This window comes from Epinephelus lanceolatus, chromosome 19 (genome assembly GCF_041903045.1).
Source record: "Epinephelus lanceolatus isolate andai-2023 chromosome 19, ASM4190304v1, whole genome shotgun sequence".
In the NCBI taxonomy this organism is placed as follows: domain Eukaryota; kingdom Metazoa; phylum Chordata; class Actinopteri; order Perciformes; family Serranidae; genus Epinephelus; species Epinephelus lanceolatus.
Window position 1 is genome coordinate 31275746 of NC_135752.1, and position 1153433 is coordinate 32429178.

A 1153433-nucleotide genomic window follows, 5' to 3' on the forward strand; every position below is an offset into this window, starting at 1 on the left:
TGAGCGTCCTCACAGAGCGCCGTATGTGCGGAGAAAAAAAGTATGTGAGTATCAGAGATTAATTCTACTAAAATATGAGGAGAAAAGCAACATTACAGAAAAGGCCAACACCGTGGCAGCTGGAGGAGGAGGAAACATGTTTTAGTTTAGATTAGTTTATTTGCATATAATGTTAAAAATAAAATTTACAAGATTAAAAAAATAAAAGTGCCGGAGAGGTTAGAAGCCACTAAAAGCTTATCAAAGAAATTCCCCTGTCAAAACATCAATGAAATCACATAATAGAGAAGAAAAAACAACGAGTAAGGAAAAAAGAAATAGAGGAGGAGAGAGGGAAAAATCAAGACAAAACAAGGTAGCAAATAAAATTATGTGTAGTTGTGCAAAAATATACCTAGTCTCCCTCTTTAAAAAACAAAAAGGAAAATCCCTCAAACACCATGAAGTGTAGACATGATAGGCTACTTTCCACATTTCCAGCAGCAAAGCTGTCAATTAGGCCCATTACCTTTAACAGGGATCATTTCCTCCAACAAAACAAAATGTTGGCACTAATTAATGGTGCTATTAAGTGTCCGCAAATGATCAGTTTCTTTCTTATGAAGGGGTGGGATGAAATTTCGACTTCGTTCCACTCCTTTTTGAACAATCTTTTCATTGTCTGTTGTTGTTGCTTTCTTTTCTTTTTTAATGTTCAAAATAAACTTTCAAATCAAAATCAATCAAATTAATTAAACTTCCCATCATGACTGGGCTGCATTGCTGTCAGCGGAGTCATTTTTTTCCGAACACCTGATTGGCCAGTGGGTGGTGCTTTTTATAGGATCAGATTCAACCCTGAACTTACCCTGCTCCAGAGCAGGATAGCCGTTCAGAGTAAGTTACCATGGTGATCTACCCCGATAAGAACTGAACCGGCTTCGTGAGACCGAAAACCCAGGGTTAACCCTGAAGTTACCTCGCTAAGACATTAATCCTGCTTCGTGATACAGGCCCCTGGTTACATTCTAGGTTATTTTCAACACTGAATATGTAATACGGTATAACATTGGTAGCATTTCCCACTTGATTTCTTGCCAGATTTTTGGATTGCTTGGCTTAAAAAGTTTTTACCTCACCCAATTAGTTGCCTTAAATCGATTAATGACATATTTTGTTGTTGTGGCCAAGGGTCTTTAGCTCAGTGATTGCAATGCTTTTTCACAGTGCCTTAGTTATTGGCTTGTGTTGTATTGTTTTCATTGAAAAGCTGTAGCAGTTGGTGTTTAGGGGCTGTCTGTTTACCGTCTTGGGAGAGAAAGTTATTTTTGCATCACCACACCAGTAAGATTTTTGGTTGGTTGGTGCATCTTTTTGGCTTTGATGGTGTTTGCTTTTGAAGTTTACACAATTGACTGCCAGTGGAGGAATTATATCACATCTGTTGCTATCAGGCCAGTGAGTTCTGAGAGTAAGCTCAGGTAATTGTGACTGGTTTACTTTTCATTTTCTCCCAACATGGTGTGCTTATGGTGTACTTATGGTGTGCACTGTTTGCCTTGCCCCTCCCCACCCTGAACATAGCTGCTCCTGTCTTGGTATTGATCACCTCAGACAAGGGCTGAGGGTGCATACATGAGTTGTAATGTCTGCGTGCTGACAAGCTGCTTCCTTCTGGAGTCGCTGCAGCAGCCTAACCCAGGGTCAAGAAAGGAGAGTTGGAGGAATCAGAAGCCACTCACCACAAAGTAGGCATTTTCCAAATTGCAGCCATCTAGTGCACAGTTCCCCTTGGTTGCCACTGTCTTACCCTCATTAAGAAGCATCGTCCTGTGAACTTCTCAATCCCTGGCATTCAGCTGAGGAGGGTGTTATATCAACTGCAGTCTGGCAGCAACTAGCGGCAGTAGCTCAGTCCATAGGGACTTGGGTTGGGAACCGGAGGGTCGCCGGTTCAAGTCCCCATCCGGACCAAATACGGAGCCTGGCCTGGTGGCTGGAGAGGTGCCAGTTCACCTCCTGGGCACTGCCGAGGTGCCCTTGAGCAAGGTACTGAACCCCCCAACTGCTCGGGTGCCTGACCAAGGCAGCCCCCTCACTCTGACATCTCTCCACTTTGTGCATGTATAGGTCCTGTTTGTGCATGTGTGTGTATTTCGGACCTGTGTGTTAATGACAACGGAGTGAAAACTTGAATTTCTTGGATTACTTGGATTAATAAAGTATAGACATACAGTACAGGCCAAAAGTTTGGACACACCTTCTCATTCAATGTGTTTTCTTTATTTTCATGACTGTTTACATTGTAGATTCTCACTGAAGGCATCAAAACTATGAATGAACACATGTGGAGTTATGTACTTAACAAAAAAAGGTGAAATAACTTTAAACATGTTTTATATTCTAGTTTCTTCAAAATAGCCACCCTTTGCTCTGATTACTGCTTTGCACACTCTTGGCATTCTCTCCATGAGCTTCAAGAGGTAGTCACCTGAAATGGTTTTCCAACAGTCTTGAAGGAGTTCCCAGAGGTGTTTAGCACTTGTTGGCCCCTTTGCCTTCACTCTGCGGTCCAGCTCACCCCAAACCATCTCGATTGGGTTCAGCTCCGGTGACCGTGGAGGCCAGGTCATCTGCCGCAGCACTCCATCACTCTCCTTCTTGGTCAAATAGCCCTTACACAGCCTGGAGGTGTGTTTGGGGTCATTGTCCTGTTGAAAAATAAATGATCGTCCAACTAAACGCAAACCGGATGGGATGGCATGTCGCTGCAGGATGCTGTGGTAGCCATGCTGGTTCAGTGTGCCTTCAATTTTGAATAAATCCCCAACAGTGTCACCAGCAAAACACCCCCACACCATCACACCTCCTCCTCCATGCTTCACAGTGGGAACCAGGCATGTGGAATCCATCCGTTCACCTTTTCTGCGTCTCACAAAGACACGGCGGTTGGAACCAAAGATCTCAAATTTGGACTCATCAGACCAAAGCACAGATTTCCACTGGTCTAATGTCCATTCCTTGTGTTTCTTGGCCCAAACAAATCTCTTCTGCTTGTTGCCTCTCCTTAGCAGTGGTTTCCTAGCAGCTATTTGACTATGAAGGCCTGATTCGCGCAGTCTCCTCTTAACAGTTGTTCTAGAGATGGGTCTGCTGCTAGAACTCTGTGTGGCATTCATCTGGTCTCTGATCTGAGCTGCTGTTAACTTGCGATTTCTGAGGCTGGTGACTCGGATGAACTTATCCTCAGAAGCAGAGGTGACTCTTGGTCTTCCTTTCCTGGGTCGGTCCTCATGTGTGCCAGTTTCATTGTAGCGCTTGATGGTTTTTACGACTCCACTTGGGGACACATTTAAAGTTTTTGCAATTTTCTGGACTGACTGACCTTCATTTCTTAAAGTAATGATGGCCACTTGTTTTTCTTTAGTTAGCTGATTGGTTCTTGCCATAATATGAATTTTAACAGTTGTCCAATAGGGCTGTCAGCTGTGTATTAACCTGACTTCTGCACAACACAACTGATGGTCCCAACCCCATTGATAAAGCAAGAAATTCCACTAATTAACCCTGATAAGGCACACCTGTGAAGTGGAAACCATTTCAGGTGAGTACCTCTTGAAGCTCATCGAGAGAATGCCAAGAGTGTGCAAAGCAGTAATCAGAGCAAAGGGTGGCTATTTTGAAGAAACTAGAATATAAAACATGTTTTCAGTTATTTCACCTTTTTTTGTTAAGTACATAACTCCACATGTGTTCATTCATAGTTTTGATGCCTTCAGTGAGAATCTACAATGTAAATAGTCATGAAAATAAAGAAAACGCATTGAATGAGAAGGTGTGTCCAAACTTTTGGCCTGTACTGTATATAGATAGATTAAAAAATTAAAAATTAAACAGCCTCTTTTATAACCACAATGTGGAGAAAGAAAAAGAAGACCAGGGAACCAGTTGTAATTAATTGAATGGCTTGCAGACCAGTATAATGCCCATTAAATCAACTATCCAAATAGCCCTGGCATGTTTGCACCTGGACTTGGCACAATAGTAGTCCCATACCAGTGAATGGCTCCTCAGCCCTACATTTTTATGCCATGTCCTTCTGTTGAGGCTAGACTTGTGGTTGGTCAGCTCCAGGTCTGCCCTCCACTTCCCACTTGATTAGAGAACTTCTGCAGTGGTGTAGCTCTTGGTTTATGAGGTTTAATTGCTGGTAGGAAGCTTTGGTCCATAAGGAAAATACAGGGTCTGCTTTTGCCTTTTTATAGAGTCCCCAGATTAAGTATTTTACATGGGATCAGACCTAACAAAAAAGCCATAAAACAGTGACTCTAATATGTCACATTGGAAGCTCTACAGAACAATTTGATCGAAGACTTGTTCCAGATGCCAGATTTGCTTCCTAGGAGGCGAGGGCATTCCCCACTCTACTCCTTCTCTACATTGGCTAGTACTCTTTACTTTTGTTGGTTGGATTGGTTAGGTTTAGGCATAAGGAGACAGATTGGTTAGGGTAAGGGTAAGAATGTCAGGGTAAGCCAATCAGAGGCAAAGTAAGAGCGCGATGCCTTCACCATCTTAGAGAAAAAGCATTTGTATCCTAGACCATTCGGGCACCAGGGGTCCAGAGTCTTAGTGATGCCTCATTGCTGGCATCTGCTTTAATGACTGAGAAGTCTGGCAGGCAAACGTCAACACTGACTTTGACCCTGCAACACATGGTTAGCACAGTGTTTGATGGTTTCAGATCATATATTTGGTCATGCTGCCTAGTGAGCCTTGGAGTGTGATGTCCAGATTGCCAAGATCCAGCTGCCAAGACAGCAGACACCTCCTGTGTTGTAGGGATGCCTCAGGTCCCCACATGGCATGTATACAATAGCGTGCCAGTTCATCTGCCTGGTGCAGCCTAGGTAATTTGTGTCCGTTAAAGAGTTCTCTTTTTTCCTTTTTGTGGGTGTTATCTGAGTTCGGATCCTGTTCCATGTTGTTTTGCCGGTGGTAATAGTGGTAGATGAACTGATTGTAGAAGGTGTGCTGTGGTTGTAATCTGAACAAAAGTGTTGTTTTATTCCTTTTTTGTTCGTCTTATTTTTGGTGTGTATCTCAGCAGTAGGCTGCCATGTTGAATCTCGCCTTGACGTCGTGACTCTCACAATACTTAGACTCACACTGCCCTCAATCCTAAGCTGCCTGGTGCAGCTGAGCCATCAACCAAGGTCCAGCATCCCCAGGGAACACCCTCCCCCTGAGGACCCTGCCAGTTAAGGGATCTGTGATCTGCTGATTGACAGCCACTTCAACAGGCAGCACCTCAGCTTAAGAGAGAGCTCACATTGTTCCCTTGGCTGATAAATCTTTTTGCAGGCTTTAGTCAGTGCTCTTTGGTGGACTTTGTTAAAGTATGGGATTTTTCTACTGACATTTCTTGTTGTTCATCATCTGACATATTTGTCGATGTATCTGTGATGAGCTAATATTGATATAGCTTTCCTGTCCCATTGATTGGTCTAGCTCTGCTCTAAAAGATTCCTGTATTTATGCACCATAGCCTCCCTGCACTTGCAGTTCAATTTGCCTTATTGGGAAGGGCATACCAGCTCAGAGTGCCCACCTGGGATTGTACCCCTGCACAACCAAAAGATGTATGGAGGCTCCACTGACCCTGCTGCAGGCAAGAGGAATGTGAATGATTCCATATGCATTTGACTGATTGTTATGTTCCCAATCAGAGACACAGGAAGTCAGGGACAGAGCATTAGTGTCCTGTGGTACCCAGCTTGGTGTCAGTGCCAATCCAGTAGAGTGTTTATCTGCATTTCTTTTAGTTCTTAGCTCATGGCAGCCCTCCTCCACACATAAACAACATCTTTTAATTCTGATTGAATTATGAAAGGACAAGTTTCTTGTTTACAGTATCTTGAATCTACTGGGCATGTTTATGGCTGACCCCTCAGGGGTTCCACTGGAGCGTTACTCATTTTTGCCTCCTAAGATCTGGCTGACTCGTCCGCTGGGAGTCAGCTGGCACAGGCTGTAAGTGGTTATTGTTCAGTGTCTCATTTCCCTGCAGCCACAGCAGTATGGGATCATGCATTTAGTCGTGTGTGTGTGTGTGTGTGTGTGTGTGTGTGTGTGTGTCAGTGTGTATCCGTCTGTCTGCAACTTATCTCGCAAACTACTGGTCCAATCATTCTAATATTTTGTGTGCACATATATTACTGTACACTTGATCTCTTATAGTTGCAGCAATTCATAATTGTTGAAAATCTGTTTTGTTGACTGTTTCTTACCGCCATTGCCTGGTGGTTCCTAACTCCTCTTAACCCGGCTGGTAGGGGCCGCAGGTTTTCCAGAAATTGGCTTGGCTAAAAACCCCAGGCCTCTCCTAGTCTGTTGCAGGCCACATTTTGGCCGTCATCATTGCTCAAAACTGACAGCCGTAGAAAAGCTCAGCCTCATTTTAAACCCAAGCATCTACAAATTAATTCCATATTTGATATGTTATGATCCACTAAAGTTAGGCACAATTTGAGATTAATTAGTCCCCATTTTTTCTTCATCTTCGGGCATCTTGTCAAAGGAACTGGGAGGGACATTTCCACCAGGCGCAGCTGCGTCCTGGTGCTGTTGCATTCGCCACGTGGTAACATAGCAGAGCGGGAGCATTTCAGAAGTGGCCTGATTTTATAGACTTGTAGATTTTGTTTACTTTGTAATTTTTCCTTGATATTTGTACTTCTATCCTAAGAAAGTAAGTAGGCAGTTAAATGGTTGCTATTGGTCTATTTTAAATGTGTCTGTTGATGTTCTAGTCTACTTTGTTAGGCTGCAGCCTAAAGACAAAGTTAATACAATTAAAAGTCCAGTCATGAACAACATGGATTAAAGATTTGTGGCCATGTATTTATTTTTAAAAATACATTCATCCTCATAATTACATCGTATCTGTATTTCACATACAGTGCCTGCAGGGATACACGATCTGCTCTGTGTAACTCGCTGTGGCTCTGGCAAAAACAAAGACAAGGCCTGTATTTTTATGCGTTTCTGTGATGCTTCTGAAACTCACTGCAGAGCATCGAATAAAATAGTTCTAATAATGATAATACATTTTATTTAAAAGGTGCCTTTCAAGACACCCAAGGTCACCTTAGAGACTGGAACATAACATACAAAACAAGAGATGCAGATTACAGAAATTGTCCAGAGTGGCTGTGATCAGCCGGGGCAGCCGCCTTGCAGAGATCTGCACTCTACTGAGAGCTCATTTCTAGTTTGCACCAGTTCCATGTGTTATTCAGACTGCCAGTGTCATACTGTGTTCCAGGTAACATTTTATGCACATCTGTTTTTACTTTTCGTCAGTCTTCTGTGTCCCCAGTGTCCCCAGTGTAATGTCAATGCATATTGAGGTGTATTTCATCTCAAAGGCTTTGTTATGTACTAGAATACATTAGGTAATAATATACACTTTATGGTCACACCAAGTCATTATAATACCTCTTGCTATGTTTTACAGCACGAGATAAAAGTAATTTTGTTTACTGAATTACACAAAGCAATGAGAAATACACTGTGACTGTTACCCTGAAACCAGTGTTGATTTCCCATAGTCACTCCAATGTCTTACACAATGTCTACAGGAGTGTACTGGGCAATAAAGAAACCCGTAATCCGCCTGACTGTCTGTGGTGTGAAGGAGCAGCAGAAGTGTGGAGCTGCATCTCATCACATACAGTTGTTGACCTGTCACACTGATTGAACGACTCCAACAGAAATCTTCCCCATGTGTTCGGGTCTTTTATAGATGGGCTTGCAGCAAAGTCCCTCGTGATCACCAAGATGTGCACCCATATGTTTGCTTTGATAAACTACATTGCACACTAATTTGAGATCATGCACTGAAGTAATTTTTGGCTGTCGCTGTTGTGTATTGATAAAACTTCATTGGACAGAATGAGTGGTGGCATATTATGATAATGTGACCTTATCTGCATGACCGACCTCTGTTTATAATGTTGAATAATTGATATGCATGCACACAATTTATGTCAAATCTAACATGCATCATTTAGTCTAGTTCAGAAAAAGATCAGGCCCCAAGCCTCAGCTTGTGTTTCTCTAAACTTATTTACGAAAAATGACATCATCCATCCTCGGCCTTGGATACATGTAGCCAAGATTATTCAACCACAGTGCTTTTAAACACTGTCTAACAATTGTTGATTATAGCCCGAACTTATAAAGTATTATATTTTCCTCTCTTCATCATGCTCTCTTTCTTTCTTTCTTTCTTTCTTTATGGAAATCCTTACTGTTTATAATTCCAGCCAGTTTCAATTAACTACAAGTATGCTGTGTGTCTGCCTCAGTCATACTAGGAGCAAGAGGTTCATGAGTGCATTTGAAAAGATAGCCAGTTTTTTAAATGGTGTCGGAGAAACTGGCATTCTCAGATTCATGGATGAATGACATTCAAACATTTAATTGACAAACATTCATCTGAATACACCAACATTTCTCTATTATGTTATATTACGCGGTGTTATATTATTAACCTCCCACTGTATTTCCTAACCTTCATGTGTGCATTTTCTTTATCCTATTTAGCACACGCTGTTCCCACTAGGAGGGACAGAGAAATTAACGAATGACAGAATTCGTTAGTGCAATAGAAAATCAGATGTGATGCATCCTGTGTTTATAAGCTTGTGCACTATAGCAAAAAATAAAAGTGCCATAAATACAGTTGACATGTCACTATGTCAACAACATAGTCATCACTTTCCTTTTGGGACAATATAAGTTAATGGAACTGTCCTGTCTGTAACTCTATTAAACACAACATGGTGAGTGAGACAACACCCAGCTTATGTGCTGTGTCATGTCTCCTTCCAGAACTTCAATAAGTTTTAATAAGAGCCACTATCGATTTTTGCTGCAGTTTGACTCACCGTAACAACTGATGTCATGATTCATGACATTTCTTGCAGTCAATTAGAAGTACTTTGAAAAAGTGCAATGGCGGGTTAAGGTCTTTCAGTTAGTTCATTCTATTTGATACCCACATCGCACTATTATTAGAAATGTAACATACATTTATGCACAAGAGCCAGATGCACTGTTTAGTGGCGCTAATTTGCAACATCTGTCCACAGCAAGCTTTTCAAACGTTAGAATAGAACAAAGAAAATAAAACAAATACACAAACACTTTCACAAAAGTACATCCATATGTATCTATAAATATAGGGTTGGGCAAATATCTTTAAAGTTTCATAGACTTTTTCACTGGCATTCTCTTGTTTCAGCAAATGTGTGCACATCAAGCAAAAAATTGAAAATGTCTATGCTCTCCGTTCACAGTGATGGAGCTGACAGAACAAATATCCACATTGATAGACCATAAAGAAAATATGGTTGGAGTTTCATAGATCTAAAAGAAAGCATTTGACACGATTGACCACAGAGATATGGGATTAAAGGAGTAGCTCACAAATGGCTGAGGAACTTTCCTGAAAATAGACGTCAATATGAGCAAATAAACAATAATAAGGCTGACTTGTTGAGGGTTACATGTGGAGTTCCACAAGGGTCAGTGCTGGGTCCACAATTGTTTAGATTGTACATCAATGATATTTGTAATGTGTCAAAGTTGTTTAATTTCGTTTTGTTTGCTGATGATATAAATTTGTTTTTCTGGTAAAAACCTTGAGCAGCTTCTGGATACAGTGGAAAGACAACTGGATATTTTAAAACAGTGGTTCAACATTATCAAGCTATCACTGAACGTAAATAAAACTAGATATGTAATATTTGGAACACAAAAAAAAGCAATAACCAAGTAGAAATTATGATAGATAATATTAAAAAAAGAGAGTATGAGAACAAATTTTCGAGAGTTTATTATGCTGAAAACAGCATGTTTATCAAATTATAACCAAAATATCAAAGTCCATTGCAATATTAAATAAAACTAGACATTCTCAACTCAAATTCATTACATATATATATATATATATATATATATATATATATATATATATGTATATATATATAAAACATATGAAACAATCAAAAATCCAATTTACTTGCTTCGGAAGAGAACAATCAGAATTGTAAACGGAGCTGATTATGTGAACCGATTAAAAAAAAAAATATTCATAAATTCACAGGCACTCAAATTTAGTGAACTTCTAGCTCTTAAAATAGCATCACCAATGTACAAAGCATACAATAGCATGTTACCAGACTGTATCCAGGGGTTGTTTCAAGTAAAAGAACATCAGTATGAACTGAGAGAGAACTGTATGTTCACAAAAACAAAGAGCAGAACAATTGTAAAACAAAAGATGTGTTTCAGTGTGTGGAGTAAATTTGTTGAATGGGCTAGAAACAGAAATTACATTAAATAGACTACAGTAGATTAGTCTGCAAAATATGTCGTTGGTTATTGCGAACCAGGACGGGAAACTCAACAAACCTTACCTGAAAAGGTGGCGTCCCAGCGACTACACTGAGACCATGAAAATCCAGGCAAAAACTGCAGTAAGCACACCGACAAGTGTTGCTCAACAGCCTAGCACGTCTGCTGCTGTGGCTGCACCAAAAGAGCAATCAATAGTGTCCTCTTTTGCCACCACAACCCTGTACGAGAATTTTGAAAAGGAGCAGAGATATAACAGACGCAGTGTCATACTTTCTAGCCAATGACATGATGCCCATGAGCGCCGTGGAGACAGACGGGTTCAAGAAATTGATCAAAGTGCCTTGGGACGCTGGAAGATCATTTGCTTTCATTTGGACATTATCAGGATACTTTTCAAACTTGTGGCATTATCAAATTATATATCGTGATAAATATCGATATAGATCAATAAGGGGTGATAATATTTTTTGCCATATCGCCCAGTCCTATGTTTAGGCACAGACACCACTCGGTTAGGTTTAGGAAAAGGTCTTGTTTTGGTGTAAAATACCTGGTTTTGTTATCACAACTACGGCTAGAAATGTCCCAACCTTTTGTTAAAAAATACCAGTGTCGGCCTCAAACAGTAGTCTGCTGCTTCTTAGCTGTCTCACCTTGGTGCCCCACCATCCACCATCCCCTTCTCCTCCTGATGCTCTGCTCATCTACATGAAATCTGAACTATGTCATCTTATGAATGATGATATACACAAGATACACAAGAAATGTACAAATGTAACTTATCTGTGGTTTGCAGATATGTACAATAACATTTTCTAATGGGGACCGGGCTGTATCCTCGGAGACTGAAGAGATTAATGTCCTAAAATTATGACACAAAAACGTAGTCATGTAGCTGTGAATACCAACCGCTGACTTTTTTTTTTTCAGTGATCAAATAAGTATGTGATTTTAGATCTGCACCACAAGGGCAGTAATTGAAAACCACTGGTATGCAGATATAATGTCGCTGCATAGCTCTGACTCATATTATCATCTAAGAAATATGACAAAGATGTATTTCACACGATTTTAAAAAGCCAGTGGCCCTGCAAATTTAAGCACAGGTGAACTATGGAGACCAAAAAACTCAAGAGCATCCATTCAAGTTGAACATTTAATAAACTGAAGAAATTAATCAGCTCCAGAACTCAATACATTCTCCAGCTTCGTCTGAGTGTCCAACAAATTGTTTCTTTAAAGGAATAGTTCGACATTTTGGAAAATAGGTTCATTTTCTTTCTTGCTGAGAATCAATAAGCTTGGCTTAGCAGAGAGGCTGGGATCAAGGGGAAGGAGCTGTCTCAGGTCTCCCCAAAGAAATCCTACCAACACCTCTGAACTCATTGTATCACTGCTGTTATATCTGTACACGAACAGAAATGTAGAAGCGACAAGCTGTGGTTTTGTAAGGGGTTACGTGCTGTAACTATTTTTTGCCAATCAGCAGTCAGTCACAGTGATTTCCTGGAGTCCTATAGTCACCGAGTGTTGCCAGGCAACCAGTAAAGGATCAAGACAATGGCCCTGTAAGTCTGGATCATCTACAGACCTCTCTGTCAACTGTTTTCCTGTGAAAACTGTCCAAAATAACCAGGAAATAGTTTCTGTTTACCTAATTTGACATAAAAAATTGATCGACAACCATTTTGATCCATTAATTGTATCATAAGTCACTAGAAAGTCAGTCATTTATTAAACGAATATGCCAAACATTTGCTGGTCCCAGATTCTTGAACATATCTGTTTCAGTCAGTTCCATATCACTGCAAAATGCATATCTTTGGTTTTTTGACTGTGTCAGTCAAATTCAAGGAAGGCATCACATTGAGTTCTGGGAAATTGTGAAGGCCACTTTCTCCAACATATTCTCACTCCGACCTCGTCACATATTGTTGCTTGGTTGTGGACTTTCCACATATACTACATATGACGTGCAAGGTTGCCTGGGTGCATCTGTTGTTGACGTTCGGGGAAGGCATGTCAGCTTCAGCCTTGGACACTTGATTTTTCTGTTTGTCACAGGAATTTGCGTTATGTTCCCGGTCTAGGGGAACCTAGACATAACATGCTGTGACTCCTCACTCTTCCCACTCCCAAGAAAGGCAAGTAAGCAAATTCAAGGACCCTAAACTTCCCAAGCAATAAAAAAAACATAGTTGAAACAAAAGACAATTTCCTAACCTAAACTCCTACCATACAAAACAAGACAAAAGAACATGGCAACACAAAACAAAAATGGCTTCTCACTCTTACTAAAACTGCTTAAAAAGGCTCTATTTACAGTGCTCGAGCAAAAGAAACCAACTAAACTCTACAAAAGTAAACTGCGAAACAAAACTCACCACAAAAATTAAATAATAAAGTTATCAGCATACACACATTGGTTTACAAAGTCAGATGTTTTTGCCTGCAGGTACTGAGAAACAAATCTACAATTGGTAGAGTGAGGGAGGAAGAGCTTCCATCAGCTGGAGTTTAAAAAAGTCTTCTGTCATGCACCGGACCAAACCCGTGACAGCAATCTCTCCGAATAGCCCAATCAGCAATCACCACCTGCCTTGCAACATCCACTCACACTCAATCACATGCACATACTCTGAGGGGAGGAGAGAGAACATCTGACAGATCACTGCAGAGAAATTCAAACACGTCAATACAAAAAATGACCTGGGCCATATCACAGTCCCTTTCAAAATAAACAAACTACATCAGCACCACAAATTGACGTTTTTTTCCTTCTACAATAAAAACACACACACGGTTAGTTTTAAAACATAATAACAGGGTTTAGTTTTACATTCATTCAGGAAGTGAACACTGGCCTCCTGGGCGAAAGTCTGTGATTGTTGATTGTTGGACCCATCCAAAACCTCTTCCACCTGCCCTACTCGGACTTTGCCCCCTTCACTTACGTTGTTGCCTGGACATGTTTCCCCCGCGACGCCGCTGGGTGACGTTATGAAATAAATGCGACCTGCCGCGTATCACGCTGATGTGAAATTTAAGCTCTTTTTTTTGGCTGTCTGACACCAGAAGTCACTGACCAAGTACCAGTATTCGACAACTTCAGAGTGAGCATTGTTGCTTTTAAAAAAAAACAACAACGCTAATCTAAAGCCAACTTGTCATCAGATGAGTTGATGGGTTCCGAGAATGCATTTCAGCCAATGTGTTCCTCCTCTCAAGATGACCTGCAGTTCAAAACTACACAGACTTCAAACGGACTACAAACAGAAACCAGAACACTTTGGATACCAAACTCTTGCCCTTTTGCCTATAGATTCTGCATACATATGCAAAATTTTTTGTTTGTTTATAGAGATTAGCATGACTGCTAATTAATTTCAGCCAAAGGAACCCTTTGGGAAAATGCTGTAGGCAAAAAAAGCATGTGGTTACGTTTGGAAAACAATACCAGGGTTTGGCTTTACATTCATTCGGAAAGTGAACACTGGCCTCTAGGAGTGGAGAGAAAAATCAATACATCATAGTGTTGCGATATTTTTGTGTTGCAATATCGTATCATCACACGGTGCCAAGAATCTATTTTTTTTTTACATACATTTTTAAATTACAAACACAAATGAAACTTGCGTAGCCTACTAGAATAATACAATCAATTGATTTTTCTGTCCACTAGATACATTTTGCTACAGACGGAAAACTTTATCGTATTAGATAAATAAAATGTTGACAAAGTTTTCCTCTGGGGACTTAATTTACATTTGGAAAAGAAGGTAATAAATCGCAATATATTGCAATATTTTACCCCAATATTGCAACTTATTTTAAATCGCAATAGCATTGTATCGTGACTTAAGTATCGTGATAATATCGTATCCTGCATCCACTGGTGCCACTGCCTCCTGGGTAAAAGTCTGTGATTGTTGGACCCATCCAACACCCCTCCCACCCACCCTACTTGGACTTTTCAGCCCCTTAACTTACATTGTTGTCCAGCTGAGTTTCCAAGAGATGCTGTCAGGGACAATCACACACTGATGGCGCCCGGCTACATCTCATTGTGCCATGAAAGGACAGAATGAGACAGAGTTGCTTTTTCTACACTTTCTGACTTTTTATGGACAAAACAAATAATCAGTGAATCAGAAAAATAATCCCAAATTAATCAAGGCATTCAAAAATGTACAGTTGCATAATTAGAAAATAGTTAAGGCCAAATTTGATTGATTCCCTATTTGTTTGATTTGATAAATTAAAAGGAAATATTAAGAGGAAATAAAGCCATAATTTTCTGCATGTTTAACCTTCAACAGCCAGTCAGAACGAGTCTTTTCTCTGTTGTGGTTGGATGACCCTTTTTACCTTTTGACTACTGCTCTAGTTGCAATGACTTGTGCACTTGAAATTATGCAAAAGCTGCTCACAAGTGCACACTTTACTACAAAAAGAAAATCCACCTTAACGGTTCATTTCTGAAGTGGAATGAACTGAACTGAATGAATGAAGTGTTTTAATTTACTTAATTTACTTACTTTTATTGCAGCCTTTCCTTCACGGCCTCCCCCATCCACTTTTACTGCAGTTATTGACTTCCTACGTTTCTGCAGGAAACTGATATGCTCTAGCTGTGTTCAATGAACAGCTGAGAGAGTGGGAATATTAATACACGTAGCGAGTCAACTGGTTGATAAACACAGGGGCATGCCGATGATTGCACCATGTCTGGTGGCTGCACGGCATTGTAGAGATGCTCTTATCTCTGCCTCTTGAACAGAGTTCTCTCCCTGTTGAACGTTGGTGGGAAATTGTGAGTCTAGAAACAAGCCTTGTTTGATGTGAGCTGAAAAATGTCATTCAATCACACTTGTAGGTGGAAAAACAACTTGCGTTTTCTCACCTGATCTTTTTTTTTTTTTTTTTTTTTTTTTTTTTGCATTATTTGGAAAACATACACACCCTACTATGACCTAGAAATGCACTTTACATCACTTTCAACACAAATTTAACTGTGGAAAATGCGTTTAAAGTCTGGATTCTGCATTAAAAATCAAAACGTCTCTCATTCTTCTCTTCTTCAGAGTGGTGACTCTCCCATGGTAATTTTTCCGACAGTAATGGCTTACATCAGCAGGGCTGATGTGATAAAGAAAGATGGCTGCCCAGTTGAGACATTTAACATTTGTTATTCACAGTACAAGATTTTGTTGTCCTAGATATGACAAAAAGTTTTCACCACCGACTTAAACTTGCAACTGATTCAACAGCAGAATCACAAACAGATCCTTATACTAATCACATCAAAACTACAGAGCACTAAAAAATGTAGAGATGTTTGACGCCAACTTTAATCCTCAAGGAAATGAATGTCATGAGAGGAAGCCCTTTTTCTTGCCATTCTTCTCACAGCCAATGAGCTTCTTTCTTTTTACTTTGAAACATGAAGAACTGTATCATGCCAGATATTAATGGCAACTTCTCAAAATTTGCAAGATGATTTCATCATAAACACCTACAGGCGGGGCTTTGAAGGTAATCTCAACCAAAATAAAACTCTGCATTTAGCCAAATCCATCATCACATTCCCGCCTTATATCCTCTCACACATTAGGAAATGTCAAGTCGCAGACAAAATTAGCACATGTGGAAGCTCGTGGATGTATGCAGTGACAGCAGTTCATTGATTTCCCTCACAAAAATACTGTTTAAGGAATTATTCATATACGTGCAGGCAAAAAACAAGATGCATTTTCATCTAAAACAACACTGATAGACTAAATAGACCATTATTTTGGGGCTGAATAATGGTCGTGACAGATCCAACCAAAGCCTGTTCACCTTAAAAAACATGTTTTCTAGCCAGACAGCATTGGCTTTTTAGTTCAGGGTTTTGAGATATCCATCTCTGACATTTTCTCTACCACCCAAACACAATGGAGGTGAATGTGGTGCTTATAGCACAGCATATGCCTGCAGAAGCTCCAGCACTATAACATCCCAAATGAATGTCTTTTTGTGAGTTTAACAGCACGTGGGAGTTTCTTTGCAACTTTCAATCTCCTCATCCCCTCTCGTACCCACGTCTCTTGAAATGGTTAAGGTCGGTTAGGTTAAGACCCAACAATGATTTTGTTTCGGGCGAAGTGTTCCTCACGGAAATGAAAAGACTATTTCAGAAACGGTATCCTTGATTTCAGTGCTGTAAACCCAATAAAATGAAAATGCCATTCACCTCAATGAAACCAAAACTAAAACTACCTTCATGCCTCAGTGAGTCCTTCAAATTCAAGTGTCCCTGTTGAGAGCATCCCCCCAGTACAAAGAAACTAAATGCTGACAGCGCACTCATATTCAAGTGATGAAGCCCTGTAGCGGCTGTAGGAATTATGACTGTTTTCTGTTGGGAGCAAAGGCGGAAATAGTGGGACATTGTTACAGAGCCACAAAGTCTGCAGTCCCTGTTTTAGGCACTGATCACACAGAAAGCATTTTAGCACCTGGTAACGGATTTTTGTAATTGTTTTTAATGAGAATGAAGCTTTCTGCTAACAATTTTTGCGTTGCTAGGTGCCTGGTTTTTCTGAGCTCTAGAATAAACTTCAACCCAAATCAGAAAAGTGCCTCACGTCATCTCTTTTTTTTCCATTGCCCAATCGGATATGATATGCCTAATATGAGAGGCGGGCCTTGTGTGATAGTCATGGCAACAGGTTTGCAGTTGGTAAACATCCATCCATCTCAGGGTTCAACGCTAAGGTTTTTTTTCACTTGCCCGGTCGGGCAAGTTGGTCAGAGATCTACTTGCCCGAAGTCAGTTTTTACTTGCCCAATAAAAATTGTTTAATTTAAGCGGCTATCAATTAACAAAGACTGCAGTTATTTTTATGTTATATAATCTTTATTCACACTGTATTTATTAATTAAAACAACATATGTCATGTATTGTAGCTTAATTCCTACACAAAAATGACAGTGTCAGGGCTTAAAGTGAAAAATTTGTCAATCGTTCTCCGTCTATAATTTTGCGCCCTACTTGAGCCATGCCCACCTCTATTTATTTTTCACCCCTCTCTCCAGTTCTGCTGTATTAAGACCGGGTTTAATATATTTTGCTTCCATCTCTCTGCCCTGCTCTACTCTACTTCAATGCTACTTAGCTCTGTTTCTCTACTCTACTCAGTAGACTACCACATCCACCTGTTGCACAAAACGCACACAGCAGTGTTTCCCCTAGGATGGAGTTGTAGCAGTGGAGGTGAAGCACATGCATGAAAAATAATTTTCACATGCGTGAAACTTTTTGTATGCTTGCAAAGCACAGCCTGCTGGGATGTTTCTATGTATCTACTGGCACCAGAAGGGCTCTTTAGGACTAAGTACATACAGTACATGTGTGCACAGTAATGAGCAGGTGAAATGTCTGTCTAGCTTACATATGAGGTGTCTCAAGATTTAGGAACATACAATTTTATTGAATATAATAAAGTCACTTGACATGCTGCTGTTTTGTGCTATGACCTGTTTAAGTGTTGGAAGTTGTTATTTACGTGACAACGCCTGAACGCAACACAAGCTCAGCATGAGTGCCGTGCTACGCTGCTGTGCGAGCAGCGTGTTTGTCTGTGCGTAACAGCAGTCTGTTGGTTATTTACACAGTGTCCATAACAATAACTTTGTCAGCTGACAAACTGCACCGGGCTCGGGGTCAGGTTTGATCAGGAAAATGCGGCCCGAGCTGCTCTAGCGTGCTCACCTGTGTGTGTGGCGGAACTCCGCCGTGCGATACATAGAGCAGAGGAGAATTGTTAACGCATGACCATGTAGAGACAGAAGTGACACGATGACATAACACCATAAATAGTATATTGTTCTGTTATTATATGAAGCGTCCGTCGCGCAAAATAATATCAATGGGGGCTGTGGGCAGGACATTGTTACACAGCTGTGCCTGTGACTTCAGGCAGAGAGACCGCTGCATCAGAGCAGAAGTGCATGTTTTAAAATACATTTATTTTATCAATTAGTTATTAACTTTTACTATTTTTAGCAACTTGCCCGATCGGGCAAGTGAGTTGTTAGTTTACATGCCCGACCGTGAGTTTTACTTGCCCTGGGCAATCGGGCAATCCTTAATGTTGAGCCCTGCATCTTCTAACTGCTTATTCTCTTGAGGGTCGCGCGGGGGCTGAAGCCTATCCCAGCTGACATTGACATCAGGCGAGAGGCAGGGTACACCCTGGACAAGTCGCCAGATTATCACAGGTCTGGACATGTAGAGACAGACAACCATTCACACTCACATTTACACCTATGGACAATTTAGAGTCACCAATTAACCTGTATGTCTTTGGACTGTGGGAGGAAGCCAGAGTACCCAGAGACAACCCACGCTAACATGCAAACTCCGCACAGAAGGGTTCGAACCAGGAACCCTCTTGCTGTGAGGCGACAGTGCTAACCACCACAACACTGTGCCGCCAGTTGGTAAACAATGGAGGATATATCGTGCTACCCTACTGGATACCCAGAGCTATATGACTTAGTTCATTTTAGGTATGCAGGGCCTGATGATAGACAGCAGGTTGTCAAACTGTCTGCGAGTCATTCTAAAATATGCTCCTGGACCAACTGGTGGTACTCCCCGTGATCCACCCTCTTTTTTAGGGTCTCATGTACCCACACAGATCTCCGTTTCCCTGTGCCCAACAAACTATTTGCTGACAGCATCTCACCCTCAACCAGAGCTACAGCAAGAACTCTCTGCCTGTCCATTTTAGCAACTAGATACTTATCACTGTGAAAATAAGTAGGAGTTTTAGCTAGCTAAAATAGACGGTAGATTGATTTCAAGGGAAGGTTAGAGATTGGAGGTGACGGGTTGGTTGCGTAGCAACAATAACTAGATTTTAGTGGCATTCAATTTTTAAAAAATGCTCTCTGTGTGATTGGGGCCTTAAACCGACAGTCTTTTCTACCACAGCTGTTTCCTAACCTTGGAGACACATCATTGTAACCATAGCAACGCAGATCCTCTAACATTAACTAAGCAGTTAATTCAACCCAACAATGATGTTTCCCTAACTAACCAAGTTGGTTTTTGGTCTGGATCTAACCAAATCTTCCCTTCATTGCTCCCAAAGGACGAGAGGATGCTAGAGGACTTTGTCACTGGAACGTGAACATTGCTTTTGCTGAATTTGTTGGGAGGACAAACTAACATCAGCCTAGTCACCACAATAAAATGTTGGCATTGTATGTTTCCGCTAACCACACACGTTACATTTGTACTTTTTATACGCGTGGGGCGGCTGTAGCCCATGCGGCGGTTCGATCCCTAGCTCCTTCAGTCCACATTTCGAAGTATCCTCGGCCAGATACTGAACCTCATATTGATCCTGTTGGCTCTTTCGTGGGTGTGCAAATATATGTGAACGCTTACTGAGTAGCAGGTGGCACCTTGTATGGTAGCCAAGGTGACTGCTGTGTGAATGTGTGTGTGAGTGGTTGAATGTGACATAGTGCAAAAGTGCAACATTTATTCTTGTACCTGGGTTGAAAATTTTATGTCTCGCAGAGCCCATGTAGAGCAGTTAAGAAGCTCTCCTCTAACCTGCCTTGCCAGCTCACCTGAGTAGCATCAACTTTCCCCGTTGTTGTCACTGTACCCCATTCCTCCCCTTCCTCCTGTATTTACTTGACATGTCTTTGCTGACAGTGCACTTTATTGCATACGACCCTCCTTCTCCTCCTCACTGCCAGCATTAAGGCCCTGTCTGTGGTCAAAGAGGAGGAGGAGGAGGAAGGGGAGTGGAGGGATCCCAATGATTTACGTCCCTGCCTCCTTGCGACTGTGGCTCCAGGTGACAGGGGGCTAACGTCAAACCTCCATCGGGCAGCTCCCTGTGCTTGTTACATTAATTTCATGGCTCTTGTCAGTCCTTGTCTCAAGTGTCTTTCCTGACTGACACTTCACTAAATGTCATCACCACATTCAATTTTAGAGTGCATGAAAATTCTTGAGAATGCAGCAGTACTGAACGATTTACTATAATAGCACCACGTGGTAAGGAAAGAGCTGTAAGGCTAAATCCTGCACACACCTGGAGGAGTTTCCAGGAGAAATGCTTGTTAGGAGAAATCCATCCAAAAATAAAGGAAGTGCTGTTGTTGTGTGTGACTGGCTCAAAGAAACTGAACAGGTCTGACAGTCAAAGGAGATCCGACTCATTAAAGATTATTGTGATACTGTCAGTTTGACCACACAAAGGCAGATATACTGCAGCTGTTTTGCCCTCAGCAGGAACAAACCATTATGTTTTGAATCTCCGTAGCTCAGTTTGCATTGAGATGTTTTCAGTTCTTTTTTTGTTAAATGGCTTTCTGTCACACATGCACGCTGATTTTGAAAATTACCCGAAGAGATTAAAGTCACATAGTTGCAATATTAAAGACACGACTCTCCTGAAGATGGTGTTTTCTTTTAAGAGTACATGAGGATTTTAAGAAATGGTTGGAATTTTAATCAGTCAGCCCTCTTGTAGGTATCCTAAGCTGTCTGGCATGTAGCAAACATGATAATGAAAGATACACTGTACAGCTGCAAGTATGTGGACACCTGAATATTACACCAATATCAGAATCATAATTAGCTTTATAAGCAGAGTGTGGTAACACATACAAGGATATTATCTGGTCTTATGTTGCCTTCAAAACCTTTTGGTTTTGAAGGCAAAAACCATTATCTTTTATGGTTAGGAAAAGATAATGTTTTAGCTTGAAATGAGTCCAAACCCATTGAGTACAGCGTACCATACCATGACTTAGTCATACCAAAACAACAACACTGGGCCACAGGGGGAGCCACAGCAATCGGTCACATTTTATCCATTTTTAAGCATTTTCCTGATGTTATAGCGCCACCCAGTTGCCAATTAGAGTTAAATTTCTCCAGTCACCTTGAGGCGCCCTGTTCTACATATCTACCAAGTTTAGTAAAAATCCATATGGCGGTTAGGCCTAGATAAGAAATTAGCTCTCTAGCGCCCCCATTTTGTTTGATGGGGTCAATAATGGAGGGGTCCCCTCAGATTATGTGTGGTCATATGCCTACAAAGTTGCGTGGTGATGGGTGAAACCCTTGAGATGTTATACACCTTTATGTGATGAGCCACGCCCTCTGCAATATTCATTGCCTTATAGAAGCTCAGTTTTAGTAAGTTTTCCAACTTTTGCCAAGAGGGAACTTTAGATATTGGTCCTTAGATTATGTTCACCAACAGCAACACACACACACACACCCCGTTTTCGTCATTATATAGTAAGATACCTGGTTTTGGTGGCACAAACGCAGCTGCAAACACAGTGATATCTCTGTAAAAAAACAACTGCTTTTCATGGCACTATCCCCCTGTGGAAAAACAGTAATGGGTCGCTAAAAAACACCCACATTTGGTGCCAAAAATCTACTTGAAAAAAACAAACAATAGGGCTGCCCCCTTAGAGTTGATCAAACGTTAGTCAATCAGAGAGGTCATTAATCTGCAATATTTCATTGGTCACTTAGTCGCAGAAAAAAACAAAAAACAAACAAGAAGCTGTACCTTGTCAAAATAAATCAGAACCTATATGACTGGACCATGTGGGAGTTTAATTTGAAAGGGCAGACACAGGAAGAGGCCACACTCAGCAGTCAGACAGGAGTCACGTTACATACCAATCACAGCCGACAGATATCTTTCCCTTCTTCTGTAAATATTCAGTCTGATAAATGCGGAAACGTTGACCATGTTAGTGCAGGGCTACCCAGAGCTTTACATCTGTCCCACAGACGACAGGCCTACACACTTATAAACAGCTCCTGGAAGAAGATCAGCTCTAATTTCCAGGGCTGGTACCTGCGGTTATTCCACAGGCTAGTTAATAACGTGTCGGGCAGGAAGTCCAAAGTGTGGGATCATTTTGAGAAGGTGAAGGACGAACCCAAGGTGATATGTAAACTCATCTTCACTGGTCGACTACAAACATGACGTATCATCTGAAACATGGAAGTAGCTACATGCCCATTAGCCCACAGCGTCATTAACAGGCGGCTCGCTCAGTGTGTGACGTGCACTTGTAGATAAAATATAGGCCTATATTAATGAAGGTTCATTAGTACGGTTTTGTATTTCTCTGTAATGTAGCACAGTGTTAACAATGTTACTGGTTCTATTCTTTCTCACACCTTCAGCTCAAACCATTGTGTTGCCCCGCCCAAAATATATCATTTAGTACTTAGTCAGCTAATGGCCCTAAATGACGACTATCGGTTGACGAGGAAAATTCTTAGTCAGGGGCGGCCCTTAAAACAATCAGTTGTGTTGTTTGTTATCTTGATCAGTGGTCTGCAGCTCAGCAGGCTTCTCGCCAAGGTGTCACACCATCCTCCATCTCCTCCGCCTCCTGATGACAAAGTTAGCTCATGAACTGCATCACTTAAGAAATGTTGCTATGGTACATATGAAACATGCAAGTATCATAACATATCTGTGCAATGCCAACATTTCCTTCTGCAGACTTGGCTGTGTAAAAGGATGCTTTACATACATGAGGTAGGTGGATATGACAAGATACACAACATGCATGGATTATGTTTAGCAGTTGTTTACATGTTTACAGTGACTGTCTTAAAGATTAAAAAATGTAATTTGTGATTGTTAAGCATGTCTTCCCAAACCCGCATGCTTTAATATGCTGCTCTAACAGCCTCCACAGTTGAAATCTTGTCCTCAGTGCAAAATCTCAAAGCCTGACTGAAGACAGAGTTTATCGTCTGTACTTGCTCACTTTGAACCTCGTGCTTTCAATGTCATACTGTCATAAAACTTTCACTAAGTCACTGTATAGTGTGCCAAGGCTAACCCAGAAGTCAAGTCAGGCTGGAGCCATTTCTTATAATGGCCACATTTTTATAATTGATCGTCTTTTTTCATCTCTTGTGTCTGAATCATCCGGAATAAGTACCAGTTGGGAGGCTAAACATGAATCTCAATATGACGTGATTAAAGAAGAGGGGACTAAATCAAACATTTGAAAGTGTTATGGACTGTGGGTATAACTCCAACTGAGTATTTTAAATTAGAGAGAAATGTCATTGCAGGGGGGACTGGTGTTATTGCCAAATAATACTTAATTACGGCTATTTTTAATCATACCAGAATCAAAAAGTTATTAGGGCTTGAAACAACCGTCGTCTCTCTGGTTCAGACAGTGACATGCTCCCTAATGAGAGAGGCTTTGAAACGCTTCACAACAGTATAAATTTTAAAGAATATATCTTGGAGAGCACGTCCAGCAGCATCCCTGCTCCAACAAAACTCTCGCATTTAGCCTTCCCATCCGCAATAATTATGCAACAAGAGGTGGGATCAGGCAGGCTACCCACTCATGCTATAATGATGACCACATAGAGCCCTCAGCATATCCTCCACAACACCTGCATAATGGACTTATAGAGGGGAAGCATGGTAAAGCAGGGCGGGGGGGACAGACGGCTCCTGCATGTGTGATGGTGTCGGTGGTGATGGAGACGGAAAAAAATCCGATCCACAACAAAACAAAAGCAAATCTCGCATTTGGCCAAATCTGCCTACAGCTGTTCAACACTGCATTGAATGTTTTTCTCCCTCTCCTTTTTTTTTTCTCCTCGCGCCTGCACACGCGCGCACACGACCCCCACGCAGCCGGGCGCGCACACGCGGACCTGCTCGCCAATTGCACTGCACAGCTCAGGAGCCCCTGACAGTGCCCGTGCCTGGCTGTGTGATCGCTGCCTGGCGTCTCTGCCGCTCCGCTGGATGTTTGCGCAGAGGACACCTGCCTCCGCCGCTGCCTGCACCGTCCCCCGCGGCAAGAACCCAGCCTCCTTTACACCTCTTTAACTTTTGCAACGTGTGACTATCTCTTCTTCTTGTTGTTTCCGCGGGCACCTGTTCCAACACTATGCTTGCGTCGGGTGAAAAAGCCCTGTAGAGCCGGGCGTTTGACTCCCAACTTGGCACTTGATGGATATTTGTGACAGCTGTGGAAAGTTGCCCTGCGTCGGGGAGCATGGGCGCAAACTTTAAAAGCTTTTCTGTATAATCAAGAGACAGTTTTTTTTTTTTTTTTTTTTTACAATGAAGGCAGGTGAGTCACCCCTCGCGTGAGAGGCGCGCAAAGCTCCGGGGCTCTCCAGGTACTGGAAAAAGGAAAGGCGACACGGAAGAAGTCGTGATCTGTGCGGCGGATTGCGCCACGGAGGACGGAGGGAACGGACCGATGAGACAACATGGGTAAGTAGGTGGAGGATTGTGTCGTTTTGAAGCGAGCACCCCGGGAGACTGCACATCATCACTGTCCGTGTAGTTGAGCGCACTTGTGGTCCTTAAAATAACACTATGGGTTGGTGTTTGGTCCTTTGGCGCATCTCGGAGTGTGTGCATGTGGAGAAAAATTCTCCCAAATCTTTGGCGGTTTGTTCCTGCGCAGCGAGCTGGCATCTTAAGACTTTTATTTTTCTCCAAATATTTCCTTGAATTTTAAAAAGCAGGAGTGTTGGCACCTCTCAATATCAAAGGAGAGGAGGGAGACAGTCTCTCACCTTTATGATGTGGAAGGGAAGTGGCCCCCAGAATGTGAGTCAGTCGTGGGTTTAGGTGCCAGTGCAGGATGAGTTGGAGCTAAAGATGATCTTCCCCATGACGTCCTTGTTACTGGAACAAGTTTATCCCCCCCTTAAATCCCGACCTGACCTTAAATGGCCGAAATGTGATGAGTGCGTTTTCTGTGGCCTCCCCCATCCTCTCCATCACCACCACCACTTCTCAGCCCCCTCCTGTCTTCTCCCTTCAAAGCTCTGACATGTTTTGATTCCGTCCTATTTCTCCTACCTCCCCTCTTCTCCTGACAGCTCTGGGCACCTACAATCTCATCCCACACTGCCTATCACCTCCTCCATTTTACTGACTGTGGGTGCTCCAGAGCTAACGTTAAATCCACCGCTCAGCCTCCACTTCTTCTTCTTCTTCTCCAGTGTTTCAGCAGCTTTGCGATCCGCAGCTCTCCTTTTTTTTATTTTGTGCATATATTTGGGGGGGCTCAGAGAGGACTGTGGGTGTCCAGGATTGTCACTGCAAACGCGATGAAATGATGTTGACTTTGAAGCACTCTGCAGCTGCTCTCACGGAAAGCCTCCTGATATTTCACGCCCTTTTTCCTTTCAGTGCAACTTTACTCGCTGAAATATCTCAGTGAAGGACTATTATTCATACGTGAGGCACGCGGACGCATGCACGCGCGCAAACACCGAGAACAGGGCATGTTTGATAGGCGGCTGGGTGCAGGGAGAGAGAGCCGTTTTGAAACTGCACCACTGTGATTCATTTTCTGTCTCGACTTATCTCACTTGTTGGATTCATGCTGCTGTTATGTTTATTTTTATTTCTTATTTTTGATTTCTAAATGGACTGAAAAGCTGACAGAGGCTGCAGAGATGCATGCTGCCCCCCCACACATCTGTGCACAATTGTGGCACTTACCCAAGAAATGAGCGGCTTAGTGCAACTAATGAGCACATGCTATTACGGTTTTAATTATGTCATCACAATTACTATAAGCCAAAATAAGTGCCTGCATTTGTTTGGATTTCAAAGCTTCTTACTGAAGCTCTCTCACAGGAGCCCATCTTTATCCACCGCCTTTTTCCCCACACTTTAAATGGGAAAGTTTATACCATCTTCTAGGGGGATTTTTTTGCACCAAAATTCCAGAATAAAACATGACATCAACATAATTTAATTATCATCCACACAGAAGGGCAGAATCAGTTTTGGCAGTGCTTGTGAGTCACAGCCAAGTAACAACTGTTCACAGTGTTACTTCAATATTGATCAGTTATTTTTTTGACAAATGCTCTTTGCAATTTCTTCCAAATTGCATGCTTTGCCCAACCAACAATTCACAGCACCAAAGTATCCATTTACATTGATGTTAAACAGAGAAAAGCAGCATTTGACGAGCTGAAACTTTACAACATTTGGCATTTTTGCTTGATAAATGATCATCAAAACTGTTGCCAGCATTTTGTGTTCATTTTCAATTCAGTTAATAGACTGAGCATTTCAAAACTACTGTCAAATAATTTATTGTTTTTTAGTAAGAGCATTATTTTGACAGACAAGCCCAACACTGAGACATTCTTATCACTCATCTTTATCCATCGACCTGTTTTCCACATTTTAATTGGGAAAGCAAAGTTCATACTATCTTCAAGGATGAAGTTTTTTCCACCAATATTCCAGAATAAAACATGACATCAACATAATTTCATTATCATCCACACAGAAAGACAGAATCAACTTTGGCTGTATTTGAGAATCATGGCTTAGCAACAACTGTTCAGAGTGTTACTTCAATATTGATCAGTTATTTTTTGACTAAATGCTCATCCCAGTTTCTTGCATATTGGTTGCTTTGCCCGACCAACGTCAGCATATTCAGTATACACTGATTTTTAACAGAGAAAAGCAGGAAATCTTTACATTTGACAAGCTGAAACTTGAGAACATTCTGCATTTTTGCTTTATAAAGGATCATCAAAACTGTTGCCAACATTTTCTGTTGACTGGCAAATCATTTAATAGACTGAGTGTTTCAAAACTCTTATCAAGCAATGTGTTCATTTTTAATAAAAGGACATACTTTTGACGGACAAGCCCAACACTGATACATTCTAATCACATATTTGTGGCCTAAGCTGTTGAATTTAGATTCAGCGCCTGTGCAAACAATGCACAGAGGCTACATCCTCGTCTGACATGAAGTAAGGGCAGGGGAAAGCAGGAGTCATTGTGAACAACACAAGGGCCCGACGGTCTCAGTCTTTATCCACTAGGGCTGCAACTAACGATTATTTTCATCGTCGACTAATCTGTCGATTGTTTCTTCGATTAGTCGACTAATCATTTTATCAAAAAATGTGTTAAAATGTTGAAAAATGTCGGTCCGTCTCTCCCAAACCCCAGAATTATGTCATCTAATGTCTTGTTTCGTACTCATGCCAAAGGGTTTTAGTTCACCGTCATGGGTGAATGTGTAAAGCTGCCAATATCTGAACGGAAAAAGCTGCAATAAGAGTATTTTAGGGTACTTTTATAGTACTTTTCAATGAAAAAATACTCAAACCGATTAGTCAACTACTAAAATAGTCACAGATTATTTTAATAGTCAATTAGTCATCGATTAGTCGACTAATCTTTGCAGCCCTATTATCCACCGCCTTGTTTGCCACATTATCATAGTGTAGTACATCATCAGGAATCATCAAGAAATGTCATAGTATAGTATGTCGTCCAAAATGGGAAAGCAAAGTTTATACCATATTCTGGGCTGAATTTTTGCTGTTTTTTTCTGTTTAACATCCAGGTATACTGAATACTTTGGTGTTCTTTGGGCAAAACACGGAATTTAAGGGAGACTGTAATGAGCATTCAGTCAAAAAATAACTCATCAATATCAATGTTAATCAGAGAAAAGCAGCAAATCTTCACATTTGACATGCTAAAACTGAACATTTGGCATTTTTGCTTGATAAATAATCATCAAAACTGTTGCCAGCATTTTTGTTCATTGGCAGTTAATTTGATAGTCTGAGTGTTTCAAAACAAGTATCAAGCAATGTATTATTTTTCAAAGAAGAACATTTTATTTATTTATTTAACCCTTATTCAACCAGGAAGTCCCACTGAGATTGAAAATCTCTTTTACAAGAGAGACCTGTCCAAGGTAGCAGCCAAAACACATTAAAATACAACAAATACAACATTTAATACAAAAATCCACAATATAACAGCTATTCAAACATAGTGGCCTCTCAAGAAAAACAAGCACATGTCTATCATCACAGTCTTTATTAAGCCCTTGAATTCATCAATGGATGTAAGTGTCTCTTTTTGATTGTTCCATGTCCAAGGTGCACAGTAGGAGAACGCCGTTTCCCCAGATCTGTTAAAACCTGGGGAACATTAAAAAGCAGCCACTTAGAGGAGTGTAGCAGAAGGGTAAAGGAAGACAGGAAGTTTTCCCAATATTGCTACATGGATAAAAATATACCAGTGCTGTTGTGTGCGAATGGTCAAAGACATCCAACCCATGAAATCATAAAGAATGAAGTGATGAGTACGGGACTCTGCATTTGTAATAAAACGTAGAGATGTGTGGTACGCTGAATCAAGGAGGATGCATGCACATACAATATGTCACCGTAATCAATCACAGACAGAAAAGCAGCATCCGCAAGTTTTTTTCTGAGCACTGAAAGTAAAACAAGACTTATTTCTAACATACTTTTGACGGACAAGCCCAACACTGATACATTCTAATCACATATTCGTGGCCAAAGCTTTCCCTCAACCTACAACAAAACTGTGCAAACGATGCACAGAAGCTACATCCTCATCCGACATGAAGTAATGGCAGGGAAAAGCATTGCAGGAGTCATTGTGAACGACACAAAGGCCCGACGGTCTCCGCTCTGACTGTGCACACACTCGTTCTGCCGTAGTAGAGCTGCTTAGGCAAGAACAACAGGGCAATTAGGCTCAAATAACCTTCAATTTATTCGATAATCCATCCGTTTCCTAGAGCAGACACAGACAGTAATTGGCCCACGGAGCACACGTCTTGGAAACCTACGCTGAATTTCTGGGGGAAAAAAATAAACCTGTGGACACATTTTTTCCATTCTGCTTCTTCAAACTTATAATAGTGCAGTTAATTAGAGCTGCGGAGTTATTCACAGGTTTGCCACTGGCACAAAACCACTACCTTTTTCCTGCAGATAAGGCCATTATGTTAGTCCTAGGCAGCAGATGTTGATCTAGTTTTTAAGCTCTGGTTTATTGTTAAAATTAATTAGCGCAGTCAAACTGCAAAGTTCTTATTCAAATAAAATCCCTATCATTTCAAAGACAAGGTATCTCCATTCTACCGATTGAAGCAATAGAACAAAATGTACATTTGTTTGGCTTTATGATTCTTCTTCTAGGGCCATGTTATGTATGATAAAGACCACCTATATGTTAAAGAAGAAAGAAGAAAACCAAACTAACCTTGAGCAGCATAAATGGCTGCAGTCGTAGCACCTTTTGAAATAGCTGAAGCCATCAATAAGGATTATTCTGTCAGAGTGAGGCATGTTTCCTAATTCTGAGCCTGACTGAAAGCCCCCATCAGGCAATTTTTGCAGCAGTTTAGTAATATTCACTTCACCACTACCCACACACGCCATCAAACCGTCATAACACAGCATATCACATCAAACTCTTATACAGTACCTCCAGGTCATTCGTTTCACTTTATTTGTCCCTGTCGCTGTGCAGAGCGCCGGACTATCTTGAATTTCAACACTCCCTCAAAGTTTGCATTCGTCTTTTTCCATTTTGTATTTTTTCCTTGAAATTCTGAAGTGAGTGTGAAAGACTTCCACCAAACAGTGTGTCCTGCACATTGAACTCATGCAGTGAAATATGGGCAGAGACACAACACTGAGAACAAAGTCTGGCAGTAGGCACTCGGAGCTGAGCTTGCACAAAAAAAGGCTCTGCAACAAGAAGCACATGATAATGTATTGTGTGTATTTGTATGTCCCTGAAGCACACTGCAGCCTACGTGTGGTTGTCATGGTTTTATACATTTGATTCTTCTTAATATTTTGGATTTATTTTCATGCAAGTCCTCCAGTCTGAATGACAAAAGATCATTTGTTAGTGCCTTTAGTGTTTTCAGATCTGCTACCTCAGTGGTTCAGGTTTGATTAAGTGTAGGCAACTAAAACTACTTGGTTAAGGTTAGGGGAAGATCTTGGTCAACACTGAAAGCTCAAACATGGGCATCTGATGCGAAATGGCAACACCACAGAAGCAGCAGTGTTTTAGAAAAAGGTCCCTATTTAGGCAAAATGTTTGTATATTACAGATACTCCCATTAACTTCCTATACATTTCTATTTAAGTAACGCTACATGAAATTACAGCACCACAGAACTAGCAGTACTTTGGGAAAGGTTGCTTTTTATGTGTAGGAGGTACAAGTTTGTAAGGAACCAGCCAGCTCATTTCATCATTTATATTTTCTTCTCATAAAGCACAGCTTGTCATAACGCTATACTATGTCAGATAACTGCTGTTGTTAGGATTATGTGGTAAGTTAAGTTTTAGACCTGTCAGTTAAAGGTCATGATAGCTGATACATGGAGGTTCTAAGATTGGTTGGTGGTTCTAAGCTTTACTTTTTCTTATTTTTAGTATTTGACATGTGACAGCACAACGGTTAAGATCTGTAGTAGTATAGCTGTCATAGTTTTTCATTTAGCATTGTAGAGTTACAAGCTTCAGTTGTTGCCATGATAATCAAAGTACAAAACAGCATTCAAATGCTTTGATTTTTGTTTTTTCACCACTAAAATAGTGCGGGAAAATGAAGGGAGGTGGCAAGTGTCAGACACAAATGAGTCCAGTGTTCTCAGCGCAGTTATGGGACTGTTATCTGCCAACCCAGTCTCACTCTCAAAGTCGTCGAAATCTGGTGCTGACACTGACAATAAAAACCTGTACTTTAACGTCGGCATGATACGCGGCCAGTCGCTGTTATAGTTTAATGGCGCTCGGCAGCATCAGGAGGAAACGTGGTGGGACAAGAACGACAGTTAAGCTGGCGAAAGTTGGAGCAGGGCGGGTAGGAGAGGTGCTGGATGGGTAAGACAGACATCGACTTTCACCAGGGAGAGTGGTGTTTGCGTCCCGTAAGATTCTAAAGCCAAACCCTGTTTTTTTTTTCCTAAGCCTAACCACGTGGGTTAGTTGTTGGAGGAAAAAAACCATCAACTTGCGTTTATGTGCTGACGTAGTGCGTTTATTTTGAAAGAGACTCTATCTAAAGGTTCTTGAATTGCATCTAGTGATGAGGCCCACGAGCTGCGTTCCGAGTTATTAATTACTTACAGAAACATTGCTTGCAATAGTCCACCTTCCACCTTCTCTTCCCTTTCGTTATCACTCTCTTTGTCACAAATACAGTGCAGCACTAAGTGCTACTAAAGTCGGCTGATTAGTTAATGAGTGTAAATGAATATGATTGATTGCAGGGTGGAGGTGTTGGTCATTTCACACAACACACAAAACAAGGTCGAGATAGGGGCATCAAAGCAACTTAACGCTTATGGTGCGGGTTTGGCCATTTGAAGCAATAGAGGTACTGCGTCAGATGTTTTCAGTGTATTTGGGCCTTGACTGTTGGTAGAAGACGAGGTGTTAGGGCCGTACACATACACATGGCGTGTCTTTAACCCCCAGTAAAACATGAAGTCAGGTTGGGTGATTTGGTGTTACTCCTGTGCCTTTTTTTGTGCCTGTGGCAGCAAGTGGCGTCTGAGGTTGCTAAGCAACCTTAACAAGCACCGTATAGCCTACTTACCTGAAACCCTGAGTGCAGAGCTGATCATCTTCCAGCTGCTGTTTATAAGTGTGTTGGCCTATCGTCCGTGGGACAGATGTAAAGCTCTGGGTAGCCCTGCACTAACATTATCAACTTTTCCGTATTTATCAGAATGAATATTTACAGAAGAAGGGAAAGATATCTGTCGGCTGTGATTGGTTGGTCCTCATCACATGACATGCGATGCGCACTGCTGCGTTCCAAAAGTTGTACTCTGTTGCGGCCTCAAACATAGGCACGTCACTCTGGCATTTGAGCACGCCTGCTGGATGTCTACATTGAAAACAATGAATTTGAGGGCACAAAAAAGGCAGCACGGGTACGGCCCCTTAAAGGTAGGGTCTGGAGGATTTTCCAGTTGCTGTTTGCAAACACATATTCAAATTTGGCCCCTCCTATCGGGCTCAACTCTCCCAGGTGTACGGAGCCCGGAGGTACAGAAGAAGGCTTCACAGAAGAGATTCAGGCAAGGCTCGCGCTGGTGCACGCTCGGACACGCTCGGGCACGGCACCTGCGCTCTCTCATTGGCTGAGAAAATCTCCGCCCAGAAGCGGTCCGAGCTCACAAAAACATCAAAATACAGTTAAAGGGCAGGAGCTCTGCAAACAGAGTCACCACCACATGAGTAGAAGCCCATAGGTGATGATTAAGCAGGATTTCATTTGTACATGTCTATATTTTGTTTTGTTTGAAAATCCTCCAGATCCTACCTTTAATCAACAATTCTGCCTTTACTCTTAAATTAATAGTGCTCAGCCGCAAGAGGTCACTTAGCCAAAGAAAATGCAAACATGGGGCGTTTCAGTGTTTAAATTTTCCCTGAAAACTACAAAAAAAGTATACCTCTATAGCATAAATATTACTGTAATGACTACATAACAAAGACGCAAAGTTAAAGTTCTGAAAACAACATCCTTAATTATTGTTTAGAGTTGACACTCAATAAAATCTTCAGCTTATCTGCTTTAGCAGCACTGTGGGTGTGGTTTGATTAGATTTAATTGACAGTAGCCTGGCAACATTAGTAAACAACTCCTCAAATGTCATCATCATATTTGGACTCAATACTCAATACTGCTAAATCCTAATTGGTGCATGGCAGTATATGACGCAGCCCATTGGCCAAGAGAAAATGTTGGCATTGTATGTTTTGCAAACCAGATATGTTGCGTTTTTACATTTCATAGATATCATATTCAATGGAGTAGTTCTGATTACATGTATATGAGCTTACTTTGTCATGGAGAGGTGGAGAGATCGTGGATGGTGACACCTAAGTGAGATGACTGCTGAGCTGCAGGCACCAGACCACTGTTCGAGACCAACAAACAAAAGCTGTTGTTTTTTTGCAAGACATTAGCAGCATGTTCAGCCGTGATTTTGCCACCAAAAGTGAATATTTTAAGCCAAAACCTGATCTTTTCCCAACCACCACTAATTTTCTTTTCGACTTTGACATAACCATACGATAACTGCAGCGTTGTTGTGAAGAAAAATTCAATATATCTGCTACATAATAGTGTAGAAATGCTACATATCTGTGGTTTGCAGGAACCTACAATGGCAACAAGCCCCACCCATCACAAACCAAGGCAAGGCAAGTTTATTTGTAGAGCACAATTCGTACACAGAGTAATTCAAAGTGCTTTACAGAACAAGAAAATGCATTAAAATCACAATACAAAATAAAAACATAAATAATCATTATAAAATGAACTTTAAAAGAGAAGAGTGCAGATAAGATCCTTTCAGTCATATGCACAGTGAAATAGAGCTGTTTTGAGCCTAGATTTGAACATTGTCAGAGTAGAGGCCTGTCTCACATCTTCAGAAAGACTGTTCCAGATTTTAGCTGCATAAAACTGGAATCCTGATTCCCCATGTTTAGTCCTGACTCTGGGCACCAGCAGGAGGCCGGTCCCTGAGGTCCTCAGAGTCCGAGATGGTTCATATGGCACTAACATGTCAGAGATGTACTTTGGTGCTAGGCCGTGGAGAGACTTGTACACAAGCAGAGCTGCTTTAAAGTCTATTCTCTGAGCCACAGGAAGCCAGTGTAGAGACCTGAGCACAGGACTAATGTGCTCGTACTTCCTGGTTCTGGTCAGGACCCGAGCAGCAGCATTCTGGATGTACTGCAGCTGTCTTATGGCCCGTTTGGAGAGGCCAGTGAGCAGGCCGTTACAGTAGTCTAACCTACTAGAGACAAATGCATGGACAAGTCTCTCCAAGTCAGGTTTAGACACTATACCTTTGATTTTGGCAATGTTAGAGCTTAGCGATAGAGCTTAGATAAAAACACAAATACAGAAGTTTCTTCTGTGAAACAACCTTCACTGCTCTGACTTTGGCAGGGTGAAAAAATGTTAGTTCACATAGCAGCTCATAGCTCATTGCAAGAAGCTGACTTAGAATGAGGTCTTCAGGGCCTTTAAACAAATGACCACGGCTTTCATTTTTCTGATGAGGGCAGCCGCTTTGTGTAAAGTATTAAGCCCCGGGAGGGACGTGCAGAGAAATAGACACGAAGGAGGGGGAAAAGATCTATTAATGTGTAATCTCAGAAAAAGTTTAAACACACAGGTTAATGTTATTTGAGGTCACTTGGACTTTTGGGAAACAGAAAAAGAAGCACCAGCAGCAGTAACGTACACACGCACCTGTGATCAGATCAGCAGGAATGTTTCATTTGTGCTGAATGTGTGTTCTTTATTTAGTTACCATTGGTGCAGATGGTGCTTTAATTCTGGAGGATTCACATCAGATTTGCAAAACAATGCATGAAAAGGTCTTTAATATGATTTCATTCACAACCCTTTCACAGTCAGGAGGAACAGCATAAAGGGCAGTTCAAGGTTCAAATAGGTAAAAAGAAAATTGCTTTGTCAAGGCTACGTACATACAGTGTATATACAATGGCATAGTGCGCTGAATTCTGGTTGAAGGTGAACATTGTGTCTTGAATGGATCTGCTGCTGACCTTCACTGATTGCCTGCATACCACACACAAAGTCATCATCCATGATGTCAACTCCTCAGTCTTTACAACCGGCTCGCCTCATAGTGGCCGGCTTAAACTTCTTGGTCTGTGCTGATCTTTTGACACCAGCACTCATATCGATTAGTGCAGCTCTCTGCCTCTCTGCCTCTCTGCACGGATTTCTAAACCAATAACGTGTGAGTGTGTGTGAGTTTAGGTCCATAGGAAAGCCGGTGTCAGTAAAGTTCCTGATATGGGTGATATTATGGTCCTGTGAAGAGTTTCAGCTGTCACTTTCTGACAGGCTGAGTCCGGATGTTAAGCGCCGTGGGTGGAAAGGTGGAATACTTTCAGTGATATGGCTGAGTTATCGTCCGCGGCTGCTGGAGAAGCGAAGTGTCTGCCTCCTGCTGCTGTGTGATCTGAGGAAATCTATATTTTCTCATGAAGGGAAAATGAATGTGCTTCTCTCTAAATTGATTATTAAAAATAAAATAAGACAACTAAAACTCAGACCTCCTCACCCCAATTAGACGCCATCATATCAAATAGTTTCCATTGTGCTTTAATCATTTTTTAGGGAAAGGAGTTGTTATGTTTTTGTCTATCTTTACAGCCAAGGAATTAAGCTACTGCCAGTGTCTAAGAAAGATAAGCAGCACAGTAGCCGGATGAAGAAGCCGATATCAAGGCACAAAATAAAATCTGTACACTGTTTCATAAATTTAATTATCTATTGCTGCAGTTTTGCTATCTTTGATGGATCTTCATCAGGCACGAACCTCCTGTCAGATCAAAACACTGCAGCAACAGATAATTAAAGTTTTAATGGGAATATTAAGCAGTGTGCAGATTTCACTTTTGCCCTGACCTCGCCTAACTACCACCACCCAGCACTCGATGCACACGTGGTTTTATTAAAATACAATCAGGCTGCACAAACATGCTTAAACAGATGTACGATTAGGATATTCACAAGGCTCAAAGTCAGTGGAATATCAGGCCGAGCTGTGGCTGAGAGAAAGCAGCAGGCACCAAACCAGAATGATTTGGCCGAAGCTCCTGTAAAAAGTCACTCCTCCAAGTGGACTTCCATCCAACACGTCTCATTAAGGCTGCCTTTTTCCACAGCGGGCAGCTTTCATGGCCACACAGAACCTGCTGGTGTAAAAATGTTGACATTCAAAATAACCAATTAGCCTTTTTAAAGGTCTCCCTCCTTCCAAATTATATTTTACATCCTCGACGAGCATACTTAGCGGCTTCCACAAATAGGCGAACAGTAAGAGGGTGTGATTTCTGTTTGTGATTGACTTCTATCATATGTTTGGCGGCTTCACATCAAAGTCAGAATGGAAATGTCAAAACAGACTTATTGAGGTTGATTAATTAATCAGTGCCAACAGAGTAATAACAGAGAACTGTGATAAACAATGCATTCATTATAAATTGGCTGTTTATTGTTTATTATATTCAGATGCCAGATTCTGGCTCCAGCTCCTCAGATGTGATGATTGTGACAAATCAGGGGAGGAAGACATTTCTTGAACACACTCATCCTATATGATTTGAGAAAAGTGCTGCATCCTGATTTGCTATATAATCAAGTCTGAAAGTCTTTCCAAAGGAGAATATGTTAACGCTCTGTCTCCCACACACGCTCACTGTAGTGGCAGCTTGTTAAAAGCCGTCCTCACCACTTCCTGCAGGATGTAAAGCAGTGATACTCAATGTACAGTCCATGGGCCAAATCTGGCCTGTGATAGGGTGCCTGCTGGCCCACCGATCATTTCCTAACACACAGTGAAAATAAATTAATTTATACAGGCGGCTTTTTTTTGTACTTTGAATGTAAATATGTTGCCAGAGTGCATTAAAAAGCAACAAAATAGGGTTTGTTTATTTAAAACTTTCCCCGCCAGAGTATTTAATTTGAAGTTGCCAGCCACCGCCAGCACTTTTGATCATGTTCACTAATCTTTTAAGACCCACAGAATAATTAGTTCTATTAATATGTAAACAGTATATACATGAAACTAAAAAAAGACACTCTGTCTTTTAAAGCAAAAAAAAACATTTAATTTTATCTTATTACTTTTTTTTTTCCCAGCACTTGAATTTGTGCATTTTCATAAAATAAAAAAAAAACATTTCGAACAAAAACCTGAGAAAAATATTTGTCAGATGGTCATTTTCAAGTACAAATAAATTTCACATGAACATTTTTTTTCTCATTTCCTTACGTAAGTTAGAATTGTATGTATGAGAATAATGTTGATAATGATAATATTCTCTGTGAGGTATAGTGGAACACGTCATGTTAAGCGTTCCGTTGTCTCCATCTTTGTGATCATCTTGTCCGTGTGTCACTGTCATGGAGATCCCGTGTCATCCCACCAAACCTGTTTGCCTTTTCTTCCAAATCGGATTCAGAATGTTGATCAGAACAGGAATTGTCAAAGTTTGACGCCATCAACTTCTCCACAGCTTACACAACTGTAAATTTTTCTTTTAGTGCAGCATCTTCTTCCAGTTTCCAGCGGATCTTCCTCTTCATTTGTTTTTGGACACTGCAGTGCTGTTCTGTTTCACAAGATGTTTAACAGCGCCCCCTATCTTATAACAGTGAAAACACGGATTGCCGGAATATCTCGTCAGTGGTGGGATAGTGATAAGAAGAAAAGTGACAGAGGAGGATCTGTGGTCCAGGCTAAGCCCTGAATATCTATGAATTCTAGAAACACCCCTGAGTACATCTGACCTGTGTAGGGTGGGGCTGAGTGATATGGCAAAAATTCATATCTCAGTATTTACAGGCTGACCGGCAACACACGATATACATATATATCTGTATGTACTATGAAATGGGCTACATGTTTTCAGTTATAAGTCAAAGCCACATTTCAGAATGTCACAAGCACTTTTATAAAAACAGACTGTGATCAAAATAAAATGCAGAGACAGGGATTTTATTCCACTGTTTGAAAATATACAGCTCCACAACATGTAAACTAGTCCATACCCATTGAGTGCACAGTTGCCCACGTGCAGTTTCATATGGTGTGTATTTGGGATACAGGTCATAGGAAATTGCAGATTAAATAGTCAACTGAACCCATTAAGAAGAGCAATGTATTCAGAGTTTTTAGTACCATTGCCAGTAGTGGGATAGTTAGTGGGCTAAAACTGTACATTAGTAGTTGAGGTAGCACGTTGAAAGGCAGATAGTTAAAGTGTTGAGATGTTGTATTGACTTAAAAGTGGGGCGCACTGGTAGTTCACATGGGAAAGGTGCGGCTAGCCGTTGTTGCAGCAGCATACCATACCATGACTTAGTCATACCAAAAATTAGAAAAAAAACAACAACATTGGTCCACAGGGGGAGCCACAGCAATCGGTCGCATTTTAGCCATTTTGAAGCATTTTTCTGTTGTTATAGCGCCACCCAGTTACCAATTAGAGTTAAATTTCTCCAGTCACCTTGAGGCGTCCTGTTCTACATATCTACCAAGTTTAGTAAAAATCCATACGGCGGTTAGGCCTAGGATAAGAAATTAGCTCTCTAGCGCCCCCATTTTGTTTGATGGGGTCAATAATGGAGGGGTCCCCTCAGATTATGTGTGGTCATATGCCTACAAAGTTGCGTGGTGATGGGTGAAACCCTTGAGATGTTGTACACCTTTATGTGATGAGTCACGCCCTCTGCAATATTCATTGCCTTATAGAAGCTCAGTTTTAGTAAGTTTTCCAACTTTTGCCAAGAGGGAACTTTAGATATTGGTCCCTAGATTATGTTCACCCAGTTTCATGCAGATCGCTCAAACTTCCTAGGAAGAGATCGATTTTAAGTGTTTTTCAAAAAATTCAAAATGGCGGAAAATCGCTAGAACCAGAAGTTATGGGTTCTTGAGGTAAATTTGTTCCTCATGAGGAGAGGCATCTCTGTGCAAAGTTTCATGTCTCTACGACATACGGGGCATGAGATATGCCCATTCAAAGTGTGCGATTTCAATCGGTTGCTATAGCGCCCCCCTTTGGCCAATTGATGTAATATTGCTTCATTCACATCCTCCCATGACCCTCTACCACTGTGCCAAATTTCACATGGATTGACCAAGTCAGTGAGGAGGAAAACGTGGAACAGACACACAGACAGACAGAGTTTTTGTCATTATATAGTTTATATGGGTTTAAAGGTTTGCAGCACAGGACACAAAACTAAAACATGAGTATGTAAGTATCAAGTAGGTGTAGAACAATTAAAAATCTATGCAGGGGGAGTTGAAAGGTTTCCATGGCCTTTTTACTGAATCTAGAGCTGGAAAACCATTTAAATACTTTATTTATTCAGGATATTAATCTTATTTATGCACAGAGCATCAACAGAGAGGCCGCGGGAGGGAAAGAGCGAGAGATACTTTGCCCACATTATATACATCTTGTATATGAAACGTCTGTGTTGTTGCTGCATTTTGTAAACAGATCTGTGGCCTGCATCCAGATGCTGTCTCATTGTCACAAAGACTACCACTACCAAGAAGAGCGGCGATGTTCCATTTACATGTTGCTAGAACGTACATTGATATATTGCTCATAGTTGTTACATCGCCTAGCCCTAGTGCAGGGGTGCCACAACTGGATTTACCTTGTTTTTTTTTTTTTGTTTTTTTTTTGTCATTTTATCAGATGAATATTATTGTTTGTTTATTGGCTGGCCCCTGGCCGCCTGTCATTTGCAAAAATGGCCCCCGAGCATAGCAGTTTGAGTATCCCTGATGTAAAGGGCTCTGACTCATGTGGACAACCACGTCCAACTCCAACATGCACTTCTGGAGGCTAATAACTCCCCTCGGTCGGCTGTTCAGTGATGATGAGGCTCGTAGAGAGTGAAAAGCAGTTTATCCCATATGCAATGATGGATTATCAAAAACTGACCTTTTGATGAAATTGAATTTCCTTGAGCTGTTATACGGTCTACAATATGTGGTCATAGAAAATGGTGATTCAGAAGCTGCTCCATTGAAACTCAAAGAACACAAATTGTGCAATAGCAGGACAAAAAGTGGAGCGCAAGTCTTTATAGGACAAAGACACATAAAAGCACATTCGGATAAAACAGCATAACCAACAACCTTAATTCTGATGCATATTGTGAGTGGCATAACACGATTTACTCTTTGCAGTGGCAGTCCAATACAACATGGTTCTTACACACCTTTAGACATAGCTGTTTGTTTATGCCGTGCAGTTGCTAAAAGTCAATGCACACTTGCCGGCCAATCAGAACAGAGAATTTACAGTGGCCATGGTATAAATGAGAGTGATAGACACGTCAATCAATAGACATGGCGTCCGGCTTGGCTGCACTGCACTTTACAGTGAGAAGTTGATGTACGTTACAGGCAGTTTCTCTTGTGGATAAATAAGAATTCTACATACCGTATGTTGCTAATCCCATTGATCTGGAATGTTAATGCTTAGACTTAAAAAAAATCAATACACCTAATCATGGCATCAGGTCTTTAAGTGGTAATCATTTAGGCCTTTCTCTTTTTCCTATAAAGAAGCCAGCAGGCAAAGCCAGAGCAATCTGTCTGTCTTTATTCCCCTCTTTCACTGTTACACTGGAGTAGGTCGTAGACTCGCAAGACCTCCCTTACTACAGCCTTCACAAATCCAGACAGAATAAATGAGCAAACCAAATTGAGTGTTCATTTCATTTAAATTTTTAATGGATGCTGCCCCATTTAAGCTGCATTTTGCCATTACTGCTGCGATATTAACAAGCTGCGCTGCAGTTTTCCATACATCTTCTTCCCGTTGTAAAGTATAGTATGTGTTTCGGTGACTGGCTGCTCCTCCTATCTCCGCATGTATGTGCAGCCCCAGTAGTAGTAAAATAAGCTTTTATCATAAATCAGCCGTTTTATACCGCTTCCTGCTTTTGCTGCGAGTTGAAATTACAGCTGACTCCAATTTTCAAATTAATGGGCTTAAAATAATGGGTTTTAAGTGTGTAAAAGGTACTTCATTTCAATATTGTAATGCCAGTGTGTCCAATTAATCACCATTGCATGATGGGCTCCGTGACTGGTAATATGTCACATACTTCTGTGCCCTGAAAGTATTTTTAATTTTATGTGCCTTAAATCTGAGCGCACACACTCAATAATGTAATATATCACACATGTTGTAGTGCCCTAGAATTTTGCTTGCCTAAGCTCGATCACACATCACACACTTTAAAACCCTTGGCTCTCGTGTCAGAGAGGAAGACAGTCGGGGAGGGGAGGGAAGGCAGGAGGTGGGGTTGGGGGAATTAACGAGTCCATATCTGAAGCTTTAAGTTCTGTAGGAATACAGATTATATGTAATACAGCCTCCCAGTTCTGTTGTGATCAGGCTTTCCCTAAGAAGGCACCATGCATACATTTTATACATTTTTTATAGGGATACTTTGCAGATTATAAACGGGCTTTGGATCATAGAAATGTGGGTAGTATGTGTGAATGAACTATGGTAGACGTCCCTCCATCTTACCAGTGCCAGATCTCTCTGCTCATCGCTTAGCTCAAATCCATGTGTCATCCACCGGATGGTGTGATTTTGGCTGGCTCTATAGGGCTGTTGCTCAAACTACAGATTGTACTTTCTAATTTTTGAATACCACTTACCATAGACACAAACTAGTATAGAAATGGATCGAGAAAGACCTGCCCTTCTTGTTCACTTCCTCACAAATCAGTGGTAAAATTAGACAGAGCTGATCAAATATTAACCAAGATCCTGTTACAGTGTTGCCTATTCCTCGTCTCAAATGTCTTCGGAAACCTATTGTAGTGCGCTGTTTGGCTGCAATGTGACAATGTGTGAACAGGAAGTGGGTGCTAGGCTTGGGCAGTATCTGTTTTTTCAAACCTCCATACCCAGGTATATAGTATTTGACGGTATTTGTGTAAATTAAAACTCACTAAAACCGTCTTGGTTAGTCTTGTTAATCGTGTAGTTGGTTAGTCCACTGTCCCACAATCACCTTTTACACGTGTTCACGTGTTTGAGATCATAAACAGTTATGAAAAATTAGTACACGAAATTCGTTTTGTTTTTTTTTTTAGGGGGGAGGGGGGTGATACTAATTGTTGACTAACTGTGATAGACTGTGAATATGACAAGAAATGGTGTGAGACCGGGTTTGGCAACAGGTCAAGTAGCCTACGTGCTCCGTTCTATTAAAACGGCCTGCGTAAAAGCGCACACAATTCCGTGTCCTCTGACGGATGCTGTGATTTGATGGCCCGCTACTCATTGTAGCCTACTCTTATAAGACCCATTAATAATAATAATAATAATAATAATAATAATAATAAGTTACTGTGGACCTATATGCCATGCTTTTTAATAAAATTACCAGAGGAGTTCGCTGAAAAACAGGTAAAGTCAGCCTGAATTACTTGCGTGTGTCCCCGGTGAAAATCGCTGACGTGCATGGGAAATACGGCTTCTACGGGCTCGCCATAGCTTACTGTCAGGACTGGCGGACCATCAGAATGGCGATATTTCGGAGTGGCGGCCTGTAACCATTGGTTAAATGGCCCGTTCGGTTGGTATTTGGATAACTGGGGCTTTACTGGTATAATGCAATAGCACCACCCAGCGGTGAAACCCATGTACACGTTTACACCAAAAAAATGACCCACTCTAAACGTTTAGAGATTTTTGTACATGAACTCACCCCTAGTTTGGACAAATTACCATCTCAATCCACCAAGTTACATGTGAAAATATGCTGTTTTTCCCACTGTTTCTCTCTGCTGTATGGGAACAGCTGTTTACAGTCCTGTACTGTTATCCCCACCACTGGCAGTCACCATTAGAGGTTGGCAATATGGCCCTAAAATAAAGTCACGGTATTTCAGGGTATTTTTGTGATAACAATATTCTTGATGATATGATAAATTAGTAAAAAAAAATAAATAAATAAATAAATTGCAACAAAATAAGTGATATAGTTTCAGTTTGCCTTCAAATATTCAGTAAACATGAAACAAAAATGATCTCTCATTTTTTCATCAACAACAATAGTAACTCAGAGTGAGATTCAGATTCTGTATACAATATTAATAGTTCAACAAAATAAAATCTACCACAAATTACACATTTGAACAGCTCCCAAATACAAAAAAGTGTCCCCTGGGATCTATATATATATAAATGAACAGGTGATTTCCTTCTTTTAGTAAAATCCTAAATAATTGAGTTGTGTTTTTTTCCACCTGGACCTTTATGCTCTGCCATTTCTCCTCTAATCATCACGCTGTAACCTGTGACAGGCTGTCATGATACCACAACTATCACACATTCACATATATGTAGATTTTTGTCGAGCTGCGAGCATCATGTTGGTTTACATTACCAAGTGAGAGAGGAGAGGGAGAGTCGCTGTGCTGCTGCCAGAGGAGCCGCTGAATGAGTTCCCCTGAGCGGTAAAAAAGTCAGAGAAGTCTGATTCTGTTCATAAAACATTCAGGACGCCACAGTTTATTCCACACTGCTGAAGCTGCTCCTCTTTGTGGAACCACTGCGGAGTCTGTAATAATTTTGCTTTCAGCCATGCTTGTTGTTGCTGTGGGTAACAGTATGATGTCAATATGTCAACAAGTGGAAATATGGCGAGTATCACAATAAGAATTTTTCCTATGATATTAAAAGTTATACTGGCAGTATCATGAACGAGATGATATGGCACATCCCTAGTCATACCATTGCAATTTCTAAATACCCTACTATACAGTAACACTGTGATACTGCCTAAACCTAGTGGGCACCTTGCTGTTTCCTGTGTTGTAAAAACTGAGATCAAACAGTAAAACTAAGCAGTGCTGATCAAATATAAACCAAAATTCTGATACTGCATTGCCCATATATTTTTCAAGGTTATTTTTCTGGCTTTTCTGCCTTTTTTTGATGGACAGATCAAAGGGGAAGAGAGGGAGAGAGGATGACATGCATCAAAGGGCTGAAATCAAACCTGCAACCACTGCGGCAATGCCGTTACCTTTATACATGGGACACCCACACTACCTACTGAGCTAATGGGCACCACTGAGTTACCTATTTCATGCCTAGAATGTTTTTAGAAACATATTTAGGCTTACTGTTTAGAGATCGATCATATTATTTGCTGTGGAAAAATGGACAAACCTGCATTATGTCACACACCAGTGTGAGCATCTGTCAGTCCAGTGTGGCGCAGTGCGTTTAGGTAGTTGTAGGTTTTCTACCTCCTGAGCTCAAGGGAATGACACAGCCCCTTTTCTCTGTTTTCTCTCATCATATAGCACCAATTTGAAAATGTTTTTGAGTTTTTCTACTGCATAGACAGCTTAGTTTTATTTCCTGCAGTGAAATACCTCATTAATAAGAGGTGACAAATGAAAGAAAGCGGGGAGGCAAGTGTAGTGTAGTACAAAACACGCTTAAGTAAAATTAAAACATAAAATGTAGCATGTCTACACTAGATTCATAAATCCATCTTTAAGATGTGGATGATGTATTACCTCTAGTCTATAACCTTGAGAAGCTGCCACAAAGAAACCCTTCCTTTTAATGTGTATAACCTGTGCTACAGTAGACCATTTAATAAGAAATATTTTGTTTTCTTGCGCACTTTTCATTTCTTTGAAGTGCCCCAGCGTGCGGCCTTAGCCCCGCTGGCCAGCCCACTTGGGCACTCTGGGTAATAGCCTTTGCATCAGTGCTCAGAGCACCGTGCATTCAAATGAAATATCAACTTGTCGCACCGCCAAGGAAGACGACAGCTGACTCTGTCGGGCCTGCCAGAATCTGTTCTGTCCCTGGAGGCTGGGGAGGGGGGGAGCAGTCTCACTTTTATGGGATTTCAGAAAGGTTGCCACTGGAACTTGACCTTAGGTGAGGTAATTGGGGATGAGATATATTTTAGGAAATTATATAATGATTTAACTTTTGCTGTTTTGTGCATTCACAAGCCCATTTTAGTTGACATTTAGTGTGAACATTTGAGTCTAACTTCAGCAAACTACTCCCAGTTGGGGAGTAGTTGAGCCCAGAGGGAAGCTGGAGCACAGAGGCTGTTCTGTAATGGATATTCATTGGCTGCGATTGCATCTTCATCAAACGCAAATTGTGTTGAAGCATTATTCGCTGCACGCAATAAAATAGCAAGCAATGTGCTCCAGATTTCTTTGAGGCACAGCTACCCATCTTGTCCCTCTCCAAGAGCGCCATTTTGCTGGCTCAAGTGCAACACACTGGGTTTTAACTGAAATCAGCTTTAAATAAATGGCTTTAGTGTTGCATCGTGGGCGATGTAGGCGCCAGGATTTGACATAGGAGAAAAATACATTGAATGGTTGGTCCCCCTGCCTTGATTTAATGTTATTTTCTAACATATATAAGTGCATCATAAATTGGTGCAATACTCTTCATTTAGGATTTAATCTATATTTTTTGTATTGCATTTTTAATTCAGTTTAATTCAAATCAGGTCACCAAACTACGGTCTCCGGAAAATTGTAGCAGACCTTTGTTTAAGAGGTCAGTTGAATTGTTGGTTTGTTCTTCACTGTAACGTATTTACATGGAGTTTTTTGGCCAAGCTGCAACAGCACAAAAGAACAAAAGTCTTTGAGTTCCACTATCTGTTTCAAAATAAAAGCCCTCTAGCATTTCATACATGATCCAGACATATGCTTGGTTTTTACCCAGTCTCGTTTTTATAATCAGGGACAAGGTATTTAAGTCAGGAACAGTTTAATCAAAGAAAATTTCCATTTGCGGTATTATGTTTGGCGGTATGGCTCTGTTCTGGGGCCTCTGTGCCTTTCCTAGGCCTACGTGGAAAGCCTTATGGCAGAGAGAGCACACCTCTCTGCCCTTCCACGTGCAAACAAGGAAAGCCTGAGGCAGAGAGAGCAAACCTCCCTGCCCTTCCGTGCGCCTACATGGAAAGTCTAAGGCAGGGAGAGCAGCAGCAAAGACCCGCCGGGAACAAAACAGAGCAGTATCAATGATAAACAAAAATGACATTGATAAGTCAGACACATCATGAAAAGGAGGAGCTGGGGTGGAGGTGGGTTGCAAAGGAAGCAGCAACAGTAGGCAGGCCAGAGCAGTTTAGATAGGACGCCCTGAATGAGATTTGCCAATTGGTTGCATAGACGGGACTCATGTGATCTATTAGCTGACTCCCTTGCATCATTCAGCTGATCCTGATCAACTGTCAATTACAAAATACCCAAATAAAAGTTATTGAAATACATATTTCAAATAAATAGTTGAGGTAATGTCCCTGTTTAGCTGAGTATCTCAAGTTAACTGTGAGGAAAATTAATATCTAAAGAACAACAAAAGATCACTCCCACTCATGAATCTTTACTGCTGGGTGTTCATATCCAGATTTATATGGCTTATTTATGTAGATGTTGATTAATTTCAGTTTGATATTTGTGATCCAAATTTAGGTATTACTTTGGCTTAGATGTTCAGTCAGCAGTAGTTTCTAATAAAGTCAAAGGTTGTTTATATCTGACACTATTTCAATTGCTATTTCTCACCTATCCCAAATTATTGTTATTAGATCAGCCTTTAAAAATCAGTCAACCTCTACTGTGTTGGTTTCACAGGTGGATCCCCTGTGGAAAAATCAGAGCTACTATAGGCTCAATCCACTTACGTTCTATGACAGAAATTACTCAGTGCGACAGTATTATAAAACCCGCAGCCTATCACATAAACTGGGTTTGTGTGATAGGCTGCGGGTTGTATTAAGTTGCCATTTTCATCCACTGCCATTCATACTTAAAAAGTTATTAGGCACAGCTTTATCTTTGTGATAAGTACACTAATGTGTACTTCTGTGTTACTGCACTGCAAGTTGTCCAAATCTCCAAGATTTAACTTCTACGAGATATGAAATCTCCACAGCCCTGTGGCTGTGATTGGTCATGCTCTACTAAGAAGAGGGAGCCAGGTAAACAGATGTGTGTAGCTTACCACATGAGATCAAATCTCTTCTGAGGGGGAGCAGATAGTGATGCCTGCCTGAGCTATGGTTGCAGCATTTTCACTCATATGTGAGATTCTGACTGTGATTTCTCCCCGCAGTGACACACGTATTGATGTACATCCGTAATATGCATTTAGCCATAATGGCCGTTCCAGGCGGCTACTTTCTGCGGTTGCTGTCGGTCAGACTTGGAGACAAGCGTTTGAAATGATTCATGTGAAAATTGTGTATATTTGGAAAGCTGTGGGAGGCTCTCGCAGCTTTCCCCCATTGTTCTGCGGGAGTCCTCGTGTCTTGCTTCTTACAGCATCTGATGCATGAAGAAACAAAGAGGAAAACCTGACTGATGCCTGTGTATAATACCACATTTAATGACTGGACCATCAATCTGTGCTAAAGTGAAAGTCTCTCTTCGTGCTGCTCTGTGCAGTCTCTCATGGGGGCCGGGTGTACACATGTCCAGCGGGTTTTTGTTACTCTTCTGTCTCCGCAGAAATCCATGCTGAACAAATGTGTGCTAATTAAAAATAGTGTCTTGTGGAGGCGTCAATGAGCCAGTGGCTAAATGTTGTGGCTTTCTATCACATCGCACAGCCTGGAGTTCTCTAACATCTAAAATATGTTTGGATCCTCAACTCCGTTTGATCCCAAATGTAGTTTTAGTGATATGACATCGTGAGGTTTCCCTAAAGGCTTCACAACAGACACTTCTCAATGGGATTATCATGTAGGGAAGACTGAGGACTGTGTATAATGCCATGGATGCTTGGACTACCTAATGGAGGTGATGGAAGTGGCACTGCATCTTTTGCTTGGAGGACTCAAGGGATTTATTTATAGCTCCCGAATCCACATAGCATGCATCTTCACTCAGTTCTCATACACTCACTATCACTAGACCTTTATTTACCTTCTCTATTGTCTTATGTCCTTGGACTGCTTTCCTTTTTGCTTGTACTCTGGCATGTCCATGAAAACCCAGCAATATCTTGCACTCCTTCTTTGCTTTACTTCCATATGTTATTTTTAGTAAATAATAATCTTTAAGATTAAATGAATAACATGCCAAGTTCACACTACATGATACCAGCCCCATTATAGCCCTACACAGTGTTGTATGGTGTATCGTTTCATCTCACGTAGTGTGTCATAGCAGACGACAGCTGACGCCACGCCTTGGACACCTCATGACATTCCAACAGAAAGTCTAGCATGTTTGATTTTATTTTTGTCGTTCACGACTTTTCCCATCGCAGCTGTCACTTGGACCAGTAGAAACACAGAGCAATCTGCTGTCGTGGACAACTGTACGTCAACGACACCCAAGTTTTATTGATATTTCCTCTAGGGGTGTTACCAAAACAGAGCGAACAGGAAAAAAATATGGCATGAAAGAGCACAGGCACTTTAGCTACCCAGTGAGTACTGCCATTAGCATCAGTGGAGCAGAGAATGTTATTTCCTCATAATGGAAGATATAAAGTATGAAAATTAAAAAATAGTTTTTGCGCTGACATGGTTCAAGATGTCAGAGATGTAACTCTTTTTTAATTGAAGAAAACAAAGAACATGAGGTCGTCATTGGTGTTACTGTACATGGTCAAATCACAGTACATTTTTTAATTACATCCAGGCATACAGTGTCACATTTTTCTCAATGGCGTTTATACACAATCCATTTCTCACAGTATTTTATACATTTCTCTCTCTCAAGCCTTAAAATAAAAGCAAATCTCTCCGTACAGTATATAATCCCCAGCCATTGGGGCAATGTTGGAGGGTCAACTTGCAACCATTTGCAAGTTATGGCTTTCCTGCTACTTGCCAAAAGTATCTTTAATAAATATTTATCTTTGTGTGGGACAGTTTCAGGTATTTTTCCTCAGTATAATGTGACAAATGAGTAGACTAAATCTATCTAATTATCTTGTGTATCTCAGCTGCAGTCTCTTGCCAATATGGTTGTATTTTTGGGCACACCCAGAAAACATGATAATGATTGGCCAAAGCTTACTTTTTTTCTGATAATCTAAGATCTAGTTGTTCAGTAGGTTTTTATGCGGAGCTGATTTATCTGCAGAGGTCTTTTCCTCTCCAAAAAACAAACAGTCATGGTAATTTAATCAGTAAAAACCCTTAAAGGGATAGTGCACCCAAAAATGAAAATTTCAGCCATTATCTACTCACCCATATGCCGATGGAGGCTCAGGTGAAGTTTTAGAGTCCTCACATCCCTGGCAGAGATCCAAGGGGAGAGGGGGTAGCAACACAACTCCACCTAATGGAGGCTGACGGCGCCCCAGATTCAAACATCCAAAAAACACATAGTTGAAACCACAAAATATCTCCATACTGCTCGTCCGTAGTGATCCAAGTGTCCTGAAGCCCCGACATAAAAAGTTGTTTCGAAAAACGTCATCTGAACTCTGTTTTTAGCCTCATTGTAGCCTGCAGCTCTGACTGCTTCTGTGTACACCAAGCTCACGTGTGTGCGCTTGCATGCAAGACCAGGGAAAGCATGTGAACACACATGAAGGCGGTGCCCATGTCTCACGGTCCACAGAGAGGCAGTTAGAGCTACAGGCTACAATGAGGCTAAAAAGTTTAAATGACGTTTTTCCAAACAATTTTTTATGTCGGGGCTTCAGGACACTTGGATCACTACGGACAAGCGGTATGGAGATATTTTGTGGTTTTTGGACGTTTTAATCTGGGGCGCCCAGCCTGCATTATGTGGAGTTGTGCTGCTACCCCCTCTTCCCTTGGATCTCCGTGAGGGATGTGAGGACTCTAAAACTTCACCTGAGCCTCCATCAGCATGTGGGTGAGTAGATAATGGCTGAATTTTCATTTTTGGGTGCACTATCCTTTTAGTAAAGCAGTCTCACACCACAAATCAGTGTTTATGTGACGCTGCTTGTCACAGATGAGCTTCTAACTGCAACAAACAACAACACAAATGGCACTAGTGTTTGGTTTGTCTGTTGTGGGCTGCGTTAGAAACATAGCAGTTGTCCATGCAGTCTCCATAAATGAGTACCCACTCCCTATGTAGATATAAATGACTAAGGTAAGAAACAAAACCAATTCTTATTTTCAGGTGATTACACACTGAATAAAATATATTTGTTTTATTATATGCCATTTCTGCCAATATATCTTCCTAAATCTTACACGCTGGGCCTTTACGTCAGTATTTATTACCAAATGAGCTAACACAGTGGTGTATGAGTTATGGCCCACTGATGAAAGTATTGCAGTAATTATGAACTGAGTTCTGAGGGTGATGATTCACAGAAACAGTGCTGTGTGAACTTACTGCTTATGCAAACCCAAACGTTTCCCTCTGCTGCAGCTTCTTAGCTTCTTATGCTTAAAGCATTTAACTGGCAAAACAAAGGTTGACAGGGAATGCAGTATGTTTGTCAGTAAGCTTGGCATCAAAAGTGCATCTACAAAACAGGAAAACAGTCAGTTTCATCATCTGTTGAAAGCAAATGAGTTTAAATATTGCAGGGAGTAGTGGAACAGTCAGGAGGAGCCACGGTGAGCTGTTAAATGAAGAGCTGCAGGTAACAGGATGCACACCTCCAACTTAGCGGGGTAACCAACTCTTTTCACTGTACCCTGCTGTCTGTAGACTCGCGCCGTGTGCAGCATAAATCCGATCACAGTTGCTCACAAAATGAAGGAGAAAGGCCAATTAGTGCCTGACTTCTTTATTAAAATGACGATAGCTTGTTTTGTTTTGTGACCTGTAGAATTAAACTGCATTTGTTACCTCTAGTAACTATAGGTGACGCCAAATCAACCACGACTGAAATCTTTGAGACTGCCACTTTGAATATAGCACCACACACTTTTTGATTGTTTGGTTAGGAGGGAAATCATAACCATTAAAAGTGACACAGTTTTGGTACTTTGGCTTTTTTAAGCATACTGAACTACTAAACTCAAAAGAAAATAATCTCTTAATATCCCTCAGCTGTCTATCGCTGTTTATTTTGATGCTATTCTAGATACACATCAATAATTTGTTGACATTTTGTATTATTAAAATCACAAATTCAGAGGACTGTGTATTCAGCTTCGGCAGAGGTACATCCTCTTTGAGTGCTTTTTACTCATTACATGACAAATGTAATTAGGGCAGATCCATTAAGCTTATACAGTGGTGTGCTCCAGAACATGTGCCCTAATTTAGGAACTTAGGCTGCCACTTTCAACTTCCATCCATGCAATTTTAATAAATATGAACTGTAAGCCCCAAACAACCTACTGTTCCACCCCAGACACAGTGCAGCCTGCAGGAAATATTAGTAGCTTGAGTACAAACTTTGAAGTCACTGAAAAAATGGCTTGAAATAGTAAAAATACATATGGTATCCAGGTTAAATGTCTCACTAAGCATCCAAAAAATCTGGGTGACAATAAACATTGATAACTATTAGAAAACCCACATTAAACACAGATCATCTCATCACATCATCATCATCACAGGACATCTCTCTAATACATCAGTTACATATAACATATAGCTTAAGTTAAGTGATGGTGAGCAATTTACATTATTAATCTCCATGTTCAGAACATTAGAGACGTGATGTCTGGAAAGGGAGAGAGGATACAGCTCCAGCTGGGAGACATAGCCGTTATGTAAAACCCATAGCTTTCTGGGTGAAATTCTTGAATCGGTCTGGGGAGTGAGCGCTACATAAATTGGAGTTTGTGTGGATGACTCCACCACAGTTTACCAAAACATGGGGCTGATGGTTTCTCCGGGTGCACTGCAGAAGGAAAATAAAATATGGACATGTTGTCATATTGGATGGATCACCAAACAGACGGATCAGGCACAGTGTCAGGAGGCCCCCTGACCTTCACTTGCAAATTGCCGCTCAAATTAACAAGTACTGATCAGGGTGAGACTCCAAATGACCACAGATACCCCTTTTTCCACCAACATGGAACCGTTCTAGTTCCTGTACCTTATTTTGAACCATTCAGGGCATTTAGACCAAAAAAAAAAAAAAAAAAAAGCAGGTATTCCTAGACCTAAAGTGCGGAGTGAGATGACATCAGCAGACGTGTCATATTCTACAGGTTGGCAACAGCTAAAATATTGAGTCGTCAGTCTGTAACTTTGTGGAACTTTGAGAGGATACTGCTTTGCCGACAGTGTCATTAACAGGCGGCTCGCTCAGTGTGTGACATGCCCTTGTAGATAAAATATAGGCCTGGGGCGTCGGTGGCTTAGTGGTAGAGCAGGCGCCCCATGTACAAGGCTGTTGCCGCAGCGGCCCGGGTTCGAATCCAGCCTGTGGCCCTTTGCTGCATGTCATCCCCTCTCTCTCTCCCCCCCTTCACACTTAACTGTCCTGTCCATTAAAGGCAAAAAAATGCCCAAAAAATATCTTAAAAAAAAAAAAAAAAAATATAAGCCTATATTAATGAAGGCTCATTAGTACAGTTTTGTACTAATCATATATCATTTGATAATTGAATAGGCGGGCAACTAGTCGACTAATGGTCCTAAATGACGACTACTGATGGACTAGAAAAATTCTTAGTCAGGAGCAGCCCTAATCTTTTTCAGGTTGTAGAGGTTGCTTTCCATTTAAGTAATGGAATTTTCTGAATTTACCAGACTGTGTTAGCTGGTCTATGATTTGCTTTTACCCACGTAAGTACTATTCGGACAGGAAAAGTTTTACATAGGGATGTGGACTAATGTCAGTTTATCACAGGATGTCTGTAATATAAATTTCCGATTCACACGGGACAAGAAATCTCCATAATTCTACCAGAGATGGGAGTGGTAACTCAGTTTGCGCCCTGGCGTCACCTCCCTGTCGACACGTGCGTGCTACATTGCTTCCTGTGTCACGTTTATTAGCCCAATATGAAATATTGCCCATGATCAGGATTGTGTGTACACAACGATTAGCAATATGGATTTATATTAGGCCTACCTAACACAACCAGAAGTCTCGTGGTTCTGAAAAGTGCTTTCTTCTCGACCGTTTTGATTGGTCTCCCACGTAAGGCTATGCGATCATTCGAAGAATGTCCACTATCACAACTGCCGACAACACTGAATGCTTCTTCAAGCGCCTCCATCATCGAAAAAATGCGGAAAACTAGTTGTAAGTGCAGAAAAATGGTTGTTAACAGGACGTGACAAAATATTTACATACATTTTTACAGAGGATCTGATCACACGGGATTAATATACCCGAGGTATTTTCTCCAGACCGTTTTACAGAAGGTGAAAGTCTCCGTAATTTTTACTGACATTATCTGTAATGATCACAGACATGGCACGTTCGGATGGGACTAAAATCCTTGGTAATAATTACTTTACCCCACGTCTCCATGTTAAACTAATCCCATCTGAATAGGGCTTTAGTCGTTATATCCACATCACTGATGATTATCAAGAGTCATCACAATATGGATGTTGAGGAATTTGGTCAAACATTCTTGTGATGTTTGATTTTCTCCATGTCAGCCAACCCTAATTCGTCAAAATTTGCAATACTGTTCAGATGCTTACTATTATGTAGCCTACATAATAACCTAAATAACAGTTTGAAGGCTGCTGTGGATCTGGGTTTCCAATAGCTTTAAAACAAACATTAAATAATTGAAGTAAAATAAATAAAACATCTTTTTATGAAAAAGTCAAAAGTTCATATTTTTTGGCTAAAAACAAACCTGCCTGTACTGAAGTATAGCATAGTGACACACAGGTAGCTTGTGATTTATGCAGATCATGGAGGACAGTGCATGTTTGCTGCTTCTTTAGCATGAAATTGTCACAGTGTTGTGTGACACTCCCGTAGTGTCAGCATAATGATGCATAATAATGTCCTCTGCATTGTAAATGTCAGACAACGGATGAAGGGATTTTTTTTTAGTTACAGCCTAAAGTACAACAGCAGGTCAGCACTGAGAAAAGACAAGTGATTCTCTGTTTGTAAAATAGTTCTGTTCTGGAGTCTTGCCTTGAAGCCAGCTTTCTAAGGACTCATCAATGTGAATATAAAGTGACAAGAATGCACAGGATGTGCAAATTTACGAATTTGCATTGTCAAGTCATGCAATTTTCCATCATTACTGTCGCCTCCTTCTGTCTGATTATGTCTAACAGTGTCTGTCTGTCTGTCTGCAGAGTTCTGGAAAGCAATATGTCTCTTCAAAACTTATGTATACAGAGTAGCACTTTCTGCCAGCAAGCTGATGCATTTCTGTTTTTATATTTACGTCATTGGCTTGCTGTCATTTTACAAACCTTGTTCAAGGTCAAATCATAACTTGCTATGCATATGCCAAACAAATCACAACATTTGGGGTTTGTGTGTGTGCACTTGTACTTTTAGGACCAATTTGTGTGTCAGACCTTGAGAGTAAGGACATTTTTGGAGAGTGAGGACAGTTTGTCCAGACCCTACTTCCACAAAGGGCTGTTTGTTTAAATGCTAAGTCGTGTTTTAATGCCTGATGTTAGTATCAGGTCTAGGTTAATATGTATGTGGTAATAATGGCTATGGATATAGGAGCTAAGGAATGCAGTATGTCAGTGAGGGTCCTCACGAGTATAGTCGCACCAATGTGTGTGGTGTACACATAGCTCCTGCCAAGCACAGTCCGTGGGCAGCTAACATCAGGTCAACTGTTCATAAGTTATATTTTAATATGCATGAATCAATGCTAATGTTTAATCATGAGGAATATGATTTCCTTGTTCTGTCAATATGTGTTTTCTCATATTGGCAACCCGTGTGTACAGGAAGAGATAGGTGAAGGTATTCTTTGTTCATGTATAATATATGCAGAGACTTGTAGCCCAGAGCTTGGTGCAATAACAGCACTTTATAAACAAAAAATCCAATCAGTAAAAATAGGGGGAGGAAACTTTAACAGAAGAGAAGACTAAAAATACCCGAAGAGAGAAATCAACCAGCAGCTCATGATGTCCTGAAATACTTTAAACATCTTATGATGCCATTACCTTTAGCATCACTAATACTGCTGCTTTTATTCTTGAGTGCATTTTTAACCTTTAAAGGAGCCGTGTGTAGTGGCATCTAATGGTAAGCTGAAATTGAACTCCTGAACTCCTGGTTAAGATTCCATCAGTGTTCATTGTTCAGGAGGTTTCTACCAGGAGCTGAATTATCTGCAGAAGTCTCTTCATCTCCGACAACAAACAGAGCAGGTGAATTAAATCATGAAAAACACAGAATAAATTAGTTTCACATAACAATCAGTGTGTCTCCAACGCTGTTGGGTTCCCCTGCCTAGCATTTGCTAATGTGTGCTCACCTTTCTTCTCTGATAACTTAAGATTTAGACAATCAGGAGGGTTTTACTGTGAGCCGAATTATCCGCAGATGTCTCTTCCTCTCCAGAACAAACAGAGCTGGGGAGTTAAGCTTGTAAAAACACTGAATAAAGCAGTTTCACATTTAAAAGATGTGTTTTTCGCTGTTCAGCTTGTTGCAGAGGGGGTGTCAACTACAGTGGCCGAGGAGAACACGGAAACTTGAAAAGCCCTGTCTAGAGCCAGTGTTTGGTTTGTCCATTTTGGGCTACTGTGGAAACATGGTGGTGCAACTCTGCGGCCTCCGTGGAGAAGAAACGCTTCTAGTGTAGATATGGATGGCTCATTCTGACGATTCTTATTTACCTATGCTACTATATGACTACTACAACTACTACTTTACTTTACTTATTAAAATATATTCCATTTCTGCCCTAAATCCTACAATTTGGACCTGTAAAGTGATAGTTTGGTCAGTGTATTAACAAAAGTAGATGATGGTCATCAAACCCCAAGTTTGGAGAAACAAACAGGAATACCAGTACGGACACAGAGCAATGTAAAAAAAAAAAAAAAAAAAACACCTTACCTTGCCATCACACAGCCCTTTCTAACACTACATTTTCTCTACTATTGTGCTTCTGTATTCCTACAGTCAAGCACAAATGTGCCGTGCACCGGATAACCCACTTAAAGAAATAATTTCTCTATCTCGCTCTGAGTTTAACAATCACTCACACACACACACACACACACACACACACACACACACAGTTATAATCTTAGCAATTCAACAAATGATAGTTCTCCACCACTCAAATTAAAAACCCCATACCTGTGACAGCATTTATTATTAAAAACTACTAGACCTTGAAACCCACTATAATATAAAAAACCTAATTGGATACCTGCTGTAACTACTGCTTTATACATCTCCACAATGCTGCTTGTCACCCCCGCCCTCACCTACCTCCTACTCACAGAACCATTGCCATCTCAGCCTGTCCAAACAAAATTAACATCCTTTATGCCTTTGTAGACGAGCTTCTTATTGTTAATTGTCAAATCTGTGGTTGTTAACAGCGAAGCAGCTGCTGCAAAACCGAACAGAGAGCAGAGAGGTGCCTGCGGGGAGGTAAAAGTACAATAGGAATATCCTTAGTCTGAGCATTAGTCAGAGCAAGACCAGATGAGAGCCCTGGGTCAAGGATGTGTCCCTTGACATATAGGGCCGTCACAGCGTATTAGGACAGTGACACGTCTTCTAACGGGTTGGCTGTCCACTGCAGGGTATAGAATCTGAAATCAAACAAGACTTTAAGGTTAAAAGGGCCAGCTGTCAGCTTTAATTTGAAGGTGCTGGCATCAGGTGACGGACTCCGATGGTCAAGAGCATTCCACTCGTCTGCCATTAAAAAAAAAAGCCTTGATTGCCTTGCCTGTATGTTGAGGATCATTGTCCAGCTGGATTGTCTTAAAATTGTAGGACAACGTTAAAAAAAAAGGTGCCAGGAGTCCTTGACTGGTCACACGGTGTGGGTAGAAGCACCCTCCAGCAGAACCTGTAATTTGTCAGTCGTTGCATTTGCATGGATTTTAAAGGGTAAGGTTGCCATTGATCCAGATTACAAGATATTTATATTCATAGACCCGATCAATACAGGTTCCACCAAGACTGACAGATAAAGATCAGGCAATTTCAGACAGATCACATCTGGGGCCGTATTCACAAACATTCCAAGGCCCCTATTAGACAGAGTGCGTTTTAACAGCCTTGGGTGGCTTTTTGTGATTTTCAATTAAAGTGAAGCATTTTGCGTGCTGCTTCTGCGTTGCTGAGCACCTCACATTATTCCAACGCCTCAAACTATATATATATATATACATATATATTGCAGATTGTCTACTTTCCTATTTTATTTTTTATTTTATTTTATTGTCTACTTTAATATTTTATTTTATTTATTTCATTGTCTATTTTAGTATTTTATTTATATCTTCATCTTTATTTCTTGTTTCCATTCATGTTGTATTTCTATTTCTACTTTGCACGGAGCATTGGAACAAAAACAATTTCCCCCGGGGATTAATAAAGTATTCTGAATCTGAATCTGAATGAACTGAAAAACTCAGAGAGGAATAAAGTGCTCAACATTATAAGCATTTTTACGCATTGTTGATTCCAATAAAATGAAAGATGAACCTTTTGTCGTGGCAATAACAAGCTAAACACTGTGCACAGTTTGAATTATGCTAACTTAGTCTTCCTAGGCAAGCTGCAAGACATACCTGTGCAAATTATAGTCTCAAGTACTTTCTAACATTTTACCAACTATAATTAGGCCAAACCATTGACAGCAGAACTCACAACATGGGAGTGAGTTATCGCCCCAAGCAAGGGAGTTCAAGTATCTCGGGGTCTTGGCGGTTTTGTGAAAGGTCTGCAGTGATGCGGGCGCTGTGCTGGACCGCTGTGATGAAGAGAGAGCTGAGCCGGAAGGCAGAGCTTTCAATTTACTGGTCGATCTACGTCCCAACCCTCACCTATGGTCGTAGCTATGGTTAATGACCGAAAGAAAGAGGTTGCAGATACAAGCGGCCAAAATTAGTGTCCTCTGTGGGGTGGCTGGCCTCAGCCTTAGAGATAAAGTAAGGAGCTTGGACATCCGGAGGGAGCTTGGAGTAGAGCCGCTGCTCCTTCGCGCCGGGGTCAGTTGAGGTGGTTCAGGAGGAGCCTCCTGGGCATCTCCCGTTAGAGGTGTTCTGAGACCCCAGGGCAGATCCAGTACACGCTGAAGACATCATATATCTCACCTGCCCCGGGAACGCCTCGGGGGTCCCCCCAGGACGAGCTGGAAAGCGTTGTTGGGGAGAGGGATAAGTGCTTTACAATGGATGGATGGATTGACAGTAGATTGTCAAAGTATCCCCAACTCATCCTAAAATAAGCTTAGAAGCAACCATTATCCGAAGAAAGTTCCTGGATCAGCTGGTAGCACTCTGCAATTCCTTCTCTTTCTGAGGGTCTCATATCTCATCTCGTTTTCCTGTGACCAACATATTATTTGGGAACAGCCTCCCACACTTAGTCAGAGCCAAGACAAGTGCCCTCCACCTGTCCATTTTTTATGCAGACCACCTGCTCTGTCTTACCATGGCCTAAGAATACCCCTAATGTAATGCCTAAAAAATGATTGCAGGAGTCTTACCATACGAGTGGTACAGGAAAATTCTCAGAGCAACTTTGACGAAGAGGGAGACAGAAACTTTTACCTTAGTGCGGAGGTGTGGTTGACCCCATTGCTTGGTGTGATACATTCATTTAAATGATGTGATTGGTTGTCCTTTTGTGACCCTGGAAGGTGTGGATGTCCAGTGGAAATTAAATGAACTGCGGCACAATATGAGGCACTGAAAGTGCTGTAACTGTTAGCATGATCATCCTGCTGATGAAAGTTGACACAGACCCAAGTTATCACTGCTGCACTGATGGTTCTTCCGGTAGCCAAATATGTTAGTGTTGTGATCATTTTGTTTCTGGGGTTGTGATGTAATTGCATTGGATGGGAGATGTGAGCGTATCTCTAATGAGTAACCATAAACATTATCCCAGCACGTTCTAATCTGTAGCCTTTCATTAACTCACTGTCATTCAGCGTCATTTCTCCTACCTCTTTGTCTTTCTGCCATTTTCTTCCTCTGCTAAAGAAACTCTCAAGCCTCTTAAATGTCCTCCCCCTACTCCTAACAGTTTTTCACCAAAGCATTTCTCTTAAGGGCTAAGATGCTTTGTGAATAACTTTTATCTTTACAAAGATCCAGTCTTAATTGTAAGGAGAACTTCTAAGAAAACGTGGTAATTCTGAACTTTTTCTTAATGGAACCTTCAAGCCTTTGTATTTCTGTGAATTTTGTTGGAAAAAATGAGAAATATCTGCCAAGGTCAAGGCCCTGGAGGGCCGTAACCCTTAATGGAATTCTGGACTGCTATTATCCCAGTCTCCTTTTATATTTAACATACAGTGTATATTCCAGTGGATAGGGAACTGTGAAAACCTCTTGAAGTGGGGAAAGGTGAGGTCTAGCTTTTCTAAGAAATAGGAGATGGAGAGTGCAGACAACGATCACAGCATGTCTCGCTGTAAGGTAGAAAAGATGCCGGATTTTTCTTTGACAAAGTGAAAAATGCAACCATTTCCCTTTTTACATCAACATCGGGATCAAAGGGTTCATGCAAATGATGTGGGGGGCTTGTGCCTCTCCTGAGAAACAGCACTTTCATATGGTCTTTTGAAAGTTCTCAACTCTGTGGAGTTCTTGGTTGTTTTAGAATTAAGCACCGAGTCTCTCTGTGTGATTACCCTTGACAGATAAGTAGAATGTTTGCCCAGATGTTCATCATCCTTGAGAAGTCTTTGGTCAGCATATAAAAATGTTTAAGGGGAGCATCATCTTAATAAGTGTACATTTGCAGAAACCAGTGTTATTCCATGATCATAGGAAGAGAGAAAAGCTTTAAGAATGAGTAGCAGTATGGAAGGGTATAGAACTGCAACGATTGGTCGATTCATCCATAAGTTGATCGAAAGTTTATCTGCAACTATTTTGAAGACTGAATTAATAGTTTCTGCCAAAATGTCCAAAAAAATACTGGTTTGAGCTTCTTAAATGTGAGAATTTGCTGCTTTTCACTCATTTATGATAATAAATGAGTCTTTGGGTTTTGGACTGTTGGTCGGACAAAAGCAGCAAATTGTCACTTTGCATTTCTGCAGCGGTCATTTGTTAAAGTCAGTATTTTGCAGTAAGCTTTCATGACTTTCTTCTAAAGATTATTTTGCTATTTAAATCACCTGAGCTTTCTGTCTAATTTTTCTATTCATATGCTTCAGCTCTTTTTTTTTACTTTTTAAGAAAGAACTTTTAAATGATCTCTAAATCTGTTCAAAAGGTTATGAATCTCTTTGCTTCACAAAGGATACTGAATTTTTTATTTTTTTCTCTGGCCTTTTTTAATATAACACCTGAAAATGTGACTTCTATAAAAATCCCTACATTCCTCTCATTCCTCTTCTCTCTCATATTTTCTTATAGGTCCATTGCTGTGTGATGGACGACTGACACACCTCCTCTTTCCTCTCCTTCTCCTCTTACGGGCTCCCCTGCTGTTCAGCTTTGGTGAGCGCACCTGTCCCAATAGCTGCCGATGTGAGGGGAAAACTGTCCATTGTGATTCAGCTGGCTTCTTAGATGTCCCAGAAAACATCTCAGTAGGCTGCCAAGGCCTCTCCCTGCGCTACAATGATCTGCACACCCTGCTACCGTATCAATTTGCTCACCTCAGCCAGCTTCTCTGGATATACTTGGACCATAATCAGATTTCAGCTGTTGACAGTCGAGCATTCCAGGGCGTCCGCAGGCTTAAAGAGCTGATACTGAGCTCCAACAGGATCACATCCCTGCACAATTCAACATTCCATGGAATTCCCAATCTTCGCAGTCTGGACTTGTCCTACAATAAATTGGAAATCCTGCAGCCGGGGCAATTCCATGGCTTACGGAAACTGCAGAACCTACACCTACGCTCAAATGGTCTCTCCAACATCCCGATCCGAGCATTCCTGGAGTGCCGAAGTTTGGAGTTTTTGGATTTGGGCTACAATCGAATCAAGGCTCTTACCCGCACCACCTTTCTGGGGCTGCAGAAGCTGATGGAGTTGCATCTGGAGCACAACCAGTTCTCGCGGATCAACTTTTTCCTGTTTCCACGCTTAGCCAATCTGAGATCACTCTATTTGCAATGGAACCGCATTAAGGTGGTTAACCAGGGCCTCCCGTGGACTTGGTATACACTGCAGAAACTTGACCTGTCTGGAAATGAAATCCAGACCCTGGACCCTGCTGTGTTTCACTGCTTGCCCAACCTTCAAGTCCTCAACCTGGAGTCCAACAAACTGTCCAATGTGTCTCAGGAGGCAGTGTCGGCGTGGATCTCACTGACCTCCATCAGCCTGGCTGGAAACATGTGGGACTGTGGAACTGGCATATGCCCACTTGTAGCTTGGTTGAGGAATTTTCGGGGTAGTAAGGACACCACTATGATATGCAGCAGCCCAAAGTATCTGCAGGGAGAAAAAATTATGGAAGCCACAAGGAGCCATGGTATTTGTGAGGAAACTGATTATGTTCTGACAGAAACACCCTCACCAATGTCAGAGCTCATTTCTGAAGCCACCGGTGAACCAACCTTTGCCCCCACTAGCAGCTCTCCACCTTTGCCACCAGCCAACACCTTTGGTCCTGTCCCGCCATTCAGACCTCGACCGATTCCTCACCCTACCTTCCCAGGGCATATGAGCAAAGACCCAAGAGACTCGGTTCCTCGCGTACGACCCACTCTCCCACCACCCCCAGAGCTGGAGCACATGACTCTGCACAAAGTGGTGGTGGGCAGCGTGGCACTCTTCTTCACCATGTCCCTAATCTTGACAATTATCTATGTGTTGTGGCGGCGCTATCCCGGTGCAACCAGGTTGCTGCAGCAGCGATCCATGGTGGGGCGGAAGCGTCGCAAAAAGAGTCCTGAGCCGGAGCAGAACCTGAGCTCCCAGCTCCAAGAGTATTACATGAGCTACAACCCTGCTGCCACACCAGAGGCATTGGAGGTGCTAGGCAATGGCACTGGTTCCTGCACATGCACAATTTCTGGCGCCAGGGAGTGTGAGGTATGATTCATCGCATCAGCCTAAAAATAAAAACTCAAAATCAAAATACAAAGGCTCGACAGAGAGGTAAATCCTTTATCAAGTATGCCCTGTAAAAAGACACTGTTGAATCACAGTTAAGCATCCTTGACTCTTCGTTCATAACACGCTTGAATTTGAATGTTAGACGTCTCCAATTATTCAGATTTTACCTTAGAAACTCTAATGTGGAAAACAGAAAATAATTAATATGAGCCAAAGAAAGCAATCTACAAAATGGGTTCAGAGGCCCAGAGTTTAACAAAAATGCTGTACCAAATATTTGTGCTCTATGGTTAATAGAGTGTGGCCTTAACACTGTTTTCATCTCTATTGAATTTGCAGTTCAAGGCCTCACAGAAGTTCTTCACAATATATCAACTTTCAGGCACCATGAATGATTGGACACTGTCTAACTATTTTGCAGACACCACACCAAATCAGCATGGCATGGCTCATACATGTTTGGCGTGTGTTTGCACTGTATGTGTGTGTGCGTGTGTGTGTTTGTTTGGGGGAGAGTTGAAGGGTAATTTGTGTGTAGAACTGATTTCTCTAGGAATATGTTGTTTTATGTATTGCTCATGCAAACTTCCACACTGCCTTAACTCTATTCTGTACACAACATTATCGATTTGTGCAGAAATCATATTAGGGGTGGATGAGGTGTATCGGGAAGTGAGAGAAGAGAAAAGTCGCTTGAAAGGCGTTTAATACGTGGATCATGCAGACTTGCTCAGTACAAGGTTAAACATCCATTATGGGTCACTAAGGTCTGTGTGGTCTCATGCATGGATGTGCACTGCAGCTGCCCTTCATGTTAACCTGAGTTTCCCTGGAACAGCGCACGCCTCCTCAGCCGCGTGGGGAGATTTATGGTAATCTGCACCGAGGCGAGGCACTACGGTAATCCCAAAGCTTATGATATGGCTTAAATGTGGATCCCTCTGCTGTGATAAGGAGTATATTTATAAACCAGGGTAATTACACTCACTCGCCTGAAAGCTCGCAATTGCAGGTTGTCTTGGTTCGATCTGAGGAAGCATCTTTGGATGCACACCTGTGACAGATTCACCGAGAGTCAGACAGAGTTGAAAAGTTTAATTGAAACATTCTGCTTGCTAAATATTTTGTTTCAAAAGACATAAAAAGAAGTACTTAATAATAATAATAATGACAATAAACTTTATTTAACTAGCACCTTTCATACAAAGAATGCAGCACACAGTTTTTATGGTAAGGGAATTCAGTGCACTGAGTGCTTCAAATGAAAATAGAGAGAATGAGCATAAAGCAGGCCAACAAGGCTATTCAATATAAAAGGGTAATTAAATACAATTAAAAAACAAAATATTAGATGAAAATAGAGTACATAAAGCCACCATTACTCAATATAAGCAAAACCATAAATCTTAAAACCATAAAATTGTAAAATCATAAATTATAAAGCTCTAAAAAATGTAGTAAAATATGTTTTTAAAAATTGCAGCAGTGCAAAGTGTAAAAAAAAAAGTTTCAGGCCTGTATCAGGGAAGTCATAGCTAGTTATAGGCTCAAGTGAAGCGATACATTTTTAACTTTCTTCCTGAAATATTTAGCAAACTGACTTCCCTGATATCTGTAGGTAGTAGGTCTGACAGAGGCTTCATCCCCAATTTTCTTTTGGCTGTTGCTGGGAACCTCCAACGAACTAACAGGAGATGATCGCAGTGTTAACAAGGGAGTTAGCAGTAGTTCGGTCCTAGCACATTCAGGGCTCTGTATACAAGCAGGAGGACTCTGTAATTTACAAGGAGGACTCTTTGACTTAAAAATGGTACATGAACTGTTTCTCAGGCAAAAAACAAAACAAAACAGTTTTTCGTCACCTTGTTAATGTGGGACTTGAAGCTTAGATCTGAATCTAGGATCCCACCAAGACTTATAACCTCATATTCATCTGGGGAGTTAATTTCCCTAGATTATTCACAAGTATTACGTAATAAACAACATCTTACACTAAGGGGTGTGATACCACCTCAAACTGTAACTTACAGGAATTTACAATAAGTAACATTAATTTTCACAACAGAGACAGAACATGCAAAACTTTGAATATATTGTTACGCTGCTATGCTATACCTGGCTTGTGAAACCTCATTAATTAAGGCTAGCAAACCGATAACTTAGTGTTGCATTAGACATGGGAAACGTGCCTGGACTTCCCTGGGTGAGTGTGACCTCTCCTATCTGCGGGTGTGTGTGGTTGACTCATTACCAGGCCACCGCTATTGCTCCTTGCGACCAGCTAGCTAGGACCGGACTGCTCTGCTGGACACCCCGAGGGTGCAGTTCCATCAGACCAGTCGGCCAGCTCGCTCTCCTTCGTGGTTGTTTGGAATGAATGTGTATTGACATGGATAATTCGTGGTGGCGTGTCAAACGCTGTCTCTTTTGTCCTCAGAGTGTCTTGCCTCCTGCGTCTCCCCCATGGCGTGCCCGCTCAGCGCAAAGGCCTCACCAGCTCTCCCTCCAGGTGCGACTTATAGTGGCTAATGAGTTATTACCACGTACCACCAAGTGTGACATTAGTGCTGACCATGCCTCCTACCAGCTGCCTAAACCACACCCACAAGACATTCATTAAACTACCAACAAAGCTATCATAACAATATGTATATTCTGAACTTCAGGCTTATAATTGTATTTTCTCATTATTGGGAAAATACAAAAGGCAACAAGAAAAACATTTGCAACATAAACAAATATTTGAAATGATTATTTTCTACGGAACAGCCTGTGCTGTATAATGTAGTAATGGTATTATACCGTACCTCACTGTAGCTTTTCTTTTACTGTATTTTTTTAACTGTTTCAGGGAAACTTGGGTATTTTTCAGCTTGGACCCTATTTTCCCATGATTTTGTGTCTAAGTGACAAATGGAGACAACAATTTTGGAAAATGTTCCAGTCTTGAGCGAGAGCGCTCCAGGCGCAGCTGGGAAACGGGCTGCAATGTAATTTCTAAGGGTAATTGAGAGCCTTCAATTTACGTCCATTAAAAGTGTCTGTTTTTGCCAGTGACACTCAGATTGTTATTTCAGTCAGGAACACTTCAGTCAAAGAGAACTTAGTTTTCATTTGCAGTATTACATTTGGCAGTATGGTTCTGTTCTATGGCCTCTCTAGAAAGCCTCTTCCACGTGTCTACGTGGAAAGTCTAAGGCAGAGAGAGCACACCTCTCCTCCCCTTTGCGTGTCTACATGGAAAGCCTAAGGTGGAGAGAGCTCACTTCTCTGCCCTTCCATGTGCTTAAGTAGAAACCCTTAAAGGGATAGTGCACCCAAAAATGAAAATTCAGCCATTATCTACTCACCCATATGCCGATGGAGGCTCAGGTGAAGTTTTAGAGTCCTCACAACACTTGCGGAGATCCAAGGGGAGAGGGGGCAGCAACACAACTCCACCTAATGGAGACTGACGGCGCCCCAGATTCAAGCGTCCAAAAACACATAATTGAAACCACAAAATATCTCCATACTGCTCGTCTGTAGTGTCCTGAAGCCCTGACATAAAAAGTTGTTTGGAAAAACGTCATTTGAACTCTGTTTTTAGCCTCATTGTAGCCTGTAGCTCAGAGTTCAAATGACATTTTTCCAAACAACTTTTTATGTCGGGGCTTCAGGACACTTGGATCACTATGGACTAGCAGTATGGAGATATTTTGTGGTTTCAATTATGTATTTTGGGATGTTTGAATCTGGGGCGCTGCCAGCCTCCATTAGGTGGAGTTGTGTTGCTACCTCCTCTCCCCTTGGATCTCCACAAGTGATGTGAGGACTCTAAAACTTCACCTGAGCCTCCCTCGACATATCGGTGAGTAGATAATGGCTGAATTTTCATTTTTGGGTGCACTATCCCTTTAAGGCAAAGAGAGCAAACTTCCCTGCCCTGGAGAGCAGCATCAAAGCCCCCCCCCCCCCAGAACAGAACAGAGCAGCATCAATGACAAACAGAAATGACACTGATAAGTCAGACACAGCATGAAAAGGAGGAGCTGGGGTCGAGTCAGGTTGCAAAGCTGCTTGCAGAGGAAGCAGCAAGCCAGAGCAGTTTAAATAGGGCATTCTGAATGAGAATTGTCATTTGGTTGCATAGAAAGGAATCATGTGATCTATCAGCTGACTCCCTTACATCAGTCAGCTGCTCCATCAGTTGATTGGGCTGTTTGAGATCAGCTGATGTAGCTGGGATGTGAGCTGAACTTCATCGTGTCCTGCCTGAACTAACGCTATGCTCAATTAGAAGTGTCTGATAAAACTGTATAAAAGTCGCTAAAGAATCTTTGGCTGGTCTGTTTTGTCATTGTGACCAAGTCTTGCTCAAGAGTGTTCAGTGTCATGGCTGAATATTTATCTGAATTTGACAACACGGAAGAGTCTGGAAGGTTTTAGAACAAGATTTCTTTCTCTTTGAGTGAGACTTGTTCACACACACTTAGAAACAGACAAGCTCAGCAAAAGTTAAGGAAAAACACTTACTGTCTGTGTAGGGTTTTTTTCTGTAATGTTGTCAGGCACTTCTAATAGCAATCTGAGCCTGTCAGTGGCAAACAAACACTTTTAATGGATGTGAATTGCACAGATGCCCATAGGGATTACACCGCAGCCTGTTTCACCGCTGTGGCTTGAACGGTCTCTCTCAATACTGGACCACTTTCAAAAATAGGTGTCCCAATTAGTCACTTAGACACAAAACATGGAAAAACAGTGTCCAGGTAAAGAAAAATACTTAAGTCTCTCTGTAAGAGTGAAAGTATTTATTCAATATATTTGATTACGCACAGCATAGGATATATTTTATCCGTGGGATCTGTCAGCGTTACGGCAACTTGAAGGTCAAATAAATATAAAGCAAGTCAACAAAGTCAGCCCACTCTTTATAAGTCATAAATCTCTTGATATTGACAATGGAGCAGTTCCAGCTTTTATCTTTTAACATCCACTGTAAAATTGTTCTCAAGCTCCTACTTGCAGTTATGGCAATTTTCTTTATTGCATCCTTCCTCGTTCTCTGTGAAGAGACGGAAAGCTTGACAGTTACAACAGAGCGAGTTTACTTACATGATGAGCCCTAACATTCAGAGCTATAGTGGAACCATTGTGATTGCAGCGGATTATGATTCATGCTTTTGTAGCGTGTGAGCATTTTGAAAAGGCAGTGGTAAAGAACAATATTGTGAGATCAAATTGATTTCTGCGGCTTCTCGAAGCACAACTGAAAGAAGATGTTTTATTCCGCCTTTGAGCTCACAATCTGTATGCGCATGATTTAGTAAGGCAGCAGCTAATCAAGCAATCAGGGACTGGGACTGTCTTCGAGATGCTCTCTCCAAGTGAAGGAGCACTTACAGAGGTACAGTCCGATGGTGATTAAGGGGCAAAACCAATATTAAATCTAAACCCAATTAGGATGCTATTCATGCAGAAAGCTTTGACTCCTTTCATAAATTCAGCAATTCCACTTGCGTACTTCCTCAGTTTCAACTATGACTCATGTCTCCATGGCTGGGTGGAGAAGTTTTGAATTTCTCACTGAAAAAATTTCATGTTTGCTGAGAAACACTCAATTTTGTGCCACAGCTTGATTTAGCATGTGCCACACTGTAGAACTCCACAGTCATCCAGAAACTATTGAATGCACATTAAAGAATGTGGTTTTGTAAACACAGAAGCAGGTCCCTGAGCAGCGACATCTGCTCAACACTGAACTACTCTCCAGGGATCAAAAATGCAGTTTTCTCAGAATAATCAACTGTGGGGCCTGTGCACTGTGCATGCAATAAAAAAAAAAGTCTGTATCCATTGCTTGACATGTGGGCCAGCCAAATTAATCACCTCTCATTATCTGCCAGGTTTTGCAAAGTTCATTAAGTATAAGTTTGGCCCCTGATATGGTAACCTCTGTGGCATTTGCAGGAAATATATCTTGTGACGGGAGAAGAATGTTGGAGAAAATAAATTACGTTCCTCTCTGAATTCAGACTGATCCAATTCTGCTTTACAATCCTACAGAGACTTGGTTAAAAAAAAATCTCAGGCACAGCAGAAAATAGATGTTGTGATTATTTACATTCCAAATTAGTCTGTAGCATCCAAGTTATCAGCTTTGTAGAATGGGAAGAAAACAATGTCTTTTTATGTATATTTAAAGAGATATGAACACATTAGACATGTTCCAAACCTGCCGTTTACGTATAATCAATTTAAAGCTTCCATGCTCTATGCTAAATATAATATAGTATGTCATAAACAAATTCACTTTATGACATACCGATTTATTTTAGGACCTAGAAACAGGCCCAGGCAGCGGTGTGCACAGCGCTGTGCCTGCTGTGTTAGTCATACATCTGGCACCAGTACGCAGCTTGACTTCACTTTGCTACAAAACAAAATCGGTGTTCTGTTTCTCTATTCAAGCTGCAAGTATTTCTGTAGCAATCAGCGTCACTGTATTGTCTCTCTCTACATAACCATAATCCAAATCTCATCATCTCAAAAACAATCTCTCCTTTTCAACATCACTGACAGTCGTCTGCGGTGGTTTGTTGAGGAAGGGGGGGGTTCTACACTGTTGCTTGTTTCAGGCGTTAAATAATTGAGAAGCTGGCTTAAGCTTGGTTTAGTTTGATGAAAGTGCCATCTTGCTGGCCAGCGCAGCTGGCTGTGCCTTTCATTATGGGTCTGTGCAGCGCCAGCAGTCTCTGCGGATGGCAATGTGGAAGAACAAAAGGCAACACAACACATTTACCCTGCCGTGGCTAGGATTCAGTGAGGTATTGTCAGGGCTGACACAGAATGGTGTCAGAGCCCAGCAGGGAAACAGTTTGAACAGTACACTGTCTCTCTCACTTTGGGGTTGGATACTCCAAACTTAAAAGCCCCTGAAAAACCAGACAGGTGTCATTATTTACTCTGGCTGATTGAACTTCTGCTCTTGTTGAAGTTGTGTGCAGCTATGCTGGCAGTTTGCTGAAATCACCAAAATCTATTCACTAATGATGCCTAGGGTTGGAATCTTACACAAAATTCCCGGTTCGGTATATACTTCGGTTTTGGTATCGCCGAGGTGATTGGTCTGCTGATCTGCTGTATCAAAAATTGGTATATTTTAGATACAGCAGGTAAAAAACAGAAAACAAAAAATGTAGATTTATTTTTAATGTTGATATGTAAAAGTGGTTTATTGTCCATAATTGTTATTGTGAAAGTAACTCACCACTCAAATATTGGCATATTGTTCATAGTAATAATAATGATAATATATTTTTTTTTAAAAATTCATTACTACTTTTTGGATTGATTGATTGATTGATTGATTGACAAGACTCTGACCTGTTAATAATTCCTGAACTGCAGTTACCGCTCGTTTATACAGAGTAGGCTGTAGGCAACAGACTGACTACAGTGCACATGTGAAGGCACATTGTAGCGGAGCTCACACTTTTTAGCATTTGCTTTAATTCAGTATTCTTTTCTACACATATTTTAGTGTGGTAGCATATCTGCAGCGGTAAACACTCCTGTAGCATTTCCAAATCAGCAGAGAGAGGCTGCCTGAATGCTGTGGGGAGAAAGACTCGCCTTCCAGTCTGTTTTTGTCTCGATCTGCAAATTGACACATTCAGGTGAAGCTGTCTGAAATGAAATGTTCGCAGTGTTTCCGCAGATACACTGGACTTCAGCTGAACAATGTCTGCATACAGTTCGACATAAATCGTTAAGCTTGACTGACTTGGCAAACCGGGCTAAGCTGACTAGCATGCTATGGCTGATAGATAGACAGCAACTGGTGCACTGTCAGAGTGTGCCAGGTAAAACTCACTCTCTGGGATTTCTGCTCCCTTCGTGTGAGTAATAGACATAAATAGACACTCCAGTCAGGACCACTTTAGAGCACACCTCTCTGCCCTTCCATGTGCCTACATGGAAAGCCTAAGGCAGAGAGAGCAGCAGCAAAGAACCCCAGGGAACAGAACAGAGCAGCATCAGTGACAAACAGAAATGACATAGATAAGTCACACAACATGAAAAGGTGGAGCTGAGGTGGAGGCAGGTTGCAAAGCGGCTTGCAGAGGAAGCAGCAACAGTAGGCAGGCCAGAGCAGTTTGAATAGGGCGCCTGGAACGAGATTTGCCAGTTGGTTGCATGGAAGGGAATCATGTGATCTATCAGCTGACTATTTGCTTGGGTTACAGGGTGAACCGAACAGATGTCACATACCAAACCAAACGTTCTGACAGCTATAATGTCTCCTACAAGGAGAAAAGAACCACAAAAGTGTAACAGACTGGTCCTAGAATTACTGCAAGGCCATCAGCTCTGGCAAATCCAACACTAATACTGATTAAAACAGTTACATTTTTCAATGTCAAAGTGCAGTTTCCAAATTGCCAAAGCCTCAATTGTAATTGTAACTGACAACAGTGCCTTAACAAATGGGGTGATGGAAATAGTTGATTCAAATAAGACTTGAGATTCTTGTCTTGTACGATTCTGAATCAAGTCAGAGATTCTGAAAGTAGCGCATTTAATCTTCAAAGAAGCCTTGTGTTTGGGTGCATTTTGGATCTAAGAACTTGATAAGTATCTTTGCAAGATGAAAGTGCATCATCACCCAGAGACTAGCTTTAGAGAGTGGATCGTTGAACTCCAGCACTAACAAATGGGCCAACCAACCAGCACACACTGCACAACTTGACAAAACTTCAGCCAAGGAGAATGACTCATTTTGACAAAGTTGTATCAATACAATTTTGTAGATAATGATAGATTTCCCTGGTACTAACCTTTCAGCACAGAGAGTGTACTCCACTGCCAGAGATATAAAAATATAGACAAACGCCCTTCTATTTTTTCCTTACTCTCGAACACATAGAGTCTGGAGTACAAAACTGGTATTTCTGTTGTACAACAACATTCATCCAGTGGAAAATAACGTCACACATTCATTTAAGCTGTCTACTCCCACGCAGATTTCTCTGCTCAATGTGACCTTCATCAAGACTAATTAGCTGAACTGCCAGTTAGATTTCATATTGCATATCAGCAAACTAAAAACATGATATTCATTCATGAGACTGAGAATCTGCTCTGAATAGCTTTTTGCATGTGGTGTTTTACATCAGTGTGATATCCAGCAACTGGAGGCAAAGACTACCAGCACTGTACAAATGTCTTTGACTTGCGTTGTTTACAGCTGTTCCAATCAATCAAATATGGAAAAACAAAGGCCTGAAGGGGGGGTGGGGTGGTTGAGTCAACTAATTTCAAACTTAAACGTCAAATGCCCCAACTTTAATCCCCAAAGTGGGATGAAATTACAGTGTGTTGACACAACACATTCTCATGATGTTTGGTCACGGACTTTCCACGTCCTTGTACGACGTGAAAGCTACCCTGGGTGCGTTGGTTGTTGACATTCTGGGACACCGTGTCAAGTTCTGCCTGGAACATGCATTGTCTTTCAAAGTACACTTCCATTTTCACAGGAAATTTACTGTTTACATACAGCCTCTTTCCAAAGACTCGCAAATTGACGTTTTTTTTTTTTTTTTTTCCTTCAACAATTAGCGTACGTGGTCGGGTTTAGGGAAAAAAGCACGGGATTTGGCTTTAAAAGCTTACAGGAAGCAAACACCACTCTCCCGTCTGAAAGTCTGTTTGTTGGACCCATCTACCAACCCTCCCGTCCGCCCCACTTGGACTTTCGTCACCTTAACTTTCATTTTTGTTTGGCCACGTTTCCTTCTGACACCACTTGGTGCTGTTAAAGCGTAATGGCAATTTGACGTGTATCATGCCAGTAGTAAACGACGGCTTTTTTTTGTTAGTGTCTGGTTAGGTTAGGTTAGGTTTTATTGTCCCCAAGGGGAAATTCTTTTCCATAGCACTGTACTTGTTGGACTCAGCATGAAAAACAATGACACACAAACACCGACACCATCAGAACACATCACACACGACATACAGCATATAAACATGACACAATCAACGGGGCCTGTTGTTCAGAGCAGCTATGGCTGCGGGAATCAGGCTTTTCCCGAAGCGAGCCCTTCTGCACCTCAGCGTTTTATACCTGCGTCCTGGCAAGATGTTCGTTTAGTGGGTGTGTGGAGTCCTGTTCTATTGAGGTTGCGATACGTGTGATGGCCCTGTTATTAAGTTCAGTGAGGTTGGGTGTGGGAAGACTGATGATTTTTGTGGCAGTGCCAGTTATGCGTGTGAGTTTAGTCCGGTTTTTGACAGAGAGCATGGTATAGAAACAGGTAGAACAGTACAGTAAGTACAGTCCGTGCTGTCGCAGCAGAGCGTGCGCCATCTTGAAATCAAGATGCTAGTATAAGTCACTGCCCAAGCACCGGAATTCGTTGACTTCAGAGTGAGACCGGGTTGGCTGTGACAATATCGCCGTGTTTTTAGCCACAACCCAGATTTTTAATGGTGTTTCATTAATCCTCCAGGAATAGTTGATCAGGTAGGTAAAAAAATAGTGGCTAAAGTTAGCTAACGTAGCCGGACAGCAGAGTTGAAATATAAAGGCAGTTATACCTAAGCATATTTACTCACCCTGCCAAAAGCAAGATGGCAGTTGTTTCGGTCGTGGACCCAACCACACACAAAATACTTGTAGACTCTTGTACGCTTTCATCTGCTCACTGTGTAAGGTTGATAACATTAGGAGGTGTGGAGGACGAGGTAATTTGTAATGACGATCATATCCACACCAGGTGACTCAGTCAAGTTGTTTGGAACATTGCTCTTCTTCTTTCAGTGTGAGTCACATCCAACATATTTCAGTTTTCTGACAATAACTGCTACCTGCATATTCATCCAACCCTTTTATGTAGTTGCGTTCCCACAGTATATGGATTTATCACCCTCTGCCCATCTGGATTTTGTGCATCATTACATTGTGATTGCAAACAAGCTACTGAATCGTGACACCTCGAATTGGAATCAACTTGCAATGCTTTGTACATAAACAACCTAGGTGATTGCCTGGCAGGAAGCTCAGCAGTTGTCAAGTGAGAATGACTGACAGCTGGCGAACAAAGTTGTAGAAATATAATTATTTCATGCTTATCACCACGTCTGAGTCGGGACCTCCAGGATCCAGCGCTGTGAGGCAGCTCGTCCTGTCAGTCTGTGAAGCTAACGTGAATGTTAGCTCAAGCAGCTACACTGCAAAGCTGTCAAATGTATCACAAGGTAGTCTGTTTGATATCAGAATGCTGTCAGAGAGTGACTTACCAGCAGTTTGACATACAGAGTGGCTGCTATCAATAAATATAATGCCACTCTCCAATGCTATGATTTCAGTATTATTTTGTAATGCAAGTTTACCCATAAAGTAATATCTAAACAGATGTGAGCTAAATTGATAATTATTTTGTAAACTTCTGAAAGTGTATTTAGAGTATAAATATATATTTTAAAAGAAGTATATTTGAGTCAGAAAAGTGTCAGTCAAGCAGCATCTGTCACAGCCCACGCAGTCATTAGAGGTCTAATCAAACAAAACAAATACACATGTATATGAACCATATTTACTGTAGGAGTTCTAAATCAGGCCAATTAAACAATTTTTGGTAGAGCATACAATATGGTTGCAATATGAAAATTAGGTAACAACATTTTATAGACCATGACTCAGCTGTCTATAAAATGACTAATGTGTCCGTGGACAGTTTAAAGTTCTCTGTGGTGTTCTCTTTTTTACAAGCAAATACCACTCACAGACTCAAAATATTCTTTAATGAGCTAATAAAACACAGTGGGATGTGCTTTTTGAACTAGTTTTGTTTTATTTTTTAGATTAAAATGTCTTTAGAAAGTCATGACTACAAGAGACTGGTGAAAAAGCATATTTTGTGGTATTGTATTCTTGAGTTATTCGGCAATACTTGAGCGTATTTGAACCACTATTAAACTACACTGATGAAAATTCATTTTCTTCTCACAAATGGAGCTCATCGTATCAGGTTGTAATTAAAGACTGCATTCTCACTTTCAGATTATTGAATGCTTTTAGATATTTTTGGAGATAATATAAAAATAAATTCTTAAATCAGCCGTTGTAAATAAGAGTTAATGATAATAGTACAGTTCTATACAACTGAGTTACATGTACTTCCTAAAAGTTTCTCTCTTTGCATGTACGGCCCTGTGATGATGAAAATGTCTTTCCGACTGCCAGATTATACCTCAGATAAATTAGAAGAAAGCCAGTTGGACATCCATCCATTTTCTAACCGCTTATCCCCTTAAGGGTCGGGGGGGGGGCTGGAGCCTATCCCAGCTGACATTAGGCGAGAGGCAGGGTACACCCTGGACGGGTCACCAGACTATCACAGGGCTGACACATAGAGACAGACAACCATTCACACTCACATTCACACCTACGGACAATTTAAAGTCACCAATTAACCTGCATGTCTTTGGACTGTGGGAGGAAGCCGGAGTACCTGGAGAAAACCCACAATGACATGGGGACGTTAAATGTTGTTTAAGGCAGTGGTTCCCAACTGGTCCTGCCATGGGGTCTAGACTTCTCTTCAGTCATTAGTTCAAGGTCAACAAAGATTCATATATTCAGCGTCATACTTACATTGGCTCGTGACACCTTGTGAGTTTGATCGATTGTGCAGTTGTAATGTCTAACAGCAAGACGCAGCAGCAATACAGAGACAAGCTTTTAGCCTGCAGGGCTGACTGACAGTTGTGTGATGTCATCTCAACAGACAGTAGCTAGGATCCGCAAATCAACAGCAACACGCTTGAGCTTGATACTGTCTTTCTTGTTGCCCCTTGGAGGGGGGTGAGATTAGAACTTGAGTTAACATTAGCACAACTTTATGTATGTATTTGTAAGCTAGATGCCTGTTCACCAGTCAGTTGAGTTGGAAAGTAAGTAGTAATAATATATTAGAACATGGCACTCTTAAATACTTGATTCTGATTGGTCAATCAACAAAATTCTGCAGTGTTTATTTCTTGAGGTATCACCGCTGCTCTGCTGCTCCGTTTCTAGGGATACCATAGCAACGGCATTAGACTGAGGAGCATCAAAATTAGTTAACGTTAGTCCACACAGCTCTCCCAAGCTGGCCTGGAGAGCAGGGACATCATGTCCGTCACTGGCCATAAATGTGAGGGCAGCCTTTGCAGCTACTGGGCACCCAGCATCTCCGACCGGTAGAAGTGGAGTAAAATCCTACCCTCCGCTCCAGAAAATGGCCGCAGTTTCTGGTGAACACCTCTCCTCTGTCAGTACACTCTGCCAGCAATTTAATAATATTGATGCCAGTTGTAACATTTGAATGTTTTAGTAGTAAGCGATGTTCTAAGCGGGATAATGTATAGTGAGCCGGTGACTGTTTAAAAATAACTCCCGACAGGGGAATGGAGCCATTGGTTATTTTTCGACAGTCACCGGCTCACTATACATTATCCCTTACATAAATACCTCCCCCTCCCTCTTAGAATTTAGATTTCTGACTAACGAATGAATGGGTTCCACAAAATATACAGTTGCTTATGTCTGTTTTTGGCCGCACACGTAAATGAGCCAAGGCGGTACTCTAAGACTTTGTTTACAGTTGGCAGGTCTGTGACTAAGTCATGGTTGTGACTACATTTTGTAGATTGTGGTTACAGCAGAGTGAGGATAACTAGCAAATTAAGAAATGCAGTTAATCAACCAACAACTTGCAAAATATGTCATTTGTTGCTGCCCCCTCGAATGACACATTCAAGCCATCCGCGGGACGACATCATTTGTCTTTGTCCACTGTTGGAAAAATTAATTGGTGAGGTTTAGAGACAGGGTTGAAAGAACTGTTAAAGTCAGAAAAACACCATGGTATGGGTTGAAATGACCACTTGGTTTTGATCACGGGGCCTTTATCGTCATGGTTACCATGATAATCACTTGGTTACAGTCAGGGAACAAACAGCGGTCTCCTTGTTTAGTTGACTCAGCAAGTAACACCAGGTAGTGGTAAGCCTTGTGTTTGAATTTTCCTGTACCAATTACATGTGAGCCAGACAGCTGATCACTAGATCTCACACAGTAATTCTCTCTACCTCCCTGTGAACCACTAACGATATGCTTGGGAAAAAAATAAATAAATACAGGGCACACTGAGCAGTGGTGCACTTAATTATACTGCACATTTGAATCCCATTACAGTTAAGGAGTATTGATAAGAGTACTGGGATGTATTGATTCTGATAAGCAGCACAGGTCTCAATAGAATACTAACAACACCCATCCCTAGTCTTCATTACTCTGCACGACTACAGCATGTACAACTCTGAGAGGAAATACTTTCATGGCACAAACAACCACACAAACAGTCCAAGAAATCAGCACTCAGTAACTGTTTTTTCTCACAGGAGACCATCACAACCTCAGTTTAGCCAATTCACTGACTCTCTCTGGTCTTTTTCCTCAAGCACTCCCTGCCTGTCGGAGATTCTGTGCCTGTACCCCTCCTCCCCTCAGACAGCTTTGAAGAAAGAAGGATGACACACAGCCAGCCACAGCACTCACTTTGCATGTCCCCTGGCTAATTTCCCCTCCAGTTCCGTTCCACTTGATAGGCGTTCCTCCAAAAAACATTTAGAAGAACACTTTCATTTTACGCTCCCTCTCCCCTTTACCTCATCAGTTTTAAGGAACCATTAAGAGCTTAAGTGCAAGCAGGCGTGCAGCACGGAGAGAGATCTCAATGAATATACAGTAGGTCTCATATTCCACATTCCAGTTAAGTCTTTTGCTCTCCCCCTAAATTCTCCCTTCCAGGCACAGAAACAGCAGCTTTTAATGTGTGCATCATAAAATCCTCTCTGGCCTTAAATTATTAAATTCATCATTTCTGTGATCAGGCAGGATAGTTTTAAAAGATTGAATTATTGAGAGGGTTTTATAGTTTATAGAAAGCTTTTGGGTTTTTTGTTCAATGCAGCTTTTAAACTCCCAGTGTGTTACACTCGAGTGGGAGCGAGATCATGCTGCTCTTGTCGGCCAATAAATGAACAGCTTTTAATGGAAAAGGGGGTAATGAGGGCAAGATATATGTTTTTCTCTGCCTGGCTCGAGTGTTTTTCCGGTTGAAAAAAAACTGAAAAAACCTTCGTTTATCATGATTTCAAAATGTGGACAGTGAGAACAGCTGCTCAGATGACAATGCCGGCAAACCCCTTTGGTGAGAAGTATTTCCACTTATTCAGTGCAGCAACCTCTTAAATATCTCAGAGGGGCAATTTCATGCCCTCTTCCCTCGATTGCTGGGTCATCCTCAAAAGAACTCCCTGTAGAGCCTGTGCTGGATGATGATGCGTATACTGGAATGTTGTAAACGTGGCTCTCTACCTCGGGCGCTCCCCTCTATTGCACATGCAGAAATACAGTCATACATACTCAACAGAAACCCCGATGAGCCGTGTATTATTAGCTGCATCTGGAGCTCGGTTTGGCCCTGCAGCAAAGACAAATAGGGATCTTCTGTTTTACTGGATATCACAACAAAAACACAGAGAGAGAAGATTCTACAGCTGATTTTTGAAAGTGCGTGTACGCATGTTTGTGTTTGTGTCTCCGACTAAAAAGGGGGAGTAGAGTTCAGTGGCAACTTATATAAAAGATCCACCCCCTCTATTGCCCTAAATTGAATTTTATAATCTCCTACCTGCCCCCCCTTTTCCTCTTGCCACGGGCTTTGGCAGCCCCTGCATGCTTCATCCTCAGATAACAGTAGCATCAAGCCACCCACATTCACTTGTTCTGTCAAAAACACACAAACATCTTATTCTGCCGCGGTCTTTGTAACTGCAAAGCCAGCACAAGTACACAACCGTCCAAAAAAAATGTGCAGATACTGAATGGAAGTAAGTGTAACTAGCAGTATCGTGACATTACTACACTGCTCAGAGAGTTTAATTAAAATGAACAACACTCCTGCCTACACATGCTCACACAGTCCCTTTATGAGGTGCATTGCGGCAACTTTAGACACAGGAAGTAGTGAATGTGTAACATAAAACAATCAACTGATTAATTCATGAGTTTGTGGACACAAATAAAATCAACAAGTCTAATTAAGAAAGAATGCCAATCATTTGCTGTTTCTAGCTTTTTAGATGTCAGTATCCAGAGCAGACCTCAGTCAACCTCCAGCCCCATGATAGAGAAAGATGTGGAATAACATGCAACAAAGGTCCCTGGCTGGATTCTAATAGACATTGCAATGCACCCATTTCAAATGTGATCATCCCAATAAATGGCCATTATCAGTGGTTATCAGCTTCATACATATGGGGTAGAAGGGGCCTGTTACACCTACCAGCAGGCTCAGAAGGATGTTATCAGCCCATTTAATGGCCGTCAGATTTTGGTTTCACTCTTGTTAGGTTTACTACGTGGATAGGTTTAGAAAATAATCTGTATAAGATTTGTAACTTAACTTTGCAACTTAATGTGAGGTAGGTACATGTTGATTTTTGGTTTCAAACAGGGCACAGACAGCTGTCTCCTTGGTGAAATTCTTGTGTTTGTTTGACCCATCCACCAACCCAACCTCATCCCTACACAGACTTTGTCACTCTTTATGCTGTGCTGTGCAATGCCCCCTTTCTTCCGCCTTCACTCCTGTCATGGCCAAGGTCCTCATTCCATCCTAAGCTCAGCCAACATTAATGAGGCTTTAGCAGTCTGTCAAATTGATTTGGCATCTTCGAGTGTTACGCTCTCTCTGGTACTACTTGTGTTTCTCCAAAGAGTGTTTTCTCATAGCGATGGATACCCTCTGTTAGTTGCCGTGTCAGGACAAAACAAAGATGAAGAATGAAGATATGCACTTGAACTGCTGAAGCTTCACATTAGCTTTGGATTTTGTCCCCCGCTTCTTACTGTATAGTTACTTTACAAGGTGTTTCTTCATGGCCAGTGTGAAGAAGATTGATAAAAGTATCTCAACTCTCAGCATGCATATGGCATGTAAAGATACAATCTAAATCTATTCTCTAAAGTCTCCCTCCAGTCAAAAATGTATTTTGCTTAATTGTCTTTTCACTTAAATGTTAAAAGGAACAAGACAAGTCCTACAGCCATGCTGGCGGCTCTCTGGGGCTGCACTCAGACAATGCTAACATGCATAAGCGTGAGGTTTACTATGTTCACAGTCTTAATTTAGTGTGCTAGCATGCTGATGTTTGCGAATAAGCAGTAAACATAAAGTGCAGCTGAGACTGATAGGAGCATCATTAGTTTTGCAGGTATTGGAAAAAATTAAACATTGATCTGACGATGGTGCTAGCAGAGTAGTTAAGGGTCACCAGAGCTGTCACAGTTCATCCTTAGGGGGACGTGACTGTCTGTATTAATGCTTATGACAATCTATCCGATAATTGCAATGACATTTCAGACAGGACCAAAGTGATGGACCGACCATCAGCGACTACCACGGCTAAAAATATGATCATTGGTGTAGCAAAACCATGTTTTTTTCTTCTTTATTATCCTGTTAGTCATCTCACATCCTCAGACTGAACCCTTGGAGGAGCTCTGAAATCCAGGTTGGGAACCACAAATGATAAATCATTAAAAATAATCATAACTGACTATGAAAATAGTCATTAGTTGGAGCCTAAGTGTAACACTGTTCCTACAGGGGATACACATACACACCAATCAATCCATTTTTTTCTTATTTAACCTTCCCTTTCAGCACCTTTGATTCCTCGTTTGCAGTTTTATCGGCAACTGTGAGCCAACTGAGTTTAGACGGTGTGGGAAAATAAAGCCTGCAGGAAATCAGCTGGAATCAAAAGAGGGAAGAAGGAGGCACCATGCTATTCCAAGTGCTATTTATATCATTATGAGATTGGTGGATAATGTGCAATCAGGCACGAAGTGGCATGAAATCACCTCTATTCAGAGAGCGCAGGGCTGCAGCTCCTTTAGGAGGTTTGCAGCAGTGACCAGTTTACTCAAACGATGAAGGATTGAGACAAAGCTGTCTCTGCCACACATACCGAGGCATGGGCCTTGAAACAGTGTGAAGTGCGCATAAAAGTCTTAAAATGCTTCATTCTTCTCTTTAAGGGAGACAGAGCACTCATCATGTTTAGAGTCTGAGTTTATGTGTTGTATTATTAACCCTTTGCTATCGGTCACTTTATTTATCACATGAAATCATATAAGATATAGTTCCAGTAAAACCTAATCCCATCAGTTCCTTCACTTAGTGCATTAAAAAAGCATGCCATAATGAATATATATGAGCATGACTGAGGGAGGGAGCAGTCTTAGGCAGTGATCTTTGTGATCCTAGTGGCCACAGTAGAAGCTCTCCCTGAGTCTCTCAGTGCTGGCTTGGTGTATCCATTATCTTCTTACCAACCTCAGCAGAGAGAAAAGGCTGTTATCCGCAGCATGACTGAGATTTCCTCAAACGTCTGAGGTGAAACAGTCTCTGCCTTGCCTTTTCTCACCACTAAGTTAATATGCAGTGCCCAGGTCAGGCCCTAGGTGATGTGGATGGAAAGTCCTTTAAGCTATCCACCATCTCCACCAAGGATCCTTTGATATTGAATGGCTGTAGTTCTCTATCGTCTCCTTAGTGTTGTTGACGTTCAAGAGTAGTTCGTTTTCCCTACAACAGGGTGGGTCAGGTCCTCTACTTTCTTCAAGTAGGCCCTCTTTGATCAGACCAACCCAACCCGGTCTCACTACGAAGTCATCAGAATCCAGCGTTCAGGCAGTGACTTGCAGAGTCAGACAGACGAAAAAAGCTGTCCTTTAATGTAGGCATGATACACAGCTGGTTGCCATTATAGTTCAACAGTGCTCGCGGCATCAAGGGGAAACGTGGCGGGAAAGGAACGAAAGTTAAGGTGGCAAAAGTCTGAGTAGGGTGGGCATGAGTGGTGATGGATGGGTCCCACAAACACTGCCGTTAACCCAAGAGAGCGGTGTTTGCGTCCTGTAAGATTATAAAGCCAAACCCTGTTCTTTTTCCTAAACCTGACCATGTGTTTTTGTCGCCTAAACGTAACTACGTATTTTTGTCGCGTTGTTGTACAAACATAGTGCATTTATTTTGAAAGAAACTGTATGAAAACTGTAAATTTCTTGTGAACACCGGAGTGTATTTTGAAAGAAGACAATGCATGTAACAGACGTAACTTAACAAGGCATCCCAGAATGTCAACAACGCACCCAGGGTACCTTTCACATTGTATGTGGAAGTGGAAAGTCCATGACCAAACGTCTATATGTGACAAGGTCAGAGTGAGAGTGTGTTAGTCCACCATAGCTGTGCTGTCTGCAAACTTGATGATGGTGTTGGGATTGGAAGTAGCTACACATTTATGAGTGTACAGGGAGTTCAGCAGGGGGCCCAAAACGCAGCCCTGTGGTGCTCCGGTTTTAAGGATGAGGGTGGAAGAGGTGTGTCCACCCACTCTAACCAGGAAGTCAAGGATCCTCATGCACAGTGACGCGTACAGTCCCAGCTCCTTGAGCTTTATGATAAGCATGGGGGGGACTATGGGGTTAAACACAGAACTGTAGTCAATGAACAGCAATCTTATATAGCTCCCTCTCTTGTCCAGATGGTGTGGTGTTGAGGATGTGTGCCATAGCGTATTCTGTTGATCAACTGGGACCCTAGGTAAACTGTAGTGGGTCCAGTGTAAAGGGTCCAGTGGGTAGTGAGGAGTAGATGTTATCCTAAACCAGATGTTCAAAGCTCTTCATCACTGCAGAGGAGAGTGTCAGCAGTCAGTACTCAGTCAGGCAGTCTGGTTTTGTTTTCACAAGAATGATGGTGGACCTCTAAAAGCATGTAGGTATGACAAACTGAGCCAGACACAGGTTGGATATCATTGCTGTTCAGCAGATAGTAGTTTATACTGTAATTTGCTGCAGTTCATTGTTTAGTGCTCCAAAGCATATTAGGTAAAAACATGTCCATTCAATACAAGTTAGAAAATATCAATACCAATTTCACAATGATGTTTTTCAGGAGTGCTTCATCTTGAATTGCCAGTATCATCAGAATCATATTGTGCAACACCGTCTATATTTTATAGCCCCATCTTATCTTGATTCTTTTGCTTTAAGTTGCAAGTTTTTATGCTGAAACCCCCCCCCCCCCCCCCCCTTTTTTTTTTTTCTCTTGTCACATTAATTTTAATTTTACAAGGCTCCGGCTCTTTCTCTGCAAATGTTTGAATTATTAAAGTGTGGTTTTCTGAGGGGAGCAGAGACATTTGTGGAGATCACATATTTTGAATGGTGCCCTATAGGCATAATGTTCATTTGCTGGAATCAGGCGGCAGCCACAGCCACCCACGGAGGCCACTCCTTTTTGTAGAACAGAGTAATGCCGCCTGAAGTTGCTTTGCTACTTAGAGTGACCCCTGTTAGTTTGAAAAGCTTGAAAATATATGGCATTGTAACAGAGGGAGTAATAATGTGGAGAGAAAGTTTTGTTTGTCCTCCAAAGTTCTGTCAGCTAGATAATGTTTTTTGTATTTGGTGTAGATGCAAATGTATGTGTTGTCAAGCAGTCATTTGCTGTTTACACCACAGTTATGAATGCTAAAAATGTCTTTATATTGGGTTAAAAGTAGAGTTTCTAGTTTTGCCCATGCAGTCAGGTGTACGAGCTTAAACCAGTTTGATTATATGCAAACTTTTATAACATTTTCTGGCAACATCATCGCCGACATCAGCAAAACTGTGCTGACAGCGTAACAACACTAAATCCAACTTGCATTGCATGAATAGTAAGGAGTATGACTTGATTAACATACTATTATGTTTATAAATGGACTAACTGAGCCACTAGTGTCTGACAGGCCCGGAGCAGAGCACCAGCAACATGAAGGAGATCAAATTTCAGTAGAGGGGGAAAGTGCAGGGCACACTGTGTTTGATTACTAGGACATTCGTGTGTTTTTGGGGGGTGGCGAGATGAAACATGGGATCAGGAACACTAAAACTGCACAAATTTGGCAACATTTTGGATTTGAAGCCAATGAAAGCGGTGTCTTATTTAGCGACACATTGTGCCGCTTGAGCTGACCTTTTGTCAGATGCCTTGTTTCCATTCACTCCTGTCACTGCTTTGAAAGCACCGCAATTGACGAGGAACGACTGATGCTTGAAGTTGAAATGAGGAATTACTGACACAATACCTCCTTACTTCACGACAACAACAAAAAACAAAAAACAAATTAAGGTGGCATTCAGAAACTGGTCCAATCTGGTGTTTGGCTTTATATCAAATCAGTTTGAAAAACCACACCCTGGTCCAACCCTATTTAGTCGGGATTTATATTTGTGCGTCAGATCTATGCAGAGCCTAGAGCGTAGACTACACATGAGCATTTATACTTGTGCGTAGGGTTTCTGTGTCACAGTTACATCTCCAAAATACTAGTAAAGAGTGTAGTTGATTAAAAATACACCCAAAACACACATTAAACACACATTAAACATGGCTTAATAGAGACAATTTCAAACACAAGTACACAAATCAGCTTCACTATAACTCACAGCATTCACAGACAAAGCACTCGTCTTTTCCCCACAAATACAACATGCTAATGTTTTTAGCACAAGCCTATGGCATTTAACATTGTAAAAATGAGCCTAGTGGCTAGCAGACTTTTCCTCTACTCATATGAAGCCAGGGACAACAGCAACATTTAACAAAGGTAACGTTACACAATTAGATTCAATTACAACTCACACGGTTCACTGACAAAATAACTGTCTGATACTAAACACATTTTCCAAACATATATAACATGCTAATGTTAATAGCACAAGCCTATGGCATTTTATATATTATATACTATAATATATGACGTAATAAATAGTATATACAGTAGAATAGACTGGTCATTTTATATGTGTACTCCAGTGATGAGTCTAGTAAATGGTGATGTTGGCTTGATTTCATATGACTTTTACAAAGCCACTTGATATTCAGTGTCTCTCTGATGGTGAGTCTTTGGTTTGGAGTTAATGTTTCCAGAGATGCAGTATTATCTTGCTCTGGTTATTTTGTCTTTTTTGCATGAGCTTCTGATAAAAAAAAAAAAAATCTTCTTTTTAATAATTCCTCCAAATTGATTCCCCTCTCCTTGAATCAGTTCTTGTAAAAATGAATGAAGTGAGAAACCATTTAAGAGGTCATGGATCATAAACTTTACAGCCCATTGGTCCACACAAGGCGTGAATATGTGAGCACAACACCATAGAGGAGCTCTAAACTTCCAAAGCAAACACATGTAGATCAGTGGTTGAGGGCCAGTCTGAGCCTGTGGACTGCGCACCTACTGTGGAAGGGAAGACAGTGTAGTGCTGAAGCTTGTGTCGAGAAATACTTTTAGAATTGAATAGAATGTATCATCATTGTCCACCAGGGTGGAAATTTGTTTTCGGCCCACCAAGACGGTTACAGTTAGTACATGTTACGACAGATTGCTTTTCGCAATTCATGCCTTTAAACAGTAGTTCATTAAGGAGATGATGCTTTTGCTTTTATTGTTTTAATTTAAGTACTAAATAGTGAATCAATGTGACCAGCTTTAGGCCTTTTCATTGTAATGAACTGAGATCTGTCAGCGGCCTCCTAATAGTGTTTTCATAACAGGCTGCTTGAAAAAGTCCAATGTATCATGTTCAGGACCATGATATCATTTGCATTCTATTTTCTGTTAAATGTCACATTACGCCTGCTATTTATTAACAGCTGAGTATGACACTGTCACTAGTAGTTGCAGTAGGAGTGCTAATTGCACAATTGCACCCTCTGGCAAGTGTCAACAGCCACTCCAGTGGGAAGGGGAGGGAGATGAAAAAGATGTCTCCTGCAGCTATTTGGTAGTTCTTCAGGATCAAATCCTATTATATCAGAAAGTCACAGCTGATTTGGAACATGTAAACAGGATTTGCATGAAGAACCTTTAACAAAGAAAAGGAAGACAGAAAAATCTCATGCCTTGTTGTTTCCACTGGTGTCCAAAGATATTAAGCGCAGTGACACACATTGGTGTTACTGGCACTGCTTTATCATGGCAGCGTTCTGTCCGAAATTAAGCTAATGAATTATTTACGTGAAACAAAATTGGAAAATAAAACTCAAATAAACATGCTTGTCCTTTTGGCAAGAAAACTAGAAACTTGAGACCCAGTAGGCTAAATATAAAACTGTGTTTTCTGTTGGATAAATAAGAGCACTCTGCGAAGTTTCTGTTATATTTGGATGCATTTAAATTTATGTGGTGTGTCTCCACCAACCCCTTAGAGGCGTCTAATTTGGCCTGAGTTTTGTGATGTTGTGTTATCCCCTCGTATCTGTGGCAGGAAACTAATGTGGCATCATGAACATTTCATCCTCACGTAACACAATACGGTGTAAGTGGCACATCTGTTTGTGCAGTGCTGAGGCAAAAATTATACATCATCAGACAGAGAGACAGTTTAATGAAATAATTGATACATTCCAACCCTGATCCTTATCGCAGCTATAGAAACCTTTTGACGACAGGCCTTTTGATCAAAAGGTCAGGGCCATTTTAGATTCGGGGGTGGAAAAGTGTATGAGTAATGCCCTCCCCCTCTTTCAACAAGTACCAGAAATGCAACTGAATGAGGCAACATTCACTCAGAGCCTGGTCGCCTGTCATTTTGTATAATTTGCAGCATTGTCTCTGAATGCAAACGCTCTGTGCACAACATGTCAGACACTTGTTTTCCCAGAGTGGAAGGATCACATGGATGAGATGAGTAAACACAGGTTCAGTAGGCTCATATTTGATAATTTGGTTCAACTGCACTATTTATTTGAACTGTTTTGTTTGGATGAAACACAGATGAGATTTCACTTACGTATGGCTATGTCCTATATGTGTCTCCTCGGCCAGATCACAATTAAGGCTGCCCCTGACTACGAATTTTCCAAGTCGACCAATAGTCATCATTTAGGGCCATTAGTCGACTAGTCGCCCGCGTGTTTACGATATGAATTTAATTATTAAATGATATATTTTGGGCGGGGCAACACAATGGTTTGAGTTGAAGGTGTGAGAAAGAATAGTATCAGTAACATTGTTAACACTGTGCTACATTACAGAGAAATACAAAACCGTACTGATGAACCTTCATTAATATAGGCCTATATTTTATCTACAAGTGCACGTCACACACTGAGCGAGCCGCCTGTTAATGACGCTGTGGGCTAATGGGCATGTAGCTACTTCCATGTTTCAGATGATACGTCATGTTTGTAGTCGACCAATGAAGATGAGTTTACATATCACCTTGGGTTCATCCTTCACCATCTCAAAATGATCCCACACTTTGGATTTCCTGCCCGGCATGTTATTAACTAGCCTGTGGAATAACCACAGCTACCAGCCCTATTGACCTGAAATCCTGAGTGCAGAGCCGATCTTCTTCCAGGAGCTGTTTATAAGTGTGTAGGCCTATCGTCTGTGGGACAGATGTAAAGCTCTGGGTAGCCCTGCACTAACATGATCAACTTTTCCGTATTTATCAGAATGAATATTTTCAGAAGAAGGGAAAGATATCTGTCGGCTGTGATTGGTTGGTAATGTTGCTCCTGTCTGGAGGAGAATAACAATTTAGCTCGTGTTAGCACATATCCATAGACGAACAAAAAAACATAGATGAATTGCATTAATGATCTGGAGTGAGACAAAAGTTTTAACTTCAGAGGCTCTGGCTCACACAGCACCCTCACTTATACAGATCAATGCTCTCTCCCCTACATAGATCATTCAGTGGTTGCACTGATCGGGGATTAGACAAAAAAAACACTAAAACAGCAGAGTGAACCTCCTATGTGAGTGTAAGAGTAAAATGCTTGAGTCTTTTTTACTGTTTCTTTAATGGGACACATTTAGTTTACTTCCAGCCTAACTCCAGCTATGTTTTTCACAGAGGACAGGCTGTGAGTGACCATTTCCATAGGCCGCTTGATGTCGTTACACTTGTGGGGAGTCAAGCTTACATGTATGTCTTAGAACTTTTCTTCACCTGGCTGGATTCAAACCACCTAACTAGATTTTAATCCGTCTCAAATGCTAGTTGGGTGCTTTTAACCGCAGCTTTTTTGAGATCAGAGAGCTTTCCAGTCTGCCCAAGGCACATGAAGTGACTAAGTGTAAATGGGGTCAGTGACACTTATGATTCATGTAACGGTTCATCTCAGGTCCTGTTGCCTGTATTAAAGTTACCATAACCCCAGTGGGGTTGGGTATTGTTCACATTTAAACCAATACCAGTGTATTTGCCGGTACCTTGAATTTGGTACAGGTTTTTTCAGTACTTTGCGGTTTCTGTAATAACACAAATTAAATTTTTAAACAAGCTGCAGTCAACAAGCAATTCTGCTCCTCTGCCCACACAGAGCGTCTCTGTCTGTCTGTCTGTCTGTCTGTCTGTCTGCATGTGTGTGTGTGTGTGTGTGTGTTTGTTCTTGTACATGCTACACAGTGAGGACCAACAAACATATTTGAGCAACAGAGTGAGGACATTTTTGCGAAGTGAGGACATTTTGGCCGGTCCTCACTTTTTCAAAGGCCTGTTTGAGTATTAAGACTTGGTTTTAGGCTTCAGGTCCGAGTCAGGTTTAGGTAAGTTTGGGGTAAGGGTTGAGGTTAGGCATTTAGTTGTGATGGTTAAGGGTAGGGTAAAGGGCTAGGGATTGCATTATGTAAATGAGGGCCCTCACAAAGATAACAGTACAACTATGTGTGTGTTTGTCTCTGCTCGTCTCTCTCACTTTGTGTTTAGACAAAACTGACAAATATGTTAAATAAGTACATAATTTAAAAACACCGTCACAGACAACAGTGATACTAGACTATTTCTAAAATAAAATAGAAAAGAAAATAGACCAGATACACCGCAAGCATCTGTGCTGCAGTGATAGTTGTGGATTGCTAGGAGGCCAGCAGAACTCTGTGGTTGGCTCCCCAGCTACAGGGCACTTCATGGTGCTTCCACCTCCAGGGTGCTCTCTCCACCGCAAAGTGCCCCAAAGCTGGGAAGGCCTCCGCGAGCCCTGTAGCTGGCTTCCTACCTTTGGGGTGCTTTGCAGTGCTTCTGTCTACCGTCTGAACCCAGCCCCTTCACCCAGGTGTGCTCTTAGGTACTAAAGCTCGGTAAACAGCCCTAAACTTCAACTCCAACTTGGAGGCAAAATTATATGTTCTTCACATAGCAAACGGCAGGGTGGTGTGTCTTACTAATTACCAAAGTTTGCACTTTTTGATGATTTTACTAGGCTTTGGAAAGGCAAATAGGTAGCCAACACAAGCATCCACAACCAGTGCTGAATTATGAATCTAAAGTGCAAGTTTTTGTGATAGCTGCTAGATGCTGACTGCCAAAATATTTCTCAATATGTTGAAGTGAATAGGAAAACCCATCTTCCCCCTTGAGCCACAAAGTTACAGAATCTAAATCTGACACTGAAAAACTAAAATGTGATTGGAAATATTTTGCTTGAATGGTACACCATACTGTAGACAGTACATGTTATACATTTTAAAATATCATAAATATCCTGGATTGAAGCTTCACACTGGTGATATTCACAGTATTTAATTTCAGAAATAGCCCTTTCAACTCCCTTTGTCCGTCTGGTTTACTTTTGCCTCATTTCCACTGCATGATTCGACTCAACTCAATGCAACATTTTTTGGTACCAGGTGTTTTTCTCAAATTGGATTTCACTGTAGATAGTACTGGTCAGCGTAGGCCAGACTCTTTGCAGTTCATAGTGCCATCATCTTCAAAACAGCATAGCACTTGTTGCTCCTTCCAGCTCTCACTGGATCCTTTCATCAGCAGTCAAACTCACTCAACCACAGCATGGTTTTGCTGGCTGTTTTTTTTTTTAAGTTAGGGTCAAGTGAATTAAGAATTGTAGGCTCTATTGACGATAGCCCTATTACCCATCCATGTCATTAGCTATGGGTAATGACCGAAAGAATAAGGTCGTGGATACAAGCAGCTGAAACGTCTTTTCTCAGAAGGGTGGCTTGGCTCAGCCGTGGAGAAGGGGTAAAGTGCTCAGACATCCGGAGGGACCTCGGAGTAGAGCCACTGCTCCTTCGCATTAAAAGGGGTCAGTTCAGGTGGTTTGGGTATCTGATCAGGATGCCTCCTGAGTGACTCTCGTTAGAGGTGTTTCGGCCATGTCCAACTGGGAGGAGGCCCCAAGGCAGACCCAGTAAATGCAGGAGGGATTACATATCTTGTCTTGCCCGGGAAAGCCTTGGGGTCCCCTAGATGGAGCTGTAAAGTGTTGCTGGGGTGAGGGACGTCTGAAATACTTTGATCAGCCTGCTGCCCCCACTTCGAATAAGCGGTTGACAATGGCCAGATGGATCCACCATAGCCTGACTCCTTAGAAATGGCAGGTTTGTGCAGAATGTACCGTGTCGTGCCAATGACAGTTCTCTTTGACCAATCAGTAGTCTGCAGTGTTTTAATTGTACCTCCTAGTATCGGCTCAGCTTGCTTGGAGCCTCAACAGAGGTGGCACCAAGTACGAGGTACTCCAAGAGCTCTAAGCTAGCTGATTCAAGCTGAGCCATGCTGGTACCATGCAGTGGAAATTAGGCTTTTATCCACAGTCAGCTGTTGCATTGCCAACAAAAAGCCATCAATATACAGTATGTTTGACCCAACAGCTTTGCATGGTCAAGATCATTACTGAAGACACACAGTATATAAATTACAGCAGAAACATTACATTGTGAATAAACAATGGCTTGTCTGAGAGGCTAAATCTGAATTGACTGATTTCCATTTTACTTCTCCTAATAAAATGAGAATGTACCAGTATCTGTCCAAAGGGAACATAATTAATCTCTAAAAAGGTTTTTATCATGATCATTACATTGAGTCGTGTTTAATTTACATCCTTCTCTCTTACCGATGCCAAAAACCCTCTCCTGTAACAAGTGGCCACAATACTGTCCAGTAGAAATAATGGAATAATAAAAGTGTTTACAACCATTCTATCATACTTGATCATATTCAAATGTGTTGCTTTGCATCAAGACAGGCCTGAACCGAATTTAATTAAGTCAAGAAGTACAGATTTTGATTTCATATGATGTTTATTGAGTCAGTGTGGAAAGAAATGATTTACAAAACCTAAATAAGTGACATTTTCTCACATCATATGCAATAAAACGATGTAAGACTGAACACAAACTGAGAGGACTTGCTGCTGCACATTTTGGCACTATACTATATGAAGTCACGAACCAACAGTCTGCCGTCGGTAATGAGTTATTCATGCTTATGAAATGTTGATTAATTGAACTGTCTGTGACCACAGAAAAAATACACTTGAACTCTAATTTAGAGTGACTTTTTCTTTCCTCAATAAGGTTATTTCACACAGCAGTCCGTCCAGCACTTATCAGTTTAACTCTCCGTGTAAAAATAGAAGTCAATAATAGAAAATGAGAAAAATTGACTTCAGTTTTGTGGCCTCTGTGCAGCTTGGAATAATGACAGCATATTGATGCCTTGTTACCTGTTGCTCACATATGGATCACTATTTCCAAATACAACTGAGATGCCCTTGAGTATGGACTAGCTAATTGTGATCAAAGCAAACACAGAAACCCAGCTGTAGAGTGTTAGTTGCAGGGAAGAACTGAAGGAATGTCCTGTGCTGAGATGAGAGGATCTGCAGGGAGTCGACATGACAAAAAGCAGAACCCCTGTGTCGCTCAGTTTCCAACTGGGCCCCAGAAGACGTGTGGAAAAGAGAGATTTGGATTTGAACATAGACACAGTCTTATTATAGTGGCACAGTGCACAGTAGGGATGGGCTACATAATGATATACGCCAGGAGAAGATAGAATTCGTCAACTGTCAGAGGTTTTTTCTATAATGTTTCTGAGGAATAAGCTATCCTTGCAGTATTTCTGGTTGTACAAGGACATTGTGGACATTGTTGAAAATCAGCGAGCAGGACTGTTTTATTGAAGTACGGATATTTTTGCAACAATATTTAGTGCAGTGATTTTTCAGGTATAACTTGGATTTGACAAAAAAATGACCTTCAAATCCAAATCTTTTATCTATACTGAACAAAAATTTAAACCCAACACTTTTGTGTTTGTTTCCATTGTTTCATGAATTGAAACAAAAGATCAAAGACTTTCTTTATGCACACAAAATGCTTATTTCTCTGAGATTTTACACACAATCTGTGTTTGCTTCCCTCAGGCAAATGCTTCTGTAGCCAACACAGACAGACACAAGATGGAATTCAAGATGGTGAACTCTGTCCCCGGTACATCCTTGGCATTTTCTAGCACATTGTCCTTGATGAATGCATTTCAGTGCTTGGCACATTTGCATATTTGCACTCCATCATGTATAAACGTCTAGTGTATAGTGTATTAACACTTCAGTCTTTAAGGGCAGCCTTAAGAGAATGTGACAAATAAACCTTTGAATACTTGAAATCACAGCTTGGCAGAATAACTTCTTCAGTTTTATGAATTGAATAAATTAAGCAAAAGTTCAGTAAACAGTGCACTCAACAATTATATTTAGAGTGCAAGTATGAAAATGTTTGAAGCAATGCAGCGGATTCACTAAGCACAATGTGCTAGACAGGGCCAAGGATATACAGAAGTCACAGTTTACCATTGTGATTGCATCCTGTGTCTGTGTGTGTTTGCTACAGAGGCATCTGCCTGAGGGTGGAAGCTGGAATAGTCTATTACCGGGGTGGTGAGGATCCTTCAAAATCCTGCTAGTGCTGGTTCTGCACCCACTGGTGGGTAAGTCCTGCAGAGTGAGGAGTGTACATCAGATGGTCTGCCACTCCGTGTAGGGCATACAGTATGTTACTGAGTGGTGATACCCCCTGTTAGGATGTTTTCCACAGCACCAGAGGAAAAGGTCTTTAGGAGCCACTAATTTCCTAAGCTACATTGCCTTGCCTCTCTCACCAAGGTGTCTCTGTGTGTGGACCATGTCAGATTCTTAGTGATGTACACTCCTAGGTACCTGAAGGTGCTAACCCTCCACACAGTTGTGGCGTGTTGTATCAAAATCTGTCACATGACGCGACAGCTAATTTCTAGAAAATATGGATTTCTGTCAGCATCTTGATTCCTGGTCATTTGAGGTTTTGTTTGACTTAAATTAAAGTTCAGTCAGAACCACTTTAGTCAAAGAAAACTGTATTTCCATTTGCTGTATTATATTTGGTGGTATGGCTCTGTTGTGCCGCTCTGCCTTTCCTAGGCGAAAGCAGAAAGCCTCTTCCACATTCCTACATGTAAAGCCTTAAGGCTTAGAGAGCAGACCTCTCTGCCCTTCCACGTGCAAACGAGGAAAGCCTGAGGCAGAGAGAGCAAACCTCCCTGCCCTTCTATGCACCTACATGAAAAGCCTAAGGCAGGGAGAGCAGCAGCAAAGACTCCCCAGGAACAGAGCAGAGGAAATGTTTAGGTTTTTATTTATTGTTCTTATTTATTGCTTTTACTGTAGCTTCTCCTCTGTCCCATGCTCTTAATATGTTTCCTTGACAATGGTGATGTTGTTGTCTGATGTATGCATGAATGTACACTGGAAAAGCTACAAATGAATTGCCCCTTGCAGGATAAATAAAGTTGTCTGAATCTGAATCAGAGCAGCATCAGTGACAAACAGAAATGACACTGATAGGTCAGACAGCATGAAAAGGAGGAGCTGGGGTGGAGGCTGGTAGCAAATCGGCTTGCAGAGGAAGCACCAACAGTAGGCAGGCCAGAGCAGTTTAAATAGGGCGTCCTGAGAGAGATTTTGCTTGCGAATATAAACAATATAGTCTTGTCTTCCTGCACTGTGTTGTTTGGTATGCTTGTTTTGGTTGTGGGACAGCCCCCCAGAGTACAGCATGTGCTCCCAGTTTGGAAGGCCAATGGACTCTGTATGTTCTTTGCGACCATTGTTCTGCAAACTCTAAAGAACTTTTTTTATCTAAATCATGGTACGGTTATTGTCAATATGTAATGTGACGTATTATGCTTACTATTTGGAATTTCAAAAATAAACTGATGTCAATAGAAAGCTAATACTTCCTCTTTCCAACAGAGGAACAAAACACAAAACTGTGTTTCAAGGTCAATGTGACTAGGGTTTTTAGGTTTGGCCAATGTTTTTCTTGTTCCCTTGTTTTCTCTTATGTGTAGGGTGTGTGACTTATGGTACATAGGTTTTTGTCAATTACTAAGAGGCACACCTACGGCTAATTAATTCCCCCACACCTTTGCACATGAAATGGGTGCAGCAGTTTCCATTCAAGCTCACTCTTGATAAAGGTCCAGGAGGATGGAAACAGTAGTGTTTCTGATCATTTGTGAAGCTGAGCCAGAGCAGTGTGCTTGATTTTCTGTTCAAAGGGTCAGTGTGATTGAAATGCTAGAGCAAGTCAGTGTCCCACCAGACCTCAGAGGTGTGTAGTTCTTGTGATGCGTCTTCCCAAAAACACTACTCGCGTCTTGATTTTGCTGTCATTTGGTAAGAGGTTGTAGGCTTTGCACTATAGTCCCCCACAGGTTCCTCACCTCTTCAGGCAGGTCTTCTCGTAATTGTTGGTGATCCAGCCTGTCACTGCAGTGTCATTAGCAAACTTGACGATAGAACTGGATCTGTTCCTGTCCATATCAAGCAATCAGACGAACACATTTTAAATTTCATTTTTCATTTAAAGCATTTAAAAAAGCAGAAAATTGACAAAATGGGTTTCAGTTTAATCTTAAATGTATCTGCCAAATTTCCCATTATTTTTCTTAATGGAAAATTAAACTGATAAGCAATGCACTGCTGATCTCTACCAAGTTACTTATTTGCATAGGTGTCCTGCAGGTTTGAAGGAGAGCTATAGGGGAAAAGCAAAGTGGCCAAAACTGCTGAGGCTAACATGTCTTAATAATGAGGAGATGTGGAGAGTTCACAAGTTCGAGTGTGAGAGAGGAAGTAAGAGCAGGAGAGAAAGCTAGAGTGTGTGATAATGGAAGAGAGGTGGAGAGAGGGGGAAAAGTTAGGTGATGCATATCTCAGTTGCTAAGTTTTTTATATTGATAAGGATTGTACAGTCGTTTTTTGCACATTATCTTTGTCTTTTTTGCTAAGCTGCTGTAGCAGTGAAATTTCCCGCTGGGGTTTATTCAAGTATCTGTCTATCTTGAAGAGATCCTCTTAATGCCCTGTTGTCCATGATGCAACACTATTTTGTATTCTTGTAGCTTTGTATGATGAAACCCATTTCAGAGTTGTTTGACTTTATAAAACCTGCACAGTCATATACTTGTCAAGCTGATATCGGCCCCTTTCATGTTTAGCTAGGCTACATGTTGCCTAGCAACACGAGCAGCAGGAATTCTAAGGCACAGGAACTATTATTTTTGTGATATTTATTACAAAAGAGCAAGATCAAAAAAAGTTGTGCAACCAAACAACCCTCATAAAAAGATTTTTAATTTGAGAACATGGTTGTTGGCAACTGTGTGTGGTGTTAGAGGGAAAACATGAGTAATGGATGACGCTGTGGCCACGTCCTCATTACACCAGCAGAACATACCTCTGTGGCTGTGATCCCTTAGATGTTTCATGTATCCTAACAAGGGTAAGAAATTATTGCTTTATTTATTTGTTTTTTTTTAAATTTACTGTGCAACACATGATCTATACTGAGAGAGACCTGGAAGGGGAGGGGCACCGGCTGCTCCTAATGTGGTCATCCATCACCCACATAAATCACAATCATCATAAATCATAACACTCAGGCACAGATAAACATGCATGTGCATGCAGTTGCATAAATATGCTCACACGCTGAGAGATTTCATCAGGGGACGTGCTTGGTTTGCTCCCAGCCGCAACTCACTGGATCAGATATCCTCAGGGAGATCTTTGAGCTATACCTTTAGACCGTGGCTTGCATCTCTTGCTTAATGTATACACACACAAAGGCACTCTCTGTTTAACATCAAATGATACTCTTTTAGAGCAGCTCACTTCTCAGTGGCCCACTTACATATGGGTCACTTTACCCTCGCCTCGCTTCTAATAAAATGTATTGTGTGTTGTTAGACACAGGGATAGTGTGAGGAGTAAACGCTCTTAAGCACAGTCAGGTTTCTTTTCTCTGAGGTACTGTAGGTACTCAACACAGAGACATCTTCATTATAGCATTTAACTAGATATACCGCATTGTGGTTTTATGCTTTCACCAACCAGTCGAGCTGCAGTTTACGTCCATGTCTGTCCAGACACATACACCATTCAGCCAAAACATTAAAACCAGTGGTGGGTGAAGTGAGTAACATTGATCATCTCGTTACAATGCAATGTTCTGCTGGGAGACCTTTGGTCATGGCATTCATGTGGATTCCACTTGATGCCCTCCACCCACCCAAACACCACTGTGGGCTAAGTAATCGCCTCTCATGGCAACGGCACTTCCTGATGGCAGTGGCCCCTCAGCAGAAAAATGAGCCATGCCACGCCTGATCAGTGTATGTAGCCATGACAGTTGACAATGCTTCAAATATGGATGTTACTGCAAAGAAGCTACAAATTCAAACACATGGACGCTCTTAAACCCAGCAGAACAAGAAGATGTATACAGTTATCACAGTTTCAAGGTGGGCACCAAAGATTCGTGTCTCCAATTCAGTGTCAGACCAAGTGTCTCCCCTTTATGGGGTTGAATAATCCCCAGAAAAGTGTCTTTGCAGAACATTATGACATCACAGTGTTGAAGTTGACCTTTGACCTTTCAATGTAAAATTTCATCACTTCATTATTTTATCCTGTCAGATGTTTGAGTAAAATGTGCCAAATCAGTTTATCCTTGAGTCCAAGTGGATGTTTGTGCAAGATTTAAGAAAATTCCCTTCAGGCATTCCAAACGGACAGCCTGAAAACATTTTGCCTTCGGCCACGGTCAGTGCTGGCACAGAAGGATAACAATAAATGTATGTTACACAAAAATCTACACAATTTCCAAAATAGCCTTTCGTAGAGCTCCCTCATGGCTGGCTGGTACTGCTGTACATGCTCTTACAGTTCTAATTAGGTGAGGCCATTAAAATAAAGTGTTTACCCTTTGACATGCCAGTCAAACTGGATGTGACTGCTCTTCAACCTGACTAATTACGTACTATAAATGATGTATTTGTGGTGTAATGGTACAGTTTACAATTCATATGTTTTCCTTTATTGGCATCCTGCAAATATCTGAATGCTGGCGCTCGAAAGTTTGCATTTTCAAGCTAAGTCATACAGCATTAGCCTGAGAACCAGACAAATCTGCAAGCTCATGTTTCATTTCCTCTGGCAGATGCGTCTCTCCCCCCTATCACTCTAACATATTTCCACTGGACCTGGCCAGTCGCAACTGTTTATCTAATATAGATAAATTGATGACTGACAGCTTGTAACCCTTGTGAAGGAATGTTGTTGTGTCACAGCCTTTAGCCTTTGTCAGAAAGGAAATGGATGATAGTCATGTTTGACGCAACAGAGGGGTCAGCAGAAGGCCTAAAAGACGCCTCGATGCCAAGCTACTTGACCTTTGTTATGAACGCACTCCATCTATCGTCTCCCAGTTGTGGCGGAGGAAGTACAGCTGCCCAGATAAGGGTGTGTAGCCGACTCTGTTGCCATAGCTCCCAAGGTTAAGGAGAAGGGAGACTTCCCTGTGCTCCAGGCTCAATTGACGAAGAGTCTTTTTAGATATGTGCGTTTTGTTAGAGACAGTCCAGGTGAGTTAGAGTGAGCCAGGTGAGCGTGCGTGTTGTTAAGTAGTAGCCAATAGAAACTTCTTAAAGCCATAGATCGGGACAGAATAATCTTGTTTGGGAACGTGGAGTAACTTGCAAGGGAATACTGTTTGGGTTAAATGCAAGAACTGGGAAAGGACACCCTTAGAATCTCTGGACAGCACACAATCCCCCAATCCCAAATGGATCCTTTACAGACTCGTAGACTCAAGCCCTAAGCCCTTACAAACCTAGGACACCACTTCCCCTCACGTGAACGCGCAAAACCAAGGGGAAGGGCCAAGACAAGGGCTAAGGGGAAGAAATGGAATTGGTCCTAGGTCTGTAAGGGCACAGGGCTTGAGTCAACGAGTCTGTAAGGGATCCATTTGGGATTGGGGATAGTGTCACACTCTGTACGTTGAGCTATGATTGTTCTCAACTGAGTCTTCGTTAAATACTGTGTGTGATCCAAAGAAGTCCCCTAAGGTCTTCCGCTATTAAATTATGCGCGCTGAAAATTCTTCAACAACCCTATATTTGAAACTGCCGTGAGATTTTATGTTCTGTGTTTCAAGTGATTATTTTAACCCAAACCATGATCATTGTCTAACCCTATCCAGGAGCTTTTTGAGCCTAAACCCAGCCAGACCCTAACTACAGTGTCAGCAACCCATAAAACAGCGAGACAAAAAAAAAGTGGCTTGCAAGAATTTGGCAAATCCAACTTCGACCCTTGTGGTAACTTTATGCTTAACACAAAATAAATGATGACATGATTTATTCTTACACACTCTTGCACCTGTGAGCATAGACCTAGCTTAGTAGAGAGAAGCACTGTTGAGGCATTTTTCGAAAACAACCAAGATGGCTGCAGCTGATGTGGAACTTTCCCTTGAAGTACTATTTTCAAATTTTGATGACAAAACTGGCAGCGCTTGTTCATGATGCAACACAAAGACAGCTCATCTCTGCACGCTGTAGTCTGTTAACATTTATCCATCACTCACTCAGTGCTAGGTCACATGTTTCATTGCTCCGATTGGTTCTAGGACTAGCCAGAGGCATTTTGGTCCACAGTCGTTGATGACACCCTTTGGAAAACGAAAATGAACTGAGAAGTTCCAGTCTAATTCACATTTGCAAATTGGTCTGGTGATGCCAGGCTAATACAGTATGGCTGGAGGCAAAATATTGCACTTCCTCTCAAGATTTATGTATTCATACATTCATGCTCTCAGCACTAATATTAATCTTGGTGCGTATTATGTATGTATTTAAAAAAAGATGGGAATGCCTCTGTCGGAGACATGGCATATCCTCCCTGATGTTTGTGGAAGTAACAGGTTGGATTTTTTTTTAAAGACCATTAAGACAATTGAATTTCCCAATTGAATTTCCCATGGTACATGCATCATTAATGTGTTGTGTTAATAGTCTGGCCTGACTGCTGTGACCTTGCTGAAAACTAAATTAGAAGCCTTTAATGAATGGCTTCTCGTCAGACCATTAACAGGAAGTACATTAATTTACCTTTTATTCCCACTGAACACTGTCTTGTTATCAAAGAGAGGTTCCCAATTACTCCACACCAAATGGGACAGACATTTAAAGACATCTTTTGTTCACAGTGGTCTAGCCGCCATTTCATTCCTTTACCAGGGCTACCGAAACATCAAACACAAAAGAATCAGCCCTGCAACTTCTTAAAAGAGAAATGTCGCTTGGTCTTGGTTAATCACAGGATTGAGTATGTGTTTGTGTGTCAGAGAGAGAGATAGAGCGCTTAAGAAAAAGTGTAAGTATCTGTGTTGGTGAGATCAAGAGCTTACAAAGGAATCAGCTCCCCAGGAAGAACGTCCTTAACAATTGTTGTTTTCTTTAAGCTCGGTCATGCTTCCTTGTCCTTTGTCTGCATCGTATATGGAGATTACAGCTGATCTATGTCTGCCGTGATCTCATTTGACGGAGTGGGGTGAATCTAAAACACACATGCAAATACACGTTTTCTATATGTACATGTGCAGCTTTGTTCGCACATACACACTGGGTGTGTTCTCCAGACCAAAGTTGCAGTGAATACAGTATTTCAGTTTTTAATAGCTTGACACATTCAGCCTATTTCCTATTGTCTGCCTCTTTTCTGGTCTTCAGGGAAAGAAGGGAACATGAAACATCACACATACATACAGGCAACGGGGTGGGGGAGATAGAACTGGGTAATTGGAGCCCTGAGTGGAGTAAGAGGCCTGTGATCCCTTTGAGAGAGGCTGCTATATGTCTGTTACTTCCAGCTGTCCTGACTGAGAGCAGACTAATTACACCATGTTTGTAGCCTGCTAATTAGTGTCCTAATTAAAAACCCAGGCGGTAGAGGGGCTAGATGAAAGCGGGGACAGCTCTGGACATGTAACCTGTGTTCTTGAAAAGACCCCAACTTAAGTCTTAGAAATGGTCAGTTTGCCTTTTGAATGCCTGCATAGCAGCAGAACAGCATTTATAATTATGCACCTTTCAATTATGATTGTTAGTGTTGTTTTGTTGTGTATGCAATGCTTTCACAGCGGCGTGGAGAGACCAACGCGACACATTCATATGTGTAAGGCTCATTGTTTTCAGTTTTCACAGATATATTTAAATTGTTTTTCTCCAAGATTTTTCCAACTGATCAACGGAATTCATTGTAAACAAGGTTCTTTTGTGATGTTTACATCACAGAGTCCTGTGCATGTTATCTCAGATGACATTCCAGTTTAACAGGGAATGCATTTGGTTCTTTGTTCTGATGTTTACAAAATTATATTGCTCGGGTTAATTGGGTTGGTGTGAATAAAACTGCCATGTCGCCATCAACTTGTGCAGGAAATTGAAGGTATTCTAAAGTTTTATGTTGTCTTACTGTCACACTGTTTACCTGCCATGCTACTTAGGCTGCATCTGATATCATGTATCTGAAGTAATGGTTACACATTGTAACCCCAATTCTGTGAACAAGGACAAGGCCACTGTACATGTCCTGTGCTTATAATTCTTAGGGCTCAGTTTTCATGCTAACACAATGCCAGCAGAACAACCCCACAGCTGAGGTTCTGCTGTAGAACACAAATGGGATTTGTGTGACCAACAGAGACAGGCGAAGGTGTCAGTGGTCATTTTTTGGTAGCCTTGCTAGCTTCAAAGAATGAAAGAATTGTGCAGGTGGTTTTGCTAGCTTGGCTACCTTCGTCTATCATGTGGCCCTCACCTTGCAGGTCGTAGCGGTCCGTCAAGAGTCCCCTTTTTTGGAATGCTTGTAAATTTACATGTAATACTGCATGTAAAATTACACAAATTTCAAATTCACTCTCACTGCAAATGCTAGTGCACACACTAGTGCAAGTCTCTGTGGCTTTTGTTGCCCATTCAAGAATAAAATATGTTGTTCTCCTCTGCATGGTATAGCAAGGCTCTACTTAACTCAACGAAGCGGTGAATACTATCTCACACCTGGTGCTTACTTTGGTACCACTTCAATTGAGTCTTAAGTGCTTTATCGTAGCCAACTGGACTAGCTTGAGTTTCTTGAAGACGTTTCACCTCTCATCCAAGAGGCTTCTTCAGTTCTAATGGACTGGTGCGGAGCCACAGGCTTTACACCGTGTGTGGGTGTGAACCTTTACAGTGTCGTTGAGGTCACACGTGAGCTCTTGAGTTTCAGAGTTGTTGAGTGGTTGACCTGCTAAGCCATCATGTGTGCCATTAGGGTTAGATCAGTCCAGGGCCCACACCTGGACCCATCTATCCCTAATGAGTTGTTGACCCACCCGGCCATCACATGTGACCTTAATGACTCGGCTCACACCCACACATGGTTTAAAGCTTGCGACCCTGCACCAGTCCCTTAGAACTGAAGAAGCCTCTTGGATGAGAAGTGAAACATCTTCAAGAAACCGAAGCACGTCCAGCTGCCTACAATATAGCACTTAAGATTACGATGACCTGGATGACTCTTCACCAACACTCAAGTCAAGGTTCCAAGCAAACTGAGCGGATACTAGAAGGTGGGCTTACAACACTGCAGACAACTGATATGTCAGTGAGAATCATCACTAGAATTGTCACTTGTAAGATATGGGACAAGTAGCCAAGCTACCCCCAAAAGTGGCCAAAACACTATGCCGGAAAATGGGTACAGAACTTTGACAAACTGACAAAGTGCAGACATTCTTCTGTTTAGTTGCTTTTGGATTCAGGGAGTGTCACATTGGAGATGATGTCACAGCAGTTTCACACAGGATTGCTATGGCGATAAGCTGAGAATCCCACCGACGCCAAGGAGGTACTGCGCACAGTGGAAAACGAGATAGAGAAAAGGACCTGGTACCAGAAGTGAGTCGAGTTGAGTTGAGCTGTACCATGCAGTGGGAAAGAGACAGTAAACCTCATTTCATTTAGCCTCTTTCTGTTTTATGTAATGTGTTCATCTTGTGTGTAATTCTAATGCTGTTATGGCAGAGTGTGGTTTAGGTTTAGTGGATATTCTTGTCAATAATATCACCCACTACTATCCATAGAGTGTATAAAGACCTTCATTTACATTTGTTAAATCATTGTAGCTATCATAAGACATCAGGAATCATTCAGGCTTTCCATATTTTCTGTACTTTCAAGGGCGTACTGCATGTTTCCATATCTTACACACCACTACAGGGGACATCTCTAGACTCACAGCCAGTCCCTCCCTGGATTTCACGCCCCAGGTTGGATGCTGTGTGTGCCGTTCATCCTTTGTGACAATGTGTTACGGGACTTACTTGTGTGGTGGCTACATCAGCCAAGTAAACTTTGGCTATCAAGGGGAAGTTGTCTAGTCTGAAACCACCAGGATCACCGCCAGCTTCTCATGTCTTGTTTTTCCAACAACTAGGAGCTCATGCGGGGGAAGAAAGACAGAGTAGCCTTTTTTGTTAAAGTGCGTGTGCAAACACAACACTCCCCAGGGTAGATTGTTATGGGGTGGTACAAGATCCACAAAGGACAGTGGGTGTTTGTCCTTGAGGCAAACAAATCCCCTTTCTCTATCCAAAATTCAAAATCAGACTCAATTTTTCAGGATGCATCTTGTCAGCTATTGGCTTGTCTTTGGACATCACATTAGCCCTGGTGTTTCATATGCCTGAAATGTGACGTCCTCTGAGGCAGAGATTACTTGTGGCACAGTGGCATAGGTTCTCTGAGATCTCAAACAGTGTAAATAGCCAACAGCTACTCGTTTACCACATGCTGCTACTTTGCATTGGTGGGAAGGAAGGACCCCTGACCATAATGTTTGCCAAGTTTATCCTGGGCTCTTGCCAGCTTGTCATAACTCTCACTTTGGCTTGAACCAAGGAAGCTACATTGGCCTTGCTTTTAGAGATGAGAGCTCCTCTACTTTAGTGCTTTTCATGAAGTAGAAGCAGCATTTTTAGAGGCTGCCATGGGCAGGTGGAGGAAGACAATTGCTCTGTTTTGAAAAGCCACCAGTGCTCTCCATTGTTCCAGAAAACAATGCTTTAGAAACAGAAAAGCAAAGTAAAAGAAAAGATTTTAGTTCCCTTTCTACCACCTACTTTCTCCACTTCTGTGAGAGTGCACAAGTGAAGCATATGTCCCGGGTGACAGATGACAAAGTCTCTTCATGGCCGCACAGCGGCACTTATTTCTTGTCGCTATGAAGGAAACGGGCGGTCAGTCTTCAATGCCGGCAGCAGAAATGATGAGGATTTGTGGAGGCTCGGACGAAAATATCCACAGCCTTCCTGTGTTTTCATGCAAAGTGATGTAAAAAGCACCATCTTAAACTTATGGCTCTAAGCCATCAAGTGACTATTGGCTGTTTGCAATGCAAGTGTTTGAAGAAGTGTGAGCAGCAGAGTAAATTACAATACTCCTCGTTAACTAAGCACTTGAAGAAAATCATGTTGAAGGAGCATAATGAGTTTTTGTAAACAACAGCTCAGCTGTGTCCACGAAGCAAACATCTGAGCGGGGCTGAAATAACTACATTATACTTTATGCAGTCGTGATCCTAGACTCGGAGGGGCATTGCAAAGAAGCCCATCAAGAGGTCAGATTCCAGTGGGAGGCTAACTTCACTCACTAACTTTGGGGCTAACCCTTTTCATTTGAATCAGCAGGTGACAGGAAACTTGCCTTGGGGCTTGAGAAGTCGTCGCATTTATTCATTGACAAAAACTGTACACACATAGCACTGCTATGTTTAACGACATATTCTCTGCCTCTCTGCTCCGGTCACCACAGCCTTTCTCTCTGTCTCTCAGCAGCAGCTGCGGTGCACCTTATAGTGCCTTTATGGGAGGCTTAAGGGGTTATTAATTGTCATTAGAAAATGCACCATCACGGGCCCCTTTATCCCAATTTTTTTTGTAATATTAGCCTCTCCTAACAGTGCACCTCTGACTTTACAGCTGTTGGGGAAAAAACAGCACAAAATAAAGACTGTAAAGTAAAATAATTGGTTAATGTTTTGGCTCTTGTTGTGAAGGCTTTACCATCAAATAAAGCATAATGAGCCGCGCAACAGCTGGCCCTTGACCACTAATTTTTTTCAAGAACTTTATTGCCATTATGCAAGCATAATGAAACCCTTTCAAACACTGTCTTACAAGCAATGCACTCCTGCAGTCACTCAACAAGGTGTGTGAAGAGCATCTCTTGAATTCAGGCGTAAGTGATGAGACTGCAATTACTTTCAAATTGCTGCCATGTCTCTGCATTTGACCACAAACTGGATTGATTCATGTTGTACAAAGCGCCGTGTAAAAATTAACATTTGCTGATGAGCTAGAGATGCTCAGTTCCAGGCAGAATGCTGGATAACTTGAAACATGTATATAACATGTATAAGACTATATACATATCTATAAACAGTTTATGTTGTAATTTGTGCCACTTGGCATGTTTTATTTAGTAGTTGTGGATGTCTTGTCTCTTGTCTTATTTTCCTTGTTATACCAGGTAAATAAGGCCGTCAATGGAAGCGCATGCTGCATTACCAATTGACCCTTCGCTAAGTCCCTGGGTGCAGACTGGCCAATCATAGCGTAGCATCGGGCCGGCTCAGACCCAACCCTGCTGTACAGGAACCAGTGAAGGGAAGCAGGGAAACTTTGCTGATATTCAACCAGCTGTGTGTCAACGCATTGTGTGCAGATGAACATTGTTTGACTTCCCCCAGAGATCCCTGCACACACTGTGATGCCACACAGCTGGTTCAACATCAGCAAAGTTTCCCTTTATATTCATTGTCTTGTGTGGCGATCAGCAGTGATGTGGTGGTTCACTTTTACACTGTGATCTGTAGCCTATAGTTCGGCTTTAGCTTCTAACTATCTTTGTGTTTTTAACCTGTTGTTGCTGCTGAGTCAGTTTGACATCCTGGATATATCCTTCAAACACAGACTGTAGACTCCTCTGTCTGCTTCTCTCTGGAATCACTCTTTCATTTCTCCAAAAATATGATAATATTTCTTCAGGGAGTGCAGTAAGTTACAGTGTGGGCTCCATGCTTACTCTGACAGCTTGTTGGAGCATCACAAAGGGGCGGGGCTTAGCGCAAGAGCAATTGCAATGGGGCAAAATGTGTCTGTGATATTAAATATTGTGTAATGACAAAATACGTGGGTAGATGATTGACTAATTTCATTATTTATTGCATCTTTTTTTCCGATTGGGTGATGTGTTTCCGTTTATGTGCCTGATCAGAGGGGTGTATACCTTAGCTTCTGTGTCTGTTGCTTGCTTCAATGTTCACCTTGCTGTGCATGTGTTCACAACACAGCCTGGGCTTCTGCTTCGAGTTGTTTCTGTTTTCGTGCTCCGCTGAAATTGTTTAAGGTATGACAATTTGTGCAGCTGTCTTCACTTCACTCACATCCACCTGAGAGATAGATAAAGAGTTGAGTGAAGACTTATCAGCCTGTTTGATAAGGTTTAAATAAAAGTAGTGCTCTGGGCGTACTCGTCTGAGCCCTGTGTTACAGAGATCTGCTTCATACTGACAACAATCTCAGCTTGAGCAGCAAAAACTTGAGCCGGGATAATTTTCGAGCCGATTCCAAGAGCTTTAGAAATTTGCTTAGCCAGGCAAAACTCACAGCGTTTGCGTTATTAAGGCAATGTGGATTTACCTGTAGCCAAGTCACAAATAGGCCCTTTCAAAAGGTTAAGTTGTAAAGTGGAGGTTTCAGAGCACAAATGCTCAGAGGCAAACTTGGGTATTCAGGCTGCGTGTGTGTGCCCGCGTGTCTGCCGCTTTCAGTGTGAAGATCAGCTCAAAGCTTGTGGCTCTTAAATGAGAGTAAAATGTCAAAATCTCTCACAAATTTTCAACAACATCTCAACAAGCTTGACTTGACCAGTGGGAAAGCGCTGACATTTAAAGGTCCCAAATTATTCACTTGTCATGATTCCTAATTTACTATTCCTAGTGATACAAATATGCCATGTGATAGGAACGGGTCTGTTTATTTCAAGTCAGTGTGTTTTATACTGAGTGCAAAGTTGCAAACTAACATTTCATTAGAATAAATTACAAATTAAAGCAGTTGTTTTGTGATTTACTGAGAATGTATTGAAACATAACATGGTGTTTTGTTTATCCCGTTGTATTTATATATGGCTGCATAGTCAGTAACCTTAAGGGTTGCTCCCATGATTCTTTGCATCCTTTTAGAGTATTTGAAACTTTAAGGTTCTCTATGCATCACTAAGAGCATTAAAATAGCTCAAACCACAATTTGCTATGTAAGGTGGGATTTATACTTCTGCATTGAATCGACGGCGTGCATATGTCAACGCATAGACACTATTGCCTGATGTGCACCTCCCCAGAAATGTAACTACACGTTGCGGTGACGCAGGCCTCCTGTCTATTTCTGTAAGCTGAAACCATTTCCCTCAGTGGAAACTACGCTTTTATTTATTTTATTTTCACAGATAAGAAACAATAAATTGTGAAGACAATAAAGCCTCCACAAGAATAGCATTTTAAGTCTTGTGTGTGATTTATCCTGGCGTCACATGAGTAGATCCTAGTCGCTAGGATAATTTATACGGTATAAAATGTCATAGGCTTGTGCTAATAACATTAGCATGTTATGTTTGTTTGGAAAACATGTTTAGTATAAGACAGTTGTTTTGTCAGTGAACCTTATGAGTTGTAATGGAGCCGGATTTTTTAACATTACCTTTGTTTAATGTTGCTGTTGTCCCTGGCTTCATTTGAGTAGAGGACATCTCTGCTAGCAGCTAGGCTAATTTATACAATGTAAAATTCCATAGGCTTGTGCTAATAACATTAGCATGTTGTATTTGTGGGAAAATGTGTCCAGATAAAGACAAGTGTTTGTCTGTGAATGCTGCGAGTTATAGTGAAGCCGATTTGTGTACTTGTGTTTGAAATTGTTGCTATTAAGCCATGTTTAATGTGTGTTTCATGTGTGTTTGAATCAACTTAATGTTACAGCACTTCACAAAACCCCACCGCCGACCAGTGGTGTGGAATTGTAACTGAAGAGTGACACAGACACACCACCACACAAGTAAAAATAGAGTAATTGAACAGAGTAATTGCACCCTGAGCAGAGAATGAAGTCTTGCTACCTCTGTGTGTTGTAATCTGAGCTTCTCTGTGGTTTGTTGTGGTATGTCGGTCCAATTGCGCATGTCAGTGCATGTGTGTATCTCGCTGGCCAGCTCATGGCCATCGCTTGGAATTCGCGCATACAGTGGTAACACTAATATTGGGATGGTGACGGCCCGGAAGCATAGCACCCACCCTCTGGTTCCCCCCAGGCTAACACTGCTAGCTCCCTCTCATGGAGTAAGCACCATTTGCAGCTAGCTACTGGCTCAGCCGCCTCCATGTTGAGAACTGTATCCCCTCAACTCATACACAGTGACCTTCACATATAGCGCCGACAAAAGCTAGCTCTTTTTTATTTTCTTAAGAGTCTGATAGCACAAAAGAAAACTTTGGAGTTCCCCACACATTCATTCACCGCCACATGTTGACTTTCTAATTGTGGAGCTGGACCGTTTATTAGAAACACTGTTGGAAAATATATACCATTATTCAGAGCACCACACTCTCAAAGCTCAGAGCGTACTCTGGACACAGAAGGAGCAGTGAAAGTAAAACTTAACTGTTCATTAATTCATATAGAAATAAAACGCTCTATTTGTTAGAACAACAGCACTCTCATTTTAGTGTTGTCCATCGTTTTTCGTTCCCATGGGAACTTTTTTGGGAGGCCAGTAAAAAGTGCATGACAGTAGTCAAGTCGGCTCGAGCTAAAGGCATGAATCAATTTCCTGCATATTTTTCATTTGGAAATGGTCGTACCTTGTGGTTGTACCAGCAGAAGAAGAAAAAACCAAAACCTTAAAGTTTGCTGATCAGTACCCCCCTCGCCCCCTCTCTGGCGTCAGCTACTGCCATCCTGTGAATACAAAACAAAACGTTATCATTAAAGTATATTCTGTGTGTAGGAATTGTTAATTTTTATAGATAGTTATTAAGTTGGTTGAAATTATAGGTTTAACATACACCAAACAAAAGAGACAATCATGAAAGGAAGAAGGAACAAATGATAATCACAACCCGGGTCTGTCAACCTGGTTATTGTGTGAATGAAAAAACATCCATAAATACAGTATGTCAGAACTGTATTCCTGTTCTAAAGATATATACGAAAACAAACTTCTGGAAAAAAAAAAAACTGAAACACCCTTTCTTGCTGGCGTGTGTCATGTAATTAACTTGCCCACACTGAAACTGTTACAGTTGGCATTCCAGCTATTGTTCGGCTGCCGATCAATGCCTGACTGGAGGATAATTGGAATATCTATTGTTGCAAACAACGTGACATAAAGTGACAAAATGTTTAGGTGAGAGGGTTCAATTGAGCAGCTTTTTAATTAATTATTGCAGCCTCAAATTGAAATTTTCAACATGAATACTAAGAGTTCTTTGTCTTGAGCTTTCACTTAATCTCTGTAAGACATTGGGGGAGTCTCTCCACCTCAGCCTTCTAAGCTATCTAAGTACATGGGATTTCATCATCTGCTTAATTGCTTACCCTAATTTGCTTTGCTGGCACTGTCACAGCCCCATTGTACTGTTATCAAATCACTGGACACTGTAATTAACTTTACATTGTAACCACCACCTCTGTAACTGGCACACACCAGCTGTTAAATGGTTTTTAACTTTACTGTCTTCTTTTTGTTTTTTTCTGTCCTCGCAGAATGAGTATACATGCCCACGCCCCCTACCTGGTGCCTGGTTGGGAGATGTGCCTACCATCCATTAACCCCTAAAAGGAACTGCTTTGGTTGGCGCAGCAAACCACACTGACACAGGGATACAGGAGAGAGACATATGCAGAGAACCCATCAGGATCCTACTCCCATACTTCAGATTCATTTTCAAATTGTCCTCCACGCTAACAAGGGCAACCACTGACCAAGACATAGAGGAAATAACACTGTCTTTTTCTTTCTTAAGATTTTATAATGTCTTTTTTGTGGCCTGTGGTCTTTGGTCATCAGCTTTGCTGCATTCCATCATGCTCCATCACTACACGGACACTGACACAGACGGTTGTGGGAATGCAGGCCTTGGACGAAGACTCGTGAGCACTAATGGATGGTTATAACCAACACGGGAGCTTATTGTATAGACTCTAAACCCTATTGTCTCCGTGAGGACAACGTGGCATTGTTTTAAACAGAGGCGATGAGACTGTACAAATTCAAGAGGCTTTAAAAAAGTGTAAACTGAGCAATGAATCCTTAAAGAAAATGCACTGAACAAGTGGCTCCGACCGCTCTGCTAACAACAGCTGTGTATAATTTAAAGTGATTTTTGATTCCATATGAAGCATCATGTTATCACCTTTCAATATATACATATATATATATATATATTTTTTAAGGAAGACTAATCAAAGGCTCGGATAGTGTAAATGTGCCTCACTGGAGCAGAAACATTATGAAGGGAGTTTCTGTGCACCCGACTGTACCGAGGAATCCGCTCCATCAGGTGGAAATCAAGTCAGCAGCCGGAGGATCGTTTGAAGCCTGTGAAAAGTTGCCAGAGGAAAAAGAAAGCTATCCCCCCCAGCCAATGACCTTTGGTGAAGTTTTTCTTTTGTTTGATTGTTTGTTTGCCTTTTTTTTTTTGTTTTTTTGTTTTTTTAAAGTCCGTTTTTCTAAGTTGTTTCTAATTGCAATCAAACCTCGACTATCCAGTTTGATTTGGAGGACAGTAAGGGCAATCAGACGCAAAAGAGGGAAAAAAGAAAAAGCTCTTATCAAGGGTGAAATGTAATTTTCTGAAATTATAATGTTGTTAATGTTGTAGTTTATGAATATGTGTTTCTGCCATCTTCAACACCAAATACCAAAGAGCCAAATGGAGCGAGGTTTTTTTGGCTCTCCCGATCATGAGTTGTAACAGATCCAGGATTTGCTCTCTTAAAAGAAATCCACGGAAAAATCAAAAGACGCCTCAACCTCCCTCTCATCCAGCAGTGCTCCATTACCCAATTGGCTTTTCTTTTTTCTTTCTATTTTAAATGTGTGTAATGTGTACGTCTTTGTGAACAACCGATCTTGAAAGATAACTCCGAGCACTGCTCACATTTTATGACTTACGTTGAATACATGCATCACTTTCCTTAAAATAATCAACCCGTCTCTCCCCCCTCGAAGAGACTGCAGATGTTGCTGTGTGTGTTTCATCCGTTTTGAGTTCTGAATTATATCTGAGACGCATTGAGTTGTGGATTGTTTGTTTCAACCTTCAGACATAATCTTTCTACACCAGAAAATGATCATTTTCTATTGTAAATTTCTGCTTCCCCCCCCTTGAATTTGTTGATATTTAGTAAGCAGCTGTATTCTTTGTTCACTTTCAACAGTATGTTTTTTAATGAAAATAATGACTTTATTGGTGAGCAATATGAATTGGTCAAATTAAAATATTCATTAATCATTTTCTGTCTTCAAGTATGAAGCATTTTCTTCTTGTGTGTGTGTGTGTGTGTGTGTGTGTGTACCGGCTGCCCACTGTAATTTAATAAGCTTGTACCCTGTTCCATGTCTCCATTCACGCTTGTTGAAATCTGTCCTATTCCCCACAGATCTCCGGTGACGAGGCTGTCACATCAACATTAGCCTCATTAATTTAGAGAGCAGAACATTGATCTCTGTTCGACCGTTCTGTTCACGGTGACGCTCACTGTGGGCCCCACCAGCCCTCTAATTACGCTTCCTGTGTAATGTGTTGCATATCTCAAGAGGGGGCCCTGCTTAGTGAATTTGCTCCACGTTCGCTGCACTTGGAACATGTCAAGCTGTCAGCTCAGAGGTCCAGATGGCCAATCTGTCCGGCGCTCCCTGTGGTATTTTCACATACTCCTCTCTACCTATCTCTTCCTTCTACTACACTTCTCCTTCAATCTTCTCGTCTTCCTCTGTGTCGGGTGCCTACATTTCACCCGCTAAACTTCATTATTTATGACGTTCTTGGTCAGTTTACTGCGTCTCTGTCTCCTTTTATGCCCCGCTTCCTTCTTCTGTCTCAGAGGGTCAGTTCACCCAAATTACACAACGACATTCATCCTCTTATCCCTATAAAATCATGGATGGTTTCAGTTTTACGCTCAGTTTCCTACAAAATCATAGACAGTATCAACAAAAACTGAACATTGCACCTGTCATGAATGTAGGATTTATTGCAGAATTGCTGTAATGGATTGCATTACTTTCAGCGAGGAATAAACTGGCAACTGAGTGTACATGTCAAGGTGCTGAGATTTCTGCTCCCGCCCCAGTACATCGTGGGTGAATGGAATTTTGTTTGTGATGCTCAAAGCATTGAAAACATTTAGTTCCACTGGGAGTGCCGACAGTGAAGTCTGTAGATTATCCAGAGTAACTGGGGCATTGTTTCTGTAAAAATACTTTTGCTGTTGAGTTTGTCAAATGTGATTTTTTTAAGCTTTAGGGAGCACAGATAAAAATTCCATTTACGTCCATTGTTTTTAGGCAGCAAAAGAACATAGAGACAGATTTCACAAAACTTGTGCACATGGAATTGAAACTATCTGTCAGGGCAGACACTACTAGTGGCCAGTGCTGGCATGATTAGTTGATTAATGCATTGAGTTTCTCAAAGTCCAAGGTCACATTTTCAAATGTTGTTTTGTCTGACTGTATAAAAATAATGGCCATCACCCACTGGTTTGTGGTCTGTTGAGTTTGGCATTTTGGCCATCTTGGATTTTTGGAGCCAGAAGTGACCATATTTGGACTAGAGAGTGGCACGTGGGAGGAGCAAGGATCTGACTTAGAGCCTGAGGATACTAATACCCCAACATTCATTATTTTCAGTAATTGCTTATCTCGTTAGGGGTCGCAGGGGGCTGGAGCCTCTCCCAGCTGACATTTGGTGAGAGGCAGGACAGGTCGCCAGGCTGTCACAGGGCTGACACATAGAGACAGACAACCATTCACACTCACATTCACACCTACAGACACGGGGAGAACATGCAAACTCCACACAGAAGGGCTCCCCTAGCTGAATCCAAATGTCGGCCCCATCCTTAGTTATGAACTTAACTTTAAACTTTAAATGTAAACAGGTAAATGGACTTGCATTTGTATATCCCCTTTCTGGTCTTCCAACCACTTTAAGAACTTTTACACTGTATATCACATTCACCCTTTCACACACATTCTTTCACACACTGGTGACTGGGGCTATCACACAAGGTGCCACCTGCTACTCATTCAACCATTTACAGGTACTTACACCATGGCACATGCATCAGGTTCAGTATCTTGCCTAAAGATGCTTCAGCGTGGACTGAGGAGCCAAGGATTGAACTGCCGTAGATCTGCCGATCTTCACATCAGTGGACGACCTGCCAAACCTCCTGAGACACAGCCGCTGGTGAGTATTATAAAAACTGACCCCAGTGCAGTTGTCACGAAAGGGTGAATCAGCTCTAGAGACCAAAAGGTATTTTGTAACAGGCTGTAAACATGTTTATTTCTGCTGTAAGGTGGGCATTTAACATGGAGGTTAATGGGAATTGACTCGCTTTTGGAGCCAGCCTCTAGTGGCCATTTTAAGACACTGCACTTTTTGGCATTTCCGTGGTTGACTTTATTTTTCAGCCATGCAGGTTGCTGCTTGCATCTAGCATTGACGTCGTTTATCATGAAAAATAAAACCAAATATTTGCTTGTAAATGTTAAAACTTTGGTTTTCTGACTGTTGATCGGAAAAAACAACACATTTAAAGATGTGACATCACAGTTTGGGTAACTATGAGGCTCCATTTAATAAAATTAACATTAAATTAAAAAAGAAAAATGCTTGACAGATCAGTCGATAATGGAAAAAACCATTAGATGCAGTGGTACACGAGAAATGTGTTAGTGTAATTAGAGTAATTTGACCCTTTAAATATCTTGTTTTCTGTCATACAGGTTGTAAATCTCTGTGCTTGGTTTTGTCCTCTGTATTTCGCGGTCCCCCCGTCCTTCCATTCTGTGTCTCAGTCTTATCCGCCGCTCTCCTCTATGATCTCTGTAACTCAGCCTCCGTCTCTGGCGCTGCATGTGCAGTGGCAGCACAGACAGGGCTGTATGCCTGCGAGCAGACACCATGCATTATTCATGTGGCTCGGGCTCCCTGTTGACCCAAGTCCAAACAGTTGGCAGTCTATAACACTTCCACAGAAAGGCCTCAGGAAGAAAATGTTAAACTATAAGCAAAATACACTGAAGCCGCCGCCGTGACATTGGATACATACCTTTCAGACGCTGCCTCTCCATCCACTATCTCAGATTATATGATAGCTTAAAGTGTGTGGAAACCTGTGAATCAAAGATATGCACACACAGGTCAAGCTAGATAATAGATCACAATACAGAAACATGGGAAAAGATAGAATTGAGGCAACGATTTGATAAGGAAGATGAGATTATTTAACTTTATAAAAAACTTTAGCAATATTATTAATAATTTATAAAATATAATAATAATAACACTTCCCTTCTTTCTGTTTGCCAGACAGGAATCCAATGACAGTTTAAGACATAAACCAGGAATTAAATACATATACCAATTTCCTCCATCACCCATGATGATATCCGCAGAAATAGCTGTGAGGATACGTAAAGTACATGTGCACGTACAAGGTCATCAAAGGATATACAGATCACTTTTTGTCTTTGATAAGCAAAGGCTGAAACCTCCCCCCCCCCCCCAGAAAAACAGCCCCTCTGATTCTCATGTTCCTCCTCCTCTTCCTCCTCCTCCTGGTCTTCGCTTCAAACAAATGTGCCACTAATAACTTTGCTTTGCCTCATGACGGCTGACTCACTGACGAATCATTCTTTTCATGTTAGGCATGTTAATTTGATTTGACACTTCAATGTGAAGTCTCATACAGAAGCTGTTTTTATTTTTTTTAAAACAGCAATACGTACGCCTCTCTAGGAATGACTCGTGATCACTCATAACCTCATATAATCTCCAAGTTGGAGGGCAGCTCACTGGGAGGCTTTCACTTTAATTATGACTGTCGGAGCAATTAGTCAGCGACTCGAGAGAAATGAGTGAGAAACTAAAATATCAAACTCCATCATGGAGCGAATGGCAACCCTTTATGTAAGCACCAGTTATTTCAAAACAGCCACTGCTGTCGCAACCCACACCAGGAGTGGTGTTCAACAGATCATGTGCTTCAGCCATCTGCTCCTGACTGGGGGACTGCGGGGTTCTCAGTGAGATCATCTCTGATTCCATCATCGCCAACTGCTGGTCTGGTGCTTTCTCCTTATTTTAAAGATTCTTCAATCAGGATGAGCAAACAGTGCCATGGAAACCAAGGAAATGTTTGCTTTCCACACATGTATCATTGATTCTCAAAAATGCAGCCTGTAAAGCGAGTCCCAATTCTCAGCATTCATCAAAGTACATATTCACAACCTCTCCCAGAGCCCAGCAACTGTTAGCCCTCTGAGTTTACCTCCCCCTCCCCCCACAGTGTTTTTAAGATATCCCAAAATGAACACACAAGGAATCCAGGAGGAAATCAAAAAGAGGCACTCAAAAGGAGTCATATTTCAATCAACCCTTACATTTTGCTCATTTGCATCAAGGGGTAGGGTGTTCCAATTCTTGATGTGGGAGGAGTGGGGCAAACCTCCAAACAGAAGCAAACTTTAGACCGAGTGTTATGAGAAATCATCGGCTGGATGACACAAGCAACAAACCCCCACAATTGTATTTTCTGTGTTAATAAAGATTTTAAAATGAAGGTAACTATCGTTTTATCGCAGTACGTCGAAATTGCTAGTATGCCAGTTTCTTGTAGCTAACCAACTAAGGTTACATTGTTACTGCTGATTTGTTCATGACAGGGTAGAACAAGAGCTGCTATTATTAGCCTTTAGAACAAGTACCACAAGTACCCTCGTAATGAAGCAGTGTTCTTTTTTTATTACTTGTTTGATTGATTGATAGCATAAAATGCAAGTGTTGAACAAACTGGGAACATCTTGACAATGGCTAAAGGATGCAGCCCACACAAAAAAAAAAATCGCCACTCCAAAAGATGACATATTTGCAATGTCCGGCAGCACTCGTTGTGTATGTTTGCGTAAACACCAGCATGAGCGACTACTGCTGATGTGTCAGAGTCTTGAAGAGTTTTTCCATATCATAAGGGAAGATTTCAACCAATACCCCTTGTAACTTTGTTCCAAGGGGCAAGGTGGCAGTTGTAAACAAGGGGTGGGGCTTAAAATAAGAAATGGGATTGAGCCTTGGTGACTTTGACCATGTCACTCCCTCAGGGATGCACCGTCAAGAGAGGCAAACCATGTAAATGTCCGAGAACCCCCCAGAAATTGAGAAAAGGTTCCCCAGTGGCCACTCATAAGCCCCATTTCCACCAAACACTTTCAGTATGGTACCTTTGGAGCCAAAAGTAACCCCTCAGACATGGTACCTAGACCCTAGAATTTCAACCCCAAACAGTACTCTTAAATGTGGGCGGGGTCGTTGTCACTCACTGCTCCGTCCAGCACTCACTGTTTTTCCTCGTTTACCTTTGTCTATACCTTGTTTATCGTCCACAGATCAAGGCTGCACGCCGACATTTCCAGAACAAAATAAAACAGGCTGCAGTGAGAGTCTCTCTCCATGGGATATTTAAAAATAGCAGGTCTGTGCATTTAGTCCTTCTCAGGCAAGCTCAGGGGTTTAGTGTTGCCGTAGCCCACAGGAACAACGCTCTGCAACACTTTTTTTTTTTTTCTCCAAGTGAGGATTGGGATATTTGCAGTTCACATAATCCAGTCAGAATTAATAGATATTTTGAAACATATACCAAGAGAGAATATACAAACTAAAGTAATGGTCAGAGTTGTCACAGTGAAATTTAAGGTTCGCTTTTGGATTCTCAGTCTACAGCTGCTGTGAGAGGCAGCAAAACATCTTTTCATTTTATAGGTACAGTTTACTAATCAAACTCTCCACAGTATGAACAGTGGTTACATGAGCCTCAAAACCAGCCACAAATCAGCTCTGAGCAGAGTGACCGTCCTCTATTGACCAATCAACAGACTGCAGTGTTCACAGCTCCACCTTTTAGTACCAGATCTGTGTGCTAGGTCCCCCAACAGAGGGGGGACCAAAAATGGGGACGGTACGGAACGGTTTCATTGGTACCATCCACAACTTTTCACAGTGGAAATAAAAAAAAAAAACGTGCTGAACTGAACCGTACTGCACTGCTCGGTGGATATGGGGCTATATTGGCACATTTTGCAAAGACCATTATTAACCACCTTAAACCTCAGATGCATGCCCTTTACAGTGCCCTACCACTGCTCCCCAAACCCTCCAACCCCTTATAGCTAACCATGTGACAGCCAGATATTGTTAGCTAGGACAGGCAGTTAGCTACCTGTTAAAATTAAGTGTTACCGTCAACACAATGAAAAAGGCCCTTAGTGGGTTTCTTTGCCTTGGGCCCCCCAGAGTCTAAACTCAGCTCAGCAGTGTAAAAGCAGCACCACTTACTGAGTGGCCGTTCCCCCAACAAAGCATCTCCAGCCGTTGCAGGGAATATGCTATCAACACCTTTGTGAAGTGAAATGAATAAATCTAAACTGACTAATCCACCTGATATGCAGCAGCAGCAGGCCAAGACATGTCAGCAGCAGATGATTATCAAGTTACGGATATTAACATCAGATATTCATGCCGTGCAGCAGATCGTCTCTCTTTATGAAATGCCATGTCGTGTTGACAAGCAGTAGATGACCATCAGTACATGGATATGAACCTAAGATAGGCCATGACTGCAGCTGAGCGAAACAGCAAAGTAAGCCATTACATTGGAGTTGAAATAGTTTGGCTGAAAAGTGTGTAGAGAAGCATGAATGTGAATACCTCTCCTGTATGAGACATATTGATTTTCCCATGGAGCCAGTAATGGGAAATAATTACATGAATAGGCTGTGAGCAAGACGGCAGTCATGTTTACACTCTGAAAGCCAACATACATTACACTCAACTAGAGATCAGAGTTTGCATTGAGCCAAAAGAAAACAACCACCAGCCTGTAACACTCAAACATGATTACTTGTGAATAAAAAAGCATAAATGAATGAATAAAAGCATCATAATGCCCCTGACAAACAATAACCAAGAGAAACATGAGCTCAGTTGCAACAAGGAATTAACTCCCAATCAATACCAATACAAAAGCAGCACTTGAGATAATTGCATAACGAGAACAGAGCAGTAACCAGCACATACGGGGCATCGACTGCAAGCTGCGAACACACACTGGCTAAACACAGCCAATGCATCTGATAATACACATGTTAGCAGAGGCACCACTTACCATGCCAGAGTGAAGCCGTGATCTGTAGCTGATGATAACCCCCTCTCTGGGAAAATTGAGGTGTTGACAGCAGGGCGAGGAAAACTCGCTTCTTCCTAGAAGTGGCGCTGAGGCCAACAGCTTGGCATGACCAACCGCCCACTGAGAGTCATCTAACAGTTATCTAACCTAAACTTTTGCAGCAGAGGTTGCAAAGGAACTGGACATAGCAGCAGGCGAAGCAAAGATTATTTAAATGAACCAGCAATTAGCCAAAGGGAACACTGGATACAAGGCAGTAATTTTAATATATATATCAGAGGGAGGAGAGCATACCTAGTAGAGTTTAAAATCGAGTGGAGAGCAACACTAAAAGAACTAAGGAGTGCAGGTCAATTAGGAGGTCAGGTATTAGGCAGGTCAAAGTAAAATTTATTACAAAAATTAGAATAGATACAGTACTAATCCCATGAGTGCTGTAGATAAGACCCTAAGAGACCAACACATTCTCACTCCGACCTCGTCACATATTGACGTGCTTGGTCATGGACTTTCCACGTACAACATGCAAGGTACCCTGGGTACGTTGGTTGCTGACGTTCTTGGTCATCATCTCAAGTTCTGCTGGTTACATGCATTGTCTTCTTTCAAAATACACTTCAGTTTTCGGAGGGAAATTTACTGTTTACACACAGTCTCTTTCAAAATTAAACGCACTGTCAGTACAACACGGCAAATTGACGTTTTTTTTCTTCAACATAAACGCACATGTTTAGGTTTAGGCAGTTGAGTTTAGGAAAAAAGAACAGGGTTTGGCTTCAGAATCTTACGGGATGCGATCACTGCTCTCTTTGGATGAAAGTCAGTATTTGTTGGACTTATTCACCACCCATCGTTTACCCCTGACACTGCTGGGTGTCATTAAACTATATTGGCAACTGGCCGCATATCATGCCAACGGTAAAGGACCCCTTTTTTCATTGGTTTCTGACGCTGCAAGTCACTGCCCAAGTGCCGGATTTCGACGACTTTGAAGTGAAACCGGGCTCAAAAGACAATAAGTTAAGATACTAAGATACTATTTCCTGAAAACAAAGCAATAGACATAAAACAAATATAAAAGGCCCACATTAAAATGTTCTTAAAAATGTCTGGGGAAGCAGCTGGAGGATTAAAACAATCAACTGTCCTTATCTCAGTTTGGCAGAGTTATCTGGCAGCAGGCTCCAGCCAAAATGGCATTGCGACACCGTAGCTCCATCCCTCCATGTTGGAAGTTTGCGTGCCCACAGGCAACCTGTAATAAAGACAACCGGCAATCACTGGTCGACAGCACCATTACTTACTACACCCAAGTCAAGGTGGGGGACACTCACTTATTCGTGCAGAGCTCCCAACTGTGCCTGATAGCTATGAAGCGTTGTAGTGCTCGCGTGTCTTATTTGCAACAGTGAACAGATTAACAAACCCTCCAGCTCTACTGCCGTTGGAGCTGATCTCCACATCTAAGTGTAATGAGTTTGCAGTATTCTTTTGCGACAAGGTTCAGACCATTAAAAATGCCATCAATTCCGCAATACCAATAACAACCCTGCAGCCACCCATAGAGCTGACTCATTTTGCACCTGTAACTGACAAAACTGTCCAAGAGATCATCACCAGTCTGAGTTCATCTACATGCTGCCTCGATGTGTTACCCACTAGATTTCTAAAGTCTGTGCTGAGCAGTTTGTTACCACCACTCGCTCACATAGTTAACATGTCACTACAATCTGGAACATTCCCAAAGGCCTTGAAAACTGCGGTCATAAAGCATCTCCTAAAGAAGAGCAGTCTCGATGCCACAGTACTGAACAACTACCGGCCCATTTCAAATCTACCGTTTTTAGGCAAAGTCCTTAAGAAAGTTGTTTACCAACAGCTTACTGACTTCTCCTAATGAACAACTCCTTTGATGCTTTCCAGTCAGGTTTTAGACCCCATCACAGCACTGAGACCGCTCTTATTAAGGTGACAAATGACATCCGCCTGAACACTGACGCAGGCAAAGTCTCAGTTTTAGTCCTGCTAGATCTGAGTGCTGCTTTTGACACTGTCGATCATGAGATCCTTTCACAGAGACTAGAGGACTGGGTGGGCATCTCTGGCACTGCCCTAAATTGGCTGAAGTCCTATCTAGAAGACAGGAAGTACTTTGTTGAAATTGGTAACTGTGTCTCAGACCACATGGCCTTGACCTGTGGGGTGCCCCAAGGGTCAATCCTGGGACCCCTTCTGTTCAATCTCTACATGCTGCCTTTAGGCCAGTTAATACAAAGTAATAATGTGTCCTACCACAATTATGCAGACGACACTCAGATCTATGTCTCACTGACAGCAGGTGAATATGGACCAGTGGATTCACTCTGTCACTGTATCCAACAGGTCAGTGTGTGGATGCAAAACAACTTTCTCCAGCTAAATTCAGACAAGACTGAAGTCATCGTATTTGGTCCACAGAAACAAAGAGAAAGTGTCAGCAGTCACCTCCAGTCTCTCTCTCTAAAACCTACAAATCAGGTTAGAAATCTCAGGGGAATAATGGACTCAGACTTGAAATTTAACAGCCACATCAAATCAATAACATCAGCAGCTTTTTACCATCTAAAAAACATTGCCAAAATCAAAGGTATAGTGTCTAAACCTGACTTGGAGAGACTTGTCCATGCATTTGTCTCTAGTAGGTTAGACTACTGTAACGGCCTGCTCACTGGCCTCTCCAAACGGGCCGTAAGACAGCTGCAGTACATCCAGAATGCTGCTGCTCGGGTCCTGACCAGAACCAGGAAGTACGAGCACATTAGTCCTGTGCTCAGGTCTCTACACTGGCTTCCTGTGGCTCAGAGAATAGACTTTAAAGCAGCTCTGCTTGTGTACAAGTCTCTCCACGGCCTAGCACCAAAGTACATCTCTGACATGTTAGTGCCATATGAACCATCTCGGACTCTGAGGACCTCAGGGACCGGCCTCCTGCTGGTGCCCAGAGTCAGGACTAAACATGGGGAATCAGGATTCCAGTTTTATGCAGCTAAAATCTGGAACAGTCTTTCTGAAGATGTGAGACAGGCCTCTACTCTGACAATGTTCAAATCTAGGCTCAAAACAGCTCTATTTCACTGTGCATATGACTGAAAGGATCTTATCTGCACTCTTCTCTTTTAAAGTTCATTTTATAATGATCATTTATGTTTTTATTTTGTATTGTGATTTTAATGCATTTTCTTGCTCTATAAAGCACTTTGAATTACTTTGTGTACGAATTGTGCTCTACAAATAAACTTGCCTTGCCTTGCCTAGTGCTGTGTCCACAGGTAGCTCTTCTGCGCTGGCTTCTCTCGGTGGACCTCCCGTGAATAGACTGCCAACTGCCGTGCTGCTTCAGATGCGGTGTCACCTCGCCGCTTTCCCCTGGTGCTGCTTCCTTCACGCTTCATCTGCTCTGGTTTCAGTGCTCCCTTCGAGCAGTCCTGTTGGCTATTCTCTCTGGCTGTCCTGCCCAATCCAACACACCTTGCCCTGGTCACTGAAGCCCTCCTCTCCGCCACCTCATTGGTTGTTCTCCAACACAGTCTTGTCTGGTTGAATGGCTGCGTTGTCCATCTGTAAAAGACTTTTTCGCCAGGTAAGCAAAAAAGAAAACAGTAAAACCAAGCACAATAAAACATGCAAAATAAAACACAGCGACATATAGAAGCACAGCAAAATAATAGAACATAATAAAACTAGCACTTCCACCTTGTGACAGGACCCCAGAGCCTCCTGGCAGATTTGGACCCCACCAGTGTTGACCACATGGCTACGGCCTTGGTTGGATATATATGTAGCAACATGCGGAGAGATGTGACTGTACGGGGTCTTTGAGTTGTCTGCCTGAGCTTAATCACGGGTTTCCATCATTCTGTAACCTCCAGGAGTTTTGTTTCTGAAGTTCAGCTGCCACATTTAAATTTTAAAGCATTTATAGATGAAAAGCCAGTTCTATAATTATGCTCAATGATGAATAAGTATGGTTGATCAGCACAGACTTCAGCTTCTTGCCAACCTCCAGACATCATTGCCTAAATGATGCTGATTAATCACCCTTCACATAGAAGGTCCCTCCTGAAGAATCACTTAAAACTTCTCACTCTGCTAATGACTCCCTCAGGACCATCCATACGGTCAGTCCCTGCCAGTCTTTCACCAACGTCTCTATCTTAATACACCAGGCAGCAAGATTTATACGAGTCTGGCCAAAGTGTAAACTTTTAAAAGTTAATTCCTATCCCAAGCCCCAGAAAACGATAGGATTCCTCTGATGGAAGCTCTCTACATGACTCCCAGAATGGTCAGTGCATCATGACGAGGAGAGCTCTGTGATTAGTCGCGCCAAGGGAGCCTGGCCACGAAATTACCAAAACAGACGCACTCGTCAGGGCGTACTTGACTGCGACCATGGCCAAGCCACTGGGTCCGCGAAAATAGGGCCAGCAGCATCCACTTGTGCACACAGAGCAGCAACTAACAATCAGTTTCAGGTGGTAAGGAGATAAATACAAACGCTCTATGAAGAGAAAGTAATGACAGCTGCTGAGTCCGAGGACAGACAGGATGGACATCTGAAACATGATGCATCATTATTAACATGTTGCATAGAACAACACACAGTCATTGGTAATCAGCCTGTATTTGTCTGCATATAAACGAGTTCTTTCAGTTTTGCCCAAATACCCTCAATCTGTTTATCCTGCTGTAATATAGTCTTCACACAGGTTTTAGATTCGTCATTTGTATGCACGTGGGCAGGCCAGCTCCCTGTGTTGGTAAATATGCATATGCATTCATATTTCGATAAGCATTCTGTATATGTGTATATCATGTATTTAGATATATAAATAGCAGAGGTGGACTCAAATCATTGTTTTGCAAGTCACAAGTAAGTCCCAAGTCAAGACCAAAGTCCTTTACCCTTTACCAAATGTAATGCCATTTTAACAAGAGGACACTGGCCACTTTATTGAGTACATCTTGCTAGTACCAGGTGGGACCCCTTTTTTGTCTTCAGCACTGCCTTAATTCTTTGTGACATAGATTCAACAAGGTGCTGGAAACATTCCTCAGAGATTTTGGTCCATATTGACATGATGACATCACACAGTTGCTGCAGATTTGTCGGCTGCACATCCATGATGTGAATCTCCCGTTCCACCACATCCCAAAGGTGCTCTATTGGACTGAGATCTGGTGACTGTGGAGGCCACTGGAGTACAGTGAACTCATTGTCATGTTCAAGAAACCAGTCTTTGTGACATGGTGGGTTATCCTGCTGGAAGTAGCCAACAGAAGATGGGTACACTGTGGTCATAAAGGGATGGACGGTCAGCAACAATACTCAGGTAGGCTGTGGTGTTTAAACCATGCTCAGTTGGTACTAAGGGGCCCAAAGTGTGCCAAGAAGATATCCCCCACACCATTACACCACCAGCAGCCTGAACCGTTGATACAAGGCAGGATGGATCCATGCTTTCATATTCTGACCCAACCATCTGAATGTGGCAGCAGAAATCCAGACTCATCAGACCAGGCAACATTTTTCCAATCTTCTATTGTCCAGTTTTGGTGAGCCTGTGTGAATTGTAGCCTCAGTTTCCTGTTGTTAGCTGACAGGAGTGGCACCTGGTGTGGTCTTCTGCTGCTGTAGCCCATCTGCTTCAAGGTTGGATGTGTTGGATGGTTATTTGAGTTACTGTTGCCTTTCTATCATCTTGAACCAGTCTGGAGATGGTTGTGTGTGAAAATCCTAGTAGATCATCAGTTTCTGAAACACTCAGACCAGCCAGTCTGGCACCCTCAACCATGCCACATTCAAAGCCACTTGAATCACCTTTCTTCCCCATTCTGTTGCTCTGTGAGTAAATGCATTGAGTTGCTGCCATGTGATTGGCTGATAAGCTATTTGCATTAAGGAGCAGTTGAACAAGTACAGGTGTATATATACCTGTTATTTTTTTGGCCACCGCATAGTATTTTCACACAGATTAAATGATCTTTGTATGATTTTTTTTCCAACTGGCATTTGGTAATGTAATTTTAATCCTTTGTGATTTTCTTCTGCAACTTTTGCACCAGTTGTATGTCTTTTTTGACTTTGTCAAGTTGAGTCAAAAGTCATAAACTATATGACTTGAGCCTGACTAGAGGTCAATTGATTCAAAAGATCAGATATATCGCTGCAAGCTCAGTTATAAGTTTGTTTTTTCCGGCATGAGAAATTTTATTTTATGCTGTGAAAGTGTGTGAGAGAAATGTCAGTAGCATGAGTCTCACTGTCAATGAATGAGAGCTGGCAGCCCTGATGTCCTCTACCACCATCACAGTTTTTAAGCATATGAATCATACATGTTCACATGTGAGAGTTTTATTTTGTTCATTAGGTATAAATCTTAATCTCATTTTGTTTTTATTATGTCTTATTACTAAAGGTGTATTTTCTTGCAAACTGATTTTCGGTTGTGGATTATCAAAGGCCTTATCAGTTCAAGGTAGCTCACAGATATAATAGATTCTTGCAATATTTGACTGACAAATATTTAAAATGTCTTCAAAGGCCCTGTTGCCACATCATTGTTGAAATACTGAATACAGCCTACCCAGTATCTTTACAGACACATACTGTCATTCATCTCATGATGTGACCTTGGCAGGATTTTAAATTGCTACTAGTGGTTTTAGAGCTTTTGTGTGACAAAAGAATTGAGTAAAGATCAAATGTCCATCATTTTTCTGTTATTAGCCAATGCCTGGAATGTTTGCGGCTGTTACTTTAGATATGTGGGCTTGAGATTAGCATGCGAAGTGGAAATACATGTTGTTAAGCTGTGGCTCTGTTGTGTGTGTGTGTGTGTCAGAAAGAGGGCTGTATTTGTCCTGTGACATTCTTGCTGTTCTCCAGAGTCATAGCTGTCTTGAGGATTTCTCCATAACAAAGTGTTTTAAATGTTGACTCAATTAACCTCAGGACTGAATTTCTTTAGGGAGACGGGGATGTTTGAAATGAGACTAGAATTATTAAAATATGCATGAAAAACGCACGGAAACGTTTCATTAAAAAAAAAAAAAAAAAAAAAAAACATTGCATATTCCACATAGATGAAAACAACAGAATAGCTGTGGTAGCTAAGTTCAAAAGAAGTCAAGTTTATCAGTAAATCAAGGCTGAAAACAACCATGGGGCAATCACAATGCTGCAAAATAACCAATCAAACATGCACAACGCAAACAATAATACATTCACAGCTATGCTGACTTGCATTAGAATACTTGAAGAATAAACTGAGTTTTGCTGATTTGATTCAAAGAGTGCTCTTCCACAGTCTTGGGCTTGCAACCTCAAAACCCTTGCGCTCTCTGTGGAATCACTTAGAGCTTTATACGAGCTAACGTAAAAAGGTCTAGGCCGTCTGACCCATTTAAAGCCTTCAAAACAAGCAGTGAAAACCTGACAGTCAACATGGGGTCGGACTGGGAGACAGAGAGGGAAATGAAGTACCAGGATGAGGTCATGTCATCTCCCCGAGCACCAAGAGCTGAGAGGCAGTGTTTATAGCAGCTGGAGACATAACACAGGCAGGGAACCAGCAATGTTGAAAGAAGAATATTGAAGTTGCAACTGCTGACACTTTTATCTAGGTGTTAAATAATGAAAACATAACAAGAATGATATAGTAAGAAAAATAACCTTGAGGGCTCAATCAAAGATCGAACCAACATTTATAAAGATTTTATCCAGGACACAGGACCTAGAACTCCAATGAATAAACATCAAAATAAATATAAAATGTAATTCAGTCAGGACCACTTTAGTCAAAGAAAACTTTATTTCAATTTGCAGTATTATATTTGGCAGTGTGGCTCTGTTCTCGGGCCTCTCTGCCTTTCCTAGGCCCTATGGAGAAAGCCTAAAGTGGAGAAAGCACACCTTTCTGCCCTTTCACACGCATACAAGGAAAGCCTGAGGCAGACAGAGCAAACCTCTCTGCCCTTCTATGCCTCTACATGGATAGCCTAAGGCAGGGAGAGCAGCAGCAAAGACTCCCAAGCATCAATGACAAACAGAAATGACACGGATAAGACACTGATGACACTGATGACAATGATGAAAAAGAGGAGCTGGGGTGGAGGTGGGTTGCAAAGTAGCTTGAAGAAGAAGCAGCAACAGTAGGCAGGCCAGAGCAGTTTAAATAGGGCACCCTGAATGAGATTCACCAATTGGTTGCATAGAAAGGAATCATGTGATCTATCAGCTGACTCCCTTCTATCAATCAGCTGCTCCATCAATGACTGGGCTGCTTGAGATCAGCTGATGCAGCTAGGATATGAGCCAAGTTTGGCATCTTGTCCTGCTCGATCACTATGCTCACTTAGGCTGCTACTTTTATAAAAAGGACATACATATTTTTCCATGTAAGTCGCACTCCAAGGTCCTCGAAATCCAGCACTTGGGCAGTGACTTGCGCAACTGACACCATCCTTTAAGTGTTGGCATGATATTGTAAGTAGGGTGGGTGGGATTGGTGGCGGATGGGTCCAACAAATACCAACTTTCACAAAGTGGTGTTTGCGTCCCATAACATTCTAAAGCCAAACCCTGATCTTTTTCCTAAACCTAACCACATGCTTTTGTTGCCTTAACCCAACCACGTGCGCTAGTTATTGAAGGAAAAAAAAGTCAATTTACGGTGTTGTACCGGGGTTCTTTACCATCAGCGTCATATGCAGCCAGTTGCCAATATAGTTTAATGGCACCTGGCGGCATCAGGGGGAAACGTAGGGGGACACGTACGAAAGTTACGGTGGCGAAAGTGCACCGTGGATGGATTGGTCCAACAAACACTGACTTTTACCCGAAGGAGCGGTGTTCGCTTCCCGTAAGATTCTGAAGCCAAACCCTGTTCTTTTATCCTAAACTCAACTGCATGTTTTTGTTGCCTAAACCTAACCACGTGCGTTCATGTTGAAGAAAAAAAACGTCAATTTGTAGTGCATTTATTTTGAAAGAGACTGTATGTGAAAACAGAAGTGTATTTTAAAAGAAGACAATGCATGTAACAGGCGGAATTTGAATGTTGACTCAATTAACCAATTAACCAATTGTCGTATCTGGATGTGGAAAGTCCATGACCAAACATTGATATGTGATGAGGTCGGAGTGAGAATGTGTTGGGTATTTTGCATGCTGGATCAGTTTATGTTATCAGTTTTACCTGTGGTTTTCCAACTACGGCAAGTTAAAATGTCTGCTGTAAAAAGGTCCATCTAGACTGATGAATAGTGCCACAGGTAAGAGGAAAAAAAAAAAATGTATTTTGGATTTTGGGGTGAACTATCTCTTTAAGCTGGGAGCTCTGATGTGTACAACGTAAATGTCATGACAGTATACATATAGTTGTATTCAGCTGTAAAGAGGCAAAAGACTGAATGAACACAGGAAGCAGACGACATCAGCTGTCTGTGACCACCAGAGCAAAACAGGTCAAAGTCATCGATCAGGAGCCGGTGGAAAGGTCAAGGACTCCATCCACATCCAGTAACAGAGACTGTCCCTGAGATAGGGGTTACAATCTCCATCTCACCCCCATTTATGACCACTTGCTATCTTGTGACTGAAGTTCCATTCATAGGTCACGAGACGACCCGTGAACCAGCACGTTTGTTGATGAAGACTGTGCGACATGATTGAAAGCTATGAAAAAGCTAAGCGGATCTTTAAGTTGAGATTATTTTGTCACTCATGCTGTCCCTAAGGTTAAGAATGAACTTCAAAGCTAAAAACCACAAAGTAATGCTGGGAATAAGGGCTAATTATAGTATAGTGTAAGCTTCAATGTGGCTTTTGAACACTGAAATTTGGCAAAGCTACTTTTAAACTGCACTGATTCAAACTAAATAGACAAAATGTTGTAAATGCATTTAACTTGACTCTCTCTTGTCATCTCCAGGCATGTGCTTTTTAGAAAACGTTACCTAGCTTCAAGGGTCATGTATTGTCATTCTGCAGCACAGGATTGCACAACAAAATGCAAGCTGTGGTCCCGTTTGATATACAGGGAAAAAAACAAAACAAACATATTTTTATGATGGAGTGTGGAGGATGAGTTGAGGACTCTTACTGCCTGAAGAAAGAAGCTGCTCTGTAGTCTGGTGGTACACAGCGGATACTTCTGTATCCTTTGCCAGATGGCAGCAGGGTGAACAGGCTGTTTCTGGGGTGAGTGCTGTCTTTTAATACTTGTATATTTGTGCTCTGTGCAGGCACCTCGCCTCACCCATCTCACCAGTGCTTGGTAGATGGGTATCAGTGATGGTCTGGGCCGTTTTAATCACCCGCTGCACAGCCCTCCTGTCTTGGGCCGTGCACAAACCATGCCAACTTGTAATGTTTGCAGTAGGGACGCCTTCTATTGCTCCTATCTAGGAGTTGATAAGAACTTGGCATGGGAGTTTAGCTCTCTGAAGTTTTTCTTAAAAAATACAGCTGATATTTGAATAAGAAAGGCTTCACTCTCTCTCTGTCTCTCTGTTGTGCTCATATTCTTTGCAATTCTGCTTTAAAATTATTCAAGCAATCCCAAATATTACCTTAAAATTAGGGCTGCCCCCTGATAGTTGACCAAACGTCAGTCTAGCAGAAAGATTTCATTGGTTGCTTAGTCGCAGAAAAAAAAAAGTGAAACTCTATAAGGAGCTGCGACTTGTCAAAATAAATCAAAACCTATATGACTGGACCATGTGGGAATTTAATTTGAAAGGACAGACACAGAAAGTGGCCACGCTCAGCAGTCAGACAGGAGTCAGGTTAATTTCCAGGGCTGGTACCTGCGGTTATTCCACAGGCTAGTTAAAGGGAAATTTCGGTTTATTTCAACCTGTCTCCTATTGTCCTAAATTTGTTTCAAGTGACTAGTGATATAAAAATAATAGTATGCATGTTAGCCATTAGCCTAGATACAGCCGGGGCGCATAGTAGCGTCAGACCTGTTAAAATGTAAGTGAACGGGCAACCTTCAAGTGCAAAGTTAGTCCACTAAACAAGCTTTTTTCCACAAAGACTGGCTCATATTGTTAGGATAAATGTCAGAGAACATATAGAAAACGACATGTAAACGTGTTGTCTTACCTTACCGGTGTGCTGCCATGTTTGTTTATCATCTAGCTCTGCTTTCCAAAGCGCGGCTGAAATATCACGAGAACAAGCAGCGATCTCATAGCGTGCCTGAACAAGCAGCAACAGCTGGAAGGATACACTGGTGAAGAGCTTCGTGAAATTGAAGAACGGAGGAGGAGGAGGAGGGGGAGAGAGAGAGAGAGAGGCAACAGGTCGAGGATGAGAGAGGAGGAATGGCTGCTGCAAGGCTGCACAACTCTGGAGATTAGTGGTGTACCTGTGAATGCTGTGCCCCAGTGCCCACAGAAGAGGAATGCCTCTGTTGCAAGGAATGGGACCGGTTGCAGCCTTATTTTCAAGGTCTGGATGTGACCGAGGACGAGACACCTCCACCTGGAGTAGTATCCAGCTGGGCTTTATCTAGAGCTCGCGAGATATATTTCGGCCGCGCTTTGGAAAGCAGAGCTAAATGGTAAACAAACATGGCACCACACCGTTAAGGTAAGACAACACGTTTACATGTCGTTTTCTATATGTTCTCTGACATTTATCCTAACGATATGAGGCGGTCTTTGTGGAGAAAAAGCTTGTTTAGTGGACTAACTTTGCACTTGAAGGTTGTCCGTTCACTTACGTTTAACAGGTCTGACGCTACTAATGCGCCCCGGCTTTATCTAGGCTAACGGCTAACATGCTAACTATGATTTCTATGTCACTAGTCACTTGAAACAAATTTAGGACGATAGGAGACAGGTTGAAATAAACCAAAATTTCCCTTTAATAACATGTCGGGCAGGAAATCCAAAGTGTGGGATCATTTTGAGAAGGTGAAGGACGAACCCAAGGTATGTAAACTCATCAAATATGACGTATCATCTGAAACATGGAAGTAGCTACATGCCCATTAGCCCACAGCGTCATTAACAGGCGGCTCACTCAGTGTGTGACGTGCACTTGTAGATAAAATATAGGCCTATATTAATGAAGGTTCATTAGTACAGTTTTGTATTTCTCTGTAATGTAGCACAGTGTTAACAATGTTACTCATACTATTCTTTCTCACACCTTCAACTCAAACCACTGTGTTGCCCCAACAGCAGCTTGAGATCATTTCCCCACTGAGCTTCCAGCACCTTATAGCAGGTGCACAGATGGGTGGGACTTTTGTTCAGTTTCATACTCATCAAACTGTTCAGTGATGCCTTGATTTTTGAACCTTCTTTCAAAGTCACTCAGCTTGTCAGAGCTCAGTTGGATTGGCTCAGTAGTGTATGTCACAGTGCATGATATGGATTGTAATTGCTTACTTGTGTCATGCAATGAAAACATCTGCGTCTCTTATGTTTCTCCAATCATCAGGTCCTTTAACTCTGAGCAAAATTCACACAAGTTGTCAAGGATGTCTAAAAATATCCCACAGCATGTGCTGTAGAGGTAAAAAGTCAACATGAAATCAAAATATTTGTAACGGCTATTTTACTCATTACAACACAGTAAAGCTCAAATATTTATTTCAGTGTGTTAGCAGGACGATCTGTTGTCATTCTCAGGTTGCCAGATACCAAAGCTTTGTCATACCCCTTTAGCGTCTCTGTAGCCCAGTTTCCACCAAGCAGTACAGTACAGCTCAGGTCTACTGAACAGTCCCACTGTGAAAAGCTGTGGATGGTACCAATATTGTTCCATACCGTCCCCATTTTTAGTCCCCCCTCTGTTGGGGTACCTAGCACACAGATCTGGTACTAAAAGGTGGAGCTGTGAACACTGCAGTCTGTTGATTGGTCAATAGAGGACGGTCACTCTGCTCAGGGCTGAGTTGTGGCTGGTTTTGAAGCTCATGTAACCACTGTTCATACTGTGGAGAGCTTTATTAGTAAACTGTACCTATAAAATGAAAGGATGTTTTGCTGCCTCTCGCAGCAGCTGTAGTCAGAGTAAAAAATAATTTAATTCACTGGGCCGACTGCCAGCGACTTGTAAGGTGGAACATTAGCCTGTTATGTCACTCAATGCATGAGTTGACGATTTGAATCAATCAACACACCTTAAATTTCACTTTAACAACTTTGACCATTACTTTAGTTTTTATATGACATACACTTTTAGCGATGAGTGGATCATCAAGCATTTATATATACATATATTAATTTCAACTGGGTTATGTGAACGGCATATATCCCAATCCTCCAAAGGTACCATACCTTAAGTGTTTGGTGGAAATGTGTCTTATGTAATGCACAGCCAAAACATTGCAATATGTGATTAATGCTAAACAGCTGCTGTTAGGTTAAGGCAACAAAACTACTTTGTTAGATTTAAAAAAAGGTCATGAGTTGGGTTAAATAAGCATGTTTGTAATATAACAATAACGCAGCGTGGCATTAAAATGTTTTGCTGTGGATGGGTTTCCACCAAAGTTATTTAAAAGCTTGGTGCGTCTCATAAAGATGCAACACACTGAGGGCCGTGACAAAGCACTTCTATTTGACGACCTGGGGATGAGACAAGATGAAGCTCAATCACAATGTTTGATCACTTACATGTCCAAATTTGTGACATACACTAACTGTTTGGTATGATTTTTCATTACCCAGGCAGTTTTCTGTGGGTGCCTGTTAACATTTAAAATGGTCTCAAAGAGGGTTAAAGAAGCCCATATAAAAATCCACGGTGTGACAATCTGCTCTCATCTTCCCTCAGTAATTTTGTCTCATTTTATTACTCATTTAATCTGCCTTTATTAACGACCCATTGGCATGGCTCCCAGGAGGAACAGGATAACACTTTTCAGTGTAATGCAGTCCATACGAGAGCTCAGTAAAAAATGTATGCATAAATTAAAATAATAAAATAAGATAAAATAACTAAATAATGCAACATTTTCACAGCTTATGGCATTTATTTTAGTTGAGACTGTCACAAGTTATAAGCCTAAGGTAATATTTGAGACTGCAGTTTTTACTGTGTCTAAGAAACAGACACTTCTTCGTGTCCAACAGGATGTTTTTTAAGGTTCCATTTGTGATCGCCGCTCCTCTTGGCCAATTCAGTTTGATTTTGTAAAGTAAACAGATGGGCTCTCACTTCACAAAAGCAGATATCAAAAGACAAGTGCTCTGTGGATGCAAGGACATATATGAGACACAGAGGAAGACGAGAGAAAAGTTTCACTTTACTTGTATTTAATAAATGGGCTTCGTGCCTACGCAAACCAACTCACAGTCTTCATCAGAGTATGTAGAAACAAGTGGCAGCCTTTACCAAGGCTGCTTTCAGTTGTCTTGCTTTGGTCTGAATCAGGGACTCATTTTGTTATGAAGTTGTATAATTGCCTAGAGTTGGTTCATGTTCTCACGGCAGCATTTACAAGTGGACCAGATAAAATACCTTGTGTGAGAAAGTTGCTCTTGATTGGTCAGAATTTCCATGTGGGAATAATCCAGGAAGTAAAGCAAACGATGAAGAAGAGTACACTTGCAAGATAAATGTGACACTTTCTAATGTCACAATGGAGGGACAACTACGCAGGTTGATTTTAGCGCTGCTCATCGTGGACTATATTGCTGTCATTGTTCATTTTAGTCAAACCATACAGTTTGAAAACGAGGCGCGGCTCCAACTAGAAAACAATGTTTTGATGCATTGGATGTGCTGAATGTGCATATTAAGGCAGTACAGGAGGAGGTGCACATTAATAATCCTCCAGGACTGTAACATGCTCATGTTTAACCCAAACAATGTGTCATGTGACTGCAGTTGCTTCAGATCCAGGTCGGAACACGTTCTCACCACAAACGAACCGCACCAGAGTTTGTGTGTAACCAGACTGAGACCACCTCTTCAAGAAGGTCTTGGTCTGGTTGTTTTAGTGCGCACCTGAGTGCGATTGCTGTGTTCACACCTGCCCAAACAAACTGCACTTTGTGGGCAAACGAACTTGAGTTTGATTGAACTGAACCAAACAGGGCAGGTGTGAGCGCACCCTAAGATGGCAATCAGACAGCAGCTCATCCAGCATAACTCCAGTTCTCAGATCACTACATTGGTTACCAGTTTATCACAGAATCACTTCAAATTTCTATTGCTTGTCCACAAATCATTGAACAGTTTAGGTCCAAGATGATTGCTGATTATTCCCACTAAAAGCTAAACATGGAGAAGATGCTTTAGATTTCATACTGCTCCAGAAGAATTTCCAGAAGAGCGAAGACTTGGGACAATGCTATGCACTTTTAAATCCAAGCTAAAGATGTATCTTTTCACCACTGCTTTTAAATAATTCTCTTTTAAATCAATTTTATTTATTAATTTATTTGTTTTTTTTGTTTGTTTTTTTTTATTCTATATGCTTTTGATGTTTGTTTGTTCTGCTGTTTTTTAGTGTTTGACTTTGTGTGCTTTTGCCTGTTTGCTCTTACTTTTATTCTATGTGTCTTTGATTGCTGGCTTTTATTGTTTCTATCGTTTGTTTCTTGTGCTTTTACCTGTATAATCTGTAAAGCACTTTGGGTTGTTTTGGGTATGAAAAGTGCTTTATAAATTACCTTGCCTTGCCTGGTAGAAGAATAGGATTCAGATTCTCTGTTGAAAGAAACTGAACACATACATCAAGATTTAATTGTGAATAAAATGTTCTTGGACTTAAGAGACTGTTAGAAAAGGATATCAGACTACACTGGCATATAATTGCGTTGATTATTGGCGAGAGGGACGTACCCCCTGGGGAGTAAGAAGTAAAAAAAAATCCTCTCAACTAGATAAAGAATAAGGAGATAAAAATGGGAGGGTATTTTATATAAATGTTCATCTGACCTCATTTTCTTGATTATCAAAGGAGCCAGGACGAAAGACGAGAAAGGAATCTCTACAGCTGGAAGTCACACATCAAGATGAAAATCACAGATTCCAAAAAAAGACCAACTGAAACTGAAACTCAAAAGACATGGATGAATTCAAAAGAAAACTTAAAGACCTAAAATTGCTGAAATCTTTGAAACTGAAAGAAATGAAAAGGAGTATGAAGACAGAGAAGTCTACACATGGAGCATAGAGCAAATACAAGGAAAAGACACATCTGTTTCCTTTACGCTCACTAGCCAAGATGATGATGATGATGATAATGAAGACACAGCTAAGTGCATATTGCTTCTTTTTTTTTTTTTTTTTAGCCAATGCAGAACCAACCCAAACAGAGGACGAGGAAAACAAGACGGGGGCAGAGGAAGCAGAGGGACAGACTCTGCCGATCAATCACCAATGTGGAGCTAGAACTTTTAAGCCCAGTTCAGACCAAAGATTTGCGTCGAGACAAGTTGAAACAGGCAGCAACTTGCAATGCGCTGTTCTGCAATGTTCTAAAAACCTGCCAGTTTACATCAATACAACTAGATGACAAGGTGTGTCATCTCAGTGTAACGACTCTCTGTCCCTCTGTTCTGATTTGCAGATTTTCAGGCTTATTTTGTGGCTGGATATAATTTGTAGCTTCTTAAAATATGAATGAGGATAGTGATAGTGAGATACTGGCTACAGCTGCATTTGTAGTAGTGATGAAATGGCGAAAACAAGCATCAGGTGGACTTCATTCATATTAGATACGCCACAATTATATAAATAACAAGTGCCAATTAAGCAGTCAATGAGAATGTGTGTGTGTGTTAGAGGGCAGAAGCACATACAGCCAGCAGCAGCAGTGACCCACAGTCCGACCCCAGCACACGAGAATGGAAACAGAGGGCTTGGCGGGGACAGAGCACCTGCCACAGCAAGCAAGCAGGCTGTCTGCGATAATTTTGACTGGACCGGCAGACTTCACTACAAGCTGACTGGCTGTAGAAACAGGTGTACTTTACTTTCTAAATCCGGCCACCGGTGATTTGACCAGCTGAGCTGCAGGTGACACCACCAGTCGGCTTGAGTCGAGCTCAGACGGCCAGTTCACACTGTTGCAGCTTTTCTCTGCAGTGGTTTTGCCTCGTCGCCAATCATTGGTCTGAACTGGCTTTGAACATTTGGGGTCTATCCCAAACTGAGGGGGTCAAGGGGCATTCTACCCTGGGAAGATTTTTACAGCAGCTATATGCACAATATCAATATCAAGCCCTTTGAGATAATAGACTAACTACAAATCTGTTCATCATTTGGAAAAAAAACATGATAGTTACCAAGAATAAATCCTTCCTGTAGAGCCTACATCCTTTTTTTTATATGCAATTGTTCTCCAACTTTCTTTATCCGTCTGAAACTATTTCACAACAAATGTTGAGGATGACTAATTTTCACTCCTGCCACCTAGAAGGAGGCAAAAATTGCCTGATGTTGCTATTTTTAAGTTACATAACACAGGACTTTGGCTCAGACTGCATTGCTAATTTTAAAATCTTCTGTTATACTGTGCTTTCACAGAGCGAATATTTAGCTGACAAATCTGCTATATTTGAATCCATGCTATAATACTCTAATTACAAATCAAGAATCCCCAATGATGCCAAGTCAATGTGGCCTTCAATACTCTAGCATAGATTTGAAGCTTTTGAGAGAATAGAGCTAGAGCTAGAATAGAGCTGCTGAAACCACCCTCTGCTCCGCCCCTGCCAGTCACTAGGAGTCACATGACCAACAAAAGTTATCAAAATCTCAGATACCCTGTTGTCAGATGAATGTTGCTCTGTATTGTCTGAAGCAGTGGTTCCCAACGGGTTGGTTGTGGTCCAAAATTAGGTCGCAGGTCCATTCTGACTCACAAACATGTCAAGTTTGTAAAAAACACACATTATTTTTGAGTACAGTGAATTTCTGGCATAGAGCTTTTATTCTGAAGTGCCATTTACTAATGTAGAGTGAGTGACTAATGGACAGCTACTTGACAGAGACAGAAAACTAGCTCAACAACATGGCTGAAGGTGTGGACCTTGACCTAATGACGAAGAAGAGATCTGGACCTTGTGGCTGAACCAGTTGGAAGTCACTGGTCTAAAGGAATTACCTTTGAACTTGATGATATGAGGGCAGACGTATCATCAACTTTGTGGATGATTCCATTTCGTCCCTGCCAGGTAATGACGAACCTGACCATGGTCGGGTGGTGGGTGAATTTAGTGTCTGGTGCGGACGCTCCTGTTTGGATTTATGTGTCTAAAACATATGAAAATGATAAGTGACTTTCAGAAGAAGCCTCCTCCTACGCTTCCTGCTTTTATGGCCAGCCTGTTGAAGTTGTTTAACAGTGCAAGTACCTTGGGACAGTTATTGACTGTAAGTTAACCTTTGACCCTGTTGTTTGTGTACCAAACAGCCCATGTAGCCCAGGAGCTTTAACGCTGACATCACCTCTACGAGAATACTTTATTCTTGCTTTATTGAATCAGTGTTAGCCTTCTCAGTCCTGGTAATTTACCCTGAAAAATAGGAACAGTTTAAAAGGCATTGTTAGGGTGTGCAGGGTAATTGCAGGCACCAATCTTAATGACCTCTCCCAAGTGTGCAAAGTCAGAGCCACAAAAGAAGGCCCAGTCAATTCTTGCTGACCCTAGTAACCCTTCGTTCAATGAGCTCAGGTTTCTTTCATCTGGTTGTAGATATAATCCTCCAAGATGCAAGTACAATAGATTGAAAAACTCATTGGTCTTTGCTGCTTTTGGTCTGCTGAATAAGATTACGTAGTCCCTTGCTTTGTTTGTATTTTTCTGTGTGAAGTGTTTGTTTGTGTACTGATTGTGTGTTACTGCTGGCTGTGCAGCAAATTGCTCCTCTGGGATAATAAAGATTACCTTGACCTTTGTCCTTGCTCACCAATCTGACCTTTGGTCCAGGAACGCATTGTGCCCTAAATTATATTTTTGCCCTTTTAGCAATAATCCTGCACCTATGACATTCTGCAGAAAGACTGACCGTGACATAGAAAAATTATACAATGGTAAATATTAAACGGCCAGGCATAACTTATCCAAGAAAGAAAGGATTGCATTGGTTAATTTGGCTCAAAAGCTATCTATAGAAGCAGCATCGCCAAGTGCACTCTAGACAAGAGCAAGCTGCTCCACGGTGGTGTCAGAGCTTGTCAAGGAGGTGAGTCACAGAAAGCTCCTGGTGCCCACGTCCATGAGGTGGAATCCCTTCAATGAAGCAGTGTCCTGAATCACTGAGATCCCCAGCAGCGACTTGAATGGCCTGTGCGTCAGACTGGGAATTAAGGGCTCCACAGACAAGGAGTACACAACATTGTGTTGTCCTGAAGCCCCTTACTGTTGCATTAGACATCTTACAGGGGGAGGATCACTTTTTTATGGCACTCTCCTACCGACCCTCGAAGCCCTGATGTCAAGGACAATTGACCTGAAAGCCAGCCTTTCTAAGATGACAGCTGACCTGTTCGACGCTATTATACAGGTTGGTCAAACAATACTATATAAGCTGATGTAGTAATATCATGCATTTTGCAGTAAATTAAGGGCCCTAAGGAGTGGGCTACATGTGCTCCTAATTGAAAACAATTAGACTGTACAAAGAAATTTGGCACCACAGTAAAAAATATTCACATAACACAGATATTATCAAACAATTTTTCACGTACATATTTATGTATATCACATTTTGTCAAATACTATGGCAGAAGTTTGGCAGAACAATACTCTCTGGAAATGGACTCTTGACAGAACCTATTTCCAAATATATTGACGTCTTCTTTATCTTCATTCAACCTTTTATATCTTTTGTAACCTCCCATCCTTCTTTCAAGATATCCATGTTCCTTCTAGACTTGCTATTAATGATGAGGTCACATCCTGCTTCCTGGCCACAGTGGATGTGGAAGCCTTATATACCAACATAGACCACAAAGACGGCCTTGATTAAGGGCCCTACAGGAAGTAAACCACCTACTGACATCTTATTAAGACTTGAGCAAGAATGTTCCTGGTTCAAATCCCAGGATGGGGGAGCCCTTCTGTTCAGAGTCTGCATGGTCTCCCCGTGTCAGTGCAGGTTTTCTCCAGGTACTCCAGCTTCCTCCCACAGTCCAAAGACATGCAGGTTAATTGGTGACTCTAAATTGTCCGTAGGTGTGAATGTGAGTGTGAATGGTTGTCTGTCTGTATGTGTTAAGCTAGGTTTATGCTTCTGCTTACCTATGACACAGAGGGCTTTGCGGAGGCGTTGTGTCCCTCTGCAACCGATGCAGAGACGCAACGTGCGCCACCAAAAAATTGTAACCATGTGTCAAGGCAACGCAGACCCAACACAGACCGCAAGAGCTATGATAGGTCCTTCAAACTACATCATTTCCGGCATTTCGCAAGCTTTCTCTTCCTGCTACAGTCCCACAACACCGCCATTGAGTCTCCATTGTGATCGGTTGTGTTTTGAGTTTTGATTAAAAGATGGATCAAGTTGAAGAGCGTTTAGCATTTGTTGTTCAATGTCGATCATTTCAAGGTCCAGAAACAGTCTTTCTCTCTCGGTCGCCATCTTCACTTTGACGAGAGCAAAGCTGGAAGATAAACAAACAATGAACGAGCAACGACCATAGACGTCACAGAGGCTAGGTAGGTATATAAAAGAACACCGTGCCCACATGCCTTTTGGTGGGGAATTGCATAGCGACATAGACAGAGTGCACGTTGCGTCTAGTGTACGCAGAAACATAAAGAAACTATTAGGCTTGTGATAGTCTGGCAGCCTGTCCAGGGTAGGCTGACCAAACGTCCTCTTTTGCTCGGACATGTCCGCTTTTCACGTCCTGTCCGGGGCGTCCGGGGGTGTTTATAATGCCAAGATAATAATCTTGTCCGGTTTTCCTTGTGTGTGTGAATGTTAGAGTGCGGCACGGGCCGCATATTTCTGTCCGAACCCGTCCAAACCCGATAGTCATTCTGTTTTGTTATGTCCGAAACCGAACTGACATTATTTAGTGACTAAAGCACTGAGTTTGTGTCGCGCAGTTGTTATGGTTACAAGCTATTTAACAGGCCGGGCGTGTGCCGTGGGTGCTCCGCGGAGAGGGAGACCTCCGTGTTTGAGGCGGGAGCGGGCGACGGGAGGGAGAAATATCTCCCTCTTTATTTTATTTTCAGCATTTAATCAAGGCGGAGGCGGGCAGCGGGAGGTCCGAGGCTTCCAGCGAGGAGAGAGGTTGAAACAAACAGCCAATGTGTGTGTGTGTTGTGTTCAGGTGTTGTCACGTAAATAACAGTGCCCAAGCAATAAACAGGACAGACAATAGGATTTTATTTATTTTTACACTACATTTTCACTGAAAGCTGACTGAATCCGACCCGAGCCCGAATACAATTTATACATTTTTGACCGAACCCGGCCCGACCCATCGGGCTCGGATCGGGTAACCACACTCTAGTGTGTGTATGTGTCCCCTATCTATAGGGGCCTATCTGAATTTCTGTCTTTGTAATATGACTGAATATTCTATCCATACATATAAACTTTAAATATATTAAAATTATAAGGCATCTTTGAGTAAACTGTGAGTATCATTTAAGTAGGCTATCTTGTGGCCGGGCTGAGTGTCCTCTTTTTTGGAAATCAAAATATGGTCACCCTAGTCCAGGGTGTGACACACCTCTGCCGAATGTTGGGTGGGATAGGTGAAGTGGTTATGGAAAATGAATGAATGAATGAACGAACCCTTAAAAGAATGTTTTCCTTTTTCAAGATGATCTAAATCAACAACAGTAGCCTAGTCAGCCTATTCATGGACCTATGGGAGGAACAGTATGTATATTCTCCCCTCAACCACTTCTAAGAGGTAAGATCAGGTTCTATGATACAGAGATTTATTCAAGTACTGAACAAGAACTAGTTATCATTTCATGTATAGCTGAATAGTACAAATGAAAACCTGGGACTGAGTTTACAGTATGACTTTGAAAAGAGATTTTTGGACCATAATGGAAATCAATGAATGACACCTCCATACTATTGTTATTGGCAAGCAAACTGACAGAAACACATTACTTCGGGCAGACAGCTTTCATCCCCCAACACTTGAGAAGAACATCCCGTATGGAGAATTTCGACATCTGAAGAGGATCCATGATCAAGAGCTAGATTGGAAACATGTTTTCTAAACAGAGGCTGCAAAATTATTGCTATTAACAAGGCCTATACATACAGGATCCACTGCAACGGAAACAAAACTAACCAGAGGAACACGGAAAGGTTTATGTCGTGGCACAGTGCAATACTAGAGAAAAGGAAGCAAATCATCAACAATAATTGGAAAATCATAGAAAATGATCCACTTGTACACTCCAATAAAACATATACTATAAAAGGTTCCATTACCCACAATACCACTCATGTAGTTTACTACTTGTAATACCCGTGTGGCTGTTTTTATGTGGGGAGAGCAAAACTGAAAATGAGATAGCTGAGCACAAATATGCTATTTGCACAGGAAATGAAGACCAACCCATGGCCAAGCATTATAAACAGCAGCATGGATATAACCTAGAAATAAATTAAGCAGAAGGTATTGAAGATTTAGAAATGCCTAAAAAAAACGCCATTACATGTCCAGAGCCCTGAATGAAGAGCTGGATTACATTTCATATCTGTAAATTTCGTGTTGTGATGAGATGACTTATTGATCACGAGGCAAAGTGCAAATCTAACCGCTCTGTATTTCGGTGTCAGTTTGATTGTGTTTGGAATGTGTCCTGATTGTTTTTCTGAGAGTCCTATTCCCCGCCACACAACAAACAGTCATTTTAGCTCGGATTTGTAAATGAAGTGCCAGAAATTCAGGCAGCAGCTCCCCACCCTTCTTGAGCCCTCTGTGTTGTATTTTGTAGCCTAGAAATATTACTCATGGAAAACGATTACCGAGCTTCCATTAAAGCTGACATGTGCTGCTAATTGGGATTGAGCTTAATATGACTCACTCGTGTAGCTGCCCTGGCATTTATCTTTATTTACAATTGGCAGACAAAAATAAAGGATATTAGCTCAATTACTATACCGCCACTAATGCCTCAAGTACATTAGAAGAAAACTGTAGAATTAGACACTGTAAAACTTTCATTGCACAAACTGCTTTTTTAATTAAAGGTACAACCCTCTGGAAGTCCCCACCTGCCGGCTCAGAGCAGATTAATTTAAACTGTTTTCTGCAACAGACAAGTCCTGGTACCCAGAACTGTAATCATGATATCAACCAGTCATTGTTTGTACACTTGACTCATAAATATTCTGTTCTGTGTTTTGTTAGTTTCATCAGTCTGTCTGAGTGTTTGCTTGTGTGTTGTCATGACTGTTCTTGTTTTATTCTTTTCATACGCACAGATTTTAAACTGCAACATGTAATTTTAATGATTACTTGAACATCAATGCCAATCATCGGACTCTTGTTGGAAATTAGTTTTGGCTATATAAACATGCACAGTACATTGGACACTGCTTTTGCAGCTGTCAGTGTTTCTCTGTAGGCTGCTCGTCCCTTACAAGTACAAACTAATGATAATAATAATGTTAATAGAATAATAATAGTAATAATAGTTGTGGCCCAACAATCATTTTTGTGACTCTTCATCCTCAGTGATCAAATCACATGATAGTATCCATCTATGATTATCTGTGCTCTCAAAATAATTATAGCCCCGTGTTTATTACGCATTTCAGATACATTTAAAAGGGAACACCACCTCAATTAAGACTTCCTATATGTTGACTGTGGAAAGGCCATGGAAATAATGTTGAATTAATATTTGTAAACACGAGCTGCTTCTTCTCAAAGCCAGAAACCAAAGTCTCAAATTTGGGATGTCAGGTAAGCTATAGTCTGGAGCAGCTCCATATGGGGGACTGATTTCATAGACCCACAGAATCTTTATTTTCCTTTTTTCAGTTTATTTACTATTTACTTAAGGCGTTTCTCAATCTGCGTTCTTGCCTGTACTTGTGTTCTTGCGGAGTTGTGAAACTTCATCAGTCGCAGCCCAAGTACTGTTCCAATTCAAAGTCCGCATCCAGTCAAGTACAGTCCAAATGCCCAGATGTGAACTTGCTCTGCCTGTTCCATCGGGAATGCATCGGGAGGTGACTTGTGTGGACTTTTGACAGCCAGGTATCCCAGAATGCATTTCTCACCAGCGGCAATGGCAATGTACTCCCATGTCAAACTTGCCAAGTCCGAACTCTCAAGTGCGCAATTCCAAACTTGGCACACTTGGTATTGCGAAACACCTCTAACCTTTATTTAACCAAGAAGTGCCATTGACATTGATTTTTTTTCATAAGAGAGACCTGGCCAAAGTAACAGCCAATCAAAACACATTTAAATGCAACAATTACAACATATAATACAAAAATCCACAATAAAACAACAACTATTCAAGAAAAACAAGCACATGTCTCTGTCAACACATTCTTTATGATGCCCTTAAAGTCTCTAATTCTAAGATTGTTTCATGCTCATGGTGCAGAGGAAGAGAATGCAGTTTTCCCCAGATCTGTTAAATCCAGGGTACATTAAAAAGCAACCACTTGGACGAGCGTAGCTGGTAACTACCAGAGATGACACACAGAAGGGAGCAGAGGCAGGCTGGAAGTTTGCCCAATATTGCTTTACAGATAAAAATATACCCGTGCTGTTGTGTGTGAGTGGTCAAAGACGTCCAACCCACTAAATCATAAAGAATGCAGTGATGAGTAAGTGACTTTGTGTTTGTAATAAAACACAGAGGTGCGTGGTACACTGAATCAAGGCTTCACAAAATGGAGGAGGTTGCACGCATCTACAGTATGGCACCGTAATCAATCACAAACAGAAAAGTAGCTTCCACAAGTTTTTATCTTAGCACTGAAAGTAAAACAAGACTTATTTCTAAAATAAAAGTCAGTCTTTCCTTTAAGCTTCCTAACTAGAGAAGCAACATGTGCATTAAAGAAAATGTAATGCCTAAATGATTTTTATTCTCTATAGTGTTCTCAGCTCTGAAACAGAAAATGTACCCATAAATGAATAACATTTCCCTGGCTGCTCTCAGTGTCATCAAAAACATCTTTTGCAATTCTCTTGCTGAATCTAGATGTCCACCCTCTGAACTTGCAGACTGAGCCCTTGTGGACTTCAGCTGAATGTAGTGTGACATATTTACCGTCATCACTTAAAGACTGTGAGGGCAGAGACTGCAAGCGGATGATAGACAGCCCTCGAGACTGTTTTACTCGTTGCCATGGAAACGTTCAACCATCGCTGCTGTCATATTCATATATATGTCATATAGGTTGATGTATAGTGCCTACTCATGTGTCCGTGCAGATAACAAGATATAAATCCCATGTATGGCCTATTTTGTGATACATCTCTGTACAACATACAGGCTACATGTGTTTAAAAACAGAAATGTTTGTAAATAAGGACAGGACTATAACTCAAATAGAAGCCCTGCTGCCATGATAATAAAATGCACTTCTACACATCTCTGTATCATGATGTGGTTGAATATTATTTCTGGCCTACACAATTCAGGTGGCATTTTAATAGACCTAACTATCAATAACTATTTCAAACATTCATATGTTTTTTTCAGCAATTGAAAAAAACGTCACGTCTGTATTGCAATGCATTGTGGGTTATTAAATCAAGTCTGCTGAAGTCTGCACCCCAAGCAGACCCTCTGGAAGAGTGCTGAAAGTCCACTTGGGGACTGGATGAATTGTGGATTTGGGCAGTGCTTAGCACTCCCAGACTTCCAGGAATGAGCCCCCAATATCCGCGAGTCTGCAAGTGCGGTTAAGTCCGTACATTTGGATTCAGCCTGGCTGGTCAGTCACTCACTCTACAAGAGGAAACAACACTTCAAAATAAAAACTCTGTGCCAAGTCAAATCACCTTGCTTCAAAATAAAGTGTGTTTTTTTTAAAACTTGACATGTTTGTGAGTCACTTGGGGTCCATTCAGAATGGACCCACCAGTTGGGAACCATTGATCTAGACCATCATTTCTAATTCACTATGGAGAGGCTCCACGCTTAACACCCTATGACATCACAAATTTGAGTTTTAACACTGTAGATTTGCGACTTGGGGCATAGTTATTAATTTTTACTCATATTTTTTGACTGTCTTAAGATCATATGAATAAAGTTTATGAATTTTGAAAATGGGTGAAATTCCCCCTTTAACTTACCGACACTTAATGATAAAGTGCAGGTGGGCGGGGCGGAACCATGGAGCGGAACCAATGTGCGACGTTGTTCACTCAGGTGATGATTAATGTGACCGGAAGTGTACAGCGCGCCTAAATCGAAGCTGGCAGCACGGTGCTAAAAAATACCGCGTTACGGAATTTTAAAATGATTTTCCTCCCAAAGTATTCACCAAGTTATGACGGCAAACGCTGCAGCATTTGGCCGAGTAGTTCCTACTAGTGAAGAAAGTGAAGAATATCCTTTTTTATGTTTATTTAGCGATAACTGCTACACAATAGTTAAGCTAAGCTAGCTAGCTTGTGAAGCTAACACGTTAGCGGCGGCTAGCGGTGGACAGGTGCGGCTAATTAACGCTCCTCCTTCCCTCCTCCCATCGTCTGTGTGTATCTGGACCGCTGTTACCACTTCTTTAAAGGGTTTGCGAATCAAAGCAATATTATTTTAACTTTACCAAGCCCATTTATACAAATGTATGACTTTTTAATTTGCTATTAAGGCAGATACTAGCAAACGCTGTTCTCAGAGCAGTTACTGTGACACTGCCTGGGTGCAGGTGACTCCTCGCTGCATTCAAACATGCTCTTTTCTTGACTGCCATGCAAGAAACAGTTGTTTTCCATATCACGGAGGGGTGTAAAGCTCACGGAAGGCCCAGTTAGTGCAGCTGGCCTTCCACAGAGAACTTCTAGAAGAGCCCAAATGACTGGAAAGATGTTATCGTCACACAGCTCTGTGCAGACACTCGCCGCCTTCAGCTATTTTAATGGTAAGTGAAGCTCATTATTAACCCTTGGCTTTACTGTGCTTTTGTTCTGCTGTGGATTAATCTGTACTTCGCTCACGTCCGCACTCGTCTGGTTTCCTGTGTTTAGTCAACATTGTCGCTGTCCTTGGTGCTGAGTCGTGGATGTAATAAAATAGTGGCGTGGTGGGAAAGCTTTTTCTTTTCTGTTTTCCTTTCTGCTGGTGTCGAGCATTCATAAATGTTAGGTCTGGTTTGAGTCTGAATGCCCTTGAACTTCTCGAGGCTTGGTCATTTCCTCTCTTTCAAACAGCATCTGAGGCTGCCTGTGCACCTTGATGCTCATGCAGTTTTTTATGCATGTCCCCCATGTGGAAATCTGAGTGGAAATCAGATTTGTTCTGTCGCCGACACTGCACTGTATATAGAGATGTTGAGTTGTTGGCCCGGATTCAGCCTCGGCTGGCTTAAATGAAACCAGGGAGAACAGGCAGTTGATCCAGTGCAAGCTAGTGATAACGAAGACAAATAGAAAGCCATGGTGCCAGACGATTGCTCAACGATCAGTGGGTGTTGGAGATACTCTCAAGGAGAGAAATGGCAATCGACAAAAATCCTTTCAATCAACCGGGCAATCAAGTGATAACGAATAAATCACTTTCTCTTGGATGTTGTCATTCTGTGATTGGTTCACGCAGTGATATCTACAACCCTGACTACCTGATCTTGACATCCTCCTGTGAGGTTTCTAACACACTCTTCAGAGCAGAAATGAATTGTGCAGCTGGTTTGTGTAATTTCCAGACAGAGTATTGATATTGAACAATTCTGCAAAGCCCAGATTTCATAAAACGAGTCCAACAAAATTAAACAGATACTTTTTGCCTCATGAGATAAAAACCACTGTTGAATGTTGGCATTGGAAGCAAATTGATCCTGCAACATCATGCAGTATGCACATTAATTAAAAAGAAAAATTCTTTTAACTTTGAAATAGCTAAATCACAGCTGCAAAGGCAGCTGCACAAATGACTCATTTACTTTTCAAAACAGCCTCAAAAATAGTGATGTATGTTAAACACAGGGAAGCTGCTTTGGCAACGAGGAGCAGAGGCCATAAGTAAACCCTTGCCAGCATTAACTGAAAGGCACTTCATGGGATATTTGCATAACAATGCTACAAAATGCAGCCTAAACACAATTGTGAGAGTTGAATCAACCACCTGCTGACATAATTTAAAATAAATGAACATTATAAGTTTCACAAAGGCAGTATTTATTCCAGAGTTGCTGAATTGCATTATGGACTCCTGGTTATCACGCGTGTCTGTATGACTAGATATAAGTCAGCATAACATATAGTATGATAGCAGCATCAGCTTAAACAAATAGGGTCTGGTTTTAACTGTAAAAGGAGTTGTTTATGGTCACTAATATTGATTACACTGCACTGCAATGTATAAATTTTTAAAGTTGGTGCTATTGCCTGAGGGCAACACTAAGGCAAGTGCTGCGACAGGTGTTTACAGAGGCTACAGTAATTACAGCAGCATTACTTATGGGAAACAAATAGGCACAAAAACACACAGTGCACAGTGCAGTGTTCGAGGAGGATAGTGAAAGATGCTGATCTGTCTTTTCTGTTTTTAATTTATGTACCAAATTTTTGGCTCTCAAAGTTTCGGGGCTGAGAAATTAATTATTGTGTTTCAACCTCATCTAAAGAGCATCAAAACATCTAGCTAACTGTCTTCCCTCCTGATAAGTGATGAAACACAATATTCCCCCTTTATTATGATATGACTGTGTTATATAAATGCTGCTGGCTGCTTTGTGTCAATGTGCTGCTTTTCACAATGAAACTGTCAAATTAGAAAGCTTGAAAATACAAAGATTGTGAGCTTTCAGACTTCATCAAGGTGACAGGGTGAAATGTGAACATTGCCTGTTTAACAAAGATGACTTTTTCCTGAACGTTTTTAATATTTATTGGAAATTAGACGTGACAGTTCTCTCTTCCTTGCACTGTTTAGCCTTTGACATTGAAAAGCTGATATATTTGTGACTATCCAGTTGATGGCATGTTGGTGTTATAAGTCATTTACACAAAAGATATAGTAGATTTTTCTAAGAAATGCTTCACAAAGACTATGGATTCACAATCAATGCCAAGAACTCGATTGCATTATATGACAATAAAACAGCAACTGATAAGGCAAGTTGCCACTCCCCCAGATGGGTTATTGCATGCATACCTGAAGCGGGCAATGTGACTAGATACTAGAATTTCTAATTTTGATGTATTAGCTTGAAAAATATTTTGAATATGACAGGAAAATTTGGTATTAACAGCATGAAATTCAAAATCTTACTATATAATGACGAAAACTCTGTCTGTGTCTCTGTTCCACGTTTTTCTCCTCTCTGACGTAGAGGGTCATGGGAGGATGCGAATGAAGCAATATTACATCAATTGGTCAAAGGGAGGCGCTATAGCAACCGATTGAAATTGCAAACTTTGAATGGGCATATCTCATGCCCTGTCTGTCGTAGAGACATGAAACTTTGCACAGAGATGCCTCTCCTCATGAGGAACAAATTTACGTCAAGAACCCATGACTTCCGGTTATATGGATTTTTCAGCCATTTTGAATTTTTTGAAAAACACTTCAAATCGATCTCTTCCTAGGAAGTTTGATCGATCTTCATGAAACTGGGTGAACATAATCTAGGGACCAATATCTAAAGTTCCCTCTTGGCAAAAGTTGGAAAACTTACTCAAACTGAGCTTCTATAAGGCAATGAATATTGCGGAGGGCGTGGCTCATCACATAAAGGTGTATAACATCTCAAGGGTTTCACCCATCACCACGCAACTTTGTAGGTATATGACCACACATAATCTGAGGGGACCCCTCCATTATTGACCCCATCAAACAAAATGGGGGCGCTAGAGAGCTCATTTCTTATCTAAGCCTAACCGCCATATGGATTTTTACTAAATTTGGTAGATATGTAGAACAGGACGCCTCAAGGTGACTGGAGACATTTAACTCTAATTGGCAACTAGGTGGCGCTATAACAACAGAAACATGCTTGAAAATGGCTAAAATGCTACTGATCGCACATTAACTATCTGCCTTTCAACGTGCTACCTCAACTACTAATGTACAGTTTTACTATCCCACTATTGGCAATGGTACTACTGTACTTTCAATATAGCAATTGTACTATCAAATTCACAGAAACTCTGTCTGAATACATTGCTCTTCTTAATGGGTTCAGTTGACTATTTAATCTGCAGTTTCCTGACCTGTATGAAACTGTACGTGGACAACTGTGCACTCAATGGGTATGGACTAGTTTCTATTAAATGATGAATATAATAAGGCTGTAAGATGACAGTGACTTATTTGTGGTTAGTCACAGAGAACAGCAACATAACTGTAGTAAACATAACCAATATCTAAAACATATGTACATTAGAGAGGCAATCTCATCTGGCGACATCTGTAGTTAGAATCAGAATCACCTGTATTTATTCTGTTACAGGTGTAGTAACTGTGGTTTAATGCTATGGGCCTGGGAGTTCTGGGAGCAGCAGACCGAACCATTGTTGTTTTAAAAAAGAAGTCAGACAATAAGTGGCCTTTTTCCATCATTCTGGGAGCAACCACGATCTGATTTTATGCTGCAGTCTGCGGACAGCAGGACACGGTGAAAGTGAGAGTTGGTAACCTCGCCTAGTTGGAGGTGTGCAGCGTGTTGCCTGCAGCTCTTTGTCTAACCGCTCACTGTGGCTGCTCCTCCTTGTTCCATTGCTGCCTGCAATATGTCAAACTGATCTGCTGTCAGAAGATGCCAGAATTACATTTTTATAAACAGAGGTAAGGGCAGAGCTCATTTACAAACACAGTGCATTCCCTGTGCCCCCCTTCATGATAAAAGTTAGCTTATGTTGAACCAGTTAAATGCTTTTAATGTGAAGCTGCAGTTCTAGGAAATGTTTGATGTACATTAGCATTAAGTAAGAGTGAGAAGAGGTGGAGCTATGGGGGAACAGTGGTGTGTGTGTCATCATGTGATCATGATCATCAGAAGAGTGTTACCAGTGTAACAATACTGTGGAGAATGAGTACTGAAACCATTTAAAATATTCAGAATAGATATGTATCGATAATTCTGACAACACTACAGTGACATAAACCATGTGAAGGAACCTCTGAGCAGCACTGTGGAGTCCCTGAAATAGCACACCTGTCCGCTTTACCCTTACTCTCAGAGGGGTCAAGTCAGAAAAATGGTAGGTACATGTCTTTTGTTATTTACTTGACGTTTGTTCAGAAACTCAGCTCCACATGAAAGCCTTTACTCTTTCTTTCAACCTACAATCATCAGATGAGTGACCAAAAGGTGCAAAATAAAGTCACACAATTTGAGATGTCGGGCTGTTGGTCTTGATCCAATCGGGACCGGCTTAAATGAAACCAGGGAGAACAGGCAGTTGATCCAGTGCAAGCTAGTGATAACGGAGACAAATAGTAAGCTATGGCGCCAACGGAGTCACACACTACTGTCCAATGATCAGTGGGCGTTTGAGATACTCTCCAGGAGAGACATGGGGGCTGACAAAAACCCTTTCGATCAACTGTGCAATCAAGTGATAGCGATTAAATCACTTTCTCTGGGACGTTATCATTGTGTGACTGGTTCATCCATCTTACGCTCATTCGAATGTCTGTTGGTGGTTTTGTGGGCGCACAACGCGTGTGTGGCTCTGCTCCAAGCCTCTCAGGCAGGTTTTATGGCTCTCAGGGAAACAATGCAAGGCATGCTGTATGAAAGCTCCATTTTCTCCCTGTAAAGTGGTTTAAACACAACATGAGCACTCTGAAGCCCTTAGCTTACAAGCACAACTAAATTTTATGGTCAGAATCTTAAATGTTAAAAATACAAATGAGATGGGATGCAAATATCTCCAGGTATTGCTACAGAAAATAGTTTCCTCATCATTTGTCATGAGCAAATGATTAAATTGATGACATTGTGGTGAGGGTCTTGGAGTTATTAAATCATTTTATTCTAATTTTGCAATCAAGAGGGGGAAACTCAAGTCTGTTTTTTTTTTTTAACAAGTTGACTTTTTGTAAACTTTTGTTATGAGATGAAATAGTTTTATTGGTAAATAAGACATGTACAGTAATAAGATGAAAATGAAATGTTATTGATAAATACTTTATATTTTTAAAGCGTAATATTTTATCTAAACATGAGCCGCGGTACTGCTTTTGTGGTCACCTTCAGGCCTGCCTGCCTGCCTGCCTCACGCACCTCCCTCTCTACGTGATGGAGGTGGCCTGGCCAACCGCACCAAACCCAGGCCTGTGGGAGAAGGGGGCCCGGGACCCGCCAGCCTTCCCTCTAACGTTTATACATATTATACGTTTTATACACCATTATAGATGGATTAGCAACCGTTTTACTTCTGACGATAAATAGTTTCCATCCTAGACTTGTATGGCTTTTTAAATTGTCTTATTTAAGGTGTGAAAAAAAAGAGAGAAGACAATACTGCGATATCATACCGTCACCGCATCCCTCCAAAATAATACCGTGATATTGATTTTAGGCCGTACCGCCCAGCCCTAGGACATCCCTAACTATAATATATGATTTGATATGATATAATGTAAATCAGACTTATTCAATCTAAAGTTATCAATAATGCAGTATGTGAAAATAGGAATAGAAAAGAAAGAATCAGCTCCAGCAAAAACTTTAATTGTTCATTCAGTCTAAGCAGGTGGAATGTACAGGTGTTTACAGGTCTCTGTTACAATAGGAATATATTACGATTGGTTGCTGAAAATACATTTGAGAAGTAGATTTTAACCTTTACCAGTGCATTTTGATTCTGAGCCAGCAAGAGTGCTGCACTTATTGCCAGTGTTGCTATGACCATAGCTTTGCTTGTAGACATATGCATGAGTTTGGATGATGGTTTTTGCTTGGCGGCACCCTGAACAGTTTGACTGTGCTGCACTGCTTCCCACTCCTCCTGGGTCAGGGTCATTGGGCAGAGTTCAGCCAGTACTTCCAGAGCAGCTCGCTGACCAGCTTGTACTGCGCCACTCATGTACCCACACCACAGGGTGGCTGTCTCTGTGCCTGCCCAGTGGATCCTGTAAATCAAGAAAATCAGTGAGCCATACTAAACACTGAGCCTTATGTTGCTGCTTGAAGAGGCCTTCAATTTATCCTCTGTTAGACTGATAACATCTCTTTTAGCCCATTTATGTAGTGTCTTAAGCCATTAACACTCGCTTACATTATCAGTTTACACGTGAAGCTGTTAACTAGTAAGATTTCCTTACTGACAAGCTGAAACAGATTTGTCCTTTGTTGGCGCTTATACTCTCTGTTCACTGAAATTTACAAGTACATGCTCAGCAAATGAGGTTGAGCCTGTTCAAGCCTGTAGGGACTGCTCACTGGGAAAGCTCAATAACAATGCAACGAACAAAGTCAAGGATATCTTATTAACCTTACAAGTTCCTGCCCATGGTGCCAGAATTTGTTGTAAACACTATCCCTCATCATGTGACTTGGAGTTGGAATACTGTTGTCAGAGTTAAACTTGAGCTGGAGTATGCAGACTGCAGGGCTTTGTCATTGGCAAGATGGTAGAATTCTCGGTTTGATTGTGTAACAGTCTCAAAAAAGCACTGTAAAATTAGCAGTCTTGTGCAACGGAAAAAATGGATTGGAGTCAATGCTTGGGAGGAAATATGTGGAGAGTGGGTGCTGCTGCTGCCAATTGCCAGGCCCCCGAGAGGTTGAAGACAATGACTGCAGAACTGAAGATGATGCATTATAGTCTCTCTTTACCAGAGGCACTGTGAAAACATATCACTACTCACCCCTAAATAATGGCAGCTTAGCAGCAGGTTAGCTACCTCTCTCAAAGCTCCAATCCATTGGTCATAGAGACAAGACTGAGGGAGTGATAGAGAGACCATTCTTTGGTCAGAGAAACTACTCCTCAGCACTTTGTGTGATGTTGTGAAGAAAGACGAGGTTCACACAAGGTGGTTGACGTGCTCGAATTTTGAGCGGGAAAAAATCTAATACTGGAATACCTTGAAAATAGCCCCCTTTTCTAACAAAATGCTTAAAAAGTCCTTGAAATTGAACCAAATAACACTGTCTTATATTTTGCTTAGAACCAGAAATTGTTCGGCTTTTGTTTTTTTTGAATTCTGACGCATTCGTCATAGTTTATTTTTACTTTGCTCAACTCTTAAAACCTGCCAAAAACCAGTCGGTCTGTGTTGCCATGGCTAAACTAAACATGAATTAACTCATTGAGCCGGATTTTCACCGTGATTTCTTTTCTTGTCACATTAGAGATGTGCCAATGTGATTGCTCCACTGAAAACTGAAAGTGAAACGTAAATTCCAGCTGGCATAATTTCCTTGTGCTACTTTCAGATGGTTCTTTTTTTAAAGGTGATTTCTCTTTTCTTGTGTTCTCTTTTTTTCTGGTAACGAGTTGACAATTCTGTTTGCTATCAGGCAAGCTTGGCATGGTTTCTCCCTCTCCTCTTGAGCTGTGTGCAGACAATCACTACAGCAGGTGTGGGGCAGTCAGGAGGACACTGCTCACTGCAGGGTTCAGTTGTTGTAAGTTTCTCTGGTTACACTGATGCTCTTGCAATAAAAATGTTCTTTGAAGATGGTGCATCATAGGGCTGCCCCTTGAAAGTCAGAAAGTTGGAGATTTGAATTCAGTCGGAGACCCCTCAGTCAACTGAGATTGCTTCACGTCAAGCAGTTGTTGTGCTGTGCAGTGTACCTTTGGGAACATTTTGGTCCCCAGATTTTGCTGCAGAGTGAGTGCTAGCAGCTCTCTAGTACAGACAGCTGCTGATGTGATGCAACAGCACAGAGGAGGAAAAACTTTCCACCGTAAGGCTACGAGATAACATTATTGACCCTTCCTGGCTTTTGTTTGATATGTAGTGGTGGCTATAGGGCTGCCCCCGAATAGTTGAACAAATGTTAGTCGACCAGAATAGTCTTTAGTCAGCAAGATTTCATTGGTGGCTTAGTCGCAGGAAAATTGATTTTCTTTGCGACCGTGCGTCATAGCAAGAAGCCACGCATATCACGTGAAACAGCGGAATCGTAACTTTGCGACAAGACCAACCACTTGTCGGTAGTCCAATGTTTTCACAGTGAAAAAAAATGATAATTTTACACTGAAATTATGTATAACAGAGCTTTCATACAGCTCTGCACACACATTACTCTTGGATGGATTACTCGCGAATGCAGGCTCGCACAGAAATGCCACGCATATCACATGAAAGCGCAGGAGCAGAGCTTTCCAGTGATACCGCACACATCATTGTGCTGTCATCCCATCATGCTATAAATCCAGATTAATTGTCTACAATATAAAAACCTGACGAAAGTCTTTACAACCCATTATACAGATCTTGTTATCAGTCACTTCATATAGTGAGGAATATCGTATCTTACCACGTCTTAGGCTTGCATGTGTTTCTCTCTGTCTATCCACATTTGTAGTCCATCTTTCAAGATGCAAATATCTCCATATTGTCCAGTTGACATTCCATCAAACTTTGTATGACAAGACCAGCCACTTCACCTTTGCGCACCCAGACAACTGCAGCCTAATGCATGCTGACAGGGCCGTAGTCATCATATACATTGAGGGGGACATGTGTGTCCCCCAGTGCCCAAAATGCCCCCCCCCCCCCCCAAATATATAATTGAAATTGAAGAACAACAACAAACTTTGTTTACTGCAAACAAAGTGGCAAATATTATCTTGGAGGACATCATTGCACTTGGTTGACTATTTTTCTATTATCTTAGATGTAAATATTGCATGTTTCTTTCAGATAAAACACATTTTTGACTTGTGAATGAGTCAATGGAATTTCTTGCTATAATGAAAAAATACTGGCAATCATGTCCGCCTGGCACAAACCACATGTTTTGGACAGCTGTAAAGTGACAGAATGTCCCAGCATCATGGTTCTTATATTGCCAGATTTCAGAGAGTCTCCCCTCTTCATATATGGCAGAATATGTCATTTTCCAACTTGCTATGCTGAGATACATGTTAAAATGTAAGAATTTAGTAACACGGATTTGTTTTTTTCATTGATATAAAAATTTATATAAAATACAGGCACATAGAAGGACATGAAATGATGGCAAATCTGGTTAGCCCAGATTGTCCTGGAAAAAAAAAGATACAGCAGGTGTATGTAGCCTTTATAATGACTGTGATATGAGCTTAAAAGTAAAGGCAGTAAAAATACCCCAAAAACGCCTAGGGCCCATAGGGTTAAAGTAAAACACTTATATTTGAAAAGGAATGCTTTGCTTTGAATGAAGTCCTTGAAAGTGAAAATAATAGTGCTTAAAAAAAGAACATAAAAGCCCTTGGATTTCATTTTGTAATTTCTGTACGAACCCTGCAGAAGAGAAGGTTCAGTGCTCTTCCTGCTTTGCTGGTTCAGCGAAAACTAAAAGCCATTGCTCTGAGATACAGATGGAGGGGCTGGTCTTTTGGCTAGTTTCTGTGGCACCACTGATTGGTGAGGTGGAGCTGAGCCACAGCCCAGCATGAATAATGCACCCTTTCAATTTTAGCCTTCCATTGGTTGCTTGTTGGGGGGAAGGAGAAGCAGCGTTAGAACAAAAGTGGAATATGAGAGATTCCCAGCTTCTGCTCAACAGCCGGCCACCCTGCAGCATGTGATAGATATGATCAAATGTAATCGCATGTTCTGATGGAGTGTATGACACTTTAGATTGGGTTATGCTTTGTGGGTTGAAGGAGTTGCATACAGCCTCTCAAGAGAAAAGACAGCCCTCTTCTAGAAGGTTAAAGTGCTCTACAGAAAGTATGAATTTATTAAAGACTGTTATTCAGAAACTTGTGCAATTATATTCTTGTACCCAGAGAGACAAATGATCTGTGCTCTATGAATACTTGTGATTATGCGTGCCTTAAGGCAAGAACATGCTAATCAGGGCTGCACATAGGCGAACATGCATGGAGGTCTGTTAGACATATTCACTTGTCTGTTTTTTCATTATTTTACAGAATTGGAGTATAACATGAGTGGGTTTTTGTTACAAGACCGCCTCCTAAAAGTAGCTTTATCAACCAGTCAGCTCACATGACACTGAGTTCGATGCAACGCAGTGTTGAAATTTATCTGTGCATTTTAGCTCCCCTGTGTGCGATTATGAAGTATGTAGTGCATGTCTTCTGAGAACCGTAATCCTGGGCTTACTGAAGGAAGCTAATAAGACTCAACTACCTACAGTAGGTGTCTTGTTAACTCCACCAAATTCTATTCTTTCACATCTAACGTACCACTGAGACACAAGACAGTCCACTGGGTCACCATTCGAAGGACACCATATACATATAGCGGATTACAGCTCATTTATTCACGAGCCCATCATATTTGCTTCAAGGCTCCTCTACTGCTCTATACCGGCCCCCATCCCTGTACATCAATCAGAGGAATGGAGAAGGGCTCTCCCTTAGCACCTTGAATCTGGCCAGTATCCTTGATAATTAATTTATGTCATCTGAACTGCAAAGTTAGCGGCCTCAGCAGCAAACAAGCCTCCCCTGGACTCAGACACACTTCCATGATGCTGTAAAGCAGGCTATGACAATGAATTTCACAAAGGGACGTTGCTATTCAGCAAGGGTGCTAACAAGAAATTGGATGAGTAGTCAGGAGTGAACAGAGGATCAGTGTGTGCCAAAGCTACGATGAGAAATGCTCAGAAGCATCTTGGGAGTTCAGTTCAGCCTACAAAAAGATTCCACTCGAGACTTCATCTGCAGAATATCCAAGAAGACGACCTCAGACTGAAAGGCCTTTTGGCAACATGTCAACAAGCTTGGAGTTAGTAATACACACTGCCTGCCTATCCACTGAGAGGCCTCCTCAGACTGATAAAGACTGCCTAAAAAATGAGTTTCTGAACGCTGCCTGACGACACCTCCAGTACAGGACCTCTGACTGCAACACTTGGTGAAATACTTTTGTTCTGTAATGGATTTAAATAACAGTGACTGAGCTAGAAGTGTGAAAAAACCCAGTAATCAATTTCCTTGATGCAGAGAACACAAATGGGATACCATGGAATTTGCCAAAATGAAGAAGCAATTTATAAAAAATCTAGGTTTTCCCTACCATTATAAATGTTTTTTCATAGCGCCCAAGCTGACTGAACAGAAAAATCCATGCTGCAATGTTCTGGTGTCATTAGAGGCATGCTGCTGTGTCCTCTGCTCTGTGTTTGTGTTTCACAGGGCAGGGCTAAGCTCCACACACACTGGGTATAAAAAGTTACTTAAGGCAAGAATATACAGTCAGCCAGCTGACTGGGCTTGTCTGCTCTGCTCTTTGAGACTTTGCTCTGCTCTGCGTTTGTCTGACTCCAACTTAAATGTCGGCTGGGACTGCAGAGATGAGTGACAGCTCAAGGCGGACGGCGAGATCAGTACGGCACTGGGACAGCCTACAGTGCGACACAGTCAACTTGTAGTTCATCTTCACAAAATGCAACAGTTGCAAACTTGTTTTAATTTAATATCTAAATATTTGGGGGATGAACGTGAAGTACATTGTGAATCCTTTTAATGCTACCACCCTGAGACTAACATTACTGGATGAAGCAGCCATCAGCAGTAATGTAAACAAACCAGACTGGCTGACCAACACACACTGCAGCATTAAAGAGAGGCCGCACTTTGCTGCAGGAGATGTTAAAACAACACAGTGGGGCACGCCGCCTCCCCCTTATTTTGTTATTGTTATACAAGCAGGAGACTGTAAGATGCTTTAATATAAACTAATTTTTAAAGTAAAAAATACTGCCAACTATTTATTATTCAACAGTATGTGAATTGCAAACTATTTCCGGTGAAATATAACAGTACGCAAACACTGGACATAATGCTGGCAATCACATACCACAGTGGGTTACCATTAGCATCTGCAGATGGATACAATCAGACTGGCACTCCCTGGTTTAAAAGCTGGATATGAAAGCATTTTGGCTAAAAGGTTGAAGGGAAAAGTGACCTCGTTGAGAGCCACTCTGTAAGCAAGTAAATCCATCTGTTTAATTATGGATTACTACAACTACAACAGGTCTGTGCTATGTTTTAAAAGTAGTAAGTAGTCGTACAAGAGAAAGATAAATCATGCATAGTAATGCATCGATAATTCATCCCATTGTAGCCCTCTCAATTGTAATCAAATCATAACGTGCTTGGAGATTCCCACCCCTAGTGACAGCTAACTGTGGCTTAATCACAGTTTTTTGGTCCATCAGACAAACAGATCAAATACTTCTGTGCTTCTTGGGTGGTCGAGAGGCATTGCTGATGTTTCATCATCATGCATCAAGCATTGGTCACCTGTAAATTCATTTCAGTGGCCCAGGATACACATGACCACGTCCGCTTTTAAAAGTACGGTGTAGAACAAAGGAAACACTTCGCAAATCAATTAAAAAAGCCTGATGAAGGTCTAGTACCGAAATGTCGCAAATAAATTATATATTGCAAGTTAGACAGTGTGCGGGAGTCCTTCTGCAAAAGTAAGGTGTGAAAATATATGTATGAAAATAAGATTAATTGGATTATATTACTCACTCTGAGAAATGAACAGATTGTGAGTAAAATAATCATGCTGTATTCTTTGATACTGGGTTGATGGTTGGCGTTACTGTTGGACCCTACGGTCATCCCACAAAACTGAAGGATAGGACAACTGCTAAATTTAATATAAAACCAAGATGTGAAGCACTTTATTTTACAAAAGCACAGAGGTTTTGTCTTATAACAGTATTGAAGCACTGTGTTTATTTTAAGAAGTGCGGTAAGTTATTGATATTCTTTAAATTTTGAATATTTTCTTACTGACTTGGTGAAATGTAATTCATCCACCAAGTGATCAGAAACCCTTTCTAACTACAATATGTGCATAAAACACAGAACTCAGAAAAACTCATTGGAAATTGGAATTTGGAAAAACTTACAATGGATTTTAAAGGGCCATGTTAATATAACCAGACTTTTTCTTTTATTTCTCATGCAGATTAACATCTAACTGACACTTGTGTATTTCTTACATGAATGTAAAGTAATGAAATGGACAGCTTGGGCATGATGTGAGTGGACATTATCAATCCACTCGATGAGGGCGGCTTCAAGCACAGGTGCTTTCCCTGTGTGCATTTGTTTTCTGCCTCCATCACTAGCAGCCATGACTTTTTCTCGTTGTTTGAGTAGACCACACAAGGTAGCCCAGGGAACACCAAGTTTGCTGCTGCTGTCCTTGGCTTGTTTTGGCAGTTTGTCATTAGCTTGAAGGAGAATACGATTTTCACTGAGAGAAAATGACTCACCTTCTCCCGTCATGATTTTAATGTGCTCACAGCACAAGCCTCAGGTAGCCAGCTGGAAGTAGACAGGTTACCATGAGGCAAAGTAACTTAGCTTATCATGGGAGTTAAGTTAAATGTAGTTTGAAAACATTTTTCCATGAGTTGTAATGTATGAAAAGACTTCGAATGAACAAGTGGACTACTTGATTACTTTGAGCAAATTAGTTAACCTTAAACAGCATTTGTACCAGAATGAATCTGTTCCAAGCTTTTTGATCTGTATAAACGATTGATCACTCTAACTGTGACTGGTATAACGCTTTCCACTGCATAAACAAATGATAATGGAAATGGAAAGCAATGTATTCACAAAGTATGGTGATTAAAAAATAAAAGAGGCAGGAGTAGTGAGGGGAGAAATCAATCAACACAACCATTACAGCGACACGCATAGCAGGTGGCGGTAAACAGTATAATGAGCAGTAGCATTATGCTGAGAAGAGTGAGAGCTTGCCAGATTGAAAAGACCGCTTTGTGGTCTTGATTGAACTTGATTGGTGTCTTGTTTCAATAGGTGATTATAAGATGGGTTAAGTGAAACTGATAGTGTTCTGTCAGAATTAATGCAATGCTTTGTTTGTGTAAATTGTTGGCAAGGGTAAAGCCTGTGAACGCGGTGGTCTGCCATTGAAAGTCTCCACCGTGGAGGATTTCCTGAAATGCACATGTATAGAATTAATCCGATCTCTGAAACGGGGAATAAAGATAAAAAGAATCCCTCTGAGCCAGTGGGATATCATTTTGACCTCCGTTGTATACAAACTGTTCTGCTGTGTCAATTTAATCACATTTCCCACTGGGCTGAGTCAGATACTATAACAGCAGATGAACAAAATGGATTTAGAAAGAAAACCGGTCCACATTGTCACCTTAAGCGCAAATACAGACTCAAGGAAGATTAAAGCGCTCTTTCTGTTCTGTGACTTTTCTCAAGCATTTGATCACGGTGACTAAAGCATTCTCCAGAATAAACCTGTGTTACTTGCTTTTCCTACAATATGATACGCCTGATGTCTGTATACGGAAATATAAAGTGAGTTAATATGAGAGAATACTTATTCCTTTGCCCTCTATTTTATACACTACAGTTATGAAGTGCACCTGTAGTCAGTGCTTAAAATTAGAGGTGTGCATATCTGTCTCTGGTTGACAACAATGATGAACACTAATTAACTTTTGGTGCAGCCTGTTTTCACCAACAGAAATCACCCCTGTGCTTGACTAAATTGCATTTCAGCACACATTTAACAGCTGTTCTGAACCGAGATCTGTTCTAATGTTCAGAGTTCAGTTGTCGTGCTCATTGCTCCTACTGTACAGTCCTGTCAGTGGTATTACCAGTGAGACACATGACACATTCAGCTCATTAGTTTTAAGTACATGTCCCTAAACTGTGTTGAGAAAGTCCTATAAAGTTTCTGCGTGGTGGATAGTGTTGCTAACGTTTGGTGTAAGGGCGGTGAACAGATATTTGAAGATGTTCAAGAAGACCAAATTAATTAACAGCCTCATTCACAGCCTAGTCTTTGTATATTTTGGAATACTGTACAATGGGGTATGTGTGGTTGTACAGATTGCAGTTTGCAGTTTTATGCATCTGTTGTAATCAAAAGTTGTTGTTGTTCCGATACCATTTTTGCCCTCCCAATACAGATACCGATATCTGAACTTGTATCCGATCTGATACTATTTAAAAAAAAAGTAAAATAAATAACAGCTGTACTAACCTTGAAACTATAGCCTTGCGTACTGTACACTTTGTTTTTTTACTGTTGGGACTTTGCAGTGTAAAATACTGTCAATATTGCTGATATTTTGCTACTGGCTAACTTTTAATGATTTACTGGAGATCAAGTCTTTTTCTCTTGCTGTGCAGGCTGCTGTTTTAAAGCGGTTAAGACGAATTGATTTCTGGGAAAGCTGCAGTTTTTTTCGTATGTGAAATTACTTTAAAGTTCACTAATAAACCTGGTGCTTGGGTGAGTGTACTTGGTGATACCCACTCTAGCATTTTGGGAAGTATCAAAGTCATTTCCGGTACTGGTATTACTACCGGAGCAAGTCGGTGTTGTTCATCCTCATACTGGGTCAGAGTGCTTTCCCCATGGAAGGTTCAATAGGAGTGGCTTATATTGGAAGAGCGACTTGTTCTTTTACCTGCTTGTCTGTTGATTCCAGAAGTACCATTTGTTTCTTGCTGGCTTTTCCTTAAAGTTGTGTCAGTGATGCCCTTGGTGAAGTAAAGCAAGGAGGAGGCACATTTGTTTTATTGTATTGTCCTTGTATAAACAGATGCTTTGCTATTGGGCTTTGTGTTTGCATATCACAATCATACTGTATGTGTTGGCAGGATGGGATTTTCTCAAGGCTGTTTGATGCAAATGGCATCAAGCATTGCACTGAGTCTTTTCAACAGGAGGATATGTGTAGGAGATTTGTGCAGCAGTTTGTGGCCATTGCTCTTCAGATTTGACCTTTTAGTCTGTACATTTGGGGACTTTGGGGTAAACGCCTTGTGAGAATTATGCTGAACCTGGACAAAGTCACCGGCATAATTGCCAGTCAGTGCTGCACTCAATGTTCTGAAAAGTTCTTCTGTTAGACTCATTAAAGCTTGAGCTTGCTTGGGTGCTTGACACTGTTGTCAAATTGTTTGTCGTTTGTCCAGTTATGTGTTGTGTATGCAACACTATCCAAAATTAACTTTTTCACTTACTGGCCAAGGTGGCTGGTAGGTTTAACAAAATTCACCAGCCAAGAATATTTTTTACCTGTCACATCACTTCACTGAGATAATAAGGTAATACACTGGATACAAACTTAACGAGGCTAGGGCAAAATCTGAAGTAAAGATACTTAAATATATTGAACAACTTCAGCCTCAGCATGTGAATAGATTCCCTATGGTAGGCAATCTATATGTCTTGGGCTTTTATTGTGAAAGGTAAGGACGGAAAACATGAGGCTCATGTGCTGCCACTGACAATTACTGTCCGTTCAAACCAGAAGCTTCTAAAGAGACAAAGTCTCTCACGGACACCCAAGATGCCCGACTGTCAAAAATATTTGTGGCAGCTTTGGTTGCTCTAGTCGCTCATCACGTGAATCATTGAACATTTGATCGTGCTTGTCAGTTTAAAGGAGCCGCAAAGCGGACTACTGCCTTGAAAGCAGCGTCATTGTTGCTTACTCTTGTCCAGTCAAAAAGCTCATAGTTGGTCAACAGAAATAATGTTGATAAAGTGCTTTGCTTTGCAGGATGTCATCCCATTCAAACAAGCAAGGAAGACTTGCATGCTATGTCGCAACATTAGCCTGCAATTCTCTCCTCTATTACTAACATTACACACCTTAAAACTCACCAGACCAACCAACTACCTCCGCGACGCGGTCCCAAGCCTCATTCTTTTTATTTTGGTCTCTGTAACTGAACAGCGACACATTATAAAGGACTGAGTGGGCACAAACGCAAGTAATAAACTTCTCTATCCATTGTCGGAACAAGTGAGCTGTAGGAACCAAAGTTACATGGCTTGTTCTCTGGGACCCGCTTCATTGAAGCACGTCAGAATTCTGATTGGTTGTCGCCAAACCGCGTCAGAGCTCATTACCGTAAAGTTAAACTTGTTTTAACTCCCCTCCGGACCTGTTCCAGGTGCGCGGCTGACGACTAGGTCGCCCTCTGGTTGCTTTTGGTTTGAACATACAGTTAGGGAGCCAATAAGGAGTCAGCCATCTTGGTTCAGACTACAGACCCTACTTGTTATTATTTAGTTACCTTCATAAGTATTGGCACAATGCTAGCTAGCAGCAGACCAGCAGCAAGTGATAGCATTGCGGAACAGCTGATATCAAGTACTTTAAACAGAGTTGCAAAACAAGGAGGGCTTGAAATGGTCACCTTTATGGCACAGTTTAAACGAGTGCATGTGTGTGACAGACAGCACAGGAGTAGGTTTGAAGCAGCAGAGCAGTGCACCCCTGAATGATACCAAAATGTGGTAGAGACTGTCAGTATAGTTTATAGTTACATCACTATTTTGGTACATGTACCCGCCAGTGTGGCAGATAGCCTTCGGAGATTTACATGCATTTGGTGCTTGGTGGGTGTTGATTTCAGACCCTGGTACGCACTGATGTTTTAACACAAATACAATTCCTGATGAATAAATAGTTATTTTAATTTGATTTGAAAGTTCAGCCTTATTGAACTTCAATCCATTTGCTATTAGACTTTAAAATCTTAAACAGTGATCTGATCATGTGTTGTTATATCAACACCTTTACGTTGATTTCACCAACTTATTTGCAGATGGTTGCTTACTTGTATGTTGCAGAGCAAAATTAACATTCATATGGCGTTGTGTCCATGTGGAAAATGCAGGTCCAATATTCACCATTTTGTATTTTTTACCTTGACCAACTCCTCCAGGAAATATCTGGCTCTTAAACTCCTAAATGCTCTGCGGTGTGGTGGTGAGCAGGTAGTGTACAGTGGGCCTTTAGATCTTTTTCACAGAAAACAGCTGTCTGCTGCAGTGGAAAACTACACTATGATAGCCTTGAGCGTGAGCAGTTAAGTTGCAGTTTACACAACTAAACAGTGAGGAAAAGAACTTTATATAAAGGTCGTTAAAGCAGAGGGGAGCTGCAATTGACAGTTATTGTCGTTTAATGTCAGTTGATACATTATTATAATATGGATATTGATTATAGCTGCTTTAAACAAAGACGAAATCCAATCTAAACAAGTTAGTATTGATTGTTGGCAGCATAACCATGACTTTATATGTTATTTTTTAAAAATCATAAATTATATAGACATATCAGCGTTGATCTAAGCTGAGTGCAGCACAGATCTCCAACTATGTGCAGACAGTCTTAGGGACTTTGAACAAGCCTTTTTTATTATTGATGCACTATAAAGACCTGCACGTTTTGTCGCTCAGTGGGGCTCGTGTTTTTAGTACAATTATTGTGCTGTGACCTTATGCTTAGCAGTCATTTCTTGCTCAGCTGTTGTGGCCTATGTTGTTAAACATCAGGCTTTTGACGTACAAATTGGTCTGTAATGATGAGGCATTGCCTTTTTAAGAAGCAAAAGCCCATGCAGGAAAGACTGATATGAACATACTGTAACTCTACATTTTTATCACAAGTGGGGCTCCCTGAGGAATCATTCTGGTGTTTCAGCATGAGGAGCAGTGCTGCTGCTGCTGCCCTTCAAAAGAGAAAACAGAGAAGGACTAATCCTCAAATGGATGAATGGATGCAAACTTCACTGTGTGGACACACCGAGTTGAACTACTAAGCCTGTAGACCTCTGATGGAGAGCTCCACTTGTCATTATTGGAGTTAGGAGCCATAACTAAACTTATCATATTTATTCTTGGCACCAAGTTCTGAAATAGTAAAATATAAAAACACTGGTGTTACACAAAACAAAATCCACTGCATTTAAAGCTAACACAGTTCTAAAAGATTTATTCCGTTCCACTCTGTGTATCATTGGTTGGATGAACTAATCCTTTTCTGTCGGTAGTAATAATCCAAACAATGCAAGGTGCAGCACAAACAACCTTTTTTTTTGTTTTGAAAAAAATCAGCATCCTGATCCTCAGTGCATAGTTTTATTCTGTATACACATTGGAGCTGTTAACTTAGTAAAGCATTACCCACTGGGGTCAATGCATTCAGAGTTCTTGGCAGATTTTCTTTCTTCTTAATCATTCTTGTATCTACCCTCTCCAACCACACCTAGAATTAAGTAGGGATGGCCTTTTTGGGAAAGTCTCATACTGAGCACTTAGGCAGAGTATTCATCCAGAATAATAAGTCCTAACTGGATGACATGGCTAGGGATGTCAGTTTAGGTTAATTTTTACTGTCGATAGCCCGACTCCCATTAACTGGAAACCAATCTGGAAATCCATCGGTTAAAAAAACAAAACAAAACTTTTTTTTTTTTTTTCTTCCTTTACCTCTGGAGGCACAGCCCGGAGTTTTTCAACTAATGGAAGTGCAGGAGCCTCGGCGATTGCTCATGCCCTTCACTTCCGGCGGTGCCCCCAGGGAATCACCGTGTTGTTTACAAATACTTCGCGTAGAAAACCAGCAGAGTTTAGCTATATATCACATTTTTCCACGTCACTATATCACAGTTTAGACTATTCTGATGTTTGTGAAGTCTATAAACACAATGATTGAACAAACATTACTATTTCTGTGTGCACGATTTGTAATTATTAATATGGTTATCATAGATTAGCTGGGCTAACCGTTAGCTGTTAATGTTAGCCGTTAGCGGTGTCTGTAATAACCATAGACTGTATAAAAATAAGGTAATAACTCAATAAATATTCCATGAATAAAGTATTTTTTCCAGCAGATATCTTAGTTACAACATGATTGAGCTAGCAAAGCAGTTTTGTGTTGCTATGTGTGGTATTTATTAAGTTATGGGAAATCACGATGTCTAGAAAGCATCAGTGGCTGCAGCTGACAGGGACAGTTAGCAAACCTAACATTAGGATGTCATCTGTTAAAAGCCTCTCGTTGTCGGATACGACATGAAACTACTCCAGTTAGCTCAGTCATGTTGTGACTAAGACATCCGCTGGAAAAAATATTTTTTTTCACGTTGACGAGACAGCGTTTTGGTTGGAGCGGTCGCTATGGATACGGAGCTTGCTGTTTCTGTAGGTACACATTTCCTGCCCCGCCCCCAGAATTGCAGAATCTGTCTTGAGAGATTAACCGGAAACTAACCAGTTACTTTAAGATTAAAAAGGAAAAAAATATGCAAAATGACGTGTAACTCAAGGGGCTGTTTCTTTTTAGTCCACATTTCGGATTGCTATCCATTAAGAGGTGATAAAATTTGAATGTTTTGCACTGTAAATATGTTGCCTCTTATTTTTTTCTGTTGACTACTCTTACATACAAGCAGTCGCTCTCCACTTGGTATCAGCCAAGGTGAGATGACGTAATCAGCAGTAGTAATAGCTAAATGAGCAACATCTCCTTTGACTTGTGTGGTGTACAGCGCCGTCTAGCATAGAATAAATACATCTTTAGCTTTGTTCTTAATGTGTAACAACACAGTGTTAATACTACTAAACTGAAGAGTTGCAAAATTAACCTATAGATTGACATGCGTAACCAGTCAGACCTATAAATGGTTACTCGTCGACGTCCCTAATTAACTCTAAAAACGACACTTCAGTCAGTATTGAGGGTTATATTCCCCAAATAAAATCCCATAATCCACTAGACACTCCTGAAACCCACCATGCTGTTATGTTTGAAGCACCAGGAGCATTTTTGTCAACCATGCATAGGCTTGTCTTCATTACACGTGCTGGATATGTGTCAAGGTCACAGCGTGTCCTTGAGGATCCATTTTCTATATGGGGTAGGATTGTGGATAAGGGCTGCTGCCCCATGCCGCTGTTTGAGTCACGTTATGTAATGAGCTTGCTCTGCTCCCCACGGACTTAATGTCATTATGGAAATACATTACCTGGATCCTCCTCCCCACCTCTCGCTCTCATTCGTTCAGCTTTGTGCATCTCCGAGCAGGCCATTAGAAATGGATTATAGGACGTTTTCCTATGAGAACACCACTGCTGACGACCTCTTGCCATTTCTTAAGAACTGGACTAATGTGTATCAGCAAAGGCATAATCACTCCCACGACTCATGTCAATGATCTGTAGGCACTGGGTACTAGTGAGTAATACCTAGTTGGCAGGGTGAAGTGCAGACATTGCTTCTGTGGTATAAAAATAGCACGATCATCTAGCAACCACAGTCAGTATCTCTCATACTATCATCTAGTGTACAATGCTGCAATTTACTGAACATTAAGTCAAAATTAAGCTCTTGAAAAGATTTATATCAAAGATTTAGAAACTGTCAGGCCAGTTTGCTCCACTGCATCCCTCTACATTACCCTTTGTTTCGTCGAGAAAAGGTGACTCTTTTGAGTCCAGGGAGAAGGAGAGGTGCTCTGTGGTGTATTTGTCACCTGCCACAGGGCCTCCTCAGGCTAGGGTGGTAATATGTTAGCAGACCTGGTGCCATGACATTAACAGGGCAGCCCCCGCTGTAGTCCTCCTTAGCCCAGTCCTGTGGAGCAGAAAAGTTAAATGACACTTAACATTGTAATATTTCATAGTGCAGTGCAAAAGCATGGCTTTGTTTCAACAAAATGACACTGCCCAAATGTGATCTATTCTAATTTTATTTGAAAGCACAGCTTATGAAAATACATTATATCATTGGACGATTGGACATTACTAAAAAAAACTGCAGCCCTCCAATACTTCATTGTTTGTTGTTATCTAAGATGTACAGTCATCTGAAGACAGGAAAATCTAATATTATCCCATAGTATACCCATCACCGTTACCTGGAATCCAGTACCAGTACCAAACTGTACTTTTTTTGGTACTGTCTTCACTCTGTAATAACCAGTAGTAAAAATTAGGCCCAATTTTAGCATCATTACTTGTTAAAAACATTTTATTTATTTAGAATATTTTAGACACAAGACAAATTATAGCTCAGGTTAGACATGTTGCCCTAGCCAGCTTTGCTTTTTGCATTATAGATAATTGCAGTGAGAGTTTCTGCATCGAATTTGTGCATCGACTTTTAAAAAGTGTAACCACGCTTGTGACCACTTGCGGCTCGCTCTTTCCCTGACTCATTGTGACTTTCACAAGCTGCAGGGGTTAAGTAGTCTCACTTTCTCTTTTTTTTGTATACTTTGGCTACTCTCCCACCCAAATGTGCTCTCAGGTATTGAAATTTGGGACTGTTTGATTTAATGTGAATTAGTACGTGGTAATACCAACATAATTTGGTCAGTAGCCTTAAAGGGACGTTTCAATCTGTATCAGTCTAGACTGTTGTGGTGTGAGTTGCCGATTGGAGATATCGGCTGTAGAGATCTCTGTCTTCTCTCCAGCAAGATAGAACTAAATGGCACTCAGCTTGTGATGCTCAAAGCACAAAAAAGCCCCTTAAAAACAACAAATGTCACTTTCCAGAAATCATGACCTGGTTACTTAAAATAATCCACAGACCTTGTTTTGAGCAGTTTCATGGAGGAACTATTTTCTTTCTACCAGACTGCATCTGCCAGCCACTGTGCAGAAGGAAATGTGCATCTCCTGCTAGTTCACGTAGCACCACTGAGCTAGCTAACATTACAGCTTAGCCGAGGAGGACACTAATAAAGTTTACATCTTGTGCGGTCACAAGCACAGGCCTCTCCTCCATGAGTAGATGCACGCTTCCTTCTAAACAATGATACAGTTGTCTCTAAGTACTCTACAGCGAAAGTGAAAGCCAACCCTAGATTCACTCTTCCAGGAACATATCAACTAGGGCTGGGCGATAAATCGATTTTAGCGATTAATTGAATTGTAGTTGAGGTCGATTTGTTTGAATGAAAATCGAGTTTCTCTTTAACATCCGCCACCGATGCTCCCCGCTGGGCTCCCGTAGTTCAGAGTGGGCTTTTAGGAAGATCCTGCGTAGTACCTTTTTAAAATTCAATAAGTAAATGTTCACTCATCAACATAAATACTTTTCTCCTAAAATGGAAATGCAAATGAGCAGAAGAAGAACTGTAGACACAGTCACAACAGAATGATAAATATGCTTGGAACTTGTGGGTAATTGGCTTGTCAGTATATTTCCTGTTTGAATAAATAACAAGTACAGACATAATTAGTATAAAATATCAAACTCTGGATCCTATTTTGCTACCATAAAATCAGGCTGAAGATGTACTTAACCATCAGTCTATCAGCCCCCCCCCCCTTCACTAAACTCTGTTGTTATTGTATTCTATAAAATTATGTTCCCATTGAGTCTCTACAAAGTGAAATCGTGATGTATCGCTTAACATCCCTGCCTCGAGTTTCCTCAGGGCAATTTACCTTTTAATCTTGCCATTCAACTGTGAGGTGAGGAGTCCTGGGACTAAAATCGTATGTCTGCATGACTAATGTGCTGTTCAGCAGTCTACCAGTGTATGCTGTGCATCATGTAATGGAGCAGAGGAGCTATTCTGTATGTGTGTGGCACAACATTCAGCAAGCAGACTATCTACTGCATGTTATACGTTCGTTCCCAGTAGTATCAGTGCTAGTGGTAGTTTATGTGTGTTCATAATGGGTGGTCGTGCTCCGCCCTCCATCAGCTGGTTTTCAACATCCACCTTCCAGGGATTTAGTATAATGTATGTGTTTGTTAATGTTTTTTTTTTTTTTTTTTTTTTTTTTTGCATTAAAACAGTCTAAGAAATGAGCCTCTATTTTTTGGAAAGTTAACTAATGGGAGGCATGTAGGTCCACAGTGAGAATAAAAAGCAAAGTCACCTTTATCTAGCTTATCTCTATGGATGCCCTCCCCTACCATCAGAGAAAAGTAATTTCCTACTGTCCCAGGGCCATTTTAAAACTCACCAGAACGCTTTATCATGCCATGCTGCCTAACCTCAACTTAGGATGGCAATGTCAATATTACTTAAGGGTTCTCAGCTGTGATGATATTCATATTTGTGACATTTCTCTATATGTTTCCATGGTTGTTCTTTTTGGGTATGGATCATGTCATAAACATCTGTGGTCCACATTAGCACATTTAATGAATGTGGATTACAGGGTCCAAAATTAACACCCGCCATGTGCCAAATGTGGGTAGATTGTCTGTTTGGTGATTAAATGTAAATCCACCATGCTGGCGGGTAAATGATTGCACTAATATAGTCATGTAATAATAAACTAAGCTGAGGGCATGCCACATTTTGGTGTCATGTACAAATGTGCTGCTCCTCTGCGCACACACTTACACGTATTATGTGTTTTTGCGTGTGTCATGCTGTGAAACTGACCATCTAGAGCAGGGGTGGCCAACCAGTCAGAGACCAAGAGCCACAAAAATTACCGTGGTAGTACAAAGAGCCATATCATACACCCTGTGCTTACAAACGCACTCCCTCTCTCACACAAACACGAAATGACATAAAATCAAAATCCATACATTTCCAATTTTCAAAGCCAGATTTATTTATCTCACACACAAATGAATAACCATGAATAGAGATATACACAAACACAGTCTCTCCCTCTCATACTGTCTTTCTCCGTCCCCCCTCCACACACACAGTCTCTCCCTCTCCCACTCTCTCCACACACATCCACACAGTCTCTCCCACTCTCATACTCTCTCCAGATTAGTGTTGTCACGGTACCAAAATTGGGACCCACGGTAGGATACCAGTGAAAGTATCATGGTTCTGAGTAGCGTCAGGATACCACAGTGAAAATGAGGCAGATGTGCCTTTTGTCATTTATAAAAAGATAAATCACTTTTCTATAATACATCAATGATATTTCAATAGAATAAATTACTTATTGACTTATTCATACTTCAAAAACAGCATCAATAAGTGATTAATATAGGAGGTATCAAAATAAAATAAATAAATGAAATAAAAATCAACCAGCCACCCTCCTCCCCTGATAAGTAAAGAACAGTCCCTAAAGTGCGGTGAGGTTTGTGGACCGTTACCTGACACAAAGAAATGTGAACGGCTCGTTTCTCCTCTGACACGTCACATACCTGTGTGCCGCCACGGCTCGGCTGTTCAGGTATTTCTGAGCAGTCATGACGCCAATTTATTCAAAGACACGCATTTCTTGTAGCAGTGTTTACAGTACGGGGCATCAGCTGATCCACTGAAGTATCGCTTGCTGCTGGTCTGCTGCTAGAGTCCGTGACACTAATGTGTAGGTGAGTTTTATAAGTTGCGCCCATAATTATAAAAGTAATAAAATGATAACATGTAGGCTCTGTTGTCTGAACTAAGACAGCAAATTGACCTTTCGCTAAGCCCGCCCCTTTGTGATGGTCCGACAAGCTGTCGGAGTAAACATGGAGCCCACACTGTAACTTACTGCACTCCCTGAATTAATATTCTCATGTTTTCGGAAAAAAGAACCAGTGATTCCAGAGAGAAGCAGACAGAGGGGTCTACAGTCTGTGTTTGAAGGATATATCCAGGATGTCAAACTGACTCAGCAGCAACAACAGGTTAAAAAGACAAAGATAGTTAGAAGCTAAAGCCGAAGGCTACAGATCACAGTGTAAAAGTGAACCACCACATCACTGCTGATCGCCACACAAGACAATGAATATAAAGGGAAACTTTGCTGATATTGAACCAGCTGTGTGGCATCACAGTGTGTGCAGATACACCTCCACCGCCAAACGGGCAGGGCTCTAAGGGGGAAGTGAAACAATGTTCATTTGCACACACTGTGATGACACAGAGCTGGTTGAATATCAGCAAAGTTTCCCTGCTTCCCTTCACTGGTTCCTGTACAGCAGGGTCAGTCTTTGTTTCACAGTTATAATCATTAAAAAGCAAAAGCAGCATGTGTATACATTCAGTAGGCTATATCTTCAGTAGCTAGCTAGCTAACCCTACACTTTTCAGGGTTTAATTTTGGTTTTGGAACAGGGAAGAAATGTGTATTTTTATCCAACCTCTCCAGGTAACGAGGTAAATGTTGTGCCTGGGGCACAACGTTTACCTCCAAATCCACAACACCAGCCTGAAATGAAGGAAATCTGCATTAGAGTCAATGGAGCACAGCTGGGTTGTTGTTGGACCCTGGTCTGATCCAGCCTGATAGTACTTTATGATCGGCCAGTCTGCGTCCTGGGGCAGGACTTAGCGATGGGTCGATTCCTTATTGTGCCCCTCACTGTCAGCAGCAGAGCATTAGCCTCACTCCTTCCATTCTTACCCTTCACAGCAAAAGCCCTGGACAATGCACTGCTTACCAGAGGGCACCTATAATATATTAGAATAATTTTGCTTAATGTTTTTGCTCTGGCCTCGTCTTTAAGTTTGTTTTCTCAAAGACACCTTATTGTTCCAATGAAATGTACTGAAACAAGTACAGATGTGACCTGGGGGCACTTTATTATTTAAAGTAAAGTAAAAAATATGCTGGCTTGTGGAATTTTTCATCTACCAGTCCCCTTGGCCAGTGAGTCAAAAAGTTAGTTTTGGACACTGGTGAATTAACAGTTACATTGCTGGAATACAGAAGTAGAGGTGGTAAAAATGTGATTATTACAGGTCTAGGTTAGACCAATGTTGAGCTCCCTGTTTGTCGTATTGTTTTATGTTGTAATGTTAGACCAGTGAGATTGTAACTATTATCAAGCTAAAACTAAGTAGTGTTTTCAAGCGTTTACTACACAAACTAGCTTTCTTCCGTGGACCGCAAGGTTAAAAATAAGGCTATGAATTTCAGCACTAAAAAAATTCTCAGACCAAATCATTATTGTTTCAATACAGTAGACATCTGCCACTGATCTACTTACTTTCTCTTCATAATGGATGAAAGATGCGGCCTCAGGACCTAGGTATTTGACCAGACTGGAAACCACAGCTTTTCTTCTCTCCCCACCCTGCAAACAGAGGGAAATATCAGTGCCAACATGGCACTTGCATTACACTTGCTCATCACTCACACGGGCTGCTAAGATATGAATGCATATTCAAGAAACCAATCTAAGCTGGACAAAGGAAGCAGCAGTCAATTTGAATAACTCAAGCGTGGTCAGCACATGCTCCTGGTTGTATGAGTTCACGTGGTGAGTTATGCACAGAGCAGCTGAGGCCTGAGGACCAAAAGGACAGATCACTATAAAACATGCTGACAGATGTTGCAGAACTGTCCAGGATTCCTCATCTGCATGTCACTTTACCTTTGCTCTCAGCACACCCTTATCTTGTCTTGCTTTTGAAATAATTTGTTGCTGAAACTCAGTCTCTTAATACACCTCATAGAAGAACAAAGAGGGAATTTAAACATTGTGCAAAATTGCTTTTAATGGCAAATTTATGACAAAAAACACTGTGTTTATTAGCAGCCCTGCAGCAAATTTTGACAGCTGAAACCTAAAATTACTCAGGAAAAAATGCCCTTCAAGATCGGACTCCGTTCATGCAAAAAAACAAAACAGTGAATCCAACCAAGCTGTATAAGAGCCAAATATAGGGAAAATATCAATATATACAGCTAAATCTTACTTAAACAGCACAAAACAGTGCACAATTGTAAACTTGATGTCCACTCGCCTCACACACACCAACACTGTTTTCCTCTCTTTAGCAGTAAAGTAGCAAGTGCAGGTTAATTATTTAGCACTTTGTGCAGCATGGCACAGCAGGGAAACAGCTACGCCTGAGCACTGTAGCAAGTCGGGCTAATGAGTGAAATGCCAAAACAACACCAGAGACAAGCCTGGATTTATTTATTTTTTTTCAGGTAAAGGGAAACACTGAAAGAAAATGTCAACTCAGAGGGAAAGCAAGGAGAGGATGTAGGCTTGGTGTGCAAGAAGTGTGTATGGGAGTGCAAGAGAATCACAGCTGTCAAAAGCACAGTTCAGTTACTGAAGTAGAACCAGAGGTATGCGTGACCTTTTTAATCAGAAACAGTTACGCCTGTATGAAAACAATGCCAAATCTGTGTAAGAAGATATTTCATAGGGGGATTACAAGTTCACCTAATGGATAACTATTAATCATCAAGTGGCTCTTTACATCTTTCCAGTCTATGACAAATAGAGTCTTTGTTTCACCTTCCAAGTACAGTTGTGAAGCTTAAAAACAGTATCACAAGAATAAAAAAATAATTAAAATGAATAAAATGACTCTGTGGCTCTGAACTGAAAAACTCAAAAGTTTGTTCTATATTTACCAAAGTAACAGTTATTGAAAGCTGGCAGGAGTCCCCCACTGTTCTCCTCACGCTGTGCTGTTCACTCATACATTTTCATAACGCTGCCTCTGAGCATTTTCACACAATAACATTAGTCGGACAATGCACACCATGTTGCCTTTGTGTCCACACAAAAAGTTCACCAGACTCAACCTTGAACATGCAGGAGAAATGGTCAGAACACGTGTGAGTGATGCTTAAAATCCAGCCAAAGTACATCCAGGGTAGGGGTTGACTGATAGGTGCTTTCAGGGCCAATAGTGATTATTAGAAGTCAAGGAGACTAACAGATATTTGGAACTGATTTAAGTTAATTAAGTTAATGTTAAATTACGCAAGCTTTCACACCTGCCCTGTTTGGTTCGGTTCAGTCGAACTCAAGTTTGTTTGCCCCCTAAGCACAGTTTGTTTGGGCAGGTGTGAACCAAAACAACCGGACCGAGACCTTCTTGAAGAGGTGGTCTCGGAACTCTGATGCAGTTTGTTTCTGGTGAGAACGTATTCCGACCTGGATCTGAACCAACTGCAGTCACATGACACATTGTTTGGGTTAAACATGAGCATGTTACAGTCCTGGAGGATTATTAATGTGCACCTCCTCCTGTGCTGCCTTAATATGCACATTCAGCACATCCAATGCATCAAAACATTGTTTTCTAGTTGGAGCCGTGCCTCGTTTTCAAACTGTATGGTTTGACTAAAATGAACAATGACAGCAATATAGTCCACGATGAGCAGCGCTAAAATCAACCTGCGTAGTTGTCCCTCCATTGTGACATTAGAAAGTGTCACATTTATCTTGTAAGTGTACTCTTCTTCAACGTTTTGTTTACTTCCTGGATTTTTCCCACATGGAAATTCTGACCAGAGCAGCTTTCTGTTGCAGTTCATTTTATCTGGTCCTCATATAAATGCTGCTGTGAGAACACAAAACCAACTCTCGGCAATTATACAGTTTTGTAACAAACAAATTAGTCCTTGATTCGGACCAAAGCAAGACAACTCTAGGTCTGAAAGCATCCTAAATGTTGCGAAGGAGAACTTTTTAACATTATCTTAAAAAAAGAGCCATTGCTTTTCCATTTTCTTTGCATGTTTTGCAGCCTGCCTTCCCCAGTGTTGGTATGTGTAATACTCCCATACTGCACTTAGAGACCTTTTCTTTAGTGCATCCATCCAGAGAGCACTGACTGAAGTTCTGCTGCAATGCAAAACCTTTCTTTGATCATGAAGCCTGATCTTACTGTATTATTCTCTGCTTTACCAGTGCGTCAGCTACACTGCAGAATCAAGTCTCTTCTACAAGTGACACAGTGGTGGCTGATACATGAATGTGTCAGACGTGGGTTGAATGCGCATTGGCAGGTCCATATTACACATATACATCTGGTGAATGAAATGCCTCGATCCTCATAAATTCGTCTTATCACTCTCTCATGTCCAGGCGCCGTCTCACCCCATCTTCCTCTCCTTACAGTTCTCCCTTGTATCTCAATATCTGCTGCCTTAGGTCCAGCACACGGCTCTGCTCGCTCACAGTAGCAGCTACCGTCTACGTTTGTCTTTACCATCTTAGGCACAACAGCCGATAGTGTTGATTGGCCATTACTCGTGATATGCAATGCAACAAATTAATTAATGCTGTGGGTGGGACAATGAGTGAGGCTAAAGAATGGTGACTAAAGACACGGAGAGGCAGTGGTACCACACTTTTCAGTTGATGTTTATCAATCAGATTTAAACAAATAATTCATATACTCCTAAAAATGCTATATATTAGAGACGCTGACACATAATATTGGATTGTTTTGCCGTTGTCCAGTACGCTGATATATAACAACTTATTTGGCTGATAACCGATACCGATATTGATATGTCCACTTTTTCCCAAGTAATTTAAGTGATCATCAGATCTCTTCTGTAGTGGAATTAACGTCATATTATGCATGCATACTCTCATTGTGATGGCCCACTGGCAGATGGAGACATGAAATAGAATGCTATTCAGTGTATGTAATATTAATTCATTGTGCATAATAAGAAAAAAGCATGTTGGCCCATTCTGGTCATTCTGTTCATTTAAATGCCAATATCAGCCTATACGATGACGTGCCAATATTATCTTGCATCCCTACTGAATATTGCAGCTGCTAGATTGATAATCCATCAATCCCTGATCCAGGAGAAGGCACAATTTAATATGCACCTAGATTTATCATACAATTTATGTCTAACGAAACTCCCAGACTTCAGAGCTATTGAAATCTCATCAGGTAACTCATAATATTAGGAATAGCTCTTGATAATGGAATATCACATGCCCGCCCACAGTATGAGCTTGGCAAACCACAGTTTCTATCCATTATCAATTTAAATATAACACACACATCACCCTGATGATGGAAAAAATGTGCATCAGTTACTTTTCTCATTTACCATTTCTATGCATTATAAATTAACATGAGACGGTAATGAATCACAATGAAAATCCAAACTAACGGCAGGAGGCTGTGTTACAAGAAGGGAACATGACACGTTTAAATTATAGATAAATACTAATAAGTGTATCCGTCTCCACATTACCTCCTTGGAGCTCCATTGGGATGCCTGCTCGCCAGCAATGAAGCCTACCAAGGCAGCATTACCATTGGGGCTGGTGGCATCAAAGGTAACACAGAATGGACACTCGGTAGAGGATCCTGTCACTATTTCCCCAGAGAAGCCTTTCTTCCTCCAAAAAGCCTGTAGAGAAACAGAAAGAGCTCATGGCTTTATCATATATCAGCAGCAATTACAGAAGCACAAAACCCAACTAGAACCCACTTGTACATAAGCTGTATTGAGGGCCATCTCTTTTAGTACAGACATCCGCCCAGATCGATTGTTCTGCACTTGAAAGCTAAACAGGATGTTATTGTCACACAAGTGCCACATTCAACAGCATTCATAAGTAAGGTTATCATTTGTAGCAGTGAAACATTTTTCACTTGAGGGCTACCTTTTGTCTCAGCATTGTAGTTTAAAAGTATCCCCTTGCCATTAAACTAAGTACCACAGAATATAAAAATGGAAAATGGAAAAAGTTAGTTGAGGTTGAGGGCAATTTGCTTTCTTGAATTGTCTCCCTCTAACACCATCCTTGACCAAGCCAATTAATTATTATGCACAGAGTTTATTCAGAGGGATCAACACCATTTTTAGTAACTTAGTAAATAAGCAACTGTTAATAATGTAGAGTACAATAATGCCTAATGCCAATAATGCCAAGCATATGCTGACTATATGCCAGTGTGTCAATTACAGGGTTTCTCCTGCATAGAGAATTTGGAGGCGGCTGCCTCCATCAAATTTTGTCCCGCCTCCAGCTCTTGACAAAACTCTGACAAGTGTTAATGGAAAATAGTATTTTCTAACAAGCTTTGCACTTAGAAGATTTTTGTGATTTGTAAATGCAATTGCGGCACTACATTGATGTGGTGGCATTATCATTATAATCATAGTGCACAGGGAAAGGCGCCAAACTGCCAAAGAAATAGAAAAGAGCAGTCTCTTTTATAAATGCAAACTGTAGTTGGACTCTGCATTTGTGAACGCTGCTCCATGTGCCTTGTGTGGGTGCGCTCCGTTTTAGTGCACCCTTACACTGCATAACATGTAACGGCGAGGGCCAGGAAAGCTGTTTAAGTGGAGTGTAATCTGTCAACCAACTGACAAAATAAACAGCGTCAGCTGACGGGGCAAAAGCCATGGAAGCTCTCCTAGGAGAAGAATAATTGCCTGCATGGACAGTGATGTCACAGTAGGATTTTGCCAAAATCTGACATTTATCAGTTCTGTCTCATCAATCTCCCTTGACTTGTTTGTGCTTGTATGAGCCATGTGGTCATGGTGTCGTAAACACCGCTCTCCCTCTGAAATTTAGCGGTGGATCCAGTGTATCTGCCAGCAGGGATAACTGTCAAATTATGTGCAGGCTTCGCCTATTTGGCGCACCTCAGGCATACGCCGGCGTTGTAATGGTGCAGAGCCAATGTTTGACTGTCATTTTGAGATTTACACCAGTGAAATTTTTGAACATATACACACCTGAAAGTACTTGTTTTCTGTACTTGTAAGTAAAGTAAGTATGTAATTTTTGAACAAGCTGCAGGGGCAACATAGTAGACTGTGTGTATGTGTCTGCTTGTCTCGCAGTGACACTCAGCTATTACTAAAATAATATAAAAAAGAATATAGACCAGATGGAGAAACCAAAAAGAATATAGACCAGATGGAGAAACCATTGCGGCACATCTGTGGTGCAGCAATAGTTTTGGCTAGCTGGGAGGAAGACTGAACCATGGCCAGTTTCCTGGCTTCAGGACACTTCCACCTCTTGTCTAAAGTTGAACTCTGTGGAGCTCTGTCTGGTTGCAGGCTTTGGTGGCACTTCTGCCTCTGTCTAGACAATATGTTCTCACCCAGATGCACTTTCAGGTGCCAGCATTTGGCACAGATGGACTTATCGTGAATTGGCACTCGGTGGTGCTGACATAATTTGTTCAGTACAGAGTTTGGTACCCAGCCCTAGTGTCAGTGCACCAGAAAAACTGATTTATTTATTTATTTATTTATTTTTTTACATTTGTTTGCCAAATTGGTAACACAGCTACTGTGTCTTTACTTTTACTTCTACTGTTTTGCCCATTTGGTTGGTGCTGTGGTTGTTAAATGATATAACCCAGAACTACATGACAGGAGTTTGCTGTGCCCTAACAGCAGCTGTTCATCTAAGACTATAAGAGATGAAGGCTAGTTATACCCCAAACTAACCTTTGATGCTGTCACAAATGCAAGTCACTTGAGTTAGCTCTGTGTGAGGAATACATGTCATTCACAAAATATGCAGAGTAGTATAACTGTGTGGTACTAAACTACCATTCACAAATCATACAGTATAAACATAACCTTGCCTGTGATCTAAAAGTTGGCCAAAATTATGGACAATGACTTGAGTAAACACTGCGGGTTGTAATATATGTACAAACAAAGTAAAATACATTTCATATGGGCAGGGCAGATTTTATAATTTCAGCATCATATCTCAAGAGTCTCAAGGCCATGCTATGGTCCTTCACAAGATAGCATGAGACCTACAGTTTAAATGTAGTACAAATGTCTCATAAAAAAGTAAGTATTTGGCTCTCTGGCACACGCTATGTGTAGTCTTCTGGCAACCTTGCTGCCTCATGTAATAATAAGTGACTGTGATGAACCTGTCTCCAAGGCTTTTGGGTAGTACAGACTTTTCTGAGTGAGCACCAAATGACACTTCTCTTTGACATTTTTTAGTCATGCATATATTCATTTTGTGACTTACTCTGATGTTACAATACTGTGAGGATTATATTGGCAGTCTTTGTACCACTTCTAACTATTGCCAGTGTGTGCTTATGCGTTTGAATTTGCATGTGCATGCAGATATATGCCTACATCTGGATGCATATGAATTTAAATGTACATTTATCCATTCATGCAGATGTACTTTGCCTGGTACATTATGATCAGGCTAATGTGAGTCTGAAACACTGACTGTTACATTTTTTAATCCTTAATAAATACCAGTGTTATCTGATAAAGGATAATTAAAGGAATTAATTCGGTGTAGTTGCCTTGTCATTTGTTTGAAGAAATTTATCTTAGACTGCAGAAGAAAAACTAAACTTACAGTAAGCAAATACAGTAGACATCATTTCTTTACATTGCACTCTGAGGCATTGCTTTAAGAGGAACATTCTTGCATAACAATTTTGTTCTCCAACAGAACAATAATTTTATAATCTAATATCTCTTTTCTATGGCGGCACACTGTTCTTTTATTTCTTAAAATTGTTTTTTCAGGGCCAGACCCATCCATTTTCTGCACAGGACATCTGTCCTGCCAAAGAGCACTGTCAGGGAGGCTAATTTGAGTGATCAACAAGCGTGAAGTATGATGGCATACTTTCATTCTGTTCGACACCTCAGGAGACACTGAGGAGAGGAGGCAGCTCCTGGCAATACAGATGCACAGCATGCTGGAAGGTTGTAGTTCTGCAAAAACACAGCGTCGTGTTCTAGTCTCTTCTGTCTCAGCTACTTAACCTGCCTGGTCACAATTTTGACATTGTTGGACCTTGTTGAGGAAGCCACATATGGATCTTTTTACCTGAAGACATAACACCCCCTGCCAGCTTCAGCCTGACCTGTCACCACATACACCATGCACAAATGGGCTCCTGAAGGCTATAGAATTTGCTGATGTTCAATCTTTTACATCCAGTGCTCACATAAGCTCCATATAACGTTGAGATCATTAGGACGCTGCCCTGACAAATTACCCAACACTGGAGAGCGTCGACAGAGGTAAGTGCAGAGACAGATGTGATGCCCGGCCTGAGGCTGCCTCTAAGGACTTGGAACCTGAGAGGGACAAGCCGGTGCTTCTAGGATTGTCGCCCACTGTGGAGGAGATAATCCAAGGCAGGAGTGCAGACTCAACTATTTATGCTGAAAATGTAAAGTCCCTGGGCTTGCACAAGTAATGTGACAAGAGTGTTCCAGTGAACTGCTCGGTCAGCTCAGTGTTCTCTTTTATTACATCTTCTACTAGAGAGGTGTCTGCTGCCATCTGCTATCAGAGTGTCTCAGTGATTTCCTGTGGTCGTGGGTTTAGCGAGAGGGTTGTTTTTTAAATTATTCTCCTCTGAAATGACAGAGAGGAAGATGGTAGTGTCCAGCCCTAAACTCACTCTTCCTCTCCCTTCAGTGGAAATTGCTGGTGTGTCTTGGTGTCCTTTTAAAGGAGGTGTTTCTATGCACTTTGTACTTCCCTCCGAAGCTGTTTTCAGGCGAAGCGAGACATTTGGTTTAATCACAGCTATAAGGATGAGTGAATTGCATGGTATTTCCATTCGTTCAGACGATAGCGGGGCCTTGATGGACTTGAGTATTTTGATATTTTTCACTTTAAATTTTCTTAAGGTGAGAGACCCTGAGTGAATAGATAGACTTTTTGAAAAACTAAATTATTCTTAAAGTCAGCATATCACAATAATTTACCATCTAATGCCACTGTATAAAAAAAACATGATTGCCCCATAGGCTCAATGAATGGCACCAAGTACAACCAGATGTTTCCTGTAGAAACCGATGAGTCTCTCACCACACTGTGGAAGTATTTGGCTCCCTCTTTCATGCGAGACCTTCTTCTAGTCGATGACGTTTGTGGGTTTTCAAGCATGAACAGCTTTTCTCAGGTCCTCAAAGTACAGCTCAGGGGACCTTGGTCTAGGTGAGAGGCCTGTAGATCAGTGGACTTTCTTCTGCTCAATAACCTTTTTTCAAGTAGCTGCATTTGACCATGGCCAATGTGTGTCTTTACCAAGTATACTGACACTTAGAATTGATGGCAAGGGCCAAGGTTTAACTTTGGAGGTACGCATTGTGGAGGACTAGCTAAAATCGGAGGTGATTGTTAATCATTGTATTCAAACAGCCCTTATTATCTCTAAATTGGTTGAGCTGGGAGGTTAAGATTGCATGTTGAATGGTTTCGCACAACAAATGAGAGCCTACAAGAGAAGAAATGGTCCAAAGCTTCATTTCACTAAAAAAACCCAGTAATGTCTGTAAAAATGATCATTTCAGGTAAGAAAATCTTTCTACATAGCGTGGGTTCAAATTTCAGAAAATCCATATATTTGACACTGCTTCCCAGTTGAGCAGCATGTCCATTACTGAGGGTAAATATCCTCTGTTATATTAACATTAGCTCCACACAGGCAGGCTCAGCAGATTTTTCTTTGACTTAGAAAACCTAAATGAGAAACTAATGCTAAACAAATGTTCTCTCATTTCTTCCATTTTAGATCATGACAGACACTGTTGCTGCAGGTAGCTCTCGGGCTACAGCTGGCTCCACTCGCCCACCAGCTCCCTCTTTTACACTGATCAGGAATTAACAAGGGAATTGATAAAGAATCAGACAGGTAAGTAAAAGTCAATAAGGGCATTGGCATTTCTGTCCCTAGAATGAATGCACCAAATGGTTGTGCTTGGTTCACATAGCAAGGATCATACTCTCAGCAAGAGTAAGATATGAGTTTCAGATTTTGTGGCTCTCTGAGTCATTAGAGAGCTTTGAGACATGCACAGTAAATGCAGCACAACATTGGTCGTACAAAGTAAAGCCGTGTAACAGCAGTGGCGAGGCTGCCCCTGAGGCATGTACAGACACAGTTCAAGACTAAATCCAAATGTTCACCCACAGGTCTTGCGGACAGGGCCCTTGGTGGTGACATGTTTCTGTCATCACCTTGAGTTAAAAATGTACAAAGAGAAGTATCAGAAATGACAGCATTTCATTTAGGTGAGCTAGTACCAGGTTCTTGGTATTTTGTGTGTGTGTGTGTGTGTGTGTGTGTGTGTGTGTGTGTGTGTTGAAGAACCAGAACTCACTGGTGCTGGAAAGGCAAACTTTCTTTGTGTGTGCGTGTCTGTTTGTCCCTTTGTGATCAGTCTGTGACCCCACTCTGAAATCGGGTTTTTTGCTTTACTTTTTTCCTCAGTAGCAATTTGTTGAGTTTGAGTTGCGTGATGGAGAGTTGGTGAACAAAGAGTTTGATCATCACAATCGGGACTTCGAGTCAGTAAGTGGTCTGATCACTTAGAGCTGATAAATTCAGATAGAAGGATTAGAGGTGCAGCTGTGGCAAAAGCGAGTGAAAGCAAACTGCCTTTTGCGGGTTAAACCCATCATTGGATTGTGATGTGTGCGGTTTCCATGGGAACACAGTACAGGTTGAAAAACAGTAGATAACACCAAAACCTTCACTTTCACTGTGCTTGCTATGATGCTGCTCCGTATGTGCCTAGAGTATGCTTTGCCACGAGAGAAGGAGGGAAACGCACCTCCAGGGTTTTCACTGCCTATCTAAGATTAAGATAGGCACCTGGGTGATTTTTGCTGCCGCCTTGGTTAAAGAGTGTGTGTGCATGGGGGACGTTCAGATGTAGTGTCTTTTATGTGCACACACCCATTACTTTGAATGTAGAGGCATGTCATGCGCGCTCACAACCCAAAGCAATGCTGTAGCGGTGAGCATTTGGTGTGACACGCTTGTTTTTTCGTCCGGCGAAGAGAAGAAGAGATTTTCCTGTGATTTTCAGTGTCCTTTCATATTTAATAGAGGGGGGACAATACCTGACAGTAATATTCTCAGTGGTCAGGATGTGCCTGCTGTAAAGGGTAAATATTCATAGAAGGCTGAAAATCACAGGGCATGTCTGTTCTGATTATACAAGTCAGCAGTGTAAAGCTCAAGCATGTGGGGGCCTCCTTTCATATTTGATAGAGGGGGGGACCATATCTAAAAGTACAGCTGTCAAGATGCCCCCCGCCACAGGCCTTTGCCACCTTGGTCTCGAAAAAATGTGGTGCAACTGGTGATATTGTGGTGGTGCGCCACAAATTAACCCTGAAATTGTGTCTTATTATTATTTGATGAGCGATCTTCCAAACTGGTGTGGTCTGCACTTGGAGCAGATTTCTCTGGAGGTCCACAGTAAGCTTGCATGAAGCCAGACTTGGAAGTTGGCACCAGCCACCAGCCAAATGCTGATAAAATATACAAGTGGCAGCTAGATTTGCTTCTCTCACCATCCACAGAAACAATGGTGATCTGTTGAGTGGCTGGTAGAATTTACCAGCCAGAGTGGCAGGTGGACAAAAAAAGCTAATTTCCAACTGCCCATCCAGACCTTATAAATTATATATTTGAACTGGCATGGCAGAGTTCACGACTTTGTGCATGTAAAGTGTGTGTGAGTCTACAAGTTTGGGAAAGTCCATGAGCCAACTGCATAAAACTTTGTTTAGATTCATGACTTTGTGTGTATGCACCAAAGCAGAGATGTGCATGCACATCTTTTCTCCAGATTTATAAAGCCTTGCGCACCTCTGATTCTATTTTATAAATCTCTACCAAAATTGCCACCACTACAGTTCCCCACAAATTGATGAAGCAACACCCTTAAACAACTGTTTGCAATCAGTATCAATTCCCGCTCCACCACTCATTATTAGAAATACGGCAAATAAAGTATAGTTTCACCAACTGTGTTGCATCGGCAAGGTTCTCCAGTGGTGCCAGAACAGCTGCTATTACCCACAGCTGTGGATGTTTTTATCCTGCGCACCACTAATTAATCACATTTCTGCAAACCATTACCATGGTAAAAATCATGACTGAGATTTTTACCATGGTAATGGTAAAAATCTCAGTCATGATTATTGTTACACATAAGGTTGATCAATGATTCATTCATGGCGCTCATGTTGAAACTAACATCAAAAAGCTCTTCTCAACATTAAAATTAAAAAGTCATTAACAGGGAGATGGTGGCTGAAATGTAAATAAAAAGTGGTTAGATTTATTATTCATCAATAATAGAAATTAAGTTCATAAATGTGCCTTTGATCGGCATTTTGAGTAGCTCTGTGTAGCCTGCAAAAAATCCCCCACAATTCCCGGTTTCTCACCCTGTATTCAATCTCCTCTTTATATCACTTGCCGCTATCTTAGTTAAAACTGTCCTTACACCTGGTCTGACGTATGCGCGAGGTGTGCACAAGCGGATATTAGGATTCAGCTTAGGTCAATGTTGGACATTTATTAAGCATAGTCACTTTGTGTAATCACTAAAAGCTTTATTGTGCAACTGTGATTTTTACGTTTTCAAAATGCTGCACTATTGTGTATAGTTGGATACAGAAGAAAGAAGTAGAAAGAGGTTTCCCTGCAATATATGCTACATCTTTGTTCCATTGTGGACATTATTGAAGGACATATATTGTAAGCATTTACACTGAAATAAAACGACAGTGGGTACATGTAGTGTATTATGTCGTAAATGGGAGTGATTTCAGACACAGCCTTTTGTCTGTTTCACCTGTATATAGTCACATAATAGTCTGCACCTATTTTGTTGGTTGTGTTGTCGGCCCTGGCTCAGGCGTAATGTCATCTTGCCTTTATCAGTGTTGAGTGCACTGGTCTGTTGCATCTGTGTTTCTGACTCAGCTGCTGTTAAGTCTGCTTTAGACCTATTCTCTGCTTTTACATCCACCGTTGCCTGCCATATGTCAGGAATGTAAACACTCCTCCACACTGCTAAACGCCCTCACTTTTCACTGTACTATTTTAATATGGGAGTACTGCATGTTTCAGTCACATGAGCCCACCTCCTGTTTTACACTTTGCATGTCATATTTATATCTAGTTAGAAAACATAAGCTCTGTAATCATGTAGAAGACTACGAACTGAGAGGAAGGATACCAAACAAACTGTATTCTAGATCAGGGAACAATATTTTTGTTTTTGTTTATCAGAACCCAAATGCTTTTTGGCAAGACCCCAAGGCACAGATCTAAGCACTAATGACTTTGTGTTCATTACAGTAGACAAATTTAATCTACTAACAAGGTGCACAAGCATTTTGTTAATTAATTTCGTGGTTGTAAAGTGCAAGATGGAAAAGATTAAACAAATCAAATCTCATGTGCTAGATGCTCTTTTGTACAAAGTGTTGACATCTCTGAAGAACTTGTGCCAGATGAGTCAACTGTTGTCTGCTGCGCAGGCTTTCTATTTTATGAAACAGGTAAACAAAGACCTCTTTAAAAACAAATTTCCCTCTCTTCTGCTGATGCCACTGCTCAGAAGCATTCTTGAATTTACATGAAATAAAAGGCTGCCAAGCGAAAATATGATCATTTTAACAAAATTTCCTTATCAAACGCTGTAGTTGCAGCCCATGCAACTGAAAAATGTATCTGCAATTTGCAAGAAACAATCAATTGTGAAACATGATGCAGCCGACATTTGCGTGTAAGCAATGCTCGCAAATTGCTTTGTAAAATGGGCCCCTGCGTTGCAACTGTAAAATATCAAATATGACAAGCATGTAGTGTGATTAAATGTTTTTCATAAACTGTATCGAGTTTGCAATTCAACCCCTAACAAATGCTGTTTACAAATGCTGTTTTCTATGTATCATAAACTGAAATAGCTTCACCTCTTTGTAAGTACGGCCAATTTAATAATCCACCGTAGCCAACCTGCTTCATAAACTAAATCATTATTTTCTGTATGTGTGTGTCTACACCATTATTTAGAGTTAAACCCTCTGGGGAAGAAAAATATGTCAAAGCTGCAACAACTGTTTAGAGGACAAAGAGTGATTGTTTAAAATTAATGTTTCTAAATTTGTGTCTTCATAACATTATTCATGTAAGCGTCTGTTCAGTCGTGATTTATATTCTGCTACTCACCGTCTGGTAGGTAATAATGAATTTTATCATGTGGCCCACAGGCATGTTCTGAGTAAGGAATTCTCTCTGGCTGGGCAGGGCTGGCTGGTAGCGGATCCTTGCTGTGGGGGAAACAACAGTACACCATGAATCCCAAATGCTCTTTTTAGTTCCTTTTAACGCACCTCTCCTGGTCTCACCTGGTGTGCTTTACTGTACATATATATAACATGTGGAGCAATCTTTAGTTTATTTCACAGAGAAAAGGGGATCAAAAGAGAGAAGAAGAAATAAGTGAGGACTGATAGCACACTTGAGCTAATCCCTCTGTTGATTAGAATGGTTTCATCTTGAATCACTGACTAGCATCAATGGCCTCACAAAGGAATCCCCATGACCTAATACTGCTCTGGTGGTTGGATACTAATAGTAGCACTTACATCTATAAAAGCTCCATCTCCGTGATGTGAGAGCAGTCAAGTAACTTCATGAGTACCTTCAGAGGTACTGTATGTCACGCATGCAGAGAAGGCAGACTGTTTCTGTGCTCTCTCTGGCAAGTGAAGCGACATCTGGCCAAAAGCCAGGCTTTTAACGAATGAACCACTGGAAGATGTGAAACATCATTTAGAAACTGTCAAGAGCCTGTCAGCAACCTCAAAATAATGCCCTTAATGCTAAACAAAATTGATGAGCCCAAAGCAGTAAAATTGAAAAACAGTGACATGATAAGTGGCTTCGAACTAATTTGACATGGTCACTTAGACGTCCAAATGACAGCACTGTACACATGACATAAGACCTGTCAAGTGGTGTCATATCCATAAAGCGGCTTGTTTTGACACCAAAACCATCTAAGTTGATAGCAGGGAATGCCTTCTACCTCATTATTTGTTAAGTCGTTGATGGCTAAATGAGACGTATTCTGGCATCCTATTCTTTTGAGCACTTAAGTGCTCTTTAGTGACAACACTGTCATCATCTCTAACGTGCACCAATCTGCTGTGACACTTTCGTAGAAATTCGTCATAACTCGGCATCACAGCTAAATCAAGATGATGTGAATAAACAGGTTCATGGGGATGCCAGTTTATTTAACTAAATAAATAACATTTCACACACCAATGTGTGCCCGAAAGGTGGCTGGATGATGAATAGGGCCAGAGTACTGCTTGTAAACAGACATCAGTGACAGACTAACACTATTGTCATGCTTTCTTTCTGGCATCCAGTAATTTCCAGACTTGTTGATGGCTTTTACTTTACTTTTGAAGGGACCTCACTTTTGGCACTCTGTGAAAAGGTGGCCTAAATTGCAAACCTTATCCACTATAGAGCTTGGCATCTCCACGGGATAAATACTGAGGATTTCCTCTCTGAAATAAAATTCAGAGAGGAGCTTGAAAAATAAAATCTCCTCACCTTCACAACAATCCAGTGTTCGCTGTTGAGTTAGTATACCGTCAAACTGCACACACAAACATACAGAAAGTAGGCCCATAGGAAATTGTCTGATGCTGTTAACTAAAGAAGAAAGCAAAATTATCTAGAGGTTGATGAGGTCAGTGAGAGTGTAGTATTTTCACAAGTTTAGCCATGCAAGTGGCTCCAAAGGCAGTGACAGTCAGTCTACCACTTAAGTTCAGACCTAAATATTGATTGCCATTACATTTTCCACAGACATTTATGCTGCCCAGATGATGATTCTACTGACTTCAGCAGCCCCCTTTCCTTTGGTAGAACCAGCAGATTGACAAACATTTTATAAATTGTTATGGCATTTGGTGCAGATATGTATGGTGCCAAGATGACACATCCCTTTAACTTCACTTGACTATTCAACTAGTGCCACCATGAGGTTGAAATTATTTTGTGAAATGTCTCAACAATCTGTGGGATGGATTTAGTAAAATTTGGTACATACATTCATGCCCCCCTCAGGATGATTTGTTATGATGTTGGTGATCCACTGCCTTTTCCCTCTAGAGCCACCATCAGCTCAAAATTCCAATATGTCCAATACTTTACATACCCAAGGTATTTTACCAAATACATTCCCATCATCCTCAACTAAGATGGTGAACATGGTAAACATTATACCTGCTTAACATCAGCAAGTTAGCGTGTTAATGTTGGCGTTTAGCTCAAAGCACCACTGAGCATTTAATGACTATTTCTAAAGAGTTTGAAAACTTAATGTGTTTTTGACATATTGTACGGTCACCAAACGTAACACAAATTTTTCAAGTGGGGCTGTACAAAGTCAATGCAAGGACATTAATAGATGCAAATTCATGCTGAGCTAGGATGATGAATGATGCAACGCAGAAGTGTCAATTCGCATGACACTGTGTTGTGAAAGCCTTTCAGTGTAGAGATCTGGTTGAGATTCTTCTGGCAGTACCCAGAATCAGAAATTTAGGACCAACATATTGTAGCTGTCTGTGGGTGCCTGGAGCTCTACTACTCAATGTCAGTTCTGTACAGAGCTAGAAAAAATAAGGAGAGGTCTTGGAGAATAGTGGGTTGTTTCTTAGGGAAATGCTCTTAGTGATTTAACTGGGTCTTTTATTTTAGATGGTAAACAACAGATCAAGGGAAGTCATCATGTGCTGCAGTGGACAATATCAAAGATTGTTGCCGTGGTCATAAGCCTCCTTGTTCAACATGTTCACATCACTTGAAACTAGATTGGTTATACTTTTCTACAAACCAAGTTTTCACTAACATTAGCGTTAGCTGCTTCCTCTGTTAGTTAGCACAACAGTCAGCACAGATGTTAAGGGTGAATATTCATGAGTTGCGAAACACTCCAAAAAACACTCCAGCGGCCATATTGGAACTAGCAACGAAAGGTGAAAATCTGCCTTGCATTTTAGTGTGAACAAAACTTAAATCTGCATAACGTATAAATAATAGATGCATCCCTGAATTGACTGACAAGTCTTTGGACATGAGGACTAAAACCCTAATCACACAGAAACCGTTTTAGCTGCTTGAGGTGGTTTTTTGTAACTGATTTTAATGAGACTGAAGCTTTCTATTTGCTGTTTTTGCATTGCTGTGTGCCTTGTGTTTCTGCGCTCTAGGCACCTGGTGTTTTTGTCAGAGTGTTCTGGAGTTGAAAAAAATTCAACTCAGAACAGAAGAGTGCTCCACGGCATGTCCGCTTTTTTCCCATTGTTCAATTGGATGATTTGAGAGGCGGGCCTAATGCTACAACACAAAATCAAAGTTCTAATTGTCCTCTGATACATCTGATAATCTGTTGATATCGTTAGTCGTAAGTCATCTTTTGCTTCAGCAGTGTGTATTGGCCTTGGTCGATATGCATGGTAAGCATAAAAAACACAGCATGCTTATATTTTCTAGTCAGCTGTATGTGTAAATCTTCAATTACATATGCTTATATGTATAATTTATCTGGTCCTACCACATTAGCCACACCGGTTTTGACTGATTTACAACTTGGTCATTAATTTAAAACATAGTGATTTATTTAGATTTATATAAACATTATATGAATCTCTTTGATGCCAATTAGTGTCCTGAACCATTTGAGTCAAAGAGTCTCGGCTTTGTAGTTTGACCACGGTGGATGAAATATGCAAGTTAGAAATGTACAGGGTTTATCCTCAGGCTGAACAATATGGGAAAATACTCTGTGATTTTTGTTTTAGTTTTAGAGTACATTACAATTCCGATTCAGTATGCAATTTGTTCATTATTCACTAAAGACAAGCAGTAAATCGTTCCACAGTATGATCAACACATCAGATACAGTCAACATATCATCTGCTGTTTGATGTAGCCCAGGCCATAACATTATGTTACAATTACATGAATTGATTTTATATATCTTTATTTATCTATTTTAGTGTTCCTGGAAGTCATTAATAACTTACTCAGAATGCTGCTTTGTGACTTTATGACATTCCCACCTGAAACCTGTGATATTTTCTAACCGGCCTACCCGAACCACCTGACATGCAGGTCAACCTGCAAGACCCCTGGGCTGTGGTTGACCTGCGCATCATTAGGCTATTGAATCTGACTCTACCACTTTACAGTGCGTATATAACTTAAAGTCTAGTTGTAAACATTTTACTAACTATTCCTGTCTGTTTTCGTACTTCATCCACCATAACTCTCTTTGTCTCCCTTGACCACACACCTGCTACAGCAAACAATGTAATATGTAAACATGTAGATTGCACTTTAACCTGGCCTTGGCCATTTTCACACAGTAGTACTAGAGCATTAAAGCTTGCGTGTGGCATTTTACAAGTTGTTTTCCTAAATCTCTTTTTATTCACACATGACACATGCTGTCATGACATGGCTAGCTGCTTCCGACCTGGAATGGTTTTTGTTTTTTTTTAATAGCAGCTTTTGCAATTTGACAGATGTGTTCTATTAGATTGTGATGTGAGTTTAAATGCGATTGGTCGTCCTAGTTTATCTTTGGATCAGATGTGGAGGAGTACAGCAAGTCCCCACTAATGGATGCTGACACAATCCTCATCTGCGCTGTTCTCTGAACTAAAGTACTGTCATTTGACAGTTCATCAGACTGCCTTTTTGCATCATTCTGTCATCTTTTGAAAACAACTGCAAGTACAAGAGTGTCTTATGGCTCTGGAGCAATCTGCACAACTGCTGGTTCCTAACCCTTAACACGGTGACTTTTAAGGACACTGCCTCCCCCAGAGTGGTCTCCTTTCAGTCTTTTCATAGACTTTATGTCTGTCTTAATCTCACATTCTCCTTTTAGAATACTGTGGCATTTGAATCCTCTCACTCCATTTTTGTGAATGTGCTACCGGACAATGTTGCCCTTGCTTCCTCAATTTTCTTTTGTCACTGACCTGTGAGTTACATCCATAGTAGCCTTCAGCAAGGGGCTTCAGAATTTCCATTACTTTCTCACTCTGAACTTTTATCATAGCGCACAGGCACTTTCAGTGTCTTTGACTGTCAGAAGGATGAGGAAAGTAAAACATGAAAAGCCACTCAAATCAAGACATAACATCAAAGGGATGATGATTCAGAGATGCAGCTTCCGAATGGCAATTTATAAAGAGTGGTGCAAAGAAACTTTAAAAGGTATGAAAATAGCTAAAGCTAGCTGGAGCTGAGTTTTAGTTCATGGCTGTGGCTGCATGTGCTGTGAAATTGGATCGTCTCTTTCATCCTAAAAAGCCAATAGACCAGTGCACAGCATATGATGTAACAGCCTGTTGTGAAGGAGAAGGAGAAGAAGTAATTACACGCACAACCTCTTGCTAGGTGTGTCACTCTGATAATGGCCATGTGAAAAGAGAAAAAGCCTTTACATTAGACTTCAGTGTTTCAACGTTTTGATCAAAACAAAGATAGAAACACCTCTTTGACTAAAGCTGTGAGAAGGTATTCATACAGAAGGCCAGTTTTGAAAGGATGGATACAGACTTTTTTGTCCTTTTCTAAAGAAACCTGTCAGTCTGCACAAGGCCTCACACAAATACATAGGTACATAAACACATTCACCTCGACTTTACTGCATGAAAGACATCAGATACAGCCACAGTTATACACACATCTATGCGCATTTCAAGGATGAGGCAATAACAACTGATGGAGACCAAAGAAGAAGAAAAAAATAGCCCTCACTGTCATAAATCTGTAGGGCCATCAGAAATAGACAGCACAATTCACCAACCACTTAATCCAAATGTAAAAGATGGATTCCTGTCCTGTATCTATGGGCATGTTACATCACAGATCTTTTATTGAATTACGTACGTAGCCCCTTGACACTTATTGAAATTGAAGGCGCAGTAGTAGCAGCGGCAGCCACCCTCCCCCATATGTCTTACACACACTGAGTTCCGACATTACTTAATCATTTCTGCTGTTGGTCTGGACAAAAATAGACTCAAGGAGGATGACCCTTTTGGCTAAATTCCCCTCATTAGTTTAGGAATTCATTTAACTGTGGTTTAATATTGGATGGGTTTTAATCTCTTACGAATAAATGGCCAACTAAATGTAGCTGGTGGACCACAAACAGAAGATAAATTTCATTTCGGCTGCTCATGTAAAGGCCCTGGAAACAATTTTTCTCCATCAGCTTTTTACTAAAAGTGAAGGGGTCCTACATAGACACACTATTTTGCTGCCAGAGAGACAGCACCATCAGTCAGATTCATAGCCTGTATAGAAGAAGTGGAGATGGCAACTGTGATGTCACCTATGGTTTGTGGACTTCTGTTTGAAGCCTCCGGTTTGGTATTTTGGCCATCTCCATCTTGTTCTTTTGAAGCTAGAAATGACCATATTTTGACGAAGTGACCGTATTTTAAAGAGAGGCTGAAGCTGCGGAGGAGTGACAGGTGGTTCTGACTGAGAACCCGAGGACACTGCTGTGGTAGCAACGTGTCAATCACAAGGCAGCTATGGTTGAAAGCGTACCTTGCTTTATCGTCTTCTTTCACTCCAGAAAAAACAAAACAAAAACCTTTGCCTCCACCAAACAATACCAAATGTGATTTATTTTCCTCAATCAAACCTCACTGTAACATAATACATATTCTCTGAGAGCATTGCATAGCCTAATAAAAAAATAAAGAGAAGTAGACACATATAGGCATAGTCATATGGAAACCCATTGAATATGACTTAATAAAGCTTCACTTAGCCTACAGTGTCACTGTCTCACTCTTCTTCCAGACCCCAAGATGGCAGCCTTGTCGGCCTTAGCACAAAATGACGATCAATAACATAAAATAACTTTTTGATTAACTGAAAAGGCAAATTTGAGCTTGAACTTTAAAAGTATATTAACTTTTAACAGTTTAAAGTATACCTAAATATAGAAATATAAATAAATACAAAACAAATTCACCAAATAAATAAAACCTAACCCAACTACAATAATTGAACACTAAATAACAGGTACAGCATTAATAACAGCAAAATAGATTTTGAGTTGGGATCAATCAGTGGATCAGCCAGGCATTTCTCCATTGTATTTTTAGGAGCAGCTGAGATTGCCAATGAAATGAGAATTGTTAGTTCACCTTAGCAGTCCACCTTGAGGCTGATCAGGTTCCACTGGAAGGCTAAAAGCCAATTCACAGTTTCCACATCCACGTGTCTACAAGAGTCCACTTTGGCTAGTGTGACGTAAAACTGATCATCCACCTTTGTCCACATGGACCCCTATGTGGACCTCTGCATGCAGTCCATTTTTGTGACTGTGCAGACTGTATGCATAGCAAGTGTGCATTTCCCACTCAAGTCCAGTCCAAAGCACTGCTTTCAAGCCAGCCTCAGTCAGCTGCCTCACCCTGGTTAAGTTACTTTTAAGTTGGATATTTGACATATAGTCACTCCAGGCCCAGCAGCATAGGTTAGTTTCACTTTTACATGATGTTGGCATTAAGAGGATGATTAGCTCACCTCCCAACACTGCCGCACTGTCAGTCGTACTCTGAAGAGACTATGAAGTCTACTATGAAGAGAACCGGAGCTCTCCATGGACGTTCAATGCAGAAAGTATGACTGAGCCTTACCTTTACTTGCCAATTTCAGGGCTAACCCGCTTCACTTAAATCAGCACTTGACAAGCAAGACACGGGAACTTGGCTTGGGTCTTGAGGAGTTGTAGCATTTACTCAGTGACAAATGGCCTCAACTGTACACATATTGCACTGCTAGGTTAATTTTGTACTCTGCAGCCTCACTCACATACGTCAATGTCACACAGATGCGCTCTCTCTCTCTCTCTCGCTCTCTCAGCCTCACACTTGCTACCTACACAATCTAGAATGGAAATGAGGCACAGAAATGTGCGTTGTGATTCAGTCTGCTAGGTACCAGTCATGTAAAAACCGGTGCCATATTGACACCCGGTTTTGGTACCCAACCCGAGAAATGACGAGCTTCAGAAGAGCATATTGACCATGGTTTGTCCTTTGGAGATCTGCACTTTTAGTATTGCTGAACAAAGCTCTGCAAAGCTACATGTACTGTATTTGCCGGCTCATCAACATTTGCTATATTGCTCATCAGAGGAAATGTGAAATACACACAGATAGCTTAATTCATTTCCACAGAGTTTAAATTCAACAAGATAAAAATCACATCGCATTACTTATCTTCACAATCACTTCAGCTCCCACTTCATGTTTAATCCCTAAATGAGGCCCCATTAGTTTCATTCACAGCACGGCACACACTGGCCTAGAATCCTGGCTCACAGTGTCACTTGGCAAATCAACGCTAATGCGCTGCTTACCTGTTTTCGACTAGTGTAAACAAGCCTCTGGACTAAACCGTGAGTGACAGATGTAATAGTTTCCTCAACACTGCCCAAGCCTGCTGTCATTACAGCAGCTTCTCCTCCGCGAGAAGATAGATGGCTCTATCAGATATAGTGTTGCTTGGCTGCCTGTCAAGTTCATTTGCAATCAGATGAAATTCCCCTTTAGTCAGGTACAACGACTTTTGCAAGTGACGTCAAGAACTTTAGCTTCACCCACTTAACAATAAATATCCTGGCACATTCCCACACAGACACATATGTGCATACACAGCCAGACAGATAGCATGCTCTGCCAGGAACTCCATACTTGATAAAGAGAGACAGAAAAACACATTGAAACAGAATGTTAATTTAGTAACTGCAGAGCTGTCTGTATAACTACTGCTGAATGTAAGACTGTACCGCTAATTGCATTATACTCCAACTTCATGCTGTGAAAGCTTAATGATGATTTTTTTTTTTTTTTTTTACTATGAAGTCTCAGAATGAATATACATGGAAACCTATTTACCAACTGAAATATGCACATACTTCAAGCACATCTTCAAAATTCAGCACATGGTCAAAATTCTCATTTCCAAGCCCATCCTTTTCATGCATAGCAATCTCATATGCAGTGAAACCAAACAGTTCATAAATCATTGAGGTGAGTGAGAGAAGTGGTAACAAAAAAGAAGGAGAAAAAAGAAAGTGACGGAACTCATTATAAAAGATGGATGGATGAATGGGGAGATAAATCCAGGAGCCAAGAACAGGACAAACGTGATATATTGGGGAACACACAGCTCATATCCAGCTTTCGCGTTTGTGTGTGTGTGAATGCAGTGGTGGATGTCTTTTGATGCCACACACCTCTTGGACCCCAGAGAGTATTAATTTCTTTGTTCATTCATCCATCCATCCACCCATTCACTGACTCAAAAGCAAGTGACTTGAGAAGGAATTAGGAATGTCAGAAACAAACATCTGATATGAGAGGTTATGGATACCAAGAACTCGGGCTGGGTATCTGTACTCAAGACCTTAACAGGTTTCAAGTACCATACTCAGCACTCGGTACTTTTTACCCCGCAAAAAAACCCCAGTACCAAATAATATCAAAATGTCTCCAGTCAAATGATACCTTCATTCGATGCAGTGGGGGTCTGATCCCAGACCCAGAGATTACATTAGCTGAGATATGCTGGCTTTTGTGCAATAAAATGTGTAGTTGTCTGTCAAAGGAAAATACCAGCGGCCGAAATGTGCAGTGGAAAATATGCCGACTTAAAATGTAGATGAAGTAATTGCATATTAAATAGTATAGTATAGTTGCCAAGACAACTTAAATATAAACTTAAATTAAATAGACCTGATTTTCGGATGTTAATTACTGGCGAATCTGTTTATCCACCGAAAGCTGTACAGAGTGTGCCTGTGCCTCTTCGGAGCATACGCCACATCCATGGCGGTCACAGTCTTCCTCAGCGTGCTTAGTGTACTTAAGTGATGACATCACAGATCATGTTTTCCAGGAAGACCTCCAACACATCGCAGGTCTCCATGTAGAACAGACACTCCACCACAACGACCCAGATGGTAGATTGCCTGTGTGGTTTACGCTGAAGAGGGAAGGGCTGCAAAGTGCGCCTATTTTCCGTGGAGTGCTGCCCGCTTCCTTTTGGCTTCCATGTTGAGAGATGGGGCTGGTCATGAGACCCGTTTCCACTGAAGAAGTGTCTGGTACTATTTGAGGGGCAGGAACTTTACAGGAACGTCCTCTCGCTCTGCCCTCTCAACCGCCGTGTCTCCACTGAGAGGGTGGAGTAGGAGGAAGGTTCCTGTAAAGTTACCGGGCTCTGGATGTGACTCCTTTTAAAAATGCGACTCCTTGTCTGCTGAGTTTTAAAAATGCCGGCTATTTTGTCGCTTTCTGTTGACGTCACATCCCGCCTTGAGTATATCCAATCAGCACCAAGTAAACCCCAAGCCCCACCCAGGAGTTTTTCGGGGCGGTTCTGAATACCTACTCAGTACCCTGTAAAAGTTCCAGAACTCTGTCCTTCGGGCGTGGTTCCTGCGGTGAAGACATGCACCAACGGCAGTGGAAACAGGCCTATATTAAATGCTCTGCTGCTGGCTCTGCAGCAATAGTTTAAGAATCGGGTCCATTTTTTCCGCGAGCCATGAGTGAATGTGGCAGGAAAAGACACTGTAGTGTATTATGAATGACATAAAGGCCATATTAGATGTGATATACATGATCTGATTATGATAAACGATAAAATATGAATACCATGCTTCCACATATTTGTCAGTTGTGTCTAAACAGAGAGCAAGAGAGATTAGTAAACACACACAGACAGAGACACAGCTCTACATGTGATTAGAGCACAGCAGAGATGCAGACTCACTTGCTGACCAGAGCAGAGAAATGGGCTTCTGGTGTGAACGGCCAGGTGACTGCTGATAGGCAGTGGTGCGACTATTGACAAATTGGGGTGAACAGAGTCTTTTTCCTCCTTTGACTCTGGCAATTAACCTGTGATTAGTCACTCTTTTTCAAAAGGTCACCTCTTTAATTTGTTTATGTTTTTTTTGGTTTATTTAATATGATGTTTTTTTTTTTATCGCTATTTAAATGTAGGCTATTATATGGCTATTTAAAACAAATGGCCGGCAGTTGTTCTATATGGCCAAACTTCTTGAACATTAATAGCCATACTGGAATCTACCATAAACCCTATCTGGTCCCTATCTGGATCAGCAAACTGTCTTGTGCTGCCATCTCCAGGGCCACTCTCCTCCCGGTGAATGGTTAGTTCAACGTCTGCCTCGTTAGCACGAGCTAACACAGCAGCAGCGGCTAACAACTAACATCAAGCCTTTAAACAGTCCCAACAAAGTCGCACCAAGCTAGCTCGACTCCTTAAAGCTGTTAGTAACCGTTAGGTAACATTTGCCAAGTGATTATCATAGTTAGCCCTGTCACTGTGTGTGTATGGCCAACCAGACTCCTACAGCTGTCCTTGGTGCGGAGCTCACACTCCCCCAGCAGTGTTCAAAACTATGGCTGCACTACATGCTACTCCATTGACATTATGGGTAGCAAATGAAGTCCTCTGTCAGTATTGTGGTTCTGGTATTGTAATTATTAAAATGATACCCAGCCCTACCAAGGACAATGCTTTATACTTGAACTGTCTCAGGGAGGAATCATAGAGTCACAGTTCTCTCCTTCACTCCTCCACTAACTGGGAAGCTGCTTGAGTATACCCACTTCCGGAAAATTAAAACGAAACAGATAACTTCTAGCAGCAGTCTTCCCTTTAATTTATCCCTGACTCCTTTTGGGAGAGGTGACGTCTCAATCACTGGCCTGACTTTGGCTTTTGAAAGTCCCTGTCAATCTCCCCACACTGATTTAAGGCCAAAGCATGGCACCGTGGCATCCGAGCCAGAGCAATCCATGCTGCATAATTCAACACTGCTCCCAAACCTGTCTCATTAAGGATCCTGGCCATGGTCCATGGCTCTGAGTATGAGGCTTTGAGTGACAGATCTGTTGCCAGCTTAGTACAAACAGGCACAGACCCAGTGTAAGCCCCAGCTTCAGCTTCAGCTTCGGCCCCTTCCAAACCTGGCAAAAACTAGCCCCGGCTCCAGTCTTAGTATGTGTCCCACACGTGACAAGCAGCAGCCAGACTGCGAAAATTAAATCAACTCCAAGTCACCACTATAAGCCCTGCAGTTGACAGTAAGTTGGGATGCAGGATTTCTTTTTTTCTGACCTGGAAAAAGTGGATTTTCCTCAGGGGTTGCATGTTTTCTCAAACTCACTGGCACAACATGATGTCAGTGCACATGGCTGGCCACACAGTTGAACTAAACACATTGTATTTGCAGTAATGTGTGCTGTTAATTAATGACAAAAGACTCTGAAGTTTGATTTTCAACATGGCATGTTATTAAATGCTATGTTAGTCGGGTCAATTAAAACTTTCCGCTTCTTGTCAACAGCAACAATTTACTGCAGGGGTCCGTATGTTTCCCTCCTTGGTTGCTCTATTGCAGAGAAGTCGGTAATGACGTATTTGTCACTTCCAGCTTCCCACCGCCGACCATAACGGATGTCCCATTAGCCCCTAGTTAAAGTTTTGGCCCGAACTCTTGCTCTGGTTCAAAATCCAGCCCAGGCAATTCCTCAGCCCATGGCCCGATCTCAGACTGAATTTACTTCAACCAAAGTGACTGCCACACCCCAGAGCCAAAAAAGATTTACGAAAATCAAAGATTTATCTGCATGGATGCAGAGTTTGCCACATTTGACTGACGTAGTGGGAGAGGAGGATATTTGCCTTCTGCATCAGTGAGAATTTCATTTAGCGAGTCGACAGAGGTGGGAGACGCACACTGACCTGCCAAATGAGGGGGGCAGGTGACGATCACAGCTCTGCACAAGAAGGTGTTGGCGATGGTCGTCACCCTGGCCCACTCAGCATCCTGTTGAAACATATAAACAGATATACAGCTTTATTTAATAAGCAAGTTGCACAGATTGTTAGTACATCACATCATCTGTGGTGTGGTGAGGCTATTTATAAGTGTGATTTCCTGACTGATTATGGACACACTTTTTTTCCTCCCAAATATGGTTGCACAATCTGTATTCAGTTGGATTTAATTACTTTACATTTCTTCTCTCCAGTAGCTGACATTATATTTTCATAAGTATTTAACTGTGTAGGAGTATCTAACTGTGCATATTTGAAAGTCTTTCTGTTTCTGTCAGTGCAACCATTTTATATGTCTAGACATGAACCTTGAGCCTGTGAGAAAATTGATTTACAACGAAGGTGTTGTAAATGTTGAGTAAATGTATCCAGACACGCTACTTTTTAATTAATTATGTATTTAACAGTGAAGGAAAATAATTTTCAGAGCAGATATTTATTCAAGAGGCTGAGTTTTATAAATGAAACTGATTAATTTCATTACTGTAGATTGTGTTTTGTATTTTCACGGATGCTAAGCTTAGACAAGGAAATATTGTCGTAATTTATGCAAATTATGCGGTAAAATAAACTATAAAAGGTGGTTAAATGACATTGTGATGGTAAGATGTTCTACTGTATGGTTTCTTAAAAGCTGCGGAGCTCCTGTATGCAAGCTCCCTTGGTCTCACATGCACTAAACTTAAGCCTCTGGTGATAATTAAAACTCGCCCACCACAGAACCTCACTGTACAACATAGAAAGCTCTTATCCTCTGAGACGGGAAAAACAGCTAGATATTTTTGGATGCTGAAAATTAGGCAGTAAATGTATTGTTTATTTTTAGCTCTCTTGACTGGCTCCCTTGTAACCTTAGGATTATTTTAAAAAATACTTTTATTCACAAGGATTAAAACAGTGAAGCCTCTCTGTAATCAGGAGTTCATCATCCAGTGTCAGTGTAACAACCCTTCAAATTGAAAGGTCTCCTAGCTCATCGAATTCTGACAAGCTTTCCTCAAAGTCTCAAGGAGGCCAAGATGCTGATTTTATATGTTGTGATTTGTATGTGCATGGCACCATTGCCTCGCAGCAAGGAGGTCCTGGGTGTGAAGCCTACTGGGACGGCTGTGTGAAGTTTGCATGTGCTTTCCGAGCCTCTGTGGGTTTCCTCTGGATGCTCTGAACTGGAAACTCTAAATTGCCTGTAGCTGTGAATGTGATGTGTGTGTATTTGTCTGTCAATAGGTGTTAGGCGTGTGATAGACTGGCAAAATGTCAAGGGTGTGTCCTTTCTTTCACCCAATGCATGCTGGGATAGGTGATAGCTTTCTGTACATGATACTTTTCTTTTTTTTATCCTTTTTTAATTAGTGTACTTGGGAGTAGGACTGCAATTAATTATTAATTTTAGCATAAATAATGTTATTATTTTGCCATGATATTGATTAATCAATTAAATTATTTAGTGCATTGGGCTGCAACTAACAGTTATTTTCATCACTGGTTAATTTCTAGGTAAATTGTTTAATATTTTGCTCTATCAAACAAACATACATGTGGAAAATCCATATCACAATTTCCCAGAACACAATGTACCCTCTTGAAATAGCTTGTTTTGTCTGCCTTCTTTTGAATATAATGAAACTATGTAGAGATGGCACTCGGGTTGTGGTGTCCAAAGCTAAAAAAAAAACTTTTTTAAAAACAGAAATTATGACCAAGTTACTCAGGATAATCCACAGACCTTGTTGTAAGCAGTTTCATGTAGGAACAATTTTCCTGTTAACTGCACCCACCAACGGTATCATTGCACAGAAGGAAGCGTGCATCTGCTCATGAATGAGAGGCTCTTGCTTGTGACAGCCCCAGATGTAAACATTAATGCCGTCCTCCTCAGCTGAGCTATAATATTAGCTAGCTCAGCTGTGCTAGGTGAGCTAGCATTAGATGCACGCTTCCTCCTGCGTGGTGATTTGACTCATGGGTGAAGCTTGTTTGAAAGAAACCTCTTCCAACATGAAACTGTTCACAACAAGGTCTGTGGATTATCTTGAATAACTGGATCATGATTTCTGGAGAGAGACATTGCTGTTGAGTTGGCGCTTTGAGCACCACAAGCTGAGTGCCATGTAGTTCCATTGCATTCAAGAGAAGGTAGACAACTCTACGGTCGATATCTCCAACACTCGGCATCTCACACCAAAACAATCTAGACTGATTGATAGCAATGCAGGTACCAGGAAAAATACGTTTTGATTTTCGGGTGAAGAGTCCCTTAAACTTTACTGTCCTTTTATCTCCTTCAACTGTATTCAAAACTAAGAAAACCGTAAGTGCTATATCGTAGGCAACTGGACTTGCTTGCATTTCCTGAAGACGTTTCGCCTCTCATCCAAGAAGCTTCTTTAATTTTAAATGTCTGGTACGAAGTTGCAGGCTATAAACCCTGTGTGAGTGGGAACCCTTGCAGAGTCGTAGGGGTCACTTGAGCTCTTAGTTTCAGAGTTGTCAAGGTCACAATGTGAGTCGTTGACCCACCTGGCCACCATGTGAGTCGTTAGGGTCATGTGGGACCAGGGGTGAATCCTCCCTTTCCTCCCTGGCCAAGATGTGCACATTGCTGTCCTCAAAGGAGTGTCCGTTCTCCTGTAGATGTAAGTGGACAGCCGAGTCTTGACCCGAGGTGCTGGCTCTCCTGTGCTGTGCCATGCCCTTGTGGAGTGGTTGTTTTGTCTCCCCAATGTATAAATCTGTGCATTCCTGGTTGCACTGAACTGCATACACTACATTACTCTGCTTATGTCTGGGTGTTTTGTCCTTGGTGTGGACAATTACATACAACAGTTCTGTCATTTAGAACTGAAGAAGCCTCTTGGTTGAGAGGCGAAACATCTTCAAGAAATGCAAGCAAGTCCAGTTGCCTACGATATTAGCACTTACGATTACCATGACCTGGATGACTGAGAATCTTGAAGGGCAAGAACCTGTGATTTTTGATGGATGGATGAATGGATGGATGGATGGATGGATAGATAGATCTTTATTCATCCCAGGAAGGAAATTCAAATTTCAAATTTTTGTGGCACTTTTGCTCCCAAAATTGTTTTAACAGTTAATTGATCAATTGTTAAGCTAGTCAAAGATTCATTTTCTGTTGACTGACTAACTGATAAATCGATTAAGGGTCAGAAAATATTTTCCTTACAATGTTAAGTTTAATTATTTTATCCCGCCAAATGGCCAGAACCTAAATATGTTCAATTTACTGTGATGTAAACCAGAAAAGCACCAAATACACACTTTTTAGAGGCTATGACCAGTTAATTATTGGAGTTTTTGCTTGATGAATGACATAAATGACAAATTGATGATTAAAATTGTTGTTAGTTATTTTTTTGTCTATCGACTAAAACAGTTCACCTCTACTTTGGAACTTCTTAGCAAATGCAAAGTCAAATAACATTCTCCAAACTGAGAGACTTTGGTATTTAATTTAGTTTTCTAAATACCAAACCACTAATCACATTTTAGATTTTTTCATACTGTAATCACAATTCAGTTTTCTATCTGCTAACAGTCAAAGAATACATGAACAGTAGAATTTAATGGTATATTTGGGTAAAGCCCTACACTTAAGGGTTCATAGAGCCCTCTTGGTCTCTCAGCTGTGGATAAGGAAGACAGTCAGGCGGAACAGACAGTGCCTTCACAGGAGACGGCCTGTTTCCCCACTGAGGAAGCTGTTATCTCTGTGTCGCGCCTCATCAATCCCTGAGTGAGCTGTTACTGTACTCTACCTGCCATATGGCCGTCACAGCAGAACCCAGCCGGACATTCTTCCACCCAACACGTTCTGCCAGACACTGTGAAAGCTGTTGGGTGCCTCCCTGTGGAGAGACAGATACTACATTTACAATCTATTGATACCCTGGATGGGCACAGTGCTTGGAGTCAAAGGGTTTCTTCACCCAAATCACTAAACCCAAAACCTCCTGGTGGTGTCCAACCAGCCATCCAGATATTTCAATTATATAAGCCAATATTTTTATATATCTGCCTCCAGGACGCCACTGACACCTCAGTGCAATGAATAAAAATAAATACATTACAAATTAACATTAAAAAAAATCATCAGCAATGTGTTTTTCTGGAAACAGTGTCCGAGCTATTCTTGGAATAGCCAGGAAATTGTGGGAGCTGCTTTAATCCAGTTGCTGAAACTTGTTTACAGTGTGGCTTTTTCTAAATCATAAGAGCCCATTTATAAAAATCATAGAAACAAGACAAAATAAAACTAAAGGAGTACTGACTTTAATCTAAAATTTTAGATAAAAATATATTCAAAATCTTCTTAAAGAACAAAACAAGATAACATATCGCAGAGATGAGTTGTACCTCTGTTAGCCTTTAGTCCTTATTATCTACACTTGATAAGATTCCACATATTTGATGGTGCTTTTACTGCATCTGCGGTGTTGTAATGCTCACAGTGTTCAAGTAATACAGGTGAAATGCCATGGTAAGAAAATTGCTGCAGATAAAAAAAAAAGTGGAGAAAATGTGCTAGTGCACATAATACAAGTCTGGAACTAGAAAAGCTTTGTTGCCATTTTCTATTTTTCTTTTCTTGGCCTTCAGCCCTTTTTGCAGTCCACCACTCTGAGGAGAAAGAATGTTCAGAAGCAATAGCTCAAAAATAGGCCAGTATGGAACCATAACTTTCATGCTGAGGGAACTCATAGAAAATAGGAAAATCCAATACGAGACCACAGCTCCAAGTGTTTAAACTGTGCCAATCGATGACGTGTGGAGGACAAAGAAAGGCAATATGTTTGTTGGGACAGGGCTTGAACGAGATGTGCAGACTTTGTTGAAGGGCTGGTTGCTAAGTCTTATTAGTGTAAAAAAGAAATCCAATGCAGTGTCCAGTTTTGAAAAAGCACTCGTCAACAATATGCAGTAAGGGGAAGGATATGAGCTGTGTACCTTTATCTTGAGCTCTTGAGCAGACCCTGGAGTGCTCTCCAGCAGTGGCAGTAGCCCTCCAGCTGCTGCAGCATACATGAGGAAGAATAGAAAGGACATCTGGGATGGCTCCATGCCAAGGACAGACCTGCTACACAGTCCCATCTCCTCTTTGAGTTCTGGCAGAAAGGAGTGATAAATATATACTGAGCTCTCACGCATGCAGTAGTTATGTATCCCCATGCAATGACAGTATTCTGCAAAGCTGCATACCATATAGCGAACTACTGCATGAAGATCTACCACTTTACCATTGACCATTTCCTAAACTTCAGACAGGGTATTGTTAACAAAGAGACAACTGAGAGGATGAGGATACGTTTTATAACTATCTTGTCAAATGTAGATGCCTTTTTTGTCTGCAGTAAATAAATCGGGTGCTGTGATATATTTGGTTTGGCATAAAAATCTAAGCATGAGTAACAGTCTATACTTAGACATTTTTTGTACTGACAACAAATCACTTTGAACCACACTGAAATATCTCAACGAATATTGGATGGGCTGTCATGAAATTTGGTATAGACTTTGAATATTTCCAGATGCTAATTACTTTGTATCTGTGATAATTTATACTTTAGTTTATGACCAAAGTCCAGAGAAATTAATGATATTCCAGTTAGCCTTAAGGCTAGTTCACGTTACACGTTTTTCACCTTGATTTTGCGTCGCGGAGACTATCGTAATCTTTTGAGTGTTCGTACCTGGCGACGTGTGTTTCTGTCAAAGGGAGTCTCGCCAACTGCGTTACAACCTGTGTGTGCACACCACAAGATTTCTCAAAGCCCCAGATAACGCAATGACGTCACCAAACTACGTTTTTTAACTTGGAGACGACACATCGTAAAGGCATGGATATTCTTCTCAGTGTTGAGTCATATCTGCCTCCAGGGCCTGGGTCCGAACACAACGCGCTTCCCATGATGCTGTGGACGCCGCCATTGTTGTTGTTGCTTCCTGGCTGGCTGGCTTGTCAGTGTTGCCAGATCTGGGGAGAGAAACAAGCCAAAACGAAGCGACGGATATATATATGTAGAGAAAAACGACGTTTAGAGAGCAAGCCCAAATAAGCAACTCCACTTTAGAAACAAGCCCAAAGACTACCAATATTTGTAAGTGACTTTACAAAAAAACAAGCCCAAAGTCACGGCTAATTTCTTCCGTTATCCTGCGTGCTGACGTGGGACGTATCCCGCCTCTCATTGGCTGATGTTCTTTCTCAGTCGTGTCACACTTCTCCAGTTTTCTAGCATGCCAGATATCCAGTCCCAGTTACAGAGGAGGGGGCGACTTGCTTGTAGGCTTGTTCAACCAGCTCAGTGGCCTTGTGGTAGAGTGTCCGCCCTGAGACTGGGAGGTCGTGGGTTCGATCCCCGGCCGGGTCATACCAAAGACTATAAAAATGGGACCCATTGTCTCCCTGCTTGGCACTCAGCATCAGGGGTTGGAATTGGGGGGTTAGATCACCACATGATTCCCGAGCGGGGCACCGCTGCTGCTCACCGCTCCCTCAGGGGATGGGTCAAATGCGGAGAACAAATTTCACACACTCAGGTGTGTGACAATCAGTGGAACTTTACCTTTACCTTGTTCATACATGAGGACTCATCATGGCAGAGTATCTGCCGTTTCACCTCAAACCCAAGGTGGCTCTCAAGATCCTCTGCGACGTCAAAATTGCTGTGAAAATCGTGTAATGTGAACTAGGCTTAAGCTGTACTTCGGCTTTAGTTAGTTTTGCCCTTTTTCCACCACAATTTGTGTGGGTGAAAACCATTGAAAATAGGCAATACAGTGCTTTCCCATTGCCAGTAGAGCAGAGCCATATACATGTTTATGTGGTATGTCATGTTCCATGTCACAGAAAGGCCCGAAAACAGTTTAGTAAAAAGTAGAAAGCAGCGTGGAGGCCAGTGAAAATGTTAACTGGGGTTACTTTGTTTAATTTATCTCTTAAAATGAAGCCTCTTTCTCAAACTGGGTGTCCACTCAATTTTGATCTATGTTCAAGCACTGCTTGGATGGATACAGACATTTTTGGAGATATTTTTTCTGGTGGCCAGTCATTGCATAGAGCCAGTAAAGGGTGCCCACCTGGGTTCCATATTTCCATCACTGCTGATTGAAGCTGATTGGAGTTGGAGCCCATAAATACTTGTGGCTACTGTCTTGGGAGTAAATGCTGATTATAGCTATTACCAATAAATACAAAAAAGCCAGATGTTACTGGGTGTAAGTGGATTTTTTTGTCCAGTGGGAAAAGGGCTTCAGTTAAATTTGCACGTTAGCAATTGTCAGCATGCTAATGTGCTAAACTAAGATGGTGACCTACATTACACTTGCTACACTGAGAACTTATTAGTTTTGCAACTGCTATTATATGAGCTACCATTTTTACATTTACTTTGCCGAGACTGCTAAGGATCAGAGACAAACTGGACCTCATTGCGGCTTTTATTCATCTTCATTTCTTTCTCTTTTGCTTTTTTTTAACATGGAGCATCACAACCTCAGAGATGCTACTATTACTGTCAACTTATAATTGTTTCATAAAATACAACAGACATGTAAGTAAAGCATCTAGTTTACAGTTTATTTTTTTAACCGAATGTTTTTTTGTCTTTACTGAAGGGTTAGATTTGTATGGAACATACAGTAGCATCCATCACAAACCTTGTAAAACACACACGCAAAGTAGACTGAAGTCAGCATGCTCAGCTGAGGAAAATAAAGGGAGTTATATTTAAAGCTACTTTTAACCCTGACCTGTAGTCCACGCGTGTTGCTCAATGTATGAGTGCAGGGTCATACAGTCCAGCTCAACAGCGTTGGGAGTCCTCGAAGGATCCTCAACGCATACTGTGGCACACAATCTGTCAATCTGAGTGCAAAGTACAGTCACCACAACACGCCCACACATGATGCTTTACCACTGAGAGCCAAAAGCATCCCATTGATACAGATAAAAACAAAACAATAGTTGGAGGCTGCCAAACATGATTCTGACAGGGCTTTCCCCCCACATTTTCTACCTCCCACTGCTACTTTAAGCACTTATCCTGAGCAGGAGATTTTGTGGTACTTTGTTGTGTGATAAATATACTCTTGTCCTATCAATCCAAAAGCACACAGCAATATAAATGTAAAATACCATTACCACATCCATTTGGGACTTCTCATTGATTCCCAGCATAGCAAGAATATTGGATAATAAAGCTGATTATATGAATATAGGGTTGTAAAACTGGCCTCTGAAGAAATACTGTATATCTGCTGATATATGCTGTGTATCATCATTTTCTTGGTATACATGCAACAGGAAATTAATTAAACCATTCCTCGGCTTTATATTATAGTTGTCCACTGAGAGTAGGGGGTATTTAGCTGATCCTTATCAGACATAAGTATTTTACTCTGCTCTGATTGAACAAGGTGGGAAGTACAGAATATTGCTGTGTAAGTCTGTTGCCTCACCTTCCACAGGAGCTGGGTAAGATCCATTAGCACCACTGGGGACAGAGCAGGAATACTGGTTCTGTAGGTGCGAACTTTGGCACCTGGCCCTCCCATGTGGTGCACCTTCTTGCCAATATTGAATTGTTCGTAGGTCTCTAAGCCAAGCTCCTCTATAAGCTCCAAGATGTGTGTTTGGGTTCTGACAGAGAGAGGAAGCCATTTTTTATGTTGCTTATGTTTACAGTGATTCAGGATTTACTGTAGGATTTTAACACACTGTATATCACTCTATAACGCTATAACAGAGCTGATACATAATCATAAATGAATTTGTTCCGAGTTTCGAGAAGTGGGCTTGAGAATACAACATTGCTTGAGTGAGTGCTTGAACAACTGGGGGAAAAAACTGCTAAAATGTAGACACGAAGCACCTGAGAGATGCCCTCTCCTCTTTCAATTAAACTGTCATCAAAGTGCTCTTGAACAATGCACTTCACACATTCCCTTTTTGAACTGTTCTCTTGCCAAGAAGAACCACAGGTTGTAACCTACAAGCTAGACAGCTCTTAGATATAAATGTGAGAGCTTGTTATTTTGTTACTCTGTGAAGTGTTCTGAATCATGACTGCAATTTCTCAAACATCCTTTTTCAAGAAGGACTTCAGCTTCAGGGTTACTGTACAATAAGTCCTCTGAAACGTATGAGTAATTTGGTGGTTTGAATGTACGACAAGTTACTTCAGGTTGTTAGATTAGAAAACTTGGAACACAGTGGTCCCATGAGGTATTGAAAATAGATACATTACTGTGGCTGAAAGAGAAGCGAGACTGAGCACATGCAAAGATCTGAAAAGATAGAAAAATGTCATTACTTTCTACATGCCTGACTGTCAGCTATGTATAGCCATGTACTCTATTTCCTCTTACCAGCGCAACAGCTACTATTCCCGGGGTCCACTGGAAAAACATATAATTTCACATTATGATAGATAATCAAACTAAATGAATATAATTTCTGCATACATATGCACATCATTCTTAGATAAATACTATGCACTAACATAGGTAGTAGATAAACAAGTTGCAGCACTAGTTTGTAATATAATCAGCAGCACAGCAGCATACAAATTGCAGTCAAAGGCCTTGGGACCACAGTACCAGCCTACAAAGCACAACATTTAACAATACAGATCCCAATTTTGTTCTTTTCACAATACATTTTAGATACTCCGATCATGTGGGTTTTTTTAAATATTTTTTTTAATTGGCAGCTATACAGGCCATTTGTTGGGTCCCATCACAGCTCACAGGGTTCACCGACAAAACAACTGTCTTATAAACACGGCGGAGGGAGCAGCAGCCACATTAACCTCCGTCTCTTGGTCATCGGTCGGTAAAATTTCAGCCTCAGCAGGTTCTTTTGCTTTTGTTTTTTTGTTTTTTCACAATGCATGCAGGTTAGTTTTGTGTCTGACTTCATCCCGACTTGCTCTGACGTATTACAAAAGTGGACGGCTTTAAAACCGCGCTGCAGTTGCTCTCCACCGACTGCACCGCCTGGCTCTCACCAGATCTAACAGCTGATTGGTTTAGATGTCGACTCAACAAGATGACGTTTTAGGTAAACTTTTCATTTTTGTGGATTTTTAGAGATTAAGATTGCATTTGTCTGATTTGAAGGTTTATTCTGTGAACAGAAAACATGTTGTGTGACTGATGTTGAAGTTTAGTCGTCAGAGACTAAATACATTCATCATAAACTATACAGAGTCTACTGTATATTAACACTGAACTCTTTTAATTATTGAAGTATTTAGCAACACAGAGACTTGTGGTCAGTGGGATGTGAAGGTTCTTAAAATAACATCTGTACAGATGTGAAGCCCTGACTGTATCTGACTGAGCCTTAATGAAAGCTGTTGTCTTGTATTTTTTTTCCTCTGAAAATATGAACCTTATAGTCAAATACTGTTTATTTGGCCCCTGTAGTTGAGGGGACAGGTCAAACTGATAGGATGCTGATCTACAGGAGAATTCATATCAAATGGAGGATAAACCATGAACATAAATTACGGATTACTTGCAAAGCTTTTTAATAAATTAATCTATCGTAATTAAAACAGCTGGAGACTGAAAACAAACGGATATGGGTCTGATCACTTTTTTAATGAATTGACATCATTCCAGACAGGATGTAAGTGTGTCTGTGACTTCCTGTACGGACTGAAGGCTGCTGGAAACTGTCGGGAAACTGTCCGACTTCACCACAGGTTTTTGTCACCGCCCCCTGCTACGGCCGCCTGCTCTCATCTACTTTCCAGGCGAGGCGCAGTTCATCTCGAAAGAGTCTACTAACAACAACAGCTATCCACCTCGGCTGCCAGGAAACCAGCCGATACCAGCATCGTTCTCCAGTAACAAAAAAGGAATTTTCGCTGGTAAAAAAATAACTCGCCAGAGTGGCAAGTGGTCTTAAAAATTTACCAGCCAGAGACAAAATCTACCCGTAATTGGGGAGTGATGAGTGTTAGTTTTGGACCCTGCTAGCGCGTAGTGGAGATTTTCTCTGCCCATATGAAGCCAGGATAAATCACACACAAGACTAAAAATGCTATTTTGTGGCTGTATTGTCTTCACAATTTCTTGTGTTATAACTGTGAAATAGAAATTAATAAAAGCTTAATTTCCACTGAGGGAAATGTTTTTTTAGCTTACAGAAATAGACATGAGGCCTGCGTCGCTGGAACGTGTAGTTACAGTTCTGGGGAGGTGCACATCAGGCAAAGGCGTAGGCTAAGACATAGGTTATGGCATCAATTCGACACAGAAGAGTAAATCCCGCTTAAGTCTATGCTGCTTGCTGCAGTGGTGGGAGTTCAGTTGTAGTAAGATAATAGCAAAACAATACCTACTGTTGGCTTTTCCTGCTTTGGCTCCCAAACTGTGGTCACAGGGGAGACACTTTGTTCCTTCCAGAGTTGGTACTCTCATCAGAGCTAACCCTCGTCACTCTACTCTGACACAATACACAGGAAACTTTTGCTGGTCCTGAGGAGCTGTCACATTTAGTAGCACACAAACTGTAAAGTCTGTTGTACATTAATTTGGTATCTGCATCACTAAGCTTAAACTCTCCTCTGCTTCAATCACTCTTTCTCATCTGCATACTGCAATCGCTGTCATTTTTTCTGTCTTTCGCTCCGACACAAAACTGACACCAAAGAATTAGTAGCAACAAAGGCAAACTGTTGCATCACCTCACATTACCTGTTTCTCGGCCAAAAAGTTGCACTTGAACACACTGCAAAGACTACAGGCAAAGACCAAACAGCATGTACGTTATGTGTCTGCACAAGATGAGCTAACTCTTTGTAGCAGCAGGCGGCAGTAGTCTGTATTCATTATTCAAAAGGGAAACCGCAAGACCAACAGGACAGATTCAAGATGCTAATTAGCCAGTTAGCACATTAACAAACAACGACAACCCAGTGTTGAAAGAACAAAGGATATTTACCGTGCAACAGCACACAATGACAAACTATTATGAACACTTTCTGCTAAAGAGCTCAGTGATTAAAAAAAGTATTTTTCCTCATATAAAAAGTTTGTTTTGATCTCACTGCCTCTTGACATTTTTTAGTTTGCTTTCCTTTTCCTTTTTCACTTCTCATGCACTGGGCAGACTTGCTTATCAGAATGATTTCATTCACTGACTAGCTCCACCGTCTCCAGTGCCGATTTAACATACTCAATCCGCTGACAAAAGCTGACAAGGTGCCAACTAGTGTGAATGCTGCAAGACAAACTGCAAAAACTAGGGCGAAAGATGGCTTGACATTGATCAACGGCCAACCATTGGCTTGGTGTGTCAGGGCCAGATTCAAGACGCAAGTTTGCCAATTAGCACATTAACAACACAACCCAGTGTTGAAAGAAAAAAGGATATCTACCGTGCGCCAGCACACAATAACAAACAATTATGAACAGCTTCTGTTAGAGAGCTCAATGCTAAAAAAGTATATTTCCTCACACAACAAGCTCTGCAGTCTCCAGTGCTGATATAACATGCTGAATCAGCTGAAAAAAGCTGACAAGGTGCCAAGTAGTGTTAACGCTGCAAGACACACTGCAAAAACTAGGGCTCAACATGGCTCAACATTGATCAACGGCCAACCGTTGGCTTGGTGTGTCGGGGCCAGATTCAAGACGCTAGGTAGCCAATTAGCACATTAACAACACGACCCTGTGTTGAAAGAACAAAGGATACTTACTGTGCACCAGCGCACTGTAACACAGACCGCTATGAACCGTTACTGCTAAAGAGCTCAATGACTAAAAAAGTATTTTTCCTCATATAACAAGCTCCACTGTCTCCAGTTTTGATTAAACATGCTCAATTGGCTGAAAAAAGCCGACAAGGTGCCAGCTAATGTGAACGGTGCAAGACACACTGCAAAAACTAGGGCGAAAGACGACTCAACATTGGTCGACGGCCAGCCATTGGCTTGGTGTGTCAGGGCCCTTACACACAGACACTTATCAGTGACTAGAAAGCATTAATCCCAATCTCCTGATCGTGTTTTTTTACTGATTATCGGCCGGACATTCGGAGCATCCCTATAATTGATATGAACCCTGTATTCGTCATAGTGTCCTTTTATCCATCTAACACTCATTAGAAATCTATTCAGCTATTCTTAATATCTGACTGACTGTCAGTAGTAAACTAGCAGCTTGCTCCAGAATCACAGATTTTATATTTGTCTCATGTACAGTGCTACTCAGCTGCATTTCAATTGCTACTAAATGGTTTTTCAGTGTTACAAACAAAACAAGTTCCTGAACAAATTGTTCCCTTTTTCTGTTCTTGTAAACTAGAAAATCCATGTTAGACATAATTATTCAATCTAATACTCTTGTTATCTCCACCTGGGTGACACTCAAAATGTTACATTAGCGTGACTTGTTTTAGTTTCCTCTCTGTTATTCCTGTAGTTTTTTATCAGCCTTACCGTCCTACCCACTGCCCTCCAAAATCCCAGCGATCAACACCATTGGCTGCCGGTATTTCAGTGGACACTGTGCGACCTCCCACCCGATCTGCACGGAAACACGAGACATGATTCAGTGAGAGGCATACCTATTTTCAGCAGTTTCACAGCAAAATGAATCCAGTACAAAATGACTCACTTTCTCAGGTTACCAATTGCTCTCAATTTTACAAACCTTTTCCTTCCAATATCAGTATTCTCAACTTGGCATTCCTTTTTCTGAGCAAATGAGCCGCACTTAGTCCAGATAGTCCCGCGCCAACAATAATAACGTCCCAAATTTCTGCAGTCATATTCAAGCTCAAGTGACTACTACGTTTTTTTTGTGCCAACTTAACTGGTGCTGGTACACTGTGGAGTCAGAAACAGAGACCCAACTTGTATTCCCCTTTTCCTCTTCTTATCAGTTAGGTTATCTTGCAAAGCCTGGGCTGCTTTCATAATAGTGCACTTTGGAACTGTGAACAACTGAGCTTGTGACCTACTTGGCAAAGAATCGACAGCGCAATAAAAGCCAGGAGAAGGCTTTTGATTTCTGAACAGTAGAGATGAAATAAAGTCATCTGTATTCTTTTTGTCTTTCAAAAAAGCGTAGAGATTTATTTATTTATTTATTTTATTTAACATTTATTTTACCAGGAAAAGCTCCACTGAAATTAAAAACCTCCTTTATAAGAGTGTCCTGGCTGTGACAGAAAGCAGCACATTTAAACAACGGTGCAGACACACAACATGTAACTGTTACAGACGATAAAAAACAAAACTAAAACTGAATCATAGCTTACTAAGAAATTAGGTCGTCATTTCCTGAATCACATATGTGTTCAAAATACCGATTTTAAATCATCAATAAAATGAATATATAGTAATTTAGTTATTCTGTGCCTAAGCAATATATTTGCACTAGCATTATGAGTCGCAGTTATTAATTATATAAAATATTTTGTATTGAAAATCTCCAACTGGGACATACTTAAAGAACAACCATCACCCATTAATAATTGATGAACAGAGTGGAGTAATTAATAGTAGATCAGAAGCAAAATTCTATCAAGCTGTTGCCAGTATGACACAACACAGTACAGTATACATTAAAAATAAATAGCAGCTTGGAGAACATACTTAGAATTCAACATGACGGAAAATTAATCCAATAGAATAAATGACCGTTATTTTTTAACCCCAAACCGAATGGTGAAAATAAATTAGGAGCTAACAGCAGTCTGCTGGAGGAAGTGCTGAGAACTGTCTGCAAACTACTTGTATGCTTTTTTTATATGATGATGAACTTCTAAACTTTCTAGTGTGTCTTTTCATAAATCATGCTCTGGAGATATCACTGCAAATTAATCTTAATGACTGCAGCACTGGAAGTAATCCCTGAAGATTGTAGACACTCATACTTACAAAATATTCTGTTAGTTACAGGGAGGAAACAATGGACATCAGCTCAGTGAGGATGTGTCTTCCACAGGAAAATGGACAAGCAGACAGAATGTACTAAAGTAAGTGTTGTGTGCGTGTGTGAGTGAGTGAGTGTGAGTGAGAAATTGAAAAGAACTCAAACTATGGAGAAGAACATTAAAGGATGGCCACCCACTCACTAGAAATAATGTTGTAGGCCCATTATTAAAGCAGCACTTACCTTTCTGGAAGTTTTAAGCTTTTCTTTGTTTAGGTCAAAATGCTATTAATAAGCTGATGGCACACTAAAATGTAAGTGAATTCCACCAGAGATAAAAACTCCTAATTGTACCATTCTCATATGGTTCTAAGAAAACTCCGACCAATTATTGCGTTCGGACCAAATGCAATGATTGGCCAAGCGTCCTATCTGTCTTCCCCATGTAGAGGCCTCCGACTGACGTAACCACTCGCAGAGTTTCTGCTGGATAGGTATTTTTAATTTGCCTCTAATGTAACATAGGCTATAACATTATAAATGACAACGCAGCTAACGGTTAGCCTACTGTCTTGTTTGTTGCCAGTCACCATTACTATCTAACGTTAGCGTTTACGTTATATTGTAAAACTCATCAGTCATCACTGACCCCAGATACGTTTCAAAACTGCGGGGTTGCATTTGACTGTGCAGGACAGGTACCGTTATGCTTAGTTTGCTTCTAATATAACATATAACGTTATATGACAACACAGCATCCAGTTGCTAATGGCTAATGTTAGCCTACTGTAGCGTAGGCTCTGAAGCATTAACGTTATCTTCCTTGTGCGTTTCCACTTACTAGTAACGTTAACGCTACTATCTAACGTTAGCACTGTAACCTTATTCTAGAACTCAACTTTGCCTCTAATGTAACATAGGCTATAACGTTATATATGACAACACAGCATCCAGTTGCTAATGGCTAACGTTAGCCTACTGTAGCGTAGGCTCTGAAACATTAACGTTATCTTCCTTGTGCGTTTCCACTTATTAGTAACGTTAACGCTACTATCTAACGTTAGCCTACTGTAGCGTAGGCTCTGAAACATTAATGTTATCTTCCTAGTGCGTTTCCACTTACTAGTAATGTTAACGCTACTATCTAACGTTAGCACTGTAACCTTATTCTAGAACTCATCAGTCATCACTGACTCTGATTGAGTTTTAAAACTCCGGGATTGCATTTGACTGTCTTGGTTGTAACGTTACACTCACTCTCCTCTTCCGTGTATCTAATGTTACCTTGCCAACGCCTACATCTATCATAAACGTAATTAGGACGTAATGGAGGAGGGGGGAGAAGGCCTTTGGAGGGAGGTGGAGTTGCAGTAGGAGGAGGATGGTTGTTGTGGATGTTCAAATTTTTTCTAAGTGCTGTGTGAAATGCAAGAAAGGTAATAGTTACTTTAACCAAACTCAAACAAAAAAGTAAATGTCACAATGCAACAGTACGAATCCACGTCCTCTTATTTACTTAACGTTTATTTGCTTTTATTTTTTATTAAATTTTCCTTCATTATCACTTTTTTTTTGTTTCATTTCTATAGTTTTTATATAGTATTTTATATCATTTTTTGCAAACTTCTATGAGTAAATTAAAGTATATAATACAAGGCTTAAAAGTTAAAAAAAATGTCTGGCCAGTGGAGGTGAAAGATATTATTGGCAGTGCACATTGTAGCTTTAAATAAAGGATCTCTAGAAATCAAAGTGGTACTGTACGTGCATGATAAAAACTGTGTATATTTTGTGGTCTATCTTATGAAACAGTTACTAGTACCTTGAGACATTTGGCTGGTTCATTTTCATTCACTTGCTTACAAACTGAGGACAATTATATCAATGTTAAAAGTAACTGATGAATTCATTTTCACAAAGTGTAATGAGATATTATAACACAGTAACATAAAAAGCATGCCAACAAGGCTTGGTGGAAGAATTAAGACTTGCATGTTTTTTTCTAGGACTCATGTATTAATCCAAGCAGTGAAACTCCCTGCTGTATTTGCTTGGCTCGCCTGTTTTCTTGTGTCTTTGTTTATTTTTCTCCACTGAAGCTGTTTTCTATCAAGAAACATTATTCCCAGAGAAGCCATACTTGGCATGTTGGGGTTTATGGTGTCCAACTACTTAGACAAGGCCAAAAACTCATATTGCACAATAGTTACACATGTTTATATCTTCATTGCCAGCTGCAACAGCAGGGCTAGTATTGTTTATACCTTGTGAGTCTGTGTTTGTGTGTCATCACGGCAAAATGTGGTCCTAAAGGCACCTATTGTAGTGGAGAATACCACAGAAGTAGCTTTGAATACTTTGCCAGGTGTTGATATGTCTGTGTCTGGGGACTGATAATGTCATTGTGATGGTGTCACAACTCTGCAAGATGCAGTCACAGAACTTAACAGGTGTGTAGCTGATACCAAAATTGGAGTTTGAACATAGGTGTGGTCCGAATAGGGGCGCAGGAAGTATGGGGGTACTTAACACCCCTGGCCTACTTTTGTTTTAAGTCACAGATAGCTGTTATCCCAAGGTGCAAATCGTGTGTTTTAATTTTGATTTGCAGCAGGTGGACGTGCTAGCTCAGTGGGCAGTCACTAGCCTCTGAATTTTACACATTCAGAAAGGGGTGGTGTCAAGGGACATGAAGGAGACTGACTGACCATCGTTCAGTCGCACAGACAGACATTGAGCTGATTTTAGAGTTAACCAGCCAGCAGAAGCTGCTGTCAGACTTTTGTTTCTCTCTCTGATGGAAAGACGGGCAGTCTGGTGGAGTTTTGGCAGTCACTAGAAGCACATTTATAGTCCTTAAACAGAGTCACTGACTACATTTACATACAAACTAATATTGCACTATTATTCCAAGTATGACAGTATTCAAAATCTGACAGATGTCACTTAAACAGCATATTCCATTTGGATGTTTTGAATTAGGCTGTATTTGAAATGTAGCATTTCTGGATTAATGTGTGAGATATGGTGAATTATTCAGGTTTTAGGAGCGTTCTTCGTACATGTATACAGCACATTCAGAATGTGCATCTCAATTGGGTTTTAACCACAGTTTGCAACATACAGCCTCTTGTCCGCTTACAGTCAGCTGTATGTTGTACATGGGTGCATTGTACACGCACCAACAATTTGCAAGACTGTAGGGTAGAGATGCATGCCCAAAAGGAAAGCCCACATTTCTGGTCAGAAAGACAAACACACCTACTGAAACATTATGAAAGGATGTCAAAGTTTTTGGATATGCGCAAATACATAATGCCAATCTTTTCAAGAAGGTGGTTGGAGGAATGAAAGTGGACGGCTGTGTTCTTACAATCCAGCAAGTCCACCACTGATGGAAGACTTTGAAAAAATTACAGAAGCAGTTCCAGCTGTTCAACTTTTCCATAATTTGACGTGATAAACGACATGTAAAGCCCAGTTCAGACCAAATATTCACCATGAGAAGAGTTGAAATAGGCAGCTACTTGCAATGTGCTGTTCTGCAACGTTCTAAAAACCTGCTGGTTCACACCAGTGCAACTAGATGAGATGGTGTATCATGTCTATGCAACAATTTTCTGTACTTCTGTTCTGATTTCCAGCTTTACAGGCTTATTTTGTGGCTGAATATAATTTGGAGCTTCTTAAAATATGAATAAGGATAGTGATAGTGAGATACTGGCTACAGCTGCTTTTGCAGTGATGAAATGGTGGAAACATAAACAAAATGAGCATCAGATGGACAGTATTCATAATAAATACAGCACAGTAATATAATATAATAGAATAGGAAGAACTTTATTTATCCCTGAAGGGAAATTCAGCTGTCCAGCAGCTCATAAAAGACAAGAAACAACCACACTTTCCCCAGTCAACAAAATATTCAGCGCCAATTAATCAGTCGACAAGAATACAGCAAGCAGCAGCAGTGACCCACTGTCCAACTAGGGCTGGGCGGTATACCGGTTTGTACCGAAAACCGGTATTTATTTTCGTTATGATATGAATTTTTCATATACCGCAATACCGGTGAATAGCCCAAACAACGTCCGGAACATGCGCGGCGGGAAAGTGTTTCAGCGGGGACCCATTTCACCACTGCACACCACAGGCACGCTTGAGCGGGTGAGAGTGAGAGCATATAAAACTTTAGAGGCGAGAATGGCTGCCGGAGAGAGTCCTGAAAGCAAAGCAACTGTACACGGTGACCCAGAAGAACTCATACCAAAAGAGCAGTGTTTCCCCTATATACAACTAGAGTTTCGCCCCGATGCACACACACCCACACCCACACGCACGCACACACACACACACACACACACACACATACACACACAGACAAAGCGCACACACAGACAAAGCGCACACACACAGGTAAGCACACTAGAGCACGGTTCGGACCGCATTTTCCTGACCGAAGATGACCCGTCCCGAGTCCGAGACAGTTATGGCTGGGCTCCACCAGGCACGTCAGCGGCGTGACACGTCTGCAGCGCGAGTCCTGTAGCAGCTCGCCCCCTTGGTTAATTAATTACAGTGGCTCCACTGGCAACAGGAGCGGCGTGACAACCCCCGTCTGTCGCGCGACAACTCTTTATTTTACGCGGCTCTTCTACTTTTGTCACGCTACGCTCCCCTACGCGACCCTCCAGCAGATAAAAACTACATGAAATAGTGTGCTAAACGAGCACAATGTGTTTTTAAATGAATAAACCATTATCAGAGGTGATATGTGATGATTTTTTTTCATGCATTTACCCATGTTTATCGGTGACATTGTGTAAATGTCCGTGGCGGACATTTGAAAGCGAGTAGATGACAAACAGTACAGTAAACTTGTAGATAACTCACATATATGTAATAACTTAGGTGGAAAATGCTTTAACATTTCATGCAGCCTACATGCAGCCTCTCGGCTCGGCAAACGGTAAACAACCCCGCTGGCTTCTCTACGTGTCGCTTCCGTACGCAGTCAGTGGAGCCCAAATGAATGGAGCGGAGCATGTGTTGTGTTCAGGCGTTGTCAGGTAAATAACAAATTCCAGCACTTGAATAGGCCATAGCACAACACAGCAACATGTCAAGTTGGCCGAACCTGAGCAAAATACCGTGAAATAACGTGAAACCGATATGATTTTTTCTTAAAACCGTGATATGAAAATTTTGTCATACCGCCCAGCCCTACATCCAACACCGGCACACTGTGAGGACGAAAACTGAGGGTAAAGGCTCATTTATGCTCAATGTTAAATAAGGATCCGGATATGGACGGAGCCTTCTGTCCGTGCTCCGTGTTCATTTCGTCCGTATTTCTGCATGTTTCCATAAAGCTTACGGATACGGGCCAAACGGAGCAGTGCCACCGGGAACTGTGGGGGCAGTGTTGCTGTCACTACCCGATACGTAGCTCTAGTGAGAAACGAAGAAGAAATAACTATTCAATTTCTTTCATCGGCAGTACTAGAGAAAAGAATTCTCCGTCCTCCAGTCGCGACATATTTAACAGCCTCACCGACCACCGCCTCCTACAACGCTGCCTCTGTTTTTGTCTTTTATGCAAGAGGTACATCATCAATATCACCTCCACAGTCGCCATGTTTGTTTTTGAGTTTGTTGTTGTCATAAACTTTTGACGCTGGGCTGCCTCCTGGTGGATATATTGGTTAACATCCATGCCAACGTAAAGGGCGCATGGAAGTATGTGGGCAGTGACGGTAACATCGTTTGAAATGGACGTATACATTTTCGTACGTAAAGGGAGCATAAATGAGCCTTAAGTGAACACACTGCCTGTTGCCATCTTGACTTGACCAGCAGCCTTCACTAGAAGCCGACTGGCTGTTGAAACATTAGACGTGCCTTATGTTCTAAAACCAGCCGCCTGTGATTTGACTAGCGGAGTTGCAGGTGACACCATCAGTCGGCTTGAGTTGAACTCAGACCGGCAAGTTCACACTGCTGCAACTTTTCTCTGCAACGCTCTAAAATGGTTTCGGCTCATCGCGAATCTTTGGTCTGAACTGGGCTTTAGGGCACGTAGATCAGAGAATGCACAGCATGGCAAGTAAAGAGGAATATTAATTTTCATTAGCCATGTAAATAGCATAATAGGAAAATTGTCTTTTTTCTGAATAAGGGCAAAAAAACAGAATATGTGGCCATGTAAACACAGTCACTGTGTGGGTACCTGTGTTGTAGCAGGTTTAGTAGCTCTGATATAAGAGGCTCTCCAGTGTGTGTGTGTGTGTGTGTCTGTGGGGGAGTGTCAGTGCAGAGTCAAAGCTGTGCTGTTTATCATACTTAAAATTACTGTTTGTCAGCCCTTAATATCTTGTTAAGCTCTGAAATAATGCACAATTATGGGCAGGCCTACGTGCAAAAAAACTTTGTGCAGAGTTTCACTCTGAGTTTTTGGGTGTCCACATTTCACCTGTCCACTTGTTTCTGAGGATCTTTGAAACTGTTATGGCCGCACCAACTGCATGGCACTGTGGAGGAACAGAGTAGGAAATGAAATTGCTCTTTCTGACTCAAAAGTACAAAAGCAAAAAGGCAGCGGGTGGTGAAAATTGCTCAGAATGATTACCGGCTCCCAGCTCCCCACTATCACGGACATCAAATGCAAGTGATACTTAAGGAGAGTGTACTCCATCGCACATTCACTGCTTCTAACAATATAACTGCATGAACTGTGTGTCATTTGTATCTGTACCCATTGTGTGCATTGATTCAGCCTAATCTAACTTTGTGTATCTGCTGATAAGTACAAGACGTAGCCTTGAACAGTTTTTTTTATTTTATTTTTATTCATATTAAAGCAATTAGGAAAAGGGGGTATCAGTTCCAGGCTTTTAAAACACTTATAATTTCCTCCAGCAAAATCCACCCCACTCTTAGACAAATATTGTTTTCCATAATACCTTTTGAAGTAGTTACTTAGAGTAGTGTAAATGAACTGAACTGCCCACATTTTGAAAAGAGTGCATGTGTTGGGTCAGGGAAAGAGTTTAGCTGGTTGTTAGAATGATGTGCCTCTGATAACCGTACTTTATCAGTGGGGGGCTATAAATATAAATGTTTTTTTTTCAAAAGATTGCCCAAAGCTAGTGGGATAAATGACTATAAGAGAAAATTCACATGAAGATTTAAAAGAAGTGTTTGATATTTTTATACAACTGGAGATAAAGCTTTTCATCCTTTATCACTAATCCATTTTCTGCATGTGTCTACTGAAGGACACCCTACTGTTTCTCATTTATTTATAAAGGCTGTTTCCCTGTAGATCTGGCACAGAGATAAGCCCTCTCCTTTTTTCGTATGTCCTGGTTACGTATGCAAACCTTACTGGCTCACGTCTTTGGCTGAACAATCCGTTTCTTGTCACTTGAGACTTTGTGCACTCATTGTCTTCCTTATTATTTGAAACTAAAGACATCTAACAAAGGAGAGGTGCTAAAGCATTGTATGGTGTACTGTGTATGAAACAACATGAAGGATTGTTCAGTGGCTGTGTGTTTACTTGTACGGGGGAGGCAGGTGTTTTTCTTTTTATTTTATGTTTGAATTTAGTTCAGCTTTTATTTCCTATGCTTGTTTTTATCCAAATGAATGAAACGTGAAGTGCAGCGTGACTGAAGGGAACATGTGCAGACACACAGACAGCTGAATAATGTGCAAGCAAATATTATTGCCTATAGACAAAGCAGCAAAATGCTGCAGATGTTTTTCTTTCAGCACAGTTCAGTTCTCATCAAATTAGCACCCTGAGTTTCCAACCACCTCATCTAAAGAAACCCGGTCTAATTGTAAGGTTGCTCCTCCAGTTTCACTTGTTTACCAAAGGATTGCTCTCTATTGTTATTCAGCCGCCAGGGCACTGATTTCCTCCAGCATGTTTCCATTGGTTTTGGCTCATTTCTGAATTTTACATCATTTTATTTCATTTAGCTGTGGTGATTCTAGTAATGACAAAGCCCGAGTATTTGGGGTAGTTAGAGGGTGCTAAAGGCAGTATTAACAACTCAATGGCAATCACAATGAAACCTCCTTGTAGACAGGTAAAACAGGTCAACCATCCAATAGGAGGGCTTTATGGTAATGAGGAAGGAGTTAGGGGGGGGGGTGCCTGTAAAGCAGGAGCACCAGACAGCACACTGCTGCTTGATCCTTGGTATTCCATTGTCAGACGTTTGGAGGTGGTTTCTGCATTCAGGTAATATCTATAGAAACTTCCTCAAGAGCTTGTTTCTTTCATTTCTCCTTCGACTTGTGTGCACAGGTCTTACTAGTTGAGAAAATCAGTTTCATATGCCACTAGGTGTTAAACATTTAAAGACTGTGCTGTCCGTTTGTTGTAATCGAAGTCATGCTGACTACCTGCTGTTAATGGTTTTGTTTCAAACAGGACGACTATGTTGAGAAAAAGCTGCAGTCGTCTGAGGTCAGCATTCTCCCTCAGCTGCCCGCCCTGGTTGTCTGTCTTCTTGTTATGCAGCGCAGGTCTCTTGAGCACAGGTAAGAATACAGACTCACAAGCACATTAAGACAAGCGCACACATACAGATGCAGTGACTGCGCCCTGTGTTATCCACTACACTGGATTTCATAGCGTTTAATGAAACTTCCTTTTAGAGAGGCTCGTTGAGACTTTCATGTCTTGTCTGTGTTGCATGCTGCTGAGCTGTGGGCCGCAGTGGTGTAAGCTTCCCCAGGTGTTACCATGGCGCTCACTGTCTGTCCAATCAGGCTTTGAGATCATGCCTCCAGATGACTGTTGACTCCCTAATGTTCCAGGGATTTGAGCTCATGTTTTTTTCTTCAGGGTGGGGCTCTTCATAGGCTGAGCTGCAGATCTCAAATACAAATCCATTTTAAAAAAAAAATGTATATGCTTCTTCATGTAGGAATGATAAAATGGGGGAGAGTCTTGTTAAATGTAATGCATTACAGTTGTAACAGGCATGTTTTCTCTTGCTATGTAAATGTCATCATTGTGTCAGCTTGTGACCAGTGCAGTAGCAAACGTCCCCTGGGTTATATCAACAAGATTTGCCTACTCTGCAGGAAATGGCAGCTGGAAAACCAGTTTGGCACAAACAAAGTAATTATTAAGAACCAGGGGTATTTTTCAGTTATTAAGTTGTGTTTGTATGTTGTGGAGCTAAAATCCACACAGCTGTCTACATGTGTCAGCGAAGTTTACACTTGTCATGCATGTGAGTTGTGGCCTGGATGGAACAACAAAGTACAGGTGTGACAAGCAGCTCATTGTAACGTGTTCAGATTAGGGTTGAATAGTATTCTCACAACGTCCACATCTAAATTGCCTAACTGTGTAGGTGAAATCAATGTTTTTGCCAGTGAGCAAGGATATGAATGTGCAAGCTGCAGCATCTGTGAAGTTTTAATAATATCATTGTGTGTTACACATTGTCAGATCACATGCTAGGTGTGAAAAAAACAAAACAAAGTTAAAACAGTTGCTTGACTGAAATATTGTTGATTTGGCATGAAAACAATGTTTTTTGCTGTTTTTTAGCCATTTTACAAAGGGAACTCACACTATTAAAATTGAAGTCTGGGTAAAGCAAGAATAAAGATGTGTAATGAGTTTGTCACACCACATAAAAATATGTTACTAAGCACCCAGCCAAATTTGAATGATTAAAAAAAGTTGCCAAGAACATAAAATTGCTTTTCAAAATCATAAAAGAACAGGCAGTATTGTCTGCTCTGAGACACTGGGGGTGTGTCCGCTGAGTGTACTGAAGCCACACCCACTCATGGGAAAGCTGCAGCCTCTTTTAATTGTAGCACTACAATGGATGCTCCATATAAGAGGGTTTTTGGGCTTGTACAGCCATGCATGTCTAAGCCATCAGAGCCAGAATAAAATTTAGAGTCAGAGGACACTGACCTGCCTAAAAATTTAACCTCATTCTTAGGGCTGGGTTAAAATAACCGATTCATCCGATTAAATCACTCTTCACTGGAATGACCCGATAGCGATTCATAAAAGCCGAGATCGATCTTTTAATATACGCTTTAACTCCGTGAATCTCGCCGGTAGTAAACGAACTGCAGCGCTAAGTCATGAACGACTGTAGTATTGAGAAGCTCTAACGTTACCGGCTCTTTTATGTGTAACATTTTTACATTTGGGTGTAATTTATTGTCATGCTGCAGCGTCTCCTCCTGCTGTCTGTGCGTTCTGGCTGCTGCGCCACTTTTAAGTACACACACAAACACAGAGTAATAATGCTGTAGTGGAGACACAGAGGTAAAGATAACTTGAGCTGACAACTACGCTTGTTACTGTGAGTGCAATAAAACCTCCTTGAGGAAAAAGCCAATACTTTATCAATACACCTGATCAGCAACATGTAAACATGTGGAAAAGCAATAGCTCCAGTCTGCTTTGTCCGCAGTAGGTCATCCACCGCCGCCAATATAGTTATAAACAAGCACAGAGCACTTTCCAGCTAATAGCAAATTGTTACTAACAAGCTAAAACAACTGTTTAACTCAGTTTGTCTCGTATCTTAAAACTTACCGGTGGCCTGTTGTGAAATTTATTCTTTTTAAAAAATAATTCCTTGTAAATGTTACACTGTATGTTCTCTGAGAATCTCTCTCACATACTAGCATGCTGAGATTGTAACTGAAAAATATCCAGTTGAATCGATATCAGGTCGAATTTAACTGTAAATCAAATCAAAGTGGGACCCCTTGAATTGAAATTGAATCGATTCAGGAAATCAGTGGTGATACCCAGCCCTACTAGTGCTTCTCAGTCTGAAACGGAATGGAAATTTTTATTTATTCTTTCAATCAACAGCAACACTTAACGGCTCTAGTTCTTATAAGGGTTTGGCTTATGCTAAGGGTAGCTCCATTACATCATCAAGCAGGCTTTTAGCCCTGCCCAAAAAATTCTGGACACAGAAAAGGATGAAAAACAGTTTAACTGTTTAACTCCATGTTTTCTAACACGTATAATTTGGTTAGATGTAAAACTCAGATTTTACTTTACCCCGACTTTAACGCCTCATTTACACCGCAAGCACTGCATTTGCAAAGCAGTGGCGAAGCGGTCCACAAGTGTAGTGGCAGCACACGTGTATTCCCACCAAAACCAAACAGACGCGTCGTGTAGCAGCCGCTGCTGTCCTGTCAAAATACAAACCACACCTGAACAGTTTGTGGCGGTAGTGCACCGTGTTTGCTTATCTCCAATAAACCCCAAAGAAGAAGAAGTGAGTTTGGACCCAAAGCCCAGGTTGGACAGGTTCGCGTGTTAGTGATTATTCCAGCGCTTGGAGAATTAATATTTAGCACTACAAATGGGTAAGTAGTCTTTGTCTGATTTGTATTGCTATCCTTAGCACAAAAAGCCCATTTGTCTCTGTGTCTACAGTGGCCGAGAGAGGTCACAACACACGTAAACACAAGTTTTTTTTTGTTGAATACAGCGACCATTCGCGTGTGTCTAGCGCAAAAAATCGGCGTCTCTTCTATTTTCGAGCGTGAGCAGCTCGTAGAATGGATGCAGTGTGAATGCTCTAACCTGTTAACATGCTCGCCGAAATGAAAACGCGACTAAACAGCGACCATTCGCGAGCGCTACGTGAACGCATCACTTGCGGTGTAAATGAGGCCTAAGATTCACTCGTGCTTTATGTGTAATTGCTTTATTGACTATACTTCATCCGGGCCACATACTTTTGAAAGGCCACTTTGAGTTCAGTTTAAGTTCTCTTATTGTGTACACACTTATATTTTCTTTTAAGAATACAAAAGAAAACCTCACTGGAAATGATCTCAAGTCTTTTAATGTATTTCTATGTTCCAAACTGAAACAGGCAAATAGGGTTTTCATTGTACTGAGCTGCTTCAGGATATTTGCAAACTGCAGTGCTAGCTTCTCTTGTTGAGCTTTAATACGGTGAAGGACCTTGTGGAAGAACTGATGAAAATTGTTTTTAAGGTTTGTTCTGCCAAGAGTTTTGTATTGTACATGCTTGACCTGATAGTAATCTATTGTCACTAAAAATGCAGTTTGTCCTAAATAGCTCTTAAAGTAATTCCAGTAAGTATTTTTTTTTTTATATTTCTGTGTGCCATTTGGCTACAAGTTCGGTGGTTGCATTTTTGTTGATTCTTAGCCAACCTTCCTCTGAGAAAAGAATCTGAATCAATACTAAATGTCTTTATAAAACTGTGTGCATAAAAGCCATAAACTCGATGTGTAAAAAGGGTTGCAGAATAAGAACGCGTAGTATGTGTCCTTGACGGTAACACTAATTGATTTAGAAACAGCTAAAATGTGTCTCTTGTGTGAACTTCTTTTAAGAATTGAAATGTGCGCGAGGGATGCAGCTGACATCTACGGGGCCGCAGACCATTCAAAAGGCTGAGGGAGAGAGCGTGATTTTGGGCTGCACTTACACACCGAGCCCTCTTGACACCGGAGACCTTGACATTGAATGGTCTGTGGTCAGTCCAGACAGCACGCAGAAGGATCAGATGGTAAGAGGCAGAGTGAGAACTTTGCAGATTTACAACAAATTTATCTCAGGTCTGATATATGAGGGTACATATCAGATTTCACTTGTAATTTATCCAAAGGCACTCTTTTGTGCGCGTGTTTTTCCAAGGATGGAAAAACACGTTCTGGTAATGTGTTATGCTCCGGGTCTATGATTTCTGAATAATTTCCAAACAATTTCCAAGAACATGTTATTTGGTAAAAATTGTAGGGGAAATAGGTCCTAGAAAATGAGAGGTCCATGTATTCACTCATTCGTTCTTTCCTGTATCTTGGTATCCTCAGCTGACATGCACTCACTGAAAAGGCTGTGTAGGTTCTGCAAGCAATTTGAACTGGTTAATTACAAGTGTGCTAATTAAATGCTGCTTCCATCTTTTCTTAAAACTAGTACTAAATCACAAGTTCTTTCCAGGAAATGAAAATTATGGACCAGTAAATGTAAAGAGTTGTTTAGTATATTTGAGCTACTGAGAATACAGAACACAACTGAGTGAACACAAAGGTTAAAACCCACTACACAACCTTAGTGTCATGACACGTGCCGTCATTTCAGGAACATCTTTAAAACATGTATTCAGATTTTCCACCTCATTTCAAATTCCTTTCCTCCTCATGTGATATGCTTGTGCCTTTAAATGTTAAAATCAAAATGCATACCGTGAGGCTGGAGTGTGGATGAACTCGTACCACCTTTTTAATTTCACAGGAATTAGTCGTTTATCCAATTTGCCTTTTAAATTAAATGAGTCATTAGTGTTGGAGACTTGAGAGGATGTTTTTCCCGCTCGTCTCTGGCCTTAGGCAGCAGACATTTATACAATGATTGACCAGGTCCAGCATGTGCTGCTTTAGACAAGTGACCGCTGTGGATTATTGGTTCTTGTGCAAATTAAATGCTTTCTTCAGTCAAAGACATAAACATTATAGCTCATACTAGCTCTTTATCTGAAAGGGGTCTTAAGATTTATCCACTGCAAACTTAAAGCTGTCCTAATCGATCTTTTTGACCACTAGGGGACGGTAGGGGTGCATGGAAATATTGATACTCTTTAGTATTGCAATATTATGTGTTGTGATACTGGATTGACTCACAAAAACACTGATTGATTTGAAATCAATATTGTACATGCAAAGATTCATGGCAGTGGTTCATTTTGTGCCTCCGACTGCCAGATAGCAGTTTTGTAATCTGTCTTCAGCCAGTTGTCCCTTCCACTCCGACCTATCATCATATCGCTTGTGTAGGCACAAAGAACAGGGGTCTATGTTATAAGTTATAAAGAGTGTTATAAAGGGTGCACTGCTAGCTCCTAAAATTAAATCACAATATATATCGCCTTCATTACAGTGTTGCAGTGTATCACAATATTTTGAATTGTAACACTGGCATTGTGATACATACTGTATCACAAGATTCTCGCCAATACAATGACACTTGCCAGATGTCCACTGGATCCGTCGCGTGTGCGATTCGGCTGCAGCGCGGACTCGCTCCGTCCTGTGCCGGGCGTCAATGTCCACTGGAAGCGGTGCGCACGCAAGTGGCTGGAATTGGCGGATCGCAAGATCATAATGTCACACAATCTTCTGCGGAAACCCTGGAGGTATAAAGACATCAACAAACAAAGAAAAGATTTCTTGATTTTGTGATTTTTCTCTTGATTTTGTGCCAGGTTTTTTTACCCTCTTCGTGTTTGACTTCAGGTCTGGGGCCACCCACTTTGATGTCAAGGTGTTTGACGTAGCCATGTGAAATATGGTCTGGAGTTTTCATGGGTGTTTTATTTTGAAAATTGACCAGATACTCTCTTCTTTTCTGTGCATGACTTCCCGTTTGACCTATTTGGTCATGCAAACTATTGCGCCGTTGCGCGACATTTATCAAAAATAGACCTGGCACGTATTTTTAGTGGAGTAGAGCCACGGCGCTTCTGGTGGAGCAGGTTACATTGACTTGAATGGCCACGATTAGCTCCGGCACCTTGGCCGGATCGTGCACACGACGGATCCAGTGGACATCTGGCAAGATGGCCTTCAAGCTGCAAACCGCTGCAGACTACTGTTTAAGACTAACACATGACACAGGTTGGTTTTAGCAAGACATTGGTGACATGTAGTTTTTTTTTTTAATTTTTTTATTAATCACAACCTTTTTTTTTTTTTTGCCAACACATAACCACACATCAACCAAAGTGATGTTGAAATGACATTTTTAACATATCTATTGTGTAATAATTTACACAAATAATGTTACATATCCGTGATTTGTAGAGATGTACGATGCAAACATTTATTCTGCTAATGCTTGCTATTGCTGGAAACCAGGTCACTGAGAGTGCAGAGACTGAACAGTACAGTAAATGTAAAGCATGACGATGAGCTACAAGAGGCTAAATACTTCTGTAGAGCCACAGGGTTGGTGGTAATTCTCAGCTGGTGTTTTCCCATATAGGTTTATGTATTTGCCTTTTTTATTCAATATTTATGGGAAAAAATGTAGGATGCATGTTTAATTGGTTAACACCAATTAAACATGCCATTCAGAGTCATTTGTTGTCTCTCTGTTGAATCTTTCTAAATATTTTGTTTCCCATCAGCTCATGTCCTACAGCAGCGGCACTAGATACGTCCATGGTAACCCTGCTCTTGCAAAGGAACTCAGCTTTGCTGCTCCTGACCCCTCAATGGGTGACGCTTCGATCTCAATCTCAGTGTTGTCACCTGCTCATAGTGCTACCTACCAGTGTAAAGTGAAGAAATCACCTGGAGTGGACATGCGCAAGGTTTCACTTGTGGTACTGGGTAAGACTGGGAATTGGGTTGCAGTCTGGGGTCAGTGTGTGTGTGTGTGTGTGTGTGTCACCTGGCTACATTATGTACATCTGTCACCTTTGACAACTACAGTGTTTTGTTTTAAAGAGGAGGCAGCTGCTCACATGTACTTCAAACATTTTATCTAGTCTATTACACTGAAGGTTACATTTCCTTGTCATATGCCAGTATCTATCACACTTGCAATTTACCACAAAGCTAATTTCAAGGTACCTGCTATCAGGCTTGCCTTTATCTTTTAAGACTACTACTACATTACCGTATGATTTATATCCATTAGTGGTTTTCAAGGTCACAGGGGTGTCAGTGAGAGCGAGGATAACGACCCTCTCAGTGTCTGTTGTTATGAAAATGCTTTTACCAGTCAGGGTTGCTCTATAAAAGAAAGGTCTTTATTTGATGAGATGTCGCTCCCTAAATTCAGGTCAAATTTCACATTTTTCTCTAGCGCCTAATAATAAAATGTCCCTGGTATGTGAGAACATTGATTTTGCTCCCTCGAGCAACACATTTACAAAAGCTGCAACTTTTTTTTAATAGTCAGTAGAGACAGCTGTGATCACATGTTTGACCATTGTGATAAAAATGAATGAGCAGAAGGGAGATGGCTCTGCAAAGATCTCTGCTTCTCTGAAACTCATTGATACAGATTGAGCAATTGACGAGAAACTGAGAAAAGCTGAAAATAATTTGAAAGGACACCTCACTTATAGCCATTTGTCAGTGTATTCGGTCCTAAAATTTGTCAGAGGGGCGAAGCAATTTACTTGATTCCAGTCCAACTCATCTTCTTTGAAGAGCGCGAGCAGGAGCTGGGGTGGAGGAGGAGGCCACCCCATTGGCAGATTTATTTATCAAGATTCCACAAATGAGCACTGCATTAAATAACCTCGTACAGGGATGTTTCGTGATTGAGCAAATAATTGGCTCAGTTAAAAAAAAAAAAAAAAAACTCTTTCAGGAGGCATATGAAATCTGAATAAAAAGGTTGGGATACAGGGTCCATCAAAATGGAGAGCTTTAATGAAGTGTTTTTGATCTCATACATGCACTTATTTTTAAAAGCATCTAATTTTTTTCAAGTGACCATAACAGATTGATAGAGCAATCATTTCGTCTTATTTCTTAGTACAACTTGCTAAAGATGCAGCACTGTGCTGAGACCTTGAAAGTTTTGTTCATTTTTGCAATTCAGAAGACTTTTTTACCACCAGACTTCAAACGTTGTTTTTTCTTACAGTTCATCGAGCATGGGCATGGATGTTAAATAGTGGCGAGAATTTCAAGTTATGGCTAAACTGTTTTGTTTTTACAGCCAGAGTCTAAATGTGAGAGGATATGAAAGGAAGACATTAACACAATGGCCAGAAGCATCATTTTTCTCTACAGCAGTTTTAACATTTCCCATTAAATCTGATATATGCAAACTTTGTTATGCTGTGGGAGGAAATTATGTGGACACAGTTGCTTCTTTATTTATTGTGTTTAATACTATGAAATTCTTGATAATGTAATACAGATTTTTTGCTTAAAAATGACCTGTATAGCCAAATCACCTCCAGAAAAAGCATCTTCAAACCAGTGCTCTTACATCTGGCTCAACCATCATCTACAAGCAACATTCAAATGTCCAAGCGTTTAAGAGTTTGGAGCTTTTTTAACTAATGTTTAATGAAGAAACATATTTTTTGATCAGTGGGTGCATTTATTACACAAAATATGTGGTGCAGCTTTAACTGACTTTGTTGTATCTGACCTAAAGTACTGTATTTCTTAGGACTGTGTACTCTCACACTCGACTTATATCAGAGCTGTATCAGATAAAATCTCCTACTCCTCGATGAAAACTAGCAGATTGTTGAGTGAATACCTGCAGCAGAGCCTCACATATCGATACACAGCCTGAGGCTGTCCTCATACTAACAGCAACGCAGACTGTCCTGAGAGCCAACAGTCATTTTATAGATCGGGCTCTTTTTATTATCCTGAGCAAGATAAATGGTTCAGAGACTGCGTCAATAGATATATGATAGAATATATATTTATAATGTGTACTGAATAGGACTGGATATTTGTATTCAGTGCCTTTGAGGAAGTATGGGAACTTCTCCAGTCAAACGATACCAGCATTCAATCCTTTCTGTATCCAGATCCAGATCAAGAAAAGACTATTCATATGGTTTTGCTTGCAGCCAATCACTGCAAGAAAATTTTGATTTAATGCAATGTGTGATTGCTACCACAGCAGCTAAAACCCACACAGTCTGGTATGACGAAGTCAAGTGTGGTATATTTACAGACATGGCAGTTAAGCATGCTGAGATGCCACCAAAGTGTTCAAAGGATGGCTGCACTACGTGTCTGTGGCATCTGGTTGCATTTTACACCACTGAAAGCTTTGATTCAAATGATGGTTGTTGAATTAAGTAGTAAGAAAAGGTGTCAAATGAAGTACTCTTGGTATCGGTGTCACTACTAGGGTATTGGTACTGGTACTGGTATTTGGACACTGGTAGCTTTTTAAACAATACCCATTCGCAGTAATGAAGACATGTTTATGTTTTTGTAACATTTAATAGGATATTTGAGTAATAAATGTATCACCTTGTTGGTATCACCCATTTAAATAGTGTGAATCTGTTATCAAAGCCAGAATCAAAAAGGTTTCTGCAATTACTTCCTAAAGGGAAAAAGCTGCACTGTTTTTCAAGAAAAAAAGGAATGAAAATGGCAGCGCGAAATTATCCATTTGTTGTATGATTTCAGCGAAGCCGTCTGTGCCTAAGTGCTGGGTGGAGGGAGGGGAGCTGGTCGGCGAGGCTCTGTCTCTCCACTGCAAGTCTGCAAAAGGCTCCACTCCCTTAAAATACACGTGGAGGAGAGAAAGTGCAGGCCCCATCCCTGCTGCAGCCACGCAGAGTAAGTGTGACCTCTGCTGATGTCATGATGCTACTACAGATCAAAGAGTGTGCGTGTATGTGTGTGTTGAAGAATGTGTGGGCAAAGGTGAGTGAAGTCCCTTTTCTTGTTGAATGTGCAGTGCGAACTTATTATTTCAGTCATTTTCAAATTAAAGAAATCAGAGAACTCATCAGTGTTTATCGAGATTTTTACAAACATATGAAAATAATAGTCCAGGTGAAAATATGATGAAGAAATAACGATTTGCAGCACAACACTCTGCTTACTTAGAGGGACTGTGGTGCATAATCAGCAGATCATTTGCATGTTCTTCCCATTTTCTTTGCGCTCTGTCACAACACAAAACATTTCCTGAAAAGCCTTGTTTTCTGTAAACTGCATTGATCAATGTCTTTTGCCGCCAGAGGCACAATAATTTTTAGCAGCATGAGACAGAATGAGTAAAAATCTTTGTGTTTTTAAGTGATTATTTGTAAAAAACACAAAACCCAGGAACCTCTTATACATGTGCATCACTTTAAGTAAACAAACCTAGAAACCGTCTGATGTATTGTCATTTTATCCCCTTATATATACAGCACATTTTAGTATATATGCTAATCTGTGTTTGGGTGTGTGTGTTCTTTCAGACAGCGTGACTGGCGAGCTAAAAATCAGCAACCACTCTCAGAGCTTTGCAGGATTTTATCTTTGTGAGGTGAACAATGCTGTTGGAGCCGAACACTGCAGGATCAACCTGAAAGCGAACAAACGTAAGGGAACACACCCCCACACAGACTGTTCCTGTTCACATACATCACACATGATGCACACATGCACTCATGACAGACCTCCATTTCATCCTCTTAAGTCTTCTCTCTCTGTTCTTGTGCCACCATGTCCCCACTGCTCCACATCTCAAACACAGGGTTTAAACCACTGCGCTCTGTAACATCAGTGCTGTCTAATGATGACAGGATAAGGTCACAGTCAATGGCAAAAATTGCTTCATTCACAGAGGACAAAATGTTTTTTGCCATCCGCTCTTCATCACTGGCTTCCTACTGCTGAGTCAAACATGAGTAATGCTGAAATGACTCCACTGCCTTGTATGTAGACAGTCCCTATTAGCTTGAAAAGAAAAAAATGACACAAGTTAAAGGCAGTAATAGAAAAAAGTGGATTTACTAAAAGCACCTAATAAGGTTAGTTTAGTTGGCACTGTGGTAAGGTAAAAGGAAATCCAAACATTCCCTTAAGAGGGCAGTCCATGTGCAGTAATACCTCTGAACAGCTCGGAACAAGACAGAGCCAGAGAAATACCTGAACTGTCTCACAGGGAATGAATCTGGTGACTGTAAGTGCACCAGGAGGGAGTACAGTCAGTGATTCACTGTATCTTTATGGAATAAATCATCCCGGGGTTTAGACTCAAACAAGCCCTCTGCATTCTGTGGATCCATAAAATTAATTTGTCTTTGTGGGCCTCATGATCTGTGGAGCAGACCCTAATATTACATCTTGCTGAGTCCATAACTTCAAGTCTTAGTGCTCAGATTTTTGGCTTCAGGCAGCAAATCACTCATGTTCATTTCAAGTGCAGGGTGCTGTGCTAGACCAAGGGTTTCAACCCTTAGGCTCGGGACCACCCACTAAAAGGTTTGCAAGATGATTTACAAGATATTATAGAATTATGTCATGGTTGCTACACAACTTTACTTTTATGACTTCTCTCTAATGTATATTTTTTGTGAAATAGTGAATAGTTTTCCCTCTTCAGACATTTGAATAAAACATCAAATGAAACAGTCTGAGAGAGGAGGGGCCAGACTAAGAGCAATTGAGTTATAGAGTTATAGAGCCCAGTCAGGCACAGCCTCAAAGGTCAACACAGAGCCGGCACCCTGTGGGCCCACCACCCACAGAGATGGGCATAGGGGTCGAGTGCATTGTGAGCAGGGCGGAATCCAGGCGTGCTGACCCCTGACATCGCAGACTGGCTTAAGGGATATGGAAAGTCACCTCTTTGGAGGGTAAAGAACTGGAGCTGGTGTGGGAGATGAAGTGTTACCAACTAGATATAGTTGGCTCACCTCTATGCATAGTACTGGGTCTGAAACCAAATTCCTGTTTTCCGGAGTTGCCCAGGGTGAGAGGCTTTAGATGGGGGTGGGGATGCTCATGATCCCCTGCTGAGCGCCACTGTGTTGGAGTTCTCCCCAGAGAACAAGAGGGTTGCTTCAATGTGACTGCGAGTTGCTGAGAGGAGGTCTCTTACTGTTGTTTATGTGTATGCACCAAGTAGCAGCGGAGAATCCAGCCTATTTGGAGTCTCTGGAGGGGGGGAGTCCCAGAAAGGGTACCGACCGAGCAGTGACTCTATAGTTCTAGTTCTAGATCGAGACTTCAATGCTCATGTGGGCAATGATGGAGGGTGATTGTGAGGAATGGCCTACCTGATCTAAACCTAAGTTGTGTTATGTTATTGGACTTCAGTGATACTCATGGTTTGGCCATATCGAATACCATGTTTTGGTGGTTTGAGTGTGCTTGATACCAGAACACCTTAGACCAAAGATCAGTGAACGACTTTGTGGTAGTATCACCAGATCTGCGACCGTATGTCTTGGACTCCAGGGTGAAGAGGGGAGCACAGCTGTTAACTGATCACCATGTGGTACATCCAGAGGGAGGTAGGGGACATGGAATGTGAGTGAGCCATAATCAGAGCCTTCCTTGTGGAGGTGGCTGCTAAAAGTTGCGGTCAGTGCCTGTCATAGCGGCAACTTAAGAACCAGTCAGGCTGAAGAAGGAGGCTTTCCGGTCTCGATTAGTCTCCTGAAGCAGCAGACAGTTATTGGTTGGCCAGATGGGCTGCAGCCATGGCGGTCGCCAAAGCAAAAACCCAGGTGTCGGAGGACTTTGGGGAGGTTGTTGAGAAGGACTTTTGATTAGCTTCAAGGAAGTTCTGGCAAGCCGTGAAACGCCAAAGGAGGGGAAAGCAGGGCTTGTCTCTGGCTTTGTTAGGAGTAGTAGGATATGAGAACCGCTGACCTAGACTAGGAATATTGTCACACGGCTTCCCCTCGGGGGGAACCCTCATCCATATCCCTGGCAGAGGTTGCTGAGGTAGTCAGAAAACTCCTCAGTAACAAGGCACCAGGTGTGGATGAGATTCGCCCTGACATTGTTGGACAGTCCTGGCTGACATGTGGAGATCAGGTATTCCCTGGGGAGTGGCAGACCAGGGTGAATAAAAGGGAACTGTAGGATGTTTTTCCATTCACTAGGGCCTAGATTCTCAAACTGTGGTACGTGAGCTCCCCCTAGTGGTGTGTGGGGTTAAGTCATGATTTTTTTTTTACAATATTATCAAATATTTAAAAACTTAGAATGAAAATACATTAAACATAATAAATTCATATTTAAATTAAGTTCTGTCTTTCCTTTATTTTTGTCTCTGCTACATAGTTACGTTCATGCTCTTTGCACATGTGTGCTTGAGACATGATTTGTTATGAGTTGAAGTGTGCCCAGATATATAAACAGAGGTAAAAATGTAGAGACTTAAGATGAGTGGTTCAAGAACACTACAGTTGTGGCTCCACACTGGAACTATCATGAAGAGGACTGCTGTTCAGGAGGAGAATATTTGGAGCAGCCGTGTTCAAAATGAAGTGGAGGACGACCGTGAACCGAGCACAAGTGCTAGTGGCTACTCAAGAGGCGCCAGTGAAATGTCCACAGCACCCACTACCATCAGGTGGCGCAAAGCAGTAAGGAAATATGACTTGAGTTATCTCAAATTTCGATTTAGTTGGCATGGGACCGAGGAGGAGCCGAGGCCGCGGTGTGCGATATGTAGTGAAGTCCTCAGTAATGAATCCATGAAACCAGCGCATCTCAGACGGCACCTTTTAACCAAACACACTGCGCTGAAAGATAAACCACTGGATTTTTTTCTAAGAGAACGGGATGAACTGAAGCAGTCCAAGTCCACGATTCAGTCTTGTGTTACACCCACAGCCAAAGCATTGGAGGCTTTGTACCGTGCCAGCCTCTCCTAGCAAAAGCCGGTAAACTGCACATGATTGGCGAGCAATTGTGTCTGCCATTAGCCAAAGAAATGACACACATCATGTGTGGGAAAAAGCTGCCTAACATTTAACTCGGTGCTGCTTTCCAACGACACAGTGTCACGGAGAATAAGCACCATGGCAGATAATGTTAAAAAGACACTGACTGAGCGCATTAAAAGAAGTCGTTATTATTCCCTCCAGCTGGATGAAACAACCGATGTTGCAGATTTTGCTAATTTGCTTGTGTACGTCAGATATGCATGTGATGGTGCAGCTCAGGAGATTTTCTTTTCTGTCACCCACTGGAGACTAGAACTACAGCCGAGCACATATTCCAGCTACTGAACAACTTTATCCAAGAGAATGGGCTTGATTGGAAAAAGTGCGTTGGGGTTTGCACCGACGGCACCAGGGCGATTCTCACCCCTCTCATTAGGAGTACGTACGTTGTCAGTACTCACCAACATGTTGGCCAGTTCTTAATATTTGTGAGAAGTCCATCGCTCCCCTTTTTCTACTATATTGCTGCAGGTTATTTTTCTAAGTAGCAGAGTGTTGACAATAAGCACACCTTTGTCAAAGTGGGATTCAAAGACTGTATTTAGCCTAATAATGTTCAGACAGGTCTGTGTTTTTGGTTCGTGTAGTGCTGACTTGTCAAGATGGTAACAATAACAACACAAACGTTATTCATCAGTCATTCATACTGGCATTATGGACTTACTTTACTAATGCTAATGTTCATTCTTGTTATAGATTTGTGATATGGTGTGAGATTTCTGATGTTTCACATCTTTGTTGCTGAAAAATCAGTTTGGAAGTTGGATTATCTGTGAACTAGTTTAGAAGAATATTTCTCTCATGGCTGGATGTATGAATGAATAAAATACAGCTGTTATTCTTCATGTCCTCATTTGCTGTGTGTATGAGAAATAAAGAGGTGCTGATGAACCTTGCAGTGTGGCTGTGGCAGGAAATAATTAACAATAATTAATCCACATATTAGAAATAAACATGTCTCCTGTGTGAACTGTCCGTAGCTAATAAGGTAAGGCTCCGACACTGTATGTTTAGGTTGGTCATAATCGTGGTACTTGGAGAGCTCAATTTTTTCTTAGATGGTAGACAGTGTAAGAAGTTTGAGAACCACTGCATGAGGGTATAGCACTGCTCACCTTACCTGGGAGAGTTCGTTCCAGGTTGCTGGAAGAAAGGCTCTGACCGATTGTTGAACCTTAGATTCAGGAGGAGTGATGCGGATTCTGTCCTGGCCGTGGAGCATCAGTCAAGCTCTGTACCCTTGCAGGGCAGCTGGAGTTTGCCCTTCTAGTCTACATGTGTTTTGTGGACTTGGACAAGGGTCATTACTGCATTCCTCTGGGGAGTTCTGTGGGGGGGTATTGCGGAAGTACGGGGCATGGGGTCGTTGCAACAAGCCATCCAGTCTTTGGATAACTAAAGTGAGAGCTGTGTACGCATACTTGGCACAAACTCAAACACGTTTACAGTGGGTAGACAATACATCAAGTGAGCTACTTCAAAAAATGGCTGAACCCAAATGAAAGGAGGCTGGAGCACTCAGTAAAATTGCAGAGCTTTTAATAAGGTGCAAACAGACTGACGTTTCGACGCTACTGCGTCTTCTTCAGAGTCAAACAGGTAGGCTGAAGCTCAAGAGTGCCTTTCTTTGACGTTTACAGTGGGTGTTGGCCTCGCCAGTGTTGCCCCTTGTCACAAACTCTGTGTGTGATATCCATGGACAGGATGTCAAGGCACAGCTGGGGGGAGGAAGGGGTCCGGTTTGGGGTGCTCAGAATTGCATGTCTGCTCTTTGCAGATGATGTGGTTCTGTTGGCTTCATCACACCTTGACACTCCAGCACACACTGCTGTGGTTTCCATTCGAGTGTGAAGTGGTCGGGATGACAATTGGCACCTCCAAGTCTGAGGAAAACGGTGGATTGCTCCCTCTGTGCTGGCAGAGGTACTGGGCCAAGCAGAGGAGTTCAAGTATCTCAGGGTCTTGTTAATGAGTGAGGGTAGAATGGAGCCGGAGATGGACAGGCAGCTTGGTGCTGCATCAGCAGTAATGATTAAGATATTGTATGCTTGCATTAATTTAATATATTCTCTCATGTATGACTGTTTTTATTTGATCATTCCTCTATTTTATCTATTCATGAAGCGCTTCTGTCAACATGTGTTGTTTTTATATGTGCTCTGCAAACTTGACTTGACTCCTGGCAAGAATGCAAATAAGCATATTCCCCAAAATGTATTTATTTAAAATGAGGTTTTTCTTATTTCATGACATTAATTTCATTAAAAGTTGATATTATTTAACTTTAAAGGATCACACTGCACTAGACAGAAAGAATAATACAGTTTAATGTATTTTTCACACTGTGTTCCTTTCTGCCACAGAGCTTCTGAAAGAATAATTTCTTGTTATCCATGCTGATTTTACAGCCCCAAACAGAGCAGCGATGATTGTTGGCACCATTGTGGGCTCTCTGCTCCTCATCCTCATCCTGCTGGTCTTCATCGGACTTCTATACTGGAAACTAAGCAACAGACTTCGCTTTGAGAAGGAGTTCTCCAATGACATCAGGTACTGTACAGCACTGCAGAGACAGCAGGGCACAGTTAGAGGTGTTGGCAGCTTGACAGTTAGATAACTGAGCTGCTTCAGTTCGGGAACAGATCCACACACACTGTCTGGCAAGTTTCTGCTAGTGTTCATTTATCACCAAAAAGTCCCATGAGTAAGAAACTTCTGTCTCTGTTAGAGTTGAGTAGTTTTGTCAGCTTGCCAGTTTATGTTTAAGGGTGTGAACATTTGGATAAAACATCATTGTGTGCGCTCACACAGATTTTTACATCTGACAAATGAGTAATAAGATGCTTTTGGCTTCACGCTGCAAGTGAGAGATAGGCATCAAAACATGACATCAGCAATGAAACATTTAAAGACAGAGAGGCAATTATAAATCTGTATTACAAGATATGAAACAGAGTACATCAAGGCCATTCAGATAAGAATAGAAACAAAGTCCTGAAAGCGACATGTAAATGCAACAAGAATGCAGAGAAAAATATGTTTTATTTCAGACTCTCTGAGATAGCGCACTTTACTCAGGCAGGCTTGTTACATTTTGGTTTAATATCTCCGTGTTTATATATACACTTAATTATGCAGATCTACAGTCTCACATAAAGCCCCGCATTGTGCAGAACAATTGTCTAAAATCCGTTTGAAATCTGAGGGTTTATGTGACAAGTGCAGAAACAGATTTTCTTCAGGTATATTGATGCTGACGATATAAATAACATCAGTTCCACCAAATTCTTCATCTGAAAGCCTGAGTTGGATTCATTAAAAGTTACCAACTCTTTCTTCTTGTTGTTCTCCTCCGTCTTCCTTTAGAGTTGGAAACATGAGAGGCTCCCATACTGTCAACAAACACTCCTGGGTGTTCTCGTCTTAGAGTTGCAGCGTTAATATACAGTTTGTTAAATCTTGGAACAACATTGGAGGATATTGAAAGGATATTTCCCTCTTTGTGACTTTAAGAAGACTTTCCTGGATACAGCTAGTGCTATATGTATGTTTAATTTGAATTTAGATTTTCAGTGCATACAGTTAAGCTGAAGATGTGCTATGTTAACCTAGTTATGGGTTTGTTTTGAATTCTTAAACTCTGAAAGGCGCAGAAACAGTGAATCATCACAGCTGGATCTTTAAGCAAAACTTTAACATTTTGGGAAATACTCATTTTTTTCAGCGAGTTAGGTACGATGATTGATACCAGTTTTCAATCTGTTTGTAAAATATGAAGCTACAGAGAGGAGACTTTTAGCTTAGCTTAGCATAATGATTGTAAACAGGAAAACAGTTAGCCTGGCTTTATCCAGTGGTATCAACTATGGTGGCATATCTAAAGCTCGTAAATCAATGCAAATCAGTGCATCTCATTTGTTTAATCTGTACAAAAACAAAGTGTCAACAATTTGCGGCACTGTTTTTGGCTTGGATCAGTTGCTAGGCAACTAGCAGAGACCCCAGAATCTCTGTGAAGTGGTTGATTGTTGTGTTAATGCTTTGCTTTTTGTATAATATTAACAAATGAGATAAAACATATTGATTTGTGAGATTTAGAGGTGCTGGCGGGGAATTTTATACCACTGTAGCTAGGCGAGATGTTTCCCCCTGGTTCCAGTTTTTGTGCTAAGCTAAGCTAACCATCTCCTGCCTGCAGCTTCTTATATAAGGGAAAGAGGGATGTCAATCCTCTCATTTAACTCTCCCACAGAACAAGCGTACTTCCCAAAATGTCAAACTGTTCCTTTCACGGGTTCATCTATCTTGTGGCATCCAAAGAAAACATGATAACGAGTAACAACTATGCACTTTCCCTGCACACTTTGAAAACATTTCAGCATATCTTTAAACTTTCCCTCAGCTGAATGTGAAGGTTTTTGCCTTAAATGCTAAAGTTTAGTCCAATATCTTCATGATACATGTTGAAAGTGATAGGAAAATGTCACCCAGATTCAATAAGCATTTAAAAGTCAAATGTAAGAAGTAAAAAGAGAGATGGAGACAGGCTGCACCACGTAGCTTCGGTGTCAACTGAGGTTACTCTTTTAATGCCCCTTGATTTGATGTGTAGAAAATGAAACATTGGGACTTCCCTCGTGGGCAGACATAAGTGCATTCCTGCAGTATTATTGTTATTGCAGTTGCACACATATGAATAAGTAAATAACAAATAAAAGCACATCTCTGTGACATTCAGAAGCTAAAACACACTTGCACACAGTATGTTTATACAGCAAGAGGAAAATATAGCAGTTGCATAAATGTGTTTTGACAATTTGCCTTTTTTCCCTCGAGTACGAGTTTAAAAAAAAAAGTCATTTGAGGCAGGCGGCACAGTTTGCCCTCTGCCCTGTGAATATGCATCCAGGCTTTGATATAAAGAAACCATTTAGCAAATACAGATAACATAATATTTGCCTATGACTCACACATGCATATGTCAGTCAAAAGCACTCATGAGTGTACCCTGCCACTTGGAACTAAATGGTAGAGATCAACACATCTCATGTGTATGTATTACAATTTTTTTGTTGCTTTAGGGAAAGGTTGGGTGAGGCCATTTTGCAGTGGAGAAAAAAAATCACCATTCTTTCCTTTACAGCAAATCAAGGCAGCTTTATTTGTGAGGCACTTTTGAAATACAGACACATACTGACAGGCTTTTCAAAGTGCTTTACACAAAGCAAAGTAATGCACAAGGATAACATTTAAAAAGACACATGAGTAAAGTAAGGCTAGATGAATAGAATAAACATAACCAGGTGCAGAATATAGTTTTATTCCTGCTTGAACCTCTCAATCTGATCATGCTTTCAAGGTACTGCGAAACTACCTCAAAACAAACTATAAATCTCTTAGAAAAACTATATTAGTGTTGTGTAGCGTACATGTTGGCAGACAGCTAGGGCTGTACCCAAATATTCGGATATTCGAATATTCATTTCTATGGGTAGGTGTTCGTTATGAAAATTTGGTATTCAATATTCGTTTATTTACTTTTTTTTTTTTTTTTTTTTACATTTGTTTTGGTGCTAAATGTAGTCTTTTTGTTGTTGGTAAATGTAGGTTATCAATAAAAATCAAAACTTTTAAATTGCATTGTTAAAAATGTGAAAATAGCCTACGGAGGTTGTGCGCACGGCAGGCTTGAGCGCATCCGTCTGAGGCTGTGGATCAATGCCAAGTTTTACCACTTTATCACTATTCCCTCTAACTTGTAGCTGTTTTTTCGTTATCTTTTGAATTTAATATGAATTATGGAACCGTTTTTGTCAACATTTGTTTCCCCCGTTTTGTACAATAAATTATTGTTTAAAGTTTCAACAAGTTTCTTTTGGAGTGCGTGACACAAGTGTGTTTTGAAAACGACCGCGGACTGTCACCTGCTCAATGCATCAGTACCTTCGGATGCCATGACAGTAAAAGATTATAGATTAATAGATTATAATAATAATGTCAAAATATCATTTACAGACCGATTTAACAGATGATCACTGCTGCCCGACCCGCAGGTCCATTTGCTGGTCCCACTGCATCACTACTCAGCTCAGTCTATAAAGGCTGTACACACAACAGTAAGGCTATAGACATTATATTCTATTCAGGCCGGCAGAACCAGCAGCGCATCGGCTCTACAGTGCACGGCACTGCCGATTAACCATTTTATTGCAACACAGAGTGTCTGCCAGCAACCAATTACTTACAGAGGCTTCCTACAACTTGTTTCAACGGTTCCGATTTAATCAGAAGACAAATTAAACAGGATGACTAGCCAATGTGAAAATCAAAAGAAAGCACAGAATAATGTACTGAAGGAGACTGTTGTGCCATCACATTTTTTTGTGGTTTGAGAGCAAAGATCCGGTCGCCACCGTGCAAAACTAATTAGGTCCAAAAAAGTCTGATTAGTGACTGTTGTTGCATCTCTCTCTCCTGCATTTCCTTCCCCTGTCTGTAAATAAGACCTAAAAAACCCAATGATATGTACTGTATATACAACATATATAAAAAGACCACCTTTACAGGGTTGAGGAAACTCATACCCACCAGACTTCAGCTAGTATTAGTCATTGCATACTGAGATTTAATACTGCCATGGGTACGTGTTGCTTTAGGTTCTGTTGGGTCAGGAATTAGAACAAGTTACCTTTGCACAGTTAAAGAAAAAGTAACCACTGAAGCTTTAATAACCACTGTAGTTATAATTTTTAAGTAACACGTAGGTAAAGATTCTCAGTTATCCAGGTCATAGTAATCTTAAGTGCTAAATCATAGGCAACTGGATTTTCTTGAAGATGTTTCACCTCTCATCCAAGAGGCTTCAGTCTTAAACGGACTGGTGCGGATGACTCTGAAACTCAGAGCTCATATATGACCTCAATTACTCTGTAAGGGTTCACACCCACACAGAGTGTAAAGCCTGAGACTCCGTGCCAGTCCATTTCGAACTAAAGAAGCCTCTTGGATGAGAGGTGAAACGTCTTCAAGAAATTCAGGCAAGTCCAGTTGCCTACGATATAGCATTTACATTTGCTGCGTAACTTTAATTTAATTTTTGGAATGTTTCATCCATCCATCCATCCATCCATCCATCCATCATGTGTAACCCCTTATCCTACTTAGGGTTGCGTGTGGTGCTGGTGCTTATTCCAGCTGACATTGGGTGAGGGGTGGGGTACACCCTGCACAGTTAACATACTTATCACAGTGGATGTTTGAGTCAGAGTATGTTAATGTAATGTTATTGATGATGTTGGTAATAATTGGTCTGGTGCTTGTATATCGCCTTGTCACACACTTTGTTGTGTCTTCCTTGATGTTTTTGTAGTCACGTGTGTGATTTAAAGGTCCAGTGTGTAGGATTTAGGGGAATATATTAGCAGAGATATTATTGGAATTTAATAAGTATGTTTTCTGTAGTGTATAATCACCTGAGAATAAGAAAATAAGCATTGTGTTTTCATTACCTTAAAACGAGCCATTTATATCTACATAGGGAGCAACTCTTCGTCTACAGAGATCACCAAGTTTACCACCATGTTTCTACAGTAGCCCAGATTGAACAAACTAAACACTGTATCTAGATAGTGCCATTTGTGTTTGTTTTTTTTTTCGTCGGCCACCATAGTTAGCAGCCCCTTCACAATGAGCAGCTTCATAAAAAAAGAAGTTTTTTGAACTCAAAACTGCTTTATTCAGTGTTTCTACTGGTTTAAATCACCGGATCCTTTTTTTTAAGAGGAGGAGATATCTGCAGATAATTTGGCTCCCAGTTTAAACCTCCTGAACATCTGGATCTGAAGTTATCAGAGGTGAAAGGTGAGCACAGATTAGCAGGTTCTAGGTTAGCAGCCCTTGTCCAACATGCCAAACAGTGTTGGAGAAACATTGATTTGTAACATGAAACTGCTTTATTCAGGGTTTTCACTGGTTTTAATAACCTGGTGCAGAGGAATAGACCATTGCAGACAATCTGGCTCCTGATAAAAATCTCCATAACAGTGAACACTGAAGGAATTCTAACCAGGAGAAATTTCCAGCTTGCTGCATTCTGCAATCCTCACCATTAGATTACACTAAAAGCCCCTAAATCCTACACACTGGACCTTAAATATTCTACTCATCATAACAACAGATAAGATAAACTAAACTGAAAATGGCCCAAATTATCACAAATAAATAAATGTAAATTAGAGAAAATAACTCAAAAGATCCCAAAAACAAGAGAGTTTTAGCCATGTTGATAGCGTGGCTCTGAGGATGGCAGTTCAGGTCAGTTTACTACTTTGGTCCAGGCTTAAATATCTCAGCAACTATTAAAGAGATTGCCATGAAATTAAGTGCAAACATCTGCAGCCGCCAGATGACTGAGCATTTCATTTCACTTATTTATTTAAAGCCGCTACAAGGAACTTTTAACTGGATATGCAAAAGTCTCTCGTTTCTGCTGATGTCTGTGCGTGACCTACAACAGCAAATGAGACCATCGGTGTGAAGATAAGCTATTTCTATATAGTGTATATCCATACCTTTAGGAAATTGTGTCCGGGTCCGCCCCAGGTCGCTTCCAGGACAAAACAATTTACGGCACTCAGACGGCATACGTCGTCTTACCTAGCTGCTTACATTTATAGTGACTCTGATAAATAGTCGCTGTTCCTCCTCCTCGACCCGACGTCCTTGGGGAGTTAAAATAGCAGCAATCATTGGGTAAAAGTTCTGTTAAAGCACTGGACTCACCAACAGTCAGCCACGTCTCAGTCACACAGAGAAAATCCAATCCTTTGGCAAGATGTTAAGCTAGGCACAGGATGGCTAAAAAAGAAAAACATATTAAAGAATACACACAGCAACAGATAAGATGATGATAAGATGTTATGTTATGTTAATGTGCAGTTTAGCATCTTTGTATGCTAAATTCAGTTAATTATAAAGAGAATGAACACAGTAAACATTGTTTGCAGTACATCAGCATGTTCGCATTGCCATTGTGCGCTGACGTTAGCATTTAGCTTAAAGCACTGCTGTGCCTACATATAGCTCACAGAGCTGCTAGCATTTGCATTAGCATAGGGTCCTTTTTGAACAGTCTGTAGCACATGATGTAAAGTGCATTTAGGGCGTGTCCAACTGCACTTGTGCTGGTTAAATGGCTCATAATGTGGGTGCAAAGTAAGGTGCAAGGTACAAAGGGGTTCTATTTAGTCACTTAATAAGCTATGTGTGTTCTGGTCATAACGTTAATGTAGCAAATCAGTGTCATCTCTTCTTGCTACTTAAAAGGCACATTTGGGTAATCAGAAGGGAGTGGTTTCTTGTTTAGAGTAACGCATTAAAAGCAGAAATGTCGCTGCAGCAACACTAAAAACTGTAGTCATAAACTTGACTGATGAAACAAGAGTAAACCTTTAGCTTTAGAAGTTATGATGTTAAGCAGCTCCTTGAGCGTGAATGCTTACTGTACATTGTTGTTCTATATAGGGAGTTGGACAGCAGCTCTGCAGCGCTGCTCTCTTTTATGTTCACATAAGATAACATAATTAATATTTTCCTCCTTAATAATCTAGTTTTTTACACACCTGCAACCCATTCCCATGTCCCTGTGTGTGTGTGTGTGTGTGTGTGTGTGTGTGTGTGTGTGTGTGTGTGTGTGTGTGTAACAAGCATGGTGTAAGAACATTGTGAGCCCACCTATCTAGGCACATCTTACTATCTGAATAATGCCCTTTCAATTGCAGGAAAATACTGCGCCTTTGACTTTAGACATGATTTTTGATGGTTTTTGGTTGCAGGTGCTTTGTACACAACTGCATCAGTCGTCAAACTAGCAATGACAGTTGCGCTGTGTGTTGCTTTGCGCCAGATGAAAACATAGAGCCCTCTGTCTTGTTTATTAACATTTGATAGAGGCTAAAGTTTGGGCACAGATAAGATGATGATTCCATCTGTGTGCAGCAGCGTAGTTTAACACAGCTTCTTCACTGGCAAATTAAACCTTCTTATTTTGTAACAATATTCTCACAGCTTTTAAATGGTTGACATCTAATTTGGGACGAAACTCCACCATCCACATGTCCAAGTATCCAATTTGCACATTTTTCAGTTGTATATTTTTAGCTGATATTATTTTAGTTGAGGTCTCTCTCCTGAGCTGGAACAATGCAAACTCTGTAACAAGTTGAAAAGGGCAGCGTGGGACAATGTCTCAAACAGAAGGTCGTGGTTCGTGCTTTTTTTCTTCCTCTGATGATGTAAATCAGTGCGCAGTATGCAGAATGCAGAATGCAGAGCTGCTCCAAGCCAGTGTTCTGCTGCTGACCTCCCACCCTGACATCTCTAACAGGATTCCTCCTCCTGCATATAAACAGTGTCTCCCCCAAAAAATTGGAGTTGTGGTTCATATGCAGTTGAAAACAGCCCACATGCTTTCAAAGAAAATGTTGAAATGGGAGCAGCGTCAGTGTGGGAGGACAGTGTTGTGTACAAGAGACAGAGAGGCACTTCAAGCCACAATCCTTCTCCATATCTGTGACATACAGGAGTTCAACTCTCTTCACATAAACATGGTATCGTAGTGGAAAGCTCATACAAGAGGTGCGGCACAGCAGTAATCATTTGAGCCATGGCAACAACAGTTCCACTCACATCTGTCAGTTACTGGTGTGTTCAAGGTAAAAAGACAAACATTACGGCTTGAGTGGGGGAAAAAAAGTTCAGAGATGAGTCATGCAGAGTATCAAATCAGTTCAAGTACTGTATCCTCTGCATTTGAAAAAAATGCAATGAGAAAAATAAGACTCCAACTCCGCAAAAGGGAATTTGAAAATAAAATATAAAAACAAACGTACGCGGAAAGGCAGACAGATAAACAAACTAACAACACAAAATCAACAGCTTTTATCTTAGTGGAAAGACCACTCCACACCAGCTGTGCTTTTTGAACCGTCATCTGTATGTCACATCAAACAGTTAAACATACAGCAGCATTCAGCAGAGTCATCTTTCTGTCTGCTGCATGAATAAATCAAATATACACTTTCCTTTTTAGCTCTGGTTTGGTTTCCACTGCTTCTGTGCTGAAATATGTTCTGCTAATGAGAGCAGTGAGACAGTAAAGGCTAGGGCTGCCCCCTAATAGTCGACCAAATGTTAGCCGACCAGGAAGGTCATTAGTTGGTCGCTTCATCGCAGAAAAAAACAAAGTCATTTGATCATTCAGATCATTTTGAGAAGGTGAAGGACGAACCCAAGGTGATATGTAAACTCATCTTCATTGGTCAACTACAAACATGACGTATCATCTGAAACATGGAAGTAGCTACATGCCCATTAGCCCACAGCGTCATTAACAGGCGGCTCGCTCAGTGTGTGACGTGTACTTGTAGATAAAATATAGGCCTATATTAATGAAGATTCATTAGTACGGTTTTGTATTGCTCTGTAATGTAGCACAGTGTCATAAAAACCAAAACAGTGGGCTGAAAGATGCTACAAAGCTTCAGAGAGCTGAGGGGAACTTTAAAGAGTGGGGATAATTACTGTATCTGGGGGTTTGTCACGATGAGCTTCAACTTTCACATTACACAAAATCATTTGATCCATTGTTGAAATAAAAATATTCATTATGTAGCAGCCTTAAAGATGTAATTAACAAAATATTCATTATTGTGCAGCTTTGCAGAAGTAATTAACATATTCAATATATAGCAAGTAATATTCAATATGTAATTACTATAAAATATTAATTATAGGAGCTCTGAATAAGTAATTATCTATGTACCATCCACAGGGACAGAATGAGTTAGAACAGAATGATTTTAAAGCTGCTCCTGAAGCAGTGAATTAAATGTTTCAAATGTAGTTCTTCCCAAAACATTTCTTAGAAAACAAACTGCCTGTCAGGTTGCAAATTACTAAACAGTACAATAAAATGAAATACAGTATGAGGCCACAGCAGTAAGAAAAAGATAAGACAAAGAACTTCACAGTCAGAACAAAACAACCATGGAAATAACCTAAAATTAGATACCTAATTGGTGTTTAATTTACTGTTTAGTTCTGTCAACATTTCTGTTCGCAGCAGTCCTCTCTTGTTGCATGGCAACACTTACACGCCCAAGAATCACAGCCCCAAAGACTTGAAGCATATTATTCTCCATTACAGCTTATCAAAAGCAAATTTATTCCCTTTACCAGCAGAAATCTGAGTCGTTGTCCTCCACAGGAGCAGAAAACGCCAAAGTCAATCAGTTGTGCGGGTGTTTCCTTTGACAGAGGAGCAGATCCCAGCTGGTACTGCAAAGTTACATAAATACAGAATGCAAAGTAGCTTCTAAGCTTGAATGTTGGCACCGCTGTTGACGAGGAAAGATTGCACTGTATGCTTATTGTCAGTGTTTGCTGGTTGAAACCAGCATCAGAGTGACTTTTCTCCTTCAGCTGAAGAGAAGCAGTGGATGCAGAGATTCACTGAGAGTGCATGAGAAAGACCTTCAAACAGGCTATGACAACAAAGACTTGTGCTCTGCACCTACAGAGAAGCATTACTCAACTGTTAACAGTAAATTCTGTACCTTCACTGTGGTGTGGGAAATGGACTCAAGCACACAGACGTGATTATCTATCAGAAATAACAGCAGCATGAGTGTACGGCGAAAGCAAATGGTGCTAAACAGTTATACAATTATGCTGCTCATGCTTGTTAACAGGGCTGATTTCTCAGCCCTGTTAACAAGCATGAGCAGAGCCAATTCCAGTAAAAATCATGTGTACATGACAGTCACTGCAGCTGCACACAAAGCTCCCTAAATGGGTTTTACAGTTCTGATTTCATATTATGAAACTCAGCTTGTAGTTGTCTTCAAAGCCATTCCCCTCGTGAAACAAATCAAGCAATAATTCTTTGAATTCGAATGACTGAGCTGAAATAATGTCCTCTGTTGTAAAACCCTTTGTTGCTTTTCTTACTCTGTTCTGCCCTGATATCACAGGGAGGACGCTCCGCCTCCCGAGAGCCGCCCAGTCAGTCGCCACACGAGCAGGAGCGCCAGTCAGCACCCGCAGGTTACTTACTGTCCGGTTGGCAGCGCCGAGGTGAGCTCTTTAAGTGACGGATACACACACACTCCCTCCAGCAACAGCCATGGACATACACCCCTCAAGTATGCACCAGTGGAATATGACAGCAAGTACGGATACGCAGTGTGAGAGTGAACAACAGAACTGAAGTGAGACGCATTTAACTGTCATTGTGATGGTTCAATAGATCCTTGAAGACCATTTGGACACGTGAAATTGAAATTTGGAACAGTGTGCGTCTGCAATGAGTCTAATTAATTGAATTCTAAACTGTGCTGGTGAATTTAACATTGTTTGTGATAATTACTTTGAGATAAGCGTAGTCACTTATGAAGTTCTTTTATTGTTAAATAATGCAACACTATCATTTCATTCAACATGGATGTGAATACTGTCATAACAAAGACTTTATGCTAGAACTTATTATAGACAAATACAACATCTGGGTAGAGAACTGGCAGTAATTTGAATTGCGGCGATATGTGAAATAGGCATCCCCGTTTATTTCCGTTGTCATTTATCAGCCGTAACTCTAGCGTTTATAGATATAGTTAAACACAGAACTCCAACCTATGTGACGTTCCTGCTGTGCTTATTTTATGTATTACTATGTTACTTTGCTAACGTCGTCTAAAAACCAAATCCATCATTATGCAGATTCCAAGGGAGCCCCGACCCACACTTTCAACGAAGTGGAAGATAAAATTTCCCAGAACACCTTGCGAAATCAGCAACTTCAGCAAGTTTTGGAAAACAATTTGTTACTGTATGACCGGAATGTATCTAGCGTCAACTCATCAGCAACTCGGTTGAACGCAGAGTCAAAACAAATTAAACAAATCGACTTACCTGAACAAAATCAATCAGAACTAGAAGACGTCGTAGGCACCTCCTGTTTTCAGCGTTTCTTCTCTGTTGATTCATGAGACGGAGAAGAATAAACGGAGCACACGCCGGTACCTTGCGCCGCTACTACACGTGACGTATGCCTGCACGTCGGTCACGCCGATTTGCATGAAGTGGTGTCTCACTTCTTAGGGAAAGATTTCTACCCTAATATTTCTCACTTCCCCCAAACGAGGGCACTCAATACCAAGTGGAAGATTTGAGGGGTAGAAATGGGATTGGGCCCAGGTCTCCAACCTAACGTTAATGCATTATAGATAAATTAGATGTACCGTAAAACTTAAATTAATAGCCTGGACTAGTTGCTTAAGTCACTGAAATCAGCGGGTCTATATTTGGGACAGGCCTTTACTTCCTTTCACACAAAACTGTTGCACAGCAAAGATGGGAAGTACGATCAAATTGTTTATTCAAACCACTTAGGTTTCAGATCAGTGGTTGCCAACTGGTTGGTCTTAATCTAAAAGTGGGTCGCAGGTCCACTCTGAATGGACCGCAAGTGACTCACAAACCTGTGTTTGTAGAGTGAGTAAGTAACGCACAGCTACTTAGACGCTTTGCTTAACTAAAGACTGATGACTTTCTCCCTGATTTTGTGTTTAGATGGGCGGATACAATTTCAGAGTTTAAAAAAACTTCCTACGTTGCAGAACCAATAGTAAATCCGCAGGGCGGTCCTTCGGTGGCTCACTGAGCTCTTGTGCTCGTAAACATAGTCCGACTGCATTAAAAGTTTTAAACAAAGTCGCTGTACGTCCTTCATTTCCACAATCTTATGGACTGAGCACACGTTTGATAAAACGGAGTTAAATCTCTCGGCATCCATTTTCAAGCTCTCTGTGTGTTTGTTTCCTTGCGGATGAGAAAAGCGGGAGCGCCCATTTCCGGGAGGGCGTGTCCTTTTAAAAAATGCAAGAGGCGTTGCTTTGTTGCCGGCTGTTTTCTCCAGTGTGTTAAACACACTTTAGAAAGGAGTGTCCCCAGACTATCAGAAGGCGGAGATCTCTGATTGTCTGGTGGCGAGACTAACAGCTACTTAACAGAAACAGCAAACTAGCTCGACAACATGGGCAAACCAAAGTATGACACTCAGTGTATTAACCTGTATGGACCTTGAACTAATGACCTCATGTCTACACCAGTTGGGAACCACTGCTTCAGATAGTATATCAATTTTAAATCATTCATTTGATATAGTTCTGACAGACAGCGCATCAGAGACAGTGAGTTAAGGCATACCATCAGCATACCGATACAACACCACTTTATCCTGTTAGAACAAAACTTGTAGAACAGGTGTCTAATTGAGACAGGTGTGTATTTGTCAAAATGTGTCGCCACACTGGGCGTATAATTTAAGTTTTACGCTATACACTTTGAAATAACACATGCTGAGAGCTGTCTTTAAACATATAGAAATCTAAGAAATCCAAACCCTTCTCCACTCTTTTATGCTCCGCGCCATTAAATTGTACATAGGTGACGTAGGCGTTTTCTACCCGGATGTTATTGTGAACAAACATTGTGATTTAATCTATTCTGACTTTTAACTGCACACTGAAATAAATGTTTTCCTGAATTTTATAAGAGGGAGTTCAGGTGTTTTTATTATTGGCAGTGGAACATCCAAAACTCACTTTACAAAATAAAAATACAACAAAACAATTCAGTCTGAAATTTAAACCAAGAGAGAAATATTTATTTCATGATAGACCTTATTTGGAAATACTCAACCATTCAAAAAAATGTACACGATTAAGTACTTATTTTTTTGAGGACATATTGACAGGAGTTGTTATATCAATAGCCACATGCAATGGGATTTTGTCCACTACATAAACAGCGACTAGATCCCCCCCACCCCTCAGTCTAGACAACATGGAGGCCTCCTGTGTGTCCCCCTCACACAGTGGTAGGACTTTGCGTTTTTCGGGGCGGTCAGCCTTTGCAATAACACACATCATAGACAGTCAAAAGTTTAGAAACTAAACATATCATCATCTTCTGCTCCATAAGTCTTTGTGAACCAGCCAGAGCTGACGTGCTCAGTGTTTGCACTTCACTTCTCAGTGGGCTATATGAATGCTTTGAGAGTGAGTTCAAATTCTTCTAATGACGTTTGTTTTTTTTTTGCTTTTAGCATGAATTCAGTCTTCAATCTATAAAAACAGCTGCTTTCCATAATTTCCATTTCTAGTACATTTCTTGTTTTCTTTCTTCTTGTGTACCGTGACATTTTCAAACCTAAGAAAAGACGTTTCAGTGGAAGCAGCAAGCAATATATCAATGCCATATCAACATGTGGAGGTGGAAGATATGAAGGTTAACGGCTATATAAACAGAGTTAGTCAATATACTGTATACCAAATTGAATGTAAACACAATTTGAACTATCCTTTCAAAGTAGACTGAGCTGACAAGGTCAGTAAACATCATAATATCTATATAACTAGAATTAAAAAGTCGTTTGGTGCATCTGTGGTCAACAGAAAACTGATGAAAGCTCTGTGCCAACACACTGCTGTCTAAATGGCTGTAAATCCATATTTAAGGCATTAGGAAATTACTGGACGTAAATGTAAACACTGAGCACTACAACTCTAGAAAATCACAGAATGATTAAGGGCTCCTTCTGTCGATTCATGTTAATTAGCACATACATTTCCTTCAGAATTAAAGAAATCTTCTGACACTGTTTAAATTTTCACCAGTCTGCACTGCACCAAATTTCACGCATGGAAAATGATAAACATTAAGGGGGGAAAAATCCCATTACCTGATCATCTGTCAAAATAAGGCAAAGTACAAATACAAATAATAACAATTGAACAAACTCCATGCAGACATTAAAACATGGCTGAATTTGGCTTCAAATAATAAATTGTCCAGTTCTCAAATCCTAAAAAATAATCTTGATTCTGTGTAAAAAAAAAAAAAAAAAAATACACAAGATTTAAAAGTGTGAAGTGGTTGTCCAGTGGAATGTCTTGATGTTTCCCTTTTGCATCCAGCTGATTTGCACCCAATGACTCGTGACGCCAAGACTGATGTGGACAGTGTATGTGATTGTTGTTGGCTTTAAAAACCCTCCGGCTGTCTCTGTGAGTCCGTCCAGTCACCTGTTAGGATAAGTTAAATGCTTCACCATGTTGTTTTGGAGGGCTCAGAAGGCGAGCTGTCTCCAGTATTTAGTATAAGTGCCTCTCCCCTCCTTCAGCACAGTCCCCTGTGGACTTCATGTGTCTTTTTTGGGATGGCAATGTTCTTTACTGTTGAGGTTCAGTAAGCAACGACCATTCTTCAAAGGCACCGTACTGTACATTGGTCTGTGGGTGTGTGTGTGTGTGTGTTTGTGTGGGCCGCACATGGGCACATGCATACATGGAGAAGTAAAACCAGTCAACAAAGTCGATTCCCTCCACTGGTGTCAGCCCACAAGGCATCACCATGACAACTAAGGCAAAATCTCTCAACATGAAAACACAGCATCTGTCTTTTTCTTTTTTTTTTCTTTTTTAGTTTTTCTCATCTGATTCATTGCTGCTGCTAAAATCAACTCCCCCACAATAATCATTAGTAATGATAATAATCTCTATTCAATAAATTATCTATACTTTACAATTATTTCAACTCGCATAGACCTGCAACAAAGGGGAGCTTTTTTCAAAGTAAAGCTATCCACAGTCTGTTTCTGCTGTGTCCTCAGTTCAGTAAAGCCTCTACAGAGCACACAGAGGCTGACAGACAACAAGCCATTTTTTCATCTTTCCTGTACAGAAATTAAACAGGACATCCTGCTAAAAATAAAATACAAACAAAAGCAAAGCTGATGCATAATTGAAGATAGAGAAACGGGGTAGAAACACTCGCTGAAAAATGAGTATCCAGCAAAAACAACAACAAAAAAAGTTCTGTTTTTTTCCTTGTGTTATTTTCCTGGAGAAAGAGAGTGAGTAATTTTCTCTGAGAACAGTAGATAGAAGATGGTTCCTGATTTAAAGGGAGCCACGCCAGCGAACATCCAAGCCTTACTGCACTCCTTCTTCATCCACGTATGTTGAGGGAAACCATCCAATCTGAAACATAAGAAAGTAATTATCAGAGCTTTATAATGTGTACATGTAAACAAGGGATGTTAATTGAGTTCATTTAGACTCCATTTTACATCCAACTTAGCTATACATGCATGAAGACTAATGGTGCGTTCCAGGCAACCCGTAACTCGTGTTTTCACAACCTGTAACCCGTGAAAGTGCACTGGAACGGCAGTCAAACCCGTAACTTCCCACTCGTGAACTCGTACCAGATCGATGTACTCCCAGTTACGGTTTCTGACGTCACACAGCCCTCTAAACCAATTACCTTACTCCCCTAAACAACAATGGCAGCCCTATGGATGCGGTGTTGATGCAGGTAATACATGGTGAGAAATAGACATAAAATAACCCTAATGTTAACGCATTATTGGCAGCCGCTCTAACAGCTGGTTTCTAGTGCAAGAATAAATCAATACAAAATATGTTTCCAAACACACAGATAACGTAAAAAATAGCCTTTATAGGCTATTATTAGCATCTGTGACCCTATCCTCCTCCGTTTCACTCAAATAAGCAAGGAGGTACCTTTGGCGATAGCAATAATGGGGAAGCACAAACAAACGGTTCGCCATGTTCGGAACGCTACAAAGTCGTAACTCGTGACTTGAAGTCGTGACTTACGAGTTCAAAAGCCTGCCTGGAACGCACCAAAACATTTGCTAACACTAAAGTGAATCCATTGTATGGGCAGCATTAATGTATTAGACCAGGGTGACTCACTTGCTCTAATTTTCCTGGAGATGTACATTATTTTCAGATAACTGCACAGCTGAGCTGTAACATCCCTGTTCTAAAAAATACTTGAAGGCTACTTCAAATACTACTCCAGCTGTTGCTAGACAACAACCTCCCCTACTTGTTGGAACAGTAAGTGAATAATGAACCTACAGAGATAGTGACAACACAATATGTATTTAAAGAGCATAATAAGAATAAGAACTTTATTCATCCCCAAGGGGAAATTCAATTATCTGTCAGCTCATCTATTATATGTCGAAGAATTATAAAGCCTGATTGCTGTTGGTATATAGGATCTTGTGTATCTCTCTGTCCTACAACGAAGAGAGAGGAGCTGTCCACCACAGTTTTTTTGGTCCATCAAGGTGTTGTGGACGATCTGGGTTGTTCATGATGGCCTCGAACATCTTCAGTGTGCATCTGAAGATGTTCGAGGCCATCATGAACAACCCAGATCATCTAATAGGTATTCATACAGCAAAAAAATTATTTAAAAAAAAAAAGTCATAGTATAGTATGTCATCATAGTAGGAGGCACCCAAGATTAGAGTCACCTATTCTGCATTGGACCAAACATCTCCCCTTCTGTAACTGACTTATGATGTTTAGAAATAGCCAGAAAATGTTTTTGCAGAACATAATGATGTTACAGTGAGCTGACTGAAGTTGACCCTTGACCTTTTGGATATAAAATGTCATTGTGTCATCCTATGAGACATTTGTGTGAAATTTTGTCATAATTGGCATATGAATTCTTGAGTCGTGGCCAAAAACATATTTTGTGAGGTCACACTGACTCGACCACCAAATTCTAATTAGTTGTTTCTTGGGTGCAAGGGAACATTTCCCTCAAGTTCTTCTTAAAATACTGAGTTCATGAGAATGAGAGGGATGCAAGGCCAGACTGACCTTGCCTTTGATCACCAGAATCTAATCAGTTCATACTTGAGTCCAAGTAAATGTTTGCTCGAATTTTGAAGAAATTCCCTCAATGTGTTCTTGAGATGAAGCATTCACAAGAATGAGACTGGTCGGTATTTGGTGGTTGAAGGTCAAGGTCACTCTGAAATTGCCTTGATGATGAAGGTGGGATATGATGATTACAAGGGAAACATAACAAATGAAAAGTCATAGTACAGTATGCCATAAAAAAATCATAGCATAGTATCTGATAAAATTGCAGTTTAAAATCCATAGTATAGTTTTTCATTAAAAATGCCATGGTAAAATATGTTATAAAAAAAGTCATAGTATAGTATGTCATAAAAATGTAATAAAAACTGCCATAGTATAGTATGCCCTTAAAAGTTCATAGTTTTAAATATGTCTAAGTTATTAAAAACTCATAGCATTTAAAATGGTTAAAAAGAAAAAAGTCATAGGATGGTATGTCATGAAAATGCATTGATAAAAGTCATAGCATAGTATGTCGTCAAAAATATCATTCTGTAGTATTGTATGTCAATAAAATGCTGTAAAAAAGTCATAGTACAGTATGCCACAAAAAATATGACAAACAAAAGTCATAGTATGTCTGAAAAATGTAGTGTAAAAAAGTATAGTATGTCATGAAAACTATGATAGAAATGTCATAGTATCGTTTGTCATCAAAATGCCGCGAAAAAAAGTCATAGTTTAGTATGTCATAAAAATGTAGTGAAAAGGGAATTAAATTATGGTATCTCCTCAAAACTCAGGGAAAAAAAGTCATAGTATAGTATGTCGTCCAAAACCTGAAAAGACGTCATGAAATATAGTATATGTCTTGACATTTTTTAATGATTTTGGACGACATACTATACTATGACTTTTTTTCATGGTTTTGGACGACATACTATACTATGACTTTTTTGCATGTAATCCCAAGCCATGAAAAAATGTCATAGTATAGTCACAAGCACATCACACAAGTGGGGCTAACTAAAATGAATACTCGTTAAGAGAGGTGCTTGTCTTTGCCATTTTTAGATGTGCAGTGTCAATAGATGACATCTGGAAAGAAGAGGAACATCATAAGACCACCTGAAGAAACGTCTTCGCTCATCTCTTCTATCATTAACTGCTATGTTTCATGTTGAATATTAAAAACATATAAAGTATTTTTAAATGAGGGACTCCTTTGTTAAAAAAAAATATATTAGGCAGAGAAAAGAGGAGTTGCCACAGACCCAAAGTCACAAAAAAAAAAGAAGAAAAATCTTCACAGTCTGGATTGGAATAATCTTCTGTGGTCTTCTGTCAATGTATTTGTCATGTGTTATTGTATAAGGTACAATTCCAGTGAAATGTTAAGTTAATTCAGTTCCTCTAGTTTGTGCATTATAAAAAGAGTGCAATAAGAAATATGTGTATGATTGGGGGGCCTGTTTCCATATGGAGGATCCCCATCAGGATTCCTCAGTATTTGAGGGGATATCTGGATATCTCTGGAGTTTCTTCAAGCATCTGAGGCGGAATAGTATGCAACACCCAGGTCAGGCCACCAGTGACGTGGACAACATAGTACTTGATGCTGTTCACCCTCTACACTGATGACCTGTTGACATTAAGGTCCCTACTTTTTCCCAAAGTCAACTATCAGCTCCTGACTTGGCAATAAAATATTTTTTTAATGTGTCTTTTTATTGTTTACGTGTTAATGTAATCCAAACCAGATAACTGGTGAAGGTAAACTTTTTTTCTGGATGAGATTGATCACAGGATGTGTAGCAGAAAGGTAGCTCAGTATGATGAACAGATCTTTGTAATTCCTTAATTTGCACATTCAAGTCCAAACATCATAGTATAGTATGTCGTCCAAAACCATGAAAAAAAGTCATGGTATAGTATGTCGTCCCAACTCCTGAAAAAAAGTCATAGTATAGCATGTCGTCCCAAGTCATGAAAAAAAGTCATAGTATAGTATGTCCCCCCAACTCCTGAAAAAAAGTCATAGTATAGTATGTCGTCTCAAATCATGCAAAAAAAAAGCCATAGTATAGTATGTTGTCCAAAACCATGAAAAAAGTCATAGTAGTATGTCGTCCAAAATGATGAAAAAAAGTCATAGTATAGCATGTCGTCTCAAATCATGCAAAAAAGTCATAGTATAGTATGTCGTCTCAAATCATGCAAAAAAGTCATAGTATAGTACGTCGTCCAAAATGATGAAAAAAAGTCATAGTATAGTATGTCGTCCCAAATGATGAAAAAAAGTCATAGTATAGTATGTCGTCCCATACGATGAAAAAAGTCATAGTATAGTATGTCGCCCCAACTCCTGAAAAAAAGTCATAGTATAGTATGTCGTCCAAAATGATGAAAAAAAGTCATAGTATAGTATGTCGTCTCAAATCATGCAAAAAAGTCATCGTATAGTATGTCGTCCCAAGTCATGAAAAACAAGTCATAGTATAGTGTCGTCCAAAATGATGAAAAAAAGTCATAGTATAGTATGTCGTCTCAAATCATGCAAAAAAGTCATAGTATAGTATGTCGTCCAAAATCATGCAAAAAAAAGTCATAGTATAGTATGTTGTCCCAAATCATGAAAAAAAATCATAGTATAGCATGTCGTCCCAAGTCATGAAAAAAAGTCATAGTATAGTATGTCGTCTCAAATCATGCAAAAAAGTCATAGTATAGTATGTCGCCCCAACTCCTGAAAAAAAGTCATAGTATAGTACGTCGTCCAAAATGATGAAAAAAAGTCATAGTATAGTATGTCGTCTCAAATCATGCAAAAAAGTCATAGTATAGTATGTCGTCCAAAATCATGCAAAAAAAAGTCATAGTATAGTATGTTGTCCCAAATCATGAAAAAAAATCATAGTATAGCATGTCGTCCCAAGTCATGAAAAAAAGTCATAGTATAGTATGTCGTCTCAAATCATGCAAAAAAGTCATAGTATAGTATGTCGTCCAAAATGATGAAAAAAGGTCATAGTATAGTATGTCGTCCCAAATGATGAAAAAAGTCATAGTATAGTATGTCGTCCAAAATGATGAAAAAAAGTCATAGTATAGTATGTCGTCCCAAAACATGAAAAAAAGTCATAGTATAGTATGTCGTCCCAAATCATGCACAAAAAGTCATAGTATAGTATGTCGTCTCAAATCATGCAAAAAAAAAAGTCATAGTATGTCGTCCAAAACCATGAAAAAAGTCATAGTAGTATGTCGTCCCAAATGATGAAAAAAGTCATAGTATAGTATGTTGTCCAAAATCATGCACAAAAAGTCATAGTATAGTATGTCGTCCAAAACCATGAAAAAAGTCATAGTATAGTATGTCGTCCCAACTCCTGAAAAAAAGTCATAGTATAGTATGTCGTCCCAAATGATGAAAAAAGTCATAGTATAGTATGTCGTTCCAAAATGATGAAAAAAAGTCATAGTATAGTATGTCGTCCCAAAAAATGAAAAAAAGTCATAGTATAGTATGTCGTCCAAAATCATGCAAAAAAAACGTCATAGTATAGTGTGTCGTCCCAAATCATGCACAAAAAGTCATAGTATAGTATGGCGTCTCAAATCATGCAAAAAAAGTCATAGGATATTGTGTCGTCCAAAACCATGAAAAAAAGTCATAGTATAGTATGTCATCCCAAATGATGAAAAAAAAGTCATAGTATAGTATGTCGTCTCAAATCATGCAAAAAAGTCATAGTATAGTATGTCGTCCCAAATGATGAAAAAAAGTCATAGTATAGTATGTCATCCCAAATCATGAAAAAAAGTCATAGTATAGCATGTCGTCCCAAGTCATGAAAAAAAAAGTCATAGTATAGTATGTCGTCTCAAATCATGAAAAAAGTCATAGTATAGTATGTCATCTCAAATCATGCAAAAAAAGTCATAGGATATTGTGCCGTCCAAAACCATGAAAAAAAGTCATAGTATAGTATGTCGTCCAAAATGATGAAAAAAAGTCATAGTATAGTATGTCGTCTCAAATCATGAAAAAAGTCATAGTATAGTATGTCGTCCAAAATGATGAAAAAAAGTCGTAGTATAGCATGTCGTCCCAAGTCATGAAAAAAAGTCATAGTATAGTATGTCGTCTCAAATCATGAAAAAAGTCATAGTATAGTATGTCATCTCAAATCATGCAAAAAAAGTCAGGATATTGTGTCGTCCAAAACCATGAAAAAAAGTCATAGTATAGTATGTCGTCCAAAATGATGAAAAAAGTCATAGTATAGTATGTCGTCCAAAATGATGAAAAAAAGTCGTAGTATAGCATGTCGTCCCAAATCATGAAAAAAAGTAATAGTATAGTATGTCGTCCCAAATCATGCAAAAAAGTCATAGTATAGTATGTCGTCTCAAATCATGCAAGAAAGTCATAGTATAGTATGTCGTCCAAAATCATGAAAAAAGGTCATAGTATAGTATGTCGTCCAAAACCATGAAAAAAAGTCATAGTATAGTATGTCGTCCAAAATGATGAAAAAAAGTCATAGTATAGTATGTCGTCCAAAATGATGAAGAAAAGTCGTAGTATAGCATGTCGTCCCAAATCATGAAAAAAAGTCATAGTATAGTATGTCGTCTCAAATCATGCAAAAAAGTCATAGTATAGTATGTCGTCTCAAATCATGCAAGAAAGTCATAGTATGTCGTCCAAAATCATGAAAAAAGGTCATAGTATAGTATGTCGTACCAAATCATGAAAAAAGTCATAGTATAGTATGTCGTCTCAAATCATGCAAAAAAGTCATAGTATAGTATGTCGTCCAAAATGATGAAAAAAAGTCATAGTATAGTATGTCGTCCAAAACATGAAAAAAAGTCATAGTATAGTATGTCGTCCAAAATCATGCAAAAAAAAAATCATAGTATAGTATGTTGTCCAAAACCATGAAAAAAGTCATAGTAGTATGTCGTCCCAAATGATGAAAAAAAGTCATAGTATAGTATGTTGTCCAAAACCATGAAAAAAGTCATAGTAGTATGTCGTCCCAAATGATGAAAAAAAGTCATAGTATAGTATGTCGTCCCATATGATGAAAAAAGTCATAGTATAGTATGTCGTCCAAAACCATGAAAAAAGTCATAGTATAGTATGTCGTCCCAACTCCTGAAAAAAAGTCATAGTATAGTATGTTGTCCCAAATGATGAAAAAAAGTCATAGTATAGTATGTCGTCCCAAAAAATGAAAAAAAGTCATAGTATAGTATGTCATCCAAAATCATGCAAAAAAAACGTCATAGTATAGTGTGTCGTCAAAAATCATGCACAAAAAGTCACAGTATAGTATGTCGTCCCAAATCATGCACAAAAAGTCATAGTATAGTATGGCGTCTCAAATCATGCAAAAAAAGTCATAGGATATTGTGTCGTCCAAAACCATGAAAAAAAGTCATAGTATAGCATGTCGTCCCAAATGATGAAAAAAAAGTCATAGTATAGTATGTCGTCTCAAATCATGAAAAAAGTCATAGTATAGTATGTCATCTCAAATTATGCAAAAAAAGTCATATGATATTGTGTCGTCCAAAACCATGAAAAAAAGTCATAGTATAGTATGTCGTCTCAAATCATGAAAAAAGTCATAGTATAGTATGTCGTCCAAAATGATGAAAAAAAGTCGTAGTATAGCATGTCGTCCCAAATCATGAAAAAAAGTCATAGTATAGTATGTCGTCTCAAATCATGCAAAAAAGTCATAGTATAGTATGTCGTCTCAAATCATGCAAGAAAGTCATAGTATAGTATGTCGTCCAAAATCATGAAAAAAGGTCATAGTATAGTATGTCGTACCAAATCATAAAAAAAGTCATAGTATAGTATGTCGTCCAAAACCATGAAAAAAAGTCATAGTATAGTATGTCGTCCAAAATGATGAAAAAAAGTCGTAGTATAGCATGTCGTCCCAAATCATGAAAAAAAGTCATAGTATAGTATATCGTCTCAAATCATGCAAAAAAGTCATAGTATAGTATGTCGTCTCAAATCATGCAAGAAAGTCATAGTATAGTATGTCGTCCAAAATCATGAAAAAAGGTCATAGTATAGTATGTCGTACCAAATCATAAAAAAAGTCATAGTATAGTATGTCGTCCAAAACCATGAAAAAAAGTCATAGTATAGTATGTCGTCCAAAATGATGAAAAAAAGTCGTAGTATAGCATGTCGTCCCAAATCATGAAAAAAAGTCATAGTATAGTATATCGTCTCAAATCATGCAAAAAAGTCATAGTATAGTATGTCGTCTCAAATCATGCAAAAAAGTCATAGTATAGTATGTCGTCTCAAATCATGCAAAAGTCATAGTATAGTATGTCGTCTCAAATCATGCAAGAAAGTCATAGTATGTCGTCCAAAATCATGAAAAAAGGTCATAGTATAGTATGTCGTACCAAATCATGAAAAAAGTCATAGTATAGTATGTCGTCTCAAATCATGCAAAAAAGTCATAGTATAGTATGTCGTCTCAAATCATGCAAGAAAGTCATAGTATGTCGTCCAAAATCATGAAAAAAGGTCATAGTATAGTATGTTGTCTCAAATCATGCAAAAAAGTCATAGTATAGTATGTCGTCCAAAATGATGAAAAAAAGTCATAGTATAGTATGTCGTCCAAAACATGAAAAAAAGTCATAGTATAGTATGTCGTCCAAAATCATGCAAAAAAAAGTCATAGTATAGTATGTTGTCCAAAACCATGAAAAAGTCATAGTAGTATGTCGTCCCAAATGATGAAAAAAAGTCATAGTATAGTATGTCGTCCAAAACCATGAAAAAAGTCATAGTAGTATGTCGTCCCAAATGATGAAAAAAAGTCATAGTATAGTATGTTGTCCAAAATCATGCACAAAAAGTCATAGTATAGTATGTCTTCCCAAATCATGCACAAAAAGTCATAGTATAGTATGTCGTCTCAAATCATGCAAAACAAAAAGTCATAGTATAGTATGTTGTCCAAAACCATGAAAAAAGTCATAGTAGTATGTCGTCCAAAACTATGAAAAAAAGTCATAGTATAGTATGTCGTCCCAAATGATGAAAAAAAGTCATAGTATAGTATGTCGTCCCAAAACATGAAAAAAAGTCATAGTATAGTATGTCGTCCAAAATCATGCAAAAAAAAAGTCATAGTATAGTATGTCGTCAAAAATCATGCACAAAAAGTCATAGTATAGTATGTTGTCCAAAATCATGCACAAAAAGTCATAGTATAGTATGTCGTCCCAAATCATGCACAAAAAGTCATAGTATAGTATGTCCCAAATCATGAAGAAAAGTCCTAGTATAGTATGTCATCAAAATGAAGTGAAAGAAAGTTATAATATAGAATGTCATCAAAATGGAAAAAAGTGGAAAGTGAAAGTCATAAAATGTCATTTAAATGTCATAAAAATGTCACACTATACTGTGCAATTAATCTACCATAAAAATGTCAGTGTAGTACATAGTAAAAAAAAAGTCATATTATATAAATTCATAGCATAGTATTTCATAAAAATGTCTACAGTATGTCATGAAAACATAATAAAAATGTCAGTGTAGTATGTCTTGAAAAATATGTTAGGTTTTAAACATTTCATAGTGAAGTATAAGTCATAAAAAATGTCCAAAAATGTATTTTTAAAAAAGTCATAGCATCGAATGTTAAAATAACATAGGATAGTATGTGAAATAGGGGATAAAAAAGTTATGGTTTAGCATGTCATGAAAATGTATTGAAAAAGACATAATATAGAATGAAAAAAAAAAAATGAAAAAGAGCCATAGCATGTCTTAAAAATTTCACAATATAGTATGTAAACAAAACAGAACAGAACATAGTACAGTTTGTCATTAAAATGACAATATTGTAGGTCTTAAAGAGGAGTTATAAAACAAGTAATAGTGTAGTATGTCATAAAAATAGTCACAGAAATGTTGAGACAGTAATCATAAAAATGCCATGAAAAGTCATAGTATGTCATGGCATCAAAAACAAAAGTCTGCACCCAGAATGTTCTCTTTCTACGTAGGCTTTTGAATCACTTTTACCATCCATAAAGGAACAGACTTTGATGATTTACTCACTCGTCCATTGGCTTCTCCTTTCCACCAGCCCTGGTCCCCGCCGATCTTGCTGTAGATTTTAACGATGTCTCCTTCTCGCAGTGACAGCTCTCTCATGTCTCGTGCTGCAAAGTTATACCTGGCCACTGCTGTACTGACCACCCGAGGCGTAAACACTGAAAATTGAAACAATGGGAACTCAGGGTATTTACATTAGAAGAACTTAACAGAGAAGAACGGTCATACTAGACGTGGTGGGAATAATTAGACGTGAGGAATGTTCAGAAGAAAGATGGTCAGTTCAGTGTTCAGCATGACACACTGTACTCACAATGACAAATGAGCACGATGGGAAAGGACAGGTTGTTTCATCATGGGAGAGGAAATTGGTTTTCTTTTCATGATTTAATGAGGGAATGTGATCCCGGGAAGATGCATGTTGTATGCTCTCGCTAATGAAAAGAGCGCCACAAAGACGAAGTGATGAGGTTGAGAGCACAGAGGCTCATTATGAAATTAGTTATGAGGTGCAGGAGGACAACAGGAGCAAGAAAAGACAAGGAAAAAAGAGTACCTGACCAAAAGGGAGCTGAGCTCTGAGAGGAGAAGTTGAGGCCCTGCGGACTGAGGAAGGAGAAGTTGTAGGAGGCGCAGGTGGCTGCTGAGAGGAGAAGAGAAAGAGGAGGAAATGAAGCTGTTTGAGGAGTGTGCATGCAGAGCGCCAGACAAGCAGAGTTTAAAAAGTAGTGCATAGAAGTTGTCTGTCTCTTAAAGATGGGTTCTGTTTTTATGATCTTTAATCTTGATCATTTTGGGGTCATGATTTGACTGTGTGACAGTGTTGAGACAGATAAAAACCTAGGTCATGGTGGTGTCAGGCCAGGCAAGGTATTAGATATGTCTCTCACCAGATACATTTTCCACCTTCTCTTAGGGAATCCTGTGACATTCCTAGGTCAAATGAGATGTATAATCCCTTTCTTGTATTCTTGGTCTACCCCTGAATCTCCTACTCTCCCAAACCACCTGATCTGGCCCCTTTAGACACTGGGGAGCAGCTGTTCTATTTTGAGTTCCCTGCAGATTTCTGAGCTCCTAGCACTCTCTCTAAGGCTGCACAAAGCCACCACGTGGAAGAAGTGAAGGAGTTCCAGTTCTTGTGGTGTTACTAATTTTGGCTGCTTGTATCTGATTTTACTAGGGCTGCCCCCGACTAGGAATTTCTGTAGTAGACCAATAGGTGTCATTTAGGGCCATTAGTCCACTAGTCGCCTGCATGTTTACGATATTAATTTACCTTTCTGGTTGATAAACATTTGGTCGACTATTAGGGGGCAGCCCTAGATTTCGTCACTACCCAAAACTGATGACAATAGGCATGTGCCTTTGGCTCAGCCCTCTTTTCACCACAATGGTCCAGTACAACACCAGTATCCCTGCCTGCACTGCACTAATCTGCTTGTCCGTCCCATGCTCTACTTTATCCTTACTCAGGAACAACACCCCAAGAAGTGGAGCTCCTTCACTTGGGACAGTAACTTACTCTCAACCTAGATGGAGTGGCCCACTGTTTACTGGCAGAGAACCATAGCCTCATACTTGAAGGTAGTGACTCTCATCTCCACTGCTTCACACTCAAACCACTTCAGTGTGTGCTGGGGGTCACGGTCTGATGAAGCCAACAGAACCATGTTGTCTGCAAATAGCAAAGAGCAATTCTGGGGTCACCAAATCAGACACTCGTCCTGTCAAAGGACAACCCTGACAACCCATCGAAAACATCTTTGTCTTTGTATACCGACACAGCTTCTCCTTTGTACTGTAAAGACCGGATGGCTCGCAGCAATGACCCCAGTACCCCACAATCCTGCAGTACACTGCACAGGATTCCCCGGGGGACATGGTCATAAGCCTCGTCCAGGTCCACAAAACACATGGATGGGCAAATTCCCAACCCTAATAATCATTTAAGGAAAATAAAATAAAACCAACCAACTAAAACCCATTTTAATTTTAAATTCATTATTTTTAATGGTGACTATTTGTGCCACATCACCAACAGACAACATGAGGTCCATCTGATTTTTAGTATTAAACATGAATTAAAATGTGACACCATCTGCTCTTTGCAGCATATTTCGCCTGCTGCACAGCAGCACAACACTGTTCAGCCTCCCAGATGATGTTTATCTGGCCTCCATTACACAACTGTCAGGACATAATGGTGCAGAGAGCATAGCTTTTAACGGGAATGAGAGAAGTGGATGTGATCGACCACGGCTTTTTCCTTCCCCATCATAAATGCACCCTAATCCCATCACTGTTTCCATGCATACCTGCGGGGTACGGCACGTCTGCATCCACAAAAACACAAAAATATATGCTTGAAATCAAAGAGAGAAGCGAGAGCACATCAGCAGCAGCAGCAGCAGCAGCACAGACTCAGTTATCTCCATTCATTTCCAAATTTAGCCAATACAGGAAGGACACAATCCTGCCGTAGTGGCCAGTCCTTCCTACAGATCAAACAAAGGCAGACCAATGTAGGAGCCAGCAGCCGGTGCAAAGGCAGAGCCAGTATTGATAGAGTCTAATGGACAGATAGGGCTGCCATCTCAGACACCCAGTCCACAAGAGTCTGAGTTAGCTGACAAACTCTTCCTTTTTGTCTTTCTCTCTTCATCTATTCCACACTGCTTGTCTCTTTTTCTGCCCTGTTCCCCTCTGGGCTTCCTCCATATCTCTCTGTATGAGTCAGGAGAGTCACCGGCCTGGCAAGGAAGGGAGCGCCAATGAAGACAAACAGAGTGGGAGGTAGTTTGTCTCATTTATTCTACTCTTTCTTGCTATTTTTGCAGCCAAGATGGCGAGAGATTAAATGTGTAAGATGGACCTGCACATTATAACGTCTTGTCAGAGTCAAATTAGTTCTATCATAATCATTCATAGACGTAGGCAGATATAGTTGACACACACTATGTGCTATTCGCCAGACACGCTTCCATCCATTTATTACTGCTTATCCAGATCCAGCTCACAATAGCAGCGGGCTAACCAGGGAAGGGCTTTCGATTTTCTCCCTTCCAGTTTTTCCTGGGGTTAATCCAAGGTATTCCAAGGCCAGAGATATGATATGTAATTCCTCCAGCCTGTTCTGGGTCTGCCCAGTGGACTCCTCTCTAGTGGCCATGCCTTAAACACAGTGATATATCCAGGAGTCATCTGAAAGAGATGCCCATTGGACAAACTCAAATGACTTTTGAAGTAAAGAAGGAGCAATTTAGCTAAGAGTTTCTTTCAAACCTCTGAGCTCCTCCTTTATCTCTCTAGGAGAGAGTGCAAGCACGCTGCAAAGGAAACTCATTTTGTCCACTTCTATCCATTGTCTGAAGTAGCTTCTTCCCAATGTCACACCATAAGGGCTCAGAAATCAGAAACCCAGAAGAATTACTCAGAATAGGATGGCTCTGTTGGAGCCCAAGCCAGAAAGCTGGTGAGTACCAGGCATCTGATCTGGTACAGACTGAAGAGACAATATGGGGCTGCCACCTAATGGCTACGACTTCTAAGACTGGACAGAGGGGTCGGGTGTGTTGACATTTGGGCCAAAAACTTCTAAAAATATCTGAACACAGTGCATTCATGACTTGAATTGTGACTTATTTCTAACCCTACCAGACAGACAAGCCTTTCAGTCACTTTATCTCCACTGTCAGTCCACATATTAACTCTTATTCTGACACAGTTATTATTAACAGACTAAGGCCTCTATGTCCTCAACTCAATAACAGAATGGTAAATGTAAATGGTTCCCTATAGAGTTTTAGATCTCCTGTAGAGCGATAGAGCTGTCTTTCTACGAGTGGGTCCTGGTTTTTATTTATCGAACATGCACAGTCCTGCCAAGTCACACTATTCCACTGATGTAGCTGGGAGAGATTTTCCTTGAGGGCTTTTGACCAGAAAGGGAACTCTTGTTTGAGGTTGGGAAAAACAGTTGTGGTTTGGGTTAAAATGAATAGATTTCTGTTGAGAGAAACCCAACAAGTAAAACGTCTCCCATGTGCTCCACTGATCAGCAGGTGGCAGTAACATGCAAAGATGCCCAGCAATGCGACAGCAAAGACAGACAGGAAGAAGACTGGAAACAATACTGGATTTACAATACTTTTAAAAATCTGGTTTTCAAATGTCATATGAGGAAAGAAATTCATTCAACAAGTTAGTTCGACCTCAGGGGGACACACACAAAATGTGTTTTGGTGAGTAATACCAAATATGGGTATTGTTCATGAAACAAAATTGCATTAACAAGGTAACAACCAAACATGGAAAGCGGACTCTGTCTTGATACCTGATGATACTTTCATCTATGGTCAAGTTTTCTCTGCCAAAATGCTTACTGATTGTCATTTGTCTGTTGAATTTACCTAGTCCCTCATTATTTTGGAAAATTATATTAGTTGTAGTTGCAGATTGTGCTGCATGCAGCAGTGTGAGTATGCAGCAGTATTTATTACAGTCAGGCTGTGTTCTGGTATTGGCTGATATTTAAAAGTCATTCCATTGTTACTTTAGCCCCGTTTCCACCAAAAACTTTCAGTATGGTACCTTTGGAGCCAAAAGTAACCCTTTAGACATGGTACCTAGACCCTAGCGTTTCCGCCGCAAACTTCTTAAATGTGGGCGAAGTTGTTGTCTCTCACTACTCCATCCAGCACTCACTGTCGTCTGCACCTCGTTTATCGTGCACAGAACAGGGTTGCACGCTGACATTCTCACAACAAAATAAAACAGGCTGTGGTGAGAGTCTGTCTCCATCAGATATTTAAAAATACAAGTTTGTGCATTTAGTTTTTCTCAGGCAAGCTCAGGGGTTTAGCAGAGTGACCGTCCTCTATTGACCAATCAACGGACTGCAGTGTTCACAGCTCCACCTTTTAGTACCAGATCTGTGTGCTAGGTACCCCAACAGAGGGTGGACCAAACATGGGAACGGTACAAAACGGTTCCATTGGTACCATCCACAACTTTTCACAGTGGAAACAGACAAAAACCGAACCGAACTGAACTGTACTGTACTGCTCGGTGGAAACGGGGCTTTTGTGTCCACAGCTCAGGCTAACTGCACAAAATTAAAGTAAGGTGTTACAATAAAGGGACATTCAGAAGGCTTACCTGGTGAGCGTGTACTGGCCCGTGTTAGCGAGCGTTCTCTCGACTTGTAGGGGTATCGCAATGTGGTATCTAACAACTTGAAGCTTTCTTTCAGTGAATGGGCCTGATAGTACTCCACCAGCTCCTGTTATAAAACACAGTACAGAGGGGTTAGAAAATGTGACAAACTGATTTCTGTCTTTCACACTGACATCAAGACACTGTGGGTATTTCATGTTGCTAGTCAAACTATATGACTCACCAAAAGACTCTCAAACTTCTTGGCCTCAGTGATGTGAATCCAGCTGTCTTTTTCAATGACTTTGATGTGTTTTACTTCATCATTGAATCTGTCAAACCAAACATCACAGAGACAACATCAAAAGACATGGCTATGATTGTTATTTATAAAATTTGCCTTAAAACTTTATCTACAAACATTTTCTGTTACAGTTTCATATTGCTATGCTTTCACACACATGTGCCTCTGGGGTTCAGCTCCTGTCAACATGAAATATTTTGTTGTACAGCTGAAGGACTAACAGACCAAAATAAAGTAATTTTCACAAGCTGAGGGCGACTGTGGGACTTATTTAATTATTTGTCTAAAGGCTGGTCCCCACAGCCCCTCTGCACCTGTCTTAAAGACTTGAAGACAAATGTGCAAAAGCATTTCTCCAAGTACATCACTGTATGACAGCTTCACTAAGAGCTCACACATTTGTCTTCGTGATGCATTTTCTCAGAGGAAATACACACAGAAAAAGTGGATTAAAAAAGAAAAAAAAAACAATTACCAAGTGGTAATTAGCTGGAGCGAAAAGATGCTCGGGAAAAAGCTGACTGGGGCATCCCTTGAGAATTTCTATTTCCCATGAGATGCAGATAAAACCCTTCCTCTGAGATTTTCCCTCTCCTGTAAGATGTGAAATACTCACTTGATGCTGATGGCAAACCGCTCTGCCTCAGCTGTCCTCTCTCTGATAAGGTAGGTCCCACTGCTGTGGGATTTTAAAAGGTTATCGGCCTGCTGGCGCTCCATGTTCCCTGCAAACCTACAGAGGAGCAGAGAATAAATGTCATCACCACCAAATACAAAGTTACATAATCAAATGACATGGTGAAGGCTTTACAAGTCATTGATGTCAAACAGCCATGTAGTAATTAATCTTTTGATGTGGTTATGTTTGGAGTTTGCTTTAAACTGAACTGGTGCATGAACTGAACAGTCTACTTGTATTAATATTAATACACTGCTAAAAAAAAATTAAGGGAACACTTGATGGTCTTAAAACTTCAGGGATATCGATCTGTCCATTTTGGAAGCACAAGTGATTGTGAATCAGTTTCACCTGCAAATGAAAGAGTGCACTCCAGGTGCACTGGAGAGGCAAAAGCAAGACAACCTTCAAAAAGGAAATGGCTTTTGGTTGACTCCTTATCCGTCCTGGCTGATTCCTCTCTAGTTTTGTGTTATACACATGTCCCTGTCACTACTGGTAGCATGAGGTACCTGCAGCCCAATCAGGTTGCACAGGTAGTCCAGTTCCTCCAGGATGGTACATCCGTAAGGTTTGCTGTGTCTCCCAGCATAGTCTCAAGAGCATGGCGGAGATACCAGGAGACCGGTACCAGGAGACCGGTCGTTACATGAGGAGAGCTGGGCAGGGCCGTAGAAGGGCATCAACCCAGCAGCAGGACCGGTATCTGCTCCTTTGTGTGAGGAGAAACAGGAGGAGCACTGCCAGAGCCCTACAAAATGACCTCCAACAAGCTACTGGTGTGCATGTTTCTGACCCAACTGTCAGAAACAGACTCCATGAGGGTGGCATGAGGGCCTGGCGTCCTCTAGTGGAACCTGTATTCACAGGCCAGCACTGTGCAGCTCCATATACATTTACCAGAGAACACCAGAATTGACAGTTCTGCCACTGGTGCCCCGTTCTCTTCACAGATGAGAGCAGGTTCACACAGAGCACATGTGACAGGCGTGAAAGAGTCTGGAGACGCCATGATGAGCATTATGCTGCCTGTAACATCATTCAGCATGAGCTGTTTGGCAGTGGGTCAGTGATGGTCTGAGGAGGCATATCCTTGGAGGGTCGCACAGATCTCCATGTCATAGCCAACAGAACTCTGACTGCCATTAGGTACCAGGATGAAATCCTCAGAGCGATCGTCAGACCTTACGCTGGTGCAGCGGGCCCTGGGTTCCTCCTGGTGCAGTGGGCCCTGGGTTCTTCCTGGTACGGTGGGCCCTGGGTTCCTCCTTGTGCAGTGGGCTCTGGGTTCTTCCTGGTACAGTGGGCCCTGGGTTCCTCCTGGTGCAGTGGGCCCTGGGTTCCTCCTGGTGCGGTGGGCCCTGGGTTCCTCCTGGTGCAGTGGGCCCTGGGTTCCTCCTGGTGCGGTGGGCCCTGGGTTCCTCCTGGTGCAGTGGGCTCTGGGTTCTTCCTGGTACGGTGGGCCCTGGGTTCCTCCTTGTGCAGTGGGCTCTGGGTTCTTCCTGGTACAGTGGGCCCTGGGTTCCTCCTGGTGCAGTGGGCCCTGGGTTCCTCCTGGTGCGGTGGGCCCTGGGTTCCTCCTGGTGCGGTGGGCCATGGGTTCCTCCTGGTGCGGTGGGCCCTGGGTTCCTCCTGGTGCAGTGGGCCCTGGGTTCCTCCTGGTACAGTGGGCCCTGGGTTCCTCCTGGTGCGGTGGGCCATGGGTTCCTCCTGGTGCGGTGGGCCATGGGTTCCTCCTGGTGCAGTGGGCCCTGGGTTCCTCCTGGTGCGATGGGCCATGGGATCCTCCTGGTGCGGTGGGCCATGGGTTCCTCCTGGTGCACTCTGTGGCCAGAGTGTGTAGGCAGTTCCTGGATGACGAAGGCATTGATGCCATTGACTGGCCCTCTCATTCCCCTGACCTAAATATAACTGACAACCTAAGGGACCTTATGTATCAGTGCATCCGATGCTGCCAAGTGCCACCACAGACTGTCCAGGAGCTCACTGATGCCATGATCTAGGTCTGTGAGGAGATCCCCCAGGACACCATCCACCAACTCATCAGGAGCATGCCCAGATGTTGTCAGGAGTGCATACAGACATGTTGGGATCATTTTTATATTTTCACTTTGATTTGTAGTGTGACTTTGAATCCAGCCCTCAGTGGGTTGCTGATTTTGGTTTCCATTGACCGTTGTTACGTAATTTTGCTCTCAATACATTATATAATGAACATCAGTAAAGCTTTTCAACATGAATTATATTCATCAAGATCTGAGGTGTGATTTAAGTGTTCCCTTATTTTTTTTTGAGCAGTATGTATCTGCATTAATTAAAGGATAGTGACCTCAGGTTAATGGCAGTATATTGTGTACATGAGGATGAACTAATCATAAATCACCAATCTTCAGAAATTAAGGGTTTTACCAAGGATATCCATAGTAGTCTGATTCTCTCGAGGACTGCCGGCTTGATAACGACTGGAAGGGCTGTAATAAATAAAAACAACCACACATTAAATAACTTATAACCAGAAAAAAACAAGGAGCAGAAGTAGATTATTTATATGTTTGTCCCACACAGGTAGTTAAAGGAAGGCCCTCAGAAATCACACACTGAAGATTCTCTTCATTTGTATACCTATTGTACATGTATACGACTGACTTACCTTTGGGTCCAAACATGGTTTTACACATGAACTGGGAAAGAAGCCGCTCTTTTGTGTTTGTATCAGCTTTCCCTGCGAGAAAAAGACAATGAAAGTTTATTTGTATTACACTTCAAATACTGAGGCAGTGAAAAGGCAAACAAATGCATTAAAAGATTCTCATACAGAAGGTCTACTGACTCATACTCACTACACATCACATCCACTACACATCACATTATACAGTGATGCCAGGTGTTGCAGCCACAATGAAATGAGCACATCGGTCAGGTTCACCCATCAGCGTCAGACAGAAGTTGAAACGCCCTCACTGTCTGCTACCTGAAGCAATTGATTTTAGGCTCAACACACCCATTGATATAGCATGGAGAGATTAAACTGTCATGCTGTGGAGAGATAACCTCATAGGTGAGTTTAAATTAATGGCTTCAGAGAGTTGCCCAGAGACACTTTGGGAAAAGCTCGCCTGGTGAATTGTATAAGACTCAGTGATTCAGCAGGAGTGTCAAAAGTGCCCAGAGCCAGCAGTGTTACAGCTCCTGTCAGCCAGCCTAATTTACTGGGGAAGATCCTCCAGGTCTGCAGCTTCACTGATGTTCAACTTAGGATTTAAGGTAAAGATGTATTGAAGTCTTGCTCTAAGAAATCTGAAGGATGACTTGACTTGACTTGACTGTCTCAGTAGTGTCTGCTAATATTAGTATTTAGAGTGTGGACAGGTGTCAGAAGGCGGCACGACTTGAATAAAAATGAACTTCCATGGATAAGTAAGCTGGTGCCCAAGTGAGCACTGTTTGCTGAGAGGTTTTTTTTTTTTTTTTCATTTCTACTCAATATCACAATCAGATGGAATCATCGTGCCCTCCTCCACCCTGTTCACCTCCAGTCACCTGATCCAGAGCTCATCAAAAGCCCACTCCTCACATCAAGATCCTCAGCTCCCTCTTCATCTCATCTCATCACCACCACCAGCGTCTAGACTCCATGGGGCAGATCCCTAATCTGCTTTGTCATTACCACCCTTCCGGAATAGATGACATCACATTGGGGTCTAATCGCCTAAGGCTTTTCACATTTCTCATACTTATATGCACATGTGAATAAATATTCTTTTCTCTCAGAACGAGTCTCTCCTGATTGAAATGTATTGTCTTAAAGGGCAGGTCCATTATTTTTACTTTTTTTTCCCCAAGCATCCCAGCAGTACTCCTTAGATATTCAAATTTAAACATTTACATTCTGGTTGAAAATATGTTATGTTTTATCACCGAGATACTATTTTCAGAGGTCGTCGAAAACGTCTCCCAGGTGACCAGATGTCGGTTTCTGCATGATGACGTTGCTACATATAAACCCCCTAACCCGCCTGTGGTCCCTATACCGCTTTACCACCCAAATTAGCGTGTGAATGCAGGTTTTTTAAACCTGCTTAAAATGGGCTACACACTACTTTCCTATCACCAGCAGACCAGGGCTCTCGTTTCTAAACATTGCGTACACACAAAATGAGGCCTGAAAGAGGCATACGCCACTTCCCACAGAAAAGTTGTGATCTATAATAACAGACTTGATGGGAGAAACATTGGCCCATGCTTACAAACATTTTGGACAAGGGAAATTGGTGATGTAAATGGTGATAAGGAAGCCAGATTGTAGAATATTTTTTGGCGTTGATGTTTGAGTGCTCCTCAGGCAGAGACAGATGGTATTTTGTGGTGGTACGTAGTGTGTTCATCCAGATGTTGTGTTTCTGTCAATGCTGATCGGAGCCAGAGGCAATAAATACTCTTTAAAGCACTTTAACTTAATAGTCATTGATTCATTTCAAATCAATGCCAAACATGAGTTGACCAGAAAGTTCATTAGTCAGCAAGATTTCATTGGCCGCTTAGTTGCAGGAAAAACAAAAACATACTTGATACTCTATTAGGAGCTGCGCCTTGTCAATATAAATCAAAACCTATATGACTGGACCATGTGGGAATTTAATTTGAAAGGACAGACACAGGAAGTGTCCACGCTCAGCAGTCAGACAGGAGTCAGGTTAATTTCCAGGGCTGGTACCTGTGGTTATTCCACCATGGCGCCATGATGGGCAGGAAATCCAAAGTGTGGGATCATTTAATAATTAAACTAATATCGTAAACATGCAGGCGACCAGTCGACTAATGGCCCTAAATGACAACTATTGGTTGACTAGGAAAACTCTTAGTCTGGGGCAGCCCTGGTTTCAGATAGATGTAAGTGACTGCTGTACCTCCCACCATGAGGTGTCAGGGTCACCCTTCAGCAGCTCAATAAAATCCCCAGTTTGAAAACAGAGCGGTGTCTTCCCTGGAGGTGCCGGTGTGCCATGGTAGTTCCTCACTGCCACCATCTTGGGACCTGGAGACAGTTAAATGTTTACAGTGAGTATCAATACTGTGGAGGCGAGTGGGGCAACTGGCTGTCTACATGGGATCAAAGAGCTTTGCGTGCTGCTCACTGTGGTTTGCACTTCCCTCTTAGGTTTCACATAGTGATTGAGGCTGATAAAGGCAGGCCTGTTTTTGCATAGACATCTGAGTGATGCAGTGATCTAAGATACACACAATACAACCACAACATCCTGGGTTCAGATCAGGTTCAGCATCTCGGCTGCATGGTGCCCCTTCCTCTGTCCACTTTGAAGTATCTTATGAGGCAAACATGCCAGAAATTACAAAGGAATTCAACTATATCTCATCCCCTCTGCACTGACCACTGTGTACTGATTATTTCAAGATACTGTAGAACTATGATCCCTCTTATCTCTAAGGTCTTTGGGTTTTTGAATTTCAAGTAACATCCAAAGTTTATATACATACATATCTGTGCAATGCCACCCACTCATGGTTTACAATGCTGTTGTGGTTCATGTGTAGCTGATCTGTCCACTAGATGGCAGAAGAGAGCTGTGCTGCTCCATAACAGCTGTGTCCATAACAAACTTGTAACGTGACAGCTGACAGAATACCCAGCTTCACATAATAGTGTTCTCTATCGTGTTTAGGTGACAGGAAGTGATCTTACCTGATGATATTCCAGGCTCCTATGGAAGAGAAACAGATACTTGATTATTGATACTATCACAAACAAAAGTCTTGTATGATTTAATGATAAAACATCTGTGTGAGTGCAAATGGTGATCAGAGGATGATAATATTGCTACAGTATGCTGACGAACAGAGGATCTACTCACCAAGTCATGAGGATCTGAAACAAGACAAAAGGAAACAGTGACAGTTGGGGAGGGTTGACAGTGATCTGGTAACCATTATTGATCACACATGAGCTTAACTAACCATTAAATTATAACGATTCTCACATGTGTCAGGGCGCTATGACAAACAAAAAAGCGACTGTGCTTGTTTGACTGTATTTTAGCTTCATGCTGAGTAAAGTGTTGCCCTGTAGAGCTGACATGGGTAAAGCAGAAGGAGCCAACGTCTACAGTAATACACATGCACAAATACTTTCCCCAGTGCCTGGCACCAGCTTTAAGAAATCAGATGTTCAGCTTTTTTTGGAAGTAATGTTACATTTTGTTTTGATGGTTTTTAGCTTGAGTTTCTGCTGGTGAATATTAACAATGCCACACACATCACAGTTAGCCATAGCTGTAAATGCCCCATGCTAAGCAGGCTATTAGGTAGCCTTAGAGTTAGCTACCTGCTCTCATCCAATTCTCACTCCTGACTCCAAAAATCGAACACAGTGATGGCCTAAATGCCAAATTTGAGGCTTCAAAACAGAAATCCACGAAAAAGTGACGTCACGGAGGCTATGTCCATTACTTTATACAACAGACTGATGTTTATATATTGTAGCTAAATGCTCACACTTGCAGCCTCAGCACAGTGACAATATATACATTTTATTTTAATTTTTATATCTTATGTACTAGTGTTAAACATGGTAGTAAAATGCACATTTCACTTCTTTTTTATTTTATTGCTTTATAATTACACACTTTTATTTCACACTCTTACTCTCACTTCTTATAAATCTCTATTCTTTACATCAGAGCAACTCTAACAAATCAAAATTTCCCCTCAGGGATCAATTAAGTATTTCTAAGTCTGATTCTGATTCTATGGTTACAAAGCTGAGGCTTTAAAAATGAAGGTCAGGTAATTCCTCCTGACTCCCAAGTTTCCTCTTTGTTACCAAACCCAGCAACACAGTCCCACCAGCGACACAGTCCCACCCTCCCACAGGACCTCCAGAGGACCCATCCCCCATTTTCCTGCTGGATAAAGTAGCCTAGTAGCAGGACACAGTCAAGTGACAGTGGGGTTACACTTGTGACAGAATGAAGTTTCACAAATCATTATTAATTTGGTAAAAACATCAACAAAAATAATCACCTTCACAACATGCTGTCATAACAATCAATGATGTCTGTCACATAAGGTTGATCAATGATTTAATCCAAACGTTGCTCTGCCCTGATATCGACCCTATTAAAGTAAAGCTGGAATATTAGAAGAGACACCTACTGATTTTACAGATGGTGATGACTTCCAGACACTCTTTGTGTGCTCCTGTTCCACAGCGAGAGCAGAAATAGCCCTGATAGAAGATGCCCCTAGAGGACACACACACACACACACACACACACACACACACACACACACACACACACACACACCAGTAATGCAAACAGGAAATGTCTGAGACACAAATTAACTTCTTGTAAGTACAACACACAAGGGGAGCTGCTGCTCGCTGCTATAAGCCTGTGAACGCGGTCACACATGCGCCATCGTTTCCACTCTGTGATCCTTTAAGAATCACAAAATCGACTCGCTCCATTTAAGAGCAGCACTGTATCTGTTAGGGATACTGTAACACTGCATGCATTGCACACTGCCATGCTGAATAGTAAGTGCCATAAATCACGTCGGGATCCGCTGGGGCTGCAGCAGTAATTAGCATCTAGCAGGGAGTGAGAACGCCGGTCCCTGCTTCCACTGGCTCTGTGAATTTAGGTCAGCCAAGCCATGAAATTTGTGGGTCAATACGCAGAGCGGAGTTTAGACGGCTGACTGTAATAGAGGTCAAAGTGGTGATTCAGTGACATGGGTTGTCCCCACTGCAGTTGAGCAGCACTCTCACATGGGAGGAGGTGTGCTCAGGGACGCAGTGGGTGTAGCAGGGAAGGGGAATGTTTAAAAATATCACCCGTCAGCCTCAGTCACACTTATACTTTTCCAAAGATTGCTTTTACACTAATGAGCAGTTACATTAGCCAACAACATATTCCCTCTATGATTTGAGTCGGTTTGTTTGTTTGTTACCCACCAAATGTGGTTGGATTTCCCTTCAGTTTAACGCTTCAGTTCTTTACTACTTTGTTCTTTGCTCTTGAGACATGTTTTGAGTGACACTACTTTTATTAGTGTTACATGTAATACTACATTCATTAATAGTGTGTAGCATTACATTAATGTTGCATAACAGCAGTGGTGGGTTTAAGTTTCCATCACCGAGACCAGACCTCCCCAGTGGGACCTTCCTGGCTTAATATCCTTCATTCATTCTGCGTTATCGCTTATCCTGTTAGGGGTCGCAGGAGGGCTGGAGCCTATTCCAGCTGACACTGGGTGAGAGGCAGGGTTCACCCTGGACAGGTCACCAGACTATCACAGGGCTGACACATAGAGACAGACAACCATTCACACTCACATTCACACCTACGGACAATTTAGAGTCACCAATTAACCTGCATGTGTTTGGACTGTGGGAGGAAGCTGGAGTACCTGGAGAAAACCCACGCTGACTTTGGGAGAGCATGCACCCCCACCCCAGGTTTGAACCTGCTTCATTATACTTTCACTCCACCACAACTCACAGGGAAACACAGCATACAAGATCCCTCTGTCCTCCCCAAAAGAACTCCATCAACTGTGGAAGACTCCCTCTTCCAGGATGGACAGATGTGCAATTAATGTTGTGTGTTCAGAACAGATCAACATGATAAAATTACAGTAATCCATATGACAAAATGATATATAAAGAGAGGGAGATGCAGAGGGAGATGCAGGGCATGGGTTTTCTCCAGGTACTCCGGCTTCCTCCCACAGTCCAAAGACATGCAGGTCAATTGGTGACTCTAAATTGTGAGTGTGAATGGTTGTCTGTCTCTATGTGTCAGCCCTGTGATAGTCTGGTGACCTGTCCAGGGTGTACCCTGCCTCTCACCCAGCGTCAGCTGGGATAGGCTGCAGCCCCCCCGCGACCCCTAATAGGATAAGCAGACAGTATATTTATGTCAGCAGTAGTGGTCAGCATTAGGCAGGAGTATAACAGCAGCGTAACCACGATCCAGGTGTAGCGTGATTCAAGGACACCTGTGACATAGTGGAGCACAAACGCTCTGTATTTTCCATTTATGTAACACCTGTAGTTAATACAAACTTTGCAGAGTTCTTGTAAAGGATTATTTTTACACTGTGGTATTAGAACTCTTCGGCTCATTTGCCTGACTGCTTCTTTCACCACTGCATAAATCACACCTAAACAGTATCTTTGTATAAATGTTACATAACGTGTGTCAGAGTGGATAAAATATCTTTCCACACAATGGGTCCGTATAAAAGTGCCTGCCCGTATTGTAGAGATAACAGTGAATAAGATATCTCTGTAACTGCTGAATATTGTTGGATAGTCCTTGGAAAGTCTGGAACAAAATGCATTCATTATTCATCACAGCATATGAATGTGCTGTTATGCACATCAGCGCCGGAGTTATCAGGGCTTTTACCTCAGGAGCATCTTGCAGGCTCGACAGTTGGTGTCCTTATCAAATGTGTGCATTTGGAAGTTATGCTGATTGGCTGTGGCTCTCTCTGGCTTGATGTTGGACCTGGAAGTAAAGAGTGATAATGAATGAGAGGAGCCAATTGGACGAGACAGTTTGGTTTTGTGAGGAAGAAGTTGTTTGATTCACTGTATTTGCCAAAAACAGACGTTCCCATCTGGTTATTTAATCTTAAGACGGTTTCTCGAGTGAATTTCCAGGAAAACTACCATGTCGTCATACTCACATGGCCATTTCAAACTGCTCCATCCACTTCCTCTTTGTCTCCTCAGTTTTACAAAAGAACTGGAAGCCCTGCTTGCCTTGCAGGTGGATCAGGTAGAAGCCATACGACCACTGGAGAGAAAAAGTGAATGAGGAACGGATGGCAGAAAGATGCAACGATGGCAATGACAGAGACAAGCAAAGAAGCTCATGATTCCTGTGTTTTCACACAAACATGTACAAAAGCATACTGTTAATATGATCACTTTTAATCGAGCACTAGAAGATGCTCCACATGCTTTAGCAATGCATCAGAGAGCCCACGGCTGCACGTGCAATCACGGCATGACACCCAAAAAACACCACTGCCAAAAATAGGCCACTATGAGAAGATGAGTTAAATAAAGGGGTCACTTGAGCTTACCATTTTTCCACTTGACTGGTAAGCATGCAAAAAGAAAGACACCAGAGAAAGACCCAGTTACACATGCAAACATGGAGAGACACATGCAGATTCAAATCAAATCCAGAAACAAAAAAAAAAAAAGCCATGTTAGATTTGCAGTGCACTGCAGTACGATTTCATGAATCCTAAATGACCTTCATTGCATTTACATGGTTTTTCAAGCATGGCCGAGCATAATGCATATCTGACACTTCAATGCATTACTCATGAATTCCATATCTGCAATTACTATCAACAAGGTCCTTCGGCTCAAGGGCGACAATTCTAATGATTACACAGGATGTTTCATCACCGGCACTAGAGCAAGGCTGCCTTCACGAACTGTTCTGCTGTGAGCCTTTCTCAAACTCAATGGACGGAGCTTACCTTTTTCATGTCTCTGTTGTTCATGGGGTCGTCGGACATTTTGTACGACTGCAGTTCTATAATCTCTTTGAGCTCATAGCTATAGCCTTTCCTCTTGCAGACAATCACCACTTTATCAAACAGGAATATATACCTGAAGACATACACACATGCATTGTGAGAACATGTCACTGTTGGCATTGGGTTACTTTATTTCTAATATGCTTTGGGTAGTTTAGTTGGAAGGTTCGGACTCACCGGTCCTGTTTCGTTCGGTTGACGATGGAGCACACCTTCAGCTCTCCGTCTATCTTTGGCCTACCGTACTCCTCCAGTTTCACCTGCTGCTTAGGTCACAAGAACACACAGGATGTCAATCCACTGCATACTATGACTTCTAAATTTAATGGGAAGCCATAAATAATTTATCCACACTTGAATTTCAGAGTCCAAATAGATATATAATGGATGATACAGCTTGGAAACTATTCAGCTCCTCTTCAGTGACTCTCTTCTCCTAATCCAAATTTCTAGTTGTTTACTGCATCTATGGCACGTGTACAAGCCCAAAATGAGCCCAGTGACTATTTGCATCTCCAAGGGAAGAGAAAGGAGGTGACAGGCAAAGAAAAAAAAAATGAGACAGTGCAGTTTGAAATATTATGGGAAACGAACATTAGTCTGGATCGACATAACTTCTCTTGTTCGTGCTCTGCAAGACTAAATGATTTATTGGGGACATTATAATAGTGGAGGATCATGACAGGCGGAGGCACGATGATGCCAGCGTACTTAGCAGAGAAAAGAAATTGTGGACATTTTCGAGAATGGGTTGCTGCTCTGTGATGCTCAGTGACTAATCACACTGACAAACTTTGAATTCCAGGATGGTGATAACATTAGTGCCGGTGTATTACTTTTGATACATAAAAAATGACTTATACAAGTATGTCAGATGTGGCATTATAAATGACAGTAGGAGCCGGAACATTGGATTATAAATGATACATAAGGTTAACAAAACATTTATTGTTTTATTTTATTTACTGAAAAGTAAGTGATGGAGTTAAACTTCACTGCTGGCAGGCGCCCATGCCTAAGATGATCCCTAATCCAAAAAGAGAAAGTTAGAAGCACCTTAAAATGTGGTTTCAAATTTTATCTTTTACTGTAACCCTAAAGGGTAACACTATACTTGAAGGTATCTACATAAGAGTGACATGACACTGTCATAATTATGACATGACACGGTCATGAACCTGTCATGAACATTATGTACATGTCATAAACGTTTATGACTCCTGTCATTAAGTGTCATTTGGTTTTTGTAATGACAAGTTGACATTGTTTGAGTTGTCTTGATTATGACAACTTGACATTAATCAAAGTGACATTACCAGAAGTTGTCTTTGTCATGACAAGTTGACATTGTTTGGGTTGTCTTGATTGTGACAACTTGACATTAATCAAAGTGACATTACCAGAAGTTGTCTTTGTTATGTCAAGTTGACATTAACAAGAAATGCACCTCTTTTTGTGTTAATAACAAGTTGACATAATGATTGATACAAAGACATCTTCTGGTAATGTCACTTTGATTAATGTCAAGTTGTCATAATCAACACAACCCAAACAATGTCAACTTGTCATTAAAAAAACCACATGACACTTAATGACAGCAGTCATAAACATTTATGAAATGCACATAATGCTTATGACTAGTTCATGACAATGTCATGTAATAGTTATGACAGTGTCATTTCACCCTTATGTAGATACCTTCAAGTAAAATGTTACCCATTAGGGTATTGGGTTGACATTTTAGGGAAAGATTAGGAAGCAATACCTCTCATACTCTCATATCTGTCTGTTAAATATGACGCCACAGCCAGCAGTTGCTTAGCTGAGCATTAAAGATGGAATGGAAGCAGGTGAAGGTGATGACGGGCCCTCTGGGATGTTACTGCACCTGGCCAAAAAGTAGTCAGGCATATGATAACTCATTACACCGCAACTTGTTTTTGAACAGGTTAAACGAACAAGATATAACATGCTAATTGGTTAATTTAAAGGTCCTAGTTTTAAACAAGCAAGATAAAATGTGTTAATTAGTTAGTGTTAATGTAGAGGTGACAGTTGGCGGATTTTTCTACCTCTCAACACAGCGAATCTCAAACTTTTTTCAATTACGTACCTAAATTTAAATATTTTTGTCAAACAGGTACCACCTGTCTCATGTAAAGTCTACTACCCATAGGTGTACTCCATCACTCTATTTGAGGAACTGGGTGCATTTTGAATGGCATACTTTTACTTGGAATGCACACAATTGGGACATACTACTGAACTTTGACCCTCTTACACATATATCTGTTACCATGGAGATAAAACAAAACATCATTCACAGAACTCACCAGACACAGAGGTCAACCCGGGAGCTCTGCTCTGATGCAGTAAGTAATAACTGCATACACTGTAGATTCTAACATATTATATTCACGATGGTAAAATTACACAGGTTAGACATTTCTCTGTCATCGTTATTTAGTATCTATTAAACAGTTAATATTCCTTTTATTCTATTCGACTGGTTTCAGTCACTTGAATGTGTTATCATTCGTCATTGCGACTACTGACAGCTGTCAATCAGCTGCCAAACAGCTGTGTCAATAAGCAGTCAAGCTGTCTTCTGTTTGCGACTCAGTCGATGTGACGCATCGTCCACTGTGCAGAGGATTGTGGGTCAGAAGAGCCAGAAAACATGCTGGCTTGCATACTGCAAAATCGGACTGGAAGTAGTAGAACATCCTGGTATTTTTGGCACACTGCATTTGACACACTATGTATTGGGACATACTAAATCTTTTCCTGGCATACTATATAGTATGGTAGTATGGGTACTGGAATGCAAAAACAGACCAGTCTTTGTTCTAACCTAACCAGGTGGTGGCTGTAGTTTTTTATCTAGCGAATAGTATACTGCAAGAGAGGGGTGCCCAGTAGCCCCACAGGTATAGCAGGCGTCCCATGTACAAAGGTTGTCTAGGAACTACACGGTGCCAGACCCCCCCGGCCTCTTTGACGGCCACGTCTGGCCCATGTATTTGAAACACAAGAACATCATTCATCCCTTGCCACAGCAGCCACAGGCTTGATTCCAACCTGCGGCCCTTAGCTGCATGTCTTCCCCTCTGTCCCTCCCCCTTTCACACTGTCCTGTTGAAAAAAGGCATAAAAGCCCAAAGAGAAGCCCAGGAGTTCTGCACCTGAGTTTCTTGTGAAGTATGAAATGTCCTGGCCAGAAAGAACTTTGTTCTTGTTCTTGCCACCTCGAGAAAAAGAACAAATTTCTCAGTCTCTTAAACAGACGCCGATGTCGTCAGCACGCTGGCTGACTCTGTCGTCTGTGGATGTTCCCATAGGAAAGTTGTAATAGAACTAGTGCTGGCTCCCAGCAGCTGTGATGTGATTGGATCCAAATCCGTGTACTTTTGTACTTCCTCGACCAACAGCTGATTAGCTCTGCCTTACACCCGCCTGCACCAGAATTGCTGTTCCCCAAATTGTTGTATGTAGTACAACAGAAAAGGAAGTGTTCAATGCATCGCAAGAAGAAATTAAAATGGATATGATTTCATTTGATTCAGCTATATTGCAGAGCTGCAACGTCTCTGTTACATGTAACACACGTGCCGTACCTATGGCAACGAAAAAAACGAAAGACGAATGTCCCCAGACTCCCCTTCCGAAGTAAGGGAGGCTGGTCACGCAGGACTGCTGTTCTTCTTTAGTCTCATCTCATCTCAGCTAATTTGCTTAATCAGGACTCTGTGGGTGTGGTTTGTTTAGATATGATTGACAGTGGGTCTGCACGGCAACATGAGCAACTGTTATTGGAGTCTGATTCTTCTATTGTTAAAATAGTACATGGGAATACCTGACTTTACCTTTTACTAACCCCTCCCACATCAAACCAGGTAAAACAGCATAGATACAACTATAAATGCAGATAAATTTTGATTAACAAAACACATTTTCAAGATCCTTACATGGATCAATCAAGAAAATATCTCCTCTGCATGGAAAAAGCAGTGACAGAGGACTTCACAGTACTTACAAGATTTTCTATTGAACTTTGGAATTCACTGATTTTCTTCAGCGTCTCATTGTCCCTCTTGACTTCATTGATGTACATGGCCAGGTCCTGCGAGAGCGAGGCAAACATTATTTCACCCTTTTAACATAAAATCTTTCTGACATCTGTCATATCACTGTAGACGTACAGTCCTTTGAGCCACAGTAGCTGTAAGAAACAATTTATACGGCTTTGGCTCGGAGCACTGCAGAGTTATTATGTAATATTTCTTAAAGCACACAGACCTGCATAGCCTCCAGAGCCTCCTTGAGTTGTTGTCTCTCTGGTCGGTCCGCTGAGTGACTCAAAAGTTCCTGTGGAGGAAAATTAGTATTGTTATTCTGTAAAAAAAAAAAACTAATAAAAGGAAAAAAAAAACAACTCTAGACAAACAAAAAACTTTACTGAAACAAATGATGCAAACAGTGAATCCTACAGTAATGAGAGGGATTCGCTGTGAGGGATGTATAGCTGCTCTTTACTGTGATTACAGATGTGACACTGATGTGGCTGAGAATAAACTGCATCCGAGCACCATCGACAGCAGCGTACATAAAAATAAAAGAAAGATGGAGAGATGGCGAACTAGCCTCCAGGTCTGACTGTTCCTTATGGTAACAAGGTAACAGTACATATGTTGTCCGCTACAAATCATGTTGTCCTCCTCGTACAGTAGCCAATCAATAACAAATATGTTACATCATTTTGATTTTTGACTGTCTGCCTCCTTCACTGGTTTATTGGGGTGGTTTATAGAATGCTGTAGAGCCACGGTGACATACAGGGTGCTCAGTGAGAAAAGAAATCTTATAAAATCTTTTATAGTTTTACAAAAACAAATTAAGTTGTGCCAGCTGTCTAACCAGTTGGCACATCCAATCAGCAGCGTCCTTAAAGCTATATGTGACACAAAAATAAACAAACTACTGTACTTTGTAAAAAGAAAAATCTTGATTTGTCTTACATGTTGTACAAGACTGATAAACAATATAAACAAAGTTATAAGCTAACAGAAGGAGCCAACTTTCATGACGCATATTCAGTACTAAGAATGGTGGATATATATATCCTCCTGAGACCCCAACTTTTGGCACATTTTTAAATTCTCCTAGCTATTTGGGATCAGCAGGGCCTGACAAGTATAAAAAACGAAACATTTTCATCAATAATTAAGTCCCTATATTCTCAAATGTGACGATAATAAAGTCTTAATCAGAGTGTGGATACCCAACCTGAGCCTGACGGGACTCATCGGAACTCAATGGGTCGGGCCGCGTTTGGATAACAAATCAGAAATTTTGCTCTGGTTCAGCTCCCTTGACATGCTGCTGTGTTGTGCTATGGCCTATTCAAGTGCTGGAATTTGTTATTTATGTGACAACGCCTGGACACAACACAAGCTCCACTCCATTTGAGTGTGTGTACAGTACTGTGCTGTGCTGCTGTGTGTGCGGCATGTTTGACTGTGCGTAACAGCAGCCTTTTGACGGTCATTTACACACTATCCATGTGTGATCATGGTAAACAGACAAGCTGTAACCATGATGACAATGAATATGTCAGGTAATAAACAGCGAGGGGCTCAGGACGGGTTCTGACTTAAAAATCAGAAAGTATGTCTGGGTTGGGCCGGGCTCGGGTTATAACTGTCTCGGGTCGGGTATGGTCAGGAAAATGCAGGCCAAGCCGCGCTTTCGTCTCAACGAGACAATAATAAAGTCCCAATGTCCTCAAATGAGCTTATGATAAATTCCTTATGTCTTCAAACGAGTACTTTCTAATTGTCTTATCTTGTTACCATTGCTACAATTGGTGGAATTTGTTGCCATATCAAACTATAAATGTTACTGATCATAAATAAACAAGTTCCAACCATCAAACCTGATCAGGTTTTGGGGCTAGTCTGCAGATTGACTTGGCAGGGCTGGCAGCCATCTTGTTTTTACATGGATTAGTGTATTGTGCTCTTTCTACCACTAGATGGCACAAAAAGTGTCCACGAACGAGGACAGCAGGTCTGAGTTAAGCAGAATGAAGTATAAGGTCAAGTAAGCCAAAATGTGATGTTCTCATTTGAGGGCACAGGATCTCAGGAGGATATAATATATCTGACTACAGAGGACATCTTGGCAGAGCTGTGCATGAATGCGTCACATTTTTAACTTTTTAACTAAATCTAAAGACAAGTGCTGCACTTTGTTGTTTGGCTCATAAGTTTAGGTTTATGACAACAGAATGCAGCGTCCATAATTTAACTGGCTTTTTTTTCACTAATTTTCTTTACTGTGATGTTTCCCCATTTTTACCAGTTTGGAATATACTATAGGTCTATGTATGAAAAGGCAGATTTGCCTTGTCAAAGCAGATAAAGGACAGATGTGCTTTCCCTTCTATGACAAATCTAAATGTCTGCCTTGGACTAGCTCTAGTCTCCTGCACTCTAGTTCTCCTCACTGCTCACTCTTTCACCTGCTAGCACTTTGGATACCATCCCCCAGTTCCACGCCCCAATGTGCAGCCAACCTAAATAAGCGTCAGACATTAGTGCAGCGACAAGGACGTTATCCCTCACTGGCGTCCCAGCAGCAGCACCAGCAGCACAACCAAGGGGAAAGTCCAGCTACTGGCCCACATTTTACCTTAATTACCTGCTGAATGAGCGGATCTTTTTAATACCATGCTCTGTTACTTTTGCACAAGCGGGACCAGCCTGTGACCACATGCTGCTGTACAGCCCATAAACCCAGCTTCAGATAAAATATGAGATCACATGGGTTCATAAAAACGCTGCAAATTCATCAAATATACAAACCCTGCTTGAGCAGAATTACTTCTGAGATTACTGTGCTGAATTCAATTACTCAGAGTGCAGCTATGGTACATAAAAGATGAAGAGAGGTGAGCGTTGGCACCATGATCAGATAGAGAAATGCCACTGTGGTGATATCTGTACACCATCAACTGAAGATGTGCCCTTAGGCATGAATGGACACACAAAAACAGGACCTGTCAGTCTGACATGCCCCCAAGGCCACAGCATACAGCGGTGTTTACTGCAAAACTGTTGGAGGCAGTGAAATGGGGTGCGTTTAATCGGATTAGTTTGCGGTTGATTTGACCTCAGTGCCTTGCTGGGGCTCCTGCAGGGGTTCCATTCAAACTGATAGAGAAGTCGCAGCGGTCTCTGTGTAGCGCCACAATCACCTGAAGCAAACACTCGCCTCCACCCAAGTCCATTACGCACTGCATCATAAACTCATACGCTCATCCATAATTGAGATACAAAGTCAATTAATCATGGGGAATATTACAGTGGCCAGCTTGTTTTACACGCCAGGAGGAGAGCTCCAGGGAGAAATATTGGCCGGGATGTGAGTGGTCAGACATTCATGTGCTTAAATACATTTGCATATTCAGGCACAGGGCATCAGTGCAGGGTTGAGTTAATGATTTTGGCTCCCACTAACTTATTTTTCATAACTAAAATCCAGAGGAATTATGTTTATTATGAAATGAGCTTCAAGAAATGAGAAGCAGAAATCCTACAAATGCTTTGCATTTTAATTGGACACATTACTCAAATGATTAATTAGTCAATAAAACTGTTGTGCAATGATAGTGCACAAACAGTGGCCTACTTGCAAACTAAATTAACTAAAAACATTTTAAAAATCTTCTAAAATGAGACATACACCAAATGATTGAATAACCAAATGAAATTAAATAATTCATACGGAAGGAAATTATTTAAAAAGGATTTTTTTTTCAACCTTAAACATGACATAAGACTCATTATTGATCAGTCTTAACACCAGGGTTCTTACACCGTTTCCAAATAAAGATTTTCAAGGGGCATTTTCAAGCTTTTCAGCATTTTCAAGCAGTCAGAATTACAACTGAAATGAGTCATCATCTCTGTGACGAAATCTCAACACACAATGAGTCTCACAATGCTGCTATTTACAGCAGGCCTGCTATTCAAGGCCTGTTTGTGTCTAGATCTAACAAATAACAATGGATAATAAATCTCCTTATGTTACATTTCCTGAATGGACACAGAAGGAAGAATCTGCGTTATTGGAGACCATATATTTTCAGCACTTCGGAGCTATATGGAGGCAGTTTCTATGGATGTTTTGAGGCTTCTTCAGCTACATTGTGCTTAACTATTGTAAATCAAAGCTGACTACATGCAGAAACTAACTCCAAACTTTTCAGAGCCACCTTTCCAGCCTGAAGGGAGGTGAGTGCTTGATATTTAAAAGATGGAAAGTAAAGTGTGAGATAGCAATTTTCATATCTGCTTCAGTCAGTCGGTGATATATGCTCAGCTGAGGGTCTGACAGACCGATAGATAAAAATGAAGTGAAACACAGCACAGATCTAAGTGTGCTGGAGTCTCTTCTATTAGCTTGGACTCATTGACGATTTCAGCACCTTAGCAAAGATTAAGTCTTCCTGCATCCTTCTGCTTCAGTCATCTTTCAGACATGTCCAGCATGGACAGAAGAGCAAGCAATCTCTGCATCAGTGTGGGGGAGACTAAGGAGATGATTCTGAACTCTTCCTCCCCTCTTCATCAGAAGAGCAGCTGTGGAAATGGTGTCCAACTTCAAATACCTGAGCCTGCACATCTCCAACAACCTACACCTGTATTTTTTGAGGAGGCTGAAGCAGGCCGGCCTCAGCCCTGTCCTGACCTCCTTTTACCAGAGTGTGGTGGAGAGCTCACTGACATCCTCCATCACTGTTCGGTATTGGAACTGCTCTGCGGCTAAGGAAGGCGCTGCAACAAGTGGTTAAATCTGCTGAAAAGATAACCAGCAGCAGCCTCTTTTCCTTGGAGGACATTTATGTGAGCAGGTGCATAAGCACTCCACCCACTCGGCACACAAACTGTTCACCCCATCCCCTCGAGCAGAAGGCTGCACAGCCTCAAAGCACGAACAACGAGGCTGAGGTGTAGCTTCCTCCCAGAGGTTGTGAGGCTTATGAACACTCTGGCTTAAAGTCTGACCTCTGCACTTTGTACAGCTGCAACTGCATGATGCTATTGATGCACTATTACTCACTTTTTTTAACTGTGTTGAATTTATTACAGGCTTTTAGGTTATTTAATTATCCATCATAGGTCTCTGCTGGACCTGGGTAACCAATTTCGTTCCCTCATGTTTTCTAACATGTTTGAATGACAATACTGAGCCTTGAAGCTTGAACATCTAACCACAGATATTCAAAGAGCTGTTGAGACGGACTTTCGCAGTCATCATGAGACGCCTCCTACCTTCAGTAGTAGGTGATACTTCAGCACCCTCTGCATGGGAACCACCAGAAGATCCTGCAGCTTGAACTTCCCTTCCTGCACCTTCATAGTACATTCCTGAGGAGCAACAACACAAGCAGCGGCGCGGTTATTATTACACATTGCGTAATGCCGCATTGCACATTTCCTACTAACAAGCATTCATTCATTGTTTAATAATTCATTGGGTCTTGTTGCATTGCTTCCACACATTCACGGGGCATTCCATTAGCAACAACGAGGCCAGTTAAGTCTTCGGGGGGAAACAAAAGCTCCGGTCGCGCCAGCCATTTGTGACGCAATTACCCTGCATGCTGACTCGGAAATTCCTCTGATTAATGAATACATTTCTATAAACTCTGCACTGGCCTAAAAGAAACTGTCTTTGTTGGTAGTATCCTATAAGGCTCTCTCACAGTGGGCATGTGTAGGCGTTTCTTTATTCAGTTTCTATAACTGTGCAGTAACAGGGACGGCTTATCACTCTCTGCAAACAAGGTTTTTGTGTAAGAAGACAGTAAGAAGCTGTTTCACCTCATTACAAAGCTCTTCTATTTTGAGAGAGCGTATTCAGTGTCGACTTATCGGGCTGTAATCGCCTCATTTTTTTTGTCAAAAGCTCCACGAGCCAGTTCTCTGGACATGCTAACTGCTGATGAGCTGCTGTTACAGGAGCGTCTTACTCTGCTTGTACAATCAGTTTAGATTCTTACAAAGGATCCAGGAGTAGAGGAGATCGGAGAATAATAAAAGTAGAAGAAAAGGACCCAGAATCAAGTTATAAATGTAATAAAACTCTTTCCTTGGGTAAAAACTCAAGTAGATTTAAGAAGACCTTTTAAAGGCCGTCACTATAAATCCACTGCTCTGAACACCACACACCGCCCGCAGTATATAAACAGGGTGATGTTGAATCATGTTCAGTGAAACAGAATATTATGGATTAAACAGCTCTGAGGGCATGTTTGCAAATGACATTACTTGCCTTTATCATTTCATCTCAATTTGTGCGTAACCACAGCAAATCTGGAGCAGCATTTATGAATTTATTTAAGTCATTAGTTATTCAGTGTTATCATTTATTCAACAGTAAATCTGACTTTCATGCTTGTGTAATGATTTTGGAAGAAATGTAAGATTTTGTAGTATTTCATTGGTGACATTATTTTAGAAGGTAGCTGTCTTTTGTCAGGAATTTCACTGCCCAAAGTGACATCTATCTTTATTGACAAATAGTCCACATTTTGTCATCAGTTAAATAAACTTTAGGACTTCTGTTGTGTCACAGCCTTTAGCCTTGGTCAGTAAATAAAAAAAATGGATGATAGTTATGCTTAGGGTAACAGTCAGGTCAGCAGAAGGCCTACTTGACCTTTGTTATGAACACACTTCATCTATCGTCTCCCACTTGTGGCGGTGGAGTACAGCTGCTCAGATAAGGGTGCCTCGCAGGCTCCGTTGTTATCGCTCCCAAGGTTAAGGGGAAGGGAGATTCCCTGTACTCCAAGCTCAACAGACATGTGCATGGCGTTAAAGACAGTCGAGGAGAGTTAGAGAAACTTCACACAGCCATAGATTGGGACAATAACATAATTGGGAACGTGGAGAAACTCGCAAGGGAATATTGTTTAGGTTAAATGCAAAAACTGGGCAAGGACACCCTCCGAATCTCTGGACAGCATTCACAGTGTTACACTCTGTATGTTGAGCTGTGATTCTCCTCAGTTGAGTCGTCATTAAATACTGTGTGTGTGATCCATCAAAGTCTAGATCCCAGGGGACATTTTTTTGTATTTGGGGGCTGGTTAAATGTGTAATTTGTGGTAGATTTTATTTAGTTGAACTATTAATATTATATACAAAATCTGAATCTCACTCTGAGTTACTGTTGTTGTTCACAAACAAACTTTTGTTTAGTTTTTACTGAATATTTGAAGGCAAACTTTAAAACTATATCGCGTAATTGTTGCAATTATATTATCTTAAATTAATAATATATATATATATATATATATATATATATACATATATATGTATATATATATATATATATATATATATATATATATATATATATATATATATATATAGATAGATATGTCTTACAAATTTGTCATATCAAGAATATCGTTATCGCAAAAATACTCATTATTTTAGGGCCATATCGCCCACCCTTAGTTGTAATATTGAATGTGATATTAATGCAATATAGAAACCAGATAAGCACATCTACACAACAACTACAGGGGCTGTAATTATTCTCACTATCAATTATTCTGTCTCTTTTTTGTAGTCGATTAATCGACTAAACTATCCTGAAATTTCTTGTTTTATTCATATTCAAAAGCTTAAAAAAATTCGATTACCTATCATATGTGACAAAGAAAAACATCAAATCATCACATTTGAGAATCTTGAATAATTATTTTAACGAAGATGCACTAAATCAGTGGGTTGTCATCTGTTTAGAATAAAGGTTATTACCTCTACTTTGATCTTGACGTCCTCTCGCGTTGCTATGAGCTCATCCAGTGTCTTCTGGGCGTTTTCCATGTGGCTGCAGTACTGACCATAGATCAACAACCTGGTGAGGGACACAACAATAACAAATGTTAATCTAAAACACCATCACAGCTTCTCCTCCTTTATCGGACGAGGAGAGGAAACACTACAAATATCTGTAGATTTAAGTATGACCATGGCTCCTTCTGCCAGGTCTGTTCACACAATCTGGTCATATTCATTATGTTTGTACCTTACAGGAGACTGGACAGCAAAATGGACATGATCCACACACACCTCGCTGTGTATAACTCAAGCATACCTCTCCATTTCACCAAAGACATGAGTAAAGAAAGCTGTAGGAGCAAACTGAGTAAAGACGATTGTCTTTCAATCACAAGTATTGAAAAGACAAGGACATGCTCCGTCTCTGGCTTGCTGATTACATTTCTATTTTAAGTTCTTAAGCACACTCACTCCCCAAAGGCCCTCTGCGACTCAACACATCTTAGAAATATTCCAGCTCCAGACGATGAAACACTGATGTCTGTTGAGAGAAATCTTCAGCGGAGATTTTGATTCAGATTTTCTCTGCTTGTTCTGTGCGAGTGCGGGAATATTTGATGACACATGGGCTCATAAACCTGTTCAGCCTTGTGTATGGTTAAAAAAAAAAATTAAAAATGAGGCTTAATAAGGACTAATGAGACTCGTTTCAAAAGGTTGGAAATATATCATATCTTTGTTAAAACAAGGAGACAAAGAAGATTGCTGTTTGAGTCCACAATTAGCTGTGAACTGGTTAGTGCCTTTCGGCGATGTACTGCACATTAATTTTCAAGATTAATAACACAATTTGAGAGGTCAGCCTGAGAGTCATTTGGCTCTATAGGGGGCAGAGAAATGAATTTTTGAATAAATGCAGTATGATTAGGAAAATACGTGAATACCATGAATAAGTAATGACTGGATTTTGATCCCAGGGCAATATTTGGAGGGGCGGCGTCCTCTTGCCAATAAGCTGTAATCACAGAGCACTAATGAAAGACGCTGCTTTATATCAGCTGTTTTGCAGAATTCCTCTTATCAGCGTGTGTGGAAGAAAAAAATCTCTTAATTTCGAGCAGCGAGGATATGAGAGCTGTGTTCATTAGATATTACAATGGGACCCTGACACAGATCTGTGGGTTCAGCTGGGAGGGAGTTCAAAGTCATCCTGCCTAGAGGATGCCACTGCACGTGGCACACATTCCTCTTGCTCGCTCACTGAGTCAAAGTAGGGCATTGGCACGGCTGGTATAGAGCTAAACCCCCCCGGTAGAGTTGGCACTCCGGTCTCTTAATCTGAATCTTGAGCGGCGTGAGGCGGTGCAGAGAGCTGGCACCCTGAAGTCTCATCAAGCCTTTGATAGATCTGTGATGCAGACAAGAGCAGCACTGCAAACAGACCGAGCAGAGAAAGTTTGTATGACGGAGCAGATGAAATAAAACATCACATTAAATCCTGCTCTTTCCACTTCACCTACATTTCATGTGCTTAATTCTAAGTTTCATATACATATGGCTCACTATGTCATGACATATTTTCACTTACAAGTACCCATATGTTTTTAACAGACTGCATAAAACAATGGATGTAGGCACTGTGACCTCACCCATTGGTTTGTGGACTCTTGTCTTTAAGTATTAAGTATGGCATTTCAGCCATTGCTATCTAGAAGTGACCATATTTGGACGTGAGTGTCGAACTGATCTGGCTCACAGACTGTAATGATGCCTCATGAATAACCTGCGGAAAGCAGCCATGCCCTAAATTATGCATAACTTTAAGCCCTAACAAAATAAAAATGGGCAAGCTACATAAAAATTCATCCCCTGTACGGCTGTCATGAATGTTGAAATCAGCTATAGAAACCAAAAATGTCTTTTGTACCAGGCTGTAAACATGTTTATTTCTGCTGTAAAGTTGGGCATTTGAACATGGGGGTCAATGGACTCGCTTCTGGGGCCAGCCTTAAGTGGCCATTTGAGGAACTGCAGTTTTGGGGACTTCCATGTTGGCTTCACTTTTTAGCTCCAGAGGTTGCAGCTTGGTTTAAAAGCAGCGTTGTGTGTGAAAGTTGTGTTTCCTGCTGCAAGAGGACACTGTCCACTATGATTTATATGAACAAGGTCATGTCCACTGAAAGAAAGTGAAGGAGAAGAAGACAGAAGAGGAAGCATTATGCTAGTGCTAGCATCCCTGCACTAGCTACCTATCAAATGCAGGATTAGTTTTGAGGTTTTATTTGTTTCTAAAGCCACACATGGGCTGGCACCCCAGTATATTGCTGAACTTCCTGCCCCTACTTCGACTCCTGACCACTTAGATCCTCAGAACGATCCTTAACTGTCCGACGATCGAGGCTGGTGGGTAAGGAAGATCGTGCCTTTGCTCCAAAGTGCTGAAAATGCTCCCTCTCCATTGACACTTTAAGACAAATCTTAAAACATACATGTTTTCAATGGCCTTTGGTTGTTTGCAGTGGTTCTAATATTTAGTATTTTATCATTTTTACATATGGAATTGTTCTTATCAGTGTTATTCTGTTTCATATGTGTGTACATGTTACATTGCTATACATTTGTGTGTCATTCTTTTAATTTGAACAGCACTTTGGTCAGCTGTGGTTGTTTTTAAATGTGTTATATAAACAAACTTGATTTGAAGAAAAAAGCTTGAGAGAAATACAAATAAAGTGCTAATGATGCACAGAATTAGGGCTGCAAAGATCAGATGATTCACCGATCGATGTATAAATCCAAAGAAAAAAAAAATCTGATCTCTTTTGATAACTGACTAATAGTTTTAATCATGTTTTCTAGAAATGCCGAACATCAGCCAGTTCCAGCTTGACAAATGTTATATTTTGCTGCTTTTCTGTGTCTCATATGATTATGGACTGCTGCTTGCTTACAATGTTCTTTTTTTCACATTTTATTACAACATATATAACAATTGTTATAAGAAAATAATCAGCAGATTAACTGATGATGAAAACAATGATTGGTTGCAGCCCTACAGAAAATCAAAATACAAAAATACTAGTCCATACCCATTGAGTGCACAGTTGCCCACATAGTTTCACATGGTGTGTGTTTGGGATACAGGTCATAGGAAATTGCAGATTAAATAGTCAACTGAACCCATTAAGAAGAGCAATGTATTCAGATTGATATCAACGCGCGTGCGCAGTAACTTGTGGGGTGAATGCATACAATTCAATTAAAAGCGACTTTGTGAAAGAATATACTTATAGTGTAATTTTTGGAAAAAGTAGCTTTGTCACCTTCTACCTATGCCAGTCCTCAATGCCTATGTGCAGTTTCATAGTTTGACCACGTCAGTGAGTAGAAAAACGTGGGACAGACGGAATGACTGACTGACAGAATGACACACTGACAGTTTCCGTGATTATGTACAGCATACCATACCATGACTTAGTCATACCAAAAATCAGAAAAACAAAAAATGTTCGTCCACAGGGGGAGCCATAGCGATCGGTCACATTTTAGCCATTTTTAAGCATTTTTCTGTTGTTATAGCGCCACCCAGTTGCCAATTAGAGTTAAATTTCTCCAGTCACCTTGAGGCGTCCTGTTCTACATATCTACCAAGTTTAGTAAAAATCCATATGGCGGTTAGGCCTAGATAAGAAATTAGCTCTCTAGCGCCCCCATTTTGTTTGATGGGGTCAATAATGGAGGGGTCCCCTCAGATTATGTGTGGTCATATGCCTACAAAGTTGCGTGGTGATGGGTGAAACCCTTGAGATGTTATACACCTTTATGTGATGAGCCACGCCCTCCGCAATATTCATTGCCTTATAGAAGCTCAGTTTGAGTAAGTTTGGGTTCTTGAGGCAAATTTGTTCCTCGTGAGGAGAGGCATCTCTGTGCAAAGTTTCATGTCTCTACGACATACGGAGCATGAGATATGCCCATTCAAAGTTTGCAATTTCAATCGGTTGCTATAGCGCCCCCCTTTGGCCAACTGATGTAATATTGCTTCATTCACATCCTCCCATGACCCTCTACCACTGTGCCAAATTTCACATGGATTGACCAAGTCAGTGAGGAGAAAAACGTGGAACAGACACACAGACAGAGTTTTCGTCATTATATAGTAAGATGTAACAAAATTAAAAAATAAATAGCTAAATTATAGTGGTTGCATTCCACTTTTCTCCTAACAATTATTAGCTGACATTGCCGTCTAACTGATGTACATCTATTCTGACTATGTTACTTGAAATGCCATATGTAGTAAATAGATTTTCAAATGATTGAGTCTTGACTTCGCTGCTCCCACAACACAATATGACAACTTATGAATCTCAGTTATAGTGTTAAGTGTCATGTTTAGCCAGAGGTGTGACTTTGAACACTGAATCACAGTCTTCCTCTTGAAAGCAGCGTTTCTGTCAGACCCCATCGGTTGATCATCCTCAGCTCCACAGAGATCCACCACTGATGATCCCTGGAGCTTCACTGGAACTCAGGCAGAGTTGTGACTACAGCCCCCCTGCAGTGAGGCTCCTACCCTGGTTAAACTGGCCCTGGGCTAACAAGCCCCTGATTAAGACTTGATCCACACTCAGGGAGACAGCTCCCCTCAGCTCCCGCCCCTCCAGGATGACAAAGTGATTGAGATTAATGGTGGTCTTGATCAATTAAAAGAAAGCAGGCGGACTGTGCAGCATAGCGAGGATCCAAGGACACGTTCCAGAGACGCTCGTCATTTAATACGTTATCAGGACAGAAATGCATCGGCCTCAAGCTTCTAGTGTGAATGTGGGAATCACTGTAGCAGTTCAAGAGTTTAAGTGTTGAGAGATATTACTGGCAGCCATGAGTATAAAAGATTACTGAAATATTTACGAGTGAATATATTAAAGGGAATTAAAGGAAGGTGAAGCAGCTATTTACTGAGGTTAGAGAGGTTCAGCCTTTCTTTAAAGGGACTTGTTGTACAGTGTGTGAAGGCTTGATCTTATGGAGTTTGTTTGAATGCTCATTTATATTGATCAGTGCGGCCTTCATGCAAAACACTCACAAAGGGACTGTGATGATGTTTTTCTCGGAGCAATGGCAAGACCCGAGTGAATGAAAAAGATTCAAAGAGTGATTTGTTTGCTCATCTGGTCGAGTTTAAAAAGAAGGCCATTCTTTAGTGTGTGGATGAGTCTTTTCATGTGTATCACTGAGTGCCTGGAGCGAGCAGCTCTTTCTCCACTGCCTGAGGGCTCGCTTTCTTTGAAGTTTCCACTCGGGACAAACAAACTCATGTCCGACCAGACAGCCAGCACCACGACGCTGTAATAAGGAGGCTTCTTTAGCCTCTCGATGGTAGCAGTTTTGGTTTTACAGGGAGGACTGCATGACACGTGCGATAAATAAACAGATATTAAAGAATACTCAGGTCTTTATTTGCTGATGTCTTCTTTTAGGCACCAATTTCTCAATTCTTCACACTTTTATCTGCACTTATCTTGTCCCACATTCCTCCTTCAACTATGCAGCGTGGAATGGCAGCACGAGTCAAGAGCTGCAACGATTAATCGATTAGTTGCCCACTATTAAAATTATTCACCAACCGATTTGATAATCGACTATACAATTTTTTAAAGGTCAAAAATTTTTGATCTAAGCTTTTAAAGTGTGAATGCTTTCTGGTTTCTTTACTCCTCCATGACAGTAAACTGAATATCTTTTGGGTGTGGACATAACAAGACATTTGAGGACACCATCTTGAGCTTTAGGAAACACTGATTGACATTTTTCACCATTTCCTGATAATCTATAGACCAAACAACTCATAGACTAATCGAGAAAATAATCAACAGATTAATCGGCAATGAAAGTGATTGTTAATTGCAGCCCTGTACTAGTCTAATATACCCTTTTCCATTGTCACTCTTGGCCATGCCGAGTAAAGTCATGCAGCACCGATTTGTGTTTCCATCATCAGTTTAGATGCACCATGCCACATCAAGCCGCGCCAGAGATGGACCTTCTCAGGAGTAGGTCCAAAATCCGGGCCACCCACTCAACCAGGAAGAGGTGACATCTTGCCAGCCGCAGCCAACCTCCGATGACCATGCTTCCCCCCTCAAACAAGCCGTGTGTGTTTCGAGACTCTACTCACCTCTGTCTGCAGGAGACCAGAGAGAAAGGCGCTTTTTAAAGTCTCTGTGTGCTCAGCTCTCAGTACATCTGTAGCTTCTAACTGAATCTCTGTGGTTTTGAGTTTAGTTTCTCTCCTGCTTTAGATATCTGCTTTATTTTACTGTTTCATGTTCGCTATCAGCCGTAGTAGAAGTTGTGTGAAGTTGCTGCTCGAAAACTTAACATTTCCTTATTTTGCTGCTTCACAATAAAAGTTTTCACATTACAAAATAACGGGGGACTTTTATTTTTAAGACTCCAGAGGGAAAGGAAATGTATTTGGCACTGAATTAGCAGAGTTTTGTAAGCGGCTTCTTATCAATAATTCATCAAACAAGCTCTGATAAACCCACGTTAGGCTGCCTGTTTAGCACCAAGTGGAAGCCAATACAACGTTAGCAACTGCTAAAGAGCCTGATGTTGGTGTAAGGTGACAGTGGAAAAAGGAGAGCTAAAAGGATAGATAATATTAGACTTACATTAAACTCTAAATTAATGTTGTCACGTCAGCCGAATGTGTAAATACATAGGCTATTGTCTGTAAAATGTTTGCTGTAAGAGCTTAATATAGCGGTATATGTCAAAGGAATGTGTTTTCTTCTGTCCAAAAATGGCAAAAACAGATGTAAGGTATTAATTCAAAAGCATGATAATCCACTTGAATCTCTCTCTTGCTGTTTGTTTTATCAGAAAAAAATGTAATAGCTAGGCCACTAATTTACATTTAGTGCAGGACAAGTGCTCTCAAATGTTAAAGCTGGTTATTTTTTATTCATTTTGGTAGAAGGGTTCTTAAAGACTTTAATTCATGAGATTTAAAAGGATAAAATATTATAATAGCACCTATTTCTTCTGAGGGAATTCAATGGATGTTGACATGTCTGACATGCAAAGAGGTCAGTGAAGTACCACTGTATTTCTAAATGGATTAGTTGAGTGTTCAGCCTCGGTGAGGGGAGGAGTAAAATGCTGCATGTATAGAAAATAATCTATTATTTTGTACTTCACACAAAAGATGAGTGGCATCACACCCAAGGTCACTGCATCACTCACAACTAGTCAAATCAGAACTGGATCTTTAGACGCCATGTTGCGTGAAAACAAATGATATCATACACATTTAATAACAGCCTTTCGTCTGAGACTTGAGAGGCTAGTCAGAGGCTTGGTCCTCTTCACTGAGACAGGCGGTGGAACAAAAGGGATGATGACACACAAGCACACTGCAGCATGCATCCTCTCTCAGCCCAGTCATCTGTAATTAGTCCGTGACACCGTGATAAGCACACTCCTTACATGACACCACATCTGAACGCGTCGCGGCGAGAGGTAATGAGTCATCATTTCCTGTTTTCTCTTTGTATCTCTGCTGGAATCTGTGCAATCTAAAACACCCTACTGCAAGGATAATAGTGTAACTTCAGGATTCAGTATCTTAATTAAACTGCAAATATTACTTTGGGCAGTCCAAGCTAATGAAGCTACATGTCAACCTTTTCCAAAACAACCACAGCAACCTTGAAGAGCTTCACATCATTAGTCTAAACACCTCATGCAGAATATTCAAACAGTAACAAAGCCAAACAATCGCAGTGAGATTCCAAAGGTACAACATGTGCAAGAGCGGAGTATTACTGATGCAAATGCTGCCTGGTTTGATGTGGTTTCTGTGTTCATCACGTCTTCTTATGCGTTTGAGCAGATGTTGATTTTCCTCTAATTACTAAAAATGTAAAGATAATTCAGGTGAGATTTCTAATGATGAGCCAGGATTACAAGCTCAAGGAAACAACAAAGACAAATTCCAGCCAGCAGGATGGGCCCATGAAATGCACCCTGGGGAATTTCTTGTAAACAAACAAGTTATGCTTATATTAACTGTCACTCATCAAAACGTATTGTGTTCATCTTTGAGATCTAATGAAAGTGCTGAATACATTCCTTCCTAGGGGAGAGCGATATGGCCCTAAAATAATATCACGATATTTCAGGGTATTTTTGCGATAACGATATTCTTGACGATATGACAAATTAGATTTATAAAAAATATTATTAATTTAAGAAAACAGTATTGCAACTAAACAAGTGATATAGTTTTACAGTTTGCCTTCAAATATTCAGTAAAACTAAACAATGATCTCTCATCTCTCTCCTTTTAGTCAAATCCTAAATGATTGAGTTATTGTTTTTCCACCTGGACCTTTATGTTCTGCCATTTCTCCTCTAATCATCATGCTGTAACCTGTGACAGGCTGTTATGACACCACAACTATCGCACATTCACATATATGGAGATTTTTGTCGAGCTGCATGTGGGTTTATGACAAAATCACTTGACGACACCGACTCCTGTGTGCGCACGGTGAGAGAGGAGAGATAGAGACACTGTGCTGCTGCCAGAGGAGCCGCTGAACGAGTTTCCTCTGAGCAGTAACTCACTAAAAGAGTCCAGGGCTGTTCATAAAACATTCAGGAAGCCACAATTTATTCCACACTGCTGAAGCTGCTCCTCTTTTTGGAACCACCGCGGAGTCTGTAATAATTTAACCTTCAGCCATGCTTGTTGTTGCCGTGGGTAACAGTATGACATCAATATGTCAACAAATCTAAATATCGCTAATATCTGAATTTTTCATATGATATTAAAAATTATATATAATGGAATTATCGTGAACAGGATTATATGGCACACCTCTATTCCTTCCTCAAATTTGCAAAGATGATCTTTTAATGTGTTTTATATCTTGTATTGTTTTTTACATCCATGTTTACTCGCTTGCACCAGGGGCGACTGCTCTGCGACGACATGGGAGGCTGAACGTCCCCTAAAATTTCATAGTAGAAATGGTCAAATGTGCACTATTGGATTTACATTAACATAAGAATTTACATTGCATTAAATGTGCGCTAGGATGCATTTATCATCATGACTATGATGTTCAAATGTCAGCTGTTTATCACCAGTTTTCAAACACAACCTCCCTGTCGTACATTCTCGTGTCGGCATGGTGCCTCCAAGCATTCCTATGAGACAACGTGGTTGAAAAAGGGCTTCAATTAAATGTTCCTTTTATAAATTACTGCCCCGCTACAATATGACAGATTTTATGACATAAACTTAATGTGAGCTTCCCGTGTTTGAAAGACCAGCAGCCGCCACTGGCTTGCACCCTTCTTTGTCTCTGCCTTTGCTGGTTTTGTGCACTTGCACTAGACAACTAAACAGAGACTCAGTCATATATATAAATATATATACAGTACAGGCCAAAAGTTTGGACACACCTTCTCATTCAATGCGTTTTCTTTATTTTCATGACTATTTACATTGTAGATTCTCACTGAAGGCATCAAAACTATGAATGAACACATGTGGAGTTATGTACTTAACAAAAAAAGGTGAAATAACTGAAAACATGTTTTATATTCTAGTTTCTTCAAAATAGCCACCCTTTGCTCTGATTACTGCTTTGCACACTCTTGGCATTCTCTCCATGAGCTTCAAGAGGTAGTCACCTGAAATGGTTTTCCAACAGTCTTGAAGGAGTTCCCAGAGGTGTTTAGCACTTGTTGGCCCCTTTGCCTTCACTCTGCGGTCCAGCTCACCCCAAACCATCTCGATTGGGTTCAGGTCCGGTGACTGTGGAGGCCAGGTCATCTGCCGCAGCACTCCATCACTCTCCTTCTTGGTCAAATAGCCCTTACACAGCCTGGAGGTGTGTTTGGGGTCATTGTCCTGTTGAAAAATAAATGATCGTCCAACTAAACGCAAACCGGATGGGATTGCATGTCGCTGCAGGATGCTGTGGTAGCCATGCTGGTTCAGTGTGCCTTCAATTTTGAATAAATCCCCAACAGTGTCACCAGCAAAACACCCCCACACCATCACACCTCCTCCTCCATGCTTCACAGTGGGAACCAGGCATGTGGAATCCATCCGTTCACCTTTTCTGCGTCTCACAAAGACACGGCGGTTGGAACCAAAGATCTCAAATTTGGACTCATCAGACCAAAGCACAGATTTCCACTGGTCTAATGTCCATTCCTTCTGTTTCTTGGCCCAAACAAATCTCTTCTGCTTGTTGCCTCTCCTTAGCAGTGGTTTCCTAGCAGCTATTTGACCATGAAGGCCTGATTCGCACAGTCTCCTCTTAACAGTTGTTCTAGAGATGGGTCTGCTGCTAGAACTCTGTGTGGCATTCATCTGGTCTCTGATCTGAGCTGCTGTTAACTTGCGATTTCTGAGGCTGGTGACTTGGATGAACTTATCCTCAGAAGCAGAGGTGACTCTTGGTCTTCCTTTCCTGGGTCGGTCCTCATGTGTGCCAGTTTCATTGTAGCGCTTGATGGTTTTTGCGACTCCACTTGGGGACACATTTAAAGTTTTTGCAATTTTCCGGACTGACTGACCTTCATTTCTTAAAGTAATGATGGCCACTCGTTTTTCTTTAGTTAGCTGATTGGTTCTTGCCATAATATGAATTTTAACAGTTGTCCAATAGGGCTGTCGGCTGTGTATTAACCTGACTTCTGCACAACACAACTGATGGTCCCAACCCCATTGATAAAGCAAGAAATTCCACTAATTAACCCTGATAAGGCACACCTGTGAAGTGGAAACCATTTCAGGTGACTACCTCTTGAAGCTCATGGAGAGAATGCCAAGAGTGTGCAAAGCAGTAATCAGAGCAAAGGGTGGCTATTTTGAAGAAACTAGAATATAAAACATGTTTTCAGTTATTTCACCTTTTTTTGTTAAGTACATAACTCCACGTGTGTTCATTCATAGTTTTGATGCCTTCAGTGAGAATCTACAATGTAAATAGTCATGAAAATAAAGAAAATGCATTGAATGAGAAGGTGTGTCCAAACTTTTGGCCTGTACTGTATATATATATATATATATATATATATATATATATATATATATAAACCTACTCCATAGCTTTACTACAGGTCAGAAATTCCACACTGAACCTTAATGTTTGAAGCATTAACTTGCAAATAAAAACTGACATGTTTTTTTCTCCTAGTAGAGCCAACTGACAAGTTTTCCCTTATGTCATTACAAAACCTACTGAAGTCCAAAATTGAAAAAAAGCTCACTAACAGGTGCGAGTACAATTTGTGTTGTTGGAGACAGTTTTCCTTTGGGTTAGAGAGTTTGCTGTTGCAGTAAAAACTTGCTTGTTTGTATTCTTTCCGGTGCCAGTGATATCGCCCTGCTGCGCTGGCCTCTTTCATAATGAGGACTCTGTCGTGCATGTTATTTCACAGAAAATGCAATTTTGAGTAACTGTGCCCTGGGCCTTCACCCCCCACCCTCGTGGAGTCCTTCGAGCCAAGCCAATCTCCAAGCAAACCAGAAGTGACAGGCTGTGGAGCCAGCTAATATTCTCTGACACATGGCATTGGGACCCCCTCACCTCCACTCAACATATCCAGCACACAGCAAATGGAGGAGAACATGGAGCAAAGACCTCCAATAAAGAGACTCATAGTGCAGCCATGATTAGGCACTGCAAGGATATCAGGGTGCCAGATTACTCCGGAAATGAGCTGGGAAATGTTGCAAATGATGATATCAACAAGAGGGTGCTTAGATGCCCATTTAGTTTATGGAACTTCCCAAGCACACTTTTCCATTCAGCCAGGTTCTGGCTGTTTAAGAATGGAGAAGTAGTCGAGATAAACCAGTGACATTTTCAGCTTGGCATTCAGTTCAATGACAAACAGAAGACGGAAAAAAAAAACAAAACCTTTCCATCTTTTGCACCAACCTGAGAAAAAAAAGAAACAAGCTCATTGTTGTAAAGGTCACAGGGACTTACAAGCATAGATAACCAAATTAATTATGCCAAGCCAGGTCCTCCAGAAAATCGCCAAGATGTCTGATGAGAGCCATCCTGTGCGAGTCCAAATCCCCTGGTCTATGTTGCTTATCACCACAGAGAGACAAGACACCGCAGTGGCTCATAATGAGGCAGGTATACATGTCAATCACATGAAGAGAGTCGAAGCCTGTGACGCACAGAATCTGCAAATCTAATGAACTGTTTTCTTAAAATAACCCTGGGTTGCATTTTCGAGAATGTCGCTAGAGACAAATATTAACAATGAACTGTATGTCATCAGCAAATTTGTTTATGAATAGGAGGGAAATGCTAGATATTTCTGTCAAAGGAAGAAGGTTAAAATTCAATACACAGGTACACTATGCACGTACCTTTGGATTGGGGCTCTTTTTAAAGATCTGTGCAATTTAGTTCCAGTGAAAGGATATCTTAAAGGGTAAATTTGATATTTTGCAAGCTGGTACCTATTTTCCCATGTTTTTGTGTCTAAGTGACCAATGGGAACAACAGCTTTTGAAACTGGCCCAGTATTGAGTAAGAGGGCTGCCAAACAATCTGCAATGTAACCATATTCGTGGCATTAGCACACCGTCAATATACGTCCACTAAATGCGTTTGTTTTTCCCATTGACATGCTCAGATTATTATTTTAAGTGTCTGACAACTTAAGGAAATTATCCCTATAGATATAGACCTCTTTTTTTCTTTATCTTTTTATCAGGGATAGATGGATAACAAAAAACAGAGAATTAAAAGCATTCCTTCTTTTGGTAAACAGAACAGGAACAAAAAAATTGTCTCTGCATTGAAAATAAATAAATAAATGAAATAGCGATGACTTATGCAAATGTTATTAAGTATTTTTCCAAACAAGACTCCCCAATGAAATGTGTAGTCTTGTCTGGTTGTAAGTAACCCCCAAAGTAAGTTTGGGAAAGAAGGAAAGGTAGATAGATAGAATAATTAAAATCAAATTAAAGAATAGTAAATAATAAATTCAAGACAAATGAATTAATTTCTAATTTCTAAATTAATTATCTAAATTTATTATAAATAAATATATTATATTAAAATGAACAAAAATAAAGGGGGGTACAAAATGTATTAAAAATATATATAAAATTTAAGTATAAAATGTATAAAATTTAAGTATAAAATTAAAGTAGATTAAAGTATAAAATGAATAAAATTAAAGTAGTTAAATTATTTTATAAAAGAACTTAATTTCTGAGTAAACTTATCAGAGGAGCCTTTCACTGTTAAACATAGTTTCTCAAATTTAAGAAAGGACATCACATATTTAAGCCACAGCGATATAGATGGGGCTTAGGAGAAAGTAAAAAAGTAAAATGCAACATCTCGCCAAAAGGGAAGTACGGGCTAGTATTTCTGACTGTGAGGAGTTAATTTGGCGTTCTTCAGATGAATCCATTTTTATCTGGACTCCATAAACCTTTGTTAAAACCACAGAAAAGTCAGTCCAGAATTTGTGTAGTCTGGGGCAGAAGAAGAAAATATGACTCAAGTTACAATAAGAGGCATGGAGTCTGTCATATTGGTCCACAATGTTAGGATACATTTCAAATAGTTCAGATTTGCTGACATGGACTCTGGGTAAAACCTTGAACTGTAGAAACTGCAGCCTAACACAAGGAGTACTTGAGCGTGACCTCTTTATTAAAGAGTAAGATCTTTTTTGCTAAATCAGAAACCAACTCCCCGATGCCAAACCTACCAGACTCCATTTAAATGAACATTAATTTATCATCACAAACATGTGTCATTAAATGGCGACTGAAACTAAATAAAATTTAAAAAACTGTCTTGGTTTGTTTTTCCATCATTCCAATAATCACCAACTGTGGTTTGCTTAAAGTAAACCCTTAATTCAACCAGTTAGATGTAAAAATATGCTGGCTCTATATACACTGCAATTACTGTTTATTTGAATGGAGTCTGGTGAAATTGGCTATGGTGATTTCGGGGCTGTTTCTGGTTAAAAAGGGGTATTAGCCTTTAACCAAAAGGTCTATCTCTGTGAGGGTGCTTTCTGTAAGTTCCCTCTGAGCCTTTTAGTGGCAAAAATCTGCATTTTTGGTGGACATAAATTGCAGCCTGTTTTCTAACACTCCCTAAACACTGGAAGTGTGATTCCAACTTTTTGCCGACAGTCTTGTTTCAACCCAACAATGCCTCCATGCACAAAGCTTGGTCCATCGAAAAATTGTTTTCCTTGGCTGGTGTGGAAGAACTGGCCTGGCCTGCGCAGACTCACCAACCCAACACCTTCGGGATGAAATGTAGTGCCAACTGTGAGCCAGGCCTCATCACTGAATCAGTGCTGGACCACATGCTCTTGTGACTCAATGGGAGCCAATCTTCACAGCCAAGTATCAAAATCTTGTGGAAAGTCCTCCAAGAAGAGTGGAGTGAAGTGGAGGCTGTTATAGTGGGAGATTAATGTAAATGGTTTTTGAATTTCATGCGTCCAAAAAAATAAGCTAGCAAAACCAAAACATGCAATATATGAGGCTTACGGCACCCCAGATTCAAACGTCCAAAAAACACATAATTGAAACCACAAAATATCTCCATACTGCTTGTCCGTAGTGATCCAAGTGTCCTGAAGCCCCGACGTAAAAAATTGTTTGGAAAAATGTCATTTGAACTCCCTGCCGCAAGCACGCACACGTGAGCACACTGCCCAGAGAGGCAGTGCGAGCTACAAGCTACAATGAGGCTAAAAACAGAGTTCAAATGACGTTTTTCCAAACAACTTTTTATGTCGGGGCTTCAGGACACTTGGATCACTATGGACAAGCAGTATGGAGATATTTTGTGGTTTCAATTATGTGTTTTTGGACATCAGCCTCCATTAGGTGGAGTTGTGTTGCTACCTCCTCTCCCCTTGGATCTCCGGAAGTGTTGTGAGGACTCTAAAACTTCACCTGAGCCTCCCTCGGCATATGGGTGAGTAGATAATGGCTGAATTTTCATTTTTGTGTGCACTATCCCTTTAACATTAGAAAAACAGAAACAAAGGAGGAGCTCAGCTTTACTTACATTTATTTGTAGTTATTTTAACCTCAAAAAGGGCCTCACAATGCTCCCTCTTGTATAGAAACACCCAAAACCCCAGTCTGAATCTACTTAATTAACAATGTAAAAGATGGAACTGTAGAAACTACTATCTCTGCTTAACCCCCGTCCTATCTTTTCCCTGCATTTGTTTCTCCATGTGCGTCTTCTGAGCTTTCACGAGACAACCTCCCAGTCCTCTACAGGGATCTCTGGCTAGCTGGACCTTATCTGGGATTGCGTGCAAATGCAGATTTCCAACCACTGCTCAATCAGATCAAAGATTCAGATGAGCGAAACAAGGAAGGAGATACAGTAGTAGTGTGTGCATGCGTGTGTGGGGAAAGAGGGAGACGGTATGTGCCTGCCTCTGTCCATTAGTAGGAATAGAGTCTGTAGTGTCACACCAACTTTGTGTAACACGGCCCCCTAGGCTTAAGGAAGAGGCCTGCGACGAGCCTATAAACTATGCAAAGTGACGTCGCCCAAAGAAACACAGTGACTGCCTGTTTCAGGTTGGAGGGTTAAGAAGGGGAAAAAAGTATGTGTGCTATCAGGATCACCACACAGAGGAATAATAATACACGCTTATGTATGCAAGAACAGGTACACATGCGCAGTGAAGTGTGTGACTCACTCCAGCAGTAATGGGTGTATCATTCGGGGACAGTGGCATAGCCGTGGCTGCGTATGGAATCATGACCGGGGCCAGAACCTATCATCACCATCATTACAATTACCTATGAAGCAGCCGCACTCGGCACAGCAGGGAAGCAAATCACTGCTCCCCTCAGGGATGCAAATTATCCACACGTTATTCAGCAGCTGGGCAAGATGGAGATCCATCTGAGAGAAAACCCTGTTCGCTAATAAACCTCAGCTTTCCCGGTTCACAATGTTTTATAATCCCCACGCCACAGAAATCTCCTTTTCATGAAGTCATTCAAAAATGATGTTCTTAAATCAAGTGAAACATATTCTAAAAACTGAATCTGAAAATGTAGCACATCTCAAATTTCCAAGTCATGGAGGACAGACTCACATTTCACTTGTTTATTTGGCTCGAATCACAACAGACACTAGACTGTTTCAGAGCATTTTAAGTATACAATTCAGAAATATACACAAGGGCAGAGTTAATTCTCTCTGTCCTTGTGTAGATTACAGAATTGAACCCGTACACTGGGATGTGCTACCTTTTCACTTAGGCCTCCACCGTCTCCACCGAATGGTACAGTACACTTCGGTACGCTTTTCCCCCCATTTCTAATGAGAAAAGTTGTGGATGGTACCAATAGAACCATTTCATACTGTCCCCAATTTTGGTCCCCCCGCTGTTGGGGTACCTAGCACAGAGATCTGGTTCTAAAAGGTGGAGCTGTGAACACTGCAGTCTGTTGATTGGTCAATAGAGGACGGTCACTCTGCTGAGGGCTGAGTTGTGGCTGGTTTTGAGGCTCATGTAACCACTGTTCATACTGTGGAGAGCTTTATTTGTAAACTGTACCTATAAAATGAAAGGAAAGTAACTGTAGTCAGAGAAAAAAATAATTTAATTCACTGGGCCCACTGCCAGCGACTTTTAAGGTAGAACGTTAACTTGTAATGTTACTCAATGCATAAGTTGACGACGTGAATCCATCAGCACACCTAAATATTCCATGTGACTACTTGGCTCTCACTCTAGTTTTTATATAACATACACTTCTAGTAATAAGTGGATCTTCAAGTGTTTATATGTATTAATTTCAGCTGGATTATGTGAACTTCATATATTCTAATACTCACTAGGAGAGAAAGGCGTCGCAAAGTGTCGTTCCTGTGGAAACACTACTCTACTGGCAACACTAAACCCCTGAGCTTGCCTGAGAAGGAGTAAATGCACAAACCTGCTATTTTTAAATATCCCATGGAGAGAGACTCTCATTGCAGCCTGTTTTATTTTGTTCTGAAAATGGCGGCGTGCAGCCTCGTTCTGTGGACGATAAACGAGGTGCAGACTGATAAAGGAGAAAATACAGTGAGTGCTGGATGGAGTGACAACAACCCCGCCCACATTTATGGTTACTGTTTGCAGTGGAAATACCAGGGTCTAGGTACCATGTCTGAAGGGTTACTGTTGGCTCCAAATACTTAAAGTGTTTGGTGCAAACAGGGCTATATTTTTGGAAGAGGCTCCCTAGATTTTGGGTTTAGCACTTGCCAGAGAATCCCATAGTTGAAGCACATCTCCCTTTTTCTATACAAGTATGTCTGAGTAGTGAGAATATTTCAACTTGTAAAATGAAGTGTAGGTGTAGCCCCCAACATAATACACACACAGGAAATCTATTAACAGATATTTAAAATGTTTAAATTATGATATGAACAATAAAGTAGGCAATAAAACAGAACACTAAAGAAGGAAATAAAAAGCAAAGCTAAATGGAATATTAACAGTTACGTATATAGATACAGTAATTGTAGTACAGGTGTTTTAAATTACCATGACTGTGACAATGAGGGTAGAGTAAAAAGTAGTGGGATGGTAATGTGCGAAACCACTAAAACAGAAGGTTGCATGTCATTTATAAATGGTGGGGTGCAGAGGATGATTTCCATCTTGAAACAGAACAGATTCTGCAGGTGGCTGCACTTGACAAAATATGAAACCTGATTTTAGCAAATACTTGAAACAAGTTGATTTTCAGAAGAACTTTCACATGTTCTAAGAAGATAAAACTTACCAAGTGGTAATAATGTGGTAGTGTACAGTAAGAGGAAACACCACAGTGCAGGTAATATAACTGTGACAAGCAAATGCTTGTCCTGAATCTTAAAGGGTAGGATCGAGAATGCAGCTTCCTCACAAATACAAGTGGATTTTAAGGCTCAGTTCAGACCGAAGATTCGCAACGAGATGGAATCGTTTTAGAACGTCGCAGAGAAAAGTTGCAGCCGTCTGAGCTCGACTCACGCCAGCTGATGGTGTCACCTGCAACTCAACTGGTCAAATCGCTGGCGGCTGGTTTTAGATTGTAAGGCATTTTCACCTGTTTTTTCAGCCAACTGGCTTGTAGTGAAGTCCACTGGTCAAGTCAAAATGGCCGCAGACGGTGTGTTCGCTTGCTGCAGCAGGTGCTCTGTCCCCACTGAGCCCTCTGTTTCCATCCACACAGTGCGCCAGTGGTCGCTGCTGCTGCTCACTGTATGTTTTTCACTGTTTCATCACTACTACAAATGCAGCTGTAGCCACACTATCACTATCCTCATTCATATTCTAAGAAGCTACAAATTATATTCAGCCACAAAATAAGTCTGAAAAGCTGCAAATCAGAACAGAAGTACAGAGACTTGTTGCATAGACATGATACACCATCTCATCTAGTTGCACTGGGGTGAACGTTGCAGAGGTAGCTGCCTGTTTCAACTCGTCTCGTCGCAAATCTTTGGTCTGAACTGGGCTTAACATTCTGTGCACCCACCCAACATCATGAGCATAGACCAATAAAGATTTACAAATTTCAGGTTACTAACCTTTCCTTGAAGTCGAGGAAGATCTTCCCCAGGCCACTTCCTCCACTAACCATGTTCAGGTCGATGGCTCGCAGGAGGGCAAAGTGGACTTTTATTACTTCCTGAATGAACATCATAGATATCATTACAATCTACCCTTTTAATGCATCCTTAACTATAATAATTAGATTAATAATACATTTTATTTAATAGCACCTTTCATGGCACTTAAAGTTCACTTTAGTGAATATAAAATCGGGGCGTCGGTGGCTTAGTGGATAGAGCAGGCGCCCCCATGTACAAGGCTGTTGCCGCAGCGGCCCAGGTTCGACTCCAGCCTGTGTCCATTTGCTGCATGTCACTCCCTCTCTCTCCCCCTTTCACACTTGACTGTCCTATCGATTAAAGGCAAAATGCCCCCAAAAATATCTTAAAAAAAAAACAAAAAGATAATATAAAATCAGAAATAAAACATACAATAAGCACCGAGGCACCAGCAGTGAAGCCTATACATTGCTACATTGCACTGGTGAGTTGAGTTCGAATGTCACGCGGCTTATTAGCATGTGAACGTCCGCTAGCATGCGGCTTATTAGCATGTGAACGTCCACTAGCTTCAGTGCTAAATGTCACCATGTGAAAACCCATTTGACTATGCTAAATTTGTTAGCGGTTCAAAACGGGACATGTAATAGTGTTTAAGAAATACTGCTGATGAACGGACATGTTCTTTCATGTTGCTGTATTAAGGAGACTGACATTTATATTGTTTCCATGCAGTTTTTATGCCATTATTAGCTGCAGTTTAACGGCTGACCAAGATCAACCTTACTGTATTTTGTTGGTGAATATCGCTGTTAGCAATTGAGGAATAGTTTAAAGGTGCATCAGTGAGCTAATGTTTGCTGTTAATTGTGTTGTATTGTTTTTTTTTCTATGCACCTTAACTGCATTTGGAGTCCTACTACAACTACAGCTCTCCAGGCTAATTATTTTGGTTAGTTACGAGTGAAGTTGTGATTTGAAACTGAAGTGAACAACATGTTGTACAGCATTAAATTGAATTTACTAGCTTTATTCTACAATCAATAATGGTCATAAAATAAACACAAATATAATTTTATCTTGACCTCATTCATAGGTCAGGTTTTTTATTGAGTGCCCTTAAGAAGAGCTGAGATTTCAGAAGACATCTCAGAACCATCAGCGGAGATCCCAGAGATTTAGAGACGATTTCAGAGAGAACCTTCTCCAGCACTGGATGGCAAGCCTGGCCCATGAGATACAGAACCTGTCGCTGCCGTAAGGAGGATGTGAACTGAACCCCTACGTCAAGTGCGGTAGGACTGAACTGAACACATTTTCGAGGACAGAGACCATACCTGCCTTTCTTCCGGTCCCACACTGGAGTGGATTGCGAACCGTGACTTTTAAAGAGACACTGAACAATAGACCCAGGTCTGTCTTTTTTTCTTATGTGTGCAAAGTTTATTTTTTTTTTAGTTTATTATTTTCTAAGTGAATTTGTTATTACCCTGTTCAAATATTTTCAATTTAGCTCTTAAAATATACAGTGGTGTCCTGTGGTGCTGCTTCACGATAATTGCCCATCCTCTTGGCTCCCCTCGTTCATGAAATCTTCTGAGTCTGGTCCAATCCTTACCTCTAATATTCCTTTCCTCACACAATACTTAGCGGTAGCACATACTGCTTTGTGTTATCACACTGTTTGTTTATCATTCTGCTCTTTGTTTTACGTACTTACATAGTGCTTCGTCTTTTTTTCTACTCATGCTGTAATGTCCCCGCTGTGGGATGAATAAAGGATTATTTTATCTGATCTTATCTGGTCTTATCCTAAATCGCTATGAAATAAGATGCAGTTGTTGCAGTTAAAATGGGAAAGCTTGTTTTAAGAGATGGATCTTATGAGCAGTTATTTATTCTGCAATGGAGTCCAGTATGAGGTCGTGAGGGAGAAGTGACTTCTAAAGTTTGGGGGCAGCCTCCTGTTGGAGAAGGCCCAAACACCCTTTGTGCTGACAGCTGGTGGGTAATATGGCGTTTAATAGATAGATAGAAAGCATGACTGCCAAGATAAATGTCTTGGGACCATTTAGTAGTTAGCATTAGGTTAGTTTAGTCTCTAGGTTATTGGTTAGTCTTGAGTTCTGTAGGTTATAGATGTTACTGTGTATTATATGCACTTTCTTTTCTTAAATCTAGACAAACTTTTTTTGCAATACTGAAATGTTGCTTATTGTCTTGTAAATTAATTATTGACCAAGATGTACAGCAAGAATCTCAGCCCACGAGCCAATGGTTTTTTTAAGTTTTTCAAAAAGAGTGAAAAGAAATTTGTTTTCCTGAACAATGAACCGTGATGCTGAAATCTCAGCGCATCGGAGCGTGAATTTCGCATACTGTTACACCCCTGATGTATGTACAACACATCCTGGCATTCACTCAGCCATCCATACACACAGTGAATTATTCACTGGGTGTGTGCAACATCCAGGCATGCTGTATAGATATTATTTTCTTTGCTTGAGCGCGTACTCACCTCAAGATTGACAAAGATAGCCTCCATGTCCTGCGGACTCAAGACTTGCTTCAGTGGGATCATGTAATTCTGCAGAGGAGCAAAAGACACATCAGTTAAAAGAGTAAATATAACTGAGGTTCCTCTTAAGTAACAGATACTAAAACTCAGAGTTGTCTGTCTTTCATGTCAAATATGTATTGATAAAATAAAATTAAGCTCCAGACAAGCTTTTTAGGCATCTGTAAAGATATATTTGAAGGACAGCAAAACTTAAAGTTAACTGCAGCAACAAAGAAAATCAATACCAAGCTGCATGCTAAAAGATGCATTAAGTTATTTAATTTCAGGTTAAAACACCGTATCTACCGTAGCTGCTCTCTATGCCACACTTGTGCTTACAGAAGAAAAGCCAGCCTATTGTTTCTGCAGCGTTGTTTTATGGTTGTCACATTCCATCATCATAATAGTAACAAATAGCTCAACTAAGAAGCAATGAAGAAATGAGGCTTTATTAACCCCAACTCAATTAAGCTTAACGAGTCCTCTGATCACGAGAGGGTTATTTATTCTCATTTAGGCTCACGTTGGTCCAACGCGGGAAACACAGGATACACATTTAGTTTAATGAAATTAGCGGAGCGGATGATTTGTGGCGCTCCATCAAATCGTGAATGAAATCTGTCAACGCAGAAAGTGATGTGTTAGCAGCACTGATCTCAGCGATGGTTTATTGTAGGGAGATGGTGTGTGTGTGTGTGAGAGTTTATGGCTTTTAAGCACATGGAATTAGCTGTTCGAGGGATGCACATTGAGTTTTGTGGGCTTTTGTCGGCAGTAGTGATGTCCAATGTAGCACTGCAACTGTAATTACTGAAGAGGGTTATGCATAAAGACACTGTGAACATGTATTATGTGTAAGGCTTAATCTTCCCGACAGAGGTTGCTAGTATGTGTGTGTGTGTTCACATATATGTCCTTGAGCCTGTGATGTGCGTGTCTATACTTAAAGCCCAAGGGAGCAGTGTCTCCTGTGGAGGCTGAGCCAATAATAACCCTATCGATCAGCTCCTGTGACATTTGTGCTCCCCAATGAATCTGCCAATAGCTGACATTTCCATGCTGCGACCTGGCCCAAAGGCCTGATACACCAACAAAGAAGAAGTGACAAAAGGAAACTCTAACACTGCATGTGCCAGGATAAAAATGCACACATATCAACACACTCAGATGTATGTTCACATATAGCAGACGTGCATGTTGTGTCACTCACCTTTTCAATGTCCTCTAAAGTCTTGTAGTACTTTGCTTCAGTCTCCTGGATCTCCACTAAGCAGCAGTTTCTTTTGTCATCTTCTGACATACCCATTTTCTACGGTGAGAAAGGGAAACATAATGAGTCCGGACAAATAATCTGCATGATTTTGATTTATGATTGTCTTTTGATTTATAACATCGTCAAGATATACGTTTTTTTTCATGGAGATTACTGTAAACTGTCATTTCCTACAATGACTTCTGAGAATTTCTGAGATTAAAATCATACATTTACGACTAAGAACATGGATATTCTTTGAGATAACGTAGTGCATTTCCAAGAAAAAGCTCACAAAGTTTACTGCCAGAAAGTCAGGTGGTGTGGTATACAAAGTGACAAAATCCAAATTTTTATTGTACCAAATAAAATAAAATGAAATAAATAAAATAAAATCTCAGAAAGTCTGATTTTTTTCTCTCATGAAATAACTCCTGTCCTTAAACTCTATTTCTTTCTCCTTCTTTTTTTGGCTAATATGCCGTTGATGTTTTCAGCATGACTATCATGACTGTTTTTTTTTTTTTTTTGTTTTTTTTTTAAATGAAAATTGCAAAAAATGACATGACTTTTACACAAAAAATTGAGTTAAGGCCATTGAGTTTCTAACTACATTTAAGTGTAACCTGTTTTTTTTTCTTTTGAGAATATCCAAGTTTTTATTGCACCAAATGAAATAAAATAAAATTTAAAAAAGACCAGGGTTATGACTACCGTCCACCTGCTCTGTTTCTTTCTATCCTTTTTGGCTCCGATATGTCATTGATGTTTTGATAACTGTAAAAAATTACGTAGTATTTGTACAAAAAAATGAGTTCAGGCCAATGCCAGATTCTCATTGAGTATATATCTAAATTGAAGTGTAAATACTGTTTTTTAAAAGGACCACCGATTCTCAAAACGCATATATCCTAACAGCTGAGCATTTTGCAAACCGTGCTGCTGTTTCAGAAATTTTACCTTATATTTACTACCATTCCAGGCAGCCATTTCCATACACTTTAAAATCTATAAGCACACACTTGAAAATTGTTGCACATTCCTTTTAAATTGCATTATCTGCATGAGATAATGCAGTGGAGACGAATCCAATCAATTTACCATGCAACCATAATGTAACATTGATAAAAATGAATGCAGACTTAATGTTGATTGTGATGGATTACATGACTCTAGCTGGTTTCAAGAGTCTGTTTTACTTTACTTCACCAGGATAAGCCACTCATTATCAATACTGCATTCCATTTGCTAATTGATTTTTTCATACTGTTTACAAATGCTGCTGGAACAAAAGGAAAAATGCATCCAAAAATCTAAAACTGTAGAGTCTGTGTTTAAATGTAGTCAGGAGAAAAGTGAAGACTGCGCAGTTAAGTAGCTGGACTGTGCATTACAAACATATCTGGCATAGAGTAAAGGGAGGTGGTGATGACATTGACTTTAGAGCAAAAGGGAGGCTTGGGAGCTGGTGAGCTTTTGTGTGTCACTGTATGTGTGGGCTGGCCGGCTGAACGAGGCATATGCATGTAGATGAATCACAGAATTTTAAGTCATAGCCAAGCAAGCAGGCATGTTGTGAGGGGGCGGTGGAAGATGGGGAAAAGATACAAACTTATCTACAGAGAGTGTTTCTCAAGAGACCTGATGTCTGAGTAAGTCTCCATGTACGAACATGGGTATATATACATAAACATGTGCTTCTCTGAGAGGAGAGTATACTGTAATGCATACTGACTCACCCTATTGACTGTGGTGAAAAAATACCAACATCGACAGAGGCCTCATGTCTATGTGGATTGTCTAAGATGTGGGAGTGATATGAGCAGCCTGACTGTGGAATAACTAACTGAGCCATCTGGAACAGATTTGGCTGTTGATAACCACTGCAGATAATAAAAAACTGGGGCTAACAATGTACAAATGCATGTCCAGTACAGGCCTGAATCCAGCTTGTAATCAACCAGTCATAAGCAGGGCTCAGTGCCAGCAGGATAATATTTATTTGTCTCATGTTTTCAGGTTCAATGCAGCAGCTGGTGGTCCTCGCTGACGTCAGTTAAAGCTGCAGTCACCGAGCTGAAGTCACAATCGTCTCCAAAGGGCCCTGAGTCAGACTTTGAACCAGATGGGATCTCCTTCACCCCTAGGCGAGGGTCAATAATCTAACTGGCAGGTCATTCTCTTGGGATGCCATGAGTTTGTTTTTAATGAAGTGCGGAGGGAGTTAGCTGACAGGGGTGTGGTGAGTCACAAGCACAGCAGCACTCACCTGCATGTATCTGATCTGCAGCATGGGGAAGGCAAAGCAGTGCAAGTCAGAAGTCAAGTTCATCACCAGTTAGGAAAGAGATCTCAGTGCGTTTAGAGATATGATGTCATGCAAAAGTGAGAGGAAGGCCCAATCCCAATACACCCTTTTCCTGTACTCTGTTTTGCATGTTCGTGTCTAGGGGTAAGGTGTTCTCATTCTTATTCATATAGAGGAGTAGGGTGAAGTGTAAAGGCCTTTGCACACTGAGTCCGTTTCTTCATCAGAAAATTGTTGCATGTTTAAAAATAAAAACGACTTCACCTTGTGTCAACCAGGTTTGCACACTGAGCCCATAACTTTCGTCCGTCATTAAAATTCTTGAAACAGTTTCGATTGTCTGCGTTTTTCACATCCGTCCAAAGACTCTAAAGACGTTTGACCAGGAATCAGTGAGGAAAATGTGGCGGCAGGACACAGCCGGGACAAGACAGAGGAACGGGGAGGCCAGAATAATTTCATAACTCAGACAGTTCACTTTCAACAGGTCAGATAGTAATGTTCAGGTTGATGATGATGAAGAGGAGGAGGATGTGGACCGCACACAAAGTGTGGAGGACAGAGAGGGAGGACATGCAGCTGCAGTGCCAAATGAAAGACAGGAGGGAGTGATGACAGCGAGATGGGTAACTCCAATGGAGAGAGGCAATGGAGGAAATGTGTCTTTTTATTTTGTCACGTATTGCGAATTTTTACAACGAATAGAACAATAAAATGCATTGGAATCAGTGTGCAAGGTTTCTGTGCATAACAATTTTTCTTCGGATGACAGATTAACAAAATGAATTTAAGAAAAAAAAAACTGACTCACTGTGCAAAGGCCTTGAGGGCTACATTTTTGGAGGCACACTTAAAACCAAGTGTTTCATAGATCATTGGTAAGGTGGCAGTGCAAGCACAAAACAAACCCAAACAAGTATTTTCTTGTTAATAAAAAGATTTTAAAATTACTGTAACTATCATAATATCTTTAATTTGTTTAATATCGTTTAAAATTTACTATGGTCTGTTTCTTTATAGCAAGCATAACAAAAGAAATCGCTAGTACGCCGAAATCTCTGTAGCTAACTAACCAGCCAATGTTACATTGTTATTGCTAATTTGTGCATGAAAGCCCTGCATTTTGATATACTGTATGTCCATGTTGCATTCCCCTCTGCTTAATGGCCTATGATGCATGAAAGGTAACTTAAGTGCAGCGAAGTAATTGCACTCGTTACTGTTCCTTAAATATTAATGCAGACAGGCAGGGTAGGAGCACACACTGCTAACGTTAGCCTACAGAGCAGTGATAGATGCCTCATAATAAAGCAGCGTTAAATTTTATTTGATGACTTGTTTGATCGATTGATAGCATAAAACCTAGGTTGTGAACCAATTACGAGCATCCTGACAACCACAAAAGGCTGTCTGTAGGCCACAAAAGAGAAATTACCACTATAGAAAATGGTATTTTACCAATTCCAACACTTAATGTGTCTGTGTATGCAAATGCCACCATACCAATGACGTATCAGGGGCTTGAAGGGTTGCCCCAATTCATACAGGAAGTTTTCAACCACTATCCCTTGTAACTCTGTTCCAAGGGGCAAGGTGGTGCTCATTAGGGGTGGGGGTAAAAATATGAAATGGGATTGGGCCGAAGTGTTTCCTCTGCTTGGCACTATTCATTCATTGCATCCTTCCTGGTAATAAGTGTTGTCTAATGGACACGAGGTATCTAAGGTGATCTTTCAGTCATAGACCTCCAAAGCATCCCGAATCATAAAAGACCTGGGATTGTGAAACAATGTTCTCACCATGGGCTGTCGTACTTCCACCTTAATGATGTCCTCATAGATATCATCCCCATCGTCCTCACACGGCACACAGTCATAGATGTCATCCTCACCCAGGTCATGCTCACTGGGGAAAAAAACACACGTTCACATGTTAGATGAGTTACTGTATCGAAGCACAACCTTCACTCAGAGGACGGTTCCTTAAACTTGGCTCCAAAAGGCTCATACGTCCACATTAGACAGCTCTGACAGCTGAGAGGCACTAAGCAGTCTCACCAGCAGAGCTCATTATCTCTCACGAGCCCTACCTGAAGAGGGATACTGGTGTTCCAAAGCAAAGGGACACAGCGCCTGATGTTCACAAACCTCAGCTCAGTTGCGTTATTGAGTGGCATTTCCCTTTAATGTGTTTATGCTGCTTTGGCACCCAGCTAGCTTACTGACCTTTAATTAGGCAAGCAGCCAGCAGAGCACAGACAGTTACTGTGGAGAGGAGCGTCTTCTGGGAAAGAGCCTCATGCTCTGGGAGCGCACACTGCATCTCCCTCTGTCCTGTAAAAGCAATTATTGTTTGGGAAACTTATTGAGGCAGGGAAGAAGCCTCAGCAGGAATATGCTTTGGCAATGGGCCCATATCGATGTAGTTAATAACCAGGGAGCTTTAGGTCACCGAAAAGGAAATGAATGATTAAAACTGTAAATAAATAAGGTAGTAACAGTTGCCTGCTAAATAATGGAGGACAAGGGTTTCAGCATGGCAACTGCAGTATTATGCTCATGTATAATGTTACCATGGATTCTGCGAGTTACACTAAGGGCTATGACTTGTACACAAGCGGCAGCTTCCTGGGCTGAAAAATGAAGCAAGTCTGGAAGTGCCAGAACTGCAGATCCTGGAATTCCTTGAAATGCAATTCATGGATGGATGGATGGCTCCAAAAGTGAGTCAGTCCCTAAAGACACTGATGGATGGATGGATGGATGGATGGATACTGTTTGCCCAACTCTTGCCCATGTATTTGTTACATTAGATCTCAGCTGGGTTAGAGATAGATAGATAGATAGATAGATGTTTGGAGTGTTTTAAGTTAATTTAAGTTAACTGTAACAATTTAATTGCCTAAAAAAAGTCTTGGTTGCACTGAAGAAGTTGGACTTTAAGTTTTTCTGGTAAGTTTTTTGGCAAATTGGCATCATTTAAAGTATGATAAATTAGCTAATAGCAGTTTCTGTTTACAATGTACCTCTGAAGATACAGACAAATGTGACTGGATTGCACAAGATGATGATTTTTAGGCAGGTTCTGCAGTTACAAGAAGTGTCTTACTCAAACAGATTGATGGAGATTTTTTTGTGACGGACTCGGGAGACAAATATATCCACGGAAAGTGTAAGTCACATTGAATCTAAGTAAAGTACATCTATGTTCTGATTTGAGAGAGGGAGTTATGGCTCTAAGAGTGAGTGGGCTTTTTGACATGATTGCTGCAATTGAATGCTAAGGGTTTACCTTAGCATTATCTTGATTGCTTCGACTTCTAGCCGTTTCGATTAGCAGGCAGAATCAACAGGTCAAACGACAGTAACTAACTGCACCTGTCCCTTTCACCTCCATCTTTTTGTAACTGAGTAAAATAAATGAATTAACAAATAAAGACTGTAGTGTATTTGAGTTACCAATCTCTACTCCTGCCTCCACATGCTCAGAAAAGGAGGGGTTTAAGTGTGGCTGTCCTGCAGAAATGTCCTTGAGCATGACACTTTAATGCCTCCCAGCTCAGGGGATGCTGTTTGTGCTCTGACCTGGCCCCGACTGGAGGCACACATGGATGAATGGTGCCTCATCCAAATGTATCTGTATGTGATCTGGAGCACGTATATCTACCTGTTTGAGTATTCTCGAGGAAGATACTTCACCTCTACTTGCCTAATGGGGGCCATGATCTGGCTGTACTGACACCAAACCAAGCAGGTTCAAACCAGGACATTTAATTTCAGTTTCACATCCCCAAAATGGGGTATTTTGTAGGGATTTTACATACGATATTATTTCATGAATAATCTAAAATGAGATTCATGGGCACAGGTTTAGCAACATACAGGTTATTGGATTTTCTTCACTGTGACATGGCTACATATGACCTCCTACTTCTGCCGTCACTGCTAAAATATTCCTCCTTTCACTGTGAGTGTTGAACAGAGGATAAAAATCAGAGAAGACAGAACTGCCCTCAATCAAATATTCAGCTTTGTCGTCACGCTCGTGCGGGGGTTGTTTGAAGTTTTAATTGAGGTGGCTCGGTTCACTCTCAGCACTGTGCTGCTTCTTTCTTCATTAAGTTAAAGTGGCTCATGTTGAATACGGAGAAGGCTGTGTGGGAGGCCCACGCTGTCCCATCAGTGTCTCCTCTCTGAACTCTGAGATTACTACGCACTCCACAGTGACTGATGTGTTGCATGGCGGGGAAGTTTTCGGAAAGAGGATGATGTACTTCATTCTGCTCTAATCCCTCAGAGGCAGTATTATACAACAGAGGTCTAGTGCGGTGATATGAATATAACCTGGGGAGGGATCTAAGAGGAGATGGATCTCCAGGGAGAGCATGGAGGGATGGGAGGGCAGACTGAGTAGTCTTTTTTATAAAGTAATAAATACTAGTCCATACCCATTGGTAGCTTTGTCACCTTCTGCCTATGCCAATCCTCAATGCCTATGTGCAGTTTCACATAGATTGACCACGTGAGTAGAAAAACATGGGGCAGACAGATGACACACTGACAGTTTCCATGATTATGTACAGCATACCATACCATGACTTAGTCATACCAAAATTTAGAAACCCCCCTAGCGCCACCTAGTTGCCAATTAGAGTTAAATTCCTTCAGTCACCTTGAGGCGTCCTGTTCTACATATCTACCAAGTTTAGTAAAAATCCATATGGCGGTTAGGCCTAGATAAGAAATTAGCTCTCTAGCGCCCCCATTTTGTTTGATGGGGTCAATAATGGAGGGGTCCCCTCAGATTATGTGTGGTCATATGCCTACAAAGTTGCGTGGTGATGGGTGAAACCCTTGAGATGTTATACACCTTTATGTGATGAGCCACGCCCTCTGCAATATTCATTGCCTTATAGAAGCTCAGTTTTAGTAAGTTTTCCAAGTTTTGCCAAGAGGGAACTTTAGATATTGGTCCCCAGATTATGTTCACCCAGTTTCATGCAGATCGGTCAAACTTCCTAGGAAGAGATCGATTTGAAGTGTTTTTCAAAAAATTCAAAATAGCGGAAAATCTATATAACCGCAAGTTATGGGTTCTTGTGGCAAATTTGTTCCTCATGAGAAGAGGCATCTCTGTGCAAAGTTTCATGTCTCTCCAACATACAGGGCATGAGATATGCTCATTCAAAGTATGCAATTTCAATCGGTTGCTATAGCGCCTCCCCTTTGGCCAATTGATGTAATATTGCTTCATTCACATCCTCCCATGACCCTCTACCACTGTGCCAAATTTCACATGGCTTGACCAAGTCAGTGAGGAGAAAAATGTGGAACAGACACACAGACAGAGTTTTCGTCATTATATAGTAAGATTATTAGAATAGAATAATAGTAAAAACTCAATAAAAAAAATAGAAGTAAAGGAATACAGAATATGCTGGTTTCTGTCATCAGTATCTATTCAACTTGTCTATGGCAAATATTCTTTTGATTAGTGATGACATTTAGCCCCTTCCGCTTTCCCAGCTTGTTATTTAGTCAGTGTCCAATACTCCTTTGGTCCAATCAGTAAAGTCAAGGTACTTGTGATGCTTTTCATCAATGATTGCTGATTGACTGCTACATTACACTAGCGTGTCTGAGGGCTCATCAGGTTTGCACAAAAGATTCCTATCAACAGGTATTTCATTGCCTTAATTTTGATTGTCTATTTTTCCTAATCGCCAAGTCTCTCTGATGTGAGGTTTGATTTTATCTGTTGGTGCCAGATATGCATTGTAAGACTGCTTGCTTTTATTTATATTGTCAACAACTGGATGTCATGTCTGCCCTTTTTCCTGATTCGCTTTCCTTCTAAAGCACTGTCCACTCTGATAAATATCCACCAGAGGAATCTGTATTCCAATGACAGCGTACAGCTCGTTCACTTGTCCTGATTGTTGGTGATGTCATTAGTGAACCTCACTGTCAATACGCATTGATCCCAAAGTCAAATAACTATAATGAACCCCATATCAAGATCTCACTGCAATAACGTGTAAGCCTAATCTACATATTGTACTGGGTTTCGCAGAACCAAAGAGGCAGCTGCTAATGAAAAATGACATGCTTGCTTTGAAGCTTAGAGTGTGTGTCTTGTCCTTCTGTCTTAGTGAGGACCAATCTGAGTTTTGAACGGTGATAGCGAGAACATTTTGGATTGTTAAGTCAATCTTTGGTCTGGTTTGTTTGAGGGTAAGGACTTGGTCTTGCGATTGATTGTTTTCCAATACTAAAGGTGAGTATAATGACCAATCGTTAACCTCTACTAACCTCTATAAACATTCGCCCAATATTTCATCTGCAATACTGGATGTATGTTATGACATTCATCAGCTGTCTAACAAAAGTGTCTTATTCGTCACTCCAGTCGTTAAAAGGTTAGGACTTGATCTTACGGTAGTAGAGGTTAGGTTTATTGAGTTCATGTTGATATTAAAATAGTCATGTAAAGCACACTGTAACTTTGTTGTGAAAGAAACTGTGTGAACAAACTGTCCATTTCCTGTTGATCTTTCGTTCGTGTGAAGGCAATTACTTGGCAACAAAAGCCTGTCCCTTTTTATCGCAAGGTTAGGATCAGGTTTAGATTGACGATAGATAGTGGTTGGGGTTTTGGCATGCTGTATTCATGGTTAAGGTTAATGTGTCAGGGTACCAAGGCTTGCATAAGTAATTTAAGTGTGTGTGTGTTGATAGAAAGTCAAATAGTGAGAAAACAGAGGGACATAATTCTTGCCTTAACTACTTGCATCCCTATGTGTCTTGGGCTTTAGCGGACATTAATAAATCATTCAAATGCACTTTGTGTGTGTGTGTGTGTGTGCTTGTGCATGTAAATGCATCTCAATGCATCAGTGAGATAGAGAGTGGGTGCTCATGAATTAGGTCTGATTTTCTGTCTGATTACACCGTGACAGGCCAGAGGGTGTCCAGTGCATTTGCACGCAATTGGCCCGCCAGCCTCCGCTCCCAGACCTCAGTGACATAGAGTTACATCAGTGCAGAGGAGGGACAGTGTATGACTCACCATATCACAGCTACTAAGCATGGGTCCCTGAAGGCTTGGCTGCCTTGCAGGTTTCTATTTAAATAGTATTATGTTATTTTGAATACAGGACATTTCTTTCATTAGATATGTGATGTACTGTGGGGGCACCTGCAGCATCGTCCCTGAACAGCATTGTGATGCTGCCACGTAGCATCTGCATAGCTGATGGACTGAAACAGAAAACTGAAAAACACCGCATAACTAAGGTCTCTCAAGGTTGCGTGTATCACTATACCTCACAATGCAGCCATGGTGGATGGAATGGACATACTGATGCATTATCGTCAGTGAAGCCAAATCGTGATAAGTGTGGCACTTCAGGAAAGGTCATATGGCCATCAAACTCAAAAGCCTACATCTTATCAGGAGGATAGAGTTTGATATTTGATGCTTTGATATTCCACGAGGTTGCGGATACAAGCAGCCGAAATGAGTTGTGGCTGGGCTCAGCCTTAGAGATAGGGTAAGGAGCTCGGACATGTGGAAGGAGCTCGGAGTAGAGCCGCTGCTCCTTCGCGTCGAAAAGGGTCAGTTGAGGTGGTTCGGGCATCTGATCAGGATGCCTCCTGGGCGCCTCCTGTTGGAGGTGTTCTTGGCACATCCCACTGGTAGGAGGCCCTGGGGCAGACCCAGAACACGCTGGAGGGATTACATATCTTGTCTGGCCTGGGAACGCCTCGGGTACCTCTGGAGGAGGTGGAAAGACGTCTGGGGTGCTTTGCTCTGCCTGCTGCCCCTGCAACCGGACTTCGGATAAGAGGTTGAAAATGGATGGATGGACTTTGATATTCTGTTTGCACTTATGGAAGGTTTACAGGACACATCCAAGATACCAAAGGTGTTGGGATTGTAATGGGGAGCATGACTTTCTATCCATACTGAACTTCATGGAAACTGTGTCTGTAGTTGTCAAGACACCTGTTTATCTACCTAGTTATCTACACTGCTTAACGCTGAACAATCTAATCAATATATTCTTACTGGCCTAGCTACAAAAATAATTTCTCCAGAGTGTGGTCATGTGATGATATGAAGTTGGGAGTTAATACCTTGCAGTAAATGATATCTCGCCTGAGTCCCATCCATTTTCAGGCTATTGACTTTTCATGCCGACCTGCCTGAGGGATTAATGGAGCAAAATAAACTGCAAAAGAGTGACACAAAGGGCTTGTGACACTGTTTGCTGCGGAATGGAAATCTATGTGTGCCTTCCGCAGAGGGAAAAAGTCCCTTGGCGACTGTGCCCGATCCACCCCCATTTCATGCTTTGTCAACTCCAGGATGGAGTCATTCCAGACAGGGAGGACTCTGAGTTAAGCAACGCGAAGACTTGACATCGCAAAGCCAGAGGGAGGAAGTGCGGATCAGGTTTACCACATTAACCCAGGAGACCTCAATTAGGTACAGGCTGGCTTCTACCTGACTCAGACGCTACGGCAAACAGATATGGTACTGCAGAATGCATGCTTCACACATTCATATACATGCACCTATCATATAATCTCAATGGCATTCATAAACAGCTGTCATTTCCAAGTGAGCTCATACTGACAGCTTAAGCCTCCATCCACCTCCCTGACATGAATTCCTCTGACATGATATTGTAAATATGGAAATCATCCAGCAAGGTAAGTGACCTCTAAACCTTGAACGTGATACACGGCCATCCACAAATGTTCATGCATATATTTACATCCGTATCACACACAAAAGCCTGCAGTGTCTAATAAACGAGTTAAATGTTTAAGTACAGTGTGCCATCATTACATTAGTGGGTAGTGAACTTCCAGCGATCCTCAGAGACCTCTCAGGGTCCACCAGTTCAAGTCTTTTAGCTGCTTCAGATTAAAATGAAAGGTTGATCGATCTTTTGCTGCCCGGGCTGCTCGAACAGTCTTCCATTTAACGTTTGGTCCGCTGGCATGATCTCGGTTTTTAAATCTCACCCCAGAATCAATTTTTATAGATTCCTTTCCATTGCACTTAGTATCCTTTGTCGTCTTATCACTGAACTTAATGATGCCATTTTATTGATTTTTATGGCTTGCCATTATTTTGCTCTTCTGCCTTTATTTTCTCACACTAAATATTTTTGGTGACAATATTGCTCTTTTATTCCTTACATGCTGTTGTGTTTATGACACCATATGTCCTGTCATTGTATTATTTTCTTCCTCTGGGATACTCTTAAAAATAACTACGTCCATAAAAACTCACTATTATTACTGTGGTAAGATCATCGCTGTCCTTCCCCTCACTCATGCAGTTCAGTCATGCACCCGTTTTAAATTATGCATGCATCAATATTTCAGGCCAATTAATAAGTCTTTGAGAACAGGGTTATTGCTAGTGTGGCCTATGTGCTAAGTGTGTCCAACTGTATTAGGTGCAGGACCTGCTGATGAATCAATTATGCGTCTGTCCACTGATGAAACGAAATGTATGCATGTTCTTTGTAAAAGGTCAAGAGCAGCCGTGCTGCTGAGCGGCATGATTAATTCAATAAGAGCCAGCCTTATGCACCTACAGGTTACACAAAGAGCACTGTGTTACAACACCGATGACCATTTCAGGAAAAAAAAAGTGATGAACTCAAGCTTCAAGCTCACGGTTACAGGGGCCAAAACTCATTAATGGAAAGGGGAGATTTGAGGTTTGAGGCAAATTATAGACACAACCACCAGCTGTAGAAATAATATGGTATAGAACATGCATCACAAGATTACTCTCATGCTTCCTTGCTCTACTGGTGGACTTGGTGACACTTGCTGCTGTGCACTCGCTACAGCCACTTTCAAAAGTAATTCAATTGAAAGAAGTTTTCTACCGCTTGAAAGACATTTTTTCCATAAAACAAGGCTGTCTGAGCAGTAGAAAGATGCAAATACTTGCAAATACTAGTCCTCAGAGCACATGATGTAAAACAGGAGCCTACTGTATGTTCTGTTCTTTATATGAACACTTTTTTTTCTAAATGAAATCTTTTAATGAACATGTTATCAGTATTTCATCTACTCTCTTCACAATCACTTTTTGTGCAGCATGCAGTTCAGTTTCCAAGGTAAGGCCCGTGCTCCAAGCTTGCAGGGCAGTATGTTTGACTACCAGCACTCTAATCCAGCATTAGCCTGCTTGGCCTGGCACCCCTCTCCTCTAGCAACAGCATATACCTCATCCCCTAAAGAACATCACAATCATGTATTCAGCGGGCATGTATCTATAGCCCGCATGCTCTCTTTTTTATCTCCCGCTCTCCCTCCTCCCCATCTCTCTGTGATGAATGTCACCCATCTCAGAGCCGTTAACTAATTATTCTCCATTAATCTGAGTCGAGTGGCTGCTGTCACTGCTGGAACCGCTGCCAACTCCGAGACCCTGCGACTTTCCTTCACACCCAGCAAAAAAGCCACCCATCCAACACACACCAAACCAGGCAGGCAGCCACAGAGGCAGCCGCAAAAGAAGCCAGAGCAGAGCTGGTGTAACCATGGCAACGGGCAGAGTGACATGGGGCTGCACGCTTATGTAATTAGGCAGTTAGGGAAAATTGGAAGAAGTGGCAATCACACTTGAAACATCGCAGGATGTGTGTTATATACATGATGAGTAGAGAATTGTTATGTATTTAGATACACTTATTAATATGTAAAGCAGTTCATATGTATTTATTTTGACTATGAAACACAGTTAAAACTAGATATAAAATATCAATAATAAAGTTTAAAGGCATTTTCTCTGCTAAAATGCAATAAAAAATGTCCTTTTGCAGCAGGAAACAATTTATTTCCTTCAAATGTGGATAGAAATATGTTTAAATCTCAATGTTACATGACAATAGCTAAAAATTATCAACTGAAAGACTACATGCAGCAAATATTCCAGTTTTTGCCTTTATTCCTAAAAAGACAACTAAGCTGTTAACATGGCTCATGAAATTGAATATTCCACTAATACTCCCGTTTACATGCAGCATGCATACACAGATTAACCTGCCCTAACATGACGTTTATCATGTCAAAATATGGAAAAGTGGAACGGCTGAAGCTGCTTTTTACTACATATAATATCTAATAATTCCTTCTCTAATATCTATTTAATATTGCTGTAAAAACATCAACGATTTTCTCCTTCAAACAGCTGTATTTATTCAAGTTTAACAAGATAACATTGAACACTCCATGAAAACGTTCTAATTTACCTTTGCTCAATACTCATTTGTACTGAACAGAGCTTGAATGCATCATGATGCAACTCAATGCAACCTCTGTGAGCTGTTAGTTGCGGCCACCGGCTGCTAACAGCTAACGATAACTAGCTGTCCTCTTCCCAATTTTAACAATGATTTTAATGTAGCAGTATCAGGGAAACAACAGAGCGCGTCCTCTGGCTCGACAGTAGTGACTTTACAGTGTCCTTTTGTCAAACACAATTTCTTTTGTATACGACACAAAACAATATGATACACTTCACTGTCCCCGTAAGGAAATTTGTCTTGGACTCAGGGGCTGCACAAGTATTGCTACCTCACAATAATAGTCCAAAGGAGATAAAGCATACACCATAAAAACACATACTACACATAACAGCACTGCACGCAACACCAACAGAGCATCATACTGTAAACAAACACAACACAACCCCTTAATTGAGGTTGGCGCAAAATTCATTTTTAATAAGACTTTAAATCTGGGCATCCTGTGTCGTCTGTCTGAAGGTAAATCCCTGGGATGACAGGACACTGGCTGCTATTTGCCGTCTCATCACACAACAGTGACATCACAGAACCCATTTGCCAAACAGTCACTGCATTCTTCTTGTACCTGTTCATTAATTAAGGTTTGTGGGCCACAGCTTCGAGCCCTGCTTTTTAGCCTGTGCAAAATTTATTTGACACAATGGGAAAACATCAGCCGCTGCCACCCGTAAGTGTCGTCTTATTTGTATGGAGCTTTTTTCTTATCTTTATTCAAGAGAGTGGTTTATCAGTTTGAGAGCATTATTTATTGATTTCACGCTCAGATTTTGTAATATTGCTCCTCAAAACCCTGTCCTCACACTCAAACAATCTCTGCTTGAGCGTAGATCAACTCTGTTTCTGCTCGCACCCAGATACCATGTTGCTTGCACAGATTTCCTGCTCCAGCTTCAGCTCTTCTCCTCGCACTCAAGCTGCTTCTGTGCGCTCGTGGAATTTCTGCTCTCAGATTTCTGCCCTGCTCTTGGATTTTTTTGTGTAACAACCCTGTCAAAATCCCCCAACCAACAGAACTCCGGCGTGCCGTCCGGGCGGGTACTTGTTAACCGGGTTCAATTAACAGTCCCTTTATTCCAAAAGTTGTAAAGAAAGCAAGGGAAGAACATTTAACTAGAGCACTCGGAGAGTGCAGACCTCCGCCAAGCAGCTCGGATTTCCCGCCATTTTATTATTTTATCCACTCCTCTTCAACCGATCACCACCAAAATTTCATCATCTGTTCCTTGTTCCATTGGGGTCCGCTCATAATTCCAACATCCCATTATTCCGACATCCCATTGTTCCGAAAATGACCCACTGTTCCGAAATTTCAATGTTTCGATACCCCATTGTTCCGACCATATTAAACCCATTGTTACGAAGTCCTGTTGTTCCGAAATCTAATTTTTCATTGTTACAAAATAACTGTTTCATGGTTGAGGTCTGGTTAGGTTTAGGCACAAGAACTACTTGGTTAAGGTTAGGAAAAGATCATGGTTTGGGCTACTTCCTCAAAACAGGGCGACCGTTGTCGTCAGGGCAACAGTAAACAACATGACAACACGGTCTCTTGCTGCTTTCCCTTGCTGCTTGTTTTTTCAACTTTTTGCATTGCAACATTGAGATTTTGGAACAATGGGACTTTAGAACAATGGGTTTAATATGGTCAGACCAATGGGATGTCGGAACAATGGGTAATTTTCAGAATAATGGGATGTCGAAATAATGGGATGTTGGAATTATGACATGGCACCGTTTCATTATCAACCTTTCCTGAAAATTTCATCAAAATCTGTTCAGAACTTTTCGAGTTATTTTGCAGACAAACAGACAAAGGCTGGCGAAAACATAACCTCCTTGGCGGAGGTAATAAAGCCCTGGAGGGCAGGAGTGGATGAACACAGTTAAAGAGTACCCAACCGGATGGGACGCTCTAAAACTAAAGCGAGCGCACCCGCAATGAGGCAGGGATAATTTCATGTCAACAATAAACCTGGCGTTCTATTGGTTGGGGGATTTTGACAGGGTTGTTGCACAAAAAAATCCAAGGAGAAGGGCAGAAATCTGAGAGCAGAAAATCCACGAGCACATAGAAGCAGCCTGAGCACGAGGAGAAGAGCTGAAGCTGGAGCAGGAAATCTGTGCAAGCAACATGGTATCTGAGTGCGAGCACACAGTTTGAGCAGAAACACAGTAGATCTAAGTGCAAGCAGAGATTGTCTGAGTGTAAGGACAGGGTTTTGAGGGACAATATTACAAAATCTGAACGTGAAATCATAAATAATGCTCTCAAATTGATATACCACTCTCTTGAAAAAAGACAGGAAAAAAGTTCCATATTATTTGCTGATAGGCCGATGGCAGTCAACATGGCGCCGATGTTCAGCTAGAGAATGCACCTGAACCCCGAACACCATCAGCATATCCCACATATCTTAATCAGAAAATGTTCCATTCAGAAAACAAGGCCTACTTTGGAATATCTAAACCAAATATGCTGTTTACATGACCTGTATCAAAATCAGAATATTGCCATTTATTAGAGATAGTACTGGAATATTAGTCAGCATGTTAGCATAGTCAATGACCTGTCTTGATGATGTGTGTATGTGCAGTCATGTTGTGTGAATAGAAATATGTTTACACAGTCAAACAGTTGGGACTTGCCTGCTGTTTGAAGACAAAAAGCTGCTCCCCACATGCTATATCATTACATTTTAGTGTCTAGATCTGATTTTTGTTCAAGATTAGGGTTAGGTTTAGGTTAAATAAAGGTTAGATTTGGGGTAACACACACAGGGGAAGACTCCGGAGAATGAATCGAGGTTAATAAAACTTCATAAGTGACAGAAACAAGTGTGTGTCTGTTTGTTTGTGGTGGAGTTTATACTTACTCTGCGAGCTCCTCGAGACTCCGGTACACATCATCCTCGTTCAGAGCTGTGTCTTCTGATGGGAAGGGCCTAGTACACACACACACACAAGAAAAGTGAGAGAAGATATAAAATATTAGTACACACACCGGAGTGTCCCGGGTAGAAAAATAACCAGTCAAAAAACGGCGTGTTCTATCTGCCAGGTTGTCACTCTTCGCTCCATCACTTGGGCAGCAGAACAGCAGGATGTATTCAACAGAGGTCCCCATCAGTCACAAACAACATTGTCAAAACACATCAACACACTGCTGCTGACAGATAAAAAACCTGGCATCTTCACACTGCCAACTTTCTCAGGGAATTCAGGAGGGAAAACAGCCTCTTTTTTCAGATGGATGGCCAGGTGCTTTATAAATCCTCTCGGGGGGTCTGGGCAGCTTTCAAGGACCCTCAGGGACAATGCAGAGCGATATGAAATATTGAAAATGACAAAGTTTAGAGCTGTCATTTTTTTCACACGGCAAAAGTGACCTTCTCTTCTTCTGTGCACACTTTCCTGTTGTGAAACATTATGGTTATGAGACGCTCTCCAAGCTCATCCCGATGCCTCTTCTCGAATGTCTCCTTCCAGCCCACGTGGCGTCAACAAACGCAATACTCCTGGGAAGTAGCGGAGCATAAAAATGGATGACTAATCAATTAGCCCATTAAACAGGGCGGATTTATTTCTAATCTTTTTAAAGATATCTGCTTTCTGCAAACATTATTGTGAAGTGCTTGATTAGATCTCGATCGGCCAACCGTGTTTATGATGTTTTTTTTTTTTCCTTTCACGAGAGCTGATTGCTACAAATTATAGCCTATTAGCTTAATGCTGTGCGCAATTGAAGCTCATTAAAATCAGTGAGGTCACGATCGGCGCTAATCATCAACCACGCTAAAGTTACTGAAACGGAAATAGGGTGTATTATTAAACTAATCCCTCTTATGCTGGATTCATTTTAATAATACAGGCTATTTTCGTTAAGCTCTGACGATGGTAAAATGTTTTATGGGGAAAAAATAAACATTTGGGGAATAAAACTGTGAAATTTATTGGTCATTACCAGCTTTTAAAGCACCCAAATGCCTCAACGCTGTGACATATTTTCAGTTTAAGGAGTTTGTTGTTAGTCTTTAGACCTGTCTGTTTGTTTTCACCATGACAGCAGCGTACTGCTCTTACCATCCTCTCCTCGAGCAATAAATCCCACACACGGCAGGAGCCAGCAGTGGTTGCTGATACAGTAAACAGCCCTGTAAGGTTGACCTTGACTCTCTCTCTGAAGCGGCTGAATAATGTAACTACTGAACACATGATTTGTTTTCTTACTGTCAAAGAACCACCGGAAACACACACATACACACGCACACTCAATGGACTCCACCATTATTCCATAAAGAGATGGAGAACATAGCGAGGAAGGGTGGGAGAGGAGCGAGGAGCAAACTGCGCCCACGTGTTTGACTAGTAATCAGTAAACAGCAACTGCAGGTATGAATTTTGGTTTACTTGTTTCATTCTCAAAAACAAACTAAGGCATTCACAACATCTTCTAGGGTTATAAACACTATGGGGACTTAAAAAAAAAGCAACACAATTTAGGGAACATCAAGTAACATTTTTGACCTAAATGTGGCTTCATCAGTGTTGATAGAAATATATAATATCCCTGCACAGCTACAAGTCATATTTTAATCACTGACCTCATTGGTTGTTACTACATAAATCAAAAACGAAAAAGGAGAGTGACGTGATCAAAAACAAAGAGGGAAAAAAAATTAATAAATACTGTCTAATCTTTGTTAAGTAAAAATGTCAATGCAACGCGGGATATACCACATTCAAGACGTTCGGTTCAACAACAAATCCCAACGCTTCCAGGGCTGCATGAGCTGACAATTGCAAGATTTGTTTCTTGACCAACAAATCCTGTGTCCAAACTGTGCATTTTCAAATAATGTGAGATGAAATAAAATTGATAAATAAATAAAATAAAGAAAACAAAATAAAAATAAAATAAAATTAAATTAAATTAAATGAATTAAAATAAAATGGTTAAGCCTTTTGTCATAAATATGATTAGACATTTTCATTGATTTAATCATCTTTGTTTCTTTAATTCTACACGTCCTCACATGTTAATCCACCATTTATCTCTTTTATACTTCTTTCACTGTATTACCGTATAAAAAATTGATCTTATTATCAGTCAGAATGAGCCTTAAAGGAATAAAAATGGAAGGGTTATTGCTGATTGAAGAAACGTTTTAATACTATAAATCTGAAACTTGAAACCATTTTGTCAATGGCAGTTTGTGTAAAAAGTCTCCCCTTTGAAAATAACTAAAATAAAGTTGAGATTCAACATGCAGCTGCATTTTTTTTTCAATATACTCGATAAGCACACGTACACAGTTTGATAACCATCATCTTATTTATCACAGTATACTGTGAAACCTAATGTGAAGCACTTGGTGACATGTTTGGAGGAGGTCTGGTCTTTATGTGGATTCTTGAGGAAGAGTTTTGTGTGTGTGTGTGTGTGTGTGTGTCAAGGAAGATCAAGGGTCAAGGAACTCTTTTGTTGCTCTCAGTCTGTCAAACTATGAAATCAGAGTTTGGGTTCTAAGTAGCCTCAGTGCACCTGAGTCAAATGTTTCTGACAAAGCAAAATCAAATCAAATCCTTTACTGATAATACATGGAGGTGGTTGCTGCTAATCGACATAGCCTCAATATGAATAGATGGATAAAAACTGAATGTCTGTGCGTGTGTGTTGTAGCTGAATTTGAAGTGAGCTGGGGGATGATGTAGAGAGTTCAGTGTCAAGAGAGCACAGACATCACAAAGCTCTGATAAAAGCTCTCCACTCTCTGTAAGCATTCAGCTCTGAAATCCTTTGACTGTCTAATCCCAAACTACGATCAGAAGACTGAGGCTTTTTATTGAGATACCACACACTGACCTGCTGGTGTGTGAAGGCCAAATATCTCACTTAATGACGGTTACAGTGTGAGTGTAAAAGAAGCGATAAAAAGTAGTCTGCTGTATCATTTTCGCTGTGTACATGTGCACGTTTGTGTATGTGTGTGTGAGGCTGTGTGTATCTGTGTGACACCAGCAATTAGCCTGTGTGTAATTAAAGCAGTGGTCACACTAAAAGACTGCGTCAGCCATCAACTTAATGAATGCTCAGCTAGATAGTCAAAGGTCAGCTGCTCACCCTCAGGCGCACACACACACACACACACACACACACACATGAACATGCAAATAATCCTGCAAACTCCACAGTCTCTCCTCTGATTCATTAACTTTGCTAACTTTTCCATGTTCAAGTGGTCGACTTCATTAAAACCTCTGTATATCTAAGAACTAATTACAAGTACCATTATTAAGAAATCATAATACAAAAACGGCCTCATCTGATTTATGTAACTTTCTCACTCACTGTTATGAGCAGAGACACAGCGCACAAGTTGCTCCCCCCTGAGCGTAATAACACACCCACATCTTATGGCCCCCTCCAATGAAATGTGCATTATATTATAAGTTATTAATGGAGTCCCGTAGGGCTAAATTTAATTACATAGTAGTTTGCGGAGATACGCACTCATAAGTATCACCTCAGAGTTGTTTTGCGGAGCCAAGCACTGCCCAACGCTGCCGTTTTCATTTCGCCTAAATGGCACAACCAGGTGTAATTGAACTGTGTTTATAATTTCATCAGGGCTCCAATGATGAGCAGTCTCCTGGCTATTCAATAATGCTCTATTGTCTTCCCTGCAAGCGCCCTGCTTCATGTTGTTCAAGCCTATACGCTGTGCGGTGAACCAGAGTGGATGTTACAGTACTTGAAAGGTTTTTCTATGTAATTAGATGTCTATTGAGAGAAAACAAAGTGAATGTGTTTATCTTTTAAAACTTTAATTAGCCCCTACCACTGGTGTTGTCCAAAAGTCCTCCTAATTTGGCTTATTTAAGTGTTTTATTTTATTTTATCTGTTAAAGTACAACTAATTCTTTCAGGTAAAATGAGAAGAATACTGATGTCTTCACTGGTTTAGATGTGGCCCACAGATTTCTCCAGGAACATCAAATAAGCTGTGTGTGCCCAGCATGTAAATTAACATATGTGAAAGCAACATTTCTCCAGTTAAATCTTGGTTAAAAGAGGTTCAGTTAGGTTTAAATAAGTGTTTATTTCGTTAACAAAACCTATGATGAAAAATGTAGTCAGTGACCCTTTTCCCATGACAAAGACAAGCTAAAAAAAGCTCTTTGACAATAAAAACTATGACAAAATGTAGGTTTGGTTTTCGTTTTTGTCGAAACTAAAATGTTAATGGTGAGCTATCAAACATTTAAAGAAGAGGAGAGGAAAGCAGGATGATAAATCCTTATGAAACCTATTGGAAAAATGTTTTAAATTAGGGATCCAAGATAGGCTGACTAAAAATACTGACTAAAATGTGATGACTTTTTGTGACCTAAAATGAAACTAAATCCTTTTGAGTTGTCGTTGACCAAAACTAGACTAAAACTATAAAGGATAAAAATGATTGAAATTTGACTAAAACTAAAAAAGCAATTTTGTCCAAAGACTGAGACTAAAAATCTACTCTAGTGGAGGTATTTCATCTAAACAGCTGTCTATAACCAAAGACTCATTTTCTGATATAACCTGTTGTAAATCAGTTGTGTCACCTTTTTCTGTCTTTAATTTTATCTACTGTTATAGGTTTATCCAAACATCTCTCTCCATTTTCGATGGGCAACACTGTACTTTTGTGTTTTGTTGGTTTTGTTGGTGTAGTTCTGCATCTCCATTGTTTGTTGTATTTCACAAGTCCATTATTTTTTAATAATTTGGTACTAAGTAGACAGGTGGAAAAAAATATATAAAAAAATAAAGACAGTGATTAATTATGACGCTCATTCTTAGTACTCATAGTACTCACATTCATTAATTACAATTACCAGTATTATCTTGGAAGTCTTTTACTATGTACAGTACATAGGTCAGCAGGAAATGTATTGTGATACTGTAAAACTTCAATTAATAGACCGGGCTTTTATTTGCTTAAATCACTGAAACCACAGGCTAATAGACCTTTTTCACGGCAGACATTTTGACATGTCAGAGTGGGAGCAGCACAGGTGTATTCAATTACATTAATGACAGCTGCGTTCCATTTAGGGGAGACCCTGGTATTATCCATGTTGGCTAACTGTTACTAGCTTACTGGGACACTGAATGGGACTCAGCCATCCTTAATGTTATCAATGTCACCTGTGCTTTTCCTACTGACACAAGTTAAAATGTCTGCTGTGAAAAACGTCCATATTAGGAGCAGGTGTCTATTTGGGACGGGCCTTTAATTTCTTTCACACAAAACTGTTACTCATTAAGATCGGAAAAGACAATCAAATTGCTTATTTAAACCGGCATGAATATTACTTGTATAAAAATCAGGCTTCAGATAATATATAAATTATGAATAATTAATTTAATCTAGCTCCGAGAGACAGCACATCAGAGAGAAAGTGAGTTACGACACCCAGCATACCGACACAACACCACTTTATCTGGTTGAAACAATATTCGTAACTTAGATCAATATTTCATGAGAAATTCTTTTGATTCCTTTGATTCGATAAAGAAATATGAATAATTCACAGGGTACTCAAGGAATGCACACATAATTTGAGGTAGCCAACAACCCGGTTTTATACCTTCGAAGACCGTCTATTAAAAACAAAAAAAAGAGCTGCTTGGCAACAAGACCAGGCATCTAATTGAGACAGGCCTTTATATGGCAAAATGTGTAGCCACACCGGGCTAATTGAGGGGGCTCGGCGTTTAATTGGGACTACGCTTTTAATTGAAGTTTTATGGTGTATTTATCTACAGGCTAGAATCAAATTAAACATAAATAGAGAATAAAGAATCTATTTACTTAAAAAAAAAAAAAAACTACAAAAATCTTTCAAGGAAAAACTCAGAAGGGAAATCATGGACCCATAAATTAAAGCTTGTTTTTTTCATTCTGCCATGTGAGGAAGCTTTGAGGGATTTGATGATGTGTGCTTTTTTGTGTAATTGTCTCTTTTGTTGTTTAAATTGATTAACTACATTTAAAAAAAAATAATAATACATGTCTTGGGCACAAATAAAAAAGAGATATATAATTTCAATGACGCTTTTCTAGTTAAAAAACAATCAACCATGACACCACACGAAGACAAATGTTACCTTTTGTACTTCATAACTGAAATAAATGAGGGCCCATGATTCACATTCAAGTCCCCCCCCACTCCCCCACTATCCTGCCTTTCCTCAGTTGATTTCAGTCTAATTTCTTTTTCTCTCCTTCCTTAAAGCCAGTGCTGGCATAAAGGGAATGCGTGCTGGACAAAGCCGCAGTGAGCCGGTCCCATTGATCAACTATTGTCGAACAGCAGAACAACAGTGTAGTCGTTAGGTGTGAGCGCGGCTCAAATGGTCAGCGTTGGAAGCAGTTTCATGTCCCAGGACACGACTTTGACTTTGTTTCTGCAGGGGTCGATAAATCGCTGTAGCTCCAGCGAGCTACTTATTGTACCAGGCCTGTCTATAAAAATCTCTGCTTTTGCTCGGGGAGGGTGTGTGTGTGTGTGTGTGTGTGTGTGTGTGTGTGTGTGTGTACAAAATAACATATGAGAACTTCTTTCTTTGCATGTGTCAGCTTTCATTACAACATTTACGAGTGACATTAGCACACGCATTAAAACATGGGTGAAACATGAGGAGTGGATGTGCATTGGGACAACTGCATGCTAATGTGCGTGATGTAATCCACGGGTGTAGAAGACAGGATGAGGAAAATAAAGAGAAAAGGAAAGTGTATTCTCCTGCCATGCACTGCAACATCCTCATCTTGAAAACAAAAACAATGTAGAATGCAAATCTATATTGTCCCGGTGCGAAGTCCACTTTTTTTTTTGGCATCTGTCAAATGTCTCAATTATTATTTATTTATTTATATATATATATATATATATATATATATATATATATATATATATATATATATATATATATATAATTTATATTTATTAGATGGAAGATATAGCTTCCAATTCAATTCAATAGAACTTTGTTTATCCCGAAGAAAATTCTTGTGCCAGAGAAAATTACAGTAACACTAAGAACGTTACGTTAAAGTATGGCAATTTAGTGTGGCCTCAAAGAGGAGTGATTTTACGTCGATTTCTCCACTATCTCCCATTCATTTCAATGGGAATTTTTAAGCAGTTTTTAAATAATTTCGTAAAAAACTGTTAGGTAAGTCTCTGAGAAAATGCATAGTACACTTTTCTTGAATTTTCCACATGTTTTGATGTATTTTTTGCATGTGTTGGCAAAGGACTGCACCGCAAATGGCTTTTCATTTAGTACAGAAGGATTCAGGGTGGAGCTGAGTCAAGTTATAGATTAATCAACTTGTTTTTCAATAGAAAATGTATTGGCAACAACTACTGTTTTTTGATAAGCAATGAATTTGGGTCATATTTCAAGCAGAGATGACAAATATTCCCTGGCTCTATCTCCTCAAATGTGAGGAAATGTACCATATCATACGTTTAAAAAATGTATATCCATGGGTTCTGGATGGTTGGTGTGATTAAAGAAACAATGTGAAATCATCAACTTGGGTTTTAGGAAATTGCGATTATCTATTTCAACATGTTTATAGATTTGAATGACTCTGTGTCATCTGATTAATCAATCAAAAAAGAATAATTGTTAACTGCAGTCTGTGATTGCCGTGCCCACAGCCACACAAAAGGTTGACTGATGCCCATGCTCACCAACACCATTACCACATGTTCAGTTACCTTTAATTTGCTGTCACTTAAAATACACACACCAGTTTGTTTAGTTTAAGATTCATTAGCACTTTAACAACACACTGTTTTAGATGAAGCACGCACATTTAGTTTGCATTGTTTTGTCATTTTGCTGTTTGTTTCTGTAAGTTATTAATTCATTTCTCCTTATCTTTGAGTTACCTGAAGTCACTTCCTGGTTGGAGTTGGGCAAAAGATGGGGCTGAGGGCGGAGCCTGGTATTATGCATGTGCCATCTCATGGACTGCACCAAGAGGTGTGACATCATGGGGGGATCAGTCACTATATGTGTTGCCCCATTGTCTCATTATCTTAGGTGTGTTTGTTGAGTTAACGTGTAGTTTTGTTAGCCTTTGTTTTCAGTAGAGTTGTGTCATTTACTTTGTAAAATGTATTAATTTTTGAAAAATAAACCCACCTTTTTTTTAACTTTAAACCTGTCTTTTGACATGTGATGCTGTCTGTCTGCATTTCTAAGACTGCATGTGTATCGTCACAATAATTCATTTACAATCTGCTCTATATTCCCAATCTCTACGAGTGTAATTTATTTTTAATTGTTCGCAACTTTTTCTTTTTTCACTTTTTAATAAAGAACTCTAAAATATGTTTAAAAGCTCCAGATCTTCAGTAACAACCAGTTTGAGCTACACAAACAGTATTTATCATTAGGAAAACTGGCTGTAGATTCTCAATCCCAAACGAATACCCAACAAATAGCTTTATTGAGGACAAGAAATCACATTCAGGGGATGCATATACCGTACATACCGTACTGTAAAGGACTGCTATTATTTAATCCCCTCAACAAACGTCCTGCTCATCTGCTCTCTGTCTTGACGCTCTGCCGAGGTCTCTCACACTCTACGACCCCGCTCCCCAGAGCCCACACCACACACACTCCAACAACACGGCTCAGTGATGAACTAGGACAGTGAAGCGTGAGCGGGTTGAAGGTTAGACTGAGGTTGGCTGAGGACAGTAAAGATAAGCGAAGGAAGGGGGCGCTGAATAACAGGACAGAGGATGACGCAGGCTTATAAAGTAGATAAGCTGTAAGAAACACAAGGTCAACTCCCAGAACACACAAACAGATTGGATCATAAGGCCCCAACGCAAAGAGGATTTAAGGTTTTTGATTGACAGGTTTTTACGATAAAAGGGATATGGAAGATATCAAGGATGTAGGTGCGGTTTCAGAAGTGGGGGGAGGGGGACACAGTTAAGTCAGAGGTTGTTCAACCAGACCACACAGTTTTCAGACTGAAATATAGCTTAAATCAGCACAGAATAATCAGCAAAAATCAGTTCTTGTCTTTGGTTGATGTTCAATGCATTTTTTATGAGAATATCAAAGTAACAAATCCTCACACTTTCAGAGGAGAGCAAAGTAAGTTTTTTTTAAAGATATTTTCGGGCTTATTTGCCTTTATTTGATAGGACAGATATAGCATAAAAGGAGGAGAAAGAGTTGAGATGACATGCAGCAAAGGGCTGTGAGTTGGAATCGAACCCAGCAAGGATGCAGCCTTTGTACGTGTAGCGCCCACTCTACCAGGTGAGCTAGTAGGCGTACCAAGTAATTTATTTTTGAATGGTGTCAGCAAAGCATCTTAACCACAGGTGTTTCATAATAACTACCTGACAGATATTGGATGTCAAGATGGCGCCTATTCATTCCAATGGAGGTGCTCGACTTGCACATAAGCCAAAAAAGATTCAAGCTTCCAGGTTTATTTTACATTTATTTTATGCCGCCCAGTGAATATGCACAGCAGTGTTTTCCCCGCTTACCCCATGAGTTCTTGCTCTGTTCATAGACTTCACTTTGTGATGATGTCACAGAGTTTTAAATAGTTTTTCTCAGCTAAAGAAAAAATTTACAAATTTAAAACCTGCATGGGTCAAGCCATCTTTTAAGGAATGGTTCACAAAGCTGGCAAAAGTTGCATCATATACAAAAATCTCTTTCAGCTCTAAGGACAGGACAGAGAAATATGTGGCAAATTGGAGAAGCTACTTGGAGCACATTGCCGATGTGGACGTATCTTGAAGTGAATCATACACTATTTGAGTGTCTAGGAGTTCATCTGCTGCTTGTAGATCAGAGAAGATTGTTGTGCATATTTTTGTAGGAATATTTTTACTTTTCTTTTCTTTTTTTCTTAAGAATTATGTTTGCATTTTTATTTATACGTTTTCATATTATTATTTTATTTAGTTATTGTGTTTTTTCCCTCTTGTGTATGTACATATATTTGATTTATTGAAACTCGGTGACACTGTTTATGTTGGGAAAAAAGGCAAAAAAGTTCAATAAAATATTAATGATTTTTAAAAAAAAAACCTGAATGGATCAAAAAATCATAACTGACCTTATTTACAGTTCGAGGCTTCTTGTCAACAGTTTTACAGATGTGTCTTTTACAATGGTGGCCTGTGGGGAAATTGCTTTATGGACTGCAATACCACAAGTGGTTACTGGGGAAAAATTGGAAGCAAGGTTGAGCTTGAAAGTTCCCTGAGAGGTGAAAGTGAGGGCAAACAACTCCATACTCCATACATCAGCTGGGTAGAGAAATTTGACCAAGAGTAAAACTGTTTAAATGGGAAAATGGGAAAAGAGTAAACTGTGAGTATGAGTATTTTTGTGTCCAGTGCATCTCTGGATGTGCAGAGGAGCATGCATAACACGGCCCTAATTCCCCAACCGAGGCCGGAATGCTGACACAGTGACAGAGACGTGAACTGTCAATGCCTGATTGCAGTGAACACACATCAAAGACGAGATCAATGGGCTCCAACAGAATGTCAATGGACATGCCTGTGGCGATGTTACCCAACACAGCGAGGAACTCTCCGGTCATTTTGGAGCACGGTGGATGGCCTGATGTGTCTGTACATAAACGATCTGACACTGTGGGGTTATTGTCTGGACAGCGAGACCTTCACCCTGCGAAACTAGAGCTGGAAGAAATCATTTAAATTACAGCCTCCCTTACACAATATGTTCTCTCGTTGTGTCTTAAATGGAAACCCCACCGGTTTCACACATTAAGTTATTCATCTTGGCCTCTGCTGCTACAATTTTAACAACTTTTTTTTCCCTGTTTTATCTGTTTTCCCTTGCCTCCCAATTTTTCAGAAGAGCAGTACTAAATCTCTGATGTGTCCTTCTAGAGGTGTGCAGAGACTGATAAAACATCCTGTGAGAGGTGCAGATGAAATGCTGCCTGGTATGCCACCATAAAAGCACTTTGCAACCTTATACTGAAAGGTGTCATGTTGAGTAGACCTGGAGGGCCTGTCTCTACATACACAACATACGTGTACAGTATGGTATGTGTTTGAATGGGTTATACCAGTTGACTTGTCATATATAGATGACAGGGGGCTTTGAAGCAAGACAGAAGAGGTCTGACAGTTCATTGGGACCTTTGAGTGCAGCTGACCTTGCCTTAGGCAAAATGAGCACGAAGCGAGAAGGCCCCTAAGAAAGGCCAACCAGGGTCAGTGAATATCAGTGTTGTGTAAGTGCTCTACTTGATAGAAGCATCCTGTTCATGTTATATCATACAGCACATGGTCTCGGATCTCATTACCCATTTACATCTGTAAATCCTGTGGCAAATGCAGTAGGAAATCATTGCTTAAAGCTCCATTAGAGGAAAATTTCACCCAAATGAAAATCTATAAATCAATTACTCACACCATGTTACCTTGAATTCATAAAGAAAACTGTTTTTCTCACATGCCTCTGGCCAAAGAAGAATAAAAATAACTGAGAAATTTCTTGATGAATTCATGTCATAGGGAACCGTGTTTAAGAACAGCAAATCAATACTGAAACATCTGTTTACAATCTCCCACAAAACTCATGCAGTATAATCCAAGTCTTATCTATCTGGTCGTATGCCCAGTACTTCCCAAACAGACAGCCCTTTCAAACACATTCTCACTCCGACCTTGTCACATATCTACATTCAGTCATGGACCTTCCATGTCAGGATACGACGTGAAAGCTACCCTGGGTGTGTGGTTGTTGACGTTCTGGGACTCCGTGTCGAGTTCTGCCTGTTACATGCATCATCGTCTTTCAAAATACACTTCCATTCTCATAGGGAATTTACCATTTCTATAGGTCTCTTTCAAAATAAATGCACTATGTCAGTACAACAACACAAATTGATGTTTTTCTTCCTTCTACAAATCATGTATGTGGTAAGGTTTAGGAAAAAAGAACAGGGTTTGGCTTAATTATCTTACAGGACCCGAACATCGCTCTCCTGGGTCAAAGTCGGTGTTTGTTGGACCCATCCACCAACCCTCCCTCCTGCCCTACTAGAACTTTTGCCGCCTTAACTTTTGTTCTTGTCCCGCCACGTTTCCTCCTGACGCTGCTAATTGATGTTAACCTATAACAGCAACCGTCTGCGGATATTCCTGACGTTAAAGGACTGCCTTTTTCATCACTGTCTGACGCCGGATTTTGACGACTTCAGAGTGAGACCTGGATGCCCTGTCTGAAGGGAAACTGAAAAGAAAGTGAAATGTATCAATGCTCGCTTCAAAGCCACACTCCAGTGACATCTCACTGAACACATGAGATGCTGGTCTACTGCTGCCTCGATCAGATAGTTTGTTTGTGTTATTGTGTGACTTTGGCCAATCTGAGCTAACCCTCTAAAACACTAAAGCCACACAATAACACAAACTATCTGATCGAGGCAGCAGTAGACCAGCATCTCGTGTTCATTTAAGCACTAAGATATCAACACTGAATACGCACTACTGTAAATACCACTGACAATCAACACCTTACTCTGCAGCTTGTGGTTTTTATCCATACATTTGTACAGGGGACTCTCTTGCAGATGTCTCCAACTCTCTTGTATAAAACCATTGGAAACCAATCACTAGCATCCTAGCTCAAGCAAGGCAACTATAACTGTAGATCCAAAAAAGGAAGCTGAAGTAGACAAGTCCTTTTTTGACATTTTCTTTTTGCAAATTGGAGGGGAAAACACAGCTAGAAGACAAGTGAATAATGGACTTGCATTTATCAGACGGCAAGAATGGTTTCAAGATTTCTAAATTATATTTAAAAAGAAGCTTTTTTTGTTGTGCAAGTATGACTGATTAGCAATGACGAATCATCAAGATAACAATATATAGTAAGATCATTTTGCCTTTGAAATTCTGATGTTGACCTTTCCCCTTGAGGGAACGTAGTTCAGTGTACCATCTAATTACCTTAATTAATGTTTTCTTATTTGATAAAGTCATGCTTTATTGATCCTCACAAAGCAGCTGTGTTTTCATGTTCACCTCCCGTAGCAGAGTAAGAGGTCAGGGTAGCCCTCAGGCAAAAAAATAATTGCTAGTGTTCTGCTCAAGGACACTTCAGTAGGCAGGTGCTTGATCCTCAATTAAACAAGGTGAGTGGAAACTTGATATTACCAGCCTATCTGACCCACAGTTTGAGAATCTGAACTCTAACAATAGTTTGCTGTTTAATTAATATCCTGATTGTTGAGATTGATTCAGGATCAGAAGGTGTGATTTACACTTTGGCCCAATGATCCCTGATTTCCACACCTCACAGCAAAGTCGTCAGCGTGGACAGGCGGTGAATTAGCCAGCAGTCAGCACTTCATGTTGTCTTTATTAATGGCGAGGGACGTGCTCCCTCTCTGTCACTCTCCCTCTCTCCATTTCTCCTCCTTTCACTTCCTGGCATGGCTCCTAATGGGTCGGCTCCATCTCCTTATTACTCAGACGCATAAAATGGCTTTTTATGTGGCGCCGGTGAGCCACCAACCTCCAAGCAGATTGAGCAAATGAAGAGAAATAAGAAGCTCATTCCAGCCTTGATAAAGCAGTGTGAAGGATTTTCTCTGCTTTGCCATTATGTGAAAAACTACCACCCCTGCATACGATGTTTTATTCCGACTCAGACAGTTGTGCTTATGATGTACTTCCACATAAACACTGTGATGCAGCGCAGTTTGAATGACAGATGGAAATGTGTTGTGAGTTTTGTGCCTTGCAAGATAACTGTGGCTAAAAGCTGCAGCTAATTGCCTAAAAATGTAAATTGACTTGTAAATGAGCAGCAGATGTTAATAGCCACCTCCATCTTAATATAGCGAACGTGGAATACATTCATCCAAACTGTTTGTTTGACACTGGTACTGGTGAGTGCTACGGCTGTTCGAATGATAAATGAGAGAGTTGCAAATGAGACACATACCTGATGCCTTTGATTTGTGCAATGCTGTGGTGGGAGATCCTTGACAAAGCGGAGATCACCTGAAATAAACAAAGAGATAAACAGACGGATAAATATATAATTCTTTATTGTTTATCATTTTATTTGCAAGATGCATTTACTTAATTTGTGATGCTTGTCTCTGTTTTGCTCTGTCTTTCTTATATCACTGATACTGATGTTATACTGTGATACTGTATTAGTTAATGTGGGCTCCAGGAGTACTAAACACTACAACAAACAAACAAATAAACAAAGATGATAAAAACAGCCAGCGACAAATGTAATAAAAAGATCGCCAGCAATTAACTGTAACAGTAACTAAAAAACAAATCTTCAGCACCAATTAAGACAGGTAACTAAAAGTAACTAAGAGACAAACAATCAAAGGCAACAAATAACTATATAAGCAACAAAAACAAAGCAACAAAAAATCATCACAGACAACAATCAACAACAAAAGTAAATAAAAGTAACAAATAATTAACAGTCAAAAGCAACAATCAACTGTAAAAGTAGCTAGAAAACAAGTCATCAGATGTGATTATGAACAACTATCACCAAAAGTTACTGAAAGTAACTAAAGGACAAACAATCAGAGGAAACAATCAGCTACAAAAGTACCTCGAAGTCGTCAGATGCAATAATTAAGGGTTAAAAACAAAATCAACTAAACTAAACACACTGCTGGTGACAAAGCAACAGTGTGGCCTGCTGCATTATTGCTGAATCCTTGTTGAAGTGCTGGACAAGTGCCTACTGACATTATTAATTCCTCCCGGGCTTCTGCTACTTCTGAACGTCATCTAAAGTTTATATTTGGCCAAAAAATATCTTTGGTTTTTACCTGAGCCCCATTTAGCATCAGCTTACTTAGGCTGCCTCCTAATAGTCGACCAGAAAGGTCTTAAGTCAGCAAGATTTCATTCATTGGTCGCTTAGTCACAGAGGGGGGAAAAAAAAAAGAAAAAAAGGTGAAACTCTATTAGGAGCTGCGCCTTGTCAAAATAAATCAAAACCTATATGACTGGACCATGTGGGAATTTAATTTGAAAGGACAAACGCAGGAAGAGGCCACACTCAGCAGTCAGACAGGAGTCACAGTACCTGCGGTTATTCCACAGGCTAGTTAATAACATGTCGGGCAGGAAATCCAAAGTGTGGGATCATTTTGAGAAGGTGAAGGATGAACCCAAGGTGATATGTAAACTCATCTTCATTGGTCGACTACAAACATGACGTATCATCTGAAACATGGAAGTAGCTACATGCCCATTAGCCCACAGCGTCATTAACAGGTGGCTCGCTCAGTGTGTGACGTGCACTTGTAGATAAAATATAGGCCTATATTAATGAAGGTTCATTAGTATGGTTTTGTATTTCTCTGTAATGTAGCACAGTGTTAACAATGTTACTGATACTGTTCTTTCTCACACCTCAACTCAAACCATTGTGTTGCCCCGCCCAAAATATATCATTTAATAATTAAATCAATATTGTAAAAATGCGGGCGACTAGTTGACTAATGGCCCTAAATGACGACTATTGGTCAGCTAGGAGAATTCGTAGTCGGGGGCAGCCCTATGACACAGTACCACAGCTTGAAGCAAAAACATGTCATTGGTAGAGCGCTGAAAAATTGCGGCCAGCTCAACTTTGATTTGTAGCTTATTACGCCCATCATGTAACGACAAGTGTAGCTTTATGTCACCAGTTCCCACTGAGAACGACTTGCAGCCTGTTGCTTTGTCACTCGCAGTGTGAACACAACAATAGATAAACAGTCAGAGGTGACAATCATCAACAAAAGCAATATATTCCACAGAGGAACAGCCATTACCACAATTCTTTGTACTTCCTACCAGTTAAAAGAAACAAGTTCATTTCAGTCCATCATTCACTTTTCTCCCAGGGTGATTATCGAACATTATTTGCATGTTCCTTAGCAACCCCCCTCGGAAGTATGCGCTGCCACGAAGGACTGTGTGTAAACATAATGCAGGCCACCATGTTAATGGTGACATTCAGAAGACATGTGGTGCACAGTCATGGATGGGTGGGTACCACTTTGGTTAGATTACCCGCCAACACACAAAACACACACACAACAGTCACGCACTTGACCATCCCCATATTTTCCTTATTTTACCTTTTATCTTGTTTTCCTGTATTTTCCTAACCTCCTCTGTACTTTCCTTTTTTTGGTCGAATAAGGTTAAATGTGTGGATGTAGTTAAGCTGATTTAACGCTGCTTATGAGTCACACGGAAGTGGGTTTATGGCTGAGGACTACAGATGGCGTGCTTGCAGGGTCCACAGAGGCTAGTTCAGGAAGATGAGGGGACCACCATCACACTCCCATAAACACACACACACACACACACACACACACCAAAATACACCAAAACACAAACCCTATCTCCTACGCCTCATTACCCACTCCTGGGTGTATTTCAGCTTGCAACGCCGTGGCAATGCCAGATGTCTCCTCGACAGGGAGAGGAAAATTGTTATCTCAACCCCTCTTCCTCGGCAGGTGTGTCATCCACAGCCTCTGATCAAACTCCCTCTTGTCTAAACACACAATGCCGCATCTCAGCGCTTATGGTATCTATCATTCAAGATGAGCTAATTGCTGTTGTGAAGAGAAGACGACCACTTTAGGACCGGCAAGTACTTATGTTGAAGCGCTTTTGACCAAAACCTTTTACTCTCACTATTCAACTTGTTCTCGTGTTTAACATAATCAGTTGTGGAGAGTGGAAGGATTACACGTGGCGATGTTGTGGAGTGCGTATACATCACATGCATTTACATCCAACCACTCAATGGAGGGAAACCTCGACGGGGCCGTAGCTCGACAGGATGATAAGGGGTTATTTCTCTGTGTCGCTAAAGACCCGTGTAATAGGCAGTCATGTTCACGCTTAATGGTTCCAATACGGGGCCAGTCTACCATTACACACCTCCTTAACATATATTCTAACTGCACTTTGCAGACAGAGAACAAAAAGGAAAGGGACAGAGAGGAGAGCGGAGAAGAAAAGATTGCTAATTTGGCTCGGTGTCTGTTTAGCCCATGGTTAGGGTATTTATTAAATCACTGTGGACGCACCCATTGTGCTGCTGGGTGGCACGCTGCCCACCTGGCCATGCTGCAGGGAGGGATCACATATGGCACGCTGCCCCAGTATCATTATTAGCTCTATTTTTTTGGTCTTATTAGCCTACATTGTCTGTGTGGAAGAGACACAGATAGTGTAATTTAAACACAAAACAAGCAAACGCGTGGATAATCAGATGGATAGATAGGTGGATAAATTCAGTGTTTAATAGCAATTAATTTTTAATTCTGTGTAGCGTGATCAGCTGTGGTACGATCCGCATAAACACAGCTGGTTTCAGCCAGGTTTGTCCAGGTTCAAAGGATCGGGGAGCTGCTGGCTTCCACCCAGAGAGGTCACAGCAGGGCCAAAGCCTGCATGGCCCGGGGAGACAAGATGAGAGTGTGCCAACACTGAGCATGCTAGCGTGACGTTCACACATCACAGGGTAAAGCAGCTATTAATATTAAACCTCTAGTTTCCTTAACATTAAGGAGTTTGTTCTCATTTTTAGTTTATGCTAGAGTCACACGCCATGATGTGAAAAATATGTCTCAATATTGGGAGTGCTGTTCGTGACTCCTTCTGGCTTCTAGGAAGAAATGCTAATTTGCAATCTGTTTTCAGGGCAGCTGAGGAAGTATACATTTGTTCTCACACTCTAACATGAGCCTAAAATGACAATTACACTTCTCATTTATCTTTTCATGTGCAGTAAAGCTACAGTTTCACTGCAAACAAAGCAGATGTGAATACAGTGAATTGTTTGATTTTTATCTAAGCGCTTAAAAGAATACTCCACCAAAGAGCTATCTAGAAGCTGCCTTTCAAGTGAAGAGGCTGTGATTGATAGTCAAAAGATTTGGATTGTCAGTGGAGTATCCCTGACCTTTTTAAAACACTTTTTTTTGTGTGGAGCTGGCATCTTTTATCTGCCTCATAATAGCGCTCCTCTTTCTCAAAGGTGGCCTATCTGCCTGGTTGTGCTTTCCTCTTTTTGCCCATGTTCCTGTTTCCCTTTCTGCCTCTAATACACTCTCTTCACCCTCTTCTGATCCTTTGGTTCACTCAAAGCCTTTGAGTCTTTACACATTATTAATTTCCCTCTCATCTCGTACTCCCCGGGGGGTCTTAACTCTGGGGCTGGCCAGAGACTAAAGCTTCTTCCACCCCTCTAGGAATATGGAAAAGACAAGTCACACAATGGAGTGATAGCTTAGGTTTCTAAAGCCCCAAACCAATATCTTACCTTAATCACCACCCCACATGGTATCCCCTTACCCACATCTGACCCTTTCTGTCAGTCAGGAGGGTGTAATTGAAGACACATGTTCAGTCAGACGGCTTCACTGAGGCTTGCAGTTTCTGCATGAGACTGGCATGCAACATTTACGATCCATTTACTGCATAAGAAGTTTGTGTGCATGTGTGTGTGTGTGTGTTTGTGGAGGGCAGAGTCTGGAGTGCAGGGATGAGGATTGCATCTATGGATTAAAAGCGAGGCGAAGCCAAGTGTTTGCAAACACACGCCACCCGCACACATCTCCAGACTCGCCACATGTGGCCCCAGCTGAGGCCAAGTGAAGCCTCGTGTGACGACTCGGCAGCCAATCGGCAGACCAAGAGGACCTTGTTACCCCTGGCAACGGGGCTTGACTGAATATGCATGGTCATCAATTACAAGTCAAATCAAATGAAACCTGCAGCCATATGCTATTAACAGTTGGAGGGCGGGGCTGTGATTTGATTAAGATCTGAAAACATGCACAGGAGGACTATTGACAGTCCATCACAAACCACACCCCGCCGCCAATTCTGTTTATTTCTGATGCAGTCATCATGACATGATTATATTTCGCACCGCAAATCAATGCATGTGTTGGAAGTCATCCAACAAAGAGGCTGAATTAATGAAAAATTCATCACATTAGTGTTATGCTGTTTCTCGTCTTCCTCTCTCTCTGGGCTCCTCTTCCAACAGCTAACTCCCCGATAGTGTGAGATATTTATGAAGTATTCACACTTTGATAGGGCAGCATTGCTCTGCTTATGCCAGCCTGCCAAAGTGGTAGGCATGAAGCAAAAGGGGCACGGAGTGGGAGAGCTGAGAACAGATGGCTGAGTGGGAACCCTGCGTGCCCAACATCAATAATAGACAGACAGAGGAGGGACGGCTGAGCCCGTCTGTGTGCCTGTGTGTGTGTGTGTGTCCCACTGTCCCACTGCCTCCGGGAGTTTCTGTCTTTTACAAACCTTCACTTATTCTGTTTTTTTTTTCCCTTTAGGCTCACAGTCTCTTTTTCCTCTCCTTTCCACGGTTTGTTTTTCTGTATTACACACACAATTCACACATGTAAATGTCTCATATATTACACAAGCAATAAAGCAGAATGCTCCCTTTGTAGAGGTACATGGACATAACTTCAACTTTAGCTTCAGCTTAAACCCTGAGGGAAAGTTTATTTATTCAGATTATTCAACCCCTCTTCATACAGTGTGGCTCTACAGATCTGTTTATACTGTTGTGCTACAAAAAAAAATGCAAAGACGAAGAAGTTTAGGACAAACACTGAAACATACAAAACTTCAAAAAATGTCAATGTGTTCGTATAACTGAAAAGAGTCTGTGTATTTCAGTGTATGAGGTGGACTCGTGGAATGGGCTGCGTGATGAGTTGAAACAAAGCACAAATATGAATCAATTTAAAAAACTATATTAAAAAAATATTGATTTTTGTCAGACATTTAGATGAGGAAAGGTTGTGTTAGGGCAGTGCTTATTTATTTTGGTGGTGCTTGGACTGTAAATAAACTGGTTTTAGCGTCTCCTTCGTACCTTGAAAAGCACTTTATAAATAAAATGCATTATTAGAATTTATTAGTACTTATTTATTCAATTGGGTGGTAAATAGACTGGGGACAGTTGTATATTAGTTGTACATAAATTTGAGGATTTGTTGAAATAACAGATGCGTTAAAAGAAGAAATGTAAGAAAGGGGTAGGGACACATAAGTTTTACTTCTACCTACTCCTTTTTCGGACACTGTTATCTTTGTTTTTATTGTTTTTTTTATTATGATTTGAAATAAAGTCATTCATTCATTCATTCATTCATTAACAACTGAACTAAAAGATATTTATATATATTAAAGAAAAAAAAGGTAAAAGGGCAGAAAGCCACACCAGAAATGAGTCAGCTGAACACAACAATACTAGATAAAAGCTTCATTAAAGACACACAGTACGGTCGATCACAGAAATGCGCTGATGGCCAATATCCATAGTCATAAACTTAAGAGCGAAGCAAAATATATAAATATTAAAGCTCCAGTGTGTGGGAGTTAGGGGGATATACTGGCAGAAATAGAATATGATGTAAAATGTATTCTTTCTTTGGTGTATAATCACCTAATAATGAGACTCGTGTTTTAGTAACTTTAACATGAGCCGTTTATATCTACATAAGGAGCAGGTCCTTATCTACTTGTCTTTGTCCTTTCTTTTCTGAGATTGCCATGTTGCAGCACCATGTTTCTACAATAGCCCAGAACAGACAAACCAAATACTGGCTTTAGATAGGACTATTCGTGTTTACACATTGGCCAGCGTAGTTAGAAGCCCCTCTGTGATGAGCAGCGTTGGATATACACCAATTTTCTTAACGTGAAACAGCTTTTTTCAGTGTTTTTCCCAGTGTAATTCACTAGGTCTGTTTATTTTGGAGGGGAGGTGACTTATATGGATAATTTAGCTCCTGGCAAAAACTTCCTAAATGATGAACACTGAAGGAATTTTAATTGAGAGAAGTTTTAACTGGTTAAAATCTGCAATTCTCAATGCCAGACACCACTAAATCTCCCTAAATCTAATACTTTACTCATTTAAAATAGTCTAAAATGGTGCTAAGTTAATAAATATCAAATTAAATTAATATATAACATGACTAACTAAGCAAATACAATATAACCAAACCATAATATACATGTAGACTTCTAACTTGCTGGATAAAAGTTGATGTTTTAAACACAGCAGAAAGCCAAATGTCATGGGATGTGTTTAAGTGCACACATTCCCTCTCTAATGGACTCTTGCATACCTAGTCTGTGACACAGTGTGAGTGCTGTGCAAGAAACCGCATGAATGACTGTGATTAGTCTCCGAGCATAAGCTCATGTTAAAGTTGCTGAATGCCATCAGGAGCCGGGCCTGTGTAAATCCTGATTGCAGTCAGATTGGCACCTGCCACATTGCACTAAATCCCCTCAAAGCGGACCTTCCAGCTGCTTGATTACAGGGGATTTCACTGTGTATGTCCAGGCAAGAAAAGCCTCCGGGCTGGCCTGAGGGCCAGGGAGAGTGCCGCTGCTGACCCAAAGACCCCATTTACCATCAGCGCCAGACAAAATGGCTGTAAGCCTACAGAGGGCATTTAGCCCACACAGAAAATGTACAGATTTAAATTGTGGGTTAGCTTAACATAACGCAGATGGTGTGAAAGTCTTTTGGAGAAGTTGAGCAGGTTTCCATGCATTTCCTACACCCATCAATATGAATTATTGATGTGAACATGTGCCTACAGAACAATTTTAGAGCTTATTTAGCTTTACTGCCTGGAACATTGATTTGATCTCAACCTGTGCTCTTTGAGGGAAAAAAGGGCAACTGTGGCTAATACGTGCAAATTGTACTCCATAGATCGCATCAGCCTGGTCAACACCTGCCAATGTGCCGTAGCCACGTCCATGACCTGTCCCATTTCACGCTAAATCACCATACGTGGGTCTGCTCACTTATGCGTGTCGGAGGATGTTTGTGTGTATCAGCACACACTCAGCTGGAACATATTCACATGTGTTGTGCTTGATTGCAGGCATGTTCGCAAAGACACACACACAGATCAATGGTGCAGCAGCCTGTAGAGCATGCAGTATTGGTAAGGAGACAGTTTCCGGTAGAGCTGGAGCTTAAGAAAAGTAATCCAGGTGTCTAAAGGTCTAGATAAGATAAAAATGGCAACAGGAAGCAAAGGAAGCAATAAGTGAGGCTGGATGGAGTACAGGCCTGGTGGAGCATCATCAAAGAAGACACAAAAAAGTCCCAAGACAGTCACTGACAGCAAAATATGTGCTGCTGCTTCACTCAACAGCGACAGGAACTGATCACTTATGACTGATTTATTTATTGCAAAGCCAGTCCATTCATAACGATGTGTGGAGAGTAACGCTGCAGTGTTTGGGCTCAAGGCTGAGCAAGAAGGTGGGAGGTTTTAGGAGTGAGGGGGTGGCGAAAGGAACTTACAAGCATCTTGTGACTCAGCAGCGGGAGTCTGACGGAGCTCCCTCCACTGAGGAGCTCTGCTGAGTGGGCATAAAACAAAGTTCTCGCTATGGCAACTGAAGTTGAGATGTAGTTGCTTTTAGCGGATTTTGGCCTTGAAATGAGAATCGATTTATAAGCTTCTCTTTTTATTATTGAGCAAAAATGTCAAATATTTGATGTTTGGTCTTGGACTGTTACATTTTCTGACATTTTACTTGCAGCATTACATGGTTTACAGCTGGTTTATGGCATGTATGTGCACCCCATATCAACACGTCAATAATAATTCCCCGAAGGTCCTTTAGGTGAGAGTTCAATTAAATGCTAATAAAAGGCCTGGGCATTGTTGTGATGTGATAAACATGTGGCTGAAGGAAGCCACTTGTAGCCCAAAAGGTTCACTCAGAGAGGTGAGTAAATAAACCCCTCTCACAATTTAGTCCGTGTTTTAATCTCACCCTGCAGACATACAAACCCTCGACACGCCTAGAGGGGCCTCATGGTGAGCATGATGGCAACGGCACAACTCTGCACTCAGCAAATCATGGCTGATGCCTGCATTTACACGTGTTTGAACAAAACAGCTCTTGGGGGACGTGGTGGCAGCTGACAAAACAGCAAACAGTGTGAACAAAGTGATGTAGAACAACCCTTCCCCTGTAGATGAATTCTTGAGCCAAACTGAGCTGAGAAAAAACACAGACGTGGAACACAGTGCCTGAAATTATCTCGCAATGAGCTGGAAATGCAACTGTGATTGAAAGTGAGAACGGAGCCAATAGAAACAAACAAAAACTAATGACTAAAATTCATCTGTAGGGCACGTTTTCATTATAAAACCATTACACCGGGTGGGTTATCAGTTCAGGAGCATCTTTGGTGTTTGGCTGCAGGTTACCCTGCCAGTAGAAATGAGACGAGATCAGACACGCAATCTGTCCACTGCTGCTTCTCCAACAAAACAGTAGGTCAGTTCCTCGCGCTATTACTCACGATCTCAACACACTGCTGAGAAAAATCACACCCCTCCTCCAAGTGCTGAAAAGGCACCACTAAAACAAAAATAGAGAAGGAAATGAGAAAGTGTGCACATGCATGGGTGTATCTGTCTTCGACTGCATGCGTGTTTTGCTTGGCCCAGTTCTTTTTTTTTTTTTTGCCTCTTCCCAAACATGTGTTTGACATTTGCATGCTACAAAGCCTGGGCCTCCTGCTGTGATGAAAATTTCCTGAGTGTCATCCCATATTTCAGAGTCTTTCATCAGCTGTTATGAAGCGTCCAACTTACTGGACCGTCATTGACATTTTAATCAGCGCCATGTGCAAAGGCGTGCACAGGGCAATCTGCGACAAAATGTGTCATTAAGAATAATGTTTAAATGTTGCTCATGGTCTCGGATTACAAACAGCTGTAAGAAAAACACTAAGAGGCAATGTTGTGCAATGAAGCAAAGTGTGTCAATTAGGTCTGAGTCACAGGCAAAGTTTGAGCAACTGGAATCCAAAATGTTTATACGGTACTGTGGCTTTAATGCTCTACTGCTTTAAGAAGAAACCTCAATCTGGGAACTAAGTTGATGCTGTCTGTCAATATGGAGTCATTAGAGAGACATCAGCATGTATCATGTCGGCAAATCCCTATTCAAAACCCTAACAGACTTGCAGAGCAGTCAACTGTAACCATGGATGTTTTGGTGCATGTCTGGCTTAATTTCATTGATGCTAGTGGCAGAATTTTATGGATGGCAATCAGTCATTTTGTTTTGTCAGTCTGTTACTCTGGTCCAGCATGAAAAAGTCAACAGCTAAAATAGATTGCCATTGAATTCTACACAGACATTCATGGTCTCCAGAGGATGAAGCCCATTGACTTTGGTGATCCCCTGAATTTTTCTGAATCAGTATCAGCAGTTTAAAGTTATATTTTATCCTGTGAAATATTTCAACATCCACTGGCTGGACTGTGCACACCCAAAAATTCTAGAGACATTCATGGTTGCCAAACAATGTACCCTATTGACGTTGCTGATCCCGACTTTTCCTTTGGTGCCACTTGATTGACGTGGCGTTTTGTATGAAATGTCTCGACAACTATTGGACATGGACAGGTGATCCTGTTTCATTTAGCATCACCATCAAGTCAAACTTTGATGTTTGACCAAATACTTGGAAAACTTACAGCCCTGTTTAGACCGAAGACCTACTAGCAATGTGCCATTCTGCAACGTACGCCAATGCAACTAGATGAGATGGTGTATCATCTCTATGCAACAACTCTCTGTACGTCCCTTCTGATTTACAACTTTTCAGGTTTATTTTGTGGCTGAATATAATTTGAAGCTTCTTAAATTATAAATGAGGATAGTGATAGTGAGACACTGGCTACAGCTGTATTTATAGTAGTGATGCAACTGCAAAAAACAGAAATGAAACGAACATCAGATGGATTGTACTCATAATAAATACACCACAATAATATAAGTAGCAGCGCCAATTTATCAGTCAATGAGAATGTGTGAGTATGGGGGGACACATACAGCAAGCAGCAGCAGCAACCCATTGTCCGACACCGGCACACGTGAGGATGGAAACAGGGGCTCTGCGAGGATGGAGCACCTGCCGCAGCAAGGGAACACGCTATCTGTGGTCATTTTGACTTGACCAGCGGACTTCACTACAAGCAAACTGGCTGTAGAAACGACCAGCCTTACGTTCTAGCCACCGGTGATTTGACCATCAGGATTGCAGATGACACCATCAGCTGGCTTGAGTCGAGCTCAGACGGTCAGTTCACAGCGCTGCAACTTTTCTCTGCAACGTTCTAAAAAGGTTTCGTCTTGTCGGGAGTATTTGGTCTGAACTGGGCTTCATACATTGCCTTAAGCATGAGCTATACTTGTGTTTTTGGCAAATGTCAGCATGCTTACAAGCTAAAGTAAGATGTTAAACATGGCAAACACTGCACATGTATACTGTTGAGGTTGTACTCTGTCCAGCGTTGCTTCTCCAACAAAACAGCAGGTCAGTTTCTTGCACTATTACTCATCGTAAAGGTTATACCTGTTGGTCTATAATTAGAATGCATTTAAAAGTTTGCATTTGATTTATTTTAAAGTGCAATGCGAGGTAGCCATTGTCATTCACTGCTGAGTCAGCTATCTGTTGCTCCTCATAAGGTGGCAAAGACTAAATATCTTCCTTCACCAAGAAAACACATGCAAATGAACCCAAAACAGCTTTATTTCTTTGGTTTGAGGGAGTTGGAAGAAGAATTACACTGCTTACTCTCTTGTTTCTTCATATGGAAATGCACATGCAATAGTTTATGCTTATATGTATGCATGTCTATCAGTATTTGTACGAATGTGAATGCATGCTGATGTTGCAGCATTTTGCTTTGGTTTTTTTGGGCTTGTCAGACCTATAATTTGTTTTGTCTGCTAGCTGTTTGCAGAGCAGTTCCGGTCAGGTTGCCATACAACACCGTCTGGCTCTCATCTCAACAGCAAACAGCTGCCGCCGTCAGCCAATCCATTAGTTATTACACAGCCTATGTTCCTCATTTTTCAGCTGTGGCGGGCCAACGCAGCAGGAAAACTGCTGTTACCACCAGCAAAAAAAAAAAAAAAAAAAAGTGAAAATAAAAGTTATGATTTAGCAATCCCAGCAGACAAGTATGCACAAGTCTAATATTTAGAAAAAGCAATGTGATAATGATAAAGCAACCAATTAAAACTTGTTTTTGGCACTTCATTGTGTGCCAAAAGCAAAAGCGATAGTTGGGAGAAGTGCGGGCTGAACAAAGCCTCTCTCTCTGTTCTGTGGCGCTCTTAGGACAATGTCATGTCAGGGGAATAAATATAACACGCTTAATCTCACACAGTACGTTTCTCTTGCAAGAAATACAGAGCTATCTCTCATGGCTTGTATCACAGACACATGGCACAACATTTCTATGGATAAAATCAGTTTTATGAAGGTTATAAAAGCCAGAAATAGATAGATAATGAGGCTCTTATTAAGAAGATAATGGACAGAATATGTGTACATTTCATTTTCTTTCTAAAACATCTGTCTGCCCTCAGATCATGGTTCGACCCTGGATGAGTCCCTGATGCCCAGATGCTTCCACTCCTTTCTAGATGATGGCTACAATCCATACAGTGACACAAGAAGGAAATATTTAGCCATTTTTTCTATTGTTTGGTATTTTAATGGCCCCAAAGAAATGTTTTCAGATTTGTCCGCCCGAGTGTGTACATCAGAGATGATCCCTGACACAAAGCTGCAGCTGGGGGCGTGTGGTGACACAGGGGTTTAAGGCTTTGGAGCAGGTTGTGGTGTTAAGGGCAGACTGGGGATCATGGGATGAAACGGGATTTCCCATGATGTGGTGGGACTGGGCTGATGAGGCTAATACTTCCACATCGTCCTTATCAGACACAGGCACCTGAGTGTGTGTGTTTGTGTGTGTGTGTGTGTGTGGCTGGGGCACATGATGGTCCAGTACATGTCGGTCTGACAGAGAGCACTGAGAGAATGGATGGGATTAGACCAACATGCGTAATCCAGCTGGCCTGTGGGAGGGAGGACTGCACACACCCCTCTGCTGGAGGAGATAAGGGAGTTGGAGGAGGGGGGAGTGTTAACCTCCACATCATGCAAACATCTGAGTTTATATTCCGACAATTTTACACACAGAAAGTCAATTTACTCAGGATAGGGAGAACTACTGTGTAAGTAGCTTGTCTGAGTAAAGAGCCCTGATGACATCATCAGGGGTTATTTCTGCTCGGGTTTGGAGATTATAAATACAAACAGCCTGTAGCACAAACTCAGGGCATAGTGTTTGAAAGATGCTGGAGTTTACTAGAGATGGTTGCTTTGTGGGAAATGTAGGGTCTAGCCTTTTTGGAGCTTTGTGACGATAAATGAGGATATCCTGACCCTTGCCTCTTTGATTTTGACCGCTCATTTATTAATCCGCTCCTTAAGGCACTGTTCACATTTCAACTGATACAGAAACTGTCTCAGGTACCTGGAATTTGTTACCAGTGCACAATGGTTCCTTATTCAGTACTTTACTTCTTCTGTAATAGTAAAAATTCAATTTTTGAACAAGCTGCAGCGATGACATAGTAGACTTAAAACCAATTTTGCTCTTCTGCTCTTTTCTATCACACATAGAGCAAATTTTTTTGCTCCTTTTACACTGCCAGACTTTCCACGAATGTTGGGCCTTTTTGCCGGCAAGCTGCGAGCCTTTAGACACACAGAGCCGTATTGGCGAGTTGATCCAAGGTGCCCAATTTTCCGCCTCATAGGGTAGACATATTAGCGGAACCCTTTTAGTTTAAACAGACGGAGGCGGCCTTCCACCACGGGAGGGGCTGTTGAAGACTTGTGGGAGGAGCTGTTGATGACGCCGCACAAAACACACGTTTGTTACTTGCTCACGCCCCCCCATTGCCCCAAAAAGGCGCATTCTGTATAAACAAAAGTATGTAGGGGCATTTTACTCCTGTTTAAAAAGGGCTTGTGTCTACTTGCCTGGCGCAGACTCCGGGCTTTTTTTCGGACCTAATTGTATTACGGAGTTTTGCACAGCAGCGACCAGATCTTTGCTCTCAAACCACAAAAAAAATGTGATGGCACAACAGTCTCCTTCAGTACATTATTCTATGCTTTCTTTTGATTTTCACATTGGCTAGTCATTCTGTTTAATTTGTCTTCTGATTAAATCGGAACCGTTGAAACAAGTTGTAGGAAGCCTACTGTATGTTTTATGTATATTTTTATCATCCACATATTTCCCTAGACAGCAAAATGCCATATATACTGTATGGACACTTGAACACATCCATGAATGCACACTAATCCACTGAATAGAGGCAAGATAACAAATATAATCTAGTTTAAAAAAGTAGATTTTTATTACCATCCTTGATATTTCACAAATCAGCAAAATAATATTAACTGAGATCACTCTGACTGTAGTATTTTCATATGCACAGGCCTGCAGCAGGAGCTCATGCACACACTCAAAATTCTCGCAGTGAAAGCCCCTCCAGAGTCTACAGCTTATTGGGGTCTTTTTTTCAAACGCAAGTGGATGACTTTCCTTCATCTGACTCTAAGTCCTGCTCCCCCGTCTTTAGAGAAGTAGTATTTCTGGAAGACGAATCCTACGGCGACCCACTGGTGCTTTATATTCCAACTGGCTGCAGCTGAGCACAGAGATACAGATGATCTTTTTCCCCCTACTGTCCTCTCAACTCTGCCAATATTCTCTTCTCTCTAAAACCCTTATCACACAGCACAATGTTTACCCAGTGGGAGAGATGCATGTAGCTGGGGCTACCTTTATACTCACCTCGTAGAAAGTCAAGTGGGAGGTATTCATAGCCACTAAAGGAAGCGGATAAGCCTGGAACTCTGGCATTGAAAACATGAAGGAATTTTAAGAGAATAAAGCTTTTATTCCATGCTTTACCACAGCATATCTTAACACTGCAACAGCGCAGCTTTGCTTTCAGTTTTGTATACATAAGAGGGGCAATGCTGTAAATACCATTTATCCTTACACATGTTTTGACACGACACAAAAGCTCATTTTCTCGACTTATTATACAGCAAAAAAGGAGAGCAGGAGGGCGGGAAAAAGCAAGAGACTGAAGATGGTTCAGGGTGATAGATGCCTTTAGTTGAGTAGTGACAGAAACACAGTGGCCGCTGCCCACAGGGCTCGTCTGATTGGTCAGCGGGATGTTTCCATGGGAGCAGCGAAAGTGACAACTGAACAAAGGGCTTCCATTAGAGGCCATGTCCCCCTTCGCTCTGCCACTATTAAGACCCTGTCTGTGGGATACCTAATGCTGCTGACAGAAGAGGAGCACAAGGCAACAGGGAGCAATCTAGACGATGGAGGCAGATTTCATTCACTGATGCACCTGAATGTGCCAATATATTAAAAGCAAAAATGGATACAGTGGAGGCTGTGTGGTTTTGCTGTGGGATACAATGTGTTTGCTTTTTATCCAGTTTTAAGACCTTGGCATATATCTAAAATATCTGGGTTTCTCAATAATGCATAAGCATTTCTTTTCAGTCAAAACTACATGTGTACACCCATGAATCCCAATCACTTGTAAATTGGAAGCTCTTTCATTGGAACTTAATTATCATGAATTACACCATATTACTCAGCGGAGAACATAATCATAATCCTCCAGACTTTAATGACGTTGCAATAGAGGGAATGAAAAAGGAGGATTGCGATGCGGAACTGAGATTATCAGTGATGTGGAGGGAAAAAAAAGGGGGTCTACGATTCGGTACCGAGAGAAATGCCAGAAGATCTGGACACGAAGAAGTTCAAAGAGTGCGATTTGATTCAAGGATGCTCGATAAAAACATCACAGCTAAACAAGATCGTCAACACGAGGGAAGGGCAGCAGAGTAATAAGTCTGATGTGCCATTAATCGTCTCTAATTGCAGAATAAAAGAACAAAGATCATTGAAACGACATTTAGACTAATTTTATCAATAAAAGTGACAGATAATCTTTTAATTGTGTCTAAACTGGATATTTATGGAGACATTCAATGAGTCCACAAACAGGCTTACAGTTAATATACTTAGATATTTATGCTTAAAAAGAGTAGCTATTGGTGTTTGCAAGGAACCCACAGTACATTAATATGATGGAAAAGACATATTGAATATGAAAACTGCCTTAATGCAGCTCAAGGCTTCAGACATCCTCTAATATCCACACCAATAATCTTCTTTACCTCACCTTTACATTATTCATGAGACCAGAGGATCAGGACAACACAATGCGCCTGCCTTAAGGCTGTGCATGGCTCCGTATAAAGCGATCTGGGTATCCATAGACCACAGACACTAACCACATAGGTTACATACACCATTGTTACACGACTGTCTGTGGGTCAGCGGTACATGACCAAAACGCATTTGTGAAAAAGCCCCTGTAAATGCTTTACGCAACAAGATCAACGTGGGCTGTCCCCGAGTATGAAGAACGTGTCAATCACAGTCAGGAGGACAATCAACTCGGGCTTACAGTTGGGCCTCGATTGAGCCTCGGGACGCAGGAAGTCAGTAGGAAGAGAGTGATTTATCCTATCTGCCCAAGGGCGATTTCATCCTCAGAGAGCAGAAACTGAAGAGCCATCAGAGGGGAAGTAAAAGACATATGTAATACCATGGGGCTACATGTGCACATAATAGATGGCACAGTTTGGGATAAGCCTTTGTCAGAATTAATAATAAATAACGATTAAAATAATTAAGATTTTTGTTTACGAAATTCAAGTAGCTCAACCAGCTGTTCATCAGAAACCCATTTCTCTAAGTCATCGATAAGTATTAATGAAAATCTGCATAGATCTGCAATGTCCCCATGGCTCTTGCTTGCAAAGTTTAGTAAAGGCTCGAGAGAATAAATCAAGTCCAAAAGTTGGCTTTTCAGATGCGTGTGTGGGCTGTATGGCCCGTGTAGTATGTGTGAGAACAAGTGTTTCCATCTGTGCCTACAGATGGGATTGTTCACATGGTGTGCATCAGTGTACATATGTGTCACCATCATGCATACACACAAATGGATGTACCAATGCTTCTAAACAAATGTGTGTGAGTGTGTGGGGAGAGGAATTTTAATAAGTCAGTTAAGTCAATATACTTTGCGTTGGTGGGGCAGTGCAGAGACATACTGATAATTGAAAGGTTTACTACATATACAGTGACACAGGTGGTGCCTCCACATCCTCACATTCAGCCGGAGAAAGAGTGGGAGTGAATTGAAAAGCTATAGCAGAGGGAAAAGAGAAGGAGGGACATCTTCTATTCCAGTCTAACACGTGCCGGGCAGAGAGGCAAGGAAGTTGGAAAGTGTGAAATGAGCCAGGGGCGTGCGTATGTGGTGGTGGGGGATGCCAAGTCGGACTTCATCTATCAGGTTGATGGAGTGGTGTGACATGCTATGGACACAGTGTGCATGTCTTAGAGGCAGTTCTTCAAATCCACTGGTTTCTGGCAATGCTAAGTGGCTGTATTCTTATTTTGTTGGTGGACTCCTCGAAAGTTGCTCGAGATAAGTGTATTTTTTGGACTGCAACAGATGAAACAATTATGAAATAACTTTCAAAAATATTTGTTAATGTTTGGAGCAACTGAGTATTTAATCAAGCTCAAAATTAAAATCAGAGTTCTGTCTATTTCGGTGTCATTGTTGAATTGTTGAATGAAATACCTGATTTAAAAAAAAAGGGTTACGTCCCACTTAATTAAAGTTATTTTATTTCCTACTGCAAGAACACACTGATTACTTCGGGTTACAGTATATGACTCTCTCATGCCACACTGAAAGTTTAAACAATGCTGTTGTTAATGAGAAATTATGAGATGAGAAAATGGAAACGAGCTGCTCATTTGTCACCACAGTCCCTTAAAAGTAGTAAAAAACAAACCATTACACGACAGCGTTTAAGCTACCAATGACATTAAAAAATAAAAGGAAATTAAATGATTGCATTAAATTCCTTTTGTTACACAGGTGTGTTATCAGTCCCAGATTTACACTCTGGCAGTGAAGCAACAACTGAACTTGTGACCTGACAGGAAACCCTCACCCTCTAATCACACTGTGGAGGCACGGAAATGAAAAAAAAAGAGGAGTGTGGGGCAGTAACTACTGTATCACACCAGGGGGATTCACAGCATGCTACAGAGGATCAAATGTGTGATGTGTGTGAATGTGGGGGAGTGCTGCCGCTGGGACTTGCATGCCTACAGCCCCAAATGTTTTCAACAAAGGCCTAAATCTTTAATATTTATCACGTTTGGTGTTTTTAACATTGAATCCAGATCATAGCTGCGGAGGAGCCAGTGTGTTTCGGACGTAGCGAAGCACTGATACGTAAAACACTGCACTATGTATCAAACTAAGGTGTTGCCCCAGCTCGTTGAAAGATTTCACGGCTATAAGTCCCAGATCTTGACTGACCCTGGAACCAACCCTGTTGTTTAGGGTGAAGGAGAGGTTACAGGAGTGATCCGCGTTAGAGGAGGAACTGCGCTGACGAACTTAACTTCACACATGTGCTGCTCATGAACAGCTCAGGGTGGGGAAGTCACTGCGGTGACATCATATCATTGAGACTGTAAATTCAAGCAGCCAAGTGGGAAAAAAAATCACATCAGTCTTTGAGTTCGCTGTAATCAAGAGTCTGAGATACAAATAATTTCTGACAACAATATATTATCCTAACTTCTTGAACAGAATGAATGAAACAACCAACCAAACACACATTAAACATGGCTTACGAGAGACAATTTCATACACAAGTAAATAAATCGGCTTCATTATAACTCGCAGCATTCACAGACAAAGCACTTGTCTTTATCTGGACACATTTTCCCCACAAATACAACATGCTAACGTTTTTAGCACAAGCCTATGGCATTTTACATTGTATAAATTAGCCTAGTGGCTAGCAAACTTTTCCTCTACTCATATGAAGCCAGGGACAACAGCAACATTTAACAAAGGTAACGTTACAAAATTCAGCATTGTTACAGCTCACAAGGTTCACTGACAAAACAACTGTCTTATACTAAACCTTGTTTTCCAAACAAATATAACATGCTAACATTATTAGTACAAGCCGAAGGCATTTTACATTGTATAAATTAGCCTAGCGATGAGTGGAGATTTCCTCTGCTCATATGAAGCCAGGATAAATCACACACAGATTTAAAATACTATTTTGTGGAGGCTTTATTGTCTTCACAATTTATTGTTTCTTATCTCTGAAATAAAATGGTACATGGTACATGACAGGCTACGGCGTAGGCTATGGCATAATGTGTAAATGCTACCAAGCTGCAACAACAGGCTGGTTTCTTTTCCTGTACTAGTGAAATGGTGTGAATGCATTAAACATTCAAGGTGAAGGGAGCAGAGGGTGCAGGGAATGCAAGAAAAAAAAAAAACAAAAGTGTTGCTACCCTGTATTTCAGCCAAAATGCATGCAATTGGAAAAAAAAAACTACAAAGGATTACAGAGGTGTCGGGGCTCAGGGTGTTTGCAGGAACTGAATAAAGGCCGTTTGGATTACAAGTTAAGACGAACACCAGTCTTACTCGCTCCATATGCACAGAGGGAGGCTGAATGTGTGGGAGTGTATGTTAAAAGGTGGGAGGAGGTGTTATTCTTGGGGATGATTATGTCAGTTCAGATCTGACAGCCCACAGCAGAACTTCAAAAGGACTCATTTCTTATTAATGTCTCCTCTGAAGGGAGACAATGGATTTCTGCCGCAGGGGGGTTGACCAAATACATTATGCTGTGTGTGAGTGTACTGTATGATGCATGCGTATGAATGTGTGTTAACGGCCACATGTGCGCATGCTTGTGTGTCCCTTCATGCATGAATGTGCCTGGATGTGACGGATCAAAAGGGGGCAAAAATCCAGAAATAATAAATTGGGTCCCCTTTGTGCTGCCACTCTATATGATGTCCTACACAACAGAAAGTGAAAGATCCCTCCCATGGCCTTGAGTTCATGAACCGTGAAAGAACGACACATCAAACTGGGCGACGAGAGCAGAGACAGTGTCATGTCACATCGGACGGAGGGGAGGTTGCTGCCTGTTAACCTTTCAGGATGGCCAGATGCGTCAGCCAGCGCTGCCAGTCAGTGTGGCGTCGCAGTCGCACTTCCAACCTCCCTCCTCTTTAGCCTTAACCTCTCTACCCCCCCTGCGTCTCGCTGAATATTTTCACATTCCCTGACTCTGAAAACACTGTTAACAGCCTGTGCGACAGTGAGAGAGCATGAGAGTGAGGAAAATGTGTGCGGTGTATGTGTGATGTGGTTTGAGCTCCAGGCTACGCCAACCAAACTGCGCTCGTCAGCCAATGTGAACAGACACCAAAAAAAAAAAAAAAAAAAAAAAGGAATAATGCATGCTGATGAGGAGGGGGTGCAAAGGCATTGGGCTGAGGCTTGAAAGTTGGTGGCCACCATTGTATGGCTCCACTCTGGTGAATAATTCTCTCTCATGAGGCGGGTTAATGTCTCTGCCAGTGCCGGCATGTCACTCAGGAACACCGTGGCATTTTGTTGTTGCCACACTTGAGCTTAGATCTCTATCCTCCTATACAAACAGCATTCATTAGAATATAAATCCTGCACACATCTATAGGGTTCATACAGTTAATGGGGTTTTTCCAAAAATGCCAACAACTCATTTATATTCCATCTCAATTATTTAAAGTTCTTGGAACATTTCAATTTGAAAGGGCAGCAAAATTCTAGCAAAGGTGTAGCTCAACTATTGGAGGTTCCAGCTTTACCAAACTAGAGTTAGCTAAAATTCTTAAAATCATATCAAAAGTAATACCACAAAGCCAACAGACCACACTATTAACTGCTTTATAAATGCAATTTGAGTACTGAATTAATGATGTTGTGTAGCTAAGACCATGAAATGTTCAGTGATCTCCATTGTGTATTTTCCTATATCACATTTCCTTGTCACGCTAGTAACATGGTTGACAAAGCTACGACCAGCCAGTAACAACCATGCCTACATATAAAGGGTTCTGTTTGCGGTGGACACGCTAGGGTCTAGGCAGCATATCTGACGGGGTCCAAAGGTACCATGCCGAAAGTGTTTGGTGGAAAAGGGGCTTATGTATTACACTGTACTTTATGATAAAAATACTATGCATGGTCAATATAGCACTCTGTTAAATGAGAAATGAGGCATCAATTTACGCTAGAGTTTACAAAGAGTTTCCCAGTCGTACCTATAACTTGATGTACGTGAACAGACTTAAGTCTCTTAGACACTGGTATTTACTGACACAAGCCCCTTTCACGCATGAAGTGCAACCCTTAACTTATACACAGTAGACATTAACTAGAGGAGCTGTATGTGAGAACACTTATCAATCATTTGGATCAGACATAAAATGGACTTTACGCTGCCAGGTCCTTCGTAGTCCGTGCAATGTCCGATTAAGCCCGTGTGTGAATTGAGCAGGTAATTTTCCAGAGAATTCACAGCGAGTGAGCAGGTGTGTTGATGACATATCTATCACGCAACTGGGCACAAGAACAGAAGAACACAAACATCTGAGGGTGAAGAACAGGAGTCATTAACACAAAGAAGCCAAAAAATGTCCAATTGGAGAGAATACAAGATTCGATAACTTCTGTCTGCAATGGCCACTGCCGAAATCGTCAAACAAATCCAAGGAATAGCAAGAGACTCGTTTATGATTATGACAACTGAATAAACAGACGTAAACAAAACTCTGTAATTTCCCCAGAGTACTTTAGGCATCATGTTCTGCCTCCTGCGCGTTCTACATCTCCTTATCTTGGTAGGGGTTGTGGGGGAGCTGGAGCCTACTCCTTCATCCATTTAGGTTTTTTTATGATGGTTTTAATTAGTTTTACTGTAAATATTATGTAATTCATACAGACAAGGGAACCAATAATTCTGTCATATTTATTCCAACACTTAAAGAAACACTTATTTTTTCTCAGCTAATTAGTCAATTTGTTGTCAAAATCATTGCTAGAATGCAAAAGTATGAAAACAGTCTCCAACATCTGCCCTGACTTACAAATCAACATCCATTTTGCTGCTGTAACAGCATGCAACATCCATCTGCCACACTGTATTTGATCCCTGTTTGCCGCGGAGCAAAGCTCAGAGGAGCGCTGATGTCGTATCAAGGGAATGTTTTTTGACGGAGGCTGCCAGGTCGAGCAGAGCGCGGTTAGATAAGTGCGGGAATCTGAGGCTTCACACAGCTTCTGTGGTCGCAAAGCACACACTCGCTACAGTTTGAAGGGAGCTCGCTAAACAGGATGTGGGGAGCTTTTCTTTTTGGTGTTCTCACTTCTGTGTATGTGTGTGTGTGTGTGTGTGTGTGTGTGTGTGTGTGTGTGTGTGTGTGTGTGTGTGCGCGTGTGTGTGTGTATGTGTGTGTGTGTGTGTGTGTGTGTGTGTGTGTGTGTGTGTGTGTGTGTGAAAGCATGTGTGACAGTATGTCTGCTTGCAAATTTCCATAAGAGCATGTGTATGTGTGTCTCCTCTCTGAGCTTTGAGCCGGAGAGAAGAAAACGTTTCCAAAGGAGTTCACCACAGCGTGACTGTCAATCTCGGCGGGGCCAGCTCAAAAAAAAAAAAAAGAAGAATGATGTATGTTTTGCTTGCTAAAGACAACATTTCTGTTCTCACCAAAATTATGGAAAAATGCTACTGGACCTGCCAGAAAGACACAAATCTCCTGAAGATGATAAGCATGTGGCAACCACTCACAACTCCACCCAAGATGAAAACACATCTAAAGAAAGAAATATGTCAAAAAAAGGAGATGAACTGTTGGATATACAAGGAAAATCTGATGCTCTACTGTGCCTTTCTTTATTGTTAATACATGGGAGTCAACGTAAACCTTTTGGGATTACTTTAAATTTACTTTTAAACCACGTGCCAACTGTTAGTCAACTATAATCCCCCAAACTGTTATGACACGGACACAATAGTCTTGGGACAGTGCTCTTGTGTCATGGAATACACTGGAGCAGATATAAAAGGACTGCGGCATTAGGACATGCTATTCAAACATAAAAATCCATTCTCCATACATCCTGTGCTGGCCAGGGTCCTGGGATGCCATTCATTCAGTGTTGGATCAATACATACTGTACAATACATCATACAGCAAATACAGAGTGCTTCAGTGTACAATGACCACACTCTTCCTGGTCGATGGGTGACTGATGAGAATTTATCGGTTCCTGAACTGGGCAAAGTCCTTACAGGAGCACCCACATTTCTACCTACATGGCCGCACAAACTAAAATATCCACACTAAAACATTGTCATCATGGTCAAAAGTACTGGACATGAGCCCCAGTGTAAGTGACACATCTGTGTGCCGAAACATCCATCCAGACCTTTTCCTGAAGAGCTTTTGTGACACTCTAACAACGTCCTTTCACATCCGTCAGACAGCGCGTATTAAAAGAATTTCAAGAGGTCTTTTGCCAAGTAAATGTACACTTAGGTTGTTTTGAACATTTGAACATTTGAACAAGGCCATCCATCCTGGGCTAACTGTATAATTTCAATGTCCCAGGGTCAAAACCACCTGAGAACCTTTGCTGCATTCATCCCATCCATCTCTACCCACGTTTCTACCTACATGGCCACACAAAATAAGATCTGAGCTGCGTTATATAATCCTAAATTTGTACATCTGCTGCTTAAATGGAGGCAATTGAGTATTGCTTGATGGCAATTTAGTGTGTTCTCACACTTGAAGGATCTGGAAGGTGGAGTCTTTACTGCAAAAGCATTTTTGCACATCTATGAAATCCATTTTAGTTTCAATCAGAAACTATTCAATATCTACTGAATGTAAGTTACACAACACTTCACTACTGACATTACCATCCCTCAATACCGTGGACCGCTTGTGTGACATGTATCCATGACAACATTTCACCTTTAAGTGCCAATGCTTGCACTCAGAGCATAGTGCAGTTATCTTGCTGCAGAAAAGCACAGCAGATTATTATATTTTCCTCGTAACACCTGCCATACACCAATCATGTTGTTCAACTACCAGTGTACAAGCTTTCACATCTTTTGTGCACTTCATAGGACTGCAGCAGAGCTTGTCAGACCAATGTTTTATGTGGAAACCAGTTCTCTAGACCACTAGTTCCCAACTGGTCCTGCCATGGGGTCCAGTTTTCTCCTTAGTCATTAGTTCAAGATCCGCACAGTTTATACATTCAGCGTCACACTTGCGTTTGGCCATGTTGTCAAGCTAGTTTGCTGTCTCTGTCAAGTAGCTGTATGTTGGTCACTCACTTGAGACGTTTGCGAGTCACTTGTGGTCCATTCACAATGGACCCGCGACCCACCAGTTGGGATCCACTGCACCAGACCACACCTGAGTTCAACAACAGCTTTCACACATCACCAAACTTCTCAAACTTGCTGGGAAAATGGCCTTGGGTCTCCACTGGGCCTGTGTGAAACTGACCTTAGTATTAATAGAAAGTTGTCAGCTCACTTATTCCACTTATAGAATCCCTTCTGAGCCTCTAAAACATCAACATTTCTCTGTATCAAGCGCTGGATGACTTCAGATAGAAATAGCCAGGTCTATCAGTATGCTCCCTCAGATGTGGAGGCAGACGCACTTCCAGGGGCAGAGGCTGTCAGGCTGTCGGTCCTGCTGCTGCTGCTGCTGCTGCTGCTGCCAAACACGTGTTCTCGCCAACTGCCTCACTTACCCTAATGAAAAACAAACTCCACTTTGCACTGGAGGGACCACACGTTGAATAGTCTGAATTAAGCAATTTGCAGCGATGCATTCCACCGCTCCAGAAAGTGACAGAGACACAACAAACTAAATTGTTTGCTGTTGTTGCTTTGAAGAGGGTGAAAGCTCATAATGAAATCCCTGCAGTGATGTACAGCAGCCGCAGGAGTGATGTTGAACTGTTAAACATGCTTTTTCTCATTATCTCTGCTTTCTAAACAAAGAAAAGAGCATCGCTGTTGTGTGGATGTGTGATGGGGTGTGTAACACAAGTCTAGGCCACAGGACCTCACTGAAGAAGGTCTGAATCTCTTCCATCCCCTCATGGCAGTTGGAAGCATTTCTAGGGAGGAATCCCTTTATTCTGCACACAGACGTCTGAAGAGAGAGGGAGAGGCCCGGCACGAGTGACACATCACAGCCTCAGACAGCTCACTGTGTCAGCTGGAACAGACAGAGGCTCATTATGGGTCTCCATTCAGCATGTCCCACCAGGGACAGCATGGAAGAAACTGGGGGAGGGGGCATGGATACAGAAAAGGGGATCCACAATCAGGACTTCTTTTTTTTTGTTCCAAAAAAAGATGCAGACAGAGGAGTCCTTGGTGGATCAGAGACGACGATAAAAGAGGGGCACAAAAGTCAGCTAGAGGAGGGAGGATGCCTTATGGCTCGCAGAGGAATGATTTGGGTATTTTCCTGATTCTACAGTTAATGATGTGGAGCCAAGCTGCAATACCCTCACCATTATAGCTCTGTCACACTCTCAGACACTTCTTTCAAGGAGCAATTCTCACACCTAAATGATGAAGTAGGTCATTTTGAGACTTCTGCACCTGCAATTACTGAGTCTTTGGCCACCTGGGGGCAGCAAGTTAGATCTGTTGGTTTGTTGCTATGGGCAACCCCTTTAGCATTATGTTTAAACAACTAAAACCACATGGTGAAGTTTATGCAAACATTGTCATCATGGTCAAAAGTACGGGACACAAGCTGCATTTAAAGTGACACATTTGTGTGCCCAAACATCCACCCAGACCTTTTTCCTAGGAGCTTTTGTGAGTCAGTCTTACAACATCCTTCCACATCCGCCTTTGCTACTGAGAGAGGAAAGCACTAGGGCTGCCCCCTAATAGTCCACCAAATGTTAGTCGACCAGAAAGGTCATTAGTTGGAAAGATTTCATTGGTCTCTTAGTCGCAGAAAAAAATAAAATAAAGCAAATGTGAAACTCTATTAGGAGCTGTGCCTTGTCAAAATACATCAAAACCTATGTGACTGGACCATGTGGGAATTTAATTTGAAAGGACAGACACAGGAAGTGGCCACACTCAGCAGTCAGACAGGAGTCACGTTACAAACCAATCACAGCCGACAGATATCTTTCCCTTCTTCTGTAAATATTCAGTCTGATAAACACGAAAAAGTTGATCATGTTAGTGCAGGGCTACCCAGAGCTTTACATCTGTCCCACTGACAACAGGCCTACACACTTATAAACAGCTCCTGGAAGAAGATCAGCTCTGCACTCAGGATTCAAGGTAAATAGGCTATGATGCTTGTTACGGTTGCTTAGCAACCTCAGACTCAACCTGCCACCACGCTCTTGGAAGCTGGCACAAAAAAGGCACAAGAGTAGTGCACAGTGCCCGACCTCAAGTTTTCCAAGCGGTTAAAGACACGTCATGTGTACACCCCCTAATTTCCAGGGCTGGTAGCTGCGGTTATTCCACAGGCTAGTTAATAACATGTCGGGCAGGAAATCCAAAGTGTGGGATCATTTTGAGAAGGTGAAGGACGAACCCAAGGTGATATGTAAACTCATCTTCACTGGTCGACTACAAACATGATGTATCATCTGAAACATGGAAGTAGCTACATGCCCATTAGCCCACAGCGTCATTAACAGGCGGCTCGCTCAGTGTGTGACGTGCACTTGTAGATAAAATATAGGCCTATATTAATGAAGGTTCATTAGTACGGTTTTGTATTTCTCTGTAATGTAGCACAGTGTTAACAATGTTACTTATACTATTCTTTCTCACACCTTCAACTCAAACCATTGTGTTGCCCCGCCCAAAATATATCATTTAATAATTAAATTTATATCGTAAACATGCAGACGACTAGTCGACTAATGGCCCTAAATAACGACTATTGGTCGGCTAGGAAAATTCTTAGTCGGGGGCAGCCCAAGAAAGCACACGTTAATATAAGTTCAAGAGGTCTTTTGCCAGGCAAATGTACACACAGATTGCTTTGAACATTTGAACAAGGTCATCCATGCTGGGCTAACCAAGCAAGCAAAATTTTGTTGTTTCCCAGAGAAACCAGAGAGCTGGTGCTAAGAGGCTCCCAACATACATGCTGGGACTCAAAGCCAATACACCGTATATAGCCATCAAAAATGAGCCTCAGCGGTATCATACCTCTTCCCTTAAACCCCTGTGGAGTTTTGGACCATTAGTGGTGCTGCAGAACAGTGTTTTGAAGAGCTGGTCCCTATAGTGTTTTCATCTTGTACACATGCACACACAAGCATACGCCAGGAATGCAACAGCAACAGAAGTTTCAAAGCATGCAAAACAGGGCTGTACAAATGCACACATTGAATATAAACATCTTTTTTACAATGAAAATCCCACAGGATGTCTTTAACTTAACACCTCATTATTATAAAATAATCACAAAGCCAATTTTCAGAGAAGGCTTCCAGTAAAGTAGTGGTTGTCAACCTTGTGGTCAGGACCAAGAGGAAATGCTCAATTTTTCATTAGGCACTTTTTGGTCAAACAAATGGAACAAGTAATGTTCCTTTCTCAAACTGACAACGAAATGTCAGGCTGACAACAGATGAACTCTGGATTTTTCTCAGAACACTTGCTCCCTCATGGGACCTCATGAGAGTGAATGTCTCTTTACAGGACCCACTGTCATGCTTGGTCTCATCCTCTCTCTGTCCTCTTTCAGATTGAAAATGCAGGAAACTCTCCCTCAGTGGCACAATAGCACTCACTTATCCCTTCAGCCTGGCCACATTCCAAAGGAGAAATACCTCTTCTCTCTCTCATGAAAAATCATGAAGCTTTATATCTTGACAGAAATGCGGACAGAAAGGTGGGTTTACAGCCCGGTTGCTGGCTTTGCCTTCTCTCCAACAATGGTGCTGGTGGGATTTTAAACAGGGCTTTCAAACCAGGGAAATCCATTAAGTTGTCAGTTGTCGCAAAGTGCTGGGAAGGCGCCACACACATTTCACCTGTCTAATTTTATTGCAAAGTCATGCTCCCTTCCATACAGCCTGTGCTATTAAAAGGGCATGAGAAAGGCTATGGAATCACTATTGTTGCATAAAGCTATTTTCACGACCTCATGCTATTGCTTTGTACCATTTAAGAGCGACAACAAGATGCACACATCTTAATAATGTAAGACAACCTGCAGCTGAGCCACTGTAAGAAAAAAGACCCAGCTTTTTCTTCCTCTTCCTTGCATTGGTTAGAACACAATCTCAGTGTTTGTGCAAACTGGCCTCACTCCAAAGTCATCGAAATTTGGTGGTTGGGCAGTGATTTGTGGCATCGGACACTGACGAAAAAGCCATCCTTTAAAGTCGGCATGATACGTGGCCAATCGCCGTTGTAGGTGCTCGGCAAACAAACGCAGACTTTCACCCTGGAGAGCGGTGTTCATGTCCTATAAGACTATAAAGCCAAACCCTTTTCTGTTTTTCCTAAACCTAACCACGTGCGTTTGTTGTTGGAGGCAAAACCCATCAATTTGCTTGTATTGACGTAGTGTATTTCTTTTGAAAGAGACTGTATGAAAACTGTACATTTCCTGTGAGAATGGAAGTGTATTGAAAGAATACAACGCATATAACAGGCAAAACTTGCCACGGCGTCCCAGAACATGAACAACCAACGCACACAGGGCACCTTGCATGCCATATCTGGACATGAAAAGTCCATGACCAAATGTCAATATGTGATGAGGTCGGAGTGAGAATGTGTGCAGAATTTATTTGTCAAAACCAGCCTGTCCTCAACCTCATGCATAGTGGTACAAAGGAATTCAAGCATGCACTCCTGTTGTCCACTTGGTGCCACTTTACTGAACACACCTGCTCACCTCATCAGAGCATGTCACTCGGCATCTTCCTCAAAATCTAAAATAATAAATCAAACGCACACGTGAACACGAAACAATGTCAAGGCAATATCCTGCACTTCAACTCCTCCACCTTAATGGTGTTACTGGTGTCAGGAATTTCATCGGGTGGGTCGCCCTCACACACCCAGCAATTCGGATTTACAGCTGGTTTTGTTATTGATGTGACAGCTCATCCCTCTGAGGACGGCACTGACCTGTCTCAGATGGTAAGCCGAATCACAACAACTTAGAGTGGACGGGACAGCTACATATACACAGTTCATACACGAGCATGAAAGTTGTCAAGAAAATAAGCGCACAAATATGCACAGAAAAAAGCTCACAGAGAGGCATGCACAAACACATATGTGCATGGGTGCACCCCCACAAGCACACACACACTTGAGCTCAAACTGAAAGAGACAGTGACACTCTCAATAACCCTGAAACTAGAGGACATTGAAGAATCTGACAAGAGGTTCTGTCATCTGTGAGAGGTTGGAGGCTACTTGGATCCAAGGCTATTACCAGTCTTTTCATGTAGTCTCTGGAGAAAACAGCAACATCACAACAAGCACGATCATACCTTTTATCTCTACATCAGAGCAGGTCCTTCCTAATGAACATCTCTGTGTTAATATGCGCGCTCATGCACATATATAAATGAGTGTTTCCACACATATTATAGGTGGTGTCTTATCTATATCCTTAATCATTGCTGCAGTGAAGGGTCGCCTCTTAAAGCTCTCAGGATGATGTAATCTGGCCACGAGGCCGCTGACATGACACCAGTGGACAGCTCTGGCAACCGCAAACGCCGTTAGCCAAGCACAAATCCGGGCCCAGACACACTAACCGAGTGCTCCAAAACCACTGCTAAAACAAGAGTGGAACAAAAGGGGATGAAGGAAACCACAGAAGACCGTGGAGAGGTCAACAAGGTACTGGAAGTAGTTCTCAGTAGAGACTTGAGTCTTGATTGGAAATTTAAGCCTAACTTGATGTAACCCTGCAAAAATGTGACTGTTTGCCCAAAGCATGAGCTGCTAATAGCATCGTGTGAGTCTGAACCAGAGTAAAAATAGCTTTGACGAGTACCATTAGGGGACAAGGTTTATAGCTTAGCTGCTGCTGAAAAAGCTGCATGCTGTGGCTGCAAATGAAGTCGATGAGTGTAGACTGAACTGCACATTACGGGTGCTGTATGACCAAAACAATAAGCTAAAAGAGGCTAAAAAGCTCTGCAAAGTTCTTCAGTTGTTTGTAATTGTTTCGGTTTTTGATCCTAAAATCCCCGCACGCAACTGTCCCATGACCCTGAACCATCATCTTGATCAAACACATATCCCATAAGCCTTCTGGCCAACAGTGAGGAGCACCAAGGTCGCTGCTGTGACAAGGCCCGTCACTGTGAAATGAATAATGCAAGAGGCATAAAAGAAGGTGCCTTACGTATTGTATGTGACAAGAGTAGAGGGTTTTAGTGCATGCTGTTTCCTCCTTCAGCCAGAACCGGTGCTCTAAATGCACTCTCAGTAATGAAAAGTAGTCGGCAGAACTCTAATGTGTTTCTCTAAGTGAGAAAGCGTGTTTCACTTGACAAGAGCTACAAGTTCAAATCAAACCTGTATTCCTTTGTTTCACTGTGAGATAATGGTTGATCGCAATATGCTATGAAATTAGCCAAAGTTGTTTGTTAGATCCCATCACCCTGTAGCTGAGGGTCATGAATATTGGCCACAAGACGACCTCGGTTCCTTCTGTCAACTATGGTGGTTATAGCCTAAATGACAAAAACGTCTTTCATGCAAAGCCAGGTGAAGATTGGCTTAAATCATTGTGTTCCCACTAAAAAATTGAAAAAATTAAACTAAAAATGAGGCTTGGGGGCGTCGGTGGCTTAGTGGCAGAGCAGGCGCCCCATGTACAAGGCTGCTGCTGCAGCGGCCCGGGTTCGACTCCAGCCTGTGGCCCTTTGCTGCATGTCACTCCCTCTCTCTCTCCCCCCTTCACACTTGTCTGTCCTATCCATTAAAGGCTAAAAATGCCCCCCCCCCCCAAAAAAATAAAATAAAATAAAATAAAATAAAAAAATGAAAAACCTTAACAGTATGTCACTCCGGCTTCTTTAATGAGGTAGTGCTTCTTCAAGGATGAGATTTTAATAACTCTACTGCATCTAATGAGTGATCTCCATGCAATATTCCTGCACTTTGCATCACATAATACCTAATTTTCACTCTTCTTAACTGTAAAAGTCATCCTGTGCCCCAGTAGCTCCACCTCTCGCTATGTCAACACATTAAGCCTCTATGAAAAAGCTGCATGCTGTGTGTGCTATGACAGCTGATTTCGCCTTCCGAAAAGCATCTGTTACAAGCTTTACCTTAGTGGCATAACGGGGTAATTTGTTTAATGTTTGAAAGAGCACAAACAAGGCTGAAAGGCAGGGAGAGCTATTACAATAATGTGTTTCCTCCTGTTATTGTCCCAGGGGAGCAGCCACGGACTCCTGCAGAAACACAACAGAGACCTGCAATCTTTTGTGTGTGTGTGTGTGTGTGTGTGTGTGTGTGTATGTGTGTATGTGTGTGTATATAAAAAGTTACATTCGGCTGCCATGCTGTCTTGAATCAAAGGTGAACATTTGCACCATTGGTGGATGTTTCAGTTCAACTGTTTTACACAGGATCCCTGCCTCGACTACTGATGAAGCGTTTCAACAGCTTATATAGCTGCTACAGTCAAGGACATGATGACAATGCATGGTGTTTTTTTTCATTCTATTTCATTAAATGGTACATTAGCCTAAATGTACCTGAGAGGAAGGGGGGTAGGATGAGGATGGGAGGGGTGTGGGTGTGCTTGAGGAAACAGTGGAAGTAGCATAGAAGGAACAGCAGATGGAGGGAAACATAAAAGCAATAATATAGAGTTTCCAGATTGCTGGACTACAAGCTGCTTCAATTACTTTTGTTTCATCCCATACTCTCCCTCTGTCGTATTGTCTTCCCCTCTCCCCACCAGAAAAGATAAAAGCAGCTGGTGGGTTTTGTTTGTTTTACACCCTTCTGATAATGGAAGATGGCGCATCCTGATCAGGCAGAGCCCACCCAGTCCAGGAAATGGGATCTGTGGACCAGGCGCAAGGCAGGATGGACATGACAGGGCCAGACATGTGGAAGCACACTGCCCTACATGTTTAGGCTCTGGGCTGTGCATGTAATACTCGCCTCCCCTATTGTTTATTCATCGCTTCCTGGACCTCACGTAGTATTGGAAAAGCTGCAGAGAAAGAAAGAGCAAGGAGAGAGGGGAGAGATGATTGCTGTTTTTCTTGCTTGGTGACATTTGTGTTCCTTAGAGAAACATACAGTGCACCGCCAATTGCTCCAGGCAGGCCCCTCACATGGTTTAGAGTTTGCGCTTTAATAGGAGACAGTTGAGAGCTGGTGACGCTTTATAGTGGCGGGGCTGTTGGAAACAACTCGTAAAGGGGAAAGATGGATGGTTTTATTCAGACTGCAATAGCAGAAACAAACAAAAACAGACCTTCGGATACACACTCTAATTAGACTATTGGTAAAACCATATCTCATGCGTGACCACACATGAAGGGTATAGGGTACAGGGTTGTTATTTAGCTGGAAGAAACACTATCAGAGCAATTGTGTTGCTCACAAGTTGCTTATGTAACTTCCACCCTGAATGCTTGTGTTGCCATAGCCACCAAGAGCCAAAACTCCTGGTACTTAGCACAGTCTTGAAACATGAAAGGCATGGAGCAACCTCTCCACCAATGCGGCCCTTCAATCTCCAAGGTTTTAATCTCATACGCCTCCTTTTTAAAGCTACAAACTGTTTTCATTTGCAGTTTTATATGCGATTAAAGTCAGTGTATACAACGAGGAGAAAAAAATCATGCTAACTAATATTTCCCAAGTTTGCAATGTCACACTCCAACTTTACTTTCTGCAAAACACCAGTGAAGGATTAAATGCAAGACAGCAGATTAGCCCCAGCTCAGGATATGCCCCTCTCGGGCTCTGAAGGTGACAACAGGGCTTTTCCATGGTTGCTAAGGTCGAAATGAGAAACATGCTATTTTATTGCAGCAGTAATCTGTTGCAGACGACTAATTCATTCATGAGGCCATTCTCCCTACTGTTCAATTTCTCCAAGCCATAAGCCACTTTATTAAGAGAGCAAAGCACAGAGGTTTTGTTCAGATAATACACCCAAGTGCTCCTATTAAAAGCTCATCTGAATAACTTTGATGGAGTACAAAAAAAACAGACCAACAATTAAAGGCTTTAGGACTGTTATGAAATGTGACTCTGCTTTTTAAAACTGGCCAACGTCCTCTGGAGATTTCTAAATTATTCAAATGAAGTGATGCTAAAAACTCTTGGACATAAAAAGAAAAACTTGTTGGAAAGCCATTAGAGCTTTTGTGAGCAGTTGATGTGGGCTTGGTTATGGCTGTAGCACGCCTTACATAATTTAGTGTGAAATCACTATCTGCAAAAAAAAAAAAAGCCAAAAACAAATCACTACTCTGAGCCAAGTTGTTTTATGGGACCCTTCCAAAATGGGCGTTTCATCCACTGATCAAACGACTTGTTCACTCAGATTTTTTGACTGATTTGCTTTCCAAGAATTGGCAGAAAGGTTGAAGAACAGTTCAGCTGGCAGTCTACGGCCAAACGGCAGCTTGCAGGGTTTTTAAAAAAAGGCTCAAAGATGATTTAGAATGGCTGCTTTTGTTGTCCGACACCAAATCTTTCTATTTATTGCTCTATTATAGTGAACACTGAGCACCACAGCAGGAAAAGGCCATTGGGCTTTACTTTGAGATTCTACTGGCTGGTAACTTAGATGTCCAAATGCAGTCTTTGTGTCCTTAAAGATAAATCTTTTGCTACATGGACATGTCTTAAACATATATTCATATTCTGATTACACGAGAAATGACCTTCTCTCGAAGGTCTGATGCATACTTACACCCCTGTTACCTGACACACAGTTCTCTCAACTGCTTGTTATCCGTTTTTAAACCACATGCCTGTGAACGGTAAAGGACTTGCTGTGAATCCTAAGGGGTGTAATAACAGCGGCGCTACAGAGTGGAGAGTTTGGAGAGGCTCGGTCTAATTGGCAGGTCCCAGCGCTCAGCAGTGTACTCATAAAGGCTCGGCCTCTTCCTGAGGAAAAGGCTCATTTTGAGGCAGGCAGGTGAGCGTGCAGCAGCAGGCTGTGGACGGGGCTGCACAGCGAAGAAAACTGTCTCAGTTCCAACCTCACGCGGCTCTGCCTCTGTGCCTCTGACTGCAAACACACTCACACCCCTATACACACAGATACGAGTACTTAACAGCTGGGAGAGGTCCTGGATTCCCACTATGTGCATGTCAGTTAGTGAGCAAAAAACTGGTGTGCTACTGTGGGAATGACCAGTGCATTAGACATTTGTGTGTGCATGTGCAAGCATGTGTGTATGACATCTCTATGGTCACCAAATCTCCCAGCTTCCATCTGGGGACCCAGTGCTGGCAGGGAGAAAGCAGCGGACAGAGGCAGCTTTGTGTGTGTGTGGCTGAAGTATTGACTTTATGCAGAGTCCATGTACTGGAGGCAGCTGTACCAGTTGGCTTTTCCACCGGGGCCCCGTACTGTATGGAAAAAGAGATTTCTCTGTGCCTGTGGGTCAATGTCACAGACAAGGGCTCATCAAACACAGCTAATGAGGACAGGAGACATTTGTGTCCAGTGTTTCATTCAGAGACTTAAAGACTCTTTTAGTCACATTTGTTTTCTACATAAATCTGAGACATCACAACATTCTGCTAGGCAGAGAGCAATTTCTCTCTGGCACAACAAAGACTGCAAAAGTGAAACATGTTCACAACTTTTTTCTTGCACATCATAAAAGTCTTAGTGATAGGCGTGTAGTACAAATAAGACACAGCTTGCTAAAATCAACCACATTAGAAAGTGTCACATTTATCTTGTAAGTGTATTCTTCTTCAACATTTTGTTTACTTCCTGGATTTTTCCCACATGGAAATTCTGACCAATCAAGAGCAGCTTTCTTGTGCAAGGCATTTATCTGGTCTGCATGTAAATGCTGCCTTGAGAACACAAACCAACTCTAGGCAATTATGCAACTTTGCAACCAAAGTAAGTGAACTCTAGGTATGAAAGCACCCGAAAAGAAAGATCACGGTCAAGGTTAAAAGAAACCAATGTTCAATATCTCTTATCAAATAAATCTATCTGGTGTATTATGGGAATTTCAAAGGTTAGCTCTCTACCGGCCTCACTGAGGGACCCCAATATCCATTGGGCATTAGTTCAGCGAAGAGCCCTGCTGAGGCGCAGTCACAGAGCTCTCAACTCATGAGACATCCTGCCCTCAGAGCAGTGACGGCAGCGTTAGCAGTCAGAGAATCATGCTTAACGAAAGGACGACCTCAACTTTAAGCCATTTACCCTCGCCATCGGGGGAACCCTCAGAGGAGGAGAGTGCAGCGACAGACCAGGCTGTGCAAGACGGAGATGGAGTCCAATGCCTGAAGGGGCTGCCATTAAAAATAAATGAAAAGTACACTGAGATACGCCACCTGTGGAGTGGAAAGTTTGCCTGGAAAACACAGAGAGCAGTATTCTGTTTGAACAAATCAGACTGATCAAACAGTTCCCTGAGAGAAGGAGGGAGGACACAAAGGAGAGAAAATGCTTGATGACGGAATTTATTCTCATGCGGAGAGAACTTTGGGTGTTGCAGTGGAAAGACAGAAGCTTTTTTTTTTGCATAAAGAAATGAAACCTTTAAGTATAAATGAATTTGAAATATTTAACTCATGTGAGATGCAGAAAACATAGCTTATAGTAGCTGCACACATGGACTGTAAAATGAAAGCTGGATAGGCCTATATATTGCCAGCTTTTGCAGGTTGTCATTTTGCATCATTATTGACATCGACAGAAAAGGAAACTAGAGTAGGCCTCCTGGCAGCTACAGAATGTTAAATGCATTTATGTAGAATGACTTACGCTGGACACTTTTGAAGAGCGCTGCTTGACAGAAATTAAACATTCATGCTTTGGCAAAAGGTTTTAGTAGTCTCCAAGGTAACCAGAGACCCCCTGAGTATTTTTGTTTTACAGTCTGAGTCTATTTCTGTTGCTTTTAAGTGAAGAGTAATCTGCACAGTCAGCTGTTTAAAATCACACACATATCCCGCTATATATATGTGTGTTCATCATATTAATCATAAATTTATTGACTGATCATACAGCCAATCTGTTTGTAAGCTGCGGATTGCCCTCATTAGCTATGGTGGACGGGGAAATAAAATCAATGAATCAATAAATATAAACACTGTTGATTTCCTCCCATGACAATGACATGAAAACTACTTTGGTTCGGTAATGTCTGCTGTCAGTCAACCTGGCGAAGGCAGTCTGCTGGCCTCTGTCCTCTCAGCTCCTGAGGAGCTGCTGCAAACACACAGACAGAGGAGCTGAATGCAGGTCAGAGTTGGGGTAGACTCATTCTCGGAACCCATCGGCTGTATTCGGCGTCTGACTTCCGGCAGACGGTGATACAGCCTCTGGGGGCAGACCCCCAATTTTTTGGCATTCCACTTTGATTTGGGCGGAGGAGACGAATTTCCGTTTCCGACTTCCGTTTATATATGAGTAAATATGCTGAACCATTGCGATGGATTCAGAGTTTGCAGTGACGCCAATAATGTTCCGCCTCGTTAGTTCACCGCACGGAGCGTTTAACCTGGCAACAACTGCAGCCGGCTCAAACGTGATTGGTCAATATCACGCGGACTACAAACAGTCTACAACCGGAAACCAGGGCTCTTCCGCTCTTCTTTCGGAGGCAAGATCTCCGGGGTTTGCCTACAGACTCTACATTCACTGAATGTAGAGTCTGTATATAGAGACTAGGGTGGACTTACAGTAAAACTACTGTCTCTGTGGCGACTACAACAATACTACCAATCAAATTGCGCGATGAAATATGACGATGCCTGCAACATAAGAAAATTTGCCATGTGCACGACATGAAAGAAAAGTGTTGAGCGACAGTTTTTTTCTTTTTCTGTCACATTCCCAAGAATAATTAAAGTTGAGATGGTGCCTGCCAACTATCCTTAGAATGTGTCACTATGAACTAGCTATTAAAAAGAAAATATAAGAGCTTGGAGCTGGACCTTATTCGACTTCTTGCTTGTTGGGTAGGTATTTAGCTGTCAATCGGGGATTTTGATATTCCCCCCTGATTTTGATTCAACCCCTCCCCCGTCCATCCCCCCCAACAGTGCTTTGTCAGGCATTGACTCAGAGCCTATCATTATGAGAGGGATTACAAAGATGCATAAAACACACCAAACCGATAACTGTATAAACAGTGATACTGCAGAATAAAAGTATCTCATAAATTAATGCCTTTAATTAAATCGACTTCTTCCCAAACTCAACCAAAGGGCTCCAGAGCCCCCAAAAATTGAATTTGGGACAGTCCTAGAAAATACTGTGAGTCTGACCTGTAGCACTAACCATATTGATGCCTGGGAGAAACTAAAAATGGCAATCATAGTTATCATGGCATCTACCACCAAAGAAGATGAGAGGAGAGAACAGACAAAGTCCAATGACCTCAACAATACAGTATCATCTTTGTAGTTTATACAGTGGGAAAGGAAATCATTCTAGAGGCAATATATCCAGGGCCATCCAAACCACTACTTACAGTAGTGCCCTCCACAGTGGGAGAGGACAGTATCCCACTGGAAGGGCTCGGGAGCAGCTGGACCTCAAACAAAACACATTATTCAGAGTAAAAAACTCCATTTCAGATTAGGGGAAGGGAAGTATTGAATTCATTGTAAAAACATTGGATTTTGTTTTGTTTGATAGAAAAAAAACTAAGAATTAGAGTTCTGACAGTTTCCGAGGCATGACTTCTTCACATGACACTCCATCCCACTCAATTCACATACACACACACACACATCCATATTCATACAAAGGTAATACATGGGTTTACATTTTAACTTTTAACGGCTGACACTAAATCACTGATTGCAATAGCTGGCAATGTAAACAGTGACATAGTAAATGGTTTGGCCTGCAGCCAGGAGAATATGTTGGTATTGTATGTTCATTTAAAACCACAAATACTTTACATTTAAATGTTTTACATGTATCATATCAACGTTTGTACAGTGACGTAACATATAGGCTGACTTTGTGATCTGGAGGTGAAGGCGACAAGGGATGGTGTGTTGTCTAGGCGAGACACCTGCCAAGCTGCAGACCATTGCAGATAAATGTTTGAGACTAACAAATAGAGCCTGGTTTATTTAACGAGTCATTACTGCGTTCCTACTGGCTATTTAGGCACCAAACATGGGCGTTTTGTTGCGACCTGTGGCTGTTTCTCTAGCGATTTTGTAGATAGTGGTTGTTTCTTTATTGAGATATTGCTGTTTTTTGGACCAAGATAGTGGTCCGAAAGCAGGTGGTTTTTGACTGAAGCACCATTACTTTTCTGGCCAGGAATGTGGCCCGAAAAGCAGTTTTCCTTATCGAGACATCGCTGTTTTTCTGGCTGGGAGAGTGGCCCAAAAAGCAACTGCTTTTTACTGAGACATCGCTGCTTTCCTGCTGAGCTTGTGCCTTCCAAACGGGGCTTACTCCCAACAGCCTCACCCACACCTTTATTTCCAGTAGATTAGAATACTACAATGGTTTGTTTGTAGGACTTTTAAAACAAGCTGATTGGCAACTTCAGCTTATTCAGAATTCTGGTGCTAGGGTGCTGACAAAAACTAGGAAATATGACCACATTATTCCAGTACTAAAATCCTTACACTGGTTACCTGTCACTTCAAAATCTTGCTGCTTGTGTATAATTTTCTTCGTGGCTCAGTGCCCAAATATATCTCTGAAATGCTTGTGACATATGAACCTTCCAAGACCCTGAGGACATCTGGGACCGGCCTACTGACCGTCCCAAGAGTCAGAACAAAACATGGTGAAGCAGCATTTTGTTATCATGCAACACAAACCTCGAGATGATCTTAAACAAGCCCCGACTCTGACCTCTTTTCAGTCAAAGCTGAAAACATTCCTTTTTTGCACTGCCTACTCCGCTGTGTAATGACTGCAACCTTATTTTTAACTCAATTTTAAATCATTTTAAATAATCTTTTATCTTTGTCCAAACATGATGTTTTCCAAGCCATAACAAAGTAGTTTTGTGCCCGAGCCTAATCCCAGGTTTACCAAAGTGTTGTTGAAATGTGAAGTTTCAACAGATCTGCTACATAATAACATGCAAACAAACATATCTGTGGTTTGCAGAAATGCTAAATAACAACATTTTTTCTGGTGATTGGGTTGCGTCCTGGTACTGATCCATCAAAAATGCCTTGTTTTGTCCAAATCCCGATCCTGAAGATCGTCTCAGGACATCCCTAATTAAAACCCTTCCTTCACCCTACCAAACAAGCCTCTACCCCTCTGCAACCATGGGGAACTTATTAAATCTTCCATTGATGTGTGAAAAGGAGCCAAGAGGTATGGCTTAGGAGGACTAATGAATGAAAGAGTTGAGGACTCACAAGTTAAGAATGATGTTTTGACTTAAGTTTTAAAAAACTACATATGCAGTCTATAAAACAGCACACAAAACTTTTCAAACTTGGTGATGTAATGCAATGCGTGGGTCAGTGGTCTATGACATCTGTGTGAGTGGCAGGGAACCCAAACAGCCGTAAGGGGTGTCTGGCCTATGTCCATCTCCGTGTGTGATTCTGTCTATCTCAGTGCTTCTGTTCTTCCTCCGCTCATCCCCGGCTGCTCCACAGGGGGTGTCAAGACGGAACAGTTCCCTCAGGACTGATGTGCTCTCATGCAGACTGCTGGCTCTGCATTAAGTGAGGATGTGGCAGAGCTGTGCCCATCACTTCCAGTAGAAACAACATAATTAAGACACAACTGTTTCCAGCTGAACAATGGTTTCTTTGTTTTCCCCCCTCAAGAGGATAACAACTGCTTCTATAACAACCAGTGTAGGTGTGATTGTATAACATTAGAATAATCTAATCACCAAAAGAAGGATTGTCATTGACTGAAACATAGGATGAAGCTATCGGATTGCCACATTTTTCACAGCAAAGCAGGTTAAAATTATTTTTCACAGTATTATAATTATAATAAGATGGTTTTAATTAAAAATTTGAACCTAATTCTATCTGTAAACGAGCATCTGTTTAAGGTTTTAGTGCATTTTGTCACTTATAACAATAAAGAAAGCATATTATGTAACTGCATTTGGGTATATTCTTTCCTAGCTGCAGTAATAAAAGTACAGGCTGCAACTGGAACATAAAAAAATGTACTGATTACAACAAAACAAAGAATTAAATTCTGGATGAATTAAAACCAACTTAGTCTCTACCTGCACTATTGTGTCTACATTATCCAGCTACCTCTTCTTCAGCGTCTGATAAGAAAGACAAGGGGTAGCCCACCGTTTTCTTTTATCCCTCCGCTGTCTCCTCACTGCCACTCACAGAGGGCCCGAGAATGAGTTCTTATCTGCCGTGTGTGGGCTCTACACACACACACACACACACACACATACAAACGAGCACACACGGGACCGGCATAACAAGCAGAACCGCCTGAGAGATGGACCACAGAGATACCATACAAGCGAGCAGGAATACATTAATAGTCAAGTGAGATGAGCCATGCAATATTAATCAGGGCATTATCAAACATCATCTCAGATTGACTCTCACATTCCTAAGAGCTGCATTGAAATGTACACACACACGCTAAACTAACCTGAAGTGGGTCTCCGCGGGAGGTAATTGAGTTTAATTGAAGGAAAATGAAGGGAGATTACTTTTGTTGGTGTAAGTTTGTTGGTATATCCAGTGTCAGGGAAGTATGGCGACATCAGCTATTCCCTCAAGTGTTGGAGAGTCATGTTAGTGTATACACAGCGCACTGAGCCATATGTGAGGTGAGAGGAGGTTTGCATCAGAGCCTCCACGGGGTTTAACTGCTCAAATGAAGCAAAGAGGGAAGCAGAATCATGTTCCCATGATGCCTTGTCCCCGTAGATAAACACACGGATACACACATAAACACTCCCAGTACGTCATGCAATAGCAGTGGGAGTGGAGTGACATTGGTTGGGGGGGGGGGGGGGTGAAGGACTAGGGGGGTGAAGGGGTGAAGGCAGTAGCGCTCAGCAAAAAAATGGGGCCTGCATCTCCAAGCACTGACTTTCATGAGGTCATTGTGTGTCTGGCCAAGTACGAGGTGCGTTTTTTTCTGGTGAAGTTTATGTAAATAGCCCTTAATCCCAAAATTGCCTCAGAGGAGGCCTTTGAGCCAGACTGTAACAGCATGCACGTTCACTAACCAGCCACTTTATTAGGTACACCTCGCTAGAACTGCTGCTCACTGGATATTTTCTCTTTTTCTGACCATTCTCTGTAAACCCTAGAGATGGTTGTGTGTGAAAATCCCAGTAGATCAGCAGTTTCTGAAACACTCAGACCAGCCCGTCTAGCACCAACAACCATGCCACGTTCAAAGTCACTTAAATCACCTTTCTTCCCCATTCTGATGCTCGTGTTGAACTTCAGCAGTTCATCTTGACCGTGTCTACATGCCTAAATGCGTTGGGATTAAGGATAGACCGATACATCGGCCGGCCGATATATCAGGCCGATATTTGAGTTTTTTACTTGTATCGGCATCGGCCGATACGCGCGTGGGTTCGCGGATTTATTTTTCCCTGGCAAGATTTACAGACAGGCATCCACGGGCAGCTCTGTGTTGCCGGAAGACCCTGCAGCGCACATGCAGCGAATCCTACTGTGTACAGTAGTTGTTGTTTTATTTATGCTTCAGCTTAAATATTTGCTTTTTATTTGAATGTATAATAATAATAATAATAATAATAATAATAATATTCTACCTGTTCTATTTCCATCTTGTTTTAGTATTTTTTACTGTTCAATAAATGCTTCTTATTTTAAACTTGAGACTTGTAATATTTGTTATCATTGTGTCATTTTTTTGATGTAAATTGAGGGAGCAAAAGCAGTATCGGCCCCAAATATCGGCTCAAGAAAATCGGCAGTCCATAATCGGTCATCGGCTAAGGGTGATGGAAAAAAATCGGTATCGGCATCGGCCCTAAAAAAATCCATATCGGTCTATCCCTAGTTGGGATGCTGCCACGTGATTGGCTTCTGTGCTAATAAGCAGTTGAACAGGTGTACCTAATAAAGTGATCAGTGAGTGAATTTATAAGATATGGCAGATTATATCCTTAGATGCTCAATTTGTATAAATAAGAACTCATTATTTATCAAGTTATTGAGAAAAACTTTAGTTGGAGCAGCAGAATATACACATATAGTCAAAAGTCCCCCTTTTCTAATATGCAATTTGCTTCTGTTTAAGTCCCATGAAATGTCTGACCTTGACTTAACTGACTTGAATCTGTACAAAGTTTGTCACTAGAGGGGTGTTTTCACATTTGTCCTCTTAAGTGGGCGATGTCTGTCCACTTTCCTAAAATCTGAGAATCAAACATACCCTGGGCAAGCTAGATTAGGGATGCCACTAATAGACAAAAGTCAATTGCTATCTAATACGAGAAACACATATCCAAAAGAGAGTTGTAATTCGGAACCTGGAGCTCTCTGCCATTATCTACCATATCATAGCAGATATAGTGGTATGTTTTACAACAACTATCGCTGTATCACCCACAGCCACTTTCAAGCTAACAAACAATATAAAGAAACAAAAAAAGCTAACGATGCTAACCATTCTAATACATCTGCTAGTCAACAATTTTGGTGCACAACAGACTCCTCATCTAAGTTTGGGCATGACTGAGGCCCAAACATGTAAGGCTGATTCTCTCCGATGTTTTCTCTAATGTTAATGCTAGCCATGGTTAGCATTGTTGCCTCATAGCAAGAAGGTTCCTGGTTCGAACAATGGGTGGGGGAGCCCTTCTGTGCAGAGTTTGCATGTTCTCCCTGTGTCAGCGTGGGTTTTCTCCAGGTACTCCAGCTTCCTCCCACAGTCCAAAGACATGCAGGTTAATTGGTGACTCCAAATTGTCCGTAGGTGTGAATGTGAGTGTGAATGGTTGTCTGTCTCTATGTGTCAGCCCTGTGATAGTCTGGTGACCTTTCCAGGGTGTACCACGCCTCTCGCCCAATGTAAGCTGGGATAGGCTCCAGCTCTCCTGCGAAACCCTTATAAGCAGTAAGGAAAAATAAATGAATGACGAATGCTAGCAATCTTGATGTGCATGGCACTTTCACCAGTCAACCTAGCGCAAGTCCTGCACAGTCAGACCTATCTCCACACTATATTCTAGTGGTGTGTCAGCGCTGGAGAAAGTGGAAAGTGAAACCTAAGCAGAGTATTTTTTACATATTTTAAAACTTATTTGAAGGGAGACTTTAACCTCCCTCTTTCCAGTGATTCTACTTTGATGCCCTCAAGGCTAAGGAGGAGCCTGTCAGACCACATTGGCTGGTATTAAAGTGAGTAGGTGGAGGCATTAGCCCACTGCATGCTTCACCCCACACCCATGTGCATCTGCAGGAAGGTGGTGACCAGCAGTAACTAACCCGGACAGACTGCTGCAGAACTGAGGAACAATGAGACAGCTGTTCCTCATTACTTCTGCCTCTGGAGGTCAAGCAGAGTTTCTTACACTTAGTACAAGTGAATTCGAAGTTCAAATGTGAAAACGAGTTTACACAACACCTCCTGTCATCTTTGCAGTAACAAGTCACTTCTGGTTTGTGTACATCATCTGCAAACATAAGCAGGGAGGATTTTGCATCTTCCCTTGATCAGACAGACTGAGAGATATACTTTCGATCTTTCTGGTTGCCTGCCCGCCACTTCAATGATTTTCATCCTTACATTACACAGTCTGGCACTTACTAATCTATAAATGTGTGCAAATGCATCTGAGAGGCTCACTGTGACACTGAAGGGATCTGTCTCCGACCATAATATCTCCTACTTATAGATGACAGTTGCATAAAATATAAAGTTTCTGCTACAACTTCAAGGATGGTTGAGCATCCAATAATACATGATGCCATTCTCAAAGCATGTCTTAATAAAGTACATGTTTTGTGGCTATGAGCTAAGTAAGCCATATCTGAGGAAAAAAGATGATTCGGGGGTGTGTGCTGATGACTAATACAGATTTAATCAGAATGTTGTACAGCAAAATCATCTCAGCTCGGCAGGCCACAAGCTAAGCTAAGAGGTATTATGAATCATGGAGGAGAGAAATTAAAAACATGTAGGCAACAAAGACTCAAAACGAATTAAGCTGCCTGTTTTTAAAACTTAATACCCAAACAAATGATGTGATTCTGCTCTGCGTTTGATGAAATGCATAATTGCACTGCTTTGAAGCAGCCAAAATAATTCTTGCTAGATAAAACAACACAGTTTGACAAAAAGCTTCACTCTGAAACACTCTGCTCATATTTCACTAACCCAACTGGGTTGTTGATCTGTGAACAAAGTCACACAAATGATTACACTTAATCTGATGTGTCTGGAGAGAGTTTTTCAACTGGAAGTTAGCCAGTGATTTTTGTTGTTGTGACGTCAAGCTGATTAGCTCAATTCATCTCATATGAACTCAGAAAAAGGCAGAAGACCTGATATGCAAACAAATGGGACCATGGCGCCTTTGAGGGGTGCTTTTGGGCGTGCACTGAAGGGAAATACGTTTTTTCATTGCATACGCTTGGATGGCTTAAATTGAGCTGCAACAACACAAGGATACAACAAGCCATGAATCCAAAATCACTGAGCAGAGGTCTGAAAATGAGTCTAACAGAGAAATAGGACACTGTGGCTGTTGTTTATCAACTCGACTTTCCGAAATGGCATTGTTTTCCAGGCAGTGTGGTGTCTGTGAGGGAAGTCAGAGACAAATTATGTCTCAAAGTAACCAAACAACATAGAATATGCAAATTCAAAGCCAAGGAGCAAAAACTGCTGTCAACTCGCAGAGCAAAAAGAAAACAATGTAAGACTGACTACTTCATCTTTATTTTTAACTTTGACATCTGTTCTTACCCTGAATCCTCCACCTGAGGATGAATTACATCCAGAGCAGTAGCAAAAACAGACCATTTTTTCATATAAGAACTCAAATGATTGACCTAAAAATGAAATCAAGAAAACCTAAATTTATTATTTCAATGATTATCGGTATCGGTAGTTCTTCCTGGCATTGAGAGGCTGGTGACATCATCATCAGTTTACGGGTGTAAGAGCCACTCAAGCACATATTATGTTTGGCAAAATGTCTACGTTGATATGATTTATCCTAAAGGTTCTGCTATTATTTAAGTTTGCACAACTGTTTCGGTGTATTTTGAACAGTGTATGGTCTTTATTTATGTGTTAGAATAAAGGCACAAGTCATTTACCAGGTATGGTGTCGTAAGGCAGTTTAGTGCACATGACAAAAGGAGATGGACAATATTGTGCGTAAAAGGTGACATAAAGTTCGTGTTATGTGATGTTTAAGTATACAAGAACGGGCAATAGGTGAGAATATATAGAAATAGGACATCAAGTCGGTAGTGGACCGTACAAGATGTAATGTTGAAAGGACTTTGCATTCGCAATAAACCTTTTTCAACTTTTTCCCTGCCTTGTGTGAGTGCGGTGGAACTTTACAAAACTGAGACACCTCACAGACTAACAACCCTTTTCAACAGTCATAGGCTGGCTTGGCATAACCCTAGTTCACATTACACGATTTTCACCGCGATTTTGACGTCTTGGAGGATCTTGAGAGCCACCTTGGGTCGGAGGTGAGTCGGCAGATAGTCTGCCACGACGAGTCCTCATTTGTGAACAAGCCTACGAGCAAGTCGCCCCCTCGTCTGCGACTGGGACTGGATATCTGGCATGCTAGAAAACTGGAGAAGTCTGACAGGACTGACAAAGAGCATCAGCCAATGATGAGGCAGGATACGTCCCACGTCAGCATGCAGGAGAATGGAAGAAATGTGAGGAGGACAAGCCGCAGGGTTGCCACTTGCCAGGTTAGCCGCTTATTTGCCACAACGTTGGGCTTGTTTCTAAGGTGCAGTTGCTTATTTGCTCTCTAAATGTCACCTTTCTCTACATATATATCCGTCTAATAAGTTTTTTTTAAGCGCATGATAGTCGCTTCTTTTGGGCTTGTTTCCATAGCCCTGGTTGCTTGTTTCTCTCCCAAGATCTGGCAACACTGACAAGCCGGCAAGCAACAACAACAATGGCGGCGTCCGCAGGATCACGGGGAGCGCATTGTGGTTGGACCCAGGCCCTGGAGGCAGATCTGATTCAACACTGGGAAGAATATCCGTGCCTTTACCATGTGTCGTCTCCAAGTTTGGTGACGTCACCGTGTCATCTGGGACTCTGTCGGCGAGGGCTCAGTGGAGAAATCTTGTGGTGTGCACACACAGGTCGTAACGCAGTTGGCGAGACTCCCGTTGACAGAAACACACGTTGCCAGGTATGAACACTCAAAAGATAACGATAGTCTCTGCGACGCAAAATCAGGGTGAAAATCGTGTGATGTGAACTAGGCTTTAGCTTGGCCTGGTTTGGGCCATCAGCCCAGCACGGCAGGGATTTGCATTTACATTACAACAAGGCTTCCTTGTGGAAGGTGTGTCTTAAACTGATGATGGCTTGTCTTGAGTAATGACATTTAAAAGCAGTGGGCTGATCCAATTGGAAGATTTCTGCAATAAATCTTATTTTGATCAGTGTTAAATGTTCAGTTTTAGTTGACAGTGTTTTATAGAGATGTTTATTCCACTTTATAGTCACTTTGAAGGCAGTAGTTTGGGGTGTTATTGTATATTTATTGTGTTTTGCTGAGATGTGTGCTAAGAGAGAGTTTCAATGAAATTCCACAGTGGCAGAAAGATGTTTACAGGAGACAAATATTTCCGCACTCCATATTTCTCATAAACTAGCCTCCCTGACTTGATGGTACAGACGTATTTCCCTTTACTAGTCCTAGCTCTGATCGAATGACATGCTGTTGGGAATATTTTGTTGAATGATCTTTAAACCCCCCTGTCAATATGCTGTACTTATTGAACCAAAACACGGAGGTTAAAGTGAGCTGTGTGACAAAGTTACAGATGATGAGAACAGTAGGTATATGCTGCTCTCTCTTTCATTCCTCTCCTGTGCACATCCCTCTCCTCCTATCGGCTCTCACAGGACTCCAAAGAGTCATTTCTCCAGTCTGTCAGAAGGCCCGGGTTGAAAGGATCCCATAAGAAAATGCCATTTATACAGTATATAAATTCCATATTCACGCCTTCAGACTTATCGTTTTCTTTTACTTCTCCATCACAGAGGCAGAGGAAGTAATTTAGTGACGGAATATGGAGAGTGTCAGCCAGTGGGAGATAAAGATGCCGGGGCCTCTTCCCCCCCGAGGGAGAGAAGGATGGTGGATGGTATTGCGTTTTCATGGACAGGCTGTAGTTGCCCCCGTGAGAAGCTGCTGTTGGTTGCTAAGTCATATACTGTTAGAAATATTAAACCTCCAAATATTGCAGCTCATAAGCTGTCATGTCAGAGCTGCTGGGTATTACAGAGACTATGCAAGGCTGAAACCAACTGCTGTAACTGTTAAGGGATGTGTGAGCACTGGGATGTGACTAAAACACTGATAGACCACAACTGCTTTAAGGAAGAAATGGATTTCACAGGTGGCGCGACTGCATACAAAGTCATTGTAAAGATGCAAGGCATGAACAGATGCAAATTTGCTGTAGGGCAACACAACACTTTAGTTTCTTATTTTAATGTTACCAATGATCTGATGTGCATAGACTAAAGGCTTTTGCACACTGAGTCTGCTTTTTTTGGATGCAATATTTGAATCCGTCATCTGAAAAAAAAAAAAAAAAGTTTACACACAGAAACCTTACACTCTGATTCTGATGCGTTTTATTGCTCTATCCATTGTGAAAATTTGCAATATGTGGCAAAAATAAAAGATATGTTTCCTCCTTTGCCTCTCTCCACTGGAGTTACCTATCTGGCCATCGTCACTCCCTCTCTGTCTGGCATTTGGCACCGCAACTGCATAAGGGGGCGGAGCTGCCCTCCCTCTCTGTCTCCACATTCTGAAAGATGTCCTCCTTCTCGTCATCATCATCCACCTGAATATTACTATTTGACCCGCTGAATGTGAGCTATTTGAGTTATGAGATGATTCTGTGCACCCTGTTCCCCTGTCTTGTTGCGGCTGTGTCCCACCGCCACAGCTTCTTCAGTGATTTGTGGTCTAACGTCTCTAGAGGCTTCGGACGGATGCGAAAAACGCCAAAAATCTAACCTGTTCTGAAAATGGTAATTAAAGTTTTGGACTCCGTGTGCAAACAAAATTGACACAACGTGAGGTTGTATTTATTTTTAGACATCCAACAATGCTAGCTTAAAAAAATTACAGCCTCCTAAAGAGAGTAATGCTATCATTCAAATATTTTCACTAGAGGGCCCAGTGGAGAGGGGCAACCATTGTATCTAGGGGCGCCACTGTTACTCAGACTACAGGAACAGGTAATATAATGCCTGTACAGACGTGAGCCCAGACTTTTGATCCTGAAACTTCTTCAGGTTATTTTCCTCGAGTTCCTTTTTGTTGTCTTCTTGGTGCTGCACATGAAGTTAGAGGCTCAAGTTAAAACACTTTTTAAACTCATATGGCTGGTGGTCACTCCCTTTTGCCCTTTTCTAAAGCAAATCCACATTTGTTCATGTCTATTCATGTCCTCCTGTTGACTTTGTATCAAATAAAAGAGGACAGTACGGGTCCTAGACCCTAGGATTCAAACACAGAATTGATTTTCTGACTTAACATGTAGCTAGTTCAGAGGAGTGACATTTCCTTTCATCCAAAATCTAAATAAAAGCAAACCACACTTGCAGTCTGGATGGTGCTGCCATCACGATATGGAGTATTGAAGGGGAGAGAGCCTCGCCGCTAATTGATCTGATATGAGGCGATGGGCCTGTGTGTGCCTCTGTTGTTCTAACCACTAGATAATCATGATCCATTTCCCAGTCGGCTATCCAGGGCCAAGATGTTGCATCCTAATATAATCCATCGGGCTGGGTTTTGTCTGGTCAGATAAGTGCTGTAATTAATTATATTAGAGGAGGAAACTTCATTAGCTAGCAAGACCTCGGCTTCAGCACACCTCAGCCTGAGAAGCTGGTGTATAAACGGCTCACAAGCATGACTGCAGGAGTATAAATTTATGCTTAGGTAATTACTTCCACGTCATTGCTCATTCATATGCTTATGTTCATGGTCCCCAAAGGAAAATAGGAATAATTGTTGCTTATCAAATGAGAGTTAGAGTTAGTTCACAGTATTCACTGTACTCATTCTCAGACTGCTTTCTGCACCCCAAGGTTCTTGCATTTTTTTAACAACTGTATGTCTTTAAAAGCCTTTTGGCTCAGGGTACTGTTGATAGAAAGTTTCCCAAATAGCAGATATATAATTCAGCATCCACTCTGAAATAATTACAGCAAAAAATCTATGATGAGTCAATGGAATTTTTAAGCAACAAAGCATAATTTCTCCACAACTCTGCATATTTATTGATTGGAAACCTGAAGTAGGAGATGAAATAATAAGGGAAAGAAAACAGAGTTTAAAGATTAATGAGTAAAAAGTGCTGTATAAACCTTTTAACCTGTGTGTAGCACGTGTTCTGTAAGGCACCTTCTGTATCTATATTAACTCCCACTGACAGACTGAAACCATGTGCATATATAATGTGTCACACTGTACATCGAATGTCACATGGGATCAACAATATGTGAAGTTAATATGAACTCTGCTGAGGAGCAAGGACCCAGGGATGGGTCATATGACTAAAAGAGAGTTGGGGAGGGAAAAGTACATATGGGCACTGACCTCTATGGCATCACTGAACCCTCTGGAAACAACTGTTCCTCATGATTCTGTAATGAATGTGGATGCTGACAGGCTGCTAACAAAACACATCACTGAGTCCAGAGAATGTGCTGTATGTATCAGAGCAACAGTCAAAAGATTTTCCCGCAATGTAAGACAAGATCAATTTGCCAGTTTTCACATTTGAGAGGCTGGAATGGTCAAATGTTTGTTCAATTTTCTGTTCAACAGCAAACTGATTAGTGAACTAATTTCTGAAGCATAGTACATCCACAAAAGGTGTTTTCTTGTGAGGACCGAGGCATCTGTACATACTGTATTAGGGTAGGAGAACTTAAGAGTGCTTTCGGACCTAGAGTTGTCTTGCTTTGGTCCGAATCAGGGACTAATTTTGTTACAAACTTGTATAATTGCCTAGAGTTGGTTCATGTTCTCAAGACAGCATTTACAAGCAGACCAGATTAAATGCCTTGGGCAAGAAAGCTGCTTTTGATTGGTCAAACTTTCCATGTGGGAAAAATCCAGGAAGTAAACCAAACGTTGAAGAAGAGTACACTTGCAAGATAAATGTGACACTTTCTAATGTCACAATGGAGGGACAACTACGCAGGTTGATTTTAGCGCTGCTCATCGTGGACTATATTGCTGTCATTGTTCATTTTAGTCAAACCATACAGTTTGAAAACGAGGCCCGGCTCCACCTAGAAAACAATGTTTTGATGCATTGGATGTGCTGAATGTGCATATTAAGGCAGTACAGGAGGAGGTGCACATTAATAATCCTCCAGGACTATAACATGCTCATGTTTAACCCAAACAATGTGTCATGTGACTGCAGTTGGTTAAGATCCAGGTCGGAACACCTTCTCACCACAAACCAACCGCACCAGAGTTCGTTTGTAACCGGACTGAGACCACCTCTTCAAGAAGGTCTCGGTCCGGTTGTTTTGGTGCGCACCTGAGTGTGATTGCTGTGTTCACACCTGCCCAAATGAACCGCACTTAGAGGACAAACGAACTTGAGTTCAATTAAACCGAACCAAACAGGGCAGGAGTGAAAGCACCATCACTCTGCTGTCATTCTTATTGGTCCATTAGTTTGTGACATTCCAAGCACAGCTCCCCCAAAACTAAATGAGCTAATCAGCCCGAGTAATTGAAAGCACCTGTGTGGGTGTGCAGGATGTTTAATGAGTAGATTTGTTTCACGGCAGAGATTCTAACTTGTTGTAGCAGGAAAAACAAACAAATTTTGTTAACGATGGCTCAGTGTCCACAGGTACTTATTGGCAAGTGAAGTGGTGGCAGATATCAGACATTTACCTGTCAATAACATGTAGAATGAACACCAGATTTTTCATCTTTCATCTATGTACATATATTACTGCTTCTCAGAAATACTAAGTTCTGACAAATCTCTAATAATATACGGTGGAGGAGGTTGTGATAAAGCACCTTTCAACAGAGGCAGCGTTGTTGACTGTGACGGTCTGTGAGACCATTAAATACATTGCAACATGTGGACAGAATTCATTACACTGCATCACTGAATTCTTCTGTTCTGCCATTTTTAAAATCTTCACCACATCCTGCGGGTGTGTCTTGCTTAAACTAAGCTACACTGCCCTCGTGATTTCCAGTGGTACTGCTCTGTTTCATCCTAATTTGTAAGCTTTCAGAAAACGTGCATGGATACAAACAACATGAACACAGAGAGGAGACAGAGGGCTCCCTCTGTGTTCGTGTACGTAACTTGTGTTGAGCATAAATATGCATCTGGTGCTGACGCACACAGCTAATCTGCAGTGCAAGGGCAGAGAGAACAGCAGCACACACACTGACCCCGACATATTGGCAGATCATAAACTTTAAATGCAGACACGCAAGCAGCACGTTAAAGCAGCCACTTAACAATTACTGCAACCTGATGAACTCTTAGGACACGGGGCTTTGTTCTACACACACTATATTAATGACACGGGTACACAAGACAGATCAACAGCTGGACTCGCAGAATCAATAAAATATTCAGCCAGCGGCTCCACGCTCAGCTGAACAGCAGAGCTGTCCTAGTTGCTTATTCAGAGGAGCGGCGGCTTGTTTGTCTATAATGAGCTTCCTCATTAAGGTGTGGGAGGACGGATGGAGAGAATGGGTGTGTGTCAGGGGCAAGGTGTGTGTGTGTGTGTGTGTGTGTGTGTGTGTGTGTGTGAAGACGGAGGGATGCTGCCAATAGGAGGGCTTGGTGTGGAGTAACGGCAGTCTCTGTGAATGCTCCAATGTTCACCTGTTTGTGTCACTTGCCTTAAAAGGCACAGGTCAAAAGGTAGTGAAAAATTGTCCCTCACAGCCCGTGGTTTTCAATGTGATTGTTTTGTCTGAACAAATGTTGAAAATCCAAAAACTACAGTACAAAACCTGACTCATTTCCAAATCCTTCTCAACTGAAATTGATCTATGTTGTTTGCATTTCATTTTGTTTTTAGCTTTCTATGTGTGTATCCTATCTTGCTGTATTTTTGTGATTGATAGGCTATTGAAACAACACAATTCCCTCTTCAGAGTTATAGATGCTTCTCCACATTACAAAATTTCAATCAGAAAAGTTGAGGCAATGAACTCAAACTAGAAATGAAAGTCGCAAAGTCATTAAAGTCTTCAACATAATACCATTCACCTCAACTTTGATCAGCACTTTTTTGTTTCTCAACCTAATTAGAATTTAGTTTAAACAATAAATACTGAGCGACAGAAGGTGGCGACAGAAGATGAAAACTATTGTGATTCAACAATGGCTTTTGATCAAACTGTCTTTTCTATTAAAAAAAACGATGTTTATCTTTCAGTTTTTGAATTCATCCCATTGATATTTAATTGCATTGATTGTGTTGTCATTTTTCTGACTCTTTCTCACTTGTTGTTTACATGTATCTCTTTGTTTCACTGCCTCTGCTGTCTAATTTTGTCTGCCCCCACCTCCTCCCTCTGACAGTCAGTCTTTTGGGATGAGGTAGAGAAGGCAGGGAGTCCGGCTGCGTGGAGGAATTGATCGCTAAGTGCTGGGAAGAGGAGAGAATAACTAGGGCTGGAGACAGAACTGCTCTGACCCCGCTGGGGGAGCGCTTGTATTCCTGTCCTTCTGGAATCCAACACAGACAAAAACACACCTACTTAAACACACAAACACTGCGCTACATTCAGGGACAAAGCCTGGGCAGACAGGGAACGTGGTCAGGATTAACAGCGAAAACTGCAGAAGGGTAAATCCACAAACCATGGTGTTTTTTTCTTCGCACTTTAGCATCCCTGAGCTAATATATAATGCAGGTTTACCTCAGCTTGGGGCCAAAAAAACACCGCTACACTTCAAGGTCACATTCAGACCAACAAAAACTACAGAGCAGTAATCCAGTGAGAAAGTCAGACATGTCCTACACTGGTATAAACAAGCAGGTCGGAGGTCAAACCATAGGGGGACTGGCAGAATCCGCTCAAATCTCCAATCTCATGAAAGTAGGCTAGCGAGGTCTATAAGGGATTCCAGGGCTATCTATAGTGAGAGTGTAATGATAACGCATCATGCAATAAAGTCTCTATTCCAGGAGGTCTTACAGGATGGATTTCATAAGGGAAATTAGTCATTCTACCAACCACTTTATCTACTTCTGCTCTCTGAAGACTTTCTCTTTTTGCCTCAGCCACTTCCTCCTCCCCTCTGTCACTTCAACACGTGCAAACTTACATAGTCTTTTTTTAAATGTTCTCAGTTAAGCAAAGAAAAACTGTCAAAAAAATATGTACAGTGTGCACCTCGTTCCCAAGGCTTCAGCTATCGTAGATCCCTCAGGACATTCAGTTGAGCAGTAAGCTCCTGAGCTCCTGTACTCCTCTGGCTGGCCCTTTGGAGAATTCCCTCACTGTGTTCTCAAACTTTAAAGGGTTTACTTCTTATTTGTATCACTTGCTGGATTCCTAAAATGAGCGTAGTGTTGATCTCAGTTCAGGCAACTTGGGAGAGGGATCTGGGAGGCGGGTTGAGCATGAAGCAGACTACTGGGCAGACTGTATTGTAGCTTGTAGCACTAATTCCCCTGCAACTGCTGCCACATTTTGTCCTACCAACAAGCGCAACAAGCATGATTATCGTGGCCAAAAGAATTCATGATATCAGTATTTTCTCAATATCTGTAGAATATATGGAGGAAATTCATCTTTATCTCTGTTTTTTGTGCATTATACACTCAAATACAAATGTAGGGAGGTGGAGAGAGAGTCTATGTGCTTTTCTTCTCTTCTCCATTGACTCAAACAGCATTAGCCGACCAGACTCCCTTGCTCTATCTCGACGCTACCTAAAAAATAACCAGGCGAGAGCTAACAGTGTCAAGTCCAATGCCATGATATATTAGCTTAAAGTGATAGGTCAGGTTTTTGGACATGAAGTTGTGTGAAACGCTGACCATCTGTAGCTCTGATGTGACGGTGTCACTACTCTCAACGAGCCTCCTGCTCTGAGAAATCGCCCGTAGCTTACCGGAGAAAAAGTAGTTCTTAAGATATAAGGGGGACACATAACCAAAAGGTTTTAAGATACAAAAAAGTATGCATGTGTTTTGTTAGACTATTTCAATAATTTTAAAACATCCCCACATTACGTCAGACCTTGCTATCAATTGGGACTATTTTCTGGCCAGTATCACTCCGCCGTGCAGGCCCGCAAGACAGCACGCCAACAGAAATCAATTAGACAGTTCATCACCACGCCGTGCAGGTGCGCAGGATAGCAACGGCAATCGGCTGTTTCCAACAGAGAACCAGTAGGCTATTATTAGTGAGGAAAAAGATGTACTAGCCCTATATATACCTACTACTACAGCGCAAACACCGGCTCAGGCTCACGACACACCCTGGTCAGCTGCTGTAGGTAAACAGAGGAATACCAAAATGGTGCGAACTTGTGATTTCCCCAGCTGTGGGAATAAAAACATTGCCGGCTCCCAATTCCATCGGTTTCCTGTTACAGATGTAACCCGTAGGCAACTTTGGCTAACCTACCACCAGAACAAAGCAGAGACTGGTCATAATCACATATGAATTAAATGCATGAGGCATTGCTTCATATGCAAAATACAAAGTAGATGCAGTGCTTTCAGGTTTCTAGCCATGGCTAGCAAAGTAACTGCAACTTACTCTCTCTAAAGTGGCCAAGTCTGCAGGATGACGAAGGAGAAGGTGGCTGACATTGACTCCTTTCACTGTTACTGCCCATCGGCACTTTCCGTTGACTTTTTTACCGAATCCAACAAACTCCTGCACTGGTGAGCTAACATTTTTTTGCACTGTACAGCAGTAACAGCCACACACAGCAGCAGTAGCTAGCTAGCTAATGCATTATAGCATCACTTCAGGTGCGTGAGTGCTTGTACAATGCTACATAGTGAGGACATTGTTGGAAAGTGAGGACATTTTGGCTGGGTCTCGCTTCAGGTTCAGGTTAAATGTAATTGGACTGCACTTAAATAGCGCCCTTCTAGTCATCCGTAGTCATCCAATCACTCAAAGCACATTTAATACTACCAGTCACATTCACCCATTCACACACATTCATATACTGGTGGCCGAGGCTACCATACAAGGTGCCACCTGCTTCTCAGTTTTTAACACACTCACACACCGATGGAACAGCCACCGGGAGTAATTTGGGAATGACACGCTGATCTTCCACTTATTGGACAACCTGTTCTTGCTCTTGAGCCACAGCCACCTGGTTAGGGTTAGGCATGTAGTTGTGATGTGTAAGGTTAGGGTAAGGGGCTAGGGAATGCATTATGTCAATGAGGGTCCTTACAATTATAGAAGAAAGAAGAAGAATGTGTTTTTGTGTGTGTGTGTGTGTGTGTGTGTGACAGGGGCACAGGGGAAGGAAAAAGGAATTGATTTAAGAGGTGCTGGATTGTTTACACAATATTGACATATGGGTATTATTAACTTCCTATCAATCATCATGGTTATTGTCAGTACCGGTATATCCCGACGCGCCTGCACAGAACAAAGGCGTTATAATTAATTAAGCCATCCAAATGAGCCACAAGCATCCATGAATGATGCTAGTTTGATATATCAATTGTAGACACCTGCGTCTGCTGCTTCAGCCCTGTGTTGACATTGAGAGGCTCGCTCATAAGTTCTGTGATTCATGTTTTGACTTTGCAAGTTAAGTTGTAGACAGCCTCAAACGTGCTTCATGTTTGATACGGGTGCATGGATGTTATTAGGACGTGCTGTGCAGACAAAACCCAGCAAAGCAAAGACAGCAGAGAAAATTTCTTAAGAAATCTGACCCAACAGATGTGCTCCTTGAAAACATAAAAAAAAAAAAAATTTCACTACCAATATAATCTCCACTTCTAGTTTTCAGGCTGACAAAATGAAATGCACCAGCAGCCTCATCTGAATTCACACCATTTAACTCAAAATAATCCCACATGGGACTCATCTTCTCCCAGATATTTTTAACTATTTGTGCAAACAGGGAAGCTGTTGTCAGGAAGGGGAGAGCTGTTTTCGTATGCTAAACTGAAGCATCATGGGATGAATGAAAGCAATTGGAGGAGAAAATATTCACTCATGCTTATAAGTGTTTGTATCATGACAATTAGCGAAACATATTATTGACAGAGTATCTGAATAATTATGATTGGAAATTGAATTTTAGATGGAAGACAGGTGAAGGCACTGTGTATTTCTGTGCAACGCCTGGAGAGAGTTGTCAACAATTCTGGACTCTGACAGTTTCCAGGAAGCTTTAGCACGTCCGATGACTCCAAGGTAATCCCAGGGGGAGGCAGCACAGGGGACACTGGGACTTTCAAACTGACAAGAGTCCATATGGGACTTTGTGTGCCACCTTGACAGGTCACAGCTCTGTTCTTCACTGCCCTGAGGTGGATTTCAGGTGTTTACTTGGGAAACTCTCTCTGGATTTAGATGGTGTGTACAGAACAGTATATAGAATATATGTCAGCGTATAGAATAAAAGTTTGAGAAGTATAAATAATTCAACACAGTAGATCAAACAATGAAGAAAAGGAAATGGCTGCTCAGGATCACCAAATAAAAGTCTATGTGTGAAAGCATGAGTGGGTTTTTTACTGCTTTTTTTCCCTCCTGTCAGTCCTGATCTTGATGTTATTTTGGTCTGCAGATTTGCCCACAGACTGCAGGGCTCAATTAGCTACTGTGAAAGGAGGTCATTAAAAACACAGAGACATTGTGTGGTCAGTGGAATCCAAACCTTGGCTCAGACACAGAGGGAAGACAATATTTCCAACACGGAGAGAGTTGCACGTTGTAACTTTGATAGAAGAGGAAGAAAGGAGCAAAGAGAAGAAAAAGGAGGGAACAATCACAACAGGTGTTGATTGATGTGCTTTTCCAAAGCAGGTTGCACATTTCACCCAACACCAAGTTGCATCAAGTAGGCAGCAGGGTGATGATGGCATCGTTCTGCTGTGTGTTGGCATGCTGCCACGGATACACAGTCCAACCCTGAGGGTAAAACAGCGCGTGAAAAGCGCTTTCTTACTCAAAAAAATTCCCTCAAATGTGTGAAAAACAGTTTTGCGGTTCCTTTCACTTCTCTTCCTCTTTCCTGTTGCTTCCTTGCACTCTTTATTCTTCCCTTTCTACTGTATATCAAACCCAAAGAAAGTCTCACATGAAGTCTCTTTTCAATTACACTGAGATAAATACAAAGGCTCTAACAGTTCGCATATCTGTACCAAACCGTCATGGTTCGAGGGTCGCAGTTTGGTGCATGCAGCTGTAAAAGAAATGTTCACAAGTGTGAGTTCCAACAGGAAACTTTTAGCCTTACACCATAAGCAACCTTCTCAGAGGTTAGCACAACAAGCTGATTGCCGTGCAAGTCAGTCACACTACGACGAGCGCCAGTAAAGACCCACCTGCAGATTCCTGGTCAGCTACAACAGCAACAAAGAGAGAGTTGAGTATAAGACGAGGATGGTGTGTCCACATTGCTGCACCCTTACTGTGAATGGAAACACATCCAACATGCTTACGCACATTCACTGGTATCACCCGGATGTGCATATTACTGTAAAGATAACTGGTCAACTGCTTTAAGTCATTAAGTATAGCCAAGGTAGGACAAATTGTAACACTCCGCCTAATGCTTAACATTTATAGTTTATAGATATATAGGGAGCCCTTCTGTGCGTAGTTTGCATGTTCTCCCCGTGTCAGCGTGGGTTTACTCCAGGTACTCCAGCTTCCTCCCACAGTCCAAAGACATGCAGGTTAATTGGTGACTCTAAATTGTCCGTAGGTGTGAATGTGAGTGTGAATGGTTGTCTGTCTCTATGTGTCATCCCTGTGATAGTCTGGTGATCTGTCCAGGGTGTACCCTGCCTCTCGCCCGATGTCAGTTGGAATAGGCTCCAGCACGCCCGCCACCCTCAAGAGGAGAAGCGGTTATGAAAATGGATGGATTATATGTATTTTGGTAGTTTCATTTTCATAGCATAAGTGATGCTTTTCAGTTTTGTAGCCTATTATTACCAGTTGCTGTTTGGGAAAGTATTTGTTCAATGTCTGTACAGTGTCATACAGAAGTGTACGGTTTACCAAAGTTGCCAGTGGGTAAAATGTTACATCAGTTGCCAGCAAGAGGATTGTGCACAGACAAAATGCCACTTGCACTATTGTCTGTTCAAAATAAATACTTATGCACTTGGTTTTTTTTTTTCTTGCTGTTCCGAACTCACTGTGAACTGGAACTCCTAAGCTGAGGTATCAATCATACCAAGACTTCTGTGTGTCCTTACACCCCTAATAAATACAGAAAATATCAAATAAAAACATAATGCATGGTTCGTCTTTTGGCAAACAGTCTGAATCAGAGTGCATCATTATGTTTATATACCTCAACTGGCTGGGCCTTGACTGATAACTGGCAGGGAACTGACTGGCAGCGCAGAAGCCTTCAGTTGGGAGGAGACATTTAGGTGGCTGCATCAGTACATATAGGACACGATATATCGAATGCTATTAATCCTCCAAAGTTGTGAGCATCGGAATAGTTTCCCTCTTCTGTCTCCTTCCGGTCTGCTGACCCGCAGCTGTCTCGTGACTCATCCTGTCCTTCTGATGTGATGAAGCGACGCCGCATTAGCCTCAATGCCATATTTGCTTGATGTCATGTCCTGTCCTCTATGCTGCATTACATCCGACTCTAGAGCGGCCCATTAGGTCTTACGGTCTCTCACATTATATGTAATATGAATCTGGCAGTGCACATCAGTATCTGTCTGCATCGTAAGCGCCCTGTTTGACACCTGTAATGCCTTGACAACCCTCATTAAAACGCTTTCCTACAGCAATGTCTGCCTGAGTGTGGACTAACCATCATTAAATTTCTCTCTGGGTCAGATCTGGGTCAAAAATGTGTAGCACTCTATTTGCAAATGTTTTAAATATTCTGCCAGATACAACGAATCTGATGAAAGTTCCATGACAACCAGATTAAGACTTTGCTTTTGCAGCCTCATTTTGGATTTTTCGGTCTTCATTTAAACATCTGAATAATACTGTTCAGTACAACAATGCAAGAAACATTGGTGGTCATTTAATCAAGTAATCCAGAGTTCACCCTATTATCATAACCTCTTATTTAGACATAAAAACAATAGTTAAATCAGCTATAATGAATCCACAGAGAATTGTTATCCAACTCTTCAGTTCCCCCCAGCTCAACGGAGCATTAAAGCATCTCTCAGCTCATTATTTTGGTGGTGCTTCCCGCATCTTTAATATTTCTGATCAGTATTGTTGCTCCAGTCATTGCTCTTTTGGTTATTGTAAACTTTCCTGACTTTCAGAACCCAGCCCATCCCCTTCTCAAAAAAGGTGATTTGCCCCAGTAATACAATGTGGGTCTGCGTGTAATCTATCCTAATGACAATGATTGGAGGAGGAGTGTGAAAGGATAAATGAAAGCAGAAAAAAAATCAATCAATTTTCCGCAAGCACTTGTAAAATGTGATCTATTCTGCCACAGTAATCTCTTAATACCTTTGTAAAACCCGTGTGATATTAATGATGGCCCAGAGACATGAGCACTGATCCACACAGGCACGACTTGTAATAGCACCGGGTAATGAAGCTGAAAGGTGTCTGCATCAAACACGACTCCGACTCATTTCTCTGCGGTTTCACTTTGTGTCCTCTACTTTTAGATTATATTAGCATCCATTAATGACCCGAGCCATACTGCAGCAGTCAGGGCCTCTTTTGTTCCCGCTGTGTGATGACATTCATGCTGTCACCTTTGCTTTGATTAAAGATCAAATCAAAAAACGTGCTTCTTCAATAAATTCACACTGGGTGAAAATATTGTCTTCGCCTGCGAGGGAAGACGGATTCAGACAAATGAGAGCTGCTAAATGCGACAGAGACGGTGGACTGAAATGTCTCCGAGCTTCAAGTGTCTTTGGTGGAGCTGCTTGGCGGAAAGGTACCCTGGAGGGCTGTTTGACTGACTTATGGAGATTGATCTTCTTCAGGCTGATACTTAGAGAAGAGCAGGTGAGACTTGGACTTGTACTGGGACTGGGGAATTACCACTTTATTCCTGATCTATAATGGATCAAACCCCCGAAGAAGAAGAAAAGAGGAAGAGGCAGGGTAGACAGATGCAAAAATGAGCCAGACAGATGGTGACAGAGAGAAAGAGAGACAAAGAAAACAAAAAATGGAGCATGGTGATTCAGAGATTATTAAATTGTCTTTCTCAGATTTAAAGGACCATATAAGGGGTTTGTATGTTTCAGGCAATAAACTACAAATTGCAAATTCTGCCCTAAAGGCATACTGTAAATTTTTAGATTGATAACCTAGCGACTAAGCTCCATTTGTTGCCACTTGTTTTAATACCCTATAAATTCAACTTGCACACGTGTAAAACAGCTGCAAGCAAGGACCACACTGAAAACTCTCATCTATTACCGTATTGGCCAGAATACAGGAGATTTTCACCCCTGGAGATTACAATTGAAAAAGCTAGGGTCGTGTTATATTTGAGAATTTCAGGGATAGTAGAGCAGATATTCTTATTAAATGGAGAGAGTAACAACAGCTCCAACATAAAGTGTTGCATTGTTTGTAGCCTTAATGAACCTGTTTACACCTGGTATTAGCATGCTTTTAGGTGATCCGAACACAAGCCAACAGCCGAGACACACCGCCATTCACACCTGTGTCTATAATGCCTCTCCAGCTGACCACGTGTTCAGATTTCGCCTCTGCCTATGACACTTGCACTGGAGAGTCAATGGGCCTTACGCACTGACACTCACACTCTCAATAGCATGCTTGCTAGTCAAGCCCAATTTTCCGCCTCATAGGGTAGACATATTGGGGGAACCTTTTTGGTTTAAACAGAAGGAGGCGCCCTTCCGCCATGGGAGGGGCTGTTGATGACTTGTGGAGGAGCTGTTGATGACGCCGTACGTGCGACCCACTGGCGGTGGATAAACAGGAAACAGCTGATAGCAGGAATTAGTGAGCAGCTAGTAGCAAGAGGGAAACGCAAACCTGACAGACACTGTAAAGATGAGCAACTGGGGAGACAAGGAATTGCGTGCCCTCCTTGCCCTTGCAAACGAAGATGCCATTAACCGTCAGATGACGGGGGCGGTGAAAGACGGGCCAATCGCCGAAGGACTGACCAGCCGCAGCTTCCCTCGGAGTACGTCACTGTTACGTCACACGCTGAGCTACACGTTTCGTTACTTGCTCACGCCCCCCATTGCCCCAAAAAAGGCGCATTCTGTATAAACAAAAGTAGTCAGGCGGCATTTTGCCGCACTCCCCGATTTTGTTTTTATGCTGCAAATGCTGAACGAAGACTGATTGGAATTTCCTGCAAATTTGCACAATTCCTGTCTAAAAAGGGCTGTAGGTAAGCATTGGAGGCAAGTAGTATATATGTGGTCTTGTGCACCGTAGTGGATAGTGCCGGCGCCCCCTGTACAGAGGCACTGCCTCGCTGCAGCGGCCACGGGTTCGAATCCGGCTCGCGGCCCTTTGCTACATGTCAGTCCCCACTCTCTCTCTGTCTCCCCATTTCACTCTCTGTCCTGTCATTAAAGGCAAAAAGCCCCCAAAAATAATCTTTAAAAACGTCTCCTTTCGTAGGGCAAAACAATGGATGATCACGCAATGCTTCGTCCAACTTGACATAAAATGGTTAATTTACAAAGCATTGGGGAAGTGTTGCCAAAGCAACCACTTCATCCTGTGCTAATGACGTACTCCTTGTCGGGGATGCATCGGGACAGCATTAGCATTTCTATTACAAAAGATATGTGGCCTAATGCACCCCAGAACACCTTGGCAAGTGGTTAGAGCGATCGGATCACAACGCATTTTGGTGGCTGTTTACACTTGTAGTTAGCACTGTCAGCATGTTGTCAGATCACCCAAGCTGCATGTTAATACCAGGTATGACCAGGCTCAATGTTGCTAAGCTAGCCATTTTTTAAAAGTTGGCTGCTACTGTGTTTGTCATGTCAGTTAGTTACTTAGTGTATATAATCATTCATTATCTGACTGATCTTTTCAGCACTTCCGAGTCGGACCTTGAAGACATTAAGAAAACAGTGTCGGACTGCTAAATGCTTTTGTTTCTTGTGCACTGACAAAGCCTGCAAATTGAAATCTTGTATGCTAGAGTGTCCTGTAATCCATCAACATGGAGAGGCTTCAAAATGTTCCCTGCCTGAGCAACAATAATGCATTTTTGATTAAAATGATGACACTCCCTGAAAGTAGATGACATGATATTAACCTCAGGTGTGTGATGAAAGCTGCAAACTCATTCAAAGCATTCAGCAGTGAGAAGGCGTGGCACTGCTCTGATGCTGCTGTCTGGTAGTAGCAGCAGCTGTAGACTCACTGTGCATGCTCACGTGCCTATTGAAAAAAGATGATACACATCCTGAATGAGGATGACACGGCAGGTTTTGATGTGTTTCCTCCACTGCGCATCGCATTGATTAACATTCATCTCTGTGTGAGTGTGTGGAGACATCAGACAGCTTGCACTGCATCTCGCACACCCTCGACGATCAATCCCACCATAAGCTGACGGACAAGAGGGGAAAACAAAGAGATGGAGGAGGCTGAAAGTTAAATTGCTGAGAGGATGAGAGAGAAGATAAGTTTGCCACAGAAGAAGGACAGAAAGAGAGAGAGAGAGGTGAGAATGAAATACAAAAGTTGGAGGACATTAAAAACTGTAGAAGCTTTTAACCAGGCCTGCAGAGAATCAGCAGGCTAGCCACTCCATTAGCGCCTGTACTGAAGCACTAATGACTGTGAAGACGGCATCTAGCACACCTTCACACCAGGCGAAATGTGCCGCTGAACGAGCTGTGTAATAGTTACTGAGGGAGATTACAGACTTCAGATTGCAGATGGTGGATTCAAAACGGAGAGCAGCATCAGCACAAAATTAAACTTTTAAATTTAGCATTAGAAGCAAGTCTTATATCGGCAGACTGGAGGTATTACACAGCCAACTGCACATTTTCTACATGGTTGTTTAACATTTATAATTTGACTGGCGCTATTACTTTACGTTTTTGGTGTCCTCTTTTTCTGCAGTGGTTTAATAGCACCCTGAACTGGAAAATGATGCCACCAACTATTAATTTCAATGTGTTCAGCTCCTAATATCTGCATATTAGGTAGTGGATGAACAGCTCACATCTTCTTTTGTTTTCTAGGAATCTAGCTAAATTATGTCCCTTAGTTTGATGGAAACCTGGCTACAGAGAGGAGATTCAAAGTGACTTTTTAAACTGGGGAAAGGTGCACACTTCTGCAGGAATAGTAGGAGGAATGAAGCAGAGGGCTTGAGAAGGAACTTCAAACCCTTCTACCGTCCACACACCTGTGCAATAACTGAATCTGCCCACCCATTCCCGCTCCCGTGATCACATCACCCCTGTCCTTCAGAGCCATCACTGGCTCCCTGTTCCACAACGCATCCAATTCATAGTCCTACTCCTCACTTACAAAGCCCTCCATAACCAGGCCCCCTCCTACCTCACTGACCTGCTCCTCCGCCACAATCCTTCCCGCAGTCTCCGCTCCTTTGATGCCAACCTCCTGACTTCATCACTGAGGACCAAACACCAGACCTGGGAAGACAGAGCCTTCTCCATAGCTGCCCCCTCCCTCTGAAACACTCTCCCCAAACACATTCAAGACTGCACTGACCACTCCCGGTTCAAATCCCTCACCATAACTCATCTTTTCAGAATGGCCGTGAGTGTCAAATTATCAATCACTGACAGTTGCAGAAATTGCCAGAGCATCTCCCCCAATCGACCCTTCACTAAGTTCTGCCCCTGGACACAGACTGGCCAATTATAAATTAGCATCAGGTTGGCACAGCTGTGCTCCATTGACTCTAAAGCAGTCGTTTCAGATTTCCTTCATTTTCAGGCTGGTTTTGTGGATTAGGAGCTAAATGTTGTGCCTGGGGCACGTGGTGTATTAATGATACTCGTTACCTGGAGAGGTTTGAAAAAGATATATGTTTCTTCCCTGTTCCAAAACCAAAATCAAACCCTGGAAAGTGTAGGGTTAGCTAGCTAGCTACTGAAGATATAGCCTACTGAATGTATACACATACTGCTTTTGCTTTTTAATGACAGTGAAACAAAGACCGACCCTGCTGCACAGGAACCAGTGAAGGGAAGCAGGGAAGCTTTGTTGATATTGAACCAGCTGTGGGTCATCGCAGTGTGTGCAGATGAACGTTGTTTGGCTTCCCCCGGAAAAGGTCCAGGTGCTGGCAGCAGCACATGGTCGAAGCCAAACACTGTTCATCTGCACACACTGCGATGCCACACAGCTGGTTCAACATCAGCAGAGTTTCCCTTTATATTCATTGTCTTGTGTGGTGATCAGCAGTGATGTGGTGGTTCACTTTTACACTGTGATCTGTAGCCTATAGTTTGGCTTTAGCTTCTAACTATCTTTGTCTTTTTAACCTGTTGTTGCTGCTGAGTCAGTTTGACATCCTGGATATATCCTTCAAACACAGACTGTAGACCCCTCTGTCTGCTTCTCTCTGGAATCACTCTTTCATTTTTCCATAAATATGATAATATTTATTCAGGGAGTGCAGTTAGTCACAGTGTGGGCTCCATGCTTACTCTGACAGCTTGTCGGACCATCACAAAGGGGCGGGGCTTTGTGAAGGGGCAATTGATCTGTTGACTATTTCCCAAATAAGCGAATAAACAAGTAAGAAAGTCTTTAAATTGTCAGAAAATAGTGGAAAAGAAAGTGCAAGTTGAACATAAAGCAGATGTTTACATGTTTAATGAATAGTAACAAACATGAAATGTTGTGGGGAATCCACAAGCAAGCAAAGACACAACTGTCTTGTTTTTCTGAACTCTCTGCTCTTGTGTGTCTATGTGGTTATCTTAGCTGCTTAATCATGCCATTCTCTCTGTGTAACTGCGCTCTTCAGACTCCCTCCTTTTCATCTTTGTTTCATCTCACTTTCCCGTCTCTAAGCTAACATTCATCAAACATTGATGGCCTGTTTTATGCTCCATCATTAGTTTGACTTTACTCGCCTCTATCTTTGTTCCCCGCTCTCTTCCCCTCTCTCTCATCTCTCATCGCCGTCTAACCAAAAACAGCACCTGACACTCGATTTGACTTGATTTAGGTGAACACGACAAGGCCGAAGACAGACAGCTTGGAGAGCAGGAGCCGCATTCTGACTTAGCTGTAAATCCATTATTGGTACATTCAATTAGCGCGGTGTAAAGAGAGCACCATCGCACAACAACATCGCTCGGTAATTAATGGAGTCATTATTTTTGAAGATAGTTCTCTGAGCAGCTGCAGATTTGTGGCTGGTACTCATTTTCAGTCGCCATGGTGATAAACATCTGAGGAACATGATCGTTTGACTTTGCATATGACTAGTGTCTTAATTAATGAGCCTAAACTGACAGCATCCTAAAGGTAAACCCATTACTTTGCATAAATGCATTCCCCAGACAGCCAGTTTTAAATGATGCATTTAGAAACAGATTTCAACCACAGTTGTGCATGACTGAAACGCTGAAAAATTTGCCCCTCGGCTATTTGTTTTCGGGAGAGGCCTGCAGGTGTGTGTGTGTGTGAGACATGTAGAGTAGCGCGTTTCCCCTGGACTACACCATGTGTCAGCCGGAGGAGGGATTGTAGTTGCTATTTCTGACATGGTATCATATCTCAGGCCATGAAAAACTGAGAAACTGGGTCCCCAGCCTCACAACATCAGGCTAGTAACAAATTGACCTGACTCACAGTTTCCTGCTCACTGCATTGACTACGTTGACACCATCGAAAAGACTCTCTCAATCAGAATCAGGTTTATATCACAGATCAAACTGTACGCTCTTCCTGACTTTGTGTTGATAAGACAAACAGTTCATTGACTCCTTGGGATTTGTCAGGGAAAAGAAATGTGTGTGAACTTGTGGTGTGTGTTGAGTGAAATCTGAGCAAGGTAGAGCACATGGGAAATAAGAAAAGAACTTTGGAGCTTGCACAGCGGCTGATTAAATCTTCCTCATTATCAGGACAACATAAACAGGGTCTGAAGCCGTGCCAGTGGGTCCAGCTGAGTGTCTCTTGACATAATCTGCTTTGTGATGGCTGGTTAGCTTTACAGTTAATGGTGGACGATCCAGCTTTCCACTAGCTCCCCCCACCCCACCCCCAAAAAACATGGACACACAGTCACATTGGCTGCGGTCGAGTAATCACCCGGAAGTATCAGTATCAGTAAAGTGGCAGCCATGACAAGAGCTGGTTAAATTCTCTAAGGTGCTTCAATCATTCTTGTCTTATCTCCTATAGCATAGGGTACATCTAGTGTGTGTAGTGTGTATCTAGTGTGTATGATTTTGTGGCATCTAGTGATAAGGTTGCTGATTGCAACCAACTGAAATTTCTCCTGTGTACAAAGCACATAATAGAATCACAGTGGCCAATGTAGGATGCAATTTGCAGCATCTATAGCCAATGTTTGGTTTGTCCCTTCTGGGCTACTGGAAAGCATCATGGTGGACTCCACAGAAGAGGACCTTTAAAGCGATGCAGTATATGGCTTTTCATGAAAACATGCCCACCTTGAGTAAATTTAGTGATTTTTTTCACATACTACTTGAGGTTCATGTTGATAAATATGATCTATATGATAACCATTGTAGCCTATTTTCATTTTTGTTATTTCAATTCACTCCTTGGTGATGAAGTTGGGTTGTCCACATATATAACCTGCATAAAACTACATGGTAAGAACACATGGGGCAAAGTATCTAAGGGTGCTTTCAGACCTAGAGTTCGCTTGCCTTGGTCTGAATCAGGGACTAATTTTGTTCCAAAGCTGTATAATTGCCTAGAGTTGGTTCATGTTCTCACGGCAGCATTTACAAGCGGACCAGATCAAATGCAATTTCCATGTGGGAAAATCCAGGAAGTAAAGCAAACGTTGAAGAAGAGTACACTTGCAAGATAAATGTGACGCTTTCTAATGTTACAATGGAGGGACAACTACGCAGGTTGATTTTAGCGCTGCTCATCGTGGACTATATTGCTGTCATTGTTCATTTTAGTCAAACCATACAGTTTGAAAACGAGGTGCGGCTCCAACTAGAAAACAATGTTTTGATGCATTGGATGTGCTGAATGTGCATATTAAGGCAGCACAGGAGGAGGTGCACATTAATAATCCTCCAGGACTGTAACATGCTCATGCTTGTTGTTGCAGTGCTACTGCAGTTGGTTCGGATCGAGGTCGGAACACGTTATCACCACAAACGTACTGCACCAGAGTTCATTTGTAACCCGACCACCTCTTCAAGAAGGTCTTGGTCTGGTTGTTTTGGTGCACACCTGAGTGCGATCGCTGTGCTCACACCTGTCCAAACGAACCGCACTTAGGGGGCAAACAAACTTGATTGAACCGAACCAAACAGGGCAGGTGTGAAAGCACCTTAAGATGTCCTTCTTTGAGATGTTGTACAGTAGTCCAATTATGGTAGATCCATGCCAATAACATCTACTGTCACATAAATACGTAGCCTACTCTAAGTGCAGTACAATTTTCTTAGCATCATAGCTGTCGTCTTTCATGAATTCTCCATCACAACTTTCCTTGACCCCATGAGGTTTCCATGAAGGTCAAAGAAGTGTTTAGGAAACGACAAAAGATTTTTTTGAGTATTCAGCTGCAGCCATTATGCTTATTCCCTCCTTTAAACACCAAATCAAACTGCCATTTAAACTACGAAGAACAAGAAGTGCAGTTCGGTTTGCTTCTCTCACAACTGGAGTCTTTCTTTCCCCATCAAACATCTTGTGTCTGACTGGGACTTCCTTTGAACACTGACAAGTGCTGTGATCATCCATTTTTATTGCTACAAAAACATTTTGCAAAGTATTAAAAGTACAGTCTTAGGTGGCTCTCAGTAGGCAGTAACACTTTGTGCTCCTTTCAGACCTCCAGAATGAAAAATGTCTTTGCTGCAATGTAAACACACTAAGCTGTTGATTCTTTTGTCTCCACAGATGCACTACAACAGCTGCAACATTCCTCTGTATTCCTATTCAAAACTCTGTCTTGCTTGTTTGTCTTGCTTGTCTTCTGCAGCTACACTCTATTACATTATTATTTATGACTTACAGTTGTGCCCTGCTAATCTTCAAAGCAATAGCTTTATGTTACAGACGGCTTAAGCCCTGAATGCGATCAACATAATCTCCTAAAACATGCTATTGACTAAAGCCATTAGTGTTACTGTGTGACACTTTTATTGCTTGCAGTTTAGTCTTTAACATTTTTCTTTTTTTTGCTTCTCTCTGTGTAATATAGACAAACACACATCATTACACAATTATCGGAACATTCACTGACACACAGGAACTCAGCGGCCCATTAGCATCATTGCATGCACACAAAAACATCCTCCCCTTTTAAACAAGCGTGCAACAAAGCAAATAACCCCGGCAAATCAATTAAAGCATGCTCTGTGTGTGTGTGTGTGTGTGTGCGTGACTGTGTGTATTACTGTGTGTGTTTGAGCATTTCCGGTGCGTGTTTGTCTTATTGCTGTGTTACTCTAATAGGTCACAGAGATTATTCCACTATTACAGCTCATTTAGACGGTCATTTATGTGTTAATCCTGAGTCAACACGAGACCGAGCGGGCAGTCGAAGGGCAGGAGGCAGCAGAGGATAGATCCAGCAGCTTCGCAGAGGATGTGCACAGTAATGCTGCGGGGGGTTTTGTACTCAACTAACACACTGCAGTGGAGCTTAGCTTTCAGCTGCACAAACCACTTCTGAGCACATTATTATGCAGTTCACCAGGAATGTTTTTTCTTTGATGTTTCCAAGAGGCTGTGAAGAAGAATTAGCTTTATGCAAACAGTTTAAAGGAGTACACCACAGAAAACAGAGCCTTGAGAGTTGGCTCTGGAAAGTTTATCTTGCTTGTATTTCATTTTAAAGCCAATATCGTCCGATACCGATGATGCGCCGATACTATCGTGCATCCCTATGTTTCTCATTTGCATTTCTCGATATCTGTTGTGGAGAAATCTGTGTGATAGCTCTGCCGGTGAAGATATGAGCTTCTGGAGCATGTGGATGGACAGTGAAGGAGTGGATTACATCATAGGAGAGGTTTTGTGATTGGGTTGCATGTAGAATCCATTCTGACTGCTGTGAACATAAGCTATACGTATACCTCCAGGGACTAAGTGTTGACTGGTAATTGGCTGGAAAGTGACTGGCAGCTAGCTGGCAGCCGAAATGCCTTTGAAGGCCAGGGGAAATTCTAAGTGGCTGCATCTGCAGCTGTGTCCTCCCTGAAGGAGCAAGGTACAAACTTTTCAGAGCCACCACTCAAGCCTAGGGAGTGTTTAATTCTCAAAGCACGGGGTTTTGTTAAAGTACTCCGGCAAGATCAGAGATGTGACAACTGATGAAATCGAGATCTCTGTAAATAACCAGCTCTCACGTTTCTCAGAGGGAACACAAGTCATCTGCAGTGTAGATTAGAGGCTGGCGCCACAGCAGATAACCGTCAGGTTTGTGTATACCCCATGTGTGACAAAAGAGGCTCACTTAGACTTGCAGCAAGTACGTTAAAAACTGATGAGGCCTGAGGCCCTTTGTGAGTCACCCAGCCTGCAATCACGACCCTGTCAGCTTCGTTAGAACGAGGATGTTCTGAGGAGAAAACACAATTTTGTCTCCTGTGTGAGCGCAACCAGCTGTCAACAAACAGGCATGACTGCACGTGGCACAATGATGTGCACATTAGGGCCTCTGGGAAAAGACAGGATGAGAGATGACCGTCACAGTGACGGGGGCAACGAGGACGTGGTGGATCCTATAGCCTATGCTGTGCCAGCTTGTTCCCCTGGAGATAGTAGACTTAGTGTGGCTGACTTCTGTACTTGCTCCCTGACAAGGACATTCCCCAAGTGGGGTCACATCCTCCTGTATACCTGGGGCACTGTCACAGCTTTCCCAGACATAACTAGGGCATGGACAGTGTGTTCAAAGATACATGAATATCTGGGAAAAGATGAAATATGGCTACAGGTACAGGAAATCCAATGGGAGCAGCTATGACACACAAAGAAGGGACTATATGATGAGGCACTGTAGATGGGAGCAGTTTAACTCCAGAGTTGCCAAAATGTCCTAGAATCAAGTTGCATTAATTTGTTAAAACAAAAATAAAATAAACAAATAAAATAAAATAAACTTGTATGATTTTACTTTTTCCAATGCCTCAGTTTGGGTAACATAAAAATTAGTGCTAAATGAAGAACTTCACATACCTGTGTAGTTGCTATAAAAAGCCTGTTCATGCATTGTGAATTAATTTTAACACGTTTTAATAAAGTGTTAAACAATCAGTAGCTGTGACATAAGTGTCAGGAAAAACGAAAAATACACAGAAACATCTATCCAGCACTAAAGTCTTCTGATAATGTCTGGATGGCACGTCTTGATGACAACAAAGAAGATTGATCCAAGAGGATCTTTTCTGGGGGCTGCGAATTACAGCCTGTCATTGATTTCCACTTTATGGTCCTGCACAGACACTGGCTCCTTTTCTCAGGGACAAATAAAATATATAAATAAAATAAAGGAAAACAAATGCTGCCACTGTGTTGTGTTTAAGCCTGAGGTTATTACTTCACAGGGAGATATTTCTATTCATCCTCACCCTGGAGGAGCATCACAAATCACAATGTCACACACAGCAACAGATAAAGAGCCAACACAAATTCATTCATGCACACGCACACTGATAGGAGACCTGGCTCCATGTCCTCATAATCTCCAAGATCCCAGGGTGTCCACTCTAATCAGTATTTAAGTGATGGACTTAATAAACATGGCTTTGAAGCTCACAAGAGATGACGGTTCTATGGGAGACAAAGGAGTTTGGAGATGGGTGATGAAAACCAACTTTGTCTCGGCCCAAACTGTCTGATGTGACATGTTGGAGTAAATCAGACGTCCTCTTTGGGCAGAGAGAAGGTGGGAAATCAAGACACATCAGGGGTCAGAGGAGACTGAACCACAACATCTCTATTCAAAAAGACTTCCTATTTCTAATCTTTGAGTTACCATGTAAGTAGAATATTGAGGATATGAAAAATATGATGCCGAATTTTAGAGCTGGAAGTAATGATTTTTTCCATTGATTTGGCTATTGATTTATTTGACTAATCAATTAACAGTTTAGTTGATTAAATGACAAGAACTAATTTCTAGAGCCCAACAAAATAAGGCAAAAAGTAGCTTTTTAAAACAGAATTCAACATTAATGCTTTAATTTCACTTGCTAGATTAGGGAAATCTACTTGCCCTAAGTCAATTTTTCCTTGCTCCTGTATGAACTGTTTATTTTTTTAGTGGTAATCAAATTAAAAACCTCCTTGTTTTTATTTACCTTGCTCTCAAACGTCCACCAAACTGCTTAAAACAGAGTTGGAGTGTCACCCTCTTCTTCCAAACGCATAAACTTTGGGTACGTTCTGAATCAGGTACTTTTCTGATGTTACTTTGCAGTAAGTAATATCTGCATACACTTAGATTCTAATGTGTTGTATTCATGACAGCAATATTACTTACGCTACGGACATTCCTCTATCATTGCTATTTAATGCTTTTGCCCACCTGAATGCTCTGACAGTCGATGTGACATCTCTTTAGCTGCTCAGTTGACTGTGGGTCAGAATAGCCAGAAAAGCATGCTGGCTTGCGTACTGCAATATCCGACCAGATGTAGTAGAACATCCTGGTATTTTTGGCATACTGCATTTCATGTACTGTGTATTGGGACACATTAAATCTTTTTCGGGCATACTATACAGTATGGTAGTATGGGTATTGGAATGCACAGTTTGTCTTAGCCACCACCATTTTCTTGCATGAACCACATCAGTACTGCACACGTGCAACTCTCAACAGAGATGAAAAGGAAGCAAAGATGCCTCACAATGTATAATTAGCTTTTACCACTTGCCAAATTCGGCAAGTGATTTACTAGATTTACTAGCCTGATGTGACATTTTAGCTACTAACCCCAGGTAATATGGCTACCCATGTCAACAGGAAGTATTAAGAGTGACAAGGAATTCAGTGCTAGTGAAATAAGCTGTTCCAAATTGTATTATATACTACAATATCGTGATGGTTTCCCTATTCGTGTGATTGTGAGGCCATCCTGGTCCCTGATTATCTGTCTGTAATCACTGGACAAATGCACAGCTGTACATATGTGATGAGTGAAACTGACTGACACACACACACACACACACACACACACAGACACACACACACACACACACACACACAAAGAAGTAGACAGCATGGGCATGAGAATAAGCATGATCATTTACATGCATTTTTTGCTCGACTGAACCAGACTGAACATGTGCATACAAGCGTGTACATGTCTTTGTGTTGAATATGTATGTGCATTCATCTGTACATCACAGCATGCACATGTGTGCTTGTCTGTGTGTAAAACTGTGAGCTTGTATGGGGAGTCTCATCAGACAGAGAGTGTTGTCCAAAGGGCAGAACACCACTGAGATGCCTGTCACTCCACTGTGTCCTCTTTTGCCTCTGCTGTGAGAACGAGCCTGACAGACCCACAGCTCCTCACTGTTGTTTCCACCTCTTTACCTCCAGCTTTAGGCTACAGTCAGATCCCCTCCAAACCCTTCCACACTGCTCTAACATCCCTCAGAGTAAAGAACCTGAGAGGAGTCTGATGAATTGTTGGACATGTTAAAGACAGCTAAATTAGGATCTGTAACTGGCAATTTGTAGGAACTGGTGTTAGTGGACATATCTGACAGTTCACTGTCAACCCGTGAAGGCCTTTCTTTAATCACCACCTGTCTTTTCTTGTCTTGAATGACCTAAGAGACTTGTACCCTCTGAAGGTGGGTGGCACTGAGAATCCCTGAAGGTTTATGCCTTGTGGTCTGCTAAGGAAAGACTGACAGGCTGTGTGAAGGGCATCTATTCCTGGCACCTTGGGGTATCATAGTCAAGGATTAGTACAGCCACCCATGTTCTCCTTATGATGCCTCAGTGGTACTCCTAATTGTCTACTGTTAGCACGCTAAACAAAGATGGTGGACATGGTAACATTATACCTGATTAACATCAGCGTGTTGGCATAATCATTGTGAGCATGTTAGCATGCTGAGGTTAGCATTTAGCACCACTGTGCCTAAGTACAGCCTCACAGAGCTGCTAGGATGGCTGTGGACTCTGAAACCTTTTTCACACACAGGTCCCAGTAAATTATAGGGATAACCTTTCAGGGACCGCTTGTGACTTTAACTGTTTACACATGCACTACATTCGGGAACATTTTGGTCTAGTGCTTTTTCACACCTGCTATGGCAATGCCACAATAGATCAGGCCAGGTATAGTCCAACAGATGGTGGTAATGCAGCACCAATGGATGCTAACTGCCATGAAACTCAACAGGAGGAGAAGAAGATGGGGCAAGGCCAGATGTGTGCATGTGCGGCAGAAGATGTCTCTTACTATTTTCAGAGACATAAAAGGTGAGGAGCCGTTTTTGTCTGGTGCCAATGTGTTGTAAGTTATCAGAGCCAAAACAAGTTGCAGATTCAAATACGTCATCAGTGGAGTTTTGTGACTGGTTTGCTTGCTGTAAGCAAATCACCTTCATACAATAATTGGATTTCACCAACTGTTGTTTCTTTAAGTATTTGAAAATGAAGACAAGTTTACAATTGAAAAACTCACTGTGGTTTTCATTTTTCAGATAATTTTTTGGGGCTTTTGCCTCAAATTGATAGGACAGCATTAGGGGCTATACACAAGCCGCATTTTTTGTGCGGTCAAATTCACTCAAACGCTATTTTTCAGGGTGCAACGGTTGCGCTACATGTCATGTGATGAGGACCAACCAATCACAGCCGAAACACATCTTTCCCTTCTTCCGTAAACATCAGTCTGTGGTAAATATGAAGGAGAAATTGATCATTTCCGTGCAGAGCTGCCAGAACTTTATGTCTGACCCACGGACAATATTTTTGGTCTCATAAACACTTACAAAACAATTCCTGGATGAAGATCAGCTCTGCACTCAGGATTTCTGGTAGGCTATGATACAGTTAGTGCTGGTTATGGTTACTAAGCAACCTCAGACGCAACCTGCCTCTGCGCCCTTGAAAGTTGGCACAAGGGTAGCGCCCAGCACCTGACTTCGCGTTTGGATGTGCCATGTGTGTGGCCTCTAAGGTGTGAAAGGGGGAGAGAGAGGGGATGACATGAGCAAAGGGCTGCAGGCTGGAATCGAACCCACTGCCGCTGTAGCAAGGACATTGCCTTTGTGCATGGGACGCCCACTCTGCCCACTGACCTACTGGGCGCCCCAGTGGTTTTCTTTTTAGGAAAATATTTTTATTTTGCTTTAAATGCACAGTTACACTAAGATCATTTTTAAAGCATATTATTTAGGAGAGCTAATCTTGATTTTTTAGTAAAATTGCATACTATGTAGTCTGTTGTTTCATCTGTAATGGTACACATACAAATGGAAACTGGTTGCAGTGATTTCTTGAAAGGTGTTATCTAAATATAGAAAAGTGTAATCTACCAAAAATATATAAATAAAGTAATTAATTGAAAGGTCTCTTTTGCTCAGAACTCAGTCAGGAGCTGCTTTTGAACACAGGGAACTTACATCATCATGCATCATCACGAACACCATGACAGTAGAACATGAGAACAAATCCTTTTTAGGCTCATTAAAAAGGTCCACCTGCCAGCCTGTGATTAGCATTATGTGTACTAATTGTCTGCTGCTGCAGGTAAATACAGCAGCATGGCCTTTGCCATTCACTTCTAGTCTCATTATCCCACAGAATTAGAAGGCCAATTACAGGGCATTACCTTGACAGCAGGATAGCCAAATCCCCACCACTGTTAGATTACACATAAAGCCACCACTCAGCCAGCTTCAAAGGACACACACAGGAGGGCAGATTGATGTAATAAGCAAGACTACCCAAGCCCAGTTAGCTTTGTTAATCACAAAATAAAGTTGTTGAACATCTTAACTAATGAAAAGACTATTTGTGTGGTGGGCAAATTAACTCTCCTGGATATAGCGCTGCATGACAGCTACTGATATCTTAATTTTAGTACCTCTGAGGAGAAAGTAGAGGGGAACAAGCTGAGGATGATCTCATTGATTTTTCTTCTAATGAGTCTTGTGTTTCACAGACAAAACCCATGCTTGACTACAGCAACAGTAAGTGCAGAAGTAAGCAAAGCTGTAGCTTGCTGAATCAGATCTGACCAGAGACGAAAACACGTGCAAGAAAAGTAGACGTTGATGATGGGAGAGGTCATTCATGGTGACCGAGCTCTTCATTAAATCACCAGTTCCAGGAAAAGATGGAGTGGGGGGAGGTGAACAAAGGAGAGAGATCGAGGCAGAGAGATGTATAGGGTAGTCATGTCCCCTGGGAGCGGTATTAACAGACAGATGAGATGAACAAAGAGGAACATGGCAGCTCTGGTCGGGTGAGGTCATGATGAGGACAACAAAGGCATCCTCAGGCGTGACACTGCTGTCCATTTCAAAGTCTACATCTAAGACTGACTGTAATCTAACCTTTGCCCTCTGCACTCCAAAGCATAGAAGAGCCCGCCTGATGAGTGAGATGGTAGCTACATGGCTTCCCTACAGTTTGGTTTCACCCTCAAGCTTTCCCCCATGTTTTATTGTAATTAATTTCATTCATTCACTCATTCATTTTGCGTAACTGCTTATCCTGTTAGGGGTAACGGGTATGCTGGAGCCTATCCAAGCTGACATTGGGCGAGAGGCAGGGTACACCCTGGACAGATCACCAGACAATCACAGGGCTGACACATAGAGACAGACAGCCATTCACACTCACATTCACACCTATGGACAATTTAGAGTCACCAATTAACCTGCATGTCTTTAGACTGTGGGAGGAAGCTGGAGTACCTGGAGAAAACCCACGCTGACATGGGGAGAACATGCAAACTCTGCACCCCGGGGTTCCACAAGTATCAAAGATATACTATGCAGCACTGTTTTTAAAAAAAGAGAATGTAGACTCATACAAAATCATCAGTTATGGCCAGCTACAAATGTGTGATGGTGTATTTATCTGCACAGACTCTGCCCTCTGCCTGTATTTCTTTACTTTCTACCTATTTTGCTGTGTTCAGAACATTCCAAGGCCAAGAGCGCAGGTGAGGTCGGTACTTTATAAAAAGGGCAGCAACCAGGTACCAGACCGTGAGCAGCATGCCTTCGAGAGGCAGCTGCAAAAATCACAAGCACAGTGCCAAAAAAACGCAAATATAGCGAGGCAAAATGCCAAGCTGAGTGAATTTGGGCTCGGCTTTCACAAACAGTTATTGATTCCCGCATAAAGGTTATGCTGGGACACGTTGGGTATTGTTGACTGGCTAAAATTTATCCACTTTTTCTATTATTTCTTCTTTGGCAAGATACTTTAAGACACTTCATCTTGTTTTTCTTGGAGGTAGATCTGAGTTCAGTCACAGGGAGCAGTTTAGGCCATCTAGCTTTGGCACATTGATTATGTTTTTTAGATTTACAATCTAAGCTTAAGTGCATGTATCAAAAACAATATATGCTTTATTGAAGACAGTTGTAGCCTCTCCCATTGCTGGCAGTAGATGTGTCATAGTAATCAATACAGTGCATTTAGAAATTTAAACTCCAAACCCTGACAATTATTCTCAGCTGTTGGCTCAGTGTTTAGCTGCTCTGCAGAAGACAGCACAGGTAGGAGTTTGGGAATGATGAATGGTATTCAGTGAGGAGAGTCAGTCTGTTGTGTTTCTGCAGAGCAACAGGACACTGTATGTGAACGTGTAAGCAACGCTTTATCTGGTAGCCGCACAAAAGGTGAGAACAACACCTGTAACCATAGTAATGGTACACAACAAACATGGGAAGAGTTGAAGTCTCAAAATGATCAGAAGGCATAAAAATAAAAAATGTATGACAAAAACCAGACAAAATAAATGCTGGTGATGGGCTGAACATCCATCCATTTTCGTAACCACATATCCTCTTGAGAGTTGCAGGGGGCTGGAGCCTACCCCAGCTGACACTGGGCGAGAGGCGGGGTACACCCTGGACAGGTCGCCAGACTATCACAGGGCTGACACATTGAGACAGACAACCATTCACACTCACATTCACACATACGGACAATTTAGAGTCACCAATTAACCTGCATGTCTTTGGACTGTGGGAGGAAGCTGGAGTACCTGGAGAAAACCCACGCTGACACGGGGAGAACATGCAAACTCTGCACAGAAGGGCTCCCCCACACTGGGTTCGCATGCATGTGCAAACTCTTGGTGTGCACCTCCACGAAGACGAGCGCCTGAGCTTACAGAATCCTTACAGGCTGTACTCAGTGTTGTCATAGAGTTGGGGTTACAACATGTACCTCCTATTTCTGTTTCTGCTCTATCGCATTACACTCTTTTATACTCTTAGCATTTCAATGCTCGCAAAAAGCTATGACATCTATCTTGTACAAGTCAATATGGATATTTCTGAAAAAAAGCACAATAGACAACAGCATTATGAATTGTATTGCTTACAAACATGAGTGCACATGTGTGTCCCCTGCATAACAATGCCTCTCTGTGCTCGGCTACAGCCATATTTGTATTGCGCTGTCAGATTTTATCAGTGATCTATGACTTGCTTCAGATGCATCCTCTCTAGCATTTTAAAAAATCTCACAGCCTGTTTTCCTCGCTGTCTGTCCACCGTCACGGACCAGTAGTGCCAAAAATGAGCTCTGATGCACCCTGATATAAATATGCTCCAGCTTGTTTTTTTCCATTTTTGTCTAATTTCACAACAAACTGAGTTAAGTTAATCTGCCGGGGGCAGATAAAGTTGTATCGTCATGGATCAAGCACTGACAGACGGGATGTAGCCCATGCCTATCAAGGTGCTTGTGTGCATGTGTGTGTAAGATTTTTTTTTTGGCGGGGTGGGGGTGGGAGTCTTCCTGCCTGCCTGTCAGTCTCTGATAAATGATTCCATGTGAAATATCTCCATTAAATCTGCCTTTATCAGGGATAGAAGCCTGCTCAGCCCTGCCATTAGCATTGCAATTTATGGGACAGCTCCCGGGCTCAACAAATCAATTCCCAAGTGTACCTGGCCAATTCAGGCCAGATTAGTTGAAATTAGGCGGGGCTGGTTTTAATAAAGCATCTGATGATTACTGCAGCATTGAGATATCTTTGGTTTTTCGCTCCGTTTCACACACTTTGCTGCTCCTTTGTAGCTTTAAAACCAATGTCCCACTGTGGCATTTTCCTTCCTTTTATTGTCTGTGCTGTTGCAGAGCACAATAGATTTAAGTCTGCCGCTGATGCTGCTATGTCAGCAGTCCAGATAGAGCATATACCCCTTATAGAAATGCTTCCAATAAGAACCCGGGGATAACGCCGTTGAAATGGACTCAGCAATTTGTTGCAAAAAAGCACCATGATCTTGTTTTTCTTCTTCACGGAAAAAATATCAGACAAGGGTGTTTTTGTAACAGGCTGTTTGTCTCTGCCAGCTCCCATCTCAATAGGACAGAAGTTGTCAGAGAGGAGAAGACAAAAACCTATATGCCACTTCCACAACCAGCATCCTTGAAAAACAGCCCAAAGCTTGTGTTGACTTTGAATTCATCTGTGTCAAAAACAACCCACTAGAGACCTTTATCCAGGGGTGTGAGGCTCTGATACTCTCACACGTATACAAGTGTTTTCTCGCAGACGCACGGGGAATGTTACTTCCTTTTTGCTCTCTTTTGGCCTCGTCTTATCTTGTCTGCACGTCTCTCTGCTCCTGTATCTCCCTGTTTCTCTCTGGCTACATGACGTTAAGCTGAAGGTGAGTGACATTTGTGGAAATCAGACACCGATGCAGCCAGAGATTTTATGAAGATGCTCGTGCACCTGCTGAGATGATCCTCTGCAACCCAAGTGCATTTTCAGTTGTTTTTTAAGTCTCCTAGGTCCTTGTTGCTCTTCAAAAAACCAAAAAAGTGAAGCAAAACAGGCTAATAAATGAAACCACATGTGGAAAAAACATATATATGGAGAGTCATTATCTATCTGCAGCTGGGGGGCGGGGTTTTATCAAACCCCAGATGATGCCGAAAGGCTCTGACAAGCTGTGAGAAATTGTTGGCCTTAAAGGAGAGATGGTAGAGGGCTCTGGAAGGTTAAGAATTTCCTTGAGGGCAAATAAAAAACAGCAGAGGGCAGAGAATGTATAAATAGCAAGCAATCCTTCCTAAGCAGGAAGTACAAGCAAATGAGGCAAAGACAACATCCTGTTCAGCTCGCATAAGTTAAACGTCACAAAGATTGAAGTGAAAACAAGTTGCCTCCAACTATTCACTCTCCCTGCAGAGCTTTTCCTCATGCCCAGCTCTTTCACATGAGATGACATGTACACAGCGCCAAAAAAAGTGCTAAGACGTCAGCTTTATGAGAGATTGTGCACCTTCTTGTTCGCATGAGCACGTGCAAGAGGGTATTTTTTAGCGAGTTTTTATATGTGTGCTTGGTGGTCCCAGCCACAGGCGGGGGCGCTGTGCTTATTGGATTATATATCTCCCAGTCATACAGGAAAGAGGCTGCTATTAAGGTCAGGAGCCCGGGGTGGAGGGAGATGGAGAGGTGAAAAAAGAGAAGGAGGAGAAGAAGAGGAAGCTGTATTGTAAATCTGTGGCTGTCTGAGACATGTGCTGTCTCTTTGTCTCTCGTCACTGTCGCAGAGGCCTGTGTCGCTGTCCTCTGTTGCGGCCAGCATCCTCAGCGAGAGAGAACTGCTCCTGGCAATCGCTCTCCAACAGCTGATAGCAAGTGACATTATTAACATCATGGGTCTACAGCATATCAGCATGCAAATGTAACGAATCCATTTCCCACCGTTGAAACACTGTCATAATTAGAAAACACTTGAACTGAGCAATGGGGTTTTTAAGGTGAACATAATTCTCAAATTAATATGTGCCTCAGTTTGGGTGCTGGGTACATTTTTGGTAGGAGAAAAGATATTTCTGCTCCAAAGCTGCTATGTGGGTGTGTATTAGCTGACATTAAAAGAAAAATGTAGCATAACGTTATATGGAGTTATAACTACTTGAAGCCTGGGTGGAATATATTCAAACCCAGAATGAAGCCAGGATTTTACTCATTTTTAATATCTCTCCCTCCAGCCCACACATGAAAAATGTTGAATCAACGCCCTCCACTTGCTGCAGGATGCAATAATTGAGTTCTTTCATTTTATAACTCCCCACAAAGTGAAAAATGATCACCACATTGTGACTCGTTCACAATACAACATGCACCTATAACACGGGCCCGAGAAGTACATTTTTCTCATTTCTCATATCAATACCAAATGACTTTTCATCTCGGGATGGTTTTTCAAAAGTTATTTCGAAACTACAATCAAACTGCAGTATGAGGAGAAAGATAAACAACATGGGGAAGGATGGCGGAGTGGGCATGTGTGGACTTCAAAACACAATTTCACCTGGGTGTTGTCACACTTGGAAATCACTGTGTGACAAATTACCTGGGAGCATATCGCAGTCTCCTTATGTCCTAACCTGGCAGCTGCAGTTAATGATACTGGATTTAGTTTGACTCTGCTCTACTGTCCAGCTGGGTTAGAGTTAACAGAATGTCCTTGTGAGTTTGCGGTCGCGTAGGGCTTCTCTGTAATTGGTCATTAAAGCACAACGTTACATGGTTATTTGGAGAGTGGTAATAAAGTTCTACTGATAAACTGACCAATACTAATTTACATATTATTGGTGTATATGTTAGCCAATGAGAAGAAATGCCAAAGACATGTTTGAGTTCACTTGGATATAATATTACGATAACACAGTTTGTCCACTAGAGGGCGCTGATACTTTGAATAGGGATGTCCCGATCCAGCTTTTTCACTTCTGATCCGATACTATTACATATTACAGCCTTGAGTTTTGGCCGATACCGATACCGATCCGATCCAAGCACGTATTATACATATTCACTTATTTTGTTGTCAGTCATGTTAGAAAAGGTTTGATCAAGCAAAGAACAACTAATTAACCAGGTTAGTTAGAATGATCCACAACAGCTGGTATGAGAAACTGACCTGTTTATTGTTAACAGGGTTAAATAAACAAACTTTAAACTTGAACATTAACATTAAATAAAAAATATAGCTGGTTTGCTTTGGCTGCTTTGGCCCCTTAATAAATAGAAAATGAATCAACACAAGAAATCTTTAAAATGTCTAACAATGAAATTAAAATAGCAGCAAGACTCCACACACTTGTGCTTTGGCCCCCTAATAAATAAAGAAAAGATTAACACCACAATACATTGTTGGCATTTAACAAACAATGCAGCCTTTCCTTTTCAGTTATTTTAGTAGTGTTTTTGTAGTCCATCCATGGCTCCAATTTCACTAATTGTGCCCAAAACAATGCCATCAGTGCTCTTTACTTAAACAGTAAGAGTGTAAACCAAATAAAAATATCACTCTCAAAAAACCAGAGCAGAAAACAAATAGTCAGTTAACTAAATTGACCGCTACTCTTCCTACCCTCCATGTGTATCTGCCATCTGCATGCTGGCCTGGTGGATTGATAGTAAGAGTTGGAGCGGATCACTGGAATGGACTGCTTGAATTGCGGAGCGCTGGGCTGGCCGGAAAACCTGGCACGGATTCCATGAAATACTGGATCGTTCATGGATCGGCATTTTTCCATGTAGTCCGATCCGATGCCGATGCCCGCTTTTTTGCTAATATCGATACCGATCCGAATATCAGATCGGGACATCCCTAACTTTGAATTTCCGTCTTTTTTGATAGCTAACAGTGTAGGAACAGTTCAGAAACAACAAAAAATATGAGAGATAGCTACGAAACGCAACAAAGGTCCACAGTCAATGTCAATCCAGGGACATTGCCAGTGTATTTTATGCACCTTAGCCATTTGGTCACCAGGATAATCCCAACTGTAAAATGTTTGTATATATCTTTTTGCCTGATATCAGATGAAATGTCAACTCATTACACTCCGTTTCCATCCTCATTTTCGATTTTCCCCAGCCAATCACCAGATGGTAAATGGTAAATAGACTAAACTAAATATTGAGCATAGCATCAGTTAAGGCAGGACACATGTCAAGCTCAGCTCACATCCCAGCTATCTCAAACAGCCCAATCAACTTTTGGAGCAGCTGACTGAAGGAAGGGAGTCAGCTGATATCCCATGATTCCTTTCTATGCAACCGATTGGTGAATCTCATTCAGGGCGCCTTATCTCAACTGCTCTGGCCTGACTACTGTTGCTGCTTCCTCTGCAAGCTGCTTTGCAACCCGCCTCCACCCCAGCTCCTCCTTTTCATGCTGCGTCTGACTTATCAATGTCATTTCTGTTTGTCATTGATGCTGCTCTTGCTGCCTTAGGCTTTCCATGTAGGCGCATGGAAGGGCAGGGAGGTGTGCTCTCTCTGCCTCAGGCTTCCCACGTACGCATGTGGAAGAGGTTTTCTGTGTAGGCCTGAGGAAGGGTAGAGAGGCCCAAGAACAGAGCCATACAGCCAAATATAATAATGCAAATGGAAATAAAGTTTTCTTTGACTAAGTGTTCTTGACTGAAGTGTTTTTACACTGCATGTCACAATCACCCATTCACACACAGGTGTCACAGTCTACTATACATGATAGCTGCTATCCTGCTACTCAGTAACCATTCACATGCACTCATACACCAATGGAACAGCCCCAGGGAGCAGTATCTTGCCCAAGGATGCTTTAACGTGTGGACTGGAGGAGCTGGGGATCGAATCACTCATCTTCCAATTAGTAGACAGCCCACTCTACCTTCTGAGCCACACTGACCCATAAAAACCAAGTATTTCTTCATGTTATGTGCTAATGTATGACAAATGATATCAGAATTTTGTAATGGTATCAGCCTCAAAAAGCCAGTACTGTTAGAGCTCTGTTGGAACTTAGGATTATACGCACAATACCTCACAGCAGGTCTCTTAAAACCAGCAGCTTTCTGACAGCAAAATGCACTTTAAGAAATACCCTCTGGAACTAGGGAAAACATTGCTCTTAAGTAACTAAAATCCAAGCCTTACATGTTTTTACGATGTCTTGAAGGCACAATGTTTGAACACAGGTTCGGTCAACAATTCGGCCCAAGGTTACAAGAAAAACAAGCTGTTGTTAACATGCTTCAGTGTGATGTTTCAATGCTTTAAGAACCACAAAACAAAATTTGATTTCCCTCCATTGTGTTTTGGTGGTGGCAGAAGTTACAGAAGTGGATATGCATCGGTTTCAAAAGGTGGCTCATTATGTTGAGACCAAAGCAGGAAATCTTGGTATGCAGGTGAGTCAGAAAGTGTGTCGAGGTCACGTGTGAAGGTGCCGAGACACCCGTCTGAGCTTCCTCTGACACAAAGCGTCCAACATGGGTGGAACTGCAGTGGGTGCTGACCTCTGTACACGGGACCTCCTCCCTCCCCTGCCTTCCCATGCAGGCGGATTATCTTAGCTTAGCTGCCCCAGGTCAGCCCCCTGTCCATCCACCTGCATAATGACTTTGCAGCAATATCTAATGATGCAGAGGCTACAGTAAATACTGCAGCAGCTGTGCTGTATAAACATCAGCTATGAATAATCCATCTCCATTCGACAACGCTGACAGATATACTCATAATTTCGAGACCAAAAGAAAAACATTTCCATATTCAGCTGCTGCAGTTGTTAAAAACAAATACAACAAACTGTCCTTCAAGGATAAAGAGTCTCAGCCATCGTGAATAAATCCTTGCTCCACTGTTTTCTAGCTGCACATATAACACAAAGGGAATACACAGGATGTACACAGACGTGAGAGAGAGAGGGCAACCTACTCAAAAACAAGACGTTAGGACTTTGAAAAACCTGAGAGCTCTTCATTTCCCCAGGCTACATAAATCTCATTACTTTCCCCTGCATTGCCTCAGCATATGAGGTGAAATATCACTGCATTTTACATCAAAGTGCTGAGTAAATACAAATGTATCCGAGCTGTTGTTCAGGGCAAATGAAAATGTTTAGTTGAGCAGAGCGGCACTTTGATATGAGTCAACGTGTTTTAAAGGGCTTGTTGTGGGTAAGAGCACCAGGACAACACAAAACCTAATAGACTCGGTTTCCGTTTTTTCTTTGTTTTTGTTATTTTACTGTGATTTTAAAAATGTTGGGAAGGAGCTTGGGTTGAGTTTGTAGCCCATGGGTCTGAACTCAACCTGAACTCTAACTCTTAAGGTTAACTCTGATGCTAACCTTTAAATGGGGAGATTGTGTTGTACCTTCAAGCCAGCTGCATATGTTAGCTTTTATACAAGTCTATAAAAATTAAATACCCAAAAAGGAAGAATTGAACTTATTCGAAGAGGGTTAGACAAGGAATTAGATTTGAAGCCATTCTCAAAAAAAAGCTCTTGTTGATGACAATTTACATTTCAGTCTAAATGGGGAATGTGGAGATGTTAACTATAAATTTACTTCGAAATGATTTAGACTCTCTCTCTCAACAAGTTGCGTCTTTGTGTGTACCTGCTTCTCTGGATTTTTAACCACATCATCTTCTTTTTGTTTATCATTAATGCCTGAATTGCCTCCTAATGTATTACTTAGAAGTTCTTCATCCAAGCACTATAAATATTCTTAACTCTGCAAAGTGAATGTTGAGATTCAAGCCAGAGACACTGACATGAACTGTTTTTAATGACCTTGTCTATATCCTCCTAGCCCGGAACTTTTGTTTGGTATGCATTTTTAATATGTCCTAGCTATTTGGGATCAGTAGGAACCAGTAAGTATAAAAAACTCAGCATTGTCAACAATAATTAAGTCCCAATGTCCTCAAACGAGACAATATTAAAGTCCTAATGTCCTAAAACGAGTAATTCCTAATTAACAAATAATTAACTAATTAACTTAGCTTGTTCCTGTTGCTAAAATTGGTCAAATTTGTTGCCATATCAACCTGTAAACATAAAGAAGCAACCATAAAATGTGATCAGGTTTTGTCCACTTTCGTGTCGGAATCGGCTGCGGACTGACTTGGCAGAGATGGCTGCCATCTTGTTTTTACATGGATTAGTGTATTGTGCTCTTACTACCACTACATGACACAAAAAGTGTCCATGAACAAGGACAACAGGTCTAGGTTGAATAGAATGAAGCATGTTAAACCTAAAATGTGATGTCCTCATACAAGCACACATGGTCTCAGGAGGACATGTTTTACTAACTGCACATCCTCTTTTTCTGCTGTTGTTTTTTGTGGAGAACCGCAGACAAATTTCTGTCCTGGTGGGCATTAACATATGCTTCATTCTATTCTAATAAGACGTCAGCTAAAAAGGATAACATCATAAATCCAGGTACTGAATACACAAAAATTTCAGCCACAAACTCACTGAATCATGCTAGAAGCTCTATGACGCTGTACTTACAGGGACAGCAGTGATTTGGTTGTAATGCTGACGTCAACATGCTAACATGTTCCCAATGACAAAGCTAACATGCTAATATTTAGCAGGTGCAAAAAGTAATAAGAACTTGGACTTGATGACTGCGCTTGATTTAAAGTCAGCAGATCAGAAATGATCCCGTAAGGACCTTTAATATCTCTATCACATTTCACTTAATAGTCGTCAAGATATTTCACCTAAAAGCAAACATGTCAATCTCATGGTCAGGATTTATTTTTTAGGGATCAAGAAAAACAAAAAATGGACATTCAAAGTCTTGTTACACTAAAATGTTATATTATATTCTGAAAAAAAAAAAGAAAAGAAAAGTTGTAATACTGTTTTCTACAAGATAATATATGGTACAATCATTAACCAAACCTCCTGTTCAGGTTATTTCAGTTCACAGTATCACGTTAATTCCTTTCACTTCTTTTGTTTCAGTTTCCTCTTACAAACTGCTGCATGGTGTCAAGTAGTAAATCATTCAACTCCCTGTTAGTGTGTCTATAAGCTCACTATACACCCGTACTGGCTGAGTCACAATGGACAAAGAGTCCTTTCCTGGCCGTTCACACAGCCTGACACACACACTTCAGGCTAAAGACATGATGTTCCCTTCAACTGAGTCACTTGAGTCTAATGAAGTCATGTCAAGAGCAATAAAAAGTCGGAAAGTGAATGCGTGACTTCATGCCCGTTTGCATTTTTATGTTTCTATGTGAACATCTGAATGCAACTAAATGCATATACAGTCTGTCTCCATGTGTGGCATGGGGCTTTTCATTTTGTGTGTGCCCTGTGTTTATGAGCCATAGCATCGCCCCCTGCCTCAGCTCTGGCTACAACTTGTGCAGTGAGGACACCCGGGGAGCGAGATCAATGCAGCAGTTTTCACACTGGGAGAAAGAGGAAACAACTCTCTATGGTCCGTAAGACTTTCTGCACTGGAATGATTTTCCATTTCTGGGAGCCAGGCTCAACCCACAACAGTCTAAAATGAAGAAGAAGAAGAAAAAAAGGATGATCTGGGCTTTCAGATGCCGTTAAACATCCCTCAGTGCAGCATAGAATGAGCTCAGAAACCCTTCCGAAAACAACAAGAACCAAGTGATATTGGAAAAGCCAGAAGGAGGAGGTGATATATTAAACTGCCAGCAGAACAGTGCAGCACAGCAGCTTGCTCTCTTTCTAGAAAAAAAAAATGTGTGTGTGGCAGAGACTTGGCTTAGGGGAAGCTGAGTTGCTTTATAATGTGCCCACTACTGCTGTGAGATTCAGTGGAGTAAGTTTCCTTTGTTTGCATGTCACGCTTAAATTTCAGGGTTTGGATGCTGCTCCTGGTTTGTTTTCCCACTTCAGACCTGCATTCAAACGACCTCAAAAACATTATGGATTAGCTTTATTTAACTAACAAGCTTCATCATTCCCCTGAAGAAAGTGTGGTCTGCAGCCAAACATCAGAAGAACATCACAAAAATGCACCAATTACAACAACTAACTATTGTTTTCTTCCTCAAATAGCTCGTCAATCAATACAAAAAAGCCACCAGTAAAGATGCTGGACAGCTTTACATATATTTTTCAGTTAAAGTGTGACTTTACTCCAGTGGCAGACATCACATTTTCAGACACAACTCCTCTATTGACAGTGAACTATGCTAAGTGGTAGTCTCCGACCATCTCCCTGTAATGAATACAATCCAGTGTGACTACTGGCTGCATGCATGTGTCCGCACAATGCTGCAACCACACGCACAACGGCCACACTGTTCTCGTCAGGGTGGAAACATGCTGTACCGGGAAGCCCGACTGTGCCAGCAGACTAACAAAGTCTCCACTGTGTGTGCGTTTGAGTGTTTGAGTGTTGGACTTCTAAAAACACTCCAGTCCATACTGGAGCAGTGCTGCAGGTGTGGGCAGATGGCAATTTTTACTTTGGCCTTTAATGCTGTGCAAAGCTTTGCACCTTGTGCTGCATAGTGCAAATCCCACCGGGCTGAACTTGACAACAAACGATTCTCTTTCCAAGAGGAAATTGGAGTGCATAAACAACCTGAACAAGAATTATTTCTACTCCAATTAAGGTCTGACCACAGAGTTGCACCTGATACTGCACTGGTAGTTATCTTTGGAGGGTCTTTGCTTAAATCAGTTCCAAACCTTTACAGCCAGTCATTCTTTGAAGCAAAGCAACATTTACTAGTGCTGAAATGATTAGTGAATAAATCGATTCGTTTGGAAGGCAACTTTTTTAATAATCTAAAGCATTAATAGATATTTTTCTCCAAATATTCACTGATTATAGCTTATCAAATATGAGAATGTACTGCTGCTGCTGCTTTTGCATACTTTTAAATTAAATATTTGGAGGTTTTGAACTGTTGATTGGACAGTATAAATCGGCGGTTCCCAACTGGTCCACACAGTTTAAAACATTTAGTGTCATACTTGCGTTTGACCATGTCCTCGAGCTAGTTTGCCATCTCTGTTAAGTAGCTGTCCATTAGTCACTCACTCCACAGCAGGAAACAATACTTCTAAATAAAAGCTGTGCCAGAAATTCACTGTACTTAAGAATAAAGTGTGTTTTTTTACAAACCTGACACATTTATGAGTCACTTATGGTCCATTCAGAATGGACTCGCGACCCACTTTTGGACTGCGACCCACCAGTTAGGAACCACTGGTATAAAGAATCTTAAAATGCAAAGGTGGACAGGCGTTTACATGCACAGTTACAGCTCGACTAGGCCACTGAATTGGACAACTGCCCTTGTCCCAGTGTACAAGCACCAGAGGGGGATCGATTTATTGACCGTAGTATGTCCGACTCCACCATGATAACTGGCGATATGCCCCCTTGTAGCTTGTTAGTATTGGAACTTTTTCTGGTTGACCTAAAACATCACAGACCAAACATCTGATAAACAAGTAGGCTACGGTTAACTAGCGGCAAACTGGTACCATGGTGGATGACATAACAGCTCTGTACATTTTGTCCGTCTAAAAATGCACGGCTCTCCTGACATGTTGTTACCGGCTTCTTCTCTTACATCTTTAAAGAGATTTGACTGTGGAGCATGCATGGAGCGCCTTGGCAACTTGGGGTCCGACTGACTGTATACCTGCAGGAGTAATTCAACTCCCAATCGCATTCTGGGTGTGACAGTCTGACTTTGAAAAATTTGCTTTAGTACGATTTCGGTTGGACCAGCATGTTTATAAGTATTTCAAAAGCCCAGTTTTGGTATAATAATCCAATTTTCTCTGATGTCATGTGAACATACTGTCTGACAAACTGTTAACGGAAATTCATTCTGTTTTCTGGGGGATTACAGACCACACAGTTCATTTAAAAAACTACAACTGGACAGTAAAAATAATTGGTAACTGCAGCCCTGATGTCTGTTTGCAAACCCTACAAGTTGCATCATTCTTATACTGTTTGCATTTGCAGAATAAATACAACTATCCAGTATTTCAAAGGAAAAAGGCTGAGATTAGAAAAAACGTCTGAAAAAATGAACCAAATTCTTTGTAGCAGAAAATGTCTTTTCCTTTCCTATTCATCTTGTGAACCTTTGGGGAATCCTGACCCACGGGTTGGGAACCACTGGCCTACAACATAAAGAAATATTTATGTGATACATAAAGACACATGCACACACACACACACACACACACACACACACACACACAGACATCTCAGCACTGTGGGCATCACTGCAGCTCCGGCTCCAGCCCTCTCAGGGTGAAACTGACTGAGGGGATTATTGATTGTTGCCATTTAGGCTGACAGAGGCCCAGCCTGGCCATAAGCTTGCTATCCTCCCCCCCATTGTCTGCACTGAAACCACTCTCCTTCATCACAAAGGGTACTAAGGTGCCCAGCTGAGTGAATGCACTCTCACAGCAATAGGCAATGACGGCGATGTCACTCTTCATTCGCTCTGTCTTTTCTCTGTCTCCATTACACCCTCGAGAAGGTTTTTATCTTTCTTTCTTATGCTCTTATTTCAATATTCTGCAATTACTGTGTCTATTCCTGTCTGCATCTCTTTCTTTCTACCTCGAACTTTGTTCTTTTCCAACATTCTTTCTGCTGTCAAACACCGGACCTCTGTCTGGCAGTGTTTTTGTCTGGGCGTCAGCCTGTGTCACCTCCGGTTCCTTGTTTCTCTGTGGGTGTCCTCTCACTTCACGTCTCTGTCTGTCTTTATTTTGCATAATCACATCTCTCTTCCCATCAAGCAGACTCCAGAGATCTGAAGTTACCCCAGTACAGAAGCTGGTTTGAAAAATGGCAGAATTACACAAAATAAATAAAAAACAAATAATTTTCACCATCATTTAATTTTCCAATTAACCCATTAATGATTTCATCCCTCAAATAGTAACTTAGTGAGAAAAAAAAACACACGTGGCATCCTCAAATTTGAAATATGCTCAAATTTTAATGACACAAAACTGAGAAAAGCAGCCTCTCATCTCAGAAGCTGAAACTACAGAATGATTGCTTTTTTGCTTGATACTCAATAAATTGCTCCTCAGAATTGTTGTTGATTAGTTTTCCAATCATTTCAGAACTGCTCCAGACCTCTGCAAGCTTGACAAGACAGATATCTGACTAAGCAAGATTAGTTTGTTTTTGTCCCTCACTCACTCGCTGTCTGTTTTCCTACATCTCTACCTCTTCCTCCCTCTCGTAATCCCTCTGTCTCTCTCTCTCCTTCTTCTTGAGCCTTGGGGGACCATCCAGAAGCAAACTAATTTCCCTTCCCCGAAGCCTCGCTGCTCTCATCGAGCCCGTCTCCCTCCACCTCCCTCTGCCTCTTTGTCAATCTTTCACCCTAATCTCCATAATGCAGTCTCTGGCAGGAGCTGCTGTGTGTGCTTTGTCCGGGGCTGGGCTCCGGCTCTGGGATGATGAGCAGGTAGCTATGGGCACTCTCTCTACTGGTAATTGCGGCCGAGGCAGACGGAGCGCAGCATGGGGGCATGGCGTGCACACACACAATCGCACAGATGAAGCCAAGCACAAGTATTATGTTCTGGAGGCTGTCTAACTGAGTCAGAGGTTGGAGAAAATGTCAGTAATGGTCTGTCTTTGCCTCCTGAATACATCCTTCCCTATTTTAAACAAGTCTTCAAGAGTCAGTCTGCAGTCACATACAGGTACAGTATTTGATATATAATGCATGTGCAAAAACATCTGTATTCTTCCCACTTTGTTTTCACTTTGTTACTGAACTCCTGCAGTAAGAAACAACTTCTTGGTGTACTGGAAAATTTATTTGGCTCAGTTAAACCAATCTAAGGGTAGGGTCTGATCCATACCAGTGCTGGGTGATATGGGCCAGTATCAGGTTATCCCAGATATCGCAGGTTATCACTGGTATTGGTTTGTTAGCACTAAGACTCCTCTGTTTATCATGCGAAACTAGGAGTGTGAGGTCTGTGCTGGGGAACAGTTGGTGAGAGTCTACCTGCGTCCACATGCACAGTGACAAAGCTAACTGTTAGCATCACACAGCAAACATTACCAAACGGTTATTAAGAGGTTTAACGACAGCGTCAAATAGTTTGGACCATTTAAAGACTCAGTGTCAGATGTTAGCTGCTGCTGCTTTGTTAGCTCATGCTAACCAGGTAGATGTTGAACAGCTCATGAGAGGAGTGCCTGCAGACTCCAGAGGTGGTCCTTTAGTGCTGTGTCTAACCAATGTAAAGGCAGCAACAGAAAGTTTGCTGATTTTTCTTTTGTTAACTTTGAATAATAATAATAATAATAATAATAATAATAACTTTATTTGTATAGCACTTTTCAGTATAAATAACAAAGTGCTTTACAGCATAAAATATCAGCACACACTCAATATCAACACAAAATACATACAAATTAAACATTACATCAACTTAAACATTACTTCATAAAAGCCTTCCTGTAAAAGTGTGTCTTGAGGAGCAATGTAAAAAGAGGAACAGACTCTGAAAACCTGATTTCCTCAGGCAAATCATTCCAGAGTCTAGGGGCCCTGATTGCAAAGGCCCTGTCGCCTTTTGTTTTCAGCCTAGACCTTGGAACAGCTAGCAGGGCCTTATCAGCAGATCTCAGACTGTGAGCTGGTTTGTGTGAGGATAAAAGCTCTGAAATATACGCAGGGGCTAGCCCAAGTCTGGCTATAAAAACAAATGAAATAATTTTAAAATCAATCCTAAAATGAACAGGCAGCCAGTGCAGGGATGCTAAAACAGGGGTGATGTGGTCACATTTTTTAGACCTAGTTAAAAGCCGAGCTGCAGCATTTTGTACTAACTGTAGATGGTGAAGTGATTTCTGGCTAAGACAGGTATATAAGCTATTACAATAGTCGAGGCATGAAGAAATAAAAGCATGGATGATTTTCTCCAAATCTGTGGCTGAGATAAAAGACCTGACTTTGGCTATGTTTCTCAAATGATAAAAACATGTCTGGACCACTTTTTTTACATGAAGTTCAAAGTTCAAGTCCTGGTCAAAAATGACACCGAGGTTTCTGGCTGAGGGTTTTACAAGAGGTGTTAAATTGCCAAGGCTTTCCAAAATTAATTTTCTTGTTGTGGATGGACCGAGAACAATAACAGTCGGATTTTGACTGATTGAGTTGGCGAAAACTGTCTGACTCCGGATTTCCACAGGACGCGTGTCCGTTGCGGAACGGCAGCGCTGGTTATCCGCTGCGTGCTCCGCTGTCCGTCAATACTCACCGGCTGCGTTTGCTGTGCGGTGCAGTGCAGCTCCGCCGGAAGACATCTCGGTGCACTGCCATGATTAATATCTCCTCATCCATGGTGTTCACGGGGTGAAATGACGTCTGAAAACCTCTGACCTGTTGACTTCAGGCCTGCCTCTGCCCATTATGTAGTTTTTAAGGTGTAGTACAGGGAAATATGATCCACTGTGAACACTGTGTATTTTATTTTGAAAATTAACCGGATGTTTTATTGCATTTCTGTGCACGACTTCCTGCCCCACACGATCTGCTCTGTGCTGAATTGCTGCGCTGTGCTCCGGCGTCCGGCAAAATAGAAGTCCTGCATATCTGTTGTGGAGGGCTCCGGAGTGCTGCAGCTGAGACAGAGCCAGAACGCAGCACAGCCGCAGCCAGTGGAAACACACACATTGACTAGAATTGAATCCTATCGGCTCCGCTGCCGTGCCGGAGCGGAGACGCAACCAACACGCATCTGGTGGAAATTGGCCGTGACATCCAGTATTTTATTTCTGTGATACAGCTGTGGAGGGCTGCTATGTATGTATGAATGTATAGATAAGCCTGGTTGTTCAATAAATGCATTTCAAATTTGACTTTGTTTTCCTTTTCCCAATTTTGCAAGTACTCCAACACTCTAATAATTAAATGCAAGTCCTAAAATATGGAAGTTCTTTAAAATGTCCCTCCCTAACTTGTAGCCCTAAGGTTACTGTTGCCTTTTATAATAAAAGTTACATATGAAAAACGTTACTTTTCATATTCTCCAACATCACTATCAGTATTACCAAAAAATCCATGTCAGACAGGCTCTTCTGTTGACCTAAAAAGATCTGTCTCGTCTTTCTTGAAAGTTGGTGAAAATGTAAAATATGCATCTAATTCATCAAAACCACTATTTTGTTTGTTTACTGGCCAGTCACCTGAGCACTAGAGTTAGGTCCCGATCCGATCCGGTGCAAACTAGCTAATCGGCATTTGTTATTATAACATAATTCTGAAGAATGGTTGATTCATGAAGTTAAAATAAGAAATGATCGATCCTATACCTTGTTATTTCACTACAAAAACCAAAATGAGGTGGAGGCTGGCTGGAGGAAGATTGCCAGGGAGCTGAAAGTTTCTGGTGAGCTAAATGACTCTTGCTAATGACAAGCTAGGCTATTTGCTGTTGGCTATATTATCATTTACATTATTTACCACAGTATTAAACGTGTGTTTTCTGTTTAAAAAAGGATGATAGCTAATAGGCTCACTCATCTGTCTGCTGCTCATTTGCTCTTGGGACATGGTGTATTATGTTCTACTCAGGAGCAATGACATCTGGTAAAATTCGGTATACTGGTTTGGTCCAGTGTTTAGCTTAATATCAAACCAGTTTGAAAATTTCCACTCCAGCCAAACACTACTAAGCATCTCTATTTTACATTTCCCTTCTTACCTTTCTTTTTTGTTCTATTTGTGTTGCTTATTACATTTTGGGACAACAGTGTCTCTCAACACCATAAAAATCCAGCATTTTATAATACTGTCTTTCCTGGGCTAACGCTCTCCATGCTCAAAATATGGGTGGTATTCCCTTAAGTGGGGTAAGTTTTACCTTTACCTACACATGAGGCAGTCCACCCCATTGGCCACATAAGGGCTGTGCATCATTACTACCTGCTATGAGGCACCTGCAGGGAAATAAATGAATAGAGGCAAGGAGGAAGGCATCAGTTTAGTGGCCGCTGCAGGGGGCATTTATAACACCTGGCAAGCTCCCCAACCCCGCACAATAAGGAGCCTCGCTGCTAGCTTTTTATCGGCCATATCAAATTACCATGTGCCATGCTGAACACAAGCCACAGCCACAGGTAAAAACACAATAATCGCAAGCAAAAAGGGATCAGAGGTGAGAAAGAAATGTGAGAACATGAAATCTGGTGGGAGGAAGAGCTGCACAATGAGAGTACGATGAGACGAAAGGGTGAGAAAATGAAGCAGCAGGGAACATCTTGAGCATATGATGCAGAATCTGGCAGAGAAAGGTGGTGCTGCAGCAGGACGAGTGTGGATTAATAGGATCTGTAAAAGGTAAGTGGGCTGGAGCATCTTGCTAATATCAGCCGCCATCAAGTCGAGTCAAATGCGTTGCTACAACTTTCTATAATACATGCCGCAGGTAATGAGAGATCGTGTCATCCATTCAGGCTAATTTCCATTTTACAGCCCTTTGATAGGAGGAATCAGAAAGCACTGGCTTCAACAGAAACTTTATGGCCCTAGGCTTCAGTGCGTGTGCATGTGTGTGTCAGAGGTGTGTGTTGTGTGTCCATCTCTGCCTGTGCCCCTGTGTGTGTCATCTAGCACTTTGATGTGCTCCTGTTGATGAACTGGAACATATAAAAAGCAATGACAAATTTAATGACTGCCATAGACTGTTCCAATTGAGTAAAGTGGTTATTTCCACTTCTATGGCCACGTATATCTGACACAGTCATTTCTGTTCAGAGCATGTGATAATCCTTTGTTTACGTGCCCGACTGAACCTGTTGGACGGATATGGAAAAAGGTTACGCTGGGTCTTTGTATTATCATAATGGCAGCAACATCTAGTTTTCAGCTTCTGCGAGTGTTCAACGGGTCATCTGCAGTTTAATCGGTTTTATCCTGTGGGGGACTGAGGTTTTGGGTCTTTGATTCTGTTTTGATACGGTCAGTATCTCGTGATTGGAGTGGAACTTCAGCTGTGTCCTGAAATACACAATATGTTTAGTATTGGCAGTGCACATTTTTGGCAAATTATGTACCAGAAGTCAATGTACTTTGCTGTTTTGTAGTGACAGGAAGTGATATGTTAGGACTGTATCTGTCAAAATGCAACTTTTGGAACAGTACTTATCCAAATTAAACAGTTAAAAACCTGACAAATATCATATCTTGAAGAGAACGCACAACTACTTTAGACTTACCAATATGAAACACAGACTTTATTCCATAAATGTCCTTAACTTTACAAGTGAAGCTCTTTGAGGGCCCTGAAACACCAAGCTGACAGTCGGCCCAGGTAACTAACAGGCAGTCTGTTGCCCCAGTTTTTGCGGTGTGTCCTGCACTGTTGGCGCAAGTCGGCCCTTGTCGGCTTTTTTTTCTTGGCTGCTTCAGCATGTGAACTGGCGTCGGAGTCGGTGGAGCTCATCAGGGAATAAAATCACTCTGACTGTCAGTTCAGATCCATGCACAAGAAGAGAAATGGAAGTAAGGAAAGCAAACAAATAACTTAAGAGGGTGTGCGATCAAAAAAATACAGGCTACTGCCACCTGCTGGTATGGAGAGTTACTTTCTCTGAAGCAGTGGTTCCCAACTGGTCCAGCACGACGTCCAGACATCTTCTTAGTAATTAGTTCAAGGCCTGCACAGTTGAATATATCCAGCTTCATACTTGCGTTTGGCAATGTTGCTGAACTAGTTTGCTGTCTCTGTCAAGTAGTCACTCACTCTACAGCAGGAAATGGTGCTTTAGAATAAAAGCTCTGTGCCAACAGTTCACTGTACTTTGAAATAAAGTGTGTTTTTTACAAACTTGACACTTTACAAGTCACTTGCGGTCCATTTAGCATGGACCTGTGACTCACTGAGACGACGCTAGGCAACACAACAGTCCCCTTTGTTGCCACTAGTTCAGTTCAGTTTGGTGTGTTTGGGCCTTAAAAACACCTCATGTTGCCTTTTTCCAGTGAGAGAACACTGCCATAATTTGTATGTAGTATGCAGTTGGGATGATGTTTACATGTTGCTCTGTCCTATCTCCTGAAATATTCAAATTGTAACATCCAACTCATGTTCACATCTCTTAGGAGCCAAGCCAAGCCCTAATGACTTGCTAACGCACATGTCAGTGAACACATGGTCCATTAACACTTCTAGGGTGCAACTAACTGGCAGAGTATTACTTCCTAGCTGTGCCATCTAATACTACAAATCTGTCTGCTCTTTCCTCTTAATACCAATGTTGACAGTGTAGTATAAAAAAAAAAAAAAATCTAAAACTCAAAGACAACATTCTGATTTAATTCAGAGAGCAGTCTGTGCAATCTGTCTGTTTTTTTTTCCAGAGTATTTTGCCAGTGAAGCCCCCTTGTCAACAAACACAGAGGATTCTTTTTACGTGACACACTGCCATTTGGTAACTCTCATGATTTAATCATGGTTTTTGAAAAGCAGCTTATTCCGATGATCCGGCAAAGCTACCTCGACATTATGTGCTCTGTGTGCCAAATGTCTCCTAAAATAATATCTTGTGCAAGGTGCTGAGCCGCTGTTTACAGCATAACACAATAAAGACTGGGGAAATTATTTTCAATTTCAGGGTAAATGGGGTGTTATTACATGATCTAAGAGGTATACTGAAATGCACATTTAAATTTGTGCACAATAAGTATGATTCATGAGCCACGTGGGTTTGCCTCTCAGCTCCGTATGAGCGTAATCCCTGTGCAACGAAAAAATGATTGAGGACGTTCTCCCTTTTTGGTGATTTTCTTCTTTTTTCATGCCAGTGATTCCTCAGAGAATGTACCTGTCCATCACTGACGTGCCTGTGGGGCCTTGGAGGGAGGAATCTGGGGAGGAGAAATAATGAGAGCTCACACTGGCTAAAAGGAATTCAGAGACTCCTGCTCTGTGGGGGCTCTTCCTCTTTATCCCCCCACTTTAGTCCTGCAGCGCTCCAAAGACACAAACCCAACAACAGGGGCACCCCCTCCAGTGACCACTGAGTCGCAATCCAAAAGGTGAGAGAAAGTTGCGATCGCACCTCAGCAGCCTTTTGGGTACTCTGCGCTGCATGCCAGTGAGCTGAGAAACTTCAAAAGAGCCAGGCTGAGCGCCAAGCTTGGGCCAAATCGCATTGTCTGTGTCTATCAGTTTGTCTAGCAGCACATAGTAACACTCACTGTCACCAAAAACAAAAGAGGCCAATTATTTCCACAATAGGATTCAGACTGCACCGGGCTTTAACAGTTCAATAAATGATTTTTATACAGCTCATCACTTCTCGCTTTTCTTCTGTCTCTTCTGGTGGATTCAAATGACACTGTTGTGTGCTGCTGTCAGAGGGAAAACGGTGCCGAAATAAAATGGAGCAGAGAAAAAAAAGGAATAAAGACAGAGTGCTTATTGAGAGTAAAACATCTCCACTGACTGGAAGGTACTGCTTCTTCTGTTTCAACAGTAGAGTAGTTTTAGTACAGCTACGAATGGTAAGGAAAGACCTTCATATTACCGGGGGGAGAAAGACATTTTCTTGTCAATATGAATTCTGTATTAGGTTAGTATGACTTAGAATCACACAAAACAAGAAAGCTATATCATGATCTTATGATTATAAAACCCCTTCCTTGTAATTAGGAAAAATGGTTGGCATTATTAACACTTAGTCCGTAATCGGGGGTACAGATCGCAAGACTATGTGATCAAGATGTTGCAATCTGACTGAGGTTTCTCACAACTGATTCTTCCTAAGTCCCGTCCCCTCTTTAGTTACTGTTGCTAAGCTAAAGCAGGATTTATACTTGTGTGTCAGCTCTATGCAGAGCCTATACCATGGCCTATGCACGTGGCCTACGCTGTTGTGAGCATTTATACTTGTGAGGTGGTCTGACTGTGTCACTCTGCAGTTACACGTCCAAAACACTAGTTGGCGGCGAGGTTCCTGTGAAATGCTGTAAACTTAAGTTGATTAAAAACACACATTAAACACACATTAAATATAGCTTAATAGAGACAATTTCAAACACAGGCACACAAATCGGCTTCACTATAACTCGCAGCAACAGACAAAGCATTTGTCTTTTGCTGGAAACATTTCCCCCCAAAGTACAACATGCTAATGTTTGTAGCACACAACTATGGCATTCTACATTGTATATATTAGCCTAGCAGCAAGCAGACTTTTCCTCCACTCATATGAAGCCAGGGACAACAGCAACATTCAACAAAGGTAACGTTATAATGTTCCGTTCAATTACAACTCACACAGTTCACAGACAAAACAACTATCTTATACTAAATATGTTTTCCGAACAAATATACCATGCTAACATTATTAGCATAAGCCTATGGCATTTTAGACTGTATAAATTAGCGTAGCGACTAGCAGAGCTTTAAGTACGGTGTTGGTTTGACGTACAAGTATAAAACCCACTTCAGAAAAATGTTAACACTGGTTTCTTTTAGCCTGGTGGTGCAGTTGAGTGTCATTGTTTCTGGGCGTCAGACAAATTAACTTTGAGAAGCAGATAGTAATGACTAAATCCTGCAATGGAAGGATATATTGATGTTGACTTTTATGCACATTGAGGCTTCTAATCTCAATGACAAAGCAAAAAGAAGATGCGGAGGATGACAGTCAACATTGCTCTTGCAATGTCCATGCCCCCTTTTCCCTTTCTGGTGATCTTTTCTGGCTAACAATAACTCATGTCTTCTTCAAAATATGTCAGCAACAAACACTATCCCTTTCCAAAACTCTTTAAAATTATCATAGAAATGAGGAACCAAACCTAACGGATGTCGATAATCTGACAGACTAACTCCTCTTGATGCAGCTATACTTTAGCAAGCTGTTTAGCTAGCATTAGGCCAACATTAGCTAACTTAAAATAGATGAGCCTAGCACATAGCAAATCTAAGTACAACAGGAAAGGGGAAAACTGACTGGGGTTCTGCCAGGCTCCAAGTATGCTCAACAGTTATTGGAGCACAGCACAAAGGATGTGTCACAAGGGATGTGACTTGTGAAGGGTCAATTTCGAGATGCTAAGAATCAGAATTAGAAACAGGATTATTGCCAAGAAGGTATTCACATACAAGGGATTTGCCTTTGGTGCACAACAATAAAAATAGTACAGAGAAAATACAAAGATCAAATCCAGTACTGCAAACAGTCAAGAAGCATAAAAAATACAATAAAAACTGACAATATGATGACATGATGACAATATATGAATTAAAAATGGAAAGATGAAGAGTTTTGTACAAGACCGTGCAAAATACTGTCCAAAGAAAGTGCAAAAGTTCACAGTATAACGTATAAAGAATACGTACAAGTCAAATATGTGGGTTTCAGAATTCATAATAATGAGAACACACCATTTATTTTCTCCTTTTTGGACTGTAATGTGCTTCCATAGATTGGGACCTCCATGTGTGACCGAAAAGTCACACTACAGAGCAGGTGGGCAAGGAACAGCTGGAGGGAACACAGATGGCACTAAGATTTTATTCAAATGACACACTTCAGGTCAGTCTGGACCTCAAGCTTTTTGTCACCCGTCACGCAAACCAGACAACGCTGTGGACTGTTTGGGCTGAGTAGGAGTAGATGTCATCAACAATCAATCACATTTCATCTTGACTGTACTGTAAGTGCAGACAACTAGCGGCAAAACTGGACAGCTTCCAACAGTCAGCATCCCTGAGCCGAGCTCTAACAGCGGTCGTATCCCGGACAACCTATTGGTCAGCAACCACCTGTTTCCGCGGGTGTCACGGTAACGAGCTGCAGGAATAATGAGGTCGTGGGAGTGGAGCATGGAAGGGAGAAATGGAAGGGGGTCTAAACACACGAAGGGGGAGGAAGTTCCCATTTATAATTCATGTCAGGAGAATTATCATCAGCACTGTGGCATTTGGAATGAATTATTGATCATGTCTTGGAAGCTTTATGTAAAAACTTGCAGTTGGGGGGTCCTGATGGACAGGGCGTGAAGTAAGAGGGTACAGGGAGAGAAGAAGAAGCCACAAAAGTGTCTGCTGAGGCAGGCGGCTTTGCTTCCAGAGATGGTTATGGAGATAAATTCTCTCTTAGGGGAACACTGGGTGTAATGCTGGATCAAGGGAAACAGTGTACAGTAGTGAAAGAGGTATTCAGATCCTTTATGTAAGTAAAAGCAGCAATACCACTGTGTAGGAATACTCTATTATAAATACATTTGATGCATTACATGTAAAAGCCCAGACACACCAAACAAACATCAATGAACTGAAGTGGCAATGAAGGCTGACTTTTCCATTGCCTCACGACGCCTATGTCTCGGCTAAAAAGTCGCACTTAAACACTTCAGCCAAAGGCCAACTCGCACATACATTCTGTGCCCATGTGAGAGGAAATAACTGTCCATAGGCCTACTAGGGGGCAGTTGTAATCTGTATTCATCATTCAAAAAGGGAAACCAGAAGACGGACAGGAGTTAGCAAGTAAGCACATCAACAACACAACCCGATGCTGAAAGGACGAAGGATATCTACTGTGTGCTGTCGAACAACAACGCAAACAATTGTGAAATGCTTCTGCTCAAAAGCTCAATGGCTAAAAAACATAATCTTATCTCATATCATAAGCTTATTTTAATCTCCAAGGGCTCAGAAGCAAAGTTAACATGCTGAATCAGCCAAAACAAGAGACAAGGGTCGACTTGTGCCAAAGGCGCGGGGCAAACCACCAAAATAAGGGCCACAGACGATCGCCGATGGCCCAATATTGACCAACAGCTTTGTGAGAGCTTATTCTCAGGGTGCTATATCCACCTGTTAAGAAAAATATCCTCATTTCAACTACATTCAAACTAAATTTAAACAAGGGCTCAAGTATCATATTTTGGGATAAGCCTCACTGAACCACTCACTTCCTCCAGACAGACAAGGTAACTGTGAGTCATCGCTTTAAAAATCTGCTTGGCCCTTGACAGTAAAGGACTGCCGCTGAGGACGTGGTCACTAATGGAAGGGGACGCACTAACCTGAATGAGTGACCCTGGCTGCTTGACCCTTAAACCTCCCTCCATCACTTCCTGCACTCTCCCCCGCCTCAGTCTGACAGGCATGGACCACCACCTTTTCTACAGCTATTCTTTTTCATTCCAAAAAACAGCGTGAATCAATACCAATGTGTTTGTAACCCTCCTCAGTGAATGGACATTGTTCAGTAGCCTTGTATAATTTGTCTTGTCAAAGAGGAACACACATTTCTCCAACTTTCATTAAGAATGAGTGGCCATGAATTTATAGCTTCAGATCTTGCCTCATAATAAGCTAATTTAGACTTTTTTTTATAGTATAAAAGACAAATGAGGCATCAGTGGCAAAATAATGCACGCTTTTCTCAGTAGCTGCTAATACATGGCAAGCTTTGCAAAGGCTTACAAAGCCAGTAAAGACAGCAAAGGCTCCTTGTACTCTGCATATTTGCATGTGTTCACAGTGAGCACAGGGCCAGGCTGAGGGCTTCTGACTGAGGTTAAATCCAACTTCAGTAAATAGCATTCAGGCAGGCGGGCCAACGGTGGCTGAGGCACGTTCCAGATGTTAGTAGCACTGGGCGTGGATGCTAAGCAACTAGCTATTTTTAGCCGTAGAGCGCAGGAAGGAAATGAAAGGAGCAGAGTTCAGTGTGCGCGGGATTCAGAGCAGCAGCGAGGGTAATCAAACACCGCCGACCAATGGCAATCACGCCGCCCCGACACAATGGTGGTTTGCCTGCCGCTGGCTTAGTCTTATCACAACATACTCAGAGCGAGAGTGGGTGTGAGATGAATGAGTGGGGAGAGGAGGACAGTGAGGAAGGGGGAAGAGATGGATGGGGGAAGTGAGGAGGAAAGAAAAGCTGCTGAGAAGGGAGCAGTTGGTATAAATTAAATCAGGGGATTGGTGTGTTTCCTTCACATTACAACTCCATCTGTTTCAAGGTGTGTTTTGTGTACTCGATATTAAGTAAACTGATTTTAGGCTGGGATGCAGACCAAAAAAAAATCTGAGATATCTTGCAATTAAATATGTGAATTCATCCAAAGAACAAGCAGTTGCACACTTATGGTCGTAAAGCAAAGATTTCTCTGTTTTAAGGAGGATGATTTAGCTGTAAAGTGGAAACCTGCAAAATATGCAAATACATATACAGATCATTACTATGCGTTTGCTGCAAAATCTGCCGGCTGTCACCTGAACCACCTGCCAAGTGATGGCTGTTTCATAGAAACAATGAGCTCACACTGAGGGACTAATTTCCATTCAAATGCGGCGCACAAATAAAATCCATTCACCTTGACTCTGTACTATCAAGTCAATGAGCATGACTTGGATGGCTGTGACACTTCACAAGTCAGTCAGGCATGACGCCGAGGCTGTTTAGATGAGATAGAAATTGATGCAAGCAACACTGTCTGCATTTCAAACAAATGACGCTATTCCTTTTAATGAAGACGGCAAATCTGTCAGAAAGCTTCCTTCCTTCGCTGCTCTCCAGTCACAGACGGAAAATTACCAAACTGTTGATAGATGGTTAACAGGTGCAGGCTAATTATGCTAATCATGGCAACAGCCAAATAAACTGATTGCCATGTTCATTTAAATGACAGCAATGTTCCTTTGGTGGCTAATTAAAATAGGTTGGGAGAAGGGAAACGAGGCGGCTGGGTTCGGATGGAGGGAGGTGTTTAAATAAAAGCCTTCTCTGGGGTCTACTGTAATAAGCTGTATTTCATTGGTTTAATGATGTCATAATGAATTTCTAATGATGGGGGATGGGCTTGGGTGCGAAGAGGAGAAGCGTGGCGATACGTACATTAAAACCAAGCATCTACTTTCTCCCTCTGCGAACACAGAGCGCAACAAGAGAGCCCTAGCTCGTGCTGTGTGTGGCGTAGGGTATCCCTGGTTGAAATGAGTTAAGTAATGAAAATAAAAATCAGCAGAGGGCATCGAGCAGGGTATGTGCTCCATCTGTTTCGATACTAGCCCCAATGGAAAGAGGTTTTGAAGGGGCAATTACTTTTTTTCAGCGTTAGGCCCCAGTTGGCCTCGGTCTCTATTTGCATGTGACCTGGGAAAGGCATCATTAGAGGGAGAGATGGCAGTCAGAGGCCAGGGGAGATGAACTCTGGGGCCCCTGACAGCCACTGTGGAGGTATGAAAGGTGGATTGGGGCTGATTAATGTTTATGGAGGAGGCTGCTATCAAAACCCTCCATCTTACCCCCTCTCCCCAAAATCCTACCTTTTAATTCTACTCTTCCAGAGGAGATTAAAAATCTACAGTTTGGGCTCTATCTTTGCAAACAGCCAATTTGTTTTCCGAAGGAAGTGCCATCAGGGACGCACAGAGTTCCTCCTTTCCTTTCACTAAGACATCTCCCCTGTTTCTCTCTCCTTTTATTCTCTTGGTTTGTCTTTTTCACCGGAGGCAAAACATTTAAAGAAACAACACAGGTGTTCTACTGCACCTCGTAATGGAGACAAATTGGATTTCACAAATACATCACCTATAACTATTGCATTATTTTATATTTAATTGTTCAAACCATTGTAAGCCGGAAATCCTCTAATGCCACTGAATAGGTCATCCAACCAGAACTCATAAAAAACATGTAAATATTAGAATCAAGATATGTTTTATCAGTTGTTCATAGAAACAAATGCTAGTCTTAACATATCGTCAATGACGGTTTTTACTGTGGGAAGTTGTACGTCTAAAAAAGCACGTCCTCACATCAAAGTACTGAATGCACAAGTGCCTAACCTGTTTCACTTTCAAACAAATTATCTTGCAAGCGTTTCCTTTTCTTCTACTTTTTATAAGATGAAAACAAAGGAGATAAAAGATTTATATAGAAAGCATAGGTGCATGATATGATATATATATGATGGAAGCTATAACTCCTTTTGTTAGCAATCAGATGTGCACACAAAGAAACTTTTGTGCCAAGGTAACAAAAGAGGAAAGAGCACCTCCATTGACAAGCTGCACAACTAGAGAGACCAACTGAATGAATAAAATAGCCCCCTTTAATCTCCCGTCTATGAGGCATTCTCACTATTTAAATGTATGCCACATTAGTAGGGATCTGCTCAATTCAATATATTATAATGTGATGTTTGGCCTTAATGGAAAATCAATGGTGAGACAAGGCCGCCACCGCTGCGACCATACAAAAGCAATTTACAAATTGACATATGGAGGGCCTATGTGATTGATTCTGACTGCTGTTGGATTTTAATACCGTTCACTGCGAGCTCATTGACTCTCAGGCATCGTCGTGTGGTATATCTACAAACTGCCAAATGAGTCCTTGTCTTCTTTTTCTTCTCTCTCTCATCTTTTCTTTCTCCGTCCTTCTTGGGTCCCTCTATGCGAACAGAGTGGATATGCTGAATTAGATCTATTAGATAAATGAGCGGATGACTTTCCGCAATTGCATCCGCTTTGCAATCGATCACAGTGAGATTTAATGCAGTTTATTCAGATCTCACCTCTGCAGAGTAATCCCCATCGCTGGAGTACAAATTCTACATGTTCTTTCCATCAGCTAAAAAGCTACAGTATTAACAATCCCACAGCAGCAGCCCTGACACAGTGGCATCAGCTGCCATCATCTATTTAATGACATCATACTGACCCTGATGCTTGTTGTAACAACCTACTAGCCTGGAAAGAATCTACTCCTATGTAGCCGCACACAAATGCACACTGCAGTCAAAGGGATTAAAATTCGAGAGAAACAATTCATTTTCAGAAGCTGAGGCCAACAGGGTATGCTGGTTATGGATTACCAGCCGACCCTTCCCCCCATCCTCTATCACCCATTTGTTTCCTCCTTTCATGTGGTTTCGCAAAGCCAGGCCTATCTCACGCTTTGCCAGCACTGGAGAAACGTGTGGCTGAACCCAACTTAAGTCGACACTAAGTGAATAAGATGCTCTGGGTTGTCTGTATTTCCTTAAACTAATCACAATTGCCTTGGGCGGCACTAAGTCCAGGATGCAGCATGGTGCCCTTGCAAAATATTGTTGGTAGGTTGGTGTTTAAATTGCCAAATAACTGCAAAAAAAATGTTTTAATGTGTAGGGTGCTAGCGCTCACAGACAGCGCTACAACTAAGTGTGAAAACAGTCTGGCGATGCAATGGGGCTGCAGCATTTCATTGTCAATTAATCGGACGATTATTTTGTCGATTAACTGATTAGTTGTTTGGTCTTAAAAAATGTCAAAAAATGGTAAAAAAATGTCGATCGCTTTTTTCCCCAAAGTCCAAGATGGCATCCTCAAATGTCTTGTTTTGTCTACAAGCCATAGAAATTCAGTTTACTGTCACAGAGGAGCAAAGAAACCAGAAGATATTTACATTAAGAAGCAGGAATCAGAGACTTTTAGTACTTAAAAGATACTCAAACTAATTAAAAGATTATCAAATTAGTTGGAGATTCATCGATCATTGCAGCTTTACTATACCAGACTAGTTTAACGTAGAAACAGAGAGTCTTAAAACAGTAAAATGAAGGAAGCGTGCTACCATTTGAGACAGGCAGCCAATGGAAAGCTTTGTACCCACAGTCAGTACCTTTCATGTTCAGTCACATGAAAAGAAAAGATGTCGTAACTTTGTGCCCTCTTTCCTTGTGTACTGCAGCAGTTTTGTACTACTTCTTTCGTACTTAATTACATATCTGACATGGACACAAACTTCAAGACCTACATTTCCATCCATTCATCCTGTAATCCATGTCTGCATCACAGAGGCAACAGGCTGAGCACCCAGATGTGTTCCTCACAAGGAATCCTGACACATTCCCAGGCCACGTGAGATATGTCACCCCTCCTGAGTTTTCTGGGTCCATGCCACAGCCAACTGGTAGAAACAATGCCCAGACTACCTTCAGAAGAGGGCATCCACAGGGTGTCTTTATCGGATACTAACACACCTTTCAATACGAAAGAGCAGCAGTTCAACTCCAGTCTCCTTAGATTCCGTGTCCCCAACCTCTCCCAGAATGAAGGGGGTAAAAATAGACCTTGTGGGCACTGGCCTTGACATTACCCATTTAATAAATACAAAACTCTACACTTGAATACCCCATAAAAACTCAGCTAATATGATGTGCGAGTGAAGCAGCTACCTTTACTGCTGAGCCAACACACACATCCTCTATGCATTCTAGCAGCAGACTGTTAGAAAGCGGAGTTGTGTTTAGTCACTTAGTGACACGAGATGAGATTGCTGACCCCGAAGTGTTACACCAAATGCTCATCTGAGCTCCACGCTCCATATTGAAGTTAATGTAACTGACAGATTTGACTTTGAACTATCTTTAAACCCAAGCAAAGCACAGGGGCGTGATGTGCTATACTGTAGATGAACCCACGCGTCTGTACTTCTGCACCACACATGCACACAGTATATCAGCCCATCTAAAAATACCATACATCACTTCTCAGCTTTTCATCTGACAACAGAAGGACATCACTCCTGCTGTAAATGATATTATCAGGGACACAAGCAGCGTCATGTCTCTAAGCGCACGCTGAAGTTAGAATGTAGCCTATGGGCAGCACCGTTTTTGGGCTGATCACAGTGTCAGTTCAAGTGCAGAGTGTTTCTGGAGGCTGGGAAGTGAAGCATCCATCACATGTCTAGTGTTTAACTTACCTTGCCGAAGTCCCTGACATCGAAGAGGTCAAAAGGGTCAAACAGCTCACTGTTGCGCAGGCCAAACTTGTCATGGCACACCTTGAGGAATGTCCGGATGTTCTTCAAACACAGGAACTACAGAAGAGAGAAAAACAAACAAAAACATAAATGACAGTGAACAGCGGACATGTTGGCTTCATACTAGTGTTGTAAAAGCATGATTAAATGAACAGAATATTTGCCCTAAGAAACATGTCCACATGTGTTTAATATCCTCCGTTAAAGTAACAGCATGTGTGTAAATATTTAATTTCTTGGTTGCTGATTGGCAGGCTCTCCATCTCATCCTCTCCGGGAGTATGTGTGATTAGTCAGCCCCAGAAGATGAGCAGGCTGATTGCTGCTCCTGAGGCTGATGAGCTGCCCCACAGATCCAGATAAGGAGAGCCACAGGAGGAGCCTGTCTCCTAACATCAGAGCAAAGACGAGGTGTCCTCAGACAAGCCCACCGGCAAGGACCTGCCTCCAAGGCAAAGGTGGCCTATTGGATTGAGACACTGACCTCACGCTGAAGGGTCACAGCTTAGATGTCTGACAAGCAACAGCCACGTGTCCCCAAGAAAATGTCTTTAAGACAAACACTGAAGATCTAGCATTCAGTTATTTGGTTTTGTAGTCAGTGAGATATTCAGGCAAAGGAACATGAGCAGATCACTTCAAGATGTTTAGAGATACAGATAAGGTGATACAGAAGTAAGAGGCTGCCAAGCAGTAATTAAAGTTTCTTAAGTGTCTGTTTTAACCTGTTCTCAGCAAGAGATGAGTAAAGTCCCAAACACACCAAACTGACATCAAAGAACTGGTGGTGAATAAGGCCAACTGTTGCATCCCCTCAGCCAAAAAGTAACACTTGAACACAATGCAGACTACAACCAATGGCCAACTAGCACATACAGTCAGGTCCATAATTATTTGGACAATGATACAGTTGTCATCATTTTGGCTCTGTACACCACCACAATGGGTTTTAAATGAAACAATGAATACCTGCTTAAAGTGCAGACTCTCAGCTTTCATTTAAGACTTTTTTCAAAAATGTAGTATGAACCGTGTAGGAATTACAACCATTTCTTCACACAGTCCCCCAACTTTAAGGGCTCATAAGTATTTGGACAAACTAACATAATCATCAATTAAACAGTCAGTTTTAATACTTGGTTGCAAATCCTTTACAGTCAATGACTGCCTGAAGTGTTGGACACATAGGCATCATCAGATGCTGGGTTTCTTCCCTGGTGATGCTCTGCCAGCCCTTTACTGTAGCCGTCTGCACTTCCTGCTTGTGTTTTGGGTGTTTTGCCCTCACTTTTGGCTTCAGCAAGAGAAATGCATGCTCAGTTGGATTCAGGTCAGATGATATGACTTGACCATCACAGAACATTCCTTTTCTTTGTCTTAAAAATGTCTTTGGTTGCTTTTGCAGTATGCTTCAGGTCAATGTCCATCTGCACTGTGAAGCATCGTCCAATGAGTTTTGAAGCATTTGGTTGAATCTGAGCAGATAATGGTGCCCCAAACACTTCAGCTTTCATCCTGCTGCTCTTGTCAGCAGTCACATCATCAATAAATACAAGAGAACCAGTTCCACTGGCAGCCATACATGGCCATGACATAACAGTACCTCCACCATGCTTCACTGATGAGGTGGTGTGCTTTGGATCATGAGCAGTTCCTTCCCTTCTTCCTTCTCTTCTCTTCCCATCATTCTGGTAGTTGATCTTTGTTTTATCTGTCCATAGTATGCTGTTCCACAACTGTACAGGCTTTTTAGATGGTTTTTGACAAACTCTAATCTGGCCTTCCATTTTTAAGGCTAACCAATGGTTTACATCTTGTGATAAACCCTCTGTATTTATTCTAGTGAAGTCTTGTCTTGCTGACGAGCAGTAGGATGAAAGCTGAAGTGTTTGGGGCACCATTATCTGCTCAGATTCAACTAAATGCTTCAAAACTCATTAGATGATGCTTCACAGTGCAGATGGACATTGACCTGAAGCATACTGCAAAAGCAACCAAAGACATTTTTAAGACAAAGAAAAGGAATGTTCTGTGATGGTCAAGTCATATCATCTGATCTGAATCCAATTGAGCATGCGTTTCTCTTGCTGAAAACTGAGGGCAAAACACCCAAAACACAAGCAGGAAGTGCAGACGGCTGCAGTAAAGGGCTGGCAGAGCATCACCAGGGAAGAAACCCAGCATCTGGTGATGTCTATGTGTCCAACACTTCAGGCAGTCATTGACTGTAAAGGATTTGCAACCAAGTATTAAAACTGACTGTTTAATTGATGATTATGTTAATTTGTCCAAATACTTATGAGCCCTTAAAGTTGGGGGACTGTGTGAAGAAATGGTTGTAATTCCTCCACGGTTCATACTACATTTTTGAAAAAAGTCTTAAATGAAAGCTGAGAGTCTGCACTTTAAGCAGGTATTCATTGTTTCATTAAAAACCCATTGTGGTGGTGTACAGAGCCAAAATGACGACAACTGTATCATTGTCCAAATAATTATGGACCTGACTGTATATTCTGCATCTGCATGAGAGGAAATAACTCTCCATACCAGCAGGCAGCAGTAGTCTGTGTTCGTCACTAAAAGGGAAACCGTAAGTCTGATAAGACAGATTCAATATGCTGGTTAGCAAGTTTGTACATTAACAATACAACCCAATGTTGAAAGACACGAACAAAAACATTTACAAACTGTTTCTGCTGAAGAGGTCAATGGCTGAAAACAAAATCTCACCAAATATACAAGTTTGTTTTGATCTCATGTCCTCTTAAATTAGAGCAGTTTGTTTACTTTCCTCACTTCCGTTTCTCCTCTCATGGACTGAACTGAACTGCCAATCAAAAATGATGTAATTCACTGATGGGGTCCACTGTGTCTGACGCCGATTCAATATGTTGAATTGCTCGAAACAAAAGCCAACAAGGGCCAAATAGTGCCAACAGTATGGAACACACCACAGAAACTAAAGCTACAGATGCTCACTGACGGCCCTGCGTCAACCAACGGATGACCATCAGCTTGGTGTATTAAGGTCGTATGATTTAAAATCACAAGCTTCTTCTTTTCAGCTTTAAAGCTTTTTCAAAGGTCAGTGTCTGAAAACATAATCTTACCAAGTATACAAGTTTGTTTTCATCTCATGCCCTCTTGACTTTATTTATTTACTTTCCTCATTTCTGTTTCTCTTCTTCTAGACTGAATTGACCAGCTAATCAAAATGATTTAATTTGCCTACGGGCTCCACTGTCTCTGACACCAATTCAATATTCCAGTTTGTCTAAACAAAAGCCAGTAAGGGGCAAATAGTACCAACAGTGAGGAACACACCGCCAAAACTAAAGCAACGGATGCTCACCAATGGCCCGACACTGACCAACGGATGACTGTCAGCTTGGCGTATTAAGGCCTTACGAATTAAAAGTCATGGAATCAACAAAAAAAGAAACATCTACATGATTCCTTTTACTGTATTTACTATAATGTGTGAGAGACCCCTTGTATTTGCAGAGGTTAAATCAGATACATCCAATCTGCTGTGTTTAAACCAAATCTAGTTAAAAGAACTTGTAAACTCAAGCCTGACAGATAAAATGGCCGAGCCATGATATTGGCCGATATTAGCTTATTGCAGATTAGTATCTGCTTCCTCTACAATGGCTACTACCCAGCCAGCCAACTTGAGATTGAAAGCCAATATGAAGGAAATGGTGAAGTTCACAGGGACCTGGCAGCAGCCGAGAATACTCATAATAAACCGCATAATAAATATGCTGTGGTCACGAATATTGGCGGTCCCAGTCACTAAAATATGCCATCACAAAGATAAACCTTGAGGGCTGGGGACCAGGCCAATAGCTGCACAGGAGTATTGAAATATTAATGATAAGCATAACTGCCTCCCATCTCCCATATTCCTGTGTGTGAAGAACGTATTACCTAGCATGTAAATCCAGATGCTGCTCAGATATGCCCTTTCATTTCTCCGTGCGTGTGAGCGATATGAACTGATAACCGTGGAAGCAGAATGTACACAAAACTAAATCTGAGCGAGGGAGTTTATGTGGAACAAAATGCTTGACTGCTTATCCAACTGAAAGCATTGACATCGTAAATCATACTTGTAATGGCTGCTGCATCAAACCAGTTAACAAACCAGCATCATTGCAAGCCACACTTCACGTTGGGCTTCGAGGCACCTGCAATGACACCGGTGGGTTTTTTAGGTACACTAATATGCTGCGGTGCATTCCCCACTCCACAGGCATTGATTTGCACAATGTTCTCATTTAAACCTTTGTGCAGCTTGATGAGCCAGTGTTTCCTGTTGCTACAATTGACCATGTGAGACATAATCTGCATCGCCCGCTGTACTAATTAGCTTCAGCGCTTGGAAAACCGCTGCAAAAATCAACCCATTGTTACCTCTCCAGTTATTTTTCTCTGATAAAAAAGCACAGTTTCATCTGATATAGTTTCCTGGTATTTTGTGGCATTTCAGTCGGGCCTCTCCTGGCCACACCTGAGAGCCCTGCTGACTCATTCTCATTCATGTGTGCACATCTGCTCAGTCCCAGTGTCATGGGTGTGAACCCCATAAGAGAGCCCCGCTGGCCAGTGACAAGAAATGCGATTGGTTGGCTGAGCAAAGTGACATTTGCAGTTCAGCGGCGAAGGTTATCGTGTCTGCAGATCCTCACGTGCAGTGGGTAAAAAAAATAATAAAAAAAGCTTATTTTCCCAGCCCAGATATGAAAAGGTAACATTTGCTGGAGTGGTTTGTAGACGGGAGGAGGGGGGGCTGAGAGAGGGAGGCTGTGCAGATATGTATCAGGAGGGAGGAGATGTGTCTGACATTCTAATGTATGTTTGGCGATAACAGAGTCGGGATAGGGGTGGAGGGGGGGAATTGCTATGATCTTGATGAAAAAAATACACCATTTCTTGTGGAGTGGAGAGTGTGAGTGCACCTGGGAATAAACAGGCTGCGGTCACCTCCTTAGGCTGAGGCTGCCCTTAGCACAATCCATCTGGAATTACCTCACTGTGGTCTGCAACACACTCAAGGCTAGGCACAGATCTCCCTCCATTTTTCACACTGTTGCCAGTGCATCTTGCACACGAAGCAATCTCAGACACAGAAACTGCACTGAATTGACCACAATGTTGAAAAAATGTAAAGGTAAAAAGGATCACACACATTCATGTGTAAATACATTTTCTTTCAACTACGTGATGAAATCATTAGTCCACTGTCTGGAAATTACATGCAGTTTTTTTCTTAACAGGTTTGTTTCAAGTAATTTATCAAGTAAAAATGCCAAATATTAGCTAGTAAATTTCCAGCCCTTCATTTCAGACATCACCCGGCTCTCCAGGAACTTTGTGTTGAGCAGTTTCTATTTTCTGGTATTTTACAGGCCCAGTGTATAGGATTAAAGCAGGATTTATACTTCTACCTCAAAGCGTCGCTGTGCCTACTACGCCACACCCTGTACCATAGTTTGACATGCTCCTCCCCAGAAATGTAACTACACGTTGCTGCGACGCAGACCTCCTGTCTAGTTTTGTAAGCCGAAACAATTTCCCTCGGTGGAAACAAAGCTTTTATTAATTTTAATTTCACAGATAAGAAACAATAAATTGTGAAGACAATAAAGCCCCCACATAACAGCACTTTATGTGGTGTGTAATTTATCCTGGATATGGGTAGAGGAAATCTCTGCTAGTCGCTAGGCTAATTTATACAATTTAAATGCCAGAGACTTATGCTAATAACATTAGCATGTTGTATTTGTTAGGACAACTTTTGTTGATGAACCTTGTGAGCTCTAATGTAGCCGAATTTTTTAACGTTACCTTTGTTAAATGTTGCTGTTGTCCCTGGCTTCATATGAGTATAGGAAAAGTCTGCTACCTTCTAAGCTAATTTATAAAATGTTAAATGCCATGGGCTCGTGATAATAACGTTAGCATGTTGTATTTGTGGGAAAAAATGTTTCCAGAAAAAGACAAATATTTGTCTGTAAATCCTGCAGGTTATAGTGAAGCCGATTTGTGTACTTGTGTTTGATATTGTCTCTATTAAGCCATGTTTAATGTGTGTTTAATGTGTGTTTTGAATCAACTCAACTTTACAGCACTTCACAGAAACTCCAGCGCTCACTAGTGGTTTGGAGGTGTAACTGCAGAATGACACAGACACCATGCAGACACCACCTTTAGAGGGATATATTGCCAGAAATTGAATATAATTTAATAAGTATGTTTTCTTTAGTGTATAATCATTGGGTTTTCGTCACCTCAGAATGAGCCTATTATATCGACAGAGGGACCGGATCCTCGTCCATGTTGATTGCCATGTTGCACCGCCATGTTTCTATAGTAGCCCAGAATGGACAAACCAAACACTGGCTCTAGATAGGACCATTTGCGTTTTTGTGTCCGATTTAGCAGATTTTTTTAATGTGAAACTGTTTTAGTCTGTGTGTTTTATCAGGTAATCACATCCATTTGTTTTGTTAGAGGACAAGACCTCTACGGATAATTTGACTCCATGTAAAAACCTCCTACAAACTGAACACTGAAGGAATTCTAACCTGAAGAAGTTTCAGCTTGTTGCAATCTGCAATTCTCACCACTAGATGCCACTAAATCCCACTAAATCTTACACACTGCTCCTTTGAAGACTAAATGATATATCAAAAAAGTAATCAGTTTCTTAACAGATTATGAAAATAGTCATTAGTTGCAACCCTACATTAAAATCATTAAGAGCATCTCATTCCAATGTGTTTTTCCAGTAACTGCAACAGATTAAACTTTTCATTTTCAGGGTTGCAGATTGGATCATTACCGTAATACTGTTTTAATTGATTTCATCACTCCAGAACCCTGCGATTGCCATTTCAAGCTATGAAAAGAAACTAACTTCTGCATATGGTTTTATGACTAAAACATGGCAATAAAACTTGATTGCAAATGAAGACAGCATGCAGGCGTCTGTTCCCTTTTTGGAATTACATTAGTGGTTCTTTTCATAGACACCTGTCGCCTTAGACTCTTTTAAGTCTACAAGACAATCTTCTTTCCACCTGTGTTTTGCAGTAAAAGATTGCTGAACAGAAGTGGAGATACAGACCAGGTGTTTTGTAGAAATACATCTTCCTACGCAGTCTAGAAACAAAGCTTGTGTGGACACATGCAGCATAAATGTCGATGTGTACATCTCTGAGCACGAACACACGCAAGTGTTTACCACTTGCTTCAAGTGTTTGCCATTTAAAGCTACCATTGTGTCAGCCTCACTACTCATGGCTCACTTAATACTTTGACTGGCTGCTAAATTTGTACTTCTCAAGGCTTTTGGTGCCAGAAGCAAGTGCAGTATTCATCAGATCCAACCCTGACTGTAAATATGTGTACTGCATCTGGCTTTTTACAAATTATAAAAGATCTCCTCAGGGTGGGAGAAGATGAAAAGAGAAGGTCAGGAAAAAATATAAAGTGAATGAGGAAAAAGGGAGGGAGATGTGAGGGAGTTAAAGAGAAAAAGATAGCGAGAGACTGCCTGTAGGTGGTCTCAGCTGTAGTAAGGCAGTAGATTTTTTTACAAGGTGGCTTGCGTGCTCCACTGGAGCGACACGACAGCTCTGATTTTGACTTCTCAGTCAAGAGCAAACAACTCTTAAAAGAGGCAGACTTGTTGTCAGGGAGGCGGGGAAGAGGACCAGGCGCAGACGAGGAAGGAAGCAGAAGGGAGACGAGCAGCAAAGAGGGAAGAGTCAGGTAACAAAGACCCGTCACATCCCTGACAAGCCCCTTCAACCCTATCACTACACCACATCACACAGAGAATAATGCATTATTCCTCTGAGAGGGTGGCCCTTATCTGCACACACTCCTACATGCTCATATCTGAGGGGAAACAAATTAGAGCTTCCTCGTAAAAAATCCTGTACAACAGCAAATTGAAAAAATGGGGTGCGGGGAAAGTGTGGGGATATGGATGATCGGGGGAGGAAGAGGGAAAGGTGGGATGTTTTGCCAAAAAAAGAAGCTCTTTGGTGTCGGGGAAGAGGAGGTTGAGGAGGGGAAAGCCAAGAGAGAACACAACCCGGGGGGGGAGGTACAGCAAAAGAGGAGAAAGCTGCAGGTAAAGCTGAGAAAAGTCAACTGCGAGAACTGATCTGAGCAAACATGTTTCCTGGATCGATACCTGTGATCGATCTGCACATGTGATGCAAATTAAAAACTAAATGATAAAAAAAGACTGCACATTCTGTCCGTTTGTTTGGTGCCAAAACCAATATTTCATCTTAAAATGTATAAGAACATGCAACACACCAAATATAATAAAACGCACATGGGCACACAGTTTATGCAGGTCAAACCAAATAAGCGGTATCACTGATCCCTGATGTATTCCTGCTACCTTTAACTTTTCAACCACTAGTTGAATCGTGAGACACGCAAAGAAATGCAGATAGCCGGTCAAACTGAACAATTCTCCAAGTCCAAACATCACAAGTACTCAGGCGTGGCTTGCAGACACACTTCCAGATACACATCATGTACTTGGCTCAGGCTCATTTTATTTCCCCCGGCAGAGATAATGCATTCCATTATCTTGGGAAATAAGCTGTTAGTTCTAATTTAATAAAATTTATTAAATCATCACGAGAAAAAGAGTGTCACTTTTGTCAATTTCAGAGCCATTCTCAGTCCCAGGGGAAACGTAACGCCCCCCCTTACAGGTGCTTTGTGGGGAAGAGAAATAATTAGCGAGATGAACAATGCATGTCTGTTGCCTGTTTTTTAGAATGTCAAGCAGCATACAAGAGTAAAGACATCTGACTTTCCTCTTCATGACCATTTCTGATTTATTTTATGACAAAGAATAGGTCCACTTCCTGCATCGTTTCAGACTCATAACCCAAACACGGGAGGCATCTTCAGCTCCACTGGAGAAAATCAATGAAGAGCACTCTGCTGTTTAAGACTCTGGAGAAAGTAAACTTGCTTAACTTGAGAAAAACTTGCTCTTTACACCTTTCCTTTACTCCCCAAATCACTGACTGCATTTTGAAATCACTTTTTTAGGCAATAAGGGGGAAATGAAAATCAAAAGTTTCATAATATAACATAATTTGTGTGTCAAATCAATAAGAGAAAACATTGAGCTCTTAGTTTTGTTATGGAGAGGAGAGGAGAGGAGAGGAGAGGAGAGGATTTATAACCAGCACATCGAGGTGAGTCAGACAGATGATCAGATACCCAGACAGCCAGTCAGAGAATTGAAGTCAATGAAAGAGACTGATGCCTGTGTCTGGGAACGGTGAGGCAGCCAAATACTCATTCACACACACTCACACAACATGCCATCGTATTGTGTCTAGGGCAAAGAATCACTCCACACCTTCAGAACAACAGGAAGGGAGCTCTCAGCAGGTGAGAAAACACTAACAGTGAGCTCACGTGACCACAAGAAAAGGCTGGCTGAGCGTGCTACACACACAAATGCATGCCTGCACAAATGTACACATACACGCATACCAGGTAGAGGTGATGATGGATCTCGTAAACTTCAAGGTTTGGTTAATGATCGTGTAGCCAGGGTGTTGATTGCTTTCTGGTAAGGAGAGATTTATGCCTGGCAGTGATCAGCACTCAACCTTTCCAAATAAACCTCAGCCAAACGCCAGGCTCTACAGTGCAGCAAATGTCCATTACACTCACCTGGTAATATCTCCGTCAGCCTGAAAAGCTTACATTTGTTAAACAGCTAAAATCAGCAAAAGAAATGGAATTCCACTCTTGAAAAACCTCTTGTGCCTGCAGGATGGTAGCACTCTATTTTCACAGATTTCTAACACTGTGAAAAGATACATTAAAACGCATTAAAAAATGTCATTTTCAAAATGTATGCCCTGTCATAAAGATAGAAGACAGGACAATGCATGGCAGTATTCAGACACCTTAAAATGTTTATACACTGATCTGAGTTACCTTCAGCTATTACCTTGTACTCAAAGCAATAAGCTTGAAATTCAGCTGCAAGTGTTTGCTTTTAAGCCCTAAGTTTGGCCTCTCAGGCTACACACAGGCTGACTTGGTGGTGGAGGTGTCTGGGGCCTGAAAGACATATCTGCAGACGGATTACTGAATGAGCCTACCGGGCACAGTGTCAGGGGGCCCTCTTGCCTTCACTTAAAAATGTCACTCAAATCAACACTTAGTGACAAGGAACAGCCTCAAAATGACCTTAGAGACACAGAAAGACCTCTACGAGATGCAAAGGAACTGCAAAGAGACGCACATAAAAAAAAAAAGACAGGCAAAACAACCACAGAGAGACACAAAACAAGCACAAAGAGACAAAATGACTACAAAGCAACAGATAAATGACCAAAATGAATACAAAATTACCTCAAAATGACACAAAATTACCCAAATAATGCACAAAATTACTTAAAAAAAAGACCCAAATAACTATAAAATGACACAAAACAACCACAAGGAGACAAAACTAAAAATACACAAAATTACCACAAAGACACACAAAACCAGGAAAAAAGATGCATAATGACTACAAAGAGATGTAAATCCACCACAAAGTCTGTGTGTCTTGCTCTTATGTAGAAGAGGTGGTGGGGTCCTTTGCATATCTGTGCCCAGGGGCCCATTGTCTCCTAATCTGCCCATGCCTGCAGATACCCTGCAGGGCCAAACAAGCATCCCTACCTCCACTGCATGCCTGGTGCTCAATATTTTAAGAAGTCCTTGAAATCCTCATGTCCAAAGTCAACTTAAGGGTCTAATGGTCAGAAAATATTCTTCTTCTTTTTTTCTCTTTTTATTCAAGTATATATTTTGACTTTTCTTTGGTTAAACATTGGTCTGCACAACCATCAAGAATAAAAATGGCAAAACATTTAGATAAATACAAAGCAACAGCACAATCCACAGGTGCAGTGTCTATAGTTAGTCAAGCTAGCCGGTGTTGAAGCCACAGTATAGTTTGAGAAACAGAGGTATGGAGTCCATATTTTCATGAACTGTCCCTTTCTAAAGGGAAGCAAACAGGTCAGGTATTCCAGAGGAAAACACTCCATGATTACCTTGTGCAAGTTTGCCTTAGAAGGTGGTTTGTCACTTATCCATGACAAGAAGATATTCTTCCTCGTAGCATATGCAAGAAAATGGTACAATCTGCGAGAGCAAGTACCAACGGTAGCATTTTGACACGTGTGACCCAGGAGTAAAGAGACAAGATTCATACACACAGCAACACCAAATATTCTTTCCATATCCTGCAGAATGTCTATCCATGAATATGCTTGAACTTTAGGACAGAGCTAGACACAATGTGTATAAGTTCCTACTGAGATTTTACACTTTAGACACACAGGGGAAACTCAGGGGTTCATTTTATGTCTTCTACTGGCAGAGATTTGCAAGCGGTACTCTATTGTTTTAATAGGTGGGTATTAAAGGGTTGACGGATAAAACAAATAACAATGATAAGACATTACCGGTTGCTTTGTCAGGGTATTGAGTCCACATGATGTGCATATGGTACAAAAGTCCACTTATAATCTTGAGCTTTGATTTTGTGTTCCAGACATCACCATCAGGTGGTAACCGATAGCAAAGTCAATGGATGACGCGCTCATCCCTGTCAGTCTGCCAAGTTGTATCTGTTCTATTTAAAGCAAGCAAAATAAATCAATCTAGATATTTTTTAAGAGCAGAGACTTCCTCCTCTGTGATCTCTGAATCCCCTTAATTGAAATCAATATCTACTTTAATGAATATTTTAAAGCCAGCAAATGGTTCCACTGGCTCTCCGAGGCTCCGAACTTGCAAGGGTTTGAAAAAGAAAGGCTGTAAACAATCTAAAATAATTTGTGTTGAACATCACTTGGAGTTTAATTGCTTATAATGAAACAACATTTATGTTTTCGAGGAGCAGGGCCATATATGGCCATCTGCACCAGGTTAGTAAATGTTTAGGTAGCATGTGCTGGGTGACACCCAGAGGGGATTGAGAGCTGGGGCTCCTTCATCCTGCTTCCAGGTCACCCAGATGTTAAAGTCAGTGAGGAGAAAGGCCCTACCCCTGCAAATTAGAGAAGAGGACGGTGCATGAATAATGCATTGCAATAGTATGCAAATGTGTTAATCTTATCCTATTACCCCTAAAAGCCTGTAAGCAGGCATGGATTGACCACAGTTTTAAATCTTGTACAACCCTCAGCAGACGAGGCTGAACTGCTTCAGTAGCGAAGGGGTTCGTGGCTCGTGTTAAAATATGGAAGTTAAATAGGCTAAGTACGGTTTTTAGTGAGGTTAATCTCCAATACAAAAGAAGATAATTCAGCTCAGAGCATAGACTCTAGAGGGAGAGAGTCGCCACGATTGTAGAGCGTGACTACATAATTAAATCAAGTCCACCTTCACCTTTACACTGGCTACTCGTAAGAAAACACAAGCACACACTGTGACTGCATGTAGGGCAAAGCCTGAGATGAGAAGCACACAGCATGAAAAAGAAAGCATTGCCTGGACTACTGTAACATGCCGTCAGTAACATGCTCGCCACATGGACACATATTAGGTCATTCGTGAGAGAAGAGGAGCGGTGAACCTGAAGCTAACTAAAAAGGAGACCCCTTCCTGAGAGAGAAAAGCCTTTGTATGGGAGAGGGTGAAAGAGAGTGGTGGAAAGAAAGCGAAGTGATATGTCTTCAAGGTACTGCTCTTTCCTCTCTCTGCTGAAGCGGAAACAGCCGCGGCTTGGAACAAAGAATCTGCTCTCATGGATAATGGAAAGGAAGAGAGGGAGCTAGTTTTTCAACTTGTGGGGGTGCTTTAATATGCCAGCCAATAGGGCTAGGTAGTATATTATATTTACAGTTTACCATCTATTATAGTACAGTTTCATTAGATATTGTTTCAACATCACTACAAGGCTTGTGCATGGTTAAAAAGATGGCAGTGTTGGTGTGTCAGTCAGTCCACCACTTCAATCCATGCTTAATATCTCAACAGCTACTGGATCGATTTGCATGGAAGTCTGCACAGACAAAGGGGACTTTGACGGGGCTCTCTGATAACCTCACCAGATACTTTGGTTAATTTATCAACACTAAGGCTGTTCTGCACTGTTCATATGTGCACTTACGAAAAGTAATGCACCAGAATTCCTATGTAACCCATTTAATCATGAAGGCTGCGATCATGTGACGAATGCGCTGACAGGAATAAAGAAGGAAGTAGTATAAAGAGAGAAGGTCATTAGATGGAGGGAGGTTGGGATGGTGGATGGGTCAAACAAACACACAACTTTCCTCGAGAGACCGATATTCAAGTTTGAGGTGTAACCAAGTGAGTTATTTTAAGGTACGCCGTCCCAATATATTAAGTACTAGTAAGTAACTTTATGTTTCTTTTCCAAAACCTAGCGTCCTTAAATTTAACGTTAGGTCTGTGATGTGACAACGCCAAACCATGATTATTTTCCCAAACCTAACCAGTAGAGGTGTCAATTTGTTATTATTATTCAGTCATTTTTATTGTTTTTGTTTTAGGAACATCCAAGAAGCAAGAAACATGAAGCAAATACACTCTGAAGCCACAACATCCAAACCCACCCCGCCCCTCCCCAAGGCCTACACTAGTCTGAGTGGGCGGAAGTTCGCTGCATAGATCAGCCTCTCATTGGGCGGAATGAGCCACCCACTGAAGTCCCGCCCTACAACCTCTGGTTGCAGTTTTCAACACGTCCTTTACTAACTTTTGCGGTGTTTGATCTTGCGGGGATGTAGCCATTTTTCTGCCATGGTTCGTGTCCTGTAGGCGATATTTTTGTGGCCGTGTTACACAAAAACCTGTTTCCCCCCAGCAATATTTATGCGAGCACACCGTTGCTGTGGCACCACCCAGAACGATTGTGATTGGCTGAAAGAAATACAAGCAGCCGGGGCGTTTTTTTCTCCAATCTTAAAGTGAGAGTTGGCCCAGCCAGACCTTTCTTTTCTTGAGAAAGGTCTGGTGAACGAGACTAGGCCTGCACAGACAAACAAATGAACACCTCTAAATACACTTGATACACATGAATACACAAAATATAAAGTGTCAAGATAGAGTGATGATAATAATCGGGTATTGCAAGTGAATTAACAGCAACAGAACAAGTGAAGAAAGAAAAAAGTAGGGCACACATAGGCATTAAATTAGATTTCTTGAAGTACAGACATTATTATAATAGCCCACTGTGGTTGCCATACTTAATGGGATTCACTGACTGATCCTTCAGTAGGGCTCAACGATTAGTCGACTAATCAATGACTATTCGACTATTAAAATAATCAGTGACTATTTTAGTAGTTGACTAATCGGTTGGAGTCATTTTTCATAGAAAAGTACTATGAAAGTGCCCCAAAATACTCTTATTGCAGCTTCTTACGGTCAAATATTGGCAGCTTTACACACTCTCCCATGACGGTGAACTAAAACCCTTTGGCGTGAGTACGAAACAAGACATTAGATGACATAATTTTGGGGTTTGGGAGAGACAGACCGACATTTTTCAACATTTTAACACATTTTTCGATAAAATGATTAGTCGACTAATCGAAGAAATAATCGACAGATTAGTCAACAATGAAAATAATCGTTAGTTGCAGCCCTATCCTTGAGTGGTATATCTGAGCTTTTCCAGCTTCAAGTGGGCCATGACATCAGTGACCCAGCGGCCAAACAGAAGGGGCAGGTTAGACTTCCAGTTGTAGTGAATGAGAGGTTTTGCTAGCAATGATGAGAAAGCCAAAGCACGGATCTGGGCTTGGGAGAGACCCAGATCTCTTTGGGCCACACCAAATATCGCCAACTGTGGCTCTGGGTCTAATTTGATATCATACAAACCGTTGTATGAGGATGTGTTGTAATACTGGATGAAAGCATGGTTATCAACACAGTGGTTCATCCATTCCAAATGCAAGTCTTCCTCCAAATAAATCGACAAAAAAGATGCTTGGGTTCAGGTTAAAATTTGTTTGACTTGGGTTAAAATGCTACTGTAAGGGTTGGGAGACCTGTGGTATTATGGTTTTAAGAATAACTTCTTGGTTAAGGTTGGGAAACAATCATAGATCTGGTTAAAAGATAAGCTTAACTGTTGGTAGGAAAGGGATGAAAAAGCAGCAGTCCTTTGTGGCTTAGTTCTGTGTTTTGTTTGTGGCTCTGTAATAACGTCACTGACTTCCTCCATTACTCCCAACAGAAAAATTCATAACTACTGCGGACACTAGAGGGCTTGTGTCTTTCTCAATCTTCTTCCTTCAGTGAATGTTGGCCTCGTAATATAATTTTGCTGCCTTTTTGGCCCAAACTATCTGTCTTTGAAAAAGAAAAACCATAAAAACAAAACAGATTTAATGTCTCTAGAGTACGGGACTATGATACCACAGTTCTGACACAACAAAACAATGCTTTTTCCAATGCTTTTGATGCAAGTCCCTTTCATGTTTAGACGTTTTATTTCATTTTAGAAATAGACCAAAGTGTTTGATGCATTAGTTTCAAAGAACTATGCATCAGATGAAATACTGACTAAAGTCATCACATCCAAACAAAGTCTATCCTGATTATGACATCATCAGCAGTGTTGCTGTGCACTAAAATGTTTATCACTAAATGTGTCAGGGAGAGCTGTGTTTATAAGTGAGCTTCACATGCTGGAAAAATAGCCTCCACTATTATCATCTTAATTCTACCTGACCTGAGTTTTCAATTTCCTCCGACCTTTAATATGTTTTTTTCTCTCTTCTCTGTGGACCACTAATAATTCATAGAGCTCCTTTCCTCTGAAGTGGGAAAAACTACACGCAAGATTTCTACTTGTGTTACTGGTGTTTTTGTTTTGTGCAGGAGAGGCTTCACCTTTGCATGACCGGCTCTATCTCCATTTGCACTTTCAAATAGAGGGAGCTGGTTCTCACAACAGTACACAATAAATATCATCGGCATCAGCCTGGATGCCCTGGTGGCTGTCCTGTGTTTCATTCCTAGATTGCTGCAGGGGCAATCTCAAGTGCAGAGAGCATACTGTATTTGTATTCTTTGAATGCAAGTGTTCTGAAAAGCTTTCAGACAACATGAAATCAAAAATGTAACGCAGACCAAGATGCTTAAACATACTGGTGCGTAAGCCGTCCTCCAGGTTCTATCCGCTCTTCAAGTAAATACAAATCTGTGTTGTATCTAAGCAACAGGCCACGCTGCTGAGACTCAACGGAGGAGTGTGTGTTTGAGGCATTTCCACTCAGGCTTAGCTGCAGACTCGAGGCTTGATGAATGTGAGAAGGAGGTCCGCCGAGAATCCCAGACACCCATGGATCGATGGCCAGGTAATTTATGACACCAGACCAGGGAGAGGAAGACTGCATCTATCTTTTTCCCCAGCGAGTTTCCCTCACAACTTAAGGCTCATTGCGTTGATTTAGATCCCCCATATGATACGATACCTTTCACTTTCCTTCCCCCTCGCACAAAACAAACGCTAGTATCATACACATAAGGTAAACATTACTTAGATAGAGATCCTAACTGTACTGAGCATGGCCACATTCACAGCCCATTAAGTCTCACAGTTTTAAATAATCTTTGGCAGAGCTGTGTGAGCTCGGGGCTGATACACACATGGCCCAACAGCTAACAAGGGGTTTAAATCTAAACAGATTTACCTGTTTGTCACAGCACAGTTACAAAAACATCAGCACTCACTCAACAATTCAAATTTATCTGACATGGCTTACTCAGAAAAACAGATATCTTTGTGGCTCCACATCAGATCATGTCATTGTCTTGAGTGCATTGAGACTTTCTCATAAAAAAGCTATATGAATATATTGAACGTTGTGCAACCAGAGAATTATGTGATACAACGTAAGTGTCAGTGTCACTTGCATATTCTAAGAACGCCCCCTTTTTGTTGTATCTGCAACAAAATGAATCCATGTACTTCTTAGAACACCATTTTGAGGGACATTTTTAAGCCCTATTTCAAAGTAGTAAGGCTGTGCAATTAATCGTCTGGTGATCGCGATTACGATTTTGAGGTCAAACGATCTCAAAATTAATGAAATCGAGGGTAAACGATTTTTGGTCACGGATGCCTGGAGATGTTATTTTGTCTTCTTCGGAAGCCGTGCATGTGCAATACCTCCCCCTCCCCTCCTCTCCTCTATTCACTTCACGAGCCAGGCAAGTAGGTGAACTACGAATAATGCGAGGGGCAGGTGATCGCGGATGATTTCCCGTTGCCATCCGTGCTCTCAACTCCAACAGTTTAAACTAAAACACTGCCATTCTTGCACCTCAGCTACTCATTTTAGCACTTTATTATAAGCACTTTTTATATCTATTTATTACATTACTGCCATTCTTATGTCTTTTATAACTGTTTTATTGTCCTGTGCTCTTGTCCATTTTGTTTTCTTTTATGTACACCATGAGACTGCTATCTCAATTTCATTGTTTGCTTGACTTACAATGACAAAGATTTGAATTGAATGATTTCAAAAACGGTGTGTGGAAAATGGCAGAGGGAGAGCGAGAGAGGTTGGTCTGTGTGTGTGTGCGCGCGCACGCATCGGGGCCAAACTCCGCCGTGAGCAATACAGAGAGCAGAGGAGAATCGTAAAGGCGCGACCATGTAGAGACAGAAATGACATGCCGTCATGTAAACAATATAAGTCATCACATGCGCTGCATAATCATTTGCATAATCATGATTTCAATTTTGACCAAAATAATCGTGATTATGATTTTTTCCATAATCGAGCAGCCCTACAAAGTAGATACTCTCCCAGCGTAAGAGGTCGATTGGCCATGATGTTGTAAGTACAGGTTGAATGGTCGTACACAGCCGATGAAGCACCGGCAACCACCATTCTTAAAAATGCCATGTAAATAACAGACAACACAAAACAGCTCGTAATAAAAGAAACAAGAAGAAAACACAGACAAAAGGACCAACAGTGACATCCAGGCTTTACTGAACTTTTATGCAACAGTAAAAATAAAGTACGATTTTGACTCGTCACAGCAAAATTGACGCTGTTATACCAACCGCCGCCCGGCTTACATTACATCACTTCAGTGACGGTGCAGTTGATGGTGCAAATGCAAACAGAAAGAAAGCCCTTTACTTGAAGGTATGTAGTTCTCAGGGGAGCTCCCCAGTGGGCAGTTCCTCTCAGGGAGTCCCCAGAACTGTTCAGTCCCAAAACTCCTTGTATTTCCACTCCACTACAACTCAGACAGAAATATACTTTTTGATCTGATACATTTTTTGAGGGCAATAATTCATATTAACAAGATTAACACTGGTTGATATATGACACGCTGAAAGGGGCGTCCTTTATAATAAGCACCAATACCTTTGCTATTTTAATTACATGTTGCTGCTAATACTTCTGTACTTTACTAAGGACCCATGTAGGAGTACTTTTAGTCTGTTGCATTGTTACTAGAATTAAAACAATAAATTAATGAATCAATTGGCCAATTTGCATTAAATTTATCAGTAATCACTTAATCATTGTAGTAATTTCTTTGAGCAACAATGTCCCACATTTTCTGATTGTGGCTTCTATTTGCTTTTTTCCTTGGTCTTCTATAATTAACTGTTGATCTCTAGGTTTTGAAATGCTGGTTGGACAAAACAAGCAATCTGAAGATGTCACCTTGGGTTTGGTAAAATTGTGACGTCTCTTTTTTTTTTTTTTTTTCCTGTTTTTATGACATTTTACGGGCCAAACAACCAAACGAGAAAATACAGTAATCAGGTTAATCGTTAATAAAAAATGTTTTAGTTGCAGCCTTAATTGCTACTAACAGGATCTGATTATATCTTCCACCACTTGTATATTCACAGACGTGAGCAAGGAAGTACATTTTGAAATGTCATCTGAAATTATTAGAGCAGGAAGCCAAAAGGCCAAAACCTGAAAGGATTGTTAGTGGCGGATGTTTGTGAGCCCTTTGTTTAAGGAGGCTATCAGGTACACAGAAGGCTGCAGCTCTGTGCACTCGATGGCAGCGATTATCTCCAAGGTGACTAATGCCATTAACATGGAGAACAGCCTGTTAATTACCCAACTGGCTCTGGGGCCGAGCTCAGCCAGCTTTAATCATCGGACCCACAGCTTGGATAAACAATCATTCAATCATCACACAGCTTTGCTGCGACACACAATACAGCAACCGGCCAATTTGCAGATTAAGTGATGGGACGGGGTGGATACTGTAAGATGCAGTTTAAATCCACTCAGTGGACAGTGGAGAGCTTTCCAATGGGCACTCAACCAGAGAGAGTGTAATATGAAACCACAGAAACACCCTTGTAAATGTGTTGTACAGTTTGATTTCATGTGAAGCTGCCTGAAAGACAAACACACTGGGGATAGTTAACAATCATGTTTGCACACTCTGCACAGGCTGATAATATCCTATTTGCACAGAGCACTTAAATATCGGTGACAGCTGCAGATTTGTGTGTTTGCCAACAGATATCCTAATGGTTCTACAGTAGCCTGTGCAGACTGATATTTTTCATACAATGACCTATACTAGCTTTCAATTGGCTGGCAGGTGTCTGTTTAAGTTGTAAAACACGAATACATAACACCTCAACCAAAGATCTGCTACAGTTTGACCATTGTTTTAATTCAGTGTGCTGCTAATATTAACCTGCAGGCAACCATAGCAACAATACTTTTAATTAATGTTGCATTATCAAATAATTATTCACACTTGACCGCACTGAAAAACTAATCATAAGTTAAAATGACAAAAGCTTTAATGTATGGATTATATTTGGACTCTGCAGTGGAAATGACACATTTTCATTATGGCACTCTGTGCTGCCTCTGCCTTGTCCGTTAAATTCATTTACCAGGTTCAGGGCGAGGTATTGAACCTGAATACTTGTTTTGTAGCACAGAGTGGACTGTCTCTATCATCAAGTACTGAAAACTGGTTAACTTTTAAAGCTGGTGTCAAATATGTGGCCACATTTGTCATCCTGGTTACTTATTCCTTGATCCGATTGTTCTTGTTTTGAAGGGATACTTTGCGGATTTTGAGCCAGCTCTAAATCATAACCGTGTGGGCAGTAGCACTATGGCAAACTTCCCTTCATCTTACCAGTGCCCAGATCTCCCTGCTCATCTCTAAGCTCAATTTTTTTGCTGGCTCTTAGGCTGTTGCTTAAGCTACAGATTGCACACCTGCATTTTCATTTGCCCGCCACCACCAGTACAGAAGCGGATCAAGAGAGACCCGCCTCTCTTTCAAGTATAAACCAAGATTATGTTTCTGTGTTGCATATTTCTTACCCAAAATGTCTACAGAAACAGATTTTTTAGCTCACTGTTTACCCGCAATTCGAGATTATTTGTTTCCTGTCGGGCCACCTGTGTCAAAACGGACAAGCTAGCATGACGTCACCCACCAGTGGAAAGGTTTACTGGTCCAGTGCAGCGCAGAGCATTCTGGTAAATGTGGGTTCTACACCTTATGAGCAAAAGTGAATGTCGCAGCCCTTTTTCTTGTTCTCTCATGTCATGTAGCACCAATTTCAGAAGTATTTGCATCGTTTCACTGCATAGACAGCCCAGTTTTATGCAAAGACCATCTTTCTAGCAGTGAAATACTTTTTTAAATCTACATTTTGCTAATTTTTGTCTATTTTATATAGGCAGTTCTTGTACAGTGTTTGAGAGCTGTGAACTGCGTGTTATTTGTGAAATATTTATACTGTTCTCTGTGATATTGTTCTCTTACCTGCACCCATATTGATCTATAAATATCTACAGTTCCTTAAAGTCTATTTTATCAGATTCTAAATATAAATAAATTTGAAACCTAGTATTCTTTAATCTAAAGGGACACATTAACAGCTGGTGATTTAGACAGAACAGCTGTTTTGTGCCGTTAAAAGTGAGAAGACCTGTGTTAGTACGAATGAGTCACAGTTAGTTGGTCTTTCCAGAGCGGTTGAGACCCAGTAATCGAGGCACATATTGAGGGGGCGTGGTTTGTTTTGGGTGGCTTCCCTCAACTCAAACACATCAACACTCTGACCTAAATGAAGCAACTATGTTTACACTTGAGCACGACAGCTTAAGGTCAGTGAATACTGTCCTCTGTCACATTGCATCACACGGTCACAAATTTCTTTTGGCCCTTGTCACCCTTTGTAGCTGCAGTCAACAACAACATTATGTATTGGGAGCATATTTCCTGTTTATACTTCCACTGCAAATTACACTGGAAAGCTTGTTGGCACTGTCCCTTGCAATTAATCACTGTTGAGATAAAAGCATTGTGGAAAGAAAAAGGGAAAAAGCTTAAGCGGGGGAGGCATGGGAGGGTGATGTGGATGTGTTTTTGTGTATTTATGAGCATTATACAAAGATGTCGAGGGAGTGTTGGTTGTGAAAACCTCTCATCTTCATGACAGTTAATTATCCATTTACATTGGTCTTTCTATTTTATCTGAGGAAAAGGTCATAAATTACCCACACCTGTCTCTATGATCTTCTCTGCGCCACTCCTGGTGAAATTGAATTAACTTCTCACATACAGTACAGGCCAAAAGTTTGGACACACCTTCTCATTCAATGCGTTTTCTTTATTTTCATGACTATTTACATTGTAGATTCTCACTGAAGGCATCAAAACTATGAATGAACACGTGGAGTTATGTACTTAACAAAAAAAGGTGAAATAACTGAAAACATGTTTTATATTCTAGTTTCTTCAAAATAGCCACCCTTTGCTCTGATTACTGCTTTGCACACTCTTGGCATTCTCTCCATGAGCTTCAAGAGGTAGTCACCTGAAATGGTTTTCCAACAGTCTTGAAGGAGTTCCCAGAGGTGTTTAGCACTTGTTGGCCCCTTTGCCTTCACTCTGCGGTCCAGCTCACCCCAAACCATCTCGATTGGGTTCAGGTCCGGTGACTGTGGAGGCCAGGTCATCTGCCGCAGCACTCCATCACTCTCCTTCTTGGTCAAATAGCCCTTACACAGCCTGGAGGTGTGTTTGGGGTCATTGTCCTGTTGAAAAATAAATGATCGTCCAACTAAACGCAAACCGGATGGGATGGCATGTCGCTGCAGGATGCTGTGGTAGCCATGCTGGTTCAGTGTGCCTTCAATTTTGAATAAATCCCCAACAGTGTCACCAGCAAAACACCCCCACACCATCACACCTCCTCCTCCATGCTTCACAGTGGGAACCAGGCATGTGGAATCCATCCGTTCACCTTTTCTGCGTCTCACAAAGACACGGCGGTTGGAACCAAAGATCTCAAATTTGGACTCATCAGACCAAAGCACAGATTTCCACTGGTCTAATGTCCATTCCTTGTGTTTCTTGGCCCAAACAAATCTCTTCTGCTTGTTGCCTCTCCTTAGCAGTGGTTTCCTAGCAGCTATTTGACCATGAAGGCCTGATTCGCGCAGTCTCCTCTTAACAGTTGTTCTAGAGATGGGTCTGCTGCTAGAACTCTGTGTGGCATTCATCTGGTCTCTGATCTGAGCTGCTGTTAACTTGCGATTTCTGAGGCTGGTGACTCGGATGAACTTATCCTCAGAAGCAGAGGTGACTCTTGGTCTTCCTTTCCTGGGTCGGTCCTCATGTGTGCCAGTTTCGTTGTAGCGCTTGATGGTTTTTGTGACTCCACTTGGGGACACATTTAAAGTTTTTGCAATTTTCCGGACTGACTGACCTTTATTTCTTAAAGTAATGATGGCCACTCGTTTTTCTTTAGTTAGCTGATTGGTTCTTGCCATAATATGAATTTTAACAGTTGTCCAATAGGGCTGTCGGCTGTGTATTAACCTGGCTTCTGCACAACACAACTGATGGTCCCAACCCCATTGATAAAGCAAGAAATTCCACTAATTAACCCTGATAAGGCACACCTGTGAAGTGGAAACCATTTCAGGTGACTACCTCTTGAAGCTCATGGAGAGAATGCCAAGAGTGTGCAAAGCAGTAATCAGAGCAAAGGGTGGCTATTTTGAAGAAACTAGAATATAAAACATGTTTTCAGTTATTTCACCTTTTTTTGTTAAGTACATAACTCCACATGTGTTCATTTATAGTTTTGATGCCTTCAGTGAGAATCTACAATGTAAATAGTCATGAAAATAAAGAAAACGCATTGAATGAGAAGGTGTGTCCAAACTTTTGGCCTGTACTGTATCTGTGACCCAGCTGTCCTGCATGTGCCCAGGTAGACTAGAGCTAAATCTGAGACATCAAACAGCAGACAGCAAAAGGGCTTAACTCTTATCTTTTTAAAAGACAGTCAGAGTGAGACACGCGGATAAGTCTGGAAGAGAAAGAGATACAAAAAGCCTTGTCAGATGGATATAGCAGCAGTGGATAGCAAGGCAGGATCAAATGTCCAGTTTCTGCCGGTAATCCTCCTCGAGAGGAGGAAGGGAGGTGGGAGATGGAGACAGGAGGGGAGGGATGGAGGAGAGGAGGAGAGCAGAGGCTGGTTGCTGTGCCACAGAAAGCAAATGTTACTGGCTTTTTCATCCAGCAGGCGAGGCGACGCCAGCTCCTCCACAGCTCTTCAGACAGTCTGGCACACGGGCCACAGGAGGAAACCTTTGGAAAGATCAGAGCCCCCAGCCTCGAGCATGGAAAGAGTATGTGTATATTCTGTATCTGTGTGTGTGTGCATGTGTGGGAGAGAGTGTGTGCGTGCCCATATGTAGCTGCTTATGCCTTTCAGATGTAACACTGTGCCTGTTCTATAATTGGAGGTTTTAGCCCACATACAATGTCTGAAATCCACAACATGGCAGCAGTGCAAAGAAATCCAGAAAAGGCACAGCGTTATCCTTTTTTTTTTTCATGCCTCAGAGATGAGACTAAAAACATGTGTACAGTATTTAGATATTCAACAGATATGCCACATACTGTATCATCAGGGAGTGCTTCACATGCAACACTATTAAACATTTAACATTAGCTCTAAAAATATATCAGGAACCCTTTATTATCCCAGACAAGTCATTGTGTTCACTGCACGTTAAGAGACTACTGAGGATCATTTATGTTCGCAAAACCTTAAAAGCAAATGAAAAAAGTAATTTAACTATGTCTATAAAAGGTAAAATGCCACCTCAGTTGAAACTACGTGAATTAATGGGGAGTAAAAACAGAAAAATCTGCTGAGATTCTCATGAAAAGTGGAAGTTCAGACTCTCCACTGACTCACAAATATTTCAAAGCAATGCTTTTTTTCAGTTCCCTTTTAATCACACCACAGATATCATCAAACTACAATAATGGCTGCAAATTATCTATCTTTTCAGCCTAAAAGTAATAAGTCCAAGTGAGATTTAGAAACCACTAATAAAAATGAAGACTCAATCTCCACAAGCAAAATTCCCCATAACAATGTAGCCACTTTTGCACTGTTTATTCAAGGTGGGAAAGTTGCATCGCTATTCTGCCTTGCCCTTCTGTTAAAAGGCATGAACGTGGAATGGGGTAATAGTTGTCCTGCATTTGAGCCAACAGTGGAGGTAGTAACAGAGCCAAAATGACGCCTGTGGAAAAAGTGTGAGCTGGCAGGAAAGGATGGGTGTGACATTTTGACATCTAGCAGCTTGCAACCGTTAGCAGCTAACTCAAAGAGGAACAGCACCTGATAAAGTGTACAAATTGTGGGGACATTGAGGTCTGGGAGGTCTTAACCCTCTGAGCAAAGGACGAGATCAAACGCAATATAACAGGGACAGTAAATGACTGTTACTGCCATGTTATGTCACTGTTATTGTTTCAAGAGTGCTGCCCAAGGCGTATATTATGTCACACTAGAGGCTGACGTTGTAGTTTAAGTCATGCTGGCATGCTGTCTAAATTCACACACTGGGTCGACATTGTGCCAGCGTCATTTGCTTTATGTAAAAAAGTAAATCTGGCATCATCAATGTTCTTCTTTTGGCAGTATTGTGGGACCTCTGTGTAAAAAGGGGTGGTGTTGAGGGGTTTCTTTCCCTGAATTTGTCTTCTCAAGCACAGTTCTTAAGTATTGCTCTAACCATAGCCATCCATCCATCTATCCATTTTCATCTGCTTATCCAGGGCCGGGTCGCGGGGGCAGCAGGCCAAGCAACACACCCCAGATGTGATGCTTTCCAGCTCCTCCAAGGGGACCCTAAGATGTTCCCAGACCAGATGAGATATGTAATCCCTCCAGTGTAATCTGGGTCTGCCCCAGGGCCTCTTACCAATGGGACGCGCCCGGAACATCTCCAACAGGAGGCGCCCAGGAGGCATCCTGATCAGATGCACGAACCACCTCAACTGACCCCTTTCGACATTGAGGAGGAGCAGCTCTACTCCGAGCTCCCTCCGGATGTCCGAGCTCCTTACTCTATCTCTAAGGCTGAGTCCAGCCACCCCACGGAGGAAACTCATTTCAGCCACTTGTATCCACGATCTCATTCTTTCAGTCACTACCCAGAGCTAATGACCATAAGTGAAGGTTGGGCCGTAGATGGACCAGTAAAGCTTTGCCTTCCAGCTCAGCTCCCTCTTCACCACGACGGTCCGGCGCAGCACCCGCATCACTGCAGAAGCTGCACCAAACTGCCAATCCATCTCATGCTCCATTCTCACCATGACCAAGTTACCAAAAAAGAGAAATTCAAAGTTTGTTTTTGCAAAACAAGCGCTATCAAATTCAAGTGCAATTTCTTTGAAACATTTCTGCAAATTCATTCCTGTTGGCCCTCATCACAGAAAACTCTACAAGATGCAGAGGGGACTGATTGTTGGTTGAAGAAATATTCTCATATGCCGACTGAGCCAGTAACTTGGCTGACAACTCGAGGGATGAGTGAAAGAGCAGCACAGCCAATCATCAACAGCTCAAGTGATGCTATGAGCTATGGTTTCAGGAGCACCCCAGAGGGCAAGGGTGAGAAAATCTAAGAAGCAGAAGCAGCTTGATAAGCCAGCTCTCTCTCTCTCTCTCTCTCTCTCTCTCTCTCTCTCTCTCTCTCTCTCCGTCCCCCACGCATTTGGACACCGCCTGCAGCACCTCTTTAAAAATAGGAGAGAGAAAAAAGCTGTCACTCTGGATTTAGCCTACTTTCCAACATGCCCATTAATTTCAAAGCAGATGGCAAAAAAAGGAGAGTGAGTTTGAGGGAGGGGCATCTGCTAAGCTGCTGAATAACAGAGTGGAGAGCTTCAGATAGAAGAGCCAGCGGAGAGTGTGGCCGCCTAAGAAAACAGGGATAGCAGTCATTTTAAAGCAGATTAGAACCTTATCATTTATAAAGATGGTTATTAGGAGGAGTTTACTGTTATTAAATGTCGGTATATGCAGCTCAGGTTAGCAGCATCAAAGGATGATACTGTGTGAAGCAAGGGACTCACTGGGAAGTATTACTCTGCTCAAACTTTTATTGATCTGTGTATCCACATCTCCCTTGTAGGCACTTATCATCTAAGCCTGTCTGGGGGATTTAAGAGGTGAGAGGTCCAGGTATAAACCAAATATGTTTTCTGAGATGAAATAAAAGGAGGCAGAGATGGAGAAATAAGCTGAGGGTTACATGCATCTCTATACTATGATATAAACATCCCCTGCAGACCAAGAGAAATTGCCAGCAGTAAACAGCGCTGCCATAAAGACCTCACAGCGCTGATAAAGCTGTTCCTATAAGCTGGGAGCAAGGTGAAGCAATCAAGTCAACCGCAATCAGTCTATCTGTAATTAATTAACACACAAGCCCATTGCGCATTTAGCTAATGCACAGTAAGTTTGGTAAATCATATCACAAACAAGACGTCCTCAAGGACAATCATTAATCACAAGATCAGTCATCGCGACGAGCGTCCTTGAGGTATTTCTGTGAGCCAGGCGTCCCAGCTTCGCTAAAGGTTGCCATATCGTGGCATCAACACAAACATCCATTTGGGAATTTCCTCATGTATTCATTCTTGAAAGGCGCTAAAGCGTGTCGGCTTTTACTGTCAGACACCGTTGAGAGATGATGTTTCTGAGTCAAGAGGGAAAGGTGAGGAGAAACAGGAGAACTATGGACCGAAGTGCACGCAGAGGCAGAGGTGGAGGAGGAGAAGAGAAATCTGTCTGTCACTGTGAGGACCAACGGAGCCGAGTTAACTCCCCTCTCGGACTAATCGAACAAGGCTGTTGCATGACGTCACTGTTTCCCATGCCAGGACACCAGTCGTCCTAGTTAAAGAGGGGGGAAACAGCTGAACAAAGCAGGAGACCAACAGGGAGTAAATGAAGTCATGTTTGTAAACTGCGCAGCACAATATATTGTCATGTACACATGCATCAACATGCAGCTGTGGTCAGAGGGGCAGCAACAAGGTTAGATAAGATCCACCATCAAGTCCCCATGTTTGCTTGTGTTATAACCAAAGCTGACACCCACTACATGTCTAACCTTTCTTAGTGTAGTTTTGATATGTCTGCTGATTAGGTTATGTGGTCCCCCGCACCGCATGCTGAGGAGTTGCTCATTCCTTGAGGGGAGTGGCACCTGGTCAGCTCAGGATCCAGTTGTCTTATCTGTGTGAAACTACTATTGAGGTATACTTGAGAATCTACCAGGGGACTGGGCCAGGCATTAGGTGCAGGGGTGCTGTTTTATCTGTTTTTAGTTCTCCGTTAAGTAAGGTAAGATAGCAAGGTTTTATTTTCAGTTTTGATTTCAATTAGGTGAAGTTAGTACCTCTTACTTTTAGATTCCTGTTTTGGTTATTTCTTTGATTTGAAATGTACTCACCAGCCTTTTGCCCCTGCAGTCTGCCTCGCCTATTTTGGTTTGTGCCAATTATCTTAACTCCTTTGTGAATTTTATATCAAATTCACCTGGTTTTATGTTGCTTAACTTTCCCTTCACAGGCTGGGTCGAAACAGCGAGCAAAATACCTTAAAGAAGCAAACTGGCTTTAACAGATTTGTGTCTCAGTCCACCTGAAACTTTTTGTTTCCTGCAGCAAGAAGAGCCTGAACGCCACAGTTTACAGCAAACCAGGTCCTGTTGCAACATTGTTGAGTGGTTAAACCTCAAGCATAGAAGTCACCCTGACATAATCAAAGACACATTAACTTTGTGGAAGAACACTGGTGGGGCATTTAGGTTTAGGGCTGAATTTTGTTTTCGTGCTTGTACTGCATTTTATACTGCCCAAAGATAGCTGCTGTTGTTTTGTGTAGCTGACAACCAAGTGATTGCAAATTACAGCTGTTTTAATTAGCTTGACATTATTTAAAAGTTATACCTGGGATCACTGGGTCCAGGATCAAAGTTGCAGGGGGAGAAATGTTTCGTGGTTCACCTTAGCTGGCGTTTGACCAACGACACTAAGCATACAAAGTGGGCATGTCACTGCAGGCACCGGTGAGACAATGAACTCTGATCAAGGAAGTCCACTTTGAGTAATACAATCATGACTTGACATGATTCAGATGCCAAATCGCTGGTTTATATTTTACAACTCTGGAATGTTATCCCAGGAACAATCATTTGATGATCAGTATCCACTGTTTGACCTGTAAAAAAGGTGATTTGTGGGTGGTATTATGTCTGACAGGGTGAGTGAGTGTTAGATGATAATTAGCCTATATTAAAATAAAATCAAAATAATAATTTAACTGAATATTTTAACATTTTAATCCTCTGACTGCTGACTCTGTGTTCTTCGCCACCTGGAAGATGAGAGCCGCATCAATTAGGTGTGTTGCTAACAGGCCTGTTAACTATGGAGATGTGCTGCTCAATATAAAAGTATTCATTGGAATTGTATTTCCTGAATTCAGATTCAGATTCGGACAACACCATTTGAATGGCTTGCCTTGGACACATACTGTAACATACAGCAATATGTAGACACATCAGTAGATAAGTAATAAATAAAAATCAAAAATAAAATACCGGTTAATTTCACAAACATAATGCTGAATAACCTCCATTTTAAAATAATTATCCTAGTTCCACATGTATGACATGTTCCAAAATGATTACTTTAAACATGCTGCCCAAAAAAACTATTTGAACAGCACATGGTTATTATAGGATCTGTGGTTTTGGGTCAGGCCGCACTTCTTGTGTCAACAGGTTGGGTCAGGTTTTGACACTAATTGGTCAGATGTGCATGTGGCGGAGCGGGTGCGGTGTTGCAGCACTGGTTTGGTAGTGGGTCTTGAAAACTGGACCCATGCAGAACTCTGCTGGAGTGTGCTAAGAGTCTACTGTGTCAATAAAGTTGTTTCATTGAAATTAATGAAGAAGTTTTTGACGCTGTGTCGGTCTGAACTTAAACAGTTAATCTGCAGAGTGCTGTATGCTATTTTCAAAACCTAGTATTTACCCTCATCTTTGTTTTGCCCTTGTAAGAGATGACCCTGACCTCTGATTCCTTTAGCAGAGCTGCCCGAGGGTTCCTCTATAAAGATCAATACAACACCACTATGTACATCAACGTCTACATACACACACAAGCACACAATTAAGACACACTGGTTTTGTTCTAACAAGAAACATCAGCTTCCCATGAAATCTTCCACAAAACAAAGCAGCACAACATCAACACATGAACATACAAATAAAAACATCTGATGCAAAGCAACATCCCTATTCCATCTCTGACAGATGGATGCTGGCGTTGTGTGAATATACCACAATGAAACAATCATTTCTATCAGCCCTGTGTACATATGAGGTGTCACACGACCGGCCAAGACCGTAGCTGGCTGCAGCGAGCAGATGTGGGGAGAGGTAATTATTTGGATACTGTTGCGAGAGAGTGGGTGTGTTGAGAGTCTAATACTATTTGGACATGGATCTGGTCCACTCTATTACATGCAGGGGAGCTGGCAGAGTAATGGAATATTTGATCAGCGCAGACTCGCAACAGCTCAAACACTGTGGGGCTAATATCTGGATGTCGGACAAGTCAACTCTCTTTTTTTTATTATCCTGACATGGGGCGGCAGAGGAGACAGAACAAACCTGACAGAGTCTACAACATGCATGATGAAATATATAATACTTTTCCCCAGGTCAGACTGACAGCACAGGCATAATAAGAGGCGAGCTTGCCGCATTTGATTGGCGCTATCTATAACTACTGGGACCATCTTGTAGACCCAGGAGAGTCCTTTAAAGACAGCGGACTGGAAGGAGCTAGTTAGGTTGTTTCTAACTCTTTGCTGCAGATATGTGACAGGCTGACAGCTGTCCAAAAACATCTGAACTGTGCACTTCGCTCCTGAGCTGCTGAAAGTTTGTTTGCCTCCGATCACACATACATACACCATCTGCCCATTCCAGCTTGGGTTGGACAATATTGTTGAAATCCACATCTCAATGTTGGTAGAATACTCTCTGATATCAATATACTCCACTATCATGCTTTAAACTCTTAACACACAACCTCCAATAACTAATTTTAATCTTTTTTTTTAATGCAAATTGCTTAGAATCATTCATTTGGACAAAAGGATGAGGTAGAAATTACCATCAAAACCCTAATTTCGACACAAAGCCCACATACACGCAGACACGCTGACAAAGATAATGTGAGGTCATCCAGATGAGGCCTCTTGGCTAATCACAAGTGCAATCATCCTCTCAGCGGGGAGCCTTTCAGGATAAAAAGGGTGTCTCATTTCATCTGACATTACACATATCTCTTCATTCCAACGATGTCTTATCAGCTCAGCGCTCATGGGAAAACACAGCTGCACTTAGTGAGGAAAATCGGAGGAATTTCTGTGCCTGTAGACTACGTGTCTGTGTTTTCTGCATTTTTTTTTCTCTTATGTGGGTGTGCAATGATTCACACACGACGGGAGATGGCAGGTTGCATCACTACAGGAATTTGTGCAAGCTGGCTGGGTGACCTTGTTTGTCTTAGTTTAAGGTATTTAGGAGTCAGTTCACCCCAAAATCAGACGTTAATGTTTTAGTGGGAGTTGCCCAGTGTTTGAGATATTGGGTGTAGAGATTTCTGCCTTCTCTTGAATATAATGGGACAAGAAGGCAGTCGGCTTGTGGTGCTCAAGGCGCCAAAAAATACTATTGAAAACTCAACAGAAATGTCTCTTTCCATAAATCATGACCTGGTTAATTAAGATAACCCACAGATCTTGTTGTGAGCAGTTTCATGTAGGAACCATTTATTTCTATTGGACTACACCAGGGGTAGGCAACCTTAAGGTGCTGACACACCAAACCAACATCAAAGAACTGGCGACGAAAGCCAACTGTTGTGTCGTCTTATGTCACCTCACGTCGCCCTGTGTCAGTTGCATTTGAACACACTACAAAGACTACATTCAACGGCCAAGTAGCACATACGTTCTGCGCCTGCATGAGAGGAAATAACTCAAAAAGGGAAACCAGAAGTCCGAGGAATGCATGAGATAAACAAAGTAGTGGTTGCCTAGCAGGTGTCGCTATGGAACGGACTATTACATCCAGACGGTCCCGGTGTTTCCTCCGCAGGCTCCACTTCACTCAGCTGCCCGACAAACCCGCTGCTTCTTCTTACTTTAATCTGAATAACAAACTGGGGCTCGGTGCTCAGGTTGGATCCAAACAGAGAGCCGGGTCTAACTGGTTGTGTGTCCCTCCATCATGCTGCAGCTAACACTCCGCTAGCCGCTCCCAGCTAGCCCCGGTTTGTTATTCAGGTTAAAGTGGGAAGAAGCAGCGGGTCCGTCAGGCAGCTGAGTGAAGTGGAGCCAATCAGAGTGATCTCTCTCACCGACAAGCTCTGCCGCCGATTCAACATGCTCAATCATCCAAAAAGCCGCCGACAGGAGTCCGACTAGTGGGTTCAGAGCCGCATGCAGCTATTTAGCCCCCCTCCAGTGGCTCCCTGTGGCTTTGTCAGAAAATATAGAAATGAATATCCAATATATTTTCTTTAACATTTAATTTTCATTTATTGTCGTAGGCCAAAAGTGATTCTTACGTTCTCCAACTGTAAAAATGCATAGCCTGTACACCGATCTAAAAATAACATTTAATCATCTAAAATGTGCGTTGTATGTCTGGCCGGGTGCCTTGAGTCTTCCAAGCTAGCCTAGCAGTGTATTCCAAATCCAAAAAGGGAGAATTCCCAGGGGAAATAGAGAATTTAGTAGTGCGTAGACAAATACATTTGCTTTTATTGGCAACGTTGCAAAGTTGAAGTACCAAATAATCAAAAATAGTCCACTGCAGAATGGCCACCTTGTGCTAAAACATATTAATGAACGCTCATTTAGATCTATCAGTAATGCTTATAGGCTAATTAAAGGCTATGTTACCTGCTCAACTACTGTAAAACTTGGTGTATAAGTTGCACTTTTTTCCCCCTTTTTTTCACCTAAAAAGTTGGGTGCGGGTTATAGACCGGTGCAACCTATAGACCAAGGTAAATGCTGACATAGGTAATTTGACCCACAAGATGGCGCTACGTTAGGCTGACCAAACGTCCTCTTTTACCCGGACATGTCCACTTTTCACGTCCCGTTCGGGGCGTCCGGGGGGTTTAATAAACTGATGATAATGTCCGGTTTTCCGTGTGTTTGTGTGTGTGTTAGAGTGCGGCACGGGCTGCATATTTCTGTCCGAACCCAAACCGAGCCTGACATTATTTAATGACCAAAGCACTGAGTTTGTGTCACACAGTGGTTACAGGCTATTTAACAGGCCGGGCGTGCGCCGTGGGTGCTCAGCTGCGGAGATGGAAACCTCCGTGTTTGAGACGGGAGCGGTAGGCGGGAGGTCCGACGCTTCTAGCGAGAGGAGAGGGAGAAATAAAACAAAATAAGATAAAATAGGAAAAACCTGTCTCCCTCTTTTATTTTATTTTCAGCGTTTAATCAAGGCGGAGGCGGGTGGCGGGAGGTCCAAGACTTCCAGCGAGGAGAGAGGTAGAAACAAACAGCCAATGTGTGTCTGTGTGTGTTATGTTCAGGTGTTGTCACGTAAATAACAGTGCCCAAGCAATAAACAGGACAGACAATAGGATTTTATTTATTTTTACACTACATTTTCACTGAAAGCTGACCGTTATACCGTAATTTTATTTCCTGAAGAGGTTGTTTGGAAAATTGCAATCTGAAAAGTAACCAAACCTGCTTAAGAGGTTATTGTGTTTGAATGTGTTTCAAATTAAAAATAAAGGGAAACAGTGTAGGAATAACTTGTATAACGTTTTTATAAACAAATAGTAATATAAAACCTTGTTTTCCCTGTTTGAGACCTTAAAAAATAGACTGTGATTTATATGCCACTGCGACTTATATTCCGAGTTTTACGGTATGTTTTTTTTTCTTCCTTTTTTGGCCTTTTTTGGCCATGGCTCTTTTGATTGTAAAGGTTGCCGAACCCTGGACTACACCAACCACGCAGAACGAAGGAGGCCATTAATGTTTACATCTCGTACAGTCACGATATTTCCTTGGCGGGTTTAGTTCGTCAGAAAATAAATAGTACTCATCTTTCAAGTGTATTTTTTGAGCTCTGAGCACCACAACTGAAGCACAAGGTTATCCCATTATATTGGAGTAAAAGCAGATATCTCTACGGCCGACATCTCCAACGCTCAGCAACTCACACTAAAACAGTCTAGACTGCCAAATGGTACTACAAGTAAGAGGAAATATATGTATTTTTGATTTTGGGGTGAACAGTCCTTTAAAGTATACATCAGTGTGTGTTTTGCTACATCCAATAGTCAAATGGTTAATATATTGTAGACATGCTGTTTCTCCTGATGAAGTCAATGAGAATAACCACGTTTGATTTTTGGCTTCATGAATTCCAATATCATGGTTCAATCAGAATAATATTTTACTTGTACAGCTGATTATTTCCCTGGGCTGGCTGCCCAAATATTCGACACAACCTGGAATCACTGTTTTGAATGTGTGTGTGTGTCTGCATGTGTATCTGTGAATGTGCATTCATGCACGCACGTACAGTATGTGTGTCCATTGTGATGTGACTCAGATAACACAAGAGACAAACAGTCCATTTAGCCTTATCGAAGAAGTTATCGCGCTGACTAAGAGAGAATATATACAGGCAAATAAACCCCAGATAGTATCTCAATATAGCTACACTCTACACTTACACAAACTTTTATCCCCTCTACAAGCGCAGCGCAGACATAGCCCTCAAGGCGACTCTACTCTTTAATGACTCAATAGAATGGTCGATATAGCAGGCACATGTATACTCAGGTGAGCTGAGCTGGCATGCTGAACACAGGGCTTGGTTTATGGCTCTCACTGTTATAGTTAATGGGGTGAAACCTGAAGTAGAATACTGCAAAAAAGATCACCTCTATGGCAGAGCTGAAGTGCAAAGTATGACATCTACATCAGCACATATAATCATGCTTAAAAACTAAACGGGGAAGGAGTTTATGTAAATGTTGAGTAGTGTACGTGCAGTGTTTTATGTAAATATGAAACCAAAAGTGAGGCTGCAACAAAGGAGAGTATGTAACTCCTGTCGCCTGCAATTTTGTGTTTTTCCAAATAAAAGTACAGTGCAAGGCGCCAACACATCTCTGACAAAGGGAGCGAGAACAAAATGTAAATACAAACTGTCTGCTAAACAGCAGCAGGTGGATGCTGCATCCTGAGGAAGATCTATTGTCTCTCCTCTCTTTGATATTCTTTGCAAAGCAACACAGACCAGCCACAGGCCAGATGTAGCCTACGTGTCTACATAAAAAGCCTGCGTGCGCCACACTGTACAAAGAAAGCTATTCATACAGAATGTGCCATGAGTGCGTGCATACCTCCGAGCGTGCTTTGCACTAGACTTTTCAAAAACGTCCAATACTGGCAAAGAAAAGGCCTTTTTTTCCTCCTTTCTTTTACACTGAGGTTTGGATTGCTTTCAACCCATCATGTTATCACCATCACCAGCAGCTACGTCTTTGAACCGTGCTAGTTTCCAACATTACTAGGCTAACAACATGACACAAGAATTCTTTGAGATGACTGTAATTCCTGTGAAAGCAATGCTGATTTTCATGCACCATACCCACATTTGAAAGGCAGGATTTAGGTTGACATGCAGCCCCATGGTTCAGCAAATTATGATAAAGGTGGTATAAAGTATGCATACACATCGCTATTAAAGGTCCAGTGTGTAGGACTGAGGGGGATATATTGGCAGAAATGCAGTGTAATATAATAAGTATGTTCTCTTTAGTGTATGATCGCCAGAAAATCAGATGTGTTTTTTTCACCTTAGAAAGAGCTGTTTATACCTACACATCCATAGAGTCCAACATGTTGCGCCGCCATGTTTCTACAAAAGCCCAGAGCACACAGACCAAACTCTAGCTCTAGACAGGGCGTTCGCTTTTAGTGTTTTCACGTTGGCCACTGTGTTTTGCAGCCACTCCTTGATAAGCCGAACAGCATCAGAAAAACAGTTATTTTTAGCCTGGCACACTTAATTCAGTGACTTTATCTGTTTAAATTGCTAGGTCCATTTCTTTCTAAGAGGGGGAGACCTCTGCAGCTGATTTGGCTCCCGCTTTAATCCTCCTGAACATCTGGATCTTAAGTTATCAGAGAAAATAAAGGAGCACACACTAGCAGGTGCTGAGGAAGTTGCCCATCTGCAATGAGTCGAACACCATAGGAGACACACTGACGTTTTACCGGTTATACTGACCTGGTCCGTTGTTTCAACACATTCTCACTCCGACCTCGCCACATATTGATGTTTTGGTCATGGATCTTCCACGTCCACATACGACATGCAAGGTACCCTGGGTGTGTTGGTTGTTAAAGTTCTGAGCTGCCGTGTCAAGTTGTCTTCTTTCAAGATACACTTTCGTTTTCACAGGAAATTTAACGTTTACATACAGTCTCTTTCAAAATAAACACACTACATCAGTACAACACTGCAAATTGACGCTTTTTTCCCCCTCAACAACAAACACACATGGTTGGGTTTTAGGCAGTAAAGACACGGTTAGGTTTAGGTAACAAAAGGAAGTGGTTACGTTTAGGAAAAAAGAACTGGGTTTGGCTTTAGAATCTTACAGGACACAAACACCACTCTCTTGAGTGAAAGTCGGTGTTGGTTGGACCAATCCACCACCCCTGGTCCCACTCCGACTTTCGCTCCCTTAACTTTCGTCCTTGTCCCACCGCGTTTCCCCGACACCACCGGGCAACATAAAACTAAAACGGCAACCAGCTGTGAATCATACTAATGTTAAAGAACGCTTTTTTCCATTGATTTCTGACGCTGCAAATCACTGCCCAAGTGCCAGATTTCGACAACTTCGGAGTGAGACTGTGCTCTTTGTTTTGGAGAGGAAGAGGCCTCTGTGGATAATTCAGTCCCAGCACCCAGTAAAAACCTCCTAAACAACATACACTGTAAAAATCCAAATCGGGAGTTAACGTGTGGCATGTGGGAGAAGTTTCATATGGTTGCAATCCTCACCACTAGATGCCACTAAATCCTACACACTTGTCCTTTAAACTACTGAATGTGCATACTTGTGCATCTGGACTCAGGTTTGTGGTAAACATGCTTTTGTAGTTGAATGACATCACATTAAATGATTTCTGGGGGTGAAGTTTACATTTTTTAGAGCATACGTTTTATTTTGATGACTGCAATTTCAAAATTTAGGAGGTTGGACATGATTTCTGTGCAAAAGAACTGAGTTGAAACTCTTTACATACCTTACAGTGATATATGTAGGTGTACAAGTGCGGTGCCATTGCAGTAATGGCATTGCAAAGCTCATATCTAGACCTCTGTGAAAGACAGACGGTCATCTCCACATTGGCTTAGCAGCGTAACAGCAGGAGAACAGCTATTTGCTGATAAAGGCGTTACAGTAATAAGAGTCCCCATTACAGCAGGCTTTTCTCTCCAGGAGGCTAATGATAATTAGACATATACTACTGTCCAGCCATCCATCACACGGCAGGGGAGTGGGACACTGAGCCCTCTACTCTATGAGTTTGTCCTCTTTCCCTAAGACACACACAAACACAGAATCTCATATAAAGTGATTTAAGTGGTTATAGTGCGCGTGCTGAGGGAGAGCAGGAGGAGGATAATGTTTGGATCAAGGCAACAAATTTTGATGATTACACTCCTGCAGTGATCCCAGGACTCTGCTGCTGATGTGTGCCATAAAAAATATACATCCGGTGTAACATCTTTTGATGACTAAGGCATAATGTTTGCTATGGATTATTGCTGAACTCATAAAGTGCATCCTGTCAACATTTCTTTTTCGCTGAAAATAAAACTCCAACTATCAAACGAGCAAGCAGCATTCATTAACATATAACGACCAGCACTCAAGCTAACAATTGGCATGTTTTTTTTTCTGTGTCAATTCCTATCCTGATGCTAATTATAAATGAGGTCTATCCATCTCGTGACAGTCAGACAGTCAAGTTTTCTCAGAGGCAGCCGCAGTCGTTATTCCGCTCAGTGTTGCGCATATCATCCAAACGGCATCACTCACAGGAGTCACGACGTTCACTAGCAAATTAACTACCTGATGAGCCCTCAATCACCAGACGAGCTCATGCAGCTGTCATCTAAATGAACCACAATCCCTCCTTTCCTCCGTCTGCCTGCCATTGCCTCAGCTGCCCACAAGCAAAAAAGTGGAGATAACCGAGGCATTAAAACGGACTTTGTTACATCTTTTCGAGCGCAGACAAGGTTCATTACACTTCCAATAACAGATAGTTAAATGAATGTTGTAGTTAATTAAGTACATTTGTAAGGTTTTAATTGTTGGGATATTGGCAGGAGGGGAAGAAAATCAAGGGAAATATGAAGAGAAACAAAAGATACGATTGCTCATATTCCTCACCTTCGCCCACTTGGGTTGTTGTTTCATATTGTGCAATTTGAGATGCAACTCCAGGGCACAATGCCTATTGAGTGCAAGCATATTACAAAACAGCATGGTGGCACAGTGTTTACTGAGGAAATTACACATTATGCCGCTGTGTCCCATAAGAAGATTTTTCAATTACACTTTCATTGGATTTGTTGACGCGTGTTTGCCTGAAAATGAATCTAAATGGCTGTTGGGAATAGAGCATTAACAGATGGAAAGAAAGAGGAGGGGAACTAATGCACAGATGGAGGTCAAGCATCTTTATTTTGATGCCGGTTTATAAAATATGACCCGAGTAGAGATACTCACAGCATGGTGAAAGATGTGGAAAAATAAGTCAAGCGTACACTTGCAGAAGGGGCTGGAGAATGATAAGGAAAGATGGATGTATGAGACGGGACAGACACTGAGAAAGAAGCAGGAGAGTCAAAGAGGGGATGTAATTGTAATGGATGCTGTAGGAGAGAGGAAGAACGTCGTGGGAGAGACAAAAACTGAGTAAAAAAACACCCTGAATATGTTTAGAACTACAAATAAACCTTCTTTCAGTGATTTATATTAGACCAAGAAAATTTTACATTTACATCCCGCCCTGACTGTAAACCAGGTCGGAATCAGCCAATGGCGGTTCCGTGCATGCGTGATTCACTTGCAGTCTGGACGCGGAGGGGTTAACATCTCCTGCTCTGACTGCAGCTGGGAGGGAGGACTGGGCTCCCTATGAGTTCTTTGGGGTGAGGGAAGGGCCCATGGCAGCATCCGCTGCTTGTTGAGAAGAATAAGAACGATACGTGCTTTCACGTCAGAGTCTCCAGAAGTCTTCAATAACATCAGAAAAGGTTGCTAGATTTGTCGCTAGTCGCTTTTTTGAAAAAGAGTCGCTAGAGGGGTCCGAAAAGTCGCTAAATATAGCGACAAAGTCGCTAAGTTGGCAACACTGGATGTTTACCTCCTAATCTCAGGCCACATCCACACTAACATGTTTGTATTTTTTATTGAAAACAATCTCTATATAAACAAGCATTTCAGCACCGTTTCAGAAATAATCTCTGTCCATACTAACACGTCTAAAACGCAAATTAGACGACCATTCACTGGGCATGCTTGGGGTTCGAGTCCAGCCTGTGGCCCTTTGCTGCATGTCATCCCCTCTCTCTTTCTCCCCCTTTCACACTTGGCTATCCTGTCCATTAAAGGCAAAACGGCCAAAAAACATCTTTAAAAAGAGGTGGAACTGTCACCAAAAGTAACATGAGTATAATGTAGTCAAGGCACGGGGAACAAATTAGGAGTCCTTGCAAAGCAAATGCGGCAACACAGGGCAGAAGTGGGAGCATTATCCATTGCCAGAACGAGTCATGGCAATGAGAAAGGAGTTCCCACATGAAGGGTGAAATCAAAAAACGTATGCAGGCCGAGCTATACTGTTTTGATTTGATAAGACCCTATTGGAGGTGAACCTGGCTGTTGGCATGGCTTCAAAATTCTCTGTTTCCACTCGTCCAAACTAAAATGCAACCCTGGAATTTTCAAGCGAAAACAGGGTCAGCATCATTTTCAAAAGACTTCAATTTAGGGGTTCAAAAATGCCAATAGCAATAGTTCTGCGTTTTAAAACAAAAAAAGTATTAGTGTGGATGTCGCCTCAGTACCTCATGGCAACATGCTCTTAACTATGAACTGGATCTGCACTGGCAGGAGCATATTAACCAGCTCTCAGGATCTCAGGAGAGAATCACTGAATTATTAGCTTTGGTAAGTAAACCAGTGGAGCCAATATGCACTTTCAAAACTTTTAAAGTTTTAATGTTTAATCAGACTTCATCTGAGGGGAAGCAGGGGATGTAGGTCAAAAGAAAGCAGCTGGTTTGGACATTAACCTGACAGATACAGGATAGTGATGAAGATAAAAATACTGTCTATTATGATTTCAGCAGAAAAATGCAAATTGATTTGCATTTTTCTGAAAAAACAAAATGGCTGTCTGCAGTGACGTAGGTGTGATCAAAAAGGCATCACAACAACAAAAACAACAACTTGCTTATATGTTACCAGAGTCTGTTGCAATTATAAAGTGATTGTAGAAAACAAGTGTCACACGCTGTGGCTCCATATGCATTGCTTTTATTTTGATAACGTTTCGGCCTTCTTCAAGATCAAAAAAGCATCTTGAAGAAGGCCCAAAAGGCCCAAAAGGCTGAAATGTCATCGAAGTAAAAAAAATGCATATGGAGCCAGAGTGTGTGACACTTGTTTTCTACAATCAAGTCTAGTGCCAGTGATCAGCACATCATTATAAGTCTTTAAGTCTTTACGTGCGTTACTTTATGTTGCAAATATAAAATGAAACAAAACACCTTAGTGACAGTATTTTTCCTCACCACCATGCTTCGTATGTCTGTCTCTAATGCTTCCTCCATATTTTGGTGGTAGTTAAGAAGCTTAATGCTATACTTGGTGCTATTTTCTACAAAAAACTACCTACAGGTGGTGAGATTTTTTGGCTAACTTTGACGCAACCTAGCACTACTACACCAACAAATTTAAGCTGCTATACCCTATGGCTTAACTTCCCCATAACATGATTACCACGATGCACACTGCAATGACATACTGTTTATGTGATGGAGCTGTGTAACGTTTTTTTTTTAGCTTTGTTTGCACAACAGTTGCTGAATTTGTGTGACCTCATTATTACGTATGAGACCAGAGCATTGCCACAGCAAACCTTAGAGATAAAGTAATTTTTTGCCTTTTTTTCCCAGTAGTGCATCTTCTATGTGTCATGATCTTCCATGAGTGATATGATCTTTTCCCAGGGTAAAACTAAAGTTTAAATCCACAGGCTGCACTGCTCTGCTCTTTTGTTGCAGGGACATACGTCTCTGGCATCAGAAAAAAATATCTTTGAATGCGCAACTTTGAATGGCTGGATAAGAAAACTGGGTGGAGGGACTGAATCAAAGAGAAATATACAGTAGTAGTGGTAGTAGTAGTAGTGGGCTGGCAGGACAATAGAGGCAACTGGATCAGTGCTTTTTAAAATCAGATTCCTGGGATGGATATCAAGCTCAAAAACTATAGTACATACAAACAGGAATTATACTGCATAGTCCAGGGCTTGGATCTATATGCAGAGACCCTAAAAAAAAATTGATCAGGACTTTGATCAGAAATTGGCAGGACTGGCCAACAAACCAACAGAGTGACTTTTAAAATGCGACAACACAACTCAAGGAAAGATTACCTTGGCACACCCCAGCTGTTCACTGTATGAACTGAGTGCTGCAGCAGTATACTGTGTTCCTGAGTGTAGGTGATGTAGTGTCACAGACGGACTGAAATCGGCCAATTTGCCAGGCTTTCAGGGTATGCTCAGCACTTAAGCCTTGGCTGAACTGCGCATTGTACTGTGAACGCGGGTGTTTGTCGGAGGTTAAGAAATGTTGCAGTAAATCCATTCTGCTCTTTCTTGTGGCTCCTGCCCAGATATCTGGATGTTGCCGAGCTTTAACAAACAGGCTCCCTGTGCTATCAGCCCTAGTTATCAGCCCGTCACACTGTATGGGGAAGATAAATCTAGGCAATTAAAATTTAAATTGCCGTGTGCACCGCCGTGACTTCCCTCTTTCTGTGTGTCTCCACGTCTCTCTCTCTGGCACCCGGCTGGACTGCTCCAGTCCTATGTCAGGAGGCAAATAGAAAGGCGTGCCGCCAGGGAAGGAAATCAGCCTGGTCAAACAGATACATCTCACTTCTTGGAGAGCTTAGTGCTTTATCCCAAAGCATGTTTCTTTGCCATTACTTCTACTCTGCTCATAGTCTGTTAAGCGCTTGTACTTTCCACCCAAATGCCTCTGTCTGCCTTTTTTTTTAGACGAGGTAGTGTGATGAGACAGTTATCAAACTGAATCTGCAGACGAAATGAGATTTTCTGGTTGGTAGAAGTAAATGAATGGCATGCAATGAATACAGCTGAAAGCGAGGGCCCAAACCCAAAGCTTCCCTAGTGGAATTGCTCATTGGCATAGTGATGAAATCATCAGAAATTGACAATAATCCATTAATAATTTTAGCCATTTATGAAGCAACAGTGGCAGATTTTCGCTGGATTCAGCTTTCCAAATGTGCTGCTTTTCTTTTTTATATTATGGCAAACTCAATGGGCTTTGAATGGGCCTGCTGGTCCAATCCTCATTCCTTTTTCAAACATAACCCCTTTCGTATAACCAATTTTAGGTCAAAGATGCTCTGGAGGCGAGGAGAGTCTGCACAATTCACCCCAGACAGCTTTACAAAGAATTCCCGAGAGGCTCTTCACTGAGCTTAATGGGACAGTTTCCCCACCTGGTCAAAGCAGCCAGTTCTCATTTGGCTACAGAAACACTCTGCGGGGTAGGAGGGTGAAAATAGCAATCACATGTAGGGCGATTCAGTACCTCAGGTAACATCAGCAGTGCAACACCTTCCCCTCTGCTGGGTCGGAGTGCACCAAAGGATTGAAGAAGTGACCATGAGATGGGAGGAGAGTGATGAAGGCCGGGAGGCTTTGACAAGTTGGAAAATAGCTGCATGTGACAAGTGCTCCTCAGTGGTTCGAGTGTAAATGATAGGATGAGTGGATATGAGTAAAAAGACTGTCTAGATCACAGGTGAGAGGAGACCCATTGCTGTTGGTGATTCTAATGATTATTTGAAATAAATCATTTGGTTTAAAAGCCCAGAATAAGTGACAACCGCCCATGCATAGGTTACCATAGATCTAAAAGATATCCCCAAATTTTCTCAGTTAATCCATTAGCCATTCTGTAACATGTCAGAAAATTGTGACAAAATGAATCTTAAAGCTGAGGGTGGTGAAGATCATTGTTACTTGTTTTTCCCCGGCCGACAGTCTGAAACCACAAATTATTCGCTAATCTGTCAGGAATCCAAACTCAATTGGGCTGGACTAAAAAACTACATAAATGAATTTAAAATAATCAAATCAAATCAAATCAAAATAAAATACAATAAAAATAAAACAAAACAAAACAAAACAAAATAAAATAAAAATAAATGAAAATAAAACAAAATAAATTAACATTAAATAAATTAAAATCCATTAACCAATAAACAAAAAACAAACAAACAAAAAACAACACGTTTACAGGGCGGAGATTTTCAGCAGACTAAAACAATTAACCAACTATTAAAATAGTTAAGGATTCATTTTCTTTTCATCATAAATGCCTTAATTTCTTGATGAGCAAATCAAATAATCGCCCAATCATTTCAGCACTAATGACAACAATTTTAAAATCTAAAATCATTTTCAAAGGACCAGTATCTCTGAGCACCACACTGTCAACACGCAACCAGTAATTGGAAAATTCAGCCAAACCTCTCCTGTTGTTTCTGGCTGAGTAATACTTAGTGGAGAGAAAGAAGTCGGGCTCAACAGAGATTCTCAACTCTTCCACATTATCGTTCCTCCGGCTGGCAGAAGCAGCTGTGTCTCTATTCAACTCGTTGATCAATAGCAATAGATCTAACCCTAGAGCTGCTTTCACCGTTATCAGTGCACATATTGACAAGGCGGTGGATCAGAGTCAGCAACCAATTCAGGCCCAAGTGTCAACATTATTAAATGGTTAGGGATTATGCACGTGTCTTCTCTCGTGAGGGTGTTAAAGTTACCAAATACAAACTACGAAAAAATTGATTTAAGTTTGAAGGGTATGAACTAGCCATTCTTAACCAGCCTGCTCTTAAATCGACCATTCACTCCTTGCAAACAGGATTTGGAGAAAGAATAAAACCAAGTCTGATACAGCAGCACTGGAAAAACCCATACTCATCTCTCACACACATACACACACAACTTGCCTCAAAGCCTCAGGCAAGGCAGGGCTACTCACTGAATTTTCATTTGCCTGTTTGCTTTAACTGCTTCTCCATCATCACATAGACAATCTTTGATCTTTGATCCATGACAATGGTTTGGCCTGTGCCGCCTCCTCCTCCTCCTCCTCCTCCTCCTCCTCCCTGTCCCTTTGCACTGTACCCATCCATGTGGAATAACAACAGTAACATCTCACTACCAGCGATCGGTAAATCCAACACAATGCAGCCGCTGTGCCCAGATAATGCAAACGACCAGATAAGCATAAGAGTGATAACCTCCCTCTCTCTTTCACACACACATACACACACACGCACAGGATCTTAATGATGCAAAAAGCTTGGCAGCGGCACAACACGGGGCCGTCCGAGGCCTCTATGAGGCAGGAGATATGAGGATGATGAGGTCTCAGAGGTGCGCTGGAGAGCTGTGATAATAGAAGAGCTTTTCCATCTGCTGGAGGAAGGGCCGAGAGCCCAGGCGTGACAGAGCGGCGACGACCACGCCCAGGAAGAACAAGCATATGCAAAGTGCAGAGAGTCAAAGAGAATGAATGGAAATGTGAGGATCGGAAAACAGACATCCCTCATTTTTCACACAGGGCTTTGGCTTTGTGATAAATCCCCATTCACTTTGCAACGATCCATCTTGCTAATGGTACCACTCTCTTATCCAAACTGCTATGTAAATATCATCCGTTATAGCCCATAGGCAAGCAGTGCCAACAAAGCGTTTGTAGTGTATGTGTGCGTCTATGTGTGTGTCACGACTGGGGGTGTGTGTGTGTGTGGTTGTATGTGGGCCTTTGTTTGCACAATAAAGCAGAGCAGTAAAGCAGAGCAAATGGTTTCATAAAGGCCAACTTGGTTCGAATAGTTTCCACCTGATTTGGTTTATAGGCCCAGATGACGCACACCTGCATTATCGTTAATATACAGTAAAGCACACATCAACGGAAATGCCCCGGGGGGAAATAAATCACGACTGAAAAACCTTTTCAGTGTATGTCTGTCAGTCTGTCTTTCAGAGGTCTCTGCGGTCCACTATACACCACGCTGCTAATCAGCTATGGACTGAATGCTAATTGTAAACACAGTGGGTGTTGTTGTCACGGTGATGGTTGCGGGAGCTGGAGCAGTCCTCTCAAGGCGTGACTGCCTATGTGGTAACCTCAATTTGAGCACGCAGAACTGCCAACGTGAACTCCCTGATCTCATCACAGAGGAGGAAAAATGAGAATCGAGTCCACTCGCTTGCCTTGAAGCTCTTTAAGGATTTTCCATCCCAGGCAGAGCATATTATTTTGGACAGACTCTTTTTTTATAAGAAGCACGTGAGGGTTCAATTTTTAGTGCTCTAATGATGTGTAATGGCAAACACAGAGCAAAGTTCCTTATCATAAAAAACATAACACGAGGGCAGTTCCAGGGCAGCCAGTAACAGTGTCATCAAAAAACACAAATGAAAATCCAGCCAGTGCTGATGACCTCAGCTGCAGCAGGGGTTTTCCCACAGCAAGAAAGCAATGCAAACTTTAACAGGCAGGATTTTGGTATACTAAGCTACATATGAATCTGTAATATGAGTCACAGGCCTAGACATGAAATCATTTATGAGGCTTCCTCTGGCTGTTTGGTTGACTCTGAGAGTTTCACAGAGAAGGGAAAAGACCTCCCTGCCCTATAAATAAACAGCACTCTGTCCTGACTTCCTCTGCGCCCATGCAAGCAGGAGCATTACAAAGACCTGTCTGCGGCGCCGAAACTCGTGGCTGACCAATGAACTTACATAACGTTGGGGACACGCTCGGTTAATCATGCCTGAAAGAAAGATGTAAGAGTAAAGAACGACATCGGGCTGCTGTAAATGAGTAATAGGGCCAATGTGTCCTCACCTCTAATGAAACGGTTGTAAAGACATGTGGCCTGGATGCCATTGCATCAATGATGTTCTGTAAACTTCTGAAATATGAGGTCAGAGAATCGGGGCTAGTGTGACACCAAGGCCGACTTTTTCCGTAAACATTTCCTGAAGATGGCGTAAAGGATGAGATGTCACCAGAAAATACAAAATACCACAATTTATTCAAAAAGAACAGATTGATCTGAACGACTTTTCTTTAAACTTTCTTGTGTTTTCTGATGCCAAGACATTACAGCTTAGATTGTTGATTCATTTTTACATTTCTCAACAGTTGCTCAGTCTATATACTGTCATTAAATGATGAAAAACGTCCATCACAGTATCCCAGTGATGTCTTTAAATGTCTTATCTGTCCAATCAGCAGTTAAAACCTAAAGATATCCAGTTTGCAATAATATGAAACAGAGAAAAACTGGAAATCCTCATATTAGAGTAGCAGAAATTTGGGGTATTTTTGGCTTGAAAATGACTCAAATTATTAATAAACTATCAAAATACTTGCCAATTACCTTTCTGTCGATCCACTAATTCATTAATGGACTAATCGTTTCAGCTCCATTGCAGCTGAAGATGGAACTTTTGGAGATAAAACAAAAAATAAATGAAAAATGATGCACTACAAACCATATCATTATTCATTTTGTCATCTTCAAATACCAGATCTTGCTTGTTATCATCTTGCGTCTGCTTTACTTTGTTCATCTTGCTGAAAACCACTCCTCACCCTTTCTACCAAAGGAAACATCAAGCCCACATTCATCAACATCACTTCTAATCTAATCTCGTGCTCGTCCAGGAGGAGTTACATCACAACTTCCTCTCGGCGGGGTCAACAGTCCTCTTGGTCACTCAGTGGGGGGTTTTTCCCTCCCAGATTCCAAGCCCGTGCTCCGGCACGTCAACCTCTGCAACCCCACAAACCGGAAACCACCCCTCCACCCCTCCACCCCCACCTCCCTGTTCCTGATTATTTTAGCATTGCATTAGAAGCCTGGCCATTAGACAGACAAGCTTGTTTCCTCCTCACATCCATTAGAGGCTCGGCCTGCAGCAGTGGACTGGATTGGAGAGGCAGAGACTCACAGCTCCTTGCATTAAATTAGAGCCACCACTCTGCCACACACAGAGAGCGACGAGATTTGGGAACTCCATAACTCATATCTCAATATAGCATGAAGGGCCTTCTTAATAGAAATGAAGGGATCTGAGGCTCTGCCTTTGTCTGTAAGGATCTTATCATTACCTGGGGTGAGGTTACGCTGGGAACAAGCAGCAGTAATGGATGATTCAGGCTCCTTAAAGTGATGTGTTTCAGGCCTGAAACTAATGATCGAGTTATCTACAGTATTTATGAGCTGATTATAGTTTTTGATGAGCTGAATGATTTCTTAGTCTATTACATTTTCCCAGGGACCTAATTTACATCTTGAGATTGTATGCTTTCTCCTAATAACTGTCCAAATTTATAACCAATTTAAAGGTCCAGTGTGTAGGATTTAGAGGGATATACTGGCAGAAATGGAATTATAATATATTGAGTGTTTTCTCTAGTGTACAATCACCTGAAAACAGGAATTCCTGTGTTTCCATTACCTTAGAATGAGCCGTTTATATCTACATACGGAGTGGGTCCTCGTCCATGGAGTATGCTATGTTTCTACACTAGCCCAGAACAGACAAACCAAACACTGACTCAAGATGGGGCCATTTGCTTTTTCACGTCATCCACCGTAGTTAGCAGCCCCTTCACGCCACGCCAAACAGCATTGGAAAAACACTGATTTTTAACTTGATACTACTCAATTCAGTGCCCTCATCGTTTTGAATGTGTCTGTTTGTTTGGAGATCAAGAGACCTCTGGGACAATTCAGCTCCTTTTAAAAACATCCTCAATGTCTGGATATTATGTTAACGGAGAAAAAAGGTGTGCATACATACAGTAGCAGGTGCTGAGCTAGCAGCCCGTCTATGACGTGCCGAACTGCGTAAAAGAGGCACTGATTTGTTGCATAAATTGCTTCATTCAGTGTTTCTACCAGTTTTAATCACTTGGTCAATTTGTTTTGGAGAGGAGGAGACCTCTGCAGATAATTTGGCTCACTGTAAAAACCTCCTAAGCAATAGACACTGAAGGAATCCTAACCAGGAGTTCAACCTTAGCACATGGGAGTAGGGTTGTCATGAGAACCGATACTTCGGTACCAAGTCGATGCCAACATGCAAAAAATACGTTGGTACCTGTTTTTTTTTTTGTTTTTTTTTAGATACAATAAGTACTGGATACAACTTTGCCCTCAGCAGTATACGCGTGTCAGTCTGTGCCGAGGACGAGCGCCGAAGAAGAACGCCTGTTCTCCATCGTCTTTGCTAGAAACAATGGCTTCTACAAGTGCTAGAGCTTAGATCGGGTCCAAAAATTCCAGCCCAATCCCACCCGAGCCTGTGCACGTTGTGTCCGAGCCCGTCCCGTCCCTTTAACTGTAATTATGAGCCCGAGCCCGGTTTAAACCCGACATTTTTTTTAAGGATACAAACGTGGACATTGAAGACTGACTCTCGTCTTTCTTTCCATGGCAAGCCTTCGTCATGTGCCAAGCGTCAAGGTCCTCATCTTTTTGCTGTCATATACCAGCATCGTGCTGCACCAGGTACACTCAGCGAAGCCGACACACACGTTGTCACCGTCGATCACTCACGTGTGCGCGGCCAGTGGCGCCATCAAGGGGGGTATCGCAACAAGCCTACATGGAAGAAGTTTCGGCTGGTTGCAATCTGCAATCCTTGCTGCTAGATGCCACTAAATTCTACACACTGCTCCTTTAAGAAAACAGAAAATAAGCTGAAACCAGCTAATACTTGACAAATGACTCAAAAAATTAATTAAAAATTGTTATCAGTTCACTTTTGGTCGGTCATCTATCAAATCATTTCAGTGTGTCACGCCGCAGCCCATTTCATTCCCAGACAACTTTCAGGCAACTACCGTCATTAAAAGGTCCAAGAACTGCCAGAGTCATGTTTTTAGATGTTAATGAATTCTCTTTCAGCCCTGGACATTTCTGACAGTACTAAGCAAGTTGCTGTGGCTGATGACCGTGAGCAGACGTTATGTAAACTGGTGATTTATTTTGGGATGTGATACAGTGTGCTGAATAAGTATATTTTAACATTCCTCCGGCATCTGGCCTTGGGAAGATAAATAACACTTTGTAGGCTGAAGAAAACATCCGGTTGTCAGAGTGAAGAGTGATGAACCTTTTTTGTTTTTTTTTTTTTGTTTTTTTTGCACCAAACACTTTTTGTGTTCATAAAGCTGATATCAGTAGAGAGGCAGTCTGGGGGAAGTTGCAAAACATATTTGCAATTTAACTTCCATGCTTCTATGCTTACTGGAAGTTAATATAAATCCTGCAGAAGTATCACGTTAGAAAGTGAATGGATGTATTTTAATACCAGAGAAATCAGCATTACTCTCCCTTCTTTTCTGAACCTTCACCCCTTAAACAAAACACACCATATTGGATTTTACTGTATATATTTCCAGAGGGGTAAACGCAGCTACTAACGCTGAGTCATCATCCACATTTAAATTATTCATTAAACCTCGAGCTGGATCTGCTCGCTTAAGCTTTCTGATCAATTTCTCTGTGTAACAGTGCGGCGATCGGCCTGTTCACACTTTCCCTCCTTCCATCGGCAGGAACCAATCACTACGTTTGCTTTCCACTTGGAAACTATCCATCACACTCTGGCAAGGTATGCAGATGACTGTGAGAAGAACCAGTGGTACATGTATGATGCAGAATTAAAAAAGGCTAGTGCTGAAGAAATGTGTTGTTTCAAAGCACCAAAGCCAACTACTCCATCACGTAGTTACACATTGTTGTTTTTGTTACAGCATATGGGTGTGTTTTACTTAATAAATACAAGATAACTTGCACAGGAGCTGGTTAGCAAAGAGTTAAAGTTTAACTGTGAACTTACTAACTAGAGTCAAGATTTACAGATGGCACGTGCATGTGAATTTGCATATGTGCACAACTCTCTCCGAGCATGGCTGGGCACATCAGACCTCTCTACCCCGACCCTCCACTGCTGATGTGCTGGATGTGTGTGTGCTCACTGTCTTGTCACTTTGCAGCTTTAATCTAATTAGACTGTTGGGGTGCTTTACGTGCTCCGCAATGAATGGCAAACACACAGCACATCAGGGGGATGTCCTGAGGAGGAAGCAAACGCCAACAGATGGCTTTAATATTCAGCAAATGAACAGTCGGATCTTTCACGCGAGCACTCCGGACAGCACCAAATGAGATAGAAATGCAAACTAGGCAAACATCCGATGCTCTTTGATTTGCTAAAGGCTACAGTTTGCCTTAAACAAAGTACAGCGGGGCACGTCATGAAGGAGGAAGGGAACAGGGTCAGGCAATTAACGAAAGTTTCCAAAAACCAACAAGCCGTTGCTCTCTTTCATGCCAGGTGTGAGAAGGCGATGAGTTTCAGGTACTTTATAGATTCTGGTTGTTCCCTTGGGCCCAGACACACCAAACTGACACTGAAAAACTAGAGGCACCAAAGCACAACGGTTGCGTCACCTCACGTCGCCTGTGTCTCGGCCAAAAAGTTACCCTTGAACACGCCACAAAGACTACAGCCAACGGCCAACTAGCATGTATGTTCTGTTCCTACGTGAGAGGAAATAACTCTCTGTGCCAGCAAGCGGCGGTACTCTGTATCGTCACTAAAAGGGAGAACCATAGGATTGACAAGACAGATTCAACACATCAAAGAACTAGAGGCAACGAAGGATGACTGTTGCGTCACCTCACATCACCTGTGTCTCGCCCATAAAGTTACACTTGAACACACCGCAATACAGCATGTACACTCTGCACATGTGTGAGAGGAAATAACTCTCCATAGGCCACGGTAGTCTGCATTCAGCATTCAAGACGGGAAACCAGAAGACCAACAGGACGGATTCAAGACACTAGTTAGCCAGTTAGCACATTAACAACACAAACTGATGTTAAAAAAAGAACAATAACACAATTAAAAATTATTTCTGCTAATGAGCGCAATGGAAAAAAGACATGTTTCGGTCTTACGCCCTCAAGACTTAAGTCATTAATTTGCTTCCCTCACTTCTATTTCTCTTCTCGCGTGCTGAAATTAACTGCCAATTAGATTGATTACATTCGCAGACAGGCTACAGCGACTCAAATGCCGATTCAACATGTGGCATTGGCCGAAAACAGCTGACAAGGGCCGACTTGTGCTAATGGTAAGTGAACACTGCAAAAACAAGGGCGACACATCGACCGACATCCACCTTACACAACTACTTAGGCCACAGTGCTACTGACTGCTCGGCCACTCAGTCCTAACAGCTTAAAGTCTTCATCTGCAAATGTATAAACTCTCTTTTTCAATACTTCATATTCAATACAATTCATATTTTTGTCTTAATATGCGTTGTGTGCTTATACAGCCAGCACACAGTCAGCACAAATGTGCTATAAATGACACATTTAATTGCTGTGAATAAGGAAATAACAAGGATTCAAAAAGGAGAAGAGCATAAAGTTTCCATTTTGCATCCCACATCCCACCAACAATCAGGTCTCTGTACAAAAAGTGGAAGTTAATTTTCATATTTTAAAGAACAAACAACGCTTTCATAGTGGAGCATGTGTTATCTTAGATCAACTCAGATCACAAACTGTACATTAATCATTAACTCTCAGATCGCAGTAATCAATCAATAACCATTATGTGCCTCTGCTGAAGCAAGCGCTGTACTGTCACTCTTCTTTCCTATTAAATTTGGCAGATGCACAAACCATATTTCTATTTTTTTTTCTCCTCATTGACGAACGTCTGTGCAAATCTTACTCATAATTCCACTCCTCTGTCCTGCAGACTGCCTCTCTCCCCGTCCTTGAGTTAAGCACTTCTGACACAGTATAAACAACTTCACTGCTCGGTGAGTTGCACTGCGTTGCTTGTTGAAAGCCTTGGGTGGGCTCGACAAAACGAATCATCAATTTATTTGTTTTCTTCTCCGAGATCACCACCTATTCTCTGGTTTTAAAAGACACCAAATATTGTAAAAGCTATAGCAAACAGCCAACATCCATCTGGGTGTCCTCGGAGAGCCATAAGTTTGTTTATAGTCTGTTTAACTCCTGATTAGTTTAATATCAGTCAGATTTTTATTCAAGGTTGTTAATAAGGGAAACCTGCCAGCCAATCAGAGAGAGTATTTTCAGCGGCTGTGACATAATTAATAATAAACAGCGTAATTTTATTGACGTGACTCTTGCCACCACGCTCCATGCTCACAGCACAACTGCCCAGTAAACCAGGCATTATGTGTTTGTGTGTAGGCATTAATGAAGCCGCAATCTGGGCCTTCTTTAAAGTACGCTTTCCCCAATGCAGACCATTCAATAACAAGCGAGTCTCATACAGCTGTAATGACAGTTGCGATCGCTGCTATGCAAACCACAAACAGACCTAATGATCTCAGGCAGTTAAATAATTCACGACGCAGATGGCATAGTGAAGAGTGAAGTCATGCAGGAGGTAACTTTCTAGTCCATTCCGGCTCAATCGACTGTTCGGGGACACAGCTGTTGGAAAACACGCCGTGCTATCCTGGAGATGTCAGCTAAAAGTTTTGAAGCAGCCCGGGGCACTGCGATAGAAGGTGCTGCTCAAACTGCATTACAACAAAATGGCCAATTAATCAAGTGTATCGTTAAAGGCAGTATAAAAGAAATGGCGGGGAATCCTTTGTTCTCATCACATTTTGTTGTCTAGCAAGCCATCCTATTGTTTTTCTCATTACTGCACTCCCGTTTGTCCTGAGGCGTTAGGAACCTGTCATTAAGGAGATGAGAAAAAGGAAACGTCTTCTTTTTATTCCGCTGGTTTGATTGTGCTTCTGAAGACAAATGTTCTGTGTGGGATCCTGTTTGTTCTCAGAGCCTCATGGATTCGGGTTTTAATTAGGAATAAGCGCTTCAAGGTTACAGCGGCTTTAAAGTGTTTGCATTCCCACACTTGCCTCTGTGCTTTATCCTCTGTATCTCAGTGGGGCGCTAAGTAGGGCAGATAATAATTTGTGTTGTCTCATAACCTTGATAAAAGTACACCTGTCACAAATAGATGTTGCTGCTAAGAACTGTAGATCCTTTAGAGTTGTTTGCTGCACTTGAGCCACCTCCATTGCTGCCATGTATTGAAGGACTCTGTCTTGAAGCTGTTATGTAATAGTGACTAAAGCACTGGAGCAGTGAATGAATACAAGGTTGACTGTAAATTAAACATTTCAAAACAATTATCATTTTCATGTTTTAATCCATGCCACTAAATTATCCTTTTCTTTATATCTCCATCAACTCATCTTCTACAGTACTTTCAGATTTGATAACTGTACATTTGGGAACATTTGTAAATGTTTAAAAAATCCCTCAGATGTTCTTAACCAGAGGTAGCCTAATGTAAAAGTTCTCAAGCTAAATATTTCAGTAGCCTTTCCCTTGACCGGCCGGGCCTCTTCTGATTATTAGAGGAGGAAGCACGGATGAGAGGAGTGTCAGCGAGAGTACAAGGGGTCAGAGGACTGTAACATTCAGCTGTGAGGCTTCTTCTTCTGTGTGGAAGTTCCTTTTGTGTCGCCCTGAAAACCTTAACCCTGTAGCTCCAGTTGTGATCTCAGAGACATGGGGTGACAGCCGAACCTTCACCCTCAACCCGTCTTCCTCGGGGACTTCACGCATTAATAATGTCTCACACGTACACACACTCCTTTGGCTATGAGATAGCTCAGGGGAACCCAATGATACAGTGTGAGCTGCAGAATCTATAATGTATTGTTGTGCTTATTTTCATTTAAAAATTAAATACCTGGACTTTTAAAGAGGAGCAGATCAGTTTAAACTGTTATTTGCACCCTTATTTATTTTGTCTCCATGCATGGTGACTGCTACAATTTACAGTAAAGGTCCTCTTGTGGACAGAGCAGCTCGGAAAATGCCTCCAGTAGGTGAAAGTGAAGAGACAAATGGAGACACAGCCAGTGAGGCTGTACTTGCTAACTAACATGCTCACAATGACATGCTAACATGCTGATGTCTAGCAGGTTTAATGTTCATCATGTTCATCACCTTAGTTTAGGATGTTAGCATGCTGAAATCAGCTAATTAGTAGGGTTGTAATGACACATCAATGATAAATGATCCAATATTATCTATGCAAAGTGAAAACATCGATGTATTTCATAATCGATATGCCTTTATTTTGAAATTCCCATGGTACGTCTGTGTCACCATTTCTGTCCAAGGTCATCTCCTTCCTAAACATTGCTGTAACAACAGTGCTCGTGGCCTAGTGCCAGGCAGGCAATGGTAAGCAGGCAAGAAAAATCAATGAGGATATTTACTAATATCGCATATTGATCGCAGTCCCCTGAATAGTATGGAATCGAAATCGTACTGTGACATATTTCGTGATATCAGCAAATGTCGTATCATTCTCTAAAGAACTGATATAATATTGTATCGTCACAAAACTAGCGATTTACATCCCTTCTAGGCTTGTCAAGATACCAGAATTTCAGTAGGCGATACCAATACCAGTGAATTTCCACGATTCTCGATACTCATTCGATACCACAATAAAAATAAAAAAAACAGAACTCATGTATTTCTAAATTCACTACTTTACACCGCAAGCAATGCGTTCGCATAGTGCTCGCGAACAGTCACTGTTTCATTTCGGCAAGCATGTTAACAGGTTAGAGCATTCACACTGCATCCGTTCTACTCGCTGCTCGAGTCGTGCTGCTTTCGCGAGCAAGTTCAAAAATAGAAGACACTGATTTTTTGCGCGAGTTGCAAGCGAATGGTCGCGGTATTCAACAAAAAACACGAATTTGCATGTGTTATGACCTCTCTCGGCCACAATAGACATCTCCCCCTTGACCAAGCGAGGCCTGACAGGCACATGTTTCATGTACTTACCCATTTGTAGTGTTAAATATTAATTCTCCAAGCATTGGAATAATCACTGGCGCACGAACCTGTCCACCATGTGCTTTGGGTCCAAAATCACTTCTTCTTCTTTGGGGTTTATTGGAGATTTGCAAACACAGTGCACTACCGCCACCAACTATTCGGGTGTGGTTTGTATGTTGACGGGATAGCAGTGGCCGCTGCACGACGCATCTGTTCGGTTTTGGTGTGAATACATGTGTGCTGCCGCCACGCTTGTGGACCGCTCTGCGAGCGCTATGCGAACGCATCGCTTGCCGTGTAAATGAGGCCACCCTCTCCACACTCGACCCCTACTACCTGACTTTTTGACAAGCCGAGGCGTTGTGGCTCCAGCAGCACTTGTAAAAGCCATTGTTTCTAGCAAAGACGATGGAGAACAGGCGTTTTTCTTCGGCGCATGTCCTCCACCGACTGATGCGCATATACTGCCCCCGTCAGTCCCGACAGGAATCGACACGGCCCACTGAGGGCAAAATTGTATCCGGTTCTTATGGTACCGGGAAAAAAAAAAAAACAGGCACCGGCATATTTTTTGCGTGTTGGCATCGACTTGGTACCGATGTATCCGTTCTCATCACAACCCTAATCCCTACTAATTAGGACAACGCACAAAGTGCAGCTGATGGAAATATGATTACTTCTAAAGATACTGAGTGTTAGACCTGGGACTTATCATGAATGTCTACACAAAATCCAATGGCAATCCATCCAAAAGTTGTTAAGATATTAAAGTTTGGAAAAGTAATGGACCGTCCGACCACAACACAGACCAACACTGCCATTGCTAGAAACATGTCGCTAGCATGGCTGAAAGCAAAGGTCATACAAAATAAAGCTTTGTCTAGTATCCTATGACTCCCAGCACTCAACCTGTGAGCAGCATGCTGTTGTAAAAAAGAAATAACAATGTAATGTGGTTTAAGAGCACCACAGGCCACAGCACCATTTGTGGGAATGAGACAACAGCTCAAGGATGTTAAAACCACACACACACACACACACACACACACACACAACAGGATTTCCACTATGTTGATAATATCATCATTTACATGGCCAAGTGGTCCAGACATGTAAATTAACAGACGTAAATGAGATTAAGATGCACCAGAGCATTGAGACGCTCTGGCGTTCTAAATGCCATAATTAAGTAACAATCAACTAATCAGCTTCATCATTATTAATCATAAACTACACGCATGTCGATTTGTCTTTACAACATTCAAAGAAAATAATGTTTCATTTCTGATTAGGTAACTATTTTGTTCACACAGAGGCATGACTGATGGACCAAAGCCCACAGCAGATTTGTAGTTATCAATCAAACCAGCGTTCAGTGATGCAGATTTCTGAAAGGTTGCCTCCATGATTACACAAATTATATTCCAGCGTGAAAAATTTTATCAGTTCTGCCAGTCAAACAGCCAATCACCAGTGCCATTCAGCTGTCAAAAAGTAAGCTCATTTAAGCCGGTGAGGCCTGTAATGATCTCCCAACAGCATCATCACTCGTGCTGACATTTAAAGACAATTAAATACCTAAGAGATGCAATATGTCTGTGCACTGCCTCTAAACCAATACATTGTGTGGATTAACTGGGATCAAACCTCTAATGGGGTGCATCATCATATGCTATCAAGCTTTACTGTCCTGCTTGCATGGGAATACGTAAGAAGACACTAACCTCAGAAAACTCTGAGTACTTCAACATCATTCAATGTCTCTCAATAGAATTTAGAATACACTGCATTTGAACAATAAGTCCTCTATCTCTTAAGAGTTTCATTATTTTCCAACTGCACGGTTTTCATTTCCTCCCCCATCTTAATACGGAACAAAGGCGACCAAGAGAAAAGAGGTGAGGGGAGAGCTGTTGAGAGAAGAGGAGGTGTGTGTGTGGGAAAGATGAATGTCACCAGGCCCTGCAGTTCATCATCTCGTTGGGCCTATCTGAGGGTGGCGGTCAGGGGAAAATGCGATCCTGCACTCCCCCCTTTTACTCCTCTGTCAAGGTCAAGTCATATTGGAAAAACAAGGTAAGGGTGAAAGAAATGAAAGAGCACTGCCAGGGGCAAAGACGAGCAGGTCAAACTCAACACACATTCAGTCCCTCAGCTAAATGTTAGCCAGTAAAGTGGAAAAAATCGCATGTGTCGATATACTGTATACCAAAGGTTATGACCATGGCAGGGAAGGTGGTGGACTCTGGAGACAGCGGAGGGTTTCACGAATTAACAGGAAATTTTGCTTGTGAGAGAAGCGTATTGTCAATGAGTTAATGGATATATGGTGGAAAACACGAGGGAGGGAAAGACCCTGTTTTATTGTGTGAAAAATGTGAAGCGAAAATGTCACAATGTCATCTTGACATGATGGTCAAATGTGCGAATGCCTGGCAAAAACAACGAGGGTCCAGTTTCCACATTGTCCAGCTTATGTCTTATGATGACCTAGAGCTGAACGATTAAAAAATAATCTACAGATTAAATTACTGACCCATATTTGTGGTCTACATTGTATTAAACACAGTGTGCTCCATACCAGGGATTATCCTAAACATATCTTGTAACTCTATCAATTAGTGTCGTCAAAATTTTGGTTTAACGATACATATCAATTCTGAATATCTGGTTTCAATACTTAATTTCTGCAGTGTTGATATACCAATATCGCAGTTGGAGGTTCCATTAAAGCCCCTACAAGGAACTTTCATTTTGAGTTGATTTTGGCGACCCTGTGGACAAAAGCGGTAGTGTTTTGCCGGAATGAAGCCTACATTTCCCATGAGCTCTAGCGCATATTGTCATAAAGACGCTTACCTGGCTCACGCATGTGTTTGTTTTGGGGATGAACGAAACAACAAGACGGGAAAACTTTGCCCCTGCTCCAATCGGGGATCCCAGCTCACCTCTGCCGCGCCCCAGCTCCACCTCTCTGGGGTAAACACAGTGGTCAGCTGGTAACGCTGAAAGCCTGTTTGGTGAGCAATTCCACGGCTTCTTGGAGTATGGTGCGGTGCCTCGCCTCTTTATTTCTCGGCACTCGCTGGACCCTGTCGACGCCTGGCTGGTACCTGTCGTCGGTCCAGATGAAGTGTTCCAGCCCCGCAGCCCCTGCTCTCCTCGTCCCCGCTGGCGCAGGGTGAATCTGTGCAACCTGCCGCCTCTGTGTGTGGCTCCCCGGACAGCTAACACCGTGGACCTGCCGGCTCCTGCCAGGATTGGGCTGGTAAATGCTAGATCACTAGCGAACAAAACATTTATCCTGAAGGATTTCCTGACTTCCCGAGGATTGGATTTTCTCTGTGTGACTGAGACGTGGCTGACTGTTGGTGAGTCCAGTGCTTTCACAGAATTTCAACCCAATGATTGCTGCTATTTTAATTCCCCGAGGACGTCGGGGCGAGGAGGAATAGCGACTATTTATAAGACTCACTAAATGTAAGCAGCTAGGTAAGATGACGTGTGCCGTCTGAGTGCCATAAATCGTTTCGTCTTGGAAGCGACCTGGGGCGGACCCGGAGACAGTTTCCTAAAGGTATGGATATACACTATATAGAAATAGCTTATCTTCACACCAATGGTCTCATTTGCTGTTGTAGGTCACGCACAGACATCAGCAGAAACAAGAGACTTTTGCATATCCAGTTAAAAGTTCCTTGTAGCGGCTTTAAAGTAACAACACTAATACGAGTAGAATCAAATAAAATATTGTAGCGGCTTGTTGTTGAAGACCTCCCCAAATTCATTTTTTAAACCAGTCAGTCAGAGAGAAATCCACTGCAATGCTCCATTCTATAGCTGCTCATCCTGTTGGCGTACCCTGCACTCTCGTGGCTTTGGATGTGCGTGATGCAAACAACCTGAAACACTTAAAAGCTTTATGTATTTAGAGGTCCTGACCCGGATATGTCGAGGAAACATAACGCTGCATCTTCACAGCACTTGCAGGTAAGTCATGTCCGACAATGTTTTGACATCTGACTGACAACTGATACCGTCTCAAGCTCCACAGGAATGCTGCTTAAGCTAACAGTAACGTTAGCTTCACAGACTCACTGGAAGAGCTGTGAGTGGCTCTGAATCCCAAGGGTCCTGATTCAGATTCTTTAAAAGCTATGAGCTTTTAACAATGATATAATGTGCTTAAACCTGCAATGGCTCATTTTGGCCAACTGCAATAGTTGCAAAGCAACATTATCACTCATTTTGGTGTGTGTTCCTGGCCACCTGGCAATGTAAAATTCACTCAATATTCACTCTGTTTTAGCTCTGTTTTTGGTCTCTACCAACTCCTGTGAGAAATATCTGTCTCTTTAGTTGCTAAATGCTCCAAAATGGTCATCTATTCATCTCTAACTGTGTCTGTCTGCTGTTTGGTGCTGAGCGTGTAGTGTGCAGTGGGTTTTTACAACCTTTTTTTCCAGATACTGCTGCCTGCTGCGGCCGAAAACGATGCCATGAGGGCAGTGAAAGTGAACCACAACAGTTAACTTAGATGGCAGCCGTAAGTTTCCCTCTTCTTGTTTTGCCAACTCACAGGATTGACATAAATTAGCTACAGCTGAGTAAATTTGCCTGTGAGAGAGCGGAATCAACAGTCACCAGCTTAAATCTTGTTTCTGCCGTACTATTACTAATGTGCATTATAATTACAACTGAGCAACTCCTTCTATTTGAAACATGACCTCTGCAAATTGTGATTTCAGTATCAAATTGTTAATTGTTCAGCCCAATATAAGTACAGATCCTTTCATGCAAATAAAATGTTTTTTATAAATGGATGTCTTGGACCGGAGTACCACTATAACCACTGATTTACCACCACATTTCTCCAATAAAGCAGACATGTTAAATAATTTGTATGGGTTTGGGGGAAACATATCCTCTGCATCCAACAACCGTGTCCTGACATAGCAGATGGGCCGGCCTGTGCCAATTTACCACACATACACGGGAAAGAACGGAAACTGAAAGACACAGTTGAATGAAAAGGCAAATATTAAAGCCTTGTAAAAGCAGAAGTTACCATGCTTTATTCCACAGTTCTAATTCTGGCTACAGCACCTGCACTGCAAACTCACGTGGGATCAATGATGTAGAAAAAGCCTATGTGTGACATTAATACAGGATGGTTTCATAACGAAATTCGCGGCACAAAGTCTTAAAATATGAGCAAGGCAGAAGCTGATCATTACAGCACTTTTACTGTGATCTCAAGATCCACAGGCATAGAAGATTTTGGAATGTATTCTTTAAATGGTGGGGGCCGAAAGTGAAACACCACTTGAGATGTCGAAAATTAGTGAGAAAACATACCTGAAGATACACAGTATTAAAACCTCTGGAAAAAACAGCTTCAGGTTGTCAGGAGTGAAATGTAGAGAGGAAAATAACACCTTTTACCCCACTCAGATAGAGAAAATTACACACTTTGCACACAGCAAGCACTCAACAACTTGAATACACCCACACATTCTTCTCAGAAAAATCAGCAAAGTCATAAGAATGCAGCACATGCACAGGGTTTGGTAGGATAACAGTGTGGTGTCCAGACTCGGAGTGCACGGTCTGAGCCAAGCATTGTTGGACTCATCCAAGGTGGGGATGGGTGCGTTCTGAACTCTCTGTTCTCCGTCCAGATGTTTCTTGTTGTCTGGCTAAGTGCAGGGGAAGGGAGGAGAGGGGATTACACAATTCCTTCTCTTGCTCACTCTCTAACCCACCAAGTGCTTATGCTAAGCAGGGAGTGGGAAGCCGTGAATACCCTCGGAAAATGAAAGGGAAAACTTAGCAGACAGAGAAAGAATCAACCTGTCATTGCTAATTGCATTTTACAGCTACTTTAACAAGGAGAATTGATTTCAGTTTCATTCTACCTTGACGCAGTTAAATCAACACTTCTCTAAAACATTATGACAGTTACAAAGGTGGAATTTATTGCTTGAGTGTTGCATTTCACTGCACTCGTTTTAGCTACGAAATAAACTCTCAACTGTGCTTTTACCCATTGACAACGATTGATATATAACAGACCTGCATGTAAAACTGTTAACAGGACACCTTGAATGGCAAGTCAGTTATTGTGCTTTTAAACCATGCCAATTCAATATTTGTAAAACATTCTCAACAAAAGCTATTTTCAAGTGGTACACAGGGCAATGGAAAATGACACTAACCAGGATGTGAAAGATCAACAAGGAAGAGACTTTTTTGCCATAACATGATGGGTAAAAAACTTGCCCACATCCATGATTCAAAAGTAAAAGATAATTTGTTACTTCTAGCCGAGTATGGTGGGTAGCCATTTCAAAATTTTTTGAAAGAATAACTCGCAGAGAATTTATTAGCATTCTAATGTCTAGGGGTGACCTGAATGCATCAAAGCTTTGATCATTACCATGATAATCGTTTTCTAAACCATTACCCCCAAAATGCCAAGTAGCCCATAAATTCAGAAATAGTTATCCAACATGATTGATTATGAATCAGTGCTAATTATTTGCTATTCTCTGACAAGGACATTTAAACGTAGTTATAGGCCTAGTTTTGTCAAACAAAGGAGCAAAAGTCATGCTAACGTAGACTCACTGTATTTCGGACATCATGGTATTCTAGACACTTGACCTTTTGATGTGAATTATTTAAATAAATACTCCCAGGTCACAAGTAAAATAATATATATTTGCATTTTTGCCTCCTTTTTATCTCTTAACCATCCAAAAAGCATCTACTTTATTCATTTGAGAGAGATTCGGGTGGGTTTCCAAAGCGCGCCTGCAGCTACACCAACATGGCCAGTGAGGAGGATTTGTGACCTGAAGCTCCAGTGTGGGGAGAGCCTGGGTCTGCAAAGTACTATTTTCAGGCTGTTTTTAATCATGATAAAACTCAATAAATATTCTAAAAATGTAATGGTTGTACCGTGTTTTAACTAAGCTCTATTCCTTCCGTGTCGATAGAGCCCATCCCTGACCTTCTAGGACGTCCGGAAGTGGGTGAACTCAAACTCAAGGAGCCAGGCCCAGATACGGGAAGGTATGTTCACAAATAACTTTTGATAGGAAGGAGACTTGAAACTCAGCTCTAATCCCCCATTTTCAGCCTTTTAATTCTAAAAGTAGAATTAGTAAAGAAGTAATGTTACTCTGCCAGACATGACAGACTGCTGTCAAAAAATGGAGAATAACTACATGTGAGTGTTTTGAAATAAGAATTACCTGTATTCAATGACATTTGATGAAACAATATAATGTGTTAAGAGTAACAGAAATGCCTGCTGTCTGGGATACCGTGAGTAAAAATAGCAAATGTCCGGAATACTGTGAGCATTTACTGTAGTCCAGACGCTGTGTCTCTTCTCTCAAATAACTGTTCCAAAAAGGTGTCAATCAAACGTGTTTTGACCCTAAAGACCCTCCCCCAGAAACAATGCAAGCAATCAAGCTTGTGTGTGGCAGAAAAGCGAATTTACAACAGCAAGTCTCCAAAATAAAGTGAGTCTGCTTTGGCATATAGACATGAAAGCATAATCAATCTTCTTATTTAACTCTCGGCAAGAAAGCAAATTCAACTTGATCTCCAAAGGTTAAGAACAAGATCAATAATAAACTGTTACCAACTGATCAAAGTTCTTTAGTTAATAACTGAGGAAGACTTCCAAAGGTAACAAGGACATAATTGTGTTTTAACAAGTGTATCAATAATTGACTATAACTAACAACTTGATTAAAGTACGTTTGGGTATGATTTTGGATGACTTCCAAAAGAAGGAAATCAATTTGTAAAAACAGATGCATTAATTATTGGCGATAACTTTACAACCTGAGCAAAGTCCATTTTTCAAGAAGAAAACTATCAAGCCTATTTCCTCCAAATAGAAATGAGAGTGAGCATGAAGAAAGTACAAAAAGACAGGTTTGCTGACCCAGAGACCACCACAGCATCAGCAAATCCTGCTTGTCATCACTGTCTTGAGTAGTTAAGTCAAATCTTTGTCTGCTAATGGAGGGTCTGTTGCGGAGAACCAGATGAGTGGCGCACGCCAGTGTGAGGGACATGCTCAATTTCACAGGAGAAAGCTACTAAAAGCTTCCCCTCAATCAGATTCTCCGAGAATGCACCTTCTGTGTGTTTTTTTTCTGTCTTTTTTTTCCCCAGGAGCTTCCGTCATTAATTCTAAATTGTTTAGCTCTCCTGTCTTCACCCTCCGTTGCTTTCATTATGCTAACACCAAACTGGTGGCAGGTTTACCGTTTTTCTTCACCTTTTTAGATAGGAAATTGGATTGAGGAAGCTCACCTGCCTTCCTCTTGCTGGCACTTATGAGAAATTGGTTTTTAGAAATATCATCAATCACAGACGGACGGGACGACTTGTCTGCGTTACAGAAAACTGTAGAGATAGTCAATTTTGTCTGGGGGAAAAGAAAATAGCAGCTGTGCCATAAGTCTGATAGGGTGAGCGTGCTGACAAATGCTGAAACAACTGCAGCTTTAACACTAAATGAGATGGACGTTAAATGAAAAGACTGGGATCAACAATAGATCATCATGCACACATTGACAATGTAACCACACTAAAGCTCCAAATGTCAGACATAAGTGTTTGTCAGATTTGTTCAAATATGTCAACGCAGCTTTGTTCTAACTTATTTCATTTAAGTAATCCAACAAAGATTATTTTTTCAAATGTTCTCGACAGTACAAATGAGTGCAATTTTGCAATGAGACACAGTTACACAATGCAGAAGTGACACACCACGATGAAAGATAACAGGCCCTCACACAGTGCTGTAGACTAAATATAAGCACAACCACACATATACAGTTCTGAGGAATTTGTTTAAGTGTTGCAACACCCTACACAGACGTAATACAATACGTGCATTCTCAGAGCTGTCTGATTTCTGTTTCCCATCTGGCTTTTTTCCCCCCCACTTTCCTGTCTCATCCTTCCTGTCCACCAGAAATGATTTCTTTAATTGCTGTGAAAATTTAGCAAGATAACTTCCAAAGCTGATAAAAGCTTTAAGTAGGTTTCCTTGGCTTTTGTTAACAGTGACAATTACAATTTCATTAGTATGCAAGAAGGCGGCTTATTTCAGACACATTAATGGGGGAAAAAAAGCTTGGTTTGAAACTTGCAGAATACAAATGAACGTCTGTTAAAGACTGACAAGGTGGTTTTGTTTCTCAGTGTGAGGACAGTCCAGTGGTTAAGAAGGCCAACCTTCAACTGCACAACTTGGGTTTACTCCCTGCTGGCAAGGCTCTGCCCTGCTAAAGTGTCCTTGAGATAAATACTGGAGCTGCTGGTGAGGGGTATTTCCAACTAGTAATGCAACACATTATGTCGAGATTATTTCTCTAAGCCTATAATAAGTCATTGATTCATTTCATATGTGGGAACCTGGATTAAATACCCAACAAGCGAATTGAATTCACAGATCCAACTTAGTGCTGTGCAGTTTATTAGTGTTTTAAAGACCAGTTGATTAACTGAACAATACACGGGTCTGTTATGAGTTTGATTAACCATTTTAGGTAAATGTCAGATGAAAACAGCAAAGACTTGCTGGTTAAGGCATTAAAAATATACTGAGATTAACTTGCTCTTCTTTTGTTTTAACGTCATTGAGGTTTCTTACTCGATGATCAGACTGTGCAAGAGATATTAAAATAAAACCATGAGCACTTGATGAAGTATTTCAGTGGTGGAGAGATGGCCTTTTCATAAAATTGGGCTGTCATGTAGTAGAAAGATGTAAATACTAAATTAATCTAAATTTGTGATACGTGACCACAGAAAACAAAAAAAGAGCTATGGCATTCTCTGTTGTTCAAGATGTAGAAAACCTGCGCTGAACTGGACCAATAAACGCTCCCATTGGTGGGTGACATATGTGAGGTTCTTGTGGGGCATCCTGCTGATAACAAATAATCTCATATTACAGTAAGATAAGGTATAAGGCTATAGGCAAGAAACAGGCAACACAGTAACAGAATCTTGGTTCATATTTTATCAGCACTGCTTAGTTTTACAGTTTGATCCAGTTTTTTTCAGCCTCCATTTACAGTGCATAATACAGGAAATAGTATGGCACCCACTTCTAGTTCACAAACTCTCATAACACAGCTAAACAGTGCATTAAAATGTGTTTCTGAAAACATTGTAGGCAAGACAAAGGCAATACAATAACAGAATCTTGGTTTATATTCAGGGTTTCGCACACATTTATTTATTGTTATTGGCCTGCTACAGTAACATCTGCCACCACATATCTATTTTCTGATTTTGGATCTGGAACATATATATATACTGTTCGATTATTCCTTGCACTACATCCTCAGAGCTAGCAGAGCGTACTCTGTGCAGTGAGAGTGAAACTGAACCGTTCATTGCGCTGGGTCTTAAAGTTTGCTTTCACCCACTGCTACAGCAGCTGCTCCTCTTATCCATTGATCTGATCTGATCATATCAACTGATCAATTACCTACCCCGTAATTTAAACTCTACAATCTGCTGAGGGAAAAAAAGAGCCCATAAAGGGTTCTGCTATGCTGTAACAAAACATCTAACTACAACTGGGATGAGTTTAGATTACAAATCACAGGGCAGCGTACCCTGACCTGAAGGTAAAGAATGGGGAAATGATCTCTTCCACCCTGTGTAACCTGCAATACACTGTTCCACTTTGTTTGCATGATTAACAAGGGACTGAGCTGTGGAGCAGATCAATAAGTACCAGCCTTTTATGGGACTGAGTCTAACGTTGCAACCCTACCTCTGTGCCCTTCCTTTTCCACAGCCAATTATGTGATATGATCAATACAAGTCAGTAATTGGATATCGGCACTTCTTGTGCCGATCCTGTGGCAAAGGCCTGAAAAATCCATGGTTACTGCAACATAAACACTCCTACTATACTTAGCTGCCACCAGGCAGTGCGTCACAGGGGTGCATATTATCTGTTTCCTTTGGCAAAGAGATAGAGAAAATATAAGGCTGTTTATCTTTCCCCCAGAAAGAGGCTGCTAATGTATTAGAGCGTGTGTTTGTATGTCTGTGTGTGTGTGTGTGTGTGTGTGTGTGTGTGTGTGTGTGTGTGTGTGTGTACAGCTGGGGTTGGAAGTGTCCATGGGGGTGGGGTGGGGGGCTGCTGTGCCTCTCCCCGGAGCACAATCCAGATCCTAATCTGTTCTCTACCGCAGGAAACAGCCACAATCAGTCTACCACCACAACAACTCGAATTAGACTTCCAGCATCAGTACTGTTCTGACAAGAGCTCGACATGTAACAGGCGGAGTGTCATTACTGACGGTCGTGGATGAAGACAGATGCCAGTCAAGGCCTTGAAAGTAAAACTGACTACTGATTAACAACTAAAGAGTCCAAATCAATTAAAAAGGAAGGGGAAGAAAGATACTCCGTGGTCTGGTTTGAGAAGAACTGCAGGGGAGCAACTCAGCCATCTGGCTCGCCACAACAGGGATGGGACCGTGGCCTCCTCTTTCTCATTTCTCCGTGGAGTGATGGCGCCCAGCAGAGCATATCTGGCTCCAGAACGATTCAGGCGCCATTCCACTGCATGCCCATGCTAATCACCCCCAACAACCACCATGCAGATGGAGCCTCTTTAGAAATCAGACGGCGTCCATACGGCTTCATGATCTCTTTGTCCATCTCTGGTGGAATGGCAAAACTGGCAGCGTGTTGTAACGGTGGATTGGTTTCCTCAATGTGTAATGTGTCCCCCGAGGTTAGTTAGGTAAGATAATTATGAGAGGATGCTAACAGAATGAGCCAAGGCTCCAATGGATGTTTTCACACATGCAAGAATTTAAGGTAATTCCACTGTCAGCTATAAAAAATATGCTCTCCCCTCTTGACAGTGAAATGCTCTTTCCTAGATTAGCTGTAAACTGCCTTTACATGACATCACTTAAATTCTCCCTTTCAGTCTGAAAGATTAGGTCAATGCGGAGTTCCCCGCATAAACCCTGTGCTTGCATTTCTGACTAACAGCATTCCCTGAGGAATGCAAGGAAGAGAAAGAGGGAAGAGGCAGATAGATGTTCCACAGGCTTTAGGTGGGGGAGTGTTTTTTAAATACACATGATAAACTGCATGGCTGTGGTTGTCTGTTACAGACTGGCTGAGTCACGTTCAAGCCACTGTCGAATACCAAATGAAAAAGAGGGTGAGATGATACATAACAATATCATACATTGCAACGTGGTTTAAAAACTTGCATCATTGGGCAGAAATGCTTTGCTTTATCTGCTGTAGCTGTGATTACTCTGTTTTAGACTTCTGACGGTGCTGCTGCCAAAGCTAGTTTGGCTTTTTGGATGTTAAATAATACAAAACTCATCAGTAGCCAGTAACACAGGAGTGAAATGTTCTTTCCATCTTGCCTGGTCCCAAATTAATTTCTTCCCCACAGATGCTGGCACCATAAATTCCTTAATTTGTACCGGATCCAGTCCTGCAGTCGACTGATGTAGGATGTTGCAAGCCGATACAGACATTTGAGAATCTATCAAATCTGCTATTGATTTGTCAGCCGATATAAATTCCTCCAAACTCTGATCCGCCCATAAAACTCTTCCAATTTTTCAGTCCTCCTGAGAATCAAATTGAGCTGTGATAATAAAACATGGTCGCATCCCGACAAAACATGCACTCTGGTGATTTTAGAACTCAACCCTTGATTGTACTGCAGCAGCCTTTCCACCTGAGTTGTCACATCATGGTCCACATGGCCCACACTCAAATTGGGGCATGTGCAGCTGAGTGCTCACTGCTTGCATTTGGATGCAGACCATTTGGACCCCTCGGGTCTGAGTGGAAAGAGTTAAGCTGTGCACTAATCAAGGGAAGGGCTTTACAACTGGATTCAACAGCCCCAGAAGTCACCAATTAAGATGTAATAATTAACATTTAATTATTATTATTCAATGATTCTTGAATCATTTATTGAACGTAGTGATTAACATTCCATGCTTAAATCTGCATTTACACTGATTTTTTAAATATTGGGTTATTTACAATGCAAACATTTAAGGGGAACTTAAGTGGTTGCATTGCGTCTATAATCTGCTTCAGTCCCACATCTTGTGGCAGCTGTGGTTAGTGTTACATATAGCACATGCAAATGTACCAAGCATTCACCTAATGCAGAAAGTGAGAAATAAATGGGCTCGTTTGAAATCCAGATTTACTTCCTGTTTCTTGATCACACAAGCAGCAGCCGGGCAGAACAGTATGGCAGTTAACAGTAACAGTGGTGTATGCATGACCATTCATTTGCACCTAATGAATATTGACCTTAACTGCTCTGTGATTTATTCAACTGCTGCATTATACAACAAGTACTTATCTATTTTCCTATTTATGTCTGCGCTATGCATTCTTTACAAGCTGCACGCCTTTACAGCCTCATATTTATTTATTTCATGAGGGCCTATGGCAGACTGTAAGACGTTATCTCACTAATGAATGTGTAGGAAGGCTGAAAGCTTATGTTCTGCTGCATTTAGAGGCGAACGTCTTCATCTGAGAAGCATTTATCGCTTTAAAATCAGTGATTACATGCCATGCATTGTATGGCAATGGATAGAAAATGTCATTACATAAGCAATATCCCTCTAATGTGTTGAATCTATTAAATGACTATATAGCATGGTGTTGGGGTGGTGGGCGTGAGATGTTAATCACTGGTTGATTTAAAAGCAAAGGCAAGTGAAAGTAAAGAAATAATAAACAGAAATGAAGTGTAAAGTTAGATATTATCAGTTTACTCTATGGAAGGTGCTATTGCTTATGTCATATTTCCTCGTCTCCCAGATAAAATAACATGGAAATAAAAAGGTTGAATTGCAACACATTCTCACTTCTCACTCGCAATACTGACAATTGCCCTACACATAAAATTGTGATGCGCTAGGTACCCTTCCAGCTTCAGTTTTGGATGCTCAGGGACAACATGTCAATTTCTGTTTGTTACATGTATTCTGTCTTTTCAAAATAAACTTCAGTTTTTACAGGAAATACACAGTTTCTGCTCATTATATACATGCTGTCTCTTTTTAAAGTAAACTTAGAACATAGGTTAAAAAAAAAAAAAAAAACTTTTAGGTTTACTTTTTTAGGATTAGGCAAAAAAATAACATCATAATCTGTTTTAAAATTACTGTTACTTATGTAAAGCAACATCATGTGACATAAGTCACTGGCATAGTATCCTACACATATAGCATACTACATTTATTATTAGTAAAATATCTTGATTGACTTTTGGTTTCACATGGCACAGGAATGGCGGTCTCCTGGGTGAAAGTCCTGAGTTTGTTTGACCAACCTGCCCTATGCTTTCTTGCTCGTTATATTAAGGCAGTTGCTTGGATTGTCAAAAAATGCCGCCGCCCAGTGCATCTCAAAGTGCAACTAGAGGGTGCCTCACTGCACCAGTATTTGATGCCAAAGGCCACTGACCAAGCCTTGGAATTTGACGAGCTGACGAATGAGAACAGGTTGTCGACTGTGTTTCAATGGCACTGTTTGTCTTTTCAAACTTGTCTGGCCAGATGCTGCCAAAGTTCGGCTTGTTCCTACATTTATTACACAGAAAAACAAAGATGCCCTCAGTTCCTTGAATTAAATGACATACTCTGTGCGTCATCGTGCTATAATTTTAAATTGTGTTAAACTGTTTTAAAAAGAGACAGATGTTCACACCTGGATATCAACAATAGACTATTGTTATAGTATGAACAGGGGTTTTAGAGGGTGAGAGCTTTTTATATTTATGAAACACATGAACAGGTAAAGTCAGATTTTTATTAAAGAGCTTAGATGGTGTGACAATATTCCAAAAATATTCTTCCCCTTTATTAACCCAATCTTTTCATGTACAAGCTGCAAGTCATACAACCATCAAGGTATGAACAAATCTTTAGCTGTTCTAACACTTTCCAGGATGGTTCTTGGGGCATTTCTTTTGACACAATTAAAGATATTCAGATGTTCTGTACATGCCAGTTCCCTTATTTAATTGTTCACCAACCAGTAAATTGTTCCTGTCCACCATCATGAAGACTGTTCCAGTGTTCTTAGTTCTGTTTGGATGAATGAGGATCGAGGAGGCTGCCCAGAGGAGGCCTGAGCGAGGATACAAGAGACCAGCCTTCCCAGAAGTCTTTTACTTGACTGACCCACCACTGTTTAAAACATCAGTTTTGTGTTGTTGCTTTTATTTTGACCATGGATATGAATTCAAATACAAACACAAAACCAACAAAAGAAGCCACAGAGTTGAAACAACAGACTGACAGCAGATCCAGCTTTGCTGTTGTCATCAGAAACAGACATTGCCTAAGATGACAGTTCAGAGGAAAGCACGTATCATTTCTCTAAACCCTTGTTTCCTCAGTTTCTTTGCATCTTTTCCTGCATTCCTCCTCATACCTTCAGTGGGAGGATGCAAGAAAAAAAAGTATGAAACGCGGGGTGAAACGTGGATGCAGTTAAGGGTACTGGCACGGACTCGTGGATAAACTTCATTTTAAGAGGATAAATTCTTATTTGGCTCACAAAAAAATGTCATATCTTGAAGATGAGCAGCTGGGTAGAAGCTTTTGAAACCTTCACTGCTGTTTTTGAGTCTGTTTTACTTCTGTTTCTAAGGGAATATTTATTTTTAGGCCAAGACTGTCCTTCAACTTGACAAAGTTCAAGCTCCCTCCTGCTGCAACTCATCCGCTCTAATGAAGTGACCTTGAACAGTACACTGAATTCCAACCAGATCCGGGAATACTGGTCTGTACTCAGCTGTGCAATCTTACCTCAGTGTGAAAAGAAGTATGATCCCTGTACAGATCAATGCATATATCGGTATGTCCTCTGATATAACCCCTGGAATTAAAGGAATATTATATATTTATTCAATTATTTTTACAACCAGTGCTTTGGCCATTGTTCCTGTTGTTTATCACCAGATTCATTATTTTTGGTAAGTTAAATTTTGATCATAATGAGCAGGAATTATGGTCAAAGTTACCTAAATCAAACAGATTAAATTAATGTACTATACTGAATATCATAACATGTTTTCTGTTTGGAGTTGTTAGTTAGTTAAAGTTTAATACAGCCAAAAGCCCCTCAACTGAACATAACTCGGTGTGAAAGACTTGCCGTGACATTGGCAGGTTAATACAAAGGCTATTCCACTCCCTGAAGACATGACCCCTGAGGGAGGCAGTGGTGGGCGGATGTCTACAGTAGTCACCGACCCCCTCCTTGCAGTGGTCACAAAAAGAGATTTCAGAATAGCTGGTGCGCTGGTATTTACCATGTCGTTTTCTGGATTATAGATGCTCTCTGATCTTATTTCAAAACCTGCAGAGCTCTTTAAGATGGGGCACTCTGTTTGCAAACACCTACAGTGGCTCACTACACAGCTTTGATCTGAATTCAGTACAAAAAATTCCACACATGATGACGAGTTAAAGATTGAGGGTTTTGCTGAGCAGTCAGGGTTTAAGCCCGGTAAGTCGCCGCCTATGACCTACAGAGAACAGAGAGTGTACACTGTGATCAAATGGCTATAATCAAGACCGCATCAAACTGTTATGTGATTGGGGGTCTCGATACAGCTGTCCAGGAATTACTGTTAACCTTGCAGAGCTTGTGACCAGCAATTAAGCCACTATATACTTGTGCAGTCAACTGACGACAGAAACAGAAAAATATAGATGAGAAGACTTTTGTAAATAATCGACAGATGAATCGACTATAAAAATAATCTGGAGTTACAGCCCTACTATGTATACCACTGTTGGCATACAATGTTAATACAGGTGAGTTTTTTTTCCCCCAACAAATTCATACTGTGTGTAAAAAGCAGCTTTTCCAGTTAACATTAGCTTGTGTGTGGATTTGCAAGTGTGGTCCAGCCAAATCATCTGGCCCCTTCGTAACTGTGATGAAATAGCTGTAAATACTGCCTATCAATCACAAGGGTGGCGACTTTTTTAATCAAAGCAGCAAATTTCACCGAAAGGCAACGGGTTTGTAGCTATGTATATAGCCACTGCCCAAGTATGGAATAGCAGAATTAAAAATCAGCTCCTGTTACTTGCCAGCAGCAACCAATATTTCTGGTGGGAGCTGGACAAAGAGGAAGAACCTCAATTACTGTGAGTGGAAGCGGCAGGCTCTGTGTGAGATCTGGAGTCCTGTGGAGCACCGAGAAGCTCCAGGAGACCTCTGGGCTCAGCCAACAGTGATTCAGTATGAGCACAGGTACTGTAACACCTCTCACTCACACTTACAGACATTACAAGTGCACACACACACAGAAACAAAAGCACAGCGGCACACACATATCCGCCTGAGTCATCCCAAAGGCATTCACAACCATCTCACTAACAGAAAAAAAAAGAATGAGAAGACTGAGTGCAAAAAAAAAAAAAAAAAACACACCGCAGAACACACAAAAGGCTTCAGAGAGCACAGCTCAGTCTTGTCTTTCAGACGAAGCCTGAGGCGCTGGATTCTGGATACGTACACTTTGAGCTCCGAAGCACTGGTGCTCATTAAGCATCCATTTACAACCTTGAGGTAAAGACGTCAGCCTCGCCATCCTTTCAAAACACAACTGGGGATTTATTCGACCACCTAAAAGAAGGTCATCTTGACAGCTTCTTTGCAAGAGGTGCTTCACGATGTCAGACACATTTGGATGACTATTTTATGGGTATTTACAGTTCATTGCCTTACAATTCACTTCACGAATACCACAATTAGCTGTGCAACTTCCTCACTGTGAGCTGCAAAGATGCATGAAAGGACGTTTCCCTTTTTATCCACTTTAATGCACATTTTCAACCATTATTTATTCAGCAGATTCTAGAGAGAGTGCTGATTTTGCAGTGCCCTTCCTCATTTTTATGCCATTATTACAGTCGCATTCACACCTGCAAGTCAAGCAGAGACCTCAGTAAGTCACCTCTCAGCTCCGCTCAAGTAGGCGCTATCATGTTTATTTCTTGTTCAAGGGTATGACTGTTATTTTTTCACAGGGCGCTGAGGAGCTTCGACGTTTCAATCACCTCTTAATAGAAAATGCTGCATGTTCATGAAGCTGCTTGAATTGCTGATTCTGATCCTATGGTGTATTCACAGTTGCAGGTATTCATCCATTTTCTATCCCCTTAAGCATCATAGGGGGCTGGATCTATCCCAGCATGCATTGGACAAAAGGAAGGCTATCACAAGGCACATGCGTAAAGGCAACCTCACTCACATTAACACCTATGGGCAACTCATGGGCCAGTTCATCTTATCTACATGTCTTTCAACAGCAGAAGGAAATTTAAGCACCTGGAGGAAACCCACAAGGACAAATGTCTATTTTATCAAAGTAGATATCTGCATATCCAACTATCTCAGTTGCAGGTGTGTAGGAAACGTATCACTAGATTCTTGAGAGAGGAAGATCCCACGAAATGTTTCGATCATTCTGAACCTTCGCCAAGAGAAATACTCTTGACAGTCCACAGGAACCAAAATGTAAGTATTATCATTAGGGCTGTCAAAAGAACGTGTTAATTTCTATTAGTTAATCACAGAAAAAAATAACGCATAAAAAAATTTAGCGCGCTCTGTGGTGCCCTTTGACCTGGTGTGTCATTGAAGGCCACAGTGGCTTTGTCACATGATGGAGGCAGACAAGACGACGCTGCTTGGCAACAAGAATGGAACATATTAAATTAAAAACGCCCAGATGGAGCTGTTGATAGAAGCACTGTCGTCTGCAGTTTCTGCAGTAAGGAATTTTCGTACCATCGAAGTACTTTAAACCTGAAATATCAACTCAACGCAAAGCAAAGACCTAGAGGTCCATGCTAGCACAGCCTCTGATGCTAGCAGTCAGCATCGTCAACCCACACTTGACCAGGTGTTAAGACACAAACTGAGTAAATCTACCTTTGACCGACTAACAAACTCCCTTACAAAATGGAATGCAGACTAGTTTCGGTGGGGACAGGGGGACAATTGTGTCCAAAATCCAGCAACTTAACTACATCAAATCTGCCAAAATTCATTTGAATCAAAATTTTTTCAATACTTTAACAGCAAAAATTGATGTTTGCGAATTATTCAGATAATGAATCACAGAGCGTGCAATTAATTAAATTTTTCTAACCGCTTGACAGCCATAATTATCAACACATTATAAAGCTGAGCAAGAGCAGTTTGCAGGATCTTCTTTCCTCAAGAAACATGTTGTCTATAAAATATCAGAGAACTGCTTAAAGTAATCATAAACTAGGGATGCACCGAATATTCGGTAACCGAATATATTCGGCCTAATATTGCAAAAAAACACACATTCGGTATTCGGTGGAATAAGTTAAAAGCAAGGCCGAATAATAGCTGCGTGTTTTGATAACGCAATCAAACAGCGTGCCGTGACGGGCGGAGTAAAATGTCGGCAGTGTGGCGATCCGTCCGTCACCGCACTCACATTTGCGACTAAAAATAATTTTGAGCAAGCAAAATAGGCTTAAATCATTCAGCACGCTGTGCGAGCAGCCTACAGATTTCAACCAGCAGCAGAAACAAAAGGCGAATCCCACCGATTGTGGGTTGAACGGGGGTCACAGACACAGGCAGTAATGTATTCCTGTCAAATACGGCGGCCATCGGCTTACCGGCAATGGAGAAGTCAGCTCCAATAATATCCTCTTCTTGGCATGTGGACTGCCCAGAAGTACCTGAACAGCCGAGCCAGCCGAACACAGGTATGTGACGTGTCAGAGGAGAAACGAGCCGTTCACGGCCCACAAACCTCACCGCACTTTAGGGACTGTTCTTTACTTAAGGGGAGGAGGGTGGCTGGTTGATTTTTATTTTATTTATTTATTTTATTTTGATCCCCCCTATGTTAATCACTCATCGATGCTGTTTTTGAAGTATGAATAAGGCAATAAGTAATTTATTCCATTGAAATATCATTGATGTAGCCTATAATAGAAAAGTGATTTATCTTTTCATAAATGACAAAAGGCACATCTGCCTCATTTTCACTGTGGTATCGTGATACTACTCAGAACCATGATATTTTCATTGGTATCGTACAGTGGGATCCAATTTTGGTACCGTGACAACACTAATCTGGAGGGGGTTCATCTGCAAAAACTAATGAAAAACTAAACAACGATATTCGGTATTCGGTACTCGGTATTCGGCCAAACGTTTAATATTATTCAGCTTCGGCCACAAATTTTCATTTCGGTGCATCCCTATCATAAACTATCAAAAAATCCCACAATCCCTGGGGATAAAGCCTCAAGATTGGATGTTCCAGTACTTAGTTATACAGAAACAGGAACTGCAGATGTTTGACATTCTTGCATGACAAATGACTTTTTTTTCACATTTTACTGATGATCAAAACCAAACTGTTAAGACTATTCGATAAACTTATTTAAGTGTCAAAGCACTAAAACCCAAGTACTCATGAGGAGAACATGCAAACCCCCCTCTGAGCATCGTCTTGTTTGATCACCATTGCAGCCAAGTACAGGTATGGCGAATCAAACAAACCCTTTACAGTCTCAAAATACTTGCCAAAACATCCACCGACAAACCATTAAAGTCTTAAATCGTAAAACTTAAAACCCCCTTTAAAAAGCTATGGCTGGTGCACTCAACATGTGGCCTTACAATCACTGATTCAGTGCCTGCTCGTATGCTATTTTATGGCCGCTTTCATCACAAATGCCTCACAGTACAATAACAATATAGCATGACTTCAGTGTTGCTACAATAACTTCCCTTTGAGCTCTACAGAATGCCCTTAAAAACAATGTTAATGCACTGGAGCACTAACTGGGATCAATGCCAACATTTAAATCAGGATTAGGGTCTGTTAACAGCGGCAACTGAATAGAATTAGTGAGACAGTAGAGAAAGGAGACGCACATCCCTTTTGGTTGAATGTTACCATTTCACCAAAAGCCCCATTCTGATGCAGGCCACACGGCATTACAGCGTACTCAACACATACTCCCTGTGTCAAACACACTCGATAATACCGCGACTAACTGTTTAGAGCGAGGCATATTCAAGACAAAACTCAATTTCTGAAACTATTAATCACTATGAAAGTGGATCCACTGGGGGCTGAGGAGACATTTTTGTCCTGAGCAAATAATGTAATCACTCCGCTTCACCTAGTCTTCATTTAGCCACTCACTCCGTGTGTTCTGAGAGTTAGAGCACACACGCTCTGACCTTTTCCTTATCATAAATCACATACTACTGTTTGGCTGCCAGAATTTTGTTTAACCCAATTTGTCACTGAGGATACCCCCTTCCACCCTCGCTGCGGATTCACACAGTGGGACCGGGAGCATGGGATTAGTGGGCGGATCAAAGCGTGCCATCCAGACCTCTCTCTCGCCTTGTAATCACGGATGTCAGTGGCCTCCGGAGCTGATAAGCTTGGGCTACTGGTGGTTACTAGGCAGAGAGGGACAGACTAGAGCTGCAACTAGCATTTATTTCCAAATATTGATCTGTCAATTACATTTTTAAACATTTAGTTTAATAAAATAGAAAAATAAATGCTCATCAAATGTTCCCGGAGGTTAAATATTCTGTGTTCAACATCATCAAGTCAGATTTAGCACTTGTTCCACGTTAATCAACTAGTGGATGTATTACTACAATGATATAAAAGAACAATGAATATTTACACAAAAGAGGCAGCCAGCAGCACAGACTGACAACCAGACAGACGTAACGCACACACACATTCACACATTATTGTGACAGAAACAGGTCACGGAAGGTGTGCCAAGAATATCAGACAAATGTGCTGTCAGAGGGCAATTGCTCTGGTGTGATAGCTGTTTCGGCCTCTGCGGGCGTGACAGAAAGAATAACCAAAGACATTCTGCACGAGGGCAACCCCGATCTATTCACAGCACCAACTCCCAGAGAATTCCCACCATACAGTAATGAAGGCTCAGTGGTATTTCAGAGCAGACTTCGGGGCGAATAAAAGTCAATAGAAACGTTTGCCACAGCACACTTTTACCCCGCCGCTGTGGTCATGTAAACTTCCTGTGGCACTCGACACTTCCTCGTATTGGCTTTGGAAACATGAATGAGCTGAAGTGTAGAGGGAGCTTTACAGAAAGGGAGGCACGTGACATGTACAATCCAAACCTCTAATCACACCACCATGTACGCTTATGTTTCGTTTGAGTCTAACTATACTCCGCTTTGAGTTTCTCCGCAAAGGATTTATAGTAAACTACAGCTTTTCTTTTCCCTTTGACTCGTCTGCTGTATGATGTGGGTAAAATTTAAAGCCAAATAATCCTTGACTTTATTTGTTCAACTCCATATTGGACTGCCAAACTGTACTGAAGAGCTACTCCAAAAAGGTGAACAAAAGTAAAAGCAGATAATTATCTTTGGTCCCTTTAACTCAGAACTCTAGACCAACAAGGGATCAATTATCACCCTCTAAACCGAAGCAAATCTGATGATGCTGTAGCTGTCATTGCAGAGCACCTACTAATTAATAGCTGACACATTTCAGTCTTGCTAACCTGATAATGAGCAACCTTGGAAGTGTTGCACTGCAAAATGTGCTGCAAGAATAAGATGTTCAACCATACAAGCCTATCAACTTGAGGTGTGGCACTTGTGTGCAGGTATTGCACCTTGCCCCTTCACCTGTGCAAACCTGTATGCACCATGAACATCTGGGCTGGGGCCAAGAAGTGGGCTTGTTGTGGCAGGAAGGTGTGAAATCTGTGGACCAAATTGGCAAACCCAGGACAAAGATGCTGCAATCCAGCTTTACAAACAATGCATAGAGGGATAGGGCATGGATACCCAGGCAACCCCAAGGTGTGAATGAGAAGCAGTTCATATGTAAGAGGGTGTGTACATATACAACATAGTCTGGAGGTGTGAATCAACTTTGCAACTCACCTGTGACATCTGGGGTCTGAAGTTAATCTCCTTCAGGTCCACTGATCCGGGCGAGAGGTTGTGCAACATCTGGCACAGGAGCACCCCGTCTCGCAGGGCCTGTGCCAAGTCGAAGACGGCCGCCGAGGGCCACACGACCCGGTGGTTCGGGGGCAGGACCTTGCAGTCTATCAACCACCGCCCGCATTGTCTCCACTCCTCCATATCGGCTCCGGAGACTCTCCTCGCAAAAGTAAAACCGAGTCCTCGAGCTGCTTCACACCGGGCTGGCTTCACAGCGCACACACAGGCACTACGGTCGGTTCCCTACCTGCTCCGGAAGTCTTAATCATTCACTATCAGCTCGATAATCAGGCAATTTCGCAACTGTATGTCACCGCGCTATATCCCCATCCCAGACGCATGTCAGCTCTCCTGTCTCCACAACATGGAAATGAAGCCCTGGAAAAGACTCAAATAAAAACACAGATCCAGTTGAGAGGACGGCGGCGGTGTAAGCAGACAACAGAGGCGTGCTATGGGAATTTTCTCCTCTTCATTCTTAAAAAGTTTGCTTCGCATATCCGATCCAAAAAGGCGTGAATGGAGAGGTTACAGCGGTGGCTAATGAAACAGCTGGGTGCAGCGGTTTGTCATGTAGCGACTTCACTGGTGTCTCACATTTCAGTGAACCAAACAGCACAGGCTGCTACACAATGTGGACAAAACAGCCTCTCAAGTCTGTGTAGTTGTTGAACCAGAGCAGGAGTCACCCACCGTATTTGCATTTAACCTTTCCTCGGAAGTTAGAAACAAGAACTTCCCGTAATTTCTACAGCAAACAATAAAGAAAGGGAGATGATTCAACACAGCAGTCGGGATATCCCTCTTTCCACAACACAGTCTAAACAACAAGCCTCTCCGGCAGAGGAAACATGCCTAAAGGAAGGATAAAAAATGGTGTTTACATTTATCCGGTTAACGTTACTTTGCTTGGCGCCCAAAAATAACGTTAAATAACGTGTGTCCAGCTCGGCTTGTCTGTGATTCCTGCCTCCCTTCCGTCTCCCCTCTCCTCGTTTCCCTTTCGGACGGAGATGTTTAGTGGTCCCAACTCCACAAACCCGAGCTGCACGAGCCTGAGGAGAAAGGCTGCTCGCGCGGTGGTGACCCAGGTGGGTTAGACGAGCTCGTGCGCTCTGAGTGTCTCGCGCAAAGGTAAGACTTGAATAGGGTGTCCACACTTTGGTGAAAGTGGCTCCAGACTCCAAGAATGCGAGTTACAGGGAATATTTTTGAACAGGGGGCTGTGGATGCGCCCTCTGACGGAGGAAGCGCACACTGCGCGTGCTACTGAGAGAAGGGGATTAAAGGTACAGTTCAATCAAAACACAGGTGCGATAGACTATGCAGGTGTGCTTTGTTAGGAAGTAGCTAATGTTATGTCGATTATTGTGACTATTCATTTAATTATATCAGAAACAACTCTAGATTATTAAAGGGGCAGTCCACCAATTTTACTACTCAAAATCAGTTGGTTAGTCACAGCAAGTACTACACAGGCACAATAGAAAAGCAGGGGTATAAACTGGGGGCATGGGGTTTTGTGTACATATCGAATAGCATTATGGGAAATGTAGGATCCATTGTTTGATTTGAAGCTTGACCCCCCCACTAGCCACCACACACACTCACAGACATACAGACCACTTAGTATGCAGTTATTGATGGCCTATTCCTTCATTATTGTTGTTGTTGTTGTTGTTGTTGTTATTCGCATTTCAACAATCTGCTAACATTATACAAAAACAGAAGATATAGAATACAAAATGTATAGATGTTTACAAAAGTCCTGCCTTTTCTTTACAATAAATACATGCATGGTGACAAGCTGCATTAACGCAATTGAAAAATTAAAAAAAAAAAAACACACTCACAAACATTCATACAAAATAAGTAAATATGAACACAAACAGAAAAAATAATAATAAAATAATAAATCATAATAAATTAAATAGTAAATAATGAAATAATATAAGTAATAATAGAATTAAATGAAAATGAAAAAGACAAAAAAAAGTTAACTGTCGAGTTGCATTATGGGAAATGTAGGATCCACCGTTTTATTTGGAGCTTGACCCACACTAGCCACACACTCACAGGTATACAGTCCACTCAGAATGCAGTTATTGATGGCCTATTCCTTCAATATTTTTGTATCATTATTATTATTATTATTATTATTACTATTATTGTTGAGGCAGCAGTAGCTTAGTCCATAGGAACTTTGGTTGGGAACCTGAGGGTCACCAGCTCAAGTCCCCATCCGGAAGGACGATGACAAAGAAGAAGAAGAAGAAGAAGAAGAAGAAGAAGAAGAAGAAGAAGAAGATTTACTTACAAAGCACTTTCCAAGATAGAGGTACAAAGTGCTTTACATGTCAATAATTAAAATAGACAAGACATGAAAACAACAACTTTTGAAAAAACTGATAAAAAATACTTAAGCGTATAAAAACTGAGTAAATAAAACACAGTATAAATTAAATTAAAACTCAAGTAAAATCAGGAAAGGCTCTCTGATAAAAGTATGTTTTAAGAAGGGACTAAAAGGAGATCAATGACTCAGCTGACCTGATTTCCTCGGGCAGACAGTTCCAGAGCCTTGGGGCCCTGACAGCAAACACTGTCCCCTTTAGTTTTCAGATGGGCCTCTGGAACAGACAAAAGACCTCTGCCCGAGGACCTCAAAGTACGTCCTGGCGTGTATGGCACTAAGAGGTCAGAGATATACTTGGGAGAAAGGCCATGAAGAATCATATACGTGGACTGGTAGCTGGGGAGGTGTCAGTTTGCCTCCTGGGCTCCCCAAACTCCCCGTTTAATATGTGTCCCCAGAATGCTGAATTGAAACCTATGCCCTTGCTGCTGTGCACTTCCTCCCCATCACCAAACAGCAGACAGACAGAGTTAGAGGCTAGCTGGTGAGTTTTGTGGAGCATTAAGCAGCTAAAGAGCCAGATATTTCCCTGGGGAATTGACAGAGGGCAAAACAAAGCTAACAGGAAAGTGAATGTTTGACTTAGATCCATCAGGTGGCTAGACACACAACTCCAAATGAATGTTAATGTTGCTCCATGCCTGCTTGATTTGTAAATAAGCAGCAGTTTCTAACAAGTTTGCAAGATCAATTAAAGAGGTTTTGTCAGTGTTGTGTTCACGACTTGTTTCTGCTGCCACAGCTAAGTGGCTGAAAAATCAGTTGCTGCAGGTTAAAAGAAACATTTCAGCTTCAAGCTAACAGGTCAAGACTTTTTCAGGCTTGTTCTGTCATTCTGTCTGGATGCAATTGTGTGCACACGGATATCCTATATGCCCTCTACAACTCTGTGAATCCTGTCCCAATCCTTGGCCACCATTACTCCCGATAGCTGTTGCCATTCTTTTTTTAACAGTCTTCTGGATTTTATTTTGTTCTCCTCTTTAATTTCGCACTTCCCCCGTTCCTTCCCCAATGTCTCTTCTCATTAGATTTCCCAATGTCAGCGCTTGTTCATAAAATAATCACAATTGGTCAATTAATCACTTAATTGTCACTAAAATCAATACGCCACCTGTTTCTTGTTAAACCCTCTTTGTCATGTCTCATTACTTTCTCGGCTCAGTCATAATCGTCCTTTTCCACCTTCAGATTCCTACGGGGACGTAACACATTTGGCTAATTTATCTTGAGGTATAAAGCAGCAGAGAGCAGCGCAGCAAAGTCTGACGTTCTGAGCTTCTTTGATATCTGACAGAGGACTTTTTTTTTTTTTTTTTACAATTGCAAAGCTGGATTTATGCATTTAGACCATGGTCTGTCTGTCTGTCTATCTATATAATAGATAAAGACATATATATATAATCCCCCTCTCACCCCTCCACCATGGGGGTTGGTGGTGTGTCTTCCTCAAGCTCGGGTCTTCTACCAGTGGCCTAGGAATTTAAGGGTTCTGCGCAGTATCTTAGCTGTTCCTAGGACTGCACTCTTCTGGACAGAGACCTCAGATGTCGTACCTGGAATCTGCTGGAGCCACTCTCCTAGCTTGGGGGTCACAACTCCGAGTGCTCCGATTATCTCTGGCACCACTGTTGCCTTTATTCCCCACATCGTTTCTAGCTCCTCTATCAGCCCTTGGTATCTTTCAAGCTTCTTGTGTTCCTTTTGCTTGGGATTGCTGCATCTATCACCACTTCCTTCTTCTATTGTTTGTCGATCAACACGATGTCTGGTTGGTTAGCCATCACCATTTTGTCGGACTGGATCCAAACTCCCACAGGATCTTAGCTCCATCATTCTCAACCACCTAATGAGGTGTCTTCCATTGTGACCTTGGGACTTTCAGCCTATCCTCAGTGCAGATGTTCCTGTACACCGAGTTAGCCACTTGGTTATGGCGTCCCATGTACGCTGTTCCTGCCTGCATCCTACACCCCGCTATCATGTGCTGAACTGTCTCAGGAGCATCTTGCACAGCCTGCACCTGGGGTCCTGTGTGGCGTGGTAGACCTCTGCTTCTATATATATATATATATATATATATATATATATATATATATATATATATACATATATACACAGTACAGGCCAAAAGTTTGGACACACCTTCTCATTCAATGCGTTTTCTTTATTTTCATGACTATTTACATTGTAGATTCTCACTGAAGGCATCAAAACTATGAATGAACACATGTGGAGTTATGTACTTAACAAAAAAAGGTGAAATAACTGAAAACATGTTTTATATTCTAGTTTCTTCAAAATAGCCACCCTTTGCTCTGATTACTGCTTTGCACACTCTTGGCATTCTCTCCATGAGCTTCAAGAGGTAGTCACCTGAAATGGTTTCCATTTCACAGGTGTGCCTTATCAGGGTTAATTAGTGGAATTTCTTGCTTTATCAATGGGGTTGGGACCATCAGTTGTGTTGTGCAGAAGTCAGGTTAATACACAGCCGACAGCCCTATTGGACAACTGTTAAAATTCATATTATGGCAAGAACCAATCAGCTAACTAAAGAAAAACGAGTGGCCATCATTACTTTAAGAAATGAAGGTCAGTCAGTCCGGAAAATTGCAAAAACTTTAAATGTGTCCCCAAGTGGAGTCGCAAAAACCATCAAGCGCTACAACGAAACTGGCACACATGAGGACCGACCCAGGAAAGGAAGACCAAGAGTCACCTCTGCTTCTGAGGATAAGTTCATCCGAGTCACCAGCCTCAGAAATCGCAAGTTAACAGCAGCTCAGATCAGAGACCAGATGAATGCCACACAGAGTTCTAGCAGCAGACCCATCTCTAGAACAACTGTTAAGAGGAGACTGCGCCAATCAGGCCTTCATGGTCAAATAGCTGCTAGGAAACCACTGCTAAGGAGAGGCAACAAGCAGAAGAGATTTGTTTGGGCCAAGAAACACAAGGAATGGACATTAGACCAGGGGAAATCTGTGCTTTGGTCTGATGAGTCCAAATTTGAGATCTTTGGTTCCAACCGCCATGTCTTTGTGAGACGCAGAAAAGGTGAACGGATGGATTCCACATGCCTGGTTCCCACTGTGAAGCATGGAGGAGGAGGAGGTGTGATGGTGTGGGGGTGTTTTGCTGGTGACACTGTTGGGGATTTATTCAAAATTGAAGGCACACTGAACCAGCATGGCTACCACAGCATCCTGCAGCGACATGCCATCCCATCCGGTTTGCGTTTAGTTGGACGATCATTTATTTTTCAACAGGACAATGACCCCAAACACACCTCCAGGCTGTGTAAGGGCTATTTGACCAAGAAGGAGAGTGATGGAGTGCTGCGGCAGATGACCTGGCCTCCACAGTCACCGGACCTGAACCCAATCGAGATGGTCTGGGGTGAGCTGGACCGCAGAGTGAAGGCAAAGGAGCCAACAAGTGCTAAACACCTCTGGGAACTCCTTCAAGACTGTTGGAAAACCATTTCAGGTGACTACCTCTTGAAGCTCATGGAGAGAATGCCAAGAGTGTGCAAAGCAGTAATCAGAGCAAAGGGTGGCTATTTTGAAGAAACTAGAATATAAAACATGTTTTCAGTTATTTCACCTTTTTTTGTTAAGTACATAACTCCACGTGTTCATTCATAGTTTTGATGCCTTCAGTGAGAATCTATAATGTAAATAGTCATGAAAATAAAGAAAACACATTGAATGAGAAGGTGTGTCCAAACTTTTGGCCTGTACTGTATATACATATGTATACATATATATGACATTCAATGGAACAATATATTCAATTATTCCACTGAATGTCAAGAGGGTACATAGATACCTCACGCGATATGTCTGAAGAATGATGCAACAGAACTACAGCAGTGGAACCTAAGAATTTACCATCTTTTGCCATTTCTAACAACCAACACAGCTCAGACAGGGGCTCTGGGGATTCAAACTATTTGCAAGTGTAGTGTAGAGACAATGTTAGCTGCAGTTTTGTACTGCCTATGACCCCATACTAATGCAGTCTTCCCCGAGCTGTTGGAGGTGATGAATTTTAAACACAGTTTTCTTCCCTCTGCATTCATCCAAAGTAGGTATGCCGGTACATCCACTCTCTGGTGAACCTGTCACCACTGATGCCACATTTCCACTGCTTGGTACGGCGCAGCGTTGCTCAACTCGACTTTCTCTTTTTTGGTTTTCCATTAGTAAAAGGTGTGGATAGTATGGGTATTATCCACACCTTTTGAAGTTTGCAACTCACTCACAGGAAGTAGCTGAGACAATACTAGAAGGTAAAACCGCCAAGCTACACCAATAGGGACCGCAATTTTTCATCCACTCAACTCAGATTTAAAAAAAGACAGCCTGCAAAACTACACCGTACACTTCATAGCCAACACAATACCATACAATTGATAAAGTGAAGACATTCTCTGTTTGGTTACTGATTAAATGATTCAGCAAGCGTTGCATTGAAGATGATGTCATGGCAGTTTCACTCAGCAGCACTATGGCGATCAGCTGAGAAACCCACCTACACTGTGGGGGTACTGTGCCGTGGAAAACTAAATGGAGAAAAAGACAAGGGGCCTCATTAAAGAAAAACATCCTAACTGCTTGTCCAATCTCTCTTGCTGCACTTTAAAACCAGTTCTTGACAAGTGCTATCATTTGCCTTTATTCTTTTTAGCCCCTGATTCCTACAGGTTTTGAGTCTGTTCCTGTTATTTCACACTTTATAATTTTGTTACCCATCTTGACCAGGACTCCCTGCCGGAAGAGATACTGTACTCAGTGGGACCTTTCTGGTTAAATAAAGGATGAATATATAGAATAAATATCTTAACTGAAGTTTCAAATATAGGAACAGTCCCATCTTCCAATTCCAGAAGTAATTCGTAAACTCATTGCTGTGCCCTATCTTATCAGACCTCCTATTTTATCTTGAGAAATCCAAATCATGACTGCAAATTTGATTATTATTCAATTAGCACTCATCCTGCCATGCCTGTATCTATGCTTAGAACGTACACAAGACTGCCTTTATCTTTGATTAGAATGCACTTGCAGGCTACTTGACATGGACAAACCATAGTATCAACAGCTCGCACTCTTTATAGGCGAGCTAGATTGTTATCATTGACAACTTTAGCTATGAGGGGTCAGACAAAATTAAAACATCAAATTAATAGTTAAAATAAATCAAAATTAATCCACTTGACAGCCAATATATACCCATGAATATATTGTCCAAGCATCATCATACCGATGAGTAGCCTGATTGAGTAGCCTTTCAATTCTCATATTTTGTTCATGTTGTTTAGTATGTTCATCCTCATTGCCATACACACCAAACAGTGCTGCTGCCAGTTGGGGCAGATATTTTGGACTCAAAACCAGGTCTATGTCATCCTATTTTAGGATCCTAGCTTGGGAAATCCCTATGTTAGGGTGGTTCGGCAATAGCTAAATTCCTATCCTCAGATAAGATAGGATTTTTTCCTGCATGCAGGGAATCCTAAATGTCATCCCAAACTGAGATAAGATAGGATTTCAGACTCAGGGAGTTTCTGTAATGAGACCCCTGGAAGCAAAAGAGAACCATGCAGTGAAAATGAGGCAGAAGACACCTCGGACTGCAGAGCAGGGGCTTCATATGAGCTCGACCTTTCTTTCTTCCTTTGGCCGCCAGCTGCACCTCCACTGCAGACTGTTCCCAGCTTCACTTAGGCATCAACTGTTCAAATAATTACTGCCGCCCATCATATCTGACCCAGAGGTCCAGGCCTGCAGTTCAACAATCAGAAGCCAACAACTAACTGAAGTCCTCTGACACAGGCAATGTTTCACAGTCAAACAATTCAAGGTCTTTCACACCGGGGCAGAAAAGCCTTATCCATTGGCTGCAGAGTTTGCAGGGATATGGGAAGACATACTTGACCCATATAGAGAGCTTGTAAGCAAACTTCGACCCTGAACCTTTCAAGATGTCTGAGCAGTGGTTTGAGCACTCTGACTTTTACCTTGTAGGACCCGTTCCCATCTCCTGCAGTTTCACACATCTACTGATAATGGTTGACAGGACAGCTAGAGAGCCCGAGGCAGTTTTGCCATCATTTTCAGAGACTGTGGATGTGGTCAGTCTCTGTGTTTCCCAATTCGCCTCAGGTTTCAGGGCCGCATGATTTCATCACACCAACTACCAGCAGACTAAAAGTCAGCACAGAATCATCCGAGGATCAGTTTCCATGTGTGCCATTTCCTTATCTACAGAACATATAGTACATGCAGTTCGTGGGCATATAGAGATTGGATCCCTTGTGGTTTCCCTTATCTGAAACAGTTTACTAAAACCTTACCTAACTCTGACAAACCTCTGAAATCTTGGGGTATGTAAAGAAAGGGAGCTGGGTGAATGAGCGATGATAATATCCTTTGCACAATTCACTCTGTGATGTACAAAAAAGCCATGAGAACGCTTAACCTTTAAAGGCCTTTTGAACAGCCCAATCAGCCTAAAATATAGCTTTTAAATCTTTACAAAGGTCTTTTCTTTCTGGGGGGCAACTGTTTTGCTTTGCTCACACCAGCTGGGGCAAATTTGTAAGGTAGCATGCTGAGAGTTTGGAGAAAAAGTGTTGCTTAGTCCTATCTGAAAAGAAAGGATGCTAACCCTTGACACTTTCTGGGAAACTTTTCAATCGGCAACAATACCAGACTGTGGTTTTACTGATTAGTGGTCAGTTATGACAATATGTGAAGCTGTATGCAAGTTTTAAAACTGTTGTTAAAGGAAAACAATGTGTTCTCCTGCCTACACTGATAACTGAAGGTCAGATCATGTCATGGCTTTTCCTATAAAGTCAGTACAACAGTACACTCTACTGAAAACCAATACCATTCAAGGAAAGCACAAAGCATACCAACATGAGCAACTTTGGGACATCTGTAACTTAAATGGTTAGACAGACAGCAAAAGGGTTATGAATATGGCTGCCCTAGCTGATCCAGTGATACTGCTGAGTATAGGCTTATATAAGGTCTTGGGCAGCTCCCAGTGTGTATGCACTGTATGTGAATGTGTTGCATTGCAGTGCTGCAGAGTAACATACTCAGCAATCTTCTTGGATAAGTAACGGTTTTGAAATAGATTAATAAGCACCATATATTTTGTTGATAACTGAGCATATAAAAAAGAGGTTCTCACTTTACTGAGAACAGCATCAGCTAATCAGCAATTAAGATTCATTATTTATGTCACATTAGCATAAATCGTTTCTAGTGCATAAGTGCATATATGTGCAGGTCATTCTTCGCACCCTGATTCAAATTGACTAACCCCTTTTTTCCTGAATGTTCTACAAGGTGCTGAAAGGAAAATGAAAAGCAGAGATCCATTAATCAAAGCAAACACAGTGTTGTGTGATGTGTCTGGAGAGTTGCATGTGTGTGGTCTTTTTAGCATCGGATTCATGCGTGGTGAGCGATGGCCCGAAGTGGCAGACATGACTAGTTGTCATTGAAGTTGGGGCATTGATCAATCATGCCCCAAGGTTGTTGGCGGGTGCTGAGTGGCATGTTTTGTGTGGCATGTGTGGTTTCGCGTGGGTCACAAGGAGCACGTCTCCCTGCGACATGGACAGTGCAAGGACAGAACAAACAGTGTACATGATGAATGGCCCCACACTGTGCATGCAGTTGGGGGCTTCCTCTTTATTCCCCTGCACTGATATAGGCATATGTTATGTCACTTTTTACACTGTTTCATACGAATAGCCTATAGTATGCTTGAGGACTTAGAGAATGTAGCTTTTTAAATTGAAATTTCTTTCTGTAAAATGTTTTTTTTCCTCTTATGAAAGATGCATAAGATAAAGTCTATATAACCCATCCCAACTGCAGTATTTTCTTGAACACATCTGCTAAACCATGAAGTTTTCTTAATTAAGCTTTTGGTAGTGCATGATCGCCATCTCCTGGTTGATTTCTGAACTGCACGCACTGTTGAGCCACACAAGTCCAGCTCACATAATCTTATCTGCCAGTATGACTCAGTGCTTTAGTACCACAGCCCTCAAACACACATCCTAACCACATGTCTCCCTGTGCTTCCAGCCCACGTTGAAAGGAGTTAAGCACCGAGATCCGACGGAGCGTAAAGCTGGTGGAGGCAGCAGCTGTTTGAACTGGTCAGCTGGGTGTGGGCCAGTTTCTGCAGAGCACTTGGCAGGCCGGCTGAAAGTGGAGTAAATGTTTCAGGCAAGAGCGCTGTCTTCCACAGTGGAGCATACTGTGTACTAAAATGCATTATGTTCAGGGCTTTTGCCCCTACTCTGCTAAATAAACACAAGGCCAACTTTGTGCTTTTACTTTTATTAACAAAAAAATAAACAGAGGAGCCTCATTCCAGACTGGGATTTTATCACAAGCAACTTTCTATTAACACTGAATAGTTACCAAAAAAAAAAGAGAGAGAGAACTTAAATAAGGGGCCATTTTAGTGCTTTTTCATGCTGTGGTTCATTTACAGCAAATGACATTCCTGCTGTTTTTTCACGGGGTTTTAGAATTGCTAACGTGATTTCCTGCACCTAATCTGATTGCAGAGACTTGAAAGTTGGGTAGCCATCATTTCCTTTCTTATTTTTGTCTAGGTTACGTCATTGTTGCATGGTAACGTGGTTATAAGAGCAGACTGATCTGAGAGGTCTGCACTGAATTACCATGCAACAAACCTCCAGGAGACATAAATAACAGCAGACAGAGAAGCTGACTTTCATATCACGATGTTAAGCAGCCTGGATGGATGGAAAAACACATTTAAAACATGAAACCATGCTGAAAATATTCAGTATAGGTAATTTAAAGCAAATGGACTACCAGCATTTCAAAATGCAAAACACTGAAGTTGCCCTACACAAAGGTCATTCAGCAGGATTGTTAAAACAGTGCATTTACTCCTGTGCTTGGAACAATAATCACGGGTGGCACTCAGAAAGGTGAACGTCAAATAAAATTGTTTATGAAATCTTAAATAGGGGTCAAAAAATTTAAAAAAACAACAATTTAAATGTAAAAATAAAAGGTTGAACTTGAATTTTTACATGCATTAAGTGCATTAAGGAACAACACAAAGAAAAGCTCATCAACTTTCATCACTGAAATGATGAATCATAATATGGCAGGTCAGACAAACTTGATGGCACTCGGCTGGTGGTGCTCATAGCTCCAAAACGAGCTATGGCTGATAACTCTAACACTCACACCAAAACAATCTAGATTGAAAAACAGCTTTTCAAGTAAGAGAAAAAATGATGTTTTTAATTTGGGGATGAACTGTCCCTTCAAAAGAACAACATCCTATGTCTTACATCCCTATGATACATCTGAAAACCACCTATACTGTAATTAAACAGTAAGGACAAACTGAGTGACTGAGACAGGATATTGGTGGAAACTCTAATATGGAAGGTGCCCTCAGACGCAGCAGAATGTCATCCAGCTGTGCTGCGAATTTATAGTGTCTGATAAGAAAAATCAGACACGGATATTGCGACTTATACAGGAGGAGTGAGAGAAGCCACACTGAATACAAAAATACTGTGTGGGAACTTTAATTTTCCAAATATTTAAACAAATGAAAAAAATATAAAAATAAGGATGTTTTACAGTTTTTGGTCATGAATGACAAAATAAATTAAATATTACAGCTGCCACAAGTCACTGTCTTCTGAACTGGAGCCACTGGAGTTGCTGGTGGTGGAATCCGAAGAACTGCTGGAGCCGATGTGATGATGAGGCGCAGCTTGATTGCTTTTCTCTGGATGAAGGGAAGTAAAGGAAGCACCGTCACCACAGAGACTGATGGAATTTAAATGTTTTGGGTAATAAGCACTTTAATATCAAAAGATTCAAAGAAAGAAGGCAGCAAGGGTTCACACTTACTTTGAAATTTCTTGAACTTCTTATACAAACAAGACCTCACATATTGCTCCAGCTCCCGCAGAGTGGACGGCTTCAGTATCTCAAAGTCGATCTCGATCTCGTCCGGGTTGCTGTCGCGCATCGAGGGCTCTCGTGCTTGAATGATGTGCACCACGCGGCCCAGCTTCACGCCGGATAACCGGTTAATGTCAAGGCTCAGCTGGTGCTTCTCGTCGTACGTCATTTGCAGGGTTTCATCATCAGAATCCCAGTCTTTGCTTCCCTTCCACGACTGCCTGAAATTCAACACAAAGCAGTCAAAGGTCTCCATATGGGAGTGACATAGCACAAAAATAGAGCCCTTCAGTTACAACATCCTACCTGGAGCTGGGATTTGTGCTGCCTCTCTGTTGCCTGCTGTCCTCTTTCTTGTCCCTGTCTTTCTTCTTTGGTTTAATCACAGGGACTTCAGAGAGTGCAGAGAGCTGTTCGTGGACAGCTTTAAGCTGGGTAGAGTGGTAACAGAATTGGGCTTTTGTGGTACCACATAGCAGCATTAAAATAATAAGTGCCAAGACAAGTAGCAGCACTGAGAAATCAAGCTGGAGACTAGTTGCTGTGTGCCGGCAAGTCGGACGGGAATGCAATATAAAGTGTTAGAATAAACCGAGGAAGTTCCGCTGAGTGATTTACTGTATGCCAGGCCGAGCCGGGCTCAGCAGGAGATCTAATCAGTGAACAATATCCTCTCCAAACAATGAGGAGCTGCAGAAAAGGAAAAACATCTGATATACTTTATGCATCTATTTCTCCCTGCTGTTGCCAGAAAATGAGGTGACAGAAATATTTTGTTGTGGGGGCAAATCAGATCTCATCGCACACCAAGTCCCTCTCAAGATTTTGAAAGATTCTGCTCCCTGAATATTGCAGGAATTTGCTGGTCATGTGACCCCGCTATGTTTATACAGAGTATGGTGCCTGTTACATGTTGGCAAATGAATGGGCAGACCTGAGGCTACTGGATTTGCTGTGTGTGATTTGAATGTATACAAATGACTTTACACCACACACAGTGAGGGCGTAGTCTACCAGTATTTAAAAGGAAAGGCAAAGGAGAAGGTCGATGAATCCATCAGGAGAGCAGACTGTAACTATGGTTGCTCTCCGTTTATTTGTCATGAAAACAGGTTTGGAGCAGCAGGCAATGATGCTAAATAATAATAAAAATCTGGGTTAGAGATCAGTAGAAACCCACCTGTTCTGCACCCACCTGTTCTTGCAACTCAGCAAGTCGGGTGGCACGCTCCTCTGCTAACTCCGATTTGTTGAAGTTGGAGGAGCTGCTGGCAGCTACCCCGCTAAAACCTGCACTCTTAGCGGACCCAGCGTTCATCGGTGAGAGCGGCTCCACTGGCTCGTCTGGCATCTTTGCAAACCTCTGCTCGAACACACCCTAAAGGAGAGACAAGTGAAACAGAAAACTGAGCCTGAAGAACAAGTGGAAAGAATTCTTTACTTATCAAATTTCATAACTCAAAACACACCTGTAGTTTTCTGGCCCTTGTGACGACGTAATGATTTGGAGGGTTGTATTTGTAAGAATTGGAAAAGATTAGCCTAATGTCTGCAGCGAAGCTCTGTGCATCCTGGTACTCTCCTCTCTCCATCTTTTTCTGCAAATAAAAAAGTCAAAGTTACAAAAACAACACAAATCATGACAATTACAGAAAAATGAATTTGTATATGAAAATGTACAGTTTATACTTTAACAGTGCCGAGGTCCATGGGGTATTTGATGATGTCGTGGTAATCGTGCAGCTCCAGAGCCTCGGCGTCGACAGGCTTGTAGAAAGGCCAGGCATAGCTTATGTATTTCTTCGACATCAATTCCTTCAGGATCTCGTTGCAATACTTGAGCTGCTCGCTTCCTTGCTGTGGCGACTCCTTTCCTTCAAAGTGCTCCTCAGAGGGACTGCTGACTCGGCCTGCGCTCTCACGTCTCTTCTTGCTTCCTGATAAATCACTCAAACTGGTTATGGCTGCTGAGGACAATTCAGTGGTGGCGTTTACCTTCCGTTTCAGCCCTTTCTTCTTCATTGGCACAAAGGACACCACATTAAGGTAAAATGCTCTGTGATTTTAAATGACATGATTGAAGGTGAGAGAAATAAACAGCGACTCACTTTTGTGGCAGTGTGTGAAGGGTGTTCGGGCACTGGGGGTGAGCTGGAGGGAGTGTAGCTGAGGCTTGGCTGAGATGTGGGTACTGTCACCGGAGAACATGGAGTCACAGTTCCAGTCTGTCCACCTGTATACATGTATTAAACACAAGTTAAAGGAAAAAGAGAATAAACATGAAATATATATCTTAAGTAGTAACATCATTATTTCCATTTTCTAGGTTTCAAGGTGCCTCGAATATCTGAAGAGCACACACAGGCCTGATTATCTTAGTGGCAGTGAATGCGTGCAAGTGCATCTCCAGCATGTACACATAAATGATTAGAGAAACACCCACCATTACCATGTTAATAGCTGTATACGTTTCCACTGCGTGTTATAATTTAGGTGGAATGAGAAAAACATGCTTAAGGACGAAACCCAATTTCAGTTGATTCCAAATTTAACCTCGCCAGAGGACCCGCAGGGTACAAAGTCTATAGTTTGGAGCACTGAGTAGTGTCGTTGCAAACAAAATGAAAAAAGAGAGGCTGAGGGTCACTGATGCAGCTAATCTCAGCTGCTGGCAAAACTGACTGAAATATGCCGCTTTTATGCACACAATAAGGCTACTAAGATAAACGACTGCAATGATATTCAGTGTTTGTACACATCCTTATAATTTTAATCACTAAATTAAGGAAATTTATTTTAAGGGAGATCTTTTGACTTTTATTAAGGAAGTATTTCATTGCTGGAGAGATCGTTTTTATAAAATTAGGCTGTCTATACTACTTCACCTTTGAAAGTAGTGCTACATGGCCAGAGAAATCAAGAGGTAAAAACTCAACAACTACCAGAATGCGCTGCGCCACATTGGACCAATAAACACTCCCACTGGTGGGTGATGTAATGCAAGCTCGTCCATTTTGACACAGGAAACAATACAGAAGCTGGCTGGTAACAAATGATCTCAAGTTACAGTTAAACTGTAAGCTTAAATATGCTTCTGAAAACATTTGTCGCAAGAAACAGGCAACGTGCAACAGAATCTGGGTTAATACTTTATCAGCACTGTCTAGTTTTACCATCTGATCTCAGTTTTCAACCTCCATTTTCACCATACAGGAAACAGTATGGTGGCCAGTTCCTGTTCACAAACTCTCGTTTTACAGCCAAACAGTGCACTAAAATATTTTTCTGGAGACAGATTAGGCAATAGAAGATACATTAACAGAATCTTAAGTCCCTTTTACACTGCCAGATTTTCAGCAAATGTTGGGCCGTTTTGCCGGCAAGCTGTGAGCATTTAGACACATAGAGCTGGACTGGCGAGTTGATCCGAGGTGCCCAATTTTCTGCCTCGTAGGGTAGACATATTGGCAGAACCTTTTTGGTTTAAACAGACCGAGGCGGCCTTCCGCCACGGGAGGGGCTGTTGAAGACTTGTGGGAGGAGCTGTTGATGACGCCACACATGCGACCCACTGGCGGTGGACTAACGGGGAACAGGAATGCAGGAATGAGCAGCTAGTGGCAAGAGGGAAACGCAAACCTGACAGACACTGTAAAGATGAGCAACTGGGGAGACAAGGAATAGGGCGCCCTCCTTGCCCTCGCAAACGAAGAGGCCATTAACCGTCAAATGACGGCGACGGTGAAGAACGGGCCGACTTACGAGAGAACTGCCGAAGGACTGACCAGCCGCGGCTTCCCTCCCACGTCACTGTTTACATCACACGCCGAGCTACACGTTTTGTTACTTGCTCACGCCCCCCATTGCCCCGAAAAAGGCGCATTCTGTATGAACAAAAGTAGGTAGGCGGCATTTTGCTGCACTCCTCGATTTTGTTTTTATACTGCCAATGCTGAAAGAAGACTGATTGGGCTTTCCTGCAAATTTGCACAACTCCTATTCAAAAAGGGCTAATAAGTAACCAGACGCAGCATCACCTTTGTTCAAACATGTGAATTAATTACCTGGAGCGCCACCTTTTTTGCCCCTCCCTTTGGCAGCATGAGGTAACACCTCCTTTTCCCTCTGTGGCATCTGGGCAACCTTTTGCAAGAAAACCTTTTCCAAAGCGAGGGCCATCAGCACTATGTCATCTGTAGGCTGGAGGACAGAGGGGAATCCGTGAGGGTTTAGTTTCTGTGACGCTAACCAGTGTGGTGCATTTCCAATCATGAAGCTCCTCACCTTGTTATAAGAGTAGCAGTTGGTGAACATCTTGTGAAAGTCTTGCATACATTCGCTTGCGCTCCAGTAGTAGTTGTTTTCCAGTCGTTGCTTGATGGTTCCCAAGTCCATGGGAGATGTTATTATTGTATGATAATCCTGATTGAGAAAGAGAGTGAACATGTCACATGTATGTAGCCTAGCTTTTTGTTTTTGTCCTACATCTTTAAAAGAATCTGATAATAAGAGAACAAGTCCTGCATTTCTTTAAGGTTTTCAACTGTCAAGACAATACCAGTTTACTACAATTCGGGTCTTATTTTGGCCATAATTCCAGTCATAAAATCATAATACTAAATACTAAATTATTATACTGAGATTAGACGGAGCTAGAAACCCAGGGTTTCAAACAATCAGATTAGCCAAATTTATGTGGAACTGAAAGTCAAAATGAAGGCCAACAGTTTTCCTGTGCAATGAGGGATCATTTCAGTTGCGCTCACTTTCAGTTTTACCTCCTTACAAAGTGTTTTCGATAATCTGACTAACATGTTTGCTGGTTTAAAACTTGTCTCATTGTCTGACCACTTGTAGTAACAATGTCACCATGCTACTATTAATTAAGGTGAGTACAGTGTTATCATCTGATAGCACCCAAAGTGTAATAAACTGGAATTATTCTCTCACAAGATATTAAGCTTTGCATACAATTTTGGTTTCATCTCATTCAAAAGCAGTGTCTGGATTATAACTGAATTATCCACCCTTTTAATTGGAACTAATTAAGAGCTACAGTAGGGACTACTTAAAAAAATAGTCACTCTAAATTAGTTAATTAAATTAGTTAAATTCCATAATTAGAGCACCTACTTAAATGTATTAATTACTATGTAAGGACATGCAGTATTGTTGATTCAAGGTTATTGTAAAAATTCTGGGGTTATTTGTTATGTTATATGTATGGGATTCATAAATATTGGATGAGACTGTGTGATGCCACATTCCAGTGTCTCTGTACTCACTGTGTTGTGTTGTTTTAAATGGGATGTGCATGAGGATTAGGAGGCAACCACAACCAAGAGAGAGACAAAAAACAGTGGTGAACAAAACTTAAAACAACAACAACAATAGCTGCCATGAAAGAATGACAAGAACAAAGGAAAGCTAAGGATTTAGAAGCAGTTTTACTTCAGTGGAAGAAAAGAGGGAAACAGACCATTTCCAACACAGCAAGACAAACACAGGAGACATTTTAGACAGATGACAGACAGGTACACAGCGGAGTGTCTGTGTGGACAAAATAGTGGAAAAATAACATTGTGTTGTTGTGCATCACATCCCTAAAAAACAACAACAATATTTATCAAAATTGCTAGTTAGTAAAATAGCAGGCAAAGATCTGATTTCTAATTTTCAAACACCGCTTTGGAAGCCAGATTTGGGCTTACCTCAGGGATTCATTTTCTGATGTGTTTTTGGCTTGCAAAATCAGGTCAGGTGATAGCTACATTATTTTTTTTTTTTTTTTTTTTACTTAGATTCTACTTAATTTGAACAATCTGTCTACAAAACATGCATTCATTTGTTTTTGCATACATAAATAAATAGAAATATTTTTTTAAAAATGCAACAAACACGACACACTGCAATGTGTTGTGATAAATTCTGGATTGAAAGCATCTTTAAAAGTTTAAATAGCACTGACAACATTTGCAAACTACTCACTGGTAGCCCAAGACGGACTGCATCAACAGGGGTGTAAAAAGGCCAGGCGAATGCGTGCCGCCACAGGGATTTGATCACTACATTCTTCATGTACTGCAGCTGGTTGGTCCTCCGGCCTGGCTTGTTGGGGTTGGTCACCTCAGGAGGTGGAGGATTCACAAGCTGAGGGGGGTCCGGCTCTGTGTCTGCTGACATGGCAGGGGCAGCTGGAAGCGACCGGTCTTCAACGAATGAACACGACCTCTGAGGGTGTCTGTTATCTCCTGCAGCTTCTGTCAGCTACATGAAAGCCGCTCACTTCAGTCATAGTTTTCATACCAGGCAATGTGATCTGTTGATATACAAACAGAGTTATGGGAGTGTGGTAGGTCAAAGATCATTCCTGCAGTCCAGAAATCAGAGATATACAAGAAACAGCCTCTGCAATGGACTCTCAACAATGAGAGGTCACGGCAGGATATACAAGCACAATAAATTCTGTCTATATTTGGATGAGAACAACAGACTCCATACCAAGGTAAACTGTCTAACTTGTAATATATGTATGCAATATAAAGCATAACTGAAGTTTCAAAGATGTTTATTCTATCTGGCTGTTCTCCACATTTACAGCTATATGACACTGGGCTATGTTAGCATGTTTTTCAACTGCTGTGAGTGACTCCGTCTTTTTGTTTTGTTAACACTATATCAGAGGTGACTGAAATGTTTGTTCCAATTGTTATTGTTATTTTAATCATTTTTTAAGTTTTAAATAGTAGCTTTCTCTGTTTTAACGCCCTGGGGTGTTTTATTGTCACGTTGCACAGGAAATTAGAAAAAATGGCCAAAGGTCATGGAGATTTCAACATTAACACATGGCTACTAAACAGTTGTCAGTTTGGTATTCGTAAGGGATTCAATTTTGAAGAGGTTAAGAAAGTGAGGATAAAATAAATTCATTTCCACTTCCTCCTATGGCAAAAAGTGGTGAATTTCAATATCTTAAATGAGATTTATCCAACAAACAAATTCTTAAGGTTGAGATTTAATTTTGATGCAAATAACTGTACATTTTGTGACAAGAAAGTTTAAGTTTGCAACATGCATCTCTTTTTTATTGTGATCCATTGCAGTCCTTTTGGAGTGATATGCAGTGTTGGCTACAGTCCAGGGAGACTGACATGTCACACTTGTCAAATTTGGTGTTTAGATTGAAAACAAGGATGTGGGGAAGTTTTTCATTCATAAATGTAGATACTTAAGGACGAAACCCTGTCTGAACCACTGGAAGAATGAGTTAAAACTCTATCGTAAGTCACTGAAACTTGTTAAAGACAAGAAAGCTCTTCAACTGTTATCATTACTAGATATTTTAAAATTAATTTGAGATATCCCTATTCTTATTTGGTGTTGTCTGTATATGTGTTATGTTTAGGTATTTTGTTCTATTGTTTGATATCCTTCATTCCCTATGTAGTTTACTTTTGTAGACAGTTGATACCTGAGCTACAGGACTTGAAATGTCACTTCTTTGTTTGTATTTGCTACACTCAATAAGAACTATTGTAATAAAAAAAAAAGTTGGTGGTTTGGTCATAGAAACAGTATAGCTTCACATATAACCAGTATTACAATAAAGTTTATAGCAATGAATAAACCTACTAGCTTTAACCTCTTGACAAGTTACTCTAAAAGCTGACTTAACGCTGAACAGACTGCAAATAATTAGCCTGGCAGGATTTTTAAAGTACAATTACTAACTAGCTAACGTTGGCTAGCGAAAGTCAGCTCACAGTGCTGCTAACTTAAAAACACACGTCGCCATTTAATATAAGTAATAATGTTAGGCGTTAGCATAACTAAGTTTCATACTGCCTACTTGGGATATGACATACAATAGTCAGAAACAGTCCAGCTTTGTTTTAAAGAGGTCGAGTTACACCACAAAGTTTTAACAAAGAGCTTTGACGACACTAGCGTTACCTTACTAATACCTGTCGTCCTCAAATAACGGAAACAATAGCGCAGGGGATGACGGGACAGTCACGGTAAAACACAAAACTAACCGATAACTCATGACGAACTCATCCTAACAAGACACGTTGAGAGTATAAACGCTAATAAACTTAAAAAGAGGCGACACACAGCTCAGAAACACAACTAGAAAGAGCAGTTGAATCCCGAGTGCACCGTTAGACCAACTTTGAAACTGAAAACTTTGTTACTGAAACAAACCTTGACGAGCTTTCCTTCTCCGGTAGTGGATTGGAAACAAAGATGGACACCGCCATCTACTGTTCTGGAGGGTGTCTTCTTCTTCTTCTTCTTCTTCTTCTTCTTCTTCTTCTTCTTCTTCTTCGAGTATTAATAGCGGTTAGCAAACTAGCTTTGCCACCCACTGGACTGGAGTGTGGAGGAGTAGCTTGGCAGGAAATAAAATAAAATAAAATAAAATAAAGCAATGTAAAATAAAATAAAAATAATTAATAATTTTCCAGAAACTTAGCAGAGAAAGTCTGGTCACACCCTAATAAATTCCTCATTCAAAAAAAAAAAAAATAATAAAAATAAAAATATTAAAATTAAAATTGAAAATATATAAATAAATAAAGAAAAATATGAAAAGAATAGAATAAAATAAGTTCTCTGAATTTTCCATCTTGCTCTTAATTAATCAAATAAAACCTTAGATACTTTCCTTAAAGTAATACTGTGCTTTTCTTCAGTTACTCCTGCTTTTAACCACCTTCTGTCTTCATCATATCTGTTACAATCTCCTAGTACACGCTTGACTGTTTCCAGTTCGTTACAGTGCATACATAGTCTAGTAGGATGTCATATCCTTAGATAGGAAATGACCATCTCCTCCCTTGGGCTCCCACTCAGTATTCCACCTACATGTATTTGAATACTGAAAAGAAATCTTCCCGTGTCACTGAAGTCCCTGAATTCCTGCCAGGTTTTGTGCATACAGTCCTTTATGATAGTTTAACCTCTTCTTTACTTACTTGCATGTCAATTGACTGTCGTTTTAATGATTGTTTAGCCAATATGTCTACTTTCTCATTTCCTCCCACCCCTACATGAGCAGGAGCCCAAAGGAAGGAGATATTCAATCCCCTGTAATGTAGCCTGAGCAGCACATGATACATTTCATACACAATATCCTGGCTGCATGAAGACTTTCAGACTTAATGCTCAAAAATGCTGACATGCTGACACTAAGTTGGTTATGTTCTTCCACCCACTGTAATGCTAATAATACTGCAATTAATTCCGCCGTGTACACTGACAGGTGGTCTGAGATTCTCTTTTTAACTGCTGCCTCACAATGAGGCATGAAGACTACAGCACCTACACGCCTGCTCTCTGGTCTGCACTGGTGATGATCAATATAGCTTTGCACTATTGTCCATTGGGGTTCTTATTTCAGTTTCCTCTTTTAATTTCTGTTGCAAACTTGTAGGCTTGATGGCATAATGTATCTCCACAGAGGTATAGCTGATAATGGAACACTGGGGATTAGTTTTAGATCTCATAGGCCTACATTTTGTGCCTGACCATCCCTACTCGAGCCATACTAATACATTATAATGCTAAATAAAATAGTTTGTATAGGCTATATACTTAGAGGGCAGCATAACATTGACTGTATTATTGTAATCCCTACAGCATATGTATTTTCCTTTTTATTACCATGATCAAATGGTGATAAAATTAGGCACACATTAATTGAGCTCAGATGTTTCAAACAGTAAACAGAAAAACCACCATTAAAACTAAAGTGACAAAATAAGAGTGTTTGCCTTTGTCTAAAAATAACTGTCAGTAACTATCACTTCCTTATCTAGTATTTGATACTTGTGTTGGCCTAAGATTTCTAATATCTTGTGATTATAAGTGTAACAAACGGCCTCTAAAGCTTTGTAATTTTCACAAACACACTCTTTGGGAGATTCCTTACAAACATATTTTTTCTTTACATTCATGTATAATATGGGATCAGTATGCAGGCCTATTGTCTAGAAACAAGTCCAAAGACATAAAGAATGGACTGATACATGTGTAATCTCCCTCTTAGATGTACTTACTGATAGAGGCAGCCTCTAAAAATGTTTCTCAGAAAGAATATAACCGTGTTATAAAACGCATACAGCCAAAGCTAGTGTTTTTCATCAAAATGCATTGTTATATGGCCCTTTGATTGGAGAAAACCACAAATTCTTAATTGGTGGGAAAGACCTATCTGATCATAAGTGTAATAATCAGCATATCAGAAATATATTGAGCTCACATCTGAGCTCCAAATCTTTTTTTTTTTTTTTTTAATGAAAACTAACTTTTCCAGAAACTTAGCAGAGAAAGTTTGGCCAGACCCAAATAAATTCCTCATTCCAAATAAAATAAAATAAGTTCACTTGAAGATATTAGGCTACATAAATACTACCCCTGTAATACATTATTACAAACATTTAAAGGAGATATTTTTCCAATATGTTCTTTCTGTAAAACAGAATTGAATCAATTTCCCATATATTCAGTCCTTTCTCTCAAGAATTCTGGGTTGAAGTTTCTATTGATTTCTCTACGTTTTAATAGATTGACACCAATATTGGAAGACATGGTCTTGTTTCTGAACTGTAATAGCCTACAGGCTCACATTGTACTTACAGTGCTCTCAGGTTTATGTCTTGTTGGCAAATATCACATCCATAAGGAGTTCTTCAGGTTACACTAGATAGCCTATCTGTCTGTTTTGTGTTGAACTACAATATCTCTTTGACTCTGTTTCAAAGATAACAACAAACAAGAAAGCTATTACACATCTCAAATAATTGGGAAATTTCTATATAGCATTATAAAAACAAATAAAGTGTATTAGGCCTAAGTTTACATCTCCCTCATACAGTTTTGTCTAGGTCTATTAGTTTTGTTTCATGTTCTTGTCTTTTGTGATGTTTGATATTTTTATTTCATATATGATGTTAAAATGAGAATTTCTAGTGTTATAAAATGAAATATATGTATCCGTACAATATAATGTTGATTTAAAAGAAGTCTATTTGCCTTTGACGCTTCTTGTCCCTCATTAGCTTCCGTTCCTCCTGAAGGTACCGCGCATGCGCAGTGAATTACCACCACACCACATTCCCCGCTTCTCCTCGCAGGCAAACATCCAGGAGCGAGCCGTTTGATTTATGCGGTTCTCCATGATCGTCTGAATAAATCTGCGCTCATTTCTCCCTCCAGTGTTCCCGAGGATCCTCAGTGTGTATCCCCTCTGCATCAAACCCCGGTGAGTATCGGCTCGTGTCTGATTTCTCATTGTTTGAATGGAGGGCCCCTCCGCGGCAGCTCAACCAATTTGTCAACAGCATCAATGCGTTTAAAGCAGACGGCTCCACGATCAGCCTGATGTTAGCTTTCATATCAAACTGTTGGGTTTAAGATTGAGTTGGTATCTCTCTCAGTCGGGCTTCAAATCCTAAATGATGGAGTAAATATTTACAGTATGATGAAAGCTACTGTCAGACATGAACTTGCCAGGGAAGGATTGCGTGTCGTCCTTTGTTTCATATTTATTCTTTTCAAAAGTACTGCATTTAAATACGTATTAACATGAACGTTTTTGTAACTGACACCCTCTAACTACTCTTACTGTCCTAGCTAACTGTTTAAAATATTTCTGTTTAATCCCTTAAACGCTAAAAGTGCTAGTTAATGTTAGCTAGCTGCTTGCTAGCTCAAATAGCTAACTGGATTTATAGGTAATGCTAAGCTAAAGTAGAAAGCAGCCACGCAGTTTGCTATTGTAACAGCTAAAGACTATAAAATTCTTCCTAAAGCAGTAATTACAGCGGTTACTGAGACATACAGTGTCATTCCCAGTGGTTGTATTGCTCTGCAGCAGCACTTGCACCATGTGAGAACCACTGAGTTTGTAAGGTGTGCCGTGATACCAATCCAGGTGTGCCATGCAACTGGTATATTGCTGCAGTATTCAGTATGTTGTGCATACCCATTTCCTAATAAAGAGGCAAACTCTAGCTAAAAATGTAATTTCATTTCATTTAATTTAAAAAATGTATACAGGGAACCTATTTGTCACCATTTGCCAGTGGGAATTATTATTGTGTGACACATTAAAGCCCTGATTGGCAGCCAGTGTGAGGCATGATAACATTTAAAAGGAGAAACCTGTGAGTGGGACGATGGATTGATTTATTCTATGGAGTAAATGATAGTAAAGCACCAGCAAACTGTCAGTAGACACCTACGAAAGCTAATGGGCTTATTCTTTATTATTTTTATTGTCTTACGTATTGATAAGAGTTGTAACACATATTATAGAAGCTGTTGTGCACAGATATACATACATACAGGTGTGCCTTGAGATTTTGTCTTGCCCTCTGGTGTGCCTTGGGCACAAAAAGTTTAAAAACCACTGCACTAACTTGTAAAGAATGTAACTCTTAACTTATCTCAAAATCTGTTTCCTCTGTTTCAGTATCGTGCTCAGTAGATGCTCATTCCCTCACCATGGCAACAGAAGATAAGAAACCAGAGACCGACACAAAACCTCCAGTGGTCCCATCGGCATCTGCCAGTCAAAGCAAGGTTTGGATTTCCCTACATGTCTTTACTGTTTCCTGCAGCTTCCCATTCTATTGCAGTTTGTCACACAAAGTGATGTTTTGTTTCCTCTACAGTCTGCACCCGCTAAGCCAAACTACAGCCTGAAATTCACATTAGCTGGTCACACTAAAGCCGTGTCCTCTGTCAAATTCAGTCCGAGCGGAGAGTGGCTCGCCAGCTCATGTGAGTTCTTTGCCTGTTTTCTCTGGCATGTTTCCTTTAAACCACATATGGGCCACAGAGTATTAGTGCTGCAATAACAATTAGTTTATTATCTTTTAATCTGCAGACTATTTTATTGATTAATCGTTTAGTCTTAGAAATGTTAAACAATAGTGAAAAAAAGGCATTCACGATTTCTCAGAGCTGAAATGATTAACCTTTATCTAAATGGTTGCCAATTAATTTTGTTTTTAATTGGTTAATCAATTCATTGCTCAAGTCTACTGTAAATACTATTTTTATATATTTTATTTTTTTGCCTCTATCAGTATTTTGCCATATTATAAAACATCTGTTTAGAGTAGGGAGTCTAGATTTTCGGAGGCTGTTGCAACACTGACTTCATGTGTATTTTGTCTTCACAGCTGCTGATAAACTCATCAAAATCTGGGGAGCATACGACGGCAAGTTTGAGAAAACCATATCTGGACACAAACTCGTGAGTTTAACAGATTTTCAGTTTTACCGCTACAGCGTTTGTTTTTAACGATGGGATTGTACTTGTCATAGTTTTACCACCCATGCAGAGAGGTTGTAGCACAAAAAATATAATTCAAAAAAGGCTATTAAAAGTGAAGAATATGAGTGAGCCATGGTTTTATTACTCACTGTACTTACACTGGTTCCATCCTTGATGTTGCTAATTTGTTGCCCATGAACCTGCAGGGTATATCTGACGTGGCCTGGTCCTCTGACTCCAACCTCCTGGTGTCTGCATCGGATGACAAAACCCTCAAGATCTGGGACGTGAGCTCGGTAAGAGAACAGATTCATTGACTAACTTACTTTAATAATATGAGTTATTGTATCACAGCAGTACAATCAGATCACGCTTCATTTCCAGGGGGCTTCACAATATCACTGAACAGAACATGCCCTGCTATAAAAGTAAAGGACCCAGTCTACACAGAGGCTGCGGCAGTGACTGTCTTGTAGCGTTATAAATTCATGGAGCACGAACATTAAATTCAAGCAAACTGTAAAAATTCATATCCGTGGTTTCTGTCGGAGTAAAATTTTTATCCCCATTAAAGCTGCATTTACTCCCAGCGCTAACTCGCTGACACCAGTCCAACACTGGTTGTGCGCTGAATGAGAAGTAATTCTTTCCTTCCTTTCTGTTACCAGCGAGAATATGACATTTCAGCCCATTTTTCTTTCATCTAGGGGAAATGCTTAAAAACTCTAAAAGGTCACAGCAACTACGTCTTCTGCTGCAACTTCAACCCCCAGTCCAATCTCATCGTGTCAGGATCGGTGAGTACGAAGCTCCTGGCGTAAAACAAGCAGTAAATGGAAAGCAGATGTTAGACCTTTGCTGAAGCGCTCGCTGTGAGCATTGTAAGCATGTCTGTGTGCGTGTTTGGGAGACAGTAAAACTTGATGTGTTTTTTTTTTTTTGTTTTTTTTTTTTGTGCTTCTAGTTTGATGAGAGTGTAAGGATATGGGATGTGAAGACCGGGAAGTGTTTGAAAACATTGCCAGCTCATTCTGACCCTGTCTCGGCTGTAAGTTATTTTTTTATTCTCAACACTCAAACTTCTAGACATAACATTGACACAGTGCCAGTAATAACACGATCTGTCTCCGCTTGCAGGTTCATTTTAACAGAGATGGCTCCCTGATTGTGTCCAGTAGCTATGACGGCCTTTGGTGAGAACAAACTACATTACAATTACAATTACAATTACTACAATTACAAGTTTACATTCACACAAGTGACAATAGAAAATGTCAAGCTGAAGTTCTCATTAGCAGAGTAATGTATCATGACAACTATTTGTCACAGTACAACATGCAATTATGTATTCATGTAAACCAGTTTACCCGGTTTCAAAAGCTGATTAGCGAGTTAGCATTAGCACAGCACCCAGTATCAAATATACAGTGTCCTGCTCAAAGCATCTAAACACCACATGACAACTGCATCACAGAGTTGATGAGCTGTCTGCCTATCTGTGTGTCTGGCTGCGGTTTTGACTCGCAGACAGTTATGATGGCATTTAAAAAAAAAAAAAACAACAACAAGCTGGTCTGGTTCACCTGGCAACACTCCCTACTGTACATGTTTGTGTAGCTGAGCTACGAATGTTCTGCTTCAAAATTTCTATTGCTTCCTGATTTGTTGTGACAATATTACACATGCTATACACATGCTTTTTTCATGGTGTTACCTGACAATTTGTCTGTCCATTATTTAATTATTTTTCTCTTAATTTTCCCAGCCGAATTTGGGACACGGCATCGGGGCAGTGTTTAAAGACACTCATAGGTAAGATTACTGTGTGTGTGCTTTGCTTTCAGGCCTTCAGTCCTCTCATCATTAGTTGGGTTTCCATTCAAATGTAGCTCAAATTTTAGCCTCATTTTCAGACATGTATGCACTTCTCCATCCTCTACTGTTATGCGAATATAGCGTTGCATGGTATACCGGTACTAAAATAGTATCGCGGTACTAGAGTATTCCAAACGGTACTATACTGCATTTGGAAAATACCGGTACTTTGAAATTGATTCAATTCATTAATTTAGTTAATTTATTTTACTCAATTATGCACACAAACGCCTTTCTTGTTCCTATTGGAGCACAGATTGCGCAAGTGGTGTGTATGACAACACCTGTATCAACATTCGCAGCTGGCGGGAGACAACACGAGACAACACAAACTTGGTGGAACATATGAGTTACCAAACCGTGACGTCCGTACCAAGGTACTGACCGAACCATGATTTTTTTGGAACCATTACACCCCTACTATTTATTGTTCTAAAGGTTTGTATCCAAAAGGACTTTTCCTTAGGAAAAGTACCAAAGAGTATCGAAAAGTATCGAAATTCATATTGGTATTGGTACCGAAACAAAGATTTTGGTATCGTGACAACACTATGCGAATATTTGTGGTCGGTTCGTTAAGATAAGCAGTAGGTGGCGCTAATTCTCCAGTCAGTGTACCACTGCAGAGGAGTGCGCAATGAGATGACGTAATTAAAAGAGGACCAGTCAAACCTCAAATGAAGGAACACAATGGATGTAAAATAAGAGAGAGTACACTTGACGATGGAAAACGAGTTTTTAAATCTAATATTACAGCTATGTGCTCTTGGAAGAGTTCTGGTAACAGCGCAGTGTCCATACATAAGCTGTTAAAAGCTAACCAGAGATGAAGAAGAGAGCTTGCGTGACAGTATGTTATAACTGTACATCATAATTTTTTAGCTGAATCTGTTTCCATTGCACTTAGTTGCATTTACCATTTATTGATATACCAACTTTTCCCGCCGTCCCCAAGCGTACATTTTGGGGTTTTTTTTGGTTTTTTTTGCAGTGTTTCCATTTTTTTCCTCAATTATTAGCCTTTTCACTCCATTTTTTGAATACGCAAGTTGAAATTGCGCAAAAAAAAGTTGGTTGGAAACACACCTAAGTCACATTTTGTGCAGATTTTCCCCTTATTCTCGTTTTTGTTATTAAAGAAAAGTAAGAAAATGGAAGTTGTCTGTTGATAAGTGACAGAAAATTCCAACTCTGTCTGAAATAAAGCATCATAAAATGTGTAAAAAAGCCAAGTAGGTTAGTTGTTGAGATATCATTTCCCTGTTTGTGTGCTGACGTGCTCCTGTTGTTGTGTTTATATCAGATGATGACAACCCTCCTGTGTCATTTGTGAAGTTCTCCCCCAATGGGAAATACATCCTGGCTGCTACACTGGATAAGTGAGTATTAACCACTACCTGCACACAGTGGAGTCAAGTCAGTGCTCCTTTCTGTTTTAGAAGGTGGCCATTATGTAGTTTAGAAGTTTCACCAGCAGGAGGCAGTGTAACATTATCATTTCTATAGCATTCAGCATTAGTGTTTCAAGGCGAGGTGTTTAACAGATGCACTGCTGTGTTTGTGTTTACCTTTCAGCACGCTGAAGCTGTGGGACTACAGTAAAGGAAAGGTGAGCATTCAACCTAAGAAAATACAAAAATCAAATTGTAGGGTTTTTTTTATTAAAAGAGTGCAAGTTGTAAATACTTATCTGCTGCTGATAGTTTTGACCGTTTGATACACATAATTAACTTTTATTCCTCCAACATTTCAGTGCTTGAAAACGTACACAGGCCACAAAAATGAGAAGTACTGCATATTTGCAAATTTCTCCGTCACCGGTGGAAAGGTAAGAACGTTTGTACCTGGCGTTTAACGTCTCACTTGCAGTTTGTATATTTATATTCTACGCTTTGAAATGATTGACACGTGCAGTTAAATGTAACTGAAGCTAAGTGGGTGCTCTCTCGCAGTGGATCGTGTCAGGCTCGGAGGACAACATGGTTTATATCTGGAACCTGCAGACGAAGGAGATCGTGCAGAAGCTCCAGGGCCACACGGGTACAGGACACACACTGTTTAAATCTTAATACGCTTAAAATGTGACGTGTTGTCCTAATGCAGTGTCAGCTGTCTTTCAGTTAGCCAGATATTTGTGGCTGTGGTGCAACATGTTTATTAAACTGTCACACAGTTCTGAGCACTATTTCAATTTTCCTTCTCGCGTTCTCTTTTCAGACGTCGTCATCTCCACCGCCTGCCACCCGACAGAGAACATCATCGCATCCGCGGCTTTAGAAAATGACAAAACCATCAAGCTATGGAGAAGCGACTGCTAAGCCCTTTTGGATCTTTTGGGCCATTCATATTTCTTTCCTTTATTTTTTTTTCTACATTTTTTTCTATGTTTTGTTGTAAGAAAAGAGGACTTTTTTCTAACAGAGAGCTCCTGCGGGATGCACAGGGCTTTCAGGTAATGAAATTCAGCGAGGAGAACCAAATGAGACGCAGCCACACACAGTATCAGCCGAGTCAGTTCTACAGCGGACGTGTTCTTCATGTCGCATCTGACATCTATTCCACGTGTCTGTTAATGTGCCACATTGTGTTGTCTCCACAGGGATGCTGGAGACTTTTGGTATTCTTTACAATAACGCCGATTCTCTGTTCTGGTGCTTCAGTATTTTTGACACTGCATTAACCCTGATGTCACTGCTTCTCTGTTCACTCACACACGTGCATTTCTGGTCTTGTACAATAAATGTAACACTTATTTCTATGATTTATTTTGCCTTTAATTTGTCTGTGTAATTGTGTAGTACCGTCTAAATGACTTCGAGGTGGAGAGGTGACTTTGACATCAAGCTTTAGATATTAAAAAAATCTGCAGATCCGTATGGCTGTTATTTATTCAAGTAGTGTTTCTCTTTCTTTTCCTTAATATCCAGTGCCAGATCTCAGTTGTGCGCTGTGTGCCAGAATATATTTACAAAGTTTGTGAGTCCAATTCAGGCAGCAAACAAGGATCTAAAGTTTAGGAAGTACATGAGCCAAGTCAAAACTGCCTCAAGAAAATGTGACGTATGATGTCACATAATGTGACAGTGACAGAAAACCCAAATGTTATGAATTTTATACAATCCAGTCGGATAATTATATTTAGTCCCCCCCCCAAATGTCTAATTTTAACATTTTACAGTGACCAAATGCAGTTACTTTGTGTTCTAGGATTTGTACATATTACATTGACGTATTGTGTTTTGATTATTTTAGCTGTCTTTGTTTTTTTTTTTAATGGTCTCTTCTGCTTGATTAGCTCTTACTGTAGTTCTGCACACAAAGCCAGCAGCATCTGTTCTCTGTAGTTAACCTGGACTTTTGTGGAATACATGTTTGCATTTGACAGCTATAACCCCCGAGACTTAATAAAACCAGTTTTTGTATGTTTCATGTTACCGAGTCGTGAGTGAATGTGATGTTGGCTGTTTTTGCCACCTTAAAGGGATGGTTCAGATATTTTTGAGGTGGGGTTGTATGGGGTACTTAGCCGTAGACGGTGTATTACATACAGTAGATGTCACTTGGTGCATCCCCAGTTTGGAGAAGCAGACAGGAGTACATCATGGAAACTAATCAGTGTACTGCTGTGAATGGGGTCCACAACACAACATATTGTAGCCATCTAAAAAAGTGTCAAAGTTAGTGTATGCTATGTTGGGAGTATTTTCAATGCTTTACCTTAACGTCAGACAGTGATTTCCAATGGGAAAATTAAGCCGTTACATTGCTCTCTCCCAAGCCAGACTCCATTGAGAAAAACAGTGATATAACACTGCTGAGCACAGGAGCTGCTGGTCTACCACTGCCTCAGATATTTATTTTGTTTGTGTCATTGAGTGGCTTTGGCATTCAGAAGGGTTAGTCTGGATTCACCAAAGTCACACTACTTCACAAACTAAGTAGTGATAGACCAGCAGCTCCTGTGTTCATCAAGCTAAAATTGCTGTTTTTGTCAATGGAGTCTGGTGGTTCTCACAAGAGCATGGATGAGCAACTAAAGCTGTTAACAGCTTGGTTGGCCATTGGTTGAAGTGTACACTACGTTAAGGATATGTTCACTGCTTTACCTTGCCGCAGACAGCTTCAGTTCCCCATCTATGCTCTCATCAAAGCCACCAAACTCCATTGACAAAAACAGTAATTTTAGCTCACTGAACACAGGAGCTGCTGGTCTACCTTGATCACTTAGTTTGTGTTATTGTGTGACTTTGGCGAATCCAAACGAACCCTTTTAAACACCACAGTCATACAGCAAGACAAACTTAACTGATGGAGGCAGCAGTGGACCAGCAGTGTCTGTGTTCAGTGATGTTAAATTCATGATTTTATCAATGGAGTCTGGTTTGGAAGAGAGAAAGCTTTCTTTTGGAAATTGCTGTCTGATGGAAAGGTAAAAATGTGGTATACACTTAAACTAATACTGATTTCTTAAGGTAGGACTTCTTTTTTTAAGTGACTAAAATATGTTTTGTTGCGGACCCCATCCACAGCAGCACATTGCTTCGCTTCTGTGTCGGACTCCGGTCTGCTTCTCCAAACTGGGGGCGTGCCGACTGACATCTACTGTATGTCATAAACTCACTATGGATATGTGACCTCATGCGACCCCACTTCAAAAACATCCACACTATTCCTTTAACGTGCACTTTGAACATTACACAGAATCATCCGCCATCAGTCGAGCTCACTTTGAGTTTTTTTAATAACCTTTTTTTTCTGTCCATGAAAGATAGAACATCAGAGAGCAACCCACAAAGAACAGATGACAAAATTCCATCTCCTTTTAAAAATCGACAAAAATATAATGAAAGAAGACATTCCCATCATTGCAGCGACAGGTTGAAAAATGGCAAAGTAAAAAGGCGACACAGTTACTGAGGTGCCGAAGCCAACAATTCCTCGCAGCTTAAAATTTTCAATCTGAAAATTGCCTCGCTGAATAAGCTTTTCCACAACGTATACAACAGCCCGCAGAAGAAAAAGGGGGAAAGAACAGAGTACACAAGCAAGGGATAAAATTACCTTTGTACAAAAATAGATCTTTTTCCAAGTGTTTTTTTTTTCCTTTTCTTTTTTCTTACTTGAACATTTTACCATCTATGCAACAAAGAAAGCAGTGATTGTGTCACAAGCTCAGCTTTTTCCTGATTACACTGTTTGAACATACAATTGCCAAGCAACACATACATTTTGGAGGGTTTAAAGTCTTAACCTTTTGTTTTTTTTTTCTCTTTCATGGTTTTTGAGGTCCCATAAACTGCTTAGAAGCTGGTTCTTTTGAGTTTAAAACTGCTGCGATTCTGCTGGTTGATCAGGATTGATTTTTTTTTTTATAAAGTCATGATCGAAATGCAAAAAAAACCCCTCAGATATGTATGGAAAAAAACACCATAAAACTCTGAGTCTTACTGTGTGGAACAGTTTGGTCTGAAAGACTTGTCTCCCTCTTTCAATATTGGAAATACTCAAGGAACAGATCTGTCGATATATATTTATAAATATATACACATATACATATTAACAAAATATAGCTTTATGTTATAAAGCATTCATGTAGGTGATCATTTCATGTAGGTGATCCTTTCTTTATCTCGTCAAAAAGATCCTTGTCTGTCTATTTCCTGCAAGGGCGGGGCAGGGGGGGAGTGCGAGCTCACATCATCCAATTTATGGCTTTAAGAGACCTGCAATCACCAATCACAGTAAACTAAGAGGAGGAGACATCAGACTTAAGGGAGCAGGAGGTTAATCATTTTAAAATTGGGTCACCCAGTCAAGAAACAAACGTTTGCTTCATTAATATCTGCTTTTCTTGGTTAAATTCTGCAACGTTCCTTTAAAAAAAATCAGCAGATTTAGCCCAGTCTTACAAAAAGAGTAAAGCTTCTCTTTGCCGTAACACTCACATTGAAACAAATTAAGATTTCTTTTGTTTTAACAGACAAACATGTATAATTCTTCCAGAATATAAATACTGTAAACTGAGCTCAAACTGGCAGTCAATACTGTCACCTGGATAGTTCGTAATAATACAGGCCACCTCACTGAAATTGTTACGTGAATAAAACCACAAGCCAATAGGTCATACTGAAGTTATTGCTTCTTCTTCTTTTTTTCAGTTTTAACAAGCACAGACACTGAGGTTTTGTCTTATCGAAACAAACACTGATGATAATAGCGCAGCGAGAAAGTGCCATCTTTTTTTGTCTGATTAAATACTTGTAGAAAAATTCAAGTAATGTTGCAACGCTGCTTCTCTTCCACTAGAGGGAGCTCGCAGCTCTTCAATAGCCGCCACATCCCTCACTGTCCTTACTCAAATTGCTCTCTGAGAGTGACTGGTGTCGTCCTGCTTGTGGCGAGTGTACAGTATGTGACATTTCAGAGCTGGCATCTGAACCCATTCTTTGTTTTTTCCTCATAAGGAAAGAAATCATTGGGCACCTGGGGATCAGTTTCACAGAGATGGATTAACATTTGCAAAGTTAACCCCTTCTGTGAAACTGGACCCAAATCATGGTTTAAAATAAAATGATACATGGCCACTGGTGTCATCAGGAGGATATGGAGTCCTGACAGTGCCACTAGAACAATTAAAGACTTTTCCTTACTTAATTATTAACATTTGAATATGCTGACAAATAAAATTAGCTTTAAGGGCGGATCAAAGCTCCTGCTGCTGCTCCGAGGGTCGGACTTTATTTTTGAGTGACACTTTAAATCAAAGCAATCACAAACTGGAATTAGTAGATTCATAGTGATACACACCGCTAAAAAAATTAAGGGAACACAGGGATGCAACTCTTGCTGGACCAACCTCAACTTAAATTTTCATGTTGACTTTGGTGATCTGTTATATTCCAATAAATGGCAAAAAATGAAGAACCAAATAGGGGTGGGGGATTGATCCTGAACAATTTCTTGTTTTTCTTTATCAACTTTGACCATTTCTGATCCATTCGTGAATTTCTTAATAAAAAAATGTATATGTTTGTGCTACAAAATGTCCTAAGATTTAATTTTAGTACACCTTCATTGTATTTAATATTTTTGTCTTTGCATGTGTGTGTTTTTTATTTTTAAATTTTATTTTTTAGTTGTTGTTTTTTTCCCCTCCCTTTTTTCGTATGTTTTTGGATAAGTATCTTCGTCCCTTTACTTACTTTTTTCTTTCTAAAATAATATTTTCAAATGCATGAATGGAAGCCTGACACATTTTTTTTTTTGTAATTTGAGCATATGTTAATAAAAGAAAATCTAAAAAATAAACACTTCACACATCAGATCTCAATGAAGATTATGAATTATTGATAAATCCTGGAAAATGACTGTTGAAGTGGCACACTCAGGACACCATACACTTAAGACCATTAATCATTTCAGTCTGTCACAGAATGATGAAAACACAGTGCTCGGTTTTTTTTAAGGTCCAGATAATGTCAAGGTGTTTATGAAATAGTGGTGAATAAGCAGATATAGAAAGGCAATTCTTGATTCAATGTCCTTAAACTCTGCTATGCTCCACTTTTCCATAACACACTTTCGACTGAGGGCTGAATAAACCAGTATAAAATGACTATTACCTTTCTGAATAGTGGGGATATAACCTAAATAAGCCATACTAACATGCACCCGCTCTGTAGACAATCTTTGGAAATGCACTCAATGCATAGTTTTGCAGCAGCTGCAGCATTTAGAGAAAAGGATAGGAGGAGGGACAGAATAAGCAGAATATGGGCATAAAGCATATTTATACATAACATGGAGATAGCTAACATTTCAGTTCAACTTGTATGACACTTGGTTGTCCAGAGAAGTGCAGAGAGAGCAAGTGTGTGTGTCCCTCTGAGGAGGAAAACAACTGGGGCATCCCTGATGGAGCCTGGGCCAAATTCCACCTCAGAGGTCAGTTACATCAACATCAGCTCTCCGTTTAGGAACCCGACTCCGCTGTCATGAGGTTAAGTGCCAAGTAACAAACAAATAAACAAATAATGGCTCTGCTGCAACGGCGAGCACTTCTCCCGCACACTGTGGATGGTTCAATGAATGTCAAGAACTGAAGGTCGGAGGGATGGAAACAGAGGTAATTGTGCATTGCTGTTGTTAAAATCAAAACTGAAAATAACGTCAATACTGTATACGGTTGTAACTTTCTGTACAAGTAGATATGAGGTGTCTTGAAAAAGCTACTGTAATACCCGCCACATGGAGGCGGAGGGATTTCTGAGTGTGGAGGTGTAAATGGTGTGCTGAAATTCACATGAAATGAGAAGCGGAGAGGTTGGAGAAGGGACAAAAAAGGAGCTCAGAGACTGGCGAAACGACGACGTTTCCCCACAGATGAGACCGTGCACTCAATTTCTAGCCGTCCACGTTCGATGTGATCACCTGTGAGGTTGCAACAAAGGCCAAATGTTTAAAATAGGATGACAGAGGTTGTTTCTGCGCCTGCTGGTAGCCGTTCAGAGCATCATGTAGCATAAAGCTAATGTGTGGCTACTTGACAACAGCCTGCATCTTCATGTGTGCAGAGGGCCCGCACAGATTGTACATAACAAGCTCTCCCAACTCTCGTCCAATCGATTAACATTAACTGAAGGGCTGATTAGTGAACTAACACGTCGTCCTCCCCGGTGTTGCACAGTGCTAATAGAGTAAGACATGGTTGTATTTGTTGGAATTGGGCAGAGACCTGAGGTTTTTGAGCACTTGCAGTCATGTTAACCCACCTCTGAGTTCTACTCCAGAAAGCTCACACTTCAAAAACAGCTAGTGCAAGACTTGACGTGTTCAGTCGAGTCAGGCAGAACAGACGAGTTCCTTGAAGCAGACGTTACCGTCCCCCCACCGTCCCTCCCCGAAGTAAGTTCAGTCCTGAAAGAGCGAGAGAGGGCTCAGGTCCAAGTCTAGACAGCCCGAGGCTCTCCCAGTCCACGATTGTCCCGATCACAACGCTGAGTGTCCAAAATATGACATCACCGCCGTTATTTTTTTTTTGTTGTTTCTTTTTTTTTTTTTTTCAAAATACCTGCAAGCATAACTGTTGGTGTTAAAACCTGATCATCTCTGCTTTTTCTCGTCAAGGTGTAGGAAAAGCAAGGATGAAGACGATGGCTCAATTCGTTTCTTTTGTCCTCTGTCCGACCTTATTTCAGTCCGCTGTTGTCACTCGTGTTGCCGTGTGATTTTCATATATATATATATTTCTTATTTATATATTTTTACAAGGTATAAAACAGACCCATAGACATGATGAATTCATTGTTTTGAAACACATCAAAGGGAGAGGGGGTAGGGAGGGATGGGAGGAAGGGAGAGGTTCTCCATCCAAAAATCGTCATGTGATCTGTCCCTTGCTGGAGACGGGATTTCAAAAAGGACCCTGCTCCCGATCCAGGGCTGGTGGGAGATGTTGGGGTTTGAGGGGGGGAGGGAGAGGGTGAGGAGGGCTCAACCCTCTCTGCTATTATGTCATTTGATGCGGGGCTTCTAGCATCTCCATGAGGAACGTGTCGATGGGCGTGTCGCCGATGAGCTTGAAGAAGAACAAGTGCTCCAGACACTTGAGGCCAATGGAGCGAAGCGCTGGTAACCGCAGCAACAGTTTGGCAAATCTGTCACAACACAAGACTCAAATTAGATGCAAGACCAAAATAGCACTGTACATCTGACAAGAAGAGGAGGGGATGGGGGAGATGATCCTGAGGCAAAACAATCTTAGAACAAACTTATGCCTGCCACATATACATATGGCAGAGGTGGACCTGAGTCTACTTGGGAAATTCCTTCCAAGTTCCTTAAAAGAATACATATGACCGTACCCATCTGTGCCCGAGATGTTACAGACCCGGCTCAGTGCATGTCCAAGGCAAGAGAGATATTTTATGAACCCAACAATTCATTAAAATTGCCGCTAAAATTGCCATTCTAATGCTAAAAACACTTACAACATACTGATCTGTTTAATAATGTTTCAGATGTCTATTTTTATTTCAATTCATTGTATTGTCACTTGTCATGTTGTTGTTGTGATGTGAGCTGCTGTAACACCCACTGGCGACAAGTTTACCCAGCTTTTGGGCCCCAGTAATGGGGCAGCTGTGGCTCAGAGGTAGAACGGGTCGTCGACGCTTAGACCTCCAGCTCCTCCAGTTCCATTGTCTAAGTATCCTTGGGCAAAATACTGAACCCAAAATTGCTCCCAATGGCTATTCCATTGGTGTGGGAGTGCTGAGTAGCAGGTGGCAGGTGTAGGTTATCCTCAGCCACCAGTGTGTGACTGTCAGTTAAATGTGACATGTATTGTAAAAGCACTTTGAGTGGTTGTACGACTAGAAAAGCGCTATACAACTGCAGTCCATTAGTCCATTCCCCATGCAAGAACTACTTGTATGGACAAAGTCATTCTCAAGTGGCATGCACACATTTTTGCTATGGAAGAAAATTCTGTAATGCTTGATTTACGTTTGTGCAGTTCAGAGAGTTTACGCAAAAAAGGAAGATGGATCAAACCAAAATACCTGCCAAGAGTGAGGAGCCACTTTGTATGAATAGAGAGCAAATGAGTACGTGTGTCAGAATGTGCTCAGTCACTTTTGTGTTTGTATTCATACCTGCCAGGCTGGTCGGGGTACTTCTGTTTGCAGTAGGCCTCTAAAGATGCATACACTTTCTCTCTCAGAGCTTCTACCTCACCTGGATTGGACAGACCTTTAGAGTCTATGGAGACACAAAAATGAAAAACAAAATAATTAACAGCAACTCTGCATGTTTACACCCCTTTTTTACATTCTTCTTCACTTTCTCAAACTTTGCTAAATGCTGTTACTTTTGGTGAGTAAAACTAAATGCAAATGCCTTGCTCAAGGCCTTGCAGTTGTTTACAAGGGAGAGCAGAGCCTTACTAACTTACAAGTTGAGTTTTAACCTCGCAGGCTCATTGTGGACGTGTGTCGCCACATTCTGGGTTAGTCCAATTAGGACTGTGCTAATTTAAGCTTCACTGGAGGACTCTAACAACACAAACACTTCATTGATTAACATTTCTGATGAACAAAGGGTCACACAATTGATCAACAATGAATGAACATTTGTTAATGGCTGAATTCAATCACACAGTGTGGGAAAGGAAGGACTGAGGGCCTTTTTAGCTTTGCAGTCCCGCCGCCCACTGCCCCCACCGTTGCTTTCTTTCGTCAGTCCAGTCTTGTGAACCCCTAATTAACAAGGAATCAGGACGAGATGTGAACCCGGGGGCCAGTAGGCCTGGATGTGGCCTGAACAAAATGTGGAACACAGAGGATCAGTTTGTCTGGGGTGAGCAGATCCAAAGTGGCCCCAGAGGGACAGAGGAAGGCTCCCACACTGAGTCATTAAAAACCTGGGTCACATTCATGGGTTGGTGTAGTTTACTTTGGTGCCATGTGGATGAGGTTTCAATACAGCAAGAACAGCACACTGAGAGCAGGAGTGACACATGCCTTGGCAAGACATAGGCTTCAATTAAAGAGAACTCGCTGTCTTCTTTGACCAGATATTTGCGGGAAATTCCATAAAAAAACAAAGAAGGATGTGGTATCAACTCTTAGTTGTGTTATAATAACATTTTTGATAAATTCCAGTCTCTCATAAGGGTCACAAACAACAGTCTGATTTGTGGTGATACTTGTAAATGTTCTATTTCATTGCTTTAGACCTCATTGCTGCTTTTGACACTATTGAACTATTATCAAGCAATAGACTAAATCAGAGTGTAGATATATCTCTAAGTGCTCTTAAAGGACTTAATTCAGACCTCTGAAATAGAAATTCTCTTTCTTTTCAGTCATTATGTTTCATCTTCAGCTGCAGTGATGTGCGGGGTACCACAGGGATCTATCCTTGGTCCCATTTTGTTTTTCCCATTTCAATAGGGTATCCTATCACTATTATGCTGATGACAGTAAATCTACTTGTACTTTAAGCTAGATAATGTTAGCTGCCTGGGCAGTTTAATAGTGTGCTGAACTGCTACTAAGGAATTGAGGACTTGTAATGTGACGTTGCAAGCTAATTACAACAGTTCATTGGGCCACTGGCAACTACAATAAAATCTCCAGCCAGAGATCTAGGTTATCACATTTAATTGAACCTTGAGGCACATGTCAACAATCTCAATAAATACTGCTATTTCCACCTTAAAAAATAATATCAAAATCAAATCAATTTAACCTTTTCCTGACTTAGAAAGGCTAATTTATGGCTCGTCTTTTTGCATCTTGACTATTTCAATGCATTGTTTACACGCCTTCAGCTGGTGCAGAATGCTGCCCCTCATACTCGTATCTCATATCACCCCACTGATTCTTTTAATAAACACAGTTTGGCCCCCAGTTATATTACCAAACTTCTGACTACCTATGCTCCAAGTTTTAACCTGATATATTCAAGCCTACCCTTGCTAGTTGGCCCTAGGTCAAGGCTGGTGACCAAGGGTGCCCAGGCTTTTTCCCCATCAGGGCCCCTAGGCTCTGGAATTCTCTGCCTAAGGAGATTAGGCTTGCCAGCACATTACCTGTTTTTAAATCAATATTTCAAACTTATTTCTAGTTTTTGAATAGTTGTATTTCCCTTTGTTCTATTTGCCTTTCTGCACACTGTTTTTCTTAGTTCTTGTCATTGTTTTCATCACTGTAACTACATTTTTACTGTTTTTTTTCTCGATCAAATACGCACTGTATCAGCTTTTATTTTGGGCACTCTCCCTCAGCGCTGTGCAGAAGTGGAAGCACATCCACTTTACAAGTCTCAATTTCTCAAGAGAAGTCCAAAGTCAAGTTCAAAGAAAACACAGGCAAAGTCAAAATCCAGTTCCCAATTCTCAAATTACATTTATGAGGTCAAGCTGAGTCACGAGCCCGAAACTTCAAGCGACACTCCACCCAAAATCTAACGGTATCAAAACTCTCTGGCTTGAAAGGTTGATGTAAAACATATATAGTTTCCTCACTCCAGAAATCACCTCAGATTCAGTCATTTACAAAGGATCCCACTGGTGTCATATTTTTATTATTTTCTCTTCAGCATAATTCTTCTTGCTCCATATGCTCAGCACATTCCGAACATATGGCTGACTACACAGATTCTGTGCCCCACTATCGAAGCCATAAAGCTCCACTTCGTATTTTCATCCACACTGTGGTGAAAATATGAACGTTTGCTAAATTGTTAGAGACCTGATAGGCAGTGGAGAGAGTGGGTCATGCTGCGAGGGTGGTTTAAGAAGTTTCTTTGGATGTTTTGACAGTTTTCTGCCTACTGTGATAAGTTGTTGCCATTGGAATCGGTTGTAACCGAATCCCGACTCAGTCAATACGGAAACTGCCAACTTCTTACAGCATCTGTGAGGCATAATACTGGAGGAGAGTTTGATACTCAAATACAAATTTTAGGTATCATAAGCTTCGAGTCCTTAATGAGTCATATTTTATGTTAGCATTAATAGTATCAGGTGATTGTTTTTCTTGGTTGTAATCAGCAACAGCTGCAGTCCTACAGCCCATATGGATCTTTTAATAAAAGCCCCACTGCACCAACACATAGTGGTGTTAAACAAGTATTGCTTCGAGAGAACAATCACACATTGGGAGCATGTCAAAATTGTTGTGGATACATGTAGCTTTGTGCGAATAATTTAAAGTCAAATCATCACCAGTTAGACTACTTTTCTCCTTCCCCTCCTACAGCAGCTTGTAGAAATTTACCTGATGTGTTGTATTCTGATTGTCAGCTGATTGTTTTGCTTCAAAGTGAAATTGAAACTAGAATAAAAAGACCAAACACCTAATTCACAGCTCCTTTCAACTGCCACAGCAAATGCACATCCACCGCACATATTTTTATAGTTACCTGGGTTGAAAAGGACTATAGCTCGAAGGCACCCCAGTTCTGTCTTATCCATCTGCATGTCCCTCATCTTTGACACCAGTTCTGTGAGCACTCTGCACAAAAGAGATAAAAAAAAGAAAGTCAGAAATGTGGCTCATTCCAAGTCAGGCACAGTTTTTAATCCTTCTTGGCTACTACAGTATTTCTGTGTTATATCAGACAACCAGAAAGTGCTAGAAAAAGTTAAGATCACAGGAAACCATTTGATTCTAATTGGTACATTTTTTTTTGCAAATGACACACTATGCTTAATGTGAATTACCCAGATCCAGACTGGGACATTAAAAATATGTTTTAAATACTATCCAGCTCAAATCTATTTAAAAACAAATACACACAAGCGTGTGCTCAGCCCACATAGGCGCAGTTAGATCAGTGGAAAAGTTTACAACCCTGCAAAGCAATTATATTTAGTACAAGGTTTTCATAAAAGGAAAGCCACAGAGTAAACACAAGTTGTAACCTAACACCAGCACTCCCACTGTCTGTGTGTGACATCACTGGTGGGAGTGCCGGTGCGTGGAGTCGCTCGAACTCCTCACCCCTCTTTGACTCGGTCACACCCTCTCCGTGGCGCTCTTTATTTTCCCTCTCACTCCGTTTCTTTCACCCCCATCCCGCCCCCCTTCGCGCTCTCCCTCTCTCTCGGATAGTAAAGTCAATTGTGGCTCTTAGCTCATTCTAATTCAATTTGTTCCGAGGAGGAACAACAGGGCTAGAACAAAAAAAAAAAAAAAAGGGAAGAAAGAAGAGACTCAAGTGTTTAAGTTAATCAGTGTCTTCATTTGTATGGTGAAGAGAGAGGGGAGTAGATAAAGAAACACTATCAGTTCTCTGCATCTTAATGCTTGCCACAGTTAATGCCAGAGATGGAATATGTCCTGTGGCTGTGAACGCCGATGATTGAGCACAGAGGCTTGGTGATCACAGGGGCAGAGGCACAAGAAAAGGGAAGAATAAGAGACGGATATTCAAAAGAGAGACTGCTGTTAATACAAGTCTGATGACAGCACCTGTAACTGCCAGGTGCGTCTGATATATGATTCCTCAGGGGCATGTACGCTACTACTGCAATTTTCATTTTCAAAATCTGAGCCAATCACCTGCTAACAAATAATACTGATAGATAAAAACACAGAATATGTTTTGCTTGTATCTTCTATAACTTCCCAAATAGTGTTTCTCAGCTGAGCTCAAGGTGTGATGCTGCAGAACAAGACGCCGCAGAGTCCTGCGAGGTTTCTGTCTGTCAAACAGCGGAAATGTCAATAACAGTCACCAGGGTGATTCCTGCGCACGCTCGACTTCCCTGTCAGGGAGTCGTGCATGGATTTCTTCGATTTTGACATTTTTTCTGAGCAGTTCAGTGTTTCTGTGAGACCCCTGATGCGTACAGGTGTACATATTTAATATACTAGGGTAAATCAATAGTTCCTGTGCTGCCTTGCCTTTCATGACCTCAAGTGTGGGTGTAATATTTCAGTGGAAGAAGCCAAAATGCCATATGCTGCAAAATATGAAACCACTTGCTAATAAGACAAACTTATTCAAGGGTGATTGCAGCTGTAATTAATGCTTTATTAGTGGTTAATACATGATTAATTAAGGCTTTATAGAGCAGTAATAAGGCGTTAATAACTTAAGCTCCTTAGAAAGACAAAGTAAGTCATGCTGCTGAAGGAGACTTTTCACAACCCTTTATTATTAATGGCTTATCACTGATTGAAATAACATTAATGAATGATTTATTAACATTAACAAAGCATTACTTACATCTAAAATATGGCTTAAATTTAACACAATTAACAAATTATTTATTAAGGCTTTATTTATCAGTAATAAGGCATTAGTAACTTAAACTCAAGCTACTTCAAAAACAATGCAAGTTATGCTGCTAAAAAAGACTTCACAACTTTGCAAGTGTAACATTGTTATTAATGGCTTTTTACATGGAATTACTGATTAATAAAACATTAATGAATGATTTATTAGCATTAACAAAGCATTACTTAAATCTAAAACATGCCTTAAATGTTAAAACTTTCTAAGACATTATTTATCGGGGTTTATAAGTTTCTAATAGATAACAAATCATTTATTAGGGCTTTATAGATCAGTAATAAGGCATTAATAACTTAAGCTTAAGCTATTTAAAACACAATTAAGGCTTTAAGGCTTTATAGATCAGTAATAAGGCATTAATAACTTAAGCCGATGCTACTTGAAATCACAGTGCAAGTCATGCTGCTGAAAGACTTTTTGACAACCTGGCAAGTGTGAAGTGGTTACTAATGGCTTATTACTGATTGACAAAATATTAAGGAGTGAATTATTAACATTAACAAAACATTACTTACATCTAAAATATGCCTAAAATTTCATTTCCAAAGACATTATTTCTAGGGGTGTATAAGTTTACAATGGTTAACGAATGATTTATTAAGGCTTTATAGATCAGTAATAAGGCATTAATAACTTAAACTTATGCTACTTAGAAACTACTTATTATCAGTGGCTTGTTATTGATTGGTAAAACATTTAAGAGTGATTTATTAACATTAACAAAGCATCATTTACAACTGCTGAAGTATGCCCAAAATGTTACCACGTTTAACACTCACACAAAGGTGTGCTTAAGGTTTTAATAGTTAACAAATGATTTATTATTGCTTAACAGATCAGTAATAAGCCATTAATAAACTCATATAACCCAAAGTTATGCTGCCAGCATTTTTTCACAAGTTGTTGCTATTCATGGCTTATTACTGACCTATAAAAATTTATAAATGGTTTATTAACCACTAATAAAGCCATTAGTTAAAATTTATAAACCACTTGTTAAAAAAATGTTTTAATGTTATTTAAAGGGGTAGCAGTAGGTTGCAGAGAGTTTAATAATATGCTAATACCAACCTGTCAAAGATGGCTCCCACTCCGGCACTATGGGCGCTGTTGCGGTGGACGTGCAGCCCCGTCGCCAACAGGATACCGTCTTTAATCGCTATCGAGCGGTGCGAAAATGATGCAATGAGGAGTTCATTCCAACCTGCGGCAGAGACGGGAAGAAGGATTGAGGGAAAGTATGAGGGAAAAAAAACAAAAAACAGGCAAATCCCGGTACAAAAGTTCACACAGCATTCAAGCAAAATGAAACTGACAACAAAGGGGGAGGGGGGGGGGATTCCAATGAATCAATTAAGCTGCGCAGTAAAAGCGTGCAGCTTTCTCAGACACAGGCATCAGGTTATTACGAAGACATTTGAATCATGCTTTCTGAAGAGACAAGCGTGTAAAAGGGATGAACTGCGCCTGCCATCATAATAAAGACAACAGGCTTGATGTGCCAAAGCAGGGGCTTGACACGGGGAGCACTGAAGACACAAGACGCTGCCTTTTGAGTGACAGGGCTCCTTTAACTGTTCTGCCTGGCAACACTCGCCTCTTCTCCCCCAGAGTTGGGTATGAGAGGAGCTGGGATGCTTTTATCTGTGATACAGCAGAACTAAAGCGGTTATTTATAGAAAACCTGAGAGCCGAGAAGAGACGAGCTCTCCAGAATAATGTCTCTCTCTCGGCTGAAGTCTCTCCATCATTGTATGTGCGAAGGATAAGGAGTGATGGGAGGATATTTTTTTTTTCAAGGATGGGTGTGTAATAGCGTTTTCTTTCCCTCAAGGTGGATTTTGAATATAATGGTGTAATTTGGAGCGACAGGCAGGCAACAAGGGCCATGTGTTGAAAGAACCCAGAAGACCTTCGTGCATGTGATGTTAGTGAATGTAAGAGAGGTGACAGATGATTCACTCTGTGTTTTACTGTGGCTGCCTCTGTGATCCCGCGCGGTTAGCTTGATTTTGCACATACAGGAGATACATACAATGAGCTGTAATGACCTTGGAGGGTCTTACTCGTTTCCAGTCACATGACCAAGACAGTTAATTATGGTTATGGCCAGATCAGTCTATTAAAGTTCTGTCTCGCTTAGATTCTTCTACCTAGATACAGACAGAGAGCCAGCACCAGCATCTGTTACGCAGTGTGTTTCCTTATAGAGGGTTTCTTAACATGTTTCTGGGTTCATCTGTCTATAGTCGAACATCATATCTACTGTTGTTCAGGATAATACGAATTACAAACCTCTTATTTTAAGATAAAACAATGGTTATTAAACTGGCATTCAACAGCAACATATCCAATGGTTCTGGTTAGCAGGCTGTTAAAGTCTTATGGAAGCTGTTGCTGCTGAATGCATGACACTATGGCACATATGACACTGTTTAAAGGACTCATTCAGATCTCTTTAAGTCAGGTTGTATGAGTTACATGTCCATAATCAGTGTATGACCTACAACAGATGTCAGTAAGCACGCCCACAGTTTGGAGAAGCAGACAGGTGTACTGAAATGGAAGCTAAGCAATGCACTGCTGTGGATGGGGTCCACAACACAACGTATTGTAGCCATCCAAAAAAGTCCCACCTAAAGAAATCAATATCAGTATAAGTGTATGCTATGTTTAGAGTATTTTCAATGCTTTACCTTAATGTCTGATTTCCAACCGGAAAATTAAGCCGTTATGTTGCTCTCTTCAAAACCAGACTCCATTGATAAAAACAGTAATTTAACATAGCTGAACACAGGAACTGCTCGTCCACTGCTGCCTCCATCAGTTAAGTTCTTTGTGTTACTGTGTGACTTCGGTGTTCAAAAGGGTTCGTTCAGATTCACCAAAGTCACACAAAAACACAAAATAAGAGATCGAGGCAGACCAGCAGCTCCTGTGTTCAGCAAGCTAAAATGACTGTTTTTGTCAATGGAGTCTGGTGGCTTTGACAAGAGCATAGATGGGGAACTGAGGCTGTTAAAGCTTCTCTGTCAGTAAAGCAGTGAAAATATTCTAAACACTTAGCGGTCTCCAGCCTGCTTCTCCAAACTCAGGGCGCCCGTATGGACATCTACTCTATGTAATACCCTCGGTATGGATAACTTCCCTTATGCAACCCCACTTCAAAAGATCTGAAGTATCCCTATAAGCCCCTCATTGACAGACCTGCTCGTAGGAGGATGACCTGGTCGTCCAGTGGCAGCTCCGAGAAGTGGGGGATCCTCTTGGCCCACTCCACCAGGGTAAAGAGCTGTTTGTCAGCCGCCTGACAGATATTTGTCACTGGGTCATTGGGCTGTAGGAAAGCAGAGACGGACAAACACACTGGAAGTTAGTAATTCAGGTAATGCACGAGTTAAAAAAAGGTGTCATGTTTTTGTTTCAGCCTGTGTGTCTCCTTTGGCTGAGAGCCTGGTGTCAGGTTGAGCCACCTATCAACACACACATATCACACTTACATGAGTACTATGCTATGAGTAATATCCTCTAAAGAGGAGCAAGTAGGAAGACAAAACAAACAGTGATTCTGTCCCAGCTTGTGGAGGAAATACCCGCAGAGAGCTGCCGGTGCACAAAAAGGAAGAAAAAAAAAAGACTTTCACCAAGTAGGCTTTTTCTACAGGGACCTTTTAGCCGACACACAAATCAGCCTCTCAGACAGCTAGTTGAGCTCAAGAGGCTCCTCCTGACACTCCACTGACACTTCACAACATAACAAGCGCTTAGGAGCTCAAATGTGACTTAGTTATCAGGCTGGGCAGGCCTTGAGAAAACTCAGCAAATGATTATGTGTAATGATTATTTGTATTTGCACACTGTAAAATATAGAATGATGAGTGTGTGACTTCTCTCCAGGCCGCATGCCTGAAACAAATGTTTTCTATTTCAAGTTGTTAATACATTTTCAAAAGATTAATTGCTATTTAACATTTCTGAGTGGGAAAAAAAAATCACGATTCTAATGAATGATAAAAACAAGCGGTTCTCGGTAGTGGTAGTGGCTAATGGACGTCTCTGTACATTGTCCATTTAGTGCCCAAAATAGGAACACTGACTGGGTCCTACATGAAATTAAAGGTGAACCAAGGAGAAAGCTCCAATCTTTCATTGATTTCACTAAATTAGATATATTTCAGCCTTAAAGAGAGATGAGCATAAAAGCTGGAAGAAAGACCGGAGAAGGATCTTTCACGGACATATCTGTTATTTTAATGCACTTTATGTAAGTCATAATGTGTATGGTTTTAGTAACCCTCTCTTCACTTGGGATGCTAAATAGTGTCAGGTGTAATCTCAGTTGTGATGAATGTCGTACATTTACTGTTGCTGCGAGAGCAAGTAAAATGACTTGAATTGCAGAACAATCTACCTCTTTACAAAAACGGTTACACTCAATGAAAAGACTTCCTGTTCCTCTTGAATCAATTCAACACACATTTACAATTGACCAAGGCTGCAGATAAGATTTTCTACATCAATTATGGTCTTGTAAAACATTTTTCTACACCAGGAATTCAGGTGCTTAACATTGAATTAGTGTGTCTATTCACAATGTTTATTTTCTTGTTGGATTTTAAGAACATGAGTCTATAGAACACTGATGTCATCCTAGGAGAGCTGGCTCTACGTTCTCTTTGTCCGTTATGTTAGTTACCTTGCTGAGCATGTATAAAGATGATTATTTCTGTGTGCAATTTAAGTGCCGGTCCAGAGACAAGGACTGCTCGTCCTTAACTGTCCTGATACATCAGATTGGAAGACATTTTTCTTTGACCAACAGGGAATTCATGAGCAGTAGTGGAATACTAATGCCACACACATACAGTGTGACTACTTCCCAAAAATGTAAATCCATCTGGGCAGAGAAAGAAAAAAAATCCGAAACAATACTTTAATTCTCTGACGAGTAATTTACCATCATCCCAGGAGCACATACCCTTGATATGTACAGTACGTGTGTGTAAACAAAGGCTTTGTGCACACAGTTTTGTGCATAATTTAAAATCAAGTAAACATCCTTAAATTCTAAGTATCCCTGTGTGAACTCGCACTACCGACAAAAACAGTCAGCAACTTCTCCCCAACTTCCTTCTACCAAATCCCACCGATCGATGCTAAAAGCTCGGAGGATCCCGACATCAACTGCAGCTCTCAGGAGAAGATTAGTTCAAGATGAAGAAGAAAACATCCCTCCACTCACACTCTCCTTTTCTAACATGCGGGCCAAAGACTATCCCTCCCTCTCCTCCACGTTCTCTCCCCACGGTGTGAAACTCACACTGACTGTACAGTATCACAGATATGAAAAACTTAAACCAGACACAAAGCCTACGCTGTTTTGAAAACTAAAAGTCGTTTTTTTTTTTCTTTAGGGGGAGAAAGAAAACAGGCATCTTATGAATATTTCAGCATCTGATCTCCGTGGGAGATGTGGACGGCGCGGCTCAGCGCGACAGTTTTTCGTGAGCTGCGCTTCCCCTTAAAAACACATAAACAGATTCAGCTAATTCATTCCAAAGAAGCAGCTCCAGCCAAAACAAAGAGCAACAAAAAGGGGCTTCAGTGTGCGCCACGGTCCAGCCACCCCTCCTCGTACGAATACAAGTCCCAGGGTTCTCGTTAAACATGGCAAGCCTCATGAATGTTGTATGGCTATCTTAGCCGTGTTTACACTGACCTGGTTTCTTTGCCCATGTCTGTGGAGATGACAGGGGAGAGGAGCTTACACTTTCCTGCAACAATCCTCCGGCATCACATTACTGTACTTACTGTTCAAGTCACAGAACAGCATTTAGGATGTGATCAGGCCACAATGGAGGAGCCAGCTGTGACCTGCGAGGGAATACCATTAACCTCCATGTTTAAGTACAAAAGTGCACCTGGGAATATCTCATGGTTCGACTGTTCGAGCTGCTTCCTCTTCTTGTACTGTGGAGATCACAGCTCAGAGAAGGAGGCAAATACACTTGGACAAAAACTGAACTCGAGACAGAAAACAAGCGAAGATATTCTGCGTTACTGGATGTTAGCCGCTGGATATTAGCAGATTTTTTAAATGCTTGCCACAAATCAAAAGACAAAAACAAACAAACAAACAAAAATACAAAACAACATTGTCTTCATTTTCAGCAAATCAAAGGGTTTATAGCCACACATGCTTCCCCTGCCATGGTCAATCATCCCAGCAACTTAGAGAAATGCCAGGCTTGCATACTGTCCTATGAAATTTTCATCACTTGAGGAGGGGAGACGAAAGATTTGCCTTTCAATTTTTCATTATTCAGCTTGAACCAGACTATACTAGCGTGACAACAGAGGGAAACTTGGGTACTCATACAGATCAGTATGAAAATGAATTACTCAAGTGTCCCACTTTTTTAGATTGAAAAAAGAAACTGTCCTCACATGCTGGAGCGGGGATGAATCATCAGCTAATTATCATCTAAATAACAGCAACACTTCCTGCCTTAAGCTCAGGAAAAGATAAGAAACTAAACCTTTATATAAATTAACACATAGGCGGTGGAACAGTCATCTAGAAATAATGCAAAGACAGGAAGATAGAAGGGAGAATTACATAGAATAGAGGTAAAGAAACCCCCCTGGGATTAGTGAACGATAGCGTCTTCTCCTCTCCCCCTCCTCCTTAGGAAAAGCCCTCTCCCTGTCTGACTGAAGGCACATTACTAACGCCTGTTTAACTCCTGTTCTAGGTCACCATGAGATAAACACACTTTATTCAGGTTGGCCAGACCCCGGCCATTAGACAGTGGCAGTGGCCTATTGACGGTGTATGCTCATGACCTGGGCCCTGTGATTAATTATAGCACGGGGTAGTGGTTCTCAATGGAGACCTCACAGGGGGGGAAGGACTCAGAGAGAAGGGGAGTCCTTGTGGTCAGGACAGCCTAAATGCTGATACTCTGCCAACATCCTGGGCTCCACTCTGGTTAAAAGGTTAGTTTAAAGTAATGCTTTCTTGCTCACTCTTAGTGGCATTTAGCACCATTTTACTTGCCTGGGTTTTAGATACAGTGAAACTAAAATTTTCCACACTTTTCTCAATTTGGAATACCTAGTCCCCTGTGCGCTGCTGTTCTTAGCCCTTTTTTCACAGAGGTCACACTAAAGGGCCGCTACGAAGTCTGTTCTTCATCCCACCTTTGGATTTTTACTCAGGACCAAACAATGGTGGCATCATGTCGCTCCAGTGTGAGGGGCGTGACGTAACACAACAGCGTTGGCCACTAGTGTGACATAGAAGATACGCATTGGCGGCACTTTCTAAACAATAACAAAGACATTAACGTGGCAATACAAGTCTTCTACCGTTCCTGTTATATGGTGACTGATCTCATCCTCTGCTTGAAAGGTAAGGAGTTCCCGGACCTCACTGTTTTCCTAATTTGTGGACATTTTCAGCTATTGTTCTTCTTCTTTGAGTTAGCTGCTAACTGCAACACCCGTGCTGCCTATGATCCTGTCCTGCAGACTGTCCCTTTTATACAGTCGTCAATGTGGCACTGTTAGTACCTCCAATGCCGCCTTAAAGGCAAGACGACTCTGTCCCCATGTTCCGCGATTGTACCTTTTTGAATTTGTCAATTAATTTATTCTTTTCCCCCCCACTGCTGTCCTTGCCACTGCTAACTTTGCTGTTTTACTATGATTGTCACTTCGAGATGTACAGTATCTATCAATGTTTTACTTGCCCAGGTTTTAAATACAGAAAGTATCTAAAATTAAAATCATTGGGATTCCCCAGTCCCAATGGTGAACTGCTGTCATTGTCACTGCTAACTCTGTTGCTGGACTGTGAAAGTCTCTCCTATTGGTATCTAGCAATGTTTGAATTGCCCAGATTCTAGATACAGTGAGTTCCTTAAATTTTGTCCATTCATTTTTTTTTTTTTTTTCCCCCACTTTTCTCTAGTTGGAATGTCCAGTCCCTTGCACACTGCTGTCCTTGTCACCGCTAACTCAGCTGCTGGATTGCGCATTGCTGCAGACAGCCATGTGCTGCATGACACATGGCATCGCTTGCCATTTGTTTCCACCTGCCAGTGATGAAAATCAGCCCGAGGCCATAACCAAGGACAAAAACCCTCACCGGCTTCCCAACATGGCCAACAATGGAGGCAAACATATTCATTTTTTGTGGTGCTCAAACCACTCAAAACACGAGATTTGAAAAACTCAAATCTTCATTCCTTTCAGCTCTATTGTGCTGGGGTGACAGCCAAAGTTTCAGAAGCTAATATCTCAAAACCTCAGTGCACAAAACCCAAATTATCTGCACTGCTAGATGCAAGACCTCTCTGTGTAAGTAAGAAAATACTCTGAATTTGGTTAACGGACCCTTTAAAGATACAAAAACAAAAGTCTTGGCAGCAATAATGAATATCAAGCATGGCACATAACTTCAGGTTCAACAAGATATTCAGGGTCCTTGGTAAATAATGATGCAGCAAGATTGGTGAGCCATAAAACTGACATAATGGATTAGGGCAGGGTTGATCTGGATGAACAGGGACAGTTTCCTAAACCAGGATATATCATGATGTGAAAAATATGTGCAAACTGAAAAAAAAAAAGCTGCAAAATTAAACTGATCCAATCCAAACTGCGCTCTACTGTTACGCATTAAATGTTTCGTACTCTGTGCGTAAAACATTAACAAATTCTGTTACAAAGTTGTCGTTTTGTACTGTAATTACAACTTGAACAGAGTCAGGAATTTGATCATGATATAATCCTGATGTGATTCCACTTAATGATATAAAATTCTCCTCCCTGTATAGCCAGATATCAGAGCTGTTTTCATCTCTTCTGTAGTCTTTTAGAAAACCTCCTCTACTTGGTGTCAGGCAGGCAGCAGGCATCGAGGGACCCACCATGGCTGAGCCCAAACACACTCAGTGCATTAGTGTGTCTGAGCTGCCAGCCGCTCCCCCGTGACTCCCCACTCCTTCTCCCTCTTCCTAATGTCAACGCTCATCTCCTACATTTCCATCTGGCCCCCCAAAATAGCTCCCATTTACTCACATAACAGCCCTCACATTTCTACCTTTTACTTCATAAGACATTTCCCTCCCCTGAAGCAGATGAATCCCAGAAGAAGCCCTCGCCCTCCCCCTCTCCCTCCCTCCCTCATTCAGTCTCACCCTCCGTCCCCTCCTTCCCCACTGCCTGCTTTGGTAGGCTGCTGCACAGCTCCTCTGTTTCTCATGTTCCAGCAGAATTCCTGAGGAAGCTGAGGCTTTGTGGGATGCTTTCAGGAACTGTCTGCCTGTTGCATTATTCATCACTGTTAGTCTCCTCTGTGTCAAAGACAGCCCACCATGCCCAGCTGATACTGACGGGATAGATGAGGAAACTCACAGCTGAGTGAAGGAGCTGAACAGGTAAACCCGTCACCTCCAAAGGGACTCAAAGAGGGAGGACAAACAGTAATCACACCCATCTTTAACAGCAGGCAGCGCGGTGTTGATAAACCTCCTCGCTGTCAGCCTTCGACTCCACAACACAAACATTCAAAAGCTTTATAAAACAATTTTTTTTTACTGGAAAAAAAAAATGAAATGCTTTTCAAACAGTATGTCTCAATTCAAATCTGCGTGACAATTGTAACTGGATGAGGACTATATTTACACATAAAAATGACAACTATGTATGCACCAAGATTTTAAAATGCAGACCAATTTTAAAGTGTGCTGTTTCTCGACTCTGCAATTTAATGTAAAAATGAGATATAAGAGCTACACACAGCTGGAAAAAAAATGTGGACAATGGTGGGACAGCTCCAGGGGGATTTTGGAAAGCAGAAAATAAAGTATAAGCCATGAGGCATAAATCTGAAAAACATTTAACTTTCCCTTTTGGAAGTTTTACTGGCAGTAGCGTTGAGCAGAGTTACAGCTCGATTGTCTTGTATCATTACGTAAAAGTAATAAATAATGCATTAAGTTCTTCCATACTAACTGCAAAAACACTGTCTTCTCCTATATCAATAATAATACAAAATAAGGTGTTCTTGAAATAAGGAACATGTGATCAATGTGAGTCTGTTATTCTTCCCATCGGGACACCTCAAAGTCTTCTACTGTGCCTGTATAATGGCTACTGTGACGCTGTTTTCAAACTGTCATCCATTTTTTACTGTTCATTTGCAGTCCAGTTTTAAGGGTATAGATGGTGAGAATAGAGAATAGAGAATAGAAACCATTTTACCCCAAAAGCAGGAGTAAATATGAGAGAAAACATGCTCCCCACCAGCCCCGAGGTTAAATATAAACACATTACCCCTTGTGTGTGTGTTTATGCATGTGTGTGTGTGTGAGTGCCCGTGGGCATGACCATGTACACAAAGTGATGACTTGTTGCAGGATGACACAGTGTGTGAGTGTTTGCAAAGGAATGTATAAAAATACCAGCTCACCGAGTTGGATGGCACACCAAGGTTAGTCTCGATGTAGGTCTCGGTTTTGGGTTCCACCGCCTGCTCGGCCTCCAGAATCTTCTCCACGGGCATGTCCTCGTTGGCGCAGCTGGTGGACTCCACCTCGTTCTCATTTCTGTCCTTGGCTCGCTGGCGCTCCTCCTGAACGGCTGCATGTAACAAAACTGGTTCCGGTCACTACTGCTGTTTTTTGTTTTGTTTTTTTACAATGTCAGCATGTGTTCAAGAGCACATCTATGTTCATAGAAAGACTCAAGATTACAAGCTAACATAATTTGGATTACTAGCAAGACTTTAGTTTAGAGTTTTATGTGAAAATGACTCATTACAGTACAAGTCAAGTGGTTATTTAACATGAAATTTAATGTTAAATAGATGTGTGGATATTTTTTTATCACATATGCCTTGCACTGATTGTCACCTTTATGCCAGTATCGGACCCAACAATGTCAAATAAGTCTCTTTGTGGACATTGCTAATGGTATTAAAAGTCTGGGAATAACAAAATATGTTGATGGGTCATCCTGCATTTGGGGGTGTATAATTTCTAGTCCAAAGAAAAGCTTTCTCAAATTGTTGTGTACCTCTCCCAATACCATAAATTCTGCCAATTACTGACCGGCATACAGTCGGTACAAGCTAGCTTGAAGTTGTGGCTTGTTGTTGTCTTTTTGGTTGTGCTAACCAACCATGGCTGATAACGCCATCCAAACCAACAATGGCAGAACAGCATCATTACAGAAGCACTGTTGCTGTGTTTGCACTATTAGTGTGGCTAGCACTAGACGTTGCCATTTCAATTCAGCCACCTCTATATTTGCAAGTAACGTCAGATTGGCTACAACATTTTTATTGGCTACCGTGACAAGTCCCTCCCTAGTTTGCTGTATTACAGGAAACATATAAATTTGCTCGCACGTAAAACTGCATCAGTCAATGGTTTTTATATTGACAACAAATCAAATAATAATTATAAACATTTTCATTTGTACACAGAGAATTATTACCTAGTTTTTGGGTTCTTTTAGCTTCTTTGAGCTAATTGTTTTGGTTTTACGACAATGTTAGCAACTAGCTGATAACAAAAAGTGGAAAATGTTGCGTCAAGAGTTGGTGGAGACCAAAGAAGAGCTAAAAGAAGAGTGAATATTGGACTCACATTGATCAGGATGTGAGTAATCTCTCAAGACAGATTCTGCAATTTACACTGTAGATCTGTCAGCAGCCCTGTGTGAAAGACGACTAGAGAGGGGGGGAGGGCGGGGCTTTGAGTTTGAACATGCTGCGCTTTAGCCAATCACAATAGAGGGGGCGTGGTCGAGACGTGCAGGTGTCCCCAGGAAATGTGTACCTACAGAAACAGCAAGCTCCATATCCATAGCGACCGCTCCACCCAAAACGCCGTCTCATCAATGTCAAAAAAAATATTTTTTCCAGTAGATGTCTTAGTTACAACATGATTGAGCTAACTGGAGTAGTTTCATGTCGTATCCGACAACGTGAGGCTTTTAACAGATGACGTCCTGATGTTAGCTTTGCTAACTGTCCCTGTCAGCTGCAGCCACTGCTGCTTTCTAGACATCGTGATTTCCCATAACTTAATAAATACCACACATAGCAACACAAAACTGCTTTGCTAGCTCAATCATGTTGTAACTAAGATATCCGCTGGAAAAAATATTTTATTCACGGACTGTTTGAGTTATTACCTTATTTTTATACAGTCTATGGTTATTACAGACACCGCTAACGGCTAACGTTAACAGCTAACGGTTAGCCCAGCTAATCTACGATAGCCATGTTAATTACAAAACACACAGAAATAGTAACGTTTGTTCAATCATTGTGTTTATAGACTTAACAAACATCAGATTAGTCTACATGGTGATATAGTGACGTGAAAAATGTGATATATAGCTAAACTCTGCTGGTTTTCTACCCGAAGTATTTGTAAACAATACGGTGATTCCCTGGGGGCACTGCCGGAAGTGAAGGGTGTGAGCGATCGCCGAGGCCCCTGCACTTCCGTTAGTCGAAAAACTCTGGGCTGTGCCTCCAGAGGTAAAGGAAGAAAAAAATTTTTTTTTTCTTTTTTTTTACCGATGGATTTCCATATTGGGATGTGAGTAGTATGTGTTTTTAATCTTGTTTTTAGTCATGTCTGCCACCTAGTGGCCAATTATTTATTAACGCAGCTTTATTTTTTTAAAACTTTTAATTCAAGTTCATTTAAATGGGTTCAATACCAATTCTTAGCCACTATAATGGACTGCAACATCCTGATTGTAACAAGTCATTTTGCCTATTACTGGTTAAAAGACAAAAATATGCTAATCTGCCGATGTGGTGAGGTCATTCCAACCGTTTCTATGATCAAGCATTCTTGTTCAGTCAGTCTGCTTTACTTGTTTGAGATACTGAACATTCTCATGCAAGGGAAACTGCACTGGGAACCACACTGGTGGATTATTTTTTTAATTATGCTGGATGAATATGAGACGAAATGACAGATTTTTTTTTGTCTTGCAACAAAGCTGTAGAAGCATAGGGAACAGCTTTCAACGCTGAATCATCCCTTTGATTAAATGCTTGAATTCTTGCAGATTTTGAGAAAACAAATCATCCATACTCTGCTTCACATCAGTAGAAAACTGAATACATAGTTGTCCCTTGTTTGTATCTACACACACAAACTTGTATATACAATATATGTGCGCATGCTTGGGTGAGCAATTGCTTGCATGTGTCGAGTCTGCGTGTTTGAGTGCCTGACACAGTCATTGTGTATCTGTATGCCACTGAATAGTGCATGACCTTGTATGTATTATGCCAGTAAACATATCCAAGAGAGTTCAATCATCAATAATTGCTTCGACAGTACGGAAGGAATATATTTACGACTTTAGACCTACATTATGCACAACGCAGTAGCGTGGAAATGTTCAAGGACTTCTCACAGCTTCCTTATCAAAGCGATGTGTTCTTAATGTAGTGCTCGATGACAAACAGCCAGCTGCTTTTATACACAAATCATTTATAGACACATAAATAATGTATGGTCTGTCACTCCGTCTCTGCGCCATGCGTGGTGGCCAGAACAGCTTAAATAAAAAAGCCTGAACACAAATCAATGAAGACTCTGTCTTGTAGATTTTTTTTTCCATGTCGTGTGTAAAAACTGGTCGAAGCAAAAACCGAGTTGGTTCTGTCATCTGATTGGCTTGGCAAGGAGACACAGGAAATGGTTTGTGTGCTGAGCAGACACCGAGGCTCACTGTGGCCGAGGCAAGAGAAACCACAACTCCACCCTCAAGTAAAGGATGGAAAAGATGCGTGTGTGTGTGTGTGTGTGTGTGTGTGTGTTTTGTCTTTTCAAAAGGTTATAATTTACTTAATTCAAGACACCACAGAAAAAAGTGCTGTGGCTTTTTATAAGTTTATCCTCCACACAAGGATTAATAAAAAGTTTTGGATATAAAGCGCTGAATGATAAAGCGCTTTTGGAAATTCAATGTCAGCATGTAAGCTTGCATATACACCTGGAGAGCTCTCCTGCCTCACACACACACACCCATATCACACACACTGGGTTTGCAGGATGATCTGTCTTCTTATGTTTCCTCTACTCTGGTTTCTATTCCAAGTCCTGAATCAGAGAGGCCGTGGTCTTGCAGGGGGGGTAAAGGGAAGCAAGGGTTGTTAAAGGAGGACTGGGAAAGGGGCCCCATTTTAGAGGAACTGCTGTCTGGCGGTGGAGGTCAGCCCAAGGGTAGAATACTTGTGTTGGAGTCAGGGAGAGGTGAGGAGGGCTGAAATCATGTTAGCTTTATTTCCCCCCCCCCACCACCACCACCACCACCGTCCCTCCTCCTCTCCTCTCCTGACTGGGAGAGCATAAATTCATTTAATCCTGTTTTTCTGTGGATTCGCTTAGCCTTTTGGGCTACTGCTGCCTTGTTCTCTAACCACAGCCCTCGGGGTGCAGGGGGAGGCTTAGGCAGCACTGAGAGTGAGGCGAAAAGGCAGTAAATGATAATATCCTTGAAAGGAGTAAAGAGCCTAACAATGATATAAATAAAAGCAAGAAGTAGGGGAGGGGAGGCCAAGTAAAGGTCAAGACAAATTGGCCTTGGATAGAATAGCCTCCTTGATTCAAAAAAAAAAAAAAAAGCATTCTTCTTCACCTTTAAACAGTGACATCCAATACACACATACACACACACACACACACACACACACCTAGTTTACACCTGCTATGCTCCTCAGCTTCCCTGGCTACGCTGTACATCTCAGTATAATCTACACACTCTATATCTGTATTCTGTAACTATGGTGACCATAACGATGAGAGGCAGTGATTGATTTGGTCAATGTGTGAAAGAGTGCTTAACAGCAATGGTGAGAGCACTAATATTTCCAACACCCTCATGAAGTGTTAAAATTCACACCTCACTGCCAGTGATTTTTATCCCCCCCCCCCACTCCCCGCAGCACAGCCCGACTCTTCCTGGTCTCTTTGGCTCTACAATCTTTCCTCAAAGGTGCTTTACTGTACTGCCCCACAATCACAGGAGGTATTTGCCAACTCTGTGTTTACACATCAGGGTCACCCTCAAAGAGCGGGGAGCGAGATGAATGGAGCGCAGAGCAATTACAAGCTTTTGCAACAATGCCGGTACTTAAGAGCCAGTCCTGTTTATTGAGTGAATATGAAGAGGATGCAATGAATCACGCTATCCATTAACAAGCAACGTCTGTGTGAAAAGGCTTCAGTCTTCATATATGTATGTACATCGTGCCCTGTTTCCATGACGATACATGGTTAAGGCTGTGATGAGCAAAAAGTGTTCTTTTTCCTTTTACATGCGTCTTTTAGTATTTGCACTCACAGCTGTTCCACTGCATTAGTAGTTTTCACGTGCTGAAGAGCTGTAGTCAATTTGCGGTTCATTCTCTGTGATTCTAACCTGACGCTGTTCAAATGTACTTCAGTACATGTGTTATTACGCCACGACATTCAGCGCTGATTCACACCATCTTCAGTTTAGTGTGTAGCTGCTCTGAACGGTTATGTTCCAATGAGCACAAAACTAGGCCTACGTGTCACATTTTATGAGACTAATAGCTCAGCAGCCACGCACACGTGACAGTTATATCACAATAATTTTTTGTGGCTTTCATGGTAAGTAAGTTTATGTAAGTTTTAAACCAGGAAGTATTCACATCTGAACCAACAACAGTGTAAATTCAGTGACAGTGGTAACTCAGTTAAGTCAAGTCAGTTTAAAAGATTCTGTGTTAAAGGGGCATTTTATTTTTTTTGTTTTGCTTTCTCTTATGCTATTTATCACTATAGACTGTTTTGGTGCAAGTTGTTGAGTGTTGGAGATATCGGTCATAGAGATGTCTGCCTTCGCTCCAATATAATGGCACCAAATGGCACTCAGTTTGTGGTGCTCAAAGTGCCAGGGGGGGGAAAATTAATTTGAGAATCTCAGCAGCAATGTCTCTTTCCAGAAATCATGTCCCAGTTACTCAAGATAATCCACAGACCTTGTTGTGAACAGTTTCTTGTGGGAGCTATTTTCTGTCTACCAAACTACTACCACTAACCATATCACTGTGCAGAAGGAATGGTGCATCTACTCATGGACAAGAGGCTTGTGCTTGTGACAGTGAGAGATATAGACCTTAATGGCGTCCTCCTCCACTGAGGTGTAACAGAAGTTAGCTGAATAGTGCTGGGCAAGGGCATGAACGCGACTGCATCATGGCTGCCATGCGTGATCTGCGTTTATTTGATGCGTTGGCCACACATCTCAACGTGAGGTACCGTGAGGCGTGTGCGAGATGCAATAATGACATGACTGCTAGAGGCGCTTGTGCGAATAAACACAGTGACCATGAGATCAGCCCAGACGGCGTCGCTGTCGGAGCAATGGCGGAAACTTTTGAAGAGAGGCTGACAGACCTGGTGTGGAACTACCCGCATCTCTCTGATGTTTCCACCCCGTCACAATCAAGGGCATCCATGTTTGTTTACCGGCATGCACTACCCAATTTCCGGGTTATATTTTTGCTGTCTGCCCCAAGTGGAGACCGCCACGTTTTGGCTGCGTAGTGCTGCAGCAAGTATATACACAGACACGGTGCATTGTGTACGCGTACTTTCGTTCAAGTGGCAAGTCTATTACGGCCCTAAGCCAGCAGTGGATACATGCTACCTTCTGCATGGTGATACAGTTGGTGGATGTAGTTTGTTATAAAGAAACCCGTGTCTACACGAAACTGCTCATACCTAGGTCTGTGGATTATCTGAGTAACTAGGTCATGATTTTAAGAAAGAGACACTGCTGTTAGGTTTTTCAAATGTATTTTCTGGGCACTTCGAGCACCACAAGCCGAGTGCCATCCAATTCCATTATATTGGAGAGAAGGCAGACATCTCTACGGCCGATATCTCCTACACTCTGCAACTCACACCAGACCCATCTACACCGATAAATGGCACTACAGTTAAGAGGAGAAATGTGCATTTTTTGATTTGGGGGTGAACTGTCCCTTTAAAGATGAATTTGCAAAATTTATTTAAAAATTTATTACAGCAAGGGCAACCTCACTAAACTGCAGAAATTTTAGGTCACTCCATCATAAAGTCTTCATCAGCTGGCCTCCACTAGTGTTCCCTTGCCAACTACTGCAGGAACATCACATCTAAAAGCATTTTATTTTGTTGATCCACCTCTTTTTCCTCTACTCACTCTACCTGTGAGCAGCAAATGAAAGTTAAACAGCAGTGTGTGAGCTTGTGGAAGCTATATTTAGTCGGACTTGTAGCTGAGGCGGACTTCAGAATGACATTCATGGTATTCAAACCTTAACCATTTAAATGTCACAGTGGATGATTCTATAATCCCCGGTCTCCACTGAGGGAGGACAGGGTTTGTGCATATGAGGAGGAGTAATTTAAGTTTGCAGGAATGTTTGATTGTTGCACCTTGAATAAATCCTTTAATGGCGAGACTAAGCCCTTCCTGTCCACATCAGGATGATATGTTGTCTGACTCTTACAACTATAAATGGCGTGTTGGTGTAGATTCCTGAACATGTGATGTTTGTTGTCAGTAGTATCGTCTGTACAAAAATTATTGTGTTCTTTGTTAATTTTAAGGCTGTGGTTGCCAGAGTAGATGCTCCGACACATGCAGGGTTTACATAAAGTCTTTGTATGTTTATGGTTTCAGTTATAGTTTCTTTAACCACATTAACATGGATAGTACAGATATGATTTTAAAGTGAAAGCCTGATGAATGGTCTGTCCTCCACAACAACATGTTCTGTATATGTGGCTTCACCATGGGACTGATTAAATCCCTGTATCCACTTAAAGCAGGCAGGAGCAGTATGTGCACTCCATCAGTAGCCTCTAATTTGAGGAATGCGGTACAGGCTTTCACCGTGCCGTGCAATTACAAGGCATTATCCAATTTGAGTACTTTGATTACATTCTGCACATTGGGTATCTTAAACACAAAAAATATTTGTGTTTGTGAAAACAGGGTGGTTCACAATAACTAGGTAGGCTGTCCCGACAACTTCCAAGTTTATATAAATAATCAGAAGCACAAGGGCACAAACGGTGACATGCAGAGCATGCAGATGGAGCAGAGGTTCACACAGCTACGTTGGTATGTTTTTATTTCTCCAGTCTACATCAGTGAACTCCCCGAGGACTGCCTGTTCTCACAAACCCTCACTCTGTTTCCACATCCAGTGGTACCGCGCTCCTGCGGCTGCAACAGCTGAATGCATTATTCCCCCCCACCAAAGTAGTGCTTGAAGCAGAACATTTTTAAATACAGTAGAGCCTATGGCTGCAATGCATAGCATGGTGTCACAGAGCAGAATTACAGCGGCAAGTGCTTCTGTAAAATTGGATCGAGGCAGGATGGGAAACAAGCTGCTTTACTGACGGGAAGGCGGCAAAATGGGACATCTTCTAACCTTGACGTCACTTCTCAGGAGCTCTATTTCACCCTTTGCAACTCTGCATATGTAACCATGTTCCCTAAAAGTCAAACTAAATTGAATTTTATTTTACTGTAAAGGCATGTGCACTATGCCGCTCTTTCATTTCCTAAAATAGTGCTCTTATCTGTGTCTCCATGTGTGTCTATGTGGATTAGTTGAGATGTGAGGGAATGGGTAAGTGGGACTTTATCCTCTACGGTATGTGCTGTACCTTCTCTCTTCATGCCCATGGCTAAACACTTCTGGTAGCGGCAGTACTGGCAGCGGTTCCTCTGGCGCTTATCAATGACACAGTCCTTGTTGTCGCGACAGGTGTAGGTCAGGTCTTTGCGCACCGTCCTTTTGAAAAAACCTTTGCAGCCCTCACAGCTGTATACCCCATAGTGTTTACCTGAGGAGAGACAGAGATGCAGAGATGGTTCGTCTGATGCGTACATATTAAATAAAATATAAATCATATTTTCATTTTTGTCTCAGTGACTACGTTTACATGCACACTAATATTCCATGTCGTATATATGCCTTGGGGTACCCAAGGAGAAGATGGAAAGCGCTGTTGGGGAGAGGGACGTCTGGGGTTCTTTGCTGGTTGCCCCTGCAACCCAGCCCCGGATAAGCAGACAAAAAATGGATGGATGGATACTCTGAATGTGTTTCCAAATTTGATATGGTCAAGTAAACAGCATATTCCATTTGGATAATCCGATTTAGGCCTTATTCCGAATTCAGCATTTTCCAATTAAAACCTGGGATATGCTGCAGATATTTGGGTGTTAGGAGCGTTCTTTGGACATGTATACTGCATGTTCAGACACACAGCATCTTGCCCGAGTTTACAAGAGTGGTGTACAGGTGCATGCCCAAAAGAAAAGCCCACATTTCTGCTCGGAGGAGAAACACACCTACTTTTAAACATTATGAAGGACCTAGATACCACCTAGATATCAACAGGCACATTAGTCGCCGTCAGTTTGCCCTTGTTATAAATAGTAACTTGTCTGCAACTTTAATAAGAAGGTTTTTCAAAAGACCTGAGAATGAAAACCTTTAGAGTCTGAAATAACATGCAGCCACATGAACAGCATATAGGAACCAGCTTCTGGGGTAGCAAAACAGTAATTATGTTCAGAGACCTATGAAAGTAGACTGTGTGTGGGTGGTTATGCTTAAGTAGCTGAGGAACAAATGAGGGGGCCTGCTGAAGGTAAGCTGCAGGGGACCTCATTGATTGGCATGACGGTACTGTTCTCACTTCGTGTCTCAGTACAGGAAGAATCGTCTCTTTCCCCTGTTCCTGACAGGTCTTATAGATGTGATATATGATGGGTGAAGTCCATTTGCATTCACCAGGGTTGCTCAAACAGTTTCTTTGTTAGACACTTGCTGGTCAGACCACCGGAGAAGATTAATAAAGCCTCAGAGCACATTTAAATGAAGCATGACTTGCTATTAAACGTTGTTTTGATTCCCCCCTTGGGTCCGTGCAGCACCGATGACGCAGGATGACACTGAAACTGTCCAGTGAATTAGATATCCTGCTTTATCCCGGGGCTGAAAATCTTTCCCATGAGTGATGGGCTGTGCCTGGTTTCCCTCCGACACAGAGCTTCTCTATTTCAGTTGAAGCTGTATTGAGGTTTGGTTTCATCAGACTGTACGGTCTTTTGCCTCATGACGTCAGTTTCTTTTATGTGCCTTTATGCTGCTGCCCTCATATGCATTTTCTCAGGAGTGGCTTCGTTCTGGCTTCTTCGCCATTTAGCCCAGATTTCTGAAGGATTCCACTGACTGTTGTCCTTCCAGGAAGATCTCCCGCTGCAAGAAGCTGCAGTGTGTAGTGCTGCCAGAGCGGTCCGTGGGGCTGTTCTCTGACCAGAGTTCATCTTTGGAGGTTTCTTAGTGTGGTCGGAGCACCAACTTTAGTAAGACGCTGGGTAGTCCCACTTTCTTTTCATTCGGCAATAATGGAGTCCTGTGTATTCCCAGCTGTGGAGACATTATTTTTATACCTTTCCCCACAATTCTTCCCTTAATTATACATAACACTCCCTGAAATTCCTGGTTAGGCTTTGACTCATGTGCACTTTTAAACAGTCATCTCCGTCCATTTGATCTTTATAATTTATAAGTAGTTTGACAATGTTTCATTCTGTACAGATGACTCAAAAAAAAAAAAAAAAAAAAAAACGTAAGCCATGACACCACAGACAGTAGAAAAAGGGAAAGCAGGCTAAATCATCCTGAAGGCACTGCACTTTTAACTCATGATTTTCTCACAAGTAGTCACATCATTTTATTTTAAATATTTAAATTCCATGATTTCTTATCATGCAATATCCTGTGCGAGTCTGGTGTCACTCACCTGAGGAGCGGTCACCACAGATGGCGCAGATGTGTTTGGTGAGCGACAGGACAGTGCCCGAGGGCTGGGCGGGCACCTTCATCACACCGTTGAGGCCCAGCGGGGGCTTGATGTCCTCTGTGCTGCTGACCGAGTTCATCGGAGAGTTCAGCTGGAACATCAACACACCCAAACACACATGCGGACAGGTTACAAGGCAGCCCTCCTGAACTCAAAACCAGCAACGTCACACACCCCATTACACAGGCCTGTGAATACTTTAGCTGGTGCGGCATAGCTAGCTAATGATCTATTGAATAAGGGCCAGGCCTGCTAAGGAAACAAAGAAGTTTTGATTACATATACAGTACAGGCCAAAAGTTTGGACACACCTTCTCATTCAATGCGTTTTCTTTATTTTCATGACTATTTACATTGTAGATTCTCACTGAAGGCATCAAAACTATGAATGAACACATGTGGAGTTATGTACTTAACAAAAAAAGGTGAAATAACTGAAAACATGTTTTATATTCTAGTTTCTTCAAAATAGCCACCCTTTGCTCTGATTACTGCTTTGCACACTCTTGGCATTCTCTCCATGAGCTTCAAGAGGTAGTCACCTGAAATGGTTTCCACTTCACAGGTGTGCCTTATCAGGGTTAATTAGTGGAATTTCTTGCTTTATCAATGGGGTTGGGACCATCGGTTGTGTTGTGCAGAAGTCAGGTTAATACACAGCCGACAGCCCTATTGGACAACTGTTAAAATTCATATTATGGCAAGAACCAATCAGCTAACTAAAGAAAAACGAGTGGCCATCATTACTTTAAGAAATGAAGGTCAGTCAGTCTGGAAAATTGCAAAAACTTTAAATGTGTCCCCAAGTGGAGTCGCAAAAACCATCAAGCGCTACAACGAAACTGGCACACATGAGGACCGACCCAGGAAAGGAAGACCAAGAGTCACCTCTGCTTCTGAGGATAAGTTCATCCGAGTCACCAGCCTCAGAAATCGCAAGTTAACAGCAGCTCAGATCAGAGACCAGATGAATGCCACACAGAGTTCTAGCAGCAGACCCATCTCTAGAACAACTGTTAAGAGGAGACTGCGCGAATCAGCCCTTCATGGTCAAATAGCTGCTAGGAAACCACTGCTAAGGAGAGGCAACAAGCAGAAGAGATTTGTTTGGGCCAAGAAACACAAGGAATGGACATTAGACCAGTGGAAATCTGTGCTTTGGTCTGATGAGTCCAAATTTGAGATCTTTGGTTCCAACCGCCGTGTCTTTGTGAGACGCAGAAAAGGTGAACGGATGGATTCCACATGCCTGGTTCCCACTGTGAAGCATGGAGGAGGAGGTGTGATGGTGTGGGGGTGTTTTGCTGGTGACACTGTTGGGGATTTATTCAAAATTGAAGGCACACTGAACCAGCATGGCTACCACAGCATCCTGCAGCGACATGCCATCCCATCCGGTTTGCCTTTAGTTGGACGATCATTTATTTTTCAACAGGACAATGACCCCAAACACACTCCAGGCTGTGTAAGGGCTATTTGACCAAGAAGGAGAGTGATGGAGTGCTGCGGCAGATGACCTGGCCTCCACAGTCACCGGACCTGAACCCAATCGAGATGGTTTGGGGTGAGCTGGACCGCAGAGTGAAGGCAAAGGAGCCAACAAGTGCTAAACACCTCTGGGAACTCCTTCAAGACTGTTGGAAAACCATTTCAGGTGACTACCTCTTGAAGCTCATGGAGAGAATGCCAAGAGTGTGCAAAGCAGTAATCAGAGCAAAGGGTGGCTATTTTGAAGAAACTAGAATATAAAACATGTTTTCAGTTATTTCACCTTTTTTTGTTAAGTACATAACTCCACATGTGTTCATTCATAGTTTTGATGCCTTCAGTGAGAATCTACAATGTAAATAGTCATGAAAATAAAGAAAACGCATTGAATGAGAAGGTGTGTCCAAACTTTTGGCCTGTACTGTACAAACAGAGAAAATAAATCTGAGGGGAGTTATGTCAGGAAGATTGTCATGAGCAATTTGCTAACTACAGAAAGTGAGAAGGATATTATGACTTCTGATACTCAATACAGATGGTCAGCAGTCCCAGCAGCAGCTCTTTTGCCCTCTTTCATTGCTCCGTCTGTCTCTCTCCTCCCCCCGCTGTTCCCCCCCTCTGTTTCAGATCTAAATCTGGCGCAGCAGGATCCTGCACCACTCCACCCCAGGAACTCTTTTATTCATGCTCTCAACAAGCCCCGCTGGCTCCCGAATGTTCAGCGCTAGCATAACTCCACTGCAAAATTTAAAAGTACAGCCGAATAAAGAGACAGCATTTGTTTTAGCAGCAGTGCAACTGCAGCCTTAAGTCTAACTTCAACTGCTGCCTCCCTCCCTCTCTGAAAAAGAAAAAAAAAATCATCTCACAGTGACCTCTCTTCGCCTCGTGCTAAAAGTGGAGAGCAAGGGGAGGCTAATTATTATAACTAGCACCACGCTGTTTCAAGAGGAGATAAATGTTGGGGGGCAGGATATAAATTATCCTAAAACACTAAATGTACTAGATGGAACAGGAGCTGCGCAGCTAACCATTAGCACCATCTCCTGAAAGAATCCGAAAAGTAAAAGCACCAGTCTGCTTGACTAGGCTAACACAAAAATGACATTACACTGGGGGAAGAAAGGGGGAAATAAAAGGGAATATATTCAGATAAGTGGATCTCTGACAAACATGCCTGCAGCAGAGGAGTGAGAGACAGAGCAGAGCTGGCAGAGCAGCCACACAGGCTCATATAGCCAAACGTGTTTTCATTATGTTACCACATATGAGACGTGTGATCACACAAACGTGTCTTGGCTCTAAATTTAGCAAAGATACCCCGTCTCTGTCTGCAGGGATCGGTCAGGACAGAAGAACTGTTTCGTTTTTATGGTGATGAAACGAACACGATGGTCTAAGAGAGTTTGCTGTCCTCAGCTGTGTTTACAGAGATGTGACACAGAACATTAGCTACGAACTGGAAAAACACAGCGATGTATACATGTCTTTCACAAACATACAGTATATAAACCAAACAGACACAGTGTGCTTATGGATGTTGATGATGTGGCTCCAAAACTCAACACAGAGTAAATGTATTAAATATCTTTGAAGATTTATCACTGTTTACACAGGCCAACCCTTGGTGTATGCCACTTCTCTTTAACACACTGAACACTATAACAGCGAACACGTGCACAGGTGAGATGTACGAATCTCTGAGAATATTAACCTTTAACATCTATTGTGATGCCATAAAGATGAAGCAGCTGCATTTACACACACACACACAGAAAAGCATTTGTATGCATATACGCACAGGTTCACCATAACAGAAGTCTGCATGCACATAGACACAGATACACTAAATGAATTCACATATAGGCTCGTGCACACGGAGCTGCTGTGGCTCCTGGCATCTCATTTCACCTTACACTCTGATGTCTGATTCTTCTTAAATAGCTTCAAAGTTAGAAAAATGTCAGCAAAGCCATATACGTTCTTGCTTGAAGCTACAATATACAGTGCTTACACTGAGTGAAATATTCCAAACCATGGTGCTTTTCCGTCACATCAAATAGAAAATTCTAGATGTCTTCTGCATCATTTTATACACTTTCCACATAATTCAGCATGGCATATGTGGTGTCATGGTAACTTGACTTGAGAAACTGACTAGAATTTCCAATATAAAGCCTCTGTGGGTTTGGATGTTTGGCTGCATTTGAATGATGGATCCACTGGTGGGTTTCAGTGGGTTGAAAAGGTTAAAGCCCTCTGCCACATGAAAATGTTCAATTCACACCCTGACACACACCCCTGGCATGCTCTTCACACTCTGTTTACACAAATACACACTGAACTGAATGCAACACACACACACACACACACACACACACACACACACAGAGCTTACAGGAGATCAATTATGCTTTTCCTTACTTTCTGTGATGTGTATAATGTTGCAGTGTTGGATGTTTGTATCAAACATGGCCAAAGTTTTAAATAATGAGATAAACATGTAGAAATAATCCCTGTGAGCAAAAACCTCAGGTTTCAGATGGTTCTGAATAATCTGTTTTCAATGTTTTTTGTACTTTGGCTACAAGCCAGTTCAGCTCATGACGAATTTCTTTATATGGTCCAGGCATGCTAATGCAAATGTTTACATTATGTACACTGCTATTCGTAGCTACTTGCTAATGTCAGGAAAACATGTAATCTTGGCTGGAGATGTTGTTTGTTTCTCCCTGATTTCAGTACATGTTACTGCTGGAACATGTCTGGTTGTGAGGACTAGTTCAGAAGCTTTAATTGGTGATTTGTCCTGGTAGAAAGTGCTGCTATTCTCAGCTACAGTCATGATGGCTGTAAGTACACTGCTACATGTAGCTGCATGCTAATCTAAAAAAACATGCAGTCTTGTTTGCAGATGTTGTTTATTCCCCCTGATTCCAGTACATGTTTCTACTGGAACATGTACAGTTGTGAAGATTTTGGTTAAGAAGCTTCTATTGGCGATTCTTCAAGGTAGAAAGTGCCATTAAACTCTGTTATAGTCATTCCTCGGCTGCATGTACACTGCTACATGTAGCTACATGCTAACCTCAGGAAAACATAGTCTTGGTTCAAAATGTTGTTTATTTCTCACTGATTTCAGTACATAATACATATTCCTGCTGGAACAAGTTACAGCCATACACCAGCTGCAAGTACGCTGCTACATGTAGCTGCATGCTTATCCAAGAAAGCAAGTCAGCTTGGTTGCAGATGTTGTTATTTCTCTCTGATTTCAGAACATATTCCTGCTGGAACATGTCCGGTTGTGAAGATTATGGTTTAGAAGCTTCTATTGGTGATTCTTCAAGGTAGAAAGTGCCATTAAACTCTGTTATAGTCATTCTCTGGCTGCATGTGCACTGCTACATGTAGCTACATGCTATCATCAGGAAAACAAAGTCTTGGTTGGAAATGTTGTTTATTTCTCACTGATTTCAGTACATATTCTTGCTGGTACATGTATAGTTGTGAAGACTGGTTTCAAAGCTGTAATTGGTGATCAGTGCTGGTAGAAAGTACGGCTATACTCTGTTACAGTCATATGATGACTGCAAGTACGCTGCTACATGTAGCTACATGCTAATCAAAGAAAGCATGTAATCTTGGTTGCAGATGTTGTTATTTCTCCCTGATTTCAGAACTTATTCCTGCTGGAACATGTCCAGTTGTGAAGACTTTGGTTTAGAAGCTCCTATATGTGATTCTTCAAGGTAGAAAGTGCCATTAAACTCAGTTACAGTCGTTCCTTGGCTGCATATGCATTGCTACATGTAGCTACATGCTAACGTCACGGAAACATGTAATCTCAGTTGCAGATGTTTTTAATTTCTCCCCGTTTTCAGATCATACTCCTGCTGGAACATGTCCAGTTGTAAAGACTTTGGTTTAGAAGCTTTCATTTGTTAATTTCCCCGGTATGAAGTGCCACTTTTCTCCATTACAGTCATTACGCTGCTGCGTTCACGGTGAAGAGGCGCCGAGCTGCAGAGCGGCTTTAAAGAGACAGGCGCTCAAATGTAGCATCTCAGACAGAGGATGGCTATAAGTGTTCTGGTTCAGACAGCATGAGGAAAATAAAGTGTTTTTTGAACATTAAAGCATAGAAACATGTTCTAGTAGAAACCCAAAATACATGTCTGAACCTGAAGATGAGCAGCATAGGTCCTCTTTAAGCTTCAAGGAAAAAATAACAACATTATTTTAGGTTGTTATGCTGCAGAGGTTACCATGTGGTGTTTTATACATTATTTAACTTTAATACCAAGAGAAAAAAAAGGTAATCATTTGCAGACTGTCACCCACATGGCCACTTATTTATACTGAGATGATACTAAATGTGTCCTAAATAAATTGCAGTATTTATATTATGAACTGCAGACACACTGGTGCAGACGAAACTGTTGTTAATGAAACTATATGTTGGCAAATGTCTTCCATAAGATGATTTTTGAGAGCGTCTCCAAGACACGAAGGCAACAAAACAGCTGCATCATTTGTTTAGAGCCAGCTTTGGCGGCATGTGCGCACACACACACACACACACACACACACACATCTCTGAACCCACATACACACTCACACACACACAAACACACACATAACATGAGGTCTTACCTCAGTTAAACGCCTGAGTCTAGTCTTTTCCCCTGCAGTGCAGCGCTAACAGAGCTGTCTCCTTTGCTGATATCGTCTCTATCAAACCCTCTGTCTGCCTGACAGAAAAGACTCTTCCACTCACAATCTATTTTCAGGGAACCTGCAACTCAATCTCAGAAACATTGCTCCCAACAGTGGGGTGGGCAGGCTGGGGGGGGCCTTTCTTTCTCTTCTGCCCATGGCAATGGAGGCAAGGCGGGGGGATTAAAGCAGCTCAGAACTGGTTCTGGAAATAGAATACATGCGCCCTCCCCGACAACATATACATGTGACCCTTCACAGGGAGGTATGCCAGCTGTGTGTACAGCCGTATCGTCTTGGGAAACCCCTTGACAATCAATCCTCTCTTTCTCTTTTTTTTTTTTTTTTTTGAGGAGTAGAAGGCTTAGCTTCAAACTTTTACAGGCTGCGGGTCAGAAACAAATGAGGGGCATTTAACATCAAGGACTGGAAATGTAGGACATAAGATTCCCTGCAGTACAATGTACAACACGAGCGCTTGAAATGCTCCAGCTGAATAACACTATTTCATGTGCTGCAGGTATTATGTAACATGTTGTGGAGGACATTCGATTGGTACATCCAGTACAGTGGGGGTCTCTGTCTGCTTGTGGGTGTCAGATTCTGCACAGAATTGATATATGTGATTATATGTCCTGTGCCACCCGCTGGTTTCAGCGTAATGCTATGATGTTCAAACATGTAAAAGGGTATGAATTAAGGGGCGTTAGCTGTAAGGAGCTGAAGGTGTAGCTGAAAATTTGGTGAGTGACTGCACTGATTACTGAATGCATGGATCTAATGTTAAGAGTGAGTTATGTATATGTATATATTTAAATATTCCTATAAATAATGTATGAAAGAAGCGCTGTTTTTCTCAGGTTTCAAAGCAACACACAGTACAATAATATATAATATTATATTGTAAATCCTATGAAAAATGTGGATCTAAGCCTCCAAACGAGGCACTGCATCAATTGCGCAAATTTCAACTTTGCACCTAGAGAGATTAAAGAATGGTGTTTTGGTTTCATAATAACTCAGTACAATAAACTACATTTTCTGGAAGCTTGGGCTGCAACTAATGATTATTGTCCATACAATAAATAAACAATTTAAAATAAAATAAATAAAAAAATAAAAATAAAATAAAATTAAATTAAATTAAAACATAAGAGAAAAATGATTCAATTATCCAAAAAATGTAATGCTCTGTACAACCTCCAGTTTGGGCAATGAAGCTCACCCTAATGTGTTCACCAGTGTGTGATCATCACAGCCAGAGAATGCTAAAACAATAACAATAATGGGTGTGGTGGAGTGGAGCGTATGTAAAGAGCATTTAAGAAGACACACAGAAGAGGCAAAAGTCGTCAGACATGCAGTACAAAAAAAAAAAAATTAAATCATTATTGTTTGTTAGCCAAGTTGTTTATTTGTGTTTATTTTCAATAGCTATTGTTCTTGATAGTAATAAATATAATAAATGGGGTAGGAAAGATTTCCGCACACTTACATCTATGCAGTCTTTCATTTTGAAAATACAATAATTATAGAAGATATTAATACTTTTTTTGGGGAGGAGGGGGGCGCCAGGGAAAGCTTGCCAAATATGCTACATCTGGCCCTGCAGATGAATCTACCAAGTATATTTCAATTAATCTCTTAATTCAGAAAGACTCAAAAGATGCCCATCATATGCTCTGAGGCACAGTTTAAAACCCAAACCTATTTAATTAGCATTAACATAGAGGAGCGGAAAGCTGAAAATGTTTTGATTTGAAGCTGAAACCAGCAAATAACAAACCAAAATACAAGGAAAATGAGAAATAATCGCACCCAAAACTTACACAATCAATGCTGTGAGTCAGCTTGGCTTAGGTGTCTTACTCAATCCTAATTCTTGTTATTAGAAAGAACAATCCCGGCAGCAGAGCAAGTCCTTTAAACTATTAGTATGCTATGACAACACACATGGTGGTGAAACAGAAAGAAAGGAGTCGTCCCTCGAGTGAACAGAGGAGAAAAGGAAAGAAGAGCGGAGACGGTGGAGGCCTGTGCTTAAGACGGGCTTAGCTTGATTCAGAGAGTCAGAGCACAGACTTTGCTCATAAAGACACTTCAAAAGGAGACATCAAATCCTAGCGCACCACTCCTCAATGCACAACCCTCATGTGGAGCTTCAGTTGCTTTCCAGTTCAAGGGCACCTTTTTTTAACACGGAGAAAGTTATCTTCACAGTATTCTTTCAAAACACCCTTACAGAATTCCTTCATAAAGCTTTTCCACTCTGCAGTGGCACAACACTGCCAGGAACAGGATGTTCTACTTTACAGTTATAGGCTACATCTCATTCCCCAATATCACTTCCTAAACCACGACTCGTTTCTGTAACTTTAACTCACTTTTGCTCCAAGGCGGGAAAGAATGTCCAAAGAGCACGGAGGTGTGAGTGGACAGGATACAAATCTCGTGTTGACACCTAACCAGCTGCCTCCTGAGAGGTGAGGACAGGGATCAGGTCATGATGTAAACTCATGATAACCCCGTGTCACCTTTCACCTCTGACACCTTGTGACAGTCACTTCCTTCTAAAAGCAAAGTTATCTAAGCCGCCCAGCGCAAGTATGGCAGGAATGGGTAACAACTTTCTTCTCATCCCCACAGTGTGAGTGTGTGAGTCTTATCTGGACACGTATCGGCAGAGATGGGGATCGAGTTTCCGCACAGTGGTGAGTTTAATGGGTTGGCTCTTCTGCAGCCCCTGGGGTATATTCACAGTAAGACACCCTTTGGAATCAATTACAGCGCTGTTACGAGCTTGAAAGACACCTGTTTTCGCAAACAAGGACTAATCAACGGACACGTGGATGCCAGCACACACAATACACAGAATGGTTCAGGGTGCAGGTCAGTTATTTGCGGGTGAACTTAGGGGTCATCTGCAAATGTGAAGTCACACTCTGGATATGGAAACAGGAAGGAAAGACAAATTTCATGTGCCAACATGTGACTTAAAAGTGCCCTACAGAGTTTTCTTGTAACCGAACAAAAGTTGTGTTGGGTATACCTCCTTGAGGACATTAATAAACATCAATAAACACAACCTGGCAACCCAAATTTATGCATTTTAATGGCTTGTTAATGATCTCTAAGTGAATACAATTACTTATTAACCATTAATAAAGTCTTCAGTGCCAACACGAGGTCTGCCTTATTGTAAAACAGCTCCATGATTATTGTCACTCAGCTCTAATAAAACACTTTCTCTTCTCCCGCTGGATGCCATTCAGCAGAAGCAGACATTATTCTCGACAGCTCGGAGGTTTCCAACACTCACCCCATGCTGTGCCACAACAGATAAAATGAATCATTGCAAGCACTGCTGGCGCTTATGAGGGCAGGCGTGTGTTTTGACAGAAACTTTTGTTGCAGTGAAAAAAAGGATATTAAGACTATCAGTGGCATGAAAGGCAGCGAGCCTTACAGCAGCGGAGTGGGAATACGCAGAGTGACTTTCAGCTGCTGTCTCACCTTAGCTTGGCTGTATGCGCGCGTGCGTTTGTCTAAGTGTTTCTGGCGTCTGTGGGAGTGTGTGCACATAGGGGTTGGGTGTGCAGCATGCGTACTGTATGTGTATTTTTACTTTTTGTGTCAGGTGTGTGTGTGTTTGCATGCATGTGTGTGTTTACACTGTGTCCTTCTGGCTTTGTGTGTGGGTGGATGAGCATAAGGGCTGTTTTTAAAGGAAACAGTGCTGCTCCTGTGGGCACTGCACTGCCTACCACTGACACAGCAGCTCCTATAACCCTGGAGTCACTCTCCTCTCCTCCACACTGGTCTTCTTCAACATTTCTGTCTTATTTATCTCCTCCTCGCTTTATAAATTCTTTATAGTGTTTGAGTTGTGACAACCTTCTCTCTCTTGTTCCTTTGCTCTTTTCAGAAATAAATCACACTTTTCGGGGTACTTTCGCACCTAAACTGTTTGGACTGGTTTAAACAAACTCAGATGCATTTGGGATGGTGTGAAAATTGTCAATCAAACTCAGATGTTGACTAACTAAAAGAACAAAAAAAGATGGTTTGATCAGATTTCAAGTGGTATGAGAGCAAAACAGACCAATGGCAGGATTTAATGATAGCAGATATGTCATTTCAGCAGAGTTTAATAGTAATCTTATTTCATTAAGGTTGCTCCTGTCTAAAATTTTCCTAGTTGACCAATAGTCATCATTTAGGGCCATTAGTTGACTAGTTGCCTGCAGGTTTACGATACGACAACACAATGGTTTGAGTTGAAGGTGTGAGAAAGAATAGTATCAATAACATTGTTAACACTGTGCTACATTACAGAGAAATACAAAACCGTACTAATGAACCTTCATTAATATAGGCCTATATTTTATCTACAAGTGCACATCACACACTGAGCGAGCCGCCTGTTAATGACGCTGTGGGCTAATGGGCATGTAGCTACTTCCATGTTTCAGATGATACGTCATGTTTGTAGTCGACCAGTGAAGATGAGTTTACATATCACCTTGGGTTCGTCCTTCACCTTCTCAAAATGATCCCACACTTTGGATTTCCTGCACGACATGTTATTAACTAGCCTGTGGAATAACCGCAGCTACCAGCCCTGGAAATTAGAGCTGATCTTCTTCCAGGAGCTGTTTATAAGTGTGTAGGCCTGTCGTCCGTGGGACAGATGTAAAGCTCTGGGTAGCCCTGCACTAACATGGTCAACGTTTCCGCATTTATCAGACTGAATATTTACAGAAGAAGGGAAAGATATCTGTCGGCTGTGATTGGTTTGTAAACTGACTCCTGTCTGACTGCTGAGTGTGGACACTTCCTGTGTCTGTCCTTTTAAATTAAATCCCCACATGGTCCAGTCATATAGGTTTTGATTTATTTTGACAAGGCACAGCTCCTAATAAAGTTTCATGTTTTTTTTTTACCTGCAACCAATGAAATCTTGCAGACTAATGACCTTTCTGGTTGACTAATGCTTGGTCGACTATTAGGGGGCAGCCCTAGAGTCACCTCTCTTCTATACAACTTCATATTTACAGCTTTTGGTTTGTTTATAAGAGCCAGCGTGAACACAAACTGGATCAAAACTAAAAGGCAACAATCTATCATTTTTTCCCCTTCAGCCTGACCAAATCAACCAAATATCACAGCCATGTGATGATGAAGTGTTACATTAATCCAATAAACCATTTGACAGAAACTTTCCTTTTAGCCCTGTTTTTGTCAGCCACATAATACATTTTGCCACTTTAATCAGCAAAGAAGCCACAGTATTAGCTGATTGATTTTACAGATATGCGTATCAATTTCTAACCGCCATGCAGCCTCCAAATAAGAAGTGCAAATAATGCCCACCAACCCAATCAAACTCAATGACTGGGTGAAAAGTTTGATAAAGTACTTTCAAAAATGTAATTTGTGTGCAGTTAAAATGGTTATGAAAACTCCCAGATTTTATTTGACTGTGTAGAACACTGCCATGTGGGATGGTCAGGTTCATAAGTTTAAAACACAGATTTAAAAAAATGTCCAATAAGTCTGTATATGAATGTGATCATGGTCATGTGTGTCATCTGTCGGTTATTCAGTGATTAATCGACGTGCTTCCATTGTCCATTAGTAAGTTCTCCAGCAATTAACCCGACCATCAGTTTCCTTTGTCAAAAAAGCGATTAGTATTTCCATTTTCCAACTGTACTGTAAATCAACCTGTGAGTATATTCCACTAGCGTTCCCACTGTCCACTGGTATGTCCTCCAGCAAGTCATTGAAAAGATTGTTGATTGTCTTCCATATCACTCAGTGATGGATCAAGAAGCATTCTCAGTGCCAAAATGAGAGCCATCACTTGATTCATCCTCTGGTGTGTCCATTATCATCAAGCCATTTATCACACTAGTGTCCTCTAGTATGCGACGTGGAACTTAACTGAGTGGTATTTCTTTTGCCAAACAGCACACAATCCAGCAGTCATTTAAATTTAGATTGATTACATCCTGCAGGTCATTCACTGGTTTTTCCATTGTCCACCATCCAGCAGATAATGGACTGATAAATCCACTAGCAAGAGCACCCTGTTCTTTAAAGACTGTTTTTACTTGTTCACTAGCACGTTACAGAGGTACTGACTCTCTGCTATTTTCCACAACAACTAACCTGGTAGTCTAGTGACTAATGTTCCAATCAGCGTTATTCAGTGAGTAACTGATTCGCTCTTCACACAAGAAGTGGGGGCTGATTAACACCAAGTCTGGCAGAATGTGGTTTGATCACTACCTTTAACTTGATGTTACTAATCTGTTTTCATGTTACGTGGATGGAAAAGGTGAGCAGTGTCAATTTTGTTGACGAAAATGTTTTGTCATCTACCTTTTTTCCATGACTAAAACGGCAAGATGACGAGCTAACTAAGACAAAATCTATGTTTCATTTTTGTTGACGAGACGAGACGTGATGAAAATGTTACTGGTGGACTATCGGACATTGAAAGCCAAGAACAGCCATGCTTCTAATTATCTTCAAAATTCCACATGAGCACCAGGAGGTTTCTCTAGAGAGCAAAAATACTCACACCAGAGCAGCGTCAGCCCTCGGTGTTGTACATGATATTTAGGATTATCACAATTGCGAAATTCACTACTACCATTGTTCCGAATGCTTTGAAGCTTTGATTGTTGCCAGCATTAATTATTTTAAGTTATTCTAAGACAAAGACATTTAAACTGATAGTTTGTGACTCTGACTCGCTCTTACCTAACATCTATCATCAGCAGTATATCACTACTGAAAATGGGACAGTTTGACGACATGACCCCCAAGCATTGAGTACCAGATATGCCGAAGGAAACTGGTGTGTCGCCAATCTACAACGAACTTGGCAAATGACCTTAAAACTGTAATTAACAGCTCAGCCATCTTGCAATGTATTGTTCTTTCTAGCTATTATGGCTAATGTTACTGTGCCCTGCATGCTTACAAGATGGCTAACTGTCATTAAAAAGCTTCAAAGCTTCAATTAATCGTAAATATTTTTCAATGAAGCTTCGATACCCTAAAACTAGTATTCGGGAGAGCCCTAAAATCCACCACTATCAACCTATTGTGAGTGTTTTTTTCATCACAATCTGCGATACAATCATATATGGTCCCACCGCTAGTTGACAAAACTATGTCCGTAACAACTTTCCATGCACAGCTTTTGCAGGTGTATAAAAAGTAGAATTAGTCATATAATTAGTGTCATTACACTTCACAGACATGCCTCAACACACGTCTGTCCACAGCCAGTGTCTAGTTGCTGTAAGATCACACCACCAGATGCAATTAAAGCCCTATAGGGATTATTTGAAGATTTAAAATAAATGTGTGCCCCAGAGGCATTTAAACTGCAACATTATATAGCCGGCATTAGGGGGCTGCTCTCTGAAACTTAAACCTAATGTTACAGTTTCAATCCCTTATAGCTGCCACCTCCTGAATGGCTCGTCTCCTGTGTGGCCCCCACACAAGTCAGAACACACAGATTGCAAATGATGTTCTATGATCTGTTAGACTAAATAACAAGTCGCAAAAGAAATTCCATTGGAAAGTACCTGTTACATTTCTGCTGAACAAATTCCAAAAGTTACCACACAGTTGTGATGAGTTTTACTGTTTCATGAAAATATAGTTATGTTCTTATTCCCTTCCTGCATTTCCTGTGCCTTTATGATCATCAGCTTCTTTAACAAAACAACACCTCCCACATATGTTCCAGATATAAATAAAAGCATTTCAGGGAAGGAAAGGTAATCTGCCGCCAGAACGTCTTGAACACTAAATATGAAACAGATGCAGGACATTTGCATTAATAGCAACAACAGGAAATGAACATGGGAAATGGGAAACTTGTTACCTACGTTACATTCACATTTTGAAACACAGGCTCGTCTTTAAGACTTGAAAGATTTTCTCTACAAGAAACTAAAGAACTGTGTACTAAACGTCTAGTGAAACATAACTACATTAATTCTACACATTAGTTACATTTCCTTGAACTACCATTGCTGGGGTAAAAAAGCGGCCTCTAAAACTGCATGTAATTGCTACCTGGAGACAGCTTTGGCAAAAAAAATTCTTCTCCCCCATCCATTTGAGGGTTGATTGACGTTAGAGAGCCTTAACTGTTCTCCTGGGACCCTACACACAGCCCCTTTGTGCAGCCATTAGAGCCCTGCAACCATGATGTCATGCAGAGCGACTACAGCGAGGTCCATCAAAGTCCAGAGCAGCGGAATGGACCTTTATTACTCCCACACAGGAAGAGGGCTGAGGTCCACTACTCTCCCTCTCTCCCTTTCTTTCTTTCTCTTGAGTGTGTTGTGCTCCTGTCTCCTAGCGACCCTCGCCTAAATACAACGTACCCAAACCTGGCGCATGACATCACCACCGCCGCTCATTTATAACTTATTAAGCGCGTGTTCCATCTCCTGTAAAACATTTACACCTTTTTTGCATTACTGTTTCTTCTGTGTTCCATTCAAGAAACACTCAAGCTTTATATGGATTTCTAAGACGTATTGAGAGGCACTGGAGGCCTGTTGTTGGTTTAGGATTCTCAGGAAGGTTTCAGTGGGAGAGCGCAGAAGCCAGAGGGGCACAGACTGAGGGAGTCGGCAGCGGTCCGAAGATAAAGAGCCGCTTTTTTCCCACAAAAAACAACACTCTCTCCATTGTCATTGGAAGTGTAAAATGTGCTCCAACCCTGCGTATAATCTCTACCAGCTGCTTGGAGAATTGTGGTGTCTGTGATCCAAAGATGGTCTGTATCGACAGTGAGTTCAAGCCTACAGACACAACCACTGATGGGTCCGATCCTATTGGGCATTGCTGTGGCGTGGCTCCACCCCTTGACCAGATACCAGGGGAGATGTCTCGCCATATCTCCCATCAAACAGCTCCAGAAAAGAAGAGAGATGACAAACCTAATAATGGCAAAACCACCTAACGAAAGACAAAGTATCCATTTTGCGTTGGAGGCGACGTCTTTGTGTCAAAATCTGTTTGCTGACTGCATGTGTGGGCCACTACAGAACAATGCAGATGTTTCTTCTGATGATCATCAATATGCACAGTATATGGCCAGGATGCACAGAATAGACGCGACAATATAAGAAGTATGCAACCACAGCATGTCAGTGTGCCTGGATGTTTAGGACAGAGCTCAAGGGGAAGTATTGTTGTTTGAGATGTAAGAATTGGCTGATGATAAAGGACCGTCTCTCTCTTTACATGTGGTTTGGCTGTCGGAGGATGTAAGATTCCATTAAGAATGGGAGTTTTGTTCATCCCGTCCTCTGCTTTCATCATGTTGTCATTTACGTCTTTGAAGTAGGGGATAGTTAAGGCTCATTGTTTTCAGTTTGTACCAGTTTTCATTGGAAATCCCACAGGTTTTAATGAGAACCAGAGCAATTTAATGAGATTTCCACCTGGATTTTATATTGCCATGCATTGAAAAGTTGGGTTTCTGCTAAAAGAAGACACTGATGATTGCCGTTTACGGTAACTAAGGTCTTCCTGTGATGAGAGGCTTAGAAAGTGCCCCCCGGTTGTATGCCTCCATGCACCGGTCTAGTTTCTCTTACAGTTTACATCCACGGCTGTGAAAACATGGATGCTTCACACACATCTTTCCCACGGCAGCACAGACTGATACAATCAGCAGAGTTTCAAGGTGAGCACCCAAGATTAGTGTCACCATTTCAGTATCTGCCTGAATGTCTCCCCTTCTGTTCCTGTGTTATAACATTGAGTAATGGCCAGAATAGTGTTTTATCCAGAACATTATGTCGTCACAGTGAAGCTGACCTTTGACCTTTTGGATATAAAATGTCATCATTATATCTTATTAGACATCTGTGTGAAGTTTGTCAGAATTAGCATATGAATTCTTGACTTACAGCCAAAAACATGTTTTGTGAGGTCACACTGTACATGACCTTTGACATTCGACCACCAAATTCTGATCAGTTTATGTTTTAGTCCAAGTGGATGTTTGCGTCAAATCTAAGAAATACCCTGAGGGCGTTCATGAGAATGACACAGATGCAAGGTCACAGTGACCTTGACCTTTGACCACTAAAATATAATCAGTTTGATGGTTGAGTCCAAGTGGATGTTTCTGCCAAATCTGAATTTCCCTCAAGGCATTCATGAGATATCACATTCAAACAGAATGAGATGGATGCAAGGTCACATTGACCTTGACCTTTGACCTATGACCAACAAAATGTTATCAGTTCATTTCTAATTTCAAGTGTACTTTTGCAACAAATTTGGAAAAGTTCCCTCAAAGTGTTCTTGAGATACCATGTTCAAAAGAATGAAAGAATGAGACACACAAGGTCATCGTGACCTTGATCTTTGATCTACAGCCACCATAATCTAGTAGTTAATTCATCGTTGAATCCAAGGGGACACTTGTGCCAAATCTGAAGAGATTCCCTCAAGATGTTCTTGAAACACATTCACAAGAATGGGACAGACGAACAGATGGACAGAGGGGTGGACAGACAATCCCAAAACATGATGCCTCTGGCTACGGCTATCGCTGGCGCGAAGGCATAAAAACAGAAAGCCGAAAAATAAGGTACAGCTATAGTGGTTGCCAGTTTTAAACTGATCTTTTTTTTCTCTGACGTCTTTCTTATATAACATACTGTACATGTGCAGTGAGTTATTTAAGAATAATACACATTGAAATGCAAAATGTGTGTGGTCATAGGTGCATAATGAGTTTGTGTGTGTGTGTCCATGCCTATGTGTTTAGGCGTGTGTGTGTGTGTGGTTAACAAAGGCGGGGGCCTTGTACTGGCCTCTGGGTGGTTAAGTATGGAGGAGGCTGAGCTGTGACCCCGTTCCAGTCAACTGCTCATGAAAACAGCAAGTCAGCCGAGTGTTAAGAGCAAGTGGCATACGCCGTCTGACTCAAATCACGTCTCATCACAAGTGCCGCGCCTCACGACCACGGGGCCCTGACACCGTCTTTAACCTCTGAGCCACGCTGTTTGCATCAAACCGCCGTTCCCCCACCCTCACTGAGCAACAGTCAGCAGCTTCTGCAGTCTCAGTTATGCAAATATTCACGGTTAACAGCTCAAATCCTCAAACATGAGTACCTGTCAGATTTAGGGCTGGGTACCATTTGAAATGTTTCTACACTGGCGCTAATACGACACTGGAGCTATGGTGGAATAAACAATACTTTTTTTAATGCCTTACTTTGAGTGATAAAATCTTTTTTTTTCATCATTTTTACTTTCTTCAGATTCCCTTATTAGCATTTATAGGCTGAATATGAACATAAAACAGCTGTACACAGGTACAGTGTAAGTGTTAACCTATTTGTAAATAAACAGAACACCTGTGGGCACCTTTTAGTGGAGGCTGGTGTATAAATTAAATTAAGTTAAGTGCAGATACAACAAAGTCAGCCAAACTTATCCATGGTATCAGTTTCTAATGTTTGTTAAACAAAAGCACCAAAACAAAAGCATCTAATAAAAGGACCGTAGATTAAGGAGACAAAACTCAAATTCTGACCAAACAATGCCAACTCTCAGTATTTGCAATACTTGTTGCGGTAGACACAATTCAATTACTGCAGAAAAACTATTGAGGTTTAAGGTCAATGTGGAGTCAGGAAAAGGGCATTCTCGGAACCCATCGGCTGTATTCGGCGTCTGACTTCTGGCAGACGGCGATACAGCCTCTGGGGGCAGACCCCCAATTTTTTGGCATCCTGGTTTGATTTTTTTTTTTTTTTTTTTTTTATATACTTTATTAATCCCCGAGGGGAAATTCAATTTTTCACTGTGTTTGTCAATTACACACAGGTCCGAACACACACGCACAAACTGGACCTATACATGCACTAAGTGGAGAGATGTCAGAGTGGGCTGCCCATGACAGGCACTCTGAGCGGTTGGGGGGTTCGGTGCAACTCGGCAGTGCCCAGGAGGTGAACTGGCACCTCTCCAGCTACCAGTCCACGCTCCATATTTTTGGTCCGGACGGGGACTTGAACCGGCGACCCTCCGGTTCCCAACCCAAGTCCCTATGGACTGAGCTACTGCCGCCTCCCAACTACTGCTGCCCCCGATTTGGGCGGAGGAGGTGAATTTCCGTTTCTGACTTCCGTTTATATATAAGTAAATATGCTGAACCATTGCGATGGTTTCAGAGTTTGCAGTGATGCCAATTATGTCCCGCCTCGTTAGTTCACCGCACGGACCGTTTAACCTGGCAGCAACTGCAGCCGGCTCAAACGTGATTGGTCAATATCATGTGGACTACAAACAGCCTACAACCGGAAACCAGGGCTCTTCCGCTCTTCTTCCAGAGGCAAGATCTCTGGGGTTTGCCTACAGACTCTATATTCACTGAATGTAGAGTCTGTAGAGAGACTAGGATAAGGGAGGTTCTGCTTCACCACCAGTGTTGTCCATGAACATGCACCCGGCATGCCGTTTTTGTGTTGAAGGCTGTTTGCTCATTGTGTTAAATCTAAACCAACCATTTTCCTTCACGTAACCATGGAGGGGGGCATTACGCACTAACAGGAGGAAAACACTATTTGATGAGGGAGCAGAAATTTCAACAGCTGCATGGCTAGTGCAACTGGCAATTCAGACAATGCAGTTACCGGAACTGCTGAAGTTTTATGAACCAGTCAGAATTGACTGTAATGAGGAAAAAAATCATGCCAGCAAAGAATTTGAAAAGACACATTAAGTTGAAGCATCCAAACAGACTTGGGAAATATCTGCAGGTGAATAATGATCCAGAGATTTTATTTTAGTCTAAAAAAATGGAAATTAACTTACACTAGTTAATTTTTTGGACTATGAACTTCAAAAATACAAAATTCTAATTGTGAACCATGAACGTGAGCCACTACATTTAGATCTGTGTGACCTGAACTTTAGGCTTGTTCTTGTGAAGTGTGAACGTGCACAACACTGGTAAACGCACGCTGGCATCTTGAAACGGGTGGAGAGCCTTAACAAAGAGGGTGGGACTCTATCATCACCCTGACCGAAACTAATCCATCCTATAGCTGCTCGATGAAGAAAGGGTCATGCCGAAAAACATGTGTGTTTTTAAAAAGAAAGATAATGATTCATGATACTTAAATTTAGGCATCATATCAGAACTGGTTTCGTTTTTCGATGACCAGCCCTAATTTCAGGTTCACATATGCTGCCATTCTTAGTCACATCCAGGTGTCTATATTCGACAACTCAAAGAGGAAAATGTGGTGGCGATGGTCATTTTTATGGCGCCATTTACCCATGTGCCAGTTGTTTAACCAAATTCAAAACTATGCAGCTCTGTTAACGACTAGAAACCAGACATGACCCGTAACACAAGTCAATACAGCTGCAATTACTGTATATACAGTATTAAAACTGTCACCAGTGACAGAAGCAGCTGTTATCTGCTCTTTATACAGCAGGATTGGCCAATAGACAGTAATGATCAGCTAGTAAAAAAGCCTGTCTACAATATGTGATACTTTTCATGATAGCAATAACTTTTAAGACGTAAATATGTATACTCAGAAAGTAAAAGACCACTTAAGCTCCTGTTCATCCCAATGAGACAGACAGAGACAGACAATCAACTGTAACGTTTGCTATCTAAACACCCAACCTGCATACAAAGTATGGCGCTCCGGGACAGAAACAGCAGCACAGATGAAAGTGTTGGAATTAAAAAGTGTAGAGGAATCAGAAGGAGAGGGGTGGTGGTGGCTGTGGTGGGGAGAGGGCTTTCGAGCAATGAAAGATTCTGGCCGCTTTCTGAAAGTGCCCCTAATCCACCCTTAACTCCATTACATGTGGGACACTTTGACGATAAGCCCAACAATAGCGAAAGAGAGCCCATCCCAAATAGCATCACATTGCCGACACACTTAAACACAATTATTCACAAACACAAAAAAGGGCAGCCACTGCATTTTGGGGGGAAACAATTTCAATTTTAGATATGGCTCGAGACGAAAACTGGGCCACTGCAAGCTTTGATGTCTTAATTGTGTGTGTGCGTGTGTGTGTGTTTTTAATACCAAAGAAACCAAGGCTTATTGATGGAACAAAAAAAAAACGACGGAGACAGAGAGGAAGAGACAGGAAATAGAAATGGTGTGAAAGAGACAAGGTGTAAGAAAACAAGAAAGGCGGAAAAAAAAAAGAGCGGAAAGAGGACAGCCGGAGAAGAAGAAGAAGAATGAAGGGCGAGAGAAGAAAGCAAAATATGGTGGGAGAGAGTGACAAATATGCCTCAGATATGGAAGACAGAGTGACAGAGCAAAGTACTGTGGAATCCCTGTTGAATAGGCCTTGATTAACTGTGGCATGGGGTCATTGCAGGGCCTCTGTCTGCTGGGGCCTGGCTTAGGGAAATTATATGCGTGTGGGTGTGTGTGCGTGCAACTGTAAGCGACTGTAATTTGCACTTCTGAGACATGTGAATACAGTTTGTAAGACATGATACTCAACCGTTTGGTTAGTTTACAGGGCAACTGTGTTTCTTTGTGAATACACAGAGAAACCTCATGACACCGTGGCGAAGGCTACTGAACATTAAACTTTCTGGTGTCTGACTGTCGCTCGGCCCTAAATCCACTGTGACTTCTAAGACTTAGTTGTTTATTAAAAGGAATAGTTCAACGATTTGCTCATTCACTTTCTGGGCAAGCGGATAAATGAGATGATCGATTGGCTCTCGTGTCTGTCTGTTTGATATGAGGCTACAGTGAGGAGACGGCTAGCTTAGCTTAGCATAGGAAGTGGAAACAGGGAGAAACATTATAAAAAAGCTTACAAGCACCGCTAAATCTCTTTGTTGTAACATGGGTACATATCAGGCGCCTTAATTAAACTTCTTTGCAGGATTTAGGGTAATTCAGGGAACATGTTTACTTGCTAGAAACCCAAACAAATCAGAAATCAACAACTCTCAAAGTTTTCAAAGTACTGCAGGAACAAATTTTGTAGATGGTATCCCTGCACGTTGTTACCGTTAGTGACTAGATATTTGCCATTCTTAAGACCTCAAAAAGATTTTGAAACCTCGGTGTGGGGTCTGGGGGTCCTACCCCTGAAATGTCTGAGTTTCAATAATTTTGTTCAATGGATCCTGGTGACTTTGAAATATTAACTACACTGCAATACATTGAATTTGGTCTACTTTTTGGTTTGTGACCCTGGTACTCCAGAAAAGTATCAGGAGGAAGGAGGGATGCCATAGGCTGTAGGCTTGGCTTGCGCCAGAGACCCACAGCTGGCTGTCCTCCCTAAGCCACACACCCCTAGGTCTAAATGCCTAAATGAGGCAGAATAGGAAGCTCATAGTCTCTGGAAGACAGCTGGGTACCCCATCTCGGTGGAGTAGCGCAAGCCGAGTCTCCCCCAACCCCAAAGGCACCCCTAAAACCCTCACTAGAGCATCCTGTCAGACTTATGTGCGTGACGAGGTGTCCACTGGCAGCTGAGCCTGACTCATGCAGGCCCAAAGGGTGCCCCTCTCAGACTCTCCAGGGTCAAAGAAGGAGGAAGAGAGGAAAAAGCGCCACCAGGTAGTGAACAGTGCACTGTGAGTCGTAAAGCTTTGTCCACGCTGTACAGTGCCAGGAACAGGTTGTGGTAGCAAAAAGGGGGGGAAAAAAAGTGTGACAATTTTTCATAAATTGGGAGAAATACGGGAGAACTGGGACTCCAGAAAGAAATCAGGACAGTGCAATGAGAAACGTGAGTCTCCCGGGAACAACAAGAGGGTTGGCAAGTATATTGCCTCTGGAAATGTGGAATAAAACCTCAATTTCACCCAAACTGGACTAGTAAGGCTTGACACACAGTGCATGAGCACAGACCGCTAACTTCAAACTAACATGCATATTACAAACTTAACTACATGCCGTCTTTCCATAACGAGTGATACATGGCCCGTACAGAGACCACAAGCTTTGGACATTGGATTTAAACTGACCTCTCATTGCCTTGCCAACGTAGTTCCAGGTTTGTGTTAGTGTTTGCTTTAATGTATATAAAAGTAACCTTGAGGAAACTAGGTCTGAATACGCAAAAGTGCATGTGCGTATCTGGGAATCTGTCACGGGCCTCACCTGGGGGCTAACGCTGGGGCCGTAGCCCATGCCAGGAGAGTTCATGGAGTGGGGGCCCATGGGTGAACTGATGACAGAGAAGGGTGAGGCCAGGCCATTCATGGGTGAACTCAGTGTGCTGATGGGAGAGTGGAGGGAGCCTGAGGGCCCCATGGACGTCGGGCTGAGCAGAGACGGGTGCATTCCCCGGTGGGACGTGGGGGAGCCCAGGGGCGACGAGGGCACCTGGCCCGACGAGTCTGTTTGGAAAAAGAAAAGAAAAAAAAGGAGGGACTTTAGACTGAAATCTTAAAAATGTTGTGCACATACATCTTTAGATTTTATTTAAAAGGACATTTTCACACTTGAGCTAATTTAAGTTTGTCCTGTCCAAAGTCGCTGGCACCAAGGATCCAGCACATCTGGTAAAGTGTGAGAGCAGTTGTTGAATCTGAGCGCGGTCCAGGAAAATGGACAATTCAGCAAAAACAGTTCAGACAATTAAATCCAACAATAGCTCCTGTGAAAAAGCACAACCCTAACATTTGAGTCAGTGGAGGCTGAATATGATTACAACACAGTGCTTCTTTGCTCTCTCACTGGTTCAGTCCCTCAATGAAAAGTTTATCTGATCTCAAGTGCTTCCCTCAGAGATCTATGAGGACAGGATGTATATCTATGATGTACTATATATGGAGTTGATGAGCGGAGTTGTGGCCTCAGAGAATTAAATATACGACCTTGTGCCGGAGCTGAGGGGAAACCTGCAGCGAGATTGAAATCAGAGGCAGTGATAAGGACAAGCTCGTGTACTATTTAAGAGTTCGTAAGTTCTTTCTGTCTTTCCTCTCCATCCTAGACTCGGTCCGACTCTTTACCTTGACTGAGCGGGCCATCTTCCTATCAGCTGTCAACACAGAAGATATGAGGCAGGCGGGAGTGCAAGCACAGGCGGAGGGTACTGGGGTATGTCACTGAGAGTTTGCAGACAGGGTCGTGCGCCGATAACAGCTCCCTCCCTGCCCTCTCGTCTTTCAACGCCGCGTTTCACTCTTACTGTTCATTCATGATTATCTCTGTCTTTCCTTCTATTTGCGTCCATCTCTGTCCCTCTGCTACTTTTATCCAGTCTGCACTTTTGCACTTCTATTTTTGTTTTGCTTTTTTACAGTTTTTCCTTATGGGTGGAGGGTGTTACTTCATTCAACTCTTGAACAATTATATTTCATAATTATATTGCAAAACTAATTTAATATCTTTGGGTTATAGACTGTTTATTGGACAAAATAAGACATCTGAAAACGACATTTTGGACTCTGAGATTAACGGATTAACTCAGAAAATAAACGGCTGATTAATCGACAATCAAAATTATCGTTAGTTGCTAACCTTATCATTCTTCTACCTTACCTCAGCAGATGAATTGTGCTGACCTGTATAACCATGGGAGGTGAGATAATTATGAGCAGGCTCAATAAGCAGTTCTGTGCATCAATGTGCATCCATGTGATATAGCAGCTTCATTTTTCCACGGTGTCTACAGGTATCAGACACTTAAATTAAGTACTTTTAAAGACCCTTTTAAGATAATTTATAGGTAAATTTAAGACTTAAGTTTGGAGAAATCATCTTTTTCTTATATAGGTAAACATGTGGTCGTGTGCAGAGGAAGGTTTTATATAGGAATATGGTTATTAGAGGGATATTTTTGCCAAAAGTATAAAGTAAAAAGACAGTACTGGGTTCAGTGTTAGGTTGTGTTAGGTTCATCTTTTAAGGCCCAATATTTATAAAATTGAATGTAAGACATTTTACAGACCTGCAGCCATTCCAACCTGATCATCTTTTATTCTGTCTTTTCTCAATTCACTTTCAATATCACACCCCTACAGCTGACATAAAAAAAGCTTAGGTTCACCTCTGATGAGCCCTTCATCCTAACATACCCTCCTCTTATCCCCTGTCCTATTTTGACACTACAACGTCACCCTCTCTACAGCAGGGACATGGACTAGTTACGTAATAAGTGTGGCTTGTCCATCACACCCCCACGTTTCATAAGTGACCAGGTTCCTCTGTTTCCGCGCAGTGGAATAAAACTGATGGATGGTTCAATTAGTTGACAGCCCCAGAGTACCGAGTTCAGTTCACAGCTATTTTCCTGGAGTGCTTCGTCTCTGTCCCAGCTGAGTCTACAAGATTTCCTTTCTCTCAGTGTGTGTGTGTTCTTTGTGCTGTGTGTCTGCTGCAAAGTTTGAATGCAAGACAAAAGAGGGGGAATCTTTGCATCTATGTCCCCTGCATCAGCAATCCTCAGAGCAGCAACCTAGCTGGCAGCTCAGCCAAGCCAAACACTTCCTGTACATCCTGCCTGCCTCGCAAGCACTTCCTGTAAGCACGTACACACACATACACACATGGGCCCCATCCTTTTGAAAACAAACACACATCCTTCTTAATAAAGGGCTAACAACAGCTCTGCATCTTGCTGTATTAGCTCAGTGTTTAATCCTCTGACTGATACCCCTCAAGCTTCTATCCCTCTGATTACATTTTTTTCCCTAAAATGCGCCCACCCACATAATTCCTGAAAAATAAAATAAATAAATAAAATGCTCTCCCTGAGCCAGCAATTCCCATAACCCATCGCCAATTGGGTTTTAATTCAGGCAGATAAAGAGAGCTGTGGTATTAGGGTTGCCAATCTGCCATTGTAGGTCTCAGCAGGGGGGAGCTCAGCTGACAAGAGTCCCAGCAAGGCCCCACCTCGAGGGGGATGACAGAGACGGGCTGGGAGGTAGATCAGACTGTTTACATCTCCCTCTCTCATTCATGCCTTATGCCTCTCTCTTTCACTTTTTTTGGAGAGGAGCAACAACCAGAGCAGAAAATTAACTGCAACATATTCCATCATCCTTTCTGATGCTCTTTTTCCAGACGAACATGAAGCAAACTGTATGGCTATGTGGTCGGATTGTATGTGAATGGTCTTATTTGGGAAAAGCCCCCAGAACATATAGATATCTCACAGCACAATGTGTGTGTGTGTGTGTGTGTGTGTGTGTGTGTATGTTTATTCTTGTTGGAGTTGGGTTGCCAGTGTAGGATTACAGCAGGATGAAAAGGACTCTGTCCTAATCCTCCCCAGAGAGGGGAGGAGAGGAGAGGAGAGGAGAGGAGAGGAGACGAGAGGAGAGGAAATGAGGAGATGAGAGGAGAGGAGAGGAAATGAGGAGATGAGAGGACAGGAGAGGAAAGGAAAGGAAGGAGAAGAGATGGGTGGCGAAGACAAAACACGAGGAGAGGAAACAAGGAGATGAGGGGAGGAACTGAAAAGATGCACACAGAAAAAAGAGGAAAGGAAACAAGGAGGGGAGAGAAAAGCAGTGAATGGGGAGGAGCAGAAAAGACCTACAAGAAGAGGAGGAAGAAAAAAAACAAAAGGGAAAGAGAGGAGAGGAGTAACTGGAAGATACACACAGAAAAGAGAGGAGAGGAGAGGAGAGGAGAGGAGGAGCTGAAATTACCTACAAGGAGAGAAAGAGGGGAGAGACAGTACAACAAGCTGAGAAAGAATTGAAAAGATGCACAAGGAGAGGAGAGGAAAGGAAACAAGGAGAGGATGAGGAAAGGAGCTGAAAAGACGTACAAGAAGAAAAAGAGGAAAGAAAACAAGGAGAAGAAAGGAGAGGAGTTAGGACAATCAGGACAATATAAGAAAAAGGTAAAGGAAAGTAGAGGGAAGAGGAAAAAGACAACACCAGGAGGGGAAACAAAGGGATGAGGGGAGGAACTGAAAAGATTCACACAGAAAAAGAGAGGAAAGGAAACTAGGTGAAGAGAGGAGAGGAGGACCTGAAAAGACACGAAGAGATAGAGGAAAGAAAACAAGGAAAGGAGAAGAGAGGGGAGGAGGTAAAACAAGGAGAGAAGGAACTGAAGAGATGCACGGAGGATGAGAGAAGAAGAAACAAGGAGAGGAGAGAAAAGGACAAGACAGGAAAGTTAAACAAAAGACAAGCAGGACAAATAATGAAAGTTTTTTTTTCCATACAGTTTAACAGTGTGATTTACACCACTGCCTGTATTTCTACATACACCCTTTTCATCCCAACCTGTTGAAGTGGAAAGTGAAACATGGTTTACCAGCCGAGAAAACACGGCAAGCTGAGGCAGTCTGCAAAAAGCATAAAATAAACATGCTCGCAAGATGAGATAAGAGTGTAAAAAAAGAGAGGCAGTGAGCGAGGGAAGGGCAGGAGAGGAGAGAAGAGGACAGGAGAGGAGAGGAGAGGGAAATAATGACTGAAGCGTTCACGAAACAAGTGGCAGTTGAGACTCGTGTTTAGATAGAGGTTACAGTGCTTCTGAGTGTTGCTGTCCGCAGCCTCGGCCTGTCAATAGGCCTGGATCACTGGGCACACAAAAGCACAACTGACAGCTACAAATAAGCAAATTAGGGCCCATCTTACGGGCAGGCGCAGATGGAGTTCTCCACTTATCACTTCTGTACTCCATACAAGCATCTCCTATTTCTAAACAATGCTCCCCTCCCTCATTCTCGCCTTTCTCGCTCTTTTGTTCTGCCGTTGGGTGTGATTACACAGAGGAAATTTGCCAATTTGCGTTCTGGCTGTAGCTACCTCGTGCATTTTGGATATGATAAATGGACGATTGAGATGAGGATGGATGATGAGATGAAAGGTGACAGTGCTAAACAGACAAACGACAGCGTGTGGCGTTCATCCAGACACTCGACACAACCTGTGTTTACAGTTTTCTGACAGGCAATCTGTTGCGCTTGTGATTAATGGCCGTCCTTTCCAGAAAAATGACTCCGTCTGTCATTTGTTCAACAGCGAAGGTGGAAATACCTATGATAATGTGTTTATGTTTGTTGGGAATAAAAGCAAAATGAAGTTAAGAGGTGCCATTATCACCATGAAGAGTGAGTTTAAGAAGCACGATTTGCGGTGGACAAGTTGAAAATGTTTTTACAGAAGAGTGGCTAGAATGCATTTTAACTTTAATGTAGTTTTTGTCGCTGCAATAAACACTGATACAATGGTTGAGGAATACAGAGCACCTGACTTGCATGCTGGAGGCTACAGTTCACATGCAGTCACTCTCAAACTGTCAACACTGTTTTCTTTTACCCATTAAAGTGACCAACCCCCAACGTTAAAGCTGTATATGTCACTTAAAGCTTGCCTATAATTCTGAAGGTGGAGGTGGCTGAGCCAGCGACTTGTAGCTACTGGTGCTAAAAGGCGCTAACAACAGCTGACAGAGCTAACAGTGCTGGGACGACCTGTGGATTGGGACAGCATTATCAGTGGTAGCCGTCCTTTGAGCACAGTGCAGAACAGCTGTGATTAGCTAGCCAGTGGGATACACTCATGCACTGCAGGCCCTGACACGCCATGCCTCAGTCGGCCATCAGTCAATGTCGGGCTTGTTGGCCCTTGTTAGCTTTTTCCCGCAGATTCAGCATGTTAGGCTGGTGTCTAGTCGGTGAATGAAATCACAAGAAGAGAAACAGAAGTGAGGAAAGTAAACAAAGAGCTAAAGTCAAGAGGGAGTGAGATCAGAACAAACTTGATACATAAGGTAAGATTATTTGTCCTTAGCAATTCAGCTCCTAAACAAACAATTTTTCTGATGGTTTGCGTAACTGTTCACTGGCGCACAGGAAATATGCTTTGTTCTTTCAATATTAGATTCTGCTGCTAATGTGCTAACTGGATAATTAGCATCATGACGGTCTTCCAGTGTCCCTTTTTAAAAGACAATTACAGACTACGGCCATGTGCAGTTATGGTTATGGAGTTATTTCCTTTCACACAGGCGAAGAACGGAGGTGCTGGTTAGCCGTCGACTATGGTCTTTGCAGCCTGTTTATGTACAACTTTCTGGCTGAGACACAGGCGACATTAGGTGACATAACAGTTGACTTTCGTCGCCGCTAGTGTCTTTGGTGTTGGTTCAATGTGTATGGGCTTTACATACACGCGTGGCCGAAACGGCTTACCACAACAAACCACAGAGAAGCTCGGAATACGACATACACAGAGGGAGTTTGACTTCATTCCCAGCTCAGGATGCCATTACTCCACCATATCTTTACCTTTATAAAAGTTGCATTCAAATGTTCCAACTTCTAACTGTAAGTAGGCTTTCCCTCTTTTAGTATCATGGTATAACAAGCTTAATCTAGTTTTATAATTGGTTCATATATATATGAAATCTAGCCCATGCCTTCTAAATCTACAGAGGAGCACTAGGGTACAAACTTATCAAGTTCTTAAAGCACTATATCAATCAACTTGAATGTGCTGGATTAATGTACCTCTTTGAGACTGAAATGAATCAATCTAGAAGGGAGAATCACTCTCTGATTGAGACGTCAACAGCTCATACACTCATGTAACCTGTGCTGAAGTGTTACAACCCAAAAAGATAAGAACCACTGCCTCCACACAGCTTTTATAAAGACTACAAATGACTTGGCTGGCTGCAGAGCTAATACAAACGGTTGCATTCCCTAACTAGCCCATGAGCTCGTGTTGTCTCTACAAGCAGCAAAGGATGATGCATTATAGATGGAGAGTGCACCCCGACACCCCCCACGATAGCCTGAACCATCCCGAGAGCAGATGAAGCCTCTAAGTCTGTCTTTTTTCCTTCTCTGGCTTGTTTGTTCACAAGTGGCTCCTGTCGCTTGCTGTGTTTTCCCTGTCAATGTCTCTTTCCCCTTACGTCTGGACACCAGTCTGTTTTGTCTTCCCTTCCTCAAAACACATTTACAGTCATAAGCATGTGCCTATGCACAAGCAGACAGATGCTCATTTTTCACTTTGCGGTTAACTCTCCTCCTCTATTATTTATCTACTGGTGCCACGGGGGAGATTTAGTGGAACACGAGGACGTGGGATGCAGCAAAAACAGAAAAGGAGAGCTCATAAATCTCAGTAAATCACATACTTTACGTTCAGTTGCAATTCTGCCTTTAAATCTCCTCTCACGATCAGTGGAATTGACTGTCGATAGTTACATCATAATGCTTTGGGTAGTCCTCTCTCACAAAGGATGCATAGAACAGTGCCAGTTTTAGGTTAATACCCCTATAGCCTCTGTCCAATCCCGCACTCTCCTGAGACTTTGTTAGAGCTTTCACTGCAGCACAAACACACACAAATACTCACAAACAAATAGAAAAAAATCAGACTGGCTCCATGCAGATCCTTGAGCACACAATGGGTTTTCTATACCACCCTGCTGGCAGTGGGTCAGCCAGGGGATGATGCCATTGGTGAGACAGCAGCCAGGAAAAAAACGATCATTTCATGGATTGACTCTGGCGTAAATGAAGCAGTCATGAGTCACTTGCACCTACACCGCAGCACATAAGCAAACTGCGGCTCCTCAGAGAGAGAAATCTGGATGAAGCTGCGGCCTGTCAACAAAAAGGCAGCCCCCATTCTCTTTTTTTTTTTCGTTCATCTGTTGATTTGAGGCGACAAGCAGATTTTTTATTATTCACAGGGACGTTTTAGGAGAGGCAGGTGAGTCAGATTTTGAAGCGCGCCGAGCACCAGAGCACAGTCGGGATGAAACACTAGTCATTAGCATTTCTCAGGATGCGTTCAGAGGAAGAAGAGAGAAGGGGGGGAAAAACATTCAACAAAAAAACCCAAGAGATTCACTCGGTTGCGTAAAAACCCAGAACCCAAAATAACACAGGAGTCGGTATAACAGCTTCATTTTTAGAGTTTTTACTGCTGATGTCTATATTACCATGACGACAGCAGGATGATGTTTTACTCAACCGTCCATGAAGCTCTGCCTGTGCACCTTTCTGTGTGTTTCAGCAATTAGACCATTACTCATCAGCCTTTTGTTTTCAGCATCTCACTGTGATTTCAGTGACACATGCATTTGTGTGCATGAATGCATGTGTGCTCATTAGTCAGGCAATGTCTCCCTACTGTTTTACACTCTATAAACAGACTAATCTGGTCCCTTCAGTTACGGTCCAAAGAGTAAATATCCCAATCTGATGTGTTTACTCTAATGGTTAGGGGAGACATAGTGGGAGTGTGTGTGTGTGTGTGTGTGTGTGTGTGTGTGTGTTAAGAATGAGTGGGAGTTGGTGTCAGGGGTGGGACCATAACTGGCAGATGATATGTGAACAGGTGATATAAAACATGATGAGCGCCAGCTAAGGTTTTTCACTGCACCTTTTGAAATACTCCAAATATTTCAATTGTTTTTCAGTTGTTCAAAGATTTTCAAAAAGTTGAAAAGAAAACAGAGAAAAGTGGCAAATTTTTGCATTTTTACAAATCTGGAACAAGTGAATGTTTGGTGTTTTTGCTTGACAAATGACCTTAAGGTCCAGAGTGAAGGATTTAAGGGGATATATATACCAAACATCATAGGAAAAATGACAATTTGTAACTTGAAACTGCTTTACTCAGTGTTTTAACCGGTTTAAATCACCTGGCTAATTTGTTTTGGAGAGGAAGAAACCTCTGCGGACAATTCGGCTCATGGTACAAAATCCCTAAACAATGAACACTGAAGGAATTCTAACCAAGAAAGGTTTTAGCTGGTTGCAATCTGCAATCCTTGCTGCTAGATGCCACTAAATCCCCCTAAATCTTGGACCCTGTTTGCTTAAAAGATCAACTTCAATTGAGCTTATGGTGCTTCATTAATTCAGGATGATGCCTTAAATTAATACATAAAAAAAACCTGTTCACTTCCTTCTCAAGCAGCATACTTGAAAGCTATTTTTGTCCGTTGAAAAGACAAGATGTTGGGTGTATACCTCATTTATTACTACACGACAGCAAGATGGAGAGTGCATTTTTTAAGATAAATATGCAAACCTGAGACTGATCAGAAAAACTCTCGATGCAAAAAACATCCACGGAGAAATGAACAGCTGCAGATAGTAGCATTTGATCAGCAACCCTGAGACCTGGAACTAAGCAAATGACATCACAGCCTGCTTAATGCACAAGGGATGCCTGTTTTTAGTCATTTGTTCCCCGTGGTCTTTGTGCTTTTTATAATCCCTGCACAATCAAAGATACACTACAGGAGAAAATCATACATTATGCTGTTTTTTTGCCCCCACGCTCTTATTGTTATGAATTATACATCCTCATTACTGTAAACAAGGCTTGAGGAAGGTGCAAAAAGCCATGGAGTGATGGGGACGTTTGTTTTAACAACTCCTGTCAAGGCGAGATATGATATGATATGATTAGTTACAGTGCAGCTGCAACTATAGCTGCACCTTTGTGACGGCTCGTAAAGTTCTTTTCCAACTATCTGTTCAGGCCCCTATCTGCTGGCATCGGACCAAATAAAAGAGAGAATGTAAAAGCAAAAGAACAAGGCCTTAATGCGGGATAAGTGGCAGAAAGACCCAAAACAGGCCACCCGTAATTTCACAGTAGGTGGGCTGCTAACGACCATCATTTGATGTATCAGTGTTGATATAACCCGATTCTTTTTGCCTGCTGAAACAACTGCCCTCATTAAAGACTTAATTATTTCCCTCCCACCTCCCTTTTACTCTTTTCTGCCTCTCGCAGACTCCCTTTATTTTCCTCCCATTTCAATTCATCGTGCTGATATCATGTGGATGAAAGCGCCAGCTCCTGGGGCATGCCGCTGCCCTCGGTGACTCTTAAGTGTCTGAAGAGGCCATGGAGCCGTGGCTGGCCGTGGCTAGGTTCCAGCTAAGCCACAGATTACTGGCGCTATTGCTGGCTGCGTCCCGACTGCCAACACTCTGATCTGCTGATATGGCCTAATTGTTCTCTTTAGCTCAGAGGTGATATACCATCTCTCCCTGGGAGCGCACGGCCAGCTTGCGAGCAGAGTTGCGCAAGACGAAGTCTGAGCTAATGCTGCTAAAAGCAGCAGCATGCAATACTTCAGTTCAACGTAACTGATGTACTATTCCTCATGTTCTAGCTGAACTTATAGATAAGGCTGATCTAAAGGAATATGGAGAGAAGGCAATCTGGTAGTCGTGTAAGGGATCAATTATTATGTCTTTTTTTGGGGCATTTTAGCCTTTAATCGACAGGACAGACAAGTGTGAAGAGGGGAGAGAGAGGGGAAGTGACATGCAGGAAATGGCCACAGGCTGGAGTCAAACCTGGGCCCCTGCGGAAACAGCCTTGTACATGGGGCGCCTGCTCTATCCACTAAGCCATCGACACCCTGATATTAAAATTGTTTTGAATAAACTGGTGCCATCGCCTCCTGGATGTTCGAAAGCTCTGACAATAGTAGCGTATTTAATAGGACTGTAGTCAACCGATGAAAAGCTTGGTTGACTGAAATTCTACCTACTCCTCAACCAATCGATGGGTCGATAGAGAAAATAAAATCTGCCCATTATCTCTTGATTAACTAAATTGGCCACAGGGCACTAAGTGCACTCTACCCGGTAGCTTTGTGTATACACCAAAGCATTTTTTTCTTGAGGGCAGCATATTGATAGAATTCTTTGCAAAGGGAATGCCATATTATTACACTGTGCTACAAATGGCAGCAGTATGACGAGGTGCTGGGTGTCTTTTCTGTGCCAAGTGTTAGAGGTTTGCCATTTTTCCCCTGGTTGCTTAGAGATGAAAAATGTTCAACTTGAGGTAGACGCTGCACCACTGTCATTATGCCATCAAATCACAGTGTAGTAGGGGCAGGAAAAATATGGCAAAGACCAACCATCACGTTGCAGAACAACAACGACAATGCTAGCCACATAGACCAGCGGATCCGTCCTTTCTCCTAGCATCCTTCAATCTCCCCTTCATCCAGAGTAAGGGCCATAGCAAGTGCCATAGCAAGTGCTCTACCTTGTGCCGACATTTTTACTTTGGCAGATTTCCCGAATTATAGCAACCAGACACAACCAAAGCACCACAATTTAAACCTCCTAAGCACTCTAGCAAAACACTAGTGATTGTTCCACCAGCAAGAATTTGGTTGGACCAGACTGTATCGACTAACCAATTGACAAACTGACCAGGTGTTGGCACTAGTATTTAACCATGTTTTGGGAACACAATGACAGTGTGCAACATACTGACCATTCAGGAAGACAGTAGATGAGTTTATTTTGTTGTAGCAGCAGTTAAGTAGTTGTTCTGTACATTTTTTTCCTGCCTTGAAAGATCGTCACCATTGAAATCCTTTAGTTACAGAAATCAAAGTTCTGGTATCCACTGTCGTCCAAACAAATATGGAAATTACTGCACTAAATATATATATTATACAGAAAGTCAATGTAGACCAAATGACCTTGGAGCAAAGTGGTGGTCTCCACTGAAAGTATCTCCTCTGCTTCAACTGTGCCACAAATATGCACCTTTCCCTCGCTTCAACTATTGCTACATCTGAAATTGTCAAAGAGCAATAAGTGGAGAGATGGCACACAAAGAGAGCAAAAAGACCACTGAGTAGCAGATGTAATATACAGATGAAGGACAGCCAGCACGGTGAATGCATCACGCTGGCTGTCCTTCGCTCGGTAGCTTACATGAGGTGCGGCAACTGACAATGGCAGCTGATCAAAGACATGGCATGGAGCGATAATTACCACTGCAACCTGCGGAGCTGCCTTCAGGAGAGGGAGATTACATTTGCAACTGATGTGCTTCGAGTCTTATTGAGGACCTGTTACCTTTTCAGCAACATGGCAGCTTAGCAAATAGCGAGGGGAAAGTAAGTTAATAAACTCCAACATGTTAAAGAACAACAGGCATTGTGAATGACCTTAACCAAGATGAAGTAAAAATTGATTTTTGGAGTCTGGCGGTTATGTGAGAGCTTCAACACTGCTCGTCCTCCTATCCTTGCAGAACCCCTACCATTAAGTAAATGGGTTATCATTTGTCTCTGTTATAGATTAAGCTAAAAAATATTCTGATGTTTGTCCTGTTAAGACCCTCTGAGCTGTCATATCGGAGACTGCTATATGAATCCCAGTAACCGGGGAAATGCAAGGCAAGCCAGGAAGCCATGATTCATCGAGCTTCCTCTTTTGTTGCACCCAGAGATGAAAATCACAACAGAGGCCCTTATCTGGCTCGCTCACTGCCAAAACACACTTGAAGGCACATGGCCGAGTATATACATATATACACAAACACAGAGAGATAATAACCTGACTGCAACACACAAGATTGAGTGTAATTTAACAACAGCAGCTGCGAGGAATCTGATAACTGCTTCACATTTTAGACAGTCATGTTATCGTAAGTTTGACAACATTAAACCAGGCATGATGATGCATTGCCTCTGCTGAGCAAGTGTCAAGTTTCTGCAAAAAAGAAAACAAATGCCTTCTTCTTTTTTTAAAGGTCGGGAGGGACACATCCAAAAACACTTAGCATGCTTTGGAAAATTTAATCTGCTACCACAAAAAGTCCTTATCTGTCATGAATTGGGCAACCACACAAACCAAACTTCGCTGTGAAGTCAGTGAGGTCAAATTCTGTAGAAATAACTAAAATTACCACATCACATTTGTAAGCCTCCGTCAACAAGTCACGTTGCAGTTCGCATCCATATCTACTCAGACTCTAATATACAGTAGGCAGAAATGTGAGGGAGTTTAACAGAAGGTATTAAGTGTATTTCTTGGCAATATGTGGAGGCTTTACACACGTCTGCAACCTGGCAGCACTCAAGATCTATAAAATCAGCACAGTTTCAAGGTGGGCACCAAAGATTATGGCGTTGAATAATGGCCAGAAAGTGTTTTGTAAAACATCATGATATCACAGTGAAGCTGACCTTTGACCATTTGGATATCTCTGGCCAAAAATGTGTTTGTGTGGTCACAGTGACCTTGACCTTTGACCAACAAATTCTAATCAGCTCATTCTTTAGTCCAAGTGGGTGTTCATGCCGTATTTCAAGGAATTCCCTCAAGGCATTCCTGAGGTATTGGGTTCACGAGAAAATGATGGATACACATACAGACAACCCAAAAACCTAATGGGCATCTTGACAGCTGTACTTTTAGATACGGTCCCCCCCCTCTATTAAAATGAAAGGAGGCCCCCACATGCTTGAGCTTTACACTGCTGACTTGTATAATCAGAATAGACAAGTCCTGTGATTTTCAGCCTTCTATGATTATATTTACCCTTTACAGCAGGCACATCCTGACCGCTGAGAATATTACTGTCAGGTATTGTCCCCCCTCTATTAAATATGAAAGGACACTGAAAATCACAGGACATGTCTGTTCTGATGATACAAGTCAGTGGTCCATGTGTATTTCTCTTTTATAATACACATTCTACACCTCGGAGGCGACGTCTTTCCACATACGGGCTTCCTTCTCCTTTCGCATGATGCGCGTCTACACTGAAAGTAATGGGTTTGTGTGTGCAAAAGACGCTACATCTGAACGCCCCCCATGCACACACACACACACACACTTTAACCAAGGCGGCGGCCAAAATCACCCAGGCGGCCCGCCTTTGTCTTAGGTAGGCAGGGAAATAATAAAAATAATAATAATTTAAAAAGATTAAGTGAATCGCGTATAAATAAACTGAGGAAAGTTACAACAACCAGTGGCATCTAACCAACCAATAAGCTCCCAGTCCAGACCAAAAATCTTTAATGATTTATCATGCTATAGCTTTATTGTCCAGGCCCAGGTTCTACTTCTGCAGCCTGGTATGGGAACATAGCAGGAGGTCACACCGCAGACTGGTGCCCCTGCTTGCCTATTAATGTTTTCAAAAAATGACAAGGAGAATCTGTTGGTGATATCTGCAGTTCAGCCCAGCTGATTAAAGTTCTCCTTCTAAAACCAAAAAGGTTGATTTAGGTTCTGCTCAAAATGAAACAATTACACTGACATGTAAATGAGGAGGAGAGAAAAACAGCCACTGATGTGAAGGAGGGGAAGAGGAATTAATCTGCAAGGTGTGTCCGCTCACTTTCTAAGTGTCTCGCTATGACTCAGTAGTCATAAAGCCATCAGTCTGTGGAGACTAATTATGCCAATTACTAAGGAAGAAAAACAAACTGTCCCTTCCCTCCGGTGACATCAGAATGAGGAATTTGCCGCCTGATGACTTGTTCAGAGGCAGCAGGTGATGGACGATTTCCATTTGTATCGAGGAAGCACTGCAACACATCAAAACTGTGTGTACAGCGTGTGTGCGTGTGCGTGTGCGTGTGCGTGTTTGATCCTGCGCAACACCTGGATTGAGCCCAAGGCAGATGTTGGTGAACATGGCGCCTCATGTGCAACCCCCCCTCCTCGGGTGGATTTGGAGTGCAGTATCACGGCCCGTAAAAATGGTTACTGTTCTCCTGCACAAAGCTGGACATGTTTACACGTGATTTAGGATAACAGATCCTTTTCAATTAGCGTCGGCTAAGAAAAAGAAGCTGGTTCACATTTAGGTTTTGAGACGCAGAATTAATATCAGAGCCCCTTTTTCAGTAGAATGCTTGAATTTATTGACTATATTACAAGCCTTTCTTTCATTTCCCCCTCCTCTGATTATTCTTCTTCTGTGACGTGCTGGTCTGTTTGTAATGAAATCCAAATGGAGAAGGTTCTGGCTCCTGGCCCTAAACTTGAACTGCCCCCCTTGTTCTCTTTCTCCCTCTGGGGAACAAGCCTCAGATAAAGGGAAAGGGGAGGATGGGGTAGATGGATCAATAGATGGACACGTAGATGGAGAGATACAGAGATTCATATATAGATAAGAGGGATTCAAATGGGAAGAGGGGAAGGAAGAGAAAGCGGAAGAAAGTCTCAGAGAAAGCTGGAGACCCTGGGGGCCAGTCGGAGGGGATGAGATGGGAAACTATGCGTGTACGTGCTGCAGGAAGAGGCCTACCAAGCCAGGGGGTGGGAGTGAGGGGGACACACGCCTCAATAAGAGGTGGGTGGGGGTGGGGGGGTGTATGTCCTGACGGTGTGTGTGTATGTGTGTGTTCTGTGTGTGATTGTCACCAGAGTGTACTTTGGATCTGTGCATCGACACACAGCAAACAAATAACACAAAATCCTGCAGGGCGGAGGCGAAGGATCGGAGGGACGCTGTATCCAAGATAAATAAACAAAATCATGAAAATATAGTTGCACTGACTGATGAGGCCCGACCTGACCACTCCCGCCCCCTTCATCCGCCCCCTTCTGTTGCTCCAGTGCACACAGACAGTCTGTCCAGTACGCACGAAATCAATTACCTTTTGGCCCGTTATCAACAAAATAAGTCACATGGACAACTCAAACAGCTTATGTCAACAGCGTAACCGTATTCCACTGAATGCTCTGTTTCAAACGCATATTTCACTCAGCTGGCAAGTTTCAAATGAGCTCCTTACTGCTGCACTGCAAATAAATCTTCATCCTAAGCAAGTTTTAGTCAGTTATGTTTTCTTAAACGAAGTGGAAAAATCTAAACATGTATGTATTTAATACAAACTTAAATACATGAGAAAAGAGCGACGGTATCTTGTATTAAGAGTGCGTAAAGCAAATCAATTCACCTATAAAAAATACACTTTATTTTTTAAAAAAATTCCTGATTGAAATTGATTGTGGGCTGCAACGACAATTACTTTCAGACTTGATTTATCTTTCAGGTATTCATGTATTTATTTTGCCAATTCAGTGATGAGTCTCCCAGCAAATAGTGAAAAAAGCCATCACAAATGACAAGCTTGTTTTGTCCAACCAATGGTCTGATCTCCACACTTGAAAAGCCTTAAAACACGAAATACTTGGCATGTGGTTTGATAAATGTCTTAAATGTTTCTGTCACTTGACTAAACACTAAATGGTCTCCTTGTTTCAGCAGTTTCCAAATCAACTTGCAAAATAACTTGTTGATTTTCAGGATATCATCAGTCCATTAAAAGGTCACTATTTGTGGTTATAAGCCTTGTAGATATGGGTCAGAAGCACAGACTGTATAAAAATAATGGACATAGCCACCAAAGCCTTGAGTCTGGCATTTTGGTGGTTGCCATCTTTGATTTCTGGAGCCAGAACTAGCCACATATGGATGAGAGGGTGGAGCTGTGGAAGAGCAAGGGGTGGATCTGACTTGCAGACTGTGAAGACGCCTTGCAGACAGCCTGTCACTTAAAGCAGCAAACCCTTAATTATGCTTAACTTTGATAAAAATTCACCCCCTGTACAGCTTTCATGTACTGGGAATTAACTACAGAGACCAAAAACTGGCTGTAAACTGTTTATTTCTGCTGTTAAGTTGGGCATTTTAACATGGGTGTCACTTTAGAAGCTGGCCTCAAGTGGCCATTTGAGGAACTACAGTTTCTGGCACCTCCAGAATGGCTTCATTTTTTGGGTTTGAATGTTGCTGTTTGGTCAGTCGAGCCCTGCTACATGCTGGTAGGTTCAGAGGGCCGATGTGGTTAGGTTCAATAAAAGATAATGGTTGGGCGTAAATATGGGTTTCACATGCCTGAGCTTCTGGGGCTTGTGTTTGATGGCTGCACTAGAGCAATGAAAAATGGCAACTGATTCCAGAAAATGAAACACATTGATTTGTACTTAGCAGGATGGGGATTTTTGCAGTGCCCATCTTCGTTACCTGCATCTGCTGCGTGAGTCTTCTTTGTCAGAGAGGAATGATCACAACTGATTCAAACTGTCTGAGCCTGCAGAGATGATTTTCAGGATGGAGTCAGATCAAACAAGGACATGGCTCTCTAGTGAATTAGCAGTGCTGGCCATTCTTCATGGGGTTGGAGGCACGTTTTGAAAAAAAAAAAGCACAAAGGTGGTCAACTGAGGCATCGTGAGCATCAGCAGGCCCTTAAGAGGAGTTGGCATCCATGTGGATGTGAGCCTATGAATGTATGTCTCTTTATCTCTCCCTTGTGTCCGTGCTCTCACGTTTCATTTTTTCCTATCCTCCCCCTTCTCTGTCCCTGTTTCCTTCAATTTCTCTCCACGTCTTTCCTTCTGCCTCTTCTGTTCATCAGAGGGACTCCCCAGAGGTGGAGGATAATCCCAGTTCGGAGCAGCGAGTCTTTCATGTCCTGGGAAGACATGCTGCCAAGAGTGCTGCCAGCTCCCTTTCCTCTCCACAGATACCTGCATCAGCTTCCCAGCCTTGCTGTGTCTCTCTCTTCCCCCTCCTTTTCTTTTACTTACTGTGCTTGTATTTTCACCTGTGTTTATATTCTCCTTCATTATGGAGCCCATCGGTTCTGCCGGGGACGTGACTAACACTACTACCTTGTGTTTAGACAGCACATACGCAACACAAACACCTGGGAGTGGATCTATCTCCAGGTGTTGAGGCTAAACAGCAGCACTGACTGCTGCTCTGCTCTTTTGTGTGCACTAGATGCTTCTGAAGAGTCCCAGGAGGAAGGCAGCTTCAGACGAGTGTACTGCAGATCCCCAAAACAACAAGTTACTCTGCGGCCAAAACGTTTTGACATCCAGAATCACATACACAAACACACCATCAGAGGCATATCAGAGTTTTAATGCATTCCAGTTGTCTTACTTTTAGAGGAAAATGCTAAATCAAGTTATCATATAAAAGCAGACACTGAATAAACTTGTGATTGCAGATATTATCCTTGAAGAAAAAGTCAAATAATTGCTTTAATTTCTGGCAAAGTGATGCATTCATTTGTTAGTTTCTTGCCATAGAACCTGTTTCAAGAGATGTCTGGATGCAACCGACATCACTGCAACAGGTCCTCTTATGTTTCTAACAAGAACACGCTATAAAAAGACTACACCTGCTACATGATATAATGCAACATACAGCACTGTATGTATAGTATATGTGGGTGAAGAAGTTACACATGATTCTGTCCACAATTCCATGCTGCATGTACAAAACACAGTCAAAGCTTTCACACTTTTAAAAGGCAACAAAATGAGTCATTTTTCCACAGTCTCACCGCCGAACAATGATCCCTCAGTCCTATCAAAAGGTTGCTTTAAAGCGAGATACTTTTTTCCAATGATGCAATGACACAACGCACACTTGCTGTGACATTTGTGCTGGGAAAGTCATTTTCTGGAAGGTTCGTTCCCCCAGCGATAAAATCCATATTTCTTTTTGCCTGCGCCTCTCATGGCCTGGATGCCCTAGAATTACGTGTTGGGATTGGCTTCACGACAGAGGCCAAATAAAGTGGGTGTTATGATTGGCATGGACAGCCATGCTCGAGAGAAACAGGTGTTGTTCATTGGCTCACACCGATGTGCCCATAGCTGCAGAGGCTCGCGATTGGTGGAGGGAAGACACCACCGCTCTGGGAGGAAGCTGCTGATGCCGGGGCATGTTTGTGGGCACGGGATGGCCGTGGCTGAGGGAGGGTGAAAGGGGGGGGGGGGGGGGGCTGCGGAGAACAGACCACCTGGATCACGGGCCTCAAAGGCTGGCCTGACAGAGTCAATCTGAACAACAGTGAACAGAAGACAGCCAGTCTGCTGACTTCCCCTCTCTTGCATTTTCACTGGCAGCTTTCCAACAAACACACGCCGTCCAGCAAAACTTTCAAAAGGAGCTTCAGCTCGGGTTTTTCCACCAACTTAGGGGGATTTTTTTTTTCTTTACTCTGCCCAGTGAAAAGAGAAAGTAGATCAAAAGGCTCAAACACACCAAGAATAGTCAAGAATCATAATTAAGTTGAAAAAAATAGTTGTGTGATCAAAGGATGCACTCAAGAAACAAACACTGCTCTTGAAGAAAACATGGTTGCAGTTTTGAAGTTACGATAAATAGCCGTAAGTAGTTACACAGCTTGTTAATGAAACAATTGAAAAATGGCTAGTTTTGACCTTTGTAGGTCCTTATGAGGGTATATCAAAGAAAAAAATACAGAAGTTTGACCATTTTTAAACATCCTGAAGTTGGTGCTGTGTCTTGATTGAATAATGGAACACAGGTGGATGGTGAGGAGAGTCACCCAAAAGTCTGCACAACTTCCAAAAGAAGCTTCAGTTTGGGTTTTTCAATCACATTAAGGGGGCTGTCCAGTGTAAAAATTCAGTACATTGCACGGCTCAAAGCACCAAGAATGGAAAGATTTTTGGTCCTTTAGGGGACTTTGTCATGTTCAGTTGTTACTTGACGAAACTAATATAGGAGCAACTGAGGTTACAAACCTCAGGAAAGAAAAAAACAAACCTCTCACTGAGTCATCTTGGTCTATAACGGAGACGTAAAAATCCGAGTAGGAAAAAAAATGTCCAAGGATTTTTTAGAAATGATTTGCTGTGTCTTAAAATAAAGAATGTGGCACTGCAATTATGTAACTCAAACCTAATTTTAAACACTTACTGTACAAGTTGTTCTTAACTGGAAACAGGTTACATTAACCTTAAAGAACACTTCAAAGTCTCGTTACCAAAATGACTCAGTGCAGACAAACAAAAACTTTTGGGACAAAATGGAGTTTGTGTTTCTAAAAGTGTGTGAAGAAGCATGGCAGCGTTGAAAGCGTTCAGTGTATTCGTGCCGTTTATGGTCCACGTGGGCTGTCACACATTAATCAGCCCCTAGCTTCTGTCATTCCTCCCTGGCCTCCTGACTGGGCCTTTTACATTACAGAGCAGGGCTGACCTGGGCTGACCCAGACACACTCAGCCTCAGTTAAGTCAAGGCAAAGGCTTCAGATGTGGTGCAACAAGAATTATATCTCCACTTAAGTCTTTTTCTTCCCTTCTCCTCTAATCTTCAGCCCTTTTTTGACATCTCTGTCTTGCTGTGTTTTAACATAACTTATTTTCCTGCCCTCGTGACCCTGCTTCCTCCTCTATGAGGTCATTCTGCCATGACTAACAGGGGTCCTTAGGGTAAAGAGGGTGTGGGATTCCTCTCTTCCTTACTTCCTTCAAGGGTACAGCGTGGGGGTGGCAGTGGCGGCGGCGGCGGCGGGGGGAACAAGAGAAAACATCCAAACATCAACAGAGGAGAAAGGCTCAGCCAAGTCAGCAAACTAATGGGAGGAGGCCACTGACAGATAACTCACACACAAATACACAGCTCCTCATTACCACACACATGCTGAAGTGTTTTATTTGGACTCAAACCCATGTGATAGGCCGAGGCTCAGATTCTCTCCCTTCAGCCGAGACAAACTCTTGCCATGGGAGTGTCAAAGAAGGACGGTGAGGAGGACAGGACTCCCGCGGTCGCATGTTGCCTCTGGAGATAAGTCATGGATCTTTCGCAAACACACATACAAACTGATCTCCCACCCACAGAGATGTGATTAACATGCCAATTAGACCAGGAAACAGCGGGCCTCAAGGCCTCCCCCCGCTTTTTTTGTAGCCGTAAATAGAATTCAAACACATGCAAACACATCGTACAGATACAACGGCATGCATGAAAGCACATCGCGCACAGGCATGAATGCATAAACACACAGATACCATGGATCATTCCTCATTCCTATACACAGTTCCTACACCCACACACAACATACATATTTACATGCACGTAAATAATAAATATGATTCGCCACTTATTTGCTTCCTGTAACTAAGCATCCGAAACATATAGCCATGCAGGATGCTACACAGAGAATACTTGTCGATTTACAAGAATCAAGTCAGTATTTTAATAATTGTTATTATAAAGTCGGAAAATAGTAAACAAAAAACATCAAAACAAAAATATTCAGTCGGCCCGCTGATTGTGATCATAATCGCAGTTGCGGCTCCACTATGGAATATGGTACAGAGTGACATGCAGCAGCGTCATCTGAGGGACAGACACTCAGAGGAGCCAATCTGAGCTCTGAAAGCAGCAGCTTGGCCTGGCGCTGACTGATAGCTGGCTGTGGATCCTGAGGGGCATCGGGAGTTTAATCACCCATAACCGCAATTACAGACGTACACGTCAGACTCATAAAGCACTGAAACAAGATGAGCGCCTCCCTCCTCTCCTCCCCTCGGCGCACATCAGCCAAATTCCACTAAAGCTCAAGGAGGAGCGAGGGAGATGAAGGCATAAGCTCGGAGAGAGAGAGAGAGAGAGAAAGACAGAGAGATCCTTACCTAGTGTACTGCATTAGAGGGAGAATGGCGGCGCATTAATTAGTGCTTTTAATACACTTATGAGCCATAAAACAAGACATTATACACTCGCTGTGTAGTAGCGATGCCTTGTTGTCAAAGTGAGGTGTGCCGTGTTTCCACTGAAGATATTGGGAGATCTCTAAGAGCCTTGAAATGCGAGATTCAAAGGCCTGAACTTCTGCATCAGTGATTGCACAAAAAGAAAACATTAACATATCAAATACGCAAACCCACATACACACGCTCATACCTAAAGGGTGCACATTGATGTGCGTGCGAGCTCACACTCTTAATGATCACATAAAAGCTCATAGTACACCGTAAGACAGGCCTTAGGATGGATTAAGATGCAAGCCTTTATCAGTGGGTTCCCACAATCCCCTGTAGAATATCTCAGCTCTTTCTCCTTTTTGTTTTTTTTTCTTTTTTTGCTCCACTCCCTCTTTCCAGTTCCCCTATACCTCAGGGAGCGCTGGGAGGAAAAAAAGAGAGAAGCAAAAGAGAATGATGGAGGATGGTAGAAAAGATGGGAAAACATAGTTGAACAAGTACGCTAATGGACAGGGCCACGAGCAGGAGGTCAACTCCTTTCACAACTCCGCTGCTCGACAGCATAGCGGCAAACTATCCAGACCAGTCATCCTTGTGGTTATAATAAGCCAAGCACAAAAGTTCATTATGGAAGGGGAGATTAGTTAGCAGGTGAACGGGATACGCTGTCAGGGGCCACAGGGTCAACTGGTTGTCATCTACAGAGAGTGGAGAGAATAGTGAGGGAGGCATCACATGATCATAGAGGTTAACTCTTTGTCTACACTGAAAGCAGCGTGTTAACAGCAGCTGCAGTTATCATTCAGTTGCTACAAAGGATCTGTTCAGCCAGAGAAGTGCTGTGTTCTCACAAATGTTTTGGCAGCACCCATGGTCTGACCACTTATGCACTTAAGTGGGACACTTCAGGTTGTGTTTACAATTAGTAAACACAACCTATAACTGATTTATTGATTACTTGAAAAAGAATTTGAAGGCTTTGAGCACTGAGGGTGACCTACTGTGAAGTCAGTCACACCCCTCGCCAGTTGGTGGCGTCTGCATATTAATTAGTTATTGTTGAGACTTGTCTTTGATCTCCTGTACATGATGTCATTGTCTAACTGGCTTTAGCCAAAGACGTTTTAGCCATCACAATGGTTGGCTATATCGCTACAAACCATTGCAAAATATCACAGCAGCTGGGTGTCCTACGTTTAATAATTGTGACGGCGTTAACAAACAAGGTGAGAAAAGTAGAAGACGTTGTCAGTTAAATATTTGCATGAGCCAACACAGCAGCAGCGGCTAACATTATACGGTGAGCCATCAAATTTTCCAAACAAACTCAAACCAACATCGAAAAGGCTCAATTCTGTTGTTAAATCCATTAATAACCATTAGGTAATGTTAGCCATGTGTTGCTAACAGTTAGCCCTGTCACCGCGTGTGCGGGCAGATTCTCACAGGCTTTTCCTGGTGCAGCGCTCACACTCCTGCAGCAGTCTCGTGATAAACAGAGCAAAGCTGGGCAAGGACGGGCAAAATGATTAGATAATGATATAAGATAAGATAATGATGATAAGATTATACCCACTTTTAAATGGTTAAAAAAAGAGGAGTCATGTTCAGCAATACCTCCATGGCTAAAGCGTCGAACATTCACTGTTGATTGCTAAAGTTACCAAAGATACAGAGCCTAAAAAAATAGAACAAAGAGGGATTAAATGGTAAATGGGCTGCGAGTCACGTTCAGCCATTCACACACACACACACACACTGGTAGCTGAGGCCACTCAGTTTTTTCCTGAACACACCAATGGAACAGCCATCGGGAGTGATTTGGGGTTTAGAATTTTGCTCAAGGATACTTCGACACGCAGACTGGAGTAGTTGGGGATCGAACCGCCAAACTTCTGATTAATGGACGACCCGCTCTACCTCCTGAGCCACATTAAGGGTAAAGGGCAAGCAGATGACAAGCTACTAATAACATTTATTAGCCAGCGGCAGCTAAAATTACAATGTCAGATAACAATAGATTATGACAGAATTTTTACAACCGAGAAAGTCTGATGCAACCTCTGGTTTGGACAATAAAACAATGTAAGATGCCTACAGAACCCAAGATGCTGCCTTGAAGTTCCACTGAAAAAAACAGTAAATCCTCACGCTTGAAAAGCCAACAGAAAATGTCACATCACAAGCCAACACTATGAACTAAGTAAAGAGATGAAACAGCTGAAAATAAAAGTGCTGACGCTCCAAACATTCAGAGATATCAGATGTGCAAAGCACAACACTTAACAAAACATGATCCAGGACATGCATGTCCAGCCTACCACCAATAAAGGGCCAATTTACATCATTCCTCTATTATGTTGAACTGCATATTAGAGACAAGCTTCAGAGACAACCTTTGACCTACAGAGTTGAACGGGTTGGAGCAGCAGGTCACAAGATCACCAGAGCAGTTGATTCATGAGACAGTGGCTACAAAAAGCCGCCTCTGTCTCGCACACACGGCCCCCTTCAATAAATAAGCCCTCCGCCACAGGCGATAAAACTATATGAACATGAACATCAGAGGAAAACATCCCATGTTCTCTCATCATCCCCACTCACGGACCTGAGTGTTTCTCCCCGCTGTCGTCAGCGAAACCTTCCCCACACGATCAGCTGCGATTGAATCTTCAGCTGCACAATGACATGAGATAAAGAGGGTGAGCTGCCCTGGGCGTGAAAGGTCAGTGTCTCTTTTGGGCACAGGCAAGCACAGACTGTGTAAACAAGACAGGCAGACGGATCAATCACGTTGACCGTATTTATTGGCTTAGTTGGCCTGAGAAGTACATCTGCTGGGACATGATTTGGGACTAATCGTGTGGAGAAAAAGAGGAGGGAAAAGGACACTGAAGTCAAGCACTGAGAGAAAAAAGACGGGAAAAGCAGGAAATGGGAGGGAAGTGTTTTCTATTCATCTTTTTTTCTGCATAATTTCAATTTATCCCAAAGCAGAACTGCCAGAAATTTGATTTAAAAAAGGCAGAATATTAGACAAACAATTCATTCCAGGTGGGGAACTGCCACAATGTATGAGAATTACTAGCATTCGATTGACTAGAATCTTGGTTTGTCCTCTTGACTATTTTCACAGAAAATGTAGTTGATTAAAATGCAGCCATTCAGATTTTATTTTGCAGAAATGTTACGAATTTGCATCCCACTTAGGCAACATTTCCATGGGAATACAACTTGGGAAAAAGACCATGAAAGAGGAGAGGCAAGAGATCAGGTTGATGCACCTTATCAGCAGTCTGGCCTCTTAGTTACAGCGAAAAACCGCTCTGCAATTCACAAAAAACAGGAGGGACTATCAACCACTCCACACTTCACAGAATTGGCACTTGGAGATGTGAAAACATGAGACCGAAAGCAGGTACGAAAGAAGATAAATAATACAAAGGTTTCTTGTCATGTATGATTTCCAGGTTTGCACGTTCTGACGTATGCTCACTGTGTGTTCTTCTAATTTCCCTTCATTTCTTAGGCATGCCTTCCCTTTCGACTTCCCAGCAGCACACAAACAGGAAGGCAGGGCCCTTTGCCTTCCTGGTTTGTTGCGCTAAGGGACTTGTAATATAGATCATGGAAATAAACATGCAGGGGAACTACAACTTTGTCACACTGTCTTATCCTGTACACAGGTATGGGTAGGGCTGGGAATCGTTTAGAAAAATGGCAGTAAAAGTACCAATATCAGTGCAGTAGACTCTATTGATATCAAAAGAATTTGTCTACTGAATAGAATACTTTGATAGTTTTTCTTCTTCATTCAACATCCATCTTGTGAATGGTTCATTTAACTACTTTTTGGCAGCATCGTGGCACGCTAAACTGCCAACTTCTTCAAATACGCCGCACCCGACTTCACCATACCACAGTCTTTATAGGTTGTAGCTGCGCCGGTAGTGGGTACATCATATGTCACATTAAGTTAAAGAATGCTTGAAGTGATTGGCTGCAAGCAAAGCCATTACTTTTTCAAGATCTGGGTACAAAAAGGATCGAATGCATGTATCATTTGACTGGAGAAGTAAAAGTAATTTTAAGGTATCGAGTGCCGATGCCCAGCTCTGGGTACAGGTTTGAGCTTGGATTACATAACACTAGGGCTAGGATGACACCAGTACCAGTACCAGTACCCTTAAAGTGATACCAACACCACTAGAGCACTTGATTTGATACTCTCCTCACATTAAGTTCAAGAACACTTGCGGTGATTAGCTGCGGGCCAAACCATACAAATAGTCGTTTTTACGAGATCTGGGTACAAAAACGATTGAATACAGGTATCATTTGACTTTGATACTACCGGTACTAGGGCTATTTTGGTCGATACCTTGAAGGTGTAGATGTTCCTGATTTGAATCTAGTAAGTGATGAGAAGAAGAACAAAAGGCAGTCTAAGAGATAATCTGTTGGAGTGTATGGAGTATGGATAGCGAGCCCTACATAACACACATGTATCCATTAAGTCTGAATAATCGAAGTTGCAGCAAATGTAGCACACCTATATCTGCCAAACAAATAGCAACCAAAATGACTAAATTAAATAAATATTGTGTTTAACTCCAGCAAAATGTATCTGAAATTACAGGTGGCCTTAAATTCCCCTAAACTCAGCTGCAATTGAAACTCAATTAAGTTTAAAAAATCAAATAAGAGTGAGTCAACAACAGAACGTAGATGCTGTAAGTGCATGAAATGAAAGACTGAAGCTTTTAGTAAGACACACGCAACACAAAATTGACATCCACATTAATCAATGAGACCAGACAGAAGTCCTCCACACGTTCCTCCTCCTCCTCTGACAGAGATGAAAGGAAGGAAACGGCTTGGATCACTCAGACTGTAAGTGCAGTCTGATGTACAGTATGATGTAGCGGATAAAACATCCTGAAGGATTTATGAGTGTCAGCAAATGCTGCTGGTGAGGCAAAAACATGAGGGATGTTGTTTACAGTCACTTTCATGTAGACCTTTTCCTCCTCCTGAAGCCACTGCCCCACAGTTATTGCATCTTCGCAGAATATTTTGACAAAGATCCTCAATACAGGAGAGTCTCTCCTCGCGCTGGGTCTTAGATTTCCCTGTTTATTCAGCAAAATCTGTTCCGCCCGTAACCTGGACGCTGCTCTGCCTCCCCGCATGCTCTTGTACGTGAATTTTTCCTGGAATCTTTCAATATTTGATATGGCACCGTCTGCGAAAACTCCCCTGCTGTTGTTAATGTCATCCAGACGTGAAAAAGAACTTTGAGGACACACGGCCAAGTAGGCGTTATGTGGTCCTGCTTGTCCTGATATGTTACTGCTGCTGTGTCCATCCTGGCACCCGTCAGATTCCGTTTTTGATGGCCGATGGGAGAGTGTTTCAGATCTGACAGGCATGTTATTGTTCTGAGTAATGTCTAATACTGTTTTGATGTAGCTGACTTTGTTCTTGTGGGGACTAGGGGAGCTTTGCCGAGCAGACAGAGAGCCCAAATCTCAACAGCTGTCATCGGAGGCTGTATCATTTTCAGACTCATAAATACACGTTCATAATTTAACTGTTTTTTGCTTTCATTTTAACAGCATGTCACAGGCAGACTGAGATGGAGGAGATCAAACTGGAGGATCTCTGGGGCCAGGTGTCCAGCCCATCATCCTGTCAAAAATTTGGTACATCAATCAGTCATTCTAAAGTTTTATAGAATTTTGGTGTCCAAAAGGGCCTTTAGAAATCCTTGAATTTTATGATCAAATAACTCAAAAGCAGAGCTAAAAAATAACACCTTGATATATTTTCCCTCAATAGAAATATAACAAATGTTCAACATCACTAAACCACCCACACACCAGTAGAGGAGGGTGATAATACACCCTGTACGCTTGTTTGCCACCTGTCATTAAACAGAAAAAGTAGTAGAGGTAGAAGACGGCTAGACCAGCCACCAAGTTAATGAGCACAGTGAGGCTACTGCATGGTCGAAGTTGCCACGTAGCTCCATGTAGTCGACTCATTCAAAGCTAATGATAAATTAGCAAGCTAATGTAACTGACTTGTCGCTGTTTCACTGAAATGAAGTGATGTATTGTGAATAAACATGACTAAATGGGACGTGAATAAAACTTTAATTCATTTTAACATCTGTAAACATGATTTATCTGAAATAAATGACCACACATTACTTCACAACATCATCAAAGTTGGTCTTTTGGTATTGTATTGATTGAGAAATGGCAGAAATTACATACTATGTATGTATACTATGTTAAAACTTGTACAGAAAATACTGACCACAGTTGAGACTTCAGCTATTTACTTACAAAGCGTTTTAAACCAACCAGAATTGAGATTTCTTTATCTATGGGCCTGTCCCATTTCTACCCCTTAAATCTTCCACTTGGTATTGAGTGCCCTCGTTTGCGAAATAACCCTTGATGAGGGAAGTGAGAAATATTAGGGTAGAGATCTTTCCCTAAGAAATGGGACACCACTTCATGCAAATTGGCGTGGCCGACATGCAGGCATACGTCATGTGTAGTAGCGACGCAATAAAAATGCCGGCTCCAGCACTTGTGTTGTGGTGTGTGCTGTGTTTATTCTTCTCCATCTGATGAATCAAAAGAGAAGAAATGCTGAAAATAAGAGGCGCCTACGACGTCTTATAGTTCTGATCGATTTTGTTCAGATAAGTCGATTTGTTTAAATATTTTGACGCTGTGTTCAACCAAGTTGCTGGTGAGTTTACGCTAGTCCAACCATCTGTTGTTTGTATAGCCGACATTCCGATCGTACAGTAACAAATTGTTTTCCAAACTTGCTGAAGTTGCTGACTTCGCAAGGTGTTCTGGGAAATTTCATCTTCCATTTCGTTGAAAGTGTGGGTCGGGGCTCCCTTGGAATCTAGGGCGGGTTTTAAGTGTTGGAAACCACTTCCACTACCTTAATTCTGTTTTGGGACACCACTAGCCTAAACGTGAACGCGCACAACCAAGTGCAAGTGGGTATTTCTAGGGGAAGTGTGGGTATTGGGACAGGCCCTGTTTTTGAAGAGATTAGTTTTGAATCTACCTCAGATTTGTGGAAATGTCCTGCTGTTTGGCAAATGTTAGTCATGCTCGGACAATAAACAATAGTTAAAACCACAATTAACCATATGGTTTTGTCAACTTTGAACCAGGAGCAAAAATCAGCCTTTAAACTTGAAGGACATAATGATTTGATACTATATTAAGATTTTTATTGTGATAGCATTTTTGGCCATATCGCCCTGCCCATCCATAAAGTACTACAGTCACAATAATCACATCACCCCTGTACAGACAGGACATGGCTTGACAAGGAGTCACCACTGACCACTTGGAGAAAAAAAATCAGCACTTGGCTTGATCTCCTCTTCGCAAATCAATGCATGGAACTGCAAGAAATCCAAGCCAATCAAAATATTTTTTACAAGTGAAATGAGCTGGAAAGGTGAGGTTAAAAATGTTTAATGTGTAATGTTTTAATGTGTGCAGCCAAAATTTGATTGTTCAGACTTGCAGTTTCCTGTTTTCTTTCTGTTAGCAGCTGCTAATTAAAAGGAAACTTAACAACAGTTTACTTGTTACAAGAAGTACTACTTAGCCTGTTTATTTTACAGAAATCCTGTAGTAAAAACAGGGTGTAGGGTTTGAAAGCAGTGGTCATTTAGGAGGAAGAGGGGGCATCATGAGAGACACTGTTCTAGTGCATTTTGTCACCTGTGGGATCCAGTGTTTTCTGACTTTAACAGAATCTTTGCATCCTATCCTATGACTTTGTTTGTCCGTTTTGTTTTTGATCTGTCTCTCGTGGGTCGCCCATTTTTACAGAGGTGCAATTCTACATCAGTGGAGAACCCCTTTTAAGGAAATATAAGCACTGAATGGATCTGTAGATCTCTGTGCACCTCCACAATCATGTTATCAGGCATAGTGTTCCCATAGCTTTTAGTACCTTGTAACTTGTCGTTTTCCTCTTTATAAATCTATCAAGGATATTAACCAAGTTGAGGCACAGTGTATCAGTTGGTGTTTACAGAGATGCAAGAAGTATATCATTTTTTGAACATAACCATCATAAAAAAAAGTACATATCCACAGGTTGTGTAAGAACCTCTGAAAAATCGATATCTCTGTTTTGAATGTTGCTGACACGCAAACATTACTTGCCGACAATGTGGTTAAACATTGGGTAACATTCTGAGAGATAAAAGATCAATCAGACACTTTCCCAGCCATTAAAACAGGCCAAAGTCAACTCCTCTGACTCTTTTCTTCAGATAGTATCAACATCTTAAGCGATAACTCATGCAGTCAGATAACAAGGCGCTGTAAAGCTGTGTTATGATACTGTTTTTAGCGCCCTGCTCGGAGAATAGCGTACTTCTCAGGTTATGATCATTATGTAACCTGCAGTACTGCTGTGTTCGGGCATTAATTTTTGCACTCCCACATACTAAATGTGTTGGGTTCACAAACAGCGATTATGCAGACAAGTAGTGAGAGGCAAATCAACAAATGCTTAATTATCGCGCAACACCCAGGTATCATCAGTGATAATAGACTAGTTTGTTTTTCCACAAGCTCTAAATGCTCTTTTAACCTCTGTGACCTTTGGCAGACAGATGGAGGGCAGAAAAACATGACAATCTCTTGTTGTATTAAGCATAACGATGACAACAGACGCCGTCCTCTACGTATGCCTCAGTTCACATGTTAATCACGTTCCTCTAAGTGCTGTGTGTGCATCTGCACACATATCAACAACAGCTATGACACTGTGCAGAGCCTCTCTGTCTCACTCTCTGTTGATACATGTGTATTTGACACTCGATAGTGTCTGTCTGCCTGTCTCGTTTCGATTCCCGCGCCCTGCCGCTGGGCAAAGTCTGAATAATGGAGCCGGCGGCGCAATGGTGTCGGGTGAGACGCCGCCACTGCTGCCACCGCCGCCACCACCACAAAACTGGCCTGGCTGTTGTGTAATCATCAGGCTCATACACACGTGCCCTGCCTGTGTATCACAATACATGGAACAGATGGCAGGGAGGGTGTTTAATAAACATAAATACATGCTCATAATCAGCTTGGGTTACAGCCAGCTGCTGCTGCTCCTTTGCCTTTGACATAGACATTCTATAAAATCACACCCTGATGAAGTCTTTACATAGGAGGGTGGAAAACAAATCACAGAGCAGAAGCCAAGCCCAAGTCATTTTCGGGGGGTAGGGAGGGGGGGGTTAATGCTTAATCATAACCGCTATCATGAAGGGCAGAGATGAAAAGTGGAGTCCTGTGCCCCAGAAAAGTAAATTAATTGGTAAAAAATATATAAATGGGTATCCTTGCAGGACTCTGATGAAGAGAACACAGCCTTTTAAATACCTACACAGATGCATGCATGCAGATTTTAGCAAAAACATACACACACACACACAACCATACAAAGATTGCTCCTGCAAAAAGCAAATGCAAAGACATTAGGCCCCATGATGGTTTTTCTTTGTGGCATTAAGCCCTTGTCCTGATGCCATTGTCTCCCCGGGATATGAGATCTTAACTTGAGGAGCGTTAACAGATAGGAACTAAATGTTCCAGGGCCTCCAGATGGTTTCATAATATTTAGTGCAAAACTGTCACGTAACTGATTAACTCCTTCCTGGGCGAGCCTCCTGCTGCCTCACAGGGAAGCCAGCAAGGCAGGTGAGTGTGAGCGACATCCATAAAATGACAGAGAAACATGTCTGGGACAATTTCACAGAGGTCAAGGTGATGTCTTCAAATAGCTTGTTGTTTGCATTTTGGCTCAATGAGTGACTTCTTTCAACTTATCGATAATCACAGTTAGTGGTTTTCTGCTCAGTTCAGCAATACTCTAAATGAAACACCTGTCAGCACTGTGTCCTGCTCTGTTTGGCTTCATTTAAAGTACTTGTTGACATCACGCTGCCCCTCTGGTCACCTCAAAGGTTTGTGAAGCAAGAAATCTTACCAGTATGATTCATAAAGGTCTGGTGAACTGAACCACACTGGCCCAAACTGCCTGATAAATAACAACCAGAGATACTGTGTCAATGCTGAGCCATCAAGTTTCGACTTTGACTTTGAGCCCCCCCCCCCCCCCCCCCCCCCCCCCCGCAATCTTGTACTGTCCACACCACCCTCTCTGGTGTAACTCACTCTTTCCCCATCCTCATTTCAAAGTCGAGCCACCACTGCTGCACAAACACGATAGTCAATTAGCTCAATGTCAGTGACTGTAATGGACTTGTGGACATGATGCCCCTGTGGCGTTTGGTGCGCTCTTTCACAGAGGCTCTACTCCATCACACAGGCCCATTGACTAAGCCGTCTGCATGGGCAGACAACTAAAGGTCAACTTTCTGCAACAGTTCCCCCCGCCAACGCCCCAGGCCTCCCTGTGCCGGGAGCCAGTGGAGAGTGCCTGGGTTAAAGGATGATTCCAGTCCATTTATGTTGGTAATTAGGCCTGTATCTGACTCAGAATTATGTCAATCGAATTGAATATTTGATTATCTGTTCCCTTTTTTCCTATATAGGGTTTGAGCAGGGTTTGGCAGAACTTCCAGCGTGACAGTGACATTCACTTAATATAGTACACAAACCATGTCAGCCCTCTAAGCTAATACATGTTGCTTACAATATAGCATTTTTAGGAGCATGACCTAGATGTCTGACAACCTTCACCAACATGTCAGAGCTTATCGATACTACTGTCTTTGATAATTTCGCCCCAGGGCTCATTGAATACCAGGTTTCAGTACCCATCCCAACTGATGACAGATTAGAAATGAGCAACATTTTTTGCAGACACTAGATATCAAACAAGAACCACAGACTGTATTGTATTTCAGTGCTATGAGCTGTAAATTCACCACTTCGAAGCAGAGGGTAGAAGACAGTGTTATCTCAGAGCCTGACTGGGCAAAGTCTCTCTTCCTCTGAGCAGCTGCCTCTGTCTCACTCAGACTCACCCTAGGTCTGGATCCACATCTGCCTGTACCAGAGAGCAGCATGAAAGCGAGGAGCGCTTGTTCTACAGCTAAATGTGGGGACCAAAACGTCCCCAGAAGCCAAAATACCACTCGACTTGAAGAATCCCAGCTTAAGATTTGTGATCTCTATGTTATCATAACTGCAAAAAATGGTGATGACAAGATCTAAGTTGTAGTAAAACGACTACAATTATACATTTCTCATTTTTCCCCTACCTAAAACAAACACTACGCTCCTGACATAGACGATGAGACTTCCTGCTTCTCAACTGTCGTCTTGTTTGTTTGGTAAAACAGGCTCTAAAACTTTAAAGTGTCACCACAGCAGCCGCAGCCAGTTCCTCCAGGGCTGCCAGCTTCTCAAACCAACACCGAGTCCCGACAAGATATTTCCATTAGCTGCTGAATTACCATCACTCACCCCCCCCTTCTCTTTCTCCGTGCACCTCAAGAAGCGGCTCTCTGAGGAGAAAGCACGTGGGAGTTGCAAACACTTCTCCCCCACTTCCAACTCTCACATCCCAGCATGTACTGGCCTGCATTAGCACACTCGGGTGGGCCTGTTGCTGTGCAGCAGAGACATGTGACATTGATAGGTCAGGGCTCTGCCACCCTGCCCCCTGCCCCCCCCCCCAACCATACTCATGTCTACATTTTCCTCTTTGACCCTTCCTCCTCAACCCCTACGCCTCTCAATTCCTTGTCTGCCCTTTGCGGAAGCACACGGGGCGGAGCCTGTTGCAAGCTGGGGTGGCAGGTGCTACATTTCTGACCTTCCACTTCATGAGATCGGCTTCGGTGACATTCGGATGAGGGCTCTGGTGCGCTACCTCTCCCTCCCCTTCATCGCCAAGCCAGCTATAATGCCAAGCGTGTCGAATCACTTTAGTATCAAAATTCCAACATCCCAACCCCCCTCCCCTCTCCTCTGCTAAGTCCTCACCCCTCTCTCTCTCTCTCTCTCTCTCTCTCTCTCTCTCTGTCTGTCTGTCTGTCTGTCTGTCTGTCTCTCCAACATCCCTGACTGTGCGGCTCTCTCTTTCCCTCTCCTGCTTCTCCTCCTCCTGGGGCAGACGGGACGCACACAGTCTGATAATCTGTAGCTGCCATTGCCCTTCAAATTCCCATCGACGAGGACAGAGGCAACTGACCATAGTGAGAAGAGGAACAGCCAGAACCACCGCTGACAGCATCAAGCTCCCAGGCCACTCTGAAAGGACACCTGAGCTCCCTTACCACCCACTTAACACACAGGCCAATGAACAAACAAGAAGAGGACTAGGGTGGACATTAAAATCTCTGCTGTGACACTGTAGTTTAGAGTAGGACAACATAATAAAGCAAATAAGGATGCCATGTGATTAAACATTGTGACCCAATATCCAAACCACTGAAGTGACACTACAAGTTACCAAGGCCAAGAAAAATGTTCCGGCATTCTTGTGCTGTTGTTTTTCATAGTTACCAAAGCAGCATCGGATGTTGCAAGTGAAGCATAACGACCAGGAAACGCATGGTTCCGAGAGAAATAAGACACGATAAATAAATCACAGAAATTGGCCTCTTCCTTTGGTCTGGCCTTGTCCAAATATCTGGCCTTGCTGCCGTTAGCCGATCCAGATGTTCAAACTTTTTGGGATCCTCCATCATTTCAGTGAGAAGAGGAAAAACAAAAGAGGCACCGTAACTGATGGCGTTTCCCAAAAATCACATCTTACTTTGCACTCTTGCTCTTCATCATCTTCATCTATCACAACACTTATGGGTGTTTTTTTTAATTGAGAGTAAATAATTTTCTCCCTGTTTTATTCCCATGATTTATCCCTGCCTGCGGTGTATTTTTCCGCACATGAAGAACACATTCCCCCACTGTTTGTTTGCACAGTGAAGTTCAGTGTGTCATGAGCCAACCTAGCTATTATTTAGCAAATGTGACACGTGCAGTTTTTTTCACATCCCAATCCTCCAATGTTTATCTGCGGTTAGAGGAGGCCAGTGATCGTCAACGCTTAGTCAGCCTCACTGATATAAACACGGCACTTGAGATCAAGCTTAAGCAGACAGGAAAGCTGGAGCGAGCCCGTCGCCGAGATAGAACCGGGACCGCGGTATCTGGGTTAAGACGTACATATTCATTTATATTCATGGCTTTTCGTTAATTTGCCCATATATTTCAGCGGCATACCCGATGTGCTTCGCTGTGATTAACATACTGTTCTGTGTTAGGCAACATGGGGCCTGAAGAATGAGAACTTGCTTATTCATGTTTAATTGATGTTAATAAAAAATGCAGGATCTTTTTTTTCTTCTTCTTTCCAGATGCAAAGACTCAAACACACTGTACTGTAAACCTCACTCAAGGGGTCAGGATCAACTCCGGGGAGAGCTGTAATCTGTGGCAGAGAGAAATTTCACCTCATCTGCGTAAACTGCCTGTGAGAGAATACATTATCGACGAGCTAAATATAACTAAGGACGCGACGGAGAATGAGTTTAAAACAAAAGCGACTGTTTTCTGCTTGAAATAAGACAAAGAGCTCTCTCTGATTTTAAGAGGCGAAGGAACAATGGGTAAATTTGTATTCAGCTCACAAATTCATTAGGCATTAAATTATGCTGTACTCCTGATAATTTAAATCTAAATGTTGTTTCCTTTGCGCTACCATGATTCAAATTTAACCTCGTAATGATAGCCTTTGAGAATTTGAGCTCACTTAAAAATTCAAGTTCAACTCTCAACCCTCAACTCTACCACCCCGGATTACACCGGGGAGATGACAGTGGCAGAGATACAACCACTTCCTGCCTGTCCCTGGTGCCCCTGGCTGCCTGCTCACCTCGCTCTCTGCTGAGTTTGAGCTGTAACAATGAGATAGCATTTCACTCTGATGGTGCTGCTGGGGGATTATAGGCTCAGAGAGTTATCAAAGGCTTAGTCGCTCTGATTTCTAGTGACCTGCCGTGGATGGCTGCCGTCACTCTGTGCCAGCACAGAGACCTCCATCTCTGCAGATGCATCCTCGTCGCTGCTGCTGCTGCTGCTGCTGCTGCTGCTGCTGCTGCTGCTGCTGCTGCGGTGGCAGCTGGCCACCAGGGGCTGTGTCGCTTGGGGGAATCCCATTGGCAGATATGATGGATGGTATTATGGGTATTCAGTGAATCCCCATTAGATCAAAGGACTTGTTGTTCAGAGAACAGTGCCAAGAGACACAAAAAAGAATGTGAAGGTACAGTAAAACTCCTATTATTAGACAAATCAAGACATACAAACTCAATCTATGAAGTCTGTCAAGTTTACAGTCCACAACTTTACTGCTGTGGTTCAGTTTAACAGTTCATGTGCGATTTAATCACATTATTTCCTTTTAAGTGTGTCATCATGTAATGGCGTTAGAGAGGCTCGTATCTTATTTTATTTAGGCCTATTGATATTATTTTTTTAATCCCTAACTGCTTATCCTTTCCAGGGTTGCAGGGAGGCTGGAGCCTATCCAAGCCGAAACTGCGCGAGTGGGGAGGTACACCCCTGGACAGGTCAAAAGACTATCACAGGGCTGACACATAGGGTTCATCCCAATATCCCCCCTGAACTCCTCTATCCTCTGTCCTCAATCACTTGACCCAGAAATCTATCAAGACTCGGCACCTTGTGGGACGTCTCAAGGAGCAGGTTATTGACTGGACAGCTGATCAGACTGATCTAATACCATATAACGTCACTGGAGTTTCATACTAGTGTGTCACTTCCAAATTTATATCTTATTTGCTTTCTAATTCACCACCATCTAGTTAAAAAATTGGAGCAAGAAAAGGATCACAAACGACTTTCTTCCTTCATTAGAAAAAAAATGTCTCTCCACAATCTGTTATTTCCCTCATCAACTTCACTTTTGATACAGTTAAAGTTAGAGAGAGTCTGTCTGCCTGCAAGAAACACTACATCAGTGATCATCATTTCCATTCAGCCACATGTGAGGCTTATAATCCTGTGTGTCAGGTTGATGAGTTACTGAATTTCAAATGTTTAATAAAGCCATCAATGTCAAAGACACATAGGCCTGTGTGAGGGAAACGTGGATGCGAGCCCAGGTATTGGGATCAACCCATAAAGACAGTCACTAGTTCACCTAACCTGTATGTCTTTGGACTGAGGAGGAAGCTGAAGACTCCGGAGAAAACTCACACTAACATGGGGAGATCAACCTCACACAGAGGGACCCCAGACACCCGGTCCTGCGCCACCATGCACTTTTAGTTTAACACTGAATTGAATTTTGTTATATTAACACTCACACAGATACTGTCCTCAATTTTTGAATTTCACAAATCAATCATCCTTCACAACATACCATCATTTTTATTAAATTACATCCATCATCTGACACCAAGCAACAACAGCTGTGTGGTTGTAAATATGCTACAACAAAGTTGTTTTCAATTAGATGACAGATTTCTCAACAATGAGCCCTCTTCTGTTAAATCACATTAGGGAGAGATACTAATCAGGCCAGATTTTATCACGCTATCATTGTTCTCATGTTTCCATTTCAGGGACCAGGAAAGGCAATCAAATCTCCTCATTTGGGTACATTTCTGTGTCCCATCCCATTTCATTTTTTGCAATGTACAAACCCTCTTCAAGTGTCAGCGATTTCAAAGAGCAGCATGAAGAGCTTGTATATCTTAGGAACCAAATCTCACTTCTAACAGTATCTGGTTAGTTTAATATAAATGAAAAAAGCCAATTAACCGAAGAGTTTGGCAGTTCTTATCCCAGTTATGACAAACGCCAGTCCTCTGGCCTCCAGTAAACCCCCTCTCCTTTAAACAACTGCAGAGATTGGCTGGTTGCTGCTCAAGATGAGTCTGGAAAGTTGGAGTTTGTGCATTAAAAAAAACCTGTAGTGTCCTGAATGAATGGGGGCCAGGGCCAATAATCGGCAGCTTGGCGTCCTCCGGCCCCTCTGGCTCCTGACCTAACAGGAAGCAGCCAGCAAGAGTGCTGACTCCGGTCAGCCAATTAGAGCGCTAGGAGCATGGAGCACGCTGAGGCTAACGAGCTCCCTCTCTGTGACCCTCCTCACCTCTGCAGGACCCCGCGATGGGAAATATGAGGAGCCGGGAGCCACTTTAACCCCCCCTTCAACCTCTCTCTTTAGCCTCCTTCGTCTCCCTACCCCAATTTCTACACTCAAACCCTGCTGTGTGACCACAAGGTCTGCAAACACATGCTGCCTTTCTCCGGAGGCCCACCACATGGCTTTTTACTGCCGCACTGATGCTAAAAAGCGCCACACAGAAAAACAGTGAACGCGCACACATTCCTTGCACGGAGCTGGAGCTGTGTCACTTGCATTTCCCTGTAGTTTACTCTGGCCCTGGTCGAGGTGGACGGGCTATGGAGCCGCTGTCCAAGTCCTCTGAATAGTAAATGGGTTCCAAATTAATTGGCAGGATTTGTGAGGCAGTGAGATAATTCTGAGGCATGGTAATGAAGTGGGACGGCCGTGAACACTATGTGGCTTGGCTTTGGGCATAATTGCTACTTATTTGTACAAAACACCATCAGTAAAGAGATGATGAATCACAAAAACACCTGGTGGGTTAACCACAGCAGGTAATGAGAAATAACGGGTGGGACAGTCAGATCATGTCAGTTGGTTTCCGGGACACCGCTCAGCCACATCCAAAGCTAATGAAATAAAAAAGAGGGGGAGCCAGTAATAATCATCTACATCCAACACCCCCACCCCCTTTTCTCTCCAAGCAGAATTGGTCCTGTCATTTGGACCCTCCAAACACAGACCATATGTGGGTTCAGCCCTGGCAATCAGACTGCATTGTGGAGCAGGCGGCTGAGTTCATCAGGAAAAAATTAGCCCGCCGCTCTGCAGGCCTCGCTCCCATTGGCCAGTCACGCGGCCCGCTCCGTTTGAGGGCACCCCAGACATTCCTGCGGATAATCTTTTCCATTCCTCTGCTCAGCTCGGTGAGGACAGACCAAATCACAGCACAAGGCCTGCATTGTGAGGGCCTTTTCAAAAAGCCCTGTTTTCAATGCCGTCTCTCTTTTATGCTTTCCCTCTCTCTCACCTCATACACCACAATTCCAAAAAAGAAAAAAATGTTTTTCCCATCATGACTCCGTTTTCTCATAAAAAACACTAAATGATTGCCTTTTTGAAATGCTCCTGCGGAAAAGCGAGGTCCCGAACGCTGCGTTTCTCACAGTCCCATTCCAGTAAGTTTGTTTTTGAAAAGCCCAAACAATGTAAAACCACTGAAACCGGAGCCTGGCCACATCAGTGTGCGGCCTGGAGTTCAGCAGATCGCTGCTGAATACGGCTCCCCGGGCGAGGCTAGCAAGCCTTCCCAGAAACCTCCTGCTTGGTCACCGCTACACGCCTCGCACCTCCCACAGCAGCTTGTCATTGTGGCCGTAGCCAGCCGGCTGGAACGTCGAGATTGGAGGACAATCACACGATCTGGGGACACTGGTGGATTTATAGTAACACGTTCCATAATTAGACCCATGATTATTACAGGGTCTATAAACTTCAGACTCCAGAGCGGCTGTCCAACCTCTGCAGCTATGACTTAACAGTTACTTCACTTTCTCTACAAGTACACTCTGCTCTTGGCTGCTCAGGGAGCTCTTAACACACCACTGAATTTGTTTAACATCTCCTGTAGCAAAACTACAACAATAGAAGATAGTTTATTGCACCTTTTTCAGCACTTTCACTCCTCCTGTCCTCTCCATTTGCCCCTGGATCTGAGGTAGACAAAATAATCCACTGCGCCTCCTATCCTAGCATGCTCCAGCTCCTAAAATAGCCACAACACAAAGAAGGAAAACCTTCGACATACTTCAGCAAGACTATACTTCTAATCCAGATGCTCCTAATTGTTCAGGAAACACGTACACCCTTACTGCAGGCTGTGACAGTAAAAAATGCTGCAATCAATCAAGATAGCTCTGTAAAATACACAAAGATGGGGGTGAGGTTGGTGGAAAAAATTGTGCACCTCGCTGATCGTGCTGAAACTTGTCCGTGAAATAGTATGCCTGTGAAAGAGAGGGTAGTGGGTTCTTATCTTGACTCCACCAAGCATTAAAAACCCTTAATGTTCTAAAGAGAAAAATAAGATTTTTGGAATTACACTGTTTTCTTTTAAGCGTACAAAACAGTAAAACAGAATTGCTTCTTCATAATTGTTAGACATGTACATGTTGTTTCCCTGGAGACGTCTGAACCTGCAGCAGGGACATAATTCCCATGTGCCTCAGTGGTTGGTGTCCTGTTCTGAACTTTCACTTTGCATTTATAGAATGGTTCATGCAATAAAAAGGCAATGTAACCAGAAATACTTACACTGTCTGAATAACATATATTATATACCAGTACTATCCATTTCAATTCACTTTCCCTTTCGATTACCTCTTTCAAGGTATCAAGGCCGTGTTTCTGAAATGTCTAATACATGTTTCCAGTGACGGATGTGATCAGTGTAATCATGTCGGTAAATTTCATTACATCTTTTTTTAAACCAGGGTTCCCACACCTTCTTGTGCATCAAATTCAATGACATTTCAAAGACTTTCCAGGCCCACTTCCCTTAAATTCAAGGATCCATTACGGCAAAGTTTGAGACCCGGATAAAGATTAGTTATTGTTACAACAGTGACAATTTTTATATTGAGAACTGGCAGGTTTAACAGAAGCTTATGGACAACAATTAAAAACAGCTGATTTAATTTTAAGTAAAAAAAAACAAAATAACTGCAATTTCTATTTGTGTACATTAATATAAATTCAAGTGCTTCAAAAAGCCTTGATTTTTTTTTTTTAACCTTAAATCCTCCAACTTATGAGGATTTCAGTGACCCCTAGAAACCATATTTAATCACATACTGGCAGGTAAAATTTAATGATTTCAATTATGGACCTCAAGGCAGACTTGATAAAGACAAAAAATAAACATGCATGGATTCTGTTTGCTTATCAAATGCAGATACTCTGCTTATAACCAGATTCTGAACAGAGTTATGAGACAGAGTATTGAATTTTTTTAGTTGTATTTGCACCTCTTTGCTAAAATTTTCCATGTCTTCTCTTCAATATTTGAAGTGTTTTCCCTAATTTGCCCTGGTTTAGAAAACAGATTACGAAATTTCGTGAGCACTGGAGGGCTGACTGAACAGAATATAATATAATAATATTTACTTGTACCTTTTCAAATCCAACGAACCGCTTCAACGAGCAATTACACTGATGCAGCTAAGAGCACTTCAAGTAGGGTAAAAATGAATTTAATAAAGCAGACCAGAAAGGAGTGATTAGTTTGTAGTGCTGCGCAAAATGGAACAAAGAGACAAAACTCCAAGCTAATTCAAAACAAGACAAAGAGGAAAAGCACTCGGTTTTTATTAGGAAATGCTTGTGTTCTCCAAAAAATAAATGAAGAAAAGGTCTTCTATATTTATGTGCACTAAGGCTCTGCTCAAAGACATCTTTTCAGAACTAACACAAAACATTAAAAATAAGCCTGAATGAACGCCTACATCCTCCGTGTACTGAGAGGTTCTGGTTCAAGGATAAAAATATATCCAAAAGCATCAAACTTTAAAATAAAACGGCTGCTCTCGTCGAGCTGTTTACATGTTTATGTGACTTTGTCTTGCCATACGAGTCATGCTCTCCTCACATGACAGGCAGCTCAGCTGGTCACAGCACTGACACGGTAGAGGGAGCGAGCCTTGGGGATAGAGTGATAAATGTATTAGCGGCAGCCACATGTTCTGCACAGCTTCGTCCCCTATTCATTACGCACATACAGTACCAGACAGTTTCATTCAGAATGTCCACTGATGTCAGACCCTGCTTGGGGGCGGGAGATCCGAGGTGTTTTGGAGGAAGGGGCTGGTCTCACACTGTCACTGTTGACATGTCCGTAACATGCAAAGATACAATTTAGCATGAAAAACAGACTGAACACTGCTTCCAAAAAGGCCCCCAGCCACACCTCTGCTGGAGGCACTGGCATTTACATGTGTGTTTGTCAGAGAGCAAACTGAAACTAATAAACTAAAACTATGCAACTACATACTGGTCTTTGAAAAATATTTTGATCTGCCTTTGATGTCTTGACACAGATTAAATTAAATAAGATGAGATGCACTTTTAAAAAACAGATGCTCATTTTGCTGTTGCAAATCCGACTTACCTAACAATACTACCAAAACCATTCCCTGCCTGGTGGTTCACCGAGGACAAGTGCATACTCCTAACCTGACACGCCACATTTCCAGTCATTCAAACTGTTTAGAAACAGGCAGGCACTTCAAAAAATACACTTAGCAGGTGATTACATGAGCCGTCTGTCTTTACCCATCTATCACAGAAGCCTAAGACAGTCGGGACAGGAAAAGAGCGAAGCATCTTTTCTATTAACGATGGAGCATCTATTGCAGCATCTATTCTAACCTCTTTAGAATCCACCATCTCTCATCACACACACCTAAACCACGCCCGCAGCTGCCAGTCGTTCCTCATAGGATGCTGACTGGTCTGACACAAATGCATGACTTGAAGCTAACAAGATATATTGCAAGTGCAAGGCAAACATTCTCCTATATTTCACTCAAGAAAGGACAAGTACATCAGGTCTGTTTACACAGTCAGTGTTACCTGAGGATAGGCGACGCTGGTGGAGGGGACACATGCCACTGAAACAGGAACAGGCATCGCCCGAGCGACCTCGCTGCATGGGAGGAGCCAACGAGCACTGGGGCTTCAGGAACCCTGAAATGGAAAACATGAGGAAAAATTAGACACAGAAAGAAATAGATTGGAAATATGGCGTCCAGTGGACAATGAACGGGACTCTTGTGAGCATACATCACTGGTGAAACAAAGGCCTGCAAATGCCAAAAATGGGATTATGCCTTTAGGGAATCCTTGTTTGATGCTCATTGGGTGAGGAGAGAGTTAAAAATGTATTCCTGCCAACATCGTGCCACCATCAGACCCTGCCAACCTCTCACATTTACAGTTCTGTGGCCGGCTGGCCCTCACTCTAACCTCCTCACCAGCTCACTGCTCATGTCAGCCCTGTGGCTGTACCCAGGGCGAGGGCTTCAGAGGGCGGACAGAGCCTGCAGAATACTGGGCAAAGCTGGCCCGGAGGAAGGCAAAAAGCGGCCTGGGCAGGGGACCGAGGTTACCAGCTCTGTGTGGGCAAACAGCCAGATCGGGCCGAGGTGCCTCGAGGGGCTGGACGGGGCTGTCTTACTGTCTGTCTCTGGGGGTCACAGGGGTCATTTTCAATAGGGAAGTCATTATCCGGCACAATGAAGCAACTGAGTAGGCTGTACCCCCTCCAGACCAGCATTCACTCGTCACTGACATTATCCAGCAAAGAGGAAGAGCAACAAATAAACCTACAGCAGAAATGTTTTGCTGAAATATTTCTTGAATAACAGCACTCTAATATTCAACATTGGAGCAGGATGTATAAAATACGTAAAGGTGGAACCAAATGCACCATAAATCAAACCATGAATTGCAAACATGTTCCAAACTCTAATCCTGTAGCACTAACCCTAACACGAATGACCTTCCTGAATATCCCTTGAATACTGTTGGCTTAAAGTGGCATATGGGTGGCCTTTCATTTCATGATTGATAATCTGCCTCTCGCCAGAGTAGAAACTTCTGTGTGAACCTCACTTTCCTCAGTCAGAGGAGGATTCTCTCCGTCTTTATCGACTGGGTAGCTCATGCGGATCTCATTGGCATTGGCACATCTCTGCAAATCCAAACTTTATTCATTCCTCATGAGGACCTTTAGATTTCCAGCAAACATCAAGAGCAGCAGGCGGAGGACCCCCGCCCCCCCCCAATCTCTGCGTTCTGAGCTCAATAAAGCGCCTTTATTTCCACCATGAAAAACATGTCACTCCGGATGAGCTCAGAGAATGACATTTAAAACAGGCAAAGGGATATTGAATTAGTTCCCCATGATAAGCTGTCTGGGATGCTGATACGTTCTGCTTATAAGGGTGTGCAAATGTGAGTGTGTGCCATGTGTGTGTGCAGATACGTGGACGTGTGAGGAAGGAGTGGGGTGGTGGGCGGCAAATACATGTCCGATGCATCCTTCAAAGCTTTGATTAGCATTATGGATGAAGCAGGGAATGACAGGGCAAAGCAAGTCTGGACCAGCAGGAGCAAACGCAGGCAGACTGAGATCATCCTGAACATTGTGAATTAAATAAAACAGATGCGCAGGGCATTTTGACTGTCTCATTAAACTAGAAGTAAACATGTTTCTCCTCGTACGCCATATCTCAATGTTTGCTGAACAATAATGCGATTGTTGTTATCAGACGTTGGGAAAAGTCAACAGAAAACAATAGCGGCGACTCTAAAACTCTCTTTTTATGGGTATCATTAAGTGTAAAGGCGTGTTGGAAGGGCATTAGCTAAGCGTAATGACAATTTATGTTTCTATGTTTGATTCTACATAATGACAGCTTAAGAGATGACTGGCTTTGAGTCAAGACTGTGTGTGTGATTAAGTTCTGAAAATCTTTGTTGTCAATTTTAAGGGATTAGTTCACAAACACTAATAAACATGTTTTTCCTCTTAGCTTGGATGCAATTTATCACTTGAGATCATTTCAGTCATCGACTCCAATACAAGAGCTCAATGGCGATGATGGAGATGGTGATGATGATGCTTAACAGTGTCGTACATACAAATAGCTAGTATTAATGTAATAAATGATATCCAGATCCAGAATGTCGTGAACACATTTCAAATGATGCTTCAAAAGGTACAAAAAACAATACTAATTCACATAACTGACATTTATATCTACACAAAGACTATAAATGACAGATAGACCATTTGCAATTGTCAACTATTGAAGAAATACTAATTAAATAGTCCATCTTGCCTAATTTCCCAAACGTTAAAAGACAAATAAAATCAAAATCAATCAACTATTCCGTCAGTACACCAGAATATTTAAAGATGCTTTGCTATCCTCAAGAACTTACACTAAAAAGTACTGCTCCTGCTCGAGTATCTCATTGCAGAAGGCCTTCTGCAATGAGATACTCGAGTTCTTTCAGTACTCCTGTATGAGGTCCATGAACTCTGGTTTCTTCTTGTTAGAATCTTGTAAAACTCCGCTTCAAAGTCCTGCTCAATCTATTACAATCAGCGGCATATCCCCCCACCTTTACCGAGCGAATCAATTCTCCAGTAACACAGCACATTCCTGGCTGTACAAAGGGGTTAAAGGGCAAACAATGACACATGGTATAAAGCTCTGAGCAATGTCACTGAAGATTAAGGCATTAACATATGAGCCCAGGCTCGCAGTCAAGCTGGACTTTTCCAAAATCAGGAGTAAACTGAGCAGACAGCAGCCCCCCCCCCCCCAGAAAAGAGCGCAACACTGCGAGCCATCCACTGGAGTTATGTTCCCACGGGATGGAGCGATACTCAAATATGGTGTTCAAACACTCGGAATTTCACCTGAAGAAAAAGACACTTTATCCTTTTTTTATTTTCAAAGTATATACACGGATCGGTAATTTACATTTTGTCATTTTCAGAGAAATCAAACTATGAAAAATGAATCAAACATTCAGCCACTTGACAGTTGTACAAATATTTGAGAAGCTATGGATTTCAGAGGCATGTACGTGTCTCTTTCCTATTGGCAGCATAAATCATTTTCAGTGAAGGGCTTTACTTTTCAGGCCTTGAACTAAATGATGAAAGTGTGGCAGCAGCAGCTCAGACATGTACGTGCAGGTTCAGGATCCGCTGTCATGAGTGGTAAGGTTGGTACATGTCTTGTCATTAAATCTTCCCTATCGCACTGCATCGATACGTCTTGGCACGTATACTTTAGCAGGACCTTGATTACAGGAATGTTTGATCTTGCTCTTCACTTCTAAGCAGCAAGGATCTCATTGGCTTTAATAAGTGTATGCTCCAATCTTCGGGGGACAAGCTCAAACCTTCCCCCCACTTGGAGCCAATCAGCATTATCCTTACCAGTGATCATGGGGGATCAGAGCAACGTAAACACACTGGGGGTTTCCTCATTAAAGATAGGCTGCTAATGAAATCGCATCCAGCATTTACAACCTTGTGCTAATGAAGACAAGCCTTTGAGATGTTCCGCTAATGAAAGAAGGGTTTTTATTGATATAAGGCTAATAAAAGAAAGGCCTAATGACAAGGTTCTAATGAAACAAAGGTGTGTAAATTTGCCATTATAACAAACCTCACTGATAAGAGCAGAAGTATTTTCATTAACGGACGATTCTCATTTATCACAGATGCATCAGTGAAAGCGCTTTCCAACTTTACAAGATCCCACAAACTCGAGCCTTTTGAATGAAATACAATCAAGCGTTTACGAGAGTTTAAGGGATCGCAGCCCAGCTCTCTTTAAGTGTGACGATTGTTCATGTCCCGTGTTGCCAGGGTGATGAAGCCCAAGGTCAAAGATCATTGGGCCTTTAATGCATCTCCCAGGTGCAATAAAAAAAGCCTTTCCCACATGTGACTCCAGGGGCTAAGGTCCTGGTAGAGTGCGCAGAAGGACGGACCAGCAAAGCCATCAATCGCCAGGGTCACCCTTGTGAATACCATTCACCTTCAGCAGTATACTACAGCGTGCCTCAATGCTTCACAGAAGAAAAAGGAAACTTGTGTAAGACATATTCTTCACCTTTATTTGTCCAGCTTTGTTGTCCCTGCTCCTAGCTGTAATGTCTTTTTCTGTCTAAGTATGTAAAAGCGATGCAAAAAAACAGGATCATATTACTTGTGTGTTTTCACATGCTCTGCCAATAAAGCCGATCATGATTCTGACAGTTCAATACTCTCTCCCCTCCTCCTGCCCGTCCTCTGACATGACCTTGAAGACTCCAGTGTGTTCCTCAAGTGCTTGCCCACATGTCCTTGATATATCCATGACATTGAATTGGACATGACAATGATTTCAAGATAATTGTTCCACCACTGAAACACCAAGCAAAAATGCCTTCCATTTGTTTCCAGTTACTTTTGCTGCTTTTCTGCTTTAAATCATTGGACAGATTTCTTTTAACTATTCAGACACAACAAGCAATAATGAAAATAACCAGTCGCAGCCCTAATCACCACTACGTCAATGCTTTCTGCAACTGCGTCGAGCACATTCTGTGCATGCGTGCAATGTCGCTTTCCTAGAAATGAAAGGCATCACGTAGAAGACTTAATGATCCTCTGATGTTTGCTTTACCCTAAAGAGAGCTAATCCCATGCAGCACCATCTCATTACACCAACAATTACCACTCTGACAGAGCCTATGTGCTGAAACAACTCGCCCTGTTCTTCACTTCAGTGAGCTCTCAGTGTGGAGCGAAGAGACACTTCAGGACCCATCAGCTGATAATCAAACACTTCTCATCTGAGCGCTGCATCCCTCTCTGATCCCGATCAACAGCATGGAGAGCGTCCAAACCTGCTCCTGAGCATATCTGCCCCATCAGCAAACTGTCTTCCCTCCCCCTCATTGATACCCATTTTGAGGAAAAGAGCCACATTTAAACATGCCTCTAAGCTCTTATTTATCTCAACCAGAACAAAGCTTGAGCAGATCTATCACCACAACAAAGCAAACCTCATGAAGATAACTGGAGGCAATACCTAGATGCTGATCATACTATTATACTTGCTGAGGAAAAACAGACTTATTTTACACACATGTAAATCCTTCTGTTGTTGTTTACATGTTTCTAAGCCTATGTGGATTGATTACACGCCTTCTTTTAGTTTCAGAAACACAATCCTTGGGTTGAAATTCCACCCGAAGTTAGACCCCATTACTGAGACCTTAAGGGTCCCTAAGCAGCCAAACCAGATACAAGACTGGTCAATGAAAGCAGGTGAACCAAGTCCGAAGACATAAGACAACCCTTCAGATAAACAAGGGCTTCAGGACTCTGCAGTATGTCAAACAAACCAAACCAGGAACGTGGCTTATACGTAGTGAAACTAAATGCTAACTGTTTTGCTGTAGCTACAGATTCTTAAGAGTTGTAATTTGCCTCTGCCTTGGATGAATTAGGGCAAAATCAGCCACCTGAGGGCTTCTTTCAACCCTAATGGAAGATTAGACAAATTCTGCAGAAACAGATACCCATGAAGACCTTGACTGGAAGACATAATTCTCAGGTTCAGCCACAACAAACCAGAACACTTGCTGCAAAACTTCCTATACACACATACGTTGCATCCTGCCTTAATAGGTTAACAAAATGACAAGGAGGTCGATGCTATGAGTAGTCCTCACTACACTGGAAAACAAACAGTGACTAAAATCTGCAACTTGCATTTGTCACTCAAGTTGTGAGTCACAAAACCAACCGCTGTTTGAGGTCTGGGCTGGCAATAAAAAGTTAACTGGACAGCTTTATTGAATGACTTATTAAGCCACTGTGTTTTGCGAGACCTAAACTGAGGCGCTTTTGAATTGAACAAGAGCACCTTTCTGTAACGGCTCTTTCAACAACAACAAAAAAAGAACCTTGCCTTCCTACTTTGTCTGAAATTGAGTCTGCACTTTCACACAGTCTCAGGATAATGAAAGTGGCAGTTGCCCTGGTGTGGCATTTGAGGCTGCAAGGCATCTGTAGAAAAGGTAGAGCTGACAAAGATGACCTTTGTAAAAACCGTAACTTTCAGACTGTTATTATTGAGAAGCACATGTTCTACGTCTACAAACCATGGGCAGTTCTCACAACTTTCTCTTAGACCTTATTAGACAAATTTTAAAACTTTAATTCATGCTGAATTTAAGTTAAACAAGGTTGTGAAAAATAGCATGGATTCATTGATAAATGGTAGCAAGAGACAACAAATAGACACACCATCAACTCAACCGTATTTGATACAGCTTTGCATAGCTACAAAACCTTGACTCATGTGCCTCTCAGTTACAAAAAAAAAAAGAAAAGAAAAAAGATATCATTATTAAACAACGCTGCTGCTCCACTGCCCTTGTTGACACTGAGGTTATGACTACTCTCGCAAAGCCAGACATAACTCTGTCACATTGTAAAGAGGACACACGTCTGGAGACAACTAGCTGAAATTGTGGTTGTGGTTGTGGCAAAATCTGCCGCTGTCAAAGCTCCGCCCACTTCCTTTCAATTCCGTTGCAACTGCTGGTGTGAATAACCAACCCCACCACCTCCACGAGTCACTCGATTGGTTGGCATAGAAATTTTCAGTCTTGGTTTGATTTCTCCCACACACACACGCTTCTTTGCCAAAACGAAATTCAACGGCTTCCAGACATTGAGTAAACTTGCAAACATAATGGCTGTAAAGTAGAGGTTATGAATAAAGTCTGTTTGGAGTATTCAATACTTAATGACAGATGGATGTATTTTGACTGTGGCTCAAGTTCACCTTTCCCACAGAGATGTACTGCCCACTCGCGAAGCATTGTATAAAACATTACGCAGTGCTGGGGTTAAGCTGAGACGACACCAAAGCAGCGGTTCCTCTTAATTTATAACAGTCATTTGTCTCACTTGCTGTGATGTGATGAAGCCAAAGGCAGGCCGCTAGTGAGCAGCCACAGACGGAGAGGGGTGGGGTGGAGGAGAGAAACTAAAAGTGTGTGGTAAATGAGGTTAAAGGGGAAGAAAAGAAGGGGCCGGTTCAAAGGCTGCTTGTGCACGTCAGAACCTTTCTCCGGGGCAAATAGGGGAACAAGGGCCTCACTGCGGCCCAGCAGCCACAGCAGCTCCTTGGGCAAACGACTCTAATCAAATTTGTGTGATTGGACTCAGAAAGAGCTGCGAGGCTAAAAGAGGCTCCTTTCACCCGGGAACGGACACAAGGAAGCATTTAAAAATCTACTATCCCTCTGCCGATCTTTACAGTAGCCGTTCACATGACGGACTATCTGCACATGCCAACAGCCCTTGGCACAGCGCACACTGGCCCTTTCTCGGCAGTGAATTATCACCCTCAGAAAGGGGGAGATAAAACTTTGTTTTATGGGCTTCCTCTAATGGATCTCGGGAGGAAATTCATCCAATATTTTGTAGGATTCAACCAAGATTGCACTGCTTCAATCTTGCGTCAAAACTGCTATTTTTAGCCTTGATTAATGGTTGCAATCGGATACGGTTCTGGCCTAAGTTCATGGCCTCGATTTTCCTTGATCGTAGCTGACATTTTGGAGTGATCAAAGAGAATTACCTCCAGCGTCTGATGTTAAAATAAAGCTTGGCTTCACAGTATGGAGATGAATATTCTGCGGGGGGAATCTAATGCATCAAGAGCAGTGCAGAGGGGCTCCGAGGCATAAAGTGAGGTGTGGTACAGTACAGCATGGTGACCTGTGCCCCACTCCCTGGCTGCCTGAGTCCTGGTGGAAGGTCCCAGAGCACGCTTCCTGTTAGCCTGCTAAATTAACTCCACACGCCCACACTCCCATCTCTACAGGAGCATAGTCTCCCATTAACCTCCTCCTGCAGCCTCATCCTAGTACATGTTGAATCCACGAACTGAGGATGTAAATATGCACAAACAGCCAAGGACAAAACAGGACGAAGGACTTGTGCTGCCACCCACATCCTCTGTTCTTCTCTTCCGAACAATTTGTCCTGTAACTCTGCCCCAGATTCACCAATCAAGGTCAACACATGACAAAGTCAAGGCATGCTCACTCTGGCTTTGTTGTTGTCAGACCTTCTGCATACATACTCTCACGCGAGCCAGCAGGGCACATATACAAATGCTCAAACCACTCAACTTTAAAAGCCTAGTCTCTACAATACTCTTTTTTCCACCAAAAGTGGCAGGTATGCACTTCTGAATAATAAGAAAACACATTAAAATAAGTGATAGAATCCTTTCCCATCGCCAATAGACCAGAGCTGTATAAAAAAAACTCTGCAGCAGACAAGTATGCCTCTCTGTGTTCTTGTAAGTCACATTCAACGTCACAGACTGGTTAGAAAATAGGTTAGTAAACAGTAGAAAGCAGCATGGAGGCCAGTGAAAATGTCACAGAAGTTAGTTCTTTTTTTTATATTTCTTACTAAATCCCTCTTACAATGGGTGCAGACTCATTAGGGAACTGAGAAGGACGCCATCTTGTGGTCGTCTGTCATTGCATCGTGCTGGCAAAGGGGCTAAAATTAGTGCGTTGACCCTGGTGTTGCATTTCCATCACTGCCAATTGAAGCCGATTGGAGCTAGAGCTGATTTACACTCGTGACTACTGCAGTCATTTGACCTCGGGGTGAATGCAGATTAAAACCTTTTCCATTAAATAAAAAAGTTGGATGTTAGCTAGTCTCGCCACCAGACAATCAGAGATCTCCGGCTTCTGATAGTCTGGGGACACTCCTTTCTAAAATCTGTTTAACACACCAGAGAAAACAGCCGGCAACAAAGTAACGCCTCTTGCATTTTAAAAAAGGACACGCCCTCCCAGAAATGTGCGCTCCCCCTTTTCTCGTCCGCAAGAAAATGGATGCCGAGACATTTAACTCTGTTTTATCAAAAGTGTGCTCAGTCCACAAGATTGTGGAAATGAAGGACTTACAGCGACTCTGTTTAAAACTTTTAATGCAGTCGGACTATGTTTAGGAGCACAAGAGCTCAGCGAGCCACCGAAGGACCACCCTGCGGATTTACTATTGGTTCTGCAACATAGGGAGTTTTTTTAAACTCTGAAATTGTATCCGCCCATCTAAACACAAAATCAGGGAGAAAGACATCAGTCTTTAGTTAAGCAAAGCATCTATAGACTGACTTGTGAGTCTAGATGTTAACGTTAAGCACTGATTATGAAGAATGTTGTAATATAAAAATCAAAGTAATTAATACATTTCTCGACACCAATAAATATTTTTTGGGTAATTACGTGTCACTCCTAAAATGGAAATACTGTTACATTTTAAACGCTTGATTAAAACACAGACACAGACATACACATCATGGGAAACAGTGTGTTTCAGACTGTTCTGTGAAACATCATTATGAAGTGGTACATAATTCAAAACCTGAATTAAAAACATCTGGAGCGGCAGCTGCTGTGCATGGGTGTGCACTGTGCAGCAGGACGACAATAAAAACACTAAAATTCATAATACAGTCGAATAAGAATTACACAAGACAGACCACTCGCAGGACAGTTTTAAAAACAGGGATTAAGTGCACTCTTTGGCTGAAATTCCTCTTAAAGTTAGAGGCATTAAATATGAATAGGGGGATTTTAAAATCAGTAATGTTCATTCCAGCCTGTTGACTGCAAAGCTCCATTAGGGAGTAGACTCCAGAAGGGGAAAATATTGAAATAATCCTGCCCGGGATTTCAAATCTACAGTAAATTGGTTGTAAAGTGCACACCTCTGATTCAGTATCACTGTGTGACATCGAGCCAGGCTGGACCGCGAAGGACTTGGACAGGAAAACAGTGCTTACAGAGCAAAGTCAAGCTTTGGAATGAAGAGTTTGGGCCAAGATAATGAATGGAGACAACAGGGCTCTCTCACTGAATAAACCTTCAAGTATCAGCGTTTTGGGTCCCGTATTAATGACATGGCTTGAGACTGCTGTACCTTGAAAAGGAGCTGTTTTTCATACTAACTCTTGAAAATAAACAAACCTCAACCTGGCACCTAAGCTCCACGCAAATCCTTTGTGAAGGAAACTCAGCAGTGCATTTCGTCTATTTGTGTGAGAATGAAGGTAGAACACATTTTGTTCCTTGGTGTAAACAGTTTTTTTTCTCAGTGCACTGTATTTATTTACCCAGGGTATTTTAAAATATAAAGAAAGTGAGGACTGAGGGAATCCAAATTAGACTGTTAGATAAATTTCTATCCATAAACATGTTATTTTAAAAAATAACCTTGGAGATGACATTGATATTCCCCCAAAACTTAACATCTGAGGTGGTTGTGGAAAAGCAAAGGCCTAATTAATGCTTAGGTCTTTAGCACAGGCTTGAGAAGGTGTAAGGAAAGCTCTGGCTACAAATCTCAACTTGCTTTTTGGCTCTTTATGATTGTTATGTAAAAATTATGAAATACAACAAGAAGGAGCCAGACATTGCTGCGCCTTTAAAGTCAGCAGTAAAATAATGACTCTTAAGATGGGCCAATCCTGCAAAAAATGTTAATGATAATAGACCTTCATTAAAGTTTATGAGTCGTACTTTCAAAAACTGTACAGGAATGATTATAATAATCAATCTTGCATCCATTTTTTTTCACCTCTAAAATGCCATTCAGCGAGGGAAAAACACTTTGTTCTACATGGTAATGTAGCTGTCCAACCTTGAATTGTGAAAGTAATACTTTGCATGTAGTGCTACTGTATGTGATCACGATGTGCTTCGGCTCTGGTGCCGCAGTTCCACATTTAGAGAAGAGGAAAATAATTCAAAAAAAGAAGTGACATCTTCATTATAATTTGCTCAGAAAAAGCAACCGCGCACTAAACAACGGGTTCTTTTACAGAAAGCCTTGACACTGAAAGATTCAACACCCAGGCTTCACTGCTAATTGGTATTTGCAGAGAGATAATAGCCAGTAACGGCCTATAAACCACTTGTTATGGCGACACATTGAATGGCTTGTGCAAATACAAATATAAAATGTGTAAAAATCACCCACATGTGGAGTGTACAGTGCTCGCTGGTAGAGTGAGACAGCTGAGGCTGAGGCTTGTTATGGGTTACAGTCTTATTCCAAAGCCTGAGTGATCTCTCTTGTGCTCTTCAGGAATGGATACATGCCACGCATTCCAAGAGGCGACCAAATCGTTACACTTGAGACTCTGCCAAGCAGGCTGCAGCTGCTCTTACAGGGACATCCATAGCTATTTACCTATCTCTTTCACCGTTTATCATGTCCTAAAAGGCTATATTTTGCATAGCACAAAAAATACTCCCCTTTCTTTTCTCTTTATGAGCATATGTGACAGCAATACTTAGCCTGGCTCCTCTGATCTTCCTGCAAGGTATGTCAAAGACACGGTGGCTGTGGCAAGTGGCATCATGAGTACCAAACACACAAAGGTGAGGAAGCACTCTTAAATAAGTATAGAATAACCCAAAATCTCTCCTCTACTCAGATGCAAGTAAAAACATTCGGTAACACTTTACTTGAAGGTATCTACATAAGGGTGACATGACATTGTCATGAACTTGTCATAAACATTATGTACATGCCATAAACATTTATGACGGCTGTCATTAAGTGTCATTCAGTTTTTGTAATGACAAGTTGATATTGTTTGGGTTGTCTTGATTATGACAACTTGACATTAACCAGGATGACATTACCAGAAGATGTCTTTGTCATAATAAGAATAATCATTACGTCAACTTGTCATTAACACAAAAAGAGGTGCATTTCTTGTTAATGTCAAGTTGTTATGACAAAGACATCTTCTGGTAAAGTCATCCTGGTTAATGTCAAGTTGTCATTATAAGGACATCCCAAACAAATTTAATGTCAACTTGTCATGACAAAGACAACTTCTGGTAATGTCACTTTGATTAATGTCAAGTTGTCATAATCAAGACAACCCAAACAATGTCAACTTGTCATTACAAAAACCGAATGACACTTAATGACAGCCGTCATAAACATTATAAACGTCATAGTCATGACAGTGTCATGTCACTCTTATGTAGATACCTTCAAGTAAAATGTTACCAAACATTCTTCAAATTGCCAGGAAAATAATCAGAAATAAATCTGATGTCTATGTCAGACATCTACATTTTAAAAAAAAAAGGCTTTTCAGATCAGAGGTCTTTGAGTGTGACTATGCAACTTAAGTCTTTGGTTGACACAGTTAGAAAATGAGGCTCCATTCAGATGCACTACTTTACACTTGAAGCGTTAGCCCTGTTAACCTGTTTTGATTTTCAGTGGGTTATTCATAGCATTCACAATCCTCAATCAATGTAAAATAAAGAGGACAATATGTTATCAAACACCAGAGCAAAGTCAAACCAAGGCCAACATGTGACAGTAAAATGCACTTGATTGGATAATATTTTATCTTCATATCTGACATGTCTTTTTAAGACACCACAACAAAAACTGTGCTGTAACTGAACCCATTCACACTAATTTGGGTAGAATCATACCCATAACATATAATCTAATCACTGAAATAATCAAAATGATTCATCTTTAATTGCATTTCAGTATTATGACGCTTATATTACTGAATATGTACCTCATGCTGTGTCTTTTACAACACCGAGGAATCAGTAAACAGACTGAAAAAAGAAGTGTTGGCTCACGAGTCAGGACCACAGTATGGAGCCTGAACAAAGCAGAGAAGAAAAGAATAGTGGAAGCTAACAATCTTTGTGAAATATCTCAAACTGTTGCTTAATGAAAACAAAAATAAAAAGGCGCTTGCTGTGCAGAGACATTTCTGCATAACTGTCATTTTATAAGTTGTGGGTTAAAGTTTTGCGCAAGCCAAGGATGACGAGATGACTCATGACTTCGGAAATAAAGCACATTCTGCTGGCATTCTGTGAGTGAATGTCACTTCCTTCATATGAAAGACAACTTTATTTCTGAGATTGGTCTGTGTTCAGTACATAATCAAGGACAGAGTTATTGGCCACACTGTTACAGATATGAACACACCAGGAGGAAGAAGACAAATCCTTGGATCAGTCATAAAAAGAAGGAACAGAAATACAGACAGCAGCCAGCATGGGGGCGAACAAAAAGGAGAAGAATGGAGAGAGAGAAATGAGAGTGAAAGAGGGATAGAGGAAGAAGAGGACAGCAAAGCAACGCTTGGAGACTGTGGGAGAGAGGGAGAGCGAGAAAGAGTGATAGAGAGAAAAAGAGGAGAGACAGACGGAGGCAGACAAAACTAGGTCAAGTCACATGACTGGGATCGACTGCAGGCAGGATTAAATATCCTACAGCATGTGGTCATTTACACAACAAATGTACTTTTCATTTTATAAATTATTTCTCTTCCACGGGGGGGATGAGGCTCGGCATAGCGAGTGTGATGCTACACTGTATTCTGCTTGGAAGCGAGGCTTTTCAGTGAGCACAAAAACGAAGCATTAAAGACTCGAGCGAGCCGTTCCCTCTGAGACAGGAAACAAAGCCGGAGCCTGAGATAGCATGAAAATGATCATAACAGGAGGGAACACGGTTCCAGTATGAGATAGCTCCATTGTGACAGGCTAATGGCTGTATCATACACTGTCCATTATCCTCAGTGAAAGCAGAGGACAGGGAAATGGTAAAAAAAACCCCAAAGATGTCACATTTGAACTTCTTACAAAGTGACAGGAAAAGTGTGCCATAATGTCTGGGCAGTAGAGCGCTACTGTGCGACTAGGCCTTTATTTCCTGATAATGATGTCATGATATGTCAAATGTCACAAGGGCTGCCCCTGACTCAGAATGTTCCTAGTCGACCAACAGTCGTCACTTAGGGACATTAGTTGACTTGTCGCCCGCATGTTTACGATATCAATTTAATCAGTAATGATATATTTTGGGCAGGGCAACACAATGGTTTGAGTTGAGGTGTGAGAAAGAAAAGTACCAGTAACATTGTTAACACTGTGCTACATTACAAAGAAATACAAACTGTACTAATGAACCTTCATTAATATAGGCCTATATTTTATCTACAAGTGCACGTCACACACTGAGCGAGCCGCCTGTTAATGACGCTGTGGGCTAATGGGCATGTAGCTACTTCCATGTTTCAGATGATACGTCATGTTTGTAGTCGACCAATGAAGATGAGTTTACATATCACCTTGGGTTCGTCCTTCACCTTCTCAAAATGATCCCACACTTTGGATTTCCTGCCCGTCATGTTATTAACTAGCCTGTGGAATAACCACAGGTACCAGCCCTGGAAATTAACCCATGGCCGCTTCCTGTCTGTCCTATCAAATTAAATTCCCACATGATCAAGTCATAAAGGTTTTGACTTATTTTTACAAGGTGCATAGTGTATAGAGTTTCACGTTTGTTTGTTTTTTTCTGCGACCAATGAATCTTGCCGACTAATGACCTTTCTGGTCGACGAACGTTTGGTCAACTATTAGAAGGCAGACCTACTAGCGTTGTGTTATGCAGGAGCATAAGATTCAAACTGCTGAATATAGATTACAACACTGCTATGTAACAGTTGGGGGTGAAAACACAACACAAACTGAACCACCCCCACAAATATTTGTATGAAACAGTGTTTTTGAGAGCCAGTACAGTATCAGAAAACATAACATCGCAATACATAAGTGTATTAGGGCTGAAACTAACAGTTATTTTCATTGTCGACTAATCTGTCGATTATTTCTTCGATTAGTCGACTAATCATTTTACCAAAAAATGTTTTAAAATGTTGTTAAATGTCGGTCTGTCTCTCCCAAACCCCAAAATTATGTCATCTAATGTCTTGTTCAGTACTCACGCCAAAGGGTTTTAGTTCACCGTCATGGGAGAGTGTGTAAAGCTGCCACTATTTGAATGTAAGAAGCTGCGATAAGAGTATTTTGGGGTACCTTTATTGTACTTTTCTATGAAACATGACTCAAACCGATTTAGTCGACGACTAAAATAGTCAGCGATTATTGTAATAGTCGATTAGTCATTGATTAGTTGACTAATTGCTGCAGCCCTAAAGTGTATTAATGTTTTCTTAAACTCCTAATTAATAACTTTGCTGCCTTGTTATTGCCAAGTACACTGGATGAAGAAGCACATGCAGACAGGCCGCCATTTTCCTTCAATCATTTCATTTTTCAATATATATGAAAACGTGTCACGTTTTGTGCTGGCGTAAAATTTTGTGCCTATATACCATCAGAATACTGTGAGGAGTGTTAAGAGTGTAGAAGTCAACACTACAACAGTGGTCAAAATTTAAAAAATATATATTACTATACAAACAAATCAATTAAATATAGGCAAGGCATTGAATGGTAAAAAATTAGCTCACAATGAGGCAGTTCATTGGTGCCTGTGACTGATAACTCTTTCTGTGACTCAACATCTGAGTGAAACATCAAATGAATGACTGAGATGCATAACGCAGGGCAACATGTCATGAGATGCAAAATGCCACAACCCCTTCCCCTGCCACCCACCCTGTCCCATCGAAAGAGGAAACTATAGCTGCCAATCAAGCGGACGACTACAGGCTAAACTGGTAATAAGCTCAGTAAACCCACTGGAGCCCAGCAAGAGGAATATCAATCATTTATTCACAGCTGAGACCGGGATACACACCACACAGGAAAAGTATATGTGTGTGTGTCAGTGTATGATTGTTAAAGCGCTGGTCACCACACTGAAATCTGTCGCTCGCTACTCGTCATTTCAATAAGTGGAGATCTCTCTCCGGATATGAGCCAATCAATGTGATGTAATGCCACCGGAGACCCAGACCAACACGTGGCTCCTCTCTCCAATCAGTTTGACCCTGGGGCTTTCAGGGTCACGGGGCCCACCACAGTGCATTTAGATCATTGTGTTTTTAGAGTGCAGATAAACCAGGGAGCTGCTGCAGTGAAGATCAGATCTACAGAGCCCTATCAGACACTTATATTTAACGCTTATTAAGACCTTTTCTAGATCATTTTAAACTAAATTTAACACTGATTTTTGTTCCCTTTTTTATTCAAGCATTATAGACAAGTGTAAATGTAATTTGTTTATATGTGTAGCTGCCAACAGCCTGTTTATGATGATGATGATTATCACTGATTTAAACCTTTGTAGCTACATTCACCATAGTTATGTGTCAGATACTGATTTCTTTGAATATAACTGGAGTTGTTAATTTTTAGGGCATGTCGTCATGGTCTTACTGTGTGTGCAGTCTCAGAATTTAAGATTTATGACCATTTTCTTGCCTCAAATGTAAACAGTTACTTGGCTTGGTATTTATTAGAGGCATTTACAAGGTAAAATATGAAATTATTTGGTTAACCTTAAGAGATTTATTTGAGTTTTACTGTGCAGACCTGGAGTGAGAGCACAAGCCCTAGGGTGCATAAAAGCCAAATAACTACAGCTATGAGAATCTGGTTTATTTTGATACTCTATTGAGGTCTAGGTCAAGAGGTGAGGCACCTTTCGAGGACTTGCAGCGTACTCCTTCCACCAAAATGACATTGATGACATCACTGCACGACTACCTGCAGATGCCCCGAGATAAGATGAGCCAGCGAAGCATAAGACTGCTCCAAAAATACTAAATCTGCCTTCCAGGGCAAAAACTCTTATCTCAAATAACAATTACTGACCAAGAGAGACAGACCGTCAGATCGGCTTAGCGCTGAGCAATGGTGCATCCTCTCAGAAAGTAGGGTCCAAAACAGCAAAGATAATTTGGATCAAGGGACAGGCAAGAGGACGAGCCGGAGCAAGGTCATTCTGCAGGGCCGCACAGAGATGTCTGCATACATGATAACCTAAAGGCACAGGGAAAATGCTTCACAGTGCAGCACGGTGTAGAGGTCGGGGGTATTACACGGCCCTCGGGCGCTCGGATTCACATTTTAAAAGGCAGCAAGACCTACGCCGTCATAATCTGATTTTAGTACAAAGCCTGGCTGTGAGAGAGCTCTTTCTAAGAATGCAAATATTAATAATCCGGCATGCATCTGCATCAAACTGTGCCAGTGTACATCCTCTTTTGTGCTGGTGTGTGAATCTGCTGAAACAAGACAGACATAAAATTTATCATCAATAATCATTGAAGTCATTTATCCAGAAGTGGTTCCAGCTTCTCAAATAAAAGACTTTCTGTTCGTTTCTGTTTTTTATTATCTAAACTGAATATTTCTGGGTTCCGAACTGTTGCACGCACACAACTAAACATCTGAAAACAACAACACAGGCTCTGGAAAACTATATTGGCCTTCATTTTATTTATTATTTTCACTATTTTCTAACATTTTATTGATTTAATCTTAACTTCAAAACCAGCGGGTGGGTTTTAAAAGCATGTTTTCTTAAAAAAAAAAAGCCAAAAATCCCCATTTATCCTTGCCAGAAACTGTAAAAACAGAATTTGTTGTTGGATTTAGCAACAACAAACAAACAAAAAAATAAATCTAAGCTTAAAATAGCAATATTCAATCACAGTTACTTCCGTCTCATTAAAGATTTTCCCTAAAATAAACCATATGCAATAACCAGATCCTGCTAAAAACACTGACATGAATGATTCGGCTGAGACCGACAGCCATGTGACGAGAATGAAACCTTGCGTTTTTTTCTTTTGACGATATATGGCACTAAAACAGTGTTACACTGCACAAAATATATATATTTTTGAGTGCTCCCTCCGTCTAGCCATGATAAGGTGCAGGACTTAAGGCCTGTGTCCACATAGCGTTTTTTTTTTTTTTCCTCAGCGCTGGCATCTTTTATCAACTGTTCCCAATGAGGAGAGTGCATATGCAGCGGTGTGCAGCCATGTAAAGAAAAGGCACTGATTAACTGATTAAACGAATAATATATTATAAGAATTGATTATGAAAAAAGTCATGTTAGTAGCAGCTCTAATACCTTTTTTATGTTTTAGTTTGATGCTTCTGCTGCAAATTCTGTTTCTGTCAGCTGGATTTTTTTATCTAAATAAAATAAAGAAATCATGGTTGCATGCCAGCCCACGTAGACTCAGCTGACCTGAACAGATACCAGCAAACATCCTCGTACAGGTAAACAGGCTGTATATACATGAGCAAGCATCACACACACACACACACACACACACACACACACACACACAGAGCGGACTATATCATCAACATCAGCATTCCTAGAAAGGAGTCCGACTTGTCAGTTCAGCCATGCAGAAAGATGTAGGCCAACTGCAGAGCAACATGGGAAAAAATAAATCAGCTTGGTGTCCTCACAGAAAGAGAGATGATTGACTGACTCAGTCAGATAAGCAGATAATGAGGGAGACTAGATTGGAAACTTGTGATGTTTGGCAATTTTTGTTTGACAAATAATGTTGAATGTGTCTCTCATTCACTGTCATCTATCTATCTCCTTCTGTGCGAGGATGTCTTTCTTCCCCTCCTCCTCCCTCCTCTCTTTCTCTCACTCCCCTCGCCTTCTCCCTCTGATCGCTGCCCTACTCCTGTCCGTGCGTATTGTAGCTCTCAGGGGGGCCTGGCATCAGTAAGCCCATCAGAGGGAGACCGTGATGCATCTCTTTTGATCAGCGCAGTCGCCGCATTAGCATGTACCTCTGCGCTCTCTGTGCTCTCCCCTCTGCTCCGAGTGAGCTACCTGCCTGTCAACGCTGCCGCCCCGTGAGGAGCCTCGCCCAGGTAAGACAGAAGGCTCTGGGAGCTCGTCGGAATCTTAATCGCTAATGAACGCCGGCTCGCTGATGAGAGGAGTGAGAGCTGTGCTCGTGATCTCACTGCAGAGATGGACAAAAGCCTCGCTGTACATCTGTAATGTACTGTAAGGACCCCCGTAGCCGAGCGCAGCGCTGTGCTCCCTGTGAAAGCTGAGTGATACAAATTGATTGAAGGTGTTGATTCAATACGGAGGCTTTCTTAACCCTCATGGGACTTTAGATCTCAAAGGGAGGCTCATGAACACACTCTTTGTACATGCCTTTCAGAGACAACAAACTAATACATAAAAAAGCTTAAAATTCTTTTTGAAATAACCCAAAGGTGGCCTGTTTTAATCATCATATACAATGGCTCTTTCATGCTGTACAAGAAACGTCTGTGTTGGTTCTGCTGAAAACAAAACAAAGAGGTTATTTTCCATGCTATGATTTAAAGTTTACTGTCTGCAGAAAGTGCAGGAATTCTTTCTCTCGCTTTTTTTTTTTTGCTGTTTTTATGAGGGGTTGTGTTTGGCCCAGGACTGGTCGAGGTCTGGGTCCACAGCCGGGTGCCCTCTCACTTCTGTGCCGCTTAATTAGCCCGGCCCCGCACAAAGGGGAGTTGGTCACATGGGCCCAATTTGGCCCGCTATAAAGTCTGCGAGGGCTCAACATGCATTACTACAGGAGTATTTACGTGCCTGCCGCACCAGGGCAAGAGACTTTGAAGATGCAGAAAACAGGACGGAGACGACGAAGAAGTGAAAAGACGGGAGAAAAAATAACCGAAATGAAAGGAGGGGACCCTTAAATTCCAGGGAATTTTTCCAGATGTTGCACAAATATTCTGCTGAGGCAATCCAGATGTGCTCACTCTGTTTATTCCCTCCTTCTGCTCGCTGGTCCAAGGACCTCTCTTTCTTCCCTTTCTTTTCCTTCACTCTCTCTTTCTCTTTCTACAGCCCCCCCTCCTTGAGGCAGCCCACATCAGTGTTCCCTGATAGTGCCTTTTAAGTGAGAGCTTTAATAGCCCCCAGGGCACCTTAGCATCCACCAGGATCCTGTAATAAACATCCACTCTCATTCTCCACAGCACACATGTGTGTGTAAGAGTGTGTGTGTGTCAGAGAGAGGGAGATTAGGTGCCTTGTTTTATCGCTCTTTGGATCAATTAACAATTAACTCTGTTACTAACAATAGCTGAACTGATGCAATGAGGAAAAAAAAAAAAAAAAGAAGCGGCGCACACAGTGAAGCAAGACCTAAATGAAAACAACATGCTTCCTGCTTCCTTTTTCGTAAGCCTCCACCATGATCCAGTTTTGTTTTCAACCCCCTTTTCCATCGCTGCTCCTCACCTCCCGTACAAACGCCACTCCTCTCTCCCACAGAGCGTGACCCAGCCACAACCCCTGACCCTCCCTCTCCCAGACAGCGCGCTGATTCTCAGCTGCTCCGCTCAACACTGCTCCAGATACGCCGCTTCATGAATCAGTGTGCCGGGGACTCCTAACCCAACCACCAACGCCACCACTGCCACCACCAGCAGTTCAGAACATACATGTTGAAGCATCAGCTAATCGTGCACATGGCACATGAAAGCATACATGTGCAGGTCTGTACATGCTGACATATGTGCACGCCCAGGCACACACACACACGGCCATCTGATAGTCAAATACATGCAAATGTGCCTATAAGCGCTGAAACGGTTAGAGGATAAATCATTTATTTGATCACAAGAATATTAATCAACATTCCTTTTGGCTTACCGAATAACGTAATGTGTGTCATTCACTGAGCAAAAATGCCTCCTCAAAGGTGGAAATTTGTGTCACTGTAAACTGAATATTACACAAGGCAACCAATCTTAAGAAATCACCTTGGCCCCTGAAATTGTTATACGCCTTTTTCAGTATTTTCTGGCATTTAATAGATGAAATAATAAACCGATTAATACAAAAACACATTACTCCATTGTGAAAGTCACAGATATCTGCAGCTCTAGTGAATGCCCGCACACACAAACACATAAATCCACACAGCTGCACTCAGTCCTGCCAATAACGGCCCTGTTCCGCCAACAACTCTGCGCTCAGATCTGTCCCGTTTAATCTGCACCCGTCTCCTGTTTCCCACTCGGAGCTGAAACAGAAGAAAGCATCCTAAATGTGACACTTGAACTTGTCAGAGCCGTTCGCGCAGGCAACTGTCAGCGCTTTGGTATGCGGAGCGCTGATGACAAAGACATGGCCGGCACCTGCGCGCCTGCCTGTCTCTGTCTGTCTAGTAAACCTGGTTGCTCAACTTTCTTCTCGTGAACAACAGATTTACATGGACAAGACGGGCAGGGTTGCATCTGCACTGAAAGTCATTATGGTGGAGAGTCAAGGCGAAATTACACTGTCATGGAACTGTGATACAAAGCCATGTGCGTAATCCATTTACATGACTCTGGGAACATTTTCCTTGGAGGCACAATGCGAGGCTTTTCTCAGCCTAATAAGCAGGTTAACACGTTCTATAGCCAATATGAAAGAAAGTGGCTGCTTAATGCGCTTTCTGTATTCACACAGTCCTCTTACTTTCAGTGACTAAGTAGTGGTGCTAAGTTAATAAAAAAGATACCCTGCTTTCTGGTCTTACCATGGTCAAAATTGGGTTATATTGGAGCAGTTTATTATGTGTTTCATTGTTGTTTATTGGTATGGTGCCTCGTTGTTTTGTACATGGCCCTACTGTGCCATTTTATTGCACTCAGTGTCTGCAAAGCAAATTTCCCTCACTGTGCAATAAAACGTTGAACTCATACAGATTAAATGTAGCAGGATGTCGCTCCAGAATTTTAATTTTAGTTGTTTACGGTGCTTGTTAAACTCTTCATCTAACAATATCAAGGGTGAGAGCCTCCAAGTTGCCGGTGTTGTTTTTCCAGATTGAAAGCCCCTCCCCGTCTCTATTCTTAACACCCTTCCTGCCGTTGAGAACATTCCCGAAAACCAGACGGCTGCTGCAAGGTGTCTAAGCATAGGTGACAAAGCCCTCCAGACTTCTGTGCAGACTTTCTGTATGTACGCATGTCTAACCCGTGTGTGCACATGCATACAGGTGTGTGTGCGCAGAGGGCCGAGGGGCCGTACAGTCTGGGCGGATGTATGAACATGCTAGACCTGCAGGCGTCAACAAAGAGTTAATCACTCTTTCTCTACTGCAGGCAGAGGAAAAACCCACAGAGGAACCCTGTTATCTCACATATTATCCCTCTTTTCTCTCGTGCATGGTAATTTGTGGAAATAATGTGATAGTTACAACTCGTTAGGCACGTGTTTATTCATGCCGTGTATCCGTTTCTGAGGTGACCTGCGTCAATACTTTGGTATCTGCTAACGTCCTTCCATATCCCTCATCTCCTCAGTTTGGTAGCTCCTTTAATGGAGTTCCTGTTTATCATAATTGCAGTCGTAGCCTCTTATCAAAAGGCTGCTTCGCCAAAGTTGAGCCAGAATCCTGCCGTTTTATTGTGAGAAGGACGTAAAAGTCGGACAAACTTTCCAACGCCTGTGTCTTGACAGCTTGCTCTTATAGGATCTAGAAATACTCTCACTGATATCTGGCTGCACAGCTTCAACTGTCCTCAATCCCTGCAGGGCTGACTCCGAGGAAGGGAAAACTGAAAACGGCTCAACAGCTGAAATGAAAGCAACCGGGAATGTGCGACATAACAGGAGACAATTTGTTTTAATTCTGTCAAACTTATGCCGCGATGAGATATTCAGGGATACTGAACAACAGGACAGACGCTAATGCAAATATGGAAACTTGGTGTGTGGGAATAAGGGGTTTGAAACTTGTACAAACATATGCAGAACCCAACAGTCACTATAGAAACAGGAACAGGATAAAAGGGTGGTTACTGTATGAGTGTTATTATCAGCGATGTGGCAATTTTCTAGTTATGGTTGCTATAAATGCAGAGTGTATTCCTTAATGGCATTCGTTATTAGCAGATTTAACGGAAACAACATACCACTTTCGAGCCCACACAAAGCAGCCATGATTACATGCAATATCGCATTTGTCAGGTAAACAGAAACACTTGCTCCAACACAGCTGGCATGTTATTTACCCTTAACAAGCACGGGTATCATGGCATGTCCTTGGAAGTGAAGAGCAGTATGCACAAACTTCTCTACTGCTCCCATTGGTCGGAGCGGTTAAACGCTAGGAGATTCTTAACGTGATGCCATTACAATTTCCCCTATTAAATACTAATAAAAGCAATTCACAAAGCATCTTAGCCGGAGCTCCTAAGGTGAAGAAGTGTTTAAAGTAGGGAGAGGGACTTTTCGTGGAGCTTAGGAGTTTCTTAAGCAGGGGAGAAAATAGCTGCAGGAAGTGGATGAAGTGGAAAAGTTTTGCAAATGATGAATAAGAGTCGCTGCAGATTAGATATTTATAGCTGATTGTGATCTCATCAGAGCTATGATTGCGTTACGCACTAAATGAATCAACACTATTATGTCATTAACGCTATTTTACAGCTGAAGACTTTATTTAATTCCCTCCAGATATACGCACCTTGACTTCCATTAAAAGACAATGGATGTGATGCTCATTCCGGGAACATTACGACCAACGATCGTGACAGGTTTATCTGGCCAATACTGGCAAATGCGAGCTTGTTATTGGGTAATTCATTAAGCTTTAAATGAACAAATATTTTTATCACATCTGTAGGTTGACCGAAAGTGTGTGTAGTGTAAAAACAGAACTGAGAGAAGTGAGTAACTGGCTATTATAAGCTACTTTTCTTTTGTGCCCACGGGCCACCATGTCTGATTCTAGTCTGATTTAAATTACAGCTGTTCTCAAGTTATTTTTCTGGGTATAAAAGCTTTTCTGTGTGTCCAAAGCAAGCGTATTTCTGTTGCTCTGAAAGGGGAATAACTACATTTCAGCTCTGAGGTGACACTGACCAGGGACTGGTCTCAGATTTGACGGTGTGAGGCCGACTCACAGGGGTCAGTTCTCACTTTCGTGCCTGTGCAAACCTCTACCTGAGCGGGGTAAGACATACGGGGAGCCAGTTTTGAGTGTATCTTGGCAAAGCACTTTGTTTTGTGACATCTTCTTTCTTCTACAAAAATATAAAAACATTAAAATTGGCTTAACATTCACCAACATAATGACAGCTCTTCCATTTAACAGTGATAGCCACAGTATTAATAGAAATACTCTTTTTATTGCTCCGCCACACAGCTTTCATTTAATCCTAAAAACACCAGCACGCGCACATAAAGCATTTAATCATGGGTATTTAAAAATTGGAGCTAGTAATCATTTTTATTATGTGAAAATATAAAGCCAAGATATGCATTTGTTGGCGTGCAGGTGTTAATGCACGTAACCTTCACCCTCTGCTCTCACAACTGCTGCCTTCTGCTTACACCCATACACCCACCCACTCAAACACAGTCACACATGCACACACACAGAACATAACCAAGGTGTTTTGCATGCTGTGGGATTTCCGTGGCCCTGTGCCCAGCAGTGTGTGGAAGCCCCACCCCCCCGGCATCTGGCAAGGTGACAGACAAACATAACGGCGGCGGGGCGGCAGCAGCGGTGGTGGTGCGGAGGAGTGAGGGAGGGAGGAAGGCGTGGGGCACACTGGGACACCTCTTGTTCCCCGTGACCTCAAAAAGAAACTGCGATGGAGCAGCGAGAGACACCGTCTTAATTACCTCACTCTGTTTCTGCTGTGGCGGCCAGTGTTTACATGTACATACACGCAGGCACATGTGGGGTGTTTTCAGTATGTGTGTGTGGAACAGACAGGGAGAGGACTGTGTGTGCACCTGAATATACAGTTTTATTAAAAACAACCTCACAGTTGGAGTCGCATAATCTAATTCTTCTGCTTTCTCTGAGGAGCGCAGAAACATCAAACAAATCATCCCGGCTTTTGATCATGTTACACACTGATGATATCACAACCAGTGTAACAGATACATATTATTACAACATGTAAAGCAATGATCCACTGTAGTCTAATCTCACTTCCGTGACCTATCATCCGGATGCAGAAAATAGCGCTATATTCGCTCCTGCTGCATTGTTCTACACTTCAAATGAAATAAATCAACATATTTTTTTTTTTACGTCTGTGATCCTCATGTGGCCAATTATAATTAGCATGGAAAAAAATGTGGGCATAAGGAAACATAATGACATGAAGGAGCATAGCATATCTAGGATTCTCTCGATTCGTCAACGCTCTCCAGCGAATACCCATCAAAGCCTGTGTGCTCATAACTTAATTACAAAACACATCATAACCGCCAAACAGCCGAGATTCTTTCACGCATTACCACGATCACAGAAGAAGATATGGCAGTTGGTTTTATTATTGAAAACATGCCAACATGAGGGTAGTTCACGTCTGTACTGTTTCTTTTGGTGTCTTGGCAAGTGTTTAATTTCACAACACAATACGCTGTGTTCTTTCTCACAACTTCTCTCTATCTCAGTGTCGCTCTTCTTTCTCAGTCTTTCTCCGTGTTGCGTGGTGATGCGCGCAGAACACAGAGCACACAGCATTCTGGCTCGAGTAGGGCAAAACGACCTTCATTTCAATGCGAATTATGAGTGTGATCTGGTCAAATCCCCACAGAGACTACGTTTCCACTTCAAAAGAGTGGCTGTACGCACCCTGAATACTGCAAGCCCACAGAAAAGCCATTCAGACACTCGGAGGACCTGCAGTAAACCCTGAGACTAATGGTGCTCAGATGATTCCAACACTGAGTGGTGAAAGTGCTCACAGCAACAACCGAGCTTCGGCAAATCCAAAATGTGAGTGTAAATTACTGCTGAAAAAAGTTCATTTTCAATTTCATCAAGTAAAAAGTGTAAACAGTCCTTGGTACAGCTTTGAAAATTCTCAGATTTGCAGCTTTTCTGTTTTATAGTATTGGAAACTGAATATGTGGGATCAGATATTACAAGCAATGCAAAGATGTCACCTCGGGCTCTGACTTGTGAACGCCATTTTCCCAGATTTTCGCATCACAAATCCCGCAATCTAGACATATAGTGGAATGAGACAGGATAGAAAAAAGGAAAGGAACATATCGATAGAGAAAAACGACACGCTACTGTCTTTAAACACTCCAAACAACAGATTGCCAAAGGCAAATTCCTGAAATGATCAAGCATACGAGGAGCAAAGGTCAAGGTTTAAGGTGCAAAGTTCAGCGCAGCCGTTATCAATAAAGACCTCACGCTGGCGAGGAGCTCCTCGCACAAATAATTAACGAGCCTTGGAGTCACTCCATGATTCGGGCATCGAAGAGCCTTCCAGCAGTTTCTGATTCGTACTATTTAGATCGCTATCAAGCGTGGGCTGCGGAGGAGAGGGGAGAGAAAGCTTGACAAGCTAAAATATTCCCTGTTTTATCTGAAGCCAATGCTTAATGATTTATACTGATCAGCAGAGATATAGGACGGGGGGAAAGCACTGGTCTACACTTCATCCCAGTTTACTGTAATCAAAAAAACACACACTCCCGCTGTGCTCATAATTGGAGCATAAATCTTTTTTTTTCTCCAGTACAGTTTGGTTTGGATATTGGCAGGGGTGAGGGGTGGGAAAGTGGAGAGTGGGCACATGGAAGGCAAATTTTCTTTGATTTGCTCAAGTAAAAGGCCTCGTGGGTGAGATTGAGAGGGAGAGGAGAAAAAAAAAGAGAGGGGGAGAGAGAGAGCTGTCACTTTAAGCCATTAAGTCTCGCTATAAAACTCCTCCAATAAAAATGACAGCTGCAGCCCCCTTTTCTCAAAAGGGGAGCAAAGGCATCACATCAGGAACACAAAACTGGACGGCCGTAAAAGACAAACTTGGCCAAATGCTTTTGGCGGTGTAATTCCACCAGCCCACTCCCACCACACACACACACACACACACACATACACAACCCTCCCGGCAGACACACACCCTCTCCCTGTATTACCTTTGTTCCTGAGTTACTGCCAGAAAAGGAATGTCAGTTTCTCCCACACACAAACACACACACACACACACACACACACACACACACCACCATGAATCTCACTTTCCCATCAAAGACCATGAACTTCATTGATTTTGGGAGTGTGTGTCTGTGCTGTGGGGTACGTTATAGTCCCCTCAAACAGAATACACCAGAGTTCAGATCCAGTGGATTCAGGAAAATCAACACACACACACCGCAGGTGGTGAAACAGGCCTTTGGAGAGAGCTCAATTGTTTTAAATTAATTCACAGAGCTCTAAATTGTGACAACTTCAGTCGAGTTTACTTAAACACAGGCTGAAATTGAGCAAAAAATCTTTAAAATCAGATTATTTAATGTGTAAATATCAAATCATTTGCTGTCATTTCAAAAGAAAAACTGGTTTCACTTCCCTAAAAAGTCATGTAAATCATCCCGGAAACAAATCACGTGAACATAAAAGGTTTTATTAATCACAAACGATGGCTGCGCATCTCACATGGTCGTCTCAGTCTCGTCGATTTGATCTAAATTGCTCAAATTTGTCTCTAAGGAGTTTACAATCCCCACAACACACTGTCCTCTCATCGTAGATAAGAAAAAAAGACCTGCAAAAATCACCTGGGGGTACCTTATTTAGGTGACACAAAATGATACACCGAATAGTAAATGATTATCTTATCACTGACTGACTTATAGGGAGAGCTTTTCACGTTACGCTCTCCACACTCTCCTTTCACAGCCGCACTGTTTATCCCACTGACAGACCGTCATGATCAGCCTCATACTGCTCTGACAAAAGGACACATTCTCCTTTCAATGTCATCCTTTCAGTCTTCATAGCTTAGTGTCAAATATGGCGGCAGGGTTGGGGGGGTTGATAGTGAGATCAGGCAGCACATCACCATACAGTACAGAGCGTACGGTGCCAAAGGACGAGGAGGGGGGGTGTCGTCATCACAGCCAACAACCAATCTATAATTGTAAAATGTACTGCTGTCATTTCAAACAGTTGCATGTCAGAATTTCTAATGCAGCACGACAGATAATTACACTGAGTAAGCGGCTAATCGATACGTTCAAGGACTTCACAGATAGCGGCGTCCTTGAAGCGGCCAATTACCAATCAGCACTCAAGTGGACCTTTGATGGAGCAAGTTTAAATATAAATGGCGATTTAAGGGGCCCCGCAGATTAGGACTATAGGCGATGAGAAAGCTGCTGATGCAGCATGTGGTGTGGCTGGGAGGTAAAAGACGACATCCAACACTGCTGGAAAAGTGTTCTTCCTCATTTAAACAATTAAGCCTTACACCAACCAAAGGGGCTTTCAGATAAGGCTTGTATACGCTGTCAAGTGTCTGCATGAGCTCCTCTGGTGCACATTTAGGCAAGTGAAACTTGAATCACTTTCAGCGTGGACACACAATACGGTGCACCTGTAATAACAGCCTGTCAGTGTGTGTGTAACACTGGCGGTTTGGAGTATTTCTGGGAAGCCACATAAAGGGCGCTGTGGCGACAGTGTCAGCGAACGGGGCCCCTGTAACAGAAGAAAGCCGCCCCGGTGTCTCAGAAGTCCCCGTGAATCTCCTCAGTGCATCCAGGCAGCTGATGATACGTGTCGAGGTGTAACACGACGCCCTCATGAAAGAGCAGCAGACACAATAACAGGGCTCGCCTACAGCTCTGTGCTGCGTCTCTGGCTCTGCTGCAGGGGACAAGGGTCTGCTCTGTTCACTTTGACAAACTCACAGTAGCGGCTTCGGCATTAATAATTTACAGTGTGGTGTGCTTGTGTGTGACAGCGTGTGTTTAAAGTGGAAATTAAAAGGAGTGCTTAATGAAGATTAAACTCCAGCCTAAGATGAATGGCTTCAAAACAAGAGTCATAAACATTATTCAAATGATTGTTGAACTTGCTCTGGAAATTCAAACACATCCTGCGTTGCTATTTAAAATTATGACAGCTGTGTAAATGCCCTCTTTTTCCTTGAAGACTTTCTGGGGGGGGAATGCAGCATGAAAAATTCATATTAAAGTCGCTCTTCTGTCTCCTTAAAAACACACAAAGTGCCAAATTCACTTCTTTCATCAAGTGTCCTCGATGACCTGTGACCCCTGCATCATTTCCATGCACAAAAACAGGCTTCAGCACAAACATCCTGCACACCTGTGTCACCTTTTCTGACTTGATCCTAACTTGAGTGCAGTTTTATGGAGACAAACAGTCTCTCACAAGGCATGCAACTCAGCCAAGTTTAAATCAAATTTTTATGCTGCTTGGGTTCATTTAGGAACACTTGCTGCACAAGTCAAACGGAAGCAACTTAAACCAAGTCACGTGAAACACCATATAGCTTAAAAAAGCCTGACTTAACGCAAACACGTGCTCACAAAGTAAAAAAAGAACTCTTTGTACAAACTGAAATTCTTCCAGCTGCTTCTGCACTACTGTTTTAGTCCAGTTTTGTCGTAGCACACGCTTAAAATACACTTTTCCTTATGTAACCGACACAAATTAAACTTTCAAGCAAAGTTAAAGCAACTACATTGAACTGCAGCGCACGCGAGCACCGCGCACGGCGTATCCCAAGCGAGATGTCACACCGTATCAAAGCCAAATGTCACCGGCTCGAACAGCAACACCACACTGGCAACATAAAGACGACATTATCTGCTTTTATTTCAGTGGGAAAACGAAAGAAGACAACGTCCGCTGAGGCTCGTCGACAGCTCCAAACATGTTGATGCGTTTGGCAACTCGCTGCACGCGCTGTCAAAAAGAAAAAGAGGGCAAAGAGGAGCGCGAGGACACGTTTCACACTATCATAACCCCCTCGCGCTTATACCAGAACATGGCTCAGTCATTAAACAAACAAACTTACCCAATGACAAGAACGGTTTGGTTTCCATGTCTGCCTGGTAGGTTAGCTCATGCCAGCTGAGACGACCGCGTTTGGGAGTTTTCTCACAGGCGGCTGCTCGAGCAGACCAGACCAGACCAGGGCGCTGCTGCTGCTGGTCCTGGTGCCGGGGCTGCTGCTGCTGCTGGTCCTGCTGCTGCTGCTGGGGTCCTCTTCAAGTAGAGTGCACGAAGCGGTAAAAAGTGACAGGTCGACGCGTGGTAGTCTCAGATAGATAACCTAATGTTTCTATCTCTTGTTTGCTCACTCAGCTGCTGCGCTCGCGCTCCTCTCCTCTCCCTCTCGCGCTCGGTGTACAACAACTCCAACTACTGGATCTGCACTGCAAAGGGGACCTGTGCAGGGGGTACTCCCACCAGCGTAGGCCGGGCTGCAGCGACACCGCAGACGCACACGCGGGGAGTCTTATCGTGAACTTTGAAATTAACGACGCAAAAAGACAAACACGCAGCGCATTTGATTGCGGATTATTAAATAAAGTCAAGTTTCCCAGAGGTGGAGGTTTTTCCACATCGTGCGGAGCCCCTTCAGCTGAGCAGCAGCCAGCCTACTTATTCTTTCCACTGCTTATCTCCTGTTATTTTAACCTGGTCACATCTGTTGAACCAGGGCTGTTGGCTCAGTAGATAGATGTTTCGACTGCATTAGCAGTTAGCCTATCTCTCTCTCGCTTTCTAGAAGCTGCTATAACATGAAAAAAAAATCAAATAAACACACTGATCTGCACAGAGGTGTTTGGATTTTATAACATTTTATCCAGTCTGAATCTGGTATCAAATACATTTAGTGAGTCTGACACAGACTAAATAAATGAATACAAATCCAAGGCTGGCATCCAAGTTTACCTGACTATAACTACCTGAATGCACATTCAGATCAATTGTTGTTCAACCTTGGGCATCACAAATGAGTTTCTAAGAAAAACACTGCATTGCTATATTCTAACAAAACAAGTAAGATAAAAAATGTACACTTTACCAACTTGTAGCCACATTTAAAAGGAAACTGTTTATCACAACTTATTCCTACCCACTGATGGATTACAGAATGGACCAACTGGGCACAGGCCCAGGGGCTCAAAGTGTCAGGGCCCCTTCTGGCCTTCACCTGCAAAATGTCCCTCAAATTAACTCATGCCCACCAGGAGGAGAAACAAATAAACCTCAAACAGATGCAAAGAAACTGCAAAGACACACTAAGGGGCAAAACAACAACAAAAAAAGACACAAAATGACCCCAAAAGATGCAAAATGATCACAAGGAGACACAAGAAAAGGGGGAAAACAGATCACAAAATGACAAAAAAGACACATAATGACCTCAAGAAGACACAAGATAACTACAAGGTGCAAAACAACAAAGGTGCAAAACAACTAAAAGCAATCGCAAAATGACTACAAAGAGACACAAAATGACATCCACGAAAAACACAAAATTACCTCAAAGAGACACAAAACAACTAAGAGACACAAAATAACTACAAAAGGGCGCACGACAACTAAAAACAATCGCAATATGACTACAGAGAGACACAAAAAACGACCAAAGAGACACCAAAAGAACCACACAAAGAAAAATAACCATAAAGACGAAAACAAAATTGCCTCAAAGAGATACAAAACAACCAAGAGACACAACATAGCTACAAAAAGTGGCAAAGCAACAACAAAAAAGACACATGAAAATGCAAGATAACAATAAAAAGGGGCAAAACAACAATAAAACGACAAAAAAAGACTACATAGATGTAAAAAAGACACAAAATAAACTCAGGGAGACATAAGATAGCTAGAAAAAGGTGCAAAACAACTAAAAACAGTAGCAAAAAATGACTACAAAGAGACACAAAATGACCACAAAAAAGACGACAAAGAAGTAAGAGACACAAGATCACTACAAAAAGGTGCAAAATAACAAAAATCACACAAAAAGACAACACAGAAAGACAAAAAAGACACAAATAATCTCAAGAAGACACAAGATAACTACAAAAAGGCACAAAACAACACAAAAAGGCAACATAGAAACACAAGAAGACCAAAAAAGAAACAAAGTGACATCAAAGAAAAACTCAAAGACACAAAACAACAACCAAGAGACACAAAATAACTACAAAAAGATGCATACCAACAAAAAAGACACAACATGACCTCAAGGAAACACAACACAACACAACTACAAAAAGGGGCAAAAGAACCAAATAGAGACACAAAATGACCAAAAAACGAGACAAAATAACATCAAGGAGACACAAGAAAACTACAAAGGGGGCAAAAAACCCCAAAAAGAGATTCAAAATGACCACAAAGAGACACCAAACGACCAAAAAAGACACAAAATGACTTAAAGGACATGCAAAATAACTACAAAAAGGTGCATAACAACAAAAAAAGACACATGACCTCAAGGAAACACAAGACAAGTAAAAAAAGGGGGGCAGAACAACCAAAAAGACACAAAAATGACCAAAAAAAGACGCACAATAACGTCACAGAGACACAAGAAAACTACAAAACGGGGCAAAGAAACTACAAGAGACACAAAATTACCACAAAGAGACACCACACGACCAAAAAAAGGCACAAATGACTTAAAGGACATGCAAAATAACTACAAAAGGTGCAAAACAACAAAAGAAAATCACAAAATAACCACAAAGAGACACCAAACGACCTTAAAAGACACCAAATGACAGCAGAGAAACACACAAAATTACCTCAAAGAGACACAGAATAACTACAAAAAAGGGGCAAAAAAACCAAAGTGACACAAAATAACCATTAAGAGACAAAAAAACGACCATTACAGACACAAAATGACCACAAAGAGACACCAAATGACATCAGAGAAACACACTACATTACCTCAAAGAGACACAAATAACCACAAAGAGACACCAAACGACCAAAAAAAGTCACAAATGACTTAAAGGACATGCAAAATAACTACAAAAAGGTGCAAAACAACAAAAGAAAATCACAAAATAACCACAAAGAGACACCAAACGACCTTAAAAGACACCAAATGACAGCAGAGAAACACAGAAAATTACCTCAAAGAGACACAGAATAACTACAAAAAAAGGGCAAAAAAACCCAAAGGGACACAAAATAACCATTAAGAGACAAAAAACAACCATTAAAGACACAAAATTACCACAAAGAGACCAAATGACATCAGAGAAACACACAACATTACCTCAAAGAGACACAGAATAACTACAAAAAAAGGGGCAAAACAACCAAAGCGACACAAAATAACCATTAAGAGACAAAAAAAAACAACCATTAAAGACACAAAATGACCACAAAGAGACACAAAATGACCAAAAAAGGCACAAAATGACTATGAAGAGATGCAAAAAAAATAAAAAAAAGTCTGTGGAGGAGATGTGGAGGGGCCTTTTACATGTCTGTGTCCAGGGGCCCATTGTCTCATAATCTGCCTCTGCTGCTAACAATGAGATATTGTGTTTACACTGCATAAAACAACAGCAACAACAACAAAAGTAAAGCCAGACCAACAAAGTTGTGCAGGCCAAATGCTACACAGTCACTGTATCAATAATTTTCCCAAAAGTCCCGACTCTGCATCTGCTAATGTTTACTAAACTCACACTGTGATCTGCCATTGCGACACAAAAGAAGAAACATCTATGAATTTACTGCAGATGCGTAAAAGTTTGGGGCAGATTCACGTAAGCGCCCCACGGCTAGCTTTACAGCTAGCTCAATTAACATAACTCTCACTGTTAGATCTAGATCTCTGTGATTGTTCTCGCTGCTATCTGCTCTGGACATGACAGCTAAATGCCTAATCCAAGTCATATCCATCTTGTGTGCACCTCCTCCCCTTCAACACACAGCCCTGCTCACACAGAGGAGAACACATGTTTCAGGAGAGTGAAAAATGTCCCGTCTCTGGCCCAGATTGAAGGAGAGTACCACAGATGCAGGCTTTACATACTGTCAAAAAAATCCCTTATGCGGTGCATTATAGGAGCGGTGTAGGGTATACATACGCCTCCTGCAGCCATCCTCCAGGCCCCTGCGATGAGCCTGCTCCTATTAAGCATTTGGAGGTGTTCACCACGTTTGTACTGAGGCGAGATGCATAATTAATGCAATGCATGGCACATCAAAGATCAAAGGCAGTTGTGCAAAAAAAAAAAAAAAAAAGTCTGACTGGGCGCTGTTTCAAGGTGTGTGAGAGTGCGTGCGTTTATGTGTGAGTGTTAGGTGTGCAGATGAGGAGAGGAAAAAAAGGTCTGATGATTCCACTCAAGGCTTTGCTGTTGTTGTGAATACGTCCTTCCGAGTAAACAATTATCAATTGTCCAACGGTGTCATGTTAGCGCGATGATGTTAAGTGACTTAATTGGCTTGGTAAATGCTCATCAGAGGAGGGGGAAGGAGGGAAGAGCAGTGATTGGACATCCTATTCATCCTGTTTGGCTGTTTTGCCTTAGGCCTTCGCTCTGTAATAGAAGACAGACACAACACGGCCTTTTTAAACACCTCGATCAGGCCGGCTTCTCTCATCTGCCCGCTACACCGAGCTATTTAATCCCACGCCATGATTAATAGCAGTCTGACCCTTCACCTCCATCCATATAAATTCTCTAGAGGCTGTTTTGGCTGTCTTCAGCACCTCACACCTCTGCTGGCACAGGCCTAGAATCAAACTCTAAATTGTTATATCTCTTGGCTCGCTTTATTCTCCTCCTTCTTACTCTTTTGCTGCGTTTTCTTTTTTCTCCACTCTGGGCAACATGTTTGGGCCTCAGGAGGTGGGAGACCACCGTTACGATACACTCTGCTATGGTTTGCTTTGACAACCGGCCTCCTCCTCTTTCACCCTCTCTTAAAGTGGGTGATAAATGAGACAAGGGCCTTTTGGTCTCCTTTGTACTTTGACCATTCACAACAAGCCTATCCGTAAAAGCGATTATGGCCTCTTTCAGTGGCAATGACAATGGTGTCCAATCCTGAGGAATGTACGGACAAATATACACTGGAATAATTTTTTTTTCTTGATTAAATGTTTGTAATAATTATGATGCAATTATCTTAACAAGGTCACGAAGTGCTTCACAAAGTGTATAAAAATAATACCATCCTTAAGTAAAAGCTAAGAAAATAGTGCATACAGAGGCAAAAATAGAACAAAAGTTAATAAAACACAAAAGTACAAATCAAGCATTAAAATGAAAATCTTTCCTATAAAAATATAAATTCCAGAGCTTCGGGGCCTTGATGGCAAAAGCCCAGTCACCTTTAGTTACCAGCCTTGATCTAGGGATGACTAGTGAGCGTAGGCTTGAGGATCTCAGGTAACAATTTGGAGCATAGGTAGTCAGACGCTCAGCTATGTAACCAATGAAAAGAATCTTAAAATCAATTCTGAAGTTAACTGGGAACAAATGGAGGAAGGCGAGAATTGGGGTGATATGTGACCTACGATTTGTCCCGGTTAAAATACAAGCTGCAGCAGTCTGTGCAAGTTGAAGCCGAGCTACTGAAGATTTACTGAGGCACGTAAACAATCAATACAATGCCAGAAGACAGCAAAAAAAAAAAACTCATTTTGATTTCCCAGGGTCTGGTTGACAGCGTCAAATAGCTTGTTGAGTCCAATCAAAGGCTCTAAATTTAAAGGTATTCAATTTACAAGCATATGAAATGGAGGAAAACAGCTTATTTTCAAATTTGAGAATTTGGATCCAGCAAAAAAATGGCCTTGTTGCTTCATAAATGACTATTATCAAAACTGTTGTAGGTTAAAGGACTAATTCCATATTAAGTCAACCCTCTTAATGAAATAAAGGAAACTGCTCAAAGCAAGTGGTCAGACACTTGGCTGTGTTGGCTTTTATTCAGAGGAAATACCTGAAATTTCTCTGTTTTTTCACCCTATCTTATTCCACTTCAATGTGGACATGATCGAGGTCTGAGGAAGAAGGTGTGCTACGGCGAGGAACACAAAAGCGTGTGAGATCATTAGGGCGTTTGCTGAGGTGTTTGGCATTGTCCGCCCCGAGGGAAAGTCTTGATCGTCACAGCCCTGGGTTCACATTCCTTAACCCTGGGGTCAGGGCTTTGTCTGAGGATAGCACTGAGGCAACTTCCCCTGCGGAAATCAACAAGAGCTGACACACTGAACGCTGGAGACGCACACAGAGGCAGGAAGAGGGACCACCGCACACATGGTCATAAACACGGCTATTTTGTCTGAAAAGCGATGACTATAACAGCACCGTGCAAGTGTATGTGCTTATAGTGCATTAAATACAAATTTCATACATTGCTGACCAGTATGCTGTACAGATTTAGATTTACTTTAGGTGTATTTTTCCATCTGTTTAAGACAGCCATTGATTTCCATTCATTTCTGCACTGGCGCTGATTTTGGGGGAATGCAGGTGACACATCCTCCTCAATATTTGTAGCAGATGTAACACCATAAATTGATGCAGAGAGGGCATAAATCGGTGCATTAAAAAATCACCAGAATGGAGGAAATTAAGTGTTTGACGCTCAAAATTTTTTTCTGTTTCATATGTTTTCCCCTCAGTATCGAAATGAAACCTACACCCCTGCATTCCTGTACAGTGTATAAGTCAAATATTAGAGTCTTAGGTTGTGTAATCATTAAAAAAATACATGCATATTTCAAAATCTTTTAAAAGTGAGTTGTATTTAATGGGCTAAAACGTGCAGCCCCACTGGTATGATCCACTAAAACACTCTCACTGACAGCAGTCATGTCTTAGATTACATCTTTCTTCAGGGCTTCTGGCATTTCTTTTTTATTCCACACAGTAAAAACGAAAACATAAACCTATTAAATAAAGATCTCAGAAACAATTCCTGGTTTCCAACGAAGTGCCCGTGAAGCATATCTCACCTCACATGCACGGCACCACTTTGCTCAGCTCTGTTTTCACAGATAGAGTTCATTTCATCGGAGGTGATAAGAGCTTTGTGGATATCTGCCCATCAAATCCGACTGATGGATGACATGAATCTAGGCGCAGGGCCAGGAAATGGTAGTTTAAAAAAGAGGAGGAAAAAAAAACTGCACAATATTTTCCTAAATGATCAGAGCCCATTCCGCTCAGGGCTGTTATCAATATTGAACATTACATCAGCTGTATCTGCTGGGTTTTGAATGCTGCCATGGGCAGACGAGACTCCCCGAATGAGAACATCTGAAGCCCAGGCATGCATCATTCTTTAATATCATATTAAAGTGAAATTGGCTACATTTAAACAGACGCAGCGATAAATCTCGCCGGCACTTGGCAGAAGCTGCTTTTATCGCGGAGGGGAGAATCACCGTCCCTGCAGAGCATCATCTTCTTACCTACGATTGAGTCCAGCATTATTGCACGATGATGGAGCTACTGTGCCGCCGGAGCCGACAGATTGAGGGGCTGAATTATGGCAGCACAAAGGGTTGAAGGTGTAGTCAGACATTTCTTTTTTTTTTTTTTTGGTCTGGAGTTGAGAGAGGGTGGCTGACGAAAGTTCATGTTGGAAAGTTGAGAGTGGGATTGAATTTATGTAACTGATTTAATTTGGGGATGAACCGTTTGCAGAATATTTCTCAGTTCAGTTTTGTTTTCAGATTATAATGAGTTCTAATTATTTTTGGACCAAAATTTGTAGAAAAATCTGAATGTAGTAACAGAATACACGTGCCTGATCACACTTTTTATTATTAAATTCTTGCAATACCATTACACGTGATCGGTCCCTCTGCAGACTTAAATTTAAGTAGGTCTACAGCATATTACATAAGATCTGTCTTATCCCGAGCCCCCATTCCCACAGCCATCTTTATCTGTTTTGAAATGACAGAAGAACTATTAGTTCTATTGATTTTCCCATTGTATGCTGAATGTTATACATTTCTGTGCAGATATTTTAGGCCAAAATGTGCCAAAAACCGTCTAGATTCATTTGAGTCACTCATTTACATTTTACAGAAGGCATATTTTTGGCTTGCAGTTCTCCCATGCAAAGCTCAGCTGCTTTGTGCTGCATTGTTGCTGATCCTGCTTCCTAATCCTGCTCTGCTTTGCAGCATTGTGACTTGCAATCAGAGCGCATCTTGCAACAAAACAGTGGTCCCAATACAATCCCACAGGCTGAAAGATTTGGAGGTGGGATAACTGACAAGCTAATTCAGAGCATATAAGTTATGTGGACATATGGATGTTTGGTCATGGACTTTCCATGTCCAGATACGACATGCAAGGTTGGTTGTTGACGGTCTGGGATGCCGTGTCAAGTTCTGCCTGTTACACGCATTGTCTTTTTTTAAAATACACAATACAAATGCATACAGTCTCTTTCAAAATAAACACACTACGTTGGTACAACCCCGCAAATCGTGTCTTTTTTCCTTCAACAACAAACACACATGGTTTCATTTTGCCAACAAACACACGTGGTTGGGTTTAGGCAACAAAAGCACTTGGTTGGGTTAAGGAAAAAAGAACAGGGTTTGGCTTTGCAATCTTACAGGAAGCGAACACTGGACACCTGGGTGAACGTCTGTGGTTGTTGGACTCATCCACCACAACTCCCACCTACGTTGATAGGACTTTGGCCACCTTCACTTTTCCCGCATTTCCCCCTTACGCCACCAGACGCCATCACACTACAACAATGACCGGCCGTGTATGATGCCGATGTGAAAGGATGGGTTTTCGCTGGAAGTCAATGCCAAAGCGCTGGATTTCAACAACTCTGGAGTGAGACCAGGTTGAAGTGACTGAGCTGGTGGCTAGCTGCTAACGGTGCTAACTCCATAAACAGCACTAAAGAATGCACCAGAGTTGTCAGAGCTAAAGGTGTTAACGGGGGGGAACTCAGCCGTACTGGCTTACCACAACAAACCACAGAGAAGCTCAGATTACTGAGGTAGTGTTACTTCATTCTCTGCCATTACTCTGCTACATCTTTAGTGGGCTGCTTCTGTATAAATGCCCCAGAATCTTAAATTTGCTTCAGCTGCAAATGCTAATCCAATCACCAGAAGAAATGTTGGCATTGAATGTTTCTGCAAAAATGTTACATTTGCATGTTGTTATGTACACTGTGGTTAATGTGTGGTAAGGTTTAAGCACAAAAACCAATAAAGAGATTATTCATAGCATTATTCGTACTGGAAAAAGAGCCATGAATCCCTAAAACACAACCACGTTCAGTGCCCGAAAAGCAGCTGCAAACAGACCAACAGATTCCTAACGAACACATTGGGGGCTAAAAAGCTGCAGGAAAAACAGCAATGGGATGCAAAGAAAACACCCATGTTTGGATGCAAAGAAAACACCTATATGTGGGGGCTAAGATGCTGCAGGGAGAACAACAATGGGTCATTAAAAAATAACTGTTTTTGTTGTTTGTTGGTCTTGAATAGTGTTCTGCAGCTTGGCATCCTGCCTAGCTGTTACACTATGGACCACCCCATCCACCTCCCTAAGACAAAGTCAGCTCATTTCCTATGTCACTTAGAAATGCTTATTTAAAATGTAAGAAACGCACCAAATGTAATGTATTTGTTAATTGCGATAACGTATACAACGGCAACATTTATTCTAGTGAGTGGGCTGCACATTGTGCATTTAGAGTGATTGAGATCATTAAGATTAAGACACATTACTAATAAAAAATAATAAAGGTAGAAAATGCAATAATATATCGGTCTATAACTGGAACTTACTTGTTTTAATGACACATTAGGAGCTTTAATACAGCTATAAACCTCAGATAAGCCTGGACATATCTGATATTGGTCAATAGATGTGTCCTAAGTGACTTCCTCTCCAGTCGGTACAGTACAGCTGAAAGCGCAACGCTGTTGGACTTCAGCTGGGTAAACATTCCCCACCGAGGCCAGAGATCTTGTGTACACACAGGGCACAGCGCACGTTCAGCGAGGGGGCCTCACAGCCGCCACAAGGATGGATGGTCTAACCAGGCCAGAGTCCATGTGGGCACAGCAGTCGAAATATGACAAGAGACCACCCCATCTGCTGAAACCATTAAGCTCTGATGAACAGATACCAGTCTGGTTTAGGCTGTGGCTGTGTTATGTTTCCACACATGTGCCTCACAAAGATGCACACGCGCTGTATGTTAAGCAACCCTCAGACCGCCTGTGAGGGAAATAGACTCAATGGTGCTTGAAAGAGCCTGAGAGTCATTTCACTGAGAGGAACATTAGAGTGAAGTGGAGTAACAGGACACCTGCAGACCGGCAGTGACAGTCGCACACACATGCACGCAAGAGCGTAGCTAATAATAAACCTTTGTGGGTCAGACATGGCGGACGAGATGGAGATAATACATTTTTCCTTCGCTGATATCAAAGTCATTTTTCCTGTATGTGAAAGGATGCCTATGGAGATATCAAGATTAGACATTAATGCGCATGTGTGCGAGGCCCAGTTAGCTCAGGGGATGCAGAGAGCCACAGTGATGCCATTGGTCTGTATTAATCCATCTTCATAGGAGCTCATGTTGGTGCCAGTCAGACATCCCACATTCTCCATCTTTTATAGAACTAAAATTGGGTGAACATTAGTCCATTGGCCAGAAATACAGAGACTTGTTTTAGGTGCAGACAGCCCCGTCATGTGAGCACCTATGAAGTGCTTTTATTTTGACCCATGACTCCTGGTATTCGTGGAACGGATGCAATTAAAGACATTACACGCCAATTCCATTCCTACCAAAACCAATTTGGCTTCCACTTTGACTTTTGCCAAAAACAAATCCTCCAAATAAAACAATTAAGTACACTGTTTGCTCTCTAGATTACACTGGAAGGATTTCCTGATCTGACACCCTTATTAGCAGGATGATATCATATGTCTGCGTCTCCCAAAACTGTTACAAAGAAGATATGATGGCATCACAGTGTTATGGTCACTGCTTGGTTGGGCTCAGCCACAAAAACAACTCGGTGAGGTTTAGGGAGAGATCATGGTTTTGGTTAAGGTTGTGTTTCGACCAACACGTTCTCACTCCGACCTCGTCACATATCCACGATTGGCCGTGGACATTCCATGTCCAGATACAACATGAAAGGTACCCTGGGTGTGTTGGTTGTTGATGTTCTGGGACGCCATGTCAAGTTCTGCCTGTTACATGCATTGTCCTTTTTCAAAATACACAGGAAATGTACCGTTATCTTTTTTCCTTCAACAGCAAAGGCTTGTGGTGATATTTAGCCAACACACACACACGGTTGGGTTGAGACTACAAAAGCATGTGGTTGGGTTTCAGAAAAAAGAACAGGGTTTGGCTATACAGTCTCACGGCAAGAGAACACCAGCCTCCTTGCTTAAAGTCGTGGTTGTCCACCACCACTCCCACCCACTCTACATGGACTTTCACCACCTTAACTTTGGTTGTTGTCCCCCTGACACTGCCAGGTGCCATTAAATAATAACGGCTACCAGCCGTGCATCATGCTGACATGAAAGGACAGCTTTTTTCATTGGTGTCTGATGGTGGAAGTCACTGCCCAAGTGCTAGATTTCGACGACTTCAGAGTGAGACCAGGTTGTTTGGACATGTAAAATGGAGCATTTGGGAAACAATAATATCATCTCCTCAACTGGCACATGCCCATTGTTGCTTTGTAATGAGCATGTGCCGGCAACAATTAAAATAGTGGACTACCAGTTTGTTTTGTTAGCACTGCTCGGTCTGACTACTACGCACTTTGTATTGCTGCACCATTTCACAAACGATTTTGGATCAGGCCTGGTCAAATCAGCAGATGGTGGGACAATTTTGAGAGTGGGATTGTTGCGGATGAGGAGTAGAGTTTCAAACATTTCTGTATATGTGTAGACAAAGCCTTAAAAGTACCATGTTAAACTTTGGGGTGCTCCGTGTGGCTACATTAACAAGAATATGGCTATCGCTGTCGTTACAATAATTGTCAATGGGAAACAAGACATGAACATCTGCCTCACATGTTCATGGAGTCATGGCCAAAGTCTTCTGGTTTGAGACTCATTTTACATAAACTACTACAAATCTCAAAAGCCTTGTACCCTCGCAAGCAAAGTCTGATGACACATGTACATATCAATGGAAAGCCTTTCTGCAAAAGCTGATAGAATTTTGCAAATAGGTGAAGTCAGTCAGCAGCCATGAGTCCGTCTAACCTAAAAATTTGCACAATTTATCGTAATTCTCTCAGACAGGATTTCTGTGTTTTCCTATGGTGAGCATATGCTAATCTGTGTGATTGGTTGTCATGTACGTGTTGTAATGCAGAAAAATTAAACGTTTTCTATTAATTACATTTAGAATAAAAACATCAGCACTATCTGGGTACCTCTTAGTTCTTTATTTTCTATTTGATGGATGACCATGGATTTTTTTTTTTTTCAAAAATCAAAGGATGTATTTCAAAAGAAGTCATTGTTGCATTGGGGACATGTAACGTACTCAACGCATCTCAAGATCTTTTGAATTCCAAACTTTTAAAAGTCACGCAAAGTGAACAAAAGAGAGAAAAACTCCTTGCCAAACCTTTCATGCCAGAACAGCTCTATCTTGTCAGCAGCCTACCGGAGAGCCGCCCTTCCTTCACACATTATCTGCCTGTGAACTGAGAGCATAGGGCTCGGATGTGTTTGTGTATGTGGGTGTGTGTGTCTGAGCCACACTCTCGCTGTGATTTACAGCTCCTCTCACACTCTCCCCTTCTGTCTGCTGGTCAACTGCAATGGTGAAGGCGGCTACAATGGCCGGCTACGAAGAACCATAAATCTGGACACTTCCTACCACTGTCTCCCACTTCAAGGGGAAGCCTGTCCTGTTGCAAACATGATTAACCCTCTTCCTCTCTGTCCACAACCCCCTGCGCACACCCTCCAACCACCAGCCTCCTTCCCCCCCAACAAGAGGCCATGCTGCTGGGGGAAAAAAACAGCACCCGCTTCACACCTCCGAGGCAAGGAACCTTCCAGACTTACCATTCCTTCCCTACACAGGAAATAACTAATAAAATGTAACCTGGACTTTGTATTACAATGTATATAAATAAAAAAATTAAAAACAGTGTGAAAGTAAACAAAACAGTTCATGCGAGGAGTTACAGTATTCCACCCCCACAATATGCTAAGTACAAACGCTGCCGCTTTTTTCTTCAAGTTTTTATGAAAGTGCCTCACTCCTCCCAATGACAAAGTAAGAAAAAAAGTTTTCAAAAGGCTTTCAAACCACAAAAGACTCGTTCAAGATGAGTGAAGCGATAGTCCCAGAATGCCAATTTGCAGCTTAGTAAGGAAGTTTGCTTGGTGCTGGGAGGTTTAGAGCAGCAATAGAGACGTGTTGTCACTGAGCTGCCTGAATGCATCTATGAAATTTCAGATGAAAAAGGGGGGGTGTGGACGGGTGGGGAGGTGTGCTGTCAGTGGAGAGCGGGTCCTTCAGTGAACTGTGGCAGCAGACTATAACATGAGCCTTCAGTTGGAGCCCCAGCCTGTACAGTCTGCTCCTGCCCGGTGGAAACACACACACACACTCGAAACACACAAACACACACCCATAATCACCCACATGCACACAAAAGGATATGCAGTCTTGCATATCTATCAACCCGCCTACTTGCGCACACTTCTATAAACAGACACAAGCATAAGCATGCACGTGCACACACACACATACACAAAGACACAGGCATAGGCATAGACACAAAAAACTATCCTACACCCACACACACACACACACGGAGAAACACAGATGCTTGATCTCCTCGCTGTCAGTCAAGCTCTTATTCTAGGTTCCAGCTGAGGACACTGATGTAACGTTGTCTGAAAAACTTTACATGGCCAATCAAGCCGAGCCAGTCAAAATCTTTGAGTGTCGATGCAAAAAAGACATTTTCATACAGAGTGCTGAACTATTCCAAGTGATGCGACTGGTTGTCTGGTAAATCATGTTGTTAGCATGACGTGAAGGATTTTGACCTCTGGGGTGGCAGTAGCTCGGGTAGCTTGTGTTGGGACCCGTCTGTTAGAGTCCCTATCCAGCCCAAATATGGAGCGTGGACTGGTGGCTAGAGAGGTGCCGGTTCACCTCCTGGGCACTGCCGAGGTGCCCTTGAGCAAGGCACCGAACCCCCCAACCGCTCAGGGCGCCCAACCAGTGTCACCCTGACAGCTCTCCACTTTGTGCATGTATAGGTCCTGTTTGTGCATGTGTGTGTCTTTTGGACCTGTGTGTTAATGACAAAAAGAGTGAAGGGGGTTTAATAAAGTATATAGAATTAAAAATTAAAATTAGAATTAATTAAAAAAATTAAATTAAATTAATTAATTAATTTTTTTTATTTATTTATTTTTTTTTTTTTAAGAAAATATAAGAAAAGATGAAGACGAGGACCGTGCTATCAAGATAACCCATTTGGCCAACCACTCACTTTGTTTTTGTAGCTATAATTTCCTATAGTAAAATAAAAATTATGAATAAGATCTGACGATGCAAGTCGTGTAATCCTGAATTTAAGACTTAACCCCAGATTAATAACCCCAGCTGGCCACCACAGTGTTTGGCATTGAAATTTGATTATATTTACATTGGGGTGTCAGGTCAGGACGACGTCCAATACCAACTTCTACTTTGAGGACTGATAATGTTCATTTTTAATTAGTTTCAAGTTATGTTGTTTAGTAACCAAAATCCACCGTCTTTTCGACATCTCACGCCGACATCATCTTGACGTACATATTTATATATATATACATATATGTATGTGTGTGTGTGTATATCCAATATTTTCTGTAATTAACAGTGTATTAATATGTAAATAATTAATTATTAATTTATGAATATGTGGGTGTACACACATGTTGGTAGAATTATGTATATTCATACTTTGTATAATTCATATATTCATTTATTTAAATATAAAACGATAGCAGGACAAGTTGATGAGGATATATATGCAATATTAATGTTTTTCATGTAGGGCAAAAACACTTGGAATCATATATCATACATTTGGACTGGTTTATACTTGTAAGTCATGGATAACTGGTAATTTCTATTATATACTAAGATAGGTTTGTAAGACAGATATTCAGTAATTACTTTTGTAGGTTTTTTCGTAATAATAGTATATTTAGAAAAGTCATAGGTATAGGTTTATCTATAAAAGGAAGCTGTAAGTTTCATTTCACTCAGTGACTTATGGAGAAGGGGTATGAAGGTTATACTTCCTCCCACTCCTTGTCGAATGTGTGAATCAAAGTAACTACACTGACAATTGCTTTTCATTATTTGTAAATGCTACTCTCCTGCTGTCTGTCTGCTTGCGTGTATGTTCAAGTCTTTTTTACATGTTCAAAATACATATCAAATATCAATATCAGTTGATATATCAGTTGAATTTCTAACACCTTAAGACATTTAAAATATCGCTAACCAGATTTTCTTTCCAACCAAAATTTAACGACGTAAGGGTCCATCATCCTCCTGACATCACACCATGTTGATGCCAGGTGCCAGCTGGGACTAAACACGTGTGCATCTTTCATTTCATAGCCAAAATACTGCATTGTTGGTTCCATTTCCTGTATCTGTTGACAGTCTGACTTCCCCTAATAAGATTGTGAGATTATAGTAATTCATGGTGCGGGCATATGCTGAACTTCTTGCAATTCTGAAATATGTCCATAAAATTGCATTTGTAATGTGAAGTAGCTGTGAAGCGACAGTTGTGTCTATATGCCTGCTAAATGATGATGCATCTGTATCCTGCATCAACAAGGGAAATCCTGTATATACTGTGAGAACGCACAGGGTATGTATACAATTCGCCTAGCACTCCTAAATGTTAGCTTCTTGCAGATATAAGTTAATGCATGGCCAGAATAAACTTAATTATACAGTGTTACATGCACTGATAAAATAACATTATAAGTACTAAAACAGAAACTGAAGTGTGTGTTTCTACTGGCTCTCAAGCTACAGAGGCCTCTAATGAATGCACTCCAGCAAATCAAATATTCCAGGTTTTAGAGATATTAATAGCACACCAAAATAGAAAGTCAACAACCACGCAGAAGGTGAAAGCCAGTAGTACTCTATGTGTCATGCAGACATCCTGATGACTAATCCTCATGTCCTGTTTTCTTTGTAAACAGGTCTTGGTTCTGTGTGTTGTGGGTGGCAGAGACATGTTCCCCCGCCGGCTGGGTGTGTGATCAGAAATTATTCAGCCGAGATTTACCCCTCCCCCAACTTTACCACCTTTCCTCCGCTAATAGAAAAACACTGATGTCATGAGGCCATTACCCATGTAATGATTTACACTAGAAAGACCTGTGACGGAGCTGCCACCTGCTCCTGTGCTCTTTTTGCCCCCAGTTCCCCTCCCATGATGAGGATGATCAGCATGATGAGGTCATTATGTCATTATTACAATAATCCCATTAATGAAGTCCCGACTGCGGTAACGACACCTGTTTGATGCACCCACAGGGATGTATTCAGCGAGCAGTCGGCATCTTTCATTTAGTTTTTTTTTTTTTTTTTAAGCTGAGGGGAGAAAATAAATAAGTGATGGAGCAACACTGTTTATGCAAATCTCATTTCACATGCGTCTTATGTCCTGCCACGCTTTCTTGGCAGTGCACAGCTGAGATTGCGGGGCAAGTGACAGCGGCAGAGGCTTAATATGACTGATTTGCTCTGTAATGATAATGCGATTGAGCACACTGTTTGTGCCGCGCACAAAGGGGCACATGAACGAGAGGAGGTTTGGTGTTAAAGTGCGAATGATCAGGAGGACCAGCCTCCTTCTCCCCAGGCTCATATAGTAGATACATTATGTTGTACCTCATGGAAAGAGTAAAGTTTGCTGTGTGTGTGTGTGTGTGTGTGTGTGTGTGTGTGAATGGATCACACACCATATGGAAGTCTTCAGTGGGTGAAGTCAGCTATTGTACTGCCGTGATGTATGAGTGTAGCTGATGGATCGCTGTCAACATGTGGTATTTATTGCATACATTGTGTCACTCTCACTCGCCATTGTTTGCTTCACACTGTGATGCATAAGTTACCCAGCATGCAGTGAGAAGTCTCTGGAAGACCTGAAAGGCTAGGTGAATTCTTTTTGGGTAATGTTTGCCAATTTTATCTCCTACATATGGATTATCTCCTGTGTAGGAGATAATATTTCCTACGCAACTTCCTTTGGAATCCCTGAGGATTTAATTAATTTTGTCCTTCATAAATGTCTCACTGTATCAACCAAACAACCAATCGTAGTATTTCCTGTTGGACTGGTATCATGTTTCACCCCTGATGCTAAAGCAATACTTTATTTGATACTGTCCTTGAAGAATTTAAACATTTTTTAATATGGTCTTAACAAAAAAACAGCGGATAAAGACACTAAATAAATAAACATTGTCAATAAAACCTGCAATGGGGGCAGCAGGAACAAGCTGTAAACACAACAGTAACTAATTTTTACCTTTTTACCTCAACATGGCAAATTTGCTCGCAAACAGTGGCTCGTTTATACATCTAGAGGATATGGGGGATTTATTTGGAGCTGTGATTTAAGCCACCTGATGAGTTTACTGTAAGTCCAATATTTACACATATAGCTTTGGCTGAAATAACAAAAACACTTTGGCTCCAAAATGCTCCACTATGTCCTTAAAGCACAGGACTTTGACTCCAGTGTTCACATTCTTAATCTTTAATACTTTAAGTTAAGGCAACAAAGGTGCATTTTGGTTTTGTTTAGGCACTGGCAGCACTTGGTTAAAATTAGGGAAAGATCGTGGTTTCAGTTAAAATTCTGTTTAACATGTACAGTGCAACACATTCTCACTCCGATTCTGTCACATATTAATGTTAGGTCATGGACTTTCCATGTCCAGATACGGCATGCAAGGTACCCTGGGTGTGTTGGTTGTTGACGTTCTGGGACGCCGTGTCAAGTTCTGCCTGTGACATGCATTGTCTTCTTTCAAAATACACTTCCGTTTTCACAGGAAATTTGTCGTTTACACACAGTCTCTTTCAAAATAAATGCAATATGTCGCACATGTTTTTGCTCATGGTGTTTTTTGTTTAGGCAAGAAAAACACGTGGTAAGGTTTAGGAAACAGTCGCTCTTGTCCCACCATGTTTCCTCCTGTTGCTGTGTTAAAATATAACGACTACCGGCTGCGTATAATGCCAACGTTTCAGGGTGGCTTTTTGCATCTGTGTCTGGCGCCGCAAGTCACTGCCCAAGTCCCAGATTTTGACGACTTCGGAGTGAGACCGGGTTGCGCAGTATCTCAATTCTCTGTAGACCAATGGATGACGGAATAGCTCTTGTTTATGGTGGCAGTTTTAAACACGTGATTAATGTTGTGAAACGGTTGCAATTGCACCAAAACTATGTTTTTAGGTTTAGAAAAAAAAGACCCAAGTTTGGCTTCAAATAAGTACACACGTTACATGACATTATGTTCATTGCATGATATACGTGACATGACAAACCATACCATACTATATTACAGTATATTGTGAAGTTACTCACAAGTGACTTTTGGTTTCACATGTGACACAAACACTGGTCTCTTGGATGCAAGTCCTGTGGTTGTTTGTCTGTCCACCCACTCTCCTCCCTCCCACCCTTGGCGGACTTTGTTGCTCTTTATATGACATCGCACAACTTCCTCTTTTGCTTCAGTAAAAATTACTAAGGCCACTAGAGGTTGGCACCTAACAACAGCAACATTAAAAAGTGAATATGTGTTGTAATTTCTGCTTGTAAAAACAAACTATGTGGTCGTACTTTGGAGGACAGTCACTTAGACTCATTTGGGCCATTGAAGTGTAAAAATACTGGTTAGCAGCTTTAAATCTGAAAATATCTGATGGCAAAATATTCAATCAAGACTAATGCTACAGTAACAGCCCAATTTGATCAAATCAGGCCAGTTGTAATAATAGCACTTTCATTTATTTTTTGCTACTTTTGCCAATAGTTTAACAATGTCTGCAATGTTCTCTGTGACACTGATTCCAGATCATAGTCTGTCTCTGGACCCTTCTGCCCAATCACCATTGCATGGCTATGATTGGTCATGGCTTAACCTGTAAATTGACATGTCTCCCAGCCAAGACACGGCAGGAATTTAAATAATCACCTAAGCTGACTGTGACCAACTCGAATCTGGGATCTGAATCTGACCAAGCGTTCAATGTTTTTGTTATTTGACATTTTTCACTACTTTGTTCCAAGGACACATTTTTGATGAAGCTAACTCTTCCTCCTTCCAGTGAGCTATTCTAACTCAGCAGCAGATTTTATTTCACTTTATTTTCAGAAACGTGTCTTGTGTATGCCATTTCACATACATAACAAAACAGAAAATCGTATTTGTTTGGTTGTTTGGTCAAATATAAGCCGTGTTTCTGAACATTAAAAGCCTCTGACACAGGTCAAGATACAATGTATAAAAAAAACAGAAAAAACTTGGTTTCGTTGTGAGTGGGATTTATAATTTACAAGTGAGCACCCTCAAACGCACTTATTTTCAAAAGCTGTTGATTTTATCTAATCATCAAAGTGCTTCTAATTCAGTGTCAGTGAATTTGCGTATAAAGAGATGCATTAAATGAATATCATAAAGTGCCTGTGTATCGTGTCTCGCTGACGATCCAGGCAGAACCACAACATCAAAGCGTAATCACCCATCACACGTCCGCATGTTGGACGGATACCTCCACTCTGACAGAGCTGCTGTCATTTACATAGCACAGCAGAGAGACAGAATCAAAAGGCAGAGACATCAAAAAGCTGCCAAGAATTTTTTTTCTCATCATTTCATTTCTGCCTTTCCAACCTCTCCATCCCCCTCCAACTCCTAATCATCAACCAAGCGGATTAGCATGTCACTGCTGGGTATCCCATTCTCCTTCAGAGGGGCCCCAGACTATTTTTTCTCTTTTTTTTCTCTCTCTCTTTTTCTGGGGAATCTGCCATTTCATCAGAGCGTGCAGGAGTCACCAGTCGGCTAACTTCATTGTACAGATGAGGTCAGGGGCAGGTCGGCTCTCAGGATTCTCCAGAAGAGAGAGGCCCTGGCCTGGCTATGCCCTGCGGTCTGCACACCCTCATCCCACTCTTGGCCTGTCCTCATCTTCGGCTTCCCCCACTCTGCCCCCTCAAGACCAGAGATGCTCCGGAGGTCAGCAGCCTATTTGCGAGGACACTTGGCTCTCCACAGGGGGTGAGATATCCTTTACAAGAGCCCCTGTCATCTGGACAGTGACTAATGAAGCCAGCCTGGTGACAAGTACTGATGAGCAGCCCCAGGCTGGTTTGGGGTCCATTGCTCTGCTGCTAATGACACCAACTGTGGCTTGGACTCTCAGGCTCCTGCCTTGGTATGTTTCTAATGTGGGTCTCATCACTCGTAGGTTCTCAGGCCACAAACACGTCAGCTTTTGTTTATTAATAAAGCTCAGGTTCATGCAGTCACCAGCAGCAAGTAGCTGCTGGCTCTTTAGAAACACTGGGTTCCCATGGCCTGATGCCTCATTGGCATCCACACAAAGGAGGGTGATGAATGAGCCTAAAAGGCTTGATAAAACATTAACATGGACAGTTGGTCCGATGGGAAGAGCCGCACAGATTAAAAGATGACGCACAATTTTTTTGTGAGGCAAAATTCATTGTCATGATTTCTCGCTTTAAAAAAGTCCTCACAGAGAAAAACAACAAGACATTAATGAAAAACAGCATGCTGTCGCGTTGATGCCTCATTATTTAATGCTTGTGCTGTGCAACTCAGGCATGCAGGACAAAAAAAAAAAAAAAAAGAAGACTACCTGTTGCATCAGTATTCAGTTTGTAGAGATGCAAAAGCTGGACACAGAGCAGTGCTGTTCCACCTCTGGCACCGCGTCAACTGGGGCAGAAAACATTCATTATTCACAAGCTCCATGCATGAATTATGTAATGTGATAGGTCATCCCCCAACTCTTTAGATGCAGGATTTTTAATAGAAAGCAAATAAGGGCTGCCAGAGGACAAATATGTCCACAGTGGAGCATGTCCACCAGCCCCAGAGTTGCTTCTGTCATGTCTCTTTCTGTAGAGTCTTGTGTTATGTATCAGAGAGCATGTATGTTTGTTTTTCTAGCAGATTTTTTGCAGTAGTTGGCCTTGCACGACATTTTAACAGTAACAAAAAAACAAATGCTAACTTAACATGTTATAATGAACTTAAGTATAAGTGAGTGACTTTAGTCTTTATTTGACAAAAATGTCAAGTTTAAAGGAACAGCGTGCAAGATAAAGGGGGAGTCAGTGGTGTGTAGAGGTGAGGATTGCAGATTTCAACCAGCTGAATCTTCTCCCAATTAGAATTCCTTCAGTATTTGCTATTTGGGAGACTTTTACCGAAAGCTGAGTTATTTGTAGAGGTCTCTTCCTCTCCTAAACAAACAGAGCAGGTAATTACAAGCAATAAAAACACTGAATAAAGCAGTTTCATATTACAATTCAGTGTTTCTCCCATGCTATTTGGCATGTCGCAGAGGGGCAGCTCATATTATCCACAGAGGTTTCTTCCTCTCCTAAACAAACAGATCCGGTGATTGATGCAGTTTTATGTCAAAAATCTTAGCCCACGTTTTAGCAAAAACACGATTGTTATTTTCAGGTGATTATACACTAAAAAAAACATGGTGTATTCCAATTCTGTCAGTATTTCCCCCTCAATCCTACACACTGGACCTTTAAAAAATGGATGATGGACTTTATTAGTGCACCATTACATATTCAGCAGTATCATGAGCACATTACCCCAAATACTTGAATTCCCTCGCCTGGGGCAGTAACTCACTCCCAACCCGGAGGAGGCAATCCACCGTTTTCTGGCAGAGAACCATGGCCTCAGACTTGGAGGTACTTGGAGGTCCCAACTGCTTCACACTTGGCTGCAAACCACCCCAGTGCATGCTGGAGGTCATGGTGTGATGAAGGCAACAGAACCACATCACCTGCAAAAAGCGGAGATGTGATTCTGAGGTCCCCAATCGGAGAGAACGGACAAGGGACAGTTCACGAGTGAGGGTAGGATGGAGCATGAGATGGATTGGCGGTTTGACGTAGTGTCCAGACCATCATGGTGAAGAGGGAGCTGAGCCGGAAGGCAAAGCTTTCGACTTACTGGTCCATCTACGTTCCAACCCTCACCTATGGTCATGAGCTCTGGGTAATGACTGAAAGAATGAGGTTGTGGATACAAGTGGCTGAAATGAGTTTGCCCTGTGGGGTGGCTGGGCTCAGCCTTAGAGATAGGGTAAGGAGCTCGGAGTAGAGCTGCTGCTCCTTAACGTCAAAAGGGGCTGAGATGGTTCGGGCATCTGATCAAGATGCCTCCTCAGCACCTCCTGTATGAGGTGTTCAGGGCATGCCCTACTGGTAGGAGGCCCTGGGTAGACCCACACTGGAGGGGTTACATATCTCATCTGGCCTGGGAACGCCCCAAGAGGAACTGGAAAACGTTGCTGGGGAGAGGGACGTCTGGAATGCTTTGCTCGGCCTGCTGCCCCCGCGACCCGACTTCGGATAAGCGGTTGAAAATGAAGGGGTGGATGGATGGGCTCTGTCTCTGTATGTTATTTCACCAAGACGTAGAAGTGTAAAATTGTGTATGGTGGAGTGAAACAAATCACAGACATAGCCCTGTTACAGACTTACATAACCTTATACAATACAAATGATGACTTCAGTCTGTACTCACTGTTGGCATGGTACCAAACACTACAAATGAATTATATGAAAAAACAATGCTCTAATTTTTTTTTATAAAAGCAACAATATTTTAAATGTAATCTTATTTCTTTGTAAGTTGTTTCGCCCGTGCAGGTAGATCAGAGGGCTGTTTTGAATTTACTGAGCTTGTCACTACACCAGTCGGTTTCATGCGTACAAGGTGGATAAATATATTCAGCAGTCATTTTAGGACAAAAGAAAAAAAAAAAGAAACACAAAGGGAGGTATCCATTACACACAACTGCATTGTGACCCCCAAATGATTTCATCTCAAACGGCGAGCAGTTATCTGCAGATTCACTCTGAAGCAAGGTGATATAAATGACAAACGCTCTGTCAGTGGCTCTCAGAGAACAAGTCATAATTGAACCATCTGCACAGACATTGCTGTAAATATTTCAACAGTTATGGACTAACCGGTCCATCTGTGTATCACTATCCCTTCCTCGTTTTCTTTCCTCTTACTGTTTTCTCATAATGTGATTTATCAGGGGTGGGATTTGGGTCTTTAGTGTTTTTTCCCCTTCTTCTTCTTCTTCGTCGAGTCTTTAGTGGTTGGGGGTTTTATTCTTTAATGTGCCTATTTCTAAATATATCTAGTTTCCTAAAGAGAGGAAGAAAAAAAAAAGCACACTCTTTTCTCTCTCTCTCTCTCTCTCTTCCTCCCCCCCTCCCAACCTGAATCGCTTATAGCTCCACACCGAGGATGAGAGAGAATATTTAATTTTAAAAGATGAAAAAAAAAAAAAAAGTGTCAGGGAGGCCACGGCTCGCTGCTGGTTCTCTCGTGCTCGCCTGCTGTGTGCACATGGGAGGGAGTCGGACTTATTCTTTTATTTTGTTTTGGTTTGTCTGGAAACAATGAAATTAGTCAGAGACTGTAGAGATATTCTAACAGGGCTGGAGTTCTTTGTGGTCTTTTTTTTTTTTTTGCTATACCAACAACTGTATTTGCTTGCATAATTTATTTCCACTTTTCTTGTTAGGCTGGTGGCATACTGGAAGTTAGAGACTCATACTCATGTATGTACTTCAAAATGTACGTCTGCTATTGGATAAATAGATTATTTACAGCACTCTTCACGTGCAATTTCCCCTTTATTGGTTGGAATGAGCCTCTGTAGCCGTTTTCTGTGCACTGATGATGACTCAAACCTTTGGAAGCCTGGGGCTGCCTTTACATCCCCACCTCCACCCATCTCCGTCAACGTATGTGTACGTGCATCCACATTTTTTCCCCAGCTACACGATTCAGTTGTAAAATGATGACAAGCACAGCACCTGCTTTTAACCTCTAAATTTCTTACAATTTCAAAAGACTCCTCTGTAACACAAATGTAAAGTGCAGAAATAAAAAATAGTTTTTACATCATGCTCCCTTTGTTCCCATGTCTTGAAAGAATGGTGGGAAGTGGAAAAAGAAGTTCAGCCATAATACAGAGGAACGATAATGTATGCACAAGGACTTCTGGACAAAAACTAATCATGTTTTCCACAGTGGGATGGAGAGCAGAACCGCATGACAGAATTCTAACTCGTTTTCTTTCTCCCGCTCTCCTCTTTCCAAACACTGTGCTTCAGAGGAGGGGGGGGGTTGAACAGAGAATGGACCCTATGGGATTGCTCTATTTAAATTCCTATACAGTTTGACTCAGGCCTTTGTCTGCTGCTGCACGGCGTCTGCTCATTGTTCGCATGTAACAACCTATGGAGCAAGTTTGTGTGAAGAAAAAAAAAAAGCAGCCACGCAGAAAGAGCCTTTCTGTTCTTTTTTTTTTTCTCTGCAATCACACGTCGAACATATGGAAAATTCCTCCAAAGTGTGGCAGAAGACATATAAATGGCCAGCAAGCCTGCACCAATGAATGGGGCACAGACAGAGCAGTGTGTGCAGAGGCGGAGGCCCTCGTGAAGCAGCGCGGTGTCTTGGTCTTGTAAAAACTGCTTGTCCGGGAGCCTTTAAAGCCTCTTGTCACATATAGTACAGTATACATAAGGGGAAGGGGGGCAGGGAGGGGAGTTTTTGGGTGCCCACCTCCTCATGCATCTCATGAAAAAAAGGCAATTTTTCAAGGACAGAGAAAGGAAAGTGTCACAGGGAGTTGTTTTCAAGGAAAGGCAAAGCTTTTGGTTGCATTTCTTACACAATAAAACAAAAAGACATATTGAGAGGAGCTTGGATCCTTGAAACATTTGGTTGCTCCAGCTCCTAAAATGTGAGGATAAGCTGTATTTCTTTGTTTTATATCATTGTAGATGAAATATGCTTTGGTTTGGACTGTTGGTTGGACAAAATGAGCAATTTGAAAACGCCTTCCTTGGCTCCAGGACATTGTGTTGTGCCTTTTTTCAATATTTTATCACAGTTCATGCACTAAACGATTAATCAGTTGACTGATTGATATCTGTTAGTTGTAGTCCTACGTGAGACATGAAAATTCGCCCTGTAATAGATATCATAGAGCAGGTAATTAGAGCTGAGATCCATCCATCATATCCATTTTCCACCTCTGTTATCTAATTAATGACCGATCAGTTATGCAGAGGGGAGGGGTTCACGTCACGTTTGAAAAAGAGGTGACCCACAGCATAAACTCTGTCCATCTCGCGAGTCCGTGGTCCCAGCACAGCAGGAAGTACGACAACAAGACATGTCAGCGGCTTTGTGCATAATTACAGCCAGAGATGGATGGCTCAGTCACTGTCCGCGCCCAACTGCTCCCAGTCCATTTTTCTTTCTGATGAACGAGGAGAGAGACAGCACCCTGTCATCTGCCGCCGTGCTACCGCCGGCAACAGTAAATCTCCCGCTCAAAGTCACCCTTGCTTCGAGATGGCAAGGGGAGGTGTGTGGCGAGATGGAAGGGGGAAGGTTGTGGATTCGATAGGTGCTTCCCCCCTCCGAGCACATTCACATACACACATGACCTACACTGCTGTAGATTCTACCACATGGGAATATACCACACTGTGGAGTATTTCGTTCTCACTTCTCTGTCGTTCTTCTAAGTGAATAAACAAAATGGTGTTGCAAAATATCTCAAGCATTTCAACATTATTCCTAATTGTGACATTAAAAGCAGAGGCATCAACTACATTTGGCACAAAAATACCCCAGAGGACATGTTGTTCAGTTCTTTGAGAGTGAATGTTGTCAGTGTTTTGGGACGCTCAGCGCTGTAAAATAAAATTTATGGCGTCTTGTAGCTCTTTTCTCAGAAACAGTTTTTCCTTGTTTAGGACACAGAAGATAGACTGTGTTCCACAAAGTGGGCACGGTTTAAGATCAAGTGACAAAATCGGTCACAAGAAGTTTAAATCTAATAATTAAAAAAAAAAAAACAACGCTCGAAGGGGATTTTTGATGTTATATTTTGAGCCTGGGACATTGAGTTCACAACATGCTGGGTAAACAAATGGTTCGTGTTGGGGGAAAAGTGCAACTCATGTCGAAAACAGTGGTTTGTCTTGCTCTTTGCATTTCAGCATCATGTTTCAGAGTGAGAGAAGATTGAGGAACAAGCAAAATAACCTCCACAGGTGCCAGCAGTTTAAAAATGTCGGCACACGTGACATTTTGTAAATGAGGTGCAAGGTCTCGGATTCTTTCAATTATGAAGTCTTTCCATGATTAAACACATCAGGGAATAAAACGAACATTCTACTGTCTATGTTTTATCACCTAAAATGTCACTGATGCGTGTTTGTTCTATCATTAACCTGCTGGAGACAGGTTAGAAAAGCTCTTCAGATACTATTAATCAATGGAGGAGGTGCATTGACGACAATGGATTAAGAAAGATGATACCTCTAAACGTAAAAAAAGCACCAATATGTATTACTTTGAAGGTGTTTATACTGAATGTGGAGCGAATCCTCTTGGTGGAGATATTTTTGGGCGTTTTTCATGCTTTATTGAGAAACAGATATGAAAGAAGAGGACTGGCAGTAAGGGACCATGGGCTTGACTCAAACCTGGGTCACTGCGGTGAGGAGTCATCTGTAATGGGATGAACTCTATGCTATGAGCTACCAGGGAGAATGCGAGAAAGTGAATTTTAGGGGCAATGCAATTTCATATGAAGCAAAGGGAAAGACACAAGTGGGCATGGGCAGGCGGAGATCAGGGGTGTTACAATCCATCAATCTGGATCGATCCATTGATTCAATGATCAATGAAAGTCTGAAAGTCTGTGTTTGAGAGAATATTCTGTAATAAAAACTATTATTTGTTTACTCAATGTTCAGAGACAAGAGTTCAGCTAGGACATGCTTTCTAATCCAGCCTGCTCTCTCCTTGGGCATCAAAAAATGATGCTTGGGCAGTGGCCCTTGGCATCAGATATGGACGCACAATGCACCCTTAAGCGTCTTTATGAAATGCACTTTAAACCAACCCCACTGTGAACCCTTTCCCATTATTATTAGGTGGTCAGAGCAACGGATAGTACAAAGGGAAAGAAAGTCCGCTTAGGGCGGGACGGTCCAACAAGCATTGGACTTTGACCCAGGAGACTGGTTTTAGTGTCCCATTTTAAACTAAAGGGGCTTTCACAGGACCTGGGCCTGGATCCGAGCATACTTGACCCCAAAGTCCAGTTTGTTTGAATAGTGTAAACACTGGTACGCTGATTTATGCCAGAGTGCACTTGGAAGGGTGGTCTCTTGTATGGTTCATGTGTACTCTGGTACAACACGCATTAGGTGTGAACACCAGGTGTACCATAACATGGAATTAAACTGCTATTTAATGTAACTACAGGGAGTTTTTAACTGGTTGTGAAACTCTTGATTTAATACTGATTTTTCGGTGAAGATTCTCAGTCATCCAGGTCATGGTAATCGTAAGTGCTATATCGTAGGCGACTGGACTTGCTTGGGTTTCTTGAAGACATTTCACCTCTCATCCAAGAAGCTTCTAAAGCTCTGAACTGAAGAAGCTTCTTGAATGACGTTCACTTGAGATGAAGAAGCTTCTTGGATGAGAGGTGAAACATCTTCAAGAAACGCAAGCAAGTCCAGTTGCCTACGATATAGCACTTATGATTTAATACTGATGCATCTTTATCAGACAAGAGCGCAGCCCACTATGGACAAACGCAGATCCGGCTTCGCTTCCACCTTCAACCTACAGTCAGAGAGCTCCACATCCACCAGCAGTGGCTTCTTCGTAGTCCAGGAGCAGAGCTTTATCTTGCTGCTGACAACGATCCCCAAGGCAGCAGTGTTCGTCTGCTACACCTATTTCTACACTGTAGGGCAACAAAAATGTCACAAGATTACGACGCAAGTGAACTTAGGCACAGATCAATGCTACTAATTTGAAAGCTGAGCACTGTGGGAGTGGATGGGGGGTAATCATACTTTGGCAGGGTACAAGTCAGTTGTACCAAATATGAAAATGCCCAAAAAGTCAATGTTGAGTTATTTGGTCATGTAAGTCGTTGGCCACGTGAGTCGTTAGTCAACTGACATGACTTACATTAACCAGGGTCTTTTCCTAACCCTAACCAAGTAATTTTGTTGGCTAAACCCAACTGCTGACCCCTTTGCGTCAAGATATGATGCAAAAGGCTGCCCAAGCGTGAAAATATAACAAATAGTGATGAAATCGTGTAGTCTTATCGGAGAAGCTTAATGAACACTGCACAAGTAGCTAATTATGAACTATAAAATGATCCTCTTTGAATCCACTGGCTCTATGAAGTGAGTGATCGAGGAGTGGGTGAAAACCCCTGCCTGACCCACATCCAGAGCAGGGTCTCCTCACACAGGTCTCTCTGAAGGCTCTTCTCTCTTTGTGCTCTCCCGTTCAATCACCGAGTTATGCCTTTGCCTCCCAACTCCCCTTTGATAGCTGTTTGTTCTGTGTGGCTTTGACTAAGGAAAAAGCTGTGTATGAAGGAGGCAGGACATTAAAGTCTCCAAATGCTTTATGTGCTGTATCTCTTTCACTGAGGCTTGCTCTGTGTATCTCTGACTGTGACCAAGAGGCGCCTCAGATGCCGTGTGGATGTTTTTGTTGTGGAAATCGCAGTGTGAAAAGGTGGGACGGTGGGTTACCGCAATGGGCTGTGTTTGTGTTTTGTTGTTGCTTTGTGTTTTTGTCGCTTTGGGTTGTTGCTTTTCCTCCTGTTCATTCCCCCCTCCTGGATCCCGGCAAACTCAAAGAAAGTCTCCTCACCCACCTCTTTCTCCCCTCTTTTTCTTCTCTCTCTCTTTCTCCCTACTCTCTTCCTCTTTGCTTCACTTCTCAGGAAATAACCTTCTATTGCCTTTTCCAGTCCCAGAGGACCGAGAGATAAAATCCCTCCTCGGTCTAGGGGGTTCTGTGAAGATAGCATAACCGTCTTCTCTCACAGTCACAGCTCCAGGCTTTGTGAGGAAGCCTCTGCCCATCCTCCCCATCCTCCTCCCTCCCTCCCACCCTCCCTTCCTCTTTCTAACTTTCTCTCTGCCAGATTGGAGTGGCTCTCAACAAGGTGTGATAGTTTATAAGAAGGCTGCTGTGCTGATGGAGGTGGGAAGAAGTGGGGTTGCCAAAATCTCCATGTTTCCATGCTTGCCATCCTGGCTCTTCCTGTGACTATGTACTGGCTATTACTTCCACCAATTTGCTGAAGATTTTTACAACAGTTACCAGGAAGGAAGTAACCTGAAATCTTGCTGCAATTGCACACGAAAGTAACTTATACCAAAATAAAACATTTTCATTTTTAGTCATGCCAGCAGCATGGCTCTAGGATAGCAATACTGGTCTCTGCACAGCTATTGGATTGCCATAAAACTTTGATCAGACATTCATGTTCACCACTGGATGAAAGCCACAGACTTTTGTGATCCCCTGACATTTTCTCTAGTGCCACCATGGAGTTGACATTTGTGGCTTTTAATGTCCTGACAACTATTGGATGTGTTGCCATTCAATGTGGTGCAGATATCTATGGTACCAAATGGATGAAACTTAATGCCTCTGGTGAGCTTTTCCTGTATTGCCACCAGCAGCAACTTTTCCACTTATTCTGTGAAATATCTGACCATCTACACCATGGATTCATTGGCAAAACATTTTGCACAGACATTCCTACTTTGTAGAGGATGAATCCTAATGACTTCTGAAATGCTCTGACTTTTCTGCCAGTGCCACTAGCAGGTTTTTGGTCCAATGACATGTCTCAGCAAATGTTTGTCATGGAATTTTTAGGAGGAATAGCAACAGTGATGGGCGGTACAGTGGTTCAGTAGTTAGTATTTTTGCCTCACAGCAAGAGAGTTCAGAGTTCAAATCCACTGGCTTATGTGAAGTTTGCATGTGTCAGTGTGGGTTTTCTCTCTGCTCTTCTGGCCAAAGACATGCAGTTAAGGTTAACTGGTGGCTCTAAGGGTGCTTTCAGACCTAGAGTTGTCTTGCTTTGGTCTGAATCAGGAACTAATTTTGTTACAAAGTTGTATAATTGCCTAGAGTTGGTTCGTATTCTCACAGCAGCATTTACTAGTGGACCAGATTAAACGCCTGCACAAGAAAGCTGTTCTTGATTGGTCAGAATTTCCATGTGGGAAAAATCCAGGAAGTAAAGCAAACGTTGAAGAAGAGTACACTTGCAAGATAAATGTGACACTTTCTAATGTCACAATGGAGGGACAACTACGCAGGTTGATTTTAGTGCTGCTCATCGTGGACTATATTGCTGTCATTGTTCATTTTAGTCAAACCATACAGTTTGAAAACGAGGCGCGGCTCCAACTAGAAAACAATGTTTTGATGCATTGGATGTGCTGAATGTGCATATTAAGGCAGTACAGGAGGAGGTGCACATTAATAATCCTCCAGGACTGTAACATGCTCATGTTTAACCCAAACAATGTGTCATGTGACTGCAGTTGGTTCAGATCCAGGTCGGAACACCTTCTCACCACAAACGAACCGCACCAGAGTTCGTTTGTAACCGAACTGAGACCACCTCTTCAAGAAGGTCTCAGTCTGGTTGTTTTGGTGCGCTTTCAAGTATGATTGCTGTGTTCACACCTGCCCAAATGAACCGCACTTAGGGGGCAAATGAGCTTGAGTTTGATTGAACCAAACCAAACAGGGCAGATGTGAAAGCACCCTTAATTGCCTGTAGCTGTGAATATGAGCGGGAATAGTTGTCTGTCTCTATGTGTCAGCCCTAGGATAGTCTGGAGGCCTGTTTGGGGTGTCCCCTGCCTCTCACCTAATGTGAGCTGAGATAGGCTCCAACTGCTGCCCCCACTGTGGCCTTGAATAGGATATTTTGGGAAATGAATGAATGGATGCAATAATATTGGTTATCCTCTAGCTTATTTGTCTTGTGCCACAGATTGGGTAATGAAGTCTGGCTTCTGAACTATGTTTAGTCAACAATACACAAGAGAAGCGATAAGGGAAAAGACATAAGACCAGGTGCAAGACACAAATTATTTTTCCAGAAATGGATGTTTGTAAGAAGCTTCATTAATTTTCCTCCATTTATTTGGTTAAAGCACATCAAAGGACTCTTTCACATAGCTTTGCTTGCTGACGTTATGTTGCATGTGTTATGACTCCTCCTTCTCATATTTCCCTTGCCCCTTATCTTGCTCTTATTGGGTTTACGTAATCGCTGCAGTCAGTCCTGGTCAAACAAATTTCACACACAAATTTGTGCATCTCTCAGATCACGTCTTTAAAGCTCTCCAAAAACTGTTGGCGAGTCAAAAATCAGGGCTAAACTTGTGTAGCATAAATTCGCTTTGAGAATTTTTTACTGATTTTCACCAAAAACTACCCATTTATTCAAAAAGAAACGGACCTAAATCAGGATTCTTCATCCTCACACAGACGTTTGCTACAGTGTGTTTCCTTTTGCTAGAACACACCATATCCCAGCAATTTAAAGGACATTTCTCTCCTCAATAATTAGACCAGCTCAGAAATCTTCTAGTAATCAAAAGGAAAGAGAAAAACAAGCTGCACCACATCCTCCTGAGTAGCTAAACTGATATATTCTTTACACGTGTGCTACAGTATTGGCTCCTGCCTGCTTGCTCACATCTACACACAGTGCGTAAGGCACCTGTGGCTGTGCAGTAAACAGAGATCCGCAGTACAGCGATGGCTATCAGGACTGAAGCAGATTATAGAAAGTGGCAGTGAATACAACCAGTTACAGATGATGGCACATGGTGTGTGTGTGTGTGTGTGTGTGCGCGCACAGTATGTGAGTTCCAGTAGCCTTTGGGTTGAAGCGGATAGGCCATGGTGTTTGTTTAACCTTATCAGGGGTTGTCATCCACTCAGGTCGGCGTAGAGTGGATTTCAGAAAGGAAACTCCATTTATTACCTTCATGTGAAGCTCACTTCCCCCAGAAATGAGCCTGGTGCTATGAAAACAACCATTCATATGCAGTGTTATTTGAGCATGCTCCGATTATGTAATTGCGACACGGATAAGACTGAAGACAGAATGAAAGACAGCTGGATATTACCAAAAGTGCATTTAATGAATGAATAAAGATCCTTGTTTTAATCTCCATTCGGTAACACTTTACAATAAGGTACACAAAATTAGAGTAGTTACTGAGGAACTAATGAGGAACTAATGAGTAGTTACTGAGGAACTAATGAGGAACGAATGAGGAACTAATGAGGAACGAATGAGGAACCAACTATTAGTTAATGGTCAGTTCCTCAGTAACTCATGATCAAATTTCAGAGGAGTAGTTACTGAGGAACTTATGAGGAACTATTGAGTAGTTACTGAGGAACTAAGGTACACAAAATTAGAGTAGTTACTGAGGAACGAATGAGGAACTAATGAGGAACGAATGAGGAACTAATGATGAACTATTGGTTAATGGTCAGTTCTTCATTAACTCATGATCAAATTTCATAGAGGGGCTAATCACGACTTAATAATTAGTGAACTAGTTACTTCATCAGTGCAGAATCATTACTCAATAACCCGTCCATTAGTTAACCTTTTTATGTCCTAAAGTAAAGTGACACATAATGAGTAGTCTTTCATTACATTATCATCATCTTTACAATTAGTTCCTTAACAAAAATAATCAGACAGCAGGATTCTTGAGAAGAGTTTTATTCATTATTTTCAGACCACATACACATTAATATGACCATCCATGTTATTCTGTACGATGATGCATTAGAAATAAATATGATAGTGTGTCACATTTCAGGTAGGCTAAGCTTAAAGAATTTATCATGGGGGCTGCGTGTAAAGTACTGTATACTGATCACACCGTTGTTCACAGTACAGTTGTTTGAGGTGCACAAAATTTAAAGTAGTTACTATGAAACAAATTTGGAACTAATGAGGAACTAACTATTAGTTAATGGTCAGTTCTTCAGTAACTCCTGATCAAATTTCAGTAGTTACTGAGGAACTAATGAGGAACTAACTATTACTTAATCATTACCTACCCTTTTTGTGTACCCTAGAGTAAAGTGAGACGGTAATGATAATGGTAATGATTACTGAATCATTACCTACTCATTAGTTACTCTTTTTGTGTACCCTAAAGTAAAGTGAGACATCAAAATGAGTAGGTAATGATTTAGTACTCATTACCTACTCGTTTTGATGTCTCACTTTAAAATGAGTAGGTAATGAGTACTGAATCATTACCTACTCATTAGTTACTCTTTTTGTGTACCCTAAAGTAAAGTGAGACATCACAATGATTAGGTAATGATTATTGAATCATTACCTACTCATTAGTTACTCTTTTTGTGTACCCTAAAGTAAAGTGAGACATCAAAATGAGTAGGTAATGATTTAGTACTCATTACCTACTCATTTTGATGTCTCACTTTACTTTAGGGTACACAAAAAAGGTAGGTAATGATTAAGTAACAGTTATTTCCTCATTAGTTCCTCAGTAACTACTCCTCTGAAATTTGATCAGGACTTACTGAAGAACTGACCATTAACTAATAGTTAGTTCATCATTCATTCCAAATTTTCGGCTGATTGAGCATGTTCAGTCGGCGGCGGAGCTTGTCGATGAGAGAGATCCCTCTGACTGGCTGTTCAGGTGTTATATCCTCTTCCCTGTAGCAAGCGAATCTGCCTGTAGTGAAACCGGGGCTAACCGGTGCTTCATCCTCAGGCTCCACTTCACTCAGCTGCCCGACAGATCCGCTGCTTCTTCCCACTTTAACCTCAATAACAAACCGGAGCTAGCTGGGAGCGGCTAGCGGAGCGTTAGCCGCAGCATGACCGGAGGGAAGCAGCCAGTTAGCCTCCGCTAGCTTCCCAGCTAACGTTAGCCACGGCTCTCCGTTTGGATCCAACCAGAGCACCGAGCCCTGGTTTGTTATTCAGGTTAAAGTGGGAAGAAGCAGCGGGTTTGTCGGGCAGCTGAGTGAAGTTGAGTGAAGTGGAGCCTGTGGAGGAAACACGGGGAGCGTCTGGATATGATAGTCCGTGGAAGTGCTGCGGTGCTCGGCTGCACAGATAGGAAACCCCTCGGCTGACAGGATGTATCACTCTGTCACTCCACGCTACTTTGTTGATCTCATGCATTCAACGGACTTCCGGTTTCCCTTTTGCGTTATTTCCTTTCACGCAGGCGCAGAACGTATGTGCTACTTGGCCGTCGGATGTAGTCTTCTTTTTTTCCCCCACAACTTTATTTAAGACAGGAAGTTTACAGAATGCAGATCTTCAACATTACACATATATGTCATATAACAGGGGCCAGGGGGGATAAGAGTTTACAAGAAAATATTAAAAATATAAAATGTTTTCTATGTGTAAACTTACATTTGTGAATGTGAAATCTTGCCAAAAGTAAGATGAGATTAATAATAAATCTTTCAATGGGTTTTGCCATATTTCTGTTAAAGTCAAAAAGTCCAAACAGCACATCCCTCCAAAACAGCTTAAATTATTTTTTAATATTGTCCGCAATAAAATTACAAATATCACTCCAGAGTCTTTTGACAATGGGGCAGTGCCAAAATAAATGAGTAACAGTTTCAAGCGTTGGGTGTAGTCTTTGTGGTGTGTTCAAATGCAACTGACACAGGGTGACGTGAGGCGACGTAGACAATGCAACAGTTGGCTTTTGTTGCCGCTAGTTCTTTGATGTCGGTTTGGTGTGTCAGCACCTTGTACAGAATAACATGGATGGTCATATTAATGTGTATGTGGTCTGAAAATAATTAATTAAACTCTTCTCAAGAATCCTGCTGTCTGTGATTTTATTTGTTAATGAACTAATTGTAAAGATGATGATAATGTAATGAAAGACTACTTATTATGTGTCACTTTACTTTAGGACATAAAAAGGTTAACTAATGGACGGGTTATTGAGTAATGATTCTGTACTGATGAAGTAACTAGTTCACTAATTATTAAGTCGTGATTAACCCCTCTGTGAAATTTGATCATGAGTTAATGAAGAACTGACCATTAACCAATAGTTAGTTCCTCATTAGTTCCTCAGTAGCTACTCCTCTGAAATTTGATCAGGGGTTACTGAAGAACTGACCATTAACTAATAGTTAGTTCCTCATTAACTACTCCTCTGAAATTTGATCATGAGTTAATGAAGAACTGACCATTAACTAATAGTTAGTTCATCATTAGTTCAGTAACTACTCTAATTTTATGTACCTTAGTTCCTCAGTGACTACTCATTAGTTGATCATTCGTTCCTCATTCGTTCCTCAGTAACTACTCTTATTTTGTGTAGCTTAGTTCCTCAGTAACTACTCTTTCGTTCCTCATTAGTTCCTCATTCGTTCCTCATTAGTTTCCCAGTAACTACTCTAATTTTGTGTAGCTTAGTTCCTCAGTAACTACTCATTTGTCCCTCATTAGTTCCTCATTAGTTACTCATTCGTTCCTCATTAGTTACTCATTAGTTCCTCATTAGTTCATCAGTAACTACTCTAATTTTGTGTACCGTAGTTCCTCAGTAACTACTCATTAGTTCCTCATTAGCTCCCCAGTAACTACTCTAATTTTGTGTAGCTTAGTTCCTCAGTAACTACTCATTTGTCCCTCATTAGTTCCTCATTAGTTACTCATTCGTTACTCATTAGTTACTCATTAGTTCATCAGTAACTACTCTAATTTTGTGTACCGTAGTTCCTCAGTAACTACTCATTAGTTCCTCATTAGTTACTCATTAGTTCCTCAGTAACTACTTTAATTTTGTGTACCTTATTGTAAAGTGTTACCCTCCATTCATCTTCAAAATGAATTATTTGGAGCTGGGGAGCTCATTCTGAAGCTGAAAATCACACAGACATCTTCGCAAAAAACTGTCTTTGTGTTATTTTTTTTCTAGTCCTGAAAAGATTTATGGTCGGAGAGAACGATCAAGAGGCAGCGACCTGTTTGTTTGACCTTCATTCATCTTCTTTGCTATTCTAATGATTCAGACTCATTCTGACACGTGGCACTGCCGCCTCAAACAATAATCAGGCAGCCGTGCCAAGAAAAATGCCCTCATTGGATGGTGATTAAGCAGCGTCAGTGGAGAGATAAAGAAAGATAGAAAGTTGACACAATACCGTGCCAGCGAGAATTGATTCATGGCAAAAATGTATTCTTTCAAAGAAGTTGTAAGATCAGAGACGTACATGCTGCAGCTCAGGAAACGACTGGAATCTTTTGTGGTGATACACTGGCTTTGATTAGCTTCATGATAATGTGGTATTCATTTCAATATTAGTCTCGTTGGAAGCACTTAAGAATCTGTCAGTTTATCCAGGATGTGAATATGAATGGGCTCTATTGCTCATAACACAGTCTCAACAGACGTGGTTCGAAGCTGCAAACACAAAATATGGCTTAAAAGTTTTAAGAGTGTACATCTCTGGTGGGTTGACTCATTAATGAAAAAAACAAAATTCAACAACAGTCAACTTCTCGCTCCTGATGAAGTCATATTGGATAAATTACTTTCTCATCTGCTCACTTTCCTGCCACTGCTCATGCTCAGCTCTTTTTGACCCAATTCTCCACGTGCAATGGAAAGTGCCTCAATAAGTGCTGGAAATGCATCTGTATCCGAACAAATTGCATTCATTTGCAGTGCAACTAATTTGCTTCAGCAATTACAGTTTGGGAAAAATACCACTTGGATCACAGTCACAGCCAGTGTCTTCCATGTGTTCCTCCAAAAAGCAATGTGATATTTAGGAAACTTAAATGGCTTGAATAAATGCTGCGTTATGGAAGTGAATTTTATAAACTGTTGAATATAACCTACACGTTGTCAGCACCATCGACACATCACATACACAGTCATGGAAAAGGGCCTACAAAAGCTGCTGTTCTGTGATTATGCATAACATTATTAGATGGAAAACATAATCGCTGATGTAGTCTGAGCATAATTTATAGGAAACTGGGTTAAGATCTGAGACACACCCTTAGTTTCAAGAGAGTTTTTTCTACTTTTTTACATGTATTGTACAACTTTTATGCAACTAATGGTTGTCATTATCAATTAATCTGCTTATTAGGATCTTACTATATAATGATGAAAACTCTGTCTGTGTGTCTGTTCCACGTTTTTCTCCTCACTGACTTGGTCAATCCATGTGAAATTTGGCACAGTGGTAGAGGGTCATGGGAGGATGCGAATGAAGCGATATTACATCAATTGGCCAAAGGGGGCGCTATAGCAACCGACTGAAATTGCAAACTTTGAATGAGCATATCTCATGCTCCATATGTCGTAGAGACATGAAACTTTGCACAGAGATGCCTCTCCTCATGAGGAACAAATTTGCCACAAGAACCCATAACTTCCGGTTCTAGCGATTTTCCGCCATTTTGAATTTTTTGAAAAACACTTCAAATCGATCTCTTCCTAGGAAGTTTGAGCGATCTGCATGAAACTGGGTGAACATAATCTAGGGACCAATATCTAAAGTTCCCTCTTGGCAAAAGTTGGAAAACTTACTAAAACTGAGCTTCTATAAGGCAATGAATATTGTGGAGGGCGTGGCTCATCACATAAAGGTGTATAACATCTCAAGGGTTTCACCCATCACCACGCAACTTTGTAGGCATATGACCACACATAATCAAAGGGGACCCCTCCATTATTGACCCCATCAAACAAAATGGGGGCGCTAGAGAGCTAATTTCTTATCTAGGCCTGACCGCCATATGGATTTTTACTGAACTTGGTAGATATGTAGAACAGGATGCCTCAAGGTGACTGCTGATGTTGATTTCTTGACGCTGATTTCTAGTATATTCTCTGTATCTTCTGGCAATTGTGGCCATTCTTAAAGTCCAAAAAACAAGACTTGTACCCAGGTTTGTGTCCCATTTAAAACCAAAAGTCGACATTGTTTAAATGTAACATTATGTCATTTACATTCATGACCGACATCAATTTATATAATGTAACAAACGTACTTATTTACATCCCAAACATGTATTTTTCTAACCCCAATCAAGAATTTTTGTTGCCCAAACCTAACCACAGTTACAGTGTGTTACGGTACAGGATGCCCTGTGGGTTTGTTTGTTTGTTTATTTGGATCTCTTTTAGCCCACTTGGGCTATTCGTCCAAGAGTCCATAGCATAAAAACATTACAAAATATAATAGAAACACAATACAGTATAACTGAAACACAATACAATATAGAACAGACACAAACCAAAAAACATACATACAACACATGGATGGTATTATACACACACAACAAAGCCTATACAGATAATATTACATAGAAGCTATACCCTCAATCACAGTCATACAGTTACAATAAAACTTCAAATACTCCTTAAAAAATATGATGAAAAAATGTTTTGTTTAAAATATTTTTTCTGGTAAATTCCTAATGAGATCAGGTAAACCATTTCATAACTTCACAGCACGAAAACAAAACATCCTTTTACCAGTTACAAGCCTAGTCCTGGGTAAAACATAATCACTTGTGCTAGCTGCTCTTGTGCTGACTAAATGTCTGTCTTTCACCTGCTGGAACCTGCTTATCAACAGTCTTGGCTTCTTTTTAATATGTAAGTTATGAAATAATTGAAGAACATTTTTAGCTATTATGTCCCTGATATACATGGGTCACCATGAGATGCAGAGGGGCGTGACAAAACACTGATATTCGACAACCTGGGAATGAGGATGGGTTGCATTGTCTGTGGATTATAATCACCAATTTACTTTTACTATCTTGCTGGCAAATACCAGCCTGTTTCTGATTGTTTCAATGCCTTTAAGGTGGAGAAACATGTTTCCCAGCATGTTCTCAAGATATGTGTCAAAACCACATGCTCATTTTATGACATTTCATTAGTGCCTCTCTACTTTCTGCACTACTCCAAGAACAGACCCTTCATAAACTGAAACAGCAACAACAACAACAAAATCCCCCAGACTTTTGGACAGTAGTCGCACTGATTTACGTCTCCCACACACTTGAGCAACGCATGTTTTTACACATACGATAACAGGCAGCAAAGTGGGGCTGAGTGGGAATCTTAGACAACAATTCTCACTGTTCAGTGTTCTCGTGGTTGATTTATGATGTTGTTGTAGACTGCAAAAACCTGCGGCACGGTCATATCAGCGCCAGTGTCGTCCCACTCATTTCATCTGACAATGCGGAACGCGGGCCAAGCATGGCTTGGCAAACTGCCTGAAGGAGAAATTAGTGCGAAGCATGGTAACTATATTTTCATTGTTTACTGTTTAATTCCACACCTCCGGGGTGGGGTCTCGGAGTTTGTTTTCCGTTTTATTGTTTTTGTTTATGGAGTATAAATATTATATGATTATCCAAAATTAAAGGGGACATATTTGGGCTTGAAGCATAAAACTTAACAAAATGCAAATACAGGAGGAACAGATTCCAGTGGGGAGGTGACACCAAAGTATTTATTTTTCCAGAGTCAAAAGAGAATTAAAAAGAAATGTATTGTGCATGAGTACATTGTTTACCTTAAAAAAAAAAGTTGAATAAAGAGAAAAGTTTTCTCCCCTCACCAGTCTCAACCTTAACCCTGAAGAAAGTTTGCATACACCTGCAGTGCTTGACAGATTCGGCTTCCTATGACATTGCAGATATGTACTCAGCCTGTGTTCCCCCTCTGCAAGGTCAAAACAATGGGTTCAGTGTGTCAAGCTCACGCAGGCTAGACTATACAACACAGTCACAGAGAAAAGGTTATGTTTCCAGACGTGCTCTCAATGTCTATTTAGCCCTGTGATTTAAAGAAGGAAGTGATGTCTGAGATTCTACTGTAATTTATTTATTAAGGACAATCATTTCTCCTGTTAAGCTATTTTGTTTAGATATTTTATGAGTAACTTTACGTGAGATGATTTCATGCATGCAGTGTGTCCGTAAAGTTTCTGGTCTCAAAACCAGTGCTGTCGATGCTACGAATACACATAGAGGCTCTTCGTCAAAATTTAATAACTATTAATAATTTATCGGTTATAGGTCCGGACCCAGGGGATGGAGAGGGATGGCAGATTAACAAGGAGAACATGTTTTGGTCATTTTGCTAACAAGGGCGATGGCGTATCCCCTTATCCCTAGTTTGGACTATGACTAACTGCTGTAAATTTTATAGCAATCCATCCATTATTTGAAATATTTCAGTTTCAGCCAAAGTGGTGGATCAACTGACTGACTGACCAACATTACAATTGTTAGATCCATTCAACTAGCAGGGCTAAAAGTGTCAATACAAAGCTGGAGCCAGGGGCGTGGGACTGTGGGGGGAAAGGGGACTGAGTGTACAAAGCCCTCGTGTGAGATCCCTAAAACAGAAAAATGTGACTAGTTATTTGCAGGACACACCAGATGTGACTTGAAACAATCTGCCACATCAAAAAATGAATGCGGTGTCCACCACTGCAGGATAACCAGATGGCTACCACCAGACAAAATTCATATTCTTGTGGTGCAAAAGACAAGAAAAAGAATCTGACATTATGTCATCCATGCAGGCAATGTTCGGTTTTGTTACTGAAATGAGAAAGTGTCACATGTTTTTCCTTATATTGCCATCACTTAGCTCAGACTTAGCCCTGGCCTTTCCACACTGAGTCCATTTTTTCGTCCAAAATTGTCTCACGTCTAAAAGTAAATACCACCTCACGTTGTGTCACTCACATTTGCACAATGAGTCCGAAACTTTCGTCCAAGCCTTTCGAGACGTTTGACCAAAAATCAGTGAAGAAAATGTGGCGGTGGGACACAGCCGTTGCAAGACATAGGAACGGGTGCACAGAATCATTTCATTACTCAAATAGCTCAGGTTCAGCAGGTCAGTTAGTAACATTCAGGTAGATGATGATGACGAAGGGGAGGACGTGGACAGCACACAGAATGTGGAGGACAGCTCTGCCCCTTCATGCAGCTGCAGTGCCAAATGCAAGACAGGGAGGAAATGGTGACAGCCAGATAGGTAACTCCAGTGGAGAGAGGCAAAGGAGGAAATGCGTCTTTTCATTTTGTCAAGTGTAGTGAATTTTCGCAATGAATGGAACAATAAAAGGCATCACAATCAGTGTGCAGGGTTTTTCAGATGATGGATTAAAAAAATGCATCCTAAAAAAACAGTGTGCAAAGGCCTTTAATTTAAAAGATGACATGAATGTGTGCTTCCTGTATGTCGTAATTTAATGTCCAGTTTATAAAGACTAATGTTACAGCAAGCAAGGATCAAAATAACTGTTCATTGACTGACTTTTTCTAAAGATATAAATGCAAAGAACAAAAGTAACCAATGAATAACAATGAAAATACACAATAAGCAACACACATTATCATTCTGAAAAGGAGCAGGAAGAAACAGATTGCCTCTGTAATCCAACCCCTGGTTCGTACTAATCCATCACTACTCAATTAATCTCATAAACCAAGGGCCAATCCCAATTCTCTTCCCTTAACCTTACCCCTTGGTTTCAATTGCACTCCAGATAGATTCCCCTCAACGATGAAGGGGTATTGTTGAGGGGTAGGGAATTTTACCTACGAATTGGGACGCCACTTTATGCAAATTAGCTTCACCTACATCACACGTATCGTCGGCTACATCGTGAATTCACAATTCATCCTGGGAAATTCAATCTTCCCCTCAGTTGAGATGGGTTCGTAAGTGTGCATGGCACAGCCTTTCAAATTAAGTGGGGATTTTAAGAGCTTAAAAGCACTTCCCTAAAGTTTGGGACACCCTAGCCCTTTGCAGGAACGCACAAAAACAAGGGCTAGGACCAATTTTGAGGGAAAGTGTGAGTATTGGTACAGAGCCCAACACTTTTCTCTCCAGCATCCATCCACACGACTAAACCACTCTGTTCATGCTCTTCATATATAATCAGCAACACTTCCCAATCAAGAATGTGAAAAGAAAACCAGTTACAGCAATATCACCATGAGCATGCCTTCCGTTCTGTCCTCATTTCTGTACATGGCAAAAATTACTTTGTGCACCTTTTGAAACTGTCTGATATTTTGACTTTCTTTGATTTCCTCTTCCACAAAATCTGATTGTAAAAATGTTGATGTTATGTTTTGGCCTCTGTCCTGTTTCTTCTTGCTTTGTGCTTCTATTCTGGACAATGTGGACATTTATTAGGCCTCCAGTTGGTCTCAAGTTGATTGCCTTGATTCGTAACACCTGTCCAAATAAATACAATGCCAGCAGGATTGTCGTTCTTATCCTGAAGATTTGTCTAAATATACATCTTCAGAAGTCTAAATAAATGTAAATTCATAAAGTTATGAATGTGCAGCTTTCTTTTCTCCTCTGATAGCTGTAGAAAATATAGAAAATACATTACATGGTGTATCACAGTTGTTCAAATAAACCTGTGTAGCTAAACAAAGCCATACTATCTGTTCTTAAATCAGCGGACCTCTTGTGGATTCTCAGACGATGACGTGGGACACACAGGACAAGAATGTGACATGCAATTTTGAACAGTGAAGTAAAATAGTCGCCTTGTCCACTGTGTTTCTTTCTGCATTACAGCTCACATCCTCAGAATCAAAGCAAGGATTTAACTACATTTGTAGGTGTTGCTTTTCAGTTTGACCTCCTAACCCCGTGGCCCCCTCTCCCCCCCCCCCCCATACCCAGGAGTCCACTAAGTCAAGCAGAACAAAATAAACAGCAAACATACACTGTGACCACAGCTCCGAGCCTCAACCTTTCACTGCTCCATTCACAGAAAAACCACCAGCGCTGCCTCATTCAAATCCACACCCCCACGAGCACACTTACGACCGCAGACGCACAGTTATAAATCCTGCCGGCAGACGACATCATCTGTGGGACGCGATGGAACCGAGTCACTCAACACGCTCGCCACTCCCCTGAAGTCGCAGGATATTGCTGCGGACTATTTTAAGATCGTGACAATCGTGTCTGTGTGACTTTGGTCCATAAATGTTTCACAAAGCTGCACAGGAAGTGCTGTAACTCTTTACAGCCTGAGAGTAAATAGCTGCGTGCAATTTTGAGAGAGGCAATTTAGTAAAGTTTTCACAGAGGACAAAGTGAACACAGAGTTGGCAACGATATGTTAATCTGAGTGGATGAAAGTGTCCTCACACTAGAAGTCCATAACTGGGCTCTACATTACAGATAATAGATGCTTTGTTTGTATAAGGAAACGTAAACCCAACTTAAAGATGTCACCTGAGGTAACATCCGTCAGTGCTCTCACTTAAAGGCACAGTGATTTGTTTGTGGGTAAACAGCCACTTGTTTACAGAGGAGTCTGACCTTTCTCTGGACCCTTACTCTCCATTATGCGCTCATCCCCATTATCCCTGAGTGTGTGTGTGCGTGTGGTAAGTTATTACGCTGCGACTTAATCATCAAACTGCCACCTCAGTGTTGCTACGGTGAATAATCGCATGTGGCAGCAAAAACACGAGATCTTACTATTAATAAAAGTGATTTTAAAGCATGTTTTACTTCCCCCTGCTTGTACTTTTTTTTTTATCACATGCTGTAGGTGTACACTGTAAATGAAGCAGTAGTCAAACAGCAGTGTCAGCCTCTCGTGGCACCCCGCGTGCAGGATGTTGAAAGTGTAAAAACAACAAGTTGGCAGAGGAAGCACGAGTAAATAGTGTAAGACTGTTGCACAACAGCACACAGTCATGCAGAGTGCTGGAGACAGCGGTTTCGCTTCAGCTCTCCTCCAGCCAGACTGGTCGAAGTGTCTGAGATGAATCTTGTTTTTTTTATCCTTTCAGTCAATGTGTTGAATTAAAGGAAAGCCACCTCACCTCTCACCCACACCAGACACTCAGCTTGTTTGCAGGTTGCCGATTTTCTAAATCTTTTTCACCCGCTCAGAGCAGTCTGTTTTTCTGTGTGGCAGAAGTCACACTTTCCATAGCACTATTTCCGTGTATGGGTTAAAGTGCGGTGCAGACAAAAGAAAGAAACCACTCAGCTGGCCAACTTCCTGTTTTCTCATATGGTGCCTGCTACTTTAGAGTAGAAAAAAACATATATACTGTATATATTGCACTGGTGTTACATGGGTGATTTAACAAAATGCACCCCTGAGAGCTCTTCAAGCCATTATGTGTGTTTTTACACGGCTAGAAAGTAAATTGAGTATTTCACAAGAGAGAAAAAAAGCCCCCCCCCCCCCTCCAGCGTCAGTCTCATTCCTACCTAGCAAAGGTATACTGGCTGGTGGCGGTGCGCTGTCGGTGCTTCGGCGGATTGCACCTCTGAGAGCTTTTAAAGTTAGTGTTTTCACATGGCTTGAAACTATATTGAGTATTTCATGAGAAAGAACATGCCCCTCGTTTCCAGGAAAGTTTGGAAGCAGCAGTTCAAGTGTGTACTCGGCATTTTCCTCTCATCCTCCCAATTTTGCCTCAGTCATTCTCTTAATAGCTCTCTTCTCCTATTTATTACCCCTCCATTACACTGCTGATGAAATATATAAATCATCGCGTTAATGTGAAAGCTTGTGGGTTTAGTTCGAAGTGCGTCACGGTGAGATGAAACACCGGCGTGTATGTCAATTAACACGTTGTTGCAGATTTTCTGATGATGCCCTTTGCACACACCACCAACCACCTCTTCACCTCTTCAGTGAAAATGCACGTTGCATACCTCAAACCTCAACAAAACTTTTGTTGAATGTTCTGTCAAGTTCAGAGTTTCAAAAGATGCCAAACACGTCATGCTGGGTTGCAGGGAAATGTATATAAAATGCTCAGAATATCATGTGTTTGAATATTTCATGCAGGACTGTAGCATCGTATAGTTTCAGCAACGTGTTTGAACAAGTAGATACAGAATATATATGTGATGTCAAGCAGCAAGAGAGGAAAAAAAAAAAAAGATCTGTGAAGCGACTTCAAAGCAAAAAATCTGAGTTAAATAGGTTAAAATGAAATGTTCACAACATGACTCCAGTCAATGGACTGTGAAAGACTTGATCAAAATAACAGTCTTGAAGAAAAAATCTTATATAAGTTTGTCAAAACTCTGGATGTGAACTTGCAGCACATTCAAGCTGCAGAGAAATGAAACATGAACCATGAAAATATGTGTGTGCATTTTTTCCAATAACAGCCACAGGATTCAAGGGATTAAAAAAATATACTCTGCAGCACCACCTGAACATATACACCTGCACACACGCACACTCAAACCCTTTCGAAAACATCTGACTACATGGTGTTAGTTCATCTTTCCCAGTGTACCGCTGAAGTACAGCTTGTACTGTGTGCTTGCATCACACACTGCAAATCATCATTTGGTGTGTTCACCCACTGGCTGCTTTTTGGTTTTTCCCCTTCCCGACTGTGATGTATTTAGCTTGTGAGTTCAGAAACAGCAACGGACACACAGACACTGATGAGACGTACACAGAGCAAATATACATGGATGAAAACACAAAAGCAGAGATATGAATCTTCAAAAAGAATGGCATACTCTCAGACGTTTGGTCATGGACTCTCCACGTCCAGATATGACGTGCAAGGTAGGTACCCTGGGTGTGTTGGTGGTTGACATTCTGGGACACCATGTCACCTTCTGCCTGTTACATGCATTGTCTTCTTTCAAAATACACTTCTGTTTTTACATGAAATTTACTGTTAACATACAATCTCTTTCAAAATAAATGCACTACGTCGGAACAATGCGAATTGACGTTTTTTTGTTTGGACAACAAAAGCACCTGGTTGGGTTGAGAAACAAAGAACAGGGTTTGGATTTACAATCTCATGGGTCGCGATCGCCACTCTCCCGGGTGAAAGTTGCTGTTTGTTGGCTATTAAAATACAACGGCGACCAGCTGCATATTACGAAGTTTAAGGACGTCTTTTTTCATCGGTGCCTGAGTCTCGTTCAAGTGTCAGATTTCAACGACTTCGGAGCAAGATTGGGTGTTTCATTGTTATTTGATTTAATCATAAATTAAAAGAATCCAGAACTTTTGTAAATTGTCACAAATTCACAGAGCTACAGAAGGGAGGTGAGGTATATTTCTAGGTATAAAGAAATTTTACTGGATTATTTTTCTTTTTTTCCCATCTGTGAAAATGGGTTAAAAAAATCAGGATAATTTAAAAAAAAAATCTCTGAAAATAGGTGACATTTTTTTTCTGGATAATTTTTACATTTTTTTTTAAACGTGAAAACGGATGATTTCAGGATTATTTTTCTGAATTTATTTCTTTTATCACATGTGAAAATAAAAACTAGAAAAAAAAATTATCCTGAAAAAATTACCTGTTTTCACAGATGGAAAAAAAAGATCTCCAGAAAAAAAAATTGCTCTCAGGAATTCCGTATAGAGCCAGCAGTGACATCTTTGCATTGCTCTTTCTGTCCAATTGGCAGTCCAAAGACCAAAAACCCAAAGACATTTAATTTACAACAGTATAAAACAGACCCCTCCAAACAAACAAACATCAGATCCTCCTTGTTTAGGAGCTGGAACCAGATAATTAGCACTACTATAGATACACACACGCATTTCAACTCAATACCACGAGCTGCACCGCTCATAAACAACAGAGGATGATCACATGATAAGAACATACAGTACAACTGCAGAGCTGACAGGGAAAAGACCTCGCGTGGCCTCACATTACACCCTCTACTCTAGAAAACCCTGCTGTCAATCACATGCAAAACCCCCAATACCCAAAGCTCTGAGTTAACTCCACTGCAGCAGCTGAGTTCTCGAGGAGTGTTCAGGCTTCACGACAAATTACAGCATGTGATCATGATTGCACAAACAATCCAGCCCCCCGGCTCCCCGGAATATCACATGATCAAACACTGAGGTGTTGCCTGTCTGTGTGAAGGCGTTGCCTGTCAGCGATTGCCCATGTGGTTCTGTTGACTGTGTCCTCTGAGGAATGCTGATAAGGCTCAGCGGCGCAATCCCCTGAGCTGGCAGGGGCTCGGCACATGAGCGGAGATTCATCAAAACATATGTGAAGTGGACTTGTGGCTGATATCCTTTCCTCTGGTCTTCATTAGACGGAGGAATGGGGGGAAGACAAGGGGGTTTGTAACCACTGCAGACTGCAGCGCTCCGAGCTCCACTTCCCAGCAACTGGGTCAGGCAGAGTGGAGCCACTGGCAACCCTTGCCTGCTGTATACATTATTACATTATTAGGGGCCCTGATTCATAGCAGCGCACTAGTGTTTGCTGTGTTTTTCTATTTGAAGGTCTGAGAAAGTCCTGTTTGCACTTGGCAGTAAAATGTGTCTCGGGTGATCTAATCACAAGCAGGGTGAGTTCATTTTTTCAAGCTGGTCAAACATCTGGATTTGTCAGTTGCTGAATTTAACAAATCTCTCATCAGTTCTTTTTTATTCTTTCCTTGGCAAAGAGACACAGACAAAACTTTAAACAGTGTCAGCAGGACACCAGCCTTCTTCAGTGACTTCAAAACTGTAACAAGTCATTATCGCATAAATAAAGCCATTGTTTGATCAGACACCGCTGTGATTAAGGATTAATTCTACTGAGGCACAAAAACAACTTGGTTAGGGGTTGGAAGAGATTGTGGTTTTGCTTAAAAGAAACCATTGGTTAAAGGTGCAATTTGTAATACCTGACCTCATGCTCCAGACTAATGGTGAGCAGCATTTCACCTCCAAGCCAACTACTGACTAAATGCAGGGCAAGTATACGCAAAATAACATCTATTGAATCATCTTCATGGATGGAAGTTTCAGTAAGACCATAGTAGCAGAGCAGATGACGCCACATCAAAACAATATGCCATTTGAAATGTATTTCAGCACGTGTGTTGCCATTACTTTAACACTCTGTGCTCAACAGCCTTTGCCTAAAAACAACAGATTTCGGATCCGAGTTTTGGACCTTGGATCATCTGGCTTTGGGCACATTTGGGTTTGATCAACACCTGGACTGAGACAACAATTTAAGATCCATCCAGGACTTTAATGACTGAAGAACGATAAGTCTGCAAGCTAGCTTAGCCTTGCTATCTTAGCTTGGCTATGCAGCATACAATCATGATAATTTTGTGTAGCAAAATCATATCATCACACAGTGCCAAGTATCGTTTTTTTGTTACTTTATAAATCATTAATCTAACAAAACAAATTAAACTTCATCAATTGCTTTTTCAGTCCACTAGATACATTTTTTAGTTTTAGTTTAAATAACTACGTCATTACAGATGGGGGAGATTCTTCCACTTAGTTAAGGTGAAGGAAAGACTGTGGTCAAAGTCAGCAGAATCAGTGGTCTACGAAGTCCATCAATTTGTTGACGCTTCCATCCACTGTGACCTCCCTCAGCACTTTGTGGCTTTAAAACAGTGTTGCACTAGCTCCTCAGATCAGACAAACCGACACTTAATTCTTGTGGCTACTTGAGGGCTCTGTCACTTTAACTAATACCGTTATGCATTTGCTAAAATGGCCGACAAGACCCCCGAACCAAACAACTGTTCTTCATTTCTCACAAATAAAATCCCACAGATGCCTTTAGGAAAGTGACATCTGAACATTAGGGACCATTAAGATTTGGGAAATGCAGTTAGACTCAACTGGGCTTGATGGGAGACACTTTGACCCATGCTTATGAACATTTTGGAGACAGTAAATTGGTGGTGCAGGTGGTGAGGTGGAAGCCAGAAGCTGGAAGCCTATTTTGGCTTTTGTCCATACATGCATTTTCAGTATGGATCCTACACATTGTTCTAAAGTATAAATGAAACCCCAGGAAGAATTGGTGTCTCATTTCTCGACTGAACATTTGACAGTTGAAGGACTTGTGATCAAGACAACAAGTTGCGGTCTGAACCGAACAAATGCAGGAAGTAGTTTGACATTTATACACACCAGCAAAGCAAGGACGTACAGGATGGTGTGGTGAGAGGGGTTTGTGCCTGAATTTTCCAGAAAATATGGTTTAACACTTGAAGGTGACGAATGGAAAAAGCTCCGGCTCAAGTAAAATCAATATCGCACTCAGGAGTGGTCACAGCGTTTGGTCAATTTGCTTAGATGTTCCTTTTAAAGAGAGGTGTTATCCACGGACATTGATCATAGAAAGTTAACTCTACGCTGCCTGTCATCATTGCAAAGCTATAACAGTTATATAACATAGACAAAGATCATTATAATGAATAGGACTGAGGTATATTTGGTACAAACATGTTTGATGAATTAATGATTCTAAATCTAATGAATTTTTCCCATTAGTATTCATTTTTACTCAGAAACAATAAGAGTCTCTTGCAGCTGGTGAGTCACTGACGAAATGGGCCTGAGATGATGACCTAAGATAGCCACAAAATAATGGCTACAGAATAATGGAGTAGCGTCAGTTGTGTCTCCAGCTCCAAGCACATGGAAAAAAAAAAGTATCCAGATGGCTCACAGAACCTACTGCATTTATTAATTGTGGCCTGTTGCCTGGTACCTGGTCTGGATGTTTTTTTGCACAATAATGACAAAATGGCAGAGGTTAATCTTCTAATGACTACTCTACTGAATTTTGCAACACAAAATAGCGTGCTGTTCCTGCAGGGCTGGAGATTTAATGGGCAGGTGGGCGGTGGAACAAAGCTGATGGAAAGTAATAATGTTAAAGATGGTAATCATTAGAAAAAGCACAGTTATTAGTGCTCAAATGAAGGTAAATATTGCATATTAGTGCTTTCCTCGTTACCTAATTTGATACATTTATTCAGGTTTCAGTGTTTAAGCAGTCATTTGGGTGCTGCAGTTCTCTGCCGTGTTGCTTCTCCTCTCCCTCGCTTACAACGCAGTCACAGTTTCCATCCTCTCTCCCACTTCACACCTTCCTCATGACAACATATGTCCCCTGTGTTCTGTAGGTAAGCTTGGCTCAACGAGCGGCAGCCCCAGCTCGACAGGAAACAGGAAGGGGGTTGTGTGGCGTGGTGTAAATGCGCTACCACACAGTACATATCCAATATTCATGGTTTGAGTGGCCAGACTGTTCGCAGTCATTAGTGCACTTACTGCCTCTCTGCCGTCTCACTCCGAGGCTCATCACAGAGCCAGTCACTCAAGACGTGTTCCCCTGCAATAAACATGAGGCTGTCGTTTGCAACGGTCCCGACACCCCACGCAACCCAGCACCTGACGAGGAAGTGTTTTTTTTTTTTTTCCATCTACTAGTTCCTTAAAACTGAGAAAGGTGCTATAAGGACTTTGTTAAGCTGTGAATATTTTGATTGACCTGTGATTAGGGTTCAGCAGTGGCAGTTGCTTGGCTATAAACTCCAAATATTCAAGGTACTACTGCATGAATATTTAGACCAAACATATAAATAAATAAAATAATTAATGCACTTCTAACTTTTATTCAAAAGCAACTCTGGAACATGGTGTTGCTGGTTAAAATGTAACACCTACAAGCAGAGGTCTACATGCAAAAAAAAAAATCTATCTGCAGCGGCATGCTCTGTGAAGCTGTGAGCATGGCATTGACTCACGGGGTGAAACCAGGTGAATGTCATCATCGTATTGATTGAACCTATAAAATGTGCCTCAGCCACGAGGCGAGGATGTCACTAAACAAGTCAGGTAAAGAATGATTTTAAAAGCAACCAAGGCTTTGACACAGCTATCCTTGATATGTGATGGTAAACAGTTTTTCTTTCTTTCTTTTCTTTCTTTTTATTGCATCAGGAAGCAGCTGTGTATGTTTCTTGCAATATCAAACAGAGGTGGGACCAAGTCATTGTTTTGCAAGTCACAAGTAAGTTTCACATTTTTGCACTCAAGTCCAACCCAGTCTCACTCCAAAGTCATTGAAATCTGGCGTTTGGGCAGTGACTTGCGACACCAATGAAAAAAGCTGTCCTTTAACGTCAACATGATACGCAGCCGGTTGCTGTTATAATTTACCGTTATTTGGCGTAGTGATGGGCAAAACAATACTTTAGATATTACTGAATCACTAGAATCGGTTCATTAAAAAAATTCGTTCAAGAGATTTGTTCACCGAATCGCTCAGTGCTTGGCGAGAGGAGCCCTGTGTCTGCCCTGCACTGGTGAGTCTCATCACTGGCCAACCTAATGTTTCAAGCTTGTTTATCTGAAACTAAGTCTGTTACAACAATGGGGAGGTGACTCCTGGCTACATTAGCCGTTAGTTTGGAGAAAATGGTCCCTGTGAAAGTGTATCGCTGAGAAGAAATGAATTGAATCACTCAGGGATCGGGGTTACGTCGTTCACCGAGTGATTCGTTCGACGAGTGATTCGTTCACCGAGTGATTCGTCATGCCCTCCCTGCACCCTGGCTGCTTTGCGACCCGCGCGTGATTCATTGTTCGCACGGACCAAATTATAGGAACAGTTCCACTCCTGGCCTGCACGCTCGCTGCTGAGCTCAACTGAACTGAGAAATGAACGACTCAGTTCTGGAAGTGATTCAGTTCAGTACGTTCACTCAACAGATTCGTTTGCGAACGACACAACGCTAGTTTGGCGGCGTTAGGGGGAAACACAGCGGGACAAAAAAAAAAATTAAGGTGACGAAAGTCTGAATAGGGCAGGCGGGAGGGGTGGTCGATGGGTCCAACAAACCCAGACCTTCACCCGGGAGAGCAGTGTTCAGGCCCTAAAAGATTATAAAGCCAAATCCTTTTTGGCTTTATAATCCTTTTTTCCTAAACCTAACCATGTACGTTAGTTGTTAAAGGAAAAAAAAAGTCAATTTGCATTGCTGTACCGACGTAGTGTGTTTATTTTGAAAGAGACTGTATGTGAATGTTAAATTTCCTGTGAAAATGGAAGTGTATTTTGCATGTAACAAGCAGAACTTGACTCAGTGTCCCAGGACCTCAACAACCAACGACCCAGGGTACCTTGCACGTTGTATCTGGACGTGGAAAGTCCATGACCACGCTTCACTATGTGATGAGAGAGAATGTTTTGTCAAACCTCAAGTCAGGTCCCGACTCCTAAACTCAGAGATTTGAGTCCTAAACGAGTCAAACTGCGTTCTTTACTAAACGTAAAGCCACTTTTTAGCAACAGAATAATATCTTTAATTTACTTTTTTTTTTAAATTTGTACCTTTTTGTTAAAACAAATTGGAAGTTGTTGTGATCCTTGTTTATAATTTTTGATCTGCAGGTTGTGCATGTGTAGTTTTTGCATGTAAATAAAATAATTTTTGGTATACTTGCTATGTTTTTTAAATACTTTCTTGCAACTGCTAACAGTACATTGGTTTTCTTCTGCAACTTGGTTGGAAGCTGTCAGATTTGTCCAAACAGAGTGGATCTGGATAATTAAGCGTCGACTTATAGGGAATGAACTGCGTTAATGTTAGCCGAAATCAAGAAATAAAGGGTATGTAGGCCTAATTGATTCATAGCACACTTTTTCAATAAGTTTTTTCTTTAGGGGCTTAGGGGAAGATATCAAGTATTTTTAAGTCAAAAGACTCAAGTCCAAGTGAACTCACAAGTCATTGATCCGTTTTGATTTTGTTGAGTAGAGTCTTAAGTTGTCAAATCTCTGACTTGAGTCCACAACTCTGTTATTAACTGGCACTTTTATGAATACCCTGATAAGTAAAAAAAGTAAGGTCTAGTTTTCAAATTATTTGATGTTGCCTTTTCCTTTATGCAGCCAAAAATATCAAAATACTCATGATTTAGTTGGAGAGCTGGAGCTGGAGCACTTGGATGATAGCTCTATGGATGGTTCTTGAAAACTGATGTACCTGGAAAGGCATCTTAACTGGGCTTAGAGTATTTCTAAGCATTATTATTGTAACAATGCCTTTATGCTGCCTTCTGGCCAGGTCTCTCTCGAGGAAGACATTTTAATCTTCATCAAAGATTTATTCATCAAAGACAGAGACCCATTTCTGGTTTTGGACTTGTCATCACAAAATTAATGTCTACAGATCAAGTTCAAATGTTTCTTTCTGTCACAATTTAATCACTGCACTCCTCACTGATGGATATTTAATTGGTGCCAGTAAAGCCAAGACTCCCATAACTCTTCTTTTTGTGTCTTTGAAGGCCAAGTTGAAGTCGTGAACCCTTTCAGTGACCAGCTGTCCGTCTCTCGGCTTTTTTCTCTTCCTCCTCTTTGTTTGTCATCTGCTTTTCGGGGCGCTCCGTGACACCATTTGTCTCCATAACAAGTCTCAGTAAACAGCGTTTTGGTGGGCCCACCTGCAGGAGCCCCGGTGCTGGTCACTGCTCACCGCGGGCCTCCCAGGACTACCCACAGAGGAGGAGGCAATTAAGGCCTGGAGAAGGAGCCATAAATCTCCATAAACTTCAGCGAGCCACTCTCCCCCCACTTTCGCTGGACACTCAGATAATGCATCTCCTTCTCAACAGCTCCCAGACGGGCTCCAGAGGAGACAAGTCGATCCCCTTTATTTCCCACAACTGAGCAGCTCCTTCTCCAAGTTCCTTTGCAGTCAAGGCCATGACTCATGGTGCGATACTTATGGGCTGCAAAAAAATGTTATGACCATGGGTTTTTCTGGTTTCGGGAACATTACCCATTTATATTGCTCGGTGTTTATGTAAATCTGCAAACCAAAAGTAGCCATTTTAAAAAGAAGCATATGATGTATCAGCTGTGTTGAAACGTGAGAGTCAATACAAAGCCTTATGACAGTTTCATGATCGAGTGCGAGCTGGAGCGGGGCTATGAATAATAGAGACACTTTCCGTCTCAATGCAACGGAGAGCATTTTCACAACATGCTGTATAACATGAACCCTTTTTTTTTCTGCGAGTGTGCAGTCATGGATCGTCTAGCGGTGTGCAGTTCAGGGGAAGAAGCACTGTTCTCACTAATCAGACAGGACGTGCAACGGAAAACATCCCTCTTGAGGAGGAAATGCCTGCTTCCTCTTTATCATATTCTTGAGGACATGCTCCTCTGCAAAGCTGCTGATGTATGGAATCAGCACCACCGCCACCTACGGAGACATAGGTGTGTCTGTGTGTGTTTGTGTGGGAAAGAGAAAAGAAACTGTCTCTCCAGTGTGGGAAATTGGAGAGTAACACTGCAGTCAGTAACATAGCTGTGATTTTCCAAACACAAATCTGATGACATTACTTTCGACTTGACAAAATGCAAAATGATTTGACGATTTGGCTTAGACTTTAACACCACTGACGTGTGACCAGTGTCAAGCTCATTACTCCAAAAATGTAATATATTAAGCTACTCAATACTTGCTACTCTTTTCAGAAGAAATTGGTAGTTGTATCCTTTTCCCTCACAATACAGACTTCACATTTGCCCTCTGTGTTAATGTCAGGGTAATCTTTGGTAAATGCAGCCAAGGCTGGATGGCTTCAAATTATGTTTTACCTCGAGGTCTTTTGTTACTCGTATTTTCCCAAGGATCTGTTTAAAAAACTGAGAGTCATTCGTAGAAATGAGAAAGATTTGATTCACCACATATCAAGCCACAAGCTTCACTAGTTTTTTGTCGTGTGTAGCCTGCAGCAGTCCAAGATTAAAATCTAGTTTTGGTTGTTGGGCCAGTGCAGGGCTACAACCATTCTCTATGGTCTCAACTTTGGTGGGGTGTATTTCCTGGAGCCTTCCGTTGTTGTGCTGTCGGTCATACTGGAGGTTTGAGGACGTGACTTTTGCAGTGGAAAGATTTTCACTACTACCTTGAACAATGATGTTCTTATCGTCTTTCCTTCTGACAAAGTCAAAGTAATGGGAATATTTCCAGCCACTAAGGTAAGCGTCTCCATCTTCCAAACTAGCTTCATGCTCTGTGATGTGCACACACGGTGCGACAATTACGAAAATGAGCCAAGAATCAATAATTTCCTGAATCAGCCACTTTATTTGAACCATTCTGTGAGCATCCAATCAAGTTGCAGGAAGAAGAGAGCCATGAAGAACATCACATTACTGAGCGCCAGTTGGCAAAATGGTACCAAAGATAATTTTGCTCATGTACAAGAGCCAATCATCAGAAAAGGAATTGCAATTTGCAAAATGTGCCAGTCAAAAACTAGGGATGTAGGTACAACAACTTTGTTTGACATTTGAAGACGCAGGAAGAGTGGTAAGTCGAGGGTAATATAACATGGTTGGCGGGGTGATGCTTATGTAACCATCTTTTATTGATTGTTCCTGCTCCCCAGTTCTTCCGCACTAATAAGCTAATAAGCGGGCTACAACATTAGTGTCTTCCTCTTAAAATGACAGACAGTACTAACACATGCCAACTTAGGGATACAACAACTTCTCTTCACTGTTAAGCACAAGGCCCTCACTCTCTCTGTGTATCGCTCATACCTGTCTCCACAAACAAGCACAGGTAGGAACCAATTAGCTCATAACCAAGGTATGGCTCCACTTAAACACTGCAAATGACAATACAAATGAAACAATATATAAAGTACTCGAAATGACGATGAAATAATAATTTAGCAGTAACTCAATAATGCGGAATCTCTTACTACTTAAATAACAATAATACATTGGATTTATATAGTGCTTTTCAGGATACTCAAAAACACTTTACAGAGAGCAACAACAGCAGTAAAAAAAAAATCAAATCAAACGTAAATAATGCACCCATTAATAAATAACACGGTAAATTAAGTAATGAAAATAAAACAAAAAACATAATGTGTGCAGTAATTACACTTGGCTAACGTTAGCTTGAAAGTTACGTCATTTTTTGAATGAAATTGTTTTTACAAATAAATTCAAATTTTAAATAAGCATCCCCAATTGTTTTAAATAAATTTTTAATCTGTCGTTAGCATGGCATTTCTTGTGGTGAGGAGTACATTATGACTTGTTACGGACGTGAAACTCAAAGTTTAGGACTTGGGACTTGCTTGTTTTGACTTGGGACTTGAGAGCAAAGACTTGAGACTTACTTGTAATTTGCAAAACAAGCTTATGAATCCAATGCAGCTTGGAAAATAAATAAATAAAAATGAATAAATAAAAAAAAACTGAAAAACTAGTATTTCTCCTTCAAAAAATGTCAAAAAATCCCTTTTAGCCTCAATTATTTTATACATTTTATTATAGACAAATTAGTATTTTGCCCAGAAAGGTGCAAAACTTTCAAACCCGAATACTCAGTTTCAGTTTCTTCCTGAGAAAGATAACTGTTACTGAGAGGATGTGTTAATAGATGTCCCTCAGCAGATGCTGTTGATGGAGATGTGAAAGGTGTTGACTTGATCTGTGAACTGTCTCTCCTGTCCGTCCTCCGTGCAAACCTGTCTGGCACATCTCAAACACCCATCTGGTGGGGGGAAAACTACTGTTTGTGTGTGAGCGTGTATGTGTGTGTGTCACTCAAATGTTCTACCTTTCATTGACCTGAAGACACACTGTTTCTGTGTGCAGGTAAAAAAACCACGTGTGGAGGTGGCAGCACGACTCATTCGATCCCTACACCTCTCTGCTGTTCTTTTTTTTTCCCTCCTCGTTCCTCCTCTTTGGTGGTGTGATATCACTTTACTGGGTCACCAGATTTCCCAGAGTCACCGAGGGGACATGTTGCTCACCTCTTGACTTCTTTACCTCTTGAACTGAGAGAAATTTCCCCTGATGTAGGGCTAAGACTGCCAGCTGTCATTCTCACCTCCCACTTATTAACAGACTGAAACCAAGAGCGGGGAGAAGGTGTGCAATTTAGTGAAAGTAAAAGGCATGTAACAGAGGAAAGCCGATAAGCATCAAGCTGTACTTGTAGAGCAGCTCATCTAACATTAATGGTAGAGTAATTGGTTTGTAACTGTAACACTTACTAGGCCATCAATAATGACCACGGAGGCGAGTGTCGAGTTACTTGGTTGGGATAAGGGGCCATTGTGCCGGAGCTGAAGCCACAGGATCAGTTGAATGGGTCTGCAGTTATGTCGGACAAATATTTATACAGTGTCACGTTACTGGAACATTCTAACTAGAGGAGACAAGAATAGGCAGGGTGATTGAAAAGTCAGAGACACATGTACTACATTTCTACTTTATCTCAGGATCTGCTATTGGAACATTCGCTGATCAAAGCTCAGGAAATACAATAATGAAAGGGGCTCCTCATACTTAAGAGTGTTTATTTTTTTTTGGATGCTGGGAGAGATATAATTCTGAAATGCTATGATGAATTCTGGAAGTATTTCACTCTCTAAAACGCATCTAATATTTTCAATTACACTTGTAAATATTGGGAGGTGGGCAAAATCTTCTATTACAATACTTTTAATTTTATATTGTAATATCAAAATATGCTATCTAGAAATTAAACTTAGACACAGTTTAAAGGTAAAAGGGTGACCCAAAATCTATTCAAATACTCATTTATTTAATTTTCTTTTGGTCAAAATTTGATTGCCAAAGCTTGGATAGAATTATGTTTGTTGCAAGGGACTAATGGGTAGGGTCACAATTTTTTAAGCCTGTCTCAAAACAAATGTGCTCGTATGGACTTTGAAACAGGTTTTGCTTGCTGTAGTCGTTCCTCCTGTTCATACTGGCCATTAAAGATGCCTTCCTAATGTACTTTCATATCAAGTGACTGGGAACTAAATCCGATAGTCCAGAACTGGACAGTCCAAGAGGATATCTTTCCTACCTGGTCTCACCCCCAACTCGTCAAATACTGACGCCCTTAGGCCTAAGATACTGACACGCCAAGGCACCTTCTGTGTTGGTATGAGACTCACTGGAAGGTGGCATTTTTTGCACTCTAAGTGCTAAAGGGCAAGGAAGTCTGCACAGGAGAGGTGGAAGAAGATATACTTTATTATTCCCAAAGGGGAAATTCAATTATCAAGCCCGAAAAACACACACATGCACAAACAGGACCTGCATTAAATGGAAAGATATCAGAGTAAGGCTGCGAGCAGTTGGGGGTTTGGTACCTTGCTCAGTTGGACCTCAGCAGTGCCCAGGAGGTGAACTGGCACCTCCCCAGCTGCCAGTCCAAGCTCCATGTTTGGTCTGGATGGGGACTTGAACCGGCGACCCTTCAGTTCCCAAGCCAAGTCCCTATGGACTGAGCTACTGCCACCCGAAGGTGAAAGGGGAGGTGGATGGGTCAAACAAACTCCTTGGAGACCACTGTTTAGTGTCCCATGTAAACCAAAGGTCAACCAAGCTATGTATTGTAGCATGCTGGTACGTCTTGCATGGTATGCTTGAGATGTATGTCATGTGAGGTATGTGGCCTTGTTCACATGTTGTTACGTAATAAGTATGTTAAGGCATACCACAATGACTTTTTCTAAACCTGTACTTTTGTTTTCTACACCAAAGGAAGTAAACCTAAACCTGGATTTTGTCTCCCATCGTTGAACATGCATTAATAGTTTTTAGTTGTTGCTCTCTGGTATCCCCATCTCATTTTTCATAGGGATGTAAACTAGTGTCCTCAACCCTTCCATTGGGAGCTCTATATGTTTCCACATTCCACAACATTTGTGGTTAAACAAATACCAATGTATAACCAAAACATGCAAAAGTATCAATGATCCCAAGGACTAGCTTTTTGAAATCTCAGGATTTTCCATAGTTTAAAATGTCTGATCATTGACAAACAGCTATTCCTTGATTTGAGAGTAACAAAAGCAACATGTGCGAACTGTGGGGTAAATTATTCCAAAGCTGTCACAAATAATCATCTTTTATACATGAAAACTTGTCCCCTTGCCTGAATACACGTTGTTAAGTATTTGACCATCCACTCTCGGGTGGTGATAGTCTGTTAAAACTCAAACCACACTGATTAAAAATGATAGAAACTGACAGTCCTTTGTTTAGACAGCCCGTCTCACAGTCCAACATCTACATGTCAGTTAATCTTCCCAGCAATATTTAAGGGGTTCTGTGAAATTCACCTAAATTCCCCTAAAATGCCTTTCCAAGGCATACCGAAAATAAATAGAGAGCTGTTCTTGTTCCATTTTTAGTACATGTACATACATGCATGCACGATCTCATTTGAAAGGTTATTGAAGTTTTTCCCCAACAGTCAGAATCACTCTAACTGCTTCTGTCATTGAGTTATATAAGTTTCAACACACTGAAATAAGTTTTTTTTTTCCATCTTCACCTGAATATTTTCTTGAATAAAGATGCTGCAGGTGACTGGAACTGAGAGGTACTGACTTGAGCACACAATGGGGCCATAAAATGAATTCTGACACAGACCAATTTAAAGTAGATAACAATATCACAGAAATCAAACATTTTAAACATGATTTTTTAAGGTTTTGTCCAGGTGCTTTTTAAACTACACAGAAAGAAATATCTATTTAATTTTAATTTAATTTTATATACTTTATTAATCCCCGAGGGGAAATTCAATTTTTTCACTCTGTTGTCAATTACACACAGGTCCGAACACACACATGCACAAACTGGACCTATACATGCACTAAGTGGAGAGATGTCAGAGTGGGCTGCCCATGACAGGCGCTCCGAGCGGTTGGGGGGTTCGGGGTCTTGCTCAGGGGCACCTCGGCAGTGCCCAGGAGGTGAACTGGCACCTCTCCAGCTACCAGTCCACGCTCCATATTTTCGTCCGAACAGGGACTTGAACAGGCGACCCTCTGGTTCCCAACCCAAGTCCCTATGGACTGAGCTACTGCCGCCGAGCTTACTGTACATAAGAACACTTCTAGAATACCTAAATTGATTAGAAAGACTGTTTTTTTCCCTCTCAAGACAACATAGGAGCCATTTGTTTATCATTTCTGTTAGGGATGCACCGATCCGATATCTGGATCGAATATCGGCCCCGATATCATCAAAATAGATGGGTCGGGTATCGGAAAATGCAACCTATACCTGAGGCGATCCTTTCCCTTTAAATCTATTGCGACGCAAGCTACGTCATACGTCACGGAGCGAAGGAGAGAATCTGCTGTGTGGAGGTATTTCACACTATTTCAACTGCTGTTGCACAGTTTTTTATTTTTGTTAAAGATAGTTCATCATTGCATTAATCTGTTTCATCTTGTTTCATTTTATCTTAGGAAGTGAAGGTATATAGCTTTTTAGGTCAACCATGGTATCGGATCGGTATTGGGTATCGGCTGATACTCAAAGCCACAGCATCGGGATTGGTATCGAAACTGAAAAAGCTGGATCGGTGTATCTCTAATTTCTGTACATTTATAATAGTCCATGATGACAATATCAGGTTCAAAACTCTTCTCTGAAAGTGAGGGGCGTCATTTGCTACAAGACCATAAGCCTCGGCCAATTGCTGGCACTTCAACTAGCTTGAAACTACAGGAAATCTCAGTGATGTATGTCCCTTTAGCTCAGGCGCTGGTTGGCTATTAGCCTATATCAATAGCACTGGAGTCTCGTATTGACCAAAATGAGGTATCTATGGAAACCCCAGAAGCTGAGGTCTCATTCGGCCAATTTGTTTACATGCAGAACAGAGAAATTATGGATTATTTATGGAGAAATATTAATGATTTAAATGATGCAACAGCAGTTCGTAGATATCTATAGATGTAATAACATCTTTGGACTAAATATCTCACTGGATTTGGATCGTCCTGACCTTTGGGAGTGTGTGAGAGATGAGAGCTGTGGATTATGATAATGCTTATAGTTTGTTTTTCCTCTGACAGAAGCATTTATTAAAAGGTGCTGTGGGGGTTGTATCTTGAAATGGTCAGCATTAATGACACTGCAAAGAGTGTGGCTTTGAGGTTGCACACAACTAATATTTCTTGTCACATACTGTAGTGTATCCTGACATAGAGACGGAGGACAAATTACAAGAAAACCTCAACATGAAGTCTTCGTAAGGTTTTGTTCCCCAGTTGAACCTCTAGAAAATCTTAAATGCTGTCAAATCCAGAGGATGACAGATATAAACTAGTCCCTACATAGCTCCATATAGCAATACTGAGAACACTGGCAAGTGCCGTGGGTGTTACAGTAATGCCACAATGACTAATACACAGAACTGAGTGAAAATTGGGTTAAAATTTGCAAAACTTTCCCTCAAGACTGGGCTGCTGTAACTCTGCTGTGTTCCCAGTTGCTCATTAACATTTTCTGCAGTGCCACATCGACAGTCTGTTCCTGTCTCTGCTAAACTAACCTTGAATCCTGCCAGGTTGCACCTTAGAGTCTGCGCTCATTTAGAGGGAATGCTGTGCATCAATTCCAACCCAAAATTTCAAACCCGGCATCATCAATTTGAGAAATGCCAGCACAAATCCTTCCACTTATGTCAAATAGTAAATACATTGTGTCATGAGAAAAGGGCTAACTGTATTCCTCCTGTGATGAAATCAAAGGAGTTTATATTTCTCTGAAAATGTGGAAATCAAGACAAACACAGTTACTTGGTTTCTGAGGTCAGATTGAGTTGCCATGTGACCCTAACCCCCCGCCCTCCTCACGGCTCAAACAGCCCTCTGAACCTCCCCTGAGAGCCACAGCTGTTAGGGACCTCTCTTTGAACTCACGGCAGGAGGTCTGCAGCACCCCTGGCCCTAAGCTGTCCCTTCTCTCCACCAATGCCTCAGACTTTGCAAACTGTAACCATAGCCTGACGTGGAGTTTTAAGAGGGCTCAAACCTCCCGGGGCAGCTGCTCGGCTGGTAAACGGATCCACGCGAGGCGGATCACCTGAGAGCGCCGGGGGTAGATCTCTAGAGAGGTGCTCATGTGTCCTACTGCCTGCTCCATTCACAGAGGATCAGAAACAGGAAAAAGGCTGCGAGGACCCATGAGACTGAGCAGAAAAGGGAAAGTAACAAAACTAGAAACTTTCAAGGTGACCCATTTCTTAAAAGACGGCGTGGACTGCTTTATTTAACAGACGTGGTCCCTACGTGGTGTATTCTCAAACAGCAGATCAAACAGGAATATAGCTAGGCAGGATTTACAGGGGAACAAAAAATGTGCATAGACTTATGTACGTGTTGTCACAAACAGCTTGTAGCCAGGTCAAATTTGTGTTTCTCTTTCATTGTCTCATGTTGAGATCTTCTCATTAACAGGAGGAAAGATGGGAGTGTTGTAGATTAAATATCTAAATATCTTTCTGCCAAATTGGGCATTAGCAAAACTGCTGCTGTTGTATATGCACCAACTTCACCTGTGTGAAGGGAATGAGGACTTTCAAACACTGAATACAATACAGTGATATGCTGCAGTGACATTGTTTGACAACTGTATCATGTTTTGTGTATTTCTTTGATCACTTTTCCTTTTTACTGTGCGTTTAAGGTCAGGGGAAGATTGTGGTTGCGACAATTTAACTATGGTAGAGGTATGGTTGAGGTCAGGCAACTAAACACTTGGGAAAATCATGGTTATGATTAATTAAAAGGCAACGATTAGCTGCAGGTCTTGTCTCTCTGCATGACAATTTGACTTGCCACTGTACAAGTCCATCCAAGTCACTACATGTAAAGACTACCTCCTACTTTGGCACTGGACCTGAATCCCTACAATACTGGGCTGTTGAAATCTTTCTGGTCAGCCATTCTTCTTCTGCATACTGGCCATGCAGAGCCCTTATTTGTGTAAGTCCAGTGTAAATGATGTGGGACAAAACCCGCAGGTCTTGGCTAATATTAGGCTTTGACATTTTGATTTGGCCAAATCAAGTGGCTTTTATGATGGTCTTTGAGATTCCTGAGTCAGAAAGCATATTGCACACAGCAGGCACAATTAGTCACAAATTTCTCTTAGTCTAGTTACAGAAATGCTTCACCACCCAAATGTTCATTTGCATATCAATTACTTACCCCATGTTACACTGACTTCATAAAGATAAATGTGTTTTTCTCACATGTTTCCATGGTAAAGAAAGAATCCAAAAATGACAAAAATTCTTAATGAACTGTAGTAAAGGGGAACGACTTTAACAACAAAACTATTTTAAAACATCTGTTTTCAAACCCTCACACAACTCGTGCAGGATAATCTAAATCTCATTTATCCAGTTGTTTCTCAGCACTTTCCAAACACATGTATTTTTCCCAAAACGTTACTAGTTAACACTTTGAAACCTGGGACGACATCACTTTTTTTGTGCAGCTTTCAGATGTCTTTTTTAAACATATTTTTTATTTTATATACTTTATCAATCCCCTGAGGGGAAATTAAATTTTTTCCCTCCGTTGTAAATTACACACAGGTCTGAAATACACACATACCTATACGCACTCAGCAGTGCCCAGGAGGTGAACTGGCACATCTCCAGCCACCAGTCCACGCTCCATATTTGATCCGGACGTGGACTTGAACAGGCGACCCTCTGGTCCCTGTGGACTGAGCTACTGCCTAAACTCAACTTTGAACCCTGAGCACCCTTGGTGTGATTTATTTCAAAAACATGGGGGAAAAAGGCAGTGAGCAATTTGATAAGAAATGTCCCACAAATTGCGAACACACAAACAAACAAAAAAACAAACAAACAAAAAAAATCAAAAATGTTCCCAGGAAAATAGGGAAAAAACAAAAACAAACAAACAAACAAAAAGATTTATAATAATTCTAATAATAATACTACTGCTACTAATTATGATAATGACAATAATAATAAGTAAAAAAAAAATTATGTTACATAATTGTTAACATTTTTAAGCACTTTTCATTTCGTTGTTTGTTTTTTACTTTCTTTCTTTCTTGACTTCTTTGTAATTTTTTTGGGTCATTTCCTGTTTTGCCTTCTTCCTATGTTTTTAAAGAAATCAAGCCAATTTGCTCAGGTTACAAAGGGTTAAAATACTTATGCATAAACAGCACAGGCATGCTACTCTGTCGTGCCCGAGACTGTAAATGTGGAAATATTTTGATGAGTACGTTTTTGGCGAAAATGCATGTGTTAGGACAGCACTGAGCATATGACTTTATAAATGAGACTTGGATTATAATGCCTGAGTTGTATGAGAGTTTGTAAACAGATGTTTTGACATACGAGTAGTTTTGCTGTAAAATGCAGCCCTTCTTTACTTTAATTCATCCAGAATTTTCGCAGTTTTTGGATTCTTGACGAATTCAGTATAACATTGGGTGAGTAATTGAAATACAAATGGTCATTCGGTGGGATGGGGGAGTATGCCTTTAAGGACTTGCCATAGTAACTTTAATGTTTATTACTGACAGTCGGTCTGTTAAAAACCTCAATCTATGAATTTAGGAATGATAGCAGGTTCCAGTTCTGTGCGTTGAATATAACATTTTCTCCTTTCCTTCTTCTTCCCTTCCCAGGCTGCCACACGTTATTCCCATAGAGAAGTCTCCACCTTGCTATGCTCGGTGAATTTTCAACATTCCTGTAATGTCAGGCTATTAAATCAAATAAAGATTGGATCAGTGGTGTAGCGGCAGCTGGGGCGTGCCATGTGGGACTTGTAGTCATTAATGAGCAGTGACTAATTGCTCCATGGTTCTGTGGGAATACAGTGAATCTCTGTGGGACTTGTTCAATGGGAAGTTTCCCCCTTCAAACAACCCTCATGCCTCTCTCTCTCGTCAAGGTTTAAAGCTCTCCACCCTTACCGCACATTGCCGATGAGGCAGGGAGATAAATTAGGAAAAACCAGTTCCCCACCCTTTGGGTTTTGTCATTAAAAGATATGTATCATCCCTGGTTAGGTGTATAATATTACATTTCCACAGAAAGCTAAATTTGTATGTTGCTGGGGGAAAGATCCACTGGTTGTGCAGAAAATCTATTTAGACAAACAATATGTCAAATACTGGGTCAGTGACTGACAGGACAAAGTCTGTGCTAACGACCTTATCTCTGTCTATAGTTGCACAGGAATATAGAATTTATTTGGGCCTTTTTTGTAAGTGGTGACAATGGTTGCCAGCTGGCTAAAGAAGCCAAGGACACAGTCTAATTTTCTAAAATGCATTATTTATCACTATTCCAATAAAAATACCGAAAGACAAAAAAGATAGAGGCCATAAATCAGCTAATAAACATCCCCCTCATCAAGCCTATTGACAGGATTAACTGCCTGTCCTTCACTTCTCTTTACCTCCATTATTGCTATTGATTGCTGTCAGTTTGGAATGATATTCTTTATTTTCGCTGCTCGACTTGCCACGGCTGCAATAATCACTTACAGCATGAGCAGGGGTGTTGTAGCCTTGAGGTGGTATTTTCAGCAGAGCTAGATACAGTATGTTTTGCCTCGGCCGTGATGGCCTCTCGTAGATCGATAACATCTTGTCAAAGACTAACACTCTACTTGAGTGAGCATCTTCATTGAAAGTGACATATTGTTTATTCTTGGACTAAACTCAGTTTGGTTTCTTCAAAAACTTGCTTTTGCTTGTACTTTGAATCCGTCACCTTTATTGAAAGGCTCAAACTGCAAATGATTGAGTTTGTCAAGCTACAAAGATATGTTTTTTTTATTACTATTTTCTGACATTTGTAGACTCAGCAATCAATATGCCAACTGCAAATAATAATCCACAGGTAGATTAATAAAATTACAAACATAAAAGGTGTGGCCAATCTTGAAGATGGGCAACCATTTAACTGTGGCTGGTACTTCTTTACTGCCTACCTGCCCCTTCCTTGACATTTTGATCACAAGTAGTTACAATTCAACAAAACCAAACAACACTAGATGATGCTGATCTACATGCTGCTCTGGATTTATGTAAAATATTGTGGCAGTTATAGGACTTAAAAAAGAGTTGCATGGTATAGTTTCACCCCCTGATATATCTCAAAATTGTTGGATGGATTATCATGAAATTTTGTGCAGACATTCCTGATCTCCAGCGGATGAACCTTACAAACTGCAGTGATCCCCTGAACTTCCATCTAGTGCCCTTAGTGGATCAAAAGTAAAGTATGTCAGCATCTACTGTAGGGCTGCCCCCAACTAAGAATTTTCCTCATCGACTAACAGTCGTCACTTCGGGCCATTAGTCAACTAGTCGCCCGCATGTTTACGATATCAATTTAATTATCAAATGATATATTTTGGGCAGGGCAACACAATGGTTTGAGTTGAAGGTGTGAGAAAGAATAGTATCAGTAACATTGTTAACACTGTGCTACATTACAGAGAAATACAAAACCGTACTAATGAACCTTCATTAATATAGGCCTATATTTTATCTACAAGTGCACGTCACACACTGAGCGAGCCGCCTGTTAATGACGCTGTGGGCTAATGGGCATGTAGCTACTTCCATGTTTCAGATGATACGTCATGTTTGTAGTCGACCAATGAAGATGAGTTTACATATCACCTTGGGTTCGTCCTTCACCTTCTCAAAATGATCCCACACTTTGGATTTCCTGCCTGACATGTTATTAACTAGCTTGTGGAATAACCGCAGCTACCAGCCCTGGAAATTAATGTGTCTGACTGCTGAGTGTGGCCACTTCCTGGTCGACGAACCGCACACAGATATGTCCATCACATATCTGTGTGCGATCCTCAAACTATTTTTGTTCACAATGATAGGTCAGACATTAATTGTTACTGGATGATTTATCCTAATCCTAACTTTGGTGACACCCCCATTTTCTTCTATATACCACCATGAAGTTGACATTTGTCATTTTAAGTGAAATTTCATGGCAACTACTGGATGGATTGCCATGAAATTTGGTAAAGACATTCATGCCCATTTTAGGATGAATTATAATTTTGTAAATCCTCTGACTAACAACATCACCTGGTCAAAATTGTATCCGATATTTTGGTTTATGACCAAAGTCCTGTAAGACTAATGACATTCCCATTACCCTTAGCTTTAGTTTGGGTTTAGCAAATGTTCGCATGCTAACTTGATCAGCTACGATCGTGACCATTGGATCCATTTTACCCACCACACATCAGCTGATTATTTAAAGCTCCCGTGTGTAGGATTTAGGGGCCTCTATTGGCAGAAACGGCATATAATGTTCATAACTATTGTTTTTATTAGTTTAAAATCACCTGAAAATAAGAATTGTTGTGTTTTTGTTACCTTAAAAAGAGATGTTTATATCCACATACAGAGTGGATCCTTTCCCACGTAGTCCACCATGTTGTTTCCACAGTAGCCCAGATAGGACAAATCAAACACTGACTCTGGATAGGACCAGTTGTGCATTCGCGCCAGCCACTATACACGCTTGGCACACAGGTAAATTGTCAGTTCTGCAACCCCACAGCTAGATGCCACTGTATCTGAAACACTAGACCTTTAAATTTTTGTCAGGAGGTCTTTGTCGTTTACTAATTGTTTCAGGAAAATTCAGGTTAAATAGTTTTAGAAAGGTTTAAAGTAGAGTTTTGGACACTGCATCATGTTCTACTGTATGTAAAAAATGCACCTTGTCGGACCCATTTCCTTTTTAACCTGTCAGTCAGATCACCCAGCAACATTTATCTTCAAACAAATAAGTACAAATTTCCTGTGAGATCAGGTCGGTGTGAGAGAAAGGAGGGAGGGACTGAGACTGAGGCAGCAAGGCAGCAATCACACAAAACACATTTGGAGGTCATTATGGAGTCAGTCATGCTGAGTGACTCCTACAGGCTGAAACACTGCTTACAGTGTTTAAAGTGGATTTGATGAAAGCTTTCATTCAGTCCAGCTCATTAGTTTGAGCCTTGGATAGTACACATTCTGAGATTACTCACTCTGGGCCTGCGCTGAGCTGCCAATGCAAGGAGGTTTGCTTTTCATTTATTTCTACATAAATCACTCAGTAGAAACACAAATCTAAAGCAGAACACATAATGTGTCCAGAGAGCTGAGCACATGCCCACAATGTCAGCTTTCTGCTTGAGAAATAATACACGGACATGATTTGAAAATATGTTCTGAAGGCGAAGTACATGCAAGTACATTTCTCTGAAAGCACTTTTAAATCCATTTTGCTATGCCTCTTAAAAATCAAAGAACGTAAATGTTTTTTCCAATATGGAAAGCAAAAATAAGAAACAAGCAATTTTCTGTTACTTTAAAGAGCACTGTGGTCCATTGTGAACCCAGAAGGGGATTTCATATGAGCAAGAATTAATACAGAGCTGATATATTTAACAAGGATCAAAAACAGAGAGTATGAGATAAGAGCTCATTCAAAAACTCTGCCATGCTACATTTCACATACAATAGATCATTATGTTGCTTCACACACAAGCCTTCGCCTCACAATAATGCCATTATTATAACTGTGATATCCAAATCCTCATAGGGAAACTTTCTGTCAGCTTTCCCGCAGAGAGATTAGATTAATCATTTCATCGTGTTGCTCACAAACACCTCATCAGGGCATAGACGCTTGAAGACTACCTTAGTCCTAACACTGGCCCCATGATGCCCATAATTGTCATCGCAGGGACGCTGTTCCCCAACGAATGATTATTCCTGCTGCCATTAATGCCCACGAAAAAGCCTAAACCCAAATGCATTTACTACAGTCAGAGGCCATTAACGTCCGCTCAACAGCAGGTTTCTCGTAATTTCCCAGAAACCAAAGGCTCCTGATGTTTCTGAAAATCCATTAAAACTGTTTATGGAGGCAAAGTCTGGGTGTATAGAGTTATTTTGTGGTGCGCTCTCCTTTTTTGAGGACAAATGGAGACCAAAATGAGATGTTTCCAGTGGAGCTGCAAGCAAGAAATGTTTTTTGGTCTTACATGTCTCTATTTTATGTAATTGTAAGTGGAAAATCTTTAGGTTGTTTGTACACAAGCAAGCAAATTACAGACATCTGACATCCAGTTTTCTCAACTGTTAAAAGTGTTGTGGGATCTGTGGGAAAATCTAGGAAGTGAAAGAAATCACGAAGAAGTTCATGACGCAGAAATGTAAACAGCACTTCATCCTAATTTTCTAAAACCAAATGTATTCACGCATCAAAAGCTGCTATCTAAGAGTGTAAGACGACTTGAGGGTAGATTATTTTTGCTTTACGTCTCTCTGCGAGGTCGACATTTAGCTGATGCTCGTACCTAAATGTTAAAGATTGAAGGCATATTTTTTCTCGGCTCTCATCTCCCCGCAGCCTTGCGGCTCATGTCCGCGGGCATCCATGCGCACGGAGGGATGCAGGCCCTCGCCAACGTGACCCCGGGCCCTTGCAGACGGAAGACGGAACAGGCTTCCGTCTGACTCAGCTCAGGTCCGTGCAGCGGTGCTGTCAAAGCCCATCATCATCACACACTCCTGCGATCAATACCTTACAGTCTCCTGACAGAGTGTGTTAGCGTAACACACTCCTCTCTCTCTCTTTAATCGCGAAAAGGAAGACAGAAGAAAGAAAGCAAAGAACGTAAATATGTGGTTTTATGACGAGGAACACCTTTCTATCTATTCCCCTTTTGTTGACATCATATTTGCCACAGTGTGGACTTTAAATAGACTGTAACAGTGTTCTGCTCAATGAATTGCTCTCACAAATCTCCACAATAAAGAATTCAAAAATGCCTTTCAGCTAAGATGCCACACAAATGGAACATTTATTTTCTCTCATCAGCTAAGCAGGGATATTTTGCAAGCGTTACAAGTTCTTGCAGCAACTCTTGCACAGACCATGATTTATATCTCGGAGTTTGAACGCTGACGGCTTTCCAAACAGTTATGAAATAAAGGTCAACTTAGGAAATGCAGGCACAGAGTCTATACAGTAACTGCTACACATGCAACACTGCAGTGCTTTACCAGTTATTACACTGATGCGCCCATGCAGTACTTTAAAGCAGTAGATATCCTGATTCTTTTACGCTCAATATGGGTTTATTTTGGATGATTTCGGTTGCTTATTTTGAGTTACATACTCCACGTCTCAAACAAAGCAGAGCCAAGTTTGTTTTGAATTATTTATAAGTTGATGAAACCGTTCCTGCCTGAGACCAGCTCAACAAATCAGTATTAAAACCCCTGTTTTTATTTGAAAGTGCTGGTATCTCCTTTTCTGCAGGGACCACTGGAGCAGAGTTGAGCCCTCACCACTTTATTGATTCTTTCCACAAAGAGCTGGAAGTTGGGCAAACCCATGTGAGTACAGCAGAACTTTGGGTGATCAATGGGTAAGACCTTTTCGATAAGATAAGATCATGATTTTTAGAAGCTGATGTCAATATTTGTCCGTTTTGTATGTTAATAAAGTCTAAAGCTGCACAAGGTAGGACAGATTGACGGTGAAAAATGAAGATGGAAATCAATGGCAAAAAGTTACCACCCCCAACAGTACACATGTGGATGGAAGTTGCTGCACAAAAGTGAAAAAGACCTTTGACCTACAGTACAAAGTGTCTGCGGAGACTTAATATGTATGAAGAAATCTAAAGTACAATCATAAAAGTTGGCGGGTGTAGTCTAGCCAGCCTTCTAAATCGCCATAGCTGTTGCAACAGCGACTGCTTGCTTTCCAGGGGTATGTTCCAGCTCCCTCTTCAAACACACACACACATACAGTTAGACAACACACACAGTCACACTTACAAAATCAATAATCTTCGGCTCTGCTTGACAAACAAACACACCAGAGCCTCTCTGTGGTACGAGGGTTTTCCGTCCTGCCAAGATTCAGTCTGAGACTTGTGTACAAAATTGAATCAACTTTAATCTACTTTTGTACTTTTTGATGTCTGAAATTCAAGAGTTTGCTTACAGGGCCTTTGTATGGTACCAGACCTCAGTCATCATACACAAACATGAGTATAGTGTGGGTATACTGTAGGAGCTGCAGAGCTTTACAACACTGAATCAGAATGTTCAAAGGGGCTCTTTGTGAAAGTCAGACTGTATGAGCTGTGTGGACACAGCTCTGAACATGGACGTGGCTAAGCCAGTGGCTAGCAGCTAATGCAGCTATCTCCACAATAAATGCTAAACAACAGCGACAGTATTGACAAAGCTTATGGTGTTAACTGGGGAGGGGGAACTCCAAGTTCAGCTCTAGGCAGAGCTTATGCCATAACCAACACACATGGCCTATGCGGTGTGAGCATTTGTACTTGTGCAGTGGTGTGTGTGTCACTCTGCATTTACCCCTCCAAAACATTAGTCAGGGTTGGGGTTTCTGTAAAGTGCTGTAAAGTTTGGTTGATTCAAAACACACCCAGAACACACATTAAACACACATTAAACATGGCTTAATAGTGACAGTTTCAAACACAAGTACACAAATTGGCTTCATCATAACTCACAGCATTTGTGAATGTTGCGAGTTATTGTGTCTTTTGCTGGACACATTTTCCCCACAAATACAACATGCTAATGTTATTAGCACAAGCCTATGGCATTTTACATTGTATAAATTAGCCTAGTGGCTAGCAGACTATTCCTCTACTCATACAAAGCCAGGGACAACAGCAGCATTTAACAAAGGTAACGTTACAACATTCTGCTCCGTTACAGCTCACAAGGTTCACTGACAAAACAACTGTCTTACACTAAACATGTTTTCCACACAAATATAACATGCTAATGTTATTAGCACAAGCCTATGGCATTTTAAATTGCTTAAATTAGCCTAGCAAAGAGAGGAGATTTCCTCTGCTCATATGAAGCCAGGATAAATCACACACAAGACTTAAAATGCTATTTTTGTGGAGGCTTTACTGTCTTCACAATGTATTGTTTCTTATCTGTAACATTAAAGTAAATAAAAGCTTTGTTTCCACTGAGGGAAATGGTTTCAGCTTACAGAAATAGACAGGAAGTCTGCATTGCTGCGACATGTAGTTACATTTCTGGGGAGGTGCACGTCAGGCTACGGCATACGTTGACGCAGAGCCTATGCTGAAGGTATGACATTGCTTAGACACAGTATAAATTCCACCTTCCTCCACTGTACCTTCAGATTCTATCATACAGAATCTACAAAATCTACAAAAGCACAAAAACTGTGTATGGGTCAATCCCAAAACATGCTGTCAGTCATAATAAGTATCAGAACATTTAGTGATTTCACTATTTTGGATTCAGATTTTGAACTGAGGCAAAATTATAGATATATTAAATTTTATCTGAATTATGATCAGGTCCACACCACCTGTGCCCCGTCCGTACTACCTTTAACACACAGTTTTTCAAAGCTGCCATCTAATAACCAAATTATGGAAGTAAGAGTCTTTTATTCCAGTAATATAACTGTGATATTGTCAATGGTCACAAGTGAATTCTTTAATTCAACATTAAGCCAACATTATTATTATTATTATTATTACTCTCAACATAACAAGCACAGCTGCCCACAATAAAAAAAGCTACCAAGTGAAATATTGTATATTGTTTTACCGGTTTCACAATAAAAACATGTGTTTGACTCACCCATGCTAACGTCCAGACAGAAGGGGTCCATCTTGAGTTACCTCTGGCAGACAGACAGATCCACAGATTTATGTCTTCCCCCTGTCAGGTGCAACTTGCCCTGGAGATCAGACGAGGTCTATCTCAGACTATTCTCCCACCAAACTTTTTTTTCCTCTTTTTTTTTCCCAGCCAGCTCACTTCCAAAGAATGGACAGTCCCCTGTTGCAGATCAATCTGTTGAGAGCTCCCCATTCTAGGCATTAGGAAATCCTGGCTTTCTTTTGTTGTAAGGCAATCGAAAGAGAGCAGTGCATGGCTGAACTCCTGAGCAGAACTTTCTCATGCTGCTGGTGCCTTCCAGGACAATGCCACTGCTGCTAGGGGTTTGTTTTCTGCTTGTTTTTACTATTTCGGAGGCTTCAACACTACTTTGTTTCATGGCTGTGATTTGCAGGGAATTATTCAAAAGCAGGAATATGAATATTATCAGGGCTTCACATGCAGGTAGCAAGAGCAACATTAGCCTGACGGAGCATAAATCCTGAAACTATGTTTCATATTTGGTTTTTACTGACTGAGCACCATTATTTTATCTCGTGCAGCAATAAGAGACAATTGGTCTAATGAAAAGTATGACACAAGTGTGATAATTAGAATAATTCAAACCCCATCTCTGTTTGAACAGGTGCAATATATAGCTTCACTATATGTATAATCACAGTGGAAAAGACAACAGGCATTACACAAAGATTATTTCGCAGATTATTGTTATTGTGGATTCCACTGGTTCTAACTATTTTTGTAAAACTACTAATTTTGTGATGTAATTTAAGTTTCATTTTCTCCAGCTATGGTAACATTTAGAAGTGAGGAAAAAAACTGCTGAGAACCAGTGGACATTCATGAAAGTCATGTATTGTTATTAGCAGGTTGTACAGTTTTTCACCCAAACATGACGCTGTTAAAGGCAAACTTTGCTGATTTTAACCAGCTCTGTGTCCTGGCAACACAGTCTTACTCTGACCTCGTCACATATCAATGATTGGTCATGGACTTTTCACGTTGAAATATAACTTGCAAGGTACCCTGGGTGTGTTGGTTGTTGACGTTCTGGGACGCCGTGTCAAGTTCTGCCTGTTACATGCATTGTTTTCACAGGAAATTTACTGTTTACATACAGTCACTTTCAAAATAAACGCACCACAAATTGTCGTTTTTTTTGCCTTCAACAACTCACATCAACACATGTGGTTGGGTTTAGGCAACAAAAGCACGTGGTTAGGTTTAGGAAAAAAAACAAACAGGGTTCGGCTTTAGAATCTTACGGGATGCAAACACCGCTCACCTGGGTCAAAGTTGGTGTTTGGTGGACCCTTCCACCACCACTCCCACCCACCTTACTCTGACTTTCATAGCCTTCACTTTTGTTTGTGTCCAACCATGTTTCCCCCTGATGCTGCCTAGTGCCATTAAACTATAACGGCAACCGGCCACGTGTCACGCTGACATTAAAGGACGGCTTTTTCGACAGCGTCTGGCAAGGCAAGTCATTGCCCAAGTGCTGGATTTCGATGAATTTGGGGTGAGACCAGATTGGTCCTGGCTGAAAATTGGTGAGGTATTCCTTTAATTGCTTTCACAAAATAATACTGGTGCGACTAGGAGTGCAAGGACTTGTAGGAGGACTTGTTGTCTAGTCTCAGTCTGGACCAAATGACACACCTGTTCCCATACAGCATTTAAAACACCATGCACGTAAACTTTATACGATAAATATGTTGGGAAGGTTACTTTTGAAATGTAATAGGTTACAAATTACAAGTTACCCTGTTAAAAATGCAATATGTTAATATTTCAATTACTTTATTAAAGAGGTGGTGCAAATTCATACAAAAGAACCAATTACAAACAATGCTCCAAAAATGAGCCATTCTGCAACGTATACGATATTAATTATAAGATATTACTTATAAGATATTACTAAATCGCTCATAACCAGTTCAACACCAAAAGTCACAGCTTAGACTGACAGAAGTCAACCGCCGGTGTTGCTGTTATTGAGCCTCTGAGCAGGACATTTGTCAGATGAATTTGCAGCCAAGGAGAGATCTATAACATCATTCCACACTGTGACATGAGGCCATGGACATAAATGAACCTATTTGATATTTAGACATCTCAGGGTTAGCAGTTCAGTTGCTGGACTGTAATGGGCCAATTCACTGAGTTCATAATGTCTTTTTGGAGCTCATGTTCATTGTTGTACTGCTCATTTTCAGAACCAAGTTTTTATGTGTGTGTGTGTTGATGGAGAAATTTGTTTCCAGAACTCGTTCACGCAAAGGAAAAAAAAGATAGATTAGTGGTTCAGTCAAGCTAACCTTTTGGTCATGGCCATTTCCTGCTGACCAATTATCTTTGTAATGGACTATCATTGTTAATATGACGTATGTAAATGCAAAAATATGTGCTATGTTATATTCATGTTCTAGGTAACCAGTGAGCTGCAACATTTTGTACAACAGAAGTATGATTTCTTGAAAAATGTGATCCAGAAAAAAAGGATTTAATGTCAGCATGCAAGAGTTTGTTTGACATTTTCATCGCAGTTTACACTGAACGAGGTCCTCACCTTCTACTGTTGCAAATGTGTGGCATGCGAGAAGCCACACAGAATTTATATTCATTTCATGTTGGCTATGGTGTATTGACGAACCCAAAAACCCCACGAAAATGCACATCATAGCAGCAAAAAACAGCTAGAAGTGGTACCATATCTCTCATCTTAAACAGTCTCCTTTTATATCATTGGACAGATCTGTAGGACGCATAAGAAAAGATGAAAATAATTAGCAAATGGATCTTAAAAATCCTCATGGTACCATAACTGTCATGCTCACATATGGAATTGTGTTTCTGACCCTGAGTGTCTTAACTGTCAGTATAATTACTTGGTCTCTAATGGCCGTGGTTATCAGGCAAAATGGGCCTCATGCAAGAACCACTCGTACGCTCAGATTTTCCTTAAGTGGCATGTATGAGTGATTTAAGAGAATTTGTGGCTTCTACCAATTTATTCTTTTCACCATATCATCATGATGGCTTAGGAGTTTTTAGTCTTTTTAGAAGAGCCTCTGCAGCCAGTTCTCTCTTTCCCCCATGAGGTGACGTAACCACAAAATTACCATTAACACCAATAAATACACAATACAGTGATTCAGAGTACCACAAGGAATCTTATTAACCCACACTCTAACCTGTTGCTTACATTATGCCATCCCATGAGTGACGTGTTTAAACATTTCCATACCTATGCCGCCCACATCCTGACCTCCAGTGTGACCCAGAGGTCACAACCCCTTCACACCAGAACTGGGTAAATATTTCCTTCCTGATTTAACAGAACACACTGAGCTGGGTGGGGCAGACTAGCTTTGGATTCCAGCAGCTGAGTCAGAAAGAAAGACATGGTGTGAGAGACAAATTAGACAAGAAGAGAATAAAGGGGAAATACGGGCTGGCTGGTGGGTTTATGTGTGCCAGGAGGGGGGGGGGGAGGGGCAATTAGGGCAAGCCGGGCCTCCACATGTCTATCATCTTAAAAGGCAGGGATAGTATACGGGTCCATCCTGCTTTAATTAGAACTTCTGGCCTGAAGGGGAACTCGACCACCGCTCAGGGCTCTGGCAGGACACACACCACATGTGCAAATGGGGGAGGGGGGAGAGGGGAGATTGGGTTGGGGATGGGGACTGCTGGGGGGGACATTTGAGACTGTTTAAACAAATCAGTGAAGAATATCAGTCACCGAGGACCCTGCGGGAGATGCTGTTGGTTTGTTCCCCCACTGCAGAAGCATTTGTCTCCCCTTGAGAGACCATTTTGTCATCGGTAAAAAGACAGAAAGGAAGAGAGATGGTTCTGAACGCAAGAAGACGGAAAGTACCTGCATGATTGCTGCGAGCATAAAAGCATTCTGGCAAAAAATGATGGCAATCATGTCACTGGCATTTAAGTCAAACGCAGCTAATAAGCTATCGGCTGTCTGCAGGACCTTTGACCTATGTGTGAGTGCACGGCTGTGTGGAGCTGTGTCCAGCAGACATGCACATGTAAAACCCAGATGGTCAGATGTAATAAACATGGCCAGTGTTTTTGGCTCACATAAAGGGCATGGCGCTGGTGTTTTATTTCATCAGGGCCTCGGGGCATGAATGTGTTCACCCAGACTCTCAAGTGGGCTTTACGAGGGTGGAGAGGGAAGCCTGTTTCCACCTTGTTTGAAATACTTTTTTTCTTCCTTTCTTGCAATGGGGCGCGGAAACGGGGAGGTTGCTGGAATAACGGAGGCCATAGGGAGTGGGGAGGGAATTCAGGTGGCCTCCTATTGGTGCCGGATGTTTTAGTAAGACAACATGGCGGCGAGGGCCTTGTGACAGAGGTCTGTTCAGAACCTCCGTCGAGCAGGCTGTGCTGTGAAGCAAGCAACCACATCTGTTTTCACTCAAAACAATCAGGGGCCGGCACTGCAGGCAGCTTGAGCCTGTTATTAAAGGCTTTCTGGGGCCTGCTGAGGGACGGCCCAGACGGAGTGATTTATCCACTCTTTGCTGAGTGGACGAGGATCGAGTGTGATGTATATAGACATGGAATTCCTATCAGTCATCCTCGCCAGGACACCTACTCAGAAGGACTGATGAATCTGGGCTGTCTCCTGAAACAGGATGAAAGTGTGCCTCACATCCTGCATTAGAAAAGATATTTCACTATGAACGACTGTATATGCAGATTGGTTTCTGTCCTCACCCAAAGTGTCTGACATCATTCAGACCCAATGACATGAAAGTTAAGACAGCAGTGAATCTATTTGAGTTCAACTGCCATGCACTGCTTGTTTTCTATTAAAAAAGCAACTGTGCCGTGTTGAAACGCTAAGTGCTAAACTTTGCAGTGCCAACTGCATGATCTCATGAGAATAAGTCAACACTTAAGTAATATGCATAGTGGTGGTTTACTCAGCAATCTGAATTCTGAGCAGCTTCATTAAACAGGCTTGAATCATCAGATCATTTTTCGCTGAGGGCAGACTTGCAGTTTATCCTGCAGGCCTTAAAGGACTTGGGTAAAAACTCATGGAAACCTATAAGACAAACTCTGAGCACTTCTTTGGGGCCCTGCCTTGTTCCTCCTAACGCCAAAGCGGGCTTTTAAATAATTTGGGGAGAACCCTCTGGAAGCTGAATAATTCACTGCAGCGTGATGAAGTCTCTAGCCAGCTGGGTGTTCCATTAGTAGACTCACTACTCGACAGCTCTATTGCCTAGCAGGCCAGCGGAGGGAAGACGAGCTGGGGAGATGAGTATGTCTCTGTGAGGGGGGATCATCCCGTCCTCACTCTGCCCACTTCAATTACATCAGCCACGGGCTCTCTGAAAAGAGAATCAGGCACCGTCTGCCCATTTTGCCTCAGACTAGCCTCCATCCACCACACCCAACACGTGATAGCTATTCAGATGTTGCAATCCAACCTCAAAGGACCTCTAGTGCTGGACATTTGACGGGAAGAAGCAAGAGCCTGTCCCCTGAGCGTTTGACAGTGCAGACTCTTGACATCTAATTCCTCCTGCCATATGACCTAAATATACAGTTTTACGTCGGGAACTGGCTGCTGAAGTGAATGACCCTGTTCTTATCCAGATGGCATCCATCATTGGGCAGTTTTCTCCAGGACAGGCTGGTGAAAAATTCTGGCCTGCTGTGGCATCATCACCAGTTTAGCTCATCTAAGCTCCCCTGGCAGAGGAAGCATTGAAACGAATGGACATAGCAGATCAAACGCCGCTTTGCTGTGACTAAAATCTACTTCCCTGTGAGGCATCAAAGCAAAATAGGATTTTCTGCTGAGGGATATCTCCCTGCTTACTGACTCTCCCACATGCCAATTATCTGTAATAGATGACGGCCAGGGCACGAAATGCGAAACAAGCATTGACCTGTCACACAGTTGGCATACAGTTAAACACACATTGCAAGAATTCCACAGTCACTTCATACTGGACTTACCCTCGTACCACTCATTTATCTATCATCCTTTCAGAGTATGGTCACTTTCCTATCAGATCCAGATATCAGTCAGGTTAACCTTGCCTGCATTCCCAAGGCCCCTCTCCCTCTTTGTGCAAAAGACCCTGTCAACTCTTGCCCTGAGTGACAGAGTGGCCAGCTTTACCTTGTGCTGCCAGCCAGCCTCATTCATAACATCATCACCTTCACTTGGCCATGTCACGCCTCTTACTGGAGATGGATTCCTCCCACCCAAGGACAGCTGGGTAATGGCCCCCATCCCGGCTTCAAGACGGGGCACAATCACCTGTCATTTTCAATCTGTATGCTGCAAGTCAGAGCAGATAGACAATGCAAACAGAAAGAGGAAGTAGAAGGGTTCCATCAGAAGAAAGGGATGCACACTCCAGCTTCCAAATGTTTGATCCTGAGTTGAAAGAATACAGGGTGTGATTTTGACTGCTTCTGTACCAGCACCCATATTTACTTGCTGGCTCCCAGTTCACAGACTCACACTAGTCGGTTGTTTGCTACCTGCAAAGTATGATGGAGTAGAGAATACATGGATGGATTCATCAATGAGCCATCTGGATTCTGAGCATTGGCCCATTGGCCTCCACCTGCAAAATGCCACTCAAAGAGACACATACCAACCACGAAGAGATTTCATATAACCACAAAGAAACAAACGACTACAAAGAGACACTGCTAAGAGATGCAAATCACCTGCAAAAAGAGACACAACGAGCCTCACAATAACTATTACAAGGGGCAACAAAACCACAAAGATGCACCTAATGACTACTGCAAAATGCATTATGACCGCAAAGAGACGCAAAACAACACTGAAAACAGAGGCTTAACAGCTATAAAGTCTATCTTGCCTCCATGTAGGAGAGGTGGTGGGGCCCATTGTCTTATCATCCACCCATGGTCTAATAATTGATTTTGATCCATTACCAAGCAATATCATGGCCAGAATCATCAATATCAGTGTTGATATTGATAGTCATTTTATTTTACTATTAATTGTTTATTACTTAATCACATGCATGTTATGACACAAGACAGGTTCGAATGGCAAGGAACAAATGTTTATTGTGTGAAGACTGAAGAGGGCTAACAATGTGAGATGGGTCCTTTTTTTGGGCATTAATTCTATTGTTGGTATTATTAAAACAATACTTATGATCATTAGTATTGATACTTTGGGATTGATGATGCAAAATGTTCTCATCCCAAGTTGTCACATATTGTCGCTTTGTCTGTGGCCTGTCATGTCTACATAATGCGTGCTAGGTATCCCTCTGCATCTGTTGTTGACGTTCAAGGACGTGCAACCAACGCTGGGATGTCAACAAAAGCACATGGTTAGGTTTAGAAAGAAACATCTCAGATTGGCATTTGTGAAGCTAACACCAAGCTCCTTATATTACGTTGTTACTGGCAGCGTTTCAACCTGACACTGTCCAGCGGCATATCATACTCTTGTGACAGGTGCCATCAGGCCAAGCAGTGGCATTTCATAACAAATACATACTGCCACCCATGCATCCACCACAAGAGGTGGCTTGACACCAAAATACCTGACAACTTCGTAATGAGAACAGGCTGAATTCACCAACTGGTCTCACTCAGAAGTCGTCGAAATCAGGTGGGATGGTAGATGGGTGCAACAAACACCAACTTTCAACCAGGAGAGCGGTGTTTGTGTCCCGTAAGATTATAAAGCCAAACCTTGTTTATTTAAACCTAACCACATGCTTTTGTTGCCTAAACCCAACCATGAGCATTAGTTGTTGAAGGAAAAATAAAGTCAACATACAGTGTTGTACAGACGTAGTGTGTTTATTTTGAAAGACACTGCATGTAAATGGTAAATTTCCTGAAAGAAGACAATGCATGCACCAGGCATAACTTTACATGGCGTCCCAGAACGTCAGCGACCAACCGATCCAGGGTACCTTCCATATCGTATCTGGACGTGGAAAGTCCATGACCAAACATCAATATGTGTTGAGATCGGAGTGAGAATGTGTTTGATTTACCCACCCCTAGCTGAGACCAGAAAAAACAAGTAGCTGGTGATGAAAATTAAAAACACAACACAACAAACACGCACACAAATGAAAGTATATCAGTGAGACCCAGATGTCGCTCTCAGACGGTGGCAAACAAAACCAGGGCTCAGCAACAACCACCAACATCATGGATTTGGTGTAATCTGGTGTGTTAAATAGTCGCTATTGGTCTAAACACTAAATGTATTCACATTCACACCAACTATATGAGGACACATTTTCCCATTGGTCTGTCTCTGCTACTTTCACACACTGAAACCACACACCCCAACCTCTTCCTCCCCAAACTCAGGAGGACTCTTACACGGTGTAAGTCTAGACCTCTCTGATTAAAATTTAACATCTGCCAAAGTTCTGTGAATCTTTCATTTTCCTCTGGGGGCACACCGTGATGAGTCTAGTGAACACTAATGAACACATAATGAGCTACAAATAGCTCTCCAAATGGTCTGGTTCCTACGCTGCTTCCTGTGTCCTACGATTCCTCTCCACTAGAAAAAACCACAACATCAAAACAACTAAACATTATTAGTTCATACGGAGTGTTAAGTAAAAAATACACTGTAGTCACTGGTACAGTCATAAGGAGAATCACTAGTAAACAAATGACTGAACTGGAAGTAACAACATTTCTAAGTTTCAATTTCTCTTTTAGAGAACAAAAAGGTGACACAATAGTGCACTGTTCAGGGTGGGGATACTGTGTGAACAACTGCTTGCTTTGTGCAGTGAAATGCAGCCCAACTTTTGCTGATTTAATCCCTTGTGTCTTTATTAATAACAGTGATGACAGCATATCCATGACTTGAGGCGCTTCCTCTTTGGAAGATTACTTCTAAAATCTCTTAATCCGTCACCAGTTAGCTGTTTTCCAAACACCCCAACAGTCATCTCTGCATGTGAGGCAGCCAGCTTTTTTACAGGGTTTGGACTCTCTCCAGCTCCGGGCAGAGGGAGAAAATGACAGAGGGATGACAAAATACAAATGTAGGACAGAGGGGAAGAGTTAATCATCATGTTATATTTCATCCAGTGTTACCTAGATGCTTTGCCTATTAATATGAAAACACAGACTAAAGTGATTAAATGTCATGGTGGAGGGGTCACTGCTGTTTTTGCAACCCTCACGCTAGGAGTGGTTACCTATTGTCTTTCTAGATTTAATTTGAAATTCTAATCTAAGTCATCTAAATTGATGATGTTGAACCTTTATGTGAGGCACATTTTCAATTTGAGTGTAAAAGTGTAAAAGCCAGAAATGTTCAAAAAAAAAGTCTAATAGTGCAAAAATGCTGATCATGAGGTACAAATAGGGAGTGCGGCACTGGGTTAAGGCACTATGTAGTTAGGTATAAAAGATCAGGTGCTCTTCAGGGATGGGGCAAATAGTCACATAAAGACAAAAAACGAGTGGCCAGCTCACTCAGTGTAAAAGTCCATGGGAGTCAAAAAATGCATCCGAGCCACTCTGACTGTAGTTAAAAGTCCTTCATTCGTTTTTCCGCGTTGCTTTGTCCATGTATCCATGATGCATTTTTGGACTGCCTGCCTGTACCATGGACTTTTACACTGAGTGCGTTGGCCAGTCGTTGTTTTTTATGTTTATTGCAAAAAAGCTTTTACACTTGGCTGAGGTGAAAATGTTTACTGTATCGATCAAAGCAAAATGTGAGCAACTTCAACTGAAACAGACTTACAACTGAATAATGATGAACATAAAGTATGCAAGCTAAATGTCCACAGACAATACCATCAAATCTCTGTTCACGAAAAGTAAACTGTAACCTTTATTCAGTTAATAATGCGGGCCAATTTCTCGAAATACCTTTTAAATTTCAGCTAAACTTGGAAACTTGGCTACTGACCTCCATGACACAGTATATCAGTCACTCTATTAACTCAATCTTTATTGGTATTTTACTAGTCTTTTCTCTCCAAGTTTTAGTTTGTTGGACAACCAGTCCAGACTGAAGTAGATGAGAAAGTACTGGATGTATTACCATGACATTTTGTACAGAGATTTGTAATCCACAGGGGACAACGTCTTCCATCTTCCACCTTCAACCAGCTAACCCTGACTTTTTCTTGCGTGCCATCAGCAGGTAAAAGTTTCCATTTATCCAGTCTAAAACATGGATTGGCACAATCAAATAAATCTTCAGGGATTTTCACCAAAGTCCAAACCAAGATTTGCATTTTTGTGCATTGTATTTCATCTGGTTAGTTTTGATTTTACATTGCAATCGTACCAATGCACTAATGAACTATACATGACATACCTAAGGTCTGTTTTCATTGCCTATGTGAGCTACGTCTCCTTGTACTTGACAGTGATTGGTTTATAGACAGGCTTTCCCATGCCCCTGTACACCCTCTCTGTCTCATTCTTTTGGAAAATAATTGAAAAGCGTCAGTCTTGGCGAGTTTTTTTGAGCTGAGTCTTTATAAAGTCATCTCCTACTCTCCCCATGTGCTACTGCATCTCATTTTATTAGGTTGCATTGTCCATGGACAAACTGAATTGCTGATTGCCAACACCTGTCTGCTCCTAGCACAGCCACTGTCACTTTCTGTGTCCCTTAACCACACACTACGCACATTGGGACTACACTATTCTTATCACTTGATGACAGCCTGACACAACGCCCGGCAATTGGTCTGAATGTCTGAACCAAATGAGGTAGGTGTGAAAGGGCTCCCAATGACTATTTTGACTGTTTCTCTTGAGAGACCAATGTCTTGACAATGAGCGGATGGACAGTCATAAATGTTGACATTTATTGTAATAACTTTGGTGATCCCTAAACTTTTCACCTTATGCCTACTACTGACATCCTCCTAACCCTTAGCTGTATGGTAACCATCATAACTAAGCTGTAAGCATTATCATTTTGAGCATTTTAACCTTAAGTCTTGTTTATTCACATTCACATTAATAACATTTTTATTTTAGGATGTCAAAAGCATGACAGGAGCGATCCTGAAAGCCTGTAATTTTGGTGCGGTTATACTGAATGATGAATCAAGGAAAATAAATAGGCTAGGTAATGAGAGAGAAGGAAGAGGATGGTCACACAAGAAAGAAGAGACACAAAATGAGTTAAACTAGAGAGGTGGCTGTAGTAAGGAGAGTAATTGGAGCAAAGTATTTGTTGTTATTCTGTGGATGATTCATTAAAGCAGCTAAAGTCTAGCCTCTCATTTATTTGAAGGTGTCCCATTCTGGAGACTTCTCTCTACAGGTGTACCCATATTACAGGCTGTGCTTCCAAAGATCAATGTGTGCACACGGAGTGATACTGAAAGGGAGCGATTTAAACTGACAGACGCACAAACAGGACAGACAGACAGACATGCAGGCAGACATAAAGGAGACCAACAAGCTGGAGCAGGTGATGGCAGAGTGAGACCGATGCGCTGAGAGGGATGAAAAAAGCTGCCAAGAAAAACCTCATTCCTACCATGCTGTGGCTGTGACAGCCTGAGTACCCTAGAGTGATTGGAAGAAAAAAAAACATTAAAAAGGGGAGGTTGATGGGGTGGGGTGAAAATGTGAATAAAGAGCTAACTCACTTGGGTGCAAAGCCTCTCCTCCTCTGCCTTTCATACTCTTGCGTCTTTTACAGTGCAAGCAGAGAGGAGTATGCAAGTGTTACAAAGGACTGACGTTTGCAGCCGCTGCACCATCACCTGCATCTCTTTATATAGTGTCAAGTTATAGGTACAAATGCAGGAGGGTTAAAGCGCTGCTATACTTTCTGTTTAGAAAGCTCTCATGTCTTTTTATTTCTCCGGGTTTAAACAAGTCTGAACCTGTTCAGCCTGTATTCTGCTTTTAACGTATCGACACTTACAGTATGATTAATGCATTTACTAAAAGAAAATAGTAATTTACCAGAATGTTTGTAAGGACTATAATTTTATCATTCATGCTAAAGACCCTTTTACTGTTCGTTTGTAAACAGTATGATGTTTTTTGGTGGACGGGGCTTAGCCAGAGGCAAAACAATTCTCCACAGACGTTAGCTGCTGCTAGCTAGCAAGTTCTGTTGGCTTGTTTTAGAAAATGGAAGCAGATGACGTGAGTGGTTCATTCAGAAATACTCATTCCAAGTGCTGGAGCACACTGGTCTCAAACTAGATTGTTGGTAAATTCGGAGCGCTGTTCGAAAGTACTGTTAGGTCATCCAGAGCACCGCACTCTCTGGCCACGCTGTCTGTGGAGACAGCAGCAGAGCACCAAGCAGAGTTAATGTGTGATTGACTTAATTGTTCATTAATTCATGGAGAAATAGAACCCTCCATTTCTTCGACCAACAGGGCTCTCATTTTAGTGTAGAGCATCAGACTGATGCTGCGTTCGCATGGAATCAGGCAGACGGCAGACGGGAGACATCTGCTGGACGGAACGGGAGAAATAAACAAGCGGTCCGACAGAACGGCACAACGGCAAAATGAGACACACGTGACTCGTGACAAGTGATTGTTGCTATGGTGATGTTTTTGGGCTACAGAGAGCTAACGTTAGCCAGATAGCTCGCTAAGCTAATAAAGCCATTCATAACGTTACGTTTCATATTACGTACCTGGTATTCCACCCAGCTCTGCGCTAATCACGTCCCATATGTATACCTTCTTGGAAGTATCACGGTAGGCTTTTAAAGTTTGGTCATATAATTCTGGGTGCTGCTGCACCAAAAGCACTAGCTTTTCGTTGTCGAGTTCAGCCATGTTTTCTTCTCTGTTTTGGAACTACGTCACATCCGGTTGAGTATTCCGTGGCCAGTGAATGGTAAAAGTTAAAATATTTTAACTTTGGACGGCATTGTCGTCTACCGTTACCATGGAGGGTATTCTCTGCCGGCCTCGCCCAAGTTTTACCGTCCTTCTCTCGTCCACTAACATGACATCCGGTTTGCCGTCTGCCGTTTTCCTGATTCCATGTGAATGGAGCATGAATTTATGAACGCACAATGCCAGGTCACTCACTTTTCGGGACTGCGGGTATTACTTGAGTAAGTAAACACTGACCAACGGGACCAGACTGGCAGACCCGTACGCTCTCACTCAGTGGATGGATGGTTTGCTGAAGGAGGGATGGCCGAAGCTTTGTGGTTGATTACTATGCCAATCTTACAAAGGAGGACGACACTTGAATGGTTTCCTCCAGTTTGTTTTGCTATCGAATATTCCAATATTCCTCTTAATACCTCCCCAATTTCTGATGAGATGGGCCCTTAATACACATAACGTTATTCATCCCTACAACAGTAAATACTTTTTCCCTAACCTGATCTGAAGTGTGTGCTGCACATGTGAGCATTTCAGATGATCGTCTTCGTCCAGTCCTTTTGTCCTATCACATTTAACCATTGTTGTCTTTGTTTTTGTTGATGGGCAGTGGTCCCAATAACACAACAAGACGATATTTTAAGCTTCCTATGTAGCCTCCAGCCCTGTGGTGGTGAGTTGTGTTTTGTGTCTCGCTAACAGACTGACATCATTGTGACGTCAGCACCAAAAGGGTCCAATAGGTTTAGCATTCTGACGTGTGTCTCAAAGATGTGGACTGGAGCAGAGGTTTGTGCTTGCATGAATCATGCATACATAATGATTCATGTGCTGTTACGCATCACTGAAAAACAAGACTCCTCTGTGCCTCCATGACCTAAACTTGTCATTACAAAGAGTAGGTTATGAGGTTATTGCAAAATTTCAATTCAATAATTTAGCTTAAAAGGCTTTTGTTGAATGTGAGAACTTTGTGTTTTAGTGGTAGAGCAACACTCACTGTTTAATGTAGTCCTTTATTTAAATTCATAGAGGTGCACAGGAGAATGAGTGCATAAAACCAATTTGCAATCGAGGCACAAACACAATATGAGACATTGGCCACTTTTCCCTTCTACTGAGTATTTGTTGCTCCCCAGTTATTATCTCTTTTAAATCTTAAATTGAGATTAATTGCCATCTTGACCAGAATGTGGCTATTTTGTCCTTGTTAGTTTTAATTTGATAATTCTCACAGCCAGTCAACACTGGGACTCTGTCTCACAGCAGGAAGCAAAATAACTACGGCAAAACAGAGGAGCAGAGCAGATCAAAGAAATCAAAAATATATAAGGCAGAAAAAGAGAGTGGGAGGGAAAAAAGAGAAAGAACAGCCTGGTTTCACTCCCAGGTCATTAAATACCCATGCTTTACATAGTCAGTTACGCTCTTGTGTCACTCAGTCATGTAGGTTATGTCTAACCTTAACCCAGTAACACATATCACAGAGCATATGTTGTTTTGGAAACAAAGCTACTTGGTTATGTTTAGAAAAAAATCATTTCACACAGGAGACAGCTGAGCGTCTCATACAGATGCTAAAGGGTGCCTGACAAAGCGTCAGTATTTCACGACCTGGGAATGAGAACAAATTGCAGTGAGACAAAGATAATCTGTTGCCAATGTTAGCCTACAATCACTGATTTTTATTACTAGTCATTCATTTTTTGGTGTGTCAGAATGTCAGAGATTGTGAGAATTGCATTTGGCAATTTCCCAGCTACAGATTTCCCAATAATTATGTTAGCATGATATAAAACAGAAGAATCCACAAATCCTAACTTTCAAGAAGTTGGTACCAACAAATGTTTGGGTACTTTTCCTTTATAAATGGTTTAACACTTATTTTTGAGTTAAATTACTGTTGATTAACTTATAAATTCATTAAAGAGGCTCTTTGTAAAATGCAAAAATACAATGGAAAAAAGCACAAGTGTCTAACAGTGCTGACCAACTCGGTCTCATTCTGGTGTTGTCAAAATCAGGTGCTTGGTCAGTGAATTTCAGCGTCAGACAACGACCAAAAAAGGTGTCCTTTCACGTCGGCATGATACTGTTAAACTGTAACAGTGCCTGGTGGCATCAGGGGTAAACGTGGAGGGACAAGAATGAAAGCTGAGGTAGTGAAAGTCGAATAGGGTAGGTGGGAGTGGTGGTGTATGGGTCCAACAACCACAGACTACTATCACCTGGGAGGCTGGTGTTCCCTTCCCGTATCAAGGGTAAATGCCGTGGGACAAGAATGAAGGTTAAGGCGGCGAAAGTCCGGATCGGAAGGGCAGAAGGGGTGGTAGATGGGTCCAAAAAATCATGGACTTTCACCCGGGAGAGCAGTGTTTGTGTCCTGTAAGATTATAAAACCAAACGCTGTAATTTTTTCCTAAACCCAACTGAGCTTTTGTTGCCTAAACTCAACCACGTGTGTGTGTTGGCAAAGTGTATCCATGTGCGTTTGTTGTTAAAGGAAAAAAAAACATCAATTCCCAGTGGTAGTGGTAGTGTAGTGCATGGTGTTAATTTTGAAAGACGGTACATTTCCTGAGAAAACCAAAGTGTATTTTGAAAAAAGGTGATGCATGTAACAGACAGAACTCGACACAGCATCCCAGAACGTGCGCTCACAGTACCTTGTGCACCATTTCTGGGCGTGGAAAGTCCATGACCAAACGCTGATATGTGACGAGGTCGGTGTGAGAATGTGTTGTGCCGACAGAGCTGACAGTGTTAACCAAACACATTCTCACTTCGACCTCATCACATATTTTGGTCATGGACTTTGGTCATGGTCATGGTGACACCGTGTCAAGTTCTGCCTGTTACATGCATTGTCTTCTTTCAAGATACACTTCCGTTTTCAAGGGACATTTACGTCGGTACAACACACTACAAGCCACTGCCCAAGCACCAGATTTCAATGACTCCGGAGTGAGACCAGGCTCGACATCCAGGTTTCAGTGATTCTGTCCCTATATCAGCAGTAACTGCCCTATAAATGATGCGCAAAGCAGCTGCTATGAGCTCGCCACTGGGATACACACATGCACTAATATGCACACGTGACCAGACTGGCTTACCACAGCAACCCACAGAGAAGCTCTAATTACAACACACACAGACGTAGCCAGACTTCATCACTGCTCAGGATGCCATTACTCCACTATATATTTACATAGCAAATATTATTATACTGCTATATTAATGTTTTGAGTGTCAAATCCAGAACTTTTAACTTTTAAATCATTTTCAACGTACACATATTCATGACCATACTATAGACGAGCTTGCTGATCATGTCGCACTACTTTGTTCTGTCTCTTCCTCCAGTCTCCCATCCTCACAATCTATTTTCATTTCATTTTACTACTATCCATCCTCTCACAGCATCCTACTTGCGAGACGCTGATGAAGTTATCATCATTCTCCTTCACCCGTCCCACCCTCCGATGCCCCCAGACAGCTCCCCGCTCCCCATGGTAAATGTTTGTTTTCTCAACAAATGTAGGGCAGAGTGTTGGGGAGCTGACATCCGCCCCCCTGAGGAGCTGCACTTACAAGCACTGGCATCAAATACATGAGACATTATTGAGATTAGAGCATGGGAAGGAGGGGGGCCTGTGTGCATTCAGAAATGACATCCCACTAAGGCTCTTAAGGAGGAGCATGGATAATTAGCATTCATAGAAATCCACAATGTGTTTGGCACTATGATGCAGGCTACCAGATGCACTGTGCTCTGGGTTTTAAGCAGAATAAAATCCTTGCATGTATCCATCAAACTTCCTCTATGCCAATGTATTGAAAAGCACTTAATATGTGCGTTTTTCTTTTCCTATGAACAAATTTCTCTCTTCTGATTCATCTCTACCCTGTTGTTTTTTTCATCAGCTGCTATGGTGATAAAGAGCTCGGTGCAATGAGGCTCTCTTGTTACTGATGGAAAATCTCTTTCCATCAGTCTTTATTTATCACATCCTCCTCCTTTTTCCCCCAATATTTCTGCCTTTCAAAAAAAATCTTTTCTGCTGTTTTTGTGAAGGTTTTTATGTTTTGTTTTGTTTATTTCCACATTTCAGTTTGAAAAACGACACTTTCATGGTTGCAACACTAATGTACCTGCACAAATAAGCCTAGTTTATGTGCAAATTCCAGATGGGCCTGAAAACTGGTGGATGGAAATGTATCTAGTGAGTGAATATATGAACGAGCTATCAACTGAGGAAGTGGGAGAGAAGACAGAACACGGAGGATGGATACGCAATGATGCTCTGTTGGCTGAGGCTCACTTGAAATCTATTCTCAGACAAGAAGGTCAATATTGATCAATCCTGCAAAACCCTGTGTTAAGTCCAGTGCAAGTGTTTTACAAATTCTCGATTCCCACAATATCTGCATATCAACTATGGTATGATGGAGGTTAAGGAAAGATTGTGTTCATGTAGCCATAGTTATAAGGTTGAGTTATGTTGTGTTCACACCAAATGCTAAACGAATTTTGGCCTTGCTTTACTCATGCGGATACGGCTGAGTGTTTTGAAACTCTCAACTATTTGCCCTCAACAGCTGTACTAACAGTTGTGCTAACTAACTGGGGAAGGCAGCTAACGCTAACATTAATGTTAACTTTATAGTAAAGTACAACTGACAGCTGGAATCAAGTGATATGAACATGGTGAAAACGGAGGTCTGAACCTGTGAATCTGTGCTCTGAACCAGTGTCTGTACTTTTTCTTTACCTTTAATAAAAATAAAAGACCACCTTTAAAGGGATCTTTGCCCATTTTCAAAATAAATACATGTTTTTCCATCTAAGGAAACCCACAGTCATTAGTAAACTTGAACAAATCCCAAACCAGGTCCAAAATCCCACAACGAGAGTGCTAAAACTCAAATTTGTAATGTCATCAAGTATAAAGTCTGGAGCTGCTCCATAGAAAATTAATTTGGAAAGATGTTCTAGATTAGTTGTGCCCAGCTGGTGGGCCGCAAGTCCATTTTGAATGGACTGCAAGTGACTTGCGAACGTTTGTTAAAAAAAAAAAAAAAACACACTTGATTCTAACATACAGTGAATTATTAGCACAGAGCTTTTATTTTAAAGTCCCATTTCCTGCTGTAGAGTGAGTGAATATTGGACAGCTACTTAAGAGAGAGCCGAAGTCACGCCCCTTCCGGTAAAGCTCATGGGACCTTAGATCGGAAAAAATATGAATGGCAGTGAATGAGGAGAGAAATATTATCTTTTGGTCCCGTTTGAGTTGCGACATGAGATCCAAATATGTCGTTAATGAATTTAAAACATAAATTTTAAGGTCACGAAAGTCACACTTTGTGGTAAAACTGTTGAGATATAAGCTTTTGAAAAAAACGTAATTAGAAAAACTACACAGGAGGCGTTCGCGTATGTGACATCATAGCTTTCGCTCACTTCCTGCAGCTTGGAGTGACTGCAACCTGGCACAAAACACACAGACATCTTCAATCATAAATCGATTAATCATAAAACTCTTGAGTCTTTCTAATTAAAAAGCTTATATCTCAACACTTTTACCACAAAGTATGACTTTCTTGAGCTTAAAATTTATGTTTTAAATTCATTAACAACATATTTAGATTTCATGTCGCAACTCAAACGTGAACAAAAGATAATATTACTCTCCTCATTCACTGCCATTCATATTTTTTCCGATCTAAGGTCCCATGAGCTCTACCGGAAGGGGCGTGACTTCGGCACTCTATGGAGACAGCAAACTAGCTTGATGACATGGCCAAATGCAAGTATGACGCCAAAAAATAATAAACAGTGTTGACCTTGAACTAACGACAAAGGAGAAATCTGCACCCTGTGGCTGGACCAGTTGGGAACCACTGTTCTAGATGACACTGAGATCACTCAGGGGAATGTTCTGAGTATATGGGTACATTTTCTGTTTCAGAATTGAGACTACTAAAATAAAATAAAGCTCATTAAAAGGAAAGCAAACTTTCTGTTGGTCTATTCAGTTCATTCATTGTCTATGGAGCAGCGCTAGACTTTACCCTATGACATCACAAGTTTGAGACTAACTTCTTTGGTTACTGGCTTTAAGAGGCGATAGCTCATGTTCACATATGTTGAACTTTCATAGGCTGTGGAAATAACATTGGAATTCTTAATTTAGATGGTTTTCCGCTTTAAATTTAGCTAAGAGGCAACTCAACAAAATAACATACACAAGTGACGAATGCATATTTTCAGTCCTAGTCCTATGGCTTTGCTCACTTTTCTCTAAGCCCTCTCCTTTTTTGTTCTGTCTCTACATAGTACCGACATTAAGTGGTAGAGCTCTGGGTGACCACAGATGTGGACAATAAGGTTGCTCTCCATTTCTGATTCTCAGTGATGTTGGGAGAATCTCAACCACATCTCAATCCTCCACCCAAAAAAATGTAATATTTAAGTTTAGCATAAGACGACCACAGACACAAACGTATAACCTAATCATAACTTAATCTGAATCTTCTTGCCATTCAGCATGATATTCCTTAACTCTATCCAGCTACTGAACACTGAGTACATTGAGTATATACACAATTAGTATATTGAGGATGAGGACAAGAACAATTAAATTTCATCATAATGAAAGAAATACAGAGTATATTGTATAAAGTACCCCATCCATAAACATGTATCATCCCACAGCTGTGCGCTGAAGAAGTGACACATACAGCTGTGCAGGGAGCTTTAGTGACCAATGGTCCATTAGTCCAGAGTAAACAACCTGCGTAAACAAATGGGATGTGCCTTTAAATCCAGCTTTAGTCCACTGAAATGGTGCTTCTTTGCCATTTTTGTGTTTACTTTAAGAAAATGTTTCATCATCTTGAAAGCCAAAGATAAAATGCCCCATTTTTCTGTAGCGTAAACAGGGCCTGTGTTATGGCCCAGTTCCTGACCAGCGTGGCTTTGTACCAAGATCAGCATTAAGATCGACCGTACATGTTGCTGCATTCAACATAAACAGAAAGGATTCCTCCAACAGAGATCATAACCGCTGAATGTATATGTATAAATATATTTTGCAGTCACATAATTTCAGGTCATTTTCAGGGGTAGATGGAAAAGTACAAAGCAGAGGAAAGTGTTGACAGCATCTTGAAAGTCTTTACTTCTATCTGGAGTGTGTATATCGTCTTCACAATCGCAGAGGTGGGTCCACTTATTGCTATCTCAAAAGTATAAGGTTTTATCTGCATTCTGAGCAGTTTTGAGATATTGAACTTCAAAGTTTTGCATTTTAATAGCATAAATGATGATAAAAACACCTCACACTATGTTAATAAGTCATCACAGAATAATAATACATGAATAACTCAATTTTAACAAAAATGTGAGCTAGACCTTCAATTCCAATGTCTCACAATATGCTCTAATAAATATGAATGTGGTGCTATTTTGTACCATTAATTTGTGAAATACTAAGCTAGAACACAGATAAAACTCTTGAATTTTATTAGCAAATATAATTTCTGATGCCTGAAGCAGTGCTGATGACATGTTTGTATTGGGGCGGCAGTAGCTCAGTCCATAGGGACTTGGGTTGGGAACCGGAGAGTCGCCAGTTCAAGTCCCCGTCCAGACTAAAATATGGAGTGTGGACTGGTAGCTGGAGAGGTGCCAGTTCACCTTCTGGTGCCCTTGAGCAAGGCACCAAACCCCCCCACCGCTCCGGGCGCCTGTCATGGGCAGCCCCACTCTGACATCTCCTCACTTAGTGCATGTATAGGTCCTGTTTGTGCATGTGTGTGTTTGGACCTGTGTGTAATTGACAACAGAGTTAAAAAATTTAATTTTTTACACAGGAATTAATAAAGTAGCCTATATAAATTAAAAAAAAGCATATAAATTATATATAAATTAAAAAAGCAGTCAACAAGAATTTACCTAATTATTCAGTTTTTCAAAGTCCAAAGAAAACTTGGTTTGAAATTATTATTAAGTATTTTTTCCCTATAAACTTATATTTTTGAATAAAAATGTAATGATGAAAGTTGAAGACATTTGATTGAAAGTGACTTGGCGACAATGCTGATTAACCAAACCAAACCAAATCAAACTGAACCAAACCCAAAACAAGAAAGACATCCCAAAAACATAACAAAAAAACAGAAATCTTGTCCTCACCCATCAGTCAAAGTAAGATGCTCATTAAGGAAATTGGTTTTCACGGCCTTTAACTAACTTATCAAGCAAAAATACCAAACACTTTCTGGTTCCAGCTGCTCAGGATTTGGTGCTTTTGTCTTTTCATAGAGATGCACCGATCCAGCTTTTTCAGTTTCGATACCGATCTGATACCATGGTTGACCTAAAAAGCTATATACCTTTACATATAGAACAGAAAAGACTAGAGGCATCAGGCATTGATGACTACACAGTTCTTTCTTAAGACAAAATGAAACAAGATGAAACAGATTAATGCAATGATGAACTATTTATTTTTAACAAAAATAAACAATTGTGTGACAGCAGTTGAAATAGTGTGAAATACCTCCACACAGCAGATTCTCTCCTTCGCTCCATGACGTATGACGTAGCTCGTGTCCCAATCCCCATCTGTTTTGATGATATCAGGGCCAATATTCGATCCAGATATCGGATCGGTGCATCCCTAGTGTTTTATATAATAAAAATCTTTATGTTGGGGTTTTGGACAGTTTTTTCCATGTGATATGTCATATGTCATATAATAAAGATAAAGATAAAACCTACTGAAAGGCTTTTTTTATGCTGGTTTAACGACACTTCAGATCTTTATTTCGGACTCAGAAAATAAATTGAGGGAGACCCTCATTTTCAAGATGCCAAGAATAAACAAGACAATAAGAAAACCTATAATATGTTAATATAAACAGTTGGCCAATATGCAAAACAGTTTAAATAGATATTTAATCATACTAAACAACAAATAAAAAAATATGTAAAATAGCTAAATCTTAAAATACAGGATAACAAAGATTCTATGGTGGATGTGTAGTTAAAATAATTTACAATCATTAAAACAAGATCTTAAATACGAAATTTGAACAGCTGTAATGGCAGCAGAGAGTCCAAGTTTAAGGTCTTCTGCTGAATATTCCATGTATAAGGAGCGCTGACACTTTCCCTAGTACAGTTCCTATTAAGGGAATGTGGGGCAACAACCTATTCTGTGAGCGCGTACCAAGATTAGGTGAGCTCAGAGCTAAAAGGGATGAGATATAGGGTGAAAGCATCTGCATCAAAGCTTTAGAGATGAATCATAATGAATATTCGTTTTGCTGCAGTGATTTAGAAGTGTACTCAAGGGTATGTCAGAGCACCATGACATCACTGTTGAGTGTGGTTACAGGTCATTGTGGTCACTTCTGACCACCCACAACCACTTTTCAACCAGAACGAGCAGTGAATCACTGCTATGTGAAATACTTGATGAGATGCTCCTGAAAGCAACAATGAGGGATCTTAATTTGTGATGTGCACACAGTAGATCTAACTCATACCATTTTACTATGCTCAAGAGTATTTGTGAGAGCAGGGGAAAAAGTAGAAGAGTGTGAGGAAAGACACCGTCTCCCTTATTCCTTTACATTAGTATTGATTTGAATATAAACTGACATATGTGGCGGGATCACTTTTCCATTCATCACGGCTGTGGATAAGAGTAATGCCGCACACGCCACAATTGATCACACTGGCAGGGGAGGAAAAAAGCACCTCTCAAGAGTATCACATGTTGCGCTGTGATAGATGACTTTATGGATGAATTAAACAATAAGAATGGAACTAATGTGCATGGGATTGACAGCGAGATGTGCGCTATAAAAAGAGATTCACAAGAACAGAGTTATGCTGCGTTCGTCGTTCCTGTAATCAAGATGTGCACGCATTTACAGTTTCCTTTAGTGTCAAATGCTACGTTTTTTTTTTGCAAACCTTCACTCTTGGCATAGGCTTCTTTCTCTATGGTTTGTATTGACTTCAGGCATCTAAATGGAAGGAAAAGGTTTCTGTGGTATTGGCAGAGTAAAGAAAGGGGTATATAAGGGAAATGGCTGTCCAAAAGCCGGGGGTAAGAAACTCTGAGAAGCATGTGTTTCCAACAAGAGGCCCACTTCATATTGTGGCCTCAGGAATTACGTGAAAACTTGTAGTAAAAAAGAAAGGAAAAAAATCAACAACCCACTAGGCACTTGGATTGTGGCTGCACTAAAAGGGACAGAGATAAAATTGTTTTCCAGATGGGAAAGCATCCTCCCTGCATTCATGCTCGTCTACTTTTTGTTTGAGGCTTATTATGTGTAAATGAGCCCCTGGCATTGAGCTCTCTATGTGGCAGCGTTCGGTCCGGGAAGGGCCAGAATTGCACAGAAAAGCCGGCGCGGCTGCCAGAGAGGCAGGGAGGCGAGGAGTCGGGCCAAGTTTGGCACTGCACCCACGTGGGCCATTGACTGAGACCTCTGGGAGGGCCGTGCTTTGATAAACATAAGTGTTTGTAGATGTGTACTCTTGTGCTGTTTGTTCCGCTGTACCTTTATGCCCATCACTATCCCTTCATCAGACCTTTTTATTTTCTCTGCTTTACTGTCTCCCTCTGTTTATTTCTTATGTTATGCTCTGAGTTTTTGATTTTTGGTACTTTGTGGTGCTAATTAGTCCCCGCCTTTGTGACTATAAACACCAGAGCCGCAACAGGCATGTAAACCCAGACAAATCTTTTGATTATACAGACACTACTAGTTGGAGTGTCCCATTATTGATGCGCTGCACATAAAGCAATTGATCCACGCTAAAATGAGCACCAATTATGGAAGCATAGTGAATTGCAAATCCTTAAAGAGATAGTGCTCATTGGTTTATCGGCACACATGGAACTCAGAACAGGGGGAGGTCAGAGGGAAGCTAGCATCTTATTTGTGGAGATAATGGATCCGCAGGAGGGAGCGCTTTATGCTTAGACAAAAGCCAGCCTTGACTGTGTCTTCTGCAACAGCGAAGCATAATAACCTGGGCTGAAATAAACACATAACCACTTACAGGAAAACACAAGGTCTTGTTTACGCCATACATGCCATAAAATTTAAATCCCCCACTATTGAGTTACATAGCGGGCCCACAAATGTAGCTTTTTGTCCTTAGGAACTGAGGGAAACAATCTCGCATGGAAGACATTTTGACAAAATCACTTCACTTCTGTCTTCCACAAACAGTGACTCAATTACTATAGTTTCCATGTTGTATTGTGTAATTGATAACTTATGTTCCAGGGCCTCAGTTCAATCTCAAACACCCTTTCGGTACCTACTCCTCCGCTCTCCGCTCTCTACATGCATCATTCTGTTGCTTTCCCCGTTCTCCCTCGGCGTGTAGCTCTGGCCAGCACACATGTGGTTAATGGGATGATGGTGTGCAGACCTCTCAGTGCAGTAAGGGGAGGCGGGAGGAGGGGGGAGGGGGGGGGTGCAAGCCCCAGTCGACTTAAATAACCAAATAATTGCAATTTCTAAAAACAATGGTTTCCTGACTTCTCCACGACCCCTCACCTTATCATTTTAGGGTCACGGGGCCTAAACTTGAACCCATACACTCCAGAGCATTTGGCTAGCTGCCACCCCAGGTTAACCCCGCAGCCAGCAGCCTGCCACAAGAGTTACAGGCCTGTCAGTCTGACTATGCGGATGTGGAGTGCTGAGATAAGCCCTCCCACCGGACTGCTATTGCATTCTGCTTCCTTCCACTCTCCCTTCTCGTCTTTGCTGTGGTTTTCTAACACCAACAAAACACAATAGCTGCATGCTAATGATGGGAAACTGCTGGAGAACATTATTTGTAACATTTTAAAGAAACATTTGCACCCTATTCATTATTAACCAGTGAGCTGCAGTTTACAACTGTACTTGAAGATACAAAACAACAAAGTACAGTGTGGACACACAGCTGCTCCAGGTTGGTACCAGGGAAACTGCAGCTGGTTACCCTGGTTACACATCTCTTTGACTACATCGATGTAAGATCTGCTGCCTTCACTAAAAAAGAGAGGGGCTGAGGGTTGGTGAGGCTAAATTAAAATGGATTCCTGCTCAGGTAGGTTAAAAAAAGAAAGAAAATAACAAAGAATGGAGGACAGTCTTTAGATAATTGGGACATCTACATAAGTTTTAAGTGTTTCATCTGACCTGAGAGCTCTGCAGGATTTGCAGTCAGATGTAACAACCAGAACATGGAGGAGGATGAGCGATGATAAAATGCCATGTGAAGCAGAATTATATGAATTCACAAAACACTGCGATTTAGTTCAAATGGACTGAAAATGATAAAACTGGCTTCAAAAGGAACTTAACTTTGTTGAACAACTTCAATCTAACTATGTTGAAATGAAACTCAGCTGAGAGATTTAGAGCTATTGTTTAACTACTAACTAACTACTTAACTACTTTTATTGGTTTAAAAAGGGGCTTAAAACGAGAGTGTTATGCTGCGACTCATCTGTTTCTTCGAGCAGCTTTTATGCTCAAAATGTGGGTGTTTTGTAGCGACCTGTGGGTCGGTTTCCAGCAATGTTTTAGGTCCCAAACCTGGGTGTGTTTCCTGGAGCTTTTTAGGCTCCACATGTGGATGTTTTGTGACAACCTGTCTGTGTTTTAAGCGGTTTTAGGCTCCAAAGGTGAGTGTGCTGTAGCAATCTGTGGGTGTGTTTCCAGCAACTTTTTAGGTCCCAAACCTGGGTGTTTTGAATTGACCCGTCAGTGTGTTTTCAGCGACTTCTTATGCTTAAAATGTGAGTATATTGTTGTGACTCATGTTTTTTTCCTGCAGCTTTTTAGGCTCAAAACATGGGTGTTTGATGGCAACCTGCAGGTGTTTTCGAGCGGGTTTTAGGCTCCAAATGTGGGTGTTTTGTAGCAATCTGTGGGTGTGTTTCCAGCAACTTTTTAGGTCCCAAAACTGGGTGTTTTGTCATGACCCATCTGTGTGTTTCCTGCAGCTTTTTAGGCTCCAAATGTTGGTGTTTTATGGCGATTCATTTGTGTTTTCCAGCAGCTTTTTACGCTCCAAATGTGGGTGTTTTCTAGCGACCCATGGGTGTGTTTTTAGCAAATTTTTAGGTCCCAAAACTGGGTGTTTGGTCTTGACCCATAGGTGTGTTTCCTGCAGCTTTTTAGGCTCCACATGTGGATGTTTTGTGACAACCTCTCTGTGTTTTCAAGCGGGTTTTAAGCTCCAAATGTTGGTGTTTTGTAGTGACCCCTGGGTGTGTTTCCAGCAACTTTTTAGGTCCCAAACTTGGGTGATCTATCGCGACCCGACAGTGTGTTTCCTCCAGCTTTTTAGCTATATATGTGGGTGTTTTGTGGCCAACCTGTCTGCAGGGATATTATCACAAAAAAAGTTTGTTTTATGTCAAGACATTATTGCATTTCCTTCCGGGGTAAAAACCAGGTAAAAACATAATCCTTCCCCAACCATAACCATGTGTTTTGTGTGCTTAAATGTAATTACATGTTAACCACAGCATGAAAGATAAAGGTTCAACATAACAGCTACATAATAGCATGCAAATGTAATTTATCAATGATTTACATAAACATACAGGCATTTCTGGTGATTGGGTCGGTATAAAACATCCAATGTAGTTTGAAAGCTGGTCCAAGCTGAATCAACCAATCCTTGACCAAAAACTCTCCTCAAAACAGTGACATACTTGTGTATCCTTTATGAAGCCATACCTTTACTGTCTTGTTTTCAGTCTTCGTGATCTCTTTATTTACTGGTAACAGGCTGGTTATATTACCACATATTTAGTCAATACAAGGATTTGTGTACAGTAGCTCTGATAGGCAGGCCCATAAATAAAGAAGCCTCATTTCCTTTCCAAATCTGAGTTTGAAAATGAATTAGAACAGGACCTTGTCAGAGTTGTATTGTCTCATTCTATCATTTGTCAGGTCTTATTGGCAAGAAAGAATAGAAGATGAAATAACGCTCAATGAAATGAAGCGATGAAATATAAATAATTTGAAGGCGTTAACAGCTCAATAAGGGATCAGAATATACTACCACCTGCAGAGCAGCACCCCGCTGCTTGCTGCTGACAGTTGATTTTACTATATTGGAAGTGAGAGCAGATTTGTGTTGTGCCTCACACAGTTGAACAGAGACGAAAAAATAATGTTTTTCTCACCCTCAGATTTTTTTTTTTTTATACCTTCATTAGTCTCTTTGATCTAAACCCAAAAGGAGCACAGGGCTGTAGTATTATTACACATAGATACGCCTTCGTAACCGATCTTTGATTTTAGCTCTTCATCCTAGCAAAGGATGCCTTTAAAGCCGTCAACACAGATTATTATTATTAACAATAGATTAAAAAGGAGCAGACAGACAGACAGTGATGGAAAGTTACAGAGAGAATTATTAGAACTTAATTAGAAGGAAATATTTATTGGACCATTTTTAAACATAAGGATTTACTGAAAAATGAAGGCCAATGTGTGGGCACAGAATCCAAGAGGAGTTGTCTCCCCCCCAGACGATGGATTGCTATGTGATGGTGCTCTATCAAATAAAGTACAGGTGCAAATGCACCCAAAAACCCCATTAAGGAAGAACTGTGATTCAAATCAGCCAAACCACCTCCAAAGGTGGTGACCACGTTGAACACAAGTGTAAATGCACTGTGTTTTTAATTCACGTACAACAATGTGAGCAGAAATACATCTTCAACTGTTCAGAGCCAGCGAGACAGCAGCCATTAGCCAAGTAGTAAGCTAAACTACTAGAAAAGCAATGCAAGCAAGAAAGTTTATGGATATCCAGGACATTTGTGGATAGAGTCAGGACGAGAACAAGCCTGTTTTCAGTTTGGTCCGATGAAGATATACAAGTGAAACTCGACAATTCACAATTAAGGGTTGGCTCAAGACCTTCGTCTCTGATAAAGCTTATAGTAAGGGCTGGTTCAGGCTTCAACCTGGTCTCACCCCAAAATCATCAAAATCCGGCACTTGGGAAGTGACTTTGTGGGTCAGACACCAACGAAAAAAGATGTCTTTCCTGTCGGGGTGATATGCGGCCGGTTGTCTTTACAGCTTAATGCCGCCCAGAGGTGTCAGGGGGAAACGCGGTGGGATAAGACAAAAGGCGAAAAGTCTGAGTAGGGCCGGTGGATGGGTCCAACACCCATCAACTTTCACACAGGAGAGCGGTGTTAGCTTACCATAAGATTATAAAGCCATTTTGAAAAAAGACAATGCATGTAACAGGCAGACTTGACATGGCATCCCAGAACATCAACAACCAACACACCCAGGGTACCCTGTACATCGTATCTGGACATGGAAAGTCCATGACCAAATGTCGATATGTGACGAGGACGGAGTGAGAATGAGTTGCAGGCTTGCCTTGGACCAGCCCCTAGTTAGGTTGATAATGGCCTAATCTGCAGACACTATGACTCTCATTTACACACATTCATGTGCCATCAATGCATCTCACTGACTTGGCGTCTCTCCTGGAGCTTTTGTGCAGTCTCGTTATGTTTCAGTTGATCTCCCTGCGATTTCTGACATTTCTTTTTCCCTGTTAACGTTATTTGGGGGGGAGTTTTTCCTTATCCCCTGTGCGGATTCAAGGACAGAGGGCGTCGCATGTTGTTAAACCCTCTGAGGCAAATTGTGATTTTTGATATCGGGCTATATGATTAAAATGGAATTGAAAAATTGATCACAACCCTGTTTTTTTGTTTTGTTTCTGGAGAGGAGATGAGCGACGTTCGGTTGCTTGAGCTGGAGAGAGCAATCGGATCTTAATTGGATCTCAATATGGACACTGGCGACAAATACTAATACCACGTGTAAACGTTATCAGGCAATCTGGATATGAGAAGCCTTTTAATGCAAAGTGGAAAGGGGGTCCTCGATGCTGACAGTCACAAGAGCCTTTGCTGTCAAAGTGTATCGCCTCCAGACACTGCCTGCAGCATGCAACATACAAAATTGTGACCTGAATGAAATAAAGCTGTGAGGTTGTAAGCAACTCCACGTGAACATCAAAGTGCAAAATGTAGTTTAAATCATAAAGATCACAATCAGCAGCAAGCTTCTCCCTTGACATTATTTCACATTGATGGAAAACACAGATACTACCTCGTTATTGCTTCTGCGAAAACACCACTTTCCACACAAGTACCCATTTCTGTAAGTGAGACAAAGAGGGGTTTGTGTACAGAGCTGCCCCGCTGCCAAAGACAATATGATGTGGAAGCTCTACCTGTCTGCACACTTCCTGAATTCTGTAAAGCTGCTTTTATTTACAAGATAGGACTGGTCCTGGATCAAGTTTTAGGTAATATGATTAATGCACCCACAGGTCTCATCCAGGGCGGCACAGAATGACTCGCTTTAATTAAAAGGCTTCGACTGTAAATAGGCTCTGGCTCCTGGCTATGGAGTGACAAGGGTTGAGGGGCATGAATTCACATGTGCTCTCACTCTCTTAGACGCACATTCATATATCATAAACACAGGTCTGCGTACAAGGGGATCACACATGTATATACACGTGTGTGAGCACAAAGGCATGCAGCAAAAACAGTCATGCTTTCTGAGGAAGGGAAGCTTCTATCTTCACGATGTCAACTTTCCAAGAAAGCAAGAAAAGACGCTTTGTTTTTAGCGAGACAACCATGCATTTTTGAGTTTAACCAAGCTTGAAGGTTTTCACATTAAACCAGCATTTATGCAGTAGCACAAGCACAAACACAGAGTACAGAAATAAAACTGCAACCTATAAAATCTATACTTTCGCTGATGAGAAGCGGAGTCCTGACCGGGAATCTGTTTGACAGACAGTTAACTTGGCTGCAGAGAATATTGCCTATGAGTGGAAATACTCCTCTGCGTCATAACATTTACCTCAAGTCATCATTAGGAAGACGAAGGCACAATGGTTGGCAGTGTATTTTGCTCTGCGCGCTGTGCCTCACACTGTTATTAAACATCATTAGACAGGCAAATATGACAGATGATGAGGAAGACAGCGCAGCAAAGCCCACCCGAAAAAAGGAGTCTTTTAAAATCCCATCTCATTTCTTTTCCTTTTTTTTTTTTTGCCCACTCCACGAAACCAATTTCTGCAGCAGTATTAAGCTGTCAGTTGGAAGTGTGGCGCCACAGACTCGCTCCAAAATGTGGGGCAGGGGAGGGAAACAGGAGGGCGGCAGGGAGGCTGGACAGACTGTGGGCGAGTGTGTTAAAGTAAGCTCATGGTGCTGTTCACATCATGCCTTGCTGGGAATGGAAACATGAACATTTTACAATAAGTCACTCATAATTTTTTACAGAGCTCTTCAATTGATACTTTTCCCACATGTCTCGGAGATTTATATCGCTGTTGCGAGTCTTAGAAAATCCTCTGTTCTTTGCTCAGCTGGCAGAGGAGCCGCTGCCTATCAACTCCTCTCTGCCTCTTACATAAATACTGAAGAAAAAAAAAAAAAAAAATAATGAGGCACCTATTTATCATTCCTCTTTTCTCTCTTCTTCTGTCTGCTACCCTTCCCTCTTTATTACACTGTTTCAGCAACTTCCCTCAAGCGCTCTGTTGTTCTCTTTGGTGTTGATCAGTGAAAAGAAAAGCAGTGACCAATGAATGGGGAAGCCTTTAGCCATTGCCGATGCAGGAGACAGAAAACCAATCGGTAGCCATGCAGTATATGCACACACCAGTATCATGAGGTTTACTAGAGGGCAGGGATTCAAAGTCAAAGTCAGTCCTCTAAGTCAGAACAGTCCTGCTCAGGATTTAATTCCCCCATCTAAATAGATTTTATATCTCATCCTATTTCTGTGACAGTAATCTAATCTATGCTCAGACACTGGCACAGAAACTTGGTTTAGGGTCAGGGAAGATATTGGTCATGGTTTAAAGAAACCATCATTGCTGCTGGTAGGAGACAGGATGTGAACAGCTGTCCTCGTGTCAAAGTAAGACACTGCACTATATGGCCATGTCATGCTACTTGGGGCCTTTGCTTGTGACATGACCGAGTGACACAATCTGCAAGGCCACAAGAGGTCACTTTTCAACAAACTGTAGACATTATAGTTTCATTTTAGACATGTTGTTTCCCTAGTTTGGACAGTGTTGAAATGTACACTTCACGCTCATGCCTGATGCAATGCCTTTGCACTCAAGTGAAGCAATACTTGATGAATTACATGTAGGTATTAATAAGATCAAGTATACATAATACAAGAACAGCAAATAATCACCAACTCTAATCAATCAGAATTATCGTACGCTAAAAAGACGTTTCGTCATGCAGGGTAAGTTAGCAACATAACTTTGGTGACACTGAGTGACTTATTCTTGACCCACATGTGGCCCAACTCTACATCTCAAGTTGAGTAATACATTGTTCAGGTTTTTGAGGGGGTAAAGAGAGCCATCTTGTGGCCTATTTATGAAGCACATGGTTTGGATCATGACATAAAGTAAACCCAAGTAGACTTTTACAAAAAATGTGTCAAATTTATGGCATCTGGATTAAAGGAAAAGGTAATGGCTGATGCTGGAAACAGATTTTTTTCAGCAGCACCCTGAGCTACATGAGGACATTCACACCCATAGCTGACCTATAAAAGACAGCACTTCTTAAGTAGTCTTAACCCAGTCAAAATATATTTACTTATCCCACAGATCAGCTTTATTTGTGGGGTAACATCTCACCACACAGTGCCTTTTGATCCAGGGATGGGATGTCTATTAGAGCCATTACTCCTATTATCAATGAGAGGGACTAAAGGTCTGAGGTCTGATGATACACTTGCGCCCTCTTGTGGGCACTGCCTGAACTACATTCCTCCAATTTTTTCCCCTTATGATTAGAAACAGCCCATTTCCAAAACAGATGAGCCCGAGATGTCTTTAGAGAAATGGGTACAATTTCAACAAATTGTCTCCACTGTCATTACATCTGCATCAATATTGGGTGTCAGATCCATTTCAGCATGTCATTCAAAGCCTTGTGTGTGACTCTGAGGACTATTTTTGTTTTTTGTTGCTCAAACTCGAACACAAAGGTAAATCTTCTTATGAATCAAACTTTGCAGCCAGGGTTGTCGCTTTGGGGTACCCCAGTAAGATATCCTGATAAAATGTGTCCAAGCCTACTGAGACAAATCTGCCTTTTCAAATCCAAATCAACTTGCAAGTCAGTCAACTCAGTTCAGATGTCCATAGGTAAATCAGAAGCATTGACTGTGAATGACAATTTCACCAAAGACTTGAAACCTCTGAACCGCCGAAACTTCTGTTGCAATTCTGTAATCTTGATTCATGTCAGCGTCAATTCCATCGGCACACAGGTTTCCCTTTTGCGCCATCAATTTTCCATTTCCCTCTCGTAAATCAAAGGAGCACAACTCCTCGGCTGAACCACCTTGGCAGGCCATGGGTGATGTCTTTGTCAGATGATTCAGACCTCTGGTTGGGATGAAATTAACAGTTTGGACAATGAATCCTATGACTATGACTTGAAACACGATGCAGTGAATAGTCCAAAAACTATATCCTTTCATTTGTGGCCTGCACTTTCTCTCTGAATTTTGTATCTGATCACTGATTGTGTCTCACCTGTAACCAGGCTGACAGCACAGGCCCAGTCCGCCATAACCCTGTCCAGCACTCTAGAAATGTCCGTCGCTATGGTCTGGTTCATCACTAACACTAACTCGAGGATCTGACAGTGGTGACAGTCAGTCCTATCAACACCACAAATGAATATAGGCAGTTGAGCAACATCTGTAATGTCCATACTCTCAATTGCAACTGAAAATTCCACAAATTACTTAACCTTGTCCTTGGTTTGGATGCCCGCATCTCAAGCAAGATCCGGTATCTTATCTGCCACAGTTTCTTCTCAAGTTTATGTTTAAAAAAGTCCTGTTTTCTGCAGCCTTTAGCATGCATGTCTTCACAAACTCACCCTCTGAGTGTGGCTGATGCTGATATAGTCTGAGTGGGCGGAAGTTTGCTGCAGAGATCAGCCTCTCATTGGGCGGAACGAGCCACCCGCTGAAGTCCCGCCCTACCACCTCCGGTTGTGTAGCAGTTTTCAACCGTTTTCAACACATCCTTTACTAACTTTTGCGATGTTTGATCTTGCGGGGATGTAGCCATTTTTCTGCCATGGTTCGTGTCCTGTAGGCGATATTTTTGTGGGCGTGTTACACCAAAACCTGTTTCCCCCCGGCAATATTTTTGCAAGCGCACCGTTGCTGCCACCGCCCAGAACGATTGTGATTGGTTGAAAGAAGTACAAGCAGCCGGGGCGTTTTTTCTCCAGTCTCACAGTGAGAGTCGGCCCAGCCAGACCTTTCTTTTCTTGAGCGAGACTAATGCTGATACTATTTTGTTAGCAGTACAGTAGCTAGCTTTCACAGCAGCATCACTGCTTCGTGGCTACGACTTAGGACCGACTGCTTTTTCCTCAAACCTGCCAACAATTCGTTAATTTTCTCTGCCCTCAGTTGGTCATGCAAGTTCCTGTAATACTTGCCATGATGAGTTTGATAGTGGCACCAAGTATTAAACTCTGTGAGCACTGAAAGGTGCAGAAAACACACCGAGCACACCATTTTTCTCCTTTCTAACAAAGACATTCTCCACCAGCAGCTTCTGCATTAACAGTAACCTACACTTGACAGTTATTGGCTCACCCTGTTTCCCCTTTAAGGGTGGTGGCCTTGTGGGTAACTTGTGAGGGTGTGACGTGTGCTTCAGAGTGTACATGGAGGGAAGCAGCTCTCTGGGTGTCATGGTGAAGACGGCAAGGGGTAAAGAGTGAGGCCATGTCTATTGTTTTGTAGTGAAGACTGCAATAAAGCCATTGATGGTGAACAGCACCCGAACGCCTCGCCATCTTTCCCTCTGCAGAGTGGCCCGAACCGCTAGAAGCTAGGTACCAGCAAATAACGAGCCAAGCTAATTTATTGTTGGCAAGCCAGTGTGTTCCCAACTACAGTTTGGAGCAGTGCCTTTTATTGAAAAATTGGACCCTTAAGCAGGTGTGCTCTGCCCCAAAGGCTGTATTTTTGACACCCCTACAGCATTAAAAAAACACAGTTGGTACATGATTACATTTTATGTCTCTGCTCTAAAATACACTCCTTTCAGAGCTGAGAGGAACTTGGCAGCATTCGCAATTTAAACGAGACACACTTGACATGAAGTCCGCCCTGTCCTACTTACATATTCTCACCTGCTCCTTGGGTGACGGCTGTCAGATCGTTTGCTAGGTAGCATTTAGCCACCTCTCTGCCCGTTACCTCGTTACCGGGATACACTTTAGCCTTCCTTTGCCTCAGCTGCCTGCTCTGCATCTCACGCCTGCTTGGGTACCAGCTCCGGCTCTCGAGTCACGACTGAGCCCTCGCCCGTGTCTGCCTGCAGCTCTACGAGTACCCTTCTGAACTTCAAGTCTTGTGAACTGCTTAAACCTGACCCATTTGTTTTGGCTTCTGGGGACTACATGGCACACATCACTTGAATGCAAAGCTGTTCGTTTGAGTCTGAATCATACTGGGATTTTTGAGGAATGATAATGTTCATGTTCTCATGAAGCATCAGCTTTCGTCTCCCTACACGAGGTGATAGACAGCTTCGTCACAAGCACTGGGTCTGCAACCATCAGTGCTGTTTGCTAATGTCTGCGCAAACCAGTGTGTGTTTATAACACTTTCAGTGTTTTCCAGTTGCCATTTTTCGATGTGATCTCAAGCTGTGACAAGCAGCAATAAACCACTCACGCATAAATGCTGCACATGTGACCTTAGGGGACACAGCTGTAATAACAGACGCGGTATAAGGGATCACACACACTGTAATTTTCCTCATGTTATATTGCACAACAACAGCTGAACTGCCAAGCTTCTCAGTCAATTTCACTTGTGCAGCTTTATTTGTTTGTATTTTAAGACATTATTTGATTGTTTCTTTGAAAATACTCAGAGTTTTGCCTCTTGCTGTGCATCAAAATGATTATCCAAGGGGGGGTTAGAAAGATTAAAATCCATAATGACAGTTTGAATCGTGTTGATAATCCAGGAGCGATCTCGCAGAAGCTGGATGTAGAAATAATAAAAGAAAGGTATATACACTGTGTAACTACAGGATGATCTGTTAAGTGGCATAATTACTGCAATCATAAGAACTCAAAAGAAGAATCACAGAATTTATTTCTTACCTGGTTTTCAAACATTAGAAGGATCACTTGTGATTATGCTAAAACATTCACTAAAACACACACTGATCATAACAAGATAGTTGTTCTAAGTGCTCATGAATACAGATTGATACTATAACCCCACACCGCTGGCATCATAATATGAAAAACTCACAAAATGAACCCCCCTGGCACCTCTGCTATTAAAATGCATGTTGGTTGATTGGGTTGGATTGCCTAGTGCTTAACTGCATAGAAATCTAAGTGTAAATGTTGCTATGCATTGGAAATCCAATCCTCTGAAGCTCTCCTGAGGTGATTAGAGACGCTTTTGGGCCCATAATCGGCAAAGTGCAAATACAAGCACAATCACAAGGCTCACACAGGAGATGCAGGTGAGAACCAGGTAATAATTTACATCTACTGTAAGGTAGGAGGTTTGGGTTAAGGGTGTATTAAAGCTGCATTACTCTCTTTTCCTCTGTGACTGAATCAAATAACTACCTGAAATGTGAAAGGGGTCACTTGCAATGATAATAATTATGAGCCTACTCAGTTTATTATTGTAACCATGACGATGGAGGTTCTTCTAACGTTAACAAAGTACTTATTTTAATCCAAACCACAATCTTTCCCGACACCTAACCGAGTTGTTTTGGTGCCTAAACCTAATCAAACCTTTGCCCTCTACGGTACAGTGTTGCCTCTGACCATATTTGGCCATTTAATCTTATACAATACCAGGGGAGTAAATATAAACAGTGCAGACAGTGTGGTTGCACTGGAGCCTGTTAATTTGGGGGGCCACTGAGAGAATCGGCCCTCCGACAATGACTATGTCCAAAATCATTCACTCATTCACTACTCCCTGCTCACGATGTAGGGAGTTCTATGAAAGGGACTATCTAGTGAGCTCATCTGTAGCTTGAAAAAACACGACTTATTTTCTTGTCGCCATTAATTATGTCATTGCTGACGCACAATTAACCCTTTTTGGTCAAGGGCATAACCGTTTTTGACTACTTATGATTATACCCTAAAAACTGTTTACCTTGCCTTGTTTGGTGTCATTTTTTTCAGCACCACCTCACCTGTGTGACTTTACAGTTATTTTTTCATTTTGACATACTGCATGATCACATTGGACCTAAAACCACACAAAAAACACCACCAATAGTAAGTAAGTAAGTAAGCTTTATTTGTACAGCGCCTTTCACAGACCAGGGTCACAAAGTGCTTTAACAAAACAATACACAGTTAAGAAGTACATACAAATTTAAATTAAAAAAAAAAAAAAAGGCCAAGACAACTCAGTGACAATCATAGCAGCCCCAAGACAATTAAACAAAAGCCTGAACAAATAAATAGGTCTTAAGTTGCCTTTTGAAGGAGTCAACAGACTCCATCGAACACAGAGAGAGCGGAAGATCGTTCCAAAGCCTGGGAGCAACAGCCTGGAAGGATCGGTCTCCTCTGGTCCGGAAACGAGTGTGCGGAACCATCAGCAGATTCTGATCCACAGACCTCAGAGCCCGAGCTGGGGTGTAAGGCTGGATCAGATCAATGATGTAAGGTGGAGCCTGACCATGCAAAGCTCTGAAAGTTAAAACCAGAATTTTAAAATTGATCCTAGAGGAAACTGGCAGCCAATGAAGAGCTTTAAGAATAGGGGAAATGCGTGTCCTCCTATTAGAGCGGGTCAGAATTCTCACTGCAGAGTTTTGCACTAACTGCAGGCGAGACAGCTCCTTCTTGTTCAGACATGAAAACAAACTATTACAGTAGTCTAAACGCGAAGACACAAATGCATGAATGATCAGCTCCAAATCATTTTGTGACACCATTTTCCAGTTTGGAGAGGGGGTGTCATGTTTTTTTTGCTTGTGAGCACTTTTGTTAGAATAGCCCGTTTTTACCAATTGTTCCTGCACCAAACACGTACCAAACCTGACAATATTCAGGAAAAAGCATGGCATAAATTATTTATCATAAGTCTGGTTTTACTCAGTTTATCTACACAATTTAAAAGTGGTATATAGTTTGAAGCTTGCACTTTCGACACAAGTTGAAACGGAGACTCGGCGAGGCTGCGTCTCGCTGCTACGTCATCTTAAATCGGTCACGTGATGTGGACGCACCAGTGTGTCCGTGGACTCCAGAGGGTTAAAACATGTTATATCAATGTCGGCTAGTGAAGCATCCGTAACAAATTCTAATGTGCATATTTGTGATGGAAACATGAAATTATACTGAGCATATTTTCCCCAAGTTGATAAATAACATTACAAAGTACTTTGTGGCCGTTTGTGTTGTGTTGTGTAGCAGCTACACGTGCTCTGCTCATATTAAATGTAAGCCTGTTAATAACATTACACAGTCAGAGAGACGAGGAAACAGAGCAGTGCAATTGCAACCTGTCCTACTAATGTTAGTAATTTTCTCTTTATGTTTGTTTGTTTTACTTGTCAGTCATGTAATTACTTGTGAATTGAATGTTTAACATTATGCATTATGTCATTACTGCACAAATCAGAACTAGTAGCCACTCAGTTTGCTAACATTAGCTAGTGTTATTAGCCCTACTCTGTACAGTAACTGTTAAGCGCTTGAAAAGATCAGCTGCTGATTTATTTTGATCTCTTTATGAATTGACGACTACACATTAAATAACAACAAGTAACATGTCATTATAAGTTTAACAGCAGGTTTTAATCGAGGTGCCCTCTTTCCTCGTCCAAAATAATCTGTCCATTCCTTTGGTTAGTGACCATTGCTTATACACTTACACTATACTTTTAATGGTGCATTGTGGGATACTTTGAGTCCACTATATAGGGTATAATAACACCCCATTGTATGGAGAATGGGCCCTTATGAGTGATCGCTACCTTGAAAATAAGCCTGTTTTCAAATTAGAAATGTCATTCAATTAAAACCAGTGCCAAATTTTTGTAATAGTCAGTAGCATCTTTGACAAAATCATAAGCTTAACCTGTAACTATAAATCAACAATCAAAAGTGTTACATTTAATTAATAATTTTTTGTTTTGTTTTTGGTACTTTTTGTTATGTACAAATATGCAATGATGATTGTTGGGTAATATGTATGTTGGTGTTATCTAATGTCATGTCTCTGATCATGTGATGAGACAATATGTGCACGACAGGGTGCAGTAGGGCCCGTCATAATAGTGTGCACTGGGGCCATCGTAACCACCTTACGCCACTGTACAATACATTCTCAATTATGACAAGATGCTTTAAAAGAGACAAGGTCCTGGGGGGAAATAATAAAGGTGTTTTGTCACATGACTCATTGGAGGATGCATACTTTTAAAGAATTTGTATTTATCTATATTTTGAGGACATGGACAGGTGATTTACTTCACCTACTTGTCATCTAATTTGGAGGACTTGTGACTCATCAGCATGCAGCTGTTTTCAGGAAGCAAGCTCTGATAAACACATACCTGCACCAGATGGAAAACAAAGTTAACGACTTGCTAGTGAAGTAACTACAACATTTAATTAAAGGGCCAGGTTTTTTTTTTTTAGGAGCAGAGATAAAAAGGAAAATGAAACTAGACTTAGATATATCAGGCTGCCAAACACATGCAAATAAATGATAACGCTGCTCGGTGTCTGCTGAACGTGGCAACGTGGGAGGGCAGTGGGGGTGTCATCGTCCTCCACCTCATGCAAATGCTGGTGCTAACGTGGAATGTATGCAGGTCTGTCTGCCCTCTAATTATCTATGAAAATAAAAAGTGAAGGATCAAATACGTGTTTAACATTGCAAAAGGCCACATATGAGGCATTAATTACTGCTCTGAAAACTGTGGGGTTAGAATATGTCATTACTTTGCCTACCTGTCAGACGACAGCAACCATATATTAGACTGTTTGAGCAGAAAAGTGTCACAAAAATGTTTCATGCACCTGACACCTGCTGAAAGTAGTGACAACATACAAGACTGATACACAATGACTGCCTAAATCTGCTGTTTTTGCTCCTTGCAGTGTTGGTGTTGCCAGACACAACTTTTTTTTTATAGAAAAGGACAAGGCAATTTTAATACCAGGTATAAATCATAAAGTCGAAATCATAACATCGCAACAGATATGAGGTGCATGTTAATTTAAGTTGTGTAGTGGGCTAAATTTAGAAGTTACCAATGAGACAAATATATTTAATGTTTTTGGGAAAAGAGGTGGCCCCATGGCAACAGTTTGAAATCTGTCGCAAGTCACAAGAGACACCTTGACTTTTATGGGATGAATATGTCATATTTCAAAAGTGGAAAAAATAAAAGCTTTGAAAGGTTGAAACTCAGGGTTTGAAAGCTTGGAATATATTAAAAATGGTTTTGCAAGACTGAAACCAAGTTTTGAAGGCTAACATAATGTTGAAAAAGAAAATAATTTTAATTCTGCAAACATTTTGTATTTCACAATTGCAGCACTCTTTACAGTGTCTCTCCACCACATTTCGGACTGGTCGCTGTCCTCCCTTTATATTTGGAGAAACTCACAGAAGCAGAATTTCTAAATAATTCAAGCTTAATGTTGTTTATTCGTAGATCGGAGCCTGATGTCCCAGAGAAAGCAATTCACAAGGGTCATGTTTTGGCACAGAGCTGATAAGATCTGCTCCAGTAGCAGAATTTAATCCCAATGAGTCAACAGTATTATGTTCAATGTCTTGCATTTATCACAAACCAAATTTAACGATAATCAGCTCAGAGTTAAACAAGTTACAGTGAATTTTGCAGAGCAGCCTGCATCTCTCAATGCACGTTGTACCAACGACATTCAACAGCGTCCAATCTACGTTCTGTGTCATGGATCCCAGCTTTTTCTTCACAGATTGTGTGTCTGTGGATTTTCAGAGTTTTAGACCAGACTTATGAGGCAGCACTACCTGATGTTACATGACTTGCAAGCTCGCAGCTGTGTGGGCAGATTTCTGAAAAAAGAAAAGGTGTTGTAAACTCAGCTCTGAAAGAACAGTCGGCAATACGAGTTCCCAACATCTGCAGATTTTCAAATTAAAGCTTTAGCCTTTCAAAAACTGAAATTTATGTTTGAAAACTATTTTCCCCAACATAAATGCACCAGATTTCACATCACCATTTGCAAGGTTTCAAACCTGGAAAACAACCAAATAAAGCAGGAGAACGGTGACAAGTTGGAAACTCTAAAACTGTGTTGAAGACACACTGTAAAAAGGGTGCTGAAGTTGTGAGGAAGGAAAACTGTGATACAAAATTACAGCTGGCGTATGATACTGAGTTGGGGCCAAGCATTTCAAAAAGTAGAAGAAGAAGACAGTAGGGTCCGTCAGAAAACTATCGGGACCAGATTTATTATTAGGGTCCGGGCAGCTAAGCTGCCAGGACACTTTCTTCTCCTTCTTCTTCTTCGTCTTCGTCTTCTTGTGAGGAAATCATACTTCCCATGTGCGAAAAATCACCAAACTTTGCACATAGGTCCAGTCTCATTCCAGATATCCTCAGCAGTAAACTCAAGCCAATAGTCCTGATGGTGGCGCTACAGCAAGCGTCTAAAGTTCAAAACTTTGGAAATTCATAACAAATCAACCATACGTGCTACAACTTCACAACTTTCATCAAACTGTAGCCCCAATAAAGGAACTGAAGAAACTGTTGTACATTTAAACCTATTAAAAATTATGACGTTCATCACTCTGTTTTACTACAGAGCATCTTCAGACTGTCATACAAAAACTATGTTTCTCAGATTTTTGATTTATCGAAAATTGAGCCTACAGTGCATCAAAATGTTTGACTGTAAACGGTACTGTAAACATATACAAATAAATTCTTGCTAAAAAATCTTCAATGTTCATGAAAAAAATGACAAAATTCTAGAGTCATGGTAGATGATGTTTGGCAAATTTCAGAATTTTATCTCAAAAACTGAATTTTTGACAGCATTTTGAATTTTGCTCTAATGTGAACAATTGGAGTCAATGTAAAAATGGCAGTTTTAAACACCAGTTTTTCACTTATGGAGCAAATCAATCATTGTTACAAACAAATTACCAACATCTCCATGCTGTCTAGATGCAGTTTGTGTATTTTCAAATTTTTGTCTTAATAACTGAATTTTTTACAGTGGTTTCAAATCTGCCTTTCCATGCACGGATGGCTGCTTTCCTACACAACAGTCTCAGTTTGCACATAGCTCAACTAGTTAAACATCAGTTTTTCACTTATGAAGCAAATCAATCATTGTTAAAACAAATTACCAACATCTCCATGCTGTCTAGATGCAATATGTGTATTTTCAGATTTTTGTTTCGATAACTGAATTTTTTTACAGTGGTTTGAAATCTGCTTTTCCATGCACGGACGGCTGCTAAACCTGCACATCTGGCTTAGTCAATTTGTGAAGCTACACATGAATTGTCACTGACTAATTAGTTCAGTGAGATAGAAATTGATTCTTAGTCTCAGAGGTTGTGAGTTCAAGCCTCAGCTGATGCAAAAGGCAGATTGTGTTGCTAAATGTCTTCCAATTCTTCTGCTTGTTGCTCAGAATTGCCTAAAAATGCCCGGACCCGACCCATCACTGCGCAGCAGCTATAATTAAACCTTGAAATCCCACGTCTGATTCACACAGCAACTCCTGAGGTGGCACTTAAGTGCATCATCCAGGGCTTGAACTTCTAACCTAACCCTCTAACTTGCTGAACTCTCTGCTTTGCGAGAAACCATGGATTGGCTTCACACTATGACTTTGGCAATTACCAAGCTTGCTTGTTAAGGCAGATTTATAACAAGTGTCAAAAATTCTGTTATCAAAACAAAATTATGGAAATTTGTGTACTTCATCTAGACATCATAGAGATCTTTGTAATTTAGATTGCTTTCATACCTAACCTGTTTGATTCGGTTAAAGCAAAGTCAGGTCCATTTGTGTGGTTAGTACAGTTTGTTCGGGCTGGTGTGAAAGCTGTCAGTCAAACCCTGGTGTGGACCACACAACTGAGCCGAGACTGCTTGAAAAGGTGTGTCTCGGTCTGCTTCCAAACGGACTCCGGTGTGGTTTGTATGAGGTGTGAAAGGAAACGAACCAACCACAGGATGTAATCATAACAGATGATTGTAGCATAATTTCAACAGCTAAACCAAAAAATAAATGCATCTGCTGATTGTGAAATTTGTTACATAATTGATCCTGATGAAGCCCATGCATACATGTAGCCATGGTAACACATATGCACATCAGTGTGGGTGTTTCACGTAATTAAAAAGCTGTTAAAACTGCCATAATTCTATCAGACTCTGTGTACTTTGTCTGCTCATTAAGTCCATTAAAAAAATGTGCAACAAGTCCCTAATCATCTCTGTACAAGATGCCTTCTTTTCATCCTGTCTCCACGTTAGTTATTATTCATAACATGCGATTTGCAGTCTAATAATAGCCCACTAATAATGCTTACAACCACTTATTTCTCCATGAGCTCTTTGTGAAACCAAAGAACATGAACGTTAATGCTTTAGAAACATGAAAGTGCTGCTGCATGAACGTCTGTCAGTCAGCAGCACTTGATTTCCCCATGTGGGTTCTGATGACGCATGATGATGCAGGATGACAAACACCAAAGCTGTCCAAGAGCGTCATGTTTGCTCCTCTTGGTTCGTGTGCAAAGAGTCAGAGTGAGAGCATCATGTTTGCCATCTGATGAGGACCAAACTACAAGTGTGAAAGCACCCTTATTTTTTTTTTACGATGATACTGATCGCTCCATACGTGATAAAGTGATGTTTAAAGATGCTCTTTTTCCATTGACTGCAATACTTTACATATGGATAGAATTCCAAATATTGTCAAAGAGATACAGTTCTGAAATTAACCAAACTACATCCTCCATGCAAGCTCAACTGTGTCAGTTATTTTCATGGACATTTGAGATTTATTCAGCCAGAGTTTACAGCAGCTGTTTACACTACTATTTATAGTAAAACACATTGATGCGCTGTGGCTCAGTTATTGATAGTTCCAAATATCTTGCTGGCTGGTTTGGATGGACAGTCTTAAGATGCAGGGTAGTGAGTTCGGAATCGACTGAGCAAAAACTGTGGGAGACATGGGTTAAATTTGTGTTACAGTTGGAGGAAAACAGAGTGGACTTCGTAATTCCTACAGCTCGAAGCATTTCTGCTCAACTAGGGCAACATTTTGGTGAAAGTTGCAAAGTGGTAGCATGAACGACTGATTTGTTATGAGCTGCAGCGCCACCATCAGGACTATAAACCCAGAGTGGCAGCTGACAAAGGTTGGCATAGGTCTGGATGTGCTAAATTTTGTTCACTTCCATGCATGGTAAGGCCGAATTCCTCATGGGGAGAAGAAAATGAAGAATACTGACAAATAAAAGAGACAACGGAAACACAGCTGCCCAACCTTGAAAATTATATTTAGTTTTTTCAGCCTATAAAAACATGCAAGCTTTCAAAACTTGGTTTCAGTCTTACAAAATCCTTTTTATTGGGTTTCAAGCTACATTTCAACCTTTCCATAGACCTCTCTATTAAATGGTTAAATCTCTTGTGTATGTGTTGGGGTGGGCATGGCCTTTATCAGGGGGCTATAGTGTCTACCATTGTATAGACTGAGGACAAGAAAATGCTTTTAATAAAAACAGACAGAGGGAAGAGCACAGTCGCTTTGTTGGTATATTGTGCCGGGTGACCTCGGAGCTTTGCCTTCACTTGTAGCTACAGCAGTGTAAACTGCAGTTTATCATTGTGATAGAAGATGAATAACACAGTGAAAACTTCTGGATCATAGTAATGCATCAAAAAGGCCCGGCTGAAAAGTTTCTCTGGCGAACACAACAACTGTCAGACAGAAGAAATATCCAAAAATTCAAGCTGAGATACAGAGGATGGGTGTGTATTTGACATTTATTAATGGCGCACAATATTCTGGAGGATTTATTGTAGTATTGATTGGCATGCACTGTGAAATCATCTTGGAGCACAAATGGCGAGACCAGCTAGTTGATTATGCACCTAAAACCTCATTTATCTGCAATAAACAATACAAAAAATTGATTGATGGGTTTTGGGTTTGATGTCAATGTATTCTCCATCATCTCACAGCGCCACGTCGAGCCAGAGACAGCATTTACTCCGTCTATTCTGCTCCGTCTGGCACAAATGGATGCTGACATCAAGAGAGTTTTGCACTGTTTGATGATGACAATAAATTACAACAGAGGACCGAGGTCAGACACAGACCATAATGACTATATCAGAGCTGTTGTTACTAAGGTTTTTGTTTCCCCCTCAGCTGGTTGTCTTCAGAAATAGATAATGACAAATACAAATCACATTAAACCACAAGATCTAAATCTTTTAGTCTCCTGTCACATACAGAAGGAAAATGACAGCAAAAATAGTTAGACAGCAACTGAAGCAACACAAGAAGAAGCTGAAATTAACTGGTTAATTGATTCTGCAGCCACAGCAGATGGCAATGTTGCTCTGTCTTTGACGCAGAAGGGCATGACAGTGAGACAGAGGTAGAATCCCAGCAGGCAGTAGATGGCAGTCTTACTTCATTACACTGTTGGCTGGCTGATTTTGAAGACACTCCGGGGGATACGGGAGGACTCCATCGTCAGACACATGGGAAGACGACGGCAAAGGGAAAATTATGTCACGTCCAGAGATGGCAGTCTTGCCACAGCGTTGGCTCAGGCTGGGGAGAGAATGAGAGGAATGGAAAGAACGGGGTGTCACAGGGATGAAATGGGAATAAGGGGTTGGAGGTCGGACAGAAGGGCAAAGTGTGTGAACGACGGAGATTAAAGGGGGCTGGAATGCACGAGACAGAGGGGAGAGCAGCAGAGGGCTGGTTTCATACAGATGATGATGCAGCGAGCGGTGGGCTGGCATACGTGTCTGTGCCCCTGCCTTGAACCACTTTATCCTCAGGCTTACATGGGAATTCAATTTAATTGCATTATTAATGCCTTTTGATTACATTGCGAATGTCACACAATCATGCGCCTGCAACCTCTGTGCCCTTTGCCCAGGTGGTGCGCTTGATTGTTTACCAAAATCAAACCAGTCACTGTGAAAATGTGTGATAAATGTGTACAGTACCCCTCGCCCTGTCTCCCCCTCGTCCCCTCTGTGCCACCTCCCCAATTCACTGTGTGATTCATAGTAGACAGCATGCATACTAATGCACATCTCTCCGTGTGCATTAATAATCATTTGCATACAGACAGAAAAAAACAAGAGGCTAAAAGCAATCATAACTTGCTCAGCTTGTTTTTCATGATGTGACTCGCATGGATTACCGTGGCCCCTGGCACCTATTTCATTTCCAAGAATGCAACATACTGGCAGTATTGTGCAATTAACCAAATGACCCCTTAATCATGTCATCTTGCTGTCTGTATATCACTGACAGAAATAGGCAAATCTGATCGCTCATTTCAGCCGATCACCCAAAGCAAAATATAATGGAAACCTAATGAAGTGTGCTAAATGTCCCTATATTCTATTCCCGCACATTAAACAGGGGCCGCTCCGAAACAGAGGTAGTGCCATGTTCATCACTATCGACAAAACTCAAATGCAAAACACTGAAAACCAGAGCTGGAACTGAATCCCCCTCCCAGTGATGCATGTTTTGCATTATAGCAGGAATCATTGTTTCCCTCACAATGAATGGTAGTTAAGTAATAAATGCACATTGACGAAAGGAGTAGCCTTCATGTTTGTGTGCACGCCGTCCTAAAGTTGGTCATTAATTTTCATTAAGTGCTGTCAGTAAGGACCATTAACCAGGCTAGAGAATAATCACCTCCCTTGAGAGTTGACCTGTTTATGGTGCAGGTAAGGGTTAATAGAAACAGCCCACCTCAGTGACACAACACTCATAGCTCACACACCACAGTGAGCATTCTGTAATAATTCATTTTTTGTGAGGACGTTCACTTTGCATCAGCAACGCCACAACAGCAAAACACTTCTGTGAAAGGGCAAACAATTATAGCCATTTGTTTTTGTGTACACCTGTTATGATATAATGAATGTGGTACCAGTTTGGGGGATGATTTTGCTCATGAGACAAATTAAATCCCGAAAATCAAAGGTTCTGCAGAAAAGCAAGATGACCATCTGTAGCTCAATTCCCATAAGTGATTAAATGCTGTATGGCTTTCTCTTTGCTTTGTTATGTATGGAGGTCAAGAGAGACCACCCACTTTACACGACTGACTCTTAACTCACAGCTTTTACTGCTTTATGTTTTTCTGTCTTTGCAGCCTGACTAAAGTATGTAATGAACTGTTCGATAATTGTATGCAGTTAAGAAGAAATAAAGCTTTGAAGCTCTTTTTTTCAGAAACTGGAATCTAGTGACTACATGTAATGTATGTAAAAGAGTTTGCTCTGAAGTAACAAACCCACAGGGAATTATCATTTGAGTGCCCACCTCTGTCAGGACATCGTTTTGGTTTAACAGAACATTTAATGTGTGATTTAATTTCAATGCCCTCACTAACCCCCAGTGTTGGAGGAAGAACTCAGATCTTTTACTTAACTAAAAATAGTAACACCACAATGAAAAAGACAAGTAAAAGTAGTAAAAGATGAAAGAATTTCGTTGAATCTAGTAGTGAGGATTGCAGATTGTGCTTTTCAGGGGGTTTATTAGCGGGAGCTGAGTTATTTGCAGACATCTCTTTCTCTCCAAAACAAAGGGACTAGGGGATTAAATGGCTAAAAGCACTGAATAAAGCAGATTCACGTTACAAATCTGTGTTTTTCCAGTGGTATTCAGCTTGGTGCAGATGGGCCCATCACCTGCTAATGTGTGCTCATCTTTCTTTGCTAACTTAAGATCAAGACATTCAGGAGGTTTATACAGGGAGCTGAATTATCCATAAAGATCTCATCATCTCTAAAACAAATGGACCAGGTGATTAAAACTAGTAAAAACAGTGGATAAAGCAGTTTCATGTTACTAATCAGTGTTTTTCCTATGCTATTTGGCTTGTAGCAGATGGGCCGCTAGCCCAGCACCTGCTAATGTGTGCTCATCTTTCTTCTCTGATAATTTAAGATCCAGACATTCAGAAGGTTTATACTCAGAGCCAAATAGTCTGTAAAGGTCTCTTCCTCTCCAAAACAAATGAACCAGGTGATTAAAACCAGTAAAAATAGTGAATAAAGCAGTTTCATGTTACAAATCAGTGTTTTTCCAATGCTGTTCGGCTTGTCCCAGATAGGCAGCTAGCCCAGCACCTGCTAATGTGTGCTCATCTTTCTTCTCTGATAATTTAAGATCCAGACATTCAGGAGGTTTATACCCGGAGCTGAATTATCTGTTAAGGCCTCCTCATCTCCAAAACAAATGGACTAGGGTATTAAATGGGTAAAAAACACTGAATAAAACAGTTTCATGTTACAAATCAATGTTTTTCCAATGCTGTTCGGCTTGTCGCAGATGGGCAGCTAGCACAGCACCTGCTAATATGTGCTCATCTTTCTTCTCTGATGATTTAAAATGCAGACATTCAGGAAGGTCATACCCAGAGCCGAATTGTCTGTAAAGGTCTCTTTCTCTCCAAAACAAACGGACTAGTTTTTCAACACTGTTGGGCTCATCATAAAGGGGCTGCTAACTACGGTGGCTGCTGCAAAAATGCCAAAAGCCCTGTATCGGGCCAGTGTGTGGTTTGTGCATTCTGGGCTGCTGTAGAAACATGGCAGACTGCATGGACAAGGACCCACTCCCCATGTAGATATAAAAGGTTTATTCTAAGATAACACAAACACGATAATTCTTATTTTCAGGTTGTTATACACTAAAGAAAACTACTTAATATAATATATTCCATTTCTTCCAATATATCCCTCTGAATATACATCAGACCTTTCAGTAGAGGTACTAAAGTATTAGCATCAAAATATACTAAAAGCACCAAAAGTAAAAGCAGTCATTATGCAGAATAGCACATTGCAGCATCACATCTATTATACTAAAGGATTATAATTACTGATGCATTAATGTGCACATCACTCCAATGTTACAGCTGGTAAAGCTGGAGCTAATTTTAATTACTTTATATACTGCTGGGTAGCTTTTGAATTCCCCCCAGGGAGTCATCTTATCTTAATCTATAATAACACATCATAATTAATTTGTTGATTATGTTTTGCATTATGAATTTGAATCTGCAAAGTTACTTGTTGCTAAAGCTGTCAGAAAAAGTACTAGTAAAAAGTATGATATATACCTTTGAGGTGTACTGGGGTAAAAAGAAACAGAAAATGGAAATACTTACGTACAGTTTTTAGGTACTTGCAATTTAAAAGTCCAGTGTGTAGAATTTTAAGGGGACATATTGGCAGAGAGGGATTATAATTTTCCTTACCTTAGAAATGAGCTGTTTATGTCTTCATATGGAGCGGACCCTCTTTTCCATGTTATTCTGCAGGAGCCCAGAACAGACAAACCAAACACTGGCTCTAGACAGGGCTATGTTGCAAACTCACCATTAGATGCCACTAAATCCTACACCCTAGACCTTTAAGTTTAGTACTCGAGTGAAAGGACTTAGTTTCCAGCACTGCCAACATTTCCAGTAGCAGATGACAGCTGCTTTCACTTATACCCACTATACACTACCTGTCCAGCACTAAACAGCAGAGAGACAAAGTTAGTGACTCGCTGATGAAGGAAGTCTAGAAGTTAGAGGCAGATATTTCTCTCAGGAGGTGGCTGAGACAAAAATACAGCGAGAAGACCTTGTCATTACTTTTCAGGCATTCCAGAAATATTAAAAGATTTCTAGCTATAGGAAGGTAGTCAAAACCTGCACAGAAACAGCTCATGTTAATTCCTAAAAAAAAACAAAACAGGAATCCTCCCCCTTTCTGCTCTTAAATTTGCCATCTGCCCCTGTTGACAGTACATACGGCATAATCAGCCTGCTGAGAAAGTCTCATACAACTTAAGTGCAACATTATCAGCATGCAGGTGTCAAACAAGGACTAAGCGATCATCACAAACTAGCTATCATTACAACCAATCAGTTGGTACTGCAGCAAAGTTGGAGGTGATTAGAATAATAGCCCACTTCACAGTTGGCATTGTCATAGTTGCAGTAAATTTAGCAACTGGATTTGAAGGATTATGTTAGCTACTTTCTTCTCACTAGTCTGTGCATGGATTATCCTGTGTATGTGACATGCTCCCCAAGTCATTTGGTGAGGGGTTGAAAAAGGATTTCAGATTATATGGTCTAAATCTGCTCCGTATCTGCCATATGGAGGCTTTGTCTATCCATTATCCATCAATGTGTCAAACAGTGTGCAAGGGAGCAGCTGTCCATAGAAGGCCAGCCAATTGGTTTGATACAGGTGAAAAGTGATGTATGATTGCCTTAGCAAACCTATCACTCTCTGGCTGCCAGATGGCTTTGGCCTGGGGACACTGCTACCATATTAGACCTTGATTTCTTCACTCTCTAAGGGTTTCACCCCAGCGTTACTATCTTGGTCTGCCGTGTTGATAGGTGACCTCCCTGGCCTCGCTTCTTATTTGAGCAAACTAATAAAGACACTTAGAGGCACCAGTGCAGTCCTGTGCTGTTCTGTGGTTAATGGCAAGACTTCACCGACAGAAGCAAACAGCAACAAAGTGACTGGAATACAATCATGACTGTGGGGAGAGGCAAAGAGGAGCTGAGACTGCTGGAGTGGAGAAAATGACCTTTGTCAAAATCTCTTAGGTTGCTTTCAGACCACCAGGGGCTGCGCGGGGGCTGTATAGCATGTTGGTACAGATACTGGTGAGAAAATGAAACTGAACCTAAGAAGGCCAGTCTGAATAAAACATCTATAAGTTTAAAGGTTTATTAGACAACTACATACAGTGGTTTATGGTGCTATATAGAATATTAGGATTTTACATCTGTGGTTATCTTAGCAACATACATTTTCTGTATCTTGGCAGCTGCAAGGTGAACGTTACAATTAGCACAATGTTATCACATTCAAGGTTTTGGAAAGTTCATTTGCACATCTGTGATTGGCCAACACAGTGGGTTTTGTGGCTCAGGTTCATTGATCGTATTAAATAATGGATGTAGCGGGGCGCTGGTGGCTTAGTGGCAGAGCAGGCGCCCCATGTACAAGGCTGTTGCCGCAGCTGCCCGGGTTCGACTCCAGCCTGTGGCCCTTTGCTGCATGTCACTCCCTCTCTCTCTTCCCCCTTCACGCTTGTCTGTCCTATATATTAAAGGATAAAAAGCGCCAAAAAATATCTTAAAAAAAAAAAAAAAAAAAAATGGATGTAGCTACCATGACGTCACCCATGGGTTCGTGAACTCCGGTACTGAAGCCTTGAATTCGGCATTTTTGCCGATGCCATCTTGTTTTTTTGAGGCAGAAATGACCAAATTTGGATAAGAAGGTGGAGCTGTGGAGGAGTGAGGGGTTGATCTGAGTCATAAGGCCCTTTTGCACTGCCTCTTCAAGGTTGGAATTTTCATGATGTGATTCCACCTTACTGTTCTGTATAAAAGGTACAATTGCATAATGGGGGGAAAGAGTTGTCTCACCTCTCATCAGCTGGCTGGGATCATGGGTGGCACAGGTGTTACATTTCAATGACATGTTTTGCAGTGGAAGATTTAAAGTAGCTGATAGCAGTTAGCATCTAACCCAAAAAAGAAGAACTTTGGCTGAAAATGTCTGCAAATTGGGAAAACAATGAGGTCTGGGGGCTCCTTACCCTCCAAGCAGTGGACAAGATCAGTCACCATATAACAGGGATACATAAATAATTATTATTGTCATGTTATGCCATTGTTATTGTTTATAAAGCACTGCCAAGGCATATGCTATAGGTCACGGTAGAGGATTTTTGTGTTTCATATCATGCCTGTCACGCCTCTTTTGCTTCCATGATGTCAGCATGCTATCTAAACTCGTGCATTGAATAAAGCTGTCATTGTTTGGTTTGGTCTGTGTAGAAATGCAAAGGTGGCATAAAGACAGGATATCGTAGTGGCCCTGTAGGGCGATCTCTGTGTAAAAAAGGCTATAGGCCCACGGACAGCCTGCTTGACAGTCTTCCCATAATTATGCATAACTTTAAGCCTTAATAAAATATAAACAGATGAGTTGTATAAAAATTCAACCCTGTACAGATGTCATGAACAGGGAGTTAGCTAAAGAGACCCAAACAGTTATTTTGTACCAGGCTGAAAAGATGTTTACTTTTGCTGTAAAGTTCAGCATTTTAACACGGGAGTCTATTGGGATAAATTCGCTTTTGGAGCTAGCCTCAAGTGGCCATCTATGATTCTGTAGCTTTGGCACGTCAGAATTGGCTTCATTTTATCAGCCCTGAAGGTTGCCGCTAGTTCATGTTGCATTAAACTGTAGTAGAACTTGTTGGGTGATGTTGTATTTTTTCTGTTGGAGCCCTTTCTGTAAACACCCCCAATGCCAACATAGTGGTTCTCACTCATTGAAATGAATGGGACTGTAATGTTTGAAGCAGTATTGGTTGGTTTGAACGCAGCACTACAGACTGTCTTACACTGGACCTGTTTTAGCTTGTCTTTTAAGTCACCCGCCTTACATGTGTCTAACAAAACAGATAGATTTCTTTTTTAATCAAAACGTATGGCTTTTGTATGTGGGAGAATTGGTCTGCAAATACTGAAATATTTACCAACGAAAATATTTTGTAATACTCAAACAAGATGGAGACTAGCGCTGGCTCAAGGTAAAAAAAATGGGAAAGAGAACATAGTTTTCATGCATTGTCCAGAAATCCCAACATAGTATATCAATACGTCTCCAGGTTAAACTAACAGCTTCCTTTTGGTTTGCTTTATATCAACAGATGGGTCCACCTATGAATGCCACTTATCACATGCTCAGCTTATCGTTATGGAATTAATAACAGCGTAATATCACAGTTTCATTATTAATAAATAGTGAACAATGCTGATCACAACACATTACCTTGGTCGTAGTCTTTTTTTTTAGAAGACATCTTTAGACTGTTTGGAAAATGAACCCTGACTGCCTTTTAACTTGCTGAGGGACTAATTACATGCTTTTGAAAATAGCATTGATTAGAAACTGACTTTACTAAATGGAACATTGTATCCCTCCCCCCCCCCCCCCCCCCCCCCCCCCGCCTCCCCCCCCCCCCCTTCAAATTACCATCTCAAGAGGATTATGGAAAAGAAAGAGCAATTACACTGATTATTATATTTTGTGTTTTGCCTTCGAGACACATCTCAACATGTGTTGATATTTTTTCTGCTTAAGGAACCATGAATTATGACAGGAAGCATTTAAGAGAGTGTATAAAAAGATACTGAATCATAATATTTATATTATAATTACTATTAGAAATGGTTTAAAAAGGCTTTTTATGGACTTTGAAAATCACTGTTAGTGGTCCGTTGTTTGAAACTGGTGCAGCTCCTTTGTGACCTGATACAGGGAGATACTTTATTTGATGAAGACTGCTCTTAATTTGGGAAAATCTTCAACTTGGAATTGTCAAATAAGTTTGACGCTGATTTTATTCTTCCATTGCACTGGTTACTTATTCAAAAACAAAATGTAATTGACTGAACTACCGTGACTTCACGCTAACAACAATGGTCACTTCCAGGTCGACAACAGGCAATTAAATTTAAATGCGGAGATGTGAATTTAGCCAACTTGGTAATTAATGTAATTTTAAGCCATAACTTTAACTTTTGAAGACATACTGTATATTGTTAAACAACTAAGCAATGTGGGAATGGATTGCAGCAAAACATACTTTAGCCACTTAAAAGCAATCAGTATGATTTTAATTGTCTGCTATATTTAGAATATTACCTTTACAGTAGCTTACACTTTAAACCAATCGAGGCAATGTCAGAGCAGCAACTCCTCTATTCTGCTCATTAGAATTATTGTTTTTGTCAGTAGAGTCTTGTGGTTGAGATTTGAGATTCGTCCTATTCTGTTTTCATTATACATGCTCCCCTTGGGTGATGTCATCCGTCGACATGGTGTTTCTTTCCACTGTTATGCAGATGACACTCAGCTGTACCTCCCTCTTAAACCAACTGACCTCAGCATGCTGAGCTCTCCACAGGACTGTCTTGTAATTGGGTCACAGCATATCACAAAACAAAAACTGCCATCTATTGGTCACCTGTCAAAACACATAAAGCCTGTTGCAAGAAATCTCGGTGTCATATTTGATAGTAATTTATGTTTTAAATAACATGTCACTAAACTTGTCCAATCATGCTTTAATCACCTCAGAAACATTGCTAGAATAAAATCTATTTGAACTCTGAGAGATACAGAAACTGTAATACATGCTCTTATCTCTTCACGTCTTGATTATTGCAACAGCCTTTATTCGTGTCATTTGTGATTTTAAAATCTTATTAATTACTCTTAGGCTCTTCATGGTCTGGCTCCAGACTACATTTCAGACCTGTTAGTCCCGTATGAACCTTTATGTAGTTTACTTTTTTTTAAGTGGCTACAAACTAACCAGCTGAGGCAGAATTTGCTCAGTGCTTTTTCATTTTATGCACGTGATGAGGGAGTTTTCTATCTGGAAATAAGATATAGCTATTTAGCTCGCTAAATATTTTTTAAAAGAAAACTAAAAACATATTTGTTCACTTTAGCCTTTAACTAGCTGTGACTTTACTGAGACAGTTCTGAAACTCTCTTTTTAAGGTTTTACTTTCTATTCACGCTTCACGCCGCTGCAACTCATTTAAAATCTCACTTGATTTTATGATTTATAGTTTTACAATATTGCATTTTCACGTGAAGCACTTATCGCTTATACTGCCCTTATTGTAAAGCATTTTGTGCTGCATTTCTTGTATGAAAGGCGCCATAAAAATAAAGTTTGTCATTATTAAGTTATTGTGATTTGGTTTCTTGCACATGAAGATATGATGTTTGCCTTTTACACTTTCCCAGAACACCTACTGTGTCCTCTTATTTGAATTCGGGAGAGGTTTACAGCCCCTGGATGTCACTCAAAATGATCACAAAGCAGCAAGAAACATCAAATGATATTCCAAACATATTTTTACATATTTTTTCCCCCGATAGGTTAAAAGGCAACATCACAGTCGCTATGATCTCACCTTGATGGAGATGCTGAGTGAAGCTGCTTTATTTTATCACCTGTGTTTCATCGTGTGTTCGTGACCTGTAAATCTAATGACCACTAAAGAGCCATTTGTACTAAACACCCTCTAATTACAATCAGGAGCATCCGTCATACTTATTCATACATGATGACCTGCATGTGTCCATTCTTCTCATCAGGTAGGACAGATTACTGTAAAGATGTGTTTATGCACTGCGTTCTGAAGGAATATGGACAGTTAACAGCAGAAAAGGTCACAGAATAAAATAAGGTTTCGCAGGAGTGATTGCACTGGTCATTGTCAGTGTCAACTCCATGCAGTTTCAAAGAAACAAAGAAAAAAAACACAGTTTGAGTACCTGTTTAAGATGGAATGACGCTGGTCTTACTCACAGCAGTGATGCAACCAATTCATTAGCACAATGGAGTAGAACTAAAACTTAATAGCAGTTACCAGTGAGTCAAGAAGTTAGTTCAGTCTTCCCGCACTTTTGCCGTCTTTTATGTAATAACTCGCTAATTTGCACATTGACAGCTGTAATTGTGACAATTGTTGACCACTGTCACAGCAGCACAAGTTCAATAAAAAGTGTCAGTCAGAGCCAGATTGGCTTATGTAACTCGTGCTCCTGTGTTAATACCCATCATTTCCCCCCACCAGCGAATCCTCGCACCAGGCTACCTCACACTGAACAGGCTTCGCTATGAAATTAAAAACACATTGTCATTCTCTAGATGTGTTATGCTCCGTGACTTTGATTGAATCACACATCCGTGGCCACAAACACATGCTTATCTTTCAGAGCACTGAAACAGGCTATCATTTTACCCCCGTGTGGTTCATCAAAGATGCCATTTCTCACCTTAAGGTTTGAATTCTTTATCTGTCATGGGGGAACATTAAAGCAGGCAGACCATAGAATTGCCTCTTTGTTGTGTACATTGGATTTGTGTTTGAGCAAGATGTAATGACATTGTCTGCTAGTTGCCATGGTGCTAGAAAGAGACCCTTTTTTTTCTTTACACAACTGTCTGAGAGCTTTTGTAGTCCTTGTCAATTCTTTTCTTCCTTCATTTCCCACTTCCCTTCCTTTGTCCTTGCTTGTAACTGTCATAAGTTTGTCGCACCAATAATCTCAAAGCTTACTTGATACTTATTTGATGGTGTGAAAGCAGAGCAGTTGTCTCCTATTAAAACACCCCTTAAAATATAATATGATAGGACAAAGACCAGTCAAGATAACAAAGAAAATTATTTAAATAGTTAAACCCATCAACGTTCTTTTGCTAATCTGTTGAAAATCATAAGAATGGTCTAACTTTGTTCGCCACACCATCCTCAGAGCTAGAGCCGTGTTTCTGTTGGAACAATCAATGTCACTTGCCAACAACTGATAATTATTCACACCTGCTCACAACTGTCAAGATGAAAACATGGCTCAATTTCTGGTTTGCTGACATTGTTGAGAATGAAAGAAGAGTTTTAGAGAAAGTCTTAGTGACCGCTTGAAATCAATTTGGTTTCCCTGCTATTTCTTCACTCATCATCAAAGTGCATAAAGGTTGGGAGCTTGAAGCTGTAACTTGTTTAAATAGCCCAGACACCAGTGCAAAAGTAGACCTATTTAATATAATGAAGAATTTACCAGTGATGTGCAAACCTAAAAAGGCCAGATATAAGCCTAACAATATGTTTAACCAGGCCTTTATCACTGAATATATTTAGATAGGCTCAGGGAGTAACGGAGTACATGAAACGGTGTTACATAACAAGGACACATACAGAACAAAAGATAACTGTATTTGCTAAAAGTTACAGAAAAAAAAAACCAAGGTCAGATTATCAATACATTTAGAAAAAGGGGGATTATCATATTATTATAAACAGGATTACAAATTTAAAATGAATATTTAAACAAAGGGCAATATTAGGGGTGGAAATCACCACAGGATCCACAATACAGTATCACGATACAATATTATCGCGATACAATATATTGCAATACATTGCGATTTATTACCCCTTTTCAACTGTAAATTATGTCCTTAAAGGAAAACTTTGTCAACATCTGTTCTATCTTATAAGATAAAGTTTTTAGTCTGTTTACCTCACTTCAGACATTTTTTTTTGCAGCAGCAAAATGTATCTAGTGGATTGAAAAAGCAAATGATGATATTATTCTAGTAGGCTACTTAAAAGTACATTTATATAATAAAAAAAATCAGTACTTGGCACTGTGTGATGATAGGATATTGCCATACGAAAATATTGCTATACTATGCTGTACTGAATTTTTTCCGCAACCCCTATACAATATACTACTATACACATGAGCAGACCATGATAAATAAGTGGGTTAGCCATAACTCGTAGGTCCTTGGCGGGTTTTGGGTATCCTTATTAGAACATATCCTGGGTTTGGGCAGGCAGCTAAAAATGTGACAAAGCAGCAATACGAGTAGATCTAAGTTATTAATAATATACAGAAACACTGCAAGCAGTACTCTACCTTCTCTTCCCTCTCAGTCCTTGTCTCTGTTCTTGTCTCAGTCCTCAGTCATGACAGCTGTGCTATTTTAAAGCATGAAGTTGGTGGTTAGTGGGTCGGGTCATTTTGCTGTGGTTGATTAACTCATATTGTTGCAAGTTTTGCAGTGCGGATAAACTGTCATAACAGGTTAAGTGGATGTAGGTACTAACAGAAAAAAGGTAAAGATGGAAACTGTGGGGACACTAAAAAGTGATGCCAACAGCGGAAACTTGCAGCGCTGCTTGTTGGTAATTGTGGATTTTTAAGTTACTGAATTTGGCTATCCGTCAATAATGTTGGAACATTAGCTTAAATTATTTTTTGTGGCTTATTTTTACACTGTGATCACATGATTCAGAGATTACTGCAGATATCTGCTGTTAACCTTGCGTTAGCATTTAGCTCACTATGATCATATCTGAATCATGTGATGAACAATGACAGAGAGCAGACTCCATTCCTCATTAATCACTATGAATGTTTCTCAGTGACTCTTGAAGCCAAAAATGTCGGCATCCTGGGTGTAACATTACTCAGGTTTAGAGACACTAGAGACTTCGCCTGCCAAATGGCTAACTTCTGGTTTAGCCCTCTGCCTACTTGAATGGTGATGAAATGACTTAAGAGCCTCCTGAGACCCGAACTTTTCTTTGGTACGCATTTTAAAATGTTCCTAGCTTTTTGGGATCAGTAGAACTAGTTAAGCATAGAAAACTAAACATTCTCAATGATACTTAAGTCTCAATGTCCTCAAACAAGACAACGATAAAATCCCAATGTCCTCAAACACGTACTTCCTAATTAACAGTGTCTTAGCATTACTGTTGCTAAAATTGGTCAAGTTTGTTGCCAGACTGACTTAGCAGAGATGGCTGCCATCTTGTTTGTACATGGATTAGTGTATTGTGCTCTTACTACCACTAGATGGCACAAAAAAGTATCCACGAATGAGGACAACAGGTCTAAGTGAAGTAGAATGAAGTATAAGGTGCAGTAAACCTAAAATGTGATGTCCTCATTTGAGGACGCAGGGTCTCGAGTGTAACAAGGCATCATGTGACAGAACAGGACGCTGTAGTTACATGGTTTGGCCACTATGTCCAATTGGCCACAAGGTCCAGCACCCTTTCTGGGAGCTTGCAAGCATGTCTGAGCTGTGTGCATCAGGTTTAAGTGTCTCCTAGAAATTGTTTCAGTTGTGTTGTGAGCTTCTTACAGCACTTCTTCTAAATGCTGCACATGCCATCAAGTTGGTGGAGATGTATTTACTTGTGTTGTGTACTTGCATGTGTTTTCTTAATTTGCGTTGACCTCTCAGGGCCATCGAACAAAAGTGCTCTGCTGTAGTGAGCAGCTTAACCGCTCGAAGCTGTTGCTCAGTTAGTTTAAAAAGAGTTAATTTACCCAAAATGCTTTGCAAATTAGTCCCACTTAGATAGCCTACAACTAGAGATCTTCACTAATTGTTGGATGAGAGCCATAATCAAAGTCTAGCCCTGTGCTCTTAAATGCTCCACACATAACAAAACAAGCACACACTCCTTTTTTATTTTCTCTCAGCTATGTAAACACAGAGCTCTGCCCCCGAGCATGCTCAGTGACGCCCTCCACTGTGGTGCCCTATAGAGGCCGAAACTGCAATCACAGAATAAACTACGCTGGCCGTGTTCATCCTAATAAAAGCCTATGTCACCCAATGCAACAGTATGGCTCTGTAATGTCTTTTTAATAGCTTTTGGATAACCGTGGAGTTCCCTGCCACAGAAGTTATCTCAAGCTGTGGTCACACAAGCAGTACTTGTTAGCAGGATAAATTCATTGTTGGTTTTGGTCTCTATAGGGGATCTGCTGATAATAATAAAAAAGACAAAACAGCACCAGTTTTATCCTTTAAGCGTGATCATACAGCTCCGAACAAACCAGACCAAATGCTACCATCAGATTTGAAAATGAACCCCGCTGACGGAGAAATAATGACATTTTATTCAAGCACTGGGAGCTGTCAGGCCTAAGGGTGTGTGACAAAGGCAAGATGGAGGCCCGGACAATCAATACTTCACTCTGTATGAAGCAATAGGCATTAAATACTCCTCTTTCTGCTCCCCTAGGAAAAGAGCAAACATATCAATCAAAACCCAATCACCCTCGCTGACTTTATACATGGAAACCCCGGAAGCTACAAGCCAGCTGTCCCGTGAGATAGAACATTTTTGTAATCTTAATTATATGGTAATTATTTAGAATGCAGACATGTATATTTTGTTTGTGAATGCTTGAGTGACCTTAGTGAAGGTTGGAGGCTTGCAGAGGGAGCGCAGTATGGATTCAGTAGGGAGGATTTTGGCCTCCCTCTGTGGACGAGTTTATGAGAAGAGATCTTGCAAATGACTGTTGACAGGGCAGGGGGCATTCATCAAGAAAACAAGCCACATGAGCACCGAGACCAGAGTTAGGGCTGGAATGAATCTCATAGAAACAAATCTAATCTAAGCGCTGCCAGAGAACCCATTTATAATGTTAAGATCACAACGTGAATCCACAGAGAGGAGTACAAGGGGGAGGGAAAGGGAGAAAGAGGGAGACACAGGCGGAAGGGTACCAATTGAATAAATGAATGTGTAAACTTTGTAGTAGGAATATAGTCTTTTGAGGCATTATACTGCTGCCCCATTGTTAAGCAATGAAGATTCTGAAAGGGAGTCATTTTGGTATTAAAGGGTTGCTGTCATTGAAGCCCCAAATTCTTTGTGGTTTCAGCCAATTTACAAAACACAGCCTCATATCCTCTGCACCACCTTGTCTGCAGACAACAGCTCTCCTGGGGAAGGCTGGTTCATACCGAGGAATTGCAGCATGCTCTGTCTTTCACAGCAGGTTGCTCTGGCAGTCCTGTCTGTTGACTGATTTCCAGCACAACTGAAACTTTTGAAAATGAAATAGAAGTCAAACAGGAGATGGAACTGTGTTGAATTTGTCTCTCATCCCATAATGTAAATGCATTTTACTGAAATATTGACAAGCAACAAAATTCCACTTTTTTTTTTTTTTTTTTAAACCTTAAAGTGATACTTAAGCCCTATTTCCTCCAAGCAGTACGGTACAGATCAGTTCGGTACGCTTTTTTCCTGTTTCCACTACGAAAAGTTGTGGATGGTACCAATGGAACCGTTCCATACCGTCCCCATTTTTGGTCACCCTTCTATTGGGGTACCTAGCACACAGATCTGGTACCAGAACGTGGAGCTGTGAACACTGCAGTTTGATTGGTCAATAGAGGACGGTCACTCTGCTCAGGGCTGAGTTGTGGGTGGATTTTAGGCCCATGTAACCACTGTTCAAACCACAGGATGTTTTGCTGCCTCTTGCAGCAGCTGTCGGCGACTTTTACGTTGGAATGTTAACCTGTAATGTTACTCAATGCATGAGGTGAAGACGTGAATCAATCAACACACCTTAAATATTCCAAATGACAACTCTGACCATTAATTTAGTCTTTATATGACATACACTTTTAGTAATGAGTGGATCTTCAATCATAATTTTGGCCAGGTTATGTGAACTGTTTATGTGGCAATCCTCACTCGGAGAAAAGAAAAGGGTCACGTGGTGTCAGGCTCCGGCAACACTAAACCCCTGAGCTTGCCTGAGAAGGACTAAATGCACAAACCCACTATTTTTAAATATCCCATGGAGAGAGACTCTCACTGCAGCCTGTTTTATTTTGTTCTGAAAATGTCGGCGTGCAGCCTCGTTCTGTGGACGATAAACTCGGTGCAGACTTCCTTCTGTGTCACTGATAATGAGGAAATACAGTGAGTGCTGGACAGAGCAGTGAGTGACAACAACCCCGCCCACATTTAAGAGCACTGTTTGCGGTGGAAACGCTACTTGACTTGGTACCATTTCTGAAGGGTCACTTTTGGTTCCAAACGTACCATACTGAGAGTGTTTGGTGGAAACGGGGTTTTATACCAGTAGAGTACTTTATTCGACACCCATAACATAAATGGAGTGGTGTGTGGTATAGCCATACTTAAAATGTTTTGGTGGATAATTGGCTTGCTGAACTGCTCCTCGGTCAAATACACTGCGCTTGGCTTCACCACCACAGGCTGTAGGGATTGTAGCTACTGCTGCAGGAGTGTGAGCTCTGTCCCAGGAACAGATGTAAATGCGCCTGAACTTGTACAGCGCCTTTCTAGTCTTCCAACCACTCAAAGTGCTTTTTACACTACGAGTCACATTCACCCAGTCACACACATTCATACACTGGGGGCTGAGGTCTACCATACAAGGTGCCACCTGCTACTCAGTTTTTAACACACTCACGCGCCGATGGAACAGCCACCGGGAGCAGTTTGGGGTTCAGTATCTTGCTCAAGGATACTTGGTGATCGAACTGCTAATCTGAGCCACGACTGCCCCAGAGTCCCTGTGGCGGCACACACACCGCAACAGGGCTAACTGTTAGCATTACATAGCAAATGTTGCTACGGTGCTACTAATGTCAGAGTTGAGCTGTTGGGTGTCACTGTTAGCTTGTGGTGCTGCATGTTAGCCGCTGCATTGAACTGACCACTTGCCAAGGACAGAGACTCCAGAGATTTCAGCAACAGAAGGTTTGACAATCGGGCGTCTAGTCAGACCCACAGTGCAAAAAAGAACTGAATGCAGCTAGCATTTGACTGGAGATGTTTGGATTATTAAAAACATCACTTGTCACTATCTACAATATTTTTTATAATATCCACAGACAGAGGACAGCTTTGGACCAGATTTAGACAACTTCGTCATCCCCACTATTAAATAAAACAGTGGAGTTCAAAAACAGCTCTGAGCAAACAGCATCCTATAAGAAGTCTACTTGCAAAATGTCTTCTTCTAAAATAGAAGTCCTTCTTCCCCCTTTATTCAATCAAAGTGACTCTGTCTACATCTTTGGAACAAGCATGTTTGCTAATTGAAAGCCCTTGCTGCTGTTTGTTGTGTACTGTGGGTCAAGATTGGGGATGGAGCAGGCTTTATTAGTACCAGACACAACAGACTTCCCGGATTTAGCCAAATCTCGGTCCTTTGACAGAGCTCTGCACATGCTCAATTACTCATGAAAAGGAGTTGTTGGATCGCATCGTCGCTTTGGTGAATTTACCAATTTTTTTCAAGGTATACTGCACTACGCAGGAACGTTACCAAAAAAAAAAAACAATGTTAAGTTTTTAAATTTTAAAGTTTTCATATTTCCTTCCTATTTTGCTGTGTTTGGGTTGCGTCTGGGCACAAACCAGCGATATTGCTAGGTATGTGTCTTGCCTCACTGACGATTTAAAATCTGAAAGGATGCATTAAAGTCACTATTGATGCGTCCTGGGGATACACACTATTATTTTCCCAGATAATGCTACAAGGTGAACAAATCCATGTTGAAAACAGAACCAGTGTCGTTGTGTAACTTCACTTATTTTCAAAGTATTTCTCATGTCACAGAAACCGCTTGTGTGTTTTGGATGCTATTGTCATACTGTCAATGTTTTGTTCTGGTGCTCTGCACAGATCTGACACCTGCCTTCACAGCTGCCTGTTCTGGTCCTCGGCTGTCTGAAGCTTGGTGTGCTTAATGTCCAACTCCTGCATAGTATATCTTTAACACAGTGTCTAATTCAAGTGAACAGCAGGCTTCCACATAACCAACCTGTTCTAACCCTAGAGGCCTGTGCTACGAAGCAAGATTTGGAGCTAGCAAGGTAACCCTGGGTTTTACTGGGATAAATCGACGTGGTAACTTATGCTGATCAAGCTGAACTTATTGGATCACAGCCTGTCAACACCCCGACCTCTGACCAATCAGATCACTGAAAAAAAAGAAAAATATCCATGGACAAAAGTCTGGAGTCTCAGGTAGAAAAAAAAAAGAGTACCCTATATTTTGTTGGAGGTCAGTAGAAACGTTTCACTGTTCCATGGCTCTTTATCCACTGGTTTTAAAACAGAGCTTCTAACAAACGGAGAGATCGTTTACAAATAATTGTGAACAAATAATTCTAGCAGGATTTGAACTTATGCAACGTTTATTTTAGTCCGCATCAGACAGTGCTGCTACTTTTACACTGTAATTATTTTGAGCTGCAGGGATATAATCAAACACCTACGTGATGAGAACTAGGATAAAACAGATAATATTTTTCATCAGTAAAATAATCCACACACAGTTTGTTGGCTCCTGTTATTATAAATGCCACATTTCGGTCAGGTAGACCTCATCAGTGATTAAGTAGGCTATGTTTCCAACCAAATAAAGAGCAAAAAATACGCTATACTAATGTCACATATAGCTTAGTGATACCTTCATGTAATTTAAGTTTCGGCCGATGGTGAATTTTTGGATAGTTATAAGATTACAGATTGTTGTTTGTCACTGCCTCACAGTCCCAGACACTTTAGGTATTTCATCTCATACAATATGAAACAGCCTCCTTCATTCATGGCTCTGGTGATGTCGCTTATGATTAACAGCCCCGAATCTTTCACATAAACATGCTTGTGGCTAGAGAGTAAAACCCAAACTCATAGTGACGTATCACACTTTGAAACACATTGTAACACGTGGTTAATGTTGTGAAACAGTTGCAGTTACATCTGTTACATAACATGACATAAATATGTTAAAACAACATTGACTTTTGGTTTCACGCTGAACACGAAACCTGGATAAAAATCTGGCTTTGTTGAACCCATGCATGTCCCCTCCCTCCCACCCTACGTCAACTGTTTCACTCTTATACAACATCAGTTGCTCTCAGCGTCAAGAAAGCCTGGCACATCTCATGGGCCTTTGGTGTTGATATAACATGCCAAGGGGCGCAACAAAGCAACAGTATATGACTCACTGGTAATGGGCTGACATAACTGTCCAAATACATTGTCACAAAGGCCAAAGTCCTGGATATAATAACAAAGGTATACTGGTCTAAAGAACCACATGAACAATGTTTCATCCAGTCGATTCAGGTAAAATTGATAAGAGTCTCTTCTTGGATTGGTTGTTGCTATGAGCAACTTGGATCTGACCTTCTTCTTCTATTCTTGTTCTCAACTGATGAAAATTGGCAATCATGTAATAATCCACTTATGTGCGTACAAACTTGCTTCGCAGCAGACTCAGCAGCAGTTTTCACTTCAGAGGCCACGACCACCTCGGGCTGCTCTATCATGAGCTCTCCCAGGCCAAATGTAGAGCTCTCATCTTAGAGCTTCCTGTGTAATCCCAGATCAAAGGTCCCAGGGAAACTGGAATGGATTTGCCGCTCTAACAAGCACACTTTCTCAGATGGAAGAAATTAAACCCATTTTTCTTTATCTTCCCTCCGCAGGTTAGCTCACTCAGTGCACTGAAAGATGGACCTTGCCATGATAGTGCAGGGCCTTGCTCATGGCAGAACACACAAGGAGATAGTGCACTCATGCCTCTCCGGCTGTTTGATGTCTGTTTTCATCCCGCTGTTTTCATGCTCCCCAGAGTAACAACGGATGATAAGCAAAAGAGTAGGCAAGAATTTCCACAAGAATGGAGGTGTCACACAGGACTCGCCACGACCTTTCCATAACGCACACTACCTTGTTGATATGCATTTAATCTTGACTAATATTACACAACAAAACACAGTTTAAAAGCTTTTTTTTCTGAGTCCTGTTGCTTGGAGCACAATCACAACCATCACCTCTGACACGTTTCACCAGGAGCTGAGTGTTTGTACTGAGAAAAAAAGGAAAATATTGCTGTGCCAATCTGGTCCATCAGCAGTCCTATTGTAGTGTGGAAAATGTGCTGAAAGAACTTTGGCTCATGAGCCATATACAGACTGTAAGATGGTACATAAACATGTAGTAATCAGATTTTCAGCATGTTTTTATTTTGGAGAACTATTGCTGTTACACACACTTCCAAATCTCGCCATTTAAGAAAAAATGTAAAAATCTATTTAATTTAATTTAATTTAATTAATTTAATTTAATTCAATTCAATTTATTTTTTTTACCTGCAAACAGACAAATGAAATTAAAATTGGTGCTACTTCTTGACAAAATAACCCTCAGCCTTAGCCTAAGAGTGTTAAAAATGTTTTGACACTTTCCCTAAAACACTTAGAAGCAAAAATAGGCAAACAAGGAGCTGCAAAAAGCTGCCTTATTTGTGTTTAATTTCAAATTTGGCTAATTAAGGTGTCTGCCTGTAAAAAAGGCAGCAGTGGAATGTAATTATATATAATCAAGTATACTTGGTTCCATTTTCGAGAAATGTGTGCTAAGTTTTCTTAAAGTGCAATCAGTTTTTGAATTCAATGGGTGACGACAGATTTAAAATTCCATAGTATTTAAATTTCTAAACATTTTCCAAGTCCACATTAACAAGGTGAATCAGTTCCTGCCAGAGTGTCTTGATTGGGAATCAGATGAATGAAAAGAAATTTACTTTATGATCCTGACTTTAAGATGTATTAGAGTCCTGGCACTTCTTCTTCTTCTTCTTCTGCTTTTTCTTCTTCTTCTTCTTCTTCTGATTCTGAGGAAATCATACTTCCCATGCGCGAAAAATCACCAAACCCTGCACAAAGGTCCAATCCCATGCCAGATTGCCTCAGCTGTAAAAACAGGCCAATAGTCCTGATGGTGGTGCTACAGCAAGCCTCTAAAGTTCAAAATTTTGAAAATTCACAACAAATCAACCATATATGCTACAGATTTGCAACTTTCACCAAAATGTAGCCCCAATACTGAAGAAACATTTGTACATTTAAACCTATTGCAAATTATGAAGTCCATCACTCTTTTTTTCAAAACTGTAAAACTTTTTAAACCCATCTCCTCCCACAATTTTTGCTCAATTGACACCAAACTTGCTACAGAGCATCTTCAGACTGTCCTACACAAACGATCCACACAGATTTTTGATTTATCGAAAATTGCACCTACAGTGCATCAAAATGTTTGACTGTAAATGGTACTGTAAACATATACTTGCAAATTCTTGTTAAATACATTTTCAATGTTCATTAAAAAAAATCACAAAATTTTGGAGTCATGGTAGATGATGTTTGGAAAATATCAGAATTTTATCTCAAAAACTGAATTTTTTACAGCATTTTGAATTTTGTTCTCATGCGAACAATTGGAGTCAATGCAAAAATGGCATTTTTAAACATCAGTTTTTCACTTATGGAGCCAATAAATCATTGTTAAAAACAAATTACCAACATCTCCATGCTGTCTAGATGCAATTTGTGTATTTTCGGATTTTTGTCTTAATAACTGAATTTTTGACAGCCATTTGAAATCTGCCTTTACACACTAACAGCTGCTGTCTTGCACACAGGTGTCTGGCTCAGTCAATTTGTGAAGCTACATGTGACATTTCTGTTTGCCAATTAGCTCAAGGAGATAGAGGATGGTTCTTGGTGTTAAAGATTGTGAGTTCAAGCCTCAGCTTGTGCAACATTTCCATAGGAGAAATCTACCCAAATTTTTCATAAAGGTCCAGTCCCATGCCAGATGTCCTCAACTGGAAACACAAGACAATAGTCCTGATGGTGGCGCTACAGCAAGCCTCTAAATTTCAAAACTTTGAAAATTCATAACAAATCAACCATATGTGCTACAGCTTTGGAACTTTCACTTTGAAATGTGCTTTTCCATGGCATGGATGGCTACTGTCTGGCACCCTGATGCTGGGCTTAGTCAATTGGTGAAGCCACACATGAACTGTCACTTGCCAATTAGCTCAGTGAGAATGAAGACGGACCTCAGTCTCAGAAGTTGTGACTTCAAGCCTCAGCTAAGGCTGAACGGACATTCTAATGTGAAAGTCCTATATTCAGGCATCATGCTATGTGGATTAGAGACTACCAATGTTAAAATAATTATGATCCAGGCAGTTTTGTGAAGAGACAAATACTCTTTATCAACACTTTTCCCTGTTATCCCTTGTCTCTTTTCGCTGTTTATTTGGCTGAGCTATCAGTCAATATGCAGAGTCTATCCAATAGCTACTTTTACATTTTAAAAAATGTTTTCATCTATGTCACCATGGATAATGTTTAGCTTTAAGCTAGATCAGACCAGTTTGTTCATAATTGCTAGCAGTTAATGTTATTCTTACTTTCTTGTTCTTGAGTTTTTCCTTCCTTTGCATATTATGAGTCTGATCACTTCAGCCACTCATCCACAATTTGAAGGGCATGCCATAATTATATGATGTAACTTCTATGTTGTGATATGCTTTGTTTTAGTGTGTGTGTTGCTCAGAATTGTCTAATTTTGCCTAAAATTGCCCGGCCCCGACCATTGCTGCGCAGCAGCTATAATTTCATTTTAAATCAGTGCTGCAATGCTACAACATTGTGGTCAAAGAGACATAATATCAGCATGCAGTTTACCCTCTGCAACTCACATACTGTAGACCCATATTTTGAGCATTTTTCTGGGGGCACAGGCGATCTTCTCGGGGAGATAGCAGGTCAACACATAAAAGTGGTATATATCACCTGAAAGCTGGAAACCTAGAGATAAATTTGAGATGCTGTTCAGCACTGTGTGGTGAGTTTTTCTAGTCATAAACCTGTATTAAACATGCAAAAACAGTGCATAGTTTGTGCCCAAAACTGACTAACATAAAGTGGACAAGTCTGTTAAGGGGAGATTCGTGGGTACCCACAGATTTCATTCAGATGTCTTGGAGGTAAGAGGTCAAGGGACCTTTATGAAAATGGCCATGCTGTTTTCCGTTGCCAAAAATTTAGCCTAGATTTTTAGTATTATTTAGGCTCCTTCCCGATAAACAAGCGTAACATGGCAAAACACTGGATTCCTTTGGTTTTCTAGTTTCATACGATATTAGTAGCATCACTCTAGCTTTTAAACTCAGCCATCTATGGCCTCTGAAAGACAAGCAGCTGCCAAAAAATATATATAAACTACAATGAAACAAATAAGATAAATATTAAGCATCAGACTGTCTGTGTGATTATTTACAATTAGCCTATTCGCAGTAACAAAATAAACCCTGTTTTTATCGATTGATTAAACTGCAGATATTGCAAGTAATATCAAACAGACCTCAAATCCATCAATGATTCTTTTCATCGCTTCCTGGATCTGTGCATTATCAACAAATAGCCAGTTAGTCATCAAATTCAAACATGCCGCAAATGTAATGCCGCCTGGATTTTTTTATCAATATTAAAAGGGACACACTGTTAATTAAAGTATCTGGCAAGCTGCAAAATGCTGACATTAGATGAATGAAATGTTCACTGACAACATATTTAATTTGTTTTCCTACAATATCTACTGATATCAACTGATGCATGATTAAACATTTTATGGTTATATTAAGGAACTGACAACACTTGGTTAAGGTAAGGGAAGATTGTGGGTTTTGATTAACACCACAGTCCACAGTGACTTCAAGCACAGGGCATGATGTTAAGACTTCATTAACATTTAAAGACACTAAAAATTATTATTGGGGGCAGAAGTTGTTCAGATTTAATTTTTTTTTTTTTTTTACATTTGTTACATTAAAATGGGTCAGTGAACTTGGTCAAAAGGTTTGTCAAAATCCAAAACTTTTGACATTTTTGAGTAGGACTGAATTAAAGTAATGAGTTGGAAAATAAGTTTATAATAATACGTTTTGGATAAATATCTAGTTGGTTCAACTTAATTAAGCTTTTTGAGGTCAAAGCAAATCATGTTGGTGGTACTAAACTAATTGAGTTTGTCAGATTAGATTATAGGGAAAAAAGGTTAGGACTTCCAGATGAAGAACTACCTAAAAAGATGCTTATAAATTACTACCTTGATTTTAATAAGTTAAACTATTTGATTATTAGTCCAATCTAAAAATGATAAATGGGGTTAGTGGATAATGTTTAAAATGAAGCTTTTCAGCATAAAAACACACGTTTATTTCATTAATATGCAGCTGACAACTTATTTTAAGACACTGATGAAAATCAAAACATTTTTGACATTTTTGAGTCAGATGGATTTAAAATAATTGAGTTACAATAACTCAAATAAAATAGCTTGACCACATAATATCAACACAACTTTTGGATAAATATTAAATTGGTTCAACTTAATTAAGTCAAAGCAAATCATGTTGGTGTTACTAAACTAATTGAGTTTGTCGGATTATAAAAGACTCATAGGATTTCTTTATTAATGCCAGAGTTGGAACTACTGCACTTAAAGACACATGCAAATTGTTACCTGAGTCTTAAACCAGTGGATTGTTTTTAAGAGTGCACTCTACAAACATTTAATTGAATTAGTGTATAACACTTTAAAAAGTTTTCAGCATAAAAGAAACACGTTTATTTCATTAACATGTTTTAGTCAGTTGACAACTTATTTTAAGAAACTGCGCAAAATCAAAAAACATTTTGAGTAGGATGTAATTGAAATTAACAAGGTAGAATATCTTAAAGGAGCTATATGTAAGAAATCTAAAGCAGATAGTCGTAAAATCCTCCTAATATGTTACAGAGACTAAGGAATAATGTTCATATAACATAATGATCTCACTGACAACAATAGTATGGCCAGAAGATTCGCATTTTAAAAATTTTTTTACAGTCCGCAAATCATGTTTATGTTTTGAATTTGTGTTTTGGCCTGTTGCGCCACCCACCGCCGTCTACCAGTCACGCAGTCAGTAGAGTCTCAGCATCAGTTACAGTCAAGGACGTGGCGACGCATCCCTGCCACGGCAGCCGCCAGTGGGCAAACAAATCAGTCTCCAGTGTGCCGCTGTCCAGCAACCTTAAATCTGTAGGGGAGGGGGGGGGCGCGGACACGACTCGCGGCAGTATTTTGAATTTGAGTGCAGTAACCGTTTTGGCCACATTCTTACATACAGCACCTTTAAATAAAATAATTTGACTACCTAATATCAACACAGCCTTTGGGTAAATATTAAACTGGCTCAACTTTATTAAGCTTTTTGAAGCCAAAGCAAATCATGTTGGTTGTACCAAACTAATTGGATTTGTCAGAGTGTTAAAGATCACAGGATATATGCCAGAGTTGGCACTACTTAAAAAATTAAGGTAACAATTTGCATGCATCTTTTTAAGTAGAATCAGTGGATTATTTTTTAGAGCGTACTCTATTTCCTGAACTTTAACAAAAATGCATTTTGTGCCTGACCTTAGGCACAGACTGCACGCTGGTGTCAAAGTCCTGCACTTTGTGAGTCCACCACCCACCCAGACCACCTCTGTATGACCTGTTTGTGGGTCATAAATGTAACCTTTTTGTACCCTTAAATGCTCCTAGCAGCCATTATGTTCCCTATGAAAATGTAATTGGGGAAACTAATTAGTAGAATACAAATGTGATCCTATGAGACAAGGTCATGTACATCAACGTAGAACTTCCACAGATTTAAGAAAAAGGATTAAACAAAGTGTTTTTTCCACAGTTTTGTATCTTCTTACAGGAGCATTCAAAGTTAAATTCCTAACCAGCTTAAGATACTATTGTAAAACTGAGTTGCTCTGTAGTTGATGAACTGTAGGACAAAGGAGACAGCTGTATGTTTCCATTTACCATACGACAGTCAATGTTGGTTTATTTTAATCAAGACCACTTAACCAAGTGGTTATTATTGTAGACATGACGAAAGTTCTATAACCTTTATGAAGTAGCCATTTTAACCCTGCACCACGATCTTTCCCTGACCCTGACGGAGTTGTATTTACCGTTGTCAAGGACGCTTTTCAGTCCACGCATTGTACTATATTATTACTACAAAGCAGCAAAACCCCTTGAAGATGTCTTTATGTTCTCACTGGTACCATGATTCAATACTTGCCTGTTGCATGCCCGTCTGCCACTCTGACTATCAGGAAATAAGAAAGAGACAAAAACGGAGAGGCTTACTGAGATAGAGGGAAGTGAGAAGAGAAGATCAGAGAATGAAAATCTGGCCCATGTTCAGAGCCTCTGTTTCATGCTCTGGAGCCTTTGAAAATCAGAAGGGCTGACTGGCAGCCAGATCTGAAGTGATGGAGGGGTGTGTGTGTGTATGAGGACAGAAAAGAAATGCAACAGGAAACATCAGATGGAGTCAGACAAATCTGAGGCAAACAAACTCAATAAAACATCAGTCACTTTTTCACGTTTTTTTTTATTTTTTTATACCCCCCCCAAAAACAGACAAATATGAAAACTGAAAAAATGTTGACACCACTTTGAAGTATTCCAAGTGTTTCAGGGAGACGACTATACATGAACCCCAATTTTAGAAATCAAAGACACTGCTCAGAAGAACATTGGTGATACAGGAGATCATGACACTGTATGGATCGTGTTGAAAATTGAAACTGATTTTATTTATATTTTTTTTTATAATAGCTAGTAATCTTCTCTGTTTGCATAAATGTGTCTCCTGTGTTTGAATGTTCCAACCTAGTTGTTTACAGAATTGAGTGCTCATTACAGAGGGGAGCTATTTTCTGCTTCATGTGGGCAGGATGCAAGGGCAAATTAGCACACCTCCCGGAAAATTCACACTATAAAACATCTTCTACGCAGCAGGCGGTATCACTTCCACCAGGCAGCTAACAACTTTGAGAGACACACTGTGAACCCCAACATTATGAACAAATTGCTGAGGACATTCTAGCATATCAGAGTGCCAATTTATCTAATGAATGTGATGGCTAGTTATTTAAGTGCTGTACATAAACCAAGGCTTTGCTTTTATCTCCGTGGCTGTGGTGTGGAGAACAGCAAGGTCACAACGAACTCCTTTACTCAGTAAAGTGAGGTTACTACTGAAATGTTTTTTATTGGCTTCATGCTGCTGAAATGTAAAAACACCATGTTAAGTACAAGTGGTCTTGTGGCTAAAACTGATGGTGTACTCTGTGATTGCAATGTCCCTGGTTTGATTCTGGATGGGGACCTGTGCAGCATGGATTTCCCTCTTTGTGTGTAACTTTTCTACTTTCAACTTTCATGGTAAGGCAAAAATGCTCCAAAATATAGACTATTGAAAATGAAAACCAACCAACCACTCTGTCCTAGGACCTACCAAAATTTCTCCAAAGAGTCCGGTCTCACTCCAAAGTCGTCAAAATCTGGCGCTTGGGCAGTGACCTGTGGCATCAGAAAACAACAAAAAAGGTGTCCTTTAACGTTGGCATAATACACGGCTGGCTGCCGTTATAGTTTAATGGTGCCAGGTGGCATCAGGGGGAAATGCAGCAGGACAAGGACAAAAGTTAAGGTACGCAAAAGTCAGAGTGGGGCGGGCCCAACAAACACCGACTTTCACCCGAGAGAGTGGTGTTTGTGTCCCGTAAGATTTTCGAGCCAAGCCCTGTTCTTTTTTCCTAAATCTAAACACGTGTTTTTGTTGCCTAAAGCCAACCATGGGTGCAGAATGAAGTAAATCTGAATGAAATCATTCGGAATTAAAGTTTTTCCAGGTAGTTTACATGGCAAATATTCATTCCGAATGAGGGTTTACACGGGAGATCAGTTTAATCACCTTTATTAGGGTCTGTGCAAGGTTTGGGGCAGGGAAGGTTTCTGATTGGATAGGGAGCGGGGCGGATGTTACGTGTTTACATTTAATGGAAGAAAACACTGTAGTCCTCGCTCCGGATAACGAGATGCTTGACAATGCCGTTCTTAGTGCCTTTTTCGGGCTTGTTTTGCTTATTTTCTTGTAGCAGCAGTAACACAACAACCTTGTTCTGCTAATGCTTCGTCTGTTGAGGAGGAGAGGGGAGGTAGAAGGTCGAAGAAGGGAGGTAGAAGACCGTGCTTTGGCGTATGGAAACCGGCGAGTCCGACTGCTCTATCTCAGCCCGTTGCTATGCGCGCTATATATGTCATCGTGCCAGAAGGGCAAGGAAACGAGCATGCGCAGAAAGACTGGAATGAGCTTAAAGAGGAATGAGCGTTTACATGCACACAAAATTCTTTCATTCGGAAGGACAAACGGAATAAACCACCCCCTTTAGTCAGATTTATTTTTGTGTGTTTGTTGGTGAAGGACAAAAAAATGTGAATTCCTGGTGTTGTACCAATGTAGTACGTTTATTTTGAAAGAGACTGTGTGTGAACGTTAAATTTCCTGTGAAAATGGACGTGTATCTTGAAAGAAGAGAACTTGACATGGTGTCCCAGAACATCAACAACCAACACACCCAGGGTACCTTGCATGTTGTATGTGGACGTGGAAAGTCCATGACCAAAATGTGATTAGGTCAGAGTGAGAAAGTGTTGCTCCAAATAGTCACCAATATTGAATTCAGATGTGTTCTTGACCCATCTATTTACCATGATCCCTTCCTTATGCAAACTCTGGGTGTTTCCCAAACTCAAAGAAGAATCCTTAAATTGCTGAATTTCAGGGAGGCTACATCATTGAATCCTGCAAAGGACTGTTCCAATGTCAAGGATCCTTCAAATTCTACTGAGGACTGAGTCCTTCCATCAGAAAATTTTCAAGGATGCATGTGTGTGTCCTTAGTGGGTATGAAGTACCCACAATTTTTTGCGCATGACTTGCTGGAAGTGAAGGCGGGGCCTCTTCAATAAAACAGTAGGATTTAGGTAAATATGTCATTTATTTGGATTTATATCCCCAGGGGTTTTTAATCATACAAGCATGAAAAAATATTGACACCATTTAAATTGCTAATTTACAGCAAATAACTACTAACATTCAAATGGTTTAATTGTACAATAACATCAGAGAGTGCCGAAATGATCACAGCACCCTGAAATTCCCTCAGTCCATCGTGGGTTAATGACACACACCTGGGGGCATTGGCTCGCCTGTTCCAATGTGTGTTCACCAAATGCTAAGAAGGACTCTGGCCTTGTCTCTGTGGGATCCTTCCTTGGAAGGACCCGTCCTTCCTTGACTTTGAGAAACACCATCTGTCACTATAACATCACCTTACTCCCTACTTTGCTCCCATCATGATTAACACATACTGGCAAACAGCGCTACATTCAGGGTCCCCAGAGTATGAATCTTGACTTTGTTTGTCCCCTGACTTTTCTTCTGGCGCAAACGTGAAGTCGACATTTCTGTTATTTAGTTAAATATCTTAACAAGTGAATACATTGCCCTTATAATGAGGTACCCATTATGCCCAAATGATGATTCTTAAAGTAGTACATCACTCCCAAAATGATCATTTGTATATCAATGACTCACATGTCTCAATGATGAACAAACTTTCTGAACAAAGAATCCCAAAACAGAGAAAGTTCTTGATGAATTGGAGTAAAAGGGGGGCACTTACATACATACATGCATACATACATACATGCATATATACTTCCTTCATTCCTTCCAAAAATCCTTCCTTTTCTTCTTCCATAAATCAATCCATCCTTCCTTCCTTCCATAAATCCTTCCTTCCTTCCATACATACATCCTTCCTTACATACATCCTTCCTTCATTCCTTCCATCCATCCATCATCCATCCTTCCTTCCTTCCTTCCTTCCTCTTTCTTTCTTCCTTCCTTCCTTCCATACATCCTTCCTTCCTTCCTTCCATACATCCTTCCTTCCTTCCTTCCATACTTCCTTCCTTCCTTTCATACATACATACATACATACATACTTCCTTACATACATACATACATCCTTCCTTCCATACATCCATCCTTCCTTCCTTCCTTCCTTCCTTCCATACATCCTTCCTTCCTTCCTTCCTTCCTTTCATACATACATACATACATACATACATCCTTCCTTCCATACATCCATCCTTCCTTCCTTCCATACATCGTTCCATACATACATACATCCTTCCTTCCTTCCTTCCTTCCATACATCCTTCCTTCATTCCTTCCAAAATCCTTCCTTTTCTTCTTCCATACATCCATCCTTCCTTCCTTCCTTCCTTCCTTCCTTCCTTACATACATCCTTCCTTCCTTCCATACATACATCCTTCCTTCCTTCCATACATACATCCTTCCTTCCTTCCTTCCATACATACATCCTTCCTTCCTTCCATACATACATACATCCTTCCTTCCTTCCATACATACATACATACATACATACATACATACATACATACATACATACCGTACACTACTTGTCCATGCGTAAATCTGTCTATTGTTTAGTACTGAGCACATGACTGGATAAATGAGACTGAGATTATACTGCATGCGTTAGTTGAGAGTCCATACACAGATGTTTTTAGAAGGTTTGGCAATTGTTAAACGCTGCCTCATTTTACAGCAATTCTTTAAAATCCTTTTTAGAAAGATCAAGATCATTCTTCCTCACCATGGAGGCATGTGAAGAAAACACAGATTTCTTCACTAATTCAACATAACACGGGGCGAGTACTTGATATACAAGTGATCACTTTGGGTGTGAAGTGTTCCTTTAATTACCAGAAAGATAAGGGCTGATAAAATACACTGCCGCTCTGGAAATTCATGATGAAAGCAACAATAGAGGATGGGAGTAAATGATCAAAGTAAACTCCAAAACTAAAGGTATTTTGCTCGTTTGAATTTTGCAGCACAGCAACACATGGACGTGTCAAACTTGTTCAAAACAGAGAAAAGTTTCAATTGAGTCTGAAAACCTTGGTGTGAGTCTGTTAGATTCGTTAGAAACATAAAAGCAGGAACACAAAACTTGCCTCTGCCTAATATCAGTACAAATATCATTCTAATCTCAATTTGTATTACACATTACAGCACCCAATCATTAGACATGAACTGACATTTAATTGTATCAGAGGTCCTTACCAGTTCTTGTCCCTGCATTGCTAAAGACATTGCATTGCATGCATTGCGTACCTTAACTCATATAAGACAGACTCTTGAAGGATGTTTCTCAACATCTCAACATCTTTCTCAAAATTCCATGAAGTATTAGTTCACCAGTTTCTGCTGGAAAAAGTTTGGTCTAGTCAAATATATAAGTTCAAAGACCTTTTTTCCCTTAACTAAAGAGTGACGATAGAACATCTTTTCAACACCGTTTCCTCTCATCTCATCATACAGCTGTAATTTTTGACAAGAGGGTACTCTGTAAATCAATACCATCATTTGGATGGAAGTGTATGAAGCGCAATTGCACTACAGTCAGATAAGATGCGTATGAGGATGTTTATCTGCTGCAGTGTGGAGGAGGAAACAGATAATGTGACAAAACATACACCCACGCACGAAAAAGCAGCATTGTTCCCACCCAACACATTCAGCAACATCAGACCTTCACCGCAAGGATGGGTTCAAACTTTTACAAGCGGGCCTTTGTGTATTGCTGAAAAGTGCTTCTTGTGCGTAAAGAAATGTTTTCCCTCCTGCCTATGGTGAGTAATCTGGTGGACACAGAATAACAGACACGCTGTGGCATGTGTGCAGAGAGTGTAACAGAGGCTGTGACCTCCTTCAGACTGTGTGAAACACCCAGTGGTAGAGGTACTAGAAGTATGTAGGTAACTAGAAGTACTTATACATACCACACTATGAAAACAGTTGATAAAAGACCTGCATTTAACTCCTTACTTAAAGCTCCAGTAGGCAACATTGTTTTGGTATAATTGAGTGAAAATTTTATAATATTCTCTAAGCATGATGTAAATCAAATGGTCTGAGACAAAGAATAGGTTTCTGCACCTCACCATGGCTCTGTGTTCAGCCTCTAAAGAATCAGTATCGTGCCGATGTGCATCAACCAATCAAAGGTCAGCTCAGACCACTGCGTTCCTATTGGCTGTTCAACTGCATATGCGCGTTCCCGTGCCGCCGGCAGAGGGGGAGAGCAAGCGGCAATGGCGAACAGTGCACCAGGTAAAATAGCTATTCCAGCACAGCAACTGCCTACATGGCTAAACAACCCAAAAAAGGAGGACAGAACTCAGTTCCCTGGAGCCCCGGAGGGAGGGGAAGGGTGAGGCCGGGCCCGGCCAGAGGGCGCGAGGGTCGGCCGTAGGAGTGGAGCTGAGTGCTCTCCGCGGAGAGGTAGAGCCGAGCCTCGGGGGTATGTGCGGGGCGGGCTGCTGCGCGGTGAGAGAGAGCCAAGGCTCCCAGAGAAGGAGAAATAGAACCAAGTAGGATAAAATACTCGCATGCTCATCTGGTAGGAGAGGCTCAGGGCAGAGACGAACAAAACCTAACTCAGATGAGACTCAAAAATCAACCGTTTTCAGGCTTTCTGCCTACTGCAGCTTTAAGTAATAGTATGTAAGTATTATCAGCAAAATATGCAGTACTTGAGTAGGTGTACTTAGTTACATTCCACCACTGCATACAGCAGACTTTGTGGGGGGAAAACAGACTGTATAAAACAATGGACGTATCTACCATGACGTCACAGATTGGTTTGTGGACTCCCGCTTTGAAGCCTTGAGTTGTACAGCTGTCACCATTTTGTTTTTTTGGGGGCTAAAAGTGACCATGTTTGGACATGAGGATAGAGCTGTGTAGGTGTGTTGGGTGGATCTGCTCACAGACTAGCGGCTCTGCCCTTAATTGTGTGTAACTCTATGCAGAGAGACCAAAACCGTTTTTGTACCATTGTGTTTACATGTTTACTTCTGCTGTAAAGTTGGGGATTGTAACATGGAGGTCTATGGGAATTAACTCTCTTCTGGAGCCAGCCTCAAGTGGCCATTTACGGAACTGCAGTTTTTGGCACTTCCCAATTGGCTTCAGTTTTAGTCCTGGAGGTTGCCATTTGGAGGAAAAGTACAATTATTTCTAAAGCTAGTGCAAAAAGTGCAGTTGTATTACATACTGGAAGAAAAAAAGATTTGAGGTGTCTATTTAGAGATGAGAACGACAGCAGAAAAAGGCTGACAGTTGGCACACAGCTAGCTGCAGTTACCTTGTGTCTCTCCAAACACATTTAGTGTCATCTTCACACTTTCTAATTCTAGTGCACATGTGCTAATCCAGTTGCTGTGTCTGGATCATGTCTCCTTCCTGCAAAGGGAGCCTTTTTTTGTGTAGACATTCTATTCCAATTCTTTTTTCCACATGTTTGTGTAGTGACTCATGCTAGTAGGTAGTTTCACAATGCTCTCTATTTAGAAACACAACTAATATAATTTCATGAGTAATAGATGCCAAAACACATTTTCTCACATTTTCTCAGGAGTTTGATTGCAGCCATGGGAACTGTTTTGTATTTCATGAGTATGTATACTTATTTTCGTTTTGCTTCTAAATTTACAAAATGAACCCCCCCTCTGGGATTAGCATTGTTGCACGAATTAACACACTATTACAAATACACATCAACCAGAGTTCTGTCAAGAGCATTGACGTCACGTAACAAATAGAAACAGCAATATAGTTTGACTTGGCAGTGCAAGTCTATTCTTGGGGATACTCCCTGCTGCGGCAATAAGGCACATCAGCATGAAATACATAGCAACATGCAGGGAGTATCATCAAAAAAATACCCCCATGGGTGTAAAGTAGAAACAAACACTATCCACGGTGCACACTGAGCGTAACCACAGCAGGTGGGGCTGGGGTGAAACAGGCTTTTTCCTGAAACAGCAGCAACAGAAGTAAGCAAACATCGGCATTCACTGGCAATTTATCACAATATGATGAGTGTATCAAAAGTCACTCAGAATGTATTTTAAGAGCAGTGAACTGTGCTCCAGTGCTGTGCATTACATGAGACCAAACTCCTCATACTATGTTTAAACAAAAACTACAGCTGCAGTTAATCTGAACAACAGAGATCAGTAAAATATGCACCACATAACTTATTTGTAGACAAAATGTCAGCTGACATGACATGTTGCTTGAGGTCCTGCCAGAACTGTTCATTTCAACATTTGATTGTACAGTCAATTTTGAAATACACTAGAGTATAGATATAAATGAGATTTTAAGTCAATAGCCAGGCCAATCTCTGAACCAATCAGCCATTGGTTTGACGACAATAAGCCTCTGGGGGCAACAGACAATATTATGGCAGATCCAGTATAGCAAATGGAAATCTGCGCTAAGATTTCATCTTATCTGGGAAATGGACTGCACTTGTATACTGTAGCACCTTTGTAGTCATCTTACCACTCAAAGTGCTTTTCACACTATGAGTCACATTCTGGCCAAGGCTACCATACAAGGTTTTTAACACACTCACACACCGATGGAACAGCCATTGGGAGCAATTTGGGGTTCATTGTCTTGCTCAAGGATACTTCAGCATGCACACTGGAGGAGCCGGGGATCAAACCCCTGATCTTCCAATTAGTTGTAGACCTGCCCCTCCTCCTGAGCCACAGCTGTCCCCATCGGTGCTAGTCATTTCTGCTAATCTCTAAAAGCAGATATCTGCAAACGAATACAGATGGACAGCATGGTGGTGCAGTGGTTAGCATTGTCACCTCACAGCATGAGGGTTCTTGTAGGGTTCAAACGCCCAACCCTGGGTTCGAACCCCCTATGTCAGCGTGGGTTATTTCCAGGTACTCCAGCTTCCTCCCACAGTCCAAAGACATGCAGGTTAATTGGTGACTCTAAATTGTCCGTAGCTGTGAATATGGGTGTGAATGGTTGTCTGTCTCTATGTGTCAGCCCTGTGATAGTCTGGTGACCTGTCCAGGGTGTACCCCGCCTCTCACCCAATGTCCGCTGGGATAGTCTCCAGTCCCCCCACAACCCCACAGAGGATAAGTGGTTACGTAACAAGAATGAATGAATATAGATATAAACACGATGATAAGGCAACAGCCACGCCAATCTCCGAACCCATCAGCCATTGGTCTGATGACGATCAGCTTCTGGGGGCAACAGACAGTATTATGGGAGATCTGGTGTAGCAAGCAGATATCTGAGCCAAGACTTCTTATGTGTGCCGGTCATTTCAGCTAACCTCTAAAAGCAGATATCTGCAAATAAATACAGGAATTCTAAAAAAGCTAATAAAGCTAAATCATCATCAGACAACAGCAGATGGGTTCTGAGATTGCGTTCCACTTTTCTTCTTAGACTTGTTACCGTTTTAAGTGAAGGATGTGAATTATATTAAGGTTGTTGTACTTTAAGTGCAGTTTTTACTATGGCCAGGAGGCCACTGTGATTGACTATAGAGCCAGAGTGAACCAGACAATAAACCAAAACCAATACTACTCCAGTGCTGGCACAGTGTCTCCCTTTGAAGGAAGGATACCTCCTTTTAATGAAAAGTCAAGAGGAAAAGAAGGGAGTACCCAAAAAACTTGAATAATGTGGGTATTCTTTGACAACCAGCAACCTCTAGTTGTACTCACACAGTGTTTGAAGAACTATCAAAGCTGCTTAAGCCAACTTCCAATCAACTTTTGTTGCTTTTTTAATCCAGGTTTAATGTTATCACCTGCCAATATGGCTGTTCTCTTCCTGGCTGTGGTTTTAAAAATAAAGTGAAACCCTTTGCACATTGTTTTGTCAGCTAACTAGACAGGAACTTCCTTTATACAAAAATTAGCTTTTCTGGCAACTGCATACGCTGCAGCCAGCCACTTATTATAATGCTGATTAGTCAGTCTGGAGAGAACACTATAATGCTGGATCTGTCTCAGTGCATGTTTAATTCTGTGGAAAACATGGACCCCAAAACCTTTGAACTGTTACACATTCCCATACCGTATGTAGCTGTGATGCTTCCTTTGACGAACATTTGCAGCAAGTGCCAGCTGGTCTGAGACTGACCCTCTGTAATTTACTGGGACTGGAGCAATACCGATACACTGTGTTGAGCTGTGTTAACTCAAAGTGAAACTTCTGTTGAAAAATAAGCTGTGTTTCAAGGTTAGAGTTAACCACACATACACACATACATACTTTAGTTTTGTCAACACAAGCATGAGAAGACATTGTTACATAATGCCTCCACAAAATGTTGTTTTTCATTGTAATACCTACTCTTAACTTACTGAATCTTGTCGCTGACAAATATCCCCCGTGTTATAATAATAAAAAGAACAGGCAGATTCTATTTACACTCCATGGCCAACAATGCTATTTGCACCTGGGGTGGAATAGCCAATGTGGCTATTTACACATGGGTGCACATGGTGGCAGAAATAAGTACCCAGGTGCCCATAGCCAACAATGCTATTTACATCTGGGGTGTAAATAGCTAATGTAGCCCAGAGACACATTCCTGGGCGTTTTACCAAAGTCGAAACAGAAACACAAACAGATCTATTCAGATATTCTTTTTAAGTTTATGCACACAGTGTGCACTCTGCAGCTTTATACATCCTAAAAACTGAAAACAATAAGCCACCAATGTCAAAAAAGAATATGCCAATGAATATGCCAATACCAATGTGTGTGCCAAGTTTTTGTCAATGCTGACAAAAACTTGTACCCCTATCTCCTGTGTGAAAGTCCTATGCTTTATATATTCCTCCACTATATCTTACTCCCTCTGGGGGACTGTATCACTCTTTATACCACGTCACCTGATTTTCTGGCAGTATATTTGCTGTGTACTGGCCTTAACCTTGACCTCTTTGCCCTAATTCTGCTTCCCACCTTAATGTGTTAATGTGACAAGTAGCCAGTCACAGTATGCAGTGAGATCCATAATAAGGCATTGTAGGGATGGGTGTAAACAGCTCAGTAGCTGCAGTATGAGTATTCTCTCCATCCTCACAAAAGACACTGTAGTACGAAAGCATGAATACTGAAACTAATAAGAATAAACATTAAAAATAAAAACTATAATAACTCTGCTGTGTTTCAGATCCTCTTCCATTTGTCTGTGATTCATTCACAAAATATTGTAATGTAATGTTTTATTAGATGCCTCATGACAGCACCCCTGTGTATTACATTACTATATTCACTTTGCCATCTCAAATTATAGTTTTGATATCATTAGCAGTGAAGTAAGAAATGATATCATCTCAAAGTAGGGAAATGGCTGGTATGATAATCGTTTCTGAGACAGAAGGAGCAGAATTGGGCAAATTGGAAAATTTTAATTCTCTGAAGATATACTGAATACAGAGCTTACTTTCCCGATTTTACACACCACTGTTACAATGATTATGTGCTGAGGCTGCAACTTAGAATTGTGTCTTGATATACCTGCCTCATTTGCCTGTAATACCCAGGTTTTTAATGCACCACGGTCTCATGCACACATAGATTTTTCTTTGGCTAGTAACAAGAGCAGAAGAGAGCATGTTAAGGCTATCTGTTGGGTTATAAGATAAATGGCACAGTCCAAGAGGCGCTGACAGCAGGGGACAAATGTGTGTAAAGGCATTAGCTAAATGACCTTCAATGACAAGCGACAGCTAAAGCTGCAACATGTGTCCTGAAACGGCCTTAAAAGAAAGGGTGACTGGGTTTCCTTGGCCGAGCTCTGCAGCAGATATGAAATAATACCGAGCGGTGGGGATTAACCTCTCATTCTCTGTTTTCCTCTTGATGCCTATCTCGCGCACTCTCCCTCCCCACCTGTCGTCCTTTCACTTGATTCATCGATTTAGCCCTGTAGGCAAGATGAGAGTGCTGTGGTGGCAGGATGAAGCACTTGCTGAGGGATATGGACATGACTGTAGCTAAGAAGGAGAAATTACAGCTTGTTATACAATTTGCAGGCGGTGTGCGCCTAAAGGCTGAGAAAGTACAGTTCTGATTGGAAGGTCAGTGTCTCAAATCCTCCAAAAGACCTGAGGAGAGTTAGTGCATAACACTTTTCACTTGGTCAACAACCACCGTTGAGAAAAGCACTTAAGGGACACTCGACTGACTTTCAACCCCATACCATATATTAGCCAAACGAGGGCCTTGTCTATAACATTGTCAGTGACTTGACAGCATTACTGTTGTCAGCTATGGTAGTGGTTAATCTTCTCCCTACCTCTGGGAATGCTTGATAAATATCTATATCTATGCATTTTGAGTTATAATGATCATCACTGCATATGTATTCACAGGCTAATCATTAAATACTCAAGAGCTTTAAAGCATTGATAAGGCATTTTTACTGCCTTTATATATGTGAAAGAGAAAACACACTTAACACCCAACTACTGCTGCAGCAGTGTCTGCAACATAGCTGTTTACTCTGCACCATTAAATTAGAAGCTGAAAGGAAGAGGGGGTCTATAAAAGGAAGCATAGTAATTGCAAAATATTTCATGGTAAATGGGAGATTTACTAACATAAGTCATTACTGTGGGATTCACTCTTTTTCTCTTAAGAATAGCACTGAGAGCAAAGACAAACGAGCCAACAAATAATAAGAAATCTAGCATAATGTGTAGTACCATGTTTTTAATTAGCAAGGAACAAAGTAAGGCAGGGAATGTGTTGTGTTTCTTAACTGACTTCATCTCATCTCCCAAGTGCACACAAAGAATAATGTCTCATCAGTAACCAGCTTTGTAATAGTGTGTCAACTGCAGCTAACAGGAATGAATTTATGTAGTATTTTAAGATGTTTGCCCCATATATTTTGGCTAATTGGCACCATTTAAGTATAACAAATTAGCCGTTAGCAATTCCTGTTTCCAATATATTCATGCATGTCCTGAGCAGTCTGATGTTACAGAAATACTTGAAATGACCACGACCTCTTAACACTGTATTACATGGTGGCGGTGGCAAGTAATGTATTAAAATTACATGCTGGAACCATGGAAACAACACCATTGGAGAGTCAACCAGGATCCTTTGTGGTAGTGGACATATAATTACCTGGTTTAACCCGTGGACTGTAAAAATAAGACTTAGTCACTGGGATGTCACACACTGGCTTGTGGACTCCCATCTTAAAGCCTTAAGCTGGGCATTTCAGCCATTGCCATCTTGTGTTTTTGGAGCAATAAGTGACCATATTAAAACCGGAGGCTAGTGCGGTGGATCTAACTGAGAGTGATATCATAGTTGTCATGAAGGGGGAAATTAGCTACAGTAACCAAGTGTTTTTTGTACCAGGCTGTTTACATGTTTATTTCTGCTGCATTTTAACATTTGGGTCTATGGTCTATTGACTGGCTACTGGAGCCAGCCTCAAGTGCCCATTTGAGGATCTACATTTTTTGGCACTTCCGCAGTGGCTTCATTTTTCAGTCCTGCAGGTTGCCGCTTGAGTCAATGATTCCATGCAATGGATGGTGGTTAATGGTACAAACCCATAGGTAACAAGCAAAAAGTCCATGTGGGGGGTGTCGGTGGCTTAGTGGATAGAGCAGGCGCCCCATGTGCAAGGCTGTTGACGGAGCAACCCAGGTTCGACTCCAGCCTGTGGCCCTTTGCTGCATGTCACTCCCTCTCTCTTCCCCTTCACGCTTAGCTGTCCTGTCAATTAAAGCCAAAAATGCCCCAAAGAATATCTTAAAAAAAAAAAAAAAAAAGTCCATGTGGGAGGTCAGGGTGGCGAATGGGTCAAACAAACACAGGAATTTCACTCTGGAGACCGCTGTTCGTGTCCTTTGTGAAACTAAACAACCCGGTCTCATCCCAAAGTCATTGAATATCGGTGCTTGGGCAGTGATTTCCAGCATCAGAGACAGACAAAAAAAAGCTGTCCTTTCATGTTGGCATGATATGCGGCCAGTCGCCATTATTATGTATCAGCATCCGGTGGTGTCAGGAGGAAATGCAATGGGACAACAACATAAGTTAAGGGGGCGAGTAGGTGGGCAGGAGGGGTGGTGGATGGGTCCAACAACCACAGACTTTCACCCAGGAGGCCAGTGTTTGTTTCCCGTATGATTGTAAAACCAAACCCTGTTATTTCTTTCTTGACCCATCCGTGTTCTTTTGTTGTCTAAACGTAACCATGTGCATTACTATATGTAAACACAAATGCACTCACAGTACCTTGCACATCATATGTCAATGTGGAAAGTCCATGACCAAATGTCAATACTGTATGTGACGAGGTGGGAGTTAGAATGCATTGAACTGAAAGTCAACCTTTACTGCTTTAACCTTTATGTTCTTGCGTCCTTTATGTGGTTCAGTCACCTTAACTCACATACTTACGTCACTTCACAGCATTTTTGCCTCCTGTAAATAACAGAGGTAGGTATTTTAACCAAAAACAATATTCTTCTAAACCTAACTATATAGTTTTGCCACAAAATATGGAGTTAAGAGGTCATGATCATTTTAAATATTTCTGCGAGATGACGTTAGACATCAATGGTAACAAAATCATGTTTTCCTATGATTTCTAAGTGAATTTACAGATGTTTATTTGCAATGGACGTCAAGGAAAATGATACTGAATTCTGGTGTAGGAGTGGTAGGAGAGTTTTGTATTATATAACTGAATGGGGTGTTAACCATCTGAGGCATTGTTGTTATCAATGGAATTTGCAAGTTGAAAAAAAAAATGAACTCATGCACACAGAAAGCTGAACCTTGAAATTAGTTTTTTGTCCAGAGATGAAGTTGAGAATATCCCATCATCCAATTCCAATCCAATTTTTCCTTTTAAACGTTATTGCTTAAAATAAGTGTCAAAGCATAGTGGAGGTCATAACAGACACCAAGTGGTCCTTGTATCTAGTTAACCATTACCCCAAATGATATCAAATTGCTAAGAGTCACACAGCCTTGCATAGCCAGCACTAGATAATCCAATTCATACTCAGAACAGGAAAGATTTTAAATCTAAGTATAGGGTTATCTCACTTACTTAGACGTAGTGTTTTTGCAGTGCACTCTTCTCGTTTTGCATTAAATTCAGTAAATATTTAATGATCTGTGACAGAACAAAACTGAAAATAAACCGTGAAACCGAAGGAGCACGACCAGAAAACAATTACAGATTGTCACTTAATCATGCCCTGAGCGTGGGAGCAAGTCGACAATACCTTAATTACAATGCCACAAAACGGGGACGGAGTTAGTTCAGTCGGCCTACCCACGTGGAACAGATTTATTTATGTGAATACGGAGTATGAGCAGAGTTGATATTTGGTGTTTCGGCTGCGACCTCATCATTCCCTCAAAGCAAGCACCAAGCTCAGCACAGTGGAGGGGGGAGAGTGGTGATAAAACACCAAAAATACAATATACACAGAGCCTAACACAGGCTATTATGTGAAATCCATGTGTGGTCACTCCCCAACAAAGCATCTCCAAACAGGAAATATGCCATCTAGTGAAGCAAGATTAATATATTCCAACCCAAGCATCCTCCTGATATCAAGAAGCAGACAAAGACACATCAGCAAATGAATATAATCACTGAGCATAAGAGCAGAAAGAGCAGTCGGTAGGACCCAACGCATCAAACAGCCAGCAGAAGAGGTAGCCTCATAGCTATATTAGCAGCATACATGCTATCACATGCAGACAGCAAATGGCCTACCTTGATGAAGTGAAGCAGGGACTGACCGTGGTCACCTGTGAACATGAAACATGACTTTGTAACATCTGTCCAGGGATTACAGATGAAAAATAACCGTTGGTTTAACTTTGACTCATTAAGAGCAATGTTATGCACTATCTGTGTTAAATTCGTCACCATCCCAACGGCTATAATTCAACCCAGTGCCAGTGTCGAGGCTTTATGAACTTCAGTGTGAAAATATCTTTTAACGTGACATCACTCCCCCAAGTTGTCTGCACCATAGGCCTTTTTAAACTGCAGACTTTATGATATGTAATAGCCGGAAAGGAGGTACAGGTGTAATTAATAACATTAATGACGGCTGCTCTCCATTTAGACATGTCAGGGTACAGTTAGTTTGCGAGTTTGCTCCAGGCCTGGCTTACCAAGTCTCTTAATTGAAACAGAGCCAGCGTTAACCAAATTAGCTCCACCTGTGCTTTCCCTGCTATGACAAGTCGATGTCTGCGGTGAAATATTTGCAATGCTCATTACTGCTGGCTGTGAGGAGTCAGTGTAGAATCTAGCTTTCTTTTCCTCCTCTGAATTAGCGTAATAATGCATCCCAATCAGGCCCTGATGGTCCAGTCTGACACCGCTGATGTGACATGATCACACTGTTAGCAGGCAGCTGGCTTCCTTATTCAGCGCCGCGGCTGCAGCAGCAGAATTAGAAGTGTTTACGACAGAGTTTGAAAAAAAAAAAGCAGGACAGCAGTGGCATTGACAGAGAAAAAGAGTGGGCAGGGCGGTGACAGCTTGGACAAAGCACCTTATTAAAGGGGCGCATTGAAGATATATTGCATGCAGGCCATGCCACGTGTGTAGCAGCCTGGTTGAAAGGGTTTGGTTTTGGTCCCATTGGCTGATATTACATGTGATCTAGCTTTGTCTCCTGATGTGAGAAATAAATACAGATGAAAAAGTGAAAATGTTTACACCCTAACAACATGAATGGTGTGAGCTACAGAACGAACCCAAATGAAAACGAGGCAGACTGATACAGTTCAGGGTTTTCATGACCAAACAGAGACACATACCCTTACAGAATCATAAGGCAAAACCAGGCAGGTGGTCCGAACAAATCCAAACTTATCCAAAGGGGTTAGGCCAAGAATCATAAGTCCATGAATCAAGAGCAAGGGAAGACAACATTAACATAAAAGAAACTGAGCTGGGGAAAATGGGCTGGTATATGTGCTGCAGTTCTTATTAGGGAAAGTGGAAACAGGTGGACAGGTAGTCATGTGACTGGGACTGGTGAGAAGGTCTGAGGGCATCTAGTGGACAGGTAGGTAATTGCAGGTCTGTGGAGTTAGAGTGAATTTCAGCTGTATCTGGGATGTGGCATTTTAGTTGATACCAATTTTAAAGATTTTTTGCAGCGTTTGACCCAACACACAACCTCAAGCAACACCTTAAACTCTACTACTCTACTATTCACTGTACTGTTGCCACTATGTTTTAATAAAAGCTTCTTGTTATGATGAGAGACTTTTCATTTTAACATGAAGAAATATGTTGTTATATAGTGAAAAGGATTAGAAATTCTTTTGGTGACAATACACTGCTTTAAGTACTCTGATTTCATTACCTCCCAATTGTGAGTTTCTTTTAATATCTTCAGTGCTGCACTTTATTTATCAAAAGAGACTTTGCTGAAAGCAATTTGCCAAATTGACTAAATTCCTTCTGTCTTTTTCTACATAGCATTAATGAAAATGAACAAAGAGATATGCACTTCTTTTAATTATTTTCCCTTCCTTACAGATATGCAAATGCTAATTTAGAATCACAGCAGGTTTGTATACTCCTGAGTTGCACTTGAACGGTCCTTATAGCTGTGAACTCACATCACATAACTTCCAATTTTTCACATAATTGGTACATTGTTATATTTTATCCTCGCCATTTGGCAATCTCATAATGCCTTGACTTTTAAAAACCCATAATTCAGATGAAAGATTGAGTGACTCACAGCAAAGCAGAGCTGTTTTCTCCAATGGCCTTTTGAAATTCAGCCAAGCAAAATCTCAGTTAATTAGAAGTGAACAAAGAGGAGGGAGTGAAGGAAGAACACTGAGGTTGACAGCGGTGTTCTTGCCCTGGAAGAAACAATGATCTGTTGTGGGTGGTGGTTCTTTGGCAGTGAGGGGGGGGAATGATGACACAAAGTGAAAGAAAGGTAGATAATGCAAAGTACACTGTGATCATCCATCAGTAGTGATTTTATAGAATCTCTATAAAAATGGAGCCAGATGTTTCAGTAAGCTTCAGAAGTGGGAGCTATGCAAATATCTGTTTGGCACTGACAGAAATTTAAGAAATTGCTTTGACAGGAGTTCAATACTTAATGCAGATTAAGACAGACCTTAATTTAATTGTAAATGTTATTTGGTGATCATATATGCAAACTCAGACTCTACTTCTTATAGCTGAAAGAGTTTGATAAATGACTAATGAGCCAACCCAGTTGCCATAAAAATTGGCATTGTACGTCTCTGCAAACCATGAGTATGCTACATTTGCATTTTTCATATGTATCATATCAACGCTTTGTGAAGTGATATAATATATAAGCTGACTTTGTCATGGGGAGGTGGAGGGGATGGTGGATGGTGTGTCACAGAGGCGAGATGCCTGCCAAGCTGCAGACCAAAGCAGACCACTGCAGCTAATGTCAAAACTGGTAGTTTTGTAGTTACTAGTTGGTGTGTTTCCAACTGCTTTTTCCGCTCTAAATGCAGGTGTTTAGTAGTGATCTGTCAGTGTGTTTCCAGCAATTTTTTAAGGCTCCAGATGTGGGTGTTTTGTAGCAACCAGCTGGTGATTTTCCAGCAAATATTTAGGCTCTAAATGTGGGTTTTTTTGTAGTTACCGCTTGGTGTGTTTCCAACGGCTTTTTATGCTCTAAACACGGCAGTTTTTTAGCAACCTGTCTGTGTGATTCCAGCAGCAGATGTGGGCGTTTTGTAGTCACCAGTTGGTGTGTTTCCAATGGCTTTTTACGTTCTATACATGGCAGTTTTGTAGCGACCTGTCGGTGTGATTCCAGCAGCTTTGTAGGCTTCAAATATGGGTGTTTTGTAGTGACCCATATGTGTGTTTCCAACAGCTTTTTAGCTCTAAATGCAGGTGTTTAGTAGTGATCTGTCAGTGTGTTTCCAGCACTTTTTTAGGCTCTAAATGTGGGTGTTTTGTAATAACCAGCTGATGATTTTCCAGGAATGAATTAGGTTCCAAATGTGGGTGTTTTGTAGTAACCAGCTGATGATTTTCCAGCAGTTTTTTTACGCTCTAAATGTGACCCATCTGTGTTTTTCCAGCAAATATTTAGACTCTAAACATGGCAGTTTTGTAGTGACCTGTTGGTGTGTTTCCAGCAGCTTTTTAGGCTCCAATTTTGGATGTTTTGTAGGGACCTATACGTGACTTTCCAGCAGTTTTTAGGCTCTAAATGTGAGTGTTTTGTAGTGACCTGTCTGTGTGATTCCAGCAGCTATTAAGGCTCCAGATGTGGGCGTTTTGTAGTCACCCGTTGGTGTGTTTCCAATGGCTTTTTACGCTCTAAACATGTCAGTTTTGTAGCGACCCGTCGGTGTGATTCCAGCAGCTTTTTAGGCTCCAATTTTGGATGTTTTGTAGGGACCTATACGTGACTTTCCAGCAGGTTTTAGGCTCTAAATGTGAGTGTTTTGTAGTGATCTGTCTGTGTGATTCCAGCAGCTATTAAGGCTCCAGATGTGGGCATTTTGTAGTCACCAGTTGGTGTGTTTCCAACGGCTTTTTACGCTCTAAACATGTTAGTTTTGTAGCGACCCGTCGGTGTGATTCCAGCAGCTTTGTAGGCTTCAAATATGGGTGTTTTGTAGTGACCCATATGTGTGTTTCCAACAGCTTTTTAGCTCTAAATGCAGGTGTTTAGTAGTGATCTGTCGGTGTGTTTCCAGCACTTTTTTAGGCTCCAAATGAGTGTTTTGTAGTGACCCATCTGTGTTTTTCCAGCAAATATTTAGGCTCTAAATGTGGATGTTTTTTAGCAACCTGTCTGTGTGTTTCCAGCAGCTATTCAGGCTCCAAATGTAGGTTTTTTGTAGTTACCACTTGGTGTGTTTCCAAAGGCTTTTTACGCTCTAAACACAGCAGTTTTGTAGTGACTTGTCGGTGTGTTTCCAGCAGCTTTTCAGGCTGCAATTGTGCATGTTTTATAGGGACCTATACGTGACTTTCCAGCAGTTTTTAGGCTCTAAATGTGAGTGTTTTGTAGTTACCTGTCTTTGGCTCCAAATGTGGGTGTTTTGTAGTCACCCATATGTGATTTTCTGGCAGCTTTTTAGGCTCTTAATGTAGTTGTTTTGTTGCGGCCCATCAGTGTGTTTGCAGCAGCTTTTTAGGCTACACATGTGGGTGTTTTGTAGTGATCCATAGGTGATTTTCCAGCATTTTTAGCTCTAAATGTGGGTGTTTTGTTGAGACCAGTCAGTGTGTTTCCAGCAGCTATTCAGGCTCCAAATGTGGGTGTTTTGTAGTGACCCATGTGTGATTTTCCAGCAGCTTTTTAGGCTTCAAACATGGCTGTTTTTCCACAACCTGTTTTTTTCCAATGGGGATAGTGCCAGCAATAGCAGTTGTTTTGCAAAGACATTGCTGCGTGTCGTGCCAGAATTGTGTCCCTTAAACCAGGTTTTTTAGGTCAAAACATGATCTTTTCCCAGCCATAACCAAGTGGTTTTTGTGTCTAAACTGAACACGTCAACCACAACACTGCTGAAATGTCAAGTGTCAACATATCTGCTACGTAATAATGTGCAAATGTAACATATTCATGGTTTGCAGAAAGGTACATTGCCAGCATTTTTTCTGGTAATTTGGTTGGATAAGCAAACCAGTCTCGGGAGAATTTTTTCCATCAGAATGAGTTCTCCAGTTCTACTTGGTATGTCTTTCTCATCCCCTGCAGCAATTAAAAGCGTATTCACACAGGACTTATTGGTTTTACCTGAGGTCCCTCTATGATCTGTTTAATTGCTGTATTCATCTGCTTACTTATACCCATGAGAGTGGGCCATGTTTTTCATCTGTAAAGTAAAATGACCTTATATTAACAGCCACATTTCCCCAAACAAACAGGGCATCTAATGATATAAGTCCCATGTCTTTTTCCTTTTTTCAGTTTTTCTCAAGGATTTCTTAGATTTCACTCCCTCTTTTTCTTTCTCTTCTGGGTTGAGAATTATTGAGGCTGCCATAGAAATAATTAATGAGAGCTTTGATAGCATTTTGAGTGCAAATTCGGGCTCATCTAGCTGCTCAGCATGGAGGCCATTCAGGCATGGGGCAAGCTCAGATCCATCAAAAGAATAAAATCTTGAAAGATAATGACACGGATGACATGGATGAGTGAGTGTGTTCCTAAATCACCAGTCCTGTGTGAATGTGGATGTTGATAAATCTATTCTGAATGTTCTGAAACCTGGACAGTACTAAATAGGCCAAACTGAAATCTCAGCTTTGTGATAAATTGCAGAAGCCTAGATTTGGCGTCACAAACAAAGCCCATATTCAGGCCTTTCCAGGATGTGTGAAGGGAGGAAATAAACCTGACAGATCCCCGTACTGTCCCGCTTTTGGTTTTTTGCACTGAAACATGTTTGGAATCGTCAAATTAAAGCACATCGCTCTTTGAAAGTAACTCCCTTTCATGGCCTTGATGCGAATAGACAAGCTGTTCAATGGGAATTGCAGCTCAAATGTCAAAGCTGATAGTCTTTCTTCGACACAAATGGAAACATTACTTTTGGCCTTAAGGGAATGAATTGTCAAAGTGAATGCTTGAGTGTATTCCTCTGAATCTCATCAAATGCTTGGCACTGCTCTGTTTCTCCACAGAAGAAGATTGGCTGCAAAGCAAACCGTTTTGGTAGCTCATTACTTTTTTTTTTTCCACAGGAGAAGCATCAGCTTATTGTCTGTGGAATAATAAAGCACAGTGGACTACCTGAACTCAAGAGCAACTTTCACCTTCAGTGTGGCTTTGAAGGGACCGACATTTATCACCATCAGCATCCACGAGTCTCCACTGCTCATTCACACATTACCTTAATTAGGATTTTATGAGAGGTCATTCCTCTTACTCTGCCACTTAAAGAAGTGCACTGTAGACATGAAAGGGGCAAAACAAATCACATTTATTATCTCCGTTAACTCACCTAAATTCACAGTGCTTCACGTAGCGCCATAAGAGATGTTTAGAGCGCTACTGTAAAATTGGACTGTAAATGTACTCTCACTGGCAATTAAAGGGTAATTTATAGTTTGGTGTTACCAGCAATATCACACTGCCACCACCCCCGTCTTCCATCATCAAACAAGTTCAGCTCCGATGAAGAGCTTAAAAGCTGGATATAGAATTCATCAAGTCTTGTTGGCTTAATAATAACTTACATACATCTGTGGCCCGCAGGGATGGTGTTGCTGATGTCGAAGCTGCCTGGTGGGCGAGATTCGCTTTCTCCCCCGGCACATATAAACCTGCTGTCGGCAGCCAAGGTCAGGGGGCACTTTATGGTAATGAATGCAAGAGGAACAATGCTGTCAACATAACGAAAAAAATAGGCTCATTTTCTCTGCTAATGTGGCGAAGTGTATAATTTCAGCATCTTTTTGCATTAGTATTGTGTAAATGACTGTTTCAGTAAACACAATAACAGCGATATTAAAGACTTAGCAATAAAAAATGGCTTTTCCAAGTTCTTACATTGCGTCCCTGCATTTGCTTTTCAGTCTATTATTACATATAATTATATGTTTTGGTATCAAATCAAGCTTGTCCCCGACAAAAAAAAAAAGTTCCATGCAATGGCTCTGCATTATACATTTATATAGGGATGTAATGCCAATTACTTTGTTAACTGACATAACTGGGAAATTTTTATATCAAAGATACAAACCGTTCACTGCCAATTCAAAAAATATTCACTTTGTTTCCCCAGCAATCCACCTGTCCATTTATCTACCTAGACATTCTCCCTATATCTTCTGTGCAGTGAAAGAAAATCAGTGTTCCTGGAGTGGAATAAAAAATCAGTGGATTTTATCCAGACCTGAATTACTTTGTTTTCTCTAACATAATTTTGTAGGAGACGTTTGTCTTGTACGCCAAACACGACGAAGCATCGACAGCCATGCTAGCATCTGTCAATAGCTGTACTTCAATCCTTTAAGCCTTGCACATGCTTTGAATGTTGAAGGTTCGTAGACAGCTACGGACTTGTTCCATTCATACTATAATTTAAGATCTGCATTGGTCTGCCATTCCACGCATGCATGTTTCCTGATCCACACTCCATTCCAGTTGTCCCAACTGTCTTTTTATTCCTGTAAAGACAAATCACATAAATGTGTGTCATGGTGGATCTCCTTCAAGTGGCAACCTGTGGGGTAGCAAAATGAAGTCATCATGGAAGACTGGAAGAACTGCAGCTTGAGGGTGGCTCCTGAAGCCAGTCAATCTCCGTAGACCTCCATGTTGAAATGGCCAACTTTATAACAGATATAAAAATGTTTACCGTCTGGTACAAAAAACAGATTTGGCCTCTGTAGCTAACTTTCTCCTTTTTGACAACTGTAACGGGGGGAGAATTTTTATATAACTCTATCTGCTGAGAGCAGGGGCGATTGCTCTGAGACAACAAGGGAAGCTGAACTTCCCCTAAAATTCCATAGAAGAAATAGTCAAATATTCACTATTGAATTTACATTAAAATAAGAATTTACATTGCATTAAACATGCACTAGGATGCGTTTAACATCATGACTATGATGTTCAAACGTCAGCTGTTTATCACCAGTTTTCAAACACGACCACCCTGTCATACATTCCCGTGTCAGCATGGTGGACGCGGAGCCTCCAAGCATTCCTATGAGACAGCGCTGAGCAGGTTTTTCATGCAGCAAAGCGAGACGGTCATTGGATAAATGCGACAAAACCGTCACTTCCAGGGAGGCTCAGCTTCCCTGGGACCTAATGGAGCGGTAGGCAGGAGAGGACGCTCGGTGTATGCATGCTGATTGGAGGAATTGTCTAAAAGGCTGAACCCCTTTGTGATTGTCAGCGCTTCGCATTTCGAGCTCAGTCCCATGCAAATATTTGCGAGTGTAGTCTTCTGACAGAGTGCCGTCTGGAGTTCCTTATTTCAATGAGCGATATACTGTAGCTCTATTCACCGTTTGTACACGCTTCAGGTGTTTAAAGTCAGGTATGTGGTTGAAAACAGCTTCAATTTAATGTTCCTTTTATAAGTTGCTGCCTCGCTACAATATGACACATTTTATGATGGAAACTTAAAGTGAGCTTCCCCTGTTTGAAAGACCAGCAGCCGCCACTGGCTGAGAGTGTTTTCAGCTTCTCAGTCATATCCACTCCTTGCTCCTGCACAGTGCCAGCCTCTTGCCCAAATGTGGTTCTAGCTCCAGAGAAAAAAAAAACAACAACCCCAAAACACAAGATGGCTGTAATGCTGAACTCGAGGCTCTAAAATGGCAGTCCACAAACCAATGGGTAACGTCACAGTAACTATGTTTATTATTTTCATAGTCTATAATCTCCTCACGAATCCTCTCTTCTAAGCAAGCATCCATTTTGTCTTCTTCTTCTTCTTCTTCTTCTTCTTCTTCTTCTTCTTCTTCTTCTTCTTGCTAAACCAGAAACCAGTGGCTGCATACCTTTGCAGGCACAGAAACTGGGAAAGTATAAAGCAGGACGAAGTGCTAACATTGGCATGGTAACATGTTTACGCTCAGGCTGTTTTCATTCACTGTTCGTACTCATACCTACGGAAAGTAATGCACAGTTATTCATATACAGCCAATGTAATTTTGAGCCTGGAAGCTGTGATAACATTAGGTGATGTGAATGTAACATGACAATGCCAAACCATAATTCTTTTTCCTTTTCTTTTGGAAACAATTTCATACAAATATTGTTTGAGGATATGTTGTCACACTATTGTTTACCAGGTTTACCATCTCACTTTATCCTATTAGGATGCAAATATATTATAACTAGTCCATACCCACTGAGTGCACAGTTGCCCACGTACAGTTTCACATGGTGTGTGTTTGGGATACAGGTCATAGGAAATTGCAGATGAAATAATCAACTGAACCCATTAAGAAGAGCAATGTATTCAGACAGAGTTTTTGTGGATTTGATAGTACAATTGCTTTATTGAAAGTATAGTAGTACCATTGCCAATAGTGGGATAGTTAGTGGGCTAAAACTGTACATTAGTAGTTGAGGTAGCACGTTGAAAGGCAGATAGATAAAGTGTTTATATGTTGTACTGACTTAAAAGTGGGGCGCACTGGTAGAATGAATGAAAAATTAGAAAGAAAAACAACAACATTGGTCCACAGGGGGAGCCACAGCAATCGGTCGCATTTTAGCCATTTTTAAGCATGTTTCTGTTGTTATAGCTCCACCCAGTTGCCAATTAGAGTTAAATTTCTCCAGTCACCTCGAGGCATCCTGTTCTACATATCTACCAAGTTTAGTAAAAATCCATATGGCGGTTAGGCCTAGATAAGAAATTAGCTCTCTAGCGCCCCCATTTTGTTTGATGGGGTCAATAATGGAGGGGTCCCCTCAGATTATGTGTGGTCATATGCCTACAAAGTTGCGTGGTGATGGGTGAGACCCTTGAGATGTTATACACCTTTATGTGATGAGCCACGCCCTCCACAATATTCATTGCCTTATAGAAGCTCAGTTTGAGTAAGTTTTCCAACTTTTGCCAAGAGGGAACTTTAGATATTGGTCCCTAGATTATGTTCACCCAGTTTCATGCAGATCGGTCAAACTTCCTAGGAAGAGATCAATTTGAAGTGTTTTTCAAAAAATTCAAAATGGCGGAAAATCTATATAACCGGAAGTTATGGGTTCTTGAGACAAATGTGTTCCTCATGAGGAGAGGCATCTCTGTGCAAAGTTTCATGTCTCTACGACATACGGGGCATGAGATATGCCCATTCAAAGTTTGCAATTTCAGTCGGTTGCTATAGCACCCCCCTTTGGCCAATTGATGTAATATTGCTTCATTGGCATCCTCCCATGACCCTCTACCACTGTGCCAAATTTCACATGGATTGACCAAGTCAGTGAGGAGAAAAACGTGGAACAGACACACAGACAGACAGAGGTTTCGTCATTATATAGTAAGATAAGCAGTAAACAAGAAGTACAGCTGAGGATGACTGGAATGTCATCAAGTTTGAAGGTTGTTTTGCAGTTTTGCCATAAACCAAAGTTTTGGACAACATCAGATTTTGACCTGATTTGTAAGGTGGAGTTTTGTGTCAAAATGCAAAATGTCACAGCGACCCATTTCAAACACTCTGAATCAAAAATGTCAACCTTATCAAAACACTACAGAAAATTCACAACACAACTGGAAGCAATGAATGCCTGCTGATATTGTGAAAACTTTTAACTTCTCCTGATCCACAAACATAGGTGAAAAAGCCCTGTACGGCTGAATAGAGGGATGTGTCCAGCTCCATATTGCTTTTGTTCTCCACAAATCAAATTCCTAAACAATCTAATGAAATGATACCTCACTAACTCATTTAGATTCACCCAGGAATATGTCACTTTATGAAGGCTCCTTTTTGTTGTTATGAGAACTCTCAGTAAGTGACTAACCAACACAAAAACCTGATTCACAAACTTTCCGTGGACCTGCCAATAAATCAAGCATGATGAGGCTGTGATTTGACCACTTTCATTCACAGAGATCTACCATTAGCGCTGGAGGAACGGAAAAGTGCTTGAAGTGGCATATCTCTGATAGATCCTGTTAGTCAAAAAGTGCTTTAACATGAGTCATTAGACTGTGTGACAGGTGCAGTCAATACTGAGCCAGCATCACTCACCTGTAACTGGAAGCCCTGTTCTGTGGCACTAATCTGACAATCAGTGCTGGATCAAATACGGAGGTGTCTTGCTCCATCACTCTCCCGTGTAACTCGAGTCAGGGGCTCTGGTTATGTGAGCAGCACCTTGGGGATGGAGATGAGTGAAAGGTGAGGGAGGAGAGGAGAGCAGAGGAGCAAAAGAAGTTGGTAAAGATCAGGAAATCAGAGGAGAGGCCTCCGACACCCTGATGGTTAATTTCCTCTCATTAGTTACACCCAGAATCCAGGACACAGAGGCAGCAGCCGCATGTACTGACAGCTAATCAACTCCTCATTCATATCAAATGTCAAATCAAGGCACCAGATCTGGGCTCCTCATCCATTTAATATTGTGTTATGGCCAGATTTGTCTTTAGCTCAAATAAGTGAATACTCATCATGTCAGACCTCTATCAGTCTTGTCATTCAGAAAATGAGCCCACATCCCCTTAATAAAAAAGAAATGAATAAATCTAATCTTCAGTTATTAGATCTGTCTTATTTGGAGTGGGATGAGGGAAGGGAGGAGGGGGGGGAGAAGGGAGGGGAATTCAAGACGAGTGCACTTTTTTTCAGCTCTTGGCCAAACAAAGTAGAACAAACAGTTCCTCTACAGGCATAGTTGCTGCGTGCACATCATTAATCAGGAGGCACAAAAATGGAAGTTTGCTGCGTTTTCTGTCGACAGTATTTCAAAGAAACACTCGAGCCGGAGAAACACAGTATGCTTATCAGCATACTTACTGTGTGGGGGTGTGCGGCACTGTGTCTTTGTTCAACGCGAGTATATATACCTGCAGAGAAATTCCCAAATAGAGATAGTCTTGTGCATTTACAAAGCACATTTTTTTGAGTGAGAGAGAGATAGGGGAAGACAGGATGAAGTTGAGACAGAAGCCACGTCTTTTTGTTCCACAATGGAGTAAAGTATCAAAGCATAGTGCAGGCCACATGGCAACATTTTTTATCAGTGTTGTGCTGAGTCAGCCGAACTCTCCCTCTGACAGGCTGATGAGAAGCGATGGCCTTGTGGAAGAAGCGAGCGGGTGCATCCAAAGCTGCCGTTATCGTTTGAATCCAGTACTGCTGAGTCCATAGCTTGGGCCCCCCTGCATGGATGGGAAATGACCTGTCTGTATCGGCCTGGCACTCTCTCTGTCTCCACCCCAACTCCCCGAACCCCTCCTCTAACACAAGCTGTCGTGACCCTTTTGACCTTCTGCGCACAAAGTCTCCGGAAAAAGACGCTCCGCAACACAGTTGCATTGTCTTGTGACCTGTTGTGTCTGATCCATGAGGCTTTCAAGAAACACAGCGGGTGCATATCCGTGGAAGTCTCTGGTTCCATCTGCTCAGGGGCCGCCCAAACTGGCTAGGGCTCATCGTGGCAGATAGGAGGAAGTTATCATGTAAAGTTGTTCCGGGCATCGAGCCTGTCAGTGATTCAGTATTTCTGGCATTGCCTTTTAACGCTCGTGTGCAGGGGGGAAAAACGCCCTCCGCATGAGGGAAAGTGTGACCAAATGTGTGAAAGTAATCCGAGGTTCCTTAATCACTCTGACCAGCAATTTCAAATGTGCCGCTGACGTGCCAAGATTCTTTAAGAGCAAACACACATGACACTTTCTACATCTAGGGGAAACTGGGGCTTTCCAAAATACTGTGATAGCAGTTAGTGTGGGCCAAATCCATATTTATAAGCGACAGCCAGGCAACATTCTTTGCCTTCAGCAGCCTGTGCAGAGCAGTAAATTGAATTCTGCCACGCAGCTCTCCCTGACAGAATGCTGAATAAGTGAAAGGATCTGTATTTTAGAAAAATGCATGACTGGTGGCCCGCATACACATTAGAATAAAAATGATATGTTGGGTGGAAAACTCCCATGGCACTTGACAGACAGTGCAGCTGCACAATAGCTGCTATTTTAAAACTGGACATGATGGAGAAACACTTCTTTAGATTGTCAGTAAAAAGCAAAGATTAATAGTATTAGGATTTATTTAGTCTTGAGGCTGCTGACTTTGAAAAATTCTATAAAATGCTGGAAGGCATCCAGCATAGATTAGTGCAATGTAAATACGTATTGTATTTACTCCATTTTCTAATTTGGTCAAAACTTCACAGATTGAATTTCTCGCAGCCTGGGAGACAGAAAATGATTCCTCTGGGCTTCTCGTCGAGTGCGGTTGGCAGCCTTTTCTTCTCTGAATTAAATTCTCTGATACTCTTGCAATGTGGATTATTATGCATAATTAATAACAGCCACAGTAGTATCATTAATAAAGTCTGACAGAAAATAATTTGGAGCTGTATGAATGGGAATTAGAGCAAGAGAGGGTCTTTTGTGCAAAGTAAAACATTACTGAGGCATCTGTGCATGCATTATCTTGCCAGTTATCCAGGTCAGGTGTGCAGGGGCAACAAGGCCATCTTGGCAGCCCCCGCATGTTTTTCCCCAGCTGTTCTGGAGGATCCCAAGGCGGTCTGAGGTCAGCTGTTTGATGGCCCTGATTATAATGTGGACTACAAAGACCTCCAACATACACTGGACATCTATGTAATGTACGTAGTGGCATGTTTAAAGATGTTATTTCTTAGAAAAATGTGCTCCTGCTGCTCCAAAGAAGTACAGATTTAACCTACCATGCACTATTAACATCAACAAGATATTTTAGCTCTCCAAAGAGCTTTACAACAGACTTGTATAAGTATCACCCTTATTTGCCGCATCAAAAGTTCACCCAGCAATTTACAGATCAGAAAACGACTGCGATTCAGTGAGTGAGAACATACACAAAGACAACAGAGAAACAACAGGAACAGTATACCACAATTACAGATAGGCGCTTTAATTAGATGTTTTGTTCTATGTCCTAGTTTTAAATTCCCAAGCTGCCAACTTGGGATTGTTCTTCAGCATGTTTCTTCTCTGTGTTCAGCGTTCTGCTGCCATGGCTCGATTTGTATGTCAAAATGCGATGCTGTATGCACCGTGCTCCCTGTTTTATTCCTGTGCACGCTCTTTTTTGGATATAGTACTGTAGCATTGCTTCACACGGCTCTTTTCTTTTTGTAAATACAACCATGGAGAGGCAACAGTGATTGGCAGAAATAGCATCAGTGAATGCAAGCCAAAGAAAAGCCATCCATGCAAGAGCACACACAGAACTTGCAGAACGCCGCTGATTTGTCAGCGCGCTCACCGTGCTCGTGGATATGGATGATAGAACTTAGTTAGAAGAAAATACTGTCTTTTGGCAGTGTGAGAAAAAAAATGCTCTGAAAGACATGAATGGCGCTATTGTCTTTAATCCACTTTAGGTTTTTATGTGTAGTCGGGAGGCGAAGGCTTCGTTTGTGCGGCTGTGGGGGTTCTGCCCATCACGCTTCAGCATGTCAAAAGTGCAGTCAGTACAGCGTATCACTACTTTTGAAATTGGTCTCTCTCTGTATGCCACAGCAGATAGATAGATAGATAGATAGATAGATAGATAGATAGATAAAGCATAACACTGCTCACCCATCCTACTTGCAATGACAAATGATCCCCTGGGCCTGTGGAGCTGCTAATCACTGGCTGCTACAGTAGCTCCCAGGCTTTAAGCATTAGTAGCTACAGAGAACACACAAGAGAAAACAGCTTCTCTGTGCTTTTGAGTTCAGTCGTGGCGTAAAGCAAAAGAGGTGCTGAAGACTCTATGAATGTGATGAGCGGAAATAAAAGAGCAGTGCACAAAGGACATGCTGCAAAAAGGCAAGCAGCTTCTCATGGGTCATCTTGATGCTCAGAAAATAGCACAGCTGAGCAGATTAAAAGAGGAGTTGATGTTATGACACTGGAAAAGATGGCTTTTTGAGGTTATTTTTTTATGACATTTTTAGTCATTTACAGAGATCAGAGTATAAAGCAAAAAGGAAGATTACAGGGAAAAAAAGAGAGGGAGGCACATCATACAAATGTCAGACATGGAGCTGTGATATCAAAAGCACACAATACTCTCTCCAGCTCTTGGTTGTTCTGGCCCGGCTCCTGCTCCAGGTTTGAGTTGTGCAGATTTGCATGAGCCTATTTTTAGTCTCTGAAGCTCTACAGTTTTCCTTTTCATTACTTTGTGTTTGATTTTGCGTCAGTCCACGCTACGCTCCAGTTCATACTGTATATGCGGAATGAAAAACCTTTTCACAGGTATTGTTGCCTTTCATAATATAGGTACACTGGGAGAGATGAGGACAAGCCATCCATCCCACAGACTGATGTGGATTGTCTTTATTGTCCGCCAGGGTGGAAAATTGTTTTTTATCTCGCCACAATCAGAAAGTCCCATGACATATTCAGTAGAATAAAGAATATATAACATGAAAACACTACTTTATAGAGCAGCCTAAAGCTGTGATGAAACCTTTGCCCTTGGATGTGAGGTATTGCTAATGTCTCAGGGTGTGTGCCTCATCTACTGAGACGTCTCCGAGCAGACAACAGATCGATACAATTTGATTCAGCCCTGATGTCTGCCCGCAGTGTGATATGCTGCAATATGATACAATTCAGTACAATGTGATGCAATATTATGAACATTTTCTCCGTAACTCTAATAAGATGTGACGGCTCGCGAGAGGAAATTCTAATTGGGATACATGTATTCATTCCAGTGATGGGTGAGGGAGGGAAAGAGGCTAGTGTTAACATCCGGTATGGATCTCATTCATAAAACATAGAAATTAGTCAGCTGTAAATAACACTTTGAAACAAGCAACCGTTTATTAATGATGCAGCTCTGTAATGAGACAGTCTGTGTTGACAATGTGAAACTACTTTACAAAGAGGAAAACATGTTGTTGCAAATAAAGTTTGAAATAAATGTAATTTTTTTGTGGAAAAAAAGGTTGGAATTATTGTAATGAGAAAATTACCATATCAGAGAAATTATTACAATCAAAACCCATTTTTGATACTCTTTATTTGTGTGTCTTTACTTTTATTTTTTTTATCTATATAGTCGTCAGGACCACTTTAGTCTTTATTTCCATTTGCAGTTTTATAGTTGGCGGTATGGCTTTGTTCTGGGGCCTCTCTGCCTTTCCTTGGGCCTATGCAGAAAGCCTCTTCCATGCGCCCAGGTGGAAAGCCTAAGGCGGGGAGAGCACACCTCTCTGCCCATCCATGTGCAAACGAGGAAAGCCTGAGGCAGAGAGAACAAACCTTCCTGCCCTTCCATGCGCCTACATGAAAAGCGGGGGAGCACTCTACAATACACTACTATCACTACTAATGAAAAAAGAACATCCTACTGCTGCTGCTTCACATTTAAGGTGCTCATATTGTTAAACATAAGGTGGCTTTTATTGTGAAAAAGCCACAGGAAATGAATTTTGTCACCAAAATATGCCAACAAATCAATGCAGCAGTCATTTTTGGCAGTGGATCACTTTGAAATATAGCAGTAAGAAGGAGCAGCCATAGTGAGCTGTTGGTTGACGAGTTATGTAAGGTACAGGTGACAGGCTGCACGCCTCCAACTCCTCGGCAAGGCGACAAATGCTGTTGTATGGAAAACTACTCATGCTGTGTGGAGCATGTCACCAGATTGCTGCTGATGGTGGTAAAAGGCAGATTATTGACATTACTGTCATTTATTAAATCAACACAGGTTTGTGTGGCTGTAAACAAAGAAGCTGCACACTCCCAACCAGGTCAAAACCTGATTACTACAACTGTACTGTGTTTAGTGCTAATCGTCAGATGTTAGCTAATGGGATAAACAAAGATGGTAAAACTGTCAAATATAAGTATAAATGTGCCAACATGTCCTCATACAGCAGTTTATATGAAATCTTACACAAAGTTATGCACATGGTTCCAATGATATTTTAGGAATTAGTGCCCCAACTTGTTAGGTTGGCTCTAGAAAAAGGATTATTGAAAGTAATTTGACTACGTGACAAAATTTAGGCTACGTGCATAGCTAAAAAACAACTCAAAGTTGACTTTTAGTTTCATACGGGACACACACCTGTGTCAAGTCCTGTGTTTGTTTTACCCATCCATCTATCCCGACCTTTCATGGGGTACGTCCCAAGTCCCTTAAAATTACTGCTAACCACCTAACCTAGCCACCTTACCTAAGTGTTTAGTCCCTCCCACTTAGGAAAACATGCAAGGAGTCAGGAGTTAGGAGTCAGGAGTTAGGAGCGAGGAGTGCTGATTAAGAGACATGAGACGGCTTTACTCTGAAGCGTCACGTAAAGCGACGTCCTTTTCTGATGATGGCGGCACAGCTGGATCTGCTGCATAACGGAGCCAGCGACCTCCTTTGCTCCCATTGTATGAGGGAAGATACCATGCAGTGCAAAGGTCACATGATCACTGCCTCCTGGCTCACAGTTACATGGGCTTTGTGCAAATTGTAATGCATTACTTTTATAGGTATGTAGGTACAAACAGTGAATGACAACGACCTTGATCAATAAGTGTGTGCTAACCCTGCAATTCTTGGACCTGTAGTGTTACACCACACCAGGGGTCGCGTTAACCGGATATTCTCGGTCATTGACCGGTTTTTTACAACAATGGCTGGAAAATCTGAAGGCCGTCGGTCATTTTGACCAGTTGCAATTACCACCCCTGCCTACTTGGCAGCAGAGTGCACAGTCAGTGGTTTAAGTGGCTGCCGTTTTCACACTGCAGAGAAAAAGTCATTCATCTGCTTCATGTAGCGTTGTTGACATAACGCCCTGGACACACTGGACGCGGAACCGAAGCACAGCGCTCAGCAGCGGAAGCAGTTTTCAATCGGCACCCATGTTAACCTATCTGACTGTCCACACAGGCTGCTGAGCAGAGCGGAGCGCCCGTGTCTACACCACACTTACTGAAAACAAAACAAAACAAAACAAACAAAAGGTGGAGGGTGGAGACATGTGATATAACAGTTACCACGGTAACCAATAACCACTGACCGCAAAGTCAACTTGGACTGAAGTCTTAAGGATTATGAATTAAAGCAAAGGCCTTTGAAAACACTGTTTCTAAAATTCAAACAGGATAGATAGATTGATGCTATAAACAAAGCACAGTTGGAGTTTATGGCGTCTCTTCAATTTGATCATAAGCTCGTCTTCATACCAGCTGTTTAGATTGATATACATTAGTTTTATCTTCTATCTTGGAACCCATTGGCTACGGGTCTGACCATGATAAGCCTCTGGGGGTAATGGCCAATATTTCTAAAGGATCCCGGCTTAGCTCATGGATATCCAGGCCAAGACTTCCTCTTATGTGCGCCGGTCATTTCATCTAATCTCTATAAACATATATCTGCATATGAAAGCAGATACATTTAAATAGGCAAATGTAAAGCTAAATCCTCGTCAGATGATTGCCCATGGGTTCTGAGACTGCATTTCGACCAATGCCTTTTGCCACTTTTACTCTACACATGGATTGTTCACCTGCAGCTTAAACACGACTGGTCAATACCACCCAGATTACAAATGAACTACAAACAGATAATGGAACGCCTCCAGATATGTTTATAGAGATTATTTTATCTTAAACTTTTAGTTCTCGCGTATGAATCATCACATCTGCTCCAGTCTGGTCTAAATACTAAACAGAGAAGATAAACACACAAAAGTGCTATTAGGGTTTGTATTCTCACCCACATCATGTCCTGTGGTAACAGCAACATATGCATTTGTATCTTACCTTGATGTTATAGAGGCTTAGAGACAAATGAGGAAGGTTACACTCAACTTGAGTCATAAACGGCCTTGAGGAGTATGAGTGTGTGTCTGTGCAATGAGGGGATAGATGTTTAAATGTGCTCATAGCTTGGTGTTAATTGTGAAGTGGCCTGTGGTAAATTTTGCGCTCTGCTTCTGTTGGGCTCAGGGGCCTTTAACTCAGCGAACATGATGCATTTTTTATGCGAATACAATGTACACACTCACACAATCAAACACAAAGACGTACACGCACACACGTGCCTACTCTGTTAATACTCGAGCTCTAATTAGATTCTTAACAGGACAAAATCTCAGCACTCGCCGGTACAAGTCACTGTTGCATTTGGCAGATGGTATTTTGCAGAATTTCCCACAACAGCATTTTAGCAATGTGACACACAATACCTGCCAGGGGATTCTCACTGGACCGAAACAAGGAGAAGGAGGCTTTCTGGATCACTTTGCAACTTCATCTTGTTGCATTAGTGTCCTTATGCTGGAAATTGCTAAAGGGACCTTGGATAAAGTACACTATATTCTAGCGAGTTTGTGTTCCTTTCTACACAGTAAACAGTGATTAGCTGGATTTCATATTCTAGCCGCAGGACCATGGTGTCTTGCTCTGTTATAAGGGAGGTGTGTTCTGGCTGCAGGACAGTAAATGATGCAGGACAGGGAGGAGCAGAGGGAAGGTGGCCAGGTGAGGAACAGCCAGAGATTGGCTCTGAGTTATGGGAATGGTTTATATCATCACACTGCATATATTTCACCCTGGCACACATAGAGCTATAGCTCCTAAGATGAACCTAAAGGAAGCATGAAGCCTCAGTGAGGACTACAGCACATATATCACTGCAGCCCTAAATATAGATTCATACTGTGCAGTGCTTTTTAAATCAGGACTAGTACTGCAAAACATAGTGAAGTCCAGAATATTTTTAATGTAATGTGGCAAAGTCAATCTCCTGGGTGGATTATGTGACAATGGGACATGCAAAACGCCCCAACACTTCTTCTATGTCTGTTTTTGTTGCATCTCTTTGTAGCTGTCAGCATTCTTTTCTGGTTTTGTCTCTCTTTGTGTTCATTTTGTGTGTCCTCATGGTTGTTTTTTGTGTTTCTTTGTAATCATTTGTAGTCATTTTGTGTCTCTTTGAAGTCATTTTGTGTCTCATTATATATCTTTTTGGTTGTTTTGTGTCTCTTAATAATTGTTTTGCAAGTCTTTGTTGTTGTTTTGTGTTTCTTTAAAAGTATATCTCTGTGTCTGTTTTGGTCATTTTGTGTCTCTGAGGTATTTTTTGGGTTGTTTTGTGTCTCTGAAGTTTTTTTGTAAGTCTTTGTTGTTGATTTGTGATTATTCAAAGGTATATTTGTGTCTCTTTAAGGTGTATTTGTGTCTTTCTTGGTCGTGTTTTGTCTCTTTGTAGTTGTTTTGTGTCTCTATGAAGTTGCTTTGCAAGTCTTTGTTGTTGTTTTGTGTTTCTTTAAAGTTATGCTGTGTCTCTTTGAGGTATATTTGTGTCTTTTTTGGTTGTTTTGTGTCTCTTTGAAGTTCTTTTGTAAGTCTTTGTTGTTGTTTTGTGTCTCTTTAAAGTGTATTTGTGTCTTTCTTGGTCATGTTTTATCTCTTTGTAGTTGTTTTGTGTCTCTATGAAGTTGCTTTGCAAGTCTTTGTTGTTGTTTTGTGTTTCTTTAAAGTTACGCTGTGTCTCTTTGAGGTATATTTGTGTCTTTTTTGGTTGTTTTGTGTCTTTATGCAGCTGCTTTGCAAGTCTTTGTTGTTTTGTGTTTCTTTAAAGGTGTATTTGTGTCTTTCTTGGTCGTTTGTCTCTTTGTAGTTGTTTTGTGTCTCTTTGAGAAATATTTATGTCTTTTTTGGTCATTATATGTCTTATGTGCAAGTATTTATTGTAATTTTTGGTTCCTTAAAGTGCAATTTGTGTCTCTTTGCAGTATATTTGTTACTTTATGATCATTTAGTGTGTCTTTGTAGTTTCGCTGCATCTCTGCATGGTCATTTTGAATCTTTTCCTAGTTGATACATGTTAATTTGAGTGACATTTTGCTGGTGAGGGCCAGGGGGGCCCTGACACTATGAGCCCATTGGCCCCTGGGCTTGTGTCAGGAAGGCCCCTTCAGTAATTTATCCATGGATCTACTACTTTATGACGTAAATTCTTGCAAAACTACTGACAATCCCGTCATCCTTAGCTCTGGTTCATGTTTGGTGTCATGTGTTAGCATTTAGCTCAAATCACTACTGTGCAAGTACAGCCTGACAGAGCCACTGAAATAGCTGCAGTATCAGAATCAGTATTAGTCATATTATTTTTTCAAACCCCCTTTTGGATTTATGGTCAACATTCTGTCTGCATTAGCCATTCACTGCACTGTAATTACCTCTCTCTTTACATGAAGAGTAGTTTTTGTTGTCAAAATGGATTCACAGGAAAACAATGCATGCATCTTTGACATTGATATTTGTAATTTTATCTCACTGATAGAGGCTTCCCTGCGAGTCAGTAACATGTCAGTGGCGTGGGATGCAAATGGTACTCTGTGATCTTATAACAGAAATGTTGAAATATTGAAACTGCTATCCAAAGTCATGATAGGCCGAGTCTTAAATGACATGCAGGTATCACCAGGCTATAACTGACAATAGTAAAGAGTATTTTTTCATATTTAGTTGGATGATGATGAACATGTCACATAAAACACCAAAGTAACACCAGACTGTTTCTGCTGCTGAAGTAAAGGATGGAAAAAAGCCTAGTTAATGTCTGATGAGGTCAGTCTGACCCAACGTTGCATTTATAATAATGGGAGCCAATTGACAGTGTGTGGATTATTTTTTCTAACAAAACATTATCTTTTTTGATAGTCCTCATGACACAGGTGTCTCGTTATTTTGAGCTGCAGTGATGTAATCAGAGCGTAAAAGTAGCAGCACTGTCACTGCGGACTAAAATAAACTTTGCATAAGTTCTAATCCTGCAAAATCTTGTGTTTAGTGTGTAAACGATCTCTGTGTTTGTCAGAAGATCTGTTTTAAAACCAGTTGAAATCGAGCTCTGTAACAATGAAATGATTCTACTGACCTGTAACAATATATAGTTTTTTTTGTGTGTTTTTTTTACCCAACACTGTATCCTGGTAAAAAGAGAACCAGCTTCATAGTACTGAAGACCCAGAGTTAACCCTGAAGTTACCTCTAAATCCTGTTTCGTAGTGCAGGGCTGAGGACTGGGAACGTCTTGTTGATAAAAAGAAGTGCAAAAAATGTAAACTGAAGTGTTCCATTGGTTGAAATAGATCACTGTACATGAAATTCTTGAGTTCATAATCATCTCTGAAAACAACATGTTCCTTTTTTTTATGTGTACTTCAGGGGCGATTGCTCTGAGACAACAAGGGAGGCTTAACGTCCCCTAAAATTCCATAGAAGAAAAGGTCAAATATGCACTATTGAATTTACATTAAAATAAGAATTTACATTGCATTAAACGTGCGCTAGGATGTGTTTCACATCATGACTATGATGTTCAAACGTCAGCTATTTATCACCAGTTTTCAAACGCGACCTCCCTGTCACACATTCCCGTGTCAACACGGTGGACGCGGAGCCTCCAAGCATTCCTATGAGACAGCGCTGAGCAGGTTTTTCATGCAGCAAAGCGAGATGGTCATTGGATAAATGCGACAAAACCGTCACTTCCAGGGAGGCTCAGCTTCCCTGGGACCTAATGGAGCGGTAGGCGGGAGAGGACGCTTGGTGTATGCATGCTGATTGGAGGAATTGTCTAAAAGGCTGAACCCCTTTGTGACTGACAGAGCTTTGGAAATACTCACCACCATCTTCGCATTTTGAGCTCAGTCCCATGCGGATATTTGCGTGTGGAGTCTTCTGACAGAGTGCTGTCCAGAGTTCCTTATTTCCATAAGCGATATAACTCATTTTCACCACAGTTCAGGTGTTTAAACCCATCTGAAAATCTTTGAGGTGTGTTTTGCTGTGGTTCTATGGCATGACTGTGGTTGAAAAATGGCTTTTAGGTTACTGCCTCGCTACAATATGGCAAACTTAAAGTGCGCTTCCCGTGTTTGAAAGACCAGCAGCTGCCACTGGTGTACTTATATATATATATATATATATATATATATATATATACATAAAATATATTCAGCTCTGTGATAGTCTGGCAACCTGTCCAGGGTCTATCTCATCTTTCGCCCAATGTCAGCCCGTCCAGCGTTTCTGAGCAGGATGAGCTGTTATGGATAATAAATGAATGAGTGATTGATTGAATAAAATATTTAATTTTGTGCCATTCATTATGAAAAAAAATCATCTATATACACAAATGAACATGTTAAAAAGGAGAAAAAAAAGTAAATGTGAAAATTTGAAAAAAATAAAAAGAGCCCTGATTAAGTCCGCATGGTCCTCTCCTTCTGATACATATCTGATGAAAATCTTGACATCTATTTTGCGTACAATAACCCACAAATTTCCCCTGATAGAAAACTGACATTAGTATTCAACTAAGATGCCTCGGGGAGATCTAAATGAGTTTTGCTGCAACACGGAAAAGCTTCACATCCATCTTGCACTGGGAAAGGTTCAGTTTTATGTAACATGTGGGGGCATTTTATTTCTGATGAGCAGTCCACGGCTGGAATGATTGCCTCGCATTAAACAATGCGAGTTTGAGGCAACCTGACAAGCATGGCACCCATAAAGGATGAGAATGAGAGCAAATCGGCTGATTATACAGAATCCTCCCTCTCAGCAGGAGCTGCTAATTCTGACGCCCGCATGCGCAAAATCATTAATCAATGAATGCTTCCAATTATGCAGAAGACAGCCCATTCATTCATACCTTGCTTTCAGTTTCTGGCCCATTTCAACAGTGGAGGCAAAATGGGAATAAGAAGGAGAGAGACTGTGGAGAAAGCGAAAACCAAAATTAAACTTTGTTGTCACCTGTGTTTATGGTCTAATATTGATTGTTTTTTCCACAATTTCCTCTTTCCTTTCATATGGAGTCATGACTTATATTATATATGGTATATAAAATATACTGAACAGTGTCTTTTTGCAGCATTGAATCAAATTAAAAACAAACAAAAAAACACTTGTAAATGTGGAGGCAAAGAAATCAAGTTAGGCTGATATGCTTCATTAAAAAAATCTGGTAGTCATTAGTAAAACAATGTAAACAGTACATTGAAATCCATTAATTGTAGCATCTTGGCGGCTCATTTTGTCCAACTCCACATTTGATAATGTGTTTTTCCGTGCATGTTGGTACATTGATCATGCCAGCGGTAGCAGATATTCCAGATGATAGCTGCGATGTCGGGAGGCAGCGGTAGAGGAGGAGAAGAAAAGGAGCAGATGGCGAAGAATTCTCAGGGTTTATTTCCAGAGAGTTCAGCGTTTACGGCTCATATACTGACTTAATTATGAGACAGAGGGGAAAGTGAAGCCCTGGAAGAAGGATTTAAAGACGCAGGGAAATCTTCATTAAGGCCAGGAGAATCCGGGATCCTTGATAAAATCTGCACCTAGGAACCTGATTTAATTCCGACAATGCATAACAGGAACTGGAAGTGATAAAGCACCTGGAAATATAATCCTCTGTCTCACATTATGAATGAATTTCATACAGGGGGAAAAACATTATTGGAGGCAGACTTTATTCAACCATGTCAGGCTGTGTATGTGAATTGTAGTGGCATCAGTCCCCACAGGCTGGCATTGTAGCTATAGTTTAAGGAAGGTGTGTGTGATATGATTATGTTATGACTTCCCGGCAGCCCTGTGCTCCTATCAAATATCTCATCATTTCCCAGCTCTTACAGCAAACAGCAAAACACCACTAATAACATCACAGCTTCCCGCAGATATTGTTTGCTGGTGCACTTAACAATCTCTAACTGTGCTTTAACAATGTTGAAAGGAGTTTAATCAGGATAAAAATTAACAGGCATTCATAGTTGGTTGGTGATTATATACTGTACATAAACCCAGATTGCTACCGGGCTTCTTTCATATATTATACTTTGCATTCATCCATTTCTACACTACAAACTGCATGTTAAAGATATTACTAATTATCATATTATCTATCTCTAACACTACGATGTGACAGGCATTGGTCTCTATTTATATATAAAGCCCTTAAAGGCAATGTGCAGTCATCTATCACTTCCTTATTGAATTGGTCCCATAGTCATTATCAAATGTGTTCTCATTCAACAGCTGATATCATATTTTATGAATTACTGACATGATATCCCATGAACTAGTTCCAACGACCTGTTAGGGTTATGAAAAGAATCGTGGTTTAGACTCTTCACATGATGTGACAATGTGATGTTAGGTACGATAAGTCGACGCTGACATTTGGTTTCACGTGGGACACAAACCCTGGTCTCCTGGGTCAAAGTCCTGTGTTTGCTTCATCCACCTTCCCCATCAGGACTTTGCTGCTCCGTATAGTACTTGACCTGGCTTCCTCCTTCGCTCTCGTCATATGACAGAGGACAGCTTGGGGCCTTCTGGCTAAGAATTACATGGAATACGAGCTGTAGTGCATTACTTTTTGTAAGTATAGGTGTGAACAGTGAATGGGAACAGCCTGCATTATTTGACGCATTCAAGTGATTGTCTAATAGTTGAAGTACTAACACATTCTCACTCCGACCTCGTCACATACCAACATTTAGTCATGGACCTTCCACGTCCAGACATGATATTAAAGGTACCCTGGGTGCGTTGGTTGTTGACGTTATGGGACGTTGTGTCAAGCTATGCTTCTTACATGCATTGTCTTCTTTCAAAATACACTTCCTTTTTCACGGGAAATTTACCGTTTACATACAGTCTCTTTCAAAATAAATGCATGGCACAAAGCTGCAAATTGACTTTTTTTCCACCCTTCAACAACTAATGCATGTGGTTGGGCTTAGGCGACAAAAACGCATGGTTGGGTTTAGGAAAAAATAACAGGGTTTGGCTTTATAATCTTGCAGGAAGCAAACACTGATCTTCCGGGTGAAAGTCTGTGGTTGTTTGACCCATCCACCACAACTCTTGCCCACCCCGATCGGACCTTTGCTGCCTTAACTTTCATTCTTGTCCTGCTGCGTTTCCCTTGACGCTGTAGATCACAGTTAAACTATAACTGCAACCAGCTGCGTATCATGCCGACATTAATGGGCAGCTTTCCGTCTGTGTCTGATGCTGCAAATCACTGCCCAAGTGCTGGATTTTGACAATGTCGCAGTGAGACTGGGTTGGAACAAGACACTCAATACAATTTTACCTATATGTCAAAATTTAATAAAATAATTGGTTTAACTATCTCCTGCTGTTGTCTGCTGATGATGATTGATTTATTTGTTAATTTCTTTTTAATTTTGCTTTTCGTTTGTAAATTAATTCTGTTTTGATTGTACTGACAAAATTGAAAATTCATGTCCACAATGATTCCTCAAGATTAATGCAATAACTTAAAAAAACAGTAATAATAACTAGCACATTTCATGCAAAGATGCAGGCCAAAGTGTTTAACAAAACACAATGAGGTGAAAATAGGAATAACAATAAGTAAGAGGAAAAACAACCAAAAAAAGGTTGAATGAATGAATATCATAAATGCAATTATCTCTCAACAACATTCTCCAACTCACTACTGCAGTAAACTCACATGAATAGAAACCGGAGGTGTGCAAAACAATGCATTGTCCCTCAGCCACTTGCTGTAGGAGCTCAATTCTTTCCAAGTGCCACTTCCAATAGTGTGATGACACTTGCTGCAGTGAAAATGAGCTCTTCATCGCTCTGGGTATTGAAACAGCTGCTCCAATTTACACTTTAAATAGCAGAAAACGCTGTAAACATCAAGTTCACAAATGATCTGTAAAAGCCTCATGTTTAGAGGGGAGAGATTAGGGCAGAGCAGTGTCTGCATGTTACTTACATTTTAGCTTTAAATGAGGAAGGATCTGTTGTAGATTCTGTAAAGTCACAATACCCTCAGAAGGTTTCAGTGTGTCCCGGTGTTGGCATTAAAATCTTATATTCAGTGTGCAGCCTTAGAAAAAGCTTCTCAAAGAAGATTTTGAAGTCATGAAAGAAGTCCTCTAACGGTAGCTCATTAGAGTAGCTTTCATTAAAAAGACGACCATGCATCTTTACAGTGTGCCTTTCTACATGTGGCCTACACTGCTAGTATTGTGCCAGGAGCCATATCAAACCTTGAGGTGTCAGCTGTTTCAGTTCAGGAGCAGGAAACAGTGGACACAGCCCACAAATGCAATGTACTCCACCCCCATTTTGTAGCATAAATGCCTAAAATGACATACCCAAATTAAAATGACTGTAGCTTCTGAACCGCTCTGACTACATGCATGCATGAGGTCTTGCCAGAAAGAAAACTCTCTGAAGTTTCTTGTGAAAGTATCAGAAACACTCTAGGTGATACAGAGACAGAGTAATGGGCCTCCGAAGTCAGAAGAAAATTGAAGATTTTGCCTAAAATAAAATAAAAAATGTTTTTCAGGATGAATAACTGTCTGTGGCTTCATCTGAGCAGGTAAATGGCACTATGGGGCTGTAGGCACACTCAATGAACATTTGTTTCAAATTTGAAGAAGATTGCTCAAAGTATGACCATTCTACTGTGTTTTTTCCATGAAAAGATCCACGCAGAGCTCCAAATGACAAGTTGGTCACTCGGATTCAAAACAGTACTATCAGTGATCAAACAACACTCAGCCAGCTTCAAACAATTAATCTTATTGAAATCAGGTGTGAAACACCATAAAATATCACCAAAAAAAGCCATATGAAACGTGAAAGTTATGATCCCACTTTCTAGACGGTATATCTCAGCCAAAAATAGTGGTAGGAGTGAGACTCTTACCTTTTATAAAAGAGCCAAGTCCCCGCTAACGGCTCCACATAAGATTACGAGTAATCCTTTAACTTTTCCCGTCAAAAAACAGCATGACATGACTTGTCACCACTCATTGCATTTTTGACTTTATGTGTTTAGGCTGCTCTGGTGCGAAATACATAATAAATAAAAGAAATGTCGAGAGCTTCCTGAATCTGGCAATACCAAACATCACATGGTTTGATGATGTAGTGCGCCTGGGAGACGCCATTTAACAGAGGAGGGGGGAGCGAGGACGTCGGTGTCCTGGCGGAGTTAGAGAGGTTAAAAGCTCTGAGTGGCACTCCTTGTTAAAGACCTTGAAGGTTTTTACACCACGGCATGGCATCACAGATCAATGTGCCATATTTTTCAGTCATAAATCTGACACTGTCATCTCTTGGTTAAAAAAAAAAAAAAAAAAATCAGCCGTCTCTCTGCTTAATGGAATAGAATGGCCTTTGCTGCAGTGTCAGGCTCTTAAGTGACCGCTCTCTCTCTGCTGTCCGCCTCACCACTTGTACCAGAGAGCTGCGAGTGATCTTCGATAACTTTTTCTTAATGTTTAAAAGTGGTTTTCAGAGGGTAAATGTCAGTGAGCGAACAATTAAAAGTCACAGCATCTATGTGGAGAAAGGGAAGAGAAAAGGTATTTCTCTGCCTGGACCTTATGTTATTCTGTCTACGTGACTTGAGGGAACAAAGATTTATGAAACTGGTCCAGTGTGGAGAGAGCGCTGCAGCCGGCAGTGGCAAAACAGGCTACAATGTTACCACTTGGGGCAGGTATGTCCCTTTAAATTACGTCCACTTAAAGTGTTTGTTTTTGCCACTGGCAAACTCACATTGTTATTATGAGAGTCTTAAAACATTATGGAAAGGACCCTACAGAGAAATGACTTTTTTTCTGTACCTATTGCTTGTTCTGGTCTGTTTTGTGTCCAAGTCTTGCTAACAAGAAGTCTTGTACTGAACTCTCACAGGAGGTGACTTATTGCAGGAAGAAATTGTTGAAAATGTGAATGAGTTTAAGTTGGAGAGAGCAGTGTCGGAGATAGTTTGTTGTGTTGGAGTACAGAAGGCCTGTCTTATCTCTATCTGAAAGTTTTCAATGTCAAGGATGAATATTGGCTGATTTTGACAATGTGAAAAAGTCAGAGATTTCAGAATGAGACACAAAATGAATGGAACAAATGAAAGGTGGGGGAAAAAATTTAATTTCTCTGCAGGGTCCTTGACATAATGTTGTAACAATCTGATTCTGTTACTGGCAAAACGAGCACTTTTTATATAATTGACAGGGTGCTATGGCCCCCTAGTGGTCACACTGCAGCCTGTTCCACAGCTGTAGCATTCTCACTCAGTCCTGGACCAATTACATGAGTTGAGCTGTACCTCTTCCACCTCTGCGTTAGCTTAAAATCATGTATGGAGAGCCCCTGATCAAACTTCATTTCTCACCTGAAGAGCCGATCCCCAAAACTATAGCGCCTTTTACACTGCCAGATTTTCCGTGAATGTTGGACCATTTTGCCGGCAAGCTGCGAGCGTTTAGACACACAGAGCCGGATTGGCGAGTTGATTTGAGGTGCCCAATTTTCCGCCGAGTAGGGGTAAAGATATTGGCGGAACCTTTTCGGTTTAAAAAGAATGAGGCGCCCTTCCGCCACGGGAGGGTTGATGACTTGTGGGAGAAGCTGTTGATGACGCCGCACGTGTGACCCACTGGCGGTGGATTAACAGGAAACAGCTGATAGCAGGAATTAGCAAACAGCTTGTAGCAAGAGGGAAAGGCAAACCTGACAGACACTGTAAAAATGAGCAACTGGGGAGACAAGGAATTGCGTGACCTCCTTGCCCTCACAAACAGAGGTCATTAAGTGTCAAATGACGGAAACGGTGAAGGACGGGCCAACTTATGAGAGAATCGACGAAGGACTGACCAGCCGTGGCTTCCCTAGGGGTACGTCACTGTTTACGTCACATACTGAGCTACACATTTTGTTACTTGCTCACGCCCCCCCATTGCCCCTAAAAAGGCACATTCCGTATAAACAACAGTAGGCAGGCGGCATTTTGCTGCACTCCCCGAATTTATTTTTACACTGCCAATGCTGAAAGAAGACTGATTGGGCTTTCCTGCAAATTTAGACAATTCAACTAGTCAAGCTATATCTTTTTGATCACTGTCTTTATAATGATGGGATCATGAGTCGTTTCAGGGATATTTCTTGTGCAAAAATTATTACGGTTAAAGGTAGTGTAAAAATGCTTCAGTGCTGTTGACACAGTTTATTTAAGAGATGCAATCATGTTTAACGATTTTTTCCTTCAGATAATATTACCACTGTTAATTGAATCTATACAAATCAAGCTGATCAGTGGAAATGAATCTATATTACCGAATAGGTTTCATCAATATGCACATTTTCCTACATCTTCACGGACCTTTTAAACATCTGACCTTCTCCAAGGGATATGTTGAGTACTTAGAAATGATATACTGTTTCTCATTTCAGCCAAACATACTGGGAGAATATTAAATACAAATTGCATGAACATGCTCCAATTGCTGACTGTTTTTGCACACATGCATATGCTAGTCTGAAGCCCACACAAATACTCTCCAAATAACAGGGTGACTCAGATTCAGCATCAGAATGAGGTTTACTACCAAGAAGGTTTTCATTTACAAGGATTTTGCCATCAAACAATAAACATACAATTGACATTTTTAGAGGAAATAAAGAAAAAGTACTGCACCAGTCAAGAACATAAATAAAGGATCGAAAATATACAATGAAATGTATGATATACAATGAGATACTTGAACAACAAATATGTACAAAATATATTTAAGTCCTGCTGTGGCTTCTTCAACTCCTCCTTGGGCTGTTTGTCTTCATCCTTTTTTTAGTTTTCTGCTGTTAGGCAAGAAGCATAACATTTCTTACTGTAAAAAACATGCAAGGAATCTCACTTGGCAGGTCACCTGGTAAGCTGAATATTATTAAAGAGCAGGAAAAAGTAGCATTTATAACTGAGGGAGAAACAAACAAACAAGAACCCCTGAGGATTCTGAAATTCTCATTTTTATGTGGCTGTAAACCATGAACAAATGTTCCTGCATGAGGATGCCCCATATAAATGTGCAAATACGTATCTTAGGGATTGTCATACTGGTATGGATGACACTGTGAAGTCAATTTGAAAGGTGCTCAGACACCCGAGGAAAAACTTTGGGTTAATGGGGAAAGATGGTGGCGCCAAAGATAGTTTTCCCGCCAGTGATGATAATATTTGCCCTTGACCTACATTTATCGAACATTACAGATGTTGCCATAATCGCCGCAATTATTTTCAATTTGCCATCATCCCCTTTCTCCTTGGCGAATTAGAGAAAACTCCAAATGAACAAGACTGCAGAGATTGTCCCCATGAATTTTAAGTGTCATTCCCCCTATTTAGATTAGATGAGCCACGGGTCACCTTTTCCACTGTTCAGACTTTTTAAAGTCTTTAGCTCATCCGCTGGGAAACTATCATCAGCCTCTGTGGAATATGTAAGATTAGTTATGCAATGTCAATTACATCAGTCATCAGTTATGCCACAGTGAACATTAGATCAGCTCTGAGTGATGGTGGGGATATTCTTCATGACCTTCCACTGGTGATATCTCTATTTTTTTTTGGGTTCTTGGGCCAGATTGCGGCCCAGGGGGTGCAGGAGGTTTCTGTGTCAGGGAGGCACAGTGTCAGGTCCTCTCCGAGCTCTAGGGACAGAAACCGAAGCGGACAGCTGCCGATGTCTGAATGCCCTGGCACACAGGAAATGGCTAAGAGACACACACATAGCTGTCTACTGGCATTAGCATGAGTGACACTCTTACCACCTTCAGAGTCACACGGACATGCATCTCCATGTCAGAGAGGAAATGATACTGAACTACAGGTAGGTGATACAGACACGCAAGGCAACTGCAGCCTCAGGAAGGTGATGCGACTAAAGCGGTAGATGGGAATCACTGACCGCGGACAAATAATGCGATTATAAGATCCGAGCCCACAGGAAATGTGCTGGGCTTTGCACTGATTGTCATCAGTGTGGCCATGATCAAATATGCCTGTCACACAACACACTTTTCCCGAGATGACAATGCTTGCATGCTGCAAAGGGAGTACAATGTTTACCATGTTCACCATTTTACTTTAGCATATTAGCATGCCGGCATTTGCTAATTAGCACTAAACATGAAGTGCTGCTGAAGCTGATGAGAGTATCATTACTTTAGCAGGTGTTAGTCATAAACCAAAGACAAATAAGAATTTAGACCCAATGATGGTGCTCGATGAGAAGTCAAAGGATGATCAGAGTTGTAATTCATCCAGAGAGGACCATGAATTTAATGGCAATCCATCCGACACTTAAGGCATTGAGATGTTTTAGCAGAAAGTTTAAGTGCAAATATTGATTCATTTACTTATTTTTTGTCTGTTTGTTTCACATCATTTTTAATTTTTTTGCATTTAAATTTGCAACTGCTGCCATAATCATCGCTTTGCTACATGAAGCTCTAGCACAAGTTCAGTCAGGACAACGATACTTTTCATGCTCAGGCTGTAGGATTTCTTTCTCACCCTGCCTTAACGCCTTGCACACACGCTCACTCACTATCTCTAGGTGTCATTGTTTGAGTAGGTCAATTGAGTCATCAGCAGTTTTCAGCTGATTCACAATCAACCAATTGGCATGGCGACACACCTTGTCTGACAGCCTATCATCTTACTGTTTCTCATTTTGAATTCTTTCTTTCTTGCTGCAGTCGTGTGCACCCTCCACTTCCCCGTCACCACCCAGTCTTTACGGATTCATCAGCCTCAGAGTCATCAGCCACCACCACCAGTGTCTGGACTCCATGTGGGGATTTATCCTGCTGCCGCTTAGATGTCCCTGGGTCAAAAAACATGTCCAAGCACCAAAGACTTCTGTTGAAACGTAATCAGCACAAATCATCTGTTAATCTGTACACTCATATTCTGTATCAAATATTATCTTAACTTCATTCTTCTGTCTCTGCTAAATGAACCGATGTTTTGTTTCTTTTCCCCATTTCATTCATTGCTTTGCTCTATTTTATATATGTACATCATTTATAAATCTGCTTCTGAAAAGTGCTATTTAAATAAAGCTATTATTAGTATTACGAGAGGGTACGTAAGGAGCTCACCAAGGACATATCTTCATGCAACAATGAATATCCGTACACAGTCTCCTGGCAGTTCATCCAATGGATGCTGAGATGGTCAAAGAATTACATCCTGTCAACAATTTTACAGATGTGTCTTTTGTAATGCCGGTCTCTGAGGAAATGCTTTTTGGGACCCAAGATAGTTTTTGTTGCAGTACTGCAGTTGACCACTGGGGAAACCTGGTTGCAAGGCCGATTCTGCCACACTGTGTTTGGCACTGTTGAGCCATATGTGGTTCACTAGGCCCGTTTCCACTGAAGAAGTTCCTGGTACTATTTGGGGGGCAGGAACTACTACAGGAACGTCCTCTCGCTCGGCCCTCTCAACCACCGTGTCTCCACTGAGAGAGCAGAGTAGGAGGAAGGTTCCTGTAAAGTTATCGGGCTCTGTATGTGACGTAATCGTTGCGCGATCATTTTGACCGGGGCGACGCTGTTAGCCGTTAGCGGTGTCTGTAATAACTCCGGTCACGGTCCGTGAAAAAAATATTTTTTCCAGTGGATGTCTGAGTTACAACATGATTGAGCTAACTGGAGTAGTTTCATGTCGTATCCGAACAACGGGAGGCTTTTAACAGATGACGTCCTGATGTTAGCTTTGCTGCTGCTGTTAGCTGTCCCTGTTAGCTGCAGCCACTGATGCTTTCTAGACATCGTGATTTCCCAAAACTGAATAAATACCACACATATCAACACAAAACTGCTTTGCTCGCTCAATCATGTTGTAACTAAGATATCCGCTGGAAAAAATATTTTTTTCACGGATCGTTTATTGAGTTATTACAGACACCGTTAACAGCTAACAGTTAGCCCAGCTAATCTATGATAACCATGTTGTTATTTACAAAACGTCACATCCCGCCTTGAGTATATCCAATCAGCACCAAGTAATCCCCAAGCCCCAGCCAGGAGTTTCTCGGGGCCGTTCTGAGTACCTACTCCGAGGCAGGGACTTGTTTAGCCCCTGTAAAAGTTCCGGAACTCTGTCCTTCGGGGGTGGTTCCTGCGGTGGAGACACGCACCAATGGCCCTGGCCCCGTAAAATTACCCCAAAGTTCCTGCGGTGGAAACGGGCCTATTGACTGTCAAGAATCCGTCCTTACCAGTCGTCCTTTGGCCAAATTGAGCACCTCGAATCTCTGGCAATGGCAGTTGGTGAGAAGCTGGTCAGCTCTGACTGACTTCATCCTCTTTCACACATCAAGTGCACGTTCTCCAAGTTCTTGTTTTCTTCTTCTACAAGCAAAAGACTACTGGTGACAGTGCCAGTCTAAAGCTGAGCAAAACCCTGTAATGGCCGTTACTATTTCTCTCACTTTGTATTCAAAGCATTATGAGGAGATTGTGAAATCAGTTTCAATGATAGCGCTTGCCAAGTTTGTTTTGTTCATTACACCATCATGGTCTCTAGAGTCCAGGCAACTTACTGGTTATTTCCTCTCACGCTGATGCAGAATGTAGATGCATGTCAGCTGTTGGCTTTTGCCCTTGCAGTGTGTTAAAGTGTACCTTTAACAGAAAATGTAAGGCAATGTGAGGAAACCCAAACCACTAAAAAATATCTAGTGCCACTATGGAGGAGGAAGAGGGCTTTTTCTCCTGAGTAAGACATCATACTAAATGCCTACATTTTCTAACTCCCAGAAACTTCAGCTGAGGTTTGCTTTGCTTGCATCATCCATCCAGTCTCTGTAAATACACGGGTATATTGATTGAAAACAGTCAGAGTGAGGACTCATCCCTTGATCTTCCAGCCGCTCTCCTATGCAGTATTTCCCCCTCCACAGTCAGGTCATTAATCTTCCCGTTATTGGAGAAACGCACTGACATCTCTCCATAAAATGGCACTTAATTTATGCATTATTTATGCCTCATTTATGTGCTCAGGTCCTCCAACTATTTATCAAATGTCCCCTCTTATGTCAAAACATGGAAATTGAGCGCCGTTACTCATGATACTCGCAGCAAACACATCAGTAGACAGGAAGTCGCTGGGGACCTTGGCTCACTGTCACAAGAAAGTCTCATCCAGGCAACTATGCAGCAGGAGGAGCTGCTTTTTAGCTAACTGGTAACCACTAGAGGGACATTGCACAAAATGATGCAATGCGGTTCAACACAGATGAATGCAGAAGACACCGAATCTCCTCTCTGATTAGAGTTTTTCTTTTTTTTTCCCCATCTCAGATGCAAGCAAGTATCTTTTTGTACCTTTGGAGTGCTGTGTGTGTGCACCCATTTTTCCAACAAGGCTGAATAATGAATAATTCATGCAGTGGAAACACTTTGACTCCATACATGGTCCATACATGAAGAGACCCTCATGCTGACTGTGCAGCAGTGCAGCAGAGTGTAACAACCCAGAAGGCAAAGCTACTCCCTCCCCGCACCCCCCACCCTTTTTTCTATCTCCCCTGCATCGCCCCAGAGGCAAGGTGTGTCACACTTCACAGAGCACCCAGACGCACTCACCTGCACTGCCACTGCAGCTACGCATCACCAGCTAGCATCTCCATGGGAACTGAACGCTCTGGATAACCTTTGCAACCTCAGCTGTCGCTTCTTCACTGTCAGTCTGAATTCAGCTCCAGCTGAAAGCCAGTTTCTGACATATTTCACTTTGCCTCCCTTAAAAGGCTTTGGTATACAGCTCAGGATTTTGTACTGTGGAGACATCAGGAAAAGGCTCGAAATGGAGGCTAAAGACAAGGACAGAAATTATTTAAGGGCAGATTGATAAATAAATGTTGGCAATGTCCTTGCAGGAACTATGAACAAACTTTTTTTTTTTTTTTGCATATTTCATGCAGCAGCACAGTGAGAGGCAGAGAACAGCAGCACACGCATGCCTGTGTGTCATGGCTGGAAACTTCTGACTGACTGCTGAACTTTTAATGACCTTTTTCTAAAGTCATAGTTTGTCAAACCATTTCTTCTTTTGCACATGTCATCTGGTTGTTCTATGATCGTTTTTATAATCTCTATTGTTTTGCTTTTTCCTGTTTTGCTGTGTGGTGTATTCCCAATTGGCTACGCTGCTTTATCCTCGGGTACACCTTCTTATTTCTTACTGCCAATTTTAGCTCCCTCTTCTCCCCAAATGCTTCTCAAGACTGGAGGTCCAAGATACAAATCCTACTGCTTTTGCTTGTTTAAAAATGCTTATTTTCATCACAGATGAGGCGGTAAAGGTAGTTTTAATTTGGATGTGTTGTAGTCCTCTTTGTTGCAATGTGACAGCATTGCTGCTACACTTGAAATGACCTGGAGTATAAGTTTAGTTTCAGGGGAGAAATGTACCTTTTTTACTGTGTTTTACAAGCACTGCTAACATGTAGATTGGTAATGTCAGTAGCGTCACATGTCACAAGTGATTATTTATTTAATAAGTCCTATTTTTCTCAAGTACGATCTTGCATGAGTTACAAGTGTGCCATTTGGTTTGATTGGTGAAACATGTCATAGTCATATTAGTCATAGTCATAGTCATATTTATTAGCTCTTCACCACAATTGTGGTATGGAGTACAAACAAGACAAAAAACAAAACATCCATCCATAATCCAGCTAGGAGGCTGCAAATTTGCAGAAACGGGCCCTAGGAATGATTGAAGTTATAGCAGCAGCCATTACACTGGCTGCACACTGCTTTATCGACCCGGTCCTTCCACTCTGAAGTTGTCGAAATCCAGTGCTTGGGCAGTGACGTCCGGCGTCAGACACCAAGATAAAAAGCTGTCCTTTAATATCAGCATTATATGTGGCTGGTTGCAGTTACTGTATGTTCAAACCAGAAGCTTCCAAAGACGCAAAGTCTGTCACGGACGCCCAAGAAGCACTACTTTCAAAAATATTTGTGGCAGCTTTGGTCGCTCTAGTCGCTCATCACGTAAATCACAGAACGTTCGATCGTGCTTGTCAATTTAAAGGAGCCGCAAAGCGGACTACTGGCTTGAAAGCAGCGTAACTGGCTTGTTCTCTGGGACCCGCTTCATCGAAGCACATCAGCATTCAGATTGGTTGCTGCCGAACTGCATCAGAGCTCATTAGCATAAGGTTAAACAAGTTTTAACTCCCCTCCAGACCTCTCCAGTCGCTTTGGTCGCCCAAGACGCATGGCTGACGACCAGGTCTCCCAAGGCTCTCATTGAAAATGAATGACTTCCACCATTTTGGAAGCTCTGGTCGCTGTTGGTGTGAACGTACAGTTACAGTTCGCATCCCGTAAGATTATAAAGCCAAAGCCTGTTATTTTTTCTGAAACCGAACCATGTGCATTTCTTGTTGAAGGAAAAAACAAGTCAATTCACTGTGTTGTACTATTGAGTGTTTTTAATTTGAAAGAGACTGTATGCAAACTGTAAATTTCCTGTGAAAATGGAAGTGTATTTTGAAAGAAGACAAGGCATGTAACAGGCAGAACTTGACACGGCGTCCATGAACGTCAACAACCAACACACCCAGGGTACCTTGCATGTCGTATCTGGATCGAAAGTCTATGTCCAAATGTTGATATGTGACGAGGTCGGAGTGAGAATGTGTTGCATTATATTTCTGGTAATAGTTTGTAGCGGATAGGTATTGCTAACAATTTTCTGACTTTCTCTAAATTTGGTGTTTTCTTGGCTTGGTGTAAATAAATGTTAGAAAAGTTTAAAAACAAAAAAAGTAAAAATTCCTTGAGAGAAAACTGTACACAAGGGTGGGTGTATTCTTATTTCTTCACACAGACACAGCACTGTCACATGACTGAGCCCTATTCATGAGCCCAGTCAAGACTGTGAGCTCAGGCTTTGACCCACCTCTCCTCCCCACACAGACAGATCCATGAGGTTCTCTTACAGAAGCAAGGGTTACAATTTGTCTGCCTTCCCTGGGAGCATGAATCAATGATGAGAGGACTTAACTCTGCCATGGGGTCTCTCCCTCAGCAGATGATGCATCTGCATCTTATATAAACTGTAGCAGATGTGGGAGCACTTACAGCACTTGCCCGGCATAAAAATGACATAAAGCGGAGGGTAACAAGGGCACAGATGTTTCCTTTTTGATGGAAGAAAGCATCTGTTTATCTGTTTGCTTCACTTACTCCACCATCTAGTTTTAATGACGAATGTTTCCACATTATCACTCACGTTAGGATCAGTGTGAAGTGTATGTAAAAGGCCATCGCTTGCTTTTCGGTCCCCATATTAGGAATCCAAACTGGGGAGTTATGTTCATATCAGGTTCGCAAATGTCACAGCTGTGGCACTGAGAAGTGAATTATCAGAGAGCATCCAGAGTGAAATTTGGCATTGCACCTTTCTGCAATGGATATGTTTTATTAGTATGTTTCATATGTATCATATCAACATATCTAAAGTGACATAGTTTAGATTACATGTTTATGAGCTGAGTTTTAAGACTAACAAAACCCAACGATACAAAAGGACATGACCAGCCACATTTATAGCAACATAATCAGGCTTTTTAACGAGACTATAGATTTCTAGCTGTGTTTGTGGCAACCAAACCAGGTATTTAAGAAACTAGAAATCAGTTTTTTCAGGGAAAGAAATTGGCAATGGTATGACTACAAAAAAAATACTGGATGAGTAAAAGGAATAATCATACAATTACTCAGCATGAAATATGTTTACAGTGGCTACCACAGTAATTTAAAAAAGCAGTGCTGGCAAGAGAAAAGGCTCTTGAGTGTTGGTTCGGCCATACATTTATTATAAAGTGTCTCCTTGATGAAAGCAAGGAGAAATACGACTAGATTGAATGTGGTTGTGCCCTCTGGCCTTGGGCCTGTTTATTAATACGCATTACTTTTTAATGTCTCATAGTAAATAATGTATTGGAATTGTGACAATATGCAACTTGGCCATTACCTGCAGGCTATCAGATTGATGGCAGAGGCCAGTGCAGACCTTGGCCCCTTGATGACAACATTAAGCTATAAATTAAAGCTTAGATGCTAACTGTGGGAATTTATAATGCAAGCAACACGGAGGACAATAAGAGCACCGTGTGCAGCTCCCACAGCTGGTGCTGCATGATGTGGCAGCTGGACTTACTGTACATTTCCATTTACCCAGATTCTGCCTCTGGTTTGCCTCAGTCAATATTTTTGTATTTAAAAGAATCCATGGGAAAGCATCGCAGTTTGTCAGACATCACTAAAAAGCAATTATCAGTGCAACCAGTGTGCACAGTGTCACCATTTCCCCCAAACCACTCACTGGCAAAATCCTTTTTCATGGGCAGTTTACCAATTAAAAATAGCCCAAATGTAACTAGCATGCTTAACAAACATATGCCTGTAGCAAGGCTCATGCCATCACATGTACTGTAATTTAAAAGGTGAGGATGTCTGAACACAAAACAGCAATTTGCTTGCACACAATGTCTGAACATTACATTGATGCCAAACATTGGCCCACCGCTTCATTGCAATTCATTGGGCTTGAATAACTACCAGCTCAAGAAGTGCACATCTACCTAAACTGCCTACTCAAGCAGGAATGTGTTAGGTTGGCCAACTGCATATAATTGATTCAGTCCTTTCGGTTTTTAGCCAAGTTGAATTTGAAGAGAAAACAAAAGGAAAAGTGAAAGAATTACCCAAAATGTAAACATCCATCACATTACAGACGTCCTGGATAAACTTTGACCTATAATACTTGTAGTTTTGCAAACATATGTGGCCTGATTCTTTACAGTATGAACTACATACTATATCATAGCAGACTGGTTAAGCAGTTGGTGTACAACAAAATCAACATGCTTCTGCTTTTCATTTCAGCTCCTCCATTTCTCTTGTGCACTGCATTGTGGGAAAATAGTATACATAAACAGCACATGCAAAGATCAACTGTTTTTAGTTGGCATTTTGTCATATTTGAGTATATTTTATTATTTTTCTTAACTTATCCTTGAACACACATACTAAAACATGCTTAGAATAAGTATGTCATATGGATTTCTGACATACTGATGATGCACTGAAGGATTATTCATAAAGCCCAGGTTGATAAGACGAGTTAAAAAAGGTAACTTCTTGCAGTGTTCTAAAAACCTGCCGGTTCACGCCAGTGCAACAAGATGAGATGGTGTATCATCTCTATGCAACAACTCTCTGTACTTCCATTCTGATTTAGAAGTTTTCAGGTTAATTTTGTGGCTGAATATAATTTGTAGCTTCTTAAGATAGTAATGAGGATAGTGATAGTGAGATACTGGCTACAGTTGCATATGTAGTAGTGATGAAATAGACTCACAAGACTCACACACCCTACTTTTGCCGTCTTAACTTTCGTTCTTGTCCCACCGCACTTCCCTCTGATGCTAGACTCACAAGTCTTTAGACGCTTTGCTTAACTAAAGACTGATGACTTTCTCCCTGATTCTGTGTTTAGATGAGTTTAAAAAAACTCCCTATGTTGCAGAACCAATAGTAAATCCGCAGGGCGGTCCTTCGGTGGCTCGCTGAGCTCTTGTGCTCGTAAATATAGCGCGACTGCTTTAAAAGTTTTAAACAAAGTCGCTGTAAGTCCTTCATTCTCTCTGTGTGTTTGTTTCCTTGTGGATGAGAAAAGGGGGAGCGCACATTTCCGGGAGGGCGTGTCCTTTTAAAAAGTGCAAGAGGCGTTGCTTTGTTGCCGGATGTTTTCTCCGGTGTGTTAAACACACTTTAGAAAGGAGTGTCCTCAGACTATCAGAAGGCGGAGATCTCTGATTGTCTGGTGGCGAGACTAGTGATGGAATGGCAAAAAAACAAACAAAATGAGCATCAGATGGACTGTATTCATAATAAATATGCCACAATTATATCTATAACCAGCACCAATTAATCAGTCAATGAGAATGTGTGTGTGAGGGGGTATAAGCAAATACAGTGACACCAGCACACCATGCCATTGGAAACAGAGGGCTCGGTGGGGATGGAGCACCTGCCATCAGCGGTCATTTTGACTTAGCGGACTTAAGTACAAGCAAATTGGCTGTTGAACAGGTGACCAACCTTATGTTCTAAAACTAGCCACCAGAGATTTGACCAGCTGAGTTGCAGGTGACACCATCAGCCAGCTTGAGTTGATCTGAGCCTAGCCAGTTCACACTGCTGCAACTTTTCTCTCCAACGTTCCAAAACGGTTTCATTTTTCATTTCATTTAAAGGAGCTATATGTAAGAAATCTAAAACAAATAGTCGTAAAATCCTCCTAATATGTCACAGAGACTAAGGAATAATGTTCACATAACATACTGATCTCGCTGACAACAATAGTACGGCCAGAATATTCACATTTAAAAAAATATTTTACAGTCCGCAAATCATGTTTATGTTTTGAATTTGTGTTTTGGCCTGTTGCGCCACCCACCGCCGTCTACCAGTCACACAGTCAGTAGAGTCTCAGCATCAGTTACAGTTATGACTGAGCTACAGCAGCACGGCAAGCAGCATTAGCAGTGTCCCGGTACACAGCATTAGCAGCCAGCTCCTCAGCTGTATCCCGACAGCAGCGTTAGCAACAGAGAAGCCGGACTTGCTCGAATGGTCCGCTGGAAAACCGAAGATCACGGACGCTGCCACACTGCCCTGCCACGGCAGCCGCCAGTGGGCAAACAAATCAGTCTCCAGCGTGTCCAGCAACCTCGAATCTGTAGGGGAGGGGGGGGGGCAGAAATGACTCGCGGCAGTATTTTGAATTTGAGTGCAGTAACCGTTTTGGCCACATTCTTACATACAGCGCCTTTAATCTTTGGTCTGAACTGCGGTCAACACATTAGTGCACTCACTTTCAGTTTTACCTTTAAGTAAAGTAGTGTAGATAACTGGCTAAACTGTTGGCTTGTTTTCAACCTGTCTGTCTGACTGCTTGTTTTCTGCCCTTTTGGACTTTACTGTAGCAATGTCCCTGTATTCTCAAATCTCAGCAATTACTTTGGTTGGCGTAATGTTTTCATAACTGACAAGAATGATAGCTTCAAAAATAACATCAATATATAAAGTCATAATAAACCCGAGTGACCCTTTAATCATTGGCTGATAACTTCCTGCTAGAGCTCTAGCATAAAGCATCGGCACCAGAGCTTAATACTTTAAAGATATTTTTGTTCCACATTCAGCCTGACTCAGTCACTCACCTATGCTGTAGCCTCTGGTACACTTCTTCTGAAGTTCAATTAATTTCCATATTCAACCTGACCTTATTTTGTTGCATTGACTGCCGATGCCGTGTTCCACTTCACAACCTCACCAGCTCATATTTGAATGCATGAGCAGAACACAATGTGGGTTCGACTCTGGGAAAAAAACAAAACAAAAAAAAAACAGGGCACCCTGACCAAGTGTGGGCTGGCATCCTGTGGAATAATAATGTGTGAGAGACACAGTGTGTGAGAAAAGACAGACTTCTGATTGTTTTGTTTTTTTAATACAAACCCGAGAAACTGTGATTTCAATAAGAATGTGAGAGGAAAAATTAACATGTAGCAGCCAAGTGTGGGCTGCCTTGGCATTGAGTACTAAGCCAACAAGCAGGGCAGAGGCAGAGAGATCTATATGTATGTATTCATACTGTGGGCATCAAGGCAGGCTGGCAGGGGTTGGAAAGAGCATCTGTTCTCAGTGTAATGAGTATGCCCCCCCTCCTCTTACACAGTCTCATCATTACCAGTGTTTAATTAGAGACATCCCACCCTGGTTGTTCCTGAGACTGCTGACAGTCAGATGAAGGTGGGTAGGGGGGAGGGGGAAATGACAAGAGTGGGCAGACTGAGCATCAAAGATAAACAATGTGGGGCAGCACTGTGAAGAATAGCGGCGTACATGACCTCCATGCACAGATCATCTCACATACATGATGGCAGTGGACCAGTTTGGGGAAAAGTAAGGTGAAGATGCACACCTAAATATCGAGGTAATGAATGAAGCTACAAACATCACATACACGTGATGAAGAAAGCCTCGTAGAGAATTTATGCACCACAGCTGTGTAACATATCTTTTCTTTGAGAATGTCTGATAATAATGTCCTTTTTTTCTCCCAAACTTTTTAAAGTCTAAATTAATTTAAAATCAATACTGTCCCTGCGTGATTGATTACATTCTGTCTAATGAGTTTTCCGTGCACTTGTTTAATTGCACTTTTAAACCTCTTTGCACAGTAAAAGAATTTTAATCCGATAATTCTTAAATTAATTGTGTTTTCAGTGCATCAGCTCCGTGTCCTCTCTTTATTATCTTCAATTTCAGCAATTACTGCCTCAGAAAGACATTTTCAAGGAGCTAACACGTTAAGACATTAATACAGTGTCAACTCTGAAGCAAGCACATGGATATTTTCTATAATTTTGCCTTTCTAGTCACAGTCCTAGATTGTATAAAATAATTTTCACCCATCAGTTTGTGGTCTTCTGTTTTGAAGCATTAACTTTGGCATTTTGGCCATCGCCATCTTTGATTTTTGGAGCCACCAATAACCAAATTTGGACAAGACGGCTAGGCTAACCTTAATGGTAGCACCTTGTTTGGTAAGCATGGTGCATACAGGCTGAAAACATCCAGCACCTTAGAGGGTCTTTCGGTACAACCAAATGCTAAACAAGATGTTTTGGGGCAACCAAAACACCTAAAAATGACCAACTTACAATTAACTTCCAGAACTGAAAAAACAAACTAACAAACAAAAAGACAGACAAACAACAACAAAAAACACCACTGAAATAGCAACAGCTACAGCTATGTCTACACTCTGTGAATCTGAGGTTACAACACTGTTACGTTGTCTTACAACATGGTGTGGTAGCATCTTGTCAACAGCTGGCATCAAAGCAGCTGCAATCTTAATTATGCATGACTTTAAGGCTGGGATAACATGAGTTGAATGAAAACTCAACCCTTGTATAGTTGTTAGAATGGAAAATTAGCTACAGTATAGAGACCAGGCGGTACACGTTTATTACTGCGGTAAGGTTTGGCATTTAAATACGGGGGTCCGTGGGGATTGACCCGCTCTAGAGCAGCCATTTGAGGAAAAGTAGATTTCAGCACTTCTGTGTGGGCTTCATTTTTCAGCCCTGGAGGTTGCCACTGGGCTACAGTGGATATCTCTTTGAGTAATCAGGGTTACAGTGATCAACTGCTTACGTGGATCAAAAAGCTTGATACAGATTCATTCTTACAAATGCTGTTATAGTAATCAGGTAATCCACTGTAAGTGTTTACTTTAGGACAAGAATTAAAATGAAATAAAATAAGATACAAGTCTTGTTCCAGGAGCCCATTTCTTACCAGGTTGTCCTGGTTCCTCAACACCTGATGCAGACCTTGCTGACCCGGGTGATGTCCGAGTTGGTATGACTCTGGCAGTTTCACTAATCCTGAGGTAGGCTAGCAGTATTAAGGACCTTGCCCAAGGGTCCTTACTGGATATGTTGCCCCATCCTTACTGGAAATATTCCAGGGCCAAAGTCAGTAGTCTTAACCACTGAGCTATTCAGCTCCTGCAAGATCCAGGAATACATCAGGAAGTTGGCCCCCAAAAATGAGCTGCTTAATGAACGCCTCAGGCAGCAGAAGGGTTATTATGCAGAATGCAGAAGAGAAGGAAGAGCCATCATGGAAGGACAGGCCCCTGCACGGCATGTACCACCGGCAGATTGAAGAAGTGGCTGACATCAAGAAATCCTACCAGTGGCTGGAAATGACTGGACTGAAAGACAGCACAGAAGCACTTATCATGGTAGCACAAGAACAGAAACTTAGTACAAGATCAGTAGAAGTGGGGACCCCAGGATAAGGCTGTGCAAAGATGCTCCTGAGACAGTTCAGCACATAAAAGCAAGGTGTAAGATGCAGGCAGGAACAGCGTACATGGGACGCCGTAACCAAGTGGCTAACTCGGTGTACAGGAACATCTGCACTGAGAATGGGCTGGAAGTCCCAAGATCAGAATGGAAGACACCTCCTAAGGTCGTTGAGAATGACCGAGCTAAGATCCTGTGGGACCTCCAGATCCCGACTGACAAGCTGGTGATGGCTAACCAACCAGACATCGTGTTGATGGACGAACAACAGAAGAAGCAATATCAGAAAGAAGGAACACGAGAAGCTTGTCAAACACCAAGGGCTGAAAGAGGAGCTACGAAATATGTGGGGATTAAAGGCAACATTGGTGCCAGTGGTGATCGGAGCACTGGGGGCTGTGACCCACAAACTGGGAGAGTGGCTCCAGCAGATTCCAGGTACATCTGAAGAGTGCAGTCCTAGGAATAGCTACGATACTGCGCAGAGCTCTCTATATATAACATTACTGTCATAATACATTGCCTCACAGTAGCACGTTGCCACCTTCCAGCTGGCTACCTTAGACTGGTGCTGCATGCACACTGAAATGATGATGGGGAAAAAGGAAGTCATTTCTCTCAGTGAAAAATATATTTTACTTGAAGCTCATGACAAACTGCCAAAAATAAGTTAACAAGATGCAGCAGCAAAACTTGGTGTTCCTCAGGGTAGCTTGTGTAGTCTACTTAATGAGGAACAGTCATGGCTGCTAGTGATGGAGACAGGAAACAAATGTGCGCAAGGAGAGCACCTGTGGTTGAGCCGCACTCGTCGGGTGGATTGATAATGCCTGATTATGGAATGCCCTCATGAGCGGGCCCAAGCAGGCATGACACAATGAAATTCAGTAAATAACAAAACTGTCCGTTACTTTATATTCATGTCATGAAATGCAGTATGCAGATGTCAATTAGATGGAAATCTGCATGAGAAATAGATGTAAAAAAACAGGTTTTAATAGCCATCAGCTGACAGTAATCAAATTTCTCATATTCTCATAATCTCTTATTATTTGATACAATATAGCGAAATCATAAACTGTTGCAAACACATAAAAATCAATTAATTGCCAAGACCGTATAGCCTAACAGGCAAAAAGAGGCTAATACAGTGATCAATATAGTTTCATCTTATGTTATATACACAGCTGTGCTACTTTTCACAGAGAATCCATAAACAGTGGCATGTGGCAATTTTATTATTTTAAATCTTTCAGCAAGCTTCATTACTCAGCCTGACTATTATTTACTCATGGTAATTTTCCACTTCATTGCCTATTTTTTATTACAGGCAGGCATCCACCACTATCCCAGCCAGCATGTCTATATTGGCGTCATGGGATTTAACAGTGGTCTTCATGGGCTTTGAGACAGCATGTGCTTAATATGGACAATTTGCCCGAGATCTGTGCGGGTTAAACATTCGGCCCGCCCCAGGCAAAGTGAAACAGGATAATTGCACAGGCAGAAAAGGAGGGCATCTACTGATTTATCATGGGGAAGGACTGTGGGGTCAGAGTGGACATATTATCTTAGAGCCACTGGCTCACCGGGTCTGGGGTTACAGATTAACATAACCATGTTGGTTGTATTGTTGTGATCCATTACTCACTGGCTTAAACTGTATGGTATCCCCTCAACATCACAGCTTTAAATGGCGCCTGTTAAACGCCAGCCCACCTCCTGTGGGAGCCTATTTACAGAGGCAGGAAAGGTTTGTAAAGACGTTCTGACTGAAACCTTCCCATTGATCAGAACAAATTAAATGGACGAAATACTGATCTTACTATATAATGACGAAAACTGTGGGTGTGTCTGTGTGCCTGTTCCATGTTTTTCTCCTCACTGACTTGGTCAATCCATGTGAAATTTGGCACAGTGGTAGAGGGTCATGGGAGGATGCGAATGAAGCAATATTACATCAATTGGCCAAAGGGGGGCGCTATAGCAAAACTTGGTAGATATGTAGAACAGGACGCCTCAAGGTGACTGGAGAAATTTAATTCCAAGTGGCAACTGGGTGGCGCTATAACAACTGAAAAATGGTTAAAAAATTGCTAAAATGCGACTGAACGCTGTGGCTCCCCCTGTGGACCAATGTTTTTACCTCAACTACTAATGTACAGTTTTAGCCCACTAACTACCCCACTATTGGCAATGGTACTACTGTACTTTTAATAAAGCAATCGTACTATCAAATTCACACAAACTCTGTCTGAATACATTGCTCTTCTTAATGGGTTCAGTTGACTATTTAATCTGCAATTTCCTATGACCTGTATCCCAAACACACACCATGTGAAACTGTATGTGGGCAACTGTGCACTCAATGGGTATGGACTAGTAAGTCAATAATGAGAATCATAATTCAATGCAGCCCTTCCTCAATCAAACCAATCACACATTTTACATGCTAAAGACAGGACTGAGGGCAACAAGCCCCAGAAACTAGCAGGAAGTGAAGATGGCTGCAGTACAGGCCTGGCATAGTATTAACAGGGTAACTGATATTGCCTGCAAAGGATTTACAGCCATACATTAAATGAGATTATCTTATTTATGTTTAAATAATGGGATACGTCTGGTGATACTCTACATTTTATTGCATTTTGTCAACAAATCCCTCGACTAACAAATACTGTGTGTGTATCCAAAGCCTGATAATGGGTTCAGTTGACTGTTTAATCTGCAATTTCCTATGACCTGTATCCCAAACACACACCATGTGAAACTATACATGGGCAACTGTGCACTCAATGGGTATGGACTAGTGGTGCATAATTTTCAAAAATGTAAAGAAATGCATTCATGTTTATGTTTGTTATTATGGTAAAACATTACAAAACAACCAATCGGGTATGAATTATTCTTTAAATACCATTTGCAGTGTTTTCTGGGGGAGATTTAATTACAGATTGTTTTTAACTTAGATAATGAGCATCTTAAATGCATTTTCTCTGCATTTATGTTGTTTTCTATTACCCTAAACATTAACAACAGCCAGTGTTGTTAGACTTTAATTTACAACATCTGAGTCAAAATCACATTAGAAAATCATCATATTTTAAAAGATACTGCTATTTCTGACTTTTAATAAAAATCCTCTGGGCCCTGATGCTTAGCTTGACATAATGACTCACCTCTCTTTATATAACATCCCATCTGCCAAGCAGTGGAATTGGTAGTTTGATCATTCTCTTTAAAATTCACCCCTTGACCCCTTCGACATCCCCTGTGCGTGGCCAGGCCTCGTTCCTTGAGGACAGTTAAAGACACGCTGAGTCAGGCGGGCGTTGGAGGTGACAAATGTTTCTCCATTGATGTTGTGCAGATGATTTACAAGCCCAGTTAACCAGAGAGGTCTGCCAAGCAGGGACTGGATGTGTGTGTGCGAGTGTGTGTGTGTGTGTGCGCGATGGAAAGATGCATTGAAGAGTAAACACGTATAAATCAGTATGTCTACATTTTTCTTTTAAATTAAGCTAAGCCATTTCTTTTTGAAGTGACAATGAGTAAGGTTACGATATAAAAGCACTGCAGATGCAAAGATAGTTAATAAAAAACGCACAGAAACAAAAGCTCTCTCCTTTGTTTTTTATAGAATCTATAAACCTGCAGACCCCTCAGAAGATGCTGATCTGACTAATCGAGTGGAGAGAAAAGTAATAGTATGGCTAAAAAATCCTTTACCTGAAGCACACTGGATAACACCTGCTGAATGTGCTAAATCTTAAAAGATATATGTTCCACACAAGCGGACAAATTTGCTAAATAGAAAGAATACTATAGGCGATCTGATGCAATCCAGCCTGTACTACAGATGCCCATATCTTGCCCACTCAGAAGATTCCATGACTCATACTCGTTTAACCACACAGCTCAACACCCACTAGTTTCACTGTCTTGGCTTCTGTAGTAACATGCCAAAATATTTAGACTGCAAAAAATAATAAACCATTTGTCTGCATATAGTGCATCTGTGGGGCCTGAGATTCTTCCTCCAGTAAGCTTGGTTTTATTGATTTGCCAGCAAAAACAAAAAACGTACACATATTTATTCAACAGCATTTTGATGCCTACATTTCAGTGTAGCAGTATAATCCATTTAACACATGTCCATACACATTTCTTGATATACTGGTGAAAAAGCAGATATCTAAGGAGTTTTAATTTACAGTGAAATATTGCCAGATTTTATGAGGACATTGTGTTTTCACCTTCACATTTAAATTTAGTCATTTAGGATGGTTGCCAGTCCCAAGAGGGCAGGTTTTACGTACTCAGAGCCATGATGGACAGTGAATGATAAGCATCATCCCCTAAGTATTTTTCCTAGTTTCTGTCTGCTGTCTGTTTGTTAACCTAATCGAACTGAACCCCAAAGGCAAGCTTAGTGTACAGTTAAAGTTACAAGAAGAGAACTGGAGCATGGCTGGCCAGACAGTGCAGCTGAGTGAGCAGTACTGCGGAGAATGAGTGGAGTGATGTGAGGAGCTAGCTGAATTCTCACCTGGGTGCCAGGTAAGGCCTGCATCCTTTATTTTGTTCAGCCAAGGCATTTCAATCAGAGAAAAGTAATTCAAAGGGATAAAAAAAAAAGATTAAATGTTGCACAATAAAGTTTAAAAATGTGAAGAGTCATTGACGATTAGACCCCTGGACTGGACACTAGACACTAGTGGTGCTGAAGAGGTGAAGAGAGTTGATTGAATATCTGGATAAATGGATGGACGATGTGGAGCGGGTTTTCTGTTGCGTTTGATGGAAGGCACCTTGGGCACTGGATGTCGTAAGAACCGGAGGTGAATGGGTTGGAAAAGTGTCGCACAAATTCCTACTGAAATGACAACTGACAGTAGCTGAGAGGAGAACAGTTTTAAAATTTGACAACAATGATATAATTAGCTCAGGGAGGCTGTGTCGAAATGTGGCTGGTCAGACTTATGGAGTGTCTCAAATCACATACTTCCGTTAGTACACTTCCATGTAGTATACTATGTGCACTATGTACTCATTGGCGTAGTGCGCAAATTTCAACAGGGTAGTGTTGTCTCAAACCAAACACTGCCGTTGTGCACTCACCGGAAATGACAACCGCAAATTAGCTAGTTAGCAAACTAGCATTAGCATTCGCATTATCGTTCATGGTACCAAATCATTACAGACTGCTAAATTAACCCAATAAACATACTGCTGGCTTATACCCGACAACAGTATAGTGGTGCTTAGTGCAAAAAGTCCTTAGTCACGCATTTCTCGGCCGCTATTTCCAGTTTGAAAAGTGGTCCCTCCCCTTCTGCTACGTAGCCAAGATGGCGACCATTGAGGGCGAGAAGTGTCCATAGTTCCACACTCAACTTCTTGACTGTTTTGCGTGCACCATCCAGGTACTAATAGTGCACTGCATTTTTCAATACTTCTCAGTGTGAACGCACTTATGCACTCAAAATATTAAGTGTAAGTACAGAAGTATACGATTTGAGACACAGCACTAGAGTAAACACCCATAGTTATAGAGAGATTTGATAATGAACGAGAGTGTTGGGTCCTCCTGATTGAACTTCCGCTGGCGTTTTGTGTGGCTAATTAGGAGCTAGATCGATGGTACAACCATAAGGTTTAGTGGTAATTAAAACAGCCAGTTATTTTAATAGAACTACTTGTGGCTTGACAATCAGCACATTACCAAAACTATGCTTACTTGGCATTCATTAGCTTGATATTACACTCATCAATGCCATAGCAACCAGGTATTCATCTATCGAAGCATTATTTGCCTGCATTGGGTCTCACCGACTGACTTAAAGTGAAAGCACACCAGCGCTGCCGCGGTGTGGAGCATCGTCTGGCGTGTGTCAAGTGCCACCCCAGCACACACTGGATGTGCTATGCTGCAGCTCACGACTAAGCATAGTTATTACTACTTTAACTGAAAGATCTGTACTTCCTCAACCTTATCATAAGCCTAAAATCATGTGTTCCTCCACTGATTGAACATAATTTCTAACCTGAAGACCAGATCTCCTGAGCTATGACTCACCAGGCAATATCTATTTGGCCTTTGCCTGTATAATGATGGGATTGTGGGTCGTTTAGCTCAGGATATTTCTCGACTTCAACAACGAGTCTCTCCCCTTCCATTCTTTGTCAAACATGAGTCAGCAACAGCTGCAGGGTTCTCTTTACACATTAGTGAGGAGGGGAGGAGTCAGGCTGCCATAGGAGCAGAGAAAAAGAGCTGCTACAGGAGCTGGTATCTACAAGCAGAGTGAGTGGGGGCAAAATGCATTTAATTCAGGGGGCAGCAAGGCTGGAAGTAGACAGTGGCATGAAGCATGAGTGCTGGCATGCATCCACCCACCGCCGGTGTGGGGCATTCGCCACCAGTGTGTTTTGGCCTTTCCTAACAGGATAAATTGGATGTATAGTGATGGATAGATGAGTGAATGGATGGATGGATGCACAAATAGATGGATGAATGAGCAGCATACAGTATCTGCTCAAGAGATAAGTCATAGCAAAACTCCAACAGGAATGATTTTGAGGATCAGTCCAGGACATTTCCAAATATACAAAACAAATTCCTACTTGAAACAGCATTGTAGCTTTTCATAAAAAGGTGCTGTTTAGAAAAGTGGCAATGAAACTAAGCATCAGCCAGAATATGAATTCAAAGGGAAATCTTCACTACAGGGTAGTTTTTGGTCTATCACTGCTAAAATGCTACAAAAATTTCCCTCTACCACTTCAAGACAACCTTTTGATGCCACCTTTTGCCTTGAGTAGCTTAAGGAACAGGTCTTTAGCTACTAAGAACTCTAGATCAAAGGGAGTTAAATCTTTTTAAAAGTTTTTCCTCTATTCCAACAGAGAAGAGTGAACTTTTCACAGAGAGCAAGCTGGATAGCATCCCAAATGTCACTGAAGCAGGTGGGAATATGTTTGGGACTGCAGGGAGGCGTCTAATGTGACAAGGTATTAATACAAACACTGATAACTCTCCGATGATCAATGAGCTAATCCCAGATATCTGTGAAGGAGGGGAGGGGGCCATCATAACAGATAGCACGCTTAAATGTCCGTACATGCATAAATAATAGAGACGATTTGTTAAAGGCAGTCTGTTTAACTGAGGCTGAGGTGTTCAGAGTAATGTGTTAAAGAAAGAAGGTGTGTGGAGAATGGACAGTGGTGTAGTGGGATGGCTCATATATTAGGGTTTATATCAAGATTCACAATTAAAATTTGGGCTACTAGTGGTGTTTTATCCACATTCCCAAAAAGTTAGCTTAATGCAATGTCATGCAAATCCATCCACAATATACCATAGAAATTATGCAGAAACACTTAAGAGGATGTGACCAGATTAAATAATTCATCAGGTACCAGAAACTCTGATATGTTATGACATTTCATTTCTGCTTCCCGCCTAAGAAGACTTTCCTTCCCCCAAGACTGAGTTCGTCTTTCAGGATCGGGTTGCACAAGAGAATTCGTAGATTTATTTCTCAGTTTGTGTGTTAAGTCCCCCCTGAGTTCTCGGTAACCACGAGATACTGTAGTTCCAAACTAGCAATTAAATAAACAGGTTGCACCATTAAGAGAAATGTCTTAATTAATAAAGACCTCAGTAATGTGTAGTTCCATTGCAAGGAAAACAGTATGTCACTGGAGCATGGAGCCCTGAGAGGCAAAGTAAAGAAAGAAAAAGAAATCCTATTGTCACGCTTTGCAATTTTCCATGGATACATAATTGCAATTATCCACATGACAAGGTATAAATGCTGCTTTTGTGACAGTAGTCAGAACAATGACAGAGAAGTGTTATATGGCAACTTTAGTGCAAAGAAACATGTATTAGTTTCTATTGCTTGCTCACTCACTTGCTGAGTAGACCGTGTATGTGTGCACATGGGGACTTGTGCATAAGAAACGGAATCTTTTCAGCGCCACTGCACTGTTTCATAATGTTTTACAGTGGACACTTCTAGTTAGTTAAATGAAAAGAGAAAACCTTTTGTTTATGCTGCATTTGTCCGAACTTTCAATGCCCTCTTGAGCGCAAAAGTTTATGGAGAGGAAATAACCTGGTCTCATTCAGAAATTGTCCAAATCTTTGTCATTAACTGCCAGCATCAGACATTGACGAAGAAAGCTGTCCTTTCAAGTTGGCATAATACGCGGCAACAGGGGATAATGCAGCAGGACAACAATGAGTTATGGTGGCGGAAGTCCATGTAGGGAGGGCAGGAGGGGTGGTGTATGGGTCCAACAACCACTGACTTTCACCCAGAAGGCTAATGTTTGCTTCCCATTAGATTGTAAAGCTAAACCCTGTTCTTTTTTCTAAACCCAACCACGAGCTTTTGTTGCCTAAACCCAGCCGTGTGTGTGTGTGTTTGCGAAACGTAACCACATGCATTTGTTGTAGAAGGAAAAAACATCAATTTGCGGTGTTGTCCCCACGTAGTGCATTTATTTTGAAAGACACTGCAAACAAACTGTACATTTCCTGTGAAAATGGAAGTGTATTCTAAAATTAGACAATGCATGTTATAGGCAGAAGTTGACACGGTGTCCCAGACAATCAACAACCAATGCACCCGGGGTACCTTACACGCCAATCGCCAATATGTGATGAGGTAGGAGTGAGGATGTGTTGTTGGAGATAGCATCCAGTACATAGGAGAGAGATAAAGAATCAAACTTAAGTTTTGGCCAAAACTGATTTCATAAAAAACCCCAACACAAAACAAAACAACCAAAAATTTTCACCTTGCCTATCAGGGCTTCGATACAAGTTGAAAAATAACTGCCAAGAATCATAGTTTAAAGGGGCCAAACAGTACAATAAACTTAACTGTCAAGCCTTTGTAAATGTAAGTACGACTTTATTATTTATATACAACATGGATAACTGTTAGTTACATGTTTTCAAGTTTTACTGATACTAGTTGACTGTAACAGGCAAAGCATTTTGTAATTTGTAGTTCATTGTGTTATATTTGTGAAATTAGTTAGCACCTCATGGCTCATATCAATATCAAGCAGTATTTTGATCAACTGTCAGGTCACACACATCGACCACATTCCAAACACCTATTCTATACCCAACGGGTCATGTATTAGCAAGCTAACTTATTACTCAACACTGGTTAACCTGATACCCCTGAACATGTAGGGCTCTAGTTTCCCGGCGCGGCGCAGGGTGGCGCAGGGTGGAGAACCCCGCGCAGAGCTAGTTTTGAGCAGCGCAACCCGAGGCGCGCTCAGTTTGGTAGTTTGGCAGACCAAGGTGCGCTAAAAGCTCGCCAGCTGAAACCAGGTCTACTGTCAGTGCAGGCAGAGCGCAGCCGGTGTAAGCTTAAGTTTGGCTGATCGGCGGACAGTGCACATACATCACCAAAACCTCACAGGCAGGTTTCCAGAATATCAGGCACATTAATAATGCAATACCCAAAAAAACACTATTCAATGCAACTATCTGCAATCAGCACATAAATGTATCTCTATATCGACTGTCCCGTCACATCTGATGTCAGATCAAAGGGGATTGGCACCATTTGGCACGTTTGGCACGCGTAATGGAAACCCAACCTGATTTGATTAACACAGCTGCAAACTAATGAGTTCACATCCCTCTCAGCCAGCCACAAACAGCCACAGCATCAGATAGGGAGTATATATTCAGCAACTGTCATCTTAGAAAAGTCAAAAGAAAAGAAACAGAGTGAGACTGTGGGAGAGAAAGAGAGGAGTAGCTGCGCCAGCGCGCATGGTGTGCCAAACTTGCAAAATCTGCCTGGCCCCATCCAGTTGGCGAAGCCCGGTCTGCGAAACTAGAGCCCAAATATTTATAGGATGAATTTTTGGTCTTTCTGGTGGAGCAAAGGCATGTAACAGGAAGTAGAAGTAAAGCAATGATGCTATACACATACAGCAGTGGGAAATGCAGGAGCAGGTGCTGCAATGTCATTGTTTATTTTGTATATATACATATATCCATCAGTTATTCTCCTTATCAATATGGCAAAAAACAGGAAAACAGTATACAAGTAGCAGAGCTAGTAGCTGAATTACAATATACCCCCAAGGACTTCTTTGAATTGTCTCAACTTAATGTAATAAGTTACAGTTTCCAGCGTTGAGTTAAGATGATGGATTTTTTTTTTTGTGCCAATTTTCAGTCACTTTTCCCCAAAACTGAAAATGTGCATAAAAAAAAGAGAGGGGGAATTTACCTACTGCTAGGGATTGTGTGCCTGTCATTGGAAATCACAGATTGATGATAGCTTTAGTGGACAAGGTCTCAGTAGAGATAAAGTGTTTGTTGTCCCTAGAAGAGCAGCAGAGAAGTTTAGCTTCCTGGCCCTGCGACCTCAAAAAGCCCCAGTGGACCAGAGCTTATTCAGGCCTGTTGGCAGATCTCCCAAAGCCTCTGCATAGTTTATATTAGGCCTGACTGTCTGCTGTGACAACTCCTTATTAACGTCTAGCATGTTTGTCCTTCTCTCCCTCCCCCTTCTTTTCTTTCCCCCCGTTCCCTCCACTACCTTGTCCAACAGTATGTGGAGGGATGTTTCTTTTATAGGAGAGGACATAAATCCACAAAGCTGCTCCAGGCAAGGTCTTCATCACAAGCTCATTTCTCATCACTTTATATAAAGTCAGCAGTCTTAACTTCATAATTATACAGGACGTCAGTGAATGTGGCGAAAGGAAATGCTTTGCACAGGTGTGGCTGCTTCAAAGGCACATTATACCGTTGAAAGTCCAACAAATTAAATCAGATATGGTATATTGTGTTGTAATCTGTGAAGTAATGGTGTGTTTTTGAACAGAGTGATTATGCTCTTTCCAAAGAGCAAAGCCAAGACACATTTTTTACACCATTACCCCACAGCTACTTCACCAATCTATCATACAAAGCTTAACTAACAGCATGCTTATTATTTCCCCAAAATGGGTGCTTGATTATATCTTGCAAAATAGGCTTACACTGAGTATAGACTATAAAATACAGTGATGGCTTTTAACAGACAACAGGTTAATGATTTTCAGTTAACAGGTAAGGGCAGGGTAATGACACTGGAATTATTTTTTTTACTCCAGATCAGATGATCAAACAGGGTGTAATCAAGCCAACTTTAGCCACATTGTTATGCTATTTTTTTTTGGAGCTAACACTGAAATGGATGCACTCAGAATGTCATGTCTCACTGCAAAGGGATACTGTGTCTACCCACTACTATGGCAGGCACTGTAGATCAAACCTTAATGAGTTTCTGGAAGGGATGGCCAAAAATGCAAAAACACAACATGTTAGCTCACCACAATGAGCCTTTACCATTGTACTCAAATTTTTGTTAAGTCTGTAACATCCGCAATTCTTTAGGGAGCAAGAACACACAACTTTACTTTATCTTAAGTGAAGTATCCCAACAACATTTAGATGTGTTTCCATGGAATTTTGTACAGACATTCATGGTCCCCTGAGGATGAATCCTTTTGACTCTGATTTGAACAACTAGTCCAACATTTTAACCTGCTGGTGGTTCTAGAGTTAACAGTCTTGAGAACTATTGGATGGTTTGACGTGAAATTTAGTACAGATGGTGCTCAGAGTATGAATCCTCATGACTTTGGTGATATCCTGACTTTTCCTTGCGCCACAAGGTTGACATTTGTGGTTGTGAGTGAAATATCTCAACAAGCACTGCACAGATTGCAATGAAATTTGGCATTAACATCCACACCCCTCTCAGGATAAACTGTAATGTTCAAATAAACACAAGAAATTTGTGCTCTAGAGAAAGGATCAGCACTCAGTGAATAACCTCCTTAACTATATAGAGCAGTGAGCAGTGATAACTAACACGTCTTTGGGGTCATCGGGTGGGAACCTCCTTTCACCAGTGTTTCGTCTAGTTGGTCCCACAACACCTCCAGGAGGCTAGACAGTGATCTCTGGCATCCCAGAGACACTCCCCTAATGCCAGCTCTCACTGCTCCCCGCACCGACCCAACAACCTCCTTTACCTTACTTACACATGGCTTTCTCAGCCCAAACAACACTGCCACCTTCAACAAACCCAGGCTCCATTTATGCGAGCTCCAGGTAGTGACCGTGCCGATACTACCTTTCCTAGTACATTCACCATACTCTTATTTCACACGCTACATAGCATAACTCCAATATAAGCTAAAGTTAAAGGAGATAGAGAGGATAAACTCACAGTATCAGCAAACAGCACTTCTTGTGCTGTCTAAAAACTTGCAAAACAAACGACATCCCCATCAGATCAACATTATACATGCTTAGCATCACATTGTAATAATGAGCATGTTAGTATGCTGATGTTAGCATTTAGCCCAGAGCACTTCTGTACCTAAGGACATCCTCACAGAGCTAAGAGCACGGCTGAAGACACTTTGGCCCCATTTACACTTAACACGTGATCTGTGTCTGGATGCCTTATCTGGATAATGACACCTTATCCATTGGTCTTTGCATTTATACCTGGTATCAATCGTGCCGGCATTGCAATTTAATCTCAACATGCTAATTACTGTTAAGATTGGCTGGCAAACTTGTCAATATCCAAGTTTGAGGAAAAAATGTGTCTGGCTGATTTTGCTCGTATTCTGATCCCCATGTGTTCTGCATGCTTTTACACCCTGCATTAACATTAATTTTCCTTATCCAGATAATGTATACATGGCACTGCATGTTGCATTTTAATGCCACATGTAAATGGTGTATTACTTTCATTACGGCTAGACACGCTTCCCAGCCTGGCCAACGATAGTGTACATATATAGTACATTGCTAGTACATAGTACATAACACTGCTCAAGATTGTAATCTCTAATGCAAGTGAAACAGTGGCTTGTTGCAAATCCCATTAAATGTATTTTGTGGTTTAGATATGAGGTGGATAATCTAAAACACTTTGCAATGGCTTTGATCCTAAACCCTGGCTTTGAAAAAAAAAAAAAGTGTTCTACGGTAACCTCTTGCAAGTGTGAAGGTTTTTTGTTTTCTAGCCGTACATTTTATCGGATACAACTGAAATTATACAAAATCTGCACCACGGACTATTAGTAGCAGAGACGTATGCTTCATGTTGTAAAGTAAAATTTTGTCTCTCCCAAGGCAAATGTCCTCAGGTCATTTTTTTTAAACTGTTGCTAAAGGGATGGGGAGAGAGTAATATATTTTTTATATGCATGTTTAAAAGCTGGTCTGTGCTGGGTTGTTTTTTATTTTTTAAAATGATTCTGCAAAATTAATGGATTTGTTGGACAGTAATAACACAATTGGTTAGTGCCAGGGGAATAATGTGTGATGCAAAACATAGAAAGAGACAATAAAAGGAGAGGACAGAGAAAGCGACAAGTGAAAAATATCTGGACTTTTTCTTTTTTTTTGATGATTCTGCACTACCGTGTGCTTAATTACTTCATTAATTATCCTGCCAAGAAAAATTGGGGGATATTTAACAAGCAGTCATTAGTTAATCTTCAGTTACAATACACAGGCACGAAGGTCAATACTATAAGTCATTCTAAATGAAATACATGTTCAGATACAATGGCTTTTGAGAGTATGTGTAGATGGATTTAAACACTGCCAACAAGAGCAATTTGTCATTTCCATGCAGGCGCAACAAAGGACTACTGAGCATTTTCACATTTGCAACAACAGCAACACACTCAAGGTTTTTCTTTACACCCTGGACTGTCCATGTGCCTGAAAACATTTGTGATTTTTGTAGTCTTTATTTCTTCCGTCAAAATATTTGGATGAAATTTGCACACACGTGTTGTTGTCTGTGGTTGCATACACACACCTTTGTGTTCACATCTGCATGCATCTGCTCTTCAGTATGTGTGTTATGTACCATTTTGTAGTGATTAATGTCCCATGTCCCTATTTGGTGATAGGAGATGATATCCTGTAATGGCCTTTGTGTTTGTAATTTAGTGCTTGCACCCAGAGGGTATAAACAGCCAACACTAGCTTTGAGTGAAACTTAAATAAAGCAACAAAAGTCATGAGTAGAAGCATTGTGCAGTGTGAATCTTGCACATTGGCAAAACATGGCTTTCATTTTGTAACTGGAGCCTTATTACCATACATGAATTTTAAGGAATTGTATGTACAATAGCTTGTGTCATAACTGCAGGTTGGAAGCTTATCAAACTGATTGAGTAAACAGCAATCAGAATTGCTCAATTCTAGACACATCTGTGATATTTTCCTTTATTTTCCTGCTTCCAACGTTACAAATATAAGCCTCAAACATGTCTGTGTTTTAAATCACAATGTATAACACTGTATATTTTTGGACTGTTGGTTGGACAAAAAAGCAATTTAAATATGTCCCCTTGGACCATTTCACTCTTTTCTGACATAGTTAGTAAACCACATAACAATAATTGAAAATAATTCGATGGAGCCCCCACTTTGTATGACACAACATTAGGGTATCATCTAGTTTCCCTCTGATCCTGTGACTTCTGGTTTGGATACAGCCTCTCTCACCAACCCAGGTTGCTAACGCTATACAACCTGTGCCAATTCAGAGAGGAGCCACTCACCGAATCACAAGGCAGAGGCAGGCTTGAGGCAAAAACTGTGAGTTTGCTTGAGTTTCATGCAGAGCAAAGTACAGCCAGTTCCAGAGGTCAAAACCAAAAGTCCAAACAATCAGGCGGAGGTATAAAGGCATCAGGCGAAATTCAAAATGAGTAAGCAGGCTCAGGTCAAAATCCAAGAGGCAATACATACAAAGAGGAGGGATAGGAAGCAGGAAGGAGCACAAACAACAATCTAGCAAACTGACTGGTATAAGTACTGAAGGGTAAATGAGCAAACAAAAAACAGGTATGTGGCAGACTGGGCAGGCTGGCAAATGATAGGCTGAGAGACTATGCATGGGGAGTGCGAATGGGTGTGGACAGTGTAACGGCGGTAAAAGTTGGCAGGTGCCGGCTGGAGAAGAAGCAGAGGAGTTTGTGCAGGTGAAACAGCAGCGGGGTGGAGTTTAAGAGGAGCAAGAAGCTCCAGCAGAGTCCATGTACACTGCAACCTGGATTTGCTTCTATAAAGAAAGAATGAGTTCAGGCTGTATAAACGGCCTTCAGGCCTATAAAGAGGACTATGGTAAATGGTAAATGGACTGCACTTGTATAGTGCCTTTTCAGTCTCCCAACCACTCAAAGTGCTTTTACTCTACATGTCATATTCACCTATTCACACACACACATTCACGCATTAGAGGCCAAGGCATGGTGCCACCTGCTACTCAGGAACTATACATACACTCTCACACACTGATGGAAGAGCCACCAGGAGAAATTAGGGGTTCAGTATCTCGCCCAAGGATTCTTCGCCATGTGCACTGGAGGAGCCGGGATTGCACTACCGATCTTCTGATGACACGCTCTGCCTCTGAGCCACAAGTGCCCACACAATAGACCACAATTTCTACATAACCCACATAATCATGAGCTGGTAATTCATATAAAGCATGAACTCATGAAGGCTGCGTTCATGTGACCAGTGCACTCATGGGAGTAAAACAAGGAAGTAGTATAAAGTCTGTAAGTCCACCGAAGGAGGCAGGTTAGGGAGTTGGATGCGTCAAACAACACAGGATTTTCCTTCAGGAGACTGGTATTTGGGACCGTGTGAAACCAAGTGAACTTTGAGTAACTTTAAGATACGACATCACATTGCCGTTTCTTTCCTTAATCCAAATGAATGTAGCTTTAATTATCTAAACCCTACCTACGTAACGTGTATGAGGAAACAGTGTTGAGTTACACCATCTCACACAGTATAGGTAAAGCATGGGTTCAGCCCACCTTTATTTAGTCCTTCAGAATGAACAAATTCTCACTCTGACCTTGTCACTAGGGATGCACCGATCCGATATCTGGGTCGAATATCAGCCCTGATATCATCAAAATAGATGAATCAGGTATCGGAAAATGCAACCTACACCTGAGGCGATCCTTTCCCTTTAAATCTATTGCGAAGCGAGCTACGTCATATGTCACAGAGCGAAGGAGAGAATCTGCTGTGTGGAGGTATTTCACACTATTTCAACTGCTGTTGCACAATTGTTTATTTTTGTTGAAAATAAATAGTTCATCATTGCATTAATCTGTTTCATCTTGTTTCATTTTATCTTAGGAAAGAACTGTGTAGTCATCAATGCCTGATGCCTCTAGTCTTTTCTGTTCTACATGTAAAGGTATATAGCTTTTTAGGGCAACCACGGTATCGGATCAGTATCTGGTATCGGCTGATACTCAAAGCCACAGCATTGGGATCGGTATCGAAACTGAAAAAGCTGGATCGGTGCATCTCTACTTGTCACATAACGTTTGGTCATGGACTTTCCACATCTAAATATGACATGCAAGGTACCCTGGACGCGTTGGCTGGTGACGCTCTAGGATGCTGTGTCAAGTCCTGCCTGTTACATGCATTGTCTTCTTTCAACATACACTTCCATTTTCACAATTACCAATTACCGTTTGCATAGTCTCTTTCAAAATAAATGTACTACATTGGTACAACACCACAACTTGACAAAAGCATGTAATTGAGTTTAGGAGAGAAAGAAATGGGTTGACTTTAAAATCTTACAGGAAGCAAGCACCAGACTTTGGAGGATGTTGGACTCATCGACTACCCCATCCCACCCACCCTACCCTACTTTTGCCGTCTTAACTTTCGTTCTTGTCCCACCGCACTTCCCTCCGATGCTAGACTCACAAGTCAGTCTTTAGACACTTTGCTTAACTAAAGACTGATGACTTTCTCCCTGATTTTGTGTTTAGATGGGCGGATACAATTTCAGAATTTAAAAAAACTCCCTACATTGCAGAACCAATAGTAAATCCGCAGGGCGGTCCTTCGGTGGCTCGCTGAGCTCTTGTGCTCATAAACATAGTCCAACTGCATTAAAGGTTTTAAACAAAGTCGCTGTAAGTCCTTCATTTCCACAATCTTGTGGACTGAGCACACGTTTGATAAAACAGAGTTGAATCTCTCAGCATCCATTTTCAAGCTCTCTGTGTGTTTGTTTCCTTGCGGACAAGAAAAGGGGGAGCGCACATTTCCGGGAGGGCGTGTCCTGTTAAAAAATGCAAGAGGCGTTGCTTTGTTGCCGGCCGTTTTCTCCAGTGTGTTAAACACACTTTAGAAAGGAGTGTCCCCAGACTGTCAGAAGCCGGAGATCTCTGATTGTCTGGTGGCGAGACTACTCTGATGCTGCCAGTCACCATTTAATAATAACAGCAACTGTCCGTATATCATGCTGACATGCAGGGATGGCTTTTTTTGTCGGTGTCTGATGCCAGAAGTCACTAACCAAGCGCTAGATTTCGACAACTTAGGAGTGAGACCAGGTTGTCAGAGTCTGCTTCTTATGTGACTTTAGCTGTGCCTACTTTGGGTCCCTCTAAGAAATGGATTTTGCGCACCAGTTTCCAGGCTGTTGCACGTTAGCTGACTTATGATGTTAGTGTTTTATGAAAAAACACATAAAAATGTAAAACTACCTTGTGATTCTTGAATACCACCATGACTTATTTCACTGTTACCTTTACTGTAATCCAATCATCATTTCAGTTCAAGGGCAATTAAGACAGCTGCTGGGATCAGCTGTTCCCCAAGTTCCTGCTCTACCTTGTGTTTGTGGCTCTGCTTGATTTGTGTATACTCTGCGCGTAATTGTACTGTCAGCTGAATATTGTTTACTGCCTGCAGCAAATCCTATTGTTCGTTGCTGTTGTCCAATGTATGTCGCCTCCTGCAGCTGCTCGTTGTTGCTCATTTGCCACTGCAGGATATCTGTAGGCTTAGTGTTCACTGGCATCTGCTCAACTGATGTAACCAGTGATTCATTTCCCTTTGTGGGAATCGACTGATAGAAATTTGTAGCTAGTGGTAAGTAGGGAGCCAGATGGCACCCAGGTTGGCGTGTTTACTAATGGAGACCGTGAATTAAACTTTGTTTACTCTTTGTATTGAAGGGCTGCAACAAGAGTGTCCATGTGGGGGCCCATTGTAAATATGGTGCGGAAACTTTATTTACTTGAATCCGGGTTGGAGTTGCCTAGAAACCATCCTTGAGGGAAGTTGTCGGCATATTTCCTGCTTCTGAGAACAATGCAGCATTGACAGATAAAAGATGGAAAACATGCATAACTTGTTTAAAATGTTTTGATATTATTGCTGATACAATATCAGACTTTTCTGGGGGGTTTCAGTGCTGATACCAAAGGAATATAAGCTTATACATGTTTGTAGAAATAACAACCATTATGACCCGAGGAATGGGACAAAGAGCTCAAGGTGTTGACCTGGCCTCCAAATACCCCAGATCCCAATCTGATCAAACATCTGAGGGACATGCTGGTACCCCAGAGGTATCCCCGATCCACGGTGGGTCCTCCTTGGACCAGACTTTGCTCCGACCTGTCAAGGTATGAACACAGGACCTCTGGGTGGTGTTCTATAGTGTTTGGCACCAACACGTGGGCTTCAGAACAGCACATCCCACAGATGTTTGATCAGACTGGGATTTGGGAAATTTGAAGGTCAGTTCAATGCCTTGAGGTCTCTGTCACGTTCCTTGGACCACTCCTGGGCAGTTTTTGTGGCATGGTGCATCGTCCTGCTGAGGCGCCAATGCTACTGGATAGTGATGCTGCCATAAGGGGGGGTATCTGGTCTGCACTGGTGTTTAGGTGGGTGGAGCGTGTCGGGTGGCATCCACGTGAATGTTAGAACCCAAGGTTTCCCAGCAGACCATTTCAGTTACATCAAAGCACAGACCATTTCTGGAGGCTTTGAACAACAAATTAAATTGTGTGTCACAGCAAAATGAGACGTGCTGTAGAATTGTTTGCTTTTCAGATATATCTGGCGCAGGACCCCCCCAACAGTGTTTAATATGTGTCCCACCCAGTGCTAAAACGAAACCTGTGCCCTAGTTGACCAAACCTTCAATGTCAGCTTGACAGTTTTTGGTACTCTGACACATCACTACAAAAAAAAAGTATTGAGTTTCTATTCCAATCCCATAAGATCACTTACAGTTTTTGCCCAGTCCTGGTTTCTGCCTCACAGTTTTGTTTAGGGCGATAACCTTGAAGCCTCGCTCTTGAGTCCTCAACTTCACCTGCAGTACAGAAAATCTGTCTGCAGTTTTCTCTCTATTTTTTCTGCACCAGCCTTTAACTCAATAAACCCACACTGGACTCTTCCTCTTTCACATAAAAGTCTCCTATTTTCCTTTAATATCAGGCTTCTCTCTGTCCTTGTTACATGATGAAGCTTTTAAATGATTTCATAAGATTTCATGTTATAATTAACCCGTACTGTGTGTGATTACAGAGTGAGTAATAAGGTCCTCTAAGGTTACATTATAATGTTAAGACAGTGTTCGGAAAGTTCAGAGCGAGGTGGCAGCAGAGGAGAAGATGAAAATTTAACCCATTTGTCTCAAAGCGCTTCACCGAGATAAGTGGCCAAAAACACAGAAGAAATAAGAGGAGCAAAAAAAAAAAAAAAGCAAAAAATGAGAAAAACAAGGACATTACAAACTCCCAGAAATGGGGCCAGAGCCAGAGCGTGTGCGTCTGTGTGGGCTAATGTGTGAGTCTGCACAAAGACGTACACCTGTGAGTGGATATTAGTGCCCAAGGCAACACAAGAACAGTCTGTAGGAAAAATGAGTAAATTATGGATGCAGGGAGGTACAAATGGAGTGCGTGATGCAGTCAGAGTTAATGTTGCCTGCAGACTCTGAATTCCTGTCTGTGGAATTTTTAATTATGGACACAAATGCAGAAACAAATCCATTAATGTCAAGCTGGTTCTTATCCTCGTGGGCATCTTTATTTATAGATAAATATACCCTACACTTACTCCTGCAACGTATCTGTTAGGGTTTAGGGCATAATATTTGGCATTCACTACACTGATTTTACCCAACAGTATCAAATCATTAAGTGACATGTATTGTTGTAGCTCAACAGCGAGTTAATGTGCTTTTCTTAGTCGCAAACCTCTACTGTCGTACACCTGTCGAACAATAATCCTCACACTGAGCTCATTGCAAACTGGTACACTGGGTGCACTTTACAAGCTGCCCACTATTACAGTGTGCCCTATTGTACTGCAGGTGAGCCAGGCCATTTTGAGTCCACTGGAGCCACAGTTTGTCATTTTTCTCTCAATAGAGGACAGATTTTTAGGACGCTAACTTTCCATTGTAAATGAGCAAATTACCGTGAGCCCCCACAGCATCCTCAGCTATCGAGTACCAGGAAGCAACGCTTTAATTTACTTATCATTTTCTACTGATGGGTGGGAGGTGCAAAAAACAGATTTACATGTAGTGATGAATGAGAATACTAACCGGCTCCGGAGGTGTGTTGGAGTCCCAATCCGCTCATGTGGAGCCATTTGCTTTTCAATTAGTTGTTTACAGCAGTCCACTGTAGCATTTTTGTCAGGAGGTGCTTTCGCATTATGTGAATGGCTGCTTCGATTTGCAGTTAACCTGCATATTGTTTCCCATTATACTCTTAAACAACATCCTCCTCCTCTCCTCCTCCGTTATTTATTCCTCTGAACAAACATCCAAGGTGCTTAAAAAGCCTTTACTGACAGAAGGTGGGCTTGTGAGTGAAGTGCTGCTTTTGGCTGACCTTCAAGTGCTGGAGGTTTTTATGATGAAAAATACTGTGGGTGTAGTTTGAGAATTACTTTTAAGTTTTCAAAGTGAGTTTACTGTAAAATGTACAATTGGCTTCATGATGTTATGAAGTAATATTTCATGTCCTGTAATATACACAGTATTTCCATTTACCCTTCGTTGTTTACACATAACCTTGACAGTTCCTTTTTTAAATGCAGGGGAAACGGTCTACAATGATCTCGGTTACAAAGATCAACCGCTTATATGGATGAAAAGCTTGGGAAAAAATCATTTCTGTATTGTTTAAATCAGTGGCTCCCCCTAACTGATCCAGCCACAGGATTCACGTTTCTCTAAGTCATTAGTTCAAGGTCCACAAAGTTTAATATAGTCAGTGTCAAGCCTGCATTTGGCCATGTCGCTGAGCTAGTTTGCTGTCTCTGTCAAGAAGCTGTCCGTTATTCACTCACTCTACAACAGGAAACAGCACTTCAAAAGAAAGTGTGTTTTTTACAGACTTGACACATTCAGAATGGACCCACAGTCCATTACCGGACCATGTCCCACCAGTTGGGAACCACTGGTTTAAATAATAACCGCACGGTAAAGACAAAGTCCACTTACAGTGTTCTGGGCCTTTTCATACATGGCAACATATGGAAAAAATGTAAAACTATGGTAGTTATTTATTCATTTTTTTTATTTACTTACTTTCTCCCATGATCCTTTGCCTCATGGTAACCCGTCCGTTTCCAGCTGGCTATCTGAGGCTGGTGCTGCGTGCACATTAAAATAATGATGGAGAAAAGTCCCCTCAAAGCTTATGACAAAAACAAGCCAAGTTGCAGCAGCAAAACTTGGTGTTAAGGAAAAGCACCTGTGGTTAAAGTGGCCCACTTCAAATGGATTTGTAATGCCTGCTCATGTGACACCCTCATACTGCCCACAACAGCTGGGTTCGTTTTTAAAATTCAGCTCATTAATTCATAGCTTTATGTTCATGTAATGAATATGAAATGTCAAGTAGATGGTAATCTAACTGAGAGAAAAAAAAAAAATAGAACCTCACCTCAAGATCCACATGTAACCAGTGGACTCTAATCGGTAACTGGTAACTCTAGTGTTGTCTATGTTGTGCTGATATGAAGAGGCCCAGACCGTGGATATCTTTGGAGGTGATCTCCGTTTATTCATGACAACTGACAGCAGTAAAAACAAAATCCTCCATCAATTATGACCATATTACTCGAACCCCTACACAAATAAGTGACACAGGAATATGTTAGCATATTATACAATAAGTTCAGGCTGAAAAATTAACTTATAAACAGCTTAACAGCGCTAAAATATGGAAATTCCTACAAGGGCAATGTCGCTCAGGTAAGGCGGGAGATGCCCCCTTTAGGTGGGGTACCTCCAACTTGAACGTAGGGGTACAGAAAATGAGTATCAAACGTTCCACATATTGACTATGGAGGCTTAAGAGTGTCACATAATAACAACTGAAACAAATCTTGCTGTACAATCTTGCCGTTCAACTGACCCTGTTACACATATTCTAGCACTTTCCAGAGCCTTTAACTGCCATCTCTCAGTCTTCATCAGTGGATGGAGTTTGCCCAGTTATCATGGATATTACTTAACTGTTCCACAAGCTGCTGTTATCATGTGACCAAAGCGATGAAACCTGAGCCATCTCCATAAAGATCTAAGCTCACGCAATACGATGATGATGATGAAGACTGTGCTTTGCAGTGAAAACTATGGAAAACGCTGGGAGATGGAAATTGAAATTTAATATGTTTTTTTGTTACTATTTGCAAGCAGTATTATTCTTTTTACAGAATCAGAATCAGAATAAGAAATACTTTATTGATCCCAGAGAGGGCATTGTGATTTGTTACAGTTGCTCAAATGTCAAGAATAGAGAACTATGAGAAGTAGGAATAAGAGTATGAAATATAAGTATGTAAATATGAAGCAATAAAATGAAATAAAATAAAAAAATAAAGTAAAATAAAACAAAATAAAGTAAAATAAAATAAAATAGAAATTTAAATGTGCATTGAAAATAAAAAATAAAATGTGCATTATGCTACAGTGTTTGACACTGTAGACAAACAAAAATATTAAAAATGAAATATATATCGTCACTGTGCTGAGGCTGTAAGTGTGAAAATATCACTACAATATATACATCAATATAATAAAACACGAAAAGACATAATTACAAAATTATTTTAACACCAATTTTTTTGTGTTTGAGAGTACTATCAGTGTGTTGGACCAAATTGATTTTCAATGCTGAAAAACCAAAGCCAAAAACCAACCAACAAACAAACAAACAAAAAAAGATAAGACCACAAGTATGCACAGTATTCATGTAATTAAGGCGGCTTTATTATTATAATCATTTTCATTTTCTAACAAGCGACAGATACAGTGTGATGTATGTTATATAAGTGTTGAACTTGTGTCAACTAGAATATAATTTTTTCAACAACTGAATGTATGTGATATTCATGAATCATCTCTCATCCATCCGGTGTTTTTTTCGGTGGCAAACCAGAAGCTGCAGCTTCCAAACATCATCTGTTCATTCTGTTGTACATAAACAAAGCTCCAGTGTTTCCAAACACAGACATGTTCATGTTGCCCTCCATAAACACTGGCTGCATTACTTAGCTACATCACATAATTGCTGTATAAACATTGTGGAAATTGCCAAAGATATTTCTCTGCCCCTCCTGACAAAAATAAATGGGGAAATAAATAAATAAATATGTCGCAAACATAAGACGCTGATGTTTCCTCAGCATCTAATTTTGCTCATGAGCTTCTTTATGTCCCGCGAAACGACCGCAATCATTAGGTGTCATTTGTTTTGAGGAAAGTGTGCAGGTAATTGCAAATGATGAGCATATTGTTACAGTGCGCAGCCTTTTTTCTCCTGGATCCAGGACATCAGAGGAAATTCTCGTTCAACATTAGCCTCATCAGGTACATTACAATGTCTTTTTTTCCCTCTGGGTGAACAAGATTTGCGACGAGATGGATGGAGGGGAAAACGACTGTTATGAAAGAGTGGATGGGGTCTCGTTGAATAGCAGCAGGATCAGCAGGCTCCTCTGCCTCCACAGTTGGAGGCTGCATGTACAAAATCAAAAAGGAACACCAATATTGTTTTGTTGTCGACATGTTCAGAGGCTAATGAGACCTAATTAAGCAAACCATAAAATTTGATTCTGTCGCCTGATGCTTAATAAAGTCAGAAAACCTTTCTTCCACTTGCTGGCTAGACTGATTAGATGCCTAGCTTTTTGCATGGTGGTAAAACTGCTGCATTGTTTGTGGTTCTAGGTAGTACATTTAAGATCTAGCAGGACACTAAAGCATGACTAGCATTATATTATACTAGATGACATATATGTTTTGGGGGTACCAATGTGGCACTCCATGCATGTGGCATGTTTTCAAGTGCTTATTAAGATCATAACAAGTCACAGATTACCTGCTGTGACTTCATGAAAATCTTTTTATACTTTTCTTTGCTCAAAGTGTTTATTACAAAAACAGTATGACCTAAAAACTGAAATTGAAAAATCTGCCCACAGCTCAGCGTTGTATAATGACAATCATTGACCTTAAGGTGACAGAGTAATAATCTAGCCGATGTTTTGGCAATTATCTTGAAAATGGCTCAGCCTGGAGTCAAAAATTCTTTCATCACATTAAACCCCCAAGTCATCTGCATCATTTTCTCAAAATCCTGTTTGTAATATTTCAACAAGAACCACCGGGCCAGTCATTCCAAAACTTAGTCAGGGTCATTTACAGACTTCACTGATCACATTCCGTCCTCGTCACATACTGACATTTGGTCATGGTCTTTCCACGTGCACATACAACGTGCAAGGTACCCTGGGTGTGCTGGTTGTTGACGTTCTGGGACGCTGTGTCAAATTCTGCCTTGAACATGCATTGTCTTCTTTCAAAATACACTTCTGTTTTCACAGGAAATTTACAATTTACACACAGTCTCTTGCAACATAAACGCACTACAACACTGCAAATTAGCATTTTTTCCCTTCAACAACTAATGCATGTGGTTGGGTTTAGGAAAGAAGAACAGGGTTTGGCTTTATAATCTTACGGGACGTGAACACCACTCTCTCAGGTAAGAGTCGGTGTTTGTTGGACCCATCCATCACCGCCTTAACTTTCGCTCTTGTCCCACCACAATCCCCTGACACCGTCAAGTGCTGTTAAACTATAATAGCAACCAGCCGCATAATATGCCAATGTTAAAGAACGTCTTTTATCATCAGTGTCTGATGTAGCAAGTCACTGCCAATGCGCTGGATTTCGACAACTTTGGAGTAAGACCAGGTTGGTCACATTTGCCTGTAATGCCTATGTTTTAATGCACCACAGTCTTTTGCACACATTGGCTAGTAACAAGAGCAGAAGAGAGCATGTTAAGGATATCTGTTGGGTTATAAGATAAATGGCACAGTCCAAGAAGTGTTGACAGCAGGGGACAAATGTGTTTAAGGCATTAGCTAAATGACCTTCAATGGCAAGGGACATCTAAAGCTGCAACATGTGTCCTGAGACAGCCTTAAACGAAAGGGTGATTGTTGGCCAGCTATGTATTATGCAGATGTTAAAAGACGGCTTTTTTTCGACGGGTCTGACACCGCAAGTCGATGCAAAAGTGTAGAATTTCGACAACTTCGAAGTGAGACCGGGTTGGATCTTAAACTGTTGAAGATATTATCAATCCGTTTCAGTTATACAGGAAAATCAGTTTTTATGAAAATAGCTGAAATGTAGTGATGTGCAACACGTTTTCACGAGGTCATAAGCTACATCAGATGTTTCTGAAAGTTGCGTATACCTCGACAAAGCATCAGGATACAGTGATGATCACAATGACTTACTTTAAAGAAAACCAAGGGTTTTGCTTCTTGTCAGTTAAATAAGAAACAAGCAAATGCTCGTAATCAGCTCATTGCCGCTTGAAGCTATTATTGCTATTGTTTTTATCATTGCCCTTGTTTACCCTGTCAGGAAAATGGTTAGCACATGGAAAGATTGTTGCCCTTGGGATGATTTGGATGTTTTCTCACGCTAATAACTGATGCAAGGGGGCATTTAGTTTCAGAACACCTGATTTTCATGGGTAAGAAAAAATCAGACATCTGGTCACATTTCATTAAAACAGAAGTAGAGGTTTTTAATTTTCTTTTACTCAGTATTCACTAATAAAATCACGAAATACAATAAACATTTTCAGAGAAACCCAGTGTGCATTTATCCTCTCTTCTACTTGGGACTCTGTCAAGACCAAGACTCACCATATAGGTCATTTGCTTAAGCTTCTTTATAATCATGCTCACGTGAATGACATAATATAGCACCAAACAATTAATAAGAATTAAATGTGTTTTATTTTTTGTATTTTTTTGGTAATATTATTTACAATTATACTGTATATTTTGTGTGTATACATTTGTTTTCATTGCTGCAGACTGCCTGTGTAAAATATGTAAAGCACTTTAGGATACATGAGGCATTATCAGTTGAAATGCCCTGCACACCTGCACAGGTGTTCTCACTCTGGCTGATTAGACCTCTGCTCAGGTTGAAATCAGGCAGAGCCATGCAGGGTGATTATGTGAGGTCACCAAACAACGCCAAAGATAAAGATGAAGCAGTAAATTGCCCTCCTGTAACAGGTGCCACAAAGCTAACTAAGTGTGAGGGAAGGCGGAAGAAGAGCTCTAATCATGCAGAATAAGGGAAAACACCTGTGTGGAGGGACCACGGGGGTGTAGGGCCTTCAAGGTAAAATTACAGCTTCAATTCCACTGGAAAACAAAAAGACGGCAATATATCTTCAGGGGGTCGATGAGGTTTTTGATCAATAAGAGTGACTCAACCAACACTTGACTGTGCGCTGAGAGATCTGGCTCTCAGAAACAATTTCCTGCCTGAATTTTGTTTTGAAGCGAGTGTCTGAAACACCAGCAGGAGGATGTTTACTTCAAAGGGAGGGGGACTTAAAAGAAAATGCTCTCCACATTTCTGCACTTAGCCCCTCTCAGATGAAATCACTGGGTTTATTAAATGCTTCATTCTTCATGAGAGGTAGATTTGCCCCGGACTGCATTGTCTTTGCAGCTCTTGTCTTCTGAGGATTAGGTTCTTATCCCACTCAGATACAAACTAGTAGTTACATTTCACTGAATATTTTCTCCTCACTGTTTTTCTTTGGGCCTTAACAGATTCTCCTGTTATTTATTTGTTGTTCTAACCCTTGGAGGAGCTGTGTGCGACACTCGGAGCATATCTATGATTCAGAGTCTGTGCCAGCACATGGCTCTCAACATGGAGGTGGCTGAGCTGGTGGCTAGCAGCTAATGATGCTAACTCAATAATCAGCACAGGAACAGGAACATGACTAAGCATTTCAGCACTCCCGTTTCCCTCATCTCAGAATTTTTTTTAATGGGTTTTTGGTTAGACGCCTGAAAAAAAGCCTTTTATTCAAGACTCGAGAAATCATTTGAGAGAAACCCTTATTTTCAATGATGCTGAGCATGATCGAAGACATTAAAAACAACCATTAAGCAAACAAAGAACTATCATGCATACCAATTCAAACAGAAATGAAATCATACAAAACAACAAACAACAATAGCAATATATAATGGCTAAAAGTAGAATTACAGGACAATAAACATGTTTTGGTGTAGATACTTAAAGGGATAGTGCACCCAAAAATGAAAATTCAGCCATTATCTACTCACCCATATGCCGATGGAGGCTCAGGTGAAGTTTTAGAGTCCTCACATCCCTCACGGAGATCCAAGGGAAGAGTGGGTAGCAGCACAACTCCACCTAATGGAGGCTTACGGCGCCAACCCTTTTTACGTGATTCAAGCATCCAAAAACACTCGCGGTCTCGCGCAAGCGCGCACACATGAGCCTGGTGCCCAGAGAGGCAGTCAGAGCTACAGGCTACAATGAGGCTAAAAACAGAGTTCAAATGACGTTTTTCCAAACAACTTTTTATGTCGGGGCTTCAGGACACTTGGATCACTACGGATGAGCAGTATGGAGATATTTTGTGGTTTCAATTATGTGTTTCTGGACGTTTGAATCTGGGGCGCCGTCAGCCTCCATTAGGTGGAGTTGTGTTGCTACCCCCTCTCCTCTTGGATCTCTGCAAGTGTTGTGAGGACTCTAAAACTTCACCTGAGCTTCCATCAGCATATGGGTGAGTAGATAATGGGTGAATTTTCATTTTTGGGTGCACTATCCCTTTAAGGGTGTATAGCCTAGACGTCACATCTTTAATTCTAGCAACTGCAATTATGCCTCAAAATCATAAAAGTGGAGTTCATTTGTGAAGATTATCTTGCTGAACCTGTATCCCAAACCTTTGTTAGCCACAGAGTTTTTTGTGCAAATTTCCTGCAAAAATATAAAACCCAGAGAGTGTTAGAGTGCTGTTAATTTGTGATGTTGGCCTAAAATACATCCCTGGCTGCAGCACTTTATGGCAACAGTGCTAAGAGAACGACCTGTCTTAACCATTAACTGCACTGCTTCCGCAATGATGCCGTCCTGATATCAACCACAAGCTCTGTATGTCCAATGGCAGCAGTGAATACCTAGCTAGTAGAACATACACATGCACTAACATGCATGTGCAGCCAGACTGTATACCACAACATAGGAAATAGAAGCTTTGATTACAAGACACAGAGAGTGCATGACTTTCATTCTCTGCTCAGGATGCCATTACTCTGCTGTATCTTCACATAGAAAACAGCTGTTTGCCACTATATCAGAGTCCATTTTTGAAAACCCGCACTCACCCATACCTGTAAAGCTCAGTACCAGAACGGACCCGTTACCCATCATTATGTCCAAGTCAAGGCTGCACCTGCCTGCACCTGTGATTAAATACACACAGGCTACAGTCACTCACAATAAGCTGGGTTCTCCGTTCTTTAATTACAAATCTACAGCAAAAGATTCTTTCACTGGCTGCGCTCAGTGCTGGTATGGCGAAAACATTTCATACAATCACTACCAGGTTAGGAAACATTCTAGCACCCTCCTTCCACCACCATAAAACTTTCAATGGAGCCTCCTTGGGTGTCTTGAGCTCAATGTAGGCCGCCACCTCATCCTCGGGCTGCAAAGTCCTCCACGTTGACGGATGTTTGTTTTATTCTGAAAAATAAAAAAATATGTTTGTTCTCATCCGCTGCCCGCCTGTGTATAATTCATTTTTACCTGTGTCCGCACCCGTAAATTTATATCAACATACTCTCGCACCAACCTCGTCACATATCGACATTTGGTCATGGACTTTCCACATCTAGATATGTCTTGCAAGGTATGTGTGTGGTTGGTGATGTTCTTTTTTAAAAATATACCTGCGTTTTCACAGGAAATTTCATTCAATCTCTTTCAAAATAAATGCACAATGCTAGTATAACACTGCAAAATGACTTTTTTTTCCTTCAGCAACAAACGCATGTGGTTTGGTTTGAAAAAAAAGAACAAGGTTTGGCTTTATAATCTCTCGGCACATGACCACCGCTCCCCATGATTAAAGTCGATGTTTGTTGAACCCATCCACCACCCCTTCGACATGCTCCTCTTGGTCTGTGGCCGCCTTAACTTTTGTTCTTGTCCCCCCATGTTTCCCCCTGATACCGCCAGGTGTCATTCACCTATAATGGTGACTGCCTGTGTATCATGCCAACATTAAAGGACAGCTTTTTTCATCAGTGTCTGACTCTGCAAGTCACTGCCCAAGCACCGGATTTCAAAGTCTATGGAATTAGACTGACTTTATGTATATATATATTTTTACCTGTTACACAGCTCTTTGCAGGTTATCCATGGTGCAGTGCGCTTTATTCATTTTTTGAATATTGCATACAGTGCCTTTAATACTGACAGTCAAGCTGTCAGAAACACCAAATCTGACACCAGATCTGCATTCTCATAGGAAACACCATCAGCGTAACCATCCATGAACTGCAACCCTTTTTACACACACCATCTTCATCTTTATAATGTTATGCCATGTAACACATTTTGCATAACTGTTTCTAGATGGACATGTTTCTGTGATTCATCCTTGTTAAATGGCATAATGAGACAGGTAGGTAACAGTTTTGAAAACAGAATTTCATAACACAAATGCATTAAAAAACAAACGCACTGCACTGTACATAACTTGAATGTGCTTAATGAGGCCTAGATGCCGTTTCACACATGCTTGCTAAGACACACAGTGGAACACGCGGGGCCCCTGATGTCACTTTCATAAATCACATTCCTCCAGCTTCTGGATTTAAGAGTTGAGCAGATTCTAAAATCCATTTTGATTTCCACAGTGGCATGAGGTAATAAATCATTAAGCACACTCCCTTATGCATCCTCTTAAAGAGCAGTGAATACTGGCTTGTAAATATCCCGTGACTTTGCCATCCTCCTCTCTTCGGTCTAAGGTAAAAACAAAGCCCTACCTGTCCTCATTGCAGTGTGATTCAGTCCGGCACCTTCAGTCTTTTGATGTCTGTGGAACAGTCGTGTTGCACTGTAGGACAATCGAAGTCTGACCATGGAACAGCTTTTATGGATGGAACACTTTGATTCTCCTCCTCTGAGTCATGTCTTATAGTTTCGCATACAATAGGGCTTTGAAGGTTTGAAAAGAGCTGCGGCAGCCCTTTTAAAACTACAGAAAAAAAAATCATAAAGCTGATTTATGTGAGTCTAGTGAGCAGAGAGAAAATGAAATGCATTGTTGTTTCACACAGTGATAAGTGCAAACCTCTACCTCTGCTGAGATATAGGTACTGGACTGTAGGGTACCTGTATTTCGTAATACAAAAAAGATCTTCATAACAACATATAATGTGCCTCATCAGATGTTAATAATTACGACCCTATTTCTATTTGTACCATTGCCAAAGTTTTTGAGAAACTCATTTTTAATCAATTATCACAGTGCACCAATCGTTTAATATTTTATCTCCATCTCAGTCTGGCTTTAGACCAAAACTTTCTGCCACTGCAGCTCTTCTAAAATTCACAAATGATGTGTCCTCATCCTTTGATAAAGGCCAACTTACAGGTGTCGTTTTTGTTGATCCTTGACAAGCTCTATCCTATTGGTTTTAATCAAAATACTCTCCTTTGGTTTAATGCTTATCTTCATAACTGACGTCAGAGTGTTGTCTTTTTGGGTTATCAGTGTGAACATGATTGTTGAAAAGGGTGTTCCACAAGGATCTGCCCTGGGTCCACTTCTTTTTTCTACTTTTATTAATGACTTGCTCAAACTGTCACACCCGTTTGTATGCTGATGACACTCTTATTTACATTTCAAACTCTGATATATTACAACTCCAGGATTCTTTTTGGTACACACTGGCTGCAGCCTGAATCTAGGAGGCGTTTATTTCAAATTCACCTTGTGTTTGAAACAGTTTCCATGCAATTCCTCATATCCATTTAGACATATGCAATATCCCTTTTCCTTTGTCCCCAGAATTTTCAAAGTTGGACAAAGGTCATGCCTATACAAAGCTCCTTCTCACTGGAATAATCATCTTCTTTTCTTGGAATCTGTTACCTCTTTCCGCTGCTTCAGGACCTCTTTATATTTACATCTCAAAACAACCTATTCATGTTTTTAAAATGTCATACTGAAAGCTGATCCATAACTATTCAAGGTGACGGTATCCAATTCTAATATTCTTGTACAACAGCTGAGGGGAGGGGGTGTGAGTGGGAGCAAGATGTCTGTGTCTGTGTTTTTGTAGTGTATGTTTATGTAATCCAGTTTTGTCTGTATGTTTTTATTCTATATTTGTGTCTGAGGACCGCCTTGAAAATTAGATGCTTCATCTCAAGGGGCTATCATTTCAATAAATTCAAATAAGCTGAAATAAAAGTAAAAGGTGGCATTGTACTTTGAACAACAGGCACACTACATGTCACATAAAATATATCAGTCACACGGGCTAATTTTCTGCATAGCACAAATAATTTAAGTATATTTAGCTGATGATACTTCACTTTATTTACATTGTTATGTAACTGTAGTCTTTACACCATAGGCTTGGAAAGACGAGATGCACCACTCTGCCATTATGAAAGAAGATAGTGCTAACAGCTGTTTTACATCACCAGGTAAAGGCAAACTGCTGTCAGTCACTTAGCTGGTATAGCTAATGAGCTCGCTGATATAATTAAGAAGATAAATGCAGTACTCTTCATCTATTTCAGTCAAAGCTGTTCACATTTAGCAAGTTGTTTTTCTCTGATAGTGATGTAACAGGTTTGGAGGAATGCCACTCTTACCAACTTATCTCACATTTCAGTTGCGTACTAAACAACTAATCTAAGAGCAGAATGGTCTCATTTCACTGTACAGCAGAGAAAAAGGTGCAATGATTGAAGGCATCTCTCTGCTCTTCCTTGTACATTTTCAAACACAGCGCTAATGGCTTTTCTCCCAAAAATGCAAGGTGGACAGGCGGATAAAAAGCAGAGATGCTCAGGGTGTAGTCTAACCCTTAATATGCCCCATTTGCCGATATCACCTACCAGCCTAATTATATTCAATGTCATTTGTAAAGCTAAAGTATCAATTAAGTGCATTAAAACTTGCTGTATCATACATGATAGCTTTCTGGAAAGAATACCTAGTATAATTTCATAGTTAAAATTACAAAATATAGCTTTGGTAGCCTAAAGGATTTAGCAAATGCAGGAAAGTAAGATATATTTAAAATGTAAGACACTTCATGGATGATAAATACTTTTCATGTGATCACTTTTTAGATCCTTGATATATGAATATCTGAGGTTTCTGAAGGAGCCTGTGTTCTAGCAAGGATACATTTCAAAAGTACTGATATGCTGTCTTCGCTTTGCTCAGTCTGTTCATCCTGTCAGTCAGAGCTGCATAAACTCCCTGCATGACTCAGATGGGGAGCTATGACTCTTTAGACCTCTGCCAAATCTGCTAAGTGAAAGTTCAGACGCATTGTAGTAAAGTCAGCGTGGTGGCTGAACAAGTTGGTTTCTCCAGACGTCTCTCAACACGTCTGATCTCAGTGAGTAAAACTTCTATCAACGTGGAGAGAGGCCCGTCTTTAGAGATATGTCTAGTGATCCAAGGGAGAAGAGTACCTGCCAACCTTAAAGGGACAGTTCACCCTAAAGTCAGAAATGCATAGTTTTCCTCTTCCCTGTAGTGTATGAGTGTTGGCGATATTGACTGTAGAGGTGTCTACCCTCGGACGAATATAATGGAACTAGATGGCATTCGACTTGTGGTGCTCAAGGCGTCCAAAAAATAATCAATTGGAAAAACTCAGTGGCAATGTCTCTTTCCAGAAATCATGACCCACTTACTCAAAACAATCCGAAGACCTTGCTGTGAGCAGTTTCATTAAGGACATATTTTCTTTCTACTGTACAACCACCAACTCTATCACCGCATGAAAAGAAAGTGTGCATCTACTGCTAGCTCACCTAGCACTGCAGAGCTAGCTGAGGGGAACGCCATTAATATTAACATTGTGTTATGTTCTGCTTTGACACTCATGAGCCTCTTGTCTATGAGTAGATGCACAGTTCCTTCTGCATGGTGATACGGTTGGTGGTTGTAGTTCAGAATAACTTTTTTAAAAAAAAATGTTTTCAAGAAGGAAAAACAGAGACAAACAAACAAAAAAAACACGCACACACACAGTAATCATTTGTGTGCAGAACAAACAAAATTAAACCTGACCCTTCAGGGATTACAGTAATATCCGATATGATAAAACAGCCCTTCCCTCCCACCGCCAACGCATCCACCTCCGATCCCCAATTTTTTCCTACCTTTAAATATTTCAAAAGGTACAATGTCTAGAGTTTAATATGCAGAATAACAACATCCATGGAGTCAGGTTTTCCTTAAAAAACAAAAAACAAAACATTATTATGTCAAGGGCTGAATTAAAACACATTGAGAGCTGTTGTTGGTTGGGTGTTTTGAAATTGAGACAAAAAAGGTCCTACAGTCTTACAAATTTATTTCTCCAAACCACTGGCAGAGAACTGCAGCATCTCTTATTTTAGGCAGAAGATTACATCTTGAAGCCACTGGCCAGATGTGGGCGGGGCAGCCTCCTTCCATTTAAGCACGATGGCATGCCTGGCCAAGAGCAGAACAAAAGTCACTATACAGTGTTCTGCAGATGTCAAGATGGGGTAAACGCCACCATTCTTTTTAAAGGGATAGTGCACCCAAAAATGAAAATTCAGCCATTATCTACTCACCCATATGCCGATGGAGGCTCAGGTGAAGTTTTAGAGTCCTCACAACACTTGCGGATTTCCCAGGGGAGAGGGGGTAGCAACACAACTCCACCTAATGGAGGCTGACGGTGCCCCAGATTCAAACGTCTAAAAACACATAACTGAAACCAGAAAATATCTCCATACTGCTCGTCCGAAGTGATCCAAGTGTCCTGAAGCCCCGACATAAAAAGTTGTTTGGAAAAACGTCATTTAAACTCTGTTTTTTTGCCTCATTGTAGCCTGTAGCTCTAACTGCCTCTCTGGGCACCGCGCTCTAGTGTGCACACTTCGGAAGTTTGGATAGGGTATGGAAGATATATTTCCGAAATGTTTGCAAGTGAGGGCACAGCCTGTACATATGGATCAGGGTGGCATCATTGTTTTTGCATTTGTAACAGGTGGGAATTGTGTTGGAGTAGATGCTAGATAGCTTTACCTTAGACATATGGGCCCTATGGACCACCTTATATTGCAATAAGCAATGTCTTGCACAAAGACGGGATTTATGTAATTTTGAAAGAATAGAGACCCATTGGTCTTCAGATATAGGTCTCTGATCTTGTTCCCAGGCTACTGTAATCCTGTCTAGAGGTGAACATGTCAGCATTGAGATGTTTCTATATAATTTAGAAAGTGCACATCGAGACAATGGATCAAAGGAAAGAAACATGTCAATCGGATTGGTATACAGGAAAAGTGTTCGGAATATCTTGATTCATAAATGGCACAAAGAGAAGAAAAAATGTATTTTTTTATTTTAGGGTGATCTGTTTCTTTAACCATCCCAGCAGGGAGGCTATTGTCTCGCACTAAGGACAGAGACACAAGAACTAATCAGTGGGTGACAGTCTTCACAGGGCCTACGGGATTCAGCATCATCAAATTTGATTTCTCCTTCAGGCCCCTTCCATGGCAAATGTAACCTTCTGGGAAAGGCTTAATGTGGTTTTTGCTTTTGGGAGGAATCCATCATGGAAACATGACATTTACTGCGCCTTTACACTTGTTAATAAAAGGTGTTCACAAACAAAGCAGTTTACTTCTCCTCATGTGCTCGCAGCAGAGCTGATGATCGAACAACACGGTGTGACACAGTGAAATGACACAGTACATGCTTCAAACAGCATGGTGAACTACATTATGTATTGTGTAGCTATTTAGCCTTTGATACTGTGTCAGCGTTTTCCCACCTATACAGGACAGAAATCTGCCTCGGCTGCATCTGCTGTGCTGCAGACTTGTGTTTGTGTAAATGCTGCTTTGCTGTATTCTGCATGTTTGTGGGTATTGTTGACGAGGTTGGCGAGGAGTCACGAGCGTTGTATACCTTTGTTGATGTTCTTTGTAAATTCGTCTGAAGCCTTCAGCACAATGCACCATCTGAGGCTGGCGCAACTGCAGTGTCATTGTGCTTGCATAATAACAATAATGTTCTTGAATTGAATTGATGCAAATAAAATTAACATAAAAATAAGCTGAAGAAAATGTGTTTGAAAATATAATGTCATGTTATATTTCAATACAATGGTTTCACCCACTGAAATGAATGAACATCTTGCAGCTGTCACAGTATTGTAACCACTCACTCAATGAATCAAGCATGTATTTAGATCAAACTGCATTACAGATGAACACACAGCTCTATTATACTGATGGTCCATGTGACCACTGGTTTTGTCTCAGACAAATGTTTTATATTCTGCATACTGTCACATCGGAGGTGTGAAATCTTGAAATCTTTAGTTCTTCCGACTGCAAAAACTCTCACACGTCACATTTGCTTTTGTTTGGAAAACATTCAGTATGACAAGTTATGCCTCGGAATACAAATTCCTCCATTAAAGCAGCTGCAAAGTTGGCAGAGACGCTGGTACAAAATGACAAAATGTTAGAGCCCAATGAGCTGCGACAACTGCAGTCAATCTGAGTAAAATAGACATATCTGGTTTCTATGACTTCATCTGAGCAAGAAATCAAAGAAGAAAAGAAACCGAACAAAGGCACACATTGTATTTTAATAGAAAAGTATTGTACTCGCTTGTTTCGGTTATATCTAACACCATTAGGAATGAATTTACAGACAGTCGTGTTAATCAAACTCTATTTACCTGCTTTTACACGACCCTGTCACAGAAGTTGGCCACTGACAGACGGACAGCATGATTGGTGTCCCTAACTGTTCATTGGATTAAAAACTACCGGACGATACACACTGAATACCAATTGCACTAACAACATGCCTGATGCACTTAATTCTCCCCTGTGAATACTTGTCTTGATGTGCCTGCTTTGCAATTAACTAATTGCTACGAACACTGTGACATTTATCATCTCTGCCCTGATGCTGCACATCATGCCTAACAGTTCAGCAACATGTCACCCAGTTAAGCAGCAGTATAGCTAATGTGTGTATACTTCCAAAACGTGAGACATGATAAAGAGTCACATCAATATCTTGCATCTTTATCTGTTGGTCTGTGAGTTGGGGTCAGCCCTATGTTCCCACAGCCCAATGGTCCCACAGCCCTATGTTCCCACATTTCTAAGATTTTTTTTCCACTGAAAATTAGGCCCTATGTTCCCACAGCCCTGCGTTCCCACATTTCTAAGATTTTTTTTCCACTGAAAATTAGGCCCTATGTTCCCACAGTTCCCACATTTCTAAAATTTTTCTTAAAATTAGGCCCTTTGTTCCCACAGCCCTATGTTCCCACATTTCTAAGATTTTTCTTAAAATTAGGCCCTATGTTCCCACAGTTCCCATATTTCTAAGATTTTTCTCAAAATTAGGCCCTATGTTCCCACATTTCTAAGATTTGTTTTTCACCGAAAATTAGGCCCTATGTTCCCACAGCCGTATGTTCCCACATTTCTAAGATTTTTCTAAAAATTGGGCCCTATGTTCCCACAGCCCTGTGTTCCCACATGTCTAAGATTTTTCTTAAAATTAGGCCCTATGTTCCCACAGCCCTGTGTTCCCACATTTCTAAGATTTTTCTTAAAATTAGGCCCTATGTTCCCACAGTTCCCATATTTCTAAGATTTTTCTAAAAATTAGGCCCTATGTTCCCACATTCCTATGTTCCCACAGCCCTGTGTTCCCACATTTCTAAGCTTTTTCTCAAAATTAGGCCCTATGTTCCCACAGTTCCCACATTTCTAAGATGTTTCTCAAAATTAAACCCTATGTTCCCACATTTCTAGGACATTTTCAAAATTAGGTCTTGTGTTCCTACATTTCCCTTCACTTTAAGCCCTATCCTTGCACAAGATTTTTTGGAAGCACTTTATAGAAAATGAATGAATGAGTAATTTTATTTCGATCAGCAGCAGCAGAAATCGTCACAATCACAATCATTACAAGAAAAAATAAAATAGGCTGATCAAAAAGGGTTTCGACTGAAGCAGAGCTTATAGATACCGAACCCTTGTTTTCATTTCCTTAAGTCAGACAAACCAAACCAGATAAGTACAAATACGCATACGGTATATACATGTAGTCCATTGCTACTGGATAATAAGTTGGGTGTAATTGGCTACCAAATTGGGAGAAAGGGGGATAAAATCTGATACAAATTTATGAAAAAGGAAATGTGGGAACATAGGGCTGTGGGAACACAGGTACACTCCCGACAGATATTATCAACTGTCAGACAGACTTTTTGTTTATTACCATAACTAGGACCTGAAATGCAAACACAACCAGGAAACAGGGACTGGTGAAAGACAGTTTATTGCAGTTTGAAGAAGTGGAGCTGAAAACCTGTCTAAACCTAGAAGTTGTTCTTGATGTCTGTACCGCAGAGGAGACTGAATGATCTGAAAGAGCCTGGAGGTCTTAGAGGCCGTTTACACGTTGCCGGCTATTTTCATAAACGGACATTTCACCGTCTCCGTTTTCAAAAAATTCTTCGTTTACACTTACCCGTGTATATATACACACAAGAGCATGCCAAACCTGTAGGTGGCAGTGTAACGAGAAGCTCAAGCCTTCCATGTATCCATTGTCACCATAGCAACATAGGTCGCACTCATGGGTCGCACTTTGGACACAGGCGCAAGTTCCGGCGCATACTGTGACGTCGGCTGCCTATAACTCCGTCTATCTCCGTTTATCTCAGTTTACATGCAAACGCGCAACCGGAGTTTTCCAAAATCTCCACTCTGGCCAGAGAAAGAGGCCGTTTACACGTACACGGTGATTTTGATAAACGGAGACATCTTCCTTCGTTTGTGCCCTTCGTTTACACGCAAACGGAGATTTCTCCTCTGAAAACGAGTCTTTCTAAAAACTCCGGCCAGAGTGGAGATTTTGGAAAACTCCGGTTGCGCATTTGCATGTAAACTGAGATAAACGCAGATAAACGGAGTTATAGGCAGTCGACGTCACAGTATGCGCCGGATCTTGCGCCTGTGTAAAAAGTGCGACCTATGTTGTTATGGTGACAATGGATACATGGAAGGCTTGAGCTTCTCGTTACACTGCCACCTACAGGTTTGGCATGCTCTTGTGTATATATACACGGGTAAGTGTAAACGAAGATCTTTTTGAAAACGGAGACGGTGAAATGTCCGTTTATGAAAATAGCCGGCAACGTGTAAACGGCCTCAAAGACTCAGTGGCTTGATTGTAGATGTGGTTCAGCTGTGAAGGTTCAGCAGCTGCTGGCAATCAGGAGGACTGGCACCTTCCTCAAGGAGCCTTCCTTGGGAGGTTCATCCAGAGACAAGGCAAGAGTCCTTCCTAGCATTCAGTGAACACACATTGCAACAGAGTGTCCCCAGGTGTGCGTCATTAACCCTCAGCAGACTGAGGGGGTTTCAAGATACTGTGATCATTTTGGCACTATTGTTGTTGTACAATTGGAACAAATGTAACCAGTATTTTCAGAGTCATGTGACTTTTACGGAGAATATATTCTGGATCATACTGAAGAGTAAGTGGAGTAATGAAGTAAGGACAATAGCTGAAAAAAAAAAGTTCTAAACTATCGTTCACACACAGAATATGTTCACCTCAAAGCAAATGAGTGATGCTTTGTCCTGCAGGATATTCCAATGTCTTTAATGTTGCCATTCTCACTGCCATTCCCCCCAAAAAATACCCCAAAATACACTAACTGAAGCTGACTAAATGAAAACAGCAATATCGTTATTATATGAATAGTGGGCGGCGCTCCATCTGTGCTGGAAATGATTGATTTAAAAAATTTTATGTTCCGTCTTAATTTGGTTATTTTAAAGATCTCATTATTTGGGAGTGGACTCATTGTAAAGTGTGAATTATGAGGTTTCTGTCAATATTTTTTTTCACGCTTGGATGACGCATGTTCCATTGAAGAGGCCCCGCCTTCACTTCCGGCAAATCATGTGCAAAGCACTGTGGGGATTTTATACCCACTGAGGAAACGCACATGCATCCTTGGAATTTCTCCAAAAGAAGGACTAAAGCGACCTTCATATGATAAGAACAATGCGCTTCATTCACCGCCAGGTGCGGCGCAGAGGTCGGAGGTAAACTCGGTCAAACTTCAAATAATTTCAACTAAGTGCAGTGCTCGGGTGGAAAATCTGAGCGGTGCGCGACACCAAGGGTAGCTGTGCCGCTTTGTCAGGCGTTGCCGCCCTCTCCATAGACAAACAATGGGACAGCTAGCGCAAAGCGGTTTTACAGCTGATCATGTGTAGAGGCCTTTAGTCTGTGAAATTCGGAAGGATCCTTGACATTGGAACAGTCCTTCGGCGGGGGGTTAGGGGTTAGGGTTAGGGTGACGTAGCCTCCTTGAAATTTGGCCATTTGAGGATCCATCCTTGACTTTGAGAAACACCCAGACTGAAAACTAGGTAGGAGAATCAGGAAACACAAACCCTAATAAATTTATAACTTCTCAAAATTCTAATTTCTTTACTGCAATCAAAAACAACAAAGCTAATGTCTGATACATGTCAAATATCAATGTCCATATCAGGTAAGATAGATAGATAGATAGATAGATAGAAGTACAATAACATTTCCAAGTACTTATTTATTTTGCAGGCCTCTCTTTATGAATAACCTCAAACACATTGCAAACACAAAATTATTGAGATATGACTGTTCGATGGCTTTCCTGCCTTGAACTGTGTCTCTCTTCATGCCAAGCTCTCAGCCCACTTAGAATGCAGGTTGAGTGTCAGTATAAAAGGGTTGTCCTGTGACCTGTGGCCCGCGTGGATGATTCACAGCGGGGTTTGCTCTGGACCCACATACAGGTTACGAGGTCTGGGACTCTGTTTGTAAGACTGCACCTGGTTGCTCCTGCTGCTGCAGTGTCCCCTGGCCTTGACAGGAGAAACATTTCTATACATGTTGATGCCTTTGCCAGCTGAGAATGGAAGAATCATTTTGTGTCTAGGAGTATCCAGGGTAACATAACTTTAAAAAAAAAAAACGATCATAACTGGACTTGGGAATATCACAAGTGTAGCATAAAATATTGGTGAGGAGCCTGTAGTGACGTCATTAAGCTTTGCACAGTGGAAAGCTATGTAGACTTTACATGTGCCATGATCCACTAAGCTTGCGCTCGACCTCATGCATATTGTAGCTACACAATTTTATTTCTGTTGTGAAAACCCAGCTCAGGATAATAATGTCACAAACTGAGGCATGGAGAAGGAGAAAGATGGATGTCTAGATGGTTAGTAATATTCTTAAAAGGTCCTTGACATGTCTTTGGACAAAGTTAGGAGAACACAAATCTGATTACTGATTTGGATTTGAAATGTCATCATTTCATTCTTCCTATTACGCTCAGTTCAGACCAAAGATTCATGAGATGAGTTGAAACATGCAAGTTCTGCATTTGTAGTAGTGATGGAATATTGAAAAACAAAATGAGCATCAGATGGACTGTATTCATAAAAAAATACACCACAGTAATGTAAAAAAATAGCGCCACTTAATCAGTCAGTGAGAATGTATGTGTGTGGGATGGCATAAGCACATACAGCGAGCAGCAGCAGCAGCAGTAGAGACCTGTTGTTAGAACGGAAACAGAGGGCTTGGCGGGGACGGAGCACCTGCCACAGCAAGACAACACACCATCTGTGGTCATTTTGACTTGACCAACGGACTTCACTACAAGCTGATTGGCTGTAGAAACAGGTGATATGTTTTACCAGCTGAGTTGCAGGTGACTCAGCCAGCCGGCTTGAGTCGAGCTCAGCAACTCTGCAGTGTTCTAAAATGGTTTCATCTCATTGCGATTCTTTGGTCTGAACTGTGCTTTAGATATTTGTGTGAAATTTTGACATAATTCACATGTGAATTATTTTGTGAGGTAACAGTGACCTTTGCCCTTCGACCACCAAATTCTAATCAGTTCATCGTTGAGTCCAAGTGGACGTTTATACCCAATTTGAAGAAATTCCCTCAAGGTGTTTTTGAGATATTGAGTTCATGAGAATGGGACAGACAACCTGAATACACAATGCCTCATACACATATTTACTAGGGCTGTAGTTAACCAAAGAAAATCTTGGTCGCACATACTCTTCAACTAATAGATTAGTCGTGGGAAAAAAAATCTGCACGTTATTTTTACTTCTGCGGTGGTGTGTCTGTGTCACTCTGCAGTTACACCTTCAAAACACTAGTCGGCGGTGGAGGACTGTGTTACGTGCTGTGAAGTTTAGTTCAAATCAAACTTTATTTATAGTTGATTCAAAACTCATATTAAACATGACTTAATAGGGACAATTTCCAACACAAGTACATAAATTGGCTTCACTATAAATCGCAGAATTGACAAACAAAAACTTGTCTTTATCTGGACACATTTCCCCCGCCAATAAAACATGCTAAAGTTATTAGCACAAGTCTATAGCATTTTACATTGTATAACATAGCCTAACGTCTAGCGATGTTTTTCTCTTCTCATATGAAGCCAGGGACAACAGCAACATTTAACAAAGGTAACGGCACATAATTTGGCTCCATTACAACTCACAACATTCACCGACAAAACAACTGTCTTATACTAAACACGTTTTCTATGCAAATACAACATGCTAACGTTATTAGCGCAAGCCTATGGCATTTTACATGGTATACATTAGCCTAGCGACGAGCGGAGATTTCCTCTGTTCATATGAAGCCAGGATAAATCCCTAAGTATAAATCCCTGAAGGATAAATCACACAAGACTTAAAATGCTATTTTAATGGTGGCTTTACTGTCTTCACAATTTATTGTTTATTATCTGTGAAATACAAGTAAATACAAGCTTCGTTTCCACTGAGGGAAATGGTTTCAGCTTACAGAAACAGACAGGAGGTCTGTGTCGCCGCGATGCTGAGCGTTAAGGGTGGGTGAGTCCAACTTTCTGTCAACAACGGGGGTGTTTTGAAAACACTATTTTCACAGGTAACTTAGCCTGTCCCTCCGCCGCAGGAAATAATGGATTAATCCTGGAAAGCTGTTGATGTAGCACTTTTCTCCTTATGAAAGTAACAAGGCGATTATACGACTAATGAGAATTTGGTCGGACGAGAGCGTAGCGACCAACTAGTCGCCCAGGAAGCTACAGCCCTAATATTTATATAAGTAGTATAAGTTTAACAAAAATGAATTAAGGACAAAATATGTAGCTCTGCTGCATTTGTCACTATGGCTCTATGAGAATACAACATGAAAAGAATCACTGAGGGCCCAAAAATGCCTACGATGCTATTATCGGAGATCAAGGATGACGACATAATGTATGGTATTAGAAAACCACATGATTATATATGTATCACATGACAGCTGACCATCAGTCTGTAGGGGTGAATTGCTTTGCTCACTCCCCTGTGAATATACCCTTTTGAAGAAGTCACTCTCAGTTCAGTAACTGATGTTGAAAAGAATCACCACAAGTTAGAGCTCAGGGAAAATGTGCAGAGTGCGTACTACCATTTCAATTCCAATGTCATAACCTGTTTACTTCAACACATACAGCACAATAAGTTGAGCCCGATTTTACTTTATTTACCTTTGCACATATTGCGACTGCAATACTTACGTCTATCATCTTCCTTTGACCTTCTTATTTTTCATTCCCCCGCCTGTCTGTCCACACTTTCCTCTAGGTTTTCTGAACCTGTTTGAATCAATTGAACGAGGCTTCAGGCAATGAAAAGAACAAATCAGCCTTGTCAGAGGATTCTCTCACTTTCAATTTCCTCCCCGATGTTACAGACAGTGCATCATCCATGTTTTCTTTCTTTTAGAGAAAATACAAACTACCTTTGCTTTTCCAAAAAAAGAAATACCTGGAATATCAGCAGTGGCTTGCAGTGATTCAGCAGCCACAGTGGGCATTAATAGACAATAATGTAGTCAATCATAAAAGGAGCCTTTATTTTTCTTCCACAGGCTGATCTATAGTCTAACAGTCATTTTCCTTTCACAGATGACAGCTGATCTATAGTCTGACACAGAAATAACTCAAACTCTTTGAAAAGTAACCTAAACAAAGCAAGCAAATTTCAAATTATGTGAAAAAAACCAAGACTTGAGAGTCGACAGCTTGCCAGCTCATTGTAAAGAAAACTTAACTGTTAGATAAATAAACCAAAGCATTCACAAATACCAACTCTGCACCAAAATGAATTGTAATCCATCCAACAGTTGCTAAGACATTTGGCTCTGAACCACAACCTGCCTGTGGGTGAAGGAAAAATCACTTGGATCACCAAATTTATCGGGATTCTGGGGAATGTGAATGTTTGTACTATAATTTGTGACAATCCATCCTGTAAGTGTAGAAACACTTCACTAGAGAACTTCTGGAGTCATCTGATGAACAGACAGGGGGATGTAGACAGGGGAACTGCCCATTGGTCTGACAGCCCATTGTTCCGACCATATTAAACCCATTGTTCTAAAGTCCATTCCGAAATCATCATGATGCCCTGTGGTTAAGGTCTGGTTAGGTTTAGGCACAAAAACCACTTGGTTAGGGTCAGGAAAAGATCATGGTGTGGGTTAAAATGAAAAAGAAAGTGACAAACACATAAGCCGTGAGCCTGCTTTGCCTCAAGCCTTTCCCAGCTGACCCAGAGCCGGTCGCGACGCACCATCAAGGTAGAAATACGCCCGCCGGGAGCCGTTCAGCACTGCGGACCGTCGGACTAATGGGATGTCGGACCAATGACATGGACCCTGTAGACAGAGCATAAGAGTCTACAGCCACGCTAGCCAGGCTCTGTGAGGTCTTTTCACTTAAATGCTAATGTAACTATTCACTTTTCCCTGATGAATGTTTGTTTGGACGCTTATTCAACAAGCTAAGCTGCAGGACAAGACATGGGTCCATGTTTGTAAGCTAGACAAGAAGGACATTTTTGCAGGAAACTAATTTGGGTTGCTGTTCAAAGTCAAATATTTGGCCTCCTGGTGGATCTATAGGAAAAGTCAAGGGATCATCAAAGTCATTAGGATTCATCAGTTGGGGATGCCATGCCATTGTTCTGCCATGCCCCAATGGTCTGATAATCCATTTCCCTGACAGCCTATTGTCCCAAAAAACAACTGTCCATTGCTCTGAAGTCACGTTTCTCCCAAAATACATATATGCCATTAGTACAAGTTTCCATGTGGTGTTTGAGCCACCGATCCCAAAGATCTTATTGACACACAACCCGGTCTCACTCCAAAGTCGTTGAAATTCAGCGCTTTGGCAGTGACTTGCGGCGTCAGACACTGACAAAAAAGCCATCCTTATACGTTGGCTGGTTACTGTTACAATTTTACAGCGGCTGGCAGGGTCATGGAGTCAGTGCAGCAGGACAAGAGCAAAAGTGAAGGTGGTGAAAGTCCGAATAGGGTTGGTGGGTGGGTCCAACAAACACTGACTGGGAGAGCAGTGTTTGCATCCTGTAAGATTCTAAAGCCAAACCTTGTTCTTCTTTCCCAAACCCCACCACATGCTTTTGTTGCCTAAACCCAATGAGTGTTTTTGTTGCCCTACATGCATTAGTTGTTGAAGGAAAAATGTCAATTTGTGGTGTTGTACCGACATAGTGCATTTATTGTCAAAGAAACTGTATGTAAACGGTAAAATTTGCTGTGAAAACAGAAGTGCATTTTGAAAGAAGACAATACATGTAACAAGCAGAACTTGACCAGCGTCCCAGAATGTCACTGTCACAGTTAGGAATTAGGAATTTAACTCAGCAGGTTCTAAGGATCCTGGGCCAACACAGCACAAACAGACACCAAAAATTTATAGAAAGAGTTTATTCTCTTTTCTTTTAGGTAATAAAGCAGTGGCAACTCTTGTCAGTGAAATGGCAAATCTTCAACAACAGTCAATGGCAGTAAAGCCTAAAATTTCACTTAAAACAAGATGCACAAGTCTAAAAGAAAATTAAAAATCAATTAAAATAGTGAGCTAGCAGTCTTAAGTCCATACATTTAAAATCCGGTGTAGGGCCGTGGGGGCCAGCCCAGAGTCCAGGAGTCCAAACAGTCTATTTTTCGACAGTTGCCGAGGGACCCTGAAGGCGTCTTCACTCCCGGCCGTCCGCCACCTTCGTCTGTGAGGGGGAAACTGTGGAACAACAAACCGCCTTTAGGGACTGATCATAATACAAGGCAACGTCTCAAACATCTGTCTCGATTCAAGGCCGACGTTCCTTTAACTTATCTGTATCAGGCATGTCAGTCACAAAGGCGTCTTCACTCAGCTCGGTTGCAGCTCCGTCGGTCAGTTGGTGTCTTCCTGGTCTCAGTTGCATCGATCACACCCCTTCTCCGTCAACAAAAAAACCCTTCCCAGGTGGAACTGGCGCACTACTTTTTCAGAAGGTCCGTGATTGGCCCACGCTGATTGCCAGTTTATTTGGTGGATGCGTTGCAGGTGAGCAAGTCCATACCCCGCCCTGGACAGTTCATAAATCACCATAGAAACAAACACAACAAGGTCCATGCAGAAAAAAAGGTAACCCAACATGCAATGTATAATTCGAACTCAAACAAATAGAAATCCATAAAAATGAAAACATGCAATATAAAAACAAACATGCATTTTGCTAAAATCACTCACTAAAATGTTTTAAAAAATCATACAATAAACTTGCTACATCCTCCCCCTACAAGCTGGCTTCCTGACATCACCAACTAGCACACCCAGGGTACCTTGCACATCATATCTGGACGTGGAAAGTCCATGCCCAAAGGTTGACATGTGACAAAGTTGGAGTGAGAATGTGTTGGGACACATCAGGGTGTTTCCTAGCGGCATATGAACCGCCATTTGCGGGTGTGTTTTACCCTCCCTGCTTTTCCAGCAACTTTTCTGCCACTAAACATGGGTGTATTAAGGCAAAACATGATCTTTTCCTAACCGTGAAAAAGTGTTTTTTTTGTGTGTGCCTAAACCTAACCACACCTTTACCACAGCCTTGTGGTATAGATGTAACATGTGTGATGTACAGAAACGAACAATGTGAACATTTCTCGTGAATGGGTTATCTAACTCCAGGAAGTGTGTATTTTCAGAGAAACAGGACTTTGGGGCAATGGGTGTTTGTTTTTGAAAAAACAGACTGTTGGAGAAATGGACTTTTGGTCCAATGGGACATTTCTTGGACCAACAGCTCTTCAGAATTTTGGGCATTTGGAACAATGGGCAGTCCCCTCCCTGGGCATCATGAATGCATGTACAAAATTGTGCAAAAGTGCAGTGTAGACAGACCGACCAGCTGACAGCAAAAACAATGCCATCCCTGGAGCCATGCCACGAGCTCACAACTCCACCTGAAAACTACTTATCCATGAAAATATGCCAGATACAAATATTATGTCTTGATTTTAGGAAGATACCGTATTGTATATTTTATAAAGACACTGCCCTGGTGCCCTGAGGCTGTTAACCATTTGTCTGTAGGTAGACTGAGTAGTATTTAACAAGATCTTTATAAAGCTTTCATGCTCCCTATCTCTTTAAAACAGAAAAAAGAGAAAAAAAGTTGAGTTTGTCACCTCTAATCAATAACACCTCAGACTACTGAGGTTACTTTTTGATTCTCATTGTCTGCTGCCGTCAGTGTTATAAACCACCAGATGCTCTGTGCCATTGTTAATGACCTGTGGATTCCTGGGTCTGCATCCTTGAGCTCAGCCTTCTACGTGACTGATTGCTGTTAGCAGGTATCCTGGAGGTGTCTTCCTCCTCATGTACTGTCTGGGGACTGTTGCTAATAATATTTCACACATGAATCAGTGCATCAGTGAAATCGTGACTTGCTCTCTGTTCACAGCTTATCAGTATAGCACATACATAGCTCCTCTAGCAGCTGCTGCAGGACCGACAGTCTACCTTTTTATGCCTTCCTCTCACGCAGCCAAGTTGAGGCCTAACTTAATTCCCCAGTTGGAAGTCTCCACGCAGTCTCAGCCCGAGCTTCCACGAAGCTACAAGACAAGATCACATCATGATACACTGATGATTGCAATAATGAAACACTGCTGCCATGAGAGGTTCGGTAGCTCTCAAATTGTCTCCATTATGGTTGCCAATCCCCGCTGATTCCCCAAACACAACCTACCGTTCTCCCCTACAAAATGTATTCACAGCGTCTGTCCTTATGATGACTAAAAGAAACAGCGACATTTTACAAAACATACTTGGATGTCGTCTTGCTTACAGTGACCCCATGGAATTGTCTTGTAAACAAACAGTTTTGTTTGCATTCAGTTTTTCTCTCCAAATGCATTATATGTATCCTTGAGGCCAAACAAATGGGTTGAATGTATTTCCTTCCAGATAACACTCTTGTAAAGCCAAGGTTTTTGAAGATATTAAACACTGCATTGTTTGCATCCATGGGTGCCAGCTGGCAGTCTTCCTCTATGGTGTTTGCGAGCAAATTGCTATGTTTGTTGGCATATTACCTCCAGCAGACATTTTGAGCGTGAAAGTTCATGACTGACCTTGGTAGGAGAAGTTTGTCTTTTGTTTAGTTTTGGCGTGCTTTGCATAGCGAGGGAGATTTAAAAGCTATCTACCAACTTCAGTTGTTATACTCGACTTGGTCTCCAGATCATTTCTAGGCAGAAGACGAAGCAACAGAGGGAAAGTGCAAAACAAACAATACAGCCGCCAGCAGCGCTCAGCAGGGTGTGAATAACTAATAACGTTAAATATATTAGTCATGTAAATCCACACATGCTGCAGCCCAAATCTAGACTAAGATTAGATCAGCGGGCCAGGAGGAGTTTGCAAGTCTGCCTAGTTTTTAATTTTCACTGTGACCCACAAAGTTTGCAATTTCATGTATTAGAAAACAAGAGTCCAAATGTAAAATGATTTTATTGAACCCATTTTTGGCAATGGGAGGGCTGCATTTGGCTGCAAAATTAAACTTTCTTTAATATAAAAAAAGTTATTACCCAGATATCACTGTTATTTCAACAGCACTGCAGTCTTTCCAGTAAAAATCATCGAAAATAATCCATTTTAATTTCATAGAGACTAAGCTGTTCTTTATCAGACTCTACATGTGCAGCATGTCCAATCAGAGGAACATCCTAAAGAGTTCATGCAAGTATTTGATACACTGCATTTCACATCCAACAGACGCATCATTTGATGGTTTCGTTCTTCCAATAACCCCCTGGATATACTTAACAAGTGAGTTCCATGAAGACCGCTTCTCTCTCCCGGAGATGTGTTTGGAGTTTGTTTGTATCTCGGAGCCAATTACAACACAGATTGCTGGACAAGTTTGATAGAAAATTCTTTCCCTGTGAAAAGGAAATCAGACATGCCAGCCTCAGGCACATTCTTCTGATTTTCCCTGACTTATTAAACACAGCCATGGGAACGTTTAACCTCAGAACTGTTTTCACATGTTCAACTAAGGAACGTGCAGAGGTTCCGAGAGCAGCTATGTTTTCATGACCAGCGGATTTTCGCATGTGTACATCACCAAGTGTTTTTGCGTATGAAATTCTGTATCTGTGTTAATACTTATTAGCAATGAAAAACCATGCATGTGTGTATCTTTAATTATTCACGTACTAACCAGCAAATGCTAACGAGTAAATGCCTGCATGCAGCTGTGTGTTTGTTGGTGAGAGAGGTTGAGCACTGTTGTATTATAATTGTTGCATTCAATTAACTTTGAGAAGAGTGGTCAGTCCCCTGTGACAGTCGGAGTTCTGTTTCTATTAGAGCAGGGGGTTTAGGCAAAGCTCCAGTGGGGATTAGACACAAGTTGAGGAGGAGCAAAGGAGACTTTGCCTACAATAAATCACGGATGTTGGCTGCTGCTTGTCTAAATCCCCAGTGCACTGGGCCCTTATGTACACCTATAAATGACTACAGGGTTGGGATTTGGCAGGATTTCACAGTCTGATTAGATTTTGATTGTAAGTTTTGCAATTCAATCAGATATTGATTGTGTTCTAATATTACAGCGTGCAATACTAAATTACAGTGCAGTCAGAACGTGGTGAGACGGTGGCATCTTTTTCAGTGTTTTGGCACACTGTGATTGAAATTAAAAATGTGCTGACTCAGGGTGTCTGCATCCATATTGCTTGAACAATGTGGGACTAGTAGCGCTTTGAACACACGGTTCCCCAATGGACATTGATCTGAAACATACAAGGCAAACCATGACTTGTTCACGGTCACACAATGGAGTATTCTTGACTCGCCCAGTCAGTCAATGAGTACAAAGAGGCTTAAAGGGGAACTAACGCTTTTTTCACCCTGGGCCCTATTTTCTGATCTACTTTTGTCTAAATGAGTGATAGGATGTTCAATATGAGACATTTCTCCAGTACGAAGCTAGGGCTGATCTGCCTGCAGCCCGTGAGTGCACGCTATATTAAATAATAGGGCACTCAGACAGCGTCAAACAACATCATAATACGTCCACTAAAAGTGCATTTTTTTCACACAGATAGGCTCGGATTGTTAGTATAATTATCCGACAACATGACAGAAAGGAGAAATGAACGTCTGTGTTTACCTTTAGCTGGATTCGGACATGTTCCTCTGCCTGTTGCTGCTCCCTCTCTCTCCTCGTCCGCTCTTCAGTTTCAATGAGCTCTGCATCCGTGTACGCCCGTGTACTCCGTGTTCAAATAAATACGGGTGGTCATCAAATTCAAATGGCTCATCCAGATCCAGTCGGTCAAAATCGGGTAAAAATTCAGCCATGACTACTCCAAACAGTCACATTTGTAAGCTCGCTCCAGCAGTAACTTCCTGCAACAACTCAAGTTTCGTGAGACCAACTGCTGTAAAATACCATAGACTGTATAGTAAAACACCAACCACTTTCACTCTCTGAGTGAGTGTTTTGACTTGCCACAACAAACATGTCCAAATTTTTACCTGATTTTGACCAACTAGATCTGGATGAGCCATTTGAATTTGATGACCGCCCGTATTTATTTGAACACAGAGTACACGGACGCAGAGCTCTTTGAAATTGAAGAGCGGACGAGAAGAGAGAGGGAGCAGGCAGAGGAAGTGTTTTGACTTGCCACAACAAATATGGTCCGATTCCAGCTAAAGGTGAACACAGACGTTCATTTCTCCTTTGCGTTATGTTGTCGGATAATTACACATTACATAATTAACGTATTTTGACGCTGTCTGAGTGCCCTATTATTTAATATAGAATGCACTCACGGGCTGCAGGCAGATCAGCCCTAGCTTCGTACTGGAGAAATGTCAAATATTGAACATTCTAGCACTCATTTAGACAAAAGTAGATCGGAAAATAGGGCCCAGGTTGAAAAAAACATTAGTTCCCCTTTAACATTTTCTGTTTTTGAAGACATTCCTCATTGGCTTTTTGTGATATGGTTCCTGACATTTCATCACATGAACAACAAAACTATTAATTAGAGAAAAAAAAGCATTGACAGATAAGTTGATAATGAAAATCATAATTCAATGCAGCCCTTCCTCAATCAAACCAATCACACATTTTACATGCTAAAGACAGGACTGAGGGCAACAAGCCCCAGAAACTAGCAGGAAGTGAAGATGGCTGCAGTACAGGCCTGGCATAGTATTAACAGGGTAACTGATATTGCCTGCAAAGGATTTACAGCCATACATTAAATGACATTATCTTATTCATTTTTAAATAATGGGATACGTCTGGTGATACTCTACATTTTATTGCATTTTGTCAACAAATCCCTCGACTAACAAATACTGTGTGTGTATCCAAAGCCTGATATATCTTATTCCTTTGTGCCACAGACCATTATTGGTGTCCAAAAACTAATAAAAACGCATATGTACCCTCCAGTGTTACACTGGATGACTATTTTTTTCATTACAATAAACATGTACACTGAAACTTATTTATACTGCTCGTGTATATATTTGTGACCCATTTTTAAAGATTTATGTCTTCGGTATTCTAATTTGCTTGGCGCTGAGAGCAGAGAGGCTGTGACAGTAGAAAAGTGTTAAGAGATGGACTAACACATTATTGGTTTTAGTCTTTCTGTGGGATTTGTTGAAAATAACACAAACATAGATTATCACCACACTTATCCGTTAACTTGTCCAATTACTGTAAATGTGGGGCTGTGTACTGATTATCTGATGTAGATGTAGATAGAGTCAGATTAAAGCTAAAGGTCAGAACATAAACAATACCAGCACTACTTCAGTATTTCAGTTCCTCTATATTATATACATGATATGCATAAAGAAACCACGGGCTCTCTGGAGAAGTGGGGAGAGCTGCTAAGATCCATAACAGATGGCACGCCTTTATTATTTCTCAATATATCAGAAATAAGATGATCCCAGAAGGCCTCCACATTCAGAAAGCACCTTCTGGTGTGGACAGTGAGAGCTGCATAAGGACTTGGAAAGCGTACTCAACAGGTGTTCATTCACCCTTATGGATATTACCATACAATATTTACTTAAAGATGAGTGCATGCTACAAGAGAATTGTAAGGAAAGAGACCTTGGCGAGAATATCCAGAGAACCATGGATGAGAGACCTCTGTATGTGACAGCCATGAAAATGGTCTCAAAGGCAGGAAAAGCTTTGATTTCAATGAGAGATTTACACAGCTGTATTTTTATTTTTATTATTTTACCTTTATTTCACCAGAAAAAAACTCTTAAAATTAAAAAAAAGACAGACAACACAGAACAAAAATACAAAATAAAAATTAGCTCTAAAACAAGCAATAAAAACCACAACATAAGATTACGACCAAAAAAATATGCCAGAAATGAACCACAAAAACACAAAAGATGGCAACTACACATGATTACAAGGACCAGCTATGACAAACTGGCATTGATATGTAGAAAATTGTGGACAAAAATCCTGCAACAGTGCTTTGAAACGGCCGAGAGGAACCAATGAGTGCAGCTTTAAGTCCTTCTGCAGAAGATTCCACATATAAGGAGCTGCATACATAAATGCTCAATACAAATACAACAAAGTTCATTCCAATTTTTGAAAGCTAGGGACTGACTTCTCAATTTCTCATGTGTTTTTGGACGACAGACAAGACCTCATGGCCAGGTGAGAAATTAGCTGTCATCAGTTTGAGACAAAAAGGATTAAAACAAGGAGGAATCTTAGATTTTAAAGAAATGCCAAGAGGACAATATACAGATGGTGCCTCTAGTGTCCAACGCAAGGAAAAGCATTTCTTTATGGATGGGTAGAAACCCTATAGCCATAGGAGAGAGGCTAATTTTGTCCAATTTTTGCCATCCAGTAGTTTGGAATATGCGCTTGGAACATTACTGCCACAAAAACAGGACCAATATTGCATGGCAACAAATGAATTAAGATGTTAGCCTGCCGGGTTCATAGCAAGTTTTATGAATACAGCTGAACGAGTCATAATGACAATCTGACTGTTATAATGTATAACCATATTTTAACAGAATAACATTACTCAGATTCACAATGTGTTAAAACTAGATAAAGAAGTTATTTTAAATCATACAAACTAGTCCATACCCATTGAGTGCACAGTTGCCCACGTACAGTTTTGCATGGTGTGTGTTTGGGATACAGGTCATAGGAAATTGCAGATTAAATAGTCAACTGAACCCATTAAGAAGAGCAATGTATTCAGACAGAGTTTTTGTGGATTTGATAGTACGATTGCTTTATTGAAAGTACAGTAGCACCATTGCCAATAGTGGGATAGTTAGTGGGCTAAAACTGTACATTAGTAGTTGAGGTAGCACGTTGAAAGGCAGATAGTTAAAGTGTTTATATGTTGTTTCAACTTGAAAGTGGGGCGCACTGGTAGTTCACATGGCAAAGGTGCGGCTAGACCTTGTTGCGGCAGCATACCATACCATGACTTAGTCATACCAAAAATGAAAAAAACAACAACAACAAACATTGGTCCACAGGGGGAGCCACAGCAATCGGTCGCATTTTAGCCATTTTGAAGCATTTTTCTGTTGTTATAGCGCCACCCAGTTGCCAATTAGAGTTAAATTTCTCCAGTCACCTTGAGGCGTCCTGTTCTACATATCTACCAAATTTAGTAAAAATCAATATGGCGGTTAGGCCTAGATAAGGAATTAGCTCTCTAGCGCCCCCATTTTGTTTGATGGGGTCAATAATGGAGGGGTCCCCTCAGATTATGTGTGGTCATATGCCTACAAAGTTGCGTGGTGATGGGTGAAACACTTGAGATGTTATACACCTTTATGTGATGAGCCACGCCCTCCGCAATATTCATTGCCTTATAGAAGCTCAGTTTTCCAACTTTTGCCAAGAGGGAACTTTAGATATTGGTTCCTAGATTATGTTCACCCAGTTTCATGCAGATCGGTCAAACTTCCTAGGAAGAGATCGGTCGATGTTTTTCAAAAAATTCAAAATGGCGGAAAATCTATATAACCGGAAGTTATGGGTTCCTGAGGCAAATTTGTTCCTCATGAGGAGAGGCATCTCTGTGCAAAGTTTCAAAGTTTGTAATTTCAATCGGTTGCTATAGCACCCCCCTTTGGCCAATTGATGTAATATTGCTTCATTGGCATCCTCCCATGACCCTCTACCACTGTGCCAAATTTCACATGGATTGACCAAGTCAGTGAGGAGAAAAATGTGGAAGAGACACACAGACACACACAGACAGAGTTTTCGTCATTATATAGTAAGATAAGATAAGATGAATGGACTTCTGGTTGACTTGTCTCAGTGCACATATGTAAGTGGAAATGAGGCATAAGGGTCTAGTCTGTAGGATTCAGTGGCAGCCAGCGGTAGGGTTGCAGAACTTAAACTTCTCCCATGTGCCAAGGGTACTAACATTAAAACATGAATGTCCCTAGAGCTTGTTATGTCCGTTCTTGGCTTGTGTAGAACAACATGGTGGACGACATGGAAGAGGACCTGCTCTATACATAGAAATAAATAGCTAATTCTAAGGGAACAAAAACCCAGTGATTCTTATTTTAAGGTGATCATAAATCACAAAGAGATTATCAAAGCATGCATACTGTGTATCGGAGGAACCTTCATAATGATATGACACAAAAAAAATGAGTGTGTTGAGAATTGGATAAGACATTAGCATTTGCTGATTGGTCCTTGGTGCCACTGCTGTCAACCCTCCAGCACCTGGGTTGTCTTAACAAACCAGAAAGATAGAAAAAATGTATATATGCATAAGGATGCATTGGCTCTTAGTCCCTTTTTTCTACTCAGCACATAAGTGGGTAAATTTAACTGACAAAAATACATCACGAGAGAGTTGCTCACATCTGTTTGATGGGATTTATGGCATGTACATCATTTCAAGTCTTCCCATAGTGATATCGGTATAAATCTGAGGCACTCAATTGGATTTAAATTATTGAAATTATATGGTGCTTGAGGTGGTACTTTACTTTTCAAAGTTGACTCAAGTGTTCTCCTTCCTGCGGAGATGTTAGCTTATACGTATCTGCATCCCGGCTCCCCGCTGCTACAATCTTAACATTTTTGGAGGGATGAATTTTAAATTGTGGCATGTCTGTTGGATTTTCAGAACTTAATTTCAAACAAGGACAAACTCTTTCAATCTTCAAATGTAAATAAAAGAATTTCAATACTGCATGCAGCGACTAAATTTTAGTCCATAAAGCTGAAAGCAGCTTCCCCTAAAAAAGCACAGCCTTTCACTCACACGTGTATTACATGGAATAAATCACTAATGACTGAGCAATTTTACTCTGCTCTTCAGGGGCTGCTGCGTGAGGGCTGCACAGATTGTTGAAAAAAAAGAAAATCGATTCTCTGTCATGGGGGGGGGGTTCCATATTTACTATGATGTTTACAGATAAAGAGATGAATGCCAGGTCTGAATCTGGAATGAATGGATCTCTCTGCAGTTAGAGCGGCAGGAGACTGAGAGTTTTCCTAAGTGTATATAACTCCAACTACTCGGGCTTATGGAGTGTTGCCAGAATGAACTGTTTGAGAACAGACACACACTTTAACCAGCACTGAAACACACCTACCTGCTGCAGGGGGACCGAAACAGAGCAATACCTACAAACAAGAACATTGATTCATTTCATTTGTGCAGAGGTCAAGACTCGTTTTCAGAGGGTTTTCGTGGAGGAAAAAGTCTCCTGCTTGCAGTTCTAAACACAAACTTGAGGGAGCCTTAAATCTCCACTGTGAGAAAACTGGACATTTGATCTTCACTAAATGGCATCAACACCACACGGCACCTGTAATGTTGATCTTTTTGCCTCCAGGCTTTGCTTAAATGCAAACACCTTGTTGGGGAGACAAATGCAAGTGTGGTCTTATAATCCTCTTCCCTCTTCAACTCAATTTTCTTTTCGCTTTTATCCATTCCACGCTCACGAGATCTGTACTTGATAGTGCCTTTAGTTTTTTTTTAAATCTTGTGAAATATTTTCATAAATCTTGTTACACAACGCTGCTTATTTGAAAAATGATTACACTTGAACTAACCAAAGCATGGCAAGGAGGTTTTGATCCAACAGCTTTACTTGTTTCTCAAGGGTTACACACAAAAGACTGGCATTATCACTACAGACGGAGAGCAAGTCTCCTAAATCATGTTTTCATAATGAATAGATAATAGAGGACACAGGAATCAACCTTGTTTTTATTACATTCCGGCGGCTATTACAGCGAGAGTCTATTGTTGGAACATAAAATGGACTGAAAGAAACACAACACTGTCAGGTTTGTCAAGGAAAAGAGAGAGAAAGTGCCAGAGATGACAGTTCAATCAAATTGCGGGTAATAGTTAATTTTATCTGTGTTGGTGTTCCTAGGGCGGTATCATGACCAGACACCTGCAACCCAGAGAAAATGCGAGCACAGTGAGTGGGAATGCAACTTCAAACAGGGCCAGGATTTGAGTCAAAGATTTCAATCAGCCCTGGCATTATCCCAGCCTGCAGGCATGGATCTGTGGAACTGTTCTGTCTATCTACGGACAGACTTGGGTCTCTGCAACACAAGCTAGGTAGTTCTTTGAGTCTGTAAGATTTACTGTCAGGAATATTTTTCTACATTTCAGTCAGGACACTCACATCAAAGTTTAGTGTTGCAGCATTATCCATTTTAGTGCACTGCAGGGCCATAATCACCTATTTAACATTGGGAAGCACCGTTTTCAATGTATGTCCTCTCTGACAGAGCCCTTGTGGGAGTTTAGGAGTGAATTCCTCACCCTAACCTCTTCTCCTTTATCCTTTTTCTTTTGCCTGACTACAAAAAATTGAAAATGCCATAAGAAGAGTTATTTGGAAAATAAAGCTATGGAATCAGCTAACCAATTCTCAGCTCCCCAGCTCACCTTCTTTTCTGGTGAACCAAAGAAAAGCTTAACGTCACTTTTCCTTTTCAATTAAATTCAGTTCAATTCAATTTTATTTATAAAGCCCAATATCACAAATCACAATTTGCCTCAGAGGGCATTACAGCATACGACATCCCTCTGTCCTTTGGACCCTCACAGCGGATAAGGAAAAACTCCCCCCAAAAAGAACCCCTTAAACGGAGAAAAAAATGGTAGAAACCTCAGGAAGAGCAACTTAAGAGGGATCCCTCACCCAGGATGGACAGTGGTTAGCACTGTTGCCTCACAGCAAGAGGGTTCCTGGTTCAATCCTTGGTGCGGGAGCCCTTCTGTGCAGAGTTTGCATGTTCTCCCCGTGTCACCGTGGGTTTTCTCCAGGTACTCCAGCTTCCTCCCACAGTCCAAAGACTTGCAGGTTGGGGATAGGTTAATTGGTGACTCTTAATTGTCCATAGTGTGAGTGTGAATGGTCGTCTGTCTCTACATGTCAGCCCTGCGATAGTCTGGTGACCTGTCCAGGGTGTACCCTGCCTCTCACCCAATGCCAGCTGGGATAGGCTCCAGCCCCCTCACTACCCTCAAGAGGATAAGCAGTTAGAAAATGGATGGATGGATGGATGGATGTTACAATGTCACACACAGGTCAAATGGCCAAAGGGTCAGAGGTCAAGAGACAGCAGAAAGCATGCGTCAGCTGTTTACTTCTGAAATCAGTAAAGTGCAGACCCCCTCACCCAGCATCACTTCACTATTCAGCTTTTTTAATCACAAAAAAAGGTCACAGATTATGTAATATATGTTGTACTGTCTCCAAAAAACTAGTATCCGGTCTGGCCATGACCTGAACCCAGATTTGGAACGTCAGTGCATTCTTCGTAATTGTGTTCAAAGTTCACTGTAGGGCTGGAAATTAATGTTATTTGGTGCCAAATTTTATGCATATTATGAGGGCTGCAGGTATAAAAAAGTAAAGTATTAGATCAATTAAAATTTTGGCCTGATTGTGGCACTAGATGAATAGTCAAGGGGCCATAGGTCACCATAATGATTAGGGTTCATCTTGAGGGTGTGAAGAATTTCCTCTGTCTCCTCTGACTGCATCTGAATCACGGCATGCTCCTGTTCATTGTGCTCTCTCTCTATATATATTATTCTATTTCATCCAATTCTCCAAACATACTGACTGACCCGATATGTGATTGCCCTTAACCATATGTCAGTCAAATCAATCATCAATCATCATTACCTGTTACGTCTTATAACCCCCTGCCTATATTAATTTTCAATACAAACCAATTCATTCATTTTCCGTGACCGCTTATCCTGTTACGGGTTGCAGTGTGGCTGGAACCTACCCCAGCTGACACTGAACAAGAGGCAGGGTACACCCTGGACAGGTCACCAGACTATCACAGGGCTGACACATAGAGACAGACAACCATTCACACTCACATTCACACCTAAGGACAATTTAGAGTCACCAATTAACCTGCATGTCTTTGGACTGTGGGAGGAAGCTGGAGTACCTGGAGAAAACCCACGCTGACACAGCGAGAACATGCAGACTCCACACAGAAGGGCTCCCCCACCCTGGGTTTGAACTAGGAACCCTCTTGCTGTGAGGCGACAGTGCCTCTGAACTTTAAAATCTTGACTCTGCCTGCGTTTGTCTACAAGTGAACCGAGTGAGTGGGATTCAAGTCACCCAGCCAAAGCAAATTATTTTCAATGGGGAACATGAAGATCTCAAAAAAATTCATTTCTGAGCCATCAAAAAACTGAGATCTTTCACGCAACACATTGAGGCGCTAGAGACACAGTCAAGGGATTCAGCCTTATCCTCTAACCACAATGGAAACCACTAGAAAAATCATAGCAACCAGTCCAATAGATGTCAAGATTGTCCTGTAACTAAAAGCTAAAAATCTTAAAGGATAACTTCGGTATTTTTCAACCTGGGCCCTATTTCCCCATGTGTATGTGTGCGTATGATTCATAGGTACAACTCATTCTAAAATTGGTTCAGTATTGAGGGAGGCAGCCGCGAAACGAGCTAAAACGGTAACGGGGGCAAATGCGTCCCGTATAAGTTTGCGCATTAAAAGTGTCACTGACCGGTTCAGATCGCCAGTGCTATCTCTGTAAATAGCATACTAGCCTTTCCCTTACCTCTGGGCTGTGTGACGTCATCTCACGAGAGCCTTGCTCCACTGTGTCTGTAGCTCTCTCTACTCGTGGGACAGCCGTTTTGTTGAGGAAGAGATGTTTCGGGATTGGATGTCTTCTCTTTTTCGGCTGGCAGTAGTCATCTTGGGAGAAGTGAGCACTGCAGACCCGGTGGTCTGCAAGGCGCAGTGTCTGGACAGGAGTGTTAGCATCCATTTGTAGCACAACTAGCCACAACTACAGCATCTCGCCGTCGGACAAAGGCAGCCTATGAAAGCTGTACGGGGTGTTGCGCGACATCCTGTTCTTGCAATTCGGATAAGCACAAACACGAACCATTGTTTTCAATCGATGCAGTAAAACTCTCAGCTGTACTCCGGGACAACCAGCGCCACTCGGAGCGGCGCTCAGCATGGCTCCTCTGTTTTCTTCCGGCAACAAGCAAAGCTCTCGCGAGTTGACATCACAGCCAGGAGGAGGTGAAGGGTAAGGGAAACGCTTAGTATGCTATTTACAGAGATAGCACTGGCGATCTGAACCGGTCAGTGGCGAAAAAAAGCACTTTTAATACACAAACTTATACGGGACGCATTTGCCCCCATTACCGTTTTAGCTTGTTTCGCGGCTCTGAATCATGCGCACACATACACATGGGGAAATAGGGCCCAGGTTGAAAAATACAGAAGTTGTCCTTTAACCTCATGGTGGCACTCCAAGAAACGTCAAGGGATCACCAGAGGCAGTAGGATCTGTCATCTGATGAACTTGAATGTCTGTACAGCATTTAATAGTAATCAGTGTAATAGTTGTCATATGTCAGTCTGGACCAAGGAGTGGGTTTGACGGCCAGGCCAATAAACCAACATTGCCATGCCTTGAGACACGCCAACATGGGTAGGAATACATTTATGAAAGGATAGAAAAGATGGTACAATTCTTCACAAAAGAACAAATCCCTTCAAGAAGAGATTTTAAACTGAATCTGAGATTTTAGTAATGGAATTTTGTGTGATGATGATTGGAAAGCACACAGAGGTATAACACTGTCTATACAGTACTTTCTAATAGTGATGCATACTGCATAGAGCACATTCCCCTTAGAGAAACCTTGTCTGCCGTAATTCAACAAAAACAAACTGCAACTTCGTTTTCTTTTGCACAAGAATACACAGAGGTAAAGTATGAGAGGCAGGAACTCATTTTGGTGTGTTATTAATATCTGCTGTCAGTTACACATCGGTAAGCAGCAATATTATTCTTTCAATTTATTACTGTTGAGGCGAAATGACCCATTTGTTTATAATTTCTGGTTTCAAAGGTTAATTTATAGTTTGGTTTAAATTGTTTTATGTCATTTCAATAATGAAATTAATTCCTTATTTTTATTTAATGTAATGACTTTTATCATTTCTAGTTCTGTATCTGCTTGTGGGAGCTGTTGTTGACATTTTTATATGAAGTTTAAATGTTCTTGTGTGGATATAAGACCGAATCAGAGTTTGGTCGGGGTTAAACTCAGGGGGGATTATGTGCAATTATGTGCCAAAACTCTCCAACTTCACCTGGCATTACCTGGGCCCTGCTGGGTCAGACTTTGCTCCAGCGAGACGAGGGAGAAGTCTAAAAAGAGCTGATGGCGCATGAGGACTCGGTAGCTGGGATAATATAAGAGAATTGGGGGCATAATATTCTGAAATCTAAATGCAAATTGGAAAACCTCCACCACACAAATGTACATTAGTGGTGTTGGTTAGTTTGCACGCACGTGTGTACTCCCATGTGTACTAATTCAGTTGGGAGTATTCCGCAATATGTGTTTAGCAAGCCTCTGAGGGCTGGCTGGAGCATCCTGATAAGGACTGTTAGGTGTCGTGCAGATGTGTAGTGCACTGGGCTGCAGTGTGTAACGTATTGTGTAGTTACTGGTTTGGTGTTGGTGTTGTCCCCTGCCTCACCTGTCACAGTGTTATCTGAAGGGACCCAGGGAGCTCCTTAGGGGTGGGTCTCAGTAATGACAGACTATTACTTATCACAGACCAGCAGTGGGATAGACACCCTTTTGTTTCAAAGGCTGTTTCATGCAGATAGTTGAGTCAAAATTAGTGGTTCTTCAACAACAGAAAGTAAGTAGCTAAGTCTATATTTCAGTCAACAATAGAGAGAAGGCCTGGTCATTGCAACAATAATGAAAGCAAAAAAAAAAAATCACACAGAATCCAGTCAACTGAACGGCATACTTGAGATCAATATTTGCTCACAGCGGTGAAGTAAATCTGCCTAGAGCATTCGCCTCAGGTTCACCTTGATAAATATCCAAATTTGTGCGGCCAACCAATAGCAAACCATCTCATCAAAGCTGTCCTTAAGGCACAGTGAAATATAAAATAAAATAGAGTCAGATAATAGAATAGAAGGAGCTTTCATTTGAGGCAATTTGTGAGTCCCACATGGCTCTTGCAGAAATTGCATCTGTGTTGTCCTTAGTGAGCAGCTATCTCTGTTTTTCTTGATTGGTTATTGGTATTGGTTAGACAAATAACACGAGCTCCAAACTCTTCAGCCAAGCCTCTTTGCTGCTTTCCTTTAATACATTAAAGGAGTGCAACGTGACATTCAAAGCATATCTATGATTCAGAGTCTAGGACAAGAATGCCTGAACAACATGAGCCAGCTGCTCACAGCTAACAGCGCTAACGGTGCTAATAGTACAAACAGTGCTAACAATGGCAACAGTGCTGACAGAGCTAATAGTGTTAACCCAGGGGGAACTTGAGGGTGGGCACTAGGCTTCAGCAACGTGTCATCAGATAGTTGTTTGCTGCTATTTTAATGTTCCAAGTGTCGTAAAGAGCTCCTTACATTTGGAACGGTAATTTAAAACAACTGTGTCATGGGTATCCTGATATCCTGCAGACTGTCCTCACAAACTGTTAGTATGTTTTCTTATGAAAATTAATTCCTTCAAATTTGTATATATCCCATGCATTTTGAAAGGCTGTGATCACGTGACCAATGTCAGAAGGCATGTTGGGGTGGTGGATGGGTCCAAAAAAAAACAGGCTTTCTCAATGGACTTTCCTCTGGAGACAAACGTTCGGAACTTTTAGTCATTTTAAGGTATATCCTCACCATGTTTCTTGTCCTAACCTTACAACAGTAACTTTACTTGCCTAAACCTAGCCTCTGAAACTTTATGTTAATTGCAAAGCTGTACCTCAAGGTCTTAACGTGATCCTGGGGCACTGATTCGTAGGATATCACTTTAACTATTGTGCATTCATTTTTTTTAGGATATCACACGAACGATTGAGAATATGTTGTATACTGTGTAATTACTTAACATAAATCTTCATGGAAATCTTCATACCCCTCAATGCATGGAGAGTTTCATCCCAAGTCCAGCACCCTGAGGCTGTACAGTAAGTGGAATGAGGGGGACCAAGGACTAGTGAGCGCCAGAGCCAGAGAAGATGGCTTCCAAAGATGAGCTGCTAAGTGAATACCTCAGGCAGCAGAACCTTCATGGAAGGACAAGCCCCTGCAAGGCATGTATCACAGACAAATTGAAGAAGTGGCCGACATCAAGACACCCTACCAGTGGCTGGAAAAGGCTGGACTGAAAAACAGCACAGAAGCACTAATCATGGCAGCACAAGAACAGGGACTTAGTACAAGATCAATAGAAGCAGGGGTCTACCACAGCAGATAAAACTCCAGGTGCAGATTTTATATATATTTGTGTGCGTGTGTGTTCTCTATACAGATGCCTGGCCTTCTACAAATCTGAGCACAATGGCACAGTGGGGTGCCAATGCCAAAGAGCCAGCCTATGAATAAATGATTCCTTTACCAAGATAAATTAAAAACAATGAGTAGGCTGAATAAAACATTCAAAGACAAATTGGGGTCTATCTGTCTTGCCTATTGACTCCAGCACTGGCTGCTCTCCAGGTAATAGTTCCAGTAATTTTAAAATGTCTCAAATAATGAAGGTTGTAAACTAACAGTGAACTGTAAATGTGAAATGTGTAAGTGCGTGACCATCTGGACAAGCTGAGAAACAGTCTTTCAAGCAAGTCATCTGCTGAGTCAAGATATTTTTTTTTTTTAATCAAGCTGTCCAAACCTGGTCAGGATGGGAATAAATGCAGCTTTTCGGTCATGCGTTGTCAAGCATTACACTTGTTAATGGACCAAGTAAGTCCTCTCATAGATCTTTTAGAGTCATTTTGTGATTTCTAGATACAACATCAGAGGTATGAAAACCAATATTGGACTTATGATCGAGTAACTGCTTCATTTGTAAGGATACAAACAAATTATGCAAGTATGGATGGAGATCATTTACCGAATTTGCATATATTTTGAATTTCAGATTCAACTGTATCTACTTAGAAGTTTCAAATGAATTTTGTTCACCGACAGCAAGCTTTTAGTCCTGCACTTATATACGTTTCTGCACATAGTTGACAGTCATGCTGATTTTGTGTGAAGATACATCACAGTAATTTATTCACTCTGATTGGCTGGCCTAATGAGATTTTAAGTTTGTTAAATACAGTATGTGATATCACATCTCTTACTCCGTGCCCAAGTGCTCCAGGCAAGAGCCTTGGTGTGAAGCAAAATTACCATGGAAACAGCTCTCAAAGCAGCCGTTATGCAGTTATATGTGTCCATGAAGAACACTCAATTTGCCCGCATCCACTTGTTGAGTGCCAGGAAAAAAAAAAGAAGAAACAAAAAAATAGTAAGTGTTACTGGCAGTGGGCTGTTGGCCTGCACCCACGGTGAACATGTTGCTAACAGCACAAGATTCCCTGTGGGACAGCGTTACAATTGAGGGGCATCGACATTTCATAAACACATCTAACAGGGAGTGCTTCGATTGTCCAAGTGAAATGATGAGTGAGAAAGAGTGCCTTAACTCTACTTTTCTTTTACGACATCCTCTTGGCTCATTTCCTGGAATGTGAGTGTGGTCCTTGGATAATGGAGCCATCATTACCATACAAGAGGGCCCTTCTTGTGGGAATACACTGTCAGACCAACTGGATAAAGCAGTTAAAAGGAAACATTAATTTGTACTTAGAGGAGGACAGAGAAAGTGGGGAGACAAAAGAGAGACATTAAGAAAATCTCTGTTTGGCACTCCACTTTCAGGCCTTGTGTTTTTACTTGTCACATCTTTTCTTTACACCCTCCTCTACCTGTATTGTGAGGTGTGAGGTAAGAAAACCATTTGTGGGTGGATGCTGTCAGTGCATAAATAGCCCTTTTTAGATAGTTGTGCAAATTTGCAGGAAAGCCCAATCAGCCTTCTTTCAGCATTGGCAGTAAAAAAAAAATGCTGCCTATCTAATTTTGTTTATACAGAATGCGCTTTTTTCAGGGCAATGGGGGGCATGAGCAAGTAACAAAACGTGTAGCTCAGCGTGTGACGTAAACAGTGACATGGGAGGGAAGCCACGGCTGGTCAGTCTTTCAGCGATTCTCTCGTAAGTCAGCCCGTTCTTCACCGTCCCCGTCATCTGCCGGTTAATGGGCTCCTCGTTTGCGAGGGCAAGGAGGGCGCGCAATTCCTTGTCTCCCCAGTTGCTCATCTTTACAGTGTATGTCAGGTTTGCGTTTCCCTCTTGCTAGTAGCTGCTCACTAATTCCTGCTATCAGCTGTTTCCTGTTAGTCCACCGCCAGTAGCTCGCACGTGCAGCGTCATCAACAGCTCCTCCCAAAAGTCTTCAACAGCCCCTCCTGTTGCGGAAGGCCGCCTTGGTCTGTTTAAACTAAAAGAGTTCCGCCAATACGAGTTGGAAAATTGGGCACCTCGGATCAACTCGCCAATCTGACTCTGTGTGTCTAAACGCTCGCAGCTAGCCGGCAAAACAGCCCAACATTCGCGGAAAATCTGGTAGTGTAAAAAGGGGCTAATGTGGCGTGCATGTCCAGCATTTAAAGGTAAAACAGGAGTGTTAAGGATTTTGTTTCCCAGTGTGGCAGTCTGCATATGCAATTTGGAATTCGACCCCAGAGTTAGAGCTTTTTGAAACCAAATTATGTACAGCAAACAATGATAAAGGTTCAAACAACACTGACTGCTGATGAATATTGACCAAAGTGCAAACTTAAGTTAAGAACATACAGATAAGGGGCTGCATTTAAGTTAAAGTGCTTGATCTAAAGAAGGTGCAAGTGAATTTAGGATGTGTCTGACTCCACTTTTGCTAGTTAAACAGCACGAAACCTGGGCACAAAGTAGGGCCCAAGGGGCAAAGCGGTTTTATCCCCTTAATTAATCAAAGGTGTGTTTTGGGCGTAACATGAATTCAACCAATGAACCATTCCCTTTAAAAGCCAGTTGCACCTGCAGCTGGCACGTTGTTATTTACATGTCGGATTCGGTAAATTGGAGAAGCAAGCAGTTTTCTGCTGAGAGTAAGGCAGAGCTGTAGGAAACATTGTGGGGCATTAAAACCTTGACAGAGGAAACATAACTAAACTTTGAGCTTCTGAAATAATTAATAAAGTTCTCTCTTAACAGGGTGTGGTACAGCAGCTCCTCTCTGCTCTCTGCTACGTTCATATTTTAGAGAATGTATATAATATTGTATTTATATTATTTCACATACCTGCAACCCATCTGCGTGCCCCTGGGTAGGTAACAAGAAGGGTGTATGTGCATTATGAACCTGTCTACACTTCTACAGCTGCAACATTCTGATGTTAGACCAGGATATTAGTCCTCGCCTTCAAAACCAAGCCAAATAAGGGTTTTCTGGTATTGTTTACCCTATCAGCAGGTCAACAATGTTTATTAGATTTAAATGCATATGGCTGCTACAAAAAGATATTTTCTGGTGTGCTATGACTATAGTTAAGGGTTGATCAGGTTTAAGCAACTAAACTACTTGGTTAAATGCACTCTTTGGAGTTTCTGACAACAAGTGGCATGATGGAGAACTGTTTATACAGTCCTCCTATATGTTTCAAGTTATTCAGGCAATCAACCGTTGATTTGTACCTTTCAATTGTACCTACCACTCAAAGGAGTGCAGTAATGCAGCAGAAAAGGCAGTGAAGAAAACTACTAGCTTGGAATCATAAACATAAGGAATGCACAATTTAAAGTACTTGGAATGCTTTTATGAGGAAGAAAACGCATTTGACATATTTGTCAGGCCTCAAGGACACATGTTATACATTGTAGTAATCAAGCAAACTCCACAGGGCAACTCTGATTAGAGAAAGATTATAGTCATGGTTAAAAAAGAGACCATGTTTGACTTTTGGCAGAAGACGTAAATGCTGTCTCTAGTGTCAAAGTCTTTGTACACTATCCAACACAATCCTTCTCTGTAAGAGGTCTTGTTGCAGTATAGCCATATCACGTAATGTCTGCCTTTGCTTTCTGAAGATAACAGTCATTATTTACTTGGCCACAAGGGGTTCCTTGTCAGGAAAATGTAAAGCTCCTTTTAAGTGTGACCAAATGACCATTGTTGTTGTTTTACTGCCGAGATCCAAGAATTCCTTCCACTCGAGGGAGGAGAAGCACCGGGGCCTGCTGGCCCTTCTGACCACATGGATTTCACAGTTCTTGGGTGAACAACTTCAGTCGATGCCTGATGATTGAAAAGGCTTTGCAAATCTCTTTAAACCCCTTCTGGTATCAGGCAGGTCGGTGCCAACTCCGAGAGCAAAATATAGCAGTCAGAAGGAAAATGCTTGGTTTGCCTGACAAAAAAGATCCTCTTTACAAGGGCACCCACGTCTTTTGCTATCCAGATTGCTTGTGTGTGGAAGGAGAGGATGGAATTTGAGAATCAAAAAGGATATCAAATCCACTGGGATCTAAGGAGGCCCCCTCTTGTATCCTGCCAAGCGCTGGGTCACCTATAATGACAAAATAGGTTCTTTCAGCTCTCCAGCAGCAGCAGAGAACCGAATCAAAGAACTTGTGAATACTTGCCCAGCTTCACCGGCCTCTCAAACCTCTCAGAGTAATGGCCTAGAAAAGGAGTTTGTGACAAAGAAATCAGTGTAATGAGGTCACTAGATACGTTATTGAATATATTATTCCTTCAGTCTTTAGCGTAGTTTCACTTGACCTTAATACTTTATACTTCAAGTAGCCTACATACAGTATAAAATGAGTACTGCAGGATTGGGCTTGGTGATAGTCAAGATCTTAATGGAAGAATTGTAACAAGGGATAGGTGATTCTGCATCTATCTTACTATATAATGACGAAAACTGTCTGTGTGTGTGGGTGTGTCTGTTCCACGTTTTCCTCCTCACTGACTTGGTCAATCCATGTGAAATTTGGCACAGTGGTAGAGGGTCATGGGAGGATGCCAATGAAGCAATATTACATCCATTGGCCAAAGCGGGGCGCTATAGCAACCGATTGAACTTGCAAACTTTGAATGGGCCCCGTATGTCATAGAGACATCAAACTTTGCACAGAGATGCCTCTCCTCATGAGGAACACATTTGCCTCAAGAACCCATAACTTCCGGTTATATGGATTTTCCGCCATTTTGAATTTTTTGAAAAACACTTCAAAATCGATCTCTACATGAAATGAATCTACATGAAACTGGGTGAACATAATCTAGGGACCAATATCTAAAGTTCCCTCTTGGCCAAAGTTGGAAAACTTACTAAAACTGAGCTTCTATAAGGCAATGAATATTGTGGAGGGCGTGGCTCATCACATAAAGGTGTATAACATCTCAAGGGTTTCACCCATCACCACGCAACTTTGTAGGCATATGACCACACATAATCTGAGGGCACCCCTCCATTATTGACCCCATCAAACAAAATGGGGGCGCTAGAGAGCTAATTTCTTATCTAGGCCTAACCGCCATATGGATTTTTACTAAACTTGGTAGATATGTAGAACAGGACGCCTCAAGGTGACTGGAGAAATTTAACTCTAATTGGCAACTGGGTGGCGCTATAACAACAGTTTTGGTATGACTAAGTCATGGTATGGTATGCTGTACATAATCACAGAAACTGTCAGTGTGTCATTCTGTCAGTCAGTCATTCTGTCTGTCCCACGTTTTTCTACTCACTGACATGGTCAATCTATGTGAAACTGCACATAGGCATTGAGGATTGGCATAGGTAGTACGTGACAAAGCTACCAATGGGTATGGACTAGTCTATTGAAATGAGCATACCTAACATGATGCAAACTAATTACACTGACTACAGCTATGAAGCTATCGGAGGGCAGATATCACTTGGAGTAGCAACTCTATCCAAAAAAAGATCATAAATTGGTGTTAAAGGGGATTTGTACTCCTCAGCCCTACAGAGAGATATTTAAACAATGCAAATTCAAATCCATTTGTTGAACACAGACCACAAGAAATATTTTTAGTTCTTCAGTGCCCTTCCTTTCAGCACTGGAATCTCAAGCATGCCTTTGTGGAAGAATGATTATTTTCCTTCTTGCAGGGTACAAAACACTTAACAGATTTGATGAAATAATAGGAGCTCTTTAGAAGCAGCAGAGGACATAAAAACAGACAGCACACAACAGGTGTGTTCTTCCACTCCAACAAAACAAAGCAGGATGGAAGATTCTGAGGGAAAAAAAGCTTTTTCACTGATCAACTGATTAAGTAACTGAACAATACCAGCAGCAATATATCACCGCTTTAATATATTTCTTCCTCTTTCATCCATTACAGCGTACACCCACTCCTGTGCACCGTGTGCGGCACAGTGGCAGAGGGGGCTGCCTCTCTTTTCCGTCTGACAGTCTTCCATTTTTCACACCAGGAGGATCCCTCCGTTTAAGAGAATTGGATGGAGATGGCTGCAGGTCGATCGAGGACACAGCGGGCTCCCCTCTGGGTTGAAGTGCCATGATCAATCATGGGATTATGGATCAAAGAGCCCAGCTGAATTCTGACTGCGAAACAGGGATCACTCCTGCATGGGGAAACACAGTGACAACACAAATATCACACAGGGTTCTGTATTTCAACCACTGACAAAAGACTGTTTGCATGCACAGCGCATATACAGTGCACACAGATGACAGGTAGAATCTGAATGGAGGGTGTGGTGTGCAAAGATTACAGTATTAGCTTCTCTAACATTCTGCACAGTAGGTGCTAAATCATTTTAGGCATTATGTGAATTAATGCTTTGCATTTGTCTCACATGTTTCTCTAAAAAAAATCTCTTGTCCCGTTGTTTGGCATGCTGCTCTACCGGAGGGATTGTGCAAAGACTTATCCTCATTTGGTATTTTGATGAAGCTAGGGGAGAGTATCAGCATAATATCTCCCATTGGGTTGAGATATGGCGACTGCTACAGGCACAGCATAAGATTCTTATAATTTTTCACACACTATTCATTTGCCCCTGCATGCCCTGTATGGAAGCTTTTCATTTTCTTCAAAGTGTTATGTTAATGTGTGTATGTTGTGTGTGTGTCCTTGCTGCTCGGTGGTTTAACACCCTGACTTGAAGCAAAGTTTTTTAAAGTTTATTTTCTTCCCATTTTTGCATGTTATGAAAATTGTGAGTAATTTCCTGAATTCTGGTGAATTTTTATGCGCAAACATGTTCCTTTTCTGCATCAATTTATAGTGTTCATGTCTCAGTGAAAATAAAAGTCGTCCTCTACTTTGAGGTCTTTACTGGGGGAGACAAAAGTTTACTCCTGTGGTGTAACTCCATTAATGGTGTATTGGGCTGGGCAGTAAACACTACCCAGTGATGGAAGAAGTATTCAAATTATTTACTTAAATAAAAGTAGCAACAACACCACACTACTTAAGGTGAGACACTACAGGTGAATAAAAATGTTTTTTTTTAAATAACAGATATCAGGTATGAAAAAAAAAGTTTTTAAAATTTAAATGTTTAATTATGCAAATTAGGCATTATCTCATTATCATTTAGAAAGGTAAATCTGAACATCTGATAAAGCCAGGTGCAAAATTCTTTTTTCATTTTGTTTCCATGTAAGATGAAAAAAAAAAATACAGAGGGATTTAAGGATATCTGCTTTTATTACCTAGAAAACCAATACTGTCCATAGCCTTAAAAAATCAATTTTTGACATATTTTTGGGAATAAAATGTCACATAAATCAGGCTAGGAATTATTTATTAACAAATCCCTCTGTAAATATCTTCAGAATATAGCTAGGTGTATAACTGGAAAGTTTGGTGTACATAGGTGCTACAGAGGCTGAGATGTTCGACTTGGAGTATGACAAAAAACTCATTTTGAGAAAACGGCATTCAAAGATTTACATAGGGGAATTTAATTCATTTCTATTGGAAGCAGTTGCTCACAAACAGAATAAATGTTCAGGCCCTTAGTGATAATAATATAGTATATTTCAAGCTCATGAAAATTGATCATTTAGTAACATGACAGGCATATAAGGCCTACAACTGTGGTAACCCAGCTAATAAACATATAGGCCTACACTGCACAATGTTAACTTGTAATAACAACATGTAATAAAATAAACATCTAAATGTATAATTTGAATGTTTTCTTTATAGCAGTTTGAAAGAATACATATTCAAGGAGTAAACTAGCCCAAAATCTCAAAATTGACCACTGCATGAAAAATCAACATTTTTGCCTGCCATGTCTCGCCTTAACTACAAGTAAAAGTCCTGCATTCAAAATTTCACTTAAAGTACAGTAGTATTAGCAGCAAAATAAACTTAAAATACTCAATGTGCAGAGTGGCTCATGTCAGTGTCACACCTTTTGATAACTGGATAATTATTACTGGTGTATCAATATGTAAGCAGTACTTTAATGCTGCATTTGGTCAAGATAGGGCTAATTTCACATACCTCATAGACTTTTGTTCATTTAATCTGCAACAATAGATCATATTTTGTATACTGATCATATGTTTTGTATGCACAATCTTAATTTGAAAAGTTCTATAGCGCTTAAAAGTATAATATTTCCTTCCCTCTGAGGAGTGGTTGTATAAAATGGAAACATTCAAGTAAAGAATATCTCAAAATTCTACCTAAGTACAGTACTCCAGTAAATGTACTTGGTTACTTTCCACCACTGGTGCTGCTAAAACATTTTCACAGCAGCCCTGTGGCTGAATGCACCCACTGTTGACACTGATAAAGGACTGCAGCTGCTGCTAATGTGCTGCTGCACACATGCTGCTTTGGTTACATGGCTGATGACAAGGTGTAAGATGCATACCATGTAACATCATTCCAGCCGGGTGCCTTCACTCTCCTCACGTTTTCTACCTTTGGTGTCAAACCTTGGAAAAAGGCAACATGCCAATAAATAAATAAATAAATGATAAAGTAAAAAAAGAGAAAGAGATAAACAAGTCATGGCTTTTTAAATCTATTGATGCTGCATGAAGTGATAATGTCACAAACCCTGAGGCGTGATGTAGCTGTTAATCGATCCCTAAAAGTGTCTTAAAGCATATAAAAATACTCTGCTTTAAATAATAATGTGTCTTTCCTGGATTTTTCCACGGAAGTATGAGAATCAAAATTGCACGCACTTTGTGAATGGCATGACCAAGATGGTAAAAGTGCACTTTCAACATATTCTCACCCCGACATCGTCACATATTGACGTTTGGTCATGGACTTTCCACGTCCAGATACGATGTGAAACGTACCCTGGGTGTGTTGGTTGGCGACGTTCTGGGACGCCGTGCCAAGTTCTGCCTGTTACATTGTCTTCTTAAATACACTTCCATCTTCACAAAGAAATTTACTGTTTACATACAGTCTCTTTCAAAATTATCGCATTACTTCGGTACAACACCGCAAATTGACTTTTTTTTTCTTTAACAACTAACGCACATGGTTAGGTTTAGGAAAGAAGAACACGGTTTGGCTTTAGAATCTTATGTTACACATACACCGCTCTCCCTGGTGAAGGTTGGTGCTTGTTGGACCCATCCACCACCCATTCCACCCGCCTTAGGCAGACTTTCGCCACCTTAACTCCCGTTCTTGTCCCCAGTGTCTCCTCCTGACGCCGTTGGGCAGCATCAAACTATAACAGTGACAGGCTGCATATCATGCTGACGTTGAAGGACAGCTTTTTTCGTCAGCGTCTTACACAGTTAGTCTCACCCAAGTGCTGGATTTTGATGACTTTGTAGTGAGACCGGTTTGGGACTTGAGCCTAGCTCTGTCTCATCATTGAACTACAGTATACCTCCAAATCTACTTCTTCCCCCTATGTCTCCAACTTCACTGGAAAGTCAGTTGTCAATGTAAGGAGGTTTCAGGTACTCTAATCACACTATCAAAATTGCACACTAGCTCTAATAGCAATATCATCTTGTACATGCATGTTTTAAATTTAGATTTAAGGTGAGCACAGAGAAACTTTCCTCCTTTGGTATCTTAATGCAAAAACAATCTTTGCACAATCTTCAAACTCTGCACATACCTTATTCTAGTAGTCCATTTATTCTACCTCTCTAGCATTATCTCTCTTCCTCTTATTCTTCTGTTCCACTCTTATACTTCATAGCTTGCCTGCTCCTCCCACAGTTTTGTCATGACACATGCTAATATGCAGCTGCCTGAGGACACCTGTTCTTTAGAGGATCAATTACTCCTGGCAGGTAGGCTGCACACAGATTAGCATTACATCTGTTGTTGGCTTTATATAACATGTATAGTAATGTTGTGTGACCAAGTGGAGGGGAGGCAGTTAGTAGTGTATATACTGTATGGTGTGTGTTTTGCACACTAACTCTAACTAACTGGACTATTCCATTTGGTCAGATGTGAAGTGAAAGAATAGGGGGAAGTGGATACACATGAGATATCTTTTCTTCGTTATTGATTTTCTATTTCTGGGGGAAAATGGATTTTAGGCACCAGTCCGCTGCTACTCTAAGTACCTCCACCGGGTCATATGAGCTCTTTGCTTCACTGACAAGCTGTACTTCTCTAAATTGGCAGCGAACACTTTGAGATGATTGCTGACCAGACAAATTTGTACTCCTGTCAACTCATCACATGCACCATTAAAACCAACAGCTCTGAAATAAAATCATTAATGAAGCCAATCATGGGGGCACAGTAAACTACTGGTGTGCTGACACAAGGAATGCAAAAGCAGCAGATTGAAGATGCTTCACTTACAAGATAAGTTGACCTGTGACTCCAGTCACTATTGCTCAAATTAGGGTCTGCACTTGAACATTGGGGGTCAAGTGCACGTAAATTGAAAGATTTTAATGGATGAAATTCTCAGGTACCCACATCTGGAGAGTTTTGTTTTGTTGCCACTGCTCTTTTGCATTTTGCAAAACTATCGTAAACCCCTACAGACTGTTGCAGAGTTGTACTTTTCCCACCTCCCAGGCTAACTCATCTAAGGGATATTAGTGCATCATTTGGAAGAGTCATTGAGAGGTTGCTAACTCGTAGAAGCTTGTCACTTCCCCAAGATGAAAAGCAAGCAACAGCTTTCATGCTGACAATTTTAGAAGTGTTGATACCAGATCCATGTTCAAAACAAATTGTCGTGTACATGTAGTCTGCTCGGGGCGCTGTAAATATGGAAGCTGATAATCTGCCACAGTGGGGTGTGAAATCCTCTATATGTGCAGCAGAAGCAGTAATTAGTGAGCTTCCGCTGTTATCCAAGAAGGCTGCTCATACAGATCTATACAGCAGTGGAGGGCCATTCAGGTAAATCCCAAACACCTGTCTTCACTGGCTGCAATTTTCTCTACAACTAGTTTGGTTTTACAGTCTTGCTGTATTTTTCTGATGGACTGCTGTGAAAAAGAATACAGTGTTGCAGTAATCACAACGTGAAAGTACAAAAGTTCAGTGGAGGACGTGGATATCTGTAATGGCAATCCATCCAATAGTTGTTGAGACATTTCGTTCAAAACCACAAATGTCAAATGGCACCAGAGGAAAAGTCAAAGGATCACCAAAGTCTTTTAAGGACTTATCTTCTGACCACTGTGGATCTGTACCAAATTTCATGGCAATCTATCCAGTAGTTGCTGAGACATTTCAGTCTGGACCAAAGTGGTGGACTGACAGACCGATGTGCCTTTAGTGGACCCTGATAATGAGAATTTCAAAGTGCCCTCTATCCCAGTAAAAGGCAACAGATAAGGGCTTCAATCAGGCCAAAACGTATGGTTTGATGTTGCAGTGTTCCATATGCTTTATGTTTTGAGTATAGGGACCAGGGGTTGTGTTAACCGGATATTCTTGGTCATTGACCGTTTTTTTTACAACAATGACCGGAAAATCTGAAGGCCGTCGGTCATTTTGACCAGTTGCAATTACCACCCCTGCCCACTTGGCAGCAGAGTGCACAGTCAGTGGTTTAAGTGGCTGCCGTTTTCACACTGCAGAGAAAAGGTCATTCATCTGTCGCTCTGATGTAGCATTGTTGACATAACGCCCTGGTCACACCGGACGCAGAACCGAGGCATGGCGCCCAGCAGCGAAGGCACTTTCAGTCAGCGCCCATGTTAACCTATCTGACTGTCCACACAGGCCGCTGAGCAGAGCGGAGCGCCTGCGGAGGCAGCGCTTCAGTTCGGCGTCTGGTCTATTTTTCATTTTTCATATTATTTCCTAATGGCATCTTTTCGTTCATGTCCTTATTAATGCACACTTTATAACTTGCTTGTTGGATTTATTAAAAATGAACGAATGAAAACTAAATGTCTTTGAATATCTTTATTATCATTTAAAACGAAAATTAAAATGACCAGTAAAAATAGATTATGACTGGATTTTTATGACCCTGCCGGTCAAAATGACCGGCGACAAAAAAGTCTAGTGCAACGTCTGAAAGGGACTGAACCAATGTGCTCATCAGGTTTGCTTTTCTTGATAAAAACCGAGGTGGCCATGGACTTACTGCACAAAAGGACATTGAATAGGGGCAGAAGAACATGCCAGTGCTTGAATATATTTCTCCCAAAAGATTTGGTAATGAAAATACATGAGCTTTTCTCTTTTTTCAACAACAGAACGCACAATCATGCTTTGAATATGTACACAATGTGTGTTTTCCATTGTGTTTCACATGTATGGGCTTGGTCACTGTTATGTCTCTGGCCTAGGGGAACCTCTCCTTTTCTCTCTTCCCAATCCCAAGGAAGGCCAGTTACACAGTATTTCAGACAACAAAGTAAGCAGTTTACTTGTCGTCAGAGTTGAGCAGTGCCCAAAACAACAATCAAAATACACTCATGGATCCTTCACTTCTATTACAAAAAACAGAGGAGAAAAAAGACAATTTCCTAACCTAAACTCCTACCATACAAAACAAGACAAAAGACCATGGCAATGCCGAACAAAAAGGGCTTCTCACTTTTACTAAAACTGCTTAAAGTGCTCTATTTACAGTGCTTCAGTACAGTTCTTCTTCTTCTTCTTCTTCTTCGTCTTCGTCTTCGTGTTCTATGGTGGTTGGCAGACAACATAATGGTGCATTACCACCACCAACTGGTATGAAGTGTGGATCGGGATTCTATCCGAAATGTACAAACCAGGGTGTAAAATTAACACTCGCCAAGCGCCAATGCCCGCCAGTGGCAGATGGAAAATTCTGAATTGCATGTGGGTTTTTTATGTGCTTCGACCATTTCTGCCAGCTGTGACAGACTATTTTGACCCTCATGGCTTTTTGTACGTGTGTGTATTGTACATCAGCTACCAGAACCCTGGGCATTCTATGGTAACTTCTAAGCAATATGTGGCGACACATTCCTGGTGTGAAGCCACCAGAAAAGAGGAAAAACGAAGATGAACATGTTGGACTTGGACAAGAACAACAGACAGTTAAACGGAGTGCGAATGTCGCACAGCGTTTTATTGAAAAACGGAAACTAGACGAGCCTGGCCAGCTGCGGTCGTGGCTGACCTACGACCTCCACACCAATACAATGAGCTGCAGCCTTTGCCACAAGCATGCCAAAGATACACAGAGGACAGGGTTGGATTTTCCTAAAGTTGGATTTTCATACCAAAACTGTACTTTTTAGTCAAACAAGGCATGATTTTTTTATTTGGCTGGTGAAAAATATGTTTGGCCGGTAAATTTTTGGAGGTCACTAGCCAATGGCAGATGAGGTAAAAAGTTAATTGTACGCCCTGGTACACACTCTCCTAACAAGGAAAAATAAAACCTAATATAAAGAGAATTCATACTGTACAATTAAATAAAATAAAATGATATTCTCTCAATCAGATTCATTCTCCCAAGATACTGTAACAATGCCTGATAACATTTCTTACTTGAATTGCTCTGTAAAATATATTTCAAATCAAAACTAAACTTAATTTCTTTAAGGTTCGATAAAGTTCCCTTCTCTTCATATTTTGCACCGTTAAGCAGTGTTGGGCAGTAACGTGTTACAGTTAGTTAGCATTAGCTGTTAGTTTCGGCAGTAACTAATACTCTAACTCGTTACGTTTTTAAATTCAGTAACTCAGTTACCATTACCAAACTGCGCGTTACACCGTTATTTTTGGCCAGGTTTTAAAACGGCACACAGCATGCAGTATTCCTTCACAAACTAAATATCCCTTTCACTAAAACATTTTAGCCCCAAACAATACAAGATAGTCAAGTCAGATAGAGGTATATGAACTATTCTTACCAGAGCATCTTAATGAAACACGTCTCTCACCATCTCTGAAGTCACTGTCGACCTGCTGGCCTCACCACAGCGCTGTAATGTTACATAAAGCGGTAAAGCTTCTGTAGATTGGGGGGGTGTTACTTTTTTCACAAGTCTCCTGAGATATGTTACTTTATTTTAAACAATGTGCTACGTCCTGAATGACCAAATAATAGTCTTGATAGAGGAAGAGCTTCTACATAGATGCACTGGACCAATCCGGTGACAGCAATCTCTTCGAATAGTCCAGTCAGCAAACCACCTGCCTTGTATCATCTAAATCACTCTCCACCACATGCTCACACTCTGAGGGGAGGAAAGAGAACATCTGACAGATCACTGCAGAAGTATTCAAACACATCTATACAAACAATGACCTGGGTCAACAGTCACTGATAGTGTTTGTAGTGAAATGAGGAAATTACTGCAGGTGTAAACTTTAAATTAGATGCACTATAATGAAGAAAACTGCTTGTCTTTTTGACACGAGTGTAAACAATCAACATTCTAGCTTGTAGCTTTTCACCGTTCATTTATCTTGGTGTCTTTGACAACTTACAAATGAACTCATGGATAGGTGTGATTTTAAACACAGACCTGTCACCTGTAACACCTAGTTTGCTGCAAATTATATGTAACACATGCAATAATAATTTGCACCTGCTAACATGTTATGGAGTAAAATAACAACTAGATTACAGTCACTGGCAGCATTCTGTTTCAAAGCAAGAAGAAGTCTGACGTCACAGATCTATAAAAAGACTTAAAGGGGTACTTTGTGGGTGAATGATGCACAGAATTTAGACACCAGGGACTTAATATCTGTCTTAAGAGTTTACTTTAAAACTATTTAACCACATTCTTTTCCGGATTCCTAAACAGGCATTTTAGATACCAAGCTGCACTTATGTCTTACAAATCATGCTCACACTGTCTCCATATTGTTACAGCAACATATGGGTTTGAGTGGCTGACCTCTCCAGTGCACCTGCCTTTAATAAAACACTAATTAGGAGTCTCATTAGGACTGGAGAGCTGGGAAATTAATGGATGATTATATACAAAGACTTCAGTGAAACACTCAGACAATCAGCATCTTCTTGGGAGACATATGTTGCATCAGGACCGAGAAACTGCATTTATTAGAGTGGTGACGATAGCGGCCATTTTCAATCTCCAGTTGTATCTTCGTGTTTATTTTGTAATTTCAAGATATTTGCTTGAGATTTGCCAGAGAAGGCTGAAATATATGAAGTGATTAAAGTAAACAAAACATCCTACAGGCAAAGGGATTTAGTTTCATCCTCACAGAAACTCCATTACTGTTTTGAATAGCTCAGTTTACAATTCATAATCCCCTTCCTGTCTCCTGGGCAGTGGTATGACCGTCTCAAAAGCTCTTGAGCTCACAGTACGGCACAATGAGCTCCTTCCACTTGGGTGAGCAGCTGATAGCCCCAGAATGAAAGGTTTAAGAGTCATTAGCAAGGTTTTCATATGTCTGTGCCACTTTTAATTACTTCACAGCTAATAGTCATGTCCACTGTGGAGGAGGTGGGGCGAGGACGGATGTCTTTAAATTGGTATTTGGAAGGGGCCCTACCTTAGTCGACTCTAGTGGTATGGAAAGCAAGACATGGAGCAGGCTGACGTTTGCATTATGGGTTGTTTACCAATCTGATAAGCCTAACAAAATAGCATATTGCCTGGGCCTGCTGTTTATTGTCATGACTGTATGTTTTGTTTCCCACCAAATGAGCTGAAGTGGTATCATCCACTATGAGACGGTAATATAAATGAGGAAACACAAAAAAGGTCCCCGTTGAATGTGTAAATTATGATGAGCTTATCTATGCAGCTTAATGAACTGCACACACACCGACATTCTGGAGGCCATTTTCAGCTAATTAACAGCGAATCAGCTCACAGCAGAATAGAAAACAACCTGCTGCATCCGGAGAGAAAAAAAAAAATAATGCACCGTCCCAAAACTGGAACAGATAACCCACCCCATTATTTACCTCCTTGTTAATGTGAACACTGGCAGGATAGCATTTTCTTTTTCATTAAGGCATTTTTTTCTCACATGCAGCTGCTTGTTTGCTCTCGTCATCAAGCCCGAACACATTAAATAGCTGTATACTTCTGCAGCATATTCATAAAAACAGGGATAACCCAAATCTCTAAGATGTCCCAGAAGAAACCAGCGCTGAGCCGCATGAATCAAATTGATGTTGTAATTTCACTGATAGCTGATTCTGTATCTTGTTTGAGTATTTATACTACACGGCAGGCGCCCATGAGGGAGATGTTAACCCGAGTAAGCACCATCAAGAATATGGTGTTCAATTTAGTAAATGCTATCAGTGCACATTTGCATGGCGCACAGTTTTGTTTGTTCCACCTCTGAACTAATTAAGACAGAGCAGGGGAATATTCCCTTTCATTTACTGAAATAACTGTAGCCTGTATCAACTAAATGATTATGTACTTACTAATGCTTTTGTTTTTGAAATATTCCTGGATGCTAACCAGCTGCAAAATTACTTTGACACAAAGTATGGATGGGACTGATCTCTCTCATTTTAAGCGAAGTTATTTGTATTAGAACATGTCAGGTGTGAAGGATTGTGCAGAAAGCCGCTTGCTCGATGGGATTTATTAAGCAAGAATGTATTATGCATGCGCCAGTTAATGCCTAGAGAAAACATGTCTTAATTCTCAACTTGTTCCAAATTAGACTATTGTTGTGTAACACTGCACAGTTTTGCATTGGAGGTGGAGGAATATGTATTACTGAAGCAAAGAGAGACATGAGGACAAAGTGAAAGATTAAAATGAAGTCAGTGAAGCCAAGTGACTGTTTTGTACCAATTAATTCTTAGTATAAATATATATATTTTTTGTGAAGACAACCTTCCCGTAGTCTTCAGTATCAGTTTGTTGCCCATACCATAACCCTGCAGGCTCAGACTGGCAATTCTGGCAAATGCCAGATGGGCCAGCCCACCCAGTGGCCTGCAAGGCCATCACCAGCAGTGTGGGGGGAGAACAAAATGTGGGGAAAAAAATTACCTGCCGGCCATGGCCCATTTGATGTTGGAAAAGCACATTTGTTCTCAGTCTGACCCGAGTAGCTGCTATGCATAGGAATCATTCATTTCAAAAAGGTGACATTGAAAGTTCAAAGTTTGTGGTGCGCTTTTTTTACCGTTTCCACTGTGAAAAGTTGGGGATGGTACCATGGAACTGTTCGCATTTTTGGTCCCCCGTCCACAGATCTGGCACTAAAAGCTGGAGCTGTGAACACTGCAGTCTGATTGGTCAGTAGAGGACGGTCACTCTGCTCAGGGCTGAGTTGTGGCTGGTTTTGAGGCTCATGTAACCACTGTTCATACCGTGGAGAGTTTTATTAGTAAACTGTGACTATAAGATAAAGGATGTTTTGCTGCCTCTCACAGCTGCTGTAGTCTGAGAAAAAATTAACTTAATTCACTGGGCCGACTGCTGGCAACTTTTAAGGTGGAATGTTAACTTGTAGTGTTACATAATGCATGTGATCACGACGCGAATCCATCAACACCTTAAATTTCAATGCGACAACTATGACCATCCCATAGTTTTTATATGACACACTTTTAGTAATGAATGGATTTCCAAGCATTTATATATATTAATTTCAATGGGGACGTTACATATCGCAGAGCATTGTTCCTGTGGGCTCCAGCAACACTAAACCCCTGAGCTTGCCTGAGATGGACTAAATGTACAAACCTGCTACTTTTAAATATCTCATGGAGAGAGACTCTCACTGCAGCCTGTTTTATTTAGTTCAGAAAATCTTTATGTGTTACCCCGTTCTGTGGACGATAGACAAAGTGCTGACTTCCATCTGTGTCACCGGTAATGAGGAAATACAGTGAGTGCTGGACAGAGCAGTGAGTGTCAACAACCCCGCCCACATTTAAGGGTAAGGTTTGCAGTGCAAACGCTAGGGTCTAGGTACCATGTCTGAAGGGTTACTTTTGGTTCCAAAGGTACCATACCGAAAGTGTTTGGTGGAAACGGGGCTTATATGTTAACAGCACTGTTAAGCCAAGATGATAATACATCTTAAACCATCCTGATGTTTCACTGACCTATATCATATGTGACTGTATATGTATACATCGCATCACAATTTATTGAAGCTTATAATTTGCTTTAAGTGTTCTGCATGCATCTTGTCAGCTCGAAATATCTGGGTCCTTGTCGTTGATCCAACTTTTCTTCTAAACCCGCCTTTGCTTTTTCAGATTGAAGGGAAGCGTCCATAAACAGAATACCAGGTTGCACAGATTTCGATGGGGCTATTTGCTGGAACCCAAGGATGTTAGACACTCATTCCAGTGCCACGCTGATATTGTCGTGGTTTGCAGAGAGTATCAATCTTTGTCAAGCATCACTCACTCCTTTCATCATTCCCTCAATCCCTGATGCTGTTCCAATGCCCTAGTATGTTGCTGCCACTGTAAGTGTCATCCATGGGGATGACTTTAAGTGTGCTTTAACTGCTACCTGATTTTTGCAAGATGTAGTGCTTGGCAATCAGGCCATTGAATCCATAGATTTTTTATTCTGTCACAGAGGACCAAAGAATGTTTATTTTCCATGCTGTTGGAGTCTTTTAGGTGCCATTTGGCAAACTCCAGGCAAGCTGTCATATGCCATTTATTCAGCAGTGGTTTCCGTCTAGCCTCTGTACCATAGGGGCATGATGGATGGAGTGCTGCAGAGAGGGGCTGTCCTTCTGTAAGGCTCTGCCATCTCCACAAAGAAACTCTGACGCTGATCCATTAGGCTCTCAGTTATGTTTCCTTGCAAGGTCCCTTCATGTGCAGTTAATGACAAGTTGTCTGAATACATTTCACAGCAAAAAGGATTGGGAATTTTACTTTTCCCTATTTGTATATCTGTGGTTTGGCACAGCACCAAGACAGGGGATATGCATAAGTGCAGTATATATAATCAAATGAGACTGCCACAAATCTACTCAAATTCATTGCAGAGATTGATCAAACTAAGTGGGATATGCTTAGTAATATTATTTCAACCCTTCCCAATACTTTTTTTCCCACATTAAAAAACAAAGCAGATTGCTGTACTGGAATTAAGAAAAAAATGCTCCTATATTAATAAATTAAGACCTCTAGAATTTGGCTGTATAAACCTATCCCACAGCTAGCATCTCTGTGTGGTTGTACTTGAGTTATATGCTAAAGATGCTAACAATGCTAATATTTCACAGGTATGATGTTCACCATGTGGGCAGCATGGTGGTCCAGTGGTTAGCAATATCGCCTAACAGCAAGGGTTCCTGGTTTGAACCCAGGGTGGTGGGTTTGAATCTGGTGGTGGGGTAGCCCTTCTGCATGGAGTACGCATGTTCTCCCTGTGTCAGCATGGGCTTTCTCCGGGTACTCTGGCTTCCTCCCACAAACTGCAAATGACATGGAATTTAGGTGAATTAGTGACTCTAAATGTGTGAATGGTTGTCTGTCTCTGTGTCCACCCTGTGATAGTACAGCGATCTGTCCAGGGTGTACCCCGCTTCTCGCCTAATGTCAACTGGGATAGGTTCCAGCCCCTCCGTGACCCCCAACATGATAAGCGTTCATGGAAAAAATGAATGTTCACCATGTGCACCTTATTAATTTATGGTATTAGCATAATACATAAAATGTTAAGGGATCAGCCAAGTTATTCAACATATCCTCATACAACAGTTTGTTCAACAAATTAGCGCCCCATGAATGAGATAACACAGTTAACGTAAAGTTATGCAGGTTAGGTTTAGGCAATTGAAGTTAAGAAGTTTACGTAAAGAAAAAGAAACATGGTGACAACATAACTTAAAATTATGTTATGTATTCTGAACACTATTTTCCTGGGGGGAAGTCCTGTGTTTGTTGACCCATCCACCCCCCAACCTACCAACCTACAGGGTTTTTGGCTCATTATACCACTTCCGTCTTTACACATGTCAGTGCATTGGTCAGCCTTCCTGATTTACTGGCTCGTCATTCATGGGTTATTATGAATTGTGGTAACTTTTTCGTAGGTATACATATGATCAGTGCATGAAAACAGCTAGTCATTTCAATTCATCTTTAAGCTGCTAACATGGCTAAAAGTGACTTGAAGGTATGGAAACTTTGATAGTAATTAAACTTTCCAAATATACATGTTTATTTGTCATGTTATCTTTATGTGTAGACTGAAAATAAAGTTTGTAAAATGTAGAACAGGAACAGGGGTCTCAGTACTTTGTATTGGCACTCTGCATTAAGTCACCAGTGGGTAGAGCGAACACAACAGATTACTCCAAAACATATCACAGCATGTAGAACCATGAGGTGACACTCACTCCTCTGGGAGCCATTGTAATGCGTAGTGAGTGTGGTGACAAATGCTACATCTGGTGATCCTTAAAGGTTGCCCTTTCCAGAACCAAGCGTCAGCGCACCTATTCAGCTGTGATACGACTCACCCCGTGATGCTGCAGTAATGGCACCTTGTGCCCAGGGACTTTTGAAAGGTGAAAACTTTCACAGCACTTAATAGTAAACTAAAAACACCCACAGATCAGGGTGTCAGGATGGTGCAGTGAGTAAAGAGAATTTAGGCCTGAAAGAAATCCTCCTTGAGAAACCATCCAGGTGTCCTTGAGCAAGATCCTGACTTCTTAGAAGCTGCAGCTCTGCTCTGCTGCTGATTCTTCCCTCTTAGTAGCTCGCGGAGGAGGAAGCAGAAAGACAATTGGCCAACAGGGATCAATAAAGTATCATGTTTGTTTTTTATTTGTTGTTGTTATTTTTGAGTCCAGGGTTATTTTTCTCTTCCTGAAGTGTTCCTAAATCTCAGAGAATTTGTCTGTTATAAAAATTGCTCCTCATTCAGTTTAACAGATGCTGAAGGAGAATAGAAGTCGAACTGATGGATCCACACTTCTTGTACACATGCACAGTCTTCCATCTATCTGAGACATCAAGGGCCAAGGGCACGGCCAGTCAAAGTGATGAATTCCCCCCATTGATGTCTCCCTCTTTATCAAATGCATATTCACAGGTCTAAACACGACCACATGAAAAGCCCTTGACATAAGAGTCCCCTTTGATTAGTCTGTGGGCTCGAGGAGCTTGTGACATAAGATAGGAAGTGGATATAGATAACTATCACACACGGTTAAGCCTCCCTGCGTTTATAAGACAGTGTTTGATTTCAAAAGCTGCGGTCGTCGCATGCAGGTCTTGATCAGTTACGCCGTCTTCAAACGCAGCTGGAGACGTTTTATATCTGGCTCCTTGATTTCATTCTCGAGTATCCTTCTTTGCCAGGACAAATATCCTTCAAAGCCCGCTGAAGCAGCCACGAGAAGCTTCTGTCAGGATTGTTTGCTTTGCCAAGGTGTGATGGAGTGGACTGGGTCCCTCCTGTGTCCTCGTCATTGTGTCATTCACTGACGGCTTCACGTTGTGCCACTAAGTTATTCCACTGCAGGGAGCGACAGTCTCACATATACATCCTCATAAAATTTGTCACTCATCCATGCAGCTGTCCCGAGGGCTGCCATCTTTCCCTGTTTTTATGCTTCTAAATGGCAAGAGATTCACATGTTGCGTCGTATGGCACAGACATATGTGAAAAGCCCCTTTCAGACATCGACTGCATTGCGTAAACGTGCTGGCAATTTAAGATGTCAGTCCCGTGTTTGATTGCCTTCGAGGAACTTTCCTGTAGAAGTCACAATGGCAATATTGCAGCACTAAGTCAGATTGAGGAACATTTCTGTAACACTTCCAACGCTGCATATTTCTGATTTAAATACCATCATGATGATGGAAAGACTACACAGACAAGGTTAAATATGCAGTGAGAGATATTAAATGCACGTCCTGTTCCGTCTACTGAACTGTAATAAATTTGTCATTTGAATATCATTTGTTATGCACAAAGAAAATAAAATGTGTTTAATAAACCATGAAATGCTGTCAGTGAGCCAATTTTAGTTTTTTTTTTGTCATGTCAGATCAGAATCCAAAATGTGTTTTCATTCTTTCTTTGTTTTTGTTTTTTTTTTCCCTCTTGTGGTGCAGGGGAAAAGATGAAGGACAAAAGTTCACAACCATACCAGTAGGTCTGTGAGGCTGTACATAGGCACAGCAGTGCTTTGAGTTAAATGCTAACATGCTCACAAAGACAAGGCTAACATGCTGATGGTTGGCAGGTACAGTCTTATAATATCAATCGGTTCACCCAACACATTCTCACTCCGACCTCATCTCACATCAACATTTGGTCATGGACCTTCCACATCCAGATACGACATGAAAGGTACCTTGGGTATCTGGGTTCTTGATGTTCTGGGACGCTGTGTCAAGTTCTGCCTGTTACATGCATTGTCTTTATAAGCTTTGTAATCTTGTGGGACGTGAACACCAGGTGAAAGCCAGTAGCCCTTTCTACACTGCCAGATTTTCCGCGAATGTTGGGCCGTTTTGCCAGCGAGCTGCGAGCATTTAGACACACAGAGCTGGACTGGCGAGGTGATCCGAGGTGCCCAATTTTCCGCCTCGTAGGGTAGACATATTGGCAGAACCCTTTTAGTCTAAACAGACCGAGGCGGCCTTCCGCAACGGGAGGGGCTGTTGAAGACTTGTGGGAGGAGCTGTTGATGACACCACACGTGCGACCCACTGGCGGTGGATAAACAGGAAACAGCTGACAGCAGGAATTAGCGAGCAGCTAGTAGCAAGAGGGAAACACAAACCTGACAGACACTGTAAAGATGAGCAACTGGGTAAACAAGGAATTGTGCGCCCTCCTTGCCCTCGCAAACGAAGAGGCCATTAACCGTCAAATGACGGGGACAGGGACGGTGAACGTTGGGCCGACTTACGAGAGAATCGCCGAAGGACTGACCAGCCCCGGCTTCCCTCCCACGTCACTGTTTACGTCACACGCTGAGCTACACATTGTCACTTGCTCATGCCCCCCATTGCCCTGAAAAAGGTGCATTCTGTATAAACAAAAGTAGGTAGTTGGCATTTTGCCGCACTCCTCGATTTTGCTTTTATACTGCCAATGCTGAAAAAAGGCTGATTGGGCTTTCCTGCAAATTTGCCTAACTCCTATCTAAAAAGTGCTAGTGTTTGTTGGACTCACCCAACACCCCTCCTGCCAACCCTACCAGGACTTTCGCAGCCTTAACTTTTGTTTTTGCCCCACTGTGTTTCCCCGTGACACTGCCAAGCATCTTAAACTATAACCTATAACGGTGACTGCCTGCGTATCATGCCGATGTTAATGGACAGCTTTTTAATCAGAGTCTGACGCCACAAGTCACTGCCCAAGTGCTGGATTTCGATGACCTCAGAGTGAGACAGGGTTTGGTTTACCATCTTAGTTCAGTGTTTTAGCATGCTAACATTAGCCATTTCTCACTAAATACAAAGTACAACAGCAACTGATGTAACATCATTGGTTTTGTAGGTATTTGGTCATAAACTAAAGTGATGGAGAAAATACATTTCTGATCTGATGATGGCACTATAAAGTCAGGGGATCAACATCACAGTGTTGATCTCACTCAGTTTTCCCAGAAAAGTCTTGGGAGGTAATAGTGATGACAATCATATACAGCATCTGAGGACCGACCTCTCTGCACCCCTAATGACCAGAGTGCAGATTTGCTTTGGTAATGTCAGATCGTTAAAGTCTCAAGAAAGATCCCAGTGGGAAGAAAATTTTGCCAAAGTTGATCAAAACATAATGTATTTTTATTTAAATCTATGCTTGAACATTGTTATGGCCGAAATACACAGGACACATGTGCTGTGCGACACATCCACCGCAGCATGTTCATTGTAATCAGCTGAAGCTAATAAGGACGAGAATACCTCATTGCACCACAAGCAATGACACAGCAGAGCAATCTTAACGGTGTTTTTACATTTCACATTAAAATAAATCAAATTAATGCATCCTGTGGTGAAAACGATCCAGGTAATTAATTCAGTACCAGTTAATATAGCCTGTGCTTCCAAACCTTGCATAACCAACTGCATTATCACTTGGCAAACTCAATATGCACATAGTGAAGCTGATGGCAACTGCACAGCAAAGACAGAGTCTGTATAGCTGGTGGAAAAAAACTGCTCCATTCTGCCTACAGAACACATTGTGTCTGTGCCTCATGTATTTTGGCCGTCAGACTATATAACATAGGCAGGAAAATGTCATGATCTGTCCAGCTAATGATTCAATGGATGAGGAAATTAGGGGATCGACTAGTAAGAAGTGGGAAGTGCTCACTATGACCATTAATGGGGCTGCAAAAACTAAGTTAGGAGAGTCATCACTGATACAGCCTGTGAGAAAGTGCAGAATCTTCCTCCTGTAATTCAACTTGCCTGCCCTGCCCTGTCATTTTGCTGTACAACCAGTATGAAATAAAATTAATGGCGACCTGTCTTTGAAAGCCCAAGAGGCAGTTTTTTAAATGACATCTGAAGCCAGCAGTCAGTTTCTGAAAAGGGCTTGTTTGTACAGTACATGTAACCAATGGCAACTACTGCAATGAAATAAATTTAAAAAAGTTCTCTACAGTCGTTTAAAGCCTTGAAAGTAGAAAGTGACTCATAGCATGGTAATCAGCACAGATATCAGTCCTGCTTTTCAAGCCCTAGTCAGGGGCTTCTTCAGCTATTTGAAAGGATAATTATCATAATTTGTGGCCAATATAATGATTTACAGAGAAACAAGACTCGATGAAAGGGCAACTTTCAGTTTGACATATCAATAATAATCATCAGTGACAAGGATGAGAGCAAACACAAGAAATGGCCTCCGTGCTCTTAAATACAGGGTTCAGATGGAGGGTGGCGGAATAAAAATATTGATTTAATCACATACCCTTCTTCACCTGAGTTAATGAATCATTATTTTCACGTCTGTACCCCGAGGATAGATAAAGTATTGTCTGACTGGTCCAATGCATTGGATGATTAGCACTCTCATTAAGAGTGGAGCTAGAGTGTGTAAATCTCAAGAGAGATGGAACATTGAGAGCAGTTGTACAAGCAGAGTGTGCAGCCTTGACACACGCTGTCTGCACTGTCCCGCTCTGGTGTTTATTGCCTGGCACCCGACGCTACTGCGAAACACTTTAATTCTTTTTGTCAACAGCTATAAGTAATCTTTTATTTTCCATCTTAGTGTCTCAAACACAACTGACTACACATCAGTCATTTTTGCACTTAAAGTTTTTATGGCTGCGTTGGCACCATGGGGCATTCAAAGCGAATTCAGAACCTATATCAAAGTTGTTTTGATAGTTGGTCATATTTGTCTGAGAATATAACCCATATACCAATCTGACCTGACAGCTATGTCAGAAAGACGTGCTTGCACAGTGTACAAATGACAAGGGATGTCACATCCATCCTACAGTCTTCATTGCTCACTGACATGGCAATGCTGATATGAATTAGGATTGGAGCTTCATGATACAGTCACATGTAGGTCACAGGCTGCAGGACCTGATTCAGATTTAAAAGACAAAAAATACAGACTTTATCGTCTCTAAAAGTATATAATCTCGTTTGAGGGGTGGTGTCAAAAACACATGATGAAAATTCAGAATACATAAGGATGTAATGGTGCTCCCTGTGCCTGTGATAACTTCCAGAAAGACGTTGACGCACAACACGTGTATACTATAAAACCGTCCTCCCCCTTAACAATAGGAAACCACTCAAAATCAAGGCTTTTATCAGCTTCTGCTATTGTACAGCTGAATGTGTTCTGCTGATAGGAGGACAAACTAAACTCCTCTTTTTTAACGATTGGACAATATTGATTCGTTGATGCTTTACAGCCAGAAAGACATATGTGCAGCTCACTTATTGTGTGGTGTGCATTAGCATTCACTCAACAATCCTGAGCAGAGTTCTGAGTCAGTGTGAGTGAGCGTGTTCCTGTTTGTGCTGATGAACTCTCAATACTTTTATAGTTATATATATAATACTTTTTTATATATATATATATATATATATATATATATATATATATATATATATATATATATATATATATATATATATATATATATATATATATATATATATATATATATATTAGAAAAAGAACACTACATGTAGTGAATATAAATAATGTAAAATGTTCACTTCTTTTTTATTCTGCAGGACCACACGCCCTGGAAACTTTAACATCAGTGATGTACTATGGATGAGAGATATGAATTTTTTACATTCAAGCACTGGCAACTATACTTTCCTAATGTGGTTGAAACTTTGTTTGCATGCAACCCAGCTCTCCCTCTTTTTGTCCTTAGTGGAGCACATGTTTTTGTTCACTAATGTGAAAATCAGATGATTTTTATATTTTTTGTTTATATATTATTCAGCACACATTTAAACGATATCAGGAGTGCCGATTATCTCAGCCTGTGGCTTCCTGCCTCGGACAGAATCACAGCTGTGCTCATATTCCTACCCATTCTTATTCCAAAGTCGTCAAACACAGCTGCTTTGCCAGTGATTTCAGCATCAGAAACTGTAGCCAAAAGCCACTTTTTGTGGTGCACCGCTACAACACCTGTGGCGGTGGTATGAAATGCCACTGGACGGCGTCAGGGTGAAATGCTGCAGGTAGCGATGTAATATGGAGGAGCTGGAAAGTCCTTATAGGGGGACGGGAGTGGTGGATGGGTCCAACAAACCCTGGACTTTTACCCAGGAGCCTAGTGTTCAATTCTCGTACGGATGTAGAGCCAATCTGTGATGTTTTTTCTTAACCTAAGCACGTGCTTTCGTTGCCTAAAGCTAGCCTCGTACTTTTGTTGAAGTACTGGCATTGGTTGCGGCGTCCTGGAATGTCAACAGTCGATGCAAGAGGACACCTTGCGTGGAATATGGAGACATGAAAGGCCACTGACAAAGTGGTGGCATGTAATGACTTAGGAAGGGAATGTGCTGGATATTCAGTACAACAGCAACTCAATCTTGACTGTGATATTGCTGTGAACAGTAATAAGCAACCGCAGGTTATGATTTGTTAGTTTATTTTATCTTTTATTTGGGACTGCCACACAAATAGTTCCACAACCGGACAAAGATTAGACTATTGTCAAGCAACACAAATATTCATGCATACTGGCTTGCCACTTTGCGTATGCTAGGTCTATCTGTTACGTTACCACAGGCTATCTACTTTATCATCACGCATTTATCTGTCATGTTTCCATTTGCCGTACAACCAATGAAATGAGTCTGCTGACAGCTGCTTTGGTGCCATATGTGTGGATCCTGGTGAGTTAGCAATGTAGCAACAATCACACAGTGCCGTTGCAACAACTACTGACATCATATGAGCATGCCTGGAGAATTGCAGTAAAATAACTAGGCCTCTTTTCTTTTATTGGTCCCCCTCTGACGACTATTCAAATGTTACTGGTGGAAATATGTTCATTTTTGTGCCTTCAGTCACCCTGTAACTGGAGTGACACCCCAGGTTCGACAGAGCTCTCATCTTTAGAGCCTTGTACAGTCTTGAGCACATGGAGGATATGGCAAACAAGAGGGTGTGTCTGTTTATCTAGTGGCACTATATGGTGGTGTGGAAGGTGCGCCAAGAGTACCCAGGAGGGTTCTTCTGCCTGGCAAAGATGAGGTACTTCTTTTCCTACCATCCTGTGGTCCTTCAATTTAAGGAGAGCCCTTATGGCAACGGGCTGCTATCCATCATGCATGAGGTGTTGGTGTTCCCGGTGGGCTCACTCAGGGAATTTTATGACAACCATGCAGGTTTGGGGGGTTATGAGCCCAGCTGGAAATCATAAAGTACGAGCTGGCACTGGAGGAGGTGTTTTATGGCCATCCCCTGTGCCACACGAACACTCAGCTGAGTATGAGCCTGGTTACCATCTCCATCAATGAGACACATCAAAGGGGGTTCATTGGCCTTGCACTTTACAATGGTGCCAGTGCTGGTGTTACACGTCCACCAAAACACTACTGAATGTATGTCCCCTGCAGGTTGATTGGATTGAGAGGACCAATCTGTAATACTCATGACATTCCTATGTCAAACATGCAAGGTTCCACGCCACCTAGAACACTGAAGGATTCTCCCACCCTGGAGAACTTTGCCTAGGGCTTGGACACCAGGGATGCTTTCCCATCTGCCTGTACCTTCAAGAGTGCCAGGCAGTTGGTCTCCAGGGTGGGGCGGGATGTTGCCCAATGTTTGGCCTTGGGGATTTAAGAAGCTCAAAGTCCTGTCTTTTCAAGGAGTGTAGTCCTGAAACATGAACCTAAGCAAATGGGTGACAAGGAACTTTATATATTTTGTGGAGCTCCATCTCAGCACTAAAGTGTCATCAGCACAGGCAAATGCAGCTACAGCAGTTCCATGGCAAGGGACTGTCATGGCATGGCGTCCACTCTCACTGGGCGAGGTGAGGGTGTTTTAAGTCCTCACCTTTGTAAGCTATGATTCGCATGAGAGTGAACTGGAACTACAACCACCTGGGGACACTGATAAAGGACATGGAGTTGGCCAAGTCTAAACTGTAGAAGCTCCAAGGGCAGTCCAAGTTCCTGTTACTGAAGGGGCATGGGTTGAGTGTGCGGAGACTTCTTGACATGGTACCATTCCGCATGGTGTCACAACTTACCAGAGACCATCTCACCACCCAGGCACAGCCAGAGGAAGAGCCCCCAGAGCAGCCATTTAAGGATGTAGACTGTGGAAGAGGAAGACCTGCCACAGAGGGTGCCCCCTTCCTGAAGCCAATTCCTCCTTGTCATGATCAATAGTTTCGGGTCTGCCATCATAAACATTATTTACATTTTAAAATGTTCGTAATGCCCTTGCAAAATTGTAGATCCCATCTGGACAACACCAAAGACTGTCTGTCATCCAACCAATATGCCAACATGAAAGAGAGAAGCTATCTGAAACTGGTCCGTACATTCCTGTCACAACAGATCAACACAAACAAAGCTCTACAGAACACTTTACAAAGTGATAAAGGAAACCTGTTTGGAAAGGCTGGGCTGCTCGTAAATATTTAAACAAAAGACAAAGTAGGGGACAGGGACTGGCAGAGATGGGTTGCAACAGGACAAAAGAAATATAATACCCTGGATACACTTCAACCACCTGGGGGGGGAGGTGCTGCAGCACAAATGTAATGTTTTTTCCTTGAAAATTATTTTTGGGAGGTGCTGGAGGGCTTCGTAATGGGGGACAGGTGATGAACCATGGGTGGGTATTGCACCCCAGTGCCCTCCCTTAGCATTGATAGCGGGCCATGGTGAATGGAAAAATTGGTGTAGGATCTCTGCCATTAACATATGTTCACTTGCAGGAAGTCATGGAGAAAGTGATGAAGAGAAGGAAACACACAAGTAATACAAATATATCTGTCACACATATTGTGGATTTATTAGCCCAGTCTTGTGCTCTTGTGTGTGGTCGTGTGTGAGAGAGAGAGAGAGAGAGAGAGTGGGAGTAAGGGAGAGAGAAATATATCCAAAAAAGTCCTCATATTTCACTTGGGGAGAGAGTAGGTTGAAGAGTGTAAAATGATGAAGAGCAAACCTGTGTTGTTAAACAGAACTACTTTGATCTTCTCCTGTGACCTGCTTCAGAACTGACCTTTGCCCCCTCTTTGAAAACATCCATCATTCACAGCACTGGGTCGAGGACAGGGCAACCCCATTTTCCCTCTCTTGCACAACTCAGGAACACCTGCTTAGTTACCCAAGTGGAGAAGGGGGCAGGCGGAGCTGGACACAAGGGTTGGAGATATTCCATGTATTCAGCCATGTTTCCATAGAAGTGGCTTTTCACCTCCACAAACTTAATACTCACACTTAGTTGTACTTTTTTGGGTCCAGGCCAACGTTTAGGAAGGGCTCTTGCGTGAAAATGTATTTTGAGAGGAGACGAGCAGACCAGACTATATTTTACATCCATAATTTGCCTGTTACCACATGCCCTTGTTAATCAATTCACCATTTAAATTTTACAATATGAACCACTGGCAGGGATGTCAGCATAAATAGAAGAAGCAGAAAGAGTTCAAGCTTACAGGCCTGGGGCAGTTTGATTTTACTCAGACTCCAATTTTATCTACACGTATCTGCAGTATGAAAGCAAATCTTTGCCACTGTGAACTGAAGCCCTTTGATATAGACTAAAGAGTAAAAAATTATTGATCAGTTTTAATGTTTAAACAATCAGGGTTGAAGGGCAATGTTGATACAATTATAAATACATGTGATTTATGGAGCTGAAAGCCATCTGTTTTGCTTTATTTCCAGTAGGGTATATTTATTTATATTGCTTTGTATATTATGTATATATTCTTAGAGCCTAATGTAATGAAAACTAAAGATGCATGTCCTGATTTTATAAGGAAGCCCAACACTCCTGTTCAGACTTGACAGGTTAAAAGTAACAACTCCCTGGTGGGTTAAGCTTTTACTTTTTTATTTTGACATGGTTTGGAAACCTCTCCACAGGTGACAAGAACAGGTTGCGTAACACTAAAAGAGGCCAGTGGGATCACTGGTGTTAAACTGCCTGAGCTGCCTTGCATTATAGCCGAGAGAATGATTTCAAAGGTTTGAAATATTTTTGAGAGCCCTCTTCATCTCTGGAGAGTTGGAGCTTCTCCCCTCTGAAACTCCAAAAGGGTGAGGAATTACTTTATCTGGCATGCGGCTGATGATGAGCCTTTCATATAAAAAACTGACAGGTTAATAGTCATCTAAGACGATGATGTTTTAAATGTTGATGAGTGGGGTAGATGGTGGTTGGGTGTACTTCATGTTTCGCGTTATGCTGTGAGTTTTCAAGCTGTATTTTATGAGACAGTTTTGGCTTTTTTAAAAAATGCATATAAATTCGCACTGTGCTTCTTGAGACACTGTAATGAACTTTCATCCATAGCAATCAACAGTTTTTATATTAACATAAATTGAATGAAAAAGTAATGTAAAAGCATCATGCAGTGATGCCAACAGAGAATTATCACCAAATTGAGCTCCACAAAGCTTTTAGCCTCTTTCAGCTTGGTTGGTTTGCACATTATCTGTTTGGTCTAATTGCTCACAACAATCCTGCAGCAACAGGCAGCTGGTTTTCAAGGTCTTTACCTATTGAGCATCAAACCATGGACAAAGTTAGCAACTAGCTGATGAAGGAAGTGTAACATTTAGCAGCCAAAAGGGACAGATATTTTTCTCAAGAGTTGTAGAGATGAAAGCAGAGATAAAAAGGGGGAGTGAATATTGGATTGACATTGATGAGGGGGACGGAAACATGACTCAAATAGGATGACAGCGTGGCTCTGCATCTGTTGGATGCTTGCTAGAGTCAGGGCTTGCGGCAGTGACTTGCGGTGTAAGACACCAATGAGCAAAGCCGTCCTTTAACATCAGCATGACACAGGGCTTGGGGGAAATGGGGCTGGACAAGAACAAATTTTAAGGCGGCGAAAGTTTGAGTGGGGTGAGTGGGAGTTCTGGTGGATGGGTCCAACAAACACCCGCGTTTACGATTATAAAGCCAAACCCTGTTTCTTTTTTTTCCTAAATACAACCACGGGCTTTTGTTGCCTGACCCCAACCATGTGCTTTAGTTGTTGGGGGGCGGTGTTGTACCGTTGTGCATGTATTTTGAAAAAGACTGTATGTAAACAGCAAATTTTCTAAATTTCCTCAAAATGGAGGTGTATTTTGAAGGAAGACAACACATGTAACAGGCAGAACTTGACATGGCGTCCCAGAACGTCAACAACCAACACTCTCAGGGGACCATGCACGTCGTATCTGGACGTGGAAAGTCCATGACCAAATGTTGATATGTGACAAGGTCGAACTAAGATTGTGTTGGTCTGTTAGCTTGCTGTGGAATTTGTTTTTTCTGCCCCCTAGTGGACAATAACAGCCAATCAATACATTTAACCTGCATTAACTGATTTCTTTTGGCTGACTGAAGGCTCCACCACAAGCTCTAAACAGAAATTTGGCTTAAGAAATTTGGGAGCATGTTAGCAAACAGTTGTCTGTTTAAACATTTGATAGATCCACATTATCATTCGTTTAGTGTCGTGTTTTTGGGCAAATATAAGTCCAATTTTCGCTCTCTCTCTCTCTTTAGCTCTGTAACCAGGGGAAATATCTGTCTCTTTAGCTGCTAAACGCTCCATTATGTTCACCAGCTAATTGCTATCTTTGTTTGCTGTTGGGTGCTGGGCAGGTACTATATACGGGAAGCTTTTCCACTGCCTGCCTGCTGTGGCTGGAAATGAGGTTGATTGGAGTGGTGAAACCAGAACAGTCAAGATGTGGACCATAAAACCAAAACAGTGAGCTGAGAGACATTAAAACGCTCCATAGAGCTGAGGGAAACTGCAAAGTAGGATAATAATTCTCTGAGTTCATCACTATGAGCACCTCTTTCACATTACACAGAGTCTTTTGAGCCATTGTTAATATTGTATAAAAATATGGATTGGGGCAGCTTTAAAGACCCACCAGATTGAATCTCCTACTGTAGACATCTCCGAACTCGGTGCTATGGTGTGATGTGCTTGCCAGCTTCATTTCTGACAGTTTGTCTATGTTTTTTTTACATTCACGTCTCTCAACACAAGGTTCAAGCAAGCACAACCCTGCTCTTCCTCCCACACACAGCAGAGATAAAAAAGGGTGGGTGAAGCGAACGGCTGGCCTGCTACAGAACGTCTGTGTTCCCTGATCAAAGTAGACTCTGTTAGATTTCATCTCTGGCTTCTCTGCTCTTTTTTTAATCTCAGATCTGCCATGCATGCTAAGAACTGGGACACAATAGCACCTGTCTTAATTAAGTGCAATCATGTTATTTCCCTGCCTCTCGGTCTAAAGGTTACAGCTTTTCATTGATTTAGAATGTCACTCTTGAGTAACACACGAACACCTGAAACTGAAAAATGTTTCCTAACCTCCCCAGCCCTCTGTCTGTGTCTCACAGACTCACACATGTGCTTGTTGTTTTCAATTATTTCTGCACTTTTGTGTTTTTCCCAAAAAAAAAAACAAAAAAAAAAAAAACGAGGACTGTGCTTTGTTCCGACTGCCCAAAATTCTGATGCCCTGTTAATCTGAAAAATGTCTAATTGGACTGAAAGTCCATTATTCTCACAGCAGGTTGTCCCCAAAACAAATGGCCATTGCTCCGAAATCACGTTTCTCCAAAAATACACACTCTTGGCTGTTAGAAATGTACAATGTGAGGTTATTTTGTGGTGATTGGGTTGTCTGTCAACCACAGATGCGTTACATTTCTCAACAATGCTGTGTTGAAAGTGGGTTCGGCATAGAAACAGCTTTTATCAGGTTTTGGCTTAAAACTCCTATGTTTGGTGGCACAAAAGTTGCTGGAGAAGCAGGGATTTGAAGGTGAAAAACACCCAGGTTCAGTGGCTCAAATGCCGCTGGGAAACTGAAACTAACTGCAAGGGGTGTATTTTTGGGGAAATGGGATTTTCTAAGCAACGGGCGATTGTTTTCAGGATAACTAGTGCAGTGCCCGTAGTAAGCATATATTTTGGTAAGGAGGCGTCAGTTGAAAGATGATAGGCTACATGTGTCTGTGATTGATATGGAGACAGATGTTGTTTATGAAGTTGTTGTAATGTCGCCGTGAAGTGCAATGTACTTTCTGCAACCAACCCGAAGCTATCGTTAAAGCAAGTGAAGTTAGCGGACAGTTAGGTTTGGATGACTGACGCTAATGCTATGTGAGTGAGAGCAAGGCTAAGCCTTAACGCAGGTTCCAGTGACTGAAGGTATAATGCTACGCCAGTGTGGACAATGCCAAGCATGCTCCGTAATGCGTTGGCCTGGTTAATGCGAGTCACCTGGCAATGCCACGTATCCATGATCATGATCATTCAAGTGTGCATGGGTGTGCGTATCCACGAGTGTCCATTAGAATCTTTTTCCTCCTCTTCTGGTGTGAACAGAGAATGTGACGCCCCGCGAAATCCCGCGAGAGGGCGACAGGAGGGGACAGACACAAACACAGACAGAAAAAACCGTGCTTCAGTCCAATAGGACATTTTTTGGACTAATGAGGCTTTGGAATTTTGGGCCATCAGAACAATGGCATGGCACCTTTACAACTTGACAGTACAAAGTTCACTGTCCCTAAAACACATCTCACTACATTCATCTGCACTTGGTGAGTAATGAATAGACTTGATGAATTTAAATTATGAGAAAGTAATGCCGAATATTCAGCCCAAAGTAAGATTCTCTAAAGCAATGCTGATCTGACAGAGGGGGTATTTAAGATTTGGGACAAAACTCTGGGTGGTTTGGCTCAGACTCATTCCCAGTTCAAAACATTATTGACCGAGTGATTAATCCTTTTTTAAATCTCGCTGCTTCGTCAACCTCACTCACACTCTAGATAAATCAGCGTGGGTCAGTCTTTAACGAGGGGACTAATGCTAAAGTCTCCCTCCGAACACCATTAACCTGTCTGTGTAAAAAGGACACAGGAAAGAGACCATCGATTGTGCTTTAATCTCTCACTTGCAACCTGCATTCTAGCAATTGGCCTAATTGAATTGATAAGCTTACCTTGGTTTTAATATTAATCCGGTTGTTAAACACACATGCTGTGCTTTCTCCACTTGACTATCCTCAAATTAAATTTGAATGTGATTTGTGGGTTTAGGTGATATAAACTCGGATGTCAGTGACACCCTCAATATTACAGAGCAACTGCCAATTTGTAATTATAAACTGAACTGTAGCAGAGGGCAGCTTGCAGATCCTCCTCACAACAAGCTTTCCTTCAGCATCACTGTTTGCAATCTGATGTTGATGTCTCCTCACAGATAACACTGGATAATGATGGAAACACACTGCTATCAAATGGCATTTTATACTCTTTTTCTGCCCTCCTGTTGCCCATTTGGGAGTTTGTCATCTATAAGGCTGTGATCGTATGGGCTTTTTTTCTCTCCAGCTCAAATGCAAAGCACAGCTGCGGAGCTTACAAGTAAGTGAGAGAGCAAGAACTCAAAAAACACGAGCAGCATTAGGTCATTCTTGTTGCTATGCAACAGAACATTTTTGACAGCAAAGTGCAAAGTACCATCTAAATTAAAATTAGCTCGCTAACCTGTATGAAAGTGGGGAAAAATGTTGATAATTAAAATGGACAGAGAAAGTATATGAGTGATGTTCTTGCTCTTAAAGGTAAAGAGGGACTAGTTCTAAAAATGAGGATGTGGATACATGATATCTAAATGTACAGAACAAGGACCATAATCTGCTGCAAGAGCTGAATAATGACTATTTCCAGGGCTGGTTTTTCATTGATGTGGGGTGCTGGGATCCCCCAAGCTGGAGTATCACTGCAATCTCAGATTTTATCCATGAAAACTGCTACGTTCTATTTTGGTTGATGAAAATGTGCCTGCTGAATGTAAAAAAAGATTAAACGTATCCGTAACTAAATGTAATGGGACGTTCTAATCAGGATCTCTGTGGTTTGCAGTACTAATGGGTATTATTGTTCTCATTAGCTAAAGTATGTAGCATGGTTTTGTCATAGGATTTCATACTACTCAGTGTTACAAGACAGGCAGGCTCTATCCTGAGGGTCTGGGGGTTGCTCTGAATAATGATGGGATGCCAGATGGTCTTTGTCAGGCGGGCTTTTTCCCGTGGATCTGGATACTGCCCTGTACAACATCATCAGCCTGTCACAACAAAGTAATAGACAGGGAAATAAGACGGACGGGCGAGAAATAATAAATCATACGGCATGTAGCTTTATTACTCTGCCGCGCTTCTGTGCTCTGAGGGTGGACCTCACAGGTGCTACATCATAGGTATGCAGGTGTGAGCCTGTCTGTGTCTGATCTCCCACAACCTTACAGAATCTACCACCTGTCACACACATACTTGTAGAGCCAACGTAGTGGGGGCCATGATTAGGGACCATAGTGGGGACCAATGATTCAGTGTTACCCTCCGTGTGCATGCTTGTGAGGGCACATCAAATACCCAGAGGTGAGCATTTGATAGCCCATATTTACACATGTAGTGCAGACACTTCGCAGGTAAAGATCTAGAAAGAGTCATATTTCTCTTGTTTTCTTGGAAGCCAGGGATTAATCAAGTAGAAAACCCTCTGTCTTCCACAGGGACCAATGAAGCTACCACTTTAAGCTGTTCTGAATCTCTTAGGAACTTACTATATAACAACTACCACCTCCTCAAAGGAATAGAAAGACTCCTGGTATGGCCCCTAATTATGTTTGTAGGATTAATGTCAAACTAACATAACCAAGAAGCTAATTGCTTAGTGGATCCTTATTTGAACTGGCCCAGGCTGCCTAGCCATGCTGTATAGGAGTCTGATTTGACTGTCCTGTTATGTCCAGTAGTGCTATTAAGGCCAGGGCTTCCTTGTTAATCAGACTTGTTTGCCATTTTATGTTTTCATTTAGCTTGATAGTCCAGTTGACAGAGGAAAATATTGGCATTGTACATTTCTGCAGACCACAGATTTGTTACGTTGTATGTTTCATACCAGTGTTTCTAAAGTGGCATATCTCTGATTCCAAATAATGAGCTGACTTTGTCATGAGGAGGTGGGCGGAGGGGTGTGACACCTCGGCGAGACGGCTGCTAAGCGTGAGATCACTGTTCTAGACCAACAAACGACAAAACAGGTTGTTTTTTAGTGGGATATTGCTGCGTTTCAGGATTGTGCCATCAAAAGCTTTTTCAGCCAAAACATAATATTTCCCAACCAAAACCAAGTGATTTTTGTGCCTAAATATAACCACACATTAAGTACAGCATTAATAAAACACTAGTCCATACCCATTGGTAGCTTTGTCACGTACTACCTATGCCAATCCTCAATGCCTATGTGCAGTTTCACATAGATTGACCACGTCAGTGAGTAGAAAAACGTGGGACAGACAGAATGACTGACTGACAGAATGACACACTGACAGTGTCCGTGATTATGTACAGCATACCATACCATGACTTAGTCATACCAAAAATTAGAAGAAAAACCCAAACAGTGGGCCACAGGGGGAGCCACAGTGATCGGTCGCATTTTAGCTATTTTTAAGCATTTTTCTGTTGTTATAGTGCCACCCAGTTGCTAATTAGAGTTAAATTTCTCCAGTCACCTTGAGGCATCCTGTTCTACATATCTACCAAGTTTAGTAAAAATTGATATGGCGGTTAGGCCTAGATAAGAAATTAGCTCTCTAGCGCCCCCATTTTGTTTGATGGGGTCAATAATGGAGGGGTCCCCTCAGATTATGTGTGGTCATATGCCTACAAAGTTGCGTGGTGATGGGTGAAACCCTTGAGATGTTATACACCTTTATGTGATGAGCCACGCCCTCCACAATATTCATTGCTTTATAGAAGCTCAGTTTTAGTAAGTTTTCCAACTTTTGCCAAGAGGGAACTTTAGATATTGGTCCCCAGATTATGTTCACCCAGTTTCATGCAGATCGGTCAAACTTCCTAGGAAGAGATCGATTTGAAGTGTTTTTCAAAAAATTCAAAATGGTGGAAAATCTATATAACCGGAAGTTATGGGTTCTTGGGGCAAATTTGTTCCTCATGAGGAGAGGCATCTCTGTGCAAAGTTTCATGTCTCTACGACATACAGGGCATGAGAAATGCCCATTCAAAGTTTGCTATTTCAATCAGTTGCTATAGCGCTCCCCTTTGGTCAATTGATGTAATATTGCTTCATTGGCATCCTCCCATGACCCTCTACCACTGTGCCAAATTTCACATGGATTGACCAAGTCAGTGAGGAGAAAAACGTGGAACAGACACACAGATACACCTACAGACAGAGTTTTCGTCATATAGTAAGAAAGATTTCAATGTCACAGCTACATAATAACCTGTGTGCAGAAATGTACAATGCCAACATTTTTTCTGGCAATTACGTTGCTTGATATCGTGTTGATGTTAGCTAATATCTTTTTGGTGAGTTGCCCTGCTGATTTCATTCCCAACCACACAGAGGCTGCAGTATGGGGCTGCTTGGTGATTTTTTTCCCCAATAATTAAAGAAATATGCCAATTAAAGAGTTGTTATTCCTCTTTGATTCCTTACAATAATCTGTACAGCCATTCATTTCTTATATCTAAGCTTCTCTGGCTTATATTTCATGAATGGGTACGGTATGAGCTATGCAGGAAGACAGTGTTCCTGTTTGTAATGTTGCCGACAAAGCCTAGATTCGTCAACTACAATGAGCACTACACTAGACCTATTTGAACAACTGAATTACCGCCCACATCTCTGATTCATTCAGAGAGGCTAGGTAAGGTCAGGACATTGTAAGCTTAACCCAAGCTATGCATTCATACACATATGCACCCTGTAACCGCTGGCGTTATCAAACACTCTTCTCTCAGAAAAGGACTGCTCAAACATCCGCTCCATGAGCATGCTGCAGTGCCTCCACTCCTGGTAAAAATCCACCAAGGGGTAAACAGTCAACTGCAGGGCAGATGATAGGAAAAGGTGATAAGGTTTGTTGGCCCTCTCTGCCACCAATCTGTCCCAGCCAGGAAGAACTGCCCATGGGAGGCCAGAGATGAAAAGGCCACTGCAGAATAATACCCCCACACATGGCTTGGGTGCTGAGGGAGAGATATCTCTCCCAGAGGTGCAAAAGCATGGCCCAGATATCTGCCTATTATGAGAGGGAAGGTGGAGGAAGCAGCAAGTGGCTGTATAGGAGCGAATGAAACTTGGATGTGCTTTTCCAGTGTGGAAATTTCAAAAATTTGTCATCTGGGGAGCCAAGGTAGAAACCATGGGATTCACTTGCATTCATGAACTGTTTCGATCACAAAGATGAGAATAGGTATTATTCCAGGATTAATCCGGATAAACAGATGATAAACAGTATCAACAGATGACTAATCTTGTTGAATAATGTAATCACCAAGGGAATAATGATCTATTTAATCAGCAAGGGACTAAATCTGATGTATTCTTTGTATAGGTATAGACAGTTGAGCCACTCACCCGACAACCCACCCACTCGTGTCATGAGATGGAACTGAAAGACCATGAATTGTCAGAATGTCGTTGCTGTAGAGTGAGTCATTTCCTGAGGTAGTCGCTCTCTGGATTTTAACATGTTGAACTTGACATTAACAATTAAATCCCTAATCAAGAGTGTCACACTGTGTCTTGCTGTGACATGACACCAGCTGGAGCTGTGATCATCAGAAATTCAAGGTGACAGCAAGACAACAACATCATAAACGTGATCTACAGCTGTAATATCTGGTCACAGGTCATTGGGGTTTTGTTCTAAAGCCGAGTTTTTTTTAAATTGGAATATTTATAACATCACTTACATTGTTTAAAATGAAATAGAGAAGTCACATTATTACCTTTATTATAAATCACAATTATTCTAAGTCAGTATAACAAGTGAATGCAACCTTATGAAGTATTATTGTTTTTGCAGCATATCTGGGTCCAGGTCATGAGGGCAGCAGGCTAAGCAGACGTCCTTCATCCCAGCCCCATCCTCCAGCTCCTCCTGGGGAATCCCACCGCATTGCAATGAATATAATCCCTCCAGCTCATTCTAGGTCTGCCCGGGGGTTTTGTCCCAGTTGGACATGCCTGAAATACCTCAGTAGGAAGAGGTCCAGGAGGCATCTCGAACAGCCTCATCGGTCTCTTTGCAGCACAAAAGGAGCAGCGGTTCACAATTCGAAGCTCCCTCTGGACGTCTAAGCTCCTCACCTTGTCCCTGAAGGTAAGCCCCAGACAACCTGGAAAGGAAACTTATTTTAGGTAGGAAGGTAGATCAACTGGTGAAGCAAGGAGCCTCACTTTCAGACTTAGATTCCTCTTCACCATATTGGTGAGGCTCCACTTCACAGTCTGATGTATTTAGGAGTTTACCTGAATTTGAATCTGAATAAACAACTGCAATCGAGAGGGATAAAATGAGAACGACAGCATCTGACAGACTCATGCTTCTCCAGTTTTCTAAGGAAATGATTAGAGGATAGAATAAAATAAAGTAAATCTGGTTTGGAATAATGTGAACATTTTGTTTTAGAACCTAATTTAACCATAGCACACCCTGAACTTTAGTATTCCCCAGACTTCAAATTACTTCTTAAACCATTAGTAGACTTAGAGTGAGTACATCTTCATGAACTCTCCAATGGAAAGGAAGATATGCAGCGGATCAATCAACTTTTAAAAAAGGATTAATGTTTGCTTAACTCACAGTTCAGGCAAAGGCATCTTATTTAAATTTAAACAACTAATTTACTGAGATTCAGCTGCAACTTAACCTCAAGAACAGCAGAGAAGCAATCCTAACAGCCCTGAGCGTAGATGCTGACAGAGTTGGCCCAGTTACAAGGCCTAGTTTTCACTGAAGCTTCACGCTCTAAAATCAGTGAGTCAGGAAATATCTCACAACTGCTGTTAATGTGCGAGGATCTTGAATAAGTAAACAGCAGGAGGAGGCGACTTGTGACACAGTGATTCTGGTCTGCTGAGCAGATTGTTCGTTACTCAACGATGTAAAAGCAGCCCACATCACATCTTATTAATTCCATGATTAGTTCCTCAGTTCAGGCTGTCATGGGTTTAATGTCTCAGCAGTAAACTGGAAAATTATTGTCTAGACGTTGTCAATAATTTAAAGTCTTTCTCGAGCAATTATTTTGACAAATAATACAGAAACAAAAATCATCACTTCATAGTTTCAGTTAATAAAATAAGGGTTTATTCTAATGGAATGGATGGAGCAGTCAAAATTCAGTATAAATATTTGACTTCCCTCTACCTTGTCTTATGAGTGTTTGAGAGTTTCAGTGCACATAAACAACACTTCCCAAAAAGAGGGCAACAAATAGTCACATCATTAATCTGATCTGACTTATTGTAGGGAACGTGGTAATAACAATGCAATTACTTACTTTATTTAATTGCATTAGATTTGTGTACTTTTTAAAGGAAGGTATAGACTAATAGGGATTTAGTTTTGTTTTGTATTACATGTAAACATATTAGGTAATGTGTGACTTGTTTTTCACTACTTTTTGTATTCTTATTCTTTAGTTTGGGTGTGCACTGGCCTGACTTACATTGGCCACAAGCCTCCAGATAAATCCAGAGACTAGTTACTTTTTTTGGAGATCTCAGTTTTGTTTTCTTTGGCAGCACCTATGGCAATAAGCAGTAATTGCAGGCATATTCTTTTGGGATCTCATTAACGTCTTAATGCTGGGTGATGGAAACTCATCACTGACTATGCACCATGTTTATCAGGACTGTCACCACGGACACCCAGTTTCTATAGTGGAAATCTTTCAACAGTGGCCCACAGGCTCAATCGCCATTGTGATACCTCATTCGGTGTTACATGGTGACTTAACAGAAAGTTATTTAGATGAAAATCTTTGAGCGTATTATTTTAAAGACACTTTCATTCGCACTTAGTCACATAAATGTCTTTGTTTTCTGAATCACAAGTCTGACTGCTATCCATATTGGTTTTCTCAAGCAACATGGGAATCAGGGTTGGCCCTCCACTAGTCCAAAAGTACTAGGTACAAGGTACTCCATCTGAATGCCAGAAGAAGAATTTCTGCACTTTTGCATCTTAAGCCCTTTTTTAGACAGGAATTGTGCAAATTTGCAGGAAAGCCCAATCAGTCTTTTTTCAGCATTGGCAGTATAAAAACAAATTCAGGGAGTGCAGCAAAATGCTGCCTACCTACTAAATACAGCATGCGCCTTTTCTGTAGGAATGGGGGGCGTGAGCAAGTAACAAAATGTGTAGCTCAGCATGTGATGTAAACAGTGACGTGGAAGGGAAGCCGCGGCTGGTCAGTCCTTCAGCGATTCTCTCGTAAGTTGGCCCGTTCTTCACCGACGATTAATGGCCTCTTTGTTTGCGAGGGCAAGGAGGGCGCGCAATTCCTTGTCTCCCCAGTTGCTCATCTTTACAGTGTCTGTCAGGTTTGCGTTTCCCTCTTGCCACTAGCTGCTCGCTAATTCCTGCTATCAGATGTTTCCTGTTTATCCACCGCCAGTGGGTCACAGGTGCGGCGTCATCAACAGCTCCTCCCACAAGTCTTCAACAGCCCCTCCCATTGCGGAAGGCCACCTCGGTCTGTTTAAACTAAAAAGGGTTTTGCCAATATGTCTACCCTACGAGGCGGAAAATTGGGCAACTCAGATCAACTCGCCAAAATGCTCGCAGCTTGCCGGCAAAACGGCCCAACATTCGCGGAAAATTTGGCAGTGTAAAAGGGGCTTTAGTTACAATAATAAGTGAAGCATCTGTGATGAGACCAAACAGCAACCTCCAGAAATGAAAAATTAGGTAAACAGGATGTGCCAAAAACTGCAGTTCTATGAATGACCACTTGAGGCTGGTTCAAAAAGTTCAAATATGGTTATTTCTGGCTCCAAAACACAAGATGGTGATGGCTGAAATGCCAAACTCCAGTCCACAAACCAATGGGTGACGTCATGGTAGCTATGTCCATTATTTTATACAGTCTATGGATTGGATGCCAACAACAGAAAAGTCAGATGAGGTACATGTCCATTCACCACACGGACCTCCACACATTTACTGTCCACTTCTCCACATACATAGCAGTTTCTGCATTGGCCTTGAATGCTGGCACTTCACGCACACATGAACCTGACCTGCAAATTGCTCAATATGAACACAATACTTGGGATGCTGGGCTGGACTTCTATACCTTTTTTGCTATGGCTGACTCAGGTGTATTTTTCTTTTACATGTAAGTTTCTGTGGGCTTTGCAGAGTTGAGGGGGGCCTGGAATTGCTCACTTAGAGACACACACACACACACACACACACACACACACACACACACACACACACACACACACACACACCATACATGGGCAGACTCTGTAAATGGATTTATGCACAGTATTAAAAAGCTAATAAGTCAGACAAAGCTGTACACCAGTGCACATGGCTGAACAAAGGGACTCACTTGAATGGGCTAATATTCAATCATTTCCTGCCATTTTGATAAGTTTGGAAAACACTGCTGTAATAGCCTTTTCAACATATTTCTTCACACCGTTTGCACAAGCAATCTCTGGAATTAATAGAGTAACAGGCACAGCTGTTCCTTCTTGGTTTTCTGGTTGGGCATCATAGAGAAAACCTGCAAACATCATTTTTCATAATGACTTATACTTTCACCTCGGAAAGGTGCTTTCAGTTTGAAAAACAAAAATATACAATAACCTTATCAAAACCAACTTAAATATACAGACGTCTTTTGTCCCGAGTGAAATGGAATGGTGTCATTCCATTTTCATTTGAAAGAAAAAAAAAATACAGAAAGCAACATTTCAAAAGCACAGATGGAAAAATAAACAAATGTCAAAGAATGATGTATAATTTGAACAGCACACATAATACCTTTACTTTCACAACAGCCATGATTTTTCCAGTTCTTTCTGATGTTTCTCAGACCTGGAAGCGTGACAATACATTTAGAGGACTCTCCACCAAAGCTGCACAATCCAAATCTGTTTTTGTAGAATACCTAAATGATGTGCAGGAACATTGAAGCTTTGTGTGACTTGTGCAAATTGCAAAGTGAGTGACAGTCATGACCTCTGACTTTTGGACAGTAAACAAATATATCATGTTGCTATAACACAAAATGCCATCAATATTCTTAAAAGGCATTTTATCAAGTTTGTCATTCCAATGATAAAGAATACAGCTGAAATGAAATATTGTGTCTGTCAGGTTCACAGCAGTGACGAAAACTATAAGGACAATTTCTCATCAGCAACCTTTTTTCCTTTTTTTCCCATGACGAACACGAGATGATGACGATCTAATAGTTGATCTTGATAAAAGAAAAAAAACAAAAAAAGGTAAGATGGAATCTTTGTTTAATTTTCATTGAGATGAGACATGATAAAAATGATAGTGGTGGACTATCAGACATTGAAAGCCAGCACTGAGCGACAGGCTGGTAAACTCCGTAAAAAGTCTGTGGTAGGATGTTTTGCTAGCCAGCAAAAACACTTACACCGGAGCAGTGTCAGTCGTTGGTGTGAGTTGCGAGCCGTAATTCAGCAGTAAATAATCAGCCATGTGTGTCTAACCGTGGACGGTGGACATGTTTACTGGATTTGTCGAATCTGTTAGATACAGCGGTGGCTGTTAGCAGTTAGCTCCGCTTGTTAGCGGCTGAATGGCAGTGGAGCAAGCATATTTCACATTTCATTTCTGTTGATCTCCACAAGACTATGTAACTGTGCTGTACTGTATGTACCAGATTTGATGGTACATCATGAAAGGTTAAGCATGAACTTTAAAATCTTTGAAGTCTTTTCTTGGCAGATATGGGCGTGGCCTATTTTGCTACAGGAATATTACAGGAAATGCTGAAAAAATGCTTTCATGTGTCAGGATTCAGGAGTTATGAAACAAAATATGACATGCTTTCTTCAGTTTTAACACAATAAAAGCATAGCAATTGTCACCGAGATGTAACTGTATTTGTGCCATGCTGACAAATAAAGAAACCAAAAAACAATCTCCTCGGCAAATTCCCAAATTTAGGCTTTAATTTGGTAGATGTGGTACATTCACTCTCCCTGTGCTGTTAAGAGTTATTATCCCCCTGTAATGACCTTCACGTATTCCACTAATCCTGCATTGGCACAAGTTCAATCCATAATTCTTTGTGCTCATCTAAGAAAAGACTCAAAATGGTCTCAGATTGATTATTCCTTTTTTTGCAATTAAAGTGAGGGACCTGCGGGGGGGACATGAGTCGAGTGAACTGATGAAAAAAAGCACCTTCACAGGTCTGATTGTGAAAACTAATGCTGCCAGTAATCATTTCTCAATATCAGACCCGTCAAAGTCTCTGTGTTATCTTCATTGGCCTATGATGTAATCACTTTCTTCTTTGTGCTCTCAGGCTGATGAATTGGGCTGTCACTAAAAGGGGAGCCATGCAGCGACGACTACAGAAGGAAGCCAAAGGATTTGAAATTTTAACAGTTCGGCCCCAAGGTTACTGAATATTTCTGAAAGGGATACAGCGCAGATCATTGCTTTTTAACTTGGCATCCATGACAAAACAAGGGGCACAACAGATGAATATTTGAGAATAGGGTACAACCAGTGTCCTACAACCTACATGATGCATTAGGTCATATATTGCATTTCTAATGCATAAATTCTGGGCTGAGATTACAATTGCTTGCATTTACTTTCACAGTTTTGGTAGCTAATGCAAATGTATACACCAGAGACTGAGTTAGATTAACTTCACTGGGGAAAATATGGATAGCAGATGAGTGGAAAACAGGAAGGCAGCAGCAACAGACAAATGAACTCAAACAATTCCACGGAAAGCAGAAGGGAAAAGCCCTCTATATAGACTCTGCAGAGACTAACGGGCTGATGAGGGACAGCTGGTGAGGCAGGCAGCAGGGCACATTGCTGATGGGGAAATCAGCACCAGGTGAGCTACATACCATTTTCTTTTTCCTTAATGTTGTCTGAAATGTGCATTGTGCATTGTACTGATTTGATGCTGTGTTGTAAGCCCATGCAGGCTGGGCATAATTGTTTGCATGACACAACTAAGAATTAATCCATTAATTCAGTATGCAGCACTAAAAGTGTTTCGTAATCTTTATAGTACACTGGTAACAGAAATGTTTGTAGTTGATATACAAGAAATGAATGCACATTTAGTGTTATCAGGAAACAGTGCAATATATATGCTGAAGATTGTAGCAATATAGCTGATAATTAAAGGGACAGTTTACCCTCAAATAAATAATACATATTTTACCTCTTACCTGTGGTGCTGTTTATCAGTCTAGTTTGTTTTGGTGTGAGTTACCTTGTATTTAAGCTATCGGTCGTAGAGATGCCTGCCTTCTTTTGAGTTCAGTGGAACTTAATGGCACTCGGCTTGTGGTGCTCAAAACTCAACAGCAATGTCTCTTTCCAGAAATCATGACTAGCTTACTCAAGATAATCCACAGACCTTGTTGTGAGCAGTTTGATGTCAGACCTACTTTCTTTCTACTTAGCTACACCTGCTAACAGTATCACCATGCAGAAGGAAACATGCCTCTACTCATGGATGGGACATCTCTAGGGCTGATACCTCCAAAACTCAGCTCACACTAAAACAATCTAGACTGCAACAGCACTACACATAAAAGGGAAATATGTATATTTTTGATTTTAAGGTGAACTGTCCCTTGGAGCTGCTACTATTTAATAAAGAGCAGATCATGTGCTGAACTGCTGCCCTAGCTACTGTCAGTTTTCTCTCTACTGTTTGTCTTTCCCCTGGCATTTTGTTTGCACACCATTTTGGTCAATAAAAAGTTACTGGTGAGGGGAGAAAAAAGTTCTGCATGTTTGTTAGGTTGTTAGCTTAGTTCAGCTGCTAGTGGGACAATAGGTTCACTTATTCAGTTCTAAAGATGGGTGTCTTTGACTCATTGACTCCTCATAACTGTCTGCAAACTATTGTTCTGTTGTGTGAAAGTGTATACCACAACAGATGAGGATAAATAAAATTAAATGCAATGCAGCTTTCTTAATTTTTGACTTTTCGGCTATTTGTGCCATCAAATGTATACGTACACTCCAATCCGGCTTTGAAATTGTATGTACAGGTAGTCTGGTCCATTATGGTAGACTTAGCCATAGTAAGGGCACTCCTGACAGAAGAGACAGGAGGAAAGTTTTTGAGAAGAGGGAAGGACACCTGAGAGACAGACAGCACTGGGGGTCCTGGAGGAGATAGACAGAGCCACGGGGAAGACAAAGAAGCAGACAGCACGGCTTCGCCAAAACCAAACAGCCCGGGAGCTGCAGAAATGAACAATCTGGACATGCAGGGAGAGGCAGTACGCGAGAGGAAAAACTTGAAACTCCAGTGACAGAAAAACAGTTTTGGGCTCAAGATTTTTAATTTGGAGAGAATGCTTGAAGAAAGCTGTCCATAAAATACTGTGTAATGATGTCAGCATTTTTTTCTTATTTATTGTTAATGTATTTTTTATAATTAAAATGAGGGCAATGGGTCTTTGGGGAAACATCAAAATTACCCCTTGATTGACAGCAGCTGGCAGGCTGTGAGAGTGCTGGTGTTAGACAGTAGTAGACCAAAAGAGAGAGAAAGGAAACAGACTTGGGCTTAAGACTATATGTAGCCTATTGGAGAGTAAGGACCACACAAGCATCAAACCACACCAAGGTGGTGTTTGCAGTTAAGTTTACATGCTGTTAAATGTGCTGCAGCTGAGCAGCTAATTATCTATAGCCAGCAGTTTCCCTTTTCTTAGTGAATGTTTGTTTGGTCACTTGTTCAACAGGCTAAGGTGCAGGACAAGATGTGTGTTCATGTTTGTAAGTTAGATAAGAAAGAGAAGCAAAAAAAGTTAAGTCTGTAGCTCCTGTGTTGTGTAGCAGGCTGCTGTCTGGCTCAGTGTGACCACCTGCTCTGCCTTCAGTACTACAGCCCATCCAATCTTGCATAAAGCATCAACCATCAGATAAACGAAATCTTGAATGTAAGGGATGAGTGAGTAAATCATTATCTATCTGTTTAACCAACTACATTGACCCTTCGCCAAGCCCCGCCCCTTTGTCATGGTACGACAAGCTGTCAGAGTAAACATGGAGCCCACATTGTAACTAACTGCACTCCCTGAAGAAATATTATCATAGTTTTGGAACAATGAAAGAGTGATTCCAGAGAGAAGCAGACAGAGGGGTCTACAGTCTGTGTTTGAAGGATATATCCAGGATGTCAAACTGACTCAGCAGCAACAACAGGTTAAAAAGACAAAGATAGTTAGAAGCTAAAGCCGAACTATAGGCTACAGATCACAGTGTAAACGTGAACCACCACATCACTGCTGATCGCCACACAAGACAATGAATATAAAGGGAAGCTTTGCTGATGTTGAACCAGCTGTGTGGCATCGCAGTGTGTGCAGATGCAGGAACTCCACCACCGGACGGGCAGGGATCTCCGGGCGAAGCTTAATACTGTTCATCTGCACCCAATGTGATGACACAGAGCTGGTTGAATATCAGTAAAGTTTCCCTGCTTCCCTTCACTGGTTCCTGTACAGCAGGATCGGCCTTTGTTTCACTGTTTTAATCATTAAAAAGCAAAAGCAGCATGTGTATACATTCAGTAGGCTATATCTTCAGTAGCTAGCTAGCTAACTACACTTTTCAGGGTTTGATTTTGGAACAGGGAAGAAACATATCTTTTTCCAACCTCTCCAGGTAACGAGTATCATTAATACACAACATGCCCCAGGCACAACTTTTAGCTCCAAATCCACAACACCAGCCTGAAAATGAAGGAAATCTGGAACGATTACATTAGAGTCAATGGAGCACAGCTGTGTTTTTGTTGGACCCTGGTCTGAGCTGGCCTGATGCTACATTATGATTGGCCAATCTGCGTCCGAGGGGCGGGACTTAGCAAAGGGTCAGTTATCTGTATCCATACTGGAATGGGTGGAGTTTTAACTAGAAGTGTGTGTAACTTAAACGAAAGTGAGTGGTACTTATCTGGAATTTGTTTTTGGAAACCTGAAATTTATAAGGGTTGATCAGAAGTTGCTATATTTATTACTTATGTGACAATTATTGGCAGAACAGCTTCAAAATTGAGCTTCAGAAAATTTTTGATCACAATAGTAAGATAATTGACCTATGTCTAAGCCACGCCCCCCTCCATTCACTTGGACAAACTATCAACATTCAGTGACCGGCGCTATGGCAGGTGTCGCAGTACACGGCATTTCGCAGGAGGCAATTGATGATTTTTGGGGACATAACGATCAGATGTCATTGAGAAGTAACCAAAAGGGCCTAAACTACGCATTGGAGGGATATATTCATCATTTTATTGTTCAGAAGGTCGATGAAAAGTGTAAATTACAAGCCAAAATTTACAGGTCACAGTGTACACTTGTGAACCGCATCTCGTTGCCGTCGCCATCAAAGACAACAAGTTAAAGTGCCGCTGAAGTTAAGGTTTTTGGCTCAGAATATGAGAAAAGGATAACGGCCTTTTTACCATCTTTACCAAGAGTGTCTCTCTGTTAGTTTGGTGCTACAGTATTTACACTGAATCATTCAGCATAACGTTTGCCAACCTTTGTTATCTCTGCGATTACAGATAAATTAATGACGCTAAGCTCCAGAAGTTAACGTTAGCTTAACTAGAGCCCTTTGGACAACAGCTAACAATGATGCACGATCACCAAAGTACAAAACTAGAACAAAATAGGCTAATGAACTCCCAGCAAACAAGGTGACATGATGAACAACGCAGCTAGGAGCTAACGTTAGGCTAACTTTAGCTAACGTTAGCAAGAGATGTTAAAGATAACTTTATATTTCTTTCCAGCAAAGTGACAATATGTTGCCTCAAACACAATGTTGACTTACCTTAAAACAGATGTAGACATCATTGTTAATCTTATTCACATTGAGTTGATGTTGTGGTCTAACGTTACCACACAACTTTATCCAAAGGAGACACTTTTCTCTGTTGAGATGTGGTTTAAAGTGTATAAAATACACCTCGTCGCCCAGCCTCTCAGGATACCTTGTGTCAGAGTTGCATGTACCCCATGCACACCGTTTGACCATTTTTAAACTTCAAATCTCAGAAAAAGCTCATAAAACCGAACAAAACTGACTTTCTGTAATGCATTTCAATGAACGTCGGGCAGGCAGAGAATGTCCAAGTGTATGGGAATGGCTATATGCACTGTGATTGGCTCATTGCGTTTGAGGGCGGAACTTAGCCATAGGTCAATTATTTAGTACGCATATTGACACATTTTACCCTGATGATACTTGTGCTTGTTAAAGGTACATTATCCTCATGGGATACCCGTTTCGTCCAAGTATTTGGCTCAACGCCTATTATATTTCTGGCTTTTGGTTTCTGATTTACAGAGTAAATATATATGCTGTGGCAGACAAAAAAAAGCTAATTCATTTCATTTACTTTTTTCTGTGATATTTATCTAGTTTTTTAGCCAGAGAGTGCAACAATTTAGCTGATTCTGTCACCTATAAATTCATTAGCAACCATTTTTGAAATCATGTTTCCCTTTATAAAAAGGTCTTTTTACCAATAGAATGATATAAAGATCTGGTTTTAGAAACAATGGAGAAAAAAAGCATTTTCTGCAAATCCGAATGCACAGTATGCAGTATCATTGTGGCTGAGATGCTACAGTGAATGTAGACATCAGTGCAGTTTACCACGGGCAGGTCTGATGCCTCTGGGCATTTTCTTGGCCTGCAGTGTGAGTTTCAGCAGCCTGGTATTTGGTAAAAATAACAGTCTCTCATGTTTTCTTCTGGTTGCAACAACACAAACAAAATGTGAGAGATAGTTTTTATGCTAAATTATGTAAAAACAATTCTAGCAAGTGACATTATTTTTGCTAACTAATGTGCCAAGACATCCCATTGTTTTTTATTGCTGTAATGATGTGCGTCATTTAGTGGTAAGGGTGTATTTCTTGCCAACAGAAGACAAATTGACCCAATTGTTACACAAATCATTTTGTTTTCCAAGTTATCCTGGCGTGTTCACAATTTGGCCAGTCGCCAAATGGATGCCTAAAATTACTCAACATTAGCACAAGCATTTATTTTAGTTCACTGTTTTGTATTTAATATTACAATAATGCTGTAGACATATTTCTAAGACCCTTATGCTTTTGCTTAATATTTTGTGTCTCGTAAGAGGAACTCCCTCCCTGTGAATCTTTTCAGATTTTCTTCATATTTTGTTTTGAGAAGTTGCCTGAATTCTGAATGCCACAAATAACCCCGGTGACCTGTTAAACTGGAGGCCAATGAACATAATCTAAGCAGCCCATTCAATTACATTTCCTCCACAGCCTACGCTACTGTTAAGAACTTCGGAGTCTTCTGCCACAAAAGCTCTTTAGATGCAGTCAGATGGCTGATAGAACTACTCCACAATTCTGAATGATCTCTCCTGCTTTCAGGTTGCAGGAAGTCCTTTACAAATAGATGCTACTTTTTATGAAAGGTTATAAAAGTCATGATTTGTACATCGAGAACAAAATGTTGTACAATGATTAAACAAGACTGACAACTTAAAGGGCAGAACGAGACAAGGACACCTCTGAGCAACAGACTGCAAGAAGAAAAGAAGAAATCTCTAATCTTTGGTAAAAGAAGCTGGAAGCTAAGCATTAAAATATGTGTAAGTTTGAATAGGAAGGGAGTCCTGTTAAAGTGTGAACATGTTTTCAAGCAAAGCTCTTCTACAAACTTAAACATGGAAATAGAAGGTTAACTTTGGGTTAGCACTAATGGAATGGATCAGAGAATATCAGATGAAAATACTATTGACTGAGAAATTTAGTTTGAGCTGTTTCCACCGAGCAGTATGGTACGGTACAGTTCAGTGTGGTGCGCTTTTTTACCGTTTCCACTGTGAAAAGTTGTGGATGGTACCATGAAACCACCAGTTGTGGCTGGTTTTGAGGCTCATGTAACCACTGTTCATACCGTGGAGTTTTATTAGTAGACTGTAACTATAAAATGAAAGGATGTTTTGCTGCGGCTTGCAGTCGGAGAAAAAAATAACTTCAATGGACCGACTGCTGGTGACTTTTAAGGTGGAACATTTACTTGTAATGATACTCAATGCGTTAGTGAAATTTAAGGTGTGTTGATGGATTCATGTCGTCAACTAATACTGACAACTTTGACCATTACTTTAGTTTTTGTATGACATAGACTTTTAGTAATGAGTGGATCTCTGAGTGTTTATACATATTAATTTAGGCCAGGTTATGTGAACTATTCTAATCCTCACTTGGAAGCAAAAAAAAGCGTTGCAGAGCGTTCTTCCTGTGGACTCCGACAACACTAAACCCCTGAGCTTGCCTGAGAAGGACTAAATGCACAAACCTGCTATTTTTAAATATCCCATGGAGAGAGACTCTCACTGCAGCCTGTTCAATTTGTTCTGAAAATGTCAGAGTGTAGCCTCGTTCTGTGAAAGATAAACGAGGTGCAGACTTCCATCTGTGTCACCGCTAATGAGGAAATACAGTGAGTGCTGGACGGAGCAGTGAGTGGCAACAACCCTGCCCATATTTAAGAGTAATGTTAGCGTTGGAAATGCTACTTTTGGTTCCAAAGGTACCATACTGAAAGTGTTTGGTGGAAACGAGGCTTAAGTAGCCCAAAGAAAAGCAGGTTCCCAAAAATATTTAGTGCAAGGGTCTCTTCCCCATTTCTTGACTGTATAACAAATTAGAAGCTTATTTCCACGAGAGGGGGTTACAACAATATTCTCCCCTGTCATGGAACACTATGGATACATCAACAAAAAAGAAGTTTCAAATCATTTCATTATTCTTTCTTGGGGTCCCAGTAATGCTGATTTTAAAGCTGTTAAAACAGTCTTTATTGAATACAAGAAGAAAAAAAATCATTAAAGGACAACTTCGGTATTTTTCAACCTGGGCATTATTTCCCCATGTGTATGTGTGCGTATGATTCATGGGTACCACTCGTTCTAAAATTGGTTCAGTATTGAGCCGCGAAACGAGCTAAAATGGTAATGGGGGCAAATGCATCCCGTATAAAAGTGCTTTTTTTCGCCACTGACCGGTTCAGATCGCCAGTGCTATCTCTGTAGATAGCATATTGTAGCGGCCCTGGGGCAGTGGTGAGTGTGAATGAGTGGAGTCAGCTGTCAGTCAGTGTTCGAGCAGAAAGGCGGAAGTTGTCCCTGCTCGGTATTTTAAATGAGTATGTGTGTGTGAAGTGTGTGTTTTTTCGCCACTGACCGGTTCAGATCGCAAGTGCTATCTCTGTAAATAGCATGCTAACTTAGCCTTTCCCTTACCTCTGGGCTGTGTGATGTCACGAGCTTTGCTCCACTGTGTCTGTAGCTCTCTCTACTCGTGGGACAGCCGTTTTGTTGAGGAAGAGGTGTTTCAGGATTGGATGTCTTCTCTTCTTCCGCTGGCAGTAGTCATCTTGGGAGAAGTGAGCACTGCAGACCCGATGGTCTGCAAGGCGCAGTGTCTGGACAGGAGTGTTAGCATCCATTTGTAGCACAACTAGCCACAACTTCAGCATTTCGCCGTCCGACAAAGGCAGCCTGTGAAAGCTGTACGGGGTGTTACGCGACATCCTGTTCTTGCGTTCGGGAAAAAGGCCTGTTTATTTGAGCACTCCAAAAACTCCGGTAACACTCCAGAGGGTAGCATGTAAAAGACTCCGTCCTCTGACTCTTCTAGCGTAACACACACTTCACACACACATACTCATTTACATTACCAAGCAGGGACAACTTCCGCCTTTCTGCTCCAACACTGACTGACAGCTGACTCCACTCATTCACAGTCACCACTGCCCCAGGGCCGCTACCATATGCTATTTACAGAGATAGCACTGGCGATCTGAACCGGTCAGTGGCAAAAAAAAGCACTTTTATACAGGGTGCATTTGCCCCCATTACCGTTTTAGCTCATTTCGCGGCTCAATACTGAACCAATTTTAGAACGAGTGGTACCCATGAATCATACGCACACATACACATGGGGAAATAGAGCCCAGGTTGAAAAATACCGAAGTTGTCCTTTAAAACAGTTGATTCCAAACTTTTAAACAGCAGTGTATTTGGCAAAAACCACTCAGTAGGACCTTAATGTTACTTTTTGGAGACAGAGTTGTGAGGCTATGGGTTTAAAGACTACAGAAACAAACACAACACAAGCAAAACAACTCATGGCTTGCTGAAATTCCACCCTCATGTCTGAGTCACAGAGCACAGCTCCACTGCTGGAGCCACGATCCCCTCAGGGCACATAATAAGTACACAGAAACAACTAATGGAAACGTAGAAACTTTTCTGTGCAGGGGTCAATCTAAATCAAGACGGCAATGAATGCACACAAGTCAGAGGCAGGGCCGGAGGTGATTTCAGGGGTTGCAAAGGCCACAAAACGACAATAATGTGTCGCAAAACAGCCACATAATGTCACAGAACGACTTCAAGGAGTCACAAAACAACAACAAAGTGAAGCAAATGTGCCAAAAATGGATGCAAAATGAGCACACACGGATGCAAATGGACCATAGAGTGACACACAGCAACCACAAAGTGATACAAAGCAGCCACAGGAAGATTACAAGGTGACAAAAACTCAATATAGCACTTTGTAATTTTTTTGTGTCTCGTTCAGTCTGGTGTCTTGTGATAGGATGAGTGGGTGCCTTTTACAAATCTGTGCTCCCAGGGGCCATTGTCCCATTATCTGTCATTGGCTCTTGGTTACAAATGCCTCGTTTCTGCTACATGGTTCAGCTCGACTCGATTCGACTCCATGTGGCTCGACTCACTTTTGGTAACAGGTCCTTTTCTCCTTTTTGTTTTACACTGTGGATATTACTTGCTCAATGTAGGTGGAACACTTAGCTATCGCCATAGCTACATCACATAGAACTGAAGTGACATCACCTCCAACATGACACTAACTGAATCCTTTCATTTGCAGACAAACAGAGGAAAGTCTGCACATCACCGCCATTTTTTAATATCTGGTCTGTGGTGTTCTAACTCCACCTTCTACGGTTGGCTCAGTGCGCTTGGAGCTTCAACCGAGGTGGTACCAAAAAAAGTACCAGGTACATTCCACATCCACAACCTTTACCAATGGAAAACCAAAAGGTAATTTGTGTAGTTCCATACCATGAACACCATATTTTATATCAATGGATACTCCTCCTTTTTGGTCCAAAATACTGACCAACACATTTGCAGAGCCAAAACGTTATATTTCTACAGCCCAGGAAGAGCACCCAGCAACTGCTTCAATATTTCAGTTTAATTAATTACCGTACCTGTCACTATAATTTGCCTGCTGAGATAGGACATAGCTGAATGGGAAAATTTGTCAGATCGCCTACTGTACGGTGTCATCAACTCAGTCAAAGCTGCTACTCAATCAATGTCATTGTTGTTTACTGTTCTGCTGCATTGTGTCTCACTTACATGCAGTGCTCCATCCTGCCAGACTCATCTCACTGATATAATATCACAGCTACTGAGAACATTTTTACTTTTAACTTTCTTTATCACAGATCAGTGCTGTGCTTTATTAACTTTCTAACAACATAACACAGTCTTCACATGTGGTTGCTGACATGTAGGTTACAATTCCAAGTGCCAGTGCCAGTTTAAACTGCAAAAAAAAAAAACAAGAATACAACTGTCTACAAAATACAGCATTAGAAGAAAGTTTTCTTGGGTGTTAAATAGAGCAAGTATGAGAAAGTATGCTTGATTGAGGCAGCGGGGTGATTTACTTTCCTGAAATTTACTCAAAGTCCTGTGTTGATCCCCAACAGAACATCTGCTAAAAGGTCAGATTAATCTCTGCAGCAGTGTCAAAGCTGAATTGCTTGTGTTAGCGACTACCTGTTAACAATCAAGCTTTTTATTTGATTTTATGATGAGGGGTATTCATACTGCATTTCTGTTCACCATCAAGAATATGTTATGTGTTTTCCTGTTAAGGGATTTTAACGGACATTTGCTGATCAGAAACAAGTATTTTCTGTGATGACTGTATAGAGCAAGAACTCTCTGGTTCATATCGCCCTGGCTTTGTGTATCTAAAGGTCTAAATGAGTGGTTCCTTCCTGGGCCAGCCTCCTTAGTCATAAGGTCACCGTCCATGCAGTTTAATATGTTCATTGTCATACTTGTGTTTGGCCATATTGTCAAGCTAGTTTGCTGTCTCTGTCAAGTAGCTATCGGATAGACAGTGGGCCTGTCCCATTTCTACCCCTTAAATCCTCCACTTAGTATTGAGTGCCCTCGTTTGCAAGATAACCCTTGATGAGGGAAGTGAGAAATATTAGGGTAGAGATCTTTCCCTAAGAAATGGAACACTACTTCACGCAAATCGGCGTGGCTGACATGCAGGCATACATCACGCGTAGTAGCGACACAGTGAAAATGCCGGCTCCAGCGCTTGTGTTGTGGTGTGTGCTGTGTTTATTCTTCTCCGTCTGATGAATCAACGGAGAAGAAATGCTGAAAACAGGAGGTGCCTACAACGTCTTCTAGTTCTGATCGATTTTGTTCAGGTAAGTCGATTTGTTTAAATATTTTGACGCTCTGTTCAACCGAGTTGCTGATGAGTTTACACTAGTCCAACCATCTGTTGTTTGTATAGCCTACAGTCCGATCGTACAGTAACAAATTGTTTTCCAAACTTGCCGAAGTTGCTGACTTCACAAGGTGTTCTGGGAAATTTCATCTTCCACTTCGTTGAAAGTGTGGGTCGGGGCTCCCTTGGAATCTAAGACAGGTTTTAAGTGTTGGAAACCACTTCCACTACCTCAATTCTGTTCTGGGACACCACTAGCCTAAACGTGAATGCGCACAACCAAGTGCAAGTGGGTATTTCTAGGGGAAGTGTGGGTATTGGGACAGGCCCTACAGCTGGAAAAGGCACTTCAAAGTAAAACCTCTGTGCTGGAAATTCACAGTACTCTAAAATTAAGTGTGTTTTTTACAAACTTGACACATTTGTGTCCCATCAGTTGGGAACCACTGGTCTAACTAACAGTTTGTCTACTAACTAACTACTGTAACAGTACCTGATGTCCTGATCCTACACCTCTGTCAATACAGCAAAACCCAAAAGAGCATCTGCACAACTTAGACTGTGCATCAATAGTAGGCCTAATTAAATTTGATTCAATTTAAATACATTATGTAAAAAAAATCTGTGCATATATAGTTTATGTTAGGCATTACAGTAGTCCCCAAGGGACACTGCCATTATACCAGCCAGTTTAATTGAAAAGATAATGGGACAATTAACTTTCAGTTAATAAATGAGTTAATAAAGTACCAGACCAGGGCCTGATCATTGCTTTCCCCATAACTGAAAATAGCTGAATAAAATACAAAGTCTTCCGGTAACACAGAAACAAAACTTAATACAATATTTAGCAGCATTCTCAACTTATTTGTAGGCGCTTTCAAGAGCACAGTCTTTTGTGTTGTAATATCTGATGCCTGTGCACAGGGAGAAGCAAAATTGAGGCTACTCGGTTCTATAATTCAAAGAAAAACAGAATGTTTTTAATAAGATCCCCATTATGCCGAGGAGGGGAGCTTCTCTGCTGCTTTTTCAGACTCCATGTATCATTTTCTACCTAAAGAATCCTTTGAGCTGACATCTGTGAGCTGGGTTGGACCTCAACTACTGGTTATTTGAAATAATACGGGTGGATATCAATAGACAATGTAATGTGTAATATATGTAATTATATGCAGGGAACATCTGACATCATACAGTTGAATGTTTCATGTTCTCTATAGTCCTTAGATCTTAAATGAAAGTGTGTTTGAAGTCTCAGCTTGTTTTCACCATGTCTCTGTGAAGACCTTTCCAGGCCAGGGCAGCTCACATTTACCTTCTGATTTCAAGCTGTGCTTCATGGTTCATTGTATTTCCTGTCTCCCCGCTGTCTGATAAGATGCAAGTTCATCTCGTGTTTTCCTCCTTAGAAAACTACACAGAATGGATTCTGTCACAGCGAGTGCTGACTTCATTTTTCACACAGAGAGAGTAGTCAACAGCTCAAGGATGATGGCACTAACAAGTGCCTGAGCTGTTGTTTATCACTGCTATCCACGTACTTCTACATAATCACAATGTAATTGTATTGGTGCAACAATTGCACTGCTAGTTAATACTTTCCACAGTGCGTTTAAGATTTGTAGTGTTCAGGCTTTGGGGGACAACTCTGAAGAATGTTGCTGTCCTGCAGCTGTTGTACCATCTCCGAGACACTAATTGCACCCATTTTCCCTGGACATGTTCCCATTGCTGTCTCCTCAGATAGAGCAGTGTTGTGTTTCTCTTTGGCCTAAGACGGATTCTCGGGTGAAGGCACAGTTAGGGTGAGGGATGAGAGAAAAAGTAACACAGTGAGGGAGGGGGAAAAAAGACAGGGGACAACGACGAAAAATCCGCAGAAAAATGGGGAGCGGAGATAAACAGATCCTTCAAATCTTTGAAATTAGTGTCACTGTAATGAGGACAAGTCGCAAACTGGTTTCCAACTTGCTATTTCTGGCAGTTGGCCATGAAAGTGTCCCGGCACTGCAGCTACAGAAAATTTGAAATGATGTGCACTTCAAGGACCACATCAAAAACGAAAAGTTTAGTTTAAATCCAGCAGATGGCATAACTATAACAAGCAAGTTGAGTCTTGTGCCAATAATGCTTGTACTAAGTCATAAATTATTATTATCCCTGAGAATCTGGGCTCAAGATGAAACAATGTTCATTTTCCTTCTTCTCTGCAACTTTGACTTTTAAGCCCATCCAGGTAACACTTCATTTGGATAGCCTGCCTACAGTTAGAGTACAGAGTATTTTTAATATTCCAACAGCTTATTGGTCAAGATAAAACAATTCAGCTGTTTCTCTTTGTATGTACATGTTGAACTATGCAGTATATGTGACAATTCACTGCATATTCTCAGAATAATTTAGTTGAACTTGAACTTTTCACCAAGAGGTTGGTGCGAAGGCTGTATGAAAGGTTCAAGTTTATCTAAATAATTCTGAGAATATGTAGGCATGCTCATGAATTGTCATACTGTATAGTAGGGCTGCCCCCTAATAGCTGACCAAACATTAGTCACCAGAAAGGTCATTAGTCGGCAAGATTTCATTGGTTGCTTAGTCGCAGAAAAAAACAAACAAACAAAAAAGTTAAGCTGTGCCTTGTCAAAACAAATCAAACCTTATGTGAGAATTTAATTTGAAAGGACAGACACAGGAAGTGGCAACGCTCAGCAGTCAGACAGGAGTCAGGTTACAAACCAATCACAGCCGACAGATATCTTTCCCTTCTTCTGTAAATATTCAGTCTGATAAATACGGAAAAGTTGATCATGTTAGTGCAGGGCTACCCAGAGCTTTACATCTGTCCCACAGATAACAGGCCTACACACTTATAAACAGCTCCTGCAAGAGGATCAGCTCTGCACTCAGGATTTCAGGTAAATGTTTAGGTTCCCTAGCAACTTCAGACGCAGCCTGCCACTGTGCTCTTGAAAACTGGCACAACAAAGGCACAAGAGTAGCACCCAATGTCCGACCTCGCATTTACATGCACCACCCCTAATTTCCAGGGCTGGTACCTGCGGTTATTCCACAGGCTAGTTAATAATGTGTCGGGCAGGAAATCCAAAGTGTGGGATCATTTTGAGAAGGTGAAGGACGAACCCAAGGTGATATGTAAACTCATCTTCATTGGTCGACTACAGACATGACGTATCATCTGAAACATGGAAGTAGCTACATGCCCATTAGCCCACAGCGTCATTAACAGGCGGCTCGCTCAGTGTGTGACGTGCACTTGTAGATAAAATATAGGCCTATATTAATGAAGGTTCATTAGTACGGTTTTGTATTTCTCTGTAATGTAGCACAGTGTTAACAATGTTACTGATACTATTCTTTCTCACACCTTCAACTCAAACCATTGTGTTGCCCCGCCTAAAATATATCATTAAATTAATATCGTTAACATGCAGGCGACTAGTCGACTAATGGCCCAAAATGACTACTATTGGTCACCTAGGAATATTCTTAGTTGGGGGCAGCCCTACTTCAAAAATATTTTATTAACAGCTACATAAAAAGTGAAACAGCTGAATTGCTATAATCCCAAACCCAGTATTTCTACTAGCTCATTCATTCATACTAATAATATTATTATAGTTACAAATGTAGAGGCAGCAGGATAATAATTATAGAATTTATTTAATTTCATTTACTTAAATTAACCAATTAAGTCTGCAAAAACATATTCTCCTTTTCAGTAACAATCAGGTCAAAAAGCAGGAAATCAGTCATAACAAAACAAATTGAACAACTACAGCAGTCACATTGTTAAAATTCCACCAGAAGCCACAATGTTCCCATCAAAATGTTCAAAATACTGAATTCTTCACCTTACTGCACATGCTGAGCTTTGAAATAGGTGTCTATGTGTGTGTCTAAATGAGATACGCAAAAGGTACAAAATGCTAATTATACACAGTGTGTAATTTATTGATTAGACTCCTAAAGTCCACCATTATCCACCTTCTCTGGAGCAAATCTGGTCTCTGTGAATTCAGATTTAAATTATTCAGTGTGGTTAATTGAGGGCAAGAAATGCTCAAAATCTGCAGATGGTCTGAGGCTATGTGTGAGGTGGCAATGGCTAAACGCAGAAACATCAAAGCACAAAAACATAAAATAAAAAAAACAATTGCTTGCTGTCATTTGGCCTGCATATTTGACAGCTTCTCTTTCCACAACAGATTTTACATCCTGTGGGCAGAAACATGTGAAAGTGGCAGTGGAACATACAGTACAGTAAATTGCATATTAGTGATGCAGTCCAAATCCCTCTCCATAAAGCACATAATGAGGTGCTCTGAGTTCAGCTGAGACAAACCTGCTCTTTCCTTTTTTCATGATTCTGGATCATAACCTGCCACACTGATGATTTCATGCAGCTTTTTTTTTCTTTTTTTTTTCTCCGTCTTTGCTCGCTGAGGTGTTTGACGATGTGATGAGCACCATGAGAAGTGTGGGAAGGCTGCCAGTCTTTTTGATGTCATGGAGATGCCAGCGTGTGGAGGTGCATGGCAGACTAGCATCTAAATTCACAAAGGCAGCTTACTGTTTCAGGGCTCACGGATGGTGCACACATGGTTTCTTTTTGGTGTTTCTGGCCCGGGGGCCACACGACAACACTTTTTTGCCATTTATTACTGAATGTTAGGAGGGTGGAGCTTTTGTTAGAGTGTATAAAAATCTCTTATTTGGATTTTTTTCTTTTAATCCTTCATGATAAATTCACATTGGAGTATTCTGCAGCTCACAACATCCAATGCCATTATCTAGAGCCAACACAGGAAGTAGTGTCCCTTTATGTCACAAGATGAAATGTAAGTGTGTAGATGACGAGCTTCCTCTGTATGGAAGCGAATCATGACTAATATTTAAATTAAAATGTATTTGCAGAAATGCTTTTTCATTTTAAGAATGTGGCTGCATTATGCTGACTTGACAGTCATTTAAACTGGTAGCAGGTGTCGTGTCTCTCAGTGTTAGTAGGCACTAGGTTTGCTACGGGTTACCTGCACAGCTGTGGGCGTAGGTGGTGATCAGTCACATGTAGGTTAGATAGGGGAGTTACAGCTGATCAGTGTTATGGAATGAGAATCAGGGGAGGCCACACAGTTTTTCAACCGTGTCTGTGTGTGTGTCGAGTGAATGGGTTTTCGTTATAATCGTAGTATTTTTGTCCTTTTGCATGAGCTCGTTTTAAGTCTTTTTTGCACTCTGCTTTTTGTAGGTGTTTTTAACGTTTTTGTAAGTCAATAAAGTGTTCAAAGCGTACCATGGAGGACCTCGTGTTTGCACACCAACATGAGTTAAAAATGGCTTCGGACTCCCTCAACTGGCATTTTTGTAGTTGGATTGCCGATACGCTCAGCTTGAGCTTATACTTTGTGGACATTGTGATTTCCCAAAACTAAATAATAGTCCAGCAACTTTTCCGGAGGAAACCCTGTGACATTGACACGTTAAATAATTTTCATACATACTGCCTTGGTTTGATTCTAACCCATACAATATGGTTGTCAAATATTAAATCTGCTCGTGAAATTAATAAATTATGCACAGCTAAGATTAACTGATATGATTTGGAGTACCTATTGACATCAGTGTGTAATAAGCCTGGAGGCCATAGCTAACAAGCTGCAGTCAACAAAGACCCTTGTAAACCTGTATATGTTTCATAGATATATTTACACTACTATTAATTCAGCTTTCAGCATGATCTTGATCATGATAGAAATTAAATTGCATCATGCCATCTTGCTGTTCTGCATTAAATTGTTAAGCAAAAAAATATCCATTGATCAAAGGAATTGTTGGACTGTATGGTTATCTATATTATCTATATATATTTAATATCAATAAATCATTGCATACATAAGTAATCATCTTAAATATTTATGCTAATATGATTTAGATCTGCCCTGTAAAAGTGTGTGTATAGCGCACTGAATGAGTGTTTGGTGCGAAGATGTTATTACCGCTTGTCATAAGAAAACACAGTGCGCTCACTTGTAAGGTCCTCTTCACACCTAACACTCATTCAGTGCGCTATACACACACTTTTATAGGGCAGATCTAAATTATATTAGGCAGCTTTGTATGTATGAAAATTATTTAACGTGTCAATATCACAGGGTTTCCCCCGGAAAAGTTGCTGGACTGTGTGGTATTTATTCAGTTTTGGGAAATCACGATGTCTACAAAGTATAAGCTATAAGTACAAGTATAAGCTGCTACCAGTTTAAATGACTGACAAGTCAGCGGACGTATTAACTCTGTAACTCAATGAACAGTCCATGAAAAAATTATTTTTTTCCAGCAGATATCTTAGTTACAACATGATTGAGCTAGCAAAGCAGTTTTGTGTTGCTATGTGTGGTATTTATTCAGTTTTGGGAAATTACGATGTTTAGAAAGCACAATCTCAGGGAGCGCCATGATCTGTGATGCATCCATATATCAAATGTGCACACCGCCCCCTACCGTATTAGATGGGTAGCACGGTCAGCTGAAGAAGAGCGGCTACTCTCCTGCGCCGTTCAGATTGCCAAATCATTTTCGAATTATGGTCACTATTTTGCAGGGCAGACCACGAAAATGAAATAGCAATGTCTTCTTTGTTTTCTTTTTGATTATGGCATAAAATGTGCAGTCTTGAAGAAGAAAATGCAAATGCAAATAGGTTGATTGATGATTAATTTTATTTATGAGTCAAATAATGCAGCCACATTCTTAAAATGAAAAAGCATTTCTGTAAATGCATTTTAATTTTCAAATTTTACATTTCATATTGAATTTTGGTATCTATTTGCTGGGGCATATTTTGAAAATTAAATCTCAAATGACTTTTTCTTTTTCATTTTAATTAAGTAAAAGAATGAGCAGTCTTGAAGAAGAAAATTAAAATGCAAATAGGATGATTGATGATTAATTTTATATATGAGTCAAATAATGCAGCCACATTCTTAAAATGAAAAAGCATTTCTGCAAATACATTTTAATTTAAATATTAGTCATGATTCGCTTCCATATCCTCTGACCTTAACCTTGTAGTTGTTTTCATGTACAATATGAAATAGAACATGCTATTTGGGCTTGGCTATTGTTGCATTAGTAACCATACAAATGGATTCAGATGGTTCAAACACAATCGGCTTTGTCACCGGCAGGTCATGTTTTCTCTTACCCAGGGAAAAATCTCAGCGTCTCCACGAGTTATCAACACAAAATTCTGCACATTCAGGATCCCCGGAAGATACAACCTAAAGACTTTGGAGATCCCTTGGGTTTTCCTCTGGAGCCCACAGGTGGTTTTTGGTTTCGAGTAAATATCTGGACAACCGTTGATCTGGACAACTGTTGATCTCGTCGAATCTGCTACCGACGTTCATGCTCTCCGTGGGATAGACCATAGACTATATGTAAAGATTGATGATGCTTCTCCATTTACCCCAACAACACATTCTCACTCCAACCTTGTCACATATCGCAGTTTTGGTCATGGACTTTCCACGTACACATACCAGGTACAAGGTACCCTGGGTGTGCTGATTGTTGATGTTCTGGGACACCATGTCAATCAGCCTGTTACATGCATTAGCCCTTTTTACACTGGCAGATTTTCAGTGAATGTTTGCAGGCAAGCTGCGAGTGTTTAGACACACAGAGCCCGATTGGCAAGTTGATCTGAGGTGCCCAATTTTCTGCCTCGTAGGGTAGACATATTGGTGGAACCTTTTTAGTCTAAACAGACCAAGGTGGCCTTCTGCAAAGGGCTGTTGAAGACTTGTGGGAGGACCTATAGATATTGCGCACGTGTGAGCCACTGGTGGTGGATAAACAGGAAACAGCTGATAGCAGGAATTAACGAGCAGCTAGTAGCAAGAGGGAAACACAAACCTGACAGACACTGTAAAGATGAGCAACTGGGGAGACAAGGAATTGCGCGCCCTCCTTGTTCTCGCAAATGAAGAGGCCATTAACCGTCAGATGACGGGGACAGTGAAGAACGGGCTGACTTACGAGAGAATCGCCCAAGGACTGACCAGCCGCAGCTTCCCTCCCACGTCACTGTTTACGTCACACACTGAGCTACACGTTTTGTTACTTGCTCACGCCCCCCATTGCCCTGAAAAAGGCACATTCTGTATAAACAAAAGTAGTTAGGCGGCATTTTGCTGCACTCCCTGATTTTGTTTTTATACTGCCAATGCTGAAAGAAGACTGATTGGGCTTTCCTGCGAATTTGCACAATTCCTGTCTGAAAAAGGGCTTTTATCTTCTTTTGAGATACACTTCTATTTCCACAGGAAATTTGTTGTTTACATACAGTCTCTGTCAAAATACATGCACTACTGCGGCTTTAGAATCTTACAAGACTCCAACACTGCTCTCTCTGGGGGAAGTCAATGTTTGTCGGACCCGTCCACCACCCCTCCTGCCCGGCCCAATGGGATTTTCGCCGCCGTAACTTTTGTCCTTTCCCGTCGTGTTTCCCCCTGATGCCATCGTTAAACTATAACAGTAACCGCCCCAAATCATGCTGACGTAGAAGGACGCCTTTTTGCACTGGATTCTGACGCCACAAGTCACTGCCCTAGGGCCGGATTTCGACGACCTTGGAGTAAAACCGGGCTCACTCAAACTGTAGAGAAGTGAGGCCCTCATCTCCAACAGCTACTTTTGGTTTCACATGTTACACAAACTGCCTTCTGGGTGAAAGTCATGATCAAAGTCCTGAATGGTCCCTACATAGACTTCCTCACTCTATACATCAGATACCTCTCAGTGCAGCTTGGGTTTACACTTGTGTTATTTGAAAGCCCAGTGTGTCTCAAAAAGGCGAAAGGGTGTTTTTGATGTCAATATAACACAAAGAGAGGTGTGACAAAGCTTTGGTATTTGACAACCTGAGAGTGAGAAGGGGCTAGGGAATGTGGCGAGAGAGCAGAGACAGACTAAAACAGCCATAAAGCAAATGACATTCTTATCAGCCTAAGCTGGATTCTGTGTTTAATAGTAAAGGATGCCCCAGGTCGACGTACGTGGATGTCCTAAAAAATAAGATGCAAGAGAAGAAAGGACTGGCGAGCTATCCAGATGCATTTAGGATCAAGATGACTGGAGACACAGATAGAGGGTTCGTCTGAGGACAACCAAATGATGATACACGGGCAGTGTGGCAGCTCTAAAAAAAGAGGTTCAATGACGCACATGCTTTGTTTATGCAGGTGTGGCCCGGGTGTTAGTCTTGGAACTGTAGGTGCCCTTAGCACCTTACACAGACCTGAGAGAAGTATTTGACTTGTGTGATTGTGATGTCACCATATTCAAAAGTGGCCTTGTTCACTACACCTTGAGTAGCACCTGCCACTTTAAAGATCTTGACTCTGTGTGTGGTGCGATACAATTGCTTACTGTAGCTCACATCCATGCCTCTGTCCTCATATTTAAACTTACCTTTGTCAAGACAACTTTTCCTGTGTAAATCACCACCAGGTGACTTTTTTTATAACAAGAAGTTTCTAAAGTTGTTCCTTCGCCCTCTGCTCTGTTAAATTGTTTTATTCGTTGTGAAGCAAAATGGCTTTTCCTCCTACTGTATGTCTGAGCTTTTGAAGAAACATCGTAGGGCGTATCACCACAAGGTGTCTCATTTGCTTTGCTACTGGCTGTGTCACTCCTTTGTGTATTCATTATAGTTAGAAATACAGAACTTCTATGTTCCCCTGCTAGCACTTGGACTCAGCTGAAATATTGCACAAATTGCAGTGTTTTTAAACAAGCCTCGCAGGGAGAAACTATTTGTTTTTCCTTCATGTCTGTCTGTACATTTTATCTGTATAGATACATAATGTGTTTCCGCCAGATTTCCATACCGCTGGTGTTATGGCAATATGAGTAGAACTGAAGCTGAACACTGTCAGCCTTTATCATTTGTGATGGTGGAATAAATAACCCAAATAAATGGTGATGTTAAACTCGCTGGGAAAGAAACACATACACAAGCACTTTTTGATTTTCTACTGCTGTCATGCTGAAGAAGTAGAAACATTAAAGGAGTAGTTTGATATTTTAGGAAATGCACTGATTAACTTTCTTGCTGAGAATCAGATGAGAAGATCAATAATATTTTCATGTATGTGAGTGGCATCAATCTTCTCATCGAACACATCAAGAATGTGAATAAGTATTTGCCGTGTAATGAATATGCCTATTTTACAAAACAATAAAAGTTGACCATAGCATTCCGAGGTTGCACTTTGATTGATGTCCCTCAGGTCATGCACCATTTCCCATTAGCACAAAATTGTATCTGCAAAAAGAATATATTAACATGTGACATGATGTCGACGTGATGATGACATGGTGGTGGTGATGATGATGATGATGATGATGATGATGATGATGATGATGATGATAATAATATGATGACATGATGATGACATTGATGATGATGATGATGATGATGATGATGACATGATGAAATGATCAATCAAAATCTCCAAAATTGTTTAAAACCACTGCACACTATAACTCTTATCCAACACTAATACAAAAGGTGGTTTGTGTTCAATAACCACTTGGCTCAGGTTAGAGAACAACTGTGGTCATGGTTACAAGAAGACAATCCTGAGTGTTGGTAGGAACCAAAGAGGTTAACAGAGAACAAGTCATGGTGTCATATCTCATCATATCGTTGGAGTACAACACACACACGCAGTAAAACCTGGTCTGCACTTGTCAAAAGGCTCAGTAGCTGGCACACTATCATAGAACATGTGGATGATTGATTTATTTCACTTGGGTGTTTGCAGTCTACCTTGAGCCAGAATATATTTATAAGAAAAATAAAGATATGGGTGAGAATTACTGCACTTATAAAAGACCACAAACAAATGTGCTTTATATGAAAACTCTGTATTTCAAGCATACCCATAGAGGCTATAAAGAGCTCAACCAAAGAGCACCTGAGCGGACACCATCCCTTTACTTATAATTGTGTCTGCTGTAGCCTGTCAGTATCACACCTCCAGCTACACTGCACATGTGTTATACCCCATAGCTGCTGTGGGGTAAAAGAACATGTCTCAGCCTTCATTTAATAGCACTAGTAGGAAATAGGAGCAGTAAGAGACTGGAATATATATTGAAATACAGTTTTTTGGCCATTCCTTGTCTGAAAAAATCTGCACCCAGAAGACCACAACATGCTGTATTGATGTTTTTTTCTACAGTAAAAAGTGATATGATCTCCAAAGACTTGCAAACTCTGATTTAGACAATTTAAGGAAAAAACAAAACTAAGCAAAAACTGCATAAACAGAGGGAACATGACCCATGTGGCTTTACAGAGACATACTTATTGGAAAAGAAAAGGCCAGCCTTAGAGACTTTATGATGCAGCCTCCTGGTAGAGGTGGAGGGGCTAAGTCCTTTAATGACAACAGACTGTGAACAGCAGACCGAGTTTGAGCTGTGTTAAATAATTAACCGCAGTCTGATGGTGACAGAGATCTGGGGTGCAAGTTGTGTCTCCCTGTTAGAACTTATGTTCCTACTCACATTGATATATTGGTTCTGGAGTCACTTCGTTTAATAGTGTCTCAGTCAGCTGTGAAATGTTTTCTAGTTGGCTTTAGACCTAAAAGTAAAGAAAAAAAAAGTGCTACAGATGCTGCAAAAATAAAACCCAGTCTGGAAGTGGGTGAGCTCTGTATAGATGATTGATAGTTCCCTCCTTGAGACCCCCCTGCTGAGTTTCATTGACAGCTGCAGAGATATTCCGCATATTTCAATATTTCTTCATGATTTAGTATCGATCAGCACAGGACCATATTTAACGGTCCTTCTAATATGCGTCTCTCTGTCAGCGGGGACTAGAAGTAACGCTTCCTTCCCTCACAGCTGCTCTAGTGGTTGCTAGTAATGTGCCCTTTCAATTCATGGCTTCTTCCTGCTTGCGTCTGTACCCTCTTATCTATCTATGACTCATCTTCCTTCCTTGCTTCCTTGCTTTTGCAGACTCAAACAGTATTCCTTTGGTTATTCACTCCTTTTGAAAAAGTCAGTGTACTGATGCAATTATTTCAGATGTAACCTACACTTTACCTTTTAATCCACCTCAACTGTGAAAAAAACTTTCTTGAAAGTTTACTTTGAAAGATGGGGTTACATGAAGTTTTTCAAGTCATGCAAATAATACTTAAGATTTCAATTTGTCTCCCATGTATTTAGTTTTGTACGATTACCCTTTAAAATAGGGATTTCTAAAGTGTGACCATGCCATACCAACAAACTGTTTCGTGTATCACTCGTCTCTTTGATATAATTTCTCAGCACACTGCATGACCCTTAGGATTAAGATTGAGAGAGAGATCAAATAAACAAGATCAAAACAGTAAAAAGTGCAATAAAGCCTGAAACAGACAGTGAAACTAATGGACAAATACTATTTTATTACAAATAAAGGCAGCTGCTCACTGCCAAGTTGATGACATGACTCCATAACAGTGGATATTCCCACTCCTAATATGTTTATCTAATCTAATCTAATGTATTTATAAAAGGTTAACATATAGTATTATATCGTTCAAATGTAAATGTCAACAAAAATGGTTTTGCCATCTACATTGAGATCATTTAATGTTTCATAAAGGAGGCTAAGAGAAGTTCATTGTGTAAAGCCTGCCTTCAGTAAGAAGCTGAGGAAAGTTTAACCCAGCCCCAAAAAAACCAATTCAGTTTGTACATCAACACTTCCAAAACAACCTATATTACCTGCCCCAAAATGACACATATAACAGATCTAATGGTTGCAGTTTTAAACACATCTCAAACATTGTGAAACAGTAGCAGTTCTGCTCCAAAACTGCTTTCTAATGAGTGTGACAGGTAGCGTAAAAGCACTTTGGTCAGGAACACTTTAGTCAAAGAAGACTTTATTTCCATTTGCATTAATACATTAGGTGGTATGGCTCTGTTCTGGGGCCTCGCTTCCTTTTCTCAGGCCTACACAGAAAGCCTCTTCCTCGTGCCTACATGGAAAGCCTAAGGCGGAAAGAGCACACCTCTGCCCTTCCATGTGCTTTTGTGGAAAGCCTTAAAGCAGGGAAGGCACACCTCTCTGCCCTTCCACTTGCAAACGAGGAAAGCCTGAGGCAGAGAGAACAAACCTCCCTGCCCTTCCATGTGCTTTCATGGAAAGCCTAGGGCAGAAAGAGCACATCTCTCTGCCCTTCCACGCGCTTATGTGGAGAGCCTTAAAGCACGGAGGGCACACCTGTCTGCCCTTCCACTTGCAAACTAGGAAAGCCTAAGGCAGGGAGAGCAGCAGTAAAGACCCCCAGGAACAGAACAGAGCAGCATCAATGATAAACAGAAATTACATTGATAAGCCAGACATAACATGAAAAGGAGGAGCTGGGGTGGAGGTGGGTTGCAAAGCAGCTTGCAGAGGAAGCAGCAACAGAAGGAAGGCCAGAGCAGTTTAAACAGGGTGCCCTGAATGAGATTCACCAATTGGTTGCATAGGGGGCTGGGGGGGGGGGGGGGGGGGGGGGGTCTATTCCACCAAACCAAAATTGTGTTGTACAAAGTAATCACGGCAAAGTTGTGAGCGCATATTTTACATATCAGCTAAATGGAATCCATTTCACATATCAAGCCTATTTTGGTGGGGAACCTCAAAAATCCCACTTTTCTCCCATGCTTAAAAAGAAAGCAACACTATTTATTAGATATGTCCTGAGCCAATATTAGGGATTAGCATCAAGACTGGTTTGGGAATATTTTAATGAATCATTATTGGCTCAAATAAACCTGATCAAATGCCGAAAAGTATTTTGCTGCATATGCAAATGGAAATTAGAGTGTGCAAATGGGACTAATTGTTTGGACAAAATACACAGAATCACTAAATCCCAAAACTAGTGAATCTATTAGCAAGGAGCGGTGTACAAAACATTCAGCAAGCTACTCATTTTCTCAGAACTCCAACAGGGCCACAGCTTCTTCAGTAAAGGAGTCCACCTGAGTTGCATTCTTCTGGTTGAACTTTCATTTATATCAGGTCATTAATAGCTCTGAACCACAATCTTCCATATTTGGATAAAAAATCTCATGAAAAATAAGGTGCAGGTTATACCTCTATTGCAGATTGGTATGTAGTCCACAATTAAGGCACACATTGGAATAATGGATTCAGGTATATGTATATATCGGATCAGACTCAGAGTCTGTGGACACTCAATAGTGCTTATGAGCCATACTTCATAATGTCAAATGCCATTGAAAAATGTCCTTTATGTCTGTGCAGGTAGCTGTCAATAGCTCTCTTCTTATTCCTCTTGTGAGCACAGGACACACACAGACTACAAAATTTATCCTAATGATGCATATCAAGTATTCACTGAGGTGTTTCTGCCCATTTTGGCTCAAAAAGAGTTTCCGTGTTGCTGGGATTAGTAAAGGTTGCTGTGCTCCACTCAGGAGATTTATCTAGAACACTGAGATCAAAATACAAACAGCATTTGCCTTATCTTTAGCCAAAGCTCTCCAATATCTCAGCGCACAGACTTCAAAGGGAGTATCATTCTTTTATTAGGTTAATCATAGTTTCAGTTTCTCTTTTAAAGTGGTTGGATCAAAAGGCATAGCCAAGTTATTATCTGGGATTCTGGAGGAAATGCACATTCAATCAAGTGTGGCGGGAGACAGAAGGAAAAAAAAAATAAATAAAAATGTTTGATTGTTATTCTGTGATGAGATGATACAGGCCTAATCAATATTCCACTTTTGTTTGAGAGAGAGGTCCATTCCATTCTTTGTCACGAAGTTCCCCAGAGTTGGCCTCGAGCAATATTAATACCATGAATTAAAAATGAAAGGATGGCAGCAGGTACCATCGAGCCGTTACATTTCATATGAGTGGATGAACACTTAGTGACAGAAGTTGGCTATTGCTCCCTTGGTTGCAGCAATTATACTGTTCAACGGGCACACAATATGTAATGAGGGAAACTTCACCACATCTCTTTGTATGTGTCATCCTGATATATCCTCGCTGCAGAAAAGTATTGTTACGCTTGGGAGGATTAACATGACATCCATATTAATGTAAGGCTTTCGCATGCGGGACCAAGTACAGTGCAAGATTTCAGATGAGTGATGTCTTGAAATCACATTATCTAGAGATAACAGAGTGTGCTCCCATTTATAATGCAAACTGCAGTGTATGGGGAGAATATCTCAGAGCAGTGCAATCCCTGAAGGGGCATCCTTTACTGTGATCATGTGTGGAAGGGGTGTTATATATGGAATCACCAGTATATCCATTATCACAACATGATGTCAAGTATACTCCGGGGGTATTACAGATAATGTCATTTGGTATATCAATTAAGAATGTTGTTAGAGGCCAAATAATGTCTCTGTATCTAAAGTCCTGTTTTTCAAATCATGCAGTCATGTATTACATATTCTATTTTTTTTACTATATATTATTTCTATAATTATCTATCATTTATATAAGTCATATCAAAGGAGGGAGAAGCATCCAGTCATACAGCCTGACATAAGAAATTGATGGACACCTGCCATCTTCTCGTCTCGTCATCTCGTCTCGTCTCGTCTCGTCTCGTCTCGTCGTCTCGTATAAAAAATAGTGAGGAGACAATAGTAAACAGTGGCTGTTACATTTGAACTGACCACTGACCATACTGGCTGCGTGGCCAAACGTATGCGTACATAGTGTACTGTGCCTGTGTGTATATTTGCTACAACACAGTCGTTCGTTGACACAGCCAAAGCGCCTGATACTGGTGGTCTCCGCTAGGGGCAGACCACAGCACTCAGACACAGAGATCGCGAAAAGCGAAGAAGGCGGTGACACTGTATTTCCAGATGTAGTAGGCTATACACAAACATGGATAATCTTGATGAAGAGGAGATTGTAATTTTATGTCTTTTAAGATGTCGGCAGAGGAAAAGGCGTCGTCTCCGCCGGCCCGACCTCACGTTCACAGTCTCTTGAGTTCTACTTCGCACGAGCGCCTCTAGTATTCATGTCAAGATTGCATCTCGCGCATGCATCACGTTACCTCGCGTCAAAGTGAGCGGCCTACGCGCCAGACGACTGCAAAATACGCATGGCAGCCATGATGCGTATGCGTACGCGCACGCGTTCAATTCAATTCAATTCAATTCAATTTTATTTATAAAGCCCAATATCACAAATCACAATTTGCCTCACAGGGCTTTACAGCATACGACATCCCTCTGTCCTTAAGACCCTCACAGCGGATAAGGAAAAACTCCCCAAAAAAAACCCCCTTTAACGGGGAAAAAAAAACGGTAGAAACCTCAGGAAGAGCAACTGAGGAGGGATCCCTCTTCCAGGACGGACAGACGTGCAATAGTTGTCGTACAGAACAGATCAGCATAATAAATTAACAGTAATCCATATGACACAATGAGACAGAGAGAGAGAGAGAGAGAGAGAGAGAGAGAGAGAGAGAGAGAGAGAGAGATGCAGGTAATGACAGTAGCTTACAACAACATTAATGAAAGTAATAATATTATAGTTATAGTTCTGGCTACTGTGGTACAATATGTTGAAAGTATGTATTAATATCTGACAGTATACTTGTGTGACAATAGTCATATGTGTATAATAACAGTAGAAGTATGACTAATGACTAATGATGGCAGCAGCAGCAGGAGGCATCTGGCAGGACCACGGCAGCAGCACAACCACACACGTCACACTGTCCAGGCACCGCTGCGGTATGAGTTATTCTGAGAGACAGTGGAGCACAAAGGCTCCGGAGAAGAAGCCGAGTTAGTGACATCCAGAATGGCCGAGTTAGCAAGATGCAGTAATAGGATGAGAGTGAGAGAGAGAGAGAGAGAGAGAGAGAGAGAGAGAGAGAGAGAGAGAGAGAGAGGGAGCCCGGTGTATTATAGGGGGTCCTCCGGCAGACTAGGCCTAAGTCAGCCTAACTAGGGGCTGGTACAGGGCAAGCCTGAGCCAGCCCTAACTATAAGCTTTATCAAAGAGGAAAGTCTTAAGTCTAGTCTTAAATGTGGAGACGGTGTCTGCCTCCCGGACCGTAACAGGAAGATGATTCCACAGGAGAGGAGCCTGATAGCTGAAGGCTCTGGCTCCTGATCTGCGTTGTCTGCAGCAAGTATACTTCTCGCATTAAAAGAGCAGCTACACTCTTTGAAATAACGGTTCCAAAAGGGTTCTTCTTGTTGGGCCAAGGTTCGACCCAAACTATCAGTGTCTTAGAGCCCTTTTTTGAAGTAAGGGATATTCAAGGGTTCTTTCTAAGACTACGGTTACATTAAGAACCCTTTTTTATCCAAAGAACCATTTTTGGAAAAGAGGGAAGATTTATGGTTGAACTACCTGGGTAGGTTCTAGATGAAATCCCTGGAAAATAAAAGGGTTTTTGGTAGAACCCCCTTGACAGGTTCTAGATGAAACCCTTGAACCATCAGTTGAACTTGGTGGGGTCTTATGTAACCAGTAGCGTTTAGTGTTGTGTTTACACGATGAGGCCCAGACCAGCTGATCTCCAATTATTCTGATCAAAGAGGTAAATGACAAAATCCTCCATCAATCATCGTTTGTGTGACTTCACACTAGTTAGATGATACAGGAATGTGTTAACCTGCTACACAGTAAGTTTAAGCTCACAGGTAAACTCATAAGTAGTTAGTTTATAGTAGTAGTTTATGTAGTCCAACTGAAAAGCTAAAACACAGAAGTTTCAGTCTGTTCTCATCCACAAGTCGTCAAACACTGTCACTTTGTCAGTGACTTTGACATCAGATGCCTGACGCCAAAAGCCACCTGCATAACGACTTAATAGAATGAGCAGGAAAATCTACATTGGGTGGGTGGAAGGGATGATGGATGGGTCCAACAAACCTTGGACTTTCACCCGGGAGGTCGGTATTTGCTTCCCCTATGAATGTAAAGCCAAACCGTGATGGTTTTTTTTTTTCTGAACCTAACCATGTGCTTATTTTGACATCTAGGCATTGGAAGCAGCATGCAGGAACGTCAATAGCAGATGCAGGAGGATACCTAGCATGTAATATGTAGACATGAAAGGGCACTTCCAAAGTGGCAACATGTGACGACTTGGAATGAGAACCTTTAACCTTTATTCCTGAGAGGGTAAAAATGTGAGAATGTTATTTAACTTAGACCTCTCCTTTGACTACCAGGGTGAAAAGATTCTACTTTTCCTTTTAATATCTTTCATTGTTCATCTTGAGAAATATCTGAATATCTTGTGTCTGGTCATGCATCATTCTCCATGATATGTAATCAGTCCTTTGTCAGCACATCAGCCCTTTTTTTTTCTTACACAAGTTTCCTACTCAGAATCAAGCTGGTGGCTAAACTCTAGTTTGTCTTTGTTTGCCAGTTCCAATAATGTGCCTATGACTTCAAGGCATTTTATTATAGTTTATTATATTGTTTTCTAAGTCTGGTGCACTACTACATGTTTTTTTGTTGGATTTCGTTTTTCTTTCCAAACTTGTATAAAGTACATGCACGTACACATGTGCACCCACACAGACACACAAATAAAATAAAATAAAATACATACAACTACTTTGGGTTTTACTCTAACATTTTATAAATTGGTGATGTTTGTATGCACTTATCAAGAAAACTTGTTGCAACTGAAAACATGCGATGACCTTTTTTCCATTAGGACGGTCTGCTCCATGTAATCTTTGCATCAGTCATAGTTACATCATAGTTCATCAGTACATAGAATCAATAGGTCAGAAAATGCCCAGAGCTTTTTCAGTTGTCACAACAGGTTTCTGCAAAGGTTCAAGTTTAATGGGTCAAGGTACAGAGACTGATGAGTATCGACTATAAGACATAAATATTTCTTGTCATCAAAACTGATGCCAGCTATTTTCTCTCACACCAGCAACCTTCACAAAATTACTAAGGAATCAACAAGCAGATCAATGAAGACATTCTCCCAAAATTGCCTTCTTTACTTGAGCATTCTGACTTTGAGTAACTTCAAGGTGCAGACGAAGTCTTTAGATGTGCTATGATTGAAACTGAACAGAGCTGTGACTGCAAGGGGAATCCTCAGATCAGTGCCTATATATGTGTTGGTTGTTGTGTAGGTCTCTGTAAAATATCAAGTGTTACAATTAAGGTCAAGATTAGCAAAATAGTTCTTTAATTTGAACCTTGCTGTCATAAATCCTACGTTAGGGAGGGATTTGCAGTGATGATAAAGATAAACATGGGCAAGATGGTCATTCAAGCAAGGTCTAGTGAGGTATAGTAGATAAGAGTGTCAGGTTTAATTTTAGGCTGTAAAGGTATGTAGTGTTTTATAATGTTATCCTGAATTTGTGGCAGGAACATTAACTTGCAAACCCTTCCCTTGAGGTTGTATTTTCTCCAATTGCCCTGCAATATTGTGTAATACTGATTGTAGTCGCAAACTTTGACATGTTGTCTTTACCTCAAATCCCAATTCACTGCAAACTATACTGCAGAGTAAACTGTTGAGCGTTAATTATGAAGGAGACGGTAATTGAGTGAACAAAGGAGCAATTTTCGACACAGCCAACATTATGATCAGCACAATATTTACAGTTCCTTTAGATCAGACCCAGTAAAGGCCACCATCTGGCCTGTGTGGGTGGCTGCCATCTGGACACCTGTGCAGCCTGCATCATCACTCTGATGTCAGGTAAAGTCCTTGCCTGGGCCATGCCTGTTTGGGAACAGCTAGCTCACCTGTGTGTTAATTACTCCTTGTTTACAGCCGAGGTGATGAAGGTCTCTGATCATCCAGTCTCAGCGAGAGGGGTGATCAGGACGATTTGGGCCATGTGCCAAGGCGTTTGTGGTGTGGGCAGTTATGTTGTTGTGTATCATTTATTAGCGGCAGTGGGGGGCTGGGATGAGGAATCTCTCCTCAGGGCTTCTCTACGTGGTTTTACTGATACCAATGAATGGATTGTATCTCTTTATTTGACCGTGATTCCTTAACTGATCTGGCCATCTGTACTGAGATTCATCTTAGATGGAAAGAAAAGGTCGTTATACACTAGACGCACCACTGCTGTGAGCTCTAACTCTGTTCCAGCTGCTCTCCTCATCCAGTTCCCTTGCCCTTTGCTCCATCAGAGACAATGAGAAACACAGCACACACTTTACACAATACTGCCACAAGAAACATCTCTCGTTATGTCTGCTTTGCTTTTTTACACAAAACCAAAAATTTTGAGCGTTCGAAGCAAAAGAGTTATGACAGGCGTGACGTAACACAACAACGCTGGCCTCTAGTGGGACGTATCTAATATGACAGTGTTTTCTAAACAATAACAATGGCATTGTTGCGGAGGCTCGAAGATTGCGGACTGGCTTCTCTGTTTTGTAATCGCAAAGCGTGTGTCTGTTAGCACTCCCATAAATTGGTGTGACTCAGCTTGGCTGGGTCTGTTGTAGTGCCCCTAGTGGCTGGGCCCCCGAACTACCTGTCATGTCCTGCAGTCTTCAGAACAGGCATAACATGTCTGTAACAATCATTTATCATGCCTGTTATAATTTGATCTTGTCTTGTGCTTGAAGGGTAAGGATCTCTTAGATTTTTGGACGTTTTCGGTTGCTGTTCTTCCTCCTTGATTTATCTGCTAACTGCTGCTAGCTGATTTTTAAATCTCCCAGTGGTCAACACATTCTCACTCGGACCTCGTCACATATCAGCGTTTGGTCATGGACCTTCCACGTCCAGATACAATGTGAAAAGTACCCTGGTCGTAGACGTTCTGGGAAGCCGTGCCTGTTACATGCAACGTCTTCTTTCAAAATACACTTCCATTTTCACAGGAAATTTACCATTTACATACAGTGTCTTTCAAAATAAATGCACTACATCAGTACAACAGTGCAAATTTACATCTAACACACGTGGTTGGGTTTGGACAACAAAAACACGTGGTTAGGTTTAGAAAAAAAGAACAGGGTTTGGCTTTATAATCTTAAGGGACACTAACGCTACTCTCCTAGGTGAAAGTCAGTGTTTGTTGGACCCATCCACCACCCCTCCCTGTCACCCTATACTCGGAGTTTGCCCCAACACCGCTGAGCCAGCAACCAATAGCTTTTTTCGTCAGTGTCTGACACCGCAAGTCATTGCCCAAGCACTGGGTTTCAAAGTCGGAGTGAGACTGGGTTGAGGTTGTATGCATAACATGCTGTCAAAATATCAAACCCATCCAACTGGCTCACATCTTTTACACAATTGTCGATCTGGCTCTGTGTTCATCTCTTTTATACACAAGACGAGGTGGAATAATAGCACAACATTCTCACCTTGAACAGGCAGTGTAAAAGGTGCTAGAAACTACTCATGATGTCTCATTATTCTTGTCTTGTCCATTGAAGGGCTAAGATTGTCAGGGAATGGCGAGACAATGGTGAGCCAATTCAAGTCTGTCTATACCTTCATCAGCCTGCAGCCCTGGCCGAAACAACCCATGTCATTCACCACAGGTGCATGTCAATTCTGCGTCTGAGGAAAGGGTCGTTAAGAATGTCATGGTCCATCACACATTCACTGTCAGTATTGAGACTCCTATAGGTGGCAAAGCCTTGAATCAAAGTAAGGTATGGATCTGTACTAGCTTAAGTTTAATGATATACCTGTCATGCCCATCATCCTTGGTCATCCATGGCTGGTGAAGTGCAGTCTTCACACAGACCAACCAAAAGGGTCAGGTGTTGCTATGGTCACCATTTGTGGAGAGCATCATCTTTCTCCTCTGCTACTTTGGAAATGTCTTTCTAATGTTGCTTCAATTAATATTTTCAAGGGGTACATGCTGAAGGAACTCCTTAAAGATGACAGGACTGTGCTGAGAATCTTCTACCAGGCTCTTCTCCAAGAGGCAGGCTGTGCTGGCACTGACCACTCAAGGTTTTAATAGAATCCAAACCAAGAGCCTCTTGCCTTCCCCTCTCATTTCCTCGGCTTGAAGTTTTGCAGGATGGAGACATTTTTTTTACCAAATATGACCTGATCCATCACATCCAACTCCCTTAGTGGCCACGACAAGTACCTCATCATACTCTGCTGGCACTGGCTCACCAGTGCTGCAGATGGGTTTCAAGTGCTAGTCAACATGGTTCACTGGAATCAACAGTGTAAGGAATGTTAGTGTCATGTTTTGATCGCTATATCACATGACAGGCCTATTGTTATTGAGTGTTCAAAGATTTTCTAGGTGGAGCTCATTTGAAATAATATATAAACTGTTTCAAAATAAAATGTCACCTAAGATAATGCATCTTATAACTATTATTTAAATCAAGTCTGCGTTAGTTCATAAGTTTCCATACTGGCACGCTTTCCCTTAATGAAGCTTTGCTTGTTGTATGGCATTCCTGTCTGTCTGTTCTTACGTCTGCAAAGGTCCAACCATAAAAGCATTGAATTGCAAACTCCAGATTGAGTTTTAACATGTCATTACACTTTCCACATTTGTCTTCTTAAGGTTCTTGAATGGCATTCACTTTAATCTGCTGTCTCTTGCAGTCATATTCACCACAATTTTCTTATATTCATTGTTAAAAGCTTTGCAGAGATTTCATAAATAGAAGACATTTTCCATACAAGCAAGGAAATTAGTTATGCTTTCGTTCTATCTCCAGGATCTCATTTCTCAAGAGGTACTTCTGTGAATCAAGTGAACCAATTGTTAATACTGATGACAGTTAATTTTCAGGCGAGTTAATGTGAGATATTGAGCATTTTCAATGTGCTGTGATCGTGTGTATATAGAAAAGAGATGTCAGAGTAAGGGTGACATGTCCAGGTCATTCATGCTGGAGCACTTTTTAAAATACAGATAAATTAAAAAGGGGTCATGATGTAAACTTTGGTTCAACTGTATTAAAATAAATATAATTTCCCTGGCTGGATGAAATATGTTTAATGTGAAAATAGACCTAGACCCAATCCCAGTCACCTTCAGCCTGTTTTCTGACCTTGTCTCTCTACTGTTAGAGGGGCAGATTAATTAGAAATAGGCTTAAGCCTTGAGGAGACGAATGCTCTGCTAGACAGATGCTGTTTGAACAGCAAACTGGTCTAAGGATATTAAAGGAAGATGAAAAAATCAGACTAATTGGAAATGAAGGACATATGGGTCGTGAAAGTGCTCCTATGGGACAAGAATAATCTAAACTTTATCTTGGGTATGAGTATCGCTAACCAAACTTTTTTCTGTCATCAGTATGGTTGTTTTCATCGAGTGAATCGGTAAATGTTGCTTCAGCAGGCATATTTTTGAAATACTTCTTTTCATGGTGCATCTCTAATCTTCTGTTGTTTGTCATATTTGTTCTGATGATTTATGAAGATGTTCTACAGCACACTACACTCCAACAGCTCTTAAATACATCTTAAGAGAGTGCTTGCTAATGTGTGTCCTTGGGCTTCTTCAAATTTCTTTGGTTCAATTAGGTGGATTATACTGGTCCATTAAACGTTTGCTTTTATTTTCACAAGGTATAATTAAATTGATGCAGGCTGTTCTCATTCACTGTTTGTACTTATACCTGCAAAAAGTACTGCACTACAAAATTCATATGTAACCCATATAACCATGAGCCAGGAGGCTGTGATCGTGTGCTGCAGGCTGTCCTCCCTCATATGATTGAACTGGAAGAAGTCGTCAGGTGCCACAGTATACAGAGGAATAAAGTCCATTAAGGGAGATGGCAAAGTCAGCGATGAGTTATTTTAAGTTACTTACGTACTGAACATCCAACACATTCTCATATGACCTTGTCACATATCGACATGTGGTCATGGACTTTGCATGTCCTGATACGATGTGAAAGGTACCCTTGGTGTGTCGGTTGTTGACGTTCTGGGACACCGTGTCAAGTTCTTCCTGTTGCATGCATTGTCTTCTTTCAAAATACACCTTTGTTTTCACAGGGAATTTATCATTTACATACAGTGTCTTTCAAAATAAATGTCAGTACAACACGAATTGATGATTGTTTTTCCCCCAACAGCTACTGCACGTGTTTGGGTTTAGGCAACGAAAGCACATGGTTAGGTTTGGGAAAAAAGAACAGGGTTTGGCTTTATAATCTTATGGGAAGCGAACACCGCTCAGGTCACTGCCGGAGCGCCGGATTTTGACGACTTCGGAATGAGACCTGTTTAGAACGTCACATCGTCATGTCACTTTCCATAAACCACATAAAATGACATCGCCCAACCATGTTTCCTTTTTCTAAACTTCACCTAACCAGTAGAGGCAGTGATTTGTAAGATATCATACAACCTGTTGTATGAGCAGTGTTGGGTGTAACGCATTACAGCCAAAAATGGCTTTTTTCAGTAACGAGTAGTGTAAGGCACTACTGTCCCTAAATGCAGCAATCACATTACAGTTACTAATCAAACACTTAGGTCACTACTTGATTTACATAAAGTTAGTGACAACAGGCTTCAGGCTGTTGCCAATGGGTCGTCCTCCCGCCGCGACCAGGGATGCTTTTCACGGCAGGCGTGCTTAATACGGCACAGCACCTGTCAGCAGCGAACACAGATGCGGGGACGAGACAGAGGATGGGAGAGTTTCTGCCGCAAACAAGCACTGAGACCCGGGGAGGCATGGGAGCAGCTTCATGTGTTTACAGCAGATACCAGGAGCAAGGACAGACGTTTCACTCCGCTACTCTGTGCGCAAAGGGACTGCACACTTCCAGTTTATAATTGTAACGTCCAGTATTGATAACACACTTAGTATTTTACAAATTCGAGTTTTTTTTTTTTATTTGAAGAACATGGCGCTCAAAATGAACTAAATGACTGTGGGGCAGTGGACAAGTAATATAATCATAACACCTTTACACGCGGTAACCACCCCACACCTGGCAAAACAACTTCTCTGGCAGAAACCCTGCAAATACTTAAGCAGAGAAAGAGGGAAGTCTGCTTAGGGGCCTACCTTGTGAACCAGCTGTGCAATGAACAAGAAGCTCTGGCCTGACACCTCATGCAACAGCCTAATATCATAATGGATTTCAGTCATCGCTACAATTACACTGATGGGAGAAAACATATGCTTTTATACAAGTGAGGGGGCACGAAGTGGGGGGACACTGCCCCCTGCTGCCCCCTTGTGAAGCGGACTCTGGGTATATCCATCTAGCTAACTATACTACCTTAGGATTGTTACACATATGTAAGGTTTAATGCTATATCGTTAACTGGCAAATTACGTGACAATGCATTTCAGGCAATTTTACAGAGTAACTAGTAATATAATGAGTATTGTAAATAATTACTTTCTCCAGGGAGTAATCAAGTAAAGTAAGGGATTACTTTTTAGTAAGTAATGTGTAATACATTACTTTTTTGAGTAACGACCCCCGACACTGTGTATGAGGATATATGGATTGACATGAACTGAAGGTATTCCTGCTTTAAACCCATATATATCCAAGCCATCAGACCTCCTTAATGTTTTGTGCCATAGTGCTGGTAATAACCAGCAGGGAGCAGCAGAAAAGAACATGGTGAACCCTGCTGTACTTTGTGAATCGAGAACATGGTCATTCTTTGAGTATTTATCAAACACATACAATTATGAGCCATTATTTTTCTTTCCTCTTGCAAAGCTTTGTGGGAGTTCTATTCAGGTGCATTTTCTGTGTTGAATAATTATTGCTGAAAACAGTCTCTTATTAAATTCCTTTATATCCTGTGTCATTTATAGCCAGTCCCATTTGATCATCGTGAATTATATACTTCTGGTGACCTTTTTTTTTTTAAATCATTAAAGAACAAAATCATGTAATATTGTAACAAACAGGTGGGCACCAAGCAACACATACTGTGCAGTGATGTCAGTAAAAGGCAGGAGTCACCAGTCGAATCATTGTCCTGTGTTATGTTTTCTTTTGCTTCTCAGTTTCTATGAGCTGTACACAGCTGCTGGGGACTGAGCACTGTTAGCTGTCATACTGCATCAAGCAAATGATGTATCCACAGCATTTGCAAACAAAAAACAGGTATGTATCAGGAGGGCAGTGGTGGAATGTAGTTCAGTTTTGATGTACTTATTCCAATTTCCAGTTTATGCTACATTATATTTAATATACCTCCATATATCACTGGGAAATATTGTACTTTTTACTCCCCTCCATTTATTTAACAAATACAGTCGCTGGCTACTTTGCAGATTAATTCAACATTAAAAAAAGATTAAACCATTGATTTCCTGTGACTTTTTATGAAAAAGCTGTATCATGGTGCTCCTTGTCACATCATGTCAAATGAGTTCCTAGCAAGTCTACCAGAGTATTGTGTAGCAGAACTTTGTTTTCCTTCCTTCATATCCCATTAATCATATCCCAGACCAGACCCCTAGGTTGAGGAACCACAGGACTACAACACCTAACTCTATATAAATAAGTAAAAGTAGTTTAAAGGGTTACATCTCAAGCAGCTATAGCAGTAAAGTGCTACTTAACATCAATGCATCATCATTACAAGTCTGATAATGTACACATAATATCAGGTATAGGAGCTGTGTTTTCTGCAGTACGAGCGCTTTTACATGTAATACTTTGAGTGCATTTTGCTGTTTGTACTTCTGACTTTTACTCAAGTAAGATTTTTAAACATATAATGAAATATTTTCATTTTGATGCATTGGTATTTCTAAGTTAGTGATTTGAATACTTCGTCAACCACTGCAGTTTTGCAAGATTGTTTGCCTTGGAAGAAATGAAGCCTAAAAATAATATTTTGCATATTGATTTTAAAATTGAGATACGAGCCATCATTTAGGAGACACAAACAAGGAAAAGACAACTGACAAACTTAAAGAAAAGGGGTTTGTGTTGCAACATATGAATGCCCCTGCACTTAAAACAGGGCAGGGCCTTTGGCAGATAGGGCACTGAAATCAAATATACCCTTCACCTGTCAAAAGCATCTTCTGGTATGACGTTTTAGTTAAACCAGGTGTCATTTTTCAAATTCTTTTTGGTCAGATGATATAAGCACTGTATGATGTTGCTTATTTGTTTAACCCCTTTGCTACTGAATGATGCAAGGTGACAAAGCTCTTCAGTACCATTTTTACTCTCAATAGACTCATTACAATATCAAGTTCATGTCCTCAGGGAACTGTATTGGTGCCCTTGTTCTTAATTAAAACAATAGATAATCCCCAGGCACAAACACTTTGGTAACACATTAGTTAGTTCAGGGTAATAAATTGTGTCATTAGCATCGATTTTGTATTTCAAACGAGAGTCTCATTTACTGTACTCCTAAGGGACTGTATCCATACTGCGTGAGACCACACAGGCAAACTGTTTTTGTTGTTCACTGGCTATACAGTTGTGAGTGCTGAGATGCCATACCAGCAGCATATCTAATTAGATGTTATTTTGCTTGGGAGCTTATCAAAGCCCGCTCTGTGCCACAGCCTCTGCGCTCAGGAACGAATGACATCAGGACATTAAAGTGCCACGGCTGATTGCACTGCTGGATCTTGCTCTGGCTGTTTGTTTTTGCCTTTTGTAGAAAGGTATCCTGACTGCGATAAGTCATATGAGGGTGGTCTGCCTCTGATAATCGTTGCGTGACCTCCCTTGCTTGTGTTTTATCCAGCAGTTTAATGAGTTCCAGCTATCTAGACTGCACAGAATGAAAGCCGCTCCAAAAAAAAAGAAAAAGAGAGGAATGTGATGTAGGGTGAAATTGATCCAAAAATGTGTTTGATATCAAAACCAGAGTGCGTGTGGTTTTCTTTTTCACTTTACTCTGACTAACACTTGCACATTTACTGCACACACATATACACACATTACAGTTTCTGTTACAATTGGTGATTGTGCATAGGCTCATTTGGGTGCCTACAAATTAAGATGCAACAAAGTAAAACAGGACAACAGTGTTTTTATCAAAGCTTGATAAATATGTAATTGCATATGATCAAACCCATTGATTTTACAAGGGTAATGCTTTTAATTAAACAACTGGCAGATTATGTTTTACCACAGTGTCAAGTGAGCTCTTATTCCACTAGCTTGTTGCATTACTGTGTCAATGGGCCAAATTAACCCTTAATAAGACCATCAAATCAAGTTGACTTTACATCTAATATTTTTTCAGTGGTCACTGCTCAATTTAGCGCTGAAATCCTTGAGATTACTTGGTCAGTGCTATTCTCACACAATTCGTGTCATTGCGCATACATGCTTCATGGCTGTGAAAGTCTCAGTTTGTGAACGAGTGTCAGGGTCTTGTCTTATCATCACTGCTTTGCAGTGGCAGTGAATTATTCAGAATACAATATGGAAAGCGGGCAGAAATTGAACGTTATTTACAGTACATTTAACCCATCTTTTCCATTGAGTGTGTCCTGGTGTTTCCTCTCGCATAAAAGATGTTCAAATTGCTGTGTTTTCATTTTAGATGAAATGCACCAAACAAGTCTTATGAACCATGTCATCTTGTGAGATAAGTGCATATCTTGCGAGATGATTACTCCAATTTCATGTATTGAATGTATGTATGCGTGCTTTATTACGGTTTCTGGACTTGTGCTGCAGCAGCCCTCTGGTTTGGCACTGTAGCTTGTTGTGGACAACCAAGAGCTAGTTTAGTAACAGTGTGTTAGGAAGGTTACATGTCCAAATCCAATTTTTAATAGTTTAACCTTGAGTCCTCTTTGATGGATTTAGGAAAAAAAGGTATTTTAAAGGATACAATGGGCTAAATAATGCTGTGCAGATCTTAAATTGCAGTGTCTGATGTGATGTCAAGCAAAAGTGTGTTACTTGGAATTTTGACTTGAATTGCAGTTACATTTTATTGTCAGCCACATGAGCAGCATGGCCACAAGGCAAGCTATATAACAGTTTAAATGTTATTTAGGCTTAAAGTTAAAAGGACATGATGAGAGTGGAAGCCACACACAGACGTTTGAGATGGCCAGGCCATGTGCTAAGAATGGAGCAGGGCCAGATCACGAGAGTCGCCTTAAGATGGATACCACCACGCAAAAGATAAGCCCCAAACCACCTGGTGCACGACTGTGACGCTGAGGTTGGAAAAGATGAACCTGTCATGGGTAAAAATGCAACACCCTGCAAATTGTTGTTTATTAAATAGCGATGATGTGAAGGTGATGAAGGAGACTCCGCTGACACCATCTTGCTTGTATATAGAAAAGGTTTATTGCAAGAAGTACAGCATCCAATCAAGCATCTAGATTGCCTGAGAGAGTGTTCGAAGCCAATATGAACTGCTCTGCATAACAGCTCCAAATACCCTGCCTATATAGAGATTGGTTGTTTTTGTGAACTTTGAGACAAAATGTGACAGGTGACAGAAAGACAATCTAGATGGAATCCAACCTTTCATCTTACTTATCTATCCTTGACCTAGGCCATAATAAAGTCTCGGCCTGGGCCCCTAACTGACCATAAAAGACCCTGTCATCACATAACATGGCACGTCAGATACTACACAAGGATCAAATGCAATGGAAAGAGTTCATTGAAGTTGTATGTCCCATAGGGGATGAAGAGGAGTAAGTAAGTGAGTAAGTAAGTAAGTAAGTAAGGTTTAAAGTTAGGCATCATTAAAGGCTGTTTGCTGGGTATCAGCTCAAGCTCTGGTTACCTTGGGTCACTTCTGGCTCCAAAAATCCAAGATGGCGACAAATAAAAATGTCAAACCGGAGGCTTTAAAACAGCCATTCACAAACCAATGTTATCCACCCAATGGGTGGATAACATCTATCATTTTCATACAGTCTGTGCTCTAGGAATGGCACCATTTTGGTCCAAACTAAAAACAAATATAGCATCAGCTGTTTAATAGATTGTCTTGAAATTCCATACAAATTTCCTATGGAAAGTTCCAAAAGTCCTAAGAGAATAAATCCAAATGACTTTGGACCATTTTGCTGATCCCCTGATTTTTTTCTCCAACGCCATCATGAGGTTGTCAATTTTTTGTTCATATTGACATTTCTTAATCTGGATGGCTTGTCTTTATATTTTGGATAAGCCTAATTGTAATAAATGCGGCGATCCCTTGATATTTATTTAGCACGATCAGCTTTGTTTTACAACCCTGCGGTTTGACCTTTAAAACTAACAATATCCTTTCAGCCTCAGCTATGGTGTGAATTTGGAAATGATAGCATGCTAACATACTAAACTATGATGCTGACATGATCTGCTAAATATTAGGTTTACACTTAGAGTGTGTAAATATGCTGTTTACATTTTGCCTGAGGCACTGCTGTGCCTAAGTATAGCCTCACAGGTTCTGGCATGGCTGTAGGCTCTTAGTTAATAGAAAGCACAAATTGTACAACTCCATCTCGTTCCTCCAGCATTACCACAAGGGAGTTGACATAATCCTTTTCAGCTCTAGCTGGCGTATGTTTTACCTTAAATATTTAAATAGCATGAAGAGAACACTGGCCAACTCGTCTGAAGCAGTGGAAATATGTAATGAAAATATTTGTATAGTTCTACATATATCTAATAACGATGAATACTCAGTCTCACAAAAAAAAAAGGTTGGACGTGCTATTGAAGCTTTTTCCTGTATTTGGATAGCAATGCGCCTGGGAATCAGAAGCTGTGTAAAGCTCTACAGTAAAGTGTGTAATAAGATGTTAAACACAATCATTCTTATGTCAAAAAGTCATAAAAGAAAAGGCACGAATAGAAACAGAACAGTTATCTTTTAATTCCTCATCAGTATGTCGACAGTACATCTTTACATTAACTGCTAACCACATGGAAAGTTATGATCTAGAGGAAGAGAAAGTGGTCCGTGCTGTGTGATGTAGCCCCCATGTGAAAACTTAAGTAAAAATTACCTCTGTGTGGTGTACCTGCCTGTGGCAAGATACTTTTACACTAACAGCAAGGTCAGCTCAGGACCAACACATTAAAGAACAACCTTCCTTCAGGCCAGTCAATACGCTGTATCATTTAGGTGAGAAGGCATGCTTAATTTCCAACCTCTCAGTGGACATTAGTCGAGCACGGGAAAGGACAAGTGACCCTTCTCACTAGGTAAATCAATGTTCGGACTTCCTCTTTGCCACCCATCATTGCCTCTTCAGGGAATGTCGCGGTTTAATTTGTCTCCACCTGCAGCCGGCCCACCTGCTCTGCATCATACTTTCATATTGTCATTTTATGTTTCTTGTGTGTTGGTAAGTAACCCCAACAAACATTAACATAGTAATAACGGGCTTGTCTGTTCACACTTTAGAGGACAAAACTGAGATATGAGCACACAAACATATAGAGTTTGTTTATATAGATACATTCAGTGAAAATGAATCATCTCTTTTGACATTCAACATTTAATGGGAGGAGAAAAAAAAACAGCTTTTATCACCTCAGTGTTGGCATTAAATAGAGTCAAGGATCGAATACAAATGACTCTTTGCAAAAAGAGCCATATTACATTCCATAAAGTTGTGTAACAACCGTTCTCGGAACCCATCGGCAGACGCCGAATACAGCCTCTGGGGGCAGACCCCCGATTTTTTGGCATTCCGGTTTGATTTGGGCGGAGGAGGCGAATTTCCATTTCCGACTTCCGTTTATATATAAGTAAATATGCTGAACCATTGCGATGGATTCAGAGTTTGCAGTGACGCCAATTATGTTCCGCCTCGTTAGTTCACTGCACGGACCGTTTAACCTGGCAACAACTGCAGTCGGCTCAAACGTGATTGGTCAATATCACGCGGACTACAAACAGCCTACAACCGGAAACCAGGGCTCTTCCGCTCTTCTTCCGGAGGCAAGATCTCCGGGGTTTGCCTACAGACTCTATATATTTTGGCCACTTGGAGGCAGTAGAACGCCCCAATAGGCGAGCATACACACAACCATGACATAATATCTTATCTTATAGTTGTTAAGGGTAACTTGTTGGCATGCAATTGCATACTCACACATCAAGCCAACACATTCTCGCTCTGACCTTGTCACATATTTACGTTTTGGTCATGGACTTTCCACGTCCACATACGATGTGCAAGGTACTCTGGGTGTGTCAGTTCTGGGACACCGTGTCAAGATCTCTTCTTTCAAGATACACTTCCATTTTACAGGATATTTTACGTTTACATACGGTCTCTTTCAAAATTAATGCACTACATTGGTACAACACTGCAAATTGACATCTTTTTTCTTCAACAACAAACACATGGTTGGGTTTAGGCAACAAAAGCACGTGGTTAGGTTTAGGAACAAAGAACAGGGTTTGGTTTTAGAATCTTACAGGACGCGAACACCGCTCTCTTGGGCAAAGGTTGGTGTTTGTTGGACCCATCCACCACCAAACCCGCCCACCCTACTTGGACTTTCGCTGCCTTCATTTTCGTTCTTTTCCTTTGGTTTCTGACACTGCAAGTCACTGCCAAAGCACTTTCAATGACATTGGAGTGAGACCAGGCTCATCAAGCAGATACAGACTAACATTAGCATTCATTTGGCCATGTGATCAATCATTGTCTATTACACTCTCCTTGTTGTTCAGTTTTTGGTCTCCAGCACCCCCAAGAAAAAAGTAAGGATGTTTGACTTTCCTCAACAGCTAGTTGCTTACTCTGTTGTCTGTTATTTGATGTTTTGGCAGATACAGTCGGCTTATCAGACCTTATTTGGGGTTGATGGAAGAAGATGAGAGTTGACATTCTTGGTGAAACTGTTACATAATATTGGAAATATTATAGTTATGGGTTGTGAGGTATCGCCATTAAAATAATTTGTCTGTTCAGTATCTTCAGGACAGGATAATTCTCAGCTGACAGTGAGATTCATATACAGAGAGACACTCATCTTACTGATAAAAGTCTAGTGCAAACTCTCAGAAAATGATGAAAAATGTCTGCACCTCCATCAACATAAATTAGGGTCAACTCGCTCTGCTTTGAACCTGGACTATGGGATCAGCCATTAATGAAATACAGCTCATCCTTTCTCATGGCAGTCTCCCTCTTCTTTGCTATATGCTAATTTCATGCAGCTACCCATGCATGAAGAGTTACTCTTGATGAAGTACAGGGGAGCAATGCCAAAAATATCATGGAGCCCAATTTCAGGACTCTTATTTTAGGATTCTTATTAGCCTCAAATGACAGCATGATTTCATTTCACTGGAAGGCTGATGGTTTTGACTCTCTCTTTTCTTTCTTTTGTAGTTATGCTGGACACAAAGAGCCAATTAAATGCTACAGCACTGCTTCATGGCAGGTCCAAAATGATACAAATGATGCAGATATATCAGGGACATTTGATGGATTGCCCTGAACACTCATGATCCCCAGAGGATGAATCATACGGACTTTGTAATCCCCTGACTTTCCTCTAGCACCACCAACAGGTTGACCTGTCTCAAGATTTTTAAAATGGATTGCCATGATATTTGAGACACACATTCATGTCCTCCACAGGTTTAAACACTTTGATGATCCCCTGACCTTTTATCTAGCGCCTTCATTTGGTAAACAAGGAAAAGCACAGGTGTATTCAGTAACATTAATTGCTGCCTACCTACTTTTGTTCATACAGAATGTGCCTTTTTCAGGGCAATGGGGGGCGTGAGCAAGTAACAAAACGTGTAGCTCAGCGTGTGACGTAAACAGTGACGTGGGAGGGAAGCTGTGGCTGGTCAGTCCTTCGGCAGTTCTCTCGTAAGTCGGCCGTTCTTCACCGTCGCCGTCATTTGACGGTTAATGGCCTCTTCGTTTGTGAGGGCAAGGAGGGCACGTAATTCTTTGTCTCCCCAGTTGCTCATCTTTACAGTGTCTGTCAGGTTTGCGTTTCCCTCTTGCCACTAGCTGCTCATTCCTGCTATCCACCGCCAGTGAGCCCCACATACGGCGTCATCAACAGCTCCTCCCACAAGTCATCAACAGCCCCTCCCGTGACAGAAGGCCGTCTCGGTCTTTTTAAACCAAAAAGGTTCCGCCAATATGACTACCCTTACGAGGCGGAAAATTGGGCACCTCGGATCAACTTGCCAATCCGGCTCTGTGTGTCCAAATGCTCGCAGCTTGCCGGCAAAACGACCCAACATTCTGTGAAAATCTGGCAGTGTAAAAGGGGCTTAAGAATGTAAAAATGTTCATACCTGCGATTACGTTGTTAACATGCTAATGTTAGCATTTAGCTCAAAGCACTGCTGTGTGGAAATACAGCCTCACAGAGCTGCTAGACTTTAGCCCAGTTCAGACGTTTAAGAATGTTGTAGAGAAAAGCTGCAGCGGTGTGAACTGGCCGGTCTGAGCGCGACTCAAGTCAGCTGATTTTCACTGATTAATCACTACTCCAAATGCAACTGTAGCCAGTATCTCACTATCACTATCCTCACTCGTATTTTAGTAAGCTACAAATTATATTCACACAATTCCACAAAAGAGCAGAGCAGAGTTACAGAGAGTTGTTGCATAGAGATGTTACACCGTCTCATCTAGTTGCATTGGTGTGAACCGGCAGGTTTTTATAGCACTGCAGACAGTGAATTGCAGGTAGCTGCATGTTTCAACTCGTCTCGTTGCGAATCTTTGGTCTGACCTGGGCTTTATGTTGTAAAGTAGCATACTATTGTATGGTAAAGTGTGATTGTATGACACTGTAGTGAACAATCAGTGTTTGTAGTGACGACAAACAAACAGGAAAGTAAAACAGGGTGAAAATAGCCGTCTTTTTCCTTCCCTACATTCATAAATATTGTAAGCCTTCTCCTGAAAGGAAGCCTGGGTAAGGATATTATTTGATTCTCAGAATATTTCCATACTAGTTGAGGTTGTAAAACTTCACACTCATGATTTTATTATTTTAGAACTTTGTAACATGTGTAGAAGCTAACAAACCCACAATGATCCTAGCAGCTCACTAAATAGACACACAACCAAATTTAGCACAGGAGGAAAATTATCTCTGTATGCCCCATTGCACTTAACCCAACCTTGAAATCACTTCTTTTCACTCAGTGCAAAACAGAGAACAACTGTGCTCTAACATCAGCATGGACTATTATGCCCCTTTTACTCTGCGCTTCAACTCTGTAAATAAGTTGTTTTAAGAGACAAACAGAAAGTTAGACAAACTGTCCTTGAGTCGGTCCTGCATTGTGCTGAAGTTTTCTACAACAAAGGGCCATTGCACTTTAGAGTTCTCTTTTTCATGCAGATCTGTCAAGATGATAAGAGATAGAAGTTCTCTTCGCATCTTTTCTCTAGTATTCCACCCCCTTTTATCCTGAAAATAAATAGTCCTTCACCTCTGAATAAAAAAAAAAGAAAGAATGATCACAATGTGAGAAGATTGAAATCTTTCACTTAATTGAACGGAAGGAAATGGATTAAAGTTTACATCTAGATTCCGGGTTGACTGTGGGAGTGAAAGCAATTATATGTGGAGCCATCTAATCAATTTTCCCTTCTAAAAAAAAGTGACAAATTAAGGGCAAAGGGCTGTTTTCCAATATCAAGAATAATTCATTCAGGGTTGGTTTCACTTAGTGAACAACGTCTTTGCCATTAGTGTTGCCTTTTGATGACAGCACTGTTGCATTATCGAATCACACAAACATACATCCTGTTTGCTTTACCATATAAATAGAATTGTTGGCAATTAACTAAAGTAAATCTAAATGTTAGGGCTTTATGCCTGGTTATAATATCCTCCTGAAATAGATTCAGCTATTATCCTTGGAGGTGTAATTTTCATCGGGAAGGAACTACTGCATGACTGCCCACCCTGAAGCCAGAATCCAATTAATTGGATTTTACCCTCATTTGAGATTAACTGAGGGTCAGAAGCAAGACCTGATCACCAAAGACCTCCTCTCTTAATACAGTATCATTGTAATTAGTGCCTTTTACTATACTATTTTTAGACAAATAGTATAGACATGGGTGATTAATGTCCAACACTGAAGTTAAATTGCATTTTTTTTGGTCTGCTGCAGCATACATATCTGCTCTGTAAATCCCTTGTCACAAGTTCTTTTGAGAGTAAAAAAAAAATGAAACCAAAAGAAGGGAGTTTGAATTTAATATTCCTTAGTTTCATGATGGTACCCCATAGCAATTCATCTATGTAGATGGAGAGATCTTATTTGCACAAGGGTACGGTCACACATGAGCAAATGCAGGTGAGTGATCATCACCTGCTGACATGATATTCATTGCTTGCTAATGTTAGCTAGCTTGCTAATAAGACTACAACATATGATGCTATCGGTACATTTTACATTTTCTTATGTTCCATGCCTGTTTCTGAAATCACTGCCAGCCAGGCAGCATCTCTCATGTGGGGCAGTTTGCATTTTTAATGGCCAGTATCACTCAATACTGGCTGGCTAAACTTGGCAGCAATCAATGTCTCCTCTACATGTACTCCTTTGCAACTGGTTGAGGCTGTTACTTCACTAGTCAAAAGGTCACCAAAGTTGAACTCTGCTCATGTGGAAGTGTGAATTTGCTTTGCAACTAGAAGCGAATGTTTTATTTCCCCCTTCACTCACATATAATTGAAGTCGAAGAGTTGAAAATATTCACTCATGTTAATTTCGATCATGTATTAATGTGCCCTAAAGCAGTGTTGTCAGTGTTCTATCATAGGCAGAGTAGACTGTTGACAGTGAGCCAAGCAGCAGCCTGCAACACAACACAGGAGACATGGACTCTGAATAACAGCCTACATCAGTCTTCCTGCTATAGTCTCCTTATCCAACATACAAATATGAACACACATCTTGTCCTGCACCTTAGCTTGTTGAAGTTGCTGACGTAAGTTTATAGGCCAGATAGCTAAGCAGCTGCTCAGGTGTAACACGTTAAACAGCATGTAAACATACCTGCAAATGTCACTTTGGGATGTCCAGAGGTACACTCTGTACAGGTTGCCAGACTATCACAGGGCTGACACAAAAACCCTTTTTAGATATACAGCATTGGCAGTATAAAAACAAAAGCAGGGAATGCAGCAAAATGCCGCCTGCCTACTTTTGTTTATACAGAATGTGCCTTTTTCGGGGCAATGGGGGGCGTGAGCAAGTAACAAAAGGTGTAGCTCAGCGTGTGACTTAAACAGTGACGTGGGAGGGAAGCTGCGGCTGGTCAGGCGGCGATAGTCAGACGGCGATTCTCTCATAAGTCGGCCTATTCTTAACTGTCATCTGACACTTAATGGCCTCTTCATTTGCGAGAACAAGGAGGGTGCGCAATTCCTTGTCTCCTCAGTTGCTCATTTTTGCACTGTCTGTCAGGTTTGTGTTTCCCTCTTGCTACTAGCTGCTCACTAATTCACTAATTCCTGCTATCAGCTTTTTCCTGTCTATCCACCTCCAGTGGCTTGTACGTGAGGCGTCATCAACAGCTCCTCCCATAAGTCATCAACGGCCCAACATTCACCAAAAATCTGGCAGTGAAAAAGGGGCTATAGAGACAGACAACCATCCACGCTCACATTCACACCTACGGACAATTTAAAGTGAGCAGTTAACCTGCATTTCTTTGGACTGTGAGAGGAAGGAACCAGGAGGGTTCGAACCAGAAACCCTCTTGCTTTGACTGCCTCCTTAGGTTGCTGGTTCAGATCTGGCTGGAAGGACCTTTTTCATATGTATTGTTAATTTAGCGTTTGTACTGTTAGGTGTATTTGGAAAAAAAAAGAAATCCATCACCTACTTTTCATGTTGCCAAATGTTGCTAAAATCATAAAGAAGAACCCATGTTGTAATTGTACACCAGGTTATGATTTGTTTTTTTTGTTTTGTTTTTTTTTAATATATTTTATATAATATTTTTTGATTCCAGAAATGAGCCCGACATGACACAATAATGTCAGGTCATTAGAGATGAGAAAGAGAAACTGACACTGCACCCTTTGTGAACTCTGACAGAGCATTTCATATGCATGAGCAAAAGTTCTAATTTTATCAAAACCCTTTGGTGTAAAACCCACTTTGATTTCTCTTAGACTGATTATAGTTTTATGATTCTTAAGAGATTGGACCATATCACTTTGAAGTCAGAGTAATGTTAAGACCCTATGATGTGGTTAAGACTTTGCCTTCTTTCCTTGGAGCACCCTTGATGCCCATTACAACAAATTATCCAGTTAGATTCCTTACTATCATGAGGGCATTCTTAAAATCCCAGCTGAAGTACACTTCATTGGTGTTGCTAGATCCTCTTTGTCAGGTCTCTCCTGTGTGTTTTTACACTTTGCCTAAAAATATTTCATCCTCGAATATGTGTCATTTTTTCATCCTGGATGTGCATAATGTATGTCAGTTTGAAACTTACAAATAAACTGCGTTTTAAAATAAATATTAGCAGATTCAGTTGCAGTTTCTGATATGATGTGTGCAAGACACATAGATAGCAACCTCCACCAGGTTTATCCGCGCTGTCTGCAGTAGAGTTGGTGATTTTCTATTAAAAGTAATGCAGGGATAAGAGGGGGTCAGGTGTTCAGTAATTGCCAAGATACTGTATGAGCTTTCGTATCTGCCAGACGGAACTTAATTACATCTATTTTCAGGGCAAGTCTTCAGTGTTTAAATGACATGATTTAGATATCTCTCAGATGTGCTCTGATTCTGCTCCATTGAAGTTAGATGGATTTCCTTTCCTTGACAGGCTAATCTTGACGGTTACCAAATGGTAACACCATTTGGCTGCAGATGTGAAATAAATGAGCATGATTGCTGGAGAAAACAGAAAACATATGGATATAAGCACAGCATATGTTGTTTTTGGAGACAATACATTTAGTTCGGCCGTGTAAACACAAACTCACTGCAAAAAGTTTTGGAAATCAAGATGAAAATAATTGTATTTTGTTTTACATATGGCAATGATCGATTGGTTGATTTGCTATTTATGGGCAATTATGTGTGTATACTTGGATTGATGCACCAGTTCATTCAACCTGTACTCATTCAGAGGTTGTCAGATACCAACGCTTTCTCATGCCCCTTCAGCATCTGATACCAACAGACAAGGCACCCGCTGTCTCCTGGGTAAAACAAATTAGTGCCCCACGAATGACGTTACACACTTAACGTGAAGTCACACAGGTTAGGTTTAGGCAAACAAACACAGTTGGGAGACTTAGACAGCTGCTCAGTTTAAAGTGGATTTATTTTCAATAAGGCAAGAAGGGGTGTCTTGGGTTGATCCAGGGCACTGAGGCCAGTGCACAACAAAACAAAGCAGGTAGGCTGAGCAGGGCTGGAAACAGGCTGGCAGGTTTGAATGGCAGGCAAACGGGTGGCCGGTGAGTGTAGATCTGAGGCACAGAGAAACAAGGTTTGGAACAAAAAAAAAAAAAAAAATCCAAGAGATGGAAAAGCATAAGGAGCAAACAGGCCATAGTTAGTACCACAAGGTAGACTGGACGATCTGGTGGAGACCAGACTGCAGAGCGGGGGTGTTTGTACTGCTGGGGTTGATTAGTGGATGGCTTACAGGGGAGCAGGCAGACTGGCAGCAGGACTGCTGAGAGCCACGCACAAATACCCAGGGTGTTTCTCAAAGTGAGGCAAGAGTCCTTCCTAGCATTCAGTGAACACACATTGGAACAGGTTAATGAGTGTCCCCAGGTGTGCGTCATTAACCCTCAGCGGACTGAGAGTTTCAGAGGCCGTTTACACATACACGGTGATTTTGATAAACGGAGACATCTTCCTTCTTTTGTGCCCTTCGTTTACATGCAAACGGAGATTTCTCCTCTGAAGACGAGTCTTTCTAAAAACTCCGGCCAGAGTGGAGATTTTGGAAAACTCCGGTTGCGCGTTTGCATGTAAACTGAGATAAGCGGAGATAAACGGAGTTATAGGCAGTCGACGTCACAGTATGCGCCGGAACTTGCGCCTGTGTCAAAAGTGCGACCTATGTTGCTATGGTGACAATGGATACATGGAAGGCTTGAGCTTCTCGTTACACTGCCACCTACATGTTTGGCATGCTCTTGTATATATATATACACGGGTAAGTGTAAACAAAGATCTTTTTGAAAACGTAGACGGTGAAATGTCCGTTTATGAAAATAGCCGGCAACGTGTAAACGGCCTCTCAGGGTATTGCGATCATTTTGACACTCTCTGATGTTGTACAATTGGAACAAATGTATCAGTATTGTCAGAATCACATAACTTTTAGGGGAGAATATATTTCTGGATCATATTCAAGAGTAAGTAGAGTAAGTAAGTGAAGAGTAACAGCTGTAAAGAAGTTCTAGATTTACAGTATATACACAGACTCACACACAGAATCACTGTGATTCCAAAGTGATCCATATTTTATGTGTGTGTCACCACACACTCTGCTACAGTAATCTGAACCGCAGATCTGATCTGATGAGCCGCGCTGCTCTGAAACAGCTGACTGCACCGACTGTACATGAAACCGCTGTGTAATCTTCTGAAATATGTTCACCTCAAAACAAATGAGTGATAATTTGACCTGCAGGATATTCTAATGTCTTTACTGTGGCCGTTCTCACGTGATTCCCCCGAAAAAAATACACCAATTGAAGCAGAATGAATGGATTAATGAAAGCAATTATCATGTCGTTATCATGTCAAATGATTAATTTAAAAACTATTTTGTTTTAAATCCAAATTACGTTATTTTAAAAACATTATTTTTTGTCAGTGGACACATTGGAAATTGTAAACCATGAGGTTTCTATCAATGTTTTTTGAAAGCTTGTATGATAAAAACTCGTGGAGATATTAATCCAAATAAGACATATTTATCTAAATCCTGCTGAGCTCCTCTAGCATTGTAGAGGCCCCACCTTCACTTCCAGCAAATCATGTGCAAAGCATTGTGGGGATTTTATACCCGCTGCATGCATTCTTGGAATTTCTCTGTACGAAGGACTCAGTCCTCGGTGAAATTCGGAAGGATCCTTGACATTGAAACAGCTTTTTGACGAGGTTGAAATTTGTCCGTTTGTGGATCCTTCCTTGACTTTGAGAAACCTATAGAGAGACAAACAAGGAACCACAAGAAACAAAGAAGAGGGGGGGAAAACATCCCACACATGAGGAGTGAAGGAAAGGCAAAGACTATGACAGTTTCTTTGACAAAGTTTAGCAGAAGAAACATGGTGACGACTCAAAATAATTAAAAGTTCACTTGGTTTAACTCTGTTTAAGTTATGAACACTGGTGTCCTGGGGAAAAGTCCTGTGTTTTTTGACCACCCCAACCTACCTAACTACTTCCTTCTTTACTCCTATCAGCGCACTAGTTATGTGATCAAAGCCTTCTTGAATTTTTGGGTCATAAACACATCACACACTCATGAATACGTTGGTTAGATTTGAACTGTCTTGCATAATTTTTGTAGGTATACATATAAACAGCTCATGAGAACAGCCTACCCTATGCAGATTTTCTAGGTCTTATACTGCGTCAGTTGATCTGAGCATCTAATATTGCCGTGGATGGGTTAACCTTGGAGTTTGTTGAAAGCCAAGTATGTGTAACAGATGCTAAGAGGTGCCTTGCGTAGGTATCAGATGCCAAGGGGCATCTCAAAGCCTCAGTATTGGATGGCCGGAGAGTAAGACCAGGCTAGTTTATTGGTATCTCATGCTGCCTTGCATGTTTTGGGGCAGAAAGCATTCAAGGCAAACTTCTCCCATGTGTGTATCTTACCAAACAAGTGACCTTTTCCTGTACACCTGAGTAACAATTGCTTTTTAATTTGTGTGCCGGACCTGTTCTACCCTTGTTGATCAGTAGGTTGAAAGCTAGTTTACAGCTGTCTTTATGTCTTTGTCCCAGAGCTCCAGTAGTCTTACAGACAGCCTGTCCTGCCAAGCACTGGTTCATCCATCACTACGCTGGCAGCTGTGTTGGTTCTACGTTTGGATCCAGCCAGGCTGGTTTGCAGGTTGAGAGCTTTATGCAAAGGCTCAGTTTGCAGTTGCTTCAGGAGATTTGGCACTGTGAAATGTCTATTAGCTGATGAAGAATGGACATCGAATGCAGATGTTGAGCAAAATGATTCTTTCTCCAGAGAGATCATTTATGTATTGTTTTGGTAAATTATATTCCTTGAAACAGTAGTGAACCACGCTCTAAGCCTGGCAAAACATAGATGTAAGGATGGAGCAGACATAAATAGAAGAAATGTGTGAGTCCATGTTGCTGATTTGACATTGAACAACAACACAACAAGCTGCTACGAAAAGACAGATGCGTCTTTTCTACTTAACTACATATTTCCCCTCCACTAAGGAATTACCATGATGTAATTGATGACATTTTGATGTTCTGAATGGTGAATCTGTACAGACAATATGAGTATAGCACAAGTATCCACATTCTTATTGTAAGTATTACAGCTTCATAATTAACAAAGTGACATGTGACCTTTATTTAATATGTCTCTGGCTTTTTGCTTGTTTATATTCACACATTTCACATCTGTTCTTTTCTTTTATTTCACATGAATTTATTCTGTAGGAATAATGTGCACTGTTTAAGATAAATTGTCATACAAACCCTTAAACCGCACTTTTTAACATACCAGTCGTGATGGAAACGGTGTCAAGATCAACAAGAAAATACAGAAACAGATGTATTTTGCACATCATTTGTGCATTCCGTGACATTATGGTGCTTTTGTGTATCCTCATATTTATTTTCTGTGTGCCGTAATAATGTCACATTGTCTGCAGTGACTTAGATTCTTCTGGATTCTTTCGCTGAGGCTACTTCTGTTTGCACCGTGTTTGCTTTGTATGCTAATTGTCATTCCAGCCAGAGAGCCCTCTCCCTGACTACCACTGATTCCCTGCAGACAATTGAACTGTTAATGAGATCTGATGGACAGATGGACCGTCACCGTGAGGGCAGCTACCGTGTCCTCTCTGACTCCACGGGGGTGGGAGTGAAGGTGGGCCAGACACATTTCTTCCAAGATAGACTTGAATTCCCAGACTTTCTATCAGATTATCCTCATGGTGGAACGGTCAGGGAGGTTTTATTTCAAAACAGAGAGCAACCTGGATGGAGAGCTTTCAAAGTCGGCAATTATTAGGGTCTGGAAAAGTTCATCTTGTTTAATAACTGTCAGAGAAAAACACAGGGTAAAGCATTTATTCTTTCCATGGGCAGATATTTTACTTGCTGTTGAGGCGGACAATAAACATAAAAAATTCTTAAGAGCAGTTCCTGACGGGGACAGCAAAGGTGCCACAAAAGATACTGTTATGACTGTTATTAGCTTCCTGATGATGCAAACTGTATCGTGCAGGGAAACATGAAAGTGTGTCAGAGGACATTTTCAAGTGCTCCACTGAATTCAAGTAATGAGAGTATCATCCTGTCAGACAGACCTCAGGACCCTTTCAATACAGTCCACTACAGAGTATAACTGCTACTGCTGCTGGTGTGCAGAGACACATGTGGGCATTTTCTATAACAGTATGTGTGATTTGCTTATAGCTCTTGATTAATAAACAGATCTGGGAACTTGAGAATGTTTTAGTTTTAGTTTGGATGTATGGCAGGGTTTTAACTCTAATCATGAAATTAAACTTTAAAGCCCCTACAAGGAACTTTCATTTTGAATTGATTTTGGCGACCCTGTGGACAAAAGCGGTAGTGTTTTGCCGGAATGAAGCCTACATTTCCCATGAGCTCTAACGCGTATTGTCGTAAAGACGCTTACCTGGCTTGCGCATGTGTTTGTTTTGGGGATGAATGAAACAACAAGACAGGAAAACTTTGCCCCCGCTCCTATCGGGGATCCCAGCTCACCTCTGCCACACCCCAGCTCCACCTCTCCGGCATAATCACCACCGCCGCCGGGGTAAACGCAGCGGTCAGCTGGTAAGGCTGAAGGCCTGTTTGGCGAGCACTTCCACGGCTTCTTGGACTGAGTATGGAGCAGTGCCTCGCCTCTTTATTTCTCGGCACTCGCTGGACCCTGTTGACTCCTGGCTGGTATCTGTCGTCGGCCTGGATGAGGCGTTCCAGCCCCACGGCCCCTGCTCTCCTCGTCCCTGCTGGCGCGGGGTGAATCTGTGCAACCCGCGGCCTCTGTGTGTGGCTCCCCAGACAGCTAACACCGTGGACCTGCCGGCTCCTGCCAGGATTGGGCTGGTAAATGCTAGATCACTAGCGAACAAAACATTTATCCTGAAGGATTTCCTGACTTCCCAAGGATTGGATTTTCTCTGTGTGACTGAGACGTGGCTGACTGTTGGTGAGTCCAGTGCTGTCACAGAACTTTTACCCGATGATTGCTGCTATTTTAACTCCCCGAGGACGTCGGGTTGAGGAGGAGGAATAGCGACTATTTATAAGACTCACTAAATGTAAGCAGCTAGGTAAGATGACGTGTGCGGTCTGAGTGCTGTAAATCGTTTCATCCTGGAAGCGACCTGGGGTGGACCCGGAGACAGTTTCCTAAAGGTATGGATATACACTATATAGAAATAGCTTATCTTCACATTGATGGTCTCATTTGCTGTTGTAGGTCACGCACAGACATCAGCAGAAACAAGAGACTTTTGCATATCCAGTTTTAAGTTCCTTGTAGCGGCTTTAAAGACAGACAGAGAGAAGGATAGAGAATGGTAACATCGATGGGAGAGATTGTAGCATTCTTTATTGATGGTGACAGAGTGACGACTAACTGATATTAATGGGTCCAATGCGGTTCAATGTGCATTAGAAAGTCTGTGTTATGTAATGCATAATGTACAGCAAGCGGGTCATTATTGCCAAGTAAACCCAAACGAGGTGAATCAGGACCCTGATGCAACGGGCCTGTCCCAATACCCACACTTCCCCTAGAAATACCCACTTGCACTTGGTTGTGCGCGTTCATGTTTAGGCTAGTGGTGTCCCAAAACAGAACTGAGGTAGTGGAAGTGGTTTCCAACACTTAAAACCCACCCTAGATTCCAAGGGAGCCCCGACCCACACTTTCAACGAAGTAGAAGATGAAATTTCCCAGAACACCTTGCAAAGTCAGCAACTTCAGCAAGTTTTGGAAAACAATGTTGTGTTACTGTTACTGTGTGATCGGACTGTAGGCTATACGAACAACAGATGGTTGGACTAGCGTAAACTCATTGGCAACTCAATCGAACATAGCATCAAAATATTTAAACAAATCGACTTACCCGAACAAAATCGATCAGAACTAGAAGACGTCGTAGGCGCCTCCTATTTTCAGCATTTCTTCTCCGTTGATTCATCAGACAGAAAAGAATAAACACAGCACACACCACAACACAAGCACTGGAGCCGGCATTTTTATTGCGTCGCTACTATGCATGACGTATGCCTGCATGTCGGCCACGCCGATTTGCATGAAGTGGCGTCTCATTTCTTAGAGAAAGATCTAATTTAACCCTAATATTTCTCACTTCCCTCATCAAGGGTTATTTCGCAAACGAGAGCACTCAATACCAAGTGGAAGATTTAAGGGGCAGAAATGGGATTGGACCAAAGTGTCTTGAATTAACCTGAAGGAGTTCGTTTCGCAACAATGACCCCCTAACTGTACATTACTCTGCTTATGACATGGCTACTTACTAAATATCTTAAAAATTTGACTGCAAATACAAATTTAAACTTGGTTTATTGGTTTAAAAGAGGATTTTAAATCAGTGTTTCTATGATCAGAACTGCGTCCATATGAATGGTCTGCTCTTAAGTATTAAAACACTGTAAAACCTTAGTTGACCAATCAGAAATGTGTATTCAACAAAGCCATGTAATAATACATGTAGTGCATAAAGTCTTTATCCTCACTATGCTGTTTTGTTTCTAAAGTATGATAATCTGACATTGGTCATATCTTTGCCCATGTCCAGTTGCTGTCATCTAAAGCAGTGGTTCCCAACTGGTCCATCCACAGGGTCCAGATTTCTCTTTCGTCATTCAAGGTCCCACGGTTTAATATATTCAATGGCATACTTTAGTTTGGCCATGTCTTCAAGCTAGTTTGCTGTCTCAAGTAGCTGCCCAGTGGTCACTCACTCTGAAGCAGGAAACCCCCTGCAAAATAAAGGCACTGTGCCGAAAACACCAAGCAGAGTAAAAAGTAGTAGCTGCATGGCTTTCTGCAGCATGGCATTGCTGTGAGGGTTCTTGGAACATCATTTTTATCATCTAACCATGTCCTGGAGCTTCCCAGGATACCTCTGTGGGGATGCCTGGGTAAATGTAGGGATACAACAGTACACACAAACACCCAGTGCAGTTTCAGCAGAACCACTCTGTCTGTTTTATGGAGTTTATGTAGCCCCTTAAAAGTTTCTTTTGCTTTCACTAAATCAACAACGATTTTTCATGCAGTGGTCAATTTTGAGATTTTGGGCTAGTTTACTCCTTGAATAGGTATTCTTTCAAACTGCTATAAAGAAAACGTTTTTGACGTTTATTTTATTACATGTTGTCTACTTGTGGCAGTAAGTTTCTCCAGAATTTACCAGAAAGTTAACATTGTGCAGTGTAGGCCTATATGTTTATTAGCTGGTTTACTACAGTTGTAGGCCTTATATGCCTGTCATATTACTAAATGATCAATCAATTTTCATGAGCTTGAAATATACTATATTATTATTACTAAGGGCCTGAACATTTATTCTGTTTGTGAGCAATTGTTTCCAATAGAAATGTATTAAATTCCCCTATGTAAATCTTTGAATGCCGTTTTCTCAAAATGAGTTTTTTGTCATACTCCAAGTCAAACATCTCAGCCTCTGTAGCACCTATGTACACCAAACTTTCCAGTTATACACCTAGCTATATTCTGAAGATATTTACAGAGGGATTTGTTAATAAATCATTCCTAGCCTGATTTATGTGACATTTTATTCCTAAAAATATGGCGAAAATCAATTTTATTTTTTTTAAGGCTATGGACAGTATTGGTTTTCTAGGTAATGAAAGCAGATATCCTTAAATCCCTCTGTAAATTATTTTTCATCTTATATGTAAACAAAATAAAAAAAGAATTTTGCACCTGGCTTTATCAGATGTTCAGATTTATCTTCCTAAAATATATGCAAATTAGCGCATATTTAATGAGATGATGCCAAATGTGCATAAATAAACATTAAAATTTTAAAAACTTGTAATACATTATTTTTCATACCATTGTAAGTAATCAGCTGAGGATATTTATTATTTTAAAATGTTACCCTTTTTTTTAAGTCGTGCTTCAGATTTACTGGCTCATTCACAGCTGAGTCTTTCAGCTGACTCGTAAATGTTCAGTCATTCATGCAGGTGAATAGTGCGGCCGATATAACCTGACACTTCTCTCTTTTACTCTACTGATACTCTCATGCTAACACCATTAGCTATCTAAGATTTAATGTGCATGTATGTTTATTAAGAGGTAATTAATTCACTCAGCAAAGTCATTGCTGCTGCATGCAGTCTTTCAGAGTTTCCTCAAAGAGCTGAGCTTTTCCTGGCAAACCTAACTGTATAACCATTTGCTATAAATGTCAATACCTTGATCTAAGTGTGCCGTCAGACAATGCCCACAGCACATTAATGACAGCTGAACTAAAACCATACTTTGATGTTGTACATAAAAGCCCATGATCATATTGTGAAATGGGAAAGAAATGATTTAAATTGCATTCACATACTCAATTATTATTTTCAGTATGTAGAAAACCCCATGGTGAAACACACACACACACACACACAAGTGTACAAAGGCAAAGGAAGTGAAATTGAGCTGTTTTACCGGAGTGTGTCTTCACTGTGGCCGTAAACTCATGAGACAGATAGTACAGACAGTGTGCATCATGGCAGCACGCTCTGTCAGTTCTCCTACTTGTTCACAAGGCTGTCGTGGGATTTACACAGTCCGAGTCTATCCTTAATGAGAGCTGTAATCATCCTATGCACTGGACCAGACAATCCAAGCTAACGAAGACGAAGACTGTAAGATGAAGAAACCAAACACACTTCTCATCCACTCCTCCGGGGTTTCGCGTTGCAGTCTTCATCACAGAGCTCGACAACATGTCCCATGCTTGTCATTCGGGGGCTTTGAACTTGATCTAATTTTAGTATTTCTGGTGGTGTTTAGTCAGACCAATTATTTTAGAGACACAAGCTGTTCCACCATAATTCAGCCTATAGAATATAATAAACGTTTAGTGTGCTGACGGGCAATGCCAACGGCAGTTCTCTTGAATGTAGCATAAGAAGCGAAAAAAAACATCACTAATAAAACTGTCTCCCCAGACTGTGCAGTCCCATGTATTGCTTTCTATGACCCACATGATGATGTGAACTGCCGTTGTGTAATTGATAGATTTCTATCAGCTGAAGTGCCTGAAATGTCCAGAACCTCTGTGCTTATCTTGTTAAACCAAGTATCAGTTGTAAAAGGAATAGTGACTCTCTTCTAAAGAGTGTTCGAAGGAAAAAGAAACACACACACACACACACACACACACACACACACACACACTGTTTATATGAGCGTTTTGTCATGTGCTGCTCCTTTGGTTTTCTCGAGATTAAGTTGTCTGATAAAATGTGACTCTCTTTTTGCTTTTTTAACTGTTAAAGCCTGCCAAACATTTCTCTGGTTCCAGCTTCTCAAATGTGTTTGATTTTGTTTATTGGACAAAACAAGCAAATTAAAATTTACCCTGGGCTCTGGGAAAAGTGTGATCACATATTGGATATCATGGTTAGGAATAGTTAAGATAAGTCACCCAAAGCTACTTGGTGAAGGAATATTAAAAATAATAATACTATCAAATATCAGTAATGTGCAATAATAAGTCAATAAAGTCTAAAATCTTAATCATAAAAATTAGGTATAAAGTCATCACCAGTGCAAGTCTTTATGTGTGTCACCATTAAATAACACCGAATATGCCAACTTGAAAAGATGTGTTTTCAGACAGGATTTGAAAGTGGGAAGGGAGTCAACACTGCGAATGTCGTGAGGGAGAGAGTTCCAGAGGCTGACGGAACAATCATCTTGGTCCCCTGTGGAGCACAGTTTATATTTAGCATGTATCCGTTTAACAGATAAATGCATTTTCCTCATATAATATTTGCAAAGCTGATTCCTCATAATGTTGCCACCACCTGTAGATCCAGCCCTCTCTGCTAGCTAGAAATTACATTTATATGTCAGTAACTTGAAACAGCAAATGCATTTTGAGGGAAAAGTAATGCAAAGCTATAACACATTCCATTAACATAATGAGAAAATGTTGCTAATCAACATATCTGGCAACTAAGTTTACTGACAACACATTTCAGTTGTTTCCCGCCAAACAGGCAGTCTTGAAAAACAGTATCCAATTATCTACGTGTAACCAAGGTACTTTTCTGGCTGATACTTTAGACAAGAGTCTGGACATGAGCCTGAGGTCGTGGTGTCAGGGTCCTGAAGTTTGTACACTCGCCATCCTCCCTAACCACCTCCTTCCGAAACCCACGGGAAATGAGTTTTGTTATCTGAAACACACATTGTCCCTAAACATAATCCAGGCAGTGCTTACATTGCCACAACAGTATAACTAAGAAAGCAGTTTAGTAACATACCAACAACAAAAATGTCCCCCATGTATTATTAGTTTTATTAGCACAGGTGGGGCCCTCTACCTGGGGGCTCTGTCTCTTTTACACCATTCATTGAAGAGGGTGTAGGTCAGGCATGTCCAGAGTCTGGCCTGGGGGCCAATTGTGGCCCGCAGACCAATTTTAATCGGCCCTCGGCTTGACTTTCAAAATATACCATATGTGGCCCTTTACACAATAATGGTTAATCTAGCAAGATCACTTCCCATTTTCACCTCACGTATAGGACTATCATACAGTTTGTAGACAGGCATCACGTAGTGATAGTTCATTAAAAGATAAAAATGGTTGCATTTGTCTCACTTTTTTTTTTTTTAAAACCCATCTGACGCGAGAATCAGTTGGCCCCCAGGTATTTTTATGTTGTTTTATCTGGCCCCCATTCAAAAATGTTTGGACACCCCTGATGCAGGATGTCTGATGGCAGGAATCTGCCTTATGTACTGTGGGATCTGCATATACTCGGTTCGGCACATCCTGATTGGCTGGTTCATGTTTTTCTCAGTGTGCGAATGCGTGCCTGCAAAGACGCAAAGCAAAACAAACAAGCCTGTTCTTAAAATAAAAATGTGAAATTATCGGTAAACATATCGGTTTTGGCCATGAGAAGTAGGAAATCGTCTGTTATCTATACTGGCTGCAAAAAATAGATCATGCATCCCTGGTTTTGATTATAAAGCAACAATTTCTTTCTGAACTGAGTTGAAAAAGAAGCAGCAGTAAGTTTGGAGTAACTCTGTTTCATTTCAAAAACTCCGCTCCGAAGTCATCAAAATCCAGGGGATAATCAGTGACTCCCAGCATCAGGCACAGGCGAAAAAAGCCATCCTTTCATGTCGGCATGCTACGTGGCTGGTCAGAGATATAGTTCAATGGCACCCAACTGCATCAGAGAAAATGTGGCGGGACAAGAATTAACGTGAAGGCGGTGAAAGTCCAAGTAGGGTGGGCAGGAGTAGTGGTGGATGGATCCAACAACCACGGGCTTCCTGTAAGACCATAAAACCAAACCTTGTTTGTTTTTCCTAAACCCAACCACTGGTGTGTGTAAAACACAAAATGTGACCACATGCATTTGCTGTTGAAGAAAAAAAAACAAAACTAAATTTGGTGTTGTACCGATGCAATGCGTTTATTTTGTGAAAAGTGTGAAAAGAAGTGTATTGTGAAAAAAGACCCCAACAACCAATGCACCCAGGGTACCTTGCACGTATCTAGATATAGAAAGTCCATGACCAATTGCAGGAACACTTTACTTGAAGGTATCTACATAAGAGTGACATGACACTGTCATAACTATGACATGACACTGTCATGAACCTGTCATGAACATTATGTACATGTCATAAACATTTATGACTGCTGTCATTAAGTGTCATTTGGTTTTTGTAATGAGAAGTTGACACTGTTTGAGTTGTCTTGATAATGACAACTTGACATTAATCAAAGTGACATTACCAGAAGTTGTCTTTGTCATGACAAGTTGACATTAAATTTGTTTGGGGTGTCTTGATTATGACAACTTGACATTAATCAAAGTGACATTACCAGAAGTTGTCTTTGTCTTGACAAGTTGACATTGAATTTGTTTGGGGTGTCCTTATAATGACAACTTGACATTAACCAGGATGACATTAGCAGGAGATGTCTTTATGTTAATGTCAAGTTGTCATTATAAGGACACCCCAAACAAATTTAATGTCAACTTGTCATGACAAAGACAACTTCTGGTAATGTCACTTTGATTAATGTCAAGTTGTCATAATCAAGACAACCCAAACAATGTCAACTTGTCATGACAAAGACAACTTCTGGTAATGTCACTTTGATTAATGTCAAGTTGTCATAATCAAGACAACTCAAACAATGTCAACTTCTCATTACAAAAACCAAATGACACTTAATGACAGCAGTCATAAACGTTTATAACATGTACATAATGTTCATGACAGGTTCATGACAGTGTCATGTAATAGTTATGACAGTGTCATGTCACTCTTATGTAGATACCTTCAAGTAAAGTGTTACCCCAATTGCTGATACGTGTCAAAGTCAGAGTGAGAATATCTTTCCTGCCAGAGTTTATTTAAGTTTGGTTTGGAGGTCACTGGTCGTCATGTTAGCTTAGCTTGTGGCTACCTCTGATAATCCAGCCTTTCAAATTCTGATTACATCTGTTCAGGGCTTCAACTCCCTCTTGTTTGGGTTTAAAGATCCAGTTTTGTTTTATGATTAAAATAAAGTGAATGGTTGGTGTGATATCTGATATTCTATGGTCTCTGCTTGAGCTCGTCATGACAGCTTGTCAGAAAAACCTCGACGTAGGTCTTTTAAACCATTTAAATCAACACCATTAATCTTATTCTTGTTCAATGCGAACATTCTTGTGGTGAGGACAGATACATTAAAAAGGTTGGAATTACCAGATTACACTTGCATGTTAAAGAGAGGCGAACACAGTGGTGTGTGCTCTACGCCTAGTCTATCATCAAACATTCAATCAAATAAAACACAAACACATCTTGATCATTTTTTGTTTTTCATTTCACAGTGCTCTGCTTTTCTCTTTCTCACTTCCAAATAAACAACATTTTTTTTTTTTTTTTGTGGTCAAAACAAGCCTTCGGAAGACAGTGGCTGAATTGCAGTTATCATTACCCTGTGTGGGTGAAACAACAAGCTTTCATGTGTGCCCCCTTTGTGTGATTTTTGCAGGCCCACCATGAAACTGATTGCACCACAGGCCCCTCATACTGCGCTATTCTCTAATCTGCTCAGACCTGAAATAGAAAAACACAACGGTGAAAACGACTGATAGTCACAGGGACGGGGACGCAGAGGGGACAACTGGAGGTGATGCCTCCTTGCTGTCAGGAAAAACAAACCGCTACAGCAGTGGCCTTGGCCGTCTCAGCGTAAAGCCTTTCTTTAATGACAATGAAAATCCTGCCCTCACAACAGCAACAGATTAAAGCACAGTTATAAATAACAACACCTTATCTCTCCTCCTCTCTTTTATGACAGCATAATCTTTTCTTTTCTGTTACACCAGCTGCAGGTTGCCCCCCCCCCCCCCCCCCTCCCAGTCTTCATCTTTCTCTGTCTGTCTCAGCTTCTTGTTTAATTAGCTGGAAAAGTCAGCGTGAGGTTTGCAGCTCATGAAATACAGCCCTCTCGTTTCTGCAGAAGCTGGCTTGTTTGAATGGGTTCATTTACCCAGATAGCCAGAGCCACCATCTCTAAAAATGTGACTCCCAGAGAAGTATGACATATACTATAGCGCGCTCATTCTCTTTAGTTAGAGGAAGTGACAGGTGCCTGGGAGTACCAATATTTAAAGCACGGATTCGCACCACTGCTGCACATCCATTTTGTAAAGTATTCTGTCTATGTATGGAAATCACAGAGGACAGCCACCAAAGAATTTCATCGTACGTAGCAACAAGTTCCCAAGCCTGAGTCCTTTGGGATCCTATTCTCTGCAGCTCCACAATAGTTTGTCAGACAAATGATTTCAGCTCCAAAGATGGTTACTTTATCTAAATTAATTACCGCTGTCAGCAGATGGGGTTACAGTTTGAAGTAAATAATGTGTCTGGTCGAGAGGAAGCAACAGATTTCTGTTTGTGTGCACGCGGCAGCTTCCCATCGTTATCTGCCTGAGTGGCTCCCAAAATGTAATAAGTGTATGAGGAGTTGGGGTTGCTATCTGCCTCTCGCTTTGTGCTGGTTGTCGGGCTTTTCTCCATTGTGAAGCTTTCTTCTGGCAGCTCAGCTCACTGGACCTTGACAGCATTTCATTAGACGGGAGGTCCTCAGGGTTCTCAAGGAGAAGAAGTCTTTCTTCTTCCACAGGCACGCTCGCCGCTGCTGCTGCTCTGTTCTGGCCCGCGAAAACATGTGCTAAAATAGCTGTTAATGAGATAAGAAAATATGGCTGCCCTCTCTCTGCAGTTGGACCTTGGGCTCAGCAGTGAATTGAGAATGTAGAAGTTTTCTTTTTTTGATTTCAGGTTTCTTTGAAGTCACAGATGTCAGATGCCAGTGTAAATGAGAAGCAAATTAATTCCTTTCATTAAACAACCTTTAAACCTCGTTCTCCGTAAGGCTCCGTCCTTTTGGCCATTTTGAATGTTTCTTTCAGTATCTGAAGGCGCACCGGAAACTAGTGTCAATATACTGTGGCGAGGTCGGGCGGCACAGGTCAAATTCAGCAGAGAAGTTAGTTTACATTTTTCATATTTACTCTGTTATTGGTTCCCTGCAGAGCCACGCAGCTCTCTATTTAAAACGTTTAGGATATAATAACACAAGGCCACACTGTTTTGAAGCTGTAAGCATTGCTTGGTATTTTTCTAATTTTGCTTTTCCCATATGTAATGCTGTTCAACATGACCAGCAGTTGTCTGACTTTTCCAGGCCCATCTCCAGAATATCGTTAAATAGGCTCTATTCAATCATCCCTTGATTATGCAAATGAATGTACGAAATGTGCAATACATTTTCAGCATCTTGACCCTGTGGACCAAACTCAGAATCCTGGCATCGGGCTATAGGACCACATTGGCGGCGCTGCGCACTCGAAAAAATATCCACATTAATGAGAAGAGGCGTCGGTGATATACGAGGGCACATTACTATCGGGGTGCCAAAAGTGGATGAACCCATTTTAAGTTTAACACAAATCAAAATGTCATAGCAGCATTTGAAATTCAATTTTGAGTCTCTTTAACTTGAAAAGAGGCTCAGCGGCTCCCATGCTGAGTTCATGGCACACGGGCAGATTACGGGGACTAGCACTGGTTTGGCCACTAAAGAGAACACAGTGGAGGGGACGAGGGACATTATCTCATCCTGGTTCCTCTGAGCAATCACTGCATTGCCCCGCTGAGATAACTGACTCATCTTGTCAAATGATGTTTGAGATTTGGCCTGTGAAATCGACTGAGGGCATAGAAACAGGACAAAAAATAAATACATTCTGAAGCTATTTTTTTCCATTCATTAGCCACTGGGGAATGAGTTTAGCATGACTGGTTAATGTAATTAAATTAAACAAGGTGTTGTTGTGTTTTTTCTTTAAATCTATGTGACGGTAATTGCTTGGTTAAGGGATGTAATAATTGGCAATCCATTTTAGGGTCTTAATATGAAATGGAAAAACTGAGAAGTAACAGTTACTTTGCCTGAAGTGAAGATGAGGACAGATAGTGAGTGGAGAAATAGAAAGGGCTACTGGAAATCACTTTTAACTGGCGTGGACATGGTGCTGCACTCAGCAGAAATAGTGTACCTCTACAGATATATATTATGCTGATCAGGCCTTTCCCAGACTTCACTATTGACTATTGTGCAAATTTTATGCAAAAACTGACAACAAAAAACATTTTTGTAATGACAATGACAGCAGCAACGATTTTGATGAAAGATTCTGAAACTCAGTGTAACTTCTGAGCACGAGCTTGAGAGAATGTCTTCGCATTTCAGACACGTCTTAAGACAGAGAGATGGAGATTCATTAGAACAATGTGCTGTGCTGCTTTAGCAATGTTGCTCTAGCAGATTTAATTAAATACATTCATTACATTTTCTGGCACTGTTCAAATGCAACAATTACGTATGATGATTTCTTCATCAACACCAGGGAAAGAAAACTGCCCCAAAAAGCAAGAAAACAAGCCAACACAAATCTTGCTGCTGCGTGAGGTATTATAAGTAAAGGCTAGGTGTTGCATGTAATGAATCAAATACATTACTCAGAGTCATGCAGATTGAATAAAATCAAAATCTAATGTGTCAGTAATCCAACAAAGCAAAAAGGGGCAGGCAGGCAGGAAGTCCAAAAATGGAGGCATGAAAGTGAAGGTTGGACACTGGAGACCTGATGACAGACTCAAGCTGTTCTCACACACTGTTCGTACATATACCTATGAAAAGACAAAAGTTGTGCACAACATTTGTATACAACCCACATAATCATGAGTCAGTAATTTGTGTATAACCCAAGTAATCGGGAAGGCTGCTATCACACCAATTCACCAACGAGAGCAGCAAACAAATGGCAAATAGACCTGCATTTGTATAGCGCCTTTCTAGTCATCCGACCACTGAAAGCACTTTTCACACTATGAGTCACATTCATCCATTCATACACTGGAGGCTACCATTAAGGTGCCACCTGCTACTCAGTTTTTTAACACAATCACACACCGATGGAACAGCCATTGGGAGCAATTTGGGTTAAGTATCTTTCTCAAGGATACTTCGGCGTGCAGACTGGAGGGGCCGGGGATCGAACCGCTGATTTTTCGATTGGTGGACAACCCGCTCTAACTCTGAGCCACAGCTGCCCCAGACAAAGTAGTATAAAGATCAAAAGTCCATCTAAAGTCCAGTTCAGACCAAAGATTCATGACGAGACAAATCCGTTTTAGAACGTTGCAGAGAAAAGTTGCAGCGGTGTGAACTGCCCAGTCTGAGCTCGACTCAAGCCGGCTGATGGTGTCACCTGCAACTCAGCTGGTCAAATTGCTTGCGGTTGATTTTAGAACATAAGGCACATCACTTATTTCTTCAGCCAATCAGCTTGTAGTGAAGTCTGCTGGTCAAGTCGAAATGATTAAGACGGTGTGTTCACTTGCTGCGGCAGGTGATTAATTGGTGCTGGTTATTTATCATTGTGGTGTATTGATTATGAATACAGTCCATTTGACGCTCATTTTGTTTGTTTTTCACCGTTCCATCGCTACTACAAATGCAACTATAGCCAGTATCTCACTATCACTATCCTCATTCATATTCTAAGAAGCTACAAATTATATTCATCCACAGAATAAGGAAACAGAAGCTGGAAATTAGAACAGAAGTACAGAGAGTTGTTGCATAGGGATGATACACCATCTCATAAAGGGTCCGTCCCAAGTCTCTTAAATTACTGCTAGTTATCTTACCTAGCCGACTTTGCTAGCTGTTTAGCCCCTCCCACCTAGGAAAAAATGCGAGGAGCTAGCGCTAGGAGCGATGAGCGAGCATTGTCGGTTTAAGAGACATGAGACGTCCTTTCCACTGAAGCGTCACGTGAAGCGACGTCCATTCCTGATGACGGCGGCTCCGCTGGATCTGCTCCGTAAAGCAGCCAGCGTCTGGCGTTACTATGGGTACATCCCAAGTCTCAATATATTCGCTGACCAAAACAGTAGCCCCCACCCCCCGCCGTCATGACTCTGGTCACACACTTTTGCATGTAGCAGCTGCACATCACCGACAGTCCGATGAACAATGCAACGGGTTGTAACTGAAATAAACCTAATTGCAACATAACAATCTTGCATGAAATATCATTACTCTTTGAAGTAGATAGGTGAATTACAGCAATTCATTGCAAGGAATGCATGTAACGGTTACTTACTCTTGTACTGTTTCTCCGCCATCTCGTTCAAATGTGCCAGATGTAGAGGGCGGGTATTTATACGTCATGCCGTTCAGCTGAAAAACTCTTCCGGATAGGAAGCTCTCAACCATCCTAGCTCATAACTGCTTAAAGCTTGCTGCTAGCTCCTAGTGCTAGCTCCTCACTGTACAAATAAGAGACTTGGGACGGCCTAGAAGATGGCGGACCTTGAACGACTTCCGGTTCAAGCAAGGAGCTAGCATTAGCACTATAAAAATAAGAGACTTGGGACGGACCCCTAGTTGCATTGGTGTGAACTGGCAGGTTTTTAGAACATCTTTCAACTTGACCTGTTACGAATCTTTGGTCTGACTTGGGCTTAAGGAGGCAGGTTGGGGTGGTGAATGGGTCAAAGAAACACAGGAGACTGTGAAACCAAGTGAACTTTGAACATACTGAACTTTTCTTGCCTAACCCTAACCTATGTAACTTAATTTATGTTAAGTAAGCACCATTGGATGGGTGCAAATTCTAGATAGCATATGAACTCCTGTATCTGCATTGTCAGAAGATATCATGAGCGGCTGATGAGGATACATTGACAGTTCTAATGGAATTGTGTTTTTTGAAAAAACGTGTAAACACCTTGTTAGCAAACCAAGCTGATGAGTTTAACTGAAAGTCATCTGAGGGTTTTGCTCTTACCCTTCAAAACTCTTTCTTGAATTTAGTGATGTAAAATCCGGAGAACAAAATACAAGGGGTGGCGGCGAGGTTAACCACCCACAGAGAAAAGAGAAAGACGCTCAGAGAACAACTGTGACTGATCTGTGTTAGTGTGTTTGTATTTAGCTACAATCATTTACTAACTAGCCCTGCAAGTACTCACTAAGCATTTAGACACAGGTGCAGAGGAAAAAAATGAAGATCACTTTCAAATTCTGGTGTGACCAGGCCTGAAAACACAGCAAACAATGAGGTGGCGAACTGAGGCATGGTGGCTGTTTTACAAGCTGAGGAGCTGGTTAGAGGATTGGAAACAGGTGTGCGGGTGGGTGTGGGAGTCAGGTGATTACCACAGGTGGTCAACACTGAAGAGGACTACTGCAGGGCAGGGAGGGAGCTCTGGAATGAGTAAATGGAAAAAAAATATTAGCTGGCAAACTGACAACAGCAACATTTATCTTGTGATAAATATTACATAAACATAAAAATGGAGGTGGACAAGATGGTTATTTACCTTGCAGAAACTTTCATCTCCCAGGTCAACACATTCTCATTCTGACCTTGTCACATATTGACGTTTGGCCATGGACTTTCCTCATACAGATATGATGTGCAAGGTACCCTGGGTGTGTTGGTTGTTGATGTTCTGGGCTACATTTTCAAGTAATGTTTGTTACATGCATTTCCTGTTTTCAAAATCCGTCTCCACTTTCACAGGAAATGTATAGTTTGCATACAGTCTCTTTAAAAATAAGTGCACTACATTGGTACCGCACTATATTTCGATGTTTTTTTTTTTCCTTCAATAACAAATGCAGATGGTTATGTTTTGTCAACACACACGTAGTTGGATTTAGGCAACAAAAGCACATGGTTGTGTTTAGGAAAAAAGAACAGGGTTTGGCTTTACTTTGTCTGACGCCGGAAGTCACTAGCCATGTTTCCATCAGCCTGTTTAGATTTGCATCTAGAAGTATCGCATCGGAAAATTATGATGGAAACGCCAAAATTTGAATTAAAATCCCCTGATTCGCACAAACTAAAATACGCTCGCTTTAGCCGGGTTTTGGTTGATTCAAAAAAATGTTGATTCGCAAAAGGCGGTAATGCATTTACAAGCTGGTTGCCAACCACCAGAAAACGTAGACGAAGAAGAATGCGAGACTTGTTTTGTTTCCGGTTCTGCAGAAAACTCGCGCGAGTTCATAGTTTTCACCAAAGTCCGTACATTTAATGGAAACAGGATATGTATTTCTTTAATGCGCATTTCCCAATGATTCAAATCACTTTTGGATGGAAACATAGCTACTGACGGAGTTTTCGACGACTTCGGCGTGAGATCAAGTTGCTAAGGTGAACTCCTTCAAGCCAACTGCCACTTCCATTGTTTTTTGTAGTGACATTAAGAGACATTGTTTGGACAATTCCTCAATTCACCTTCATGAATCAACTGTTTTTCATCCATAGTGGCACTTTTAGAGCCAGTAACAGGTAGACTATAAATAGAAACTGGCCCGCCTTCAAAAGTTCAGCTCTAAATGGCACACCCCAGTGCCTGCAGCCAATTATGACACATTTGTCAGCTTCAAATCCAAATTGTTGCCATATTGGTGCAATCTTAGTGTTCTTGAGAGACTAACTTTACCATGTTTCCTCTTGGCACCCTGAAAAAAGACAAATATTTGAGTAAACAAAGCTCTGCCCCTCCCATCTCTGCAGAAATTTGATCTCCTACATGCTGCCATGCTTGGCTCACAGCCAGTCAGACATTTGTGGCTCACTTAGTCCAGTTATAAGCAAGCATAATGTTATGTTCATTATGTTGTCATATTGCCTATTACTAATGCAATACAAGCTGGATTTAGCACCGAGATGGTGTCAGCACAGGTTGCTAATGAAGGATACTCTCGGTTTAAGCTTGTACACCGGACTGGACTAGCAAAATCGGCAATTGACTCAACTCTAGCAAACACTATTGCCCCCATACTTCCATGCATCCTTTATGAAGACACAGATACAGCTAATAGACGATGCTAGAGGGCAGAGTCAAAAGTTTCAGACAACAACAACCAAAGCGACATAGGAGGAGGGCATAATATTGTACCTTTTAACAGAGATAGCACTGTAGACAGCACTGGTCTGTGAGGCCATTAAGTACATCAGGATATGTGGATGGAGAAGTCATTTCGCAATATTATCGGTATGCACCATCCCACCATTTTGTAAACGTCTTTTTCATTTCCCATGGTTGATCTTGCTTGAACTCTGCTACATGCCCCTACAATCTCTGTTAGAACTACTCCATTTCGTCCATAATTGTAAGCGTTCAGAAAATGTACAAATACTGACAAAATGAATGCAGAGTATGGACAAGAGACTCCATCCATGTCCATATATGTATCTAATGTTAAAGTGAGGCCTCACCCTGAGCTCTGACCTCTCTGGCTCAAAGGGCTGTTTAGGATAAAAGACTCTCACTTCAGGGTTCAATAAAGCGTCCTATCATAGTAACATACAAAAGGTCCTGTAACTGTAGGTGTAGGGTACAGATGATTGATTGCATATTCTTGTATTCTCACAGTTTTGACCAAGCTATTAAATAACCTGGGATAAGTAATATCAAGAAATTCAAAAACTTGAAATCCAGAAGACAGCCTAAAACTGACAGTACAAATATCTCCAGTTGTCTGAGGTACGTACTGTTCCAAACAAATACTTCAGAGGCTGCAAGTAAATGAGGCAAGCGGGGATGAAGCCTGCCAAGAGCACTGCTGGAGTCACAGCTGTTCAAATGGAAAAGAGTGGGAGACAGTGTAGACACTTATTATGATTCTGGGGACGCTCACTCTGATTACACATTGGTGGCCCCCTAATTGTCATCCTCAACAAAGATGAAGTAGCTTCCCCACTGCAACAAACGTAATAAAAGAGTTGCGTTGGCCAAAATGGGTACAACAACTGAGATTAGTAACAAATTCAAGGGTGGGAAATTGTTTTCGTGCAGCAGCGTGTGTACAAGAGTGGGTATGTCTTGTAGCTTTAAATGTTTTTGGTAGTGTCCTGTCAAGTTATGGTCCTGTTTCCTTGAGTCTGAAACCAGAAGGGCAGTTTGACCCATGAGGGCTTTTGATTGATCTGGGCACTTTAGCCTGGAGGGTCCTGCTGTGTCCACAGTGGGCCTGCAAACATCTTTATCACTTTCCCTTAAACCCAGGAATCACTCTGCTGTGATGAATGAGGAAGAGGCAGGGGGGTATACAGGAACAGGGGTGACAAAGCCCTGTGTCACAGCAGCACACAGCTGGACAGGGGCAGAGGAATGGAGTCAGTTGGGCAGGCCTAGAGGGAGGAGGGGTCTTTATAAATGGCCGCCGCTTTGGGCCAAATACTCAATTAGCTGATCTGACAAAGTGCTCCGTCTCCCCTCTGCCTTTGTTTTTTCTGGCTCGCCACATTGTTTGTCCTCAACTTACAGGTGGAGGAGAAGGAGGAAGGTGTTCAGGTGTGATTGGAGCCCAAGGTCAAAGAGGCTGTTTTCAAGCTCATCATCAATTAAATGTAATGAGATGAGACTTCTTTCAGAGGAATTCTGTTTTTTACAACCTTGGCCTTATTATCAGAGTTTTGGCTATGATGATATTTCACTCACCAACTTAATTACTGGGATATGGGGCTGCAGGGAGCCCTGCTTGTAAAATAGTCCACTATTTGAAATTAATCCCTGAAGTGAAATTTAGTATTTTTATAACTTGGGTGATTGCCAAAGCTATTTCCACAGTTTTGGACATAATGTCTTGGGTTAAGAGAGCTACACAACAGACTCCTTGGGGCATAAGACAACTTCTAATACACACAGTATGTGAGAACAGACAGTCTGGGTGCGTAAATCTTAGTTTTTATTATTCAGTAAATAACAAGAGAAAAAAATCTTGTGATGCTGTCTTGCAGAGGTGGGGATCTCGAGTCACATGACTTGATGCCAGTTTGAGGACTTGAGACCTACTTGAGACAAAGACAAATGACTTGAAAGGACCTTTTAAAGTGAAGTGATTTCTAGTGCAATGCACACAAACCTGGCAACCTATTAGGAAGCAACAGACCAGCAGAGGCCAATGCACGAGACACCTCTCATCGAGGGGGATGAAATTTGGATTTCAGGGTTCTTATGTCATTTTTGGTACATTGAGAGCAAGTCTACTGAAGTCAAAATCCTTGTATGTACACGTACTTGGCAAATAAAGCTGATTCTGATTCTTCTGATTCTGTTGTTGATGACAGTTGTAAAAAGAGGACAGCAGTTTGCAAGGTCTGCAGCTCACATCAGTGACATGACCATTACAACAACCATTGTCCCGTCACTACAAAACGTTATGGCTATGCAGACCTCCTGTCTATTTTTGTAAGCCGATTTCCCTCAGTGTAAATTTTTATTTACCTGTAATTCACAGATAAGAAACAATAAATTGTAAAGACGATAAAGCCTCCACAAAATAGCATTTTAAGTCTTGTGTGTGATTTATCCTGGCTTCATATGAGCAGAGGAAATCTCCACTTGTTGCTACGCTACAATGTAAAATGCCATAGGCTTGTGCTAATAACGTTAGCATGTTATATTTGTTTGGGAAAAGTGTTTAGTATAAGACAGTTGTTTTGTCAGTGAACCTTGTCAGTTGTAATGGAGCCAAATTTTACAATGTTACCTTTGTTAAATGTTGCTGTTGTCCCTGGCTTCATATGAGTAGAGCAAAAGGTTGCTAGCTACTAGGCTAATTTATACAATGTAAAATGCCATAGGCTTGTGCTAAAAACATTAGCATGTTGTATCTGTGGGGAAAATGTGTCCAGAAAAAGACAAGTGTTTGTCTGTGAATGCTGCGAGTTATAGTTAAGCTGATTTGTGTGCTTGTGTTTGAAATTGGTGCCATTAAACCATGTTTAATGTGAGTTTTAAGTATGTTTTAAATCAATTAAATTCTACAGCATGTCACAGAAACCTCATCGGCCACTAATGTTTTGTAAGTGCAGAGTGACACAGACACACTGTCACACAAGTATAAATGCTCGCATGTAGGCTATGGCGTAGGCTGTGCACAGAGCTGAAGCACAAATATAAATCCACCTTAAGACTTGAAGGTTAAAATTTGAGACTTAATTGTGATTTGCACATGCGTGGCATACTCCCACCTCTGCTGTCTCAACCTGCAACCTCATGATTAGTGATCAAATCTACAAAAATTGGGTTCAGGATGTAATAAGACAATATTCCTGTCAAAGTGGAGTCTTTGTGGTAGAAGTATATCAGTAAAGTAGGTAAATAAAATGCAACAAGTCCTCCAAATTAAACTTCAACATGCATTGTTACTAACATAACGACACATGGAAGTATTTTCTGACCAAATCCCCTACCTACAGGATAATATTATTTGTACGTGCCTTCCAAAACCCGCGCAAGATCATAATGACTTGGTTGGGTTTGGAGACACATCATGGTTTAGGTTAAATAAAGTGCTTAGTTTAGTTAGTTCACAACTTTGTTGAGGTTAGGTGACCTTTGTCTTTAAAGCTACAATAATAACAACAGTTATAGTTCAGTTGCGATGAAAAGAACAGCAGTTCAAAGACATTTTGTTGACCCATTCCTCCACTGTGACCTTCTCCTTCTGAGGACTTTGTCACTTCATAATAACATCGCCTGACTTCCTCCTTTGTTCCCATCAAAGCTACACAGTTTGTCACTTGAACATAAAAAAATATGCCTTTTTTTTTGTTGGAAGGACTGACTAAAAAACAAATTTGTCATGTGCACATGTATTCATATATCATATCTAATTTTAACTTTTGAGTGGAGCCCCTATGACCTCATAGCTCAGCAGTTAACTGGTAGGCTTAAGTGTTCTTACAGTTGATAGGAATAATGATCAAAAATACTGAACGTACCTGCAAACTGTTTGCTCTCAATCTGTTTTCCGTGTTTTCCCATTATCTCTGCCCCTATCCTAGATTCCGAGTTATGTTTGCACAATTACAAAAAAAGATTGCAGTCTTGGTCAAATATTGAGTCTTCAAGCAATATAGGATGCATATTTCCTGCTTGCTAACATCCGAGGAGACATAGTTATTTCAATGTTTGTCATTATCATGCTTTAACGTGTGTGTGTGTGTGTGTGTGTGTGTATGATGTTGAGGGAGGGGGGGGCTTCATTAGACGGCCTCTATCGCCCTGCTGTTCCATTTGCAAAGTGTGATCAGTAATTATCCTCTCTCATTACTGCGACCTGGAGAGAGCTGAGCCCGAGGAGCTCGCTGGGACCCTTCAGATAACACAGTGACACGGGGAGCTGTAGAGAACACCAATACTTAAACACTAACTACACAACACATAACAGCCCTTATCTGGAGGCTCCAGCCAGCTGACAGAGGCTCACTAAAAACATATTGAGGAGTGCTCCCTACAGAGCATGCGGGCTGTAAAAATAAGCTCAGATATAAAGGCGTGCACACACATATAGCGTAGGTACTGTACAAACACACACACCAGTACATTCACTTTATCTATATGTTAATATTTTGCATGTGGAAAGACTGACATAGGTTGGCACTTTCAGCTCTCACCACTGAGGAAATACAGATTGCATCTTCAATATTTTTACCACTTACTGGTCGTTAAACATCTTTATATTTTGGGTGCCCTGGAAGCTCATGCCCCATGTGTCCTTTGCTGTGTGCACACATTAACTTAGAACACGGCAAGACACATTTTAAAACAGAACAAACAAACATCTTAATAATTAAATGTTTGTACGTGACACACTTTTTAAATTCTCTTTTCATTCCATTCACACAAAATGGCATCAGCATATGTTTATGTAATTATTGTGCCGGGTTTCTTTTATTTACTTGTCATTCATTTATTTTATTCTCCAGTGGATTCCTGACAACGCAGATGAATATACACTTGTATGCTCTCACTGCTGCTCAGGATAACCACTTTGTGAGTAATAAATCTTTATTGGACTCAATGAAATGATAATTGGAAATAAGAAAAAAAAGCCCATTGTTGCCTTTTGCTGGAAAAAGCCATCTACAGTCTGTCAGATAGACCTCATCAGGCATTAAATTATTTGCTTCAACAGATTTTTACCGCTTCCTTTTCTGTTTTTTTTGTTTTGTTTATTAAATCATTTATTTAATGTGTCTTATACCACCCACTATTCATAAATTATTTAAGCCAGTTTATTTTTATTGTATTCTATTCTGTTGTCTTTTTTATTTTGAAGACATTTATTTAGCATTTTAAAGTGATTTTGTATGCCACACTTAATACTGTGGGACCACACTTTCTCTACAGACGCCCCTGAGATGTACTTCACCTGCCCCATTGGCTACACCATATCTATATGTTGCTGAACTATTCTGTGTAATATGTTTTATGGTGAACCTTAGAAAGAACACAAGAATGAATTCATTGATCCAACACTTGAGTTGATCTGTTACTAAGTGTTGCTGGAGTTCAAGCACCTACTTCATATCATGTATTATGCTTAGTTCAAGCTACATGACTTTAGCCTTGCTTTTTCTCTGCCTGACATATTTTTGGAGTTCCCCAGATCAGAGGCAAACCAGTGTTGGGTTTTCTTATCTTCAGACAAAAAGGGGCCACTCCCCCCACCGTTGGATGGTCTCTGGATGAGGGAATCCCAGGTGTGCGAGAAGGTGTATGCCCCCTCGTCCTGGTTGATGGTGCCGCTCGCCCGCTTCCTGATTTCGATTACCTCTTTTATCCAACATTTGAATTTATTTGTCTCTGATGTGATTATTTTGCCCTTGTCCCAGTCCATAATGTGGTAGGAATTGGGCGAGCGGCACCATCAACCGGGACAAGGGGGCGTACACCCTCTCACACACCTGGGATTCCCTCCTTTGGATTGGGTAAAAATTCAGCCATGGCTACTCCAAACAGAATAACTCCTCGCATTTGTAAGGTCACTCCAGCGGTTACTTCCTGCAACAACTCAAATCTTGCGAGACGTGAGATTTCAGAGCCAGACTTTCACTCTCTGAGTGAGTGTTTTGACTTCCGACAACAAACATGTCAGAATTTTTAACCGATTTTGACCAACTGGATCTGGATGAGCCATTTGAATTTGATGACCGCCTGTATTTATTTGAACACGGAGTACACGGACGTACACGGATGCAGAGCTCATTGAAACTGAAGAGCGGACGAGGAGAGAGAGGGAGCAGCAACAGGCAGAGGAACATGTCCAAATCCAGCTAAAGGTAAACATAGACGTTCATTTCTCCTTTCTGTCATGTTGTCGGATAATTATACTAACAATCCGAGCCTATCTGTGTGGAAAAAAATGCCCCTTTAGTGGACGTATTATGACGTTGTTTGACGCTGTCTGAGTGCCTTATTATTTAATATAGCACGTGCTCACGGGCTGCAGGCAGGTCAGCCCTAGCTTCGTACTGGAGAAATGTCACATATTGAACATCCTATCACTCATTTAGACAAAAGTAGATCGGAAAATAGGGCCCAGGTTGAAAAAAACATTAGTTCCCCTTTAAGCAGAGAGGCTCCCTGGTGCGTTGTAGACACATCCCAGATATCTAGCAGGCTAAATATCTGGACCGATTAAGGACCTTATGGTCAAAACCAATGACGGCTTAAGACACAGGTTGATGGGATACCTCGGGGAGGGGTCATGTTTATGAACAGGTGTGCCAATGTTACGGCCAGACGTATTTTTAATTGTATATTTGTAGTAGTGTTTGTGATCAGCACAGTGAGCCGTTTCATTGCTGTTGACCATGTTGCTTTACGCCGATTGAGCCGCTGTTAGCCACCAGTTGTATTGTTGTTGTTTTTTTATTCTTTACTGTGTGTGTGTGTTAGCTTCATGCTAGCTAAGCATGCCTGTATGTATATTGTAAATAGCTCTGCACTGTAGATTAATTAGCATGAAGCGGTAGGGGTGAACTGCCATGTTCGTTATGACCTTTATTCTCCTGTCTTTGTTGAGTTTGGGGAGTTAGGCCCAGTGTTGTGTTTGCTTGTTTTGTTTGTAGGGCCTAGGCAGCACTCTGGGGGAAATGGGTGGGTTTTGTTTGGTATTTTGGCCTTTGTTCACCCCAAAGTCCTTGACTCATATGGTGCATGAATTTCATGTATAACCAGTGAAAACCTTTTTTGGTGTGATCAATTTTCAGATCCATTGTATCAGCAATACATTGCTCACTGTTGTTCATTCACTAATGCTCTAACACCCCTAGACTGGGGTGTATCAGCCACCACCAATAAATTCTGTCTCTCACATATTACATCATTTCCCATGTCACTTTTCACATGTGTTGTCATGACAAAATATAGTTTGGAGACCACACCAACTCATCTGCAATTCCTCCTGGTGAAAGATCTTATCGTGAGTAACCTGTCGCTGGTCAGTCATGTGGTGTGTAAACCCCAACAACTTCAAGATGATTACAAGAGAGCAAGCTGAGTCGTGCCAACAGTCGGGGTGTTCTTATGCACTGGACATACTATACATACTTAAGACAAGTAAAGCACCACAATTTGCCCATGTAATCATGAGTCAGTAATGCATGTGTAACCCATGTAATCGGGGAGGCTGCAATTACATGACCAATGCACTGATAGGAGGAAAAGAGCAAGTGGTCTGCGTAAGGAAGTAGGTTGGGGTAATGGTGGGTCACACAACACAACACTTTCCCTGGTGTTCAGAAATGTGTTGACAATGAGTAACCTATGAGTCATTTAAAGGTAAGCCAGTCTCAATTGAACTTCATCATTGTCATGTTCAAACCATTTATTGACCCTTGTTAGAGCCCTGGGCCGGCAACTCATTTACTGAGGTTTTGCCCTCAATGTGTCTTTAATTCATCTTTACTTGCCTCGCTAACATTTTGTAATCAAACATCATGCCAGTAAAGCTTTAATGAATTGATTCGACTTGAAAGCGAGGGTGCTTGTTAGTCAGTTTGGGGGTGGTGCAGGATCAGGCGTCCTGTTGTAGCCAGCATTTCGACTGTTTGGGACAGAAAGCCATTTGGCAGCTTCGGCAAGCTTTACAGCTGAAAGCTCTGCAAAATGTTTGCTCCTGTTTTGGATCCACACCATCGCCATTATTTAGCCAGCGAGCTTGCCAACACTAACTGCCTAATTAAGCATTCAGTGGTGCTCTCACTCTGACTTTGAGGTCATTTTCACTCTGGCTTACAATACCATGATTTAATTTTGCAGATAGTACATCACCAGCTCATTGTTATGGATAGCAGCTCTTGGAAACCGTTTTAGCGCGGCCCGTTTAATCACAGAAATTAAACAATTCACATTATCTAGACTCTGCTTTTATCTAAATCTAATAGATGCGAGCTTTTCAGACCTGCTCTCGCTTTTCCACAGCACAACAGTTGCAAGTAAATTTTTAGAGCTGATATCAAGATTTTACTGATCACCTACAGAGCTTGTTCTCAGACATCCCTGTGCTGTAGGCCTATCGCTGGCCTTTTTATCCCCCTAAATCACAGCTACGAATCTTTGAGCATGGGTTGTTAGTTTTCCCTGAGTCCAGGCTGAAAAGAAGGGTAATTGGGCCCTCTCAGTATGGACACTGGTGAAACGAGCTTCCTGAGATCAGGCTAGCTTCTTTTTTGGGTTAAGGCAGTCACAAAAACATTTATCAGTGTGCGTCTCCATTCAGTCTGTTCTCAATGTGTCACTATTATCTTTATTTATTCAGTGCTACTTAAGCACTAGTTTTTCTAGTTTAGACATTGTAAAATTAATAGTTGAATAATCAAAGCCAGTGAATATCATGAAGGTTGAATCAACAGTAAATAAGAAACAGTTCAACCTGTTCCTGAAGTATTAGTTCTCTTTTTATTGTTTGGTGTAACAGGTTGCAGAGAGATGTCTACAACCTTCCCAACAGTGTATTGTTATATCAAATAAGAGAGTTTTAATGAGGTGCCCTCAGGGTATATTCCCTCCTCTGTAAGAGCAGAGTTATGGACTTGCAATTCAACTTGTGACTTCACTTGGACTTTAGCCTTTTGACTTGCAACAGCATGAAATCCGCCCCCAAGCTCAAAGGCTAAAAATCTATGTTTCAAAAATCATGCAGCAAATCAGCTCTTCGTCGTCTTAACAGCTTATGTGCTTTAAATAATTCTGACAGCAGCCAATCACGTTGCACAAGCAAAAGGTAAAGGTGCATTTGGCTGTGCACGTTAGAAACATCAACACATTTGGACAATAAAACTTTCAGCTGAGCAGATGTCTAACTGTACTTTCACACCAGAAGCTTCCAAAACTCAACATGGAGGATGATATTGCTGCTGTCATGTGTGCTGCTGCCATCTTGTGCATTCCAAGACGCCCTTGCCATCGGGTTTGGGTGGGTCGCAGAACCTCGTCAGAGATCATTAGCAAAAAGTTAAACGAGTTTTAACTCCCTTCTGGACTGCTCCGGTCGCTTTGGTTGTCCAAGATGCGCGGCTGACAACCAGTGTCGTCCAAGTCGCCGGGCTCTCATTGAAAATTAATGACTTCCGCCATTTTGGAAGCTCTGGTCGCTGTTGGTTTGAACGCACAGTAAGTTGTTCTCCAGGTGGCATATTATATCAGCTTTAGCTACATCCTGTTGATGGCATTGTTACCTGCCAAAAGGTCAAAATAAAACTTTTAGTCGACCCAGCCTCACTTCAAAGTCGTAAAAAAATCTGGTGCTTGTTCAGTGATTTTTGGCATAAAGGCTAAAGTATACTTGCTGCACAAAACACGTGCAGTTTTCGTGCATGTTCGGCTGCCATGCGTATTTTGCGGCCATTTGGTGCGTAGGCCGCACACTTTGCTGTGAGGTAGCGTGATGCGTATGCGAGATGCAACATTGACATGAACACTAGAGGCGCTTGTGTGAAGTGTACCTTAAGACTGTGAACGTGAGGTCGGAGGTGGACTGGTGAAAAAGATATAATGGAATGAAAGATGTAGGAGCAATGTAGACCCAGAAGATAGCGGTAATGCAACGTAACAGATGCCAACCGCCATAAAACTCCAAAGAAGAAGATTTCCCTGTGCTTTCCCTCATCGATTGCTCGCATGGGTAAAACAAGGGAAACAAACTCCCCATGTGATTGATTAAGGGGCCGCACATACCATCTCCGATGGTGGCGGAGACGACGCCTTTTCCTCTCGAGATCTTAACAGCAATAAAATTATGATCTCCTCTTCACTGAGAGTGTCCATGTTTGTGTTTATCCGGAAATACACTGTCACTGCCTTCTTCGCTTTTCACGACCTCTGCGTCTGAGTGCTGCAGTCTGCCCCTAGTGGAGACCACCAGTATCAGGCGTTTTGGCCGCATCGACGAACGTCCATGCTGCAGCAAGTATACACACAGGTGCAGCACACCGTGTACGCATATGTTTGGCCACGCAGCAAGTAAGACATTGACGAAAAAGCTTTCTTACACGTTAGCATGATACGTGGCTGGTCACCTTTGTGTTTCTCCCTGATGCTGCTGGGCACCGTTAAACTACAGTGGGACAAGAATGAAAGTTAAGGCAGCTTTAGTCCGAGTAGGGTGGGTGGGAGCGGTAGTGAATGGGTCCAACAGCCACCGACTTTCACTAACGAGGCTGGTGTTCACTTCCTGTAAGATTGTAAAGCTAAACCCAGTTCTTTTTTCTTTTCCAGACCCACTCACATGTGTTGGCAAAACGTAACCACATGCATTCCTTGTGGAAAGAAAACTACTACAAAATAGCTGCGTGGTGCCGATGTGGTACGTTTATTTTGAAATAAACTGTATGCAAATGGAAAATTTCCTGTGAAAACAGAAGTATATTTTGAAAGAAGATAATGCATGTAACAGGCAGAACTTGACACGGCATCTTCAAACTTTAACAACCAACGCACCCAGGGTACCTTGCACATTGAATCTGGACGTGGAAAGTCCATGATCAAAGGTCAATATGTGACAAGGTCAAAGTGAGAATGTGTTGTTTTTGTTGTTCCGTGGTGTCTGTACTTTGCCAAGTTGTTTTTTGTGTAATTCACCCCATCCCAAATGGGGCAATATTTCAACAAGACGAAGACAGTGAACGGTCTTCTTGAGTAAAATAATCTACAGTCACTGCTTCACATCCGTTTCAGTTGTCTTGATCTCCTTGTCAAACTTTCATTCATCATATTAATGTTTCAAGATGATCATCTCAGTATAATGGATGGGTTCAATAAGGGATTCAGGGGATTCAAATTCTGCTTTTACATTTTCTGAAATTAATTTGAAAGAAACAAATAAAACTTTTTAAAAACATTAATTATTTCTGCAAATTTAATATACTGATTGTTCTTTCAACCCAGTTGCCAGAATAAATGTTGGCATTGTATGTTTCTGTAAACCACAGGTACAGATATGCTACATTTGTAAGTTTCGTATGCAGTGGATACATGGGACCTTAACTTTTCTCTATGTTACAGTTAGGCGTCAAGGTGGTGCAGCAAGAGGGTTCCTGGTTTGTGCCTGGGTCGGGGGGTTTTGAACCCTGGGGTGGGGGAGCCCTTCTGTGTGGAGCTGGCATGCTCTCCCAGTGTCAGCGTGGGTTTTCTGCTGGTGCTCCAGCTTCCTCCCGCAGTCCAAAGACATGCAGGTTAACTGGTGACTCTAAATTGCCTGTGGGTGTGAATGTGAGTGTGAATGGTTGTCTGTCTCTATGTGTCAGCCCTGTGATAGTCTGGTGATCTGTCCAGGGTGTACCCTGCCTCTCGACCCAATGTCAGCTGGGATAGGCTCCACCCCGCTGTGACCCCCAACTGGATAAGTGGGTACGAAAAATGAATGGATGAATGATGGTTTAGGCACAAAGTGAGGATGTTTTGGCTTGATATACCCAGTTTGGTCACTACAAACACGGCTAGAAACTTTGGTTAAAAAAATGTCATGCCATCCAACATACCCTTCTCCTTGTGATGAGAAACTCAGCTCATAGGCATGATAACTGAGCTCTGTCACTTTGGTAATGTTAGTATGAGAAATATGAACATACGAAGGTAATGGTACATGTTGGCAGAAATGTACAGTGCCACCCAGACGTTGCGCTAGACTTTTTCGTCACCAGTCATTTTGACCGACAGGGTCATAAAAATCCGGTCATAATTTATTTTTACCGGTCATTTTAATTTTCGTTTTTGAATGATAATAAAGATATTCAAAGACATTTAGTTTTCATTCGTTCATTTTTAATAAATCCAACAAGCAAGTTATAAAGTGTGCATTAATAAGGACATGAACGAAAAGATGAACAGTCACATCCACACACCCGTGCCATTAGGCTTCGCCCTGGACACACCAGACGGCACTGACGCGTCTGGTGTGTCCAGGGCGTTATGTAGTTATGCCTGTAGGCTCGGTGACACAAAATTAAAATTGTAATGAGGTGATTATGGTATTGAAAAATGCGTTCGGTTATGCACTGTTGTGTTATTTTAAATTATAAACACGGTATTTTCTCCTCACATTCCTCAATGCATGCTGTTGTTATTTTATTTTGAAAATTGGCCGGATTCTCTCGCCTTTTCTGTGTCCGACTTCCTGTTTGGTATGATCCGCTCTATCCAGCTTGACAGAAGCGCTCGCAGCTCTCGTGAAAAATAGACCAGACGTTGAACTGAAGCGCTGCCTCCGCGGGCGCTCCGCGGGCGCTCCGCTCTGCTCAGCAGCCTGTGTGGACAGTCAGATAGGTTAACATGGGCACTGACTGAAAACTGCCTCCGCTGCTGGGTGCCGTGCCTCGGTTCCACATCCGGTGTGTCCAGGGCGTTATGTCAACAACGCTACATGAAGCAGATGAATGACTTTTTCTCTGCAGTGTGAAAACGGCAGCCACTTAAACCACTGACTGTGCACTCCGCCGCCAAGTGGGCAGGGGTGGTAATTGCAACCGGTCAAAATGACCGAAGGCCTTCAGATTTTCCGGTCGCTGTTGTAAAAAAACGGTCAATGACCGAGAATATCCGGTTAACGCGACCCCTGGTGCCACCATTTTATTATTCTGTTAAAAGAATATTAAATGCCATCATATGTGTTGCACAGGACTTGGACTTGACATTGGCCTTGTTAGCCTTGACTTGGGTCTTTGACTTTGCCTCAACTCTGCATAATAATGTATGGTGCTGTCACTCTAATATAAAAATGTGACACTTAAAAAGATTTATGAAGGTTACTTAAATACCTGAAACAATTTCGACACCTCCTTCTCCAATATTTCAAAGTCTGCAAGGGTAAATATGATCTTGAAGTAGGTTAATAATACTAAAGAATGAAAAAAGAAAAAAATTGCACTTCATTTTTCTTTTTAAAAAGAAGCTAATTTGTCTTCTGCTGAGTGTGTGGATTTTTTTGGAATGCATGTTGGTCAAAACAACATGATAAAGTAAACTGCTGAGCTCCACAGAAGCCCCAGTAAGTGTGAGACAATCATCTCCTAAATTATCGTATGTTTTAGGCGCGGTGCATTCTATTGACATTTTTAAATGTCACAGATATAAAAACAACAGCAACAGCAACAATTATAATGAGACTGGAATGCTTCACGCAGGAGCATCATTAAAAGAGAGAGGAGAGATTAATGTGAGAAATTGTCAACACAGGTAAATTGTGGGTGTTCTGTTGCTGTTATTGCAATCCATACTCTTTCATAATGATTAAATTTAGCTTTAGTTTTTACATTTTTGTCCTATTTGATTATTGGAAATGATCAAGATGCTGCAGCTGGTAACAAATTTGCAATACGAGACACTCTAAGGGAGGCTAAGCTGGCAAGGACAAGTTGTGAAACAACATAAAATATTCTACGTTTTGGTTTTTAAATTTGGATCACACTGGCCCTTGAATAAATAATGCAAGCAGTAAGCTCCTTAAGGTGTTTGTTTTCTCTGCTTTTATTCGTAAGGAGCGTAGTCCTCACGGTGGCTGTTGTGCTTGTACACAGAGGTCAGCAGGGTGTTATAAATATTTCTATTATCATAACCTCCCATAACAATGCTGCGCTGAGAGCCATTCTGCATGATAAAGGGCCTCTGTAGAAGACGTGGCTCCTGGCTCACGTTTGGTCACACACGCAGGCCCTGAATTGTAATCACACTCTCTTTCCAAGCCATTAAAACTAGAAAGTGACGTTTATTAGACAGCGGAGGAAAATAAACAAGCCCTAATTGGCTCGCACCGAGATCGCTCCGCTCTCCCCTTGGCCCCTTCGTCAGAGAATAAACCTGCCAGGGAGTGAGGTGCAAAGCTCAAGAGCAGACTGACCTTTGGAGGCTCGCCGCTTCCTACGAGTGGACCTGCAGCGCCAATAATGTCTCCGAGGATTGGAGAGCCATGCTTTTTTATTTACAAATATGCAGGAAATATTGGCACCTAAGATCCATGACGGGTGTGAAATGGGCCACGTTATGTAACAAATGAAAATGAGATGGAGCACCTTAACAGCTTCCTTTAATTGCCTGGCTGACCTTGCAGCCCGTAGCCTTGCAATTTCATCAAAATAAGATTTCTGACACTGTAATTCTTCAGGCGCCTTTCGAAGGAAGCTGTGTAAAACATCATTTACTGACAGAGAGCCCTCTTAAGAATCCAATTTAAAGACCCTCTGTTCCTGAGTGTGTTACAATCATCTTCACAGTTGTCTTTCATCCTTCCTTTTTTTTCACACTATTAAATTCCACCTTTGTTTAAAAAGGAAATAATGCCTGTGAGGAGGTGGTACACAACATGTCGACAGGGAACAATACTCTGCCACCAGGTAGTGAAGCATTAGAACAATGTTTGCAAACACATTAGACAATAATGTGTGACACTTTGATTGCACAGGAATAAAGTGCTACTATCACACATCACACCTGCTCGTAACCGTCAGCAGCTCAGGTGGCAGAAACACAGACGAGCGCGCTTGTTGTATTATTATCTTCTCAGTGTTTCCTCAAAAGGATTAACATCCCATTCACGGGAAAGTACATGAGTTTGAATGAAAATTAACTCACATGTTGCGCCTCATCATTTGGGATTCAGGGTACTTTATGTTTTTACCCAAGGACGCAGGTTTGGTTTCAGTGGGGAAATGAAGTAATGTTTTTTTGTTTAAGTCTCCTGGCCACCAACTTAACTCTTTAGCTTCACTTTCATCAACGCCAGCAAATAAACTACAAACCCATTTTATGCTAAACCCACCCAGCACTGCAAGACAGACAAAATTAGCAACCAGCTGGTGAACATAGTGGAGCATTTAGAAGCTAAATAGACAGATATTTCCCTGAGGACCTGCAGGAGAGTGAAGATTGGACAGGTATAACTCCATAGGTGGGTTAAAAAAGAAAAGCAATAACAAATCTGTTAATGCAGGTTTAAGGAGGTAGTTACCTCACACATGTAAAAACAAGGTAAAATGAAATACAACATACAAGATTTAAAAACTGAAATATAGTATCAAGCCACAACATGTGGATTCACATCTGAAAAACAATGTCCTTTGCTGCCTTAGGGCGTTTTCAGACCTGAAAGTCCGGACCATTGTATACATTTGGTCCCTTGGTTTTGCATTCACACTGCAATTCTGTGAGCGGACTTAAGAACTTTACAGATAGTTACATTCATCAATGTGAGTTACATCACCTTATACCTGACATCAGTTGGTTTATAAATGAGCGGGGGTCTGACGTCAGCGTGTTGTCAAGTATGCGGGTAGAAATCCCCTCAATGTTTACAAACATTACCTCACGAAAATGGACGAACTGATTCTAATAATCGCCACGCTGCTCATACTATTATGGCATTGCTATCAGCTGCAGCACCAACATAGAGCACAATACTCGCGACTCGTACAAAAGCGAAATATAAATCTACAAATTGTGCGAAGGTGTCATCGTCGCCAGCAGGAAAGGAGGAGGAGGAGACAGCTAGTAATGTTAGCAATGCTGAAAGCCCTGCCAACTCAGGAGCGACCCATGTCGAGGTGAGTGACCATTGACGGCTCATTTTTTGATGGTGGACTTGACTTCTCTCCATCCAAAAAAATGCTTTCACATTAGTAACACATTGGACCATAGTTCCGTTTGGTCCGAACCGCGACTACCTCTTTTGGCCGGACCAAATTTTGTCTGTTTGATCCGGACCATGGTCCAGGGGTAGTTTTCACACCTGTGGACCAAACTGGAAAGTCAAAAAATTCAGACCAAACGACCTAGGTGTGAAAAGGCCCTTAGCCTCAATTTATTATCAGTGTCCCAAGATGATATTATAATTACATGATATCAACTGTCAATTCAAACATAGATTTAAGGATTTTTGTTCTCAAAAACATGCAGAGTGTGTCCATCCATGAGTAGTGTCTGTGGAGCTTCCTTTAATGCTCTTTACAGCCCCAACAAGCTCCACCAATCAGCAGCCTGTATGTAGCCGTAGTGGCAAAAGTTAAAAGCGTTGGGTTCTTTATCGTGACCGAGAGAGGTCACAACACACACAAACTCCACAACACCCACAAAGCCACACAATACACGCACATTAAAAAAACACCCCCAAATTCAGAAAACACATTCCTTGCAACACATACGCTGCAAATCCTCACAACACAAGCAAATGAGATAACGCAATGCAAATCCTCACAACACAAGCAAATGAGATAACGCGATGCAAATGCTCACAACACAGGCAAGAAGCTGAACGCTCCGCAAAAATGAAAATGAAGACGACAACGGAAATGTTTCCAGGGGGACTGTAATGAGTGACGAACTTACTGGTTGTTGACATTTCCAGACTTTCCTCAAGACGCTGGTAAGTGAGTGCAAATAACTTGATCCTCTGTAATGTTAGCATTAATAAATTGTCGTCGATTCTTATCCAAGTATCTAAGTTGTTTTTGGCAGTCAAAAGCAGGTCCGTGAGTGATTACGGTCCCCCTGGAAACATTTATGTTGTCGTCTTCAATTTGGCGTGTTTTCGTTTTTGTGGAGCATTCAGCTTCTTGCCTGTGTTGTGAGCATTTGCATCGCGTTATCTCATTTGCTTGCGTTGTGAGGATTTGCAGCATACGTGTTGCGAAATCGATGAATGCGTTTTCTGAATTTGGGGGTGTTATCTTAATGCGCGTGTGTTGTGTGGATTTGCGGGTGATGTGACCTCTCTCGGCCACCATAGTTCTTTGATCACAAAACTCATTTTATGGATAGCCAGGTCTGCCGTCAGGGGGTCAAAGGGTACAGATGAAAACCGTCCCAAGGCCAAGGGGGGCCCATGAAAAGGTCTATGGTCAACCCTTTAAACACATTTCAATGTGCCATCTAAATTCTGGCAAGGGAAAGAAAAGTGTATTTAAATATTTCTGGATCCTGGGGTCCCTGAACAGTCCTTGAATTACATAAATTGAGTATAACTGGAAAACTAAGAGTTGACAGCCATACTCTACACTGTTTCAGTTCTGCAGACAATTTTACCAATATTTAATTCAAGTAGCCTCAAGGTTGAATGAATAAATGAAGAAAAAAAAAAAAATGCTCACTTGTGATTTTAACTTATGATTTAATATCTTGCAGTAAATTCTTCAGGCGTTGTTCGATTTGACTTTTCTCTAATCATTAATTGGATGGCATTTTTCAGCACAGGACAGACATTGGATTATTTTCACGTGTATAGTAATTTTGCCCCCTACCCCGCAGATGGATGTGGACAAGGGGGCCACTTTTGAAAATGTTGCCCCCATGCCCATATTTCCTAACAGCTGGCCTGGGGAAAGCTTGAATCTTTTGAAGTGGAGTTGTATGAGGTACTTATCGAAACACAGTCAGTATGTTTATATGCAGCTTGAGAAAATCGAATTATTGGCTTAGTCTGACTGAAACCGGACTTTTAAATGCATGTAAACAGCTTAGTCCGACTGAAATTGGACTCCTTAGCTCGACTAACACACCTAGATAATTCAATTGAAAATCGAACTATCGCTGCATGTATCCACTTAGTACGACTGGAGACGGTCTCGGCGCTCTGCACATGCACCACTTTTTCTTTCTTTCTTTCACCAGTAAAAAGAAGGAGATGACGTAGCAGCAATGCAGTAACTCCATGGCAACCGAGAAGCAGAAGACGCACTTCTAGACGGATGAGAAAACAACAACCATGCTCCGACAGCTAAAGGAGCTAAACATTTTGAAGTTTATGGATGGTAGGAAAATGCGAAACGCGGATTTATTTAAAAAAGTTTCTGAACAAGAACCGGAACTAGTTTAATACACACTATATTAAAAAAGGACACAGCACTGCCTGTCAAGGCGGAGTCAGACATACGTGACCAGAGATTCCTTTTCCTCTTACGTATACTCAGACAAGACGAGAGGTCTGACTTCACTGATTACACTATGGATAAGTACCTCACACAACCCCTATTATTGACCCTAACTGAACATAACCTATGAGCCTTTGTTTGCAACCAGTTTAGATAATTTGGACATTTGAATTTTAACAGCTGGACAGTAAGTAACCAACTGAAATTGTAACAATAACTGTAAATATTTCGGGACAAAACCCAGACCCTTGCTTTTTCCCAGCCTCTTCTTATTGTACTTGCAAATGTCTGTGTTTGTGATAAGAAGCATTTGATCCTGTTTTGATGTTCAGATGGTTCCGATAGTGGTGGTCACAATGTAATGACGCTTTGAGGAATGATTATCTAATATGAACCTTATCTCCCTTGGTCCCCTGCACTCCCGCTGCCTACTGTTTGTACAGTAAACTACCTCTGTAACAATACATCACAACAATAGGCAGTCCAGCCGCCGTAGCTTTAAGGAATAGCACTATCATGTCCTTATATCCTCTCCCCGCACTTGAAACGAGACATGATGCATAGAGTGGATTGCCACAGTTGACATGAAATTCAGTATATCAAATAAGCTCAGTTTGGCGGCCCAGCAGCGTGTCTCCAGGTAACAGTACTTCAAACGGGCAAGAGATGTATCTTACTGATCCTCTGTAAGGCATGAACAGAGATGAAAGAAAATGATTCCTGTTCAGTTAAGTAAGTAAATGTATCATAACTGCCAAAGAGTCCCGCGAGAATAAAGGGAGGTATCACTCCTCCCCCCTGGAGGACCTTCACAGGCTTTGTTAGCATACTGCCTTTTTTTTATCTTCTTTTTTCTCGAGCACTACAGCGTGCAATAACAAGCTGTTAAATGTGTGCATTTTGTTTGATCGCCTTTGAATGTGACATCAGTGCAGTATGAATTGGACCAATTCTTTAGCTGTCATGAGATCTGCACTCATGGTACAGTGATGCAGCCCTATTCTCATATTGCTGACAGCTTGTCGCCAACTAGACTAGTAAAATCCGGGGCTTGTTAATGTTTATTTTACAAGCGTGAAGACATTTTCCAAGTCTCAAACCTGCTGTACAGATGATGGAAGATCAAACAATACCTCACAAGTATTTATATACAAAAATACGAGACAGCCCTGATATCTTGTGAAATCCAATGATTTTGGCCTTGTTTGATATCGCAGATATTTAGCGGTTCAAGCACGTAGAACATGTGTATGATTTAATCATATTTAAAATCAGAGCGAGAGATATTGATTATTGGACAGATTTAAATGAGCCTGTTCACTGGAACTGTGCATGAGCCGATACACAAGGGAGTCTAGAATGCAGAGAGAGGACTCGTATTATCTCCTTATAAATCTCTCTATATTCATAAAAGCAAACGGTGACATTTGCAGAGATATTAGAGCTTATTCTGCTTTAATTCAATCATCTATTTTCTAAGGAACTGTGTGCTGCGCTTAATCAAATAGAGCTGCTGACTTACCCGGCAGAATATTACGACTTATAAAAGTAAATAGTGAAGTTGCTCATGATAAAAACAACAAAAAGAACACATTACAGTTTCTGCAAAGGTACAAACGAGCATCTTGAGTCAGCTTGAAGCTTTCCCCAATTAGATCTAGTCCCCGTATTGCACAGTGCCAAAACGCAACACCTACTTTTGTATTTTCATCATTACGGAGATGTATATGGCACACTGGGGTAATGAGATTAAATTATGTTATATATAAACTCCACATGTAGGAGGAGATCATGGGGAGATCATGCTGGAGGTGGGAAATTTCACACCCATAATCGGGAGGCAGTTTGCTTAATGACAACACTGGCATGCAAGGGGAGTGTCATTACCCACTAGGACAATAATAATATTAATAATAATAATTCAATTTTTCAATTCAATTCATTCATTTTTTTTTTTCAAATTGAAGCTCACAATGACATCTGACCACTTGCTTCTTCCATGTTAGTGATTTCCGTCCCGCCCCTGCTTCGTAAGGACACAGATGACTGAAGGGGACCGCCGCGGATACATTTTTCTTGTTTCTTTTTTTAGCACAGCGGCAACAGCAGCAGCAGAGATTGCAGGAAAAACAGACTCAGTTCCGAGAATCGGCCAGCAAACAGGACGAGTTGTGATGAAGCCCCAGCATCCAGTGACAGAGACGAGTGGGTCACTTAACCTTAGGCATTATTCCGTGGCCCGCCTGGCTTTGAGAACCTCATCTGCCAAGAGTTCAGCTCCAACGGTAGCATGAGTGCTCGGAGTAATTAATAACATTATGTTCTGTAATTACCTTCTATGTGTCCCCCCATGGCCCAAGGGAACAGAGCTGCAGCTAATGGGAGTAATACTTCAGGTTTACAGAGCAGCCACAGTGACCAAGAGTCTAAGACTGACCCAATTATGTTACTGCTTTGAGAAGGAAAAAAAAAACTTCATCAGGAAGCACTGCACACACAATCCTCTTGGTTATATATTAAGAAAAATCCAGACAGATAGAAAAACAGGTGTGTTCTCGGTGCATTTATACTGAAGCGTGTGCGAGAGTGGTAATTAAAATTTACTACCGTGGCTCTGAGACGCGGATAAAGTTCCTCTGGAGGAAGATGCTTAACCCATCAGTTCCTCTCCCACCGCATTTGTCTACCCCCTCAATCTCAATAAAAGGAACACAGATAGCCGTGGGAGTTTGCCTTCCCTGAGTCTCATCATTAGTGCAGCGGTTCAGCCAAGCGGCACAATATGGAGACCAAAGCCTCTCCATCACCTTTTTTTGTTTCAACTGGCCAGATTATCCTAGATGTCTTTACGTTTACGAGTGATGCATGTTGCTGATATATGCGAGGAAACCATTCTGAAAAATAAAGACAACACTTTCTGTTTTTCCTCCTTTTTTCAGCACCTTTTCCCCCCAAAAACAAGATAATGTCAGAGCACATTACCATTCCTTTATGTTAAATATTTCTCATCAGCGTTAATCACGATGGTGTTTGTAGCACTTCATCATCTCGGAGGTTGTAACCAGTTTTGAAAGGTCAAATTAATCAATTTTTGTCAATGTTAAATTAATTAGGCGTTTGAACTTTTCTCCTCAGAACAATTGCATAATGAGGATTTTTTTTTTCGTATTATTTTAGAAAAGAAATAATATTCTAGACCTTACAACAGGAGTGAAACAACTCGCTTCCCACCCAAGTGAAGATAACCATTGACCACAGCTGCATTATGGATGTCACATACAATTAACCCCAAGAAAAGCGCTTGGCTGTTGGGATCTCTTCGTCAGATTAAGGCAGAGCTGAGGCAGGCTCCAGCAGGGATACAGTGAGGGCAAAGGTGGTCTGTCTTTGTCTGAAATTTAATGTATTTGAACTCTTTGGCTGATATCTCAACTCCATAGGGCCTTTTTTTTAAATTAATTTGAGAGAGAGTAACATCAACACATCTATGCGCTCTGTGTAACGTTTGTTTACTCCGAGGCTGCACTACAAAGGGTTAACAGTACACCGAACACAAACTAAAACTAGATAAATGATCTTCCAAAAGAATATTGAAAGGCATTCAGTCAGCATGTCAAAACCATTGCACCGGGTTTGCCGTTCCAGATATTCTGTATAAATAGTGTTTGCAGTTCCGTTCATTAGTGCGTCTACGTTCCATTTGATTTACTGCTAATGGCCTAGAAGAGGAAACCACAGCTCTGTATGACATTGCCAGGGACGATAATGATAGAGGCTCACTTGATCTTTCCGTATTTGTTGGGATGTTTGCAGACGGAGCGATGCAGACCACCTGGGATAAAACCAGACAGATGAAAATTGATGATGCCCCTGAACCATAAAGCTTCTCAAAAGAAACAAAATGGAGCCTTGCGAGTGTGCACAACAAGTATGACATTAAGGGCTTTAACTGCTCTTGTGTGCTCTGGCCTCTTTGTGTCTGTGTGCTGTCCTTGGTGAGAGTTTTTGTTCATATGAGGACCCTAACTGAGGTGATCGTCCTTAGCAACAGCCCTGAATAAATACAACCCCCCAAAAAGCTCATTAAAGGACAGTTTTTGCATGTCTTTTATAACCCCGATCTCTGTGGATTCGGTTAAGCTTGGATTATAGATAACATATGCTGTGTTTACTTTAGTATTTGTGTTTAAGAAGTCAGTGTAACTGCATTTATCTTGCAGAAATACAGATATGTTGTTGCTCATATGTTGATCTGACTGCTCAGACATCATAGACAAATTAATCCTGTTAGTTTTTAAGAGACATAAACTGGAGTACCTCGGCAAGCAAGTGGTTAAAGCACATGCCATACTGTATGATCTCAATGCCTTGGGACCTTTGGTGCATGTCATACCCCTGTCTCTCTCCTGCTCACTGTCCTCTGTCAAGAAAGATTGAAGAAAGAAAAAGACCTGCTGGCAGCGAGTGGTATGTTAAACTGAAAATGCATTTTAAAAAGTGAATTTATCTCTGATATAAACACTTCAATGTCAGTACAGGGATCTACAAGCCACGTTGGTCTTTTTTATCCTGTTGTTATAATACAGTTGATGCTAAATTAAAGACCACTGAGTCATTAAAATCTTGTGCTAAAATATATTGAGCTAAAATCAACAAGTCCTCCAGCCCTTACAACCACACAGACTGTATGTTCCCACCAGTGGCGTAGTGGTAGTTGATGGAGTGGGTGTACTATTAGGTCAGTGGGTAAGTTACAGAGGATAAAGTGAGTATTTTGTCCTAAATATTCCAGTAGCTTTTGGGCTGAGAGGTGGTTATACTGTAAACAGCCAGAAAAAGAGGCGGGTGTGACCCATTTACCTGTGCATACCCTCCACTTCACCACTGGCTCCTACCCTCTGAAAAGGACTGACTGGAGCATTTCCTAAATCAGCACTTCCACTGGTGACGGCAGAATAGCTCGTTAATGGTCGTGCAATGGTGGCAGATGCACCAAGACTATGTGGTTAGATTGACGCGACAAAATGCCTCGGTTAGGTTTCGAAAAAGTTCATGGTTAGGCTTAAAATGAGTTTGTTACTAAGGTATGCAAACATTACATATCTTACATAACATGTCACATGACAACATATTACGTCATGTTGTTAAAATAAGTGAACGTTGGCTTCCAGTCTCACACATGACACAAAACTTAAAGTTGACTTTGTCGCTCTTTAAACTGTGTTGCCTCATTTCAGCTCATTCTCATTCTGATGTTGTCACATACCGCTGCTTTGTAGTGATTTCAGTGTCACTTGACTCCAAAAGACACCTTTTGCAGTGGTATGACACATTGCTGGAGGCATTAGTTGGTAGCATGGCTGGATGAAACCTTTCGTGGTGTTATGGTGCGTTCGTTTTGTACTCAGAGGTCGGAAATTCCCAGTTCCCTGTCGGAAGTTTAAACTCGAATGCACCCTGAGATCGGATTTCCAACTCGGAAACTCTGAGCAACTGCATCAACCCCGACTTACGAATTCAAGATGGCTGCCGGTCACATACGTAGTGAGTAAACACTCTGCTAAAGTACTGTTTATAGCAATTTTATCTAATTTCTTAGGTCAACCGTGCCCATAGTACTGTTCAATTTTTATCTGTGGGCATGTTGCTACGCTATCTGTATGTGCAAAATACCACATAGAGCGTTGTTATCAACTGATATTGCTAACAGTGGCTACGGCTAGCCCAACGGTAGAACGGTAATGTCCATGTTTTTTCCGACTTGTCCACCGTTGTCAACTAGAATGCAAAAACTGTTGTCAACTTGGAGTTGACGTCATTCCCACTTCCGACTTCCGACCTCCGGTGAAACAAAACGAACGCACCATCATCGTACGCCACCAGTTGGCCGGACAGCACCTGTTGCTGCGGTTTGATACGTGGCTGGATGGTGTTAGGTTAAAATGCTGCCAGTAACAATGTAAAGGAGCAGTAAAGTCCGCATTGAGTGTGTGGGAGGGGTGGTGGATGGGTCCAACTAATGCAGGACTTTCACCTGGGAGGTTAGTGTTTGCTTCCTGTATGAATCCAGAGCCAAACCATGATGGGTTTTTTTTTTCTAAACTGAGCCACCTGCTTTTGTTGCCGAAACTTTTGTTGGCCACTGATAAAGTGGCAACGTGTGACGACTTGGGATGAAAATGTTGCTCATTTCCTCCTTTGCTCAAAATTACTACAGCCACTAGCATCACCGCTTTACAATAAATGTAACTATGGGGGTTAAATGTTGCTTAAAAAAACAAACTATTTTGGCTGTATTTTGGGTGTGGACAGTCTCGTTGAAATAAACTGATGATTATATTTCTTCCTAAGGGTTGCACAAAAGAGAAAAACTGTCTAAATGGAAAAGGTTGCTGAGCTCTAAGGGATCTGTATCAAGACTTTTTGTTTGTTATCTATAGACAGTATGTTATAAAAGAAAAAAATGAAACAGAAAGAGATACACCTGGTGTGATGCAACACCAACTCAATTCTTTAATCATTTGGCAAGCAACCACACAGAAGCTACATTTAGATCTCAAAAGAATATTGTGCTAAATGATGCTGTTTTTTAATGGGCAGTGCCATCACGCACCTGCAGGGCCATCAGAAAGGGGACATTATTCACCAGCCACCAAGTGTGCAGATAACGGGGTAAGGTAACAGATGCTTCAGTGATTTCTGACACTGAGCAACCTCCTTCACTCCCACTCAACACCAAACACAACTCTTACCACCTACACTACTCCTGCCTTGAACACTAGCCAACAAGCACACTAACCTTTTCACTGAGCTCCCACAGTAAATGTATGCATATTTGGTCTGTGTGGGTACACCAGCACAGAGGAACAGGAGTGACAGTGACACTGCTGGCACGCAGAGAGACAAATACATGCACTGTATTATCTATTTCAAGCATATATCCAAGTAGATATAACCGTGGGGGAAGTTGAAATGAAGAATCTTGATTTTGGGCAGCTGGTACACAGGTGCATCCATTTTGTATTATCAGGCTGGGGGCAGGGATTGCTTGGCAGCGGCCAGACTCACACAGTGAGGTTATTTTGCCTTGGAAATGAATCAAATCTGTAGTACTTTGATAGTTCTCTCAAATTTTGGGGCATATTCAGTGGAGAAAAGCTTGAGCTAAGCCTTGAGGTGCCATCTGCACCTGGTTTCTATCCAGACTGTTTGCTTATCAAAATCAAAGCACACCTAAATTACTTAAATAACAAAATAAACAAAACTAAGTTGAAATAGAACTTGTAAGTGAATACAACTTTTAATATGAACTTGCATTAAGAGAGCTTATAGGTAATCTCTGCAGGATTGTTAGTTGCTGTTTGTAAACATGATTAAAGTTAAAGTGAAAGCCAACCCAGCATTCAATTTTGTTTGATGTTTTGCCTCAATATCATTTGCAGTTATTCTTGGCACTGTGTATTCTGGGTGGCTACTGCTTACGGTCTGGCACCTGCTTGCTATGTTTATATAAAGTCCCAACCTCACCTAAGCACTTGGGGGGTAAATACCCATAAACATCAAAAACACAGAAAATCCATCTACTCATCCTTTTCATCCACTTGTCTCCGGCTGAGTCGTGGGGGCAGCAGGCCAAGCAAAGCAAAGCACCCCAGATGTCCCTCTCCCCACCAATGCTTTTCAGCTCCTCCTGGGGGACCCCAAGGCGTTCTCAGGCCAGATGAGATATGTAATCCCTCCAGGGTGTTCTGGGTCTATCCTGGGGCCTCCTACCAGTGGAACATGCCAGGAACACCTCTAACAGGAGGCGCCGAGGAGGCATCCTGATCAGATGCCCGAACCACCTCAACTGACCCCTTTCTACATTGAGGAGCAGCGGCTCTACTCCGAGCTCCCTCCGGATGTCCGAGCTCCTTACCCTACCTCTAAGACTGAGTCTATCCACCCTATGGAGGAAACTCATTTCTGCTGCTTGTATCCATGATCTCATTCTTTCAGTCACTACCCAGATCTCATGACCAGAGGTGAGGGTTGGGACGTAGATGGACCAGTAAATTGAAAGCTCTCCTCATGACCCTCTTCATCACAACAGTCCGGCACAGCACCTGCATCACTGCAGATGCCACACCAAACCGCTGATCCATCTCACTTTTCCATTCTACCCTCACTCTTGAACCGGAGATACTTGAAATCCCTTGCTTAAGGTAGCAACTCTCTAACCCAGAAGGGGCAATCCACTGGTTTCTGGCAGAGAACCAGGGCCTCAGATTCGGAGGTGCTGTTTCTCATCCTGACTGCTTCACACTTGGCTCCAAACTGCCCCAGTGCATGCTGGAGGTCATGGTGCGATGAAGACAACAGAACTACATCATCTGCAAAAAACAGACGCAATTCTGTAGTTCCCAAACTGGACACAGGCAGACAACAGAGTAAGGCAGAAAAATAGTAACTGGTCGTAAATAATGATTGACAGGGATTAGTTCTGCATAATAGTTTTTTGAGGAAAATCCTGCATAACGTACCTTTAAATAAGAGTGGGAAAAGACATTTAGAAAACTGTTATAATTTTGGCAGATTCTTAAGGCTGTATTACAAAATTTCTTTCACACACAAGTTTTATTCCACTTTTGTGCTTTGGAGTCATGTGGGTAGCATTTTGTTTGTTCTCAGGCATGTGCACGATGATGCCCAAGCACATGCATGCAGATACACACAAGTTTGCCAATGGTATCATGCTATTCTGCTGACCTACAGGTGGCAGTAAGAAAAAAAAAATCAGCTTTGTTTTGTTTTTTTGTCAGTTTTTAAAGGCACTATGTGTAACAATTTCAGTTGCTCTTTGAGACAAACAAATTTTGCAGTCAAAAGTGTGTCCTAGCACATGTGTATTTACCTCCATCAGCGTATCTAAGTATGTCCGTAAGCTCCGAAATTCTCATTTACATATACATTGCGACCGGTGTCTCATCATGTACGTGCGCCATCTTGAAAATACAGGTACGTACAGGGACATACTTGAGAAATATGGAATCGCCTTTCGCGTTTTCACTTGTCGGTTTCCGGTTTCTGCCTGCAGGTAGAGTGACGAAAAGCAGCAGCAAGCAGGCTAGTCACAAGTGCTGGTGCATTTGAAAAATGGCAAAAAGGCAACGTGACCGGCGATTTCAAAAAATGAGGGTCAACATCGGGGTAGCCTTTCCCAGGTGGAGAGAGCTGCTGAAGGAGAATTAGTGCCTGTTTGCCGCTGTTAGTGAGGCTGAGCCACTCGTCAGTTGTAAAATGACAAGACGTGATTGGTTTGTTTAGATTTACACCCGCCCCAACAGTCTTACATTGTAAACACAGCCAGCATGGTGAGGAGGGGGTTTGTCAACTCGCATCGCGTGTGTCTGTGTAGGAGCCTGAATGAATGCTCCATGAAGTATCGGAAGAGATGGTTTCATCAATGTTATCATAGCTTTTTGGTACACAGCAGCTACCATTGTTGCAATACGCGTTTGAAACAGTGAGGCGCTAGAGTGCGGTATCCGCTTGAACGCAATACACAATCTCAACACTAGATGGGAGAAATTCCTGCACAGTGCCTGTTTAAGGAAGGAAATACATTTGACACCTCTAGGTGTGCAACAACAAATGCAAAAACAACTGTTGTTTATTTACAGTGAAACCCCACAGGGCACCTTTAAGTTTAGATGTTTAATAGGCCACTTTGCACTTTATGACAGCCTTGGTCCAAACTTTCAATGTGTATGGAAGAAAATATAATTGGCCTTTACATACAGTGCACACCACTCTACATACAGATATTGATGGAATGCGAAAAATGCATCTGAGTTTGATGATGCACAGACCAGACACCCCAGGTTTAGATAATCTGTTCTGCAGATTTGCAGAAAGACAACATTTCTCACTATGTTACTAATGATGCACTCTAAAACATATCACACACTCAAACCAAAAAGTAATGAGCCAATTAACAAATGAATCAACACAGTGACAAGTGACTGGGGATGACTTTGAGCACTAATTGCTAATAATTGTGTAACAATTCGAGCAATGAATCAAAATGTCCACTCATAAAGATTTTTTGTTTTTGCTGAAAACAAAATCTGTGTTCATGATATTTGGGCATGTTTGTTCTGGAACATTGCTATGCTGGATATGACACATTATTTTTTAGCAGATGGTTAAAAAATAGGTTGGGGTAGGGAGTACATGTCCAGAAGCTCCTGTGTCTTTGTACATTATGCGTTTCTGTAGCTCATCCTGCCCTTTAAACATGTCGCTCACCTGATTCTATCTGCCCTCATGATTTTGTTCCTATTGTTCCCAAGATCTCTCAAAGAGGGTTTACAATATATATGGGCTGGCCTTGACACATTTTCCGTCCAAGTTTCTTGTTTTTAAAGTTTCCCGAAGAGATAAAAAATATTTTGCCACCTATGCTCGGAGTTGTCCCTTCCCCCGAGTTGCCCTTGTATTCTCTCAGCCTAACACTGGCTGACTGATAAATGACCACGGAGGAGCCATCAGAGCTGGAAGACACAGGCTGAGCTGAGTTGTTGGGTGGACTTTAATGGCTGTGCTCAGGACATTAAGGAGAAAGCATCCTTACAGGATACATCCTCTGATCTTCTTTGGTAATGGCTCCTTTTCAGAACAACACAAAGATGCATTTTTATATATTATAAAAGCAAAATTGCATTGTCAAAGTATACGGCGTAATGCTGCATTTGCCAAATCTCCCTAGCTCCTATGAATGTTCACAGGAGGAAGGATGCTTGAGAGTGAGAAATGGTGTTGGCATTATCAATAAGGACCGACTATCACTCCTCTGAGGACTGAGCTGGAGATTCTGTGATCTTGAACAATTTCTCTTGTTGCTGCTAACATCCTTTGTAAGAGTGTGAGTGTAAAGACAGAGTTTTTCATGACCTCGCTGCTGGTCTACAATGAAATCCCCTGCAGCATATTTATGTTACTGACCTTCCCCTTTTGTTTTTTCACCCGCTGTAGAGTTCTTGAGTGCTGTGCTTCTTTATGCTGTCTTTAAAGTTAATTTGTTGCAACAGCACAGAAACTTGTACTACAAACAATAAAGAACCTTTGGAAGTTTGAACACCGGCAGTGAAAGCAGTGAGGACTGACAAATATGACGAACATGAGCAACTTTAAAATGGATTCTTCTTCAATCTAGCACTTCAACCACGCTGCAAGATGAAAGCTCTCATAAATTGGCTTTACTGTATCATCATTTAACCCGCCTCTTGCTCAGTGTCAGCGGGGATAGGTTCCAGCCCTTCCTACCCCCCTGAAACCCTAAAGAGGAAAAGCAGTTTCAGATAATGAATGGATGGATGAATGTTTCTTTACTTTTCTTTTCATATCCCTAAGGCAGTATCATGACCAAACACCTGCAGCTCTTAGAAAAAAAAAAAAAAAAAAAAAGCTGCGAAAATGAGAGAGGGTCTGCAACTTCAAAAAGGACGAGGGATTTGTGTCAAGGATTCTAATCAAAAACGGCATTATCCTTGCTCCAGGCACATATCTGTGAACTTGCTTATCAGGAAACCAGCGCACAGCTCAGAAAAACAGGCTGTTAAAGGGATAGTGGGCAATGAGTGAACGTTAATGAAAAGCATTTACAAAACAGTTAAAAATACGCAATGATGAATTCCACTGACAATGTCTTAATGTTTTTTTTAATTTTCTATTATTGTCTCATTGTGTCTCTCAATACTTTATTCACAGCATGTCTTCAAACAATGCATTCAGCATGTCTTTTTACTGACACTTGTTAAGGAGAATGTATTTTGCTATCACTCACCAGCCACTTTATTAGGTACACCTTACTAGTACTGGGTTGGACCCCTTCTGCCTTCAAAACTGCCTTAATTCTTGGTGGCATAGATTCAGCAAGGTGTTAGAAACATTCCTCACAGATTTTGGTCCACATTGACGCAGTTGCTGCAGATTTGTCGGCTGTACATCCATGATGTGAATCTCCCATTCCACCACATCCCAAAGGTGCTCTATTGGACTGAGATCTGGTGACTGTGGAGTCCATTGGAGTACAGTGAACTCATTGTCATGTTCAAGAAACCAGTTTGAGATGATGTGAGCTTTGTGACATGGTGCGTTATCCTGCTGGAAGTAGCCATCAGAAGATGGGTACACTGTGGTCATGAAGGGATGGACACGGTCAGCAACAATACTCAGGTAGGCTGTGGTGTTTAAACCATGCTCAGTTGGTACTAAGAAAATCTCCCCCACACCATTACACCACCAGCAGCAGCCTGAACCGTTGATACAAGGCAGGATGGATTCATGAAGCCAAATTCTGACCCTACCATCTGAATGTGGCAGCAGAATTCCAGACTCATCAGACCAGGCAACGTTTTTCCAATCTTCTATTGTCCAGTTTTGGTGAGCCTGTGTGAACTGTAGCCTCAGTTTCCTGTTGTTAGCTGACAAGAGTGGCACCTGGTGTGGTCTTCTGCTGCTGTAGCCCATCTGCTTCAAGGTTGGACAAGGTGTTGTTGCTTCAGAGATGGTCTTCTGCAGACCTTGGTTGAGCATTATCCTCTAACTTCTGGCATCAACAAGGCATTTTCACCCAGAGAACTTCTGCTAACTGGATGTTTTCTCTTTTTGGGACCATCCTCTATAAACCTAGAGATGGTTGTGTGTGAAAATCCCAATAGATCAGCAGTTTCTGAAATACTCAGACCAGCCTGTCTGGCACCAACAACCATGCCACGTTCAAAGTCACTTAAATCACCTTTCTTCCCCATTCTGATGCTCAGTTTGAACTTCAGCAGGTCGTCTTGACCACGTCTACATGCCAAAGTGCATTAAGATGCCACTCGATTGGCTGATTAGCTATTTGCAATGATGAACAGTTAAACAGGTGTACCTAATAAAGTTGGTAATTATGACACTTTTCATCTAATATGAAATGGAATCAGGCATGCATAACCTCTCCTTCAAAAATAAATAATTTATCTCATATAATATTTATATATATTTATAATATTTATATTTAGGAGTTTTACCTTAGGCATCTTGCATTGAGTAGCTCAAAAGTATGGCAGATACTTTTATTCCATCCATCCATCCATTTTCATCCGCTTATCCGGGGCTGAGTCGGGGGGCAGCAGGCCGAGCAAAGCACCCCAGACATCCCTCTCCCCAGCAACACTTTCCAGCTCCTCCTGGGGGACCCCAAGGCGTTCCCAGGCCAGATAAGATATGTAATCCCTCCAGTGTGTTCTGGGTCTGCCCTGGGGCTTCCTGCCAGTGGGACGTGCCTGGGACACCTCCAGTGGGAGGCACCCAGGAGGCATCCTGATCAGATGCCCGAACCACCTCAACTGACCTCTTTCTACATGAAGGAGCAGTGGCTCTACTCCGAGCTCCCTCTAGATGTCCAAGCTCCTTACCCTATCTCTAAGGCTGAGCCCAGCCACCCCACACAGGAACCTCATTTTGGCCACTTGTATCCGCAATCTCATTCTTTGGGTCACTACCCAGAGCTCATGACCATAGGTGAGGGTTGGGACATAGATGGACCAGTAAATTGAAAGCTTTGCTACTTTTATTCAGAATTTAAAAAAAGAAAATGAATAGAAACTATAATTACATTCTATTAATCAAATTAGAGGAAAAGGTAAACTCTAAAAAAATGTGACATTGAAATAACCGCAATCCAAATAAAGACTTGTATATCTAAATTTAGCTAGTTAATCCCTGCAGGACTTCCTCACAGCTGAAAAATACTCTCAAGGGAATGTTTTGAAGAGTTAGCCTTTTAGCCATATTTGTTGCATCAAAGTAACACTTTCAGAAATTTAAATACACAATTGTCAGTAAATTTCTTCAAAAGCCACTTGAGCTAACTCAGGCTAAGACTTTCCAAACAGCCCAAATGTTTAATGTCAAACAAACTGAGAAAGGGCAAACACACACACACACACACACACACACACACACACACACACGATAAAATTTCTTTATTTCTTAATAGCTTATTCTCTGTTTCATATGTATGTAGTTTTTGTTTGTCTTAATTTTTCCATTGTACAGAAGATTTCACATATTTCATGTTTCATATTTTAAGTATTTACATTTTAGGTGTGTACCGCTGTCCTGTCATCCTTGACAATGCATTGTTTCAAGTTATTTTCAGCTGGGTGTAGCACTATTGCCCAAGCAAAATATCCCCACAGGGACAATAAAGTTTCTCTTTCTTTCTTCCCTTCTGTTTTTTTTATGCTTTTCTTTGTTTTCCATTTCAGGAGTTCAAAACCTGGTATGTTACCTTGGAAATGAGTTATTGCCCCAAGCAAAGGAACTCCGGGTCTTATTCACACGTAAAGATAAAATGGAACATGAAACTGACAGGCATATTGGTGTGGCGTCAGCAGTGAGGCCGCTGCTGTGCTGTTGTGGTGAAGAGTGAGCCGAGCCTGAAGGCAAATCTTTTGATTTACCAGTCAGTCTACATTTCAGACCTCACCTATGGTCATGAGCTTTGACCGACAGTATGAGATCCCAGATCCAAGCAGCGGAGATGAGCTTCCTATGTGAGGCGGCAGGGCTCATCTGTAGAGATAGGGTGAGGAACTCGGACATGCGGAAGGAGCTCAAAGAAGAGTCGCTGCTACTTTGTGTCTCGAGGGGCCACTTGAGGTGGTTGGGGCATCTGATCGCCTCCTGTTAGAGGTTTTCCAGGTCACTGGTAGGTAGACCCAGACCATGCTGGAGGGACAAAATATCTCATCTGGCATGGGGATGCTTTGGGTGAGGGATCCTGAAGAGCTGGAAGTGTTGGCCTGTTGACCCTTTGACATGGCCTGGATAAGCAGAAGAAAATCGATGGATGGAGGGATTAAAGTAGGCTGTTCTTATGCACTGTTCATAGGTATACTGACAAGAAGTAATGCTGCACAATTCATATACATCCCATGTAATTACGGAACAGTTATTCGTGAATACCCCACAAAATCAGGAAGGCTGCATTCATGTAATTGATGTACTGATGGGTGTAAAGAAAACAGTAGTCCTCTAAGAAGGCAGGTAAGGGTGGTTGATGGGTCATGAAACATAGGATTTACCCATACAGCACTTTGTCCCAGGAGACCGGTATTCAGAACCGTGTGAAACCAAAAGAACTTTGAGTAATTTTTAGGTACATCATCTTCTTTTCCTAAACCTCACCAAAGTAACTTTGCTTGCCTAAACATAACCTAATACACTCACAAGGGACAAACAGGAGACTATTCTAATCATCACGCTATCACACTTTTTGTCACACTTTGTTCATTTCCATATCAATCTTACCACATATTCTTTATCTGAATAAACTTCCAAGCTGAGGACAGCTCGACTTTAATTGAAGGCTGCGGTATGTGACAGAATTGTGTGCCTCTTGGCAGGAACACTTCCAGCCTGGACAGTGTCATACCCAAACTTCCTGTAAGAGGGACTCATTAATCCTAGCAGTCAATGGCAATTTCTCACATGGGAAGGTGAAGACATATGTAACTGTCTTTATGGACTTGTTAAAGTTGTCATGCATGACTCTCACCATACAGCATGTCTCATTATCAGCGCTGAAATCCTGTCCCCACCGAAGATGTTCTCGGCCCAGAGGTGAGGGTGCTGATGGAAAAAACAAAAGCTCCTTGCCCTGCTGACACCAGACAAACTGACATCAGATGGAGCCTCGTGTTTCGCCTCGGGGGCTTGCTGGGCCGAACAGCTGTCAGTCGAGCCGAGGACAGAGCGAGAGGAGCCCCAGGTTTACACACAAAGATGCGAACAAACAAGCAAATCAGAGCCGGACCGCTTTTGATGCGTGCTTATTTTAAAACTTAGCTGAGAAAACTTAAAAGTAGAGACATCTGTTTTGTTTACATTCATTTAGCGGTAAGCCTGGAAGCTTGTGAATTAATTTGTGAGTTATATCCTTGTGCTGAAGACGAAACTGACGAAGATATTCTACTTTTTAAATAGTGCCTATTTTCAAAGGCTTCCTTTAGATGGGAGACTCTTATTCAACTAGTGATAGCTGGCATTCAGTATTTGTCCTCTGTTGCCAATAAACAGCTAGTGATCCAGGTGACGATGCGCGCCTGTTGAGAGAAGTGAGTGTAAGAAGGTCATTTGCGCACTGGTAAATATCTACGATGAACAGGAAGGTCTATAAATTCACTTGTAATGGCTATTCACACAATCACGACAGGTCCATGAATTTCTTGTGGGGATGCGATACATTCAGAACATTTAATATTTTTCTTTCATCCCCATCTCCTTCTCTCGCCCACTCTTCTTGTATCTTTTCAATAGGTTTGAGTTTAGCAATTTCGGGGATATGGAGAGGATGAAATATAGGTTTGGTTTTCTTTCTTATCCTCGCTCTGGGGGAGCAGTTACCTTGCCAAGCTCTGGGTACATTTCTCAATCTTTATGACTCAAACATTAGATTATGTTTTTTTTTTTATTCCACTGATTTAGCAAGTAAATGGCATTATTTGTCATAATAAAAATGAGAAATCTAATTCCTTTAACTCAACCGTGTATGCATGTAATATATTTTCAACCATGCTAATTACTCACAAAACTTAAAGTAACACTGTGCAGCTGTTTTCCAGTCTGAGCATGTGTACTTCCCTCCAGCAATACAGCAGGATGCGAGTGAGAACACATGTTTTCTATACTTATGATTTAGGTTGGTGTTTTAGTTGTTTTTTTTGTCCTACAAGTCATTTACAGAAAAGTAGGTCATTTGTCAAAGCCTTTTAAAGTTATTCCTGTTTTTTGTCTTTATATGCTTCCCATATGGTAAAGGTATTAGTTAACTAAAACAAGATATGATGGGTAAAACCCCGGCCTACTGGTCTAGACACAAACCATTAAGGAACAACGTCCCTGGTTTGAACCACCACACTCTCTCCCCGTGTCTCTCAGATGTCTCCATTGTCAACTATCAAATAAAGAAAAACAGGCACAAAAATAATCAAAATAATTGATGAAACAGCAAAAAGAAATGAGATGCAACCAAGGTCTGAGATCAGTTTCTTTGCAATTTAACTGGAGACACCTTGGCCAACTCAGCCCTCAGCATGTTAAAGAAACTGCTTCAAATGAATGAATGACACCCTTGTGAACTCAGCTGTAATGCCTGTGCTCTGATTCATGACGCCAGGCATTCATGTTTGCTTAAAGAGAACCTATAATGCTCATTTTCAGGTTAATATTTGTAGTTAAGGTATCTAACAGAACATGTTTCCGTGCTTTGATGGTCAAAAACACTTTATTTTTCTCATACTGGAACCATAGGCTGTAAAAATAATGAACATAGCTACTGTGGCGTCACCCATTGGTGTATAGACTCCTATTTTGAAGCCTCCAGTTTGGAATTTCAACCGACAACTTGTTTGTGTGGAGCCAGAAGTAAGCAAATTTGAGTGAGAGACCGGGGTTGTGACGGGGTGAGGGTTGAATCTGACAGAAGCAGAGGGCAAACAACTTGTCACGCAAAGTGGGCTGCCCTTACCTGTACGTAACTTTAAGCCTCAATAAAATGTAAAGGCGTGAGTTCTTTAAAAAGTCAACCGCTTGTCTAGAGATCATGAAGGGAGGAATTAGTTATAGTGACCAAAACTGTTTTTTTTGGTACCAGGCTGTTGTAACAGCTGGTGAACCAGGTAAGAGCAGACTCAAGCACATGACTCTGGAGACAGTTCAGGTAAAACAACAGTCTTTACTGGTCAAAAGGTAGGTTTGGTGCACATAAGGACAATCAGCGGAGGCAAACAAATCCAATAGCGATGAGGCAGAGGCAGAGTCAATCAACAGGCTAAATCCAAAAATAACAAGAAAAGGACACTAGGAAACAAAAGGCTGCAACGCGAGACACACAAGGAGCTAAGACGACACACACTAAATACTCTGGTGAGGGGAAGGATAACAAGACACAGGTGAGGCTAATCAGGGCGGGGCAGACAATCAGACACAGGTGAAGTCATCAAAAGGGAGGGAAAACACACAGGGGCAGGAAGTCAAGTGATCTGAAAGGAGAGGAGATGTGAGTTTCAAAGTAAAACAGGACACTACATAACTGAGATAATAAAACTTGAACTGTGACAGCTGTATTTCTGCTGTGAACTTGGGCATTGTAAAACTGGTGTCTATGGGAACTGACTGGCTTCTGGAGCCAACCTCAAGTAGCCATTAGAGGAACTGCAGTTTTAGCACATTGGTGTTGGCTTCACTGGTTTGAGTTTTCAGGTCCTCTGTACCTTGATCTCTCTGAACTGTTATTGCAGCCGGGGAACAACTGTAATGGAGGAAAGTGGCCCATTTTACATGAAAAATCACCCATATAAGCTTCTTAACACAACCGTGTTCCAGCAGGAATATGATCCAAAATTGGGGAGAAACTTACAAGATCAGCAACCAGGTTTACATGTTTCCACGACATTAGCTTGTAGCACATTTAGCAGTGAAGGCTACATAATGTAAAGACTTGCAGGAGCAGGTGTTCGGTTGTAAGCTGCAAGTGTTGCAGCAGCGTGCCTGGAACAGATGACATTGTAAAGAAATTTTTTCCCAGAGTGGGAAAAAAAATGATTTTGCTCACATATTTGGATGAACTACTGAGTGCGCCTACCAGGCACAGGTCCAGGGGTTCAAAGTGTCAGCTCCCCTCTGACCCTGACCTACAAAATGTCACTTACACCAGGAAGACACTCAAAGAGACAAAAAATACCTACAAAAAAGGGCAAAACAGCCATACAGAGATACGAAATTACCAAAAAAGACACAAAACCATTTAAAAAGATGCATAACAACAACAAAAAAAGATGCATAAACAACACAAAGTCTGTGTGTCTTGCTTCTGTGTGGGAGAAGTGGTGGGAGTTTTTGCATATCAGTGCCCAGGGTTGCATTATGTCGTAATCCACCCATGCTTACGGGAATTACTTCAACATTGGTTTACCGCATTATCTGAAACTCTGGAACGCTATGCATGAGACACAAAGTATGGAAAAGCATAAGAAGTTCACTTTAATTTATATGCAATTTTTATACATAGGATAAATCAGAGCTTGCATAAAACAATGTTGACACTATGACTCTGATGTTTATGTCAATTGTATTGACAATTACAAGGAAAATATATGATAAGTCACACAACATTAATGCAACATTTACAATATACTCCTTCCTAAAACAAGTGGGGCACAATAAACTCTGCTTGCAGGTAACTGGAGCCGGCTATTGAAAGAAAGTGGCCGGTGTGTTTGCTGTGTGCTGGTGCACGCCAGAGACAAAAAAGGGAGAAAAACTGCTATGGCTGTGATTTCCCCTTTGTAATGTTCTGCTATGTTGAATGTCAGGCTGCCTGCTTTGATTGATTATGTTGCCTTTTACCAGACTGTCCCAACGTCCCATCCCTAACCAGAGGAGGGCAATGCATTGAAATATGATGAGCTGGGTGGTCCTGCGACATCCAGGGATTGTCGCCGGCGGTTTGGCTCTGTTGTTCCTGTGCTCATCACCATACGCCACTCTTAGCATAATGATGGTTTGCATCTGCTCTTTTCCCTCCTCCCTGCTTGCCTCCCCCGCAGACAGACACATGTTTATACAAGGTATACCTGCTGAGATCAGACATGCCGAACATTGTGTGGAGAATCTCCCTCGAGACCTCAGTCCACTACCCTCGGGAGCACACATAGGATGCCTCTGAACTTTTCCACAGAGCACCCACACTCAAGCTGTGGAATCTCTGATGACTCAGTCACCTCTCTGCTGGCGCCAACCTCGGGAGGATATGTTGCCCTAATAGTTACTCAGCAGGTAGCGCGCAAAGGGCAAGATTGTGCTCTACTGTTTCTATTCCTGAGGCGGATTTGTTTGGAATTAGAAATTTACTCAAGGTGATGTGGTGGAACCCACGGGTATTTCTCCAACACCTCGTAGCTTTCTTGCTCTGTTCAAGGTCAGCAGCCAGCATATGTGTTATATTTAATTACATATATATGAAAAACTGCTAATTTCAGTGCGGCCCCATGACTACAGCAATTATTCCCATTGATTGTGCTGCAGCCCATGAATAATTCTACATGTTTGCCAGAAGTGTTGTTGTTGATTCAATACTATACAGAGGATAGCAGTGAAAGAGTATGAGAAAATGCACGATGGTACACCATGGGTAGCTAATTATAGGCCCACAGCAGACAGTTAAAGGTACTTATAGTCACAACAACACAGCAGAGCAAATCATTATGCTGACTGAACCAGTTCCCTTTGCTAGGGCAACAATTTGATTAGTAGCTGAAGCATCACAAAACCTTATTTTATCTTACCTTGCCTTTAGGTATCCCCACGGCTTATTATTTTAGTGAATGATTAGTACATGAGTGATAAATTAGAGACGGTCTAAACAAATGTTCGTATGCCACATTAAAATGAAGAAGGAGCATTTACATCTTGCTTATTAATAGAGATAACGGCCCGTGAGCCAAATCAAATTCAAAAAGTAATTTTATCACAGTTATTTAATTAGCATTCTACAAATGTCTCATGAAGGAGATGAAAGAAAAATGCCGTCCATAAAGGCTTCTGTCTCTTGTGGGGACCGTTAAAAGTGCTTTTCAGTAAGGAGAGGTCAATGAAAGTGCATAACAATATCTTTTGAGGTTAGATTTTGGCACCCTGTAGTTGTGGAGCATTTCATTAAGCGTAGGCCGACATAAAGATGGAAGATAAAGCGGGATCCCCTGTGACCAGATACTGTCTAGACATTAACCTTCAAGAGTAAAACTAAGAGGTGGAGGATATGTTACCTCTTTGTTGAACCTCTCAGAACATTCTGGAGCCGGGACTGAGTAGTGACGCTAATTGGAGTGGAGCTACTAGGTTTAACTACATTTTCCAGAAGCAAAAAAGTGGTGTATCATAACTACTTTCAAAATGATGTAACTTTTCACTGACTGTGACTAAATACTACCTTGACCTACACTCATCAGCCACCTTGCTGGTACCAGCTTGGACCTTTTGCATTCAGAACTGCCTTAATTCTTGGTGTCATAGATTCAACAAGGTGCTGGAAACATTCCTCTAAGATTTTGGTCCTTATTAACATGATGACATCACACAGTTGCTGCAGATTTATCGGCTGCACATCCATGATGCTAATCTCCCGTTCCACCACATCCCAAAGGTGCTCTATTGGACTGAGATCTAGTGACTGTGGAGGCCATTGGAGTTCATGTTCAAGAAGCCAGTTTGATTTGAGCTTTGTGACATGGTGCGTTATCCTGCTGCAAGTAGCCATCAGAAGATGGGTACACTGTGGTCATAAAGGGACGGACACGGTCAGCAACAATACTCAGGTAGGCTGTGGTGTTTAAACCATGCTCAGTTGGTACTAAGGGGCCCAACGTGTGCCAAGAAAATGATCTCCCACACAATTACGCCATCTGCTTGAACCATTGATGACCCTACCATCTGAACGTGGCAGCAGAAATCCAGACTCATCAGACCAGGCAACGTTTTTCCAATCTTCTATTGTCCAGTTTTGGTGAGCCTGTGTGAATTGTAGCCTCAGTTTCCTGTTGTTAGCTGACAGGAGTGGCACCTGGTGTGGTCTTCTGCTGCTGTAGCCCATCTGCTTCAAGGTTGGACGTGTTGTTGCTTCAGAGATGGTCTTCTGCAGACCTTGGTTGTAACCAGTGGTTATTTGAGTTACTGTTGCCTTTCTATCATCTTGAACCAGTCTGGTCATTCTCCTCTGACCTCTGACATAAACAAGGCATTTTCACCCAGAGAACTGCTGCTCACTGGATATTTCCTCTTTTTGGACCATCCTCTGTAAACCCTAGAGATGGTTGTGCGTGAAAATCCCAGTAGATCAGCAGTTTCTGAAACACTCAGACCAGCCCATCTAAAGTTTAATTTCATGTAACTTATCATTATGATGTAAATATTGATGGCACAATGTAATGGCTATGAATAATGACACCATCAGTGTTAAGATCAGGCCTGTCTGCCACTGGATACAATCTCCCACGAAAAGCAGTGCTCGATTTACAGCACAAAAAAGTGTGTCAGCCATTGTGCAACCCAGTAGCTATTAGTAGCATTCCCCAATTACCTAAGAGCATCAATGTTTGTTAGAAAGCCCACATTGTTATGTAATTAGTTTGTCTGTCTATTACATTACAAGTTTGTTTGCTTTGTTCTAAAGGTAATTTACTTTGTCTCACCTAAGTGACATAATCGGAGCTGTCATGTTAACGAACCTGCAAACTGAAGTTTTGTTGCAGTTTTGTTTGTTGTGGTTGATATTAAGATGACAGTGTTTCCTCTCCTGTTTTTTTTGCCATTCACGGACACTACCTCTGTTTACTGCTGTGCGTAAATGCTGAAAGGTGAGTGTGTTAATTAAGACCCAGATATTAGGGTAATTATTTGCTCAGCTCTGAGGACAAATAAAGCGATCCAGTTATCAGCAGCAACAATAATAGCCTTGAATAGTTGTCTCTTTCCACTTTAAGGACACATCAAGACGAGATTACGTTATTAAAGTTAAGATTCTAACTCTTCTTTAAGTGAAATTGCGATGTGCATCCAAGTACCGATTGGCTCAAGGAATGTGGGTTGAAAGATCATCGATAAGATATGAAAATGTCAGAATCTGGGATTTAAACAGTGTAGAAAGGGAAATATTGGAGAAGATTAAAGCTGGAAAAGTCAGCAGCAGATCCAGTCCATTTTGTTTGTACCTACTGCTAGCCTTTTCACGCATAGTGGTCACTACAGGGAACATTTTAAAGCGATTTTCTTGTATATGCATGGGTTTTGATGCTATAGTTGCATGTAAGCCACTACAGCGGATCCCAGTGCGTCTTGCTATACACTGCCACCCACTGGCCAGGTGTTGTAAGTGCAACACAAATCTCTGAAAACCAAGATGGTCGACAGAACGCATGGAATTTATCGCCAATCCTACTATAATGAAAGATGCCTGCAGGTAAATAAAATCTGTAATACAGTTGTTAAAATTCAAAAGTATTTATTTTATGTTGGGAAGAAATTTCAATTAATCATCTGTCCGCCATACTGGACATCACACAGCACTGGCTATATTTGAACTACAGTTATATTATTACTGCAACCTTGTACTTCATCTGCAGTAAGATTTTGGGCTGTAAATTAATTATGTTATCAGAATGTAACTGCAATATTTGTGACCAAAACAATATTTTGACAAGATTTCTGTATTTTTGTAGAAAAAGTTCACTGACAACATATATATAGCTTAAAGCTACTCTTACCTTTCTTGCATTTCACACAGCACTTAGCAAAAATTTGAGCATCCACAACTCCCGCCTCCCTCCAAAGGCCTTCTCCCCCCTCCTCAATTACGTTTATGATAGATGTAGGCGTTGGCAAGGTAACGTTAGATACACGGAAGAGGACAGCGAGTGTAACGTTACAACCAAGACAGTCAAACACAACCCCAGAGTTTTAAAACTCAACCGGAGTCAGTGATGACTGATGAATTTTAGAATAAGGTTACAGTGCTAACGTTAGATAGCAGCGTTAACGTTAAGTTCCACTAGTAAGTGGAAACGCAAAAGGAATATAACATTAATGTTTCAGAGGCTACGCTACAGTAGGCTAACATTAGCCATTAGCAACTGGATGCTGTGTTGTCATATATAACGCTATATGTTATATTAGAAGCAAACTAAACATAACGTTACCTGTCCTGCACAGTCAAACGCAACCCTGAAGTTTTAAAACTCAACCGGAGTCAGTGATGACTGATGAGTTTCAGAATAAGGTTACAGTGCTAACGTTAGATAGTAGCGTTAATGTTACTAGTAAGTGGAAACGCACAAGGAAGATAACGTTAATGTTTCAGAGCCTACGCTACAGTAGGCTAACGTTAGATAGTAGCGTTAATGTTACTAATAAGTGGAAACGCACAAGGAAGATAACGTTAATGTTTCAGAGCCTACGCTACAGTAGGCTAACGTTAGCCGTTAGCAACTGCATGCTGTGTTGTCATATATAGCGTTATAGCCTATGTTACATTAGAGGCAAACTAAAAATACCTGTCCAGCAGAAACAGAAATGTTACCCGAGCGATTACATCAGTCGGAGGCCTCCACGTGGGGAAGACAGACAGGACGCTCGGAGTTTTCTTAGAATCATATGAGAATGGTACAATTATAGCAATTAATAGCATTTTAACCTAAACAAAGAAAAGCGTAAAATTTCCAGAAAGGTAAGTGTTGCTTTAAGCGGGGAGGTGTGTGGGGCACTGAGGAGTCAAAAGCAAGGTTCAACGTTTTTGCACAGGCATTGAATAATATCAGAGTATGTTAAAATATGTGAAACACTCCAGTTAAGCAGCATTCAAATAGATATATTTTTATAGTTTTACAGAGTACATCCCAAGTGGGCATTTAAAAAAACTCCTTGAAAATGCATGTTTAAAAAAATGAACTTCAATTTTTTGTTTTTCGTGCCTAAAGAGGAATATGAACACTTAAGAAAACAAAATCCTGACTGAAGTAGTCATAATTCATGCGTGAAAGGACTAGAAGACGATGCATAGGCACTTGTACAACAACACATTCTCACAATGTAGCAGAACAGCAGTAAATAAGATTGTACAGGCCATGTAAACCTGGATGTAAACAATGCAGTTTCAAATAAATAGTCTCCAAACTGACTGTGCAGTTGTGCTATGAGGAAGGACATGTAGTTTGGGCATAATGTGTTTGCACTGTAAAATTCTGTTGGGTACTTCTAAGTTATGCTTACTAATGCACACTTAACTGTTTTATCTATAGCAGAAACTGTACAGTGAGGAATACTTGAGACAGTTTATTTTAACTCCTGCCTGTTGTTTCCTGCCGTTTCATGTAAATAATTGAATCATCCTTCTATTGAAACTAATGGCCTTTTTATTATGCATGTGTATTTATTCAATTATTCATCTTTTTATTGCCTAAAGGCAGCTGTGTATGCCCTGGAGGGATGCTTCCCACAATTTCACCTGATGAAGACTGCTCTGTCTGTCAAGCCGTGTTTCAGAGCCTCCAATTTAATTCAGACCTACTTTAGCACCAGCCAACCTCTATCTTGCAGAACTGTCCTCCAGAGAGGAATGTAATGGCTTAGGTCAGGCTCTATCTAAGCATGCATACAGAGTGCACATATAAGCAACCTCAGCACATAATGGCTCTGATTTGCCTGGCAATTATGTCTTTTGGGATCAAATGCGTCATTGTAAATGACAGTACTTTTGGGGGAGAAGAAATCTTTTCAGGGAAAAAAATAAAAAACATCTATCTGCTGCCTTTTCTATAAACATAGCAGAGCTCTCAGAGGAAATCAAATGGGAAGTTATTGAAACAGACTGTTTAGCCAGGGTGATGTGGCAGAGCAATATGTAATATGTAACATGCAATGAGAACAAAAATGGGCACCCAGCTTGCAAATAAGTTCAAGTCTCACACTGGTTTATGCTTTCCACTCCTGTACAACATAAATAGGACAGTGATGCATGTATACTTCAGATCGTTTTGCACGAGGAGATAAAAATGTGCTTCTTCATTCTATTTCACACATGCTTTACAGTCTAACAGAGCCTATAGATCCCACAGGCTAATTTTTACACATCCACTCAGAATTTGCATATAAGTGGTTACCCAATCAAGATGGCCTAGGATAAGCCTTTTCATGCTATCTAGGCTGTATCTATAAAAGTGGCAGTGCTGAGTTCAGTCTCCATCCTCTTTTCTTTGGGGCTCTATACAATGAGAATTAAATTCCTGTGTGAATATAACAGCGCAGACTTGTCCTTCGGTATCTCTGGCTCGTCTCTACTTGTTTGAAACTTTTCAATAACTCTGAAAGAAAGCAAAAAAGTAACATACAATTGTTTCAGTGATTAAACTCTGTTTTATGCACTTGGAGACCACCAGTGGTGCTGCAGATATACACTGAATACAGCTCGTTGGTGGACATAAAAGGAGAAAAAACACATTTTCTAACAGAGCAACTGTTAAAGCGATACAGATAAACACCCACAGCACACCTCCAACACGCCATCAAGGTAAACAACACCTATTACTGTTGGATGGAAAACCACAAAACCACCACACATGCTGTGCTTGCATCAAAAAATCTGATTGCAGTGGCATGGCGCAGCCTTTGGACCCCTTTGTAAAAAGGATTTTATTGACCTTTTGCAGATCTGCTGCTTCTTTGATTTGTTTGAAGTTGTGTCCCGTGGGCTGGTTTTAGGGGGCTGTGCAGGTCTTTCATTTCACACTGTACTGTGCCTTAGTTTTCTCCTGACAAAAATAGCCATGTAGATGTATTGTACTTCTGGATAGTAGTTACAGAGGTACAGTACATTCATAGGTCAAAATGTGGTTGTGTCTGGTAGACTACTATTGGCAAGCTAGCTGCTAACATGCTGTCACAACAGGCTACCTCCAGGGCTAAAAAATGGCGCTAACGTGGAAGTGCCAAAAAAAAGTGAAGTTCTTCAAATGGCCACTTGGGACTGGCTCCAAGAGTGGGTCATTTCCCATAGAGTAGTGCAGGAATGAGTGCTCCCAGTTCCCTTCTCCTAAAGTCGATTGGTTTTTGATTGTATTTTGGTTAGTTGTTGAAAGGTGCTGAAATAACATCTGTGGTAAACACAAGCTTAAGAGACTTTCGCGTTTTGTTCTAAGACATAAAATGCATCAGTAAATACCGCACTCACAAATTTCAAAGCCTTAATGTGTCTTAAAAAGGATGTTTGATGACAGTGGCTGAATGAGACTACAGAGCATCATCACGCCAAACATGGCTTTACAGCCTTGTTGTGGTGGGGATGTTGAAGTCCTGCCACCATAGTGTAGTTCAGTGGTTTTCAAACTTTTTGTGCCCATGGCACACCAAAGGGCAAGCCAAAATCTCAAGGCACACCTGTATTTATAGCCATGCACAATAGCCTCTATAACGTGTTATAACTCTTATACAACATAAGTGCTTGTTTTTATTTACTAATACAAAATAACAACTGATTACCAACTATTATTCTTGAAATATTTAATAAATATTTAACAAAAGAAGAATTAAAGAATTTTAAACTTTTTAAAAATACATCAAAGCACCAATAACAGACCCATTTAATTATGAAATAATGTAAGATACTGTAATTAAATGAAAATAAATCACAATTTTTAGGTAGTTTGCCTCTATATTAGAAAATGGTTGTGCACATCATACTGATAGTCAATTAAAAATTCATTCATAACTTTTTGTGTAGGCCCAGTTAAATATTGCAATAACAATGTGTGGTTATCACAAAATCCCACAGCACAACTTGATTTGCATCACAGCACACCATTTGAGAACCACTGGTGTAGTTCATTTATAGCCTAATGGTAGCTTTTAACTTCTTGCATTTCTGCTGCAAAAATCATGAAAGTTGTGTCCATTTGTGAAGATTATCAAGTATCATAACTGTTTGTTTGCTACCAAGCTTATTTTCTGCTATAATCCAAAAACCCTGGTTTCTTGTGATGCTAACGTCTGCATCAGCCTACAAAAAGTTATTTTGGTCTCTGTTGCTAATTTCCCACTTCATGACAACTGGGTTAGTCTTTACATAACTCACCCGTTTATGTTTTATTAAGGCTTAAAGTTATCTATAATTAAGGGTGCGGCTGCTTTGAGTGACAGGCTGTCAGCAAGGCATCACTATAGTCTGTGAGACTGATCTACCCCTCGCTTCTTCACAGCTCCACATTCTCATCCAACTTTGGTCACTTTCGGCTCCAAAAATCCGGCCAAAATGTCAAACGTAGATACCTCAAAACAGTGAGTGCACGTCACGGAGGCTACGCCCATTATATTTATACAGTCTCCGTACTAAAGTTGTGGCAGCTGTAGTGGGTCCAGAGGTCGAATTCAACAGTGTAAGTTTGGTTTACGACTTCAAATTTGTGACCATGTTGCATGCAACCAAATGTGCAGAAAGAATGAACTTAATTTTAGAAGGTTCCAGAATGTGTCACTTGTAACAAGAGGAAAAATGAAGATGGCTAACCATAAAAAAAGAGAGAATTAAAATTAAAAAATCACCTAAAATACTTTGGTAATTCAATAGATACACATTCTTAATAAGATACAGTCAACTATTCCCCAACCAGGAGTTGGAATTCGCCCTCAGATAAACAGCTATCTGCCATGGTCACAACCAGCAGTGTGTTTCTGTTAGATGTCCCACTGCTGCCAACACAGACAATAACGTTATAAATTTAAGGGTATTTGTCAAGAAGGCAAGAACAATTCCTCAAAACGGTGACACACATGTACAGCTGTGTGTGACAGGTGATTTAGCCCTAACGTTTCTGGCAACAGAGTCACTTATTATCAGTGATACAGGGAGAGAGGGAGCAGAGGGTCCGGTGAGGAAGCAGAGTTAGAGGGAGGGATTGAAGAAAGCTGACAGAGCAGCCTGAGGCAAAGAGGATGTCAAGCTGGGTCAGCAGCTCCACGAGGGGATACAGAGTGCTGAACGGAGGAGTCAGAGAGCTCCTGGTGTTCACACGGAGGAAGGCGATCCATCCCGTACAAGGCCCGATACTTTTCCCAAACTGGGGGTGGGATGGCTTTGGCTAAGGTGCACTACCCCGACAGAGGGTCAGGTTCAATCTGAGGATACAGACTCTAGAATAAGGGACACTGTAACTAAAAGGACCTGACTGCTTGGAAACTTTGGATACAGGTACAGACAGGAGACAGGTTCGTGCCCAGGTTCAGACAATGAGATGGATTGGGGGTCGATCTCAGGTAAAGAAACAGGGTCAGGCATGAGCTCAAGCAGGGAGACATGTTTGGACGAAGAGGGAGAAACAGACATCAACTGTGGCTGAGAGTCAGGAAATGTTGTGCCAAAAAGGCCACAGTGGGTTTGGCAAGTGTAGGCCTCCAAAACCAAATATAGTGTCATGCCTTTTTCGATAGATCCAGGTTATGTGTTGGAAGATTTAACTAATTACAAACATGCTACCTGACCTCTATGTAATTATGTGCTGCACCTCCCTCAAAATAGAAACTGCAGATGGAGCACACATCCCTCTGATGTATGATGGCTACAGGTATCTAATTAACTGAAAGGAAAGGGCGTTATTCATTCTACGAGCTGATATGACGTTTATCAGTAAGAATTATCTAACCGAGCGGAGACCGTGCCCTTAAATTCTTTTCATGTGCATTTAGGCTGGTTGAAAAAGTCCTTATCGAACTCAACAGCTACTTTGGTATGTAGGTGTTTATTATTCATTTATGCTAAGCAACTTGTAGCACTGGTTTTGAGAGGTGCTAAACAAATAGCAGCAGCAGCATTAGTTGTAGTAGTTATGTTCTCTTCTCTTTCTCTCTGTCTCTCTCCCCGCCTGTGGCAGCTGGATATGGCCTCTGTTGATAATTAATCAAGACAAGTTCTGGCATGGGCACAGGAGTGTGTTCTGTTAGGGGTGCAGTGTGTAGTGACCCATCAACTAATAAGGTCCCTCGAGGTGAAACTGCATCAGAGCGTTGGAAGCTAGAAATTTCGAATCTCACACTCTGCTCCACCTTCCTCTGGGAGGAAGTACAAAGACGAAAGACGTGCGTGGCTATGATTTCGTGCACATAATTTATTCATTTTTATCTAATCTGTCTGTCAGTTTATCTTCTTGGCTGGCTGTCTATCCCTCTCTGTCACAGTATCTGACAGTGTCACCAAGGAATGAGGGGTGAGGTGACAATGGGAACAGGTTGCCTCGCAATATACCAAAACTAGTTTAAGTTTTTTGAAATAGAATGTATAGAGAAAGTATATCATTACATAAAAATGAGTGAGCAAACTTCACACCAAAAACTTGACAGTGTCATATTGATGCAGAAGTGCTCTCCATGGTGCTTTTTTAATGATATGAAATCCAAACCCTCGTACTGACCTTTACTTTTAATCCAAATGCCTTAAAAAGTTCAGTGCTTGCCTTTCTAGGGAAGTACTCTCCGGCACTCAAACAATTTATGGTCCTCAGTGCAATAGATGTCATCAGTGTTCCATCATCTAAAGGCCCAGAAACACCACACCGACATCAAAGAAGTGGCAGCGAGGAAAGCCAACTGTTGTGTCCCCTCATGTTGCCTGTGTCCCTGCCAAAAATTTTCACGCAGATAAACCTCAAAGGCTACAGATATTGTCAAACTGACACATGCGGTCTGTGGCTGAGAGAAGAAATATCTCTATAGATAGTGGCGGGCAGCGGTAGTCTGTTTTCATCATTCAAAAAGGGAAACCAAAAGACTGACAGGATGGTTTAAAAATGTATTAAATAAAATAAGACAAAAAAAACACAAACCTTTGCCATTTGTTTACTTTCCTCAATTCCGTTTCTCTTCTTCTGCACTAAACTTAACGGCCAATCAAAGTCATTTTATTCACCAACAGGCTTCACCAGCTCAGACCCTGAGTCAGCATGCTGAATCAGCTGAAAAACCGGCATTAAGGCCCAACTAGTGCCAACAGTGCGGGACACACCACAAAAACCGAGGAGACAGATGCTCACAGACGGCCCGACATTGATTAACAGCCGGCCGTCTGCTTGGTGTGTCAATGCTCAAAAGATAAAACACTTTCTTTGGTGCATATCATGCCAGAAGACAAAACATATTGTCATAACATTTTGCCTTCAAACATGGGGAAAGCACTTAAAATGATCAATGGACAAATGGATGTTTGAGACAGTTGTTCCACTGAGCCATCTTATTTCTTCTCAGATAAATAAACTTTCTGCGGAAATAAAAGTTTTACACATGATGGTCTTAAGAAATGTAAGTAGGCAGGGAGTCATTTTGACAGTCTTTCAACATGTTGACATGGAGCAATAAATCATGGTACTCTCTGAACACTTTCCCCACCATTGACGAGATATTCTGGCAATCTGTGTATTCATTGTTATAAGATAAAGGGCGCTGTTACACATCCTGTGAAATGGAACAGCACTGGCTAGTCCAACAACCAATGAGGAAGAAGATCCGCTAGAAACCAGAAGATGTTAACAGAAATGTAGCAGCTTGTAAACAGCACGAAAATTGCTTTAAAAATTTAAGGTTGCTCAAGGGGTGGAGATGTAAGTAGACTCAGACACTTCCTGATTTGGACAAAGAAGCAAACAAGTTAGGTGGGACGAAATGGGATCTCCATGACAGTGACACACGGACAAGACGACCACAGAGGAGAAGGAGATGACAGTATTGACACTGAACGTGACAATGTGTTTCGCTATACCTCAAAGAGAATGTTATTGTCATTATTTTCATTTCTCTCTTTTACACTGCCAGATTTTCAGCGAATGGTGGGCCGTTTTGCCAGCAAACTGCCAGCGTACAGAGCCGGATTGGCGAGTTGATCCGAGGTGCCCAATTTTCTGCCTCGTAGGGTAGTCATATTGGCGGAACCTTTTTGGTTTAAACAGAACGAGGCGGCCTTCCACAACGGGAGGGGCTGTTGATGATTTGTGGGAGGAGCTGTTGATGACGCCGCATATGTGACCTACTGGCGGTGGATAAACAGGAAACAGCTGATAGCAGGAATTAGCGAGCAGCTAGTAGCAAGAGAGAAACACAAACCTGACAGACACTGTAAAGATGAGCAACTGGGGAGACAAGGAATTGCGTGCCCTCCTTGCCCTCGCAAATGAAGAGGCCATTAACTGTCAGATGACGGGGATGGTGAAGGACGGGCCAACTTATGAGAGAATTGCCGAAGGACTGAGCAGCCGCGGCTTCCCTCTGAGTAGTCATTATTTACGTCACATGCTGAGCTACACATTTTGTTACTTGCTCACACCCCCCATTGCCCCGAAAAAGGCACATTCCGTATAATCAAAAGTAGGAAGGCGGCATTTCGCTGCATTTTGTTTTTATACTGCCAATGCTGAAAGAAGACTGATTGGGCTTTCCTGCAAATTTGCACAATTCTTATTTAAAAAGGGCTTTTTATGCAATTTAAACTGATGTAAGGAAATTAAAAAAAAAAAAAAATTAAAAAAAAAGAAAAATGTAAACGTGAAATTGATTTCAAACTTGAAAAAGCATTTTCTCAGTTTTTTGAAAATGCACAAATTCAAGTGTTCTTTAAAAAGGAAAGGAATGATAGAATAAATGAAATGTAAATTTACATCTACAACAAATTATTGTGTGGAACACTCTGCAGCCATGCCAGTGACTCCGTGAGGCTATATGTGGACACAGCAATGCTACAAAATGAACAAAATGCTAACATCGATATGCTAACATGCTGATGTTTACCAGTATGTTAACCATGTTTACTTTCTAAGTTTAGCATGTTGGTGTGATAAAATATGCTTGTTAATACCAAACACAAAGCTGAGGCTGGTGGGAATGTCATTGAATTTGTCAGGCCTTAAGTCATGAACCAAAGTATTGGACGAAAATGACTGACTGATGGACCAACACTGCTAAATCACATTGTTCAGATGACCAAATGAATCATTTACTAGCAAATAATCTGTTATCATGCTGGACTGCAGAGACATGTAACATCAGTGACCTGATGTCAGCTTCATAAATCACAATCTTCCATGTCTAAGATCCAAGAATCCATTCTGATTTCCACCCCAGCAGCAGAGAATAAATCAATACATACACACTTATACTTATCATGTAGAAGGGCATTTGTTGCTGGCTCATAAATCTGCCATAACTTTGCATTAGTTTATCCCACCATTGGCGGGGTAAGTTCAGGATAAAGAAACGGATCCTTGTACTTCTTCACTCAAAATATTCTTTACCCTTGTGCTGCTGGCTCTTTGATGTGTGAGGAGCAGCTGTTTACCGAGCCAATTGTGCAAAACCACAAACCCCAGCACGGCATCCACTGACACCGCAGACTTTGATTTCATTTCTTGCTCTCTTTCTTCTCTGTCACATGGTTTGACTCTGTCACAGCTAATTTTGGGACTTAAAATAAGTCTTTGAAGATTGGAACGGGGAAACAGTAACGGGGAAATCTGATGAATGGATGGAATAATAGATTGGGATTGTTAATATGGATGGCATGCAATTGCTTGATTTTTGAAACAAGAAAGAAGATGTTTCTGTCTGTCCAGGTGTCTTTGAAGTGATTTCAAATTAAGATATGAATGGAAAGCAAATGTTCACTTGGAACACTGAACAAGAACTTGTTTGATTATGACTGCAGGTAATGGGGCAGTTATTAATATTGACTGTCCAACAGGCAATGCCAACATCCCCCCAACATATTCCTGTACATGTTTCTGTTCATTTATATAAATCCCCACAAAATAGCTTGTGCATTTTCTGACCCTCCAAAGATGGGAAATATTTGACATGGCAGAGAAAAACTTTTAGGGCAGTCATTAAAACAACAAGGCTCCTCGGGACAATATAGGCAAGGAGAGGCTATCCACAGCACAGATTAGACTGTGCCGCTCTGAGCTTCTATGGGGGATGAATGAACCACAGACACAAATCTTAGCATATGTTGGCTTGTGGGCACAAGGGAACTGCAAACTCCCGCCTTTATCCTTGGAGAGGCAGGAAGGAGAAGTCACCTTGATTAAATTAGTTGTATATGAAAATGGGGTTATGCCTATTGGGAGTACGTGACAAGGGTTTATAAACCTCGCCTTTCACAACTCTGCAAGAATGACTTTTTAATTTCCTCCTTTTTTGTAACAAGTTATATTTCTCCTTCTGTCTTTTGTCCCACAAGGGCTTTGTGTGTCAGGGTCAATGTAGAATTCTCTTTTGGTTACTGTCCCCTCCACTCATTCACAATGTGCGATTCTATTAGCATCTTCCAAAACAGATCCTCCCTGGGTTTTTCATCCCCTCCCTCTGCCTTTCTTGAAGCATCTATAGCCCTACCTCTCACACTATTTTGCTTTTTGTCGCCTGCTATTGTATGATATTCCATCAGGCCATTGAAGCCACGTGGAAATGCCACAAAAGCCTCATTCAAAGTCTGAAATAAATCAATCCGTCCTAGTCAGATGTCATGTTCATGTAACCCAACCTAAGTGATTCCTTCATTTTTCAAACAAATTGAAATGATTGCAGATGGCAAATTCTTAAGTGTGACCAAATTACACCCTGGCAGTATAATAGATAAATTGCAGCTATGGAAAACAGAGGGAAGGCCTTCTCTCTGTCATCTCTGTTCAAGCTAATGATTAGTGCTCTCACATCGCAGCTGTAGCTGACATTTTTTTTCTAACTGTTTTGGTCCTTTGTTGCTCACATGCACTCAGGCTAAGGCCACATCCACAGTGATATTGTCTTCGTTTTACACACAAGTGTTGTAGCACTGTTTCAGAAATAATCTTTGTCCACACGAACACGCCTGAAAACACGTCACTTGACCATTCACCCACACTTGGCACGGCTTGCTGGTGTAAACAGGAAGCAGATTGTTTACTTTGTCGTTGATGTATACACTTCAGATGAAGAACAGCAGTGACGAAGAGTAAGTCTAGAGATTTCTTTGCTTGGATCTGCGACACGGTAGAAATGTAAAGTAACCAGTGTTGGGAAAGTTTCTCTCAAAACGTAATATATAACATTATCCTAGTTACCTTCATTTAAAAGTCATACATTACATTACAATATTATTCTCTGTGTAGAGCACAGGCATTTTAAATTGGTGAGGGTCATGTTGTCTCACAGCAGGTAATCAAAGCACATAAACTTTTCAAATCCAGTGCTGCAGGTCTGACTCACTCATGCATTCACATACAGTGGTTACCCCTTTGTATTAAACCCCTGCTTATGTTAATAATAGTGTGATGATATTGAACAATAAAATAGCCTAGACCATTTAAAATAAATGAATAGCCACAGGGAGGGGCAGGCAGAGGATCAAAGTCTGGTAATTATGAGATATGGAAAAGTGAAGGACAGTAAACAAATATTGAGGTTAGCACAACAAACAGAAAGGCTAGCCACTAAGTCACTATGACGAGTACAAATTAAAACCACCTGGCGGTTCCCAGTGTGCAGGTCAGCTACAACAGCACCGGAGAGAAGTATGTATAGGAACAGGACTGTGTGCAGGCGTTGCTATGCAGTTGTCGGGGATGTGAATGGAAACATCCAACATATACTAACATGATATGTCAATTACTGTGACCATTAAAAAAACGTATCACAGGCCAGCTCATTACTCCGACTGCTCTCAGGCAGCCTTAAGATGCAAACGAAGAATGTGATATGATGTAGGTATATGGTGCCTCCAGATGTTTTTTTCTGGTGGCACAGGAGCAGAGGTGGTTCAGTGTGGATCAGTGTTGATAAATGAAAAATTACAACAATAAACAGTTTATTTCAGGTTACATGACATTGTAAATGTAATCATATTACCTAAAATCCTGCTAGTAATGTGTTCATTACTGCTAAAAAGTAATATATCACTGTCACCAATTAACCCCAAAGCTGAAAGTAACACGAGTATAAGGCAGTCAAGGCAGCAGAAAACATAGATTGGGAGTTGTTACAAAGCAAACAGAGCAGCACATTAGAGTGGTACCGGGAGCATTATCCATCACTGAAGGAAGCCGTGGCAATGGGAGAGGAGTGCCCACACAAAAAGGATGAAATCCAAAAAGGTATGTAAAGGTATGACTGTCAAGACTTTTGGTCACTAAATAAAATTGTTGGGACTAAGTTTATGGGTCTAAGTAATTTGACTGATAAAACATGTGAATAATTATTGATCTGCTGTCACTGCTTTCTTCTGATAACAGAGACGATTGCCATTTGAATTGTTTCAAGGCTTTCTGTGCCAAAATTCATTTTGAGTATTATACGTCTGAAACCCTTTAAGGGATTAATTGTGGGCACGTGCCGCAGGTATTCTCGTGTTCACAGCAGCAGCTCATTATATCCAGACCTTCGACAGGAGCACACAGCCCGTTGGTACGTAGCGAATGCTAGCTGCAAAAATAGCCTGCTAACGATGTTTAAATCATGAATAAATGGTTGTGAGTTGACGTTTACCACACTATCCCGATGTGCTTTAGTTAAATTATAATTTGTGGTTTATAGGCGTTCAGCCTCTAATGTGAGTGTTATATAGCACTCTCGGCTAGCTCCCGGTAGCATTCTTGGTTATCAGTATTAGCCGAGACATAACAGTAGTTAAATACTCGGTCAGCTAACGTGAGCGTTAGCATGGTACGTGACTTTAACTCCATAACACGTTGCAGAACATTGTGTCGTGTTGTATTTCGTGACTTTTGTGTCTTATGGGCGACACGTGTAGCAAGTAAACACGGGCTATGTCATAACAACTCTGCAACGTTGTCTAAGGAACTGCTTTGCACATGCTCCTAGAGCGCTAAGCTTTCTGGGAAATGTAGTCACTGTGGTTACTTTGAGTCTGCTGTGTTATGTGTAAGACAGTATTACTTCTGTAAGAATATGTAAGTAAACTCATGTTATATGTAAAACAACATTCTTGTTTGCTTATATATTTAAAAGAATGTATTACATACTTTTATTTATTTTCCTGAACAGATGTAGAATGATAGATAATGGAAGAAATAATTGACCAGCTTAAAGAAATCTATATTCTGTTTATTGATAAAATGAAAGCAGCTATTTAGTAGTCACAGTTTTACTGATATGACATGTAACCTTTTGCATCTCTGTTTCTGATTGTTTCAGGTTTATGACCTGTGGTCATTTTGGTATTAAAATAAAGAAAACAAAAGACAAACACGAATCATAACATTTTGTGTGATGCCTGTCAAGCTTATTCGGAGGGCTAAAATTTGAAAGATCTGAACAATGACTAATAAGACCCAGTCAGAAAGTGAATGTTGGTGTCTGCGTCATTGTTTTCAAAAAGTCTCCCTTACCACCCGTCTAGACTAAAACGCAACGCCAGAGTTTTCAAACTAAAACAAGATCGGCAACAGAATTCTCCATTTCAGGGGAGGTAAATGCCAGATTAGTGTGGACGCTTGGCCTACATGTAGCAAAAGTTCTTTTAATGTGTAGGCTTAGACTGCTTTGCCCGCTCTGTGGTCACCCTGCATTGCTACTGCGACTCGGTTTACTTACTGCTCAAGGTAAGGCACCCGCCAAAAAGTATAATCATGTTTGCAAGCCCTTTCCATGCACCACCAGCATTCTGCAACTCAGTTCGTCAGCTTTTCATGTTGCCACTCTATTTGCTGCTGAAGATTGAGTTCTCCAGTATGTCTGTAATGTTGGCATCTTGGGAATCCAGAAAATCTGCCAGGGATCCCCGCTTTACCTCACCAAAAGTATGTGCTGCTTGTGCTAACACATTGTGAGTGGATGTCTGACTCAGTTCAGTCATCCCTCAGCTGTGTTTCACCTTCACTGTGATATTTGTTGGCGCCTGGACTTTAAAACTGTGAAATACACTTCATAACAGGCTACATTTGTTGCGGGGGTTCAAATGTCACGGTCAAATCAAGCCTTCGAGCCAAGTCATTTTTCTTTTGGTTGTTGTTGTGCGCATGCAATATGATGGTGCCAATCTGTTGGCAAGACTCCTAAAAGTAGCTTGCAGGCTTTGCTGCATTTCAGAAGTTGTGCTGCTGACATGGACTATACTATATACTTATTGCAACATATCAGGTGCATCCTTGCTATAAGGCTGTCTCTGAAGCTTTCAATACTCTACCCACTCTTATACACTGCTTTCCACACTGCTGCTGCAGCAATCCTCCTTTGCATACACTACTGCTGCTCATATGGACCCACCTCCACTCCAGCATTTACCTGCTACCTTTCATTTTAACACAGTGTCGACATGGGAGGCGTATAATGAGCAGCATATAAGCAGAGCAGCAGCAGCTTAAGTGCTGCATCTGTGTCTGTGCAGGGTGCGTTCAGGCTAAGTATTAAGTGTAGGTCGTTTTGGTACAACTTAGAGACCAGCACAAAACAACTCAGGGCATATATTCACATGCATAGTCCCAGTAAAAGGTGGGCCATTACACAGCCTGTATAGATGGCTGTAGCAATTAAAACAGAAGAGTAACTGTTCAGATCCTGTTAGATGTAGTTAAGTCCTGAGACGACCTATAAACTAGAAATGGACATGAAGTGTATCGCCCCATTTCCACCAAACACTTTATGTATGGTACCACTGGAAAGAGAAGTAACCCTTCAGACATAGTACCTAGACCCTAGGTCCATTTAGTGTGTCCACCACAAACAGTACCCTTAAATGTTGTTAGGGTTGTTGTGACTCACTGCTCCGTCCAGCACTCACTGTATTTCTACAGATGGAACATCTGCACCTTGTTTATTGTCAATAGAACGAGGTTGCACGCAGTTACAAGAGTTTGTAGGAGGTTATATAAACTTCTGAAGATCCACTCAAAGTCTGTGTCATCCAAAAGAGACCAAAGAAACAACTTAAGTAATGGTCAAAGTTGTCATATTGAAATTTCAGGTGTGCTGATGGATCGTCACGTCATGCATTGATTAACATTACAAGTGAATGTTCCACCTTAAAAGATGCTGGCAGTCTGCCCTGTGAATTGAGGTGATTTTTTTTTCTCTAGACTACAGCTGCTGTGAGAGGCAGCAAAATATCATTATCTAAAACTTCCCATGGCATGAATAGTGGTTATAAAACCAGCCACAACTCAGCCCTGAGCTGAGTGACTGTCCTCTATTGACCAATCAACAGACTGCAGTGTTCACAGCTCCACCTGTTAGTACCAGATCTGTGTGCTAGGTACCCCAACAGAGGGGGGACCAAAAATGGGGACGGTACGGAACGGTTCCATTGGTACCATCCACAACTGTTCACAGTGGAAGCAGAAAAAATGAGTACTGAACTGAGCTGGAACGTACTGTACTGCTTGGTGGATAACGTGGCTTATGTCAGTGATTCTAAAAGTGTATTTTGAGTTAGTTATTGATCCATGTGTTGTTTTTACTCAGAACACATACTCATACACAAACATGCTGTACTTTCGATATTAAATACAAAATCTGTTTCATGAAATCTTTGAAAATATGCAGTAGCCTTAAGTTTTGATAACTGTGACCTACCCCTAATTTGGTGATTTTACTCTTTCGTGTTTTCCTGCAAAGAAGCATGTGGCAGATGTTAAAAAACACATCAGCTTTGCTGGAACACACAAAGAAAACTGAGGAGCTTATTAAGAGCTAGCTTACAGTCACTCAGGCTTGTATCCCACAATGCACTCCAACTGCTCACTGGGGTGGATAAGTGATAGCAGGTCTTTTTTGGTTGACCTGTTACACTAACAACATTGCTGGAGTTTTTGGGCTTTGCCCTCTCAGCTTACATCCCCATTAGAGCACAAACTTGTCAAGGATCATCTCACATTATAATGCTAGTTCAAATATTGCAGGCGGACAACTCCAAGGTTATACTGCTGCACACTGGTTGCTGTGCACATATGGTACATGCAAATGTATAAACTGTGTTTATATGGAGATTGGAGGGCACTGCTGGCCATGATATAAAAAAATGGAGTCTGAATTTGGATGTTGGACATTAAAAGTAAATTTGGAAACCTCAAGCAGTCCAAACCACACCACATCGTCTCTACCACTGATTATTTCCTGCAGCAATAAAAGACAAACAGTTTGACCTTGCTTGTTATACACAGTCGGGACTGGGAGCTTAAAATTTCTTGGCAATTGGTATTCCTGGAATTCAATTATTCTTCCCGGAGACACTGCAAATATTCCACGAATCAGCAACGGGGCAGATATTTTGTAGGTCACACGAACGCCACAAGGTCAAATATTGATGTGTCTTTAATAATTATGTATTTTGTAAGATTTGATGTACATCTTTCTTGAGATAACTTGCAACTGAAGTGAACCACTGTGCTGCTGGTTCACTTCAATGAAACTAGATGCAATGGTGTATCATCTCTATGCAACAACAACTCTGTACTTCCATTCTCAGCTTTTCAGGCTTATTTTGTGGCTGAATATAATTTGTAGCTTCTTAAAATACAAATGACAATAGTGATGGTGCGATACTGGCTACGTACATTTGTAGTGGTGATGAAAAGGTGAAAACATAAAAAAACAAGCGTCAGATGGACTGTATTCATAACAAATACGCCACAAGCACATACAGGGAGCAGCAGCAGCAACCCACAATGCGACACTGGTGCTCCTGCAGTCATTTTGACTAGACCAATGGACTTCACTACAAGTCGATTGGCTGCAGAAACAGGTGATTTGCTTTAGGTTTTAAAACCAGCCGCCAGCGATTTGACCATCTGAGTTGTAGGTGATACCATCAGCCATCTTGAGTCAAGCTCAGACGGGACTTCAAATACCATCAAGAGTGGAAACAGTAGTTCAGACAGTTGTGCTAATTGTCTTGTAATTTAATGCAAGAAAAAAAATCTGATCATCATACTTCCTCATCTTATTTACACTGTTAAAATTATCTCTGATGTAATATTAAAATTAAGACGAACTCATGCACACCAATCTGTCAAATACTATTTATAATCTTAATTTCTCACTTTATTAAACACGTCAACATATCCCCTCCGGTGAAGGTCGAACTGAATTGAGTTCTCGCTGTAGTCACTGTGCACTCGCACATTTCATGTGTGTAGGAACACACTATGCCGCATTCTCCCCAAACAGAATATTCAGAAATGAAAAGGAGAGTACTTTTCTGTGTTGGCACACTGTAGACTCATGCTCACCACTGAGACCGAAGCCTGGGGGGAACTTAATTTTCCCCTCTCTGTACTGAGACATTCAGTCCTCTTCTTCTTCTCCTCTGTCTGAATTGGAACATAATTGCAGTTCTTACACCTTAACTTTCTAACTTTTCCGTTTAGTTTTTATTCATTTTCTTTGCCAGTGTTATCGCCATCTTTATTTAGTCTGTTTTTCACCTTCCTTTGTCTCTTTCACTCTTCTTTCTCCTTCTTCATTTTTATTTCTCCACTGCCTTTATTTCTTCGGTGGCCAGTTCCAATGTCTGCTCTTACAGACTGACTGTAGACTTTAAGTCCAGGAGGACTGGTCCGCTGTGAAATCAGCAAATATTGAAGGTCTCTGTAGTCGGCTTTGAGCCAGGTATGTTGATTTGATCGAACAGAGTTGCTGGGCTTTGTTTTGCTCTTCTCTTATTGAACTGCAGGTCCAGATACATGTCAGCCATGTTGAAAAGCTATCTGATCAAAAAAAGTCTCATGTCATTAACATACATGTTGTGGACTGCATGTTAAAACGAAACCAATTAAAACCATCTGAATGTCTTACTGACACTGACTCCCTGACTTGCAAGCGCCATCAGATAATTTCATTCCTTTGAGTGGGTGTGTTGGATTTATAAATTCAAAAGGTTGACTACTTTTAGACACAAGACAGATTTCCAGCCTTACTTAATGTAATATTCATAGGGATGGCGTGCCCATATGTCCACATATCCACAATACTTCTCAATGTCCTCGTTATCACAGTAGCCAGCTAGTGGTCTCGTTGACTTGAGTGGATGGTGGTGGAAACTCACACAGAGAGTGTCTGAGATAAAGTTTTGTTTTCTCCTCTCCTTCTCCTCTGGGGAGGCTGGGGAGGTGTTCTTTTTTTGTTGATGTGCATTGTGTTGCGGTGTATTGTACAATGCTTGTTTTTTTTCCTCTCTTGCACATTTGTCAGGCAAGCACAAGTGCTTGCTTTCAGTAGGTGGAAGTGCTAAGGAATTTACACCCAGGAAAGAAAAAAACACGCCCACTTCCCAAGCTGGGCTGGTCTTTACAGATTTTTTTTGTCTTCTGCTGCATTCTGGTACTTTAGGACAAAGTCTGACTGCAGTTTGTCCTTCACTAGTCGAAAACCATCAGCACATACTTGTGCATGCAGATAATTAATGGTAAATGTTTTCATTATTTTTTCACATGCTGTCAATTTAATTTATGGATCAGTTTGCATTTAGGATTCTTGTGCTGCACTGGGGAAACACACTTGACTGCAGTGCACGTAATAATATGCAGAGGAAGAATTTAACAGTTTCTTCACAATAAAATTTAAATGATCTGCACAAGAGTCACGATTGAGAGTCAAGCTGACCTTTATTATTCCTAAGAGGGGGATTTGCTGAGCAGCAGGACCACCTGTGTGAAAACCAGACAGTAAAAACCAAGATTAAAAGAATATGGATATTACACAGCATGTGAGTTAAAATGACGATGAATACATGAAAATAGGCATTTTTCACGGCAGACTTTTAACTGTGATTGTCCTGATAATGAATTTTAATATGTTTGTTGGTGTGGTTTAGAGGTAGAGTGGGTCGTGTAGTTATCGGAAGATATGTGATCCGATCCCCGGCTAAGTATCCTTGGGCATGACACTGAACCCCAAATTGCTCCCGATGGCTGTGCGATGTGAGGTTATGTATAAATGTTTTACTGAGTAGCAGGTGGCATCTTGTATGGTAGCCCTAGGGTGTTTTCACATATAGTCCCTTTAAAACAAACCAAACTCAGTCCTCTTGAAGTGCACCAAAAAGAAGACCAACAGAAAAGGGAGCCAGTCCTCTTTATGTTCACACTATTGCCTATATATAATATATATTGATACAGTTTTGTATTTATTTTGACGTGGCATGAAACCCCTTGCCTTCAAGTGAACTTAGATTGGAGGAAAACCTTAGTGTTTCTGTGTGGTGTAGACTGTTGCTGTTTGATGTGTTCTAGGGCTGCCACGTTTAGTCGACTAATCGATGACTAATCGACTATTAAAATTATCAGTGACTATTTTAGTAGTGGACTAATCGGTTTGAGTCATTTTTCACAGAAAAGCACTATAAAAGTACCCCATAATACTCTTATTGCAGCTTCTTACGTTCAGATATTGGCAGCTTTACACACTCTCCCATGACGGTGAACTAAAACCCTTTGGCGTGAGTATGAAACAAGACATTAGATGACGTAATTTTGGGGTTTGGGCGAGACAGACCGACATTTTTCAACATTTTAACACATTTTCCGATGAAATGATTAGTCAACTAATCGAAGAAATAATCGACAGATTAGTTGACAATGAAAATAATCGTTAGTGGCAGCCCTAATGTGTTCTACATTCCACATTTGGTAGTTTCTTCCGTGGACCAAACTACTCCTTGTCCTGCGTCCCTGCAAGCATTATAAGTAGATGTGGTTTTGTCTGTTTTTTCAAGCATCCCAGGTCAACAGCATGTGATCTAGAGGGCTAAATACAATGGAAAATGGCAAAGCGAAACTGGAGCGCTTTGTGTTCACACTCCACAGGTGAAGTAAACTGAACCGCAGACTTGAAGCAAACTGTACTCAGACACCTCTGAAGGTGGAGGTTTGCTTCAGAGGGGTCTGAGTTCTCTTGGAGTGTTCAGATATGTGCACAAAAAATGCAGAATCACTGCTCTGAGTTCATTTAGAGGTCTGAAAAGGACAAAGTAGTCACCAGTACCTGAATGTGTGGCCACTTTGAGTGGTCAAGAGACTAAAAAGGCATGATACAAGTGCAAGTCAACTTATAATTCACTCCGAAGTCGTCGAAATACGGCACATGGGCAGCGACTTAGGGCACCAGAAACCACCAAAAAAAGGTATCCTTTAACATCAGCATGACATGCAGTCGGTTGCCATTACAGTTTAACAGCGCTTTGTGGTGTCAGGGGGAAACGTTGTGGGACGAGGACGAAAACTAAGGCGGCCAAAGTTCGAGTGGGGCAGGTGGGAGGGGTGGTGGATGGGTCTAACAAACACCTACCTTCACCTGAAAAAGCGGTGTTCATGTCCCATAAGATTCTGAAGCCAAACCTTGTTCTTTTTTCCTAAACCCAACCACTTATTTTGTTGCCTATACTCAACAATGTGTGTTGTTGAAGGGAAAAAAAAAAATGTATGTAGATGTTAAATTTCCTGTGAAAATGGTGTATCTTGATGGAAGAGAACTTGACACAGTGTCCCAGAGTGTTAACAACCAACACACCCAGGGTACCTTCGTATCATCTTCGTATCTACATCGTATGTAGACGTGGAAAGTCCATGACCAAACTTCAATATGTGACGAGGTCGGAGTGAGAATGTGTTACATGTACAGCTGTGCTTTTCTTGTAAAAATTAAAAATGATTATGAATTAAGTGTTGAATTAGAGTTAAAATAAAAATGATATAATGTCCCATAATAAAAATAATATCGTGGACTGAGCAGGGTCTATAAGTTATTATAGTTATTATGATATCAACATAAAAAAGCTGTCAAATATAAATTTAAAATGACCAAACCCACAACAAAATAAACACGTGGTCGCCTTCTGTGGGCCTCGCTCGCCGCAGCCAGTCCATGAACAGACCCCGGGCAAACGTGACTCTGAGGCCTTTTAAAATCTCCTGATAGGTGCAGGCATTAACACAAACTGAGAACACAAAGGCCACAGCCTCTTGTATTATCTCCCTCTCACAGAGAGGGGACGCAGGACATTAATCACTGCAAAGTCACACCTCAACACACACGTGTGCACGCACACACCCACACCCGCACACACACACTGCTGCTTTACAGCAATGGCTGATCCAGTCAAACATATATAACCATTGCCTCGGTCACTATTAGTATTTGTTCAATTGATTTGACCTTCTTGACAGAACATTATAACCCAAAGCGCTAATGGCTGCTAGTTAAAGAATACTCAATTAATATTTCAGTGGCTGCGTAATTACTAATGAAACAAGGACAAAGGGCGAGAGCAAAGTCATCAACTCCAGAGGGGGAAGCTCGTGCATGCATTTCAGTTTCATTCCCATTCTTTTTTTTATTCTTTTATTATTCCCATTTTGTCGATACAAAAAAAACTGTCACAGATAAGTGCTCTCTCTGAAAGACAAAAACAAAGGCGTTTTGCATTGCATATGCAGGTGTACAAATACATGGATGTTAGCGGCCATGCAGAATTTAAAACAACTTTTACATAGAAGATGTATGCCGCTTTTATAATTCAATACAATTTTACACAATGACAGTTTTTCATGTTTAATGCAGAGGAGATTTTTTTTCTTTTTCATTCTCTGCAGCCATCGTTCTTCTGTCACAGATCACCCGAGTGATTCTCCTCCTCCGATCCACTTATTGTGGAAAATAACTCAACAATGGAGAGTGGGCGCGCGTGGGGGGGGTGGGTTCCTTGAGATGTATTCACTAAAACCCTGTGTAATTATACAGGCAGACTGCTGACTTTAGGTAAAATGATGAGAAATGAGCTTCTGATGAAGACCTTGCCTGGAGCGGCGCGGTGAATTTATGTCCTCTTCCAGTCCCCCAACTCCCCTGTAGTCGAGGCGGAGGGAGGGAACAGAGGGAGAAAACAGGAAGAGAAGGAGAGATGAGGGGAGGGAGAAAAAGGACAAACGCATTAGATTTTAATAAGGAGTTGTCACAGCAGATAGCCTGGCCCTATATCAACCATGCAGAAGCTTTGGGATATCTGCCAACGGGCCATGAACACAGTTCTGTTCTACGAGGGCTCCCGCAGGACTCGTAGTCGCAAAATAAAACTTCATAGCAGAATTGTAGTGTCCTGTACAGCCAAAGCAAATGCTTTATCTCCATGCTGACCCTGCCCGCCATAACTGTCATAATGCTACATGACTTCTGATTGCTGACTCTCACATTCACACAGAGCCCCCCTCTTTTATTGCCAGTTTCATAAATCCTTTAAAATACCTCATATTGCACTTTTGGCAACAAGAATTCTTCACTTTACTTCAACTTTTTACACTTAAAAGGGAAATTTCGGTTTATTTCAACCTGTCTCCTATCGTCCTAAATTTGTTTCAAGTGACTAGTGACATAAAAATAATAGTTAGCATGTTAGCCGTTAGCCTAGATACAGCCGGGGCGCATAGTAGCGTCAGACCTGTTAAAACGTAAGTAAACGGGCAACCTTCAAGTGCAAAGTTAGTCCACTAAACAAGCTTTTTTTCCACAAAGACCGCCTCATATCCTAATGATATGAGGCGGTCTTTGTGCACTTTGCAGTCTTTGTGTCAGAGAACGTATAGAAAACGACATGTAAACGTGTTGTCTTACCTTACCGGTGTGCTGCCATGTTTGTTGTTTACCATTTAGCTCTGCTTTCTAAAGCGTGGCCGAAATATCGCGAGAACAAGCAGTGATCTCATACCGTGCCTGAAATCTTGCAAGAACAAGCAGCAACAGCTGCAAGGCAGAACCGGACAGTAGCCTGAAAAGTTCATTCATTTATTTTATGAAAGATTTATAGAATAATGGCTGACTTTTTGCCAGACTTCGACTTTGTGGAGGAGGAATTTGATTTTGCAGAGTTTGATGGCTGCCCTTATTTATTTGAGCCAGAATACACTGACGAAGAGCTTCGTGAAATTGAAGAACTGAGGAGGAGAGAGAGAGGCGCAACAGGTAGAGGACGAGAGAGGAGGAATGGCTGCTGCAAGGCTGCGTAGCTCTGGAGATTGGTGGTGTACCTGTGAATGCTGTGCCCCAGTGCCCACAGAAGAGGAATGCCTCTGTTGCAAGGAATGGGACCGGTTGCAGCCTTATTTTCAAGGTCTGGATGTGACCGAGGACGAGACACCTCCACCTGGAGTAGTATCCAGCTGGGCTTTATCTAGAGCTCGCGAGATATATTTAGGCCGCGCTTTGGAAAGCAGAGCTAAATGGTAAACAAACATGGCACCATACCGGTAAGGTAAGACAACACGTATACATGTCGTTTTCTATATGTTCTCTGACATTTATCCTAACGATATGAGGCGGTTTTTGTGGAAAAAAAGCTTGTTTAGTGGACTAACTTTGCACTTGAAGGTTGCCCGTTCACTTACGTTTTAACAGGTCTGACGCTACTATGCGCCCCGGCTGTATCTAGGCTAATGGCTAACATGCTAACTATTGTTTCTATGTCACTAGTCACTTGAAACAAATTTAGGACGATAGGAGACAGGTTGAAATAAACCAAAATTTCCCTTTAAATGTCATTCTACATTCTGGGTTTATGACTGTCCAGTGTTTATAAGTGAAAAGTCCCAGTTTCTAATCATCAGCTATTATCCATATTATTTTATATTTGTCATCATTAAGAACACAACAATGTCAGAGCTGCTCTCAAGATGGTTAATCAAAATGCTTTTGTGTTGTATCACAACAATGTTTGCGATGTTTGATTAAACAATTCTCATTTCCATCTCCACACAATACCCCATCTGCTGCCCCGACAAAACAGAAAGCATTTGTTAACTTTACACACTGTCAGCATGAACACACATGTACGCTGTAATGCAGACATGGCAGATAATAAATTACGTTAATTGTTTGATTAGGGGATTTTTTGCAAATCAAAAACAAATAAACAAACTCCCTCTCTGCCTCCCTCTGAATGAGGTTCAGCCGCCGTGTCTTTGCTAATCATGGTTTCCTTTCTGCTATGCGTTGGGAATTGTCAGGGGAAATCACTGTCACCGCAGATGCAAAATACAGACACTCCTGTATGATGTGGGAAATAAAGTCACTTTTGAATTTGGAAAGGGTGGAGTTGATTGATGTGCTCTGTGGGATTTGCCATCCCACAGAGACTCTGCACCACCACCAAAAACTCCTACAGAATTGGTTTGTGCTGCATGTAATACATTGTATGTGACTACGCCAGGAATATATCTTGTGGAGGTGTTATGTGATGTCAGCTAATCAACGTGTTCATGTCAAAATGTGATTATAAAGTATTCCATTGAGTATTGCATATCTGAGCAATCATAAACTGTGCAACAGTTTGCAGTGAGACTGAGCTATGTCAATTGCTCTGCGATTTTTACTTCAAAATTCAAAGTGAGAGAAGGTCAGGATGGTTGGACATGTCAAAAAACTTTCACCCAGGAGATCGCTGTTTGTTTCCTGTACGTCATGTCATGTAATGTTACGTCTAACTGTAACCCCATTACTTCATCAGGATCAGGATCTTTTTTCTTAACCTAACCGAGTACTTTTGTTGCCCAATACTAATGGTGACCATTTCTCAACATTAACCAGGTGTTAGAAGACAGATGTGTGTCTTATACAGACGCTAAAGGATGCCTTGTGTGTCTGTATCAGATGCTGAAAGGGCATGACCAAGCAACACATTCTCACTCTGACCTCGTCACATATCCATGTTTGGTCATGGACTTTCTACGCCCGGATAGGATGCGCAAGGTACCCTGGATGTGTTGGTTGTTGAAATTCTGGAACACTGTGTCAAGTTCTGCCTGATACATGCATTGTATTCCTTCAAAATACACTTTCGTTTTCACAGGAAATTTACATTTATATATATCCATCCATCCATTTCTGTAAACGCTTATCCTCTTGAGGGTCACGGGGGGGCTGGAGCCTATCCCAGCTGACACTGAGAGGCAGGGTACACCCTGGACAGGTCACCAGACTATCACAGGGCTGACACATAGACACAGACAACCATTCATACACACATTCACACCTACGGGCAATAACTGGGTTTCCATCCAAATATATCACAAATTTTAAGCAAATTTTGTGAAAATGCACAAAAGAAAATGTGAATTTATGTACGTTTCCATTCATTATTGTTTTTCTAGTATTGGGGGTCAACAGGTCGAGCAGAAGGTGGCGCTTCTCATGAAAAATAAAAATGCAAAAGAACACCTGTAGAAGAGGGCGCTGTGAGATGACGTCATTGAGAGCGTCTCATGTCCACAACTGATGTAAACAATTACCGGCACATCCATGACTATGACGAGATGGAGAGACGCCTTGGGAACTTCTTGGCTATTGCGAGAGCTCTCATCACACTCATATCAGCGTTATCAGTGTAGCCTATATAATGCAGTGATGTCTGTGTTGGTACACCAGGCAGCGCACATGATGCAGCGGTATTCAACACGTCCAGTCTATTCAGGTAAGTTGTGAAATACACTCACCTAACACTGGAGTAATTACCTCTCTCTAAGTTCACACAGGTGTGTGTGAAGTAGAAGTAGGATTCGGTAGCCTACGTCATTGTTTATTCGCTAAATCTGTTTCCATTGCCAAAATTCGCATTTTCCTAATATAGATACGCTGACTTTTCCACCCCCTCCAAGCGTAAAAACTTTATTGCGATATTTCAGCCTTTTTTTTTTCGAATTTCTGGCGTTTCCATTCAAGTTTTTTTTTTCTCAATTGTTGAAAATGCGAATAAAAATAGGTGAATGGAAACCCGACTAATTTAGAGTCACCAATTAACCTGCATGTCTTTGGACTGTGGGAGGAAGCCGGAGTACCCAGAGAAAACCCACGCTGACATGGGGAGAACACGCAAACTCCGCACAGAAGGGCTCCCTCATGGAACCGAACCAGGAACCTTCTTGCTGTGAGGCGACAGTGCTAACAACCACACCACCGTGCCACCCTCATTTACATATAATCTCTTTCAAAATAAATGTGAATAAAATGTGTTTAGGCAACAGAAGCACGTGGAACACTGCTCTCCCAGGTGAAGGTCAGTGTTTGTTGGACCCATCAAACACCACTCCCGCCCACAAAACTGAGACTTTCATTGCGTCTTCATTGCTTTGACTCTTCTTGTCCTGCTGCATTTCCCCTCGACGCCACCTCACGCTATTAAACTACAACAGTGACCGTCCAGGTGTCATGCCAACATGAAAGAATGACTTTGTTCGTTGGTATGTGATGCCGCAAGTCACTGCCCAAATCCCTGGTTTTGATGATTTTGGAGTGAGGTTGGACAGAACCGCTGTAATAGATGAACTGGGAGGACAGGTTGATTGAACACATGACCTCTGCTCTCAGCCAACTGTAGGTGTTGGGTCAAAGATAAACCAAACCTCTTGCGGTCATGTGAGTAATGCCTGTCTAAGTCACACTAACAGAAGTAGCATGATATTATACCGTGGCAGAGTCTTAGACATGGGTCACACCAGCATTTGAAACAGCAAAACTAGTTAAAGTATCAATCAATTTCAGTATCACTAGGAGCAATCAAGCAATCAATTCACTTGCAAAGATAAACGTTGTGGTGTTTCCACATAAACTTCACTAAGCTGTGCCAAGTTGACTGTGCTGAGGTTCCGTACTGAGCAGTATTGAGGAAGCTATTCTATTAGCTACAAGACTGGCATCGATCGTCGAGATGTTTGTCAAGTAAATGACTGAGAAATTGCAAGTAATTACTACACCGCCACTGCACCACTTATTTTAAAGTATGCACAAATTATTTTGCCACTTTCTGGAGCAACTTGTCGCTTCAAAATGGCCATGAAGGTTTAGTGTACACATGTCAAATGTGTTACTGCGCAAGACACTGAACCCCTACTGGTGATGATGGCAATTAGGCTAATGGTTTGCATTAGCTTCCCTTGATCTGTATGTGTGAGGGGGTGAATGAGAGGCACATTGCAACGCACTTTGAAGTAAGGCGCTTTATAATGCATTTAAATTTAACAAGATCTTGACCACAGGGGGGGCAGATCAGAAAAATGCTCATGAGGTGTATGGGAAGTTTGGTATTGAGTAAAGATCTGAACAAAAAGTTTCCCAAATACAGTGATTTGAATCCATTTTTCTGTGATAATGATATGGTGTATAACAGTGCACACACTTTGAACTCAGAGGCAAAAGGCATAAACTTTCCCTTGCTTTACTGCCTTGCAAGCTGTATTGACATCTGATAATGCCCTGAGTCTGAATTTTCAGAGGAATTATTTACATCATTAGTCTTTGAGGGACAAGGCTGAGAGGACTGTTATTTCACTGGACACATGCTCTGAGTGTTGACCTCACTGACACCAACATGTCTCTTATTTCGCTTAAACTAATGTGGAATATTATGGTTTTGGAATCGATGGTGTTAAATGTGCTGCCTTTTGCATGGAATCCGATGTTGCCTAGCTACAGAGCTGCTTTGTTCAAAAGCAGATGCTCAGACTGGCCTCATCTGTCCAGCCACAACCCCCAGGCTCAGTCACCTATGCCTCAAGTCACGCATAGTAATCCCACGGAAAAACCTCATTGTTATGCACTTAACTCGTCAGTCTGTAGTCTGCAACATATAAGAGAGAGAAAGACAATGAAATATCCTCTCCCTCTGCTGTGTGGACCAACCTCCTGTTGTGCTCTCGTCTGCCTGTAGCTGCTGCTCTCTCTTCCATCTCCCATATTTATCTCTTGCATTAGCCCCACAGGATATAAAAATGAAAAGCAAATACATATTGTTATGTGCAGCGTTCATGACAATAAACAGGCACGATTAACATATTATGTGCAGGATTTATAATCATATACTGACTCAATAAACAAATTATATGGAGTTTGGGCAGATGTTTAAGGCAATCATTGTCAATAGAGAAAAGCATTTCCAATCTGAGTATACCTGGCACAGCACTGAACCCCTGCTACTCACATATCGCCAATTGGTTGGTGTAACATAGATGCATAATACACATGATGAAAGAGCGCATAAAATATGCATTGACAGGCTATTAGGGAAAGGTCACATGGCAAAATAAATCAGCCAACCTGGTCTCACAGAAGTGTAGGAAATGACGAACACCTTTAAACGTAATGTATTGAAATTGCATGCCGCCACCAGGGAAACAGTGCCAGTGGAAAGTCAATTGGGTTCCTCTCTCATGGTGGACACAAATTCCCTGCATAAACAATGTCATGCAATGGGTGGTAGTTTAAGTTACCACCTGATTGGTCGTATACTAAGCAAGATAGTCCACAGGGAGGAGGTCAAGGTGGTGGATGGAATTTTCTCCCAGTACAACTTAATCTAATGTAAAACAAAAAAGCACACAAGGGCCGATAAGGGCCAATAGTGCGGGACAAATCACAAAGACTAGAGCAAGAGACGCTCACCCGCAGCCCAACATTGACGAATGGCCAACCATCGACTTGGGAACTTCGACACAACACCTGCATAAGTAGGGCAAGCAATACTGACAACACGACCTCGTCACATATCGACGTTTGGTCATGGACTTTCTACGTCCAGATACAACGCACAATGTATGTACACAATGATGTTCTGGGATGCTTTGTCAAGTTCTGCCTATTACATGCATCTTCTTCTTTTAAAATACACTTCAGTTTTCTCAAGAAATACCATTTAAATAGAGTCTTTTTCAAAATAAACACATTATGTTCGTACAATGCCGCGAATTTCCATTGCTTTGCGTAACGAACGTGGGTTGGTTTTGGCAACAAAAGCACGTGGTTGGGTTTAGGAAAGTCGGTGAAAGTCGGCATTCGTGGGACCCATCCACTACTCATCCACACCCGGCCCACACAGACTTTCATTGCCGTAACTTTCATTCTTGTCCCGACCCATTTCCCATTGACGCCGCCAAGCGCCTTTAAACCGTAACGCCGACTGGCCGCGTATCATGCTGACATGAAAGGATGGTTTTGTTCGTATCTGTCTGACGTCACAAGTCACTGCCCAGGCACCAGATTTCGAGGACTTCAGGGCAAGACTGGGTTGCCACTTCATGTGAAGATTTGAAGGAGTTTTATGATCGAGTACAGATTCCAATGAAAAACACCTCATGCTTTTAAGTAAATTGTCCAAAGAACAAGTTTGAATGTCAGCCACATCAGCAGCAAATTTGAATTGACACATGGGGTTGAAGCATCCAGCCAGAAGTATCTGTTGGTGAATGATGACCAAAGTAGTTCATTTTTTGGAATGAATGTAAAGTAGTTTATTCATCACAAGCTTGCTATTGTGAAATTTGAATGTGCACAACACTGTACATCTTTCCATGTATGCCTATACCAACAAGTGTTGTTTATAGTATGAGAAACTGTTCTCCCTGCAGCACCGGTAGAAAGTGAGTCTGTACCTTGGAGTAGCATCAGTGTCCCTTAGCATCATAGATCTCTGTTAAGTTCACTGTGAGTTATTATATTAAAGCTGTTGTTTTCAGCAGGGGCTGAAGCGCGGTGCTGGATCCTGCTATAAATCAGAAAGCCTGGAAGGCAATGGCAAAAGTTGCATATTGTTAAAATGCAGGCGCATTATTTATGATGTAGAATTCTTTGGTGATACAGTACGTGTTAATAAACCACAGAGTGTGATCATTTCAACCCTAGTTACATTTCTCCTCAGAAACCAGAGTGCAGTACAAGAGGCATTCTGTGTATACCATCTATCAAAGCAAACAAATTAAATTATAACCTTCCCAATTACACTGCTTGTGTTAGTGTTAGCCTTCCCTGGCCCAAAAGCAAACCTTGCATGTGTTGCAAATGTATCATCATAGGGGGATATTTGTCTGTTTGGAAGCTGCTTTGCACTGTGTGCTAAAAATGTCTGATGATATGTTAGTTCTGTTTTCCACAAATAGCTGAAAATGCTCTCCAGAACAGCGCGCTGGATCCCAAGTGAACAAGCTTGGACTAGGGCCTCATTGACATACCTATTACTGCTTCTTCTTTTTCTCTTGCTGCCTCTGAGACTGTTTCTTTTTCACCAGGCCAGGGTTACAGTATGGTGGCACATATGGGCCGGCGGGAATTGGGGCTCGATAAGATGAAGCACTGATTTTCACAGTCAGCCATTCACCTGGGTTTTCACAATCATGGCCCGGCAAAGAGACAACTGATAAATGAACACAATCACTTGCACCATGGCTATCACTGAATGCAATAAATGGATAACCTATGGGAATCAGGCCTGTGGAGGGTTGGCTCAGCTGCAATTTCAGATTAAAATCTTTAATTTGACACCTCATTCCATCATATTTGAATAAAAAACATATCCATGTAATCTATCTATTCAAAAAGGTGAGACAATTAAAAATAAAGGAGGTGAAGAATATATGTACGCATACAAGAAGACACTTTAATGGAATCTGCACTATGTTATGACATCATAGTCCAATTATTATAAAAACCCTTTATTTCTGACATGTACTGGACACACAGACAGACATATTAAAGTCTGTCCAAGTCAGTCCAAGCTTAAATAGCCTCAAGAATGTGTCATTAATTTCTACAGGGATGTTTCAGTCAACTACACCCCTTTTGCATTTCAGAAATACTCAGCTAAAATCAATATCGTTACCAATTACATTTTATTCTTCAGTAACATTTAATTCACCGGCAACAAAGAAAGCCCAACTGCCAACGACAAAGAAACCGCAAGAGACCTCGCAAACAACCAGTGGCATCTCCCCCTCCAAATTTAGCAAACTTGGTACGGTCCAATGAGACTAATTAGCAGCAGCAGCTGTAGTTTGTAGTTACAAACCCTTGAAGACAAGTGTGCTTCCAGTTTGTTTAATTCTGAGGAAGGGGAAAGGAAGTCATTTAGTTGAAAAAATAGAATGTTGGCGCATTTTAGTCTTCCTGGTTTTCCAACACATCAAAACACCTACCTCCCTTTGTTTTTCTAAACTTAGATTTTTCTCTTTCTTTCCAAGAGAAATGTGTGAAACACATCAAAGGTTGGATGGATAAACCTCAGTGAGAGCAAGTCTGAGTATGTCATATCTAGCAAGCCAGGTGGTATGAAATACGGGCAGGGGGGGCAACATCTTCTTTTTATAATTCAAATTTTTAATGATTTTGGTTAAGTTGGTATGTGGCAGTCTTATTCATCAAATGAGATATTCAGTCTTGACAAACAAAAATAAAAATACAATAGAAACAGGGTAGAGATCCGTACAAGAGGGAGTACAGCACCAGTCCCAGTCCGCCAAAAAAACAATCAAAGTTACAAAATTAAATTTGAAAAAATAAACGCGTTAAAATGAATAGTGATAATAATTAAAAAAAATAAAAAAAACAGGAAGGGCAAGACAAAACAAAAATAACACTTCCAGGTACCCAGACAAAATTGTTCCAAAAATCCCCTCACATTGGTCCTTGAGCATGTTTAGTCAGCATGGAGTCGTAAGAAGCAGTTTAGTTTTTATAGTTGACCCATTCTTTTATTATTGGGGATTGGTCACCCAATAAACACAGTCTTGGAAGCACTGGCAATGTCTTACCTTGCCATTTACTCATTGGTCTAAGAATTCTACTGCAAACGGGCTGAACGAGTGGACAATCCCAAATACAGTTAAGAAAAAGGTATTTCCAACATGAATCATTAGTTAATAGACCCATCCCATGCCGCCTGGCTGGTGTCCACTAGTATCTGTGTATTCTTCTATACTGGGTGAATTTGCTCTTGGACTCCCTGACATATTTACCACCGTCAGACAGAAATTTTCACCATTGCTCTTCATCTAGAATGATCCCAGGTCTGTCTGCTACATTATTTTCAAGTTATCACAATTTTTGCTGAGCAGACTATTAGTCAGTCTATAAAAAAACAGGAGCACAAAGGCACTCCGCTGGTAGTTTGAAGAAGTCCATAATGGGACTCTACACTCGGAGTCCTTGAGGTAAACAGCTCCATATCTGGAGATATTCCCAAAAATGGTCGTTTCCTTCTCCATCTCTTAATCAGATCTGAGATGACACGTTGAAAGGGGTTTTAATTATAGAATTACATTTATTTATCATGTAATTACATTGTACTTGTCTTGTTGGGGACTTAAGCCAGTGAGTAAATTGTTATACTTGATCCCATTTAAGCATCAACCATAGACCTTTTCTTGCCCACTCCTTGGCCTTTGGCTGGGGGCATTTGTAACCTTTGACCCCCCCTGATGACAGGCCTCATATCTAGTCTCCTTAACTTCACCCTGTCTAGTTGGAACCTAAAACACAGTAGAGCAAAAGTGACTGTATCTCCCCTGTGTTGCCCTTTCTTTAAATGGCTTCCAGGGCCTTTCCGAATTGATTTCAAGACTTCACTGTGTGCTTTGATGCAACTTGTTCCTTTTTGTCTTGGATCCACTCAAGTTTCCGCTATATCTCTTAGGTCATCTGCCTGAAGTGGCAGTCTGCTCTCTTTTCTGTACTGTATGTGTGGAGTCTGCACGAGTAGTGTCATGCCCTTGTGTCGGCATGTATATTATTGTCTATTGTTTGTTCCGCATGTGATTTTACAAGCCTTCTCAAGAACAAATTGTCCACCACATTGGTCAACAGCCTGCACAGACTTGGCCACATAATTGAATCAACACTTCGATGACACAGTGTCAAAAAAAAAAAAAGAATATGATAACCCTTATGAAGGGAGGATTTATTGCAGCCCACTTTTATTGGATGCAGCTCAGTGCGTGTAATCAACCAGCAACTCTGTGCACAATAAGAAAATAAACCATGTAAAGTGAAGGTGCGGGGGGGCTGCCCACCTGACAGTTCAGGGAGCAGGTTCTTCCTTGCACCTCCTGCAATATAAAACCCGAAGGTCTACCAAGATAGCAGCAGGTCCATGGCTCCAAGGTGTGTGTGTGTGTGTTTATGCAGTTGGCAGTTTACAACAACATCGTCAACTCTTCCGCTGCTCTCCGCCCTGCCAAAGGCTCAAGTACACAGCCTGACTCATGGAATTAAACATTTTCCTCTCTGCCGTCCTTGACCTCCACCGCTATCTTCGGAAGATTGCTTATGTATGCCTACCCCATATGCTTTGAAGAGCTGCTCCTTAGAAATGACCACTTTGTATCTGCAAGAGGCAATTAAGTCTCTTTGGGAACACAATATATATAAAGTTGTTGCAAGAAATTTTTCAAGTATTTTATTGCTATGGTAAAAACCAAAGTTAAGAACCATAAAGAGAAAAGACAATCTCCATTTAATTTCATGGGACCTTTAAAAACCTCCCATCAAATGAATCATGAATGCCTGGAGCTCTTTAATAACACTGGACCTCGTCAAATAAATGATGAACCTTATTTACATACAAATCATTATTTGTTGTTTCATCATGTACACGTGCACTCTCCTTCCAATGCACACACAATCTCTTCTGCTCACACACATACACACACAAGCTGTCCTTCATGATCCACTGTGCTGGGTCACCCTCCGCTTGCTATTATTGGTTTTTGTTTCTTGTTATCCATTCATTGCCTTGCACGCTGCTGATTTTCTTTTACCTGAATGCTTTTGCCTTGTCCAGAATAATGATTGTGCACAAAGGAACGATGCCGCTGCATGCGTGGCGGCTCCAATGACGTGGCTGACAGACCAGCTGAATTGAATTCATGTGTCTGATCTCTTTCAATCTGCAGCTCTCCCTCCCACTCGACTTTTTCCTCTCCTGCTTACTGTGTAATGTCTCACACTGGGAGAGGTTTTTTTTCTTTGTCACAACAACCACCTCGAATGGAACAAGGTCAGTGACATGCTAAAGAAAACTGCCATTTTATAAAATGTAAAACAAATTAAAACTGTAATTATCTTCGCCAAGAATAAGCCTGGAAAGGGTCAGGTAATTAGTCATGTGTGTGCATGTGTGCTTGCGTGTGTGTGTATATCCGTTTGTCCACAACTAATGTTGCAATGACCATTAACACCTTATATTTTGTGTGCACATATATGAATGTATGCTCAGGGACCTCTCGTGTTTGTGGGGATTCACAATGTTGAAAAACCTGTTTATTGACACTGCTGACTCCTTACTGTGCTTAATCAGCCGGTAAGCGCCACAACATTTCCCAGAAATCACCTCGACTAAAACCAACAAGCCTTACCTTGTCTGTTGCAGGAAACATTTTGGCCTTTGTCTTGGCTCAAATACTGATATCAGTAGGAAAGTTTGGACTCATTTTGAACCTGAGCATCTGTAGATTAATTCCATACCTAATGTGTTATGGTCTATTAAAGTTAGAAATGATATGAGATGAATGAATCCCCATTTTTGTTATCTTCCCCAATATCTTGACTGTAAGGGTGCTGGGAGGGACAATTCCACTAGGTGCAGGTGTGACCTGGTGTTGTTCTGTCCACCACATAGCATCATATCACACCAGAAGCATTTCACATACAGAGTGTTTTGCCTGCTTGATTTCATAGACTTGCAGATTTTGTTGATACCTATTTTTTTTTTCATGCCTGTATTTTCGAGTTGTCCGCCTGTCTGTCCATCCATACATCCACACATTTATACATAATGTCCGTCTGTCCTCTCCTTGTGAACACGATATCTCAAAATCGCCTCAAGTGAATGTCTTCAAATTTGGCATAATTGTCCACTTGGACTCACTTGGATGAACTGTATAGTTTTGGTGGTCATAGGTTAAAGGTCAAGATCACTTTGACCTTGTCTAGATCACTGTGACCTTGTCTGTCTTATTGTTGTGAATGTGATATTTCAACAACCCCCTGGGGGAATGTTCTTCAAAATTTGCCACAAACATGCACTTGAATTTGAGGATTATATTTTCATGGTCAAGGGTCAAAGGTCAAAGTCGCTGTGACCTTGCATCAATCTCATTTACGTGAACACAATATCTCAAAAACCAATGAGGGAATTTTATTCAAAATTTGACATTCACTTGAATTCGAGGATGTACTGATTATATTTTCATGGTCAAGGGTCAGAGGTCAAGGTCGCTGTGACCTTGCATCAGTCTCATTCACGTAAACGCAATATTTGCAATATATGTTCAAATTTGGCACAAACATTTACTTGGACTCAACAATGAACTGATTAGATTTTGGCGGTCATATGTCAAAGGTCAAGATCATGTGCCCTAATCTGTCGCATTCTTGTGAATGTGATATCTCAGCTTGGGGGAATTCATTCAAATTTGGCATGAATGTTCACTTGGACTCAACGAAGAAACTGATAGATTTTAGTTGTCAGAGGTCAAGGTCGGTGTGACCTTGCATCTATCTCATTGTCCTGAACATGATATCTCAAGAGCGCCTTGGGGAATTTCTTTCAATCTTACACAAACATCCACTTGGACTAAAAAATAAATTGATTAGAATTTTGTGAACAAAGGTCAGCGGTCAAGGTTACTGTGACCATAACTCAATAACTGATATGCTAATTATGACAAAACTTCACACAAATGTTTAAAAGGATAAAATAATGAGGTGGTGATATTTTATATGGAAAAGGTCAAAGGTCAGCTTCACTGTGACATCATAATGTTCTGCATAAAACACTTCTCTGACCATTATTCAGTGTCAGGGGACTTATTTGATCAAATACTTTATTGGTGACACTAATCTTGGGTGTCCATCTTGAAACTGTGCTGATTGTATAGATCTTCTGTTCTGCCGTGGGGACAATGGGTGTGAAGCATCCACGTTTTCACAGACATGGATGTAAACTGTACATCCATGTCCCTCATTTTTACTGTTTGTGTTTTTTATTGTTGTTATTACTTACTTTGTTGGGCTGTAGCTTACAGACAATTTGATACCAGATCAAAGATTTGTTGCTGTTGCTTTTAGTTATTAAAAATACTTTCATCCTCATGATTTAAGTGTATCAATATTTCACATACAGTGCCTCTTGGCAGGAAGACTGGATCTGCTCTGTGCAACACGCTGTGGCTCCATCCAAATAAACAAGGTGTGTATTTTCATAAGCTTCTAGGACACATCTGAAATGTACTTTGCCATGTCTGCTAGAATTACAAGAATTGTTGTGTGCAATCAGCCTAGGGGGCCCATGGCCGCCTGGTGGAGATCTGCATTCTTCGTAGTTATTGCTTTTGTTATCTGTATAATTTCTAGCATTGCCACACTACCATGGTAGAGAGGTGACTAGAGTGTGACTTTATCCCAGTGGTAAGTTCATGTGAAACAAGGAATGTTGAGGAATGTCATTCAACTTAGTTAGGAAATTCAATACATAGCCCATAGAGACCTGAACACAATCAATGTCTAGAAATGTATCGTGGATATAAAACCTCAACTTTTTGTAAGAAGCTGTGAATGAATAGTTGGTGATGGAGACTGTGTTTTTTATTGTAAAGGACAGACTCAAAGAAATCTTTATCTGAGGTATTCTTCAAAGAGAGAAGCCTTCATTCATATTGGACATGGAACAAGTTGAAGCTTTGTGCTCTCTGACGTAGACCACTGCCTAAATGTGTTGAAAGTTTTTAACTGACTCTTTGTCTCAAGGTTCCAAAGGGACATTAAGAGTTGTTTTTGTTGGTTCTGAGACACTATATTCTACTTGACATTACATTTGTAATTCAGGACAGCTTCACTGAGCGGGAAACGGGGGAATAGTCTGAGAACTACAATGCCACTCAGGAATCCTCCAACTGGTCTAAAACATTCAAGTTTAGCTTGACACCAGATCACCATTCAGTCATGAATGAATGAATGTAATGGAACTGTCCTCACCAGCAATGACTGCCTATTCAATTGCTTATGTGTTTCTGTTAGTAACAATTATACTGAACCTCTCAGGGAGAAGGTCGGACTGAATGGTTGTACATACAAAACACCAACCATCACGGTAGTTACTTTTAAGTAGTTAAAACTTTCTAAACAGAGTGTCCAAATTATGTCCTCATTGAGATGTGCTTAAACACAGGGGTAGAGAACAAAGAGGAATGCCTGAGAAACTACATGAAAAATCAACATGTGGAGATGTTGTTACCTTTAATTGTACAAGTTAAATGTTAATTTTATCAAGAAGGAAACCTCTTAGTTAGCTCACAGTGTTGAATAAGCTATTAGCTCCAGCAATCTGCTCGGAGCCCTCGATTTTATGAAGGCGTTGGATGGTTTTGTACTAACACTGCAGAAATAAATGCCTATTATAAAGGTAAAATAGCTCACACTATCACTGTATGTTTAAGGCTATTAAATGAAGAGTGTGAACATTTGATAGGCTCTGTGATCAAGGTTTTGCTGATCAGTTTCGAGTTTCATTGTAGGGTAAAGGGGTAAAAATGTAAATGAGTTGCTCCATAATCATGTGTGGCTGATGGATAATATACATTAAGGGCCTGTCCCAATACCCCCCCTTAACCCTACCCCTTGGCCCTACCCCTACATTTGCGTGTTCCCGCGAGGGGTAGTGGTGTCCCAATCCCTTTTTGCGTGTAGGGGCAGGGGGCATAACGAGGGGTAGTGGGTATGAAACTAGCCCTTCGGAGTGAGGGATTTCAGATGCTGACTTGCTAGCGAGGGGTAGACGTCACAATGGCTACTACCGAGCAAGAGAAGGGGAAAAAAGTTCATACATAGCTAACGTTACCGTTGTCAGGTTGCTGGTTAGCTAGCTAGCTCGCACTATCTGGCGTCTGTCATCTGTCTTGTTCTGCAAAATTGTCGGACTTTTCATATTACGATAACACGCCAGCTAGTATAACTATGCTGCCTTGTAATGTTAGCTGGTTAGCTAGCTAGCAGAAGTCCCCTGTCGTTCATCAAACGATGCATGATGAATGCGGCAAACACCATCGGTAGGATGGATGAGACTCCATTGTAGATGCCTGTTGGAAATATAGATGGCTCGCAGCTTCCTGTTTGAAATAGTTACGTATGCGTGAACGTAACAGACACGGTGACGTAGTGAGTGGTGTCCCAATTCCTAGGGAAAGATTTCTACCCCTATCCCTCGATGCTTCATTTTGAGGGCCAAGGGGTAGTGGACAACGGCTAGGGGTAGGGCCAAGGACTAAGGGGTAGTGGACAAGGGGGGGTATTGGGATTGAGCCTAAATCAGGTATTGATACCATTTCTTATGAGTGTGCCAATACGAGTAGACATCAAGGATTACATGGTGTGTGCATTGCTATGGTTTGGTATTTTTGAAGACCTCAGATCCCTTCAACATTGGTATGTTTCATGTGAGGAAGCTCTCACTGTCTGGAGGTTAAGATAAGATGAAGACCTTGAAAATGATTCTTACTCCATGGACCAAGGTTTATACAACATTATTTTGCCTTTCCCCTGGTGGTGAATATGTGATTCTGTACGACATGAGGTACACTGTGTTTTTGGTATGTCTTTGTCCATGTATACGCATTGTACCAAGATCTTCTCTAATGACAGATTTCTGTTGTAATAAACTGATATATTCAAGAAAGGACATCTCGATACGTGTCTTGTCTGTATGGTATGTCTTTCCAGATGGTCATTATGTCAGATCAGGTGATCATGGCCCTGCTGATACTTGGCAAAGAGGCATGTCACAGCACACAACGAACCCCTTAACAATCAAGGCTTGCAGTCTTTCACGTCCTGCCTAACGTGCAAAGGTGATGAGGCAGAAGTGGCCAGAGACAGACTTCTGGGATCAGAACTGTCATCAACAATGGTGTTTGAAGTGTCACTGAGGATACCTTCGATGTTGTCAAGCTAAGACAGACAAGGCAAAAAATCCTGACACTGAGACATCGTGATGTATCTTCCACTGTGATGCATTGTACAGAATAACACAACTGTTGTGTCAAAAGCCTGTGTTCCCAGATGCCCCATGTCTGTTGGATTGAGCCATTTTCAGAGTAACATGAAGAGCATGGTCACTCAGGAAGTCTTCATGATTTAGCATAAGCCTGATCTCAAGATTTTGGTGTCGGAAGTTTCTGATTGCTGTTTGTAAACTGAGTAATTGGATGAATCCTGTTTGAATGGCAGGTAAACACACTGGCCAAATTGCAATCTTGGAGCACATGAAGCCAAATCACTGAAAGACAATCACTGATATTAGCTTTTTAAAAAAACCTGTATATAAAGATAAGCCGTAATGACCCATGCACAGAGGACAAAGTCTTGGCTTAGATATCTGCTGGCTACACCAGAGCCGCTGAAATATTGGCCATTGTCCCAAGAGGACTGTTCATTGTCAGACCGATAGCCAGTGAGTTCCAAGATTCTGCATTCGTCAGCATAATCTCACAGAAATATGTGAAATGACCATGACTGCTTAACACATTACATGGCTTTGGCAGCGCTTAAAGTGTTAAATGATGTGGCAGTAGCACATAATGTGTTAAAACGACAGTTTTAAACGTTATTGTGAAACAGCCACTGTTTTGTCAGGTTAAGGCACCAATCCTACTTGCTGAGGTTTAGAAATTTTTTTTAATAAAAACATGTTTTTTATTAAAATGAATTCATTTGCTTCCAATGGGACTGAAGTATGTCATGCAATGTGACTACATGTGATGTAATGTGATGTAAATTAAGTCAAAACTGACTTTTGGTTTCACACAGGTCATTAACAGTGGGCTCCTGGGTGAAAATCCTATTGTTGTTTGATCAATCCACCACCCAACCACTTATCTACGTTGACTTTTTTGCTCATTATTCATTGGGTTATAACATTAGTAACCACCCACTTCATTATGTTCTTGAACTAGGGTATTAGTGTGTATACCATGATAAAGGATTCTAATTGACTTTCCACTGCCATTGTTTCCTTAGTGCTGATTTATACATAGTAGTTGAAATGCAGTATGCCAATATACCAGGATGTTCTACGATATCCGGTCCAGTTTTGCAGTATGCAAGTCAGCTTTTCTAGCATGCTGACTTGACCGACAATCCTCACGTCAGCTGATTACAAACAATAAATGGGCTTAACTTTAAAAACAACCATTGCAGAGAGGTAATTTCACTGCCACAAAAATAATATATTGGAATACTACTTTACTACTACTACTACTACTACTACTACTACTACTACTACTACTACTACTACTACTACTACATTCATTTCTAAGTAACAACAGCAGAGCTCTCCAGATGGATCTCGGCCTTTGGCAAACTAAGTGAATGGCATTTGTTTTATCTCCAAGGTACCAGATATGAAAGCAAGAGGGTCAAAGTTCAGGGTGTAATGTAATGAAAAGCAATTGTGTGCATACCACATGCAGCAGTGCATACTTTATAAGAGCATCTGCAGTACCTACTAAAAGTAAAAAGAAAAAGTATGCGATTCAGAGGACACCCTTCGTATCCTGACAATGTAAAGAATGTCACATATCCAGTGTGAACATGCGGATGTTCTGTTCAAAATGTTCTCAACATAAATTGTGTATTGTTCTGAGAAGAGACAGGTAAAGCTG

At 41.3% G+C, this 1153433-nt stretch overlaps 7 protein-coding genes, 2 long non-coding RNA genes and 1 pseudogene across 24 annotated transcripts; 4 read left to right on the plus strand and 6 right to left on the minus strand.

Moving 5' to 3' along the window:
- The first annotated feature begins 24528 nt into the window (after nt 1–24528).
- On the plus strand, nt 24529–109612 carry lrrtm4l1 (leucine rich repeat transmembrane neuronal 4 like 1). Of its 4 annotated transcripts, none has more exons than XR_013488124.1 (4): nt 24529–24722; nt 60367–62063; nt 64459–64530; nt 108192–109062. XR_013488124.1 is itself a non-coding variant. In XM_033646219.2 (4 exons), exons 1-4 carry the CDS (start codon nt 24719–24721, stop codon nt 108255–108257), a joined length of 1773 nt encoding a protein of 590 aa, XP_033502110.1. In that variant the 5' UTR covers nt 24529–24718; the 3' UTR covers nt 108258–109612. The 4 variants fall into 4 exon arrangements, 2 of the variants coding, with proteins under 2 accessions (XP_033502110.1, XP_033502111.1); XM_033646219.2 differs by having other exon boundaries at nt 60367–61997; nt 108192–109612; XR_013488125.1 differs by lacking the exon at nt 64459–64530.
- A 1877-nt stretch (nt 109613–111489) lies between these two features.
- LOC144458737 (uncharacterized) lies at nt 111490–112896 on the minus strand. The gene is made up of 2 exons (XR_013488126.1): nt 112773–112896; nt 111490–112609 (listed from the first exon to the last, which is right to left on the minus strand). It is a non-coding gene; the product is annotated as an uncharacterized LOC144458737 (long non-coding RNA).
- Nucleotides 112897–149712: 36816 nt separating this feature from the next.
- LOC117269978 (putative flavin-containing monoamine oxidase A) lies at nt 149713–211344 on the minus strand. The gene is made up of 12 exons (XM_033647361.2): nt 211121–211344; nt 210907–210994; nt 205913–206093; nt 205205–205319; nt 202400–202557; nt 201211–201300; nt 197336–197420; nt 184652–184752; nt 174882–175040; nt 170893–170979; nt 165506–165606; nt 149713–150134 (listed from the first exon to the last, which is right to left on the minus strand). Exons 1-12 carry the CDS (start codon nt 211236–211238, stop codon nt 149786–149788), a joined length of 1632 nt encoding a protein of 543 aa, XP_033503252.1. The 5' UTR covers nt 211239–211344; the 3' UTR covers nt 149713–149785.
- A 9452-nt stretch (nt 211345–220796) lies between these two features.
- vsig8a (V-set and immunoglobulin domain containing 8a) lies at nt 220797–250384 on the plus strand. The gene is made up of 7 exons (XM_033647518.2): nt 220797–220903; nt 224742–224917; nt 227537–227741; nt 230538–230690; nt 231323–231445; nt 237220–237361; nt 247843–250384. Exons 1-7 carry the CDS (start codon nt 220801–220803, stop codon nt 248057–248059), a joined length of 1119 nt encoding a protein of 372 aa, XP_033503409.1. The 5' UTR covers nt 220797–220800; the 3' UTR covers nt 248060–250384.
- A 129-nt stretch (nt 250385–250513) lies between these two features.
- vav2 (vav 2 guanine nucleotide exchange factor) lies at nt 250514–531274 on the minus strand. Of its 6 annotated transcripts, none has more exons than XM_078162254.1 (29): nt 529962–531274; nt 452013–452129; nt 344461–344519; nt 330290–330358; nt 317872–317977; nt 313723–313821; nt 312471–312539; nt 309929–310029; nt 291258–291357; nt 288756–288851; nt 283717–283785; nt 283454–283540; nt 279595–279680; nt 279358–279490; nt 278950–278964; nt 278548–278657; nt 278265–278366; nt 275998–276086; nt 274698–274711; nt 274529–274547; nt 273735–273862; nt 271478–271549; nt 271237–271298; nt 268765–268881; nt 268089–268176; nt 267848–267971; nt 263244–263330; nt 262691–262845; nt 250514–252912 (listed from the first exon to the last, which is right to left on the minus strand). In XM_078162254.1, the coding sequence occupies exons 1-29, from the start codon at nt 530163–530165 to the stop codon at nt 252865–252867; spliced, it is 2625 nt and encodes an 874-aa protein (XP_078018380.1). In that variant the 5' UTR covers nt 530166–531274; the 3' UTR covers nt 250514–252864. The 6 variants fall into 6 exon arrangements, with proteins under 6 accessions (XP_078018380.1, XP_033503393.1, XP_033503396.1 ...); XM_033647502.2 differs by having other exon boundaries at nt 279595–279683; XM_033647505.2 differs by lacking the exon at nt 278950–278964.
- A 9528-nt stretch (nt 531275–540802) lies between these two features.
- Nucleotides 540803–550728, minus strand: LOC117270070 (bromodomain-containing protein 3-like). 5 transcript variants are annotated; one of them, XM_033647510.2, is made up of 11 exons: nt 550650–550728; nt 548433–548763; nt 546729–546866; nt 546509–546644; nt 544553–544677; nt 544134–544460; nt 543914–544042; nt 543625–543822; nt 542751–542875; nt 542391–542665; nt 540803–542265 (listed from the first exon to the last, which is right to left on the minus strand). In XM_033647510.2, the coding sequence occupies exons 2-11, from the start codon at nt 548625–548627 to the stop codon at nt 542150–542152; spliced, it is 1764 nt and encodes a 587-aa protein (XP_033503401.2). In that variant the 5' UTR covers nt 548628–548763; nt 550650–550728; the 3' UTR covers nt 540803–542149. The 5 variants fall into 5 exon arrangements, with proteins under 5 accessions (XP_033503401.2, XP_078018384.1, XP_078018385.1 ...); XM_078162258.1 differs by lacking the exon at nt 550650–550728 and adding an exon at nt 550398–550637 and having other exon boundaries at nt 544134–544457; XM_078162259.1 differs by lacking the exon at nt 550650–550728 and adding an exon at nt 550398–550636 and having other exon boundaries at nt 543640–543822.
- A 2823-nt stretch (nt 550729–553551) lies between these two features.
- On the plus strand, nt 553552–560368 carry wdr5 (WD repeat domain 5). The gene is made up of 14 exons (XM_033647608.2): nt 553552–553710; nt 554923–555032; nt 555125–555233; nt 555638–555711; nt 555939–556028; nt 556440–556529; nt 556697–556780; nt 556870–556925; nt 557498–557544; nt 558911–558986; nt 559183–559216; nt 559361–559435; nt 559560–559647; nt 559825–560368. The coding sequence occupies exons 2-14, from the start codon at nt 554955–554957 to the stop codon at nt 559923–559925; spliced, it is 1002 nt and encodes a 333-aa protein (XP_033503499.1). The 5' UTR covers nt 553552–553710; nt 554923–554954; the 3' UTR covers nt 559926–560368.
- Nucleotides 560369–562330: 1962 nt separating this feature from the next.
- Nucleotides 562331–761042, minus strand: rxraa (retinoid X receptor, alpha a). Of its 4 annotated transcripts, none has more exons than XM_078162358.1 (11): nt 760936–761042; nt 658649–658762; nt 616765–617003; nt 594312–594462; nt 592161–592340; nt 583898–584082; nt 576625–576754; nt 574489–574621; nt 571537–571628; nt 568263–568368; nt 562331–567263 (listed from the first exon to the last, which is right to left on the minus strand). In XM_078162358.1, exons 1-11 carry the CDS (start codon nt 760964–760966, stop codon nt 567116–567118), a joined length of 1509 nt encoding a protein of 502 aa, XP_078018484.1. In that variant the 5' UTR covers nt 760967–761042; the 3' UTR covers nt 562331–567115. The 4 variants fall into 4 exon arrangements, with proteins under 4 accessions (XP_078018484.1, XP_078018485.1, XP_033503495.1 ...); XM_078162359.1 differs by having other exon boundaries at nt 583898–584067; nt 760936–760981; XM_033647604.2 differs by lacking the exon at nt 760936–761042 and adding an exon at nt 688307–688779.
- A 44053-nt stretch (nt 761043–805095) lies between these two features.
- On the minus strand, nt 805096–848411 carry LOC144458801 (uncharacterized). Its single transcript, XR_013488179.1, has 3 exons — nt 848286–848411; nt 847225–847259; nt 805096–805867 (listed from the first exon to the last, which is right to left on the minus strand). It is a non-coding gene; the product is annotated as an uncharacterized LOC144458801 (long non-coding RNA).
- Nucleotides 848412–891702: 43291 nt separating this feature from the next.
- LOC144458802 (uncharacterized) lies at nt 891703–895221 on the plus strand (annotated as a pseudogene).
- The last annotated feature ends 258212 nt before the right edge of the window (nt 895222–1153433 follow it).

Excerpts from the sequence above, each read along its gene's own strand:
- rxraa (XM_078162358.1), bottom strand. The coding sequence starts at position 760,966 with ATGGACCCCTTCTGTCTGGACGTTAGCATGG. Across the intron at positions 592,341-594,311 it reads CTGTGGTGACCGCTCCTCAG|GTAAACACTATGGGGTATAC; the intron begins GTGAGTGACACC and ends GTCTCTCCTCAG. Across the intron at positions 571,629-574,488 it reads GTGGGAGCCATCTTTGACAG|AGTGCTCACAGAACTGGTGT; the intron begins GTTGGTATTAGC and ends TCTTTTGTGCAG.
- vav2 (XM_033647502.2), bottom strand. The coding sequence starts at position 530,165 with ATGGAGGAGTGGAGACAATGCGGGCGGTGGTTGATAGACTGCAAGGTC. Across the intron at positions 283,541-283,716 it reads AGGCTCTGGAGGCTATGCAG|GACCTGGCCATGTACATCAA; the intron begins GTCTGTGTGCTT and ends TCGCTCTCGCAG. Across the intron at positions 271,299-271,477 it reads AACCATGTTTGGACCCAAAG|CCCTTCCAGTCGTTATCAAG; the intron begins GTAAGTCAGTCG and ends TATTTATTACAG.
- wdr5 (XM_033647608.2), top strand. The coding sequence starts at position 554,955 with ATGGCAACAGAAGATAAGAAACCAGAGACCGACACAAAACCTCCAGTG. Across the intron at positions 555,712-555,938 it reads CCATATCTGGACACAAACTC|GGTATATCTGACGTGGCCTG; the intron begins GTGAGTTTAACA and ends ATGAACCTGCAG. Across the intron at positions 556,926-557,497 it reads AGTAGCTATGACGGCCTTTG|CCGAATTTGGGACACGGCAT; the intron begins GTGAGAACAAAC and ends TAATTTTCCCAG.
- LOC117269978 (XM_033647361.2), bottom strand. The coding sequence starts at position 211,238 with ATGACTGCAGAAATTTGGGACGTTATTATTGTTGGCGCGGGACTATCT. Across the intron at positions 210,995-211,120 it reads ACTGATATTGGAAGGAAAAG|ATCGGGTGGGAGGTCGCACA; the intron begins GTTTGTAAAATT and ends GTTTCCGTGCAG. Across the intron at positions 202,558-205,204 it reads GCAACACGCGTGGACTACAG|AACTCAAAGAGGAGATGGGA; the intron begins GTCAGGGTTAAA and ends CCTTTCTGCCAG.
- lrrtm4l1 (XM_033646219.2), top strand. Across the intron at positions 61,998-64,458 it reads CTGGCGCCAGGGAGTGTGAG|AGTGTCTTGCCTCCTGCGTC; the intron begins GTATGATTCATC and ends TTTTGTCCTCAG. Across the intron at positions 64,531-108,191 it reads CTCACCAGCTCTCCCTCCAG|AATGAGTATACATGCCCACG; the intron begins GTGCGACTTATA and ends CTGTCCTCGCAG.
- LOC117270070 (XM_033647510.2), bottom strand. The coding sequence starts at position 548,627 with ATGTCAGCAGACACAGAGCCGGACCCCCCTCAGCTTGTGAATCCTCCA. Across the intron at positions 543,823-543,913 it reads CAAGGGCCAGAAAACTACAG|GGTGTGTTCGAGCAGAGGTT; the intron begins GTGTGTTTTGAG and ends TCTCTCCTTTAG. Across the intron at positions 542,666-542,750 it reads AGCACAAATCCCAGCTCCAG|GCAGTCGTGGAAGGGAAGCA; the intron begins GTAGGATGTTGT and ends GTTGAATTTCAG.
- vsig8a (XM_033647518.2), top strand. The coding sequence starts at position 220,801 with ATGTTGAGAAAAAGCTGCAGTCGTCTGAGGTCAGCATTCTCCCTCAGC. Across the intron at positions 227,742-230,537 it reads GGTTTCACTTGTGGTACTGG|CGAAGCCGTCTGTGCCTAAG; the intron begins GTAAGACTGGGA and ends GTATGATTTCAG. Across the intron at positions 230,691-231,322 it reads CCCTGCTGCAGCCACGCAGA|ACAGCGTGACTGGCGAGCTA; the intron begins GTAAGTGTGACC and ends GTGTTCTTTCAG.